This window comes from Drosophila subobscura, chromosome U (assembly GCF_008121235.1).
Source record: "Drosophila subobscura isolate 14011-0131.10 chromosome U, UCBerk_Dsub_1.0, whole genome shotgun sequence".
In the NCBI taxonomy this organism is placed as follows: Eukaryota; Metazoa; Arthropoda; class Insecta; order Diptera; family Drosophilidae; genus Drosophila; species Drosophila subobscura.
This window is the reverse complement of record NC_048534.1, coordinates 18,172,896-19,231,620: the sequence shown is the minus strand read 5'-3', so window position 1 is coordinate 19,231,620 and position 1,058,725 is coordinate 18,172,896. Positions and strand designations below refer to the sequence as shown.

The 1,058,725-nt window shown below is 45.1% G+C and overlaps 134 protein-coding genes, 1 long non-coding RNA gene and 2 other non-coding genes across 207 annotated transcripts; 70 read left to right on the top strand and 67 right to left on the bottom strand.

Moving 5' to 3' along the window:
• Positions 1-8,470: 8,470 nt before the first annotated feature.
• LOC117900390 lies at positions 8,471-9,077 on the top strand. The gene has a single exon (XM_034810743.1). It carries the CDS (start codon positions 8,598-8,600, stop codon positions 9,009-9,011), a length of 414 nt encoding a protein of 137 aa, XP_034666634.1. The 5' UTR covers positions 8,471-8,597; the 3' UTR covers positions 9,012-9,077.
• A 41,899-nt stretch (positions 9,078-50,976) lies between these two features.
• LOC117900116 (protein dachsous) lies at positions 50,977-125,743 on the bottom strand. 2 transcript variants are annotated; one of them, XM_034810342.1, is made up of 13 exons: positions 125,444-125,743; positions 115,978-117,945; positions 70,107-70,782; positions 67,971-68,557; positions 67,034-67,490; positions 64,986-65,488; positions 60,957-62,094; positions 60,430-60,840; positions 59,990-60,362; positions 55,255-56,525; positions 52,262-54,662; positions 52,122-52,129; positions 50,977-51,980 (listed from the first exon to the last, which is right to left on the bottom strand). In XM_034810342.1, exons 2-13 carry the CDS (start codon positions 117,904-117,906, stop codon positions 51,235-51,237), a joined length of 10,500 nt encoding a protein of 3,499 aa, XP_034666233.1. In that variant the 5' UTR covers positions 117,907-117,945; positions 125,444-125,743; the 3' UTR covers positions 50,977-51,234. The 2 variants fall into 2 exon arrangements, with proteins under 2 accessions (XP_034666233.1, XP_034666232.1); XM_034810341.1 differs by having other exon boundaries at positions 50,977-54,662.
• A 23,548-nt stretch (positions 125,744-149,291) lies between these two features.
• On the bottom strand, positions 149,292-156,080 carry LOC117900573 (excitatory amino acid transporter). 2 transcript variants are annotated; one of them, XM_034810983.1, is made up of 8 exons: positions 155,834-156,080; positions 155,205-155,482; positions 152,781-152,963; positions 152,389-152,722; positions 151,160-151,735; positions 150,516-150,845; positions 150,337-150,451; positions 149,292-150,203 (listed from the first exon to the last, which is right to left on the bottom strand). In XM_034810983.1, the coding sequence occupies exons 3-8, from the start codon at positions 152,944-152,946 to the stop codon at positions 150,057-150,059; spliced, it is 1,668 nt and encodes a 555-aa protein (XP_034666874.1). In that variant the 5' UTR covers positions 152,947-152,963; positions 155,205-155,482; positions 155,834-156,080; the 3' UTR covers positions 149,292-150,056. The 2 variants fall into 2 exon arrangements, with proteins under 2 accessions (XP_034666874.1, XP_034666873.1); XM_034810982.1 differs by lacking the exons at positions 155,205-155,482; positions 155,834-156,080 and having other exon boundaries at positions 152,781-153,077.
• A 7,393-nt stretch (positions 156,081-163,473) lies between these two features.
• Positions 163,474-175,363, top strand: LOC117900572 (gamma-aminobutyric acid type B receptor subunit 2). Its single transcript, XM_034810981.1, has 11 exons — positions 163,474-163,643; positions 166,371-167,467; positions 168,071-168,214; positions 168,881-169,156; positions 169,217-169,468; positions 169,769-170,137; positions 170,201-170,502; positions 170,613-170,751; positions 172,401-172,676; positions 172,793-173,111; positions 173,173-175,363. Exons 2-11 carry the CDS (start codon positions 166,769-166,771, stop codon positions 174,438-174,440), a joined length of 4,044 nt encoding a protein of 1,347 aa, XP_034666872.1. The 5' UTR covers positions 163,474-163,643; positions 166,371-166,768; the 3' UTR covers positions 174,441-175,363.
• Positions 175,364-191,641: 16,278 nt separating this feature from the next.
• Positions 191,642-192,940, top strand: LOC117900618 (gustatory and odorant receptor 21a). Its single transcript, XM_034811045.1, is given in 2 exon segments — positions 191,642-192,788; positions 192,790-192,940. Coding segments are annotated over 2 exon segments (1,158 nt in total). The 5' UTR covers positions 191,642-191,690; the 3' UTR covers positions 192,850-192,940.
• A 1,514-nt stretch (positions 192,941-194,454) lies between these two features.
• On the top strand, positions 194,455-196,236 carry LOC117900971 (xylulose kinase). The gene has a single exon (XM_034811555.1). The coding sequence runs from the start codon at positions 194,492-194,494 to the stop codon at positions 196,211-196,213; it is 1,722 nt and encodes a 573-aa protein (XP_034667446.1). The 5' UTR covers positions 194,455-194,491; the 3' UTR covers positions 196,214-196,236.
• Positions 196,237-205,751, bottom strand: LOC117900970 (cGMP-dependent protein kinase, isozyme 1). 2 transcript variants are annotated; one of them, XM_034811553.1, is made up of 5 exons: positions 205,733-205,751; positions 198,265-198,522; positions 196,756-198,201; positions 196,499-196,684; positions 196,237-196,438 (listed from the first exon to the last, which is right to left on the bottom strand). In XM_034811553.1, exons 2-5 carry the CDS (start codon positions 198,483-198,485, stop codon positions 196,276-196,278), a joined length of 2,016 nt encoding a protein of 671 aa, XP_034667444.1. In that variant the 5' UTR covers positions 198,486-198,522; positions 205,733-205,751; the 3' UTR covers positions 196,237-196,275. The 2 variants fall into 2 exon arrangements, with proteins under 2 accessions (XP_034667444.1, XP_034667443.1); XM_034811552.1 differs by lacking the exon at positions 205,733-205,751 and adding an exon at positions 200,105-200,399 and having other exon boundaries at positions 198,265-198,638.
• Positions 205,752-221,181: 15,430 nt separating this feature from the next.
• Positions 221,182-226,347, top strand: LOC117900232 (tudor and KH domain-containing protein homolog). Of its 2 annotated transcripts, none has more exons than XM_034810518.1 (5): positions 221,182-221,350; positions 224,053-224,419; positions 224,494-225,315; positions 225,377-225,483; positions 225,543-226,347. In XM_034810518.1, exons 2-5 carry the CDS (start codon positions 224,124-224,126, stop codon positions 226,040-226,042), a joined length of 1,725 nt encoding a protein of 574 aa, XP_034666409.1. In that variant the 5' UTR covers positions 221,182-221,350; positions 224,053-224,123; the 3' UTR covers positions 226,043-226,347. The 2 variants fall into 2 exon arrangements, with proteins under 2 accessions (XP_034666409.1, XP_034666410.1); XM_034810519.1 differs by lacking the exon at positions 221,182-221,350 and adding an exon at positions 222,752-222,985.
• LOC117900235 (protein C10) lies at positions 226,344-226,894 on the bottom strand. The gene has a single exon (XM_034810524.1). The coding sequence runs from the start codon at positions 226,784-226,786 to the stop codon at positions 226,436-226,438; it is 351 nt and encodes a 116-aa protein (XP_034666415.1). The 5' UTR covers positions 226,787-226,894; the 3' UTR covers positions 226,344-226,435.
• Positions 226,895-227,097: 203 nt separating this feature from the next.
• Positions 227,098-231,805, top strand: LOC117900234 (Golgi phosphoprotein 3 homolog sauron). 3 transcript variants are annotated; one of them, XM_034810521.1, is made up of 6 exons: positions 227,098-227,825; positions 229,981-230,108; positions 230,178-230,296; positions 230,361-230,536; positions 230,603-230,886; positions 231,681-231,805. In XM_034810521.1, the coding sequence occupies exons 1-5, from the start codon at positions 227,607-227,609 to the stop codon at positions 230,849-230,851; spliced, it is 891 nt and encodes a 296-aa protein (XP_034666412.1). In that variant the 5' UTR covers positions 227,098-227,606; the 3' UTR covers positions 230,852-230,886; positions 231,681-231,805. The 3 variants fall into 3 exon arrangements, with proteins under 3 accessions (XP_034666412.1, XP_034666411.1, XP_034666413.1); XM_034810520.1 differs by lacking the exon at positions 231,681-231,805 and having other exon boundaries at positions 230,603-231,239; XM_034810522.1 differs by lacking the exons at positions 227,098-227,825; positions 231,681-231,805 and adding an exon at positions 229,650-229,676 and having other exon boundaries at positions 230,603-231,239.
• Positions 231,806-232,778: 973 nt separating this feature from the next.
• LOC117900208 (protein transport protein Sec24C) lies at positions 232,779-237,846 on the bottom strand. Of its 2 annotated transcripts, none has more exons than XM_034810487.1 (7): positions 237,255-237,846; positions 235,940-237,061; positions 235,417-235,873; positions 235,233-235,348; positions 234,294-235,161; positions 233,446-234,236; positions 232,779-233,377 (listed from the first exon to the last, which is right to left on the bottom strand). In XM_034810487.1, the coding sequence occupies exons 1-7, from the start codon at positions 237,498-237,500 to the stop codon at positions 233,237-233,239; spliced, it is 3,741 nt and encodes a 1,246-aa protein (XP_034666378.1). In that variant the 5' UTR covers positions 237,501-237,846; the 3' UTR covers positions 232,779-233,236. The 2 variants fall into 2 exon arrangements, with proteins under 2 accessions (XP_034666378.1, XP_034666377.1); XM_034810486.1 differs by having other exon boundaries at positions 235,417-235,876; positions 237,255-237,845.
• A 256-nt stretch (positions 237,847-238,102) lies between these two features.
• On the bottom strand, positions 238,103-239,229 carry LOC117900209 (endonuclease G, mitochondrial-like). Its single transcript, XM_034810488.1, has 2 exons — positions 238,989-239,229; positions 238,103-238,937 (listed from the first exon to the last, which is right to left on the bottom strand). The coding sequence occupies exons 1-2, from the start codon at positions 239,160-239,162 to the stop codon at positions 238,158-238,160; spliced, it is 954 nt and encodes a 317-aa protein (XP_034666379.1). The 5' UTR covers positions 239,163-239,229; the 3' UTR covers positions 238,103-238,157.
• A 2,742-nt stretch (positions 239,230-241,971) lies between these two features.
• LOC117901672 (phospholipase A1 VesT1.02) lies at positions 241,972-243,948 on the top strand. Its single transcript, XM_034812512.1, has 3 exons — positions 241,972-242,197; positions 242,269-242,557; positions 243,085-243,948. The coding sequence occupies exons 1-3, from the start codon at positions 242,134-242,136 to the stop codon at positions 243,881-243,883; spliced, it is 1,152 nt and encodes a 383-aa protein (XP_034668403.1). The 5' UTR covers positions 241,972-242,133; the 3' UTR covers positions 243,884-243,948.
• Positions 243,949-245,352: 1,404 nt separating this feature from the next.
• LOC117900956 lies at positions 245,353-246,439 on the top strand. Of its 2 annotated transcripts, none has more exons than XR_004649304.1 (4): positions 245,353-245,506; positions 245,562-245,859; positions 245,975-246,049; positions 246,105-246,439. It is a non-coding gene; the product is annotated as an uncharacterized LOC117900956 (long non-coding RNA). The 2 variants fall into 2 exon arrangements; XR_004649303.1 differs by having other exon boundaries at positions 245,975-246,053.
• Positions 246,440-259,185: 12,746 nt separating this feature from the next.
• On the top strand, positions 259,186-260,135 carry LOC117900927 (longitudinals lacking protein, isoforms H/M/V-like). Its single transcript, XM_034811491.1, has 2 exons — positions 259,186-259,842; positions 259,907-260,135. Exons 1-2 carry the CDS (start codon positions 259,362-259,364, stop codon positions 260,098-260,100), a joined length of 675 nt encoding a protein of 224 aa, XP_034667382.1. The 5' UTR covers positions 259,186-259,361; the 3' UTR covers positions 260,101-260,135.
• Positions 260,136-261,884: 1,749 nt separating this feature from the next.
• On the top strand, positions 261,885-262,602 carry LOC117900929 (Golgi-associated plant pathogenesis-related protein 1). Its single transcript, XM_034811493.1, has 3 exons — positions 261,885-262,111; positions 262,170-262,396; positions 262,460-262,602. Exons 1-3 carry the CDS (start codon positions 261,917-261,919, stop codon positions 262,551-262,553), a joined length of 516 nt encoding a protein of 171 aa, XP_034667384.1. The 5' UTR covers positions 261,885-261,916; the 3' UTR covers positions 262,554-262,602.
• Positions 262,603-273,161: 10,559 nt separating this feature from the next.
• LOC117901350 (longitudinals lacking protein-like) lies at positions 273,162-274,149 on the bottom strand. The gene is made up of 2 exons (XM_034812061.1): positions 273,705-274,149; positions 273,162-273,643 (listed from the first exon to the last, which is right to left on the bottom strand). Exons 1-2 carry the CDS (start codon positions 274,147-274,149, stop codon positions 273,162-273,164), a joined length of 927 nt encoding a protein of 308 aa, XP_034667952.1.
• A 593-nt stretch (positions 274,150-274,742) lies between these two features.
• On the bottom strand, positions 274,743-275,285 carry LOC117901349 (zinc finger protein 273-like). Its single transcript, XM_034812060.1, has one exon. It carries the CDS (start codon positions 275,283-275,285, stop codon positions 274,743-274,745), a length of 543 nt encoding a protein of 180 aa, XP_034667951.1.
• A 7,168-nt stretch (positions 275,286-282,453) lies between these two features.
• LOC117900926 (trypsin alpha-like) lies at positions 282,454-283,249 on the bottom strand. The gene is given in 2 exon segments (XM_034811489.1): positions 282,454-282,919; positions 282,922-283,249. Coding segments are annotated over 2 exon segments (735 nt in total). The 5' UTR covers positions 283,240-283,249; the 3' UTR covers positions 282,454-282,502.
• An 8,307-nt stretch (positions 283,250-291,556) lies between these two features.
• On the bottom strand, positions 291,557-292,452 carry LOC117901348 (vesicle-associated membrane protein-associated protein A-like). The gene is made up of 2 exons (XM_034812059.1): positions 291,682-292,452; positions 291,557-291,618 (listed from the first exon to the last, which is right to left on the bottom strand). The coding sequence occupies exons 1-2, from the start codon at positions 292,400-292,402 to the stop codon at positions 291,557-291,559; spliced, it is 783 nt and encodes a 260-aa protein (XP_034667950.1). The 5' UTR covers positions 292,403-292,452.
• A 419-nt stretch (positions 292,453-292,871) lies between these two features.
• On the bottom strand, positions 292,872-293,375 carry LOC117901347 (myosin-2 essential light chain). Its single transcript, XM_034812058.1, has one exon. It carries the CDS (start codon positions 293,373-293,375, stop codon positions 292,872-292,874), a length of 504 nt encoding a protein of 167 aa, XP_034667949.1.
• Positions 293,376-294,700: 1,325 nt separating this feature from the next.
• On the bottom strand, positions 294,701-295,158 carry LOC117900931 (dynein light chain roadblock-type 1). The gene has a single exon (XM_034811495.1). It carries the CDS (start codon positions 295,146-295,148, stop codon positions 294,855-294,857), a length of 294 nt encoding a protein of 97 aa, XP_034667386.1. The 5' UTR covers positions 295,149-295,158; the 3' UTR covers positions 294,701-294,854.
• A 1,771-nt stretch (positions 295,159-296,929) lies between these two features.
• LOC117901346 (vesicle-associated membrane protein-associated protein B-like) lies at positions 296,930-298,098 on the bottom strand. Its single transcript, XM_034812057.1, has 2 exons — positions 297,346-298,098; positions 296,930-297,273 (listed from the first exon to the last, which is right to left on the bottom strand). Exons 1-2 carry the CDS (start codon positions 298,040-298,042, stop codon positions 296,930-296,932), a joined length of 1,041 nt encoding a protein of 346 aa, XP_034667948.1. The 5' UTR covers positions 298,043-298,098.
• Positions 298,099-300,550: 2,452 nt separating this feature from the next.
• LOC117900925 (serine/threonine-protein phosphatase 4 catalytic subunit-like) lies at positions 300,551-301,497 on the top strand. Its single transcript, XM_034811488.1, has one exon. The coding sequence runs from the start codon at positions 300,556-300,558 to the stop codon at positions 301,480-301,482; it is 927 nt and encodes a 308-aa protein (XP_034667379.1). The 5' UTR covers positions 300,551-300,555; the 3' UTR covers positions 301,483-301,497.
• A 1,259-nt stretch (positions 301,498-302,756) lies between these two features.
• On the bottom strand, positions 302,757-304,948 carry LOC117900923. Of its 2 annotated transcripts, XM_034811487.1 has the most exons (3): positions 304,256-304,948; positions 303,535-304,190; positions 302,757-303,462 (listed from the first exon to the last, which is right to left on the bottom strand). In XM_034811487.1, exons 1-3 carry the CDS (start codon positions 304,908-304,910, stop codon positions 302,815-302,817), a joined length of 1,959 nt encoding a protein of 652 aa, XP_034667378.1. In that variant the 5' UTR covers positions 304,911-304,948; the 3' UTR covers positions 302,757-302,814. The 2 variants fall into 2 exon arrangements, with proteins under 2 accessions (XP_034667378.1, XP_034667377.1); XM_034811486.1 differs by having other exon boundaries at positions 302,757-304,190.
• On the bottom strand, positions 304,921-305,656 carry LOC117901344. The gene is made up of 3 exons (XM_034812054.1): positions 305,483-305,656; positions 304,985-305,426; positions 304,921-304,925 (listed from the first exon to the last, which is right to left on the bottom strand). The coding sequence occupies exons 1-3, from the start codon at positions 305,528-305,530 to the stop codon at positions 304,921-304,923; spliced, it is 495 nt and encodes a 164-aa protein (XP_034667945.1). The 5' UTR covers positions 305,531-305,656.
• A 657-nt stretch (positions 305,657-306,313) lies between these two features.
• Positions 306,314-306,977, top strand: LOC117900928. Its single transcript, XM_034811492.1, has one exon. It carries the CDS (start codon positions 306,327-306,329, stop codon positions 306,924-306,926), a length of 600 nt encoding a protein of 199 aa, XP_034667383.1. The 5' UTR covers positions 306,314-306,326; the 3' UTR covers positions 306,927-306,977.
• Positions 306,978-316,820: 9,843 nt separating this feature from the next.
• On the top strand, positions 316,821-317,998 carry LOC117900930 (Golgi-associated plant pathogenesis-related protein 1). The gene is made up of 4 exons (XM_034811494.1): positions 316,821-316,961; positions 317,381-317,488; positions 317,546-317,772; positions 317,838-317,998. Exons 1-4 carry the CDS (start codon positions 316,947-316,949, stop codon positions 317,926-317,928), a joined length of 441 nt encoding a protein of 146 aa, XP_034667385.1. The 5' UTR covers positions 316,821-316,946; the 3' UTR covers positions 317,929-317,998.
• Positions 317,999-318,119: 121 nt separating this feature from the next.
• On the bottom strand, positions 318,120-382,420 carry LOC117902805 (MKRN2 opposite strand protein). Its single transcript, XM_034814426.1, has 6 exons — positions 382,123-382,420; positions 348,270-348,402; positions 319,579-320,163; positions 318,866-319,052; positions 318,302-318,738; positions 318,120-318,242 (listed from the first exon to the last, which is right to left on the bottom strand). The coding sequence occupies exons 3-5, from the start codon at positions 319,890-319,892 to the stop codon at positions 318,343-318,345; spliced, it is 897 nt and encodes a 298-aa protein (XP_034670317.1). The 5' UTR covers positions 319,893-320,163; positions 348,270-348,402; positions 382,123-382,420; the 3' UTR covers positions 318,120-318,242; positions 318,302-318,342.
• On the top strand, positions 339,414-384,238 carry LOC117902778 (protein eyes shut). Its single transcript, XM_034814374.1, has 13 exons — positions 339,414-340,184; positions 344,316-344,464; positions 359,206-359,358; positions 359,452-361,691; positions 369,893-370,245; positions 374,893-375,165; positions 376,939-377,231; positions 377,290-377,950; positions 378,014-378,177; positions 378,237-378,968; positions 379,031-379,273; positions 381,560-382,072; positions 383,190-384,238. The coding sequence occupies exons 1-13, from the start codon at positions 339,574-339,576 to the stop codon at positions 383,375-383,377; spliced, it is 6,573 nt and encodes a 2,190-aa protein (XP_034670265.1). The 5' UTR covers positions 339,414-339,573; the 3' UTR covers positions 383,378-384,238.
• Positions 384,239-387,006: 2,768 nt separating this feature from the next.
• Positions 387,007-392,812, bottom strand: LOC117902809 (ras-related protein Rab-5B). Its single transcript, XM_034814432.1, has 6 exons — positions 392,663-392,812; positions 388,451-388,877; positions 388,269-388,389; positions 387,679-387,847; positions 387,504-387,617; positions 387,007-387,438 (listed from the first exon to the last, which is right to left on the bottom strand). Exons 2-5 carry the CDS (start codon positions 388,714-388,716, stop codon positions 387,517-387,519), a joined length of 657 nt encoding a protein of 218 aa, XP_034670323.1. The 5' UTR covers positions 388,717-388,877; positions 392,663-392,812; the 3' UTR covers positions 387,007-387,438; positions 387,504-387,516.
• Positions 392,813-394,172: 1,360 nt separating this feature from the next.
• Positions 394,173-398,446, top strand: LOC117902786 (cysteine/serine-rich nuclear protein 1). The gene is made up of 3 exons (XM_034814392.1): positions 394,173-394,596; positions 394,989-397,010; positions 397,066-398,446. Exons 2-3 carry the CDS (start codon positions 395,073-395,075, stop codon positions 397,717-397,719), a joined length of 2,592 nt encoding a protein of 863 aa, XP_034670283.1. The 5' UTR covers positions 394,173-394,596; positions 394,989-395,072; the 3' UTR covers positions 397,720-398,446.
• A 956-nt stretch (positions 398,447-399,402) lies between these two features.
• On the bottom strand, positions 399,403-400,680 carry LOC117902798 (trans-1,2-dihydrobenzene-1,2-diol dehydrogenase). Its single transcript, XM_034814417.1, has 3 exons — positions 400,264-400,680; positions 399,824-400,200; positions 399,403-399,736 (listed from the first exon to the last, which is right to left on the bottom strand). Exons 1-3 carry the CDS (start codon positions 400,640-400,642, stop codon positions 399,482-399,484), a joined length of 1,011 nt encoding a protein of 336 aa, XP_034670308.1. The 5' UTR covers positions 400,643-400,680; the 3' UTR covers positions 399,403-399,481.
• Positions 400,681-401,829: 1,149 nt separating this feature from the next.
• On the bottom strand, positions 401,830-404,271 carry LOC117902799 (trans-1,2-dihydrobenzene-1,2-diol dehydrogenase). 2 transcript variants are annotated; one of them, XM_034814418.1, is made up of 5 exons: positions 404,175-404,271; positions 402,854-403,075; positions 402,498-402,789; positions 402,185-402,431; positions 401,830-402,121 (listed from the first exon to the last, which is right to left on the bottom strand). In XM_034814418.1, the coding sequence occupies exons 2-5, from the start codon at positions 403,059-403,061 to the stop codon at positions 401,861-401,863; spliced, it is 1,008 nt and encodes a 335-aa protein (XP_034670309.1). In that variant the 5' UTR covers positions 403,062-403,075; positions 404,175-404,271; the 3' UTR covers positions 401,830-401,860. The 2 variants fall into 2 exon arrangements, with proteins under 2 accessions (XP_034670309.1, XP_034670310.1); XM_034814419.1 differs by lacking the exon at positions 404,175-404,271 and having other exon boundaries at positions 402,854-403,093.
• A 362-nt stretch (positions 404,272-404,633) lies between these two features.
• LOC117902807 lies at positions 404,634-405,757 on the top strand. Its single transcript, XM_034814429.1, has 2 exons — positions 404,634-404,752; positions 404,805-405,757. The coding sequence occupies exons 1-2, from the start codon at positions 404,699-404,701 to the stop codon at positions 405,585-405,587; spliced, it is 837 nt and encodes a 278-aa protein (XP_034670320.1). The 5' UTR covers positions 404,634-404,698; the 3' UTR covers positions 405,588-405,757.
• A 453-nt stretch (positions 405,758-406,210) lies between these two features.
• On the top strand, positions 406,211-410,391 carry LOC117902784 (uncharacterized protein DDB_G0271670). 5 transcript variants are annotated; one of them, XM_034814390.1, is made up of 4 exons: positions 406,211-406,308; positions 406,691-408,001; positions 408,052-408,126; positions 409,645-410,391. In XM_034814390.1, exons 2-4 carry the CDS (start codon positions 406,910-406,912, stop codon positions 410,071-410,073), a joined length of 1,596 nt encoding a protein of 531 aa, XP_034670281.1. In that variant the 5' UTR covers positions 406,211-406,308; positions 406,691-406,909; the 3' UTR covers positions 410,074-410,391. The 5 variants fall into 5 exon arrangements, with proteins under 5 accessions (XP_034670281.1, XP_034670279.1, XP_034670280.1 ...); XM_034814388.1 differs by having other exon boundaries at positions 408,361-410,389; XM_034814389.1 differs by having other exon boundaries at positions 408,052-408,371; positions 408,717-410,389.
• Positions 410,392-411,083: 692 nt separating this feature from the next.
• On the top strand, positions 411,084-412,663 carry LOC117902794 (chitinase domain-containing protein 1). The gene is made up of 5 exons (XM_034814412.1): positions 411,084-411,409; positions 411,485-411,680; positions 411,732-411,935; positions 411,995-412,394; positions 412,456-412,663. Exons 1-5 carry the CDS (start codon positions 411,140-411,142, stop codon positions 412,595-412,597), a joined length of 1,212 nt encoding a protein of 403 aa, XP_034670303.1. The 5' UTR covers positions 411,084-411,139; the 3' UTR covers positions 412,598-412,663.
• On the top strand, positions 411,422-430,382 carry LOC117902808 (cytidine deaminase). 2 transcript variants are annotated; one of them, XM_034814431.1, is made up of 4 exons: positions 411,422-411,435; positions 426,454-426,461; positions 429,586-429,859; positions 429,919-430,382. In XM_034814431.1, exons 3-4 carry the CDS (start codon positions 429,610-429,612, stop codon positions 430,353-430,355), a joined length of 687 nt encoding a protein of 228 aa, XP_034670322.1. In that variant the 5' UTR covers positions 411,422-411,435; positions 426,454-426,461; positions 429,586-429,609; the 3' UTR covers positions 430,356-430,382. The 2 variants fall into 2 exon arrangements, with proteins under 2 accessions (XP_034670322.1, XP_034670321.1); XM_034814430.1 differs by lacking the exons at positions 411,422-411,435; positions 426,454-426,461 and having other exon boundaries at positions 429,539-429,859.
• On the top strand, positions 412,822-414,474 carry LOC117902797 (metallophosphoesterase 1 homolog). The gene is made up of 3 exons (XM_034814415.1): positions 412,822-413,326; positions 413,390-413,894; positions 413,955-414,474. Exons 1-3 carry the CDS (start codon positions 412,908-412,910, stop codon positions 414,132-414,134), a joined length of 1,104 nt encoding a protein of 367 aa, XP_034670306.1. The 5' UTR covers positions 412,822-412,907; the 3' UTR covers positions 414,135-414,474.
• LOC117902791 (sodium-coupled monocarboxylate transporter 2) lies at positions 414,349-419,475 on the bottom strand. The gene is made up of 10 exons (XM_034814406.1): positions 419,009-419,475; positions 417,772-417,881; positions 417,556-417,714; positions 417,330-417,489; positions 416,353-416,418; positions 416,244-416,295; positions 416,111-416,178; positions 415,631-416,044; positions 414,875-415,566; positions 414,349-414,814 (listed from the first exon to the last, which is right to left on the bottom strand). Exons 1-10 carry the CDS (start codon positions 419,015-419,017, stop codon positions 414,736-414,738), a joined length of 1,809 nt encoding a protein of 602 aa, XP_034670297.1. The 5' UTR covers positions 419,018-419,475; the 3' UTR covers positions 414,349-414,735.
• LOC117902785 (tripartite motif-containing protein 45) lies at positions 420,217-423,568 on the top strand. The gene is made up of 4 exons (XM_034814391.1): positions 420,217-421,674; positions 421,738-421,986; positions 422,044-422,602; positions 422,660-423,568. The coding sequence occupies exons 1-4, from the start codon at positions 420,466-420,468 to the stop codon at positions 423,424-423,426; spliced, it is 2,784 nt and encodes a 927-aa protein (XP_034670282.1). The 5' UTR covers positions 420,217-420,465; the 3' UTR covers positions 423,427-423,568.
• LOC117902810 (heterochromatin protein 1) lies at positions 424,053-425,302 on the bottom strand. 2 transcript variants are annotated; one of them, XM_034814433.1, is made up of 5 exons: positions 425,151-425,302; positions 424,863-425,007; positions 424,650-424,766; positions 424,445-424,568; positions 424,053-424,387 (listed from the first exon to the last, which is right to left on the bottom strand). In XM_034814433.1, exons 2-5 carry the CDS (start codon positions 424,980-424,982, stop codon positions 424,116-424,118), a joined length of 633 nt encoding a protein of 210 aa, XP_034670324.1. In that variant the 5' UTR covers positions 424,983-425,007; positions 425,151-425,302; the 3' UTR covers positions 424,053-424,115. The 2 variants fall into 2 exon arrangements, with proteins under 2 accessions (XP_034670324.1, XP_034670325.1); XM_034814434.1 differs by having other exon boundaries at positions 424,863-425,002; positions 425,151-425,289.
• LOC117902818 (RNA polymerase II transcriptional coactivator) lies at positions 425,563-426,147 on the top strand. Its single transcript, XM_034814444.1, has 2 exons — positions 425,563-425,723; positions 425,782-426,147. Exons 1-2 carry the CDS (start codon positions 425,661-425,663, stop codon positions 426,070-426,072), a joined length of 354 nt encoding a protein of 117 aa, XP_034670335.1. The 5' UTR covers positions 425,563-425,660; the 3' UTR covers positions 426,073-426,147.
• LOC117902811 (transmembrane protein 222) lies at positions 426,138-427,028 on the bottom strand. Of its 3 annotated transcripts, none has more exons than XM_034814436.1 (2): positions 426,897-427,028; positions 426,138-426,832 (listed from the first exon to the last, which is right to left on the bottom strand). In XM_034814436.1, exon 2 carries the CDS (start codon positions 426,765-426,767, stop codon positions 426,255-426,257), a length of 513 nt encoding a protein of 170 aa, XP_034670327.1. In that variant the 5' UTR covers positions 426,768-426,832; positions 426,897-427,028; the 3' UTR covers positions 426,138-426,254. The 3 variants fall into 3 exon arrangements, with proteins under 3 accessions (XP_034670327.1, XP_034670328.1, XP_034670326.1); XM_034814437.1 differs by having other exon boundaries at positions 426,138-426,826; positions 426,893-427,007; XM_034814435.1 differs by having other exon boundaries at positions 426,138-427,011.
• On the top strand, positions 427,072-427,905 carry LOC117902817 (cytidine deaminase). The gene is made up of 3 exons (XM_034814443.1): positions 427,072-427,231; positions 427,284-427,476; positions 427,546-427,905. Exons 1-3 carry the CDS (start codon positions 427,168-427,170, stop codon positions 427,763-427,765), a joined length of 477 nt encoding a protein of 158 aa, XP_034670334.1. The 5' UTR covers positions 427,072-427,167; the 3' UTR covers positions 427,766-427,905.
• LOC117902816 (cytidine deaminase) lies at positions 427,939-428,874 on the top strand. The gene is made up of 2 exons (XM_034814442.1): positions 427,939-428,306; positions 428,364-428,874. Exons 1-2 carry the CDS (start codon positions 428,237-428,239, stop codon positions 428,804-428,806), a joined length of 513 nt encoding a protein of 170 aa, XP_034670333.1. The 5' UTR covers positions 427,939-428,236; the 3' UTR covers positions 428,807-428,874.
• Positions 430,347-431,406, bottom strand: LOC117902806. Its single transcript, XM_034814427.1, has 2 exons — positions 431,109-431,406; positions 430,347-431,050 (listed from the first exon to the last, which is right to left on the bottom strand). Exons 1-2 carry the CDS (start codon positions 431,319-431,321, stop codon positions 430,400-430,402), a joined length of 864 nt encoding a protein of 287 aa, XP_034670318.1. The 5' UTR covers positions 431,322-431,406; the 3' UTR covers positions 430,347-430,399.
• A 159-nt stretch (positions 431,407-431,565) lies between these two features.
• Positions 431,566-434,067, bottom strand: LOC117902792 (sorting nexin-32). 2 transcript variants are annotated; one of them, XM_034814408.1, is made up of 8 exons: positions 433,963-434,067; positions 433,393-433,776; positions 433,219-433,340; positions 432,710-433,154; positions 432,465-432,647; positions 432,237-432,254; positions 431,944-432,053; positions 431,566-431,886 (listed from the first exon to the last, which is right to left on the bottom strand). In XM_034814408.1, the coding sequence occupies exons 1-8, from the start codon at positions 433,966-433,968 to the stop codon at positions 431,793-431,795; spliced, it is 1,362 nt and encodes a 453-aa protein (XP_034670299.1). In that variant the 5' UTR covers positions 433,969-434,067; the 3' UTR covers positions 431,566-431,792. The 2 variants fall into 2 exon arrangements, with proteins under 2 accessions (XP_034670299.1, XP_034670300.1); XM_034814409.1 differs by lacking the exon at positions 432,237-432,254.
• Positions 434,068-434,727: 660 nt separating this feature from the next.
• On the bottom strand, positions 434,728-456,850 carry LOC117902779 (vascular endothelial growth factor receptor kdr-like). Of its 8 annotated transcripts, none has more exons than XM_034814379.1 (18): positions 456,624-456,850; positions 443,782-444,025; positions 442,013-442,533; positions 441,291-441,465; positions 440,487-440,777; positions 439,780-440,151; positions 439,063-439,532; positions 438,925-438,951; positions 438,550-438,859; positions 438,038-438,487; positions 437,497-437,976; positions 437,278-437,437; positions 436,700-436,950; positions 436,362-436,631; positions 436,055-436,304; positions 435,923-435,995; positions 435,713-435,863; positions 434,728-435,452 (listed from the first exon to the last, which is right to left on the bottom strand). In XM_034814379.1, exons 2-18 carry the CDS (start codon positions 443,852-443,854, stop codon positions 434,998-435,000), a joined length of 4,779 nt encoding a protein of 1,592 aa, XP_034670270.1. In that variant the 5' UTR covers positions 443,855-444,025; positions 456,624-456,850; the 3' UTR covers positions 434,728-434,997. The 8 variants fall into 8 exon arrangements, with proteins under 8 accessions (XP_034670270.1, XP_034670266.1, XP_034670267.1 ...); XM_034814375.1 differs by having other exon boundaries at positions 434,728-435,626; positions 456,624-456,849; XM_034814376.1 differs by having other exon boundaries at positions 434,998-435,626; positions 441,309-441,465.
• A 1,689-nt stretch (positions 456,851-458,539) lies between these two features.
• Positions 458,540-459,451, top strand: LOC117902815. The gene is made up of 3 exons (XM_034814440.1): positions 458,540-458,765; positions 458,824-459,225; positions 459,293-459,451. Exons 1-3 carry the CDS (start codon positions 458,697-458,699, stop codon positions 459,335-459,337), a joined length of 516 nt encoding a protein of 171 aa, XP_034670331.1. The 5' UTR covers positions 458,540-458,696; the 3' UTR covers positions 459,338-459,451.
• A 382-nt stretch (positions 459,452-459,833) lies between these two features.
• LOC117902821 lies at positions 459,834-460,236 on the bottom strand. Its single transcript, XM_034814447.1, has 2 exons — positions 460,170-460,236; positions 459,834-460,118 (listed from the first exon to the last, which is right to left on the bottom strand). The coding sequence occupies exons 1-2, from the start codon at positions 460,234-460,236 to the stop codon at positions 459,844-459,846; spliced, it is 342 nt and encodes a 113-aa protein (XP_034670338.1). The 3' UTR covers positions 459,834-459,843.
• An 862-nt stretch (positions 460,237-461,098) lies between these two features.
• On the bottom strand, positions 461,099-469,265 carry LOC117902783. The gene is given in 16 exon segments (XM_034814385.1): positions 461,099-461,236; positions 461,424-461,829; positions 463,228-463,293; positions 463,484-463,576; positions 463,673-463,771; positions 463,854-464,292; positions 464,294-464,719; positions 464,918-466,725; positions 466,823-466,921; positions 466,990-467,088; positions 467,154-467,252; positions 467,442-467,546; positions 467,775-467,876; positions 468,509-468,814; positions 468,873-469,059; positions 469,133-469,265. Coding segments are annotated over 16 exon segments (4,353 nt in total). The 5' UTR covers positions 469,145-469,265; the 3' UTR covers positions 461,099-461,229.
• On the bottom strand, positions 462,408-463,132 carry LOC117902813. Its single transcript, XM_034814438.1, has 2 exons — positions 463,011-463,132; positions 462,408-462,955 (listed from the first exon to the last, which is right to left on the bottom strand). The coding sequence occupies exons 1-2, from the start codon at positions 463,075-463,077 to the stop codon at positions 462,429-462,431; spliced, it is 594 nt and encodes a 197-aa protein (XP_034670329.1). The 5' UTR covers positions 463,078-463,132; the 3' UTR covers positions 462,408-462,428.
• A 6,684-nt stretch (positions 469,266-475,949) lies between the features above and the next one.
• LOC117902789 (tyrosine-protein kinase Btk29A) lies at positions 475,950-525,937 on the bottom strand. 3 transcript variants are annotated; one of them, XM_034814394.1, is made up of 13 exons: positions 525,471-525,937; positions 523,781-524,072; positions 506,436-506,531; positions 506,172-506,358; positions 505,931-506,077; positions 478,632-478,858; positions 478,434-478,550; positions 478,286-478,366; positions 478,095-478,225; positions 477,898-478,026; positions 477,061-477,833; positions 476,871-477,004; positions 475,950-476,802 (listed from the first exon to the last, which is right to left on the bottom strand). In XM_034814394.1, the coding sequence occupies exons 2-13, from the start codon at positions 524,036-524,038 to the stop codon at positions 476,704-476,706; spliced, it is 2,379 nt and encodes a 792-aa protein (XP_034670285.1). In that variant the 5' UTR covers positions 524,039-524,072; positions 525,471-525,937; the 3' UTR covers positions 475,950-476,703. The 3 variants fall into 3 exon arrangements, with proteins under 3 accessions (XP_034670285.1, XP_034670286.1, XP_034670287.1); XM_034814395.1 differs by lacking the exons at positions 505,931-506,077; positions 506,172-506,358; positions 506,436-506,531; positions 523,781-524,072; positions 525,471-525,937 and adding exons at positions 491,902-492,156; positions 497,978-498,424 and having other exon boundaries at positions 476,662-476,802; XM_034814396.1 differs by lacking the exons at positions 505,931-506,077; positions 506,172-506,358; positions 506,436-506,531; positions 523,781-524,072; positions 525,471-525,937 and adding an exon at positions 481,541-482,070 and having other exon boundaries at positions 476,662-476,802.
• Trnak-uuu lies at positions 515,094-515,166 on the top strand. The gene has a single exon. It is a non-coding gene; the product is annotated as a tRNA-Lys (tRNA).
• Positions 525,938-526,348: 411 nt separating the features above from the next.
• LOC117902802 (dolichyl-phosphate beta-glucosyltransferase) lies at positions 526,349-527,769 on the bottom strand. Its single transcript, XM_034814423.1, has 4 exons — positions 527,578-527,769; positions 527,344-527,518; positions 526,859-527,255; positions 526,349-526,791 (listed from the first exon to the last, which is right to left on the bottom strand). The coding sequence occupies exons 1-4, from the start codon at positions 527,641-527,643 to the stop codon at positions 526,449-526,451; spliced, it is 981 nt and encodes a 326-aa protein (XP_034670314.1). The 5' UTR covers positions 527,644-527,769; the 3' UTR covers positions 526,349-526,448.
• Positions 527,770-528,227: 458 nt separating this feature from the next.
• On the top strand, positions 528,228-530,222 carry LOC117902793 (epsilon-sarcoglycan). Of its 2 annotated transcripts, XM_034814410.1 has the most exons (5): positions 528,228-528,891; positions 528,953-529,357; positions 529,440-529,544; positions 529,637-529,768; positions 529,830-530,222. In XM_034814410.1, exons 1-5 carry the CDS (start codon positions 528,335-528,337, stop codon positions 529,939-529,941), a joined length of 1,311 nt encoding a protein of 436 aa, XP_034670301.1. In that variant the 5' UTR covers positions 528,228-528,334; the 3' UTR covers positions 529,942-530,222. The 2 variants fall into 2 exon arrangements, with proteins under 2 accessions (XP_034670301.1, XP_034670302.1); XM_034814411.1 differs by lacking the exon at positions 529,440-529,544 and having other exon boundaries at positions 528,229-528,891.
• A 195-nt stretch (positions 530,223-530,417) lies between these two features.
• On the top strand, positions 530,418-531,569 carry LOC117902804 (polyprenol reductase). Its single transcript, XM_034814425.1, has one exon. The coding sequence runs from the start codon at positions 530,507-530,509 to the stop codon at positions 531,476-531,478; it is 972 nt and encodes a 323-aa protein (XP_034670316.1). The 5' UTR covers positions 530,418-530,506; the 3' UTR covers positions 531,479-531,569.
• Positions 531,510-532,989, bottom strand: LOC117902801 (tumor suppressor candidate 3). Its single transcript, XM_034814422.1, has 4 exons — positions 532,786-532,989; positions 531,943-532,669; positions 531,720-531,882; positions 531,510-531,659 (listed from the first exon to the last, which is right to left on the bottom strand). Exons 1-4 carry the CDS (start codon positions 532,870-532,872, stop codon positions 531,644-531,646), a joined length of 993 nt encoding a protein of 330 aa, XP_034670313.1. The 5' UTR covers positions 532,873-532,989; the 3' UTR covers positions 531,510-531,643.
• Positions 532,990-533,261: 272 nt separating this feature from the next.
• On the top strand, positions 533,262-534,824 carry LOC117902795 (N6-adenosine-methyltransferase non-catalytic subunit). Its single transcript, XM_034814413.1, has 3 exons — positions 533,262-533,426; positions 533,506-534,022; positions 534,087-534,824. Exons 1-3 carry the CDS (start codon positions 533,361-533,363, stop codon positions 534,695-534,697), a joined length of 1,194 nt encoding a protein of 397 aa, XP_034670304.1. The 5' UTR covers positions 533,262-533,360; the 3' UTR covers positions 534,698-534,824.
• On the bottom strand, positions 534,718-535,991 carry LOC117902796 (coiled-coil domain-containing protein 97). Its single transcript, XM_034814414.1, has one exon. It carries the CDS (start codon positions 535,928-535,930, stop codon positions 534,776-534,778), a length of 1,155 nt encoding a protein of 384 aa, XP_034670305.1. The 5' UTR covers positions 535,931-535,991; the 3' UTR covers positions 534,718-534,775.
• A 231-nt stretch (positions 535,992-536,222) lies between these two features.
• On the top strand, positions 536,223-541,145 carry LOC117902782 (multidrug resistance-associated protein 7). The gene is made up of 5 exons (XM_034814383.1): positions 536,223-536,796; positions 536,864-538,813; positions 538,870-539,549; positions 539,616-540,585; positions 540,651-541,145. Exons 1-5 carry the CDS (start codon positions 536,436-536,438, stop codon positions 541,127-541,129), a joined length of 4,440 nt encoding a protein of 1,479 aa, XP_034670274.1. The 5' UTR covers positions 536,223-536,435; the 3' UTR covers positions 541,130-541,145.
• A 1,014-nt stretch (positions 541,146-542,159) lies between these two features.
• On the bottom strand, positions 542,160-545,492 carry LOC117902787 (protein mitoshell). The gene is made up of 5 exons (XM_034814393.1): positions 545,146-545,492; positions 544,858-545,089; positions 543,154-544,789; positions 542,950-543,096; positions 542,160-542,601 (listed from the first exon to the last, which is right to left on the bottom strand). Exons 1-5 carry the CDS (start codon positions 545,453-545,455, stop codon positions 542,452-542,454), a joined length of 2,475 nt encoding a protein of 824 aa, XP_034670284.1. The 5' UTR covers positions 545,456-545,492; the 3' UTR covers positions 542,160-542,451.
• Positions 545,493-546,336: 844 nt separating this feature from the next.
• Positions 546,337-547,043, top strand: LOC117902820 (barrier-to-autointegration factor). Its single transcript, XM_034814446.1, has 2 exons — positions 546,337-546,552; positions 546,662-547,043. Exons 1-2 carry the CDS (start codon positions 546,427-546,429, stop codon positions 546,806-546,808), a joined length of 273 nt encoding a protein of 90 aa, XP_034670337.1. The 5' UTR covers positions 546,337-546,426; the 3' UTR covers positions 546,809-547,043.
• Positions 547,044-547,829: 786 nt separating this feature from the next.
• Positions 547,830-556,905, top strand: LOC117902790 (striatin-3). 8 transcript variants are annotated; one of them, XM_034814403.1, is made up of 6 exons: positions 547,830-547,953; positions 549,344-550,048; positions 553,200-553,659; positions 553,744-553,938; positions 554,258-554,314; positions 554,515-556,905. In XM_034814403.1, exons 2-6 carry the CDS (start codon positions 549,650-549,652, stop codon positions 555,624-555,626), a joined length of 2,223 nt encoding a protein of 740 aa, XP_034670294.1. In that variant the 5' UTR covers positions 547,830-547,953; positions 549,344-549,649; the 3' UTR covers positions 555,627-556,905. The 8 variants fall into 8 exon arrangements, with proteins under 8 accessions (XP_034670294.1, XP_034670289.1, XP_034670296.1 ...); XM_034814398.1 differs by having other exon boundaries at positions 553,717-553,938; XM_034814402.1 differs by having other exon boundaries at positions 547,837-547,953; positions 549,465-550,048; positions 553,717-553,938.
• Positions 556,906-558,553: 1,648 nt separating this feature from the next.
• Positions 558,554-559,388, top strand: LOC117902814 (WASH complex subunit 3). The gene is made up of 3 exons (XM_034814439.1): positions 558,554-558,673; positions 558,728-559,170; positions 559,244-559,388. Exons 1-3 carry the CDS (start codon positions 558,629-558,631, stop codon positions 559,281-559,283), a joined length of 528 nt encoding a protein of 175 aa, XP_034670330.1. The 5' UTR covers positions 558,554-558,628; the 3' UTR covers positions 559,284-559,388.
• Positions 559,377-560,780, bottom strand: LOC117902819 (60S ribosomal protein L44). The gene is made up of 3 exons (XM_034814445.1): positions 560,711-560,780; positions 560,307-560,480; positions 559,377-559,617 (listed from the first exon to the last, which is right to left on the bottom strand). Exons 1-3 carry the CDS (start codon positions 560,711-560,713, stop codon positions 559,480-559,482), a joined length of 315 nt encoding a protein of 104 aa, XP_034670336.1. The 5' UTR covers positions 560,714-560,780; the 3' UTR covers positions 559,377-559,479.
• A 576-nt stretch (positions 560,781-561,356) lies between these two features.
• Positions 561,357-563,904, top strand: LOC117902800. 2 transcript variants are annotated; one of them, XM_034814421.1, is made up of 5 exons: positions 561,357-561,413; positions 561,921-562,047; positions 562,104-562,185; positions 562,655-562,887; positions 562,946-563,904. In XM_034814421.1, exons 4-5 carry the CDS (start codon positions 562,725-562,727, stop codon positions 563,788-563,790), a joined length of 1,008 nt encoding a protein of 335 aa, XP_034670312.1. In that variant the 5' UTR covers positions 561,357-561,413; positions 561,921-562,047; positions 562,104-562,185; positions 562,655-562,724; the 3' UTR covers positions 563,791-563,904. The 2 variants fall into 2 exon arrangements, with proteins under 2 accessions (XP_034670312.1, XP_034670311.1); XM_034814420.1 differs by lacking the exons at positions 561,357-561,413; positions 562,104-562,185 and having other exon boundaries at positions 561,666-562,047.
• Positions 563,905-564,366: 462 nt separating this feature from the next.
• Positions 564,367-574,869, top strand: LOC117902777 (multiple epidermal growth factor-like domains protein 8). The gene is made up of 4 exons (XM_034814373.1): positions 564,367-565,015; positions 565,088-565,504; positions 565,571-572,306; positions 572,369-574,869. Exons 1-4 carry the CDS (start codon positions 564,644-564,646, stop codon positions 573,532-573,534), a joined length of 8,691 nt encoding a protein of 2,896 aa, XP_034670264.1. The 5' UTR covers positions 564,367-564,643; the 3' UTR covers positions 573,535-574,869.
• An 853-nt stretch (positions 574,870-575,722) lies between these two features.
• Positions 575,723-593,307, bottom strand: LOC117901947 (protein purity of essence). Of its 2 annotated transcripts, XM_034812919.1 has the most exons (13): positions 593,113-593,300; positions 592,834-592,928; positions 592,080-592,501; positions 589,818-592,023; positions 589,225-589,755; positions 582,998-589,118; positions 582,737-582,941; positions 581,989-582,678; positions 580,261-581,924; positions 579,718-580,200; positions 577,705-579,655; positions 576,046-577,642; positions 575,723-575,975 (listed from the first exon to the last, which is right to left on the bottom strand). In XM_034812919.1, exons 1-13 carry the CDS (start codon positions 593,229-593,231, stop codon positions 575,893-575,895), a joined length of 16,167 nt encoding a protein of 5,388 aa, XP_034668810.1. In that variant the 5' UTR covers positions 593,232-593,300; the 3' UTR covers positions 575,723-575,892. The 2 variants fall into 2 exon arrangements, with proteins under 2 accessions (XP_034668810.1, XP_034668811.1); XM_034812920.1 differs by lacking the exons at positions 575,723-575,975; positions 576,046-577,642; positions 577,705-579,655; ... (1 more) ...; positions 581,989-582,678; positions 582,737-582,941 and having other exon boundaries at positions 581,480-581,675; positions 583,113-589,118; positions 593,113-593,307.
• A 590-nt stretch (positions 593,308-593,897) lies between these two features.
• LOC117900425 lies at positions 593,898-612,450 on the top strand. Its single transcript, XM_034810789.1, is given in 6 exon segments — positions 593,898-595,483; positions 607,664-607,794; positions 607,852-607,962; positions 608,966-609,130; positions 609,198-609,352; positions 609,425-612,450. Coding segments are annotated over 6 exon segments (3,192 nt in total). The 5' UTR covers positions 593,898-595,280; the 3' UTR covers positions 611,852-612,450.
• Positions 612,451-613,568: 1,118 nt separating this feature from the next.
• On the top strand, positions 613,569-616,738 carry LOC117900430 (engulfment and cell motility protein 1). The gene is made up of 4 exons (XM_034810800.1): positions 613,569-613,745; positions 614,038-615,048; positions 615,104-615,655; positions 615,716-616,738. The coding sequence occupies exons 1-4, from the start codon at positions 613,634-613,636 to the stop codon at positions 616,216-616,218; spliced, it is 2,178 nt and encodes a 725-aa protein (XP_034666691.1). The 5' UTR covers positions 613,569-613,633; the 3' UTR covers positions 616,219-616,738.
• LOC117900431 (probable protein S-acyltransferase 23) lies at positions 616,729-619,065 on the bottom strand. Its single transcript, XM_034810801.1, has 2 exons — positions 617,314-619,065; positions 616,729-617,250 (listed from the first exon to the last, which is right to left on the bottom strand). The coding sequence occupies exons 1-2, from the start codon at positions 618,787-618,789 to the stop codon at positions 617,059-617,061; spliced, it is 1,668 nt and encodes a 555-aa protein (XP_034666692.1). The 5' UTR covers positions 618,790-619,065; the 3' UTR covers positions 616,729-617,058.
• A 130-nt stretch (positions 619,066-619,195) lies between these two features.
• LOC117900429 (threonine--tRNA ligase 1, cytoplasmic) lies at positions 619,196-622,360 on the top strand. Of its 2 annotated transcripts, none has more exons than XM_034810799.1 (4): positions 619,196-619,321; positions 620,004-620,067; positions 620,130-620,563; positions 620,620-622,360. In XM_034810799.1, the coding sequence occupies exons 1-4, from the start codon at positions 619,268-619,270 to the stop codon at positions 622,204-622,206; spliced, it is 2,139 nt and encodes a 712-aa protein (XP_034666690.1). In that variant the 5' UTR covers positions 619,196-619,267; the 3' UTR covers positions 622,207-622,360. The 2 variants fall into 2 exon arrangements, with proteins under 2 accessions (XP_034666690.1, XP_034666689.1); XM_034810798.1 differs by lacking the exon at positions 619,196-619,321 and adding an exon at positions 619,395-619,543.
• A 282-nt stretch (positions 622,361-622,642) lies between these two features.
• LOC117900437 (ras-related protein Rab6) lies at positions 622,643-624,723 on the bottom strand. The gene is made up of 2 exons (XM_034810806.1): positions 623,671-624,723; positions 622,643-623,640 (listed from the first exon to the last, which is right to left on the bottom strand). The coding sequence occupies exon 1, from the start codon at positions 624,312-624,314 to the stop codon at positions 623,688-623,690; it is 627 nt and encodes a 208-aa protein (XP_034666697.1). The 5' UTR covers positions 624,315-624,723; the 3' UTR covers positions 622,643-623,640; positions 623,671-623,687.
• A 373-nt stretch (positions 624,724-625,096) lies between these two features.
• On the top strand, positions 625,097-625,979 carry LOC117900435 (trypsin delta-like). Its single transcript, XM_034810804.1, has one exon. The coding sequence runs from the start codon at positions 625,134-625,136 to the stop codon at positions 625,929-625,931; it is 798 nt and encodes a 265-aa protein (XP_034666695.1). The 5' UTR covers positions 625,097-625,133; the 3' UTR covers positions 625,932-625,979.
• A 354-nt stretch (positions 625,980-626,333) lies between these two features.
• On the top strand, positions 626,334-627,256 carry LOC117900438 (trypsin-like; the record flags this gene model as incomplete). Its single annotated transcript, XM_034810808.1, has 1 exon — positions 626,334-627,256. A coding segment is annotated over one exon (858 nt), but the record flags the coding sequence as incomplete, so codon positions are not given.
• Positions 627,257-627,458: 202 nt separating this feature from the next.
• Positions 627,459-629,754, top strand: LOC117900432 (sorting nexin-2). The gene is made up of 5 exons (XM_034810802.1): positions 627,459-627,730; positions 627,992-628,095; positions 628,176-629,061; positions 629,118-629,270; positions 629,325-629,754. Exons 1-5 carry the CDS (start codon positions 627,554-627,556, stop codon positions 629,373-629,375), a joined length of 1,371 nt encoding a protein of 456 aa, XP_034666693.1. The 5' UTR covers positions 627,459-627,553; the 3' UTR covers positions 629,376-629,754.
• A 773-nt stretch (positions 629,755-630,527) lies between these two features.
• On the top strand, positions 630,528-631,762 carry LOC117900436 (AN1-type zinc finger protein 2A). Its single transcript, XM_034810805.1, has 3 exons — positions 630,528-630,728; positions 630,808-631,352; positions 631,412-631,762. The coding sequence occupies exons 1-3, from the start codon at positions 630,674-630,676 to the stop codon at positions 631,562-631,564; spliced, it is 753 nt and encodes a 250-aa protein (XP_034666696.1). The 5' UTR covers positions 630,528-630,673; the 3' UTR covers positions 631,565-631,762.
• On the bottom strand, positions 631,685-635,057 carry LOC117900428 (conserved oligomeric Golgi complex subunit 3). 2 transcript variants are annotated; one of them, XM_034810797.1, is made up of 9 exons: positions 634,871-635,035; positions 634,294-634,806; positions 633,744-634,231; positions 633,547-633,686; positions 633,327-633,487; positions 633,145-633,268; positions 632,333-633,081; positions 631,905-632,272; positions 631,685-631,835 (listed from the first exon to the last, which is right to left on the bottom strand). In XM_034810797.1, the coding sequence occupies exons 1-8, from the start codon at positions 635,033-635,035 to the stop codon at positions 631,937-631,939; spliced, it is 2,676 nt and encodes an 891-aa protein (XP_034666688.1). In that variant the 3' UTR covers positions 631,685-631,835; positions 631,905-631,936. The 2 variants fall into 2 exon arrangements, with proteins under 2 accessions (XP_034666688.1, XP_034666687.1); XM_034810796.1 differs by having other exon boundaries at positions 631,685-632,272; positions 634,871-635,057.
• Positions 635,058-635,181: 124 nt separating this feature from the next.
• On the top strand, positions 635,182-638,233 carry LOC117900427 (exocyst complex component 2). Its single transcript, XM_034810793.1, has 4 exons — positions 635,182-635,390; positions 635,456-636,070; positions 636,131-637,949; positions 638,011-638,233. Exons 1-4 carry the CDS (start codon positions 635,282-635,284, stop codon positions 638,147-638,149), a joined length of 2,682 nt encoding a protein of 893 aa, XP_034666684.1. The 5' UTR covers positions 635,182-635,281; the 3' UTR covers positions 638,150-638,233.
• On the bottom strand, positions 638,179-639,793 carry LOC117900433. Its single transcript, XM_034810803.1, has 3 exons — positions 639,619-639,793; positions 639,287-639,558; positions 638,179-639,236 (listed from the first exon to the last, which is right to left on the bottom strand). The coding sequence occupies exons 1-3, from the start codon at positions 639,692-639,694 to the stop codon at positions 638,241-638,243; spliced, it is 1,344 nt and encodes a 447-aa protein (XP_034666694.1). The 5' UTR covers positions 639,695-639,793; the 3' UTR covers positions 638,179-638,240.
• Positions 639,794-640,746: 953 nt separating this feature from the next.
• Positions 640,747-644,401, bottom strand: LOC117900426 (E3 ubiquitin-protein ligase msl-2). Of its 3 annotated transcripts, none has more exons than XM_034810792.1 (3): positions 642,711-644,401; positions 641,657-642,680; positions 640,747-641,569 (listed from the first exon to the last, which is right to left on the bottom strand). In XM_034810792.1, the coding sequence occupies exons 1-3, from the start codon at positions 643,962-643,964 to the stop codon at positions 641,151-641,153; spliced, it is 2,697 nt and encodes an 898-aa protein (XP_034666683.1). In that variant the 5' UTR covers positions 643,965-644,401; the 3' UTR covers positions 640,747-641,150. The 3 variants fall into 3 exon arrangements, with proteins under 3 accessions (XP_034666683.1, XP_034666682.1, XP_034666681.1); XM_034810791.1 differs by having other exon boundaries at positions 641,657-642,770; positions 642,801-644,401; XM_034810790.1 differs by having other exon boundaries at positions 641,657-644,401.
• Positions 644,402-645,040: 639 nt separating this feature from the next.
• On the top strand, positions 645,041-646,860 carry LOC117901654 (protein FAM151B). Of its 2 annotated transcripts, none has more exons than XM_034812490.1 (4): positions 645,041-645,174; positions 645,578-645,814; positions 645,886-646,127; positions 646,186-646,860. In XM_034812490.1, the coding sequence occupies exons 1-4, from the start codon at positions 645,105-645,107 to the stop codon at positions 646,747-646,749; spliced, it is 1,113 nt and encodes a 370-aa protein (XP_034668381.1). In that variant the 5' UTR covers positions 645,041-645,104; the 3' UTR covers positions 646,750-646,860. The 2 variants fall into 2 exon arrangements, with proteins under 2 accessions (XP_034668381.1, XP_034668382.1); XM_034812491.1 differs by lacking the exon at positions 645,041-645,174 and adding an exon at positions 645,283-645,444.
• Positions 646,861-647,724: 864 nt separating this feature from the next.
• On the bottom strand, positions 647,725-656,242 carry LOC117902067 (protein peste). The gene is made up of 5 exons (XM_034813152.1): positions 655,808-656,242; positions 652,602-652,869; positions 649,533-649,841; positions 648,676-649,460; positions 647,725-648,613 (listed from the first exon to the last, which is right to left on the bottom strand). Exons 2-5 carry the CDS (start codon positions 652,722-652,724, stop codon positions 648,151-648,153), a joined length of 1,680 nt encoding a protein of 559 aa, XP_034669043.1. The 5' UTR covers positions 652,725-652,869; positions 655,808-656,242; the 3' UTR covers positions 647,725-648,150.
• A 690-nt stretch (positions 656,243-656,932) lies between these two features.
• Positions 656,933-659,910, bottom strand: LOC117902068 (protein peste). The gene is made up of 5 exons (XM_034813153.1): positions 659,840-659,910; positions 658,240-658,914; positions 657,879-658,176; positions 657,543-657,822; positions 656,933-657,484 (listed from the first exon to the last, which is right to left on the bottom strand). The coding sequence occupies exons 2-5, from the start codon at positions 658,882-658,884 to the stop codon at positions 657,154-657,156; spliced, it is 1,554 nt and encodes a 517-aa protein (XP_034669044.1). The 5' UTR covers positions 658,885-658,914; positions 659,840-659,910; the 3' UTR covers positions 656,933-657,153.
• Positions 659,911-660,749: 839 nt separating this feature from the next.
• Positions 660,750-662,742, bottom strand: LOC117902069. The gene is made up of 2 exons (XM_034813154.1): positions 662,418-662,742; positions 660,750-662,327 (listed from the first exon to the last, which is right to left on the bottom strand). The coding sequence occupies exons 1-2, from the start codon at positions 662,443-662,445 to the stop codon at positions 661,021-661,023; spliced, it is 1,335 nt and encodes a 444-aa protein (XP_034669045.1). The 5' UTR covers positions 662,446-662,742; the 3' UTR covers positions 660,750-661,020.
• Positions 662,743-664,744: 2,002 nt separating this feature from the next.
• LOC117902065 (zinc finger protein 271) lies at positions 664,745-679,564 on the bottom strand. 11 transcript variants are annotated; one of them, XM_034813143.1, is made up of 9 exons: positions 678,046-678,218; positions 675,890-676,019; positions 672,811-672,876; positions 671,359-672,708; positions 669,102-669,269; positions 668,405-668,575; positions 667,835-668,320; positions 667,216-667,428; positions 664,745-667,137 (listed from the first exon to the last, which is right to left on the bottom strand). In XM_034813143.1, exons 4-9 carry the CDS (start codon positions 672,491-672,493, stop codon positions 666,536-666,538), a joined length of 2,775 nt encoding a protein of 924 aa, XP_034669034.1. In that variant the 5' UTR covers positions 672,494-672,708; positions 672,811-672,876; positions 675,890-676,019; positions 678,046-678,218; the 3' UTR covers positions 664,745-666,535. The 11 variants fall into 11 exon arrangements, with proteins under 11 accessions (XP_034669034.1, XP_034669036.1, XP_034669032.1 ...); XM_034813145.1 differs by having other exon boundaries at positions 671,443-672,708; XM_034813141.1 differs by lacking the exon at positions 678,046-678,218 and adding an exon at positions 679,323-679,564 and having other exon boundaries at positions 667,835-668,575.
• Positions 679,565-681,055: 1,491 nt separating this feature from the next.
• On the bottom strand, positions 681,056-683,652 carry LOC117902070 (cyclin-Y-like protein 1). Its single transcript, XM_034813155.1, has 3 exons — positions 683,529-683,652; positions 681,785-682,898; positions 681,056-681,719 (listed from the first exon to the last, which is right to left on the bottom strand). Exons 2-3 carry the CDS (start codon positions 682,596-682,598, stop codon positions 681,337-681,339), a joined length of 1,197 nt encoding a protein of 398 aa, XP_034669046.1. The 5' UTR covers positions 682,599-682,898; positions 683,529-683,652; the 3' UTR covers positions 681,056-681,336.
• Positions 683,653-685,866: 2,214 nt separating this feature from the next.
• Positions 685,867-709,712, top strand: LOC117902141 (leech-derived tryptase inhibitor C-like). Its single transcript, XM_034813277.1, has 2 exons — positions 685,867-685,914; positions 709,420-709,712. Exon 2 carries the CDS (start codon positions 709,426-709,428, stop codon positions 709,636-709,638), a length of 213 nt encoding a protein of 70 aa, XP_034669168.1. The 5' UTR covers positions 685,867-685,914; positions 709,420-709,425; the 3' UTR covers positions 709,639-709,712.
• Positions 686,951-773,604, bottom strand: LOC117902134 (calcium/calmodulin-dependent 3',5'-cyclic nucleotide phosphodiesterase 1). Of its 7 annotated transcripts, none has more exons than XM_034813268.1 (8): positions 773,214-773,604; positions 707,728-707,988; positions 704,974-705,556; positions 704,789-704,902; positions 704,268-704,330; positions 689,409-689,658; positions 687,760-688,858; positions 686,951-687,122 (listed from the first exon to the last, which is right to left on the bottom strand). In XM_034813268.1, exons 1-8 carry the CDS (start codon positions 773,587-773,589, stop codon positions 686,953-686,955), a joined length of 2,916 nt encoding a protein of 971 aa, XP_034669159.1. In that variant the 5' UTR covers positions 773,590-773,604; the 3' UTR covers positions 686,951-686,952. The 7 variants fall into 7 exon arrangements, with proteins under 7 accessions (XP_034669159.1, XP_034669155.1, XP_034669154.1 ...); XM_034813264.1 differs by lacking the exon at positions 704,268-704,330 and adding an exon at positions 701,983-702,594; XM_034813263.1 differs by lacking the exons at positions 704,268-704,330; positions 773,214-773,604 and adding exons at positions 701,983-702,594; positions 729,710-730,252.
• On the bottom strand, positions 699,657-701,422 carry LOC117902138 (polycomb protein esc). The gene is made up of 4 exons (XM_034813274.1): positions 701,199-701,422; positions 701,000-701,133; positions 700,760-700,931; positions 699,657-700,700 (listed from the first exon to the last, which is right to left on the bottom strand). The coding sequence occupies exons 1-4, from the start codon at positions 701,256-701,258 to the stop codon at positions 699,789-699,791; spliced, it is 1,278 nt and encodes a 425-aa protein (XP_034669165.1). The 5' UTR covers positions 701,259-701,422; the 3' UTR covers positions 699,657-699,788.
• On the bottom strand, positions 710,510-710,924 carry LOC117902139 (trypsin inhibitor ClTI-1). The gene has a single exon (XM_034813275.1). The coding sequence runs from the start codon at positions 710,828-710,830 to the stop codon at positions 710,576-710,578; it is 255 nt and encodes an 84-aa protein (XP_034669166.1). The 5' UTR covers positions 710,831-710,924; the 3' UTR covers positions 710,510-710,575.
• On the top strand, positions 711,754-712,444 carry LOC117902142. The gene has a single exon (XM_034813278.1). It carries the CDS (start codon positions 711,766-711,768, stop codon positions 711,895-711,897), a length of 132 nt encoding a protein of 43 aa, XP_034669169.1. The 5' UTR covers positions 711,754-711,765; the 3' UTR covers positions 711,898-712,444.
• On the top strand, positions 712,591-712,919 carry LOC117902140 (agrin-like). Its single transcript, XM_034813276.1, has one exon. It carries the CDS (start codon positions 712,683-712,685, stop codon positions 712,905-712,907), a length of 225 nt encoding a protein of 74 aa, XP_034669167.1. The 5' UTR covers positions 712,591-712,682; the 3' UTR covers positions 712,908-712,919.
• LOC117902137 (maltase 1) lies at positions 716,803-718,745 on the top strand. Its single transcript, XM_034813272.1, has 3 exons — positions 716,803-718,029; positions 718,089-718,435; positions 718,501-718,745. The coding sequence occupies exons 1-3, from the start codon at positions 716,821-716,823 to the stop codon at positions 718,715-718,717; spliced, it is 1,773 nt and encodes a 590-aa protein (XP_034669163.1). The 5' UTR covers positions 716,803-716,820; the 3' UTR covers positions 718,718-718,745.
• On the top strand, positions 719,935-723,911 carry LOC117902136 (maltase 2). Of its 2 annotated transcripts, XM_034813270.1 has the most exons (7): positions 719,935-719,950; positions 720,342-721,524; positions 721,593-721,743; positions 721,800-721,995; positions 722,055-722,195; positions 723,503-723,589; positions 723,673-723,911. In XM_034813270.1, exons 2-7 carry the CDS (start codon positions 720,382-720,384, stop codon positions 723,797-723,799), a joined length of 1,845 nt encoding a protein of 614 aa, XP_034669161.1. In that variant the 5' UTR covers positions 719,935-719,950; positions 720,342-720,381; the 3' UTR covers positions 723,800-723,911. The 2 variants fall into 2 exon arrangements, with proteins under 2 accessions (XP_034669161.1, XP_034669162.1); XM_034813271.1 differs by lacking the exons at positions 719,935-719,950; positions 723,503-723,589; positions 723,673-723,911 and adding an exon at positions 722,282-722,437 and having other exon boundaries at positions 720,292-721,524.
• A 20,334-nt stretch (positions 773,605-793,938) lies between the features above and the next one.
• Positions 793,939-794,466, bottom strand: LOC117901340. The gene has a single exon (XM_034812050.1). It carries the CDS (start codon positions 794,464-794,466, stop codon positions 793,939-793,941), a length of 528 nt encoding a protein of 175 aa, XP_034667941.1.
• An 11,784-nt stretch (positions 794,467-806,250) lies between these two features.
• On the top strand, positions 806,251-813,161 carry LOC117901339 (odorant receptor 33b-like). The gene is made up of 3 exons (XM_034812049.1): positions 806,251-806,876; positions 812,200-812,691; positions 812,747-813,161. The coding sequence occupies exons 1-3, from the start codon at positions 806,845-806,847 to the stop codon at positions 813,159-813,161; spliced, it is 939 nt and encodes a 312-aa protein (XP_034667940.1). The 5' UTR covers positions 806,251-806,844.
• Positions 813,162-813,673: 512 nt separating this feature from the next.
• On the top strand, positions 813,674-814,871 carry LOC117901337 (odorant receptor 33a-like). Its single transcript, XM_034812047.1, has 2 exons — positions 813,674-814,398; positions 814,460-814,871. Exons 1-2 carry the CDS (start codon positions 813,674-813,676, stop codon positions 814,869-814,871), a joined length of 1,137 nt encoding a protein of 378 aa, XP_034667938.1.
• Positions 814,872-815,776: 905 nt separating this feature from the next.
• LOC117901335 (odorant receptor 33b) lies at positions 815,777-816,975 on the top strand. Its single transcript, XM_034812044.1, has 2 exons — positions 815,777-816,504; positions 816,561-816,975. The coding sequence occupies exons 1-2, from the start codon at positions 815,777-815,779 to the stop codon at positions 816,973-816,975; spliced, it is 1,143 nt and encodes a 380-aa protein (XP_034667935.1).
• Positions 816,976-817,208: 233 nt separating this feature from the next.
• LOC117901334 (odorant receptor 33c) lies at positions 817,209-818,426 on the top strand. The gene is made up of 2 exons (XM_034812042.1): positions 817,209-817,948; positions 818,003-818,426. Exons 1-2 carry the CDS (start codon positions 817,209-817,211, stop codon positions 818,424-818,426), a joined length of 1,164 nt encoding a protein of 387 aa, XP_034667933.1.
• Positions 818,427-824,589: 6,163 nt separating this feature from the next.
• Positions 824,590-826,708, top strand: LOC117902083 (trichohyalin). Its single transcript, XM_034813176.1, has 2 exons — positions 824,590-824,701; positions 825,170-826,708. Exons 1-2 carry the CDS (start codon positions 824,693-824,695, stop codon positions 826,688-826,690), a joined length of 1,530 nt encoding a protein of 509 aa, XP_034669067.1. The 5' UTR covers positions 824,590-824,692; the 3' UTR covers positions 826,691-826,708.
• Positions 826,709-828,453: 1,745 nt separating this feature from the next.
• On the top strand, positions 828,454-843,899 carry LOC117902085 (solute carrier family 17 member 9). Of its 2 annotated transcripts, XM_034813179.1 has the most exons (4): positions 828,454-828,467; positions 842,346-842,414; positions 842,478-842,865; positions 842,918-843,899. In XM_034813179.1, the coding sequence occupies exons 2-4, from the start codon at positions 842,347-842,349 to the stop codon at positions 843,776-843,778; spliced, it is 1,317 nt and encodes a 438-aa protein (XP_034669070.1). In that variant the 5' UTR covers positions 828,454-828,467; position 842,346; the 3' UTR covers positions 843,779-843,899. The 2 variants fall into 2 exon arrangements, with proteins under 2 accessions (XP_034669070.1, XP_034669069.1); XM_034813178.1 differs by lacking the exon at positions 828,454-828,467 and having other exon boundaries at positions 842,127-842,414.
• On the top strand, positions 828,848-830,201 carry LOC117902087. Its single transcript, XM_034813180.1, has 2 exons — positions 828,848-829,244; positions 829,302-830,201. The coding sequence occupies exons 1-2, from the start codon at positions 828,914-828,916 to the stop codon at positions 830,042-830,044; spliced, it is 1,074 nt and encodes a 357-aa protein (XP_034669071.1). The 5' UTR covers positions 828,848-828,913; the 3' UTR covers positions 830,045-830,201.
• LOC117902082 lies at positions 829,998-832,104 on the bottom strand. Its single transcript, XM_034813175.1, has 2 exons — positions 831,846-832,104; positions 829,998-831,783 (listed from the first exon to the last, which is right to left on the bottom strand). Exons 1-2 carry the CDS (start codon positions 831,999-832,001, stop codon positions 830,266-830,268), a joined length of 1,674 nt encoding a protein of 557 aa, XP_034669066.1. The 5' UTR covers positions 832,002-832,104; the 3' UTR covers positions 829,998-830,265.
• On the top strand, positions 832,307-832,920 carry LOC117902091 (39S ribosomal protein L27, mitochondrial). The gene is made up of 2 exons (XM_034813187.1): positions 832,307-832,466; positions 832,528-832,920. Exons 1-2 carry the CDS (start codon positions 832,403-832,405, stop codon positions 832,893-832,895), a joined length of 432 nt encoding a protein of 143 aa, XP_034669078.1. The 5' UTR covers positions 832,307-832,402; the 3' UTR covers positions 832,896-832,920.
• LOC117902090 (60S ribosomal protein L27a) lies at positions 833,048-834,152 on the top strand. The gene is made up of 4 exons (XM_034813186.1): positions 833,048-833,118; positions 833,395-833,712; positions 833,932-834,066; positions 834,139-834,152. The coding sequence occupies exons 1-3, from the start codon at positions 833,116-833,118 to the stop codon at positions 834,058-834,060; spliced, it is 450 nt and encodes a 149-aa protein (XP_034669077.1). The 5' UTR covers positions 833,048-833,115; the 3' UTR covers positions 834,061-834,066; positions 834,139-834,152.
• Positions 834,405-836,001, top strand: LOC117902089 (probable pseudouridine-5'-phosphatase). Of its 3 annotated transcripts, none has more exons than XM_034813185.1 (4): positions 834,405-834,535; positions 834,746-834,882; positions 835,199-835,417; positions 835,518-836,001. In XM_034813185.1, the coding sequence occupies exons 2-4, from the start codon at positions 834,819-834,821 to the stop codon at positions 835,928-835,930; spliced, it is 696 nt and encodes a 231-aa protein (XP_034669076.1). In that variant the 5' UTR covers positions 834,405-834,535; positions 834,746-834,818; the 3' UTR covers positions 835,931-836,001. The 3 variants fall into 3 exon arrangements, with proteins under 3 accessions (XP_034669076.1, XP_034669074.1, XP_034669075.1); XM_034813183.1 differs by lacking the exon at positions 835,199-835,417 and adding an exon at positions 834,944-835,162; XM_034813184.1 differs by lacking the exon at positions 835,199-835,417 and adding an exon at positions 834,944-835,162 and having other exon boundaries at positions 834,487-834,622.
• LOC117902093 (NADH dehydrogenase [ubiquinone] 1 alpha subcomplex subunit 2) lies at positions 836,011-836,580 on the bottom strand. The gene is made up of 3 exons (XM_034813189.1): positions 836,408-836,580; positions 836,239-836,345; positions 836,011-836,173 (listed from the first exon to the last, which is right to left on the bottom strand). Exons 1-3 carry the CDS (start codon positions 836,503-836,505, stop codon positions 836,091-836,093), a joined length of 288 nt encoding a protein of 95 aa, XP_034669080.1. The 5' UTR covers positions 836,506-836,580; the 3' UTR covers positions 836,011-836,090.
• Positions 836,760-838,012, top strand: LOC117902088 (tRNA selenocysteine 1-associated protein 1). The gene is made up of 2 exons (XM_034813181.1): positions 836,760-836,901; positions 836,954-838,012. The coding sequence occupies exons 1-2, from the start codon at positions 836,866-836,868 to the stop codon at positions 837,944-837,946; spliced, it is 1,029 nt and encodes a 342-aa protein (XP_034669072.1). The 5' UTR covers positions 836,760-836,865; the 3' UTR covers positions 837,947-838,012.
• Positions 838,572-841,774, top strand: LOC117902080 (PHD finger protein 14). Its single transcript, XM_034813173.1, has 2 exons — positions 838,572-840,857; positions 840,919-841,774. The coding sequence occupies exons 1-2, from the start codon at positions 838,679-838,681 to the stop codon at positions 841,719-841,721; spliced, it is 2,982 nt and encodes a 993-aa protein (XP_034669064.1). The 5' UTR covers positions 838,572-838,678; the 3' UTR covers positions 841,722-841,774.
• On the bottom strand, positions 843,796-845,835 carry LOC117902081 (elongator complex protein 3). Its single transcript, XM_034813174.1, has 4 exons — positions 845,711-845,835; positions 845,408-845,649; positions 844,481-845,346; positions 843,796-844,419 (listed from the first exon to the last, which is right to left on the bottom strand). The coding sequence occupies exons 1-4, from the start codon at positions 845,730-845,732 to the stop codon at positions 843,897-843,899; spliced, it is 1,653 nt and encodes a 550-aa protein (XP_034669065.1). The 5' UTR covers positions 845,733-845,835; the 3' UTR covers positions 843,796-843,896.
• Positions 845,836-845,855: 20 nt separating this feature from the next.
• Positions 845,856-847,662, top strand: LOC117902084. The gene is made up of 2 exons (XM_034813177.1): positions 845,856-846,077; positions 846,144-847,662. Exons 1-2 carry the CDS (start codon positions 845,925-845,927, stop codon positions 847,446-847,448), a joined length of 1,458 nt encoding a protein of 485 aa, XP_034669068.1. The 5' UTR covers positions 845,856-845,924; the 3' UTR covers positions 847,449-847,662.
• LOC117902092 (protein FAM32A-like) lies at positions 847,656-848,201 on the bottom strand. The gene has a single exon (XM_034813188.1). It carries the CDS (start codon positions 848,133-848,135, stop codon positions 847,755-847,757), a length of 381 nt encoding a protein of 126 aa, XP_034669079.1. The 5' UTR covers positions 848,136-848,201; the 3' UTR covers positions 847,656-847,754.
• A 1,024-nt stretch (positions 848,202-849,225) lies between these two features.
• On the top strand, positions 849,226-849,670 carry LOC117900337. The gene is made up of 2 exons (XM_034810676.1): positions 849,226-849,481; positions 849,551-849,670. The coding sequence occupies exons 1-2, from the start codon at positions 849,264-849,266 to the stop codon at positions 849,645-849,647; spliced, it is 315 nt and encodes a 104-aa protein (XP_034666567.1). The 5' UTR covers positions 849,226-849,263; the 3' UTR covers positions 849,648-849,670.
• Positions 849,671-852,737: 3,067 nt separating this feature from the next.
• On the top strand, positions 852,738-894,709 carry LOC117900888 (serine-rich adhesin for platelets). The gene is made up of 4 exons (XM_034811419.1): positions 852,738-853,047; positions 889,685-890,470; positions 890,535-890,848; positions 890,914-894,709. The coding sequence occupies exons 2-4, from the start codon at positions 889,702-889,704 to the stop codon at positions 892,888-892,890; spliced, it is 3,060 nt and encodes a 1,019-aa protein (XP_034667310.1). The 5' UTR covers positions 852,738-853,047; positions 889,685-889,701; the 3' UTR covers positions 892,891-894,709.
• Positions 857,347-857,932, bottom strand: LOC117900892. Its single transcript, XM_034811423.1, has 3 exons — positions 857,776-857,932; positions 857,587-857,719; positions 857,347-857,523 (listed from the first exon to the last, which is right to left on the bottom strand). The coding sequence occupies exons 1-3, from the start codon at positions 857,861-857,863 to the stop codon at positions 857,421-857,423; spliced, it is 324 nt and encodes a 107-aa protein (XP_034667314.1). The 5' UTR covers positions 857,864-857,932; the 3' UTR covers positions 857,347-857,420.
• LOC117900890 lies at positions 858,858-859,893 on the bottom strand. Its single transcript, XM_034811421.1, has 5 exons — positions 859,766-859,893; positions 859,581-859,704; positions 859,353-859,514; positions 859,226-859,252; positions 858,858-859,169 (listed from the first exon to the last, which is right to left on the bottom strand). The coding sequence occupies exons 1-3, from the start codon at positions 859,863-859,865 to the stop codon at positions 859,394-859,396; spliced, it is 345 nt and encodes a 114-aa protein (XP_034667312.1). The 5' UTR covers positions 859,866-859,893; the 3' UTR covers positions 858,858-859,169; positions 859,226-859,252; positions 859,353-859,393.
• On the bottom strand, positions 860,025-860,566 carry LOC117900891. The gene is made up of 3 exons (XM_034811422.1): positions 860,409-860,566; positions 860,216-860,348; positions 860,025-860,157 (listed from the first exon to the last, which is right to left on the bottom strand). Exons 1-3 carry the CDS (start codon positions 860,500-860,502, stop codon positions 860,040-860,042), a joined length of 345 nt encoding a protein of 114 aa, XP_034667313.1. The 5' UTR covers positions 860,503-860,566; the 3' UTR covers positions 860,025-860,039.
• Positions 879,138-879,209, top strand: Trnaw-cca. The gene has a single exon. It is a non-coding gene; the product is annotated as a tRNA-Trp (tRNA).
• A 1,075-nt stretch (positions 894,710-895,784) lies between the features above and the next one.
• Positions 895,785-896,567, bottom strand: LOC117900889 (thioredoxin-like protein 4A). Its single transcript, XM_034811420.1, has 2 exons — positions 896,282-896,567; positions 895,785-896,211 (listed from the first exon to the last, which is right to left on the bottom strand). The coding sequence occupies exons 1-2, from the start codon at positions 896,357-896,359 to the stop codon at positions 895,861-895,863; spliced, it is 429 nt and encodes a 142-aa protein (XP_034667311.1). The 5' UTR covers positions 896,360-896,567; the 3' UTR covers positions 895,785-895,860.
• A 463-nt stretch (positions 896,568-897,030) lies between these two features.
• LOC117900658 (histone-lysine N-methyltransferase SETD1A) lies at positions 897,031-899,170 on the bottom strand. The gene is made up of 3 exons (XM_034811093.1): positions 898,899-899,170; positions 898,370-898,839; positions 897,031-898,298 (listed from the first exon to the last, which is right to left on the bottom strand). Exons 1-3 carry the CDS (start codon positions 899,045-899,047, stop codon positions 897,052-897,054), a joined length of 1,866 nt encoding a protein of 621 aa, XP_034666984.1. The 5' UTR covers positions 899,048-899,170; the 3' UTR covers positions 897,031-897,051.
• A 729-nt stretch (positions 899,171-899,899) lies between these two features.
• Positions 899,900-905,624, bottom strand: LOC117902363 (transmembrane protein 94). Of its 3 annotated transcripts, XM_034813678.1 has the most exons (10): positions 905,294-905,624; positions 904,599-905,232; positions 903,818-904,532; positions 903,641-903,758; positions 903,042-903,138; positions 902,206-902,989; positions 900,830-901,998; positions 900,590-900,773; positions 900,278-900,527; positions 899,900-900,220 (listed from the first exon to the last, which is right to left on the bottom strand). In XM_034813678.1, the coding sequence occupies exons 1-10, from the start codon at positions 905,473-905,475 to the stop codon at positions 900,148-900,150; spliced, it is 4,206 nt and encodes a 1,401-aa protein (XP_034669569.1). In that variant the 5' UTR covers positions 905,476-905,624; the 3' UTR covers positions 899,900-900,147. The 3 variants fall into 3 exon arrangements, with proteins under 3 accessions (XP_034669569.1, XP_034669567.1, XP_034669568.1); XM_034813676.1 differs by having other exon boundaries at positions 900,830-902,989; positions 903,596-903,758; XM_034813677.1 differs by having other exon boundaries at positions 900,830-902,989.
• An 89-nt stretch (positions 905,625-905,713) lies between these two features.
• On the bottom strand, positions 905,714-906,501 carry LOC117902366 (E3 ubiquitin-protein ligase RNF8-like). The gene has a single exon (XM_034813681.1). It carries the CDS (start codon positions 906,444-906,446, stop codon positions 905,736-905,738), a length of 711 nt encoding a protein of 236 aa, XP_034669572.1. The 5' UTR covers positions 906,447-906,501; the 3' UTR covers positions 905,714-905,735.
• A 475-nt stretch (positions 906,502-906,976) lies between these two features.
• On the bottom strand, positions 906,977-907,796 carry LOC117901330 (E3 ubiquitin-protein ligase RFWD3-like). Its single transcript, XM_034812039.1, has one exon. It carries the CDS (start codon positions 907,730-907,732, stop codon positions 906,977-906,979), a length of 756 nt encoding a protein of 251 aa, XP_034667930.1. The 5' UTR covers positions 907,733-907,796.
• Positions 907,797-908,346: 550 nt separating this feature from the next.
• On the top strand, positions 908,347-909,462 carry LOC117902367 (protein YIPF6). Its single transcript, XM_034813683.1, has 5 exons — positions 908,347-908,466; positions 908,524-908,743; positions 908,822-908,993; positions 909,061-909,218; positions 909,280-909,462. Exons 1-5 carry the CDS (start codon positions 908,449-908,451, stop codon positions 909,390-909,392), a joined length of 681 nt encoding a protein of 226 aa, XP_034669574.1. The 5' UTR covers positions 908,347-908,448; the 3' UTR covers positions 909,393-909,462.
• Positions 909,463-909,470: 8 nt separating this feature from the next.
• Positions 909,471-913,309, bottom strand: LOC117902365 (alpha,alpha-trehalose-phosphate synthase [UDP-forming]). The gene is made up of 5 exons (XM_034813680.1): positions 913,179-913,309; positions 911,494-912,034; positions 910,539-911,431; positions 909,858-910,479; positions 909,471-909,793 (listed from the first exon to the last, which is right to left on the bottom strand). Exons 1-5 carry the CDS (start codon positions 913,307-913,309, stop codon positions 909,554-909,556), a joined length of 2,427 nt encoding a protein of 808 aa, XP_034669571.1. The 3' UTR covers positions 909,471-909,553.
• A 1,652-nt stretch (positions 913,310-914,961) lies between these two features.
• On the top strand, positions 914,962-915,886 carry LOC117902368 (probable DNA replication complex GINS protein PSF2). Its single transcript, XM_034813684.1, has 2 exons — positions 914,962-915,380; positions 915,431-915,886. Exons 1-2 carry the CDS (start codon positions 915,136-915,138, stop codon positions 915,795-915,797), a joined length of 612 nt encoding a protein of 203 aa, XP_034669575.1. The 5' UTR covers positions 914,962-915,135; the 3' UTR covers positions 915,798-915,886.
• Positions 915,887-916,358: 472 nt separating this feature from the next.
• Positions 916,359-919,383, top strand: LOC117902364 (vacuolar protein sorting-associated protein 53 homolog). Its single transcript, XM_034813679.1, has 4 exons — positions 916,359-916,533; positions 916,597-917,103; positions 917,158-918,326; positions 918,383-919,383. Exons 1-4 carry the CDS (start codon positions 916,411-916,413, stop codon positions 919,269-919,271), a joined length of 2,688 nt encoding a protein of 895 aa, XP_034669570.1. The 5' UTR covers positions 916,359-916,410; the 3' UTR covers positions 919,272-919,383.
• Positions 919,384-919,668: 285 nt separating this feature from the next.
• On the bottom strand, positions 919,669-939,753 carry LOC117901118 (TNF receptor-associated factor 4). Of its 2 annotated transcripts, XM_034811753.1 has the most exons (3): positions 939,507-939,753; positions 938,501-938,567; positions 919,669-921,464 (listed from the first exon to the last, which is right to left on the bottom strand). In XM_034811753.1, exons 1-3 carry the CDS (start codon positions 939,728-939,730, stop codon positions 920,271-920,273), a joined length of 1,485 nt encoding a protein of 494 aa, XP_034667644.1. In that variant the 5' UTR covers positions 939,731-939,753; the 3' UTR covers positions 919,669-920,270. The 2 variants fall into 2 exon arrangements, with proteins under 2 accessions (XP_034667644.1, XP_034667645.1); XM_034811754.1 differs by lacking the exons at positions 938,501-938,567; positions 939,507-939,753 and adding an exon at positions 928,685-929,246.
• A 9,340-nt stretch (positions 939,754-949,093) lies between these two features.
• On the bottom strand, positions 949,094-960,644 carry LOC117902748 (cytochrome b5 domain-containing protein 1). Its single transcript, XM_034814335.1, has 5 exons — positions 960,640-960,644; positions 957,973-957,980; positions 949,737-949,891; positions 949,306-949,671; positions 949,094-949,253 (listed from the first exon to the last, which is right to left on the bottom strand). Exons 3-5 carry the CDS (start codon positions 949,884-949,886, stop codon positions 949,119-949,121), a joined length of 651 nt encoding a protein of 216 aa, XP_034670226.1. The 5' UTR covers positions 949,887-949,891; positions 957,973-957,980; positions 960,640-960,644; the 3' UTR covers positions 949,094-949,118.
• A 7,097-nt stretch (positions 960,645-967,741) lies between these two features.
• LOC117902736 lies at positions 967,742-1,008,538 on the bottom strand. Of its 3 annotated transcripts, none has more exons than XM_034814312.1 (11): positions 1,008,398-1,008,538; positions 991,026-991,505; positions 974,130-974,183; positions 971,831-971,888; positions 970,224-971,765; positions 969,930-970,013; positions 969,258-969,870; positions 968,981-969,202; positions 968,720-968,917; positions 968,489-968,655; positions 967,742-968,423 (listed from the first exon to the last, which is right to left on the bottom strand). In XM_034814312.1, the coding sequence occupies exons 2-11, from the start codon at positions 991,489-991,491 to the stop codon at positions 967,916-967,918; spliced, it is 3,912 nt and encodes a 1,303-aa protein (XP_034670203.1). In that variant the 5' UTR covers positions 991,492-991,505; positions 1,008,398-1,008,538; the 3' UTR covers positions 967,742-967,915. The 3 variants fall into 3 exon arrangements, with proteins under 3 accessions (XP_034670203.1, XP_034670202.1, XP_034670204.1); XM_034814311.1 differs by lacking the exon at positions 1,008,398-1,008,538 and adding an exon at positions 1,003,593-1,003,865; XM_034814313.1 differs by lacking the exons at positions 968,489-968,655; positions 968,720-968,917; positions 968,981-969,202; positions 1,008,398-1,008,538 and adding an exon at positions 1,003,593-1,003,866 and having other exon boundaries at positions 967,742-968,026; positions 969,437-969,870.
• Positions 1,008,539-1,012,821: 4,283 nt separating this feature from the next.
• On the bottom strand, positions 1,012,822-1,045,235 carry LOC117902740 (protein Star). Its single transcript, XM_034814317.1, has 5 exons — positions 1,044,147-1,045,235; positions 1,024,929-1,025,989; positions 1,014,618-1,015,102; positions 1,014,392-1,014,556; positions 1,012,822-1,014,325 (listed from the first exon to the last, which is right to left on the bottom strand). Exons 2-5 carry the CDS (start codon positions 1,025,881-1,025,883, stop codon positions 1,014,098-1,014,100), a joined length of 1,833 nt encoding a protein of 610 aa, XP_034670208.1. The 5' UTR covers positions 1,025,884-1,025,989; positions 1,044,147-1,045,235; the 3' UTR covers positions 1,012,822-1,014,097.
• An 864-nt stretch (positions 1,045,236-1,046,099) lies between these two features.
• LOC117902738 (protein asteroid) lies at positions 1,046,100-1,048,844 on the top strand. Its single transcript, XM_034814314.1, has 2 exons — positions 1,046,100-1,047,176; positions 1,047,235-1,048,844. The coding sequence occupies exons 1-2, from the start codon at positions 1,046,202-1,046,204 to the stop codon at positions 1,048,786-1,048,788; spliced, it is 2,529 nt and encodes an 842-aa protein (XP_034670205.1). The 5' UTR covers positions 1,046,100-1,046,201; the 3' UTR covers positions 1,048,789-1,048,844.
• Positions 1,048,845-1,049,451: 607 nt separating this feature from the next.
• Positions 1,049,452-1,051,821, top strand: LOC117902745 (cysteine protease ATG4B). Of its 2 annotated transcripts, XM_034814328.1 has the most exons (5): positions 1,049,452-1,050,001; positions 1,050,064-1,050,406; positions 1,050,467-1,050,546; positions 1,050,614-1,051,159; positions 1,051,405-1,051,821. In XM_034814328.1, the coding sequence occupies exons 1-5, from the start codon at positions 1,049,818-1,049,820 to the stop codon at positions 1,051,467-1,051,469; spliced, it is 1,218 nt and encodes a 405-aa protein (XP_034670219.1). In that variant the 5' UTR covers positions 1,049,452-1,049,817; the 3' UTR covers positions 1,051,470-1,051,821. The 2 variants fall into 2 exon arrangements, with proteins under 2 accessions (XP_034670219.1, XP_034670220.1); XM_034814329.1 differs by lacking the exon at positions 1,049,452-1,050,001 and having other exon boundaries at positions 1,050,286-1,050,410.
• A 623-nt stretch (positions 1,051,822-1,052,444) lies between these two features.
• On the bottom strand, positions 1,052,445-1,058,060 carry LOC117902741 (serine/threonine-protein kinase MARK1). Of its 2 annotated transcripts, none has more exons than XM_034814318.1 (7): positions 1,057,759-1,057,855; positions 1,054,426-1,054,525; positions 1,054,242-1,054,359; positions 1,054,037-1,054,193; positions 1,053,871-1,053,979; positions 1,053,567-1,053,809; positions 1,052,445-1,053,504 (listed from the first exon to the last, which is right to left on the bottom strand). In XM_034814318.1, the coding sequence occupies exons 1-7, from the start codon at positions 1,057,819-1,057,821 to the stop codon at positions 1,052,708-1,052,710; spliced, it is 1,587 nt and encodes a 528-aa protein (XP_034670209.1). In that variant the 5' UTR covers positions 1,057,822-1,057,855; the 3' UTR covers positions 1,052,445-1,052,707. The 2 variants fall into 2 exon arrangements, with proteins under 2 accessions (XP_034670209.1, XP_034670210.1); XM_034814319.1 differs by lacking the exon at positions 1,057,759-1,057,855 and adding an exon at positions 1,057,863-1,058,060 and having other exon boundaries at positions 1,052,708-1,053,504.
• Positions 1,058,061-1,058,725: the final 665 nt, after the last annotated feature.

Here is a 1,058,725-nt window from a genome sequence, read left to right as displayed (position 1 = left end):
CTCAATCCTCGAGCGACGGCGTAAAACCGAAGCGTAGCGACGAAGCTTCGTGTGTGCTCGTTTATGTAATGGAAGGGGGGAAGAGCGTGTGCCACAGAGAAGGGAATACATAAAGCAAGGAAAGGGAAGGAGAAAAGGAAGGAGGATGGAGATGGAGATGAAGATGAAGAAGGTGTGGGAGCTGCTATAAGACTTCCTCCCTCCCACGCTCCCTAATCATCTTTTTGGCGATTCTCTCACTCTCCCTCTTCTACTCTTTCTCTGGAGACTCTCTCTGCCCTGTGTGTGTGCGTGTGTGTGTTTGTGCATATGAAAATATTTTAATCTAAAGTTTCCACATCAAACAAAAGGGCACAAAAGTGCAAAATCCCCCAATGGCGCCCGCAGGGTCGTCGTCTCTCAGCTTTTCGAAAATGCAGGGACAAAACAAAAGCTAAGCTTACGGCTAATGATAAATGCAACAGCTCTGTTAGGGTGTGGTGGCAACTCTGGCACACACACACAAAACGAATGAAGCGTACAGTTGGCCCACAGCTCCACCCACAGCAACAAATGTCACAGAATTGGCAGGCGGGAAAGAGTGAAAAAGAGCATCCAACATATGGAGGAACGGGTAGAGGGGGGTCTGCATGTGTGTGTGTGTGTATCCTACTGATTACAGTTGCCAGAGCGAGTGAGTCCCCCACATGACCCCCACGTAAAAGGATGAAAGGATGATGGCTTGATGTCGTCCAATGTTGCCAAATGCTTTTAGAAATTATTGAATAATTAAGCAGCAACCAGAACGGAACAAGGACACAGCAGCAGCAGGGGCAGGAGCCATTGGACCCTTGCCCTGATCCTCCTCCCCCTTTGGTGGGGTTCACTATTTGGCTTTGCACTGAGCTTCGTACATGTGGACGGCACACACATGGGAATAACCGACGGGAAAAGCGAAAGAAAATAGGAAAAGGGAAGCCGCCTGGCAGCTAAAGATGACATTGCCATGGGATAATAAAGTTGGATGATTTTTATTAGGATTTGGGGACATTTATAATGTGAATGTGGAATATCATGGATATGTCAAGGGGAGAGCTATGAAAAAAGAATAAACCCAAAGCTATCTGATGCCAAAGCCGTTCCACAATCCTCCCAGTTTTATGCACAGCCAAAAAATGAATAATCATACGAAATATTCGAATTTTTTAGGTGGTTTCAATCATTTATGGAATTATTTTGGGATTTCTAAACCACAGAACTTTGTTCGAGGATGCTTTTTGTAATCAATTTCCATTAATCTATGCTTGCAGAAACGTTTTATTAGAAAAGATATTTTTTATACTCCATCGAGAAACATTTGTATCTAAACTTCTAAAACTTTGCTGTAGATGTCCGAATAGAAAACTCTCAACTAAGCTTCAAAGTTGTGCTCCACTTAGTACTGTAAATTCTTACTACTCTTCATCCTATATTCTGCAATTCTGCACCCACTTTGGCTCTCTCCTTTCCCTTAGCCTTACACATTTTTTGATTCCTTCCCGCTTTCTGCACAGATTTTTTGCACACTTTTTTCGTTGGGTGTTTGGGTTCTATTTTGTGTGCACTTTTTGTTTTAGTTTGTAGATTGAATTTTAAATAAAAAATTAAATTAACTTTCGCGTTTAAGTATTGTGCTCCCCCCCCCCCCACCCTCTTCGCAACTCTCTTTCTTGCTATGATTCTCTCTCTTCGATTGGCTCTTCGATTCGGGAAAAAGTTCAATTGGCAAAGGGACTAAGCAAACATTGTGGAATAAAAGGTTTTTCTACTTTTCCATTTGAACCACAAGGGCAAGGAGGGAAGGGGCAGGGGCAGGAGGAGCTCTTCAACTTTTTCTTCCCATTTTTGTCGTTGTCGATTTTTATTTCGATTCTTGCTCTGTGCCACACGATTTTCTCTCGCCACCGCAATTCATTCCACGCCCTGCGGCCACATTTTCCACAGTTGTGCAAAATTAGAAAAGTTTCCTTTTCCTTTGCTTTTGCTCTCTCTCTCGCTCCCTCTCTCTCTTTTGTTGCCCTCTCTTTCTGCTTGCTTCCTAGAGAAGCAGTAGTGGAGGGGGGGGGGACTGCGGGGGTGTGGCATGCGGCATGTGCTTTGGGTATTTGTCTTGTTAAAAATTTAAGCGAATTTCCACAAGAAGCCAGAAATCGAAATCAGAAATCAGCTCCCGGAATCCCGGAATCCCGGAACCCAGAAATCAGATTGGGATTCAAGGATTCCATGGGCGGAAGCTGGAGTCGAGCCTGCCACTGACATTGATATGTTAATGAAGCCGCGGGGCAAGGCATGTGGCATTCAACGTACACCATCCACGGTGGTAATCCTCGCCAGCAGCAACCCCCTGAAAGGCGGCAGATCGCATGGTCACACCGGTTTCTGGCTGCTGCTGCTGCTGCCGCTGCTGAATCCTCAATTAGATGTTTAATCCAAATATCGTTTTATGCCGCGGCGGCACAATGTTGCCTCATTTTGTGGCAGTGAACAGCGGAGAACGTCGCAGCCAGCAAGCAAGCATCAAGGGATCATGTCAGGGGATCAGGGATTCGACGAGGATTCCAGGGATATGCCCAGGGATTCGGGGATAAGTTTAATCTGGCGATATGCGTAAAGCGTGCAAATTGCTTCGATTACGAGGCACAGAAAGAGATGGCACGAGAGTGCGAGAGAGAGAGAGGGAGGGAGGACACGAACAAAAGGTGCAATAAAACCGATGGATGAATGACGGTGGATGGGAAGCGGGGCGTGAGGGCCAAATACCAAAATGGTCGACCAAAAACGATCAAAAAACAGGGGAGTGAGAGAGGCTCTACATAAAGAGGGAGAGGGAGAGCAGCAGCGAGAGAGAGGTAGAGAGAGAGAGAGCGAAATCTCTTGCGCAGCAGCTGCACTTTTCCACATCTCTGCATTCGAATCCCCTGCTGAAATCTGTATGTCTGATAATTCTCCCCTGGGCTTATATTTGCGTAAACAACGCCACACTTTGGTCAGCATTTCGCTCTCTTTCTTTCTTTCTCGCTGTATTTGAGCAAGGGCTATTGAGGCAGAGGATTCCAGGATGCCAGAACTCAGGATTACCTTTGAAAAAGAGGAGCTCCCAGCTTCATAAAACATGACAGATCAAAACACGAAACGCACACAAAAGTGAGAAAACATTCAGGGACAGAACGGAGAGCCACAAGCGAAAATTTGTATAAGAAAATGGACTGATTATGATGTTAAATTATGCTTCAAAAGATGCAAGATTCATTTGTGATGTTAGATCTCCGAATGAGTGAAATTTGAATGGAAATCTGAGATTCTGAGTATATTTTCTCCATTTTCGAGACAGTTTGGCATCGATCTTGAAGCTAAGAACACTTTAAAATGTTCTTGAAAACTTCTTAGACTAAATTCTAGCAAATATTTTACAAATTTGTAATAGTTTTTCGATCGTTTTAATCCATTTTTGAGCTCCAATTATTCCCAGTTTTAATTTTTAACTCTTGAAGTAATTTTATATTTTGTTTCTCCATAGATGTGTGCCATGAAGTCCATAATTTGTGCATTAATGATTCGGAGAATAATCATGTCACCAAGGCAAGCGCTAAAGTGGTAAGTTTTAAACATTTAAAATTCATTAAAACCTACATACAAATCTTCATAGTTGGAATTATAGGAATTAAACTTCAATGTGTACGAATATTGCCCCCGATTTGAGAAATCTTTTCCCTGTATAACGAGCGACATAATCTATAATTTTTGAGGTAAGCACAATGCGAGCTTTGTGCAAGTATAAATATTAATATAATCTGTAAATTATTCCAAAGATTGAGTCAAGACTCTTGCCTCCATAGATGCCAAGTGGCCTAGAGACTATCTCTAGTTCATTGCATAAAATTATGTGCATCATTCCATTTCAATTGTAAACGTACTCCACGTATCATTCCAAATTGATCCATTTCAAAACCAAAGTTCGCATTGTAAACCCACCGCCATGTCCATGCAACAATGGCTACACGGGGCACAAAGGGCGGCACTTAATGGGAAACATCTTTCAGCATGTGCTGGCTCCGGTTTGTGTGGTTTTTTCATGGGAAGTTTCTCATTTTGGGTTGGGTTGTTGTTGGGGGTGTGCAGTGCCTGTCATAATTTTTGCGTGTTGATTTGATGCGTAATTAAAAATTTAAATTATGTGCCCCGAGGGATGTTTTGTGTGGCAGCAGCAGCAGCAAGACTTGCCCAAATATTTGTCGAGTGGCAATGGAAGGGAAAACAAAAAGAAAAGGACACAACTTTTGGCCTCCTTTACCGAAAATTACTTCGACTCAATTAATTAGAAGGAGCAACGAGATGCAGACTGGCTCTCCTGCTCTCTGATTTCGCTGTCTCTTTTGGTGCTATTTTCTTGCTCTATCCTCTGCCTTTGCTTTCTCTCTGTCTCTGTTTTTTCTACGCTTGTTTTCGTGTCCTTTTCTGGCCTGCTGTTTGCTGTAACTCTTTCTTGACAAATCTCACAAATCAGAATCAAGGCAATGCCCGGGACCTCTGTGGAGTCCTGCTGCTGCTGCCGCTGCTGTTTTCTGTTTCCCTCTTGTTTCGACATTTTCCGTCACCTCTCAGACAAAGCCAAACACAAATTGGCAAACAAACACGAGAGAGAAACAGGCGAGTAATGAAAGGATTGTTGTTTGTAGGGAAGGCAGGGCATGCCCCAGGAATGTAAAGGGATACAGAAGGGAGGCAGCAGCAGCTCCTTGCCAAGTCTCTGCTGCTGCTGCTGCTGCTGCCTCGTGTGTGGCTCTATTTGTTGTTCTCTTCTCCCTCTCTCTCTGTGTATGTTCTCTGCTGTTATCCCCGTGTTCCATGCACCTAAAAAACACAGCCTAAACAAAGGTCCTGCCCTGGTAGCTGGTTCTCCTGATTTTGTTGTGTTGATCGCTTCTGCCCCGCCATTCAATTGACCATTGCAACAAATCGTTGCAACAAGGCTCAGCCGGGGATAAGCCATGTTGTATGGCAAAACAGAAGAAAGCCAGCACCAGCCCCCCCCACTCCTCCAATGTCCTTTTTTGCTGCTCTTCACACGCCTCGCCAGAGATCATTCTCTGTCTCTCTCTCTCTCTCTTACTCTCTTTTTGCCGATGATTGCTGATGCGCATTTGATTGCTTCGACTCTGAGAGGGACCTGTGATCCTCACGATCCTTGCGATCTTTTAAATATTTCTTTTGCAACCTGTGATCCTCTGTGATCCTTTGCGAGCCTTCTGTGCGTGTGCAAGCTCTTGGAAAATCGTTTTTTACGCCGCATTTTCCATTGGCATTTCCTGCCAACTAATTGCGAGAGAAATCTGCTAAGACTTTGCAGAAGCCATGCAGCAGCAGGACAGCCCAAAGGACGTGGCAGTGGCAGCAGAATCTAGAACTTGTATCTGGATTTAGATTGATTTGCGGTCTGCCCTCCCCTGCAACGCCGCGTATCACGCATCCAAAAAGGGTGTGAAGTGGAGGGCCACTTGAAAAATCTCGTTATCCTGTCAGCGGCAGGACCCATGCCACTTGGCTGCCACTGGGAAAACTGCCAGTCATTGGGAGAAGTGGAGCAAGCGAGCGGGGCAGCGGCAGCTGCCACTCGCGGGCGTATCGCTTACAGATGGAATCCCGAGCAGCAGATGAATGGGAAAGAGCAGCAGAAGCAGCAGCAAAAGCAGCCACCAAAAAGCGACAAGCAGCAGCAGGATCAACGGCAGCAGGCAGCCAGCATACAGCCCTTTTGTTCAGCTTAGGACCTCAACCCGAACCTCAACCTCAACCTCCTTCAGCGATAGTTCTCATCCCTTTTTGGGCCAGAGCCAAAGCACCCACTCAAACGCCTCGACGGGACTCAATTGTTTTCGTGATCAATTTGCAACTTAATTGAAATCCATTTAAAGTAATGAGAGTTACTAACTTGTCCTGCCTCCTGCCTCCTGCATCCCCTGCCCGCAGCCCATCCTTAGGTCTTTTGTCCTTTTCCGTGCACCCTTTTCCCGCCGCAGAAGGGCTTTGCTTTGCTTTGCCCTGATCCCGGTGCTTAAGAATTATAATCCCACGCGGAGATGCCGCTGCGAGCGGGCGGTGCGCTGTACCTGCACTTCGACTGATTGTCGTTGTGTGTCCACGATCCATTTGCATCTTCTGCAAAATGCAAATTGTCTCTAATGTCGCTCAAGTGAGGACCAATTCAGCTGCGCCCTGTGGTGCGAGGCGGTTCTTCTGGGTTACTGGGATTGAGTATTGGGATTCAGCAGTGGTACCAAAGAGATGGAGAAACTCTGCCAAAAGGTAGAGCTGCTTCTAAAGGAAGCTCTTGGAGACATTCACATGGGTTCTGCTTTCGTTTTAGTATACTTTTCGGATATCTAAATGATTGAATGGGAGATTAAAAGTACCCAAATTATTATATTATCATTAGCGTAAGGGTTTTCCCTAGTTTTGGTATTTTTCTGGTATTTTAACAAGTGTTTTCTAGTATTTTTCTGCATTTTTTTCAAATCTTTTTCCAGAATTATTTCTTTTTCTGTAAATCTAAAAATAGATTTCGAATTTATGTGATTATTCTAGTATTTTCTGGTATTATTTTCAGTATTATCTGGTATTTTCCAAGTTATCATTTAAATTATAGCCACTTGATTTATTTGTCTAGTTTTATATGGTAATCTGACCATTTTGGTACAAACTTCTCAAAGAAGTGATCCCAAAAATCATCTTGTTCGAGAAAGATCTTGGTGGTTGGCCTCTTGGTGGACTGAAATGAAAGCTGAAGCTCCACCAAAACAAAGTACTTCCCATATCAAGAATGAAAACCTGTTTTTTGGGTACACACAACACGCAGCAAAAAAAGAATATGCAAAAATAAATCCGAGGCTGTGTGTCCAAGTCCATTAAAAGGGAATAAGTGCGTGCAAATCCTGGCCGTAGGATATTTTTCATATTACATCAGAGAGCGCATATTACTTTATCGAAAATGAAAATGCGAGCCAATCCCCTCCCACCCCTGCTCGAAACCAAAGAAAACACATGTGAAGTGCTCTCCCACTCCCACTCTGAGGGGTGGTGGGAGGATTGAGGATTGTGGATGATGATGATGATGATGATATCCATAAGCACGCGCCTTTTTTGCGTCTCACTTAAACCGCAATACAAACACACCCACTGGGAGGGCAAGAGAGCAGAGGACAGAGCGAAAGATACAGCTACAGAATGGAGATGCAAAGATGCAGCAGCAGGAGATACAGAAGCGTGTGTCCTGCTGCCGCTGCACCACATTCAAGTTGATCCCCTTGTAAATCTCTAAATTGTTTTATGAACATATTGGCCCAAAAAGGTGTAAACCAAATTTTTCCATGCAGGTAAATGACAGCTATCGATCCTCCCTCCTCCGCTACTCTTCTCTCTTCTCTCTGGTGCATTGATGTCCTTCCTTGTTCATTTGTTGTTCCGGCACAGCAGGATGCACTCATGCACTGCTTCCGCCTTTTGTTGAGCCTCATTTAAACCGTACCGTTGGCCAATTTGCATTCGCACCACAAACCAAATTGATCCGCCCTAATCCTTAGTCCAGTTTTCAGGCCCTGCGGCAGCGGCAAAGGCCATACCCAACCTCCTACGCCTTTTGCTCCTTTGAGACCGATCGACCGAAATTTATAAGCACGGGATTTGAATTTGCAAGAAAAACAAAACGTTTTGATGCACGTTGGCTGGATGGACTCTGCCACTGCCTTTGGCTCTAGCTCCGGTTCTGGCAGGGATTGGCTTTGGCTTTGGATTTGGAGTTTGCCCTTTTGCCAAGTGAGAGGGGTGCAGAAGTGCACGGAAAGCAGCAAAAGTAAATTGAAGTCATTGAGGCATATAGCGATGGTCGCTGGAAAAGGTATTGATGTGAACATTGGGATTGATTGGAGGCCATTTCCATGAAATATGACAATATTAATTAATATTTTAAGGAAAATTCAGAACGCTTCATGGCTGATCAAACTGTCGATGGCTTCTAAAAAAGTTTCTCCTCAAAATTCTCCCAAACTTAAACTCTCCCGTCCACCCAGTCCTATTTGCTGAATCTGCCGCAAAACTTCACAAAATTTACGTCTTAGTTCCTGCAATTGCCGTTCAAGCTTCTGAAACTGCCAAAAATCCTGGCGGCGCTAGCGAGGCAACAGCGCTGTTAACGCACAGTGTAAGATTCTGTGCTCGCGCTGCTAACAGCCCAGGGTAACAGTCTGTAGCCGCTCGTCGTTAACAGTTCACTGTTGGAACGGGCAGCTGACTGTTAGCTCATAACATTTTTCCATCTGAATTTAGTTTCTCTACATTGTCACGGTGGCGCCCTCTATTGTTAAATTTCTGCTCTCAATAGCTTGCGCTGCGCCATCTGTGTTTTGCTTTGCCATTCGTTTGCCGTTGCCTCTCTGTGGCAACGCCTTAAACGTCAGCTGTTCCCGTCTGCTCTCTGGCAGCGCTGTTTAATATTGTTTTGCTTTGCTTGTTTGTTTGTCGGAAAATATAAATAAAATTTGTGTGCACGAATGCCTTGGCAGGATTAACGAAACGACACAGCGCACATGCAGGAGGTGCGCCTGGAGATGGTGAGGAATAGAAGCCGTTCAAGGAGCAGCCAGCGCAGCCGACGCGGACGCAAGCAAAAACAGAAAGAAGCTGCGGCCCGACAAGCGGCGTCATCAATCATGAGCGGAGACATTGCACAGGGCACCACAACAGCTGAGATGTGGAGCAACACGTACCGGCGGCTCTTCCAGTGGCACCACATGCAGGTGCAGCGTCTCTGCCAGGCACAACCTACGCAGCAGCAGGAGCAACTGGAGGAGAGCTCCGCTTCCGAGGCGGAGGAGGAGGCGACACCCATTGACGAGGAGTATTTGCAGTTTCTGGAGGTGACAATCAAGCATCAGCAGGAGCTAAAACAACGACGAGCTGCCGCAGCAGCGACTGCCACACCCGACTCAACCTTAGATTAAGATTTTTAGACTTAACAATTTTATAAACTTTTTTTACACCAACTAAAACTTTGCCCCCAAAGCCGCCTCGGGAGTGTGTCAGTGTCTGACTTTTGCGTAGGCACAACTGTACTTTCTTCCAGGAATTTCTCGGCCTAATGAAGATGTTCTCTTTTTTTTTGGCCGAAAGGGAGACGCACATTAACGTGGCCAAGACAAATGTCTTGCCATTTATAATCCTCGCCAAGAAATGCGCCACAAATTGGGGCATGACTAACAAAAGCCACAGAGTGCAGCAACATTAGTGGGTCAGCGGAGTGTGTGGGCGTGGTCTGTGCATTTTTTCGACACTTTTTTCAGGCGAAAACCTAATTAAGACATCGCTGAGGCCTGAGCGACGCTGAGCAGACTGTGCAAATGGGTTTTTGGCTCTGTAATCCTCACCAGTCGCAGTCAGAGTCGTTGGATTGCGGATCGCCTCCTACTCTTTGGTCACGGCCATTGGATTACGACGGACGACGACAAGCGACGACAACTGCAACTGCAACTGCGAGCGAGAACGACCTTTCTAATGCCTTGCCACTGCATAAATCATGGCCCAAATGGCGGCCGGCCACCTGCAGTCGAAGCGAAGCAAAAGCAAAGCGCGGCGTCAGCAACGGCGGTGGCTAATAAGCAGCAAACGGGAACTGCAACGGGAATGGGAACACGGACACTGGCAAGGGGTTGTGGCTCCCATTCACATTCAGCGATAAAAAAAAAGTTTAGTCAAATCGGAATTGAGATTTCACTAGAAAGAAAGAAAGTATTGCTCCACCCACAAAGAGAAGAACAAAGGCAAAAGCAGCGGAAAGATTATACCCAGGAAGAAGAGCAGCCGTAGCAATGCAGCAGCAAAGCAAAATGGCTGCCCTGTGGCATGCCCAACGTCAACGAGGAGAGTGTGTGTGAAGCAGAAGGCCTCTAATTAAATGGGTGTAGCTGTTGAATGTGTGGCTAATAACCAGCAGACGGCTGCCAGCCAGCCAGCCAGTCAGCCAGATGAGCAGCAAAAGCGCACAAAAACGAAGCAAAAAGCAAAGAGAATTGAGGAAAGAGACAGAGAGAGAAGAGCCGTAAAGGGGTGCGTTGCGGTGTGCCAGGAGTGCGGGAATGCAGCAAAAATAATTTTAAATGCAGAAGGAAACATCAGGATACTCGCAAAAAAATATAGAAAAATAGAATTCCGCCGCTAAAAGCCTGAAAATTGCTATTAATACCTGCAGCAGCCTCACCTTTTCCTACACCTGACTTGTGACTGACCAAAAGGGCCGCCTGCACACCTGTTGCATGGCTTCAACTTGCTGTCTCCCTCTCTCCCTCTGTGTCGTGCCGCCATGTTTTTTTTGCACAGAGATTTGCATGAGTTTGTGGCTTGGATATACGAGAACAAACACCCCCAACAACATCTTGAGATATGAATATTTTATGAGGCATTTGTGGGGAAACCGGCTGCTGCCGCTGTACTGGCAGACAAATTGTTGCCTACAAATCAATTAAATTGCTAATCAACAGCGACAACAAACAAAACGGCAGGCAACAACAACAGCAGACAACAACAACAAACAGCTGTGGTGCAGCAACAAATCGTGTATTAGGCTGCACAATTTAATGGAGCCACATTCCAGAGGCAAAAAAGGCTAGAAGCCATTGTTGGGCCGCCAAAGCGACCGCAAGAAATGCATAAACATATTGCAGATTGGGGTACCAAGCGAAAAGCACCATGAAAAGGGGCCAAAGACACAGCAGACAAAGCTCGGACGCTGGACAAGTGCAGTGCACTCGGCACCCCCCCCAACCAGAAGGCAAGGCGGGTGGGAGGAAGGTAGAAATCGGAATTGGAGTCCAAGACCCCAAAACAGAAACAGAAGCAACATGGAAACACCGCAGGCGGCATTTGACAAAAAAAAGAAATAAATAAACCAAGAGCCACATAGTCGAACGGCAGACACTCGCAGAATAGATATATGAGTGCATAGATACAATATCGGGGGGACGGTGGACCTGCTGTCACACAATTCATGGATAACAAGGAGAACTTAAAGGTTGAGGGAGAGAGAGTGTGTTAGATGATGGAGAAGTTTGAGAGGTTATTTAGGGGAAATATAGAATAATTGACGAAGTGTGGGAATGATTTGTTGTGTCTTATTTGTAGGAGCAGTTGGCTAATTGTTGGGCATTTGCAGTTGGTGATGGAATGCCCTTAAGCTCAAGGAGCTCAGAGCTCAGAGAGCAGAGATTTTGGTTTAATTCTATCCAAAACACATTCAGATCAGTTGGAGAAATTATATAAAATTAAACACATATTATTTTTAATATAAAATACTAAAGATAACAATTTTGGCAATTTTTAAAATATTTTTTGAAGAATTCTGAGTTTTTGTTGTGTGGAAAAATTCTGAAAAAATCTAAGAAACTGCCAGAATATTAATACCTCGTCTGTCACACAGTCCACTTCCATAGGCTGTGCCACCACCCACTGTTTTCGGGGCAGTGCTTGCTGCTGCTGCTGCTGTTGCAGTTGTCACCACCATTAATAGAAGCTGCAGCCGCAGCAGCAACTTGCTCTCGAGTTGCGGCTTGCTGCTGGCTGTGCTGGCTGAGTCGCTGTCGAAATTCATTGAATTCAAATCGAAATAAGCTCCGATTCATAGGCAAAGCCAAAGCGAGTCCCAGGCTCAGGCTGAGTCTCGAATTCAGATGCAGGCGCGGACTTGGAGACTGGGCACTTGGGGAGTCGGTTCCAGTTTCAGGTTACACCACGCATGAGGAGGCTTTTCCATGTCGTTCTCCATTTGTCGCCAGGCACTTTTCTAACTGAACGAGACACGGGCGAGCTTAGGGTTGGGCAACGACTGCTTAATGCCCTATAACTTAGGTGTAAAATGTGGAAAACAGAGATATATTTTATTGGAATTCCTGTGAAAATTGATAGAAATGGAGGGCTGTATGGTAACGGCTGTAAATCGTAGAATGAAAATATTACCCATGACTCTGGAGACATTTTCTGTTTCTTTGTTTACCAAATCATCACACCCACTGCACACAGAGTAGCAGAAAAAACGGCGCTTGCTCTATGGCGGGAATAAGAGAGCGGGAGAACAGGGAGAGCGCGAGGAGCTGAACAGAGTTAGGAAGGTGTGGAGTGGAGTTGGCGCGGGGTTGGCGGGGAGTATGAGAAGCGTGAGAGTCGACAACAAACTGCGCCTGCGCACGCGTTCAATTAGCTGCAAATTGCAAATCGTGCGGCGCATGCGCAACGTCCAACGTCGTCCCCAATGCTCGATGTCGCCACAAACGGCGGCAACATGTTGCTGGCTGGCAACAGAGCGGAGAGCCACACTACGGCTGCCACAGCAACAGCAACAGTTGCTAATGTGTTGTCAACAAAACTCATGTTGACAGCAGAATCGAAAATATTTCATTTCAAATTTGCTGCTGCTGCTGCTTGTTGCAGGTGTGTTTGAGTGTGTGTGGGAAAGAGAAAGGCAATGATGTCGTTGCAAGGAGGTGTCGATGTCCACTCTTAATTGGGGGTTTGGGGGGGTGGTGGTTGGGTAGTGGGCAGGCCTTGAAAGAGAGACACATCCTGTCTAAGCGGCAACCGCTGCCATAACTCACCCGCAGAGCAGCGGGGGCTGCAGAGGCAGGCAACAGGAGGGGAAGGCAGAGGCAGAGACAGCGGCAGCCACAATTTGCATCAGGGGGAATGGACATTGCAGGATGGGAATTGAATTTCGAGCAAGAGATTCGAATGTTTCTTTGTTGAATGTTGAGTGAATGATAACTGACAGTTAAAGCAGGTAACGAGAGGAAGAGCAGCAGCAAGAGGTGGGGAGGAAGGGAGTGGGAAGGAGCAACAGAAGCCACAACATGTTGCAGTAGTATCTCTTGCGGCTACTGATGCTGTTTGCCCCAGAAACGGGGTATGTCCAGTGTTGCCAGAAGGAAGGAAGGCAACAGAAATTTATTTTATCCATAGCGCTAGGAATAATTTCGAAATAGAATGGTGAATAAGCATGGAATAATGAAACATTGTTGATGCATTTTAGTAGAAATTATATTAACCCTTTTTTGAGTGGGTATATAAAATAAATATTAATGTAAATAAATAAGTATTTATTTTAGTTGTTGATTTCAGTTTCAATAAGAAATGTGAGAGACTAAAAATTGAAAGCGAAGTGAGCTTCTCTCTGTCTACTTAATTGCCTACCTGCTCTTGGGTCATTCTTTGGGTCTCGCAGTTGTACATTCAGAACAACAGAGAATGAAATGCAGACCGATTGACCTAACGGTAAAAGGGACTGGACTTTGCACTGCGGTTTTGATTGCTTACGAGCGATGCGTTGATGCGTTGATGAGTAGAGAGCCGAAATCGTCTGCAGTGCACACACACACACAGCACACGCACAGAGCGTAATCTATTTTTAGAATTTTACGCTCTCAAATGCAAGCGAGAGCCCGCAGGCAAGCGTAAAGCTAGCGTAAAGTTTGTGTAAACAGAAAAATAGTGAATTTTGTTGTTGGTGTCATTATGCTTCTGATTATTTTTGCTGTTTGTATTCTTTTCCTCATTACGCTCCTCTCTTCCCCACATGTAGTGTGTGTTTTCAGTGGGTATTCTTTTGGTCGCAATGTCGCTGCATTCTGAGGGGCCGCTCTGTGTGTTTTTTGCTTGTTTTCTTACTCTCGCGGTAAATGTCAATAAATATTGTTACGTCGCATTCGATGTCATTGTCATGGAGGCCAGGCAGCAGTAGAATGGAATGCTGACTGCCCCTCTGCCCCTCGAAGATTCCCGAATGCGGGCATAAATTCTATCAAACAAGCAAATGGAAATATTAAGTAAATTTAGGATCCGCACCAAGCGAAAAGGTAACGAAGCTGCAGTAGGACTAGGAGCAGCAGCAAGAGGTGGCTGCGCTTTTGTTTATGCGCTCAAAAGCAACCGCCGCCGACAATTTTCGAGGCGCAGCAGACAAAGTCAAAGGCTAGACGCGATGCCAGAAACCGAACCTGTGCCCAGAGCCTGCCAACAGAGTGGTTTTGGTATCTATGGTATGGTATCCTCCATGCTCCTATCCCAATGAACCAACCGCAGAGCCACATACATCATTTTCACACCGAAACGCAATTGATGATGATGAGGATCGGATGAGCGAGAGAGAGAGAGAGAGAGAGAGAGCGAGCGAGGATGGGGCAACGCTGGAGCCTCTGCCTCTGTGGCCAACCTCAAGGCGAGAATTATGAGCGACAACACGGCAACAACAAATGACTTTGAGAGTGAATTTGCAGCTAATAATTTACACAAAAGCATTTTTAATCATCGAAAGCCAAAGAGAAGCCAAAGAGAAGCTGCTGCAGCGAGGGCCAATAAATTGCAACGTGCCACAGCAACAAAGTAATCAATCAGCGCGGTCAATAGTCAATGATCCCGCAGCGCGAGAGAGGAGCAGGGCGGAGCGTTGGAGGAGTACAGAGGTGGCAGAGGTTGCATTTTGGACCACTTGCTGGACCTGCTGGCATTGTGTCAGTCACAACGTTGCAATGGGAATGCAACAGAATGTTGCATGCCACCGAGCAGGAGATGGAGATGGCGATGACGATGACGCTGGCCACCAGATCATTGATAATGATCAGGCAGCCAGCCATCGAGCGAGCAAGCGGCTGTGGCATCTGTGGCTAGAAAACATCTAGAGTGCAACCTCCTCCAAATGAGAAATGAGAAAATCAACTCCAAAGCTCAAAGTATGCGTAATGGCCCCAGGGAGCAGCGTTGAGACTTTGCTCAGCCCCTCCAGTGGGGGCCGCCGCGAGCCAGATTCCGATTCCGATTCCAAGTGAGATTCAGAGTCAGTGGCAGAGCCCCCATAGCCATGTCGATAGATTGCCAGTGAATCTGCGATGAGAAAATGCGTCATAAATGCGTAAACCCGACGACAGCAGCCCCTGAAGAAAGGTGAGCGAGGGGGAAGGACTAGAGATGGGAGAGTGCACTGGGAATGGTTCAAGTTGGGAAAAGTTTTAGTCGAATTTCTAATAGAAATATATCTATGGAAGTGGTATTAAGCATTCAGCAATCCATCTTAAATTTGGGAGCATGTCTGTGGGTTCAGTAAACTTTTTATAATTGAGCGATCAAAACTTTCAACTATCGCCAAGCAAATGTTGTATAGCATCTGGCTAAAATTTGGGAGTAAGAATCATAAAGGTATTATCTATATAAAGACTAAAAATCTCTACGATAAAAGAATGATTATGGTGCGAATTTTGCAATAAAATGCACAAAAATAGAATGGATAATCAAGTCAATGAAATTTGTTACAGTAAAATGTAAAAGAAATATTTCATAAATATTCTAAAAGTCATAGTAGCCTAAGAAGTTCATAAATTTGAGAATGGTAGCAGAACTTACCGGAAGCCTTAAATGTTAAAATGTTAATACATCTGGCTACATTTTAGGAGTAGTTAAAATAAAGAAAAAACCACCATAATCGAAGAATAATTATAGAAAAAGCTGTCAAAATACATACAATTTTGCGACATTTTCTTGAAAATATAAAAGAAATCGTAAGGAATTCGTAACGTTAAAAATAAATACATTTTAGCACGAATCAAAGCTAACAGCTGCAGTCACGACTCCTGTCGTTCACTCACGCTCACGTGACGTGTCCATCTCTATGGCCCGGAATCAGTCCTCATGCATCGGATCGCACATCGGCATTGCATTGCATCGCTTTGGCAGTCTTCATCATATTTAATGGTTGTGTGATAATATGCCACGTTGCTGCCGGTTTGCTGTGGCAATGTGGATGCCACTGGCAATGTTGCTGCCAGCTACTGGTGATGCTGCCTGCCTGCCTACCCCATGATGTGGCCATGGCATGGCCATAAAGAGTACGAGTCCAAGTCCAAGTCCGAGTCCGAGGCAGTTGCAACGCAAAACTCAATTAAAGAACGCATTGCAGCAGTCCATGATACACCTCTCTGGTTGCTGGTTGCTGGTTGCTGGTTGCTGGCTGTCGCTGCTGTCTCTGTTGTCTATCTTGCGCGTCTTTCGATGATGATACTGATGATGATGATGGCATCCTCCACTCTCTTCGCCCAAAGATGATGATGATGAACAACTGACATTGAAGTGCCAGATCGACAACTGAACGAAAGAGCCTCATGCTCATAAATATGGCTGCAAACTCCATGGCAGCATTTCGCATCTCCGCTGTATCTACTACAACCAACCAACCAACCAACCATCTAGCCATCCATCCATTTGCTGTTGTTGTCTACAAGTTGGTTATTAGTCGAACGGAATGCTGGCGATGCGCGTTAATTAACTCATCAATTTTTTCATGCCCCCACCGCCACAGCCTCTGCGACCATCCATCTGCTGCTTCCACTTACTCCTACTTATGCATTGTCTCCACCTTTTGCTGAGTGCACCCAAAAGGATCAGATCAGCGTAATCAGCGTCCCATGCGTTGTGCCTGTGACGATGACACAAAGCCCTGGCAATCCAATCAGCTCGTGTGAGGTGGCATGCCACAGGTTGCTGCTTGCTGGTTGCTGTTTGCTGGCCCTCTTGTTTCGAGGCAAATTAAGTACCCTCTAGAATGTAGTTGAAAATGTCTTTAATAATGACAGCAACTATGTGCGGAACTTGAAGAGCGCGTAAGCATCCATGGGAGATGTGGCACGTCTGGAGACTACTCCTCTGTGTCTGTGCAATAATCTGGAACGTCATTTTTATTGCTGCCACTCGTCTGTGGCATTGGGGCATTCCTCTGGAGTAGTAGTAGGACTCTCTCTGTGTCTCCTCAGCCTGCTCGTTGTCATCTTAAGCAATCATCTCATAATCGGCAGTGGCAGTGGCAGTGGCACAGAGTCACACACAGCCACTGGCAAATCCCCATCAGAGCTTCACCACACAGATCTTCAAAGAAAGATCTACGCGCGCGGATCTGGAGCGCACCTTTTTGATTGATTGCAGCGGACAGACAAGCGGACAAACGGACAGACAGACGGACACTTTTTGTCGCTGCTGCTTTTGGTGTTAATAATAATTATTATTGAACGAAGATGCTGCTGTCTGCTTCGATCTGGCAATGAGAGCGGAAGCAACGTTCTGTACTTGGGCGACAAACGTGAGAATTCTCGACGGATGCTTTGTCTCTTTCAATATGATTGCTCTGATTTGATGGGCAGCTCTGCACCAGCTCCAGCTCCAGCTCCAGCTCCAGCTCCAAGTTGCTGCACGTGTGGCACAGGAAGTTGTGCATTGTTGGGCGTACCTCAAAGTTGTGGGTTTTGCTTTTGGCTTAAGGAATTTGAGATGGTTCTTCGATTGTAGCTTGTAAACGAAATTCTTGGGATTTTATGAGTTTGATTTGAGTATTCCCAGGCAGATTTTGTGCCACTCCAACGCTCCCATAGATCTCTCCCTCACTCCTCTCCTTTCCTTTTTTTTGTGGGTCGCCTCAAGGACACCGCTTGCCCAATTCCTAGCAAACAGCCACGTAGCCACGTAGCCGCTCAATCGATTGGATTGCAATCGCCATCGCCAGGCACTCTGTGCACTCCAGAGAGCACACAGCGACGGCAGCAAAACGAAGTCTAAGCCCAAAAACAGTGTGCCACATGCGGCGTTGTGGCTGGTCCCGGCCATCAATAAAAACTTGTAAAATTGATTACAACAATATTCCGTTTCTGCTGTTCTCTGCTGTTTTGCTCGCTGATTTTCTGTTGACCAAATACAAACGGAAAAAAAAACGTTGTCGCCGTGCCTGCCCCTCCCCGTGGCAGCAGCACCACTCGATTCTCGGTTCCATATCAAAGTCGTGCGCTGTCAAATAATGAAGTTGCCAGATCAACAAAAACCAACAGAAAAAGTTGCAATTGGAGGGGGGGGGAGAGGGATCTGGGAGCTGGCACTGGGAGCTGTAGATCTGGATGGGGCTCTGGCTTTGGTCTACCTGTTGGTCCGTTTGCTAGGGACTGCTGTGGCTGCAAATCGTGCAGCAGATATCAGTGATCAACATGTTGCACCATGGCCATGGCCACCAGAGTCCGCAGAATCCCTTTTGTTCAGCAAAAAGAACATTCAACATTCAACAAAACAATTGCAATTGCTACCGATTTGAATACCCAGTATTCAAAAACGAAGGGGTATGATGGGTGGATGGTAGATGATAGAAGGCATTTTTGTATGATTTAAAATTTGAGTCAGAGGATTTTTAAAGGTTTTAAAATTGATTTAAATTGCTTTAAAATTGTATTCTGAGTATTTTTAAAGTTTTGCCGCTTTCAAAGTTGACTGAAATCAGTCGGACTTTGCAGTGTCATGTATGAAAAAAGTTTCCATCTTTTCTTATGGTAAAAATCCTTATTTTATGATTGAAAAACTTTCAGAACTTTGCTGCAGAAAGAGCAAAAATTAAGTTAAAAGTAAACGGTAGACGGAAGAGTCTTATGGAGAATGATTTAACGTTAGAGCAACTGAATTTCAGCTCGAATAATATATAGAAAAGTTCCCAAAAATATGTAAATATTAGTAATAGTTAAAGGATAACAAATAAAATATTTATAATGAGAAACAACACTTTTCCCATTACATTTTCTAAGATTTTTAACTATTTTGTGTGGATTTTTGCAGGTAAAAGGCATAAAAGCTTTCCTCTGCTCATCCAATGGGCAGCTCCTAGTCGTTTCCAGCAACTCTTGTCTGCCTGCCTGGTTATTATTTACAGCAGAAATCGACTCCAAGTTGCCTGCCTGCCTGCCGCATCGCGAGCTGAGAGTCAAAGTTGCTGACAAATGTTTGAGTTGCATTTGTGCTACCGTGCGGCTGCGGCTGCTGCAAGTGCCGTGCCCCAGCCCAGCGTTCATTTGTTTCTCTCTGGCTGTGTTTTTGCTGTTGTTGTTGTTTTTTTTGTGGCAGATACTGTTGGTATTTGCTCTGCCTCTAATTACAAGGAGGGGAGACGCAGGGCGACGATATTCCGCTTTTGATTGCTGGCGACAGCCGAAAACGCGTTCCCAGCTAATTTAGACACCTCGCATGCCGCAGATGCCCCGATCTGTGGCTCATTAAACAGCCAGCAAAGCCAGCGGCGGCTGCCGCGGCGGCAGCAATCAATTGCCTTTTGCAACATGTCCCTGCCTCCAGGAGGGAGGGGGAGGGGTAGGGGTCTGGCTGGCAGGAGAGAGCGCAGAAGAGAGAACAATTATGGCGACAGTGAGAGGAATTTGCAGCGCTTGTAAGCGGCTGCCCCAAAGGCTCTGCTTGCCCCTGATACGATACCCTTGCTTGCAACATCGACCATTGTTGCCGCTGCCGCCGCTGACGCTGACCTTCGTGTTTCGAAAAGGAAATGAGGGGCTGCCGAGTGCTAGAAAGGCAATTATGTTCGCTGTTTTCTCAGCGGCTCAATGCTGGCTCCACGGTCACTTATTTAAATTGCAGCGCCGCCGCTGCTGCTGCTGCCGCTACATTGTTGCAACAGCAAATGACAACAAGCAGCAACATTGCCACACACGCAGCGGTAAGCTACGCGCTCTGAGGATCTCTTTCTATGGCTGAAAATGTTGTGGCACTGGCCAAGCGGCAGTTGTACGAGTATTCTTTGCCTGCCATGGCACTATGGGCATTTCTCAAGATTTTCTAAGCATAAAATAATTGTTGTATAACTATGTGAGAACTCCTTTAACTTTGAAGCGGAACGGATCATAACAATCGGTAGCTCAAAAATGTACACAAAATGGTTTAAAAAATTGTCTTCCCTCGTCTGACCCTGTAGAAAAGGGATGTAAGCGCAAAGTTTGTCATGTTTCGACTCCTTGTTTCCACATTTAAATGTTAATCATTGATTTAAGAGCACATTTTGTATGGGAAACCGGTCGAATATCAAAGATTCCTAAAGAAATCATTATAAATAAGACACAAAATATATTTTCAGTCAGATTTTCGTTGGAAATAAGAAGAAAAAAAGGTAAAAATCCGGTGATAGTTGAGTGTTATGGTATTTTCAGTAAAAAGTGAACAAAAATCAGAGATCTTTTATTTAAAATAGAATATTCTCTTTCTCATTCTATTGCAGATCATCGTTTCCCAAAAAAAAAAGGATTTACAGCTGATCTTTCCAGTAAGTTTTGTTTAAAGTTTTTCCTTAAAAAAGTCCCTGAAACTTATCTCAAATCTTTAATCAATATTTTTCTTTAACTAAGAATCTTCTAAACCCTTTCACATACCCCCTAAAATTCGCTGAAAATTACCCTCAGCCATCGCTGATCAATGGCTGCACAAGAACTTATCACTTAGGAAAAGAGTCAACGTTTGTCTGTCTACTGCCGCATGGAAGTTTCCTTTTTCCTGCTGCCACAGAGCCCAACTCCTTCTCTCTCTCTCTCTCTCTCTCTCGTTGTCTCTTGTTGCCCCTCTCTCTGTGTGCGGTCGTCTGCTGGCTGTTGCATCGCTGGGGCAGCAAATGGACCAACTGACACCTAGACACATTTTTCTGTGGCACAAATCAAAAGGCAAACATTTTCACTTTCAATTACAGCAATTAAAGCGAGCAATGATAATAACTTATTTAAGAGGCGAACGTGGATGTGGATGTGGATGTGGCAGAGGCTGCAGTCGCGGACCGGACCGTGCAACGTGGAGCGTGGAGCGTGGAGCCATGGTCCGGTCCGGCCACAGGCCAAAAGCGAAGGCAGGCAGAGGACAGCAACGAGAGGATGGCAAGGGAGTGGGGATAGGGCATGGGGAATAGGAGCAGATGAAGGAGTGAAAGGAGATGGAGTAGGCAGAGGGGCAGGGACAGGGGCAGCACTTACTACATGGAGCCATGTGGCTGTTTGGTTGATGAAAAACTAGTTCAAGCCTTAAAACAGGCCGCGGTCTCGCAGCCATCTCTCTTGCTCTCAGTTGTGTGGCATGCCGCATGCGCAAATTGAATTTTCGAGAACTATGCAACACTCATACGCCCCGTGGGTCTTCCCCCGCTACCCCAGCGCACTCCCCTGCTCCCCAGCTGCTCCTGCTCCTGCTGCTGCTGCTGCAATTGCGGAATAAACGCTTTTTAATTGAATTCGAATTCTGGAACCGCTCTGCCCCCGCTGCTCCTGCTGCTGCTGCTGTCCTCGGATCGTTGTTGTCGTCGCTCGTTTTGAAGTCGTTGCCCAGTGGCTCACTTACAACTTGGGGCACCGCCAGAGTCATCCTTTTTGGATTGTGGAGAGCTCTGCTCTGTACTGCTTCTGCTTCTGCTCTGCTTCTGCTCTGCTTGTTTGTGTCGCAATGCCCTTGACCCTTAGGGGAGTCCATTAGCTAAGGGATGCAGGAGGAGCAGCTAAAAGGAAATAAGGAAGTGATCAGTGAAGTTTTTACTGGAAGAAAAATTCGTTAGAGCATCATTTGCTGGAATAGAGATCTTCAGTCGATCTTTCTTGTGACTTTCGTAGCTTGATGATCATTCGATCTATTTAAAATTGATTCTGTGAGGGTAATTGGATGTTTTATTTGACTAAAATAAAATATTCTAAAGGTTCTGATGATCATAGAGCTTCGAAAACATCATCAGGATGAGATCAACTGTGACTTTCATGTTTTTCCAGCATGATGAACGAATCAGCAGCTGAGCTTTTGAGTGATCTTCAGAGTTAAAATGTTCTTTAAGGCAAAAAATACACAAAAAATAAATTTTGAAGGACAAAATCCCCTCCGAATGTTACAGAAAAACCCTCTCTTAATCTGCTTGAACATTCTGCCACTCATTGACTGTAAATCCGAGCAATTCCAAGTGCAAATCTCACCTCAAAAGTCCCTTCCTTCTCCCTCAAGAGCATTTCCTAGTCGTTGCCTTTTGCCTCACCATTTTGCACTCTTGTTTTTTCGTATCTATAAAGTTTTTCTTTATCCTTTTTTGTATTTTATTTTTTATTGTTAATTTATAGAATTTTTTTGTTGTGTTGCTGCTGCCTTTGGAAATGCCTTTTGACTGGCAAAGGGCAGGGGCAGGGGCAGGGGCATGGGCATGGCGACTGCGGTCTCTGGTTGTCATTAAAACGCGCGATGGGACATCGATTTGTTGTTGCTGCTGTTTCTGTTTCTGTCCCTGTTTTTGTGTGTTGCAACGAGCGAGGATCGTTGATCGCTGATCGTTCGTCGTTCAACGCTTCACTCCGTTGCAGCGATCCAGCGATCCATCGCTGCAATGCTCTCTCCTCCTGCGATCCTCCAGCGATTTCGATCCTTCTTCTTACCATTTCGACTTGTTGTTGATTTTTGTCGTTTGCCTTTTAAATGAAAATAACGATAAATCAAAGGTCGGCGTTGAAGCAGAATGCCAAGGGAGGCAAGGGCAGGGAGAGTACCCTACAGAGTGGATTTCTGCCTCTCTCTCTGCCTGTTTCCCTCCCTTTTCTGTGTAATTTGTTAAGCTTTTAATTGCCCCAAAATGCAGGTGACTGCCACCCACCAACAGGTGGCCTCGAACTCCCAACGAGCGAGAGATGATGAATCCGCGATAGGCAACCCACTGGCTCTCTGGGGAGTGGGAACAATTCACTGATGCTCAGCTACGATCAAGTGCTTTCGAATCCAAGCTAAAAGTGGCGCGAAAGTGCAGCCACAGGGACGTCGTGCCAAGAGGGATTAGAAATGGGTGCTAGGAGGCTCCAAAATGTGTGGAATAAAGTGGATTATTAACACTTCAAAGAGAGATTTATTCGGGTATCGGAAATGGTTGCAAGGAGGCTCCAAAATATGTGAAATAAGAGTGGAATGTTAGCGCTTCAAAGAGGGATTTATTGTGGTATCGGAAATGGGTGCAAGGAAGCTCGAAAATATGTGAAATAAAGTGGATTATTAACACTTCAAAGAGGGATTTATTGTGGTATCGGAAATGGGTGCAAGGAAACTCCAAAATATGTGAAATAATGTGGATTGTTAGAGCTTCAAAGGTGGATATTTTCTGGTATTAGAAATGGGTGCTAGGAGACTCGGAAATATGTGGAATAAAAGGGGTTTGTCAGACCTTCAAAGAGGTATTATAGCTGGTATTAGAGGTGGGTTTTAGGAGGCTCAAAAATAGAGACAAAGTAAAGGAGTTTGCTGATATTGCTCCTAGTGTGATTTGACACATTTTTCTTTTATTTGTTCTATGGGCAAAATCTTGTATTAAATGGGAATTTATTCCCGCTTGTGTCACGCCACCAAAACCCTTTTCAGAGCCAAAGAAATCTGCAGAGCGCTCTGCTCCTGTCCCCTATATAAAGCCCCCCTTTGTGTCCCACCCCTGCCCCAAATGGCTGAGCGCTAGTAGGTGGCCTGTGAATTTTTGTGATTTTGTTTGTGTGTTTGTGTCTGTGGGGGGGAGCATGGGAACCTCGTGCAGAGGTTACACACAGATAGATGTTTGCAATGGGTATGGATTGTGGGTTTAATTAATTATCTCCCCCCACCCCACAAAACAGTTGCTGCTGCTCCTGCCGCGGGCTTTCTTTCCTCTAATGGTTGTGGCAGGGAGGGGGTGGGGGGATGGGTGGAGAGGGGAGTGCGCTCTAATGTAGATATTCCATTTGCCATTAGAGGCAAAGACGAGGCAGCCTGCCGCAGCGAGTCGCTGACTCTGACGACGTCATCAGGCCGCCTCCAAATGCGTTTTTTGACGAGGCAGCAGGCGGCCGCCGTACCTCCCTGGAAAAACTCCTCTCTGACTGCTGCACTTAATCTCGGTCGATCGTCAACGTTCCATCAGCATCATCATTGGCATCAGCATAGGCTTGGGCAGAGGCAGAGGCAGAGTCCACCCGCTCCGCTCGTACTCGGGGTGGGGAGGGGGTTCATGCTTGGCTCCTTCTCTCCCAAAAGATTGTATCTCATCAAAGGCGCACGTTTTCGAAATTACCGTACTAAGTGGGCGTCTAACTGTGCCACAGTGCCGATGCTGCCACAGCTGAAGTTGCAAGGCGAAGGCTGACTGCCAGTCGAAGACCGAGTTCGAGTTCCCCCACCCCAAGTTTTTTGTGTGCGTTACCCTTCGACCTCCCTCCTTATGCGAGTCTCCTTCTACTTCTTTTTCTCCTCTCCCCCTTCTGTTGCTTCTCTGCTCTTCAGTCATATTTATCCGCAGACTCTTCAGTCTGCAGTCTCCACTCTGCTTCCCTGGCTCTCCTCTTCCCTCCTGTTCTCCATGTTCTCTTCCTCCGTTCATATTTCCATCGCTTTTTCACATTTTCCACGCTTGCTTTATGCAATTTCTCTTCACTTGAGAGAATTTTTTCATTAACACTCGACTGCAGGGAAGAGCACCATTGGGAGGTTGAGGAATAAAAAGAGATTCTGTTTGAAAATAACGAAATTTCATTATTTATTTTGGAGTTTTTTTAGGAGCTTCCTTTTTGGGATGCGATTAGGCTTATGCTCTTCCATCTAGAAGAGATTTTTTTCTAATTTAGAGCAGCAATTGAGGAACTCAAGAGCAGAACAATCTATGGAAGAGCTTCCTGGAAAGATTTTAAGAGTAGAAAATGTTTCAGGAGTAAAGAAATCTGTCCTCTATCTTCATTTATAACGTGATAGTCCACAAAACGGATATATGAGCAGACTAAAAAGAAGGACAATGCCTAAAGTATGTTGTGGATTCACCAGAGGAATTTTCCTTATCTTTTTAGTCTTTCACAATCGCGCGTCATGCAGCAGCGCCCCTCGGTCGATGGTCTGCGCATCTTCCTCGGATCTTTTGCTACTAAGACTAAGACTTCTAAGCTCCTAAAGTCTCTCCATTAAAAGTAACTCCATTCTTTCACTTGATTTCTGCCTTATCCGCTGAAAATCCCATCGCAAAATCGTTTATTCCATGGAGAAATATCGTTTATTCCATGCCATTTATGACTCTTATTTTTGAAGAGTTTTCCCATTTCCTTTGCTTGTTTTTCTTGATGGACTCCGCTAATGATCTTTGGCTAACCTTTCCTTGCAGCTTAGTGTAATTTTCCCCATCAAGCAAAAGCCAATTTTCCCCCGCACGAATCGTTTGTACTTTGGAATCCAAGTCAAATATGTTTTATTAAAAATATTTTAATGCCATTAAGCATTAAACATCAGACTTCTCCCGCTCCTTCTCCCCAGTGTATTAACCCCCAAATGGTGGGGGGATATGCCAGGGGCATGCAGCATCAGCTTCTAGCGGAAGATGAGTCGGGGCAGACCACACCGAAGGCACAGGAGGCCATTGGCGTTTCGCATTTCGCGCGGCTTTTGCCTTTGGGTCGAGTTCAATTTTTGGTGCGTTATCTCTGGACAGAGGCTAAGCGATGGGGATGGGGAGGCAGTGGCAAGTGCTGCATGTTCGTTCTGTGTTCTGCAACCCACTGAAGATGAACAACAGCTGCGGCAGCGCCCCACAGAGCCATGGAGCAACAATTTCTGGCTAATTTCTGGCACAAATTCTGCGCGCAAGATCGAGTCCTGCAGATGCGGCACTCCAGCCGATAGAGTGGAGCTGGAGCATAACCTTTTGCTTGGCTATCAGCTCATGGATATATGTTAGAGTTTTCCCAGCCGAAAAGGCAATGTTTTTGCAGCCCAGAATCATGTTTTACTCACGCCTCATCATTCGTGCCACACGCTCTCCTCTCTAATGCAAATCTCTGGATCTAAATCTGTGGCACAAAAGCTGCCAGCAGAGAGAGAGAGAGAGTAGAGAGAGGGGGCTGTGGCAGAGGCCAGTAAAATGTCTGAAATGCTTAAATAAATAAAATGAAGAAATTGTAGAATCACGACCAAAGCAGGAGGAGCCACAGCCGCCACAGCAGAAGCTGTTGCTGCCGCTGCTGCTGCAACTGTTGTTGCAAGTAGCCTGCCTGCCACTTCCCAGTGCACTTCAGTGGCTTCTTTTTTGTTCTCTCTTTCCTTTTTTGCTATGATTTTTCGCCATGGTTTTTCCCTGTGATTTCATTAAGGGGGTTATGCAAACAAAACAGAAAACTCCTGACAATCGTCGCTGATGAGGCGATTCTTTTGCCCACTCCTACCTCCCTTCCCCCTCTCTCTCCCTCTAAGTATCCACCATTTCCTGCATTTGCATTCCCTTTGGCTGGCTTCTTCTGTTCTCCTGATGAATGAAAATTGTTGCTCATAATGTGCCGTTAGGCTTCGTTGGCTCTTGGCTCTGGGTTCTTGCTTCTTGGCCTAACGGCAACATTTGTACGCTGTCCAAAATGCTTGACCAACTCTTCATTCTCCAGTTACTCGCTGGCCTGCCATGTTTTCCCTGCAAAGCGTTTGCCAGAGAAGGTTTAGACTGAGAGTTGTTCGGTTTTTGGTGCGGGATGTGACTGAAGGAATATGCAGAACCCATGGGAATAATGTTTTTAAACCATTTAGGAGCTGAAGAAAGTGACTTTTGAGACTCCAATGGTGAAAGATGGATCTTTCAGAGCGTGGCAGTCAGTCTTCTTCCGTATTATTGATCAAAATTCGTTCTAGAATCCAATCTTCTGTTCGTAGAAGAATTGTTTAGATTATAGAAGCTAAAGAAACAACTAAAATTTGTGATTCAGACTATGATTTATCTAATTTCTAAAATAATTCAACTAAAACCTCAGCATTTCAAAGGTGGTTCCTTTCCTAATATCAAATATATAAATTGTAGTAATATTTATGAAGGAATCCCCACATTTTGGTAGCTGTAGTTTCCATAATTTCAGATATATGAAGCTTGCTTGTGCATAGGATTAAAGATTTTCATATGCTGCATATAAATACCGAAAATTATCGAATTTTTTCACTATTATTATGACATAATCCCAGACTTTGAAAGTTTCTGGCAGCCACAATATCAATGCTACAGGTTTTCTTTTTGGTAAGGGGCAAGATGATGATATTCTGCAGCTATTTGCCGAGAATTCTTTAAATATATATTTTGGACAATCTAATTTGAGTCGTTTTTGTATGCACCACTGCCAAGACACAGAAGTTTTCTTGGCTGGAATTAAAGACAATAATATTTTCCAGCTCTTTGCAGTCAGTTTTGTGCCTTATTCATATCAGAATTATTTTAACTAATATTCACTTCAGTGGGTATTCTCTCAGCCATTAACATTCTCTGCTTTTTGCACCCAAAATTATTCGCAGAGGCGACAACAGTGGCTGGGGGCAGGAGGCAGTGGCAACAACTCTTCTAAACTCTAAACTGGATGCCAGGAGTTGTTGCATTTGTTGTTGGTTTTTGTGTGCAGATCTTATCGCTGCGTTTAGCATTTAATACCAAATTTGTTTTATGCAAATGAGCAGCAGGCAGCAGCATTGCGGCAGTCTCAGTGGCAGCAACACAGCCCGAACTTGCGAGTGTCGCTGTGGTGACAAACTGCAAATGAAATCAGCGCCGTGGAGAGGCATTCCAGAGCTCCACTTGCAGCAGGGGCAGGGGGTGCATCAGTTCGGCATTCGATTCGGCGACAAAACCATTGAGTCGGAGACCAGATTTTAATTGATGCTTAACCTTGGAGGCACACCTCCTGCCTGGCTTCTACTTGTTGCCACCGCTAGATGCACGCTCCCAGATCGCAGTCCCCCTCCCTCACTGCCTCGAGCTGCCAGCGAGATTCTCTGATGCCGATAAGAAAAGCGATTCGATTCGAGGCAACCCACCAAAAAGTGCGATTTCATAAATCTTTCAATGAATTCAATTTAATTTTTTGCCATTTTTCAAAGCCGTTGCAGGGGCAGGGGCACTGCAGACTTTGTGTGCTTGTGGCATGTTGCATGTTTCATATTTAATCAATTTTTTTGGGGGCTGTTGCAACAGCTGGAGTCACACGCTTTGCTTATCCGATTAGGCTTCAATTTCTCAATTTACCAAATTGATGGCTAGATTTTTGTGGCAAGTTGGCTTGGCGCAGGGGCAGGGGCAGGGGCTGCACTTTGTCTGCGGTAATTTGTTGTTAACATTGAACTTTCATGTTGCCACACAGGGCTCCGTTTTTGAATGGAAAATGTGCAAAAAAAGTGCTAAAAAAAATGAGAAGAAAAATCGTTGAAAAAATGTTGGAAAAAATCGCGTAAAAATGGTAGCAATCAATGGTAGCTGGTCCGTTGCAGTTCGTGGCTTACAGAAGCGGAAATCGGACAATGCCTCATGACTTTTCCGCGAATTTTCCAGCAGCCCAAAGGGCTCTGGCTGGCTGGCTGGCTGGGGGTGACAACGACAAACACCTCGCCCCGCCTCAGAGAGAGATCTTTTGGGCTGTGCTGGGCTTTGCTGGGCTCTTCCTGACTTCGTGATTCAAATGCCAGTGTCAAGCGTTGCATTCAAGGCCAGGAAAACAAAGGGGCAGCAGCAGCAGCAGCAGCCAGAGCCAGAGCCAGAGCAGCAGCCACAATGGAAGTCTGAGGCAAAGACGTTGGCCATAAATTAATCAAGCGCTACGGTTTTGGTGGTTCTTTTTGGGGGCTGTGGCTGTGACTTTGTCTCTGTCTCTGTCTGTGTCTCCTGGCTGTTGTCTTTTGCATTTCACGGGACAGCGACTGCGGACTGCGGACTGCGACTGCGGCCTGCCAGCCTTTAAGCCACGACCCATCGATCCCCCGAAACCCTGAGACTCATTTCCCAGGCGCACTTTTGCTTTTGCTCTTCAGCCGAGATTCATCCATGAGATTCATTCGCTGACAGGCCGAGGCTGAGGCTGAGGCCTTTTGGCTTTGCTTTTGCCTTCGTTTCGCTTTGTTTTCGGTTGCTCGCCAATTGACAGGCAGTCCGCGGAGCTCCAGCGATTGTCGGACATTCGAAGCTTCTGAAGATTTGTCCGCCAATGCGCGCCGCTTGCCCCAAAAGATAATTTATGTCCCCCGCCCGCTGCAGCAGCCTCTTTTGCATATCGATGGTCAAAGTGCGCGCCCCGCTGCCCGTTCTGATTTCCCCCTGGCTCCAGGCCCTGCCCGGGTAATCGCTGGCGCACTTATTTTACTTTTACTTTTCCGCACTGCTGGCTGGCTGGCTGCTTCTTCAGTGGCTGCTGCTGCTGCTGCTGCTGCTTCTGTCCGGCTACTGTTGCTCCAGCAGCTCTTTTGTGGGCAGCCACTCGCCGCCAGTTGCACAGTGTCCAAGGGGTTGTGTCCATCCATAATTCGAGCATCTTCAGCTGCATATTAATATTCTTCACTTGAGGCCACTGTGCTGCCGCTTTGCTCTGTGGCTGTGCTGCGGCTGCTGCTTCCCTTTCGTTTTTTGTTCTTTTGTGAAAAATATCCCCTTTGTCCTGTCAGTCAGTGCCGCGGATCTGCGCGACTTTGGGCGGCTTTCGGTTTCGGTTTGTGGCTCTGCATTTCCTCTTGTCCCTGCCTCGCTGCCCCCCCACCATTATCCGACTGCTTTGCATACATAAATTCATCTGTGTGCCAAGTGCATCCTCACAGACTCATCCTCCAGTCGCTGTCTGAGACCCATCCCTAGCCAGTGTTCTGGTCGCATCGCATCTGTCGCTGTTAGGGTTAATGTCAATTGCTCTCCCAATGCCATAAATTCGCAGAAGAGCAAGGCAGAAGCTGCAGCAGAACAAAGAAAAGAATCGCAGAAGGAGCAGCAGCAGCAGCAGCAGCTAATTTCGCCCTCAGGTGATTTCCCGCCTTCCATTTAATTAGCAGCGAAAAGAGAGAATCCCAGAGATTGTTGTTGCTTACGTTTCGATTCGATTTGACTTGACTTTCCAGTCCGCAAAGTGTTGACCAAATAATCATTGTTGACAATCACGAAAAAGGCTGCCAGCAACCCACAACCGAGAGAGAAACGTAGAAACCGCCAGCCAACATTTCAATATCGTGAGCCACAAGAAAACAATTTATACAAATCCGAGTGGAAAAGTAACAAAATGCCAATTAATTGCCAAATAGAATGTTTATCTATGGAATCGCCAAAGGCAGCAGCCAGCCAGGCAAACAGAGGGGCAAACTGACAAGTCGAAGCGGGAGATACACTAGGAAATTTCCAAGGAAACTGCGAATATCGCTTAGGGCGATTTTTTACCGGAAGAACTATGTGAAAGTTTTTCAGAAATTTTTCTTTGTTATTTTACTAAATTTAATTAATTTTTGAGAGTTTTTCAAGGATTTTTTGTGTGTTTTTATTCATTTTCTTTTACCTCTAAACGATATTCCGTTTACCTTCTGGCAAATGTCTAGGACTCTGGGCAAGACCACCAAGTTTTGTTTTATTATTTCTCATATTTTTACAAGTTTAAAGAAATGTTCCTTAATGTTTGTCCAACATTTTAGCTATTTTATCAGAGTTTATTATAGCTGGAGGCAGCTAAAGGCATTCGTTTGTAGTTCCTAATTAGTTTGAACAGTTTTTTATTCTTCTGGATCCGGCCCATGCCTTCTCCATATTTTTAATGGGATTAAAAACTGAAAAACAATTATTTCAGCTATTTTATTGTTTATTATTTGGCAGCACACTGAGCCAAAGCTGCGTGGGACTGTGACTGAGAAGTTTCCCCTTATCAATATACCCTTTGAAAGTGTATCAGCAGTCACATTTCAGCTGCTGCGTGAAGGAGTTGGCAGCAGCACAGCAACATAGCAACAGCAACAGAAACAGCAATCACTGTTGACTATTAGTAAAAGTTAAGCATTTGTGACCGTAACACATTGAAAAGAGAGTCTCTCTCCCCAATGGGATTGCTGCGCTGGGAAAATGTAGGAGCGGCAGGAGGAGGATAAGCAGCCATAGAAAAGACAAAGAAGCGACCAGGGGATACCCGTTAGTTTTGTGAATAAAATAGGCAGAATATATAACTATAAATGAGGCAAGAACAGGAGTCAGAAACAACTTAAAGCAGTTAATCGTAACCAATCGATAACCTTCAATAATTACCTTCCCAAGGGGAGTTGCTCTACGCCTGCAGGGTACACAAATTTCACTGTTCGCCTAGGCAAATGATGGTCAAAATGTTGCTGCTGCGGCTGCCAGTTGCAAGTTGGAAGTTGTGCTGCAAGCAGCAGCAGCAATGACTTCGGGTCAGGCAGACGCCAGGCAGCAATGGTGACGATCTAAACGAGCAGCGAGCGTGGATCGGCTGGCGGCATCTTAGATGCTAACACACAGATCCTCAAGCAGCAACACAAACAGAGAGAAAGAGAGAGCGGGAGCGGGAGAGTGAGCGAGCGAGAGGGAGCGACAAAGATATACAAGTGCAAATTACACGCTCTCTCATACATATGCAAAAATGCCAGGCTAGGAGAAAAAAAAAAGTCGTGTCGCCTTCGTCGTCGATGGCCGATGCGGATCGCTGCCTTTTTGGCCATTGTTGTTCTTCTTTTGTGGTTGGCCCGAAAGAAATGGTCTTCTCGTCTTGTGCTTAAAAGAGACGAAAGACACACAAGAGGGAGACAGACAGTCAAAGAGAGAGAGAGAGGGAGGGAGGCGCGACTTAACTGCAACTTAAATTTTAAATGCCACTTTAATAGCATCATTTGCACGCTGCAGCGGCGACGGCAACGGCGGCGGCGACGGCGGCATGCTTGTTAGCCCCGTCGAACCGCAGCGAAACGAAAACTTTGAAGAGATCATTGATTCGAACTAACGTATCGAAGGAGCGGGTTAACAGATCCATAGGATAGACAGACATATCGCGGGGGAGTCACAGAGAGAGCGAGAAAGAGCTGCAGGAAGGTGTTTTTGCCAGCTTGCTGGCAGAAGAACCAACGGAACTATGTGTCGTTGTGCATTCAATTCTCCCAAGCAGAAACAGAAGCGTGACTTTTGGTATACCTACGCTCCCCGAAATTATTCACAAAAAGGCAGCAAAGAGACTTGTAGCTGTGAGGCTGAATAGGAATTTTTCGGTAATAGATGTTTACGTAAACGTAAAACGTATTAACAATGAGTTTTTCGAAGTTTAACTCGTGGTGACGATATTTATTTTGCGATTTTTGGGATTTTGAAAAGCCTCCTATAGAATCAATGTCTAAACGATTTAAAGGTCTAAAATAGCAAAGTACAGTACAAATAGTAATCGATAATTATCGGTTATTTATCGAAAATAAATAAAAGTGCAACTGAAGGTCTGAAAGTGCAAAGGATTACAGAAAAAAGTAATATTTGATATCGATGAACTATCGAAAATGATCGATAAGCACAGGAAAACAATTGAAAACCTCAGACAAGCGTTTTTTAAGAGTTCCTAAGAGGTCTAGATGCCCATAGCTTCCATTTCCACAGGTATATGGATCCAAAAGCCCAGCTTCAGCCATTTAAACCTATCGATATTTATTGATAAGTTCAGGAATTCGATTAAAATCACTTCAACGTGCGATAAGGTGTGCTAAAACATGATTATTGATTCCAATCGATCGATTTACCACTTCCTACCGTCATGTGCGCCTCGGCAGCCCAGTCTACCCTTTCATGGAGAGTCTTAACGTGTATCATAACAGTTTCATGTGTGAAATTGCTCAATATTTATATATAAATTAAGAAGGGGGAATGGCGGTTGGGATTGGATTTCTCTATGTAATCCCGTTTCTGCATCCACAAATAAATCAGACTCTTGGCAAATTGCTCAATTATAAATTGCTCAACCAAACAGTCGCGGATTCAGTCCTGCAGTCTTCAGTTTTCAGTCTTAGCTTCATTTTCCGCGCGGGTTGCCCAATGCATTGGTGGAAATTAGCATTTGGGCAACACAGGCAAATGGCAATCCGCCAGCCATAAGCCTTGGCAGCAAAAGCTGCCGTCATGTAAGCGACTAATTAACATGTCACTCAGCGCAGCAGCAGCAGCAGCAAGCACAGCGGAGACTGCAACTGCAACATGCCACATGGCTGTGGCTGTGGCTGTGGCTATGGCCATGGCTGACCATTCACCAAAGGAGTTACGCACTGAAAAGCTGAATGGAAAATAGAAGCAGCCAGCTCGAACCTGTTGCATGTGGCCCGTTGACTGTTTGCCCCCGCGGAGGCTGCCTCTCTCTCTCTCTCTCTCGCTCTTTCTGTCTCTAAGCAAATCTCTCACGAGTTTCGAATTTGCCACAAAACGAGAATTGCCGAAAATAAACGTTTAACATTTTTGAATTTATTAGCCACAAAAATTGTTGCCTGCCACAGAAGGAGGCAGAGAAACAGCAAGACCAGACCAGTCCGTCAGCGAACGAACCATCGTCTCCGTCTCTGTCTCCGTCTCTGTCTCTGTCTCTGTCTCTCTCTCTCGTCTCTCTCTCTCTCGTCTCTCTGTGGGCAATCTCTGGGCCTGTCGTTTGCACGGCGCTAATTATCGCTGCTAATGATGCTTTAAAAGGCAGTCGTCGACGACAGGCGGTCCCAGGCTATGGCTTCGGTTTTCGGTTTTGGTTTTCGGTCACAGCCGCCTCAACTTTGGCTCAACGAGAGGGGCGGGAGGGGCACTTGGGTACTGCTCTGTCCTGTCCTGCTTTTGTGTGGAGCTTCCTACCTGACTGGTGGTGCTGCTGCTGCTGCTGCTCCTTTCGCTCATCGCATGAGTAATTGACAATTTGCTGAAGTCAGCGTGTCTCCTGCGCCTCGTTCAGGGGTCTGCCCTGTGCCTACACCTAACCCCTGCCTGTACGTGACCATCCACGAAGATGACTTTTCTCTCTCTCGGACTGCAACCGCAGCAGCAGTCACAGTCGCAGCCCCAGACCCAGCCCCAGCCTCAGTCGCAGTCCCAGCTGCAGCCTCCCTGCCCTCAGCTGAGGGACATGCATGCCGCTCGACGCTCTTCCACTTCCACCGCCAATATTTGTATATGTTAATTGTGTGACTAATGACAGCCAACTTGTCATATTTTTATCAACATGTGAAGTTAACATTTTTGTTTCGTTTCGTTTCGAACGTGCAGCAAGCGAAGTCGCAGACGGGGTTGCAGCATCACACGAAGGGGAACTAGAACTGACAGTGGGTTTATGGTAGTTAGTGGTTCATTGGTGGAAGATTTAGGACAGGGATTTAGGGGTTTAACTAGGAAAAATGTTGAATTTAGTACAGTTTTTTTTGCACTATTTTAAGTGCTTAAAAGGTGAGGGAAACGGTTAGTTTCTGCTGTAACTGGTGCAATATTTATTGTACATTTGATTGGAAAAGAAATAATTGAAGTCTCGAGAGTGGAAATATTTTTAGGTTTAAAAAAGAGCGATTTAAAATTTTAAGGACAAATTTTTTTCATCATTAAAAATTATTCTTCCTCGTTTCAACTCTTTTCGAAATCTATTTCCCCAAAAAAACGTCGTAAAAATGTTTAAAAATAATCACAAAGTAATATTTAAAGGCACAAATAAATATAATTAAAGTCTCATTTAGGTCTCCATGGAAAAAAACTCCTTTTGGCTCAATGAGAGTCAAAGAAAAACCAAAAAAAAAAGAGTCCCATTTCCCAACTAGTTCTTTCTGGAGCAAACTTTCATCCCTGCACATCGGAACTAGTTCCATTTTGTTGTTGCATCCCTCGCATTGAGACATTAATTTCGCCTCGCTTCGCTGCGACTTTTGATCGCATATCTGCGCGGTTTCAGTTGTGTGTCAAATTAACGCTCTTTAGGAGCCAATATGCAAAGATATCACGGATATGCCTTTGCCGCAAGAGCGACGCCCACACAGATACACACACACAGGCACACAGGCACACAGGCAACACGCTGCACCGTTGCATAGAGGTTTCTCCATGCAACAACAAAATAAACGGGGGGAAAAAAAAAGAATTCGTTAGTTCAAAAAACTCAATCAAATGTCGAAACTTGAAAATCGTGATCATGGTCCTGGCTATGCCTCCACTTCCACTTCCCCGCCCTTCTCTCTGCTGTCCATCCTCCTTCCTTCCATTCGATCTATGGGCCGCCTGGGCCTAATGGTTGTTGCCTCAAGGCGCTGGTGGCACAGCAGCAGCGGTGGCGGTGGCAGTGGCAAGGGGAACAAAAACCAAAGAAAAAACAACAAACGGTAGCTGCAAACAAGACAAAAGACAAACTTATCGTTTGAATTATCGGCATTCATTTGCATTTTGGGAACCCTGTAGCCCCGCCGTTCCCCCCTGTAACCCCTTGAGTACACAGAAAATGTGGGGAAAATAGTGGTAAAAAAAAAACGTCAGGGCAGGCAGCGCGCGGAGTTAGGAATACAAACAAAAAGCAACAAAAAATCATTCGAAATCGAATGACAATTGTCTCGCAAAGAAAGAGCGGGCGAGAGGGAGCGGGAATAGGCAGTAAAAATATCACCCATAAGAAAAAAACCAAAACAAAAACAACAACAAATATGTGAATGGCGAAATGTGCAAAAAAAGTAGGAATGCTAGGGATACCCTGGAATTTAGGGAGATTAATTAAGGAATGAATTTTTCTAGAAGAAACTTTTATGAATTATTTCTAAAAGATTTTTTCTCATTGAGTTTCGTTAACCAAAACGCCGTTTCCATCCATGGAAAGGGTCCAGAAAAGATGCTGGTTCAGCCAGATAAAATTCGTAACTCTCTGTACAAATGTTTTCCCTTCCATTTATCCCAAACCCAAACCCTTTTCCCACCATTTACAGGGCATCAAAATCACACATGAGCTTCTGCTGCTGCTGCTGCTGCTGTTGCTGTTGCTTCTGTTTGGGCTTTCATGCTTCATCGCTCACTTGCCAGCGCTGCCGCTGCTGCTGCGCTGCTGCTGCTCTGGCCACCGTTGAGCCTTTTACAGTTAGCCATCGAGGGCTTGTAACGAACGAGCAGGAGAAAGAGGAGAAGGAGGAGAAGCATATCCCAGCAAGAAATTAGCATGCGCGAAGCCTCTGCTTACGCTGCTGCTTCGGGGGAGGTGTAACAGTGGGAGGAGAGAGAGCGAGCAAGAGAGACAGCGAGAGCCTTGGAATGTCAACGGCAGCTGAGATTTTTTCCAAGCAGCTTCCCATTTTTTTTCTACCGCTTTTCTCTCCGCAGCGAGGCGCTTTTCCCGAAAGGATTTCCAGATTGCAGTTGTTTGCAGGAAAACGTGATCATTTTAACATTTTTGCTTGTTGCTGCTGCTGCTGCTGTTGCCTCTGTGGAGTGTGTCTCGGTCTCTGCGGTGATTTTGAGTGGCTTTTAGCAATTCTAATGTTGTAGTTGTTGCTGCCACAGCAGCTGCAGCTGCGTCCCAGGCAGCAGATGAAGACACGATAGAAGCCAAGTTCTCATATCGATACCGTAAGACAAGCGTTTGCGTTTCACTTGATCGATTGTAGGTGAATATCCTCCGCCCCATGCCCAAAGATCTTTCACTCTGCAGTCCGGAAATGTCATCAGAAAAAAAACAATTGCCATGTCAAACAAGAACTGCCTCCAAAAAGAACAATCCTCCTCATCATTTGGGCTTGTCGTCGCGTCTTTTCATTTATGCAAGAACTGCAGGAGATCCCGTCCACACTCCCCTCGCCAGAGAGAGAGAGAGAGAGAGCTGCGTCATATTCTCCACCCACACGGATCATCCACAGACAGACAGATAAACAGAATCGCAGATGTTGCAGCAGAGGAGACAGAAGGTTTTCGCGTTCTCGTTGCTCTAATGTCTGTTGGCGGCACGGCAATTAAAAGGCACGCTCTCATTGTTGGCAACATTGGCATCAACGACCATAACAAGCCAGAGAACAGAGCAGAGCCAGCAGAGGAGCCTGAGTCGTAGCTGGAGTCCCTCTAACAATCAACAAACGCGCACGATTGCGATTACCTCAAAGCACTCTGCAGAACTGCTGCAGGAATAAAGCGTGTTTGGCTGCAGAGAACTCTCTGCCGGGGAGACGGGGATGGGACTATCTAATGTCGGGATCTGTGTACCGTAAGTGATGTCGATGTCGGCAGCGCCACCTACATCTTGGCATAGAGACAAAGACGACGACGACGACGAAGACAACTCCTCTTGAAGCCTTCAAGGCAAACGCTCGCTGTCCCTCAGCGGAAGTTGTGGCTGCTGCGGTTGGAGGGGGTTCAACATTTCTATGGCGCATAATTGTGCATAATTTGCAACTACTTGGGGGAATCAGAAGAAGAAGGAACCTATTGAATGAGATGCCTTAATGCTGCATGTATCAGAGAAGGTGTAGAGCATTTGAACACCTTCTTCAGGCAATTATAATGATCACAGTACTCCTCCCAAAGTATTCCTTCAATATAAATATTTATTTAGAGAGAAAAAAATAGATATCTTTTTTCACTCTTTTGGGCGTTGGGCGTTGGGCGTTGATTGGCAACAACTAAATTGTATTGAATGCTAATTTCTATAGTGAAAATTCAAAGCGCCGTTAGAGGCAGAGAGAGAGAGTGAGGCAGGGGCATGCGTTGCATGGGGCATGATACAGACAATGGCGCTCCATTAATAACTGACAGGACAGCAACTCAAAAACTCTAGCTCAAAAGCCACCGACAGGCAACAGAAAACTCCGCGACACAAAACCAAGAGACGGATGGACAGACACTCGAAGGAGTGGGCGCTCGCATTAGTTGGCTTTTGTTTTGGGGCAAACCCTTTTGCGCCTTGGCTAGAGGCGAGACTCCTCCACAACAGCAGAGCCACACAATAAATAATAAAATGTTGACACGACAACGTCATAACCTTTGAACGTGAAAACCCAACCAGAGAGGCCTCCACTCATCTCAAAGGGAAAAGAAATCTCTCTCTTTCTCTCTGCGAAATGCGAAATGCGAGCTTCATTTTACATTTTTGCGTGGGTTGAGGTCTTTATCTTCATTCTCGTGGGCCTGCAGCCATCCAGCATGCCGCGCTCCATTCCTCCATTCCTCTCCTGCTCTGCGAATGGATTCAATTAGTCGCTGGCCCCACCGGCATCCCCACTCCCACTCCCACTGCGGTCTCGACCTTCACGCCACATTTACCAGATTCGATTCAACTTGAGTTATGTCCAACTTGTTGACGTCGCGCCCGATAGTCATCTTTCCCACAGACAGTAGCGCAGAGCCTCAGGCGCACAAGGGGGGTCGCCTAAGCCAGGTGTTGATTGATTGGTGTGCATTTTTCATTTATTTTTTAGTTAAAGTTTACATTGGAGGTGCTTTTAAGGGGTTAAAGTTGATTGTTTTTAGCGGGTTTAGTGTTTAATTTTTAGTTTTTTATGTAGAAAAGATAGTTCCTTAATTTATTTGAATTTTTCTATATTTTTCTGATGTAAAACTAGAGGTTTTATTCCACAAAAATGTTTTATGTTGTGCTCTGAGTTTCTGCATATTTTTCAGACAAATTCTTTGATTTTTTCAATGGGATTTCGATCCGCATAAGCGTCTTATCTGGAGTACTTTTTATGGCATATTTTTCAAGCTGAAAGAGGAAATTTTTATAAAAATTGCACATTATATTACACCATATTTTATTTATAGGAGCAGAGATATCAATTCGTTTAATTTGTATAAAAAATCTTATTAATTTTGAACGGAAATGTCTTCAATTTCGAGCTTGAAAGAATTCCAAAACACATTGAAAGGAATTTTTACATGATTCCTTAGAACAGAGATTTCAAGAGTAAAAAGTAAGCTCTCTCTACCAACCCTCAACTGCTAAGCCACACTGTAAGAGAAAACTACGAGTGCGAAAAACATCCCTCAACCCCTCTCAAAAGCCACACAAATATTTCCTTTGGGGTGCACTACGCACATGTTTTTGGCTGTCCGATAATTGGGAGCAGAAGCTGTGAGACAATGCACTGGTGTAGCCCGTACATATCGCTGCAGGTGGCAGTGTGCCCCCACGTTTCACGTTCCACTTCCCGTGGCACTTGCAATTCCAATTGGCAATCGAGTGCACGCCAGAACTGCGACTGCGACGAAGTGCTGGCGAAATGGCAAGACATTGAGACGACAGCAAGAGGCAGTGCAACAGTGCAACAGTGCAACAGTGTAGCAGTGCACCAGTGTGGCAGTGTAGCAGTGTGGCAGCAATTTAGCAATTGAGGCAAGTGAACATGTCGTTTGCTCATTACAGCGGCTCTACGAGCTACAGGCTGCAGGCAGCAGCCAAAATATCGAATGCAACGCTTGCTGGTTTATGTTTTTTGGGGGCTTTAATCGCAAACGAAATCGAAAACTGAACAGCAAACATGAGCTCCAAAATGTGTGCTGGCCTGAGAGAGGAGTGGAGTGCCACAGTCGTATCGGATATGTGGAGGGGGGTTCGGGGCTGCTTGCAGATTTGTTTCTCGACTTTTTTTCGCTTCACATCAAATCAAATTAAAACGGCAGCCTGTCGATTTCTCGGCCTGTCTGTCGCGTCTGCGACTTTGATTTCAATTTCGATTTGCTGACAATTTTTTTGCGGTTTTTCTCGTAGTTAAGTTTGGCTGCAGTGTGTCTTAATTGGTTGCAAGATAAGATGTGTGTTCGCTCGTTCATGTGCTCATGTTGATGTGTGGTTGCCATTTAGCATCTGGATCTGGATAGACCTTGGCTGGGAGTCAATTAGCAGCTGAGGTGAGGGTGCAAACAGAGGCTTAACAGCGCTGTTCCTGCCTCTGTTTTGTGGCACGCAGCAGCAGCACAATCACAAATCCCACTGCAGCCAGCATCGCACCCGTTCTATCTCTTTGCATAATTCTCTCATTAGTCAGCCGCTCGTTTCGTTTCGTTTTGCGGTTTTTTCGAAAGTCGAAGTTCAAGTTTTGTTTTGTTCGAAACTGCCAGGAACCCGACAACGCAGCACCACCCTCGTACCGCCTGTCGTTCTGTCTGGCCGTCGTGAGTGGACCCCGTTCGGACCAAATACGGTCGACAAAAATAAATCAACGGGCCCGCAGAACACTAAACGATTTGGCTGCAGGGCAAATATGAAACATAAGCCAAATTAAGGAGTCGCCCGGCCACATATCGATCAGGCTTCAGTCGCCATCTCAGACGCAGTTTCCAGATGGGGATTTCTGCGCCACAGACAGACCCGAGTCTAGGCAATTATTGGCACAATGTTCCATGTCCAATTTGTGTGTGTGTGAGTGTGTGTTTTGGGGTGCCTGTGAAAATGTGTCAACGCTACATGAAACACGGCTTCCAATTGTAATTCCAAAAACTGAAACCAAAAGTGCAACTCCAGCGGAACTGCCGCTGCAGCCGGGAGCCTGCGACTAAGACTTGCCTACGGGCGCCAAATTTTTCGCCTTTTGTTATGTAAATAAACGATTTTTGGCTTGCTTCGTGATGCGGGAGATTTATGAGGAGTATTTGGGGTTCGTTGAAGGTTGGAGAAGCAGAGGGGGAACTGGGAATTTTGAGGTTTAAACCGAGGAAGCGCTGACAGAGTTAAAGGGTTACGCTTTCCTCCTACTATAGTTCCTTCCTTGAAATCTTAGCAGTCCCTGAGGTATTCCCTAGTCGCCATAACCCCATATGCTTACTCATTTCTGTTACAATTTCAGCATTCAATAAATTTACCATACTCGCTGCAAAATGCAAATTTTTGAGCTCAGTTATTGCCTCAAATATTTTGGCATTTTGCGCATTAATTTCCATGCTCCCTGCCCACCGCAATGATCTACTCCGATCCGTTGCACTACACTCTACTCCATTCGATCCATACGCGATGCATTCGATCCATTGAGAGTGGCCCAGAGTCTGGGTCTGCGGCTTGAGGTTGGTCGACCAACCGGTTGGCGGTCCGCCGGTCCGTTCCGCCGGTCGTCTCATAATTCTGAATGCAGTTTGTCGTCGTGGTGGCTTCGATGTTGTTTTGGTTGCTGTTTTGCCTAATACGTGACTATCATGTCATAATAGCGAATTATTAGAATTTAATGCGGTCACAATGCCGGAGCGCGGTGAACCCCGGGCTGAAGCTGAAGCTGCAGCCACAGACGTGGATGCTGATCTCCTCCTGTCTGTTGGTCGATGGTCCACGGTCTACGCTGTACGGTCTGTCCCATATTTACTAACTGGGTCGACAGTTGGCCGACTCCTCTCGTTTGTATTAATGCTGCTGTGGGGGAGGGGCAAGAGAATTACACAGTTTTTATTGGGAATTTACTTGGAGCGATGGGAAAGAATATTGAAATTATATCGGTAGTGGATAATGTGTGTAATAGGAACCGAAATATTGTATTATTTGTATTCAAAGATATTTAAAGACTCAATTTTTTATGGGAGAGAAAATTTTAATTCAATTTTGAGACAAAAAATCGATGAAATCTTTGAAAATTAAGCGATTGAGTATCGAGAAATATTTGAAAATGGTATCTATATTTATCGAAAAGTTATCGATACAAAATCGAAAAGTTATCGATATATTTTATAGTTTTCTAATACAAAAAGGCAGAAATATAGATTTATAAAACTAATAAAACAAATCTAAAATTTCATAAATCGAAATATCGATAACAGAAAAAGTTATTTATAAAGACCTTTGCTTATATAAGATTGTTTGAAACCCTTTTAAACCTCCATCCAATTCAGAACAAGACGTTCATGAATAAAGAATAAAATATTTTGCGTTGTCCCCTACAAAAATCGATATTCCTCGACCATTCCTTGAGCTAATGATTGCGTAAAGGTGCCAAGTGTAGAGTACTGTGCCCGGCGGCACCCATCTTAAGCCCCATAATCTCCACGATTGTCGCATTTAAGTTCCCATTGGCTGGAACCCAACTTTGGCCACTGGGCGTTGCGCAGTTGCGTTGGACTGGATGTGGCTTTCGCCAGTTGAAAGATTCAAAGATCGATCGAACGTCTAAACGGCCTAAAGCTGATTAAAAGCGGCGGCTTAAATAATTTCCCATGGCTGCGATCTCCATCTCCAAGTCCGAGTTGGAGTCCGAGTTCGGAGTCTAATCACGGTGATCATTCGATTTGCGATTGAGCGTGCCACATTGGGAGATTAGCTCTGGGGGCATACAACGATCGACGATGCAACGAACCCAATGATCCATCGTTCCATCGATCTCTGGCGATGATTTTATGTCTTGATTAAGTATACGCCGCGTGCTTATTGATTTAGTTTCACTTGAATTGCGTTTTTCACGCTTTTATCAAGCCAAAAGAGCAAACCAGCAAACGACCCAAACGACCAAAAGACAGTGGCATGCCGCAGACTTGGGAACACCTGCACGATCTCTCTCGCTCTCGACTCCACTCTGACACTTACATGTTCACACTTGCTGCAACATTTTTGTGTGTTTCTGTTTTCTGTTTGTTCTGTCTGTACTTTTTCGGGGGATATTTCGTGTGTTGCAATTCTTTTAGGCATTTTTGACAACTCCAAAAGTCTGTGGAGTCAGAGTCGTACCTTTTATGGTGGTTCGCCCGCCAAATTGAGTACTTGGGGGCGTCTCCCCTCGCTCATTTATAAAAGAACGAAGCGGGGCGAGTCGAGTCGAGGCGAGGCGTTAAGTTGCATGTAGGTATTGATTTCCATTTGATTTCACAGCCAAAAGCAAGAGGCCCACCTCTTGCAACCCATTCGACAATATTTCACAACATTTCACCTCATTAATCAAACAAAACTGCACAAGGGTCTCGGCTCTGGGTCTCCTCGCAGCTTCGACTCCAGCATATTTTCGGCAAGTGTCAGCCGTTTTACAGTTAACATTCGGCCAAAATCTGCTGCGGAAATCTCGAGGATCGTTGACTTTTTAATTGATTAAAATGAGAAATCGTTACGATTTGTGTGCGTTGATTGTGTGCCGGGAAAAAAGGATCTGATTTCAGCAGGGGGAGCGAGGAGCATGCATCCAGCATGGAGAATGAAGGCATGACCTGGTGGCTATTGTTCGTAAAATCATAATGACAAGTGGAACCGTCGTGGACACAGGAAATGAAATTCGATACTTTTTCTGTATTTCGAACCGTAATTTTTTGGGTTCTGCGAAATACGAAAAACGCTGCCATACCGAAATTCGCAAATGCAATAATAAGCAATAAAAATTCTTTCAGTTCTGTGCCATTTGGATTTACTTGGGCTTAAGATTTACGATGCGAGCGGCTCTTGCGGCTTGACCACTTTGATGGCCCAAAGCTCCGAATATCTCTGGCCGGCAAATCCACTCCCCGGACTTCAGTGCTTAAGCCTAATTGTGCCTTTTGATGCAACTGTTTCGCATATTTGCTTTCTATTGAAAAGAGAAGCAATTTTGGTGCTCATTCTGCTGCGGCTCCTCCTGCTGCTCCTCCTCCTTTTGCCGCTGTCCTGGTTAGCGACCTCTGGCCCCGTTGAATGCGATCCACCGATCGCTGACAACTTTTGTACATTTCTCGCTAAATTAACTGAATTTCTGACCTCGTCGTTTGCTCTGATGGCCAAAAGGGAGAACTGCCAAAAAAAAAACACATACAAAAGACACACAAAAGCAGAACCACAAAGAGCGAAAGAGAGAGAGAGAGAGAGGGAGGTAGAGAGAGGTAGAGAGACAAACAGCAACAACAAAAGCGAATCGTTAAGAGTCCAAGGATCGCATAACTCGCACTCTCTGTCCCTCTCTGGTGCGCTCGCTCTCTCGCTCTCTCTCTCTTTGTCGCTCGCTGGCACTGCAGTTTCAACTGTGAATTTCCGAAAAAAAAACCCAAAAGCCCAAAAGCCCGAATGTTGCTGCCGCATGCAGCTGCTCTGCTCTGCTCTGCTCCCCCTCAGCTGGGGCGGAGTGCTGGTGGGGCAAATATGCGCAAACTGCTTGATGTCCACTTAAAAGTGTCAACGTGAAATTCTTGCCACAGCCAGCACAAAAACAACAAAATGCACAGAGCCTCAAGAACGAACTGTGAGTGTTGCCTGTTTTGTTGCTTGCCTCGTGAGCTTCCACTCATTGGGGGCACTCTTTTGTGGCAGGGCAGTGGGGGAGAGGCAGCGGCCAGCACTGGGATTGGGATACTGCGGATTGGGACAAGTACCGCTTTTCTCTCTCTCCAAGTGTGTGTGTCTCTGCTGTGTGTGTGTGGTTGTGCTGCAATTTCTACAGTTTTTGTTCTCTTTGCGGTCTGGACTTCTGTTTGCTGACAGGTGAGGGGGATTTGGGGGAGGTGGGAGACGGAGAGAGAATGACAGAAAGGGTGGCACATGGAGGTACTCTGTGGAGAGAGAGTAAAATAAGTTTCAGGAAATGTTTATGAAATATTTTTAAAATATTTGAATATATTTCCAAGCGAGAGCACACTCGTTGGAAGAGAAAATCATTGAACCAGTCTCTTAACATCTTTCTTACATTAAGCAAAAAATATTATAGGAAACAATTTTTTTTAAATACTTGAAAAATTTCAAAGTTTGCATAGAAATAATTATTAGGCAGAAAAGAGACTTCAAACAATTATTTTTGCCTGCGATTTTCTGATACAGAAATCATCATTGATTCAATAATTTTCGCTTTGTATTTATCAAATGAAATTGCACAATGAAAATGGATTTTTTGCATATTTTTTGAATATTAAAAGCAATAAAATCTAAATTATTATGCAAGAAGTAGTGTGCAAATTGATATTCAGGTGTGATGTTCAGTGATTCCTTAAGAAATGTAATTCTGATTGTGTTTCTAAAGTGTTTCCCAAATTCCAAAAGTTATGCTAGAAATCACACATTAGCTCTCAACAATTGCAGCAGCTAATTAATGGCAAATAATGCCGGAATGATGTTCACTGCATGAACTAGAAACCAACGTTCCCGCGCTCTCCCTCTCTCTCTTCTCTCTCTTCCACGCTCTTCTTTTGTGCAGTGTGTAGGGCATTCTTCGTTTCATTCCCACATGTCCCCAAGTGATGTCCCGCTGTACCACAATTCCTTTGTGGCTTTTGTTATTTCTTCCGCTGCTGTCGCTGCTGCTGCTGCTGTTACTTCTCTGCCAATATATGTGTATGTACATATGTATAGCTGTATATAGTGTGTATGTATTGTCTGTTTTTTTTTTTCGGCAGTTGAATTGCGCCTTTCGCCAAACCAATTCCGTTCATTTATCTTGAACTTTTCCTTCGCTCGTTCATTTGGGCCTCTGTGTTCTGTGTTCTCTGTGGTGTTTCTTCGAGTATTTCTGCGGCTGCATTTCTGTGGCTGTTTCGGGGCAGCATTTCGGGAATTTGGGTTGCTCCTTTCGTTGTGGCAACACAAAAATATCACACGAGTATAATTGAGTTTGACACAATAAATTGCTCATCGCGGGACAAGAAGCTGCTCCGGCTCCGGCTGCGACTGCGGCTGCGGCCAATCCCCTTCTGTGTGTATCGCTCGTATCGCCTGCATCTCCTGACCTTTAGAGCCGCCACTTTCTGTGCTGATTTATAAATTGATTTCTGCTTAAGTTTGTGGCAGTGCACCGCGGGGCACCTTGTGCCTGCCACCACATTTACTGGCCCCGGCTGACCAATCTTTTGATTTTTGTTTTTTCTCAGCGCATTAACACATTGGAAATCGCTTAAGCGAATCTTTAATGATTAGCCTCCCCTGCGCTCCCCACCCGCCCGTAAATCCTGAACCCACAATGACACTGACGGCACGAATATTTCAATTAACTGACAGTCGATGATGGCCACCGAAAATGAGGCGCAATGAGGAATCATCATGGACCGAAGAGCAGCAGCAGGAGCAGGAGAGGGGTCACAGAGGGGAGACTCTTTTGCTGTCTGTCAGTCGAATGGAGACGACACTCGTTGCCGTGTGCAATCCGCGATAAAATGCAAATCTCTCTTGATGCTAAAAGGACACAGAGAAAGAATCAAAACCAAATCGGAATCGTCGACAAAACAATGGACTTGCTGGCTGGCCATTGCTTGTTGCGATGTTTTGTTGCTGCTGCATGCTGCATGCTGCTGTTGGTGGCACATCAATGTCGTCTCAGTGGTGGCATCGACAGCAGCTAGCTGTGTGGCGTTGGGGGCCGCTGACTCTAATCTTCATCAGCCGCCGTTTGTAGTCTTTCGGCGACGGGCGCAAAGTGTAAGCCTCACACAGAGAGACAGCAAATCCCCAAGGGAGAGGGAGAGCAAGAGCGAGCGATAGATGCTGGATGGCTGCTGAGGTTTATCTGCTCAATAGATGGACATTTGGATAGATTGTTCTTGTTTTGGCAGTTGACGTTGCTGCCTCGGACTCCTGCTTGCCCTGCTCCTGCTGCTGCCTCGCATTATGAGCTTCTATCATCCCAGCAGCAGCTCCACACACAAAGCTCAAGAGAGAGAGAGAGAGAGAGAGAGTGTCTGTGTGTGTCATGTCCAAAATGTGCAGCTCCTTCTGCTCCTCCCTCTGCTCGAGAGAAGAACAACTATTATTATATTTTAATGGCTACCTTTGTTGCAACATTGCAGTGTGTGGCATGGGTTGGATGGTTCTATTGCCATTATGGCAGTTGAGGCCCCTTGTTCCATTATGCGGCGTTTGCGCTTGTCAGTTGCTCTAATGGATTCCAGTCTATTCCATTCCTCGATGCCTAAACTTTTCTTTGTGCTTCTTCTGCCTCTTGTGTGTTGTTTTTTTCTCTTCTTTCTTTCTTGGCTGCGGCGCCACAAACGTATCGAATTACATTTGGCGGCAGTCAGTCGGTGTTTCTGCAGTCGAACCTTTGATGCACACTGAGGCCACTCATCTGTGTGCTCTCTCGTCTGTCTGGATCTTTGATCTCTAGATCTCTTCATTCAAAGCGAAGCCCAGCCATTGGTTGCTGCTGCTGCTGCTGCTGCTGCCTCTAACGGAAACGGAAATGGTCAGTGGAGTGTGCGGCGAGGGGAGTAGCAGCAGCAGCAGCGAGATTGGGCTGTGCCCCCAAGCGTTTCGTTGATTTTTTTTGCACTCATAAAAATCTGTTTATTGTGCGGCCGCTCCAATCAAGCCTCCGACAAGCTGCTGGCAATTAGCTCTGGACCCTGCTCCCCCCTCTGTGGCATATTTCGTGGTAGCAATTATTTTCGCATTTGTTGGAGCGACCACGAAATGCTAATGTGAATGCGAATGAGAGATACGACTGCGGGATTGTACATCTGTGGATACTTTTGTACGAGGCTTATTAGTGCAATAACTTTGGACAATAAAACGCAGTCGTCGTGCAGTGAACTTCAAAAGGATCTCAAAAGTGTTAAACTGACATGCGAAAGATGCGGCCAAGGCAGGCAACAGACCCATAATTCCGCAGTCCACAGGCGGCTGGCGATGACGGACCTCTCCTGCAGTTCCAGAGCTGACCAATCAGAGGCAGTTCGAGGCATTTCGAGCTGTGCAATCCGAGGCAGTGCCTCGCCAGTCAGTTTAGCGTCATTCGCTTTGCTGCATCAAGCGGTGCTGCCCCCATATCTGACACTTGCAATGAAGACATTAGCCGCTAATGGAATTGTTATTAAGCCGCGCAGAAGCGCGCCTTCGTCAGGGTTGGCAGGATGCCAGCATTCCATTCCTTGGCCAGCTTTAATTTCATTTTGAATTTCATTTTCGTCCGGGATTAGCTCAAAGCCCAAACCCTAGCTGTTCGTAATCACTTTATTGTGCGCTTGATATATTGACAAATTATAAAAACATAAGGCAGCGGGCGTCGGGCAGATAGTTCTACAACTGAATTGAGCCTTAACACGCATTCCACTCGAATCACTTATTTTGCAATCAGCAGGGCAGCAGGGGGACAGGGAGCTGTGTGTCCTAGAGCTGTCGATGCTGCACACTCCCTCCTGCTGCCAGCTTTCAACATTTGACAGGAGATGTGAAAAATGTGTAGAACAATGCCGTGGACTCTGGCACTCTGCTACGTGCGCATACTTGTGTCTTAAAGCCACTTAAATGGCTTTAAAAATAAACCCAAAGCGAGGACTATCCCCGGCCCATCCTGCCACGAAATTAAAGCTTTTCACCTTCTGCCTGTTGTCTCGTGTGTACACACCCTAAAAAAATGTGCGTAGCCCCCTGCGAAATAAATGCCTAGAACATCATCGAATGGTGCCACAGCGCCAAGTCGCAGCAACCCCATAATCATAATCATCATCATGATGATCGTTTGGTTCCTTCGCTGTGGCAACATCCCAGAGCCTCATCCAGGTGGCTTCTTCTTGGCTGTTATTTGTATTCGCTGTAATGTGAATTGACTGCTACTAATAATAACCACAAGCGTTTACTTCTCCTAGATGTCTGCGCCCCTTCCTTCCTGCCTTACTTCCTTCCTTCCAAGGATAGTGGATAGTGCGTCCAGTGCGGTGCACTGTGTTTCGTGGCTGTATCTGTGCCCACCGAGATGTGACCGAAAAACGACTAAGAGGCAAAGGGCGGCAGGATGGCTGATGGACTAATGGAGTACCCTGGGAGTTGACAACTTTTCGTTAAACAAATGCACGAATTTAATTCTTAAATTCATGAACATATCATGAGGGAATTTTGTACACCATAGCTTCAGGAATTAATTACAAAATACTCAAAATGATGTGAAAATGCATCGACAAATCTTTTATTTGTGCTGTAAAAATTATAAAAAAATACTCGAAACCTAACAAGTTTGCCTATGGTACTCCTAAAATATCTAAAAGCTCTTTAATACCCATAAAGTGACTCAAAATATATCAAAAATTCTTTGAAAATTATAACGAAATCCCCGAAATATTTTTCGAAATGATTTCAGTATCTAAACTAGTCAAAAACTGTTTTGAAATGCCTCTGGAATTGTTATGAAACTGATTCAACGGGTTTAAGGATTATTTTGAGCACATATCCCATCCATTAATCAGCATCCACTCCAAGAGTTGATCAAATTTTAGTCAGAGTTTCCTTCCAAGTGAAGTTTTAAGGTTCATAACAGCTTCCAAATGTCGAGCATGTATTTATCTCCATGAAACCGAAATACCCTGCTGCCTCAAAGGGTATACAAAAAGGCGAAAAACAAATTTCAGCAGCTCTCCTCACCGCTCCCCTCCCATCCTCTCCACTGCATTCGCTTTTGTTGATCTGCTGCAATTGATACGAGAGTCGAACCCGCGACGACTCGCGACTGGCAAATGGAAATAACTCAACTCTCGAGATGGTGGACTCCGAGTCCAGCTCCATGGCACAGACGAAGCACATAATGATAATGACGACAGGCAAAGGGGGGACAGGCAGGGGAGCTGCAGCAGGGCCAGGCAACCGGCGGTGGAGGTGTGGTGCAGGCCAGAAATCAGCAACAAATAAATGAGTTCATGCAACGTCTTTGAAATGAAGACAAAGTGGATGTCGGTTGTTGGATGTTGGCTGTTGGCTGTTGCTGGTTGTTGGGCTTTCTGCCATTCCCATTGCCAGTGGGACTGTTGCAGAGTCTGCCGAGTGTCTAGAACAACAAGGAGGAGGCCAACGCCTATCGGATCAGACTCTGGCATTGGCATTGGCATTGGGTGCGATGTGTGTTGTTGGCAGTTCAAGAGTTCAGCCAAAAACTTTGCCACCTACTACACGGAGAGAGCCTGCCCTTCATGCCACTCCGCGAGGACTCCTTTGCTGCCCTGCCCCTACATATGTTTCTGGGGGCGTGGCTGGCACTTTTGCTTTCCCAAAAAGGAGAGAAAAAACCAAAGTGTATCCATGTGGGGTCTTGCCTCAATCCCATTCCCCTTTCCACTGGCAATTAATCACAAAAATACTGCGGCAATTTTTTATTTATATTTTTTATTTTCATTTGTATTTATTTTTTGTTGTTGTTTATTTTCGTTTAAATATTTATTCTCTTGCTTTCTTCGTTTCGCTATTACAAACTACGGAACTTAGATTTAGCTTATGCCGAGAGCCTAGCTACATTTTTACAGCATTACGATTACACAATTAGCATCACGCACAAGTGAACAAAAGCACTAACTATAAATAATCTACGATCTATACACACATACGCACTAAAACATAATAACTATCTTAGCTGTGGGTTCGTGTACACTTTTATTTGCGGGGAAACTCTGCATCTCTGCCTCTCGCGAACAATTACTAAAACAACTTTATACAATTTCCCCCACGTCAAGCGGTTATATCACCCTCGTTATACGATTTATAAATCCTACGTATGGGAAATGGAGTATGTGAATGTCTGTGTGTGTGGCTGTAAAATTAGCTTAGGTTTTTAGGGAATCCCTCTGCTTGGGAGCTTAATTTCTAGGCTCTAAATGCTTACAACTTATGGCTGCAACTTGTGTCTGCATCTCCTGTCCCTCTCCTGTGTGTGTGTCTGTGTGTGTGTCTGTGCAAGCAAGTGAGTCTCAGAGAGTCTTTGTTGGCTTTGTTGTGGTTTGTCGTTTACTACACGTTAAAGTTTTAAGTTAACCATTACGCTTATACACTCGAAAAAAGCTACACAAACTGATGTTTAGAAAGTATTTCCACGGGCTGCAGAAAGTTTTTTGAGCTTTTTAAACAATTGTAAATGTTTACTGAATGTAAAGATTTTTTTTTATTTTATCTAAATATTTTTAAGCTGCAAGTTTTAGGTTTTTTTCTTGCCTAAGAAGTGTCATTTTTTTGTGCGGAAAATAAATAAGAGAAATTATAATATTTCACGTTAGATGGACTTATAAAAACATTTTCTCTGTGTCTGAATATATTTTTGAAAAATATAATGTTAAAATATGTTAAAGCTTGTTGAATAATGCAATTTATTGCATCGAAAACTTGCGAATAACACTTCAAATTACGAATTTTTTCACTGTAAATTTAACGTTACTAAAGGTAAATTTTTTTTACGATTTTTATTTAATTTTTCTCTTAATATTTTGTAAGAATTTCTTCAATTATTATATTTTTTAAATAATTCCGAGGTGTTGCTTGTTTTTGTCCATAGTTTTTAAATAGAAAATATGGAAAATATTGCGCATAAATGTTTACCTACTCAAAAGGGAGAATTTCTGAGACTTTTATTTATTTTTCTTCTTAATAATTCTCACGAATTTCTTCAAATATTTTATTTCTTTTGTATTTTTAAAGTTCTGAGTTTTTTTGTACGTAATTTGCATATAGAAAATATTTAAAATATACAACTTTACTAAAAAATAATAAACTTTCTTTAAACCAACTCCAAAAAATGCCCAAAAATCTCGCAACTTTGCGGAAAAATTCAGTTCTAACTTTTTCGAGTGTAATTAAATCTATGTACTGCTACCATAAGGTAAATATCGAACCTAACTATCAAATAGTATCTATATATACAACATTAATGGGTGTTTATGTGTGTGTGTATTTTGCATTAATGTGTGCGTGTGGCAAGTGTGAGGGTGCTGGTAAGGGTATGGGCTTGGGGGGGATGCAAGTAATACTATGATGCATGTACAGCGCTCCTCGGAAATGAATCCCACTGCTCCTTCTATCACATCCTTGTGCCCACATTGCCCCGCTGCGTGGGCTGTGGCGGCGGCGCATGGCCATGGCGTGGCAGGGAGACGTGCGGCAGGTGGGTGGGCGGACCGCTGCCCAGCGGTGAGATGGAGGGCGAGCGTGTGGCCAGCGGTGAGAGCGACGGCGAGAACGAGGGCGACATGGCGGAGGAGGTGCTGAAGCTGCCGCTGGCCTCGTGGCCAATGGGCGAGCGCGGCAGGCCACCGGCCATGCTGAGGTGCGGCGGCAGGCGCATGGGCAGATTGATGGCACGCGGCGCCACATTCGTGAGCAGCGGCGGGGGGATGTGGGTGGGCGGTGGCGGCGGTTTCAGCACCACACTGCCCGCGCCCGCGGAGGAGTGGGAGGAGGAGTGCTTGCTCTTGGCGGAGGAGGAGGCGCCGCTGCCGCTGTGCCCGCTATGCTCCGACATGGTGTCATCCTTGAGCCGCGCAATCTCCGAGAAGACGTGCGCCAGCGGCTGATACTGCGGCCCCCAGTCCAGCAGATAGTCCCAGTTGTAGCTGCCCGTCAGCTCCTCCTCGCTGTGCACAATCGAGCTGAGGGAACCGCCCACATTGCTGCCACCCACCACGACTGGCACGGGCACGGGCACCTCGCCGTAGCTGCCCATCATGGCAGTGCCATGGCCGTGGCCCGTGATGGCCGTGCCAATGGTGCCAATGCTGCCCGCCGTTGTGGCAGCATCATCCGCGCTGCTGCCACGCTCGGAGCCGCCTCCGTTGCCGCCAGCCACATCGTTGAGCTTCGCGTAGATGAGATTCGTGATGTCGGAGCGCGCGGTGGCCGCATCCTCGTCGTGGAACATGTGCAGCGAGTCCACCATGGGCATGGTCATGGGCATCGGGATGGGATGACTGCTGCCGGCCATGCTGGAGGCGCCACCGCCACCACCACTGCCACTCGGATCGTGATCCACGATGCCCAAACGCGCCAGATATTCCTGCGTGTTCTGCACGGAGATGTCCGAGATGCGTCCATCGTCGCTGCCCCCGGCACCGCCGCCGACGCCACCGCGATGATGCAGCGGTCCCTCGTTGATCATGCGAATCTCCTCATCCTCGCCATCGTCCTCCGCAGAACCGCGGCCACTCGAGCCGGACTGCTCGGAGCCAGACAGCTCCGATGTGGTGGCTGCGCCAGAGCTGCCCGCATGTGGGCCAAAGGGCGGAATCTCATCGTACTTTGGCGGCGCAAACTGCCCCGAGGCGCCGCCTGCAGCACCACCCGAAATGCCACCGCGTATAGGGATCGTGTCGAAGGCGCTGGGATCCACGTAGCTGTTGGAATTGCCCACGCCCACCGTCTCCGTGCTGAGATGTGGCTTGACCACATTCCGCGGCTTGCGGCTTCGCATGTGAACGAAGAGGAAAATGCCCGCGGCAGCGCAGAGCACCAGCAGGAAGGCGATGAGCAGCCCAATGGCCCAATCGCCCATGGTGCCGCCTCCACCGTTGATGCCAGCGCTGGCCAGGTTCGTGCCAGGATGTGCCAGTGGATCCAGCGCAATCTCCACCACGGCCATCGCAGTGAGGGAGTTCTGCCTGCCGGAGGAGGCGGAGATGACGAGGCTTATGTCCCGTCCATCGTGTGAGCCGAGACTATCGTCATCGAGCTTTAGTTTCCGTTTGATCAGCACCGCGCCGCTGCTGCGATTCACCTTGAAGTGGGTGTGTGGTGCACTCAGCTGGTAGACAACGCGTCCATCGGGTCCACTGTCCGCATCTGTGGCTGTGACTTGGCCCACGACGAAGCCCTGGGGCAGAGCGGCAGCTGCGGGCAGCACAAAGCGGTAAGTGCGCTCCGAGAATTGCGGCGCAAACTCATCCCGCGAGTCGATCTCCACTCGGACTGCGACACGTGCACCCTTGCCACCCATGTCGCTGGCCCGCAGCTCCATGTCGTAGCGCTGACGCTGCTCGTAGTCAAAGACAGCGGCGGAGGACACCAAACCCGAGTGGGAGTCCACGCGGAAGAGCTTCCAGGAGCTGTCATCCCCGGCTGTGGCTGCCAACTTGTAGTTCAAGGCGCCAAAAGGTCCTCTGTCCAGGTCGCTGGCATGCGCCTGGAACACGCTGCTGCCCAGCGGCTCATTCTCTGCTATGAAGTGCACGTACTCGGAGAGCGGGAACTTGGGCTCATTGTCGTTCTCATCGTGCAGCTCCAGGTGGAAGGGCTGCAGGCTGCAGAGCGGACGCGGATGGTGGCTGTCGCAGGCGCGAATAATGAGCTCATAGCTGGTCGCTCCGCTGTCATAGTCCAAGCGATTGTTGACGAAAAGCACGCCCGAGACCAGATCAATGGTGAACATGTGCTCATCGTTGCCCGAAGTTATATCATAGACCACCTCGGAGTTGGGAGAGTTCTCCTGATCCGCATCGAGGGCCACCAACTGCGCAATGGAGTACCTCAGCGGCGCCAGCTCGCTGATCTCCGCCTCGTACTTGGCGCTGCGATCGAAGATGGGGAAATTGTCATTGGCATCGAGTACGGTGATGACTACCGTGATGCCCGCGCTCGAATTGGAGGCGGCAGCGGAGGCACCCGAAGCGCCCCGATTGATCAAAAGTCTCAGTTTGTACAGATCATTTCGCTCCCGATCGAGTGGCCTCACCAGCACAATGGCCTTGGATTGCAGCAGCTCAAAGGCGGCCTCCTCGTTGCCTGCGGCAATGACGAACGCTTGATCCTGCACATCCTGCGAGAGCTGCAGCACCACAGTGCCCAGCGGAGCCGCCTCGCTGATCTGTGCGCGGTATTGGGTCTGCTGGAACTGCGATCGCGCGGAGCCACTGTCGCTGGCTTGAACTCGCAGCAGCGTGGCCCCAGAGAGTGGCAGTTTCCCTCCATCTCTGGCCACAATTCTCACAAAGTAATCCCCGCTCGCAGATTCTGGCAGCTGCAGGCGACTCATGTTCACAGAAACCAAACCACTGGCAGCAGCCACAGAGAAGCCTTCAATCGGTGGCTCAATGGCGTAATGTATCCGGGAGTTGCTGCCCTCCGCATCCGCATCTGTGGCATTCACCGAGAGCAGCTCCAAGTCCATGGAGAGACTGTCTGCCACTTCGGCCACAGCGGGCAGAATGGCAAAGTAGGCGGGCGGCTGTTGTGCCAGGAAGATCGGCGCATTGTCATTCTCATCATTCACTCTGACAGTCAGCGTTGTCCTTGCCTCGTGCGCCGCATCGGAGGCAATCACCTCCAGCTGGTACTCCTGCTGCAGTTCGTAGTCCAAGCGGCGCTTCAGCACCAGCTTGCCGCTGTAGCGATCCAAGGCGAACAGCGTGAGGCTCTCGTCATCCACAGAGGAATCGCTGACCAGGCGGTACGTCAGTGTGGGATAAGTGTCCACATCGTTGGCAGAGATGGAAGCTATCACGGCGCCAAGTTCGGTTGCTAAGAGAGGGGAGAGAAGAAATACGGGGAAAAGAAAATGTTAGGAATGTTTTCGGGGATTAGGAGTAATATCTTTATGGAGTATTTTCTTTGAATGCCTCTGAAATCATTGACAATCTCTTAAATCTATAAGGAACATATTCTTTCAACGATCTTTTATGAACAGAAATCACTCGTTCAACGGTCAAATTACGGCTCGGCTCCACACTGATCTACATTGAAATTGAAATTGAGAAGCAAAATACCAAATAGTTTGCGTAACGGTGAGCAAACGAAAATCTTGTCTAAATTTCACAATAACTTAGTCAGCTATTTATGTAGTTTGTGTGGTATTTTTCAGTATTTGCGGTATTTTTTTGGTATTTTTACAATTCTATAAAACTTGCTATAATATAATCACTGATAGTTTGAGAGGTATTTAAGTCAGTATTTTCGGTATTTTAATTGGTATTTTCAGTATTTATTTCGGTATTTTTTGGTATTTTATCGTTAAGATAGTGCATCGAAAACTGATCGATAATGGAAAATGGGATAATGCCTTTCGAGTAAAAATATTACCAGATAAATCTAAGTTATAGCTTGCTAGACTTACCTTCACTCACGCTCACAAGATTATTGGGCGGAAACGTGGGCTGATTGTCATTCACATCGACAATTTGCACCCGAATGGTCGAAGTGCCCGTCATTTGTGGCACACCCTCGTCCGTGGCGATGATCTTCAGGTTGTAGACATCGCGAATCTCCCGATCGAGGACGATGTTCGTCTTGACAATGCCACTGAAGGCGGGTTCGATGACGAAGGCATTATCGTGGTTGCCATCGACAATGTGATACCGCAGACGGGCATTGGCGCCCGCATCCGAATCGAAGGCTTGGACCTGGGCCACGAAGGTGCCCTTGCTGTTGCCCTCGGAGACGGTGGCCACGAACTGACGCTGCGAGAACTGCGGACTGTTGTCGTTCTCGTCCTCCAGCTCGACAATGAGCTCCGCGTAGCTGGAGAGGTTGGGGCCATCCGAGCTGCGGGCCACGAGCACGAGTCGCAGCTCATTCGGTTGGGTGCTGGCGAGGGCAAAGGATGTGGAGGCCAAGGCGCGCTGACTGCGTGTGCCATTGCGGTCCTCTTCGGCAGCAGAAGGATCCTCTGTCACCTGCTCGTAGTGCATGGCCCGGCCGCGACTCAGCGCCGCCAGTGTGGGCGTGGCAAAGCGATCGTAGTCGAGCAGCGCAGGATTGGCCACTCGAATCTCCCCGGAGGTGGGATCCAGCGAGAAGATGCCATCGTCGTTGCCAGCTCCGAAGCTAAACTGCAGCTTTTGGCGTCTTCCATCGCTGCGTACGGCCACCACTTGAAGGAGCCGCGTGCCCGTGGGGGAGTTCTCCCGCAGCTTCACTCTGTAGGTTTCGTTTTGGAAGCGCAGCACGGGCATGCCCTGTGGCGCCTCACCCACGAGGAGCTCGATGAGTCCCACACTGCTCTGTGGCGGGTTGCCCTTGTCCCTGGCTATGACTTCCAGTTGGAGCAGTCTGCCCGATTCGCTGGCCAAACTCTGAGTGGCACTCAAAGCGCCCGTGTTGGGATTTATGCGGAATTTGCCAGCATCGCCTTTGAGCGAGTACAGCAGCTCCCCATTGAGTCCTTGGTCCGCATCGTGTGCCTGGACTTTGAGCAGCGTCTGGCCGGGCTGGATGAGTGCCGGCACCTGTCCAATGTAGGGATAACGCTCAAACACCGGCCGATTGTCGTTCACATCCAGGACATTGAGCTGCACGGGCACGCGGGCAGAGCGGACCTCGTAGCGGCCACCATCGGTGGCCAGCACCATAAAGCTGTAGCTGGACTGCAGCTCCCGATCGAGTTTGCTGTGAACGAAATGCAATGGGAAATGTTTCAATTAGCGGGGAGGGAAACGGCCGACACTAATTAGATATATTTTTGTTATATTATAATCGTAATCCCAGCAATAATTAAGCACACGAATGGATGTGAAATTGATCCAACAGGGAGAGACAGGCACGGAGAGGGACAACGACTGGTAATTAAGTCATTTGTTGGTGGCAGACGGACGGACGGTGCACACACTCCATTCGCATTAGCATTTCGTTGGGAGTAATCCGTGGCAGAGCCGGCATTCTGCCTATCGCTATCATGAAGCAGCAGCAGCTCCCCCCCCCCGCTCACCCTTTTGCAGGCATGGGGCAACATGTTCGCTGCCACAAATAATAAACCAAAATGATTACAATCCTCTCTGCTCGTCTTGGATTCTTTTGCAACAACTGACGCTGCCCCTGCCCCTGCCCATCGCTGTCTCTGTTGCATGTTGGCCAATAAAACGAATTTAGCAAATTACAAGCTCATCCCGTGGCCAAGTCCGAAAGCCTAGTCTCGGCTCTGTGTTCCCTGGATTGTGGGCTCCATTTTATGAATTGAATCAGTCAAAGTGAGGGAAAGGCTACAGCGAAGTGCCTTGTCCATGTCCGCTCCATGCCCTGTCCCTGTCCCCGTCCCTGTCCCTCCTGTCTTTTGTGGCTCTTGAAACAACAGCAGAAATGCTTTCAAGGGTCAGTCATCAGTCGCTCTGTTGTTGTCGTCTGCCTCCTTCTCGCTTGCTGATCATCAGACAAACAGCCAGAGCTACGAACAAGCCAGGGAATGGGTCTGGGCCTAGGCTCTTGGGCTGCTTGGGCTGCCGCTGCCTGCCTGCTGCCTGCCTGCTGCCTGCCTTGTCCATCGTCAGTCAGTCCGTCAGTCAGAGCGGGCTCGGAGCTCTCTGGCTAGCAAAAAAATGTAAAAAAAGGAAAAGAAACTACGAGCAAAGCAGCGGACAAGCGGCAGGCGGCAGTCGCATTTTTGTCTTTTACTGTGGGAAATACTCTGACAATCCACAGAAGGTATATGGGTTTTGGGGGATTGAATTTGAATTTTAAAATCATTCTTTAATTTACTAATGATCATTTTAATCTTTTAATTGCAGCACATAATTCCTGATTGTGGAGCGCATCGAAAGGCTTTTATGCTCCTACAAAAATATGGCTGAAGGTAAGAATATTTTTAGATATTTTTCAGCAATTTCTGGAAGACTCTTCTCTACCAAATTTATGCTGCCATAAAATACCATAAAGCAAATTATAGTGCTTGTTTTTTTAATGCCATTTTCAGCCTTAAAATACTAGAATTTTCTCACTGCAAAACCCACAAACAGAATGATATTTAGACCTCGAAGTGACAGAATTTTCACTGCAAACTTCAAAATTGTACATGAATTTCCTGCTCTAAATATTCCAGGACGAAACATCACCCATTGCTCCCTGTCCTTGCCTATATTCCATCAATTGGTACTAGTTTCCAGCTGCAATTCTGCTGAAAACCTTTCCGACTGCCCTGCCTGTGCACATCCTAAAAGTTTCGTGGAAACGTTGGCCGCCCTTTATGGTCTGAAATAAATGACTTTCTGTTTAATTCCACTAAAATAAAATACAAAACACGAGCTGTTTGCTCTGCATGTGTCCCATAGTTAGGGTATTTATAGTCTCTAGCATTCCTTACTGGCTTTTTGTTTTGTTTTTTGTGTGTGTTTTTTTTTGTTCGTTGTATGTCCAAGTCCGCGACCGCGAAAGTCCAAGTCCCAGTCCCAGTCCAATACCAAATCCAAGTCCAAGTCCAAGACTAACAACAACGTCACGAATTGTCTGTCTGTCTGATTGTCTGCTCTACAATTCTGCTCTGTGTGCCATTACCTCTCCATGTGGCAGGCAGGCAGGCAGCAGGCAGGCAGCAGGCAACCAGGCAGCAGGCAGGCTCTCTGTTCATGCCACTGCCATTGCCATTGCCACTGCCCCAACCATCCTCTGTGTTTTTTTTCTGGTCTGTTCTTAAGTCCAGTGTCTCCCGCTCTCTGTCTCTCCCTCTGTTTAGCTTTTTTTGTGCATTTTGGTGGCGGGGATTTCGTTTTTATTGTTTGCCGACAATCAGCGAAAGATAAAAATTGGTACATGACAGCGGATCGCGTTTGTATAAATGGCAACACTGACGCTACTGTCATTTCAAGTGCCCCCGCTACACCATGCCGTGTGCACCCTCCTGCCACATGCCCCACAAAAGAACTCCATGGCCCCATGGCCCCAATGGCCGGAACTGCACCAAAAAGAGCTATGTCAGACGGAACAAGCAATTGTTGTCATCATTGATTGTCAATAAGCATAAATCTGCACCAGGAGGGGTCCGGCCTCCAAGTAGCAGTCACAAAAAAAAGAAAAAAGAGAACAAAAACGCTGGAGAACGGATTGCCATTCAGCTCTGTGGACGCTGAATCCGCATCCGCCACCAAGTCCAAGTCCAACTCCACCTTTGGGCTATTTATAGGAATGCGTGCGCGACGCTCGCTGTCTGTGGCAGGCGGGGCAGACCACGAGCTGGTTGACAGGAGACGAATCCCCGCAACATTTTTGCAGTGTCGCCGCAGTGCGTAGGTTGCACTGGGACACACTGACTGGCTCATTGCATTACCATGCTGCATTAGCCCCATTTCGCGTTCCGTTTGCTTGTTTTTGTACGAAATTATGGCAATGTTTTTTTGTTGCCTGCGTCCTTGCTGGAGATCAAGGTTTCAGATAAGATTCGAAGCGATACATTGACTTCTGCTAGCCCTATCCCTAGCCCCAATTCTACTCCTACTCACTGGAATCACCTCCACTCCTCCACTTAATCCTCCTTCATTCATCTGCGGAACCAATCCTCATAGCCTGGGGCCACCACTCCTCACTGCTGAGTGATCAATTTTTGTGTTTCAATGGGCTCATTTGGGTAAAATTTAGGAGGACGTGTGGCTTATGAATGGTTTTTGATATTTTTGAGAAGTTTTTAAAGGGTTTGTTCCAAAGTTAACAATAGGTATTATTCAATTTTTTAGGTGAAGTGGTTTTTTTTCACTTTCAAAATTTTTAGACTATGTTAATTTTAGTATTTTTTCAAAACTTTTTTGTATTTATGGTATTTTTTAGTTTCATTAGTATTTTTCTTCGTGCTTTGAATATTTTTTGTTTCTGTGCATATGTTGGTATTTCTAGTATTTTTCAGTATTTACGGTATTTTTAGTATTTTCAAGATTATTATTATTTTCAAAATGTACCCGAATTTTTTTTTATTTTTTCTAGTATTTGTTAGTAATTTTGAGGATTTTTTAGTATTTTTCGGATTTAACTTCCCGTTTCTTTCTGATACTGATGAATCTTCTAGAGTTTAGAAAATCTCCATGTAGTATCTAATGTATTTTGTATCCCAAAATTCATTTACACTCTCAAAGAAAAGCAAAGTTCAGGACACTCACCCAACGGTCGTTATGAGTCCGCTCTTGCTGTCGATGGCAAACTGCCATTGGGTCTCATTGGCCAGCGAATAAACCAAACGCGCATTCACGCCCAGATCCGCATCGGTGGCCTTGATCCGCACAACGCTCGCCCCAATGGGCGCATCTTCCGCCACGCTTGCCACATACTTGGGCAGGTCAAAGCGGGGAGCGTTGTCATTCTGGTCCTCCACGAGAATTGTGATGTTGCAGTGTCCCTGGCGACTGTTGGGCTGACCGCGATCAGAGGCCTGCACCTGGAGCGTGTAGCGGGAGTGCTGCTCCCGATCGAGTGGGCGACAGCTCAGCTCCCCGGAGCGGGCATCGATGCTGAATTTGTTGCCCAAATTGCCGCCTGAAAAGTGAGCAAATGGTTGGGTCAAGGGTTGTGTGTCAAAGAGGGGAGTTTGTCGAGGCCTCACCTGTAATGCTGTAGATGATGTCCGCATTGGCGCCCTCATCCACATCGCTGGCTACCACCGTATGAATGACGCCCGCCTCGCTGTTCTCTGGCACCGACAGACCATAACACGAACCCGCACGGAACTCCGGTGCATTGTCATTGACATCGCCAATCGTTATGATCACGGTGGCCACATCAAAGTGCTGTCCGCTGTTGCTCTCCGCGGCACCATTCTCCGAGGAACGCTGCTTGCGCACTGCAGTGGAGGAGGAGCTGGCCAATCGATTTGCATCACGCACATAGATGGGCAGGATGTAGCTGGCTTGTGTCTCCCGATCGAATGAGCCGCGAGTGGTGACAATGCCACGCTGCCAGTCCACGTGAAAGAGATCGCCAGCAATGCCCGAGGGAATTTTGTAGCTCAAATTTGCTAGAGGAAGGAATGTGGAAATAGAAAGCGGAATTTAGAGGTATTTATAAACGATTGTGATCGATTTTTATCGTACTAGCGATCGATAAATGGGAAGTAGAAAGTGTTTTTCTTACCATTTTCACCGCCATGAAAGGACTTGGCAGTGACCTGCAACACAAAGCTGCCACTGGGCACATTCTCCAGTATGGTGGCGCGGTACACCGCCTGCAGGAAGCGCGGCGGATTGTTGTGGCTGCCTTGGACGAGCAGCTGCAGGCTGAGCGTGCTCTTCCTGGGCTCCGGCATGCCATGATCCTTGGCGCTGATCTGGAGCGTAAAGCGTCCATTCTTGTCCACATCCTCGGAGGCAGGTGGCAGTGACTTGACGAGTTCTATGACACCCGTTGCCGAGTTAATGCGAAAGCGACCCTCGCCATTGCCACCCGCAATGTCGTAGGTGAGGCGCGCGTTCTCGCCAGCGTCCCGATCGAGGGCCACAATGTGTGCCACCGTTTCGCCAATGCGTGTGGCATCGCTGAGGAAAATAGAGGCTGAGCCGCCCTTTGTTTGGGGGGAGACAAACTCTGGCGCATTGTCATTGGCATCCAGGACACGTAGCCTCACTGTGACGGAGGTCTGCAGTCGTTCGCTCACATTGGAGGACTGATCCAGTGCCTGTACAATGAGCATGTACTCCTGCACGGCCTCAAAGTCCAGCGGCGCCTGCAGGCTGAGGGAACCCGTCAGCGAGTCCATGGCAAAGATGGGCATTGCCTGCTCCTGTGTCTCGTTCAGCAGCGGATAGTAGCGCAGCAGGCGGTACTGCAGCTCCCCATTGGTGCCCGTGTCCGCATCCGTGGCCGTAAAGTTGTGCACAATGGCGCCCAGGGGCGTGGATTCGCTCACACGCAGATCGATGGGGTCCTGCGGCCAGTGGGGCGCATTGTCATTGACATCGGCCACCTCGATCTTGACCGTGATGGCGCTGCTCTGCGGATTATTGCTGGCCGTCGTATCCAGGGCGCGTATTTCCAGTCGGAACTCGGATTGCAGCTCGCGATCGAGCAGGCGGGCGACGACGAGGTTGCCCGTGTGACGATCAATGTCAAAGGCGCCCTCAATGAGGTCCTTGGTCAAAGGATTCAGTGTGTACGTGACGCGCAAATCATCCTCCGTGTTGGACTGCTCCAAGCTGTTGTTGTCCAGCAGCAGCAGCCGCTCGCTGGGCGTGATGGAGCCCACCACATGCCCCACATGAGCGTCCTCTCGTACCTGCAAGGAGCGAGTGTGTGCGGAGGGGCAAGACAATTATAGATTATTTTTGTGGCTTATTAAGAAAAAGGAAGGAGAGGCAGAAGAACGAATGGAGAACGAATCCGCACGTCTGCGGATGCTCCACTTGGGAAGCAACTTGCTGGTGGTTTTTTTTTGGTCTTGAACGCAATGTTGTCCCGCGTATCTTAATCTCAACAACAGTGTTGAAAATCCAATCTTAAAGCAATAATTCATACTTCAAGATTACGAAGGCAGCAAACATTTAAAAATTTCCTCCCAACATTCGTCCCCCCCCCCAACCGCTTGACTCTTGCTTGTATTCCCATGCCACAGAGGCAGCGGAGGCAACAGGCAGCCGAAGGAAGCAGCCAAAGAAACGGCAAAAAAAGAGCAGAGCAGAGCAGCGAAGAACCCCAAAGTCCAGTTCAGACTTGGGTCCGTTCCATGGCAAAACCATACTCCAAAGCCAAGAGACAGAGAGACACAGAGACAGGCACAGAGACAGAGACTGAGAGCGCAGTTCATGGCAAATGGCATTAAAAAGAAATTATGCATTCCGACCGAACTTGGCGGCCCCGAAAATCACTGAAGAAAAATGTGTGGCATATGCAGGAAGAGCAGCAGCAGCAGGCTGAGACCGAAGAGGGATAGAGAGGAGAGGGGCAGTCAGCGTCTTGGGTTATTTTTGCAGCAGCAGAAACTGCGCACAAGAATTTAATATGCAAAACCGCAAAAACCGTTCAGAGAGGTCTGCCAAAAAAATCCGAAAAAAGTGAACACAAGATAAGGGAACATTAGCTAAACGAAGTGATAAATACACTGGAAGTGGGATTGAAAGGAGCTGCCTAAGAGAGCTAGGCAATGAGTATGCAAAGTGTTCAAATTCTCAAGAAAAATCCACGGAAACATTGAGATTGAATTCCATCTTTCATTTACTTCATTTTCCATTCCATCTGCTGCTGTTTTTGGATGAAAATTGCATGAAGAATGTGTAGCTAGAAGCAGTATCTGACTTCAATCAGAGAAATCTGGCAGGATAAAACCTCTGTAGAAGTTTTGTGACATGTTTAGAAGGAGGAAAGTGTACTTTAAAACATTGAACGAGCAGAAATATGTTTTTAGAACAATAAAATGCATAAAACGTGAAGCACAGAGAAGTGTAATTTGTGGCGAACTATAACAAAAGTAGAGAATAATTTATAGATATTACAAATAGCTTTAACAGACTGAAGGAAGGATGTAATTAGGCTATGATCAAGGCTTCTGAAGAGCGGCTTACAGAAGGAAATCCCTGCCTGAAGCGAGATACATTTCTGCACATTTTATTAATAATATCTAAGGAGCCGCATATGCCTCCCAGTATTCCCCATACCCTCCTTAGTCAGTGTATATATCTCAAAAGGGTATTATTGTATATGAAAAACATAAAAGGTTCTCCACTGTCTGCTGTTGTCTTTCGGTTTTTGAGGCCTCTCTCTCTGCCTGCGTGTGTGCATGTGTGTGTGGTAGTATCTTTTTTCATATAAAAAACCTCAAAAAATCATTGCGAATATTCTGCTGTGTGTTGTTTGGTTGTTGGGTCGCCAAAATGGAGACACAAAAATGACAGTCACGAGATTTATGTCCCGCCAAGATTACGCAGTTGGCTGCCTGCCTGCCTGCTACTCAAAGAGCTGCAAAGTCAAGAAGGAGGAGGCCCAAAAAGGATACCCAAAAAATACGTAAAACTAGCGACTAGCGGGGGGTGGGGCGTGGTAAAATTATGCACACAATTGCCACAAAATGGGCGCATGATTTGTTGTGCGCTTTGTGGCACTGCAGAAAATGCTGCAGCAAAAACCAAAATTTAAACCCAATTTTGTGGTCGCCCTCTGGGCTAGCAGTCAACCGATGAAAGGGCAGCGGGAACGAGGTGTGTTGCGGGGGGAATTGCTTAATTACATTGGATTTATTTGCGGCAATCCGTCGGCTGAGTAATTGGCATCATCGCTGCTCAGGGGGAACCCAAAGCCTGAGCTCTCTCTCCGCCGCTTGTGGTGGTGCAACGCCAACGCAAAGAACAAAGGCGCAGGAATGCAACGAGGGGCTGGGGCAGGGGGGGATATCAAAGGCGCAGCGCCGACAAACGACGACGCAACGAAATGTGTCAATTTTAATTGTGGCCGAAGCGGATTTAAGGGAAGACGAGGTCCCGACCTGAACCGGCTCTCGAGAGGCAATTAAATGCATGTCAAAGCGTCCCAGTCCTCCACACTGGGAGAGAGAGGGGAATGGGGAGCGGGGAGCGGGAGGAGACTTGGGAGTGGGCCTGGGGACTCAACGCCGACTCCAGAGAGAGAGTGATGTGGCGCGGGGTATGCAAAACATGTGCGAATCGAACGTGATAAAAATGTTAAAGGGTTCTCCGTTGCACTCCACGCGGAAGAAGGAGACGCCAAAATCTAAGCGGCGGCTCTTCCCTCTGTGGCCAACAACTGACGTCTCGAATCGCACTTAATAGGCCGGAGACTGGGCCTTGTCACAGTCCACAGTGACAATTACGCGTGGAGGAGTTGGAGGAGCAGCAGACTCCTTCCCAGGGTTCTGCTCTGGCTGCATGCAAATCGCGACACTTCCCACGTCTCTGACATCTGCTTCCTCGCATGGAGTCGTGTTCTTGGCCATTGTCACGTGAGCGAGAGAGCGAGCGAAACTGCGCGCCACAAATCATCCGAGTTTGTGGACACAAAAGGCAGGCGACAAACGCGCAACTCACGACCAGACCCCAGACCAGACCACAACGAGCTGGAGGAGTTTCCTTCGTGTAAAACTAGAAGCGTCAAATGGACAAAAGTTTTCCAGGAAAAGCAGCAGAAGGAAGCGCATAAATCTCTGCGCCTGGTACTCACCCTGAAGACCAGACTGGAGCTGGTGAATGTCGGCCGATTGTCGTTGAGATCCAGCACCTCGACGCGCAGCATTCGCAGCGTCTCTTTGGGCGGCTGGCCACCGTCCGTGGCTGCCACACCCAGCCGGTAGATGCTGCGCTCCTCGTGATCGAGCACAACCCGAGTGCGAATCACGCCCGTGGCGGCATCGATGCTGAACAAGCCATGACCATCCGAGTCGCGACCCTTCACGATCGAGTAGGTGATGGATGCATTCTGCCCGTGATCACGGTCAATGGCCCGGATGCGCACCACCTCTGTGCCGGGTGGCTGCTCCTCCCGCACACTCACCACATCCTCCTGCGGGTCGGCTATCTCCGGCGCATTGTCGTTCACATCGCTCACGTGCACGCGCACCGGCACACGGGCACTGCGCACGGGCATGCCCTGATCGCGAGCCTCCACCACCAGATCGTACAGCTCACGCAGCTCCCGATCGAGTGGCTCCCGCGTTGAGATTTCACCTGTGAATAGAACAGAGGAGAGGGGAGTTGTGTGTGAGTACAAACTGGGTCGCAAAAGATGATTAATGAGCGGCTGGAAACGGGAATGGAAGTGGCAAGAACTGGGGAGTAATTATTAGGAGAGTTTGTGGGAGATTTTCCATAAAGTTTGTTGTGAAAAACCAATGAAACGGAGGATAATGCTGCTATAGGGAAGACTGGAAAGTTTCAACACAATTGGGGGAATATTTATGATGCATTTAGGTTCAAGATATTCCAGCGAACTTCCACACAAATGTGTTCCAAATGTTGCCTCAAACATTAGCTAAAGTTGCACCTCAATCGGAGGACTATAAACTCATTTTCCAGCGTAATGGAAACTTGTTCATCTCTGGAGAACTCTGTGAAGTTCCAATACAATGGGAGGAATATATAATGGAAAATTATGTACTTTAGATCAAGCTAATCCCACGAAACACCACTCAAATGATACATCAAAGTGCCCTTAAATATTCCCTAAGGTTTCATACCAATGGGAACAATATATATAGAGGAGATAGTTGCATTTGGGTTCAGTCTTAACTCACGAAATGTCACTCAAATTATGTATCAAAGTTCCCCAAACTAAGCTCTAAAATTGCATAAAAATCGGAGCACTATAAACTGATATTCCAGCGTGTAGGAAGCTTGTTCTTCTATAGAGAACTCTGCGAAGTTTTCAAAGCAAACGGAGGAGTATTTGAGGGAAATGTGCAGAGAGAATCACACGAAAAATCTACAAAAGAATGTCTCAAAATTCGCCAAACTTTCAACAAAATTGCAGCACTGAAAAACTGCCAAGCCAGCACGTGGCACGTCTGTCTCTGCCTCGTTCCTGTTGGGACGTCAGAGGTGTCCTAACTGGGTCGCCGATGATTAATATGCAAGCGGTAAACCAGTTGGACGAGCAGCGAGCAGCCAGCAAGGATTAGCTGCACGAGAGACTCCAAAGAGATTTCCATATTTAATTTAAATGAGCCACAAAGATCGGCAGAGGATCAGACGTGGAGGGAGGGAGACTCGGGAGAGAGGGAGAGATTCGCCCCAAAGCGGACACGCAGTGGCTGGTGGATGTCAACCCAATGATATTCCATTGACGGATGAGCTGACAGCGTTAAAACTGTTGTTGCTCAAACACTAATGGTCATGCGGCATACAGGCAGAGGCACAGGCTGCAGCTCCCATGCCATGCCACATCTCGAGCATCAGCTGCCGCCGTGCCAGCGTATCGCAAAGAGATCGCATTTTATCGCTTGCCACATCGAGGAACGAGGGAACAGGTTTTCCTGTTTGATCTATGAGCCAGAGCGACATTCAAGAGAGTGGAGCTGCTGGCTGCTGGCCTGGCTGCTGGCTGCCTGCCTGTTGGCCTGCCTTTGAGGAGCAGTAATGAATGACCGTGGGTCATGGCTGTTGGCTTGACAGTTGCCACCGCCACCGTCGCAGGAGCACAGCCAGCCGCAGGAACGTTGAGTGAGTTGTTCCCCCCTGCCGTAATTTATGGCCAAAGGAAGACGCGATGCTCACCTGTGACGGGATGCACCTGAAAGCTGCTGTTTGCGGGCAGCAAACTATAACGTATGGCAGCATTCTCCCCCAGATCCAGATCCCTGGCCGTTACCACACCCACAACAGAGCCACGGCGCAGATTCTCCTCGATGCGGAACTCGTATTGGGCTCGCTGGAAGCGCGGATCATTGTCGTTGGCATCGAGGACACGAACCACAACGCGTGTCCTGGCATGAGCTGCGGGTGTGCCGTTGTCCGTGGCGAGGACCACAAGCTGGTAGCGATCACGCGTCTCCCGATCCAAGGGAGCACGAAGGTAGATCCAGCCCGAGTTGGGGAAGATGCCAAAGTGCAGTGCCACATCGGAGGCAACACCGGGAGCGACTGTGGCATTGTCCGCGCCAGCATCCACAATGCGATAGGTAATCCTCGCATTGTTGCCCGTATCCAGATCTGTGGCATTCACCTGAACAATCTGCAAATGCAACAAGACAAAAGCCAGTTAGTAGATTCTTAAGGAGGGGGCCCCACATCAATCACTCGCTCGCTCGCTCGCCCGCTCTCTGGAGGAATGGAACGAGTTTCCGCAGATGCCAAAGATATGAAGTGATTTTATGATCAAAAACTAGTTCGAGCGGAGCGGAGCAGCCACTCTCTGGCGTGGCTCGCTCTGGAGCATTTCTCCTGGGTGTTGAGAGATATTTTTAAACAAGATATGACGGGCGCTGGCCGCCCCAAAACCGTTGCCAAAGCGTGACTTTCAGTGGCCTGTTCATCAAATTTATGTTGAGCATTTAGTTGGCATTACGCAAATTTATTCGCCAATAAACAAGAGAGACCAGAACGAGGTCCTAGCCCTGATCTTGGCACTCTCGCTGGTCCTCTCGCTGGCCCTCTCGCTGGTCCTCTCGCTGACCCTCTCGCTAGACCTCTCGCTGTCCCTGCCCTTTCTTACCTGCGAGTTCACGGCGCGCGATTCGGACACATTCACGGCATACTCCTCACGCTCAAACACCGGCGGATTGTCGTTCACATCCTGCACATCCACCAGTATCGTCAAGTTGGTGGCCAGCGGCGGCACGCCGCCATCCGTGGCAGTGACAATCAGCGAGTGGCGCTGCGAGGACTCATAATCCAAATGCTGCGACAACACGAGGTGCCCGGAGCGCGGATCTATGGCAAAGAGCTGCTTCTCGCGGGCCAGGCTGTAGGTCACTTGGCCGCTGCTGCCGGAGTCCTTGTCGTGTGCGTGGGCCGCATAGAGCGGTGTGCCCAGATCGGCGTTCTCCGGCACAGAGATGCGCACCAGACTCGCCTCGAACTCCGGCGCATTGTCGTTCACATCCTCCACTTCGATGTTGACTTGTGTGTGGCCATAGACAGGTGGTTCCCCGAGCGTGGCTTGAATATTCAGCAGCACCTGTGCCTTGGCCTCGTGATCCAATGGACGTGCAATCCTGATGTTGCCGGAGCTGGCCTCAATGCTGAAGTAACCATCGGGATCGCCAGAGTATATCGAGTAGCGCACGGGACTTCGATGGGCTGAAAAGGGAAAAGATATTTGAGTTTGAGTTGAAGGAACTTTTGTGAAATTAGGAGACTGCCGTCGCCGCTCTGCTCATTAAAGGCAATTCAAAGAGCTGCAAGCCGAAGCCGAACAAAGGCCTCGCAATGAGTTGCAGGAACAATAGAAGCAGCAGAATCGAACACAAGAGATTGACACATGAGGCAGAGAGAGACTCGGAGGAGGAGGTGCTGGCCACAGGTAGGATGGAGGATGGAGATGGAGCTTGGGCCATTGGGGCACATTTGGACATGAAAGGAAGTGCACAAGCAGCAGCAAATTAAACCGCAAAATCATTTTTGCATAGCCATCGTCTCCGTTCCCTGGCTCTCTCCACTTGGCCCTTGTATTTCGTGAGGCTTTTTGGTTATTTTTTGCCCGAGTCTTTCGGATTCAATGACGAGTTCGAATCCGTTGATGGGTGCAGATTTCTGCCGAAATTTGCGTTTGAAGTGTTTTGCTTTTGCTTTGTTGCACAAAAGAAAGAAGTGAAAGAGAGGGAGGGAGGGGGAGAGAGACGAAACGGTACCCCAAAAGACCTCCACTTGGGTTGCATGTTCTTTGCTTTCAGTCTGTGTCTGTGTGGAAGTTGCTCTTTAGGATTCGTGGGATACTCTACCCATGGCAGAGGGTATGGAAAATATGAGCAGAAGTTTATTAGAAATAGATGGAAAAATAGTTGAGCCTTTTTTCAGAATTACTTATGGGTGAAATTTACAGAACTATTATTAAAACACTAAAAGTGCAGTTCAAAGTGAAAATGCTCTTCTTTTTTAATAAAAATTCAATGATTTTAGAGAGTTTCAAAGGCTTTGAATAATTACGAACGGACATGCCCAGTAGCAGAAAGCAATTAATGGGAAAATTATGGTAATTTCTGAAGATAGTTCAAGGAAACTTTGGATAATGTAAGCTAGCTCATCTATAACGAAGTCTTTGAAGTTTCATAGAAATTGAAAAACTATTGAAGGAAATATGATTAGTTTTTGATCAATTTTTGCATCGATGTTTCACTGCAGATATTTCAATGAAACTTTATACAATTCCATGCCGAAGAGTTTCACACTAATTACTGAAGTTTCATCGAAATCGAAACATTATATCGTGAAATCTGCTAAATATTTAACGAAAATGTAACTCGAAAAGTACGTTTTTCCGAAGATATTTCAATGAAACTTTACACAAAGTTAAACCAACATGTTTCACATCAATTTCTAAATTTTCATGCAAATCGGACAACTATTTCTTTAATATATAAAGTTCCCCAAGTTCGTGTCCACAAATTCTGACAGAGTATTTCCATCTTCGTGGGGACTCTCTTCTCCCGCTCTTTTCTTTTCGTTGCCTTTACAAATTTTATTTTAATTCTTGTGTCTGCCGCTGTCCGTTAGGCACCGTCCGTCCGTCCGTCTGTCCGTCCATCATATGCGCATATTTTGGTTTCCAGCTCACTGAACTAATGAATGCGTTCCACCAAAAGAATCCAAGAAGCAGGCAGGGGCAGGGGAAAGGGGAAGGAGCACTCACCGGTATCGCCGCTTGTGGCTATCACAGAGCCAACGACGGTGCCACGCGGAATATCCTCCTTGACGTAGTAGTTGTAGCGCGCCTTCTCGAAGATCGGTGGCCGTTGCAGGGCATCGATGATGCTGAGGAAGACAACGGCATCGTAGCTGGTGCGCAGACCTCCACCATCGGTGGCCGAAATGTTGAGCATGTGCATCGGCTGTGTGCGCACGGAGAGCGAGTCGGGGCGTGTGACGAAGATCTCCCCCGAGGAGCGATCGATGCGGAAAATGCCCGCCTCGTTGCCGGCCACAATGCGATACGAGACCTGCCCGAAGCTGCCCGAATCCGCATCGGTGGCCACCACAGCCACCACGGGTATGCTCGCAGCTGGCGGCTGCGTCTGCTGCGGCGACTCCTTCAGCGACACATTGTACTCCCGCGGATAGAACACCGGACGATTGTCGTTGACATCCGTCAGCTGCATCTTGATCATGGCCGTGGTGCTCAGTCCACCACGATCGGTGGCCAGCACGGGAAACTCGTAGCTGCTTCGCCGCTCAAAGTCCAGCTCCCCGGCAATGCAAATCTCACCCGAGGCGGAGCGCACCTCGAACTCCGTGAGGTGCTTGAAGCCCTCGCCCAAAGTGTAGTTGACCATGGCATTGACACCGCAATCGGGATCGCTGGCGGAGACCTGCAAGAGGTAAAAGCGGGATTTAATGATTAGAAATTGGGTGGATAATGGGTAGACTTTGAGTAGGAATAATTTTATGTTTTTAAACTTTAATTTTCTGCCTAGAAATGTGCCTGGAAAAGTGGGTAAAAATGTGCCCAAACTGTGCTTAAATACTTCACCACTTTCGGAGGAACTTATCTCCATCCTTTCTTTGGCAAACGAAACTCTTTCTGCCACACTCCCTCTCCCTTCCTTTCATTACAAATGAAGTTGTCAAAAATTTTAATTTGATTTACAGCCCAGCGCCTTGCTGGGGATTTATCTGCGCCTCCGCAGGCTCCGCCAGCTGCCCTTTTTCCTTATTTTTTCTGGAGCTTAATTTGGCAATTTGTTATGCTCGGGATCGGCTGCGAGTTGCCCCCAGGCGGATCATCATGAATCGGATCGGGCGTATCGGGCGATGTGTCAACTTAAGTTCCTTTTTTTTCGGCTTGGGTCGCTCTTTTGGGTCAAGCAGGAGAGACTCTCCTCCCGGACCGTGGCGACTACTGGACACCCCGAGGGCCGACTCCCGACTCCCGACTCCCGCTACTGAAATGAATCATAGATTGCGACTTTAAACGGCGCTGTGAGGGGGATCAATGACCCCGTTTAATGGCTGCCAATTAGTTGGCATTTTGCGTAATCGACATTTGCATTCTGCTCGGAGCTGAGAGCTGTCCTCGAGCTCTGGGACTGGCTCTGGCTCTGACCCTATAAATAGCACGAAGAGCGGGGGCCATCGTTGGATTTTGACGCCAACGAACAACTAAACAGCAAATCAGCAATTAAAACTGTCATTATTTCACTTTAAATGGGCAAAGAAACGAGGCAGCAGCGCTGGAACAGAGACTGCAACAGAGACTGGATCAGAGTGATTCCCTCAAAGCGTTCGCTTGCCTTCGTTTCGGCTGCGGTTTGGCTTCCACTTCTGATATGCATTTAAAGCGAAACGTGTATGCCCCGCGCTCTCTCTCTCGCTCTCTCTGAACGTTGCATTTCCAGCGCTAATTACACTTTTTGTAAGCCAAAAGGCAGCAGCAGCAGCAGCAGCAGCACAGCCTCCGGGAATGGGATTCTGGCTGGGGGCTGCTGTCTGCTGTCTGCGGTCTGTAGATCTGCTTAGATAGTTGGCGGGCTCCTGCGACTAAAGACTTTCATTAAGCTTAGAGTTTCAGGCTGCTGCTGCTGCCGTTTAAACTCGTTTAACCCGCGAGTGAAATTGTCGCCAAAGGGAAACGCTTGAGGCTGAGGGACTGCAGACTGCGAACTGAGGCTGTCGTCAGCCCAACAGATTGGCAATTTTATCTGTCAACAACATGGAAGTTCTGCAAAAAAAAGCGAGAAGCCAGAACCCAGAACCTCGAGCGATGAAGGAACTAAATGAATGCACGCCCACACGAAATGGTTGGCCCGAAAACCCGAAATGGCATGGATACGGCAAGGGATTGGGAGCCTTCCCAAGGCGTTGTCGTGGCTGATAAAAGGCAGGGCAGAGCAGCAGCAGCTGCTGCCAGTGAAAGGCAAATCAAATCAGCAAGGAAAAAAACCATCCAGTGACATCTTCCAAAACCCAAAATAAAAAGCAAACAGAAGTCTCTCGCTCGCTCGATCTCTCGAGTTATTCATCTTTGTCAGCATTTCTCACACTCTCTTCTGGAGTCTGGAGATCTGGTGGCTGGTGGCTGGTGGCTGTGGGCATATGCCAGAGGAGCATTCAATGACCAATTATGGGGCTAACAAGCTACCAGCCAGAAGATACTTCTGTGGTGCTGCTGCTGCGGGTTGCCTCTGCTTGCTGTTGATGTATGCAAATAAGCTGTCAAAAGTAATTTCATTCAATTACCTTATTTAACGTACAGAAAAATAAACCCCAAAAACGAGCAGGGAGTGGATCGGAGTGGAGACAATGCCAGAGCATGGATGAGGAAGATGATTGCCATAAGAGAGAAGAACGTTAACAGCAGCCAGAGCCAGAGCCATGGACCCTGGATGCCATGCGGATGTTTGTGGTTAAAGTTTGATTAACACTGGTGCCAACGAGCAGGGGAAGAGACAAGGAGGGGACTGGGACGTGGCTAATAGAACTTGGCCGAAATGTCGGTCGTGTCTCTGCTGCCAGGGATTATCACAGAGCGAATGAGAGGCTCTGTGAGGCTCTGTGAGTCCGAGAGACCACAGCAAACACTCTGATAAGACGACGAGACGTTCGCAGCATGCAGGCCCCGCTCGCACTCGCACTCGCACTCGTATTTTTTTATGCAATTTCCGGCAGCTGTGAATGATTTAGACCTGGTCCGGGTCCATGCCGCGCTGCTATGAGAAATGGCTACGTGCCGGCAGTGCCGCAACGTTTTTGGCTGACTCTTAACACGACTCAAAGCTCAATTCTCAATCATCAAACCCAAACAGCCGTTGAGTGCGAAAAACGAGTGTCAGATTGGGGCTTCAAATGAGAGAAATTGTTGCATGAAACATCATCATGTGGGGGCGTCAGAAAGCGTGAAATTGTTTGCGGTTTTCTGCAACTTTCAGTGGAAATCTTTGTGCCTCGTACTCGAGCTCTTTCCCTCCTCCCTTTACTGGGTATCGATTTAGTTATAAAGACATTTACGCTCTGGCATTCCCTTTTGGGTATGACGAAGGGGGTTTGGGGCTGGGACTGCAGCTGGGATTGGGACTGGGATTGGAGCTGGAACTGCTGCTGCTGCTGAGGATGTTTGCGGCGTGTGAAGATTTCACACTTTTGCGGCGTTGATTAGTCACGGGCTCTCATCTCTCTATAAAAACCGCTGTGCCCCCTTCCTTTCCAGCTCTTGGCATTGCCGCCGCTGGCCATCCCCTTGCTGCTGATTTATGTTGACGCCTTATCAGGGCTCCTCAATATTTATTGCAATTTTTATTATAAATTATTTTACTGAAAGATGCACAGAGCACACACACAAGATTTATAAGTATGTGAGTAGATCAGTGCGAGAGAGAGAGGCAGAGAAAGGAGTGAAAGAGATGAAGAACTAGAGAGAATTTTATGGCAATTATTGGAGGGACAAAAAGCCGCTTTAATGAAGTTTCTGCCACAATTGGGCGCTGGTTTTTGGCATTTTCATGTAACAAATTATTAGAATTGATAAAAAATAATAATATTTCTAGGTCTGCAGTGTTTTAATTATAGTTTTTATTAATTACTGCCACCTGTTCACCTGTTTGCATCAGTTTTGCTCAGCTGTGCTGCACTTTTCCTCACTTTTGCTGCAGTTTTGCTCACTTTTTCTTCACTCTTACTCAAATTAGTCTCAAATTCTCATTAGTTTAAGAAAAATAAATCGAATTTATCACCAGCTAAAGCGCAGCCTGGCTGTCAGTTGCCCATTTCGACTGCCAAAAGGGTGACTATAAATCGTGGTGATTGGAAAATGGTCTGGAAAAAATATATAGAGCGTTGTATAATTTAAGACGCAGCCGAGTTTTGTTCCCAGGGGGAAAGTGGTGTGCCGCGGAGGGAGAGCGGGGAGGGAAGATCTATTTCTGTTTGGTTTTTTGCACACTCCTGCTGGTTGCATCATCAGAAAACACCAAAAAGCAATTCTAACAGTTGTTTCACGGCCTCAGCCAGGCACCCAGGCAGCCAGGCAGCCAGGCAGCAGCTTCAGCTCCACATCCCAGTCCCAGTCCACCACCGACCCCGCTGTGCCCGCTTGTCGTGTTATTAAGAATTTTTAATTTTCCGGTATAGATTTCTGACTTGTTCGGGGTCTCAGTCTCAGTCTCAGTCTCGGCTCTGCGCTGCTGCTGCTCCACCTCTGCCAGAGCCGCAGCCGAAGCCACAAGCCCCACTTGGAGTCTGGGACTGTGCATCATCAAAATGCATCTAACAAGGTTGTTAGGTGTTAAATAAGTGTGCTTAAAAATTTATCTTGTACATTTTCCTTCATTTGATTTATGTTTGCTTCTCCGCTTCGTCTGTGGCACAGCCAGTGCCTGCTGCCTGCTGCCTGCCTCCTCCTGCTGCCAGTTTGCCATTTTTTCTTTGCAGCTGTCTTCTTAGCCAATGCCCATTACCTCCGCCTGCCAGCAGTCCCTGCCCTCCCCTTGGTTACGGTTACGTTTACGTTTACGGTTCAACTTTTGAGGCAATCGCTCGCTCGCACGCCTTTCCCTCAACTCGTGGCTCGAGTCGTCTTCGACTTTTGCTTTCGCCGCCAACAACAACAGCAACAACAACTGACGGGACATGCTGCTATGGCCATCTATTGATAAATCAAACAACAACAACAACAGCAACAAAACATACGAATATATGCGTGCGGGGTGGAGGAGAGAGATTTACATTTGGCCGTTGGCCATGGACTTGACTTGACTGGGACTCTGGCCAAAAACATGCGAACAAACCACGAAAAAAAGCATAGAGCAGAGGGGGGGAGAGGCACAGGGGACTCCTCGCTCTGGCCGAATGCGTTTCTTGTGTTTCTAGTTGCAGCTGCAACAGCCAGCAACAGCCAGCACCACCCGCCTGCCAACTGCAGCAGCAACTCCCAGGCCGCGGACTCCTACTCCGATGATGGATCGTTGCATAAGACACAGAAAGTTGTTCAACGTTTTTTTTTCGCTGCTGGAATGTGCGTCCGTTTGCAGCAAAAGTTCACGAACTCGAACTGCATCTGCATCTGCATCTGAATCTTTGTGGCTGTTTCAGTTTTAGTTCCTGTTTGTGAGGCACAATCTGAGGCGCTAATCAATGGCCTGGGCCCTCGCTTCCTCATTCAACTGCAGTACCTACTGCAGCATCTGCTGCTCCCTCTCCTTCTGCTACTCCCTTTCCTACTGCTAATTAAGCTGACTGCACGCTCCGCTGCCGCAGCGTCCTAACGAGTCCACGCCCACGCCTGAACCTCGAGTGAAATCAAGAGCGACAGGAAGTCATGCACAGTCCAGAACTGTCCGCAAGTTGGAGCAATAAAACATTCTAATTGGCGAAAGAGATGACGGGGCAGCCAGACAGTTGGCAGACTCCTTCATCAGCCATTTGGTCACACTTTGTCGTGCCGAAGGAAGTGGTCACACTTTATGCAAGGGTAAGACTGCCCCAAAGCCTAGCTCAAAGCCTGCAAAAACTTGTCACAACTTCCGCTGCAAAAAGGCGAAACGAAAGCTCTTTCGGGCCATAAGCAGCTGTCTGGGAAAACGCTGTGAAAATGCTGTGGAAAACTCTGTCAAACGCTGTCTGCCTAATGGCGACTGACTTTCCCCCGAAGTCGCGCCAAAAGTGGCTAAAATTGTCAATAGATTGAGGTGAAGTGGCTGACCATAAACCACCAGCGATGGAGCAGGCCACACACCAAGTGGATCAAGAGAGAGCGATCCCATCTGGCAGAGCCTTTAGCCTAAGAGCCTGCTGATAAGAATCGCTGGAGCCCTAGACTCTACCCTAGACTTGACTGGGCTGCCCGTTGCCTCGGTGCGACGATCTGCGATCATCGAGTTTGAATTTGAATTCGATTTCGTCCGCCCACACAGCAGCAGCAGCGGCATAAAAAATCATTGGATCTGCGGATCTGCGGATCTGTTGGAATCGTTCTCTAGGCCAATAACAATCACCGTTTCGATGCATCCTGCTGGTGTCTGTTTCTGCGATTTTTTTTGCATAAATTCTGAACCAAAGTTGGCGGCTGAAAATGGAGTTGGACCGGAGCCGGAGGTGCTGCCTGCCTGCCCTGCCTTGCCACAAATTGAAAATGTGAAGAAGAGCGCATAAATTTATTGAAGACTGTGTAAATATTTGCACAGAAATTGAAATGTGTGTGAGGAGGAGTCCACGGAGGAGTCCAGCCCAGCGAGCTCTTCCAGCGAGCGCGCTCCCGGAAATCGGCCTCACTCGATCGTGGGGCAAGTGCCGGCCGCATGACAAAGTGCCACAAAACACACATAAATAGCTAAACTCCGAGCCCCTCGCCCGCCCCTTTTGTAGCTCTAATAAATTAGGCGCAAAGTTTTATTTTATTTGATTTTATTTGATTTTTTGGTCACTTTCGTTGGTTTTTGGTTTCACTTTTTGTGGTTTGGCTCTTGATAAATGCACACATGTGGCAAGTAAAGTGCAACGACAACTCTCTGGACAAGTGGCAAGCAACGGTACTTGTTGTGGCACTGTCTCTGTGTGTGTGTCCAATAAGTTAATCAAAAGTTCAACAAACACACAGCCATTTGGCTTCGCTCTTTTGCCTGCATTTTGTCTTTGTTTTTGGGCTTTGCGCTCGCCTTTGCAGTGTTTTTTTTTGTCGAATTTGCGTAATTTAAAGCAATTCCCAATTTCCAGTTACAGACCAACGACGCACCCACACACCCCGGGAGTCATGCCACACAGTCAGCGCCGAGTCTGAGCTGGCAGCCGCCACAACTCGGAGTCGGAGTTGGAGTCGGAGTCCAAGAGGCTGCATAAATCAAATTGCCAAAGTGGTTCCAAACCCAATTTCGGACTCTGCTCGCTGCTTTGTGGAACGCATGTGGATCGCAAGCGCTGTATTTTTCGTTGCGATTTATGCGATTTTAAATATCAATTTTGTTGATTTTTGTTGGGCCGAGAGAGCCCGAGCGAGAGAGACCGTGCAGCAGGTGGGTCTCGGAAGCAGGCCAAGCGCGATAACCACCGAAATTAATTATGATTGTGGTGCATGTTGCACTGTCCACTGTCTGCCTGTGTGTGTGCTGCACTGTCTGCTGCCTGTTGCAAATTGAATTTCGCCCCAAAGTGTTTTTCAATGTTTGAATTTGAAATATTTTCCGCCATTAGGCAGAGTTTTTCCTTCTTTTTCTTTCACTTAAATGGGAATTATGCAAACTCCTGCAATTAAGTTGCCACTCGAAACCGTACACTTTGGGGGCATATCTTCCATCTCCTGTGGCAGTGTAGTTTTTCCCACTGATTTATGTTTATGGCCATCGTGAGCAGTGGGCGGTGGGCGGGCGGTAGGATTGTTTTCACTCTCTCGTTTGTTCCGCGGGGCGTGTGTTAATTACGCGCTAACAATGACAAATGTTGTCTGGCTAATCAGCCTCACTCTCGAGGCCAAACAACTGACTTTGGGGTTCAATAACCGCGGGACTCCACACTGGACGGCAGCATTCCGCTGGCACACACTGACAGGAACCACAAGAACCGCAAATATCAATTTTATTGTCTCATCCCGAGTGCTGAAACCGCAACACTCTCGGCGGAAACATAATCAAAATCCATCATCATTGCCTGGCGGGGCTTTGACCACAGTAAAAACAAATGGAAAATTGTCTTGATAATGAAATTGTAAGCCTAGAACTCTGAGTGTCCAGTGGCTGGGCGGATCAAAACCGCAGGAGGATCACTTTCACTGGAATGGGAATGGGAATGGATCCCTCCCAACTCCAACTCAATCTCCATTCCCGTCTTTGGTTGCATCTCCTCTTTTGGCTTGGCTGCAATTGCAGCTGCTTCTTGCCGCTGTGGGGCATAAATTGGTTTGGGCTTTATATTAATGCAAATATCTTTCTGCGTTGGCGACTGGACCCAGACCCCCTGCTGCAGCCAGCAGTTTCGGGGCGATTCCTATGCCGATTGTCTAGCTCTGACTCTAACTCTGACTGGGTCTTGTGGCAAAACAATATTTATTTTTTGGGTCTCTCCGTTAGGCCGCAAACGAGTTACAAACACCTGTCATTACCAGACTCCGCACAGAGCGGAGACCAGCGAGAATTGCATAAGTTTTGGGCCTCGTCGGCGTGGTGGCTCCCATTTGGCCCCAGACTTGTTTATGGAAAATGATAAGCAGACGCGAATTTATGGCCAACAAGCGCAGTGCACAGCTCTAATAATTGGTATCGCTCGCTCTCTCTCTCAGGGCGTCATGGCATTGTGTGGGAGTGGGCCCAATAGACAGAACCTCCTGCCACGTCCGACAAATTACGAATTACGGGAAACAAAAGATGGAGCCACAGCGATTCCCCTTAGCGGCCCAGCTTCTTATGCAACTGAAACTCGTTGCCTCGATGCCTAATGACGGAAATATTATGCGTTTGGCCAGCGCCCCACTAAATGCAAACCCATTCCCCCCCTATCAGCCATCAGCCATCAGGTGACTTTATCGCATGCCATTTTAATAAACCATTTTTTCAATTAGGCCGCTCAGAGCTTAGGAGAAAAAACGCAACGACGCACTCATAAAAACCAAGCAAAAGTCACCCAGGAATCGAAGTCAGCGGCACTGCCACAAACTGGGGCAAGTCTAATGGTGAGGCAAGCAGCGCTAGGAGCCCGACCCCCAATAACCAGTCTGTGGCAGTGGACCCCAGACTCCAGTCAGCTATGAAGATGCCAGCAGTCAGCAAACGTTGCCTGTGGAGGGTCTCACTCTCACTCTCCCTCTCTCTCGAACTCTGCCTTTAGGGTTGAATAAATTTCGGTCGGGGTCACCATTTGGCTGATGGAATGGTAGGGACACGAGCTGCCAACCGTCGCGACCACTAATCAAAACTGGTCATAAAATTGCCTAATGGACTTTAATTGCAGTGATGAGAAAGTTGAAATAATCGGGAAATGGAAATGAAGGGGAAACACTTTACGTTTCCATTTGATTTGTGGTCACCCGAAGGGGGTGCAGTTGCAGAGATGTTTTATGTACTTTATATGTACTCAGACATGAGTTTTCCGTGTGAAAGATAGGCACCTTAGGAAATTTGAAGCAGTTGAAGCAATTTTGAGGGGTCACCAGTACTTTGAGTTGGGTTTTAACTTGACTAGAGCGAAGAAAAAGGATTTTTAGAAAGCAAAACAAAGCTTAAAATATGTTTTTTACTTAGGAATGACTTAGACATTTTTTAAGGATGCCATCTAATGGAGAAACAAATACTTTTATCCATTTTTCGGTGTCACCAAATATTTAATTTCGCATATAATTAAATTCCCAGAATATTTTTTTGTTTACTAAATTATTGACTCAAATTTCAAGGCAAAAGTGTCTTTACGGAATAGTCGGGGTCACCAAGTTGCAGAATTTGCGCCTAATTATATTTTTTGCTCACCAAAAGTGGTTCTAGAGCTCACAACAGAGCTCTCAAGATACCTACAATCCAATGCTGACTCTACTTTTGTACATAAGAGACTGTAAGAGTGCAAAATCGACTTCGTCGGGGTCACCACGCCTTCGCTGACTCTAAATGAAACATCAGGCTGGCTACGCTAGCCATTAGCGATTGCTTTTTGGCAAATTAATTGCATTCACGGGAAAGTTGAAATAATCGGGAAGTGCAATTGGAAATTGTAAATTGGGAATTGGAATTGGAAATGGAAATGGAACTGGAATGAATGGAAAAACTTGGCGCTTCATTTGATTTGTGGACTCCTCGGTTTTTGTTTGTGTTTTTTCTGTTTTTGTTACTGTTTCTGGTGTGTGTTTTTGTTGGTGTGGTGGCTGGTCTTTCGGTTGACTTTCAATTAACAAAATGTACTTTCTATTTGTTGGATTTTTGGAGTGCAATGCAAATGGCCTTTATTGCTCAACTTGCGGCCCAAAAAGAAAAGAGCGAACGAGAAACGAGAAACGAAACAAACAAAAAAAATCCCCAAACCGAAACTCCTTTGAATGCTGCTGCATCGGGAGAGTCTCGAGGAGGCGTCCAATTTTGGTCAGCGATGCGTGACTCTGGGTCCATGTCGTGGCTGCAGTGGTGCAGGCAGAGTTGGGGGTGGTGCGCTGTCAGTAGATGCCAAAATGCCAAAAGAGCCACAAAGTCTATAAACAAATTTGGTCAAGCCAAAATGGTAGCCTTATTCGAAGTGATTTATGCTAATTACGCGCAGCTTCAGCCCCCAAAAGCGACAACCAGACAGACAGCGCACAGGAAAGGGCGTTTAGCCAAACAATTTTCCAAAGCAGCCAACCACAAAAGCAGCAAAGCTGCGCTGTTGCAATTGCAACAAGCAACAAGCAGCCAGCAGCCAGCAGCCAAACTTGCAACAGATTGTGTGGCACATGTGTGGTGGGAAAAACCTCTAGAGCGGCTCTAGAGACTCCAACGTTCACCTCCACTCATTTCGTATAGAAAAGTAATTTATTTAGTGACACGCCCACTTCGATATAAAGGTTTTTCCACTGGCCACAGAGAGAGAGAGGGAGAGAGAGAGAGAGCGAATGAAGCGACGGGGCGGGGGGGAGAGACGTTGAACTGGTCACAATATATAATTAAAATCAAAAAGGCCAGATGTTCCAGCACAGAGAGCGAAAGGAATGCCAGAGCCAGCAAAAGATCGATAGAACAAAAAAGAGAAGAAGAACCTTGGGAGCAGATTCGATTTGATTTCATTTCCACAGGGGAGCGACAGAGGGGAGGAGATGGAAACCCTTTTGGTGGCCAGGACTTTATGGCATATTTGTCGAACTAAAGTGCGTTCCACTCCTCCGTGAGGCAGCCATAAGCCCGAGTTACGTGGTAATGGCTGGAGATCCACTTGCAGGCACAAATTACTGTACTTGCAATTGATGGAGGGCATGCATGGGGCATGCAACAGAGCCATAAAGATATCAATAAACGGAAAGAAAGTGTTTCGCAGGGGCAGGTGCTGCGCGTACACAGAAATTGAAAATTCCACAAAAGGCACACAGAAGATGTACTACGATAATCTCTAGCAGAAACCCCCAACCCCAACCCGAGCTCATGTATGGGTTGGGGCACGGGCAATGGAGAATGGAGAGCCATCGATCGACTGGGTAATTACCTCTTGTGCTATCGATCGAGCAACAACAATTTCTAGATGATATTTCAAAAGGGAAACGCTCCAAAAACGGGGAACGCATGGCAGGGCAGGGCTGGGCAGGGCAGGGAGTGGTGCTGGGGTAGGTGGGTTCTCGCTCTCGTAGTCTCAAGTGTTTGATGGTACTTAAAAAACTACATTAAAAAATAATAACAGCAACCGATGCCGAAGTTTATTGAAGGCAGATAAGTGATCTTGTAATCATCGTTGGAGTTGGAGTTGGAGCTGGTCCGAGCAGAGCCGAGCAGCAGCGCCCAAAAACAATAAGAAATAAAAATCGATCGAAAAGGCAGCGAAAGAGCTGCCAGAAGGGCCCCCACGTCTGTGTGTGTGTGTGTGAGTGTGTGTGTGGGGTGCGTGTGTGCCATTTGCCATTGTCTGCATGTTGGGGGCCATGGTCTCTGCGTCTCTCTGCATCTGGGGGCAGAGTATAAGGTGTGTATTTGCCATAATTTGCCATAGCGGACAACGTGCAACAAATGGAGAAACAGAGACAGAGAGAGAGAGAGAGAATGAATGAAAGCGAAGGCACATCATCATCCCAGCAAAAAAGAAGCAGAAGCCATACGAAAAACATTACATTACTTTTTTTCGGGGCTCTCTGAATAAATATACAGCCGAGCAGAGTACGAGATAGCAATCACAACAGACAGACAGAGGAGACAGCAGAGACAGACCGACGAATGACTGACAGACAGACGTCGCCTGGAATGTAGGAAGCTGTCGATGAGGTTGAGGCTGAGACAGAGTCCGAGGTTCAGGCTGAGACTAAGATCTGAGGAGGAGGAGAAGGAGAAGGCGGTGGAGGACTGAGCTCTGTCAGATGATGATGAGCCACTGCCTCGAATGGAGACGTACCACAGAGCGGCGCTCTCATGTGCGCTAAAATTGAAGAAAATCATCAGGGGCCCAAGTGATCGACATGTGAGTCAAAGTTAATAACAAAAGGCAGAGGCAAAGGCAGCAAAGAAAGGGGAGAACGGGAGACCTGAAGCTTCGCTTGGAAACTTGAAAAATACGAAGAGCGAAATGATTTTTAATAAGCGATAAAGCAAAACTGCTTATTGGCTTCGTCTGCCGTCGTCTTCGGCAAGAAGGGAAGGGGCCAGGTGGAGGAGGAGGAGCAGCAGCAGCAGCAGCAGACAAAGGCAGGAAGGAAAGATATTTATGCAGCAGAAGGAGAAGGAGACGGAGACGGAGACTGCGACGGAAAGGGGTTCCAAATTATATTGAAAGCAAATCGAAAAGCCAACAGCAGCGGCTCCGACAGTGAAGGCACGCGGTTGGGACTGGGACTGGGACTGGGACAGGACACGGGGCAGACAGCGGGCAGAACTGTTCGATCATACTCATCATTTTTGAAATTGCTTTCAACACCAGTTGTGGCAAGGTGTGCTCGCTGGAAGGTGCAACAGCAGGCAACAATGGACGCTCGGACTTGCTTTTTCTTTTATTTTTTCTTTTTTTGGTGTGTGGATGGATGGTGCGTAAAATCATCAACAGAAACGCGTTGCCAGGAGTAGGAGAAGAGCGGGGGAAGCCCGCTATATATGTGGGGTGTTACCCTCGCAGGGAGTACGCGCACTTCGTTAGGCCTATAAAAAGAAAAGAGGGCAGGAAGGCAGGGCGAAGGAGGAGTCACCAGAACTGACTTCTGTGATAAGCATTTTGCGTTAATTTGCGCGAATGTTGCGCTTAATGTGTGGTGCGACCCTTCTACTCTTAGAGAGAATGCCCCGAAAACCCAAGCCACAGCTGTTGGTTTTTTTTTTATCGTTAATTGGGGAAAGCGAAAAGCCGAAAAGCAAATAACAATTAGGCAGCGATGGGAAAGAAATGCCAAATTCCGCTTTACTCTGTTTTGCTCCGAAAAAATTGATTGACATTTGGTTGAAATCATTTGAGGATAACGTTTTTTTTTTTTTATAGTTAATTGAAGAAAGCGTTTGCCTGCGCCCCGAAAAGCAAATAACAATTAGGCAGCGAGTGGTAAGAAATGTCTCTTCACGTTGCTGCCCCAAAAAATTGATTGACATTTTGGTTTAAATCATTTGAGGATATCGTTTTTTTTTTGTTTTTTTTTTTTTTAAATATAAAAATCCACAAAGGATCTGTTGCCGCCGACAAACACACAAACACACAATGATAAGCAAATGTTATGCTAAAAATCTACGCCCAAAGCGAAATGCTCATTGAACTGCAAGCGAACAGTGGGAGCAGGGGGAGCGGGCAGCAGCAGGGAAGGACCCAAGACAATGCGTACAAATCGTTGACAAAAATTTATAGTAGCAAAAAGACAGCACAGAAAAGAGAGAAGGAAAGAGGAAAGAGACCAAAGAACAGGGAACCAAAGAGCCCAGCGACTAGTCTTTTGGCGTCTTGAAGTCCGGCAGCAATTCCCCCCCAATGCCACAGCCACATCCACACAACGCCAATGCTTGTCGGCGCATCCTTGCAGCTATTTTGCATACCAGACTGCCTGCCACATGTTCCCCTTATGCCGCTGCATGCTTGCTGGCCTGCCCTTAAACCCGCTTTATCCATGTGCTGCCCCGCACGCCTCCGCGGCCACAAAAATCAGTCAGCCATGCGGCTTCCGAGTCGACGACAACGGGAGGGAGAGTCGCCGCTGCAGAGCCTCGAAGACGATGCTATCCCTACGATAAGAAATTAAATTAACGAGATATGTCAACGATGAATTCATTGCCAAGGCTTAAGCGCAAATGCCGCCATTCTTGAGCGCAGATCTGTGAGTGGGGAGAGGGGAGTGGGGAGTGGGGAGAGTCGCTGCTTGGGTTTCTTCTTTGTCTCCGGCAGTCGTCTTCGTCGTTGTCCCTTTGCTTTGCATTCGCGTTCCTTTGGGCAGCGATTAGCCTCGCTTTTTGGCATTCGCATTGAGCTTAGACCCACATGGACATTCAGTCAGTTGCTGGCTGCTACCTGTGGCAGGGGCAGGGGCAGGGACAGGGGACAGGCACTGCCAAGGGTTCGGCCTGCATCCCTTTTCTGTTTCTGTTTCTGTTTCTGCTCCTTTCAATGTCAATGTCTGCCAGCGACTGCTGCCGCTGCCTGCCATTCTTCAATATAATGACATCACAAAAGCTTCAACTTGAGGCAGCCCCAGCGGTTGGGGCCGCTGCTGGACGACGACAACTTCTGGGTACACTTTGGGGGCCTCAATGGTCTGGCCGTGGCCGTGGCCGTGGCCCTGGCCACGATTTTAATCACATTTCTTTTGAATTAGATTCGAATTTAGCTTCAACAGTTGTGTGGCTTTTGCACTGCCTTTTCATGAGTCAATCACTCCGGTAGCTGATGCTGCAACGTGCCCCCCGCTCCCGTTCTGAGTCTTTTGCATACGTCGAGAATGTGCCCCAAAGAGTTCTGAGAAGGCAACCGCTGTGGAGCTGCAGAGCTGCAGAGCTCTGGAGCTGCGATGCTTCCACCCAAAAATGTACATTTTATTTTCAATTCAATTTAACAATTTCGCTGCAACGTCGGACTCGGAGTCTCTGGCCTTTCGCTTTTCTTGGAGAGGATGTGGCCGGACTGGGCGACTGTCAGCGCAGGTGAATTTATGTGCACGGCCACAGCTGGACACTAAATCATCGACTCGCCTTGCTCCTGTCGCCCAGTGTCCATGGATTCCCAATCCCACAAAAGCCCAAACCCAAAGCCCAAACCCCAAGCCATAGCCACAGCCACAGCCACAGCTTCGCTGATTGTCTGGCACTTTGTTCGATTCTTGGTTATTCCTAGCTGCGGGTAGGGGGCAGACCCCACCTCTGCTCATATTTAAAATGCAATGTTCGGGCAAATCAACTCTAACCCCGGCCCCGTTTTCTGTGCCACTCTGCAGCCATCCTGCTGCCACATGAGCAGGCACTTGAGGCGCAGAAGGAGGAGCAGAAGTCTGGGGAGCAGCTTATGAAACGACCAAAACGAAACGAATTGAAACGAAACGAAGCGAGCGAGCGAGCGAGCAACGAGGTTAACATCATTATTTCACCTTCTAATCAAAATCTGCAACATTGTGGCACATACACATTGTGTTTATAACATATAAGCATGCATGTGTGAGTGTGTGTGTGTGTGTGTGTGTACAGTGGGTGCTACGTAAGAGGAATAGCTTAAGGCAAAAGTGCAGCAAAGTTGTGTGAAAAATATATTTTAAATGAGTTTTTCATGGGCTTTTGAAGGGCATGGGCTAGGGGTAGAAGTAAAGCTATTTTCTGGCTCATTTATGCATGCTCTTGTTGTTGATTTATAGCGCTCAAATTGTGTATAATTATACATTTTTCTATTATAGATCTAACTACCAAAATTCATGCAAATCGGTTAACATTTGGCGCCGGGAGAGGCACAGAAAAGAGTTCAAACATAACTGAAGTTGCCGGAAATATCTAAGAAATCAATTCTGAAAATCTTTTCATCTCTTTTCCCATCACTTCTCTTCTTTGGGAGTATTGCCTTTTCTTTTTCCATCACAAATCTGCTCTAGAAAATGTTTTCACAATCTATTCTATCAATAATTTGTTCTCCATAATCCAAACCTCCATCTGGGTTTGCTGTTTTCTTATTTTTCCTCCTCTCTGGATTGCTACAACTATTTTTAAACCAATATCTAACACATTTCCCTCACTACTGCAATCGCTTTTACACTCTAGCCTGTCTCCACTGTACTCGGCGGCGCCTTTTGCCCGCTTAAATGTCAGAAATTGTTGGCCCTCTCACGCCTTGCTGCCTGCCTTGCTGCCTGCCTCGTCTCTGTGGTGATAAGCTGTGATCACCTCGTGCCTGGTTATTGCCATTTAATACAAGGAGAGAGAGAGAGAGGGGAGGGGTTGAGTCAGGAGCCTGTGGCAAAAAGTTGACCCAAAGCGCGCAAAAACAGTTTGAATTTTGTTTGGCAATTTGTGTCATATTGTTGCAGGATGATGAAGACATTACGGCAGCAGCAGCAGCAGCAGGCAGCAGCCAGAGGTGGAGTGTGCCCTTAGCGCTGCTTGGGTCTATCCCCCTCCCCTCACTTCATTAGCGAGCAATTTAATTTGCGCACACACTCGACACGGCCAGGGACAGGGACAGGGAGACAACCAGGGACTCTCTCTCGAATTGCGACTGCCATTGCAGATACAGGAAGTTGTTGCCGCAGTCGCAGCCGCAGCCTCCGACTCCCCCACTGCAGCGCCCCTGCTGCTGCCACAAAGATTTATCAGCAGCGGTGGAGGATGGCGGATGGCGGATAGTGGATGCCACAGCTGGAAGCTGGCAGCAGCAGTTGCAGTTGCAGTCAGAGTTGGAGTCGTCTTCGTCTGCGGCTATTTAGGCATGAGCATGGTCAACAATTGTACAGGTTTCCGCCGCCTGCTGTCCCGCTCTGCCACTCGGTTGTGTTTGTCTGTTTGCTTTTGGTTATATTTACTAATTGAATCGACACCAAAAATGTAAATGCAACAATGGCAGAGCCAGCCACGGCCGCAGCCGCAGCCAGTTCTTGCGGGCAGGCAGATGCAAGTTGCAAGCTCTGCCGCTGCCTCTTCGCAAACAATGAGAAAATTTATGTTAGTCAAGTGCGTTTCGGGTTTTCAGCAGAAAATGTAGCGAAGAAATAGTGCTGGCAGCAAACGAAGGCGACTGGCGACGAGCCGCGTAACGAGGCCCACGAGAGAGCCCAAAAGCGGGGCACGGGGCAGGCGGACAGATGTCGCAATGCTGCAAGGCAACGGAGCCTGATAATGCCAACGCTTTGCGCATCGGTTTCGATTGGATCGACCGAAAAGGCAGCCAACGGAGAAGATCCACTTCTCTAACTGTACTTCAAGTGCAAGTCTTGGCCTTGCCACAGCGCCGAGAGGCACGACACACACGCAAAACAGGCATCAATCATGCGGCAAAACTCTGCCGCTGATGTGGCACAGCCAGCGGAGGAGGCAGGCTGCGGATGGGGCATGGAGCGACACCTCTGAAACTGTTTCTGTTTCGGTTTTGTGTGGAACTGGTCCTCTTGTCATAGGCAAATCATATCTGGAGCCACAGTTATGGACTTGCAACAGTGTTGCCTCCCAGCCTCCCTCCCTGCATCCCTCCTCCCCATCTCTCTCTGTCGCTCTTTCTTGATAAGGTTCCGGTACAGGCCTAATGAGGCGGCGGCTAATTTTGTGGCACTCTCTGATGCTGTTGATGGTGGGAAGAGGCTCTCTGGGCGCTGATTCTGATGCCCAACTGTCGCCGCTGCTGCCCACAGATCAGGGAAACTGCCAACCGGGTCCACGGGCAGACTTCAACTTGAATGTTGGGTTTGTTCGCTGCCTGGCTGGCTGACTGACTGTTTGCGGAGTCACGCGAAATGCAAATGCAGGTTGACAGTTTGCCAACGAAATTCCGTAGTTGGTTGGGCCTCAGGCAGCGGGGGGAGAAAGAGCCGCAGGAGCTGGAGGATGCTGCTAAGAGGCGTGTAAAATACTCGTAGCCAAAGGCTCGCCCGCTCTCCCGTACCTTAAAAGGGTAAATGCCAGCGGCAGTAAAGAAAATCTGCTAGAATTTGCCATTTTTGGGGTCTGCCAAACAAAACATTTAACCATTTGGGCGCTTGTGTCTTGTAGTTTGTGGCTCTACACGATGCAGTCTGGAGGCTTCAGGAGTCTCCACTCTCCACCAGTTGCCAGTTGCCAATCTACTCCGACGATGCATGAGAATTATTGAGTGCAGATATTGAGAAGATTCTTTCTAATTTTTCTGTTATTTAATTACAGATATGGAAGAGAACAGCCTGGGAATATTTCTGCTACTCAAAATTGATTGAAAAGTGTAAAAAAAGCTGAAAATGAGTGCAAAATGGATGAACATTGCTGGGACGAAGCCACAGGTGCGTAGATTTTGCCTTTAAACTGACTCTAAAAATTTTCCAATTAGCAGAATATTTGAAAAAATTCTTGTAAATGTTTATGAAGGCCAGAGGATGCCTAAAAGTATATATAAACCTCAGTTAAGTCGCCATAAATATGAGTATCATGAGCTCGAGGCATGTGGGAGTCTCCAAATTGCGTTTAGAACAAAAACTGAGACTGCTGCCGTTTCTGTCAGCATAACTTTGAAGTCACAAAATGAGCATAATTAATGTGGAATTATTGCAGAATAATTGTAGAAAAAGTAGAACCATTCCCGCTCGAACCCATCTTCTCTTTAGCTTTACTTCCGATTTATGAACGATTCTTGTGGCTACTCAAAAAACACAATAAATATATGTAAATACCCCTCCTGCATGTATGCCCACTTACTTATCTCTCAATACCAAAAAATACTCCAAAAAGCAAAGAACAATAATTGGGCGAACAACCAGAAAACAATTCTCAACAAATTGCTGAACCTGAAACTTAAGTCGGGTAAGAGAAATATTGAGGTCGAGTGGTTTGAGAGTGGCTGAGAGTGGCTCATGGCGTTTTGTTTTTTGTTTTTGTTTATCTTTTGGCTACTACTTGGCCTGGTAATAATTTTTGAAGGCCTCACCCACCACAGAACGACAAATGTGGGGAATGGCATGACTGACTGAGTGACCGACTGAGGGACTGATGGAACGATTGACTGACTGACTGAAGCACCGATTGACTGACTGACAGACAGCAGGCACCAACTGTGGAGAGCCACTCCAGTCACGTCATCATCTGCCGTCCGTCCATCCATACGAAAAAAAAAGATGACCAACCCGAGCGGCCGAGAGGCGTTGCAAGAGCGAGAATCAACGATGGCGTCTTCTTACCAAGGGGCAGCACGGCATCAGTTGCAGGGCAATCAACAGGAAAGGCAATGAAAGTAGCCCCCCGTTCGCCCCTCTACGTATTGTCTTTCCTGCATGACAGAATGTAAAGCAGCAGCAGCAAGAAAAAAGATGAAATAGCCACAAAAAAGAGCAGCCACCAGGGAGCTAAGGGAAAGAGAAAGGAACAGGCCACAGGGCCACAGAAGGGCGAAAGAGAAGGCAAGAAAATGGCTTCCAGTTTCAGTGAGGAAAAAAGAGATACTCCACAGCGCCAGAGAGCTGAGCTCTCTTTTTGGGGTCGCCTTCTAGCTAACATCATCATTGGCCCATGTCCCAGCTCTCACCTCATAAACACGAAGATTTTGGCCAAGTGCTCGGGTGCTGCGAGGGCGTGGCCTTGGGCTCTGAGCTTTGCCTTTGGCCTGGAAGAATTATTCTAAAAAGCAAACCGAAAGTGACTCACGCTGTGGCATGCAACTAACCGATTCCTATTCCGGCATTAGTTTTTGTCTGCTGTTAAGTGAAACCGGCGGCGGTGGTCTGCCATTTAATTTATGTGAAAGTGGAAAATATTTTTGTGGCCAGCGTCTGAGGGAGAATGGAATGACAAATGCCGCGCATGCTGATCAAGCGTATAAAAGAAATGCTTTTAGAAATTAATTAAAGCCACGAAATTAACAGCCAAGAGATCGGAGCTATAAGATGAGGCATGCTGGCAGGGGGTGGGGAGATGCTACTGCCACAGCAGTCAGCGTTCACTTTTACCAATAAGCTTTTGCGTTTTTATGGTCGCCCAGGGTGAGATGACAGCGTGAGGCCAGAGAGCGAATCGTGCGTGACTTGAGTGAGAGTCAGAGATTGATGGAGAGAGCGTGAAACGCAGCTAAAAACGCGCCATGCAGCAGCGCTCCTCGGTCGATTCCTAAGAAGTCGCTTGTCTGCGCATGGAAATCGATCCATCCCAGAGGAATGTTTGCCCTAAAGCTCCCACTTTGGACCCCCTCAAACCCTCAGCTTCCAAATCATCTCTAGCACCGGATTTTTGTGTATTCATTTAAATAAAATTCACCCACGTTACGTGCCCCAATGAATGGCCTATAATTAAGTCATTAATCTCTTAGCTTCCAGATTAGTCGCTCTGCTGAGCTCGTGAGTAGTCACGATGATATCATTTGTGGCTCGTAAATCAACAGTTTTCCCCACTCCGGCACACGCAATCGAATTGGATGTTCAGAGAGCCATTTCTGAGACTTTGATAGCGACAGCACTTCATCAAATGACACGCCCACATGGCAGGGCGATGGAGAGAGAGATCGCTGCCATATTTGCCATAGATCGAATCAACAATCTACGAAAGGCAAACCCAATCTCATGGAGCAATTACCGACAACTCATTTCACTAAACGACAAATGGTTCACCCACCTGGAGTGGCCATGGAGCGGCAGTGGAGCGGAGAAGCTTCACTGGGATAACTGTCAAATTCGTTGACAGCAAAAGTTTGCCAAGAAAGCATTTCCCTGGAACCAAACCGCACCGTTCCAAAGGGAGAAAGAGAGCCATTAAAACCGTAAACAACAAAAAACTGAGCGAGAGAGAGCAAAAGAATGAAATAAAAGTTGGGCCGCAAGCTGGAAAAAGACAAAGAGACATAAACGTCCACCCACTTGTTGCTGTTAAAGTGTCAGTTACAGTCAGAGCAGCAGTTACAGTCGCAGTTACCAAAAGTTTCATTCCCAGCAGTAGCTCGAACCCAGACAACGGCGCTGGGAACTGCTGCTGTTGCGGCCTCCACAGCTTTTGTGTGTGGCAAAGCCAAAGCCAAAGCCACTAAATATTTGGCATTTGGGAGCTGCTGGCAATAGAGTCGTTGGGCATTGAGCAGAGCACTCTGCCAAAGGGAGAGGCAGCGCAGATTTTGTGGCAAGTTCGGCAGCTCAATCTACTGTGATTGCTGTGACTGTGACTCAATTTTGGCAGTGCTTTTTGGGCTTAGAAAAGGCATTTTAGCTATGGAAAGAAGTGCTCCATGGGTGTATAATATTAATTGCAGTTCCAGTGACTGCTTCGAATCACATTTACCTTCCACCAAGCTGTGTTTTCTGTACCCAAGACTGCTACCGATCGTAGCAGCTTCCCAGTCACTCCCTACCAGCTGTTCTCCCTCGTTCTAGGGCTCCCCAGTCTCATCTCTAATAACTAGCTGTGCGCGCAGTTACATCCTCGTGGGCCTGCAGGCCTTTAACTGCCAGCTGGATTGTAGGGTTACACCTCACAGACAAACAGACACAGAGACTGCTGCTTGCCTTTCTCTAACCCTCCCCAAAGCGATTGACCGTTTCTTTGTCTTACTCTTCCTGCTGCTTGCTCCTCTTGCTGCTTCCTTCTCCTTCTTTTGACAGTTATTTTGTGCCTCCACCGCCTAACGGTGTTGGCTCTGGTGTGCCTTGCCTGTTCCCCGGCCTGACAGGCGACACTTTAATGTGTCACTGGGTTATATACGATCTCAGAGAGACACAGAGACACAGAGACAGCGACCTCCCTGGCTATCTATTATTATTAGGTTTCGGCATTGCAATTAAAAGTTGAACCTTCCGCTCGATGGAGCATCAAATTCCTCTTTTCTAATTACTCTTTCGATGCGGGCAGGCAGGCAGTCCGGGCCAGGCAGCATTCTTCATTCACTCATTACACGCATATTAAAATTTATTGCAAAATTTCTATAGTCATTTCTCATTTCTCATAGAAGAGAGAGAAGACGAGTAGCCGCCGCCGCCGCCAGAGAGCAGCAGCACCAGCAGCAGCAGCTGCTGCCTGATGATGTGCCTCTCCTTGTGCTGCTCCTCCTGCTGCTGCTCCTCCATTGCTTGTGCAGTAATTAAAGCGATTCAATTTTCTGATTAGTTCGCCATGGCCATGAACACGTTGCTGCCTCTCCGCCTGCCTGCCTGCCTGCCTGCCTGCCTGCCTGCCTGCTCGCCTGCCTGTGTTGCCAGGTGAGTTTTCAGGGAGTTGCCCGATGGCTGATGCCGATGTCGATGCCGCAGTTTGCGGCAGTTTGGAGCCCGAACTGCACCATAAAATGCAAAGAGCCAGCCATGGGCCATGTCGATGTGGCAGCCACTTGCTGTGAGAAAATGCTGCATGTTGCAGGGCTCTTCTAATTATGAAATTCTCTCTGGGAGCTCTCGCAGCTCGGACCTCGATGAATGACATTTTTGTGCGATCGCCTCGTTGAATTTCAATTCATCTAAAAATCGAAAATTGTTTCGAACGTGTCACCCAATACGGTGTTTTTCGGTCGCTTATGCAACCCTGTGCTGCAGCCAGAGTTGCCATTGCCTTTTGTGATGGACGGAGAGCGGGAGCGAGGTGGCAGGCCAGCAGTTTCATTCACGAAAAACTGTGAAAAACTCAATCAATGGACAGCATGCCGATGCGTTGCTAAATTGCCATTGCCTTGAAGGGAGCTGCAGTCCGAGACGGAGACGGAGAGACAGAGCCACCACAAAAATTGAAATACCGATACGAAAATTTCCAATCGAATTTCCAGCGCGACACTTTTGTGTGTCTACCGAGGAACCCGTTCGTGCGACTCATTTCCAAATTTGTGTGCGCGAGTCAAGCCAATAAATTACGCACAGCTTCGCTATGGTTTCAGTTTTGGCTTTGGTTCGGTTTCAGTTTTGGTTTCAGTTTTTGGGGCTCCATTCGACTCCAAGACTAATGAGCACTTTGGCATTTGGCCTGGCCTATCGCTGGGGTCTTTAATAAGCATTTGGCCTCCGACGCTGCCTCCCCTTTTCGGAGAGAGAATTTATATTTAGCAGCTTTTTGGGCGTCCCAGCAGCCGATCGACAGGCAGGCAGGCAGGCCGCACAGCCCGGCATTCGGCTTTTCATAATTAATTGAAAATAATAAATTTATGACAGATTTTCGACTGGCGCTCAGACCCTCATACGTGTCCCCCCCTTCTCCCGTTTGTGTACGTTCATATGTGAGCTGCAACGGTAAATGGTGTAAGAGACAGAGAGAGGGGGGGAGAGAGGTAGCTACAAAATAGGCGAACACATTTTTAATTAAAGCATTTGTTCGAATCGGCAAACCGCAACCGCCTCTTGCCGTACGGTTCCCTCTTTTGCCGCGATCTGGCAACCTGCTGTTTATTTTTCAACCCCCTCTCAGTCCCCTCCCTTCCGCTGTTGTGGGTGTTCCTGCAGAGTGGCCACAATTTATGTTTGGTGGGTTGTCCAAAACGGTTTTCTTTGTACAAAACGGAAACATGGCAGCATTTTTTATAGACAATGGAGTGCCGGCTGCAGCCTCCTCGCTCTGCTAATAAAAAAATTGAATTTATTGGATTTAAGAAGCGAATTTCTATAGCTATAGGATGATGGAAATTTGTATAATAATTTGCTTGAAGAAATGTTCTTAAAAACCTTCAAAATTGGAGAAAAGAATGCAAAGTATTTTCGGATTGTTGTTGTCAAATAATAGAGTGACTCTTACTACCTTAAATAGTTCAAAAATTATACCAAAACTATACCCAAGTTTTCTAAAAACTCTACAAAATTCCAGGAGTGCCTTCATTGACCTTTTGCCGTTCCAGAAACATGATTCAAATTGCTTCCAATAATTTTTCTACACATTTCCCACTAATCTACGCACTTAAATCTTTATCAATGAAACATTTGCCTCAATAGTTTTCTTCATAATTTACTATCCTCTAAAATTCCACAATTTCTTTGCGTATTTCCATCAAATTTCTGTAATTGTTGCGCACTCGCACTTTCCAATTCTTGAGACCCTCTCTCTAGTTGTACCTTTCTCCTGGTTTTCACATTTTGCTTAAAAAATACAAATATAAATTATCTTAATTATCTGCGCTCTCCAGAAGGGGCCAGAAGATCGTCCCCCCTAGAGCACTCACTCACTCACTTTCTATGGAAATGAATAATTTTCGAGGTGTAGTGGGGAACTCTCATTTGCTCATTTGAATACCACTTTTCGGCTTTGTTTCGCTCCTCTTTTTCTCTCTTGGGTTTCTCTGTTATTCTTTGTTCTTTCTGTGTCGTAGTTTAAATTCGATTTTTTTTTATTAATCAATGAATGACAAACTCCATCGCATAACTCTAGATAATGACAGCGAGAGAGAGAGCCAATAAGTACAGCGCTTGCCCTGAAGTCCAAATGTTTCTGTTTGGTATTTAAGGCCAATCAATTTTCTCTGGCTCTCTCCCTCTCTCTCTTTGGTAGCTTTATCTCAACGCAATTAATAGCAGATTATGCAAATCAGTTGGAGATATATGATAATACGTTGAAGATGCGTACAAGTTGCCGTTTGTCTCTCGGCTTTCGGCTTTCGGCTCTCCCTCAACCTTCATTGATGACCCCAAAAATTCCAGTTTCTCATTAATACCAAGCCATGTTACAGTGGCAGGGGTTAGCCAACTATCCCCTCCATCTACCTATCTTAAAATCTAGTGCAAAATTGAAAATTGTCTTGGGCCTCTTGTGTCGATTAGGCGCGTAAATCGATAAGCGAAAAGCAATTTCCGATTGCCGCTGAGTTATGTGCCGCACGATTTATGTCTCAAAAGATGGGCGGCAGATCTGCTGCCTGCTAGTGGATTTCGTTTCGATGTTGCAATTTGCAAAACAAAAAAACTTCAAGGTGCTAGGAGATGATCAACGTGCGAGTAGAGGCAGAGTCGGAGAGCAGCTGCTGTCGAAAACTCAGGGCAGGGCGAATAATATAGAATTAATTAAAGATTGTAAAGATAATTGATTAGTAACAAGCGATTAATAATTGCCTCGTTACGAGTAGTACCTGCAGCAATGCAGCGAGTAACGAGTAACGAGTAGCGAGTGGCGTGTAGCGAATGCAATGCTGAACTAGCTACAATTTTAAACATATTTTAATGCCATTCAATCCAAGTATTAAATGCTATTTACTGCACTTTTCTACTGCTGTTATCATGATCATTTTACCATAAATGCTTCTTCGCCCAAAGGTTTGCTCTTTGGGGGCATTTGCCCATTAAATTTCAATAACATCATTGAGCAGCATTTATGCCAAATATTTCCATCGTTTTCGTTAACTTTCTTATGGCTTTCTTTGTCGGCCATCTTGTTGCCACGAACAGCAACCTGTGCAACTGTTTAGCTAAGCAGCTTCTGCATCTGCAACATGCAACATGCCACAGCCTACGATTCTGAAGCTCTCCCCTCTTGCGCGAGTGGCTCATAAAATTTTGCAAATTATTTGCCAAGTTTTTGTTCTGTTTTTAGCAATCGGCAAAAGTCTTTTGGGGCTGCTGCCGAATGAGGGGGGAGGGGGGGGGGCTCTGGGCTGGGGGAAGTTATGGGACGAGGCCTGCGCGCAACAACTTGTGTGGCTCCCGGGGTAGCGCTTCGTGTGGAGGGTTTCCATTTCCATTTCCATTGGCAATGTTGTTATCTTTTTTACTGCAAATTATTAGTTTTTTACCGCTGACGACAAAAAAATGCAGAGCTGAGGGGAGTCCTTGCCTGGCAGAAGCAACTACAAAAGGAATGAAGACCCAAAGACGATAATTAAAACTCTAATTGTATGCGCTACTGCCGCCGACGACTCGCGAAAGTCGTAAACTCTGCCAATGGGCCCCCAGAGCCAACAGGCAGGAGCCCCTCAACGAAACCTTGGGGCAACCATGCAGCCATGGGGCATGCTGTGAGGCAGGCAAACATTGTCAGCATGTCAGGTGCTCATCGTTTTGGCAACAAAGTATTTAAAGCAAAGTTCAGCGGGCGTATTTCATGCATTTTGGCAATGCTAAAACTGTCAGTCAATCGATAGGCTGATAGCCGGCAGCCATTGTTATCGAACAAAAAAAGGTACAGTCAACCGCATGACACGACACACAAGCCATTCACTGACTGCCAGACACCGCTTTGATCTGCTGCAACGAGGCGAAAAATCAATTGGTCTATTCTTGATGACATTCCAAGGGAAGTACGGATTACAGCAGGGGTTTAGCGGGGTTACAGCAGTGACTTAGAAGGGGTACAGCACCTTCCACTTGTCGCACGTTTTGTTTTACATTAAAGCTCAGGTTGTGTATTTGATTTCCTTCATTCATTCATTCATTCTGTGGTTAAATCGTTGCGTTTGTGCGCTTTTGTTTTCGTCTCAGACTCTCGGAGTCTTTGTCTGGCCTCAATTCGGAATTGAGTTGGAAATTTGATGCCACCAACAAAACAGACAGACAATCGGATGCCAGACAAGTGAAACAGAAACAGAGCAGCGCAATACACAGACAAAGGTCTCCTCTAATTACCGCACAGAAATTGTCTTTTTTTGGTCAGAGAGAAAGAGATTTGTACCCACACTTTGGTAGAAGAATGAATGCAGCGGCCGTACCCTATCATTTCTACCGCTGCCATTCCACAGAAAGATTAAATAATAATTATAATGCTTTTTCCCCCCCCAGCTTCCCTTTCTACTTTTGCTGTTCTGTTCTGCTCTGATCTCTGCTCCGTATGGAGCGATCTGTTCGCTCTGAAGTCCCCTGTAAGATGTGGAAGGTAATTTCATTTTTATAGCCGATTCCCCTCCTGGAGCGCTCGCCTCCCGCCCGTCTCCATTTGTTTACAGCATGATTATTGCGTTGATGAAGCTAATTATATAGTGCAAAGAGAAGACGCCACACAGCAGTCGAGTCGCGTCGCGTCGTCCATACGGAGCATACGGAGTTCCCCTCGAGTGGTTCGCTTCGGGTTCGCATTCGGCGACTGAAAATTGTGGCTGAGAGATGAAATGTGGCCGTCAAGCGTTTTGAAATATGAGGCAGACGATTGCATAACCTCACAGCGGGAGAACGGGATGTCTTCCCCCCACACCACCACTTTTTAATCCCCCCTCTCTCTAAGCTCTCTCTCTCACATGTCCATTTCCATTTTCATATGCATCGATTGAATGGCGGCGATAAACAGAATGAAATGAACGTGGCTGTGGCTGTGGCTGTGGCACAGCTCTATCGATAGCAATCGATGTCACATTTAATTCATTGTTATGGCCATCATAAATCTCTTTCGGGGAGTGTGTGCGGTGGGGAGAGGGTATAGCGTGGGTCCCCACTCTATCTATCTCGCTCGCTCTTTGCAGCGTTAATAAAAATGTCAACGCGGCCATAAACTGAGAACTCGAAGCACACAGTCGCCATTAGGGAGGGCTCCCCCGTGCTTATCGCTGTGGATCTGATACCCCTCTCTCTCCCTCTCACTCTCCCTGTCCCTCTCTGTCGTTGATCATTTTCATTAGTAGAATTTAAGTTGCACATAAAAGCTCACGCACGCAGATGCGGATGTGTTTCCACTCCATCGCAAGATTTTCTCTGTGCAACCAGCTGTGCACGGGCATTTTTGATTGGGCTCTGAGTGGGTTCTGATTGTAACCTCTGGGACCATGTCGCTGTCTAGGCCGCATCCTCTGTGTTTGCTCTTGAAAATCTGTTGATTCTTCGGCAGCAGCGCTAATCGTGCGAGGGTGAGCCTGAGGCTGAGGCTGATGCCAGCTGCAAGTGGGGCCCATTGATTGGTTGGAGTTGGATGCTAAGTATGTGGATGTTTGCCTAATCTCTCTCTTGTCAAGTAATAGCAACGAGCAGTTAATGTTTTATGTTGGATTAAAGATGATTTTGCAGTGAAGCAGAGACTGAGGAGTGAAGGAAGAAGCGAATTTATGGGAAAACTGAAGTAAGGGAACATGAAGTGCTGCCGCAGACTTAAGATATTTGAATCTGGAGTGAATTATCGCTGGAATGTCGTTTCAGCTATCGATAATCCATAGATAACTGTTGCCAAGAATTCAAGTTCCAGCTTGTTGTATGATTTCATGGCTTAGAGACTCAAGTTATGGATGATTGAATTTTTGATGGATTGCCAGAAATCCCTCCCCCCTCGATCCACTTAAATCCCCAATCGTAGCCCCATTTTGAGTGACGTGCAACACAAGAGAGTGACAGAGTGAACATGGCACTAATATGGCTGCTGCATTTTGATGGGGAATCTGGGCTGCCAGAGGCGTGGTCCAGGGCCAGAGCCTTGTGTTCTGATTTTGTTGCAATTGCAGCTGCTTCTTCGCTTCTTTCGTTTCTCTTTTGTCGCCGGTTTCTACTCTCGGTCACTCTCCATCGTTCTCTCCCTCTCTCTCTCTCTCTCTGTGTTTTGTTTCTTCTTATGTTTCGTGTTGATGTGTCGGCGGCATCGTTAGCGCACATCATTTGTTTGACATGTTGCTTTTGTGTGTTGACAAACGTCTTGACAAGCGACAGGCAGCCCAGCCAGCCACAAAACATGAACAAAGCAAAAGTGCCAGAAGGAGAACCCCATAGTGCCAGTGGGTAATACGATAAAGCACAAGAGGCAGAAGAGTAGCCAGAAGAATGGTCACCCAATACTCACGCCTAGTTAAGCAATTTATATGGATTCACTCCACCCAACCAGCCAGTCAGCCAGTCAGCCAGTCAGCCAGTCAGCCAGTCAGCCAGCCATCGAGTGGTTGTTAGTGGTCGACTTACCTGTAAAGATAGAGAAATGGATTGGAGGTTAAGTACAAAATGTAATGTAGAAAAAATATAATCAAATGGGCAATGAGGAAATTATTGATAGAGACGGAGAGGAGCGACAGCCTGAAGGAAATCGATTAAGTAACATCAAAAACATAATTCTAGACGGACAAAGAGAGGCAGAGAGAGCGAGAGAGAGAGTAACAGAGGATTGCTTGTGTGTGCGCTAAAAAGAGACATCAAATGCAAAAGAATCCAATCCAGTGTTGAATTTACTGTAGCAAGAATGTGCCTACACACGGACATAGGCACACATTCGGGTTGCTCTGATCTAGCAACAATGTTGCCAGGGCGTGCGCACCACAAATCAAATGTTGTTCATGCAACGCCAATCGCGAGCGCGAGCGCGAGCGGCGGCAAACGACGAACAACACGAACAACAACAATGTACAACAACATTTATGAGCAGCGCCACAGAGCAACACTGAAAATTCACCTTTCTTCCATACCGCCCCGCCCCCCCACCATACACCACCCAAACCCATGACACGGCAGTATTTCCTACTCTTTTGCAACGGTACACACACACGCAGGGACAGACACATGTATACAGGCGCAGAAGAACAGCAAAAGAAAGAGGGAGAGCGAGAGAGCGAGAGCGCGCAGCTGAAGGCCAGTTGGAGAGACGAAGATGAAGACGAAGAGCTGCAAGCAAATGCGAGAAATGCAACAAAATTAACATCATCAGACAGAAATAATCTATAATGAACATAAATCTCCTTTCAGCAGATGGTGCAGCAGCAGAGCAGTGGCAGTGGCAGAGGGGAGGGTGCAGAGGCTGGAGCTAGCTAGAATCATGCTATGATGCTGCCTCCTTTGAGGAAGTACAAATTTACGTTTGGTGTTGAAATGAAATGCTAGGGGAACTGCAAACTACACAGCTACACTGAGCGGAACACACAGCTGTAGGGAGCAGGAGTTTCAGAAAATTGGGGAAAAGGAAGAATCATTGAAATTTATCCAACGGTAATTTATGAAACATTGCTTGGATCTTGACAATTTATCAATTCTATTTAGGAAATTCATTGAATTTTCGGTTATTATATGTCTAGTTCAATAAATTCACGTTTTTTATACAAACTATTATTATTTTTAATAGAAAGTATGAGAGATCATAAACATTTAATGCATACATTTTTAAGGGTAATTCAGCAGAAACTAGTTTTTCCCAACGATATTTAGGGATTTTATCAAAAATTACTGCCCGAAAAGTGACGAAAGCTCTCCAAATTCCTTCGATAAAGCAATGCATCAATCAGTTTCATCTGTATTTCAGCACAGAATCATAGTGAAATCTCTATACAAACGTAGCTAATATTTCTGTTTGAATTAAATATGTTCTAAAGAATATATTTGTACATAAATTGATTCATAATATATGGCCGCCCCAGAGAGAGAGAGAGCTGTCTGCCGCCAAAAAGCGATTTTATTTCATAGATAAAATGTGGTATTACGATAATTAGATGAGAAATATGGTTGGTTTTTTGTTTGGCAGTGGAATCAGATTAATTTAAGCAAAACTTATGATAATTTTGCACGCAGAGAAAACTATAGAGAAATATTACCATGAACAGAATGAATTTCTTTTTCATTTATTGTCTCTCAGTGTATTACTTGTTCGATCTCGATCCGCAACTTGTTGCTCTGCTCTGCTCTCTCCCTCTCTCTCTCTCTCTCTCCAGCTCTAACTCTAACTCTTTCCCACTGCGCACGTGTGTTGCTGTTTGCTGCCTCATCTGCAGCTTCATCTCTGCCCCCCAGCACCACCACCAACCATCTGCATCTTCATGGGGCTCCCATCGTGTTGTTGTTCGCGCTTGTTCGTTGTCCAAGCAGCAGCAGCAGCAGCTCCAAGTCTCTGCCTGCAGCCTCTGTCTCTGCCCCAAAGAAATATTTTAGAAATTTATGCGTTTCTGATAAATAGAGGAAATGTCTGTGGCACGGACAAGGCAGTACGGACAGCAGCAGATGGACGGATGGATGGACAGAGCAAATTATTAGAAATATGCGAGTTTAATAACCAACTGAAGAGAGAGAGATCTCTCCTGGTAGTGCAATCTCCTACTCGCTCTCTCTCTATCTGTTCTCTCTCTCTTTGTGTCGCTCTGTCAGCAGCCTGCTCAAAATTTATTAAGTTGTCAACTGGCAAAAATGTTGGCAATTTCTGCTGCCCCGCAAGTCGCCAGTCGCCAGTGGCCAGCCGCAATGATTGCCAATGAAGCGCCGCTGGTGGGCCTCGGAGTGTGATTACTCCTCCCATAGCCATTTCCCATAACCATTCCCCATCCTCACAACCCATTCTTCAGCTCTATCTTTTGCTCATTCTTCCTCTGTCTCTCTGTGTCTCTTTGTGTTTGTGTTTCTGCATCTCTTTTCCATTTGGCTTCTACGCACTCGGCAGATATGAATACAGCATGTGAAGAGCATCGCGAATCGTGAATATCCATCTGCCGAGATGCCGATTTCTGTCGCGTTTAATGAACTGTAAACAAAATGTCAAAAAAAAACTATGATTTCTGCCTGATTTGCATATTTAATTTGCTTTTCTGTTGGGCAAAAAACATAAACTTTTCGAGGGAGGGTTTAGCTTTTTCCTTTACAAATTCTTTTGCTTTTATTTTGAAGAATTACTGGCCACCCACTAGGCTCCGGCTCTGCCTTTGTGCACCTTCAATATTTGCTCAATTTCAAGCTGATTGAAAGCGCAAGCAGCAAGCAAACACTCGGCTGTGGGGCACTCCTTTGGCCAAAGAACCAAAACGAAGGACTTGCAAGCGGACAACGAACTCGAAATGCGTTTGAGAATTAAATGTTTGCTAATTTGCCTGATTGCCAGAGGACGGGGGACCACAGAGGCCACTGACAGGGACACAATGCGGGGACGGTAGCCCAAGACTCTCTGCTGCCCTTCGACAGCTCTTGGCACTGTGGTCAACCGTAAAGGGAATGCCAGGGAGAAGACAAAAAACAAAAGGGCTTCAAAGATTATGTTGCGACTGTGGGATACCCAATGGGAAGAGCGAAATAACTACTCAAAAATTGCACCTATTTCGAGGCTAATTTGTGCTCAATTTATGTGAATTTTAGTAGCTAAATTTTAGCATTAAAAATCTATAAAATCTTAACATTAAATCCCTTGAAATGTGCACCGATACACCGCTCAATGCCCTCCCATTTAGTGGGCACATCAAAAGCAACGAAATATCGACAAGTCGTCGTCTCCAGAGATTTCCCACTTTCGGTTTCAGGCCTCGTTGCAGCAACTGGGCCTAAAAATAGCCAGCCCGAGTCTCTGAGCCACTTAGGAGCTTGTATGCGGAGCACCTTGAAGGTTGCCCACAGTCCGGTCCCCCACTCCCAGTGGAGCTCATCCCCAGACGACAACGAACATCGGACATCGATTGCGTCTTGTGTTCGCCTCGCGTTGCGCTGCCTCGCGTTGCGTTGCGGCTTTTCGTTGCCAGAGTTTTTTTTAATTGTCGACAATGTTTTGTGGCAAGTTTTTAATGAAATTCGTTTGCGGCTGCAACTGGGACTGCGGCTGCAACTGCCTCTGCTGCTGCTGATGTTGCATTGATGTCGCTGTCGTTGTCGTTGGTTGTGTCTGCGCTGTGGTTCTGTGCTGTGACATTGCAGCGTGTCCTCCAAATAATTCATTAACACTCTGTCTTGTTAAGTTTAATTTGGGAGATTGGTAGACGCCCAAAACCCCTCCGCTCCCTCCTCTCTGTTTGTTTCCCCGCTGAAATGAAAGTAAGGCTGAAAGCCCTTTTTTGTTGTTTTTTTGGGGGCCGTTCCGTTCCGTCTTTAGTGGCAGAAAATCTCTTAATCCCCGCCAATCCCAAGTGTATAAAATTTCAAACATGCCAAGAACGATACACTTTCCTGTCCATCAACGAGCCCAAAGTTAAAGCCAAAACCCTTGCAACAACGTGCAGCATGCAGCGCCGTCTCGCTCTCCTCCGGCTGCTTCTTTGGAAGTAACAGAGAATGAAAGAGGTAGAGAGAGAGAGAGAGAGAGAGATGTATCCGACAGGTAATTTGATATTTTTGTTCCCTTTTTCGGTTGTTCGTTCTCCTTTTTTTCATTCTTTTTTTATTCTTTTGGTTATGTTTTTTCTTCTGCTGTTTAATGAGACGAATGCACAGAAATTTATGATCTGGTAAGCAGGCGCAGTTTTGTTCAGCATTCAAATTGGTTAGACACCAGTCGCCCCTCCTTGGGGGGCACATGCAACAGCACATTTCTACGAGCATATTCTACAGTTAGATTGATGGATTGATGGCAATTGAGGGAACACCACAACGTGATCACAATTCGACTAACGAGGCACCAACAAAAAATACGTCATAAATTCCCTAGTAATCGGGGGGAACTGAGAGAGAGAGCGAGAAGGGGGAGTGGGAGTTGAAGAAATTGCAGCTGTAAAGCAAACACACAGAGAGAGAGAGAAGAGAGAGAGGTGAGAGAGAGGTGCGGAGTCGACAGATCTCAGCAGAGAAATGTGCATAAATAAGAGTTTAAATAAGAGACTTACGGGTCGCATCGACACCCCAAGTTCGGACACTCGGACACGGAGCACAGTTACAGTAAGGCAGATACACGAAAGATATACACATAAACACACACAGAGTATCCGAGAGATACAACTGGAGGCAGGCAGGCAGTCAGTCGGACTTGACTGCAATTTGCCAAAAGCGCGCAAGTCAAAGTCGAAAAGAATTTAACGCTCGACACGAGACTTTTGCAACTTCATGCCACATAAACCATAAGGAAAGCAGGCAGAAAAGGCACAAGGCACAAGGCACAAGGGAACGGCAACCTCTCCGTGGCTCTTTGCGGCCAAATTAAAATGTTCTTTCAACTACGAACTTTCGACAATAAATTGAATTCGAACAACAAAAGAGGCGCTGCAAGACGAGCGAAGCTGGCAAGGGGCAGCCCTCCGGCTGCTGGAACATTTGTCATGTCATTTGTTGCAGGAAACGACACGTTGCACGGAGGGAGTGAAGAGTGCAGGAGTGCAGGAGTGCAGAAAAAGGATGAGTTTATCGATCGAGCAGAGCGGCTTGCAGCGGGTGTCACCCCGCCATGAACTGAGAAATGAGAGTGTTCCGCCGTGTGGTGTCCACTTTTCTTATTGGGGTCGCAATCCCCTTTGCCGGGGACGAAGCGTTATCGCGTTCACAAATTAACAATCGGCGGCAATAAAAAGTTGAGGCGTTTGTTTATGGAACGGGGAAACCTCGAGGTGGAGCAGCAGTAGGATCTCCTCCACTGCAATCCTTATCGCGCTGGGTCTCTCCTTCTTTTCTTTCTTTGATTGTGTTTAACAAATTCAATTAAGCATTTTAATATCCAACGCTGGAGCGTCGAGCGTCGAGCGTCGAGTAGGTGTTGCAGCCACAGACACTGAAATATTAACTTGATTTAATTTATGAATTGTGCTGCCTGCTGCCTGCCTGCCTGCCTGCCTGCCTGCAGGAAGTCGCTTCGATGCGATAATTTATGAAAACACCACGAAGTGGGTCAAAGTTGGAGAAGCCTTTTAGCTCTCGGGTTGCTCTTCCCCCCCTAGAAATGGCAGCCCAGTGCCAAGACCTGCCCTGGGGCTGCATTTTGAACTGTCTCTGACTTTCCTCAAGGGCATTCACCGGCGACTTTTTGGGGCGGGTTCTTTTCTGTTTTTTCTGTTTTTTCTGTGGCTCTTTTTGCCTTTTTCCCTTTTAGCAAATTGCAACTGCAATTACCCGAAATTTTCAAAGTTATTTGCAGTTTTTTGTTCTGTTCTGTTGAGTTCTGTGTATTTGGGTTTTGGTTTTGGTTTTCGTTTCATTTCTGTGGCTCGCCTTTCGACACGTTCTCTCTCTCCGACTCCGACTCTGACTCTGACTCTTTCAATCAGTAATTTTAGCTTTCGTTGCTTTGTTATGGCCCTTAATCAATAACTGTGTGCGGATATGGGGCATGCCCCCTAACCGCTGGGCTTGCCTGCCTGCCGTGCATGTGTCGTGGCAGCTCATCAACATGCAACATTGTAGCTGCATTTATTGCGGCGGCTGCCACAAACGATCCAAGAAGAGGTAGAGACAGCGGGCACGAGATTATATGGCACATGAGGCAGGATCTTTTTGAGTAATGATGGTTTTTCCTTCCATTTATGAATGTTACTTTGCATTCCATTTGGCAAAAGGATTTTTTGGGAATTGGGGCAAGAGATTTGGTAGAGATCTGTGGAGATCTCTGGGGTTTCATGATATTTTGGCACCTAAGAAGATGTTTTACATTCCAAAAAGTGATGAGATTCTGTGACTGATGGCAGGAGAAATGTCCCCGATGTACTTTCATTCTAGGAAATCCTTAAGAATATGTGAAATGAATGATATTTCCGATTGAAAATGATGTAATCTCTGCTTTGAAGCTCTTAAAAATTCGCTCACTGATTATTCACCTATTTTAATATTTTTTTACTATGAAAACAGCTCCAAAATGTCTCAAATTTCTGATTGTTGCTAATATTTCATTCATTTTTGCAGACCAATATCACATTTCCCCATGAATATCTCCCACATTACACAAATTCCCACCAGTAACCCCCCGAGAACCTGTCAAACTTTGCTTCAATCTCTGACTAATGATGATGTCTCTTCACTTTGAAGCTTTTCTGCCTTACATTTGCACAACAATCGTTGGAGCCACGACAAAAGATCCATCCATCTAGCTGCTGTTGATTTATTTCGGATTCAGTAGCACCCCCGAGATAAACACTTCCCCTGAGCAGCAAAAACATCGACTAATCGTCGCAATTTTTTAGCCAAGTCTCACACGAGTTTTGTCTCTCGTTTTCCATTTTATTTTTTTGCATAAGTCGCCTAATAATCGGGCATAATTCATTATTTATGTGGCTGGCGCACCAAACATAGATATCTTGATAGATCTTTTGGATCTTTGTGCGCAACAAAAGTGCCAACAAGACGAGGGACAAGCAAGCAGGCGGACAAGCGGACAGGCGGACACTAGACGAGCGGACAGCTGGACAAGCGGACAGCGGGAGGAGAGACAATGACCAAGACGCAGACCAATGACTGTTTAAAAATTCAGCAAAAAATGATCATTTATTTTTGCTGTAAATTTTTTCTCTCTGATTTTGTATTCCGCTTTTCACATATCATTTTGGCATTAACTTCTCTTCACGCACAAACGTCGATCGGCCGTTTGTGGGGCAGGTTATAAAAATGATTGACAATTTAATTTGCAGCTCGAAAAAGCTCTTGTGGCCTCCTCTAGCTGGGGATTTAACAAATACTTGGCATTGTGTTGGAGCTTGTTCTCCATCAGCGTACACAAAAAATATATGCAAATCCATTTTGGTTTGTGCCAGCCCCCAACAATGGGAACAGATTCGATTATGAATATTGGGCAACCCACACGCTGCGGCGGCGTGGAATTTAGTGTGTGTGGAGCAGCTCGAGCTGGTCAAGAGAACGAACAGCAGGAGCAGCCCTGGCCAGACCAGCCACTGGTGACGACAAATGAGACAGCAAACGGTAGACAGGAGACAGTAGTAGATAGGAGACTGTGGACTGCTGCCATGGAGAATGGATTTTAGAGCCTGGAGAATGGCAGAAGGGAGCCCTGCCGATGCCAAACGCTGCTGGAAGACTCTCGAGAGATGCACGTATGCAGATTGCCGGCCATTCCAAAACCTCAGCAGCAGCAGCAGCAGCAGCACCACAAAAAAAGAGACCCACAAAAAAAGGAGCAACAAAATGTTTTTGGTTTGGGATCAAGCTCTGGGTCGGAGTTTGGGGACTTCAGGAATTGAGGCGAAAAAGAGCTTTACTTTACTCTGCGCTCCGCTTTTTCTTTCCTTTTTATTTGTCTCTGAAATCTTGTTTGCTTAAAAGTAAAAATAATTAACTAATTAAAATTGTGAACCCGCTTGTTTGTGGTTGTTTTGTGCCTCCTCACGGCACGGCGCTACCACCGACTGCCACAGAGGATCCACACAGACAGGAGTGGCGGAGGAGATGGAAAGGCAGTCCCGGCCCAAGCACACATTAGGGCCAAATAAGCTGCCAGCTTTTAGCTGATTTCTGGCCGGCCTCAACGCTGGCTGTGAGGCTCTCTCTTTGCGGTTGGGATACTCTTTGAAAGAGAGGGCAGATGACTGAGGGTATGTTGGCTTGGGGTAGAAGTTTGTGAGGGAGAAAGGCAGCAAATGGAAGTTGGGCTCAGGCAGGAAGAAGTGAAGCCTTTGGGAATTATTTTTGAATGGGAAATAATTTTATCTTTGTGGATATTTCCATGTAGATCGGCAGATACAGAAATTATCGAGAGAGATCCCAATAGATTGATTCTTTACAATGAGATTCTTTCGATTATCCATGTCACGCGTCATGCAGCAGTGCCCCTCTGCCGCTGTCTGGCGTTCCTTGAGCCCCTTGTTCCCAGAGTATCAAATGCTTCGGCAACCAAAATTAGTCGCTCTTCCTGGCAGTAGTTCTTTTTTGTTGTATTTGTGGTAAATACTTTTACAGCCCCCAGACTGCAGCAAGTTGGTGCCGAAGCTGAAGCTGAAGCTGTTGCTGAAACTCTCGGACTCAGCAGCCGACAACGATATGCAAAAGCTATCAAAGGAGCATCTCTCGAGAGGCCCAGAGACGACCCAAAGTTGACTGTTTGCTCCTCCTTTTGTGTGGTGTGTGCTGCGGTGGTGCTGCGGTGCTGTGGTGCTGGGGCCCCGGCTGTGGCTCAGGTCTTGTAAGCTGTTGATATGCTCATTTAGAATCGCACGTTTTTTCACCAGAAGTTGTTAAGAGACCTCAAGCAGAAGGGGGCATCCAGCAGCAGCAGCAGCACCAGCGATTGCATTGATTGCCATTCGCATGCAGATGAGAAGACTCCTCCAAAAAAACACACGTGGCCTGACCCCCAGACATCTGCGGCGACGCAACTGAGGCTCATCTTTTGGCTAAGACTTGGACTTGGACTTTGACTTCCACTTTGGGCCATCAATCAACACACTTTCAGTTTTTTTGTGTGTGCTGTGTGCTGTGTTTCCCTTGGACTGCGGGCCGCCCCAAAATACAAAACAAAAACTAAACACAAAACTCGTAAAGTGCTAGGCGGGCTTTCGGCTGCTGCTGCTGCTGCTGCTGGCTAAGGCTAAGAGGCAATGAAGCAAAAGAAGCATCTGCTGTATTGATTTTAGCCGACAAGTCATCATCGTCTTGGCCGCTTAATGGACAGCGAGACGAGTTAATTGTTTGAGCCGCGGCCACCACTTGACACCCGTCCACGTTCGCGTCCTCGGCTTCTCCTGCTCTGCTCCCATAAGCAGGCGAAAAGAGGTGAAGCTAAGTATTTTGGCTGGCGTAACTGAAATTGACGGGCCAAGATGAGAATTTGTTAAAAGGTTATGGCTGGAGCATGGAGAGAGTCGACTGGGGGATGGCCTGGAATTTAAGAGAAAGATTGGAGATCGAGAGGAAATGAATGAAAGATTTTGGCTTTGCTATCAACACACTTTAGCTCCTTTGATCTACAAATTTATAACAAAAATCGGAGCAGCAAGTGAGTAAAATAATCAAAGATGCAAAGGAAAAATGGTTTAGTTGGAAAACGAATTCCTGTTCTAGAGATTTATTCTCTCTTTTCAGGCCCTTCCTGTCCCTATAATCTTAATGTTTTCTCCGATAATATCATGGGTTTTCCCCATGTTGTCTGCCTCGTTTCACATAACTAAATTACGATGAAAATGATCGAGTCTGAAGTAACATCTTTGAACATTAAGTACTGCTATCCTCCCATCCTCCCTCCATTCCGCCTTATAAATCCTGCAAATACCGAAATCCATTAAATCTTATAGCTTTTCGCGGAAAGATCTCCAGAGCGACAGACAGCATCCCAAGCTCGTTCTTTTGCCGCTGCCAAACGGAATGGCAATGGGTGTAACCTCTTTGAGATGCTGCTGCAAATACTTTGGCTTACTCCAGCCCCCTGTTGCTGCCCCCAAAAATATCAGCGTGACTGGAGATCTCTCGCTCTCTCTCGCTCTCTCTCGCTCTCTCTCTCTCCCTCTCTTTCGCTCTCTCTCGTTCTACTCCTCGTAGCGTCTGTGGCGGCGGCTATGCAAATGCAGTAGCCAATGCCCTCGGGTTGTTGTGATGTGTGCGCGCGCGTTGAGCATTTCATATCCCTCCTTGCTCTCACTCTCTTTCTCCCTCTCTCCTTTGCTCTCTCTTTCTTTTGGCTGTGTGTGTGTGTGTGTGTGCGCCGCTTTAATTGCACGTTTAAAGGCAGCCACAGAAGCGGTATTTACTAAATATGGCCACAGCGGAGCAGCAGCAACTTGAACTGAGCTGAACGCCACGGACTTGGGCATGGCATCCACAATGTTGCACGCGTGTCTGGCCTGTTGTCGCGTTGGGCCCGCAAATTGATGCGCATTTGATGCCTGCCCCAGCCCCAGCCCCAGCCCCGATGGATCCTGCCGCATGCTCAGTGCAGCCCGCGTCTTATGCAAAATGAAAGCGACTCTCCGCTCCGCACAGCGCCGCAACGGGTCTCCGAGTCTCCTGCGCCTTCGCGTATCAGTTAAGGTTTATTGATGTTTTGATTGGAATCAGTGCTCTAGGGTATTTTTGTTTGGGGCTCTCCGTCTGGTGCCGGGCTGCTCGCTTAGCGGTTTTTCTTATGGCCACATTCCCCGCCTTGCTTCCTGCCTTTTGGTGTTTGTTATGGCGATTATCTCGCGGAGTCTCTGAGCGATCGATCGATTTCTGTGCGCGGAAATTGTGTCAAAAATTATGTTGTCGTGTGACGCGGCGGCAACTTATCTTTTGGCTGCAACTTAATTAAAATATTAAACGGGAGAGGAAAGGGAGAGGCAAGGCGAGACAGGGAGAGATACTAGAGAGAGGGAGAGGGCGAGAGAGCTACTAGAGAGAGGGAACGAGAGAGAGAGAGCGCTTGACTTTAGTTATAGAAGCAGCAGCAGAAGAAGCAGCAGAAGAAATGGAATCCAAAAACCGGCTACGCCATGATTTTCCAACCATTTTGTCTGCTGCACGAAATTCGCCGCAGAAAAGACTGCGAGAGAGCGTGGAGGCGAGCGAGAGAGCGAGCGCGAGCAAGCGGCGAAACTGTTTTCGCTGCGGCGGCGACTAAATTACTGAATGGTAAGCCGCAACCGCCTGGCAGCGAATTGGTGGTGAGTTTTGGTGCTGCGCGCTCTTCGCCGTCGCTCTCTGTCACTCTCTTTGGCTTTGGCTGGCATTTATGGAATGTGAGCGCACAAAAATGCGTTAAAGGTGTTTATAAAATTAAAATTGTGCAAAACAAGTTGCGTACGAGCAAAAGGGAGAGAGAGAGAGAGAGAGTGAGAGCGCAGAGAGAGCGCATGAGAGAAAGAGAGAATGAAAGAGAGTGAGAAAGAGAGAGAGAGTGAGAGCGACTAATGTCCAGAAAAGGGCATCCCATCCATCCATTCCTCGGTGTGTTTAGAAAAAAGTGAATTTTATGGCAGCAGCAAACAACAACAACAAAAAAACGAAACAAAGAAAAGAAAAATTGGTGCACACAGAGCGCCGCATACGCGCAATGTGCCGGGCGGGGGGTGGTACAGAGGGGGGAACCTGCCACTTGCACCCTACAACGGAAACCAGTTCAAGTCAGTGTGTGTGTGCGTATTGCGAGTGGCATTTGTGGCATTAGAGGAGCGGTGCGAGCACATAACTTTAGCAGCAGCCAAGCCAAATGGCCAGATCGTGTACCCTTGCACAGCCGCTTGGCCTCCTCCCCCCTGTCTGCTGGCTGTGTGTGTGGGGCAGCTCTCCATCATCATTGTAATTGTGGGAGCAATAGCAAAGCCGAAAAGTGGAGATTTACGTAGATTAAACCAAACAATGCGAAATTACAACAGCCGACAAGAGGCAGCAGAACAACTAATTCCAGCTACTCCCCTGCAAGCCGCACACCGCATGGAACTCCAGACTCCAGTCCGTTCAAAAGTGGTGCTGCCAATCTGTTTGTCAGTCGAGTGGGTGGAGTGGCAGTGGGGTGGCAGGCGGCAGCTCCATCTGCAGTCTGTTTCCCACATTTCCTCGCACTCTCTAAAGCTCTCTTCTTTCGCTCTCTCTCTCTCTCCCTCGCTGGATGTGATCTCCCTCATGTAATTGCCTGTAATTTAGTGTGTAACTGCAACAACAACAACCACAATTCGAGGCAGCAACAAATCTAAGATGACAACAACCACACGACGGGCAAATTATGTTGTCTGTTGCACCCAAACCGCCCCACCCCAAAGGAAACTACGAAATTGGATAGCGGGGAAAGAGGGGGAAAACAAACGCGAGAGAACCAAGAGATGAAGAGGGAGGAGGGTGACTAATTTTAGGGGGCGGTTTTTGTTTTTGGGCTGCCCTCGACAACATTTTAGTTTAATTTGGTTTTTCCATTTTGTTGTTTCTTGTGTTGTAATTTGCATAATGAGATTTTAATAATTCCACAGTGAGAGAGAGAGAGAGAGAGAGAGAGAGCTAATCCTCCATGTCTCTCTCTCTCTCTCTAGACGCAGGTTCGTTGCCTAAGTCTTTTGTTTCGTGGCCCGAATTAAAGTGTAATTTGGTTAGCCATTAGATGTTGGCCATTCCATACCCATTCCTACACCACTCCACCTCAGCTCACCTCACCCATTCCTATGCCCATCCGCAGTTCGTAGTCCCTCGTCTGGCGGCATTTGATCGCCTCTAATTAAATAGCATTTCCGCTTTGGCCTCTAGAAAATGATACAGCGGCGAGAGCAGCGGCCGACAGAACCCCATAGAACTAGGTGCGGCCGCTGGTGGAGGCACAGCCACAGCCACAGAGAGATCATTGTAACAGAATGTGGCCAAAAATGTTGCCCAACAATAAAGGGAGGATTAAAGTAGAAGAAAGCAAAATGACAGCTGGCTGCGGGGAAGGGGATTAGAAGTTCTTATGCTAAATATGTGGAGCCCTGCATGAATTTTATGGATCAACAAACTTTTGTAACAGAGTATTATGCAGATTGCTCATTGAATCTACGAGTTTAAATGATTTTCAGATTATTATTTGCCCTTTTAGTGCAAAAATAATATTTCTTTTGAGTTTTAGAGCTTTTTGATGTATTTTTCGCATGAAACTGGACTGTAAAGTCAGGAAATTTATGTAAATTTGGGCATAAAGTTGCATGAAGCATGGACAAATATTTTACACAACGAAAGATCAAATTTTGTGGAAGAATCCTTGGCAAATAAAAAGAATTTCGAACTAAGATTAGATCTACAATAATTCAAAAGGCATTCAAAAGGCATTTACAATTTATTTAATACTTCCGTTTCCTTTCTATATTCCGCTTGCAGATAAAGAAGGATCTAAGCTGGTTTTTTGGCTAAATATAATACGAAACCTCAAGACAATGTAGTACACAACGCACCCTATGGACAGGTCTTTTGTTGGTCTTTATTTGATTCAAAAAAGAATCATTTAACAGTGCCAAGGTGTAAAAAGAACCTCTGCAATAGTGTTTCCTTAGAATTTCTTATCCTTTTAGCAATCTTCAAATAATCTTAGAAGATAAAACCTCAACAAACATTTCCTATACCAAAGCAACCTCAGCCTCTCTTTCTCTCTCTCTCTCTCTCAGTCCCTTCCTCTTGTTTCTCTCTCCTTCCTCTGTCTGTTGCAATTATGTTCGATAATTGCAAATTCCTTTTGGCAGAGGCCAAAACAATGACGAGCAGCTGGGGAAGTATTTGTGGTTCTCACTCCAAGCGACTGGCAAATATTCGGCCAAAACGAAAAGGAGTCCACGGGCTCCGCTCCTGCCCAGTCCTTGCCCTTCCTGCCCCCTGCCCTTTGGGCTAACTTTTTCGATTCGATTTAGACTATTTCTGACTTTTGGTGTTTTAGAATTATTGGTTCTGGCTGTCCACACCCCTCTGAACGCTGCACTCATATATTCGCTCATTCGTGTGTGATTCTGCGATTCCCTTTCTGGCAATCATTTTTTTGGCTGCGCTTCCCCCCCGTGTCCACCCGTTTGTCCGTTTTTAATTTGCTTTAGTTGCGAGACCATAAAAAATGTTCCATGGCCCTTTTGCCTTTGCCCAGGGAGCTTCTTGTTTCACTTTTTTTTCGTGTCTTTCTTTTATTTTCCTTTTTTTTTTTTATGCGAAATTCCAATACGATTTTGCGTGTTTTTTTTTGGGTTGGGTTTTTGGGTCTTTTATTGTCTTCACGACCACAGATTGGCTTCAATATCGCAGAGGGGCGAATACGAATTTAGTTCTCTTTTTTTTAGGGTCTCGCAGTCCCAGTTTTATGATTATTGAGACCCCAAAAATCGCAGCGCAGTGAGGCGACTCCTACTATGGATGGTTATCCATCCATCCATCCATCCATCTGTCTCTGCAGCTCTTTCTCCATCATTCTATCCATCTCTTTCTTAATACACAACTCTCCACAACGATTTTGGGTCTCTGCTTTCGGGTTTTCGCTGCCTCTCTCCGTTTCTCTGTTATTTTCTGTGATTTTTGCGTGAGCCAATTATGCGTTTTGTTTCGTTTCGTTTCGATTCGTTTGTGGTTTTATTCCGTTTCCAAAATCTGCCTTTTCCCCCATTGTAATTAAGGAAACGTGACTTTTTGTCAGATTTCATCAAATCAAATCAAATCATCTCTTCGTTGTGCCCAGAACTGGCGTCGTCGTTGTTATTTCAGCTTATTGTTCGTTTGGTTTCTCTCTATCTCTTGGATCTCTGTCCCTTAATTTGTTGTCTCTCACGTTGTTGTGCTTTTGATGAGATTTGATTTGATTTGATTTGGCTTTGATTTGCGGAAATCATCTACAAAGGCAGGCGGAGGCCCCTTAGGCTTACACAGGGCAAAGGCAGAGGCAAAGTCTGAGTGCAATTATCGTCTGAGAGTGCCATTAGCTGGGACATTATTACCAGCAGGATAGGACTTAGCACTCTCAATGAGATTGGATTGATAAAGAATGAGTGATAGAATGGAATGCTGCGGGGGTAGAGATCTCTGCTGAAATATGCCAGGGAATGCCAATGTGAATATGCCATGGCATGTGGCTGGCTCTGCCCATAGCGCTGCTCTCTAGCGTACAAACGCTACAAGAATTATGCCATTTTTAGTGTTTCAATCAATCAATTGATGCTAGAATTATTACTCAATCAGTTTACATCTTTTAGATGATAAAAGGAAGGAAATTCAGACATTTCGAAGCGCTGAATTTTCAAGTAAATGAAATTTCGTTGACATTTTTTGCAGTTTTGTTGTTTCATTGAGATGTTCCAAGTTCTAATTCTTTCAGAGTATTGTAGCATAAAGTTTGTTCCACAGCAGATGGACCTTAGGCAACAGCTGATTAGCGAAAACTAAATTTTTGGCATTCCTTTCTTCGATATATTTTTGCCTCCACTCCTCACCCTTTCCCTGCGCTAAGTTCTGTTATATTTTGTTTTTTTATTGTAAACATTTCGTTGAGTTGAAACTCGTGTTGTTGTTGTTGTTAAATTGCTGAGAAGTTTTTTCCACCATTTCAGTTTTTTTCTGGCTGTGTCGTTGTTGTTGTTGTTGTGTTTTTTTCTTGAGAGACAAGAGAGGTCACATTTGATAGTCTGAACAAAAATCTTGTCGACGTCTCGGTCCCTCTGTGTGTGTGTGTGTGTGTGTGTGTGTTGGTGAAAAATGTGTGATAGCAGCGACAGTGGAGGCCGAAGAAGCGAGCGGCGGCTGTGGCAGCGCAGCGGCAGAGACACCGACCGAAAGCCGAACAAAATGCCTTCGTTAAGCGCTAGAAACGCGGTTTTGGGCCTCGTCTCTGGGTCTCTGGATCTCCCCAACCAACCATCCATCCATCCCTCCGCTGTGTGTTGTACATATTTCTTGCGCTGTATTTTGTGTCTATGTTTTTTTTTTGGGGTTTGGGGGCTGCCCATTTTGTTTTTTGTAAGCGAAGAAAAATGTTATAAAAATGTAATTACCCGATGATGAATGGATTACACTACAAAAGAGTAAAAGAGAGAGGAGCGGGGAGGGGGAAGTGTGTGCATTGCGCTCGGGGTGCGGATGAGGAACGAGTGGAGCGAGCGAAACGGGAACTGCTTGGAATTTCGTGTGGTGTTTCGAATGCCCCGAAAAGAAGTTAACAAGCAGAAGAAGGGAACCCTGGAGGGAAGCAACGGACTGCCAGCAACAACAACGATGGAGGGATGCTCTTACAAAGAGATGCTCCAAAGAGTTTTCGAGAGGCAGTTCTATGGCTAATAAACGTTTTCAAAGATTTATTCAAGAATTTTCTGTTAACAAAATATTTTTTTATGTTTCAGAAAATTGTGCAAAAATCAGACAAAATCCCTAAATAAAAGGTGTTTAAAGTTCTATGAAGCTGAAGAGAATTCTTCTAAAGATGAGAACAAGCTCTCGGTCAAAGCTTCATAAAGAAAACTCTCCCAAATATTACAACAAATACACCAAAACCTCCACAAACTGCGCCACTTCCTCTTCGACTTCCCACCTCTTAGCTCTCATTCAAACTGCTCCAAAAATTCCCACATACCCTCATTAAAGAGCAACTCATAGAGACCCAAACTCGTGGCATGCACCGCCTGTATATGCCCCCTCCCTGCACATGATTCCCTACGGATCTCAGAGCCAAGCTGAGGCTGCTGTCTGCCTGCCTGATGGTTGATGTCTGATGTCTAAAGGCCTGAGAGATGTCGATGTCTGACTGATCTGCGGACTGTGTGTTGCTGGAATCTGGGGAGCGGGTAATTGATGCATGAGATTAGTTTGTGGAGTTTTTCGGCTTAGTCGGGAGTGAGTTTGAAGTACGTGGAAAATCCATAAGCGACGCTCGTTGCATAGATTCGAGGCAGTTGGCTGGTTGGCGAGACAAACGCTTTAATGACCCGCTGACGAAAGTGGGTCACAATTTCACAGAAGGAAAGGAGGAATAAACACAAACGGATCTCAGCTAATGACTCACCTTCAGTATGCACCTGCCGACGGGCTCGTTCTCGGCCACTGAGACATTGTAGAAGCTCTGATCGAAGATCGGCTCATTGTCGTTGACGTCGTGGATGGTGACGAGCACGGTGGCCGTGGATGACAGTGGCGGCTGTCCGCCATCCCTGGCAATCACCGTCAGCTGCGGCACCGGCTCCGTTTCGCAATCAATGTGCGAGCGGGTGGTGATCAGCCCCGACTGGGCATCAATCTGGAACCACTGCGCATGCGTCTCGGGTGTCTCCGCCAGCGCGTAGCTCAGAGCCGAGTTCAAACCCTCATCGCGATCGTGTGCCAGCACCTGCAGCACGGATGTGCCCGGATCTGCCACCTCCATGACATTCGCGTGATACAATTCCTGCTCGAACTCCGGCGGATTGTCGTTGACATCGGTGATGCGCAGGAATATCGATTTGGAGGCATGCAACGGCGGTGAGCCCTTGTCCGTGGCCACCACACTGAGCGTGTAGTTCGAGGTGGACTCCCGATCCAGCGGCAGATTAACAATCACCAAGTAAATGCTGCTGTCCCGTGTCGTTAAAGCAAAGTGTCCATCGCCGCCATTCAGCGAGACGTTCACGTTCGAGTACTCCGTCTTGGAGTCGGGATCGTGCACCGAAATGCGTGCCACAAACTCCCCCGGCTGCGCGGACTCTGAGATCTTGGGCGAGGCATCATCGCTGAGAAAAATCACATTGATCGTCGGCTGATTGTCATTCACATCGGTCACACGGATGGACACGAAGGCCGTCGTCTCCAGCGGCTGTTCGCCGTGGTCCTTGGCCACGACGACGAGCTCGTGCAGCTCCTTGGTCTCAAAATCCAACGCTTTGTTGATAAAGATTGCTCCCGTTTGCGGATCAATGCGAAACATTTGCTCCTTGTCGCTCTGCCGCCGGTTGATGGCATATTCCACGAGGCCATTCTCCTCGGCGTCCGTGTCCGAGGCATAAACCTGCAGCACACTCGTGCCCACGGTGGCATTCTCCGGCACGGTGGCAAAGTAACGACTCTGATTGAAGATCGGCTGATTGTCATTCACATCCTGAATGGTTATGTTGACAGTCATGAGGCCACGCAGTGGCGGCGTGCCGCCATCCAGCGCCTCGATGAGCAAACTGTAGCCGGGCGTGGTCTCGCGATCGAGGAAGCCGCTGATCTGCAGATCCAAATAGAGCACGCCATCGCGCTCCCTGTGGGAGCTGAGTCTGAACGCGTCATTGACATTGCCGGACACAATGTTGTAGCGCTGCGTGTTGTACGGCTCCAGGTCGAGATCCCGCGCGGGCAGCAGCGTGCGCTTCACCTCCCGCGGCGTGTTCTCCGGGAACTCAATGTGCATCGCGGGCTGCGGGAACGTTGGCGCATTATCATTCTCATCCTTGACGGTGACCACCACACGGACATTGAGTCCGCTCAGCGGAATGGCCACCAGGCTGTAGGAGGCGCGCGTCTCCCTGTCCAGCCGGACCTTCGTGCGTATCTCTCCGGTCGTGCGGTCTATGGCCAGATCCGTCTCGACGCCCGCCTCCGCCACAATAATGTAGGGCGGCCCGCTGTCGATGCCATCGAAGTCGCCAATGTAACCGATTTGGTGGTCCACGGGCACGCCCTCGAACACCTCCAGCTTGCGCTCCCGCTCCTTGTCGCTGGATGCCGCCTGTGTGGCATGCAACAGGCACAGGCACAGCAGCAGGAGGAGCGGTGGAGTGGCTATGCGTCTCCGGCAGCGATGGAACATTGTGTAATCCTTTGAGGGTGCACTGTGGACACTGTGCACTGTGGTGGCTGCTGCTGTCATTGTGTTTTGGTGGTTTCTGGTCGCAGTTTTCAGCTGCGTCTGCGGCTGCGGCTGCATCGCTGTGGATGCCAATGCTGCACTCATGGCGCTACTCGTGTGTTGCCGCATGGCGCTGGTTGCATCGTTCCACCATTTTCATGAAGAAAGCTGCAAGCAAGAAGAGACAGAAAGAGCATAAGAATGGGCTTCAGGTTGACAAATCGAAGGCCGCCCACGCGTGGAAACAAAATCCCCAAAGATACAAGCTCGGAACTAATAGACTGATAACTGCCCTAAGACCCGCCGAATGGAGCGGATTGGACGCTGTAAGCTTACGCATTGTGCAGGCATTTCCATTTCCATTTCCATTTGGCGATGACGCGCGACGGCCATTTGGATGCCATTTGAAATGCTAATAGACGGCAGGGGCAAAGGCAAAGGCAAAGAGTCTCAAAGAGACAAAAGAGACGGGGAAGAACGAGGAACGCGGCGAGGGGCGAGACACGAGAGATTCTACCTGAGTGCGTGCGAAAGGTTCAAAGGCTAAAAGGGTCTGGCTCTGGCTGTGGCTCTGGGTTGGGGGGTTCTGGTTTTGTGGGATACACACACACACACCTACACACACAGTGAAATCGAACAAGCAATTTCAAGTGGGAATGGCCATTGTTGACCAAAAACTTTGGAGCCAAAGCCAAAGCCAAAGCCAGGGACTGCCCCTGCCCCTGCCCCTGCCATGTGTTGGCAGTCCTCCTGCTGCCCTGACCAATTCGTGGCCAACAATTTAGTTAACAAGACCATGACTAACACTTTTCTGTCCGAAAACAACATTTGTTTCTGCTGCAATTTTCGTTGTTAGATTTTTCTCGCGCGATAAGCCAAAAAAAAGAGAGGAAAAAAAGGTACACAAAATTATGAATTATATTTGGAAAATGTTCAAACGTGATGCGAGATAAAGATCGCTGCCAGCAGGGCAATACATTTGGATGATCATTTCCCCCTTAGAACTACACTTCGATGAGCTCTGCTCCCCCTTTAGATCTCCATTTGAATGATCTCCTCGTCCCCCACGGAGCACCTCAGTTGGTTGGATCTCCTGCGGTTGATCCTGTTTCTGCTGCTTTTCAAATTGACTTAATGAAGCGGGACATTCACTCATTCAATGATTGACAGAAATGCACAGCCAAAGGAGCGTCTCTTGCCAGAGAGACAAAGCGCTGCCGCCTCTAATAACTTTATAATGATCATGGCAGAAAGTGGTCCAAGTCCAAGTCTAAGTCCCTTCCTGCATGCCAGATTGTAATTTAATAAACTGCAATGTGGAAATGCAACTTTGAACGGTACGCAAATTGCCACTGAGTGAGAGAGAGAGAGAGAGAGAGAGAGAGAGAGAGGGGATGGATCTGTGTGAGCTGCTGTTGCGGAAATGTCAGTTTGATTTGCAGTTGTCATAAGTTTAGATGAACTGCTAATACCCAAACACATTAGAAAGCCCACAGAGTGGTGCCCCCAAGTGGCGCCGCACCCCATCTCTCTCTCTCTCTCTCTCACACTCAGGACAGGTGGCAGCGCAGCGTCCCGTCGGATTCTCATTCGGTTTCTGTTACTGATTTGAGTGCCAGCTGGCGGTCGCCTTGCGTGTGGCTGCACCTGAGATGTGAGATGGAAATGCCACTTAGAATGGGGCAAGCCGGAGGGGGGGGAACGCTCTCTGCCTCTGTGGTTCTTATTTTGTGCACTCTGGCGGCATCTAATATCGAATGACAAAGTTGTAATTATATTTGTAGTTCCAGTTCGCTGGTGCTCGCAGCTCCGAGCACTCTCCACGATATTCTCCCATATCCCAGGAACATTAAAAATTATGCTTTTTCCCTCGAGAATTTTGTTCGTCATTTCGTTGTTTCGTTTTGCGCTTTTACGAGCGCACAAAAGATCGTTAAACCGTAGCCACAAAAAAACACAGAAAAAACACTGAAAAAAAGTCCGGGGAAAAGAAAAAAACAGAGCGGCATCAATAAAATCTAGTTAATAGCAAATAAAGGCCACAACAAATGCCCCAAAACCCCATTGGATATCCATTGGAGGGGCAGCAAAGAAACACAGAGTGTGAGAGTGAGAGGGAGAGAGGCAGAATGCGGGAATGTTATTAAAACGTAGCACAATCATAACAATAACAGCGTAAAGTTTACAGCGCAACTAATTAGTAACTCTCCAGAGAATGTAACTAAGCGGGAGAGGGAGATGGGGAGAGAGAGAGAGCGAGAGAGCGAGAGAGAGTGCTGGCAGTAAAATGCATGTGGAACGCGTGAGGGTAGCACTTTGGGGAGGATATTCGGGACTGCAACTGAATGGAGTGCGTGACACGATGGAAGACTTTCCGGGCATGAATCAGTCATGAATTCTAGCAATCTTTCGACAAGAAATCCTCACAGAGGAACCAGTAAAGCAGGTACGTGGAGAGTGCAGATCTGGGCAACCTTCTTGTCCCTCAAATTTGTCACAAAAATAAATGAATTGGAAGGAATGGATATAAATGTGCATCAACTGACAGCTTTTTAAGATTAATCGGATCAATAGATCAGCTCGACAAAGGCTCAAAAGGACAGCCCCGCACCGTTTGACACGTAAAGGAGGACAGGAATTTCCTCTACGCAGGCAACATGCATGGAATGGGATTAGTTTCTGGCTGTTAAACGAACCAAAAACATTCAGTTTCTTTGGGGAAAACACCTCAGTGAACTGCAGGACATGAAACTGTCACGATTTGCTTTTGTTTTAAAATATTTGAAGGCTTTTCCCTAGAAATATCTCCAAAAGAGCTAAAAGAGAGCATCACTCCCTGTCGCTCTCCTCTCGTGTCACGCTGTCATCTTCTGCAGAAACATTTCTAATTTCTCCTGCTGCTGCCAGGCACAAGTACTCGCAGTTTATAACCATTTTTGAGGTTTATGCGCCACATTTTGAGCGCTTTGCAAGGAGCAACAGTAGCGAACAGCAGCAGCAGCAAAACCCAAAGCCAGTCAGTCGAAGGCAGGAAGAAGTGTTTTGCCAGTCGCTTAAGCTGACTAAACCACTCGAAGAACCTCAGCCATCGCGAGCGAGGGCCACTGGGGAGTCGGAGAGCTCTCATTAACATGCACATTACACATGTACCCAACTGGAGGAGACTTATTCTAGTTGAACAATTAAAAGAGCGACGAAATCAACTCGTTTGCCACTCGCGTCTCCCGCCTCGCGATTTAATTGCGAATTATGCAAAATTGTTGTCTAAAACCAGAGGCGCAGAGGCTAAGTAGGTGGTAAATGGACGCTTTACAGACGCTTTAGAGCGTGTTTAATTAAATGTTGAGTAATTTATGAAAACTGCCAAGCAGCAAGCAGCAAGCAGAGCGCCCAAGAGGCACAGGGGGGGACACGGAGTCCAGAGTCGGGTAATAAGTTACTTCTAATGACTTTCTAATTGTCCGACACATAAACAGTGAAACTTTAATTGTTTGCATATTAATCGGAATCCAATTTAGATGCAAATGCAGAGACGCAGCACAGCGGCAAGCAGCGATGCATGGCTGGCTGGCTGCCGGGTGTGTGTGTGTGTGTGTGTGCGGGAAAGCGTGAAGTCCGGCGAAAATGCAAGTGAAAATAAATACAAAACAACAGCAGCGATTTCCATTTCGAAATCAGTTTCCATTTCAATTGCATTTTGGTTTATTCAATGCGAATTTTCACTTTCGCAAAGGGTTGCCGGACGGGGGACTGGACGCTGCTTAATGGTGGGGCGGATGGCTGCCATATGCTGGCATAATGAGCGCTAATTAGTGGCGTCTGACAAGTGTCAACTAAGGCAGGGAGAGCGACAGGCAAAAGGAGAGCCTACAGCTGCAGGGAGCTGGAGAGACAGACAGGGAGACATCCACTGCGACAGCGACAGAGACGAGATGTTGTGTTGCTTCATATCTTATCGCTTTGCCACGACAGCGGCAACAACATCCAGCATCCAGCATCCAGCAACCAGCAAGCAACATCCTTCAGAATGGCAGGAGAGCAGAAATGGCAGAAATATGAAATACGCTCACGTTAGAGATTGCCCGAGAATAACCAGAAATGGCACACAAGAAAAAGGCTTACAGAAAACGAAGCTGGAAATACCCTTTAAGCTGGGGCATCCTATAATTATATTTATGGATTATAAGCGACTTGAGCGCTGTGCAATCTGCTCGATAATTGTTAGAGTAACTTCTTCCCTTTTGATTGCAACTTCATTAGCGGCTAAAGACTTTTTGCCTCTGGAAAACACTCTTCTGACACCTCCTGCTATACAGCTGTGGGCTGTGGCTGTGAATCTGCCACAATTATAATTTATTAATAGATTTCTTCTACACTCCCAGACCGGAAATCTCCGACTGACTCGTGTCTGGTTTGGTTTTTGGGTAGCCAAAAGCATTTAGCAATAATTGTCATGGCCGGAGTGTATTTTTGGCGCGTTTTATGGCTGCCATTAAGAACGCCTAATGCTAATCCACGCGAGAGCGAGAAAGGTTCATTAACCCAAAGAAAAGGCAGTCCCAAACCCCACTTGAGTGTCATAAAATAAAGATATTTCTCAATCAGAATTCGATTTCGTTGCCCCGAAAATGTAGAACTTTACGTTCGGGATTGGAACCATTAAGACAATCAAATTATGTGTAGCCCAGCCAGCCTCTAAGCCCTCTGCTTAGCCCAGTTTAGACACCGAGAGAGACTCGTGTAGATCTCTGCCAACCGATTGATGACATTCCACACTTAATCGCAATTTGATGTTCGATGATGATGCTGAGCGTGGCACATGTGCCGCGGAGCGCCATAAAACAAATCGGATTCTCAGATTCAGATCCGAGATACGGCCGGCAGCGAGAGAGATGCTCGAATTAAGTTTGTTTATTGTTTTCAGCGGAAATATTTATGCCTATTTGGCACGAGATTGGACTGGGCAACCTGCAACCTGTTCCATTTGCCGCAGCAATGAAGACACTTGTGTGTCGGAGGATGAACATATTCCCGGGCTAATCACGGCGTGGCACACAGCACACAGCACAGCACTCGACTCGCCTCGACTCGACTCGGTGCCACATTGCATGAGGCTCAACAAAGAAATTAGCGAGTGGATCGGCGGGGATTGTGGATCGGTTGGAGGTGTTCTTTCCACAGCAACAGGTGCGTGTGTGCCACGTCTAATGTAATTTTCTTGGCCATGTCGGGGGTACTGAGTGTGTGTGTGGTCCGTTTCAATGCTCTAATGGCCCCCACTCCCCGCTCTCTCCTGTGTTTGTGGCGAAAATAGATTAAAGCGTAATCTGTGTTTGTACAGCGCCAAGCATTGCTGTAATTAGTGCTAGACTGCGGATCGCTAGACTGGAGCAATTTAAAGCGCATTAAACTGCGTTTTGCAAGTTTGTTTGCCGCAGTCTTTCGTCTTCCCCCTGCCCACGATTTTCCAACAGCAGCACCCGCACCATTCGACCACCTGCAACACCTGCAACGCCGCATGGAAAGATAAAACGACTGCCGCACACAGACACAGCACACACAGGCGGACACACATTCTGCCGTTAGCTCAGGCCTGATAAAGCAAATAGACAGAGGAAGAGAAAGAGAGTGAGAGAAAAGGTGATGGAGCAAAAGAGAACCAGCAAAATGGGAAATGAAAATTATATTTTGTTCGCCTTTGCCTTTGCCTTTGCCTTTTGCCTTTGCCAGCGGATCAGATCGGATCGGATGCTCTCTTTCTCTCTCTCACTCACTCGATACGCAGCCTTTGGTGGAAGGCCGCCGCCGCCTTCAACTTTAAACCCGCCAGAGCGATCTTTTGTTTTGTTAGCCCATTAGAGAGGGGAACGGAATACACTGGGAGAATGGGAATAAATTAAATTCTTTAATTGAAAAAAATTGGAAATGTGAAATTGGAGTGAGAAAATGAAATTGGTTTTATTTTTGATGGAAAATTGTTCTCAGAAACTAATTAAATGTTTTTTGACATGGAAATTCTGCGTTTAATTGCGAATTTTCGTTAAAAATAACAAGGAGAATATTTTCCACTTTCATTGCGATTTTTGGGAATTTTTCTGTATTTTATGGCGAATTTTTTAACTTTCTTATTAAATATGAGGATTTATTTTGTATAAGTAAATCAAAGATTGGAGTTCAAAGGAGCTCCCTAAAGTGTCTAGAAATAATGTTCCAAGCGTCTACAAATTATGAAGTTCATTTCGAATGTTTTTATCAATATTTAGCAATATTCTGTTGCGCAAAAACAAAACTAACTTCAAATATTTCTTATTAAAACCCCAACACAATGTGTAGAATTATTGTATAAATTTCTTAAAAAAGTCTCTGTATTTTTTTTCTCAGTGTATTCCCCAGAAGGAAGTGTAAATTAAGGGTCATAAAACCAGAGTCATTCCAACGCTGGTGCTCGACTACTCGTACTTTGGCTTTTAGCAGCACGAGAATTGAATAAGCCCACTCCGCATGCCCAAACCTCACAGAACACCCAAAATACTCGTACTCTTACGCGTACAACATTTGGGCCAGTTGCAGAGTTTTGTAATAATTGTATGGCCACAATGAGGTAAGGGGAAGGGGTTCGAGGCGTTGTGCACTTAATTGGAATGGCATTAGAAATCCCGAGCACGCCCAGCACTTCCTCTCCACGTAGATTGTCAATTATAAAATAGTTTTGTGTGTCTTTACTTTTTATTTGAGCATTTTCTCGGGTCTAACTGCCGCAGCAGCAGCGTAGGGAGTTTTTCCAGGAATCACAGTTGGGCGACACATTTTTCCTATTCGCTGCACGTTTCGCTCCCTTTCGAAGCAGCGAAAAAAGGGAGAGACATAGACAGAGGGAGAGAGATTACAGATCGATGGAACAATCCATCGGATCGCAGGATCGGTGTAAAACAGGTAGAATCGAACAACGGACCGAACACCAAACTCTATTTGTTTTTCCACACACATTTTGCCTGGCGACACACAAAAGCCAGAAGGTAGCAGAGGGAGTGGGAAAACTCGAACAGCGGCAAACACACAAAAAAAATGGAATACAAAGTGGAAGAAGTTGAAGGAGAAGAAGTTAAAGTCAAAGTCGAAGAATCAGAATTGGTAGCAGGCACAAGTGGAGGAGTTGGCCGTGGCTCCGTAGACCGTAGAGTGTTTTTCTTTGCTTCTCTTTTGGACTCCAACTCCACTCTGCTCTACTGTTTTTCCCCAGCACTTTTCTCACTCACTCTTTGTGGTCTTTCTACAAATTTTTGGAGGCTTTAGTTCTATCCGAAATATTTGTAAACACCGCAGGAAACTCTAGAGGACATCTTTGCCTGCCTCACTCTCACTTCTGCCTGTCCTAGGCTGGACTTGTCTTTCCATGCTCCTTCCTTGCTTTTTATTTCTTAGTTTCTTCCCAGTTCCACTCTTTCTCTATGCGGCATTCTTATTCCTCTTTCATTTTCAAGTGTATTTCGCTCCTGTTTCTTCCCTCCTCTGCCCCTTCGTTCTGCTTCTAATTGGCTTTTTGCTGTGGGTGGCGTAGGTGGCTCTACCAAAACTGTTTTTCGCCTCACTTTTCCCGCTAACTGTTCTTCTATTTTTCCCATTTGCTGCTGCTGTTGTGGGACTTTTCATCTCTGTTTTCTCTTACATTTTGCGGTGGCCTCTGTTTCGGTTCCGTGTTTTCCCTCCCAAGAGGGGGCTGCGGCTGCTGCCAATATTTTTCACCAAAGGCGCAAATACACCAACAATTGCAGAGCTGCTGCCTCTGCCTCTGCCTCTGCCACCACACACCACACAATGTTGGAGTCGCGTTGTTGTTGCTGCTGTTGTTGTTTGTGCCACACGGCCAAAGCGAGCCAAAAAGAAAAAAGAACTCGTTTGACTTGTTGAACAATATTTCTTTTTCTCTTTTTTTGTTTTAGCTTTTTTATTCGCCTTTTACTCTTTTTCGACTTCTTACTTTTTGTTGTTTTCTTTTTATTATTATTATTTTTCTCGTGTGTGTTTGGTTGTTGTTTTCTGGCAACAATTTTCAGGCTCCAAAATGTAATTAAAATTGTGTCGTTTGGTCTTCGATTTTTCAGCGAGTTTTCGCGTTGATTTCCATCGTACGCAACCGATTTTACATTTTTGCGGCGAAAAGCACACAACCAAGAGAAGAGGAAGAACCGCGGCGACGGCGACGACAACAAACGAAGAAAAAAACGCGGCGACAAATGGAGCAAAGGGTGCGTTCAAAATATTGTAGAGGGGGAAAGAGAACGGCAACGGCGACACCTTTTGCAGGGGGGACAAAACACACACTTTATTTTTATATTTATTCTCAATTTGATTTGTCTGCACTGCACTTGATTCTGGGATAGATATATCTTTATTGATTGGATTGCCACCGATTCCGTTTCCGTTTCCAATTCGATATTCGACTCGATCCGTATTTGTCCGACGGCGGCGACACGAGAATCGTTGCTTCGAGCGATACGAATTCTCCAATGTTTCGACGATGAAAACACACGACAGACTGAAGAGAGTCAAAGCTGGCTTAAAGGAGACACAGAGCAGGAGACACCAGCACACAGCTCTTGGAATTCACCTCACCTGTGGCTCACCTGTGCCGCGAACGCAGCGTGGTGGGAAGAGGCTCGCTCGCTCTCTCTCTCGCTCTCTTTCTGCCTGCTGTGATGTGGCGTGCTGCTGCTGCTGCTGCTGTGGTGTGTCTTCGTTCTGCAATCCACCAGAGTGGTTTGGTCGGTTTCCTTCAGCAGAGAGCGAGAGCCCACAGCATGGTCTTGTGGTCCATGGGTTATGGTTCTACCACATTCATTCCCCTCCCTGGCAGCAGCGACGGCAGCCAATGCTGCAACGAGAACAAGACAAGAATTTTAAAAGGTGCACACACAATACACAAAAAGGAGTCGACGACAGGTCCACAATTAGCCAGAGAGCGGGAATATCTACGAATATCATTCTCTCTCTCTCTGTGTCTCTCTCTCTGTGCTGCCTGGTTTTTGTTGCTTTAGCCATAAAAGCATAAAAGCCAAGCTCCAGCAATGCACCCAACGCCTCGGCTCAAGTCCAGTTCTGGCATGTAAATTAGCTGCAAAAGAGAGCGAGAGAGCGGTAGATTTGCTGCTCTCCCAACATGCGGCGATCGATTCTCTCTCTCTTTGCATCTCTCGAGTGAGAGCATAAACCGGTTCTCCTGCGATGCTCACCTGTGTGCCAAGTTGTTGTTGTTGCTGCTGCCTGCCTGCCACTATGCTTCCCTCCCTCTCTCCGTATCTCACTCGTGTGAGTGCATTGAAGTGGCCTGTGGAGTGCGCTTTGGCGTTGAGTGTTTGGTATGCTGCAGCCCCCTCCATGCCTGCCTCCTCCTGCGACTGCGTCTGCTGCTGCCGTGGCTGCTGCTTCCCATTGTTTTCGGCTGCCTGAAATTAGGCCTACCCCTTTGGGATCCCCTCAGCACCCGCTTTTGGGCAACAATGTTGCGTGGCCCCAAAAAAACTAAAAACAATGCAGAATGTTGCGTAAGTTGCAAATTTGGCGCCGCACGGGTAAAAGTTGTACTAGCCAACAAAAAGGCAACAACAACAAAAAACGTGCAACTGCAACATGGAGGGAGTGGGGAGAGGGGAGTGCAGCATTGCATGCTGTCTCTTCCGCCAAGGTAAGACCACCATAGAGATCCCATAGAGCAGATTCCGATTCCAATTCCCGAGAACTCTCAAGCATTCGCAAATTCTGCAATTTGTCTGGGAAACGTACACGAAAAGTGCGTGCCGCGTCGCTGCTCGAAGCTGCAGAGACACGCTGATACCCTGTAGTCCGCGGTGGGGTAAGGTATTTTGGGTTGTGACAGGGAAAGACTTGGCTTGGACTGATGCAATTTTCTATGTGATTTACGGCAGCATTTTTCAGTTAAAATTGGAGAAATAAATGCCCAAAGCTTTGCCTCTGAAGTTCTCTCCGAATCCTCTTCAAGTGCGCATCCTCCCTGCAGCTACAAGGTACTCCCCATTCGAATTAGAAACCCTCACCCAAGCTCTCTCTCTCTCTCTCATTCTCACTTGTTGTTCCAGCCTCGTTTAGTTGGGGCGGGGGGACTGCACGTTGGTGGCACTGGGCACTCAATGAGCAAGTGGCATGTTGGCTTGCTGTAGGATTGCTGAGGGAGGTGAGGTCTGGTCTGGTCTGTTCTGCTGGCACAGACACAATGGAGCTGACCATTTGGTCATTCGCCGCTTGTCAAAACTGTAAATGACGTCGCTTAGCTGTCGGCTTGCATTTGCCACTTTTGAAATGAAATGTGAAATGAGTTGGAGGCAAGCGGCAAATGGCAACAACGATCTTGACAGGCACTTGAAAGAGCCACAGAGAGGCAGCAGCAGCAGCAGCAGCACCACAGCCAAATGTATCTCAATGTGTGTCTCGGTCGCTGGGCCCGATCATAGATCTCGAATAGAGACTCTGGTCACTGCCGCCGCCACCCACACGCAGACCTCAGATCAAAAGACTCGAAACGAGAGCAAGACCCAGAGACAGACTTGGACTTGGACTCGTTGCATGCCCGCCCGCTGCTTGCAAATCAGTTAATGGCAATGGACACAATTGAGCATCGACTGGGGGGAGCTGATGGATTTATGTTTGCGTTGAGTGCAGCAGATCGAGAGATGCAGAGATGCCAGAGATGCAGATGAAGAATAATTTGCAGCAGCCATTCAAATTTGGCACTCGCTTAGAGAGAGAAAGAGAGAGCAAGATGGCATGGTATTCCGCTCAGATCAATCGATCAATTGCCATCCATCTGCAAAGCTCCAGCTGCTTCCTGCTTTGTCAACATTTCGGAGTCTCAGAACCGACGATCGGCATGTCGCGGGCCCACACACAAAAAACCGACAAAACGTTGCGAATCGGAATCCATCATGCGAGTAATATGCAAAGTTACATAGGCCACAGAACACAGAACATCTCCTCTAGCATCGTCCATTGGAAGACTTCAAGGGGAGAGAGAGAGAGCGAGGCCAGGGCTGGGGCTGGGGCTGGGTTGGGCTGGGCTTGGGCTTGGGCTGATGCTGCGACTTGGGGTTGGGCCTTCAAATCAATAGCAAAGCAACATTGTCGTTGTTGCTGTTGCTGTTGCTGTTGCCATGGCTGTTGCTGTTGTTGCTCTTTGCTGGTTGTCGTCGTCGTCGTCATCATCCTTGGAATCGTCATCATCAACAACTGCAAACAACATTCGCCTGTCAGCGGCAACATCATAAATTGTTGTTTAGCCACATGTTGCTGTGTGGATCCGTCGGATCGTCGCTCTCTGGGCTCTGAATCTGACTTTGGCAAAAGTCTTCTTCCTCCTTCCTCCTTCCTCTTTGCCGCTTACAGCATCCTCCATCAAGCATTCAGCATCCCCAGCTCTGCATCCGCATCCATGCTACGGCCGGCATTCATTCCATCCAGGCTCGGCTCTCACTCACTCTCTCTGTCGCTCTCTCTCTCTCCTGCGGCTTTCGGCTCTGTCGCTCGGCAGGCGCGCCTTGGTCTCGTCTCAGCTCGGCTCTTTTTTTACAAATACCCTTTCCCGTGATGTGGGATGCGTAGCAATGGGAAATATTATATTGAGGAGTCAAGACCGATAACTCCTTTCAGTGAAGTCTCTTAAGTGAATTTAATTATGGAAATATTTCCATGAATCATTTTTATTCTTTTCAAAATAAATTATAAAAAGTAACACACACTAAGGGATATCCCTTAGAGGCGAATATACAACAGTTTTCAGTATATTGGATGCACTTTGAGAGTAGAGTTTATGTAGAACATTTGTATTTAATTTGATTTTTAATTTCTCCAAAGTGTTTTCTTCCATCGCGAAAGCTTAGGATTTTATTCATCTAATTTCAATGCCTCCAAAATGGATTCCATTTAGGTAAAAATATCATAAATATTCGCTGTTTTTATTCGGTTTTAGGATTGTTTTCTTGCAGGAGAATATTTCTTATATAAATATAATATCTTCAACGAATTAGGGAATTAATTTTTGATAAACAATTATCGCTCTCCATTGCGCTACCTTCCTTGGCCTAAATGTACTTCAAAAGGGTATCAGCACTTCTCTATAATTTCTTTCTATTTCTCTCTCACATTTCCCCCTGCCACCAGCTCTCTGCCGCGTGCTGTTCTTCGGCTGCTTGTTGATTTCCTGCGTCCGATAATAAGTTTTATTTATTTGCGCATTTGCCTGGGACTCTGCTCCTGTGACTGCGACTTGTGTCTCCAGCCCACTCCTCACTCTTTTTAGCATACCCAACGCTCCTCCCAGACTTCTGTTCTAATCCTTTGTTATGGCCATGCAAAATAGATGGCCAGTCTTGGCATTCCGCTCCAGAAGCTCTCGCGACTGCTCTGTGGCCTGTCAGCGGACTCATCATCGAATCATAATGCCATTCCAACGGGTGTGGCGGGTGTGCGGGGGACATCGCATTGAGGATCGCTGGAAGATCAATAAATATAGCAATTTTATTTCGGTAGCCGACGCCGTCATCGTTGTTGTCGTTGTCGCTGTCGCTCGCTGTGGCTCCAATAGCGCCTCTCCGTAGAGCCGACCGACCGAGCACCGGGGTCGCTCGTTCATTAATCTCTAAATTATGCGAATTTTTAATGAGACGCACATTTTGTTCGATTTTTCATGCGTTCATCCAGCAAGAGAGACAGAGAGAGAGAGGGAGCCAAGAGATTCCGCAACTTGTTTCGCCTTCTGTTTTAGTTTTAATTGAAATACGCTTTCCGATATAAAGTCGAGTTTAGAATGGTGTCTCGCTGCCCCCTCGAGCCGCCTCTGATAAGGCGGCGTTCCACTTACACGACTCTCAATGTTCGTGGTCCGACGACGTCTTGGGTGGGTTCTCTCCTGCCGCTAATGAAGTTCGACTTGCGACTTTGCGGTGTATAAATAATTGCGAGCAGAAATGAATACCAAATTTGGTTTAACCTTTTGGGCGCTCTCTAAGCCTTTGATCTGTCGTTTGTTTGGGCAGATCTCTGCACAGATTTCGTTTGCCAAAATCTTGCCTATAAAAGCGCCATAAAATACTAATTGACTCTGAGGCGGGTATTAATTCTAGCGGTGAATTTATGTTATACAACAGAGCACAGAAATTGAATGCTCCGGCCTTTTTTATGCGATATTTATTGAAAGTCTAAACGATTTGTCAGATGATTTACGATGGAAGCACGATCTAAAATCAGAATCTCTGATCGATTCTTTGTCGCCGAAAATTTATGTAAACGTTTCCCATCAACAAGCAGATCCACATGAGAGACTTGGAGAGAACATGATACACGAGAAATATGCATAAATTCACGGGTTTGGGGGCATTTAGCGAGAGAGCTTTTCCCCGGAAACGGCAGACGGGAGACGGGAGACGGTAGAAGCCTCTCTAGCGGTTCATCGAACCTGCCGGGATTCAACAATTTCTCATATTTTTTTTTGGCTCACACACGTGAGAATCGCTTGCCCCCCCTCTCGCTGCCGTAACTTTGCAATGCAAATTTCATTTTCAGAAGCAGCAAAAAAAAAAAGAACAGCAACCTGCACATCTTCTATGGCAGGTAGGGTGGGTTCTCTGCTGCGCATTATCCTTATAAGCCAGGAGATATCTCCCATGTCGATGCTCATATGCATATGCCACTCACTCAGAGGCAGGGGCTACCATGGCTGCCTGTGACTGTGACTGTGACTGTGACTGTGACCCCTTCTGCATCAATAGTCAATAGGCATCAATCTCTGGGCAGCAACAGGCCATGTTGTTGCATGTCTCCGCTCCCCCCAACCTCATGCCTCATCCGCGTCTGGGCTCTTGCCTTGTCTCTGTTGTCTGTGGCTCTTGCTCTTGCTTTTGCCTTTTGTTGCCTTGGTTTTTTTGTGGCTGTTGTCGCCATTACGAGTCGTCTGTATTCTGTATCTGATGCTGGATATCTACTGGTGCTGCTGCTGCTGCTGCTGCCTTGGGTGCTCCTGCTGTGCCTTCCGCTTAAGTCTCAATGTCGCCTTCTCCGATCCCTTCTGCTGGCAAACTGTGGCACGCATGTTCTAAACTGATTTCCCATATTTACTGACAACTAGACAAATTTCAGGCATAAGTCAGGAGACAGGACAGGACAGAGCCGCGTACATGGCCTCTCAGCATTTGCATAAGTTCGCGCATTATGTCCAAAACTCGCATTTGTTCCTGGTATAGAAGTGTACAGAGAATATCCTCGCTCCACCGGCTGCCGCTACTTGCTGCATAAATTATCGCGCGACATTAAACATTTAACAAAAGTTGCGGTTGCAGTTGCAGTTGCAATTGCAGTTTCCACTTAAGAGAAAGAGAGAGTTCCGCTGATTGGCCATGATTATGATTATGATTATGACTCTCTCTCTACGACTCCCCACAAGTCCACAGTTTCCCATCGCTTAGCCAAGCGCACGATAAAGCGTTGAAGCATTTTGTCTGCCATTAAGTTTCCATTTCCATTTTGATTCAAGTTTTGATTAATTGCCTAAACATTCAGCAGCCGCAGCCACAGCCACGGCAACGACTTCATTAGGTGGCTGTGCCTCTGCCTCTTGGAAAGTGGATCGTTGAGGCACTTCTATGATCGCATTCTAATCAGCGGGTCGTCTCTGACTTCGACTCTGATTCTGTTTGCTGGCCAACAACTTTGGCTAATTAAGCTACACAATGACATTGTCTACCCTTGGCACCTCTTTCCCAGCTGCTTGCATATTAAATTTCATTGATGATCTACGGGTTCGTAGACTTGCATTTAATTTTTCATCGCAACGGGAGATTTTCACACATCGTCCTCGCACTGGGATTCCCGATTTCGCCCCCCCGCACATCTTCAAGTACCCCCAGTCAGCACTCTGTGCTGCTTTCTGTTCCACTTGGTGTATGATTAATGGGCCAGCATTTAATTGAGTTATGGTTTTGCCCTGACAACGTGCGCGGATTAACCCAGCGACCTTGTCACCAATTCCCAGCACATTTATCTCATTGTAGGAATCGCTACAACAATGTTGCGAAGCTGCCAAATTGGAACGTGGGCAGTGGGAAGATACTTTCAGTGGAGACTTTGTGTCTATTATAATAAGTACCTTGTGGGTTGCCTCATGATAGAAGGGCTGTGACTTCCATTACTAATGCGATTATTTCTTAATTCAATTACAGAAATATGAAGCCCTTCAGATTGAGATGGACTTCAGCAGAAATCCGTGAATCTCAGCAGAGGAACGGAACGGAATGGAACCACTTGAAATGATTTTTAGATCATGTAGACTCTTAGGCTATGGAAGCATGGGGTAAGTGAAATTTGAACATCAAATAATATTGAATTAAAATCAAATCCAAAGAAAAACTCTCCACGTATATGTACAAACATTTTCCCCAGCAAATTCGTCCACAAATAAAAACATTTCTCCTCTATATTCTGGGAGCCCTCACTGCCCAATTCCGCATAAAAGCTTAAACAAAGTTATGACCACGTTGCAGACTTATGTATGCCCAAAAAGAACAGGATCTTGCCCCTAGAAGATGACTCCTTCATTGTGCCTGGTGCCCTTGCCTTAAAGCCTGTACGAGAGCTCCGGTCTGTGGCAATAGTTCTTCATAAATTTTAATCAAATTAAAGAAGGCCACGCACCGGCTGGCAGGCGGCAGATAAATTGAAGCTCGAACCGCGAGTACGCATAAGTAAGGATTACCCGAAGGCCAAGTAAGAAACCTGGTCGAAGGAGGCACACGGACACAGCCACCGTACTCAGGGATAAGTCTCAGCGCGGCTGCTGTGGTTTCTGCGGCAAACCGCCAACAATGGTGCATAATTTTCAGCTTCTCTCGTTTTTGACCTCTCAATCGGCCGTCGAGGGAGCATTCGAGAGTCCACACTCTGGAGCCACAAGCCAACTAAAATGCAGGCCACCACTCGTTGTGGGTACGAGGTACAGGGAGAGATCAGCAGTGGAGCAGAGAGGGAGCAGGAGAATGCTTATTGGGGCTACAAACAGAATGCACTGGCAAAAATATTCGTGTTTTGGCTTTGGCTTTGGCCTACCCACTGTCCGCTTTCCCCCTTTCGCTGCCGCAGCTCTTCGTCAATTCAAATTAATCAGAATTAGGCAATTACAGAAATTACAAAAATTACAACGTAATTTTCTTGGCTCTTCACTTTAAAAGCTTTTGAAAAATTGCGCATGCGTATTGGCAGTACGAAACGGAGTACGAAACGAACCAAAAGAGAAGTTTCCCTAGACTCTAGCAATGGAATGGCATGGAATGGATCGACCTCCTCCTCATCATCATTGTGTGCTCCATTCTGCTTGTTTGTGGTTTGCTTTCGGACTGGCTGCTGTTGTTGCTGCTGCTGATTCAGGAATTTATCGCAAGTCGAACACTGGGGCACAGTCTGTGCGAAAAGTGTGTGCGTTCTGATTAGCTGTTTCGGCTGGGAGGAAATTTAATACTACTACTATTATGTACTACTATTTATATAGAGAGCATGAATCTCTGTGTTATACGAATACAGAATTGATGTTTCATTACTAGGTTGGATACAAGATTATTGCCAGTGATAATTGCCCGTGCATTAACTGACTTCGAGACTGTTCTTAGTGGGCTGATGTTCGTCTACCTGCGTATTTGCTAAACCGTTACTTGGTTATCCGTTTTGCTTATCCCTTTTCTATTCTGCTGCAGCGCTCGCGTTGCTGATATTCGCTCAGAGATGAACGCAAATAGGAGCGAAGTAAAGAGCGCCGGTGTGCGGGTGAGAGGGCAATGAATGGGCAACAAAATCTTCTGCTCTCTCAGCGCTTGGAAGTGGCGCAGGTAGAAATAAAACGTGCACAATTTCTGCTAATGTCAGCGAAATCTCGGCACCCCAAGCTCTCAGCACTCGCCCCACTGTGCGGTTGCCCTTCGCTATGCCCATGCCCATTCCCATTCCCATTCTCACTGCCATCCCCACTCCCCGCTCGCTGCTATTATCACGCACCAGCTGTCCACACACTTTGTGTCCGGTGCTCCAGCCGCTCCTCTCTCCGCTGCTGCCAGTGGTCACGCCCTTTGTTTGCCCATTGTCCGCTGTCCGCGCTGTCACTTTGCATACAGAGTCGTTAACATTCCCCAGAACGGACAGGTCTCTAGGAAATCAGCATCAGAGGCAGCAGCCGAAGCTCTGGTTCCCATTGAATGATGATACTCCTCGCTGCCACTCCGTGTCTTCCCCTCTCTCTTTCTCTTTCCATATCTCTGCCTGTGACTACTGTCTTCGATGCTCGCTGTTCGGTTTGGGGGTTACTTGCTGCTCGTATCAGCAGCTGCCTGAATGCGCTTCGTATCTGCAAATCTCTAAATTGCCACAAATTAACAGATAATTCGCGATGGCTAAAACCCGAACGAACGTACGAACGGACGAACTGTGGAAAAGCAGCAAAAACAGAAACAGAAACAGCAACAACAAAAAAAGGCAGCAGCAAACGCCAAACGACAAGCGACTGCTAAACAGATTCCGTTTGACTCGAGCGCGCAAAGGCGACGCTAATAGATACTTTGCGTGCTCACACTCTCTCTCTCTCTCTCTCTCTCTCTCTCCGCGCGCGCACAAAAAAAAGTGCAGCACCATCCCCCAGCCGCAGGGGCCAGCAAGGCAGCAGGCAGGAGGCAGTAGAGACAGTTGCCACAAGCCGCCTCGGTTGCACAATACCCAAATCCAATTTTGCGAATTCCCACATGCGTTCATTATCGGACTCGAGAGGCGCGCGGGCTTGGACTTGGACTCGGACTTGGATTCGGATTCGGTGTTTGAGATTCAGATTCGACGGAGACTGTGGCAACGGCGGGTGCGCGCGCGTGCGCATAACTCATTTCGCACTTTGTCCATTTCATAAGACCAATTAAAGCGCCTCGAAGGCAAGGCGCACACACACGGGCACACACGAGCCTGAGACTGAGCCTCAATGGAGATCTTTCCCCCTGCCCGTACCCCTTGCATGTGTCGCCATGGGGCGCCTCTTCTTACCTGCGACAATTTTCCATGCGAGTTCGACTGACGTCGGATTAAGTGGGAAAATTTGACAAATGCCCCAACGAGGAGCAGGCAGTGATAATCACCTGATACCCGCCATACCGTCCACACTCCTCTCTCTCTGCGGAGCACTGCGGATGTCTGATGTGTGTCTTCCCTGCTTGCCCCTCGCTGCTTACAAATTTGCGCATTTGTCCAAAGCAGCGTGAACATTTCGCACAATCAGCCCGAGATCGGAGTGGACGCCAGAGGAGACCCACAGAAGAGTGGACGCTCGCTCTCCCTGTCTCTCTCTCTCTCTCTCTCTGTCTGTTTGGACCCTTTGGGATCCCCAACCAGCATTTTTATGCACATTTCGTTTTCGTTTCGTGCTCGACCCGCCAGCCACGAAATTATGTCAATAACTAAGGTCATATGCATAAATTCTGAGCCAAGCGAAGGAGCAGCAGTGGAGCATCAGCAAGCAGCAGCAGCAGCAGCCACGGACAGCAGCAGTCGCGGACAGCAGCGGACACTGGAGACCCAGAGACCCATAGAGAGAGGCTGAAACGAGCTCAGAATCTGTAACTACACACTAAATACTATAATACGCTGCAAGGGGTGGTGGGTATGTTGGCTTTTGGGTTGAGGTTGGGAGCAGAGTTGAGGATGAACGTTAAGAGGCGCTGCAAGTCCTGCTTTCGCCCTCATTTTCCTCATTCATAATTGTTCTCCTGGCAATGGTTCCTGTCTTCATTCGTTCCCCTATTCATTGCCAAAGATCTGATTAAGATTTCAGCACTCATTCCGTATCGAAACAGTCTCAACAGCTACCCTCGAAAAATTCCCTTAGCACACAGCAAAGGGCATTCCCTCTTCGTTTCCCTTTTGCTCTAGCTGGCTGGAAAATTAACCTCGACTCGTTTGGTTGCAAGTGCACGTGTCTCGCTTTTGTTGCTGCTGTAAGCACAATGGTTGCCGGATGGTGGAAGCGGAGGGAGTATGGTGAGGCATACGCCTCCACCTTGGCACTGGAACAGAGAGCTCCGTCCGCATGCTAATAAAATGATATTTTATTGCTGCTTGGCGGCTCATCACAGCACACAGAATGGAGCATTGAGACGGACTGGAAACTGGAACCTGGAACTGCAAAATGGATGGATCCTCCATGCAACTCCATGGCTAATTGCCTTGAGAGTCGTGCGTGGCCGTGGAGACGCCTGTTACGCATTCCCCGAGATTAAATGCCCCATTTGCCATTGTGACAGACGGGCGGGAGGGACAGTCGGCTGCTCAGCTTCCCAGAGACGCTAGTTGGAGTGGGAGTTGCCTTTCTTCTGTGGGTCTTGTTTGGCTGGAAAATTGCCGACTAAAGATTGCAGGACTCTGCAGGTCCCTGACCCAGTAATTGGATGTGAAGAACATGCCACAGTGCAGAGCGCAGAGTCAAACGGCCAGCCAGCCAACCAGCAGCTATGACTGCCACGAAGTCCGAGGGGGGGGACTGAAACTAGCCCAAAACACGATTAACCCACATCTTGGACGCGATCATAAATTATTATGCAGCTGGAAGCAGGCTGCAAAGTCGGGACCCAGTCGCGGGCTTGCAGGCTTCGAGATGATAGCGTGACAGAGTCCACGCTGGAGATGCCACACTCGTGAGTGCCACGGATCACGCAGTCAGCGCTTGTCGGCAGTGGGGCAGCAGGGTGCACATTTTATTTTTCTTTTTTTGGCTCAGCTTCTTCGGCACACGAACATGACTTTCTAGCGGATTTCTTTTGCCTGGATGCAGGGGGCATGCAGCAGGCAGGCAGACAAACCATGCAACTATTTATGTTGCCATTGCCAGAGCCATTGCTGTTGCTGTTTCTTCTGTTTCTGCTGTTTTTTGCTGGCTTCCCTCGTCTCTACATTTAATTATTTTGTTTAAAAAAGTTTTGACACCGCGACGCGCATGCAGATTTACAGTCAAGTCAAGGCGGCGGACAAGGAAGAGGATTTTGGATTGGAGCTCGGACTGCGGACTGTGGAAGTCATACAAGACTGACAGCCTCCTTGTGGCCAGCGGCAGCCTGCAGCAGCAACATGTGTGTGTGTGTGTGTGTGTGTGTGTGTGTGTGTGGGGCGACAGCCGTGACAACAACAAAAAAAAGAAAGAAAAAACTTTTGCCACTCAATTTTGTGCCGTTTGCCGGACGAGCACGAGCTTTGAAGATTTACTTTGGGGATTGGCGTTTGGACCTCCACCTCCACACCCTGCTCGTACTCCTACTCCTTCCAGTGATTGTCTGTGTCTGTCTGTCTGTCTGTCTGCGGCTGTTGTTAGTCAAAGTGTATCTAGATTAAGGCGCAACGCGACAATAAGTATTAAGCATTAAGTTGTCGCCGTGCAACGTGTGAAGTGCCTTCAACTTTGGGTCAACATTTGCGCTGTTTGTACGAGCTACGAGATGTGACAATACAAATCTGTGGCACAGTGGGATTGAGAGGGTGAAAGAGTGGTTTAAAAGGGGTGTACTAAGGGTGGGTTTATTGGTGGAAATTGTAGCTTCTTTTGATAGTTGGAGGAGAGACTCATTTTTTGAGAATTTCTCTTGGTTCATTCGCTTTTTCCATAGATTAAGTTCGGGAGTTGATGAGCATCTATCTGGAGGAGTTTTCTGCCTGGCAAAAGTGTGATAAGTGGAAGGAGAAGAACAGATAAAAGAACATCTTGATTGCAATAATCTAGGAGTGATCGAAGATCCGCTGATTGTTGGACATGTAAAGAGATTTATTCACATTTTAATGTTCAAAATGGAGGAATTGCTATCCCATCCTTTCAGTTTTTCCACTCCAAATCAGAGCTACTACAGTGAACACCATTGAATAAGGATAAGTTTCAGGCAACTCTTAGACAAGTTCCCTGGAAATTCCATCCTCTCGCTGCAGTTCCTGTCTCCATTTTCCTTGCGTTATTTGAACTAGTTTAATCGCTCTGCTGCCATATTGGGTTCAATTCACCTTCTGCACCTCAACCCCAACCTTCCACCCTCTCTGCCCACCCTTCGTACACCCCCTCGCCCGTCGCTACACCACCAAGCAACGCGTCTGACATTTTGCATTTAATTTATGCCACAAACTCCCATTGCCGTGGAGATTACACAGATTGCGGGTTATGCAAATTATTTTGCCACCGTCGCTGCGACTCACTACAGCTGTTTGCAGTTTGCAGTTTGCCTCTGTTGCAGTTGCATTTGTTGTTGTTGTTTTTTGCTGTCGACTGACAGCCAATTTGGTAAGTCAAGCGCGGGAGGGGGACGCGGAGTAACGCGGCGTATGAGCGATGCCATTTGGTAGCCAGAGCCAGTGGCAAGTTTGCTGTAGGAGGAGGAGGAGGAGGAGGAGGACAAGGTGGAGTGTCGCCGCGCGAGACAGTGTTAAATAATTTTAATTATTAAGCCGCCGACTGCCTGTGCATTGTCTTGCGGGTCTCCACTTAGCAGCGGAAAGCAGGGGTGAGCAGCGGGGGGAAGGGAATGCCGTGTAATCAAACACAAATTGAAACCGAAATCGAATTGGAATTGGAAGCCGCACGCATTCCACGGGGCAGGCTGCCAGTGGCCAGTCTCGAGCCAAGGAATTTTAATTGCAACTGAAACTGAAATCAGCCTCACATGCTGCACCAGTCTGCCCCGTCTCTCGTGCGGCAATTGCTCATACGACACGGTGGCCAGTCGACAGTCGCCGTTCTCCACTCCCCACTCCCCGCTCTTTTTTCGGCGCAGACTCAAATCGAGTCAAGAAGTTAATTACAGTCAAACGCGGCAAACGATTTTCGTGCACTTTTGACACCGGCCCCGGTACGTGACAATATGAGAAGCGATGCCCAAGCAGGTTGCCACGAGGTTGCAACAAAAGGGTACCCCATGGGGGCATGGAGCTGACTGGCTGGCATCCCATGAGCCTCTCTGTGCACAGGGCAAATTGGGGCAACATTGTTTCGCCAGGCAAACATTAGGCAAATGGAATAGATTGAACCGCCTGATCCAGGGCTCATTAAAAACTTTCTTCGGGCTGCAGCAATTACGCTGAGAAAACGACTTCATTCCAGTCGCGGGAGTCCCGACCCGACCATCGATGGATGAGTTTTTGAGCAAATAGGCAACCGTTTTGCTGGCCAGCGGTCAGTGGGTTAATTGCAAGGCACTGAAACAGATGAGCAGATGATCGGATGGGCCAGCCAATCAATCATAGATTCAATCGAACGATCGATTGAACGATCTTTTGATCCATTGCAGCGAAAGTACAAATATTGATTATCGATGTGACCCAACCACCAGGTGGTCGCAGCGTTGATGCCTCCAACACTTTCACGTGACAGAGAGCTTTGCATAATGGAAGAACGCAGAGGGAGGCAGCGGGAGAGCGGCAGTGTGAGAGCGAGCACTGCCTGAGAGGCAAACATGCAAATGCCTCATCAATCAGTGAGTTGCCCCTGCCTCTGCCAGCAACCCTTCTTGCCCCCCACCAGGTTATCGGTGACGTTGCCTGACACCCATTCCGGCTACTGTGCTGCCGAGTACCGTACCACATGGCAATCAACGCGTCAAACGAGCAGGAAATCCCCAGTCTTCCAATGCAGATCCCTCCGCTTGGCTGCCATCTCCATTTCCATCTCCATTTCCATTTACTATTTGGCTTGCAGCTAAATGTGCGAATTGTCGGCTGGAGCTTGGGCAGGAGGCAAACAATTTTTGACAGCTGCCTTCGAAATGGGAACAAAACTGCAGAGGAAAAGCCCAACTGGGAAATGCAGGCAGGCAGCAGCCAGGCAGCATCCCAGCAAAAATCCACAGCACAGCCAAAGGCAGAGTTGGGCTGCTTTTTGGGTCAGTCTGCGGACTGCAGACTCCACCCATCCAGCGTCCAGGCTTATTAGCTGCACGCTAATTTATTCCTGGCAAACAGTAGGAAGGCTTCTTCTATGCAGCTTCTGTTGTCGAAGCTTGAGACTCCCAGTCGAACTGCAGGTCTTAGATGGAGGCTTCGTGGCAGACAAACAGCAGACAGCCAGGCGCCAGACAAATGCAAGTTGTGAAAATTCGCAATTGCTTGAAAATTGAAAAACTTCTGCAATTGTTGGATAAACGCTAGGGGGAAAACATTGCCAATATTAGCAGAGATTAAGCGAAGTCCTCCTCCTCTTAATAGCGTTTTTTGCAGCTTCCAGGGTTTGCTTTCCCAGTAGGTGACAGCAGCCAAGCGAAAAGCGCGCTGTCTTGACACAGAAAGAGGTGGCAAATGTTGATAGATTCCTACTCATTGAAGATTAGCTTTAACAGAAAATACCAAATAGGAAATAAGGAACTTTGTTTGAGTAACAGCTGATGAAGTAGCAGAAGCAAACATGTGTAAGAGAGGGACAAACATTTGCAGTGCATCCAGAAGTTATCATAGTTCCGCTGTAAACAATTAAATTCCAATCCTAAAACTATATTTAATGTCTTGAAGTCGTGTCAAATATTCTCACATTATTCGTAGATTTAGTTACAATATGAAAAGCAGTAACTGGAAACACATTCCGAAGAGTCAAAAAGCGAGTCTCAGTAGCGAGTGACAGAGAGACAGAATTAAGTTCCAACATAAGAGGTTTAACAAATTGATTTCTTTGACCAGCAGACATCTAGTATGTGTGTCACTGCAGCTCTGATGGAAAACAGATAAAATCCAAGTCCTAGAATTACAATTTCTTCAGTCTCAAAACCAAAAGAAAGCTGTGGGAAAAACTCTAAAAACAACTCCCTTTTTGCACACATTCCTCCATGGATCAGATGGTTTATGTAGCCAAGGAGAAAGTGAAGTCCATACCGAGTACAGAGATCTGTGTATAGATGTCTTACACCCTTTCTACCGCTTTTGTGGGCTTCGTTCAATATGCTGGTCTGGTCTGGTCGGGTCTGGTCCAGCGCTTCCTTCACACTTTCGGTTTTTAATTGCACTCCGAAATTTGGAACGGCCAACGCTGACTTGTGGGTCTGTCTTTGAGCCTTTGAGCGGGTCCAATGCTGCGATGATCATTTGCATAAAACAAACAGCAATTTCTCACACATGTGTCCCGCCATTCGCCAGTCGCTAGTCGCCAGTGATGCCGTCCCTCTTCCTGTCTCTGCTCCACGATGTGTGCGTGTGTGTGTGTGTGTGTTTTGCGGATTGCATTTGTGGCCCGCAGCTAAACAGCGATTCGTTACATGAGAGCGAGCAGGAAGGGGAGTGCAGGGCAGATCTATGTGTATGTCTGGGGATAGCAGCCAGACTTTTGCCTCGCTGCAAAAGCGTCACATCAAACATGCATCAATAAATAAATAATTCCAATTTGCAAATTTTTCATCGAAGGCCCCCTAAAAAAACCAAACCGAAAATGGAACCCCAAAAGCTGGGTGCCACAGCGTAGGCCGAGGGAGTACCCACCAGCAGTCCCGATCCCAGACTCTCCACTTCGGCAGTCTGTCCCGTCCCGTTCCGTCCCGACCCGGCCCGTCAGGTGCGCGCAGGAAATTGTTCATCTGTGGCTAACACAACGGCCGCCACAACAACTCCATTCTCCCAAAGATCTGCTTTGGGCAGCCCGAAACAGAAGACGGCAAATGCAGCAGCCTCAAACGGAAAACACACACACACACACACGGGGCACATGAAATGAAAACAGAAAACAGACGAAAGGCAAATAAAAAGGCTATCGCTATCGCTTTTGGCCAATCTGCATGTGCAACGCTTACATTTTGCCAACAGCCCCGAACAGAGTCGACCATCCAAACAGCCATAGAGCCACACACATAAGACATCCATTGAGCCACCAGCAACAGCAGCAGTGGGTTTCGTTTTTGTTTTCTTCGTTTTGTTGCGTGTGAGGCTGCGCAGCGGACAATGACAACAATGAGCAAATCATGGGCACTTTGCATACGTCCCCCCCTGCGCCCTGGAGCGAGGCTGCACTCAAAGAAACTTGGGGGAGTGCAAAATTTGCTCTCTTATTGCTCACAATTGCGCCCGACTGCTCATCGCGACACTTGCGAATAATGCTAAAGAGAGAATGCACGAAAACGCAGCAGCGGGCGCAGCGACATGTCGCGACATGTCCGTTTTGCTGCTCGATGAGAGTTTTGCGGATAAGCGCTGCCGTTTGGTTGTTGTTGCGTTATTGGTGCTGGGCTGCGTTCAAATGTAAACAAAGCAGAAAAGGTAAACAAAGTAAAGCTGTGGAAGAGATTTTAAGAGAAGGCAAAGTAATTTACATTATGCATCAGAAATATTCTCTACTCTCATAGAAGAAGGAATAAGCAATAATTGCTGCTGATAAATCTGTGAAGTACCTCAGGGAGTACTGACCCACATTTCATTCAAATACAGGGGGGCTCTGTTCACCTCAGACCTAAAAATGATGCTTCCGTCCATGATATTCATCGGTATATTCATCCATAATCTTTTAAAAAACTCGAAATAAACCAAAGAATTTTGACACAAATAATCCTTTTAGCCAGAGGCTTCCAATAGATTTTCAGTATATTTTTTGGGGTTCCTTTTTCATCAATGACCTGTACTAAAATGAACTGAATTAATGATCTCACTTTATCTTGAAAAGAACCCAATGGCAACCCCTACAATGTGTAAAGATTCTGTGCAGAAAATGTAAGAAATACAGAAATTATCCCAGTAAAATTCTTCATTAATTCCCAACCATTCCAAGCACTCTCCACATTTTCCATTGACTTCTCCCGCTGCTGGAATGCGCTGTAATGGCAACATTTCTGCCAGTGTATGCCGCGAAAGGCTAACGAGTGATTGGAGCACAGCAAATGGCATTTTTAGCTTTTGACATTTCACGCGTGCAGCACTCCAGCGATGGAATGGAGCGTCGAGTCGAGTGGCGATGGAGATGGAGTGGAGGAGAGCTCCTTCGTCATACACGGCGCATGTGTGATGCGATACTTTTCTCTCTCTAGCCCTCTCCCTGTCTCACTCTCTAGTTTTGGCCTGGCCCGATCGCGACCCCAAAGCGGGCGGCGGCACTTTAATGTGGCCCGGCCCCCGATGCCAGTGCCAGCTTTGGCTTTGGCTGTTCGTTCGTTCGTTCGTTCGGTAATGTCATAGATTTGGCCGTGCGACTAATTCACGACAATTTGCACTGATCGTCGATTACCGATGTGCGGTGGGGCACTCCACATCATAGTGTGGCATCCACTTCCTACCGGGATGGATGTATGGACGGGGCTGGTCCCAGCCTACGCGTAGTTCTCCCTCCTTATTGCAAATGTATTTTTAATTACATTGGGCAAAACAATGGGGTTGCCACTGATACTGGTACTGCCACTTGGCCACTTGCCTGATTGCGGTATTTTGCGGCACATTGCGGGATTCTCTAGGCCCCCGAAGTAAATGGCAAATGTCCGCATCGAATCATTCCACAGACAGAAGACGGCAGACAGAACGCGCGTACGAGAGCATGTTCAGGGTATCGATTTCAGGCCTACCAACTCTCGCTCCCAGCTCTTGCCCAGCTCCTCCAGCTCATCTGCCACTGCCACTGCCACTGGCACTCCTCTCTCTCTCCATCGCTCTCGCTGCTGCAGCTCCATCTTCTGCTGCTGCTGCTGCTGCTGCTGGCGCGTAAATTTTCATGTCGCTTTGCGATTTGCAAGCATTTAACAAAGTCAAAACAATTTTAATGCACAGACGGGGCAGTTAATTAAAATTGCAACGATCCGTTGCCCAGTGGCTCCTCTCTGCCATAGGGGTACACATGTAATACCCTACAGGGTGCCCAGCAGACAAGGGTATAGGCAGAGAGTTGGAGTGAGAGCTCTCAGTGTGTGTCTGCGATTGATATCAAACATGCCAAATGATGTCCAAAATCACATCAAATCTCAATCAGCACAGAAATTCTCTTTAATGTCTGCCCAAGTAGTGAATTTCGTAGATTTTCCCATAGGTTTTTGTGGCCCTGCAGCGGTTCGATTGTCTCAGAAGTTTGCCGCGAGTGAAAAGACAAGAAACTCTCTGTACGAGTAAAGTGTTATCCTTTACTGCACCTCTTCTCTCTCCAGGGTATCCGTCAGTCGTTCCCTTCTGCACCTCCCTGTTTCGGTTTGGTTTTGCCTAGGACAACCGAACCGTCGGACACTTGTTCGAGGGATTGGGATTGCCCGCGCTTCCCATGTTTGTTGCCTTTGACAAAATCAAATTAATTTTAATGCCTGCTGGCCGCTTTGGTGCACATTAATTACGAGACGAGCAGCGAGCAGCCGGCAGCGAAGGTGCATCCCTGCAGCAGCACCCTCCCCCCTGCTGCAGCAGCCATCCCACTGCATTTTGGCATTTCGATTGCCGACTGGTTTATAATTCAATAAAATTTGATTAGGCATTAATTTGCAATGTCGTCTAATTAATGAGCGCAATATGCAATGCAATCTGTGGGAGCTGGCAGTTGGGAGCTGAGAGCTGAGAGCTGCCGCCAGCAGAGGAACCTCTTAAGCTCTCAGGGGTTAATGGCTATCATGGAGCGGCCACAGCTCACTGGAATACCTCTAGCTCTGCCTCAGGCTTTCCCTCTGTTTCTCCTATGTATGATTGAGCTTTAAGCCGCATCTAATGCCAATTTTTAAGCTAAGAAAAACACAGTATTAAATGGTTTGCCTCTTCCTAATGCTACCACCTCTTGCAACTGCTCCTTCCAGCTCCTTCTGCTGCTCCTCCTGCCGCGTGGAAACAGGGCGTCCAGCGGGCTGGGTGGTGGGCGTGTTGCTGCACAGGCGACCTACTGTTGCATCTCCATTTTTCCATCTCTCTGTGGCTCATTCTGTGGCATAATAGGCCAATTATTACTGCAATTTGCATTAGGCCAGCACACACACACACACTCTCCCGAGAGATGTGTGTAATCCATGAGAAGTAGGAAGCTGGCAGCCAAAGAGAAAGAGCAAAACGAAAGAGCAAAGAAAGCAAGAAGAGGGGGAAGGCAGTGGCAAGCCTTTGGAAATTCTTTTGAGGAGCGCGTTGTTATTATGAAACCGTTTAGAGAACGTGTTTGTGAACAGCACAGTAATTTGGTTAGATTACCAATCCAGAGAGGAGTACTGCCACCACCACGAGTGGTCGTAGTGCCCCACAGATGATGATGATGTGGATGGAAGGAAGGAGCAGCAGCAGCAAGCAGCAGCAGCAGCAGCAGCAGCAACAGCGGTAGAAACGCGACGAATGTGGGCCAATCTATCACCGCTCAAAGTCACACCAAACCAGAGATTGACTCCAACAGGAGAGTAGCAGCAGCAGGAAGAGTGGTTCTAGGGGGGGTGGGGAGAGTGGAGACTGCAGCACTGGGAATCCCGTTTGGCCATGGCCATCGGCAGCGTGTGAATAGAAACGTTAGTGCAGGCACGTTCTGGGATGCCTTGCCTGATAAAAGTTGATTGCAAATTTATAGACGAGCAGATTGCCCATAAACTCATGTCCGAGCGGTGGCCTGGCCCCGGACTCGAGTCGGTCTGTCTGTCTGTTTGTCGATGCACCCTGCATCTGCATCCATCAGAGTCAGTCCCAGTCAATCGTCATGAAGATAAGCGCGCTGTCGTTGTCAACACGAGAACAACTTCCGCCAGTGCTCAATCATTTCGAGGCCCAGAACGCAGTCAGAATCGCAGTTGCACTGCCAGACACAGTCCCAGTACTTGGCACGGTGCGAAAGTGAAGCCGCCCCATCGGAAAATGTTGCTGTGACTTTGCCTCTAATTGAATTAATTAGCCCGGAGCTTATGCAAATGCAAACAGCAACTGCTGCAGCTACAACTCTATGAATTATACCAAGTGTTGGGCATTTCTGCATGCCATATGTGCCACAAGTGTCAATAAACACACAAATGCACATATCGTGAGCAGCAGCCGCAGCTCCGGTTCTCCTTCGACTTCCCTCCCTCCCCCCTGCCAGCGTTATTCTTCACAAATGCGCCGCAAGTCAAGCAGCAGCAGCCGCCGCCATGTGTTGTTGCTTCACACAATGGAAAACGAAACGGCACAGTAGGTTCCCCCCCTTACTGTTCATGCCCTATATTGAGTCCAATGGGCCGATCACGAACTTTGTCACACGCAAGCGAAATACAATGTTGGGAGAGCGGGAGAGAGTCACGAAGCAGTGGCGGCGTGTGGAGTGTCCATTTATGGATTGCCTCATGCATCGCTGCCTGCCATATGAGCGTTGCATTCCACGCAAGACTTTCGTTAGAGAGTGGAAGCTGTAGAAATGTTAGAACCATTGAAGCTTGTTCATTATATTTGGAGCAAGGTCATAGCCAGCGAAGGGAAGAAAGATCTTCCAGTTGGAAAAGAGGCAAGAGTAAAGTGGATAAAATCATCTCCAACATCCCCCTAAGCTCATCATTTCCTAGAGCATCTGGCTATCGGCTTGTTGCCATTTCTTTCCCTTCGATGTTTTGTTGTCTGTTTGCACTCGTATTTCATTTTAGCAGCCAGTCAAGCAGGGGTAGCAACAACAACGCCAACACACTCCAAAGCCGCTGCCAAGTAGACCTTCAGACGCCAAACACTCCAACGCCAGCCGCAGCAGTCATTGGAGCAGACTCAGCCAACGCGCAGCTGAGTCGCAGCAGCAGCAGCAGCAGCCAGAGCCACAAGAGCAGTCAGTGGGACAGTTGGACAGGTGGAGGAGGCCAAAGAGAGGGCTAGAGAGGGAGCGGTGCCAAAGAGAGGGCTAAAGAGGTGCCAAGAGCGGCTCAGCGGCCGACAGCTCGACTTTGCAATTGCGCACTACACAAATTTTGCTGATACGTTTCTCCATGCAGCGCCGCAACCACACACAGAGGCCGCCCGGTCTGGCATCTCCATAAATATTGCCACCTCATATGGCGTATCGCATTCGCGTTCGCATTCGCATTCGCTTTATTGCTGTAGATTTGTGTACCGTACGCCCGTACCCTTGCCCCCGCTTGATTCACTTCATTCACCTGCAGTGAGGCACTCCACAGTGGGGCTCAAGTGCAGACAGTGAGGCAGATTGACACCTGACATGCCTCAAATCGAAGTTGTTGCTTCGAGTCGAAGGTTTCCACACAGATATTCCCTATTGCATATCCCAGATTTGAGATCCAAAGCAGGGCCTTATCTTCCAGGGTCGTGGCGGGTTCTGGTTCTGGCTGTGGCCTGATTTCCCTCTGTAATATATTCATATATGCACATGCACCTATGACCGTATCTATATAATTATATAAAGCCCGATTTGGTTCGCTCTGTGCCAACCACTGGCCGGCCACAACCAGTGCAGGCGTTGAGTTATGGCACTTGCGGCGGGCACACTCGTGGCACACATGTGCTGCTGCTGAGTAGATGATTCATTCATTCATTCACTGCTGCTGCTGCTCACCCATCGATCGCCAGATTTATGGCCATGTTGATAGGCAAATTTCCGTTTGCCGATACCGATACCGATACAGATCCAGATACGAAACGATGTAGTTACAAATGTGCACAGTGCACGAATATAAAGAGACTCCAACAATTGACAGATGATTAGTAGATGGTGACCTCTGGCCAACTTTTTAACTTCTTAATTTATTTAATTTGATGCTAAACTCGTTTGAGATATTCGTATTCATACAGAGGAAATGACAGAGCTATGGATGAGAAAATATTTAAGTTGTGGCCCTGCTGGTGTGTCGAGTAGTAATTTATGTGTTCAATCACATATTCTATGCAGTTGTGGATGCAGCGTAGAGAATGGTTTCTGCAATTATAACACTAGCAATGAATAGAGAATATATATAAAACAGAGATATATTACACATGAAGGTTTATAGGCCGTGATAATAAAACAAATAGTAGAAGAAATGGTGACTCAGACATGGAACACGTATTTAACAGACATAATCACGTCTCAGGGCCTCAAATTATAGAAAGCCTCAGCAAGGTGTAAATGAAACTCTACTCAAAATATTTTGCAGAAGAAAATCAAACAATTAGACAGAAAAGGGGGACCCTAATTGCCATGAATGTTACACAGGAATCATCCAAAGACAATATAAAAACGCCACTGCATAAAACTTCTCTGTTTCTCTGCAGTCATTAGAGATGCGAATTGCAGTTCCCTCTAGAAGCCCCAGAACGGGTAGAACCTTGTGGGAAGTGATGGAGTGGTGGAGTGATCGCTGCCAAGTGGATGCTTTATTTTAATATAATGCCTTTGAATCATCCCATTCCAAACCGTAAAAAAGGGACCCCAACCTCTAATGCATAAATGAAAATCAGAACAAATGTTATAATAACTTTTATTTGTTGTTGTATTCTGCGTTTGCGTACAAATCGAATGTTGGATATATTTGGTTAGTAATTAGTAATTGTTGTTGTTTGTTTGTTTGCCTACGAGTATACCGTATGCAGATATATATTTGATATATATTTGTTTTGTTAATTTGTTATCGCTATCGCTATTGAACTACGTCTGCTATCAGTCTACGAATGCATGTGTGATAATCGGTAATTGGTAATTGCTAAACGTGGACTTGGGTATAACGAAAAGTCAGTGAATGGTGAATGGGATCGGGGGATCGTCAGCAGATCAACAAAGTGACAACTAAAACTAGAACTAAACCTAGGATCCAGCTTCCTTCTTGTAGTACAACCTTCGCATTCGACACACATCTATGACACTCACACAATATTAGTATAGATATTAAATCGTAGAAATAAGCAACAACAAAGTAACACAGAAATCAGTTCACAAATCGATGATGGCCTTACAAAATAATACCCATAGAGAAATCGTTCGCCTCCTCTGCTAGTCCGAATGTTATGTGCTGCTGCGTGTGATAAATATATTTTGTATTTGTATGACTACTAAGTGAGAGTATATATCCGATATATATGTATATATATGCTGTATGTGTGTGTTGTTTTGGAGGAGCAGCGCCTCAATGTTCGAGTTCTCTTCGAGTCCATAAAAGAGGAATAAATTCTACATAATATCGGGTGGGTTTCCGGGTGTTCGTCACTCATGCGACAGTCTCACAGATCGATATTCATATCTTTATCTGATGTATTTGGTGGTTGTTCAGATTATTGCTTTGCAGGGGGAACACTATTTGGTCTATTGGTGGTGCTGTTTGTCTGCTTCTTCTGTTGGTGGTGGAACTCTCACGACTGACGAACTGGCGGCGGGGTTTCATCTGTTGGTGGCTTGCCTAGACCCTGCGATTGCTGTGCTCCTGCTGCAGGCTCACATTATTCATCACAGCACTCATGTCCACCACCACAGAGTCGGTGATCAGTTCGGTCTGTCCCTCGAGCATGCCCTCGCTGTGTCCATTTGGTGTGCCAGCGGGCATGTCCTAAGAAGCAGTTGAAGATTAATTAGTGAACTGCTTAGCACTGCTTTGGTAGTTAAGTACTGCTTTGTCAGCTATGTACTGCATGAGTACTGCTTAGCACTGCTTTGGTAGCTTAGCACTGCTTTAATCTCACCTGATAATTGACGGCGGCCGCATCCAGCGCCATTAGCTCCTTGCGCGACAACTCCTCAACGATGGCGGCGGTGTAGCAGTCCCCTAGCATGTTGTTGGTGGTACGAATCCGATCGCTGCAGCAAAAAGAACACCAAGAGACAGTTAAAGTTACTCCAAGGAGAACCCTCGAATACTTACACAAACCAGTCGACGGCAAAGAGCAGCGTCACATCCTGAACAGGAGCATCGATGGCGGTGAGCACCACCAGGAGCAGCACCAGAGCAGCGCTCGGCACACTCGCAGAGCTCATGGATGCCGCCGTGGAGGTCAGCAGCACGGTGAGCAGCTCCCCGAAGCCCAGCACCATGCCGCTCATCTGGGCGATGAAGATCGAGGCCACGGCGATGTAGAGCGCAGTTCCGTCCATGTTGATGTTGCAGCCAATGGGCAGAACGAAGCGGGTGATGCGCGGGTCCACGCGCAGCTTCTCGTTCATGCAGCGGAATGTGATGGGCAGGGCAGCAGCGCTGCAGTAGCCAATGGCAGGTTGCAGTTGCAGGTTGTAGGTTGTGGTGTAGTGTAGATGTTGGGTGGATTTTCAAGTGTTTTCAAGGTGTTTTTTTTTTGGTGGCGGAACAAAAGAGTTTTTTTTTTGCATATACAAGAACGTAACAAACGACGGGGCGGGGGGTCAACGAGTCAGGGAACGATTCGTATCGGAAACCAAGAAGAAGGAAAAATACTTGTAGCACGTTAGACGTTCGCAGATCTCGAGAGATCTCACAGAGAGAGCAAGACAGAGAGTGTGTGAGAGAGAGAGAGAGAGAGAGAAATGGCTTACGTTGAGGCGGTGGCAAAGGCGGTGAGCATGGCCTGGATGAGGCCCGCGTAGAACTTGAAGGGATTGCGGCGCACGAACACGAAGTAGATGGCCTGCATCACCACGAACTGGTAGAGGAACACGCCGATGGCCACCGTAAAGATGAACCAGATGAGCTGCGCCATCACCAGGCCCAGGTCGTCGACGCTTAGGATCTTGCCAGCAATCACCGAGCTAATACCCACCGGCGTCAGCCACATCACGCACGTCACCATCTTCATGATCACCTCGAAAATGGCTGCGAAAAAGTCCACAACGACCTGCCCCTTCTGGCCAATGGTGCCCAGGAAGGTGCCAAACACCAGGCAGAAGAACACAATGCCCAGCGTGTTCGTTCCGCTGCGGTACTGCACGTCCCGCACGAGCACCACTTCATCCAAGTCCTCGGCCTGGCGTTGCGCCTCCACGCCGCCGGACAGCAGGATGGCCGTGTCGTTCAGCGTCTCGTTGAAGGCGTGCAGGATGCTCGGCTTGGGCAGGTAGACGGTGTGGGCCTGCTGGATCGATGCCTGGAACAGGTTGTCCGGGAATATATTTCTGTGGAAAGGAGCAAAGAAATCGGAAAAATGGACAGTCGCGCCCTTGCAATTTTATATTCAAATTCAAATAAATAAATGCACTGCATCATGCAGTGTACTGCTTTAATGAACTGCTTTCAGTTCGGATGAAATGTGGCATGTAGATGGCGCCAGAGCTTGACCATGCAAATCCACTGCAAACTTCACTTATTTTCTGATACTTTGCCAAGTCATATGGTAAATTTACACGATTGAGACGCGATTTTATAGAAAATTTCATTAATTTTATTACCAAACATAAAAGGTAGTTTGGAAGGAGAAATAAGACACGAAAGAAATAACACACGGCCTTTGGAAATTCAAATTCAAATTCAAATTCAAATTTCAACTAAATATACTGCTTGAGTGCACTGCTTGAAGAAACTGCTTAGCCGTGTAGATTAGTTTTCAACGGCCAATAGATGGCGCTGCCTTGCACTCGACCTAACCAGTTCGCCACTTTACACACTGCTTTACTTAACCGGTTTGCCACTTTGAGACACTGCTTTACCCAACCGGTTCGCTAGTTAGTTTGAAATTTAAATCTGACTCTAACGCGATTTTAACACAAATTAAACTTTTCCTTTATGCAGCGATTCACTTTCTCGCGACTTTGCTTCGATTCTCACTCACCTGCCCAAATCCAGGAGGCTGTCCAGAAGATTCACAGTCCGCTTGTCCGTGGAACGGTCATCGTTATTATGCATATCCGGGTTTCCAGGATGAATGAGCAGCACGAGGGCAATGCCCAAGGCGGCATTGAAGAAGGAGGTGCTGGCGAAATAGACGAGCGTCCGCAGGGCGATCTTGCCGTTCATCTTGGCATTGAGGCTGGCCGAGCCGGCAATCAGACTGGAGATGACCAGCGGCAGAATCATCAGCTTGAGCACGCGCATGAAGAGCTCTCCTGGGTACGAGATCAGCATGATGGAGTCCCCATGGAGATGCAACGGACGCAGCGAGAGGCCTGTAAAATAAGGGGGAGATTGGAGTTTGAGGAGCACTTTGGATGGTGTTGTACGCACCCATGATGACTCCGAGCAGCACTCCAGAGAGCGTCACCAGCAGCATTAGATTGTCGCTGAGCCACTTCCGGTAGCCGGTGAGCTCCACGGGCGCATCGCTGCGCTCCGTGGTCTTCGGTGGCAGCTCGCTGCCGTGCACGGAGGCCGTCACATTCGGAGGACCCATTTTGGCAAAGAGGTAATCTGAAAATTTCCCAGACTTTTCCATTGTCCGCGGACGCGCAATCGAATGCAGCGCAGCGAAAAGCACAGCAGAAGAACAGCAGCAGTAGAAGAGGGCAGGCAGAGAGCCAGACAGGGGGGAGGTGGAGGAGGAGAGCGCACGGAGAGAGCGAGCGAGCGAGCGAGAGAGAGACGCGACACGAGACGACACGAGACGTTGGCTTTCCTTGTGTTATTTTTGTTGCTATTTGTTGAATCACAGAATCAGAATCACTTTAATATTTGTGGCCGAATGATGCGAGGATTATAACTCGTGTCCGTGTGTGTGTGTGTGGGGTGTCCTGTGGTCCTGCTGTGTGTGGTTTTGTCTCCCCTTTTCGAGAGTGTTGCCTCCAAATTATTGATTTTTGAGATACTTCACATTGAACTTGAGAATGTTGATTAGGTAAGCCATTTGGTGGCTGCTCGGTCGCCTCAGGGGGGCTCCTACCGGTGGGGGCTGTCTTCTTGTCCGTCAGCGTCTGTGTGTGCGAATGCCGTTGCTCCGCTGACTCCTCCGCAGCGACTCCTTCGTCTGGCGAGTGGCGTTGCTGGGTTAATGGCTCCGTTGTTGTGGCTTTCCGGGTACGCTGCCTGCACTGAAACTTTTCTCTGACCTTCGGACTGGGGGCTGCTGCTGCTTCTAGTCACGGTTCGCTGCACTCTCTGCTGCCACTGCACTTTTTTCGGTGACGTTTAATCGATTTTTCTGCCACTCGTGTGGGGTTTGGGGTCAGGTCAGTCGATGCTGGAATCTCTTTTGGAATCTGTGTCAGCCCCACGCTTGGAGCAGGTCAACGGTCAAAGCAGCTCGACTGGGAACAGCCTTGGTGATTCCCTTTGCTTTTTGTGAGACTTTTTCTATAATTTCCTGGCCGCTTTCCGCTTTCGTTTTCACTATTACACTGTCCTTTCAGTCTGCGCTTTTTATCCTACTTCTCTTTCGCTCTGTTGCTGTGTGTCTGTCCCTGTCTCTGCTCCCGTGTGTGCTCTGCTGCTCCTCGGTAAGTCCTCTGCTGCTCAACGTTGAACCGTTCACTCGAAGCGTCCTCCTGCGAATGTGCGACTCTCGCGTCTGCTACGCGCTTTTATGCACAGGACTTCGCTGCCGCTCTCCCGCTCTCTCTCGCGTCGCAGGAGTCGAGTTGCTCCGCTCTCCGACTCTCTTACCGGCTTTTTGGTACGGCAGCAAAATGTCAGCCACAACATGAAAATGAAATGGAAATTGAAATGGAGACGGCACGCACTTGCAGCGCCCGCCACCGCCTCCCCCCCTGCTGATGATTGACGCTCCATAATTATCATAGAGCGGAAAATTTCGAGCGTCTTACGCAAATGCCAGTTGCCGGGATGAAGGGAAGACTTGCCTGACTCCTGCCTGGTAATTTGATTTAATGCCTGCGCTAATCGATTCAAGTGACTCGACGGCAATTGACTTCGAATGCTTCGAATGTCCTTGGGTGGCAGAGCGAAAAGGGTGAGCATTACAGCCAGCCGTTTATCGATCCGTTAGAGCGCGCCTCGTTAGCTGTCATTCATAAATCATGTGAGGGGAGAACCCCACCCAGACCAGTGGCCACTGTCCACACTAGTTCACCGTCTTGTGGCCCCTGTCCGATGTCCACCTTTGGGCAGTCAGCCAAATCAATAGGGCATTGCTATATTTAACTTTTAACATGCGCCGCCCTGCCCTGGCCTGCCCTGCCCTGGCCTGGCCACAACAAAACGTTCTGCGTCCACCCAGATCCGTGTGATCCAATGCCCAGCGCTTTGCCAACGATCCTCTCTGGCGGATAATTAAGATAATTGCAGCGAATGTCTGCTGTCAGCATTGCTTTGATTTGCCAGAGAGCGGCGAGCCACAGGCAGACACAGACGACTATTGGCACTTCCCAGAGGCAGGCACTGGCTGCGGCCTCTTCGAACTTGAACTTGACATTGGAACTGCACGCAGAGGAGATCCGGGGGATGGCCGTGGGGGGGCGGCGCATAATGGCCAGATGGATGGGCTGGGAGATCAATCGAGTGTGTGCGGCCTGTCACTCGGGCCATTCATTATGGATTTCGGTTGGAACAAATTGCCATCAGGCACGGCATTCCTCAGCGTCCGATCGAAGGTCGCTAATGTATTTTTAATAACTATATTTGGACGGACTTTGTGGCGACTTTTGCTGCCCATTCTGCTGCTGCTTTTCGAGTGCTGATGGCTAATGGGACACTCACCTTTCACGATTAACCACAGATTACCCAGGATGGAGCTTGTTGATGGCCCGCCTTGAAGGCTCCTTGAACTAACCTCCACTTTGCACTCAACACTCGTCACTTGTCGCACTTGTCACTCGAGTATCTGTTGTGTGTCGCTGTACACCGGTGCGTATGCTTAACGTCTTGCCAATGCAGTCAGTTGGAACAATTGGCGCAGCAGTTTCTGCTGGCGTTGCATCAACAGTTTCAGAATGCGTTGCACCGCTGTAGCCGTTGTAGTGGATTGCTTGTCCTACCTAACGGGCAGAGAGGGGCAGAGAGTGGGTGTGAGTGGGTGCCTGAGTGTGTGTGCGGCTTGGAGCTTGGCTTTGCTCTGCTGCGGTTTTCGCTTCAAGGTTTGTTTACTCGGCAAACGCAATGCAGGCGGTGCACAGGTGCAAATCGAATTAGATGAGTGGTTGGGGCATGCAACGTGGTAAACAACAAAACGAAAAGGGCTTAAGTTGTCTCAGCGTGGGCTGAGGGCTAAGGAAGAGGCAGACAGCGCGCTGTCTGCTTACGTGAACGCTTCGCATATGGCGTAAAATGTGGCAGGGAAATGTCTAGAAGGAACGAAGGCCCAGCCCTAAACCTTTGCCCATTCCTACCTCGACACAGACGAGCGAGCGAGCGAGCGAACACGACACGACACGAGCGATCCGAAACTGAAGTGAAAACTGCAACTGGTATGCCGCGCGCCTTCGAACTTAACTGATCGTCGAATGCGGAACGCTCAACTGAACGCTATTTAAACTGCTGCAAAGATTTGCTGTCTCTACACACAAACACACACACGTAGGGGGGATCTCGGCGATCTGTGGCAGAAGGAGGAGCTTCGATGTCCGCTGGGCTCGGCAATTGAACGGAAAGTGAGCAATAAATTTAATTTAAGCAGTGCGACGGCGGCGGCCCAAGAAAATACATTTCTTTGGCTTTGTTTTTGCCACATTTCGTTTTCACTTCGCACTGCCGCGGAAAGGGTTCCTCTTCCCCCTCTAATGGGAGAGGGAGAGAGAGAGAGCGACGACTAATGACGGCAGCGAAAGCGCGTCAGAAGGTGCCCTCATCTGTTTCCGTTTATGTCTTTCGGCGACGCTGCCAAGCGACACCCCTGCCCTCTGGCCGAACACACGTTGACACCCCAAAAACAAACGACAATTGTCTATTGCACTTTGACACACTTTAAATCTTTCGTTTCGGGAAGAATTGCCATCAAAGCGAGATTCATACTCGCACGTAGAAAACAAAAGCGGGAATACGAATTTAATGGAGGAGAAGGTAACGACTGGGGGGATACCCTGGAGAACAAAAGGGGGAAGACGTGGGGAAGGAACGAAAAGGAGAACTTGGAGGATAAAGGAATGCTTTGGCAGTTGTTGGATTGAGTTTGCGATTCGGTTTGCCACTAAGAAAGAGAGATCTTACTGAGATCTTACTTGTAATTTAGGAACTTTATAATAAAATATGTTGATGATCTTTCTTTGATTTGTTCTTGGGCATCTTTCTTACCTTTTCCGGCATCAATCTTCTATTCCTACTCCTATTTTGCAGGGATCTACTCAGGATAAAAATTCATCTACCTCTCCATCACTCTCCAGTCTTCCCCTAGAATAACTTTTCCTTTAGTCCGAAACACCCCAAAGCCAAAGCCAAACCCAAAGCCAAAGCCCACACCCAAAGCCCAATCAAAAGCAAAACAACTCTCGCTCAGAGAGCTCCTCAGATTGCCTGCCGCCTCATCATGTGGATAATTCGAATAAATGATTGTGTTGTGTGGCGCAACTTGCGTGGATTTCAAATAGAAATTTAAGTGGAAAAGTGGAAAATTGTTCACCGAAGAACAGCAAAGGGTGTGAGACATGGCAGCGAGACCCCACGAGTGCTCGTATATTACGCATACGCCTCGTTTGACCGAAGACACACAAGAGCAGAAGTAGGTACAAGAAGAGCAGAACACATGTACCGCAGATGCCAAGCACAAAGATGAAGGCATTTTGTATGTTTCCCGATTTGTCATTTTAATTAGAGCGCAGTGCAGGTGCAGGTGCAAGTGCAGGCAGACACAGGGGGCAGCAGGGGCAGCGGGGGCACGGTGCTACAAACGGCTGAAAATGCTTACAAAAATAAATGAGCTGCCGCCACAGACACAGTTACAGCCACAAAAGCTTCCTCAAATGATAGCCCCCTATTATAGGGCCAATTTCCATAATGTATGAGCAGCGGGAAGACAAATGCGGCATGTGGCATGCAGCGGGTGCGAGGGCGAGTGCAAGTGACAGTGGCATTGCGTGATGGATCGCTCTCTCTCTCTCTCTCTCTGTGGCTCTGGAAAGGTTGCCTTACATAAGAGTCAACGACAGAGTCAAAGCCAAAAGCCAATTAGGGGTCAGTCTTCCTGGGGGCAACGGCAGCGGGGGGCCAAGAAGTCGATTGGGTCTAAAAATTGCTCAGAGACACAGAGTAGAAGCAGTTGCAGTGGCAGGGCGGGGGGTTAGCCTACGTCTGGGAAGAAAGGCGAGTCACGCGCAGCTGGCGCATACCGGATTTTGGGGGACGCCTGCACCTGACCCACTCAGGCCAGGCCACGCCATGCCGGACCACGCCGGGCCGGGACACGTATGCTCTCGGCGCACGTTGCGCGTTGTCGTGCTGTGTGTGTGGCACGGTGCTGCTGCTGCTCCTGCTGCTGCTGTTGCCGTTGCTCAATGAGCGCCAGAGCAGTACAATGACACCAAAGACCAGCTGTCTTTGTTTACGACCCATCTCGTTCTCGCGCTGAGACGGAAATATCTGAATTGTTGGCGAGCGTCCGTGGCACAGGCTGTTGCATCGTTTTGTTTACGGTGCATCCCGCTCGCACCCACGCCACATGCCAGCGGTCCTGCTCGCGCATTCCGGCACGCTCTCTGGCTCGGACAGCGCAGGCGTTAGCCTGTGCCATATTTATAGCAGCAATTTTAGGTTTATGGCAACGAAATGATGGTTGGTAATTGCTTATGGCTATAAAGCGGTGGGTGTACTGGCTAACAGGAAGCTCTGGTGGGGCCAACAGCTGTTGTTTGTTTATACACAAAAAGCAGAGCCGGCATAGCTACAATTGGTAGATATTGTGGATTGGGTAAGGGCAGTTAGGTGAGGGACTCTATTTTGAGGTAGAATGTGGCTCCGAGTACCAGCCACCAGCGGGTTGCACTACGGAAATGAATGCCCGTGGACCAAATACACACAACTAGACACAAGACTAAAGACTGCTGCAACGAAACTCGTTACTCAATGCTTTGTTCCGGGGTCAAAGTAACCAAAAACATCTTAAAAAACAACCAAGAATGAAAAGAAAGAAAACAAATTATATGTCATGTGCATGACGCACCGTTCTGCTTGATTCTCGAGTCGAGTGCACAAGTAACTGATTAAAAATATAAATCCAAAGAAAAAATAACTATTTGCATGTCATGTGCATGACAAATTCTTAGGAAATATATAAATTTCATTTGCACTCCACGAGGCTCTCCTTAAAAAGCTGCCGTCCCTTGCCCTCTGTTAAATATACCTTGGAGCCGGCTTGATTTTACGTGCATAGAAAGAGACAGAAACAATCGAAGATAACCGAGAGAGAGCTACACCAAGCTGCCTCTCAGAGAGATTCGCAAGATTGAAACAAATTGAAACAAAATCTCATGTATAAAAGCAGCCTTGCCACCGTCGACACTCAACAGTCCATGGACTGTGCCACAAGCAGCAGCAGCAACCCAAACATGTAGCTCTATCCGAGGCTGGCTGGCTGCCTTGTAGCAATATAATTCTCGTATAGCGTCGAAACATGTAACCAAATCAAGCCGCCCAAATGTCAATCAATCGAAACCCAATCGAGTTAAAGCTGCAGGATCTGCAGCGCAAATCAAATAAACTTCAATTTGGGCTTAGCTCAGGGCCGCGCCAACAGCGAATGCAACGCTCAGCCTCTCTCCCTCTCCCTATAGATTTTGGCTCTGGCTAATAGAATTTGAGGGGCTCGAAAAAAACGCCGAAAAACGTTAACTTTCAAACAAAAACCTAATTCGATTAGCGGGGCAAAACGGCGGGGCCGGGCCTCGGGCACATGCAAATTATCCGATTTCGCTCCATTCTTAATTAACATTTAAAATGCTTCAGAGTTTTTTTTTGTTTTCCTTTGCTTTTCCCCTGCTCGGACTGGTTAAACCTTTTTCCGCTGCGGTGCTGGCAGGGAGGATGGGGAAGAGGGGCAGCAACCACTCGCTTAACCGCAGGTGGAACGTGGAACATGACGTGGAGAGTGGTGCACGATGAATGGCTGTAGGAATGATGGGTGTATCCTACACACACAGACAACACACACACACACACACACACACGTATGAATATCCACTCAGCCGCTGAAAGTTGCAAAATGTTAAATATTTGCAACACCTGAAAAATTGAATATTTTTCATTAAAAGTTTCCCGACGGCAGGCAACGGCTGTTGTTGCCAGAAGAGCGCGACTGAGGAGTGTTGTGGGGGCGTATCGGCGTCGTCTCAACCGCAGTCAATAAATAAAGTTTGGAAAGTGCGTGGAAATGTATTCTCAAAGATTGAACACCGTGTGGCCTGCGCTGCCAGTGCTGGCAGCGTGAGTGTGTGGCATGTACAGCGGTTGAGCGGTGGGAGGAGTGATGAGTGAACGGGATTAGTGAGTGAGTGAAATATAAGTGATTTATGAATGCATGCACAGATCATGGGAGTACCGAAAATGCTATAAAATGTGATTCAAAATTTGCATGAATTGTGGAAGAAGAATCCTCCTTCCAACCTCTTCTGATATCCCATTTTCATGGGAGTATTTTATGCCTCAAAATGTACATTCGTGAATGCTGTTTTTGATCCAATATCTGTTGCTTAGATTCTCCTTTCTGTTGCTGTTCTGTTGCTTCCTGTGTAACTGCTGAGGCTTTGCTGTGCCTCAATCTAAGTAAATATTCCTTCCAACGCTTATCTTTTAAGCTCCTCAGAGCTGATCTTCGCACCTGATTCGTGACTGTTCCTGCTAGCAGCAACTTTTCTTTAAACAACAACTTATCCCAGCTTCAATCTTGGCACTGCCATTCCCTCATTTATCTGGATTTATTGTACCCAAATCAACATCGATTTGTGGGCGCTTGCTGTAAAAGTGTAAAGTGTAGTTCTCTCCCACTCTCCCACTACCATTTCTTCTTCCTCGCTGGCCATTGTCGCGGTTGTCGCCTCAGTGCCAGTTGTGCCACCAAATCAATTTACAAGCTTCAGCCGCAGCTCTCTCGCATTCGCACTTTCGCGGTAAACCGCGGCATGGATGGACCTCGACGAGCAGCTGGGCATGGGCAGGCGGGTTGCTGCTGCTGCGGCGACAGTGGGGTGGCACGTGTTTTAGGGGGAAACAGTCTGAGGCCCTGCAGCAGATGGAAGAAGTCTGTTTAAAGCGCCATCATAATCAGCAGCATCATCATCGTCCCAACTCCACGCCGTGCCCCCACCTTGATGGTCATGTTTTGCTTTGTTAAAAGGATTTTCACGGATTTCCGTTGTAATTTGAAAACTTTTTGTGCAACTTTTTTCATTAGAATAAGAGAGAGAGACAGGGAGAGAGTCAGAGAGAGGCGTAGCGAGACACCAGGACAAAAAGGGGCGCCATATCCGGACTGTAGCTGGAGCGAGCGGCTAATGGAGGGCATGAGGAGGGCCACCGTGCCACCGGCCTGCTCCTCCTTGTTGTTAGTTTTTGAAGTGCGGTGCCGGAGCCTCCATCCTGCCAAGCGCAGCCGGCGAACAGGTGTTAATTGTTTTCAAGCTAATTTCCCTCCAACGATAATGAATTTTGTGCAGCCCCCCGAAAAAAAGGAGAACAAGAAAATTATAATTAAATTGTTCTGACAGCAGCGAAGAGCAGGCGAGCGGCTGAAGAGATTTTCGATGGATTCAACAGCTTAAAGGAGAAGGACACACGCGCAACAGGAGCTGCCATTATATCTGAATTCTAAGCCGGGAACGTGGCATGAAGTGTGGCAGGGGGAGAGGCAACACTTTCCCCGGCATAGCGACAACTAAAAACTCGGAGGAACAATAAAGTTGTACTCCAAGCGAATAGCCAGAAATGAGGCAAACACACAAAGAGAGAAGAGGCTCTGAAGAGGCACGCTGGGGCGGCAGCAGGAGGCAGGCAGCAGGCAGCAGCAGGAGGCAGGCAGCAGTATCCACGCAGGTGTGAAAAGTGCGTGCAAAATGGAAATGGAGACGCTTCCTCTCCATCCCAAACCCCCATGGGGGCGCTGCGTGTGTGTGGGAGATAATTGAATTTCTGATTTTAAGTGCTGCCAGAGACAGGGACAGAGAGAGAGACACCAGCGAGGAGTGTATCTCCTAAACAAGTCACAAAAGTGCAAATTTTGCGGCTCAAAGTGTGCAAGCACTAAATTACGCATACGCCATGTGCGCCAGGGCACCGTAACGGAACGTGTAAATTGTAACAACCTGTCTGCCATCGCCCCGCCTCTGTTTTGTGGCAGCTGCGAGCTGCCAATTTACCAAGTGTCCGCAAAGCAAAGAGCAAAATACGAGACACAAACAAACACACACAAAATAGTTGTGCGTTTTGGGGTCACAACGAATGCGGAAATACACTTTCTGACCAACCAATGCCCTGCCACACGCTGCAGTGAAAGTAGCCAAAGTCCGGCCAGGGGAAGTTCCAACAACTTCCAAGTGGCATTGTAAAAAGTTGGCAGCAGCAGCAGCCCCCCGCCGCCAGTCAACTCATTTAAAATGCAAATGGAGGCCGTCAGGCCGCGCTGCCATAGAATGGGGGGAGGGCCGACTGCCTGGCAAATTAGTTTCCCGGCCCGAAACATAAGCAAAACATGAGAGGCGCGCGCGCTCGAGTGGCAAAACAATATATCAACCATTTGGACTATAAATTATCTGGAGTATCCGGGCGCCTGCCATACGCCGGAATTTATTTGTCGACAATTGCACGTAATCCGCTTCACCTTTCGCTCTGACTTTGCGGGTAACTGGAGGTGTGCCCTTGCCAACTCTCCTTTTGGTAACTTCTTAAGTGCAGTGCAAGTTTTTGACACTTGGAATTGAGTTTTGCGGTGTAATTGCATTTTATTTGTGTCACCTTTAGGAACCCCATCCCCTGGGGCAGAACCAAACAAAAGTCGCAATCCAATCTGTGAATCCATGGCCATTGTGGCTGGGTGCTCCATGAGCTCGTGTCTCTGCCAGCACAGAGTCGCGTCATCAAATTTGCATTGGCGTCGCGGCGGCTGTGCTGCAGATAATCGCCAGCTTTGACGCCGCTGCCTGACTGCCTGCCGCTGCTCAATTGAATCATTTCTGCAAATGGAAACTGCTCATAAAATGAACCTACACAGGGGTGAGCAAGAGAGGGTGTAAGGGCTCGAAGGCCAGCAATTAATTGCAATTTTTTCAATGGGAAAAACGGAGCAGAAATCAAATTATTTTGCACTTGCGAAAGGAAAAGGGAAAACTGTAATCGAAACGAAGAAAAAGGGCAGCTGGAAAAACAGCGCTCAGACTCAACTCAACTCACACTTTGAGGCATTATTCAGAGGGAAAAAAGGAATAAAATGAATAAAAGGAAAACCCATCCATCCGCTGCCGAAAGTCTTCTGCCGATTGCCAAAAGCGAAGCAGGGCGACGAAGGAACTGCATCGAATGCACAGCCATAATTAAGAGTGTCCTTGCTGTCAGCCACGGGCATTGTTCTGCACAGGATACCAATCTTCTTCGCTGTGCCGTTTGAGTAATGCAAATCGACGGCTGTCCCCCTGCCAGCCCGCTTCCCCACTGCCTGTGCTGCCTGCCTCGCTGGCAATCGCCAGGATAAATGAATTTTTCATTAAAACAGTTGCAAATTATTTAGTTTCATGTTGGGCATTAATTTGCATAATTTAAACTTAAACTTTTCCACGGCAACATTTTTCAATTCTCCCTACAGCTTGTTGCGTGCTCCGCCCCGTGCTCCCCAGTACCCCTCGCCCACGGGTCTCTGCGGCTTTTCATGAATGAATTTTTGGCGCGCTTTTCGCAGCGCAGGCGCAGTGGCCAGAGAGCGCCGACTGAAGCCGGTTGAACGTTCAACATTGAACATTGAACGGCAGGGCAGCAGCATCCTTGCTGCAGCATCCTTCAATCACGGACTTTCATCAGTCAAAAGCGAAGCTCCTGCCACGGCGTACCAACAGTTGCGGTTCGAAGCTCGTCGCGTGCGTGTCGGAGCTACAGGAAATCTCGCATAAATCCGGCCAGCAAGCCAGCGGCAAAGGCAATCCGAGTCCGCGTCTCGTTTCGGTCCACAGCGCATCCTTCGAGCTGCGTCTTCGTTTTCGTCTTCGTTTTCGTTTTCGTCTCTGGTTCGAAGTAAATAAAACAAATAGAATTATCCTCCTGCCTCAAATATGTATGGCGACGCCTTTCCAACTGCCAATAAATTGTCATTTAAGAGTGTCTCGATGCCCGAGTGTGTGTGTTCGTGTGTGTGGCATGTGGCATGTGGCGTATACGCAATATTTATGAATGCAATTTCCTACTAAGAAGCGCCAGGGCTGAGCCGAGCCAACTGAGATTAGAAGCACGATTATTTGTTGCATGTTGCAGCTGCGAGCAGCTAAGTGGGATGCTGCTGCTTCCTCCATTGTTTGTGGCAATCTCTGTGGAAATTGTTGGCTGATAAATTCGCAGTCCATTTGGCAGCTGCCACTTGGCTGCTTGGCTTTGTTCTACCGCTGATCATTGATCTAAAATTAATTCCAATGGGAATTAGGAGAGCTTTGGGCTCAGATCGGGTTGCAGTTGCTTTTTCCTTTGTCGATTTTCTTGCTACTTTTTGCTCTTTCCCTCCCGCTTCTCGCTGTTTGCCGTCACAGCGTACAAAATGGATTCAGAATTACAAATGCAGCCAGCATTTTGCATAATTTATGTCAAGCATGAAAATAACAACTAAAGGAGGGGGGCCGATGGCCACACAGGGAGCGCAGGGAACGACTGCTGAATGGATGGCTGAAAAGAGCACTAAGGGGGTGTGTGGGAGGGGGAGGAGGACTGCACACATGGCCATAAATAAGTGCAGGTTTAAATACCACGGCAACAATTGTGAAATATGACAGAATAATAGAAAGGACCAAAAGCAGAACAGAGCAGGAGCAGAGCTCTACCTAAATATTCATAAATGCACTGCAGCAAAAATGCGAGTACTTTATTTCGTGAGGAAATAAGTTTAGGTTGGGGAGTTGGCCACTGCCAAGAGATGTGTCATAAATCTAGATGATTCCATTTAATTGAAATGGAAAGAACGAAATTTATTTCTCTATTTAATAGCTAAAAGTTGCATAAAAATTTTGATGTTCCACTAAAGTTTTACTTCACATTTTTGGAATTTTTAAGAGAGAGAAAAGCAGTGAAAGATGCAACTGAAAAATGTCTACAGCTTAAATATAAAATTCTGCTGTATTAAGAGTAAAATTATTAGATGAAGTGCCATAGTTTGTTATCCAAAAAGTGGGTAAAACTTCATGTTACAGTGGAATGATTTGTCGATTTCCAATTGGTACTTTAATAAAAATTTCATGGATACTCGTGGATGGATGTATGGATGGAGGGAAGAATGGTAACTGATGTTAACAAGAATTTCTCTTTTTGAGAAATGTTTTGACATGCGTATTAAAACTCGCTTGAACTTGCTTACTTTTTAGTTTTTTGGAGAAAGCAAATGCCAAAGAGTGACAAAAACGTCTTAATTTGAATTAAATTTCAATCAATCCTGAAAGAGTTTCTAGGAAATATTCAAACAAAATGAAAGCCATTGAGTTTGAGGATAGTTTTGTTCAGTGAAGAGTTCTAAAGTTGAGCATATATTCTTGAGTTAAAATGTTTCATTTTAGCCATGATTGTTTTGGGAACAAATGCTGTCCATTTAAAGATTAAATTTGAAATTAAATCACTGTCCCGAAATCTGTCACTTTGAATAAAAATGTAATCAATCTCCAATGAAAACTTTTGATGCCAACTTGGCAATAAATTGAACTATTTCTTAAAGTTTTGAGCATTATTTTTGGGTAATTCGTTAAGCATTTCGTGCACTCCATTAGCAGATTAAATTGTTGACCCGGGGAGCACTTTCCCGCAGTGCATGAGCACAGCCATAGAAACATAGAAATTCGTCGTATGTGTTGTATGAACTGTTGGTTGCACGACTCGCTTGGCGGCTGACAGTCGTTACAAGGAGCAGAGTGGACTAAGGGAGGGAGTGGGTTAAGCACAGGGCAGAGGGCATATGGCAACTGTGGCTGGGTTGCAGGTGCAGCTGTAGGTGCAGGTGCAGCAGGGGGAGAGTGCGGGCATTGAGTGATGGAGCTGCTGGGAGCAGAGGGCAATGGGCATTGCAGCAGCAGCCCCCCCTGCGGGCACGCCACTGTTGCGACTGTTGCCACTGCCACTGCCCCCTGTTTCTGCCCCGTGCCGCTGTTCTCTCCTCGAAGAACAAAACCCAGTGCCGAACAAAATGGGCCAAAAAGTTATTTTAAGCGAGCGACAAGAATGAAAGCAAGCAAGAAAAGCGAGGGAGGGAGAGTGAGTGGGAAAAGCGTTGCTAAAGTGGTAATGGAGGGGTGGATGGGGGGATGGGGGGTGCGCCGTGCAGTGGCTGGTAATCTCGAAACAATTATGCATACGCGCATGCAGAAAGCAACGAAAATCTGTGGCGCGTGATACTCTCGGAGCAAACACAGTGGCCCAAAAGCCTCGACATGAAAAGCAAGGCGCCAAAATGCTTGTTGGGCCATTAGCATAAAAAATAATGGCCAAAATAGAGGGCAGCCAGCAACAATAACGGATAAAGGGAGAGAGGGCAAGGCAGCAAGGGAGGGAAATTCTCAGAGCATTGAAATTGGAGTGGCAGCAACATCGAAGACTTCACAGCTTAATCCTTTGCAACTGGCAAATTGGCGTGCAAATGCCTTAAGGAGCTCCTTACGGCTCCTCCTTACTGCCAAATTTCCTCAAATGGCTCCATTTCCTTTTGCTGATACTCCAGCTCCTGCTTCTTCCCCTCCCTTCGCATGCATATTTTTATGTTCCAATACTTTTCAGAGTCAGTGTGTGGCTGTGTGTGCGTGTGTGAGAAAGCACAGATAATGGCAGGCGGGCAGCAAACGAAATGAGACCAAAAGTGAGGCCAATAAAAAGGCGATAAAATTGAAGCCAATACAAGAGGAAAAGGAGGCGCCCAGCAGCAGGGGGAGGAGAAAGAGGAGCAGCAGGAGAACAGCAGCAGGGGGAGGAGAAAGAGGAGCAGCGGGCGGACATAGCACAGCAAACGATAAGCGTATCCTGTCGGCGCCACAGTGCATAAAAAGGCGATATATATTCCCGCATATTCACAGCCAGCTGTCCCCCCGCCTGTGGCCCCCTCTTTGATAGCCAGCTGCAGCCGGCATAGAGCCTACCAATAGATACCGACATTGCCTTTCCCAATGCCTTGGTGATTAATGGGCCAGCCAGGGCACATGGCCGACGGGATGCGCATAACTCACTGGCCCCAAACGAGATACTGCCGATGGCTGGCCCCCAGTCTGGCCCTGGTGCTGGGCCTTGCCTGGACGGCTGTGGCTGCCGCTGCCATGGAGTCGTCAGCGGAGCTGCAGGCACTCAACGTGGAGCTGGACCATCATCAGACACAGCCACAGCCACAGCCCAGTGTGGCAATTAAGCCGTCGCCAGGTGGCAATGCCTTTATTAGTGGCAGCCACTCGCCAATACAAATCCTCAACGGCGGATCGGCACACACGGAGCAGCAGGAGCAGCAGCTGCCATTGTGGGGGCCGCAGCATCGCTCCAATTGGAAGTACAAACGGACGAAAGTCAAGCGACGGCAGCGTCTCAATTCGCAGAGCAATCTGCCGAGCATCACAAACTCCTCCGCGCAGCCCTTCACCCCACCAGCGACACAGCAGCGCTACCTGAAGGTCAATCAGGTGTTCGAGAGCGAGCGTCGCATGTCCCAGGCGGAAATACAACAGAATCATGGCAAAATCGTGCTGCTCGGACTCTTTGAGTTGTCCACGAAGCGCGGCCCGCGGCCGGATGGCATCTCGGAGCTGGGTGCCGCCACCATGGCCGTGGAGCACATTAACCGCAAGCAGCTGCTGCCCGGCTACACCCTCGAGCTGGTGACCAATGACACGCAGGTGAGTGCAGGGATTTTCTAGGAAGGGAGTGGGGATGGGATGGGATGGGTGTGGGGCCATTCCATTACGAAATTGAATTTTCATTTAGTGGCGCGTGCAACATTAAAACTTAATAAGAAAATCTGCAGCGGCAGAAGGCCAAAGAGATGGAAGATGGAAGCTGCTGCTGGCAGGAGGAAGATGGAAGCTGCTGCTGCCTGGAAATATGTCATCAACGTTTTCATCGTCTGCGTTTTCGTCTTTTGGCTTTCTTTTATTGCCATTTTTTGCCATCTCTTCTCTGTCTCTGGTTTTGATGGGGCACGCAAATGTACAACACGCATACAGGGAGAGACTCGTTCTCCGTATCTCGCATCTCTCATCGCGTATCTCTGTGTGTGTCTCTATCAAAGTTGACATTTTAAAAATGTTTATTGCGCCATATTGACGCGTTTTTATGATGCCGAAACGAGTCAGTGAACGGGGAACACTCCAACTCCAATTCCTCTGCAGTTCCTAATATAATGTTCCGTTCCCGTTCTCTCTTTTGCACACTCTCTTTGGCACACTCTCTTTTTCCACACACTCTTTTCCACTCCCTCTCCCTCTTTAACTCATCTGCAGTGTGATCCCGGCGTGGGTGTGGATCGCTTTTTTCACGCCATCTACACACAGCCCTCGACACGCATGGTCATGCTGCTGGGTTCCGCCTGCTCAGAGGTCACCGAGAGCCTGGCCAAGGTGGTGCCGTATTGGAATATTGTGCAGGTGAGTCTAGAGCGCGAGCAGATTGCGGCTGATTAAAATGCAAATAGCCAGAGCCAAGAATTCATTCAATCAGCAACCTAATCAACTCACGTGCCACGCGTTTCGATTAGCATAAATGCCAGAGAGAGCGCAGGCCATGGCTGAGCTCACAGGATCTACGCACCTCATAAACCACAAGGCCCCATAAACATTTGCACGCATCACAAAATTATGAGCTACACAAAATTCACTTATGCATGCTACACCCCCGACCCCCCTTGCCATTCTACCTGCCTACAAATGCCGCTGTCCCATTCCGTTCTCCCGTTCCACTCTCCCACTCCGCTCTTGCATTACGCTCTTCCAATCCGCTCTCCCATTCCACTCTGCCTTCCCGCTCTTCAATCCCCACTCTCCCATTCCGCTGTCCCATTCCGCTCTGCCTTCCCGCTCTTCAGTCCCACTCGCCCATTCCCATCCCAGCCATTCCGCTCTCCCTGTTCCGACATTTGCATTTAACCTTTGAAGTTTCATTTGCCGCTCACGAGAATTATGTTAAATGAGCGGGCGAAAACTTTGTAGACTCACATGTGGCATTCCTTGAGGCATGTCTTGCATTTTAAGCGGCCACAGACACGCCCACCCACAGACTAACTGCTTACTCCCTGCCTCACCCCAAAATTAAAGGTCTCCTTTGGCTCCACCTCGCCGGCGCTGAGCGACAGGCGCGAGTTTCCCTACTTCTATCGCACTGTGGCCCCAGACTCCTCGCACAATCCCGCGCGCATTGCCTTCATCCGGAGGTTCGGCTGGGGCACGGTCACGACCTTTTCGCAGAACGAGGAGGTGCACTCGCTGGCGGTGAACAATCTGGTGACGGAGCTGGAGGCGGCCAACATATCCTGTGCGGCCACCATAACATTTGCAGCCACGGATTTCAAGGAGCAGCTGCTGCTGCTGAGGGTGAGCAGACACAGCTACGGGACTCCTCCCATCAAATGACAAATGATTCTTGCCCCTCAGGAGACAGACACGCGCATCATTATCGGCAGCTTCTCGCAGGAGCTGGCGCCACAGATCCTCTGCGAGGCCTACCGGCTACGCATGTTTGGGGCGGACTATGCCTGGATCCTGCACGAGAGCATGGGCGCCCCTTGGTGGCCAGACCAGCGCACAGACTGCACGAATCACGAGCTCCAGCTGGCCGTGGAGAATCTCATTGTGGTGTCCACGCACAACAGCATCGTGGGGAATAATGTCAGCTACAGTGGATTGGTAAGCAGAAGGTCCTTTCCCTGCCTCTTTCTGCCTGCCCTGCAAATGATTTATTTGATTAGACAATCCCGCAGCCATTGCCCATTGGGCATGTCCTTGCTGGCGATTGCGATTGCCATTGCCAAGGTCCTGCGTTGCGCGCGTTTTTATGAGCCATTTTAGTGCCTCGTTCGAGGACGCCGCGAGGACTAGGCAATCTCATTACAAGCCATATTCCTGCAGCATTTCTGTGGCGTGTTTAATCGCCAGTCATTTCCATTTTGATTTTCATTTCCATTTCCATTCGATTCCACTTGACAGAACAATCACATGTTCAACTCGCAGCTGCGCAAACAATTTGAACAGTTCCATGGCCAGGATGGAGCATCCTCATCCACAGTCGGTGGCAACCGCAAGCGTGCCGCACCACAAGCGGATTTGGATGCAGCATCGAGCAGGCGGCGCAGGCGTGCCACGGGCAGCCACGGTCTCTTCCCCGAAGCCATCTCCCAATACGCGCCACAAACCTACGATGCCGTGTGGGCCATAGCCCTGGCATTACGCGCCTCCGAGGAGCATTGGCGGCGCAATGAGGCACAGTCCAAGCTGGATGGATTCGACTACACACGCAGCGACATGGCCTGGGAGTTTCTGCAGCAAATGGGCAAACTCCACTTCCTGGGCGTATCGGTGAGTGAGCAGAGAGAGGGAGAGGCTTGACTCCTCTTTGATTGGTTGTTTCTCCCCTTTTAGGGTCCCGTTTCGTTTAGCGGTCCGGATCGTGTGGGCACCACTGCCTTCTATCAGATACAACGCGGCATGCTGGAGCCCATTGCCCTGTACTATCCCGCCACGGATGCGCTGGACTTTCGCTGCCCCCGCTGCCGTCCGGTCAAGTGGCACAGCGGCCAGGTGCCCATTGCCAAGCGTGTGTTCAAGCTGCGTGTGGCAACGATAGCGCCACTTGCCTTCTACACCATCGCCACACTGTCCAGCGTGGGCATTGCCCTGGCCATTGCCTTTCTTGCCTTCAATTTGCACTTTCGGAAGCTCAAGTAAGTCCTGCCACGGGGGCTGCGACTGCTGCTGCCTTTCTGTTGCTTACTCTGCACTTTTCATTGGTGTATCCAATCCTTCAATCCTGTATCCTTCTTCTCCTCCACAGGGCAATTAAACTTTCCAGCCCGAAGCTGAGCAACATCACCGCAGTGGGCTGCATCTTCGTGTATGCCACCGTCATCCTGCTGGGCCTGGACCACTCCACGCTGCCCTCGGCGGCAGACTCCTTTGCCACAGTCTGCACGGTGAGTCCTTCCTCCTTCTGTTGCCTTTCTTTTGTTTGACTTTTCGAGCATACTCGTGGGTTGGGTCTCTTCGTCGCCCCCTCCTTCGTCTCTCATCAAATATGACTTTCAGTTTTCTGGGGCTGCCTGCCAACAACTTTCGTGAGTCGCGTTCGCCCTCTCTCCCACTCTCTCTCATGTGTTTGTTCTTTATTTATGTGTGGATTGAGCGGATGAGTAGCTGGAGAAAGAGCCTTCTCCCCGGCTATAAATAGCTGACGGGCTCCTCCAACTCACTCGAGGAGCAGCAGCAGCTCTTAAAGCTCTATCCAACTGGCAGCCATACAGATTTTTAGCTTTTCAAATGCTGCCATGTCCTGTCCTCTGTCCCCTGTCCATTTGCATGTCCTCTTTTGCTTTTGCTTTAGCTTCAACTTCAGTTTCTGTTTTTTTAGCTTCAGTTTTTAGCTTCAGCTTCAGCTTCAGTTGCTTTAAACGCCACTCCAGGGAAATTTGCAGTTCCTCTGGCCGCCTTGTTCTGCTCTTGCAGAGGGTGTTAATATTTTGGCTTGAATTTTGAAATTTTGCTGCATGCTCGCTCGTACACATCGTAAATATGACTCCAAAGCAGAGAGGCTGTATGTGAGCATTTCCTTTTAAAGGTGGAACAATTTAAATGCAGATTAAAAGCACTTGTCCATGTAATTCCACTTTAATAGCGTTGATTTGATCCCATTCTGTCTGACTTATGAAACTAAAATAATCTCATAAAGACTACCAAAACCCAGCAAGCATTTGCTTGCTACCGAAGAGTGTAAATAAATAATTTCTAAATTTATTGAAATTCATTCTGCCACATTTCCTCTTAAAAATTCAACGAAAATAATCTCATAACAATTACCGAATCTCGGCAAATATTTATTAACAGAATTGGATGATCCATCCAAAAATGCTAAGGAATAAATGTAAGGAAAAATCTTGAATAATTTTTCAGTATTCTCTCCCTCGCATTCAACGAAAATATTCTCTTAAAAGTTAACAAATCTCGGCAAATATTTTGTAATATTTAATCTAAATTGTTTTCAAGAAAAATCTTCAATAATTTGGTGTAAAATCAAAACCTATTGTAAGAAACATCAGTGCATAATAGTCTAAAATTAGTCGCATTAAAATATAACGCTAAAATGGTTGGCTTAAATCGCTAAAACCGTTTATTTTTTGTCATTTTCCTGCTAGCCAATTGCCTTGAAAGGCATCTAAGCCTTCGGTTTCCCTCTGGCTTTGTTTTTTTGCTGTTTGCAGCTTCTGTTTCTGTTCTGTTATTGTTTAGTCCCGCAGCAGGACAGCCTCCACACGCCTCTCCCCACGGATAACAAGTGCAAAACACATGACAGGGACAGGGACAGGGAAATGTACAACTTTTGTGATATTCCATGTGATATTTGCATAAATTTGAAACGCAGTGCCACATGCCACATGCCAACACCCCTGCCACCTGACTCTACCCCCATTGATGAGTTGTTTTCCCTCTTTTCCCTTTCCCTTTCCCTTTGCTATTGTTTTCGGTTTGGGGTCTCTGTGTTTTTCTTTTGCTACATGACACCAAAGCACACACCAACACACACAACACACACATCCTTAAGGACTTCCTCTACGTATAACCCTGACAGGCACGCGTCTATCTGCTGTCGGCTGGCTTCTCGCTGGCCTTTGGCTCGATGTTCGCCAAGACCTACCGTGTGCACCGCATCTTCACACGCACCGGCAGCGTGTTCAAGGACAAAATGCTGCAGGACATCCAGCTGATACTGCTCGTGTGTGGCCTGCTGCTGGTGGATGCCCTGCTGGTCACCCTCTGGGTGGTGACGGATCCCATGGAACGACATTTGCATAATCTGACACTCGAAATCAGCGCGATTGATCGGAGTGTTGTGTACCAGCCACAGGTAAGGTGTTCCGCCTGCCTGCCTGCCACACATCCTTTGTGTATTGGCATCCAATGTTTGTAAATTGACTCTCCACTCTCTGCCACTTGCTGGCCTCGATGCGCCCCCTCCTTCAGGTGGAAGTATGCCGCTCGCAGCACACCCAAACCTGGCTGAGTGTCCTGTACGCCTACAAGGGCCTGCTCCTGGTCGTTGGCGTCTACATGGCCTGGGAGACGCGTCACGTGAAGATACCCGCCCTCAATGACTCCCAGTACATTGGTGTCTCTGTCTACAGTGTGGTCATCACGAGTGCCATTGTCGTGGTGCTGGCAAATCTCATCTCGGAGCGTGTGACGCTCGCCTTCATCACCATCACGGCGCTCATTCTGACCTCCACCACGGCGACTCTCTGTCTGCTGTTTATACCCAAGCTCAATGACATTTGGGCGCGAAGTGAGTGGAGGAACAGCAGCAGCCCCCACTTACCCATAGCTTAATCTTCTCTCTTCCCTAGATGACATCATTGATCCGGTTATCCACAGCATGGGCTTGAAAATGGAATGCAATACGCGTCGCTTTGTGGTCGATGATCGCCGGGAGCTGCAGTATCGCGTGGAGGTCCAGAATCGTGTCTACAAGAAGGAGATCCAGGCGCTGGACGCGGAGATACGCAAGTTGGAGCGACTGCTAGAGTCCGGTCTGGGCACCGCCTCGACGACCACATCCTCATCCACCTCGCTGCTCCAGGGCGGACACGCCCATCTGAAGCCCGAGCTGACCGTCACGAGCGGACTGTCACAGACGCCGGCCTCAAGCAAGCCGCGCACCCCGAGCATCTCCGGGATATTGCCCAACCTGCTGCTCTCCGTGCTCCCGCCGGTGATACCGCGCGCCAGCTGGCCCTCGGCGGAGTACATGCAGATCCCGATGCGTCGATCGGTGACTTTTGCCTCACAGCCACAGCTCGAGGAGGTCGCCTGCCTGCCCGCCCAGGATCTAATCAATCTGCGGCTGGCCCACCAGCAGGCCACCGCCGAGGCAAAGACGGGACTGATTGATCGCCTCAGGGGCATCTTCTCGCGCACCGCTTCGAGCAACAAAGGCTCCACGACCAGTCTGGCCGATGGCCAGAAGGGCTTGAAGGCGGCCTTCAAGTCGCACATGGGCCTGTTCACCCGCCTGATTCCCTCCTCGCAGACGGCCTCCTGCAATGCCATCTACAACTCGCCCAGCCAGCAGCCGGGGATCGAGGCCAACGTCGAGTCCAACTCGAACGGGCGCACGACGCACCTGAAGGCCATTCATCGCGGCTCACTCACCAAAAGCGGCACCCATCTGGATCACCTGGCCAAGGATCCCAGCTTCCTGCTGCCCGCCATCTCCACCATCTCGGGGGAGCAAGTCGATGGCAAGTATGTGAAGCTGCTGGAGACCAAAGTGAACTTTCAGCTGCCCAGCAGCCGCCGACCGTCGGTGGTGCAACCGTCGCCCAGTCTGCGGGAGCGTGTCAGGGGTTCACCGCGCTTTCCCCATCGCATTCTGCCGCCCGCTGCCTGCAGTTTGAGCGCCCTCGCCGAATCGGAGGATGCCAAAGTGCAGGACATTATGGGCAGCTGCAAGTCCATTCCGCGCATCTCCCTACAGCAGGCGACGAGCGGCGGCACCTGGAAGTCCATGGAGACGGCCGCCAAGTCGCGTCTCTCGCTGGGCAACTCCCAGGAGGAGGAGGAACAGTTGGAGCAGGTGCAGGTTGAGGCGGTGCCATTGAATGGCTTAGGTTAGAACCACACTACAAACGTCCTCACCCCCCGCTCAAGTCCTCGTCAATTAGAAGCAAACACCAAGCAATTATTTTCGAACAGACACGCGCCCCAAAACCCCCCCGAAAAGAACCCTTCCCCCTCGATAGAGCGCGTGTGCAACTGACCAATCATCAGCTTAAAGCAATCAAACGCATTAGGGATAACGCCTAGATAAGTCATGCCCTCTCCAGGGTAGCTCCAACCAGTCAGCCAGTCATCTTTCGCTCCCTATCCTGCAACCCCACTCGACAATGTGATTAAACCCCTGAGTCCCCCTGTCCCTACAATTCCTTCTAGACTGTGGCCCTTTCCTTCCGCTCTCTCTCTCTCTCTCTCTCTCTCTCCCTCTTGTAGGTTAAGTAGTTGAGCTTTTCGTTAGCTAGTGATTGTACTCCCTCTTGAAGCCCCTTTCGCCAACCAACTCTAGTTGTAAGCTGACAAGTTGCATAAATCTTAAGAAATTCTTTTCATTTGTTTGTGTGTTTTGTTTTTTGTTGTTGTGCACGGCGGTGCATCCAGTGTATCCAGAGAGCAATACTATCTATTATCGTACTTACAAATACAATCTAGAGTTAGAGCATCAGAGCATCATGAGAGAATCAGCGCATGAGAAGCAGAATCAGACTCGAAATCGGAAATCAGCATCAGCGTTAGAGTAGGGTTAAAAGCAAAGCCAATATAATTAATTATCGCCAAAGTCGTAGATAAATCCATGAATCATGTGTGTAGGGCACAAGCATGGGGAGAGTAGTTTGCCACTTAAGAGGAGTCCTGCCCCAGACCCAAAACACCCACCAACGTACAGTGGGAGATTATGCATTTTTTTAGAGGAGCGAAATCGATTGCCAATTAAAGCACCCGATTAAAAAGTACATTTTTTTAGGCATATTAACGGAAAATTGGTCACATATTTTTTTAATTAAAATTGTATTAATATTCTTTATTAATTTCCTTTTAATTACTTCTTTTAATGTTCAAATTTTAAGTACTTTTTTCATTTTTAATTGTTTTCTTTTTAATTGTAAATACTTAATTGGAACAAATCGAAATTTTGTTGCTCTCCGTACTGTAGTCTGAGGCAAACTTTGCAGAACTCTTGAAATCATTAAAGTGGAATAGCAAAAGCCAGCAAGAGCCTCTCAGAATCTCCAGCAAAAATATGGTTTACCCAAAAAATAGGAAGCAGCAAAGTTTCGATCATTTATTTTTAATTTTAATGCTCAAAAATTATAATTTCCTTCCACTAAATCATTCAAAATCACCCACTGTGCATCTCTCTGTCTGAGCCAGCCAGGCGCTCTCCAGTCTGAACGTGGAGATTCGCTTCCCACCATCATTGCGACTAAGCCAGTAAGTTTTTAGCATTGTAATCCAATTCCGGCCTCCAACTCCCCACTCTCGACATTCCACATCTCTGCATACCATTCCGCCGGATAACTTTAATAAACAATGGAGCCTAAGCAGAAATGCCCGGCCAGAGAATAATGATTAATTAATTAAAGTTGTTTTATTGAGTGCCGCCCACTGGGGCATCGTGGGGGGAATGAGGCATATCCACAGACACAGTCACAGATACAGATACAAATGCGGATTCAGACACAGACACAGACACAGACAGGGGCCAAGAGAAATGACTTTGTACAGAGTCCGTGAAATGAGTTCTGCAGAGCACAACGAAGGACACGGCGGAAACGGCGGCATCGGAATCCTGCACAAAAAGGAGCCGACCCCACAACTAATAGAGTTCGGTGATTAAGTTGACGTTGCAATTTGTTGCTATAAATAAATAAATAAATCGGATGACCGAAAACGTTCACGGCGGGTGGTCCTGGCCTGACCTTTGCCCCACTCCCTCCACTCACGTGTGTAATCCTGGCTCCATCCTGTGTGGCGATGCCACTGGCAGCGGCGTGTGAATTTATCTTTATGCTCGTAAAACAAAAAGCACATGAAACGGAATCGGCCAAATAAACAGCGACGACAAGAAGGAATTGCGAAATGGCAAGGGGAACGGGAATGGGATTGGCGTGGGCTTTGGCTATGGATGGAAGCTGAAGATGAGCACAGAGAGCACACACAGAGTGGGGCAGGGGGGCAACCAACGATGATGGTGACACTCACACAGCCATGTGGGCTGTGGAGGTGGGGACGCTGAATGCGACAACATTTTTCATGGCTTCATTCAGTGAGAGACTGGCTCTGACTCCCCTCCTCCACCTACGACTGACGCATCAAGATTTATCCCGGTCGCACTTTGTTGCCAGTTGCCAGTTGCCAGCAGTTGTTGCCTCAGCCAGATTGCCACGAGTGTCGCACGGTCGCAGGGTCGCAGGTTGCTGCTGCTTCCGCTCAATAAAATGGAGCGGTCCTGTCTTTACATTTGCTTTATTACAGTTGGAGTACCTTGCCACAGGGGCTGTCACACATCGGGGGCAAGAAATGTTTATTTATTGCACATATTTGCCGGAGCCCGCAGTCCGTGGAGCACTCACTGCCGCCTGCCAACAGCTGACGACAACATTTTGTGGCGTCGCCAAACTTGCGCAAATATTAATTTTAATCAAGCTAATTAATATGGTCCAGCCTGCCAAAGAGGAAGACCCTGCCAGAAAAACAAAAAGAAACAAGAGGAAACCCCAAAAAAAAGAGAAGAGGAGCTCGAGCCCACGAAATGAATAAAAATGGGAGGACAAACGTGTTCGTTTCGAGGCATTGACAAATGGGCGGACGGGTCAACAGGTTGGGTCTCGCTGCCATTGTGTGACGACAGTTCGGGGATTTCGTACCCACAGAGAGAGTGCGAGTATGCAGAGGAGAAGGCTTCATTAAAGCCCCCGAGCCGGAGGCCTCTCGAGGCAGAAGCTGCCTTAATTAGCGCCTGCTCCAAAGGCAATTTACGCGTATGCCAAAGTGCATTAAGTGAGCATCTCCTGATGTACTCTCTGCGCGCTCTGTCCCTGCTCGCCTGCTCTCTCCGGAGCCTCGTGCCAATTCCCTCTAATTATTCAGGATTATCATGAGCATCCTCTTACACAAAGGATGAGTGTGTGTACTTGTGTGTGTTTGTGGCGGTGAACAATGCTCCAGGGCAATCGCAATCCCACAAGGAGGCGGCACTCTCTCATTCTGCACAAAGACCTGCACTTTACTTACCTTTCATGGCATAAAGCGCTTCAGTTTATTTCCATCCAGTATCTGCTGGCACCATTCCGCTCTCTCCCCCCTCTCAGGAGGTGGCCCATAAAACGGCACTAAGTTATTTTCAATCAATAAAAACAACATAAACAAAAAGCAAGCTGTAAAAAATACACTCAACTTGCCGTTCCATGTGCACTTGTGTGTGTGTGGCAGGGGGCACCACGCTCTTTGCTGCTGTCCACCCTGTCTCCTTGGAGAACACAACTGAAGGGAAACCACTGTGCTCCCAATTTGCCAATAAATTTGCCTGCCATGCAATGCCTGTAATTCAAAAGAAGCGAGTGAACCGAAAACAGCAACACATAACAAGAAAAATGATGCTGCGAGAGAGTCAAAGAACCGAAGCAGGAGATACACTTTGCGAAGTTGCTTCTTATTGCTAGCGATTAGAGATTGCAAGATTAGAGAACAAAAAGAGAGATCGCAAATAGGAATCAAAAAGTGCCAGATAGAGAGAAGCAGATTTGCAGGTGAACATGTGGAATTGGACAGACTTTAACAGAGCTTTCAGAGTAATAAACAGCGAGAGAGACCAGCTGCGGCCGTCGAGCAAAGGGAGGAGAAGCCTCGACACATGTGGGACTAAATGGGAAGAAACAGATAGCAGCAGAGTCTGTGAAGATAACAGAGTAATTAACAGCGATAGAAATCAGCAGCGGCCGTCCAGCAGAGAATGGACAGAACCAAGCCTCGATGCAGTGGGATTTAATGGGAAGAAACAGATAGCAGCAGAGTCTGTGAAGCCAACAGAACGGTAACAGCAGAGTCTGCGGAGCTAACAGAGCCGATAACAGAGCCAATAATAAAACAAATAACAGCAAGAGAGACTAAAAGCGGACGGCGCACAAAGAAAGGAGAGAACGAAGCTTTGTTTATCAACGGCATTTAATACGGTGCCAGAACACGAAATGTGTATATTAAATTTAAAGTCCAACGTAAATTGAAACCCAATGAATATTTCAATTTATAATATAATTATTTACTTTATTTAAATTTATTTTATTCATTCCATTAAAATCCCATGAAACTCTTCCTGGAAGAGTACAAAAGAAGTGAGCAACAGAGCAAAAGCAAAGAGCACAACAGTAGGGTGTGGGGGGGTGGCAGAACGAAACACGACCAAGAGGAAAGCTGAAATGTGAAAATGTTGGCCAAAAAGTTTTTTCCTTTCTGGTGTGTCTGTAGGATTTCTCCTTTCAACTTTTTGTTGTGTGTCTGTTTTTTGGCTGTCTGTGGTACGTGGCTGCTGTCAGCGCTGAAAATGACAAAATATGTTCCGTGCATATATTCATTCGTGTTGGCCCCCAACTTCAACCGCCTTTCATTGCTGCCTAATCAGTCGGAAAAACATGCACGTTAAACATTTTCCACACTGCCGAAAATTCGCACTTTTAATTGAGATTGGAAAAGGTGCGAAGCGGCGGCTCTAATTGGTTATCTCTTTGGGTGGAAGTGGGACAGGTGGGAGGTGGAACAGGAAACACGCTTGAGCAAAGCGGATGGCTAGGGGTTGGGGAAATGGGAAACGAGTGGCGGAAAACGGATTTCTAGACGAGTGAGCGACTGATTGAAAAATTTCACAAGGACGCGACGAGAGATGGAGGAGCCTCAATTCATGCAAATTCTCTCAGAGATAAAATCAGAGCTGTGGGTGAAGCGAGCGAAGATGAGCAGGTTGAGATGTTGCCATTCAAGTCATGATTGCAATTTATTATAACTGAGCTGTAAACAAATACACGCACGAGAGGAGAGAGGGGAGAGGAGAAGCTGCAGCTCCATCCCGGCAGAGTGTTCAAGGAGGGAAGCGGTTATTGTCGCGACAACTGACTTGGACAGGAAACAGCTGGCAGGAGGAGAAGCTCATGGCTCTCAGCCAGAGCGAGGGAGCTGCTGTAGCCTGCACTCACATGTTCAGTTATCATGGGAAATTACACGAATGGAATGCCAGCAAACACACACCGAAAGAGGGAGGGAAAGCGCTGTGAAGGAGAGTAGAAATAACATAATGTTGTTGACACACTGCAAGGGCACGGGCACAGACATGCAGAGGAAGGGGGAGAAGGACGAGCGGCAGTCAACTAGAAGCGGAAACGGAAGTAGCAGCATGGCGACTGTTGAGCAGAAGAGAGAAAAGTCGAGGCGAGGCAAGACTGCCAACTGATTGCGATAGATGGAGAAATGGAGACAGCGACAGCAGACGCAGACGCAGACGCAGACTTGGCAGCCAAATGATTAATTTCAACAAGCTGCCACAAACTGTTGATGGAACAGGCAGCAGCTCAGCAGCATGAAGACTCCACTGTAGTCAAGATTCTCTGCACTCGTACGTGTCGTGTGCTCAGAGGGTTTATTGACTGAAAGTGTGTGTCTGTGTGCGGCAAATGCAAACTTCGAACACGACAGAGAGACCGAGCGACACGACGGCGTTGATTTTGCGCTTGAGAATTTAATGAACCACAAAATAACACGAAATTCGTTTAAACCCATTGCTGGTCCTACCCAAATGTGCCATTTGCTACTCTGATCAGATTTCGTTTGCCTAATCCCTGGAATGCCAAAGGCTTGGCTTGCCCAAAAAGAATACTCGGCGTTGCCCAGAGAGATACCCAGAGATATATGCAGAGCCATCCAAAGATAGAAATTCATGTCCAGCTCTGTCATCAGTTGTTTGGTTGTAGCTGTGCGAAGGAAGCAACGAAAATAAGTGCTAACTGGAACAGAGATCAAATAACCCAACGGCAGCCCCCAAACCCAAGCCCACACACACACAGAGTGTAGAGTTCAAATGCCAAAACATTTTCTGGTGAACATTTCGTGAATGGACATGGCAGTGGACAGGCTCTCCATTTGTGTGCGTGTCTCTATCTCTCTGCTTCTGTATTTGATTTGCGGTTGTGCATCCATTTCACTGCAAATGAAGCAAACGAGCCGTGCGGTCATTAGATGTCCAGCCCCCACCGCCACCACACTGCTTGGACTGCTTGGACTGCTTGCTGCTCAGGCCCGTAAATATTGTCCGCACATTAAAGCGTTGAGTACTAAATTCTGCTCAATTGCCTGCCCGCCGTAACATCATTAATGTGCCACTGCTGGCGGAAATTTTAATTAGAGCGGACATGCGGGGGCGGCACCAAAGGTGAGAGCTCAAATGCATGCGACAAAGTTTACGCCCAAGGTGCGCCGCAGCGCGCTTCATTTAAGTTTTTAGGGCAAAACACAACTTGACACGCGTGCCCCCAAGTTGCCTGCCTGCCTGCCTGCCTGCTTGCCGCTTGCCTCTTGTGGCGTATGCGTAATCTGTATTGTTTGCCCCTAAGCATCAGGCATCAGGCAGCGTGCAGCTGCAACGCGATGACTTGATAAATATTTCCATTGGCGGCAACATCATCAACAACTTGCACCAACAACAGGAAGAAAAACAACCTGGCAGCAGCGGCGGCGGCATGCCAGGCTCCTGCTCCTGCTCCTGCTCTTTGTTCTTGGCAAAAATAAGTTTTAATTAGACGTCACTGCAGCGCCAAAAGTTTGCTCACTGCGGCTCAAGCGGCGTATGCGTGATGTCAGCGGGGGATGGGACTCCCCGCGCGCCCTTTCGGCTCATCTCTGACTCGCGAGTCGCGAGAGAGCGCGAACTTTAATCAGAACTTGTGTTTCCTTTGCAATTATGCGACAAGAAGTCAGACAGAACAAACGACAGACAGGCAGACACTTCAGCGTGCCGCGTGCCGTTTGCTGCTGCCTCTTGCCGTGCCACATGCCGCCGCCTATCACCTGTAATTAAGCGCAGCGAACAGTTTTAAGCTGGCAGATGCAATGCATCATTAATGCACAAACTCGCTCGTACAGCCTGCCACATGCCACACACACAGAATGGCCTGCCCGGCCCGAATGTGCGTGTCCTCAACGCCACGAATGGGCTATGATGGGGTTGTCGGCAATGGGGGGGAAATGGAGAAAAAATATGCCAGCTAATAGCTCCTTTTATGCGCCACCACTTCATGGCTGCTGTGCTCCGCTTTTTGGCTACACTCCGCTCTGGTTCTTGGCTCCTTGGCTGTGCCCTCACGTAGGCGGCATAAAATTGTGCTCGGCTGTGGCTGGTGGCTCCCGGAACGTTTGCCGTGATTATTATGCGAAGGGTCGAAGCGGCGGCGGTACTCGTAATTTCATTAAAATTTTATTAGCTCAATATGAGGCTCAGGTTCGCGTAGGACTCCAAAGTGTGTGTGTGTGTGTGTGTGTGTGTGTGTGTGTGTGTGTGGGGAAAGGGCAGGGCAGGGCCGTGCCCAGTCTCAGGTTTTGATTTGAGCAAATGAAATTATCACCTATGCCAGGGCCATGAACATAAAACCAGCAAACCAGCCAGAGAGCCAGCCAGCCAGAGCCTCTTACTTTTAAGTACTTTAACAGTCGAGGAGGAGTTGAGCAGCCGGAGGTGGTGGTGGAGGCAGAGGGAGAGGGAGAGCCCGACAGCTACCGACTGACTACTGGGCCTGCAGCCTGACTTTCACAGCTGATAAGTCATTCAATTTTCTCATGACCATTGCCACAATTTTACCATTTTCATTATTCCTTTTAATTTTACATTTTGCTATTAATTTTCAAGCTCAAAGGTTGTGCGGGAGCTGGAGCTGGAGCGGGAAGGGCGAAACGCATATCACAGCCATATCACAAAAGCCGCAAAAGCCTTGCCATTGGCTTTGGTTAAGCCGAGACACACACACACACACACACAGGTGCATGTGTGTTGGGCCGGCCGTGTGTGTGCCCTTTATGTTTTCTTGATTGAGTTTCACCTTTTGCATATGAAATTCAATTTAATCAGGCAGCAACATGGCCTGACTGGCACACACACAGTGACACACGAACACTGATACACACACACTGATACACACACACTGACACACTGATAATGCAAGGCAATAATAATGAAGTCCTTTTGTTGTTCAACATTTTCAACAACAACACAAATATGCTTTTGCTTTCGCTGTCGCTTTTTCGGCACACGCAACAACCGGCAATTGGTTCTGTCTCTCTCACACTCTCTGTGTGTGTGTGTGTGTGTGTGTGTGTGTGTGTGTGTGTGGGGCCAACCTCAATAATGTTTTCACTTGGAAATCAATAAATACAAATAACATATATTTGATGAAGGCAAACGAAAGGCAGGAGCAGGCGCAGCAGTGGCCTCGGGATGCGGGCTAAAAAGCAGCGCCCGACCCAGCGCCACAGCCAGCGCCACATTGCCCGAGTGCCAGGCTCTCTCTTGACAGCCATAAACTGGCAAATTGTATGCAAATAAAACACAAAACAAACGCAAACGCAATGCCGCAAGACAAGCCACGGAACAGCCCCTGCCCCTCGTCGCGGCAAACCCCAAAGTGGAAAACCAACAAACGGCTGAAGCGATAGAAATGCTAATGCTGCTGCTGCCACTGCTGCAACACTGTGGCAGCCACCATAAAACACAGGCAAAGCCAATTCGCAGAAGAACAATGAGTGTGGGGGAGCGGACAAACTTTTTATTAACTCTTTGGCTGACAATGACCGCTGCGCTCGGGCTCGGGCTGCTCGAGCTGCTCGTTTGAGATTTTGTTATATTGTCATTGGTCCTTTTGCGGCAATTGGCAGAAACTTAAGGCCAAGAAAAAGGCAAGACACAACGAAAGCAAAGTCCAAGTCCAAGTACAAGTCGAGGACTTTGTGGCACAACAACTTGTTGTCGTTGACAGTTGGTCAAATGCAAATCCATTGACTTCGAGCAAAAGTTTTGCTGATGATCAAAGTCAGGGCAGGACAAGCAGCAGAAATAGGCAGAGGACAAGGACCATTTCAGGGATTTTTTGTCACAGTTTATTCGCAACTTTCGGCTGAGAATTGTGTCTGGGGTTCGGTTTCTCTTTCTCCCTGTCCGTCAGCTTGTTGTTTTCCTCATTTTGCGACTGGCCAACTGATGGACAATAAGGCCGAAAACAATTGTATTGATTTAGGCCCCAGATTGCTTCGCTCCACTCTGCCTCATCCCTGCCTTGCTCTGGCTCTGGCTCTGCCTCTCGACATATGTTACACATGCCGCAAGCTCGGTCTTGCCACAGCGCCGAGGGGGTTTCGTATGTATTTGGTGGAAGCCTCCACTCGACTCTCGACTCGTCTGGGCTAAGGGGCTTCCACTTCCACTCTAATGTGCACCAGCAAAGGGGGCTGAGGTGGGGCAAGGTCTGGTCTGTTCTGTTCTGTCTGCACGAATTTAATCGCATTTAGCTCATTTAGCGGCAAATTGAATTTGCCATACCCCGCCACACCTCTCCCGGGCGCTGAATAGGCCCCGCCGAAAATGAGAAATTCAATTAAAATCATATTTTTACAGGCTATCGGCTCTCGGTTCGCCTTTAAACAGATTTCAGCTACAATTTCGTCACTTTAATGCCGCAAAAAGCAAACAGAAAGCGACACCAGAAACGAAAACGAAACGAAAACCCAAAATCGAAGCGCACAAAGGCAGAGGGGGAGGTGGAGGCAGCGGCAAAAGCAGCTTCTGCCTGGCAAAATAAATAAGCAAAAATAATTGAGCTGCTGCTGCTGCTGGTGCTGGTGCCATCAACGCATCATCCCATCAGCCATCCCATGGCTCAAATCGCACCAATTCGAGCCTCAGTCATCGGCAGCAAAGGACACGAGATAATCGCCACGAAAGCTGCCACAACATTTCGGGGCTTCTGCTATTTTTTCTCCCACCAATTTCGGAGCTGCTTCTATTTGCTCTGCCACAAATTTCGGACTCCTGCTATTTTTTCCTCGCTCTTGGAAACATTTTTGCCGCTCGACCAAGCTCGGTTTGTCCCTGATTAGCTTTGCTGGGAGAGTCCGAGAGTCCGAGAGTGTCCTGGCGGGCATTGGCAGCGTAATTCCGGAGGCCAAAGTCGTTGGCCAAAGCCTTTGCTCAGACTTTCCTCAGTCTTTGCTTCTTGTGGTGATAATTAGGCCTGAGGCAAAGGCGAAACCTCAATGTTCTAGCACAGACTCAAAGATGATTTATGATGCATGCCCCGTGCCCCCTGCTGGAGTTCATGGCGCGTTAATTTATTACATGCTGCCCCCGAAGGGGATTGCTGGATTGGATTTGCAGTCTTGTACCGAGCTGGCCGTTGCCCGAGCTGCCACTTCTAATGCCTGCAAATCGTTTAATTATGTGAGTTTTAGCCAGCAATCCCAGCACTCTCCCTCTGTCGCTTTTCCTTTGAGCTACGGACTCCCCCGTTGAATATTTTGCGACAAACGGCAACTGCTGAATGCCATGGCTGGGGTGCTGGTGGCCCATGCGGTTGCAGCACAAAGTCGTCTTCATTCACTCTGCTGCTGCTGCTGCTGATGTTCGGCGAAGCGGCCACTTCGAGTGCACTGAAGTGTGTTTGGCAGTGGCAGGGGGCAATGGCAGGGGCAGGGCCTGGCAGTTCCCATTGCAGCTGCTGGCCAGCGAAATGATCAATTGATTTGCATTCCCCGCATCGCCAGGCAGCAGACGCTTAAAGCCAGCACTGGCAGCAGCAGGAGGAGCAGCAACAGCAGCAGGACTGGACTCTGGGCTTAACCCTTAACCCCATGTGGGCCCAAGGGCAGTGGGCAACCAAAACTTAGAGCAGCAAATGTGGGCAGTGATTTTGTGTGGCTTAGATTTTAGAGATCGTTCGAGCATGAGGCAGAGAGCTTCAGCAAAGAAGGAATAATTCAAATAAAATCTACCTGAGTGTGGAGCTGCTTTATCGACATGCCAAGAGCTGCCCTTGACCCATGACCAGTCGAAGAACTTCCCGCAATTGCAGCTGTAATCTTACCGATACCGAACAGAGTGGCCTGCCCCAACCTTCAAGCTACTTTCCTGCTGTAATAATTTCTTTTTGATTGTCCATAAACATCGTTGAGTGAAGTACTTTGCTTTGGGGTTTTTCGATCAGCGACCTACGTGGGTTAAGCCGAGTGGCAAGTGCCTGACTGCCACACACACAGACTCTGCAACGTGCTGCTGCCATGTGGCAAGCAAAACAGCTCGCTGGGGAACTGTAAATCACGTCGAGCGCAGAGCGCAAATTGGTTAGTGAAACACATAAACCAAGCGGCGCACATTCATCAGGGAGGGGGGGAGGATGGTGAGCAAAGGAGCATAGAGCGGGGCAGATGGAGAGGCAGGGACTGCCACACACACACACATGAGTTGGCAGACTAAACTCGCGCTTTTGAAAAATGAAAAGCACACACACACACATACAGCGAGAGAAAGAACTACTCACACACACATGGAGAAATTGTGAAAGTTTCAGCGTAGTAAATGTAATCTCTGAAGCAGGAAGAAGGCAAGAGGAGAGCTCGTGTCTGTGTCTCCGTAGCATTGGCATAGAAATCATATTATCCTTAGGTGGAATTAGTTGTTACACTCGTTCCAGCAGCCCCAACTCCAACCCCCCTGCAGGTTCCATCCGCTGCCAGGAAGTGCTTCTGCCCCTGCCCCTGCTTGAGCCGACTCTTTTGCCTTTAACTTATTTACTTGCTGCACAAATTGAAAGAAAAAACACATCCTGCAGCATGTCCCCACATCTCGCTTCCCCAGCTAAGCAGCAGAATGGCAGCAAATGAAATTTTCCCATGGCCGCTCGCACCGATCGAACAGAGAGAAATTGCAAAAAATAATCATAAATATTGCATGCGACTTGCAGCACGGCGCACGATGCAGCTCTTTGCCTGCCGCCGCTGCTTTTTTTGCCGATTGAGCGGCACAAAATGTAAGTGCAGCGGCGGGGAGGAGGAGATGCGGCTCCACGCTTAAGTAAACGCCGCGTGGGCTGCACAAAAGCTAAGCCCCAAAATGCGCACAAGCCGCTTCGTGTCATTCGCAGTAGGTAAGGCAGGGTAGTAGGTAAAGCAGGGGGATGGCAGATAAAGCATGGAAAGCTGGTAAAGCAGGCTGGTGGCGGGTAAAGCAGGAGCACGAGGGGGAAGCAGTGCGGTGCCAAGTGAAAATGAGGAGCCATTGCTGCCATATTTACACGGCACTCCATTTCTATGGCCACAGCCACAAGGATGGAAATGAGGATGAGGATGAGAGAATGTGCCGCTGGCAGGGAATATTCTAAAAAGCTTCGTGTGAAAATAATTTCACGCCGGAAAACAAGGTTAAAGAAGGTGTTATAGCCCCCCCTTCCCCACTGCATAACCAAACGCTTAAAGCGTTTTCAGCACATTTAAGGTAGAAAAGTTGCTCCATCATCAGCATCAGCAGCAGCTCGATATTCCTCTATCTCTTTATCCGCTAGCCAGACTCTCTTTTCTCACTCTGTTCTCTTCGCCCTTTTACATGGTGAAAATTAAAAGTTAAATGCGCAAAGTCAATAAAAAAGACAGCGATACTAACAAATGGAGAATGCAAGAATGGATGGCAAATGGATGGAAAATAGCAAAGTGGGAAATGCAAGGCGCAAGTGGTGGAAGTGGGGAAGTGGTGGAAGGGGGAACTGTGGCAGTTGAGAAATCCTTTAATGCCCTTCGTATTTGCATGGCAAGTGGAGCAGCACCCACCGCCCTGGGTGCAGACAATGGCGTCACTTCCTACCCACCAACATTTTTTGTGTGTCTTTTGTGCGGCAATTGCGACGCCAACTGTTTGCCGAGAGATAAAAAGTTGGTGGGGGCAGGGGGCGAAGAGTGCGCGACAAACGCCGACTAATAAAATGCACTTGCAGCAGGAGGCAGGAGTAGGTAGGAGAGTGCCCGAAGCAGGCGTAGGAGCTGGTGGAGCAGGGAGCCGAGAGGCGGGAACTGGCAGCAGTTTGAATCGTTTACTTTTTGTCTTTGACGGCTGAGTGGCTGCGTTTGCTTTACTAATTGATGCACTAGGCACAGAGCAGCGCCTTGTATGCCTTTCAATTACCAGGACTCACAATCCAATCCAAGGCTCAGGCTCAGGCTCAGGCACCTCCGCCCAGCCCACCCCACTCCCTGCCACAGTTTGAGACTCTTTGTCACAGTGTCCGCCTCACCCAAATGTGCATGAACGAAGCTGTCCGCTTATCAATGCGGCTGATTAAACTGTCAATGCCGAAGGGGGAGGCATGACTGAGAGGCATTCAATTCGAGAGTGCAGCAAATAAGTAGGATAAATGAATGGATGCTCTGAGAGAGCTCTGGCTGGGGCAGTGGCAGTGGCAAAACCAAAAATCAATCGAGGCGAAAATATGCAAAGCGTTTTTTAATTAAATTTTGAAGATCTTGCCCGATGGGCCCAGTGCTAAGCTCGGATGAAAATTAAATAGAGAAAAGGCATTCAGGCATGGATTATAGAGCCAGTAGGCAGGGCAAGCAGTGCAGGAGGGCAGGCAGGAGGACAAGCAGTGCAGGAGGGCAGGCAGGAGGACAAGCAGTGCAGGAGGGCAGGAGAATGTGCAGCCAGAGAACGAACAAGCGAACGAACGAACGGGGGGAAGGCATTCCACAATTGTTGAGATTTTGTTTGTATTATTTTTTTAATTGCCATTGCAGCCTCCAACAGCCAGCAACCAGCTCCCAACACTCATTAAAGCGATAAATTCTACAATGCAAATGAAATTTGCAATTTCATTTTAATTTCCAGCTACCACACAAGAGGGACATGGCTCAAGGGAGGGGTAGTGCGGCGGTAGAGTAAAAAATGGGAAATTAGTTTTGAACATTTTTCGCACTTGCAAACATTATGTCCGACCATTGCAGAGTCGCTCTGAATGGACACACAGGACAATAGCAGGGTACATTAGAGAAGAGGGTAAGGATATGCTAATTAAACACACAAAAGTTGAACTAAGGCACAGTTCTGTAGTCTGTAAAAATATATATATAAGACTCATTCATTTTGCAGCAAAGACCAACAGCTTTCCATCTCATTCTCTGCATTTTCTCGCTGTCTTCATCGATCATCGAATTGGTTGAAATTTTTACTCAGAAGTTTTTTTATGTACATGATAAAACTAGGCGACAAACTGCCAATTTTTGAATGCATTTTGCATGAGACAAAAATAACTTTGTAGAACTGAATAAGTGGATTAACGCCTCATACTTAAAACTTTAAATTTTCACACAAAAAATATATTTTTTGTCCCACTTTAACTCACCTTCTCGCTGCATGTACCTTTCGCAAAAGGGACTCGGACCAGCTGGAGTTTGCAGTGGAAGGAGTTCTGTTGTTGGGCCGCAGCAAACATTGGGCCATAGCCACTTGCTTTTAGCACTAATTAGTCAATTTATGTTCAATTTGCTAATTTGGCGATGCTGTGCTGTAACTGTGGATGCAGGATGCAGGATGCATTGAGCATGCACAGAACATATGCCTACATATCCTGCAAACTGGCCGCAGGCGCATGATTAATATTTAATTGCATTATCCAGAGTGCAATCCAAATTTCTATCTCTCTCGCCCACTCGGAGTCTGTGTGTTTACATTAGACCATGGCAAATTAAATTAACATTTATATATTGGTCCTTCGACCAGTGAGGGAGAGGGAGAGGGACAGAGACTCATAAATTGCATCCGCTGGCTGCCCTGATGGGTTTACCACCAGCCGGAATTCAATCAGCCAGCCAGCCCAGAACTGGGAATCGAATGGAATAGTTTCCATTAGCTAGAAAAACCCCCACAACCATACAAATAGACAAACATAAATATCAACAGAAAGCAGAAAGCAGAAACTGAAAGCGGGGGCAGTCAGAGACCTCCCCCCCTCGGAGCCATTGAAAACATATCAAGCAGCAGCTGCGGCATCGATGACGCAGATGAAAAGCAGCAAATAAAATGAATGACAGTCAGAAGAAGTCTGCGGACGCCGTTTATCTGCGGGGTCTTTCCAAATTACACCTGACGTTTATTTGAACTGCGCAACGTCACACCAGCAGCAGCTGTTCTCCGAGCAAAAGATTTCTCGTGCTGGCCAAAGGTAAGGTATAAAAGAGCTCCACTGGCAATGAAATTGATCACAGTCTCACTTACACTTTGAACTTGAAAACAACACAGAAAACAACACTGAATATGCGTTTCTACATCTTGATTGTGCTCTTTGCCTTGGTTGCTGTGGCAGCTGCTCAGGGCAGGCGTCACCAGAGAGGACAGGGACAGGGACAGGGACGGGCACTGGGCAGACCACAAGGCAGACCGCAGGGTCCAGCGCAACAGGGCGGAGGACGACGACCACAATGGGGTCTGCCACCAAATGGCACTCGGCCATGCAATGGCAACAGCACAACGACTGAGGCCAGCAGCAGCACTGAAGCGGGAAGCAGCAGCACCACTGAAGCCAGCAGCACCACTGAAGCCAGCACCACTGAGCCTGCCTCTTCCTAGGAAGTTACTCCTCGAAGCCTCTTCCTGGGTGGTTCCTCCTCGCAGCCAATCTAAAAGCCATTTTTGGGCTGACTTCAAAGCCCCTCCAACATGATATTAATAAAAGTTTTTCTTGCAAGAAGTGAATCTTCGTCACATTTTCCATCCTTTTTGTGCCACGACAGATTTCGCACAAGACACTTGCATTATGTAGTCTGTGCCGTGATGGATGGCAGGGAGACTCGCCAGAGTGGGAGTGTGGCAAGTGTGGCAAGTGTAGGACTCCAGGGACTGGGTTTATTCGGAAAGGAAATCGAAATGTAACTTGTTCTGCTGCTGCTGCTGCAAGGCCGCCACGCGGCTGACAGCCAGCGGCCATGAGCGAGGGAGAATCATCGTTCGTTTTGTGCCAGTGACACCCAATGGAGGGGAAGGAGCAGCAGTTGGAGCAGCATCAGCAGTCGGCAGGCACGTACTGCACAAGAGCAAAATCAAAATCCCGTGTAAAAAGCAAATCCCGGCCCCGGCTGCTCCACAGGCTCTTTAAGCCGCATCAAAGGATGGTGCAGTGCCAGCGATTTTTATAGTTCCACATCCACAGCCACAGCCACATGCGAGCTCTTGCCTTTATCCAGCTCTTTGCTGGCTGCAATTATGTCACACGAAAGGATGCAGGATGGGGCACATAAAAAACAAGCTAAACACTTTATTTATGCACTCCCGCCTCGTCGTTTGTCTTGAAAGTTTTCGCATTAAGCGAACAGAGTTTTTCGCCCCAAACTATGTGCAATGAAAATGAGTTTTCAACCAACAACCAACAGCCACTTGCAGCGGCTGGGTAGAGGCTGCCAAAGGTCGGCAACAGTTGGCTTGCTCCAGCCTTGCTCATGGAAAAGGATGCTCGAAATTCCTCGAATTCTCGAGGGCAGATTTGCTGCCTGCCGACAAGAGTTCAGGCTTATCCCAAACGGAACGCTGTCATTGCCATTGCCATGAAACTGTCCGCTGGATTCGGGACTTTAAGCGCCTTAAGAGCCAGTCATTGATGTTGTTGGGCCTTTAATATCTCTGAGGCAGAAATAGATCAAAAGTCAGGCCCAAACACAAGCAACTACTGGACAGGGCACAACGGACAACGGACAGTGCACAACGGACAGCGGACAGCGGACACCCGATGGGTCCATGGGTGGCACATTTTTATTGGTCATTAGTGCGAGCCTCTATCGGCATTCGTAAGCATTTACACATCGTTAAACTTTCATTTCCGGCAAATTAAGCGCATTTTATGTACCTTCTGGACGGGCACCCAAGCACCCAGCCCAGCCCTCGCTCTGCTGTAGGTCGGGGTCTTACCCATTCGTTGGCGGTGTCAGCAAAACGCTTGCCCCACATCTGGATGACCACAACAAACAGCTCGATGGACAGCTCTGTGTGTGTGTGGTGTGTGTCCTGCTGTGTGGATTGTGACCCTCGAAGCCTCATATCCTGGCTCTTGGGCATATTTAATGGAGAGGCAACGCCTACGGGCGTTTCCTTTGTGTTTGTTTGCCTTTCAATCGAAAGTCAATAGCAAGGACTTCTTGCCTTCTGCCCGGGTTGGGGGTCTATAAAAGCGTAGACCAAACCGCTGTCCAGCGACCGTTCATCATGTCATTCTGGGCCGTCAGTCGCGGCTTGTCGCCACCGTCAAAGGTGGCGCCCATGCTGAATCCGAATCAGCGGCAGTTCCTCGAGGATGAGATGCGCTACCGCGAGAAGCTGAAGCTCATGGCACGCGGCGATGCCATGGATGAGGTTTATGTGCGCAAAGAGGAGACGGTGGACGATCCGCTGGAGCTGGACAGGCACGATTCGTTCTATCAGACCACCAAGAGTCTGCTGGTGCTGTTCCAGATCATGGGCGTGATGCCCATCCACCGCAATCCACCAGTGAAGAATCTGCCCAGGACGGGCTACTCCTGGGGCTCCAAGCAGGTCATGTGGGCCATTTTCATCTACAGCTGCCAGACGACGGTGGTGGTGCTGGTGCTGCGGGAGCGTGTCAAGAAATTCGTCACCAGCCCGGACAAACGCTTCGACGAGGCCATCTACAATGTGATCTTCATCAGTTTGCTGTTCACGAACTTTCTGCTGCCGGTGGCCAGCTGGCGGCATGGGCCCCAGGTGGCCATTTTCAAGAATATGTGGACCAACTATCAGTACAAGTTCTTCAAGACAACGGGCAGCCCGATTGTGTTCCCCAATCTGTATCCGCTGACCTGGTCGCTGTGCATCTTCTCGTGGGTGCTCAGCATTGCCATCAATCTCTCGCAGTACTTCCTGCAGCCGGACTTTCGGCTGTGGTACACCTTCGCCTACTATCCCATCATTGCGATGCTGAACTGCTTCTGCAGCCTGTGGTACATCAACTGCAATGCCTTTGGCACCGCCAGTCGCGCGCTCTCCGACGCACTGCAGACGACCATTCGGGGCGAGAAGCCCGCCCAGAAGCTGACGGAATATCGCCATTTGTGGGTGGATCTCAGTCACATGATGCAGCAGCTGGGACGTGCCTACTCGAACATGTACGGCATGTACTGCCTCGTCATCTTCTTCACCACGATCATCGCCACCTACGGCAGCATCAGCGAGATCCTCGACCATGGCGCCACCTACAAGGAGGTGGGCCTCTTCGTCATCGTCTTCTACTGCATGGGTCTGCTGTACATCATCTGCAATGAGGCGCACTACGCCTCGCGCAAGGTCGGGCTGGACTTTCAGACCAAGTTGCTCAACATCAATCTGACATCGGTGGACGCGGCCACACAGAAGGAGGTCGAGATGCTGCTGGTGGCCATCAACAAGAATCCGCCCATCATGAATCTCGACGGCTATGCGAACATCAATCGGGAGCTCATCACCACCAACATCACATTTATGGCCACGTATCTGGTGGTGCTGCTGCAGTTCAAGATCACCGAGCAGCGGCGCACACAATCGCAGGCTGCATAGAGATCTCCCAGCAAAAACTTACTTTTAAGCAGCAAATAAACGAAAAATGGCACTGAAGCGTGGGAAACAGAATTGAGTGGGTTTGAGTACTTCCATGTGGTTCGCGGTTGCTGGGAAAATCTAGTAGGCCATTCGATTTGCCGTCTAAAAAGTTTTGACACAATTCAAAAAATTCTAACTCTGATTTTAGCTGTAATCAGTATTTTGTGGTGTTCGTTGGAAGGCGATTTATTGGAACACTACTCGGGCAACAAAGCTATCGAAATGCACATCCCACTGGTAAGTCTCCAAATAAAATATGACATTCTATTACTAGTGTTCGTTCGGCAAACAACTCGTTTTTGAGTTCAAAATTTTCAGTAACTTTTTTATAATATTCCACACAAAACTGAAGTACCTGGTCAATGCGGACTCATCTCTGCGACCAACCAATTTCGCAGTAGCGATGAAATATCAAAAAAAAAAATAAAATAAAATATGAGGCAGATCGCTAATGCAAAGTGCCTCCTTTCGGTGTTCTCCCTTAGTTGATGAATCTGTGGCTGAAGCCGCGCCAGCCGAGCAATTGCCAGGCGAGGAAGTGCAGAGAAAGTGCAGAGAAAGTGCCAATTTCGAGGTGCATTTTCAATTTTTAATTTGAGCGAACACCGATTGAAGTTCAGACAACGAGCAGCCTGGACCATCTTGAGCCAATCGATGGAAGCCCCATGCGGATCGGGACAGCCTAGTGCGCCAGGAGGAGAGCAACACCGGCACATTGGGTGCAGCACAATGACTCGATCGAGTGTTCAAAGGGTTTGCCTTTGAAGAAGCCCGTCCAGCCGCTGTCACATTTGCAACAACAAAATTCGCGACATATGAACGCAGATAAACTAACACTAACATAACCACAGAAGGTGCAACAAAAACAAACCAAAAAGCTAGATTCAGAAAACTAGCCAAAATATACATAAAAGCTGTAAATGAACACCCGAAAAATACATGTTATGGATTTAGAGATTTTATTGTAATTTAAAGCTAAATTTAAAGCTAAAAGCTATAAGACAAATGCATCGCTGTGGGTCCCTTGCGTCTAGTGCTATCTCTGTCTTTCCTTCAGCTGTAAAGAGAACGAGAGATGTAAACAGAAAGAAAAGAATTGCGGTACACATTATGCGTCGTTGCTCAGTTCTTTGCTTGCATAGTGATGGCAAGAAGTTGCGATTAATCGGAACCGCTCATTATATTTTTGCGCTTTTCAGCACATTTGCGTAGTTTCGTGACTATCGGCTCAAACTATCATCACTAACGACAAACAAAACAAAGCGCGTAGAAATAATGATTGAGGAAGAAGCGAAATAATTACTTAAAATGCACAAAGCAACATTGCGGCTTTGTCGAGGAGAATTTGTGGATCCCTGGTGGCCATGGAGTACACGAGCAGATCTTTGAGGCGATCTCTTGCCAAATATTTGTATTGTCACTCAAATTATTTGATTTCTATTCTAAATTCTCAGTTTTTTGTATGGAAAATGTGCCATCGACGCAAGCAGGACTACAGCTGCAACACCTACCTGGGCATCCAGCTGGGCACGCAGCGTTGCAGGGCCGTGATTTTGGATGCGCAAATGAAGGTCACGTTTGAGGCCAAAATCAACTACGACGTGGATCTGCCAGAGTTCAAGACCTCGGGGGGCGTCCTCACCGATGCGAAGCCCGGCGAGAGTCTCGCCAATCCCGTCATGTGGGTCAAGGCGTTGGACATGCTGCTGAACTGCCTCAGCGGGCAGGGCGCGGATCTGCACTCGGTGGTGGCCATCGGGGGAGCGGGCCAGCAGCATGGCTGCGTCTTCTGGTCGGACATTGGACTGCGGCGTTTGTGCAATCTCAATCCGATACTGCGGCTCCACGAGCAGCTCAACGCTGCCGCCTTCGAGCTGACGCGCACGCCCATCTGGATGGACGGATCGGCGCGCACGCAGGCCTTCGAGATGGAGCAGGAGCTAGGCGGCCCTGTTGAACTGGCAGCCATCACGGGCTCACGTGCCTATGCACGGTTCACGGGGCCACAGATACGCAAGGTCTACCAGCAGTGCCCCGAGCACTACGAGCGCACGCCGCGGATATCGCTGGTGAGCAGCTTCCTCTCCTCGCTGCTGGTGGGCGGCGTGGCCTCCATTGAGTTTTGCGACGGTTCGGGCATGAATCTGCTGGACATCAACCGCCGCAAGTGGTCCGAGAAGTGCCTGGAGGCGTGTGCGCCCGGCCTGGGCCGTCGCTTGATGCAGCCCATCGCCTCGACGCGTCTGCAGGGCCGTGTGGCCGACTACTACGTGAAGCGCTGGAACTTCCGGCCCGACTGCATGGTGCTGCCGGCCATTGGCATCGCCCATTCACGATACGTGGGCATGCTGCTGGAGAAGGATGTGCTGGTGCTCTCGCTGGACATCAGCGACACCATGCTGGTGCATCTGGGCGAAGAGTGTCACAAACTGGACGAGGGCCACGTGCTGTGTCACCCCACCATTCCCAACGAGTACCTCGCGCTGCTGTGCTTTCGCAACGGTTCGGATGCGCGGCAGGACTTGTGCGACGAGCTGGTCGACGGCGACTGGGAACGCTTCAATGCGATGCTCGACTCCACGCCCATGGGCAACGGCGGCAACGTGGCGCTGCACTTCATCGAGAGAGAGCTCATACCCCAGGCCAAGGGCACGCTGCGTTGGGAATCGCGCCTGAATGCCAGATCCCAAGAGGCGCTGCTCGGCATCGAGGAGTTCGACCATCCAGAGACGGAGGCGCGCGCTCTGATCGAGGGCCAGATGATGCATCATCGCGCCATAGCGCAGGATTTGGGCTTCCAGTTCGGGCCCAAGACCATGATCGTGATGGCGGGCGCTGACTCGAATAATCGCAGCATTCTGCAGATCGTGGCCGATGTCTTCAATGCCCCCGTCTACGAGAAGCTTGGCCCCGGACCGTGCCTCCTGGGCTGCGCCTATCGCGCCCGTTACGCCTTCTACGAGCACCGCGAGGCCAGCTGCAGCTGTCGCCGCTGCCGCAGGAGCCGTCCGACCAAGCAGAGCTTTGGCGAGTTCTTCCGGCAGCTGCCCAGGGATCTGCGGCTCGTGGCCCAGCCCCAGCCCGGCTGTGAGGCCATCTACGCGCCGCTCATCGTGCGCTGCATGAACATGTGCCAGCTGCTGGCGGCCAGCACCAGCATACACGACAGTCGCATAGTCATGGAGACGTGACAAGAGTCCGACCACTACCAACTAAACTTTTAATGGCAAACATCAACAGAGTGTGGCTTAAGCTAGAAGTCGGCATCCCAGCCGGAGAGCTCGTCCGGCGGCTCGTTGGGATCGCAGGGAAAACGATCGAAGTAGCGCACATCCGTGGCATGGGCAATGGGCCGCACAAAGGGCGGTATGAGCAGCTGGCTGGCCAGCCCATCCCAGTCAAAGCCAAGGAACCATCTGCAGGAGCGAACATTAGCTTAAAGTTGAAGGAACTTGGCAGTAACTTTCGCCACTCACTTGTGCTTCTTGATGTCCTGTATGCCGCCCGTTTGGTAGCCCAAGCGCTCCGAGGGCACATCGCGGCAGAGGCGCTTAATGAGCTGCACGGCCCAGCGGGAGATGTGCTTCGGGAAGTCAATCATGTCAATGCCCTTGAGAATGAGATTGTACGTCTGCATGGGATCCGAGGCGCTAAACGGAGGACTGCAAAGCGCAGGAGAACCCAAAGATAAGCCACAAAATAAACTTTAAACAAACTTCCAGCCAAAACTCACGTTCCATTCAGCAGCTCGTGGATGAGTATGCCCAGCGCCCAGTAGTCCACGGCACGATCGTGGCCCTTGTTGAGGATAATCTCGGGCGCCACGTACTCGGGCGTGCCGCAGAATGTCCACGTCTTGGCACTGGTGCCAATGTGCTTGGCAAAGCCAAAGTCCACCAGCTTCACGTAGCCGCGCTCGTCCAGCATTAGGTTCTCGGGCTTCAGATCGCGATAGATGATGCCGCGCGCGTGCAGATACTCGAACGCCTGCAGCACACAGCCAATGATGAACTGCGCGGCATTGTCCTCGAACGAGCCGCGATCGCGCAGCATGGTCCAGATCTCACCGCCCATGCACGCTTCCAGCAGCATGTAGACATACTTCTCGTCGCGGAAGGTGCGGTGCAGCCGGCAGATGAAGGGACAGTGGGAGCTGAGCATGATGTGGCGCTCGCTGAAGATGTGCTCCTCCTGCTTGGTGTCCACAATGTGCCGCTTCTTCAGGCACTTCAACGCGAACGTGTCCACGCGGCCCTGATGGTGCGCCTTCACCAGCTCCACGCGTCCAAAGCCACCAATGCCCAGTGTGCTGACCACCTCGAGATCCGTGAGTCGCAGATCGGGAAACTCCTGCTGCTGCGCCTGTGCGCCGAGCGCCGCCTCATCGCTGTGGGCGGCCGCCTTCATGGCAAGCATGCGGCTCTCGTCGCCATAGTCCTTCTCCTTCAGCTCACACAGATCCCCGATCAGCCGCTTGAACGAGTCACGGTCCAGCGAGAGGCACTCGACGCCCGGCGACAGCGCGATGATATTCGCCGTTCGCTTGTCCTCGTTGATGAGCGCCTGTTCCCCGAAGTAATCGCCGCGGGCGAGTGTCCTCAGTTCCGTCTCCTCCAGCGCATTGGGCGTCAGCTTTTGGGTCACGCGCACATTGCCCTGCGAGATGAGAAAGAAACTGTCGCCGGCGGTGCCCTGGCGTATGATGTACGTGCCGGCGGCATAGAACTCCAGCTCGAGGACGTCGGCGATCTTGGCCAGCAGCTCATCGCTGAGATTCCGCAGCAGCGGCACCGAGCGCAGGAAATTGACGCTGTTCTCGATCCGCTGCAGGCCCGTGCGCATCATAATCTGCTGGAAGACGCGCCGATCCAGCACCCACACGCGAGATTCGCTCAGCACGCGGATGGAGGCGGTGCGCGTGCAGTTGTAGAGTATCGCCAGCTCCCCAAAGGCCTTGCCCGGCCCCATCTTGTCCAGCACTTTGCCATTCTGCATCACCGCAAACTCCCCTTCAGCCGAGACGTACAGATGGGCACCCACCTCGCCCTCGCGTATGACAAACTCGCCCGCGGCTATGCTCTTGGAGTACATGGAATCCACCAGCTCGCGCACCTGCGAGGCGTCGATGTTCTTGAGGAAATCATTGTCCATGATGGCATCCTTGATCTGCTGCTTGGCGCTGCAAGAAAAGGGAGTGCAGGATTGAGTGGCGCTCGGAAATGAGGGAGAATCTGTGACTCACCTGAAATCCTTTTCGTATTTGGGTATTGGTGCGCTGTAGGACTGCTGCATGGACTGCACGCAGCTCTCGGCGGAGACGCCCTGCTTCTTGATGGCCGCTGGCGCGGGCTTCGGGCGCAGCTCAGGCGCAGCAGCCGCTCCTGTACCTCCCGCTTCTGTGTCTGTAGCTGGACCTAGAGACAGCGCCTCCATGGCAAACTCTGGATTGCTGGGCAGCACCATGCCGCAGGAGGTGCACAAATGTGCATTCACATGGCTGCTGCTCACCTCGCCACACTGCTCCGGCAGCGAGTAGAGCTTTGTCTTCGTGGGTGACTGCTGCTGTCGCTCGCTTCGGGTGACATTCAGATGGTTGGTGGTCTGCTGGAGCACGCTCTGCAGGCGACAAATTGGAAAGCGTTTGACTAATCAATTACCAGTCCCAGTCTCAAGCCAATTGAGTGGCCCAATCAATGCCCGGAATCAACGCGTGATGCTGCCCCTACCCCCAATTAGGCAGCGGAGTGGCTGTGTGGCATTCACGTGCTACGAATCAATGGAACAAATGGGCCGCCGACAGGCAGGGCGCCATAAATGACAACTGAAATGCTGGCATGGGGGAAGCGTTTCCATCTGTGCCACAAGTGGGTGCGTGATGTTGCTTTGGACTGGGGTTCGGCTGCGTGTTTGTTGTCCTTATCATAGTCCGCAAATAGAATGCAAAAAACCTGAAATCAGTGACCCAAAAAAGAACCTAGCGCGCATAGATAAAAGCCCAAGTCCGAGGCGCCGCTGGGCCAGGTTCCACCGCTCCTTCTCTCTGTCTCTCTCGGGGCGCAAGGGCAAACAAGATAAGCCGCATTGGCATTGGCCTGTGGCTGTGCCTCCACCACCTCCACCTCCACTCCTCCTCCTGGCATTGTTTTCCAAATTATTTGCATAGAAATTAGCATTTCAAAACGCTCTTCGCTACAAGCGCTCGATTCTCTTTTTGTGTGTTGTTTTTCGAGCTGTGCGCGTGCTGCCCTCCGTCTGTGTAGGCATTTGTTTGCCCAAAGCAAAGCCCAAAGATCTGATCTGCTGGCACTGAGTTGGATGCTGCTCGGATGGGTGGTGATCCGGCAATTAGCGGCGCAGCTCGAGAGACGCAAGATATCCGAGAGAGCGCAGCGAAAGAGTCTCAATTTGATTCAATTCTCTTTTGGCTTTTGTTGTGACTTGAGCGATGAGATTTGTTGTGTGGAATCAAAGTCAAGTCGTGTTCCCCCTCTACGAAAGATCTCGCCCAGAAGTGCTAATCACTTGGCTCAATAAATCTGCTTTACAATTCAAATAGAGATTCAAGCGGGCAGCGGAAGAGAGATGAGAATCAAGCGATATTCAAGTACAAATTTAAGTAGATGGAAACCGAGTGTACATATCTATCTACCCCGCTTTTGGGTTGCTTATGTGGTGGGGTAGGGCCATGGGTTCTATCTGATATCTCGGCAGACTACTGTTGCTGCTGCTGCTGCTGTTGCTGCTCCTCTGCCTTCTGTAGTATCTCCGCCTCCTATCAAAGATAACAACAATGTGCGACGCAATTGATAGGGGAGGGTGAAGCGTAGTGTATTTGCAGATACTTTTGTATCTCTGCGCATTCGAAATTAGTCCGAAAAAAACACAGCGAGAGACCAGCACAATTGTTTGTCGCTGTGCAACCACACCACACCACAGCCTGGCCGTAGCCCTTTCCCCCGTCTGCCTTATCAGAGCAAACACAGCGCCAGCAAAGGCCAAACAAAAACGCGATGCCAAATACAGCAGACAGACAACGATGGATGATGACTGAATGACTCTCTGCTACGCTGCCTCTCGCTCACCTTCAGCTTGTGTATTTCCCGGTGCAGCTTGACCAGCTCGCTCTCCCGATTCCGCACCATCTCCTTGAGCGCCATCACATCCTGGTGCAGAGTCTGCACGATGGCCTCGCGCTCTCGATCATCCATCGGCCGGGCCATGGGTCAGCAGCAGCAGCAATTAAACGGCGGCAAAAGGTTAGTCAGAGGTCTGTGTGAGGGTGCTGCTATGGGGTATCCCATTCAGACGGCGGCTAACGTTGATGATTCCGTGCCGCGTACTGTGTGGCGTTCCGTACCGTACCGTTCAGTGGTTCGACGCGCTTTGAATCGTTTTTTTCGCTTTCGGCCAGCGACTGGCGATCAACGCGGCGTATGCGTGATTTTACGATTGAAGAGAACGAGCAAAGAGAGTGAGAGAGCGATCCCAGAGCGCGAGAGTGGAAAGGGTTGCGTCTTAGATATTAATTTAATTTGTGTTTCGGTCAGAGGCTGCTCTGCTTGCCCGCTGTCTACGATAACGGTTAAGCAGTGCGCCATCAAGTGTGCACTGCTTTGCCTTGCTGGTCACTGCTTTATTTTGCTCTTAATCTACCTGCATCTTGGCCAAAGCAGTACGCGATCGTGCAGGCACTGCTTTACCCACACCCCTTGAACCACAGCGACATACACACAAAAGCCGCTCGTAATTTGATGATGACAGCTAACGCGACATTCACGCAGCACAGCGCTGAGCTTGGGAAAATTAAAATGGGCCAAAATGGACAGCAGCCAGCAGCCAGCTAGCCAGCAGAAAGCGAAAAACGAAAGCTAAAACGGGGTAAGCGATGGTGCCGCGTCTGGCCACAAAGATTTTTGTGGTCTTGTGTTCTTCTCTGGTTTTTTTGCTTTGCCCTGGACGAGCGCATAAAACCCGTGTGGATGGCATAAAGTTGCCTTTACTGGCCATAATAGAATTATAGTGCCAAAGCCACTGGTCGAGCAGCGAGCGCTGCTGTCTGCTAAAAGCTGGCAAAAATAAAACACCAACCAGCATGCAGCGCACGACGGGAAGGACACCAAGGACGCCAAGGACTCTGATTTCGCTGAAGGCAATGGCATTGGCAGAGTCAGAGTCAGTGGCAGAAAGGAAAGCCCCGCAGTGGCATCACCGGCTTCCGCTTGTCGGTGGCCCACATTTAATGGTGAAGCCAAGGAGCCAGCCGTGTGCACCGCGACAGAGATGTAGCTGTGTGTGTGTCTGTGTGTGTTTGTGTGGCCCTGGGAAAGTGTGTGCGTGCGTGCGGCAAAAAATGCGAGAACGATTCACGCGGGGCGACGTGACCAACCAACCAACTGCCGCCCTTCCAGAGAGACAGACAGACGCGGAGCCGTCGAAAGCAGAAGAAGGATTAGCTGGGACAACACGCGGCATATGCGCAATGATGCAGCAAATGATCTATTAAAGCGCCAAACCCCCCCAGCAAGGCTTAGCGCGTGGAGTGGCAGTGGATGATAAATTAATGTCAGACAGTGAGTTGAGGTGAGGCGAGGCCAGGAGCAGCAGCGACGCTCAAAACTTTGACAAGCGCCGGAAATTATCTGCAGCGACCACCAACCTGGAAGAGAGATTCTTCCTCTCGAATGACCCGCCGCGCTCGCCTGGGATGCAGCCACAAACCACAGGGCAAAGAGCAGAGTGAGCAGAGGAAAGGGAATGGGGAAGAGCAGAGTGAGAGGTGAAGGCAAGGTGTGTTTACTAAAAGGTGACGCTTCACCAATATCTCTATCTCTATCCCTCTCTAGCGCTTGTCTCTCTGAGAGTCGAGAGAGCGTGGGGAATTAGTGCTTGGACCTCACCACAGCGGAGAAAGTCACCTTATAGTAAATTTACCTTGGGTGGAGGTATTGGGAAGAGCGGAGGAGAGGTTTGGGAGGAACTGAGCACAGGCAGCAGCAGAGTTAGAGGTGGAGCGACTTAGGAGGCCATGAGTGTAACGTCAATCCGTCAAAGACAACTTAATTAATGGACGCTAATTTTGGGCTGGGGTAAAAGTTTGTCGCGCATTAAATGCACAAATTGCGAGATGCTCAGAAAGTCAAGTTTACGAGCAAAGCGAGGAAGAGCAATTAAAATAAAGGAAACTACAACCAGCAGAAGTCACAGTTTGATGGTCACAAGTGCACGGAGCCAATCACTCAGTCCGAGAAAAGACAATCAGGCTAACAGGATTTGTGGGCTGCCAATATTTGCATAATAAATATCGCATGTCACAGAATTTCACAGCGGTGATTACAGATGCCAGGAGCTTGGAGCTTCCGTGCCTTCTGCATTCCTTGCTGCTCTCTCTCTCCCTCTCCCTCTCTCTCCGTCTGTCAAAGGCAATGCCAGAAGTGTCACGGCATTCAGGCAGGGCAGGGGGGGTCGTAAAAAAGGCAGAGCAAACGGGGAGGCTAACAGTGGAACAATAGAGGATAAAGCCCGGGACAAATGTGCATAAAAAGGAAGGAACAAATCAAGTGGCAATCTAGGGTTATGAGCCAACGAGTTCCCCCCCCCCACAAGCTCACATATGAACACCATCTGTATGTAAATGGGGAAGGCTTTAGCAGGGGATTTGTGTCTGTGGGAATAGTAGATAGTCCTCGTATCAACGTGTCAACATAGAACAAAAAATAACAGAAAGGAGCGGGACTAATACACAACAGAAACGAAACCTGAACAGACGCAATTTTCGAGGGAAATTCAAAGACAAAGCCACAAAAGGCTGCCAGCCGCGGGGGCTATTGGCTGTTACTTTCAAATCCAGGGTAATGCCCCTGCCATTCATTTCCGTTGTGATTTGTGAGGACACACGGCTCTCTGGGGGCCTCTCGCTCTCTCGTATCTTATCATCTTATCAACACAACATAACATTTCGTTCGTGTAGTTATTCAATTAAAATGGAGCCTCGGCCCAAACACATTCGTCGCCTTATTCCATGCCATGCCGTTCCATTCCATGCCGTTCCGTTCCGTGCAAAAGTGTACGCTGGGGATTAATTCGAGGACATTGAACAACGTGCCAGGTGGATACGCCCTGCCCTGCCATTATCCTTCCGATTTTGGCTTTGACCAGAGCTTGACCCCCGGACCCCATCATCACCTGGCTAAAGGCTCTGCCTCACTCCACCATTGCACATTCATTTTCGGTGCTTTTGTTGGTTTCTGCTCGCTGCTCTCTCAGCGCTCTCGTATCTCTGTTATTGCCTTTGTGCTGTTACCCTGTAAATCGTGGCTGCTGTGGGGCATATAAGTACTCACAGTGTGCCAGTGCTTCCTCCTTCGCTTAGAGGTACTCCCAAGTCGACTACTTGTGCTTGCCCCTTGTTCTATTTGTGCTTCGTTTTTTGTCTGCTTTTATCCCCGAGAAAGATAAATGTAACATGTTTGCTTTGGCACAACAAAAAAGCAACACACACCCCACACCACTCTATAACCCTCCTGCTAACAGACAATGCATCATGTCCATGTGGCAGCGAAATTATTCCACTGCCCTTTCCGTTCCAGCTGGCTAATATTTGCGGCTGATTTCCGTGGCCAAGTCTCTGCCCCATCAGTTAGGCACTCTTTGGAGCACTCTTCATACCTGTCACACATGTATCTCCCGAGGCTGTAATACTCTCCGAACCCAACAGCAACTTTTTTTTGAATCTTTTTCACTTTTCCTCGCAGTCTCTCTTTTTTGGTCGTAATAAAAAGTGCTTGAAGGAAATGTTTTCCAAGATGCAATCTGCCATGGCCACGCCTTGTGCTCCAGAGCGTTTTCCTTCTATGTTTTTTCCCCACTGGATGCACTCGATGTCCAGGGAAGGAGCTCTCAGAGTACACTCCTTTGAGGAGAGGGCATAACGATTCTGTGGAAGACTTTTTGAGTGCATTTATTTATGCCCACAAGCGACTCGCTTCGGCGGAGTGGCTTCCATGATCGAGTAATCAGAATGGAATACAATCGAAAGCACTTCAGAGGAAATGCCACAGAAATCTTGCCCATTCTCCAGTGTATTCCAAGCTTCGACTATCGCAGGCACCACTTTTCTTTATGTTGCAGATAAATTTAGATTTTGCGAGTGTCTGAAAGGGGGGGATGAATGGGTTTTGGGGCAAGAAGTTGATGATGCTGTGAGATGGCTCTGTGCGCCGCCTGCCGCTTGCCGCCGCCTGTGCGTGTTTCTGAAGTTTTGCAAATTGCAAGCACACACACACACACACACACACACACACACACATACACACATATTCAACGGCGGACAATGATAGATTAGCCGAGGAGTGAGTCCCGCATCTCTCTCGGACGCTCTTTTGGCCAAGGCAAAACTTCAATTGGCAGTGCCCCAACATTTCTTACAACAAAATTAAACTGTAATTGAAAAAGTCAATTAAAAAGTTTCACATTTTGTTCTCAATGAACGCAGCTCAGTGCCTGCATCCTGCCTCCCTCCCCGCCCACAAAATGATATTTGCAGCAGAACTTAACGCCTGCGGGCATGCAAAGGAGAATGGAAAAAAAAGAGGAAACCAAAGCGAAAGCCGAAAAACTTTTGCCCTTTCATGCCCCATCTTATCGGAGGGGGCTCAGTGCCGAGTCGAGTAGCCAAGTGTCAATTAGCGTACAGTTTGCCAGAGTCCACAGTGTCCACTGCTGTCTCTCTCTCGGTCACAGTTCCTCCTCAACCATTCTGTGACAATCTGTGAGAGGCACAAAAGGAAACAATACCTGTCCATTCACAGCGCACTCTGCGGGGGAACACTGAGAACTGCACAAAACGATAATTGAGAAAATGCCGATCAAAGTGCAGGGCAGATAGTTGGAGGGAAGTTGCGGCAGAAACAGAAGCAAAACTCAAGCATCGATTGAGAGTCCAAATTTGTTGCTCAAATTATGGCAAACAAATTTGCAGCCTCAGTCCTCGTTAGAAACTTTTCTAGTGGCAATCAAATGCTTGCATTAATTAGCAAGAAAATTGAGTAAAATAAATCTTTTCCATTGCAAATTGCATTTTAAGAATTAAAAGTTAAAAGCAAGAAATTATTCCACCATGGCAGCAATAAGCATAACTAATTAATAGCTCTTAAAAATAATCAGCAGATAAAAATTAAAATCCCAAATGCAAACAAACTTCTCCACAACTTAAAATGAACTCTAAAATTCCACTCGCACATGTGTAATTGTTGGAGTACGAGTGTTTGTGCTGTAAGCCAGCTGCAAGCGTCCTTTATGCATAGGCATTGGTCCTGAAATTCAATTGACAGCTCCCAAAAAAGAACAAGAAAAGCCCCACACATGCGTATTGGTAAGCTCTGTGCCTATTTATGGGCATTGCAGACACATCCCAGATTAGTTTTTTGCAAAATTCATAAATGAATTCAAACGAATTTGAACGGGAAATGCTATAGGGGCCGCCAGTACCCGAAAAACACGTGTCGGACGCAGCACGAGTGAACACGGAACTTGAAACAAAAATACAATGAAATGGAAATATTTAGGCAGTAATTGGGGAAATTGTTTTTCCCTCCCTTCGTGGCCACAACGACTGGCAAATGCTCTGCCAAATGGAAACATTTATCTGCAGCAAAAACACGTCCATTAGAGCCGGAGACAAAGATGGATTTGTGTCCGACAGGAAGTGTACCCTGCTGCTGCTGCTGCTGTCAGCTCCACTGCCACTCTCTCTCTCTCTCTCTCTCTCTCTCTCTCTCTCTCTCGTCCTCTCTCTCTCTCTCTCTGCTGCTGCTGCTGGTCAGGCTGTGTGGGTGCGCAGCGGGGCGGCCTTTTATTTAAAAATGCAACAAGCAGTGTCGAACAAAGTTTTTTGTCGGTTTCTGCCTTTTTGTTTCTGCTGTGTGAGTGGAGCGCAAATCGATGGAAGCAAACAAAAAGCGTTTCCCCGGACCCAAAAGGAGAAGGGGGACGGGGGACGGGGGACGTGGTTGTGAAGGCAGCCAAAAATGCCAAACAAATTGATTGGAATCGAAAACGAGAACGAAACGTAAACGAAAACGATTCAAATGATTGACTGACCGACTGACTGACTGATGGTCTGATGTTCGCTCTGCTGGCCAGCTGATGGACGATGGACGACACAAAAATATGATGGCTTATGCTGAGAGGTGCCGTTATGGTGCAGTGGGTTGGGACAGTAAGAAGAGTGTGCCATGAGACCTGGCTTTGATTGCATAAGTTGCACAAGAGCCACCACGGCTTGTAGTTCTCAAAAAGGCTCTTCCACCTGCAAAAAAGACTCTGAGCGGGAAAATTGGAAAACATTTTAGCCTGGACTTTAATTTGATTGCCGTTCTCATGAATGCCATTTGCCGTTCGCTTTTTTGATGAATGCAATTACGCAACGAATGCATCGCAAGCATCGCAAGCAACGAGCTGCAATGCAAATTTGTGTGTGTGTGCCGCACGGCGATTGTTGTTTTTCTGATATCCTCGGACTGCTGCTAAAAACTGAGGGTGTATTTGTGCAAACGCCTTTGGAGTACAGCAATTTATTCCTGAATTTATTTGCTTTATTAAAACAGCCGCTCGAAGAGAGGCGCTGTTAACACCCCAAGCTAACAGCCGCCCTGAACAACAGCCTATTACCGCTCTCCGTTAACAGCCAGTGACACCTCCCGACTACAGCTTACTTTTAGACGTCTCTGGCAACGGCACTCTGCACCTTTGCAAATCGAAGGGCAATAGCAATGTTAACACCACAGCTTAACAGACTATGTTAAGCAATCTGACTGCGCTCTGAGAGAAGCTGCCGCTCGCTTTTAAGATCAATGTTGAAATTAGGCAACGTGGCGTTTTGGGTCTCTCTTTCTGGTCCTCTTTCGTTCACCTACAAAAGTAACAACAAAGTTTCTACCTGCTAGCATTGTCGAGCGGCCAAAGCTCGTACCGAAGAGAGAGCGCATTGCGGTAAAGTGCTTTTACGATCCATGTTGAAATTGGGCAACGTGGCGTTTTGGGTGGCCTCTCTTTCGTTCGCTCACACATGCACTGACAACGAAGTTTTCTGGTTTCTACCTGCTGGCACTTTTGAGCGGCCAAAGCTAGTCTCAAAGAGAGAGCGCGCTGCGCTTTTGCGACACACGATGAAATTAGACAACGTGTTGCTTTGGGTGGTCTCTCTTTTGGGCAAAGAGGGCAAAGAAAACTTCAACTTCCTTCAATAACTTCCTCTTTTGAGCAGCATTTGCATCTCTTTTTGCATCATTGCATCCAAAAATCGCACAGAATACCACTTGTGGGGTATCTTATAGTCTAAACACAATGCAATTGTTGCTGCTGCCGCTGCGCAGTCATTGGAAGTGCATTTGGCATTATTTGCTGGCCATTGCCGGGAGGAGACATCCGACTCCATTCAAATTGAAAGCGGCGGTGGGTGGTGCAGACATCATCACTCGCATAGAATTGAATCTGTGGAGCTTCGAATGAAATTGAATGCATACGAAAGAGCATCGCACCCCAGCCGCTGCCGCTGCCGTTGCTGCTGCTGCTGCTAGTTCATCCTGCATCCTGTATCCTGTTTCGGGGTACACAATGAAAGGATATGGCAGGGAGGAATGGGGATACACAATGCCTCGTTCGTTGCATCGATGAATCGACAACTCGACGTGTTTATTCACTGCATTTCCTGTTGATATTCAACAAATGTCCTCGCACTCCTCACAGAGTCCTACAGCTCCTGAAGGAAACAGGAAGCGCATTTGCAGCGCTTTGGCAAGAGCAACCGCCGGAGACGGCAACGGCAACGGCAACGGCAACGGAACGGAACGCCCCAAGGCAGCATTGATTTTTGCACTTATTGTTGGCAATCACCCAGGCAACACCCCCAACCCCCTTTTTCCGCGTTTTTTATTTAAAGTTTAACCTGTTTGCACGAAATATTTAAAACAATCGCCAGCTGGCTTCAGCTTCAGCTTCTCCCTCAGCATTTCGGCACCACTGCGCCATTTCCATTCGAAAAGTTTGTGTTGTTCTCCAGTGAAAAATAGCAGCAGCAGCAGCAGCAGGAGGAGAAGGAGCCCCCAACCGGAGTCCAAGCCACTTGCCCCAAGGCCAGTGCCCAGTGTTTCCTCCATCCATTGTGCTGAGCGAAACCAGAATTTAATTCCCATAAATATATTTCCCCTTCTTTAAGAATACTTTTTAAGCTGCTTCAGCGACCCATTGCGCTGTGGTCCGAGAGGAGTTGTCGCTTGAACCAAACATTGTTATGCCACGCCCACCTTGCAACAGCAACAGCAGCCGTATCAGCATCAAGTGCGTCAGAGGAAAAAAAAAAGAGAGAAAAAATAGAAACTAAAAATGTTTTATGCATGAGCAAACCACAACAAAGCGCGTAAATGTCATTTCCTTTTGACTAAAAGGATACTTTGAAATTGAAATTGTGGTATTTTGCACACACACACACACACACACACACAGAGGCAACAGCCATGCAACACCCTGGACACAGTGCCACAGCAACGTGCAGCCCTGCAGCTGTTGCCTGGGCTGCTGCTGCTGGGGGCAAGAGCGCGTCAGCAATGCCTTTGTAATAGTTGGCTCCTCGCAGCTCCTGCCTCTGCCTCTACTGCCCTCCCCCGACTCGGCCATTGTCCCGCTCCTGTTGCTGGTGGTTTGCATTGTGCGGCGATCGAGCGTTGTGAGTGGCAGCCCTCAAAGTCCGGCCTGGCCTCACGGCATGTGAGCAGTCGCCGCCACACCACAGAATGTGAATGTGGCGGACCTGTGTCTGGGGCTGGGCACTCGGTAAATGTCTCAATAAAGCAAAAGTTTCCACAGGCCAAATGATGATGGCCATGGCCAATGTGCAATATTGTGCAAATAGCATACTTTGCGGCTAATTACGCCTGACAAATAGAAGGGCCAGGCAGGCAGCAATGGGAACAGGACACAGGAGATGGGCATTCAGGCACGCTGCTGGACAGGAACATATGTAAGGCAGACATTCACACAGGCGTTCCTGGACACCCATTGGGCAATCATCTTAATGAGACGTGATCAAGCAGTTCCTTAAGCAAAAGGGTGTCTGATTGTTGCCAGGCTTTGGTTGAAGATTTAATCCTAAGGCACTGCCACTGCCAACTTCCAAGCCAAACTTCGCCTTGCCAAGAAATAGAAGCTCTTCCAGCTAGTGACAACGAGTCCCTCGACTCTAAGGACTAAACATCTGTGTGTGTTTGTTCGAGTAGTGAATGCATTTTCCAACTGACTGCACACAGAAGGAGCTGAAAAGTTGTGCGTGCCACAGGCAGATTTTCACGCTCCCTTCCTTTTGCGGGTGTTCTCCCCGCTCCCAACATTTTGCTGGTGTTCTCCCCAGTCCCTTCCATGGCTTTTCCCCTCCTGCCAATTATCGGCGTTTTGCATTGTGGCCAGCTGCCGTTGGGACATGAATTATTATGAAGGGGAAAACTTTCTGTCGAGCTCTTGAACTGGCATTGAGTTGGATTTTGGTTTTTACACTTGGCCTACGACTGCTTGGGGCTGCAGGATTAACTTGCTGCTGAAATATTCATGCGTGTGGCGACAATTATGCTAAAATCACAAAAGAGAAAAACATTCGAGGGGAGACCTTTGCATTGTTTATTGTTTTGCAATTGCAGCGGCAATGAATGCAGAGACTGCCTCTATAAATTGGCCAAACCGCAGACACACAGAGAGAGAGAGGGAGAGTGGGTGAGAGAGAAATCAACAAATGGCGTCCGAGGGCTGCGACGGCCATTCGCCGCAGGCTGCGCGCGAACAAAAACTTTTACGACGACGATGACGCTCCCAAAAGTTTTCTTTACGACAATGAACGTAGCTAAAGCAGGGTGAGAGGGGGTGTGGGGCGGTATGAAAATGAGGCACGACGACAAAGTTCAATTACGGTCAAACAAATTGTTTCGCAATTTGAAAAACACATTTTCATAGTTTTGTGCCGCCCCAAACCACACAGTCCGCAAAAGGGAAGTGCAGAGACTACAGGCTCCCCCTGCTGCTGCTGTTGCTGCTTCCCCCATTCTTTCCGCTCATCATCTTCCTCTCTCTTTCTCCTTCTCCACCTCCCCCCAGCTGCTCTCGCTACATTTCCAGCCGCAAAAGTATGCACACGCACCGGATTTTAATCGTGATTTGCGCATGCTGCGTAAAATTGAATTTTCAAGTAACCGAAAAGTTGCCTCAAGACAGATGGGGAGCGGGGGGAGCAGAGTGCTAAGAGCAGCCGTGGAGCACTCAATTTGTAGCAGCAAATGTGTGTGTGTGTGTGTGGGTGTGTGTGTGTTGCGTGCACTCTGGAGATGGCAGCGTGAGAGAGCAAGAGAGAGACTCGCATCTTTGATTGCTTTTTGCAGATGATTCCGTTCCCCAAGGATTATCCACATGCAATGACAGAAAGCATAACATGAAAGTACACTCCCAGCTTGATTGCAAACAAGAGAGAGAGAGAGAGAGAGAGAGAGTGGGAGACTCGAGCGTAAACTAATTACGAGAGAGAGAGAGAGAGTCACATTTGACATTTGTTGTGTGGGTACAGTGCCAGATTAAAGACAAATCCAACCTGAAAATATCTGCTACCAAAAAAAGGCATGGGCTTTACAAATTTTACGATTAATGCACATTTTTACTTTGTCTTTTTTATAATTACATGCCATCAATGGTGCTACGACATGAAACAAAGATTCCATCGATAATGACAGATGCAGTCCCAGCGAGGTGCGCAGATCATCGTGAGAGTCTTAGCCCACTTTGATGCTCCTATTCAAAACACGAAGTCTGCTAACATACCATGCACATTGTCCATGACTGCACACATTATGTATAACTCAATTGAAATCGCTCGATTTAATTCAAGAGCTGAGCGCGTGAGCTGTGGCCGAGGCAGCACTTCATCTAGCGGTAATCTGTTGGTTCGTGATTGGCGCCTCACGCCTTTATCTCTGCCATCTCTTAATGGGATTCGCTTCGATGACAGATGCAGCGCTGTCTGCTGATTGCAACACATCTCCTGCTGGCTGATGTGTTTACATGTTCTCTGACAGATGCCAGCTACCAGCTGCCATGGCCCGCTCCTCATTTGGCATTCCGCAGTGTCCGACTAACTATTTGCTACGACTTAATTATGGACAGCAGCAAGGGGAGGGAGCAGGCAGCAGCAGGAGCAACCCAAGTAACAGGGCAACATGCAAACAGTTGGAGCTTACAACACTAAGTCCTGGCGTGCCTTGGAATAATCCGTTTGCCAGACAGGAGTTGCGCTGCCCCATTCATTGTTGACTCTCTCGCTCACTCCCTGTGCCTGTCCCAAGTAGATGCAACAACCTTCACTTGCAACAGTTTTCTCTGCCTCTGTTTTCCATTAGTGTGCTTTTCGCTGGCTTCTTCTGCTGTTCCTTCTGCTGCTGCTGCTGCTACTTGTTCACTTTCTATTATTATTTTTAGCGAACACGTTTTTAATTTCATTTACAATTCATGAGCTGCATGCAACTCCTACTAAATGGGAGCGGGGCACGCTCTAAGTGGAGCCCAAGATCCGCCCCGACCCGCCAGTTAAAGTTGCAATTGAATTCGCGTCTCGGCAGCCAAATAGCTTTATTCCGGTCTGGCGCAAAATTCAATTTGGAAAGCTCTTTTAATATGCCGACGGGTCTTAGGCATCATTGTCTCTGCTTCGAGGGGGCAAGGCAGAGTTCTAAGCGGATTTCTTGCCTGTTTTTCCGACTTCCTGGAGCAGGCCAATGCCAGCCTCGTATTGGCAGAGGCACACGGGCAGAGGCACTTTTAATTTAATATTCATAAGCAGCAGTTAATGAAAAACACTTCAAGTCATCAGGGGGGGACTGCAGAGAGGGGAAGCCGCTTTCGTGTGTGTGTGTTTAGGGGGCGTGGCTGTGTTTGGGGTGTGTAATATCCTGCAATATTGCGTTGTTATAATAAAATGTCAAATATGTTTGACGCAATTCAACCGCAACACAATCTCTTCAACTCCGGACAGGCATTGGCAACGGCAGCGGCAGCGGCAACGGCAAAACCAAAATGCCACTCGACGACGCTTAAGGACACTTGGGGCTGGCGCGCATTGATGTCAGGGAAGGGACAGCAGCAGCAGCAGCTAGAGGCAGGGGCTGGCAGGTAAAACGGCAATTCCTGCCCTCAGATTCCCAGTGACTTTCGCCGTTGTTGCTATTGTTATTAGCATAAAATGTGTGTACGTGCAAGGGCAATCTTAAAGAGCCCAGGCCCAGGCCCCGGCCACTAACCCAATCAGAGGGAGCAGCAGGGCGAGCGCCAGGTGGGACGCGCCGAAGGTTAGCACAGGGTCAGAGTCAGAGTCAGAGACGCGAGTCATGCCCCCAAGTCGTCGTCAATCTATTGATTTTCCCGTGTGCAGCACACTTTTGCACACCTCAACCTCAAAACGGGTAGACAAAAGCGATGCACGCCATTTGTTGTGGCACGAATGAGATATCACAGAGGAATGTGCCACACACACACACAGCCTGTGCTGTGCATGTGTGTGTGAAAGGATAAGAGGACCTTGTCCGTACCCACCCATTCATTCCAGCCAAGCAGCAAAACAGTCAATAAAAGTCCACTTACATTTCTGCCGACATCTCAATTATTTTCCTTTCTCTAGGCAGGGCGAAGAAGGAGGAGCAGCAGCATCGATACGGGGAGCAGCAGCAGCATCGATAGGGGGAGCAGCAGCAGCATCGACAGGGGGAGCAGCAGCAGCTGTGGCAGGACAGAGACCAAGACCCTTCACCCACTGTGGGTACACTTTCCTACGAAGGTCTCTGCGGACATGCCACACTGGCTTTGACATTTGCAAAAATGTTCGATGGGCGATGATAATTCAAATTACAGCATGGGGAGCACCAAAAAAGCGTTTAAATATTTCATCAATTCCTTGGAGACAATTAGTTATGATTGGGTATTAATTAATTAGCGTTGAGGGAAGCAGCAGCAGACCCCTCGCAAATAGCTGTCCAGGGAGTTGAAGTTGCTGTTTAAAATTAAAATAGAAATTGTGATAGAATGGGCAAGGGAAGGGTGAAGCTGAATTAATTGACATTAATGACGGTAGTTGTTTGCATGCGGGCCTGTTACGATGCCGGGGTGGAAAGAATACTAAAGTAGCGGCTGTCCGAGCGTCACTTTATTCCAGTTACCGTTTGGATCGTGAGAGAGAGGGCGAGTCTCAGAGCGCTTCCGGAGAGCGCTAACAGCACTGTAGAGTTTACAGGTGCGCTAACAGCAATGCAGACTGACTAGCAGCACTGTAGAATGGTTGAGTTACCGGCTGTTAGCGGGGAGCGGAAAGAGGCTGTTGACCAGGGCTGTTAGCGGGCAGCGTAAACACGCTGTTACGATAGGCTGCTAACAGTGCGGCCGCCGCGCCAGCGCTGTTATTCTGGTCAGCAGGGGAATACACTTTGACTGCTTTGCCATTTACCCATAGATCAAGCACTGCGATTAATCTATTAACGAAGGATTTGAGTAAATGGAAACAGACACAGAAATCAATTGAAACTGCCGCCACTTGATAAGCAAACCCTTTAGGGCTACTTCCTGCAATCTACCAGACAAGCAGCAGCAGATGATTGGTACTGTCAAGCAGTATGTCTCTCTTTTGGAGGCTTTTGCTTTGGCAACTGCTCCCCTGAGGACCCCCAATTAAGCAAAAGGAAAACAGCCAAACATTAGAACAGAAAATCGCTTTATACTCGTGTTTTGTTTTTGGTTCGTTGTTGTTGAAGTTTTTTTTGCAAAAACACTTGAAATGAACACAAACCCATTTGACCAAAAACCCAACTTAAGTTGATTACGCTCCGAGGAAGGGTCCAGCGGAACGGCAAAACCAAAGACAAGAGAGGTGAGGCGACGGGGAAGGCTCAGGTTCAGGCGGAGAGTGGAACTGGAACTGGCACCCACAACAACAATGGCAAGCAATTCATTCGCGGATTTCTTTCGGCTCTTTTCGTTGCGGGATAAAAGCAGCGAGAGAGAGAGGGAGAGAGAGAGCGCGAGGAGAGTGAGAGCGCGAAACGAGAGAGAGATGAATGGATGGACGGATGGTTGGGGGAATCCTGTCAAGCTGGCATAATCTGCGCTCCGTTTGCTTATTTGCATAAAATAATTGAAAGGCGAAATTTAAAAGAATCAACAAAGGCGCCAAAGCAGGCCAAGCCCGAGAAAAGAAAAGAAATGCTGAAGAAAACGCACTTGAAAAGTACCCAGAAAAGGGAGCAAAGACAGGGAGAAGGAGAGCAAGCAATGAGAGCATGAACAAAGCTTCGGTCCCAGAACGCGAATGAAAGACGGTCAAGTGAGCCGAGCCGCCAGATTGCGCTCCCAGTGGAGAGTGCACTAATTACTGGTGTTGCAATGCCCCAGAGGAGGCAGGCACTGGTCTTCATTTTTATTTGTTTAATTGGGTTTTCGGCGAGAACTTTCTTGTTTTCCACTCAATAGGGAAATGGCGTTTGTTGCCTTTGGCTGATTGACTAATTGGTGCAGCAGCAGGCAGCAGCAGGCAGCCGGCAGCCGGCAGGATGCTGACAAGTGTCGTGGGCAAATCATTCACTTATTCAATTTGCAAATGCAGCGAATTCGATCTGGCTCTGGCAATTAGTTCTGTGCCACACAGAGGAGCAGAGGAGCAGGGTTATGTCCAATGAAACCCAATTGCTGATGCAATCTTCCCTTTCGTGCAACTCGCTGCAGAGTCCAATTGAATGGAATTAAATGCTGTGCACGCTGCGGGGTGGTGCTGGGGGATAATAATAATAACCCGACTACACGTGTCCATCCAACGCTCGTTATGTCCACCGATGCCCATAATTGAGTTACCTTTGGCTTTGGCATTCCGCTCGCTGTCTCGCTGTCTCGCTGTCTCTCTGTGTGTGGCAAGCTGCCATCCATGCTCCAACCTATGCTGCATGCCTCTTAATTTAAATGGAATCCACAATGAGAGGGAGCGAGAGACGGCAGATGATTCTGATTTATCCTGAATGTGATTTTATAGCCACGTTGTGGCTGCTGCTGCTGCTCCTCCTCCCCGCTTACAATTGTCGTTTCATCAACTTAATTGAATTTGCCTTTCGACAACAGCAGCAACAACAGCAGAAGGAGCAGCAGCAGCAGCAGCAGCAGCAGATCCAGCATTCAGGCGCGGTGTCAGGTGTTGGCTTTGGTATTGCTTACTCAGCCATCGAACGAACAGGCAGACGGAAACCTTTGTAATTTAAATTCCCTGTCAGTGGGGGATTTCCACTGACATCGACTCCACTCCAGTCTCGACTCCTGCTACGGCCAAAATAAACGCCAGGTAAACGGCATAACGCATACTTTTTTAATTATGCAAAGAGCCAGGGAAGTCAGGCAGGCAGGCAGCCCGGCATGCAGGGAGCCTACGGTCTACGTGCGGCGCTGATTGATTGCCGACAAGCGACGGGCAACGCCGAAACAATTGATGACGACGACCAGCACAAGAGATGATGTAGGAGGGACACTATGCCACCTCAGCCGGAAATCTGGCCAAGCCACGCTAATGGCTGCCATCAGCAGCTGTAAAGGGCTGCTGCCAGGACTGCCGCCTGCCGCTGGAACCTATCGATGGGCGCGCGGAACTTTTCAGTTAACGAGAACTGCTGCCTGGCTGTCCATTAAACTTATTTCGGAAGGGGAACACTCCTCGTTCCACTTCTTTTGAGCTGCTTTAAGCTGTTGGTTGCCTCGCAGACGTTTCCGCTAATGGCACCGCTTGGGAAATTTAACGAGAAAACTCCGTCGAAGGGAAGCACCAAGCAAGCAAACACCATTCGCCTTTTAAGAGTGAAGCGAATGAGAGCGAAGTTCCCTTTGTAATCGCTGTTTATGGGGCAAGAGTATCCATTTACGTTTTTGCTTTATCTGCGGAGTGCGGGATTCCAGTTGATTATAAATATCTCCCTGAAAACGTGCTCTGAAAAGGAGTCTGGGTCTGCCTTTTGATCCATTTGACTGTCCGCCGCTCGCTCGCTTTCGCTCTCTAATCTGCTGCATGTGAGTTTTGAACTTAAACTTTCATCCAATCTGCTCAAGGATGTCCTGCCTTGTGCCCCTTTTGCGCTGCTAAATGCAATCGAACGGAATTCGATTTGCCGCGAGCACTTCGTCGAGCTCCTTCCTCTGGCGGCTTCCGCCAACTGCTGACAAGTTTCGAATTTCCTGCCGCTTCAATAATAACCGGCACTCCATCATGTAGCATGGGGCATGGCCATCAAGTTGGCCCTAAGGTTACCGCATTGCGTGTGCAGGCGAGTCCTCGGTCCTTAGCTCTCTCTTTCCGTCAGACAGCGAGCAGCGCTAGACGCGACGCGAACCTTGGCTTCCTAAGTCCACACACATCGCTGCACATTTATTTCCGGCAAATTAGGCTCCAGCTCCAGCTTCAGCTCCAGCTCTTTGGAGCGGTTGGGGCAACTCTCTCTCTGTGGGAATCCCTTGAAGCCTACGCATCTTGCAAGCCGCTTTTCGATTCACTCCCAGCCTCAAACCCAACCGTTGTCAATGGGAAAACATGAAAATGATAACGGACAATTTATTGAAGCGAGCACACACACACACACACAGACACAGACAGCCAAACACACACAGAGCGAGGGCTAGATGTGGACGCTGAAAAGTAGGCAACACATTTCCCCCACAGCCACACACAGCCACAATGTCCTGTGTCCAGGCTGTGCGGTACGAATGGGAATGCTCATGATTATTATGATTGGTCGTGCGATTCCCGGCCACTGGGTTTCCTCGCCCACTGCCTCCACTGCGACCCTGCCTCTCTGTCCCGCATCTTTCCTTGCCCAGTCCCTGTCTCCATCCCTCTGCCTGTCCCCCATCTGTGCTGTGAGGATGTTTATTTATTGCTCGCTTCTCTGCGATTCTGATTGTGTTTTCCTTTTTCGGGTATTCATACTGGCGCGAATCGTAGTCTGAAATCCAAAGCTGAAATCCATTCCATTATCCGCACACACTATCAGCCATTTGCCAGGCTCCTGCCTCCGCCGCCTGCTCCTCCCACCCTTTGACAAATATGCATCTACTTTGCATGTTTTTGATTTCTTACCCTCCTATTTGTGGGGGTTCCTGCTGCCTGCTGTTTGCCGCCTCGGGCTGCTGGCTGAGTACTCCCGCAGTCGATTCCCCTCTGTTGGTGTTTCATTTTTGCCAGCTGCGGGTGCCGTGGCCTGCCTTCAACAGCTTAGCAGCAGCGTGTCAATGGCTGGGTGCGTGAGAATTTGTTGCCTTGCGAGCTTACAGTGGAAGACAGGACAGGGCAGGGCAGGGGCAGCAGCAAAGGTGTGACAGGTGGCGGCGGCTCACCTGAGCCACATACATCACAGGCAGGCTGCTGCTGCTGCTCTTGCTCTTGCTCCTGCTCCCGGCCATGTTTAGTAGACAGTTTTATTTACGCTGATGGCCATAAATATTTGAATTACAATATAATATTTAAGCCCAAAGGCAGCTCGGCAATGGCTGCGTCTGTTCATCCGTTTGGAGTCGGATGTGGGGTGGAAGATTTATAGCTGCCGCAAATCTACGCACAGCCACTTAATGCATTTTAATTTATTAAGCTGTCAATCTGCCAGGCAGTTGGGGACGCAGCCTGCCGCATCACGTGTGTGCCGTAAGCCTAGAGTTATGTGATTTTTTCTGGACATGATTGGGAGAGGATTACTTATCGATCGTGGAGCCAGGCTGCACCTGTTGAGGATTACGTAGTTGCTGCCACATTTATTGACACTTTTTGCAGCGGAAATTACTCAACACTAATCTCAGTTCCGACTGAGTTGGCATCCCCTGGCATCTTGAGCTGCTGTCTGTCTCCTGCCTGCGGGGAGGGGCAAGCTCCCACCCACAAATGACCAATTTCAATTAGTGTGCAGCAGAAACAGAAATGCCTACACCGACAAGCACTTGGGCTGGGTTTTTGTCACCGAAACAATCATCAGTCAGACAGACACAAGGAAATGCTGGCTGACTGAATGCTGAGGGAATGCTGGCTGAATGCTGGATGGATGGGCGGGAGGCTGGGTGGCTGCTGTTTAAATATGAGCAACAGATTAAAACTTAATTTAAAGTTGACCCTGTGTCGGGTATCGTGTTTCCACTTCAGGTTTAATTAATATGTTAAGCCCGTAAAAGCCTCATCGGTAAACTAAAACCCTGCAGCAGCAGCAACAGCAGCAGCAACAGCTTCAGCCTGCCGTCTGTCCGTCTGTCGGTTGTCGTCTTGTTTGCTTTTTGTTTTGTTGTTTCCGGAGCTTAAACAAACAAAAGGGTTTTCGAGAACGCACGCACACGCACACAGACACACACACACACGCATGCATGCCCACACGCAGAACTGTAAACTGGAGAACTGTAAGAGCTCTCTGCTCAGTGTGTCTCCCCCCATAATGGCTCTCTCCTTGTGCTTCTGGCTGTGCATATCAATTGTGTGGCAAGCAGTGTACTTACATTACATTACATTAAATCTTTGTGTACGTACCGGTTAATCTGTGCAATTCCCAGAAAAAGCTCACATGGCAGAGAGAAGCCGTTACGTTCCATTCCATTCCATTCCGTTCTTGCCTGGCATTCTCTCTAATGCGTGCTTCAAGTGCATTTCAAAAACACATGGCAGGGCACTCACTCGCACTTACAGCACTGCTTTGCTCTCCGCGCTCTGCTCTCTCCCCGCTGCTGTGCATGCACAAAGCGTGTTGCACTCGACGCGCTGTAATTTGACGGCGACAAGTATGCAGCTGAAAATTTTAAATGCATTTCACGCACTGCGGCTGACGTGCATCGCAACGCTCACACCACTGGCATGTCCACCGCCTGCACTGCACTGCCGCTTCTGCTGCGAGTGTCGTCAAGTGTTTTGGCAGTGTCTCTCTATCTCTCTGCCGGTGTTTGGCAGGGGCGTGGCTGCATTAGCACATCAAATTCCAACATTTCCCCAATTCGCACGCACGCCCAATTCAATTAAACAGGCAAAGCCCCACGCACCATCACCACACGCGCGTTGCTTTTGTGCTTTGTTCCACCTTTTTATCTGGCCACGATGCCCGCCTGCCTGCCTGCGCATTCCCGTGCTTATCATGCAAATGGAGCAGCAATTTGTGCTGCGGCTGCTGCCCCCACTCCACGCGGATAGTCGAGCGAGTGATTTATCTAATTGGCTGCGGCACTGGAATCTAGATGCTTAAATTGAATGGACAGGCGACACGGAATTCTTTTCTAACTTTTCACACAACTTTTGGTTCGCTGTCAGAGTTGCTTTGGCCAAATGTCAACAAACAGCAGGATCGATAGGGGGGCACACACACACACACACGCACACGCAACTATCGATAACCACGCTGACCGCGAAGATCAGTTTGAATTTAAATTTGAAAAAAGTTGAATGCTAAATTTTAAAGTTTAAGTTTTTACACTCTGCTAAGCAGCTTTTGTTCATGGTGTGAAAGTATATTAAAAACGCATCTGACTTGAGAGATGTTTGGCCTGTTATAAAGCCATTAGGCTAGTCCTTTTGTCTGCGTCCAACATTTTAGCACTTTAATCATTGAAATGCAAATTTTGTGCAAAAACTTGAGCAAGACATGCGTCAGGCGCAAGCACATGTTAACATGGCCCAGCACTTGGCCACGCCCACACACTCGGCCAGGACATGGACTGTCGTCCCTGGCAAAGGTAGAGCGCCAGCTGGGCTCCGAGTATTTAACATATTCGAGCCCAAAAACTAAGAACGCATTTAAATTCAGCCTACTGCGGATTCTCCTTTTCAGGCAGGGAGGAAGATGAAAAAGCATCACAGGGGCAGCCGAATAAATTAACTTGGAAATCGCATTTATATTCGGAAGTAGTGGCCGGATGCTCAAAGCCCGGCTGCGGATCCGGGCTGCTGGCCTGGGGCAAAAGCGAAATGTTTCCTTTATTGCACGTAAATAAAGTCATAAAGTCATCATTACAACCGCGCCAACAACAGTCACGGCAGAGGGAGAGAGAGAGGAAGAGAGCCAACCATCAGCCGGAGCGCACTCGCTCGTTGTCATGTCGAAAAGAACAAAGGACAAAGTTTTGTGGTCCGCGATAAAAATTCGCAAATGTGCAGAAATTACTTAAAACATATTAAAAAAAAAAAAAAAAAAAAAAAACTGCGTTCCCCTTCGACAATTTGTGCAAAACGTTGCACAAATTAAAACCGCCCACTGGGCAGGGCGAGCAAGATGAAAGGGAAATACCTGTGCCGAAAGTTTATGTCGTCAAGGTGAGGTGCGTGGAATCGCATGAATCGCTGATAAGATATATGAAAATTCTGTTGAATAATTATTTGAAATTTTCCGCGCATGGGGCAGCACTGTTTACTTGATATATTTTCCATTTCAATTTATGGTCACATTAATTTATTTAATAGCCGATGAGTTCTTCCTATCGCACAAAAGTACCCATATTTCGTTTCATCATCGATTGACAAAATCAAATATTGCGGGTAATCTCAAGACGAGGAATGAAAAAAATTCAAAATGCACTTATTTTATGATATTTCCCACTATCATTACATAACTATAGAAAGAACAAAGAACATGCTTGGACATTCTTTTGATACGTTGAGAAACGTTTGTTCCTGTCTTCGTTTATTTTGTTTTCGTTGTAGTACCACAAGGTTATATTAAAGAAATGGGTGTTCACCTCTGTAAATGGAGGGGACTAATTCTATGGGTGTACTTATGGTATATTTTGGTATATTTCTGATGGTCAGGCGGCTTGTTTCATCGATGTACATTGGATATTTTGACTACGAAATTGAGTTCATCGAAATAAGGTATACAAACCAATAAAAATTAGTATTTTAAATACGTCAAATTGATTCTTTAAACGGATTAAATTATTGTTTCACTGTTAAAAGCCTTTGCAAGCTGGTAATATCAAATAGAACATCAAAATCGATAAAATAATTCAAGTTTCTCCGTATATTTACAGTATATTTTCAACAAGCAAGGGTATATTTCGGTATATTTCCGAGGGTCTGTCGGTATATTTTGTCGATAAGTCCGCGGTCACACTGCTTCGCACGTTTTTAAGCGGACTCGGCTTTTTTTGTCAAATTGCAATAACAAATCGTGCTTCCAAGCTAAGAATCAAGTTAATGGTTAAATAGTGACACCATAAACAAATTAGACATAGAACAAACACAGCCGGTCACAAAGCGGGCATAGAGCTAGCTGCATAGGGTAAGTTTACGCATTGAATGGACGAGACACACGCACACATGTCAGCCGTGCTACGGAATTAGCAGCACTTTTACTATCAGTTGTACGCACATTCATGTACATCCGTGTGTGTGTAGTGTACGTGCATAACTATTCAAGTTTAAAGCCATTTAAAACCCACTCGATTGACCTTTTTACCTTTTGCAAGTAGCATCTCTACCTTTGGCTCGACAAACTGGTTTTTCATTAAGAACTTCGCAAAGCTTTGAAGCCTGCAGCGCATACAAATCTAAAATGCAAATAATATACTCCGCTGAATGATAGACTTTATTCTTGTTCAGGAAAGTTTCTTCAAATAGCCTCGCGGATTATTAAATACCTTAAGATGACGTAGATATTTGTTGTGGATGCGGCTTTATTTAGCAACAGGCTGGCAGGCGGAGACAATAAATAGATACGTACATGCGAAATACAAATTTGAAACTTTGCCAATAGAAAATTCGACTCATCCCAAGCATTTTCACCGCGTGACCTCTTCGCAAACGAAACGCACAATAGTTGGCAAACAAAATGTTGCTTTGCGAGAGAATTGGGAACGTCCCCTACCACTCTGCTAATGTACGGCACTTGTTGGTGGATCTATTTAAGCTAACTGTAATCCTAGTTGTCCCCCAGATCCATTCATAAATCAACTCTGTTCGATTGTACAGTTAGCGGCGTCCTTACGCGTCACAAACACAACTTAAGCCAAACGAACGGTTTATTATGTCATTTCACTAAATTTAGCACTCTGCGCACTCTCCCTCTGTTCGGCTCAAGCTTTTCTACCGCTCACACGCTCTTTCTCCTCTCCCTTCTCTCGCTCTGCATCAGACACGCTGCCGCTAGCTAATTTACGTTTTGTTTGCTTTTCATTATTTGACTTTATGCCAATAGTCGTATTGCTGTTAATTACAGAGTCATACGCGTACATGTGCTTATGCAGCTCTATTCAATTTTTGAGCAATTCAAATAGTGTCATTCACCTTACGACTATGGGATACCCTGCAATATGGTTTGTGTGCTTGGATGCAAATTAAAGGGAAACCTCCAACTGGCAAGCAACAGGTGTCAGCATATAGTTTTGCATATTAGGGTTGAAGAATTCAATAAATGTATACTTTCAGAGTTCGCAAAAACTTTCTTCCACCAGCTACACGCATGTGCAGCTGTGAAACAATATACCCTTCTATACCATCAATACCATGCAAAATGAACCGGCAAAGTAAACAATAAGAACGAAGCTAGACGCTCTCTTGTGTTCGTGTATTGGTGAGAGAGTAAGAACAGCTGATGGCGGCTCTCTCATATGGGGAACTGCTTCGACCGACCGTTGTGGGGCCAAATATTCAAATTTGCTTTATTTTCAACAGTTTATACTGAAATGTAGAGGCGACGGCAAGCTCTGTCTGGCGAGAATTAATAATTTTCTAATCATTTTACGACTTTCGAACGAATTAGACGACGTGAAAATGGAAAAACCAAACAACGCAACGATTGTCGACTCAAATAAGACGCTTCATTGAGTTAAAGCATTTGTTTGAATTACAAAAAAAAGAAACAAAGCAAAAGCTTTAATGCAAAAGCAAACAGTCTACAGCGAAAATCACGATCAAGGTCAGCGCCACAACAACGAAAAAAAGCCAATTAATGAGTTATTTTTGGTGTTGTTTATCGTGTATTCCCCAAATATTAATTTGGTTTTTATCAGTAAAGTACATAGATAAACAGAAGCTTAGTTTTTGTGTAGTGCATTTGGAGGAAATAAATATTAAACCGGTCTGATAACACACATGAGCGCATAAACTCGTTTAACTTGTCCAAGAACCAGTGCAAAAGCTCCGACAATATTGTGATTTATTGAGATTTAACAAAAATGGAATATGTATACAAAACGAGAGACACTGTGGACACTGGCTAAGGGAGAACAGTTCGCACGACTATTTCGAGATATATTTTTGGTTTAATTGCATTGCATTACCCAAGTGTTTAATTTGTAAAGTAATGGCTAAACTTTATGGCTTTTCATGGCACTATCCTACACACAAGTCGTGAAAAGACATTTTACACTGGTTGTCCCCTTGTGCTTCATAGCTTCCACATTATTGAAGCATAATCGAATGGTGCACAAGCGAATGCTGCAAAAGAGAATGCTCGAGAAATGCAAAAACAAATACGAAAGGACAGCCTAACTCTGATAATTTCAATTAAATTCTGATAAATTTGCTTTAATGGTAGGATAACTCATTTATTACAACGAAAATCCCTTGTTGCAACTGCCTCAGCTCAAAATTTGTTGCATAGTGTTCTCGCCACCAGGTAACGTCACGCATCTATTTTCTGTGCAGCGAGCACCTCCCTCTCCCTGTCTCTCTGGCAATTTCAATTATGAAGTCACTTTTTGTGCGAATTGTGTGCCAAAATTCATTTGTGCTCGGTCGGAAATTTGTCAAATTGAATGTCCAGTTTGATAAGTGTTTATGTAAGCAGAGGGGGGAAGCCCCTAACCCTCGTCTTCTATCGATTCACTTACACCTAACTAATGCCTACCCAAAGTCGCATTTTATTCTATTTTAAGTACAAGTATCGTGCCGGGTACCACACACGCAAAAAATATTAACCTTGGCCTTGGTCAGAGTCTTAACATTTTTCCATTAACATTTCTTTGATCTATTTGCTTGCAGTTTGACAGCCAGCTCCAAGGAATAATCAAGATTTGAGACTTGAACTACTAAAATAAAATAAATCCTACAAAATGTTGCGCAATAATCCTTTTGTTGGCACGCCCACATATAAATTGATCTTGGGTCTGGGACTTTGTTCCCTGGGCGGTGCCATGCTGTACGCGTACTTTAAGAATCGCAGCGATGAGGATGACCAAGAAGAAAGCAGAAATCAAACAGAATTGGAGCAACAGCAGAAGCAGCAGAGGCCAAAGGAAATTGTACTCAAAATGGTGGTGGACAACGACCATGTGCCGGTGATTATGGGCCGCGGCGGTGCCAATATCAAGCTGATTGAGGAACGAACCACGGCCAAGATAAGATTACGGTAATTGGATCTAAATGTTTGATCAAAATTGCAGAAGAAACCAAACCTCTATCCGAAATTCCTTTCTTTTTCAGCGACAAAGACAGCCAACAGAAATTTTGCGACATTAGCGGCATACCCGAGGCCGTGAAGGCTGCCCGTGTGCTGCTCATACGTGATCTGGAGCGTGCACCCATTGTCAAGGTGGAGCTGCAGGTGCCACAGCGGCTGGTGAGCAAGCTGAATGGACGTGGTGGCGAGATTATCCAGGACATCGGACGCCATTCGTTGGCCAAGGTCACAATCGATACAAACGGGCGGAATGGCAAGGCCAAGATCACATTGGTGGGAAATCAGAAGCAAGTGAATATTGCACGCAAATTGCTGGACGATCAGATCGAGGAGGATGAAGAGCTGCTGCGTTCCGTCGAGGAAGTGGAGCAACGCCGTGAGCCACGCCGTTCGCCCACCAATAGTGTGGCCTGCTCCAGCCTGTACTCGTCGCAGACATCACTCAGCTCCATGCAGCCGCGCGACAAACTGATGGCTGCCCGTGGCGATGACAAGCCCATGGAGGTGTATGTCTCCGCTGTGGCCTCGCCCACAAAGTTTTGGGTGCAACTGGTGGGTCCGCAGTCGAAGAAACTCGACGATATGGTCAAGGAGATGACCAACTACTACAGCAGTGCCGAGAACCGAGCCAAACATGTCCTCACAGCACCCTATGTGGGTCAGATTGTGGCCGCTGTATTTAAATTTGACGAGAAATGGTATCGCGCTGAGATCGTGGACATTATGCCCAACCAATACAATCCCCAGGAGCTGGTGATTGATCTTTATTTTGTGGACTACGGCGACAGCGAGTACATCTCCCCAGCGGACATTTGTGAGCTGCGCACCGATTTCCTGACACTCAGGTGAGTCACGGACCTCTGGGTCACTGCTATGGCTATAATTTGTGCTAATATTTTCCCTTAGATTCCAAGCTGTTGAATGCTTTCTGGCCAATGTCAAGTCTACCATTAGCAGTGAGCCAAATACATGGCCAAAATCATCCATAACCAAGTTTGAAGAGATGACCGAGGGTGAGTTAGACCCCCTTTTAAAAACGGAAGTAATTCGATAAAAATATTGTTTATTTCAGTGGCCCACTGGCGTAAGCTTAACGCACGCGTTGTCACCTACAAGGAGCGCCCAAAGGTGAGCTCGGCAGTGAATGCAGCCGCCCGTGAGGGCACGCCATTGCCAGGCGTGGAGCTGTTCGATCCCGCCGAAGGAGCTGATTTGAATATTGGCGATTTGATGATTACCCAGGGCTTTGCCCTGCCCCTAGACGATGAATATCCGGTGCGTTCACGTTCCAGCACGCTCTCGAATCAAAGCGACTCAACGATTGAGGAACTGTGTGCCAGCACAACGCCTTTGACGCCCCACTCACCCATGTCGATGTCGCTAACAAACGATGCCGACAGCAGCTCCACATCAGCGGAGGATGCGCATTTTGCCCAGCAGCTAGAGCAGTTGCAGCATAAACTAAATGGCAATGACCTGGCCAGCATAGATCCAATCAAACTCACAGCGACAGACCAGCAGAATGGCAACAACAATAATTCACCGACCACAAATGGGCATGGCAACCACTAGTTATGCTCGCTTAATTTACTCAAGGGCAGCTCTCCTTACTTGACGTGTACATAAAATGCTTAGTTTTTAAGGCGATATCCTTACATTTTAGTTATGAAGAAATTGTTTAATGTATCCACCCCCCGGCAAGCGGGGGGCTGCATATCCTAGACTCGGAACTGACGATAATTTATATATGTATGTCGTGGACTGGCACAAATCCTTAATTGTTTATAGAAATGAACTATATGCCATGTTACTTATTGTTTTTAGCAATAGACGAACAAAAATTTGTAAAAATTACACAAAAAACACACAAAAATGTATAAAAAGAACTTCGCCTTTTAATGTGTGAAGAGATAACTTAAGCCTAGGTACAGTCTTGCGTGCCAGTGGGGGGTAAAACACTTTCTATTAAATTAGTATATCATTTGTTGTATTTATAGCTATGGGCGGCAGATAGATGGCACGAATTTGACTGCGCAGGCGTGCAATTTCCATATCATCGCGTTCCATTTCTCGTACGAGCTGCGAGAACTGCACTAGGCCCTCGCGATTAGCTGGAAATCCATGGCCCTTGATTACCTCCAGCTGCAGTTGCATGACCAGGGGGAAGACGTGCTGCATCATTAATAACATTTCCTTGCCAGCCGAGGCCTTGGCTTGCGACAGTTTCTTCGAGTTTTCCGGCTGGTTTACACACCGAATGATGTCCATTAGAATTTGCTTGGCATTCTCGTTATTGAAGTTGGCCAAATACGACATGGCGTGGGCGTGGCAGTGAAAATTAGTAAGAAATTTTACGAAAAATCCTTCAGCTGTCTAATGTTTTTTTTACTAGTGCTGGCAAACACATCGATGGCACGACTATCGATGGCAGGTGAAATATCGCACAACCATCCTACCACACTGGGCAAACAGCTGTTGAGTGTACACAAAAAATGCATTGTACTGTATAAATTGAGTGTTTTAGTTAGCAATTAAATATAAAATAATCAAATATCTTGTTGGCTTTCATTTGTTTCGAGTGTGAACCCGTGTTCAAGCCAGTTTCCCAGCCCAATGGTTGATGCGCTTTCCAACACTAGGCAAGAAAATGTCACGTCGAAGAAACAGAAGCGACGACAAAAAATAAAAAAAGCTTATTTTGTGCAAGTTTTGATATTTTTAAAGTAAACGCAACTATATGCGAGTAAACATTCAGGATGTGTAGCTAAATTATATAAAATTGGAGAGTTATAAAGCAAAAATAAACGGTAAACAAGCAACGAGAGACCCAACGACGTCGCAATTTTTTGGGAGAGTGCATTCTAGTGCAAGACGTGAAAAGTGCGTGTGTGCAAAAAGCAGAGAAAAGTTTGGGGGGACAACAAAGAAGCAGAACTATCAACACTCAAAACAATATACAGAGAACCGCGCGCGTACAGGCAACTACCAGCAAACCGCAGCAGCCGACGAGTCAGCAATTTGTGCCACACACACAAAAAGAACCAGCAACAGCAGCCAGGCAGGGCAAAGCGCCAGCAGCCAGCGTTAACAGCAACATCATCATCACCATCATCACATTTGTAGCTTCCATCAGAAAATGAATCGCTCGGATGGCTTGGTCAGGCGCACCGTGAAGTCTCGCGAGAACGGTGCCGAGGGTGCAGCTGGTGGCTTGAATGCCAATACTCCAGACGACAATCAAGATGCGAACGATAGCAACAAGGATCAGGAGGACAACATCGATGATGGTGACTCCAAGGAGACACGGCTGACGCTAATGGAGGAAGTCCTGCTGCTGGGCCTCAAGGATAAAGAGGTGCGTTACCCAAAACAAACAACAAGAAACATTCACAGATAGAGAGAGGAAGTGGAGTGCGGTGGAGTGGAGTATGTTCGCGCCTTATCTTTCGTGCTAGAGCGCTAATTAATTGCTCGCTGAAGATGTTGGCAGCAGCTTCGACTGCGATCTCTTGCTCTTTACCCTTTGTTGCATTTTTGGCTTGTGGTGTGCTCCCATGCTCGTTCGTCTGCCCATTTGGAGGTCTGTTGTGCAATAAACTTTAAATGTTTTTTCCACATATAAGTTGCATTTTGCTTTGAAAGCAAGTGTCTACTTTGCCTCCCCCTGCCCCCATTTGTTTTGGCCATAAATCTGTGTCTCTTGTGACGTTTTGCTTATCTGCTGGTTGCTACTTGAGTTTTTATTCTGTTTGAATTCAATGCTGGCTGCTATCTAAAGTTATTCTTGGTATTCTCTTTTTATCAGTGATTTTTTTAGTTTGAGGCCAGCGTTTAGTCCAATCCAATTCAATTACTCAGTTTTCTATTAATAAAGCTTTTAATAGATAAAAAGATTATGGAATAAACGCTTTTCGGACACTCAGAAAAAGATCTTTGGCAACATTCAACAGGCGGCAAATATATCATTATATTTTCTGTAAAAATTCAAAAATTTTAATGATCTTTAATGATTCGGTATAGTTAGTTGTTGGCTACGTGTAAGAAGCACTTCTTAGCTTCCTGTTACAATGGCTACTCCACGATTAAAACATATACAAGAAGCTTCAGCTCTTCTTTGACTTAAACTTCAAATCAAAGACAGCCTCCGGCTTGGGGCATTCCAGCATCAAACGAGTTTTTCGATCCCTCTCTCACTCTCACATTTTGTCTATGGGATGCGTACAAGTGTCTGTTGCTCAATTTGCATATTATTGAGATATTCAGTAAATCATTTTGCATAATTTTTGGTTTGTTTGTCATTAAAATACGTGCCCCATCGGTGGGTATACTTTATTTCTGTATTGTATTTCATTTGGTGTGCTCCTCGCTCGCTCGCTGCTTTATCGCTCAATTGTCGTGCTCAGTGATGTAAGTACATATGCTAGTATATATGTATGTATGTCTGTAGATATGTATATATGTATGACACTGTGAATGAGTGATACGACGTCTATTTGTTTTTATTAGTAGTATATTATGCCCGCAGTGAACCGTGCGGGAGGAACCAGGGAACGGACGTGGACGTGAACGTGTCGCTGCGTCTCCATTGTTTCGCTTGAAAGTCTTCTGTGTGGCAGCCAAGTCCCATCTTATCAGAGACATTTTTTCACCATTTGGTTAATTGTTTGAGGAAGTTCCACAGAAAATGTTCCACAGCACATGCTTTTGCTATTCATCCGTTTTCATTGCTTCTTATCAACGCCATGGAACGTCACTCAATATATGAAAAGATATACATTAAAGAACCTTTAAATATCGATGATAAGACTTTATACTGTTGCGAATGATTCATTATTGATTGGGGTTTGGCAATTGAAGAGAAATTAGAGTCATGGCTGACTTTTATGGGTGCTAAGCATAACAATCGATGAATTTCTTTAGCCAAAAACCTGAAATAAATCACCTAAATTCAGCATTTCCACGTGTTGCACGACAGCAGCAAGAGTTCAAAAGTAACATTAATTAAAAATAATGTTGCCACGGCCACTGAGGCTCTTTTCGAGCGGGAATTCAACAGCTGTTTAAACTTTTGAACAGTTGAATTTGTTTTGGGTTAATAAACGAGAACAGAACACAAACCAACCTTTCACGGGCTGTGGGCTGCTTTCGGACATTTTCCATCAATGGAAGCCAGACAAGGTTGCTGTGTAAATGGATGTTCAAATTGGTAAATAGATCTTCTGCATCGTTTATGTTGAATGGGGACAGTCTAGGATATTCTCTTTTGCACGTTTCGCTTGTGCATCTTTCATCAAAAATCTGAGAGCAATGGAATCACTACTCCACTTTTCTCTTATGTTCTTTGCATACAAAAAAAGCTGATTGCTGCTGAATTTTTAGCAACTGAACTTCAACTAATTATATACCAGTGGGAAAACTCCGCAACATGAAGCTCTAAAGCTACTGGCGTTCCCCCTCATTAATTGACTCTATTAATTATCATGTTTCTGTACCTATTTTTGTGTGTGCAGGGTTACACATCGTTCTGGAATGACTGCATATCAAGCGGATTGCGTGGCTGCATTCTCATAGAACTGGGCATCCGTGGACGTGTAATGATTGAAAAGTCTGGCATGCGACGACGTGGACTATGTACAAGGTGTGTACCCACGGAAATAAAAATATGTACCGCTCTTTAAATAATTTCTGCATATTTTCTGTGTCCTAGAAAATTGATATTGAAATCTGATCAGGCGACGGGCGATGTTCTTTTGGATGAGGCGCTGAAACACATTAAGGAAACAGATCCACCAGAGACGGTCCAGAGTTGGATTGAATATCTTAGTGGTATGTATTTGTTATTAGTTTATATATTAATGAATAATTTATTTAAACATATTTTGTTATTCAGGTGAAACTTGGAATCCATTGAAATTACGTTACCAGCTAAAAAATGTGCGCGAGCGTCTGGCCAAGAACCTGGTGGAAAAGGGTGTGCTGACAACGGAAAAGCAAAATTTTCTGCTCTTCGATATGACGACACATCCGCTCAACGATAATGTTGTCAAATGTCGTCTGGTTAAGAAGGTAGAATAGGGCACAATCCCCACAAAAGAATACTTTCTAAGAAGTTTCTTCTCTGTCTCTTTGTAGATACAAGATTCGGTGTTGTCCAAATGGGTGAATGATCCGCAGCGCATGGATAAGCGTATGCTGGCGTTAATCTTTTTGGCGCATGCCAGCGATGTCATTGAGAATGCATTTGCACCGCTAAACGACGATGACTACGAGGTGGCCATGAAGCGTGTGCGAGAGCTGCTGGATCTTGATTTTGAAACGGAGGCGGCCAAGCCGAATGCGAATGAGATACTTTGGGCGGTCTTTATGGCGTTTACGAAGTAGAATGGGATACCTTAGATCCTCTCAACAGCACACACACATACAAGAAACACACACCCAAAAAAGGATATACACACACACACACACAGAGATCTGGAATACATATTTTGCTGCTTTTTTGTGTTTAAGAAACGAAACTTTTTGCTGTGACTGGGATGGGACTCCTTTCAGTTTCAATCAAATATAAATATATATAAACTTTAAGCAAACACCCAGAGAGAAGAGCAGCCATAAAAGATATACAATCTATATATATACGATATAAAGAGAAGCTGCAAAATCCAACTGCTCCGTTCACCTTTTGGTTAATTATTTCTTTTACGTATTCAACAATTATTCCGAATAAAACAAAAACGAAATGCTAGCCAATAGTTGAAGTTCTTTTTCTAAAAAAAAATAAAGAATAACTTGTGTTCCAGAGTACTTGACTTGACTTGAGAATAAATCTAAACAGCTAAACAAATAAAAATCAGTTAACTTTTGAGGGTGTAGCTCGGGAGAGAGAGAGAGTGCAGAAGATCGAAGGAGATAGGAGCTATGGCAATGTTTTTGTAATTATAAACTGTAACCCCTAATTGTAAGTGCCGTGCAAATCTATATTTTGTCTTTTGTCTGAAGATCCTACTATATTACACACATACCATACCACATAAAAAACATTTAAATATATTTTAATGCCCCCCCAAATTGTGTGTGCTTTTAATTATATATTTATTTTGTGATTGCCAGGCGGAATATAAGTTCAAAACGTTTTTAAAACTCCGCACTTTCACTTTCTTTTTAAACTTTAACTACAGCCACACACATAAGTATATGTGCACCTCCCCCAAATATACACACACAAAGAAACAGACAGGCAGAAACACTCGCAGAGACATTCATCATAGGAAATGTTTTCTTATTTTATTTAAAATTGTTATTGAATTTCGGGAACATTGAAATTTATTGAAAGAAAACGAAACAACTTTTTCTAACTGCTTCAGAAAACCTTTTCTAAAAGCTATAAAGAAAAACTTTTCTAAATGTTAACAACAAAAGAATAAATATGTGAAGAAAAATCGAAAATAATAAAATTAGAAGAGACAACAAACAAAAAAGAGTACGAAAAAACACAATCTATGTAAATGTAAAATGTGCACGTCAAATAATAATAATTCTTAGTTATTTAAAGGACTAATAAAATATAAAACGAAATACATAAATATATATGCATATAACTAATATATTAAAGTGTGCAAAATTGGAAATATTTATGCGAACTTGGGGAACTTCAAACTGAACAGCAGATTTCAAGGGTATTGTGAAATTAAAACAAAATTGATATAAATGTTTGATTTGGTAGAGTGTGCATGGCCAAAAAACAGATCTGAAAGTTGTGAGGATCAGCCGTCTTTTCTGTGAAACCCAATTTCATAATTCTTCACATATTTTTTTTTAACTTTCATCATTCAAATGATTTTTCCCCCGATAAACACACAAAAAAATCACCTTCAACAGAATCTGTGTTTTTATTAAAGAGTTTTTATTCCTTGTTTTTCATTCATCAATAATATATCTTTTGTTTTTTTGTTGCACACACAGTTTATATTTTTTTGTTTTTTCTAACGATACGACGAGGACCAGTGGGTAGGGACGAGGAGTAGTGTGAGTAGGGAGGGGAGGCATAGAATACCATAGAATTAGAACAATTCCCACATTAAAACATTAATATTAATAATAATCATTTGAGTTACATTAAGTAAAGAGGATAAAAAGCAGGGTGCAGTGCACACAAAATGATTGCAACAAATATGACAAAAATATTAAAAAAATACATGGTAGGAAGAAACACTCTAAAAACTAATCATGATCTATCATCATTATCATCAAACCTCAATCCTAAAATATCTCCAGTGTGTGAGGAAATTTGCAAGTAATTTTTAATTACATATTTTTTAAATATTTATGGAATTTAATAAGAGAGTAAAATTTTAGCTAGTTGTTGGCCTCGTTGAACGAAATGTTTAATTTTCTTTTTAAAGGCTCTGGGCGTTCAAGAATTAAATCGAAAGGGGGAAGGAAATTGGTTGGAAACAATGCGAAAAAAGTGAAAACTTTAATAAAATTAATGGAAGATTTGATACGCACGAAATGATAGCAATTAATAATAGAATATATATATAGTATAGATGTATGTGTATTTATATGTAGATATAATTGAAGTTGCAGCGCCTGCTTCACTTCACACGATGCACTCCACTCCTTGCCTCACTTGCCAAAGCGACTGCGCATGGACGATAGCCGTCGCATGCGTGCCCGATTCTGGGAATAGCTGTCGCACCAGTCACGTCCACCAGCACTGGAGGCAGCTGCTGCTGTTGGCAGCTTGTATGTGTAGCCGCCTACGTGCTAACTTAACAGATCCTTGATCTCCTTGTGCATGTGACAGAGGAAATCCACATAGCTGGCAGAGCCATCAGTGCCACGATCTTCGATAAGGAAATGCCGGAACACGCTCTCCAGTTTGTCATTCTGTCGCAGCCAAGTGATCTGTAAAGCAAATATGAGATATGAGTATCCTTTCACTTAGGGGCACACAGAGAAAGTGATTGTCTTACCCTCATATAACGCGTTCGCTCGTGCATAATCTGCTCCAGAATATCAGTAATGCGTCGCGCCAGTGGCGTCTCCGCTGTAATGTTAAACCTTTCGAGTGCCAACTGCTGCAGTCCCTGGACACCAAACACGGACTGCACAAAGTTCTGGGACAGCGACTGACCCAGCCAAATGAACAAATGCACACCGTTCTCCAGTATGTAGGCGCCATCCTCTGTGATCTTTTCGTGCGTGCAGCGCACTGGTGTTGGCAGCTCCGTCTCCTCAGCGCTGACATTGTGTATGGGAATGAATCTGGGATACAGATAGTTCACAGACATATTCAGATCCATGGACAGCACAAACTGTATGACAAAGGAGCGATCGTCCAGCGTCATGTCGGAGCCACCCGATATCGCATCGTTCTTGAGCAGGCACGAGGCATACAGCGGCAACAGCTTGAGGCACTCGGGCAGTATCAACTGACCCGCGGATGTGGGCGAAGTGCAATGCTTGCGATAGCAGGCCAATATCTGTGCCGAGCGATGAATTAGATTATCCTTGACCTGCTTGGGTGAGTGCTCCATTAGCTTGAAGCAGGCCTGTTTGGCAAAGAACAGCATAATGGCATCCAGATCGCAGCTCTTGAATACATCCGCAATGGTGGTGGTCACACGCAAAGCGAGATTGAGGACACGCAAACGACGCTGGCCACTGCAGGAGGTGTACAGCAGAGCCACCTGCACATAGATGTTCTCCTCGGGCGGCAGTTTGTCATCGTGTTTGATCTCAATGCTTATGGATTTGGTGGCATCTAAAAGAGGTTGAAGTTGAGACAAAAGTTAAGCTAAGAAAGGGTCTGTGTACCCACCAATACTGGCCAGTTCCACATCCGTTGTATTGGACATGAAGAAGTGTCCAAAGAACTCTGTGGGTCGGATGCCCGCTGATGTGCGCACACGCATCACCGCATCAAAGGCAATCGGTCGTGAGACATTCTTGATGATGTCCTCGATCAGCCGCTGGCCATCCACATCCGCCTGGAAGTAGGTATACTTGTACACCTCTCCACCCGTCAAGCGTGCCACCTGTCCAATGGTGGCAATGTCGATGTACGCATTATTGAAGACAAACAAATCCACCGAGCAGCCCTGCTGCACGCACTCCTGTCCGAGCGTATTGTACGCTGTCACCTGTGGCGTCAGCACAGTCTTCTCCTTGTCCGTGCCCAGCAGCTTACGATCGTCGCGATTCTTTAGTTTGCCTGGAGCCTCGGCAATGGGCAGCGTGGAGTTGAACACCAGCAGCTTGCCCGCTGCGTTGGAGGCTTTGAGTGCCTCCAGACCTGCCTGTATGGCCGGATACAGAATCGTTTCGGTTTCCTTGGTGTCTGCAAACATGCGCGGTATCTCCTCCATCAGAGCATCAATGACGGCTGCCGATTCCTCTGGATGGCAAAGGAAACCATCGAGCAGCGGCATAAACATCTCCTGAACATCACCCACAACCATCATCTGGGGCTGAGCAAGATTGCTCTTGATGTTGTAAAAGTGCACGGTGCTGTTGTAGGTGATGAAACCGACGCGCACCTTGGACTTGTCCTGCCCCTGATCCACTGGCAAATGCTTGAGTATGTTCTTGATTTGGGCGCACAGCAGATGAACCAAACCCGATTTGACCGTGTTGTAGGACACATCAATGATGAAGATAAATGCAGGCACCTCTGGCTGAACGTTGTTCTGTATTTGGGAGAGAGAAAGAGAATGAATACAGAAAGGATTTGGGTCTTGGTTGTTTCTTTTACGCTTACACGACAGTAATCCTTGGTGGCTAGGAATTCGTAGGTTCCTAGCAGCAATTCAGGTCTTTCATGCTTATCCACACGCTGTCCGGTGTGGTCCAAATGCTGATAGTAATCGGGATGTACTGTCAAAGGTAGGGAAACCAAAACATTAGCATACAAAAGGAATCCTTGAAGCTTATCCAGCACTCACCCTCTGAAGACACCTTGCACATCAAACACTGGAAACGCCTTCCCGCATCCACAAACTGCATATTGGGCGACATGTACGCCTTGCAGCGATTGCAACGTATCGGTCCCATGTCTCCAAAGTTCACTATAGGCGGCTCCAGCTCACCCTCGACGGTGCGTGCCAGCGGCGAGATGTTCAGCGTCAGTGGCAGAGCCGTGGTCTTCAGCAGATCCCCCGTATTGGGTATGCAGTAGAGTGAGGAGCGCAGGAACCTCGGCGACGAGTTGCCCTGATCGTGCACCACAAATTTGGTCGTCACCAGCGGCGGCAGCAGACCCGGCTGATTGGTCACAAACGGTCCGCCGGCTAGCCTCTGGTTCTCAATCATCACTTGAATGGGATTCGGCATTTGGTCGGGATCGAGGCGTCGTTGCTGCGGTGCCTGCTGGTACATATTCCCAGCTCCTGGCATAGGAGGTTGCTGCAAGGGAAAGATTGATTCGTGATTAAGGAATCCACACGGGGAATGGCACTTTTCACTCACATTAAAGCCAGGACGTTGCTGCTGTCCTGGCTGCCCTGGATAGCCGCCTGGTTGTGGGGGATATCCTGGTGCTCCTGGCTGTTGTCCTGGTTGCGGGGGATATCCTGGCGCTCCTGGCTGTTGTCCTGGTTGCGGCGGATAGCCCGGCATGGATTGCTGTCCGGGCTGTGGCGGATAGCCGGGCTGCGGGGGATATCCTGGCGCTGCGGGCTGCTGTCCGGGTTGTGGGGGATATCCTGGCGCTCCTGGTTGTTGCTGTCCAGGATACCCAGCTGTCTGTGGCGCTCCAAATTGTGGCGGTGCTGCTGGTTGTTGGCCGGGAAGTGGCGGTGGACCGCCTGGATAGCTGCCTGGGTAACCGCCCGGCTGTGGTGCACCAAACTGCGCTCCTGGTTGCTGCTGCTGATGCTGCTGTTGTGCCCCAAAGGACGCTGCTGATTGCTGCTGCTGCTGTGGTGCCCCAAAGGCTGCTCCTGGCTGCGGTTGTGGTGGCAATCCCGGCTGTTGCATGGGCGGCAGACCCGACTGCTGCGGCAAACCGGCCTGCTGCATGGGTGGCAATCCCTGCTGCGATTGTGGCGGCAGTCCTGCTTGCGTAAATGTTGGTGGAGCACCTGCGCCCGGGGGCAACAGCGGCTGGCCGGGTCTGGAGGTGCTCACACCAAAGGGTCCTGCAGCTGGTTGAGCTCCTGGCGCTCCCAGGGCTGGTGGCGGCGCAGCTCCTGCTGCGTTCTGGGGCGCTGCCGACTTGGGCGGCGGCATATGCGGCAGGCCAGCCAAATGTCCGCTGTTCAGGCTCATCTGATTGATGCCACTGGCCACGCTCTGCGGTGTATTGGTGCGCGGGGGCGGCGCACTACCCGGGCCTCCCACTGGTGTTGGTCCATTGGCATAGGCTCCTGCTCCTCCATTGGCAGCCGGAGGTGGAGCACCAAAGGCATTATTATTGTTGGTCGGAGGCAGAGGCGCAGCGTTCGAATTGAATTGATTGAAACCCGTTGGCGGCGGCGGCTGTGCAGCCTGACCGGCGGGAGCTGGTGCCTGCTGGGCCATCTTCAGAGGAGGCGCCGGCACACCAGCACCAGCACCACCCATATTTAGGCCGCCCATCGACGTGGCCAGCTAGATGGGAGGAAAACGGAGGAACATGTTAAAGCAATTTCAATTATATTTTTCGTTATCTCCAAGCACAGCTTCCACTCTTCCACCACGCATTACGAAATCGGTTGGTTTGACCTCTTTTTAATGAATGGAGGAAAGCTTATCAGGGCGAGGGATTGAAGAGCTCAATGGAAAGGGATTTTATATGTTGTACCTGCTGCTGATAGTTGCCATTGAGGTACGTTTGTGGCGCTGAAGATGTCGGTGGCGCTCCATACTGTGGTTGTTGCTGTTGCGGCGGCTGCGACTGCTGCTGCTGCTGCTGCGGCTGCTGCTGTTGAGGTGGCCAGCCACCAGGTGCACCGAGCGCAGCCCCCGGCGGTGGTGCTGCATATTGCTGTTGCTGCGGCGGCTGTGGCTGGAATTGCGTGGGCGGCGGCCCGTACATGTTCGGATTCATACTTTCAGCCAACAATTAAAACAGACAACAACTTTCACACACAGAGAGTAGAGAAAGGAGAAGTGGCAGCAGCTCAAAGTTCGCCAAGGCAAAAACACAATTTCCTGGCTTATTTGGGACAATTTCTGTCCACTGACTGCCGCTGCTGGTTGCACTTGAATCGTTCCGCTGGCTTTTCCTTGGCCACGGCACAGGAAGGGCAATTAAAAGCGTAAAATAGTTGCAAGCAAAAACGAACTTCCACGTCAGTTCCCTAATTCGATTTTTTTTTTCCCATTTGCTGCAGCCATTTGACAGTTGTTTGCCACGTAAAGTTGTCGCCTGTACGGGGTATTTTTGATGGGTAAATGCGCGGTCACACTGGTCAGCAGCTGTTCGCGCTGCTTATAAACACAATGTGTTGCATGTGAAGGTAGTGCGTGTAACAATGATTTGTGACGTCATGTGGCCATGCTTGCTATTAATTATAATTATAAATTAATGGAAAATTGTAATTGTTTGTTTTGTATGCACACTAGATTTTGCCAAAGTCGAATTAGACAACAATTGTTTTTGTTTATGCGACGTTTCGGTATATTTTGTGTCAAAAATGATTTGTTGGTATATTACGGTATATTTGCACGGTATATTCGTCCCCCTCAGTTTATTTGTTATTTGTCAACCGAAAACTCGAAAAACCTGAGATTCCCTTGGATAATTGCTGCCAAAGACTGCATTTCGTAGGCCATCGAAGAACTTCAGACCCGCATAGTGTTCAATCTCGCGGATGTCGCAGAGGAAGGAGCGCAAATCGAGGCCATCTGGCAGCGCAGTATTGGGCAGAACATAACCCTCCATATAGGGCTTACCCAGAGGCAGTTTCGACTCCACCATGATGACCTTGAAGAAGTGCGTTGGCACGGCCACCATATTCAAGCCAATCATCTCGAACTCCACGCCGAGTTTGCCACCCGCGCGCTGCTTGGGCTTGTACAGTGGACCCGTGCAGACGTAGACCGATCCAAAGCGAAGGGTTAGATCCCGCACATAGATCTCCAGTTTGTTCCAAGCACCGCTATTGAAGCCACGACCTATTTGTGGTGCAATGTTGGTCAGGAAGAAGGTCTCGTTGCAGTGGCTCTGGAGTGCACGATGATTGCCAGCAGCCGCCAGATGTCCACGATCGAAGCCAGATCGTCGATAGTCCGCGAGAGTGCAACGGAAATTCGAGGGCACACTCAGATCCGGTCGATACGTGGCGCGTGCACGATTCGCTTGGCTGGATTGCAGTGTGTCCACCTGCAGATGCTCGCACACCCAATGGGCCACACGATTCCGTCGATCGTACGACAGCACAAAGTCACTGTACAGCCGTAAATCATCGAGACCCGGGAAGCCATACTTCATGATCTGCCTCAGGCGATGATCGGCTTCATCTTTAGTTCTAAAAAAGGAAAACTACTGACATTAGGATGATGATTGATGGAGAGATGCTGCTCCCTCCCTTACCACTTTATAGATTTTGGGACTAATGTAGTAGGCATAGGGATCTTCCTGTATCAACTGCTGCAATCTTCGACGGGCAAACTCGTGATGAGTGTAAAAACCTGCCGCAAAGGAGGCACAGACGGTAGTCAGGCCCACGACAAGACTTACAGCCAGGAGCTGCCATTTTCGGTTCATTGGAGGGACACACAGGAAAAGGCCAAAGTTACATTTTGTTTATGGGTAAGTGAAAAGATTTTGCTGGGGTAACTGAGATCTCAAAGGTCGGTATTGGAATTGGAACTCAGTAGAATTAATAGGAAACAAAGTTTTCCTTCTATGAATCAAGGAAAATCTTCGAAATGTATATCTTTAATGATATCTGCACCTTATCTTAGCTTATCCATAAATTAGGAAATGTAAGTGCTTAAAGAAGAGAACGCTCAGCACGTAAATTTATCTTATTTCGCTTGTTTCACAATATCTGCCGCTGTTCTTGCCTGCTTTAAAGTTTTCCGTGTTCCAAGTTCAAAGAGTTGCCCGTTTGCCTTTTGTCGAAAATCTACAGCCAACACTTCGTTGCACTTTCCAACTGCATTAAGTCAATAGAAAAAGTTGCAGTCATCGTCGCAGCGTACCCAAAAACTAAAAAGCCCTTGGGACAAAGCCAACCCCTAGTCAAATCCTCTCCTGGTGGGTGCCTTTTCACCCCTTTTTGAACTACATAATAAGCGTTTTTGGGCGAGGGGGAGGGCAATGGCAATGCCTGACTAAACCAAAAACGGCGTTAAGATTTATATGCCAAATCTCGTCGTACTTTGTTATGCTTAAAAATGTTAGTTGAGGATTTAGAGTTTTTCGGTTTTTGGTCAGAAAGTTTTCGGACCGCTCTCTCTCTCTCTCTCTCTCTCTCTCTGTTGAAAGTTGGCAAAGGTGAAGTGGTCTACTCTGCTGGACCATAGATTCGGGTTGGAGGAGGGTTTGAAAAATGTTTTTGGCCTGCAAATTGTAAACTTTCAATGGAATCATCTAGAAATTATCAAAGTAAGTTGAACAACTTATTAGTGAGTGAAATAACAAAGATGAAAGTTTAATGTTTAGTTAAGAGACTGCCCCTAAATGGTGTCTATATAATTTTTGTTATTTCGAGTAGTTTATAACCTGCGATTTCCGAGTTCCAACAATCTTCATCTTCCAATCTCTCTCCAGATTTCAAACTTAGATTACTTAAACACAATTTATAGCAAAAACCTTTAATGACAAACGACCTTTCGGGTGGAAAACAAAGACCTCCCCCAGGCAATGGACCGTTCTCCCTCCAATCCGTTTCGGCAAACAGTTTGTAAGGAAAATTCCGCCTTGCCAAAGAGGGAAAAACTTTTGCGACACTTGACAAAGGTTTTGCAAAATATAGCAAAAAACAAAAAGAGAAAAGAAAATTCCAGAAAATAGCGCAAAAGTGCAGTAAATTTGTAGACGCAAAGAGAGAATTTCACAGAATGTCCTGAAGCCGTGTCTCACTCAGATAAGCATCATTGTCAAAGCCAAAATGCGGAGAACTCAGATTTCTGCTCCTTGAACTCTCCTCAAAATCCATTTGCATTTTGAGTCTGGCCCCGAGGCATTGCCAATTAATTTTCAACATCTAATTGGTGGTTTGCCAAAATTCATTAGGGAACGAGGATGTGTTTGTTATGGCCTTTGGCTTTGCCCTGCTCCTGCTCCTGCTCCTTCTGCTGCTGCATATTGATTGATTTCATGCCTGAAGGAGGGGCAAAGGGAAGTCCATTGGATGCACCTCAGCCTGGCGGTCCGTGTGTCAAGAGTTTTACGTTTTTCCTTTTCTGCGGATTTTCTAATCAACAAGGCTGCTCGCCGAAAATTTGCATAATTAAAATGCTGCTCAGGTGTGCCACGAAATGAGGCAAGAGCAAGGCAGAGTGCCCTCCGCCTCTGCCTATGAGAGAAGGATTGGGCGGCTGGGCTAAGTGACTGAAAATTTGTCGCCTCATTTGAGTTTGAAGTTAATGAATTATGTACTCGGGGGGCGGAATAATTAAACAAGCTTCAAATGTGATTAGGGGCCAGGCAATTAGACGATCGAGCCGGGGATTCTTTAACCGCCGTGTTTTGGGGTATATGCGATAATTATTTGCTGACTGACAACCATAAAAATGTTGCCCGAGGATTGGAAAAACCAAAACTCATTAATGCTTCGGTGGGTTTCACTGGTTCTCTTTTTTAATTTCGTTGAATTTATTGCAGGTCCACTTAATGAAGTAATTAACTTATCTGAGTAGGGAAGGATTGCTAGGTAGAACACTTTTTATATTTGTTTTCATTTACTTCGTTAATAAGTGAAACATGTTTTGGGGGGCGTTGTATATGGCCTGAAGGGAGCGTTTAAAAATGGGATGTACTCAAAGGTAAGTGGTATGTTAATTGGGAGTGGGTTGGATTTTCTGGATTACTTTTTTACATTTGTTTGGCATATTTTGCAATCTTTTAGATCTTTACTTCCAAGCATCCGATTCCATGCAAATAATGAGAATAATGCAAATAAGAGAAATAAGTAATCGAATTGTATTTTAGTTCATTTCAATAAGCGATCGACTTATTTGATATGACAAATTTCTCATGTTATTCCAACCGTAGAGGCTGAATATATCATCTAACCCATGTTTCCCCTGCCCAAAAAGGTTCTCAAGGTGATTTTAATCTGCACTTCCCCATGCCTTATATATTTTTGCGAAGATCGCCTATCATTAAACAGAGATACCTACCTACTTTGGTCGATGCTCGTTGTCATTAGCAATTAACACTTTATAACGAAAAACGCTCCCAAACAATTATCATGAGGGAGAGAAAGAACGAAGAAAAGGCACTGGAAAGAGTCGAGAGACAGAGAGAGAGAGGTAGAGAGCGAGGGTAGACATGACGTCGTCGCGCTTTATCTCTCTCCATAGTTTGGCGATTCGGCAATCGTTCAGAGTCAGAGCTCGCAGCCCAGAGCGATTTGTCAGTTGTGCACGCACCATTGAGCAGGTCAGAGGCTCTCATCGAGCGGAGAACAAACTAAATTGGTGGGGAGTGTACGTGGAAGATCGGCAGATCGGAGCAACGCACGCATACGAGCTCTCAGGCGCCCCAGGGCGATCTACACACAGCCATGATCTCGCAGCTGAATCGGATCACAGTCGTTGGTGCTGTGGCACTCTGTGCTCTAGCAGTGGGTGAGTTCATGGTGCTTATATGTAACTCCATAATTGAATAATCTTAACAAGTGTTGACTCTCCTTAATTAGCATCACCTACGACGACCACAAGCACCAGCACGGAGGCAGCGCCCACAGAGCTATCCATGGAGTTATCTCCACACTGCAATTACACGCTAATGAAAACCAAGACCCTTGGCGTGGATCCCTCTTTCTGGAAGAAGTTCTTCACAAATCTGGTACCCTTCGTGGGTAGTTCGAGGAGTAAAATGCAATTTATACTCTTCAAGCGGGATTTTGCCGATTGCGGAAGGGAATTGCTCATCGACAATAAGGAAAATCTGAATAAGTCTGGCTTCGATGCACGTCACCCGACAAGGTAAGCCGGCCGAGGGGGATTTCCTCAAAAGATTAATGTTTGTGTTTGCAGCAGGGGGGAACTTTTATTCGTTTGGGGTGGTGTACTTTTTTTTGTACTTTTAAAATTCGTTTTGTGTGGAAATAATTGCTCGAAAACTGCTACCAACAAACGTCAGAGAATCGTTAAATGTTTTCTATTAGATTTCTATACTATATTTAAATATTTGCCAACTTCTGTCGCTAAATATTATTAATTTTTTGGTCGAGCGTACGAACGAAAACAGGTTTTTATTTTTGTTTATTTTTGGACCCCCGCTTATCGCATTGAGTCATCGCCATTTGGCCTTTTTGCTCTGGAAACATTTTAATTAGCAATTAAAATACTCGTAAATATGTGGAGCCATGAAATGTGGGAAATAGAGTCAAATAGTGACAGCAATTTGGCATTACAAACAAAATAGAGATAAGATAATTGGTTGACACGTGAGGCAGAAATTCGACTTGGTGGATTTTTAACAAAGGCTTTTCATTGTTTTTTTTTTGCAGAATCGTCATACACGGCTGGATGAGTCAGAGCAAGGGTTCGCATATAAGGAAAGTGAAGAACGCATATCTGAGTCTCACCCATCCGGGGGTGAATGGAGAACCCGCGCGCTACGAGGACTTCAATGTCATCGTCTGCGATTGGAGCAAAGTCTCAACGAATGTGAACTACTTTGGTGTGGCCAATATGGTAGAGGATATGGGCTTCCTGCTGGCCGATCTAGTGCGCTATCTGCACCTGAATGCCGATCTGCACTACGATGATGTCTATGTGATTGGCCACTCGCTGGGTGCACAGATCGCGGGCAGTGCCGGCAAGCAGATACAGCCGTTCCGGTTCAACACGATCTATGCGCTGGATCCGGCGGGTCCCAAGTTCCGTGATCAAACCGATGAGTACCGCATCGATGCTAGTGACGCCTCCTACGTGGAGTCCATTCAGACGAGTGTCAGTCTGGGCTTCGAGCAGCCCGTGGGGCATGCCACCTTCTATCCGAACTACGGCAAGAACCAGAAGAAGTGCTATGTCTACGGCTGTTCCCACAAGCGGGCCCACGACTACTTTATGGAGTCGCTGATCAGTCCGGCTGGCTTCTGGGGTCCACGTGCCGAACGTCATGCGGATGGGACGTGGATCCTGCTGCTCAGCGACGGTGAGTTCCGCATGGGCGGAGAGCCATCGATACCCAAGAATGGCACTTTCTATGTGAAGACCTATGCCAAGCCACCATACGCCATGGGCCACAGATGGCAGATGGAACCAGATCCCGAAGAAGTTGATGACAACTCAACGGATGATTAAGAGATGGCAGAACGGAGATATAATCTTGGAAGAACTGTGAATAAAATATGGTTAGAATACAAAATGAAAGGATTAGGGGATTTTCTGTGGTTGAACTTTGGTTATTGTTTACCAATTTGTATTTTAATGGGTTAATGGGTTCGTTGTACGTCGGAAAGTGAGAGTGAACTCCATAAAAACGGGGAGCACAATGCATATAAATATGTACACTCGGAGAAAGAAAGTACTGAGAATCCGAGAGTGGATGTATTTAAATGGCTTTTTGGCATATAGATATGTTTCATTTAAATATATTTCATACTTAAAATAAATATATATTTCATTTATTAAATATTTCATATTTGTTATCTATATTTATATATTTCAAATAGTTATATTATATTTATTTGAAATATATTACTTCGTTTAAATTCGTTTTAGTTATGTGTCGCATATATGTACATACACATGTATGTATAAGATTAAACTTATTCAGTTTAGATTCAAATCATATTTAATACTATTTATTTCACTTTTTTTTATGCCTTATTTCTTGCACCATGCCATTTTCCTCTCAGTGTAACCTGCTTCTCCGTAAAAACCTCTTATCGTTAAAGTAATTTCGAATAAGCGAAACAACTTTAGTTTATGACAAAACGTGAGCCAAGGAATTTGCTTGTGCTTGGAGTAAATCACAGTAGATTTTGAGGTAACCCAGTTGTTAAATATTATTATGTTCCAGCAGCATGGAGTATATATAGCGGAAAACCACTCCATAATTGTTCCATTAACAAGTAGAAAATGTTACGAGCTGCAAGATTTTGCGTGGTTTTCTTGGTTCTACTTGGCATTGTTGTGGCCAGGCCTGAAGGCGATCTGCATGCTGACGAGGGCATTGCTGGATATAAAAGTAAATTGCTAATGGAGAAACCCACAAAGGACTTTTCGGAGGATACCAGAGAAGCAAAAAAACCGGCTCCTGACGAAGATTCTGAAGAAGCAAGTGACGAATTTTTGGGAAATGAAGAATCATCTGGAGAATCGAATGAATTGTTTGCCGACTCTGTCAAGGAGTTCCTTAATCAATTTGTACCCAGCCAGGACTCATTCGTGGGATCATTTAAGAAGCCAAAAAATAAAAAATATAGACAGATTTCCGAGATACCAGTGGCGACTGAGACAGTAACTTCAGACACCGTGACAGCAACCACATCAATCGGAAGTGTGTCCACAGAGACAAGCCAGCAAACAACTGCGAAATCCAGCGAGGAAACAACTGGGATGACAGTTGAACCAACAGTGGAAGATTGGCCAAATGAAGAGGAATCAAATGAGGATCCAGTGGAGGAGACAAATGTAGAAGACATCTGTGAAATGCTTTTTGGCTGGCTATGCTGGATCTGATCAGCAGAGCCGTATTTTTTTTATTTGTAGCAACATTTTATTTGTTTGTTTGAAATGAAGCTCACAATTTGTTTGAATTTTTGTTAACAAAAACACTAAATGGTGTAATAATGAAGCCAGTTCTGTGTATTTTCGTATTTCTCTCCGTTTTGCGGTTGATCAGAGGCGTAGCCTTTCCTGTTATGGATCCGTTCTTACTCCAGCCAGATACAGACTATGAAGATGTTGATGAATGGGCCAGTTAGTAGATGCTTTCTGCCAGCTAATTGTTATACTTAGATATTTATTATTTCAGAATGGTAAATTCGCGAAGCAAAAAGCCAAACAGCAGAGAAGCAGAAATATATTTTTGGACACTGATGCTGCATTTTAGAATACTTTAAAATGTAACCCTTGAGCGCTGCCAACTGCATTTAAACGATGTACATTTAACATGCAATTCGCCCAACAGCAGCACATAAATATTCATTTTTTCTGTTATGGTAAAGACCCTAAGGTCAAGCCCTAAGGCTCCTCCTCCGGGGGACATCAGGTGGAAGAACATTTATATATTTGAGCCTATATCCAATATAGTTTGGGTCTAGTGACAGTAAGTAAGTATATTGAAAATCAAAGTAGTCTTGAATCTAAGCTCCAATATTTTGGATAAATAGTTGTCTACAATTATGGAATTATTTATATTTCTAATCTTTTTGCTGATGATCACAGCTCAAACCTTGCCCAATGGGGATCCATTTGAAAACGAACCGGATGTGGACTACCAGGATTTGGATGAATGGGCCAGTTAGTAAATGTTTTATTACCAACTAATTAAAATAATTGCATGTTTCACTTTCAGAAGCATAAGGGCTGGTGCTGTTTCCTCTAGCGTTGCCTAATGATGCCACTGCTGCTGCCCTCGACGATGCCACTGCTGCTGCAGCGGCTCTTCCTCTACGTTGCATACAATATTTGGAACAGAGAAAAAATTTAATTAAAACAAACAATATGTTACCTAAATTGTTGCCGGACTGGCAGGGTTTCGGTAGTTGCAGAATATTGCAGTTTTCGTTGCGAAAAACCCCCTGGACCTGGGCAAAGTTTGTTGTTAATACATTTACTCGGCTTAATTAGCTGAGATTTTACATTATTCATGGCCACGTGTGACCACCAAGTGTGCTTAACCTTTTGTGCTGTGCCCCCGACGACCCGTGTGCTCCCCGCCAGCGAATATCATAATTTTCACTTAATTAAAGTTGTCGTTTTAGTGGGTGCTGTGTTAGAGGCTAGTCCAGGATGTGCAGATGATTTTTGGAAGCCGAAAAGTGCGAGGCAATACTCACAGGAGTCAGTGGGGGTTTTGTGTCAAGAATGGGATAAGTTTAGTAACAGTTTGTGGACACAACTGAAGCTGAAGATGCAAAGAATTTACCTTAAGCTGAAGTGCTGTAAATGTTTGAGACAATGGCACAAATGATGCCTTAAAATATCATTCTATCAGCACATTAAACACATAATTGACAGTTGACTAGCTGGCAAAGCAAACGTATCATTTATCTACCAAAAAAGACAATGATATATTTAAAGGAAAATATCAAAATTTCCCCCCATAACACACAGCACACAGAAAGTTGACAAGCTAAAGGACAATTGAAGTTTCGACATAAGCCTTTGATTGGCTTAATAAACGTCTCAACGCACTTAACGTAATTGTTGTCCTAAATTGACAGATTGATGAGCACATTCCGAATGAAAGCCAAAACACCAGCCACAAGTATAATAATCCTTGAGGTTTTACACACACACACACATCGGCATTGAGGGTTTAAATCTCAGGTGTAGAATGATTTCACTTAAATTTTATGCAAAATCATTTACCCTTTTTCGTGACGGAGCTGCCCCGCAAGCGTTGGAAGGAAACCTTTTGCCGAAATAGTTGGGTTTGGAATTCGATTAAAGACCCGAATAAAACGTCGATTGATGATTGTGTGTGGTGTGTGATTCCCCCAGGAGATTTTCTTACCCACTGAATTGTATTATTTAAATTTCACATTCATTTTCATTGGCACATGCATTATTTATGAGGCATTGTAAGCATGAGCTTTTGGCATTCTAATTAGAACTTCCACCCGCAAAATGTCTCCCCAGATGACCACAGGACTTTGGCACTGCTCTCAGGGCAGTGGTGCATCTGAAAAGGGTCATTACACCTTCAACAAACTCCTGTCGGTCAACCCTTTTTCGGCAGCAATTTGTCGCCCAGAAAATGGAGCGTGTGAAGCAAAACCCTCAGAGTGTCATAACTTTACTTGATGTGTGTGTGTTTCGGTGTTGCAGACAAAGAAAAAAGGGAAAAATTAAAATGAAATCAAGTTTCTTTGCTGTTGTGGGCCAAAAAAAGGTTACAAAAGGCAGCAGCTCAGAGATATACCAAGAAATGAGTCTCCCGGCAACGAACGATGACAATGACTTACGCACACATCTCGGCAAAGGACTTGCAGCCAGGACAGGACACACTTTACACCAATTCACACTCGTTAAAGTTCATGTGCACACGCACTTAGGTCAGCAGATATGCTGCTCCTCGTTTGGAAAAGAATCTTCCATCACTTTCATACGGCTACAGCTGCGGCTCTGTATTTTGTATCTCCGTATCGTATCCAATGCTATTTGTGCAATTTTATAGCATTTTTATGGCACACAAGTTTTGTACTTTGTGCCTGCCTGGAATGGGTTGGGGGTGCCCTGCGTCCGGTTTCCTCTTTAAAATATTTAAATTTGATGTGTGTGTGTGTGTGTGTGGTGGGGAAGGAGCACGAAGGGAGGCCAAGCAATTCGGTTTCGTTGTGTGCTCAACTGTGTAATAGAGGCGGCCGTCTTGAAGTAATGGAAAGGGTAAAGGGAAGCCACGGCGGTAAATGGGAATAGTCTGAGATTCAGGGCTTGGAAATTGTAAAGTTTAAGCTTTAAAACAAAAGTTGAAGAGTTCAAAAGATAGAGCCATGGGACATTTAGAGTGTAGATAAGACAGCATGGACATTAAAGGGTCAAAGATAATGGAGGAAATGACTTTTAAGTCTCAATTTTTAATCAAATTTTGAGTAAGTAATTTCTTGCACAGAACGTTAATATTCTGCCAGTGTTGAAAGATATCAAATAGTGTTAGAAAGCCACTGAAAGATCACTTTCCTAGAGGCAAAGGCGCAGGGAGTTTAAGGCAACTTTCTTAGCTTTCCTTACATGCAATCTCCAGCCCTGGCTGGCAAGAATTTCTCCATTTCAGGCCCAAGCTACTTGTAAGTTTTGCCGCACACACAAATTCCCATGAACACCCACATATGTATGTACGAATTTATGTACATACATATTTCCCATACATATCTATGTCAGTTCACTGGAGTGTTTGTTGCCGCTCTTTCGCTTTTTCGGGCCTCTACCAAGTTTGCGGTGTGATTTTATGTGTAAAACTTAAATTATACAATTTTGGGGGCCATGAATACATTTTTCGGTTGTCGTCAACGTCTTGTTGCTGCTTGTTGCTGTTGTTGGAATCTGGCTGAATCTGAAGCTGGAGCTGTGTGGCCTGGTGAAAGGGACAATGAGTTGCTAAATGCTTTGAATATTCTTCTGGCCATTGCCTTGCACTGCATGCATAACATACGATATATGGCAGCGTCCCCCCCATGTCAGATGCGAATCCTTCCAGTGTGGTCACAGAGTGAAAGCAGGGACAGGAGAGAGTGTGAAGTCTTGACGGCAAAGCAAGGCGGCCGTTCGGTCGGGTCGGTCATGTGTTGACAGGTCGAGTGTCATGCGGTTTTCTCTCTACCAACAAAAAAAATTTGAACATGGATGTACTAGACAGTTTGCAGTGTCGGTTTACTCTGCACAATGTTTCCATTTTTATTTTAAATACACTTTAATTATTCTGGCTGAAGCAATATTGTTTGTTAAAATACAGTTTAGCCGACAAAACTGTTTCATTTACTGACATCGACCAGATGTTTGCATTCCTAGAGAAAACACCACTGGAATGTATGTACATATGTATGTACGTACACACATCTGTCTGACTGTTTAAATGATATCTGGCCAAAGACTAAACAATTAAAACGATGCGTGGGGCAGCAGAAAGATCTATGGCGGGGTTTCTCGAATTCTTTAATTGTAATTGTGAGCTCTCTCCGTTTTCACAGAGCGATGACGATCCCATCCCCCGATTCAATTCTTGCAGGTCTTTATAGTGAAGGCCGATGGAGACTCGCTCTCAGTCGTCAACGATAGTTTCCGTTTATGCGTACACAATGCTGCATAAATAATATCCATAAAGGCATATCAAGGAACTACAGGACTTGCCCAATGCAGATCACCCAACATTCATTTCCCCTACCCATTAAAGCCCATCCGGAACAAAGAGAAAACTACATATTTCTGAAAACTATTTGCAGAAGGCTGAGCAAAGTACAGGGGAAGAAAGAATTGCATTAAAAACAAATACAGTGCGCCAGGCTAGTTATAGCACAAGATGTTTATAAAAGCTCCGACCAGGCACGTACCATGTCCAAGCAGCAGAGGAAACAAGAGGAACAGCAAAACAGGGCAAACAGATGGGTGCCGAAACCTTTGATACCCTTGTTTGCATGAGTTGGAGATTTAGTAGGAGTGCTACAGCAATGAGTACGAAGGAAACTTAGGGGGGGCTGTATCGTGCGTAGGAGCTGGGAGAGTGGAGAGTTGAGTGGAGACCGATCTCTCAGCGTTCTGAGAGAGTTGTACAGGCGAGCGGTAACGGAGAGCGTTAGCAGCAAGAGGTAACACCGAGGGTAACAGCAGGCGGTTGCAGCAAGCGATAACAGAGCTGTTATATTGATCGGTGACAGCATGTTAACATTACATTCTCCATTCCTATGGCAGACATGTGCTATGATATTGTGTACCGTTCCGTTGAAGGTTGAGACTGAGGAGGCTGTTGATTCTTCACTGCACATCAAAGTATCCGCTGCAAGGGTATTCGAAGAAGAACAAAGATATCATGGCAAAGAGCAAGCACACAGGAAGCCTGCCTTCTGACACGGATCTCCACCGATGGTGTGGCATTGGGTTGAGGTGGAGTCAGGAGAGCAGCAAACAAATCGCAAATTGAAAAAAAGAGTAGATAAGTGGCATTGGGTTTACTCTCCCACGAAAGAGAAACTGAAGCAAAGAGAATGGCAAATAGAAATCAGAGCCCCCGTTCGTGCTCTGGCTGCAAGAATCCTCCTCAAGCTCCTCCTGCTCCTGCTCCTGCTGTCATGGCAACTGCTCTTGACTTTTCCCCCCATCTTCTCGTAGCACTGTTAAGCCTGCAAGTTATGCATTCTTAATTTAATCGCTGAAATTGACTCTCCACCAGCGATAACTTGCACAGGCTTAGCACATTGCCCTTCTGCCACTTGCAGCGAGAAAAAGCAGAGAGAAGTTTCCAGCAGAGATTAGGCATATATCATGCGATTATATGGCATAGTTTGCCCAGCCCAATGACTTGGAAATCGCCTTTACTCCCTCTGCCCAAACAGAAAGATTAAGTTGCAGACACTTGCTGCAACTTGGAGCTGGAGCAGCCAGTGTGGCAAGGCATTCAAATAGTTCCAGACATCGCGAAATAAGTTTTTCATTGCCAGATGTAGCCACTTAATGGATTATGGAATGGATTTTACACATAAGGAATATTGTGTGTAATTAATTGTGTTTATTGTTTAGTAACTGGAAGTCGTCTGGCTTTCGCAAGAATGTTTTCATAGACACCTGCTGTGTCTTGGATTAAGTATTCAATGGCTGCAATGATGATAACACAAACCACTTTTAGGGCCAAGAACTGGCAGAAACCCACCATCACGAGACACGGAAAACTTGTTAGTCTCGTGATATAATTAAATATGCATTACCTCGGTATGTACGTTTGTAAACGTAATTTTCTGTAGAAGTTTTTCCTTCCTAACTGCAGGACCTTAACATGGTTTGTAGGTGCAACAAAAGCATATCATATCCAGGGGAGTGTGCAACTTCATTAATAAATTCATTGTTGTCCTAGACAGTGCGGTGGAAATTGCATTAATCATGCGCCCCTTGGTGCATGTTGTACTTGAAATGCTATCACTTGTATCCAGGGACCCCGCCCGTTACTGCCGCTGCCGTTGCCGTTAGCCCGGTTGCCCGGAAGCATCCATCAAATTAATGGAATTTCATATTTGCTTTGCTCTTGTTCAGCCACCAAAGAAATTTGTTTATCCATCGCTAAAATGTTATCGAGCTCACGTTCAGATCCCCCCCAATCTCCTTCTCCTTGCCCAAGAATCCCATGGCCGTTGATGTAGTTAGTTCCTTTTAGTCGAGAGCGGAGTTATTTTCTTGTTTTTTTTTTAATAGAATTACTTTCCAGACTTTTGAGCAACATAACTGAAAATGGCCCGTGGCTGTATGGCTATATGGCTGTCTGCGTGGAGAGCACGGAGGGGGAGACTTCTCTCCAACAAAAGCAATTTGAAACGCTGACTCATAACCGATGTGGCCCCCACTGAAATAAGTTTGTTTGAAAATTTTATTGAATTAAACCAATTTGGTATGCATGTGGAGCAGCGCACACCCCACGGCAGCGCACACCCCTCCCCACCCCACCCACTGCTTTGTTAGGATTAGTCGTACCCCATCCCGTTTAGCAGAGTCTCCTTCTCCTGCTGCTGCTCTTCCTTTCCGTTTTCCATTGGAGCTTGAATTCCAGTCACGTAAACGGACGCAGTTTAATGTGTTTAAACGCTTTTCCATCCACAATTCACACACAAAATGCAATCAGATAGTCATGCACTTGACGCCCGGACGGAACGAATGCCCAACGGGCTGTTGTCGTTGTCAACAGCCATCGCCTCGCCATCGCCATGGCCATCGCCTCGCCAGCTGTTGGAGGTGACAATGTGTCCCAGGGGTGGAGTTGGGGGGAGAAAGTCAACTGGCTGCCGCCTTGTCCAGGGGTTAGTCAAGGCTAATTTGGTGAGGACCCATCGTCAAAACGAGCCAAAGGCCAAGTCAAGTGGCTGGCTCAAAGTGCGGCGGGGGGCGAGACTGCACTCGGCCAATTAAACCCATGGCAAAATCCGGGAAAGATGCACTCAAATGGCATAGCGATGATAGTGCACTGGAAATGATGAATGACAGTAATTAGCCATGGACTGGAAATTCTTAGAGCAATGATTTGGATTAGAATGCAATTGAATTAGGAATATCTACCACGATGAAAGATGTAAATATCTAGGTTGTTTGTAGGATAACTATTCAAGGAATGTACAGAGTCATGTCGTGAGTCATGAATGTATTATAGGTAAATATCTCACCGCTCCCTCCCAGCGTTGAGTTGCCCATCGTCCAACGATCATGTGGCTGCGTGGCACACACTCACCTCCAGTGCCATGCACTTGGCATTCAAAATTGCAGGCGCAGGGGAGCTGGCATTTATGTAGGTGGCAATCGAATGATAACACACGGCGGCCAGCAACCAAAACCAACACTAGCGCAGCTGCAGCGTTAAAACTAAATTGGCCAACGAGCGACCAAGCGGCTGCGTGTCTGCTGTGCTCCACTATGTCCACACCCACAAGCAATGGTGCTTCAGTGGCGACGCCTTCTCCTGCTCTTGGTCCTCCTCCCGCTGCAGTGCCACATCTGTGGGCATTTTTGGCAGCAAATTGAAATGAAAAGCTCGCCGCGGTTTTCTGGCTTTGTTCGACAGGACGATGCCCTGGTTGGCTGGTTGCCTGCTGATAAAGAGATGATCGGAAGTACAGGCACGTGGGAGGTTTCGTGTGGCAAAGGGATTCCACTGAAATGTGTCAAAATTATTATGCAAATATACACATTTTTTGCAGCAATTATATCGCTAGATGCAATGATTACCAATGATAAATGGTTTGAATCCAGTTTGAATAATCCAGTTGAAATTCGAAACGAGAACACCCCATACATTGGTGGCTGCCCCCGCCGAGGCCGTCCACAATCCACAATCTATTCATATCGTAAAACATTCAAATGCAACTGCATTCAAAGCACCGCAAAACTATTGCCAACGATGGGGATAGAGATGATGGGCCGGGCATCGCCTCCCAGTCCGGATATACGCAGCCATTTCCGTTGCTGCTGCTGCTGCCAGGTTCCAGCTTCCCGCTTCCGTCCGTGCCATCTCGCACTTTGATGAGGAATTGTGGAGGCGTCCACCGTGTGCGTCGGGTCTGTCTGGGCTGCTCCGTCATTACCCAGCTTCAGCTTCCCTCTGCTCCCTGCACTCCATTTGTGTCTGGCTCTGTGGGCGTCCTTTCAAATGGAAACTTGACTTTAAGCGTTGGAAATTTTAATGCGCCAATGCGCAATTTATGATTATTTCATGCTCGTTTTAATTTGCGCATTCAGCAGACCACTTTAAAGCCGGTGGGGTGGCCAGGAAATGGTGAAATAGTTTGCAGAAATGGGATGGAAGGGAACAGAATGCAACAGGGACGGAATGAAATGGAAGGCCTCATTAATTCCACGCACGATTCCGTGCTCTCCAAGCGAAAGATGGGAGGGAGAATGGGAGAGATACGAGAGGCCGCTAATAAAACAAAAATGGAAAACATATAAATCAGTGTCCTTGGCACGTGTCGCTGTCGTCGAAGGCTTTCGAGTCGTGTCGTCCCCCAGGTGCGCTCCTGGGTCAACCTGAAGGGTCTACCCCGCTCTCCACTCGTGGGGATCTCTCCACTCTCCACACTGAGGTGTCTCCTACGTTCTCCGCTTCACCTAAAGGCGCACCTCACCCCACCTTCTACGGCACTTTTGGACTTGTGCGCTGTCACGTTGTAAATCTCCGGAGAGCAAACACAGGCAAAGACAACGCGACAGACGGCGACACAACACGCGTGCTTAGCCATATCCAGGAGGAAGGAGGAAGGAGGAGACACCAAACCAATTCAAGCCAACAATTGCATTATAAATTAAAATACGTCAACGCAAGGAATCAACAGCTGCTACCAGAACTACCAGAAAATCTGGCAAAATAACCAAAATGCTCGCCACTTAAATTTAAATATTTGTGAAAAATGAAATAAAATATAAATACAACAAAAATGTTTGGTCTTTTTGCCTAAGGAATTGCAGAATAGGTGAAAACAAATATTCAATGGCACGAACTAAATATTGCTGTGGTTCAACATTTGGTATTTTAATTAAATGCAAGCCATCCAAAGCATTCATTCGCAGAGCAAAGAGAAAAGAAGAGAGGGAGAAGCGAAGAGAGAAAAATGACAAGCAAAACGAAGTAACGGAACTTACAAAGTGAAGGCAACCAAAGGCAAATATTGTTTTCCTCTCGTTACACCAAAGAGAGGTAGACAGAGGGGGGAAGTGAGAGCTGGAGAGAGTGAGTGTTGGGAGGAGAATGAGAGAGGAGGGCCAGATGAAAGAAGCTTCATAGCTACTGTTATTTGTCCGCTCGGGCGGAGTATTTAATTGCATCCCAATGGAGCGTACTCTCCTCGTACTTGGCAGAGTGCAACAGGAGAAGCCGTAAACAGCATTCAGCTGGGGAAGGGGCAGCAGCAGCAGCAGCAGAGGAAACATGAGCCAGAGTTGGCTGCCTCAAAGGGACGGGACGGGACGGGACGGGATGAGACGAGACCCTGGGACACGCTACGGAAATGTACGGCGGAGAGGTAATCGAAATGGTTGTTCGTTTGTACTTTTTACAAAGTTGAGCTGCAGACAGAGTTGCATCTTGTGGAGGTGCATCCGTACGGAGGAGCATCCGCCCAGAGTAAACAAATATTTACATATGTTTGTTCAAGTTTTATGCACCGCTGGGTTTCCTTTCCCCTTCGCTTCCACCCCTTTGACAGTTTCTTTGTATGATTTCTTATGGCAAGGAAGTCACTTCTTTCCTTTTTTTGACAAATTAGTTGAGGGGAAGTTAACTTCCTTGGGGAAAGAATATTTTTCTCTCTTTGGTTGCACAGCAAATATCTCTGTGGAGTGTTTTACAAAAGTTGAGCGAATTTTGAATTGATTTATGATGTTTTAATTGGAAGGAAATGCGAGAAAACTTTCAAAAGGAAAACACACATTTTAGATATGATTTATATATTTTCCCTGTAATTCAATTTGGTTTTTCTTCTCACACGTATCAGCTAGATCTTATTCCTGTCTTGGCAAAGCCATTGGATACCACTTAAAACGTTACAAGACAATAAATAAATTCACATAATAAATTTATTATTTCTATTTTTTGCATTTATATTGAAATGTTCGCTGGCAAATCTTTTTTTCCCTTAACGGAAATTGAAAAACTAAATTTATTTGGGTTGTAAAAGGATACTTAAGCCAGAGACATGTCTCCCATAAAACTATCAACAAATTTTTGCCAAGAATTAAAATATTTATGGCCTGTACGTGAGCCACATGCTTATGATCCCTCAATGCACTCAGCCTCTCTCTTTTATGATTTGTTTATTGTTTTAATAAAAGTCAAAGATTTCTTGGGCTTGCAATTGAAGAAGCATTCAGCAAAGCGAAGGACTTGCACACACATGTTGTCGACACTTCCCTATGATTAATGCACAGTTGTCAGCTGTATTCAAACTAACGAAAAAAATGCCCTAAATCCAAACTAAATGGCTAGCCCAAAAAGGAAAATGAAAACTTTCAGTGCAAGCAAATGCAATGCCCGAATGATTTATGGCTCCCACTTGAAAATGGAAAATGTGCGATTGTTTCCAACCCAATTTTCGGAGGGGGTGTGCCAGCAAAATGGTATGGAAAGCGGAAAGTGCAGGGCAAGTGGGAGTCGAGGGGGCGTGACCCTATCGCCATTCATTTTAACGTATGCGAAAAGCGAATCGTGCTGCGATTTCTTCGATTGGAAAAATTGAATTATACACATTTGATGAGCATAATAAAAACTGGCAGCTGCCTGTGCCAATAAATGCATTCCAAATTGTTTCGTTTCGTTTCGCTTCGGTCTGGCTGTGGCAGTGGCAGTGGCAGTAACTGAGTTTCTTGCCACACAAAAAAATGTACAATTTTTCGGGGCAGTTATTGCCACAGAATTGATTTATTTTTGTGCCATGAAAGTGAATTGAAAACAATGTAGTTCGAAATTTAAAACAATTCTGACGTGCTTTTTAGTCTTTGTTGGTGATTAAATTTAAATACAGTTTATTTATGAAATATGCACTTTAATTTGCATGTTTATTGCCAAATTTTCAACAGAATGGAACAGGGGAAGAGAAATCTAATTTATTGTAATTTATCAATGCTAATTTTGTTGCCAAATAAATACTCTAAAAATATGTAAAAACTCTACTCATTCACTGAATGAATGTGCATTTTTGTGTGTCGTGTTTTGAGCTCCTGGGAGTATGAATAAAACGAATTTTTATAGGCAAAGAAAACGTGAATCGATTCACTTAACAGCGAATATTTACTGACTTCTTTTGATGGCCAAAAACCAATGCACTTTCATTTGCTATTAAACGGTAGGTCCATAGCTGCCATAACCATAAATAGCTGCTAAAAATATAGCGCTATTGTTATAGCTACTATAACTATAGCTTCAGTCGCAGTTATTTCTGTGCTTTTACTTTTATGCGTTGTTTGCAGCTCCAGTTATGGGCTTAGACACACAGGGAAAGTCCCTGTCCCCTCTTGCTCTGCATAAATAACATCCAATCTTTTGCAATGTTCCCTGTAGCTGTGCTGCAACTTTATGTATTTCAAACAGGCGCAATTTTGCAGACTTCTTGCCTTTCAGTGGCATCCGGCACTCACACGGCACACACGCACATTTCGCATCCATTCCGTGGATGGTGGAAAAATCATGCTACCAATTGACGCGAGAACTTTTAGTCAAGTTTATTGCATCAGAGCTCGAAGCCAATACAAACGGGGGACAGAGTCAGAGGCAAAGGCGCGGACCAGGCCATTTAGCCCGTGGCGGGGACAGTGTGGCACGATTCTCCGCATAACCCGCTCAATTGAAAAGACAAAAAGGAGGCGACTCTCAGACACGTCCCTGTACATCGCCGCCGCCGCCGCCGCCCATCTGGGGAGGTGGCATTCGGAACAGGCGCACAGGAATCGACAGGCGGCACATGCAACAGCGATTTTTGGTGCTACGTGCAACATGGAATGACAGCAGGCTAAAAGGAGAGACCGTGAAGTGTGCGGGGCATCGGATCGGAGAGGATTGGCCACCATTCGTAATCCACTTTTTGCGTCCTACGCTTTCTTTCTGCATTTCGTTTGAGCCGCAAACATTTTAGCTGTTATGGCCGTAAGGGGGCACACACATGTCGGTACGTGGAAAATGCAATTTCCAAAAATATCTACTACGTCTACTATGAAAATGCCATGCCACATGGCATTCAGGCGCGCATACGAACAACAATTTTTTGTACGTACTTTTAAGTCGCTCGCTGGGGCCAAAAAAAAAGTAACGTTGGGCTCCCCCCAGAGAAAATATTCACAGAAAAAAACTTTTCGTTTTGCCATAAACCGATTTGGTAGCAAATTTTATGTCGTTTAGGTGGAAAAATTTCCAATCGGCTGCCTCCTCTCTGCCTCCGGCCTTAAACGGATCAGCGATTCAAGGAGCTTTCAAGTGAGAGAGTGAGACAGAGCTCTCTCTCTCTGTGCATGTGTTTTGTTTTTGTTGTTTTTTTGGGTTTTTTCGCGGGTGACTTATTCCCGTTACTGTAGTTTACCGTTAAATGACATTATAGGGGAGGGCCAAATGGTTGGATGAAGGCAAGCAGCGAGCATTGACTAATTGAATTCCGCAAAAGCGGAAGAGCTTTTCATTTGCAAAGGGTTGGGAGTGGAGCTTTAATTGGAAGTGATATGCAGGTAGCTCTGGGCATAGGTAGCAGAGTTCTATTTGTAGCCTTAAGCCTAAGGAGTTGTACCGTAAAATATATCTTAGGATACAATTTTGTATTTAAAAACATATATATAAATAATATTTTGTACACCCTTCCATCGCTGATACACAGCGCAATGCTATTTCCCTCGCTTCCAATTACTCTCCCACGCACACAATATTTGTTTCCACATTTTTTCATGCAGCTTGCTTTAATTGAGGTGCTCTCGATTAATGCCAGAGCATGGCCAATGCCAATTGAATGGCACTCGATATCCCGAATATGAATCCACGCAGCTGAATCTGAAACTGAATCCGTTCGCCAATCCGGAACATGGAGCCTGTGCAATCGGGCGCATCCGCCAGCAGATGTTCTGCGGTTGTGTCATTGAAACAAGCGCATGGCAATGTTTGTCCAGAGTGTGTGTGCGCTGGTGTTTGGTGTATGTTTCGGTGGATGGTACCCGCATATCTCGCAGCGGATCGCACCCGCCACCCAAACAATGCATAAATAAACGAAAACCAAATTTGCGAAATTAATTAAATCGACAGCAGAGTAACGTGTGTGTGCGCGCTTTGGTTTAACGCTTTGACTGCGGCCAGTTTTACAATCCAAATAATACACCATGGACGCCATGCCACATGGCGCTGCTGCACCACACGGACACGGGCGTGGCCATGGCCATCACACACTTCACTTCACTACACTCCTGGGGTAACGCACCGCAAATGTGCATTGTGCGGATAGTTTAATGGGACTGTGAATCACAATTGAGGCAGAGCACCATGGCAACGAGAAGTGCATGGAACAACCTGCTTAAAGACAGCTTTGACTCTGCTTTGGGGGACAAAGTGGCAGTCAAAGTGGAATTTGCCCGGTTGGAGACAAAATGCTCATAAATTAAACGAGCGCCAGAGTGGAACACAGAGCTGTGTGTTTGCTGACAATTTAAATCTATTCAAAACTAAATTTAAGCTTCATTCAGTTTGAATTTACCCAAAAGTTTCAAGCTGATTGGCAAAAGGTAAACAAATATCGCAGAGCAAAAAAAAATGTGGGTATGAAAGACTATCGATAGAAAAATGTTGCACCTCTGCTCGTTTGGTTGTGTGCCTGCGTTTGTGTGTGTGTAAAGTTCTTCGCAAGTCGACGACAAGATTCTGCCTTTGGTTTAACTCTGCCTAGATCTGTACCCCCTCAATATGGACGATCATAAGGAGCTGAGCCTGAGCTGGACCAAACACCAGAGCACGCTGATCAACGCACTCGCGACGCTACTGGACGCCCAGACTCTAGTCGACTGTAAGATCGGCGCCGAGGGCAAATTCATCACGGCCCACAAGGTGGTTCTGTCCGCCTGCAGTTCCTACTTTGCCGCGCAGTTCCAAGAACATACGGAAATTTGTCCGATCGTGCTACTAAGGGGTGTCAAGTACCAGGAGCTGCGCAACCTGATTGACTACATGTACCGTGGCGAGGTCACCGTCACGTCGGTCGAGCTGGAAGGGCTTCTCAAGCTGGGAGAATCGCTGCAGTTCAAGGGCTTCGTGGCAGGCCCTAACTCAGAGGCCTCTGAGCATGGCCGTGGTGGCCCCGACACACCGGAGCAGAGTAGAAAGCGCCTTCGTCCGGACTCCTGTGGGGATGAAGTTTCTACTTCATCGTATTCTCCAACGGCGGATGGTGAGTGTTTGCAAAGAAATCTTCACTAAGTAGCTGATTAATCTCACCAATTTTTCCCCCGCAGATTTAAGCGACAGCTCAGATTCTTCTTTTGAGCAGGCCTCCACCTTCCGTCCGCAAGAAATGCCAACAATTATTTGGAGAACCGCCAGAATGGCCAAGAACCTGCGGCTGCAGACCAACGATGTCATCACAGACAACGTACAGCCACTGAGCCAGGGCACCCAAGGTCTGCGTCGCCACTCCACCATTTTCTAAATTCCCAGGGCAAACTGATCACTAGTCGGCAATGACCCAGCTACCATAACATGCCAGAAATGTTTGACCAACTATTTTGTGGAAGAATTCAAGAATTAAAAAGCAAAGAAGAATCAATTAAATAAATAAGCAAACAGGGTGTTCATGCTCACTCTTTTCATAACACAGTCTACAATTTCCTCTACATAATCTGGGTACTAAAAGAGTTTAAACTTATTTGAAAGCTCTTCCTTTGAAGTTGCCTGACCAACTTTGACGAGAGGCGGAAAAGGGATACTTGCACTGCTGACATGATCCTTCAGGCTCTCGGGTTCGTTGTGGGGCTAGAGTAGTCACTGTCACAACACTTATGCCCGACCTGCCTCGAGGATGCAGCGCGTGAATTACACTTTAATAAAATATATAAGGCGGAGGATAAAGTGGCAGATCTCGAACACGATCCACCGTACAAGTGTTGTCGCTGCTCGAGGTCCTTCTCTCACAGCACTCAACTCTCGCGTCACATCAAAGACCACAAACGATACGATTGCGACGACTGCTCAAAGTCTTTCGCCAAAAAGTGCAGACTTATGGCCACAGCCGTAGGCACACGAGAGAACCTTCCTACAAGTGCAGTCAATGCTCCGCATCATTTCAACGTAAATTCCATCTGCAAGTCCACATTCGTAAACACAAGGGTGAGTGACCTTTTGGATGCAATTAGTGTCAAATGTTGTTGAACCAATCCGGAAATCTCAGTAGACACATTCGTAAATCGAGGAATAAATCTGCAAATGAAATAACATTCCTTACAGCGACAGAACTTATTGTAATCAGTTTGATTAGCATAAAATATATTCATATATTGTTTAAATTAGCATCTTCTGTGCATAATTAGTAGATGGGAGCACATGTATGGCCCTTGGCCTTTCTGCAAACCTGCAGCACAGTGCTGATAATTCCATCTACGAGTAGAGTTGTGCAGGACTACATCAATGCCATTGATTTGCATTTGCACAGCTCATTAAGGATTCACACTAGCACCACCCATCCACCACACACACCCATCCACACACATAAATAATCAAAATGTTCGGAGTACTTCGACATCGAAAATTTGCACATCGATAAGCGGATGCTGCGGGCCCTGTCTGTTCCTGTTCCTGTTCCTCCTGTCTGACAAATTCAACTTGACTCAATCGGCAATTAATGCCACTCAGATGTGTCTAGGCCTAGTCTTTCATGATTTAAGATATGGCGCACATATGGCAAAGAATCGCTCGCTCATTAATAATCGAGGCAAATCGTTCATACATCACTCATATGTCATGTTGGCTCAGTCATTCATCAAAGACAAACGAACCGAACCGAACCGAACGTCTTGTCTTTGGGAGCAGCGCGCCCTGTGCGTGACGGGGATCTTGAGTGCTGGAGCTGAACCTGGAACTGGGACAACCCACCAATGCCACTGACAGGCTGTCTAATCTGTGTCTATGGAGGGTGTACATTCCCGCCCAAGTTGCTCCCTTGTTTGCGGTATCAATCACAATGTTAATCTGGATGTTTAAGTGGGATTATGTGGGTGGGACTCAAAGGGTTTAGACACTTACCACCCACCCAATCTGTCTGACTGATTGCCCAAGTATTTAGCACGAAAATAGATGTAAGTATGAGGGCGTTAGGGAAAGGATATGTTATCCTTTTGAACTGGGACCATAGCCAGTTAATGTAGCAAGGAAATATCTGATTAGTTTTGTTTTTAAACAATATTTCCCATGTCGTTAACTGTCACTAAATTGTAATTGTTTTTGTCCTGGGTGCCCAAAATTTTATTTCCATGTCCAAAAAACCAGCGCCCATACCAAAAACCCAGCCTCGTGCACCAGGTCCCCGAGGGCAGGATACGAAGGCCAACAATGATCTATTCCTGAAGGAGGTCTTCACCGCCACGAACAAATGTCGGGGCCTGCACGGCTGTCCGGCGCTGACCATCAACAATGATCTCAACAGAATTGCCCAGGAATGGGCCAATGTATGTACGGTTACGATCCACCCAAAACTGCACTCCTAATATTTCTCATTCCCCCTAGCATCTGCGGGATAAGAATGTGATGGAACATCGACCCAATCCCAAGTATGGGGAGAACATCTTCCTCTCTGGCGGCATGGATGTGACGGGCGATCTGCCCGTGGACATGTGGTACCGGGAGATCAATTCCTACAACTTTGATAAGGCAGAGTTTACCCCGACATCGGGACACTTCACTCAGCTCATTTGGAAGGGCTCCAAGGAGATGGGTTCGGGTGTGGCACGCAAGTGAGTTGCAGTCGATAAAGTTGACCGTGTTTCCCTTTAAAGAATTTTATACTTTTCCTGTAGAGCGGACAGAACTTGGGTGGTTTGCAACTACAATCCACCTGGCAATGTTGTGGGTCAATTCAAGGACAATGTGCCCAGGAAAGTAAAGGAATAAAGCGGAGTTTGGGGCAGAATTATAATTTGGTTGTAATAATAAAGACAATTCCAGGACAGAAGATAATTGAACGGAGTTATGACCTCTTTGTTGTGGGTTCTTTTAGGTTTGATTACTGAGAAAATTTAGAGAGTGTGTGGAAACTATTCCTTGGAGAGCTGCTTCCACTTTTGGTATCCTTTGATTCCAAAGTCCCCTCTGCCCTAATTTAATTTCTAGAATTTGCTTAACTTACTTCCCATCTCATTTGGCAGTTGCAGCTCCTCTGGACACAGCCCGACATTTCTTTTATTCTCCTTTTAATCTTTTATATTGTTTTAGAATTTTTTCTAGCAGCTTCCACGTCAGCTGCGCCACCATGTCATAACATTTCCACCTCCACTTCATTCTCTTGCAACACTCCTGTCTACGCTTATTTATTTCACTTTGCTCTTCTCTGTTTTCTTTTTGTAATTTTAATTTTTTCGCTATTCTTTTCTTTGCTTTTTGATGAGAATTTCATGTCACACATCATTAATTTGAAATGTTTGTCATAAATATCCTGCGAGGCGGACAACGTACACTGCCACTGGCAGCGGGTGTTGCTTGGGTCACGGCGGTGTCAAGGCTAAATTATGGTAACAGCAGGTTCCACTTCCACCCCCCATCCACCTCTGACATCTCAACCTCTGATGTCTGTCAGCTACGCGGGTGAAAATTAAAAGGGAAATTAAATTTTGCTTCATGAAGAACTCCATTTGGGTTGTTTGGTGATTCTATTCTATTGATGGTGATTGCATTTTCTGCTATTTAATTGCTGTTTTTATTGTTGCTTTATGTCTTAAACCTGATTGTATATACTCAAACGGAAGCATTGATCTCTCACCCCTCAGCTTGTGTCCTTTCCCTGTCCCTTGTATCAATTCCCATTAAAGTTTCAGCCAACTTCTGATGCATCCGTAACTTTGACTGTGAAAATCTGCGCTTAATCTGGTTAATTCCCGCACCCAGATTCGCACCATATTAAAGTTTTCGACACCCCAGCAGCACGGCAGCAAGCGATAACTTTAAACCGCCGTAGACGTAGTCGTAGTCGTAGTCGTAGCCATGCCCGTAGCCGTAATCGTTAACCCAATAAACCGCTTTTAGGAGCGACAGTGGCAGGGCAAACGACTGTTCTCAGTTCCCTGTTCCCATTGGCATCAGTTTCACACCGTCAACAAGTGACAGGGAAACCAGCGCAAATACCCATAGATACACACACTCCCGAGCACACACTCGCACACTCACAACGCTGGTCTCTGGCATCACGTCAAAGTTGGCCTGGCCTGGCATCATGCCACTGGAATTTCTGTTGGCTACATCACCTCACCTTCAGACAACAAAAGCAAGTGCCAACAAAAAAAAAGAAAGAGAAGAGGTTGGAAAATGCCAGCGTGCGAAAAGCTCAGACCATCAGCAGAAAAAATATGAATAAACATATAGTAAAAACAGCAGAAAGAACACCAAGAAGTGATCATGGGGGTCGGACAACAAAAGGTAGACAATGAATTTTTAAACAGAAATTTAACAGATTTTTCTTTAAGTTAAACGACGGGCAAGTGGGGCGGATATGGGAGTTGTTTGGGGCAGATTTTTGGTGATGAACGTGATGCTCCTATGGATGGCAACCTTGACACTCAAAGCTGGCCGTAAAGTAAGTCCCTCTTGCATACTTCCTGGGACATGGCCAAACAGAATTTAATTTCATAAAGTGCAAGCGAGAAATGTGCCCCAAAGGTGTTCCCGAAAGGTGGGGTTTCTTAGGTAGATATTCTGAGCCAAATAATAAAACGGTCCACCTTATTTGTGCCATAAATTAAGTGGCCAATTAGTTTGGTATAAGAAAATCATATTTTTGCTTTAGAATTTCTGTTGATAAATGCAAAAAGATAACTGAAAACGGAGCTGAGCTGGAAGAGAATTTCATTCTAAACGCTTTCATCTTAGTCTTACATCTTAGTCATACTTTTTGGAACTTTTTTGACAAGTTTTTATGTTACGTTAACTGGGAGTAGATATGCCACCATTAAGATAGTTTTAAATTGCAGAGTTTCAGTAATGGAAAATGAAATATAATGAATTTATAAACCTCAAACGAATGTATTTTCCATTGAAGAGTTTTTTGTTTCCGCCGCATTCGCCTGCTGCTGTGTGCCTGCTGTGACAACGCTCATTGTTACACTTTGCACCTTGTTGAACGGAATGGTTAAATGCATTCAACTGTCAAAAAGCCGCATACAAAAGTTCAATTTAATTACCACAAAGCCAGCGTGGCAACCAAGAGCGAAGGATGCCACACAGTGCTCCAGCGGCAGCTGCAGTTCCATCCACAGGTTCCAACTTCAATGAATCGTCTCGACTGCCAATGAGTTTTACAACGTAATTAAGCTGACTGAAAGCTTTTCTTTTTTTTCGCCATTCCAGGGTGCAAGCCAGGTCACCAGCCAGTGCGTAAAGGACGGCAGGCGGAGCGGGCTGGGAGGAAGCCCAAAAGTCGAATGGCAGAAGGAAACGGAAAGGAATTTTTCCCGCTTGCTCGCGTTGCTTTTTTTTTGTGTTCCTCAGTGAAAGCTTTCTTCGTTATGCATTGTAATTTGCGTGTAATTTTCAAGGCGTTGGGAAAAACGTGAAAATGCTTCTGCAACATGAGAGCGCAACATCAAGAGTAATAATTGCAACTGCAACAGCAACAAAAAGGGAAGAGGGAAGCCAACGAAGATGCAGATACTCCGGAGCAGACATTGCAGAAAGAATGATACGAATGGGAACCACTTTTGTAGAGTTGCCCAGAAAAGTGTAACAAAGTATGGCAGGTGATTCGATCTTTCTTTTGATTTTAGGAAGATTTTGAAAACTATTTCCTAGTAATTCGTTGCTCATCAAAAACTGATATGCTTTACTGAACTGCAAAGGCTTCCATTTCTAATTTGCCAGCATCCTTTTAATGTTCAAAAATCATCATACCCTGTGCCAAAGGGGGCCACAACATTGCCTGGCAGCTGCTTTAAGGCAAAAGTCTCATTTATTTTAATGTGTCGACGCTGACGACGTGCAAATGTCTGCCAGTTTTTCGCAGCAGCAGGTTTTCCCTCTCAGCTTTCCCTTGCAGTTTTCATGGTGAATGTTTTCCCCACGTTCAAATTGCTTGCAGATGCAACTGCAATTGTTTGTGTGTAGCTGCGTGTGTGCACTGCAACTCCGTGTGTGTCCTGCATCTGTGTGCGTTCTTCTGTGCGTGTGTGCGCTGTAATTATTAAGCTGACATTGCAGCTGCTGCTCTGCTGCTCTGCTACCGCGGCGTGGCTGATAGTCCCGTTGATTTTGCGCAGGGATGCAGAAACGATTAAGAAACGGTAGTAAAAAAAAAGAGATATGAATAGCCAAGAAATCTTAATGTTAGATCATGAAATCGGTTTTCATTATCAAGAGAAATTTCTTCCTGCAAAAATCATTAAAAAACTTGCTGCAGAATATAAATTCTGCCCGCTAAGTAGATTTATGTTAGTTTCTGCTCTGTGACGACTTTGCACTTTCTTCCGCTTAATTTTTGAATCCCCAGCCCAGCCCTGGCTCTCGACTCATTCGCTCTGTCATTCTTTGTGGGTCAAACCTCTCTGCCACCCGCGTGGCAGACAGCGGCCATAACAATGCCAATTTTAATGGTCATTACAATAAAGCTCATAACCATAAAAAATGCACAAGCGCCCAGTGACATCGAAAACGCGAATAACGGCGCGTAAGCGAGGCGTGGCGGCCTCCTCGCCAGCAGGGAAGCGAACACAACGTCGGGGAGTGGAGATGGGATGAGACGAGGAAGAATCATGAGCATTTATTGGGCTTATGGGTCGTATTAATAATATTCACTCTGTGCGGCACGGCACGCGCTCCCCAGATCCTCGAATAAAATGCAAATGAATTAAATTTCAATTTTGCAATACAAGGCGGGAAGGGGCGAAAAAAATGTACCCACTTTTGTTGGTTAACGAAACAATTTGTAGAATTATTTGTCATAGTTTTTTGGGCGGTTTTCCAATATATGTCACCAATTTTTTGTTGGAGAAGTTAATGGCCTTTCGGGCTTATGGTACAAATGTTTTTGGCAAGCACTGTTGAAGTGGGATTTTGTAGGGGATCTTTATGTATTTAAGTGTTATTTATAGTTAAGTTTAAGCAAAGCTTCAGCGTCGTTTTCTTTTTAGAATGGCTTTGTTAGCGGGGCAGTTAAGGTAATCCATGTTCTGAGCATAGAAATATTTGCATAGATTCCAGGAATGTTGAGAGAATCCCAAGTATTGAATCGGGCAACAATTCCTACAAGTTTGCCACAAAGGGACCAAGAGAAGCCGTGCAGACATAAGGAATCATTCTGGCTGTAGATGGCCCCTCTAAAATAGGGTTTTCCCTGCCAGTGAGTAGCGGTAGGCAGTCCTCAATGAGATTTACAAGTTTTGAATCTACCAGGCGTAAAAAACATTTATAGATGAACATTCCAATTGATTTGCTGTGACTTCCTATTTTTACTGTTAAAGTTTGCAGCTTTTTTATATGCTAAGCGTGAATTTTTGATGAGTTTCTCTGGAATGTAGCTTTGAGAGCAATGGGAGGTTGTAAAATCTGTAACTCAAGGGCTAATTTATCTGCTTTAAAGATACGTATCTTCAAGTTTTATTGAGGGAAATTCCATTTTGTAAGAGCTTCAGCATCTTCTTCATAAGAAAACAAACAGCTGAAATCTCTGGCAGCACACAGACAGTCGAGTCGCGTACATCATTCAACCTCATAATTACTTAAGGCTCCCGTCGCTGGTGCCACCACAGTAATTATGAATATCGCGCACTCGCAGTGATGGGCAAGCCACAATAGCCGGCACATAAATTATGCACAAAAGTAGCCACGAAAAGTTTATCTTCAGTTTCCATTTGGTTGTTGATTTTTCATAGAAGAATTATTGCCCACGCCGCGGGTGGTGAGCGAGAGAGAGAGAGAGAGAGAGAGAGTGCAACTAAATGGCTTCCTGTGGATGCAGTGGCTCCGCAGTTCGTAGCATCCGCCGCTGACACCCACTGCGTCGCGACCTGCTGTGTGCAGGACACATATAAATATATTTTGCAAATTGTAATTTAAAACATTTTGGAGCGCAGCCAAGTAATAATTTGTGCCATGGCTGCACTTCTCCGGCTGCATCTTGTCCGTGGCAACGGATTCCCGTATCCCGTATTCCGTATTTTGAATTGTGAAATGGCGGAATTGATGCGCTCGACTGCACTGAGCCCTGGGACTAGGGCTCATCCGGCAGGACAGGAGGCAGGGAGAGGAGACAGCAGCAAGAGCTCATCTGGGGGGGAAGCAAACAGAACCATAGCCCTATCCGTGGCAGAAGCCAAAGCCCTGGCATTGTTATCGTATCCGTTTTTTTCCCCCCACTTCTTTTTCGTTTTCCATTTTCCATTTTCTATTTTCGCTCTTTTTTTTTGTTGGTATTTCCATTTGGTGGCATATCAATGCGACTGCTTGAGAATAGCATTTTATTGCTTCAAACAACATGGAAAGTCAAGTGTTGCAGTCTAGCGCAATTATTCTGCGCCCCCGATCTGATCTGCTGCTTCTGGATGCTGCCTCTGCGGGTATTTGTTGTCCTCCTCCCCGCACCTCTGCGCTTCGGCGCAATAAATTCTATTAAAATGCAATTTGAAGGCTCTGTGATTTTAAATAATGCCAAGCGGCAGAGGCAGCCCTCGGGTTAATGCAGACAGCAGCGGCATCCAATTCTCCTTTTGTTATCCTTGAAGCTTGGCAAACGTTTGGATTTCCCTTTTTAGCCTGAGAGGGAGATTTATGCAATCTTCTGGCTGTTGTTTGTCTGCCGGATATTCGAAGTATTTATGGTTGGCCCCGAGAGTCCTTAGCTAATTGGGTTGTCAATTTCAATGGAAAGCTTGTTTGGGGCGCCAAGTCGCATCCTCTAGAATTAGGAGAAGTTTGTGTAACGTAACCCAAACATACTCTTATATGAAGCCAAAAAGAAAACCGCAGTGGAAACTTGGCCAAAAGAAATGGCAATTTAATTAATGCCATAGTGGTGAGTGTGGAGTGGGCGAGAGAGAAAAAGGCAGCGAAAGATTAAAATAGTTGAAATGTCATTAGCACCAAAGGGCCGCAGTACAAGGCACTGGGCCAAAGGATCAACCGAGGAGAGAGAGAACAGAATGGTCATCGTGTTGACCACACAATTGTGTGGTCACGTGATGACTTTTTGGCGCTGCTCTTGTGGTCATAATTTCACAGCCACAAAAAGAGGAATGGCACGAAAAGCAAAAAGGAAGCAGGCAATTCAAGGAAACTCTGAGTGCTGGCCACCACTAGTCCACAGGGACTATCTCGGTGCTTTTTGTTTGCTCTTTAAGTTCCTGTTAAAAATTCATTAGGAGTTTTAATTAAAATTCCCTCTGCGCACCGGGCAAAGGCGCCATTTCAACACTTAGCGTTCGTTCGCTCACATCGCCAATGTCTCACAAAAGAAATTTGCTGCACAAAAACTAAACTAAAATAAGAAGAAAAAGAGGAGTCTGCCTTTGTGCACAGATGTTTTTTTGGGTGAGGCATTGCCCTCTTTCGACTCATAATTCTAAAAGCCAAAAAAAATATAGAAAAAAGTGGAAAGAAATGAAGGGAAATATTTGTTTTAGTGGCAGAAACGGTATATGCCCTTTCAGTGTCTATGATAGATCTACTATATAGAGCATTTCGTTAGCTGAAATACAGTAAAGTTGCTGAGAAGATCAGGGCAGCAGGACTGTTAGCACCCCACGTGAACGGCCTGTTAGTGAGTGGTAACAGATAGCGTTAACAGCGACCGGTAAAAGCAAGCAATAACAGCAGACGGTAACAGCGAGAGATAATAGCGAGCGGTAACAGAAAGCGGTTACTCTGATCCGTAACAGCATGCTAAAATGTTACCATGCCGAAGACCTGCTATTGCTCTGAACATAAACTGTAATGTAAATCTTCTCAAACGATTAGACGTATGACTGCAACGTTGGTTAACATTCAGCACAATTCATAATACCCTCTAGAAGGGCACACAATAAGAGAGAAAACCACAACGACAGCCTCCACATGTGACCGGCGGGCTTGTGTGAAGGCGATGACGCCGCTGGCACTTTACATGCATGACTACGTGTCCTTTTAATATCCTGTACACTGGCGGCGCTTCAAAACTTCCGCTGGCAAATAAATAAAAATGTCACGAAATATATGTACTCGTCCTCGTCCACATGAAATAAATTTGTATGTGAAGATACAAGCCATGTTTGTGAAAGTTTTTGTGTATTTTTAAAACGCACAACAAACAATAATTGGTTGGCTTTTTGTTTAGTTATTTTTGCACTTGTTTCAATTATTTAACTATTGAAATTTAATATGACTAATTGGATATGTTTTGAGTGCACTTTATGTTTGTTAAATAAAAACTTTAACGCGACTGGCTGGATTTGTTGAAATTGAAATTGAAAAGAACATCCTGGATTAACCTAAAACAAGTCTAAATAGTTATTTAAAGTACAAATACCTTGGCTAAGTTGGAAACAAAATAATGGACGATTATTTCGCCCGATTGAAATATATCAATTATCCAAAAACTAATTCACAAATATTTTATTTAAAATCCGTAATCACCTCTCTCGCTGTCATCAATCATTTGACTCTGTCAATTAACAATAACCAGTCAAATATTTACGTATTGGTACATTTCGTAGGACTGAACTGTTGAAAATTAAACAAAATGTTAGTTAATTCCCCCAGCGAATTGAACGTAACGCGTCATTTCACACATTATTGTGACATTCTGGCATCGATTTTTGTCTATGTATAATGCGATGCTATAATCATAATTAGTTTTGCATAATTTGACTCGACCCACCAGTGATGGCATTCCTGAATGTGCTCGTCGATGGTCCATGGACCATGGGTCCGATCCGTCCCTGAACAATATTCAATTACAAACATTGCTGAATGTTCCCAAACATTTCGAGTGTCTGGCTGGAAATTAATTTGTTTGTGTAACCGGGCAAACTAACACTACTATTCCTCATTTCTCAGTCCTCAGTCCAGATCTACAATGGACCCACAATGGGTGGTGCGGGAGGTGTGCAAACAAATTGCGTACGTGTGCGGGTGTACGGCGAGGTCCTTTTGGTCCTTTGGTAATTGTAATGCGAGCAAATAAACGAGCGAGTCCAACACACGAATATTCATACAACAATGGAACAAACAGCCAGCTGAGTGAGGAGCCAAGGACATGGCCAGCACACAGATGTGAATGTGAATGCAGATGGAGCTGGAGATGGAGCTGGAGTGAAAGGCAAATGCCAGAACAGGACACGACAAATGCCTGATGTGTGGGTTGCCTTGTTATCCACACTCACCACCCACGCTCCTCCTCATTTTATATTTCCAGCAAACAGCAACAATTTTTTAATTTCAATTCTACTTTTCTTCTTTTTTTCTCTTTTCAAATGCGAGTGGGGTATTTTCGGGTTCTCAACTGAAACAAGTTGTGTAACAAATTTGAATTTATGTCCTGCCAACACCTGCAATATCCTGCTGTGGTCAGCTCCTGTTTTCGGTGTGTTCCTACGCTCCCCTGCCCAAGTTCCCCAAGCGTCGATCGTTGTGTAAAGTTTTCGCAACGAGATTGTAGAGCATTAGCTACCTACATATATGTCATTTTAAAGTGCTGTCCCGACTGGGAGCTGGCTGTTGCCGTGGGAATTGGCTGATTGGATGATATGGGAAGGGAAGTGAGAGAAAATGTTGCCAAAATTGAATTCACAAAGTTATGAATAGTTAATATGTGAGGGGGAAAGGCGTGATACAATATGGGAATAGGATATGTTATGCGTAAGAGAGAGGTAAAGTTTTTAAGGGATTTAGTTAAATGTTTAAATTGGAATACTTGGCAGATAAAATTTAAATTAAAGTATGAAAGATTCACCTTTTGATTTCATTTAGCCATATTCCTAAATTGAAGGCAAATCAAAGTAATGAAAACACAATGCCAAAACAGTTTTGAGAGTACAGACAATACACATCGCATGTCATCTCCCATGCAATTCGATGTCCTGCTGTTTGGGTCCTGCGGCAGCTTCAATGGCCCAGAGGCCAGAGATCAGACCATGACCCCAATCGATCCACTCCATTGTCCCAGCATCGCATGCATTATTAATCAACAATGGAAAAGGCGAACAGCACAACAATGCCAGTGGAACCAAATACTTTTGCCCAGCCCAGGCCCTGACATACAAGTGGGAGAGTGCCACCCTCATACATGTCCTGTACTACTGGCATACATGAGAGGAGCACCTGGACTCCCGCCTGTCAATACAATCCACATGTACCAGAGTATTTTTCATTAGAGCAATTTTCGTTAATTACATGAGACGAGGGCGGCAAGCGGGCAGCCGGACAGCCGGGCAGGGAGCTCTACATGTCCATAAAGTGTCCATTTCAATTCGTTTTTTGTTCTTTTTGGGAGACCCTATCCCTTGCTGGTTCTTCGATTGCGATGGCGATGGCGATGGCGATTTTGGGTTCGGTTTCAGTTTCAGTTTCGCTTTTGTTTTCCGTTTTGGTTGCCGGCATCTCTGACCTATAAATCATCTAATGGACAGGACAGGTTAGGTTTCAATTCGGTATGGCTTTTCGGGGTGGCGATGCATCCAACATCCAATCCAGCTCCTGCAATCCTCGTACCATCCTACCACACATGTGTCAATATTTGTGCGAAATGCGGCCGCAGTCTCGTCGACACAAACACTCTCCATCATCCACATCCACATTCGGTTTCGGTTTTTGTGGGATTTTAGTTTGTTTTGTTTCCGTTTCGCTTTACCGAATTTCTCTGCAGCTTTTCCAATCTTTACTCCCACAACCCCTCACAGAGATAGGAGCGCAGCGAGCGTTGCTTTTAGTTGTTTAAATTTAAGTTCTATAGAGAGCAAAAAAAAAGATAGCTAGCACAAAGGACCAAAAGTCACATCCGAATTTAGTTGTTACCCCTTTTTGGGGCAAGCTTTTGAATATTTTAACTATTTTCTAAAGCTTCAGTCGGACTTAATTTCCGCTGCACTCCCGCTCGGTTGAAGCGGTCTCCCAATGGGCATCTGTTTTGCCGTTCATTTATCATGGAATTGAATTTCTTGGTGGTTTTTTTTTAGGGTACCCATCTCTTGGCCTTTATGTGTCGCATATGTTGCATATGAGCAACTTATTTGCCATCTGTCATGGCTGGTCTGAGAAATGAAATGAAATCAAATGCAGTCGAGTGAGAAATTGAGAAGAATAGTTGCAGAACAGAGCAGGTTCTCTAATGGAGACTGGTCGAAAATGGAATCTTTGGGGAGTTGCAAAGCGGTTGGTTGGTCGGGAGAGCATTCGATTAATTAAAACCCCTTTTAGTAGCAAGATTATGTTGAGGAAATTGTAGATTGTGTTGTGAAAGGAGTGAATATCAATATCCTCTATACACATGTTGGTTTACTCTTGAAGTTTATTCTTCTTTACTTTTTATTTCTTGAGTTCTTCCACAAGTTAGTTAGTTGGATCAGTTTGCCCTGGGAAACATTTGGATTTGTGCATAACGCTTATGTGGATGCTAAGGTGTGCGAGCTGCTCCGTGTCGTAGGCGCAATAAGGACAGCGAAACATTCGCCCCTTGCCAACGCACTCGTTCAAATGGCGACGCAGACCTTCCTGCTGGCGATATTTGTTGTCACAACGTTGGCACACGTAAAGTGGCTGGCCATCTCTGCCGACTTCAATGCGAGTGTAGTCGTTCATGTTGTTGTTGTTGTTGCTGCCCAGGGCTTTCGGTATGGCGTTTTCCTTGACCTTCGCAGCAACGCCTGAAGCAGCCGGAGTGACTCCTCCGGAAGATGAGCCTTGAGCGATCGGGCTCTGTGGCTGCACGTTCTCGGCGTTATTGGTCTTCAGCTGCAGATTTTTGGTCTCGCCCAGGGCGGAGGCGGCGGCGGCGGCCTGCAGAATAAAAGAATTGGAGTTGTCTCCGGAATCTGTGGGGGAACGATTGGTGAGATTAATCTGCTACTTAAGGGCAAGTCCTTTTGCACTCACCATTCGCCCCAGAGGTGTCCATTGTGCCGTCGGTGGCCTGCTCCAGTGGGAGGGCGACACCACGGTCATGCTGAGAAGCCTCGGGCTTGGGGTCGGCCTCGAACAGGCCCTTGACCTGCAGCAGTTTTCCCGCGTTGACAAGCCCTTCTAGCTGGTCCGGCTTGACGTTGACCTTGCCGCGGTACATGTAGTCAATCAGGGCGCGCAGATCCTGGTACTTTACATCCTTTAGTAGCACGAACGGAAATTTTTCGTCATGTCCTTGGAATACGGTGGCAAAGTATGCACTGCAGGCGGACAGAACCACCTTGTGGGCCTTAATGGATTTGCCCTCGGCGCAGATCGTGCAGTCGACTAGAGTCTGGGTGTCCAGTAGCGTCGCGAATGTGCTGATCAGCGTGCTCTGGTGCTTGGTCCAGCGCAGGCTTTGCTTAGGATTGTCCATATCGGGGGGTACAGATCTAGGCAGAGTTATAGCCGAAATAAAACCAAAAGCAGCACGTGGTCGTCGACTTGCGAAGAACTTTACACACACACAAACGCAGGCACACAACCAAACGAGCAGAGTTGCAACCTTTTTTCTATCGATAGTCTTTCATACCTACATTTTTTTTTGCTCTGCGATATTTGTTTACCTTTTGGCCATTAATTTGAATATTTTGGTTAAATTCAAATTGCCAGAAGCTTACATTGAATTCGGAATCGTTTTCTTTACATATTCTACACAGCTTTCGTCTTGCAATCAATGCACAAATGGAAGGAACCATTACTATAAAGAGTGTGCCGCTGTGGTTAGCAAAGCTTCTCTGCCCTGCCGCTGGCCACCAGTTGAGTGGAACGAACCCACTTAGAGTTCACAGTGAGGCAGGGAACCCCGAAGTAGAAAAGAACTGCACAACCTGCAGAGCACACCGGCACATTTCACATTTCTTTCAACTATCCATCAAGTTCAAACCTCAAATAATAAACAATAGAACGAAAACTGATCGTATATACTCGATATTTTTATTTTGACATTACTTGACTCGCAGTCCAGGGTTAGCCAGTTTGTGGTTTTTCAGCCGGGTGACGCCTGTTGTGCCTCCGAAAAGTTCCGCGGTGGGAGAAAGCCTTCGGGCAGCTGGAACACTTGTACGGGCGTTCTCCCGTGTGATTGCGAATGTGCTCCTGGAGAACACCGGGGCGGTCGAAGGCCTTGGTGCAGTGCGTGCACTTGAACGGCTTTATTCCCATGTGGATTCTCCTAGTGTGTACATTGAGATCGGAGTTTCTTCGAAATGATGACGAGCATTGAGGGCATTTAAATCGCGGCTCTGCTGGTTGCGTACGGATGTGCTCCTGGACGAGATCACGACAAGGGGGCTCCACTTTATCAACATACTCCATCAGATTGAATGTGTTCAGTGCATCCTCCAGGCAAGGCGGGCATACGTGTTCGTGCAGTGAATGCTCTCGACCCAGCACGGACCCGAGAACCTGAGCCAAAATGTCAGCACTGCAAATTTCCCTCTTTTGCCTCTCGTCAAAGGGATTTATAAATGATCCGGACTTGGCCAGGCAAACTCTGCAAACTTCCTCCATTGTGCTGGAAATTAATTAGTTTTTTAATGGATAATTTACTTAAATATCGAACTCAGACAATCAAATTATAAATGTATTTTAAAATAAATTTACAGCAGCAGGCAAAAAATGTGCAATGAACGCTGCAAAGTAGGGTTGCACAACCATCGATGGCACTTTCGATAGTATCGATGGTTTTCTTATTGTGCGATAGTGGGACTTCAAAGGCTAGTAAATAAATTGATCGCCCTTAAAAAACATTTGAGAAGCCAATCAGATAATATTATTTCGTACAATTTTGTGGAGGAAATTATAGTAATTTCTCAAGAAATAATAATGATCCGATACACAATATCGAAAGTCACACAATGCTTGATAATATGTATCGATAGCTTTGATGGTCAGACCTGCAGAATATTGTCGCCAGAATCAACGCTGAAGATCGAAAATCAAATAAATATACAAAAAGTGCAATCGCTTTTAGCAGATAACTTTGGAACATTAAAGCAACAATGGCAACACTCTGGCGACAATTAAAAGGCAAATCTGCAATTGTTTAAACTTTAAACCCCGTGACCACAAGGCATGACAAGGGACGGGATGGCCTGGAACTGGCAACTGGAACCCGGAACGGAAGCCAGGGAAAAAGGCACAGCCCAAACCGCAAAAGGCAGAGCAGAAAAATCTGAGAGCATTTCAGCCGCAAGCTGCGGCAAGTCCCAAAATAGTCATAAATTTCTAGCGTTTTTAACAAGAAACAGATGGAAAATGGAAAATGAGAAAAAGTAAACGGCAACGGCAAGGAGAAAAAACTGAAAAACAAAAGGAAAACAAATATCTGGAGAATACTCGTTGGTTAAAGGGAGGCACGAAAAATACGCCCAAGGAGTTTGCTTTAATTTACTTTTTGTACTGCTCTTTGGTTCCGCCTTCGACATCTTTCCACTAATGACACTCCACCCCGAAAAGTGCATCCAATTTGGCAGACATGTAAATCATTTCCCAGACCAAAAGTGCAGCCTGAAATGTGAATAGTTAATGGCCATTGAGAGGACATAAGTGCCCTGACCCACGAGGTCCCAAAGTTGGGGGAAATATATTGTTTTTAATATGGGATGGCTGTCTGCGGCTTGAAGCGCGAACATTAAGTGGCAATGTGGCAACATGGCATGGCGTTGTCGTCTTTGGTTGCAGCATAAGGTGGGACAGGAAGAAAGTTATTCCAGGGCAATGCCTTCGTGGGAGAAACATTGATAAGAGCGAATTGGGGACACCCTATTTGTAGGTTAAGCTTAGGCTGAAGATCTCTAGATCTAGATCTCTAGAAAATCTATACAAATTCCAGCTGCACATACAAATATACACACAGCAAAACGAAGTTCTTATATCCGTAAGGTAGGGTGCACCGACCGCTGGCAGCATCAATGAGACCAGACCACGCACGTAGCTGGCAACCGGCAGCCGGTAGTCGGGAACTGGGAACCGGAAACCCACACACTCTAAAAACTAAACACAAGGGCGAGAGGGTGTGCTGAGGTGGGTGGGTGAGGTGCGGTAAGGATTCAGCGAAACACCAGCAACGAGCATTAAGCACGTCGGCAACATAAATATTTTAATTTTGCTAAAAATTTGTGCTGAAAAGTCGCTTTTTTGCATTAGGAAGTGCGAGGCAGAGACTACCCCTCCGGTATACAGCCCACAAATACATAAACACGCATACACACAGATACGCACGCACACACTGACACAGCATAAACTAAACAAAATGGCGTCGACGAAAGGATGCGCTACGTAACTGAGATGCTTGTAACAGGCAGCCGTTTGTTATACCCTTACAAAGGGTGATAAGATATTTAGATTATTTTAAGATATTTAGAGCAGAAAAAATGTAATTCAATGTTTAGGGAATGCAAAATTAGAACATTTTAACAGTTTTTTACAGCATTCGAAAGCATTCGATCTCACTTTTATATAAAATAGTTTACAATGATTGTTGGAAAATTACTGCACACAAATTGTTCTTTCTGAATATTACCAAAGTGTAATAAAAGCGATTAAAATCTAAGGGTATTCAAAACTTCGACTATAAGTTGCCACTTCTCCGTTGTTGTTACTGCTGTTTGGTGTTGGTCCTGGTGCTTCTGTGTCCTGGGCCTGTAATGATAAGCGCTGTTAGTGTTTTACTTTAATAGGCAAAATTATGTTGCCGCACACACAAACACGCAGATGCACAGCGAACAAGAGAGTGAGAGAGAGAGAGAGAGAACCCACACAAAAACACACACATACAAAAGACTTTGACTCAAACACGGCTCAAAGGCATAAATTATTGCGGTTAACTGGCTTGGCTGGAGCCGTAGAATGAAGCACGGAAAACGTTGTCAGAGCCAGAGTCAGAGCCACAGCCGGATGGCACAGTTGACTCTGTCTTCCTCCAGCCTTATTCCCTCTACACCCCACTTTTTGGCCAAATGAAAATAGTGTTGGCCTGGCCTACATGCTGGGACACAGTTATTGTTTCTATTGAGTTAGTTGTGGGTTGTGTTCTCTCTCTCAGCTACGACATAATAAGCCAAATAACAAGAAAGTGTGGAATATAATTTCACAGTTTTTCTTGTGTGTTTTTACCAAACCAAACCAAAGCAAAGCAAAGTTTGTTAAGATTTATGTAAAGAGTTTCGCTTTGGTTTTTGGCCTGGAAAGCGATTTCAAGGCAATTCCGTTTTAACTTTCATGATTAATGGTTCCATTTCGGCCACACAGCATGTAGTTTATCCACAGAAATCTGTAACTTTGTGAGAGAATTTCAATTTTGGGGTAATAATTAAAATTGTAAAATAATTTAGAAAGTTAACCATGCACTTAAGCGTTGGTTATTGTGAGTTGATTTATGAAGATTAAAGGCAGAGTTTTAAATAGAGAGGAAGGCTATGAAGATAATATATTGGTAAGGTAATTAATTGTACAAGGTAGCAAGTTGACTAGTTCTGAAGGAAGCAAAAGTCCAACGAAGAACATTGAGAATGAACAGCCAAGAGCTGTGTGGATCGTGAGAGCGCTGCCACAGGGCGCTAACAGTGAGCTGTAACTGGGAGCGGCCACAGGCTGTTAACGGAGAACTCTAACAGACTGGTAACATGGTGGATTAGCAGCGCTGTTGCCAGATTAAAGCTGATGCCCTGAGCCACATTTCCGCCATCACATGCATTTATAAAATATTTTTTGGAGAGAGAGAAATGTTCTCCAGCCTTCCATTCTATATTTAGCCAACTTTTTCCTTATTTACTATATTTACTTATTTAATTGAGTTACTTTCCATCAAACTTTAAGTCTTGTTCCCAACAAATTACTATTTACAAGTGTTTGAATATTTAAAAACGAACATTTCCATCAGCTTAATTAAATGACTATGAAATTGCAAAGTAAATACGTGTAGTACCTTGTATAAATTCCAAAATTCATTCCTAAGTGTGTTTCTACATACTAAATCCTGCTTCAAATGTTGCTTGCAGCTGCTTGAGGTTTATTACACAAATTCATTTTAATGAAAACCATAATGAAAAACCCTGCAAATATTTGCGCATCCGGCAATTTAGTAAATATTCGAAACACAATTTGAATATTCGAAATTTCTGTTAATTGAACTCTCGTCGGGTCCCGGAGTTTGTTTGTTCTTCATATTTGTTGGGTGTTTTGGCATCCAACAAATGAGCAAACATGTGTGTGTGTGTGTGTGTGGACTAAGGCAAACAGGGAGAACTAAATGAAGGGATAAATGTGACAACAATTACGAAATTGCCGGCAATCAATCAGCAGCGAAGGGGAAAACCCATGCAAAATGGCCGACTGGGGGGACACTTAAGTGCGCTTAACGTTATGAAAAGGTTCTTGGCCAGAGCTATTTTTAATGTGCTTCATTAAAAGACGAACAAGTATTTCCTCCGTCGGCTTCTAATTAACTTGATTAATGGCCAACAAAGCGATCTTAATGACAGTCAAACAAATTATTTAATTGTTTCCACAAAAGATAACTTTTATTCTACAAAGTTTTTTGAATCATTTATCTGGAGTTAAATGACTTTACTTGGAATTTAAGATCCTGTTTGAAGGATCCTTAATATATATTAAAAACTATCCTCAAATGTATTACCCTCTTCCCCATCAGAAATGGAGGGCTTCAGGTATTTCTTGTTTATGTATTTGTGTACGTATTTATATACACACATCAATTATATACACATCCACAACTAACTAACATAAATCCTGTTCAACTGCCATTTTTTTAGTTGGTTTGTTTTAATTCGTTGATTCAAAAACCAGAAATGAATGCAGATATTTGGTATTAATCGCTAAAAACTAATTGCGCAACAATGAAATAAAATAAATGAATGTCCATTCATGCAGAATCGCCATAAATTATGGAGTGCCACTGAATTATGGTGTAGAGAGCATATGGACAGGGCATCACAGTCGTATCACGAAATGAAATCAAATAAAGTGCTCGCAAATCGAAAATCACTTTCCAGCAGCGACACAAGATGTCTGGCTGAATGGCTTGACAAATGTTTAGATTGAATACAAAATATTTGTAGACAACAGCAGTGGGGGGAGTCGATGCTTCAGTTCGGAGGTTGAGCTGCACTCGTAATGGGATGGGATGGGATGGTGCTGCATGTCTGGCGAATGGCTTGGAGGGGCATTCAACAAAACAGCAGAGCATAACCCTTGCTCCTTGCATAGAAACTCATCTCAGCCCCGTCCGTCTCCCCGTCTGCCTGCCTGTCTGTTAGGTCTGCTCTCCAAGTCAAGTGTTTGGCTGTCTATCAATCGAGTGATTGACATGTGCGGGGCGTGTCAATAAACCGACTGAGTCAAGTGCCGCAAAATTGCAAAAAAGCAACTCAAAAATGCCAGGCAATCGACATTGCATGGAGGAAGGGTTGGCTGGTAGCAGGAGAGAGCTTTCAAAGAGTTTGCAGCCATTGTAAAGATTTAACTAGATTCAAAATTCCATTTAATCAAGGTAAAAAGAAAAAGCGTTCAGGATAGGTAGTTCGCGATGTCAGTCTGCATGCAGATAGATGCTTTAACTTGTAAATATACAATTACCTGCTCTCAAGCCACTCAAAAAGTTAATATTTCCAACTCTTTAAAGTTGTTTTCCAATTCATAAAAATACAACAGAAATCATACAAAACGAACAATTCTTTTTATATAAATTCTCGGCGTTTTCAGTGCCGAAAAGTTGCATGGAATGATTTATTTCCATTCATTTGTCTGCCATTAACAAATGTTAAAAATTACACTCCGTATACGCAATGTAAGGAAGAATGTGATGATGGCTGTGACCGTGACTCTGTCTCTGACTCTGCTTTATGCAACAGAATTAATGAACCATAACCAAAAAGTGGCGCCAAAAATGTAAATGCGAATTACAATTCAGGACGCGTACAACATTTGAAACATATATTTATGCGGCAAATGCAATTAATTAAAGGCCGCCACATGGCGATGGATGCCTGGTGCAAGGGACGCATGTAATTTACAATTAATTTACACTAAATGGGGTCCCTGCACTCTCACCAATGTGGTGGCACCCATGCAATCGCTGTGCCACATTGCGTGTTGCACTGCTGGAACCTTGAAATGCATTTAAAATTCTTGCCACCTCTTTTGACACGAATTTTTAATTGTTTTCACCCACAGAGAGATACACGGCGATGCAGTGAGAGAGAGAATGAGAGTGGGTGAGGGGAAATGGAGGCAGAAATTGGCACATTCGCATTGCACTCTGGGGCTTTCTAAATAACTAAATATCTTTTGGCCCGCAGTCGCAGTTGTTGGGGTTTTGGTTCAAGTGGGTCTCATTTCTATGGCTGCCAGCCATTACCACAGGTGTCCCACATTTTCGATGACTCTTTGAGCTCTTTGGGGGCAAAGTTTCCACTAGATATTATCGCATTGACCATTGCCCGGACAGGCCGCAGTATCATCATCATCATCCTCATTCCCACCTCATCCTCCACACCAGTTGAGCGGACAGAACGGACTCCTCCCGCAGAATGTTGATTTATATTTATATTTGTTGTTGTCCAAGTGTATCTCTCTGGTGCGGTACTTGAGTGGGCTCTAAAGTGGGTTATGGGGTTGTTGCTGGCGGGGCATAAATTGAATTATGGCTCATAAAATGGACAAGTCGTAAGCGTAAATTATTGTCAATAAAGTTTAACATTAATTGCAGTAGCACTCTCTGAAATATTGCTCTTTTTTTTTGGGTGTTTGGGTGAAAAAGTGCTTTCAAAGTTTAATCTTTTTTGTTACATTTTCTATTGAAAATTTGATCTTTAAATATTTTAAAAATTGCAATTCGATTTGCAGAGAGAAGCAGATTTTAAGTAACAATTTATCCCAATAGATATCTTTGCTGACGGGTTAATTACTTTTGATTTTTGTGTTGAAAAATCTCCATTAATTTATTAATTGATTGTATTTTTTTCTACAACAATTTCCACTTTTTAATCCCATCTGGGAGAAAACAAGAAAACCATTTCCAATTGCATAAATATTTAAATAAATCTATCAGACAAATGAAAGCTCTCGTAAATATTTGTAGTCTGCTGTCGTAGACCGATATCCAAAGCCTCACACTCGCACACACAACGAACAATCAATTGGCAGCTGAAATCTCACAAAAACACAAACGCCCACACAGCCATAAGCCCACCCACACAGATACACTCACACATACAAAAACAGATATTGCGGTACGCACTTTTGTTGCTCTGTTGAATGGGCCCATAAATGCCGGCTAAAGAAGCGCATAAAAAAATTTCAAATATAAGATAAACAAACCGGCAAAAAGATTCACCCATACAAACACACATAAGCAAAGCGCGGACACAGACACACACATAGATACGCTCGTACTAGCATGCGAGAGGAGCGCGAGAGAAAGTACTAAATCCGAGAGCGGAGAGTTTCGAATGCGCAACGCAAACTCACCAAAATGCCCATTCGTCCACAGGGAAATTTAGAAAGAGAAGCTTGTGGATTTTGGTCTAAATTATGCCTTTTTGTCTGAAGGAAGGTAAGTTGGATGTATAGTTGGAATATTAGTTGATCAGTGCTCTGAGCAATAGCTTTCAGCTCCTACTTAAGTCACAAATAATTGAAAACATCTAACAAAATTATGGAATGCTCGGTTTAATTTAGTATTTTGAATTTACATTTTCTCAATTTCATTCTGAAAGCGATTCAGTTGTACTTTGAATCCAATCTTTCATATATACCACACTTACATACTCTCCTGTAAGGAACGGTCGACCAGAAGACACGACACCCACCAGTTCGTTGTTGACAGTCAAAGGGCCACCGGAGTCTCCACCACCTAACGAATTAAACAAGGCTCCGGCACAAATGACGTCATCGGTGACAAAAGATTTCAACTTTTGACAAAGCCCCCGGCTAATTATGGAAACCTCAAGGCCTTGAAGAATGCCATGTCCACGTCCTTTCAGTGTAGTACCCCAACCGGTTACTTTTGCTTTGGTGCCAGCCTCGGGCTCTTCCGTAGCCAAGGGAATACTCTGTACCCGATCATTGAATTTGAGTGATTCACTCAACCGAATAATGGCAATGTCGTTTTCGCATAAGTTTCACGTGAAAATCCACTGTGCCATTTAAAAGCTGCCACTTGGTGGAGTGTTCCGCCTTCGTCTCGGCATGATGAGCCCACTCGAACTTGCAATTGATTAGCCTCTACGTCATCGATACAATGGGCGGCAGTTATAATAAAATCTTTGCTGTAGATGGAACCTCCACAGTGATGGCCTCCATTCCAGACAATAGCCACTTGCCAAGGATTCTCCTCGATGGTTGTATCCTCTCCGAGAAAAATGCGTTCCTCCAATTGTGGCACACGTCCAGCAGTCAGCAGAGGGGCTGCCGAGAGTAGAAGAAAGACTTTGATTAGCATTCTGAGTGGAGTGCTTCGTTGTGTCTTCAATGTGGAAAATGCAACTCTTTTATATGGTCTTGGCTGCTAGTAAAACCAATCAATCAATTCTAAACATAGATTTTACTTTCCCAAACTCAAGGAGTAATGACTTCTTCCGATTAGTTAAATGTTAACTGAAGAATGCCATATATTCTTAGACTTATGAAGATTTGTATGGCCTGTTGAAAGTTATGGGCCAAACGAGTGAAGGTTTAGATGACCTTGGAATGTGTCGAGTTGATTACAACCCCAACCCATGCATCAAATCCTTAGAAATTAACTTAATTAGATCCACTGGGCATAATTGTTGTCGTAATACACGTGCAGCTCGGCTCGTCTGCCATTGCAACAACTTTTGAACTGATCTTTATGGGTGGCTTTGAACAGGGATAAAGTTTAAGAAATGCTTGGAAAATTTCCTGAGGTAAGTCCGCAATGAATTAATTAGATTATATGTTTGTTATAGCTTAAGAAAATACTTTATAAGCATTGAGAAGCTATCGAGTTCGTTAAGAAATGGTGAAATCATTGAGTGTGCACCTTATTGAGGGCGAAAAAGCCAGATGGTTGGGATTTAGTGGAGCTTGGGATCTCTGGCATAGAACAGCTAGAAAGATGGCCATATATTAAAAAATAAACTACAATAACTTCAAGTTAAGTTACCCAGTAACACGTACAAATAATTTGTATTTAAAATATTTTTAATTACATTTATGTAAGCGATTCAACTGCATTGAGAATCCAGTCTTTAAGATATACAACATTTGAATAGAATCCCACCCTACATATGACACCAGATACGGCGACTCCCACAAGTTTATTATCAACCGTCAATGGGCCTCCGGAGTCGCCCGGACAGACGGATTTTCCGGATGCTCCGGCACAAATGATATCTTTTTGTTGTGCCAACCTATGACGATACTTTAGACATTGTCTTTTGCTTAAGATAGGAATCTCGACGCTCTGAAGAAATTCAGGGAAGAGATTTTTAGAACTCGTGCAACCCCAACCGATCGATCTTGCCTTGCTCTCAGCCTTGGGTTCTGCGTCAGCCAAGGGAACACTCTGCACTCTTTCACTAAATATTAGAGGTTCACTTAGCCGTAAGACGGCAATGTCGCTCTTCACCAATGAAAAACGGGGAGATCCAGTGTAATATTTGATCGCCGCCACAGTGCGGACTGTTCCGCCTTGGCTTCGATTTGATGAGCCCGCCCGAACTTGCAGTTGCTCACGATTTATCATACTAACACAATGGGCGGCAGTTATAATAAAGTCTTTGGTGTGGATGGTACCACTGCAGATAGGTTCACCGTTCACGAGTAGAGCCACCACCCAAGGATCATTCTCGATGGGTGTATCCTGTCCGCCAGTAATGCGTTCCTCCAAATGTGGCACACGTCCAGCAGACAGCAAAGTGGCTGCAGCGAGTAGGAGCAAGGCTTTAATTAGCATTTTGTGGGCTTTGTTCTGTCTTCAATGGGGAGCATGCAACCCTTTTATAGAGAATTGTCAGCCAGCAAAGCGAGAAGTGGTGGTTCTTCCGATAAGTAAAATGTTAACTGAAGAATGCAATAAATTCTTTGACTTATGAAGGTTTTTATTTGCTGTTGAAACTTGTATTCGAATTCCCTTTCAAACAACAATTTTACGGAAATAGAATTGGGAACAAGGTTGGTCTGCATGTATTTGTGTTTGTACTTGAACGCATCGTTGCCAGTTGTTGTTGGTGTTGTTGGGAAGAGTAAAACAAACTGCATTAAAATGTTGCATAGCCCAAATGGGGCACCAAGGACTGTGGCTCTTGGAAAAGTGTTCTCTAAGGGGAGCTATCGCACAAGCCAAAAAAAAAGGAGAGAAAAAGGAGAGAGAAAAAACACACAGAAAATGAAGAAAATAAAGCAAAAACTAAACTTTGTGTGTTTTGTGCTGGCGTTGCGGCTGCACTTAATAATTATAATTTATGCAAGAGTCAACAATTGTGGGCGCCCAAAAACATGCCACACAAAAGGTGCACCACACCGCTGAAGGAGTAACAGTGCGGTGGCAGCACTTGGCAGGAGGCGTCGGCGTCGGCGACGTCGTCACTGCCTTGCCCTGTCAGGGACACAATAAACTTTAGCCAAAAACGTAATTTACATAGTTTGCATTTTTAATTACAGCCAAATGCGTAACCAAAGGGGAGCAAGCCCAGAGGAGTACGAGCTGCAGCTGCAGCAGCAGCAGCGGCAGGACATTGTTGGATGGTGTTGGAGCCTTGTCAATTACCCTCCTGAGGTATGCCTGTACAAGTGGGCGTGGCAATTGCATTCCAGTTACTACTTCCACAAAGATTAATTTCCCTGTGCTGCCATGAAGAGTCGATGTAATTATCATTCAACGCCCACCCATGGACCCCTGACATCCACTTGGTGCTGACCTTTTTGCACCCGCGATGGCCAAATTCTGCGTGGCCTTTCGAATTGATGTGCCTCAATAAATTGTCCAACAACAAAATGTGAACAAGGTGTCCCCAGCCACCCGGGCCATCCCCTGCCACCCCCACTCGTGTCCACTACAATCCACGCATCCCAAAAACCGCACATCCACCCCCGCACCTCAGAATCCAGTTGACACATGTTGCAGCTAACATGGCCAAGTGGATGTGGTGGTGGGACTCAATGCCATGGCGTGGCAAGTGGACTCTGTTTGCGGTGCAAAGTGATTTGCCATTATGCCACACTGCCTTCCTTCCTGACTGCCTGCCGGCCACCCTGCCACCCAGTGACCCACCTTTCCTTTCCTCTGCTCCCGCCGCTGTCTTTGGCACTTTGATCATTTGCCATTTGCCTGTTTGCGTTTTAATTAACTTACATAAGCTTAATGAACTTTCCAGAACCCAATCCGATCCAGTCCAAGGAGGAAGAATGTGGATGCGAATGGGAATGGGCATGGGCAGGGGCATATCCCTTGCTTATTAGCTCTTGACATGGTTACATCGATGGTACTTCAAGCAGTAGCTGTGACAACTTACTTTTGTGTTACTCTCGAAGAAGGTATGATGAGTTTTAGTAGGGATTTGGAAGTCGAAAATGGGTGGGAAGACCACCAGGAACAGAGCCTCCGCTTTTACAGAGCACCAACGCTGTTAACAGCAGAGGTGAACATTAACAGCTCACTGCTATATGGTGCTGTTAGCGCTCACTGTTGCCGCTTCTACTTTTGCTGTTGCAAAAAGAAATCATTCACTGTGAGCAGTTCATAGACGAACACTCAACCTGAAAGGGTATCTTTTGCCTCGGCTACCACTTGGGCTGAATTTTCTTTCTTGTTAGTTCTTAGCCGACTTACAAGTCCAATTGTTGATGTGCTGTTTACGGTGGTCTCTTGGCTCAATTTGATCTGCTGTCAGACACCTTGGCCATAAGGCTTAGGGCACCTCGTAAGCTGCTTAAATGCTAAGCACTTGATTTCCAAATGAAGTCGTTGCGGGTGTGCATTAGCCCCATTGCTTGGTGTACTCTGAGGAAACATTCGAGTTCGTCCCACAAATTCCACTTACTTTCCTCTACCATTTCCACAACTTAAATTGTAGTAATAATTTGTATACGTAATGCTCTCACACACTTGCGATATTAACTACAGAAAAGCATAAATTAAAATGTCATTAAGTTCTGTTCCTGCCACAATTTCCACAGCTCTCGCTCACTCTCTCCACTTTCTGCAATTTCTTGTGGCTTTAGTGTGCTGCTGCCAGCCACAAGCTGTACAACAATTTAGCAAACTCATTTTTATAATTGAGCCAGCCAACAACTCTGTACTCGAGCTCTGCGCAAATGCCATTAACAACGACTTCTGGATTGGTTTTCTTGGCCATCAAAATATTACAACCGAATTTCCTGCATAACGCATTTCAATCACCTCCAGAGAAGCGATGGGAGGAAGGGAAGGAAATTTAATTTTCATTTTATTTCATCAATTGAATTTGTATATTTAATGGATTATCGTTTAATTTGGAATGGAGTGGAGTGGAGTCTGGAGAGCATTTTGAATAATGGATGGATGGACACGGTCTGGCGCTGGCTGCACTGCTCCTCGGCGGCCCAGCCGTCATTCTTGTCACTTTTTTCGACAGCTTTTCCCTCTTTGGCTGTCAAATATTTGATTTGGCCTTGGCCCGAACTGTTGGTATATTCTCGTCCTGATTTTGGAGGCCATGCCATGCTTCGGGCTGTCTCTTTAATTCTCATTTTTTGTGCCGAGCGGAGTGGCACTTGACACGGATCCATCCGAGGCGTTTGTGAAACTTGAAGATTATACTGCCCCGCCTCGTATATTCCAATGGACTCGACTAATTGGCCAGCTTATTAAAGCCTCAACTCGGAGCCATTGAACTTGGAGTTGGTCCAACTACTTGCTGGCGGCACCAGCTGCTGGTGCCGGGACAAACTTTTCTTTTTCGCCCCCCACTTGCGCTCAACTTTTGTACACATAAATTTCCATATTAGCAGAGCAGGAAACTGCTTCAAGCGGAGGCACAAACATAGTTGATCCAATTAACTAACTAAGAATCACTTAGGTCGAAAGTTTACTGCCAGTCGGACTACACTTTGAGGGCTGGCTCAAACGGGAGGGCGCCTCTTTAAATGCTTACTCAATCAATTCTTCAATTGGGTCACTGGTCCCTGGTCTCTCGGCTTTGATGGACATCCCATTCCGTTTGTGTGCGTGCGAGTGTGTCCTGCCACTCCATTGTCCTGCGGTTGCTCTGAAAGTACTTCTGTAGGACTACGATGCGGCAAAAACGATTGTCAGGCTTTTGACGAGACAATTTGTATTCATTGCCACTTTAATATTTAGCGATGCGTTGCGTAAGCCGCTGCCAGTCACTTCACAGTAAAGTGATTTTATCCTCTTCCTTTCATACATGTGTATGTATCTTTTATCCGTTTATTTTTGCCATTTTCCTGGCCTCTGTCTGTCTGTTTTAAGTGCAATAATTTGCATTGCATTCTGACATAATATCAATCTGAAATGCAGAGTGGCGTGGGATCATCTCAAAGCGAATTGACGAAACAAAAAACAGAAGTTTTTCGCGTTATGGAAAATATGTACATATGTATGTAAATGGCCGGAGTGCTATTTAAATTAACGCTTCCCTTCCCTTGCCCAAAAGTTTACACTACAATTTGTACATATTTTGCATGCAGTTTCAGTGGGTGTCATGTGCACTTTTTATAGCGCAACTTAGAGCCTGACAGTCATACCTATTAATCCTGTATTAAGGTTAAAACTATTATAATAACCACAGCTGAGAGCATAAGTTTATGATTTATTTATCAATTTTTGAGAATACTTCAGGAATCATCAGTAAGTTCAGCGTCGTGTTGCTCAGCCCGATATTTAGTCGTAAAATAATTAAATTTCAGCCACACGTAATATAATTCTATTGTGCGCTATTTGCATTGCTAAAAGTACATATGTACAAAGTATGTAAAAGCTAACTGTACTAGCATATGCTTACGCGCAGCAGCGACCGTTCTTTCGTCTATCTATCCCGCCTTCTTCGCTCTTGCACTTTTCTCTCGCTCTAGCTAACCTTTGCGCTCAACTTATCGGCAGCCGCTACCTGCTCCATCGCTCTCTTTATTTCGCTATTTCTCGCTCGCTCTTAACGGTGCTTGTAAACGATGCATCCCAATGCGAACGTGTGATGCTTGCAGTTTCATTTCACACATAGGCCTTGAGCTTTTCAGCTATTTCTCTCTCCTTCTGCCCTCAGTTTGATCAAAGCTGCATGCTTAATTCTGCAGCTCTATTAAAAGCTCCACAAGCCGCCGATGCAGCGTTTGAAAATACAAACGAAAAGCAACATACATATTTATAACGCTAACTCAATTTTTGAGCATTTTTAAAACACTAAAATAACAAAATTACATTAAATGTTGTTTTAATATATTCCTTACAAACATCGTAACATTTTCCCTGCAGATAGCCAAAGGAAACGCTCAAAGCTTTGTTCCCCCTGAATGTTGCATATATTTGCGTGCCTCCTGCTGCACTTTGACCGCTTTGAGAGTTGCAGCAGCAGCTGCAGCTGCAGCACCCCTCAGCTTTGGCTTGCAACTCATTAAAAATGGTAAAGGGACAGGCAGGCAACAACAAAGCCAAACAAACGGGAAATGCCAACGGAAAAAGCGGCAATGCAAATGGGAGAGGGAGAGAGCGAGGAAGCGAAGGAGGAAAGGCTGCAGATGATGGAGGAAAATCCTCTTCGAAAGAGTCAAGGTGAACAGAGTGCTACAGAGTGCTTTCTCCCTTGCTCTCCCTCTGGCAGAAAGATCCTTGCTGGCAGGCAAATGAAGCCCGAGAGTCCGGGAGAAGACCCCGATAAGTCCCTCAACACGCAGCGAAGCGCCCTTGCTGAATGCATTTCCCTTAGACTTTTCCTTAACCTTTTCCTTTGTTTATTTTTGCTCGGTGTGTGTTTCAGTTGACTGCACTGCATTGGGCGGCGGGTGGTGCTGCGGCCCAACACCCCCTCGCAGCATGAAAAATGCCATAAGTCACCGATTGGTGACAGGCTGCACAAATGTGTGGCCTAGTGCGAAAAAAGCGGTGCGTACTGGAAAATGGAAAATGGGTTACGAGTGCAAGGCTGCCACGGGCGTACTACATTCTACCGTTGCCCAACGTAATGGAAAGCCATAAAAACGATTTATGGTATCAAAAGTGTGTCCCAGCCACAGTCACCACAGAAAGAATGAGCCAAAGAGTCACACAGAGAGAGAAAGACAGAAACCATGAGAGTTGGAGAAAGAATGGGAAAAGCAAGAGGGTGAATAGGTTCCCAAGGTTACAGCCCGTAAGTGAGAACTTTAACCTGAGTTCTCGCTCTCTTTAACTTAGATCTAGAAATCTCTACGAGGTCAAATCTTACAGCCTAAATAGCTATAATTAAATGCTCCTCACTGTTGTCTTCCTGCAGTTCAATTGGCCAATTGATTGAGTTTGGGGATTTAGCGATATCATTTGCAGTCCCATATGACATTTGTCAGAGACTCTCTCTGATTAGCTATTTATATTCACATTCCCTCACCGTTGCCCCAATTTCCTGCCGGGTCTGCAATTAATCGCTGAAAGGATTACACGCCCCCTCAGTGGTCGGTCCTCAATGGTATCCGATGCTCTCGTCCACCCCGTCATCTGCCCACTTAAGTGATGCTAATTTATGGCCCCGACATTTCTTGTTCGTTTTGCCCATCTCCGATGAATGGAATGGGCCTTTTTCCGCCCCCAAGGGAATCCGATACAGGGGACAGCAGGGCCGTGGACAAGGGCGATGGCATGACTTTGCTCATTTGCTGCTCGGTGTATCTAGCTGGCAATGCCAACAGGAGGAGTTTTTGGGAAAACTTTATAAGCTGAGATTAGTTGGAATTGTTACCAGACTTGTCTAGTAATGGTATGCCGATGCCGTTGAGTTCCTGTTTTTGTTTACTTTTCAATTCAACAAGCTGGGAAAATGTACTTACATAATATTTTATACATTATATTTTATTATATTTTTTGTGAAGCCCGCGCAATGTACAGAGTCTGAAGAGTCACAGAGGGTTAGTGTCTGCAGAGGTAACAGCGAGCAACAGGCTCTGTAGCGTTAACAGAGCAAGTAACAGCGAGAGAGAGAGACTAACAGCGGCCGTCGATGCTAACAAAGAGGGAAGAGAGTCAAGCATCAGCGATCGACTCAAGCCAAATCCGTTTGAAGAGGCCAAATTATTTGTAATAGTGTGCATAACACGGTACATACCAAATTAACCGTTGTCCTGTACGCAAACAAATTACAACTTAGGCTGCGTATTTAGCGCTGGTCATATCGGCATTGGTATTATTTGAAAATATTGGTGAAGCTGATAAAACACTCGTATAAAACATTTAATCAGGTAAATTCCAATTAGGTCGCAACAATCAGAGTGCACTCCGACATCCAGCTCACCGCAGGTCAACCCTATTATGGGTGTTTATGGGAGCGACACCTCATGCCACCGCGTGTACGAATCCAATCGCCTAATCAGTGTGCGATTCACACGCTAATGAACTATGGCCGCCAATTAGCCAATGGCCCTGGCCTCCGCTTTCAAACTGATTTGCCGCGGGAGCCCTTTCAATAGGAAGTCAAATACATTGAAACAATGGGCGCAAACTGTATTTGCAGTTAAATGAACAAATGTATATGAATTAATATATTTTTGGTACCATTGGTACATTCTCGCAGCTGGTAGGAGCAGCAGTCAGTGTGTCATGGTTCTTCAAACATTTAGTATATTTCATAAACCTCATCTATATCCTCAGGATTCATCAGCACTAAAAGCACTAAAACTGCAAGCGGAAAAGCAGTCTTAATCCCATGTAAAATGTTTTGGAATAAAAGCCTCTGCTTACCTGCAACTACGGCTCCGCACAGTACGACGCACTGAAACATATTTGGAAACTCGCTCAGGGTTAGACGGAATTTTGCACGAATGGTAAACAGAAGCGAATCGGATCCATTAAGGGGCTCAGTGGTTGTGTTGGTATGATTGCAGACATGGACCTCATTGTCGGTCTCCTGCTGGCGGTTTGATACCAGAGATGCTACCTGGCTGGCAATCACACGCTGTGAGGCCTTTCGCAGTCCCTTGGCCACAGAGTCCAGTGGAGACTTGGCTGGAGGCGACACGGGATCGGTCTCCAGAACAACGTCGATGCGCGCAGTCGAAAGCCTCGAGCGGCAAATCTGCTTAAAGAAGGCCAGAATGGAGTTGGTGTCCTGTTGGACAACACTAAACGGGCACACGATCGACTGAATAATGAAGCGATGATTGTACTGGCACTCGGCATCGAAGTCAAAGTACTTCAAGGTAATGTTGACCTCGCAGCTGCTGTAGGGATTTACCCGGCCGGTGCAGGGTTCCACGTGGTACTGTTTCGCCGCATTTGACTTCAACTTGAAGAGCACTGGCTGCGGAAAGAGATTCATTAGGGTCAGAATACGCCTCTGGCTGCTATTGTAGGGCGCGTTGAATTTCATGATGGTTGGACTTGTGCACAAAAGATCACAGCCATCATATGGCGTTGGATTGTTGCCTTCACGTTTGAGGCCACTTTTGCTTTTGTTATCCATTGGAACTGAAATTTGTTGGGAATTTTGTCAGCAATTTTGGGCTACAAATGTTTCCGACAGACAGCATTTGCACATGCTACTCGACCAGGCATCCAACAAGGCAGAGCCATGTTTTTGCATTTCATTGATGGCCCCAAACTACGGACTGAATCGCTGGCCAAAGCTGGAGGCATTCTCACGCATTACCATTCCGTGGCCCCATTCCGAATGGTGGGATGGGGGCTTTAGCCATCAATTCCACTTTAGGCCAGTCATACCCGAAACCGAAATGATGATGAACTCAACTGTCAATTGCCGCCGCGAGTTGCATTTCTGGGTCAGTCGTTAACCAAAAGCACTGACTCTGTGGCCAGTGCAGAGCGGAATTGCCTGCGCAATGCACGAAGGATTTTCGATAGAAAGAGAACATTTTGCCCCGAACATTCTGGTCCCACACATTTATTGTAACTCAACTCAAACTGTCAACTCTCTAACCATTCATAATGGCATGCACCAGATCCACATAGTTGACCAGGCCCTGATCATTGACGCGATCCTTCAGCAGCTCATCCATCTCCTCCTCGCTGAGGCACTCGCTGCATTTGGTTAGAACGCGTCTCAATCGGGCGGCGGGCAAGTAGCCAGTGCCTTGGACATCCAGAAGCCGCAAGCTGGAGATGTATTCTGCGGCCATCTTCTGGCTCTGCTTGCCGTCCAGCACACCCGAGTCCTTGCCCAGGCTGGTGTAAATGGCCAGGACCTCCTCGAACGAGATGCGTTGCAGGCCCGCGGCCTGCAACTGTCGCATGTGGTGTTGCACCAAGGACTCCGTCGGATTAGTGCCCATCACACGCAGGCAGTCCCCCAGATGGGCAACGGATATCTTTCCATCACCACGCTGTTCGTGCTGCTTGAAGGCGTCACGCAGCCACGGGAGATTGCCGCGTTTCTTCGGTTTTGGCGCTGTGCTCGGGCCCTGTTTCGATGCTGACATGCTGCTGCCACTCTTGGGTTCCAGTTGCGTTGCTTCGTTGATTGGTGCTTCTATTGATTGATGATACACGAACCGGGTGCGATGAATGGTAAATGCAGAAATTATTTATCGGGCTATTGTTGGGCGAGAAAAATGGAAATATTTAGATGCTTGTTAGACACAAAAATGAAATCGAACAGGACATGCTGACAGATGAAAGTCGAATGGGACATTTCAATTTCGAAATGTTTTGAAGTATAAATAAAGTCAAGTGATGCAAAAGAAGATAACAAGTATGCTGATTCTAAAAGAGACGCACATTTGTATGTTCCTTTAGCGTTTTCCACTGACATTTCTAGGGTGGAAATCGAAATCTGCTTGCAACCTCACCATCTGATTAGATATCAGCTATTGGCTGGAAGCTTCACTCAGCCATGACTAACAAATCAACGACCCTCATACATACACTCATTGAGAGCTGCACCTGCAAGTGACCGCAGGCGGTGTCCTGTCCTGGGCAGTGGCAGGACTTGGTCTTGGTGCATTCCTCGTTCTGGTGCTGCTCCTGTGACACACTTAACCGGTTTTGCAACCATTTTGCACTTCGCTTGAACGCACTTCATGCAATTTGATGTTTATGGAATTATCACAAGCCAACAGCTTTGCCCCCGACAAACATGGACAGGGACAGATGGATGGATAACCATCGATGTGATGTCCGCCCCAGGCAGCCAGCCAACATCCTGTCTGCCATTGCCATTCCCACCGACAGACTTTACTTAGTTATCGTCTGTGGTGGATGGATGAGAGAGCTCCTGCTCGTGCCTCGTGCCTCGTGCCTGCCTCATCCTGCCTGGTGGCTCATAATGCACTTTGCATGTTAAATATTTAATTAAATGAAAAATAGCAAAACCCTCAGCAGCACCAGACCCTCGTGTGTGCTCCTGCATCCTGTCAAGGGCCACAAAATACAAAAAAAAAGTTCATTTGTTTCGTGGCGGTGGCTGCCTCAGTCAGTCTTCATTTATTGTAAATGAGTTTGCCGGCACAGGATCAGGCTGTGGCCCAATGCAGGAGCAAGGAGCGGGACTGAACTGTGGCGCAATGTGTGGATTCCGAGAGAGGAGGCGGATATACATATTGAATAAGACTCACCACGCACAAATGGCATTTCAATTCAATTCCAATTCCCAATGCAAATAATTTGCAACGATGCCGAATATCATTAATGCCTGCCTGAAATGTGCGATGGCGAATGCCTAGGCCCAGAGCCCTCTATGGGATTCCCTCAATCACCCAACCCAACCCGTCTGCTGTGCCTTTCATTGGAGGATATGTTAATAATATTTCATTTACTGAACATTTCTTTAATTCTTTGTAATTGACTTTTATAGCAAATGAAATGTGGAGGGAGGCTCAACTGTGTGTCCGATACAAATAAATACTTTAATGCGCGGAATTAAGTTTTAATCAGGAACGTAATTTTTGGTTTTTTGTTGCCTATTCGCTTGGGTTCTGTATGACTACGATAAAGTAATCTGGCTTTGGGCACAGCATAATCTCATGGTACAGGGTACGCATACGCAGAAATGAGAACTCATTGGTGGCATCCAAGTCGAGGACCACCTGGCGGGCCTTCTCCCGCAGGGTCTGCATTGTGGCCGCATAGTGCACACTCAGGGTGTGGTCCAGGGTGCTCTTGATGGGTATGCCATCGTTGTCGATCACAACGATGCCCATAACGTTCTTCATGGAATGGAAATGCTTCAGCATCTCCTCAACTTCGGCCGACATGTTGCTGTGTCTTTTTGTGGCGTCGTTTTAGTCGAGAGAATTTTGGTTAGTTGTTTATAGTTTCAGAGTCTTGAATTATACTGAATTCTAGGGAGCAGTGGGGAACAGGCATAGACATTTCATGGCCAACTATATGAGACGGAAACTCCTCTGATTTCATTTGCAAGTTAACAAACTTAACGAGTCGATACAACTTTTACGATGTTTCCCGCATAATCCGCACTTTTGTTGTCCGTAAATAAGCATTAAAGTTTGTAACAATGCCGGATGTTGGACGGGGCAAAAGTTTCGTTACGTTCGGGGAATTAATTGAATGCTGTTGATGCCAGATTCCTGCTCTGTGGATGCCAGTTGCTCCTCGTTCGGTCTGGTCCTTGCACTCGAATGGCAGCAGATGAAATGTTTGCATCAAGTTTTGTGCGGAAATTATGCCACTCTTCCGGACCCGAAGCCAGGCCCCAGACATACACCCGAGAAGCCGGACAAAGGCTGACCATCTGGAGAGAGGCGGCAGACACTCAGACGAATGGACTGGCGGGACAGAATCAGAGCCGGAGCCAGAGCCAGAGCCAGTCCAGCGCCAGACCCATTGGCAGTTGTTATGAAAAGAGTGTAAAATTGTTCACTTTTAAATTAATTAAAAGTCTTAAAACTCATAATGAAATTACTCAAACGGGCAGACAGCCGCCAGACAACAGAACAGGACATGCCACAGGATGCAAGGAGTGTGGGGTCAATACGGAATTGTCAGCTCTCCTCAGATTCCACATGCCTCCCCGTGTGTGTGTCTGTCCGGGAAATTGGGGAAAATTAAACCACCTTCTCGTAGGTCTTTCTGCCGTTGTTGGTCACAAAAGGAAAAAAGGAAATTCATTTGCTAATTAAATCAATGTCCAGGTGAAATACCTCAAATGCAATTTGTCATGCAATGCCCGAAAAGTCAAAAATGTGGAAAATTTGTTCTCTAACTTTGTTATTAAATGGGTGCCAGATGGGGCAGAAGTGGGGTTGAAGTTGAAATATCTCCGTTATCTGTTACACGTATAAATTCTGTTGCATATTTGTTGAATAAATATTTAGTTTTTACTCGGAAAAAAATAAGAGGAGTTTGCAATCCTTTCCACTGTGTGCTGACTCGACTCCAATGTTATTTCGCACACGAAACTAAAATATTTACAAATGTTCTGGCAATTTATGCAATCTGCAAACACTCGTCTCGCATTTTATTAGTTACAAAGTTAAAAATAAATACACATGAGAGGGTAGAGGGGAGAATACAAATCAGGTTTCACTTTTTGCCACTTTGTTCCGTTCTGTTATGTTCTGTTCTGCTGGTGATGATTTATGCTTGCATTTGACTATTTGCTGTAAGTGGAATGCTGTAACAATGTCATTTTAATATTTATGGAAAAGTACCTGGCTTCTAGTTGTTATTTTAGCGCAAACGCTAAAGAGATATAAATATTATTAATGCAATGCGTTGAGTGGCATTTCCGGGCAACATTGGGGAGCTGATGGATCATGTGGAACGGAGAAGGGAGCGATTACAATCTGTAGCAGTTATTGAATTGATGAAGTAATTTTTATGAGGAAGAATTTCCGATTTTAATTGGCCTTTCCCTGTACCCACTTAATTTTTGCTGTTTTTCTTTCTGTACTAACTCTGGCTCAAAACTCTAATTATTACTTCAAACTCCTCGAATTTATATCTTTTTCTGCAATATGTGTTCACGGACCAAAAACCATTAACAATTAGTTCACAAACAAGTTTCTTTATAATTTTAACGCTTCAAAAATCCCAAAATTGAATCGGCAAAGGAAGAGTTTAGCGTGGACTCGTAGCTGCCAAGGAGACTTCCATTCTGTGGTGCTCCAGGCGTCAACAAATCGCTCGAATCTACCAAGTTTAAACCCTTTTCGTAAGAGCAATACTTCAGATAATTCAAACGATCCAACGTCCAGATATTCTCATATTCGGAGAGATTCTCAATCGAGATTTTCCAATAAGTCCAAAATTTCTCTACACAAATATTCCCATAGTTCGAGAGTTTCCCATGGTAGTAAGAGAACTTAACATTGTGTCGGATGCTTTTGATCACTATCCAAATTCGGATGATTATATAGTCTGAAAAGAAACCTAAATGGATGAATCAGACATAAGTATACCAATCCGGTTAAAAGCTTTTCCTATGCTTACCTGTCACTAGGAATCCAAAAGTTAAAATAATCATGACCAACCTGAAACTTGGCTTTTGATCTGTCTGCTGTAGCTGGGGCTTTGTTTTCTCCAGTTTCTCATTTACAATCTTCAGATTAGGCTGCTTCTTCTCCGTTTGCTTGTGTTCCTGTGTCTCGAGTGCTGGCTCCTTCTTCAGCTGCGGCTCCTTCTTCAGCTGCGGCTCCTTCTTCAGCTGCGGCTCCTTCTCCGGCTCGTTCACACTGCCGATCTGTTTATCGCCATGCTTTAAATTGTGGGCTACATTCTTCAGTGATGTCGACAGTAGAGCGGCCTGCAGGTGCACAAGAACGCGCACCACACAAATATCTGAAGGTGGAGTTCGCTGAAAGACCCACAGAGGGGACTCACCCGGGCGCAGACCATCAACTGGACGGTAGATGGACTCAACGCTGAAATGATGACGATAGCAAACATCCGGTTGGAACTCAAAGTAACTCAAGGTAATGATGACCCTAAAGATGCTGAAGGGTTCCACCTGTCCGGCGTTGGGACGGACACTGTAATGCTTCGCGGAGTTTGACTTCACCTTGAACAGCAGAATCATTTGCGTGGAATTGATCAAGCTCAGCTCACGCCCCTGGATGCGATTGTATGGAGCATTAAAAATTAAATGTTTTGGACTGGTGACTAAAGGGTCCTGTCTTTTAGATGCCATGTTGTTTCTCTACTTTCTATTTGCTGTTGATTGTATGATTAATATTGATGTTGACTTGTTATGTTCTATCACAGAACTGAAATAATTTGATAACATAGAACACGATTTGCATGGGTGACCTTGTTTGATCACTTCGAACTTAAAGCTTTTTGTATTTAATTTAAGCAACCCAACCCCGCGTTGACTTAAATTATGTTTGACTCGCAATGAATCTGTGATTAATTGCAAATTAATTGATATTTTTTTTGGCATACGCGTGTACGGATATTTATTCATGTGTCGTGTGTCGTATTTCCGCTGTTTTGTCACCTCTGATTTCCTCACTGCACATTTGCATAACCATATTTAATAAAGAATAATTTATTAATCAGTGGAATCACTGGCCATATTTGCAAATAACTGCAAATATTTCATCAATTGCACAAGGCGATAATGATATCAATGCAGACTCCACCCGACCTCTGAGTTGGTCTCACAACCAGCTGCAGGCTCGCTTCAGTCTTTCGCTCTTCACCTTCCCATTTAAGGTGAAAAATTTGTGTAAATGAATTATGAGAAGCTGATTTAATTTTCAATTAACAAGCAACACATACACTTTGTACGTAGATTACCAATTACATTGTCCGTCTGTGTCTCTCTGTCTGCCCCGCTCTTTGTCTCTCGCTATTTTGGTTAATTTCGTTTTGTCCCAAAATTTAAATGATGATTGAGAAGCAGCGCTTGGTGCCTGTGGCTGCTGTGCTGTACGTGCGTACTTTGTTCTTAATTGAATTTTAATTAATTACAATACACTGCGTGTGTGTGCCGCCTCACACTCAACTCGAAAGAAGCCTCACAATTTGTCCTTTAAAGGGTTTAAGATTAAGTTTAGTATTTCCAAATATAGTCCAATGACTGTTACATATTTGCACCTCCAATGTGACAGAGTATATCCGCATCCCGGAGGATAAAACATCGTTCAACTTGGCGCACAAATCCACAAAAATCGTTTCCCTGCCCCCAGTCTGCGATTTGATTTAGAGCGACTTAGGGCGAGTTTTTTGGGAGACGCCAGAGTCGGTTTCCTTTTTATAAGCCACTGCCAGAGGCTCTGGCGAGGAGCTGGTAAAGTGTGACACTTTTTCATTTGCCGCTCGCTTGCCTGCTACACAAAGTCACAAGGAAAAGCAAATGCCAGGGGATACAGTTTTAAATTAAATATTATAGCGTTAGCCTGGGCCTCATCTCATGTGTAAGCAGCCTTCTGGCCTGGCCTGGCTCGGGCCTGATAAATGCGTAAGCACGCGATATCCAACTGTGTTCGAGCAGCCGAGCCGCGTTATCCGCTCTGCCATGTGGGATCTGCACCCGACACCTACTTGTATCTGCTTGTTCAACATTTTATTACAATTTTCTGTTAGCATACCTCTGCCTCTGCTTTTCCACCTACACACCTCGTGCCTGGTTCTCCTTTTGCACTAGACGTCACTCAGCGATTGACGCAAATGATAGGATGTGCATTCGCCATCAAAGGAATGTCTTATTCTTATGAAATAACAATGCACCCAGTCCATTCATTCAGTGAATGGCATTCGCTACGGCTGAAAGTTGAAACTTGAAATTCGCGATCGGACTGCACGTGCTAGCGATGGCAAGCAGCTGTATCGATAGGCAGAGGTGCGTGTACTGCATGGTTAGTGGTGGGCTGATGGCACATTTATAAACTAAAAAAATAAATAAAAATTGCTTTATATGTAAAATAAATACAGGAATACCCATACAACAACGTATACAGTAGAGCGGCTATAGTGGCTCTGCATGTTTCATGTATACCCAAATATGTGATCAAACCAAAATAATATATCGATAGCACACGGCAAATGTTTAAGGCCGAAATAGGTTTAAATATGTTATATTATTGATGCAAAAGATGGTTTTCCATGTAAATGAAGTACGACAATCAATTTATAAGATCTTGCAGAGTGTCTCTGTTATGAAATTGCCTTGATCGATACATCGATCACATCAATGTGTGCCATCCGCAGGCAAGGAACTTACTCGATAGGACACGCTTGATGGCCCGGCAATAAACTTTGATTATTTGGTGTAGAATAAATACAATAATCCGTATTATTGAGCAGGTAAATAGCCACTACAATACTAACAGTATTCAGATCACATCCGTCTTCAACAATTTCCTTTGGCTTACTCCACACTCGACTCACGTTTTGTTGTTGGCCAGCCACGTGCAGCGGCAACACCAACAACAAATGCACTGCAAACTTGTTTGTATTTTGCCGCTTTCAGTTTAAAATAATCAATCTAATTGTATGTGCAAACACTTTAAGCATTTCCTTATTGCATTTTACAGGTGAGCCCAACTTTTGCACCTACCAAAAAGTGACGAGAAGCCAAAACAAAAACGAGAAACGAGCGTGCCGAACGTGTCTAACCAAAAAGTGTCACAGGTAAAAAAACCAACATCCCTTATACCATTACTCCCTGTTTACCTTCCCTTTCTTTGTGCAGACAACATGTCGAAATCTTCCAACTTGGATCGCCAGATCGAGCAGCTAAAGCGCTGCGAACACCTCAATGAGATCGAGGTGCGTGACTTGTGCCGCAAGGCCCGAGAGATTTTCATTGAGGAGTCGAACGTGCAGCGTGTGGACACGCCCGTGACTGTGGTGGGCGATGTGCACGGGCAGTTCTACGATGTGATGGAGCTGTTTCGCATTAGCGGCGGTGTGCCAGCGAATAACTATCTCTTCCTGGGCGACTATGTGGATCGTGGGTACTACAGCGTGGAGACAATCCAGCTGCTGCTGGCCCTGAAGGTGCGCTATCCGGATCGCATTACTTTGATACGCGGCAATCACGAGTGTCGCCAGATCACCCAGGTCTACGGATTCTATAGCGAGTGCATGCAGAAGTACGGCTCCGCAGCCGTGTGGAGCTACTGCACGGATGTCTTTGACTACATGAGCCTTTCGGCCGTCATCGATGGCACAGTATTCTGTGTGCACGGTGGCCTATCGCCGTCGATTACGCGCCTGGACGAGATCCGCCTTATCGATCGCAAGCAGGAGATACCCCATGATGGCAGCATGTGCGACCTAATGTGGAGCGATCCAGAGGAACAAGTCGGTTGGAGTGTCTCTCCCCGTGGGGCCGGCTACCTCTTCGGCGGCGACGTTGTTGCCGAATTTAACCATGAGAACGGTCTTGCCGTAATCTGTCGTGCCCACCAGCTGGTCATGGAGGGTTACAAATATCATTTTAATGAGACCGTTCTGACCGTCTGGTCGGCACCCAACTATTGCTATCGTTGCGGCAATGTGGCTTCCTACCTGAACTTGGATGACAATCTCCAGCTTCACCTTGAAGTCTTCAATGCAGCTCCCCTGGAGTCTCGCGGAGGCCCACAAAAGTTGAATCTTCAAGCGGAATACTTTCTCTGAGAGCTGTTGTTGTGGTTTTCCTAATCAGTAGATGTTTATCATCAGTTGCTAGTGTTAATCCGCTTACAATAGAATCTATGGAGAAACTTGGGTAAAATATCGCCACAAGAACATGAGAGAGAAATAATTTTCGAAGCCTGAACAATAAAAGGTTCCTAAAAGTATATAAAAGTACAACGAATGTAAGAGCGAAACTATTAACCAAATAAAAATATGTAGCCACCATTAAATGTATTTTTCGTAACAATATCATCCCATTTCCCTGTCAAAACTTTCTTGGATATTTCCATCATACATCTCTGATGAATTCTCGCTTCCACGGGTTCCACTTTAATACTTAGAATAGCTCAAGCATTTGCTTATCAAAAGTAAAAAACTTCTATAATATTTAACTGAGAAAAAAGGTCAACAAAGCATAAAATAGCAGAAAGGAACACACACAAAAAAATGCCTTGACATCACCTTTTTCAATCAACTAAAAAGTGTCTTCGTTGGCCCCCAACTGCCAGGCAGGCAGCCAAGACCCGCGAGTGTCTTTCTCTGTGGCACCCGCACCCGCAGCCGCACCCGCACCACTGACTCAATAAGCCGGCATTTTATTTGCATTTTTTTTTCGTCACTTGTTCGTGCTGCTGTTGCCCCAGCTCCAGCCTCCTTCAGCGACTGTCTCCAGGGCTGTCTGTCGCCATTTCTGCCGCTTGGTTGGGCCACCAGCCTCCTTTTTCACTTTGTACACTCAACGCTCCCGTCATCGTCATCTGCGGATGGGTGGCAGGCAGGCCGGCTGCCAGGCTAGCCGAAATGACGGTGCGGCATTGGCGGCAGCAAATTCATCATCGTCTCAGCACGCGTCTGTCAACCGCGCTAAGGATACAATAAATGTCTTTCGCGGTCGCCCATCTCTCAGGCAGCGTGTCCCGATATGTCCCGGTCGCTCGGAGCACCCTGTACAGGTCCCGGGCAGGGCAGGGCCGGGCTCTTCTGAGTGAAATACTCTGTCGGATTAATATGCAGTAGCGTTTTGCATTTTTGTTTCCCCTTCTCTTCTCTTCTGTTTGGGTTGTATCGTCATTTTCCGTGGCTGTTGGTTTATTCATTTGCCTTTGCCTTTGCTTCTTTTCTTCTTTATTTATATTTTCTGTGTGCAGACTGTGGGTCTCAGGTGCACTTTGGGGATAACAAATTAAACAACTTTATGCAGCTGAAGCAGGTGAATAAATTGAGCTAGAATTATGGCTCTGCTCGCACGAAATACTAGAGGGATAAAGCTTCACTGATTGGTTAAATTATATTTGATTAAATGGATAAAACAGAGTTGAAACAATGAGAAATTCAAGCCTGCTCCTCTTGGTCGGGATCGTTGATCTCTTTGGGTTGACCAAGGGAAACTTCCTCTTTGAATTTCTTGTACTCGATATTGCTCATGGCAATCAACTCGTCGAAGGCCTGCTTGGCCAGCCAATGGAGAATCGGATTGTTCCACAAAGGCATTATGGCCTGGAGCGTCTGATCGTCGGAGTTCTCGCAGTTGGCCATCTTTTGGTACCAGGTCCAGAGATACACCATGCCGCGCATCTTGTAGCGCCACAAATGATTCGGAATGAAGCGTATAATATCCTGCAGATGCCCAGACGCGTCAGCGGTCAGATTCTCCAAGACAGTAAAATCCATAAGACGATAAATGTCTCGCATGTTCTTCAGATACGTGATGTTGTTCTGCTTCAAAGCAGAGATGGCCAAGCTAAGGTATTCCTCCGAATCGATGGGGCCTTCGGGCGGCTGAAAGTTCTTCTTCACATCGAAGCCGTCGAAACGATCCAGCTCCTGGCGTATGGCAGCACCGCAATTGCGAAAGTCGCTCCACCAACTGCCCCACGCGCGGTAGCCCTTCTCGCGATAAACCGTCTTCCACTCCTCGGATATGGTGTGGCGAATCTCTGGACCGCCATCCGCCACATCCTCGGCTTCGATGAAGTTGCACTCCAATGAGGTTGGAATCTTGGAATTATTCGAGCGAATGCGATAGATGGGATACTTCTTGAAGAAACGCACAGCGTGAGATGATTGTTCCCTCTGGGGCAGCATAAGGCCCGAAATATGGCTTGCATATTTCAATTTGTAGCTACCAACACGAAAGAAGGCAGGTGTCTCTTCAAGACATGAGCGCTTCTCTGACCAGCGATCCTCCACTTCAAATTTATTTGCCGTGCGCTTGCTGCCCAATGTTAGAGGTAAAGTGAGCAGCGAATTGATTCCACGATGACTGTAGCCTTGATTGAGAGCATCGTTTGAGCCGCCAAAGTTGCCAAAGTTGCGACGTTCCATAGCTCCATAGCCTGAACGCTCGGTAATAAATCCAGAATCGTTGCCACTTAGGTAAGCAGTTGAGTAAAAGGAACTGCGATTGCCATCGAAGCTTCGCAGGCTGGTATCGAAATTCTCCAAGCTGCGATGGGCATTGTAATTGTCGAAGCTGCGATTGGCATCGAAATTATAGCTGCTGCGATTGGCATTGAAGTCCTCGAAGCTGCGATTCCCACATTCAGAATTTAGGGAGCTACGATTGCCACCAAAGTTTTGGGATCTGCGATCCCCATTGAATTCCAGATAGCTGCGATTGGCATCGTAATTTGTATGATAGTCGGGCCAGGGTTCAGCGTTTAAGAGACGACGTCCTTGATTCGATGTTTGGGTGTGAAAGTGTGGATCTAAGAAGGGGTTTTAGAGCCCACAATAAGTTAACTGAATGCCAAAGCATAGTGGAAATAATTACCCATTGGATTCATGGAGTCCATGTTGCGTTCCATGGGTACAGCCAGCGAGCCATTGAACGCTGCAGGGCCATCAGGTAGGTTCTGGCTAAAGGCATTGGCATAGTCACATTGTGTAACAGTAGGGGATCGGGATCCACTGCGACCTCGAGCAACACGGGAACCGATGCGCTCTGGCCGAATGCTGGATCCACTGCGACGTGCATCAGTAGGAGATTTGTCGACACGGCCACCAGGTAGGTTTTCACTGAATAACGATGCAAGGCGTGTGGCAATGGGGGAACCATTATGACGTGTGGCAATGGGGGAAACATTGTGGCGTGTGGCAATGGGTGAGTCATTACGGCGTGTAGCAATGTTAGAGCCGTGATCGCCACGGCCTTCTGGCAGCGTTGCAAATAATGCGTCCATGAAGCTCGTGTCATACTTTGGGTCCTCATCGTGTGGTGGATCAACACGCTCATCGCGTTGAGCATCGTTTTCACTGAATATGTTCATAAGCGATGCAAGGCGTGTGGCAATGGGGGAACCATTATGACGTGTGGCAATGGGGGAAACATTGTGGCGTGTGGCAATGGGTGAGTCATTACGGCGTGTAGCAATGTTAGAGCCGTGATCGCCACGGCCTTCTGGCAGCGTTGCAAATAATGCGTCCATGAAGCTCGTGTCATACTTTGGGTCCTCATCGTGTGGTGGATCAACACGCTCATCGCGTTGAACATCGTTTTCACTGAATATGTTCTTAAGCGATGCAAGGCGTGTGGCAATGGGGGAACCATTATGACGTGTGGCAATGGGGGAAACATTGTGGCGTGTGGCAATGGGTGAGTCATTACGGAGTGTAGCAATGTTAGAGCCGTGATCGCCACGGCCTTCTGGCAGCGTTGCATATAATGCGTCCATGAAGCTCGTGTCATACTTTGGGTAATCATCGTGTGGTGGATCAACACGCTCATTGCGTTGAGCATCGACAAGAGGACGCAAAGGAAATGCGTTGCGACGTGGACTCGTCAGCCAATCAGCGTTTTCCGGCCCCGGTGGTGGCACCGGCGGCGGCGGAAAATTGATGTCCCGTCGACCATCCAAGTAATTATCCCCGTAGCGTCCGGTCATGGGAGGGACAGAGTGTTCAGACGCTCTGCACGGATAATAGGGCGGACTACGCCCCAACATCTGCAAACAAAAGTTCAAGTAAAAGTTGTGGGTCCATGACTCCACAGAAAACTTACGCGAACATTCACAGATTTACGAAAGTTTTCCTCGGCCATGTACTGCATTTTCAATAAACAAACAATTAAGCACCACAAAATTCAACCAGTAATAATTATTTTCCAACAATTTGTTCTGCTTTTGAAAATTTTTTTTGCTACGTTCTCGACTCGACTGATGCACAAATATAACTAATGAATTAATCAAAATTTTTGCTATGAGGTAAGAAATTAAAGATGTCTTGGCCTACTTGTCAATTGTCAATTTTTTAGTGGCAATCGGAACCGATGTGGAACATCGTTTAGGTCCTGGCACTTTGTCTCTCAGTTTCAGACAAAGACAAGCACAGAAAGCGAAAAAATGCTATTTTACTTAAAAATAAATTAGAATAACACAATAATAAACGGCAAGTGGTGGCAGGGACGCTTCAATTGGGCCTCGGAACTAGTTCACCAACAACTATCGATACTTAATAAAAGCGAGCGGCAACTATTGGCTGTTGCTTTTACAAAATCAAATAGTGGAACCAGAACTTAGTTGCCATTCGATTCCGCGTGGTTGCCACATCGATAAAATATCAAAACATGAATTTAACTTTATTATTTTATTAACAGAACTTATGCGATATAATAAAAATGTTATAAAATAACTTCCAGACGCGTTTCATTTCAAAAATAGTATCAAAGGAGCCTTACCAGGCAAACAAAAATAACAAATTAACGTTAACCAGTAGGTGTTTTGGCTATAATGTCAGAAAATTAGTAGTTTAGTTTAGTTGCTTAGCACAGCATTTTAATGTACATTCCAATTCGAGTAGAAACAATTTGCGTAAATTGAAAATTTGGTTTAGAAATTATCTTATAAATGGAACCGTGCTTTGTCATTGCCGCTGCCATTTCTATCTTCTGCCATCAAATGGAACTCTGCTACGATCCCGCCGGCTATGTGGGATTGGAGTCTACGTTATTCATAATGCTTTCCTTTGTGGCCATAAACAAACTCGTTGGCAGCCGAAATGCAGGCAAAACCCTGTGGGACATGGCCGCAGATGTCATGCTCGCGTGCCTGACGATGCAATTCCTTCTAGTGACCGTGTGGTATGTCATCTTCTGTTCGCTGCAAACCATTGTGGAGGCCGTGTTCAATAGTGGCCGCCGCCTGTTGGGTGCCACACACATTGAGCAGTTCAAAAATATGCAGCCGTACGTCCTGACCCTCAGTCTGCTCGCTGTGGAAATGGTTGTGCTCTTCAAGTCCATTCAGATGGATGGCCTTCAGAAGTTCTTCGGAGTGATAGATGATCTAGCCTCAGAGAGTGTGCTCTCTATTCTCGCCGAGCGAAATGGCAGGAACGAAAGGCGAGAGCAGCGAGCTGCCAGACTGCTGGAGAGAGGCCCTTCCCTATCGCAAGGAAGATCCGTCTCTCGTGGACGACCGAGAACAAGGTCACGGGCTAGACGATAGATGCAGATTTTAATAACTTCAAAATTATAACGAAATATATTTCAACTTTAAGACAGCTTCGAAATACTTTCAATCGCCTTTAGTTGTCGTTTCCATTCAAGTATTTTCGCTTAAAAAACGCTCAAGAAAATGCACTCCAAGCTGCGCTCCATGGCAATAATTTATTGGAATCACTCAACTCAACGGCCACGTCAATACGGCGACAATAAAAAAAATATAAAATAAATGGTCCTCGCAGTCGTCTGTGCAATATTTTAAAATTGCATCCCAAAGGATGGTGAGAACAAACAAACAAAAAGAGAAAGTGAAAGAATGAAAGCATTCGAATAAAACACGTCGCGACAACGAATGGGCAAAAACATTGAAATAAATAAGATATAAAATTGTGGCACACACAGACAGAGAGAAACAGAAGGAGAGAGACCCAACAATTTATGCACCAGAGATACGATACGATACGATATATGTATATAAAAACATATAGGTTTACGATCCCCCATGCGACCCATTCGTTGCGATAAGTGTGTTTATTTGAGCTTGTCCAATGCAATATTTACAATGCAGCGACACCCATCTTTACGCCCATGCCATGCCCCACACACACACACACACACGCACACACACACACACACACACACGGCGTATGTGGAATGCCTCATGTGGCAGAAGGATGGAGATGTGCCTTTGGGCTCAGCGCTCGGCTCGCGACTTATGCTGTTTGCTTATGTTGTTGTCCTCCGGCTGCTGACTCGACGACATCGCCACGCCCCGTGGTCCATGGTCGCAATTAAAGCAAACAACCAGCGGGAAACTAATCTCAAGCGGCTCGTAAATTCCAAGCTGGGCATTCCTGTGGGACACCCAAGGATATCCAAGGCAAGGATTCCCCCCCAGCCATTACCCAAACCCATCCGCCACTGCTGCGGTGGCAATTGAAACTATGCACGAATCCTGCGATGCCAGCTGAATGGCGAAGCTGCCATTCTAATTCCTCCTCTTTGTTTGTTTGCTCAGCCAGGGAGATGCTGTGAGACGATACCGAAAGAAGTGGCCATCGCATGTGCTGCGGCGGAGGTGCCACACGGTGTGCCAGCTGGCATGGAGGGACATAAAGGGAATGTCTGGATGCTGCTGCTGCTTCTGCTGCTGGGTTTCCTGGGATCCTTGGCATCATTTGCATATTAATTAAATGTCAAAAGGGTAACGGGAAGCAAACAGCAGCTGCTCGTTCTCGCCTCCAATTAAATTGACTTGCGATTTGGATTTCGGTTTGGATTTGCAACTAGCCCAATCAAGGTCAATTTGGAGAGAGTTCTGTAAGTGAGGCATGCACAGGGGATACTCTTTCTTATGGGCTATTTGTTTGAGAAGAGCTGAAAATTGTTGAATCAATATAAGGGGATTGCTAAGTAAATTAGATCTGGCATACTAAGGGTACAAGCGCGACAACAGTGAGCGCTAACAGTGACCTGTAACTGCATGCGGTAACAGTGAGCGCTGTAAACAGAAGCAGTAACAGTGAGCGATAACAGTGAGCTGTAGCTGGAAGCGGTAACAGATCGAGCTAACAGTGGGCTCTGTGAACGCAATTGGTAACTGCGAGCGCTTGAACTGAGCTATAACAGTGAGTTTTAACTGGAGGCGACAACAGACTGTTAATTTCTGGGTGCTAACAGCGCTGAGTTCCGCTTCCATTCCTGATGTTATGCTGCTTCCAAGCAATATCCGTAAACCAAACAGTAGTAAAAACTAAGTAGACTCCTTTTGAAAAATAGTGTAAATATAATATCAGGCACTCAGCTTAGAGCGAAAGATTGTGACAACAGGTCCTCCAATTGGTTTCCAAATACATTTTTGCCTCCGAACCTCATCCAAATGGATTTCCAAACTAGATTTAAGCTTCACTCCAATAGCAAGTGAGTCACATAGATATCGCCAAATGCCATCTGTGCGTAGTTACATCGAGATGAAGCTTCCAATCTCTTCTTTCAACTGCTTCTACTCTTCCATATACTGCTGGTCCTGCCAGCTACCAGTTTGCAGTTTACCTCGCTTTCTCGACCCAAAAGGAAAATGCCATAACCCGCTTATGACGCACTGAAGAGTGGTTCATTGCAAGGAGGATGCTGGATGGCGAATGGCAGACGGAGAGGTATAGAGATGGTCGCTCTGGAAGCCTGACAACGACAAGTGACATTTTGCGTCAATGACAAACGAGTTTCACTTTTCTTGTGGCGGGCCTCAGACTCCGGGCAACGACAGATCGTTCTCCGGCTCGGGTTTAATTGGCAGATGCACACGAAACAATTGGGCGGCTGTGTTGATGGGTGGCTGGGTAACTGGTAGCTGTAGATGGAAGGAAAGGACACGAACTGACACAGGCTTCATATACCACTTTTACGCTTTGTGGTTTTTACCAGGTAAAGGTGTCTGAGGAAATCCCTGGCCTCGGTACCTCGGCTTTTGCATATTTGAACCCGTTTTGCAATTTGCTGAACAGAGTCATGTAGAAACCATGAGCACCCGGACAAACCATGACCATTGTCAGACAACATCAAGGGGACCTCTTTTCTGGGCAAAAGATATTTGCATTTTGCGGTGCAGACCAGACACCCCACTTCCAACCCGAAACTCCAAAATTAAGTGTTGTTTTTCGAGCTCTAATTTCAGCTCTCTGTTGCTCCTGCTACTGCTGCTGCCTTATTTCAGTTAATGGATATTCTTCGGTTAGACGGCGACTAATCACTATCCAAGCAAAGGTTACGCACCAATCCCAGACATGTCAATTAAGTGATGAAAATTCCAAGCTTCTTCCATCCCACATTCTCCCACTTTGTCTCTGACTCTCTGTTCTGGCTGTGGTAATTTGCCAGGCAAGATGTCTGCTCCAGTCAAAAGCCAAAGTTGGCAACCGCAGAAGGAGCAGCACCAGCAACAGGAGCAGCTATCAAAACGTATGGAGAATGTGGGCGCTGCCACATCACAGTGCCACAAGGATGAGCAGCAGCAGCAGCAGCACGAATAAATAGAGTGGGTTAGAGCTCCAGGAACCACTAAAGACGCCGGCATGGAGCCACGGAGTGGGAGTTGCAGAGGTTTACGAGGGGGTCGAGCTTGCATTTCACAGACTGAGGCTGAGGCTCAAAAGATATGCAAATCTTTTGCCCCGTTTGGTGGCTGTTGACGGAATGTCTTGCTCAAATGTTTGCCTCCTTGTTGGCTCCTTCCCTCCGAAGAACTCTCAGGCAAGAAATTAGCACACAAATTACAACAAAACTTAAGTCAAATGGCGTCTAGGGACTGTGCCTTTAAAATATTTATTTATCCTAATGGTAAATGTGTGAAAATTGGAAAGGAATAGCAGCAGAGTTTCAGCCATAAGTAGTCTCTTGTGTGTGGCATGGGATGATCTGGCAACTGTGTGTTTTTGGGGGCTTTGAACTTTTGATTTGGAGTACTATTACATAGAAAGGTACGAGTACTAGTACTTTAGTGATTTAAACGGTCTTTATTTCACTTTTATGTGACTTAAATAACAGCCAGAGTGATTCCCAAAGACGAAGGGACCTACTCAATTTTTCAGACTGTAGATTTAATTCCCAAAAAATACAAAATATATAAAAAATGATCCCAAGTGTTTTGCCCCTCAATGGATTACATTAATTTCTCCATTGGTATTTCCCCCTTGCTCCCTTTCTAATTTTGCACTCTCCAAGTGCCAGCAATTGCAGTTACTCAGCTTTTTAGAGTGTCAGCTTTTCACGCCTCGTTGCCTTCTCGCTGCAAAGATTCCTTGGAATTTTCAGTTGCAAAGCGATTTTCAGTGCCCGGTCGAGCGCGAATAAGTCAAACGAAGTGACCTTTCGACTGAACTTGAATAAATCGCATAATGGCACAATGGCCAAGAACCCAATAAACCCTTTTTGCACCATTGTGCACTGTCAGCAGTCCGTGGAAAATAATGGCCAGCCACAAAATTCTACATTTCAACCACAAAAGTATGCAGAGAACATGTCGGACAGACTCGTGGTGCTTGTGCTTTGTGGAAAATCAAATTATCAGCAAAATTTATTTAATGCATAACATCAGGAACATGGGGGAAAAGTACATGTGCTCTACGCACACAATTAGCGAGGAAACCATTTTTAGGACACACAAAAGTTGACCAGAAAAGCCATGGAAAATTAAACGAAATCAATGGAATTTTCCGGTGGTATTTTCGGTTGATATTTCTGTGGAAACTTTTGTGTGTCACCTCGATAACCGAAAATTTACGCGGACAATGACAAAAACCGCAGATGCTTTCAGCATTTAGCGGACGGACATTTGTTGACCCACAATAAATATGTGTCAATCGATGGCAATTATCAGGCCAATGGCAAAACTCTGCTGAACGAGAAAACACACTAGAAAGGGCAACAACAAACACCTCAAATCACCAATCACCTGAGCAACTTTAAAATTTAAAAAATACCACGACCTTTTGGCTTACTCTTCGGACCAACAACTAGGCAACAAGCACACTTTGCAGCCCATTTAATTTAGCATAAAAGCCAAGTTTAGAAGTTTCCAAAGAGAGTGAGAGAAAGCAGTGAGAACCCTCATAGTTTGGGCCACATTTTGTTTACTTTTGGCCAGAGTTGATGAACTGTAAATGAACTTTGTGTTTGAATTCGATTTAGTTTTATTGCAACATGCTGCTCGAGCAGCACTTCATCTAGACATTTAACCCATCAGGAGCTGCAGCAGCAAGAGCCACTAAGAAACACTTCCATTGGTCATATATATGTACATATATGTACATATATTTCTACTCATGTTTGAGTAGCTGCTTGAGATGTATCTGGTGAACAATCGAAAGTTGTGCAGCAGTTTGGGTGGGTTTGTAGCTCCGGGTATCTGGCTTTGTGGCTGGAACATGATACAGCCAAAGTACACATAATATGGATGAGAATGCAATATTGGTTTGCCCAGAGAACATTTTAGTGTGAGGGTTTTGCTGAGCGAAAGGAAAACCACATACATAGATGGGGTTTGCAGGCACATCAAACGTTGATACATTCTTAATGCGTTGCTTCATGCCATTTCGATTGATTGTTAAAGAAAATGCAATGCAGTGGGAGGGTTTTGATAGCCAGTGACATCAATTCACTGTGGAAAGTGGAAAAATCAAAAGCCAAAACAGCTGTGACTATTAAATTTGCTGTGATATTTATATGCATATTTTTATAAATTTATCCACTTAATATGCATGACAGTGCAACAGATTTTCACGCTGCAACGAAATTGAGAAATGAAGACAGATGAGAGATGAGATGACAATTAAACCCCCAATCGAGCATGAATTTTTTCGTCCAACACAACTACCATATTCCATTTATATTTGTTTGTATATGTATATGAATGCATTCCACTAAAAATATATCTATGTAGATTTACGAATATAATAAAACTTATCAGTGGAAAACACAAACGGCCAAGAGAGGAGAGCGCGCATCAACTTCACTTTTTATTTACATTTCCATTAAGTCAACACCGAAAAAGCACACCAAGCGGCAGCAAAGAAAAAGGAGAAAAGAAAAGTACCTCTTCAACCAAGGGAAAAAAAGAGAAAGAAAAAAGGTGGAAAATTTACTGAAACAAAGTCAACACGAATTTGCAATTTGGTATAAAATTTCCACTGCGACCGCTGCACAAATTGCTAATTCGCTAAAAACTTCACAGTTGACACAAGAAATTTGTGTGAATACATTTTTTATGCGCCTCCTCTGCAAGAGGATCTGGACAGGACACTCCAAAAACCAGATAGGAGCAAGAGGGAGTGGAATGTAAATAAGTAGAGGAAATGATAGCGACACAGCAGTAAGCGAATCAAGTGTTGGCCATACTGGGAGAGGGCATGTTTCATTTTTTATTGAGTTTGTAAATGCATCAGAATAATCGTTGTATATATTTTTATAAGCAAGATTAAAGCGAGCTTTAATCAGGAATCAGAGCGGTTTTTATATATAATCACAACTGAATGAATTACATTTCCAGAAAGTGTAAGACAAATGCTTTATTGATTACTAATTATTTGTTGTGCATAGAGTGAATATACTCTTAAAGTATAAGGTGAAAGTTATGTACCTCGGTAAGAAATAAATTACTGATTAAAATAAGAGATATTCCAGTACTGCAGGTTTCTTATAGCTAAAGTATATCATGAATGAATATATCATGAAATAGTAGATGAAAAACCCAAAAGACCTATTCGTGATTCAATGGAAACAGAGACAGGTACGAGGTGTGGTGACTTGAGGGTTTCCCACAGCCAAAGAAGTCTTCACACTCCCTGATAGAAAGTTATGTGTAATTTGGGTGTTAAAATGTCTAGTGATAACGATTTCCATAACGAATTCAAAGCAAATAAATGATTGTTTTTTTACCAGCACATATGTATGTAAGTAAAATGCATTGACAGTCCATCGAATGGGATAATTATGTCAAGTTGTCTGCCAACTATGAAGATAGGGCTGCTATAAGTAGAGTATTAAATGTGTTAGCTGCTGAGACACGAAAACTTAACTTAACTTAAGCAAAGTTTATGTACATATATGTATCTTTAAAGACTGAAAGTAGTAGCGTAGACAAATAGATATCATTATGAGATACTCTTTTGCTTACGTGCAAATATATGTAGGTGTAGATATTCCACCCACACAATTATCCAATTGGGTTCTGCCTACTCGCCTTTTACTATTTACTTTTGTGAATGAAATCAGGTGTTATCAGAGCAGAGCTTTGCGTTGTTCACCTTATCAGAATCAATTTAGCGTGAATAAAGGCGTCGACAGTGTGTCAATATTTGCCCCAGGCACTTGGCGACAAGTGTAGGGCTTTTTAAAGCCAAACTCTGTATTATATGTCTTGCATATTTTATAAGCCAAATGACTAATACCCCAAGATGTTGCACCTAAGTTGTTTCAGGGGAATCCCCTGTAAAGGCAGCTGCTGCATGAATCATCCTGGAGAATGCATCCATCTTTCGGTCCCTGATGCATTGCCTGTTATTAATACATCCGATTGATAAATATCCCACTACTAAATTAAAAGTGTCAGCAGAACAATCTCCAATTCCCATGCCATCCTTTTTGGCATTCTTTGTTCCCATTTTGGGGGGCTCCGACGACGACGGCGGCGACGACGACAACAAAGCATTTGACATTAGTTGAGATTTTCAATGCTTTCCACACAGCAGACCTTCCGCCCTCCCTCCTCCTCTCTTCCTCCTACCACAGCGTTGAAAACGTGTCAAATCGTAGCGGGAGGCAAGAGGGAAGAACGAACGAGAACCTCAGCAGATTGGTTCCGTGCCAGGCAGCCATAGAAAGGCTGCATCTACATCATTACCATGACGCCGGGGGTCTAAACAGTGCTTGGGACTTGGTCAACTTTTTCTTTTTTTGGGTACAAAGTTCGCCCGCCATTTGGCCAAATGCGAAAGCGAACTGCAGAAAGAATGCATGCAAAATACAGAGAAAAAGAAATTGTATGGAGAATCGTTCTTTTTAATGCCGCTCAAGGTCTGTTTGTTGGGGGTTTTCTTTCGATTTGATTTTCCCGTACCCACTGGCCTGCTTTTTCTCTTGTGTTACGCATTTATGCTAAAAGTCTATTTATATACTTTAATTAGATAACAACGGAAGACAAGAGAACGGCTGAGTCTACGGCTAATGTTTCATGGCGCCAGCTTTGAAATCAATTTCTGCAAGACTTTCCTTTGACTCATGCAAAATTTTGAAATACCCGCACAAATGGTAGATCCATTAATGCCATCCCAACACGCCAGTCACACCCACTTCAATGTCGTAAAGTTATAGACCTTGGCACTGTCCTACTTAAAAGCGCAATCGTGACTCAAAGCAAAGATTGTTATTACCATTTATCTACCAAGGTCTATTGACACACACGAAATCCCGCATTGAGGCCCAAGAATGTGCGCGAATTTGTTTGCCTAATGAATGGAACCAATAAATTGTGTAATGAAAAATTACAACATTGTTTAAAGTAACGGCAGCGAGTTAGCAGCGGACTGTTGTTAACAGCCGGAGCTCGCTCTCGCTCTCTACTCTCTCCCCCTACGCTCTCGCGCTCTCCTTCTCTCCTGGCGCTCGCGAGCTGGCGGGCTGCCAGCCGCTAAGCTCCGTTTAGTTCACTACCCACCCCGTACATTCCGGTACATATTACATTCGATTCTACATACTTAACAAGCTTCTTGCTTCTTCATACGCATACAATTACATACATAATCATGTAATTTACCTACCGCGCTGCGTGTGTGATATAAATAAAACGTACATATGTATGTACATCTTTATTGTGCCAACTTCGACCGCGACTTATCTGCAGCGACAGGAAGCCGCCCTTCTTCGAACAACATGTTAACGATTTGTTGGGGAAGAACACTAAATAAAGCAACGACTTACTTCACGTGCGAAAAATAAAAAAAAATAAGGGATTCTATATCCGATCTTTGAATTTAACTGCTAAAATAAATATCATCTAGGAGTAGAGAGATTATTTCTTAGTCTTTCAGATAACCCATTCCTGCTTTTTTGTACCATGAACATTCCCCAACTTTACCTATCCCACTGGCACGTACTTCTACCCGCTCCTTTGCTTTTCAATTTGAAGTTTCCACCCTCAAGGCTGCCCAATAGGACCTGCAGCAACTGTTGATTTCTATACTGACACCAATGCCATAACCTCAATGTCGCCGAAACAAAAACAATCTACAAAACAAAAACAAAAGGAGAGCAAGAACATTTATACATATTATTCGAATACAGGCAGGACTGATGGACGTAGGCAGATGGGTGTGTGGAAGGTGAGAGACGAAGCTAAAACTCATAAGCAAAACTTTAGCTCCAAGTCTGGGGAAACTTATTTACTTCGAAATTACGTGTCGTTGATGTTCGCTGCGGCTGAGACTGAGACTGAGGCGACATTATACAATTTATATGCACGTATTGCGTTCTACCCAAGATGAAATGTCGCCATCGTCGTCGACGGTCTCGTTGGTATCGTTGTCGCTGTCGGTCCAAGGCTCTCGGTGGCAGGAAGGCTGTTGGCTGTACGGCGGGATGGTTGCTCATCAGCATCATCAACGAGAATGTAATTACATTTTCCCGATTCATGACAGTTTTGCATAACCAAAAGCCCGTTCCTGTTCCTGTTCCCATTCCCCCACCTATCCTTTCCCCTATTCCCGTGTGTTATCCTTGTTTCAGCGTCTGGGTTACTGCGTTCATTAATGAGGCAGGCGCGAGTTTCAGCCACAGGATGCAAAACCGTGGCCACAAACACCTTTGGCCCCGACTTGACTTTTGTGCATAAATCACCAGGATTCCATTCTCTGCAGCCGAACAAAATTGATTTTTGTTCTCGTCAAGGTGGCAAGTTCAGCTAACGAGTTTTCTCAATTAAATTAACTGGGAGCTCTGAATAATTGGAAAAGGTTCAGTTACTCTTTCGAGTATAAGATACCCTTTAATGGGGGTATGAATGGGTGGCAAGTAAAATTATTCCTGATTTATAGGAATTTATTTTCATCATTATAATCATAATTATAATTTTGCAGAAAATACGAAATGTAAGTAAAAACTGATAACTCAGTGATAACTGGTAACTCAGCAAGAACTTCCGGTGCCTCCTTCAATTCGAGGCGTATCATACAATATATCGTGGGATATACCAATGTGGAGCAGATCAGATGACTAACCATGGAGCACAGTTCGTAATACTCATAGCGGTGTGTAGGGCGGGGGTCTGTAGGAAAGTCAACTGATAAGAAAATCCGCACAGGCCCCATAAAAGCCACCTCTGAGCCGCTGCCAGAGGCAGTATCAGCATAACATGACAACTGTCGACACAAAACAAAACAACTGGGCGAACATTTTAATTTAATTTAAATACAAAAACATTTTAACGAGTGAAAAATAAGTGAAATCCATTCAAGTGTAAACGAGTTCAACGAAAATGAGTGTGAAACAAGTAAGAGGGAAATGCAATGGAGAATCTTTCGAGAATAAGATGTTTCATGAATACATACCAAAAATGTGCTAAAGTGAATGGGAAAACGTGACTGTTTACTTACTTTTATAGAAACACACACTTTTTATATTAAATTATTAACACAAAGTATGTTTAAAATTGTGTATTAATAATTTAGTTTGCAATTATAAACCAGAATATGTCCACAGATCTTCAAGAGCTCATAAAAAGTAGATCACTATCTTTAGAAGATTATAAAATTAGAAAGGGAGATCTTAAGCTGTCTTATCATATAATCTTTGCGGTTAAATTTTAGTGAGCTATTTTTAGAAGCATCTCTGAATGATATTAGAGAGGTTTGTCCAAAAATACCCGTTTTTATTATAGCTAACTAATCATTGTAAATCTCAACGTTCTAGTTTGCTCAGGAATGCCTCAATGTCCACAATCAATATCGCGCACTGCACCATGCCCCACCGCTAAGGCTGAGTGCCAAACTGAACGCATTGGCCACCAATTGGGCCCAGGTGAGTTCCAATTCCACATCATTGTAGTCTTCAAATCCATCCATCCTTTCCTCATAGTATTTGTTGGCCAACAATCGCATGGAGCATCGGCAGAATAGCGGATATGGCGAGAACATTTACATGGCCATGGGTGGGAATATGTCTGCAAGCGATGCTGTGGATTCCTGGTACAAGGAGATCAATCAATACAATTGGCACAGTCCTGCTTTCGGAATGGGCACGGGACACTTCACCCAAGTCGTGTGGAAGAACTCCACAGAGTTGGGTGTGGGATTTGCCAAAAGGTTGGTTAGCTTTTTCTTAAAGATTTTTAGATAAATATATAAAGATTTTATTATCGTTTGCATAGAGGAAACGTCATCTATGTTGTGTGCAACTACAATCCGCCTGGAAACTACAACAATATGTTCCGCGAAAATGTCTTGCCCAGAGGTCACTAAAAGCAAAAGGAAATTGAAAGCATTCCAAAGATATTTATGTAGCATATTTATGCCCCTTTGCAGGGGAAATCATTCCTTTGGAACATTCCATTGAAACCAAAGCAAAACAAGACAGAATTTATATTGAGAACAAATGTACATATTAATGTAATTAAATAAAATAATATAAAATATTTTTAAATATATAAATAATCCTCTTTAGATATGGGTATAGGGTGTGTGAGGTTCCCACTTCGACTGCCAGTAGGACCCAAATCTATAATTTCTCAGAGACTTCATCTCATGTGACTTTGAGCGTAAGTTAAGTTACTTTCCTACATTTTAAACACAGATCTTTTATAGTAGTTACTTCCAAAATAGCCGCATGATTTACCTGAACCAATGCCACTCCCATTTGGGAGTCCGTTGCATCGATCACTCTTCGATGGTGCAAAGCTTTGGACGAGGCCGTGAACCGATAATGCCAATACTGTTGCTGGAAAAGCCATTTGGTGAAACTTTGCCGGTGCTTCTCGCACCATCACAGACATTCGCTGATGATGAGGAGGACCTCAGCTTAGTCCTAAGCTTCGGCTGCTGTCGATGCACATGGACTCCGTTGCGACGCAGCCTGCGATAGAGTGAGATGTACTTGCCCGCCGTCGTCGTGCGGGGCACAATGTACTTCTCACAGAAGGCAGTCTTGCTGTGGGCCGCTTCGCTCAACTGGCCATGGCCCAGGGCCTGGAGGAAGGCCAGGACAAAGGCATAGCAGTTGTGGCTGGTCTCCTCGTAGCTGGCCATGGACCACCGCATGGATTGTGCGCAAATCTATTAATGCAAAATGGCAGGGATACAAATGGGCACCCAGTGGGTAGCGTGGGTCCGAGTGAGCTTAGGGATTTGCATGAATATCAAAGAAGGGAGAAAACACTCCACTCCATTCCACTCCACTCACCTGCTGCAGCATCTCGTCCCAGTAGTCGTGCCAGGGCTCGGGCACATCACCCACCAGGAGACTCTGCCACCATTCGCGCGGATTATCGTCCCGCCGATGCCGCCGCAGTCCGTCCCGATCGAACTCCACGATGTCGCCGCCGGATGTGGTCACTGCGATATGCAAATCGGTCGCATTGCTGTAATCGCTGCGGAAACACACAACGCATCGCATCAAAAATATATATGTATGTATGCATTTCCACCATAAAAGACACCAAAACCAAAAAAATTAGGTACGAAAAAAGTGGTAGAAATTTGCACAGAGATTTTTTTTTGTTCCAAGCAATGGCATTGGGTTTTAGGGAGCTTGATTTGGTGAGGCTTTTATGGCGGAAAGTTAAAGATCTGTCGGGATATGCGCAAGGCAAAGAGGGAGAGTCACTAGAACTAAGTCCCCTCTGCCAAACTGAAGCATTGGAAGCACTTCTCTTACAAAATAATGAAAAACTATTCAAATTGTTGCTCCTTTTCTTGGTTTTAGATTGACTTTTTTGACTAATTTCAGACACAGAAATTTCTCGTTTAAACGGCTGTCCAAAACTGCAATCAAACTTACTTTAAGCTCAATTGTAATTTGTTCGTGGAATTAAATGTCATAAGCGGGTACAAATATTCTAGTGGACACCATCCATACCTCTTCTTTCTGCCCTGCACCCAGCCTGTGGTACTCACTTGAGAAAATCGCCAGTGGAGGGACGCAGGACAATGGCGCAAGGGTGCTGTGTGGCCCGCACAAAGGGATACGGCAGACGGAAGGGCAGGAGGCGGGCGGCAGTGGCTGTCGACTGAGGTCCAGCTGTGGCACCCTTGTCCAGTGCGGATGGGGCATCCTCATTCACATCTGCATCCGCATCTGCATCCAGTGGCGCATTGCAATGGGGACAAGTGTGGGGCAAAGTGAAGCAGAAAACTTTTGCGTTGCAATGATGAAAACAGAGGATGCCCGGATCTGAGGTAATTGTGGTTGTACTTGTCGTTGCCGACATATCTGTGTATATATATCTATGTGTGTGTGTGTGTGTGTGTGGAAGTTCCTCTTGATCCTCCTCCTGGCTGCTCCACCTTATTCCAACTCCTCCTTTGTGTTCGGGTGCGTCCTGCTCTTTGGGTTCTGGTTCCTCTTGATGTTGGGGTCCTGCTACTGTACCCGTATTATAATTGATACACTTTGTCTATTGTGCCCCTGCCCCTCCCCTGCCTTCCGGCTGTGTCCTGTCTCGTTTTTGGTGCTTGTGGTTTCCAGCCTGGCCCCTGGGCCTGAAATAAAATGAAAAATTCTTTTAAATAAGCTGAAACCAGGAAAAGTTGCAACCGTAAAGCGGTTTGCCCGGAACATTCAGTCGGCCAGGCAGTTTCTGTGGTCACACAACACATAGCTGAAAGACAGGGGAGAGACAAAGAGGGAGAGGCATAGAGCAGGGTGTTTTAGACAGACTTTGACCAGAAAGTTTCCTGGTGAATATGACATTTGTCATCATTATTGCCTGGTCTGGTTTTGGGGTTCTTCGAAAGGTTTTTTTGGGGTTGAAATAAAGGTCTGAAACAAGGTATAGGAATGGAATGGATCAACGAGACAAAATATCAAGTCGGGTAAGGAAATCGATTTACAAAATTAGGTTCTAAAAAATATTTAAAATTAAGATTTTGTTGTGAAAAGAAAGAAATGTTCAATTTACTACATTATAATTATTAATAAAAATTTAATCGGTCATGGAAAATCCTATCCATGACTCCGGGGTATAATTTTGGGCTAAGATCTCTCTCTTTCTCTCTCTCTCTATTTATACCTCCACAAAAACTGACAAAAATATTTAAAAATCACAAGTTCTGTCTGCTTAAATTCATATTTGCATAAATGCCATAATTTCAACACATTAAACAAAGCGAAATTGATTCCGCTAAAAAAATCCATTCAATAAAAATAAACTCTTCCATTCCGCTGTTATAAAAATATCCATTTTTTCAATCAATTAAAACCACTTTATAGCGAAGTGGCAGCAACCCCTTGGGGCAATCATAAGCTGGCCTCATAGCGGGGGCGGGGCGGGGTAAAGCCGGTGCCGAAAAGAAAGCAGAACAAAAACGTAAACAAACCGGCAAAATCCGTATCCACCGTCACCAAGTGGCAACTCACCACGAAATCTGAATAAAGTCCCTAAAAATGCCCAAAACACAGTCTCAGAGAGCGGCAGAGAAAATTCCCAGCTCGTTGCATGGCGCCCCAAAGAGAGAGGTGGAAATGCATAATTCACACGAAATAGTCCCCGGCTCGTCTGTTGGATCTCGTGGCGGCACGAGACTTCGGTTGCACGGTGGCACGAGCCACGTCCACGACAACGACTTGGAGTCGCGAGGCGAAACCAGTTGACGGCGAGCCGTGCAAGCAGACGGTCGTGTTGTAGTCGCAAATTGCTAAAAGGAAAGTGGCCCCCCCCCCAATAAAAACACCAAGAAAAACAAACCAAACCAAAGCCCAAACAAAAAGCCCATCTTTATCATCATAGTTACGGGTTGTTACGAGTGTGGAGTGCATTCCAAGATAAAACTGCAATCGAAGGATACAAGTGCGAAGGATACGCCGCAGCATTATCCTGACGAGACATAGAGACCCATAGACCGCTCCCCAAAAAATAACAGTGAGACAATTGTCCTTTTTTTGTTTACAACTCGCGGTGAGGACTTTGCATTTTTGTGGGTCTAGGACTTGGTGGAGGGTGTCCGTGGCCGTGTCTTTCGTGGTCTCCGTGTTAGTTTTTGTGGTCTAACCCTCCCCCGTGCACCAGCCCCTAGTCCAGTCCTGTCCTTAACCGCCGTGCTTTGTGTTTGTGTTGTGCTGCTGCAAAGTGGACGATGCCATGGCAACACATTGCTAATCGATGACGTGACCAAAAATAAAGAAATCCAACCAGCAAAACAACCAACAAAATAACTGTCGGCAAACAACACACAAGACTCTTCACATTTTGGGATAACACTAGGATAATGACCATCAACTGATTTCGGGTATGTGGAACAAACCAAAACTAAACAGCGAAAAATTACCACAAGCTAAGTGATCCTTGTAGCGGTTGAGGAAAATTAGTTTTTAATGGCCAACAAAAAATGGAAACACTAAAAAAATTTAGATATAGAAAATGTTTTAAATAAATGTAAATGTTATGAGTAATCAGACTATGATTAAATGATCTTATTAACAAAAGATTGCCAACTGATTTTAATCCTGCATAGAATATGCATCATAAAACTGCTATTTTGATGGAGAAAACGTGGGAATAAATATATTTAAATACATAACATGCTCCACCTCTAGGCTTAATAGTTTTCCCTGATGTTCATCTCTGTCTTTTGCTTTTTGATGTAAGTTCTTTATGCAAGTTGCTATAATTATTCAAGCCTGACTATCTATGAGTGTATCTATGGACATCTATTTATGAGTCTTCAAGGTCTTCAAGGTTCCCTCAAACTTTTACACACCACACTGTCTATTTATCTTTGAAATGCGTCAAGGATAATGACCATTAACTAATTTTCCCTGAGCATGTGGAGCAATCAACACATTTACAGAACAAACAAAGCAACAAGAAACTCCAAAGAAAAATGCCCGCCCAACTGATAAGTGTTGCGGTTAACGAAATTCATTTTTGATAGCCTGAAAATGGTGAAACATTTAAGCTTCTTAACTGTTTTCCACCCAAAAGTAAAAGCAAAGCAAGTTCTGTGGTTCCCTTTTGTGGGCTGAACGCAGTCTCAAGTCTCGGCTGGCAGACGTTTCAAGATCGACAGAGATAAGAGTTGGAGATGCGGCGGTGCCAAAGGCAAAAGTTGACATTCCACAAACAAGCCTGAAGAGAACTTTAAAACCAACTTGAATGGCGAAAATTGTCAAAGGGAAGGCACACTTTTCTTTTAGCAGTAGTTTTTCTTTGGATCTGTCTTTCTGTTTGTGGAGTCTCCACTCTTAACCCAATTAGTGGGCCTGACTTTTATGCAAAATTAAAATATTTACTTGGCCAAGTTGTCAAAAACTGAGAGAACTATTCATAAGCGATATTTTGTCACAGATTAAGTGGATAGTTTGCTTTCGAAAAGGGTTGCTAAGGGTGCACATGGAGTGAGGAGAGTATTTGGCTCAAAGAAAAATGGAGCATTTTGATGGATTCTGAAGGAATTTTAGACTAGCTACAAAATATTTCATGTTTTCATTTTATTTATGGAAATTGCTAAAGCAATATTTTGTGTGCTTATTTTTTTGCTCGGAGTTTGAAAAGTTGTTTCCTTGTGAGATGAACTAAAGTTTTTCTGCAACATTTTGGCTTTAACAAAGTTAGAAAATTGTTTAATCCATTCTGAAAGGAAAACTAAAATAAAAGCAACAACTTTTGCCAAACATGCAGCTTAAATATTCGATAAAGTGCAAAACAACTGGAAGGCCAATGTTTTTTTAATACCAACCATTTTTAATAGACTGTGGAATGCTTTCTTCTCTTGGTTGATTTTGTATGATATTTATGTAGAAATAATTAAAGCAAATTGAGGATTTAACAAGGTTAACCTTCTAGAATCAACTTTATATTAAATCGAGCTGCTCTAAAGAGTAATTAAATAATATATAGTATAACAATATATAAACGACAAACCCCATTTTGGTCCTAATCCACAAAGCTTTAATGAAAAGATAAAAACAAATCTCACACTCGTCCATGATTGCTATAAAAAACCTGAAAGCCTAAAAATGTGCCTAAACTGATGCTAAATATATGCAAACACAAAGAGTTTTAGTTTTATAATCAAATGCCATTTACATGCAAATTTAATTGCTCTCAAAACACACAGAATATTTTGTGTGACTTACGATAATGAAAACTCGATAGCCAGCTATGAAAACCAATGCAAATATTTGGCAAGAGTTAAACGTGAGGAGAGGAAGAGATTTTCTTACCAAAATTACAAATTTTTTTTTACTTGGAGTAAAAAATTGATTTTACTTTTTGCCATGAATGCGGAAGCCCAAGGCAAATACCAAGTGGAAATGCTAAAAAAAAAATTGCGTGAATTTGCCTTAAAGCCCAAGTCCAAAGAAAACGTGGCAGGCAGCAAGACAGGAAAACAAATGCAATAAAGGATATGACAACAGGCCCTGAGAGAGAGAAAGAGAGAGAGAGAGAGAGAGAGCGCGCCGAAAAGAAAGTGGGAGAAACGGCAACAATTTCAGCAGCGGGCTTTCGTGAAATCCAAACAAACTTTATCTCTATGTTGTTTGCCAACTTGAATTAAACACGCCCCCATGTACACACACACACACCCACACCCATATGGCCAAGAAAGTATGTTAGGTGGGTAGGGGGAGGCAGGGCACGGCACGGGGACGCTGCGGCACGGGTGAAGTCCCAAAGAGTTGTGAGAAATGAAATTACAACTTGCATCCTTCTTTTTGGCTTTCTCCTTTTTTGTTGGCCCCGGACAGGCACTTGGCCAGGGACCTTCAAAAGGAATTGTTTGGCCAAAGCAAACACAGAATGGGACGAAAAAATGTCTGTGAAATCAAGTTAACTTTACGCATTTTTAGTGCACTTGGAACAGGACCAAAAGCAGAAGCAGCCAGAGTGAACGTAGCGTGGCATGGTGCAGCACCAAAAGAGTATAGGATAAAATATGTACATGGCAGGAGGAGGCGCATAAAAAATGTACAAGCCAAAGACAGACCTGTACAAGGCAGACGACAAACAACAAATGGAAACAGGTAAAAAGAACTCATCAAAGCTGTGGACACAACGACAACGAAACACTCTTGAATGGAAGCAGAATCAAAACAAAATCTGAAAATGCTTTAAGTAGAATTGAGATTGTTTTAGAGTTTATTATAGTCTAAAAAACTGTCTTCAAAAAAGGAACTCAAAGTAAGGAAGCTGCTTACATTCATGTGAATGTTTTCTATTAATTTAGTTGCCTTTTTTGAAAATATTCTTGGCCTTAGCTTAATCCAAATCAAAGCCTCAAAGTAACTCTCCTCAGTTAGAGTATTTCGAGAACAACTAGAAATACCAAAGAATAAAAAGGGGGACAAAGAAAGCTGCCAAAAGCTGGCAGAATCAGCCAGTAAGTAAATTTAACGGCACCAACTGACAGTAAAAATTTCTCAAAATTTTATTGTTCCTGGTTGTCTCTTTTTTTCCATCTTTCTCTCTTTTTTTGTCTGTTTGTCCTGCAGCTGGTGACGCAGGTTATAAATTACATTGGCAACAATACGAGTGGCAACAACAAGTGCTCTGTGAATTAATAACAAAACGGTGACAATAACAGCCATACTGAACGGGCTGGCTGGGCACGGGGACGGGGCACTGCTGCAAATGAAATAAGCCGAGTTGACAACTTTGAAAGCGGCTCGGCGTTGTGCCCAAAAGTAAAACTCAAAATTCTCTGCAATGCGTAAATTAATTCAGAAGACACGAGACGACACACGCTATGCAGAGAGTGCAGGTGCCTGCTCATAAGACAACATGGGATGGGATCGTGAGATTGGTTCTATATTAAGTGAACCCAAGACAGATATTGATTGAGTAATGATAATGGGGAATATATGAAGTATGGTCATAAATATTAAATGTAAACGGATCAAAATTCTATAATAAAACGAAGGTAGCATGTCGAAAACAAAAAGGAAAAAGTTGGTCCTATATTTTACCACCACTATTGCTACCCCTACTTTATTTATTATTTATTTATTTATGTTAGCTTTAGAATACACATTATGCTCCATCTTATTAGCTGTCTTTCACGTTCCTTTGTTTCTCTCAGTGTCACTCCAACAAACACTTGTCAAAAAGATACTTCTCACCCCGTTTTGTCTGCTGTGGCTCCCCCATTTTTCGGTGCCACAAAGTGTGCTACACTTGTGCCGCATGCTGTCGCTGTTGCCACTCGCTCACCTCCATTTTCCCAACACACAGCCCGCCTTTACCCAGTCTATACCTGCCAGCTTTTCCAGCTGGTTTTACCCACTTTACCCTCTCCCCCGGAGCAGCTTCATAAAGCCAAGTGTTTGCGCTTTGAAGTTTCCGCTTCCGCAGTGAACAACGAAATGTTGTTGGGTGTTGCCTTCAGTTCAGTTGTTGCTGTTGCGGCACAGCATAAAACATACTTATTTTGAAGTTGGTGGCACATCCGCAAACCCCACACACACACACCCATCCACATCTACATCCTCCAGTCAACACATACTCGGGGCAAAAGGATGGCAATGCTGAGCATTTTGGAGAGTTTTCTTTTCCTGGCTGGCATTGTGGTTCTGTTCACCTTTTGCACGTACTATTGTTGTTGTAATTGCTGTTCAAGTTGTTGTGATTGTTGTGCAAGTTGTTGTTGTTTGTTGTCGCATCTGTTGTCTGAATCTGTTGAAAATTTAAATTCGAAAGTTGCCTCGATTACAGAATGTGTACAAGGAGTATGTGGCTCTCCGCCTCCTTTCCTGAAGATCTAATTAAGTTTGCGGATTGTTTGCACAGCTCAAGGGTATGTCACGTGGGCTTGAGAGTAATTTACGTGGAAATGGTCCTCTCCCCTCGCCGCTTTTGTGGGCACAACTTGTGGGCTGATTATTGTAATGACAAGAGCAGTGAAGATTGTTTTACGAATTAAGTTTGAGGTTTGGTTATGGAGTCTGCAGTTCTGGTTCAGATAACACAGTCAAGAACTCTCCGAAAAGTTGTTAAAATCCAGCAATCTGGAGTGACCTCTACATGAAATATATTTGTTGTAAAGATTTGTTCACGTTGTGGTCATAAATAACGACAGGTTCAGGCAATTTTATTACACACACATTTTATGAGCAAATTCGAAAAATAACAAATACTCGCACAAGAGTGTGAATAAAAATGGGAATGTGGGTGTGGGTGTGGGTATTGTGTGGCGTTCTTTAAGTTAAGGGAAACTCGATATGAATGAAAGTGAAAATGAAAGCAAAGGAAAGCTAACGCAGAGCAAACACTTTCACTTTGTGCCCATTTAAGGTCGTGTCTGGCATTTTCCTGTGTGCTGTGCTGTGCGGTACGTGCAATAAATAAGCGACTTATTTATGCCCCTCACACACACGCACACCTACACACACGCACACCTACACACACGCACACCTACACACACGCACACACACATATTTAGCAAGTGTATTTGGGTTAGTAATACCATTTACGAGGCAAAACAAACATAAAGCAAAAATGTAAAGAAAAAAGAAAGAGCCACAACAATGAGCTCTCTTTACGTTTATGTTTATGCCGGCAAATCCGTCTTCAATGTAAGCCGTGGTCTGGCATATCTTTAAAATAAGACAGGTACAGCAATGAAAGCCGAAGCTAAAGATACCCTAGCAGATATGAACTTGATTTGCTTGAGAGAGGAAAATATAAAAAGCTGCAATAAACATATTTACAAAGAGAATTATTTAACATATAAATTCATGCTTTTGAACGATAATTTCCATGGCAGCAATAGAATATATTGCCCTGATTTTATTGAGTTTTAGGACTTTCTCCCAGAGGTAAACTGTTCAAATTTGTAGCCACATCTCCGTACAGTTTAGTGTACAAACAGAAAGCTTCTCAATATATTTGTTTAAAGTCTTCCATGTACACAGAGCAAACATCTTCCAACAATCACACTACCCTCTTCGTAACTATAAAACAGAAAACAGAACAAAACACAACATGAAAAATCTCAGCAAGTGAGGGACGCAACCAACGACCGAGAGAACGAAGCGGCGAACGAACGGTTCGAGGATGGTTCGTCTATTTAACTAACTGTGCATAATTCATAATTTAATTAAGAACGAACTCAGCGAAATGAAAAAAGTTACACGAGGGACATTCCACTCTCTCTCTCTGTCTCTCCCTCCCTCTATCTCTCTCTCTCTCTCTCTCTCTCTCTCTCTCTCTCTGAGAATACAGGTGTACCTGTGTATGTTTGTGTGTAAGTCAATGGCTGAGAAGCCCTGCCACAGCTGTTGGCCCAAGTCTGCAGGTGTGTGTGAAAGCCCTGGGGTTACCCTTGTGTGGGTGTGGCTGGGTTTGGCTTGGGCTTGTCTTGACATCTTCTCCAGCTCATTGCGGCGGCAGGTGCCACTTCACTGGCGGAGGGTATTTTTGTTGTTGCTGCAAATGGCCATAAGTCAAGGAAATCTGCGGAACCCAAATGACAAGATTTTCCGGTTTGCTTTTTATGGGGGGGAATGCATAGACAAAAGCACTGACAGGGATTACAAGTGGTGGGGAGAGAGGTGTGAGACGATTTGCTAAGCCTCAAGATGCACTTCCCACACACACTCATCAGGGCACAGGGAAACTTATGAGAGGGGATTTGATGAAAGAAGAGAAGCTGCTTTTGCGGGTTTATGGGGGAACATTCGTTTTTTTATTTGCTTCCATTCCTCATATAGTGGAAATTGTAGTTTTTTTAAGAGCATTTTTATATCTGAACAAGGACCTTAAAGAGTCTTCATGGATTTAAAATCTTGCTGTAACTATTTGCTGCTCAGCTCTTTTTTCTCCAAGAACCCATTGTATTTATTTCCCTATAAATATTTAAACCTCTCTGCTCAATAACCAGCAACATACAAATATGCATTTACAAAGGAAATACCACCTCAAAGTATTCCAATGAATTATTACGCATTCCAATGGCTCCGCAGATGAAGCAACAATCAAGGGCAAAGGCAAAGGCGGCTCCACAAGAAGCGAAAACAGCCCATGACATGCCATTCAAACCGCAAACGGTTGTCCAGAACAATGTTCAACTCTACCGTTTCGCCTTTCGCCCCCGTTTGACCCTGCCCCCCAGCACCGCAGTGTTGGTACATGCCCCAACCCTACTTGATGGCTGTCGCCAACGCCTGCCTGCCACTTTCCCTCCTACCTAACAAGCCACACAAAAGACGTCCCCGGACTTGGTCAGCTCTTCATTTGGTCAACTGCTGACAGCAAACCACCGACAAGAGCAACAACAGCACCGCTGCCACCGCCGTTGCCACCACCAGCAGCAGGAGAAACAACAACAAAAACACTGTTTGCCATTTCCCGTTTGCACATTTCCCTTTCACAGGCCACTCCATGGTTAATTAACTCTTGCCGCGGATCGCAAACTCGCAGCTACACGCTGCCAGCGAGAATTCCTTTGAGCGAATTTCATTTTTGAGCAGCATCCAGCATTCATCCCTTGACTGCAACAAAGTTAAATGCCATCCAAAAGGGTTTTTCATCAAATTTTCTACTAATTTAATTGCCCCGACGTGATATTGACGCTTAAATCAAAAGGGCGGAAAGGACTGAAAGGGGCGAAAACGACAGAAAAGGGCGGAAAGCAAATCTTTAAGCGGATAAGAAACTAATTGGAAATCATTTGGGTGCGACTGCACGGATTGAATATCAAGCGAAAGTCTTTGAATTGTGAAGCAGAAATATAAAGTAGTCGAACTTGTTATGGTAATTGGGGACTTAAAGGATTTAACTAGCTGACTTTACTCTATGTGCCATCAAAGGGATATTTGCATTGACTTTTATGATAATGTATCCAGTATTTTATCAAAGAAAATGTTTACCTACTTTTTTCTCGTTTAAAATTCCGTTCTTAAGCCGCACTTTTTATTGACAAATAATTTGAGTTTGCAAATATTTAAAATATTCCTTTGGACACTTGTTTTATAGAAGGAAATTATCGAAATTTCGCACAGAATAATTTATTTTAATTAATGCACCACAATAATGTACAAAAATATATTTGCTGCACCATTCACATTCTTTCTTAACCATTAAATGAAATAAAATTGTTGCGTAAATTCCCCAAAAACATTTTCTACAACTTTTCTTTCCCATTTAATTTTTCCCAACACCCCCAAAATCCTCTTTACATTTTCCCAGAAAATAAAACAAAAATTCATTTTCTTTTTCGGGAAATTTTCCTTGTTTTGTGGCACAAGCTAACATTGCATTTCACTTGCAAAAGTTTTCCACGAAAAACGAACCAATTTTCACTGCAATTAAATTAACTCAATTTTCTACTCATTTGCAAGCATAAACACAGTGTCTGTTTCCCCCTGTTTCGCTCTTTTTTGGGGGAGGCTGGCTTGGGATGCGACTCGCATGCAATTACAGTCACCCACATAAATATGGCGCCCGGGCATTTACTTAAGTTTGCACAATTTTAATTACAATTGCAAGCGGAAACAACACACGCTCATGGCACAAATGCCAACAAAGTACAGACAGCAACGAGCCACGCCCACTGTACGTATTTGAGGGCGTCAAAGTAGAGGCATGGTATCTAAAAAACAAAAACAAGGCGGAAAAGGCAATAAAAACATGAAAGAAAGTGTGGATGCAGAGGCAGTAGCTTTCGGATGCCCTTTTTTGAGATTTTTATGTTCAAAAGAACAATAATTTAGTCATCCCATCTATGAGACAATTTTCCTATACATTAAACGAGGATCTTTACATAAACAGAAACTTTTGAAGCTTAGGCTTCGTTGACACAAAAGGAAATAAGGTTCTGTGGAGAGTTTCAGGTTAATGGATTAAAATTATTGACACAGAATGCACACCTTTGTCCACTGCAGATTGCCTTAATTTCAACCTAAATAAACAATAAATATCATAATACCCTCTCAGCCTCTATGTCTATCTCTGAGAGGGTATAATAAGCACAGCGACAACTGCAGCAACAAGCATTTCAAAAAGAGAGAGAGATACAGCAAAATTCCACATTGCGGAAGCGTAAAATTTTCATTCAAAGCGATAAAAACTTTTATTACCACTACCGAAAAATGTGGAAAATGTTTCTGGCCGCCGAAAGCATGCAACATTTTTACATAGTGCCACAAATACACTCATACACACACACAGACACTCACGCACACAACTATAGAGAGAAAGAAGAAGTCGGCAGATTCAGAAGCAGAAGAAAGTGGAGTCGAGTTATCTCCGTCCACAATTTGGCTTTGGTTTCCCGGCCGCCCTTGTATAATCGATGTATCCATGCCGATGCCCTCTGCCTAGCCCGCCCACTTGCCCCATGCCCCACCCCGCTTCTTTGTGTTGTTTATGCCACATTTGTGTGTTTGGCTCCATTTATTGCATTTGCGATGTTGCGGTGTGATTTTCTGTTGCGGTGTGGCAACAAGGATAAGGCAAGTGCAGGAGGAGGAAGAGACAGCAAGGAGAAACTTTCTGGGGGAATGCTAGTACCAGGGGGGAGGTGGAGATATGAGCTAGCTCCACCTCAAAGTAGACTACTTTCAGTTTGCTGCAAAAGTAGTCCAGGAGGATTAGTAAGCCGAGAGGCAGTGGCCACATTTCAGCTTAGAGAAAAGTATTTCTCATTTCAATATTGATTTTTGATGGGCAAAAGCAAACAGCAATAAAGAAAATATAAATCAGAAAAGTCATGCACTCTTCCACTGGCCACAAAAAGTGTCTATAAATTCAGTTTTAATTCGAGTTCTTAGGGAAAACCCAATTTCAAATGTTGAGTAAATAAAGAAAAAGTTGATTAAGAATATGAAAAATTGCTTGCGCAGAGAGATGCATAAGCTAAATTAAAACCATTTTTAATAGATAAAAAGGGAATATTTGAATTTAAATGCACGAGAATTTCTTTCCTTTGTGCACAATTATCAAACATACATTTAAGCTTTGCTTTAAGCATTAATTTGAGCCCCAAAATGCCACGCATTCAAAATCGATAATTGGAACAACCACAAATCTCTTTGGCAACATCAAAAGGTAATTTCTTAAGCCCACAACAATAATCACGGCAAATTGAATAGTTAATTGATCAAACCCATAAGTTTGTTGGATATCAAAGCCATTAAGCCAATCAAAGCAACGGCGCACCAAGTCACCCGAGGACATTTAATCTCCAAGTCAAAACACTTGGACACACACATGGACATGCGCCCCCAAAAAGCAGTAAACCCTCCGCTTTAGATAAATGTTTCAATAACCAATTTACGTTCTATTTACGTTTATGGAATCGGTTGCCATATGGCACACATGAAGCTCCTCCCACAAAAATATATACGAATATCCCGCAGCAATGCAACGCGATGTGTATAAATTGCAAGACAAATACGGTTAAATAAATCTGCAGGAAGCACAGATTGCTTTAATAAATATTCGGAACGATGCCACACGCCATACCATACCATATCGTCGTACGCCCAACATAAATGTGTTTACACAGACCGAACCCCTCCCAAGCGAGCGGTAGAGAGAGCAGCGAAAGGCAAACAGCAGGATAAAAAGGGAAGGCCCAAGGAGAATCAACGACAATTTTCGAAACATTTTTAAAACACATTTAGAAAACAAAGAATGAGAGCCAAACAATGTTAATAGGGGAAAGGCAAGCGGCTGGGTCAGCAAAAGGAGGAAGAGGAGCCGGCACAAAGTCTGCTAAGGCCAATGAGGAGCAAAAGGAAACGAAAAACGAAAGATATTTCGACTAAAGGATACCTGGGCAAGAGACCTTCTATAAAAGGAAGAGTCCAGCAACAGAAATGTTTGATAAGAGGAGGATATTTCCAGAGTTTAAAATATTTCAAATTAAAAATACTTTAGAATTTTCAACCTTAGACAAATGCACTTATTCCTTCCGTTGCACAAATGTTTATCAATAGAATAGACTCCTTCTCAACTTCTACAAATAACGTGGTATTAGAAGAAATAGCCAAAGTCAAGACCATGCGGCCATGTGGCGTATGCGCAATCTTTGGCTTGTATCGTCCTGTGTGTATGTCTGTGTTTCGTTTTGCTGTTGAGTGTGTTCCGTTGGTTCCTATACTTTCTATGTGTTCTCTGTGTGTGTGCTGCTGTGGACAGCGCGTGCTGACACTTAATCTTCCAGCTGACGCAGATGCAGCTCAGGATATGGCAGTCATATATCTAGCCAGCTTTGAACTTCCTAGGCAACGGATGTCGCCTGTTATCCTTCTTCCACGGTGCTCTCAACCAGGAAAAGAAAAGCAAAGAGTGGCACTGGTGTCAGGCAGTGGCAAAAGGGGTTTTAGCTTCTCGAGGCCAAAAAACTAAATGCAAAACGGGGATATTGAATGGGAAATGGGAATGCTAAAGTGAAGATTGAATTAAGGATAAGGAGTGCAGATATCTAAGCGAAAGGAGCAGCAACAAAGGAAGCTAAATGCTGAAATTTGAAAGGTGAAAGGTCAGTTGACTGCCTTCCACTGATACCTTTCACTGTACCCATATTTATGAATGATTTCTTCAAACTAGAACAACATTCTTCTACCAGATTATGCCATTTGTTTGAGCAACATTTTTGAGAAATTATACTAACTGAACCATCCATATTTGTACATCCCAATCATGACCAACATTGCGTTTGAGTTATGAAATACATTTTCGAACATCATCAGCAGCAACTGTGACAGAGAAATGCTCACGAATATGCTTCAAAGTCAGAAATTGATTTAAGTCAATTAATTATAACGACCCATAAAAGCAAGAGCAAACAAGAAGGACGGGAAGATTGGGTGGTGAGGGGAACAGCAGCAGCAGGGGCCACGCCCTCTAACCGAAATGCTAACTGCTGCTGCCCCCCCAACCACCAAACTCGTTACGTCCATCCATCCCTTGGACAGCGTCACGTTTGTGGCAGAAGTGGCAGCGGCAGCTAAAACGAGTAGCAGCAACAGCAGCAGCAGCAGTTTGCCAGCTGCTTTGTGTAGTCCACCGTTTGTACCCTTTGAAGAGGGTATCTGAGAGTGTGATCAAATGTTTTGTAGTGCAGAAAGGGAATAAACTTGTGTAACTTTAAGTGTAAGTAGCTGAAAGTTCAGCTAAAGAAAGATCTCTGAAAGAAGGATACAATAAAGTAAGATTCTCTTTATAGAGAAGCAAAAACACTTCTCATTGGTTCTACTCCCACTTTGCTTTAACTCATCGTAAACGGTTTCCTTAAGAATTTCCCAAGTAGCCAGTATTTCATAGTCGAAATCATAACCAAAGCATTCCCACTTCTTATGGTCTAAGTTTTTGATGGAATGGGGGGCTATGATGTGGCTGCCAGTTGGGGGTGCTGGAAGAAGCATGAATGGTGCTGGGTAGGGGTAAGGCCATGTAATCGTATTAAGCAAACGGAACTGGTGCCATGGACTGGCACGTGTTTGACCAGTGGAATGGGTACCGTACGGTACGACAGTGCAGAGGGGGTGCTCGTACTTAAAGGTAATTGTATTTGTGCACTGCAAACATGGCGTGTTTTATTAACAGACAGACAGAGAGAGTGAGTCCGAGAGGGAGTACCAAGAGAGTGCTAGCGAGAGAGTGGCTGAGAGAAAGTGGAATGTGTTTACTCATATGTAAATATGTCTTGTCAAAGACAAGTTAATTATTTTAACATGTGGGAGTGTGTATGGCGACTACCTCTATCATTGTGTGTGTGCCAGTGCCAGTTGTTTATTTTTGGCCATCGATTTTCACGCGCTCCAAATTACAGCACATCCACACTGGCACACAGGAACACACAGACACACACTCAGACACATGCGGAGACACAATTTGCATACGAAAGATCCTTAGAGACTCGCTTGGCATTTTCCCAGCTTCATTAATTTGGGAGAATATTTCTAAGAGAAAAATAAATGTGTTCCAAGCTGCGAATTATTTTGAGATTTCAATTTGAAGTAAAATAAAGCATTTAAAGTTATTTATAAAATATTTTAATTAATCGTGTGCTTCAAGATTACATTGTTATAAATTTTAAATTGATATCTATTAATTTATTTAATGCATTTGCTAAATAAGAGTAATGCGAGTAATATCTTAGCCAAATCTTCTAATTCCTTCCCTTTCAAACAAAATGTAAGTCAAACTGCAAGCCGGAACAGCAGCACCCTAAGACAATGGCACTTGCCTGCTGTTGGCTTTTGAGTTTTTCCAAATATTTGCACAATATTTGTCAGAATTAATTAACAATCTAAGGGAGCGAGCGTCACAGAGAGCGAGAGAATAAATGGGTGAGGAAAAGGAAACAAGCTTTTCCCACATTCCACTCTATCTCTCTCCTCTCTCTCTCTCTCTCTCTCTCTCTTCTCACTTACAGTTGTTGTTGTCTCAGCATATTTCAAGTAAACTTTTTATTTAAGTCGAGAAGCACTTGTTTACTTGCCATCGCTTTGCATAAATTCGCTTAAAATACAACAAACCGACAAGCACAAATCTTGACAATTTAATTAAAATTTATGCAAGCAAATTTCTCTGGCAAATAAACGAGAACATAAGTCTTGAAAATATAGAAGTACTCTTAGGGTAACAAAAATATGTATGAAATATATCTAAGTTTATTTCCCTAATAAATTTCCCCTCAATTACAAAGTCCTTCCTTTAACAATAGATTGAAAAATCAGATAGACACCTGCCTGTCAATTACCAACATAATTCCATCCTTTATTTAAATGTTTCGATTACCTTTTTGGTCATTAACAGCACGGCAAATTACCACTTTTCGATGTCTGATGTCGACTAGACTACACTGTAATTCACACAACAATCCATCACAATCATTATTTGGCCATTTATCTTTCAAACTTTTTGTACAGCTGCCGGAAAGTCCTTTCTACAGCGCTGTCATCAGCGTCTCTCTATCTCTCTCTGGCTGCCTATCATCATCGAGAGGAGAAAACCTGCTTATAATTACCCCACCAGATTACACATTGCCCAACAAGGCCCATTCATTAGTGTCACCAAATTCGTGACGGCAACGGGGATGGGTCTGGGTACGGGAAAATGGTAATGAAGGAGGACAGGCCGCAACAACGTCTTTCATTTCTGTTTGAAAATCTGCAACATTATGTCGACACCGAGTCGGCAATGGCTCAACGTTAATGACAAATCCCCAGGCTCCTCCAGTCCCACCTTGGCTACCAAACAACACCGATTTGGTCGGTCCTTCTACAAAGTTGCAGTTTCTGCAAATGCCATAAAAACCAAACAGAAACAGAAACAGCAGCAGGAACAGCAGCCGGAACAATAAAAACAGAAACATCTAGAAGCCGGCATGTCCTCGGGTTCTCTTCGGTTTGATTTGCTCCTGGCTTGTATTGTTTGGGATTCTGTTCTGTTGCTGTGCAGGTTGACATGGCTTTCGAGCATGAAAACGTTTGGCTTTTATGCGCTAGTTAAAATTTTTCCACCGAAAAATGTATGCTGCAGGTGCAAGCAATTTGATGACATTTGCCAGCTAACATTTATCCCCAACTCCCATAAAAGTATTGCAGCAGATACAGTCAGATAAAATGTCTGAGCAAGTTAATCAAAGAAAATAAAAGAAATTTGGAAAATATTATCCAACATTTATCTACTTGAAAGATCGAAATGTGCAACACCAATCGTTGCCTTACCCTCGTGCAATTTTTGCTGCTGGTAATGCAAACAATTCCCAATGGGTTCTTGCACGAAAGTGGACAACATTTTGTTTGTTCAGTGTTGAATGGCTTTCCCTGAACGACGGCGGTGGATGGTTGGTGGGATGCTTTCGAGGCGCCACTCAACACCATCATCATCAGCATCATCATCGTGGGTGGAGAACCAAACACTCAACAATGTCCATTCTCTCTCTCTGTAACTTGAACAACTTTCAGGCTTCAGCCGGCAATTCGAGATTGCCTCTTCATGCCTCCCCTGCTGCCTGCTGTCCTGCTGACTGCTCCACTTGGCTCTTGGCCAGTTCTGAGAGAGAGAGCGAGGAGCCAGTCCGTTCGTGCGCATTTCATGCTGAGTCCCCGTGTCCCTGTGTTTACAGGCTAAATTCATTCATGCTCCGAGGCCGCACACTGCTCCTGTCGTCAGCCGGCCATGTGATGATACCTCCAAACACGGGCCACACCCCCACCTCTACCTTTGCAGCAGCCCTGCAGCCATATCAGGTATGGGCTGTTGTGTGTTTTTGTTTCCTTTGTTTTGGCCCCTTGACAATGCAGTTTTGCTGATGGGACAACGAGAGCCTCATCAGCATCATCAGGATCTATTGCCCAACATTGAGACTACACTACTGTGTGTCTGTGTCCTAGTTATTCCAAACGATACCAGAGTTGCTGGTGGATGTGTTTTAGTTTTAGTGCAGAGTCAGTCAACGTTGCATCTTTCAATTTCACATGAACGACACTAATTTCCACTTGAAGATGGAAAATGGAAGCTGAAAGAAAGCCTCCTGCACCAAGATATAATCCCAAAACATTATGACTGACGTTGGCCATATCGTTTGCAGCCATTTCAGTCCTTTCCTAACAATATGGCCCCACATTACAGACACTCCCAACAATCGTACTGGTGGACTGCAACTGCAACTGCTGACCATTGCTCGGAGTTAAGTCGGATTTATGTTGATGATGCAGTCAAGTTATGGGGCGTTGTCTGGGTCTGCTTGGCTGGCTCCTTCTACTCGTAGTTCTGATCCCTTCTCTTTTTTTTTTGCTGTTGCCATGGCACATGTCCGGTGCTTTGGTGCTTTGGTCCTTCGTTCCTTAATTGACGTGCAGAGTCCGTAGCTGGTTTCAATTTTGAACTTGTCACGAGAGCTGTCTGTGCATTTTCTGCGGCTACCATAAAAAATATATAAATTTATTTGCTAGTCGCAAAACCCAAAAAAGACATGAAAGACATTCAAAAAATAGAAAGAGAGAGAAAGAGAGGAGCTGCATTAAAAGTACCAGCAACAAAAAAAAAGAAGAGAGTTCCAAAAATGTTTGTTAACTTTTCTGCAGCTTACTGCACATGTGACTGGGATTTCTCTACTCTCGTCCATCGTTTTAATAGCCGAACAGCCAAGCACCCAAAGCCCCAAACGCCGCTCAAACCCACCTCGAACCATCCAACACATGTTCGCCTGGGTATGTGTGATTTGTGTACAAGTTCTGGGGTTTATTTTGACACATGTGTGATGTACATCTGGCTGCCCAACCAACAAAATGAAATGAAATGGAAAGCCTAGCCACATGGCGGCATTATGGATTAGTTGTGCAGATTCACATTTCACAGGGAAGTGGGAGAAAGGGACAAAACGATTTTGAACTGTCTGAAAAAGTGGGAAAAAGCTTTGGGGAATTTCAAGAGTATTGTTTATTCAAGAGATGTCAAAGCAACATATAACTCTTTTATGGGAGAAATTATTGTAGCTACATTTTGGAACAGCACTTTTGTGGGTTATTTGAAATTGAAATAAAAACGTTTGGGGTTTGAATTTTTGTTACTTTACTAAATACAAAATAGTTTTTAGCGCTCTGTATATCATGACCAAATATGTCATTCAAATGTGAATGTGAATAGCTATTTTATGTTTCAAGATACACTTACTAAAATTCTATAAGTTTATCAACAAGAAATCACAGTAGAATCGGTGCCAGAACAAGTTGTTGAGCTTCTGAGCTTTTTCAGACGATAACTGTTCATGTTACTGTTCAGGCGGGCCTCATTGCCACTGCCCTGATGCGAGCGAGAGAGCGACAGATCGAGAGAGCCATAGCGCTAGCGAACGAAAACAAGAAAGGTGCGAGAAGAAGTCGCGAAAGAGGAGCTGTAATATTGCAAGCGTGAGAGCGACAGATCGAGAGAGTAATAGCAATGGGGGAGGAAAGGTGCGAGATGAAAACGCGAGATAACGGCTGAATGGGCTGATGCCCGTGCGGGAGTATGTACATACATACATATGTATGTGCATGTGTAGATATGTACATATGTATGTATATGAGAATGGGGGATAACAGTGGGCAGCGCAAATGAAGAACAAAGATTAGGATTTACTCTACGGCTGCGCCTCTGACTAGATGACCAGATTCATAATGATTAATATTTCTTTAAATAGTTATTTATTTATTTCTCTGTTATTTATTAAGATACTCCAGTAAATGTTGAGTAAATGTGAGTAAATGTGTAAAAAAACCATTGTTGAATCGTCTGAATTTTAGGTCTCTGTCTGAATAAATGTCTAAATTCTCACAATAAAGTTTCCAAATATGAGGTGGAATAAATAAATAAATGAATGCATGAAACAAACCCAGAAAGCCGTCTGCTAACCTCTATATCTATGTTGCAATCCTTTTTGCTATCCCCCAAATCCGTGTGCAACAAATCCATTTAAACATTTAAGTGGCAAAGCTAAAATCTTAATCAGAATATATGAACAATATCTAACCAAATTGTTGAACAAATAATTTCCTGAATATTCATGAAGTTCTTTCTTATGCTCCTTTTTTTGCAGATTGTAAATTGAAATGGCTGCAAAAATGTGAACGAGCAGCAGCAACAACAGAGCAAAAAAAGATAAAATATAACAAAGAAGTAGATAAGAGAAAGGAGAGAGCAGACAGGAGGAGGAGGGGTGGTAAAATCATAAACAAGAATGCTGAGGATGCGAAGGCGAGGCAGATTGCATTCAAGGAGCGCCGCACTAGGATAACCAGGGGGAGAGCTGGATGTGGATGTTGTGGGATGCCCAACGAAATACAAACAATTGTGGAGGGCAAACAATGAGAACTAATAAAGCACTTAAGCGGATTGACGAGCAGCAACAAGGACAAGCGAAAGGACACTCAAGTGGAAGGCAGCAGCAGCTCAAGGAGCAACAGCAGCACCAGCAGCATCAATCAAAAGCACTTTCCAAGAATCCACTGGCCGTATGATCAACGTGATTCAGATTGATAAACAGACAATGGAGGAATCGCCTCAAATGAGACGCGAAATTGGTCGAAGACGTCCCTTACAGCTGCTGCAGCAGCAGTCAGATGAGGATGAGCAGCAGCAGGCGAGAACCCTGGAAGAGGATGATGACCGAGCTGCCACACCGTTGACAGCAAATGGTTGCACCACCACGGGCCTGACAGCCTCCACCACCACCACCACCCAGAAGCAACAACCAACAACGGATATGCAACGAAACCACCTGCAAAAGATGCCAACAACAAGAACCACAGCAACAGCAACAACAGAAGCAACAACCACAATAGAAAAACCAACGATAAAAACCATTCCAAAAACTTCAACTCCATCTGAAACGGCAGCATCAGCTTCAGCAGCATCCTGCTGCCCGGAAACAGCACCAACTTCAAGATTAAACTCTGCCTGGACATTAAGGATATTAGCTAAGTGCGGCGGTGGCAGCAGCTTCCACTCCAGGCTGCTGCTGCTTCTCGGCTTCTGCCTGGGCCTGCTGGTGGGTGGCGGCGAAGCAGGATTTGCCTGCCTCAGCAATCCCTGTGTGTTTGGTGTTTGCATCGATGGCCTGAACAGGTGAGTTCGTTCTACCGCCCCTTGCACCCTGAACTTGTAAGGCAAATACTTTTAAGGTTTAGAGATGGCAAATCTAAAGGGAGAGTCGTGACTTTTGTGTAGAGATTCTACATTGAAAGAATTGGAAAGTTTCACTAAAATAATAACCGCCACAATCCCTAATGACCATAGGTGACTGAGACTATTCACAGAATTCCCTAACTTACCTTAACGTACCCTAAACTAATCAAGAAATATTTTTAAACTATTTTAAAGTACTTCAGAAAATTCCTCTTCAACCCTCTAAGAGTAATTTGTGTATCTTTCCATCGATGCCTTTCCCATTAGCATAATTCCCATGAAACTTTCCAGCGATACCTTTCCCATTAGCATAATTCCCATGAAACCTTTCAGCATTGATTATGCATTCCACATTCCTTTGCGATAGATCACGCTGCCATCCCTCTGGGTCCCGTGCAGGTGGTGGTCATCGCTTGGAATTTGCTTAAAATTGCATTCGGTTTCAGAGTTTGAGGCTCATTTTGTGCTTATTATCGCCAGAACAGAAGCCCGTCCAACACATTTCGAGTGGCAATAAACTTGCACCACTTGAGCATACAGGAGTGGTTCCAGTTTCAATTCTCATTCCATCGAATCCCAAGCCATACACTGGTGCATCCCCATTTTCCATACTATCGCTCGATGGCCGGCCAACATGTTGATGCCGCCACTTTGCAGGCAAATGAATTTCCCGCAGATATCCAACCCCACATGGCATGCCCATCTGCTGCACATACACTCCAGTTTTTAGCCCCAGGATTCTGATCCCACTCTCATCCTTTAGACTTTTTTAATGCATGCCCGTTTAAATGGGGTTAAGTTGCGGCCACTGCGAGTGTGTGGCAGGAATGGTGTGGCACAGCCAGCGGATGAGGAGGAGGATAACGCTAGCAGGCGAGTGTGTTGAATAGGTTTCAATTGCACGGAACTGGAAAATTATTAACTGGGCTGAACTGAGCCAAAGTGCATTCTTAATGCGGTAAATTTACCGCCAAGATATATGCCAAGGGATTTAGTCAAGTTTTCAAATTTAAAAAAGGTAATATAAAGGCAAGGAGATTGAGGAATGAATTTAAGATTTACAGATCTATATTATTGAGGGATTAGCTACAAAAATAAATTACCTTTAGAGTTTACAAGGTTTGGGTATTGAAAACATTGAGAAATAAGTCTAAAATGTGTCTCTGAAAGTTAAAGAATCTCCTCAAAAAATCCCAGAAATATTATCATACAAAAAGATGCCACAAAAAACTATAAAAATTAAAAACCTTCAACGAAAAATGTCCATGCAAACCCCAGACACAATTTGTGTGCAAATTGCACACCCACTTTCCACCGCTCAATCTTCTTATCCAAGCAAATCCTTCAGGCAAAGGTAATCCACGCAAATCTATTCAAAATAACACTCAAATCTTCATTTTGCTTCAAATTCAAATCAGGGGTAACATTTCAAAATGCTGCACTCTAGCCATTCGACGGGGATAGACTTTGAGGCTTAGCTACCCCACACCTCCGTCGCGGCTGCTGACACATCCTTGCCACCACCAGCCAAGCAACCACCAGCTAGTATAGCCAATTGCACAAACAAGTTTCAGGGAAGCAAAAGAGATGGACTGGCTGATGAAGATGCTGTTAGTTCTCCATCTGTTCAGCACCCTTCTCCAGCTGTTGGATCCTTCCTCATGGACTGCCATCGCTCTTCTTGACGCCATTTATACGACTAAGTAACTGGCATTTTATTTTTCTTTGCTCACTTCGCAATATATGCGACCGCTAATCCTGCAACCAGCCACCCACTGAAGCAAAAGCGGTTAAGATATGTGTGGGTGTTTATCTTTCTTTTTTTATTTCACGCAAAAGCTGCAAGTCAAATGCGAGAGGAGCTTGGGGGAAAAAATTGTTTGCCCGGCGCTTGCATTTTTCCCCAAGACTTTGGTTGGGGGTCCGTGAATGGATAGGAAAGTTTATGTGCTGGCAAGTGGAATTTATAGCTGCAATTAAATTTAACATGATGCCATGAGATTTAAACGGATTAACTGAATAGTTTTCGACCAAACTTCCAAGTTACCAGACTGCGTCTCCGGGGGGAGACTTCAGACTCCAGACTCCAGACTAGAAACGCAGTGAAGGAGCTTCACGGCCATTTCGTATCTGAGAACATTGATATTTTATTGGTTTATCTTGGTTTATGTGCAGCGATAAGCCTTGCTTTTAACTGTTTTATGAGCTGGCTCTTAAAACTGTAGCGAAAAGTGCAATAAAAGTTGAGCGCCAGTTTAGATTTGTTTAGCCAATTGCTGCAGCGATTAAGTGTACAGATTGGCAGCGGTTTCGGTAATGTTTTTAACAAGTTGAAAAGACTAATGAAAGAAATTTTTTAAAGTAGTTTTCATAAACCAACTTCTGCTAGGATGCATTATGCAGACATTCAGATTAAAAATCACTTTCGGCGCAGTCACATCCCCCATTCGATTCCCCATGGTACTGGCTGATGGCTTTCCACTCTTAAATTCTGATTATTCCCTTTCTTGCCCAAATGGCACAGAGAGTGATCTAAGTACAAGCACAAGTCGAATGCCATTATATAGTCATTTCCCCAATTGTTCCTGCCAAGGCAACAAATCAAATGGTCTCCAGGGTGAAAATGTCGAGCCGAGGGCGGTAATCAGGCTGTATCTCAGGGGCTCTTCAGTCAGACAGTCAGAGAGAACAACATACGAGTACGGGTACGAGCAGGTATGTGTCTAGGTGCTTATCTCCATACTTAGTCCCGAGCACACACCCAGACACACAGACACAGAGTGCACTGGCAGCCCGGTTGCCTTCTGCATCCTAATGTAATCCATTATAAAGGACAACCAGCAGAGAGCTTCCCTCCACCCCCACCTGTGCCATGCTCACAGGTAAGAAAACTTCTTTAATTAAGCTGCTCCTTGCTGCTCCTGCTCCTGCTCCTGTGTAAGCTTCCTGCCATGTTTTGTCTTGTTTCGCTCTGGTCTGCTCTCGGCCGCAGTGTTCCCCTGACACATTTTTTGTTTGTTTGCTCTTTGCATTTTCACTTACATTTCCATTTCGATTCGGGGTTTGCCCGTGGGTTGGGCAATGAAATAGCAAAAAAAGGAAACCAAGTCCCCCAAGTCTACCAAATATTTATTTCCACTACTCAAGTGTAATGCGGCGCTGCCTCTCAAAGTTTATTGCACTCAAAAGGCCATAGGATATGTATAGATACATATCTTTGTGTACATATGTATGTATGTATGTACATTTCGGGTGTTTGGGCAAGTGGCGGATGCGGGTAAATATTTACAAAATATAAAAAGAGAGAAACATTGAAATTGAAATTGAAGGAATATCCATTGAGTGTACACAATATATTTCCTTCATGAATGACGTTCAACAAGGGCTCTTAGTTTTGATTATTTGTAGTTGCTCTTTGCTGCAAGTGGTTCAATGATACTTTGGTGGAGATGGCAGCGTGACTTAATGGTCAGATTCAAGCGATATGTTCTGCATGTCAATGACTATAAAATAAATATATTAAATATATCTAATCTTTCTCTAGCCAGCAGCGCTCAAGATATGCAATAATTAAATTTCCAATTCAAGAAACATTCCATACATTAAATCATCATTTCGTTATCGTGCTTCACCACGATACAACTTTACTCTCACGTTCCGCTCCCATCTCTAGGCTGGACAGTGCCTTCACTTCAATTACTACAAACTGCCGTTATTGTCTGGGCGTGTTGTGTACAGTTATACTCGCACATACGGATACGGGTACTTCCATATACTCGTACAGCGTGTTCGGTGTACTCCCCATATTGTGCCATTTGCTGAAACTATTTTTATCTAAAGCATTTTTTTCGCTTTTCGCTTTTTTACCTGTGACGCTCTTGCTAACTCATCCTCTCTCTCTCTCCCTTTCTATATTTTTCCATGTCTTTTATGTGCGGCTGCTTTTTCCCCAACGTTTGATGCATCATTGACACACCGTTCCACCTACAAACAACCAACCAACAAAAAACAACACAAAACATGGAAAAAAAATGGGTGAAAAAAAAAACCAACGTGTTCCGATAACAACAGCTCGTACTCGTGCTACTGCATTGATGGCTATACAGGGATCCAGTGCCAAACGAATTGGGATGAATGCTGGTCGGGGCCCTGTCAAAATGGCGGGACATGTGTGGACGGTGTGGCCTACTACAATTGTACGTGTCCGGAAGGATTTTCGGGTAAGTAACTATATGCTATCTCCTACTGTATGTACATACATATATAGATATTCATATGTATGTGGGTGTGGTGCATGCGGTTTATTTTTGGGAGCAGCACAACGCGCTCAACGAGCCAAAGCTCTGGGATACAGGGGCCAGCTATGTGGATTGAAGTGGGAGTGCTGAAGTTTTTGCTGTTCCTCCTGCAGTTCCACTTTCCACGTGCAAAATGTATTTTTATTAAGCCAACATGAAAAAAACAAACCCAGGAGGAGTCTCTCCAGAGCCCAGACAGATAGCTGGGTATGCGCGTACTCCAATAAATAGAGAAAATTTCCGGCTAGGAGGACCTCTACGTCCTGCCCGCAAACGTATTTGTAAAATTTACGCGGTGGGGTAGGAGCAAAAAAGAAATGTAGCTTAAAATAAAAATATAACATACAATGGCTCGTTTTTACTTATTTCTCCAGCATTTGCTCACACATGAGTCTGTCTGTTCTTCTTTTTTAACGCGTGCTCCAAAGGGGTGAAGAAGAGAGGGCAGAGTGGGGGGCAAGAAAGAGAAATATCCAAAAGTAAGAAAAGCAAACGAAAGGAAAATGGTGCACTCATTGAAGTGGAGATGCTTTTAATACCCTAACCCAAGCGGTTGACCAGTGAAGCGAGAGGGGCTTTAGGCGATTTAAGTTGCAGTTAAGAGAGATAAGATGGGAGGAAAGTAATGAAAAAATATGTAAAATAATAAATAAAATAATAATAAAATCTAGGTTCAGTTTTATTCTGTCAAAATTATCAGAACAGAACTTAGCTTTTTGGATTTTGTTGTCTTGATTAAAATAATGGTCAAACTGGAAGATAATTAAATGTTTAAAAATGTTTAAGAAAGATGGGGGAAATGATTATAATTACCAAAATATTTTTAAAATTTTGTTTATATTGAAATGGAAAGATCTCCAGCTTAAAAAGGTTTAAAGATAGAATTTTCATATTAAATACTTAACTTTATATTTCGAATTTAAGACCTGAAGCTCTTCCAAAGTACAGATAATCATCTAAAGAGATTTAAGTTACTCAATTGCATGTGAAAAGACTTAAGACTTATCTTCAAAACCCTTAGTACTTCAGGCTTAAGCATTTCCCTTACTGCTACCATAATTCCTATTCCTCTTCGGACCTCTGCATTGCCTGTCAGAAATGTCAGTCAAATATTTACCCCTAAAATCCATTTCCCAAAAATATCAATATCCGTTAGAGGGTATCCGAAAGTGGGAAAAGTAGAAAAGAAAACAATCTACTCAGGGCGAGAGTAGATCTTGAAAGGCGTCAAAACGAAAGGGGGGGAATGGACGAGCAGATCCCATGGCTGGCAAACCAACTTTAATGTGGTCTATTGTGGTAGTCAATGTTGGGTGCTTAACTTGCCACTTGCCACTGCTGCCACAGCCACTGCTCCGAGCTACCAGTGCTCCGTGTTTGTGTGAGTGTTGGCCAAGTACGGAAGTCTAACCATGAATGTATCTAATGTTCATCCTTCTGGCTTCGTGTGCTACGTACTTTCCTCTCCCCCCTCTTGCCCGCGTACACATAAACACATTTACTTATGCTACGTGTGAGAAGCACTTAGTGTCCGTTCGTGTCTCTCTCTTAGTCTACTTTTTTCTCTCTTTGCTCCTCTTTGGCTCTTAGTGTGTGTGTTGGCCACAAAGTTGACTTTACAAAATTTAGTGAAATTTATAGCCAGCGTATAGGTGTGATATGTATCTGTAGTCGTATCAACGCCAAAAACTAAAACCGAAACACAAATTGCAGCAAATTTGTTCAAGAACTTTTCCTGATGAGTTCAACGGGGGAAAACCAGCTGAACAATCAGGCTAAAAGAGGTAAAAACAGACAGGGACACTGGCCACACGACAGGAGATGGAGCGCCAAGTCATTGACTGACTCGTTTCGACCCCAAAAGAGTCTGGGGAATAAGTTAAATATCTACGAATGAAATAAATGCAAGCTTAACCCTGAACATGAAATGTACATGTGTTTTCTGGTCGATTGGTTGCATACATTTCAAATGGAAATAATGTGAAAGGAATGCCAAAGGTTTTGAAAATTCAGTTTTTAATTAAAGCGAGTTTTTAAATGAAAAGTCAGAAGATAGCTCGACATTATATTTTCTTTGCAGCTATTGAGGAATTTGAGCTTTAATCAAATCAAATTATTTTGCTTGAACAAACGAATATCAGAGATTTATTTAACCAAATGAAAGCTAAGATTGATACAAGGGCAATCATTGTATGGGATTATTGCTGCAGAAATAAAACATATTATTTCCCATCATGGCTCAAAATGACAGCATTATTTATTATTATTTTATTATTATCACATTTTCCGTTTAAAATTCCATTTAAATTCAAAATTTGTATTCCCAAATATCACATCACTCCTGCGACCGCTTAGCAAAGTTTTCTCTTTTGCCCAAAAAACAGTTCAGAGAATTAGAAACAATTGCATTCATTTACCATAAATATAGTAGAATAGAGAGCAGAGCAGAGCAGGGTAGAGCTGAGCGGAACGCACAGAAAACAAAGGCCCACAAAAGCATAAGCACTTCAAATGAAATCAACACAAAAACAAATAAAATTATGCACTGCAATCTCTCTGTGGAGTTGAGGCTCCCCTGATCCCCCCACATGCCCATGCTGCTCTACAACGATTTTCACAGAGGAAACTAAGCGATTCCATTGCAAATTGCTCTCGGAAAAAAGACAAACTCAAATGTAAATAAAGCAAACAAAAAAATGCATAACAAATTCAGAGCCACAAAAAATAGGGAGGGAAAAGAAATATGCTTTGGGCCGAATAGCCGCACAAAAAATTATATACATACAAAACTCGTATATAATAAATAGATTTTTTGCCAAAGGCACGCGGAATCGTCGGAAATGAAGCCATAAACTATGCAAAAAGTTCACGGAAAAACTAAAATGCCATGAAACCAGAAAGGAAGAAAAGCCGCTTTGGAGGACCTAAAACTGTAGATACTCTTGGAGATCTAGGAAAATCTTTTGGAATTTGATCAAGAATGAAAAAACACATCAGCCACTACGCTTTTACAACGAATCATTGAATGATTTCTAGAGTTTAATAAATTGGCACTGACTGAAGACAGTTTGTCTAAGAATTTTAAATGCCCTCACAAAATGGCTATACCCCCAGCTAGGGTACAAGAATTTTAGATAGAAAGAACACAAATTCAGCACAAATTTCGAAATGAAATGCACTGCATCAATGGCAAGGAAGGAATTGTTGGAGAGAGTAGGTTTACCAAAACAAAAACAAAGCGAAAGTAACGGATGCACAGAGTTCTAAAGAGTAAAAGTGGGTGGCACGTTGGGTTCTATGGGTAGAGGATGGACAGACGCCTCGGGGCATTATTTAACCGCTCATTGAGTTTTGGATAGCTTTCACCTTGGCCAAAAAAAAAACCTCTCACTTGCTCATTCCATCTCTCCTTCCGGTCCCATCCCCTTTTCGTGGGAATTAACGAAAAAGAATGTTCCAAATGCAAATGAAAGAGACCGCGACGTAATGCTGCGGAGAGAGAGGGATAGCAGGATTCTAATTAATTTTATGAGCCACCCGCCTCTCTGGCTCTGACTCTAACCTCTGCATTGCATTGCGCATATTTTTGGCAGGCCTTTCGCTTTTTTTGGGTATTTTTTTGAGGATGGAGGCTCTTGGAGGCTTTATGCCTTTTGAAGTGGTTGCAGCTGCAGGCTGCAGGATATACAGAAAAATGTGGATCATGATTTACCACTGTTCCACTTACCGATGCTTTGTGTTGCTTTTCTACGAATTCCTCTTTAAAGATAGAAGTGGATGCTTTGATTTGGTTTTTAGCTTATCTCCTTTTTGGCAGCGTTGACCAAACTTTGGCCTAGGTAATCAGGCTGATTAAAAAACTGAAATGGAAAGGAAAATATAGGAATTAAAGAAACAAATTAAATGAATAAACAAAGACAATTAGAATGAAGAGCAAAAAGATAAATTTACAAAAATAAAATATATTTATGAAAAGAATCGAACTAAAATTAAAGAACTACCCAATGAATATTTCCTAAAAATTAAAGCGTGCGGACATTTTTACTTTAAAGAAACTTTCAGTTGGATAAACACATTTAAAGACTCCTCTCCTCTTCGTTTGTTTGCGGATTAAAAACTCCAAGGAATGAAACCCTTCTTCTGTCTAAGCTATACACATACATATTTCCTGCCTCCATCATCTGTTTGAGACTCCTTATTTGCTGAAAACAACTGACTAATCGTACAGAAATCCACGCTAATCCGCGAGTTAATACCCGAGAATCGGTCTGAATCTGTATGTATGCTGCTGCTTGTGGTTTTCCCGTCAGTTATGGCATTGCAACGAAGACATGGACAATTGTACAGGCTCCCAGCAAGGCATTTGCAATCTTCTCTCTGTGTAAGCTGCAATCCCCAACAGCTTAACCTTGCTCTCCATGCTCTACATACGCAACACTCCCCGTGCAATCCAATAACAAAGCCTGGGCATGCCTTTGTCCTTTGGCTCCTTGGATGCTGGCCTTTATGCAATCATAGCAGCCGCCATTCAAAGATGAAGGGAAATCGTAGGGAGAGGAAGAGAGAGAGGGAGAGACTGCAACGCGAAAACAATGCAATGGAGGAAGGTCCTTCCTGCGCCTATTCTCCATTGAAATTTTCCCATTTCACATTCACGCAAATGCAGCAAATCAACAATAAAAAGAAAGAATAAAGGAATGGCTCCAAGTTTTTTGTACACAACGAAGCTGGGAATACTCTGTCAGAAGTGCTGTCTATGAAGAGGAGAAAACTACTCCAGAAATCTTTACTAAACATTCAGTTCATGGAACATTATTCAAAGTGAACGTAAATAACTTTCCTAATCAATTGCGGCATTCTTAATATAATTCTCTCCCAGAAAACTTCCGCCCAAAGTCTCTATAACCTTTTCGCATAGAGTATTAATATGGAAATGCATTCAAATTGCAGCAAAATGCAGTTTGTGCCTCGTTTCGCTTTTTCTCTCGCTTTTTTTTCTGTACAATTTTCGCTCTGTTTTTTCCGCACTCGCTTGATATTTTATCGTAATTTTCCTGGGCACCAAAGTACTCTTTTTTTATAGTAGCTCTGCTTCATCAGCGGCTTTTGAGCGGTGTGCGTGTGTGTGCATAAATTTTCACCTGCTTGTGTGTGCTCCTCCACATTTGATTGCACTTTTGCCACCGCCAATTCGGAAATTTTGTGCACATTTTCATGTAGTCAGTGGAAAATATGCGTACATTCAATCAAGCATCCAGGTTGCTCAATCGCTGATTCATTCATCAATTTATGGCAGCTTCTTTAATCAGGTCTGTGTGCCTTTGCAGAGGTTGATTTTATTTTATTCCGATTTAAAGCGATGCTCATGGGATGGTTTAAGAACGATCTACTTAATTTATTCACTGGAATAATTCCCACAATTTTAGTTGTTGCGCACGACAAATCGCAAAACATTCAATCACACGACTCAACGATTTGCATACATTTTTTATTTCAATTACCCCCAATTGAAATCACGTAGCATTTATCGCCACGAGTGTATTCGATAAACAGAGTACAATTTTCCATTTTCCCATCCGTATTGTCCCCATTCTGGAGTGCCGCGAGAGAGGAGAGAGCTAATCAATGGCCCTTTGGGAATTAGTTTTCGGTTCTCATTTTTGTTATTTGTTTGTCGCGTGTGTGTGTGTGTGTGTGTGTGTGTGTGTGTGTTTCCCAACAACAGCTTAAAATATTCATGATATTATTGATTTTATAAGAGTTTGATGAACTTTTAAGAGCGTAACCACACACTTACTCACACATTGAGGGCTCGTGGGTGAGATATTTTTAAATGCTTTATTATACGTCCTGGGATTAGCCGTGTAATCGAATGCCATTCGATTTTTTATTTGATATTTGTTTGTGCAGCAGCTGTGATTAAAATGTTGTTTGGCAAATTGTTTGCAATGAAAAAGAGGACTTCAATTGGCGTAAATTCACAAAAAATAGGAGTACCTCAATTAAAAGCTCTGGGGTAAGCTGTTTATGTCATCTTTTTTATTCATTAATAGGAAAAAGTACATGCGTTTAATGTTGTGGAGTAAATAATTCTTTAAAGGTGTTTTAAGTCAGTTTAAATATTGACGGATAGCCTTTTTATGAACTTTGTAAGTGATGAAATGGAGTTGACTTTTTTTGCTATAATTTCACAGCTTTATTTTTTTTGTTCTACAGTGGAGAGTAATTTGTTCTAGCTAACATGATAAGATTGAAAGAGAGCAGTTTGGAGAGTTGGTTGGAGAACGCTCTCAGAGAGTTGTAACAGGCAGCGATAACAGAGATCGGTAACAGACTGTAAGCGTGGTGTGCTAACAGCGCTGTTGCTCTGACAGAGCAGAGCTGCTAACAACTCTTTGCGCTGATAGATAGTCCTTTGGTTTTTATAGAGATGTTTATTTAATTCCCTTGGCCATTTCTACATAAATATGTATGTATTTAATTGTTTCCTTATTTCCAACTTTCATTAAGATATATATTCCCATCAAAAACACTGCTTCCTTTGTCCTCCACAAACCTTAGTCTACATATTAGTTACCCCACTCATACATTTTATTACTTTCACCCGAAGCCTTAGCCACCCTCTAAACAAACAAATTTTCTGTATCCTTGACAATACATTCCGATTAAGGTCAAAGACAACAAAGCCCAAAGCAGTGCCAACTACACTCTATTTTTCTAGCACCTTTATCGATCTTTGCTTATCAACAATGGTGCCAGAATTTCATTAATTAATTAGTTCGAAGCCCCTAAAAAAGGGAAAAAGCAAGCACATGGAGACACACACAAGGCGTACATGGTACATGCTTACATATATCTTCATGCTTCGATTTGGTGCAATCTGAAAATGCGATTTTCGCACTCATAAATTTGCCCATTGAACTTTCAACACACAATACTTTCTAATTTTACGCAACGTTGCCGAGCCAGACGATAGAAAATTGCCAGGAGAGAGGCTCCTTTATGCCACGTACCCAACCTACAACCACATACCACCACCCTCCCACATTCAATGTAAAAGCCAAAGAAATTTCTCTGCAACCTGGAAAATTCAATAGAATTCGGCTTCTGGGGTGTGTGTGTGGGTGCAAAACGAATGGGGAAAAACTGAAAATCAGTTCTGGGGAAATGTTGTACAAAATGCAATTAATTAAACGCGCTAATACATGTGCAGATGTATGTTCGTGTGAGGTTATGCAGCTCCTTGCCTCAAAATTGCCGTGAAAATGAGCTTCTCCCCTTGATGCCGGCTGCCTTCTCCCTTTCGCCTGGCTTCTCATTGTCCTCTGCCAGTGGCAAGGTTTTCTCTCTTGCAGTAGCAAAGAAGAAAAAAATAGAAAACACAAGAAGCGAAGGTAAGATTCGAGCGGCGAAGCATTAGATACCCTACAAGAGCTCTTAAATAGTGAAAAATTCAATAATTTTCGAGACTAAGAGACTACTTTTTCCCTAGTGCGCTAGCTCATCAAACCCCCAGCCCTAGGGTACACAAAATGGAAACGTAGCAATTGAAAAAGCAACAATGCGCACCACAAGACATTCAAGTGCAGAGAGCTACGACCCACCAATCCAGTTCTCACACCCACCTTAAATATGCGAATTCGAATTGGTGACTGGACCGCCGGGCGGGTCCCGTCTGTGCAGAAGCGGAGTGACATGAATGGCACTAGATTTTCGACTGGGGGGCTGTGTGGATAGCTGAGTGAATGGATACCGTGATTAGTTTCCCCGGCGCATTTGAAAGCAGCATGAGGCAGCAGCACGAAGCATGAGGTACGAGGCGCGAGGCACGAGGCACGAGGCATGCAGCAGCATCAGCAGGAGATGAAACCAAAGTGCATTTCATTGCTCACTGTCGCAGGTCCCAAGCAGCGATTTACGGCAATGGATTCCCGCAAGGAAGAGCTGTCCAATTCAAACCCCTCCCGCATCACCAATTCAATGATAATAGATTGGCCCAGGCACTGGCTGAGATTAGTTTCGCATACAAATTGCCGAAGCGACGTGGCTCAAATTCTAACAAGCTAAATGGTATTCTTACTGCTGTATAATTGAAGACTTCGCAATGAATAAACCAATATCCATTGTATTTATTTTCGGTGGAAGGTAACAAAAGCGAATTCGTTGGGGATTTTAAGCGGCAAAAAAGTCAATAGTTATTTTTAGAGAAGTTATTGACAGTCCTGCATTTATGCTTTAACTTAAGGTGCACTCGCAAACAAGTTTTTCTTATATATTTCCCAAATTTCTATATGAAATAAAGATGCCCATCAAGTTTAGCTCCATCCCTTAAAGTCTCTTAAGACCATAGCTAACAATTTATCAACCATAATCCCCTAGGAAACGCTTTTCGTACTCAAAAAGATTTGCCATTTCAAGCTAAAATTGTTGATTAAGCAAATCACACAATAACCGAACACACATCCTTCTTTGTTCTGGAAATTCCCCCCCTTGCACGTAATTATGATTTAGGAACGAATCCTGATCTTTGTTTGGCAGATGATGCAGTTTTCAGTTTGCAGTTTTCAGTTTGCATTTTCCAGTTTGCAGTGCACTCAGTCGTTCATTTATGCATTCAATGTTGCCTTCATCGGAAGAAAGGAAGGGAAAAATGCAGGAAAAAGCCAAAGCAGAGAAAGCATCAGAATATGGCAACGAAATGTGCAATATTTTCAGCACATGCACCTTTACGAGTATAAATGATGCCAGATTTCGAATGCACACACACCATCCACTCTCTACACTCGACTCACTCTCCCTCTCGTCCGCTGAACATATAGATATTGTATATTTCTTGGGGGAAAAGTAACAAGCAAATAAGAAGCACAAAATGTGTGCAGATAAAATTCAAATTTCAATTTGTGCATCGACTGCAGCGGACTGGGAAAAAGCAAGAGAGAGCGAGAGAGAGCGAGAGAGCAGAGAGTTGGTCCCTGGGGCGGACCAAGGGATAGTGACAGAGGATGGGGTGCGATGGCCATGTTTATTGTGACTCGAAGCCAAAACAAATGTTCGTACCTTGTTGCACAAATGTTTACAGTTCGCTGCCAGCAGCCACAAAAACATGCAACACAGAAAAAAAACCCACACACACAATAAGGAAATATAAGAAGAAAACGATGAAGAAGCAAAAGTACGAGTACCATGACAGGCAACAAAAAAAGAACTTTACAACAGAGAAAAATGGCAAACGACAAGCGTCGAGATGAATGGAGAAAAGTTATGGAGAATAGAAAGAGTGGAGATTGGAAAGTTCTAAGGAAATCCCAGGGCTGCTCGTGGAACGGCAAGTGAGAGAGAGTGTGCTCGGGGTCACCAAAATCAATCATAACTTACGACTACAAAGAAAGTTACAACTACAACATTAGTCTTGGAAACAAGAAAAGTCTGGCGATCACAACAAATCAATAGAAGCGATGAGGAGAGTAAAGTTTTAATGGGAAATTATAAGGTTCTTTGAATTTTAGCAAACAAATAGCAAGGGAAAGAAAACATGTAAGAAAGTCAATCGAATGGTTAGGATATCCAGAAATATAAAACAAATAAATCATTGTATATAGAAAATAATAATAGTTCGAAGTCAATCAGCTAATAAAACACTTTTTGGAGGTACAAGTTAATGCAAGGAAGTCTCTTGAATCTAGAATAATAATAATAAAAAAGCAGTTGAGAGTCGAAAAATATGTATACAAAAACCGAAAAAAAACAAAGAAAATTCCACTAAATCTTTGGCGGAAAAATCAACGAAAAATCATAATATTCTTGGAGTCAATTTAATACCTTTAAACCAAAGTTTTTTTTTGAATCTATATACCTTCAATGGAATGCATTCCATTTATTCTACAGAGAAACATTTATCAATCTCCGAGTGAAACCAAACCCGAAACGTTATCAATATTTGAGCAACACTTAAAATTTGATTAATGGTTGATTTCTGTGTGTGTGTGTGTGCGTATTTTAAATATTTCGACAATCGCAAGGAAGCATTGCCTACCACGTTGTGGTCTCCTTTTTTTTGCTGTCGAAAATCCACAAATGAAAAGCCAAAACCAAAGAGGGAATACGAACAACCAGAGCTCCGTCCATTAAGCGGACAAAAACAGAGCGACCGATGCAAGTGAGTGAGAAAGAGTGAAAATTGTGCGTCCAATTCGAAAAAATTCATTCATAAAACATGGCCCGTAGATTGCGGCACAGGGGGTGTATGGCATGGCATTTTTCCCGTGCCCACAGAAATGACCAAAGAGCACAACCCAACCCCAGCCCCAGCCCCATCTCCTAGCCTCTCACGGACCCACGCACATGGTGAAATAAAATGAAAATCGATTTTCACTTTAACGACTTCACACATAACAGAAGGGGAGGAAGAGCCAGAGGGAAAGAGAGAGAGAGAGAAGTTGGTAAGAAAAAGTATTGCAAAGGCCTCGATGAAACCACAAACGGAGCCAAAACAATGAACAAGAAAGACCAGAAATCATCGTCAGTGCAATAGGAAAAGGTAACCTCAGACGGCAGAACATGCTCGTATATGGGAAGAGAGGTTGGTGGTGGTTGGCACGAATGTGGGTTAAGAACTGCGTGAGTGTATGGTGTGCCTTCTCCTGCAACTCGTGTATTCTCAGGGCGCCTCTTGCGGCTGCCTCTGTGTGCTTGACCACTTCCTGTATTTGAGCATGAATTGGAGCGTAATGTGACATTTCATGTGTCTGCTTTGGGGCGCACAAATAGAAGAACAAAAAATAGAAGACCAACAGCAGTTGTGGCAGCAGCAGTGGAAATTGTTGACTCTTTTGCAACATGTCGTATGCGCAATAAACTAAATTATGCCACTGCAGATGACCCAAAGTGGAGATCCGTAATTGAATGCTCAGCATTCGATACAGTTTTAAATTTAACAGCAAACCATAAAGAAAATTGAAATATCGAAACACATTTTAAAGAGCAGTAAAATAACATAAAAATAAAACAAAAAGCAGATTGCCTCGCTTTTGGCATATCGACCATAAACAAATTGAAATGTGCATTGCCATGTCCAGTCAGAGATTCCCAGAGTCCGACTTTGATGGGAGTTTATGGTCAGAATGGGAGGGGAAATTGAAGCTGTTGCTCGCCATGAAATACGAGAATATGCCGCAGTCCGAGGCAGTCTGACTGTCCTGCCATATCCATTACTCAATCGAAATGTAAGCCAGAGAACAGGACAGCCTTGGTGTCCTTGCAACCATAAATTTTGTACACGATGCTCTTCTCTTTTTTTATGGTGTGTATTTCAAAGAAATAATTCAACCAACGAAATGATATGTTAAATATTGAAAGTGCTTGACGATGGCATAAATGTTTTCAGATGAAGATTGAGAGTGTTCGCTTCAGAGCTCTATAAAAATGTTATTATTTGTATGGTTGGAGGGTAGAGAAATATATCTCTGAACTGTATAATTTTCGATTCCTTCACTAATAAACGCAATCCATTAAAATTGCTGGTAACTAAGCTCTGAAAGTTCTGGCAAAAGCCACATTTTGCAAATTGGAAATGTCAATCCTTCGTTGACATTTAGAGGTACAATAATTGAACTAATTTGTAGTCAGAAATTTAAACACACTTCCAGAAGTGTTGCTACATAAATTAATGATATGAAATACAGATGAAAATTATCATTTCAATTATCATCTACAGCAGCAGCAGCAGCAAAATGAGGCAAATGCAATCATCATTTGGCTGCAATCGAAATGTTGAATGGCAAACCAAAGACAGAGTTTGATTAGACATTTCTCGTATGCACAGTCCAGTCATAAGCTAAATAAATGACATGGACGGAGAGCCTCAGCTTCTAGAGGACTCTTCAGGATTTGGTAATCTCCCAGTGTCCGTTGGCTTCTTTGCTTTTGGCTGCCGTTCCAGTGTTTTTGCTGTGTTGATTTAGTGCTTATGCAAATTTAATATATGTTCGTAGCTCTCGTTGTTCCCTCCCTGTCTGCCAGTTTCCTCACATCATTTGCATAGACTTACATTATTGTTGCATTATAAACCAGACAAGGCACACACACACACACACACTTATTTATCTTTTATGAGCGCTCGCCAGCTGCAGTTTTAGTTGTGTTCTTTATACACGGTATTTGAGGGGTAAAAGAGAGTTTGTTGTTTGTAATTGTGTTTGTGATTTTAAATAATAATTAAATTGAATTAATATCATCGTCAGATGAGTCGATATGGATACTCATTCATCTGTCTGTCCGTTCGTACAACTGGCTTTCGGAAACAACAAAATTATATTTAATTCTGGAAATTAATCCTGGAAGGTAAAACATAAGGAAATGCTCTGTAGGAATATTTTTCTAGTCCAGATAATATTTTGAGCGATAGTTCCCTATTTATGGGGCATCAAACATTATGTTCCCTTTATCTTTGTTATCTTTTAAAAACCTTATCAAATCTACTACCCTCATAGAAGGTATCCCTTAGTCTCAATGTCAACTAAAGCCTTCTTATTTCTATGGCTGTATGTCCATCAATACGACTGCTAAGTATTTCTATAAATTATGCTCGAGTGATAAATTGTTAGCCCTCTCAATGGCATTCCACTTCGCTCCCAGTTGATGCAATTTTCCGCATTAAATTAAGAAGACTCTCCTTTTGTTTTATAGGTCGGGGTAGGAGCATTAATTTTGGGCAGAGTGCAAAGGCATTTGCCAGCCGACTTTTTTTTGACACTTTTGTTTCGACACTTTGAAGTGTTTTGCCTTTTTCTTCTACTTCAGGAAGAAGTTTTTGCAGCAGACCCAGACACAGACACTTCAGAGAGATAGGCGAAACGAGGAAACTTTTTGGGCCAGAACAGGAGCGGAAGAAGGCTAAAAAACTTTAAGCATATTTCTCGCCAACTTGTTGCCAAAAGAGTTTTCTCTGCACAAGAAGGTGGCATGGAAGATGGCAGACAGCAATCCAAGAGGCGTTTTCTATGCCGGCGCAAGTAAATTTTACCCAAAGTTCAGCCATACAAAATATTTCGCTGGCAATAAATTTGCAAGGGGAACACAAAGAGAGAGGAGAGAGAGAAGAGCAGCGACACATACGTGAATGATATCTTACGCAGCGCAGAGCACTGCAAGTTGCAGTTGCAGTTTTAGGGATGAACTCTCCAACTCCACCCACACATAGACACACACAAACACTCACACATAGATCAGACACTTGTCGTCGTTTGGCTGTTCTGTCTGTTCGCCTGTCAGTTGCTTTGCCTTTTGGCAAAAAAACACTGACTCTGCTGACTCTGAGTCGGAGTTTTGGGGAAAATGGAACTGTGACTGCAACTGAGGCGAAGGAGACCAAGTCAACGTCGCTGCAAGTTGTTGAGCAGAAAATTGAAAAGTATTTTCAAGCATTTGTGTTTGCCATTGTGTTGGCCTGTCAAACTAGATATCCCCCAGCTGGGCAGAGTACTCTATTCAAAATTAGGGCATATGCGACATGAAACGTGGAGAAACCCGGAGCAGAAAATGGGTTTGATTGTAAGAAGAAACTATAGAAAATTATATTTCTGTTTGGTTGAAGTCAGAGTAGGAGAAAGAATATATTTTGGGTTGGTTTCAGAGTAGTTTAGACAATATATGGGCTTTAACACAAATAAATTAAGCTTTAGTTGGCCTTTAATATCACTTTTTCCCTCTCAAAATCTATAAAAACTAATCTTGAACCTATATAGAACGAAAGAGCATTCAATTGCAGCTATTTTGTCTCTCTTTTATATGCCGCACTTGTGTTCGCTTTTACGCTGCACCACTTCATATACTACAGAGAGAGTTTTGAAAGACAGACAACAAATTGTAGCCATGTGCCACACACACACAGACACTCCGAAAAAGCATCTTCATGTGTATTTGTATTTGTGGATATATCTTTTTGAATTGTTTAGATTGCTTGCAACCAAATCAGCACTTGTAGGTTGTGTTTTGATAGCCATTGATGCCTTTTTGTAGTGAATAAAACAGACAGCGATGGTGGGCAAAGAGGAGAGACATGGATAGATGGATTGGTTGCACATTAAAAGCGAGAAATTTCCATTGGTAAATGCATAATGAAAGGTCGTTCAATTGCACTTGTCTTGCATATAAAATATGGCAAAGGATAGCCACAGAGTGCCCGAAAGGGTTATCCCGGGAATTGAAAAGGAAATTTATTGCAAAGCAAATTGAAAATGTAAACAAAACTCTTTCCCTTTTCGGTTATTAATTAAAATAGTTTGTGTGTGTTTGAATGGAAATCCATTTTTCTTAACCCACAAACAGAAATTTCTTCCAGTCAAAAAAAGGTCAAAAAAAAGGTCAACATGCGACATGGAAATAGAAACAAAAAATGAAAGCAATTAAATTCCATAAATAAGCCACAAAACAATAACAATTATTGATGTGCAAAAGAAATGAAAAAAAGCTAATTGCGGGCAGGACAAAAATAATTAAACCTCAAAACAAAATATCGAATAAAGTGAGGGCCATAAATAAATGAAATCCATTACATTCCACTCCGTTCTATAGAATGGCACACATTTGTTTCTATAATTAAAATGGTTTGAGTGAAACATTTGTACATGCTTTCAATTTCTGTTTTTTGTTTGCTCCTTCCACAGGCTCGCAGTGTGAGGAGAATGTTGATGAATGCATGTCGAATCCCTGCCAGAATGGCGGACAATGTCGAGACCGAACTAATGGCTATATATGCACCTGCCAGCCGGGCTATCTGGGGGATCATTGTGAGCTGGATGTGGCCGTCTGCGATACGGGTAAGTTGGCACAAAGGACACGGAATATCTCTGGGAAAAGACCATTCCGAAGAGGGGAACTTTTCTTTCAATGATTCTCACTTGTAATTCCAGGAACCGGTGCCCGTTGCCAGCATGGTGGCGAATGCATTGAAGGACCTGGCCTCGAGTTTACCTGCGATTGTCCAGCCGGCTGGCATGGACGCATCTGTCAGGAGGAGATCAACGAGTGTGAATCGTCGCCGTGCCAGAATGGCGGCGTTTGTGTCGACAAGTTGGCGGCCTATGCCTGTGCCTGTCCCATGGGCTACACGGGCATCAATTGCGAGGAGGAGATACTCATCTGTGCGGACAATCCCTGCCAGAACAATGCCCTCTGCCTCATGGAGGAGGGCATCCCCACGTGCTACTGTGTGCCCGACTATCATGGCGAAAAGTGCGAGTATCAGTATGATGAATGCCAGCTGGGGCCGCGTTGCATGAACGGTGGCGTCTGCATCGATGGCGTGGATACCTTCTCCTGCTCCTGCCCCCCGCTGCTCACCGGCATGCTCTGCGAGTGTCTGATGGTGGGTGAGGAGTCCTTGGACTGTAATTACACTGCACCGGCCACCCAGGCACCGCCCACACGTGCCACAACCACAACATCCACGCTGGCACCGCCCACGGTGCGGCCTGTCACGCCGCCAGAGACAACGCTTGCCCCACAGCTGCCCGAGGAGCCACAGACAACCACCGAGGGTGCAGCTGCAACTTCGGAGGAGGTTTCCGTGGAGCTTAAGCCACTGACAATGGCACCACCCGAGAGCGGCAGTCACAGTGTGTCCGTGGAGCAGACGACAATGGGTCGAGAGGTGCCCGAACCACAGCCAGAAACCACAGCAACTCCTGGGGTGAGTGCTCCCGCTTCTTCGGCTTCTTCCTCGGAGGAAGTACCCAGCATCTACACCACTCTGCCGCCGCTGCCAGGTGTGCCACGCACCACATCTGCCTCCGCGGAAGCCTCTGGCGAGGTTGTCACTTCCGAAGAATACACGACAGTGCCCCGTTTCGAGGTGAGTGGCAGTGGCAGTGCCAGTGGCAGTGCCAGTGGCAGCGAAGAAGCCACCACATTGCGTCCCACTGCACCACCCAGCATCACCATTGCCGTGGATTATGCCTCAAGCTCCTCCTCCTCGAGCTCGGAGTCCGCCGAACAGCTGCCCATGGCCACTACGGCGGGGCCGATCTTTGTGCATCGCGTGACGACCATCGAGACGAGCATCTCCGTGGATTATGGCAGTGCCACGCCCACACCAACGCCCTACTATCCACAGGAGACAACAACAACGCGAGTGGTGCCTGTGGCCAGGCCAATATTTGCCACAGAGCCACCGCTGGAAGTGGAGGAGACCACGTCCACGCATCATCTGTGGACAGAGGTGTCCACCACAGCGGCCCCCTTCTTCACGGAGTACCCCGCAGAGGTGATGATAACCACACATCGAACGAGTGCTGGCAGATTCACAACAGTCCAGCCACCAATTCGTGGCACGACAATCTCCTCCGCCTCACCCGAGGAATACGAAACATCCTCCTCCATCGAGCTATCCACGGTGCACACGCCGCTCGTTGTGGTGACCATTCTGGACAGCAATGCCAGCATTCCGCAGCTGATGACAACGACAGTGGTGCCGCCTGCCACGCATCATCATCATCACCATCATCATCACGATCAGGAGACAACAGTGCTGCCAGGAGAGATTGTCAGCACGCTGCCAACACCCAGCGAGGATCATCACCATCATTATCATCCACACCACACGCCGCATGTGGTGGCTACCACGCCCATGCCGGTGGAGATTACCACGGGAGTGCCCATGCAGACAGAGGATCTGATTGGAGTGCAACAGCCAGCGCCAGAGACCACAGCAGCGCCGTACATTCCGCCAGAGACAACATTGCCGCCACCGACCACTCTTAGACCTGTGCCTCTGCCCACTCTCAGACCAACAGAACCACCCACAGCGGCTCCTACACTGCCACCCACTGCTGCTCCCACTTTGCCGCCCGCCACTCTGCCACCGCCAACGATTCCACCAACGCCGCCATCCACACAATCCGCACAAACGCTGCCGCCACCCACGCACCACGCAGTCTACAGCACGCCCGAAGTGCCCGAAGTGCCGCCGGCACAGACCAGGCAGCCCGCAGTCACAGAGAGCAGCGAGGAGGTCGAGGGCTCCAACACAGTGGCCAGTGGAGGACGTCCGGGTGCTGGTGGTGTGCCCGAGGAGAAGGCCGGAGATGTGGACTGCATCAAGTTGGGCTGCTACAATGGCGGCACCTGCGTAACCACATCGGAGGGTTCCAGGGTGAGTAAACACCAATTGAGTCCCACTTAGACCTGCGCCCGAGTCTCCGACTTCGACTTGGGAGTAGGTCAATCGATAGCAACACTTGGCACCTCCAACGGAAACGTTCGATTTGTTTGTTCGATGCGGGAAAGTACGCCCAGAACGCCCAGTATCGAAGGAGGAGCAGTCAACTTCACCATTTTCAGCCCCATTGAGTTGCTAATTGGGCATGGAGTTTGGAGTTTCGGGAGGCAAAACACCGTTTGCCTGAGGCTCCACCTCTGTCCATTAATAAGTCATTAAATATGCCAGTCTAGGGCTGCCCGAATTGCCAAGGCAATAGGTGAACAGGGGCCGGTGGGGGCAGGCATGGAAAGTTTTGAAGGGAAACAACGGGGAGTCCATGGAGGAGTACCCTATAAAGATGAATGCTTAGAAAGTTTGAGCATGCAACGATCGTTACTCACAATGCTCCTACTTGGGCAGTCAATTTGATGCTCGACTCGAGTTGCACAAGCGAATGATGGCAAAGGGAATGTGAGAGAATTTCAAAAACAATAGCAAAGATCACTGAATATATGCAACTCAGTATAAAACAAAACAAAAGGGGTATATATCATATCTTTACCCTCATTCTACCTTTAAATCCATAAGAACGACAACAATTCGGTTGCTATGCTCCACCTCTGGCGCATTCCTGGACACAATTCCAAGTCCATGCAAATATAGGAACTTTAATCAAAACCCTTTAATGGGCTAAATTAGAAGTAGCAGCACTCACAGAACCCACAGGCAGAAGCTGCTGCACGAGCAGCAGCTAAATTTGCAAATTGACAACTTGAAATGGCCCCACAGATGCCCAGGTGCACACAGCACCAAATAGAGAGAGATACCGAAAGGTAGAGATACATATAGAGCACAGTAGTGCACAGATGTGCCCGGGTCATTCATACATAAATAATCAGTCAGGTGGATGGGAACGTGGGGCACGGCGGGTGTCTGCCATACTCTGATTTGCAGCAGGACCTTCCTTGCATGTAGTTTTGGGCACAATGGAAATTTACGAGCCATTCTTGTTGGATGTGCTTTAGTTTATTGTTTATATCTTTATGTCTTTAAGGAATTACCAAAAAGTCTAAGCTATGTCACAGATTGGCTGCTCAAACTCTCTAGAAAGTTTGGCTTTCCAAGTAAGTTTGTAATAAAAGGTATTAAAGATTCATAAATAACTAAAGCAACTAAGTTGGGAAACCTACTAGAATTTTCTGACAGCACTAAAGATCACTCTACCAACACTTAACGCATCGAAAATTATGTACAGAGATTCTAAAATCATTTTAAAACATTTTGCAGAAATTCTAATTAAAATAAAACTTTTTAAGTCCTTAGACACGCGTGACTCCTCTTTAACTTAAGTAAGGTTCTCATTTCATAACTTCTCAGTTATTTTCTAATCATTACACAACTCCTGACATTCCATCACATCCTTCATAATACTCTTAAAAAATTCCAAACTTCTCAAAATTCATTAATATGAAATTCAACTGGCAATCAAAATTCATAGAAACACACAAAACCTATACCTTTCACTCGTTATTTTCTCGAGCAAGTGCACTTCTCAGAACTCGCATCAAAAATCACTTTGAATCAAGTATTTTCTGGCACATTTCCGGGGGAAACTTGTGCAGCCGCCTCCCCCAATTCAACAGCAGCCGCAATCTGTCTGCTCTTACTCGTATTTCAGGCAATTCCCTCGACCCTTTCCCAGCATGTGAGTTCTCAGAAATTGCCAATTGCTCTTATAAATGAATAGTTAAAAACTTTTTGGAAATACTCGTACTGGTATACGTAACATTGGCATTAACAACAGACACAAAATATCAGGTAGAAAATCAGACAGAAAATAGCAACAAAATGTTCTCTTTGAAACCACAAAAAGCGTTCCCCAGAGTTGCGCTCGAAACAATAGAAGCCAGGCAGGCAGAGGCAGGAGCAGGAGCGGGCTGGCAGTCAGCAGACCGAATCCTGTATGCCAACGTATGCCTATTCAACTATTTATGAAAATACTTGCGGTAATTTTACCCCCAGAAAAAGACACACAAACTTTGACCTGATGTGGGCGGGAGCTGTATCGAATTTTCCTGGCAAACTCTGGGGCCATTAATTGTGGCAGGCAGCAGTCTCTGGCGTGGCACGCAACCAAATTTCGAATGACTGCTAATAACTGGTAAATCGGAAAATTGTGCACAAAGCAATGGCATGGCAAATGGGTATATTTATAGTGGGCCATTGGGGTTGGTGGAATTTTGCTATTGTTTTCGATTTCATATTTCCTGAAATTGTCTGCTGTACAGCAATTTTAACGTTGTCGAACACTGACTAGGGGAAATGTATACGGTTTGGAATACATTTTTTGTGCATGACAGACAGCCGGTTGAAAGTTCTGCTTAATGACTAGAAATTGTAATTGCAAAGACGTTTTCGTGTACCAAAATGTGTTTTTATTAACCGTTTTAAATTCCCATTTCAAATGTATTCAAAATTAAATTCAAGCTGGGTTAGATGTTAACCAGTTCTTTCAACACTAAACATAAATTCATATTTTTATGGTATCTTTTCAAATAAATTCAAACTTATTTAGATATTACACAGCACTAAGTTTCGATCAGCTAGAATCAGCTTTGGTATGGTGAACTTTTAAACCACTTCGTTCTTTTATGAATATTTCCATTCATATTAAACCACTTTCTGACATTAAACAGTGCTCTGTCAAGGTTACTCCTTACTTAAATATTTATACATAAATATAAAGGCCATCCCCAATGCCATTTTCTGCCACTAAACAACTTTACACCCATACACCCGATAATTGTGCCCATACACGCTACACCTCATTCATAAACCATTTCATGACCATTGAAGGTCAACAGATATTGCAGTATCTGGATGACCACAAGCGAGCAGCGTAGTCTATTAGGAGCAAACCACGCATATGGCCGCACATATGTCAGTGAGCCAGAGACGGCTACACCGTTAGCGAAATTAGCAGCAACACCGCATGCAATTCCAGTTTTTTACGACCGAAACGTGAGCCCCACCGATAGGAGAGTCGACGACGCAGGGCTAATTTATACGTACAATCCACTCCAAAGAGGCAAAGGGACGAGCAGCAGGCAGGCAGCAGCATGACAAATTGGGGTCGCACTCGAGGGACAACGATAGGTGGCATAGGTGCAGTCACACTTTCATACGTGATGATGGCGATAGGATGGATGAAAATCTGTATAAGGATCCATCTCGTCAGAGCTAAAAGCTTCCTCTGTAGAGAAATTTCTCAAAATTTCGCTTTCCAACACTTTTAAAACAACGGAAATTGCACTTAAACAGCGTGTGCTTGCCCATGTTACTTTAAAGTTTTATAAATTACTTCTCCTTTATTTGTGTTTCTACAAGACAGCTGTGCAACTTTTTACCAACACTCCAGACACTTAACCAACACTAATGCCAACTAATTTATGGCGGAGTTCCTTCTGCTCGCTCCCGCTGCCGGTTAATGAGTTAACAAAGCCAAGTGGCAATTTATTTAGAAAGTTGCCGCCAACACGCGTAGATCTCCAAAGTGTACCTATGAATCATGCAACACACAGCAAGCCACCCACACACACACACACACACACACACACACACACACACACAGGGAGCGAGAGATGTAGAGTCTGCGAGCGACATAGAGAGGGAGAATGAGAGGGAGAGTCGCTTGGCCACATGCTAACAAGAAAAAAATTAAAGTTTCATAATAAATTTAAGGCTTGAGTGAGTGACACATCACCGCAGGATGACTTTGTCATGGTATGGCAGAGCAACCACAATCTGGCATAGAACTCAACATGATGCAGCAGGAGTTCTCCTAATTTTGTGCTTTTTCTTATGTATAAAAAAATTCATAAAAGTTTCTTGTTCCATTTTGCTGCATGAAGCAAAAAGAATAGTGATCATTGCATACCTCTTGTCAAAGTCATAATACCCTCTTTTTTAACGGTAAAATAAAGTAAAAGTGACAGCGAGAAAGAGACGGAGCACATGTCCGTCGCCCACGGACATAAGAGTCTGCTCTGCTGCAAGTGGGTGCAAATTATTTCATAGGGCATATGCCACTTTATTGTTGCCAAGTAATTTAACTAACTGCTCAAACACACACACACGCACAAAGGCACAAAAGCACACACACACTCGCTGACAAAGCTTTTGTTAATTTTGAGAGATTCCCTCGTTCCACCCACCACCAGGCAGCAGCTCTCACCACTCTATTCATTTGTATAAAGAGACGAAAAAAGAAGAGAGAAAAGAGAAAGACACAGACAGAGCAGGAAAGACAGACACTTACATATGTCAGCTGTCATATTGGTTAGGCAAGTGTGCGTTATGAGTGTGAGGCGAGGCATCCTCCAAAAGCGAGAGAGAGAGAGAGAGAGAGTGAGACAGAGATGAAATAAGCCATGGAGGAGTGAGACAGAGCACACACGGTGGGGGCTCTGCTGCGTATGGCACACGGAGAAGTGCAGGCAAAGTGGCACTCGCACGCGGCGAAAGTCACTCGTAAAGTGGCATTAAGCACATTTCAAGTGCTACCCCGCCGAGTTTTTGGTTTTCGGAAAATGTTTTTCCTGGCTTTTTCCAACCAACAATCCTCTGCTCTTCCAACCCGCTGCTCTGTGTCTACTGTCTGCATTGCCCCTGCGTTGCCTTTGCCACACACCGCCAATGCCACTAATGAAAATTTTGTTGAGCCCTTTTAGGCGCCTCCATCACCGCCGCCGCCATTGCCTCTCCTGCCACACATCTCCCCGGCCTTAATGCGTCCTGAGCTTGTCAGGATCTGGCCTCTACATCCTCTTCGTGCTGCCTCCTCCGCCTCTTGCTCCTGCGGATGGCCTTTATGAAGAGTGCACTTCACTCACATTCAGACCATTCCAGGCATTTGCCTGTTGACATCTGGAAAAGCGTGTTACAATTAATTTCCATCTGGCCGAAACGCAATGAAACCGAATCAACAGGAACGCACACACAGAGGGTCATACTGTGAGGACTGAGAATATTTGAATGGGATTATGCCATGAAATTGATAGGGTTGAAGGGAATTTGTGAGAATAATATAGGTTTTCTCTGGCAGTTAATGACTGAGTTTGACTCTTATTTAAAACCAGCAGAGTAAGAAATGTTCACTGGAAAAGTGACACTGCAAGTCGAGCTAGAGAATGAAGTTTAAGGAATCAATTAGTACTGCAGGAAAATACAAATTATTGCAAATAAAATACCTTAAAAATTTCCCTTCTCTTCCTTTCCTTTTACTATAATTAAGCTTCCCTTGAATACTTAAACGTTTTATATTTATAAATACCCCTCATTACATTTTAAATAAATTCTCCGAAATTTCCATACGTTTAAGCACCAAAAAAACAAATCCCCAACACATCATTTCCGTTTGCCTCAGCCTCGGACTCCTCTTTTGCCACACCACCTGCTCATCATCAACATTTAATTCTAAATCTGCCACATGTTTGCCCCTGACTACTCATTTTCATTTTCATTTCGGTTCTTTTTATACATTTTTTGGTTCAGTTTGGTTTTGGTGTTTGGGCCAACATTCATTATGCGCCAACCGAATGCCGCAAGGTCAAAAAGCTTTAATTAAAATGTTTCCTGCTAGCAGGGCATATGCGCTCGCCAGAGTACGAGTATTCCCATCCATGTACATCAGTGCAGAGAGCCAACAACAACGAAAACAGCATTGAAAAGTGCCGACAACAATTTTATGCGAAAACTAAATGCAGGCCCGGCGGGTGCCCTCGATACACACTCCTCTCAGCTCTTACTCGTTCTTTTTGCTGTAAGCCCCCCACACGAACACAGCTTCATTTGGCTAACAAGAGTGGGAATTCAACATAAAAAATGGGCACAAACTTCCAGCAAACACTTCAAATAATTGTTATGAAGGAGCGCTGAGCAGCTAAAAAAGTCTACAAAAAAAACGGAGAGCTTTCTATATATATTTTCAAGGACAAAAATATTTAAAAGAAAAAGGTTTTGGGTGTAGGGGATGCAGGCTAAAATAACGCAAAAATAAGGCACTCTCCAAAGTATGCTACGAAAATACATGGAAGAGAGGGAAGAAAAGAAAACCGAGGGTAAAAATACTCTTTATGAAAAGTACTTTAAATAATTATCAGAATTTTATCTCTGATCAAGGCTTTGCTCCATGCCAATTGTACTTTTGATGTTGTTTCAAATTATTTATAAAATATCAGTTTTTATATTGCAAGAGGCTTTGCCAAATTAAAATACCCTCTGCCAGAGTACAATGATTGTTTTTCAACGTACAATGTAGTTCAAATCATGACCTGCTTGCTGATGATGATGCTGATGTACAACATCGTCCTCGTCTCAGCAGGCGCAGCTTTTAATGTTTTTCCGCGAAAAACACCGCTACACAAAAAAACCCAAAGCAAGCTAAACCAAAGCCGCCTGAGCGGAGCAAATTTGTTGCCAGGATAGGGTTAAGAGAGAGAGAGAGAGAGGAAGGATGCTGAGGATGCGGTGTCTGAGCAGTTAAGTAATATTATGCGATGAATCCTTTAAGGCTGTTTGGGAATTTCCGTTGTACTCCTTTGGGGGGGGTGAAGGTCATTTGTAATGCGTGTCAGGTTGTAAATCTAAAAAAATATGAACAATGTTTGCACAGCAGGTGAAGAGATTGTTTTAATAATTATTTTGCACACATTTTAGTTGTACGTGGGAGTTGCAAGACCAAGGGAATTTGATTAAATTTGATGATTATAATACATATTTTTTATCGGATATTGATGGTTATATAACGAAGTTCGATTTAAAGTTCCTCAAAATTTATATTTAAACATTTTTATAAGTTTTCAATCATTTTTAAAGATCATTTATTTGCCTTAAAGTATACGGTGGAAATTTACTTAATTTCCTCATTTAAAACTCCATAAAAATGGAAGCAAAACCCATACGAATATCATCGCTAATCGCCCCCAAGCCTTACCCTTCTTTAACTAATTACTGGTTCAAATCAGACAACACAAATAACAGGCTAAAAATATTCTGAAACTGATTCCTCTCCAAGAAAAACAGAGAGTCCCCTCGAAGACCAAGACCAGCGAAAAGTTTTTCAACATTTTCTTCACCTGTTCAAGAAGCTCTTGCAACCAGCAAAGACCCCTTGAGCTACCCTCAACATATGGCCAACTTCCCATTAAGAGGATGTCTTGTAGAGGGACCCGCAAGTGGAAGGAGACGCCTGGGCATGTCCTCTGCGTGACTGTTCCCACTTGCCTTGCACTTCATTTGCTCAATTTGATGGGGAGTGGTGTGGCGGTACTGGTACGGGTACTGGTACCCCCAAGGAGCAAAAGGACAATCGCCAAAGAAAATTACAACAAAAGTTTTTCGGGACCGCCGCGTGCCAGCCAAGTGCGTGGCTCCTTTTCCTTTCCATTGTCCTGCCCGGCTGCCCTCCTGCCTGCCTGTCCGCTGTTGCAGTTTTCTTTCCACCAGCTCATGGCTGGGCTGCACTTTAAGTGTCCCTTGGCGGCGGCATAAATTATTAAAACCAGGACAAAAGGAAGGAAAGGGAAGACGTAGAGCCAGAAAGTTAATTCATATTACTTTTCAATTTATTGGCATTTTTCGGTAAGGCCACCAGAAGGCGATCGAACAAAGCGAAGGAGTTGTTGCCAAAAATTAAATTAAAATTGTTCAAGTTTTGTTTCATTTATGGGTCTGGCCCAGCAGAGGGCAAGTCATTTTGTTGCAGTTTGTGGAGGATTTTGGAGATATACTTTTGGGGCAGTGGAAGTGGAAGTTTTTTAGGTGAAATAAATGGGAATTTCTGCGTTTTTTCGGTTACTTATTTTGGAATGATAAAAATACGAAAATCAGTGGAACTTTTCACAGAAACACTGAAGAAAATAAATACTTTTACTAGTATAAATATATATATGGATAATAATTGATTTAACCTAAAGAAAACCTTTTAATCTTGAAGACTTTCATAAGACATTTCAATATTTTTCCAAAACAATTTCCCTTTTTAAACCTCTCTCGCAGTTTATTTTATTGAATAAAAAACTGACACCCACTTGTGCACCGAATTGAACTGCCACTAAAATCCACTTGTAACCCTTTCTAAATTCTCATTACAGTGCGTTTGTCGCTTTGATCGCCAGGGACCGCTCTGTGAGCTGCCAATCATCATACGGAATGCAGCCTTTTCCGGCGACTCGTATGTGTCGCATCGCATCTACAAGGACATTGGACAGCACGAGGCCCTGGATGCCGTGCTGCCCATGCACATACAGCTGAAGGTGCGAACAAGGGCCACTAATGGACTGATCATGCTGGCCGCGGCCCAGGGCACAAAGGGTGGACACTACATGGCGTTGTTCCTCCAAAAGGGACTGATGCAGTTCCAGTTCTCGTGCGGATTGCAGACGATGCTGCTGAGTGAGCTGGAAACGCCTGTGAATACGGGCCACGAAATTACCATTCGAGCTGAGTAAGTGCAAAATGGACGTGGACGTACCACGGAATGCAATTATGTGTGGCCCCACCTCTTGGGTCACGCCCTCCACTTGACGGGGTGATTGGTGGTTGGGTTGGCGGATTGAGTAGGGGTGTGGGTGTGGATGTTGGAGCATGGACACACGAATGTTGGCATGTTAATTAACTTTTTAAACTGCGACCCCAGAGCCCAGAGAGAGAGAGAGAGAGAGAGAGAGAGCTGGAGGTCAGCATATGGGTCACTGTCAGTGGAGGCAAGTGCGCGCCGTCTGTCCGTCGGCCATTAAACTTGGACCGTGCTGAATTCCATTCGCCATTTGGTCGAGGCCACAAATTATAATGCTTCAAGTGTAGAATAAATTGCACTTTTTTTTAGGTTTTCTTCTCTTCTCTCTCTCTCTCTCCATCCTACCATTTCCGGTCTCCCATTTCCTTGAACATTAAATCCTGCGGGGCTTCCACTTGCCATCCATGCGTAATTAGTTTGGAGATTTTCCATCCTCTTGGTGCGGCCCTTTCTCCTTCTTTTTTTGTATTTAACGTTGGTTGAAAATTAAATTTTGCTGCCCACTAGCAATATTCCTGGACCTGAGGGCAACCGCTCGGCAGGGGGGAAACTAATGCCGAGCCGGGGACGGAGCCGGGACTCGTGCGTAATTAATCGCCGAACTAACATTTCCATCGACCAAAGCCAACACTTTGGCTAATTTTAGGTTTAAAAGTTGTACTAATATTTGCCCCTTGGCATTCGGAATTGTAAAATAAAACTTTTTGGGCTAACTTTTTAAATGAAATTAGTAATGGATATGGGAAAGGGCATTTATTGCGGCAGAACCTTGTGCAAATAAGTGGGTTTAAATGTGTTTTAGAGCGATATTTTTAAGAGTAAAATGTTGGGTAAAATATTCTACTTTCTTAGTAATATTATTGATATTTTCTGCAGAACAGCAGCCCTTCCTCTACCACTTTTTAAACTGCCTCTATGCTGCTGCCAACAAACACGCACTAAGAAATAATTCCCTCAGCCCATGCCCAACCAATTTTCATAAATTACACACTGGCTGCCAGCCCAACAACCTGTTGACTTAATAGTTCCTTCAATACTCTTTAAATATTCAAACGTTCCTGGCACTTACAGAGCTCGTCAAATTATCGGCTAATCAAACACTCAATGCGGTTGCATCGACAAATGCCCTTGTTAACAATTCAACTGTGTGGCAATTACTTAAAAAGTGGAATGGCCAGCACAACGATGGACAAACGCATATGGAAAATGACCAAATAATCGTTTTAGACAAATAAAATTGAACAGAGCGACCCAATGGAAAACAGAAGCAGAAATGAAGCGAACAGAAGCGAATCACGCAAATGAAATCCCGCAACGAATCAAGAGTAGACGCAAAACATTGGCATAAACAGGACATTAAGGGCAGAGAGAGAGGGAGAGAGAGTGTGTGTGTGAAAGAGAAAACCTATATAAATAATTTAGCAAAAGAGAAAAGAGCAAGTGGCATTCCAATGGCGTTCACATTTTTACGACTATCGAATCGAACACAAATTTACTTTTTAGCACTTGGTCCCCAGCTCGGGGCTATCCAATGTCCAATGGTGCGAGTTTCCTATATACAATATATACACAGAATCTATATATACATACATATGTGTGTGTATGTACATGTTGTCGGTATATATTACTTTCCTTACTTTTAATACCCTATGTGTTGGAGGGGTGTTTTGACTTTAGACAATGGGAAGACTTAGGCTTATCGTTTACTTTTCTTCATCCTCTCGATACAGAGTCTAAAATAACTTTGCTTATTAGCTATTTCATGGCAAACTAGACAGATCTACAGACTACATTTTCAGGCATTATAATTGATCCAAGAAGCAGGAGGTAGGAGCGCACGACTGAACGAGGCTCGGGCCCTAGAATTCAAGAACAAAATTCACCTTGTACATAGGTGCACATATTCCGTAGAGTATCCCCAACTTCGTCTCTTAAATCTGCACTTTCTTGACTGTTTTCGGATATTGTTTTGCTTGGTCTGGGCAAGTGGATTTACGAGCAACAAATTTATGTACGTTGCCTATTTTTATTTGGCTTGCGTGCTTAATCGGCCGAGCACTGGGTAGCAGCACCAGGGACTCCCTCAGACGCCCTGGGCCACTCGATGATGACGATGATGGTGATGGCGGACAAGGCAATGGCGGCCGCTTTGTGTGGCCATCGATGAGCCATAGTTCTTGCGCTCTTTCGCTCTGGATGTATCCTTTGGGAGGATACCCACTCTGGCCCTCTAATGAGGCTAATGCTCTATACAATTGACATTTTACTTAAGGACCTTCATCGAACTGGTGTTGCGCACAATTAGTGTAATTAGAAAGCAATAACAATTACCGCTCGTCGAGCCTAATTGCGGCTCAGGCTACCACCAAGCCCATCCCCAAGAGCTTTTTGTAGAAACAGGAATTTCCTTTTAATTATTGCGAATTTGCTTAATTCAATTCCCCGAAAGTTAAGTTCATTATTTAAGATGATTTGTGTTTTCTTTTTAGGAGAAGTTTAACAACTAAAAACTTTTCTCCACAACATTCAATTGAGCGTGTCAATAATTTATGTCCAAGGACTGCAAGGCAGAGAGAAGTTGAAATCGGAATCACTCTCCGAAACGTGTAAACAATGCTAATTTAATTTGTTGCTCAGTCAAATGCAGCTAATTGAACTTTAAATAACATTGTGAAGGAAGTTCGGGTTTTTGGGTTTTTCGGATCGTTAACGAAACTATAAAATGAATGGAGCAAAATGCTAATTGTTGTGCATAAATCAATGACTTAATGGATGAATCATTTCCAATGGGTTTTAAACTGCGTTACCGAAGTTCATTAAATTATAATAATTATTATTGGTTTTGGTATAAATTTGGTAGAGTAAAATGAAGCAGATAAATGTCAATTAGTTCTTGGAATCATAATAAAATAGTTCCACAAGACTTCATGCATCGAATGACCAACATTTAACATGATTAATTGTATATAATTTTCTATAAAAATTCACACCAAAAAAAGTATTTACAACACACAATTAAGAGTAACAAATTCGTTTTAAAACTCAGAAAAAACAATTTCGTTCCAAAAGTGATAATTTGGTCAGTTTAAAGCTTAATTTGACAGCAAACTTTTCCAATCTTTTAAACAAACCCAATCTGGTTCCCGTCTATCAAAACTAAAACAAACAAACTCAAAAAAGTTCAACAAATTTCACAGAAACAATATCATTCCGTTCGATTATTTCGTTTGAAAAGGTAAAAGAAATCAACAAAATATACGAGAAGAGTGTACTCCAAACAATCCAATATGTTGTAAAAAACTAAATGCAATCAGGGAAAACTTTTTCCATGCCTCGCACTCGTATGGTAACTTTTTTACTGCTATAAAATAACAATAAAAATCGGTGTCCTGTCCTCTTGCCACGCATTTATTGCACTGGCTTTTTGCTGTATTAAATAATCTACATTCAAATGCAATAAACGCCAAGATATGGATCCCAGTCGACCATCTCCAAAACAAGCTGTACCAAAAAAATACAGAAAAAATGGGTTGAAAAAATACGCCATATAAAATCAGTAACATTTTCACAAAGGCGTATGTCCTCACAATAAAGGACATTCAAATAAAAGCAGGTGACACTCGGCCATGAGGTGCAATAAAAACCATGGGGGTCTGGCATTCCACCACGATGTCACATCAAAGGTTTGAGGCAAACAATTCCATACCAAAAAAATACGTGAAGGCGCTGGTTAAATTTGACAGTCTATTGACATTATAGGGAATTGTTATTGGAAGGCTATGACCAAGGGACCGTGCAATGTGGCTGAAGGGAAATGGTACAGTAAACATAAAAGAGTGCTGCGGGAAGTTGAGAGGTAAATGAACATATGTATTAAAATATTGGTAGTAATTCTATAAACATAAAACATGTGTTCCGAAAGATTGATCTTCCCTTAGTCCATAATTTATATTCCAATTTATTACAAGAAAAGTTCTTAGAAAATAAAGCGGCTTAAAATGAACACAAAACCTTTATAAAAACTTGCTAAAAACCACCAAAAAGTCTAAAAATATTTACCAAAAATATGCACATGACATAAATGAAATAGTTAAAGAACTGCCCACAAAGGGGAACCAGCCTTACCCCCTGACTGACACAATTTCCTGGCAAACCTTAAACCACTGTAGTAACTTCGATGAGTTTCCAACGCGAAAGGTCAACAGGCAAAAGGTAAACCCAAACAACAGCTTGCAGGATAACTGAAAGCTGGGGCCTGAAACCCTTTTTACCTTGCAATTGGTGGGGGGGTCTGGGATATTGTGGTGTCATAAATATTTGCACGCATCGGCATGCTGGGAATTTTGCTTTAAAAGTGTACCAGGTTCACCCTCAAACGGAATCCAGAGAAAAGCCAACACCCCGTTCCCCAACTCTCTCTCACACACAGAGAGAATCCAGAATCCAGAGAAAAGTCACACACAGAGAATGAGGGCGGACCGTGCGGCATATTAAATATTTGATGCAACACCAAGGGGGGCTACAGCAAAAAAAAAAATAAAACTAAAAAGAACTTTCCCGAATACCTCTTTACAGATTGGACTTTAGCCGGAATTACACACACTGCAATGCCTCGCTGCTGGTGAACGACACATTGGCCATGTCCGGGGATCAGCCGACGTGGCTGAAACTACTGCCCCAGCGACTGCATACCCCGGAGGTGATACTGAACACATGGCTGCACTTGGGCGGTGCGCCCCAAGCGCCGATTGGCCTGATTATCGAGTTGCCGCCAGCACAAAGCGGCACCGGCTTCACCGGATGTCTCCACACGTTGCGCATTAACGGACAAGGGCGCGAAATATTCGGGTAAGTACTCCGTCGATACATGTCTCTGCTCTTGCTGTACGCGTTTTTTCATACCCTGTTGACAAGAGGAGCGGCAGCGGGTATATTGGGTTTTGGTTTAATATATTTTGTTACAAAAGTTTACATTCTCTTAGGCGACATTACCAATACTTTTTCTATAAATTGAAGAGTGTAGATTGTTTTTTTCAGTTTTTTTACTCACAATTTTAATATTTTGCCACATAATCAAACCCAATGGGGGCACCAGGTATCCCATAGTCTGCACCATCAATCACAGAGCTTTCTCGCCGCTTGTTTTGTGTATTGCCCTTTGGGCACTTTGAATGCTGGACTACGGCTAATGAACATCTCTGCCCGAAAAAGTTACGACGTTTCTGTGGCGGATGGTCGATACGGGCGGAACTGATGGCTGTGAGGCATCTCTCTTAAATGTTTATGCCGCTTACACTGACCCACGCACTGCCACCCGTGCCTGCAGGCAGCATGAAAAAGCAGAGCAGTTGGGAATAAAATGAAACCATTTGATGGCCAAATACTGCCATACACACGCACCCACAAAGTTGCCAGGTGCTGAAAGCTGTTTCCTTCATGGTAGCGTTGCAGTAAAAGAACCAGATTATATGGCCACTGAACGTAAAGAACTTTTTTGTGTGGTACTATATCCATGAAAAAATTAGCTCGACCTGCGTGAACAGATAAAACTGAGAATGGTAGCCCGAGTCATACATGCGATAGGCATTAATGCAGGTACATAATATGGCAAAGGGAAGGGAGCTTTAAGCAAAAGGAATGCAGAGAGTATGCAATGCATTTATGCAGAATTTGTAGCAGCATTTCTATGACATTGCAGTGAATTCTTAAACAAGCGAAGCAAAGAGAATGACCGAGAATGCAACAACAAAATACATGCAGTAATAAGGGTGGTTTTCTGCTTAAAGAATCAACACTCGTGCCCATCCGTAGTAAATCGAGTTTTTCCATTTAATTTATCTGGTAATAAATCAGAGAGAAGCTTCCGCTGAAAATGAACCCATCGATCTTTGATTTCTCTCATAAAGAACTCTTGTATTTGTTATGAGTTAAGTAGACGAATGATCTGTTCGAATGAACCTGTTTGAGTACTTGTAATTTGTGAACTTTTCTCCATAATAAACTCACAACTTCTTTCCCTTAGAACTTCCTTAAATGAATAGTTAAAACATCCAAATAAGCGTCTCCAAGCATCTCCCATAGTTCCATGTTTCATGGACCATCTTTTTTCTTAAAGTAATGCCTGAATCACCAGCGAAATGGCCAATGCTAAAAGCTTATATATTATGGACTCCTTTTGGCAAGGCAACTTTGGCACTGAAAAGAGTTTTGCCTGTCAGTGAAAATGAAAATGCAGCAAAAACTTGATGAAAAGGACAGGCGCTGAAAGCGAGAGAGACAGTGAGTAGGGGGGCGAATGCGGAAGCCATTCGTCAGCATTCAACGTTCATAAAAGCGCGAATGCAAACAGATGGGCCCACCAAAATGGGTGGGGGAGGGGCAGGGGCAGGGACAGTGTGTCCCGGACACATGCAGCTAGTGAGTGTCGTAGTGTCCTTGTCAATGTGCTGACAGCTGTGGGGCTGTTTGTCAATTGGCACCAAAAAGGACGACAACGACGGCGACACATCGTATGTACGTCCCATAATATTGACACATCGAATTAGACTTGATGAAATTAGCGCACGACACCTGTAAAAGCCTCCCTTTCTCACTCTACTTTTTGTTTTTCCCTCTGTATAGCGACGCCCTGGACGGGTTTGGCATTACGGAATGCGGCTCATTGGCCTGCCTGTCGAGTCCCTGTCGCAATGGTGCCGCCTGCATCAAGATCGAAACGAATGATCTGGACGAGAATGGCGAGAAGGCAGAGAAGTGGAAATGTAAATGCCCCACGGGCTATATGGGTCCCACCTGTGAGATATCCGTGTGCGAGGATAATCCCTGTCAATATGGTGGCACTTGTGTACAGTTCCCCGGCAGTGGCTATCTGTGTCTGTGTCCGCTGGGCAAACATGGACACTACTGCGAGCATAGTAAGTTCCAAAGGGAACACCCAGCTCTTACTCCTGCTAATATTCTCCCCCTTTGAAGATCTCGAGGTGGCTCTGCCCTCCTTCTCTGGCAGCGTTAATGGACTTTCCTCTTTTGTGGCCTACACCGTGCCCGTTCCCCTGGAGTACTCCCTCGAGCTGAGCTTCAAGATCCTGCCACAGACCATGTCGCAGATCTCGCTGCTGGCATTCCTCGGTCAATCGGGCTATCATGATGAGAAGAGCGATCATCTGGCCGTGAGCTTCATACAGGGTTACATTATGTTAACCTGGAATCTGGGTGCCGGTCCGCGTCGCATCTTTACCCAGAAACCCATCGACTTCCGGCTGGATGCTCCACGAGTGCCCTACGAAATCAAAGTTGGCCGCATTGGACGTCAGGCTTGGCTTTCGGTGGATGGAAAGTTCAACATTACAGGACGTTCCCCGGGCAGTGTCAGCCGCATGGATGTGCTGCCAATACTCTATTTGGGTGGCCATGAAATTGCCAATTTTAATACCCTGCCACACGATCTGCCGCTGCATTCGGGTTTCCAGGGCTGCATCTACGATGTCCAGCTGAAGGCTGGCGCTGTCACAGTGCCCCTGCAGGAGACACGCGGCGTTCGTGGACGCGGAGTGGGTCAATGTGGCACCAGGGAGTGTCATCGACATGCCTGCCAGCACGATGGCGCCTGTCTGCAGCATGGAGCAACCTTTACGTGAGTGCAAACCCTCCCAAAGTGTACCCCAAATGGCGCTTAAATGCGGAATTCTTTTTGTAGTTGCATCTGCCAGGAGGGCTGGTATGGCCCATTGTGTGCACAGCCCACGAATCCATGCGATTCGTTCAACAACAAATGCTATGAGGATGCCACTTGTGTGCCACTGGTGAATGGCTACGAATGCGATTGTCCTGTGGGTCGCACGGGCAAGAATTGTGAAGAAGGTAAGGGAGTTTTTATTCAAACTTTCAATCGGAATACAATTTTATTCCTCTCTCCACAGTAATTCGCTCTCTCAGCGATGTCTCACTCACCGGCAGACGCTCCTATTTGGCCGTTCGCTGGCCCTATCTCTACGATGGCGGCGACAAACTCGGCGCCAAGCGTTCCCAAATGGTCAGCTATCGGAATTTCACCAAGAAGTTAATGCCCCCCAAGCCCATCTCGACGCCCAGCACACACTTTGTGATGAAGCTGCTCAATGAGGTGGAGAAGCAGCGCAGCTTCTCGCCCGTGCCCCTCATGGGTTCGAAGACCTTCGAGGAGCATCATCGCGTGCAATTCTTCTTCATTGAGTTCCAGCTGCGTCCGCTGTCGGAGCGTGGATTGCTGCTCTACTTTGGTACCCTAAACAACAACCAGGACAAAAAGATTGGCTTTGTGTCGTTATCCCTGCAGGGTGGTGTGGTGGAATTCCGCATTTCGGGTCCCAGCACCCATGTCACTGTGGTGCGGAGTGTCCGCATGTTGGCCATTGGCGAGTGGCACAAGATCAAAATGGCCCAAAGGGGTCGCTGGCTAACCCTGTGGGTGGAAGGCAGTGCCTCCTCGGCATTGGCTCCTTCCGCAGAGGTTCTCGTGGAACCGGACTCTCTGCTGTACATAGGTGGCCTCAAGGATCTGTCCAAGCTGCCGCATAATGCCATTTCGGGTTTCCCCATACCCTTCCGTGGCTGTGTTCGCGGTTTGGTTGTCAGCGGCACAAGAATTGTTTTGAATGAAACCAATATTGTGGGTGAGTATTGACAGGGCACTATCTTGCGTTTCGATCTATAAGTTCTTTTTTTTCCCCCACAGAATCTCGTAATATTCGTGACTGCGATGGCACTGCTTGTGGCGGTGATTCCTGTGAATCTGGTGGACACTGCTGGCTGGATGAGAAACTGCAGCCTCATTGCATCTGTCCGGAGTATGCCAAGGGCGATCGTTGTGAATATTCCGAGTCCTGCAAGCTGATACCCTGCAAAAACAATGGTCGCTGCCTGCGCAGTGGTCGCTGCTCGTGTCCCAATGGCTGGGGCGGTTTCTACTGTGAAATTGGTAAGTACTTGCCAAAGAGAGGTCGCTGCACCCTTAAATATTACGCACAAAATATAAGCATTAAATACACTCAGAGAAAAATGGCAGAGGATATCATATTTACGTTAAATATTTGTTTTTTAAGTTCAAACTTAATGAAAAAAAAAAAAAAAATTTGATTTTAATATAAATATTTTAATTTAATTCAATTTAAATATAAAACACTTAAAAAAAATAAATGTTTTTATTAAATTTGAAAAAAAATGAAAATATTTATTTTAAATACATTTGAAATATTACTATTTTACCTAAGAAAATATTCCATTTAAATGTGTAAACATTCAATTTAAATACGAAAATATTTTTGCTTTATTTTCTCTGTGTGTGCATTAATGATAATTATGAATCATTGAGTCAGTGAGTAAATATATTTTAGTTACAGCTCAATAACCGTGACACTAATAGCAATAAATCATCATACAATTCGGGCTAAAAGCAAACACGTTTCATAAATCTTTTAAAATTCTCGCAAATGTGTCACGAGTAAAAGTACAGAAGCCGAAAACACAAAAACGATTTTATTTCACTTGTTGATCTCTTTTTATTTTTGTTGGGTTTTTTGTTTGAGAGGAAACAAGTTTTTTCGGACGCACAGCCACAGCGAGAGTAGAACAATATTATTATTATTATAATTAGAGATCTACAACAACAGAATATAACCATTAACAGCAGCAGCATTTGGCTGGTGATGTCTGGGGGATGGTTCAGTGCACAGCGGGGTCAGGAAGTGGCACAGAAATTAGCAATCTGATTCGCAGCCAAACAACAAAAAAGACAAAAAAAAGGGAACACTAAAATTTCGTATGATAATAGAGTTGGAAAATAATTAAAAATCAGTCATGACTCAAAGTTGAATGCTGCGCGAATTTGTTTTGGAGAGATTTGCATATCCGTAGGAGAGCGAAATCTATAAAACAATATGCAAAACTACATTCTCTTAATTGCCAAATAAATAAATAGATGTTGGATCATTTATAGTACTAAAACTGATCTGGATTGAGCAATCACATTTTTAGTGCCTTTGTTTGAGGGTTCTCCCTGCAGTTCCCTACTTAAAATTCAACAAAATTCATCAACAGATTTTTGAATGAATTTCCAGCACACTTTCCAATACCAATCCAAGTACTTGTCACAGCTGAAATTTTCCAATCAGTAACTCCACCTGTTTCCCGCACCAACAATCTCAATAATTCCACCTTTCTGATGATCTCGGAATCTCGAAATCATAATCATTCCCAACCAAAAACATCAATCAAACAATCTTCGAATCCAGCTTTTTTTGACGATGGGAAATCCCATCGGGCTGGCTGCCTGTCTGCATCTTCTCCAGCTCCAGTGGAGATATTCAGCACAGCTGTCTGTTGGCAGTCGGTCGGCCTTTCACTTATTAGCAAATTGTGAATTAACATGCCACAGCAAAACAAGTTGAAATTGAAGTTGAAGTTGAAGAAAATAATACAAAACAAAACGCACAAGTAACACAGAGAAGGGAAGAGAGGCAGAGGAAGTGGCTGTGGCAGAGCAGGTGAAAACGAAATGGAAAATCAGAACTCTAGAGAGATGAGACCAAAGATGAGGCAAGTTTTCAGTGCACTGGGAAGAACTTGAAAGGAAAAAGAAGATCTTAAAAAGATGAATCTTGTAGATCGAGAACAAATATCAAAAGATCTCTGTGAAGAAACATCTCCGTTTTGATGTCAAAATCGCCCACTGAATATCCTTGAATTTCAGAAAGAAAATGATGTAATGAAGGAGAACTTACCTCAGAACAGGGTACTCTGGATTTTATAGAGCGTGTTACCTGAGGAGCAGTACTAAAAAGTACCTATTGATATTATTATATTTTTTGAGTGAGATATTTATCTTTTACTGAAGACTCTTATCAAAAAGATTTTAATGTTTTTTTACCGTGTAGAAGAGGCTGGCGATGGCTCAAGTCGAAACAAATGAGATCAGGGTCTAAAGCGCTAACTCATTATGAGTAACAAAAGATGGGGATGAAGTTGAGGATGAAGATGAAGCCGAAGACGATGATGGTGTAGATTAAACAATGCAGTTGAAGCTAGAGTTAAGAGTGAAGCCAAAGCTGAAGCTGAAGCAAAGACTGAAAACTGATTCCGCACTCGTTGCGGAGTCTATTACAGATACTGCCACTGATGCTGATGCTGTAATTTAATTATGTATCGCATGCAATATGTTTAATGCAATTTGCCCCCACCTTTGTTCCCTCTCTCTTCCTGTGCACAGCCATGAGTAAACCAACAACACCGAGCTTCCGTGGCAACAGTTACCTGATCTTGCCGCCACCCCGCATACCCATGAAAGACAAGCGGCGCGGACCCTCGCTCTATGTGCGCCCCCGCGAAGCCATTCAAATCAGCCTCAATTTCTCCACCATCGAGCCGGACGGTCTGCTGCTCTGGAGCGAGCACGATCGCCGCAAGTTCTTGGGCCTGGGCCTGGAGAATGGCCACCTGAAGCTGGCCAGCAATCTCTTGGGCAGCAACAACGACACGGTCCAGGCGCCAGCCAGTGGCTTCATAGCCGATGGCGCCTGGCACTGGACGAGTGTGCTCTTGGATCGCACTCGACTGGAGCTGCAGCTGGATGGTGAGGTGATCTTTACGGAACGTTTGCCGGAGAACCCCAATAGGCGGGATGCCCCAACAACAACAACGCAGGCCACGGCTTTGGTGACCAGCAGGCGGCGAACGTCGGGCAAAGAGCCGACCATTAGCTATGAGGATGTCTTTTATTTGGGTAAGTTTCAGCCATTGGAAACCATAATTTACATAGAATTTAACACTCACCGACACTTGATGCAGTTGGCATTTGTTATTTTGTTATATTGCCTTATAATACACTTAATTCACATCGAAAAACATAAACAAACTCTTAAACGCCGACGAACATTGGCCTAAAAGCCACTTGTTGAGTTGCTGGTTTGGTTTTTACACGTTATTTAGTCTGAATACACTTGGCAACTAATTTGTTGTTAGCTTTGCCCCTGTCACACTTAATTCACACCGAAAAACATAAACTTTAGCTTTAGAAACCGACGAAATTTAAAAGTTGTTGTCTGGATTTTGAGCTGTTGTTTTGTTTTGAGCGTGGAATGCAATGTGACCGTGTAATTATCGATCAAATATACCGTCGGACCATCAAGAATATACCATAATATACCTTCTCATTTTAAAAGTATACCTTAAATATACCGTAGTCTTAAATCATATTCCTCGAATTTGATGTTCTATTTGATATTACTAGCTTTCAAAGACTTTTAACACTGAACCAATAATTTAATCCGCTTGAAGAATAAATTTGTCTTATTATAAATTTTCCTTTTTATTGGATTGTATACCTTATGACCTTATATTTTACATATTTGTGTTTGAATTTTTCTTATGGTCAGATAGTCATTCCCTCCTCTAAGATATACATATGTAACAGAAATACGCGCCTTTATTTTAAATAATTTATTTTCTTTCTTCTCCTTATATTATATAATATTAGTTTCCTTTATAATCACACTATTTTTTGTAGTCATCGCTTTCAATTGCCCTTGCATTAAAGAAAAGCTATTTGTGTTCGGGTTTGAAATTTTCACAATATATTTTCTCACACGAAAGCGTTTGACACGGGCAATATAAGCCAATTGCATGTAACGGTAGACGTGATAGCTCATATTTGCGTTGTTTGTCGAGTTAGGCTGCCAACTTAAGCGAATGTTATGCTTAAATTCATGAAATGTTAAACGCAACAGGTTGCTGTTAACGTTAACAGAGTGATGTAGACCTGTAAACGTTTCAATTTAAAATAACATTTAAAACAAATTCTAAATATATGTATTTATTTTTATATTCAATTTCCATTACAGGCGGCTTCCCCAATCTGGATTCGGTGAGCAAACGCACGCAGGGCCGCTACTTTGAGCCCTTCAAGGGCTGCCTGCAGGACATACAGTTCGGGGCCGAACCAAAGGCCATTATCAGCGATTTCTCGGCGTATCAGGGCGAGAATATTGGCTCTTGTGATCTTCACGGTGATGAGCCGATTGTTGTATAAAAACAAACAAAAAACCGAGTATCAAAATAATCAAAAAACAAAAAGAAGATTCCAAAAAAAAGAGGGGGACGATTGCATGGATGAAAAAGAAGAGAAGAAAACTACTTGTAAGCTAAGTGTTAAGGCGAGATTATTATAGGACATGGACGACATATTTCCCGGCATCACTTTTTGGGGCAAAAGCTTTCGATTAAAGATCGATTTATTAAAAAGAGACAAGCAAAGGAACGTAATTTTGTAAATTTTATAGAAATAAAAACAGAAAAAACTGAAAAAAAGACAAAAAGCTTAGACTTAAAAATATCATGGAAATTGAAAAAGAATTGAAAAGAAAGAAAACTAAACTCTTGAATGAAAATTATATAGTTTAGGAAGTAAAAACTAAATCTAGTGAATACCGATTACCAGATACAGATATAATACTTCTCTTACGTAAGTGATATTTCAAATGGAATAATGGATAAAAAAAGAACCCCCTAAAACAAAAAGGATCTTTAACTGAATGTATATTTGTTTTTTGTTTGTTTGTTGATTGAGAAATTTTGTTATGCTGTTATAACTATAAACTCTATTTATATAAAGACTATCCAGAATTTGTGTTCTCTTTCGATTCTATTTACTCAAAACACTCTCTACGAAAACTGCCCTACGTTTCTGCCATTTTTGATTTGTTGAACTTTTAAATGACTTTTATCTAAGTTAATATTATAACGTATAAAATATTATTGTTTTCCCTGTTATCTGTATACGTTATATAGCATAATGCTCTCTCCCGATTGAAGCCATTTAGTTGCCTTGTAGTAAGTTAGTGTATAATCTTGATCTCTCTCTAAACTATGATTTATCTAACTCAAAGCAAACCAAAAAAAAAGAAGCCCATACCGGCAAAATATATAGTTACGAAAAGTCATACAATATAATTATTCTTATAAATGGAAACAACCAAGTAGCAAGATCCCAAAAAAAATAAGAACCTTATATATAAATATATACAATACGATATACAATACATGAAAAAATAAATTGGTAAAGTGTAACCAAAAAAAAACGCAGTACATTAAGTATGTATTTATTTCGAGAGACAACTTAATCAGTTATAATTTAAAATAAAAATAAAAAAACGAAAAACGGAAAATAGAGAAAGTTAATAAACCAAAGGAAAGATTTTTTATTGGTGGACCTATTTACAAAAATAAATACATTTTTAAATATTTCAGCTTTAGTTTTCAAAGATTGTGCCGCTATAAATACCAAGAAGATCGGTTTAAGCCTTCGAAACAGCTGCAGATTTCTGCTTTTTTCATATCCAAAACTAGAAAACAAAGCGAGAGGAAATTAAAATATATCATCCCGAATGTTATACACCGATAAAAACTAACCCACATCGTGAAAACATTTGTTTATGTTCATATTTGTAACAGACGAAGTCTCCCAAAAGATTAAACTATTTTCTTTGGCATATTCCTCAGCCTCAACGGTGGGAACAGATCGCTGATCTGCAATATCAGCCTTGTGTCCCAATAAAGCTATCACTATCCTGGGTGTACAGCGCTGAAAGATCTCCCTATTAAGAGATTTTGTTCATCTTTAGGATAAGGACTCCATTTTACCTTTGCTTTGAGTTCGACAGCCCACTCTTTTGCAGCCTCATAGCTCTTTCGATTGTGTATGTCGTAGACAAGTAAAGCGCCTTGAAAATTTGTATAATATCTTCGTAAAATATCCTTGAAACTAAACCAAACTGTGAGACTTTAAGCAGATCTATAGATTAGCAACCCACTCACCATTTTTGACCGGCTGTATCCCAGATCTTTAGTCTTAAATTTAAATGCGGTTCACAGATTGTCTTTACCAGAAACTCAACTCCCACTGTGGGCTGTCCGCGTTCCAGAGTTTCGCCGTTTATGTAGCGAGAAATCAGCGATGTCTTGCCCACATTGGACGAGCCCAAGAGGACAACTTCGAAGTCTGTCCGCAGCATAATGCCTCTGAGAGGTTGAGTTCTGTACTAACTGTAACGACTGAGAATAACCTCCAGTGAGGCCTTTGATTTATTCACTGTAAAAGGTTTACGGCAGTGAATCACGTTCTTGATGATTAATTAGTGGAAAGCATTACAGAACTTTAAAATGTTTTCTCTAGAACTCTAAACAAAAGTAAAGCACTTGTCTAAAAGGTTTATTTGATAGATCGAAATTCCACAAATCCTAAATGCTCTAAACTGCAAAAACAATACATGTCGTGTGCATGACGAGGATCTTAGCCACCGCTGATTTAGTGAAATCTCAATCCTAAATGATCAAATATTGCATGTAAACGATCTTGTCTATCTATGATCCATCTAAAGTCTATGATCTTGTTTAAGCTTCGAAAATTAGCTTCTCGTTTTTACCAAGAACTGAAAACGTATAAAATCTATAAAAATCGAGAGCATCATCCTTTAAGTTCTATGAACTTCATTCTAAAATTTCCAATGAGAAAGACATGCTACCACAGAGAGAAAACCACAAACGATGAACACTCCGTGCTGTTGTTTCATTCTCGATTCAAATCGAATGACTTAATATACATACATATATATGTAGATGTATGTATGTATATATGTATATGTATATAAGTATATACGATGCATTCGTTTTATTATAAATGTTTAAATTTAAATACATACAGACAACATAGAAATTATAAATTGGAAACAAATACGAGTGGGCTGGGCTGGCTGTTCTGTTGGAAATCATCTCTCGATTGGTTCTGTGATTGCAAATTACAATAGAAATGTGGATCGAATGTTGATAGAATAGATTATTGGGTGGCACGATGATTCAAACAAGAATTTTTTTGTGGTATATTGAGTGTGGTTCGTTTTGTTTTTTATTTAGGTAAAGTATTTCAAGGTTTATTTTTAAAGACTTCACTTTACTCGTTTTTCTCCCGATCTCCATCCAACGCTTAATTGCATACTAGATGTAAGTTTTGTTTTTAATTTTATTTTTTATGGTTTTACGATAGTTTTGTTTGTTTTTGTTTAAAGATAAATAGCATTAAATCTTCGATTGTTGCTAGAATGTGGAAAAAAATTAAACTCAATGCAAAATGAAAATACATTTAAAAAAAGATAAAAATTATGAAATAATTTGTTTTTGTTGGTTTCGTTTTTGTTTTTGTTTTTTTCTTTCATATGTGTATATATAATTTATATAAATTGCAACTATCACACGTGTCCGTCGCAGCTTGGAGGCGGGGCGGGAGGCGATTCTCCGCTCTCCAGAGCCGGACAGACACACACATTGCCACAGATCCATTGCGGGCGAACGAGAGGATCTTCTTCTTCAGCAGCCGCTGGACCTGAACATTTTTTTCTCTTATTTTTTGGAACGCTGCTGAGAACAACTGCAACTGGAATTTCTTTTTTACTTCAGAAACTTACACGAAAATGTAAATTTTACAAATATTCTTTGCTGTTTTCTGTTTCTTGCTGGTTTTTTTTATACAATACAATTTCAAACTTTTCTACGACACGATGCGAACTATGCAAAAAACCCTTCCGCGCTTACTTCTCCATCAAATCGAATTTTTTTGTTCATTATTTGTATTATAATTATTATTATTTGAAATGGTTTATGGTGTGTGTGTGTTTGTGTGTGTGGAATTCTGATTAGCACATTTTCTTGGGGAGTGGTCTGTTGTGGGAGGGCTCTCTAGGCGTGTCAGATATGGAAATCGCTTTCGCTTCGTTTCTAAATGAATGGATAGTGAAGTGAAGCTTGGGGAGGCTTCTTCCTCTGTTTTTTCTGTTTTATATTTAATTTATAATTAATATTATATGGTTTTGTTTTTATTATAACGTTTCTTTCGGTTCTCATCTCATCACCAATTAATTAGCAATTATGAAAATTTATTTCTTGCCCCTATGAGAGCCGGTTGTTCTTTTCGTTTTTGCTTTTTTTTAGGTATGTGTTTCTCTTTTCGGTTTTCTTTTTTTTGTTAAATTTTTAAATAATTTTTTTTATTTATAATTATCAGCATAAACTTTTCAAATCTCTCGTTGGAAATTTCATTTTCTGAAAGAAAGAAAGTTAATAATTAGTTCCTATCCATCCATTCTTTAGATATTCAAGACTCTCACCTACAAAGGGACATCACTTGCAGCAGTTGTTCGTCGGTCGATTTGTTTCGTTCCCATTCGGCCTTATGCTGCTTCCCTGATTGTTGGCGCCATCGTTCTTAGGTAGTTTTTTGGCTACAATAAAAATAAATGAATTAATTTATATTGTATTTATTGAATGGTTTTATTGGCTTACCAATGGCCAAAAAGATATCGTTGACATTCATGCCCGTCTTCGCAGACGTTTCCATGAACAGCAAGGCATTCTCCTCGGCATATTGCTTCGCTTCATCAAACTCCACGACACGAATGTTTGACAGATCCGCCTTATTGCCGGCCAGCGCAATGACAATGTTTGGTGAGGCCTATGCAAATACAAATGGGAAAACGTTAATATTTTATAGGTACATATTTCTTGTAATATTCCAATCCAAAATATTGGAATATTCTTCTCAAATAACCATGAAAATATAGTTTCTTTTACTTATTATAGTCCAAGGCTTAATCGACTACTACCTTCACAAAAAAAAGAACCTTCTCTTTCCCTAAATTGAAACCTCAGTCAAGTGTATGAAAGCAATGAGGCGTGAATGAATGCGCGGATGCCACGAAATAAGTTCAATGCCCCTGCCAACTGGGGGCCGCAATCCACAACAACAAAGAGAATTAACAATCATAAATGGCAATAATACTCGCAAATAAACATATGTATATAAAACATTCTTCTGCATGAGATTGCATTGACCTTGCCTTCGGAGGCACACTCGCGATTCCTGGCACACTCACTTGTTTATGCAGTTCCTTGACCCAGGTCTTTGCACGCTGAAAACTATCCTGATTCTGTATATCATAGACAACAATGGCGGCCTGCGCACCTCTATAATACATGGGAGCTAAGCTGTGGTACCTGCAGAGAAAAAAGGTAAAGCATTAGTTGAGCATTTAAATAAATTATATTTTATAGTTACCGCTCCTGGCCGGCTGTATCCCAAATTTCAAACTTCACCACAGTATCCTCTATGCAAATGGTTTGTGTTAGAAAGGCCGCACCTATCGTGCTCTCCTGATATTCATGGAATTGTCCCTTGACAAAGCGCAGCACAAGCGACGACTTGCCGACAGCCGATTCACCCAGGAGCACCAGCTTGAATTGGCAACTTTTGTTCTGAGAGGTTCCATTCGGTCGCTGTGCCGTTCCTGAGCCGGCACCGCCGCTGCGTGGTGTTGTGGCCATGATCAATCCGTGTCGCTTGTAGGGCTCCTTTTCTGTTGTTTGGGATGCAATGCAAAACTGATGATGCGGGGTGTATCGGATTTATCGGACGGTTACTTTATTCTCTGTGTGGTGTGATGTACTCCCTCTCAGAGTGTGTGTTGCTATGGGGTTTATGTTATCTGAAAAGGCAGCAGAGCAGGCCACATTATGGATTATTTGTGTCGTGGAAATATGAAACGTCATGTAAGCAGAGTGGCGCCTTTCGTTTACTTAATGACCGGACAAGACTAAACACAAATTTAATTCGATATGTGTATGTTCCCCAGACCATATGCATCAGCAAAGGAGAGTGACAGAGAACGTATAGAGTGAGAGAGAGCGGGCATAGCAATCAATAAATCTCATGGAAATAGAAAGCGAAACGCCCTTTGGATTGCATTGAAAGCACAAATTGAATTCAATTATCATCATTAAGCCTGTATGGCACTCACTTAAGTATCCAATGACACAAGTTTATCAATAACCAAATAAGTTTAATATATTAATTAGAATTAAAAGGGAATATTACATTTTCTCTTTCTTTCAAATCTTAGTAAAGTGTCATACAGGCTTAAAACGTGCTTGAATTAGCATAAATCTCCTTATATAGCATTTTTCCAGCATTATCATTTGTATTATTACCGCCCCTATCATCTCATATGATAACCCCGTGCTCAGATAATCTGCAAATCCTAGAAACGAGCAAAGATACGACTAAGAAGAAAATGTTCAATGTCAAGAATGTGTTTAAAGATTGTTTGCGTGTTGCCGTTTCAAATTATTTCAACAAACCGAACCGAAACGACAAAAACGGATAAACAAACAATTAGCAAACAACTAAAAATACTTGCCGGGAAACCATACAAAAGTTGTTTAAGAGCAATTATTGTTTTTTGTTTTCTTGTTCGCGTTTTGTCTTCAAACACAAATATAATGGTTTAGCATAAATAAAAATGTATTCCTATCGGTCTATGGCACTGTTATCTTTCTGTAACTCCACAAAAATTCAGCTACTTTAGTTGATAATATTCGTGCATAAGTATTTTTGTGATAATTTATTTCGAGGGCGGTACGTAATACAACAGACATTAATAATAATGCATACACACACATAAAGATATAAAAGGGGACGCTTAGTATTATTCACAACTGGCAAATATGTGTACATACATACATATGTATGTATGTGCAGCCCTCACTATCTGTTATCAGTGTCACTTTTATGAATCATATTCCACCGTTTACCGTCTGTTATCGAATCTAAAACAAAAATTTCCTCTCAAGTTGGAGTGTAGATCCTATTCAATTGAAATCTCCACAAATTAATTAACATCTTAATGCTAAAAAGTACAGAGAAATCTACACATGCAACGGGTCAGACTCTACAAATAACATGCGGGATCGTTGTAGAGAATACAAAGGAACGGCTTTTGGTAGTCGAGCGGTTGATACCCTTGCACGGCCATCTTTCTGTGATGGTAAGAGTCTTAGAAAACTGGTGGCTTGAAAACTGACTAAGTCGATGAATCTTTTTATTGTTGATCTAAAATATCTGCCATGTGGATGCATGGTTTCGGGTGTTGAACGATCTTCATTCTCTGTGTTGCAAACATTTGATTGAAATTGTCATACCTTCCACCAACAGGGTATACAAATCATGCGGGATTCTTATTTGTGGAGAAATCGCGAGCATGGCGGAGAGTGCAAGTGGGAGAGAGTGAAACAGTCCGTAGGGGGACAAGAGGAGTACGGGTGGGGTATAAGAGTGACGAGAGAAGAGTGTGAATGAATGTAAGGGCAGACGGCGGAAAGTGGGGGCGTTGCGCTGGCGGATGCTGTCAAGATTTTCTGATAAAAATCAATGCAAAATAAATTAAACAGTCAGCGGCAGGGGCGGCAGAGAGCGGCTGTAACTGGCTGGAAGTAGAAGCAACACAAGCAGAAGCGGGTAGAGAGAAAGTAAAAGCATGGCATATTTCTTGCCGAGCATTATTAAATTAACCAAAGGAAAGAGAGAGAGATAGGAGGCCTCTCTCTCCCAGCATTGAAAAAAGTAAAGCCAGTTTTACGATTGTTTTTTTTCCTCTTTCGCTTCCATTGTTTTTGTATAGAGACTTACGGAGCAAAGTGCACAGTTAGCTTGTCAAGCCACACTCTCACACTCTCTCACTCTATCACTTGGAATGCGGCTAATTTGCTCTTTTGTCTAGCATACTCTCGCTCTCTCACTCTTTCAATTGCGGCAAATTTCGCTTACAATTGCTTTTTTGTTTGTTCGTGAATGACGTATTTTTGCATTTTATGGTTTTTTATATCAGCATCACACAAGAAAGACACTTTGCGATGCAATTTAAAAGCTCCAATTCAATTATACACAACGTCGCATGGTCTTGTTTGGAAAATCTAAAACTTCCATATCGAAGAGTTTAATAGTAACAGCAGCAGCTGGTAACGCGGCAAAACTCACCCACATACGGAAATTACTAGCAAATATTAAATATGTACAGTACTTTAAAACTAAACGTCGGCACAGTTGGCCTTCGACCCGTCCGCGGAAAATTCAATAAAATATAAAACAACGTCCCAGCTTGGTTTCAGGAAATTACGGTACCCACACTGCTGCCGCTGGCGCTGCTTTGGTCTTGAAACAGCTGACGATGCGTCATTCACACAAGTACCCACACAATCATCCTCCACATGGGACCCAGAAGAGAGAAAGAAAAAGCGGTATAGTGTAGAGAGCGGGCATAAACACGCACTTGCAACACAGCAAAGGTCAATAAAGTATGATCAGATATGCAGCATTGTATCTCAGCAAGCACGTCAATATGATAATCCAAATTCAGTGTAGTACTTCAAAATCCAGTATAGTACTTCAGCCAATATGAATGATTCGGTTGAGTGATTAAATTGGTTGCTATTTGAATTCAGAAATGGTCACGACCACACGATTAAATTACACATTGTATGGAATTGTCTGTCACCAAACAACAAAACGATTGAAGTGGAAAATTTCTGGATATATTGTAGGAGACCTAGTTGGATGCCCTTGACTGTAAGATTGTCTCACTTTAAAGTCAACAAGTGCAATTTTCTCACAGCACGCATAACGGACCTTCGTAAAAAGGAGAATAAGAATACACTTGGCAGCCAACACACAAACAAACATACGGTATATGCACTGTGGGTGTGCTGGGAGAGAACGATAAATCAATTCTCTCTTTGTCCCCCTCCACAGTGTTCTCAATTACAAAAATGCAAATTAATCGAAATATAACACAAATATAAACAAAAGGGAAGTTGAGAAAATATGTTGATGCGAATTTGTTTACATTTCGCCTCCAAGGAAAATTTTAGTGTGAAAAAAGTCATCCCGTCTCAGAGAATCTGCAGTGAACGGTGGGGGGTTCGGTGACTGGCACGATAAGAAACGGATTGCAGATAAATACACACAGACTCACGCACACACAGACACCGTAATTAAGACGCAAAACCAAGTTGAACAAAGAACAAGCGATTTTCATTGCCTGGAGCGGGAAAGAGTGCATACTGGTCGATAGATAATGAGACCCCTGATCAGCTAGGTACCTCTCCTGCACCTGTGCTGCATTAGCTTTTCGGTTGCAAACATAGGAAACTGATTTATTGCGCTATTGTCAACCACTGTGCACGCTGCAGTTGGAACACCAGCAGCCTTTAGTGCCATCTCGCTTCGTCACACACGCTCGAATAAAACGCACCCAAAAATTCATGGCCATCTATCTCACTCGCTCGCTCTCATTGCTTTCTGCGGCCGCAGTCTCTCTGCTCGGCTATCGATGACGATAATAATGGTGGAAAAAATTTTTACACAACTTTCTTAATTAATGGGGAAACAACAACGCAATATTGGGCTACAACACTTGATTCTCATAACGTTACGCACATTGATTTTGCTAGAATCGATTTTTGCACACTTATTTCTGCTCTTTTCAGCAGCCACTTTGTTTTTAGACAGATTATTTGCGTTTCTCAGAATCCTCTCTTTCTACACCCAGTCACCAACAAACGCACGCACACAGAGACGGAAGGCGATTGACTTTTGAGTTGCCAGTGCCCGAGTCTTGTTTTTGTCAATTACGCAGGCGAACTCACGAATTTCCAGCGTTACTTGCACTTTTCGTGTATCCCAGGTGCAAACCCAGGTTTTCTTTGCACTTAGCACTGTGTTTTTGCAAATAAAATAAGCAATTATTGTTAAAACTTACAACTTTCTAGCCAGTGTGACCGCGGATTTATGGATAAAGGTATACCGCCCGACCCTCATAAATATACCGAAATATACCTTTTCATTTTCAAAATATTCCGCAAGTATACCAAGTATGTCCTATAACATATCCCTCGATTTTGCTATTCTGCTTAATATTACCAACTAGTTAGGATTCTCAGCGCTTAAACGAAAATTGTATGCGGTTGATGAATCAATTATGCATACGATTGGCTGGTTTTCATGACTTCTTTTTATTGGACTGTTTACAAAAAATAAGATCAAACTAAAAAGATCAACCGGTCAAAAAAGCATTAAACGTTACGTTATGGAATGGAATGTACGTTATCCCCGAGGAACATATGAAAAACATGCAAATGAGAGTTTCGATACCCTATATTCTTAAATATAACTTGAAAATTCAATTTATTGGACTAATGAAATTCATTATATACATCATTATATACAGATATGTCGTAAATATACAGTGAACTTAAAACATTCCTTAAATTGTCACTGCTTACAGCTTTCTAATCAGTGTGACCGCGGAAGTATGGTTAAAGTGTACCCGTCTGACCATCAGGAAATATAACTTCTAATGTTAAAAAAATACCGTAATTATACCGAGGAAACCACGAACTTAACCCCCGTCATTACAGCAGTTGAACGCAAGTGCTGTATAACATAGCAAAAGGATTTTCATTTTAGAGATGTGCCACATGCCGTGATTTAAAAACATTATACATTAATGGAACATATTTATGTTTAAGTATTACTGGGCCCAAGTTTTCTAGTCTAGGTTACGGTTTATTTCTAATTAAAACCATTTCCGATCTTGTAAAAAAATTTCGCAATGAAGATTTCATGGATTTGGACTCATGTCCCGCGTGATCAGTAATGCCAAATTGTGGCAATAAAACTAGCTTTTTATTTGTGGTAATTCAACATCAGAATCGTGCTAATTGAAGCAATTTTATGTTCGTATGATTGAGGTATGATGCATCGTATCCATTCTATCCATGGTTGGCTCTCTATCATATCAAGGAAACGGTCCATTCGCAGATACTTAAAAACTTTTCGGGCTAGTAATATTTATATTTTATTACAGCACTATCAAAAGAGCCAGAAGCAGCCATAAAAGAGCTGATTTAGCAAAAGTGCGATAGACCACAGGTCACGCGGCTATCACTAACCACGATAGTTTCGCAGCAATAACAAGTGAAAACGTAAGAAAAGTGAGAAAAACTGCAAGAGCAGAACATCTTTCTGCTCCCAAAAAGCGAAAAAGTGCAAAAAAAAGTGTTAATTAAAGTGTATACAAATTATATAGTTTATCAATTATAAAAACATCCTCGCGTCCTATAAAAATCTGAGATCTCACTCACACACACCAGCAAACAACTCGAACGATTGCCATTTGCTGCTGCGCCTCCTTCCACGCACACACACACACACACATACACAGTTGCGCCTTTCGTCATCTCTCTCTGTCGCTCACATCGTCGCACTTTTCATCGCAGCTGCAACGCAAATTCCAGAAAGGAGCCACAAAAAAACCAACAAATCACAGAATCCTTGCCGTAGCCCGATATCACAGCATACTGCTCGCAAAGGTGTGTAAGTCCTGCCTTAGTAGCGACCCCCTCTACGCACCCACGCTGCACCTAAACATTATTGATTTTAGGTGTTTGCCTCGAGTGGAAATTTTGCTTTGCCTTTCTCAAGTTGCAACAGAAAACGCAAACAATTTCAAGTAAAAAAGTTCTAAGCCAGCGATCGCTTTGGTGCCCAACATGCCCCCTGGCCACTGGGCGGTGGCCTACCCAGTCGCAGGAAGTCTCAAATAACGTTTCAATATACACACCCGATCGGAGTGGTTCGTACGGTCGGTGCCTGGCCTGGCCTGCCTTTTTGGGATTTGTGTATATCCGCTCTGCCCCTCCTACCATTCGTTATATAAACCATTGAAAAGTTTTTGATTCCAGACGTTTTTTTTCTTCCACAGATGTTGCGGGCCCTGCGGCAGTGAAGCTCAGTTTTCTAGGCCTCACCCCCAGCCCTTTTTTGGGGGGCCTAAAGTACGAGGAGCATGTTTAAGAAGATCTTTACGTACATACAAAAAAATGCCAGCAGCTCCAACATGTTTAGCCCAACAACGACACCCACAGCAGCGGGAGCAGCAGCAGCTACACGAGGAGGAGCGACGGTGGCACCACCATTGAATGGCCATGAGGAGGGCGCTGCCACGAGGCGACGCATCGAGTATGAGGATGAGGCACAGGACAGTGGGCTCTTGCTGGAGGAGGAAGAGGACGAGGAGGAGGAGGCGGACGAGTTCATCATGGAGGATGACATTGAGCGACAAATCAAGACATCCATAATCGATGCCACGAAAGTGCATGCAGCCAAGGCCAAGGCCATGGCTATGACGCTGCCACTGCAGCTGCCCTCCAATCTCCAAATGGATGATGAGCTGGCGGACTTTGCCAATGCACCGGTGACGCCCAATGATGGCGAACTGGACGAACAGTTCCTGGAACTGGATAATTTTCCCAATAACGAGATTATCGTCCTGGGCGACACAGATCTGCTCAACACTTCCCTTGCCTCGGATAACATTTCCGAGGATCCCCTGGCCATAGACAATATTCTGGACTCGTCTTCGGTGACCACCAACGAGGAGGTGGACACCAGCGGAGATCTGCTCTGGCTGAAACTCAACACGGAATCGGAGGCACTGAGTGGAGCGGCTGGTGGCAGCAGCGTCGCTGTGCCACAGGCCAAGGCCAAGACCAAAGAAGATGAGCTGCGGGACGGTGGCTCCGACTCGGGTTTGGGCAGCGAAACGACCAGAATTACGCTCAAGCAGCAATCATCAGCGGTGCCGGAACCCAAGCGTTCGAATCTGAAGCGACGGCTGGAGGATAACGAAAGCGAGGCCATCGATCTGGTGCCCGATATGTCGGGTGCTGCACTCTCCACAACCAGCACGGTGGCGGCACAGAAGCGCCCAAAGCGCAGCATTAACTTTGACAATGTCAAAATCTACTACTTCCCCCGGCAGCAGGGCTTCAGCTGTGTGCCCACCATCGGTGGCTGTACGCTGGGGATGGGTGCACGCCACATAGCCTTCAAGACGATGACGCTGGCGGAGCATGCGGCGGAGCTGAGGCGTGCGCATCGCAGCCAGAATCAGGATGTGCAGCCACGCGGCTCGAGCAGCGACGACACCGAGGAATCGGAGGAGGATTTCCTCAGCGAGGGCAGCGGCTCGGATGCGGACGATGGCTCCAATGGTTTCCTCACGACAATGTCGCCCAAGCAGCGGCGCGCGCTGCTCAAGGCGGCGGGCGTGCGCAAGATCGATGCCAGCGAGAAGATCGAGTGCCGAGACATCCGAAACTCGCGCGAGGTGTGCGGCTGTTCGTGCAGGGAATTCTGCGATCCGGAGACCTGCGCCTGCAGCCAGGCGGGCATCAAATGCCAGGTGGATCGCTCCATGTTCCCCTGCGGCTGTTCGCGCGAGGCCTGCGGCAACACCGTCGGCCGCGTGGAGTTCAATCCGACGCGTGTGCGCACCCACTACATCCACACGGTGATGCGGCTGGATCTGGAGCAGCGTCAGGGCGCCCAGGGGCACATACAGCAACAGCCGCCGCAGAGCAGCTCCCTCACGTACTCTTCCGTGGGCGCAGGTGTTCCCAGTGGTGCTGTGGCCTCCCCCACAGCCGCCGCCTCACACTGTTACTTCATGCAAACGCAATCGAACTACAGTTCGGGCTATGCCTCGCCCGCGTACACGCCCGAGAGCAGTGTCAGCTACTACCAGCAGCAGCAGCAGCAAACTGTGGTGGTGGTGTCTCCTCCCGTTCTCCCGACCAATGCCCAGCAGCAGCAGCCACAGAGCAGCTATGCGGCGGCCTATGCACAGTTGGATAACCTGGATTCGGGTTTGTTTGCCACTGGCAGCAATGCCACACCCTCCTATGGGGAACTCTATCAATCGTTGAGCTACGGCAGTGCACAGGTGAGTGGCAAACACAAATAAACCAAAGGATTATGCCTTAAACGTTTTCTTGCAGCTCACTTCCTACCAGTCCGCCTATCAACCGCTCGCCGCATCACCCGTTGCCGTCGCGCCCAGCGGCGGTTTTAGCTCCTGTTCGGTGCCTTCGGCGCCACCCTTTGGTAATGCCACAACGACAGCGTCGAGTAATGCCCAATATCAAACCACCGCCGCCTCCATGACTGCTGCCTCATCGATCACTGGCAGCAGCAGCAGCAATCGCCTCAGTGGCACCACAATCGCCGCGTCCTCTTCCTCCACCGCTACCGTCGCCACCGCCGCAGCCGCCTCGGCCACCGCCACGACCAATGATTTCATTAATCTGAATGCACCGCTCGCCAGTTCCTCACGCCTCTCCCAGATCAATGATCTGCTGCAGCACAATCGCAATACCACCGCCGCCTTGGTGGCTGTTTCCGAGGGTTATAGTGGCGTCAAAACCAGCTCTACTTCCTCCACCATCGACTCCATTGATACGCCGCCCATTGTTGAGGATACGCAGCGCAGCTGCATGTCCTTTGAGGCGTTGCCGCCGCCACTTGTCAATCCTACGCCCATTGTGGCCGTGGTGCAGAGTAAAATGCCAACGATAGCGGCCATCAATCCACCGCGAACAGCACCACAGCCACGTCAGCCGCTTGATGTGCAATCCCTAAGCGAAAATGCATAAAACAGACGTAGAGAGAGCGAAGAGAAGAGAGAGAGCTGGGAATAGTTTTTATAGCAATTTTACACAGCAAAAGACTTCATTACGTTTAAGGCGACAGCGACACGGCGGCAGTGGCATCGGCAAGCCTTCCACACACACACACAAACACACATCTCACACACACACACACACCCCTTGTATAAATCATCTTTTTATTGTTAACAAACTAAAACCCAATCTAGTTAGTCTCGTAAGTGCGAAAAATGTAATTTAAAACACTTTGTTTCTCTTTTTTCGCTGTTTTCGGCGAAACTTTATTTGTTTTTTCAATCATTATATAATTATAATGTATAATATATAATGTTTTCCCTAGCGAACATTTGTTTCTGCATGCATTTTTTGTGTTTAAAACAAAAATCGAAAAATTGTAAGGAAAAAAATGTTCGAAATTCCTTATTTAATTTATTGTTAATTCCAACGAATTTCCAACAACAACAAACTAATTGTGTCCCTAAATCTGATTTAACAATTGTAAAATTCACATTTAATAAGTTCTAAAATAGTAATTAAAATAATAATATTATATTTTTTTTGTATTCTTGCATTTAGTTGCAAATTTTGCTTCTAATTTTTCCTCTGGGTTTAAGCTGCGTTTAAGTATTCATTTAGTTGTTAAGTTCCCGCCAATTTCCAACCTTTAATTAAATATTTAATTACACATAGAACCACAAAATGGCAGCAACAATAACCATTTAGAACATTGATTTATTAATATTGTGTATGCTCCATATGGTATATTGATTATAAACAAAAAGCATACAAAAGATACGGATGCAAATTGCAAGTGAACAAAATAATAAAACAAATCAAATAAAGCAAGCAAAATAAAGCATTGCAAATTATTTAAATAAATATTGAATACAAAATAGAAACAGATTTTCATGAAGGTTGCAAGAACTTAGGCTCTGATTCAGTGAGAAAGGTTTTGTATTGATCAAACATTTTCCAAAGGTTTGTTTATATATTAATTCAAATATTTGTAATCTTTCAGCTACAAAAACCCTATGGAGAAAACCCGTCAAACCCGAGACTAACTCAAGGCCATCGCCAAGAACAAGTTCACTTTCAACAACTGAAACAAAAACTTGATCCACGTGCCGCTTATCTCTCTGGCGGACTTTAAGCTACCCAAAAACTGGAAGATTGCTTCACAACTATGTAATTGGAACCGAGTCTTGATCTACTTGGGTTTGTTATTGGATTCGAGGGACCGAAGCTGACCGACTCAGCCGCTGGTCAGAGCAGAAGGAAAGCCCACAAGAGAATTGAATCATCGCTCACGCTCTTCGTCTCTGGGACGTAGAGAAAATGGCAGCCATAGAACAGCTTCTTGGTGCATCTTCATGCAACATCTTGGGAATTTTGTAGCCTTTGGTCATAGCGATCATATGTGGTCCGAGTTAATCCTCTAAAATTCTTTGTAATTTTAAACTCTAAACAAACTTTGTGGAGGGAAAATTCAGGTCCAGATTTATTCGATTGTATTATTTTAATCTTTTCTTTATTCTTACAGGTTCTGTGGCTGCAAATAAAACTAAATTTCATGGATAGAAGCAAAAGTTCGTAAAAGAAAGCCACGAAAGTAATTACAATATAAAATTACATTTCAATCATTTTCCTTTTTAAAAATGCCACAAAAATGAGTTTAACACTTTGCCAAAGTTGAATTGATTCCAAATCCCTAACGCTAAGTTCTTCCCCTGAATTCAATTAATTCTTAGAACTAAAACTCATCAAAAGTAACACCAATTTGTCGCCTCATCTCATCGCTAATGGCAATAATCTCCAGACTGGCGGCATGTGGAAACTTTGGACTCTCCAGCAGACGCTTCTCGATGCAGCGACGCACCTCCTCCGCCTCGTAGCGCAGTCCACAGGTGTTTGTATAATGGAAATCAAATTTAGCTCTGGGCAGAGGCCACGTTTCGGGTGGACCATTGGAGCGTGTCAGCTGTGTGCAGCACCAATAGTTGGAGAGCTGTCAAAAGAAAGGAAAAGAGTATGCAACATTGTCACTGATAATCCCATTGATCTGTAGGTCAAGTTGGGAGAGATAATGCCTCACCTTAATCTCGCCTTTGGTGCCCACAATGATGGCGTCGTTCTCCAGATTCTCCAGGCCAGTGACCAAAGCCACCATGCGACGACCATCGCCATAGTCGAGTATAAACTCCGTTTGTACATCCACGCGATCTTTGTTCAGTTGCGTGCCACTGGGCAGGATCTTGACGGGCGAGCTGCCAAATATAAATTGTCCCAACTGCAAGGCATAAATGCCCAGATCCAGTATGATGGAGCCACCCAGCTCTCGATTGCTGACACGTTCGACATGCGCCAAGCGAAAGCCATGCTGGACCTTGACGAGGGTAACCTCACCAATGGCATCGCTCTGCAGGAGCTCCCTGAGACGTTCATAGCTGGGAAAGAAGCGTGACCACATGCCTAAAGGGAGCAGAAGAAATCTTCATTAGAGTTTAACTTAGGTCTCTCCCAGCCCAATCTCACCTTCCATCAGAAAAACTCCACGCTGCTCTGCCAACCCATACAACTCCTTGGCTTGATCCACACCCAGGCACATGGGCGTCTCGCAGAGCACATGCTTGCCCCGGGACAACAGCAGATGAACGACAGCATAGTGAAAGGGATTCAGCGTGCCCACATAGACCACATCCACCTCGCGATCCAAGGCCAAGGCATCGAAGCCATCATAGTGTCGCGGTATTTGATTTCTTTGTGCAAACTCCTGCGCCCTCGAGCCATCCACATCGGCCACAGCCACCACCACATGGCGGGACTTCTCAATGGTGCTGAGAGCCGTGACAAAGTCCTGGGTGATCTTGCCAGCTGCGGCTATGCCCCAGTTTAAATTCGTTTGACTCTGCATACTGTTCCGTCTTCTGTCTCTCTAGCTCGTGTCCGGGCTGCTACTGACGCCATATGATAATGATACGTAGTGCCGGAGTACCGAGTCCCGTGCACTATCAGCTGATGGCATCTGCATTCATTGCACTTTTCATTGCATTCCAACTGATAAGAGACCTAAAGCGTGGAGAGCACAAGCCTCTAAATGTGGATGGTTGATGCTTGATGGATGCTCAAGGGAAAGGGAAAACTATTTAAATTGTATTACATATTGTGGGGGCTTCGAATGTAAGCTGGAGGTGCTATGGAAGGGGAGAAAACCTCTAAGGAGTGTTGGGAAATAATTCTCATTCGATTTTCTTCACTTTAAACTTCTCTTGGAGGATACCCTGAGTTCTCTGTAGCATCTACCACTCTGTTCTCTTTTGTTCATCCTCTATAAATATATCTAAAACCTTCTCTGTACATTTTACGCGCATTTCCGCACTCATTTCTCAATGCTCTGAGACATCTCAAGGTCTATTACGAATCTCTCTAGACTCTAGAGTCTCGAGGCACTCTTTAGCTTTCAAGTGTTCTACGCAAACGAAACGTTGGCCTTTGACGTAATTGCAGCTTATCGCACTGAAGACGAGCCCCTTTTTTCTTGCCTGACTATCAAAAGATAAGCCACAAAAGGCTATAAAATAGTCTACGAATCAAAGGCAAAAAGTACAGTTGTGTAAGAGGTTTAAAAGCCACAGAAATGTGTCACAAAAATGTGAAAAAAGTTAAGAAATTAAAAGAACTAAGGAATTTTCTCTTATAAAATATATTCATGAGAGGTTTTATGTTTAACCTTTGGTTTTCTGCCCCTCAAAGAAGTCTACCATTTCATTCTATTAGAACTTTTAGCTCCCACAGACGCCTACTCATGATAAGATATAGAAACCTCCGCTAGACCTTAAGATAAGAGGAACCATGGCACTGGCCCCCAATAAATTCCGTCACGCAATGGAAACGTGATCTGTATAGCATATATAGATTGTGCTCAATCATGTTATTACAATCCAAAAGATAGATAGAGCTACGACCTAGGGGGAATGTCATTCGACAATCAATATGCCCCGCCCCACACCGCATCTTATCGCAGTGTTTGCTCCAGCACTGAGGAGTTTCCCAAGTGGCCAAGAAGGATCCACTTTGTACGTGTACAAAAACAATATTAAATATATTTTATGGTTAATACAAGTCTATAAATTTATTCCTCATCGTACTTGTTCAGCACACCAATCTGCTTGCGAATTGTGTCCTGAATCTCGGCAAAGAGCAAACTGTCCGCATAGGCGACATTTTTGTTCTCCACATCGCCGGCAATGATGGATTGGCGGACAGCCTCCGCCTCGTAGCGCATGGCCTCGGAGTTGCCATAATTTGTGGCATATTTGCCCTTGGGCGGCAGCCACTCCTTCTCCTTGCCATCAATGTCAATCAGTTTGTTGGGCGACCAAAAGTCAATCAGCTAGGAATTGGAAACACATTTAGAACCATTTCGCTGGCCATTGATTGAGTCTCAAATGCTCACCGTCACTTGTCCCTTGGTGCCCTTAATGACTGCTGTGTTGTCCAGCTTTTCCTTGGAGGTGAAACGCATGCGAGCAGTGCGTCCACCGGAGTAGGTCAATGTGGAGCTCACATCATCATCAATGCCCTCGGCATTTGTGGTGCCACTCGATTCGATTTTCTGTGGCTTCTCCTGGAAGGCCCACTGCGACACCTGAATGGTGTACACGCCCAAGTCGTAGACCACACCTCCTCCCAGCTCGCGTTTTCTTTAAAAAATAAAAGATTATACTTTTGAGAGGGGAATTCTGAGGCTTAAAGTGTCTCCGACTCACTGCAAACGATCCACATTGGCCAGGGGGAAGCCAAAGTTAACCACAACCTCTTTGACCTCGCCCAATTGTCCACTGGAAGTCAGCTCTCGTACACGCTGGTAGGCGGGGAAGAAGCGCGACCACACAGCCTCCATGAAGAAACGTTTGTTGGCCTTGGCGGCTGCCAGGATGCCCTCCACTTGCTTCTTGTTCATGGCCAGAGGCTTCTCGCAGAGCACATGCTTGCCGCTGTTCAGCATCAGCAGGGAGACCTCATAGTGCTGGGGATTCAGGACGCCAATGTAGACGACATCTATGGGAAGGTAGAGACACATTAACAATGTTCTTTAAGGGCAAGAGGACTCCTAATTACTCACCCACATCCTTGCTCTTGGCCAACTCCTCGTAGCTGCCGTAGGCACTGGGAATCTCGTGCTTCTTGGCAAAGTCCTGTGCCCGATCCAGGGTGCGGGCAGCCACTGCCTGGACCTTGTGGTCACTGGCGGGCAGTGTGCTCAATGCAATGACAAAATCCTCGCTGATCTTTCCAGCCGAAGCGATGCCCCAACGTATGATTTGTGCCATGTCTGTTGTGTGATCTGTGAACGAGTGTTGTGGCCGGCACTGTGAGACGTTTATTAAATACCGGAAAAAAGAGAGTGTGTCTTATCAGCTAAGAGAGAGAGAGAGAGTGGTCCTCTCCTGAACCACTTGTGGTGTTTATCTTTTGGCTGTTAATTGTTTTGAATTTTAATTTACAGTAGGAAATCGGTTTATTTCACAATGTTATTGAGTTTGACCTTGCCGGGGGGTGTACGAACGCCCATCGTTACTTGACATATTTCAGGTGTGCGATTGCTATCAAACGAAGACGAGAACGAGCCCTCTGAACGCAATTTTTTGCGTTTTCATTGGAAGACTACTACGTTCGGAAGGGGTTTTAATGTATCAGACGCCACTGTAAAGGCTTTAATTTGGGCAGTCACTAAAACGGTATCCTCTGTGGTCTACACAGGCCGTTCTAATATCCCAGATGCCACTGTAATTGATACTTGCACACCTGGAATCTAGAAACAGTTGTTTCTGGAATTTTGTTTCCCTTGCGTTTGGAATTCCAGGCGCCAACAGTGAAGTCTTTTGAATGGGGTGGACAGAGGTACTTGTGGATGCCAGAGACAGGTTATGCTTTCGTAGCTGTTATTCTCCGAAGTTTGCTGGCAAAAGAATGGCCAGCAGTAGAACAGTCCTAATTACAGTTTTCAAGAGGCTTCTGTTAGTGACTTTTCGATATGAAGCTCTTTTACTTTACAGTTAGTTTGTAACTCTGAGGTAAAAGAGTAGGATCATTTCGTAGACAAGACTGTAAATTTAAGGAACATCGACAAGTTCCCAGCGGACAACAGTGCAACACTTAATTACGAAAACGGTTCGAATATTTTACACGGCACTGTAAATTACAGCTTGGAAACGTATTTGAGTTTATTCTCTTTGTCAACAGGTGTTTGATGAATTGCACTTATTTATTGTAAAAGTTTGAAGCACACTTGTAATATTAATTAAATTTCCTGATGTATCACCACACGCTTTGCATATTTCAATGCCGCACAACCTTGAACACCTGTCAACCGGCAAATATTCCTTTTTTCATAATTACATTGCTATCAAACCACCCACAATTTAATTTAATTGCGCTTTTACCCTGAACTTGAAGCAGAACTATGATAAAACTTTCCACTGTTTATTTGCGACAATTCTATTTATACTCATGAGGTGTCCCACTTGAGAAGACTTCACTGTTGAAATCTGAAAGCACAACTTATGTTAGCGGGCAAGCCAATATGCGTTTAACAGCACTAGCTTAACAGGTGTCTTAGCTGTTACTTTAGGAGGAATCGTGCCGCACAGGGTGACCATTATATACTATTCGGTACAATTGTAGATTTAATGAATTTCATCCGTAGCCAACCTGGTTGACAACTGTTTCATAAAGTGGATAAAATTATAGCTTTAGTGCTGAGAGTCCTACTTAGCTGGTAATATTAATTAGAACATCAAAAGCGAGGAAAATGATTTAAGATTTACGGTATATTTTGAAAATGTGATGTTATATTTCGGTATATTGCTGGCAAAATGTTTTACCAATAAATCCGCGGTCACACCTGTGCCACAGCTGTTTCTTGTTTTGATTTTTTGTTACATCGCCGACATATTTTATTTGCAGAATGCTGAGAAAACTATTATTTAACACGCAAACTGTATTAAGGCAACAGAAAAAGGTGTGTATATGGCAGAGCAACAATTCAACAGTTTAAATAATTAATATTTCAGCTGCAATGCACGAGGAACTTGGCCGCGAAAGCCGCAGCGCCGAAAATATTGGAGCCGGTGCACATCGAGGAAGCTATTAAGTTGGAGCCCACACTGTCCATCTACACGCCCGAGGTGTGGCGGCGAGCCCATGAAACATTTCAAAATCATGGCCTGGAAACTGTCAACTTTCTACGCATTGTTACAGCCAATCCGGCAGTGCTGAGGCGAACGCCAGAGCGAATCATCAGCAGCCTAGAAATCTGGCGCGCCTGCCAGTTCGGGGAGACTCTGCTGCACCTGCTACTGACCAAATATCCGGAGCTGTTGGACGTCAGCGACTCCCATCAGTTGCTCTCTCACGTGGGCTTCCTGAAGAGTCGCGTTTCGACCAACAAAAATGTGTGGAAGCTGCTGATGAACAGCCCCGACTTGCTGGCTCAATCAGAAAAAAGGATAGAGGAGAAACTGGACTACATCATGGATGTAATGCGCATAGAGGTGCCAGAATTGGTCAAGTCCAGCGGTCTGTCAATGTCCCTTGAGGAGCTGCGCTGCAGGCACGAGTTCCTCGTCCGCCTGGGCTTGTTCAAGCCGCGTGCCCCGAAAGCGGATCCCGATGAGCCCACAACTAATCACAAATTGTACCAGATTACGGACACATCTGAGAAGACGTTCGCCACAAAGATCTGCCATGTCACCTTGCCCGAGTTTGAGGCTTTTAAGGATTTGCATGCACGCGAGATCGAGCGCAAGACAAGGAAACGCAAGGAAGAGGAGGATTTCAGTGATGACGAGGAGTAGAGTCTAAGAATGTATTTCCTTTTGGCCGTTAGTAAATCGCAATATTAAAGATTTTCAAGAAACTGTTGAAATGTAGCAAATTGGCATTTAAAAACGGGACATTTGTGTTGACCTTATTGTTGAAACATTATTTTTTAAGCAATCCAATAAAAGGAAGTCCTTAAAGTTAACCAGTCTTGCAGAAAATATACCCATCAATCAAATAAAATCATACGATTAGCTCTTAGGGCCTAAGTTAATTAGTAATATTAGATGAAATAACAAAATCGAGCAAAATGATTGCGGTGAACGAAAAGAAAGTTAGCCCATTGTCAACCAGGTGGTGTTTATATATTCGACACAAAAATGATCGAACTTGAAGAATTTTAGCGCAGTTGAGATACAAAATAACCTGACCATTATGTTTTGTATGTAAAGAGAACGTACAAAACTATAAGGAGAATTAACAAACGTCACGATTTTCAGCGGCTTGCTCCATTTGTTTACCGATTTAAAAATAGGGCGGTCAAGTGGGTTAAGTTCGTTCACTCGTTCGTGATTTGTGGTTCATCGGTATAATTTACAGTATATTTCGCAAATTGTTTGGTATATTACGGTATATTTCCGAGGGTCAGTCGGTATATTTTATCGATAATTCCGCGGTCACACTGGAGGAAAAGGATAAAAAAACTGAACAAAAACGGATATATATATCACAAAATGGAAGTGTGTTAACGCAAATGTAAGTCGAAATCAGTCATCATTCAAAACTAGCCTAGCGAAATCTGTGATTCGATTCGATATTTGGTGCGATTCTTTTCTTTTCTTTCAATTGTGCTTTGTTTGTATGCCGTACGTTTGTGTTGGACAGCGTAAGTGTATGTGTGTAGTTGTGCGTCCGTGAGTGCGTGCGCATGTGTGAGCGCGAATGAGATAGCAATAAACTAGAAACAGCTGATCGATTGTTTCTCGCGTGCGTGTGTGTGATATTGGAGGGGGGGTCGCATGTGTGTGGGTGCATGCGTGTGTGGGTTGTGCGAAGGAGGGGGCCGGTGGGGGCGACAACACTCACCTGTAAGCTTTTCCCTAACAAAAATATCCCTTCATTTCTTTCTTTTTTGCAGTTGCGCTCGAGGCGCCTCACTAAGGCAACTCTCTCGCTTGTCTACTCTACCTACCCACCCCCCTCTCTAACTCACACTCTCGACGAGCAGCAGGAGCAGGAGCCGCAGCTTCAGTTTTGTACACTCCACACACCACACCATGCCCCCCTGAATGATGCACTGGCGGCCACTGGAGCGGCGGGCATAATCTATGCAGAGAACGGCACCAAGCATAAAACCATGACCAACTCATCCAAAGCAGATCTAATGACGGGAGGAGGCGGAGGCGGAGGTGGTGTCAGTGGTGGCGGCGCACTCTTTGGTGGCGCTGGTGTATCCCTGGCCAGCCTGCAGGGCCAGAAATGGACACAGGTGTTTGACATGGACAAAATGATCAAGCAGCTGCGCACAGCGGAGAAGGCGTATCTTAGGGGAGGCGTCGGCGGCGGCAAGGCCACGGGCACAGGCACAGGCACGGGCAGTGACCAGACCAAGCTTCATGTCCAGCGCCTCAATGCAGCGGACATGGCCTACTATGACATCGTGCCAAAGCTGGCCATCCGCGATCTGGTCGTGTGCAACACCTGCAATGGCAGCTACACGAAAGCGGGTTTCCAGAATCACATAGCACTGCAGCATCCGGCCATTTGGGAGGCCACATCGAACAAATTAAATCCGCTCACAACTGCCACAGGAGACAACAGCACAGCCACAAGCCAGCAAGAGACAGCAGCAGCTGCAGCGGCAGCGGGTGGTGACAATCTGGCTGGGGGCTCGCCCACGGAGACATTGTCCGCCTCCACACTGTCCAGCTGCTCGAACGGCTCGAGCAGCTCAGCATCCCAGCACACAGCAGCCAATGCGACGAGCAGCTCCTCGTCCTCGTCTTCGTCGCGTCACAAAAGCAGCAGCAGCAGCAAGAGTAGCAGTTCCTCCTCCAAAGGCAGCAGCGGGACCAGCAGCAGTCGTTCACGTTCGAAATCATCGAAGAATCGCCACCATTCATCGCCAGCACCTGCGCCAGAGTTGAAGGAGAAGACGAGCAGCTCCTCCTCCAAAAAGAGTAGCAGCAGCAGCAGCAGTGCCATAGCCGCGCCACCAGCAGCAGCAGCAGCGGCAGCTTCAGCTTCGGTGTCTGGCAGCATCAAAGAAGAGTTTGCACCGGCGCCCATAAGCGTGTTCTCCTCATCCTCGAATTCCTCCTGCTCCCTGCCACCCAGCGAGCTGGTTGCGGGCGTGGCTCTAAGCGTGAATTACTCTCCTGCCAATCATCAACAGGCTGGTGTTGCGGCGGACGCGGATAAGCAGCCCGAACTCCAGCCAAAGAAGAAGGTAGTGTGCTCCGTCTGTGTAAACGTTTTCTAATCAAATTCGTGTTTTAGCTGAAGGTATCCAGCGATCATCGAACAAAAGCGTCCAAGGATAAGCCAGTCGCCAGTCAGTACGAACAGCAGCAGGTGGGTTTGATGAGTGAACTCGATCAGGCAGTATCCTCCATAACCGGCCAAGTGGCGTCACAGGAGGCGTCGCAGCAGCAGCCAACCGAAGAGGAAGAACTGCCGCTGGCGAGCACAGCCGATGAGAATTCCATTTCCCTGACACTGGATGAAATGCTGGACAGCAAATTGATAAATGAGATTCTGAAAAACTTTGATGAAAGTGCGCTGGACACGTCCCAACAGCAGCAACAGCAGCAGCAGCAGCAACAACAGACAAATGGCACGCCACAGCATGCGGCACAAGCCACAAAAAGACTGCGCTATGATGATGTTGCTGCTGAAATGGGCGAGGAATACATCTACCAGCAGCAGCAGCAACAGTCGAACCAGCAGCAAGTCTATGGCGAGGATAACCAGAGTCAATTGACCACCATCGATGCCATGCAGCTGCAGCAGCTCATCTATCAGCAGCAGCTCCAGCTCGAGCAGGCAGAACGCCAAAAGCAGGAGCTGCCAGAGGAGCTGCAAGCAAGCGCCAATGGGCAGCAGCAGCAGCAACAACAGTTCAGTGTGTACAATGTGCAGTCGCTGACGGATGATGCGGAGGTGCAGCAGCAGCAGCAGCAACAGCAGCAGGATGTGCAGGTGCAGCAGCAGCAGCAACAGCTCGATGAGCATATGATACTGCCAAGTATTATATATGAGATTACAGACACGAATCAAGTGTCGGTGCTGGAGCAGCAAAAGGTCATAGCAGAGTTCCTCACACAAGCGGGCTATGAGAATGTCGATGTGAATGTGCTGCAAGCGGCCACAGGCGGAGGTACAGCAGCGGGACAGTCAGCAGCAGGCACCGCAGATGTCAGTCAATTCAATGATGATTTTAATGATTTTGATTTCACAAAACTGGAGACTGTTAGCGACACAACAACAACCAACACAACAACCACAACAAAGACTGTTAAACTGGAGGCCACCAACAGCCAGCCACAAAGCTTCATCAAGCAACAAACTTTGATTAATGCCAAATGCCACGAGGAGAGCTACTTCAATGTCATGCATTATTCAGGCCAACCCCGACCTCTGGCCATGAACACTTTCGGTTTGGTGAAGCTGCCCAACGGGCTGGGCGCCACTTTGCGCAAGAATCTGCTGACCACACGCAAGGCCAACAACAGTTTGTTGTCTCTCAATGGCAGCACTTTGGGCGTTGTTGGCCAACTGGCACGCCCACCACCGCCCGCGCCACATGCGAATAACTACACGGCGCTCAGCAATGGCTCGGCCACGGGTTTGTTGGTGAAAAATGCCGCAGCTGCCGCTGGCAAGACGATCTATGCACAGAAATCGAGTGTCATAGCGCAGGATCGACTGAGGTGCAACAAGCGAGCGTTGGTGCCGTCGCGACTGGAGGCGGGCAAGGGTTTGATGACAGCCAAGCGCCTGAATGAACTGCTGTTGGGCAAGGCTGTGAAAAAGGAGAAGCAAATGGACAACGAAGAGCCAGAGCAGCAGCAGCTGAAGGAGGAGTTGGAGCAGCAGCAGCAGCAGCCGGACCACAAGCTTACACACAGTTTCTATGAGAAGCGACGAAAGCTACTGGCCAAAAGTCAGCAGCAACAGCAGTCTCCCAAACGTCAGCCACAGCAGCAGCAGCTACAGCAACAGCAGCAGCCACAATACCTCCAGCAACAGCAGCAAGAGCAAGTGCTGCGGCAGCGTTCACCCAACTTTTCTCTTCCATTGCAAAACAATTCAAATGTTGGACAGAATTCGCAGCCGCTGCTTAAGAAGCAATTGCTGCGCACGCTGTCCGACAGCAGCAGCAACATACTGGCCATTGCCAACAACAGCGGCAACAGCAACACTCCTAATGCCAACAGCAATCCCTGGAAGAGCCAGAGCTCAACGCCCGGTGGCGGCAACACGCCCAGCAGCAGCGATCTGATGCGTGTTTTTGTCTGAGAAATACATATATACATAAATACACACATATATATATATGTGTAGCAGCGTCACGGCCACACTCTTCTGAAATCCCCCCCTAAGTCTAAATTATTTTTACACCATTTTTTTTAAATCAATTCAAATTTCATTTTTTAAAAGTGATAATTAGTTACCATTTAGTTTATATGATATGATTGTATGTAGTGCTCTGTTTAGAATTATGATTTAAGATTTATTTAAACATATTTCTCGTGGCTAAGCAAAATTAAGTGCTAAGTAAATTATGTATAACGCCTGTAACTTTATAAAAATACAAGAGCATGCCCTATGTTTCAAAACAAGCGCCACCCGTACCAGAGTGTTGGAAAGTGCATCAAATCGATGACCAGGACACATTCAATGGGCAACTTTGTTCCGCCACCACGAAATGAGCAACCTTCTGCTACCCTGGGCGAAGATGCTATTATAGAGTTGAGGCAAGGTTTGTCATCTTAGACCGACATCTATGCAAAAACTGGTCAGTCTCTGTGGTATCGCGATCTCAACCAAATTTTTTTTCAGATTTTAGTCTCCTACAGAGACCTAGAATAGGTATCGGGCGAAGATATATGTATATCCATGTCAATCTACGACAAATTCAATTTAAGGTTTTAAAGCAGCTTGGCAAAACAAAATTTTAATATTAATCAAAGAATAAAGGGTATACAAACGTCTACCAACAAAGTAAAACTGAAGCCAGGCTGACCAGCAACAATGATACACCTTTCATGACTTGGCCTTTTTAGTATAAAGCTTACTTTGCCAACAATCAAATTTAAAGATGTTTTGAAAGATAGCATGTTTTGTGGACAATTGATTCAGCAATCGGATAAAATTATAGTTTCAGTGCTAAGAGCCCTAACTAGCTGGTAATATTAAATAGAATAGCAAAATCGAGGAAAGTTATTTACGATTCCCCGTATATTTACAGTACATTTTGACAACGAGAAGGTATATTTCTGAGAGTATATTTTATCGATAAGTCTGCGTTCCTACTCCTGCTCCCACTTTGTTATGATTTTGTGATCCGTTTTTTTCTACAAAAATGCATCCGTCTGATGCGCTCGTGGTTCTCCTCCCTCTCCTGCTGAGCGGCCAATTGTCCAGCGTCCAGGGCACGCTGTCACCCAATGACAAGCCGAAAAGCAAACAGCAAAAAGAAGTGCTGCGTGGACCACAAGATGATGATGTCTTCGGCCTGGGTTTGGTGTCGCCGGAGCCCCTGGCCAAGGATATTCTAGCACATCACAGAGCCTACTACAAGGACACGGCAACCAGGCGATTCAATGGCACCACCTTAGGCTATGTGACGCCGGTAAGTGGGGGGAAAAGTAAAAGTTTGTGTGTGTCGTGTCTGTGCTTATGATTTCTGCATTATCTTTCGATTCAGTGGAATTCTCATGGCTATGATGTGGCCAAGATATTTGCCAAGAAGTTCGACATCATCTCTCCTGTATGGCTGCAAATTGTAAAGCAAGGAGATGCCTATGCGGTGGCTGGAATGCACGACATCGATGCGGGCTGGGTGAGCGATGTCCGGCGTAAGGGAAAGGTGCAACAACAGCAGCTGCAGCGCACAGTTAAAGGTAGTCCTGTATATAATCGCAACGTGCTGCCACTTACTAACAATTTTTCAGTATTCCCCCGATTTATATTCGATCATTTTACCGATCGTGACATAAAGCTGCTGCTCAGCGATGCCAAGGAGCGCACAAAAGTCAATGAGGCTCTGATTAAATGCTGCAAGGACAATCATTTCGATGGTCTTGTGCTGGAGGTATGGTCACAGCTGGCAGGACGCATTGACGATAAGATTCTGTTCAATTTGGTGCTGCAAATGGGTTTGTTTTTCCTCCATTTTCTCTTTGAAATTGAACCAAATTCTTGTGTCGATCTGCAGCCAAGGAGCTACAGAAGCAGCAGCTGCGTCTTATCCTGGTCATTCCACCATATCGTAAGGACACGGGCATTCTCTTTGGGGAAAAGCACATGGACACGCTGTACAAGCACATCTACGCCTTCTCCTTGATGACTTACGACTTCTCCAGCGTGCAGCGACCGGGCGCCAATGCGCCTTTGTATTTTGTTCGTCAGGCTGTGGAGACAATTGCCCCCAAGGGTTGTGCTGACATGGAGGCCAAGCGTTCGAAGATACTCCTGGGACTCAATATGTACGGCAATGACTACACACCCGATGGTGGCGGGCCCATCACCTTTTCGCAGTATTTGGACTTGGTGAAAAATGTGAAAAAACATTTGACCTACGATGAGCGGGATGTGGAGAATTTTTTCGAAATCAAGTGAGTAATTCGTTGGCACGTGTAAACCTCTGCAGAACAGCCTGTAATGTGTTCTTTTTAGAAACGAAAATGGTCGCCACATCGTTTTTTATCCCACTTTGTACTCCATCAATGAGCGTGTGAAGCTGGCCCAGGAATTGGGTGTCGGTATATCCATTTGGGAGCTGGGACAGGGCCTTAATTACTTTTATGATCTCTTTTAGATATGCATATTGCCAGCATTTACAAAATGCAATGCCATTCCAAATAAAATCTTTGCTACATTAGCTTAAAACATACCCTTGACACTTGTTTTTTTTTTTTTTGAATACCGCGCCTATTATGGTATTTTGCCAAGAACTGCATTACCGCATTTTACAACACTCAAGCACATGTGTAATCGGTCTGTGGGGACGAAAACTCAACAACAACAACACACTTTATCGAAATTAGTCGCTATTATTATTATATTTGTATTTATTTTAGTTAAATTCGCCGGTATTTGAACTAAATTTAGTGTGATAACAAACTAAAATGCGCTGGCTTTATGCCTGCTTCGTGATTATACTGTGTGCCCTCATATTCTGCGAATATGTGGCCGATTTTGTGGTTCTGCAAAAGTGCAAATGGCCAGAGATAAAGTGTAAGAAGTATGTGGATGATCCCCTGCGTGCCATGATCATAGCCGATCCCCATTTACTGGGCCCCCATCGCGGCCACTGGCTGGACCAGTTCTACAGGGAATGGCACATGACCAGAGCCTTCCAGGCGGCCTCACGCCTCTTCCAGCCGGACGTTGTTTTTGTGTTGGGCGATCTGTTCGATGAGGGCGATATGGTTAGCGATAAGCAATTCAAGGAATACGTCTGGAGGTATTTGCAAATGTTTCGCCTACCGCCTGGCATACCGCTAATTAGTGTTGTGGGCAACCATGACGTGGGCTTCCATTACAAGTAGGTAACAAATCTATTATTTATCGCATATTATGCACTAATTTAGCTGTTTCTATGTTGCAGAATGCATCCCTTCTTCATGTCACGCTTTCAGAATGATCTTAACTACTCGCTGGTGCACTTGTATACCATTAAACAGATTCATTTTGTGATTATCAACTCCATGGCCATGGAGGCCGATGGCTGCATGTTCTGCAATGAGGCAGAATCTGCTCTCAAAAATATTTCGCGCACTCTCCACTGCATGAAGTATCCCGAGGAGGCAGAGTGTGCACGCACACGTCGCCATCCGTACAGTCAGCCCATACTGCTGCAGCATTTTCCTACGTACCGCATCTCCGATACCATGTGCCAGGAGCACGATGCACCCTTCATTGAGGCCTATCGCGAGCGCTTTCATGTGCTTTCCAAAGAGTCCACGGACATGCTGGGTGAGCTGCTGAAGCCACGCCTGGCCTTTGCGGGGCACTCGCATCACTTTTGTCACAGCATCAATCGACTGGGCATCGATGAATTTACGGTCGCCTCTTTTAGCTGGCGGAATAAGATAAATCCTAGCTTTATGCTGGTGAGTAAACGCTAAGACAGATCTCATACGTGTAACCGGCTAATGTCTCTGCTCTTTTAGGCCACTTTAACACCCGATGACTATGTGGTTTCCAAGTGCAAAATGCTGCCACAGCAATTTGTTTATAATAGTTACATGTGTGCCGGCTTAATGTGTCTCCTGGTCATTGCCTGGCGGCTTATGAAATCCTTGCGCAGCAGCCGCTATCTGGACACAGATCAGCATCCAAAGCATCACTAGTTGTATTGTAATTATTAATTCCAAATTCATTCAGTCTTTCGGAGCAAAGTACAAGAGTCAATTGTCTCTTTTGTGATTTAATGCCTAATTGGGGCTTAGTTTTTAGTATTAGACATTTTTGTGAAAATTAACACAGACAGAAGACAATTTTCATATCAATCTAAACGCTCTCCCTCGCCCAACTGCTGCTGCTTTTGCTATTGAAAATCGCGTGTATTGGTGGTTGTGTTTATTGAATTTTATCACAGACATTATTATGCTTGTAAAGTCACACGGAATACGGTCTGCTGCAGCTCCATAAAATAGAACAAAAAATATGCCAAAAAAAAAAGGATAGAACGGAGAATAATGCTTAAAAAAAAATGAAACAGAAAGAGAACCATTCAATAAAGCTAAATTAATAATACAAATAATAATTACACTAAATGATTATGCATTTAGAATGTGGGAATACCCCTCCGACTCCATGCAGATTCATCGGTTCCTGTACTTCGGTTTGTACTAGATTATTTCTAAGGTAACTACAGACTAAACCAACAACAAAATTGTTTGGAATACAATGCTATGCCGCCTGATAAAGGGTTTCTATAATATTTGGCACTCATGTGCTGCTATTCAGGAGGTTCTTGTGCGCCTGCGCATGAAGATTGCGTCCCTCAAAGCATTCTTTTGGCAGGAATCTGCAAAGGGAAAATAGTATTTAAATAAATAATAATATTTTTCTTTCTATTTATAGCTACCTGTGAATCACTGGTGATATAACATCCGGATCTAGACTCTTTATATCTGTGGGTTTGGTCACCAGCGAGACGAGTGCACCCACCACTATCGCTGTGGCCACGCCAATGGGATTTATCCAGTGATAGGACAGTCGATACAACGGGAACACTTGCTCCTCATCCACCCAAATGTTCTCGGGCATTGTGACATTGCCCACACAACCCTCCACGGAAATGGGCAGCTTCTGGGAATTAAGTTCGCCCGCTGCAATAGTAAACTGTGTGCCAAAGGATATCCAACCAGCGAGCAGCGCACTGGCTATGCCACCCACAGCAGTGCCCACTGTGTTGGCCCAGGGCACGAGCATGCCGAGTGTAAACAGACCAAAGGTTGTGCCCGCTGCAATGGCCGTCATCGAGGTGCAAATGCTCAGAATTCCACTCAGCTGCTCGAGCACAAACACCAAGGAAAGTGCCACAAAGCCAAGGACTATGACGGTGGATTTGACCACAATGTTGGAGGCTCTTTCGCTGGGCTTCATCTTGAAGCAGCCACGCACAATGTCCTCCAGAATGACCAGCGATGTGGAGTTCAACACCACCGAAAGTGAGCTCAAAGCAGCGCCAAATATGCCAGCAATAAATAGTCCGGGCATGCCATAGATGTGACCTACACTCTGGACCACAAAGAGGGGCAACAGTTGATCGTCGTGCTAGAGAATGAGACACAAACAGATTAGAATTATATCTAAAAATTTCTCCACTTGTTTCCCTCACCGTTATCAAACCCGAACTCAATGGATCGCAGTCCTTGTACATCTCAAAGATCAGCAGACCCACATAGCAGCAAACAGAAACAAAGGCAGCAACTCCTATGGTGAAAATGGCCATAGACGCACGAGCCTTTTTCAGCGAAGGCAGCGACATGTAGCGCTGCACCATGGTCTGATTCACCGCATTGAAGGAGGTCCAATAGGAGAAGCCGCCAATGAGCACGCTCCAGATAGTGTGACGCACATACGGGGAGGGATCCGTGTTGGTAAAGATCAGACGTCCGCCCTTGGAGGCATCATCGAAGAGGGCATCCCAGCCATTGGCATAATAAGTGGCCAAAACAGCCACAGCCAGAACGGAGAGGAACATGACCAGCACCTGCCAGGCATCTGTGTGGACAACGGCCTTGATGCCGCCCTAAGGAAGGGAATTTAAGGTATTAGTAAGTGGAAATTTAAAGATAAATAAATTAATACATCTTACCACAAACGTATAGAAAACGCAAACAACTACGATTATCACCGCTATGACGTGGAGATTGATGCCGGAGACTATAAAGGTGAGAATGATCATTGATTAAAGGGGTACTTCGGAAAATGTTGATGATATTTCTTACCCTGATTTAGAGCCAAAGCTGGCACATACACAATAAAGGGCAAAAATAGTATCTGAAAGGGTTTAAATATTAAATAATAAATAATTCAAGGAGTCCGTGTGTACTGTACCTCATCCAAAATGAACATAAACGATGCTATGCTGCGTATCACCGAATGGAAACGCATCTCCAGGTACTGCAAAAGATAGGAGAAAATTATATTCAAATGGAGAGGAAAATAAGATAAAGCTATAATTTTTTGTATTATAGTACACATGAAATATTTTGTGATCATTTTGTAGCAAAGCTGAAGCAGAAATTGTGGGAATCTTATGAACAAAGTCATATACCAGACTCAAAACAAATTTCCCAAAAGGCTATGCAATTTTAATTTGTAAACATTTTGTTAGAATTTTGTGTGAGGAACTACAAGAGATTATTGTAGTTATTTTAGAAGTTATGACAGTCCTACACGTTAACAGAAATCGTGGGAATTTATATAAATAAAACTATAAACATAAATTGCAACGGTTTTGTGCAAAGAATAATTCAAAATTTCACATCGGAGTGAATTGTTTAAATCATTATAAAGATTACAATGTGTGTGCCAACCTGAATGGGTAAGGTGTACCATTATATTGTAGCTCTGTGATTGCCTGGCAATCAACGCGAACCATAAGCCAGTGGCCCGTGTTCAGTGCTCTTTTGACTGACATGCAAACCCAGTCACACAGAGAAATTACTGCCTAAAGAACAGTGAACATTCTTCACACATGGCTGGTTGTTGTTGTTGCTGTATCAGAACAGCTAAGGGACATAAAATAAACAATAGTGTTTCGGACAGTTGTCAAGTGGCAGCAACAGAAACTTTATAATTAATCATATCGTCGACCCATTGACGCAACAAGTGGCCGAGACCAAAGTCCAGATAGAAGCCTGGAACAATTAATTGAAATGCCATTTCCCCCCATTGACTGTGCATGCACAACAAATGTGGGAAACAGAACACAGAGAGAGTACGAGAGACACTGCCAACAAGTTATTTCTCTTTGCTTATCAGCCAAAAAACTTGAACCGTAAATCAAATTGTTTATATAAATATAGTACCTCATAGGAAGAGCCAACTTGTAGAGCAGAAAATACCGGTATATAGATATAGGATACAGCAATACCCTGCAGCACAATTGCGATGGCTATAAACCAATATTGCGTGCCATAATTGTAGATTTCCGATGTGGTGCCGAGTATCGTAACGCCAGATATATAGCTGGAAATAAAAATACAAAGATTAGATAGATCACAAAGTAAAGATAATCATAAAAGTGGTTCTCACCTGGCTATGAGACTCATGGCAACGGGGAATACTTTGAGATTCCTTGATCCCAGCAGATATTCGCTCATCTTTTCCGAACCAAAATCATGTTTCCTTCGCGCCACTGGCGTTGTCGTTGGCAATGTGGGTTCCGTCTCCTCCAGCTTCGGTTTACTCTTTCTGTAATGATTCATTCCAGGTTAGCCAATCGATGAGGATCTCTGGATCATTACTCACTTAATGCATCCAAAATATATGCCAGTGGTGGTGGAGAGCACAATCATGCCCAGAAATACAATATAGTCAATGGTGCCGAATCTGTAGCTATTCGCATTGTTCCTTTCCAACTGCAATAAAAGTTTTGTTATTTGATATGGTGAGTAGATTGCTGTTACAACTGCCATTTCGAGATTTGAAATCTTTTGCTTTATTTCTGCTGTGTGTACAGGTGCGCGAAATGGAGATAAAACTTTCCACACAAAAGATTAGACGATAGTTGAGGATCCAGAATTATAGTTTTAGGGGGGGCTTACAAGAGAGTAGGGTCGGCAGAATAAGTAATACTTTGTTGATACTTTGTGTTAAGTTTTTTTTTGAATATAGAGAAAGTTCTGGTGTGAGCATCACATTAATATAATTTAAAGGTTAAAGCTGAAGCATATTCCCAGACAGAAACGCAGCCTGAAGACCGAGGGGCTCTGCTGCATGTCGAACGAAACGTGAAATTTCAAATTTTTTACCCAAACATCTAACAACTTTTTCACAGACTTGTCTGCTTTTCTGCAATAATAATATCCATGTCATTATAATTTCAACGTTTCTGAGAAGATAAAATATATCCTATTATATAATTTCCTTTACTCTGTGCAACATGTAGTACGTGTATTAATATGCAGAAGTATTGATAGCTATCTTTGTTGTCAAGGTAGTCAAAAAAGGAAAAAGAAACAGAAATTGCAGTGCTTTATTTTCCTGTACTCAGAAAATCTCTTTTTTGGTTCGTAAACCCATATATACATAATTATCTGAACTTTTATGTGTATGATTACCCCCAATTGAAAACCTTATCACAGAATTATATTTGACTCATTCCTCAAAATCTTGTTAAGAATCTCCCGGTGTTAAGAACTTTAGTCCATAAATCCTAACATGTCTCTGCTTAATATTCCAGAATTCGTATCACGGCCATAATGGCCCACACACGGTTGGAGCCCAATCTCAGAGACTTTAACCTTTTACGCAATGCCTCCCCACAGCATTATCGCTTCTGGACTTTGTAACAGATGCCCTCGACTCTGTCTCTCTCGTCGCCGTCTCCGTCACTCTCTACCTTTTTGGCTGATAGACAACGGACAGACTGAAAGACAACAACACACACACACGGATTTTGTTTTGCATATTCCGAATTCAGATTTCATATTTCGGGCTTTGATTAAAGGTGTTGTGTGAGTGCGGGCGGGAGATGTGTACGTACCGCTTCCATGTTGCTTATACCGGTAACGGTAAGTGGTTGATGATGCACTGCTTTACGGGGAGCTTTGATGGAACTGGAACTGGAGCAAAAACGCCGCTACAGCAGCAACAGAATTGTGCGTCGCTTACGAATATCAACAACAAAAGCAATACACGATAAAGCACCAACACACAGCGTAAAGTGTGGCAGAAAAAAAGGGTCGTTCGGAATGTCTCTATTTTGGTAGGGTTTCGAAAACACACATTACAGCACTGCCACTAATAAATCACACAGAAATGGAACACACGACGAGGAAATTGAAAGTGAAATGAAAGTTCATACGGCACACATTCTATACGTTCGCGTTTTCGCTGATTCTCTGGAAGCCAGGCCGAAAATAAATGAAATATTCCACACACATTGAGAACAGAGCAGAGCAGAGCCAACGACAACTAAAACCCCACAAACCGAATCCAAACTGCACCCGCTTGCTGGTGGGGCTAGCTGTTAAATACAACAGCAAATATACAAGCAAAAGCTCTACCTACCTCTCTCCCACCCAACATACGAAGAGAGAGAGTGGGAGAGTGGTGGCTGAGAGAAAGCTTCATGTGGGTTTTGTAATCAGCTCTCTTTCTTGCTCTCTATTAATGGCCATGCAAGTCTGTTGGTCAGCCCGATCAGTGTATGATAACAGGCATTATTATTATGCTTAAGGGGTTTGTACGGGGGGGATTAAACGGATATGGGATGTGGTATAATCATTTACTTTCCTTTGTTTCAGTTGCCAGCAAAATCTTTGCAGTATGTGAGCTTTGCTTCGAGAGATTTTAACGCTGCGTAACGAAACGGTTTCACTTGTAAATAAAACTGTCCATTTCCTAGTTGTTGTAATAAAGCTTTCAGCTTACATTCTTGAAAGTTCTTTTTGGAGTGTCTCTCTCTGTAGCATCATATCATCATATTTTAAGCTCAGTTTGGTTTGAAGTTAGTTCTGAATTCGGGAAAAGGGCCCAAAGCATAAGAGATAAATAAATCATTTTAATTTTAATAATACTCGTATTATATTTTCTATTTTACTTTTGAGTTTTTATTTTCATTTAAATTAATTAAAGGAATTTTCTTATAATGTTTTCTATGAGTCTAATCGATAGCGCCCAGTCAGTGGGATTGAATAAATGGCGACTGATGCCCGTAGTATCTACTATTTCGAATGAGTAGCTGCGGGCAACCACAACAAACGATTGCACAATGGTCAATGGCAGACGTGTTGTTGCCATTTCCACCTCTGACCGACGTTTGTACAATTTCCATTGTTGCGGGCCAAATCTAATTGGATTAGGCGAAAAAAACCTCACGCCGCCCGGGCCAGCAGCAGTCACAAGGGGAACTCGCAGCGGGTCTGATGGCGTGGCGGAACCACAACTAGAGCTGGAAATCCCTTCAGGAATAGGATTACATATAGACAGAACCCCGTCATGAGCGAGCGCCACATAAAACCCATCTTCAAGCGAAGGACGAGCGCCTCCACGAAGAGCGTCAGCAGCGGCCCACCAATCATCGACTATGAGCGCATGGAGGGGGAGAATGGAGCCAAGGTTGTGCCTACAGCAGCTGTGGCTCCACCTCCACCACCACCACCAGTACCAACCACTGGCAAACTGATGCTTAAGTTGAGCTCCTCAAAGATTTCCCTGCGTAAGAATCCTCCGCAGGGACAGGGACAACGACAGCTGCTACAGACCCTGCCCATTGCCGAGGCAGTGCGTCGTAAGTCGGCGCCACAGCTGTTCACCTTTGCCATTGCACCCAAAGTGGAGGGCACCTTGGCGGACACGCCCACAGTGCCCAAACTGGAGCTGAGCAACTGCATCATTCGACGCTCCCGGACACTGGGATTGCCGGGGCCCGTTCAACCCACGCTAACGGAGATACCCCTGGAGGAGGCTCAAGTTCAGGACAGTGGGAGTGAGCAAAGCAGCAGCCTGGCTGGCGGGGGTGGTAGCTCGACCTCGCCAGAGTCGCTGCTGGACAACATCCTGAGCGGTGCCTCGTCCGTGTCCGTGCAGAGTAGCAGCAGCAGCAGCCAGGCCAGCAATGTGACGGTGGCACAGCCACAGATCAGAGCCAAGCCAGAGCAGCTGCAACCCAAGCGATTGCTGAGTCTCAAGGCCTCGCCCGAGCTGAGGGTGTCGCCACCCACGCCGGACACGGCACAGCCCAGGCATGAGATGCTCCCGCGATTGCTACTCCCATCCGTGGAGCGGCCACCCACACTGGAGATCTACAATGCACACAGTCCCATCATCAGAAGTCGCTCCAATTCGCCAGCCATCACGCCCTCACCCTCACCGAGCATTACGCTGAGACCTAGCACGCCGCCAGAGACAACTTTGATCACCTTCGGGGATGAGCTGAAGTGCGCCATCTGCATGGATGTCTACACGGATCCGCGGACCCTACACTGCCTGCACTCCTTTTGCCTGCAGTGTCTGGTCAATGAGAACTTCAAGGAGGAGGCCTGCGCCACGTGGGATCACTCACAGAGCGAGGTGCCCTCCAACTACAGTCTGCGCTCGGAGATGGGCGGCTCGAGTGCCGAACTGGCGACGGTTTCCCCTGCCCGACAGCGTGGTGCCAGCTTCAGTTTGCGACGCAAAAAGTCCATGGATCGTTTGGTGGTTCGGGTGAGTTTTTGGTCAGCAACTGCCAATGGCTCGACGATACTTAAAGTTCTCTCTTCTCTGCAGTCGAAGAGCGATGGCAAGCGTTCCACTAGTTCCTTTAGCACTCGCTTTACAGGCAGCTTTGTCAGCGACATTGCTCCACGCTGCATACGCTGCCATGTGTGTCAGTATCCCACGGATGTGCCACTGGGTGGAGTGCGTCTGCTGCCACAGAATTATTTGCTGGTGCGGCGCATCGAAGTGCTGCGACTGCAGGCGGGCGAAGATGTCATCTCGAGGGTTTGGTGTTCGCTCTGCAGCGATGAGATTAGCGTAAGGAAAAGGAATTTGTTCTGCCCTTCAGCTACTACTGACTCTTCGCTCTTCCAGGCCACTTATCACTGCATCAGTTGCACCCTCAATCTGTGCTCGCTGTGCAAGGAGGCCCACGAGCGGCAGCGTTCCACAGCCAATCATCGCATGAGAAGCATCCTGGAGCTCCGGCGCGCACGCAAGCAAAAGCAGCAGCAACTGGGCCTGGGAGACAGCAGCAAGCTGGTGCTCAAGTGTGGCCTCCACACTAACTTTGAGCTGAAAGCCTTCTGCGTGGTGTGTCGACAGTTGGCCTGCACGGACTGCCTGGTGCTGCTGCACAAGGGACATCGCCATGAGACCGTTGCGCGGGCCATTGGGCAGCAGGGTAAGTTGCTCCGGGAAGCCACCGATCAGACGCGTCCGCTGTGTCAGTATGCTGAGCATTCCATCGAAAGATTAAATGATATAGCCAGAGGCATCAATGCCAGATGCGATGACATACACAGCCAGGTGGAGCGGCATATGCAGGGCTACTTCGAGGCAGTGGAAGTGCATCGGAGAACGCTGCTGCAGCAAATAAGTCGCGCCAGGGAGTCCAAGGTGGAGATAATACTCAAGCAGCAATTGGATTTGGGTAGGAATTTGCATACAAAAACTCATGCCAGTGGCTCTAATCAGGTTTATCCTCTAGAAAAACGCACGCAGGAGGCCTTGGATGCTGTGCGCTTCAGCCAGGAGCTGTCCGAAATCGGTGCCGATGCAGAGATACTCAGCTTTGTGGGCATTCTCCTTAAGCGTTTCGAGTTCTGTCAGCAATTCAAGCCCCCGGTGGATCCCAAGATCTCCGACTCGCTGCACTTTCTACCCAAAATACGGGCACCAGCCACCAAGGATCAGCGGGATATACCCCTCTATGGCATCATTACCATGCAAGTGGTGGAGCCATCGTTGTGCACCCTCGAGTGGGAGGGCTTTTCCCAGCTGCGACTCCACAGGAAGGCCGATCTAATGCTGCACTCGCGGGATGCGGATGGCGTTTCCCTCTGCCATGGTGGCCTGCAGATCAACTGTATGATCAAGTACAAGGACTCCACGTCCAAGTTTCTGCCCATCGATGTGGCGGACAATCGTGATGGCACCTACAACATCTCCTTCACGCCCGACTCTCAGGGCACTTTGATCCTAACGATCACCATCAATGAGCGGCCCATCAAGAGCAGTCCCTTCACGTTCCAGGCCAGGCAGGTGCGTCCACACACTGGAATCTATCACTGTTGCTCCTTTTGCTCGGGCAAGGGCAGCCGCAGTGTCAAGTGCAGCTGTGAGGGACGCATGCCGGGCTACAGTGGCTGTGGGCACGGCCACGTGGGGCATCCGGGACGCCGTCATTGGTCCTGCTGTGGCAATGTGCTAGAGAACTCGGAATGTAATGTGGCCAACAAGCTGCTGAATGCTTAATTTTTCGATGTACAAAAATGTTTCCAAAAGCGAACGGGCACATTGGGTACAAATTAACACTTTGATTAGCAAAATATTCAAGAAGAACACTTAAAATATAAACAATAGATAGATACATTTATTTATTTATTGCACCCCAAGTCGATTCAGTATTGCCCTGTCCGTGTCCTGTCCCTGTACTGTTTTCAATTCAAAAATTTCGTCATATTTTTTCTCACTCTACATCAGGGCTCGTTCACGGTGACGGTCCAGGCTCTTCCGCAGCGCTGCCGCTCACATCCACGTGTATTACAGTTATTCGCACTAATACCAATGCATTGCAAAATTCCGTTTAGCTGCAAACGCTAAAATGGCGCGTGCCCAGCCCCTCCCTACATGGAAACAAAATAAATAAAAAGTAAAAAGTCGGCTTGCATATGGTCATCACATGACAAAATTCGACCCTAAGGCAGTTCAGGATCCACACACACAGTAGATTAATTTTTCGAGATTTTCTAGAACATTCCCATTTTATTTATTTAAAGGTCATGTAAATACATGTTATTCGGTTTTCGTAGGGGAAAAAAAATATTGTTTGGGATAAACGGAAAACGGGCGTGTCCTTGAATTTAAACTACGATCTATAATATATTTTACGTTTTTTATTTAAGATTATTTACTGTTTTGCCTCGGCTAACACTCTACCACTACTAATCCTCGTTGTCCGAGTACCAAGAGAGGCGCTCCTCATAGAAGGCAATCACCATAGCGGGTATTTTTACGTTAGCTATCGAGGATGGCACCATCTCAGCCTGGTCGACACCTTTGAACTGAATCAGGAATGTGAGGCGGCCATTGTTGTCAGAGGCGCCAAGAATTTTTTCAGCCTCCTGGCCGCGATCAAAACCTGTGGTTGTCGAACTATTCGAGTCGTTGCTAGAGTCCGGTTCGTGCTCTGCGCGCTTTAATTTTCCATTGGTAGCTGCCAGGAAAACAACAAATTACATCAAAAATTCCATTACAATTTGTGGTGACTCACCCGAAGGCTCCTCCGGTTTGCGCTTGCTGGCTGGCACACCGGTGCCAGTGGAGCTACGGCCCGTCTCCTTCACTTTGGCGCTGCTGCCGGGGCGGTCCTTTTTGGCGCCACCGCCGGACTTTTCCTGTTGAAACGGACAACCACCACGAAAGCCATTTTAGAGTCTGCGAAAGCAACTGTACCACGCTACGCAACCCGTACATACCTCATCCTTGCGACTCAGCTCGTACTGCTGTATAAGATCCTGGCAATCGAGATTACTCTCGGGCTCCCAAGTATTTTCAGTTTCGGCATAGCCCTTCCATTTCAGAAAGTACTCCACCTTCGAAAAAAAAATGTCGCTGTAGACAAGTTGTGCCACTAACATCTAAGGGGGGAATGGATAGGGTAGAGGGGGCCATCTGTGGCGGCAACTCACTTTTCCTTTGCGGACACGGCGATCCAAAATCTTCTCAACGGCATACTCCTCCTCCTCCTCCACCTCCTCTTCGGACTGAGTGCTCTCGGCGTCCTCGGGATTATCAGGCTTCTTACCCATTTTGCTTTACTTTATTCAAACTGTTCTTTAGTGGGGAAAAAAATGTGAGAGACAGGCACGCACACACACACAAGCACGCCAGTGCAAAAATGCGGGCGCACAAAAAAAAAAAGGAAAAAAACACTTTTAGCGACGAATTGTTTAGATTTCACTGATTGCTACACTCACCACTTGGATGCGACGATTTAATAAAGAGTAAGTTGCTAGTTTGGTGTTTTGATTAGTGAAACAACGCAGACGTCGGGCAAACGATTCTGGAGAAAAAAAGTGCGCCTTACGAAGTGACGCCGGTCCTGCGATGCGTTTAACAACACTGATGTGCAGTGTCGCCAATATTGTTAGATAAACTGGTAGATACAAAAATACTAAACTAAGGCTTTGTAGGTGATTTTTTTATACGGTATTCAAAGAGTTTAGGGCTGTACAAACTTCGCGTAGCAGCTGGAGTAAGTTTAAAGGTGTTACGAGTTTGTTTGTTCTCTTCCACGCACACACTGCCTCTTTAGACTGATTTTAATTCGACTCAGCTGTGGCAATACTGGTGATTTTGTACAGTTTCGCCACACTAGTCTATACCCAGCGGTGCTTACCAACACTAATGTCAAACTAGCGCGAATTTTCACGCATCGGAATCTAGAACTTTTTCTATTGAAAATCTGTGAATAAAAGAAATTAATTATGCCGAAAATAAAGAAGAAGCAACATTCCTCATCGTCCGGCAGTGACAGCGGCCCCGATGACGTATGTTCACCACTAATCTATTCATAAATGTACTATAGTTTTGTTTGCCACAACACAGCGCAACCAGCCGGCAAGCAAGAAAGCGAAGGAATCTGTAGCTCCAGCGGCCCCGGCCAAGAAGCCTGCCTCTGGTGGTGGCGGCGATGGTGAGGCCACCACCTGGACGCTGGAGAGAATGCGTCAGGTACGCATCAACGAGTTCCGTGGCCGCAAAATGGTCGACATCCGTGAGTTCTATGAAAAGAACGGTGAAACGCTGCCGGGAAAAAAAGGGATCTGCCTGTCGATACTGCAGTGGAAGAAACTGCTTGAACACGCCGACGAAATCACAAAAGCAGTCGAAAACTAATCTCCTCGTACGTGCGTACCCGCCAAAATGTTAGCTGAGTCATAGCAGATAGAGTTTTGTTTAACTAACGTTAAAGTACATACATTTATTTTGTAACTACAAAGAAATACAAATAAAAGATATCTTAGACATAGCAATAACCATTAGAATAACCATTGGAAAGACATCGCACACAGCACTCACTAAAAGTAAACTGCCAGCAGAACTATAATGGTGACGAAGATGGCAAACGGCAGCCACGTCTTGAGTATGCCCCAGATGCTGGTGTAGCGGCCGCAGACAAAGAGCCACATACTGAGGATGATCATGTTCCAGCTGCTGCTGTTCTTGTAGCGCATATTGTTGAGGGCCGTTGCCACATGCGAGTGGCAATTGTCGCAGAAAATGTTGTGTATTCTCGTGCCATACAGAACGGAGGCCTTCGACACGGCCTCGTCCCAGGCATTGGTGCCGCCCTGGGCGTATTTCGGATGCAGGCGCAGGTAGCGAGTTGGATTTCCAAACGCCATCTGGTCTTCGGAAACAAAGTAGGCGCCAGCAAAGTCGCGTATCACACCGTTGGAGGTGCAAATGCCCATGTGACCGATCATGGGAAATATCCAAGTCAACACTGGAATGGGCGTCCACACGATGCAGTAGGGAAAGCGATTATCATCCTTGTTGACGGGCGGCAAACGTTCTGCTACCCCACCCATGGATACGGTTATGTCCTCTGACGGCTGCCTCTGGTGCTCGTGATTTGTGGGGCTGGACTCTGACTCTGACGGCGACGGCATTATTACAACTAAAGTATGAACAACAAACCACCAAATACAGTCACTCACTAATTAGTTTGAGGCCGGAATGCTACTATATTGATCGAAATTTCCCGATTGTGAGTAAACTTTTATGATAAGATGAAAGGAAAGCACACACACACACGCATGCGAATTGTGTTCGTGTGTTAATTATTGTACAAACAAAACACGCACACACTGATACTTTGACAGTGCTGGAAAGTGTTACACAGCGAACAGCTGTGCTTCAGTGGGTCGTGAGGGGTGTTTTGGTGTTTCTGGTTGGGCAACTTGTAATCAAAATTAAAAGATCTTAGCAATGACACAGGTGTTTATCAATGGCGCAAGAGACGAGCTCAATGTGCAAGAGCATGATAGCTTGGGTAAGATTGCAGCAATCATTGCCAGGCACTCACTAAATGGTTTCTCTTCCAGATCCATCGGTGCAGGAGCTCATCCGAGCAGCAGCGGAGGCCAGGAAGCAGGCATACTGTCCGTACAGCAACTTTGCTGTAGGTGCTGCTCTGCGCACCAGCGACGGCTCCATATACACGGGCTGCAACATAGAAAACGGCGCCTACGCAGCCAGCATTTGTGCCGAACGCACAGCTGCCGTCAAGGCCATTAGGTGAGGTTAAATTTATGTCAATGGAGCATTGGAACGACGCGAACTATGTTATCTCTCGTTTGTTTACAGCGAGGGCAAGCGCGACTTTGTGGCCTGTGCTGTGGTGGCCCAACAGGACAATGGCTTCACCACACCCTGCGGCGTCTGCCGCCAGTTTCTGTCGGAGTTCGTTAATGGCAAGGACATCCCTTTGTATGCGGCCCAGCCAAGCAATCTGCCGCTGCGTGTCCTCTGCACCAGTGTGCTCCAACTGCTGCCCAATGGTTTCCGCTTTCTCAATGGCAAATAGGGGACAGGCAACAGGGATGGGCTGAACAGATAGACAGAGCCAGAGACATCGTCGGTTTTTAGTGCAATATTTTTATGTGTAATTTCCAAATTGTTATGTGTGTAAACCCACCCCAACCCTTTTGTTGATTGAACATCGCATCTGTTTGTTGTTTTCACTATTCCGAGCGAGCGATCGATCGATCGATGGCGCTCCGGCGGCTCTTATCAAGCGTTTCGCTCTCCCTCTCTCGGAGACTCTCACTTCTGTGCTGGCAAAAGTGTTTATTTTTGCCACCACCACAAGAACAACAGAACGCACAGCAGCTATCAAACGTATCCATTGCAAACGTTGGTCGCCAGCGTCACCACAAACCGTCCATTTGCCAGCGGACATTCGAAGGAGAAACACGGAACCGCGCGCACCCACAGCTTGCTATAAATAAAACAACGAACAGCCAGCCTCCAAAAAATATTAAACAATATCAGAATCATGTCGCACCTGATGAAGAACTTTGCCCGCCCAGAGAAAGCCGAAGAGGTGGTCACATATGGCAGCCTTGGTAAGAACTTCCCTTCCTCCCTTGTGGTTCATTTTCAGTGACACTTTTGGCTTGCAGATCCCGCCGTGCAAGAGCTACTGCTGGCCGCCTCTGCAGTGCGTCAGCGTGCCTATGCGCCTTACAGCGGGTTCAAGGTGGGTGCAGCCTTCCGCTCCACTCTGACCAAGCAAATCTTCACCGGTTGCAATGTGGAGAATGCTGCATTTACGCCCTGCTCTTGCGCCGAGCGCACAGCCCTCACGAAGGCCGTCAGCGAGGGTGCCACAGAGTTCTCGGTGGGCGCTGTTCTGGCCTACGAACCGGATGTCTTTACCACACCCTGTGGCGTTTGTCGGCAGTTCATCAGGGAGTTTGCCACCAGCGACATACCCATCTACATAGCCCAAGCCATCGATGAGAGGATTGCGAATAAAGAGGAACCCCTGCGCAGCGATGACCCCGTGCTGTGCACATCAATTTTCAATCTGTTGCCGAGCAGTTTTCGCACCTATAGGAAGTAGTTGTCGTTGTAGTGGTAGTGAACCTGCGGAGTGCTACAAACCTGCCCCCCCTAATCAAATTTAATCTAAATATTTACAATCTTATCACTTGAAATAAAGAAAATTACACTATTTAACACGAAATTTGGAGTGTTGGAACAGAATGGAATAACAACTTAAAGATAATACCACGAGTGGGTCATATATTTGTTGATTAAACTGGTAAAAACATTAAAAACAATAGATTATAAACGTAATAAATTAATCCAAAAAGTGCATAGAGATAAACCGAAAGAAAAACAGAGCTTAATCTAGGGGAATACCCCAATAAAAATATTACTAATAGCATTAATAAAATAGTCCAAAAAGTGCATGGAAACTCCCAGAAATGCATCTAAAAACTTAACTAAATCCAGGGGAATATCCCAAGAAAAATATTTATTTAATAGCCTTAATAAAGTAATCCAAAAACAAAGCAAAATATGGTCAAAGAAAAATATTTAAGGGCCTTAAGAAAATAATTCAAAAAGTGCATTGAAATGCCTAGAAAACAAAGCCAAATCTAGGGGGGTAACCGGTAAAAAAAACCACATTTAATAACCTTAAGAAAATAATCAACAAATTCCATAGAAACTACTAGAAAATAAACAAAACACTAAATCCAGGGGAAACCCCGCTTTACAGGGCTTCGCAATCAAAGCAAACTGCTGCTGGCCCCTTTCCCTTGTCTATCATTTGATACTTTCAAAACACCTTCCCAGTATTCCCTTTTAGGCTTTCACAGTAAATAAAAATCAAAGTAAATTTTAAATTAAATAAAAATCATGTCCGATAAACGCCAATTGCTGAAGAAATACATGAGATGTCTGGACGAGATGAAGAACGAGCTGAAGCGGCGACAACTCAAGAAGACGCTCAAGACCCACATGAAGACATTGCATGAATTGGAATGCGAAATAAACCAACGAGAGGGCAAGCAGGCAACGCTGAGACAACGTGGACGTGTGTGTGATTCAAGGAATTTGCCACATCCACAGATGTTGGAGGAGTACACCACACAATTCTGTCGATTGTGTGAGTAAAAAGCAGATCAGGAAACCCTCTAGATGAGTTACTTTAATGCCTCAACACAGCTGAGGAGGCCAGGGAGCTGCTGGAGTCAGCGCTGGCCGCACGCAGGGATGCCTATGTGCCGTACAGCAAGTTCCCGGTGGGCGCTGCCTTTCGTTCCAAGTGCGGCTACGTCTATGCCGGCTGTAACATTGAGAATGTGGCCTTTACGCCGGGCTGCTGTGCCGAACGCACGGCCCTGGCCAAGGGTGTGAGCGAGGGACAAATGATGTTCACGGGTGGCGCTGTGGTGGCCTATCATCCCAAGGGTTTCACCATGCCATGCGGCGTGTGTCGTCAGTTTATGCGAGAGTTTGCCTGCAGGGATTTTCCCATCTACATAGCCAAGGCACCCGCACCGGAGCTGGCTGACAGAATACCCGCCATTGAGGACGAGGATGAGGTGCTGGTCACCTCTGTGTATCGCCTGTTGCCACACAGCTTCAGCACATTCGAATAAAGCGAAAACTTTAATCTTGAACATGAATTTAAAGACTCGGCAGCTTAAACATACTTCACCACGGGCTCACCCGAGCCGTAGATGGCATTTTCGCTCTTCTTGGCAAAGGGTGTGATGGCCTCGTACACCAGCAGCGGCTTCACCTCCACATTGAACTCCATGGAGCGGCATTGCGGATCGGTGTAGTTTTCGCGCACTTCTGTGCTCATGCCCGCATGTGGCACCGATTTGGTTGTGTTCTGGAACTCGCAGCGTCGCTTGGGACAGTCCTTGGCCGGGTAGTCATCGCACATTGTGGCATCCGGATAGCGTGCGACCTTCTGCGAGGGTTTACACTGTTCCGACCAGTTCCAGAATGTCACATTATCGTGTGCAGCAATGCCACCCAACAGCTCATTGGGTGGATAGCGAACGTAAGCGAGATTGTAGGTGGTTGCCGAGGGATCTGTGTACTTGCTAAAGCCAATCTTGGAGCGATCGATAATCAGCTTGGTGGCCTCCACAGGCGTTGGCATGGCATTGCGTATGGGTGCCACATCCACTGGCAATGTTTTCTCCACAAAAGTATCCTGCGTCACGCTGCTAATGGGTTTTATTTTGCGTTTAATAAAACGCAAGTGTCCCTGCTCGAAGGGCTTCATGTACTGCGACTTCATGTTGAGCGAGGGATTGCGTAGGATATTCGGATCACCAAACTAAAAGGGAGATAAAGAGAGATAAGTTAGGGGTATAGTGGAGCCGCTGCAAACTCACCTGCCACTCATAGTTGGCTCCATATTCAGTAGCCTGTTTGTCATGCAACAGCGGATCCCGCACATAATTGTTGCTGCTGCAGATCTTCGCATTGAGCTTGTTGCCCATACGCAGATCTGTGATGTGGCGATGTCCGCGATAAGTGGAGGTGCGCATATCCGGCACATTGGTGCTCAGCGGCTGCTTATAATCGTAACAACCAAAATCATCCATGGCTAAGAAAGGGAACTACAAAAACTAAAACTAAATATAGCGTGGAAAACAATTTGGAGTGTTCTTTTTTGCTGTTGCTGTTGGCTGTGTCCAAGCAACCGATTTCGAGCTACAAACAAATAATATAAACAATCTGTTGACAGGCAACAAACAGACGAGCCGCTTGGGTTTTGTTTCTGTACAATAATAATTCACGTTTTATAATTCAGTTTTTCAATGCGGGTTTAAAATACAATAGATAATATATATGTATGTGGCTGTACTTTATAGAGAGAGGAATGCTCGTTAGACAAATATAAAAGCGCTCTGTTTAACAAAACAAATTGAATATTTGTTAATACAAAATACAAATAAAAGTGGCGCCACGGGTGCTCCTCGCTGTCCCCGTATAATAATAAACTGTTTGCTTAGCAATTAAACAATTGATTTACTTCAACTTCTGGTGTGTGGGGGTGCGAATGACTCTTAGCCTCAGGCAATCTCCTTGATGGAAATCAACGATTGACGCAGATATTCATATTGGGTTTTGGCATGCTTAATCTCCAGTTCAGAGAGTTCCACGAGACTGCAAATGAGAGTGGGTTATAATGGTAAATTTAAGAATAAACTCGAATTCATTTACCTCTTTTTGATGGCCGCCACACGACGATTGCGAAAGCCAATCAACTCTTCCTTGCCGCAGGCAGACATCGATTCAAACTTCTCACATGCCTCCGCCTGTGCAGTTTCAGCCTAAATGTTGGACAAATCAAACGAATTAGTTGCAAGTTGAACAGTTTGGGCTACAACAAGACATGCTAGCTATATGGGTGCTAATAAGAGTGCAAGGACATGCAGCGTTTAATGTGGGGGGGTACGGACACGCACATCTACTGTTTAATTTTTTGTATAAAAACGTTGTAAAATGCCAAATACCTCTTGCACCTCCAGAGGCTGCAGAACGACACAATAAACCACAATACAGAGACACGCACAAAGAGTGGACAGAGGAGGAGAAGGGGCAGACAGCAGAGGCAGAGAGGCGTGGAGTCAGAGCAGAATGTGTCAAATATTGTGGAAGGTAAAATACAATTTTTGGTTTAGTGAAGCGTGTGAAATAATTTGCAACAAAACCCGCTGCCAGCCCGCCCCAAAAATGCTTACCGCATGCACATCCTTGTTCTTGGAGCGTGCCTTTTCCAGATTGCGATTAGCCGTCTCGTAGGCGGCCAGGCAGCGCAGACGTCGTATAAGCAGCGCCTTGGCCGCATCACTGTCCCGCTGATAGTAGCGCAAAGTGTCGCCCAGCTTCAGATCTTGATCGCTGGCCACACGGGTTTCCAGATTCTAAAATAAACGTGGAGGGATTACATGGGGAAACCTTAACGTTGTAGAGATCAAGTACACACCTTCACGCGCTCAAATATCTCCGCTGTCTTGGCCACAAATGTCTCCACATTGCCCTTCTCCGTGGTGGACAATTGGGTGAGCGCATTCGAGATTTTCTGATGCGAATCGCCCACTTCCTTGTGGCGCTGTGTCATTTTCTCAGTGCGTAGCGCAGCCTCACGCAAGTGACCGTGGTATTCGGTGAGGAATTGCAACTCGTTCTCAAAAAAGTCATTCACATCGCGCACTGTGGCGCTCAGCAGTATCTCATCTGTGGTCTTGCCCAGCGACTTGACAAAGCCACCAAAGATGGCCATCTTCTTGCGCGGCTTGGCGCACAGATCCTGATCGTATTCGAGAAAGACTTTCAAGTGCTGGTCCACACGAAAGACGGGATGACTGGCCAGGCGACGCAGAAACACCTCATGCATGGCCACAGTTTTCTTAAATGTTGCCAAGTATTCGCTGAAGTGAGGATAATTACAAGAATGAGTCAAATTTTAATGGGAAAATTGTTGCTTAAACTTACGCCTCTAGTTCGGACTTCATTTTCTTAAACTCCTCTTTGGTCATGTTGCCCTCACCCTCGCCCAGGCGCTGCAGCTTCTCACGAGAGGCATCAAAGTCCGGACGTGGTGGACACGGTGGAATCTGTAATGCTCTCAATTAGTCTTTTGTTCGGGGTTTTGTGTGCTGCACTCACAATGTAACCCGCATAGTCTTCGTTCTCCTCGATGCGATCGTGCAGCCACACAAACTCCTCATGCTGTCGCACCACATTGTTGTCCTTTTTCGCGAATCCTGGCAGCGTCGTACGCGTATGCACCGTGAACTTTACCTTCTCCTTCTCGCTCAGCGCATCGGAGATCTCCACATGCAGCGCATTCTCACCCAAAGCGGCGGGTGTCACTGGCGCCGATGAGGAGCTGTCCGGCGATGTGGCCGAACCGCTGCCATTTGTTGCTGTTCCTGTTGCTGGCTCCACCGGTGGTCCTGCCAGTGGATTTGTGGGCGAGGCTATCTCCAGAGTTGCCCCATTGTTGGTCGAGGAGGGACTGTTTAGTATATTTGACTCATCCGTGCCGTCCTACAAAGTGCAATGAACATTAAATACACACACTCCAATTACATACGCCCATATTTTTGTTGATAAGCAATTGCTTTGTGTGCGTGTGAGGCGTCATTTGAATTTTGATTCAGTATGGAACCAGCTTGCATCGCTTTATGTTTTTGGATTAACACGTTGCACATCTTGCTGGGAGCGGGAACTTACCATCATTTTGGAAATGTGAAGAATAACAATTAATTTGGGGGGGCTAAAAAACAATTATTATTTATAAATTAATCGGTTGCAGTGTGACGGTAGCATTAAAAGTTTGACCGTCAAGAATATACCAAAATATATCTTTCCATTTTAAAAATATACCGTAAATATATACACATTTCCTCGTCAGGTGTCTCTGTTGCTACTTGTAGCAAATGTGTAGTTCCCATGTAAGACATACATATTTTGCACGATTCACAATTGGACTGGATTTTGATATTCTGTTTATTCTTACTAGCTGGCCAAGACTTTCAGCCCAGAAACTATAATTTTATCCGTTTGGTGAATCAATTGTCCACAAGATTGGCTTATTTTCAGAACTTTCTTTTATTGGATTGCGTACAAAATACGGTTCAAACTAAAAATGTTACCAAGTCATAAGTGCATTAATGTAAGTGGGAATGGAATGTAACGCCATTTGACCACTTGTGGCTCTTCAACAGGTAGTATAACTGTAAAGAGAGACTGAGTAGCTTCTGCATGCGAAAAAACAAAGTTATAATATAAATGACTGAAATCGGTCACCACCCTATGAGTTTGCGGCTGGGACCAGCAAATATGTGATAGTGTTTTGCTGTATACTTTTAGGGAGTATAGAATGGAGTCCCCAAGCCATTGCTGAATTCTGCTTAGTTCCAATTGGATCAACATTTTTCAAGGAAAGATCCAAAGCTTTCAAAACATTGGCCAGAGCAAATAAAGACACTTCGATATGTTAATTTGATACCCAATCTATTTGAGTAATTGTTGTAGGTACATGCATACATTACACATAAACATACACGATAATTCGACTTAAAAGTAACAACTAAAATTAAACATGAAATGGCATTAATCAATGTATACATACATAAACATACTATATATAACATGGAGTGAGTGTCGTCTTAGGGCTATATCAGAATGATCACAATGCCACTAAGTAGTATTGTTTGTCTAACTTAAGCTAGCTGGCTGCTGCGCTCCAGACTCTGCTGTCTCCGTCTAATACCTTCGCTCCTCCTTCTCATTCAACGCCGAAAGCGGCTGATAGCTGGGATTGGAGAATGCTTCTGTGTTGTTGCTGCTGCTGCTGCCACCGCTGGCTGTGGGCTTATTGGAGAGATTTTTACGCGGCGGCTTCACATTTACATAGTTCTCGGCATCGCCGTTCAGTTTCGTCTCCACGTGGTGCCGCGGCGAAGGCTTTGGCGTGACATATTGCTGCTTTAGCGCCTGATTGAAGCGTCGCCCCTGCTCCGGACTCGGCTCCCCGTCCGATGTGGAGGTGCGATGCAGCATGGGTATCTCCTCGGGTGCCTGATCGGCGGCATCCACCGTCGGCAGGCCGTTCTTCTTGCGCAGCGGCTTGTGCAGACCGCTGTTCATATTGTTGCTTAGCGTCGGTGAATGCTGTCCGACATTGGAGCGTTGGCTTTGGGGTGGCGTTGGGGCTGTATCTGGGAAGGTGAAAGAGGTGTCGGTTGTTTGTAGGGGTGAGAAGTCGGCAAACTCTGTGAAATTGGCCGTTGGTGCCATATCATCGCCATCAATGCGAGTGGGTGAATAGATGGCAGTGCTGGTATCGGGCGGGCTGCTCATCGCCTGATAGTCATCGGGCAGCTCTTCGATTCCTGTGCGGGTTAGTTGTGTGCGCAAAATGAGTATGTGTGTGAATCGTGTGCAATATAGAGGTTAGTCGCCAAGCATCAATACTCACTAATATCGGGCACTATATGGCCATTAACGTAACGTGGTGCTGCCGGCGCCAGTTCATCGGGGGAACCCATTAGTGCTAGGTAGTCTGTAGACTGATTCTTCATGTACTCCATGTTCGTTTGCATGTAGGGATTGTTGAGGTCCAAGTAGTGCTGTAAATTAAAAGAGTTACCCTTCTTCTATTTAGTTTGGGATTATTTGTGTAGCTTACACTGGCCACATCCTCGCCCAGCATGGTGGCAAAACGCTTCTCCAGCTCAGCAAACAAGGGTCTGCTTTCGGGACTGTAAGTTGAATAAAATATATTAAAACTGCTCATTTAGGGCTTACTTTCGCTGCTTACTTCTTCCGCCAGCACTCGAGCATTATCTCATAAAGCTCTTGATTGGCATATGGCGGCTTCTCCATGCGATAGCCATCGTTGAGCTTGTTGAACAGCTCCTGATTGGGATCTATGCCGGGATATGGCACCTTGGCCAGCGAGAACAGTTCCCACAGCACAATGCCAAAGGACCAAACATCGCTATAAGTACTGAACACATGATCACTGAGGGATTCCAGCGCTAACCATTTGATGGGCAGCTTGCCGCTCTCTGTAAATAAATGAAAATTAATATTTTATGTTTAATTCTGAGGATTTTTCAACCCACCTGATTTCTTGTAGTTATCACCGCGATACATGGAACGTGCCAGACCAAAGTCACAGATCTTCACCACATTGTCCTCGCACAGGAGAATGTTACGTGCTGCCAGATCACCATGCAGCACCTTCTTGGAGGACAAATAGTCCATGCCACGTGCCACCTGGAAAGCCCAGCTAACGAGATCCGTTGTGGTCACGGTCATGGCCTCCGTGGAGTCTGTCTTGTAATTGGAACGCCAAGCGGGCTGTATCGAGTTGTTGGACATGACATGTTCATCTATGGAAAGGGATAAACAGTGCACTCAAGGTTTGTTCTTTAGGTTTAGAGTATTGGTGATGGTTTACCTTCTGGCACTGTTGTCATCATAGTGGCTTCTGTGGCACAGGTATCCGTCTGACGATCGTAGCTGTAGCCAGCTGAGCCAGGTCGACCCGCGCGTGTGCCCGAACGTGGATCATTGTCCGAATTTCTGCGATGATTTTGCGTATAATTGTTGTTTACGGAGTTCATGTGATTGATATACGGATGGTTGGGGAAACCAACATTAGCATACTTCAAGCCACCAACAACGACACCACCGCCACCATTTATATCGCTATTTTAGTTTGCATTTCGCCACAACATAGGGACACACATTATTCAGGAGCCATAGAGCAGTGAGGTGAGAGAGGATGCCATAACCAGGGGAGCACAAACAACATTCACAATCAGGATTTGTAGTGTGTGTTTGTGTGTGGGGTAAAATGTTGTATTAGATTGTGTATTTGTTGGTTAGTTAGTTGATTTTTTGTTAGAAACAAAACAGAGAAAGAGAGAACAAAGAGCAGCAGTTAGTAAGCATTTCATTTAGATATTTTTGGTGTTAATCATTCCACATACTTAGATCTCATTTAGTTGTAATTTTAAGTAGTAAATTGCTCACCGATTTAGTTCAAAGTTTTCGGATACTCGTTGTATCATAATCGCTGGATCGATTCGATCGTTTACGAGGCTTATTTGATTAATAAAACACTTGCGATTGCGCAGCAAAAAGTTTTGCACGTTGCCAAAGCGACAATATTCCACAATGACCATCAGTTCACCTGCGCAGCAGAAAGATCATTTAATTGGGAGACTCTTTAAAGGTTTTTCGTGTACTCACGTTTGGCTATATTTTTGGTCACTGCACCCAGCAGATTAACCACATTCAAATGCTGTCCCAGATGCACCATAATCTTCAGTTCGGAGACCAGAGCGCGCACCACCTCATTGTCTGCGGTGCGTTTGACCATTTTGACGGCCACCGTGGAGGTGGGTTCATCCGCGCGTATGCCCTTGGCCTCGCCCTTGAGCACCACACCAAAGGCGCCAGCGCCCAGCTGTTTGCCCAGCTTTAGGTTGTCGCGCGGGAACTCAAACTCGCGATTGTAGGGCAACAGATCCGCCTGCTCATCGAGGGACAGAGCAGGATTAATATGCTCGACGGCACCCTCCTCGAAGTTGGCCAAACCGGCAGCCTTCAAGGCCAAATGACGTTTGTGCTCCTTTTGGTAGCGCACCCACAGGAAGGCACAAAGACTTATGAGAAAGAGCAGGAGCAGGACACCAAACCAAATCCAAGCCTGGTTAATGCCAGGCATATCTGTGAACAATCTGACAGTGAGAATCATTCAAAGAGCAAAGAAAAGATAGGGAAAACCCACCAGCAATGACCACCGTGATGGAGTTCTCAATGCTGCCCAAACGATTCTCCACCAGACACCTGTAGACGCCATCGTCATAGGGATACAGGTGAGTGATTAGCATCTTCTCTTGATCATCCATGATGTGCGTGAGATTTGTTTCCCGCAGCTCCTTGCCATCCTTGAACCAGCGTACCTTCGCCTGCGGCACGGCCATGGAGCGGCATTCTAGGACCAAAGATTCACCCAATTTCTTTACCATCTTTGAATTGGCATTCAGATTGGTGTGCACCCACTGCGGCGCCTTGGGATCGTGCACATAGACATCAATCTCACGACTATCGTACTCTCTGGGCTGGTGTATGTGATGGGCACGACACTCGTAGGTGCCACGATCGCTATCACCCATCGATGGGAACTTCAAGGTGCTCTTGTAGGAGTAATTGGTGTGGCTGGTTTGGATGAGAAGAGCTGCAAACAGAACAGCAGCGATTAGGCATTGAAGGAGAGCTAAGTTTGAGCTTGCTGCTCACCCTCTGATGGCTCCACTTCCTCTCCATTGTGATACCACTGCAGATTGCCATCGAAATGATAGGCCAAAGCCTCGCAAGTGAAACTCTCCTCATCGCCTTTGGCAATCTTTCGATGCTCATCCAGCCCATAGATGGTCATATTCTCCGCAATGTTACCCATCAACACATGAGACTTGGTTATGGCCATGCGTGGCACACCATCTACCAGATTTTGGGCCGCGCAGGTGAGTATGCCGGGCTCTGTGGGTGTAAAGGACACGGCATAGATGCGATCCACAGTGAGTAGGCCCGGTCGTGGTTGTACATTGAACTGGGGAGTGAAAAGAGAGTCTTAAATATCTGCTTGGAACTCTTTAAGTGACATTAATTGTATACCTTAAATGCCTCTTGGACAGCGGGTAACTACGCATGCATGAGAGAGAGAGAGACGACACAAAGACAACATACAAATGTGACAATTAATAGACGCAACAAACACCCAAAGATACTCCCTACCGGATCTCAAATACTTACGCTAAAATTCTGATTGAGAGTGGCACAGGTGGGCCAACGCGGCACCAGCGTGCACGGTCTGAAGAGGAAGGTGACCACCGCTGGGGGAAACGAACGCACGAGGCAATCCAAATGCGCTTCATTGCCCGCCTGTACATAGACATCCTCCATGCTGAGCTCCGGCGAGGACATGACACTCACATTGTACTCCAACGAACGTGTGACATTGCCATTGGTGCCCTTGAGCACATAGGTGCCGCTGTCCTTTAGCTGCGCATTGTGCAAACGCAGCGTGGTGCTGGACTCTTCCGACACAATGTTAAAGTTGTGCTCCGTCTGCCATATTTCGCTGCCATCGGGCTTGTACCACTTGAAGCTGGGCTGTGGATAGCCACCGAATTCCGCAGTCATTGTGATGGTGCGATTGGCAAACTCATTCACATTGTAGTGACCAGCGGGCTCCCGCACATCCAAATAGCTCGAGTTGGGTTCTGTTTGGTGGGAGGAAGAGTAAATTGGAATTAAATTCTGGCAAGAATTTGCTATAAATTTCGATCTACGTTTGTGTGCAAGTGTTTGGTCACTCTTAAGAATCAGCTGTGTTTTGCAACAGGGTGAACATGGCAATTAAAACGTGTTAGCTGTGTTTTGTAAACAGTGCCAATTGTTTTGCCAATTAATCTCTTAATTTTTTAGTTTCCGCGCTTAAACTGTCTAAAACTGATGTGCTAAACTTACGCATGACTTTAATCTTGTAGGAGATGAACTGCTGGCGATCAAAGCTATCCGTGACAATGCACTTGTAGGGCCCCTCATCGGTGCGCTGGACTTGGGTCACCGTCAACTTGCTGCTGCCCACCACGTGGGTGTTGTTTTTCATGGTGTTGTCGAAACGTGGCTTTGTGTAGGTAATGCGACCACCAGAACCGAGATGATAGGAATCCTCGTGCAGTGACCACTTTTCTCTGCTGTTGGGTGTGCTCCAGCTCATGTCATAGTTGACGCCCTGCGGCGCAGACAGCTCACAGATTAAGGTGAAAGTGCCATTCGCGTACACGTGATTCCGCGCAGTGGAGCTGATCGAGGGCTTATTCAAGCGATCATTCGCTTCTGTATCATTTATAGTAGAGAGTTGAATGTTATTAAATGTACTTTGGGTTGTACGTGAATGGATTGCAAGCATTTCTACAGCGATATTCATGCTTTTATGGATGGTATTAGTCATAGACACGGACACACAAAACTAAAATTAATTTGATTAGAAACATCAAGCGGTTACTTTGTGGTTACTCTGTACATTGCTTATAAAACTAAATTAGCTGTTTAGTTTTCAACAAAAAATACAACAGTCCATAAACCAACAACGAACAAAATTCTTCGAAAAAACATAAAGTGATTAAAGGACAACAGCGAGGACATCCAACAAACATGACAACAACACTTACGCCCTAGATTTGGTGAGGGCGATGGACTCATCGGTGCCAGCAGACGCGCTGGACTACGCTTATGACGCAATGGATACAGTAATTTTGAGCGATCTTCGGATTCAGTTTCATATCGACCAAGCCCAGCACCAGAGTTTAGAGCAACTTTACCATTTTGTATTGTGTTAGTTACAGTAGTGAGGAAATCTTCATCATTAACATTATCATTATCTGCAGTAACCTCCGCTTCAACTCTGTTGTACTCTATGTTAGGCGGCAGGAGGGTGGTAGGGGCACTATCCAATCCAGATGCTGGGAGGAGTTAGCAGATTAAATGACACACAGGAGGGAAAGTTTTGGGGGAGGGAAAAATAATCAAAGAAGAAAGATATAGTAAGAGATAGAAAGACCATTTTGTTAGCACAAATGAATGCCATTTTAGATGCGGGTGTTGTTTTGGGTGTGTGTGTGTGTGTGTTTGGCTGAACTGTACCAGAGTTCCACTCGGGGAAAATTCATAGAAGAAACTTCTGCTTATGGAACTAAGGCATTAGAAGCAGTGATTTGTGTATGGTATGATAGTGTGATTGTGTATTGAGTGCATATAATTTTGAATTGTTTCGTCCTTGAACCGTAAAGCCACAGGTATAACCGCAACCCATAACCGAAAACCACCCTTCACGGGTATGACCCAAAATCATAAAAAGTCAAAAAAAGAAAGAGGCAAATAGATTGAAAGCAATATTTACGACATGTATGTAGTATACGTGGTATATAGGGAGACAGAAATCACAAATCACAAAACTTTGGGGTGCAAAAACTCACTATCAATGTGACCGTTACCGATAAAGCGCACAAGTATGAACGTGTTCTCCTCTTCATTGTCAGGGGAAGGTAGCGCTGGCTCACAATAATACTCCCCACCATCGGTGATGCTGCGTATTTCGATGGTAAAGCCACGCTTGGGATCGTAACGACCAGAGGTAGTGCTGGAATAGACCTACACATGGAAGGGATTTTCAAAAATGGGTCAGATATATTACATATTACAAATGGAGGGAGATCTGAAAGCAATTGGGACAGTGGAACATCTTCCCTCCTAGAGACAAATTGATTTCGCTGTTTATTGGACTGTTTTATCGTAGAGTATTAATATGGATAATAGTGAATAATATATTACGATATTTGTTGGATAGATATTTATGGTTTTTGTATATACAATTGTTGGCAAAACTATCTACTGAGTAGAACAGACTGGGGACCTACTTGAGTAGTGAATGTCGAAAATATCATTGTGACAGGAGATGCTCGGCGGTGGCTTCGCAATGACATGCAATGTGAAGCCATAACGAGGATCGTAACTCGAATTATGACAGAAGCTATGCAGTCCCAGCAGTTCGGGATGTAGCGAACTGATGTTACCCTTCGTATCATTCTGTATGCATCAGAGAGAAAGATTAAGGAAAGATCAGAGCTGCTATCTAAACCTCTTTTTTTGGGGTTGCGCTGTAAGAAAAAGGTATAAAGGATCTCTCCCACACACTCACATCTCCATTGAATGTCAGCAGCACTTCCGTTTCGGGCATCGAGGGTTTGCAGGGTATCACCACATCCGTATACTGACGAGCATGTACAATGGGTCCCGTTGGCACCAGCAGGTTAATCGGATCATTGACAAACACATAAATGGTGCTGGCCAGATCGTTGTTCAGCATCTCGCCCAGCATTTCGCTTAGTTTTTCGTCTGTGCTGCTGTTGACTCGCGCCGCCTCCGACTCCTTGATGCAATAATAAGCTCCCACATTGTCCGCTGTGACCTCCATGAGGTGCAACTGCAGGCCGTACGGCCGCTGTGGATCTTCCGCCGCATTATCGAAGCTGCTGACCAGCGGCTTTTCGTGACTTGCCCACCAAATGATCGGCTCACTGCCCTCACAGCGCAGCGTGTAGTCCGTTCTGTATTCCAGCTTGATGGATTCCTTGCAGGGCGTTATCAGTGGTGCGCCATTATCGCCGCCACAACTGGTGGCCACCTCGTTGTCCTCCTGTTCGAATTGTGGGCGAGGCACTGAAAAGAGAAAACAATTAGAAGATGTAGAATAGAATCTTTTGGTATGGATCTAACTGCATCATAACAAAATTGTTCAAATTTTTGTTGTATTTTCTTTATCCTTTCTACAAGTCTCTTTCCCCCGCCATTTTTCCCTTGCACTGCCCAGCGGCGCTTTTATAATGAACTTAATTTGCGATTGAAAGACGACGCTCTTGAGTTGCATCTGTATAAAGAGTGGGAAGCAGGGGCGCAGCACCGGAGTTTGGGATCGCATTCAGGGACTTTTTAAATCATTAATTTGTGATCTTTAGTTCTTTAGAGTTCTGATACTTTTAGGTGATCTAAAATAAGTATTATGATCTCTAAATATCCCAAAGTTAGTAAATGACATCTTCACACAACCGGACAAAGCATAAGAAAAATACAGAAAAAAGTCTCTAATTTTCTCAAATTTTGTAATTAAAACCCTCACAAAACACTCCCCTGTGTGCCCCTGCTACTGCTTTATTTCTTTTTTATTTTCAGTTTAATTTTTTGTTGTTTTTTTGCTCTAGAATCAATTGTTTGTTTACTGGCGATAACAATTGAGCCTTGCCTTGCCTTGGCTTGCCTTTGCCTTCCCTTTTGTTGCTGCTGATACTAACATAATGTACATATGTACATATGTATGTACGAGTATGTACGTTCTCCGGTTCAAGACGACGACAATTGTTATTCGAGTGGGGGGTAGTATGCCGATCATATGATCATTATAATGGTATCCAATATATTGTTGTGCACTCATATTTGTGACACTTTTACGAGTGTCGTAGAAATGAAATTTGGTTCTTTATCAAGCGCGAGTTCAAGGTTCACAATTGTGTCTAGTATTTCAGCTGTGGAGTCTGCCTGCCTGCGGCTTCTGTCTGCATAGTGATGGAAAGATGAAGAGATTGGAGAGTGAGAGTGAGAGGGAGAGAGAGCCACATAAATTATACAGAACGTCTGGCCACTTGACAGGAAGCGAATCGTGTGCCGACACTTGATATGTGTACACACAGATGTACATACATATGTACATATAATCCCACATGAATGTTTAATACTTTTAATTGTGCAAATTGAAATCGTTGGCGTACACTGTTTTTATTTTTATTTGTGCATATTTGTTTTTATGACTTTTTCACTTATCAATTCCAGTGAATTTTAACTGCGATAATCTGGGAAATTCTTGAATGAAGACTGTGGGGGATAAGCCCCGCCCCGTATGCAAATGGTACTTACATGCATCACTCCACGATATCCAAATGAGCAAAGGCAGCCAGCAGGAGGCCACCAAACTGTGGGCCAATCGCATATTGTTTTACTTTTTGCTTAATTTGTTTGTTATTTGGTTTGTGTGCTTTTAAATATTAAGCTAATTCAATACGACTATATTTGGTATATATACGAAATATACGTTAACACATTTGCCCCAGTAATGCCATGGTCACGCCTGGTAGTCACTTAAGGCTCACTTAGCGATGCACTGAAAGAAATCAAATGGGGGACAACATTTAGGTAAGAGTTTGTACAAAAGAAGGGAGAATATGTTTAAATGTAGATTTGTGGTTCTTTTGCCCGAAATTCTAGCACTTTTACGATAATTTTGAAAGTTTCTTTTGGAATTTATTCACATATTTATTGTTCACGGATTTGGAAGTAATTTGAACTCCAAGAGGGTAAAATATCACGAGAGATTGGGAAGAGTTTAATAAATTAATAAAGCAGTTTATATTCATTTATTTATTTGTTTTACTTTTGATTCAAATCACCATTATTCCACTTAGTATTATTAGGGACTTAGAATCTTTTTTAAAATTATTTTAATAATTATTTTCCACCAACAGTTTTGTGTTCTATAATTTACTTTAGGAACCTATTTATTTATATTTTGTTTGAATTACTTTTTAATCAATCAAAAATTATATTACACTAAATCGTAAACCTTTATCCTTCAACTTTCGAAACTTTTTTGATATTTTTTGCCTTTTATTTTATATATTTATTCCAACACTTGTTAAAATATAAATTTGCTCTGGAACTTGTTTATTTATAATTTAGTTGAATTAATTTATATTCACACAAACAATATATTCCACCAAAACGTAATCCTTAATTGCGTTTTTTGACACTTTTTTAATAGTTTTTTGTTCTTTTATTTGTATCTTTATTTTACATATTTTTCCAAAGCTTTTTTCATGCCTATTTCCTTAAGTAATTAATTTTGTTCCATGAAAACCGTCTTTCCCCGTTAGCTTTTATCCGCTTTTTAGGCACACACCAACTGCATAATCAACCAGAACCGACTGAAACTTGCCGCTGGACGGTCGATCCAAGCCCCGAACGGAGACGCCACACGATAAGTGGCCCCTCCATCCGTTGGCTCTGTGGTTGTTTATGCCTTTGCATTCATTCAGATGTGCGTTACAGTGTGAAATGCTTGATAAAACCATCCAGAAAAATACATCAGAAATCAGAGTGAAGAGTGAAAAGAAGAACAAAAACAATTCTGAAAAGAAAAATGCCCATTGCTGAGGCTGAACCCGGTTACTCGGCGGGAGAACGCGTAATCTGCCGAGCAGAAGCATCGACAGTTATCAAATTCGTAGCTGGGCTATCAACAAAAAATACATTAAGTACGAGTACATTAAGCGCATAAACAAAAACACAGATCGTGGAAAGGGAAGAGTCGAGTCGGAGCTGTGGCCTGGAGCTTTGCGTTGGAGTGTGGCAAGAAGTTGGATTGGGAAATGGTTTGGGGAGAAAGATCTCTGCCACTCGAAATACATACAATATTTCTGTGTCACTTCCGCATCGTGGACATCCGGCTCTTTGGGGGGAGGAGACTGCAGCCACACCTAGCAGAGAGCTGGGAGCTGTTCCTCTGGCAACAGGTCGGGTCACTCCCCCCCAACGTGGCCATAATTCAGTGTCAAAAGAGGCCACACATGTTGGTGTGTGGGGGGGTGATAGACATAGAGAGAGCCACTAAATGACAGCGAGACATGCACAATTAAACAAGTTGACTAGCCATCGTCATCGTCGCCATCGCTTGCCCGCAATTAGAGCATGCCCCATGGCTGCCCGGACTGGATTGAACTGGACTGGTGCCCACCTGCTGCTGGGCGACTTCCTGTGGCCATGTCGTATAAATATAATCCTCCTGCCAGCCAGCCAGTCAGCCAGCAAGACACAACAAGTGTTCTCAGCGCCCATCTGGACTTTTGACATCAATAAACAGGAATTTAATTTCAGGGCGCACCTCGAAAAGTGCGAGCCAAGCCCCACCCACCACCTTTCCGATCTTGATGACATTCCAGCCTAGCTAACACCCACTGACAGTGCCCAAACATACGACCATATTGTGGCTAATTGCCATTTGGCCAGCAAATAAAAACATTTATCTATGTCAGTCATATTGTGCTGGCCACTGCCATGGATCTGGACTGGTGTGGACTGGAGGTCGCTCAGTGCAACTTAAACGAGTCCATGCCAGGGCACAACATCACGACGTCTTCCTCTGGTCGTTGAGGCGTTTATCGGCTAATTGAAATTACTTTGGTTTCAACTTTCCCCCGTCCCTCCCCTGGTCATGTCTAATCCTTGGGCATTGGGGCTTAGGCATCGACGCTCTCGAAGAAGCCAATCGGCTGGCAAATATTGACAGGCCTGGGAGGGAGGCCACTCTTGGAGCCACTAATCACCTGAGAAGAGCTGCTATAAACACACGATGAAAAGGCAGAAAAAATGGCATTATAAGGGGAGAAACTTGAGCACTGGGATAGGTTGTAGATGGAATACACTTTCAGTGGAGATGAGAGCTAAAACAGGGAGATAAGTTTATCCATTTAAATGATTACTTTATTGATATTTTGTGATAATATTCCAATATTATTTTATCAAAGTTTTATTGGCATTTTTTGGCATATTCTAAAACTTATATTTTGACAGCCACTCGATGAAAGTTCTCTGGGGAATAATTTATAACTTATGTTTCCACAAGGCAGTATTCATATTTATTATGGCTCATATTTCAGGAGATTCCTAATGTAATAGTAATAGTATCTACACATATTTTATCATAGTTACACACATATTTACCAGTTGGTAAATTCTTTTCAATTAAAGTCTTATCTCTAAGTGCTTTGGCATGTTGAAAATTCATTTTTCTGAAAGCCTTTAAGGAAATGTTTGCTTCATTGAAGCAGATAGCTACCTGCAGCTCCCTTCTTGGCCACTATCATAGCTTCTAATCTCTTAAAATCCCTCAGCAAACAGTTTTTAGTGCATTTCAACTTCAATTGGATAAAAGCCTTCGATGAAAATGTACAGTTTTAGTTCCCCTAGAGATCATAGAGTATGCATCGAAGGCACATGAATGCTCGTAAAGTCTTTCCTGGCTTCCATTACCATTACCAGTGCCCAGCTTCACATCAGATATTCCTGCCCGGCTCCCCCCCAGTCACTTCAATGCCCAGTAGCGGACAGCCGATCAAATGTGTCTGGCAACATGTTGCTTAAGCCAGACAAGCAGCAAGCTTAAGAGGGGGAAGAGCGGGCGCTGGGCTGGGACCGTCACGTCACTTTTGCCTTCGAGTTTCTGTTGTCGCACGAATGTTTGTTGTCATGGCGACACGCCCACAGCAGTGCCTCCTCTCAAGGGCGATTCGCATAACTCGGGGTTTCTTTTTTTTGTTGCTCCTCCTGCGATTGTAGGCTATTTATATCTTTGCAGCAGTTTGCTTTTGTGGCTGCAGCTCCTCCGCCAGCCCCGCGTGACGCAAATTACAGGAGAGCCCTAATTGCAGGCCCAGCTGCTGCCTTTCAGCGCAGATATTATTTCTGATTGTTTTTACGTACCACTAGGTCGTGCAATTATCCCCGACGACGGGACTCTTAATGAGAACCAGGGCTGTGGGCTGTCTGTCTCTTCCACCTTTGAGCTATCTTTAAGAACATATTTCTGCACTTAGTCAGCGGCGATTTACCACTCAAAATATTCTGAGTCAACTCGCTTGTTTGTTTATTCAATGCAAAAAAGTTATAAAGAATTCCTAGAGCCATCTTCGAAGGGGAACACATGTTTGATTAAGCGCAAGAAGATTCCACTTAACCCAAAGAATTTCTCACTTTCACACACTCTCCGGATTGGATTGGTCTTAGATGTTTAGCCGTTAACATATTGGAGGCAATTTATCCAAGTCTTTCAAAGACTTGCTGTAGAAGCATTTCTTCGAGTATCTACCAGTCCGGGGAGAGTACTATTTAGGTCGATCCCCAGTCGACATATATCGATATTTAACATATGTTTATCACAGCTTTGTTTATGGCCCCTTCGACGAATCGAATCGAATCGTATATAACGTATGGCATGAGCGGCATGACGTCATTCCATGGTCGAGTGCCTGCGGCCTGAATTCATTCACACACACACACACACTCACTCGCCAATGTCCAACCCACCTACCACTGCACCTCCTCCCTCCACCACTCATGTATGACGTATTCACTCACGTTTGCATTACTTTGCTCCCTCCCCATGTAAATCTGTTTACATAAGTGACAATATTTGCGTATTAATTAAACGACGACGCGACGCACTCGAGCGGCAAATAAAATTGAGATATAATCGTTTACACATATAAATACCATATATAAAAGAGAGTATCCGTTGTATATGTATTATTCAAATTGATTGGTTGAATGAATGCATTTAAGTACAGCGGGAGATGGCCACCCGCTGGCATTGGGGCCACTGTCTATGGGTTCGATCAAGTACAGCTGTTCTTTGTTCTAAAGAAAAACGTTTTTGTGATGCTTAAGGAACGCTGCTTTAAAAGGAACAAAGTGACTTTGAGGCTCATTTAATACACAGTAGAGGACTGTATTTATAAAGGGGAATTTCGCAAGGGAAATCTAGAGATCAACAGCAGCTACAGCAGATCAATTCAGTAGCTTTACGGCCAATAGACCCTAGAGACTTCCTCATTCTCTAGGGTCTAGGAACCTTGCGGAAAGAAGAAAGTTTAGACTTGTCGAGACTCTCAAAGTATATCAAATCGAAGTCGATACATTAAAAGAGAGAGAGAATTCAATAATTCATAATTCTACAGATGGCAGATAGATCTTTCAAGACTTTCTTTATAGCGTCCACAGCTAAAACAATGACTGACCTGTAGCTCCTTTTATTCTCATCAAAAAACCAAGAACCTCCTGACAGTTCCATAATAAAAGACTTTGCCATTTCATGTCCCCATTTAAGACCAACATCAGCAAACAAAAATTCTTTATAGTTTGTCCGGAAAAACTCTCCTTTCGTTTATTTACGAGCCAAAAAAGACTTTTGACAGTTTAACACTGGACGCGGATGCGATGCGACGCGAGAATCTTTTCAACATGTTTTTCCAACTTTTAATGGGCAATAAATGAAAAAGTTGCCCTGCCCTGCCCTGCCCTGCCCTGTCCTGCCCGTATGGGCGTGCATTTGATGCGGTCGCTCTGCATGTGCAACAGATTCAGATTCAGTTTTGTGGTTGCCTCTCTTTTTGTTTCGTGCTGTTGGCCTGCTGTTCAGATTTTTTGTGGTTCTGTCACGTGTTGCCAGCCCCAACTTTTTCCTGGCTACGTGCCTGGCATTCATTTACTGACCGACCTCAGCCGGAGCCTGAACCAAAACCAAGCAAACCCTCGCCCTGTCAGTGGATAACATTTTCCACGAGTTTTCCTGCTGCTAAGTTTCGGTCTCCTGCTGGCCTCCAAATGAATTGTATATTGAGCCACATTTCACAGTTTATTTCTGCAATTACCGGAGAATCCTCCACCACGAAAGCCAAAGGGGAAAGTGTCTTTCCTTACCTTTGCTTTAGTTTTTTGCTGCTAGCAAAATTTACGACTCTTTTGCTGGGAGTTTTGCCTCGATTTGATTTTGTTTCCCCCCAGTTTGACCTTTGGCCAGTGTGCGTGTTGCTAAGTCAAGTGGCAGTCGTGACTTTTGCTTCTCCTTTATTTTCTTTGTGCATTGTAATTATAATTTTGGACAACCAACAACATTTCATGGAAAGTTTACACACAAATACTCGTAGCAGCTCTGTTTTTGCCAATTCAATTTGCACAGCAACATGCGGCTGGCTCTTGGCCAAAATAATGAGTGGAAACCAGACCGAAAAACAAACTAAAATAATATCTGGAAATATTTTTATGCATCTCTGCAGTGCCTGGAGTGATCACCAAGGGGGGGTGCAGCGGCACCGGCAATCGGTTCATTACAAATTCAAAAAGCGCCACGCAACGCACGGAAAATGGTAATTTTTTTGCTTGCAGCAGCAATTTGGGGCAAGCAAAGATTTGCTGCTGCCTTCGGTGCTTGACAATTCACATAAATCATAGGAAAACGGCAATCGGCAAACAACAGTATCGAAATCTAAAGCCAAATCTGCGGAGGTCCAATCCCCACTCGTATAAGTAGCCCCCAAAATCCATGATGGAATGGCCCATGGGCGGAGCACCCAAACCAACAAAAAATTGCGTGTGGGCTTTCAAGACCCGCTTAAATGTTGGCCAACTCTCTCGCTTTTTTGCTGCATGTTTTTCTCTGTGCCTAATCAAACATCTAATCATCGTTTTGGGCCATGACGCGAGTTGCGTGCCACCTCATGATGAAGGAGTAGGTGACAGGGTAATGTTTCATTAGGCAAGGGACAGGGCAGGGCAGAGCCGACTGCCAACTAATTCCATTAACCAAGTGGCATGTGCAGGCAGGCCCTTCCTTGTGCCAGCTGATGGCTCGCAAAATTGTCATAAGTAGCCGGAAACATAATGTACTTTTCGCCGAAATACTCGCACTTATTAGCCAAATGGTGGACGAGCATTTCCTTGGAATTCTCAAGACATAACAGACCATCAAAAAATATGCAAAAATTATAATTACTTTTGCTGAAGAAATATATTTCGTTTGCTTGAAATTTATTTCTTTGATTCCGTGTTCAAGAGCAATGAGGTATGGCAGCTATTATACATTTTCATCACACCTTCAAAATTCGATTTGTTTTCTTGATATTCCACTCAAGTATTTGTTCTGCATTTAATTTATGGAATATTTGTAAGCGTATTATCAATATAAATGGGATCTATCATATCATTTCAACGCGGCCGCTAAATGTTTGTTGTTCTCAGTTGTCAGTTGTTGTTATTGAACGCTTACAGAAGGTATTTTCATTTTGATCAGAGGTTTCTGGGGATCAGCTAAAGTGATAAGTGATCAGAGGAAAATATCAGCATAAAAAGCGATGCCCTTAAGCTTCGTTCTTCAGTCCATGTGCTTAAATGAATCAAATCTAGTGGAAAATACATATATTTAAATCTATGGAATTATCTGTCACGGGTTGTCCATTTAAGTTCAATTTTGTATTTTATTGGTGTTTAAAAAACAAATAATGATAATTCCATGTTTCGTTTCAGTCTCTGCTTATTAATTTTTGTCCCGCACTTCTATTGAATACCATAACTTGTCGATGACATTTCCATTGGACAATTCATTATGTACTGGAATTATCTATTGACAGAGAAATTTATAGTTGCTCCAACAGATCTGGTGGGGGGTGGTTTAATTAATTAAGCAGACATTTCGGGGTCAGGCATTCGGCTCGTACTCGTATCAGCGGGTACATTTCAGCAACATCTTGTTTTATGTCGCACTCTGCCGAGTTCTAATTAATTGATAAATGGTCCGTGGCATAGCCACTTTCCTCAGCTCCACTATTCCCTCCACTATTCCCTCCGTCCCTGTGTGCGGAGGGATAAATTGACATTTCTTTTTTTGGGGCACAAGTGCAGCTCCCGCTGTGGACACCTCCCACCAGTACTTACTCGTGCCCTGGCAAGTTGTGCAATTTATGTGTTGATTCTTTTTACTGTCGACCCGCCTTCGCCCACGCCAACATCCACGCCCATGTTGAGCGCGTACCATGTTCCATGTCATGGCCCATTCCCAGCTGGATGGGCATACGGGTCTAATGCATTTTTGAAATGTTAGCATGGACCATGAGGCACGAGGCATGAGACATGAGACAGAGTCAGCTCTAATCTGAAAGACAGATGCACAGGCAACAGCTAAAAGACAAATAAACTTTTGACTCGTTGATAAATTGGCAACAAAAACGCAGCAGGGGGAGAGGCTGTGGCTGTGGCTGTGCTGGCCACAGAGAAATCCCAGAGAAATGAGAGATAAAGGCGGCCGCCCATATAATCGTATGCACAAGATGTTGTTCAAATGCGGGTATCTGTATCTTAAAGATACACATGTACCGGGCAGCAGGCAACAGTCACCTTATCAGCCAGCTTAGCCATGTGTTTTGCAATTTCTTATCTTTACAGCACGCTTCAGACAACCCATTGGCCAGGAAATAGATATCAAGCAGAGAAATGCCCAGCAGAAGCGCTAGAAATTATAATTAAAATGTGTGTTTTGCATTTACATAACCCGCAAAGAAAGTCGCCAATTTCAAGGGAAATAAAAGTGAAATTACGAGAGTAAATGCTCCAGCAGCAGCCGCAATAGCAGCAGTCAGAGACAAAACGTTGAGAGGTTTATAATTTATCTTTTGGATGAGTCATTTGGGAAACTTTGATAGTTTTTTGTAGTGCCCGCGGAGGTTGTGTAAGTCAGCCGCTAAGAAAAACCAAAGTGTAAAGCGAAACCTTGGCTGAAATAGATACACACAACTGCAGTGCTCTAGGGAACAGGGGAGTGAAATACATATATGTAGCTACTTGCTGGATTAGCTTGAGCTTTCTTTTCATATATCATGATAGCTTTAAGCATCTTTACTTATTTTAGATATACATATGTACCTTGAGGGAAATTTAGTATTTTCACAATGTTCACAATGACGTGGCAGGCAATGAGTGGACCATTTGATAGCATTAAACTTCCTTGCTTTTTACCTGTCTGTCATTGCTCCTATTGCTTTGAGGCTGAGAATGCTACAGCAAAATGTATCTTGCCGATTAGAGTGAGAGTAGAATTGACTAGAGACATTGAATGGTCTAATGAAGATTTTAAAGATAAATACAAATAATAATCCTAGGTAGTAATAACTCCACCCGAAATGACACAGATGTTGCTCTCTTTATTGGTAGCTAAATATTTTATATTTATGGTCCCCTTTCCCTGTCTATACATTCTTCATTCCCCACCGCAACTCTTTAGCCTACCCTTTGGCCACTTAAAACCATGAATATTTATTTGTTTATTTTTATTTAAACCTACATTTATACATATCTCTTTTATGATAAATGATGTCTTTGCCTTGTTAGCCATGTGTAGTATTTGTCTCGCTTTTGCCAGCAAATCCACTGAATGTTTGGCACTCTGCCCACCCGAAACGACAACAAGTTGTTGGGGGGCAGCTGCCACTACAAGCAAAACGTATAGAAATGTATGGCAAATGTTATAGTGTAGATTTAATAGCCGACAAGTGCTTAATTTGTTTGTTTTGGGCATTTCGATTGATTAATAAATAAATAAATAACTCAATTCGCTGCGAAAGCTTTGCCTTGACCCAAAATTCCAGTGCACTCAATGGATGGGCCATATAAATATTACTCAATTTAATGTTTATTGCATTTCTCGTGGAATTATTCGAGGCTGGAATTGGAATTGGTTGTGGCGATGTGGGGGCTGCCCCAACCTCAATCTTGTTTTATTCCCAACGGAAGTGAGATTAAATTCTCAAGACTGCAGTTTGTTCTTATTGCACTTGAAAGAACGTAAACTTTATGACGCTCTGCAAAAACTTTCTGCAAATCCGGTTAACTGACTTTTCCACAGCTAGGAAACAAACAAAAACATTATAATGAATGGATGGCTGCAAATGAGGCTCCTCTTCTAGGGCTCTCCACCCAGGCATCAGGTGAAAGCTGGAGTGCGCTTTCTGCTATTCTTTTGCTAAGATTTATGGCCCGGCGAATGGTTAAACGCTTACGCCCCAATTCAGACAGCCCAGCTCCAATGGCCTGGCCAAAAACATTTGTTGTCGTTGTCCATTTATTATTTATGTTGTTTCGGTGGGGGGAGGGAGGAACAACACTGACAGCAGCAGACAGCAGCAGCGGATACCCCACACCACACTCGTGTGTCCATTCATAGAATGTTCCGTCGCCGACCGCAACAAACAAACAAACAAACAAAGAAAACACAACAACGCACACACAATGGAAACGTTTATAACTTAAAGCCAGGCTCGTGAAGATTTTCGTTGAGGTAGTTCTGAATTATGTATGGCCAAAGGTAATTGCTAAATTCAATTATGTGCACTGAGCAAAAATGTAGCGAAAAATCGTAAAGTTTGCTGACTTTTTGTCCACTTTATGGTACAGTCATTGCAAATGGATTTTGTTGTCAACAATTTACTGAAGAGTATATTCACAATTTTTAACAATGAAATATATACTTCCTGCAGTTCAATTTCTCTGCAAAGCCAACGATAAACCACGATGTTCGACCTTTTAACAGGTACTTAAAATTACCCATTCCAAATCTGTGAAAAATTGTTTTTATTGCAAAATTGATTGAATAACCATCATCAAAATTATGAAAAAATGTCCCCCAAATGGGCAGCCCCATAATTCGAAATTCTTTTAGTATCTTTTCGGCCGTGCAGATAATATCTTGTGGATATCGAATTTATGGCCCAGCATTTATCCACTTTATGCAGCAGAAAGAAGCGCATGCAGGGCTTCAGGCTGGATCTCGTGCTAAGCTCATATCTAAAGTCTTTTTAGCCATCCCACTAGACAAGGTAATTTATTCGTAATGGAGCTCAGGCTACAACTCCTCCCCCAGCTCCAGCTCAAGCTCTGGCTTAAATTTGACACGTAGACTGGGGTCCGGTCTCCAGTCCCTGGCATGGCCATGTTGCAAGTGCAGCAGTGCTCGTATCCATGGATGGTCGAGCCATAAACCGTGCCTGATTAATGTGCCATGTTGTGCAAAATGGGAAAGGTGTGAAAAAAAGAGTTGTCCAGCGGGCAACTGGCAACATTTCCAAGAATCGTTGGCTTTTCCTATTGATTTTCCTTGGGTTATCACAACACAGCACAACACAAACACAACAGTTGTGCGGAATGGAATGCTTTTTGCATTGGGAATTCCCAGTAAATGTTTATGCAGCCCATTGGCCAAACGTGCACTTCCTGGACCCCCATATGAGAGACAACGTTATGACTTGATATGACTCCTGCCATTCTCAATTTTCCACTCACATTTGACCATTTTCCAGGCAGTGATTGACGGAGCAGCAGCAGCTACAATTAGCAGCCTGCCAGCCAGCCGTTTGAAGTCTAACCCAACCCATACAACACGATAAATGCAGCAAGCGATCTCGAGTGCCGTGCCTGCAGATTGGACTGCGGCAGAATGAACGGATGGATGGCTGGCTGGCGGTAGGAGGTCGGTCTGTTCTGCATTCAATAAACAAATTGGGTCCCAGCCAGCAATTGCAGCGGTGACCCAAATTGGGAGGCAAAAGAGTTATGTGCTATTGATTCGATCAGATCAGAACTTTTGTCGGGAGAGAGAGACACACAAACAAATGGAGATGGAGATCGAGGTGGAGCTGGAGAGCTGGGGTGAGAGGCAATCCTGAGTCACGTTTTGTAATGGAAATTAATTTGCTCGCTGCTCGATTCTTGCTGCCAGCTTTTCTTTTTTTTTTGTGTTTTATTTTCGTTTTGTTTTGTATTGTTTATCATACCACATTTGGTTGGTCAAGAAACTGAAGAAGAACCGGTTTAAGAAAGTTGTTTCAAGCGAAACATGAAAGGAGAAGGAGAAAGAGAGCGGACTTTTGATGAGCGAAGCATTTGATACACTTGCGGGGAGATCTAATGATACTTTTGTGGGAGCTAATAAGTACTACTACTACTACAGGTACACCAAATGCACCAAGAAAGCTCACAAATTCGACGAAAGATCTTAGCAAAGTTGCTGCCTGATAAAATGCAGATTTAGGGACTAATTAGCAGGGCAAAGGGATGATCATGGAATCATACCCCTCTCCAAAAGAGTATAACAAGTGGTTGTTGGCCTGCAGAAAACAAAAGAAATGTGAACTTTTTCGGGTCGCAAAAAACTCCAACGCAGGAAACACACACACACACATTTGAGAGTTGCGTTACGGAAGATGCTAGAAGTTATCCAAATATCCGGCCTGACTGATGATTAATAGTGTAATAAATTGTTGAAGATATTCACATATTCACAGTCTTACGCAGTCTACAGTTAACCACAGCAACAGCAACAGCAGCAGCAAAAACAACAACAGCTACGAGTATTCACCGGTAGTCACGGCCAGGCGATGAATCACAATCGAAGAGCCGTATGGCCAGAGAGGTGTATGAATAGAGTTTGGATACCTGGGGGCTGAGGTTGGGGTGACCGTGTTTGCTCTCTCAACAGAAACGGAATGCCTTTGACGTATTCCACGCACACAGCAACAACTCTACTTTACCACTTATCAATGGAATACTGGGTTTTGATAATACACACGAACACACCCAAAAAGGTCACTGATAATGCACACACACACACACACTCGAACAACAATAGCCATAAACTGATTTATACAACGTTTTTTGATGGTTTTGACTGCATTGAGCAACTGCAACCACAAAACAGGCTCACACACAGATGCAACACAGTTACTCTCCAGCTACTCAGATACCATTTTCGATTGAACAGCATTCTCGAATTTCCGATTTCAATATCACAGAACATTTGCTGCGCTCTCTGTGGCTTTGTCACTCACCCACCACACACACACACACCTGTAGATTTTGTATTTGAATTTGTATTTGTCTTTGCTTTCGTAGAGGTGTGCTGTTCGCTCCAACGTTCTCACTCTCTCGCACTCGTATTGATATTGAACTTTATTTTTTTATTATTTTACTTTTGAAAGGCGGCTCATTTATTTAGCACCTTTTGATGCATCACTTGTTGTTCTCCGCCGCCAAACCGAAAACCGAAACTCTAGGGCACCGCACCACATTTTTTAGCTTAAACTTGCTTATTTAATATTACCGCTTACGTTTTCAACTTTTTTTTTTGTTAAATAAAACCTTCTTGCGTGGGGGGAAGAGTTTCAATAACAAATAATAATTATAAAACAAACTGCGTCGTCGGCAAATTTGAACAGTCTGTTCTGGCTCAGATCACCATATAAATATCGTACGTAAAAGCTGAGAGCGCGCACGTTAACTCCCCGTTCGACGTTCAAGTTGACTGCGGCGCGACTTTATGGATTTATAAGTATGTTGATAAATCGGATAATAGTTTATATATATTCTATATAATTGAATTAACTTTATTTTAGTTTACTTTAACTATTTTTTAAAATATTATATTTTTATTAACCGAAACTGACGTATTCGAATTCAAAAGCACGCGCGAAAATTTGAAGAGTGAATGAATGAATGAATAAATGAATCTTCCAAGCCCTGGGAACATTAAAAATTTCCCCTTGTCAAATGTTGCTGGGACCATGAAGTAATTATATAAGGAGGTGCCGACGTCTGGTCGGCGTTCGGGTTTGCTCAGCCTATAAATGTTCAGTGCGAACGGGTGTGTGCGGACGAATTTTTAACCCTATTAACCGCCTATATTAAGAATATGCGCGCTGAGAATGACTTTTCGATTTTTGCCAATATAATATATATGTATATTTTTTCTTAGAATTAAGAGCCTAAGCAAAACAAAATCCACTAAAAAGCCAAATACCGACTACTTTCAAGTAGTAGCTTATTGAAAAATCAGATTTAAAATAACAACTTAAAGATTTTCTTGTCATGGGCAACTTCAACCCCCATGCCATCATAGGGTTAATCCATCACACGATAGTTTCGTTTCACTCACACTTACAGCGCAGAGCCCTTTCACTCGCACTAGCAAACAGCACAGAACAGATGGTAGAGCAATTTGGCCGACGGCACCTCCTTATATAATTACTCCATGGGACATGCTCTCCTCCTCAAGAAAGAGAGAGAGAGCGCTCAATACTGCGTTACTATTGTGAGTTTGCCATATGTTGGTAAGAAATTCTTTTTCATATTATCAGATAATTAGGAGTCTTGGCACTAAAACTATCATTTTATTCGATTCATCAATCAATTCTCCACAAGATTGCCTATTTTTCATGACTTTTTTTCATTGGATTGTTAACAAAATACGGTTCAAACAGAAAAGGTAGAGTTTCGAATAGACTGCATTTAATGTGGCTGCCACATGTGGTAGAAAACATTACTACAAAAAGGCAGGGGCTGCCACATCGTTGGAAATTGTAGAACGCTATATTAACGGACTTATTGCATTCAGAAATAAAATCGTTTTTATGCATGTGGCAAAGTGCAATCACGAGATCCCTTTAAATTTAATTGAAAATTTCATTTAATTAATTTAATTTAAAATAGTTTCCTCAAAAAATCACTATGGAAAAGCAGTAAACTGAAAATTTCATGCTCTGCTAATACTTAGGACCGGCACTGTGGCGTTTCATAGCAAGCAGCTTAGGAGAGAGGTCACTAGGCGTGGTGGGTTATAAATTTGAACTTAAACTTGAACTCTTTTGATGAGTTTTTAGCGGTTTAGTGGATTGCATGAACTTCCAAAGCTTAATTGGCCTTCCAAAATTGGGAAGCACAAATCATTTGTAATCCGTAACTATCCGTAAACCAATTAAGTTGCATACAAATCGGTTGCGAACAATACATGCGAGTGTAGGGTCTGTGGCCCCATCAATTAAACAGATGAACTTCATGATGACTCGCTGTGTTTTTATTTTGAAATCGTTTGGGTGCAAACACATTTGAGCTATCGAGAGATCCATCTACATGCTAAACCAGGGTTCTGTGCTGCCATGCCGTGGGGCAATTAAAAATGGCCGAGAGACCATAATAGCGCCTGGAATTTGGAGCAGTCTAATTTGAATGGACCGACAGTCGGCCCGATCAGTGGGTGGGTGGACAGCAATCAATTGAGCCGAACGATCAGCGATCGCCGGAGCCAAGCACCGCTTAATGTGCAAATAATTGGACGTCTGCATATAAATAGTCGTACGGCCATCCTGTGTTGCCCCAAAATCGTTGGACACTCTCACAAATCCAGAATGCTGCCTAAGTTCTTCCTCCCCCTGCTGCTGCTCTGCTGCGTGGCCTTTGAGGCGGCCTTGGCCTGTGTAAGTAGCTGCTCCACTTGGGGAAAAACAAAGAACAACTCCTTTGTTGCCCTTGCAGAATGGCTACAAGGCCAAGCTGGTCAAGATGGAGAACTGCGCCGGCGATGATGCTGTGATGACGGTGGGCAGCGACTTCAGCCTCAAGCTGAACAAAAAGTGCGAGCTGGTGCCCTCGGGCTGCATCATCAACAAGCCCTTCGGCACGGCCCTGGCCAAGTTTAAGGTGCAGAAGGACGGCATTGTGATGAAGGAGGGCAAGGTGGATCTGTGCGCCGCCATCGATCAGGCCACCACTGAGGCCAAGGATCTGCTGAAGCTGTTCGGTGCCCCATCCGCCTGCCCCGTGGCCGAGGAGAAGGTCTGCGCCAATGAGCACACAGTCGATCTGTCCAAGTACAAGGCCATGCTGGGCATGGCACGTGGCCACCTGATCATCGACTCTGAGATCAAGCACGATACAGTGAGTAACCAAAGAGTAGAGGCAGATATTTATGCGCTCATTGTTTTTGTTTTTTGTTTCCTTCCAGGGCAAATCCTGCTTCCACGCCGAGATCGAACTTACCAAAAACTAAAGTGCGACCCAAACATCAACCATTGGTGTTTATGCTTATAATATGAGTCTTGCAAATTGTTTAGTTCTAAATGCAAATACAATAAAATTGGTAATGAGGAGCACCCCCAAAAACACACACAGATAATACAGAATAATATCGATTAGGTGTCGCATTTTGGTGGGATTTATGCCTCTCACAAAAGTATTTGAGAGCAAGAGATCTCTCTTTAATTCTAATTTTCCTGCCCATCCTGGCAAAGTGTTTGCTGTGCCAATAATTAAAATACTTTTATGCAGCTGAAAGCTATTTCCTGGCTGCATTTCCACGTCTCAGTGGCCGTGCAATGTCTCTTTGTCATCAGGAGACTCCAAATATTCCCGTGAGAAATTGGAATACCTTTAAAAATAAACTAAAAATCTGGTAAACATCTGAAATCTGTTATCTTAACTAGAGCAGTATACAAGTACACATATCATAGAGCAAAAGCATGCAAAAATTTGCATCAAAGTCCCAGTCATGTTGTGTTATTTGGTTGGTTTCTCCTGGCCATCAGTTTTTGTTTCATTCCCGCTCGCTGTGTTATTGCTAAGCTCTGGCACAACCATCAGCTGGGCACAATCCTTTTGGCACTCCTTTAGCGTATCGTAGTCGTTGTATTTGTGGTAACGCGGACACTTTGTGCGGTGCCTAATGCAGTCGAAGAGTACGCGATGGAAGGCAAAGTAGAAGCGCGGTGGACCCGGGCAGACACTCTGATGCATGTGAAAGTTCTTCTTGACGCAGCCATCCAACAAGCCAACTAAAGGGGGGAATTCTAGTAATCAAATATTAATACAAACTGACAGCTTACAGTGAGTTTTGTTCTCTGTCTGAGCAACGAGCCAGCAGAGGATAACTGCGAGCAGCCACAGCCTCATGCCGAATAAAACTTTGGAACTGTTTTGGGAATGGTAAAAGAAACCTTTGGCATTGGTTCCACTTGCAGCGTGAAAACGCATATAAAAACAGTTTAGCATTTCTATTAGTAAAATTCCTTTATTTATAGCTAAGTTTACTTGTAACATTCCACAACACTTTGGACTTACAACTAGGGAGGGTTCTTCAGTAACAGGATAAAACTTAGTTGTTAGTCTGTGATAAGAGTAGCGTAAGGTATAAGGTATGATAGGGGAAGCTGTTTCTTTGTTTGTTGTCGAAGACCATCTTGAGCAGAGTTGGGATTGGGGCTGGGGGATACGCTCTAGCAGATACCCGAGAAGCTGTAGTCATAGTCGGTGTTCTTCTCATTCAAGCGGCCCAGATACTGCGAGTGTTTGATGCCAAAACTGTAGGCGGGCACATGGGAGAGATTGATCTGTGAAGGAAGTTGAAGAAAAAGCAAAGCAACAAAGGCAAAGGCCATGATGAGTAAGGGTAAAGAGTAAATATTTAATTCACAATTTAGTAAAGCAAATAATCTAGAGATAACCCTTATCCGGTCTGTTGGCCAGCAGACACTGTATATAACGTTCGGGAATCATGTGCATTGTCTGCTCGCCAGCAAAAGGCGAGTGCATAATGCCAAAGGATATGGCAGGCGTGGAACGCTTCTCCCAATACTGTGGGCAGGCGACAGTTTGTGCTTAATTATAGTTAAATACTAATCCCATATTTGGTTAGTTACCTTCTCTGGACAGTGAGCACCTGGACCGGGTTTGGCATCGTCGCCCACAAGCTTGTACTTGCCGCGCATCGTGTACACCGGCGGCTTGGGCTTGATGGCCGTGAACTCGCCGTCGTAGTAGCCGGGTCCGGGCATGACCAGGGCCGGTATTAGTGGCGGCTTCTCGCGCCCGGCCATGGTGTAGGCCGGTGCCGAGCGTATTTTGCCCTCCTTGCTGCTGCCCAAGACGGTGGGGATTTTGTAGACATTAGGAGCTGTCGGGTGGCAAAACAAGAGATTGGAATCAGCGGGATTGATAATGGAGTGGCAGATGGGTTGACTCTTTTTTGATTGGTTTCTTTTGTATGGCTTGGGGTCAGTTGTTGCATGAACTTGAGAGATGAGCTGCAAAGGAACACACACAGAGAGAACAGTAAGTAGTTGATTGGGTCTGCCCTTTACCTGATGATCTTCTCCTGCACGCTGCTCGCCTCCACAGCGTACTTCACAGTGCTGATCCGCGAGGACCTCGCGCTGGTCACAATTGCCCCATCCGACTGCACCACGGTGCTGGTGCTGGCACTGGCCGCTTTCATGGCGCTGGCATCCGACTTACCGCTGGCCACCACCTTCACATTGCCCTGCTCCGACTGGCCATGGATCAATTGCTTTTCTCGGGTTGTCACTACCTTGGTGGTGCTGTGGTGCTGATTGCCATTGCTGAGTGTGTTATGTGCAAGTGGTGCTAGTGGCTCGGAGTGTCCATTCACCTTGGTCACCGCTGGCTGTTCCACACCATTGACTGTGGTCTTTGTGGTGGTGGTGGTGGTGATTGTCGTGGTGTTGGTGCTGTCGCCATTGTTGCGCACTGTGCAGAGATTATTTAAAAACAAAAATTCAAACAAAAATTCACTACAAAAATAGTTTCCAAATAAAAATACAAATTTGCTTGCTTTAATTCTAGTCAAGAGCATGAAATGGTGGCTGTTCCCTAGGGCAGTGGAATGCGTCTCAATCTCGCAGCATATGATGCTGGCATTCGGCTAGACACAATTGTCGCGTGGCAAACATATTGGCCACGGGGCTGGAACGGCATTTGGAGCGCTTTGAGGCGCACTTCTTGCCCACCGAATCGTAGTAGAAGGTGAGTTGCGGTGCGCCCGTGCAGGACACGGGAGTGCCTTGGTTCGCTTCCAGGCAGCGATCGGAGTGCACAGGAGCGGAGTGCCAACAAAAGAGGAGCAGACAGAGGAGAGTTTGTGGAGCCCACATCGCTGGAGTTTGGAGGTTGAACTGAGGCAACGTGTGGGAGCTGGAAGTTGGTTTTTTGGGTGCAACTAATTATTTTTGTTGTGACCAATCTATTTGCCATGCGAAGTGGAGAAACTCTGCTGGGAATACCCTCTCCCACTTCATCTACATTTCCCTTCCTTAACTCCTCTCTTGCCTTAGCCAAACATTTTTCATTTAATGATATCTTCTCGATCTCCTTCTACGCCTTTGAGTCAAGTTACTTGGCACACGTGGCGACTGTTTCTTTTGATTTTTGGCAGCACCTCGGCGACCCACTAGTAGGTAAGGATTTGCACGTCTGAGTGCTGCTGGATTCTCCTTCGCCTTCGCCTCCTCCTCTTTATTCTCCTCCTTCTCCTCCTCCTTCTTTTCGTCTTGCTCCTCACCAGTGCCCACATCCTCTAGGCCCGACTTGGGTTTGCCTTTCTTTTTGTCACCCGCTGGCGCTTTGGTTGTGGTGGCATTGCCCGAGTCATTCGCTGGCTTCTTTGTCGTTGGGATTTTCATGTGAAAGTAGCAATCATCCTGGCACGTCTTCATAGTTGGATACTCGTTGTGCCTGTGAAACTTGGGGCACCGCGTAAACACCTTCGTGCAATTGAAGATGATGCGATGAAAAGCATAGAAGATGCGACGTGGCCCGGGACAGGAGCTCTCGTGTTTGTATCTGTTGTGTGTCAGGCAGGCAAGATTGCGACCATCTGCATACGGTATTGAAGTTATAGAAAATAAAGTAATACGCGTATGCAGTCTTACAGTTCCTTCTGTTTTCTGTGTGGGCAAAGAGCCAGCAGAAGACTGCACAGAGCAGCAACAGCTTCATGACACAAACGCTGCGAAACTAAGATCTGGCAGGAGGAGTTCCAGCAAATTCCCAACAGATTACAAGCCCCATTAGATCTGCTTAAAGCGTGACGCACTCCCTGCCTTACATTGCTAATGAAATGTGCCTTAAACCTTAACTTCATCTTACCGGGACTCGCCAAGCGTCGTTCGCGTCTTTGCAGAATGCGATCTTCGATGTACGGGCCTCTATGTTCTAGTTTGTGTTTGTGGTTTGGTTTTTTGATGAATATTTACAGAAATGTGTGCATGGTGGTGGGTGGGGAGCCAGAACCGAGTGGAATATATGAAAACAGAAAAGAAATAACACACAAAAAGATAGCAAATGTACAGGAACGGAATCCTCAACCCAAGTCAAGCCACAAGCGGGGGAAGGGAGCACCTACCTGGCAGCGATGGCATGGGCAGCGTCTTCAGGCCGAAGCTATACGACGGCGAGCTGTCGAAGCGGGAATGCTCTGGGTGATAGGTGCCCGGGGCTAGAGAGCGGAATAGAAAGCAGGCAACATGGACATGCAACATGTGGAAAGACTCTAGGAACTATTGGTGCCTCAGTCTAGACTCTAGAGGTTTACCTGGTGCATCGGTGGTTACTTTGATCTCGGATCTCGAGCCGAAGGTGTACGCTGGTGCATGCTGTGTGTTGTGCTTCTCCGGCTCATAGGCAGAGGGTGCTGTAAGGGTCAGTGTTCACCATGAATTGGAAGTGTGTTGGCAGCAACGAGAGAGGGCAGAGGGTAGAGGGTTGCCACTTGCCTGGTGTATCGCTGATGCGTTCCCGCGTCAGCTTCATGCCAAAGGTAAAGGCCGGCGTGCTGTCCGGCTGACAGTGTTCGGGGAAGTAGTCGCACGGCGCCGGTGTGTGTGTCACATGCTCGTGGGTCGGACGACCTGCAATTGTGTAGGCGGGTGTATGGTCGAGGCGTACTCTCTCGGGCGCGTAGTCGCATGGCGCAGGATGATGGTTCACCGCCTTGGGGTCGTATTTGCCACCAAAGCTGTAAGCGGGTGTGTGGTCAAGTCGCACCTTTTCAGGGCTGTAGTCTCCAGGCGCCGGGGTCTCGGACGTGGCCTGCGGCTCGTGCTTACCGGCAAATGTGTACGATGGATTGTAATCTTGCCGCAACTTCTCCGGGAAGTATGCTCCAGGGGCAGGGGTTTCACTTGGCTTGGACAGGTCGTGACGACCCGCAAAAAGAGAAGGCAGGATTGTGATCTTGTCTAACATTCTCGGGATGGTAGTCCCCAGGAGCGGGTGTATCATTGGAAACCTTTGGATCATTCCTTCCCCCAAAACTGTACGAAGGAGGATTATCAAGACGACTTTTCTCTGGACAATAGTCACCAGGAGCGGGTGTGCCATTGGCAATCTTTTGGATGTGTTTTCCAGCCATCGTAAAGGATGGATTGTGATCTTGTCGCACTTTCTCGGGACAGTAAGCTCCAGGGGCAGGGGTATCACTTGGCTTTGAAAGATCGTGGCGACCCGCAAATGAGTAAGAGGGATTGTGATCTTGTCTGACATTCTCGGGATGATAATCTCCGGGGGCTGGAGTATTATTCTCCACCTTAGGATCATTCCTGCCACCGAAACTGTAGGAAGGTGCGTTGTCCGTAAGACACTTCTCTGGACAGTAGTCCCCAGGAGCTGGTGTATCACTGGAGATCTTTTGAGTATGCTTTCCAGTCATTGAAAACGAAGGATTGTGATCTTGTCGCACTTTCTCGGGACAATAAGCTCCAGGGGCTGGTGTGTCACTGGGCTTGGAAAGATCGTGACGACCCGCAAAGGAGTAAGAAGGATTGTGATCTTGTCTCACATTCTCGGGACAATAGTCACCAGGAGCGGGTGTGCCATTGGCAATCTTTTGGATGTGTTTTCCTGCCATTGAGAAGGAGGGGTTGTGATCTTGTCGGTTTTTCTCCGGAGAGTAAGCCCCAGGAGCTGGATTGTCACTTGGTTTATGAAGATCGTGACGACCCGCGAATGAGTAAGAAGGATTGTGATCTTGCCTAACATTCTCGGGATGATAGTCTCCGGGGGCTGGAGTATTATTCTCTACTTTAGGATCATTTCTTCCCCCAAAACTGTAGGAAGGTGCGCTGTCCGTAAGGCACTTCTCTGGACAATAGTCACCAGGAGCAGGAGTGCCATTAGACAGTTTTTGAATGTGTTTTCCAGCCATCGTAAAGGATGGGTTGTGATCTTGACGGGTTTTCTCCGGTGAGTAAGCACCAGGAGCGGGCGTCTCGCTGGGCTTGGAAAGATCGTGACGACCAGCGAAAGAGTAAGAGGGATTGTGATCTTGCCTAACATTCTCGGGATGATAATCTCCCGGAGCAGGCGTGTCATTGGAAATCTTGGGATCATTCCTTCCCCCAAAACTATACGAAGGAGTGTTGTCCAGTCGGGTTTTCTCTGGACAATAGTCACCAGGAGCTGGTGTATCGCTCGAGATCTTTTGTGTGTGTTTTCCAGCCATCGAAAAGGAGGGATTGTGGTCCTGTCTTACTTTTTCGGGAGCATAAGCTCCAGGTGCGGGTGTTTCACTTGGCTTGTGAAGATTATGGCGACCGGCGAAAGAGAAGGCGGGATTGTGATCTTGTCTAGTCTTTTCGGGATGGTAGTCTCCTGGAGCAGGGGTATTATTCTCTACTTTCGGATCATTCCTTCCACCAAAACTATAGGAAGGAGCGCTGTCCGTAAGACACTTCTCTGGACAGTAATCACCAGGTGCAGGAGTGCCATTGGCAATCTTCTGGATGTGTTTGCCAGCCATTGAAAAGGAGGGATTGTGATCCTGTCTGACTTTCTCGGGAGCGTAAGCTCCAGGGGCTGGTGTGTCACTGGGCTTTGAAAGATCGTGACGACCCGCGAAGGAGTAGGAAGGATTGTGATCCTGCCTGACCTTTTCTGGATGATAATCTCCAGGGGCTGGAGTATTATTCTCCACCTTAGGATCATTCCTGCCACCAAAACTGTACGAAGGAGTGTTGTCTAGACGGGTTTTCTCAGGACAATAGTCCCCAGGAGCGGGTGTACCATTGGCAATCTTTTGGATGTGTTTTCCTGCCATCGTGAAAGAGGGATTGTGATCTTGTCGGTTTTTCTCCGGTGAGTAAGCCCCCGGAGCTGGTGTATCACTTGGTTTATGGAGATCGTGACGACCGGCAAAGGAGAACGAAGGATTGTGGTCCTGCCTAACCTTTTCCGTTTCGTAGGCCCCTGGGGCGGGTGTGTCGCTCGTCTTGTGTGGGTCGTGGCGACCGGCGAATGAGTAAGCTGGATTGTGATCGTGCCGTACTTTTTCGGGACAATAGTCGCCTGGTGCCGGTGTGGAGCTGTCGAGCTTCTGCTCGTGCTTACCCCCGAAGGTGAAGGCCGGCGTGCGATCGCCGCGATATTTCTCCGGTGCATACGAACCGGGCGCTGGCGTCTCGCTCACACACTTGAGCTCATGCCGCCCCGACAGTGTGTACGAGGGCGTGTGATCCAGACGCACCTTCTCCGGCTGATAGGTGCCCGGTGCTGGTGTATCGCTGGCCCTGACCAGATTCACGCGATGGCCAAACGTGAAGGCTGGCGTCTTGTTCAGCACGCACTTCTCGGGTTCGTATGCGCCGGGCGCTGAAAGAGCAACAACAAGAGGGGACATCGTGTGAGTTTCGGGTGGGAGTTCGGGTGTGAGCAGCAGTCGAAGTGCAGTGGCCGAGGCTCTACTCACCGGGTGTGGCATCGACTACGTCGTGATTGCCTTTGCCAGTGATCGTGTAAGCGGGTGTGCTGTGTAGCTTTGACTTTTCGGGACTGTAGGCACCGGGTGCTGGTTCAAAAATAAAGCAAAACAATTCGTAAAATCTACCGAAAGCCAAGAAGCTACAAAAGCATTACCTGGCGTCTCACTGACTTGAGTGTGCTTTGTCTTCAGCCCAAAGCTGTACGAGGGCATGTGTTCTTGGCCAAAGTGTTCAGGCTTATAGCAGCCAGGCGCTGTATGTAAACAGTGCAAAATGTAAAGCTACGGATAGGTGTCTGGGGGGATGGGGAACACAAACCTGGCGTATAGTCGGGCTTCTGTTCGTGGTGCTTGATGCCGAAGCTAAACTCTGGCGTCTTGTGGGGATTCACTTTTTCGGGGCTATAGGCGCCAGGAGCTGTGGGTGGGATACAACAATTACGCTAATTAACAAGAAAAAGAGTGTGTGGAGTGCTAAAAGAGAAAGAGAGAGAGAGCTCTCACTAGGGGGAGGGCACTGATGCTCTTTGCAATTGGAATCTCTGCTGGGTGTTAGGTGGGAGGGTGGTTGATTGGTTCGGGTGCTGGCTGGGACAGGGAGCATTACCTGGTGTAAATTGATCGTGTTGGATTTTAGTTCGTCTACCGAATGTGTAGCGTGGCGCATTCTTTTTTGATTGCGTGACCCTTTCAGGGCAATAACTATTCGGAGCTGTTAGGTGTTAATATAAAACATAAATCAAACATACTCAAATCAACTAGTAGTAGGGGAAAGGTAGAGTAAGTAGCTACAACTAAGGGTGAGACTACGCACTAATTGTGAGTACGGGGGTTATAGATCGAAGGGGGGTTAATAATGAACAGATTAAGATTGACCAGCACCACAGAGAGAGACAGTTTGGGGTTGTTGGGTGGGGTTTGGTCGATTAGTTGTGGTTACCTGGATTGTTAACAATGTAAACGTTAACCTTAATGCGAAAGGAATAGCGCGGTGCACGCCGCTTGGTCACATCAAGCGGCACCACTTGATAATGGTTGGGACCTACATATATTATGCATATTTGTGGTCATTTATTTGTCGATGGCAATCATAATTCAGTTGAAAGAGAAAAACGTTTCAAATTAAAATCAAATTAAACAAAAAACACAAAGAAACACGAAACAAAAACAAACACACAAAAAGGAAATGCGACACGCGGTACGGCAGAGTGGAGTGTCGCAGCTACGAGCTATAGTAAAAGAGAGCTACATGCTGTAAACGTAACCAGAGAGAGTAGAGTATCGATACAGAAAGAGAGACATAAAGAGAGAGCGCAAAGAGCAGCTAAAACTACTGTACTTTAACTACAGAGTGGGGTGGGGTGGCTACCCAGCAACTATACAGAGCAAGGTAGGAAGGGGGGGCGAGGTAGATACGGTACTTAGGTAGGCAAGAGAGCAACTTACGCACTGCTTGAATGTAGATGAAAGTTTTGCTTCCTACTATGATTCATTAGTATATACAAATAATGCAGTTCGCTCCATGATTGATTGATTGATTGTTTGATGATCTCTCCGCATGCAACAACAACCCGCTATAGTACACCATTAATCCGTACACCATTCAATAAAGAGAACGCACCACCAAAAAGCACCAGAACAACGCGGAAGCTCGCACCACAGACCGAGACTTACCTGGAATCAGGCTAAATTTGGCATCGGGCGGCTTCTGGCCGAACGTGTACATGGGCGTGGCATCGATCACTGCCTTGGCCGCTGGCTGCACATTGTATTCACCGGGTCCCGGATTCGAGAAGCGCGTCAGCTCCTTGGGACGACTCTGTAGGGTGGCTGCACGTGGATAATCCTTGCCCTTGGACCGCAAGCCCGTCACATTGTACTGAGCGGGTCCGGGGCCAAAGGTCTCGTACTTGCTGCCCAGCTTATGGCCAAAGGAGTACGAGGGAGCGCCCTTCTTTTTGGAGTCCGGCACTTTGCTGCCTGTAAAGGGAGAACTCTCCATGATCTTGGGAATACTTTTATCTTCTTTGAGACTCACCAATCAATGTGGGTAGCTGCACAATGGCTGGCCCTGGCGTGGCTGTCTCTGCGGCTATTCTGCCCGTACGCACCGTTGGCGTCCAGGGACGTTGCTCAATGTTGCCGCCCATGTTCAATGTTCGTATGTTACGCAGCGGGGCACAGGGTCCCGGATCGACCTTCTTCTTCTGGCTGAAGTATACCTTCTGTATTAAAGGAGAGGGAAAATGCATAATTTAGAGCACATTTAATGAGAATTATTGGTGCGGGGGCAGCAACCTCTTTCGTCATGGTGGAGAAATTCAAGGAACTTGAAAGTTTTGTGGAAAATTGTTTGTGGAACTAAACTCAAATTTGACTCAAGTGGCGGAGCTAACATTCACATGTGAAATGTCTGATACGACCCCTAAATTTAGGAGTAACCTAATAATCCAAATTCCAACTTCAGCGACCCGCCCGTGGGCCCATCAGCTGATGACACAAAAATCAATCGGGCAAACCCCTTTTTAGGCTACGTTTTGTTTCGAATTTTCTGGGCCTATTCGAGCGAGGTGGAGGAGCTCTTTGGTGGCTAATGACAAGGCGTTTGGGTAAGGGCCTGCCTTTCTGTGGCGTGTGGCGGCTGTCACTTTGCTGTTGTTGGGCACACAACGAAACGAAACGAAACGGATTTGTTGGCCTACGTGAAAGACAAACAATAGCAATAACTGTGCGGTAGGCTCGTCGTCGTCGTCGTCGCATTCGCTGCCCTGGGTGACGACCTTCTTTTTCACAGACCCCCCCCCAAAAAGTGTTGGCAATCGACACAGACAGCCCGCCAGCCAGTGACTTGGTGCCTGTTGGTATCAGGAGCTGTTCCATCCATCTGGGCAGGTGTAATCCAATGTAATCGATACTTTGTTTGACAGCAGCGGCGGGAGAGTGCTTCGAAAATCACCTAAAATTTTGCTTTGATTTCTGGTCAACAAGGTTGCGCCTGCTCCTACTCCTCCACTCCGCCTTAGAACTATGCCAAGTGCTAATGTTTGCCATTTTGTGGGGCATGTAAGCAAACAAAACGATTACTTTTAATGACTTATGACCGACAGTTGCATGACGGACGGCTGCCACTAAACAAAAACTTAGCCAGGCCAAGTCCCAAAAACTCCTCCAAAAGGAAAAGCGTGCGAATGGCTGGCCGTGAAAAAAGTGTTTTCTTTTGCTACGTAAATAATTACAACTATGTGTGTTAGCGAGGGGGCGTGTCGTAGCTGTTAACAGGGCCAATAAAGCCGCCGACTGGAGCTGTCGAGCAGGAGGGGCAAACGAACGTCCTGCACTTGTTACTCTCTTTGCCACTTGGCCCCGACCTCGTGCATGCAACTGCCACAGAAAATATTAATACAACAAGTCAGTGCTGTGCTTCAGTGTTCTTAAAGCAATCATCAGTCGGACGGGCTTATGGCTTATATGGCGGCGACTCTTACATCATAGAGTGGAACCCACACACGAAAACTGTTTATTCAATTGCCTTTGTTTTGGGGCCAAGATCAGTCGAGAGAAGTCGAGAAAAACGGCACAAAATCTCCCATGAATGAATCAGCCAATGGACAGACCGACAGACAGACCCAACAGAAGTCAGACAGATGTCAGACGTTTTCCATTGCCTGCCTACGGATTGTTAGTCTCGAATTTCGTGGCCAAAGCCAGGCCAAAGAGGTCGCATTTAATCAAGTTAATAGAGCGTTAGGTGCATGCAATAAATTTGCATGCCAGCGATCAGATTTCCAGTAATCAAATTATAGATGGTGATGCTCGATAGTCTACACAGCCACAGCCAGGGGTCACCCATTAATATGCATAGAAATAAAACCGGCTGGCAAGGAGAAACACTAACGCCCACACACACCGGGGGGGACGCTCTCTCTCATTGAATCTCAGACTGTGTCACAAAACGAATCTTGTCAGACCAGATATGCACAGTACTCATATGTTAGTACTCATTCGATTCGCTCTCGTATTTTGTTATCTCCCATGTGACCTTCAGTGATTTTGTTTATTTTCATTTGGCGTTTACTTTTTATTTGATTTAAATTGATATTCCACACAGCAATTGACCCCAGCCGTGGACCCGTAACGACAACAAAAACATCAAACCCAACGATCATATCAAATAGATTTAGCACACGTCAGCCTTAATTTATGATATCAACTTCTAAAATATGAACAGACACGCGAGGCTTGGGCAATGGACTCTCTGATACCGCGTTTTACACAAGAATATATTGATGGAAAGGTATAACATTTTAGAAGTTAAAAGAGAGGAAAAAGAAACTATCTTAGAGGTGGAATGAGTCGCAAAAGGCTTAAGTGTTTAGCGGCTTATTTGATGCTTTTTACTACGGTAAACAGCAAAGTCAATATTCTATATTGCAGTTACACCCTGCTAGGGTTATCGTCTTGATAAAGTCTATTAGCCGGGCAACACCTTTTACAGGCTTTTTCCTTATACGAAATGTTGATTAACACTTGGCAGCTCCGCTATTAAAAATCAATGAATCATTTGAACATTTAACAGAAAAATGTATGAGAAATTGGTGTGATTTACAACAGTGCTTAAGATATTTGCAACAATTTCTCTATTATTTATTCAAGCTGAGAATTATGATCCAAACATTTTCTACTTAACAGTGTGAGGTTCATGTGGAAGCTACTCCGAGTATCCTTTTATCTCCCTTCCGCATATACCCCATCCAAAACCTCACCTTCTGTAGGGTATCTAACATCATCAACAATCACTTTTATATACTGCTGTTCGTTTCGGGCATCATTTGGCGCAGCTCTCCAAATGGCGAATTAAACATGAGCTCATTTCCCAAAATTTAGACATTTTTCGAACGGACGTACCGTCTATCCCAGACCAAAGACTTTTACGCCCAAATACGGCGGCCAATACCGTCGACTGAGGCTGCTGCTGCTGCCGGTGCTGCTGCTGGCTGGGTGACTGTCGTTTCCTTTAGCCCACATTGAGTTGTCCGAAAATGCCAGTTCGAAATTGGGTTTCCAGACAGCAGCCCAACCCACACAGCACACCATCCATCCGTCCATTCATCCAACAACTTCATGACTCCACTCCGCCATTTGAACATAACTCACATTTTGTCTCTATTACGTTTAGAGTTTGTTGATTTTTTTCGCCTTAAACAATATAAGTTTAATTAAACGCGAACAAGTTGAGCAATTCACCGTCCAAAAACAGAGACAACAGAAAGCAAGTGAACAGCCGGCAAAAGGCCAAATAGAAGAGAGGAAAACAACCCAATCAAACTCAGAGCCAAAACAGAAAGAAACAGAGCCGACTCGACACTCCAAATGGTTGAGTTGATAAAGCGCAAACACGAAATCTGACGTCAGCTGTGATGGTGGAACGAACTAGTTTGTGATCTCCAAATCTAATTAAGTTACTTCAAACGTGTTTTGGTTCTCAAATTGCCACACCACACCACACACAACAAAACAGATCAGACCACAAGCCAAGCCAAAAGAGCCCAAAGAGAAAGCTGGGAAATTTGGCAAACTCTCAATTAGAATTTGCGATGCTCGAAAGCCCGCAAGCCGCAAGCCAAGCCCCACTAATCGTTAAATCTGCAAATGGTTGTAATAATTATTCTGTTTTGTAAAGTTTATGGGACAGCTGTTTCCGCTCCAATGATTTATGAGCAAAGTACGATGTCATATCATATCCTCCGACTACTTGAGATCACCCTGGCCAACAATTTGCATATGAAACAAAGCACATAAATACGTGTTGTATCATTTAATAAATATTTATTCTGTGGTTACTTTTTTTTGTGTGTGTGCAATTTTCTCTCATTCTCTGGGAGATTTCTTATTTAATCTTTTTCTTTGGCAACATTTCTGTTTACAGTTTTTGTTGTTGTTGCTTTTGGCGATTCTCATAATCACTGACTTTGAAAAATGAGTTAAGTTGAGTTGGGTCGGCACGTCAACCGGTTGTTAGAGCTGATGTCATGGCTCGAAGTGCTCTACAGGGTACGCAGGAGGAGCTTACATCTATGCCAACAAGTGACATCGATATGCAGGGCAGGGCGGCCACAAACATTGACAAAACAATGGCAGGGAGGAGAGGAGAGCAGGCACAGCACAGCTGACTGTTGTCTGTCTGTGTGTCGAACCAGGAAATGCCAATAGTTAGACTAGCTGGGGCCTGGGCCTGCATTCGCGTCAGTCAATGAACTTTCAGGTCAGCACGCAATGGTTTATGGCTGAGGTTGAGGTTGAGGTCTGGCAAACGCCTACTTTTTGTATTATTCTTACCGCAAAATAGAAGAGTAGTCTGTCTGGGTAGCCCTTTTCCAACTTTCTTTAGCACAATAAAAAACTTCACGTTAGCCTGCGGCTAGCAGCTCTTATGGCAGACAGTCCTTGCGAGGATAATTCGTTGATTTGTTAGGATTTTCCAACCATCTGTTCGTTGCGGAAGACAATAACACAGCACACACACACACACAAGAAGCGATACTCGAAGAGATGGATAGTGATTGGTTATTTGTTGTTGATTTTTGATTTATTATTTCGTTGATTCGTTTGGTTCGTTGATTGAGTTCAAGTGACAGGCTGACGAGAGTGACGGTCGAAATACGGTATATTATAATTACAAATTCGCCTGATATTTATAGATAGATTGATAGCTGGATTTATACGCTGGATTGGCTGAACCGCACTCGAGGGCTGTCGAACATAAACTTGAGTCCGCCGCCGTCAGCGTTTGCTTTTCGTTTCAAATTTTTCGCGTTTCTGGCAGACACGAAACGGAACGTAACGTTTTTGCGTTGGCGTTTAACAGCTGTAAAGCTGTTGCTCAGACATTAACATTGAGTGGGATGAAAAGACACTCAAGTCGGAGTTTGGTTTGAGCGTTTTGTATGAAAAAACACTCAAAGCGCACGACAAACTTGAAAGCTTAAAAGCGCTTAACATTCAGCTTTTAATAACTTAACAGTCGGCTCAAGTTAACAGTTTACCCTCAAGCGAATTTCGAATCTACTTCTGTTTATACTTTTGTTTCATTTATTTTGCACGCTTCTGTTCATCTCACATTTTGCCTTTTGAGAAAGTCATCTTGGGGATCAGTAAGGTCATCGTCGCCGTCTTGCCTCCCACTCACAGTTCAATTGTATCTTAATGGCTCATTGATTTGCGATAATTCGCTTGGGTCTAGCGTTCATTCATCGGTTAGGCCTATTTATGGCGGTGGGTTCATAACACAATGCCGCTCGACTGTGGTTATGTAATGCGAGATCGAGCTCTTGCCTCTGTCTGATATTTCTTTCCCTGCCTCTCAGATATATTTTGTTTCAACCTTCACCCACACACGTGACTAATGGAGCATGAAAAACTGTTTTGCACAGCAACTAGCGAATATTTTTGTTTATTTTAAAGTATTTTTTATGGAAAATATTTGTCAAGTACAGCAATACATTTTCTTCTTTAAATTACAATCAATTTGAAAACATAGTCAAATAAATTTGGAAGAGTTCGCTGAATTCCTGTCTTCAATGTCTTGTCCTTTGTCTTCTATGGGATCGCTGTAATACGACGAAAACATATTTATAAATTCAAATTTTATAAATCTTTCGCTTACCTAAAATATTTCAAAGTGTTCCTCGCAGTATACAATGAAACTGTGGTACAAATATTTGTTGGAAAGCTCTAAAAATGTGTTACAGAAAATTTTTTGTTTTTCGCAGTTTCAAAACCGAACTATTGCATACCTAGAGGCGTTTATGGGAGACTCTGCGTATACTTATCAAAATGTTGGGAACCTTAGATACAAACAGATTAGGAATTTAAAAAGAGAATCCCAAGTTTCCCTTAAAAATGCACATGTAAAGACCATAAAGCCGATATTTTCAGAAAGTCCGCAACGCTCCTCAAAGCTGGCTGTGATATGAATATTGTGATCAACACATCACCACCACTTTAAAGAGTGTCGCAGAATTCTTTATCATAGAAGAAATACATTACAGAGGTTAATTTATCCTTTCCCCCAATACATCTAAAAAACCACAGCATCTACCATTGATTTCGGTTGTTTTATTAGCAATATCACGTTGATGATTTGGTGTTTGTTTCTTCGGGAAGGGGTCTTTCTGTATACTGTATTCTGTATGTCATATCATATACTACATATATTTATAGTGTTCTATATGCATAGGCGAAAGAAATCAACTAAGCTGCGTATTTGTATCGTATCGTTATAGTAGTGTAATTTGTAGATTGCATATTTGTTGAGTCTGGATAGATTGCGAGATAGCTACTCCAAGGATACGGCGGAATGGCACAAGGAATCATCTGGCTCTACACAACATGTACATACAACATATATATGGTTACCATTAACTGTTATCTGTTACCGATTAACAATACATATACATATATATATGGTCATTCGAAGGATGCTTACTGGCTACCACATAGTTTATATATATTTCTGTATCAAAATCTTGTATCAAAACTTGTACAAAATGTTTATTTTTTCGCCTTTGCTTATTTTTGTTGTTTTTTGTTTTGGGCTTACTTGATGTTTTGCTGGTTTTTGATTTGGATTCTGGTTGTACGTTAATATATATTGTATATAGTCTGTGGCATAAGTCTATGTGTCTGTTGCATTTCCATGTTTGGTTCTGTTCTTTTCTGTTCTCTGTGTTTCGGATTCTTGGCTCGCAAATATTTTTCTCTTCGTGAAACCGAATTCTGTGCAATGCAGTCGCAAAATTCTCGTAAAAAAATTTATTAAATAAAAATAAAATGTTAAATGTTCATCATACATTTTTTATTTCGAATTTTTTTGTGTTTTTTGTTTGTTTTCTCTCTCTCTGTTGTGTGGTTTGCTTATACAAAATGATAAAATTAATTAAGTAAAACTCTTCATAAAAGTACAAGTAAAATATGTATAAAGATATAAATCATTTTTGTATACATCTTTTGAGCGATTTGATTAAAAAGAAACATAAGAATTCAGTTAAAATATAAAGCATATAAATGTCTCATGTCTCGTACTTTTTTGATTCATACTTTGAGCGTGGGAGAGAAATGATCATCATCATCGTAAATGTAATAAAAATCTGATGCAAAAAATTAAACATTAAATCACAAAACTTAGGCTAAGGCGCGCACACATAAAAATCTAAACTATAAAAATTGTCCATCCAACATCCTTCGGGGGATTTCATTCAGTTGTTCGTGTGTGTGTGCAAAACATTTCGCTTTGGACTTGAGGCTTACATTTTAGTGGTTTTTTTTTGTTTAATGCTTAATCAGTTTTCTTGTTTCTTTTGTTTTTTTTTCTTCTTTAGAGATACTCATAATTATTTAAATCAGCACATGGATGCGCTCTCTCTCTCTCTCTATGTTTCTCGCTAGCTATTTTTAAAAAAGCACAATTACATATCATTTATGGTATGGTATGGTATGGTATATATATATATATCGTATATATCTTAATCTGTTCCAATCATCATCATCTATTGTTATGTTTTCGTGTGTGTGGAAATATGTATCAAAAATTGGACTATTAACTACACTTTACTATACTTTATGTGACTGTTAGTTTTGCTTTTGCTTTTGCTGTTGCGTCTTCTACTATAACTAACAGTTAACATAATGATATCATTCGCTTCAGCTCATCAGCTCTGTCTCTATCCAAATAATCCATATATGTCAGGGTGATAATAATCATAAACTGGCTTTCGCTTAACTAAAAACTTATACATGTAAATCTCTATTTATAATATAATATTTCTTATGCTTAATGCCTTTCTGTAAGTTAAGTTCAGTGCATGATCTGTTTAGTCGGTTAGCGTCTGGGCCACAAGCGCCAGCTGATCCATGAGCACACGGAATGCGGGACGCTCTTCGGGACCATGTGACCAGCACAACTTCATGACCTGCACAACATAAATGATAAATGTATTAGAGTAAACACTTTAAGGTAATGCAATAATTCTTTACTCACATCATAGATCTCCTTGGCACACGACTTTGGTTTCTCTAGGATAATTCCACGTTGCACACGCTCCACAACCTCAGTGTTCTTTAGACGACCATAAGGCATCTTGCCACAGGTGAATATCTCCCACATTAAAACACCTAAAAATGTTACAAATTACCAACAGAATCTTTAGAGGCAAAGACAGTCCACTCACCATATGCCCACACATCACTTTTCGATGAGAATCGCGTGTAGTTAAGTACCTCGGGCGGTGCCCATTTGATGGGAAATTTGGTGCCGCCAGAGCTGGTATACTGATCATCGAGCACATACCGTGCCAGGCCAAAGTCTGCCACTTTCACAACATTCTCAGAGCCCACCAGGCAGTTACGCGCCGCCAAATCTCGATGAATGTAGTTGTGACGCTCCAGATAGGTCATGCCCTTGCTGACCTGTATGCACATGTCGAGCAGCAGTCCCATGTTGCCAATGAGCGTCTTCTCGTGTCGCCGCAAGTAGTTCAAGAGCGAGCCATGCTTCATGTACTCGGTGACAATGTAGATGGGTCGATGCTTCGAGCACACGCCGTATAGCTGCACCAGATTCGGATGCTGCAGCTTGGTCATGACCTTGGCTTCCTCAATGAAATCATCCTCGGACATGGTGCCCTCCTTCATCATCTTCACGGCGGTGTCTATCGAGCCACGCCATTTGCCACGTCGCACTACACCAAACTGTCCCGATCCCAGCTCCTCCATCAGCATCAGTTCCATGGGATGGATCTCCCATTTGTCGTGAGACAAGCCCGCTGTTGGTGGCACCGGGCGATCGCAAGGCGAGGACTTCAAGCGGCAGGCCAGACCACCAGAATTGTGGCGATGATAGTTGATCAAATCCGGTATGGTCTCGCAGCAATGCTTCTCGCTCAGATAATACTCGCAGCGGGCATTCTGTTTGATGTGATAATGTTTAACATGCGATTGTGGACTACAAAGAGAAGATAAATATTAGATGAATATCTATGCTAAAAGGTTTTGTTGTTCCCGCTTACACTTTGGTATGCAGCGATAGTGTATAGAGACCCTTGGTCGATGACTTGCGCACCACAAAGCAGCCCTCCTTGTCGCCCTGTTTTAGTAGAGATTCGGCACGTTGTCGTGACATGTCGCCCACATACCATCTAGAAAATAATATAACAAGAAAGTTTATAGAGTCTCTAACGTTAAGGGGTCTTGCATCTTTACTCACTCGTAACGTTCGAGGCCCAATAGAGCCTTGGGTTTGACATAGTTGCTGGGTATATAGCCGACATTTCCCAAAGTATCCTTGACCTTCCACCAGTGCTCCTGTGAATCATCAATGACCTCATATTCGGCATTCTGTAAATGATGGAAGATTAATCTATGTTTATTTTTAGATGTTTTTATGTTAACGCTTACCTTCTCTAGAGATAAATCTCCACCTTCTATGGCCTTAAAGGGATACAGGGCCACCACCAATTTGACAAAATGTGAATTGTCCTGCAACAATAAGAGAAAACAATTATTTTGGGCATTTTTTAGACAGTAAAACTTCGAAGATCCTCACCTTGGCTTTGGAATTTGGAGTTCCAGGCGTTGGTATACCCCCAGGCATATTGGCATCCAATAAAGTTCCGTTGCCGTTCAATAAAGTTGGCGATTGCTTGAAAGTTGTCAGCGAGGACTATGCGAAACAGGAAAGTTGTTAACAAATTATCTTTTTGTGTGTGTAATTAGCACACGACTCTGGCGTGCAACGACTCACCTGTGGCTGCAGCGATGTGGGCGTGCAACTTCCGCCTCCTCCGCCTACTCCCAGGCCAATGCTGCCACCGCCGCCTCCTCCACCGACGACAACGCCGTTGCCGTTGCCCACACCGACGCCCGAGAGGCTCCCGGAGCTGTTGTGCTGCAAACTGAATTGACTGTTGGTCGTGGAACTGTTCGGACTGATGCTGCGCGTTGAATTCTGGGCTGGAGAACTGCCGTTGCCTGGAAAATATAGAAAGAATAAAGGAAATTAGTAAATATTTAAGGTAATATATTTTTTAGTCATTAATTTTAGGGCATGAGCAATAAGGAGGGAATTAACGTGGTGCTAGAATTCCATTCAAACACTCAAATCGTAGACAGTTCTCCCCGCATTCACATAAACTATATTTAATTCATTCAAGAACCATTCTATTTCTATCTTTTCCACCCAAATATTACCCCAATTTCATGCGCACTGCACCTCCCTCTCAATCCTATACAAAGTTCGTTTTCCAAGTCTTTCGTTTAATGGAAATTTTGCAGTTTGAAAAGAGCAACGTACGAGTGTGCCCAGGGCTGTCCAGCCAATTAATTAGCCATCGACAGAAATATCGGCAAATCGCCTTAAAAATTGGTTTGCTGTATATTTGTTTCGGTTTTTTCATATTTTTTTTTGCCATTCTTGTCAAGGTAATAATTAATTGGGGACTGCTAACCGAGCGACACTGAAAACATTTGACAAAGATTTGCCATGGTTCAAGGCATTTGTTCGCCCACAAAACTTCGATGATTGGATGAGCTGCGCTGCAGCCTGTCGTCGTTCGTGGACTTTGGTCTAAGTAAAAAACAAAAAAAAACCGAAAAACTAAAACGATTTTTGTGTTATAATAACAATAATAATGTGGAACGTCAAAAGTGAACTCAAAAGTGTAACCCCAATTAAAGTGCTTCAGTTTGAGAAACAAATAAAGATAAAAAGAAACGAAACTTAAATGCCAGCGTCAAGAGACGTTGAGTGGGCGTTCGCTTATGCAATCTGTGATGGTGGTGGAGGTGCCCCATCATGAGTCAACCCATACCGTCCGTCGATCCGTTCGTTTCCATGATACACATTTCGGCAAGCACTTTGCATCGTGTGGATGGTTTCGTTTCGAGGAGGAGTGTGTTGTGCCTCAAGTGGGTGGCGCCTCTGCCTGGCAAGAATTGCGATCGAGCGATTGGAAAAAAGTGAAGGTTAAATCGTAAAGCGAAAGTGGCAAAGCCAGTGGCAAGCAGTTAGCGATTTCTCAATATAAAATAAACACTTTTACATGCATATACATATGTACATATGTATTTACATATATGTTTATGTATAATGATTCATATACTATGTACATATGTATGTATGTATAATCAAGTGCTAAAATTGCCCTGCAGTTTGCGCCACCAACTTTCAATTGATAAGCCAATTTTCTTCGACTTCTCCACTGCAGAGGGGACAAACAGACACACATTTTTCATGAGAAAATCCCTCCGCCAACCACCATCCACCAACTCCAACTTTAAGCTTCAACAAACAACAGCAGCGAAACGTGCGCCGGCAAAAGATGACAACAAAAGCCAAAGCCTGCGAGGCAGCACTCCAACAATTCATACAATACTTGTATCGTAGCGTACTCTTGTAATACGTATGCACCTCCCTTCCCTCGTACTCCTACTCCCATAGAGATTGAAACTAAAATAGAAAGTTTTTCTTTCCCATGGCACACACACCATCAAAGATACATGCATACACACTGTCTCAAGATACTTTCCGCACACTTGCCGGTTGCTGTTTTCAGGCTTTTGTTTAACGATTTTCCAGCACCATGCAAATGAAAAGCACTTGCGGCATTTTCACTCTCTCGTACACTCTATAATCATAAGAAAATTGCAATGTTTCCAACCAACAAGAGGTTGTTGTGTTTCATGCATGTTTTTGGAGACTCGTTATGATGCAGAGACAACAGGGCCAGGCCATACTTTTATATACAGTGCATCAGCATTTAGAGCAAATTTTCAATAGGTTCCCCATTATTCCCCACAATTCAAAGAGTATTTTGCATTTTCTGTTTGATTTTCTCTTCATTTTGCAAAGCAGGTTGGTTTTTCTTTAATCATTTTTCCACACACACACACTGAAAATTGGCCACAGCGGATGTACATTTCTCATTTATGAACGCGATGCTTCTCATAAATTGCCTCATAAATGGTTGGAGGAGAGAGAGAGAGAGAGAGAGTACTCTTATGCGGTGGCATGCATCACATTCATATGTCTGGATATCCATCCACTGCTGGCCACTCCACTTGCAACACACAACATTTTGTCATTATCGCTGTACAAAAAGTATTTATAGCTAATTGTGTAATTGTCATTGTCTTTGCTGCAGTCCCATTCCGTCCCTCCTCTTTTCAAATTGTTATGCAAATTGCAATTCTTGTTTTTATTGTTGTTGCAGCTGCATCAGGCCTCGAGAATAACTCTCAGAGAAATCCAAACAGTTTTCAAACAGATTTTCAAACACGTGTTTGCTGGGTTGTATTCGTATTCGTATTTGGGTTTGGTATTCTGTATTCGAGCAGGTGAAACCACAATCCACCACCTGATTGGATCGATGACTCAAGCAACCGACAAAGTGGAGAGAAACGCCCACAAAATAATGCTGCGACAAGATCAGGGGCCACAACTATTCAAAGACCAATCCAAGGCGATAATAAAAGGCAAGACAACATGTGAGTTTTACACCAGGTCTAATGTGTTCCTAAAGTTTTACAGAAACTAAAAGTATCACCAACATCTTAATATGTCTCTTTTAATGCTAATTTCGTGTCCAAGTTGTATGTTTAAAGAACACCTTTATTCCCACATCATGCTGTTCATTGTTCCTTTTCGTTTCTTACCCAGCTTCAATGCCGATAAAAGCATCATAGTTGATGCCTTCCTCGATATTCCTCTGACGATGGAGAAGAGACTTCTTCGCGTTGGCTTCGAGAAGACTCCACTCTCCCACTCTACGAGTAATCTATATATAGCAGTCCAGTCGGCTCGGCTCCTCTTTGCCGTAATTGTGTCAATTCACTTTCACATAAATCGTTCATTCAGTTTATACAGTATTTTTTTGCTTTTGTTTTATTTGCAATTCTTTCAACTACAGTTTCAGGTTGTTTCTGTTTCTGTTGTTGGAAAACTGGTTTTATGGTTGCTTCCTTTTTGCAATTTGTTGTCGTAGTCGTCGCAATTGTTGCTTCTGTTGTTTCTGCTTTTGTTGTTGTTGTTTTTGTTGCTGCACTGGCATTTTCATGCTAGCTATCGGTTTGGTTTGTTGTTGACCTTTAAGCGTCCGTCTACAAGCAGCGGCTTTTACCGTTAAGCGGCTCTCAGGCGGAATGGAGTGGCCCTCAAAAAACGTATCGAGACGAGAGAGGTGTTTCCTGTGCTTCCACAAAGCAGTGCTTTCGGCAAAGCAGTTTTCAATATTTCTTCTTGATGAACTCTTTAGATTATTGTATTTATTTCAATATTTCAGTATATCAATAACTATCAATAATTCTTTATTTTGTTGGAATATTGTATTGAAATTTTCTTTTTTATTACAAACAACAAACTTTCCGTAAAGAATTCAATAAATTATAACACTAATTAATTCAATATATAATCAGCATATTTCCATGAATATTTTATCAAAAATTATCATCATATTTTTCTCATATTCTCAACATAATTTCAGTAATATTTCTGCAAATATATTTTGCAATCTATCATCATTGAATCATCCCATATTTTTTCACAATAATTCCACTCTTTTTTTTGCCTCTTCTTTTTAGGCTTTTACGCTTTTCGCAGCCGACGCCATCTTGAAAGCGTTTTCCATGATGAAGAAAACAATTATTTGCGTGTTTCCTTTAATTAAACAAAACGATACAGTATTCCTTCATTGAATCAAGACACAATCCTGGCACGAAGTAACACCACAACAGACAGCCCAACTTGATGAATAAATATTATTTCTTTTAATTCTTATTTCTCTTATAAATATAAGTAATTTTTTGTATTTTTTTGCGCGACGCCGATCTGTTTCAGTAAATGTTTAAAAGCCAACTGACTGAAATGGCAAATGAAATTTTTAAGCTACGAAGTGGATGGATAGCAACAACAGCTCGGCAGCGGCAACAGCGAAGGTGAGCAACGACAAGCAGTTGATTGTTGGCAAGTGGAGAGCAGCGGAACAGCAGTAGCAAGCAGCAGCAGCAACAAGAAAGATAGCGGCTCCAGAGAGGCCGCAGCAAGGGATACTCTTCCAAGACAGCACTTCCCCGTAGTCATATGTATGGCTGCACCAACAAGTGGCCCAAGCGGCACAAATCCAAAGCTTATTATGCGCGGATTCAAGAGAGATATTAGAAATATGTATAGAATTTTTCATTTTGTATGCCTCAGCAACCAATAGACCACAATCGCTGTGCTCTTTTGAAAGAGTATCCAAATGGCTGAGAAAAAAACAGACTCCAACACACACAGAGAAGGGGGGCAGTAGGAGGAGGGGGCCATAACTATAAAGTAAAACTTAATTGTAGCAAGACCCAAGCGAAGGCAGTGGCTACAGCAAGCAGTGGACTGGAGTGAAGTGGAGAGTGGAGCAAAGAGTAAAGTGGAGAGTGGAGAGCAAAGAGTATTGAGAGCAGAGCAGGCTCAACAAAGCAGAAGCCGCCAAGCGAAACGGCAACACACTTGAGCAACAGACAGAGACAGACAAAACGATATAGAGATAGAGAGACAGAGACAGAGAGATCTCTGCGTTGAATGATCGCCCAGGGGGCAGAGTTCAGAGTGTGGTTTGGCCTCTTCTTTCGCTTTCAACCAAAAAGGAGCTAAAGGAGGAGAGCAGGTGGGGGGAGGACTAGTTAAAGCAGTTGGGTAAATGAGGACATTGAGCAGGAGAGAGGACTAGTTGAAGCTGCAACATGTTTCTGTGCTGTTGCCACACGCACACGAAGCTCTTTTTCTCAACTGTAAACTGAATTTTTCATGTTGATTATTTTCTCTTTGACTGTTTGAACGGTAAAGTTCCCCAAACAAAAGGAAACAAAAGTTTACAACTTTTTGAATGAAGAGAAGAAAAAATTAAATAACGAAAATAAAGAAAATGAGGAGAAAAAAAAACAAATAAAATGAGGAAAATACAAATAAAAAGCCCCCTCCTCACGCTTGTATAATACGCGGAAAAGTGGATGGAAAAAGCCGCAAAAAAGACAAAATGAAAGAAGAAAAAAGTTAAGCTGCGCTTCTTGCGGTTTTTATTGTTGATTTTATTTGCTTTTATTTTGTTTTCTGTTTCTTTGATTGGTTTTTCTGTGTGTAAGTGTTACCAAAGCCAAAGACGCAGCCAAAGAGAAGATGAAGCAACAGGCAAAAGTGTGTGTAAAAGTGCGAAAGAGAGAGGGAGATGTGTTGTAGAGCCCATAGAGAAGGCGTAGTATGTGTGTGCCGGTAACGTAAGAAACAATGGCAACAAATGTAGCCAGCAACATGTGGCTAATAATGTAATAATAATAACAAAATCTACAAAAAACTGTATACAAATTTTTAGAAATGGTTCAATCCAAAGATTCATTTTTATATAGCATATTATAGCAAGGCTTAAAATTTCCTTGTCATTTTTGATGCAATTTTTATTCAAATGTTAAGAAATCGTAAAATCAAATCAATCGTAAATATAAATAGATGTGTTCCCGATATACTATGACGACTAGACTATTATTTAAGATATTTATGTATCTAAAAATAAATCGCAGCCGTACTTCAAACAAAAAGGAAAATCGTGCAACTCCATTGCTAATAAACTTCCGCCTGAAAGTAGGCAACCGAAATACGCTACAGTTTCTTTATTACACCTTTTTTCTCTTGCGGCGTCTCCTACGGCTCTTGCAGCACTGACACTCCCCTGACTTGTTGTTGCCACTTTTGCCTCATCATCATTTCTGCATCTTCTTCTGCAACAGCTGCTGGGCTGAGTGGAGCTGCCACACACCACAAGACAAGAGACCCCAAAAGCCAAGAGCCAGCGTTTGCTTTGCTAATTTGCGCCTCTTTTGTTGTTGCAACAACCACTGTGTCGGGGCAGGGCAAGGGGCACGGCAGCGCGTGCAGCAACACCATCATCTGCCAACACCAGCAACACCAACAATGCAATTGCATTTTGTTAACATGAAAATTGTTGGTACGTGCAGAGGGAAACAAGAGAAGAGGCGGCACAAAGATGACGACGACGATGATGATGATCATCAAGCTACAGAAGAAAAAAAGGAGAAGCAGCTGCCACAAGTCTAAGCATTAGGTTTTTTTTTTATGCTCCCCAAAGACCATTTAGCGCCTTTAACAAATGAGTGGAACAGAATGAGAAAAGTTTCTATGAAAAGTTGATGCGAGGCACGAGAAGGGAGAATGGGAACAAAACTCTAGAAAAAACCTGAACAATAATAACAAAAAAGGGCATGGCAAAGAGATCCACGGCATGGATTTTATCTATGGATATGTAGATATGGAGAGGATCTCTAAGGTATGTGAATTTTTAAGACAAATATTTATGATTTAATTTCAATATTTACTATCGACAGTTCTTCATCGATAATGTTACGCTTTGTGTACAATTTTTTCCAAGAGCGAGACATTTTCTAAGAAGAGAAATATCAGATTTATAGCTTCTTACTAATAGATATAATTTTATTACTAGTCCCATGAATGTCCTCTCAAGTGCACCCATCGAAGTAATTGCATGCCGAAAACCTGTTGCCGGATGTACTCCGGCACTCTTCTTACACCAAGAAATTCAATATTCAAAGCAAATAGTTTTCCCATTCATTCTTAAATCGTATAATTGCAAATACCAGTAGTCAGTTCCCTTCACTAATTCTCTGACTGATTGATGACTTCAGCCTGACGTTCCCATCCCATCCACATCTAATATACAACCTTATTTGTGATTTTCTACATACGACTTCCCACTTTGAACGCTTCCGTCTGGAGGCATCGAAACAAATGCTTAAAATGCTAAACCGACAACGACTTGTTGACGAGTGCATAATTCCCTGCATTCCGTGCCATAAATTGGCCGAGCACAAATTACCGTTCGGCACAGGTAATTAATCAACTGGCAAGTCGTGTAAAAGTACGATTAATTGGGGAAAGGAACACCCACCTATACTAGACACAGATACTTGAGCTGGTGGACGGGGATCGGGGAGCTGAAGGAGACAACACTCGAGACAATTCAATCAACTGGCAATTCTGACAAACTTTTGTTCTCTCAGCACCAAATGCAAAAACTTAATTGGAATTCCAAGCAGTTTTTGCGCTGTTGAGAATTTATTGATGTTGTTGAACTATTATTTGCTTATTCTTTTTCTATATTTATGTTTGTAGCTAAAAGTTGTCCATAAATTTGTGTATTCATCGAGCATTCTGTCGAATGTTATTAACCTACATTTGCATAATAGAAACAAAAACAAAAATAACAGCAAAATATTCACACCAACAATTACACTTTGTTGTCTCTCCGTTTCCTGTTTGATTATTGTTTGTTGTTTGCTTGCTTGCTGACTTTGACTTGACTGCACATTTTTCCCCCAACAAACAATTTATTTGCAATTTTTGTTGCTGTGTTTGTTGCCGCCGCATGCGGCATGCAACTTGCAAATTAGTTAACAATTTTCACACGCTTTTTTATGAGCTTCGGATGTAAACATTTAACCTTAATTTTTGGATGTAAGCAACAACAACAAATACCTCAAGCTCAAGTACGTAATGGGTGTTGTGTTTGGAGGTGGAATTTTCGTATTTCCCGCAAAGAACTCCCATGGGCAAACTTCCAGTTTGATTATGGAAAAATATATTGGTTGCCATTCGAAGACACAGAAATATTTTAAGCGAATTTATAACCCCACGAAACCATAAAAGACAAAAGGCCAAAATACATTTAAAAACTAAATTTTGCAATTCTCCAAAATCTGAATAAATTGCAAGATGAGTTTCCACAGAAAAAATCACATAAAAATTAACGTATAAACGCCCCGAAGTCTCTTAGGTCTTCCCCCAAAAAACTGCAAAGACAAAGCTTAGGTGAGGGCTTTGAATTTTTTGCTGATTTCAAACAATTGTCACGCCTACCCCGTGGGGTTTTATGTCCGCTCAATTAACACAACATAAAACAAACACGCAACAAAAGGGAAGATCTCTATACACAAAAAAAAACATCAATCAACTACACAAACTATAAATAAATTTGCAAACGAGAAATGACGTTCAAAAATGTATCTACATATGTATTTCTGTATGTGTAAAGCGGGCGTTGGAATGGTTGATCAATTTTATATACATTTAGCTCGCAGCTTGCATTTTTGCTTTGTTTTTTTAGGTAGTCGCAATAATGAAATCATTTAAAAGGGAAGCAAAACAAAAACTATCCACATATGCGAGCGCCACAAATAACTCTAGATCTACATATGTATATGTATGTATATATTTATATACTCCTCTCTTATATGCATATTTAAATATGTATGTACATATATAAAATCATAAACTTGATAAGCAACTTTTGTTTTTTGTTCCGATGATGATGCTCTTCTCTGATGTTGACCTTGATGTATGTTTATTTTCTGTTTTGTTTTTATGGTTCACTTTTTTTTCGGGGTTTATCCAACAGTCTGTCAATAATTTTCATGTTTCTCGAATGCAAATTTACTATAAATATACTCGTAAAATTTGAAGAGACATATGTAAATATTCCAAGCGGATGGATTTGTAAGATCTTTAGGTCGCCCGACAACAGAACAGAACTGATCCAAGACAGAGAAAGATTTACAGTACCCAGGTGCAGCGCCGCATGATCCGGACTTTGTCTCTGAAAACCATCCGTCGATTTCTTGGGTCTTGTCTTTCGTTTTGAAGACAATTTACAATATCCATACATATTATTTAAATATGCTTTTTGCAACTGCTTTTAACTGCTTAACTGGTTTGGCCACTGACTGCCACGAAAAACCCCCCGCACCAGCAGCTACTTGCTGCCAGCCACCAGCTACCAGCTCCACAGCTCAGAAACGTGAACGTGTGCCATTGGCTTTGCCTTCCCACTTCATGCGGACTTTAGCTACCAATTTTAAGCCATTTTTTGGTAAAAATTTAAAGCGAAGGCTCTTGCAAGTAGTTTGGAAGTGAAAATCTCATCAAGCTGTGATTGAAATTTCAACTTCAACACCCATTTTCATTAACGGATGATATGCACAGAAGCAAATGAAAGCTGGAAACACTTTCGGGGAAGTCGAGCGCTTCCCATGCATTTCAAACTCCCGTTTATCTTCACAACTCCAGGGATCTGGCAGCTTTCGCACTCGTTGCCACCTTCAACACCGCCCCTTTTTTGCCACCTTCCAATAAGTTTCAGCCTCAACTCTTCGGCAGGCGTCGCCTTTCCAACACTGCCATGCGTACATCTCTGCCTCAAATCATTGCCGAACACTGACAAACGTCAGACAGCAGCATGTAGTGACATTGCAATTAGTTAAAATCAAAGAAAAAATTAAAATTTTCATATAGAAGTTATTAATGGCATGAATAGAAAAGACTACCCAACTCTCGCGACACTTTCATGGTAATTTTTGTACATTTCAAAGCAGTGTTCCACATTTTCTGCTTGCGGCGACAAGTAAAAAAATCGGCTTAGATTTGTGAGTCAAATAAATTTGCAGGTGGGTTTAAATATAGTTTAATAATTGCAGTAGATTAAAGATTATCTTCCGGCAGAATGAAGAAAGATAAATGCAAGGAGCAGGCGATGAAGTCCAACAATCAAACAGAAGATTCAGTGAAGAACCATAACTTTCACGTGCCTGTGGTTTTCGATGTCTCTGCTCGACCTGCTCATCAGAATTTAAACGAAAGCCCACAATCGAGCGCTCAGAGCTTTGAATCAATGCAAGATACCACCGGAGGTAGTTTCTCTCATCACTTCGAACTGCCGGGTGATTGGCAGAGTGATGAAATGCATTCGGAAGTGCTCGATCTTTCGCGCAGCTCCACAACGCATGGATTTCTGGATGAAAGTGATTCGGGAGTGCTCGACCTTTCGCAGAGCTCCAGAACTCGAGATTTTCTACATGAATATGCTTCGCCAGTGCTCGATCTTTCGCAGCGAGCCCAAAACCAAGAATTGCCACCTGAAAGTGGTTCAGAAGTGCTCGACCTCTCGCAGAGTTCCACAACGCCAGGATTTCTGTATGAAAATGATTCGGAAGTGCTTGATCTTTCAATGCGCACCAAAAATCGAGGATTTCCATATGAAAATAGTTCTGTGCTCGACCTCTCGCAGAGACCACAAAAGAAAAGATTTCTACAAGCAGATGGTACGGGAGTGCTCGACTTTTCACAGCGAGGATTTCTACTTGATTATGGCTCGGAAGTGCTCGACCTCTCGCAGAGAGGTCAACAGAGATCGAACTATTCGCATTGTGATAGAGTGATCATACCAAACACACAGGATAACCACGAACAAATGGATATGGGAGATAACACATTGAATGAACCCTCTGAAATGCATGGCGACAAAAGTTTTTTGAATGCACAAATAGCTCTCATCGAAGAGAAATTCCAGCATGCCCGCTTCTTCAAATAAAAGGAAATCCGGAGGGAAAAGACAGCCAAAAACTGAACTCTTAGAAATTATAAACTTTTTGTTTGTTTTTTGTGCTTCTAGGAGTTGCAATTTCTAATTTCTTTCAGATTTAGGGCTAAATGGGTGTGGGCCCGCGGCTCTCTGCTTTGTGTCATTCGTCAGGAATGTGGCCAATCGGTTATGCTAACATTTGCCAGCAAATAGACGCATTATCTGGCTCTAAAATTAAACCTACTTTTAGCGGTGCTAGCAGGTGCTACGTCTCCATCTCCGACTAATAATAATTAACAACTGCGTCAAGCGCGCGCTCGATTGCTTCTGTGAATTCGCATTGCGGCACGATCTGTGGTGTTGTGACGTCATTGGGCGGGCAATCTCAGACGATTCCACATGCACGAAACACACGGAATTCTATTGATTTAATTACGGGAATTACACTAGGCTTATACCCTGTAATTTTTGAGAAGGAGTTGCAGGTGTGTGATGGGACAGCGAATTGCTTGAAGCTCTCATGGAAACCAAACCTCTCCACGTGCTCCCCTCCATCTACAGGGTATCTGGTTAACACTCCCTGTAAATGCGTTTAAAACGCAGCATGACATGCACAGAAAACTTCAACAGCGCACAACAACAACAAAAAGTATACAAAAATCCGAACAAAATAAATTGAATGTTTCTGGTCAATTGATTTTGGTCAACTTTAAAGCCGAGCTCCGCTCGTTGCCGACAATCAACAAGTGGCATGTGGCATGGGGCCGAACGAATGAGGCTGCATGCGAGAGAGAGAGAGAGAGAGAGGCAAAGCTAGAGCCGACCTCTTGGGCTCAAATTGCAAATGCAAATTGCAAATTTTTGTGGTCATTGTTAAGTAAAGGCCATAAATAGGCACACGGCTACAACAACGACAAAAGCAACAAGTTATTGTCAACTTTTGGCATGCAAAATCAGCTAAAAACGCAAATACAAAGACAAAACAAAATCCGTCAAAAGGCAAAACAAAGCCACAGACTAGAGAAAAAACAGCACAAAACCGAAAGTCAAGAGATCGAAAACGCACACAAAACGGGCGTCAAATGGGCGTTCAAACTAGAGACAGAGAAACAAGAGCTGAAAAATAGAGCAAGAGTGAGAGAGAGGATAGACCAAAAGCTCAAGAGACGAGTGAGGAATGATACAGCATGATTGAGCATCTTTCAGTCTTCGTTTTCTTGCCTGTCACTCGTTGCATATGAAATTGCTATGCAAAAATCTTTTGCGCTTTTTATACTCTTTGAGAACGCAGGGTATAATAATTTTAGACTAATTTTGGTAGTGCTAAAAGAGAGCAAGACAATTATGACTCATATTTATCAGGTGTTCATTCTCTTCGTTACACTCTTCTCTGAGTACACTTTCTTACACCTCATGCGAATCTCTAAAACCAACACCTGAAGTGCATTCAAAATTCGTTCACTCAAACCCCATCTGTCATGCACATTTTTCTCTTTTCAGAATTGGCACTGATGCATTTGCCAGAAGAGATAAGGAGAGAGGGAGAGACAGAGACCAGAACGAGAATGAGAATAATTTGCTGCCTTCGCCTGGCACTTTCAGTTTTTATTGTGGATGAAGTCGCCGCCTGCTGGCTGCTGCATCTCTGTGTGGATCTGTGTGGATCTCTTGGGGCCAGTTTATCTTTCTTCTTTTTTTTGTTCTTTGGGGCTTGGCTGCCGCCTGCTAATTGATTTCAATTATGCAATTGCTGTCTTTCCTTTCTGTTTTCTGGCTTTTATCGTGTGCCTGGCATCGACTCAAGCTTCCAGCAGCAGATGTTGGTGTCTGTTGATGTCTGATCCTCCTGCTGTCTGCTGTCATAGTCTTGGCTTTTGCTCCAACTCTTACGAGGTTTGTCTGCGATCATCTAATAACCGCCTGCCTGCCTGCCTGCCATCTCTCTTCTTCTGGCCATATAATCAAGATAATTGTCAGAGAACGAGATGAAGACGAAGCGGAGTTCAGACTGTCGCTAAATGCTGACTTCGCAACGAAGTCTTTTCTGCCATCAGCAGCTTCCATCGATGGAGACGCCTTCTCTTCAAGATGATTTGGATTTTATCGAGATCTATATACGCGATGAGCTTTCGTTTTGCATGCACTTCAAAAAGGGAGAATCCATCTATTGGAATCTATTAAGCAATAGAGATATTATGGATCTTCTTCTGCGGAACAGGCTGAGGGAATCTACTGCACTACGCGCCATTCGTGTAGGCATTTTGGGAATGCAACCGACTCAAGAACGATCTGTTTACACAAGTACTGACACACTTTTCGACTTCACTTGCTCTGGGAATTTCCCAAGGGAAATTTCCAATAAGAAAACTGTTTGCGTGTGTTTATTTTCTGTAAAGTTTACGGAATGCAATGCATAAACAAATGCATAAGGAAGTTTTTATGCTTCAAATACTCAGCAGTTGCACTCTTTTGCCTTGATTAAATCTAATTATTGTTGTATAAAACATTCCATCGATACCCTCTTTTATTTTATACGATTCATGTGGGGAACACCCGCAAGCATTCTCATACCATGAATACGATTTCTTGTTTGATATTTACCTTCTTTGGCCTTGGAACTGGTCAGACTGTGACCGATGTGATTCCAAAAGTTGAGGCGGCACCCGAACACCTTCATTTCCTTGACGCGCTCCTTCATGTTGCCAATCACGCTCGTTTCGGCCAGACTCACGCAGGGAATCATTTGTGGAAGCCAACAGAACACAAGCAACAAACACAGCTAGCGCTTTTCACGCTACTTTTTGACCAGTGATCTGTCTTTTCCGGGCTTCAACTCTTTTTCTATTTCAATTGGAACTTCAATTGGCAGGGAAGGGAAGGGGAAGAAACAAATTTGTTTAGAGATTGACCGAGTCGTGATTTGTTGGATTGTTGCAAGAGCAGTTTGTAGTCGAGTTCGAAGCGAGGTTTTCGTAGTTTTTTTTTTAGATTTTCTAGATTTATTTTTTGCACTAATTCGAGTCACACACTAAGAGAGATAGATACGTATCCGTAAGATAACTTTGAGACTTAATGAGCTGCTGCTGCTTCTGCTCAAGTACATTTGCCTTTGCGGAAGCACGAGGCTAAAAACTTATTTAAGAGCCCATCATAGATTTAATTGCCACACGAAAAAAACAACAATCAATCAAGCGAAAACCCCAAAAAATTGATTCCTGTTTTGATCAGAGAATATCAAGTGCTTTGCTGCTAACGAAACGCACTGTTTGAATGGATGTTTACACACTGTCATAAATCAAAAGAATATTAATGTCTTTAATGTCGCAAAAAAAAAACGTGTCTTGTTTGTGGAATAATTCGCAGAATAATTCCCTTTTAAATGATGTTTTGCCATGGAACAAAAAAAAACTGCTTGCAAAAATGAGTTTCGATTGCAGCATTGATGAGCCGGCTGCTGCTGTTGTTGCAACAAAAATGCTAATCGATGATGAAGCTGCAACCAAAGTCGGTTGAGGTTAACGTTAAACCCCCCTCAATCATTATCTTCAATCATCTGCTTCATTGATTTTTTCTGCTATTGTAATTGTTCAAAGAAGCTAATGGTTGCACCAAGATATTGATTTATGATGAAGAGAAGACATTGAACTAAATATAACAAAATTTTCATTCATTTTCATTTGGGTTTTCAAATATAATTAGAAGAGGAATCGTACGAGTATTTATGAGTGCTTGAAGTACATTTACTCCATCATAGGTAGCTCCAGCTGCGAACAAACCTTGAAACGCACCTTAGAAAAAAAAAACCCAAACAAACAGTCAATAATCTCTATGGCAGCCAGCACCCGTGGGCAGTGAGAAGAGACCTCTAGGCGCAATCGCAGTTCATTGAGCCACACTGTACAGGGGCGTTCGTCTCATTTTGGTAGCAACTGTTGGCAGAGGCAGCAGTCAGCAGTCACCGTACTGTAATTAACATCAATTCCAAAGACGAAAATCTAATGAACTTTCAAAATGATTAACGACAATCTGGCTTTTGCTTGAAATTACGCAAAAATAGGCGAGGCATTTAGGTTTTATTTACAATCGAGCAATTGGGAGCAGCAGCCAGCTTCAAACGGAAATATCAGGTGCGAATTGTGGCGAGGAGAAAAATGTGAGTTGGATTTTATGTGGGTTTTTCTTGTGGTTAAATTCTTCTTTTACTTGCAAGTTTCTAGAATTGTTGTCTTAAAACTTTTCTTTATGGGCCGTAAAATATCTGCATAAATCGCAAATGACCTTGCCTGACCCTTCAACGGGAGATGAAAGATGATGCGAGCGCGATCCACGCCTGGAGGGGATCGAAAGGAAAGCTGCCAAAAAAGTACAAAAATGAAAAAGAAGTCAAGCCCCGTTCAGGGCGTGGCGGTGGCAAAGTGAAAGAAAGCGCAACCGCTTTGACCTGATTCCGAAAGAGGTAAATGTAAGGCCCAGTGAAAGAGACAACAGCGGGAGCTGAAGAGAGGGAAGTGGGAGAAGCGTGAACAAAGCAAATCCGCCAAATAAATTAAAGCGGTCAAGCAGCAGCAGAAGAATTGCTGAAAGGGAAGAGGCGGGCAGAGGAGAAGTGTGCAAAGCAGTGTGTCCCCTCAAGGGAAAGAGAAGTAACAGCAGCAGTAAAGCAGTGCAAAAGTAACGGAAGAATGATCATTCAAAGCTGTAGTTAAGCAGTTATTGAAGGAACATAGGAACAGCAAAACAGTGCATAAAGGGAAGAGAAAGATAAGAGCTTTCGCTTGTCATGTTTTCTTCTCTCGCTCTCTCGTGTTTCGCTTCTTCTTTTCGGTTAGGTTATTTGGGTTAAGAAATCTTTCGAGAAATGAAATGGCACGTAGCTGACCTTGACCCGCTCTCTGTGCGGTGCGGCGGTGTGCCCCAAACAACAACCATAAAAATGCAATTTTTATGACCAACAACGGGAGAGCCGCCGCTGCTGCAGCAGCCGCCGCAATTGAATCTTTTTTTCGCCGAGTCAATTTACTTTTTGGCAAATTGCTAACGGTACCGAAAAGCCAAGTGCAAAGGGGCTGGACAGGGGAAGAGGAATGGGATGGAGGGACTTTTGCAATACGCAAAAGAGTGCGCCGACTGCCAACCAGTTTGAAAAATAAAACAGCAACAAGAAATAGAGAGAGAGAGAGAACGATCGGTAAAACTTGTTTCGAATTTGCAACCTTCGAAGAGGCAACCTTTTTTGTCGTTTTTGCTGGTTGCAACAACCGTTAGGCACACAGGATCCTATGGATCGATTCTGTCGAGCCACACAAGTGGTTTGGCCTGTTCACCGGGATAGAGGAGAGTTCTCCTGCTCCTCTACCGATAATTAACATGGATAATGGATAACACGCTCTTGGGTACCTGCCACACACACATAAAAACCCACACACACACCTCTGCCTCTCTTAAGTACTTCCCATTTTGTACACAATTTTACTGTTTGCTCATTTGTTAGGATCTTCTTTTTTTGTTGTTTTTTTTTTAAGTTGAGTTTTCTTCTACACTGTGAAAGAGGGTTTCCTAGAAGTTCCTAAAAAATTCCATTTAGGCTGTTAGAAAAATTGTAACAACAAATTCTAGCCTCACATTTATGCCCCAAATTGTATTCCATAACTATTCAACCTCTCAAGCCCCTCCCCTTTTCAAAGCTTAAGTTACATATTTTTCTTCAGTGTATCTTCAGTTTTCATACGTTTACAGATCCCAATCTGTATACCAGGAATGAAACACTGGATGGGTACAACACACAAAAAATTAACTGCTTTAATCGTCGGCCATCAAAATATTTGTAATCCAAAAACATTTATGACTCCGCACGGCCGGTAGTTATATCTTCGTACACTTTACAGAGTTACCAAATTTAATGTTCCTCTTCTCTCACCATATGTGAGATTTTTATGACCATCTTTCCCTATCTCTGCCCTCTCATTTCTTACTCTTTTGTTCTTCGGATGTTACTCAGTTATTTCTCAGTTTTTTTTTAATGACAACTTTAAGCTACCTTTTAATGGGGTTTTGGTTTGTTATTTTTATTAGTTTTTATGGGGGTCGAATCCCTCCCGGGAGAAAATAAAGCTTGTGTCTATATAAACAAAAGATTTAGACAGCTTGACTGTAAGCCAGAGTCGCCGAGCGAACATGAGAGTGGAGCTCTTGAATTGATTTCTATTGAAATTTGAAACGGAACTTTTTAATGGCCCTGGGAGCCACACAAAAGCCACAAAACGACAGCGATAAGAGGCCACCTGATAAGACGGAGAAATGTGTGATGGAAAGGGGAAAAGTAAAGTGCAATGTTGGGAAATATTGTAAATGGGGTTGACAGCGGTGACACATGCATATGCCCCCGATTGCTGGAGGCAACGTCTAGAAAATGTTGCAAGATGTACAAAACCCACAGTCAACTCATTGTTTTCTATCAACAAAAATATTGCGACATAGAGAAAACCAAGTGGATAAAAGCATTCGAGTTCTATAATCCGTGTTGATCTTAGGGAATTTTCAGAGATTATAAACTTTCAATGGCTAACAATTAAGAAACAAAATGGGGAAATCTGAGAAATTATTATTATTATAATAGAAATCTAGAATAATTCCTAAATCAAATCAAATATCAAAGAAAATTGAGCTAAAATGCAATTTAAATAATTTTTCATGAGAATATCTCAAAGGCAAGCAATTTTCTTCTAGGAAATGGTATTTAAAAAAAAAACCTAAGAACTAAAACCTACTATCTGTCGACTAATGACGAAATGAAACGATGAAAAATTATGCAAAACTCTTCTAAGAATTTTAGCCCAAGCAATTTGTGGAACTTTTCGACTTTTGAGAAATTTGGACCAAGAAAATTATAAAATATTCAACCAAAAACTAAAGGAAACACTTCAATCATACAATGAACAATAAAAAATCACCTAAAAGCGTATGAAGATTGATATGTACTTCCTTTATGGCTACCACACCCACATATACTTCTGCCAACAATACAACACAACACTCATCCATCCATCCATCGGTCAACCTCAACACAAGAAACTCGAGAGTCAAGAGTGTTATTCCATAGGTTTTTCAGAGCTGTTTGGTTGGTTTGGTCGGTGGGTTACGTGATAAGCAGGCTTAAGCATTTACCATGAACGTGCTGCTGGCTTTGCCCCTCGCCGCTGAGAGCCAAAAACAAATGACAAAGAAAAAACATAAAACCAAACAGCAAACTGACAAACCGACAAATGAAATTCTGGCTAAAGCGCAAAGTGACCTAAACCCGACGAAAAATGCATACACACAATTCAATTCGTAATCAAATGAAATTCGAAAAGCAAATAAACGAAAACGGAAAACAGAAACCCAAATGCAGAGGCAGAGGCAGACGCAGAACAAAGATATCTTCTAAGGATCTCATCGGTCTATCCACAAGAAGAATAATATTGAATTACACAACGAAAACACAGAGAGAAACCGAAAAACAGATCCGTTTACTGAGGATCTCAGCTACCTGCTGTTGTAGAACCTTCCCTTGGCTTAGTTCTTAGACCATAAAACGACTTTGAAATTGAAGGTTCGTTAGGAGTCGGAGGAGAGGCGCCCTTAAGGGTTCGCTAATTGGTTTCGTGTGAGCAAGAAGATGCCAAAGGTAAATACAAATAGAATTAGAGAGGGACAGAAGGCAATGATAATGTCTAGGGAGATCTATCACTTATACACGTGCCCTAATACAATGATGCCATCAAGAAATTAACATTCCATGTTTAATTCTTTGTTTAGTTTTTTCATCATTGTACAATTAGATACCTTTCTAATCAATTTTGGTACAAAGTATCTAAATGAAAGTTAGAACTTTCTTTCAAATTTATTATGTTCTAAATTCATACACATATTCCCTATCTCGATTAATTCTGTCCCCAAAATCCGCAAGTAAAAGTCTCTAACTTTCATTAATTTCCTTGACTCTTTCATCATTTTTTTTGTAAATATTTTATGAGAAGAAAGCAACCATCGCTTATAGAGATCAATCGCTCGACACGTGCCTAGGCCAACGTTTCCATCAAATAACAATTTATTCATGCCATTGACTTATTCCAACAATTCAAACACAATAGACGAACATAAACCATAAAATACCATTTGAAAGTCTCCTCTCACCATAGAAAAGTTCTCATGGAAAGTAGATTTTTGTTTTTGTTTTTTCGACAAGTTAATTAACTACAAAATATAATGAATATTTTTTGTGAGGAAGAAACGTGAAGGGAGGCTGTTAGAAAATGCGCAAAAGATAAGCAGCAGCAGCGGCAGAAAAAAGCAGAAAAACTGCTGTGGCATGGCCGAAAAAATAATAAAAAACACAGAAAAAAAAAGAAACAAGTTAAACAACTTTACTTAACGGCTGACAGATAGACGCGAGAGTTGCCAGATCGTTTCGAGTAAATGATATATGGGATGGATGGATGGCATGGGATGGGATGGTATATCTCTCTTTGTGTGTGTCTCGTCTCGCTCTTTAAGTCGTGACATAAGCAACTTTTACTGTTAGAAATGAATCTTTTTGGATGAGCTTCTCCGCTCTCCTTCCTATATTGTGCTCTCGCTTCAGCCCGACTTTAAACTGCTTGCAAATAAAATACACCTCCTCTTTCTATATATTTACATTTTTGTTGTAGTTTTACTTATTCGTTGGTTTACACTTGGATATTTTTAGGAGAGGGTTATAGCCCTTCTGCCACTTATTGAAACTTCACTTTGCTTTGAACATTTACATTTTGTTGCCGCCGCACGTTTTGCCCATAAACACAATTTTATTATTTTTTGTGTGCCTTTTTTTCGCTATTATATTACGATAATTATTTAAATATATTATTTCCACTTAAATGACTTGAAGATTTTGTCGTATGTCAAATCGTTGGAGAGAATAATCATCTAAACATTTCGGGGATTATTTTGCTAGTTTTGTGTTGAATAATGGCACACGCGACACACAGACGACGGAGCAGAACAACAAATGGAATCGAATCGAAAATCGGATCGTATCGTATCGGGAATTTGAACGATACGCGTTCCTTGTTGCACACTCGAAAACGACTCTGAAGCAACTGAAAACTCTTAAAACTGAACAAAACTAAAGACTGAAATATCGTAGTACGACGCAGGCGTCCGAGCGATCAGCGCTGGCTGCCTCAAGAAGTTGTTGATGGGAGCGAAAGAGTCGGCATGGCAAACGATCGCGGAAGAGAGAGAAACAAGTTGAGAGAGAGCAGCTGTTTGTTCGCTGAGTTTTTAAAAGAGGTGAGGCTTGACTGCTTTTTGATCAAACTCATTTAGTATTCTTGGATTACTACAAAAATGTGTTTATATTAAAGACTAGCTGGATTTAAGATATGTATGCAGCCTCATAAAACCGCATTTAGCGACAGGCCAACGCACAATGTACAATTTGTAGTCCCTTTCACTCTATTTTTGGGTAAGCGAGTGAGATATCTGCTTACTCCCCTCACCTTTTATTCATTTACCTTTGCTGTTGACTTAAGCTCGATTTGTGGGGGACGGCGAGAGACGCACATGAGAGAGAGAGCAGGCAGCATTGCCTTCAATGAGAGAGAGCCCCCCACCACCAACAACAACAAAAATAACTGCATGCAGTCTGTGGGGAGCGGAGTCGTAAAACAGCACAAGAAAAATAAAAGAGAGGAACAGAGAGCACCAGAGAGGAGAGCAGCAACAGCAAAGTGTGGAAGAATAACCAAGTGCATGTTTGTGGTGTTGGTGCTGACTGCAGCCTAAGCAAAATCAATGAGCACTTGTGCACTTTTGCCTCTCTCTCTCCCTCTGCCCCCTCTCTTACAATTACAGTTAGAATCGCTTCAAAATTAGTTGAACAAAGCAGAGTGGCGGGGAAGAATAAGAGGGAAAGGGAGTTAGCAGAGCCAAAGAGCGCGGGTTAGTTAATAAGTTTTTTTTTCGTCTTCTCCATTTCGTCAAATAAAGTTCTAAAGCCTAAAGCAGGAGGAAGTGCGCTCAGCGAGGCAAGATTTGTGTTGTTGTTTTTTTTTTTTTGGGCAAGGCAGCACACATGAAAAGAGATGAAGAAGCGAGAGGAGGGAAAAGAGAATACATGGGTAGAATGCATGGGAGTGCAAGGGAGATGGCTGGCAGGAGAGAGTGTAAGTTGGAAGAAAGAGATGGAAATGGAAGTGGAGATGGAGTGGCGGCGGTGCACTATGGTCCAGACGACCACTTTTCTTGGCCAAAAGGCAATTTTTAAAAGTTAAAACCAAGACGTGGTTTTTGGCGCTCTGCATTAGAAAAAGAGTGACCATCAAAGTTGCGTACCAAAAATTTGCATAGATGGCGCCACCTTCGCAAAATCAGCTGTGAAACCCAGCGGTCATTATTGCACAGCACGTGCAGTGAAAAAGTACCAATTTTATTGCTGTTTTAAATGTCTCATAAATTGAAAAACACGATTAACTGATCCAATTTTTTGGATGCATTTTATTCAGTAGGGTTTTTACTACGTGTTTTGTAATGTGAACGGTATCTAGTAGTTGGCGATGTCTTCGTAATTTTATGTCAAAGTGAGGCCTTCAATATGTGTCAGTTCGTAGTAAAGACTAATTTTTGAGAAGGTTTTTTTAATAGAGTGTCACCTAGTCCCACCTTGAAACCTATTGTGTGTCGTAGACCAATAAATGATTGTTAAAATGTATATAGTCACAAATGCCACATTTGACCACAACTCTAACAATTTGCATTTATAGATCATAACCTCAAATGAGAATTTTCAATGTTTTTTGCCCTTTGGAACACAATGAAGAAGAAAATTGTGAAGTAGGGTACCATTTTGCATTGCATTTAAGCCACAGTACTAATCACTAGCTATTTTGGAGGGCTAGAGTGGAGCCAGTGTAATATTGTTTTATAATGAAAACTTATAATGAAACATGCTCTGTTTGAGAAAAAAAATGCGATTATCTTAGATTTTTAAGTTGTTTTAATTCGTGCTACGACTTTTTTTATAGAATCTTGATCTGCTAAACATATTCCCATCCTTTTTTTGCTTCTAACATTTTGAGAAAAAAAATTAAAAACCGATTTTTCCTTAAAAAAAGGAGCTGCCACGCCCATTTTTTCAAAAAACCTTCCTCTTCATATTCTTAACTTATATCAAAAGACTAAATCAAAAAATCTTGTTCGGTTCGCGAGTTATTCAATTTGGCCAAGAAAAGTGGTCATCTGGACCATAGTGCGGTGGCAGCAGCACTGGGGGCAAAGATTGGGGCATGAGGCAAACAAAGATGTGGCAAGACTGCTGGCTGGCTGCATCTTTTGGCTGCCGGCCAAAATGGAGTTGCAATCAAGACAAAGACAGACAGTGCGAGAGAAAGAGAGATGGAATAAGAAAGAGCAATAGAGAGAGATGGTAGACGACGACAGGCAGCGACGGCTAATATCAATTATAAGACACAAATTAGGAAAACATTTTGGAAGCAACACGGAAAAAACAACCCACTCCCCACTGCAACAACAAAAACACAGACAAAGAATTTAAAATGAAATGAAGAAAAGAAAAGCTTTGATAAGGTAAGGGTACAAAAATCAATATGAAAAAATTGTTCCAAAAATATTGAAACTCTCAATAGATAATAAATACAGGAAGTTATTCCTTCCTTTGGTAAACAGAATTCTTCAAAGCAAACCCAGAACTGTGTAGAAATTAGTTTGGTGAAGCCAACTGCAATGTAAGTTCCCCTTGGGCAGATGGATCTCTAGGAAAAAGCTCTTCCCTTGCAACTCTTTTCCATTTCCTAATTATTTCTATTCAATCCGCTCTTTAGAAGATCTTTCTTTACCTAATCAATCAACTCGCAATAAACAGGATCCAGAACCAGTTGCCAAAACGTTTGAAGGCCTTTAATCAATTGCCAAAGCAAAACCAAACCTGTCCAGAATTGATAGAAATTCTTTCATAATTTCCTTTTCTTTCATAGATTAACATAACAAACTCTTCTTGTGTTTTTTTTTTGTTCTATTCCGATTATTTGAAACTCAAACACTTGTCAAACAAAATTAATTGGTTAAAGCATTTAGTTTTTTGGGATACCAATAACAATATATAGCCAAAAATAATTATTGCGTGGTTCTTTGAGTGAACAAAAGAAACCACAAGAACCAAAAAAGAAAGAAGCCAGAAGGTAGAAGGTAGACAGGGTTCAAACCTTTCGAAAAAGCTTGCTGCTGCTGCTGCCTGCCTCCGATTTCCCACGTTTAGAACGAATCACAACAGAACGCATCATTAATCATGGCAACAGGGCAGCGGCAGTGGCAGCGGCAGCATCAGCAGGATGGATGGATGGGGCTGACCGAGCGGGGGGTACAAAAAAAAAAAAAACCAACGCGAGGCGGCCTAAAACTTACTCTTTTTATTTATTTTTTTGTTGTATTTTGAACCAGAGAAACCAGCCGCCAAAAGCAGATCCCAACAGCAGCAGCAGCAACAACAGCAGTCGCGGCAGCAGTTGCCACCGAAGATGCAGGCAACACAACAACAGAAAACAGAAAACAAGAACAAACCTGGACACAAAGGCGCGTTTTCAGGTCTTCGTTTTTAAGAACGGGAACGAGATTCAGAAGACTCCAACTCCAAACTCCGCGACTCTGTGTCCAAATTGGAGTCGGGTGTATCGGGTATCTGTTTTCATGGTCAGTCACCCGTGTGGAACGCACATTTTTGGTTGCACACACCATCTAATTATATAGAAAAACATTCCACTTCTAATAGCGAAATTAATCAAATCATCAAGAGAGAAACTAAAGACACAGGATGGACTCCGTAATGCCTTTGGGGCGGCTGCAGCTGGAGCTGGAGCAACTTCTATCCGAACTATTTTTTTTTACAGGCGCGCAAGTTCATTGCACGTGTGCCTGTGCCTACCTCCACCTCCTACCTCTATGGCAGTTTTCTCTAGTCCTCCAAACAATTGGCCCAAACGCAAGCCCAAGACGCAAGCCAAAATTAAAACCAGTTTCCAGTTTTCAGCTTCTCTTTGCTGCTTTTCGCTCTTAAATATCGAACTGGCTTCTTTTTCGGATACATTCGGAGGAGACGAAACCTGTTTTTGCTTTACTTTTTTGTTGTTGTTCAAAAGGAAGTCTCTGTCTGTCTCTCCCCACTCTTCAATTTGGGGGGGTGTAAAGTGCAACCCAAAAAAAAATAGCAAAAAAACCCAACTCCAAACTCAAGTTTAAAGTTAATAGAAAAATGCATTCTTTTTCGATTTGGGGTTCACTTTTTTCTTTCAACCCATTTCCAGCTCGGAGTCCCCGATAATAATCACAACATGAAACTATTTTTGAAGCACTTAAAACGAGAGACCCATAAATCTTTATGTTTTTTCGGGAATAGTAGAACCAAAACCCCAAAAACTGAAACGAACAACGGCGGAGGTGGAGGACTCCGGAGGGAGAGAAAGAGCAACGACATCGTTAAATTGCAGCTATTCGAAGCACTTTTTCTTTCTTTTCTGTGTGTATTGTGGATGATTATTTTTCGAGTGCTGCGCTGCGCAGTTTTCTGTTTGTGTGTTGGTCGGGTTCATTGCTACATTTGCTTTTACATTCGAACTGAATTACAGATTGCAGACGAAGTCTTTGATGCTTGCAAAAGATTGCATTTTAATTATTTTGAAGCTCAGTTTCCAGAAGTCTGCGGCTTCCAGTAAGGGTTTCTTTACATTAGAAAAATGTTTTAGGGATTGTTTTGGAAGAAAGTTTTGGTTGTAATTTTGTTTGCTCATGTTTTGGTGGATTATTAACCATAAAATATGAAACCCAACAATTGATCTTTACTTAATTAGCTTTTTCAGCATTAAAACCCATCAGTCTGCGCAGAAAATCGGAGTTCCCTGCATTAAATTTCACTGAATATTTGTTTCCAGACATTTCGGAGTTCCTGTTCCCTCCTCCGATGGCACGTGGCGAAAGTTACTGCCGAAGAAAGAAAGGATTCCATTCCTTCGAAGAAGCGCATAATTAATTTCCAAAATATTTCGCGAGTGCAAGCACGAAGGCGCATTGCGGGTAGAGAGCTTTGTGTGTGTCTGTGGCATGATAACCGAAAGCGAGAGAGAAAATTGACAGGCTAATTTATTGTAACGGCAACTGACAAGCTCCCGCAATCTGTGTGCCTCATCCGCAGACACTGAGGAGGCTGCCTCATCCTCCCAGCCTACCAGCCTCTGCATCAGGCCACTTTCATTGTCTTCCATCGCCTGATAAATGAAGATGAAGGCGACCTGATTTTTATTGTTATTTCCGTTCCGTGCCAGAGATCACGCTGGTATCCCTGCTGCAGGGGGACTCCTCCACGAACCATGAACCACGAAGCAGCGAATGACTTGCCGAAATTGGCAGACTTAACGGCAATTTAAAGTGACGCCTCTAATTGATGTCCCAAAGGCAGTCGCGGGGAAGCTTCTTCAGAGCGGGAGAGACAAGCAGACACACACACATGACCCTGGGGCCCTTGGGAGGGGAAGGGGGGGGGGGGGGTGTTGCCTCTAATCTGATGACACAAATGAGCAATCAGAATATCAGGCCAGACATTTGTGTTACTCGTGCGACATCTGCGGGCTGGGCTGACTGACAACAATCGTTTCGAAATGGAACAACTTCTCGCATAGAACTGTCAGCTGCCTAAAGGGTCAAGGTTCAAGCACATTCACATCAAAATATTTATGACAGTTTATCGACAGAGGGGGAAAAAGAGAGCAAATGTTGACAGGCAAAAGAATCTCGATATAATGGGCACCAAGGAAGGTGTTTATGTGCATTCCAATCTCCGGGGAGCTACAACAAAGGAAGACCACATTTTTCTCTCATGGCAGATTTCCATTCCAATCTTTAAATTGGGATCTCAAAGGAAGCAAAGATTGAGATATAAAGGAAAGTATAGAAGGTTTTTATTTACATTCCATTTTGATTTTATCTTAACCAAAAGATCAGCCAAATGTGGCAACAATGTGATCTCCAAACAAATCTATAAAATAACTAAAAGGTGTTGTAAGGAATGTTTTGTAAAGGTAAAACAAAACTATTGTTAATGCTTTCTTTTAGTAAGTTGTTTTGGGTTGCTTCAGGTTTCTCCAAGTATTTCCTGTAATGGATACATCGCATAATTTGTGATTCATCTTCCAAATTCTTACCATAAAAGATAATTCCCCAATTTCTGATACATTTAAAAAGTCTTTCCCTTTCCTGTGTACTTTTTTCTACGGCAAGGCAACATTTACTTTGATGATTCAGAATCTTAGAGATAGAATCTCAACAGACACAATCTACCAGATACAATATCTTACGCAATCAAACCGAAAGTCGCGTGAGGCAGATAAGAATGGGATTATACTAGTAGAACCATTAAACATGCGATTACATTGGGTCTAGCTTTGATTTTCCAACTGCAAAATGGATTACCTTTAGGCTGAGAGACTCTAAAGTTTTCCTTTAGATTTCAATCGGCAGTGGGAATTGCTAGTCCGCTTTGACAAGGCAAACGTTTTTAGCAATTGTTTGCTTGACCAAATGGAGACCTCCTCCATTATACGGAATTCGCACCCAGCAAATAGAGGACCGGGACTGGGACCGAGACCGCCCAAAAGATTCCTCAAGGTGCGAAAGTTGCATTAGAGAGCCACAGCCAAAGCCAAAGCCAAAGCCACGTACTTACGAGTACTTTTATCTATTTGTTCCGGACACACAGCAGAGGGAAGAGACAGAAGGCAGAAGGTGCTGCTGCTGCTGCTGCTGGTGCCAAGTATCTGCGTAATTCTGAGGTGCTTTTGGGATCGCCTTCGAGTAGTCGTCGTCTGCTCATTAACAGCTTAGGGGCACCAACGGCAGCCGCACTTCAGACACGCACACGGATGTCTCCTCACAGGCGACAATAAAAAGGGGAAAAAAGAAGCACCAAATGGGGTACAAGAGGGTGTTGCACACGTTGCACAGACAATGTGTCAAATAAGGCTTGACAACAGGAAAAAGGAAAAGCGTGTGAGCAGAAAGAAAAAGACACGAGAGACACAAAGAAGAGGATTTGTCGGGGAACACTTCTCACTCCCACATCCACATCCACTCCCATTGACAATGACATTCGCCCGAGACGAGGCAGGAACATGGGATGGCAAGGCATGGCCTCAAGTCCAAGTCAAGGCTAGCCTTCAAGAGGTTCTTCAACTGGCATGTAGATGCAGGGTAAGAGTGCACATCCACAGCGGCTGAATTGTCTCTCCCAAAGTTTTCAGGAGTTTTCATTTGAATGGAAAAGATCTGAGATTCCAAGAGAGATTCCAACTCAAAATAAGTATTTCTTAGTACATTTTACTCCACAATGCATCCCCAAAAACACTCAATATCTCAGTACTCATTGTAGGGGTAGTTCCATGCGATCCATTCGCATTCCTTTAAATACTTCAACACCCAGTCGACACCATATGGATTTCCCCGCATTTCCATCTGTTATGCGTATACTCCCCCCATTCCGTATTAAAGAAAAACTAAAAATAAAAGCGAAGGACCTATAATTTAATGTTTGTTGTGTTGTTCCACTTACTTGGATTATTATTCGCCTCACGCCAATGGGCAGCCGCTCGACATCCGAATGTTGTCCGTGAGAGACCCTTGCAGCAGCTCCACTTTTTGCCAGACCACAAACCCGGATGATAACGATATGACTTGGGTGTATTGCTGTCCTCGCAAACTGCAAAATAAACAAAGGGAAAAAGTTAATAAAAATGTGGGGATTCGATCGATCTGGCAGCTGTTTCTTTTTTTTTTTGTGGGTTATTCCTCACCTTGTCGTATGGCACGGATCCACTCGTTGCGCTCCTTTTCGCTGTTGGCTATCACGTAGAGTGTGTACTGGGGCACTGCTCGTCCACCGCTCTGCTGCTGTCCACCCTCGACACCAGATCGATCTTGCAGCTCCGCCTGCTGTTGCGCTGAGGAGATCTCACAGTAGCCCACTTGGAATGGATAACCCTGATGGATGGATGGATGGATGGAATGGAATAGCTGAATGAATGGATTTTCTCAACAATCTTTTAGTGGCAACTCACATCCGGTGCAAAGGGATCGCCGCCCTCTCCGTTAACGCTCGCCTCCTCCACAAGGCGTACGCCCTTCAACTGTATTCGACCGCGTTCGCGTCTCCGCTGCATAAAACAAACCAAAAAAGAAACAAAAACACAAAGTAGGTTAGAAAGTGTTAATTAACTTTTTTATAAAAACTCATTTACAATTTTCGTGGGGTTTTTAAAATGGTTTAAAACGAATTTAGCGGATATTTCCATTAAGAAATGATTGCGGGTTTGGGTTTAGCGATTTTTAAATGAAAACATTTTAGGGCAGAGAAAATTATCACAGGAGAAGCAAAGAGATTCCCATTCATTCAGATGGTTAGATTTTTACCACAAATTCCCATTAATTTTCTTAAATTTAGTACAAGTATAAACCTTTAAATAAACTTCTTCATGAACTTCCTAAGAAGATTCAAAGATTCTCTAAGAATTAATATTAATTCATGTATGTTTCCTATAAATTACTTCCCATTAATTATGGTTAGATATTCCCATTAATTTACTAAAAACCCCTATGATGCTGTGCATTTATTTTATCCATCGAAGCATCCACTTTACAGCATCACACTTTCCCTTGCATCGTACAGTATTCTCTCTCTCTTCTCTAAGCTTCTTCAGTCATCATCATCGTATCTTTAGCTCCATTAGCAGCATCATTATCATTACAATTATCATCTACTCCAAACCCCAATACCATCTCACTGTATCCCATTTCAGAGCATCCCATATCTCACACATTAGCAGCGCCAATTTAACGGCTGGAAAATTAGGAATTGTTATGGAAGATTTGTTCCATCTCGAGTGCAAGTTTCAATTGGCTTTTCCCGGACCGCACAGCACATTTGAAACAATTTTCATTTCATTTTAAATTAGAATTTAATTTCGTTGGCATGCCTCCTGGTTTCCCGCCTTCAACTTGTACTCCACAACCCTCTTTGCGCTGCTTTGTGTACCCCACTTAGCCTTTGGCTTAACCCAGAAGAAGTTTTTTGACGTTTTATGCACAAGTTTTGTGTACATTTTGCTTGTGCGCTTTATCAAACTTCACTTTATGTCAGTGTTCTCGCGCGCAAGCGAAGGAAAAGGAAGTTCAATTTCTTTTCATGAAAAATAGGAACTCCCCTTTTACCCCTTTGGATTTTCCCTGACGCTATCGCTGAAGCTGCCGCTGCCGTTGACGTTGCCTCTGCCCTTTCCACCCACAGTCTCTTATGATTTTTATGCTTTGTTTTTCCTTCTTGGTACCCTGTAACTGTATTGATGCAAGGAGGATAGGTTGTACCTTGGAAGAGGTTGTGTCTGAAGCAAAGAATATGCGAGAACGAAAACGATAATGGGTGTAGTTTTCAGTCAACTCCTTACGGATAAAATTTCAGTTTTAAATTTATTTATGTAATTTTTTTATATTTTATATTTAATTTTAATCGTTAAATTTTCATTTTTAAATTCTATTTTCTTGTTGTATTTAATTAAATCTGAAATTTAGTACTATTTCAGATTATTTCTGTTAGTTTATTATTTAAACTTTAAATGTTTTTTATCTGTAAACTTTCAATTTGTATTGAAATTTTCTTTCTTAAATAATTTATTATCTAATTTTCACAATTTTCTTGAGACTTGTATTTACAGACAGAAAACGAAGCAAACTTTCGATTCTTCTTTTTTCCCTTTCAAAAAATCTTCTTATATTTTCCTTACATTTACTGTTGAAATTATATTTAAATTTATCTTTTAGAGGTAATCTCAGGGTCTCAATATCCCCTACCATATCCCTATATCCCATTCTTACATGTATGTATTTTTGTTATTGCTGTGTGTGTGCGTGTGTAGAGCTTTTGTATTTGTTTACTTATTTTGTTCAAATTGCTGCTTGTTTATTTGAGGTCTTTGTGTCAACGGCTGGCTGACTGGCTGGGGCTGGGTTTGTTGTTGATGAGGTTTTTATGTTGCTGTTGCCTCACTCTTTTGTTTGGATAGATGTTTTCTTCGGATAGGTTGTGGCGATAAGTCAATGAAGAGAAGGAAGGCCTCCCTGCGCGAGGCTAAAGCACAGACACAACAGCGTGCTTATCGCTTTGGTCTTAAAATTTCACTGGAGAGAACCCTCACCCCAACTGTTTCTCCAGATATCCCCAGCAACTTTTACTCAAGATATCTCCCCAAACGGTGCTCCCCGTAACCTAAAAAGATATCCCCCCATTCAACCATTCCTCCAAAGTTATGGGCCATCTTAGATGCCATCCAGAGGCAGCTCAGGTCTTTCTTTGTTCGCCGTCAAAGTCAATTAGGCCAATTAACTTGGCTTAATTGAGCTTTAAGGCAGGCTGCGCTCTTTTGGGTCTTCCCAATTGTTGCAGGCTCTCCACCACCCTCCTCCCGCTCAACCTCCCGCTTCCTGTGGGCCTGCCTCCCTGTCGCAAATACCCGTCAAGTGTCGGCACACGTGCAAAAATTACCCTCGCAAAAAACAAGGCTGACGATGCCAGCGATGAGGAGCTCCTTCAAGTGCCATCAAGTGGAATGCCAGGACGACGAAAAAAAGGGGGAATACAAATTTAAATGGCGCACATTTTTTCGGCGGCAGTTAAGTTTAAGTTTATTAAGGCGCTGCAGACGGGTAGTTTAACAGCGAAGAGTAGGGGGATGTGCCGACAACCAGTTGCATGTAGAAAAAATAAGGAACAAGGAAGGATTTATGTGGCAGATCCTACAGGGAACGGCTTCTCTGGCAATTAGTTGTGACATTTCTTACAAAAAAAAAACTCTTGGAAAATGTATTTATACTTAATTTAATTTTAAAACTAAATTGTTTACAGCTTGCAACAGTTCTACAATTTTTTTCGTTAAGTTTTTTGTTTTATTTTCATAGTTGATGCATTTCCGTCACGCAAACACGCGACTTACAGTACATTTTTCTTCTCCAAATTCTGTTATTCCCCTGCTGCACGATGAACTGAAATTACACCTCTAATAGCACATCCTCTGAAATTCCGCTAACTAATTCCCGGCAAGTATTACTATTAGCCAATGCCCCATTCCCTCTAAAACTAAAATTGAAAAACATCATCAAAAATTAAGTAGGAGAAAGTGGGAGGAAGGCATCAAACAGTAGCAAAAGTGGCAATTGAACGAAAAATAATAAAAGAGGAGTCCACAGCAGCAACAGCATCAGCGGGTGGCATAGAAAAATAGTCCAACAGCTAGATGGGCATCCGGCGTCTGTCATCGGGAGAGGGCGGTAGCAACCGGCAACCCAGTTCTCCAGACGATGCTTCCTGAACATGCCACTGCCACAAAGCGAGGCACAGAGAGGAGGCAGAAGTAGCTAGATGTCGTGCCACTTTCTCGTGAATAGCAATAGTAGCTGGTAATACGGAATCCAAAGAACAAAAAAAACACATAACTAAACGGAACTTCGTTTCCAACTGAAATGGAAATGGAAAAGGGAAAAATGGGAAAGGGTCGGGCAAAGGGTAGGGAAAAATGAAAAGTAGAATCAGAACTACGAAAAATTGCACAAAACTTCTGCCCTCTGGCTGTGGGTCAATGAACTCTGTGCTCTGTCTCGCTGTGCAGCTCAAAGGTTGCGCGTTTGCGAATGCTGAACATATGTTTGGAGCAGGACTGGGGCGGGGCATTGCCATAACAGTGCGACATGTGGCATCAATAAGCGAAATGAAGTTGCAGCTGCTTCTGATTTACAGAGCGAAAAATGGGAGCTAAAAATTGCCAGGCAATTAAAAAGCAAAGATCGCAATGGCAACAAACTGGAATGGAAATTTTCCATCAACAGCAAGCAGAAACAAATAAAGGATGGAAAGGAAAGAAAAAGCTATTAATGGAGTCTGGGAATACCCTCTAAAATGTAATGTAGAAAGCGGAAATATAGAAGGATTTTTACTGAAGGTTTCAGCCATTTCCATAATCCACAACCAACTCTGCAGCCCACGGTTCCCAGGTCTTTGAGACGAATTAGCATATCCCAAAGTAATACTTAAAAAATCAATCCAAATTACGGAAATGCTTTCTTTTTTATGTACATCCTTTTTAACTCCGCGAAATACCTCTCATAATTACGAACATATCCTCTTGATGTTCATTAAGTGAAATGTATAGCCTGTAAGCGAGAAAAATGAGACTCCGCCCAAGTGAAAGTCAATCAAGAAACGGGCATTAATTAATCAAATTGATTAACGAAATGCAGTTTGGTTTTTTTGGGAACTGCCTCGAGGCGCAAAAAATACACAACGATAATGAAGTTAGAAACTGAAACCACCTTCGAAATTTAGTTGGAAACTTAAACCCAATTGTGTGTTGAAAGATTGTTAGAACATTTCTTGAGGCTAATTCTTTTCGACAGGATGGCAATGGGATGTTGCTGCTGTCAACAGCAGCCATGGGAAAACTTCATTGAAAAGTGGTTCTTCTGCTACAGTTTTTCCTACAGTTTCCCCCAGTTTTTCCTTCAGTTTGAACAGCTCGAAAAACAACTTTTCATCTGCATATGTAATTTGAAAATTGGTCTTCTATTGTAAGTTTTTGGACTCTGAAGAAGTTGCCATGGAATTTCCCCGGGTCGACAACAGGTTGAAACATGAAACGATGTTGCACCTGTGTGTTCGGGTGTGCACATACCATACATATCCTTCTTTAATCCCATTGTTAGCAAGGACGAAAAGGGCCTCATAATGGGACTAAAGGGACAATCACCTGTGCATAATTGAGAGAGCTGTCAAAGCAGACGACGACGAGACGACTGCAATGCACCTCTCAGGTAGGCTCACCAAATTAGAGAAGAAAATGGGCAGCGGCAGCGGCAGCAGCAGCTTAATGGGAACCCTTGGAAAATGTAGAAGGAAAAGCGAGCAGCGAAAGAGGGCAACGATTAACGTGAAAATTGCCATCGCAGAGGGTCAAAGTGGAGTGGGTGCAGGGAGAGAGAGAAGGGAAAGAGAGCTCTAGAGAGAAAGAGGTAGAGAGAGAGAGCGTAGAAATTGAAAACTATTACTGTGAAATGAATAAAGAATAAGTAGAAATTGGAATGGGAAAGGAAATGGAAGCAAATTAGAAAGAAATAATTGATTAAATTTACAAATAAAACAAAAATGAGAAGAGAAGTTTTTGAAAGAAATAAAAGTTCAGTAAAGGAAAGGTTCAGACAGAACTGCTAAAGAAGTTCAGCATGAAAAGTAAAAGAAAAATGCAAAATAATGTTTAAATTTAATGATAAATAAGGACAGATTTGACGGCTCCAGCTCGCATTGTGTTTAACCAATTTCAACATCAGTTAAAGAGAGACAAACTTTTAGAAGTCGTTTATTATTTTTAAACAAGAAACAAAATCTTTGATTGAGTTCAAAATTCCCATTCCAATAAATACTTCGATCCATGCCCAAAGTTCTTTCTTTTAAGATAGCAAAATGCCAAAACTGGTTGAAAAAACTGGCTGCCAGTTGCCGTTTAAGATCAAAAAGATTGTGGAAAGATCTACAAAAGAATTCTAAAAGAGATTCTACACACTCTCTTCAGACATATGTACATTAATTGTACATAGCTTTCCCACAATTAGAACAAAATGACGATTAGAGAACGATCAAAATGCTCTCCACAATTGAGGAAACAATCAATCCTCCCACTCTTCAAGTGCGTCTCCCACTCCACGAAAAACATCAAAGTGGAACCTTTTTTTGAATGTTGATTAATGAAAAAAGAAACTCCACCCCAGACTGTGTCTGCTGCTGCCTCTTCATGTGGCATGTTCCATGTTCCAAATGCCACATATTTTGAGCTGCATAACGAATCATCTCATTCCCGTTTCGATTGATAACAGAGAGGCATGGGGGAGGCAGAGACCCGGAGAGGAGACCGTCGGTCCCTCTTCTGACACTCGCCAATGATTGATCGGACGACCGCATGTGGAGTGCGATTGAAAAATCGTTTCATATAAATTATAACTGTAATAAAGAGCGGGAGAAAACAAAATAAACATTTCGTAATGGGTTTCCAATTTTACAACCCACATCCACTCCCAAAAAGAAACTGGGAATAGAGTGAGCATTTTATGCATTTTTCCAATGAAAATGAAAATGAAAACTTCCTTTTCTTTCTGTTGGATCTGTTCCCAGAGCCCCCCTCTCCGCTGCCAGCACAGGACATGCTTCGGTGATCCTACAACAAGTTGTAGGTCTAGTAATTAATTTCCCGCTCTGTAATTTTCTGCTAAATCATGTGGCATGTCCATCTGCCTGCCACCGCCGCCTTCTTCCTGTCAACGCGTACAAGAATGACTTCCTCTAGCTCTCTGCTGGAAGGTCTTCATATCTTTTCATGAAAATTTGCATTATATATCCTGAGAAAAGCCATCAAACCATGAACTGCGATTTCACTGGAATTTCATTCTCTGGACACACAAAAAAAAAACTAAAAACAAAAACATACACAAACAAGAGATCCGATCCATCTACAAACATGTGTGATGGATCGCATACTTGTAGTCTGGCAGAGATAGAGAGATACAAAAGGAAATCTATGGGAACCAAGCGTTGGCGATGTAATTAACGATAAGCAGACCCACAAAAGTTCAAAGTTTACTTCGAAGAAAACCCCAATAATTAAATTTATAGAAAAGACAAAACAAAAAGCACCCCACACAAAAAGACAGAAGATAAGGAAAATCGAGATTTCAATGCATTTTTTGATACTCTTCTTAATTTGGGGAATCATTTAGAGGGATTTTTCTTACCTAAAATCATAAAAGAGGAATGGAATTTGGTAATTTTCATGCACTATTTGTATTATTTTTTTTTTAAATTTAATACTATAATATTTTTTCTCATTACATGAAAAAATGTCATCCGATTGCGATTAAATTTGGGAGTTTTACCTAAGCGTCGATGAGGTTTAGTAATAACAATTTTCATTAATCCAACAAGAGTAAAATAGATAGATATATTTTATCAAATCAAAAACTTTCTTCAAACGCTACCAAAACATCTAACATACCCTACAGTACCCTCTTTTAGGGCATTTAAAAGGAAAATCGAAGTGAGATAAAGATCAAGAAGAGCTTGTAGAGAGACACCACACACACACACACAGACGAACGCGCTCTCGAACAAAGCACAGGCAGGCGCACACCATCTGATCAATCAGAAAGGTGAGCATACAATGCATACACATGTACATACATAGATCTCTTTAGAGTCCTACCCCTCCAGTTTTCTCCCTATCTCAACATTCGTCCCATAAATATGAAAATCGTGACTTGAACGCTTAAAAAGCGCTTAAAACGTATTAAGCAAACACACAGCACAGCACAGCACACATTCATATGGAAAACTTGTCTACAATGCTGTGAAGAAAACGAAGAGGAATAATTGAAAAGAGGGAGAAGAGATAAATGTGCCAGAGGAAATTGTCAGTCATAAGGTCAGCCCGAAATTCCTATTCCCCTCCCAGATATACCATATGGAAAGATCTATCTCTAATATCGAATAATTACATGCGAGCGCAAAAGAGTTTTCCCTCCCACTCCTACCAAACCATTTGACAGATGTGGAAAGGAAAAACGAATGAAAAGAAAATAAAGAGGGGGGAGGAGGAATTACCCCTACGCACACTCGATCTCTGGATCTCGCTCTCTCTTTGGATACTGCTTGGTTAGCTGTTCAAATACTCTTTCCCTTGCTTCACTCAAGGCACCGCCTCTTTTGTCTATTTCTGAAGCAATTTGTGTTTATTTTTATGTTTTGATAAATGCATTTTCCTGCAGGCATTCAGGGAAAAAACACATGCACCCATACAACCAAAGCAAAAACGTTGGGGAGGTCGTTCACTGTTTCGTTCTCGGTTCGCCATTGAATGGAAACTCTAATTGGTATATCAATAAATGGTTTAACGCTGGCCAGAAGATCCGATTAGGTTTCGAATTCCATGATAGGCATGACAGTATTTTTAGGAATATTCGAGTGGCAATATTAATCATGAATGTTCCTTACAAATAGTTCACTTTATAAATATTGTGTATCCCATTCTATAAAAATAATTAATAAATACTCGCATATTGCTAATTCTTTGTTACATTATTCCTATCTTTTGTCTTTCACAACAATACATAAAACAGGAATAAACATGTGCGCACAGACTAAAGCTAAACTAAGGTGTGTTGCAGCATAATACATCAAAAATGAACACGTTTCAACACAAATAACAGAGAACTCTCCAAAGATACGCTCATCGAACTGTAATATTCAAGTCAGGAATTCCTCAAAGAATCAAACTTAATCCGCAACTTAATACCCATAACTTTAATCAAAAGCATTCGTTCAAAAGTCGCTCACAAATTGGAAACACAAGCGTAAACATTTGTGCTAAACACTCTCTCACAGAAAACGGCACGCACACTAGCTCCCTCCTCTTCCCCCCTCTCTCTTGTCTTTTGCTGCGCTTTGCTTGCAAAAGTCACATATAAATTCGAAACACACCTTATCATTTACCGCAAACATACACTCTCTCATCAACAGCAGAAAAACTCTCTCTCTCATTGGCAATTACGCTCTCTTTGCTTTCGCTGCACTTCGCGCTGCTTTGCTTTGGCTCGTGTGCTCTTGTATCGCTTAAGCACCTTCGTAGGCAAGTGCCCGGGTAGCTCAGTCGGTAGAGCATTGGACTTTTAATCCAAGGGTCCAGGGTTCAAGTCCCTGCTCGGGCGATCCAACTTTTTGTTTTTTTTTTTTTTTGCTGTTTTAAAATATTTTAATAAATATTTTTCCATCCATTCTTCTCATCTCATTTTCTCTTTATTTTTTTCAGAGTGTGGGAAAGAGCCTGGAGGCTGTGCTTCATTCATGAAAATGAAAATATGGTGCATGGTGCAACAACATAATTAGGACAGGAAGAGGGCGGTCGGTCGGATGGTCGGATGGTCGGTCGGTCAGCCAGTAGAGCACACAAGCAACGCCCGCCAGGCAATTTGTCTGCATGGTTGGTGTATGGGAGGGGAGCAAGGGGCACTGGCTCTGGGACCCAAAGTTCTCTGATGTCTGAGGCCCTCCTCCTCCTCCTCCTCCACCTCCACGACAGAAGCGCAGTGTCTGCGCCAATTCCTGAGCGATGACTCCGAAACGCCCCCAAACTACAAAATATAAATGCCAGCAAAAAGGAATAGCTTTGGGTGGGCGTAGCTTTAATACCCTAGAATATCCATATCCTTATCTCGTCTCTTCTGCTTTGCCATCATCTCTTGCCAGCCAATATACCCTTTATGATACCCTCTTATAAATCCTCCGCCAAAAGAAAAGAGATGACCAGAGAGAGAGGAGAGAAGACCACTGTCCCCCAGAGGGAGTGGGGAAAGAGTTATGCAGCGAAAGAGAGTGTGGGACTGTAATGGAAGCCGGAAACGGGGTGGATGCCAAACAGATTGAATCATTGGCCAAGCCAGACGAGGCCTATGGGGCCACACGGGCACGATCCGGCACGGTTCGTGTGGACAAGTTGCTGCAATTTATATCTGGTATCCGCTGGGCAGTATCTTTACATGACAGATTCAGGGGAATTTTGATTTGGCGAAAATTGCATCCCAAAAAAACGGAAATTAGTCGAAGTCAAAAGTTGCGAGCTGCCGAAAGTCATTTATCATTTTGGACACATTTTTTTAGTGTATTTCTTTTTCGCATGATCTTTCGGAACAATTTCTGGATGATTTTACAGTTACGCAGTTAACGGGAACAAACGGGGTTGGATGGAAAGGCGGAAAGGAATAGTGGAAGTTCTTGGAACGAGGAATAATAATAATAAAAATCATTAGGAAATTAGGAACAGGAAAACAGGAAATTATATTGAGCGTATATGGAAGAGTAGTTCCTTCAAGGTACACATATCATTTTTATTTAGCCATTTTAGAGGTTTATATGGCAGTAATATTTATCTAAAAGCAATCCACATGCCCTTGCTGAACATTTTCTTTGGTCCCACAGTTGAAGTTGATATTAGAACCTATCCCAACATTTACTTATGAGAACTTTCCGTAATGACTTTCAAATATTCGATATTTATTTTCCCAACCCAGAAGAATGTATTTTCAGCCCATTAAAAGCTGATTTTATCCCATGGTAAAGTGTACTCTTACCAAACGGCCTTTGTGTGGGCCATGAAATGAGGAAAGTAAATCTCGCACGCGGCTTAAACAGAACCCGCGAAGACATATTCCACATTGAGTTATGAACCCATTCCCTGCTCCCCACCGATCTCTCTCTCTCTCTCTATTCCACCTCTTGGCCATAAAGTACAAAACAGCTAACAACTTATGGCCGGCTGCTGATGCTGCTGCTGTTGCTTCTGCTGCTGCTGAGGAGGAGGAAGAAAAAGATGTGTGTATTTTATGATGACTCACGGAGCGGCGCGTCTTGCGATAAGATCAATCATCAAACCACAGAAGAAGTTGGGGACAGGGGGGCCACAACGAGCTGCTCTCAACGATCTTGGACGCGCGAGGCAACATTTGCGGTTAAAGCCACAAGTCGTAGACAGTATCTGGCCATTCAAGCCATCTTTCATGATAACACTATTGAATACGAAAGTAGACAAGTTTCGGCAGCGTAATCGTATGACAAAATACAGTGCGTTACATAGATGTAAGAGCTTTTAATTGAACAGAAGAACTCTTCCAAATATACTCAACATTTTATTGAATTTTAAATGAGATTTTTAAGATTACAACGTTAAAAATTAGATTTATAATTTTCCATCTACAAATCTAAAATTAATTCCTACAAAATATCTGCCCATAAAAACTGACCTTTATGCCATATATTTGTGGTACCCACTGTGCCACACACCACACCACACACGCGTCCTAAGATGAAACCGGCTTTGATTTCTAATTATTGGGAATCGGTTTATGCTTTTTTCTCTGTTTTTTTCGGTTTTTTCTTCGATTGGTGTTGTTGGTGTCTCGTGAGCCTCGAATTAACAGCGGAAATAGCTGAGGCGATAATGCCAATAAAAAAAAGCTTCAAACTTTTCGTTTTTGGGTTCAATAGAAAGGCGTTTTATTTTTAAACATAATTCCAATTAAACGTTTGTTTATTGGGAGCCCCTATGCGATAGCATCCCATTCTGCCCCCCAACCCTATAACGAAATGATAATGAGGCGTAAAAGGTGTTTAGGCTTAGTCTCTCACTTGCTATGGGAATCAGTCTGGCGGGAATGGAATGGGCGTTGAGTTTTCCAAGTAGGGTTTTTTTTATATTTTTAATAGCAACAGCAAGGGGTGAGCTGTCTGCGTAATAACTCAATGTCCCAGGGACCGTGGGCGACAAAAGACAAAAGAAGAAGTCGGAGATGGAGATGCAGATGGGAGACGGCGACGTAGACGAGACAGCAGAAAGATGGGGCAGAATTCATTCATTTCCAGGGAGGTGCAGCATAATGAAGCATGAAAAGCTTAGCCAAGCTGAACACAGAATGCCGAAAGACAGGAGCAGGGGAGAGCTCCTCCAGTTCGCTCCTGAACAAAGCCAGCGTCTAGGTTGCCAACCAAACAAAAGGATAGAGCAGGGAGTCAGTCAGTCCCTCCTGCTTCTGGTTATATATCACATTTCGATTCCTAGAGATTTTACAAACTCATTAGAGGAGATGTAACTTCATTTGGCATGCCCGTCACGAAAGATATATTGGACATAACAGCAGCGGCAGCAGCAGTAAGTACTCCCATTCTGCATTCTCCTTTTCCACGTTCATTGAGTGAATCATCATCATCATCACCAGCTCTTGTGGGGCCATGTTAATAGGCAAATCATGTACTGAAGAGAGGGTGGAGAGAGACCAACAGGTTTTCCATATAATTCCATTTATTGTTACCTCTTTCGGGCTTTACTTTACTTTACTTTTTGTGACTCTTGTGACTGGCATGATACTTCGATTTCCATTTCCATTTCGATCCGGAGCTTTGGAGCTGTTCGTTCGTGTGTTGTTACCTTTTTGATTATGATTCATAATTGCTTACAAGTGTTTACAAAAAGGGCTTGGCATCTGCACAATTGATATTGGGGGGCATATAATCATGCCAGTATTATGCATATTCATATGTAAATGCTCTCAAAAAGTTGCCGGTAATTAGTCAGCATATAAGACAGCTGTCACGTTTTGGGAATGATGTTGGAGTTTTGCATTTAATAGAAATGAGGGGGAAGAGTGTGAAAGAATTGATACCCTAAGTGACATTTATTAGGGGATAATTCTAGAATTTTGCGCTGATAGATAAGTAATATTTCCTGAATGAACTTAGTAATCAAAATACAATCGGAAACGAGGGTATTGTTAGGGCTTTTTGTCTGTTGTTTCTTTGGGTTCCCTTGCTAAAGGTTTCTTTTTCTACTGATCCCTTCTCCACTGAGTCCTTTCGTTCCTTACAGTTACAAACTGTTCTTTTCCTACTGGTTCTCTGGTGTTCTCTTGATCTTCTGGCTTCATTTGACAGTGTCCAGACCAGAGTCCACAACAATTCCCACATACCCCTCTCCCCTTTTAAAGGGTATCGACAAAACAAGTAACTGTAATCAGGCTTTATTAAGTCTTACAGCCGCCTTGTGGTTGCAACTGCAACTGCCACACACCTATCTACCCCTTCCCGCTCTGTGGGGCAACCGCAGACCTCAAGCGACATCAGGTTGCCCCAAAAGGTGCCGGAGCGTGGGGCCACGGAAATGATATTGAGGACATAACCGACATGCCATACACTCATTTGTGGATCTGCACGGAGTGAGGTGACATCTGTGGAGATGAAGGACGCGGACCCCTTAAAGCTTATCAAAAACATTTTGGCTTTGGCGCCAATTTCGTGTTTAATAAAAAAAATGCACAGCACGGCAGACAGAAGACGGCAGACAGCAGTCAGAAGATTTATAAAAGGCATAAAGACAACAACCGCAGCGATTGTGGATTGTGGATTGGGGAAACGGGACCAGACCACCTTGAACACTCGAAAAAGAGACACCAAAGACAAGCCCAAAGACTCTGCTAATTTGTCAGAGAAAAAATAAAAAACCAAAACCCATCGACCAGCCGTGGAGCTGCTGCTGCTGCGGGTTTTTGTAATTCTACGAAATCAGCTTTAAGCCATTTCGATGGAGGTGCAGATGGAGGTGAAGAAGGTGGTGGACGACGGCCCTAAAGGTGTCAATTCGTGAAGAATTTTAAAATGCAAGACGATGAGTAATAATCCCCAGAGAGACAGGCAGACAGACTGACACACAATTTCTCTTATTTCCTCATAAGGCAGGGGGAGAGAGTCCCCCCCAGTCCAAGTGCAACTCCAAGTGCATTTCTGGTGATAAATTTTGAATGTCTAATTGAAAATTCTCAACAATTATGGCAGATTGATCAGCAGACACCGGCGAAACACTCTTGGCTCCGTCGTAAAAACCCTTTCCCGAAAAGTCATAAAAAATATGGCTTTTTGCGCCTTCATTTGGAAAAGTGGCTACCGGTGGTGGCAAGGATTAGGACACACACACATGTCGTGGGGCAGGCACTTTACGAGCGAACAGAGAGGAATGGGAATGCAGATGGCACCTCCATTAGCCCAGAGGGCACTGGGCATTTGGACATTGGAAATAGATATTCTTCGTACCCTTCTGCCGATATATGTGGATATATTTTATGACGACCCATAAAACATTGCCCATCCATGCGTATGCGTACCTAAAGTAATTATCTTTCAAGTATCGAACAGCGACACGGTAGGTTGGTCAAATTACGAATGGTTCATGTGGGAATATTACAGACAATGAGTTCAGAGATCTCTCCTTCTTCTAGTTTGAATAATCGTGGAGGAAATATTTAATTTAAAATATTTAGTGGGAGAAAATGAGAGTTGGAAAGGCAGTGCTGTGCCCTTATCCTTAGAAGCATTTATTAAGTTCTTTGGAGGTTTTTATGCTCATTGCAATCGAAAATCTATTTAAATGTACATTAAAGCAATATCATTCATAGATTTCCATCTACTATTCAGTGTGGAAATAACTATATATTTGGTTTTTAATTCCCACTTAGGAATCATACAAATATTGGAAAAATTTACATTATTTTCTGTTATAAATCATACAAATGTATGATAAATTACATACAATTATTTTTGAGTAATATTTCCATTAAAGATAATCTATTTTAATTCCGTTTTCCCATGCCTGAATGTTCCTAGAGCAGAAAAATGTTATTTTATTTTAAAGGGTATTCCCTGCTTCGTTTCCCCACCACTTTCATGAATATCCATCTTCATTTCTCTATTTAACACGCATTACCTTCCATCGTGCCCGCCTCCTTTCAAAGGAAATTGTTATTTACAGCCTTAATCTGCGCGAAATGTATTAGAGAGCAGAACGAACCCCGTTCCCCAGAAGGGGGCGGCGGGAGCGAGAAACGGAGAGACCGTAGAGAACCTGCAAAGTGTTTGCAAACAAAAAGAGTCCCAGGTTCAATTAGCATACCACCGTGGTGAGGCATAGAAAAAGCAAGGAGGTAGGAGGAGCAGGAGGAGCAGGAGGAGGAGGTGTTTTCTACACTCTACTCGTGGGACTGTGGGGACTACGATTGGAGCCCAAGCTGCGATTTTTATGACAGGTTAATGACACAACCGTCGACGATGTCCGCACAACGACTGCAACCGACTCGAACAACGACGATGACTACGATGACGATGATGATGAAGTCCAGGCGGGAGTGCAATGACTACGTGGATGGTCGGCTACTCGGTTGCACTCGCTGACTGGCTGACTGGCTGGCTGACTAGCTGGCCCATTAATCAGTCCCCGCTCTCCATGTCCAGGCTATGACCCCAATAAACATGAAAGGACCGCTTTGGACATGGAATTACAAGGAAGAAAGAAGACCCATCCGCAAGCAGCTGGAGACGCACATGGAAATGGAAATGGAGGAGCCATGCCACACATCCTCTGTACACTTTCCCAAGAAGGGGTGTTGGCCGCGCGAATCAATCAATTAATGAAACATTTTCTACTTGGGTTCATCGAACCTCATCCCCTTCCGAACAGCAGCAGCCAGAAACAGCAACAGGGGTAGAAAAAAGGGAAATGAATGGATGGAAAAATTATAGGGTAATAAAGTGATTGACACGCCATGTTGTTGTGGGGGTGCCACTACGGTTGGTAGTTGTCACAGGAGTTAGTACATTTTTAGAGGTTCTTGGGGGGGGGAGAGTTTTGTGGTTGCTTTTTGTTTGTGGTTGCTCAAACAAGACATCTTCTATCTATTTTCCTGGTTTTCCTCTCCCCAAATCTCTGTATTTTTTCATCAAACATTTTACGTGGGTGAACATTTCCCTTAAACGAACACCTCACTTGTGACTGTTTTCTTATTCTGTGGTACCTCAGTGCTTTAACTTCAAATATTTTCCTATTTTCTTTAGACATTTTTAAGGAATTAAATCTACAACAAAATTTACCCCTTTTTTCGATCGAACGAATTTAAACCATTGTATTTTATGCCTAAAATAAAGCACAAAGAACGCATTTTATTTTCATAAATTAATGAATATCTAAACCTTCGTTAACTCCACTATTTCCGCTTCATAAACATCCCATTTCAGGTTCTTATTTCCCTTTACCAACACACATTTTTCTTGCATCATTTTAGGCGTCTCCCTCAACGCAAAACATCATTCTAATTCAATTAGAAAATGCAAAAACTTTGTACATAAAACAACAAACTACAGAAAATCCCCCAGGGCTTTGCCATAGATGGAATGCTTACCCCACAGGCGCTACAATGTTATGTAGATATTTTTTTGCTATGCAGCCAGAGGCGTACGCGTCCAGTGGATAATCCTTTTAATTTAGGCACAGGCACACAGGATATTCGGGGTGCGGCAACAACAACACTCACGCACGCACACACGCACACAAACACACGCACACGGAGATACACCAACACAGTGGCAGAAGGATACACTTGAAAAACTTTGTGCCTTGGGTGGGGCGTTGTTTCTCTTCTCTTCTTGTTTTCTTGTGGGTTTTTCTTTTCGCAGTTCTTTTTTTGGGTGTTTTTTATACAAATTGCGACTCTCTTTCGGTTAATATTTATAGATTATAAAAGGATATTCATTATCAAACACACTTTATGGAATAGTTAAGGATTACTTCTTCGATATTTCAATGGAAAATGCGGCAAAATAATTTTTAAATACAAAATATACGAAATAAGGGTGGATTCGGGTGCTAGCCGACCGACTGAGCAGCGGGGGGATAGATGAAAACCAATCAAATTTTCAAGGGTAGCGCAGCCGGCAACGCTTTTCCATTTGCCATCAAAACAAAAGCACAAATAAGTCTCCAAAGATGCGCAGCTAAAGTTATAAATAAATGTATTTACTTGATATATTTATTAACAATTAAATGTGAGACAGATCGAGAGAATGGAGAAACAAATGCCGAGAGAGAGTCCACGAGAAAAATCTAACGCACGTCCGAACGCGACAAAGTACCGCTAGAAACTCCCGGCGCCGGGCCGATGAACCATTCGCCCTGTGTCGTTTCCGAGAGCCACGTTAACCGCGTTCGTGTTCATCCAGGATATTCCAAACTTTACTTTCCAATTGGAAGCACAAAACGGGATACGACTGGCACAGGACTCTATCCTGGGGGTGAGTTTCTCGCCGGCTATTTCTCGATGTGAAACAGCTGCTTTTGTGTGTGTGTTTGTGTGTAGACCAACCACAAAGGTTGCTTTGCATTTCCAGTGGAGACTGGAAGGGAGGATGTGTGGGAAGCATTGGAGAGTACAGAATGGGTGGGTGGTGGCCCAAGCAAAATACCGACATTTGTTTTGAAACGAAAGCAGCCGGCTGTGTGTGGTAGAGTAACCTTTTACTCTCCACTCCCTGCCCCATCATCCACCTCCTCCCAGATGCTACGCAGATTGGTTGGTAGCCGGCGTACGTAGGTGCCGTAATAACGACGCAATAAATGACGAAACCATGACGACAAGATGAGACGCACACTTGAACATGAATAATGAAAACGCACACGGACATGGCTCTCCTTTAATTTCTCTTCTGTTTTGTTCTGTTATGCCTTTCCTTCTGCCTGCTGCCCGTGCCTGCTGCCTCCTTCAAAGACCACAAAGACGTGTCATTGTCGCGTGCCTGGCAACTGGCTAACGGGAGTAAGTTTTTCTCTAATTATTAATGCGAGACGAAAGGGTCTGTCATCCTTTCAGGGAGCGATGTGTGATCGGTAGATGATTACGATAAGTTTGCGATAGGCGTGTATCGTGTAGGCGTGTAGATCTTCCTTGTAAAACTTACCTCCACATTCTCAACATCGAAATAGCATAGTGTGCGCTTGGTCAGCTCAAACCAACGATGTTTATAGTTGACTGGGGTGAAACGCTTCTTGTTTTGTGCCCGCTTCACCATGGAGCCACTCTTGACCACATCGTACAGATGCTCCGACATTTTATCCATTTTGGCCTGAAAGGATTTGCTGCTGGAGCGGAGCGAGGCTGAAGATTTGATGCTGCCATGGTTATGGGCATTCCTCTGCATCTTGGTGCTCATCATCATAATGAAAGACAATGATGATGCTGACGATGATGATCTGGAAAGGAACCAAAATTTCATGTTAATGAAAATGTTTTATTTGTGTTCAGTTTTTAAAAGTAGAGGAAATAAAAAATTAGTTACAACACCAGGGGGGGACAAGGCCATAAATCTGTTCAAAGTGGGCGTGGGCGTGCGAATGTTTTGTGTGGCGGCGCTGGCCCCTAAGCCATTGACCGTGGAACATTTGGGAGTTACCTCCGTCGCTGACTAATTGCCGTGGGCGTTACGGCTGACATCAATCAGACATGAAAGAAGAGCAAAAAACTACAGCGAGAATGGAATAAAGAGAGAGACTTCCTCGACAAGTCTGGCATTAAATCGAACGATTAAATGGACAATTAATTAGCTCCCAAGCTTACAATGATCAGCGCAGTGGATGACCTTGAACCGAACCAGTTGCAGAAAACAGATTAAAGGATTACCCTGATCCGTCTCTTCCTTCATTCCATGTGGGGGAAACGAAGCGTGTGAGCAAACATAAACGGAGAGGGAAACACAGAGCAATGCGCGCCACTCTCTGGAATTATCACACTTCAACAAAAAGCAGCAAGCAGCAACGGTGCGGAGTGGAGTGGCCTCCAGGGGAGATCACTGATCGCACAGCAGAACAAGAACAGACACGTCTAAGTCTGCAAGCAGCGAAAGCAACAAAACAAAAGCGAAAAAAATGCACTAGCAATAACAACAACAAACACAAAGAGGACGCCCGCAACTGTCCCCCAACCCTTACCCCTGCAGACACACACACACACTCATCCTCAAGCACTTTAATCAGCCAGAGGCCGTTGCAAAGAGAGCGGCGGGGTCTTGAGCATCCTTTGCACAAAATGTACATAAATCTTCCGGGAGGTGGGGAGGTAGACAGGGACAGGAGACAAGCGAACAGACCTGGAGAGCGACTGGACACACAAACACACCGAAAGACACATGTGTATGTGTGGCTATAGCGGGCGTGGCTGGCAACTCGTTTTTGTCTTTTTTTTGTGACTTTGAATTTCGCCACGCAAATGGTGGCAGGGCTGGCTTCTTTTTGCGAATAATTCTCATGCTGTTTTTTATTTCTATAAATATGAAATAGTCAAATCTGCAGCAGCTGGTGTGGGCGACAGCCGCGAGAAATCCCAACTTGAAACGGAAACGCAATCCGATCAGAAAATCATCTGGTTAGAGCGAGAGAGTGGAGAGGCTTATCGGCAAAGAACAAAAAAAAGCAAATGGAATTGAAAATTTTAAAGCGCAGCTCCGACCCGACTATGAAAACAATTTGTGCTGATAAAACAAAGAACAAAAGACGAAATTTGATATTACAGAAGAGAAAGAGAGGGAGAGCAAGGGAGAGAGTAAGAATGGATGAGGGAGGGAACTAGTGATAACTGTGCCAACAACAACTTACCACAAGTGCCGTTGATTGAGCAATTTGAAGCAATGGTCCGACCGAAGCGCGCGGCGGTGGCAGCGGCGATCTTATGGATCTGGCCCCCGGAACAGCCGGCACAAATCACTTTCGTTTACGCGGCGAACAAAACGCGCGAGACAACGACGACGACGACTAGTGGAAACGGCAACCGACCGGATTGTTCAGCATGCATTTGCATACTTACCGCCTGTGGGACATGGTGGCAAAAAAATTATAAACAATATCGAAGGCACAGCTGTGACACGCACACAGGCAGCAGCAAAAACACACACACGGGCAAAGAGCAACAGGCTGCTATGGAGCGTAGGATCTACTGAGAAGCTACTGCGTTGGATTAGCTAAAACGGATTAGCTTAATCTATTATTCATAAATATCCACCAATCACAAGTTAGTTTTTAATTTAAAACAAAAAGTCGCTATCAAAACCGAACAAAACGCGCCGACGCAGCGATCGGTCGGTGTGACCGTCGGAGTTATCGATCAAATATACGGTCTGATCCCCAAGAACATGGCAAAATATACCTTTTTTTTACAAGATATACCGTTTATATACCGATGAAAATCATCTTTCTCGGTTTAGAGATTCGAGTTAATATTAAAAGCTTGTAAGGACTCCCAGCCCTGCAGCTATGATTTTATCCAGTTGATGAATCTGTGGTCCGTGCCCAGAGAGGCTTAGCTGGATAGTAATATTCAAAAGAAAGTATAATTGGTCATTCCGTGATGTAAGTTTGCCACTGATCGATGTACGATAAATCGGTATTTTTACCACAATATTATCGATCTGAAGGCGCTAACATATCTGCGTTTGAATTACATTTTTTTTATTTTCACAAAAATACTGTGTTCTTAAATATTTAGTATTCTCTTTTTCTACGAGGCCTACAAAAATAGATTAAAAAAGCAGGAAATAGCAGAAATTTCGATTCAAAATGCGAGTGGGTGAATGTGGTTCAGTTTTCCTTCTTCTCGATGGCTGCAATGCGCCAGGCGCCCGCCGTGTACCGCAGCCAGATCATGACCAGATCGCTGCCCATCTGCAGCCATGACCAGAATGGCGTCAGCTTGGAGCCATCAATCTCTGTCCAGCGCACGGCGACCTCGGACATGGGCAGTTTCAGTCGCTCGGCAAGATACAGCAGCTCCACATCAAAGGCCCAGCGTTGGACATGGAGGCTGGTAAACAATTTCCGTGCCGTGGATCGTGTAAATAGCTTAAAGCCGCACTGGGTGTCGCGTACAGAGCGCACGGCAAAGAGCCAGACGAGTGTGTGGAAGCCATGCATCAGAATGGTGCTAAAAGAAAAAAAAAAGAGATTCCCAATAAAAATGTAATTAATTTTTAGAATTTTCCCCTTATTACCGGAAAAAACTGCGTCTGGCAATCGCATCATCCTCTAAATGTGCCCTCGATCCAATGGCTATGCCATCCTGTCGCCACTCTGACGCCAAGCTGGACAAAGACTCCTCTAGCTTGTCGTACTCTGCGAATCTGGTGGCACCATCGGCATCGGCAAAGAGCAACTGCCGCCCGCGGGCACTCAGCATGCCCATGCGCACAGCTCCACCCTTGCCGCGATTCTCGATGAGCTCCAGGACACGCACCTTGTCGGCTCCGTACTTTTTGGAGTAGCGCAGTGCTATGGAGACCGTGGCATCGGCGCTGCCATCACTGACGACAATCACCTCGTAGTTGAAATTGGGTTTCCTTTTTGATTTGTCCTCGAGGAAGGCCACGCACTCATCCAACATGAAAGGCACTGAAAAATGTACAACATGTACAACAAATCATGTGATGGATTACTCATGCAAAGCTGATGACTCCATAGAAGGCAACAAGCAACATACAACGCTTCTCCTCATTGTAGGACGGCACAATGACGCTCAGCTCCAAGGTTGGGGCATCCTCAATGCAGGGAAAGGCGATCGTTTGTATGCTCTGCGGATCCAAGAAGGACTTCTCATCTGCGTGCCTCACTATCGTCGGATAGGGTTTGGTTTTATACAGCAACACAGCCACAATCTGTACAAAATCAGCAAATTAACAAGTCTTTTTCTCTATGGGTATGTGTGTTTGCGTACCACAACAACCACTGCGATTGCTGCCACAATCAGATAAAACAATAGCTGGAGAAAGCAGGGACACATTGTGGATATGCTCGGGCTACCTGTTGCCAGACATTACTTCTCCAATTTGTGCGAGATAAAAAATCGAGCAAGCCACGTATTTTTTCTGGGAATTTTGTTGCCGAATTGTGCAGCTGATAAAACAGTTTAGAGATGTGAAAACCACAGATAAAAGCTATCGTTTACAAGGGAGGTGAAGTTGCATAATTTAAAGGTGTTTTCTTAACGTTTTAGTTGAAATATTAATTATGAAACAGTACTACAATTTATTTTACTCACGGTTAATTCATTTTGTATTGATTTTTATATTTTTAACACATTAAACACAATTCGCACCTATCGCCATTATGGTACATCTCTAAGTGTGGTTGCATCTAAACCAAAATATACCAAAAAAAAAAAATGAAATGCAAAGTAAAAACGCTGCCAGACTTAAAACCGTTTTTGCAATTTAAATGTGCCAAGACGTTAAGCAATTTAACTATTTATAAACAAAGTTATATGATTCCAAAGAGTGCAAACCACTCAACAGGTGTTTTGGGTATCAATCCAAGCAAATACAAATTGCGCCTGCGCTCTCTTCTCGAAGAAAGCACGAGAGAATCTGCGCCTCTCCCGGCCAGATACACACCATGGGAATTTTTCATAGCCTTTTCGCAATTTTGTTTATGGTCAATTAAAATGTCAATGTGAATCGGTGACACCCCCTAAAATGCAGTTATTACTCCTAATCGTTGTTGCATTGCTGCTCCTATGCAACGGAGCAGCCGCCACACTGCAGGCAAATGTGGGTGAACTGTTTACGTACAAAATCGAACCTCATTTGTTCAATTGGACGCACGAGGTAATCAGCGAACAGTTCAGCTATCGCCCCACAATCCGTGACCATCCGGATCTGCCCACTTGGATGCGTTACGAGTACAGCCACGAGTACCATGTGGGTTTTCTCTACGGTACACCGCCGGAGACGGAGGCGGGCAAGGCCATCAGCATCGAGGTGATTGCCTTGAATCGTCAGAATTTCGAGACGCGCATCACGGCGCTGTCCATGTCTGTCGTTCAAAAGTTTCCCACACCCAATGTGGTGCAAATGAAGATTGATAATCTCAATTGGGTGCACCTCATGGATCCGGGACGTGTGGAGAACTTGCGCAACATTTTCCGCAAGGATCTGTGGCCCAGCAGCAAGGAGGATCTCAGTGTGGTGTTTATGGAATCGGCTGTCAATATGGGCGGACGCCTGCCGTTGCGTCCACAACAGCGTGAGGGGTGAGTGTGCCAAAGCTGAAATCAAGTTTGAATTTTTATTTGCTTTTCCCTCACTTCCCAGCGTCATTGTCCATGTGGGCAGCGTGGCGCAGTTTTCGCCACGTCTCAAGGAGCTGCAGGAGGAAGTGCGTCCGCTGTACAAGCTGCCCTCCTGCACCTACAAGCGCACATCGGTGCAAAAGATCTTTGAGAATGTGGGCTTCAAGCTGGACTGGTGTGCCTTCAAGATGGTGGGCCTGGAGTCCCCCACGGAAATACTCTACCACAGCGGCAAGCAGCAGAACGAGCAGCAGCCCAGCGGCGAGGAGCAGCTGCACAACGATCGCTGGATGGGCATCACGCGCGAGGATGTGCCACGTCGCAACTACATCGATGAGTTTGCCTTTGCCTTTGCCATACCCGGCATGATATTTGCCATCCTAATGGGCATGCTCTCGGCCGTCCTGTGCTTTCAGCATGAAAAATTGTGAGTTTGGCCACACAACGAGACGAAAATGTATTGGATTTCTTATGATTATTATTTGCTTGTTTGTTTGTTGTTTCTTTAGTTCCGATCCGCATTCGGAGTTTTTCTTTGCAAACATTTTTCACATCTGCGAAGAGTCTTGCGCGCAAGCGCCCAGCGATTCTGAGGCGGATGAACAATCCGAAAGGTGATAATCCAAATTTTATGTCGTTTACTTTTCCTTTTCCAATTGCAAAGCAGTTTGAGGCAACTAATTTAACCTATTTGACTTTCTTGCAGCTCTGTTTTCTTTGAATCTCCGATATCGTCCACTGTGCAGATGGTCAAGTGTGCGGATCAGCCGATGAACACCTTGAAAAGCCTTAAAGATCCCAATTTTTTACTGGACAACATCAGCATGCGTTCCCAGAGGTGAGCAAAAAGCAAACCCATATTTAATTTACTTATTTACAATATATTCTTGCACTTGCAGTCCCAGCAATAGCTTTTATCAGCTCGACTGTGGCGCTTCCAGCATTTATCCGCGTCCCAAGCCGCCGCCTTATACTGGCGGCACTTTGGGCCGCAATGGCGTGGACATATGACAAATGTCGCCGAGAGTGCTCTATTGTTAATCCATAAAGAAAAGCGCTTTACTCAAAAGATACCCTCGAAATACAACAACAAAAGCAATACCGCAGGCTAATCAATCGCTTAACATATATGAATAATACATCAAAATACCTACCGGAAAAGCAAAACAAACATGAAGGCACACATGAACAACAACCATATCGTATTAATCAATTTATATACATTTATAGTACAGCATATAGCATCATATAGCGTATCTATACACATGTAACCGAAAATAGTTTTGCAGTTTTGAATAGTGGCAATAAATAAATAATTAATTTTTAGAACAAAGCTATCGATTACAGGTTAAGTGCTGTAGAAACGGGACTGCTTATGGTATTATTATCTGTGACGTTTTTGGTATATTTTGTGCTTGAAGCTATCCCGTTTACACAGACCTCAATTTGCCATTCACTGGGCACAGCGCTTTCGCCGCCAAGTGCAAGTACCGCAAAAGATAATGAAACGGTGAAAGTTGTCCTCCATTTCCTATTTAGTTTATTTTTTACATAAGAACAAGCTGGAAATTTCGTAATGTTGCTCGCCATAGTCAGCTCCATAGAGGAGCTCATCGATCAGTACAAGATAAACCTCACACAACTGGCATTTTGCATCTTCATCACGACCATAGTGTTCTTTGGCAGTTTGATGACCCTTGTGGAGTCGCATCTGCCGAACAGCATACGGCAATCGTTTCGCTACGGCAAGCACAGCCACAAGGGTGAGGCTGATGTGCTGATTAGCTACTTGGAGGTGCCCAAAGCGTGGTTCAAGCATTTCTACATATTTGCTCTTGGCTGGTCTCTGCTAGCGCTGTATTTGCTGGCCAGCACCATTGCAAACCAAACGACGGCGCCGGAATATGCGCTGCGCTTTCTGGATCTCGTGTGCGGCGGTCCGAGCAACCGCAAGGTGGAGATAGACTCTACGACGGCGCTGCTGGGTGCAGTACTGCTCACATTGCAGTGCATTCGCCGCTTCTACGAGACGAACTTTGTGCAAATCTTCTCGAAAAAGAGCAAAATGAATCTGTCGCACTATGCCGTTGGCTTTGTGCACTACTTTGGATCCATTGTCTCGCTGCTGTCCAACACGTCGGGCTTTGTGCGCGGCACCCAGCCCAACGAGTTTTCGTTCAAGAACTTGACCCAATTGCAAGTCGTCTACCTGCTGGTCTTTCTCTTCGCCTGGCAGCAGCAATACTCCAGCAACATGATATTGGTGAACCTGCGCAAGGATGCCAAAACGGGTGCCGTGAAGACGGAGCAACATTTGCTGCCCCAAGGCGGTTGGTTTACGCTGCTTTCCTCGCCGCACATGTTCTTTGAGGTTGTCATGTACTTCTGCCTGGCGGATCTATTCACGCCCGTGCGCACCTGGAAGCTGGTGTTCCTGTGGGTGGCCAGCAATCAGACGATTAATGCTTTGCTCACCCATCAGTGGTACAAGGAGACCTTTAAGGATTATCCCAAGCGTCGGCGTGCCATATTACCATATCTGCTGTGAGAGAGATGTAGAGCGAGCGAGAGGGAGACTTTTGTACAAATAATTTAGTAGTGGAATTTTTATTAAAGTCGTTTTTTTACACACACGCAAAAAAGTCGGTGCTTCAGATTTTTAACTACAAAACGATGTAAGTGGGGGGAGGAGACACACGCTGCGCAGTCGATTCTATTTGAACAAGAAACTGCAAAGAAAAAAAGAGTTTAAAATCAATGGAACATGCTGCCTGTGGGCTGTGTCCTACCTATAGGGATAACCCTGCGCTTTGGAGCGAAAAACAGACAGCAAAAATGAAAAGAATACTGTCACAAGCACTAGGCCCACCATGGCCATTATTCTGTTCTTATTATGACCCTTTGATGTGCCCGATTCGATAAGCAAGATCATGCCCAAGACAATCATGGCATCTGCAAGTACAAAAAAACATTAAAACAATCAAAATTTGGTTGGGTTTTGTCCGGACTTACTCAAAAACATGACAATATATGTCTCCACCACGAGTTGTCCCTGCGATGAGCCGTGTATGTAGGCCACGCCGCCATTCTGTGACTTGTGCACCAATGGTGGGCCACGAATGTGATTCCACATTTGACCCGAAATCATGGCAAAGCAAAAGAACACCGCAATGGCGCCCCACAGATTCTTGTTGTACAGAAACTCCAAATTGTTGCGACGGATGTAGAGGAAGCTGCCCACCAGCGCCACCAGCGTGATCATGGCCACAGTGCCTGAATAGTTGGGGGGACGGAAAATTCGTATGGTAACATCCACACGTTCGGCCACAAATTTGGCTATGGAATCGGCAGCAAAGCCCACGCGATGTATGTCCATGGTGTCGGCACCCTTGGGCTTGCCCTTGGCCGGGAAATGCATGAAGACAGGGGCAGTGTTTAGGCGCAGCAGCTGGAACACCTCGGAGCCCTCGTCAAAGTCCACCATGGCGAAGAAGAGTTTGTTGGAATAGACCGAGGAGAACCTGTACGAGTTGGCCACAATTGCGAACTCGTCGTGGGCATGACGACATATCTGGCATTGACGTGACGGCGCCAGCGCCGTGAGCATCACAATCATTGAATAGTTGCGTGGTGAATTTTTCACATATTCCCGGAATTTCGGTCCATTGAAGCGCAGCAGCGGCTTCTTGGCATTCATTTCCACCAGATTTTGTACTTTTTCCGAAAGTGAGAGACCCGTCTGCAAGTAAAACAAGAAGCGCACATTGGTAATCTCTTTGGGATTATTGGTTTGCCGGCCCAGCAGATTCTTTTGGGGCCGGGCCGAAAGTGACGTGGCCGTGGCCACAAACAAACCTTTGGTTTTGCCTGTGCTGCGGCATAGATCAGGCACACGGCGAGCACCAGTAGCGCGCCCAGCAGCGTGTTGCGCACCAGCCTCATTTTGCCCGTCAATTAGTTAACAATTTGCACTAATTACAGCAATAAAATCACAAAAAAAACAATTTAATAATATTTTTTTCCGGCGGCGCATGCAGCTGATTGTGAATGGCACAGTGTGACCGCAAATTTATCGATAGATGACCATTAAGCATATACCGAAAAATACTGAAGAAAAACAAAGCTGAGGATCCGCTGTCAAAGATCCAAGAAAACCGAAAGAATATAATCACAATTTACCAGATTGCCGATTCTGGTTCTGATCGAACCATTACTATAGTGGGATTGAACTATGCATACCGAAAAGTATAAAAGGAACCGTATACGGTCACCCTGGAATGACGACGATTGATTTAATCGATGGTCAATGAAAACTATCAATAATTGTCCATCGCTAGTCGACAAAGCGACGACAAATTTTTATTTGTCCTTTATTTTAAGTTTTACGTCTAAAACCCTGTATATTAAGCTAGTAACTTGTATTTACAAACATGAGCGACGTACTAAAGAGCTCCCAAGAGCGCTCCCGCAAACGCCGGCTACTTTTAGCCCAAACTGTAAGCAAAAAATTGGTTTAAAAAAGTGCACTAACATTTATATTTTTGTATGTATGTGCCCAACCCAACCAAAAACCAGCTTGGTTTGAGCAGTGTAGATGAGCTAAAGAAGGTCCTGGGCAACTCGGAGGACACCAACAGCAGCCGGCAGCTCAGTGCCGGCGGACAACGCGATGAGGAGGACGGGGGCGCTTCCTCATCCAAAAATGCGCCCAGCGAAAACATTTACAGGGACTCGTCGACATTTCTCAAGGGCACACAATCCTCTAATCCGCACAACGACTACTGCCAGCACTTTGTGGACACGGGCCAGAGGCCACAGAACTTTATACGCGACGTGGGACTGGCCGATCGCTTTGAAGAGTATCCCAAGCTGAGGGAATTGATTAAGCTCAAGGACAAGCTCATTCAGGACACGGCCTCAGCTCCGATGTACTTGAAGGCGGATCTCAAGACACTGGATGTCAAGACATTGGGTGCCAAATTTGATGTTATTCTGATTGAACCGCCGCTGGAGGAATACGCAAGGGCAGCGCCAGCTGTGGCCACGGTGGGCGGTGCACCGCGTGTCTTCTGGAATTGGGATGAAATACTCAGTGAGTAAAGGCGGTCCCCACTGCCCAAGAGAACTCACAAGTTATTCGTTTTGCTCTCTTGCAGATCTGGATGTGGGCGAAATTGCCGCTCATCGTTCGTTTGTCTTTCTCTGGTGTGGCTCTTCGGAGGGTCTGGACATGGGTAGGAATTGCCTGAAGAAATGGGGGTTTCGCCGCTGCGAGGACATCTGCTGGATACGCACAAACATCAGCAAGCCGGGCCACTCCAAGCAACTGGAACCCAAGGCCGTATTTCAACGCACCAAGGAACACTGCCTGATGGGCATCAAGGGCACGGTCAGACGCTCCACCGATGGCGATTTCATACACGCGAATGTGGACATTGATTTGATTATATCCGAGGAGGAGGAATTCGGCAGCTTCGAGAAGCCCATCGAGATCTTTCACATCATTGAACACTTTTGCCTGGGCCGCCGACGTTTGCATGTGTTCGGGCGAGATTCGAGCATCAGGCCCGGCTGGCTGACGGTGGGACCGGAGCTAACCAACTCCAATTTCAATGCGGAAACGTATCAAACGTATTTCGCGGAGGCTCCGGCCACCGGTTGCACCAGTCGCATTGAGCTGCTGAGACCCAAAAGTCCGCCGCCGAATAGCAAAGTGCTGCGCGGACGTGGACGCGGTTTTCCACGTGGCCGTGGTAGACCAAGATAATCGAGCAAACGATCGTTGGGCTACATTTACTCACATTTTTCATGTATTTCTAGTTGGTTAAGAGATAAAAATTAAAGACTAAGGCTGCTGCAGACTGTGGTGGTTGTTCAGATGCCTCATATAAACATCCAGTTCGTCTTCGCTGGAGGATGTCGCTGGCTTTGCCTCTGGCTGCTCATCCTCTTCTTCATCGCTCGTCTCGAAATAGGCATCCTCCTCGTCCTGTTCGATGAGTTTCAGATCATCCAATGTGGGATCATCATCGACGGCTGTGTAGTCAAAGTCTTTGTCCTCGCCACTGAGAAAGCGTTCCTTCATCAGGCTGAAAAACTCATTGCGCAGCAGCTCACGCTCTCCGGGATTGTAGTACTCGGCAGTGGAGATTTTTGTTACTTTTACTGCAGCTGGAGTCGGCACACTGCGGCTGGTGGAGCAGGCTATGGGTGCATCATCCTCGAATTCACCCCATTGACGGCGGCAAGCGGGTGGCACCTCAAAATCCTCAGCAACAACAGGCGGCAGCCCATCTTCCTCCTCCTCTTCTTGGGATGGCTGTGGAGGAGCTGGAGCCTTAGATGGAGCCTCAATACTTCGACTGCTGGAACAAGCTGCCATGGGTTCTTCATCATCATCCTCATGCTGTGCTCCCTCCAGCAATTCATCGCGTTGCTTCTTCTCCAGCGTGTGCATGAGTATGCCCGAGAAGCTCGTGTTCCTCACATCATAGCTGTCCCGCGCCTTCTTTTCCTGTTCCGTCAAATATTGACCCACCAATTCCTGATACAGTTCCGGTGCCCGCTGCATCATCTCGTGCTCGCCAAAGTACTCGCCCTTCTGTAGGAGCTGCTGCAGCGCCTGATGGCGACGATTCTTCACACAGACTGTGCGAGTGTTCAACTTTCGCTGAAAGTCCTCCAGCAGCAGGCACATCTCTGGCTTTATGGGCTCCTCTATGGCCAGCGACTGGAAGAAGCTTAATTGGCTGGCATTTAGGTAGCTGCCAAAGCGTATCAGAAAGTGCTCGCGATTACTTTCAAAGGATTGCTGAGCAATTTGCTGTTTTTCGGCAAAGGGCAGTTCCGGATCATCGATTTGCTGCGACTTGAAGATGATTTTGTCATTTTCAGCCAGTGATTTGAATATGTCCATCAGTTGGGTGGGCAGAGAGGCTAACTGAGCACCACTGCCACTGCCCTGGGCCGCTGAATCGTCGTCCCCCTCTCCGGTGGTCATAATTATTGCACAAATAAATGTAAACAAATGCTGCTTCTTGCTGCTGCCCGTAGACGATGTTTACACCAAAAGCATAGAAACGATTATATCGATGTTTGAATCGATTTTTTACCAGCTCTAAAATTAATGTTTTTACCGCGAATCAAGGCGTAAGTACTTGTAAGGTGACGTCTTCTACACACATTTTAGTCGTTCGGGAACCAACAGCCTGCATAAAAACAACAACAAGCGAAGGCTGCTATAACTTTTTAGGACTTGTCTGAGAAAGCGTGGTGGAAAAGTCATAACGTCGTCACCTTATAACTAAATACCCCTTGCTACGAACTTTATCAGACAGCGGTGGTTTTACTCCCTTATCAAGCGTTCCCGGCGCTTTGTTTAACAACGTTTAGTGGTGCAAATGTGCAATAAACTACAATACGGTTGTGTGTTGATGACTAACTGTCACAACGGCGGCAAAGCGAACAACTAGAAGGAAATCCCCGCCCGGTTTCTTCGATCCATCATGTCGGATATTGATTGGAAAAGTTTCGCCTGGAATTGGACACAATTTTGTCCCACGGGTCTGAAGCCGTTTGCCAATGACACTAACGATCTGCTGCCCTGCTTCCAGAAGATATTGCTGCAGCTGCCCATCTACACAATATTTGCGGCCATATCCGCCTACAATTTCGGCAATCAGACGCGACAGATTGTGCGCAACAAGACGCAATTGTGGCTGCTGTCATGCCGCACAATACTCAGCATTGTGCTGGCCCTGCTGCCCGTAGCCAAGATATTTGTATTCCATCGCGAGGGCACTAAACTCTATGCGGTTGACACTCTCGTGGTGGCCGCCGAATGCATTATGTGGGTGGTGCACAGCGGTAAGTGTGCGAGGGGAAGCGGAGGGTCTGTGGCTTTTCCCTTTAAACAGTTGTACTTTATCTGTAGGTTTCCTGCTGACGGCGCGACACTATGGCGAGATTAGTCATCGGGGCACGCTGCTCACAAATGTCGTCTGGCTGACGATTGTCGTTTTGGATGGCGTCTGGCTGCGCACCAGCCGGCATTACGACTGGTGGCCCTGGAGCCTGGCCACGCTGCTGTGCGATCTGCTCTATGGCGCCACGCTGCTGCCCAAGGGCTCGGCCGTGTACTCCAATCAGCCGCGTGGCGGTGCCAGCAGGGAGGACGAGGCGCTGCTCTCCAATCGCTATACGTACTTCCATTTCGACATGAACGAAGCACACTTGGGGCATGCCCAGGACGAAGCCAATTGGGCCTCGCGTTTCCTCTTCCATTGGGTGCATCCGCTGATTGCCAAGGGAGTGGCCGGCAAGCTGCGCAAGATCGAGGATCTGTTTGATCTGCCAGATGCGCTGAATATCACGCGACTCAGCGACCGGCTGCATCTGGCACTCTCGCAATCGCAGAGCCTGTGGCGTGCGCTGCACAAGTGCTTTGGCGTGGAATTCTATCTCATTGGACTGCTGCGACTTGTGGCCGATTTGAGTGGCTTTGCGGGTCCCCTGCTGCTGGGCGGACTGCTGCGACAGGGCCAGGACACGGACGCGGACTCCACGCAGGCTTACTACTATGCTCTGGGGCTGTTTGGCAGCACGCTGCTGTCTGCTTTGTGCTCCACGCACTTTGACTGGCGCATGGCCATGGTGAGCATGAAGATGCGGGTGGGCGTGGTCAACAGCATCTACCGCAAGGCGCTGGAGGCACGCGGCATCAAGGAGAGCAAGCCAGACATGCTGAATCTCATGTCCACGGACACAGATCGCATCGTGAACTCTTGCATCAGCTTTCACTTCTTCTGGAGCATACCCTTCAAGCTGTTTACGACGCTCTATCTGCTGTACCTGCAGCTGGGTGCGGCCTTCCTCGCGGGCGTGCTCTTCGCCGCACTGCTCATACCCATCAATCGCTGGCTGGCCAAGCGCATTGGCATCTACTCGAGTGGCCTGATGACGGCCAAGGATGCCAGGCTGGCAGCCACCACAGAGACCATGCAGGGCGCCAAGCAGATCAAGATCAATGCCTGGGAGGACATATTCATCACGAAGATACGCGGCCTGCGGCAGGAAGAGCTGAGATTTCTCTCCAAACGCAAATATCTCGATGCAATGTGCGTTTACTTCTGGGCCACCACGCCCGTGCTGATGTGCCTGCTCACGTTTGGTGTGTCTGTGCTGTTGGGCAACAAGCTGGTGGCCTCGACAACCTACACGAGTGTGGCGCTGCTCTACATGCTCATTGGACCGCTGAATGCCTTTCCCTGGGTGCTCAACGGCCTCATCGAGGCTTGGGTCTCCATACGGCGCGTGCAACAGCTGATGGATGTGCCCAATTTGGATTATTCCAGCTACTACAATCCCATCATGCGTGGCAGCCATTCGGCGGGCGAGGAGAGCTCCCTGAATGCACCCAAGGCCAGTGTGCTGCAGATGAAGGGCGCCACATTCAGTCATGACAGCACGCAGGAGTCGGAGGCCACACCCTTTCGTCTCAGGGACATTAATGTGGACTTTAAGGCGGGGCAACTCATCTGCATCGAGGGACCCATTGGCGGCGGCAAGAGCACCTTTCTCTCGGCCATTGTCGCCGGTCTGCAGTGCACCGATGGCGAGGTCTGTGTGCAGGAACTAACCACGGGCTTTGGCTATGTGCCGCAGTCGCCGTGGCTGCAGCGTGGCACCATACGCGACAACATTGTGTGGGGCGCACACTTCGACGAGCAGTGGTACAAGAGTGTGCTGTACGCCTGCGCCCTCGAGGAGGATCTGCAGATACTCGGCGGCGATCTCATAGGCGTGGGTGAGAATGGCAGAACGTTGTCCGGGGGTCAGCGTGCGCGCGTGGCTCTAGCACGAGCTGTTTATCAGGATAAAAAGGGTGAGAGAGTAAGGGAAATCTTTACTGCTGTTTGCTCATTCCTTTTGTGTTTCTAGTTTACCTGCTGGATGATGTTCTATCCTCGCTGGATGCACATGTGGCCAGGCACATCATCAAGCACTGCATTCTCCGTTTGCTGAAGCACAAAACTCGCATTGTGGTCACGCGCAGTGTCCCACTCTTCTTCCATGCCAATCAGATATTGCAGCTAAGGGATGGCCAGCTGGGACCCAGCGAGTACATGACCCAAAGCATTGATCTCAGCGAAGAGGATGTGGATGAAGACGAATCGGAGCAGCCAGCGCGTCGTCGCTCCGTGGAGATCTCCAATCAAGATGACAATCGCAGCGTGGACAGCCTGCTGCTGGAGGAATCTCGCGAATTTGGGCATCTTTCGAGCAATGTTTTCGCCTGCTATTGGCGCGCCGTCACCTCGCCCCTGGCCTTTAGCGTGCTGTTCTTTGTGCTGCTCATGCAGACGACTCGCAATCTGAGTGATGCCTGGCTGGCGCATTGGGTGACAGAGACCACACTGGATCCGCACACGAATGACACATCGCTGGAGCATCGGTTGGGCAATGACACGGGGCACACCACTGGCTTTTATTTGGGCATCTTTACGGCCATTGCGGTGACCAATTCATTGGCCACCCTAGCCAGAGCCTTCATCTTTGCCTACGCGGGCATTAAGGCGGCTATTTTTATGCACGAACAGCTGCTCAAGAGCGTCATGTTTGTGAGTAACCAACGAGAGATTGATGTTCTCCTGCGTTTGATTAATTTCTCCCCTTTTTATACCCAGGCAAAGTTCAACTTTTTTGACATTACCTCCGTGGGACGCATCCTCAATCGTTTCTCCTCCGACACGAACACTGTGGACGATTCCTTGCCTTTTATACTCAACATTCTGTTGGCCCAACTGGCCGGTCTGGTGGGTGCTCTGTGTGTCAGTTTGTATGCCATGCCCTGGCTGGGTCTTGTCATCATACCCATGGTGCCCATCTACCTGAATCTGCAGCAACGTTATCGCCACGCCTCGCGTGACATCAAGCGTTTGTCGAGCAATGCCATGTCGCCGCTGTACACACACTTCACGGAGACGCTGCAGGGTCTGACAACGATCAGGAGCATGCGCGCCAGTCCCCGCTTTCAGCGTGATTTCCAGGTGAAGCTGGAGGAGAGCATCAAGGCGCAGTTGACACAGTCAGCGGCTCAACAGTGGCTGGCGCTGCGCATGCAGCTGCTGGGCACACTGCTGGTGGGTGGCGCTGGACTGCTGGCTGCCATCACGGCCTCGCATACCACAAATCCCGGCCTGGTGGGGCTGTGCATCTCGTATGCTCTCTCGATCACCGGACAACTGAGCGATCTGCTGCATGCCGTGGCCGAAACGGAACAGGAACTGGTGGCCGTCGAGCGTGTGGATCAGTATCTGCAGCTGGAGGGTGAACAGAATGCCGCAGGCAGTGCCGATCCACCCTTTGGCTGGCCCACCCAAGGCGTGCTCCGCTTCCAGGAGGTTCAACTGAGCTACAGGGAGCACCTCACGCCAGCGCTGCGTGGCATCACCTTCGACACAGAGGCCTTTGAGCGTATTGGCATTGTGGGGCGCACGGGTGCGGGCAAGACTTCTGTGCTGGCAGCGCTCCTCCGTGTGGCGCCGCTCTCCCAGGGCGAGATCCGTTTGGATCAGGTGAACCTAAAGACTTTGCCGCTGAGTGTGCTGAGAGAGCGGATTGGAGTCATTACACAGGAGCCATTCCTGTTTGAAGGTGCGTGCGAATTTTGTCCCCATTTATCACTCCCAATTGCAAGTTTTATTTTGTGTATTGCCCAGGAACTGTGCGCGAAAATCTGGATCCCCGTCATGGCTTCTATGACTCGGAGATTTGGCACGCCATCAAGAACTCCGCGGCAGCCACGCTGCTGGTGCAACAGCTGGGCGGTCTGGATGGACGTGTGGAGCAGTGCGGCAATAATTTATCCGCTGGCCAGCGGCAGCTGCTGTGCCTCGCCCGCGCCTTGCTGAAGAACGCCAAGGTGGTGTGCATCGATGAGGGCACCTCCAATTTGGACGATGAATCCGATCTGTGCATGCAGCAGGCCCTACGCAATGCCTTCAAGAGCTGCACCCTGCTGTTCATAGCGCATCGATTGCGTGGCCTGCAGGCCATGGATCGCATTATAGTCCTGGACGATGGGCGGATCTGCGAGGAGGGCAAACCGCAGGATTTGGCTCAGAATACAACGACCATTTTCCATGGCATGCTAGTGGCCCAGGACATCAGTCCCGAGGATTTCACTAGACTAGATTAGGAATACGTAAAACAAACGATTTTGAGGATAAAAATTAATGTTTTTACCCTTGTAAAAAATGTCGATACTAGTTGTACAATTTGCGATTGTATAATTTTATTTATTGTTTTAGTTTTTAATATTTAGCTTTGTGTTCCGAAAGAGTTTCTTTAACGGATATTCCTTGATCCAACCAGTTCCGATTACAAATATTAACCAATTGTATTTTTGTTTTAGTTTTATTTAATCCAAATATTAAATTATAATATTTTGGGAGGACTCTCCTGTAACCCAACGAATTCCCTTAACAATTTGATTCCTTCTAGTTTTTATTTTTACATTAAAAATAAGTAAAAAATTCCCATTAAAAACAAAAAGTTCAGTTTGTTTTTGGTTGAGTTTCTACATTTACCCAATATACCAACCCAATATAAAAATTTTTGTTAACAGATACGAGACAATTCCACTTGTTGAAATTCCGTGACGTTCCGTGAATTATCCCAAAAATAAATATTATTTTCTTTAACAGGATCTGCAGCAGCCTACCACGATCGAGCTGGGGTTCTGCCATAGAATTGCACCTTTGAACAAATCAAAGTCGTTTAAAATTAGTTCCAAGTAATTAATTTTATTTTTTATTTTGTGTTACAATTTGCGTACTCTGAATTTCAATTTAATGAACTAATTTTTGGAACATTTAAATTTAAACGAAAGCTAACATAACATTTGTATTTCTTGTTGAATTTTTAAAGTTCTCTGGAATATTCTAAGCGAAATCAACCTAAAATCGCTGCCCTACAGGCTTGTCCGATGCTAAAATTTATACGCTTGATTCTACTCTCTAAATAATACTGACAGTGTGTTTCTATTTTATAATTCTTTCGCAACATATCATTTAAAATGTTGATATGATTGTTTTTCTTTCATAAAATCTAATTGGTAATTTAAATTTTTAAATGAATATTTTTAAATGATCTTTTTTCTGTGTGTAAATTGTTTGGATTTGGTTTTTCTTTCTCCAACTTTTGTGTAAAGTTTTTGTTGTTTAACTTTAACTTTAAATAACCAAAACAAAAATGTACAAATTTACATTAAATATTTAAGTGTTCTGTGGAGAAACGTTTGCTAATGATGAATCAACGCATCAACTCAAGGAACTATTAATTTGAATTAACTTTAAGTTCTGCTCCTGCTTTTCTAAGAAACCAACAAAAAATTCACATACAAGTTTAAAAGGCACACAAATGGATCCAATCCGACAGCCAATAAAAACTAAAACTAAAACAATAAATTCGAATGTTTAACGTTGCAACTTCCACATCCACGGCTGTTCTCTAAGCGATTTACAAGAGGTCGTAGTTGAAAATCGTCTCGCCGGGCTCGCCAATGATGTGATCATGCTCATGGGGCTTATGCGGTGGCTTGGACAACATTTCGCCCAGTGAAAACTCGTACAAGTCGATGTAGTCGCTGAGCTTTTTGTTGAAATAAACCTGTTTAAAAATAAACAAAGTAATTAGCAGAAAGTTTGGCGGAAAGTTGAGGGATTATTTAAAGCAGATGAAAGATTAAAATTCTGTAGGCTCGATGATTAGTGTGTTATATGAGAATTAGTGACCGGAATGAGACCAGCGATTAGTACATTAGTCCACATATAGTATGTATAAGGCCGAAAACACACACATACTGATACCTTGGTGTGCAGCATAATAAATCACATTCCTTGTGATGGTACAGAGCAGCCAGTATAAAATTAGCAGCACAAAAAAACACTCAAATGGAAAATATAATAATTGTGTCGTTACATTATTCCTTGGGGTAAAGCAATTGATTAGGTATACCTTCAGATAGCAGCGTGCCACAAACACAATGCGTCGCAGATCGTGCACCGCCTGATAGGCATGATGATACGTTCCACTCTCGCACTTCAGTATAATCGCTCGCAGATCAATAAAATAAGCATTGCAGCGTTGATAAAAGTCGGGGTACTGCAAAAGGGAATTGTTATATCAGATTCTCGTTCTCATGCCTTAAAAGTTACTCACATAGTTCATTGTAAATTGTTTTTGAAAGAAATGCGCCACGTTCTGCAGCTCGAGGATACGTTCCTTGAGCTCGATTAGTTGACGTGCCACCTCGACATTGATGGCACTGTAGGGATTCATGAATTTCTTTATATTCTCGACAGTACTTGATGTGGAGCCCAGCATGGCGGCATATGGCTCCAGATACTCCAGCAGCTGATTGTGTGCTTTGGTGTCCATTTCATTCTTTTCCGGGCTTAAATATTTGGTCTCTGTCGTGTCGTTGCCGATTGGAAACATGTTGCTGGGTGGAGACATGCTGCTGGTTGGAGACATGTTGCTGTGTGTATACATGTTGCCGTGTGGTAATATGCTGCCGCGTGGGGACATGTTGTTTGGTGGAGTGGGATAAAATCCCTGCATGGCATTGCCCTTCCAAGGTGTCTCATCGGTCTGCACCATGGTGTCCATCAACTCACAAGTCTCTAGCTCTGGTGTCCGCTCGGGCGGCTTCGTGGGATTGGGACCATAGCAGGGCACATACGGATCGAATTCCAGCATGGGCTGGGACTTGCCATTCTCGCGCAGATCTGGCATGAGCTTGCCGGGATCATCAGCGTTTTCATTCACAAACGGCGGCAGCTGCGACGGTACCTGCGCCTCATCATAGCCAAACAAATAAGATTCATATTCGGCAATGGGCTTTGGCTTGCAGGCAGCTTCGGGTCCCTGCTGCTGTGGCTCCTTCCTTTGCTCCTTCTGCAGCGGCTGATAGGTGCCCGTCCTCAGGTACGTGCCGCTGGCATCCACATGTCGCTGCGTGTCCTCCGAGTTCTCGATCATGGTGTACAAATCAATGAGATTCTGACAGCAATGCGGCTTGTCCTTCGCTCCGCCTGCCTGCAGTTGCTCGCCAGCTCCCGCCACCTGATCGGGTGGGCTGCTCAAGTCGCAGCCATGATGGTCACACGGACTAGGTCTGCCACGATTGCCATTTGTTGGGCTATGGCTGCCACGATTGCCAGCACACGGGCTACGACGATTGCGAGGGGTATGAGCTGTGCCAGCATCAGGTGGGCTGCGATTTCCAGCATTATTATCACCGCCGCCGTTGCCGCTGCCTCCACCATTGGCCGAATAAGTCTTGTGTGGACGCGCACACGCATCGAGTCTGACAATCGACTGAATGATCATATCAATCATGGGTATGCAGGCCAGTTGCCAGGTATTAAACACCTGCATAAATCCCACTGGCAATTGATCAATTATTTTCCTAATGCCCTCCGCCTGATTGTACACGTAACTCTTCAGTATGGTCCAAGCGTTGAGGATGCGTGTAAACAGGAAAATGAAATCCTTGACAGCCCAGGCAATGCCCTGCGAATTGATGTTGGCCTGGACACCATCCAGGCGGCACAGATCCTGCTTGAGGCGAGCGCACAGTGTGTCGATCTTCTTGAAGCACGGACGATTGCAGTGAACTTGGGCCACACGCTCGGATATGTCGCTGCCATCCAAGGCCAGCTGAAAGATGACTTTCAAATGCGCTTCGGGCAATTTCATCTCCGAGTTGCGACGCTCGCCTTGGCCCTCAGACAGTCCACGTATAAAATTCACAGCCCAACGCTCCATCGATATGAAGTTTGAGGCTTCAGAACTAAACACAAAAAACAAAACAAATTAATGTACAGGAAAGGGAAAGACTTCCACTGCCACTCCACGTACTTGTCGTGCTCATCCAGGTCCATGTTGGACTGTGTGGCTGCATCTGCACACTGGATGGGCATCGTTTGCGTTCCACTTTCCATGTAGTAAATCGGCGGTGGCGACTCACTGGAATCGGATGAATAGGATTCCCCATAGCTGGTTGGCACACCCCTGTGCGCCGTCGGATAGTGATGGGCAGCACGTGGCTCTGGATGATACATAAAACGGCCACTCGAAGAGTGCCACCCGGCTAAGTGAAAAAAATATTGCTATAATTTGAGCTGGCAAAATGTGCAGCAGACATACCCGAATTGACCCGAATACCCGAATAATAACTGACTGGCGGGGCCGGCCTAAAGGCGGCCAACTGACTTGAGAGCGCTTCATAGGACGTGGCTGGTGATGGGCGTGGCGTATACGGCGTAAACGGCGGAGGCAAGTACCCTGCTGACTGCATATTGTGGGCGTAGAACTCCCGCTGCGAGTATTGCTCCTGCACAAACACGTCGGTGACATGGCGATGGCGATCCATGTAGGTCTGATGGTACATGGACTGCTGGTGCAGCGACTGTGCGCTCATTGTGGGGTAGCGCACATAGAAGGTGCTCATGTTCATTTTCGTTCGATGCAATTATTAAAAAGATCTGAAAAAATCTTCAAAATAGACAGGAAAAGCTAAGAAAGAGGAGACAGCTGGCGTGACATCAGCAGAAAGTTGGTGACATTTTCAAAATGGTTTCCCAATTTCAAGGTTATTAAAAAAATGGCGGATTGCAATAAAAAAAGTTGTAGTCACTTTTACCGGCCTGCAGTTTGTTTTTTCTGTGTGAAAATCTATGTAAACCCACGAAAATATGTGCGAAGTCCGAAATAATTACGAAAATGCAAAACATACTTATAAATTAACATACAGCACACATAAAAATGACTTTGATTGTTAAACAAAAAAATTCACACCGAATTGGTGCACGCCATGTGCAGTTGTAAGTTTCACTTATATTTCCATTGTTCGTGTAAAATTAAAGCTTAAACTCACACTGGGAATGCGTTATAGGATACCTGCAATACATACCTTAAAAAAAAGCAGGAGCAACCGTTCACTCGAGAGGTAAAAGCCAAAATGAAATTTTAGTGAAATGGCCCGTGCCGGACGTCCGTTCGAAAGCTACTCGATTGGTTATTTTGTGATAGAGCTGAGCTTGAATGCCAATCGATAATAATGATCGATGTTTTTAAAACTGAAATGCTAGTATAGTATTTTTCCTATTTGCGGTGGTTTTCATTAGGCTGGTCATACCAGCCGTCTAGAATTTATGAAACTGCCTGTTTCTTCACTTGAAACATTTTGATTTCGAACATAAAACCCCGAATATCCACTTATCGCACAAAAACAGTGCGTTATTTTCGTTTCCTCAGTATACTTACGGTATATTTTTATACTTCAGTATCTTCTGTAGGGTCGTGCGGTATATTTTAGTAATCGACCCGCAGTCACACTGTGCAGAAACGCCGCGAACATTTTTGCTTGTAATTGGCGTCGCATTATTATAAATTGTAATTTTCCATTGTAATTGTAATAAAATTGTAATGTCGGGCACAACACAGAAATACAGGAACTTTGTGGCCGAGCCCATGGGCAACAAGTCTGTCACAGAGTTGGCCGGTATTGGAGAGACGCTGGGCGGACGCTTGACCGAAGCTGGATTCGACAAGGTGCGTATGGTGCTTGTGTTGTTTGCATTTGTGTGCGTGCAAATTTGATGACGCCATGTGCGCAGATAAACAAATGTTTTCGTTTTGCTGATCAACCATTTTAATGCAGGCATACACAGTGCTCGGCCAATACTTGGTTTTGAAGAAAGATGAGGAGCTGTTCAAGGACTGGATGAAGGATGTGTGCCACGCCAGCTCCAAGCAGGCCTCCGACTGCTACAATTGTCTCAACGATTGGTGCGAGGAGTTCTTGTAAGGGACACTGGACAGTCCCATGCACCCGAACACACATACACATATGCTCCGATCCGATCAAAAGGGACGTCAAAAAGAAAAATGCTTGTCCACACAGTAAAAATCGAAATGCAGCATCTAATATGGCGCAATAAGTAAATAGTATGAATCAGTTCTTTTCATGTTCATATCGATGTTAGAATGTAGGTTATATATGTCTAAAGCAATAACGCATAATAAATGTACAGTCGAAAGGATGTTGTAATTTGACCAGGCTTGGGTCAGCATAACGTTTTGCGGTACAGTACGTACAGGCTAGGACTACATTTTTTGTGTAGAATTTACAAGCACTTGGCGCATATCATTGGAAATCTTCGGTTTGGGACAGTTGTTCGGCATCATGCCCATTGTTTGCCGAAAACCCTGTTCTGTCCGTGTGAATCCCCTTCCTCGATGTACTTGGCCATCATGGCTGTTGCTTGCATACCCTCCTAGATAGCAATTCGAGTGATGCATCAATTATCCTGTCCACAAGACCATCTAGATTACAGAGTAAAACACACAGGGTAGCAAAATGTCGCTCATACCTTGCCCATGGTCTGGTAGGATCCCTATCCTGAACGCTCCAAGAGTAACTACACATTTGCCACTTATTAACTACATGTTTATGTTATTAGCAATAGAGACACCTGACGGCGAAATGTGCTCGTTTGTTGACAAGATTTCTACAAAGAGGGTGACGCATAACGCGTCTTGTCTTTAAAAATACTGTAACTGAGAATATGGTCAAAAATACTAAGATAATTATTTAAAAATACATGATTTGTGACATAGGCAAGGTTGTTTGAAAATATACTTCCCCAATGATGAACTTTCTTTTAAATTTACTAACAAATAAGGTTGTCACACAATTAATTCGTCAATCGGATACAATCAAAGTTTTAGTGCTAAGCTATTCTTTTAAATAAAAATATCCAAATCAAGGAAAATTATTTAGGATTCGGTATATTTACAATATCTTGCTGGTATATTACCGTATATCGTTGAGGGTCAGACGATAAATCCGGTCACACTGCAGACAAGAATTACGCGTGAAAACAGAAAACACCAATGAAAATCAAGCGAAAAATTGCAATTTTTCAGCCAAACGGTGCATTAAAGTGCAAAGTAAGCAAAGCGTATCCTTGCGACAAGCTCCAAAGTGTCTGAAACGCAATTGCCGTAATTTAACAAAGTGAAAATACTTCGGCTTTGGCCTGCGTATGCGTGCGTTCGTGCGTGTGTGTGTTTTTCTTTGTATATAGACTCGTAGAGGGAGATGGCCATATAAAAAGGCGGACGGGGCTGCAGGTGCGCGAGTGCAAGCGAGATAAATATTGTTACACCGAAACTCTGTTATTTCAGAGTTCCAGGCCAAACATTCTTATGTGCGGTCCGAACGGCTGAATCGACTTTTTGTGTGTGCGCCGCTGCTGCTGCACAACATTTCGTTTCGTTTCGTGATTTAATTATATTAGTGCACAATTTTAAATGGGCGCAAACGTGAAGAAAAGCATGAGATGAGCTGCAAGCCAGAACGTAAAGCACAAAGCGGCGTACATATGTACCGCCAGCGCTCCCCATAATCAGAAAAGTCTGTCGTCTGCTTTGCGTCTCCCATTTATAATTTTCACTCTTCTCTACGTCTCGAGTCGTTCGATTTGATTTTACGGGGCAACAAAAAGGTAGCAACAACGTTTCCTAGGAAAAATCTGTAAATAGTAAACAAAATTGTGAAGTAAACGTCGAAAATCGGTCGTACGGTGCGTCGAGTCGAAAGTGTGTGTGCCAGTAAAGGCCGGAGATGATAAGCCATTGCAAATGAAATAATTGAACGAGCTTCGGAATCCCACATCAGTACTTAATATTAAACCAGAGAATCAAACTCTATTTGCCCGTTCGTTTCCGTTAGTGTGCGTGTGTGCATCTTGTAATCTCTTTGCCATTCAAATTTCTAAGCGAATGGGTGACTGACTGGTGTGTGTACATGTGTGTGAGAGTGTAGTGCCAGTGCTGTTATCCAAAAATTCTAGTTTTTCTTCTAATGTAGCGTTCTTTATGAAAAGATAGTGCGTTTAGTTAAATCTAAATGACTCTTCCTCTAAAAAAATGTAAAATGTTGCAAAACATCAGATGACATTAGATTTTATCCATTTTCGGAAACCAAAGTATGGACATCACTGGAGTACGGGTCGCGTGTGACGTTGTTGTATCGTAAAACAGTGAGAGAGAGAGGGAGAGCGAGAGAGACGAGTGAATTCATAGTGAATGGTTAGTCGCGCGGGGCAAGGGCGGGGGCGGTTTCGGTGTGAGAGAGTGTAATACATAGGGAGAATATAATCGAGTGTGAGTGCGAGAGAGCAAGAGAGAATGGTAGCCACAATAGTGTCCTTATGTGAGCGGCCGTTGCCGTTGCTGTTGCCCCCACCCCCACTCCTGCTCTCTCCAGCTCCCTTTTGCTTTTGTGGAAAATTCAATGACCTCATTTGTCTCATATAAGGACTTTGCTTTTCTCCAGGACCAACAACACTAACAAGGCTAAGCAACATCAGAGCAGCAGCAGCAGCTAAATACAAAAAAAAATATAAAAAGTTGTAGCTACAAAAATAATTTCAAGAATTTCAATTTCAATCAAAAAGCAATAAAACGTCAACGAAGAAATTGAGAGCAAACCCCACCAGTGGAGAGCGAGAGAGAGAGAGAGAGCGGAAAACGGCGCGAACAGCTGGCAAGCGAAGAAGAAGAAGAAGACGACGAGCAGCAGCCAGAGAAAACAAGGAGGAATCAACCAGGAAGCGACAACAACACAGTGTTAGGTCAACAAATGGGAACCAATTCGGGAGCCACCGCTGGCATCAACAATAAGCCGGTTGGCGGTGCGGGTGCCGGCGTTCTCGGCGGTGTCGGCGGCGTTGGTGCCAATTCATCAATTGGCGGCGTCCTCTCCAACAGCTTGGGTGGCGGTGGCGGAGGTCTAAGCATCAGTGGCCTCAACTCTGGTGGACAGAACGCGAATGTTGGCGGCTTGGTCACCGGCATGGGCAGTGGCAACAACATGAACGACGATGGCGGCAACGGCATGTCAGGCGGCGGTGGACCAAATAATCAGCAGGCCACCACGCCCCAATACACAATACCAGGCATCTTGCATTTCATACAGCACGAGTGGTCGCGCTTCGAGCTGGAGCGCTCACAGTGGGATGTGGACAGGGCCGAACTGCAGGTGAGTGAGTCATTCTCAAACGAAGCAGAGCAGGAGGAGTCGTCCTTTTGGGCATAACATTACGTTGCCTCACTTTCCATTTCAATGATTTTCTCGAATCGAGGCGCTAATGCATGAACATACCATGGAGAGAGGGGAGGATGGGGAGCATCCGCATGCATGCGAATCGAGCTGGGCAATTGCCGTAATCGAGTTTATGCTCTGTTTCCTTTAGAACATCATCTGCCAAGGGACAGGCAGGCAGGGCATGGCAGCCCGTCAGGGCCTTATCGATTCCCGAAAAACCTTTAACCCCCAATTTGCAAGTCGCGACGCGACACGAAACGACAGACACATGGTGCAAGCAAAACCCCAGACACAAAGAGAATTCGCACAGACAGTGGCAGGTTCTGGCTCTGAAGAAGAGAAAAAATTGCACATACACCGACACAACGGGAATCCTGAGAGCTCAGTGGATATAATAGAGAGGAGGGATCAGGCAGATGAAATCTGTGTCTTCGCAAATTTCCATCCATTTCTCTTGCAGGAGTTATTCCTGTAATTTCTTGACAAGCGTAGCATTTCCTTAGGGAGAGTGAGAGAGATGAACAATCACTGTCAATGTCCCCGCCGCCCACACGCCTTTTCGCTTTCACCTGTCAACCAGCTAGACGCGTGTGTGTTATCGATATCGATCACACACGCTGCAACCTGCCCTGCGGATGCGATGCTGTATTTTCCGTCAAGCTCTGAATGCAACATGATTCAAATCTCTCCCCGCTCTCCTCTCCCGCTTTCACACTGGGATTTGCATCTTCTCTGGGATCTGAAACAAGTTACAACAAGGCATATTTGTCGCTAAAAATGTACATATGAACCTGTTCGCCTTGTTTGGTGTTTTTTGTTTGTTTTGCCCAAAACGAAGGAAAAGAAGTTCGAGTGGGCAACTAGACAGCCACAACAACCACACTGACCGCCGCTGGTTAAGCGACATTCACATTCACATTCACCCACCTTTCAAATGGGCGGACGCCATTTTAGTTGGTTTCGTTGTAGTTTCTGTTATTTTTTTTTTGCATTTGTTGTCGCGTTCTTTTGCATCTATTTCTGTCCATGCGGCGGCCGGCAAAAATCTTTGCATCACATTTGTGTGTCAGTGTCTAGTGCAATGATGGGGCTAGCGTCCTTGTACACATGTATGTATGTATATCTGTACATACGCCCAATACATGTGCTTCCGACTGGGGCTGTCAGTCAATTAACATATTTTATAACTGCTCCCCGTATTCAATAAACACTTCTGACAAGCAAACACAAAACACTCATAAAAGAAATGGCGCCGCCAGCAGCTGTTAATATATTTTCAATTATTTTACAATTTTCCTTGTTTTTTTGTGTGTGTGTGTGTGCGGTGTGGCTATGTCATTTAAAGATGAGAGAGCTTGAATTTATCATAATACTCATTTTATTCATTTGATTTGGGGAACTAGGAAAATTGGATGCTATGATTTTTAGGGATTAGCGGAAGATGTACGCTAACTAAATAGGAAATGCTTATGGGAGAGCCCACTGTTAAGCGCCACCCACACGCGCTATGCAATTAAATATCCTAGCAAAAATACTTTGCACAGAAGCGTCTCAAAAGTTTATTAACGTAACAATTGAGACTAGAGCCTTCTAGGTAAATACGTTACCAAATGCGCTTTTGTCATGGAATTCCATAATTTCTAATTGTAAATAGCAAACAAAAGCCAGTTGCATGTTAGCGAACGATTTGCGAGGTGGCGTTGTCGTGCCCGTCTGCCCTGCCCCTTTTGTGGCACTAAGTTGCCTGCCGCCCTATTCTACTGCATAAAATAATCTTCATTTCATCTGCTGGTTGGTTTTAATTAGCAAAACTCAAAGAGAGCCAAACGAAATGCCATTGAGCGTTAATTTAAATGCATAACATGTTTCCATTAACAGCGGAACCAAGCAACAAGAAAGAAAAATAGGCTGATGCAACGGTATCCGATTCGTTTAATACACTTCCTAGGGGACTTGCATATATTATATATACATTCCATTGATATTAATTATAAACTGCGTGTAGCCAAAACAGATTAGCTCACCCGATAATCAAGTGTATGTCATGTTCTTTATCTGGAAATGTATTTATTCTCTGCACCCAAATAATCGAAGTACGCCTCTGAAATGGAAGGGTATATGTATAAGGCATACGACAACAGCATAGTCTTCTCTTCTCTCATCTACGCACACACACTTTTGCTGTTACCATTAGCAGTTAGAAACGAAACCGTTACTGTTGTTAGTTCTGGCAATGCTCCTCCTTTCCCCAACTCATTGAACAGCGTTCTCCCGTATTGCCTCTTCTTACTTTTGGGTGTGTGTGTGTGTGTTTTAAGGGGGCGTCGCTGTGACTAACAGAAAGCGCAGCAAAAGCAAAAGTTTCTCTGCTTTACGCACAGCAGGGAGTGGGGTTGCAACTATGTCAGGTGCAGCCCTGCCCCCGCTGCTCGCCTTCAGTCTGCTGTCTCAAAAAATGTACAGCAAATTGCGCAGTCATAACTGCACATTCTTGCTGAATGAACACAAGATGGGAGGGAGAGCTACGGAATGATGGATAGAGAGGTAAAGAGGGATAGAGGATTGCAGCTTTTACGCATTTCGCTTAATTGAACCCCAACAGGCAGTGGCTTACTCGCTCTTGCTCTACGGCTGAGATACCCCCTCTCCTATATCTCTCTTACCCACTTACCCACAACATCAATTAATTATGCCAGTTGTCTATTGTTGTTGTTTATACACAATTTTTTAACAATTAATTGAATTTAATTGTTTTTCGTTGGCTTGACGCAGCGGAGCGTCAATTATGCGCCGCAACCAACAACAACAACAGCGAAACGCAAACGCAATTGGATTGCAACGAGAGACGACGCAATCGTAGAGAAACTGCAGAAAAAATAAAAGGGGGACAGGCAGAAACCATATGGGAAAGCCAAAGGAGCTCTAAATTAATTACATTTTCTTTAAAACATTTATTTTTGTATGATTTCATCCAAAGTGTACATATAAAATGTGGGAAATTTATTGGTAATTTTTATTGTTCCCCCCTTTTGGCAATTTTCGATGACTAACCGCTAATCAAATCTCTCTATTACATTCGTTTTAGGCACGAATTGCAATGCTTTTGGGAGAGCGCAAATGTTTGGAAAGTCTCAAATCGGATCTGACGAGGCGCATCAAGATGCTGGAGTATGCCCTGCGCCAGGAGCGGGCTAAATTCTATCGATTAAAGTACGGCACCGATCCGCCGCAGCTGAACGAGTTTAAGCCGACAAATGAGGATTCTGGGCTGACCGGCGACGTGGCCACCGATTCCGAAGTGCCCTACAGCTCTGTGTCGAACACCACGTGGCGGCAGGGCCGGCAAATGTTGCGCCAATATTTGGCCGAGATTGGCTACACAGACAACATCATCGATGTGCGCTCGAACAGAGTACGCTCGATCCTGGGGCTGAACAACAATGCGGAGCACGATGGCAGTAGCGGCGGTCTTGGCACCGGCGGCGAGAATCTCAGTCCGAACATCAATGGCAACGAGAGCAACAAGCGGGCCTCGGACACGGAAGGTAGGCGAATTGTGCATTTACCCCCTGTTGAAGATTTGAATAATTTGCTCACATTAGGCCGTCATACTCCCGCTAAAAAACAAGTTCAACAAGCGTCCGATGGCATCATCATTGACACCGAGGCGGCGGTAATGGCGAACTTTGAGTTCCTTGGCCCTACAGAGATGTCCGACGATGATGAGATATCCGATGATCTGGAAATGGTGGCCACCGACAGCGATGACACGGACGTAAAGCTGGCCAAGCGGGCCAAATCTGGCAAGGATATGCTGACTGAAGGTACGATTTGATCCACCACGAAGCAAACAGACTGCTAGAAGCCACCCAGTTCCGACGCCCTAATTCCGCTGCATGGGTCACCGCCTCGTATCCTCGTAAAAAAATAGTTGTCTAGTGTTTGCCCCCACAAAAACAAAACCCCTAGAGATTCCACAACTCCTTCCACTGTGTGTTACCTTCCTCGTTGTTAGTAGCAATCAATCAACATCAATCAAGTCTTCTAGCTTAGTCTGGCTGCATTATTGTCATATTTGTATTTGTTTTTGTTTTCTGCTTCTGTTTCCTTTGGCTGACGCTCCATTCTTCTACGCTCACGTAGATCTTGAGACCGAGGTGGGAGAGCAGCTCTTGAACGATATGAATCTTATAAACGAAGGTGCTTTTCAACAAAACAAACAGCCGACATTCATCTTGCGCTTCTTGCCAAGTGTAAACCATCGAAAAGTTAACCAAATGAGAACAGAAATCGATTGATTGCCCATTTGGTATACTTTTCGATGGTTGCCACAACAACACAGAGACTCAGAGACTCGTGCTATAATTTTCCCCATATTAATATGCATATTTTATTCACAGAAGTTGACGGCTCATTGGGACTGGGTGAGTTGGCCCAACTGACGGTGAATAATGAATCGGATGGAGCGTACGATTCGAATGCCAAGGATGGCACTGGCGGCAGTGCCGGCGGTGCTGGTTACCGCAAGACCTGGAATGCCAAGTATACGCTACGTTCCCATTTTGATGGTGTTCGTTCGCTCATTTTCCATCCGGAGGAGCCAGTGCTGATCACCGCCTCCGAGGATCACACGCTCAAGCTGTGGAACCTACAGAAGACGGTGCAAGCCAAAAAGTCAGCTAGTCTCGATGTGGAGCCATTGTACACGTTCCGCGCCCATACGGGCCCTGTCCTCTGCCTGGGCATGTCAACCAGCGGCGAGACATGCTATTCGGGCGGCCTCGATGGCAACATCGAGTGCTGGCAGCTGCCATCGCCCAATATCGATCCCTACGACTGCTACGATCCGAATGTGCATTCGGGCACCCTCGAGGGTCACACGGACGCCGTCTGGGGGCTAACGACAATGCAGAATAATATTGTATCGTGCTCGGCCGATGGCACTGTCAAGTTGTGGTCACCCTTCAACAAGGATCCAATGCTGCGTACCTACACGGCTGCCGAGTCGGAGGGTGTGCCCTCGTCCGTGGACTTTGTGCGAAATGAGGTGGATCACATTGTGGTGGCTTACAACAGTGCGCATTGCATCATCTACGACACGGAGACGGGCAAGCAGGTGATCAAGCTGGAGGCGGCACAGGAGATGTCGGGCAACACGGGGAAATTCATCAACAAGGTGGTCTCCCATCCCACACTGCCCATCACAATTACGGCGCACGAGGATCGTCACATTCGCTTCTGGGACAACACATCCGGCACTCTGGTGCACTCAATGGTGGCGCATCTGGAGCCGGTCACATCGCTGGCCGTGGATGCACATGGTCTGTACTTGTTGTCCGGCTCGCATGATTGCTCGATACGGCTGTGGAATCTGGACAATAAGACGTGCGTGCAGGAGATAACGGCGCATCGCAAGAAGTTTGATGAGAGTATATTCGATGTGGCATTCCATGCCACCAAGCCGTATATAGCCAGTGCCGGGGCCGATGGACTGGCCAAGGTGTTTGTCTAAGAGACCCCACCCGAGAGCCCGTGCCCGTGCCCGCCCCCATAGAATGCAGAATCCAGAATCCACAGCCAGAAAGCAGCTCCACAAGCAAAGCGATTACGAGTTCGAGTTAAATAATTATACATACACATTATATATATATATATACCTTATACATTTAAATCTAATTATATCACACGAAAAGAACAACCAACAACAAAACAACAAATTATGCATTATATACATTAACTAACAAAAACGAAAAATTGCTATTAATAACAACAACAAACAACACAAAATAACGAAAAAAAAACAACAAAATTCAATATAATAAATGGCATTTCAGAAAGTAGCAAAAGAGCAAAGCAAAAGTCAAGTACGACCATGAAATTGTGTGTAATCTAGGAAAGTAATACTAATTCTAAAGCAATGCAAACAAATTGGCATAGATATAATCCTCCTCCTCCCCCCATAGACACTAAACATTATGTATTTGTTAATAACACACACATACACACAGACACAACAAATGATGCATTATAGATAATAGTCGTATGTAAATGCCAAAAAGGAACTTGATCTTGTTTGAGGTAAACAACACTTCAATATTGATTTCCTTTTTTAGGGTTTTAGTTTTAGTTGTATAATTGGTGGGCACTTGCACAGCGATTGTTTGAGAGCTGTGAATTGAGAGAGAGAAGCCTGCACACTTCAACTTTCTGTACATTTACTTTTTTGATTTGATAGTGGATTGATTGAGTTGGCTGAGCATTTCTTAAATAAATAGAGGCACGCACGCTCGCTGTGCAAGTGCCGCCGCCCTGTGTAACACTCACACCTGTAGAGTGGACAAAAACAAAACGCAAAAACATGTAGACGATCAAATTTTTTTAGTATTAAAATAATCATCCTTCCCCAAACCATATAACACCCGTAATACCTTAGCGAAAGAGCGAAAGAAATTTGTAAATGAACATTAATTAGAGGGACAACCGAGAGATGTGGGATAAGTCTAGGCGGATATTTATTTCAAAAGCCACGCAAAAAAAAAAGGAAAAACCATACAAAACTTTATTAATTACTAAGTGCAAAGAAAAACAAAAAAAGAAAAACTGCTTATATATTCTATATGATTTCTGTTTGTCATTAAACGATGGTATGCAATGTGCTTGATTGAGTATGGGGAAAAATATGATGATGATGATGATATATAAATGATAATTGCAGGCAAGCTATAAACTGTGTACGCTAAGCTATTTATTTAATTTATGCCTAGTATTAAAGTAAAAACAAACAAAAGAAACATCGTGTCGCCTGATCCAATGGATTTCGTAGTTGAAATATAAATTAGAAATCGCTTATCGATGGAACCGATGCGTACCGTACTCGTAATTTTAATCAAGAGCCACTCTACGTTTGAATGCAGAGATGATGAATATGATAATGATATGATATGATGTGTGACATGTACGTGAAAGCCGAGCAACTCAATATTAGTTTTAGTATTACAATTTATTATCATGCGAAGCCTTTCACATCACTCCATCACACAACACACACACACATGCCCATAAAATACAAGTTGATATTCGAAAACGCGTTGGTTACCAAGCAAAATCCTCTACTACTTTAGTTGATGTATTCTAATTTTACACCTTAGTTGCTACAAGAAAAAAACCCCGCCTTCGTCCCCACAACAAATACACCCTCGTATCAGCAAACCACTTGGATAGGTTATCCAGAGAACGATCCAAAGGTATGAAGATACGAATCGATTATTGATGATGAATATGACACCCACACCCACACCCACACACAGTTATATACATTTACATATACATACATAAACCTATTGATTTCTAATTTTAATTGTAAATTTTTGATTTTTTTATTACCATGTATTTTTATTTTAAAATAAAGTTTTACAAAATGAAAGCCGTGTGGTGCCGACTTGTGCACTTGCCTTTTGATATTCACTATCCATGCCAAAAGATCATTCATAGGAACGTTGTAGAACCAGCTGGCTCTCGTTTGCAACGTCCAATATTTCAGAAACAAAACCCCCAAAATTGATAGAACCGACAAACCAAAAACACCAAATTATTCGTATTCGTATTCGTATTCGTACACCCAAGACTATGTTTTTGACTATTCATTTTTTGAAAGAGAGACTTCGCTGCTGGCAGCAATTATTTGATTTGCAATTTTCGTTTTTTGTGCAACAAAAAATATATATACAAATATCTATTTTATTTCAAACAACCGTTTACAAATCCACTGCCGTGAAAAGACAAAAAAGAAAAAAAAAACACCAGCAACACGCATGCGTTTCGTTCTACAGATAAGGGAACGGGCGATACTCTACTATAATTATGTCCAACCACATATTGTAATTCTTTTGCATGACAGAGACGCAAGAAAGTTGTAACAAAAGAAATTAAGAATTCCGAATAATGATTAAGAAGCCGATGAAGTGGGGGAAAATACCGAGGAGGAGAAAATGATGATTAGCATTAAACCTAACTAAGTCGTAATAAAAGAGTTCATTGTAGATTTGCAGGTCCCAAAAGGAATAAAATAATCCCAGCACATAAGTTTATACAGACATATAAAGTTAAAAACAAAACAAAAACAAATAATACAAAGTGAACGGAATGGAATATAAACATAAAAATACTTTTATAATAAGCCGAACAACAAACGTACATAATAATCAATGAAATACCATAAACAGATTCACCCATTTCATGTTAAGATATAATATAATAAAGCGAATAAATAAAATATTTAAAACCAATTGATTATAAATATTTAAGCCCGCATTGTTTTCAACACCCAACACCCCACGATAGTGCTGCCCAGATGGATTTTTATTTCCCCCTGCAAATTCATTTAAACAGTGTTAAATCATTTATCAAAATTAATTAATTTGTAGTTAAATATTTCAACCATCGAGTACAACTATCGATAATTTCAGCGGTAGATTTGCCATCTCCAGTTAATAAAAAATAGAAATTTCTTTAAAAATGGATGCAAATGCAACAATTACAGGCGACGTGGATAAAACGCAGGTAACAGGACATATTCGGACAGCTGGCACCCTTCCTACCCTTGATTTATTGCAGATACCGCCTCTTAACCAAAAGCGCATACTGGCGTTTGTCAACCATTTCCTTATCAGCACCTGCACTTACCTCAATGAGTTTGCTTTGGGCTGTGAAACTAAGTTTGTGGAAATGGAGCGTCAATTACAAAAGACGGAGGCTTCTTTGATCATTTTGGAAGCCAAGCTGGCATCCATACCCACTGACAATGAAACGGATGTCGACACAGGCAGTCCAGCGAACCCCCTGCCAGTCACTACCGAGATTGATGCAGCCCCAGCGCCCGTAGCTGACGAACCACCTGAGCATGAGCCTGAAGCTGAGCAAGAGCCGCAGCCGGTGGGTGTGCGTGCCTGTGAGGATGTTCGCTATAGAAAGTTTTTCAAAATGCTGCATGTTGGAGTGCCGGCACCGGCCGTCAAGCAGAAAATGAATTCCGAGGGCTTGGATTCACAGCTATTGGAGTGCGTATGAATAGTAGAATATGCCTTGGCGGCACATATTGATCCCAGCCCAATTGTTTTCAATCTATTGCAGTACACCTGATCGAATGCTGGAAGATGGAGTCCGTGAGTAGACGCGACAACTTTTGGACCAGCAGCACAGGCTGGTCTTATTGTGATATAGCAATTATTGCTACATTTGTAAATTAAAAATTTGTTTCTAAAGCTTACGTCTACAATTAAATTTGTTTTATTTGCCGCTACATAAGCGCGGTGCAGAAAACATCTTTAAACACTTCGATATAAAAGAACGTTGTGGGTGGTGGCTGTCTAGAACTGGATCATCTGTCCCTTGCGCTTCTTGTCACCTCCCAGCTCGAAGTGCTTGCAACGCTTCAGAGGAGTCTGCTTGCGGTACTTGCACTCAGTGCATTCCATACGCAGCACAATCTTCTTGGTGGTCTTAGCCTGCAAGTGAGAATAAATAAAAACTCGTTAGTGAATGGAAAGGTTTTAGTTGCAACTAATTAGGCTTGTTTGGAGCTGCAGGTGGGGCGGTTATGGTCATATGAAGGACGACATAACGCTGCCTTTAAGGCCGCACTCGGTGCAGCCGCCACATTTTGCTTTGGCACCATTATGTCCCACCAAAAGCCAAATGCTCCATGAGCGCAGCGATTTAGGTCTACTGGAAGTGCGAACGAAACGTAAATGGAAAAGTTTTAGTTGCAGCTAATTAAGCTTGTTTGGAGCTGCAGGTGGGGCGGTTATGGTCATATGAAGGACGACATAACGCTGCCTTTAAGGCCGCACTCGGTGCAGCCGCCACATTTTGCTTTGGCACCATTATGTCCCACCAAAAAGCCAAATGCTCCATGAGCGCAGCGATTTAGGTCTACTGGAAGTGCGAACGAAACGTAAATGGAAAAGTTTTAGTTGCAGCTAATTAAGCTTGTTTGGAGCTGCAGGTGGGGCGGTTATGGTCATATGAAGGACGACATAACGCTGCCTTTAAGGCCGCACTCGGTGCAGCCGCCACATTTTGCTTTGGCACCATATGTCCCACCAAAAAGCCGATTGCTCCATGAGCGCAGCGATTTAGGTCTACTGGAAGTGCAAACGAATTTCAATTTTTCTTTTAGCGGGGCGGCTCTCACCTTCTTCCTGAAGATGGGCTTGGTCTGGCCACCGAAACCTTGCTGTTTCCTGTCGTAACGCCTTCGGCCCTGAGCACCCTTACGCTCCTTGGACTTCTTGTACTGCGTCACCTTGTGCAGCTTGTGGACCTTGCACTTTTTGCAGAAAGTGCGGCGTTGTTTTGGTACATTCACCTAGTGGAGGAGGACACAAGAAACATATTAGATTTCCGGCAATGCAAGTAAACCAAATACAATATTTCGAATTTAAATAGAACGCACTCAACGCACAACATTATACACAATATTGCCACCAAAGAGCAATAAGCATTGCACTTTGTTAGTTTTCAATACTTCTACATGTTTTCAGCAATAATTAACGCGGATGTTTCACGATTTTTAAAAGGCAAAATTAACACACATACCATCTTGACACGAAAATCCAAAAGAAGGAATTAGGGATGTCAAAAACATACCTAAATATCAATATATCGATATTTTAGAGAATACAAATATTTATGATATCGTCCAGCTCTAGAATTTTTTTAAAATTACTATGTTTGTTTACCTTCTAAAACTCAATTCAAAATGTAATAGCTGCAACTGTTGTCGATGCTCCTAACAGTCATTTAAATGAAATTGACAACATATAAAATCCACCATTTATATACTAAGTTTTTGACGGTCCATTCAAGATTCTCATACACACAAACGAACTATTCAGGACACTTGCATGTATGTGTCAATACAAAATCACCCACTTAAAAGCAACATGTTCTTAATTTGCTTACCATTCTCCATATTTGTCTATTTGCTCGAATGAACAATCATGAATTTCGATACTATCGAAGGTGAACCGAAACAATCGACGATCGGCAAATTTTTCAACCATCGATAGTATTGATGGCGCCGTCGATTTTTCACCCAGCCCTAAAGGATCAGTGTGACCGCGGAATTATGGATCAAGTATACCGTCGGATCCTCAAAAAAATATCATCTCATTTTTGAAAATATACCGTAATCTTAAATCAAATTCCTCGATGTTGATGTTCTATTTTTTTTTTTTTTTTGATATTTAATCGCTACTGCGAAATTAGTTGGTCGCAGAGATTAGTCCGCATTGACCAGGTACTTCAGTTTTGTGTTGAATATTATAAAAAAGTTACTGAAAATTTTGAACTCAAAAAAGAGTTGTTTGCCGAACGAACACTAGAAATAGAATGTGATGTTCTATTTGATGGAACTAGCTTGCAAAGACTTTTAACACTGAAGCAATAATTGAATCCGATTGAAGAATCAATTTGGCATATTATAAATACTCCTTTTTATTGGATTGTATACCTTGTGACCTTATATTTTACAAATTTGTATTTGTATTTTACATTTGATGGTCATGGAAATTCTCTCCTGTGCCTAAACGGTCGGGGAAATTCTCTGTCAAACGCTCTCCCGTTCTAAGAAAAATATGGATAATTTAAAGCTCTCCGACTCATTTCAGCGTTGAGTACAGAAATACGCGCCTTTATTTGAAATAATTTCGTTCCTTTCTTCTCCTTATATTATAAAACATTACTTTCCTTAAAAATCACACTTTAAATTTCTTTTGGATTCTGTTGGAATACATATACTGAATAGAAGGTTTCCTGGAATTGTGCAAGTTTTTGAGCGAGCAGTGGATCCAAACGCTGGATTGTGTACAGAAAATTTGCACGCATCAGCAAAGTCTCCGGCATACATACATATTCCCTGTGTATGTACCATGGTATGTACATATGTAAATATGAACGCTGGACCACCATAACGGGTCATCATGTGTAGGCGATCGTGGCATGCTGACATTCGCGTGCTGCAGAGTGTGCAGTTTTGGAGATCGTCGGAGTAACGGGGCTCGTTCATACATGTTTGTATATTTATGCATAAATGTATATATATAAATCTATGTTTGTATGTTCTCTTATTTGTGTGGAGTTTGTCTGCTCTTATGTAAATACATATGTACATACATATGTATGTATGCCGCTGCAATTGGTATATTTTGTTTGTGTTTATGTTGTCCCACGGGTATATTTACATATGTTAACAAACAGCTGGCATTCATGGTATCGATACTGTATTTAATATTAACAGTGGGTAATAATGTTTGGCCAAGTACTTTCGGGTTAGCCATATAACATATAATTTCAACGAAGCGACTCCCATTATATATTTAATTTGTTCAGCTGCACTCCCATATTATTTTAAAGAGTAATTTTACTGACAATATCGATACCATCGATACCGGCTGTTAGTTAACAGAGGCCCGAAACGCGAACTGCAGATAACATTAATTTCAAAAGGGGACATTCCACAATATTTCTTTCAATTTCCAGATCTTGATGCGAGCAGTCGCTGCGACTTTATTCGTGCTTATTTTCTTCGACATTTAATTAATAATTAATAATGAGTCTTGACCAAGAAAAACTGCAGAGTGTTTTGGAAAAATTGATGATTTCCGATGGAAAACATTCTGAGTACAATGCGATGGCTGTCGAAAAAGAAAATTGGATAGTTAAGGAGCTAAGTAAATTTTGGGGTGCAACTTTTAATGGCCTTAGCGTTAAAGGTAAGTTATTGGACCTGATAAATAAACAATCAAGTGATTGATTCCGCTTTCCTTACAGGAACCTACTTGGATAGGGCAAAGTGGAAGACTTGTGATGAATTTGATTTGCATTTGAAGCTGAAATTGCCATTTCCAATCACCCCAAGAAAAGACGATAAGGGATTCGTGTTCTTATATGCAGGCATCTACAAACATGAGATCGTAGTCGACAATTACGTAAATCGAAAGAGACTTAATGATTGGTTCCTCAGTAAATTGCAAAGTTTCAAGAGTTATAATAATAATTTTCAATATACAGCCAATGAGAATGGACGTACCCACACCTTGAAATATATACAAAGCAATATCGACATATCGTTCGATTTGGTGCCAGCATTCCAGTTTACTTGGGATCAGTTGCCGCTCGACTTGGACCTGCCACCAATTTCTGCTGAAGTGGGTTCTGATATGTTGTGGCTAGCTGTGCCGCACACCAAGCGTGGCTCCAGCGGAGACGAGCGCACATTTATGGTGTGTTCCCCACACTACGAGCGTGAAGCAACAAAGGATTTGAAAAATTTCAATAATGTTTTACGCCTGATGAAGGGTGTGCGGGACGCGCACGTTGATGATTTTCCCCAACTATCAAGCTACATGCTAAAAACTGTCTTGCTCCATCAACTGGGACGCGTTGATTGGAACAGCGATTTGGCCACCCTTTTTCTGGAGATGTGGTCCTGTTTGGTAGATCATCTCAATTCTGGACACATGGACTTCTTTTTATCTAAGGGAAATAACATTTTTGATGATATGCAATGTAGAGAGTTTCACGAATGCCGCATTTCAGCTGAACGCCTATTGGCTGACTTTAAAAATGCTGCAAGTTACAACTCTCTATGGCTCCACCGTACTTTCAACGTTTAAATGAGCGCCATCATAAATTCTATGCATTTATCATTTTGAATTGTAAGCTGTAAAACGAAAATTACACTTTTATTTGTTTCCAAATAAGTTCATAAATATGTATACTTCTGAAAATCCTTGGTTTCATAAATAAACAATAAAATCATTATGTTTTAGTTTCTCTTTGAGTGAGTCTCTACGGGTCTACCTACGACATGAATCTACGTCTCATTACCCTGATCACCGTGGGCCACTAAGTCTGTTCAATTTTGTGATGATCTCACCACTCACACATCAGCAGTGCGCACTGCACTGCTCCTTCGTACTTGTTGCATGCTGCTGGCCTCCTTTAACGAATCGCTCGGAAATGGCAGTAAGCGGGTGAGAGTTCGTTAGTAACCTAAAGTGCGGGCAACTCTAATGAAGGATATTTTGAAAAGTGAATATATTATATATATTATAGCAGCCATCTTACAGCCTCATGGCACATGACAACAGACTTGCACCAAAAGAGTACCCAAAATGTTTGGTAGTTGATATTTTTTCGTTCGCTGTATACGGTCACACAGTGGTATTTAAATACCACCGACCACTTTCCCCCCCGTCGCACTGTAAATAAATCGAATCGGAATATTTTCAACCAATTTTTAGCGAAAAATAAAAATTGCAAGTAAAATACAATTGTTCACTGTTTAATTCGGTCACGCCAGTGACCTAGGCCACCCGGCGCCTAGTTCGATGCAATGTAAGACCACGCTGGGCCAAAGCAAAGCTGGCAAAATCCGGATGTAAATAGTACCCATTGGCCGTGAGCTGCTGTTGAAAATTTGCATACAAAAAAAAAAGTGGAGCTGCTGCGAAAGCAGCAATTAAAATGCAAAAAATGTACGCGCTATTGGCAACCTTGACATTCTGGATAATCACGTTGCGATCACCGCTTCAATCCCAACAACTGCACATACCGCCGCCAGCGCCATGCGATCGAAGTCGCAAAGTATTCACCGAACCCTACGGCGAGATCAGCGATGGCCCCTCCGGCTTCAACTACACACAGGACTCGCACTGCGAATGGCTGATCAAGGCCAAGAACGACAGTCAGTATATAACATTGACATTCCACAGCATGGGCACCGAGTGTTCCTACGATTACATTTACGTGTACGACGGCGATTCCTTCAATTCCACGCTGCTGGGCAGCTTCAGTGGTCGTACACAGCCCCAGCGACTGGTGGCCCGCAGTGGCAGTGTAAGTCAATCACTGTACAAATATTTATTTATTATTTCTTACCCCCCACCGTACCGCATTGCATACCCTTAGATGTTAATTCTGATGTACAGCGATACCAACTATGTGCTGGATGGGTTTCGCGCTTCATATTACATATCAAATTGCTTGAACAACTGCCACAACCATGGCAAGTGTATTGGCCATCAGTGTGTGTGCCACGGCGAGTGGGTGGGCCCCGACTGCGAGGACGAGGCCTGCCCGCAGAAGTGTGGCGAGAGCCAGGGTCGCGGCAAGTGCCAGAAGAGCATATGCCACTGCTCACCGGGCTACAGTGGCCGCTTGTGTGATCTCAGCGATGATCCGCATGGCAACAGCTGGCGCTGGCTGGCCACCGATGCCGAGGGCATGACGCCGCGTGCAGCACACACCGCCGTGTACCTCGAGGAGGAGGATGCTCTCTTCGTATTTGGTGGCTATGATCTAAACAATGTGATAAGCACACTGCAGGTAAGCTAAACACCCAGAAAGAGTCGCTTGGACTGCCAACTAATCAAAGATGTTGTCTGTCCACAGATCTACCGCTTCAGCACTAGTCAGTGGGAGGATGAGTGGGGCATTGCCCTGCAGAGTCGCCGGCACTTTTATCATCCGCAAAAGATCGATCACACGCTGCTGAAGGCAGTGCTGCAGCACAAGAACGAGGATGAGGCCAAGCTGTGGGGCCTCAATAGCGATGTGAGCTTCTTTCGGAACATTCTGTACACGCTGGCGGAATCGAATCTGCATCAGAGACGCACACGATCCTCCCTGCCGCTCACCATAGTCAATGCCAATTCCACCGATGAGGAACTCAACGAATATCTCGAGGATATTCTCGAGGAGGTCACCGATCACAAGCCACACGGCCGCTATGGCCATGCAGCGGATCGTGTGCCGGGCGGCTTCGTCATCTTTGGTGGCAAACATGCCAATGGCAGCTTCTACAGCGATCTCTGGCAGTACAATAATACGGAAAATGGCGGCAAGTGGAAACAAATGGCCATCAGGTCGCATCTAAAGCCACCAGCAGTGGCCAGGCACACGCTGAACACGGCCCGGGATCATTTGTATCTGTTCGGTGGCAGCCTAGAGACGGGAGAGTTCTCCTCGAGCATCTACCGCATTGCTCTGCCCCTGTCGGAGGACTCACAGTGGCAGCTGGTCAAGCCGAGAGGTGGCAAAACGTTGGACGTACGCCTGGCGGCTCACTCGACCGTCTACTACAGGGCGACACATTCGCTGATTGTGTTTGGTGGCATTATGACCAGCCTGGCGCGCTTCTCCAAGCTCTCGGATCGCATATTTGCCTTTCAACTGGATCAGCTACACTGGACGGAAATACTATATCCACGCACAGCGCTGCGCGACACGAATATACCCAGAGAGAGGGCCTTCCACACGGCCACCATATCGGGCAACTACATGATTGTCTTTGGCGGCTACACGCATCGGCACAACAAGGACGAAATCTGCTACGATAATCAGATGTACTGGTACCATTTGAGTTGCCACATTTGGATCAATCAGGTGGTGTCCGCCGAGGACAGCTTGTACCCCAAGGTGCAGGGTGTGTTTGCCCAGGCGGCGGCATTGCGGCGCAATCATACGCTGCTGATTGTCGGCGGCTATCATGGGAATGTGAATGCCGATCTGTTTGCCTACGAGCTGCCGCAGGTGCTGCGAGTGGAGAATGTGCTGTACAATCCGGAGGTCTCCTGCCGCTTGCATCCCTCGCACACGGCCTGCCTATCGAATCCAGAGTGCGGCTGGTGCTCGGCAGATAGCAGCTGCTACGGGCGCACCATCGGCGCCAATTGCACAACCAATCTGCAGACAACGCGATGTCCGGGCATATGCCCATCGCTGGGCGATTGCCACTCCTGCCTGGTGCATGGCTCCGGCTCTGGCGGCGGCAAGGCCTTCTCGGTGACAAGCAAACTGGGACTCAACGAGTGCACGTGGTGTGTGCAGAACGCCAAGTGCCATCATCGGGACGATAACTACGGCATCTGCGGCGAATCCACTGGCTGGTGGGGCGACCAAGGCACGGAGATACGCACACCCACACTCTGCACCATCAACGATCGCAGGCCGGGACTGACTTACATCAAATATCATTATCCCATCAACTATACCATGCCCGACTATGTGGGTATTGTGAATGCCACCATGGTGGACTTCTCCTCGCCGCCCTTCACGACCCACTTTGAGCAGAAGCTGGAGGGCGAAATGCTGGCGCGACTCGTCGGGTTCGTGCGACCCAAGCAGCAGTGGAACAACTCGGCCATGCAGGTGTGCAGCAGCTACTCCTCATCGCTGCTGAGACTCGGACTGGGCCTGAATCTCGATGAGCTGGTGAATGTCACCGCGCACAGCTCCAATCAATCGTACTGCAGCAACGTGCCGCTGCCCACCACAGAGATGCCATTCCTCATTGACTTTCAGGCGCGGCGACGCATCGGCTTGAACAGCATCTACAACACGTACCAAAAGACCAAAATGGAGCTACAACATCTGCATGGCGGCCAGCTGAATGCGTTTACCTTTGAGTATTTGGAGCCTTATTACTCGGGACACTGCACAAAGTATGAGAATTGTTTGCACTGCCTCACGGATGCCTCCTGCTCGTGGTGCCCGCTCACCGCCAAGTGCCACTTGAGGTCTGTCAATGAGTCGGCGGTGTGCACGGAGCCCACGGATGTCAGCCACTGGTCGTATCTTATAAGCAAACCCGCACAGTGTTCGAACTGCAGCAACTATGTGAGCTGTGAGGCGTGCGCTGCCAGTGGCCTGTGCGAATGGTGGACAGAGGATGCACGTTGCGGTCGCATTGGCAAGTCCAACAGCAGCGTGCGCGCCATCGAGCAGTGCCCGAGATCCTGCCGCGAGCGTCAAGGCTGCCAGGAGTGTCTGGGCGAGCGTGGGCGTTGTGTGTGGTGCGAGGCGAGTGCCCAGTGCTTTAGTTTTGCAGTGTACACCAGTGAGTACCAGTTTGGCATGTGTCGCGAGTGGATGGATCAGGTGGTGCCACGGCAACAGGAGAAAGTAGCAGCAGCAGCGGGAGCAGCAGCCACAGAGGAAGAGCAGCAGCCATCGCCGCCAGCCATCCAACAGCAGTGCAAATCCTGTGAACAGCATCGCAATTGCTCCGCCTGTCTGCGCACACTCAGCTGTGGCTGGTGCTTCGATCGCGACAATCCCATCGAGGGCATTTGTATGCATGGCGACTTTAGCTACAGCGCCGGCAACTGCTCGCTGGCCCTCAACAGCTCCTCGCATCATGATGCCGAGTGGGCCTATGCCCAGTGCCCGGATGTGGACGAGTGCGGCCTGGGACTGCACGATTGCCACAAGGAGGCCAAGTGCACCAACACCCAGGGCAGCTACAATTGTCACTGCCGCAGGGGCTATGTGGGCGATGGTCGTTTCAGCTGTGTGCGCACCTGCTTTGAGCTCTGCCAGAATGGTTTCTGCTCCGGTCCGCCCGACTACAGCTGCCGCTGTGACTTGGGCTGGACGGGCAGCGATTGTGGCTTGAGTTGCGGCTGCAACAATCACTCAACGTGTGCCGAGCGGCTGGGCAAGTGCGACCAGTGCCAGGCGTGGACCGAGGGCGAACGCTGCGAGCGATGTCGCCAGGGCAGTCATGGCAATGCCACCGCCCCGCAAGGCTGTCATCCGTGCGAGTGCAACGGGCATGGCAATCAGGATTTGGGCATTTGCAATGTGAGCAACGGCGAGTGCTACTGCAAGGACAACACGCAGGGACTCAAGTGCGATGCGTGTGCAGCCGGCTACTATGGCGATCCGCGGGACGGCGGACAGTGCTACTATCAGTGCGAGTCGCGTGGAATACTCTCGAATATTGGTCGCAGTGCCATTGGCTCGTATCAGGCCTATCGTTCACCCTGGGGCGCCAGTCTGGAGGTGAAGGAGTGCCTCTGGATTCTACAACCAAAGACGCTGCAGGCCGAAAAGTCACTGCTGCAGTTGGAATTTCAGTGGCAAAGCCTGGCCATGGACTGTGACGAGAATGCGGTGTACATCTACGACAGTCTGCCGGATCTCACGGGCGCCACGCAACAGAATCAACTGCTGGCTGTCGTCTGTGCTCCGTACAGCTCGGCGCGCATCATCGAGGCACGCTCCAGCCATGTGACGGTGCACTACAAACAGGCCGGCGATCATCGACACTTTGGCTTCAATGCTTTGTATTCGGTGAAGAATTGCGTGGCTGGCAGCTGCCTGCCGCCGCACATATGCGACGCACAGATGCGCTGCGTCTGCCCCGCTGGCTATGTGGGCGCTCGCTGCGAGATTGAGGTGTGTCCCAGCAATTGCAATGCCAAGCGTGGCCAGGGCTACTGCGACATGGAGTACGGACGCTGCATTTGCAGCAATGTCAACTATGCGGGCGCAGACTGCTCCACGCTGGTGCAGCCGCATCATCTGGTGCTCACGGAGCTCTTCAACACTCAGCTGCTGAGCGAGAGCCAGGAGCATTTGCGCAAGACAATTCCACGTTTTGGGCACTCGGTGAACGCCGATCGTCGCGGTTCCCTGTGGATGTTTGGCGGCTACTCGCCCAATCATGGACCACTCAATGATTTCCGACAATTTGACATCAAGAATGGCACTTGGCTGCAGGTCACCGTGGAGTCATCCACACCAGAGGACAGCATGCCACTGGGACGCTACTTTCATGCCTCCGAGATCTATGTGAAGCGGCAGATCATCTACATCTATGGCGGCATTGGTGTGAACACGCGTCTGCTGGATGACTTTTGGATGTTTTCCATACAGAATCAACGCTGGAGTCAAATCAAAGTGGAGTTGGACACAAAGGAGCTGGAAGCGGCCGAGCTGCCGCCACGTTTGGCCGGCCACACCCTGACCCATGTGCGCTATCAGGAGCACGAATCGCTGCTGCTCGTGGGCGGTCTTACCCTAAACAAGTCGCGTCCGCTGGAGCTGTGGGAGTACAGTCTGGACACTGGACGCTGGCAGAAGCTGGAGGCGCTGGGCGCACGCATGCCGGTGCTGTACGGCCACAGTGCGGTCTACCACGCAGAGACACAGAGTCTCTATCTCTTTGGCGGCTATGCCTCACAGCCGCAGAGCAATCTCTATGCATTGGATCTACAGAAACTCAGCTGGACAGAGCTGCCCAGCTTCAAGGAGCTCAATGCACCGGCCACGAACCTGCCCAGAGCACGCTACTTCCATTCTGCGGTGAGCACGGAGCACTACATGATTGTTTATGGTGGCCGGACGATACCCTACAATGCCACAGATGTGCTCATTGCTTACGTTTACTCCTGCAATCAGTGGGTGCGACTGACCGAGGATGTGGAGCTGATTGGACGCGTGCCTGCGTCCAATTATGCGGAGGATATGGCCATAGATCCCGACACGGGCGTCATCTTTGTCATTGGCGGCTGGGATGGCAGCGCCACGCACAGCCACGTCACGCGCATCGCGCTGCCCGATGACATTTGCCAGCTGTGGAGCAGCGGCAAGTACTTATGCCGCCACTACATGGGCTGCAGCTACTGCACGGTGCAGAACACGTACAGCTTCAGCAGCCACTGCTTCAGCCAGGGCCGCACACCCTGCGCCAATCACAACGGCACGCTGGTGGTCAACAATGGTGCCGCCTGCACGGATGCCTGGATGGCCAGTCGCAACTGCTCGAGCTTTGGCAGCTGCAGCGCCTGTCTGGCTGCCTGGCCTACGCATCACGAGGCGACGCCTGTGTGCCAGTGGTGCGATCAGTGCGGCATTCAGGGCAGATGCGTGCCCGCTGGCGTCGATTGCTGGCGCAGTGCCTGGTGTGGCAATGACCAGAGTGTCGCCGTGCTGGGTCTGTGTCCGCTGCCCCAGTGCTATTGGCTCAATTGTGAGTCCTGCCTGCTGCAGCCGCAGTGCCAGTGGGCCAGGAACGAGCTGGGCAGCGTCGAGTGCATATCCAAGGAGCTGGTGGAGAAGAATCAATATCGCGTCATCGATCGCTGTGCGCCGCCCTGCCACAGCCATGAGAACTGCACCAGTTGCCTGAGCAACACGGATCAGGACCAAAAGGATTGCAAGTGGTCCACGATGCTGGGCCAGTGCCTGTCGCCCAGCGCACAGCCGCTGCTCTGCGCCGGCGGTGTGTGCGGCCTGGTGCTGGAATCTGCTGAGCTGGATCGCTGCCCGGAGCCGTGTCACGTGTACCAGCAATGCTCCAGCTGCCTGGAGCATGCCCACTGTGGCTGGTGTGCGCGCGAGGGCCGCAACGGTGATGGCATCTGCACGGAGGGTGCGCTGGAGAGCAAGCAGGAGCATCCATCGGGCTCCACCTGCGACCTCATCTACTCAACGTGGCGCAATGACTCGCATCTGACCCATGCGGATGTCGTCTCCTGGCACTACATCCACTGCCCGGCGGAGAACGAGTGCACCAACGGACACCACAACTGCCATGCTGTGTCGGAGCAGTGCATCGATCTGGACACACCGCTGGGCTACAAGTGCGTCTGTGCGCAGGGCTATCGCGAGGAGCAGGGCACCTGCCTGCCCGTCTGCACGCAGGGCTGTGTGCGCGGCAAGTGCGTCAGTCCGGACGAGTGCCAGTGCGACTTTGGCTATGTGGGCGCCAATTGCAGCATTCAGTGCCTGTGCAACGGCCATTCCAACTGCGAGTCGAGCAGCCTGCTGGACATTTGCCTCAAGTGCCACAACAACACGATGGGCGAACGCTGCGAGAAGTGCCAGCCGCTGTTTGTGGGCAATCCGCGCGAGGGTCTGGCCTGCCAGCCCTGCCTGGAGTACTGCCACGGCCACAGTGACGTCTGCGTGGCCTACGACTCGGATCCGGCTGTGTTCAACATGTCGCGCAACGATCTGGATCGCATCTTGCTCGAGGGACCCGCGCACAATGCCACTTGTCTGCGTTGCGGCAATCACACGGCCGGCGATCGCTGCGACAGCTGCCTAACGGGCTACTTTCGTGGCAGCGAGGATCTGCACAAGGAGTGCCGCCCGTGCCAGTGCCATGGCCATGGCAGCATCTGTGATCCAGTCACCGGCGAGAAGTGCAATTGTGCGAATAACACGGAAAGCGATGCCACCTGCACAGCGGGTGGTGGCAAGAATTCCGCTCAGCTCTGCTGGAGTGTGCAATGCTCCAAGTGTCGCGACTCGTACGCCGGCAATCCCATCGATGGACATCAGTGCTACAAGCAGATAACAGTCGAGTCACGCATGTGCTTCGATGCCAAGCCAATAGGTGAGTCCAACAGGGAGTGCCCCAAAACCTTTTCCTAATGGAATTTCCCTTTCTCTCCACAGAGGAATGCAAGTCAAAACCCGCTGCCCTGAAGCCCGGCCAGACGGTGTTCTTTGTCATCCAGCCACGCTTCATGAACGTCGACATACGCATCATTATCGATGTGACCCAAGGTGAGTTGGATGTGTTTATGTCGCCGCAGGACGACTCTTTCATAGTGGAAACGAACGACACAACGGGCTACCATGAGATATTGCTGGATAATCGCTACAATTGGGGGCCCAAGCAGCAGCGGGAACGTCCCTTGAATGTCGCCCTGCCCCGGCATGATAATGTCACCATCCAAAAGCTCTTTACGCCCGAGCGACGCATCTATGGCGACAAGGATGCTGGCGGCAATGGACTGAATATGAACATGAACAGCTACTATGTGCCGCAGCTGCACGACTGCAAGAGCCACGGCGGACACAACTTTATAGTGAAGGATCAGCATGCCAAGGATCTCAGCACACATGTCACCCTCAATCATTGCAACACGCTGCTGCGGCTGTTTGGGCTGAGAAATCGCTTGGTCCTGACACTGCCACAGCATGCACACAATCTGAGTGCCACGCGCTTCTTTATTGCGCTGCGCGCGAACTCAGGGCCAGAGCCCAGCTATGGTTCGGTGGTCTTTCGCCAGGATCAGCTGCACATCGATCTGTTTGTGTTCTTCTCCGTGTTCTTCTCGTGCTTTTTCCTCTTCCTCGCCGTCTGTGTGATTGTGTGGAAGGTGAAGCAAACGGCGGATCTGAGACGCGCCAGGCGGCAGCATGTCGTCGAGATGCTGCACCTGGCCAAGCGCCCATTTGCGCAGATCTTTTTGGCCTCCAACAGCTTGGACATGGAGAGTCCGCGTGCGTCCACCTCCACGCGTGCCATGCGCCAGCGGGCACGTCAAGCGTTGCTGCTGCAGGAGCAGGCGTCCACGGGTGATCCCATACCGCCAAGGCTACACACGCGCCACCGCCATGCCAGGGACATCATGATGGTGGCCATTGAGCCCACAGCCGATAATCAGGCCGCTGTGGGCACCGTCTTTGTCAGCCTACCCGGTCGATCCAGAGCACCGCTGAGCATTGCTCTGGGCTCCACGCTGATCACCTACTCGCGGCAATATCCACTCAATGCACGGCAATTTATGCGTGCCCAGCGGGCGGCACACCATGTGGCCCACCATCCGGCATAGGCTGCTGGAAATTTGGAATCTCTTCGTTTAGCATGAACAAAAAATATTTAGTTGTATAAGCCACGAAACTAGTGAAATATTTGTGTGTGTGTCCGTCTGCAGCAGGATAAGTATATCTGGATATATGCCAAGCTTAGGTAAATAATTGTACATAACGTTTAGATAACGCAAAATAATGAATATTCCTATGTACATACTCGGGTACATGCAAAATGTACGAACAAAGAACAGCAGTGCGCAGTGGAAAAGCAAAAACAACATACATGTCGTGTGCATGAATAGTGCAAAATACCGTGAAATGGTAGAAAGTGTTGGCCTACCCACTCGCTGCTATAAAAGTTGTGAAAAAATGCACACAAAAATCTAAAACTTAATCTATAAATTAATATACGAATATATCTACATACATTGAATGATAAACATACAGGAAAATGGATAAATACTAGATAAAGTAAGCAACAAAATTGGGTCTCGACTAATTACAAAAAAAAAACATTCACAGAACAAAACAAAATTAATTATTTCGACTGATTTTAAAAGGAAAATGTATTCACGTGTTGGTATTGTTTGAATTTTTAAACATAATCTCTCATATATATGTGTGTATTTTAAACGGTAATAATTGTGAATTTAAACCAGTGTTAAAAATAACAAAATGGAAAACGGAAATGCAAACCAAGTGAAAACAACTCGCCAGGCAATATGGAATTTGATATTGTACCTATCTGATATATCTATAAATGTATATGTGTGTGCATGTCAATTTGTTAGCCAGAAAGCCATACGAAAAGAAAGAAAATCATGATATACGTATTATATATGCTGTACTGTACTAATAGTTTACTGAATGTGTCATAGCATTAGGCAGACGAAACGATTTAAATGTTTGTTTATGTCCTAAGTGCAGTGTCTGTCATATGATTTATGATTTTACCTAAGTATTTAAGTGTATTTTTTGTATAAAGTATTATAATAATTCCTTATCTGTTGGTGGTTTTTAGCTAAGCAATTTGCTCAATTAGTTAGTTAGCTCTTTACCTTTCTCTCTCTATGGAAATGCGCACTCGTCACGCACCTATGTACCTATTATATTTTAAGAAGAAGCCACAACTATATTTATGTAACCCAATCACACACAAACACACACACTTGTTATGTTTACACACAACACACGGCACACACAAAATGCGAACAAATCATGGAATTACGCAAAGAGATGGATAATCTTTTGCATCACATCACATCGCAGACGAACAAATTTTCAAACTGAATCTTTCCTAATGCGCTCTTTACACTATGAAATCTCAGTAACAGTAACCAAAAGGTTGTAACAAAACAAAACAAAACAAAAACACTCACTATATCACTTTAATTTAAGAAGAAACAACCACTCTCTCCCTCCATTAGGTATTCCCCCCTTTTTTTGTTTTTTAGCAAAATTTTTAGAACTGATGTACATTTAGAAATTATTTTACAACAAAAATCGTCCCATTCTGCAATATATGTATATGTATCTATGTATATTTATGTGTATTTATATTAAAATTAATTTTGTTTTTTTAATCATTATTTTTTGAATTTGTGTTTGCAATAAAGAAAGGATACATACGTATGATAAAAAATAATACATAAAAACAAGGTAGTGGAAGTGATGTGTACGAATTATTCGGAGGTTACGAACAAACCCAATAATTAATAATAAAGTGAGTTGCAAACCTATTATTGATCAATGTAATTTGATACTTCTACCTAATGTGGATCAGCGTTTGTTCATATATGAGCAAAAATTCATCAAATTATCATAAAATAGTTTGAACTATAAAACAAAGTATTTAAAATTACCAGGAACCTGGAAGAGAACTATCCATTAGGAAATGTGGGAGCTATATCTGGCAGCTAAAGACGTTTGCTATTAAAAATCCTTTCTCGTGATGATATATTATTGAAAGTTTGAATTTAAATGTTCAACTTTGGGGGAAACATTACCTATATCGATCTTAGGGCAGCATGCAACAAAGCTTCGGAGCATTAATAAGAGATATTCGCGAAAAGAAAAGAGAGCTTCTTTGGACTAAATTTTAATTCAATAATTAATTGCTAATACTCTTAGGATTCCGAGGAATATGTTCCATATGTGTCCCAATGCTATCTGCTTCGTATTGTTTCCTTACTCCAATTTATCCAACGATTAATTGTGCAAACGAATAATTTTTATTGATTAAATAGTTGTACATATATGTATGTGATACGCGTTATTAGTTATTATATATTAAGACTGCACGCGAAGAGCCAATGCTACGCTTTGTATTGGGTTGTGTGTGTGTATGTGTAAATTATTAACGAATCAAAATTATTTATTTAACTAGAGCTTGTGGTTGAAGGCAGGGAGGCGAGCAGTTCCTCAATGAAGCTGTCCGGCTGTTCGATAAGTGTGAGAAGTCCTGCAAGAAGAGATAAAAGATGAGCAAAAGAGCAGCAGGCAGGCAGGCATCGAGCATTCGTAAGACTTACCTGCCACATCGCAGAACTCGCCAAACGAAGTGCACGGCAACAGCTCCTCAGTCAGGATGTGTAGTATGCTGTCTGTCGAATTGAGCATACCCTCGTCATTTTTGCGTATGTAATCGAATAGGGATACCGGCCAGGCCTCCTCCTTGGGCATTGTGACAGACTTGAACAGCATATTGTAGATCATATCGATCAGCGCCCACATCATCAGATACGGCTTGTACACACTGTAATCCTTCACCTGTCGATCGGCTGGCGCAAGCAGCGCCTTGCACAGCACCGAGGGGGAGATGTGACGTGCCTGGGCCACGGCCAGCATACGCTTCAGATGCGCCAGCTTGTGCTTGTTCCACAGCTCGCGACTGTGCAGGGTCAGTGCAATGGTGGACATGTACAGCGGTCCATCCACCTCAAAGCCACACTCGAGCCACTTCTCGCTGGGCGGTGCAGTCAGATAGGTGAGCAGCGTCTTGCTGTCCCTGGCCGCAGAGCGCGATGACAGCAGCATGTAGATCGAGTAGAAGAGGAGATAGGGCACAAAGTGCATGTTGGACTGGGGGCCACCGCCGCCGGCATCATCGTGGAAGCTACGCTCCCAGGCGAAGCGCACCAGCAGCAGCTTCAGATCGTGTATGCTGCTCGTGTAGGAGATGTCACAGCGCTGTGTGCTCTCCTGCATATAGCTGCTGTGACGCGTCATCGAAGCGGAGAAGGCAGTCTCCAGCACAGAGGGACCCCAGAGTGGCAGCAGGCCATTGCATCGTGTGTTGGCATTCTGCAGACTAGCCCGTTCCCACTCATCCCTTCCGCGCGTCAAACGTATCGCTGAGGTGTGACAATCCACATGGACCACATTGAAGTGGGTCACCGTCGTATAGCCAATGGTCTTGCGTGACTTTAGCTCGAATTCCTCCACATTGCAGCGCTTGGTGAACGTGTAGATGCCCAGCACCTTCTCCGGCTGACAAGCATAGCCCTCGCGGCAGATGAAGCACGTCAGTCCCGTCTCGTCGCGCAGCTTCTCAATCTTTTGCAGTATCGAACCCTTGGCCGTCACCTGGCCCTTCTCGTTCGTGCGCATACCCAGGGCATCGAGTTGTTTCTCGCGCGTGGCCATGGCCAGACGTTTCTTTTCGGCACGCGTAAAGTCACGCACTTGCTGGACCCTCGCCGCTGTGGCTGCATCGGTGGACAAGGCTTCCAGGAGGTTCTCAGCGAGACTGCCAACATGCTCATCGCTGGACACCTGCTCGAGGCGATGTATAATCGGTATAATGTCCTTGCTGATGGCCACCTGTGTGGCCTCATGATGGTTCGAGAGGCCCGTGAGGAAGCGCAAGATGTACTTGAGACTGGGACGCGAAATGAACTCTTTCAGCTCATCGGAGTCGGTGCGCAGCAGCGTGGGCTTCACGCATGGCGCATGCTCGGTGATGTACGCCAAAGAACGTTCGACAATGCCCAGACTTACGATATAATCCTTGAGCGTGCCGCCAATGCAATTGTGCTCAATCTGATTGGTTAGGACACAGAAGAGCTCCAGCTTGAACTCCTCCTCGGGTGTGCGTTCGTTGTCAAAGCGTTTAAAGTTGAGAGTGTCCTGAAAAGAGCAGGGAAAGGGGATGTAAAAATGGTACAAAGATCTGCCTGTGTGCAACCCACTTTGAAATGCTCACAGAGCAGTGCCATCTTCACTTCATTCCCGTAGACCAGCGCAGCCAGCACACGTATCAGATGACGCAGCACCGATGGATTATTGCGCACATTCGGACAATCGGTGCAGGAGATCAACGCGGAAACATACTCGGGCCCGCCGAATGTCAGCGAGAATTGCAGGAACGAATCGAGCGTATCACTGGCCGCCTTCGAGAGCAACGTTTCCATAATCTCCAGCAGCTGTTCGGTGACTGCCGACTGTATGGAATCATTCTCCGATTGCAGGCACATCTGCAGCACCTTGAGGAGGGTGTTGATGGCACCAATCTCGGGCTGGCACAGCACCTCCTGGCAGCGGCGCACTTTCACGCAGATGAGGAAGAGTTTCAGCAGCACTTGGATGAGTTCACGCTGTCGTGAGATGCGCTGCAGGCTGCCAATCCTGTCCAGCATGACACGCAGGCCATTACAATCGGCTAGGACATTGGCCATGCGGTAGAGCTGCTCCGTGTCCACGGCCTCCTGACTCTTGTTGTTCAGCGTCTCGACAAACTCCTCGGTGGCATCGCCCAGGAGTCCGCGCATGCGATAGACAATCCGCATGGCATCGCGGTCACCGCCCTCGGCCAGCCACACCTTCTTGTACACATCCTTGACGGGCAGATCCAGGCTTATGATTTTGTTATTCACCAGCAGCTCCATGCCATTGTCGTCCTCCAGCAGGGCAATCAGTTCGCAGTCGGTGCAAATTTTGTTCTTTACATCACGCATGAGGGGACCCAGACCCATTTCGCCCGAGGGATAGGGATTGCCGAGCATGCGGCCCTGCAGGAAGTCCTCCTGCTGCGGATCCTTCTCTAGCGTCATGTAGAACTCACTCTCGTCGTGCTCCTCCGGATGAATGATGGAGTACAAACGCTCGAAGATAAACACCGGCGTCTTGATGTCATTCATGCGCGTCTTGTCCACCGTATCGATGAGTATCTCCATAAAGGCACGCGTCTCCTCCTCCGTGCCGCTGGTCATCTCCTCCAACATTTCCAGCATCTTCTCCTGCGCCTCATCAATGTGTCGCGTGCGCTGCACCACCAGACTCCTCAATGCCAAGTAACTCTCCAGCACGGGCCCCAACAGGCGCGTCTTGTACGTTCTGCGTATGTTCGGGCACTCGAGGAAGAGCCACAACAGCTCCACGTACCGCCGCAGCGCATAGCCCAGCGTCAGATCCGAGGACAGCGAATGCTCCTCCATGCAGTGAATTTTGGCTATTTCCGTGGCCAGCAGCGCGGAGATCTTGCCGAGCACACCATTCAGCACGAGATACTGCAGCCAGGGCGACTCTGTGGCAATGCTGCGATACAGCGCCAAGTACTCGGTGCTCGCCTCACCCGCCTCACCCACATGACCGAGGAAGGAGGTGAGCAAATTGAGTGCCTGCTGCTTGCGCTCGTGCGTGCGTGCCAGTGCGCCGAGCAGCGTGCACGCCAGCTGACGGCCAAAGCGCGAGTTCTCGTTGAAGAGCAGCGGCTGTATCCATTCGGCATTGAATACCAGCGGCTTGGTCACCCGCTGCTTGTCCAACACATTCGTGCGCCAGCGTTTGCCATACTTTTCGCTGAGATATGCCGCTCGAGTGGCCTCCTTGGTCTTTGGTGGTGTCTCTGCTGTTGTTTTGCTGCTGCTGCTGCTCTTTGGCTTCACAGCTGTCGCTGCTGCCTCCTGCTGGTGCTGGCTGATGGGCATGCGACTGCTCCAGGCCAAGTACTCGTGATTGCGATCCGAATTGAGCCACGCACGATAGTCGATGGTGTTGCCATCGGGCAGTTTGATGCTGCACAAATCAATGGCAGACACTGTCTTGCCATTGCCGCTGCCCGAGGAGATTGTGGGATTGATCAGACTCTGCAGAATGCGCAGGCAGGGATGCAGCACAGAAGCCACAGGTCCACGGGGTAATCTAAGGGGAAGAAATCTTTCAATTAGCTTGAGGAATCTGTTGGTTTCATCTTCGCCACTCACTTGCAATTGCTGATAAACAGCTCAAAGATCACCTTCAGCTTGTATTCCCAGCAGAAATCATCCTGTCCGAGCAGCACCTCCAGCAGCGTCATCTCCTGATGCACAGCAGCCTCCAGACTAATCAGTGGAATGGCACCCATCAGGGCGCTCTTCACACGCGACGTGACCAGCTGCAGCAAGTGCATGCACGCATCGGGATTGTCCTTGGTCAGCACCACCAGCAGATTGCGCACTTCGTTTTGGATTTGCGGTGTGCCACGACGCAGGTTATGCTCCGCCAGTTCGCTGACCAAACCTTGACTGTAGAGACCCATGCGACAGTCATAATTGTAGGCCATGGCACGCAGCAGCGTAAGGCATTGCTCGGTGGAGGCCAAGGCGCAGCCATAGCAGCGATTCGTTGTGGGAATTTCGGCGCCCAAGGACAACGAGAGATTGCTGGGCGGTAGATCTTGCTGCTGGCGATCATAGGCCACCAGTTCGCTGCAGAGAAATGGAATGTAAGTCAAGGAAAAGAAACGCTTTGCAGCTTCTTTAACTCACCTGCGACACGCCTTCACTTTCTGCACAATCTTGCTGAGTTCCTCGAAGCTGGCGCGTGATTCCACACAATATTTCTGCGCCAGCAGCTGTATGATTTTGTTCACCTGCGACGTGCTGTGCACACTGGCCATATTATCCTCCACGAGACGATCATTGATGCGATGTTCGGCCACCTTTTGAATGAGCAACTCGAGCAGCTGCTTGTTGGCCAACAACTGATGGTAGATGCGATCCGCACGCTCCAGCGAGCTGTGTATCATCGACACGGTCTTGGCACGATCCTCGGCAGACTCGATGGGGTCCACGGCACAGCAGACGCGTGCATACATGCTAAAATCGAACTTGGCATACTTGCAGAAGCCACACGAGTGGCACAGGAAGGGATCCTTTTCGTCATAGTTGATGGCACGACACTTGTGACACTGGAACACATTCTCGCCGCAATTGCCGCACACGCCCGGATACGCTGGCACCGCGGCACTGCAGCGCGGACACTGCAGATTCTCGCTGGAGCCGCTGACCGTTTCGAAGAAGTCGGCAAACTCAATCATCAGATTGCAGGCCGTTATGGGCAAGGGGAAATCAATCTTCAGCTCTGTCTGTCCGGATTGTAGGGAAACAGAGCGCGCCTTGTGCCACAACGCGGGTCGATTCTTGAGCTCAACCACCGCCTGTACACTGCGATTGTTGTAGTACACATTGATGGTGCGCACCATCTTGGTGCGTTTCAGATCCGCAATGCGCACAATCAGCTTGGAGATGGTGTGGCACTGCACCAGCTTGTAGATCATCGTTGTCGTGGTGTATTTCGAGTCCGATTTGACTGACGGCAGCTTGATATTGGCCATCGGCACCTCTGGGTTGTTGCACACCAAACATGGCTCCGATTCCAGATAGTAACCATTCATCTGCAGTATCGACTCCAGTGTGGTGTAGATGGGCGCATTTGGATGCTTGCACAGCAGCTCGTTCTGTGAACGCAGCACTTCCACTGCCCGCGAGACAAACTCTGGCAGTCGCTCGGTTATGCTGCGCGTTGTCAGCGTGAGGTAACCCAAAAGATCCACAAATTGTGCTGTCCGGCGGCCATATGTGGGCACCAGTGGCCACAAATTCCAGAAGATGGTCAACAACTTCTCGCGCTGCCGCTCATTGGCATGCTCAAAAAGACCCGTCATAAAGGAATGCGCCTGCCAGCGCAGCTGACTGATGTTATTCTCCAGCAGAAAGATGCGCACGAAGCGTATGATCAAAGCATCGCAGGCATAGCGAAAGATTTGATGCACAAATGTGCCACACTGTGCTGGATCGAACTTGGAGTAGTAGGCATCGGTATCCTCGCTCTTCTCGCGCTCACTGCGTAGCTTTGCAGACGCTGAGACGACTGCTGGTGGTGCCTGCTGCTGCTGCTGCTGCTTGTTGGCTGGCATATTGCACACAGCTGCCTGCAGGAGTTGTATGATTATCGGCGACACACCATCATCCAGTTGGTAGCAGGCAATCTCCATGAGCATGGCCAAGGCATCTTCGTGCACCACACAAAACTTTTGCCAATTTCCCGTGCGCATTTGACTGATCTCCTGGCAGGTGCGCAGATGCTCTGTCAAGTCCACCAACGAGTCATAGCTGAGCAGAGGCGGATTGGCATTGTACGGCGCACCAGTCTGTGGAGAAAAGAGAAGAGAATTTAGCTCCATTGGTGGTGCTGCAAAGTGTTCCTCCACTCACCTTACTGCTCACAATATTGCACACACGTTTTACCACACGGAAATGCGCATCCAGCGAGTGTCCATCGCGATACATGCGGAACTTCTCTTTGCTGCCGCAAATGTACATCAGCAGCTTGCGCACTTGCCGCCGCAGCAGCGTGTTCAGATTGAGCATCATATATTCGCACAGCGTAAAGGTCATGGCCTCACAGAAGCTGCTGTCATAGTTGTCCGGATGTGCGCTGCTCAGACGCAATATCTGATACGGCAGCCGCACAATAATCTCCGTCAGCAGCCCGTCGTACGACTCAAAGATGTCGGGATAATTCTTCAGATAGTTCTGCGGTATGAGTATGGATATATCCGGTTTGGGGCCATGCTTGATGGGTTTGAGCAGCTGCACGCCTGGGCCAGAGGTGGCTCCACCGCTGCTGGCGGTAGGTGCCGCTGCTTGGCCTGCCGCATAGGGATCTCCGAGCACGTTCTTCCAGTGCACCAGCAGCGTATTGAGTGCCTCCAAAGCATAGATAAAAGCGCCACTCTTGCTGAGCACATTCGCCGTGGTGCTGGCCACAAATGAGCTGTTATCCTTGAACTGATGCGGCGGGGATGTGGTGCCCGTTTGCTTCGACTTGGTCTTGCCCATCATCACACCAAAGAGCGCGAGCAGAGCGAGACGCACTTCATTTAAGGGACATTTGGTCTCCATCTGCAAGTGTATAAAGTTTAAATAGAGTTTTCTGTGTGTATTCTTGTTTAATCCCTACCCTGGAGGCCGCTCCACGTTTGCCTATTTCCACATACTCCACCAAGGCTTGCAGCAGCTCCTGCAGCACCTGTTGATCCCGCTCATTGTTGCCATTTAGATCTGTCGTCAGCATGTGTATGACCTGTATGAGCGGTATAGCCTGCAGCCCATTGCACAGATCAAACGTGTCCAAATGTTGGATAATGCTCTCCAGCACAGCAATTCTACGGAGGGGAATTTAGAGGGGACTAATGACTCCTTGCTCTGATCTCACACTCACCTTAGGTCATGCAGCTTCTGCAGCTTTTCATCTTCATTTATCTCGTTGTGGTCTTCGGTGCTGCTCATTGCACTCAAGCCACTGCCTCCTGCTGGTGCACCTGAGGCAGTGCCACTGGGTCCTGGCTGCTCGTCACCCTGTTCGCCATCCTTGACCGAACTGCAACTCTGTCGCGGTGGCGTTGTATTCGGATGATCACCAAAGTTACTGCTGCGTGCCGATGTGCCGCCAATGCTCTCCACACCACTGCCACCGCTCTCGGAGCCGCCACTGCCTGCCGGTTCGGCGGGTGAGGTGCGCAGCGTGGAGCCATCGGTGGCCACATTGGAGCCCTCGTCATCGGAGCCACCCGCCGAGACAGAGACCGAAGCACTGGCCGCTGCCGCATTGGCTGCCGCCTGTCGTATGCCTTGGATATTGGCCAATCCCTGCTGCAGCGACTGCAGCGCATTGGCATCCGCACCGCCATGCTGTTGGAGGCTCAAGGCAATGGCTATGTCCATGATGGCCTCATCGTCGGCATCCTCGGGCAGACCCAGCAGGCGGGGGAAGCCACCGCCCATGAACGCCTCCAGATTAAGGAGCTGCTGGTTCGGCTGTCCCTGTCCGGGCACGCCTCCCTCCACAGCCTCAAGCAGCACGGCTGCGGCGTTGTCTTGATCTTGTGCTGCAGCCGCTGCTGCTGCTCCTGCTGCTGCCTCCTCGATGATGTCATTCGCAGCCGACACAGCCACCGCCTGTAGGGCCTGCATTTGTGGTGTGGGCGTGGAGCAGGCTGGTGGCGTTATGACCGTCGCTATGGCCGCAGCCTTGCGTCGTTTCAAGCGTGGACTGAGGAGCAGTATCAGCGCCTCCTTGGCACTGTGACTGATCACGGTGGCATCGTGCTTGAGCAGATCAATAAAGTATTGGGTCATGCGACCCACTTGGCCGGGATCGGCCAGCGCAAAGCCATACATAATCTCCACCAAACAGTGAACAATCGTTTCCGGCTGGCACAGCCCGCGGCGCACAATATTTGCAGGCTCATCGAGATCCGGGGTGATCTTGTGCAGCTCCAGGACTATGCCCATCAGAGCTGGCACCAAATCGTAGCTGTTCTCCTGGCAGATCTTGGCCAGTGACTGCGGCCGTGAGTTGGCCACGCCGCGTACCAGCAATATCAGACGATAGAATGCCTCTGGGTCGATTTCTTGCAAGGATTCCAGCTGCTGCAGCTTCGGTTGCATGGCCTGCAGCTCGCCGTGCACAAAGTGCAGGATGACGCCGTCCTTGAAGCTGTGATATGTCGCCCGACTGCCATAGAGCGTGGCCAGCACATAGCGTGCTTGGGTTTGCACGGGATTCGGTGTGGGCAGCAGCAGCAATCCACTCGCTGTCTTCACGACCTTCGAGCGTAGAGGTGCAGCCACCGCGTTGCCACCCAGCAGATGCAGCGCACAGTCGAGGACCTCCAGCAGATGGTTAACCATGCGATCCAGCTGAGTGATGCAATTGAAGCCCTCGCCAAAGTTGGCAGCGGCACTCTGCTGTGTGGCCGTGACGGGTGTGGGCCCCGAGCTGGGCGCTTGAACCTCTTCGCTGTCATCGGGCCAACCCACAAGCTCCTTGGACTTGCCATAGACCTCGATGGAGTCGAGCAGCGTGACATGTTCGGGGTCCTGCGACTTGGCAAACATCACCTTGAGCATCTTGTCCGATTGGAACATTTCCTCGCGCGTCAGGGGTATGTCAAACCAGCGCGCCTTCCGCATCGTTGTGGGTATCGTACGTCCGAGTATCGTCACCGAAGCGGGTGCCCTTTGTATGTCCTGTGTGCCGAGCATGACACGGAATCCCACCATAACCACATTTGGATCGTTGTTGATCACTTCCAGCGTGAAACCCGTGGACTTGGTGCTGGCCACAAACATGCCGGTGGAGAAGAGACGCGTCTTGAGCTTCTGCTTGCTGTAGATCTGCAGGAGATCGTTGCCACCAAACTCCACATCGGCCAGCATGTTGCAGTGCTCAAAGAAATCAATGGGGAAGATGGGTTGCCCACCGGCCGTCAGTTGCTTCTGCTGCTGATGGCTGCCATTGGACTTGCGATGATGCAGCAGCTTGCCAGAGCTGCCTCCCGATTTGCTCTTCGCCTGCTGGCTATTGCCATTCTTTGCCAGCAGCGTGGAGCTGTACAATTGATTGCCAAATGGCTGGACCTGCGGTGACAGCCAGAAACTCGTGTGCTCTGGCTGTGCTGAGAAGATTCTCAAGCTGCCATCCTCGCAGAGCAGCAGCAGCGTGGTCTTCTCCGTGCCTGCCACACTGTGGCGTATGCCCACCACATCCATTATGCGTGACTTGGCCGACTGTGCCTTGATCTCCTGCATGAAGATGCGTTCGGGTGTTATCATCAATATGACTGGATTGTTGGATGTGTTCATGCTGGCATAAATCAAGCCCGGATGTCCTGCCACCTCTGTCCAACCCACCAGCGATTGTAGCGGCACCTTCGACGTGGATGATGATTTGCTCGTCACGGTGGCCACTGTGTTGTTTATGTCCAAGTGGTAGATGCCCTTGACACCCTCATTGACATTTGTGAGAGGCGAACAGAAGCTCCTGCCCGAGGTGTAGCTGTAGAAGAGCAATTGCAGCGTGTGTGAGTAATAAATGGACACGCCACCGCCGCACACTTGACCATTGATATCCTTGATATGCTGATGGCTCAACTCGAGCGTATTTGTCACATAAAAGTCCCCGTGCACGGCCAGACTCTGCTGGTCCAACTGCTGCGTGTAGATGTAGCCGGAGCTGGTAAAGCTGAGCATGAAGTAGCTGCCGCTGCCATCTTGCTGGTGGTACATGAACGTGCAGTCCTTGATCTTGCCCACAGCCACCAGATAGTAGTACTTTGGACTGATTGTATCCACTGCCAGATCATAGATCTTCACATAATCCGTGGTGACAATGGCCAGCAGTGTCTGTGAGCCCGGCAGCCACATGGCCTTCTTCAGGAAATTGCCATTCTCCAGCTGTGGCGTGATGACAATGTGCTCGTTGGTGCTGCCGCTGCTCGAAAAGGTTAGTACATGGCATTCCTTCAGCCCGCACACAGCCAGGCAATCTTCATTGCACGGATTGGCAGCCAGCGAGAGCACAGTGCAGGCAATGGGCGCAGAACTGAGCTGAGTGAGAGTCAGCTTCCGCTTGGAGGCATCGGCCTGCTTGAGCAGCGCTGAGAGCTGCAATATGGTGACCTTTCCCTTCTCATGCGACACGGCCAACTGCTGCCGGCGTCCGTGCGGCGAGGAGAGGCAACAAAAGGCCACGCGACGTATCGTGCCGGAGGTCAACAGATGCTTAATAGTCTGCCCCTGATCGCCCGAGTAATTCATTCGCACATTCTCGAACGCTCCCTCCTGGGAGCCCAGTGTGGCGAACATCAGTTGATCCGTGATCTGGAAACTCTGCTCCAGCTGGTGCAGTCGCTCCAAGGCGGCTGTGGCACGCCTGTGGCAGCCCACAATCGAGTAGAGCGTGCAGTTCTCCCTGATGGATGGCATCAGCACATCAAAGTACTCCAGTATGCAGCGCACCACCAGCATCCACTGCTCCTGATGCTGCAATGTCTCACGATAGGGTTCGAGGAGTTTGCCCAGCAGCTGGATCCGCTCACTGCTGATGGAGTCCTTGCGTGTGGACGGTCCCTGCGGCTGCAACTGTCCTGCTGCTGCTCCTGCGTTGCTTCGCTTCTTGCCCGCCAGCAGACTCATGTGCGAGGGCAAGTAGCTGCAGCTGCTGCCACCACCGGCTCCCACTGTGTCACGCGCCTCGCCCGAGCCCAATCTGCGACTCAGCGCCTGACAGGAGCCATCCTCTTTGGCACCGCAGTCGCAGAAGAAATTGCCATACTTGGCATAGCTCACATCATGCCCCTTGTGGCAGACGCGGGCACACACCGAGCACACACCCACCGTGTTGATCATGTTGCAGGTGTGGCAGTGGTACCAGTGCTGATTCATAAACTCCTTTTGGGTCTGCGAGAATGTGCAGAGCTTGTTGTTCAGCGTATCCTCATCGGAGTCATCCAGCAGCGAGTCTTGCTCCTCCTCGGCCAACTCATCGTACAGATCGTCAATGTCCGTTTGCAGCTCATCATCCCAGGGCGGCATATGCTGGCGACTGCCGCGGTAGCCAATGCTCTGCAACAGTTCGCTGAGATAGCGCAGCAGTGCGCTCACGTTCTCCGCATGCCGCAGATGCTTGTCGGGCAGCTGCAACTTGGCCAGTTCCAGCCAGAGCAGTGTCGTATTGAACAGCGCCACATGTCCGCGTGCCGGTGAGGCATCTGCCAGGGTAATCATTATCTGCAGCACATCCGCAAAGTCACAGCCATCGTGGGGCGGACTGATCAGCGTCTGTCCCAGCTGCAGCAGCGCCTGGAAGAGTGGCGCAGCTATGGGTCCTGCCTTGTTCTGATCCCTCACCAGATACTTGATGATGGACAGCAGCAGTCCGCCATTGCGTTCGTTTTGTCTTTGCTCGCCGCCTTCGCTGTGATCGCAGGCCTGAGAGGATTCCTCTGAGGGATTTGGCTGCGCTGCCTGCCAAAGGCTGAGGATTTGCGAGGTGTTGGGTGCTGCGCCCGCTGCCGTTGCTGCTGCCCCACAATCATAGTCAATGTCCATGGCATCCAGCTGATCGGAGATGCTCGGCATAGCCGACACAGTGGCCATGTTGGTGGGTGTCTGGGCATTGCTGCTGGAGCTGCTCGAAGGCTGCATGATGCTCGTGAGCAGCCTGCATGTGGGATCCATTGTCTCGCTGCTGCTCACATCTCCACCAGTCACATTTGGGCCGTAGATAATGTGGGCCAGCCACAGCTTCAATCGTGCCACATCCACGCTGGACAAATCGCCAAAACAATCCACCAAATCCTCATGCTGGAACTGCGAGTCCGCTTGGGTGGATTGCTCAAACAAACGCTCGACAAACTGCAACATTTTGCGTGCATAGCTGAGCGGCAGAGTGGTGCCAGTGAAGGACAACAGCAGCGTGGTCAAACTTCCAGTGCGCTGATCATGGAAGAACTGTCGCATGGCCTGCACCGATGTGGGTTTATCCAGCATCTTGATGAACGTTTTCAGCACCGCAAACAGCATGGATTCATTGAACAACGCTCGCTCCTGATCCAACGGGGTGCCTCCAGCCGCTGGCAGTCGCAATTCTGCGGCAAATTCAATCAACATGCGATAGCAGTAGCCAATCATGTGCTCATACAGCAGCAGCTTCTGCGCCTCCAGGGTCAAACCACTGAGGATTTCCCTCAGACACTGTTCGCTCTGTCCTTGGAGATAATCCGTGCGCATGTCCAGCATGGAGGCAATTAGCAGTGGCTTCAGCTGGGCATCCATTTCGCAGCAATTGGAGGCATACGGCAGCAGGTATTCCATCAAATGTAGTATCGTCTTCAGGCAATGTTTGAGCGTATGCAGCGTGGAGTAAGCCACACCGCCGCTGCCTCTGGTCAGCTCTGTAATGTGCGCATCAATCACATTCAGGGTGTATGGCTCCACGGGATGTTGTTTCCCATCGAAGGCCGCATCATTGACCATCAAACACTTGGGCCATTCATTGGCAATCAGTTGCTTATCCTCATTCGGCAGCAGCTTGAGGAATGCCGCATGCAGCTCCAGCATTATGGCTGGCTTATCGCTCACAATGGGCACAATCAGATTGAGGACATGCTCCGGTGTGGTGCTCGACAGCTGCTTCAGCATTTGCTCACGCACAATGTCCGAGAGGTAGCGATACGAATCCATTAGCTTGATCAGCAGCTCATTGATCATTTGATTGCGTTCCAGCGTTTCCGTGGACAGCCCCGGCTCATCCTCCTGCTTGGATTGCTCCTCATCGATTGACTCATTGGAGGAGTACACCTCGGGATGATCATGATCTGCGGCATTGCCAACATTGCCACTGGATGCTGCACTGTTGCTCGATAAACGCTCACTGGCGCTGCTATCCTCACAGTCCTTGCGCTGCAGCTTTAAGCCTTCCTTTTCGGCCCAGGCCACGGCCTGCATGTGGGCCACCAAAGCATCAAAGAGGATGAGTTCCGAGAGGCGTGGTATGCCTAGAGAAAAGAGAGGGAGATTATTAATAGTAATAAAAGCAAATGCATGTCTTGTGCATGATTTGTATTTGTATTTTTTTTGCCATAAATTGCATTTCCTACTCACCTTTATTGCTCATCTGCTGATTGAAAGCCTCCACACCGAGTATGGTCTGCTTCAAATTGTATCGTATATCGGCGGTGGTGTCACCCACTTGGGTAAACAACGACTCCGCGTATTGGGTGTACATGCCCTGCTTGATCAGACTGCTGACAATCAAGTAATGTGATGTGCTCAGCGGCATACGTGTGCTCCACACCAGCGAATGCAAATTGGGTGCACGCTCAATGCGCAGCGCTTCCACGTGAGAGGTGGACGGAGGCAGACCCAGCAGCAGTTTCCAGGTGTTGGTGAAGCAATATTGCATGGCGCACAGATTGTGCATGCTGCTGCTGTCGTTGCTATCCTTTTTGGCAAACGAGGACATGTCTGCAATGTTCAGTATGTCCACAAGGGCATCCACCAGCAGCGGATACTTGAGTTTGTCCGGTGTGCAGAGTATGAAATTCCAGGCAAGGCCATCCAATTTGAATTCGCTCTCCCAATAGGCCTTTTCGGGTTCCTTGAGCACGAGACTGTAAAATGTGGGACGAATATCTGCAAAGAGACAATCCATAAGATATACTAGAAAGCTCCGAGTCTCGGATAACTAGACTTACTCGATCCATATTCCCCTGCAGACTTGCGGAACTTCTCTTCAATATCCTGACGGCAATAGGAGTTCAGTTTGGCGCGACTGTTGATCAAATCGGAGACCTTTTGCGTCTCGGGCATGCTGCTCACACTGAACAATATCCAACGCACTTGATCCAACAGCTCGGGCGGTGCCTGATACAAATGCTTCATCAGATACTCCAGAAAGACGAGCAAGCGCGACAGCAACATCATTTGGCTGTTGCGCACAATGCGCTCGGCACTGATGCCCCGACAAACCTCGGCACAGCGGATCACCCCACCAGCTGTGAGCAGCAGGATGGATTTCTTTTGCATGAGATTCAGCGAGTGGAACAGAAAGAGCAGCAGCTGGGCATGCTCAATGTTGATGTCCTCGTAGTCCGAGTCAGCGGCAGAGGTGGAGGAGCAAACGCCCTCAACCAGCGTGTTGATTAGGCGATGCCACACGGACAAACAGGCGGCCTCCTTCTCCTGTATGGGCTTCAGAAGGAGTATCTGCACGAGCACCGACAATGTGCTGGGATAGACCTGCAGTGGCCAAGTGTTCGTATCCGTGGACCATGGTGAGATGGCCAAATGTTGCAACAGATTCGATTGGAGCTGCTCGGACAGCAGTCCCGTGGAGATCAGATTGTGTATGTAACGTCCAGCAGCGCCGGAGAAGCGTATCATCGATGCCTGCCACTTGGCCGAGCAGCCAGACGCTCCAGCTCCACCTGCAACCACAGCCACTGCTGTGCTTGGTGGCGACTGCTGTTCGCTGTCGCTGCGCATCACATCGCGATCAAAGTCCTTGATTATGTTGGCCATCAGCAGCATTTGCTGATCGCTGACACCCGCCTTGACATAGCGCTGCATGTAGGCATGGCGATTGGCCAGAAATTGATCGAGGAAGCAAAAGATATCCGCCGAGAGCTCCAGATACTCGTGTGGCTCATCTAGCTTGGGCACCAAGGCGCTCTTCTGCTCTCCGCTGCGCTCCTGCGACGAGGTGTTTGCATTGTCGTCGTGCGTTTCGGGCGAGAGAGTTTCCTTGAACCAATGCCCCAGATAACTTTCGCTGTCATCTTCCTCCGAGTTGTCCGAATAGGACATGGACTCATTCAGGCATGTCGTTGAGTCCGAGTAGCTTATGGGATCACATTCGGTGCGGTCTTTGGTCGAGGCACGCTTCAGTGTGCACGCCTTGCGGTATGCCACGGTGGCCAGGAAAGTGAACAACTGATGCAGCGTGGCCGTGTTTAGAACACGGACAATCCGCTCCAGTGATGTGTAGTTTTGCAGGATATCAAATTGCGCTGGCTCCGGTAGCGTTTCGGGATCGGTGACGCTGCTCTGTCCGCAGGCAGATTCAATCTTCAGATCCTCAATCAGTTCGGACAGCAACTTAATGCTGTGATTCGCTATGGCGGCATTCAGCTCCCCAAAGCCCTGTTGCACTTTGAACAGATTCACTCTGGCTATTGGTGTGCTTGGAGCTGTTGCAGTCTCTGTTTTGGCTGCCACTTTTGTGGCTGCTGCTGCCGCCGCTGCTTTAGCTGCCGTCTCTGCCGAGGCACTGCCACTGGCACCCATTGCTCCCTGGATGCCGCTGATGAGCAGCCAGCTGCCATAGCACAAATGATTCTGATAGATGTACATTCGTGCCGAAGATTTGAACATCTCGCCAATGCTCGAATAGATTTCCAAGGCTTTGTTTACAATGCCGCTGGCCTGCTCCTCAAATTCATCGTGATCCTTGCTGGTCTGCACACTGGACAAGCCGCCACCGCTGCCCTGACTGGTCGATGCAGCAGCCGTCTGCTGCTGTTGTTGCTGCTTCTGTGAGCTGCTGGCCTGTCCCATGCTCAGCACACTGGTGGCTATCGATGTGAGCACCGCATTGTACAATGCCGAGATGCCGCACATGGATAGCTTCTCGATACGGCTTGGTGTCAGTGGCTGCATGACAATCAGGGCATACGCCTGGCCCACAATCGAGAGATCTGTGAGCATGTGATTCATCGATGACTTCACTGTGGTGGCCTCTGCCTGCGTGAGTGGCAGATAGAGCGGTTTCCCTGCATTTATCGTCTCCATGTACTTCATGCGATAGCGACTGAGTATGGGCAGACCCACGCAGATATCCAGCAGTGTATCGACGCCATTTGCCTCCTGGAATACCTCCACATTGGCTGCCAAAAGTTGCTCCTACCAAAAGAAATACAATTGAATTGGAAATTCGTTTAGGGAAATCAATTTCTTACAGTGCAATCGGTGATCTCCTCGCTGAGGGGCACCCAGGTCATCTTGCCCGGCTCTAGAGGTGCCAGCAGCTGCTGAAGGATCACCGATGAGAGGTCCGAGCGCGATCGCTTAATCTCCAATTTGGGCGAATCTTTATCGTTGCTTCCGCCAGCAGCAGCACCTCCTGTGGTGCTGCCTCCAATTGACATAATACTCTTATTGGATGATTCCGGATGCTTGGAGCTCTTCACCACACCGGCCACGGCACTGTAATCGAATTGTCCAACAGCCGTGGAGGCATTCTCCCTGCCCTCGCAGAGCATTTTGAGGGCGGCCAATAGCCATTTCGATTCATAGACCGTCACTTTGGGCAGGCGGAAGAGTATGAAGCGTATGAGCACAGCCGTCGCATCGTGCAACTGGCAAATCTGTGTTTGGCAAACTAAAAGAAAAAAAACAAATTATTGAGATATATTTACAATGTTTATAAAGTAAGCTGAAGACAAATTGATACCCCTTAAAAGAAGAATGAGGGAGACAAAGGGATGGACGCGCGCCAATGCTTATATACCGTATTCTTCCAACGGTAAAAGCACAAAATACCCATACAAGTGCTGGCATGTGTGTGTGAGGCACCCATCAAAGAATTGCATTTCATTGCGAAAATAAAAGTATTCCACTCTGCTTTGTTGTTCGTTGGTTTTTTTTTGTTTGGTGAAAAATCATTGGGAATGTCGGAGGCGGCGGGGTGATTCGGTAGGGTAAGAAACTTACTTGATTTGATTTGCATAAGCTTGTCCGCCGCCAGTGCCGCAAAGGCCGTGTAAAATTGCACGAAGCTACTTTCATCGTCGAAGAACTCATGTTCGCTGCATAAAAAGACACGCAAGAGAGCATTTAAAACTGTTTAAATTGTTACAAGTATAACGGCGGCGGCCATATTTAATTTTGCAAGTCACTTTTTTCGCACTTGCAGCAGTCTCATTTTCTTTGCTGCGCCATTCAGGCAGCACGAAAAAAGGCTTTTCGGGCTCTAGTCTGTCGAGTACTCACCATCTGGTTATTGCTTTTAGCAGATTAACCACTTCGTTTTTGTTTAGAGCACCCGTGCGGCTTAAAAGCAGAGCTTTTAATACGGAATTCCAATCCGTTCCACCGCTGTGGGACGACATTTTTCGTTTCGTATTAATAAAATTATATGCGAAAACTCTAGGCCGACTTGTATAGCTTAGCGATGTGAATTGTGGTGTTATCAAACTATCGATTTACAGAGTTGGCTGACAAAATATGCGTGGGTGATATTCTTTTTGAGTGGAGAGAACAGAGATATTTTTGTTTGGAATATTGCTACTCATCAGAATTCGAATCAATTTGAAACTATTTACCTATTGTTTTGATAATGTTTGATAATGTCAGTATTGAAATACATTATAACATATATCGGTACTTTTGTGCGATACAGACAGTGTTGCCAATTTAGCTATTTACCCCTTAGATCTAGAGTTCTGCTGTATTGTAAATCTAGCATTAATGAAAAACAGAGCGATTTGCAAGCACATGCCAAAATAACCAAACATACATAAGTCTTCGTCATCTGCTTTTGCAAAAACGAACAAAATACTGTTTCAATACTCCAGCTTTTTTTGGCTGTCATCAAAATTGTCTGGCTATTCCTAGCTTTTTTCAAAGGAAAGTTTAGCTTTTTTATGACAAAAAGAGTTGGCAACACTGGATAGAGAACCCCTTATAAATTGCCAATTCACAATAGACAAAATACCAATTCACAATGGGATTTTGTTTATTCATTCATTCAATCATTCATTCATTCAATTTCCAATTTTCGTGCCAGCGGTGGCAAAATCCGCGTCGCTCTAAGATTTGTTTAAATATAATCTGTGTGTTTCGTGCATAATTGTGTTGACAAGAAAAGGGCCAACACGGATTCCACGGATCGGGCCGCCGCGAAAAATGAAGGCAATTGATTGTTAAACTAAAGCGGAGTTTGAGAAAATTCACGAATAAAGACTCGGTTTGTGTTCGCGGATGGTGGAAAGCAGCAAATGCAGAAAAAGCTGAAAAGAGGCGAAATAAAGGAAAACATATAATCGAGCGGAAATAGTTGTGGCCCGGTGGAGGTGGCAAAGGCGAACATGCGACAAGACAACAATTCTACGTGGGCCGTGCAGCAAAACTAAAACTTTTAATAGTTTCCCGGATCGACAAACAACAGCCGCAGCCGCAGCCGCAGCCACAAGATTTAACTTAATTGAATTAACCCGGGAAATGCAATCAAGCGAAAGGGAAAGAGAAAGCAACATAAATCTGCTGGATTGAAGGGTATGCGATAGCCGAAAGATGTCATGGAAATGGAGCGATTTCTGCTGATAGGCCCCCCGTTTTGCCTGTCTAGTGAAAAGTGTGCGCAGGAAAATTGCTGACAACTCACAAAAACAAAAAAAAAACTCTTGAGGAGGAACGTGCGAAGCGGAGGCGTTCGTTTCGGGAAAATTCAATACAAAAACGCGGAAAGGAAAGCAAAAGAAAAACAAAACTGCAAAAATACAAAAGAAAAGTAGTGACACACAGAGAGCGAGTGAGATCGAGAGAGGAGAGAGGCAAAGCAAAGAAATATCTGTCGAGTCGAAAGAAAGCAAAGACAGCTGTGCTCCGTCCGCGTACCTGTAAACAGTCCATGTGTGTGCGTGCGTGTTCGTCTTCGTGTGTGAGTGAGAGCAGCGCAGCAGAAGATCAAAGTGAAATTGAGAGAAACAACAGAGGAACAACATCAACGCAGCAAAGCAAAAACAATAGAGGGGCTGCAGCCTCTCTCTGTGTCCCATCTCTGTCCCTTCTTCGACGACCTCCTGCAGAAGGCACTACTGACTTCCTCTCTTTCCTTCCTACGAGGATCCACCTCTGCCTGCCGAAACCACTATAGTGTTATCTCTTTTCTTCCTTCGAGGATAACCTGCCGACAGCATTATAATGCGTACAACAGCATCCCTTCAAGCAAAAACGACTACTTCCAGAGGCCGGCTTTTAAGCAACAAATATAAAAACCAACACTAGTCAACATAATACCAAACACCAAAACAACTCGACCACAAAAAAGAGAAAAAAAACATATCCGTCAAAAAAACACAAACAAATAAAAACAACAACTAAATTCTAAGTAAAATAGAAAGAGATCCAACTACATTTTAAGTAAAATCAATTAAAATATGGATTGGATAATCAGCGATGAGATGGGCCTGACGGTCGGCCATGTGGTGGGCTGGGCCGCCGCCTCAGCGATGGTCATTGGCGGTGTTATACCCTATGTGCCGCAGTACATCGAGATCAAGAAGACACAGGATGCGGAGGGCTTCTCATTGTACGTCTGCCTGGCCCTGCTGATAGCCAATACTCTGAGAATATTATTTTGGTGAGTGTCAAATCAAAGGACAGAGAGTTCCCCCTATTGCAGGTACAGCAGATTTTTCTGAGGATATCTGCACCTACTTTTCTGTGCTCTTCACAGCCTTTCCTCCAGTACAACTAAACTCTCATACGAGGCTGCCTGTATGACTAATCTCCACCCATATCTGTGGCGTCTTATCTCGGGCGGGAGCAATACAAAACGCTTCGCTTATCGTCTGGAATGCTCTCATGGTGTTGGTTCCATAACTGACATTTTATAGCCAGACCAGAGCACCTCGCAGAGCCCTACTATATCTGGCTGTGTCATGATTTCTGGTCGATTTCATAGACCCATAGATTGTTTCAACATTGTCCAAGGCTTTCGGACACCAACCATTTATCTTTATTGAGTCTGCGCTATGATACGGCATTCGAGTGCTTTATAATACTCCCTCTCCCCGCATAATACCAAATCGATTAGGTATAATTTTGCTTAGTTTTATTACAATTTCATTCGACCATTTGACAGCTCGCTCATGATGATTGGTTGGGTAAAATGATTTCGAATGGTGTGTTGGGAAAAGCTAATGATTTGTGGCTGTAGCTATAACGCCACAATATCTTTATAACCAAATCGAATGGCATAGGGTGGGGAATTATGATTTAAATTACTTGCAAAAAGAACACGAAATAATTCAGAAATAATCGAAATTTATATTCCATTTTCTGATCGACCCCCACATCTTCTCTGAGCAAAACACCAAAGGGAAATACCCCAACAATGCAAATACTCGCCTTAATGTTCTATAAGAGTTGATTCATCGCTGGGATACACACAAAAGCAAGAAATAAATAAATCAAAATTAATAACACAAATTGTTAATTCAATTTGAATAAGTGTGCAAAATGCGAAATTCCAAATGTCGCAATGCCACAAAAGATGCCCCAATGGAAGCCAGTTAAAACTGCTTTTTGGGTGAAAGAATAATAATTAAATACTTTAAATTGTTGATTGAATATACTCACATACGTTTTTAAGACTTTTCATTATGCAAATGTTGTTAAATTGCTGGGTGCCTGCACTCGATTTCACGTTTTTCTAAGGCTATCAGGTGCGTGCCTTCGACTGTGTCCCAGGGTCAACCACTTTTGCTTAGCTGATCTGTGATTTGTGTTGCTTTTGCTGTATCTGTGGCTGCTTCTGTTTCTACCTTCCCCTTTGGGGAGGTAAAACCGCATCAATTATGAGTCGTAGTTGTCTCTGGCCTGCCTCTGGCCACTTCCTCACGTCACTCACGACACAACAATCTATAAATTATTGAAAAGAAAAGTAAAAAATGTATTGTACAAGCAACTGGTGTCTCCTTCGTCGTAGACTGCCGCCACGTCGACGACGTCAATTTGTCTGCCTCTGTGCACTGTGCCTCTTGTGGCAATCAATAAATTAATTATTTAGCTGGAAAACTGTTGCCCCCGGCAAGTACTTCAAATGGATCAGCTGTTCGACATTCTGCAACGCACCCAATGCCACCAAAGGCGAAGCGAACAATGTGTGCTGTACTTGCGTTTATTGTGTACATATTTGTACCCTGTAATAGCTGAGGGGGGGTTTATGTGTGTTGCATGTATAGAGAGCAGAACGCTGAGTTTCCGACTATGTAATGTCTATCTATCCATGTCCATGTCGAGACAATGTTGTGGTACCCTTATTTATAAAGATGTAAAGTAGAAATTTGGTGGATTTATAGATGTGCTAACTGTCCTCCTATCTACCAAAAGATCATCCATATCGGATAAGGTTTACAGTCAGAATATGAATAAATATATTGAAATCCACTGCTGAGACAGTGACCCTCACTTCTGGAAATATATTGTCCTTAATTCTTACCGAAAATTACCAGAATATGAAAAAGATAGCACTCAGATAAACAGCTTTATAAATGATGTGCACAGGGTATCCCCGATTCGAGCCCACAGCCCACAGATACTGCGCTTTTAATCGTTTTATATATAGAGTGAGACATTTATATGGGGAATACTATATACATACATATGTATATAATATATGTATATAATATATGTATATATTTATGTAGGATACGTTGCCGGGAGGGTGGTGTTTTTTTTTGTCACGCGATTGCATTAGCCGCCCCGAGCGACATGAATTTCTCTGGCTTTCCATGATGGGAGTGGGGGCGTTTCGATGGATATCGTGGGGGCCAATTCAAGTAACTTTTTAAAGCAACCTTCCATTCAAGAATAATTGTGTAGAAGACTAGATACTCGGTACTACGACTCGCATGAGTATATGGGGGAAGTGCTTTCAGCAATTAAGCATTTCCTTCATTTTTCCCTATTGTTTACTTGCTGACACGAAATAATTATCATTAATTTTTCCACCCACACAGACAGACAGATAGATTATGCCTCGGGCTGCTAAAAATTTAACTGGCAGTTTAATGAAAATACAAACAAAAACACGAAGCAATTTAACTATTTTCAGCTAGAACAAATTGCCTGAATGTCTGACCGACTATTCGCCTCGAATAGCAATTGCAATTAATTATTAAATGTGTAAAAAATATGTATAAATTATAAATACGAGGTTAGGCCAGTGGGAGAATGCCTACCCAGCAACAGATACATTTACAGGCACAAGATTCAGATAGGAACAAAGTGATTCTCAGATAAACGTAAGAGCTATGACACATACAAAAATTTGTCATTTGTTTTCTGCCTTTTGTTGTCTTTTTTGCATATTTAACATCGAACATTGCTGTGGTTCCATATGTTTTATCCATCAATAATTCGGTGGAATCTAACATTTCAACATTCTGATAGATGAGCTCATTGCCTGAATACTTATAAACACTTATTTATCATTTAGAGTGCTGGAAAACATAGTGTGAGGGAATATATGGGAACATTTATTCGTTGAACAGTGAATTCCTGCATACCCTTCAGATAAGATTCGTAGAACGGAAGAGTTAGCATCACTTGAATGTCTCAAGTGCTAAATGAAGATAGCTTTGCTCTTAACTTTGATTGGATTATTCACAAAATAACTAAAGTGTCTTATCAACTAGTGTTGGGAATTGCATCAGCTGTCATTTTTACTATTTCAAACTTTTGGCATGTTTATTTTTTCCATTTAAATGGACAAACAATTAATATTGCATAAAATATTTGAATCTATGAACTTCTACAACTATCAGTGTTAAACAATACTAGAAACAGTGTTGGTAAGGGTTTCTTTTAGGACTCTAAATTACTTTTAAAGCATTTGAAGCATGAGTAGACTTTGTTTATACTTTACACCCAGAATTTTCACATAGAGAGAGTTAATCATAAAACTACGCAAGAAGTAGGCGTTTTCTCTGGTTTCTTGTCACACCACCACAAATGCTGACCCATTCATAACGTTTATGTACCCGTATATACTATACTTTGGCTAAATAAATATTTGCCCACATTCAACATTCAACACCAGCGGAATCAGATTTCCAAAAAGGTTCCCAAAAAACGCATGACTCAATCCGCGTTGGATCAGGCTGGTGCTGTCCGGTCAGTGGGCCGTGACAGAAACAATACAGAAAACAGAATTATAATTTACACGTACGAATATGGAATATGTGCATATAGTAGGTATAGATATTCATACACACATATATGTATCTGTTTGGAGTGCCAGTCATTTCTATATTTGTTACTTTTCATTACAACATTTGCTCAAATATTTACACAATTTGCCAGCGGTGCAAGGGGGAGAGACACAGAGACAGAGTCCCACTGCCACTTCGCACTTAACAAATTATCCGCAAAAATTAAAGCACTCACCCGTTGACTGCCATTAAAATTTGTACGAGTGCTCGTTAAGTTACAAAACTGTGTGCCAAGCATATTAAATATTTTCTTATTTTGCCAACATTTTAATTTACAACTTCATTTTCGCTTTTGCAAACAAAGTGAAGGGTTAAGAGAACTTTGCGTCGGTTCATTGAACCCAATATTTTCAGGCCCAACAAAAGTTGATGCAATCATTCAGTAGAAAGCAACGTAATAGCCTAGTAGCAGCCGGGGCTTCCCTAATGGGATTCTTGAGTCTTCGAGTTTGTGGGAAAAACGCTGTTGTTTTCACAAGTTATAATTAGCAAAGTTTTGTTTTATTTATGACATTAGAGTGCATCTGAGGGTTGTTCAAATATTCAGAGAGGATAAATCTGTAAGATTAAAAATGGTAGAAAGCATTTAGGCGAAATTAATGGATTATTGGAGGAGCAACGATGGTTAAAACATTACCTAACTTTACACTTAAGCAACTTCCATCTAATATTAATCAATTGGAAAGGGAACTGGCATGAATTCGAGTGAATTTCTGTTCGCATGTGTGAAACATTCCTCTTCCGCATTCATCCTTGAAGAAAGCCGCTGGCTATCGAGCATAACCTTAACACAAAATATTTTAAAATAATTGTTTCTCTCACATATTGAATGTGTTCTGTAATATGTATACATATTATGGAATCTTTGGGTATGTCTCGAGTCGCTCAAGCGAATGCTGCCAAACAGAATGCTCCCGAATATGCCCAACGCTGTTTTCATTTCTTATTTATAAGATCTGACGAATCTTTAGCTCAAGTATTCCTTCCTTAATCATTACACAACGCACTTTGGCACACACTTCTCAGCACTCAAACTTCTAATCAAATCTGTGAAATATTTTTGTTAAAGAAACACATGATTGTTTTTAGTTAATTATTTAGAAATGGATAGAGTACGAGTGTTGTTATGTATTTCCTTTAATGATAATTCTTTTATGTGTGTGTACATACACATATTGTGGTTATTGTAGGGTCTTTTGCACTGCCCGTCTCCATATCAGTGTAATGACACTTCCCCATGCAATCTAGTTGCTGATATCGCCACCTTATTCTCATTCCACTTTATGGTGTTTGTGTTCGTGGAAGAGAGCTTCCTCTTATCGGCTGCACAATTGAGAGAGTGTGTGGCAGATAACCCACAAGTCGCGACAGTCTGTATAGCTTAGACGTTGTCTACTCCAAAGTCAATTAATTTATTTACGTAAAAACTTATCAACATACAAAAGAAAGAGACTCAAATCGTACATAATACAGTGATAGGTCTGCAAATATAATAGAGTTTTAATAGACACCCGATATGATATGATATGATTGGAATATCTTTGATTGTCTCATGCATTTCGTTACGTTTTTTGGGGGGCTTCCAATCTTATCTGAAATTCCCTGCTTTCATTGACAATTTTATTTATATAAACTTTGGCCCACTTTTCATGCGGGATTTATCTATTATTAAAGCGTACACTTACCGGAACGACAGAAGTGAAATTCCATTTCCAGAAGCCAACAACTTTGTTTGTCATTCTTTTTGGTTGAAGGTCAAGGCTGTCTCTTGGGTGTGTGTGGGGGGTTTGAGGCTTATTCCAATTAAGTGTTTTCTTTTTGTCGGTGGTCGGGAGTATTCCTCTTGAACATTTTTGCTGACCAACAGGCCCGACCGACCTTGTGTGTATGGCCCATAAATGTTTACGGTTTTTGGTCTCTCTGATGATGATGTTGTTTGTTGCTGTTTGTTGCTTATTTTCGCATCGCATGTAAATTAGCTGTTTAGACATTTAGTGGAACCGGTTCCAGCTGATGGGGGTTCTGGTTTTCCGCTTTTTTATATATTATATTTCTTTCTGTTCCGACGTTGCACTTGACTGTGTCGATGGAGCGGTTTGAATGTTGTTTGAATTGTTTCCTTGCCTTGCAAAATTAATTAGGATTAAAGTTGAAGATTTATACGATTTATGCAGTGAAAGATTTATTATGGTTTTGCTGCTCTAAAATATTTTATGCTGCTTTCCAAACTATTCCATTAAATAAACCATTGGAAACCGAAGCCTGATTGTGTCATCAAAGCAACATTTCATTCCCAACCTTAATAAAAATCAATGAATTTTCTCTGTCTATGCTAAACACTGTTTCTAAGTAGATGCTTCCAGCAAACTCTCACTCTGAGATGAAATTTCATATTCTCCACGCACACAAAGATGATAATCTCTCTCAGTCGACAGCAGTTTGTGGCACAAAAATCTATTCTAATTGAGAAATTGAAATCTTTGCCTGTTGTCTTTGTGCAAACATTTGCGTCAGTTCACGTTCAACGTCAACGTCCAATGTACACATTTCGCATGCAAAGAAGCCACATGGCACAGTGATTGTCCATTCAGACCAACAGACCAACAGACCTGGCCGTAAACACTGCGCACCTCAGTGTCGATGGATGGATTGACGGCATTTGCTTTGCTTTTGCTCTGTTTAGACTTTTCGTTTAGTTTCGTTGTTTTCTGGTTATTGTTTTCTGCAATGGAAAATCTGCTAAGACATTAAAATCGTTAAACGCAAAGCCAAGTAATCGCCACAGAAGAGCAATGCCACAATGGGTCGGGTCGTGTCGGGTCATGGGTAAAATGTCGAAGGGGGTCGCTCACGAAGCTGCCTGGATTTGGTTTGGCATTAAAATTCAATTGTCTCGGGCTATAAGAAACACACACAAAAAGCGGCAGATTAAAATTGCAGAGTGGTTTTTGTGCTGGAATTTAATTTGTTTGCTGTCCTTCCCACACCTGTGACACAATTTTTAGGGGATTGTCCCACACAGCACGAAACGTGGCGTGAAGCTAGGTTTCCCTTGCTGTGTTTTTTTTCCCCCTGGCTTTTCATTTTTAATTACGCAAAAATCTTGGGAGAGTGCTGGTAGGAGTGGGAGATAAGAAGTGAGCTTCAAATTGACCTCCAACGACCGAGGGCCGCACCCTGGCCCTCTCGGGGTGCTATCAGTAAGCGGGACAAAAACTTTGCTTGGCCTCCAACGACAGGCGATTGAGATAATGCCAATCGGCTTAAGGCACACAACGAGAGCTGTCCGCAAGTAATACTCGCCTATAATGGCTGCTGCTCGACAAAAAAAACCATCTACGAGTGTGTAATGTCGAAGATAACCCCAAGGGTCACACATCAGTCACTCGTACAGCCAGAGGCAAACGGAAACTGATAATTGCCTCAATTAAATAGAGAGTTTTGTAGGCCTTAGATTTGGATGAGCTCATAAGATGTGTGGAGGAGAGAAAATGGAAAAAGACAACTGGGAATAGAGCCAAAGGAAAAATAGTTAGAGGAACATCAACGAAAATGTTTAAAAAAATATTTAAAAGAGAATAATAAACTTTTCGATTCCAAACAGTTTGTATAACTGTGTTACTTGGTTGTATAGAAAAACTTTGTATGTAATTGATATGCGTATACCAGTTTCCGATTAGTTTTCTAGTTTTAGCAGAAAAACTCTAGTAAAAGTTTGTAGAAAAGAGTCAATTTTTATTGCTTATTGTTTTATTGCCTTCATTGCCTTGATTAACGCCTATAAAAACACATCCACCAGTTCCAGGGTTAAACTATTAACACAGCTTTAATCTTACCCCTTAAAAATCTCCGACAAAGTCCAAAAATGCATGGCATGGCAGACAAGTTATGGTACTTTCCTTGAACAGTTTGTCCCTCGCCTCAATACCCACCAACTGTGATTACTTTTTACCGCACAAAAACTTGACTTTGAAAAGCGTTCAATCTACAACAACAATTCCTCCTCCAATGGAAGAAAAACTCTCAATAAAAAGTTCAAAGCGCATTATCATGCTTGCGTGCCCCAACGCGTTTGTATAACAGCTGTGTCCACCGCAATGGCAATGATACATAACTGTACATATGTAGACATATGTATACATATACATACATATTTGAGCGTACATATTTCGGTTAGCCTTTAAAAGGAGCGCGGCATGACTTGAAATTGCCTTTGATAAGCTTGAGAGGAGAGGAGTGGAATTGCCTAAACTTCCAACCTACTTTGTATGGCATTGCGGTAGGTCTGCTAAGCGAATCGAAACGAAATGGAACGGAAATTCAAATCAGGAAACGACCAACTTAATCTTGGAGAAACTCTTTCCGAATTCCTTTCTATCTGCATGTGCATAAATATTCCGATATTACACGTTCTCATATCCTAGCATCAAGAGTTGGTAACGAATTTCCTGCTCATATGCAAATTTTGTATGGAATTGTTTTCCGTTCCCTTCCCCTCTATGTGTATATTTGTGCCACAATTGTGTGTTGGGGGCGGCACCCCTTAATTTTCCTCTTTTTTTGTTGCTACTCTTAAATGACTTTGTTTGCTCTCTTCCGCTATCGCTGCTGGCTCGCTGGGGTTCTTCTCTCTTTTTTCTGGAGGCGTACTAGATTGAAGTGTCTCCCTCCACACTCACACATTCATGGTGTTGCTCTGTTGTTGCCACGCCACGCATTTATAGAGGGGGGGTCGGTCTACTGTCTATTGTTTGCTTTTTGGTTTGGTTTTTATGGGCTTAGCGCCATGTGGGTGTGTGGTGGGTGGGTGCCGTTCTTGTCTTATTAATTTTCATTGAGCAAATCAAATGATGCAATAAAATGTTTATGTTATTATTATGCTGAGGTGGCTTCTTTGTTGTTTGGAGTATAACAGTTGTGTGTATAACAGTTTTAGTATAACAGTTTGTAAGCTCAATTGGATACAGGCATTGATATGTTTAATGTATAAAATAATGTATAACAGTTGTATGCATGCATGCGTGTATAACAGTTTTTATGTTCACTTTTGTTGAATACGTATGACAAAATATGCTTTCTGTATAACAGTTTGCCTAACTATGTCAATATCTCTTTAGTACCAGCTGCGTATCACAGTTAATTTGCGTTGATTAAACGATAAGATTACGATTTATTGCAGATCATTTAGCTTCTAAATGTTCATACTTATGTACATAAAAGTTTATGTATGCATCATTGTACTGTACATATAAAAATGTATAACATTTTAGATTACTTTAGGAGTAGTTTCATAACAGATTTTGTATGACAAACTGTTGTTTTTCTTGAGCAGAAGGAAGCTGTACCACATATAGTACCGTATAACAGTTTGCTTATCGATTAAAAGTGTCGCCACCACTTCTTCTTCTGCTTCTTATAGCACAAAAGTAAGCGCTAATTTAAGCCAAAATCCGTGCTAGAACTTAACACAGTTTCGATTCACAGTTCATTGGCGATTGTCAGCCCCCCCAGCCATCGGCATCGTTTTATCCTGTGGAAGGTCACTCGAGCGGCTTAGCGACAGCCGAGAACAACAAAATCCATCTAGATCGACCCAGTTTATGGTTTACGGTGGCCCGCCCCATCATCAGCATTCGGTTGAGCAGTCCATTTTACTCATTCATTCAGTCTCTGTGGGCTCCTCAATGGGCAATGGGAAATTATGCTATGGCTGTGTTTCCTTTATGACGGTTACTTACAGGCGGCAGCTCATCAAGCGACTTGTTTACCCAATTCTCGATGCACACCAAGCCACACACGAGGACTACAAACAGACAGAAATATACTATGTGGAAGAGACTCTGCCGCGTAGTTCCGAAATAGGCGGCACAGAGGTACACACAGGACTTGAGTACAGAACTTATCGTACGAGCACTTGAGCGAGTGAAACAGCGTTGAGGAGAGGTGGAGGTAGAGGCGAACTTGTGTCCACAGAGAGGGCTGTAGGAGAGTGTACTTACGACGAGCCTTGGCGGCAGTTAAAATCCAAAATGAAATTTGTGTTGAGCGCAAAAATGTGTTAACCTTGGCCAGCACACACACATGGCATTCACACACCACACACATGTTTCAACCAAGTGGAGAAACCTGTGTACGCACCTCTGCACTTCCACCCGGACACAGAGCCCCCCACCCGACACACACCCCCCACCCGACACACACTTACACTTGGTTAAACATTGTGTTGAAGGCGACACAAAATTTTAATTGTGTCTACCAGAGACACAAACACACGCAAGGGCGGGTAGAGGGCCAAGAAATGTTAACAAATTGCTTGTGCCCAGAGCCTAATTCTATCAATAAAACTTTCATCAAGCTAAAGTGACATTTTGTGGGAAAAGCCCTCCACTTTTCTTCTATTTAGTTAAATCGTTGCTGCTATTTGAACAAATTGCCATTGAAAATGAGCCTGAATGCCCGCCCGCCTCCAGGTGTGGGAAGAAAAGTGCGAGCACGGCAGGGCAGGGCAGGGCGGGGTGTACGAGGTGGGAAATTGTTTGCATTATTTTGCACCGGGGCACTCTCTGCACGTATACAATTTTATCGATTTTTTACGACATATTTTACACGTTGAAGCGTGCAAAATGTTTAGAGAGGGGGAGGGGAGCGTGGTTGCCAATTTAAAAGGCAAAAGCCAAACAATTCCCCCACCCCCAATTCATGCAGAGTCGAGTGTTGGTGGATGGGGTGTGTGGTGGGTAGTGGGCTGTGGTGGGTTTGTGGGTGATGTACGCCATGGCCCATGGAGCTGCAGCTGAAAGTCAAGTGCCGAGCGACTTGTACTACAAATTGAAATGTTTGCATAGAGAATGTTAACATTGCAGCAAATTGCAGTTATTATACAAACACAACCAAACACACACACAAAAGAGAAAGAGAGTGTGCTGCAATTTGAAAGTCTTGCAGAGAATTTTCCATAATTATGCTCAGAATTTATGACGTTTTTTTTTGTGCTAAATGTTATGTCCTCGCTCTACCCTCGCGCGAAAGAAAGCAATTTCAGCTATTTTGTACATTTATAAACGTTTAAAAGTTTTTTTACGTGCAATCGTAATTCTTTTAGTATCAAATATAAATTTGGATCTTTAATATGTGCAGGAAATTGCCATGGAAAAAATAGTTATAGCGCAAAAAAAAAGAATCTTTAGCTACTTTTTGGCTACGCATTTGAACTCTTAAGCCTAAGAACTGTGGAGGAAGGACAAACCCTGTCCATGGAACATAAAAAATCCATAAATATTAGCATAGAAAACTCTTTCGTTCGACCATTTGTAAGCTGATTAAAAACAAATTATTTTTGCAATTAAAACTTATTTAATCCAGAGCCGGGACTGACAACTAATGTGTGAAAATGGCTCTAATCTACTGCAAAATATTCAGCTTTAGTCATGCTTTGATGCTTATTCAATTGCAAAACCCAATTTAATCATTTTGCATGTCATTTAAAGACACAAAATGTGACGATGATGATTCAGTTGTAGCTTCATGGAATTTGAATGGCTTTGGCTTTGACTGTGGCACAGCTTGTAATTCAATTTCCATGCCAAACGAAATGCCAAAGGCGTAAACATGGACGCCCACCCGACCAACCATGGAATGTTGTCCGTCCGTCTGTCTGTCCGTTTGCTATCTGGCAATCGGAAACAACGCGGAAATGTATGCTATCTGCTGGATGCGATTGCCAGTGACAGTGATGGAGACAACGAAAGCGACAGCGACAGCTGTGGCTGCTTTCACACAAATCCAACAAATTGTCGCATTTACTTTTAATAACTTTTCTGGTCTCTCTGGTCAAACCAAACAAATCCCAACAAATCTGTAGGCTTCCACGCGAGCTTTACTTTACTTTGCTTTTGTTTGTTTGGTCCTTTGCCAAATGCTCAACACGCTTTCCCTTTTTTTCTGTTTCGTTTTGCAGATTGGGTAGCTTTGGCGCTCTTAAGTCCGCACTCTGGTCCCTTTTTGCAAGCACTTGGCATCTGTCAGATTTATGACAGAGTCGCTTGACACAAATGGTCCGCCCAACACCCACCACCACCACTCTGCTGCGTTAAATATAAACTTTAATGTTCTCTTAGAACTTATAATCGATGTGTGTTCGTGAGTAGATTATGTTGCTCTGGTTTCTGGCTACATCAATCACTTGTGTGGGTCGTGCCTTGGTCCCCAGAGCACCTGTCACTTGGTACTTAAATAGGCACTGTGCGGCATGGTTTGGGGTTCAATAACAGCAGAAAATACTGAGCACACGACATGCATTTTGTTTTTTGATTGTCTGGTTCTTTCTTTTTTGGCGTTCATTTAGAAAGGTTTCTGGCTGTTGAGTTTGTGAGGTTTAAGAGGCTGAACATGAACTTCCCAGCAGATGCAAAGCATTAACAATCTATTTATATTCTCACTATTATACAACTTTTTCCCCCATGCACTAGAGTGCAATCAATGCCAATTATAATGCTGTGGCATACCATATTAACCTTTGGCATTTTGTTTTTACTATTTTACAGGTTCTCCAGCCGCTACGAGCTTCCACTGCTGGTGCAGAGCGTTGTCATGAATGTCACCATGTTCCTAATGATCCATCTGTGCGTGAAGGTGAAGCGCGTCGGTGCCAATAACCGAGAGCATTCACTGCGAGGTGGGTACCCCACAAGTCCAACCCATAACCGTTTCTGAGCCTCTCCCCCCTTTGCAGGTGATGAACTGCATTTGCCCAAAGTGATGACAGATGCGGATGCCAGCGTCAGTGCATCGACCAGTGCGGGCGCCGGCCTCAAGCGTGCCCGTTCCAGGCATTATTTGAACGGTGAGTCGAGTCCACAGCGTTGCTCATTGAAAAGTTTTTTTCTTTCACACAATTGACGGCAATTTCCGGCCGTCCCAAATGATGGTGTCACCCGAGGGGGTCGGGTCAGCTCAGCAGAGTTGCCTTTGGAAATGCCATTACCATTACCATTGCCAACTGAAGGAAAGAAACTGCAGAAGGAGCCCAACCTTGTGTCTATTTTTATCATAATTTATCTTTATGAGCCTTTTACTTTACGATTTCGCTTCTTCATTACTCGCTCCTCTTATCTGTAAATAGAAAATAAGACCAAGAAAACTGGGTTAAAAGGGGAAGGACTGTGGTTCTGGGGCGTAAATTGATCAATGGACAAGCCACACAGCACCACCCAACCACCCACACTACATACATACATCTATGGACACGAGCTAATTATATTGGCACGCCTTGGGCTTCTCTTTCTTTTGTTGTTCTGTTGGACGTTCCGTTCCGTCTGTTGTGCGCTATCGTTGATTGTGCCAGCGCCTAAAAGCAGGCAAAGATAATGAAAATTGATTTCCAACTGGAATTGTTGCCATCCCACAGCAGCGGCAACGGAGCGCAGCTGTCCATCGTCTGACATTGAGCGATTTATAGAGCTGTAAACTGTGGTTTGGGTCATGACCTTTTCCATTAAAAATCAATCTGTATAAAAGGAAATACAGACAAATGTGCAACAGCTATGAGTTGTATGTTTGCGGTGCTGTAGAGCCATGTTAGGATTCGATTGTGGCTTTTAGGCTTGTTTGAGTGAAGTATAACAGTAGTATAACAGTGTATAAAACCTCTAAAATGTCTTCTTAACTCCTACAACATACTCTATGCAATTCAGCAAGATTTTTAAGACGTATAACAGTTGGTATAACAGTTTCAAATGGGTTTGAATTCGTAGACTGGACAGTAGTATTGTTATCTTTGAATTATATGCGGTATAACAGTTTCAGTGCAACTTGATGTATAACACCTTTCATTTGCTCAATTTCAGATTTCGATTTGAAATTCTTCTGGAATTGGACAGACTTTCAATCGTATCTGGACTTTATGCTAGTCGTGTGGGCCGTGGGCGCCGTCATAACAATTCTAATGCTCTCCGTGCACTGGTTCATGGAGTCCATGGGCTTTGTGGCCGTCTTCACAGAGGCCATGTTGGGTAAGATCACAGACATAAGACCTCCCACTCTGAATCGTTGTGCTAATTGGCTTCTCTTGCTGTGTAGGAGCGCCGCAATTTCTGCGCAACTTTAAGAATAAATCAACATATGGAATGAGCATACACATGGTGATCATGTGGACGCTCGGTGATATGTTTAAGACTGGTTACTTTATTGTTAGGAAAGCACCATCGCAATTCTGGATCTGTGGCATGCTGCAGGTAAGTCGTAAACGAAAGATTCTTTGTTCTAGCTTCCATCTATAATGCATTTTTTCGTTGTGTTCTGTGCAGGTCAGCTTGGATATAGCCATATTGTCACAGGTCTGGTTCTATCGCAAGAATTCCAAGCCGCGCGACTTGCGACGCGGCGATTAGCAGTTTGCCCCCGAAGAACAACCACAGCACCACGATCTGCACATATCCCATTCGGAGGAGCACCAGCTCTCCCTGCCCGTCACGCTCAGCAGCAGCGGCGACGATCATCTACTCACCGCCCGTGCCGACGATGAGCACTTCAAGGTGCTCGACTTTGGCCAGTGTCACGACAATCGTGCCTTCCAGTATCACAACAACAACAAGCTGCTGCCGCGTCCCGGCGGCAGTGGCAAGAGCAAGGATGACAGCAGCATGGCCGCCGCTTTGGAGGTTGTCATCGTGCATTCACCCGGCAATGCCGGCAAGGATGTCCGTGTAATTGGCGGCCACGAGCCGAGTCTGCACAGCAGCTGTTGCCGTCACGGCCATGCGGCCAGGAAGCGTCACAATGCCACACAAACGACAGCCATTGCCGCAGCGACGACGAGCACAGTGCCAGGCGGACAGCTGGATGGCAGCTGTTGTTGTGTCATAACCACGCACCATCATCACTGCCACTGCAGCAGCCATCGTCCGCATCATCGGAGTCACCATTGTCAGCCACATCACGCGCATCATCACCATCATCATCACCGACATCGCCATGGCAATCATAATCACAGCCACAATCACAGTGATTATGCAGGCGGCGGCGGCGGCACAAAGCGACGAGCAGTGCTGCGTCAGGCACGACATCGTCAGCAGCTGCAGAATCATCCGCATCATCGACAGTCCGCGGCCAAGCACAGTGCACGCGTGGAGAACCAATCATCCAAGCTTCCAGTCAACAACAACAACAATAAGTCTTCCCTGGACTCCAGCGAGGAGGTGATGCATCATCAGGCCATTGCCATTGAGATCGATGCTGCGACCATGACCGAAGGCGATGATGAGGATGATGAGGAGGAGAACAACAGCAGCACAGCCACCTCCAATTTCCCCTACAAAGTGGCCAGCGAGGGTGTCATACCGATTATAATGGCACCCCTGCGAGAGCAGACGCGACGTCGTCGTGGGTCTCTCAACTCCAATACGACCATTGAGACCGATGAACTCTCTCACGATGAGGATGATGTCGAGTGTGACGACGACGACGACGACGATGATGATGATGTAAGGATGGGTCAAGAGCATCTGCCCGAAGATGAGGCACAGCTGCAGCCACCAGTGAACACAGCCAGCTCCAGCAGCACCACACGAGCAGCTCCTGCCTCGGCGCCCGCCCGCAACGAGTGTGTGCGGATTAAGAGGAAGCGCTTTATGCCGGAGGCTGGACAGGATTGTTGCAGCAGCTGCTCCAGCTGCAGCTGCGAACGCGGACAGTCGAGCTCCTGCAGCAGTCTTGAGGATGATCGGAATGCCCACGAGCTGACGGTTGCCGTGGAGTGCCATCAGTGCAACCAGCAGGCAGGAGTCAGCCGGCGAGCCAGCTTCTGTTCGTGCCACACTACCAGCTGCTGCTGCGGCTCCTGCTCCCAGGAGGAGGAGGTCTATGCCGGCGATGATGACGATGACGGCGACGACGACGATGACGAGACAACGGGCCAAAGGGATAGCTTCTGCACGGCTGCCGATCACACCATTATGAGCACACCCACCCAGGATGGCGAGGAGCCGCACAGCAGCACCCTCACGCCGCTGAGCACGCATCGATCCTCGCTGCTGGATCTGGCCGAGCACACGATGCGCAGCGATGGTGCACCCGGCACACAGACAGATGCGGACGCCTCCTCGCTCAGCCAGTCGGCCGAATACTTTTCCCTCTGCTCCAATGTGGGTCCACTCCAAAGTCAGTCAAAGGAGGCGGATGAGAAGGTGCAGCAGAAGTCACCAGAGCCGCCGCCACAGCCACCACCACCACCGTCTCTAGGTTGCAAGCACTCGAGAAAGCATAGTCGAGGCCGTCAGAAGCGCAGCTCCTCGCCGCTGGATAGCCAATTATGACGAAGTGTTTCGCTGGTCGCTTGGCCAGCCATCGATGTGAATGCGTTGCTGCAGCAGACGATACGCAAGTCAGCCGTGATGCAGGAATCGCCCGTACGCAGGAAGCCGCCCACAGCCACTGTCCAGGGCAAGCCACTGTCCGCCGGAGCCACTGGCAGCAATGACAGCTCCACGGCTACGCTGACGCCCAGCATCATAACGATTCAGTCCAAATATTCCGCATCGGGACAGGGCACAGCATCGGGGCTGGTGAACGCTGTGACCAGCATTTGTGGCAGCAATGGGGGCTGCAGCACGAGCACCTACACCACCATATCGTCGGGCGGTGGCTCCTCCAAGCGCAAGTATTCGCCAGTGCCGGCCACAGATGCCTACCAGTGCGATCCCCTGCAGCGGAGCTCTACCGAAATCATCTTATAACTCATACATTACCTCCAAAAACTGTTCGTTCAGGTCAGGGCAAATCATTTACTAAGGGATTCATGTGCAAAACAAAAACCAATTTCGTGGACAGCTGTACAATTTGTTGTTATTCGGGGGTGCCCCCAAAAACTGATGCAAAATCAATTTACACAATTAAATTATTATATTAAGTAAATCCAATGTACATTATTATCCTTTTTCGTGTTAATTTGCATCAGGGAAGGAGAAAGAAAGAATTGTTTTAGTCTAGACATAAATTATAGTTTCTATGTGAATTTAAAGGGTCGCAGCTGCTGGGGAGGATAGCAACAAGCCAACAAAAAGTCACAGGACAAACTCCAACAACATATCCTCCATTGACTCATTGACAGACTTCCGGGCTTTAGCAATCCTTTAACCCCAACCCAGCTGTGGCCTCTCGTACCTTGTTTAAATCATCATTTGTTAGTCAATTCATTTCATAGTCACGTAAGATTGTACGATTACTAGAATTTGTATAAACTAAAATCAACTTTTTAAATCTCGATATTATATGTTAAAGAATTTTTATTTTTTATTATTTCCTAGCAGAATTTATAAGCTAAGTTCCCCTGAAAGAAACGAAAGAAATAAAACGAAACGAAACACCAAAAAACACACACACAAAATTATGATTTTCTTTTTGTTGATTTGATTATTCTTTTGGTTCAAATTAGCGCATAATCAGCAGCCTATTGTATGTATGCCCCTACTTAGCTACTGTTTAATGTTTATAAAGTTATTTATGCTATTAATACAAAGAGATGAGACGAGACGCGATGAGATGACGTAACGCAGCCAAATATCTTCCTTGCAATGTTGAGATTCCGTTGAAAACGTAACACACAATTTAATAATGAAAATCAAATTTATTTCTAAGCCTCCTTAAAACTGTATTCAAAGTGCTTGAGAATATTTAAGAAATATTTAAAAAACAAAACCCAAAATAAATTATTAAATTAAGGCATTTGATGAACATTTGTTGATTAGTGCGTAGTGCATAGTGCGGCCATTTTTGATTGTTTGCCTAGTCTGTATGGGTTATATAATGCTAGGGATATACGTAAACTAACTAATCCAATGTGTTGCAGCAGCGCAGTATTCTATTTCTTTGTGGAGCAACAAAAGTATCCAACAATTTCCACTCCAATTGTAACGAGTTACTTATATTATTAAACTGAACAACAAATAATAACGGAAATACTCATAATCAATAATGAAAACTGTTATACGATGCATTTCAATACTATAATCTTTTTTCATAGCTGAAAAAAAAACAATTATTACATACACATAAATATTACACAATTATATAAACATATATTCGTAAGTCAAATCCATGAAAAGCAATAAAATGCAGACAAAACATTTGAAATTCGATATTAATAATTGTTTAAAACTAAAATGAGCGTCATGAGCGCTGAAGAATTTACTTTATCGGTGTACTAGACATTACTCAGAAAAAATAAACGTGAATTATATGATACAAAAAAGAAAAGCTTGAATTCAAACTCGATTGAGTTATTTTACTGAGCCATCGATGACTGTGAAAAGAAGTATTTTTAAATTAGCGGAACGATATTTTATTTTCTGATACGATAGTAGCGGTTTTTCCTCGGTATATTTATGGTATATGAGAATGTATATTTTGGTATACTTCTGAGGGCATGCGGTATATTTCGATAAATCCGCGGTCACACTGCTCCTCCATCCCGATCAAAAAACAATAATAATTAAAACTAATTTGTAATTAATTTCAAAATGATACCGAAGAAAACGACGGTGAAGGATTCGCACATAGTGAAGATAGCCGTGGAGCGCGAGAAACATATAGCGCAGTTAATCAACTTGGATCAGAGACATCCGCTTGCAAGTATGTCAATAAAAATGAACAATTAAAAGCAATTGCTATTGTTTTAGGCTGTCCGTGCTAGGCTGGGGAGCATCCTGTGCAAATGCACTCTGTACATGCACACACATGCTGGGTGTGGTGGCATTGTGGCTTGTGGCAACAAAAAACCTTAAACCAACGCCCTTTCCTTTCTTGTCTGCTGCTTATCGTGATGTCAGCGGCGTCCCTCATTAAAATGCATCGCATTCAGCGGTGACAGGAAGTAAGGTTTATTATCATTGTGTCTCATGGTGTGCTTGTGTCTTCGTTACAGGCAAAATCCAGGATATATGCAACGGCTGGTCCATCAGCGATCATCAGAACTACGCCCTGCAGTTCTGCGAGTCGAATAACCAGAAATATGTGACGGAAAAGAACCGAAATGAGATCAAGAATGGCTCTGTACTGCGTCTGCAGTATTCGCCATCGAAGACGGCCAGCGATGCCATGGAAACGCTGCTCAATGGCAGTCCGCAGGAGAAGGTCCAACGACTCAAGGAGCTCACATCGCTGAGCACCGATCACACATTCGCCCTGGAGTTCATCAAGGAAAAGGGTCTGGATATACTCATCAAGATGATTGAAGATTTAGGCCAGAACAATGAGGATATCCTCAAGTACAGCCTGGGCAGCTTCGTTGAGCTCATGGAACACGGCACGGTGTCCTGGGAGGTGCCCGAGAACTCCTTTGTCGCCCGAAACATTGAGATTGTGCGAAATTTCCAAAAGTATCCCACAAACTGTGGCGAGAGCGCCCTCTCCAATCTGGAGAACATCGTTCAGTGCAGCAGCAAGCACGTGCTGGTGGCTGAGGACATCAAGCTGCAGGATATTCTGCGTCTGCTGCAGGAGGTCAACTCGCCGGTGATGCGCCAGAATGCCATTGCCCTGCTGAACGCGCTGTTTGTGAAGGCAGATGAGGCTCGCAAGCGGACGATTGCCAACACAATTAGCGCCAAACAGTTCCGCTTGGCCCTGATTGGCAATGGTCTCGGCACGGAGATGACCCACCAGTTGTATGTGCTGCAAACGCTGACGCTGGGCCTGCTGGAGAAGCGTATGCGCATGAAGATGAATGCCCAGGATCAGGATGCACACGAGAAGATCAAGGAGCTGCGTCGCATTGCCTTCGATGATCACACCACAGCACTGAGTCAGAGCGACGATCACATACGTCGCGGCGGTGGCTCGGGCGCTGGGAATATCAACTTTTCGCAGTACTACAAGAAGTTGGGCTTCAAATGTGACATCAATCCCGCGCAGGATTTTATAGAAACTCCGCCAGGTGAGGGCTGCAAAAGAACCCTTAAAGGATTTGTTGATAATAAACTGAATTTCAGGCATTTTGGCACTCGACTGCATGGTGTACTTTGCCCGCAATTACACCCAGCAATACGCAAAGATTGTGCGCGAGAACTCGTGCCGCGCGGATGAGCACGAATGTCCCTTTGGGCGCACTTCGATTGAGTTGGTGAAAGTGCTGTGCGACATTCTGCGCATTGGTGAGCCGCCCGCGGAGCAATCGGGTGACTTTCAGCCCATGTTCTTCACCCACGACACGCCGTTCGAGGAGTTCTTTTGCATCTGCGTCATCACATTGAATCGCACATGGAAGGATATGCGCGCCACAGCGGAGGACTTCACCACCACATTCAGTGTGGTGCGGGAGCAGATTCAGCGCACGCTCAAGTGCAGGCCAGAGAACCTGGAGGACTTTCGCAATAAGATCGCGCTGCTCACGTATCAGCAGATCACTACGCTGCGCCAGCAGGAGCGCACCTCAAAGGAAGAGTGTGATTCCACAGCCTCAGCGATTGTTAAACTGAAGGAGAAGATATCGCCGCACATTCTGGAGCTAATCAAGCAGCAGCGTCTGTCGTTTTTGGTGGAAGGTAAAGTAGTCTCCTTAGACTTTTTTATTTATATTTAATTCATTCTCTTTTGCTCGGAAGGCACTCGTTTCTCCAAGTATTTACGTGGCACACGCACCAAAGACAAGTTCTGGTATGCCCGACTGTCGCCCAACCACAAAGTCATCCATTATGGTGACTGCGATGAGAAGAACATACCCACGCTGGAGGAGCTGCCCAAGAAGCTGCCCATCAGCGAGATTAAGCAGCTGCTGGAGGGCAAGGAGTGTCCGCACATGAAGGAGACGCGCATACGCAGTAAGTCGGCAGTGAATTTGGCATTCTCCATAACATTTGAGAACATGGATCACTCCACGCTGGACTTTGTGGCGCCCGACGAGAGCATATTCAATTACTGGACGGACGGCATCAATGCGCTGCTCGGCCAGCCGATGGTCAGCAAGCAGAAGAACGAAGATTTTGATACACTCCTGTCCATGGAGATCAAGCTGCGTCTCCTCGATACCGAGGGTGTGGATATAAGCAAGGATCCACCACCGATACCCGAGGATCCCGAGAACTATGATTTCTGTTTCGAGAGTTAAATTCTGAAATGGAAGCAGCAGTCGAACGATAAACATTTCATACTTTAGATCTACCCCTCATTCACCCAAGATACATGCCAAAGTGTACCCATTACAACATATTCAACGATTTAAAAACATTTCTTTTAGTAGCTATTTTCGTTTTTTGTGCAATTCAATTATCCATATCGAAAAGGAGCGCGTGCAAGGTGATGGTGAATTTACTTAGACGCCTCCAGCACAGGGGGAGGCTCTTTCTGTCTCCATCCCTTTCTAGCGCGTGGTGAATAAGTTATTTCTGCTCCCCATGGGAAAACTACTTACAAGGTGACTTCTGCACCACAGGGTGGGTCTCCTTTGGGGGCCACTACTTGCGCTTGTCTCTCAGCGGATAACGTCACCTGCTAAGTGAATTCACCTTGCGCTAGCGTACAATTACACGTACGCCACACACCACAACCACACACCATTTATTAATTATATTTAGTATTATTATAATATAGAGGAGATTCATTAAATAACACATTTTATACACGAGTTATGTATAACAATTTTTTTTGTACAAAAAATTAACAAGAGATTCAAGCGTAATTCTTATCAAAAGGCTAAAGGCTTAATTGAGGTTGGAATGAAGCGTTGATCGATCGGCAGTCCGAGATGCTTGGATACCAAAGCAGAAAGATGGATGATGCCCTGGCCGGGCAACGTGCGACATCTTTCCTTGCAATTTGTAGATGATAAAACCAGGCAAAAGCTTTTCGGGGCAGCCTACCCGATGGGGTTATGGGCTGCCGTCTCTCTTCATTATCCACGCACGGGCACCTTGCGCCGGCGAGCCGGAGCTCGATCCTATATCCTTAATCAAATGTTATCCTCCAACAGCAGATCGTTGTCATCTCCTCGATCCGGCAGGCAGACAAAGAACTCCAACAGATTGAGTATGGGACCGCGCGAAAACGGATTCTGATAGCGACCACGCTTATCCCGCAGATATGGATAACGCTTGTAGTTGAACATTTCGTTCGTTGTGAGATTCATGCAAGCATGGAGAATCTGTGGAAGAGGCAGGAAGAAGGTTAGGAATATAAAAGGAACCTTCGTGAAAGTGGCACCTACCGAAGTGCAGGTTAGTATCCAGCCCAAGCCGCAGAACACAACCGCCTCGATGAGTCCCAGCACATAGAGCAAGGTGAAGCCCTCAATCATCACACAGTAGCAGGCAAAGTAAATGGTAAACGAACAATTCACAGCCACCGACAGCACAAACAAGAAGAACCACATGCGATTCCTTAGCCCCACACAATTGTAGATGAACGGACAGTGATGATCGAAGTAGGAGACGCAGCGATTGCACACACGGCAGTGCTTGGCACGGAGTGGACGCAGGCAGCGGCAGCTGTGGCAGAGTCTCGTGAGCATCACGTTGCGCTTCTTCAGCTTGTCAAAGTACGGAATCTGCTTGATGGCACGATAGTACGCGTCCGAGCTGAGTGGAATGTAGCCGGGATCCCGCCGGTTGGCAATCGCCCAGCTAATCCACATGACGGCGTTCCAGTAGATGAAGCAATAGTGCGAACGGCGCAGTATGTTCCAGGTGATGGGAATGGCGCGTATCATGTACATGGGGTAGCCCCACAGCAGCACGGAGAACAGGAAGAGAAAGAGCGGTCCCTTGGAGTCGCCGGCGCCGCCAAAGAGCCAGCCCCAGCTCTCCGAGACGGAGGGAATCCAGCGTGACTTCTTCTTCACCTCACCATAGAGCAGCCGCACCACATCCTGGTGCTGATGCGCCTGTGCCAGCATTATCGGCGTCTTGCCATTCTTGTCCCTCGGTTCTAGATCCACCTGAGACTTCTCGCACAGCAGACGCACGCAGGTCATGTTCCCGGACAGACACGCCAAATGCAGCGGCGTCGAGCCAAAGTTGTCCGTCTTCTGCAGCTCCACGCCGGAGTACATGAGGAGGCGCATCAGATCTGCGTGTCCCTTGTAGGCCGCCCAATGCAGTGCCGTGTCGCCGTTGATGTCCGTCAGATTGTTGAGTGCACCCATGCCCAGGAGGTAGGCAGCCGTCGCTGTGCGTCCGTACATGCAAGCCAAATGGAGCGGCGTCAGGCCCTTGAAGTCTGCAGCATTTACAGCGACGCCCGCCTGCAGCAGCACCTGCACCACCGAGGCATGACCCTTTCGGCACGCCCAGTGAATGGGTCGCGGTCCCTGGGTGCCCAGGCAGGGCAGATCAATCGGAGCTGTGCGCTCGATGAGGTAACGCATCAGCTGGACATTGCCATTGAGGGCGATCCAGTGGGCGGGTGTGTAGCCGTGACGGTCCCTGGCCGACAGGCACTCCATGCCGAACTTATCCACCAGATTCTCCACCTCGCTGACCTCCCCGTTCTTGATGATGTCAAAGATGTCGTCCAGGTTGACGGTCGTCGCCCCATCCAGGCCCTCGAACAGCAGCACGCTGTCGTGGTCCTCGTTGCTGGGTCCATGATTGCCGCCAGCACCGCGACTCGTGAGTGGCGGCGAGTGCGGGCGATGGTCGATATCGATGTCCTCGGCGTGGGGGTGTTCCTCCGCCACGACCATGTTGCATGACGAGGAGGCCGTCAGGGGAAGCGCCCACACACTCCGCGCCGCCCCCGGGCTGGGATGAATCTTGCTGGAAGCCACGTTGTAGAAATCGAAATCTACCCCCAGACGTTCAGCGCCACCAGAGAGCGGTGGTTGATTATGAAGGGGATTTTCCAATAGGTGTGCAATTTTGTTGGCTTTCTAAACACCCTGCTCGAGCAACAATTTCACTTTGAATGTATGCCAAAGCAGCTGAAACACACACAATGTAAACACGAATGCACTCCTCGATTATGTCAGCAGAATTTAATCAATAACTAGTGCGAAAACAGGACACGCAACGGCAGCCACAGTTCGAAATCGATTTGGCGCCAAAGCTTAGCAAGCTGACATTGCGGTATTTCAGGCTTTTTGCGCTTTTCTGTGCGCCTCTGGTAACACTCGCCATGTCTCTCCGTCTCGCTCACTCTCTTGGATAATTTTGGAAACAAAAATGGGTGACAACGTGGTGCCGGAATTAAGTAATTTGGATTTAAACAAGCAAAAGGCATGTTAAACTCTTAACAAATTGCATTGCAGTGTATGAGAAGTAATCAGTAACCGAATTATGTTGAAACTTGTGCCCCTTTGCATTGGCGGCTGGTCTAGTAAAGCAATAAACAGAGCTTGCCTGCGAGCCGCAGCTTCCAAATATCAGACGCAGCAACTACAACAACAGAAGCAGCAGCAGCAAAGGCAACCAAGAAGCTATCGCTGCTACGCAACTTTGGTTGGTGTCTTAAAGCCTTGTCCTAACTGTTCTAAGTGTTCCCCACATGTGCATGCACACATACAAATGCATGTGCTGTGCATGTATAAATGTGTGCCGTTGATGGAGAGTTGAATCACTGCCAGCCGGCAGCTCCATTCCCGCACCGCACCGAACCGCTTCTGACTCAACGTACCTCTTCTATTACATCAGTTTTTAAAGTTCCGGAGAAAAACGCTGAAAGACAGATAGTCGGCGGTCCGATAGGCAGTACAAGAAGAGCCGAAAAATATTTGTCTGTGTCATTGCCTCGCTTCCAATTGTTCAAATAACCACGAAAGCCAGAGAGCGTGTCAACGCAGACACTGAAAAATCATTCAACTAATTGCTTTTTGACTGCATACGTAGCCAAAAAAAATAGAAGAAACCTGCGATTCCTCGATTGATTTTAACTTATTGATTTTTCTCCCTCGATTTGCAGGCTGGCAAAATGAAGAAGGAGAAAAAGGAGAAGCCGGCCGGTGCAGCCAGTGATGCGCGCAAGGGTAAGAAGTGGAGTTTTTCCTGTTTATCAGCAATTCACTTAAAAGATTTCCTTCAAATGTAGAACTAAATCCCTTGCCGCAGTACATTGAGGAGCGTAACGTCCTTTGGGAGAAATGCAAGGCCGAGTATCTCGCTGAGTTGGCTGCCAAACCCAGGGAGACCATTAAAGTCACCCTGCCCGATGGCAAGCAAGTGGATGCCATCTCCTGGGAGACCACGCCCTACGATGTGGCACGTGGCATCAGCCAAGGACTGGCCGACAACACAATTATATCCAAGGTGAATGGAGAGGTGTGGGACTTGGATCGTGTGCTCGAGCAGAACTGCTCCCTGCAGCTGCTCAAGTTCGACGATCCCGAGGCGCAGGCCGTCTTCTGGCACAGCTCCGCGCACATAATGGGCGAAGCCATGGAGCGCATCTACGGTGGACATCTGTGCTATGGTCCGCCCATTGAGAGTGGCTTCTACTACGACATGCATCTGAATGGAGAGGGTGTAAGTGCTATCTGTTCCTATCAAAAGTGCTTGGATTAACTCTGTTCTTCCCTTAGATCTCCACCAATGACTACGGCACCATGGAGTCGCTGGTCAAGCAAATTGTCAAAGAGAAGCAAAACTTTGAGCGTCTGGAGATGAAGAAGTCCGACCTGCTGGAGATGTTCAAGTACAATGAGTTCAAGCTGCGCATTCTGAACGAAAAGGTGACCACGGATCGCACCACAGTGTACAAGTGCGGCTCCCTAATCGATCTCTGTCGCGGTCCCCATGTCCGCCACACCGGCAAGGTGAAGGCCTTGAAGATTACCAAGAACTCGTCGACCTATTGGGAGGGCAAGGCCGATGCCGAGACATTGCAGCGGGTGTATGGCATCTCGTTCCCGGATCCCAAGCAGCTCAAGGAATGGGAGAAGCTGCAGGAGGAGGCTGCCAAGCGGGACCATCGCAAGATTGGACGCGAACAGGAGCTGTTCTTCTTCCACGAGCTGTCGCCCGGTTCGTGCTTCTTCCAGCCACGCGGCGCGCACATCTACAACACGCTGATGGGCTTCATCAAGTCGGAGTACAGGAAGCGGGGCTTCCAGGAGGTCATCTCGCCAAACATCTACAATGCCAAGCTTTGGATGACATCCGGACATTGGCAGCATTACGCCGAGAACATGTTCTCCTTCGAAGCGGAGAAGGAGAAGTTCGCCCTGAAGCCCATGAATTGCCCGGGCCACTGTCTGATCTTTGATACTCGCAACCGCTCGTGGAGGGAGCTGCCACTCCGCATGGCCGACTTTGGTGTCTTGCATCGCAATGAGCTCTCGGGCGCGTTGACCGGTTTGACGCGTGTGCGTCGCTTCCAGCAGGATGATGCGCACATCTTCTGTGCTCCCGAGCAGATCAAGAGCGAGATGAAGGGCTGCTTGGAGTTCCTGAAGCATGTCTACACAATCTTTGGCTTCACCTTCCAGCTGGTGCTGTCCACACGGCCAGAGAAGTACCTCGGCGAGCTGGAGCAGTGGAATGATGCTGAGAAGGCCCTGGAGGAGTCTCTCAATGAGTTCGGCATGCCCTGGAAGGAGAATCCCGGCGATGGCGCCTTCTATGGCCCCAAGATTGATATTACCATTATGGATGCATTGAAGCGTGCGCATCAGTGCGCCACCATACAGCTGGACTTCCAGCTGCCCATTCGCTTTAATCTCAACTACATTGCCGATGATGGCGAGAAGAAGCGTCCCGTCATCATTCATCGCGCCATCCTCGGCTCCGTGGAGCGCATGATTGCCATTCTCACGGAGAACTATGCTGGCAAGTGGCCCTTCTGGCTGTCGCCACGTCAAGTAATGGTCGTGCCCGTGGGCCCGGCCTACGATCAATATGCGCAGACAGTCAAGGAGCAGCTCCATGCCGCTGGCTTCATGAGCGAGGCCGACTGCGATGCCGGCGATACGATGAACAAGAAGATACGCAATGCTCAGCTCGCGCAGTTCAACTTTATTCTGGTGGTGGGCGACAAGGAGCGCTCCTCGAACACCGTCAATGTGCGCACGCGCGACAACAAGGTGCATGGCGAGGTATCCGTCTCGGAGTTGATCACCAAGCTGCAGAAAGTACGCGATGAGTTCATCACCAACGAGGATAACTTCTAAGCAGCAGCAGTGGCGCATCTTTAACTCTATTTATAATATTATCGTATACTTAATAATGGTTTTGCAAAGCAAACTAGTTGGCATTTTTATTCTTTCAATGTGTATCTACTTCTACGCTTATGAAACCGGAATTCACAAATAATAAATAGCAATAGCTACAGTTCTATTGCTTGTATTTGTGGAATTTCAACCCACCTCGGCCCCTGCCTGCCATCGAATCAGTTAACAACATTCACTCTCGCCCGATAAGATAAGGCGCCCCAAATTGCAGCGACCGCGCACCCACCGCTCCCCTCTTACTTTCATGAGTCACACCTTTTTGGGGTTTTATTTGTTTTTGTTTTTTGTTAAATTTATTGCTAATATCGTGTATATTTTTTTCCTTTTTTTATAATTTTGATTTATTAAAAATTGCATTCATAGGTTTTTATGTTCGTTTTATTCAATTATCAATTTTGTAAGCCATTTGTATGCTTTTCGCGTAAAAAATGCACAAATTGTTTCACTCGCTAATCGAAGCAAAAATCGTTAATAATAATATTAAATGTTTGCCGCTGCCGTCTGCCCTCTGCCTAGGTGCTTGGTGCTGCCTGCCTGCCTGACCGCCTGTCTGTCTGTCTGTTTTTTTTTATTATTTTTGTCATAAAAATACATAATATATATCTTTATATATTTATTCATAAGATGCACGTGGCCAAGTCCTATGCCATCAAAAGGTTTCCAGTTGGTTTTTTGTTTTGCTATAAAAATAACCAAGTAAAAGCCGCAAACAGAACGGGGGGCTATAAATGGAACAGAGAAACTATTTGCTTAGCCGTGGAATCATCATCTTGAACACAGGGCTGGCTCTCAGTGGTATCCATGCATTTTGCTGCCAAATTGGAATGTTGTTTTCAGTACTGATCTTCGTCTACCGCTTTTCCTGATTTAAGTACTTTAAAGCGTGAAAATTTTGCTTGCCAAAAATATAATTGAGTCGGGTTCGGGTCTTTGCAGGGGGAACGGGTGAATGTGTATGGAACGAGTTACTCATTACAACGAGTGGATTGGGGTTGGTGTGCCTTATGCATCTTGGGCCTGCCTCAGGATTAGCTCGCTTAATATTGCATTGCATTATTTAATTAACATTAATTAGTTAGCCGATTTCGTTAATTGTTTGTTGGTTTTAGTCTATTTTCTGCTTTTTGCTATCATTTTTTACTTTATAAATAAACTTAAACATAAAATTGTGTATGTGTGTGTGTGTGTGTGTGTGGAGTTTTTCTCATCCTCTGCACTGCTTGATCCAGCCACATACACCATGACACCCTACACTACACCTTGTGTGTGTACACGCACACCCGTTTCCAGCGTCTGTGTGTGTGTGCGTGTGGAGTTGCTATGCTGTTGTTGTTGTTGTCGTAGCGGAGGATGGTGGGGCTTGGATTGGGTTCGGGTTGTGTTGGGTGTGACCGTTGGGTGTCTTGTCTAGAAATCTAGTTCTAGCATGCACAACCGCCTTCGGGATCTTTCGTCTCGTTGGGCGAGTCCTTAAGCACAACCTCTTGCATGTCCTCGGAGGGTTTGTTCTCAGTGGAATCCATGCCGGGCAGCGCCGCCGCCACGCGTCTAAACAGTTGCTTCACATTGTATCCGGCCTTGGCGCTGGTCTCAATGAACATCACATTCAGCTCTTTCGCCTTGCGCTCCCCCTCCTCGGTGGAGACTTGTCGCTTGTCGGACAGATCCGTCTTATTGCCGACCAGCATGATGATGACATCACTGCCGCGCTCTGTGCGAACGTCATCTATCCACTTGGACGTCTGGTGGAATGAGTTCGTATTGGTGATGTCGTAGACGACCACAGCCACCGTTGAGTCGCGTATGTAGGAGGGTATCAGCGAACGGAAGCGCTCCTGGCCCGCCGTATCCCACAGCTGGAGGCGCACTGTCCGATCCTCGAGGTACATGGTCTTGGATAGAAAATCAATACCGATGGTCGCCTGGTAGGTGTTGTCGAAGCTGTCATACATGAAGCGTGTAATCAACGACGTCTTGCCCACACTCTGTTCGCCCAGGAAAACCAACTTGAACTTCCTGAGCGGATTGCCAAAGTCGCCGGATGACATGGTTTTTTGTTGCTGTGGTGTCTCCGTCTCGAATCGTCTCTTAGGCTCTGCTCTGCTCTGCTTTCTTCGATCTACGTTTGCGTTGCTCGCCCTACGTACGCCGCCTGTGCAACTCTCGTACGTGTCTACTTTTCTTTAATTGCGGGTTTGCTGACCTCTCTCTTCGCTCTCTTGCGCACTCTCTCCCCTCTTTTGTTGATACTGGGATGGGCCAGGGGGTTTCAGTGGCTCCTATTGCATGCGTAGCCCTGCGTTTTCGCTATTATCTACAGTTAATGCTCGTTGCACACACGTTCTAAATGCTTTTCGGGCAGCAGCAAAGGCGTATCACTTTATAAAATTAAATTCGTTTCGTCGTGGAAAAAATATCGTCTTCTTCTTCTTCCACTCTGAGTCAGTTGCTGTGTGACCATCCGCAGTAAAATACTGAAAATACCGTATCGCTTTGGTATTATTCCCAGTCCTGTACAGCAGTTAAAATACTCCCCCACATACTTTAAAAAAATGTTTCGCAAATGGTTGCCAAATGTAACAGATAAACATCCACTTTAACTTATCTATCTATTTCTATATCTTGCCGAGTGGCTAGATGCAATTCATGTATAGTATACCCTGGCAAGTGTCACTGCTTGGGAGTCGTCATTTAATCAAAATTAAAATAAACGCTTATCTGGAAAGCAAGAACGTTAATTGATACCCTTATCTTCTCCAGCGCCACCATTTAGAAATTCCGGTATCTCGATTTAATTTAAGCGGACCATGGGAAAGGTAGATGTAAACAGTTCCCCGAAACCTACGATTGCGAATAGACAGCAAACAATGTTGCGCTTTTATCTTGTCGCGTGTTCCCTGGTCCTAGCCCTTGGCCTTGGTAGAGCGTCTGCGATGGCAGCTGATCCAAACGGACGCATTGTGGGAGGAGTGGCGGCAGCCGCAAACAGTGCTCCCTACGCTGTGTCCATGCAGTACCAGGGCACCCACTACTGTGCGGCCAGCATCCTGAATGCCAACTGGCTGGTGACGGCAGCCCATTGCCTGACAAGCAGCGCCCAAGTTTTGGGCAGCACTTTGGTCGCAGGAAGCATTGCAGTGGCGGGAACGGCTAGCACAACTCAAACGAGAAGCATTACCTACTTCGTGGTCAACGATTTGTACACCGGAGGCACTGTGCCCTACGACATTGGCATGGTTTACACACCGACTGCGTTTACGTGGTCGGCTGCAGTGGCTCCAGTTACCCTCCCAACCTCTGGCACGGTGCCAACAGGCACGGCCACTCTGTACGGCTGGGGCAGCACCAGTACAACCAATACGGCCTCATATCCCACAACACTTCAAGTGGCCAACAATCTGCCAATAATCAGTTTGAGCTCGTGCGAATCTGCTTTGGGCACCAAGGGAAGCGATGTTCATTCGACGAATCTGTGCACTGGTCCCCTAACTGGCGGCGTCAGCATTTGCACCTCAGACTCTGGTGGTCCTTTGGTTCAAGGCAATGTCCTTATTGGCATCGTTTCCTGGGGCGCGCTGCCTTGCGGCCAGGCCAATTCTCCTTCCGTCTATGTGCAAGTCTCTTCGTTCATATCGTGGATATCGTCCAATCAAGTGCTCGCTTAGATAAAAATACGTCAAGAGTTTGCATATCAATAAAATCCAAGCAATAAAACAAAAAAATCTCCATTAATGGAGTTTCCTTTTTAAAGAAGTTTATGGAAATCCTATGGGAAGTTTAGTATATACAGGCATATGCTGATCTAGAACAAAATACCAGATGAAGGGGAAGTGTTTCGGAACAGGGTGGCAAAGCTAAGGAGAAGGTTGGGTTATCCGGAGAAGGCCCCTGAACTTGGTGGCACTTCGCCTATTCCCGCCCCGCCCCCTCATCATACTATAATGTGGTAGATATGATTTGATTGAATTAATAAATAAATAAATATTGACTTCTTATTAAAGCAAAATGGTTAATTGAAACCCTTATCTTCACTTGCCACCATTTTAAAATTTCGTATCTCGATTTAATATAAACGGACCATTGCACAGATAGATGTAAACAGTTCTCCGAAAACCGCGATTGTGAACGGACAGCAAACAATGTCACGCTCTTGTCTTGTCGCGTGCTGCTTGCTCCTGGCCCTTGGCCTTGGGCAGGCATCTGATCCAAACGGACGCGTTGTGAGAGGAGTGGCGGCACCCGCAAACAGTGCTCCCTATGCCGTGTCCATGCAGTACAAGGGCACCCACTACTGTGCGGCCAGCATCCTGAATGCCAACTGGCTGGTGACGGCGGCTCATTGCCTGTCAAGCAGAGCCCAAGTTTTGGGCAGCACTTTGGTCGCAGGAAGCCTTGCAGTGTCGGGAACGGCTAGCACAACCCAAAAGCGAACCATTACCTACTACGTGGTCAACGATTTGTACACCGGAGGCACTGTGCCCTACGATATTGGTTTGGTTTACACACCGACTGCGTTTACTTGGACGGCTGCAGTGGCTCCCGTTACCCTTCCAGCCTCTGGCAAGGTGCCAACGGGCACTGCTACCCTGTATGGCTGGGGCAGCACCAGTACAAGCAGCTCGGCTACATATCCCAAAACCCTCCAAGTGGCCTACAATCTGCCAATCATCAGCCTGAGCTCATGCGAGGCTGCTTTGGGCGTCAAGGGAAGCGATGTTCATTCGACGAATCTGTGCACTGGACCCCTCACTGCCGGCGCAAGCATCTGCACCTCGGACTCTGGTGGTCCTTTGGTCCAAGGCAATGTCCTTATTGGCATCGTTTCCTGGGGCAAGCTGCCTTGCGGCCAGGCCAACTCTCCTTCCGTCTATGTGCAAGTCTCTTCGTTCATACCCTGGATATCGACCAATATGAAGGTCGTATAGAGAGAAATACGGCTAGATTTTGCATACCAATAAAATCCAAGAAAAAAGCATACACATAATTCCATTAATAGAGTTTCCTTTTATGTAAAACTGTTTAAAATGGAATATTAATATATACAGGCATTTAAATACATAACGGGAATGGCTTGTCTGTTTTAATTAATTTTGCCATCAAATACTAAAATAGTATTAGACAAGGAAATGTGGTATTTTCTGGCACTGGGAAGAATTAAGAACTTTCTCTCCGACCACAGTGGCAACGCCAATCAGCAAAAAAGCTTCCCAGGCAGTCGAAAAAGAAAGAAGTTTTTCTGATAATTACAATTAACAAAAGATAAAAGCACTGCATTGAACGTGTTAGCATGGAGGTGGAAAGTCCCGAACACAACAGAGAGTTCGCCGAAGTGGACATTAACAATGGTGCTGAATCGGCATCAGATGACGAGGAGGAAGTACCAGCGCCCGGCAGTGTTACTTTGGAGAACGAAAATGATTTATTTGTATCAGCCATGAGTCCCAGTAGCATCGGGGATGTGCATGTAAGTTCAATCAGCAGCACAGGCACAACAACAGGATGCCTATTAAATTAGGTTTAATTTTTGGGGCGGCGCTCTGCGTTTGCTTGCTTTATCAACCAGCGACCCCAGAGGCTGTTGCTTTTGCTTTGTTTGGCGTTGACAACGTCATTAGTGCCGCCCACCAGCACAGCACACACAGCCACAGCCACAACATCCATGTTGTTGGTGTGCTTATCATCAATTGAATCGTTTCTCCTCTCTCTCTCTCTCTCTGAATTTCAGCCGCTGCAAGAAGTTTTGACGGACGATGGCGACTTCTTCATCAAAATTGTTGTATCTGACCCCCAGAAAATAGGCGATGGCATGGGCTCATATTTGGCCTACAAGTGAGTCACGCCGCCCCACTGGCTGCGCTTATCATTGCATTGCACACTATTTGCTTATCGACTCTCTCCCCAACGACTAGAGTGACGACCAAAACCAACATTCCCAAGTTCAAGCGGACAGACTTCAGCACTTTGCGTCGCTTCAGCGATTTCCTGGGCATACATGATCTGCTGGTCGGAAAGTACATGCGCGTGGGACGGATTATACCGCCAGCACCATCGAAGAACATAATTGGCAGCACCAAGGTGAAGATTAGTCCACAGCAGAGCGAGCCGGGCACCCCAATGAACCAGGAATGGGTGGAGATTCGACGTGCAGCGCTGGAACGCTTCGTCCATCGCACCGCCCAGCATCCCATACTGCGTGTGGACTTGGATTTCATGAATTTCCTCGAAAGCGATCAGGAGCTGCCGCGTGCCGTCAACACCTCTGCGCTGAGTGGCGCCGGTGTAATTCGCTTGTTCAACAAAGTGGGCGAAACTGTGAACAAAATTACCTATAAAATGGATGAGAATGATCCCTGGTTCGACGACAAGATCACTGAGGTGGAGAATCTCGATGCGAATCTCCAAAAGCTGCACAATGCAATGAAGTCTTTGGTCACCTCGCGCCGCGAACTGTCCGCGCTGACCGGCCTGGTGGCCAAATCCGCTGCAATGCTTAGCACATGCGAGGAACACACTGGCCTGTCGCGTGCCCTGTCCAATCTGGCCGATGTGGAGGAGAAAATGGAACTGCTGCGCTCCGAGCAGGCCAACTCTGATTTCTTTATTCTCGCCGAGTTCATCAAGGATTACTTGGGTCTGTTTGGAGCCATTAAGTGCATTTTCCATGAGCGTGTCAAGTCCTTTCAAAACTGGCAATATGCGCAGATGCAGTTGTCCAAGCGAAGGGAGAATCGTGGCCGCTTCGAGCTGGCCAATCGTGCGGACAAGTTGGATCAGGCACAGCTAGAAGTGGATGAGGTGGGTGTGCCAAGGAAGTTATCTGTTGTTGTGCTATATCTTTTTGTGCATTGCAGTGGCAGGGAAAGGTACAACGCTGTCAGCAGCATTTTGATGACATATCGGCGGAAATAAAGCGTGAAATGGAGCGCTTCGAATTGACCAGAGTGAAAGACTTTAAAGCGAATATTATCAAGTATATAGAAGACCAAATGGCACATCAGCAACAGGTGAATAAACATTTGTTTTCAGTTGATCAATCAACGAACCATTTTTCGTTCCAGATCGTCAGCTACTGGGAGGCGTTTGCTCCGTTTGCCCGTGAAATTGTTTAACTTACAAAATTCCCAACAAACTTTTCTCTCAATGCATTTCCAAGTGCTGTGTCCAACAGCTAAAGCGCGCTATGAATACTCTTTCAGCGGGACCAAATTTGTTCTTGATCTAAAGATTCAGAGCGTAGCTATATTTCGCCTTCAGCACTTTAGTCTAGCCAATCTGCCGCTGCCGCTGCTGCTGCTGTTTTGTATTTCAAGTTAAACTTTAGCTATCGATGCATTCGCACCGACGTTAACGTTATCCCTTCTTTATTCATTATTCTACACAGTAATTATGCTTTTATATTGTTAAAAACAAAGCAAAATGGTAATTGCAGATCGAAAGCTGCCTGCGCATTCTCATTCTTCACACATATTCGGTATTATTTAAAACAAAAACAACAACAAAATGCAACGTGAATCCAGATAAAAGTTAAGAAGAAAACTTTATTGGCAATTTCCAAATTGAAATGTATACCATTATTATTACTGGGAAATTATTTTTCCTTAATTGTTGTTGGTATATTTATGTATTTATTATATATAAATATTATATATTCCTATTAAAACATTTTGTATCATGACAAAGAGAGCATTTCAAACAAATAAATTTGTAAATATGTATAGATGTAAATAGTCGTTGTATTATGTTCAATAATCTGAATTGGCTTGGCCGCAGTGTTCATTCTCGGTTTTCCATTATTAAAATGCTATCCCTTAAATCCGCACCAACTAATTGCTAACATAATTGTAATTTTGAAAATAAGCGCATGACCGCCCAATGCATTTTTTAAAAATAGGCGGGTTTTTCGTTGCTCAACGAAAAAATGAGTCGAAGAGCGTTAAATTGTTTCAGTGTTAAAAGTCTGCTCAACGCAGAAATGAGTCGGATAGCGTTATCATCACATGAAAAAATACAAATTTGTAAAATTTAAGGTCATACAATCCAATAAAAAGAAGTATTTGTAATAATCCAAATTGATTCTTCAATCGGATTTAATTATTGTTTCAGCGTTAAAAGTCTTTGCAAACTGGTAATATCAAATAGAACATCCAAATCGAGCAATATGATTTAAGACTACGGTATATTACGGTATATTCTTTAAAGTGAGATGGTAAATTTTCGAGGGTAAGACGGTATATTTTATCGATAAATCCGCGGTCACACTGGTTATTATTGTGTTTAGTCATTATTGACAAAAAAATTCGAAACTTTTCTGGAACTCTTCACGATTAGCCCATAAAAGCAGCCACAATTCTGTGAGACGGCATATTTTCAAGTCAGAGTCAGCAACGCCACAAGAACGCTACACGCCATGGAGTTTCCACATTTGGGCCAGCATTGCAGCGAGCAAACATGCAACAGATTGGGTGAGCCTCCAACCAGGAAGCGCTGGCAGACCAGATGGAACACTAATTTAATTAATTTCACAAATATTTATATTTATAGATTTTCTACCTGTTAAGTGTGACTCATGCGACAAAGTATTTTGTGCCAGCCACTACAACTACGATCGACACAATTGTCCGGGAGCGTACAAGAAAAATGTCCAGGTGCCCATCTGTCCGCTCTGCCACGAGCCAGTGCCCACGGCGCCTGGCGTGGAGCCCGACCTAACAGTGGGCCAGCACATAGACAAACAATGCAAATCGGAGAGCAAGAAAATCTATACAAATCGCTGCCATGCCAAAGGTTGTAAGCGCAAGGAACTCATTCCCGTGAAGTGCACGCAGTGCCAGTTGAACTTTTGTCTACGTCACCGCCACACCAGCGACCACGAGTGCAGACCGAACGAGCCCGCGCCAGCAGCGCCCAGTGGATCCAGCGGAATCTTTCAATCCATATTCAAGCCATCCACTGACACGCGTTCGATGGCAGCCAAAGCGGCGGAAAGTCGTCGTCAGAATAAGCCGCCAGCAAACCATTTGTTCAACTCGAATCGCAGACCGCGACCCGTGCAGGCCACACAAGTACAAAACATACAGGGAAATATGGTAAGTAATTGAGAAAGGGAGTCGTTGCCCTAAAACTAATCAATTCTTTGTTGTCACAGACTGAAGACGAGGCTTTGGCACGTGCGCTAGCCTTATCCATAATGGAGCAGGATGATGCTGCGGAACAGCAGCGTAATCGTCAGCCACCAGCTCAGACTGTGACTGTGGGTGGACAGCAATCGAGCAGCAAGGACAAGTGTTCGCTCTCCTAGTTACTGCTCCTAGCCAGCACCTTACGAGTCTCCAGACATATCCATCACTTGACCAGCAGCAAGGTTTCTGCCCACAAATACTATTAGAAAATATCTACAACTATTTGCATATTGTTATTGTAATGTTTAGTTGTTAATTTACTTCGACTTCGTCACATTCTACGTGGTTTAGCAAAAAATAAATCAATGTTAATTCTACAATTTGTTTTTTGGAAAGGATAAACCACAACAGGCAACGCAAGAGCTGGCAGACATCACTCTTGGACAGCGCCTAGACACACAAACAATACATTTATATATATATTACATGGCTTAGCTATAGATAAATAGATATACATACATATAAGTTACATAAGGGCGATAAATTGCAAACTATTCTGTGTTGGCCTCAATCTCCACAGGCGCCGCTGCTGCTTCCGTTTGAGCCTCCGCCTGTGCCTCTGCCTTGGGCTCTTCCAGCAGCTCCGCTTTGTTGGACATTGTGCTCAGCTTCCTGCTGACACCTTCCACCGAGGATGAAGTGCTGATTTTGCGTGCTGCTGCCGCTGCAAAGCTCGCCACTCCCTCTGCAGCCAAAATACTAGCACTGGAAAGCAGAATCGATACCTGTTCCGCAGACGGGCAACTCGTGATGATCATATCATCTGTGGAGTAGCCATTTGTGGTCAGCAATTGCTCCAGCTTAACAAACGATTGTATGATGTTGTTCTAAGGGATAAAAAGAAGTCAAGTAAAAGTGTTTCCTGCACTGCATGTGCCGAGACTCACGCGTATGGGCCGAAAGATAATGAATTCCGTATCACGATTGCTTAGATAGAGCTGCATCGCTCGTTGTAGCACAGCCAGCTTGGCCTTGATCGTGCGCTGCGTCTCTTGAATGATGCTGCTTATCTGTTGGGGACTCGCCCAGGGGCTTTGCCGCAGCACATAGCTGGCCTTTGGCGTCGCGGACTCTGTCGCTGAGGCTGTGCTTGAGGCCGCTTGTGCCAGCAGACTCTGTGCCCTGTCCAGGAATGTGATTAGGGGACCAATCAGCATATTCACAGCATCTCTGATGTACTTCTCGCACACAGTCTTCAGCTGACGATCCACTTCCTTGCGCGAGTCCAGCAAATGCTCTTTTATCTGCGGTGTGCCCTCGAGCAGGAATTCCAGCAACGCATTGTTGCTGCCCATCGAGAAGAGTTGTTTACGCTTCTGCAGCAGCCCAAAGGCTGCCGTCTTCACCTTGCTAAAGTCCAAAGAGGTTTCCTTTACAGTGAAATCCACACGGAATGGTGCAATTTGTTCCCTGAGAATCAGCAAATGTTTGATCTCAAAGAGTTCTCCATCGATGGGCGTCTTGGCTGCGGCAATTTTGCCACCCGCATAGGAGACACTTTGTATGCACAGCTTCAGGGCCTCCTGGGACAAGCCTTGGAAAATGGGTCGATCCACGCAGCGGTACAAGCGGGAAAGGCAGACTAAAGTGCGGCGTACCGTCGGGTACCACATGCCATGCAAATCAGCGGGGGAATCTGTAAGAAAATATAATAAACATTTAATTTGCGCTGCTCTAAGGTCTGTTATCCTGTGCTTACTCATTTGCTTGATTCTGTAGGAAGTGTCAACGCTTTCGGCAACACTCGAGGCACTGGAAATAACAGACGCACGCGAGTCCGAGCGTCGCAGTGGTGTAGGCTCTTGCAGGGATAATGCAATGCTCTGGAAATTGTCAACATTTAGTTAACTGAACATATATATAAAGATGCTACGCTCCTACCTCCATCATTTCCAGCTTCTCGGGATAAGCCAGATCGCCCGAAGAGGGATTAAAGTTCTGAATATCCGACTGCAGATACAAATGTGCACGGAAAACCAAACGCTCCTGCACATCCTGCAGCAATTGGTGAGCAATGGTGGCAAAGGCTTCCAGCGCGGATGCTTAATGATAACAAAAAATTATAGAAAATATCAGCAAGGTTTTAGAAACTCCTTCTTACGATTTTGTTGCACATGTTCCTCCAGCATTTCAATGCGCAAAATGGAGCAAATCTCGGCCAGCGTTTCCAGATGATTTATGTGTATAATAAAGGGTCGCAATGTGTCATACAGAATCGTGCACAAGCCATCCAAATAAACGCTGTAAGCAAATACATAATAAGTCCCGAATCGTTTGGAATTTGTACCCAAAACTCACGTTAAATGCTGCGCCCCTGTGCTAAAAAACTGATAAAACAAACGCTGCTCATCCTGGCACACATGCACGAGAAATCCGCACGCGCTGCGTGTCAGCGAGCAATGGTCTCCCTTGTGGGCTGCTTTAACATTCTGTATGGAAAGATTCACCGCTGGCGACATCACGCTGGCACGCTGAGCCAAGTAGTGCTGCTGCAGATCGGTCATTAGCTGTGCATAATCGTTGCTGTGCTCCAGCCGCGTCTCTATCAGCTGTGCCACACGCTTAACTTTCGCCGCTGCTGTCTGATATTTGCCATAGTACAAGGCGAAGGCAGCATCTGGCGCTTGCAGTGCATTGGAGGCATCAGCTGAGGTGTTCTTGGGATGCAGCGTGGCCTCCGTGGCCTGATTGATGACGCCGGTGACATAGTTACGCACCAAACCAGAGGCCTTTCCCAGGCATTGTCTGTACTTGACATTGTAGGTGGCAGCATCTTTGAATTTGGGCTGGAAAAGAGGTGGCAAATAAAGTTACAAGTTGTTGAGGCGTAAATGGCTTTAGGTCTCACATTCTCCTCTATGTAGTTCAGGCATTCATCAATTTTGTTAAGGCATTCCCGGAACGCTTCGCTGGCCACCGATAGCGTGGGGCTTTGTAGTCGCTGATTGAGCAGCTCCACTTGGCTGAAGTAGTGCAAGCGTCGCTGAATTTCATTGCTCAGCTCCTGCAGCTTCTCCTGCTCGTCTATCAACTGTTCGCTGGCCGTGTTCAGGGCGCTCGTCTTTTGTGACACAAATTCGTACTCGTCGGAGAGGGCGCCCAGGCGATTCATGGCCACCGAGATTTGGCCCAGCATGTGCGAGCATTCCGCTTTGCGCTGCTCCAACTGCTGCAGATACTTGTGATAGACCGCATCGCCACGTTGCTCAATCTCAGCGTTGACATCCACGAACCACAGCAGAAAATCGTTTGTGTTCTGAAGGCCCTCCGCAGGCAGCTCTATATCGCCAGTGCTCTGTGTGGCAGCAGCGCTCGCCTCATCTGATGGCTCTGCTATCGTAGGTGTGGTCCCTGCCGGCAACTATAAACAAAGATCAAATTTTATCAATTTGTTGGCACCAACGACAAGCAGTAGCAGCACTCACCGATGGTCCGGCGTCTCGCCACAGATTGGCCAGGACATCCAAATGCTCTTCTTGCTGGACACTTAGCGCCGCCAGGGGATCGGTCTTGGACTCCCATTGCATCAGGCGATTGCGAATTTTCCGTAAATTCTCATTCTCGCTTTGTGCTGTGGCGACGTCATCCATTTTTCTGCAGCTCAGCTGTTTCTACGAGTTAGACCGCGGATTTATCGACCATACAAAATATACCGAAATATACCGTATATCCTCCATCGATAATTCATCGAAGCAAATATAAACAAACCAATTGTAACTGTGCAGCACTGTCTTTGGGGATTAGTCAACACTGAGCGCTACAGCAACTAGAAATTTATTTTCTTTGCAGTTTTTGTTGCATTTTCACCCACTTTCCACTGGTCATACAGCACAGCCATGGCCCCACAACCGGTGGTAACGGGATTGTCTCCAAAAGAGGGACCCCCTGGTACTCGTGTCATCATTCGTGGCGAATTCCTGGGCACCAGAGTGCAAGACCTAATTGGTAGGCGTAGACAGGCAGCAGCTGGCTGGCTTTATCTTTAACTTAACTTTTCACTGTTTTTGCAGGTCTCAAGATTTGCGGTTCAGACTGCCTGCTGTCGGCGGAATGGAAATCACCCAACAAAATTATAGCCCGCACCGGTCCGGCCAAGGGAAAGGGTGACATCATTGTGTCCACGCTGAGCGGTGGTGTGGGCACGTCGACGGTTCAGTTTCGTGCCTACCACGAAACCATTGGACCGCTCAAGGAGTCTGCTGTGTGGATCGAAGAGTCGCCCAGCCAGAACTTTGCCTGGGGACGACGCACACTCACGCAGTCGGGGCTGACGCAGGAGGATCCCCTAGGCCTGTCCATTGAGGGCAATGAACAGAAAATACCCGAGGATCTGCGTGACTTGTTTCCCGATGCGTGTGGTGATCTGTCGCAGGAGCACTTCTCCCCCTCCTGGTTTCTGCTGGAGAATCATTTGGCCACATCCTTTGAGGACCTAAAGGCGGGTCTGGCCTATCTGAAGCGCAAGGTGGAGAGCCAGAAGGAGGGACAGTTGTCGTTTCTCAAGTCCAATGCGGGCTCTGTCATTGACCAGCTGGACACGCTGATGAACATACGCGATAAGCTGCAGGAGGATGTCAAGCTGCATGGCACCGAACCGCTCAACATTCTGGAGGCCTCCATAGAGAGTGAGTGGGAAGAGAAAGTAAAGTGTTTTCCGCTCGGAATGTGATTAATTTTCATTGCAGATTCAATTAGCGAGTCGCAGAAGATCTTCACGGATGTGCTGGTGCGCAAGGAGAAGGCAGACTCCACGCGTTCCGTTTTGTTTGCTCTCTCCCGGCACAAGTTTCTGTTTTGTCTGCCAAACGCAGTGGATCGACGCGCCAAAGCGGGCGAATATGACATTGTGGTGAATGATTACTCACGCGCCAAGAATCTCTTTGGCAAGACGGAGATACCCATATTCCGCAAAGTGCTGGAGGAGGTCGATCAACGCATTCTCTCCATTCGCAAGCAGCTGCACGAGAAGGTGGTGAAGATGCCGCAAAGCGTGGACCAGCAGAAGAAACTGATCAAAGCGCTGACCAGCCTGGAGCTGCAGCAGAGCGGCACACCCATTGGGGATAAGCTGCGGAACATTGATCCCGCCTGGGATGCCATTGAGGCCAGAGCCAAGTATCTGGAGGCCACATTCCGGCAGACATTCGAGCAGCATGCCAACAAAGATGCTGCTGGCACGCCCGAGAAGTCCAAGAGCCGCGACCCCAGCCAAGCTCCCAGCCGTGTCAACTTCTGCGAGGAACTCTGCGACATTGCTGCCTCCCAGCTGCCGGATCTGTGGCGTCTGGGGCAGCTGTACTTCACGGGAGAGCTGCGCGGGCCGCACGATCCAAAGCCTGGGGACTTCAAGAAAATGATTCTCAATGCAATTGAGAAATTCTGCGTTTACCTGCGACTGGCCATCCTCATAGCCGGCGATCAGCGTGCGCTGCGGCAGTCGAGCGGCTTGAGTTGGTCCATTGGCAGCGCCTCGGCCACACATCAGTTCCTGCCGTGGATTCCGCAGTGTCTGCGCTACACGCGGATTGCGTATGCCACGCTCATAGGCCTGGATCTGCCCTCCGATGCGCTGGACATCATCCAAAAACTCATCGATGAGGTGCGTCTGTTCTGCTTCTCCATCATCTTCAAGCGCTCCACGGATCGCTGCAAGAAGCTGGGCAACCAGGAGACCTGGGAATTGGGCGTGGAGGAATATCCGGGTGCAACCATTCTGCCTGCCGCGCTGGAGGCGCTGCTCGTGGAAACGTTGGACGAGGTGCAGTCGGTGTGCATGCAGCCAGAGACGCGGGAGGGCAACCTACTCGAGCCGCAGTCCGATGGACAGCGTGAGGTGTCGCAGCGCCTGCAGGAGTTCCTCTCCACCTTCAGTGCGGTGATTGAGGAGCTCGCCTTTCAGTCCCACGACGAGGAGACGCCCACGCATAATGTGTCCCAGCTGTTGGGCTTCCCCAATGCGCAGCAACTGGACTCGGTGGCCAGTGGCGGTGCGGCCGTGACCTGGGAGCAGCGAATGCTCTGCTGCCTGGCCAACTATGCGTACTGCAACAAGAGCTTCTTCCCGCACATTGGCGACGTTTTCGTGCGCTATGGCTATCCGCTGCCCACGCTGGCCATTGAGACGTCACGCTACACGGTGAATCAATTGTTCACCAACCTGCTGGAGGAGTATGTGGAGCACAAGGGCGACCCGCTGGTGGGCACCATTGAGCCCTCCATGTACCTGGGTCGCTTTCAATGGGATCACGAGATGGAGATTGGCCAGCTGCGCCCGTACGCGCACGAATGCTGCGACAACCTCGTTGGCGTTTACTCGGAGATTTACAGCATCTCCCCAGCCCTGCTGCGGCCCATTCTGGAGTCCATTGTGCAGACCATATCCGAGGAGCTGGCGCGCCTCATGAGCTGCGTGCAGCGCTTCAGCTTTACGGGCGCGATACAGGCTCACGTGGACATACGCCTGCTGCGGGATGCACTCGAGTGTTACTCGAATGAGACAGCCAAGTGAGTGGCAGCCAAGCGCCTTAATTCACATCTTTTACCTGACTTTTGTCGCTCCCCACAGAAACTACTTTATGGAGGCACTGGAGGCCATCAATCCGCCGCTGAATGGCGAGCAGAAGCGCAAGGCAGACGAGATACTCGAGCGTGTGAAGCGGAATATGCGGCTGCAGCTGCTTTGCTTCAGCATCAAGGAGCCGTAGGACCCGAGAAGGACATGCTGCAGTACCAATTGTGATTCCCTGATCTGTTCACTTGAAAGGGATATAAAAACTTTATTCAAAAAACCTTCGCTTAGAGCTTAAAATCGAACTTAAAGTCGCTGCCTTCCGTCTCGTACTTGTGGACGAGCTGCTTGATGGCCTGCTCCACATCGATGGTGTTGAATTTCTCTTGCACGCGCTGCTTAATGGGATTCTCGATGGCATCCATGATCTGATAGCGCAGCAAATTGGGCACCACATTCACAGCAAACTCCATGACATAGTCCAGCGTGCCGGCGCCATCGCAGCGCACTTGGATGTTGCCCATGTCGAACTGTAGGTCCACAATCTGCGGCCGCTGGCGTGTGTCCAGCGACTGGCTGACGGCCACAGTGGCGCGTATATGCTGCACCGTGAACTGCACATGGCCGACGCGTGTCATCATGCCCAGTCCCATCTCCCATTGGCCGGCGCCAGTCACCTGCTGTGTGCCCACCTGGACGACCAGCGACACCGTCTTGTTGGCCATGGCGGCTGTGATGTTGCCCACGCGGTAGAAGCTCGAGATGCCATGGATCCAGGTGTGCGACAGCTGCACACTGAACACGCCCATGGTGCGATTCATGTCGGGCAGATGGTACGGATCGTAGCCCATCTGTCGCACCACCTTGCGACCCTCCGCAATGGCGCTGTCCAGCGGCGTGATGGAATTCGGCAGACGACGATCGCCCATGCTCGTTTTGATCATTGTGTCGATCTCACTGCGCAGCTGCTTGTCGGCCTCCTGCAGCATGAATGGCTTCATGGCATCAAACACCAGATTCGGTGCAGAGTTGACCATGCCCTGGAACAGCGAGCCCATAAAGCCGAGGTTCTGGAAGTCCATGGCCATGTCCCTGAAGGTAATGTCAATCTTTATGCGATCTGTGGTCAGGTGTCCGTCACGTTCGACGGCCAAGAAGGCCGTTGCCTCGGCATAAACATTCTTGAGTATGACCGTAAAGGGTCCCTGGGCGCGTGAGATCCAGCTGGCCAGATTGTACTTGCCCTTGACCAGCATCTCATCCAGCTGCACGCCACCCTTGAGCTGCAAAGAAGAAGGTTTCAGGCTTTTCCTCTACCTCTGGCAGCGCTCACCTTCATCGACTTGAGATCCGCATCGATGGTGTCTATGCGAAACTTGGACAGTCCGTAGGCCTTCACCTCCTTCATGTCTAGGTTGCCGAAGCCCATGTTCTTCTTCACATCGGGCACATCTATGGGATCGGGTATGGGCACACCAGGCATACCCAGCGGATCCGTTTGCTTGAAGTGCTCGAGCACAGCCTCCACCTGCGCGGCCATGCGATTCTCGCTCGCCTCAATGTTGTGCTCTTCATCCGTTTCGCCAGCTTCCTGCTCGACGTTCACTGGAACAAAGGTCACAAATTGTGGTTGGGAATGTGTGACGAATGAAGCGCAACACTCACCATCGACATCCTGCGACTGAGACTGTGCCTGGCACATCAGCAACGCCACGAGCAGAATTCCTATCAGTGGCTTCATCTTTTGCTAGATTGTCTTGAACTTTTGCTTATCAGTAGCAGAGAAAATAAATAGGAAACGCGCCACTCGCTACTCGGACTCGACTCGGCTCGACACCAACACGCACTGAGCGCTAATCAACAGATAATGATGAGCAGACCAGTAGCAGGCAGGCAGGCAGGCAGACAGTCAGAGAGCAGCAGCAGCATCCCCGCTTGTGTTGCTTATCTAAGGGCCAGCACGGAGCAGCGCGCGCTGATTAAACTCTGAATTGAGATTGAGTGAGACACAGAGAGGCGCCCGGAAACGGGCTGCCACACAGCGTAGGCAGAGCGGTTCATCGTACCAGACTGCAGCACTTCACTCCACTCACAACTGTTCCCACAAGACACAAGTTTTTTGCTTTCACAAATATATATTTTACACATATTTATGCATGTTTTACATATTTGTATGTACTTACATACATTTTTTGATGTACGTACATATGCATACATATACATATGTACATTTATGTACTCTTTTACATATTTTTATGTACTTACATGTTTCTGTACATATTTTAATGTATGACTTGGGGTTATTAAATATTTAGTTTCACGTGCTCAAAAAAAATGTCTCATGCTCAAAAAAAGTTTCTTAATCTATGAAAAAAAATGTTCTTAAACTATAAAAAAAAATATTCTTAAACTATTAAAAAAAAATTCTTAAAATATGAAAAAAAATGTTCTTAAGATATGAAAAAAAATTGTTCTTAGTCTATAAAAAAAATTCGTCTTAAGCTATGAAAAAAATTCTTCTTAAGCTATGAAAAAAATTATTTTTTGTTTGGTTTTTCGGCTAACAGCAGCCGAGCCGCACTTGGAGCCAAAAGCATTACAATATTTCGACCGATTCGATGTTCGTTGCACGAAAAAGAACACGCGAAGAGGGTTTAGGGAGTGGTTGTTTGCTTAAGTTGGAGTAAGTTTGTTATAACAATTGCTTTGCCCTTAACTTTAAGCTTTAAGAGAGGCTCTTCTGCTAGAGATCCAGCGACTGCCAACGATTGCTGCACATACATTGAACATTTTTATACAAATTGCGAGTTGGCAGCCTCAGAGAAAGGTTTCTGAGCGTACATTGGGATATTATTTTATGTACATTTTCATTGCTTAATGCTGGGGGTAAATCTTCGTAGTTTAGTAAGGGATTTTGACAATTTCATATAGGGTTTACATACAATTAAAAAGGAACCACAAATAGAGACAAATTAAGTGGATTCTGCGTATTACAAAAATTCAAACAATTCTGAGATTAAATACATTAAAATGAAGATTAAATATTTCAGGACATAAGCAGGAATTGTGTTCCAAATACAATGTACCCCTTTAGGGGTAACCAAACTAGACTTCACACAGCATACCCTTTGCAACAGGGTACAAAATACATACAAATAATGTACAAAAAAAAAAAGAGTTTCCCTCCTCCCCTTTGCTTACAAATCATCCGAGCCCGACATAATCTCCTCGAACAGCGAGTGGGCATTGTCCGTGGCCGACATTCTGTCGCCCGCGGCAGAATTGCTAATGGCAGAGGAGCCACCACTGACCAGCTCGTCGATGGTGTTGCGCGGTGGAAAGCCACGCAGGCGTGCACTCCGCTTGATGGCAGACTTAAATTTCTTTGCAGGCTGTGGCTGCTCCTCAGCGGGCTTGGGTCTGGCAGGAGCTGCAGGAGCAGGAGCAGGAGCTGTTGCAGGAGCAGGAGCAGGAGCTGAAGCAGCAGTTGGCGGAGGTGGCATCACATACGCATACTGAGGAATCGTGCTATTGGGATCATTGTTCTGCAGCTGGACACGCAGAAAGCCAATTGTTTCGGGATGTATGGGTACGCTGCCTTGAAAGATGTTGAAGCCTGAAAGACACAGCGGAAGGGGAGGATTAAAAGATGTTCGACTGTAGGCACTACGTTCCACGAGCCTTAAAGGATCGTAAGCTTTACCTTGATACTCCCCACTTTCCTCGTTCTGCACTAAAACCAAAGGATGTTGCGACTGTTGCAGATTGCTGGGCACCAAAGTAAAACTTCCTTGGGCAGCACCCTCCGCTTTTGGTGTGGCTGTTGGTGTTGCTGCGTTCGTTACCTTCTCTTTCGCTGTTTCTGCTGCTTCCATTGGTTGCTCCTTATCTGCCTGCAGCCCGCTGAGTGGCTCCAAGTCATCCAATTCATCATCGGAATCGAGATAGTCCACCTTGTGGGGATTGTGGCAGCCAGCGCAGTTGCAATTGGTGCAAGTGTTGCCCGACTTGTAGCACGGGCAGCGGGTGTTGCGACAGGTGGTCTTGGGATTGACCGACACACCAGAGGTGCCGCAGCGGCAGATGGGCTTCGGTGGCTTCTCCTTTGTCTTGCCCGCATTCCTACGCGATGAGCCACCCCCCGTCGTACTCTTGCTGCTTGGCTTTGCTGCATCGGATTTGGCTGACGTTTTGTGGGTTGTTTTGGCAAATGTGGGAACAGGTTCGGGCACAGGCGCGGGCACTGGAGCGGGCACTGCAGCCGGAGCGGGCGATGCTGCTTTTTCTGCTTTCTTTTTGTTGGATTTTGCAGGTTCCTGCTCCACGGATGGGATGTTGGACTTTGAGCGTATGGGCTGCCATTCGGTGTCTTTGTCATTGTCCTCCTCCTCGCTGCTGCTGCTTGATGTATAACTCTCCTCGCTGGAGGAGCTCTCATATGCATCCTCCGGCTCTGCCTTCTCCTCCTCTTTCTTGACTTGCTCTGGCGATGGCTCCTCCAGGCTGGCATTCCCTTCATCCATCTCCTCCTCTTCGGCGGCGACACTCTGCTGCTGCGTTGCCTCCTGGCTGCAACTCTCCTGGTACAGCTCCTCGCTGACAATCTCTTTGTAGATCTCTTCGGTGACGCTCTCGCGCGATGTGTTCAGGCTGCCACTCTCCTCGAATACCTCCTGGCTGACAGTCTCTGGTGATTCCTCCTCCTGGCTGGCAGTCTCCAGGTGTGCCTCCTCCTGTCTGACAGTCTCCAGGTGTGCCTCCTCCTGGCTGGCAGTCTCCAGCGGTGCCTCCTCGTGGCTGACAATCTCCAGCGATGCCTCTTCCTTGGCAACTATCTCCAGCGAGGCCTCCTCCTGGCTGACATTCTCCAGATAATCCTCGTCCTGGCTGATATTCTCCAGGTAGTCCTCCCCCTGGCTGACATTCTCTAGGTATGCCTCCTCCTCCTCCTCCTGGCTGGCAATCTCCTGGAGCACCAACTGCTGTGGCTCCTCCTCCTCCTCCTGCTCCATTTTCAGCTGTGCAATCTTTCGCTTTTGCGAGGGTAGCAGCTCAACCTCCGCACTCGTTATGGCCAACAGCGCTGGCTGCGTGGACTCTTCTATTCTCACCACTTGACCAATTTGCAGCTCATGCATCGGATGCTCATCAAAGGGTGTGGATGCGGCTGTGGGTTGCATGACATAGGGAAAGGTGGACATGGTGATGGCAGACGAGAGATCAACCCGATCGTTCCAGCTGTGATCCGTATAGCTGGTGGCTTCGGTGCTCAGCGAGCCGGAGCCTTGGTTCAGCATTAAATGGCGCAGGCCCATGCGCGAACCTGTCGGCATTAGGGGCAAGGGATGTGTGAAATGTGACTGCTCCGCGGTGGCAGCTGCCTCCATTTCAATGTCGGTGATGGACAGCTGCTCGGGCAGGTTCTGCTCGTACGGCATCTCGGGCGTTGTGGCCGCCGTGGTGGGCGGCGTCTCGGCGGGCAGCGAGAGTGGAAGATTCTTCAGGAAGGGCAGATCCGGCTGTGGCAGGAAAGAGTCCCTTATATCACCATCATAATTCGTGCCCTCCCGTATGAATTCTTGCGTTGTCTTTGCCGGCAGTCGAATGCGCGGAAACTGTTCCACATGACTCAGATCGGGAAAGAGTCCCGCGAGCTGCGTGAACATCGAAGACTGCAGCAGACGCACGCACAGCGTCTTGTAGCAGAGCAACTGTATGGCCATGAGACGATTCTCCTCGTAGGTCTTGAAGTCGGAGCAGTCCTCGCACTGCCTGCAACGCGACATCAGCCGCTTGCAGCCGCGTATGCACAGCCGGCACACATAGTGATGGCAGCGCTTGCCCTTCGGCGCATATGGATCCACCAGCAGCTTGCAACACACCACACAAGACAGCAGCTGGCGCAGCTCACCGATGCCCGAGCTCAGCTCATCCACGCGCCGCTTGGACAGATTAGCGGCCGAGCGAAGGGACAGACGGACTACCTTTTGGTAAACCGTTTGAGCCGTCATTGTGTACGTGTATCTGTGTCTGCCTGTGTGTATGTGTGTGTGTGAGACTGTACAAACGCCGGGAAATTATTTGTTTACCACCCCCAGCAGCCGCAGCAAACTGAGACACCGCTCAGGTTTACTCCTGCCACCATCCGCGTTTGCTCTTGCCTGTTGCCTGTGCCTTTGCCTGTTCCCTTAATATTAATAATAGAACGTCAATTGCCCAGCAATTTGTTGTTGATGTTGCCTCCAACCACACATGCTCCTCGTTTCGCGTTTTGCCTCTAATTTTTCTTTCAACACAAATTTTCTTTTCGATTTTCTGCAGAAAGCCGTTGCTCGTTGTTTCACTTGGCTGCTGCCGTATATGCTTAAAACTAATTCACGTGCAAAAAAAAAAAAAAAAGGTTTATGTTTATAGGTTCTTACAATTAAGTCATTTTTAAATATCACTTTTGTAAAATTGTAGAAAAAAAATTTACCCCAGCAGCAAAACAACACCGTGTCAGTGTGACCGCGGTTTGAATGATGAAACATACCGCGTCTGTTCCTAAAAAGATACCGTAAAATATCATCTCTAAATATACGGGAAATATACCGAATCTACCGAATTTTCTTGATTTTGATGTTCTATTTAATATTACTAGCTAGTTAGGATTATCAGCGCTAAAACTATAATTATACCAGATTAATCAATCCACAAGATGGGCAACTTTTCATGACTTCAGTTATGTACTTTATCACAGAAATACCAAACAATTTCGGTCATGCGATATCATTACGCGTTTATAAACACTAAAATTTAGAGTTGCCAAGGCGTTTCAATGCATAAATGAAGCGCGTAATATGTAAACAATTACCACTTAATATATCTGTCTCTATTAACTATTTTTACCTTGAATGATCACAATTAATAGAATAGTTACACTACCCGGCAGGATTTTTCCTCAACGAACCAAACAAACTTCTTCTGATATATTGGAATGCGGAATGCCTTGACGAAATAAACTTAGATTTTGTGGAGTAGTGTTATCAATGCATAATCAAATGATTCCAAGATAATCTTCTTTAATTTAATCGCCCTGCTAGTTAGTTCTCTATTGATTTCCAAGGCTAGTGCTATTCTGCACACTCTTCGCTCGCTGATTAAACGCTAAAATGCTATTCAAGTCCACTGCTCCCGCTCCCGACCAGAGGTCATTGTCGATATTATGCCTGCTGCTGCTTGGTAATGCAATTCGCATTTTGAATTCCACTCATTCGCCCGCCCATTCATATGCTTTCTATAGAGCAGCATTTTCATTGTGGCGTCTGCGCTTTGTTTCTTCCATCGCAATCAGAGTTTGTAGTTCAGTTACAGGCAGCATTCGGCGAAAGTGTTTTTCCATCCATTCCCATTAAACAATTTAATATAATTTTCCCCACAAATACACATCCATTGCGTTCCGCTCGTTTGTGTGTGTCTGTGTCTGCGTGTGTGCGAAGCGAAAAAAAGAAGGTAAGAGGGAAACGCGAGCTTATCTATGCACGCTTTGGGCGCGTTCTCCCCTTTTCCATTGTTCTGTTCTGCAATTATTGAATATTTAATGCCAATCGTTTGTCGTTGTTTTGCTTCCATGGAACACCTGAAGCGCTCGTGTCCAATACCAATGGCGCGGCTCTGAATGCCAGCCACTATCAGTACTACCGTGTGGAGGAACCGCAGGGAACACAAGCTGACACTGCCGCTGATCTGCCTCTTGGTATAGTGCTGCTACACGACCAGGACATGGTGAGGGGCAAGGCCATAACCAGGGCGGCCAATCTGACCGCCATCCGATGGGCTCATGCGGTCAACAGCCAGCAGTTGCTCGACGAGGCCTTGGCTGGTAAGACACCCCTCCCCCCGCACATTGTTCACTGTTTACTTTTATCTTGACTTTAACAACTCTCCACAAAGGTGACATTGAGTTCATTGAGGCGGACATTGTGCTGGGCAAGGTGAATGGCGAGGGCGACGATATGCCCGTGATGGCTCATCCACCGGCGAATGTCTCCGACTTGACGCTGCAGGGATTCCTGAATCAGATCAAAGACTTTAACGACCTGCATGAGGGCAACGAGAAGGGTGTCAAGCTGGATTTCAAGTCCATAGAGGTGTTCGAGGGTTCGCTGGACATACTGGATGCGACCATACCAAGTGTAAGCTTAGGGAAGGGCATAATCACCATTTTCCATCAACTAATCTCTTCTTTTGCAGATGTCGTATCCCATTTGGATCAATGCAGACATTATCAGTGGCCCCGTGGACCAGAACAAGAGTGTGCCCGTGAATCCGGATCGCTTCTTTGCCGGCTGCATGCGCTACAAGCAGGCAGTCCTCTCCATCGGCTGGACCACCAACTGGGGCGCCGACTTCCGCGAGGGCGAATACACCAAAGATCAGTGCGACGCCATGGTCGAGTCGCTCAGCCTCAACAATGTGCTGTCCACGGGCCAGGGCATCACTTTTCCGGTCCGCGCGGGCATTGCGGCCAACAGCGAGGAGCAACTCCACAAACTGGTGGCCGCTGTCAACGAGACCAATGAGAGCACACTGACCATTTGGTCCTCCGACGGTGACTACGTGGATGTGGCCAAGCTGCGCAAGCTGATATTCGGCTTTGGCGTGGAGCGCGTCTACTTGGATGTGCCCGACGAGCTGGCCGCACGACTGGATCTGGGCAATGCGGGCAACGGAGCGGGCACCTTCAATTCTCTGGTTAGCTTCAGCTTCATCAGCCTCTGCTTTTATGCCTTTGCCACTTGGTTGCAGCGTGGCTAACAAGTCTGGTGTAGTATTTGTACGATTATACGTGTAGTTTAAATATAGATTAGTAGATTTGTCACAAGGAATTAATAATAAAATGTGTCCATTACATGAAAAAACACAAAGCAAGCTGAGGAGTACAAAATATTGTTGTATTTCTGTGCTGTATGGCAGGGCTGTGCCGCAACTCTGCCGATCACGTACACGTGCATTACAGTGATTCGTACCAATACCAATGCACTGGAATGTTCCGTTTTGCGTGCTGTTTTCGCACGCTTTAAGCTAACGGGGACACTTCTTTATATCTTCTTTAGCTTCTTTCAAGAAGTGATCCAACAACAAGAACAACATCACTTAACAGCGAAACTCGCGTCGACCTGCTACCTCACAAGCTGCATAAATTTGTATGCATTTGCTGTGGGATTCAACCTAACCTTGTTTCACCATGTCCATGATTAATGCATAATATAACAAAAACTTAAACTATAAACGTTTCATTTTTGTTTTTGGTTTTTATTCTTTTTTTTTAATTCAAAATGTATCTTAGGGAATTTTTGGAAATATTTCCTGGGTTCACAGCTGAGCTATAGGCTAACTTATGTCCGACTTTACACTCTGATTTTGCATACAATATTTACATACATATGTGAACGGGGTTTACATATATCCGAAATCTTTGAACTATTAGGATATGTATGTTTGCATGTGTGTATGTACGTGTGTGTTTGTGTAAGATTTAAATATATAAAAAAGACTCTATCTAGTGGGGATAAAATTGATTGAAATGTCTTGGGATCGCAGTGCAGTGATAAAAAGTTGCCTAGCTCGAATTTTCTCTTCAATTGATTGTTCCTCAATTGATATCACACCATCTCAAGTTGTATAAAAACTAGAATATCGTTCTAAAAATTAGAAACAAAATTATTAATGTTATTATCGGGTAGGTTTATATATGTACAAGATATAAATACTTTGGGCGTGCGCAGTGAATCAACTTCCAACAAATTGGGGGCCATGGGTGATGATCGGGGGACTGTATTTACATTTTAATTTAGTTTAGTTTTTAACCTACTAAAATAGTTAATGACTTTTGTTTGGGTTCTCTGCTTCTCTCTTTTTCTTTTTGGCACTAAAATAAATAATCTTATTAATCTCTCTCTCGCGCTGTCCGGCCGTATGCACAGATATGTTGAGGGAACTCCTAATGCGAATGGGATTTAATGTAATGTGATGCGAAAGAAGGTGAGAGGATATAGAGGCCAGGCGACGTGGCTTGGCTAAGGCAAAATGGCTGTATCATTCAGTTTTATAACTCTACTAAGCTAGGGATACGATAATGAAAATGAGTCTCAGATCATGCTTAATGCTTGATGGTGGCGTGGGCAACGCCGGGAATGCGTGAGCCGAAACGATGTATTATCTAACTATCACATCGGGCGACGATTCACTGATCAGTCGCTCCCTCGGAGAGTTCTCGCTGTTGTTGCGGTTCCCCGCCTGCTGCTCCTGCAGCCCTGAGTCACGTCTGTAGTCCAGCAGACGGACTCCGACACGCTCGTTGCCGCCAGCACTCGTGTTGTGGCGGAACAACTGCGACACGGGCCCAGTGGCGGGCGCTGTATTCACACCAAATGTGGTCAGCGGTCGCAGGACACTCGCCTTGGCCTTGGGATCACCCTGGCAGAAGTGCGTCACCTGTCGCGTGGGGTACCAGCAGGTGCAGATGAGACCGCCCGCGAGCAGTATGCCAGTGACAATCTGTCCGAGCAGGACAATGAGCGGCACCAGCGCTATATCGGCGGCAATCTCCTCCGACACGCGCACCCGCTCCTCGCACCACATCATGGGCAGCATAACGCTCGGCACTTTATCGTAGAGACTGCAAAAAGTAATGCAATTAGTTAAGATAATCATCCACAGAGAGATAAGTCTGATTCATACTCTATGCCCTTGACGGGTTCCATGTAGTAGTTGGCCTGGAAGCCACCGCCCACATCCATGGGCACACCGGCATTCGGCTCCAGCGTCATGAAGAACTCGTGCTTCTCCCGCTCGGGCTTCAGGCCCTCCACCGCCTCCACATAGCTGGGATCGCCATTGTAGAAGTGTGGAAATGACATATAAACCGAGGCATTGAAGGCACAGGGTCCAACATCGATGACGCCAACGGGCAGGCACGTGCCGCCGACGCAATAGCAACTCGTGTCCGGATAGAGGGTGCCATTGTCCACGGCACGCTGTGTGCCGCTGTACTTGTAGGCGGTTATGCCATGCACTGTCACCGTTTCCGTGTAGTCCAAGGGCACGGCTCGACACATTTTCGGCATGTACATGTACACGGTGTCGTTGGTGCTCAAATTGGGTGGAAAGAACTCGCCCATTGAGCCCCTGACTTGACCACAGACGCCGGGAAAGGCGCCCGTATGCGTTAGATTATTCCACGTGTAGATTTGTCCCATCTTCGAGATGTCGTCGGCGCCCGTGAACATGTTTATATCGCCATCGAACTCGGAGCTGCCATTCCTGGGATACTGATAACCAATCCGAGTATATGGCACATCCTCCGGTCGTAGCAGCTTGCCCAAACTGATGAACGGGTGCTCGAAACCCTTGAAGAGCCACTCATCGGCTGATCGTGTTATGGTGAGGCGTTGGTCATACATTCTGATGGCCATATTGACGCTGACTCTGCCCAGCCAGGAGTCGGCTGCACGTCTAGCCGCTGCCTAAAGGAAGGGAAAGAAAAGATAGACATTAGTTTGGGTTTTTCCAGCTGTCAAATGGTTAAGGAAACTCACATGGGCCACGGAATTCACTTGGGTGATGACATCCGTGAGGCTGCCGGTGCTGCCAGCGGCATCAAAGTAGAAGACAGATTTCTTGCGAAACGAAACGGAAGCATTTTGATTGTGCCACTCAATGTTCACTTTGTCGGGCTGCTCCCGAAACCGGTAGGGTCCCAGTTGCTGGAAGTTTGGCTTCTTGCTGGAACCCACATAAAAGTCCTCCGGATTTGTCCAATTAAAAATGTAAACGTCAAAATTCAGTGGCAGTGGTGAGACCTTCCAGCCCTCGAAGGAACGTGATGTGGGACTGAGCGCCATTTCCTGCAAGATCACAAAGGGGTTCAATCGTTGGTAATTAGTTATTCATTTAGGCAGGAAATACATATTCAATGATGCCCGATGCACGATTTACATAATTTGTTTGTTATAATTGAGGATAACTGGTTGCTGGTTTGAATTGGCATTGCAATTACGAGACACATCTACTCGTACGATTCAATTTCATTCAATTCTCGCTTTCAATCGACATTCAAAAAGATCGATCAAAGTTCATCAGAGAACTGAGCAATTGGTCTCCTTCTCACGGGCTCCCAATTGTCAATTGGCATCGAATATTGAAACACTGAAAGGTTTCGTCGTTGCTGGCACAGTACGTATCGTAGCTATAGGTCTCTACTTTTGCTTAATAACAATAATTAGGCGACCATCACAGCTAATGGTTCGTAGGTAGTCGCCAAAAATCGTAAGTACTCATGAAAATTCGCAACTCGAAAAAAGAGTAAGCAATCGGGAAAACTTGTAGCTAATCGGGACAAATCCTAACAAAACGAGATTCAATCAGTTCACTGCAGTTTATTTTCCATACATATAACACCACTCTATTCCTAAAAATATTCATTCCAATGAAATTATTCCAAGTTTGGTTTGCGGTCATCAAGCTTTTATAATATTTTTTCCGTAGGTACATGGCGAAGCTCTCGTTCCCAAGAATCACTTTATATTATAATCGGAGCGATTAGGACTAGTCAAGTATTTGTTCGATCAATCGGTGGAATGAATAAGGGTTATGGGGAAATAACATCTTATGGGTTTTGACATAATTTGAGCTTGAGATTCCATTCGCTGAGGGCAACTTTTGTACAAAGTACAGCGAATGCATTTCTCTCGCTCAGATCATACAAAATGCAGATGGGTGCATCGATTCGTTGGGTGTTTCAGCTCTTCTTATCAGTCATCAATCATTGTAATCCCCAGACACCAAAATCGCCACTATCGGCCAAGGCCAGAACAAAATCGCCATTTTCTGTTGTGTCCACAACTTTATAATCTTTATAATTGAACTACTGAAGCGGCAGGAATGTTGGTGGGGGATTGGCTTACAGGAAATGACTAACTGATAAAAATAAATTCGAAATTGTGGTTTCCATTTCCCCAAATAGAGATTACATGCATGTGCATGTACAACTATCTATCCAAATGTCGAGGTGTCTGGAAGTGGCAGTAATATCAACGCCAAACAGGTGTTCGTTTAAGGGCAGCACACCTGCTGGGACATACCCCTGCCTCAACCCAACCCAGCCACCCCACAATGTGGCTTACATGTTTTGGGGTTTGGGACTTTGGCTGGTTTAAGGCCTTTTATGAATGTTTCGCCACTTGTGTTGGGGGTGGAGGAGGAGGAGGAGTGTGCTTGAAGCGCGTTGTCTAATCGATAGCCCCATGGCTATCGCTGAATGAGTTATATTTTCAGGTTTTTTCCCCCCTAGATAAGATATCATTAGCCAGCGCCGCCATCCATTGCCATTCGCAGTGCAATTCAGCGACTAAAAACCCACGAACGAATTTTCATGGCAAATAATGGCAACAATTTCCGGCTGCTTCACTGAGCGGCAACATAATGAAGCGAGAACTTCGGATTATTGACCTCGCAAGGCAGCTGTAGTTTCTGTGATTCATTCCACAGATGTGTCCCTTTTATTCGATAAGCCCACGCGATCAATCAGTCAGTGATTACTACTAGTCAGTATTTGCTCCAAAAATGAGTAATATTAAAATAAAGAGTAAAAGCAAATGAAGGAAGAGCATGAGAGAGCTAAAAGTACAGCTTGAGGCGCTTTCTAAACCATTTTCTTACATTTATTTATAGCTGCTCCAAAGGAAATGTAGAGCTTACTGGATTTAAAGGTTCTTCGACTAAGCGTTTTCCATTTAACTTCCCTTTAGGTCGCATTTCCCCTAATGAATAATATAAAATAAACGTTAAACCACATTAAATGTTCTCTGAACATGTCAAATGTCATTAGCCTAAAATGACAGAGTTTCTATCTGTCAGTTCAAGCGCTAATTCTGTCAAAAGCTAAAGTCTGTCAATTCTGTGGAAAATATTAGCACATTTGGCTGTTAGTTGAAAACATGCGAGTACGAGTATGTAATCAAGACCTGCCTCTCAATAATACGTTTCTCTCTCGGGTTGCTTTAAAATAAATCCAAGCCTGTAAGTGATCCAACAGAAGATCAATGCCACAGCCTCTGGCTCTCTCTCACACAGAGCTAATGACTCAACGAGTCGCAGTCAGACGCTAATCAGAATTATACACACAAATATGGGTATACTCTAAATCGGTATTTAAAATATATAAAATACATTTACATACATTGTATGTACATTCATATTTGTATACCTAATGTGATCGCTGGCGAAGTTTTTTTGCAAAACAATTTATGATACGAAAATGATCGAATGGTTAAGCCGTATCTTATCTCCGGGCTGATTTTTATATTCGAACACCTGCTCGATGATCAATTTTGTGCTGTCTTTTGCAGTCTTCGATGAGCAAGCCTTAATTGGTTTCAATCAAAAGACAAAGTTCTGTTCGTTGAAACGTTCCGATTTGTATGTAAATGAAGAAAAGGTCTACAAGGTTGGGGCGGGGGCCTGACCTTTGAGCGGTTTGCCAATTTGCCGGTTCGCAAAATTTGACTCCCGCTCGCTCTCTCGAAGGGCATTAAATGATGAGAAATGGCAGTGGATGGTTGACAAGATAAGACTCTATGTAAAGGGGAGGGTGGGCAAACACTCACCTTGCCGCGCATGCGTGTAAACATCTCGATCCAATTGCGAAATAGATAAATGCCGCCGGCAATGGAACAGATCCCCAGCAAGATGATGCCCAGACGGGCACAGTGACGCAGACGTGATGTCATATTGTTCTTCTAGCTCCAATTCCGAGACGGTAGTGGTTGTTGTTTTGGTCTATTATTATTGTTCGCGACTCTTACTCCGAACGAAGCCTGCTCCGAGCAATCTCTTACGCGGCACTGAGTCCAAGTGGGGAGCGTCTACCTTCCACTGTGTGGCGTCCGTCGATGCAAAATAACAGAGAGCGAGCGAAAATATGAAAAGAGAATATTTGTTAGTACACCATGCGGGCTTATCTATATCTAACGGCCTTATCAGCGCACACACACACACACAAACACAATTGCGCAAAAATAGGGGCCAGCAGGCTCGCCAACCGATTGCAGGGGGAGTGAGAGATCGGTCGCAGAGAAAGGCAGAGAGAGTGAGAGAGGGCATTTTGAACAGAATGAAATGGGGAATGTTAATCACGCGCTGTAGCGCGATCGTCTACAACTTTGTAGTGTTGCTGCGTAATTATGTACATTTTGTATGTGCGTCTAATTGTAATAAAATGTTCACTTGGCAGGCGGCACTGGATTGGGACTGGGGTGTACGTTTTTGTGGTCAAGTCAGACCTCAACAGTACATACATATGTACATACTATACATACATATGTAAGTACATAATGAATTCGTAGAAATGTGATACGAGGGAAAAAATAAAATGGGGTTTTAGGGGGGTGGTTGCTTTACAGTTTTAAAACCGGTTCAAAGGCTTCACACTAAAGTGTTCCGTCAGTTGGCTTTTAATGGAATATAGCCATGTCGAGGCTCACTCTACTCTTTAATATGAATCAATTGAATAGCTATTGATCCGCCTACAACTACTGAAAGTGACTCAATATTCAAATGTTCAAAGACAGCATTGGCCATGGTCCCACGTGAAGCCACACATTAATGCTCCAATGGGGTAGCACAGGCGAAAGTCTCAAAAGAGATTTAAATTGAATTTACAAGCAAAATTCATTTTAGTTGATGCCAAAATTTTTTGACATGCAGAAAGTGCACCTGTACTTGGACATTTCGCCGTTGCCATGTAAACATGACCCCGCGGTACCAATTCTAACCTTTATTGTTCTGTTCCAGTTACCTTTGTTTGCTGAAACTTTCCTGTCTTATGACTCCCATTTGATAAAAAAAAAAATGATGAATCCATAGCAGTTATCAATCGAAAAATTCATTGGAAAGTTAAACAACTCCAGTCATATTTATAAAAATATCCCCGCAAATATAATCACTCATCCTCAACATTCGTATGTTATCAAACATGTTTTCTGTTACTTCACTTTCAAGTACATAGTGTTATATTTACTGACAAAAAACACTGTTAATGGTAGTGGTAGCATTAACAGTACTGTGTACCGTTTCATGAATCCACTTTGCTACCATTTTCTGCTTCCATTTACTGCTTATCTATAATTAACTTTTAAAGCTGCACACACACATGCAAATATATGGCTTAGAAATATGGTACATACATACATTCAAAGACAATTAGCTCAGCATAATCACTCATCGTTAACAGTCGTCTGTTAGAAGTGTGAGACCCGCGCACATGACCCTGCCATGTGCCACTATGCCACTGTTGTAAATGCTGTTCTAGATACCGACAAAAAAATACCACAACGAATTGAAAACTTATTCCGTTTGATGGATTCCCCGTTTCTTGACTCCAATTCTGCTGGATCTGTCGAGTTTGCAAAAACTCCAGCTACTGCGACTGTCTGCCGGAATATCTGTGAATCACAGCCGCAACACATTCCGCACAACTTATTGTTTTCGCGTATTGGATTGGAGCACAAATCCCGTTCAGTTCACGTTCACCTTTTCCATACCCTGGCACAACCATAAATGAATGTTGCGTGCGGAATGCGCAAGGGTCGGGTCGGTCTGTGGGTGGGGGGCAACTGTTTACACTTCTTGTAGTGCTGCTGGTTGTCCATGGCAACCGTCGATGGAAAGCGATTAGCACGAGGTACATTATGTGGAAGGTAAATCAGTGCTTCACCAGGATGTATGGGATGCTGATTTATTCATAGATTGCCAAAACAAGATAACATCTGTTTTAGCTTTATTTTAAAACACAAGTGCACGCACATAATTGTGTATGTATGTATGTATTTATGCTACATTATGTTGACGCTGCCGTCCCGGCCTTTCAATGAATGTACCTTGCAACTGGTTGCGACTGAGCCCCCGCGCTACTGGGTTGACTTAGGCCTTAGCAATGTATTAATACTTTTATTGGCAATATTTGAACAGTTTCAATGCAAAGCAACTCACACCCTGGCACGTACATACGAAACGATTTATTTTTGTTATTAATGCACACGTAGCGAGGCTGAAGAACAAAAACAAACATTGGGAAAACTCGTTTACATTTACGCGGTTTTCCCTCACCTACACCCTGTTTTTTTGTTTTATCTCCCCAACACATACACACACGCACACACGCCACGCCTCGTAGTCAAATGAAAGTACTGCTCTTGCGCTCTTTTTACTCCAGCGGCGGAGATAATGGACATTTGAAGCTCCGACTCATTTCACATAGTGCCAATTCATTTGGCCAAACATTAATCACGCGAATTAGCACTGGCGTGTCGTGGGGTCTGGGCAATTGTTATAATCGTCGAGTTTTTATTCACCTCAAAATTGTTTGAGAACATTAGCAAAATCCTTGAACTACACCCGTCACTTCCGCAACCTGTTGACAATTTATTCCTATTTGTTGTACTCTCTGCTCTCGTGGCCTAAAAATAGACACAGCCCACAGTGCAATGTGCCAAAAAGAACCGCAAAAACACACAAAACAACCAAAAATGTCCCAAACTGCTTGCTGCTTGGGTAGTTTACATTCTGTTAACTCACTGGGCCAAGCGAGATGCGATGCGTCAGAGTTTTGGAATTTACGCCAGTGAGAAAGAACTTCACAATGAACTCTATACAATTATGTTTGTTTAATAATTTTATCTAAATAGGAAGCAGAGCAGCTGCAACACGCAAAAACAAAAACGCGGCACGTTTAACTCTCTTGCGTCTGCGTCTCACCTCCTCTCTTACTCACACAAAATGCGTTGGGAATTTTGTATATTTTATATTATCTTACATTCTCTTTTTGTTTTGGATCTTCGTTGCTCCGCGAACACTTGGCTTTTTTCCGATTCGATTCCACTTTATTTGCAAATTTATTCCAATCACTTGTTTTGTTTTGCTTCACTGGGATGACAGATTTTTCTTTCGTTTAATACTTTTTAATTTATATAAATTTCTAATTGCAATTGTTGTGTAAATATATGCAGCAGCGACGGGTGTCTAAAAACGCTTCATTGCTCGCGCTCTTTGGGATTTCTGGTCTCTCTGGTCTTGCTAGCTGCCATCTCACTTGCACTTGCACACACATGTATACATATGCATGTACATATTTAATCAGCGACGCACCGTTAAGTCAACGCTCTGATCTTGAACGAACACGTCTCGAACCGTTTGCTTCGGGTGACTGTTGTGTGTTTCGCTGTTCTGTACGGAGCTGCGCCTGCTCTGCGACTAAATTAAGTATTTTTCAAAAGTCGCCAAGCAACCAGCAATTATTTATTAAAAACCTATGGCCAGTCGGCTGGCTAGACTTTTGTATGCCCTACTTTCTGCGATACATCTGCGTGAAGTGTGTCGTTTCGAGGCGGCACTGCGCGCTAAAAGTTTGATTAAAAATTCTTGTTTTATTTATTAACTTCGTTGAACTTCGTAATTTCGATGAAACTCTTGTACTAAAACCAATGTGCCCACACTGTAGCGTGCACACAGCGTCGAAAATGATCATAATGACCATGCTCTCTCTCACTCTCCCGTGCTCTCACTCTCTGACTCTAATGGCGCATGAGAGATAGAGAGCGGATACGTACATACTTATGCACTGATCGCTACGGGTGCGAAAACATAGCGATTAGGCAGTCGATGGAACCACCTTATATAATTTCACCATGTGTTTGTGTGTTATATGCGGCGCTGCGCCTGCTCTGCAGGGACCGCGGAATTATCGATAAAATATACCGACAAATTGTAATTAATATTACTTTTTAAATATTTTCTGGATATTTCTAGCTTCTTTCAAAGGCTAGTTTACCTTTTTTCTGACCGATAGAGTCTAGCTTGCAATCGAAACCCGAAAATTGGGTGTTTTATCAGTGCCGAGGCTAGCGAGTGGTTGTTTTTGCTGTTGTTTTATTGTATTGACTGCATGATTCAGTATGACAAGGAATGATATTGTATGTATGTATCTCACTTGCTGCTACAAATACTTTGGCAATCCACAGCTCCATCCATCCATCCACCGCAGTGGCGAATCCATCGAATGCGATACTTCGAAGACCCTTTAACATTTATTAACTTAGACTGTAGACTAGGCAAGACAGACCCACAAAGTCGTATCCCCATCACAAGACACACTGCCCAGTGTTAACTCGCTCTCGCTCCCTCCTTGATGGCGGGCACATATTGGAGACCGATCAGCAGCGGTGACTCTTCCACACCCTTCAATGGCTCCGGGCTGCGAGTGTCCAGCGAATTGATTTCGATCTTCTGCATGAGATGCTTCTGCCAGAGCATCTGTCGCGGATACCACAACAGCAAGACCAGACCCATTGCCACGCCCAGGCAGCCGCACACCTTGCCCATGATCTCCACGATCGGTATCAGCTTGACGTAGGTCAAAAGATCGGGTGTGATGCGCACATTATAGTCGGCCCAGATGAGTGGAAAGAAGGTGCGACGCGATTTGCGATAGATGCTGAAAATAAACGAATTTTTATTCGCCCATAAGTTCTATGGAAATTTCTCTCACTCACCCTGAGGTTCGTGGCTCTACAAGCAGACTGGCCATTATCCTGGCCTTAATCTCCAGTATCATGCCAGTTTTTGGCTCCAGAATGACGACCAGTTCATGACGCTCCTTGTCTGGTTTCATGCCATCCACATGATCCACATAATACGAGTCCGCCTGGTAGAAATGCGGATAGGAGGCAAAGACGGGCGCGCCGTACCAGCAGGAGGAAATGTTCAACAAACCCGATCTCACCTCTTGACAGTTATCCTGGCAGTAGCAACTATTTTGAGGATTATCAGTGCCTGCAAAACATCTACCATTATCGATCAGATTTCATTGGTTTGTGTTTTTCTTTTACCATTTGCCACGTTCCGGGCACTGCCCTTGTAGACATATCCTAGTACGCCCTCGAAGATGGTGGTCCCGACATAGTCCACCTCCAGTTCGCGGCAAATGTCGGGCAGGAAGTAGGAGATATTTCTGCCCTTTACCAGCGGTATGGGATGGAACTCACCAGCGCTACCTTTCAGGCGACATCTTGGACTGGAGTCGGTGACATTATTGTAACGCCAGCGGGCGATTTGACCCAACTTGTTGAAGTCCTGGCGACCCGTGTGGACATTGTGATGGCCATAGATCTCCATGCTGCCATTGCGCTGCAGGGAAATTTGACATAAGATAAGATAAGATAAACCTAACAAAAACCTATCCAAACTTACCGGATAGGCATAACCAATCTTTTCGTAGGGAAAATCCAATTCCGGCATCAAGTTGCTGGGCAACATTTTGCTCATCTTGAGGAGTGGCGTATCGAAGCCATTGAACATCCAGTCACCGGCAGGACGCACCATGCTGGTCTCCTTCTCCTTGCCATACAGATTGAGGGTCATCAGCATGAGCGTGCGCAGCATGGGGCTCCAGTTTAACATTTTCTGATAGATGCCAACAATCAGCAGATTGGGCGCCACCATGGGATCCGTGAGGCGTCCGGCACTGGCAGCCTCATCGAAGTCAAAGCGACTGCGACGCTTATACGAGACCGTCGAGTTCTCATTGTGCCAGACGACATTCACTTTCTGCATCGTTTCCTTGAACCTGTATGGGCCAAACTCCTGGAAGTGTGGCTTCACAGTGTGATTGTTGATGTGCTCCGAGTTGGTCCAGTTGAACATGTAAAGATCCACATGGATGTCCATCGAGGGCGACTCCCACAGACTCGTAATCAGTGCATTTGGCCGCAGTACCATGAACCATTCCAGGACCCAGCGCTCTATGCTCTCCAGATACAGAACCGAACACAGACTGAAACTGAACAACAACAGACCCGCCACACTCGTTCTCAGAATGCGCTGTTTACCGATCATGACGCTGCCGGTGTCGTAACGGATATCGTACTGAAATGTGCAACAAACTTATACATTTTTTTTTCGCTATAAGTATTATAGACAACACAAATGCCACGCATAACTAGTTTCTCATCTATGGAATGCTGAGATTTCAATCGTTTATAACGATACACTTGGCTGGCCTAGTACTTCCTGCCTCCCACTGATTATGCATGCTAATGTCTCAGCGCAATTTCTTTTGCGTTCACACCAAATGAAGGTAAGTACCTCCAGCCTTCGACAATCATCCATATTCATATTGGGGTTATTAAGTTATTAAAGCTTCTAATTTGCCTTTAATTTGCTTATTGATTCATGGACCATGCGCAGAAATGAAACACTTGATACATATACAAGAGATCTTGACTAAAAATAGCCAAATCCACGATCCTTAGAGAGTAAATTGACATACCAGCAAGTACTTGCAGTTCTTAATCACTATAATCAATATTTAAAGAGGTTTTCCGAAAGCTTTTTCTGATCCTTTTCGAATTCTCTAAGTCTAGCGCTTGCCTCAGAGCATCAATATTCCCTCTAATTTACCTCAAGTTAACAACTCATTTATTTTTAATCGTTGTGTGATTAATGCATGCATTTATGCAGATCTTTATTGTTATTTCCAGTTTTTCCCTGAGCTTTCAGATCTTAGGTAAATGATTTCTCTATTATAGCGATTTTTCTCACTCACTTGCGGTCACTTGCGGTCTTTGCACTGCTGGTGCCGTGCCGGCGATGCTCAGGAAGATGAATCAGCCAAATGATGTTGTCTGTGGGTCCAACTTCCTACCTACTGTCTGCTGTCTGCTGTAGTCCGAGTCCAAGTCCAATCCACCCGAGGTGGAGGTTATCATCCAACGTTGATAATGCACAGACACACACTGATTTCCTATATGTCTGCAGATCTATATATAAATCCCTTTGCTTGAGGACTTGCTGCAGGAATGGTTTAAGATTTGTTCTTGGTTCTGAAAATGGTTGCAATCGAACTGCTTCGAGTGACGACTTGATAACGACTGCGTCCGGCCGGTTGGAAAATAAATTTAAAACGAGAATCCAGCCATTGTAAGTGCTGAGAAAATAAACATAAATGATACGCGTGTGCTGCGCCTAAAAAATAATAACATTAATTATGGCACAGAAAGAAATGAAGCATTAAATACTCATGTAGACCCGATACAGACTAATTAAAATCTAAGTTAAGTTTTGCGCTAGCTCTGACGTCTAGCAAGTCACGTCTGGGTGTCACTTGGGGCACGTCAATGCTCTAATAAAAGTTAGTATAAGCATTAATTTCTTACAGTGCATTACGTACGACTTCTTTTAATAGTTCTGAACTTAGAACTTCCATGTGCGAGTGGAGTAGTCGTAGCTTTAGTCGTAATAGGGCACCATATTCGGGGGGTTATCTTTTAACGATGGAAGTGCATTGAGTCGCTTTATCAATTAAACTCTAACCTGTGGGCAGCCCGTTCTTCGATTTGGGATTTGGGATGTCCAATCTCGAGTGGCTGCTGCTGCCGTCTTGTTTGTTGGGTGAAGTGATAAGCGCTGACCAGACCCCAATTCATAATCGCATCTGCTCCCAATTTTAGATGTCGCGATACGATTAAGCCGCTCGCTACATGTAGCAATGCATTCGATTCATGAAGGGCCAGCCATAGAGATCTGTTGGGTGGGGCTGCCCTGTAATCAGCTTGGAAAATTATGACAGCACAAAGAAAGTGCTGAGCGCTGAGGAACCGGTTAGGCGTTTACAATTCAAGATCATTCGAAGATTGTATGCCCATTAAGCAATCATAAATCAATCCGCAATGCTACATTTATGGCATAGTTCTCGATCATAGTTGCAGTTTATTTATTTATAATTGTAGATGGAATGGATTTATGATGAATAAAGACACAAGCATGGATTAAAGTTATGTTTAAAACGTCTTAATCGATCCTCTGTGTGGGGCTTCAGGGTATCAGGTAAACACATACATTTCACAATTATTTCAGTCTTGAATCAATTGTCGCCTTATCAACACACCTAGGGCACAGGTTTAGGCACAACAATCGATGATCGCCGCTAATGTTTGGGTTTGGTTTTGCGTTCGCGTTTGGCTTTGGTGGGGATCATCTCGCAAAGCTGAACTTGAGCACCCCCGAAGTGTGATCCTGGCTATTTGGTAACTGCTTGCAATCGATTTTGATGTGTTTCTCATTGTCCAGCAGACGGGGACTCTCCATTATTTCTGGTTTAATATCACTCTTGCGTATCCACAGCTCCAGCGTCTGTGTGCGCCAACGCTGCTTGGTGAGAATGTTCAGACAGCTCCAGACAAAGGCATCGCCATGGCAGCTTGTGCGTGTGATGTCCAAGACTCTTAGCGAGCGACAATGGGTGACAAAGCCAAGCAGACCTAAGGGACTCTCCAGCTGATAGCCGCACAGGTGGAGTTCTGTGAGCTCTGGGAGTGTGGTGGAGAGCTGGCGCAACATTTGGTCGCCCAGGCACTGCAGCTGGCCATCCTCTTCGCCATGGCCGTGCATCTCGAGTCTTCGTAGATTCCGCAGATTTCCCAGCTCCCTGAAGAACCGTTCGTAGTCGTGAAGTATACCGCTGAAGCGGAAGCCTTCAATTAGCCTGGCTCCTCCCGTGGGATAGCTGGGACGCGCTATGCGCGACAGCACATCAAACACAAAGTTCTTCGAGTAAATGGAGAGCTTGTTGAGGCGCGGCAGCTGCAGCAGTTGCTGCGTAATGTCCGACTCCATGCACAGGTGATAGTCGGCGATTTTGATGTGCTCCAGCGTGGGGCAGAGCTGCAAATCCACCAAATCGCAGCAGTTGACCTCATCGCAGTCCTCCATAATGTCAAATTTTCGTAGTTTCAGCTGCCGAAAGAGATCCCGAAAGTGCTGCGACTCCAGGTACTGGCAGTCGTCCAGGCACAGCTCGCTGAGTAGCTCCAAGTCACAAAGATACTTCCCGGTAATTTGGCAACCACGAAGTTTGAGTTTCCGCAGCGAGGGAAACACACGCCGCAGCAGGCGCACATCCTCGTCCACAAAGCGGGCGCGACCGCGTCGATGGCCATCGCCCAGCCACTCCAGGCTGGTCACACCGGACAGCGTGTGGCTGCTCAACAGGCGCAGCCGCCGCACATCCAGCTGCTGGCAGCTCAAGCGCTGCATGTGCGGTGCCAGGGTCAGCACAAAGGCCAGAAACTGTCGCGAATTGGGGCTGGAACGCTTGAACATCTCATCGTGCAGCGCCACATTCCGCACTCGAGTACGCCACAGCATCTGCACAATGCTCTCCAGGCGGCGGTGCAGTCTGCCCAGCTCGTATTGTTGGTACACGTTCAGGTGCCATATGATTAGGGCCAAGACATCATCGTTTAGCTGCAGCAGGGAGGCTGCGCCAGGTGTGGGTGTTGCTGCAAGCGGAGATTCATGGGAAAGTGTGTGGGGTTAATGGGTGTTTTATGCATCCTGCTTTCAAGGTTATTTCATTTGCTGCTGCGTACCTGTGTCCGTTGCTGTTGTCGTCGTCATTTTTTTGCTCTACTGCTTCTGCTCGCTCTCAGTGCATTTTCAAAACTGAAATTACGTCGTTGCCATGGCCAGATGATCTGCTCTGCCTGTGGCTCTCTGCTCTACCCAAGAACAGCAGGACGGTCAAAAATCCTTTATAGGGGTGGTTTACCAAAACGGGCGGAGAAATTCGCTACCTACCTAAATTACTTTTTGCCTTTTGGCGATGGCAAACCCATGCGATAGTTGCACGAATATCGACACAGCTGTGGGACGCGACTGTCGTTAATTATTTCATTTAATTTATGTTAATTTTCGACCAGCGCTGATATCTGTGCTACAAAAATGTTGAGAAATTCAGTGCAAGAGGCACTTTTATTTTTCCCTAAGTTTGCTGTGAATCTTCTGTGCATATCTGCAATGCAATAGCTTGAAGTTTAGTCCTAAATCTAATATAGAAAACGGCAATTTAAATAATGGAAACGAAACTGGTAACTGGCAACCTTCCATTGTAGTTGCACATATTCCCATAAAATACAAACCCATTGTTCCCAAGGCAGCTGATAAGCTAGGATGATTTAAGTAATATTATTTCTGTACAGTGTGGTATCTTTGAGCACCAAAAAGTCTCCAAAAATATAGCTCTTAGTAGCCATGGTTTCCAGAGCAGGCACATCAAGCCTTGGGCCTTGAGTTTGGCAATCATAAACAACAGGTGGTCGGTCGGCCGATGGGCTTTGTAGCTGAGTTGCTGTGTAGTTCCATGGCAGTTATTCTTACTGTTTATTGGAGTAAATAATAGTTTGATCAGATTTGAAAGCACCTTGGAAAGCACAAAATAACGCTTTGAAATGTAAAGTGAAAGGACCACTGCCAGGCCTTGTCCCAACTGGCCTTCTCTGTAAACAAATGCTGAAAATGTTAAATTTCTTTATTTTTTGTAATAATTCTTTAGTTTATGTTTTTTTGTATGCTTATGCTGCGCGTTGTTTGCTGCGTTTTTTATTTGTTTTCTTGTTTAGTGCTTACTACGTCGTCAATTTTAATTACATTTTACTCGTAACTTGTACAATATATATTCTATATATAATATATATGCATTTTCATTTCATTTGTTTTCATTTGTTGTCCAATTGTCTGTCGTATAGGCATATGTTGTTAGGTATATATAGTGTTGTATTGTATCTGATTTTATAGTACATTATTGTTTCTATTTAGTATTGTTACTGTTTGTTTGTTGCATCTAAATTGTTAATGTTAATTTATGGGGGTGTCATTCCAAGCGTATGCTTTTCTCTCTCTCTCAAATCTTCTTCCCTCTCTCTCTGCGTTTCGCTGCGTTTAGGAAACAATTGCAGCACTTTTTACTTTTTCTTTTCGGTTAATTGTTAATAATCAATATGTTCGAGTGTTTTTGTTTATGTGTGGGGATTTGATTGGGGGTTAGAGAGGCATACTGTTATTACTATTCTCACGTTTATTCACTACGCAACTTACAAATAAATCTTAATGTTTGCCATTTTACTCGTTTTCGTTTTGTTTTAATATTGCCACACAATCGAATTTCTTCTGGTTGGTACTTAAAATTGCCATCGCTTGCTACACGTTATATCATTAGTTAATAATCGTACAATATATATATATGTGTGTATATATATATATTCTATATGCATTCTATTTACTGCGCTCTATACACATCACCAGAAATTCAAAAAACACCAAAAACTAACACGCATAAACGACTACATAAATATATACGAGTGTGTGTTGCCTGTGTGTATGTATGTGGGCCAAAATAATGATATTCCAAATTTTAAATCATTCAAATTAAAGTCTCGCACTAAAACTTAGCTTAAAACATTTTGCATTATGATGAAATGATTTGTTTTAAATTTTGTTTTCGTTTTTTTTTGTGTTGATTACAATTTTCAATTGTTCCCTGCATTCTTAGTGTATTTAAAAAACTCTCACTTTGCTGTCTGTTCTGTCGATATTCGGTATTTAAATCATATTTAAAAACAAGTTAAAAAATATAAAAAAATAAAACGAAATTGTGTCTTCAAATGTCGTCAAACAAACAGTTTTAGATTTGCCGTTTATTTGTGGTACAATTACATAGTTGTTAAATTAAAATTTATAATTGTATTTCAAGCATTTAATCCATTACAAAAAATTAAACGTATAAAATGTTGCATTTAAAAGGAAGCATAATGTGTGTGTGTGTGTGTTTGTTTTTGTGTGTTGTGTGGGGTGTTTCTTCTTTAAATAATTAAAATGTTGACTCATCTTTAATAATAGTTTTTGTATTTTTGTATATATATTTTTTTAGGGTTTTTTTTTTTATGGTTTTCTGTTTAGTTTTTGTAAAATTTAAAGCAGATATGTTGTTTTGCTTGTGGCGCTTGGGGCGTTCTCTTCATTATCGTTTCGCTCTTTCGTTTCAACTTCTCTTGTTCTGGTTGTTGTGTTCTTAACTGTTTTCAACATAAGCACAGTTTATAGGGGGGTTACAATATAATTAATTATAATTTTTAGAGTTGTGCCTAGTCGTCATATATATTTATGTCTATATATGTGTATGGGGGGTGTGTTGGTTTGGGTTTGGGTTGTTTTCCTTAGGGGCTTGTGGTTGTTTTTCCTTTTTGTTAACTTTAATAGTGGGGTAATAACTTGTTGTTTGTTATAGGTTTTAGTATTCCATATATCATAATCGTAATTGTAATCGTAATATTAATCATAATGATAGCGGGCGGCACTCGCCCAACTAAAATCTATTCCGATCTTCAGATCCACATCCGATCATCCTTTATCTCATCTCGATAATCCGCTGTCATCGTAATCAATCTTATATCAGTATTCATCTTTTCCTCCTCAATTATTACTTTTAGTAGTTCAACTAACATTAAAATATAATAATTTGTTGTGTTTTTCCTTATTCTTTTCTCATTCTCTCGTTAGTTTTTGTTGCTTCTGACTTATCCCTAGACTTCTAGACTTTCCCTTCGTCATATTATTATTCTGTATATGTGTGTATCGTACGCTCGCATATGCGTCGCGTTTTATCTCATCCGAAATCATCAGCAGAGGGTTAGATGATATTAAAAACTGGGTTGTCGCACACATCCACTGCGGGGGTCGGGAGTGTTAATAATTAATATGTGTATATGGATATATATATATACGATGAAAGTGATCTTCGTGTGATTCTCACGCCTTGGAAAATGCAAAACTAATACATTTGTGATTGTAGATTTTTTCCGATAGATTTCCAAGGATTTCGTGTCCGTGTCCGTGTTATTTACAAACTATAATTTTATACATACGATAATTCTATGTATAAGTATGTGTGTGTTGTGGTTACGCTTGAATGAGGATGCTTCTATGAATGTCGCTCTCTATATGATTATAATCATAACTTAGTCCGAAACACAATATTAAATACACGATGAGACGCGCTCCTGCTGCTGGTTACAGACACAATCAACCAGGTGAAAGGGTTCACAAATGTTAGAGGGGAAAGAATTAAAATTTAGCACAGCTAAATGGGAAGAAGAACCCTGCTCCCAACTATCAAACTCCATCAAGCGTTTGCGCCGCCTTGCACACATTTCAAAAATGTTGAAAACACGTGGAATAAAAAGGACGCTAAGCGCCCAAAAGCATTAAAGATACACAGAGAGATACAGAGAGACCGAGTGGTGAGAACAAACTATGAGATGATTCGTATTGCACGTCAAAAGCTGGCGGCGGAAGCGGAGACAGAGCGGAGTTATTGAACATTGGGCGTATTGGGTTGGCGAAAGTTAAAAGACGGAAAAGAGATAAATGGAAGACTGTCGGAATACAGAGAGCAAGCTACAGCAACCAGTTGCAACCTCTGTAATCCATGCGTACGCGTAACCAGCGCGCTGCTAAAAACTATTTTATAACTAGCTGCTTAATATGTGGGGAGATGTTTTGGGGGGGATCATCAATGATCTTTCAGCTCTCACCACGCCGCCGTTGACGTTGTGGTTAGCGTTGAGGTTGTGGTGCTGCTGCTGCTGGTACTGTGGGCACTACTACTGTGGGCTGTGGCGGGTGCATAGCCGTGCAGGAGGGGGGGCTACTGTTAGTAAACCACCGGATGCTGTTCGACATTGGCCGGCAAATGTTGCAGCTGCATGGCAGCACGGGCCAGCGCACTGGGATCACTGATCAAGGCAATGGGCACCTGTGGCGGTGGCTGTTGCTGCTGTTGCGGCGGTGGTGGGGCCTGCGGATGGCCCTGCTGCTGCTGCTGATGATGTTGCTGCTGCTGCTGTTGATGCTGCTGCCGATGCTGCTCCTGCTGCTGATGATGATGGGCAGCCTGCTGTATCGAGAGCTGCAGCAGTTGTTGCTGCTGCTGAAGCTGCTGCTGCTGTTGCTGATGTGCGGCCACCGCCTGCTGCTGATGCTGTGCCGCCACCTGTTGCTGATGCTGCTGATGGGCCGCCGCTGCCGCCTGCTGCTGCGCGGCTGCCTGTTGTTGGGCAGCCGCAGCGGCAGCCTGTTGCTGAGCGGCCTGCTGCTTCTGCGACTGCTGCTGAGCGGCAGCATTGTGCGAAATCAGCGTCGAGGTCACCAATGGCACCAGACCCGGCGTCAGTTGGACCGCACCCGCTCCGCCAGCGGCACCGGCCGTTATCTGCTGGATGGTGTGCATCGTGGTCGTCGCCGAGTGGTGGGGAACTGAAACGGTAGGAAAACCGAATAAGTTGGGCACATTGGGACTCGCTTGCGCTAGCGCAGTCGTGTATGCCGACTCACTTATGATCGGTTTCACTTCCTGCTTGACTTGCGTCAGCACACCAGCCGGTATTTGCGGATGCGGATGCACGGGTGGTGGCGGCATCATAGCATCCGGGTGATTCATCTTCATGTGGCGCTTCAAATTGCCGCGCTCGACGAAAGCCTTGCTGCACAGTGTGCACGCGTGCGGTTTCTCGCCCGAATGGGAGCGCATGTGCGAGACCAAGTGACCTGCGAAACGGACAATGGAAGCGACATGAAGATCTGTGATCTGCGAGGATCTTGAATTTCGAAAAACCAGCCTCCACATTTTCCGGAGAGCTGTGTTTTCTGTGTGTGTTACGATTACTGCACAGCCGGGGGATCGCTTCCACAGTGAGAGACGTCAGACTGCAGGGGAGCTCTGCCCGATCGATCGATCTCAAACCTTGGAACCTGTGGAAACGATCCCCATTCCACTGGCCACTGCCTTGTTTCACTTTATTCTTTTTTTTTATGTGGGAAATATGTAGGATGTAGGACACGGGACTTGGGCAGTGGACTGTGTGGGCTGTACGGCTGAGGGGGGCTGGGACACTATGCTGACGCCACGTCTCGCGTGCTCACAAACACAAACATTTGTGCGGCACCAACTCACCTTTGCAGATAAAGTTCTTGGGGCACTTCTCGCACGAGAACGGACGCTCCATCTCCTGGCCCTTGGTGTGGCTGCGCTGATGGAAGAGCAGATTGCCCTTGAGGGGGAAGGATTTGCCGCATGTCTCGCAGGTGAAGGGTCGATCGCCGGTGTGACAGCGTGACATGTGATTGATCAGATGCTCTTTGCGGGTGAACGGCTTGTTGCAAACGTTGCAGCAATGCGGATTGTCGCTTGAGTGCTGGCGCATATGGTTGTTCAGGTGCTCCTTCCGTGTGAATGTCTTCTGGCAGTACTCGCACTTGTGCGGCGAGTCGCCCGTGTGCAGGCGCACATGATTCGTCAGGTGCTCCTTGCGTGTGAAGGTCTTCTTGCAGTAGGAGCAACGGTGCGGTGAGTCGCCCGTGTGCTGGCGCACATGGTTCGTTAGATGCTCCTTGCGCGTGAACGTCTTGGTGCAGTATGTGCACTTGTGCGGCGATTCGCCTGTATGTTGCCGTACATGATTAACCATGTGATCTTTGCGCGTGAACGCTTTCGTGCAGTACGTGCACTTGAACGGTGTCTCACCCGTGTGCTGGCGTATGTGATTAACCAGATGCTCCTTGCGCGTGAACGTCTTCATGCAGTAGGAGCAGCGATGTGGCGACTCTCCCGTATGCTGGCGCACGTGATTTAACAAGTGCTCCTTGCGCGTAAACGTCTTGGAGCAGAAGTCGCACCGATGCGGCGTCTCGCCTGCTTGCGTGGCAAAAGTGTGAGGATAAATCAAGAAATAGTTTAGAGATTAGTAATCATTCATCGAATGCAATCGTTCAACAAGTCATGGCGGAGGCAGGGCTGGTTGGCATTTTGGCACAGCACAGACGGGTGCACTGCAGGAACACTTCTCCTTGGCGATGGGGGGAGAAGAATTTCTGTGTGTTTTTTGTGTGTTTGGTTGTGGCATGATGACAAGATAACAATACATCAATAACTCTTTCTTAGACATCCTGTAAATATGTTTGAACAGAGTTGCACTCCACTCTTCAATCGATTCAATCGCTTTATCGATTTCTTTTCACCCCATCCCTAATTCGAGAGTTCGTTATCGCTGCTGCTCGTGCGCCGTCAACTTTTGTGTGTTTTAAGCGTGTTTAAAGCGTGTACAGAGATTTTTAAACCTTTGGGGGAATAACAGGAATCAAGGAACTAGGATCTAGCTTATGGTGTGTGTGGTCTGGTCTGGTGTGCGTGTGTATTTCGGTTCTTTGGTTTGTCTCTTTACCTGTATGCCAGAGTATGTGATTGGTGAAGTGCTCCTTGCGGCTAAAGCTCTTGCCACAGATCTCGCAACGGAACGGCGTCTCGTTGGTATGCGATCGCATATGATTTGCTAGATGCTCCTTGCGCGTGTATTTCTTGCCGCATACATCACACTGATGCGGTGTTTGACCTGTGATTATATGGGGGTAACAGAATAGAAATGTATAGGGTATTGGGTTGTACTTCCAACACAGCAAAGCAGCACTTTGCTGTTTCACAATTGTAATTCTTTCGTTTTCGTTTCTTTTCTTTTTTAGTAAGCGCAAGCATTTTCTTTTTTCTATCTTGATAGTGATACAAATACCCCTGTTCCATTAGGGCACATTCTGAAGCTGGACAAATTTCCAATAAGCGAATGGATACTGGAGACTTGCAATTTGAAATTTTACTTGATAAAATCAATGAAAATATTTCAGTTTTATTTCAATTGATAGGAAATTTCCAATATTCAAATATATTACTATAAGTGGCCGTTTTAATGTTATTTAAAAGGAATATAGAAGAAACACAGCTGATTTTTTAATGCAATTCAATTGTAAACGTAGAATGGTGCGCTTCTAACCGAACAGTGGTATTTATGCTACTAAGTCTTTCAATTCTTTATACTTTCTTCTCTTTTTTTTAAACATAGAAAAAACAAAATTTTGATATACCCCTTCCCGCCCCGCACCGCTACTACTAAATGTGTGGTGGTGTGTGAAACTGGCGCCGTGGCTTTCGTTGGGTTTCGAACGAAGCGAACGGAGGCTTTGGCTCTGCTGGCGATTCGGGCATATGGACGTGGGCGTGGTGGTCTTTTGTGGATATGCAATAAATGTGTGGAGTGTGTGGATGTGTGTGGATATGTGGTGTGGATGTTTGTGTGTTCATGTGGGATGTGTGTGTGCCTGTCAACTCTGTTTCTACTCTATGCTGATCTTCAGGATGCTTTTAGTTTTTGTTTTTTGTTCGAACGTGGAGTTCTTTCTCTTTTTTAGAGTTGATATAAAAGCCTGAACTTTATTTTCTTTGTATGTTGAAAAGCTTTGTGTTCATGTGTTTGTGTGTGTGTTTGTATCTCCAATTGCGTGCGTGTGTGTGTGTTTGTGTATGTCGCAGTTACACAGAGACGTTGGCAATCGACAAGCAGCAACAACGAACTTTTTCTTCTTTTTTTTTTGTATTCATTAACTTTGGGCACCCTGTTTGACAGCAGAGAGAGGAGAGCATCAATCAGGCAAACAGGAGAGGAGAGATTCAATGGAGTGGAGTAACGGTAAAGTGGAGAGTCAATGGAGTGGAGTGGAGAGAAGAGGAGTGAATGGAGTGGAGAGTGGACAACAGGATTGTGGATCAATGCAAAGTGGAGAGTGGAGATCAGGAGTGGATTTCAGTGGAGTGGAGTGCAGTTCAATGGGAAAAAGTGGAGAGAAGATCAATGTTGTGTATGTGTGGAATGGATTGGAGAAACAGAGCACAGGAATGTGATTGTTGTGGTTCTTGTTGGTGTTTTGGGAGATGTGTGATGTAGATATGATATGGTGGGGGTTTAAGGATAATGTTATGAGCGGTATGAGCGAGTGAGCGTGTGGTTTATTATTATATAATATTGGTTGCAGGATAATGTACGCACGATACTGCCCCTGGGGAATGCCCTGGGTACAGTTACCGTTCGTGCATCTAGCTGAAGCGTTAGTGAGAGTACATAACAGTGAAGGACTGTGTGATAAGGAATAGAGAGTAGGAAGCTGGGAGGCTGGACTCAATAGGAAGACAAAGCACAAGCGTTGGGATATTAGAGAGAGAGTCTAAGGAGGACGACAGACGGAGGACGCACGATGAAGGCTATTTTGATTGATTTTAACTTTTTGTTTTGGAATTTTGACGGTGCTTGTTGCAAGATTGTTTGCTTGATATGTTGATTGATATTTGATTAAGATATATTGAGATTGATATTGATATATTCTTGGTTGGTGTGATGTGGTGATGGCTGTTGTAGTTCTTGTACTCTAATACATATATGGAATTGGATATAATTTGAACTGGATTTGACTTTTTGACTTGAACTCAGATATATTTTGGTATGGTATTTCTTTTTGGTTTGGTATTCGGTAATCGGTATTTGGCTTGGTATTCGGTATTTGTTTTCGGGTTTGTTTGGTATTTTTTTTAGTTTGTTTGGTCTTGTTTTTGGCGCTCGCCGCTCGCATTGTCCGCCCCCACCAATCAATCACACTCACCAGTGTGCCACATGTAGTGGTTAACATAGTGTTCCTTGCGCGTAAAGGACTTCTTACAAATATCGCAACGATGTGGCGTCTCACCCGTGTGTTTGCGCACATGGTTAACCATATGCTCCTTGCGCGTAAACGTCTTGGCGCAGTACTGGCAACGGAAGGGCGTTTCGCCCGTGTGCGAGCGAAAGTGATTGTCCAGATGCTCTTTGCGGGCAAAGGTCTTTTGGCAAATGGTGCAGGCGAATGGCTTGTCCGTGGAATGACGTTTCATATGCCGCTCCAGACTGGTGTTGTTGGCAAACACATTGAAGCACACGATGCAGGTGAACATGGGGCCACCGATGTGGATTTTGCCATGGCGTGTCAGGTCCTGCGACGTGGTGAAACCCTGTCCGCACACCTGACACATGAACGGCTTGCGTTCGCTGTGGTAGCGACGGTGCACGATCAGCTGATACCGAAACTGGAACATCTTGCCACAAATGTCGCACACATGGGTCCCCGTCGCAATCGGCGTCCCGTCTGGGGCCAGCGCCACGGTCGACTGCCCGTCCACGCCATGAATGCCGCCCTCCATTTTAGGCATAAGCAACTCACCCGCCGTGGTTGTGGTGCCCCCGCTACCGCTGTTGCCGCTGCCACTGCTCGCCGTCGAACTGGTCGTCGTAACCGTTGCGCTGCCCTGCTGACCGCCGGAGCTGGTCGCCACCGGCAGGCCGTTGCCGCCCGCCGCCGAAGCGGCCGCCGCTGCCGCTGCAGCAGCATTCGCTGAGGCCATTACGGCCGCCACAGCGGCATTATTGGTGGATGCTGCAGCCGCTGCTGCTGCTGCACTCACGGCATGCGTCTGCGGTGGCAGGGGTGGTGGCGGCGGCAATTGTCCGCCATGCGCCGCCGCCAGCTGATGATTCACAACATCGCCGTGGATCTTGCCAAAGACCTCGTGGTATGTAAACAGCTGGGAGATATCCTCAATGTTCACCTTGTACATTTCTATGCCGTGCGGCGGTTTGCCATCCTCTTTGTTCTCTGATTTAGGCAATGGCGGCGGTCCGCCGAGGGTGATGGTGGTTCCACCAGTGGTCACGACCGGGGCTACAACTGATGGCACCGAGCTCGCAGCGCTCACGTGCTGCATGCTTGTCCGGCACTCCGGTGTAAAAAATCCTCCTCTTTTGTGCTCCTCCTCCTCGCGATGTATTTTGTGTTAAATATTTTGTTCTTAAAGTTGGATGGGAATTGCTGCTTGTTGGTTGCTGAATTGGTTCTGTTGTTGTTGTTACTGCTGATGCTGCTTCTGTGCGCCGCCTACATATTGTTGTTGCTGCTGTCGACTGCTTGCACTGAGCGTGGCTACAACAAACAAAAAAGGCAAGTGGAAGTGGAGGTGTCGCTTAATCGAGGAGCTGTTGCCGATAGCTTGCGGCTGACTGTGGAATTTGTTGGGGCAATTACCATGTGTTGTGTTCTTGCTGTGGATCTTCTTCAGGTATGTTGCCGCATCCAAAGTTTATCGTTCACCTGAAAGAGCAGGAAATAGATAGAAATTAAAGCAGTTGTAAAGAATGGTAAGGTAATTCTTATTGGTCACTGCATCCCGGGGGATCACTGGAAACTAGAGCATGGAAAACGCACTGCTTGCGCAAGGGGCTTGGCAAGAGCGATTCCCGGGCAAACTGCTTGCAATGCTGTTACTGCCGCTGTAAGTTTTACAGTGCCCTAACAGTGTTCTCTTATCATTGTAACAGTGTCGCAAAGTGTTTACTTTTTCTGTTATTGTTGTTGGCTCTAACGGGACAAAACAAAATTTCTGCAGAGATGAGCAGCAGGAGGAGAAGCTGAAATGGCAACATGAAAGAGCAGGCAAGCGAGCGAGCATTAACCCTTGAATGTAACACAAACTTCAACACAAATATAAATCCCGAGAACAAGTAGAAATGTTGTAAGAATGGGTTTGTTCTGTGTGTGTTTGTGTGGGTGTTTTGTGTGAGTTATGCAAGTACAGTTGAGCTTTAAGCGCACACAATCAAACAAACAATCGTCATACAAACATACATATGTATAGATATATGGAAGTACATGCATATGCATGTATTCTGGAGCCCAGGACTAATTTATGTAAAAAGATGTTGGGCATTTTATTGATTTTGCTGCTGGGCATTAAAAGTGATATAAATTGCCCATTAGCGAACCGCAACCCTCATACTCCCCCCTTCCCGCACACACAAATACTCTGTCACTCCCACGCACACACACACATACAAATACAATAGCCAAACTCCCCCTCACACACACATACACATACTCCCTCTCAGCTGGATCTAAACCTCTATGTTTTGCTCCACAGAAGCGGAAGAGAAGGGCGCAGGACCAGGCAGCAGCAGAGGAGGAAGGAACAGGCGACAGAGGAGGATGAAGGCAGAACGCAGCAGCAGAAGAAATAACTTTATATAAATTGTAAATGGCAAAAAGCAGCAAAACCGAATGACACAAGGGACACAAAAAAGGGAGTGGAGCAAGCCTCGCCTTAGCTTTTTTGGGGGCTGGGGGCATGGATTCAGGATTTAGATATCCAATCAGAGTATGCAAGCATTTGATAGACATTTTTGGAGAGAGAGAGAGAGCGAGAACTCACACACACACTTAAACAGATGGGGAGAGAGAGAGAAATGCGAAGGTCTCGCCAGCAAAGGGCTGCAAAGTAATGTAGGAGTGGAAAGTGGAGGGGTGGGGTGGGGAGTCATGTGTGAAGTGAAGAACCTACTGGCAGAGGGAGGGAGCCGAGGCAACTCAATAGGCTCAGCTTATAGGAATCAGAAGAGTGTGGGAATTAAAGGGCCAGAGAGGAGTCATGTAGGAGTGTGTATGGGCAACCCAAAGGGCTGAGAGTCATGTAAAAGCTTGTGCAGTGAAGGACAGTCGGGAGGAGGTGATGTAAATATCAAAAAGTACAAATCGATTAAAGACAACAACGTTGCGGAGTGTAAATGCGTGTGTGTGTGCAAGAAAAAAGTGAGCTGCGAATTAAAGATGGTCAGGAAGAGAATAAGAGAGAATGGGCAGAAGGGAAAGGGGGAATGGGGGACTAAGCAAACAGATGAGAGAGCGCTCGCGCATGAGCGGGGAACGGGGGCTGTTTGCATAGGTCCTGGTTGTCCCTTTTTTGCTAAGCGCTTTACAGTTACAGTTTATGGGCTAAGCAGGCGGCAGAGTGGAGAATGGAGAGTAGGAGATGATGGCCCCTCCCGAAGCTATTACTGTGCTCCTCTCTCACTCTCTTGCTCTCTCCGTTACTGTTTGATTGTTTTTTTGGAGCAAATAATTCGACAAACACAATTCAGAGCCAACAGGGAGAGGGCGGTAACGACTAAGCTTGAAAGGCGGGAACTAACTGCAGAGAGAGAGGCAGAGAGGAAGAGAGAGCTGGGTGGAGAGAAGGACATCGAAAAGGGCGCCACTTTTAACTGTGGTGAGGTAGGAATGTGTGTGTGTTACACACAGACACTAATGCATAAGTAACGTACACATGTATGCAAGATATTTCCCGGGCCAGCAACCAACAAAAAGAAAATGGGGGCGGTGTTCGGGGGGCGTTCATGTAAAGTGCTGATGAAGCCACCAGGCACATACAAAAAAAACAACACACACACAAGACAAATGGCTCAATGTAACAGTAACGGAACAGGGTGTCATCGTATAAAGTAACAAGCAGTGCAAGTGGCGTTATAAAACAAAATAATAAACTGCTATACTTTGCAAAGTGGCGAACAAAAGTCTACGTACAATACACATTTTCGAAAATAAAATTGATAAAGAGAATAGTCTCACTAACATTTTTTGTTAGAGCTTCTTTGGAACCAGCATCATAATTTACACAATATATGTATGCCGATTTTTTGGCGCCACTGTAGGTAGAATCTACATTGTAGTTGCATTTGTATTTGTATACATGTAGTTAAACAGGTTCCCAGAAATTTGTGATTCTACATATGCAAATGCTCCCAATACGGAAAGCTCTCACTTTGCCGACACTTTGCACCTAAACTATATTACGCGGCACCCACAAAGGTTAACGCCAACTTGCCAAATCGTGTCTCTTTCACTTCCCTTCACAGGCATCTTTCTTTCCAGCTAATACTAAAGAAATACACTTTTATGGAGGCTCAAAGTTTCTATGGTGAGCAATACATTTTATCCGCTCAATCGACTTTATAATCAGTTTGTGTACGCTATTATTTCTACGAACCAACACGAACATAATGCACATGTATCCACAATAACTCGATGGCAAAAAATGTTTATACAAACACAAACCAAATAAACAATAAAGCCGCAAGGCGGACATGAGACCCGCGGAATAGTTTATACAAATATCTGAACCGGCTTTATCAAAAGATTGTTGTCTAAGACTGGGAAAATTCCTAGCGAATTAATGTATCTACTGCCAAAATAAAATGAGTTTAAATTATATAATGGTCACCCTGTATTGCTTAAATGATGGATTGTTGAAATGGCCCAACCCCACCTCACTTACCGCTCAATCACGTATAGAGTTCCTCTTGTTGGCCTAAATATCGGCTATATTGCTGGGCTCTCCAGGAGCTGGCTTAAAAAATATATTCATTTATATACTCCTTTTTTTGGGGGGAAATTGAGTGCACCACCTGCAACAAGAAGAAATTGAGACATTGAAATAACAATAACCGTAATAATAACAGCCAAAGAGAGAGCAACAGTTTGTTGTTGGTGTTTATGTTTGCGCGATATGTACAAACGGCCCGCGGTACAGTTTTCCCCCTTTGCCAATGGCCTGACGGGTACGGACGGGGCAATAGAACAGAACCGATGGATGCGGATGCGGGCACGGACGCGGGGCGAAAGCAAATCAAGCGAAAATTTATTTGCAGCCAATATATGCAAAAGCCACACTCACACACACACTCATACACACACGTGAAAGCTGCGCCGAGTCTGCGTCACAATGCTGCTGGCAGAGGCAGCGCACAACGAGACAAGAAGACGAAATATTCTAACTCCAATTGAAAGGGGTGCGGCGGGGCGGGGGAATGTCATGCAAAATTGTAAATTTTCAAGCAACACACTACATCCATCCACCACCCCGCCCCTCGATCGGATCAGAGATGCGGTGCTAACAAATCAAATTAATTGTATCTATATCTAGAAGAGGCCTGTATGTGCGTGCATCGTTCCGTCTTCTAGATTCTAGATGGGGGAGCTCTCCTCTCATCTCTCGCTCTCCCTCTTCATTCCGCTTTTGGCTGCCAGCAGAAGAGGAAAGAGAAAAAAAGTTGTATCTTTCTTGCTTTCCCACTCTGCTGCTTTGCTCCAACCATCCTTCTGCTTTTCGTGCACTTTTGTATGGGTTTTGCTTTATTTTGTTGTTCTCGTTTTTCCCCTCTCTCTCTCGCTCACACTCTCACGCTGACTGCCGCTCTCGTGCACTTACACACACTCATACAGACAGAAACTTACGCTCACGCTCTTTTTGCCTTACATTGTCTCTCATTATTCATTGAACGACAACGACGACGACGTTCCTCCCCTGCCGCGCTCCCCTGCTGCTCTGTTAACCCCCACTCCTCCCTTTCCGACGTTTTGCACGAACGACGCTACGTACAATTCCCAGCCGCCTAAAGCGGAAAACCAATAAAAACGAATTGAATCGCAAAGCGTAAGTACAAAATAAAGCGAAACGAGACAAAAAATGAAAGCTGAGAGAGCGGATGAACGGGGAAGCAGCGGACAGGGATAGAGAGCAAGCAAGCACAAGAGAGCGAGAGGCATGAAGCGAGTACAGGCGGCACACGGCGCGTCCCATACAAGTTTTTAGCCTTTTGGCTCACATTCTATATAGCCCCCGAGATCCGAAACCGAGTTATAGTTATAATTATTGGCGCTGGCTGCTGCTGCTGCTGGCTTTTTCTTTATTTTTAATTCTCAAATTTTGAGCAAATGATGGCAGAGAGGAGAGGAGGGGAACGATCGCGACTGAGGCACATTTTCATTACAGCCAATTAGTGTGCATTTCATAATTGTTTAAAAAAAATACAAATAAGAAAAATCAGAGAGAGAAACAGGGAAAGATGACTAGAAGTGGAAAGTCCAATTCGACAGAATTACTGTTCTAATAGGAGCGCCGCAGCCGCCGCTCCAACCATATGGCAGCTGAAAAAAGGGGCAGAAATCTGGAATTAAAAATTATGTTTACACCGGAGCAGAGCTGACTGCTGCTCTCCTCACTCTCTGCAGCGCACTTTTTTCTCATTTCTTTCTAGTAATATTAATAAATTTCTGAAAAATGCAACCCTGCGTCTCTCCCTGCCCGCCACAGGCAAACAAGAATGACACGATGATGACGTTAATGGGAACTCTGTGGATGTATGTGCACACACACACCAACTCAGATTAGACGCGCTCACATATCTCACACTAGCGCAAACACTCTCGCACACACACACACATTCACATTGTAAAGTCGACCGCAAAGTCATTTGATTAATAATTTTTGGTATTCTTTTTTTCGGCATGCGAATTTCACAAGTAAACACAATTGTTGCGGCACCTCCGCCCCCGCCCGACAATCCGAAATTTAGTTGCAGTTTTTACATACATATAAACACGTATAGTCTCTTAAGTATGTTCTTATGACGCCAGTATAACGAAAATTACTTGGTTGCAATGGTGTTGGTGGTGGCTGGCAGGCACTCTCACGTACACATCCACATACATCTGTCTGTATGTATGGGTGAGTGTGTGTAGAAAAATCAGAATCGAAAAACGCCGCGCGCGGGTGAGAGACGGTGGCGGTGGTTTCGGCGGTTTTGAGATACTTTCGGGCGGGCCGGGCCGTTCTTTCAAATTTGAGTGTGACCGCGGCTGTACCGATCAAATATACCGCCAGACCCTCAGAAATATACCGAAATATACCTTCTCATGTACAAAATATACCGCAAAGATACAGTGAATCTTAAAACATTTTCCTTGATTTTGCTATTCTATTTAGGATTACTATCTAGTTAGAAAACACAGCGCTAAAACTATAATTTTATCTAATTCAACAATAAATTTTCCACAAGACTGGCTGGTTGATCATGACTTATTTGTATTGAATTCATTGCAAAATAAGGAAATAAATAAAAAGATCAACAAAACAAGTAGCATTTAAAGTTAAGTGGGTGGGAATCGAATTGAACGTGTTTTGACAATTTGTTGCAGACCAACGATGGTTACCGTTGTTGGTAAACAAACACCGTGAGGTGGGGTTAACGGGAGCTTCACAATGTTGCTGGGCCATTTTTGCATGTTGTCCATACCACTCCATGGTGGAAAAATGTTTACGCGAAATGTAAAGCAGCCAAATGTTATTTTTTTCTAAGCTGCTCAGATAATTATTTTGGAAATTTGAGTGAGAAGAAATATGACAAAATAAATAATTAAATATGTTTAGACACCTCGTTCTTGATCATGTTTCTGGCAACATGCTGCTTTCAGAGCCAAAAAATTACCAAAACAAAATGGAATCTAGCGGTTTTTGATTTTAAAATGAACTTTCCAGTTTTAAGCTTTTGATTGACTTTTTGTCAGTAATATTTATAGGTAAATTAAATGCATAATAAGCACAAACAATTTTTACTTATTGAAATCTAGCTATTTTGATTCAACTGTTGGCACCTCCGTTAAGAGGTGTGGAGGCGACGAGAGAGACAGAGAGAGAGAGATGGTGAACGAGAGATACAGATACAATTCGCCCATGTGTATGTGTGTGTATGCGATTGCGTTGTTCTTATTAACCGACTCGCTGGCTACCGCCCCCCCCGCCCATGATTTTATGGACACCAGCGACATAAAAAGGCGGCAAAATTATTAAACACAAATTGTGGCAGAAATATACGAAATCCAATATGAATTCTGACTGCCCCCCACTCCATTTGAGAGATTGTACATACCCGGCGGTTTGACTTCAATTTAAATCCAAGCTACCACTCCTTTTTTTGTTGCAGCGTCCCTCGTCACCTTTCCCCGTTCCACAAGGCACGCAGACGCTTGCCACAAAGTAAGTTGCTTAATTGCTGACTCGGTTTACTTTGCTTCCGTTTAACTCGAACACAAACACTTATAACACTATTACACAGCCCGCAAAGCAGTTTGGTTTATTTTAGTAATTAATCCGGTTCTATTTTATTCTTGCACATTGACACAATTTCAGTGTGACCGCGTATATATCTATATGGCTTTTTTGGGATCTAATCGCTACAGCGAATCCAGCAGAACTATCGATAGAATATACTAAAATATACCTTTTCATTTTAAAAAATAGCGTAGTCTTAAATCATATTCCTCGATTTTGATGTTCTATTTATTATTACTGGGCAGTTAGGATTTTCAGCTGTAAAACTAATATTTTTTTATGATATTTCAATCAATTCTACATAAGATTGGCTAGTTTTCATTACTTTATTTTATTTTATTGTTTATAAAACAACAATGAAACTAAACAGGCCAACCAAAAATAAAGCATAAAATTGTATGTGAGTGGGAATGGAATGTTACGTAATTTGACAACTTGTTGATTGTCCAACAGGACTACCTGAGGTGTCCTTTGTATACCCTATTTCCAATAGTTAACATTAAAATTTCGTTATCAAAGCTTATTTTGCAACATTAATATTGACTTAATCTTGGAATGACATACTTTTAACCTTTTCTGTTATTAATATAAATATACATATTTCAAACATTTCCTCAATTCGTGGATATGCTTTAATGTTGCTCATCCCCGTGGCCATGTTAGCGAACAATGCTGATCACTTTTCGCAGCTAGCTGCTGGCCTATACAATTTGTGATGGAGACGGTAAAAATTATTGCCGAATTGTAAGGACTCCGATTTATTTAATTGATTATAAAATAAGCTTTAAAAAAGTATTCAGAAAAGCGTTCAATATACATTGAACGGTCACCCTGAAAGTGAGGGCAACAGTTACTTATTTCTACAAGGTTGGCAGCGCCGCTTCAAACTCAAATCTGAGATGGTACTAGCAACGATAGCATGGCCATCCATCGTTATCCGATATATGGACTGATTTCAATTTAAAAGTTTGTTATTCTTTGATTGCTTTTTATTTAGCTTTACCGTAAAATAAACATATAATTCGTATCCTTAAATGTCTAGTCTAGTACATAAATTTACTCACAAATCTTTTTTGGATTAATATTGCGCTGTGTGCTGTGTTGTTGTTTTTCTAATGTTATAAAACCATTAAAAAACATATCAATTTGTGCCTTAAGCCTGATTGGGGGGAAGCTATATCGCTATATCTCTCGCATCGCATAAATCTAAATGGAAAACTATAAAAATCACACACACAAAATGCGGAGGGTAAGAAAACAAATTAAATTCGTAAAAAATGTACACAGGCAAAAAAATATAGTTTACAATTTGTCTCTCAGGCTAGCCCTGTTTGAATTAAAATATTTAAGCTTTCCTTTTGTTTTTACAAAGAATTTCTCTACTTTTTGTGGTTGTTTTTTCTTTCTGTTTTTCGTTTTGGCAATTGGTTACGCGCTCTTCTCAAAGTTTTTTGTTTTGCTGTAGTTTCCCCCATAGATTGGGGGATTTAAATATATTATATAATTATTATTATTAATTCTGTTAAAATCATCCAAATCCTTGACTGCAATCGGTAGTTTTTCACAAGAATATACACTGGCTCTGAATGTATAATGTAAAAGTGGTCCTTAATTCGAGACTTGTGTGTGGCTAAAACGTTTTTGTTTATAAATATTTGTTATCTCTTGCTTGGGGTGCTATTTCATAACGAAATGAAAGTACAAAATTAACACGAAATTTCTGCTTAAACGGACACGACACACTACGGAGGACTGCTACAGAAAACAGATCTTGTTTCTTCTCATTTTCTCTCTTTTGTTTTATAGTTTTGTTTTTAGTAAGCTAATATAAATCACGATAATATGGCCACGCTGCGACGCGGACCGCCCTGACTGATGTTGTCCATGGAGGACCACTTCTTGATGCCATTCTTGAGCGCCTCGGCCGTGACTTTGTCCTGCATGACACGCGACATGGCCTCCAGCTTCTGGGCACGCTCCTTGGACAGCGGCTCTGTGGGGAAATTGAGCTCATTCGCCTCGGCCAGTGTCCGCAAATCGAAATAGTATTTGGCATACACCGAAGAGGGCACATTGATGTTGAACTGCAGCAGCTCGAGAAACTGCCGCTCCAGCTCGTTCATGTCCTCCACCGTAATGTCTTTGAGTATCTGGCAGTAGTCCACATTCCAGACAGCCTGATCATCCCACACTTTGGACGCAAGCAAAATGGCACCTGCGAGAGAGCAAAGCAGAGATTAAACACACTTCGAATGGAGGTGCTTCAGGGGATCTACCCACCCAACACCATGCGCTTCCAGTTGGACGGGCCCACATCCATTTCCGCGTAGGTGAGAAGTCGCTCTAGGTAGACTAGCGTGATGATTGCACACTCGGCCGTCAGTTGGGCGGCATTGAAGAGCGTTCGCACAAACTTGTAGATCTGTCGATGCTCCGGATTGTGGGTGTCATAGTTCTCCGGCACTTGATCATGCGTCAGCGGATGCATCTTCTCATCGAATATGTCCAGTCGCCGATCCGACTGACGGTTCTTGATGTGATAGTAAATCGCCAGCGAGACACACTTGACGGTGTTCTTGAGATTGGGCTGCGACACAGTGCTGTCATCCAGATAGATGGTGGAGCAGGAGGAGCTCTTCTTCATGCCACCGCCAACGCCGCCACCGCCGCCGCAGCTATTGCCGCCGGGTGTGCTGCCGCCGCCGCCAATGCTGCCCGCCTGCTGGGCAATCTGCTGCTGTGAGCGTTTACGCGTCATGCCGCCATTCTCCACCTTCGAGCGCTCGAGGAACATGGTGGCTGCCGTGGGATCCACCGATGGATCCTCATCGCCCTCCACTGGCTCCCGCTCCGAGATGTGCTGCAGATTCTGTTGATTCTCAAAGCTATCGCCTCCGTCCTGCTGATGGCGATTATGGTGATGATGATGATGGTGCACGGCAGCCGTCGAGACAAGATGTCCATCCAGCTGATGCTGTGAGGTGTGTGGCGGATGATTCAACTGATGTCGCTCCTCAAACACTGGCGGCATGTCCTTCGACTTGCGATCCGACTGCGGACTGGAGTACGCACAGCACGAGTTCTTGTTGCCCATGATGATTGACAGATGGCTTGGCTGATGAGTTGGAGTGCTTTGGAGTGGATTGGCAGTTTAAATGCAATTTTCCCGTCACTGTTTTCCAGTTCCCTTTCCTGGCTGTAGCTTTGGCTGATGTCGCTGCTCTGCTGTTCACGCTCGTAACTCGATTTTGGCACTTGGTCGTCTTGGGTGAACTTGGGTCGCTGTGTTGTCTATCAGCATGGCGCCTGGCGTTTGTATCGTTCCACAATAATCCCCCTGCCGCTGCTTACTGAACGCTGCTGCTGCTGCTGCTCCTCCCGTACCTCATTTGCACTGAAATTGAAAGATACCAAATTAGAAATAACAAAAAAGGGATTCAAATTCTGCTCTCTCTTATCTGACTCCCACTACACTCATTATTATATTGTCTTATTCGTAGATAAGATTCGATTCTGTGTTTGCCCAACGCCGGAATATCGCTCGCAGCTTAAAGGCCAGCCGGATTATTGTGCAAAAAAGTAAATGAAATTAATTAACCCCGAGCACGACAAACAGCAGGCCGGTCGCGACACCCGTCCGTAGGTGGGTTGCAGGTTGCCTAATTTGGCGTGGCGTGGCAAGGTCTTTGTTGGTTTTTTTTTTGCTCAGTTTTTTGGTTTTTCTTGGGGCGGGGCTGGGTGGCTGGTGACTGTTTTGTGTGTGTGTTTGGCCGTCTGATGTATGACTGTCACCAAAAACTGATGGCCCAGATTTAGATTACTTTGTCACACGGTCAAACGGTGGGCTCCCACATTAATCACGGTACCCAAAATTGAATGAATGGAATCACTAGCTTCGTCGTCGTCGCCGCTCGCTGGCAGTCTGGGGGCGGCTCTGCCCGGTCGTAAAACCACCCAGAACTCATCCGCACAGCTTTGGTGGCGCAGCCAGCGAAACCAAAGGGTTATCCTTTTGAATGCTTACTTGATTGACACTTAATTATTTAAGTTAAACACTTTTTTCACACATTTTTTAATTGTTTTTCTTGCGTTTTTTAGCATAGGGATGGGACCAGTGTGACCGCGGAGTTATCGATAAGACATACCGCACGACCCTCAAAAATATACCAAAAATACTTTCTCATTTTCAACACTGACCGTAAATGTACCGTAAAATGTTAATCAATTTCCTTGAATTTGATATTCTGTTTAGAATTACCACCTATTTAGGACTCTTAGCAGTGATGCCATAATTTAATGCGATTTTTTAATCAATTCTCAACAAGCCATACCAGTTTTCAGGACTTCTTTTATAGGATTGCTTACAAAATAAGGTTCAGAAACAAAATGTAAGGACATTGTTGCGAGAGGAAATCCCACCACGATATAGAGGTGAAATGTACAGTCGCAAGTTGATTGAAGTTTTGATACCCCAAGCTCTATTATTGAAACTGAATTTTTAACTAAAAACTAAGTTTGATTAGGTTTAATAAGAATTTTTATTAGTATATTAAAAGTCATATGGTGTTATTATAATTTACTTGAAAGTATTTCGTAATAAGCATACATCTCAGCCATATTCATTTCATCTCAAATGGGTCACCAGGCCCCACAATAACAATACATTTGAATATATGCATTATTAAATGTTTGAGTTTAACATAGTAGGAAAATTAAAAAGATTTCATTAGTAGGCTTTATCTTCTGGTTTTTTGTTTCTTTTGATTTTGCGAAAACTATTCAGAGTACACATTAGTTAGCTTATTAAATGAAAAGAGATGAAACAAAGATATTTACAGTTTATGTATAGTATTTTGTGGGATGTTAGGATAGGATAGCTAAGGATGGGACTAGTTGGTTCTTGTGGCTCTTTGGTTTTTGATTTTATTTACTTGTGCTTGGCTAAATATTCTAAATCAAATATTGCATCCTGTGCCCCTTCTTTTTTGTTATTTACACACAATTTATTCTTGTTACATATTTGTATTTATGTCTATTAGGCAGGCATCGGTTTCCAAAAAAAAAACTTTTCCAATTTATTTTACGGTTGTCTGATTTACATATGTTAAGTTTGGTGCTCCCGTTTGCACTCAATGAAAAGTATCCAACAAAAAGAAATAACAATATATTTATTAACACATATATAATAATAAACACCAAACATAAAATATCCTCTAAAATAGTTGGTCGGGGCAAGAACAGTTTCTTCCTTCTTGCTAACAGGCCGTACATCACAACGAATTCCCTGTTACTCATAACAGAAGCTTGCGCTTAACAGCTAATGGTGCTCTTAACAGAACAAAAATGTTGAAAACGCAAAACTAAGTACAAACCGTTACCTGCCCGTATATTGTTCGTATTTATATATTATATTTAAATGTAATGATTGCTTTCAACTTATATAATTTCATATATGTATGCTTTTATGTATTTTATATTCTTGCACCAGCTAAGGGTCAAAAAGATGGCTAGGATTCATTTGTCAGAGAAGTGTGTTGGCTGGAATTACATATACATGTGTATAACGTAGTACATACGTACTTACCACTAAGGCTACATTTTGCTAATAACATTGAATCATAAATCTCATATATGCATGTACCATATGTATGTATGTATGTTCGAATAGTTGGTTAAACGTTTGTAACTGTTAGTTGGTTTTTAGTTCAACATTGAGATTATTAACATTTTTTTCGCTTTGAAGTTTGCACAACATGTTCCTTGCTTAAACTTGCACAACATGTTCCTCGCTTTGAAGTTTGCACAACATGTTCCTCACGTGAAGGTTGCACAACATTTTCGGCTACAACTAACTCTAATTTATATTTATTTATTTTGTACAGTTTTATGAGAGAGTTTCTATATATATTTGTGTATGCGTATCGCTTTGAGCGTTCAAGTTTGATATACAATTATTTTTACTTTATTTATGTATTTATTATAGATATTATTACTTGTTGTTTAATGGTTAGTTAGAGTAGATTATGTTGCTCTGTTTGTGTTGTGTGTAGACAGCCATGGCATGCACCTGGAACTCCTTTATACACATCCCGCAGCATATGTATGGGCCTGCCACGTGTTCGTACATTTATTGACTACCTTAATAAAGCTATGATCCCAATTTCAGCTGATAATTTGGTACCTTACTGCTAAGCACATTTACCACTGCTCTTTGACACTTAGCCACCTGCGCGGTTTCAAGGTTTTTCTTCTCAATTTCGGAACCCATTTCTGCCTGCTACTCCTTTTGTTTGTAAAGAACAGTGGTAAATCTTAAAAGAATGGTCCCGCTATCAGACATTTTGAAAAACGTTTGAAAACATTTCAAGTTGGTTTAAAGAAAAGACAAAACCCAAACGAAAGTAACTCAAAATCTGTTTTTGCGATTTAAATCCTTCTCTCGCACTCGCCTTCCCGCCTCTCTCTCTCTCTCACTCTCACTCACTTGTCTCTCTTCCTCGCTCTTGTATAAAAATAAATATGTTTTCTTGTTTGTAGAAATTGTGTCTATTATATACTTAATTGTATGTATATATAGTAGTTATATATTTAGGTAGCTATGTGCATTTGTAGAGTTGGAAAATGGTAAGAAATCCTTTTTTGCTTTGGAGTAAAGTCTGTTAGTGGGTTAAGGGGCTAGAGAGTATATATACAAACAGTCGTATAGCTAGCTACTCAGGTATTTGTTCGGTTAGTTTTTGTTCCATTCATCCACAAAAAACCACCACTTCAAGTTGAGCAAATTTTCAATGCAAAAAAGGACACAACAAATAAGAAAAAAAAGAGAAAATATTCCTTGGTAATGGTTACAAAAATAAATGTACTTTAATTTAAATCAAAATATATATTTATACATCAAAACTTATAGAAAATCAATATATAATAAATTCCACATGTCACTAAACAGAAGTTTAGAGTAAAATTCTAACTATAAATGCTCGAAACGAACCCAACAAAATTTCACTGGAAATTTCACTCTTTCTATTTACATAAATTCTACTCGAACTTGGAACTTTTTATTCGTATTATAATGCTTTGTGCCGGTCCTTAATAACTTTCTTAATGCTTGCAACAACATATATTTGTAGGGTTTACTATACATTTAATATATATTTATATTTATATTTATTTTATTAAGTATTTATGTTGTTTTGGGTTCTAACAGATAGATCCTAAGATGCAATTCTAATTTCTAACCAACATTCATTCACATAGAGAGCCGCATCTGAAGCGTTTATTAATCATATTTTCTAGGTTTGCTTCTAAGCGTATTTAACATTATTTTTATTTATTTCTTTTTATTTTGTTCTTTTGGAATTGTGTTTGTGTTTTTGTATATTTTATTTTCCTTTCCGTTGTGTGCTTGCTAATTTTTATGATTTTTTCTTGTAATTATTTGTATTTTTTGTTTAGTTGGCTGCTGCAGCATCTGCCGTTGTGGCCTCTGTCTCTGCCGCTGTGGCCTCTGTTGCTGCTTCCTCGCTGCCAGCTTCCGCTTCCGCTGCGGGCTTGTCCGCATCTTCCGCGGCATTTGCGGCTGCTTCCTCGGCAGCAGTGGCCAAAGCGCGGCTCTCGGCATCTGCAGGTAAAGAAAATAAATGTTAAACGTGTAGTTTTTATTCACTTTTCACAAAGTAAACAAGCTGCCGGAGAAGTGTAACCGTACGGAATGCAGTTTACGCCACTGGTCACACTTTGCCGCTGGCTTTGCACATTTTGCTGGCAAAATCTTTAAACTTAAACGAAGCAGAATTAAGTTCGTGTATTAAATATAATATTTATTTGAAAGCTTAATTTGCGTCATTTTTGCGCCTTCTTTTTGCCTCCAAAAATGTTTTCTATGATGCATTTTTGATTGGTTTTGCATCCTCTCTTCAGTGGTTTCTCTTGTGCTATATTTTGGCTTATTTCTGGCACACTTTAGTTCGGTTTTAAATACAATTTCTGTTCTTGGCTTGAGGCTGTTTCTGTTTCTGTTTCTGTTTCTGTTTGTTGCTAGGCTTGATGGGCGCCGCTCTTTTGGCGCCGATCCAAGAGCTCTGCGTAAGAAGGTTTTAGCATGAATAACAAATGGCTGGCCGGGAGATCAAAGCAAAGGCCATTCAAACTCAATTAACGAAGACTACGGCGAGTGGCAGGAGGCAGGGGCACAGCCAATTAATATGATAATTAATAAAGCATTAGGCTGAAGCAGGGGCACAGGGACCGAGACTCACCTTTGACGGCCTGCTCCTTCCAGATCTTTTTGTTTTCGGCGAGACATAAAAGCCATGGCTTGGGTATTACAAATTTGGATACAGTGCTGCCAGTGAGGCTCTTGCGTGCCATGGGCGGGGCACTGCAATCGGAGGACTTGTCATCGGTGCGACGTTCGGAGGGACGTGGACCCACACGGCCGCTGTCATCTTGCTCCAGCAAAGGCAAAGGCTTCGTCTTGAGCACGGGCGCAATGGGTGCCAGAATGTACTCCAGCATATCGGACATGACGCCCATGCTGGGCTCAACGATAAAGTCAATGAAGCAAATCTGTGACTCTGCGACGAGTGTGTTGTTGCGATCGCAGAGCGGACTGAAGGGCAGGCCGAGCTCCTTCTCGAGGTCACCCTGCCGGAAGAACTCCTCGAGGAGCAGCATGGTCCAGCGCTGATGGACGCCCCACTGCTTGGCCGGGTGGGAAATGTCAGAGCAGTGCAGCACCAGCGACAACACCTTCGACTTGTCAATGGTCGCCTCCTGCAGCGTCAACAGATTCCGCATCGTTTTCATCTGCTGAAAGTGATTGGTCATGTCCGTGCCCAGCACCATGTCGATCACCAGCGTGCGCATCTCCCGGTACTCCTCCCGCGACAAATGCGACAAAATGTTGTACTCATCCTCGCGCAGCAGCCGGAAGCTGGCGCTCACATGATGGTTCTCCAGCACCGCTCGATCGTTGTACATCAGCGCCGTCTCCGAGCCGGACATTACGTGAAAATTGTTGGTGGTGCCCGTGTGCTCGTAGTCGTGGAGCAGCGCCGCCAGCAGCGAGGCAAATATCTCCAAGTCCGTCAGCCAGTTCATCAATCCCGTGTTGCACAAGCAATAATGCATCGTCTGCATCACATCCACCGCATGCAAATTGTTGTGGTAAGGATTGCGATAGCGACAATAGCCCTCCTCCACGCGATGCAGAAATGCCTCCAGCACCCCGGGTGCAATCTTGAATTTGTGTATCACTCCGTAGCGGTTCAACAGATCGTAGGCCACGTATTTAACAACCTGCCCGCTGGCTGCCTCCGTCAGAGCGAATACGTCGAATGTCCAGTCATCGAGGTTCTGCGGGAGAGAGGTAAGACAATTTTGAAGTATATTTTTAGAGAGATTTATGAGATTAAAAACGTATTTCCAACTCCTTTTTTCACTATATTATTTTCTAAAAATATAATAATAAAAAGTAAACTATTTTCAATTATTGACTCATAATTTCATTAGTTTTGATGCGAAAACATATTCAAATAAACAAAAATTAAGTTTTTCCCTTATTTTTGACATTTTTATGGTCACCTTTTCCTTTATTTTTATCTCCCATAAGAAAGATTATTACTGATAAAACTTTTTCCATAAAGTAAAAAAAATAACAAACATCTATTACAATATCGGCTAACGGTGTATTTTTGTACTTTTATTTTATCCCAGAATGGCAATGCCCTGAGGAATTACTACAAAAAAAAAGGTTTCAGAGACTCGCTTTTAGGTTCTTTAAGGCTTTTTTATGTAAAAAAAAAAAGGGAGATAATTTAACTTAAACCCCATCTCTTCTACATATTCTTGCTCTCTTTTTTATAACTTTTAATTAATCTACCATTAAAATTAACCCAAAACTCACCTTTAGCAGCTTGACCACATCGGGTGGAAATTGCATCAATGCCGAGCTGGAGACGCGTCTATAAATGCGATCCACAAAGATGCCCGCACGTATGGCATGTGCCACCGAGCGGAACTTGGGCTTCTCGTCGCTCTTGCGGCGGCTGGTGGCCATCTGGCGCGTGAATGTGGAGGCCAACCATTCGCGCACCTCCGGTGGCACGGCATCCGGTTGCACCTCCGATAACTCATCATCCTCGTCGGCCAGGCGCCTGCAGGTGGTTTGGGGGGATTGGTTAGGTTACGGGGGGGAAGGTGGGGGAAGAGAAAAAAATCTATTAGTTTGGCTGCATTTACAGAAATTTTTTTTGCTAGATTAGTTGTTAAACGAAATTACCAGAAAACAATATTCAAGAAATGTACAAAAAATAAAAGAAAATTTCTATTAAATTTCTTTCCATAAGTTAAAGATATTTTAAAGCTAAGTTTTTAATGTAATAAATTAAAAAATAAAAGAAATTAAATGTTTAATAATATTCTTTTTGTGTGGGTTTAACAATTGGTACGGAAAAAGGAAGAATTGTAGTTTTTATTCGGGTTAGAAAAGAATTTTAAGTGAGCGGAAAATAAAGTTTTATTTTTTTTGGTTATAGTTTCAGACACAGATACAGTTAGACACAGACTAAAGTTAGTTAACAGCTAAACAAGTAAGTGAGTGTAGAGGTAGGAAAGTGGAGGGTGTGGGGGGAGGAGTAAGGAGTAAATTTGCTACTTGGCAAAAAGCTGACAAAGGCAGGCAGCAGAGGTGCTGCAGAGGTGCGGCATGCAACGAGTGGGTTGTGTGGCATGGGGCGTGTATCTGTGTGTTTGTGTGGTTTTTATGGGCATGGTGACTTGTAGGATTTTCTTAATTGCATGCCAAGTACATACAACTACAAACAAACACGTGAACATTGCAACAACATTGAGAACAAAACGTGCCAGGAGACGGGACGAGAGTCGAGACTTTCTGCAGAAAGTCGTCAACTTTATTCTGTGAATTTTGCCCCTGCCCAAGCCATCCTAATTGGCATTGGCAACAGTCGCTCATACAAGTATTTGTACACACACCCACATGTACATATGTATGTATCTGTACGCATAGTGAAATTCCCTTCACTAATTGGTCCATTAGGTGCAGTGTCCTTCTGGGACCCCCAATCAATGCGGTTCTATGGAAACGCCATGAGCAGATTTTTCTTTTCTACATCTCCTCCTATTAAGTTTCAGACCCGTGTAAAATTTATATAAAAAATATTAAAATATACCCTGTAAAGGAGTGTGTGGGTATGCTGAGGGATTTATGTGTTTGTAATATATTTTTTATGATAATTTTTATGCCAGTTGTGGGAGATGAAAGAGTGCCAGTGGAAGGGTAAATCTTTGGCATTATGGAATGAAACATATTATGGAAAATAGGTGTCTTATTTTATAATTATTTTAACAGTCATTTGCTGCTGTCATGTCCTTTGTTAATATTAAAGTAGAAATACTCAGAGTTGTAGCTAGAAGTAAAATTTTCTACAAACATTCCAACGATCATTAATGATACATTTTGCATCCTAAGATTATTTCTACACACAAACTTTTGTAGAGTTTACTGAGCGATAATCCGTGCAATCATTTCAAACCGTTCCAGGTCACCTCCCAGTCCACACTTATCCCATTTCTACACCGCCTCTATTTGCATTGAATTTGCCTGCGTAGTAGATAAAATGGTTCTTGGAAAAACATCTTTCTCTCTGCCATTACATGTTTTATGTATTTTTTTTGCTCGCATCCACAGAGCTGTAAAGCACTTAAGATTTCGCTCTATAGAAACTGAAAAACAGGGCCAAGTAGGGCACTGAGGGGGAGACAGCTCTGAAGCGCTTTCGACTGGAGCAAATTAGCGCAAAATTCAATTATGGTTAATTAGATAAAACTTTTGCACTGACAGGATCTGCGGGCGCTACAGCGAGGTTGGTTTCAGGCCAAAGCTTGTTTGGTTTTTAGCAGGATTAGGCATTGACTTGAGGTTATATGAGTACTCGCACTTCCACAGCGATTAATTTGGAGGTGAGCCACAAGAGGCATATGAGGTGAGGTGGCAAAACCACTTCAAAAAGCCAATAATTGTGGCTGTTTAGAGGTCAAATAATTGGCTTAGCCTTTGAAGGCTTTTAATTGAATATATTTGGAATATTTCGGTGGAGTTTCTTTTGGTCTGCAACAAATTTCAGAGAGTTTTCGCTTACAGCAAAGATTTTTGTCGAATATTCTTTGGACTATAGAGAATCATTTCAAAATTCATGAAATATTTATACATTTTTGAATTATTTTCGCACTTCCCTTTGCACTTCCCGTTGGCACTTCCTTTTGGCACTTCCCTTGCCAATAACTTTCTTGAACCATTAAACCCATCTGGCAGCCACTTCCACACATCATTCTTGCACCGCACACACAAACATTTTCTAAGTGAATTTATTTCTGTGCATTTCCTGACAGAATTCCTCTTTTGTTGCATATTTACATCGTTTGGTTTGCACAGTTCACAGCGTCTAAGGTTTTGATATGTTCTACCAATTGTTTGCTTAATTGTTTTTTTTGTAGTTTTAAATTGTATTTAATACGTGTACCATTCGTTGAGCATGGCATGCTCCGCTTCAGAGACAGACAACATAATGGCAGGTACTTTGGTTTTTATGTTTTACGTGTAGCTGTTTGTATCTCGCACCTTTTCTTCTTATCCTGCGTCTCCTGGGCTCGATACTGAATTATGAACTGTATCAGCTCGACGGTGATGACGCTTTGTCGGCTACTCTCACGCCGCAGACGACTCATGGCAGGGCCGTGAACGGCAACGACGACCGCGATGGTAATGACGATCTGCCGCTATGATGGTTTACCGTTAGCGTTGCCGTTCTCGCAGTCCCTTTCGATCTTTGTGCCGTTACAACAGCGCTGCTGGCCGCCCCTTCCAGCGCCCTTGGGCTCAACATGGAATCGAACGGGAATTGACTTTGTCGCAATGTCGTGCCAGCTTAATTAATATTATTTATTTTCACTTTGAAATTAATACATCACAAAAACACTTTGCACCCGCACCCCTCTCCGTGTAATTAGCTGACAAAATGCGCTTTTAATGATCAGACAACAAGCAAATATTTGGGCAGCCAAAAATTGTGCCGTGGTTGTTGTCTCTCTTTTTTCTCTATTCTTTTCCCGCTCGAAATTTGTTTGATATTTTGTTGACGCTTGTACCTGGCCCGTCGCGAGTTAAATTTAAACTGAAGCTAACGGAGCGCCCTGCCAATGGTTAGCAAAAAATTCTCTTGCCAGAAGAAGCCACAATTCAGTTGCTACATTTGCGTGCGCCCAGAGTCTCCCCCTTCCCCCAGAGAGTGAGAGAGAGAGTGTTCCCCCCACTCCCTGCAGCTCTCGATTGCGTGTACATGGACTGGCAGGGCGCACGCCAACTGCAAAAAAAAAGGAAACAACAAAATGGAATACTTGGGGGGTGGGGTAGGGGATAGGGAAACTGTGCTAGGTGGCCATATCAATTATGTCAGCACTAAGACATTGCCGAGTCATGCCAAGCCCACAGAACTATTATGTACCAAAAGAGGCGACACTGTGAGAAACATTTGGAGACTGGGCAGTTGCTGAAGGGAGTGCTGGAAATGTTCAGCAACATAAATGGTTTTGAGGTTGCAGCGGCAGCTCAAAATAAAATATTTAAATATGAAAAGAGATTTGTTTTGGACTTTTTCTGAGTTTTAAAAGTCAACATTTTGAATCGTTAAAAATATTGTAAATTCGGCATTTTAAAAATGTAAAGCTGCAGGTTCATTACTACTAGCTATAAAATATTTATTTTATATGGAAGAAACTCTTTTTTTTTTTTTTTAAAACAAAACCTTGGCCAGAAAAAATACCAATATTCATTAAACAAATGTAAAGTCCCCAATTTAACAGAAAATTCCATTGCACAGTGAAATATATGTTTTTTACGAGGAATTTTCGTGAGATATTCCCTAAGTATCATGTGTCGGCTATTATTTTAATTTTGTATGAAACTTTTACATTTATCTTTCTTAAAAAGGCACCAGAGTATTTTCTTGCAGTGTATTCCCAAGCTGTAGCTCGTCCACTTACATACAAAGGCAGCCTTACACCCATATAGCACATACACACACTGACACACATCTTTATATATTTGTACTATTTCCCACAAAGCAATTACACAAAATGCTAAAAGGCATCGCCAGCAGAGTCATACCATGAGAATAAAAAAGAGGCAAATAAAGAAGAGGAAAACTGTAATAATACAAAGAACAGGATAGGACAGGGAACACAGAACAGAACAGGGAATTCGCTGAAGCCTGATAAACTCGAGAACGTCACGAATTTATCCAAAGAAGGAGTTTGGGGCTCGTAAGCCGCAACCCGACTTCCTTTCGAAGGCCTTGGCGGTTTGCCTTTTGTTTAATGACTTTGCATGCTCCTCGGCACCCCATCCCCTCACTTACTCTAGAACTTTTCCACTAGATATTAAGCAAGGGTTTAAGGTGGCTATCATAAGGCTAAAGCCAACAGAGGAGGCCAGAGACCAATGAAAACAATTTCTTATTTTCCTCCACAATTGCATTGCATTTCAGTTGTTGTTTTTCTGCTCTTCATTTATATTATATTTTGCTCTGTGCTCTTTTATTATTTATCTGCTACTTCTTTCATTGAATTCTCTTTTGTTTTCTCTTATATTTTCCTTGGATTCAATTTTCATTTCATTTCTTCGTGGCCGGGAGTGAGTCGTGGCGTGCAGCTCGTGTTGCGTGTTGTGGCGTTTGGTTAAATAAATTGCATCAGTTATTGGCACATTTGCATGATTTTCCCATAAGAGTTCCCATGTAGTTTTCCACTCACTTAAACCCATGATATGCAGTCGGATATCACGCGAGCTTTAATCTTGCCAAACACCAGAAAAGGGGCTCACAAAAAAGGATGCAACAGGTTGCAGTTTAGCGCTTTGATTTGTTGTTTAAATATTTAGAATTGATGTGGAAATGGTGGAGAGAAAAGTGCAATTACTTTGTAAAATATTTGCTTATCTTTATTAGCAGCAGCGCAGAACGTTTTGGAGTAATTCAAGGCTACAAGGGTTCAAGTTTCTGCCGGAACTTAAGGGTTCAGTATTGAAAGTTATGAAAGAAAAATGCATTACGTTCATTAAACATTTTCCCTTGCCTTATAAATCTATAAAAACTACTAAAAACTTACTACACCATTTAGTTCAATAGCTTTTTCCCCGCTTAGCACTTCATTTATCAAAGATTTGCTGTGCAAGAACCTGCAGCAACTTTCTTTAAAATTCATAAAAATATTTACAACTTTCCTTCCACTTTTCGCCCTGCAATTTTTGGCTAAAATATGCTTTTTGCCTTGATCTCTTTTGTGGTGTGTTGTGGTTGATTTTAAGGGTCATTTAATGGCAAGCAGCAAAGACAAAAATGATGCCACTATCGCAGCCATAAAAAGGGGCCAATGATAATGCGTAAGGGACCACCTCCAGGATCCCTGCTCGGTGCTCCCTGGGAAGCATGCCACTTAATAGTTATGCGTGCAATTTCCTGTGCTTGTGCCCCAAAGCGTTTTTGTCGTCGCTGTTCAATTTTGTGAACCCACCAATGGCCCTGCCCCTCTTCTTTGGGTTCTCTCTGTTCGCGTCTGTGCGGCTGCCATTGTCGACACACACGGGAAATTGCTGGCAAATTGACAGCTTTGTTTTGTGCCAATGATTTTGTGTTGTCTGAAAAACGTCACACACAAAATCGGCTCTGCTCGGCTCGTCTCACATGTCCCATTAGCTACGAGTACAAGCCAGAGCCATGTCCATAGTTATGGAAACGGCGGCAGGGCAGACCAAGGACACAAGCGTGTAATATAACAAAAAAGCCAGAGAGAGAGAAAAGCGGGAATGCTGGGAATTCTCTGAATGCTCTGAATGCCATTGCTGCGAGGGCTGCCAGAGGTAATTGCGGTTAATGAAAAGTAAATGGAATTTCCACATGGCCAAAGACAAAATGAAATCATTTAATCCGAGCAGGAAAATTGAAGTTATGAGTAAGAAATTTTGTAGCTTAAGCAACAGTTAAGACTGGTGGTGGAGTTTTTTTTTAGCACAGAGATTGAAGGTAGGAGTGTGGCACATTTACTGACTAAAACTGCAACGATTTAAAGATCACAAAAATGTAAATTCAGCACACAGAAAATATATCTAAGATCGTTAATAAATCCACAACTAAACCAATCAATTTTTGCATGCAAATTTCAGCATTTTCTTTCTTCGAAAATCTCTCAAAAATCTACTGGAACCTCAAGCAACCCTCGCCCCTTGTGCGACCCACGGCTTTGTGCGATTAAAGTGCGTATTTTCCCATTTTTGTATGGCCAGCAAAGCGGAAGACAGGACAAGACCTAATAGTAGTAGCCGAGCAGAACAACAGCACAGCCCGAAGGTCCTTTCATTGGATGTCAACCGCTCCCACTCGCTGTGGGGGGACACTGGGACTCTGCCTATGTGGCAAAAATTGGCAGTTAACATCATTTGTTATTGATTTTTGCATTGGGTAATATCAGCTGCTGTGCGTCTTGGTCTTCGTCGACTGTGGAGTGGCCCTTAGTGTTGTGTTGAGGCTATTTGCTTTCAGTTTGCTTTGTGGGTCACTCCCAAAAGATGATTGATGAGTGGCAGGGACTACGACTTCGCCTACGACGTTTAGGCCACTGTTAACTCTGGTAATAACCTTCAACTTGTGGCCCAGAGTGTGGGCTAGAATATTCCACTATTGACCTACATAATATCCGTAGAGTCAGAGTCGATTCGGGGGGCTTTGTCTGTGTCTGACTCATTTGAATATTGTGCGAGGAGAAGAGTTGGCAATTTTAATTGGTTTTTGGTTTTGCGATCTGCAGGTAGCTGTTCTACCATTAATTATAATGCACCATTCATCACTTAATGAGATGCAATCCACGCCAGTTGTTCAATCAGTGTTAATGACTATTAATGATACAGAGATCCCGCTGCCCCCGCAATTACTTGTCTGTCCTTTGGCTCAGCCGTGGAGCGGGTTTGCCTCGCGTCTGCCGCTGCATCATAAATCGCAGAGTTTCCTTTTATTGTAATAATTATTTAATTGTGATTTATTGTATAATTTGTAGTTGTTTCTATTAGCTTGTTGTGCACTTTTCACATATTTCGGCGAACATCTGCGGCGGAGTGTGTGACGGACGAGTCCGAAAACCGAAAACACATTAAATTTATTTCGAACCTTATCGGCATGAATGAAGCCGCAAATGGCATTTAATTTGTGAATTTTTTCAACTAAAGATATCTCCTTTTGCTTTCATGATTACGGCGACGACACTCACACCTCATATCATACGAGTGTATGCCGTGTGCCTTATAGATATGTAGATATATAGGGGGACTGCCTATATCTAACAGACATTTTTACATAAATATTGTGATTCCCTCCCCAAACGTTTTCTTTTCTTTGCCTTTTCTTGAAGTTTTATTATTTGCCTTTTTATCATAATTAAACAAAGCCAAAAATTGCGTCAACGATGGGTTTAGTGATAAGAAAAGCTTCGAATGCTTATTGCCAGACAGATTTTTGTGGAAGGAGAGTGTCTGACGTGCAAATATTTAAATTGGAATATGTTCATACATTTATGAATACTTTAGAGAGCACTTCAAAGCATTATGTTGTTTTATATTATAAGAATAAATGACAAAATCCTTAACTAATTAATGCATAATTTACATATTTTTAAGAGCAACAAATTTATTTTTTTGGGTTACAGTTTGAGTGCAGATAAAACCATCAAATTCTTGAGAATATTTACTCTCAAATACCCTCAAGAAAAATCACATAAAAATAGGTAAAAAAGTTGATTAAAATTCTTCTACTTAAATTTCTACAAATTCCCCTATTTCTGTTACCTAAATGTATCATAAATAATTCTTAAAGTAAAATACAATTTCAATGTATTCCGCCTGCGACTATTAAGGCAACCCATCATTGCCATTGTCATTTCACGCCCTCGCATTATATCCAGACCGAGCGCAAAGTGTCTCTGGATCGAAAGTCATTTGTCCTCCCCCGCAGATTTTCATTTGTAAAAATTGTTTGGCCTGCTTTGACTTCATTTGTCTTCATACATCGAAAGTGGGCGTACGCCCTCCCCCACCTTTTAAGAGCTTAAAGTGAAGTCGTTGCCCTGATTAGGTGGCTTTTAGCTCTGCGACTAACTTGACTTGTGTGCTGCTGCTGCTGTTTGTCAAAAAATGACAAGCTAAAACTAATTTCGGTGTCGGCGGCACATGTAAAACCGAATTAGAGTGACAGCCAGAAGGAGGAGACACTCGGTTTAGCCCGCGGCATTTTGGCTTGATTAATTTTTAGAACGACAAGTGGAAGACGCAAATCATCATCAGCTACTGTGCGTGTGTGCGGTAAGTGTGTGTGTGTGTGTTGGGTGGTTTTTGTGGCGTGAGTAATCCAGCTTGAGCGCAGAGTGCGGTGCGGGTGCGGGCAAGGTGAATTCACTAACAAAGTGACGTTCTCCGCTTATTCACCACGCTCAGAGAGACAAGTGCTAGAACGGGATGGAGATGGAGATTGCACTGTGGTGAAGACGCAAAGACACCTTGTAAGTAAATGCACCTTGGGTGCGGCGGGTAATTTGCGTATTTTGACAGTGAAACAGGCGCACGCGAGACACAAATAATAGACCGCTGCATCTGAAGTAACTCTCCCACAAGTACTGGGTATAAAAGCAGCACAGAAGCAATCACAATCACGCTTTAGACGACACCAAGACGACACACAAACATGACAAACAGAACACACACGACAAACATGACAACTAGGATGCTTAGGTTATGGTAGTTGGTAAGGACAAACCGCAAGCGAATGATTCGTCGTTTATTCGAGTCGCTGTACTCATTCTCATGGATGTGACTGTGACGACGCGCATAGCTGAGAACATGCGTGGAGCTGTGACAAACCGTGGAGGAGGAGGAGGAGGAGATCGATGTGGTGGTGTTCGTGGTGATGTTGGTGTTGTTGGTATTGTTGGAATTGGCAGAGTTGCATCTGATGTACGCGGCACATGCAAGCGAAAACAAACAATTGACAAAACAAGTTGCAGCGGCAGACAATACATACAGAACGGCTGTAGCTTAGACAGCTTCAATTTCAGCCAGCAATTTATGGCCAAGGATAAGCATCAGCATCAGCCTGGCAAACCCAAAAAAAAACTCTAAAGGAAAACATTTGAGCCCAGTCCAGACCGGTAACAGTCGTTCGACTTTGCGTGTCAAGACGCTTGGCTGTTGCCAGGAGAGTTCTCGGAATCTTCTATTGACAACTTAATACCCCTGGCAAGCCCCAAGCACCAAGCCAACTTTAGCTAATTACTCATAGCAGCCAAATGGAGTGGAACGGAGAGCGGGGAACGTACAACGGAGTTGTTGTCAGCCAGAGTCGGAGTCGGAGTCGGATCAGAGTGCGGTGCGGTCAACGAACGTCGAACAAAGGAGATGCAAAACCCAATCAAGCTAAGAACAATGTTACGAAAAATTGAGAATATTTCAATAAACGAAGAGTGGGATACCCTTGACTTGAGTGTGATTGCAGGCAGCTCTACTGGAGCAGTTTTTCCTGCCTTTGCAATTGGTTTTATAAGTTTCTGCCCGAAGCAGGAGGCCGTAGAAGATATTCCTGCCATATTTGCATACATAAACATCTCTTAGACAGAGAAATTCAATTAATTATAAGGTAAAATCTAAGAAAAGTAAACACACATCTCACACATTTCATCTTTTACGTTCCACACTCCACTCCAAAGTCAAAGCATCATCTTGGCAAGGGCATACGTAATCGTTGTGGGACATTGTTCGCCTAATCAGTCTGCTGGGAGCTGTTATGGCTGCTGGGATACGTTGCCTCGCCTCCGCACTCCTTCTCCTTGCTGGCAGTTTCAATTTCGTCGCATTTATTTGCAGCATGACAGGGCAGGGCATGCCCGTGGCTGCTCCTGCTGCAGCAATGCATATAAATGACGTTGCAATTGAAAGCCATTTGTTATGCGAAGCTTTGCTTTAGCGCCACAATTAGAAATGGCCAACTGGGGACACAAGCACAGCTTAAAGAGAGAACTTAAAGATGCCGACAGACAGACGGCCTTTTTACATTCGATTTGATTTAATTGTAACAAAAAACTAGGAACTAGACAAGAGGAAATGTTGTAAGTGAGTTTTGGCCACGTGAGATTTGGTTGTGGTTGCTGCTGCTGTCGCTGCTGTTTCTTTCGTTAATCAAATGGCTGCAGCCTGAGGTCGATTCCAGCGCCACACGGTGGCATCATCGCACACATAGACCAAAATGCTAGCATCTCTGGAGAAGGCTATCTGCCGCACCGTCGACACACTGCGCTGGTTGTGCAGCGTCGTCATGTGTGCACCCTCCGGATCGCTGGGATCCAGCTCCCACACATAAACCTTTCCATGCTGATTGCCCAGCGCGATGACTTTGTGCCAGGGGTTGAAGCCGAAGCGCACAAACCAAATCTCACACTCGTCATAGTCGAAAGTGGCGATGAGCGTGCACGACGAATCGTTGGGCTTGACCTGCTCAAACGACTGATGAAGCTGTCCGGGCTTCCAGCAGATGATGGCATTCTCGCAGGATTTGGACAGCACAAAGTTGCCGAACCACTGGACACAGTCCACATAATTCCGATGGATGTCGCGCGTGGAAAAGTCCGGAAAGTGCCGCGTCTCTGTGGGAAATGGCATCGTGGACTTCTCCTGACAGAATGTGTTCGAGAGTTCCACTTTTTGCTGAAAGTCCGCGCTGTCCAGGCACCACAGCTTCAGGGAGTGATCCATGCCACTGGAAACGATGCGATCGCCCTTCATGTTAAAGTCTATGGAGAGCACTTCATCGCGATGCGCCTCAACGCCACCGAAAATGGCAATGCAGACGTGCGTTTGTATGTTCCACAGGCGAATGGCATGATCCTTGCTGCCCGACAGCAACAGCTGCAGCTTGTGCGGATGGAACTTGAGCTCATTGATGGCCTGGCCATGGCCCACATAGTTGCCCACAGCCTCGTTCTGCTCAATGTCTATGACGCGCACAACACCCCGATAGCCAGCGGCAGCCAGCAGCGGTGCGGAGCTCTTCAGATCATAGGACCAGGCGCATGTGTAGAATACTTCATCCGGCTGCAGAATCCGAATGGAAATCAGTATAAACAAGGTATCGCCCATCTGGTCACACTCACATCTGGGTCCGCATAGCAATGCAGCAGCTGCAGTCCGCCCTTTCGTGGGCACTCGTACACGGTGCACCGATTGCTGCCCGCTGTGGCAAACACCTGGGGCTCGTCTTTGCCCAGCAACGTGTTGAAGGCCACACCGAAAATGCTCGCTCCATGGTTCTCCTTCGCGTGTGTGCTTTAAGTAGACAAGTTCTGTATGGTTTTTGGCTGTTCCTTTCTATTGTTTGCTCCCCCACCACTTACTCGTATTTGTAGGCGGCTACCGTTTTTGGCTTCGATTTGGTGGAGCGTCGCCCCCGGCGTTTGCTCCTCGTGCTCGACGTCGGCGATTTGCTGTGCGATGTGGTGCTGTTTGTGGTAAAACTGGCCGACTCATCCTGCCAGCCGCAAACTATTAATTTTCATTTTTCACTCAGTTTTCACTCCATTTGCCATTACTTACGCCGCATGAGTCGTCCGAGTGCTCGTGCTCGTTGCCGTTTTTCACTTTATCACTGCTCATTTTTGATACACGACACACGTACGCACAGTTGTCGGGTTGTGCGCGCAAGCCGGCAAAATTAACAATTGATTTTAGCGTATTTAAATGTTTTTTTTTTTAAACAAATGCAAAAAAAGATCAGCTCGGGCAGTTTTGGCGGCAACAATGTGACCGCAGCTGGTGATCGCGAAAATACACAAGTATATCGATGGGCCATGCCGCTAATCGATAGGCGCAACTGGCGGGCAGATTTGAAAAATGTAAATAAACACATGCGCAGGCTATTTATAAAAAAAACAAACATGAAGGACAATAACATGCCATGAGAATTCATGTGTGGTATAAAATAACATATACATTTATGTACATTTACATAGTTTATGTACATATACAATAAAATTACGTAGAAGAGGGTTCAGGTTTTTTTTGGGTTTCGGGGGTTAAACATATTTACAGAGTAGAAAGCGAGCAAAAGATTTGGGGGAAAGGGACAGAGGCTAGACAGTAGATTACAGCACAGCATTAATTTATAGGACAATGGTCAGTAGACAGAGAAAGACTTAGAGAAAGACAGAAGTTAGAGAGACAGAGAGAGAGAGATAGAGAGTTCAGTGTTGGTTAACGCAAGTCAAATCATAGAACGAAAATCAAAGACAACGAAAACGTAAAAAGCATAAGAGTAACGGTAATGTAAGGCTAATTTTGCTGTTAGATTAGGTAGAAGAAGAAACCATTTTTCAAGTACGTTTTATTCGTCGACATAGATCTCGCCCAGACCGGTGTACGCAGGCGTCTTTGTCGGTGCACGGTCGCTTTATTACTGCAACTGCTACTGCTGGAAACACTTTCAGCCGCAACCGCCGCTACAGTGGAGCTGCTGCCACTAGTTGTCGTCGTTGCAGTCGTCGTGCTTGGCGCTGGAGGAGTTGGCGCACTTGTATCAGTCGCTGCAGGCTTTGTCATCGTGTCCGTGGAGTGGTGCTCTTCTAGGGCAGATTCTGTCACCGTCTCAAGTGCTGGCACTGTTTTTGTCACCTCTTCGGTGCCGCCACTAGGCACAGTCGCTGGCGGACCCGTTGGCCCGCTGTGCGTCTGTGGTGCCATGGACACACCTTTGGTGCGGCTCTCTATGCTCGCCTGATTGTCAGCTGTGCTTGGCTCCTGTGACGCCTGTGACTCTACCTCCTTCTCCTTCTCCTCCTCCGCTGACCTCTTCTCCAGGCAGCAGCTGCTGTTGGAGTTGTTGTTATCCTGCGGCTGCTGCTCGCCTCTGCCGTCTGTCTGGTCACGGCTGTGGCTGTGTTGGCTGCAGTTGAGATTCTTGCAGTTGCCGTTGCAGCGCTGCTTTGCCGACTCGCTGCGGGTTCAGCGAGTGGGTGACAGCGAGTCAAGTGCAGGGCGGTCGAGTGTTTTTCGCACAGCAGTTGGCAGTGAGTAAATAGCGAACCGGTACAGGCGACAATAATGTTAGAAACGAGACACGTTGTTGTTGTTGTTTGCATTTTTGTTTGTCAGATATTGTGTGTGTGTAGGTGTGAAATTTTATTTAGTTTTTATGATATATATTTTTTTCATATTTGTTTTGGCAATAGAAAGAAAAAATATAAATAGTACATCAGTTGAGAGTTTTTGATAAAGATTTTAGTTTTCGGTTTATGGATTATTTGTTTTAGTTCCCAATACCCCAAAAGGAAGCCACAGATCTAACAACAGATAAAGTTAATCCGACCTTTAACTCGTTGAAACTTTGTCTCTCGTTACTTGTACTAGAGATGAGCGTGGGTCGGGCACACGTCAAGTAGCGAGACAAAATTCTGTTGATATTTTAAGTTAAAGAATTCATTTAGCTAAAATTTGTTTATTCATGCTATGCCTGCACTTTTGCGTATGCCCCAATTCCACGTCCATCTCTGGTAGTTGCCGAAAAATAAAAGCAAAAACTTAAAAATGTCCCAACAATTGAGTGGGGGCTAAAGGGCGCAGAACAACCTTCCTCCCGGGCGAACACACACACCTCGCTTGGCTATGTAAATCGAGGAATCGTGTCATGTGTCAGGGGGGGTAAATAAATGTAAATAATTCATGTAGAACATCAAGCGTATACAATGGGATACCCTGGCGTACTCCATGCATATTGCAGCTGACATTTTGGGGTCTGTAGAGGTTTGGGGGACTTAATTGAATGTGTGATAAATAATAAAAATGCACATTGGTACGGGGGCTTAGAGTTAGGAGTGGGACACTTTGTTCCCTCCAAAAAATCAAAAACTCTTTCAAAAATATCCAACAAGAGCCAGCAGATGAAGCTTTTGAGAGGCGAAGTTAGAGCAGAAATTGAAGAAGACGATCCAAAAATCACACACACAGAATTCCATCTGGTGAAGGAACGAACGACGAATAAATGTATAAATCGAGCACAAAAAAAGGACATCGAGAGAGGTAGATCGAGAGAGAATATTCAGAGAGCAGACAGTGGGTTGTGAGGCTATAGACAAAAGATCTTCAATATTACGGTGCTGCGTTTCATTAGGGGATTTTGTGTGATTTGGGAATATCCGGAGGATATTCTCATACCAGATAAATACACAGAGTTTATACGTTACGTAAGGCTAGAAGGCTAGGCTAAGGATTCTCTGTAAAACGTATGAGAATGCGAGTGGAATGACAGAAAGACAGAATATAGAATGATGGATGATAATGGGTCTAGTCTGTTATTTTTGATACTGGCAGAGGCAAGGCATCTCGAGACACATGAACAGAAGAGAGCACTACAAAGTATGAGCATAGAAATAGATTTAAAAGAGTTTGGAAAAAGATTAATGAAGAGAGTTATGTGGGGGAGTGGTAGGTTGAGGTTGATTCTGGTTTGGAAGTTTGTAATGTGGGTGGGCGCACGATTTTTGGGTATTTATTATTTCTGTATTACGAGTTGTTTGTTGTAGAAGAGAGATGTTAGAGTTAAAAATCAACAGAGTTAACGACAAAAACGAAAAACCAAAGCGACAAGATTGTGTCTATGGGAAAACTTACTCTTCGTTCTCAACGGATGAAGACGCAATCTGCCCCAACTTTGTTTTACCTGTTGTGGGGCTTCTGCTCAATACACAAGCATGACAGAGACACACACACATAGAGAGAGGAGTAACAGTTATCGTAACGGAAACGAAACGGAATTGGATATAAAAAGAAAAAGGTATTCAGATATTTGTACGCATATAGAAATAAATTTAACTCTTAAACATTAAACTTCGGGGCGAACTTCATTTGAGTTAGAGATGGATTAAATGACACATGGAATGTGGATGGTAGGTTGGGGGATAAGCTTGCCTTGAGTGCAATATTCTGTACATTTTGGAACCTACTCAAAATACAATTACAAAGCCTAAACCAATTTGTTGAGCTCGTTGTGGGAAGCTGAAGCACAAAAGAGTTCCGGTTGAATCAAATATCCTGATGACACAATGCCCGCCAAGAAATGTTCGTTTTTAGGGGAAGTTTATGGGAAACATGTGCAGAGTGTGTGGGGTGCAGGGTGGGGGTGCTTTACCTACCTTGATTCGTCTATGAAGACAGCTTCGAGTACACGTGCCGCATAATGCAGATTCCGCTGCATGTCCTCATAGGCAACGGTCTCGTGATCCATGCGGCGGAGAAGACTGCGTATTCTGTGGGAATAATAAATATAATTACATTATACATATATAAATTTAATTTAAATATAAGTTTTGAGACTCACCTCCCAGCCGCTTTGTTAAGTGCATCTGGCGTATCGACTGGCGGTAGGCTTTCGGTTTCCCATTGTATCGCACCGAACGATAGATTCGACGTTGTCTCGAACGAGTGCTGCGACAGCGGATTGTCATTCTCCCGCGACATTGGGGCGTGGGCGGTGGGATTTAGCGATTGATTAGTAAAATATTCCAACGAATCGCGACCCGCATTCATTTCGGTTGTTGACGGATTTGCCGACGACACTTGCGTATTCTCGGGCAAATAGTTTGACGCGTTCGGCGACGAGGGTTGCATTTTGCTGCTGGCTGCGACTGCGGCTGCGACTAACGGTAAATGACTGCCGCTGCTGTTGTTGCTGTTGCTGTTGCTGCTGCTGCTGCCCTGCTGCTCAGTGGCTGTGCGGGCTGCGCCGTTAGCGCCGGACTGCTGCCTGAGACGCTCTGCAAGTGGTTCACTGAGCGGTGCCTGGGCGAAGCTGATGCTGCCGGCGGCCGTTGTCGGATGCGAGGGCGAGGTGAGCTGTGACGCGTCAATTTGCGAGAAATTTCGACTATTCGTGCGTCGAATAATGGTCAATGAGCCGTGTCCTGCAAGCAAGTAGAACGAGAAAAAGTTGTAATAAAACTGATTTTAGTTTGCCTGCCGCTTTAGTTTTATTTGTTTTCCCTATTGACACATTGATTAAGGCGCAGGCTGCTACTGCGATCTAACGAAGCGTGCAAGAGAGTCAAGGCGAAGGCACAGTGGTTAAAATATTATTTTATGGGCTCAAAATAGTTGAGACAAACGCTTCATTGCAGGGCAATCTCTTTCTCTATCTCTCTCCCTTTCTAACGCTTGTCTCTCTTCGCGTGGTGAATAAGTTATTGCTGCTCCCCACAGCGGTCAACGTGTGCTTGACCCGAGGCTTGTTTCAAGCATTTTATTTTGGCTGCTTGCCACTGTTCGCATGCTCAATCCTTTTGGGCTTTTGGGCATGCCAATCGACATGGAATCAATAATTTATTCACATCATTTAAGGGGCATACAGTTAGTTGCTTATTTATTTTGAGCTCCCAAGTGAGAAGAAAAATGCTTAACGAGCAGCGAACAAAACCCCTTGGAGAAGTAACTCCCACCCTTGCTGCTTCCCTGAGTGGCTTCATCTTCTGCTTTTCCCTTAAGTTGGAAGACTTCACACGGGAGTGTGTCGAAAAATTGCAAAAGGATTTATCGCTCTCTCAGCCGCGCTCTCTTTCTTTCTCTCTGTTTGTCAAGTGCTGAGTGGCGCACACACAGAAAGCTCGAGCAGCTTCTCTGGCAATCTATCTGCGAGTGTGGGTGTGTGAGTGTGTGGTCCCCAGTCTCCCTCCTGCCTTAAACGAGGGACAGCAGCAGCACTCGTGAGTGTCTTGGCTTTGGGGTACGATAACTGCATTCCATTTATTTTGACAGTGCAGGTCGGTGGCTCTCGACTCTCCTCGACCCGAGTTGAGTTGAAGGGGCACGCCATAAAAACCCGCTTTATGCTGCACTTAAATTTATGTTACACCCGAGATTCCGCTTTTCCTTAACTGCTAGATACCGCTGGCAGTCTTTATCGACTCAAGTTTTGGGATGAAATGTTTTATGTGCCGCTTTTACTGGCTACTCTTCACGGCTTTAATGGCGCACCAACGCTTCATTTTACCGCACAATGTTGAAGCAAAATGGCTGGGGCTTCACCTTACAGTGAGCAAAAACCAACAAGCAACAACACACGCCACGTGGCTTAACTTTAATCCATGCGAAAGGCGTAATGGATACCAGCTGGACTGCACCATTAAATGTGCGGTTTTGGTTTTCACTTAAAGGGGGGTCCTTTTTAATTTCGGAACTTTAAGACAAAGTGCGGGGAGGTTGGATGGGAAATCTGTTGGAAATTGTCTAGTCTCTGGCATTCCAAATGATTGATCTAAATTGTAGAATCAAAGCATTTCTTGCCTTACTTCGAATATTAATTGAGGCTTTAGTTTAATCTCAATGTTTGGCTAGTTGTAGATATGCTTCGGTATCAGTATCTGAATTATCAAAATAAACACCGATTATGTCTGCTATCTCTTTGTGTGTCATCGATTTATCATCATTTATCGGCTTATCAGCGAACTATGTGAACTCCGTGAAGTTTTTCTGATTTTAATCAGCATAATTAGGGACTCGAATGAGACATAATTATTCTAATACTTTTTCGCTATTTCAGCTATCAGTGTGCATGTTTGAACAGGTAGCCATCGATAAGTTATCTATCTGGCTATCGATGAGTTGATTTATCGATCAATTTTTAAGCTACCGTAAAATTAGCTGTCTTTGCTTCAGTTATCGATCTACAAATATTTAATGAGGTTTCCTATTCCTATGGAATTTAATTTCTGCAACCTAAAAGCATTGTTAAATGAATTTCTCATGCCTTTTTGTAAACCTGATAAATCCTTTAAGACATTCCACATTTAATTAAGAATTGTGTGCACTTCCTCTACCCATTTCTATAATCAAATGTAAGCCACTCTTCTACCCCAAAGACTACCATTTGAAATCCAGAGATTTTCATAATGTAAGCCCCAAACTGCAGCTCGGTGCAGCTGCTGCAAGATGGATTATGCAAGGACTGCGGTCTCCTGTCAGTTGCACGAAATAGAAATTATAATGCGACCCAGCGAGCCAGCGACCTCCCGCAGTCCCGCACCGCATAAAATATGCAACGAAAAAGGAAAATATAGAAAATGCCATAAGCTCTACTTACTTGCCACTTGACCATTTATTGTCGCATTTGGGCCAATTCCAGCAAACTCAGAGACTGTGGGACTGCCGGCGGCCGTCTCGTGTCCGGGCGTGGTTATCCCAGCACCTGCACCAGCTCCAGCTCCACCACTGGCTGCACCGCTCGCTGCTCCACCAACGGCACCACCTGACGCCGCACCACCAACGCTGCTGCTGCTGCTGCTGCCGGTGGCACTACTGGCCTCGTCTCGCTTATTGGGCAAACTCTCCGGCGTGCTGGCAACTGCAAATGAAAATGATATGCAAAAAAACGAGAAGTTAGTATGAGAGATTTTGTTGATGGGTAGACAACAGGTTTGGGTCTGCTGTGCATAGCAATCAGAAATATATATAAAGGGTAACACATTGTATGTATCTGTATCCCTTTGAGCCCCCAGCCCAAATCCCTTTTGTTTTGTGCCATTCCTTTATTTTCTGCTGCTTTTTCGGCTCAGCCAAAGTGTATTTTTGTGTGCTGTTTTTTCTGGCCCAAAAGGCTAAGCGAACGTTTTGCTTGTGGCTTTTGGGCGTGTACCAGAAAATTAGACTTTAATATGGAAATAGTTTATTGAAAATTCAAGCGCTTTAACCAGAACATTTTTGGGACAGGAATCAAATCAAATGCTAGGTAAATTTTGATGAATAAAAAAACATTAATTTCCTTACGAACAAATGGGAAATTTGTGGAATTTAGAGGTAACTTATAAACAATTATTACGTGGACTTAACGTACACACAAAATAAGGATGAAATTGAGTTGAAATTGGACTGAAATTATAGCCATATTCTGAGTCACTTTATAAGGTTACAAAAGGCTCTAAAATTGCCCAAAAATACAGATCTCTTTATATGTTTCTAAATTGCATTTTTTAAAGAAAGAATTCTAAATTTTTTAAAGTCAACTTTTGGGGATAGATATATTTAAAAAGAAAAAAAGAAACTCTTTTGTTTCCGAATGCAAGCAGCGTCTGCGTATATTTTCAGTCAAAAATATAGATCATTCTGCTACTATTTTCCCCAAAGTCAGAGCATCTAAAAATATCTAAAATTAAACTAACAAAATACAATTATTTCCCTTTTTCCTTAAAGCATTTCGAATGCGTTCAACTTGTACGCATTTTATCCCTCTACTTTGATTGTGCGCCTTCTTCGCTCGCACTAGAAGATTATCTTGAAATTGCTTTTTATGCGTTGAAAGGCTTTTATTGGGACAGGGCTCAGGCTGTGTTTTTTCTCTCTCTGCTTACTGTCAGTCGCCAAGGCCAACCAACAGCTGCCAAAGCTACAATAAAATCGGTGGAAAAACAAATACATTTTCACATTTATATTTATTTTATTTGTGGTGCAAAACAAAATCCCCGCTTAACAGAGCAAAGGTGCGCTTCTTGCTCAATCAGTTTTTCCACGGAAAATATACTATAATTATTTATTTACTTAACTAGATGATGATTTTCTTAACAAATTTAACAAACAAATGTCTAGAATAAATTATTGACACTAAAACAGCGACGAGCTCTGTGGCTCTCTCTCTCTACGTCGCTCTCTGTGAAGTTGTGTGGTGTTCGGGTTCGGTTTCGGGTTATCTATAAATGACTGCCAATCGTTTGGGCAAAGCCCCAGTCTTGTCTAACCAGTCAAAGCGTTGCCACACACACAGATCAACACTAAATCCAATCCAATCATGCGTTTCTTCGCCTTGATCGCCCTCTGCCTGTTCGCCCTGCTGTCGCTCACCGTGGCCCAGGAGGAGTTCTGCCCGTGTCCGCGCAACTTTGAGCCCGTCTGCGGCTCCGACTCCAGGACCTACTCCAACAAGTGCGATCTGCAGTGCCAGGCCACCAAGGCGGCACGTCAGGGCCGCAGCATTACGCTCATCAAGGAGGGCAAATGCTGAGAAATCAAATAACAACCAAAACCCGATTTATGCTGCAAATAAATACGTGTCCAATGTGACCTTTTTGTGTATAACTTTCTGAGTGTGTCTTTGCCATTGTGGCTCTTGTTGTTGACCCAATTGGTTAGCACACACGCTGCGGGAGTCAACTGCTATTTGGACAAATGTTGGCACAACTAAGTCGCAACAATAACTAAAAAGTTAGACCAGGGCTGGCAGGCCACAGACAAACTTGGGAAATGGAAAAGGAAAGTGGGCGAAAAATTGGTCGCAGGTTTTGGAGTTGAAATGGTGGAAAGAAGGAGAAATATTTTTTGCTCTTTCAATACTGCAGTTCATCGAAATCTTGCCAGAAATATTGCCTTAAATTTCAATAAAATATTCCAACATTTAATAATATTTATATTCTCTTTCTCCAAATTTATTTTGCACACCTTTGCTCAATCTTTCTGCACTTATTCGAAAGTGTAGACAAAACAAAGCTTATCTGCGAGAGTGCCAATTTTGAACCTAATTTAATCAAATATTTTGGCATGAATCATCACAGTTATAGATTAGTTTTTGAGAAGGAAACAGATAGCAGATAGGAGTACGTGTATCTGCTCCATGGCTATCTTTGACGCTGATCCACTTGATCCTCGGCACTAATGATTCGCAAATATCCAGCCCTCGTCCCAGGTGCGGCTTTACCCCCCTCTCCAACCTGATTTATGAGCCCGTTATTTACGATTCATTTGTGCGATAAAGCCAGACGACTGCTATCTGCTATCAATTGCAATGCCAAATGCTCTCTGTGGGCTGATAAGCTGATTTCTATATATTTTGCTATATGTAATAATTTATTTCACATTGATGATTAATACACAGAAACACACTTGCTACACGTCAGCATATCCTTTCTTCTTCTTTGCTATAATTTAGAATTTTGGCTTCCTTCTCAGCACTGGCCCGAGCGTAGGAGTCCCAGATTGCGGCCTTGACGTTCCGCCTCGCGGCGCACACAATTGTATTCGCAGCGATTGGGATAGGTGACCAGATTGGAGGCACACACCGGATCGTAGTTCCGGGGACAGGGACAAAACTTGCTAGGAGTTTTGGCTTCCTTTGCGGGGGATGCATCGTCCGCCTGTATGGGTGCAAAGGCCAGCGCCAGCAGCAGGCACAGAGCCACCAGAATGCTCAGGAATTTCATTTTAGTTTCTTTTGTTTTTTTTTGCTGCCTGTCGTTGAGGTTAATCCACTTGCTTCACTCTTTCGATACTGCCGGCCAGAAAATGCTTTCGTTTGGGTTTGATTTTGGTTCTAGTTCTGCTGTGCTTCGATTTCCATTTGTTGCTTATCTTATCGCTTCTGTTTAGTTTGTTTGGAATTGTGTGTGAGGGCAGAGAAACTGACAATTTTTTCTGGAATATCTGTCAGCAAACACAAGGCACAGTTCTGAGTACTTCACTGCCTTAATGTATTCATTTCAATTGAATTGAATAATTTATGCGTTTTCTTGTTTGTTTACTTTGTATTTAATTATTTGTTTTATCAGAGCAGAGAACGAAGTAAAGGCGCATTTTGCTTTAAAGCCGTTGAAGCTTTTACAGCGCGAAGCTTTTCGCTCTTTGCTGCCTCTCTGCCTCCCACTATCTTCAGGTGACACTCTCTCTAGCGTTTGCTGTAGCTCTCTCTTGCTATAACTCTCTCTTGCAATGACGCACTCTCTATCGCTTTCTGTAGCTTTTTATTTCTCTAGCTACCTGTACCGCTCTCTTTTTTTTGTAACAACGATCAAAGCTTAACCCTTGAATGCTGGCAAATGCAATTAAAGGAAATCCAAAAGCCCTTTCAAAACATTTGGCCTTATACATACATTTTTTCACGTTTTTTATGTAGCACCTAATTTAATTAATGTGCCACCAGACATTTTTTTGTCAGGCAATTTACACGCTCCTACGCACACTCGCCTCGCCTCGACTCGCAATTGTTAAGCTTATGTCGGTCTGCCTTTCAATTGGAATTTCAATATCCATTTAATTTCAATTTCAATTAATTTAGCTTCCAGCGATAAATATAAGCCACTGGGGAAATTCCCCTAAGAGCCGTTCTGTGGGTTCATATAGTTCTCGATGTGCTGCCAGCATGAAAGGTATATTTCTGGCTGTATTATTGCTGCAAGTGCTGGCGGCTTGGGCCCTGAATTGTCAGCCCTGTAAACTGCTGGAAGCTCGCAAGACCCATGCAAATGAGACACAGACGCAACTAAGGGGTTAAGAAATGAAAGGATATTTTTGTGTGTGCAAAATAATTGGTGCCAGTGCTAAGCAAAAATTTACTACAAAGAGAAAAGAAATTAATGCATTAGAAAACAATTTCAAAAACAAATGCAACTTTTTATATTAATTAAATTAACTTTTCTTCCACTGAACTTTCTGTTCTTGGCCCACTGTTCGTATGGTGTAATCGAATGCATGAATGAATGCTTGATTCAATTCGAATAAACACATTTTGTTTTCCATTTCCTTTGCAAAATTTTCCCTAGAATTACACACATAAATATGTACAGATGGTTTGTGGCATAAACATGTGAGATGAGGTGTTTTTCCTCTAATTAGAACTTCCGCTTAAGATATACAAATTCTATTTGTTAAGATGTGCTACATTTATACACTTGTTAGTGTCAGTTTTGCAGTGGGCTAAAGTTGAAGAGTTAACCTCTCAACCAACCCGCACACAAATCGCTCTCAACGCTCACCAAATGCGAGTAGTCTGTGAGGAAGAGCACAACGATAAGAGGCTCTTTGTGTGAGCAAAGTAATCAGCAGCTTGTTTGACTAATTAGCAAAAACTTACGCACACACTGGGACAGAATATATATGTACATATGTACAGTCAAACAGATAGTCAAAAACAAACCCACAACAAGCTGCACTCGAAAGCCCCAAAACCTGAGTGGCTGAGTCTCAGTCTCAGTTGAACGCTCGACGCGATACGGCAGGTCGCTTCCCAGATATTTTGTGTATCATTTAACCACAAAGACGAGAACCCAACCTTACAAGATGAAGTACTTTGCTTTGATTTCCATCCTCGTACTGGTGCTGGCTACCCTGTGTCTGGCTCCAGCCGAGGCCAGCTTCTGTCCGTGCAACCTCAAGACGGAGAAGACGGAGGTGTGCGGCTCCAATGGAGTCACCTACAAGAACCGCTGCGAGTTCGAGTGCACACAGCGCGACTACAAGAAGCTGGGCCGCATTTTGAATATCCGCAATACGGGTCCTTGCTAAAGGAGCACCCAAGAGGAGGATATACACAGAGAGGGAGGAGTTGAGGTGTTGCTTGGGCTGTGCCTCCAATTTAAATAAGTGCTGTGAGATTATGGTGGAGCATTGAAATAATCATTAATGTTTGTATACAAATTGTTATGGCAAATAAATGTGTGCTGAAATGCCACAAATATTGCCTTGAGTAAATGCGTTTTATTTGTGTATTTTTGGCATAAATTTCACTGTTTTTTAAAGGAAATTAATTCAAATATTATATCAAATTACAATTTGCAGGAAAACTTCTCATTACAAAATATTTCTTACAGGGCACACACCATTCGTCGCTTTCTTTCCTGCTCGTTATATTTGAGTTCTCATCATCGCTTCACATCCGACACTGAAATGTATTACATAAGCAGGTACATATGCAAATAACGCCATTCAATGCTAATTAAATGCCACTTTGACGTGTGCGTCATCACCTCTCAGTCAATCAAACGGATCGGCGACATGGCCGCAGTTCGCAGTCACTGACAGACGCCTCTCTGAGTGGGACTCGTAGGGAAGGGGAGGGGGAACTCTAACGGGGACACGCTCTCACACTCCTACTCTTTGACTGTGACGCGGAGGGACTCGCGCTCTTGCTCTTCCTCTCTGACTGCAGCACTCTGGGGAGGAGGGGGGACTCTAACGGGGACTCGCGCTCTTGCTCTTGCTCTCTTTATCTTTCTCCTTCTCTCTCTCTACTTCTCTTTGACTGCCGTTTTTATGCATTCGACGCACGCACATCAATCAAATTTATGCATAATTAATCGTTTTGCCAGCAGTCATTTGGCTCTGATTCGCTGATTGCCAGTGGATGTGATTTATTAACTCGGAGCGCAGCGGCTTGACTAATTGAATTCCAATACAAACATCCCAAAAGTGGTGTGCAAACAATCCACCACCCACTGAAACCCACCACACGGCAGCCACAAAAAAAAAACAAGAACAATAACAAGCTAAGCCAAGAGCCACAACGAATCTACCTAATAAACATAATAACAGAGTTAGAACTTTATGAGGTGCTGCCACCGTTTCACTTTATGACGGGAAGCTGCTGTCTGTCAGCTGCACGGAATTTGGCTTGCCGGAATGTTATTAAAAAGATAATACACCAGATTGAGTCAACGGGTTGAATCATGACAATGAATTGGGGTCTTATCTGCCAGCCGAGAGAGCAGCAGTCAGCAGCAGTCACAGAGAATTAGCTAAAATGTGGGAATTTTATCATAATTTGTCAACCTGCAGCGCTGTCATCCTGCTGATGAAAGCGTCCATGCCCGGGCATTGTTTTAAAGGGAGAGTAATGACAGGGGAGACAAATGAAATTGAAAGGAGTCTTAGGATTTAGGGAAAGATTTTTTGCATGTTTAGAATGCTGCCTTTGATTTTAAGTGATTAATTTTAGTAGACATTTTAGAACGGTTGCTAGTGGCATATTTTTCTGGGGTCCAAGTAAGATCACACCGTTAATGATTCCTGGGAACGTCAAGCAAAGGTGAAGCCAACCTCTCTAATACCCTCTGCAAAAACACAGAAAAAAGATAAGCCAGCCGTGTATCTGTCCCGAGTTTCTACGTATAGAGATTCTCCATAATATTCGCTTCTATTGCTTTTACCTTAATCTAAACCGAGAGCCAAACTAATTTTGTTTCGAATTTTAGGCCTATACATGAGACTGTTAACAGATAATGCTGTGCCATGGCACCAGCCCCCAAAAATCTCATAATAATAAAAGCGATAGTAGAGGTTAAAAACAGAAAAAATACAAATATGACTACGAAAACAAATACGAGCTGATATATGGAAATTAGCGACTATCTCCACGGGCATGGCCAGGCTGCTGCTGTTGCTGTTGTTGCTGTTCCAATCGATTTGTGATAACAAGTATTTGATAAGCGTAAACGTATTGACAACATCAAACAGCAAGTCCCAAAAAATAAAAAAAAAACCCAAAAAAAATCGAGAGCAAACACGCCGCCGCCCAATTCAAATTTGTTGAAGCTCCAAGGGGTTGTCGGAGGACAGACAGCAAAACCCCCTGGAAAAAGAGGAAAAATATGTGTAAAAAATACTTAAATGGGTGAAAGGTGGGGCGGAGGGACTCGCCACAATCCCGCAGCATATGTTTAGGCGCGTGTGTTAAATTCGTAAATATCTGAGGCTACCAACGGATTAGTCGTCGACTCATTTTTAATATGCCAGGCTGTTAGGCCGGGCTCCCCCGATGCAAAACTTTGATATGATTAAATATTTACATAATAAAAAAATGTAGGGGCCCAAAAGCCAAATTGAAAAGTGCTCTGAAAGGTACATACACATCTTCCATGCCATTCCCGAAAATATTCTGACACAAAAGGCTGAAGAAGGAAACGCGAAAGCGAAAGCAATTCAATCAGAGACGCGACATGAAAGGTAAACCCTGTTGTCCCGCCCGGCAAACCCACAGACAGACTGAGACAGGGGGGGAGACAGACAGGTGCACCAAAAAAAGAGAAGAAAAAGTGGAACAAAACGGGAGACGTGCCGCTGGGACAGGTGAGTGAGTTGGCACAGTTCTGTGAGACAGGCGCAGGATTAGTCGGGGGCTGGCTGCCACCATTTTTCCTTTAAGTCGAAAATGCCCCCTCGAAATTATAGCAAATTTGCTTGGCTTGGCTTTGATTTGGCTCCGGCCAAACAGGAATTCCAATATATAAAAAAAGACACGCCCCCGTGTCAAACCCTTTTCATGTCGTGCGTTGTAAATAGCTGAATTATGCCAAGCGCTTTTCCACGCTACACGTGAAGATTTCTGCACATATTTGTGCGCCAAACGAGGAAAATCGAAGGACTACAAAGGATCTTTCTAGAGGCAAACAATGGGGCAAAGCAAGAGCAGCCACCAGACAACCATTTGGTTTGGTTACTCTTGTTTTTGATGTTGATGGCAACATGTTTTAATTAAGCTGCCAGCAGCAGCAGCCACTCGAAATCGGGTGGTGCCTGGATGGTGCCTGGTTGGACCCTAAATGGGTCCTGTCTGCGGCTTCCATTTGGACATCCTGGTCACGCAACGGAAGTTGGCGGTTTTGCCCAAGCAGCGAAATTGCAGCGTGATAAATGAGTTGAAGGTTAGAGCTCGGGTTTTGCACCGGAAATACAAGCTTTGGGATTTTGTACTGGATATTGGAGGCAACGGAGGTAATAACTTATGGGGCCACATTTACGGTGTGGATTTTCCCCTTGTTGCTGGCAGGCTTTTAGTGAAACTCTTTTTTAATTAATAGAATTTGAAACTGTAGACAGATTGGATGTTTGTGTGCGGAGCAGCTCTTTACAGAGAAAGGTGTAGTTCCAATTTGTTCCTAGAGCCACCTCATAGCAGCAAATATTAAGCCAAACTTCTTCTTTTATATTACATATTCCAACATGCTTCACTTTGGGTAAACGTCGCGCGTCATGCAGCAGCGCTCATCGGTGGGTGTGAGTTCCCAGAAGCTTCCGCTTGGTTTCGGCTCTACGGTGGCTGTTAAACAATTCTTAACAGAAATTCTTTCAGTTTCCTTGTCTTTTAATTTGCTGCCGATTCATTTCTACCAATAAATAAATATTTATCCCTAAACATCATAAATATTATCACTTCCTTGCCATCTGCTTTTCCCTTTAGTTTTCATTTTGAAGGTGACACATTTTCTCGTGCTCTGGAGGGAAGTTTCCGTGCCAAAACAATTTGCAGTTTACAAAGTTACATCTTACAATTCTCTTCACGAACAACTCAAACACCTGACAATGCCCCCGACAGTTGTTTCAATATTTGTGTGGCGATCGCCAAACAAAACCGGAATTGCGAAGAGCCGGTCAAGAGGTATAAAAGGGCTGTGTTAGGGCTCAGCAGTTGTCAAGTTGTACGATGATGGGTTTGGGTAAAGTAGTTGCCCTCGCGGTGAGTGTGGGTCTAGTGGTGGGTTTGGCCGCTGCCGGACCATCAAAGAAGGAGCAGAAAGCGCTGGATGAAAAGAACAATTGGTGGAAGAACGAGGTCTTCTATCAGATCTATCCGAGATCGTTCCAGGACAGCGATGGCGATGGCATTGGCGATCTGCCGGGCATCACCTCCAAGCTAGAGTACTTCAAGGAAACGGGCATTACGGCGGTGTGGATGAGTCCCATCTTTGAGTCGCCCATGGTGGACTTTGGCTATGACATTTCCAACTACACAAACATCCAGCCCGAGTATGGCACCCTGGAGGACTTTGATGCACTGATCGCCAAAGCCAACGAGCTGGGCATCAAGGTCATACTCGACTTTGTGCCGAATCACAGCTCCAATAAGCATCCGTGGTTTGCCAAGTCTATTGCCCGGGAGGCTGGCTACGAGGATTTCTATGTGTGGGAGAATGGCACTCTGCTGGAGAATGGCACTCGAGTGCCCCCGAATAACTGGAGATCCGTGTTCTCGGGCTCCGCGTGGGAGTGGAACGAGGAGCGTGGACAGTACTATCTGCGGCAGTTTACGTACGCCCAACCCGATCTTAACTATCGCAATCCCGCCGTGGTCCAGGCCATGGATGATACTTTGATCTATTGGCTGGGCAAAGGAGTCGCTGGCTTCCGCATTGATGCCGTCATTTACGTCTACGAGGATGAGCAGCTGCGGGATGAGCCACTGAGTGGCACCACCAGCGATCCCAATTCGTTTGATTATCTCGAGCACATTTACACAAAGAACCTAAAGGAATGCTACACCCTGCTGCAGCACTGGCGCCAGCTGCTCGACAATTACTCCAGCAGCAATGAGGGTCCTCTGCGGATCATGATGACCGAGGGTTACGCTCCGTTGGCGGATCTTATGGATTATTACGAGGATGCGCAGGGCGTGCTGGGACCAGAGTTTCCTTTCAATTTTGATTTCATTAGCGAACTGAGCGCCGACTCCTTGGCAGCAGATTTTGTCTTCTATATCCAGCGTTGGTTGATTTACATGCCACATGGACATGTGGCCAATTGGGTGATGGGCAATCACGACAATTCACGGGTGGCCTCACGTTTTGGTGCACAGTCTGTGGATGCAATGAATATGCTGATGATGACACTGCCAGGCATTGGTGTGACTTATTATGTGGGTACAGCAATTATTTATTTCTCCGTTTTATAGCTACATTTCTGCTCTCCGTTTAGGGCGAAGAGCTGGGCATGCTGGACTATCGTGACATTAGCTGGGAACAAACTGTGGATCAGCCTGCCTGTGATGCTGGCATTGACAATTACAAGTGGATCTCTCGCGATCCCGAGCGCACGCCCATGCAGTGGAGCGATGAAGCGAATGCTGGGTTCTCCAGTGCCAGCGAAACTTGGCTGCCTGTGCACCCCAACTACAAGGAGTTGAATCTGCGGAATCAACAGCAGGCAGAGCGAAGTCACTACAAGATCTATCAGTCGCTGCTGAAACTGCGAGAACAGAAGGCACTCAAGAGCGGAGCTTTCATACCTGCAGTGCTGAATCGCCGAGTGTTTGCTTTTAAGCGGTAGGCAAAGCTCTCTCTCTCTCTCGTTGAGCTCCACTTTAACTCTCCTCTTCTACCTTTTGCAGTGAAATCCAGGGCCAAAACACTCTGCTAACCATCATCAATGTCAAAAATCAAACGGAACAGCTGGACATAAGTGATTTCATTGATTTGCCCAATCGTTTGCATGTCCTTGTCGCGGGTGTGGATTCCGCACATGCTGCCGGAGAGCGTCTCAATCCGCAGAAGATCAGTCTGGCACCCTATGAGGGTTTGGTCATTCAGCTGAGCAAGCGAAAATAATTAACCAAAACATTTGTTGTTACTCCTACTTTAACAAAATTATCAATTATAATGCAGCTTTTCGTTTTAAAATGTATCTCGAGCAGTCAATCTAATTTGAGTTTCCATTCCATTTGTCAGGCGAAACAGCAACAGCAAAAAGACATTTTACATTTGCATTTCTGCGCTTTAGAAGCAATTTTAATTGAATTGGAGAGACAGCGAGAGAGACACGGAGAGAGAGAGAGAGCGAGCGAAAAGCAATTGCCAGTGCCAATGCCGAAGACCTTTCGCTGTGCCCTTTTGGCTACGTGTTTTGTTTGTTCTTCTTCCACTTTCACCCAAACTGTTACTCTTTTGCTCGATTTGTACTTGAATAACTCATAAATGTCAACGGTGCGGCATCCCATGGCGTTTAATTGTCGCTGATTTTAATTAAAATTTTCGTTCCCTGATTCCCTGAGTGCGTTTTGCGTATCGTTTAAATATTTTTGTGGTTCTTCAACTGCTTCATTTGTTTGTGGATTGTATTGCTCTGCTCGAAGTGAAGTACAGTGATCCAAGGGTGGATGAAAAGCGGGAGGTACGAAGAAGCGAAGGACTGCCTGAGTGACTTCATAATGAGTATGACAATATATTTAATTAAAGGTTAAAATACTGAGTTTACTGGCAGACAGAAATTTGCATATTATTTGTAATTAGTTCCCAGTAAAACTTCCCAGGTAAAACTTGTTTACTTGTTTTACGCAGAAGTAGAGTAAATCCAAATCATTGTTCGTCATTTGCGCTGCCCACTGTAATCGCACTTTGTCATCTACAAACACACTCCCCCACGGCATTAGCATTTGCAGCCGTTCTCTCGCGTCTTCATCTTGCACTTTTCTTTCTTTGCTTCGCTTCGCATTCACTCTCTCGATCTGTCTCTTTCCAGCGCGCATTAGGGTACGGGCAATGAGGCCCGCCTGCATCTCAATTCTGCGTCACCATAACGAGCGTCAACACCTGGCTATGCCCTGCGCTGCGCTGCTGCCGCTGCTGCTGCTGCTGCTACTCTACTAGTGGACTGAAAGCTCGCGATCAGCTGAAAGCAGAGAAGAGCAGCAGCAGCAAAGCAGAGCAGCGGCAGAGCAGCGGCAGAGCAACGGCAAAACAGATGACATGATCTCCGTTAAAAGCTAATTGTGACTCGCTGCCGGTAGCTGCTCAACGCAAGAACTTGTTTAATTTTAATTTCTGTGTGTTTTTGTTTTGACGGTGAGTGCCCAAAGAGCGAAGAGATTCTGCAGATAGTGACAGTTTCTATAAAAAGCCAAAAAGCTCTGCCTGCCTGCCGCTCATCACACAGCTGTAGAATATTGACTTGTAGGAAAAAGTGCAGCGAAACGTGAAATTTCAAATTTGTTTACTCATTTAATTTGCTTTCGCAATTTTGTTTTTTGTTTGAAGTTCAGTTGATAAGCAGATTGGCGGCACACCCATGATTATAATAATCAGTGATTATCACTGATTATAATCAGTGCAAAAAAAAGCGAGAATTATTTTAATTATTGGTTTAGAAATCGGTTTAAAAGTGACGGGAAAGCGGCAGCCCACGGCAGAAGCAAAACAAAATGCGAGCAAAACTTAATCGAATTCCTCTTTTTAGTGTGCTGTTGGTGGTGGTGCTGCTGTATCCTGGTTCCAGCATGTCCAGTTTGGTGATGAGTGAGTCGGAGGACTTTATAGACTGGTGGCAGCACACGGTCTTCTATCAGATCTATCCGAGATCCTTCAAGGACAGCAATGGCGATGGCATTGGCGATCTGCCGGGCATCACCTCCAAGTTGCAGTACCTCGCGGAGACGGGCATCACGGCCACCTGGCTGAGTCCCATTTTCCAGTCCCCGATGGTGGACTTTGGCTACGACATTTCCGACTATAGGAAAATACAACCGGAATATGGCAGCATGGAGGACTTTCAGCAGCTCATAGACAAGGCCTACGAGCTGGGCATCAAGATCATACTCGACTTTGTGCCCAATCACAGTTCGGATGAGCACGAGTGGTTCAAAAAGTCTGCGGCCAAGGAGCCCGGCTACGAGGATTACTATGTCTGGGTGGACCCAAAGATCGATGAGCATGGAGAGCGGCAGCCGCCCAACAACTGGCAGTCCGTGTTCTATGGCTCCGCCTGGGAGTGGCACGAGTCCCGCCAGCAGTACTATCTCCATCAGTTCACCAAGGAGCAGCCGGATCTCAACTATCGCAGTCCCGCTGTCGTTCAGGCCATGGATGATGTGATACTCTTTTGGCTGAACAAAGGCGTTGCTGGCTTTCGCATCGATGCGGTGAATCACATGTTCGAGGTGGAGTCCCTGGAGGATGAGCCGCTGAGTGGCAAGACCACGGATCCACTGTCCTATGACTACACTCGACACATCTACACCAAGGATCTGCCAGAGGTGCTGGAAATGGTGCAGCACTGGCGGCAGCTGCTGGATGATTTCAGTTCCAAACATCCCGAGGGTCCCACGCGCATCATGATGACGGAGGCGTATGCCGGACTCACGACACTCGCGGACTACTACGAGGACCGGCAGGGGGTGCGTGGCTCGCATTTGCCCTTCAACTTTCACTTCATTACGGACGTGAATGGCGACTCGGATGCGCGTGACTTTGTCTACAATGTGGAGAAGTGGCTGATCTACATGCCACGCGGCGGGCACGCAGCCAACTGGGTCATGGGCAACCATGACAATCCCCGTGTCGCCTCACGTTTTGGACCCACAGCCGTGGATGCCATGAACATGCTGCTGATGACCCTACCCGGCGTGGCAGTCACCTACAATGTGAGTGACGAGAGCGCTCCAAAAGGTCACTTGAAAGTTCACTTTTGTGTGGTTTATCTTTTGGTCAGGGCGAGGAGCTGGGCATGCAGGACTATCGCGACATCAGCTGGGAGGACACTGTGGATCCGCCAGCGCGAAATGTGGGCGAGAAGCTCTTTAAAGATGTGTCCAGAGATCCAGAACGCACGCCATTCCAATGGAATAATACCAGCAATGGAGGTAAAAAATATTTTTTAAATATTCCAAAATTATTTCTCTAATCTTTTCTCCCACAGGTTTCTCTGAGGCTGCCAAAACCTGGCTGCCTGTGCATCCCAACTACAAAGAACTCAATTTGGCTGCCCAAAAACTAGCAGCCAAGAGCCACTACAAGGTCTATAAGTCGCTCATTGAGCTGCGTAAAGCGGCCATAATGCGTCGGGGTCGCTTTACCATTGAGCCCATTTCGCGCTGGGTGTTTGCCTTCAAGCGGTAAGTGGAGATATCAGACCCTTAATCAAAGTTACTTAGAATTAAATACTTCCACTTAGATCTTATACCAACTTTGATTCGATAATTACCATCATTAATGTGAGTGACAAGCAGCAGTTGGTCAATCTCTCAGAGTTTCTCAATCAGCCCAAGAAATTGGTCGTGGAAATAGCTGGCGTGGACTCCGCACATGAGAAAGGGTAAGTTTGGACTCCCCTTTCATGCCTTCATTTCATGCATTTCCCTTTGCTCTATTTTCACCTATTTTTCCATCCGCTTCCTGCAGTCATTCCCTGGCCGCAAGTGCATTGTCCCTGGCTCCACACGAGGGTCTCGTCTGCCGACTTGTCTAGGAGTTCGAGTCCTCCGCTGCTGCTCCTCTTTAATTGCATTTTCAGCTCAAAATGTCACGCGATTGAATACAAAATGTGTGGAAAATTAATGACTTTACAGCGGGGGGTGTCGGGGAGTACCAAAAGCAATTCAATTCAAAGCTAATGAAGGACCCGGACCGGGTTGGCCCAGCCGGAACTACTGGTCACACATCGTCGCCGGTGTCCGGTGGCTGGCCTGGCATTTTGCCAGAACTTTTGCTGCCAATTCTGCTCGTTCGCTCGCTTGACCAATGTAATTTCTCATGTATCAGAGTGCATGCTACATACACATCGACGTGTATGTAGAGTAGGAAAGATTTATGCATCGCATTTCGCTTCCCATTTTTCTCCCTCTCTTTGGGTTGCTAAAAGTTGTCGCTTAATAACTGAATTAAATGTTTTGTGCATTTTTAAACTATCGCAAAAGTTTCTCCCCCGGACTGGTACACGTTCAATAGCTTGTTGGAAAGTTTTTGATTGCCTGCTAGAGAATTTTTACACAACAAATTTTTAGATAGGAGTCTGTCTAATAGTTGAAAATTGTTGGAAAATTGATGGTGGATTGTGCGCTTATTTTTGTAGTTTTGATATAACTTTTTGCATGTTTTTTGACAGCACAAATTTGTAGACAAATGAGAGACTTTGATGCTCATAAAAAGAATATATTTTTGATCTCTTTTTAAAGTGCAAAGTGTACAAAATAATTTAAATTAAATTATAATTTTAATTTGCAAGCAAAAATTCAATAAAAACTTCCACCACTCCTTTGAAATATTCTTGAAAATTCCGGAAGCACTTAAATATTTTCATGTGCTGGGCAAAACTTTCCGCTGACATAGTTTTCTTTTGGTACATAAATAATTCATTTCCAAGCAGCCATAAAGAGTTTTTAAGTTGATTTAAAACAAGTTTAAAAATGCACAAAAATGAATTTGTGAGCTTTAAGTGCAGCTTAATAGCTTTCCCTGCACTTTTCATAATTTCCACAAATTAAAACACAGAAAATTGAACTTGAGGCTTTGAGCAGAGCCTCAGCCTTTCAATGGATTAAAAGATAGTTTTTGCTGTGTCTGTTCTCTGTCTGGTATTGAGTGAAAGGTATTAAAAAAATATAAACTATTTGAATTATTCAGCGACAGCCTTCTGGCGGTGGCCTTCGAGCTAAATCTGCCACCGCGTGGAGGACTTGTGCTGAGCGAACGCTGCTCCACGGCAATGAGGTGAGCGAACAACTCTTTCTATGCTTCATTCATTCATTCATTATCCATTATCCATTATCTTTTTTGTTTGTTAATATTTGCAGCGCACAGCGTCGCACTTTGGTTAAGCAGCTCATCAAGTCGGCCCAAGTGGTTCTAGTGGCGTTTCTATTCTACAATTTGTGGCGCCACAAATGGACCAAAGTGAAAATCAATCAGCAACGCTTTTGACGGATTTCTACAGCACTCAAATACCAGCAGCCAGAGTGTCTGTTTGTCTGCTTGTTTGCTGATTGATTGATTGATTAATTAATTAATAAAACGAACATCAGATTAAATGTCATTAACAGCGGTTGAATGTGGCTGAATGGGATTTGCAAAATTTAATTTCCTTTACCAGTAAGTAGATCCCTGAAGTGGAAATCCGTGCTGTGGGGTGGCTCGCTCAGAGATGAATTTTTGGAGGGTTTTATCTTGATTTTTTAAGGCTATTGCTTGGATTTTTGGTGTTAATAAATGTGTGAAAAATAAGCATGAATTAAGAGAGTAACAATAAATTATCCGAAATTTTCTTAAAAATAAATTGAATTCTTTTTAAGTTCTTCATGTTTTAATGCCAGAAATAAGTTCCTATAATTCTTCTTTATGTTGCACAAGCTACTTTCAAGCTAAAATCATCCATCTATAAATGTACAAATTAGTTTTAAGCTGCAATCATCAATCTAACTGCCAGCTTGAAACTCTCTCACTCTTTCTATCTCTTTCTTGCTCCATAAAATGTCCACGTTTCGATCTCCCCCACATGCTGTTCAAACAGCGAGGACTCCTCTTAAGCATTTGACACTCTCTGTTATGGCAGATAAATGTAAGCATTATCCCGCTGTGACAACGACTGCATTCGCATTCCCCTTCCCCTTCCCCACTCCCACTCCCATTCCACCATATCACTTTACAAATCCGTGCTCAGAGCCGAAGCGCTTTGTCAGCAACTTTGCAGCAGTGAACTGCATTCTGCACTCTGCACTTGAACGTGAACAAACTTGATAAATTATCGCCGCTGGAGAGCGCTGAAAGTGCCCACCCCCCAAAAGGCAAAGGAGTGCAAGCACAAAAGAGGAGGAAAGAGAGCAACCGAAAAGTGTGAGAGAGCGCAGCCCATAAGCGGCAGAGAGGGCAACATAAAAGCGGCAGAGAGAGTAAGCAGCAAGAGAAAGTGGGAGGCAGCAAAATGAAGAGCGACAGACAGCCAGAACACTTTTACCGTTCACTACGAAGCTGGGCACAAAAAAGTGTCAACAATCGTTCTCATTCAATTTGTTTGTGCCGCTTTCAAATAAAAGTAGTTTCGACGACTGCCATCTGTCGCTGCAAATTTAACGCATTGATGCCTGAGCATAAGAGACAGGACTTGGGCCTTGAATGGATTGGATGGCGGCTGCCTAGTTGGGCCACTGATTGCCAGTTGATGGTAGAAGCAGCAACAGCAAAGAGAAAAGGGAGAAGGAGAGAGAAAGAAGAGCAAAGGAAAGGCAAACGGAGGCAAATGCAAAGTGCCTGAAAATTAACCCAAGCGCAAACAGTCAAAGACAACAGGCAGCAAAAGTTACACTGCAGGAAAAAATGGATGGGCCATAGACAAACAGAAAATACTCTACCGAAAAACAAGAACTGGGCTCTAAAATATTCTGTAGCACTCCTAGAAAATATCTATCTTCATTTGAGTAGCTTTGAAGCCTGCTTTGAAATAGAAATCCTGCAAAAGGTCTTCAACAAAATGTGAAGTAAATCTTGTTTTCTCGGTAATTTACAAGCTACTTTTTTTGGCTAGCACTTAAAAAGTTTAAATTACATTTAAGTTCCGAGAGAAAAACATTTTCGCTGGGCAAACTTAACAGATTTTTGCTGCTGAGTGAAACTTCACTGGAAGGCAGACCAAATTGAGTTGCAAATTATGGCAGGAGCAGGCAACACCGAAAAGCGAACAGCGAACACCTCTCGAAATTGTCAGGACAAGGACGCAACGTTGTCGTCGCTCTGTCTGACATCGGAGAGCAGGCAAAACAAACGAGTAGCTGGCCCGGCGTGCGTTTAAGCCTTTGTGCTAGTTAGCCAAATTGTAGCCAAACATGTTGGAAAATCTCTGACAGAAGAGACAGACGTGCCATGCCGCTCGAGGCTGTGCACCTTAATGCCACAGCAGCAGGAGCAGCAGCACTGGGGGATCCTTTTCTGGCTGCCTTTCAACCTGCCTGCCACAGCCACTGTGTCGGTGCCTCGGGTCTGGTGCTGCTACTGGCAGACAACATTTTTCCAGGGTGTATTACCGGGGCATATTTGTGGCACCAACAGGAGGCTAGCAATAAATCCAAAGGAGTATCCCGTGGTCGTTTTTGCTCTTCTCTTGCTGTGGCTGCGGCTGCTGGCTGATATAAATTCTGCAGACAGTCGCAGCGGCAACGTTGGCGCCAGTTTTAACTGTTTTTAATTAAAAAATTTCCCAACGTTCGGGCCATTGGTAATCAGTTTTATGGCCATGCGAGTGTGTGTTTGTTACTGTGTGTGTCCCCTCTCGAAAGGGTTTAACGAAAATTGATTTTAAGCCTTTTTTTTCTGTTGGCTGCTGCTTCCTTTTATTATTATGGCTGTCGCTGACACTTGAAAGAAGAAGTTGGTCCGCCGAGAGCTAAGCCAAATTGATAGCCAATTGAGAGGCCATTGCCATAAAACAGTAAAGAGAGAGGGAGAGGGTGAGGGTGAGCGAGTTGCATATATTATCCCTTAAAGTCCTGCCTGGGCTCGCTGGAAGCTGCTGCCAACTTTTTTGCCAATAAAATTGTATGCGTGGCCTTTTGTCGCATACTTTTAGCATTTCGAAAAAGAATTTCTGTACGTTTTCTGTGTGTCTGAGCGGAATTTATGCAAATTTTGATGAAATTTCCTTGTCGCTTTTTGGCCAGCCAAAGAACAAAGCGCTCGCTTGGTAAGGTCAAGCCAGAGCTCTCTGGCATGTGAGTTATGCGGTCACGCCAGCGCCTGAGGGTATGCAACGGGTTAGAGTCGGTTGAGGAGAGCTTGAAGGCAGCTTGAAGGCAATCCAACTTGCTGTGGCTGAGTTTTATGTATTTATGAATGGTAAAATTATTATTGGTGGTTGAGAGGAGTGAATACTCGTGTGGGTTTGCCATTTATTTTATTTTTATAGATGATTTCCTTGACTCTTATTTTAAAGCTTTAACTTTTTGGTTTTAGCTACCGATTCGGAGTTGTTTGGCTTCGAACTCAGATGCAAATTGTGGGGAAAAATAATCTAAAAATGGACTTCGCTTACAATAATTTTCGGAGCTTATTTTCAGAGCATTCTTTTGGTTTTTTCGGCTTAAAAAATACAAAAATAAACCTTATTTTCAGTACCTGCTTATTATTCCCAGATTTATGTATTTTCATGCTCTCTAGACTTTTCATTAATGCTAAATTTAATTACTTAAAAATCGTTCGTTACAGCAAATTAGTCAAATGCCCAAAACGCAAACGAAAACCCATTGAACCACAAACTAAATGAGCCACTTAACCCGTTTGCTTTCCAGCATTGGGCGGAGGAGTGTGAAAAAGGAGAGAGAGAGAGACCAGCACCAGCTGCCGTCTGTCAGGCAGAACATCAATTAAATTGCCTCCCGGGCGGGGCGGTGGGGTCTCTCCTTTCCTGTCCATGTCCCTGTCCCTGTCAATGCGTTCAACTTGTCGGTGCCACGCTTGATCAGCCATGCGGCGAGAGTCGCTCGCTCGCTCGAGGCCAGACAGGAGCAGAACTTTGTACGCGGCAATCCCATGACGGACAAGACAAGACAAATCGAGGGCCATAACCAGTAAAAGGGCGCAAGACAAAACAGGCGCAGCAACAACAAGTGTAATATGTCAATTGAAGGACACTCTGCCATCGACACAGGCAGACACATACACAAAAGGATATCTACCCTGCCCTGAAGCCGAGTCAAACACTTGGCTATTTATTGCAGTGCTGTCTGCGCTGTCGCCGCAGGATATGCTAAGGATATTTGCAAAAAATATTGCAGCGCCCATAAATTGAATGGCAAACAGGAGGGGGCACGGGCGCCGACGACAACAACCTCGGCCAAAGACAAGAAAAGGAATGCCAAAGATATGGACTTAAGGATACCTGGTAATCAGATTTCATTTTGAATTATTTAAGGCTGTGTTTAGTTCACACGCAGACAAAACTTCAACCTCGTGCAGATTTTCCTGCAGTGAAATTTTCTTTTGTTATCCAAATTCCAATCTACCCCTTAAATCTACAATCCATTGGGTATCGAGGGGCGTGGCCTAGGGTCTTGTGTGGGCTTCGACTTGGCTCTTGGCTTTGTCTCAAAATCGCCGCACGATTTGTGGCCGCTACGTGACCGAGTAAACGAGCCACCGCCACCCTGCCCCACAGGCTACACACAGAGAGCACGAGGGACGACCTTGGCTTAAGAACATTTTGCCAAATCGAATGGAATTCTTGGCTAATGCTAAAGTTTTGGTTGTGCATGAAAGGATTTAATGAATCAATAAAGGAATTAAAAGTGCAAGTTGTTTTCAAATGAAATAATTATGCACATTAAAGCGGTTTAAAAGGGGAATACTGATTATGATTATTTGATTTGATAGCTTAGAAGAGATAAGTCATGGCTGTAGCAATAACAGGGTATAAAGTGATTGAAACTGAAATCAATAGAAATGTTGAATTTAAGTGGAAAGCTGCTGTGACATGACTCATGCACGGTGCAGAATTTGCTCAAAAAAATAACTCAAAGAGGGCGGAAATTTTTAATCTGTGTTTGGCTTTGATTTCTGTAAAAATTCTTATCCTAATTTAACAGAATTTAACCCTGGTCAAAGCTCAAAGATAAACCTATAAATATTTAAATCAATCTCTTTCGACTTGCCATGAAACTCTTAAATAAATGTGCATTGAAATGCTTTCAAATCGCTTATCCTCAGTCGTAAGCAACTTACATTTGAAGCACTCAAAATGCCACAACCGAAATTGTGGACTAATATCTAATGGATTCCATCAGTGGCTGCTGGAGAATGCATTTTCTACGGAAACTCAATTCATGAATTTTAATCTTGACTGGACACACACATTGTGCTTACATTGTGGCTGGCTGGCAGTTTATTAGCCAAGAACACAGACTGCCCACCCAGTGACCATGCCCATGAGTGAGAGGCTTGTATGTACACACAACAGAAAAGGGTAACACATTTATGTTTGTACATGGAGCAAATACCTAACCCTACATACGAAGTATATGAAGCAAACAGAAGGCTGCTGCTGCTGCTATCAGACTTGGGTCACAAAGGCTGCCACTCAAAAGTGTACCCCCAGCAGCAGCAGCAGCTTTTCCACCTGGCCAGAGATTCGCTTTTACTCGTTTTCCTTTTCCCTTTATTTGAATGAAGTTTCCATTTCCCATTTACATTTTCTGCTTTTTTTTTTTCTTCCTAAGCGATTGTTGTGGCATATGCAAGCAGCGTAAAAAGTTGCTTATAAATTGTGTACCAAAATGAATTGTTGTTGTTGGAATGATGAGGGCAGGTGATGGTCCAGAGTGAACTTTTATAATAACCCGACTCCTAGGAAAATTCAATTTCATTTTCAATTTAATGCTGCACAGACCCACCTCAGCAACAGCAGCACTTGCTTAGAAATTGCTCTTCAATCTGTTTCTTATTCCTTGCTTTTATCTTTCTCTTTTACTTTTTGGTTTCTTCTTCTCTTCTTCTCCGTTGACTTACCTGCAATGAAACGATAGAAAAATAGTCGTAAGTTAAAGGAGACATGTGCATGGATAAGTAAGTACGGTATTATTCGAAGAACTAAGCACAAGTTGAATGAAATTAAAACTAGAGCTTTAGACTCCGCTCTCCTCTTAGCTTTCATTATTCTTATTGTAGTCCAGGGCCAGAGTTCTGCCACGAACAAAGGGCAGGCGACAGGCTGACTTTTGCTGCACAGTGGTTGTGGCTGGCAAAATGTGTGACAGCTGCACAACTCCACACTTCTGACCTCACTCCACTAACTGCACTCCACTGTCATTCTCTCTCTTTCCTTTGTGCACTCTTCTCTTTGTCGCTGCTTACCTATTACGTAGGAGTACCCGTCCAGCGTCAGGACGCACTTGCGGGTGGTGGTGCCGCTGCCGCCCATGAGGCCACCCAATATGCTCCCACTGACGCTGCCCGTAACGCCGGACGAGTACCTGCTCGAGCTCAGTCGACTCGTCTTGCCCAGACTGGTGGAGAGCGTGCCCGGGCTACCTGCTTCGCAGCTGTTGAGACTCTCGCGTCGCGGCGTCGCTGCCTCGACGCCCACAAACTCTTCGCGACAACCGAGCGTCGAGCCGAGTCCATCCGCCGAGTGATCGCGTTTCTGTTCGCGTTCCGCCAGACGAATTTTGGTGCGCGGACTGTGCGAGGCGGGAATGTGAATCGCGGTGGAGGGGGTTGCTGCTGTCGATGCCCTTCCCTCCTCCTCTGCAATGTTCAAACTTTGCGGTTTATCGCGTCGCTGCGGTGTGGGCGCCTCATCGATGGTGTCACCCATTTTAGATCAAATATTCTCTATGCCGATTTATATGCGAAAATGCATTGTTGCGCGAACCGGGGGAAACCGTTTTGCCTTGTCGATGTGCGCCAAATAATCGTAGAATTGATTTTTTATTTGTTTAATTTTTTGCACTATTAATTAATTAGCTTTAAATTGCACTTTTTCTTAGCTTTTTATTTTTATTTGTGTCTTTCTAGCAAAACGAACGAAAGTTCAAATTGGGGAATTCAATTTTGTTATACAAAATCATACAAAAATGTAAGCGTCGCTAAATCAATGCGAATATGCAATAAATATCTCCATATATTCCTTATTTTTCAACAGCAATAAATAACCAAACAAAAACTTGAGTTAAGCGAGTTTTGTAGTCCCAAGCAGCGAAATATGTACAAAAAATGTAGAATGTATGTAAATATGTATGGCTGTATGTATATCCCCTCGCTGATGACAGTTTCCATCAAAAAATGCATTTTTTTAGTGTATAATAAAAATATGGCTTCTATGGCTCTCCCTCTCTCTATCTCTCTCTGATTGTTTTGGGCACAATACTCTCTCGTATTTATGCAGGATAAATGGCTTTTTTCGATTGACAGACTTCCGGCATGGGAAAATATTGTTTTCCCCACCAGTTCTGCCACTGTCCTGTCCTAGCTCCCCGACTCTAATTGCAGTTTTTTGCGTCCATGCTGTTGTCAATTATTTGCTTCGCCTGTCGACTGTCCCCCCTGCCTGCTGCTGCCATTTGTTTGGACTGACATTGTTTGGCTTTATTTGATTCAGATTTTATCGCCACTCGCTCGGACATTTTGGGTGGATGGATATTTTTGCATATTGCTCATAATGGCAGTCCATTTATCAGAAATCCATCAATGCCACAATGGCATAAGCCCCCACCTTTCAAATGTCTCTTCAACTCTTGCAACACTTTCAAAGCGAATTTTTTATGATATTTTCGGGCAACCTTTATCGCGTTTTGCATATATTTTTTGGCGTGTCTTTGGGGTTGTCACGTTCCACAGATGAAGCAAAATGGAGACACTTTTAAGACGTCACGTGTCTTGAACAGGAATCCGCCCGCTTCTCCCCTTTCTTTTGCTAGAATGGCCCCAAGCATTTCACTTTCTCCACGCCTTTGAGACTTTACTTCACTCGAATTTGGCTACAAAGAGACAGTTGCAGTACGTGCCCGTCCTTTTGGGTAATAGTGCAGGTCGTGTCTCTGCTCAAAACTATTATTATTTCAATGCCGAAAGGCGCCTCGCCTCAATCATCATTAGCCACTTAATTAGGAGGCAAACAAACAGCACATCTGGGAACTTTAATTAGTTGACAGCTGCGAAATATTCAGACTGGGAAGTTTGCCGAGAATTTTGATCTTTGAGATGGTTTGAAACTTGTGAAATTTGTATCTATTTGTGAGGTACTAATTAAATGAGAGGAATGCTTATTAATAAGAGTAAAGTCGGGGAATTTATGCACCGCAAGATTTTGAACAACTTGGTGGTGAAAACTGCTGAAATTTGAGTATTTTCTATGGAAGAATTCTTTGTAAGAATAAATTGTTGGTTTCATACGCAAATTTAAGGCAAACACTCGTACATTTATATACCGGAAAAACTCATTTTTGGAGCTGCTATTTTTCATATGCTGAAAGAAGATAAAAAAGATTTTTACTCCCAGTTTAAATCTCTATAAAATAAATGTAAACTCTGGCAGAAGCTACTAAAAACTTTGAGCTGTACGTTGCAGTTATTTTCTGACAACTTATATTCTTTGCCTCTTGGCTAAAATAAAATGCACCAAAATAAACCTCTGACTTTGGTGGTGTTTGAAATTGCAACAAATTGGTGCAACATTTTTGCACATAAATCCAATTTTCTCTCATTAAATTTGTAATCTAAATTATAAACTTAAATTCACTTGAAATCATTAAAAAACCGCAAGCTAATTTACTTCCAGCTAATAATCTGATTATAGTTAAAACATTCAACGTGATGGCCAACAAAATATTATGTTAAAAAATTTAAAATTAATTACATTTTTTTGTTGGGCTCTGTGCTGCTAATCAGATGAGTTTCAAATGATAATCGTGCAATTTTAATTAACCCGCATGAGACACAGCGCAGACCCAAAGTCTCCATCCCCATGTCCTGCCTGCCCGCCTGCCCCTTGGCCTTTTGCGTCCACTTGAGCTGAAGCTGAAGCTGCTGCTGCTCCCCGTTGAGCGTTTAAAAACTGGAGTGGAAAATGTCAGCAGCAGCTGACAGAGGCTTCAATAATCTCACAGGCCAAACACTTTTTGGCTGGCCTAAAGCTCTCGCTTTAAGTTGCCTTTTGTGTGAGATTATTGCGCATACGCAGCGTTTATCGGCGTTGCCTAATGAGGTATCAATAACCGCACTGACTGCCTTTATGACTCAATTAACGCAGAGCTATTTGCCCCGAAAATCAATGCAGTGTGCCACACAAAGGAACATTTGTCTGTCATAAATCGTACACAAAATTTGCGTTATCTTTGCGGCAGGGTGGACAACCCTTGGGCGGCAGTTCAGGGAACTCCATTTATGGTGGAAATTGTCAAATTTCATTCCTTATTGTGGGCAAAAGTTGGGCGACCCACATAAATAATGCAGCTTACGATAGTTTTTTGTTTTGTTTTGTTTTCCATAATACGATTGTTGCTCTCTTGTCGAAAAGTTTCAATGAACCCCAAGCGCTGACAGACATTTAGCCAGCATCTCCATTAAACGTGTCTATCTGGTGACTGCTGATTCATCTCCCACTCCTTATCAGCCTCTCCTGTGTCTTGCATCTTGTGTGCTGTTGTCTCATTGGCTTGACAGATGAAAGCAGCAGCACATAAATGGCAGCCAAGAGGGAGGAAGACAGTCAGTCAGAGTCAGAGTCAGACACAAGTCAATTATTTAATTAAAAGCTGTCACTTGCTGCTGCTCAATGTCGCTGTTAATGTGGGTGTTAAGCCCAGAGGCACACAGCGGTGCAGAGCTGGGAGCTGCTGGGACCTCTTGGAATAATAAAAGTGTAGCAGAAAACATCGCACACACGTGACAATAATTAAAAGCGCATACACACAATTGAAGTTTGCCCCACAGGAAAACACACACAAAAATGCTTCAGCAATTTGTTATACTGAACTTCTTTTAATTAATTTGTCAATCCAATACAAGGGAGAAGGGAAACTTAAAGTTAAAACATCCAGCAGGAGGCATAATCAATCATTTTGTGGCGCTGCTACAAACAATTTAGAACTCGCTTTGGCTTTTACCTCCCCCAAGAAGCTTCACTGTACATGGCAAAAAGAGCAGCAAAAGTGCGATTAAATTACAGCTTGAGCCACAAATAATTGCATGCACATTTTGTGCGATCAATTCGGATAGCAAACACAACAAATTGGAGTGCAAGTCTGGCATGTTCTGGGAACTTCGAATTTCCAAGCGAGAAATTTTAATTGGATAAAGTATTTTATTTACAAATGCAGAATATCCATTTCTTGGAATTATTGCTGGACATTTGTAGCAATTTTTAGTACTCTTAGTAAAGCCTTGAAGGCTTCTTGGCTTGGTTTCAAATTTGCTGCAAATTTTGCTTATTAATGCAAGAATTTTACCTTTAAATGCTGTCGGAATTTTAATACGTAAAATGTAATTTGAATTCGGACCAAATGTACACATACTTGATTACATTTTTCTAAGGCTATTGGACAGGTGTACATACAATTATGAGCAATAAGGAAAGCAGTGAAAGGGAGTCTCCATTCAGACGCTGTCGGCAGCTATTGAAGGCCAGCCTGGGCAGGGATATTTATGGCTAAATGCAAGCAATACAAAAATGTCAGCTTTGTAGAAAATCGACAGGCACAATTTATATGTGCAGTGGGTACCTAATAACCAATCCAAAAAGTATTTACAAATTCCAACTAGAAAGGGTTTGAGTTCTGGAGTTCATTTTGCCATCATTAAACTCTTCAACTAAGAGCGCGCCCCATTTGGCACAGTGTATACCAAATAGAGCTGCATTGCCCGACCTCCCATCCCTTCTCCCTGCCTACAAACACAGACACGCCCACGTATCTTCATCAGCCTCCTCTAGGGTTTCCTGCCCCCAACCCTGACACGAGCACCCGCGCCCACCCCTTATTTTAATTGTTGTAATTTTGTGCTGGTTGTTGTTGTTGCTGTTGTTGCCACCGCCTCTTGACATGCGCCTCTTGGCCCCGTGGCTGTTGTTGTTGTTGTGTTTTTTGTTGCTGCTGCTGCTGCTGCGGTTGTTGCTATAATTTCCGCATTGTTGTTTGATGGGCGCCAGTGTGACGCCATTGCCGGGTTTGTCGTCTCGTCTCTTGTGTAAATAAAAGATGAATTAAAGTGCGATAGTTTGTGCGAAGAATGTTGCGCAGGACAGCCCAAATAGCGCACAGGACATGACAGGAGAGTACGTGGACGTGGCATACACGACACCAGCGTCAAGGACTCACTCGGACACCGTTAATCACACACTGCATTCTGCACCACGGATCGATGGGATGCAATAAAAAAGCACAAGAAATTGCATATAATTGAAGGGAGGAGTCCTGGCAAGGACTTGCTGGCTACAACAGGAAGTGCTATAAATTGTGCCACACTGCCACTGGTACACTCCTCGCGGAGAAGGAAGGGAGGCAGAGCTAGAGAGAGAGTGCCAGCCATGACGCGGCTCATTAGCATTTTGGGCCAAAGGAAACATCAGGAAATGTGCAGGAAAAAAAGAGAGGCAGCCTGCGACTTCCCATCATGATCATCGGCTAGGGGAACGAACCACATCATCATTCCGACTGCTTCTTCGCATTTCAATTGCAAATTGTTGTTGTTGTTTCTTTATTTTGTTTGGATACAGAGTATTTGAGGGCATATTTGTGATGTGATTAAGTATGTTTAGATTTCTTTTTGGAGTTTGCAGGAATGCAAGCTAGAGGTCTGTATAACTGGTTAGAGGCTCGAACGATGGGTTGAACTGTAATAATCATCAGTAAATTTTAGTCTACAAACTAAAGCCGCTTGCGAGCCGCATGGATCGTGAGAACGAGCGCGTGTCCACTCTCAGAGCGCTGTCGAAGAGCGCTAACAGCTAACAGCTAACTGTAGACGGGGCTGTTAGCGGGGAGCGTAAACAAACTGTTATGCTGGGCTGTTACGCTGTGCTGTTAGGCTGGGCTTCTACACTGTGCTGTTAACAGTGCTACCGCCCCGCTCGCGCTGCTAATCTTAACAGTCGCAATATTCTGATGAAAGTTTTAATGATTTGTGGCTACATTTTGTTTCCTTTATAAATATTGCTCATGGCTTTCAATGACTGTACCAAAAATGAATTATCCCAGCTAAAAATTTTAATTTTCCAATGCAACTTAGAACCTATTTTTCGTTGCGCTACTTTTAGTTTTGTTCTTTGATTCTTTATAGAAGTAAACCTTTGGTGTACCGTACTCAAAGTTCAATCTAAACTTCCTTCCAGCTCATTTCCCAGCTGTGTATGGATACAGGACACCCAGCTGTGTGTTAAATGCAGTTCCTACCCGCAAATACCCATTTACATAGAAGGACAACCGACGACGACGGAGCAAACAAATGAGAAAAGTCGCATTATTAATTTGCCGCACCGCACGACCATAAATAAGGATGTCTGTCTTTGGGACAGACACCCCCATACACCCATACCCTTGGCACTTTTTGCACACATATAAAATTCAAAGGACCTCCTCCGCACTGCCTTGTCCATATGTTCTGTTTTTGCGGCTCAACTTGACTCGGGGCTGCTCCGCCTGCGGGCTTTGCCTTTCGCTTTGCCTCTCAACGCAGCACCACGCAATTTTCTTTAGCAATTTATTACTATTTTGACTTGTAGATATGTTGGTTGCTGTGTGTCTGTGTCTGTATCCTGTATCCTGTGTGCCCAAGGCATTAAGGACTTCCCTCGCTCGCTCGCTTTCTCTGTGCATTTGACTTGTGCCAGCGACAATTTGTAAAGCAGGCAATTATCCTTATTAGCAGCTTATTTATAGCCATGTTTGTTTACTCGTTTTCCTCCACTCAACCCAACAATAAACAATGCGAAAACGATTGGCGCATATCGAAGAGGGCTTCCCCCAAGGACCAAGGACTCTCCTAAGAGACAAAATAATTGCCCAAGATTGGCAATCAACCGGGGGGTACCCATGGGTCTCGTCTCGGCAACAGGCATACATTTTCGTCGAAGATTCAGTCTTGAAGAGTGCTTCAACTTTGAGAGTTAATTTCAGTCAATAAATTGCAGTTATGCGGCGGACATTTTTAGCGCTTTATGTGGCAACATTTATGGCGCATGCAGTTATGGTTATTTATGGTTAATAAAAGCCATAATAATGCGATCATTTATGGTAGACTTTTATCTATAAAAAGTCTTTCTCTGAGGCAAATATTAAAAACATTTCATAACTTTTTAAAGACTGTAAAAGTCTCCGAAAAATGTCCTTTTCCTTTGCCACTCACAGACTTTGCTCCACAGCATCCCTAACCCTTTTGCTCAACAGCTTTAAGTCATTTAAAATTACTGCATAATGAGTTGCGACACCCCCGCCACAGCCCCGTTGGAATAATGTTGGGTGGGGCAGGGAATATTTTAAGTGTATGGTGTGGGGGTGAGGGTTGTTGAAAGCTTTTAAGGAGCAAACTGAAACTTCCTTGAACATAAAGCACATTGTCAAATCAGCGACATTTTTATTGCTACCCCGTGGGTGGGTGGCAGCCGCCATTAGATGGGAGGCAGCCACACCAACCACCTCCTTCCCCCCCCTTAAATCATATATGTAAATATGTAAATGTAAGCATGTAAATATGTATGCATGTGGTATGTAACATGTAATATGTGTGCACGCTTACATGCTGATGATGTCGTTATTAAACGCATAAATAAATTGTCAAAAAAAAGCAGCTGAAAGCAGCGAAACTCGGAGCAGAATCTGGCAGCAGGGAAGAGATATTTTAGCCCTGCTTTATGTACTCTGTGTACGGGGGGGCGGGGCGACAAATAGAAATGTCTCTTTGGTGCTCTGTGGGAGAACTTATTTCTCGAGGCATCCTTCCTGCTGTTGTCTACTTTTTCACACTGTTGACTTTGGCCATGTTTTATGAGTCTTTCGAGTATTTCTGTTGCTGTTTCAGCTGCAGACAATTGTCAATTAAATGAAAGGTTGAGCAATGGCAGCCCCCGAGGGCAGCAGCGGCAACTGCAATGCAGAATATTCTGTGGGGACATTTATTATTTATGACATACGCAGCGTAGAATGCAGGGGGAGAGCACAGTTGCAGCTTGTCCGCAGGCAAAGAGCTTAAGTGGAAGGATAAGCGGTGTCCTGCAACTGGCAGTGTTTCCCACAAGCGTGTGGGCGATAAAAGAATAATCGATAAATGGTTAAAGCATTCGTAATCGATAACAACTATAATTGGAACACTGTGTGCAGCGTGGCTGCTGTTTATAATATTTATTTAAAGTATTTGTGGTGGAGTAAAATGTTAACTATTCTTGCACTTTCTGGCAGCGAAACTATATTTTCCCCTGAGGATTTTCCCTAGGGACACTGCTTTTAAAGACATTAATGCGGCTTCATTTGCATATGGCCGATGGCCCATGGGCCCTGTCCTATCTCCCCCTTTTTGCTGGCGCTTCTCCATTGCAGCTGGTGATTAGTCAGTCGTCCGTCGTGCCAATGTCTATCAACAGTTTGTACCCTAATGCCCCAGCAACATGCAATACCAGAACTGACCTCATTTTGCTTTGCACTTGCAGCTGTTGCAGCGGGTTCAACCTCCAGCCCCCCGCACTGCACAGTTGATTGTCTGAAAGTTCTCTTCGAACTTCGGACTTCTTGTGCAACTCATTGAATGCAAGTTGGGCTGGCAAACAAATCAAGGCGACGACAACAATGTTGCTGTGTGGCACGTTCTCGCTGGCATTTTCTCTCCTTGCGGGAGTGGCGAAACTTTTTGCAACAGTTTTGCATAAGACTGCTCCACCCACCCACAATGGATGGCTGCCTGCCTGCTCGCCTGAATGCAAACACTTCATTTGGCTATCCAAAAAGAAAGGAACTTTCGATTAGTGGCAAGCACACACAATGCCACACACAGTGCACAAACCCCCCACGGAATGGCAAACCAACTTTTCCTGTGGGGGGATGAGGACCCCGGCCAGCAACGAACAAAGTCGGTTAACTGTTTTGGCCATAAAACTGGCACTGTTTGTGTGTTTCGATTGTGGGTCCTGGACAGCAATGTGCACTGAGAAAAAAGAATGTGTAAAAATAGAGGAGATTTATTCTTGATGATTTTTTATTGCGCTTCAAGGCAAAAGTTTGCAGCAAAAAGGCTCAAAGTTCCACTCTGAGCGCATGTAAAAATCTATAAAAATATATTTGCCATGAGAAAACAGATTAAAGATTACAGCAGTTTATTTTCATTGCTGTAGTTTATTTATTTTCTGTGAGTGCGCATTTCGTTTGCTGCATTCAAGCGAGAAATTGCAAAAGCGAAATGAAAGGAAATTCTTTGAATTGGAAATGCAACTACTCGATTTTTATGCCTGGACCAAAAGCACACAAGAAAACAAGCCTTAAAGGATAAGGCAATACCCCAAAAATACTGCCAAAATCAACAAACTTATGGCCTGGCTCTGCCATAAACATTCGCATGTGTACTTTGAGTGTTTCGTACGAGTATTTGTGCAATTTTCGTCTTATTTTGATGTTTGCTTGTTTGTATTTGCCAAACACACAAAAGTTGTGACTTTTTTGGGTGAATCAACATGCCCAGTCCTCTACCCTACACTCACACACACACACACACACACACACACTCGTTTCCACATCTGCGTTGATGATTTGGCAAATCACTTGGAGAAGTCTCCACTCGACACCCACCACTTGGCCTGCTCCTGCTCTGCCCCTACGAAAATGATGCGCAATTTCTCAAAATCTTTTGGGCACGGAGACCCCCCGCTGTTTTCGCACTTGTAATGGTGTGAAATTCAAAATGGCAGCAAGGGGACTGTGCCTCTGGCCCATTGTCATTTATCAAGTTTATTAGCGGGGCAGCCTGAGCATGAGAATGCCTATTCATTTATTAAGGTATTCGAGCAATTAAATGTGATTTATGAGGTTGTACGTGCACATTGTGCTCCCACAATCGAAACCCAAACCCGAAAAAAAGGAGAAAAAACATTAGTGACATCATCAAATGCACACTCAAGGTGGCGCCATAAATTTGTCCTCTGGTGTATTGTGGTGTGGGATGATGCAATGCCAGAAATTGTGTGGGAAGGAAATTTCTCATTTGAGCGCGCTCTCAGCTGGCTTGTAATTTGCATCAGGAGAAGTGCCGCGACACTTGGATGTTTGTGGCCAAGGGTTTTCCGTGGTTTATATTTAGTCTTTGGTTGTAATATTATTTAAGACTTCTCTTGATTACAATGGTGGCGGTGCTTTACTTGTAATTTGCAATGTAAGAGGATAGCGCTCGTAATTGCGTGTGCTTCTCGAGCGAGACTTTGGCAGCGAGCTCCTTCGCTTCGTTCTCTTCTCTCTTGATTCTACAGTCGCTTCTGGCCTCTTTCTATAATAAGTATGCGCAGTTAACTGTAAAGTGGCTAACTCTCTGAGACTCTGTGACGCTGTTACTTTCTATGACTCAACAGCAGCGCCCTCCGGCAGCGTCGTAAGTTCTGTGCATAGCAAACGATCTCGGGCAGCGCAGTCGGCACACGCGCAGCGTAAATACTTCGCGTCGTGGCTTTGGGCTATGCACAGAAAACCGCCGCAGCGGCAGAGAAATAGCTTCGTTGCTCCGCAGCCGCAGAGAAGCAAGAAACGTTTTGGCTTCGTTTTTGTTGTCTTTGCATGCAAACGCATTAAAGCATGTGAGTACCTGCGTGCCCACCCCACCCCTGATCGGCATCTCCTCTCCGTATTCTCTCCATTCTCTTTAGCCGTCGACCCCTGCTCTACAGACTTTGTTGCTGTCTGTTGCCTCCCACCAACTTCCACGTGTACATGAGAGGAAGCTCTTTGGAACGGGATCTGAGAACCGTTTATATAAAAAGTAAACTTAATGCCTAGCTGCATTTCTACTCGTGATTATGCCATGTGGCGATTATAAGCTTATAAGTAGAGCAAAATGTGACAGAACTGTTGCAGAATTAAAGTCTTGCATATTCACGTGAAATTGTAGCTAAAATAAAACAATTACCATTCCACAGACCTGTGAATATTCCCTAACCTCCCACCCAAAGTTGTTGTTGCTCGAAATTGCAATCATTTTGTGATTATGCATATCTTGGCGAAAGTTTAGCCCGTCCACTGTCTTTTGCTGGAAACTTTCCGACATTCTTGTTATTTGCATAGTGCAACAAACTTTTCGCTAAGGCCCCGCGAAAATATGCAACATTTTCCGCAAAGCATTTTGGCTTTTCCGTGAGTTCGAAATGCCAAGGAGCCAAGGAGCTCTAACCGAATCGTTTCGGTGCAGCACCTCCTTGGCTTCCTTTCCTTTTGGCTTACTTCCTGAGTAAGTTTTGCAGGGCCAGCTTTTGACGCTTTGGCATGTTTATCGCCAGCTCTTGCCGGCCGAGTCGAACCGTATGGCCCAATTGGCCATAAGCCAAGTCCTCGCCAAAGCCAAGTTTTACTTTGCCTCCTTACTTTCCACTGCTTTGCACTGCTTTGTCAGCATTAATTAAAAGCAAATTACACTTGGTTTGTGCTTTTTTGCCGCTTTTGCTTTTTGTTTTGCTGCAAAATGCTGAAGGGAAACTTTCACTGCAGCATCATTAAAAACTTCTTAAGACTGTTGATTTATTTTTCTCTTTTGCTCGTAGGTTGCGTCACATTTCATGAATCAACAACTTGATTAGCAATTCAAATGCGTTCGCTTTCGCTTTTGGCTCTTCGCTTCCCTTTCCCCTCACATTCACCTGCGCGCTCCCAGGACAACAGCTGGGGCCAGCCCTGGCTGGCTTTTGCAAAGTTTTCCTAATTAAAGTGGCTTACCAACAATAAACCGCAAACCGAAAATCAGAAACACACAGAAAAAACGCTGCCCAAAAACTGTCCGAATTGTCAATGGAAACGAGAAACAGCAAGCAGAGACAGGGACAGAGACGAGCAGCAGAGAGAAGAGAACGCAAAGCAGCAGTGGGAAGAGAGCGCGAGGCGGTGCCGCTCGTCAATTTTGTGTGTGCGTTTGGCGGTCGGCTGGGTCGCGTCCATCAGACCAAAACAAGAATTTAAATATATTTTACCGACAAGCAAAAAGGGTCCCGAATTACTCTTTTATGCGTTTGAAGTGAGGGTACTATGGGTTTGATCAGTTGTGGGATAAAACAGCCAAAGATGAGTCGATAAAGGCATATTTTTTGTGTATCTAAGGAAGTACTTGCGGTCTTTGTAAGAGAAATAAGAGGTAAGAAGATGTAGGAAAATGAACTGACGTTTGTATGAAAAAATATATCTTATATACATATGTTCTAGCAACGAGCTTAGCCATAGACATTTTTTGTGTGAAAACCCTTTTATGCAATTGTAAAAATATTGCCAAGAAGTTTGTTAATTGGTTTGTGATTTAGAGGACAGTCATATGACAGCCTTTCAACGTTTATTAGTTACCTATAATAAATCTATAAACATACAGTACGAATATATGTAATTTATTACAAATAAATCTCTGACTTTCCGTACCGAAATGATTTATAATTCATGAAATCTATAGACAGCTGCAATTTCGAAGTTAAATTTTCTGCAATAAAAACCGAAAAATCTTCAACTTTATCTAAATCTTCACAGTTCATTGCTGTCAATTCTTCTCTGCATTAATCAAGTCCCAATCCAATTGATATATCCACTAGCAAAAATAATATATAAAGTGTGTCCCAAGGCATTGGCAACCGAATCAACTCTTCTTGCTGCCGTCTTTTCGATTCCATTCCGTATTTTGTGACTACTGCGGCTGGCAGGCAACCAATTCACACAGATACACAAACACTCACACAAATAGAGACATCCATTTGTACCCCCAGTCTGACACACAATGTGGCTTAGTTCTAGGCGCGCTGAAATGTGAAACCATTTTTCCCCAACAAAACACAAACCCAACTTGGCAATGAATGTTGCAAATTGTCAGTGAAAACTTTTCGAATGCCCGAAAGGATACGCCGGTCACCAGCCACATTCACATTCACATCTACATTTGCCATTTGTTTCGCATTTTAAAGTTTTGCCATCACTCTTTGAGGTTGCACAAAAGTTACCATAAACATAAAGTCATTTTCCCAATGCAAATTAAACCTACAATCAAGCATCCGTCCGGCTCTCGTCATTCTCTTTGGTTAATTGGAGATGCATGTAGATTGGGCTTCAAAGTTGAGTGAAAATTATGTGTATCCGAGTTGTGTGTGCCAACTAATGAAAGAATAATATTTCATTTTAATTACTTTGCAAGTTTTTCTGGGCAGTTTGTCTCCGGGTAGATTTCTGGGTAGATTTGTGGCTTTAACCAATCAAAAAAGCGGCCTGCTGTGGGTTTCATTTCATTAGTTTGAAGAGTTTGTCTTGGTTGGAGAAGTGTTGACAATTTTCACACCCTTTAAGGATAAGAAAAAGTTCTCAAAGTGCGCCACAAACTACACCGAAAAGACTTAACTTCTAGCATAAAAAAAGAGAACTTCAAATTAATATTGATGATAATTTCTTTTTGGCTTCATTGAATCAGCACTTTGGCGCGTTGTCTTTCACTCTCTTAAAGCTTATCAGCTAATCACAGTGATTTACTTAGTCTTTCACTCTCTCTCTCTCTCTCTCTCTCTGCCATTGTTTAATTCCCGGATCGGAGCGTGTAGATAAAAGCCAAGCAACAAAGTCGCTCCCATTGGCCATGTTAAGTGACTTAAGTGCCTGTCAAAGTTTTGCTTCGTTTTTGGCGACGGCTTTGCGCTTCTTTTGTTTCTTCTCCCCACTGGCTCTGCTGTGTGCTTTTATCTAATCAATAATCGCAGGAAAATGTCCAAATAGCAAACGTGCAAAATCTTTGGGGACAAAGACAGAGGCAGAGCAAGGACTAGGGCCAGGCCAAGGACGTGCTTGACGCTGGCGAAGGCGAAAACCTCTGGAGAAAAATCAGCAAATGCTAAGGCCAAGGAGCAGACAGCGCAGCGTTGACTTTCGGTGTGTGAAAAACTTTTAAGCAAACAATTGTCGGCGGCCTAATAAAATCAGCACACAGATACGCACCCACACATGAGCAGGCAATGACCCTACACAGACACAGACACAGGCACACACACACACACACGCATAAAACCTCTCACATATCGTCACTTATGCACACAGACATCAGCGGCAGCAGCGGCACTCATGGACACACACTTTTGCGTGTGACACAAACGATAATGGAATATCGACGCAATTGATGAAGTTATTTTGCCGTAGCATACTTTTGTGGGCCGCTGTCTTGCACTGAAATTTGATACGCGACGCGCGGAGCGGTTGATGGCCGTAGCCCAGGTCCATGTACTCGCAACAGAGGCGTTGGCTTAATGGTTATGGCGTCGCTGTGGCACTCACACTCACGGACGGACGAACAGACGGACACACAGACGGACACGTGCCTGCGCCTAACGATATGCAACGATTTTTCGGCACATCAGACAGTGTGTCAGAAGTCCATCACACAATTTTGTGGCCATTTGACGAGCTTGCACTTAATGGCATAATGAATTTATAACAGAAAACGCTAATTGCCCCGAAAAATGGAAGCGAAAAAGGAACAACAAAGAGAGCCAAGGAGGGGTCTCAAAGGGGTTTCTGGAGGGAAGAGAGTGCGGGAGAGTGCAGAAAGAATTCATGTACTGATTAGAGATCGACCCATGAATGTGGGAAGCTTCGTCGGGTTTTCCTTTGATTCCTTTCCAAGAGAAGCAGAAAATTTGAAATATTTGATTTCCATGCAAGCCTGCGCCCATCAATTCCTACTTAGCTTTAAGTCTTCCGCCGCTTTCCCTTTAACTGGTTACCAAAATGTTTCGTGTCCTCCCACCACGCACCGAGATAAATAATAAAATTTGATTAATGTCACTGCTCGGCGGCTTAGAACGCATAAATGTCCTGGCTTGATGTCTGATTTGTCGACTGACACCTGCCCGACATTTTCCAACTTTCTGTCAGTCAATCAAAGGCGCTCCAAATGGCGTTTAATTTTTATTGCAGACTGTTTTCCGCCTCACTTCGCAACAGAGCAAAACAAAACAAAGCAAAACGTTAAACCGACAAAAGGAAAGCAGCCAAAAAACAATGCCAAACAATAACAAAAGAAAAGCGGTGGCAGTGGCAGCATTTCCACGCTGCCAAGCAAAACACAAAACGCAAAAAATTTGTTTTAAAAAAGTTGGCAGAGAAAAAGGAAAAATCCACGCATTACTTTTTTTTGAGAAAAGTCCCCTAGTGCCCCTGCCCCCGTTCCCCTGTTGAAATGAAAAGTAGAAAAAGTATTTTTGTTGGTTTTGGCTTTGGCTCTCTGTGTGTGTGAACTTCTGTGAGGTCGCTCGCTGACATCTAAATTTATCTATAAACAAAGACAAACAAGTGTGAAATGTTTGGGCAATGTAGTGACTGAGGGATGCCCTGTAATGAGTAGGATTTACATTTTTACAGGCAATAAAAGTGCTTCGATTTGGCATGGAACAATGGTAAGAATATTTCATCAAAACTTAATGGTCGAAGATCGATTTTCGGGTGTGAAAAAGATTGACAAATAAATTTCGGACTCGTTACAACACAATAACATATATTTTTCACAAATTTATAAGTAAAATACTATGTTAAAAAATGTGCCAATAATTATTTTTTATGTACTAACTATTCCTTTAGCACTTTCCTGTATTTTCCAGCTCCAGAAACACTTTAAAACTCATCCATTCATACACGAAAATAGCTAAACATGTTGTATAAATGCCCACAAACTGCTCATCTTTCTTCCTCCCGTTCCACAAGCTCAAACGAATACGTCATACACTGCCCCAGAAATATATGTTTTCCCCACTGCGCACCTAACATTTGTTTTGTTTATATAAAAAAACACAAAACACAACGACAGACTGGCTAATTGATGGTTTTAATGGGTATTTTCCTGCGCATCTTTAGCCGAAAATTTGTTTTCTTGTTTCCCTTCTTTTTCGCTCTTTTGTTTAAACATAAATTCTCGTTTATTTCTTTGTGGTCTGTGGCTTTAATTAGCACACACTTGGACTCGTATCTCGGGGATCATTTGCGCTACACTTAATTGTCACTCGATTGTCCAGATTAAATCGCATTCGTAATTAACACCCAAAGGGCATCGTTAACATCATTTAAGACAGATACACAAAAAGGGCGCACAGCGAGGAGTCGTCGAAGACCCAACTCAACCAGCGGCAGTGGAAACCCGTTTGCTGGATTGCACTTGTCCTCAGCGCGAGGAATGTTAAGATGTGAAGTGGCTGCCAATGCAGATATGATGACAAAAAGCAATTGGAGCAAGAGGTAGAAAATGGGCAACCGACACGGGAATACGCTTTGATTTGGGTGCGAAAATAAACTGAGAATTTCGTACAGATTTTGGAATAAAATATTAAAGATGGATTGCTGTTCTCTCCATAGATTTATAGAGCTTCTTCCGACCATCTTTCAAGCAAGTTTGCACCACTAAAAGTTGCCTCTTGCCATCACAAATATTAAAGCCAGCCTTAAGCTTACATCTTCAAATGAAATTTCGCTGATTAATGATCAAACGTAAGCGTATAAAATATATGGTCGTTGTTCTTTCACTCTGCAATAATTTATATTCCTTATAACAAGCGAAGAGGACCTGCTCTCTGTACCCTTTCCAAAATAACACAGATTAAAGGCAGTAAAAAACATAAATGCCTTTAATTAAATTGCCTCTCCCGCTGTCCTGGCCATCCATTCCCCTCCTGCTGCAATATTTTCTGTGTTTTTTTTCCAACGTTGCGTGTGTAAGCCCGAAAACGAGTTCGAGCCTCTGATGGGCAGTGAAAATTGATGGGCTGCTTCAATATATTTTTGCTTTTTTGTTGGCTGTCTTGTAACGTTTTGTTGTAAGCATCTTTTGTGGCTGCCCCCGAGTGCTGCATGAAATTTAATGAGATTTTTGTCTCTTGCCTCTGCCTGCCTTTTTCTTTGTATATCATAATTTTTTGTTGTATTTTTTTGCTGTATTTTTTTTTGTTGTATGTAGGTCAAACATTTTTGGCATTTCTCGAGTGCCGTGCCGCACAAAAAGGGTAACCAAAATCGTACCGAAATCGTACACGCGCGTCGTTCGGATTGCATTCCAATACCCAAAACAAAATATTCAACTTATTTTTTTCCTTTGCGAGGCAAACTAGGCCTAGACGAATCTTGATTGCACTGCGTACGCGTTGTAGTACCTTGTTGTGGCTCTCTAATTGATCCCCTGGGCATGGGCTCAATTAGCTGGTCAACTGGCAAAGCACTCGACGCAGCCAGCACTTCAACGCGACAGTTGACGGGCTTGAAAGTCAGACTCCGTCTGGCATCTTGGCCATGTCTAACAATAGTCCGAAATCAGACAGCGACAACAAGTGGCCGGCTCTGGCAGAGTTTTTTGTAGAGCGAAAAGTCTCATTGCAAATTTTTGCATTTTGCCACAGCTGCAGCGCAGCTTTTGATACACTTTTTGGGCAAAGAAAAGGTAGAGGATTGAGTGGAAAAAATGGTTAAAATTATCAAATTTTTAAATAAATTTCTACTATTTGTTGAGGCACTTTTCGCAGCGTATTTTTGGCACTTGCATTAACATATTCCCACAAGCAAGAGCCCACTCCATAAGCGTATCTGCCACTTATCGTCTCGAGTATCTCTTGCAAATTACATCATGGATTGGATTTGATCATCGGCCGCACAGGGGAAACGATAGCCTTCGCTTGACCACTGTGCTGGTGCCGCTTACGGAGGCGACAATTGCTGCCATTTATTTCTATTTATTTCTTCTATTTCATTTAAATATTTCGTCTGGTTTTGGGCAGCGGCGTGACGTAGGCAAAAAAATGCCAAAAACGTGCTAGATTTTTGTTGGTTTCTTTTTGTATTTTTATGGCCGCGTGCGTGTGCCGTGCGCTGTGCTGCTGCTGCGCTGCTGCTGCATCCGTTAGGTGTGTGTTTGTCTGAATGCAAACGATGTGAATTTTCGGCCAACTATTCGTCGGCGATGACGACGACGTCAGCGTCGACGCGTGCGTCCGGTGCGCAGTTGGCTTTGATCAGCTTTGATAGTGCGCGGGTGCGGGGCGGGTGGCCCGAGGGGGAGGTTCAACTTTGTTTGCATTCAAGTAAATTCAGATACACACGCAGAAGCCGCAACATGATGTGGCCACAATTTTTGAGATTTGTGTAAACAATTTGCGCATTTTGCAACATTTGAGATTTGATTTTTCTGATGATATCAAGAGACAGGCTGTCTATGCGAGGCGGGAAAATTGCTAATGAAGTTGCTTTGGCTGCAGGTGAAAGGTTGTTAAGAAGCATATTTTAATTTTTTAATTTGAGGAATTTAATAGTGGAATTATGGATCCTCATGAACTCATAATTTCTGTGGAGCTTAAAAACTCTTAAATGATGGAGAAAACATTATGAAAATTCTTGCCAGGCTCGCAATTAATTTGAGCAAAATGAACACAACTTTAATGCATTTTGAAAACCCATTACCAAATGAGTACTCATTACCCTGGATATGGATTCAATTATGCTAAATATATTTAGAGCACTGACCCAAAAGCTTTCAATAAATACAATAAATTCCGCTAGCATAAATATGAATTATAGTACAGCACTTTTACTGCATGTTTTTCCTATGAATTTCACTTTGCCATATACAAATACAAAATGTTTTTGTTATTGGCCATAGATTTTATTTGAAAGGAAGTCGAGCTTCCGTTCCGCCCCGTACAAATTATGCGATAAAATAAACATAAATTCGTGAATGGAGGCGCAGGCACTCATATTGAGTATTGAGCATTATTGGATTTACAAGATTTTTTTATGATAGCCCATAAACGAGAGGCGGAGCTGAGATTGGCGTTAATCATTCGCATCAATTTATGTTGATTTCCTTAAGTATTTTTTAATGGACATCAAATGAATTTGTTATATTTATTTATGCAAATAAAAGTGACGTCAAATCGAACAGCCAACTCGAATCAAATTAAATTAGCAGCACAGAAGTTTTTTTCGCGCTGTGTTAGATTTCACACTTAATTTTGGAGGATTGTTCATGCCTGAATAAATGTATAGATATTTTTTTGTATATATTAAGATCATTATTATTATTGGTATAGAAATGTTGTGCAATTTGTTGTCTGTCCCATTGATAAATTTGATGCATTAACTAATTGCATGGCGCATAAATCATGCCGCAAATAACGCACAAAAAACACAGAAAATGTGCAATGTATGGGGATATTTTTATAGATTTATTATTCTATTTCTGTGGTTACTATTCAATGGGTGTGGGGGCGTAATAAAACTGAGAGATAAACGAAAAACGAATATCTATGTATTTAGGCACCGGGGTGTGGACTATTTTGATAATGATAAACAAAATGCTACGTGGAGCACATGGAGGGGGGAGGAAATCCATAAACGACGACAAACGAAAAGTAATGCACAAAATTCGAACAAAAGTTTTGGCTTAGAAAGACACTTTTGGGTGTTTTATAAACACTTTTGATTGGGGGAATTATTTCATTACAATTTTAATTTAATTTCACATTAAGACACAATTTAATCTGACAATTTTCAAACGATCAACGACTAACGATCAGCGATTAACGATTGTTTAATGAGCTCCGATAAGCAACTAACTAACGGTTCAGATGCTCAGAGTACGCGGCGTACGCGCGTTGGTACGAGTGAGACAAAAACTAAGGAGAAGAACCGCGGCGGCGGAGGTAGAAGCAGCAATTACGTCCGCACATGCTGCGTGTTGGGGATAAACTAACTGGATTTTTCGGAGTTGATAGCGAGAATCACTGAGACACCGAACAGAGACACACCGAGATCCAAAACAGAGACACACACACACACATACGGCTAACCCGTCCCCAGCAGCAACAACAACAGCAACAGCAGCAGCGGCATAAAGCTTTGGGCCGAAAGAAATCTGCGCATGAAAATTGTGTGTTGCGAAGCATGGATGGGAGTGAGCAAATTTCCCGCTATTCTGCAGGCAAGAAAGCTTTGCTTTGGCTGCGAGAGCTTTACCAAAATGCGGGTATGACACTTACTTAAGGTTTAGGCACTAGGTGAAACAATTTTCAAATGCTTTTTTGTTGATAAAACGAGCATCGAGCTTTAGGAGTTTCATTTAAAATATTCAGTTGCTTGGAAAGTTTCAGTACAACTTTTCAATAAGTAAGTGTCATACAGCTATAATATATCCCACTGTTGTCGTTGCCTCTCCTTTGGCTTTTGCTCTCTCTCTCTCTCAGCATATTTCCGGAGCGTAGCGTATTGTGGTTTTTGTCTCACTTTATTTTAGGCTGCCTTTTTTGTTGTTTGCTCTGGATGGGGGGAGGGAGCGGCAACGTCAACAGGTTGCCACCCTGCCGGAGAGAGTTTGGGTTGCTGCCTGCTCTGCCTCTCCTGCACGGTAGCCAAAACAAAATGAAAAGCATTTTCAGCAGCACGACCCTAAGGGCCACACACACAAGCGCACACAGGCGCACACAAAAGATTTTTGGAAAGCGCCTTTGAGTGAGGGAATAAAATAAAAATATTCACCAACATTTCTTGTTACCCCCAAAGTTGTACAAGTGTTTTTAGCTTCCTCTGCTTCCTTCCTTGCTTTATATTTCTCCTCCCCCCTTTTGCTTTTGTTTAGCATATTATTTGCTTACCAGGGCTGACTTACCGGGGCATCAAAAAATAAACAGAAAGCTTCTTGCCGAAGAATTTAAGTAGCAAAAACTGAGCCGAAAAGATATCACAGCAGGGACTTACCTGGAATCAAGAGAAAAGCAGTTAGAACAACAGTTATAATACACATAATACAAGGAAATAATTATATAGCAACAGGGAGCTGTAAGGGAATATCTCTGCATTGGAAACACACCCCTCATTAGGGCAAACCGAAGCTCCCTCTCTCTCTCCCGCTCTGGTAAGCTCGACGCAGAGGTCATGCCATCAGCTTTAATTGAACCAAACATGAGATAAGAGGCAGCCAGCTACTGTGTGGGAGACAGAAAGCAGGTGGACTGAGCATATCATATAATTAAAGAGGAGCACAGACGAAGGACCAAACCAAACAATAGATAAATGCGGAGAGCAGTGTGCGGTGTCCTGCCTTTGTGCGAATTGAAACCATCAATCTAAGCGGAAATGTGTCAATGTGCTTTATGAATAAATGTGGAATACATAAACGTTGAATAAGTGCGCCAAAAATGTAGCATAACTGTGGCATAAAAGTAGCAATAATATGCCAAAACTGCAGCACAAATCTAGGAAGAATGGTTACAAAAACTGGCATAACTCTAGCATAAAAAACTACTTTTAAAACAGACACAGAAAATGCCACACTCTTGGCACTCAAATTCGCTTTAGAGCTCTAATAACCTGCAATCCATCTAGGGCAGATAAACATCAGATCAGATCACACGCCAATCTAGCATAGCTCATGCCGTTCGTTGTAACGAATTACATCACGATTCGCAGCAAAATATTTATGAGTGTCTCATGTGTGTGCCTTTGTTGTTGCCGGCAAATGCAAACGAAAATTCTTGGAGCATGCCAAAATCTTTGCTGCACTTTATGTGAATTATGCGTGCAAATTGTTCGCTCCTTTTTTGAGGCAACAATTCGCAGTTGGCCTTGAGACACGCCTGAATGGAGTTCTTTGGCATAAATAATTATTCTGCATTGGAGACCATTATTCTCATGCAACTAAAGTTGTCACAGTCCAAGCCGTTTCCCTTTTTCGTTCCGGCAAACATCAAATTTTGCCTGACAAATTGAATTTCACACATCATCCGCCGGAGAGGCTGTCAAAATTTCTTTGCCCATAAATTAGATTTTGCAGCGTGCAGCGCTCAAAAATTGAATTTGAGTGCATGATTTCATTCGTTTAGCATTTTGGCTGCTTGGCTAACACGATGTGTATTACTTTTTGGGCTGTAATTAAATTTGCAAATATATGCACAAACTACTCGCAGAGAAATGCAATTTACAGCTGCAAATATGTGTGCAAATATTGCCCATGCGCCACGTTGACTGGCAGAAATTTGCCATGCCAAAATTTGCCGTTGAGCTGCCCAGAGGGGGAGGGCAGTAAGTGCATCAATTAGGTAGCGCCGCTATGCAACAGCATCATCAGAGGTTTCGCAACAATTATCCAAATGCTAATTGCCAAATGCCAAGACAAACGTAAATTGGCCAAAGTTATGCTTGTGCGGACCGAGAACATGCGCCAAAGTTTTGCTTAACTGGAAGCTGCATCTGCCACTTGAGCTGTTGCCGTAATTGATTAATTATAATTTCTATTTTTAGGAGCTGCACAGGGATAGTTCTACGTACTCATGTCATATTTGTATCAATAAAGAAGGAAGCAGAATTATTTCTCACCGATGAATCTCGCAGCTCGAACTATTTCCCAATTATGTTGTTAAAATTCTCACAATTATTCAGTGTCCTTTGCTTGTTTTTAATCACATTTACACATCGCAGATCTTTGAGCTTTGCGCTGATTTCCTGCTCAATTATGTTTGCTCTGGTTCAACTTTATTAAGATTTTTTAGACCCGATGCGGCGGTGCCTTGTGCTCAGCTTAAGCGATGCTTGACTTCTGCAGCTGCGTGCAACACAACGCGTGTTGCATGTGGCCAGCTAGCGCTAGAGCTGGTTTGTGGCCTAAACCAAAACTGGACACTGGATCGCAGCACGCAGATCGGAGCTGGCGACTGGCCTGACCTGCCATTGCGTGTCAGGCAAATAAGCTGCGGGCGCCAAAGCCAAAGCCCAAGTCTAAGTCTAAGCCTGTGCACTTAATCAAAGCTATTAATAAATCAAACATCAACAACTAAATCAATAACAAACTCTAATTAAAATTAAAATTAGAAAACGGACAAGCGAGCGAGGTGCCAAAGTAATTCGCTTGCTGTTCCTGTTGCTGTTCTCTCGAGTTTTTCAGTGCAAATTTCACACAAATCAGCTTTAAATGTCAAAACGCATGTTGCACAAATGCGTCAAATGCCAAAAGCGGGCCACCGGCAATAAATCATCATGCATGGATGTTGAATTTGTTGGATCTGTTGGCTGTTGGATCTGTTGGAGCGTCAAAAAGTCAAACACAAAAACCTGTTGACAGACATGAAAGCAATTTCTGGTTGCAATTGGCTGGGACATGCAGTGCCCTACAGTTTTGGGGGATAAGAAATGAGGATTTAGATGAAAGATGGAGGGAAAATTAAGACTTTTTTTGATTGAGGAAAGAATTTTATTGATGGTAAGACAAAGTAGTGGCAGGAAGCCATTTTCTATTCATGCAAAAACCATCACCATGAACCCAATGAAATGACTCCTAAAATATGTACAAGTTTGCACCACAATTATATTATAAAATATAAAAATTTAAGCACCCAAACGTTGCCTTTAAATACAAAATTTAACTACTTAAAAATTCCTCTTTAAATTGTTGCCAAAAACTATATCTTTGTCGTGGAAATTTGCACCGAAATAATTTCTACAAACTTTATGCCTCCCCACATCGCTGACATGCCACATCAATCAATTTTGTGTAGTGTATCCATAAACGTACAAATTTAATAAATGTTTTTGTTGTTGTCGCTAGTTTGGACAGCAGGCAAGCAACAACAACAGCCAGCAAGAGACACTTTGTGTTTCAGTTTTTTGGTTGCATTAATTATCGCCTTGCCATGAAATATGCGCGCCACGCATGCGCAGATCGACATGGGGTGGCATGTGGAGAGAGAGGGAGATAGAGAGCGAGAGAGTGACAGAGAGGGCTGACAGTCACGAGAGGAGTGCCGTTCTATAAGGCAATGCAGCGCGTGTTTGCGGCTCGGGAGAAGCCTTACGCATGGACTGCCGTACTGTACTGAGTGACTGTTTACCTGGGCGCCAATTAAATTTAATTCAATAAGCCAACCGATCAGCGCTGCGATACAAATTGCGGGCATACGGATCCGCTTGACGCCTAACAACTTTCAATGTTTTGCCTAATGAGCGCCCAAGCACCCAGCGGTGACATCGCCATCGCGGCCACAGCGTTGCCATATCGCTCTTCAACCATCAACTGAACTGCTTGACAGCACATTTGACAGCGGGGTTAACGGTATTCGGGCTGTTTTTTGTTTGTCAACGGGGAGCTAAAAGCCGTTCAAATAGGTGTGCCGCCCGGTGACTTGGCTGCGGATCTAGATGACTGTGGGAGTGCCTGAGAGCACCAAGTGGCTATGGGCTAATGAGGTTAAAGACTAGTTAAAGACCATTTAAAGATTGTGGAGATTTGTGTGGTTAAAATAATTCACAAGATATCTTAAATTAAAATAAAATGAAACTAAAATGTTTATCCATATACAGTAAAAAGCCCAAGGAGACGCAGAAACTTTTCCTACTTTTCAACACACTTAACTAGCGCCATCTGTGGGCTCTTGACGCAAGTAAACGGAGCAGCAAAGCTTTCTACATTTTTACTTTACATGTAGTTGCCGATTTAATGACATGTCGAGAAGGAGCTACGACTAAATGTAACGACAATCCGGTGTCTAAGATTTTCTCTGATAAATGTCGCGACTTTAACAATTTCAGCGGCTTATTGATTGAAAAATGTGTGGAAATAAATGGGTAAAATTCGGTGTGTTGTATTGTGGCGCTGTGATAAGTCGCTAAGCTTTTGGAAAGTTCCATGTCATGTCTTATTTCCCATGAAAACTGTTGACTTTTCTCATGTAAAATTAAAGTTCGAAAAAGTTCCCTAAAAGTTTGTTCTCTCTTTTAGCTTTTTCTCTCTCTTACAGCCAAAATGTTCTCTTCTCTTTTCTCCCTGTTCTGTCGCTCTTTTTTGTAGCATTCATTCTCTTCTCTTTTTATTCCTAGCCAATCTCTTAATGCACAGCTTTGAAAACAAGATAAGCAAAGGACTCATGCCCGCACCACTTTCCTTTGCTAGCAGCAAAATCTCATCATCTAATCCGTCTTAATTGCAGTCATTATATGTGTTTGTGTGTGTGTGTGCTTTCCCCCAGCCAAATTGATATTCTAATGTTCATAAAAATGTTTCAATTTCTTTTGCTTTTTGCACCAAAATGAAGCCACAAAATGAGGGGTTAGATGGCCCTGAATGAGCCATGGATGGCGAGGGACCTAGAGCCATGGCTAGGGCAAGGGACACCCTAGGAGTGATGTGTGTTGTGATGTGTGGCATGGCTGCAGAATGGCGGCTTTGGGTATAATAAGTTTATAGTAAATCATAAATGGTTGGTTGGATTCGAGGCTTTTGACGCTGTCCAAGTGCCTTGTGGCCGTGCCACATGCCACATGACGACGAGCAGAGTTTTGCGGTTGTGTGTCATCAACACACAGTGTCCTTTCTTCCTGCACATCCCACACTCTCTCACTCTCCTTAGCTCCCCCTCCTTAGCTCATCCTTGCTGTAGTTGCTCGTCTTTGCATTGCCATTGTGCAAATATTTGCATATTTAAGTTGTTGTTGGCGTTGCTGGTGTTGCTGTTGTTGCGACAGCCGCAAAAACTCATAAGCGCATTTTAGTGCCCTCCACACACACACCCTTCTGTGTACATGTCGGGCGGTACGTGTGTCATTATGATACAGTGTGCGTGAGGGTGTGTGAACACTGCAAGAAATGATCAGCAAAGGGGGAGAGTTGATTTGGAAGCGATAACTCCGATATTGTCACTCGTTACTCGTTACTTTTACTCGTTGAATTATCAAAAGAATGCCCGCAGCTTGCAGCATCTGTGATTAATCTTCTTACACCCAAAATAACTGAATTAGAGCCTTAATATTGTGTTTATTTCAAGGCTATTCTCATTCCCAACCAATAAGTACTCTCCTTTTCCTCTCAGTGCACTGCACTCTCTCCCTGCCCGTTGTTTGTCTATCCCAAGTCCTTGCACACAATCCTTCGCGCTGTGTACATATCCGTCTTGCTGCTTTCTTGGATTTACTTCACGCCGCGCCCCACCCACTGGCGAAGGTCAAGCGGCGCGTATTATGAAGCTGACATCCAATCCTTTCAGACTTGCGGGGGACGATACGGGTTGCGGGGGGCTGCAGAATGCTGATTGTTTAATTATGTCAGGTGCTAAAGCAGCCATTATCGCAGCGGAAGAAGGAAGGTGCCTGAAACACACACACACACAGAAAATGCCGTGCCACAGTGCGTATGCTTAACGTAGACATTGGCTGCATTTAAAGCAGGCGGTGGGTCGCCTGGTCTCCCGGTCTCCTTGGGCCAACTGTCTTTAGTCTCGGGCGGATGTCTCCAGCTGCCTGTCTGTCTCTCACCCATTGCTGTCGCTCTCCTTGGCGGCAACTTAATTAATTTAAATTGTGTGCGCCACAAGAGGGTGGAGACTGGAGGGATTCCGGCTTGAGTGAAAGCAACGCAAAGGTCCTTCAGTTGCCTCAGCTGCAATCTGTTTCACTTAGTTTGTTGTTCTGTTGTTTTTTCAGCTTTTGCAGCTGCGGAAAGCCAGCTGCTGTAATGCACTTTTAATGTAACAAACCCAGACCCCAAAAAGAAATCAAAGCAAAGTCCTTTGGCACTAACTCGTGGCTCAGAAGGAGTGGAAGGAGACTCTCTCTGTGCTTCGTTTTCTCAGCTGAAGTTCTTTGGTCAGATTTTATCTACCGCCAGAGACAGATCTTGGACTCCTTTTGTTGCTCATTGTTGTTTATCCACAGCTCTGTTGTGCGCTCTAATGATTTGCCTAATTGGCTTTAATTACGCTGCCACACAAACAAACAAATTACAGACACAGCAGACAGACAGACAGAGGAAGAAGATCAACAATTTTTAAGCCAAATGAACTGCATTGTTCGCAGTTCCGAATGACATTGTTGCCTTCCACAAAATGCAGCTCGTGTCAGGTTTTATGTTGATTTTGTGCACAGTATTTTGCCAGAGTCTCAGCTATTTATGGCACTTGTGTTTATTCATTCTGCAGCTTCCATTTGCAACGGTATGCAAAAGGGCAAAGATGGAATGAAATTGTAGCCTGCAGTAAAGAATTTAGATGGATGGAGCACGAGAAGGTGGCGGAGATGTGCCCTGCCACATCCATTGCGAGTGACAGGTGGAAAATTATGAACTGGCGTGGTACCCTGTGACCCTAGAGAGTGCAGGTGCAGGTGCAGGTGCAGGCAAATGGCAGTTGGAATTACTTAATAAATATTTGAAATGTTGCAGCTTGCGTCATAATTCTTTGGCTGTGTGTCCGCTGCTTGGTTGGCCCTTCAAAACGGAAGCGCAATTAATTGTTAATTAATAAGTAATTAATTATGAAGGAGTACAACACATGGCTGACTTGCAGCTAAGCACAAAATAATTGCAGAGTGACTCAAACTGAAGACTGTAGACTGTGCCTCAATGCACACGACTAGCTGACCTTTTGGCTATTAAAAGAGTGTGGAAAAGTTGGTGGGAATTCCAACTTAAGATCAATAATTGAGTGGATGTGTAGACGGTGTATTGAGTGCATTTTTGGGCTAAGGAAGGGCGCTTAAAAGAAGGCAAAAGACACTTTAACAATTGAGAATTCTGCTCCTGAAGTCAACGCAGGAACTGTCCACAGAGTTCCCTATTTGCTAGAGGTTCCAGCAGACTACTGCCACCTAGCTCTACCTTTCCAGGGTACACCCAAAACAAAATCTTAAATAACGAAGCTGCAGAGCAAAAGCTCCTTAGACAGGCTCCACTCAGACAGATAAATGGGCGAAGCTCAAGGAACTTCCCGCATTTAAGATGAAATGAATGGCGTGCAATGTAATTTAAAGTGTTCTTTAAATTAATCTCGAGTGTAAGGCGAGTGCAAAATGATGAACCAGCAGCATCAATCACATTTACAGTTCATTAATAAATGCCGAGATAATTTTGATGCATGACAAAGCATTTAACACGCAGAGAGAGGGAGAGATCACACAGGACCAACGTGTGAAGTGACAAGACCTTAGAAGCTCCAAATATATCCAAAAAATACTTCCCTATGGCTTAGATTTTCGTTAATTTTAAATCAACGCTGACAGAAAATAAATTGTAAAAGAACTCACTCGGAAAACTCACTTAGGATTAAGCAGTGGCCATGAATGGGCAGAGTTCTGGGTGTAGCCAAGGACAGGACAACAGTTGAAAGGATATCAAGCACTCCGCCAGCTAATTCATAATTTACAGCGTCATTTCTGGGGGCTGGGGCAAAATGCTGCGTAATTGTTGTTCTCGCTGTGATATTAGAGAGCAAAAAGCGGAACTGCCGGAAACGGGAAAACAGCTTGACGGCGGAAACTCAGCGAATGAAAAGTGAATGAGCGAATGAAATGGCAAAGATTCGGCAGGGAAGGAGGCGGTTAGTTTTCTCGACTAAATGAGCCAACGAAGACCACAACAGAAGGATATATTTCACGGTGTGGAAACATCTGCTAAACAGCTGCTCTAATTTAACGCCCAGACGGACAGAGACAGAGAATTGTTGGCAGCACTTTGATATAATGGTTTTGCTCTCCTTTGGTTTTCCATCTTGTTTCTTGTTTCGCGGGCAATGAAGGCTAACAAAGGATGAGCAGAGATAATTATAAGGCACGGGCTGGGCTTTAGAGACGCTTTGGGGCAGCGCAAATTATAGTTTATCCATCTTAATTAGAGGCAAGAGAGCGGGGCAAGTTTTCAACATAATTCGGACTTGAAATTAAATATTTAAAGTAAAACTATGGAAAATTCAGAAGCAACTTTGAGGCTTCACTTATACATTTTTAAGGCACAGATAAATATGAATAAAAGTAATGAAAATTCTCCTCAATTATGTTTCTTCTTCCTTTTATTTTATGAGAATATTTTGAGGCGAAAAACACTTCTTAGAGTCCCTTTTTTTTGGGGCCTAATATTTCACTTACTCGCCCGTCTCGAGTGTAAATTTTTGATTTAGGGCAGCATTTAGGCGTCTGTCTCTTTCCATCAGTAACCCAGTCTATCGCTCTTTCTCTCTCTCTCTGTTTGTAGTCTCTCTCTTAGGGTCTTAGGCACAAAGCACAGGCCCATTCAGGCGTCATGCTAATCCATCTCAAGTGTCAATTCGTGCGTAGGAACAAAGTCAGTCAGCGACTCATTCGACCTGCTGATTGAGCACTTTTTCGGCAGCTCCTCCAGCCGCTCCTTGTTGTTTGGAGGCTTTTGCGCACACTTTGTCTTTGGAGCGGAAAATGCTAATAAATAATGCATGCGTCTTTGTGTACTTTGTGTCTGTCTGGCTGTGCCTCTGTCTCTGGGTTAATGTGCTGTCAATGGCCTGCTCCACAGCTGCTCCCAGTGCTGGGCTAACAATGCAATTGATTTTGCCTCGTCCTTTGCCCGACTGCTATGTAAATGTCGCTGTCAACATGCAGGACAGCGTAGCGGAACTGCCTGCCGCCGCTCTCTCTGTATCTTTGGTATTCCCTCTGCCAAGATAAACATCTGATAAGTGGCCCGAATCGCAGGCTCAAAGCTCATTGAGAGTGATTTAGTGCTTTGTGGTCAAGTGGGCTCCATGATTGACTTCCATGCAGCAAGAGCACCAAATGAAGGAGCAGAGCGCATGTGGAGGAGGGTAGCAGACAGCAGCAGATTGGACCCCTGATTCATGGAAACTGTGGAGTGAAATTGGGCAGCTAAATTGTAGAGAGAACCCAAATCTGGTCATGGAAATACCAAAGCCATTCTGAATAATGCAATAAAGAATTGAAGCGCCAATAGAATTTTATAGCTGATGGCAGAAGAGTCTTAATGAAATATTTAAGGACTTGGCGTATTTTTGATGACTTTTTAGCTGTTTTTAGCATTCCAATTATATTTTTAAAAGGGTGGAAAACCTGTAACATTTTTGGAAAACATCTTGAGTCATACAAGGGAAAAGTTAGGACAGCAGTTTCCGATTTCTGTGTCATTTACTTAGCTGCAAACTAAATTCTATTTGCAAAATGTATTGTTATTGTATTGAAATTAAGTTGATTTCAAACTCTAGCAGCCTCTTGATTACTTCTGAGCATCTAAATCGAATTTAACAAGCTTTCGTTTGCTTATTTAGACACGGCCCAAATAAATGCAATCTGGAAAATGCAATTACGATTTGCCAAAACAATTGAATCGAGTTAAGGCAAAGCAGTTACACAAATGCTCAGCTCTGCCACAAGAACAACAAAATAAATATCCACTTGCTCCAATGATAGACCAAGAAAATATCCATCTAACATTTATAAATATTTAAAATAAAAGCGAGCAGTTGAATCCTTTCCCTAGCTCTTGCCATGAACTGAAATTGAAGGAGATTTAAATTTTTCCCAGAGCTACACAAGAAATGTTGCCGAAATTGGTCCTCAATGGCACATAAAAATAATTCGCTGCTGTAGACAGTTTGCTTACACATGAACGCCTCCTGCCCCCGCGCCTGAAGGGGAGACCAAAAAGGAAGCAGAAGCCATCACGCATACGCACTGTTGACGGGTAGACAACCATAATGAGATGTCAGCGCCTGACTATCAAGTGGCTGTGGTGGTGGTGGTTGCTGGTGGCAGCTGCTCGGTGGCTCGTCGCTGGGTTAGAACGTTAGCTTGGACCCAAGCGACCTGTTTCAAGTGCTGTCCGAGGACTGAAATGAGAGCGAGGACAATGACAAGAACGAGGACGATTTCCATGCAAACAAGCGTCGACGTGCTCAACACTTTTTAAGCCATAATGAGGAGCAGCAGCAGCAGCAGCAATGAGAATAAGCAGCGGCACAAACGACTGGGCGTGAACTCTTGAGTGGTAAGCAAAAAAAAACTACTGCACACGCATAAATCGTATCCTGCAGGACTGCGTTGGCAGGACTAATTTTGAGCCTGGCAAACCATTCTTAATGATGACAAATGCGCCCTGGAAGGCGACCATCTACAGCGCCAGCTCCCTGGGCATCATCACAATGATGATGGCAACCTACGACAGGGTTGACGTCGCGCCCGAAAGGATAATGCTTAAATAAATTGCCCCTACATTGTCCTAGCTGTAGCTGGGACACGCACAGGCACAAGAAATGTTATTGAAATTGTAAATTATGTCAAGGACAATGCCAAAAAGCTTAAGGCCATGTCTTCGTGTGGCACTGGCACCCCAGGGATTTCGCTGGACAGCAGCAGTCGAGTCGACAGTTAAAGAGTAAAAGTCATTGGCAAATAAAGCAGCAAAGCGGAGCGACAGGCAAACTTAAGCCTCAACCAAAAGTCGTCCAGTAATTGACGGGCAGTGAAACTTTTCTACCCCCAAAAAATTATATAGAAGAAAAGTTTTGATTGCTTTCACTGCTCTGTGGACAGGAACAGGAGCCACACGCCTTAATGAGCAAGTTCGTTGACATCCTGCGGCGGGGGGGTTGGGCGACTCATAACTTTGCCAGACCGCGACGCTGTTTAATAATTAAAAAATGTAGCAACAATTTGTGCCAAAGTTTGGGTCATTTGCATGCTTATCCAAATCCAAGGGCATAAATCAGGCGGGGAAATGGGACTGAGAGGGGGAGAAAGAGTGCACAAATAGTGCAGCCAGACATGCGATGTGCGTGAAGAAAAGGAAAAGTACAGGGAATAGTGTGGGGCGAGTACGTATAATATGTATAAGCTGCTATAGAGATTCTTATATTTCTGAGGAAACACTTTGGAGTTTGCTTGCCTTGGCTGTATGCAGAAAGATATTAATCAGCCAAATTGGTTTACAATTCTCCGAAGCAAACACTCAATAACACAATGGCAGGTGGCAATACTCTTGTGTATATGTACATATGTATGTAATTGCATGTTTATTGCTGTTTGCATTACCGCTGACTGCTGAGATTCTCACTTTCTACTGTTTCGTTAATCTTCTGTTGTTGCTTTGCGTTTCTGCTTTTAATTTCGTTCTACTATTACTGCTTCTCTACTGTTGCTGCTGTTAATGTCATTCCGCTGTTAGTTACTGCTGTTAGTGTTGTTGTACTCTTATTTCCTCTCTGCTGTTGTTCCGCTGTTACTACGGCATGCAACGGCTTTTCTGTTGTGCTTCGTTTGATCTGCTGTTAATGTCGATCTACTGTTAATGCTTCTGTGCCGTTGCTGCTGTTTACGTTTTTCGACTGTTATTGCTTCCTCTGCTCTTGCTGCTGTTATTGTTGTTCTGCTTTTAGAGCTTTGCTCTTCTCTTGCTATTGCTGCAGTTCCCCTTTGCTCCCTTTGCTCCCTCTGCTACCTGGCTGCAGTTCCCCGTTAATCATTGCTCATACTTATTAGTGCGCAAGCTGTCCCACTCTTGAGCATGCACATCATTAGAGCTTCTGGCAAGCACCGCTCTCCGCCGCACCTACCCCAAAGGCGTGTGGTGCCGAATGTGTTGTTGCTTTTGGCAAGCGCAGAGCGGCGACTGGAGCAGAGCGCGTGCATATAACGGAACTGTTCTTGCACTTTACTTTTGTTTCTGCTGCCGGCTGCTCTCCTATTCTCTGCATCACACGATCAAGTGAGTGAGTGAGCGAGGCAGAAGACGATATTTGGTGCGTGCATGTTCAATCATGTTCGGCGGGAGAGTTTTGGAGAGCTTAAAAAACTGATCAAAGCAACTGATAAGCAAGTGCCAGTGCGAGTGCATAAATACACACACAAAAGTGTGGCTCCTACAGTGCGCTCTAATAGACATTTCCTCTACTCTGCCAGCAGTGCCACTAATCCCCTTTGAGTACCCATAACAGTGCAGACAGCCTGTCTCCGGACAAACAATGCTCAACGACAAACAATTAAGCATCCATTTTGCCAGAACCAAACGAGAACCCGCAGTGAAGTTGAAATGAGCAAAACTGTCACCACAAGTCAATGGCAAAGTTCTTTGGGCGCCCACTGCAGTGCCGTTCCCCAATGGCAATCTCATTTGCCAAGCGCTTGTCAATGCCACAGGAAACCGCATGTCCATGTTCGTGGCAATGGCAATGGCATAGCCCGTGGCACAACCACTTTCGATTGGTGGCAACAGCAACAGGAATAACAACAGCAACAGCAACAACAACCACAAAGGCTGCCACAATGACAATCTAAGCAGCAACAATTGCTAGCCAATTGTATGGCTTCGTTTGTCAGCTGAGCCACACACAATACCAACAGAGCGCCGGCGGAGTCCTGCCTGAGACTGCTGCTGCTGCTGATGCTGCTGCTGCTGCGTCCGTCCGTGACTGTTTCCTGTTCTGCTCTTTTTCCAATCACAAATGTTAATCCCGATTGCAGCACAGCCAGCACACACCCAACACCCAGCACCCAAAGGATTTAAGCGCACAGAAAGGTGAGCGAGCAGGCGGATTCTCTCTGCTGGATTTGGCATCTCATATTTCGATTTTCTACAGCAAAAGACAGACGCAGACACAGATACAGGCACCAGCGTCATAAATCAATATTTGCCGAGGGGAATATTTAAAGGCAATTGGCCAAACACTTTGCCACTTTGTTGCACTTGCCAGAACCAGGGGAGGGGCGAGGCTCGCATAACATGAAAATGGACGAAAATTGAATTTACGGCGAGCGAGAGGAGAGGATTTCGCTTGTCTGCAAAGAATTTGAATTAATTTTGATGGAGACTCAACACTTATCAGATGAGTTATGGCCGAGTTATGCCATTAATCGATTTGCTTTCTCTCCTTCCTTTGCCAACTTGCCCTGAAAGAGTATTCCAATTTTCGCTTCAACAGAGAACTTTCCTTTCCTTTTGCTCTTGTTACTTTCCACGTTTTGTGTCTTTTCTGCTAGTTCTTTTTCACTTTTCTCTCTCTTTCTGTGTTGGCTGAATTGGCATGCAATATAAAACTTTTATTAAGGACTGCCAGCTGCAATCCAATCTGAATCCGAGTGCCCTCAGAGTCCTCACTGCCCTGTGCGACAGCCAGGCTTCTGGTTGATGTTTTCTACGGTGAGGAATGCAGACTTTTTCTCACTCATCTCTGAAATCTCAGTGCTCTGTCGCACTTGACTTTATGAGGCGAGCGAGGACACAACAGCGAGGGAGAGAACAGAGCAACTTTATGTATTAATGCACTTAAAAGTCCGCACTCCTGCCACGTAGAGTGGGTGTTAAAGAGCTGCCAGACACTTGCCAGCAATTCACCTGACGAGCCAAAGGTCTCCTGCCCCACACACACATGACCTGCTCTGGCCTTTAAGCTTTATTGGACTTAATTCTAAAGGGATGCAGCCAGCAGCCAGCAACCTGGTTGCCATTTCATTCAGCAACAAAAACTGAAGTGTGTGCCCTGGTTTATTTTTACTTCTAATTAGTTTGCCCCCCACCCAGTGCCAGCCCAAAAGGTGCTCTCCCCTTCGCTGTTATGTGAAAACAAACATTAAATATTTACCAGGAAGCCAGGACAACTTTTCACGTATAATAATATTTTGTGCATATGAAAAGAGTTCCTGCCTGCCTCTCCCTTTTTTGTGTATGGAAATATTGAGTTAATTTTTGTCGAAAGTTCATACATTTCGCTGCTGAATTATTGAAAAGAGAATTTAATTCGCTTGCATGGCAAATGCTGCGTTTCGTTTCGTTTCGTTGATTTGTTTAACATTTTTCAGCATTCCGCAGATGGATTGCTGGCATCTTTTTGATTATTTATGCGTGTGAGCTCATCGATGGGTTGGACAGAGGCTACTGAGGCCCCAGATGTAATCAGGAATGCGTTGAGGCATGCCATTCCCTCGGTCAAGTCTGACTGCCTTAAAAGCAAACAGAATTCCCATGCACTTTGCTTCAGCAGCAAGAGAAATCCATGCCAAGGGGGAAGTAGTCCTGCCAGAAGGGGAATAAAATGTGTATCCTGTAGGAAAGAAGGAAGGACAAGGCAAAGGAAAAGTGTGCAAGTCTTTCTCTGTGTCGTCATGCATGATTTACTGCCCAAAAGCTGGGGCAAAGGCAAATGCCAGACGGTGGTACAGGGTGAATATTTAGAGAGCATGATTCCGGCAGTAGATAAGACTCCTTTTTGTGAATTTTATTCAAAGTAAAATCGATGTCTGGCTCCTCTTTGCATGCAGATTGATGGCGCACCCTGTGTGGCAAAGGCTGTGCCATTTTTAGGGCAAAGTTTTGCCCTCTAATCGCTTCATTGGTCTGCATTTCTGCCAATAATCCAGAGCCTAATAACCCACATGTCATTAGAGCAGCTCGAAGCTCCTTTAGCCTCTTCCCTCGTTTTCTTGCAGTTTACAAAACAAATCAAATCAGAACCATTTGCTGGACATTTGTCTAGTTGTGGGCTAAGAGTTGTGTATAGAGAGAGGAAGACAAAAAGTAAATAAATAAGTAATTGAGTGTGCAGTCGACAATAAAAATGAAACAGAAACGGAAACGGAAGAACAAATATAGATATAGATGTTGCAGAAGTGCACGAGGCAGAGGTAGAGTTAGAGCCAGAGACTATGGGAAGGTTAGATATGAGGCCAAAGCCAAAGGTGGAAGTGCCCTGGAGGGCCACATAAAACTTCGCAGCGAGTGGAGGGCAGGCACAGGGGCACAGGCAGAGGGCCACAGGCAGCGGCACAACTTTGTAGCTCAACAGGAATAGGAATCTCTCGTCTCGTCTCGTCTGGCCCCTGGTTAAGTGCGCTGTAAGCTCGCCCTTCGCCTCGCCCTCGTCTCTCGTTTGGGCCATAAACTTTTTTAAAGTTTGCAATTCAATTTCAATTTGTGCAGCAGTTACAGCAACAGCAGCAGCAACAGAGCCACAGCTAACGGAAATGGGAATAGAAATACGAGCAGGAACTATCAGACATATGGCTAAGCAAATATATAAACAGAAAGTAATGCAGAAATTGGTAATAATACTTGTAATAACAGCAGCAGCACAGCAGCAGCAGCAGCAGCAGTCAAATCAATTTTCCAAACACGTAGCAAGTGGCAGGGAGAGCGGGAGAGGGATGAAGAGGAGGGGCTGAAGCTGCGTTGTGTGGGGTCTGCTGTCTGGAGTGGTCTGAGGGCCATCAAAATCGTTGACCAGCGCATAAATTTGATTTGTGTGCCATAAAAAATGAAAGACAACAGAGAGCAACAAAAAAGAACGCTGCGTATACGCAACAAAATAAAGAATGAAGCGAGGGAGGTGATAAAGAGCGACAGAGAGGGAGTGAGAGTGATAGAGAGAGAGTGGGAGAAAGAGAGAGTGGGAGTAAGAGTGCAAACGAAAGTTGAGACAAGTCTTAGCTGGCTTTATGGCGACTTTTATGTTTGTTCTTTATTTTCTTTCTTTCTGTTTTTCTTCTGTTTTTACACTTTCTGTTCTGTAATTAATTTGTGCAGAAATCTAAGAGGAAAATGAGAACTTTAGCACAGAAAATGACAAGACTTAAAGTGCAAATTGCAAGTGAAATTATTTCCCTTCCTTTCATTAAATTATTACGCAAAGAACAACAAATCGAGGACTGCTTTTCGGCGTCTGACTTTACCCCAAATCTCCCCAACTGCAGTCCAACTTTTTCGCTTCGCACATTCATCACATGGACTCGCACAATGTAAATATTTTCAGGCAATCCCCCAAATCCCATGCACAAAAAACAGTAGAAAAACCATCGAATCATGTGCCTTCCCTTTCAATTACGCGGCGCCAAGTTTAGTAGATTTGTATCTGCCACACAAGAAAGGAACAGCGACAGGGGAGAGAGTAAGAGAAAAAACTACGTTGAACAAAACTGCGGGCAGGGCAATAAACAAACTAAAGCCCCGACCAGGCCCAAAAACACACACACAAACTTGCCGGGCACGCCCCTGAAAATAGCAAAAAAAATACAGAAAAAGCAACCACAAGCCTCTAGCGTGTACGCTGGCAATGACGGTGCGACACACCCATGAAGCACCCAAAAACCCCGAGACCCAGTAACCAGTCAGAACTCATTTTTTTCTCCCACTCAGCCACAACAAGTTGGTTAACTAAAAAAAGAGAAAACAGGAGAGTAAAGGAATATTCCTACAGCTAAAAAGTTTTGCGCATAGAACTCCAGATAAATTGCTAGTAAATTGCTCGAAAGGAAAAGTGTCTTTTGGCATTAATAAAACTAAAGGCAGAAGGGGAGTCAAATGTTGCCCGGCAGCTACAAATTATGCAAAAATTTCCCGGTCGCGTGGCAGAGTGATAAGCTCTGAGGATAAACTCGTTTATGCAGTCTCAGATACCGCCCTGAAGGCAGGCAGGCAGGCAGGAGGTCCCCGGTCCAGGTGGCAAATTCAATAAGCACTTGGACAGGACATGCAGCAACCGCTAAGACTCTCTCTCTCTCTGTAGTGCATTTCCGGCGGGGATTTTCGCTTTAAATTGAATTTAAAAAGGAAGCTGTGGCACTCGCTAATGAATGCCCAGAACCCCCACGAAACAGTAGCAACATCTTTGGCACGTTTCCCCCACCAGCGAGAAAGCCATAAAAAGTAAGCAAAAAAAAAGAAAAAAGAAAAAGCGATGCCCATAAAAAATATCACCTGCTGCGTTATTGTTTTTCAGTTCTACCCAATGTTTCCTGCACAGACGTCTGAATGAAAGTCACCGATGATTGCCATAATAATTTATATCGAGGCATAGGCAGAGGCTGAGGCTGAGGCTGCTGGCTGCTGCGGTTGTGGAGGTGGCTGAATGCCATGAAGAATGTATACGCTGAATGCGTGGAATATATATTTCCAGACTGAAGTGCGCACACGTTGTGTGGGTTATGATTGATGATGCGACTACCATTTCAATTAGGTTGAAGCACAGCGCCCTGCCACCACTGTCTGCCTTTCAGGAGAGACTATAAATGCTATTTTGGTGCACTTATTGAGCATAATTCTCTTGGGTAAAGGTTAATCATGGCTTAGGACATTGCACAGGTGAAAGCCTCTTAATTTCTTGTATTTTATTTGCAGGCTTATGGCAATTTTTCATTACCTGAAACCCCCAGCTTAACTCTTTACTTTGCACAATTTTAAATAAATAAATCACAGCCCAAGCGCCTGCTGCTAAGCGCTTTACAGCAGCTACCATTTTGGTCTCTTAATTAAATTCTGACAGTATTAAAACAGTTCCCAAGTCCCGCTCTCTTTTTCGTATAAATAAAAGAATCCTTGATGTCAGAGTTGCTGCATTTAAAATGGTGCAAAAAACACAACGAATGGAGAGCAGAGAGGAGCAGAACCAGCGCATGGACACGTTGAGGCTTTAGTTTTGCTCCCGACCTCCGTGCAATGCAAACAATTTAATTTTATTGTTATTTACGCTCTGCTCTGCTCCTCGTTTTATTTTATTTTCGGCTACCGATTGACACGCCAATCGATTGGGTTGCTATTTTTTTAAATTACATTTGGAAACAAAAAAGTTCGTTATCCTCACTTGAAAAATTCACTTGTGGGTCTGGCAATAAAATAAATATGATGCTGCCAGCAACTGGGAGTGAATTGGTAGCAAAAACATTCAACAATGAGATTGCCACAGAGGCAGGAATGTGGATAGAATGTATCTCTATCTCTGTGCAGAGCAAACACATTGCTTTCACTTTCATCATTCGCACGTTTTTGTGTGTTGGATTGTGTGCGTTTCAATTTCCGTTGATTGAAGTTGCCAAATGACTTGCCCAAACACCTGGCCAGAGTCCTGCGCCTATTCCTTGCTCGAGGAAATTGAGAGAGCAATCAGCCACGGAAACGATGGCAATTAAATTGAATGCCAAACGCCATTAAAGACGGTCCATGCTGAGGCTGCAAAGTTGTTGTTCTGCCAGTGAATATCTATTTTTGGGTTAAGTATTTATCCCAGGGATAAGCTGACAGTTTTATGAGCACTTGAAATGTGTGGGAGGCTGCCTCCTGTGCTCCTGTCAGTTATTGTTTAAGCTTCGAAAAGTTGTACCCTCCCGTAAGTAGTTTAACGCGATTAACACAGTTTCAGCCACAGAGTTAACTTCATCTTCAGACGGGGAGCTTGACTAATAAACTTTTAATTGAATTTCTGAACGGAGCCATCAACTGAACCAACTAGAAAATCTGTAAAATTGTCTTGAGCCCCAGTCCTGCGCCTGTCCCCGCTTTAACCCCTTTCTAAGGCCAAATAACGACCCACCGTTATGGCAACATTTCAATTTCCTGTGTTCCGTGTGAAAAATTAATGCCAAATTCGAAACAAATTGCAAAGGGCGCTTGCTGCTGGCAGAGTGTTGAAAATGACAACAGCAGCCAGCCAGGCAGGCGGGCGGACAGACGGGCGGACGGGTGTAGGACAGGAAGTAAAGGATGCCGACAGGATGTGTCTGTCGTACGTAGTGCACTGCTTTGGAGGTACAACTAATGGTGAATGCTGAGGGAATACCCTAAGCAGGCGGGATAAGCTTTTTAAAGGTTGTTGGAACTGGGGGAAGAAAATGACAGCTGAAAAGTTGCTGCTGAAGCGAAAGTTGTCATCGATTAATCACTTGAGTTATTGATTAAGGTAGATTAATGAATTGTTTAGTTAGCGCTGAAAGTAAATTATTCTACAAATCAAGTAAATGTTCGATTCTTTCATGTTTTTTATCATTATAAAAGGTTTTCGTGTGGTTTGCGTTTATCGATTAATAATCGATTTAGTTCATTTTCACTTTAAACACATTTTTTGTAGGCTAGTGATAGATTTCTTACTATTTTTTAATGATAAATAAACGCTTGCAATTAATTACGCTTCAAATAAAGTCCGTTTAAGGTTCTATAAGCTCTGCAGCTATTTTTATCGATTAATTATCGATTAAAGCTAAGTGCAAAAAATCAAGTAATAAGCTTTTTGCATGAAAGTACATCGATATGCATTATCGCAGATACTTATTGTGATTTCTGCTATTTCCAAATATAATTTATTTTGGCATTTCAACTGCCTATAGCGCACCTTCACCTCGCTCTTTACCATTCACACTGACAGGTCTGATATGCTCTCTAGAGGCGTCTGGCTTTGACTTGGTACACAAACACTTTTGCCAAAATATGCCCGCAAAACCTCAACAGAATTTTTAGAGAGAGAGAGAGAGAGAAGTGGCAGGTCGAGTTAGTGGGAATCCACTTTTGCCGAGCAAAATAATGGATTTGTGTGTGTGGGGCAGGGCGCAGGCGATACTTGGGCATGATATGGTTTTGGTTTCGTCTGCTGTTGGCATTCGGTGGCACAGCAGAAAATCAATGTTACCCAGCAACAACGACAACTTGTCGGTCGCTCCTCCTCGAAAAATGCCTAAGGAATGTTTTTCCACAGCAGACTGGAAGTTGTTTCCTTGTTTTCCTTGCATGTCGAACACACACAGGGGACGGACCCGTACAAGCAATTTAAATTTATAAGCGCTAATATTGTCAAAGTGTAACGCAACAAAGAATTTTGTGTTCCGTCTCCTGCCAGCCTCCCTGGCATTGTTATCCCTTGGCAGCGACATTCTTCTATAGAGCGACACTTGCCTTTGGCTGGCTGGAACATAAATTAAATGCCCAAGCAATAAAAACCAAATCAATTTGAGCGTGAAATCGATTTTCATTTCAGGTTTCCACCTGTCGCTCGTTGCTCCCCCGCTTGGCGCTGGGCCAATCGATAAATTCTCGATTGCAACAGGTAAAACGATTGGCAACTAAATCAACGCGTCTGCGACGGGGTCTGAGCTCTGTCTTGTGTAATGGCCAGCGCCAAATGTCATTGCAATCGTTTACTGCCTTGATTAATGTCGGGGAGCTCTGCGGATGCGGATTGGTATCGGGATTGGAATTGGATTCCTGCTCGACTCGACTCGACTCGTTTTGCCATTTTCTGATTTGTTGCGCGCTGCAATCAACGGTGCAACGGTGTGTGTCCTCGAGGCAGTTGATTTCAGGAAGTCGATTGTGGGATGCTCTTTGCTTGCGGACTTACCCTTTGAATGCAGCTTTCGGGCTGTAATTTGAGCAATTTCCAGACACAATTTCGATAAATTTGCCAGCGTTATGTCTCACTTTTTGTTCAAATTTAATCCCAAATTGTACGCCTAAAGAGCACCTCCTAAGTCGTGGTTTAGTTGCTCAATCTGCCTTGTCATTATTTTTAATTTGCACATCTATGACATCAGTGTGGCTAGTGCCAGACCTGGGTCCTGGCGCTTGTCCTGCTGCCTACTTGCTGTACGTTTCACACTGCCACATTGCCAACGTTGACAATGCAATTTCCGCCAACAGCAAAGTACACAAGAGCCCACCCCAGTCCCAAGACGACAACGAAGTGAAATGGAACTAAGGAAAAGGCTGGAAAACGCACAGAAAATAGAGGATACAGCAGGAGGCAGAAGGCAGAAGGCTGATGGCTGGCTGGTTAAAGTGCTGGTTGATGGCTGATGACACAGCCAAGCGTGTTTCCTGTTGGTTGGTTGGTTGGTTGGTTGGCTGGTTGCATGGCAGCTTCCTGCCTGCCACTTGTGCATACATAATCAACAATTAAAGATTAAAATGCCACAGACAAAGTTGGGGGGGTGAAGGCTTATTAATACAAGGGGAGATAACTTCGACAGAGAGTGACGCACTTGGACTTGCTGCGGAATTTTCTTTAGTTCTCCTTTTGTTTGGAGCAATTTTAATTGCATTACGGAGACGCTGCTCTGTCCTGCTGCTGCCAACTTTTAATTGATGCCCCACACACAGCTGCTGCTGCTGCATCTCCTTTGGGTACATGGATTGCTTCTATGCAATTTGCTTCTATTTTCCCAGCCTCATTTGCGCCCAGGCTTCTGCCTTGTTTTCCTTTGGGGCAGAGCCATAAATAAACTTTCATTGACATCATTAAAAGTGCGTTAAAAGCAATACACAGAGACAGCCATTGAACTGTAGATGGAGCTACAGCCCTCCATTAATGCGTGCCAGTCAGCAATTAAAAATACATTCTGCAATCTGCTTTCAATCTGCACATTGACAGGCATTGATATCAAAAACAATTTGCATATTGCTGCGATGATTTTACGCAGATTTTCTAAGGCATCCCCTTAGTCCCCAGGCTCCAGTACAGTCACAGACATGCGAGAAAATCCTCTTCAGTCAGCTAAATCGGTAAACAAATACGCCTCCTGGGAAATGGCATTGGATTGGGCCATGAGTTGGGTAAGAGTTTCAGGGGGGATTTCGATTTCGATCCCGATTTCGGATTTGAACGTGGGATGAGAAAAGACGGTTGGAGTACGGTTGAACACCTGAGATACACTTAACGCCACGGCACGTGAGTCTTCAATTTCGGCGACAATTGCTATGCCAATACACGTCTCAGGATCGAATTTAATTGAATATGAAATGGCCACAAATGTTTCACTCACTCGAAGTGTGGCCCATAAAAAGCAACCAATTTGAGGTTTTATTTTGTGTTTAATCTAGCGGAAGTTAAGGTTTATTTTTGGTACAAAATCAATCTATGAAAATCGATTATTGAAAGAAATATTCCCAAAATAGACTTCAAAAAAATAATTTTTCGCAGTAAAATAAATATAAGAATTACCTTAGCATTTAAAATAGAACATCTGTTAAATATTCTCCCGTGAAATATCTAAAAATATATTTTTGTCTCAATTTTGTTGTTTTTTTCATCTTCTTTTCGCCTTCTTCCTGCCTTATTCTTAGCCTCCATTAATATCGTAGTCTTACTTTTGCGGCCAGCCTCCATAAACAGCTTATTAAATTGCAATCAATCTTTCATCCATCAGTTTCGCACACGACAACACACAGGACATTCAGGACCTGCTCCCTCATGTGACGTCGACATGTCGTCGTGGAACCACATTGAATTACAAATTTTACTGCCGCACACACGGCACGGCATCGAATCGAATCGATAAAGAAACGGAAACGAAAAACGAAAACAAAAATCGAAAATGAAAGGGAAAGAAAACACCTGGCCAATGTCAATCGATGACCTTGCCCATCAATGCCACAAAGAGCGTGTGAAAAGAGGGTGGGGCATTGGGGAGGGCAGAAAGCGGTAGCTGGTAAAACAAAAGCGAAAAAGGAAATGACAAAATAACAAATTTTCAATGCTTCATTCAGTGTCCCATTATACGAGTACTATATTATGTTCCGCCTCGCGCTCTCTGCGCACAGAGACACTTGTTGACCCTCACGTTTGATGTGCAGGGTATTCAGGGAGAGCGAAAAAAGGTGGCTTGGTTTGAAGTGAGCGTAGGGAAGGAGGAGAAGTGAATGTTTCTGCCGCTTGCCAGCTGCGATTCCTAGACAAAGCAAAAACGTGTAAGGGCGAATTCGCGTCAACGCGAACTCCAACAGCGATCGCGACAGCAGCACGAATAGCAAGAGCGACGCTGAGCGAATTCAGACGTGAGCGAAGAGCTAGACCGACTTCGAGCGAATTCAGATGCGAGCGAATTGAGACCTCAGAACGCAAAGCAAGAACGACGGATAGCGAATTCAGACGCGAGCGTAGCGCAGATCGCAGAGAGCGACGCCGAGAGAGTTTTCATTGCAGCCTGCTGCGTAAAAGGTAGTGTGAGAGAAGAAACGACGAAAGTCGCGGCGTTCTAATTCAATTCATTTACCGTTTACTTTGTACTCCCTTCACTTAATAATAATTCCCAAAACAGAAGCACTAATTAGCCGTTGATCGTTCAATGATCAATTGCAATGAGTACCAACTGCCAGCGGGTTGTACATTTCTTTGTGTCTACATTCCCACCCTGAATACCCTATATTTTTTATCACTCACCAATTGTATAGGTGGCACCATCCACCGTAAATGTAGCCGCTTTGCATTTGTTGAAGAAACGTGAGGCGAAATCTAAAGCGGAATTTTTCAAGCTCGACGACACACGTCGTATGGGCGAGTCCGGACAGGATGTGGCCGCCAGCACGGGCCGACGATGATGCTCCTCCTGGGTAGTCTGTGTTGGCAGCAGCTGCTCCTGCTCCTGCACATGGTGTTGCCCCAGGGAGGACGACTCCACCGTGCTGGTAACCGTATTCGACGAGGTCAGGCGTGCCGTCAGCACCGCTGTGCCTGGAACTCGACTGCCGCTGGTCACCGGTGTGGCCGTGCCGGGGGCCAGGCGACGCGGCGCATTCGACAAATTCAAATTTGACATTTTGCACACACACACAAGAGAGAGAGAGAGAGTGAGCCTCGGGTTCTATATAGATTTGGCACACGATGGTTGAGTCACTTGATAACACACATTTTGGACACACTGGACACCTGCTGACCCCAAAGCAGGGCCGTAAGCCAAGCCAATTTGGCTGCAATTAGTCTGTGGAGATTGAATATTTGCTTTTGGGAACGAGGGAGAGAGAGAGAGAGAGTTTAGGACAAATTCGCAGTTGTTGCAGCATGAAATTATAAAAGGATTTTCGGCAAATAAAGCCCTCGGGGAGGTGCACGCTTTAGGCCAAGATTTTGCATGTCGAATAGTTTTTATTTTCATTTCTAATTTATTTATTTTCCCCATTTATTTCGCTCCGCTGATTCGCATAATTTTTGCACAGTAAACAAACAGCAGATAAACGAATTTCAGCCTCCATTTCACTGCTGCAACATAAAATTAAGCAATAAAAATTATCCTGAAATTTGCCAAAGTTAATTGAAATACCGAAAGTTGTTTTATTTTTTTTAAACTGAAACCACAAGCCGCACTGCTCTGTGTGTGTGGGTTGGTCGGTTATCCCTCAGCTTATCTCTATTCATTTATCTCTCTTTGCATATAATTTTACGGCAGTTTCAATTTACATTTGAGCCCAACAAAATATTTTACAAAATTTTGCAATTACTCAAAGCTTGAAGCCAGAGAGTGTAGAATTTCTGTGTGGCAATTAAAGGGAAAAACACATATGTAAACCCGAAACCTGTGTGCCCGAAATAAACCTGAGTGCCATGATGATTGCAGTCAATAAAAATGGAATTACGGGAATGCTGAAACCCAACATTTATGCCGTGTGGCAGAGGTTAAGCCAGAAGGTTGCAAACAGACATAGGCTGTGGGCGCTCTCTCTCTCTCTCTCTCTCTGTCTCTCTGTAAAATGCGACGAATTAAAGTAAATTGCCTGGAAATAATCACATACACACAGAGACGGAGATATCAGAGATACAGCCCACAAAGCACACACAGATAGAGCCACGCAGCAACCATAACCATACAGACAATGAGTTGAGGATGGGCTGCCTGGCTTTTTGTGGCTAAATTGCCGCCAGTTCCGGCTGCCTATCATCTGACGGGGGTGTGCTGTTGTTATTGTAATAATGCCATTCAAATGTATACATTAGAGGTTTGCTTTGGTTGGGTTGGGTTTGGTTTTCCTTTCCTCTTTTCTACATTTTTTCCATCGCTTATCGCTTAGCGGAAAGGCGTCGGCAATTGCCACATCAAATGAGACAAACCATGAAAATAAATATAAAAGTTCTCCCTTTTGCGACTCATGAATGACCTTCAAAGTTGCAGCATACAATTAAAGGATTTCCATTCGTAAATTGTGGTTTCCATATTCCACAAAGAAAACCATTTCATAAATCCTGACACACACAAGAGCGAGCTCCTTTCTGCTCCTGTCTTTTGCGTTTGCATTCAATCATTTTGTTGCTGAAATATTTTGCAAATATAAATACGAGAAAATATTGTAATTTTGCTGCTCTTTTTTCCTACCTCTGCTAGGAGTATTTACTATATTTTTCTACCTCTACTTTTCCCATTTCCAAACTCTGCTCTTCCCACTCTTTTCTCTGCCGTTGTTTTGCCTCTACGGTGTAGCATTTTTCCTGTTATTCTATGCTGATTTTTTGCTCACTACTATCTGCGTTTTTCCACCTATACTTTTCTCTCATACCTTCCGCGGTTTCCTCGCACACTTTCCGCTGCCTTTCCCCACCACTGGCTGTTGCCTTCCGCCACACTCTATTATCATGCCTCATGCAGTCTGTGTCTTGGCTTTGTGTTTATTTTCTATGTGGCATGTCAACACCTCCCATGTAACTGTAGCCCCAGCCCAAGAGCTAGACTCAATGTCTGTTGAAGTAAAATCTGAGACCCGACTCGTGTTGCTTGAATATTATGGATTTTGCCGCCGTGCCATCTGTGGGTGTGTTTTATGCTTTATTGCATTATAACAAGTTCCACATAGTTCTAGTTCTAGTTCTTTCTTTGTTCTGTTCGCTGTTCCATACTAATTAATACCTTTGGGGCGTTCTCTCATCATTTCAGGGGTGTGTTTGTGTGTGGAGTGTGTGCCTTCATGTTGCCAGATAAATTGCGATGCTCAGTGGCTTGGATGAGCAGACGAACGAGCGACCGGCTTTAATTTGGTAAATTAATTCTGCAATATTTAGGTCGCAAATATCCTAAAACCCTCATGAGCTCCCCACACACAACCCCGCCACGACAAGGTCACGCCATAAGGGGGCGTGCATCGAGGAACAGATAAAAGACTCAGCCAGGCAGACGTACATAAAAATCTACATACATATTTGCATATATCGAACAAAGGGAAGCATAAAGTAAGGTCCCTTAGTCGACTTAGGGATACATGATATTTGGCTGGTTTAATGGCAACATTTGTGCATTTTTCAGAGGAACTTTAAGAGGAATTTCGATGGAAATAAGTTTCTTCAAACTAACTTACTCTTTGGTAATCTTTAGCTTAGAATTGCAGAATTATATAAAGAATATTTGACTCGAATACTCGATATAAAATTAAGGAACCTCGTAAAAATGTTCTTCCCTTTCTTTTGTTACATTTATCGCCACAATATCCACATACCCTTTGTCCTACAGTATCTTGCCACAAAAAAAAGAAGTGTAACCCCAACCAAAGCCAAAGAGAATGTTGAAAATTTAAGGATACTCCATCGGATGCCAGGGGACGACCTGCTGTTGCCTTTGATTTGAGAGCGCGCGCGATGGCGAGTAATCAACTCAGTTGGAAACATTTCGCGCTGCAAAACAGAAAACTGGAAGCGAAGCTCGGGCAGAAGAGACCCGGAAAAGTGGAGCTGGACCAGCAGCTGCCGGGCGGACAATGGCCACGAACTGTTTTTTTGTTGCTGTTTGGGTTGGGAAACCTCTGATCCTGTGGCCACTTGTCTGCTCGGGTTCGTATGTCCAGCAAATGTATGATGTGGCCATAAATAAAAATAAAGGGCGAGGGCCCGGGCCCGGGCAAGCAAATATAAACTTTGGGTATATTTTTGCGGCTTAAGCACAACAATTGGCTGCGCTGCTCACTTCTTGATGCTGGCAAAGCAGAGCAGCAGCAACAACAACAGCAGCGAAACGCAGGGTAAAGCAACGACCGAACACTGCGCAAAACAACAACAAGACACTAAGCAGCACACTGGACAGCACACAACAATTAACAGCTTTTGAATAACTAATGAAAATTAATTAAGAAATTGTTTTGCCATCAAAGGGACAGAGCGCGTTGGAAAAATGTTTTAAATTTGTTTTCCGTTATTTTTGTGTTTTTTTGTTGTCTCCTCTCGTTCCTTTTGCTTGTTGCTTAGTGTAATTTTTGGCGATTTTTATTTGGGTTTGCCAGCAAGAGCAACCCCCGGCACAAATTTCTACCTGAAAAGGGTTCCAGCCGCCCGCCATCCGCTCCCCCCCGCCAAGCTTTTAGATTGACTGAGCAAAAGGGTCATGGGTTTGGGTCAAGTCTAGCGGGAGCGGGGGTGTGGGGGAGCAGCTCTGTTTCAGTCGTTTGTGCGTGTGTCTGTGTGTGTGTCGGTCATATCATCGCCGTTGAGTTAAGTGTTAATCCGCTTTTGTTATTGTTTGGCACACAGCCAGCCATGCCAGCAGGGGAAAGGAAAGGAAAGGAAGAAAGGATCTGGTCCTTACGGTCAGGTGTTAAGCGTGGGTGAGAGCTGTTGAGGTTTTTTTTTCGATGTTGTTGTTGCTCGATTTGTTATGCTGGGTTACATAATTGTTAATTTAAAATGTGTTTAATGCAAATTTAGTTGTGTCCTTCTGCCTCCTAATTGCTAGTTGCCAGTCCTTGCCCTTGCCCTTGTCCATTCCGTACCTTAAGCTCTTCATTTGTAAGGGGGGCGGCAGACAGACAGACAAATTGCTAAGCAAATATTTGCACTAAGCCAGCGATTTGTTGGGTCGGGGAGGGGCAACAGGTTCGTGCTGCTAGCAACAAGTTGACTCCCTCGTTGCCAAAAGCAAACTTTTTCTTATCTCTCCTTTTCGTTTTTGGGGAATTTTTAAGTAATTAATATTGCCACTCGAATCACTACTCGGGCAGGGAAACTTCTTCTTTGCGTAGAAACTACGCATACACACACACACCCACACACACACACACGATTGTTGTTGGTTGCCGAGAGACCCACCGAGATGGTCCCCGAGATTACCGAGAAACTACGAGCGCGACTCGAACACGGCGGTGGTCTGCTCCTGTTGCTCTGTGCTCTTCCGCTGATAGGCTACGGGGTATTACCTTCCGGCAAACGTGTTGCCAATCAACTGACGAGACCAGCAAATCATGTCCTGTGTCCTTGTGGAATGCGAAAGAGCGCAGCGCCAAATGAAGAGCGGAAGCTCTAAGGCCACTGCCGCCCAAAGAGCATATGTTTGAGGTCTAAGCTTTGCCCAAGGAAGAGAGAAAGGCGAGGAAAGAGAGATAGAGGAAGAGCAGTGATGGATGAAGTGGGGCAGTAATGAGATATACGCTAAGAAGAAGCTACTTATTTAGTAGTTTTTATTAGTTTATAATTAAAGGGAAAATTATAGATAACAAGGGAATCATTTTTCAAGTTTTTAGTTGATATTTTTGTATTTTGGAAATTTTTACTTCTCATCTTTTTCTTATCACAAAGTTTCACCTTGAGGTTGCATTTATTTTCTATTGATTTAACTTCCTTTCCATTCCGATAATATTCAACCAACCCAACAGCTGATTGCAAGGACACGCTGCCCCGCTCTTGCTTTAACTGCGTTACTCTTAAGTCCTTTAAGCTTTTCACCACGCTCTCCACACTTTCACCACTTGCTCTGTATTGCAGTTTCCCACCGACAAACGCCAGATGGCGCACACGAGGGCGATGGCATTTTTGGCGGTTAAAAATCAACGCAACATTTTAGCTGTTGTCTCCCAAGAATGTATTGAAGGGGACACACGGAGGATTCTTGTGTAATTTATGACGCCACAACAGACATCAGACAAAGCACCAAAGATACAAAATATTTTAGCTGTGAAGTGGTGGAAAGGGAACGGAGACGTTGTCGTTCTGCAGGTGTTTAGTTATTTATGCCTTGTCACACGTCGTAGTCTGCACGAAACAAATGTACGAATATCCTGCTGAGTGCTTGTAGACATCATGAGGATGGGGCACGAGCACACAGCCATAAAGGATTTGACCCAATCCCACTCCCCACACTCCAGCTGCTCCTGCCACATTTTTCACGTTTGAACAGGAGCTGCTGCCAAGAAAATGCTGCAAAAACTCGCATAAAAACATTTAATGTGGAGGGAATTTACGTATCCTTGCCAGAGCAAAATAATGTTTGCATATGCAGAAGGATGATGCGTCGTATAGCGAGGAAACTCTAATTGAAAAACTTGCAGGAGGAGCAGAGAGAGCGACTTGTTGCCCTAATTAAATCCTTTGGCTTTGCATATTTGTGCACTCTGCATTTGCATTTAGATCGGAATCAGCAGCTCCTACTTGTATAAACACAAGAAAATTGTCAACGATAATTGTGCGAAAATGAAAATGAAATTGCCAGCAGCAGACTGAATATTAATGGAGATGGTAGCTAGGGAAAATTGGGCATTAAATAACATTATTTGGCGTGTTTCAAGCAGTTTATGGTTTAATGTTATTAAGGCATATTTATGCACATTTTATTGTTGCATTTTGTGGCTGAAAAAACATGCATCAAGGTGTAAACTCATACGGCTGGTGGCTGTAAATTTAAACACTTGTTTAACAACGTGTTGAGGTGTGGCAGAAATAAAAGTCAAGCGGAAAATGTTTGGCATGTTGCCCACAACAGCGCAGATTTGCTCTCATCCTGCGCCATATTTTGGCAGCCTTTTTTGGGTAAGGAAATATTTCGTTGCTTTAGTTAAGTATTTGCTCAAATTTCATGTTTTTTTCGTAGCTTTGTTTGACATAATTGCATCAAAGTCTAAGCTCTAGGACTGCTGCTCTTCAGTGGCTCTTTTCGAAATTTAAATTTCATAAATAAAATAAAATACAAATTAATTTCCAACTAGGCTTCGTTCCTTTCCTTTTGGGTAGCTCTCAATCTTTCCTCTCATGTTTATAAATTATGTTTCCTTTATTCCAGCATTTATTACATTTCTATGCGGCTTCGTGAGCAACTTCCTCTCCAGTCATCAAGTCGCTTTAAATTGCAAATTTCATGCTAAATTAAACAATAGTTCAAATTTCTCAAGCCAACACTTTCCCCCCTGCCACCACTGTTTTGTGGTTTCGTCTGGCCATAGATGCTGCTGCCCTGGACTCAACTCAAGCTGTGTGTGTGTGTGTGTGTGTGTCTGGTGCGTGCCTGTCTCTCTCTCTGTATGAATCAAACTGGCTCTGTCTCGGAACTCTCTCCTGGTAATGCACTGTCTGTGCTGTCTATTTTTTTGCCAGCACTGCCTCGTTCTGTTCCTGTGAGCAGACTATCATGACATTTGAATAATGCGAACACATTTGGCATTTTATTTTATCATCAGGCATTTTGCTGATGTGCTTACACATCCTCCTCCTCATTTTCTGTGGCAGCAACATCTTCTGATGAAATTAAACTGCTTTTGGCAGCCGGCGCAGAGTCCTTGCTGCTGCCTCTCGTCCTAGAGCCTCTTGCCTCTTGACTTGCTTTCCTTTTATTTGCCTTTACTATTATATTCCCTCATTCATTTGTCTCATCGTTCAAGGACCCAACTCCAGCCTTGCAGGAGCAGGCTAAAAGGGCGCTGGGGCGTGGTCTAATTACAGCTTGAGGAACAACTTTTTCATTGTTGCTGCTCATAAAAGAAAGAGAGACGAGAGAGACTGAAGCTTGCAACAATTTTTGTGTGTCTGTTTTTTAGTAGGCAATAATTTTGGGTAAACTTTCCAATTAGAAGGTTAAGTAGACGCGGCAGAGGCCAAGGCAGCGACCGAGTTCCCAGTTCCTGAGAGATGTATAAGGGGGTTTATGGGGGTTTGTTTGGGTGGTTGCTGCGCGACTTTCTTTCGCCTTAACAATGCATGAAAATTTTGATTGCAGCCATTAAAATGCAAGCGCAGAGCGCAGCGTGGAACTTGACGTGCCCCCAACCGAAAGCACAGCATAATGAGCAGTTTTTTGTTGTGTTGTTGCAAGGTCAAGCAAGGACGACACACCAATTGTTGCTGTTGGCTGTACCCACTGCCCTTTACTCACTTTTGCGAGTCGCAGTGGCGCACTGCCCTCCTGGTTGCCGCTTCTCGTGTTTTTATAATTTGTTCGTGCCACAATGGCGGCGCCCCAGCAGCGACAGCCGCAGCAATTAGAGCCCTCTGCCAGCGGAAAACAAAACAGAAACAGCCAAAAAACAAGAGAAGAAAAACTAAAAACACAACGAAAAAAAGAAGAGAAACTAAAAACACGAAAAAAATATATGTGCCGCATGACAAATTGCCATGCCAAAAATAAAATGAAAGAAAATAAAAGACAAGAGACAACATGCAACATAACAAGTGGCAGGCAGCGGTGCTAGAACAGAACAAAGCAGCTGCGAATGGAGGGGCAACAATGTGGCAAAGGGAAACTGAACTTCTGGCTTGGAAAATTGAATAGAATGAAGGGAGAAAGAATGGAGATGGACTAGAGATTGAATGAAGATTGAATGGAGAGTAGATACTGGGACGCGGCATCATTGATTTGATGAATGATCTTCAGTTCTCTCGGACCTTAATTTTTCCTTAAAAAGCAGCAATTACTGCCATTTAATTTCTATAAAAAATATATTTTAATTAAACAAAAACCTCCGTTCAATAACGCACAAAAACTCTCAAAATGATTGCTGCACTTAAATAAAATATACACAAAAAAAACCACAAACTTCCAACCATTGAAAAGAGCTGTTAAGATGCCTTCGTCTGTGCCTCCTGCTCATGGAAATAGTTTGCCAGAAATAGAAAATGCAAAGAAATAAAACCGAGAAAAATATAGACCGCAACAGGCACTTGTAATGTGTATTGGAATCAAGGCAAAAGGAATAAATCAATAGAACTAAAGGCATGGTCGGGCATAAAATGTTCTCGAGGCTGCAAGAAGACTCTTTGGATGGCACTGTCGCAGTGGCGGGGGATGTGACTGTAACAGTGGGACGGGGCTGTGGCTGTAACAGTGGGACGGGGCTGTGGCTGTAACAGAGGAACGGGGCTGTGGCTGTAACAGTGGGACGGGGCTGTGGCTGTAACAGAGGAACGGGGCTGTGGCTGTAACGGGGAGGCTGGGCTGTGACTGTTACTGGGGGTGCTGGCATGTGCCTGGCTGCTGGCTGTGTATCGAGTCTGCGACAGCCTCGTTTCTCGAGTATCCACTTTGATCAACCTCGAGGCTCGGTTGAGTGGGCGCCCATGTCCTCCATCGCTCCGCACCATCGCTTGGCCAAAGCCCTAAAATGGGCATGCTGGAATGTATTTCATGTAATATATTTTGCAAAGCCAAATATTGATTTGCCGTAATTGTTGTGCTTCGAGTCGATTAATGCGACAATTCTCCTCCACACTGCAGTGGCAGCGTCTGTGTGCAATCGGTTGGCTATCCATTGTGCCACACACAAAATTAATATTACATTTATGAGTCACTTATTGTGGCCTCATTATGTAAAGGGCCCCGGCCGATGGGTGACCGCTAACCAACAAATGACCCGCACAGCTGGTGGTGGCATTGACTCCTTGCCACAACCCACACCACAGCCCACATCCTGCTGGTTGGATCGGCGGGTGCACAAAAGGTGACTGACTGCATTCTGCTGGCCCACATTTGTCCCTGTTTTTGGGGTTATTGGTTGCACAAATTAGCGGAAATTATGCAACGATAATGTTGTATAACGATTGGCAAGGCAATTTTATGGCTTCCCTCCCACCTCCCCCGCCACGCCTCTCTGTGGTTTACAGTTAATTTTACCACAAATTGCATAACATTTTCCAGGGAACTAGGAGTAGCTAGGGGGAGGTACTTTGTGTATTTGGTGTAATTGTATTTACATAGGTGCGGGTGCAATTTTATTTGGAAAATGTTCCTGATAACTAATTTGCATGCATAAGAGGATTTGGCCCGCTATAAAGCCGTTTGTAAGAGGATAACACAAGGCTTTGGCTTACGCACAAAACAATAAGGGTTAATGGTTTAGCGGGGTTAGCTCCACCGTCTGAACAATAAATAATCAATTAGATTTAATTTTGAACACAGGATGTAACCAAGACGATAAGCTGGCTCTTTGTGGCATTTGTTTGAAAGTAAATTAGCAGCGCTGTTAGATGTGCATGGATAACAGTCGTTTACCGCTCTTGCTAACAGCGTACTGTTAGCTCGCTGTTGCTCTCGCGCTGCTCGCTCGCACGATCCACTTGGCTCTCGGGCAGCAGGCGGACCATGTAAGCTTGCATTTACATATGTATGTACAAGTGTAGCTGTAAACGGCAGTGACAGTATGTGTATGTTTAAGCATGTATTTATCGAAAATTGCCTACGACTCTTCATCTTACTTTTGACTACTTCGAACCGAGTCAAGTCCACATCGCTTCGCACCTGATCCAACCTGCTACAACACCCAATTAAAAAGTGAATTTCTCTTCTAACATGACCAAACAGCAGCCCAATTTTTAGATTACAGACCAGAGCACTGCTCTGCTTGTGGGCTTTGTATAAATGAGAGCCGCTACCTGAGTGGAGTACAGAGAATTTTCGGGTGCGTGTTCGTTCATGTTTGCTTACATAGTGGTACTCTGGCGTAACTGTTAAATAAACACAGCGCTTTCTGGTATCTTCAATGTTGGTTTACAATATGCAAAAACTTGTCACTTTTAAAGTCTAAATTATGTGCAGTGTTCACATGTCATGTGTAAAATTTCCATAGAGCAAAACAGGAAAACATAACCCAAAATTTGCATAGAAATAACATGCGATACAGTGCGTGTCACAAATATAGGATAGATTCGTACATATAGTGCCGAAATGCACTGTTTCAACAGCACTCAAAACATTCTTTTATTGCTCAATCGCAAAATTTGCAATATTCATGAATGGAACACGTCCTTAACTGAGTGTCATGCCCCCCCGTTGTCCCCTGCACGTTGAATGGGACATGACATAGGGCACGGCACAATGATAATGCCTTAATTATTCAACAAGGATTCGCTCTTTGCCTGCCACGAACCTCACATAAAATACCATAAAAGCCTCGGACAAAAATGCCATTGACAGCACTTTTCATGGGGACATGGCATGGGCAGGGGGAGAGGCCATTGAAAGCATGCTCACACGTACATAAATATTTCCAGGAATGCCCAAAAATATATTTCATATTTATAACATAATTCGATATAATGCCCTTAGCGGGCACATTCCCGTGCCCAAACATGAAAAAAAAAAACCGCATACTGACCAGCCATCATCATCATCATCATCATGAGGCTAACAATCGCGTGAAGGGAGGCAGGCAACGGACACAAAAGGCCAACAGCAAAACGCACTTTGCCTACTGAGGCATTAACATCTGTTGTACGTTATCTCGTATCTGCTGTACGCCAACCCAAACTGCTCTGCTTTTGCCGCATACCCAAACTCAATCTGTATCTCAATGCAAACCCACAACCCACAGCACAATGGTACATGGATTTGCTCTGACTGTTTAGTAGTTGGAGGGAGTAGTTTCTAAACCAAAGCCCTCATAAATAATCGGTTTGGCTAATGGATTTCGGATCTGGTCAATATGCCAAGCCATGACTCGCTCTCTCTTGTTCCTCTTTATCTTGGCATGCGAATCCTTCAAGGATGTGGGTGGAATGCTTAAGGAAATGAGATCTCCCAGCAATTTGCAATTGATGCAATTAAACTGTATTTGTATTTATTGTACCTGCAGGTCAGTGTAAAGCTAACGGCACACAAGCAAATGGCACACAAACGACGCAGAAAGCAAATGACAGTGGCAAAGGAAACGGAAACTATGGGCTACATCAGTGCATTTTGTGTGATAAATAAGGCAAGGAAAGGCAAAGATATATAATTTTCAAAGGACAAGCCTAAAACATCATAAAAGTGTGCCCTAAAAATATCATTAAATTAAATTCAATTCCTTCTATGGCAACACATTTCCCTTTCATGTATTCAATTTCTGCGCATTTCCATTGCTAATGCGTTCCACTATGCACGACAGCATGGCCGCAGAGCAGGGAAGCAGAGAAGAAGAGAGTCAATGGCAAACAGTTACGATAGCTGCATAAGGTACGAGGCTCTCTGGTCAGCAGTCAAAAGCCTTGGCATTCAAGCAGGTAGACGGCAACCTCCGTTACTCACTCTCTCTCCTCGCTCACTCTGCCTTTGTGTGTGTTTGTTCTCTCCCTCCCCTCTATCGTGAGGCGGTTGCTGCATAATTTAAGACAATTCTCTGTCGCCTCATTTTATTAACTGCTTCTTGAGCTGTGGAGAGCCCACATGAGCGCTGCAATCAGCTGTCGTTCCTGCCCTGCTCCTTGGCTTTCTTGGCACTTTAATGTCGACTTTCATGTTTATGTTGAAGCATTCGGCAGCCCCACTCCCCGCTTAAATATGCTAATAATTCCACGACGCTGCTTTATTAAATTTCTATGGCAACCGAGTAAAATGAAATGCGCCCCAAAATGACATAACTTATTTAGCTGGTGCCGCGCTAAATTAACAGAAGGAGAGTAGCAGTTGGAGTTGGAGTTGGAGCAGGATAGCCCGATTACGCCCCGGTTTACACCCCGCCCGGAAAACCAGAAGTCGACACTCAACACCAGGCCGACCTCCTTGGCTGTCGTTTTATGGCCACGCCTTCGTAAAGTGGCTTTCGCCTGCTTTCCGGGTTTGCCATTTTTAATGCCAGCTTTAAAATCTGAAAATTGTGTCGTAAATCCCTGTGTCCCCCCCAGCTGAAAGCCACTGGAAGTTTAATGCACAAATAATTATTTCATTTAATGCGACAGCTTTAATCATTTGTGGTGGCGAAAACAGAAGAAGAAAGAGGTGGGGAAGGAGGGGAAGATGCAGAACTTTTGCTGATGGCAGCAAACTTTGTTTTAATAGTCTGCTTTTTCTCTTATTTGCGTTCTGTTATTTAAGCGGATTTAAATTTGCTTTTAAAGCTGGATATAAATTGGAATTAAATGTGAATTTAAGCAAAGAATTTCTTTGGGATTTATTTGAGATAAAGAAATGAAAGTTCAAGTGAAGAAATGATGATTGCACCATTAATTTGGCCAAAACAAAAACTAACAAGCGGACGAATTCGCGTCAATGCTATTTCCAATCAAGACAGCGACACGCAAAGCAAAAACGACGGAGAGCGAATTCAGGCTCGACGCTGAGCGAATTCAGACAAGAGCGAATTCAGACGTAGAGCGAATTGAAAGGAGAGCGCAGAGCAGATCGGCTTGAGCGTGGCCAAGAGAGCTTCAGTCCAGCCTCCTACGTCAGAAAGCCTTCAATTTCTTGTACCATTTACTTGGTATTCCATCACTTATTAAACTTAACTTGCAACAATATCAGTTTTTTAATAATTATAAACCAATTTAAACACACACATAAAACCACCATTGCCCGATATTCATTGTTCTCCCACACATCCTGCCTTAATTGTTTGTAATAATAATTAATAATAATATTTATTGGCAGGATATGCCCATGACACACACACAATTAAACCCACACCGATAAATCTGTCAATAAATGACAGCCGATAATGAAGTGAAGAACTGGCAAATTATTTAAAACCCTTTTGGCGGCAGAGCTTGAACCGTGCAAATCGGCAAATGATTGTGCAAATTGTGCAGTGGGTTGAGGGTTGGTCCATTGTTGCACTTTTGTTTGACCAGTCGCCAAAATCGTTGTTAATTATGCGTTGCCTGTTTGCAGAGGGGCGGGCAGTGTATGAAAATCGGCTCCACCTGCCATTATTAGCCATAAATCATAATTGATGCCTCGAAGTCGGCTGGGGGAGGCTTAATAAATATTGACACAGCAGGCAATTAATCACGCAGCACGCAGCATTATTAATGTGTGCATTGTTTTTTTTATAAACAAACAGAGGCAGGACAGCCCCTGCACACACGTGCGGTCAGGAGGTGTGGGCTGTGTCCTTGCGGTTGGTGCCATGAATCACAATTATAATGACCGCGAAATTAAAGCAATGATTTTCCATTTAAGCAAGCAAAATTAGCAGGCTTTTAGGAAGAGAAAGTGACAGAAATATTAGCAGAAAGTACGAGAAATATCCCAGAATAATAATTGGATTTATAGAGAATTAAAATTCAGGTGCTTCTTTTTTAAGTGCATTTTTCTCAGACTTTCGCTGCCACTTCAAAGACTTTCATGGAATCTATTTCTCCATTAATGAGAACTCATCAAAAAGCAATTTAAGCAACAAAAAAATCTATCCAAAATCTGTCCCAAAATCCACTTAAATTGTTCTTAAAATAAAATGAAATGCCTGCCATTTAACTCCATTTCAGGGCAATGCCAGCGGGGAGCCATGGGCCATGGCCATATGCCAAATTCAGATTGACAGTGAAAAATGGATTTATTCTCGGCAATGTTTTTTTGTTGGCTGTGGAAATGGGTTGCCCAAATGAAACATTTTGCCAAGGATGATGATAAATATGCAAATTATTTGTGTCGGAGCTTGTTGACCCCCGAAAGCAGGACCTTTTGCCTGGGATTACAATAGACAGCAAATGGTCAAAGGATGGACTTACTCACCTTTTATTGCAGCGCCTTTGCTGTGTTGTCTGCAAAGAGGGAAAGGAAGAAAGAAATTCGATTAGAAGGTGGGCAAAGCAGAGATTTAAATGCAACATAAACACAGCAAGACACGCATGAATATCAAATTATGGTAAAAAACTAAAACTAAAACAAACAGAAACTGAGACTCAGACTGCTTAGAGTGGGATTTCGAGAGGGAGCTCTGCTCAAGTGTTGAGCCAAGGGATATGTGGATATGAGACCATTTAAGCCGATTCCCTGGCCACTGGGCAGGCGCCGTCTTTGCCCTCTTGACTTCAAGTGCTGCTGCTGCTGCTTCGAGCCATAAAGTAAAATATTTTGCCAGCTTATAAATATTATGTTACAGCTCAATAAGCTTAGCACTCAAAGACCCAAACTTCAGTCAAGCAATTTGGCTGGTGATTGTCACCCATTAGTCATTAGCATGCAGACTGATTGTGTCTACGGATTTATTTATGCTCCAGCTCAGACTTGAGGCCATCGAGGAAGTGTGACTCGAGTGGCCGCTGATGGATAGCTCAGATTTATGCCACACATGTGTCCTGGCCTGCTCCTAATGGTTCTTGGACAACTTTTGCTTCAACATTGCACAAAGACAAAGATGTATCCAAGCGCTGAGCTGGCTAATGAGACGGGACTGGGCGGAGGTTAGAGCCCCCCCGCAGAGCTCTGGCCAGCGTGGTAATGACACTCATTAACGCAGCTCAAAGTAGAGCTCGGTGGGGAGGTTCTCTTTATCCCCATTCAGATGCTAGTCCCAGGGTTCCTGCCTGCTAATCGTCTTGGCCTTTTGCAACGTTTGCATAATGCCCAAATGGTGAAAGTTCGAACAGAGTAACGAATGAGTTTGGGAGGGTATAAGGGCTACGTAGAGAGCTTGGTGATTTTTCAGACTGAAGAGTGTGGAACATAGAGAGATATTTGGTTGCTTATTGAACGCGTATTTTAAGAGAATTTTATCTACTTTTTATCTGCATAAAAATGCTCACTTTCTAGTGAGTCCTAGGATCTATCGGAAAACCGAGAGCAACCCATCTTCGTTGCCACATTTTCCGCACATTTTCCGCATCTATTTGTGCGTACCATTTTTATTTTTAGCACAAGTTTTTCTCTCTTTTTTGTGTCGCTATTTTCTTGGTCATTTTGCCCTTAGAGCAATCTAATTATGGGGCTGTGAAAATTCATTAATGCCAAAGTGTGAGGCAAACAGCGAGCAGTGAGCAGACAGGACATCGGGGCAGGCACGACAAAATTAATTATCCATCAGAATTAGCGCCGGGTATTCCGGGGCGGCTCTTTTGTCACTTTGCATATTTTTCACGCCAGTTGCCGGCAGCCGTTTGGCCTTTTGGTTTCGCATTTCCACAGAGTTCAGTTTTTTTGTTCGTTCGCTGATCATCAATAAAAGTTTAATGATTGCGTTAAGCTGCAGCTGCTGCTGTCCACCCACTCACGCACATATCCCATGGCTGGGTGGGTCCTGCAATTCGATTAAGTTCTCGTGTTGGCTCTGGTCCCTGGAGCGCCAAAACTGCCGAGTGTGCAACATTTTGTGTGCGTCCTGCGGGGCAGGACTGCTTCAACATTTTAATGAAGTTGTAATGAGTCAAGGGTTCGGCAACACGCCGCCTCCGCCTCCGCCCGCGATCCTTTGGGGCCACGCAAATATTTGCCCATATAAATTACAGACATGCGAGGGAGTGCGAGCTGCGAGCACTCGCATCTCGTGCGACGCGTGCTTTGAATTTCTAATTTCATTCAATTTTTCTCCCATCATTTCCGTTTGTTCCAGCCAAAAAAAGAGAGAAATAGGAACTCAAACGACGGGTCAGTGGAGAGGGGCAAGCAAATATGCTGCGGGAATTTTTGACTGTGAAAAATTCGTGGAACGTTTTGAAGCAGATTAAAAATGTGAAATTCATTCGTTAGACTAAAGCCAAAATAATATGGCTTTCAGCCAAAACGGTAGCTTAATTCAGCTTATAATTTTGTATAAAAACAATTTTCGTTTTAATTACAAAAATAAATTAAATAATGCAACAAAAGCTGTGCCAAAATGTTAGACAAAAGAATGCACAAAATTGTTATAATTAAATCAATTATTTGGAATGTTTTGCCACTTTTAGATTTATTTATTAAGCATATTTTTAAGCAGAGTTTATTGGCACTTGAAATGTTTATAATTAATGAAAAGTTCACTGAAATTTCGTTGACATTTTATGAGAATTTCCACAAAGAAATTGGTTGAGAAACCGACAGAATTCTCGTCAAACTCTTTCACACAATATTTAAAGCAAGAATTTTATTTTTTATTTTTATTTGCGCGTTTATTTGCTCAGCAAAGTTTCAATTTCAAGCGAAATACCTGCGATACATTTTTGTTTATTGTGACACATTTATTCCCCTCAAAGATTATAAATCAAAATTGTATCTTAATGTTCCTCTTACAGTCAGCAGCTTCTATGACCCAACAGTTCACAGTTTCCCGTCGAAAGATCTCAATTTGCGTTTACATTTCCCCATGAACACCTCAGATTATAAATCAAACAAAAGTATCTACTCGAAGGGGAGCGAGTTCCCGCCTCCAGCATGACTAGGACATAATGTTGCTGCTGTCCCAGCGATTTCCTTGCTCTTTCCCAGCGACACTCTCCTCGAGTGTAAGTGAATTAAAGCGAGTCACAAGCTGTGTGTAAATTTGCCAGGGCATACTTTTTGGGGGCGCAAGGTAATTGAAATTTATGCATAAATTATGCGCATAAACGGACACACGGCACGGCCAGGCAATAAACAAAAATAAATTCTCCAAAATGGAGCAGGAATGGGCGCAATTTTCGTAACACATGAAAATTTGATGAGTGCCACAAGAAAACAGAGCACGGAGAGGGCCTTCAATTTATTTGTATATTTTTTCTCTTTTATTATTTAGCTATTTGTTTTTGTCGTTGTTTTTCACTTGCAAAATGTTCCAGCAGCATCAGCAGGATGTGATGGAAGCTCAAGGAAATATGCAAATTTATTGCTGGTCGCGTGAAGGCAGCCGCAAAGGAGACTTTCAGCTGCAGACAGACACACGACTGTGGGGACACTTTGTTGCACCAGTTGCCAGTCCTCTCTCTCTGCTGTGTGTGACGCTCTTCTGCGGCTTTTCCAATGACACGCTGCACAGTTGACTGCCTCAAAAATTGAGCAACGTCCGGGAGCAAATTGTATCAAATAACCCAAACGTCAGCACAAGTGCAGCGGACAGATGCTGCGAATGGTATCCGTATCTCCATCTGTTACAGCATCGACTCCTATCCGTCTGTGTCCGTATCCTTGTCCGTAACTGTCCGTGACTGTCCGTGTCTGCCTCTGCAACATTGTTCGGGGAATTGTCAGCCATACACTCATGGCAGCTTGCATGGCGAAATGCAGGAAGAAAACTGTCAGGCGCATTTGTGCAGCGCTTTATTTAAATTACTCAATTTGCTAGACAATCTGCCTGGGAAGTGGAAATTAACTACAGATGCCAGAGAGTGCTGGCGAAAGGTTTAACCCCGCTGCTGCTCTACGGCAAATTCAATTTAGTGGAAAGTTTTTTCTTTTCCCCCCACCCCTACTCATACGCAGAGAAAAGTTTTAAATTTAGGTTAGAAATACAGCCAAAAGGGTGTCGAGAGTGAGCGAATAAATGTGGGCAGGGACAGAGATGGCGGAGTAGGGAATTGTGGTGAAATAAGAGTATAAAATGTATAAAAATATATAGAGAAAAATTATATTTCGTAGTTAAAATATTTTAAAACTATTTAAAGACTCTTTTAAGCGCTTCCAATAGACTAGATATAATTTATAGTATTTTTTCGTAAAGTGCTTTGAATCAACTTCTTGCTGGAGCCACTCAAATTCACTCTCTCGCTGATTCTCTTTGTTTGAATGTTGTGCAAACGAGTCTTACAGCAGGCACATCAATTCCGTGCAACTTTCCTTGTTGAAATTCCGCTAAAATGTTTGTGAAATTCCACTGAAAGTGAAACCCAGAACTGTGCCGCATGTTTCCTTTTTTTCCCCTGCCGCCATATGGCGACTACTTCTACTACTTGGGGGGTCTGTTGTTGGTGTCGTCTAGGTGTGCTCTCTCAACCGGCTTAAGGCGCTTACTCTGTCACCTGACTAACACACAAACAAACACACAGACAGCAGCATAGACATAGATACAGCAATACCTATATCATAGTGTGGATGTGTGGAGTTCCTTGCCTTTCGGTCCCCCACTCTCTCTGTGTCTCTGGCTGTGTAATTTTGTTGGCCCCTGCCTGAGTGCTTTTCGACCCACATAGACGGTAAGACGTTTGCCATTTTAAAACAATGTTACAAGCAGTCCAGAACTCACCTTTTGCTAGGACCCAACCTCTGTGCCCTCTCTGCGCAATTCCATTGAGAATTCTAGGACAGGAAACACAAACCAACGTGAACTCTATTTCATTTTTGTGTGTGTTTTGCCTTAAAAATATTTGACAATTTTTTTGCCGACTTTTGCAAAGATTGCAGGCCTCGGCAAGGTGAAATTTTGTGAGCTGTAATAAGCAGCTTACAAAAAAACAATCTCCCAGGCACAACAAATCTCTGAGAGACAGAGTTGCAGCTACCCCAAATTGGGAAAAAGGAAACATAATGCTCTGTGGTCTTGAGTGGAGGTTAATGTGATGAGGAATTTTCTTGTTGAGCTTTTACTTTTTGCGGTCATTTAATCAGCTGGGGGCTGAGTGTGTGGGAGTGGAAATGAAAGCAGATACTTGCATTAGAGCGGAAGAGCTATTAATATATGCAGCATAAGTACATAAATGCATATGTACATACATGTTTATGTACATGTAATAAATTGCCAATTTCATGCTTAGCTTAAGTTAATGAAATTCCAAGGATTTCGCACATCGCTGGGCAACATTAGGATGAAACATTTGTGGCACTGAAATACCTTTAAAGGCAGCTGCAAATTTAAAGCAAACTTGGCTGGCAGCAAGACAAATTTTCAGTTGTTCCCATGCCCAGTCCGCCAGCTAATCTCCCACTTACAAGCCACAAAGCTTGATAAATAAGAAAAATGTAGCCCAACAGGCAATCAGTAGCCGGGGCCAGAGCACAGCCGGAACATAAATTGCAGCTGCGACCAACTCAATCATACGACAAACATTGTAGCAGCACGCACTCCAACATACTCGTAATCGTGCTCCCACTCCTGCCACCAAGTGCTGCAAAGAGCAACTGGAACTCAGATACGTATCTAGTAAATGTTTGCCTCGTGTTTGCCTTTTTTTCATACGCTACTGGCTCTTGTTTATAGCGCCTTTTGCTGAAACAAAGCAGCCTTCCGGAACATTGCACAATAAAATGGCAGAGGCAGCAGCAGCAGTGGCAACAACAAGTTGCAAGCTCAAAAATAGAGCACCAAAATAGGCGACAAGCTGTGCCCGTCTCTTCTCTAGCTGCAGTCTCTAGGAGCAGCCCACAAATTGATTTTGATAACATGCCAGCAGGGTCCATAACATCCTCTAGCCTCTACCATCGCTTAGCCTGAGAGTTTGAACTGATGCGAAAACGAAGCATAAATCTAGCGACTGTGGAGTGACCATTGAACACGTTTTAATCAGTTGATTTCGGACATTAAACTCCACCAAATATTTGCTTAATATACTCCAAATTGTTGCTGCCTTTTCGCGACTTTCTGTGAGTGAAATTTAAGCCTCAAAAACTTCTTCTCTCTGCCTGTCACAAACAGCCACAGGTCTGAGGCATACCCTTGCTCTATCCTCTTGCTGAAACTCAAATAAAAAGTAGAAAAGTGAGCGCCACATTTTGTTTTACTCGTCACTTGTCAGGCAGTAAAAGCAAATTACTTAAAGTTCATTGCTTTAAGCGACGGGGCGGATGCTGGACTGCAGGACAGGGACACGGACAGGGAGATGGCACGCCGTGGACTATGACGAGATTTGATGGCCAGCCAGGATGAATGCCCATGGACGCTGATGGGTGATGGACGATGACGTCGTTGGCAGGCAGGTGGCTGGCTGGCAGCTTTTATTCATTTCATTTTTTGTCTCTCCGCCCAGTCCCTGGAGGACACTCAAAGATTGTTCCGCGGCATGATGAGATCTTATCAGAGTCACATTTTTGTTGTGTTATTTCAATTTGTTCAAGGACATTTAGCTTAATGGTTGGCATTTAGGCGACAACTTTACTTATCTTAAATGAATAAATTGTACAGGAAATGGAAATTGTACGGGAAACAGAAACTGCTGCAGGAAAATACAGAAATTAAATGTAGAATTTTGTTAATTTAATATTTATTTGAAGTGTAATATGAATGCAAAAACTTTTCAGTGGCATCTTTGTCCCTTTTTCATGGGCGCATTTTTGCGTTGTTTATCCTTTTCCAATTGCCAAAATAAGTGTTCAAATTTATCAAAATATTTAAGGGAATTTAAGGAACGATTTGCTGAATAATTTTGCAGCTTAGAATAATTTCCTCTGTGCATATTCATCAACTTTCTTGTTAAACTCCTTGTTGTATTGCCCAGCAAAGAACAAAATTTGATTCAAATTATCCTCCATTATGCTGGCAGTTTCGTTATAGCTTCCCATGGCATCCGCGGCAAAGGACTTGAGCTTTTGCGACAAATTTGGTGCATAGTGATCGAAGACTGCGACTTCCACTGTCCAATTGCCGTTGAAGTAGCCCTGGAAGCACTCATAAATATTCCCGGCATCACTCACCAACTGCTGCCAGAGATTCTCAACCATTTGGGTTACTATCAGGATGTAGGGATTCACATATTTGATGACACGAGCGATTGCCACCATGACCAAATGGCAGCCCTTCTGTAGATGTGGCAAGAGTCCGGCGTTGTTCAACACTTTTCCCGTGGCTGAAGCCTCAAATAAGCCCTGGCCATTGATCTCCGTGTCATAGTAAAGGGCAATGCAGAGCATTAAGATGATGAAGATGCAGCCCCATTTACATTTCGAGGTGAGGCGCTGCATTTTTGGAGTGGAATTTTACTTGAATTTTAGCACAAATTTCAGGAGCAAATTGAGCAGAAAACTAGTCGCTTAGTTGTAGACAAATTCTCAATTATTTCTCTATGTGAACTTTGTGTTTTATTCACTAAAATGTATGGAGAACTTGGTGTTGTTTGGAGTTCGAAACAACTGCCTTTGAACGTATTTTCTGATGTGTGTTCTTCCCAGCCTCTGCTGCCATTTCTTCCACTTACAATTTCACATTTTCTATGAATACTTATAAAAATCCAATAAATTATTTAGAAATCCATCAGTCTGCAGCACAGACTAGCGTCAAATCAAAGCAAATTGATGGAGCGACTTGCAGCAATTGTTGAAAATCGTCTCGAAATTGATTGTCAGCACTTGACCCTAACATTTATATACCTTCTCCAGACATTTTTGCCTACACTTTTCCCCCAACAAATCGTTCAATTTTGAGCCAAAGCCAAGCTCAATCTAATGTCTGAAACATTCCGTTTTTGGGGCACAACTTTACATAGATGATTGGACAACAGAAAAATGTATTCTTTCTTTTATTTCTGTTAAAGCGAATAGGGATTTGCCACCGACTGTAAGTCTGTGTGTTGTCATCCCTTTTTGGGGGGCATTTTTATTGATCCCTGGGGGGCAGCGCAGAGACAAGGACTTGCACCTAACCCGACTTATGTTTGACATAAATTATGTCAATCGCTGGCAATTTGTTGGGGCATTAAATGGTTGCGAATATTTTCGGGTAGGTGTAGGATTTGTAGGGACAGCAACACTGCCTGTCAAGCTGCATAATTAAAGGGTGAAAAAAGTGTGTCACGGGGCGCACACAGAAACTTTGCCACCGCACACCCGCTCGCACCTGTCTTTGGAGCTGTTTAATTACGCAAAAGTAGGCGGAACTTCTCTTGAGCTGTTAAAACAATCCCAGCCCAAGGGGGAGCGGCTGCTAGATAAAAGTAATATATGTTGAGAACAAGTTTAAATGAAATTTCTACCACCACAGAAACACACACTCAGACAGGACTTGTACATGATTTAGCAGTCGAAGACGTTGAGCCAGAAAGCCAATAAATCAATGACAAAGCCAGTCGAAGGCAGGCGCTGTGTGTGCGAAAGTTCAAGGCCATAATCCCATTTGATGCCGCCACAAATACGCCAATCATGTCATACATAATGTATGATACTGCGGCTACTCCCGAGGAGCCGATAACAAATTGTCGGCTGCTCGCTCGGGTTCCAACAGGTTCTACCAATTACAAAATTTTAGCACGCTTGAAAACCAAAACTAGCAGAGAAACTTATTGGCAAAAAATGGGAGGCAAAACTTTTCCCATTACCAAGGAAAACTGCCAAAGTGCTTGGCAGCGTCAAGAGCCTTGAAATCGAAAAGCCAAAAACCCGAAAAACCCTAAAAACCAAAAGCCAAGTTCAAACGACCGAAACAGCTCGAAATTTTGTGTATGAAAATTTGGTTCTTTGCTGCTGCTGTCCAAATGGAATCACAACAAACTCTAATTGAGTTTTTGGCCAAGTTAAAACGCTTCCAAATGGTAGAAAAACAAAGGACTAGGGGAGGCTGGGGACTAAGGAGAATGTTTCTAGATAAAATAGAATTGCTCGAGCAGCAGATGTTACAAAAAATAAGGAACGGAGAGAAGGCAAACTTTATTTGAATGAATTTTGAGTTGGACATAGGCAAATTTATTTCAAGGAAATATTAAAAATTGAAGCATATTTGTGCACATTTTGGACTGTTGGAAACTGCAAAAAGAGAGCAGTTTTGTGCCCATTATTTTTGGTAATTTTTAACAGCAGTTTGCTCGCTCTCATTGTTATTTTGTGACTCGGAGTGAGCCGTGTGTGACTTTTGAATAATTTAAAAAAATCAATAAATAAAGTAGCTGCATTTCTTTTGCATTTCTGCGTTTCAACTGCCATTTCTGGCAATAAATTCGAAATTTGTATTTCGTTTTCATGCAACATTTACCCACATTATTCAAATACATATATTTATGGTTCCAGCCAGACTTTATTCACCCATTAATTTAAGTTGATTTTTCGATGCAGGCAATCCCCACAAGTCACAAAATAAAAGCTAATTTGGATTGTTCCTTTTTGTTTGTGATTTGTTTGGTCATTTCAATCGCAATCAATAAATGTAATCAGTCAAGCCAGAAACAATTAACGAAAGCGACACGAAAAAAATCACTGATTGTTCAGATGGGCGACAGATACAAATGAAAAGAGGGAAAATTCCCGGAAAAATGCTCCCAAAGGGGTACATAACTTTTGCTGCTAGGCCTGCTGCCAGCTGCGTGACAGAGTGATTATAAATAATGCAGAGAAATCGATTTATTGACTAACAAACACAAAAAAAAAAATAAATTCCAACTCAATGAGTGTTGGCAGGAGGAAAGACAGAAGAAAGAACTCCCGAAAAAAAGGACACCAGCCAACGCAGCCCGAAAGTATGCCGCAAATAAAATGACAAAAACACCAGAAACCACAGAGAGAGAGAGAGAAACGATGGGGAAAATAATCAAGAAGACGCAAAGAAAAAAGAACAAGAAATGACCATTTTATGAAGTGTTTAATGGATGTTAAGTGAGTGTGAGTGTGTGTGTGTGTGTGTGTAAGTATGTGTGATAGATGTGGTTGTGTGGGTGTGTGTCTGTGTGTCTCTGTTATCTACTGAACGCTTGGCTAACCACATAAACCAGCAGCAGAACAAGAACCAAAACCAAAACCAAAACCAGCGAGAACCACTTTGACTTTGCTTGGGGTTGAAATTAAATTGATTTTTTGTGTTTTTTTCTTCCTTCCACGCTTGGGACATAATTGTATGCCAATTTAACTTGGGCCGCCACGAAAATCAAACACACACGCAAAAGCTCTCTCGTGGAAGTGATTCATTTGCATCAATCTAATAGAACCAATCGATCCAAAGCGGACAGCGGGTCACACTGGACACTGTACACAAATGGGGTTTGCTTTCAGGAGGGGTATTTTTGTCTAAAATTTACTTTGTTGACAGGATATATGTGTGTACATTCGCCTTCTGTGCTGCCGCTGCTGCTGCTGGACGGTGGAACCTTCTGTGGCACATTTAAGTGCTGCGACAGCTAAGAAAAACGAACTAGCAAAGACTTTGGTCAATAAGTGGACTGCTGGATACCCTGGTAGGCAGTTTTATGCGATGTACTTTGTGCAGGGCAGGCAGCAGCTCTAACAGGGCAGCAGCGCTGTTAACACATGCCCAATCTAACAGTCTGGTCTCCGCTAACAGCTTCTCGACGCTCCCGTTTACAGCTCTCTTTTAGCGCTATCTGATCCACACAGCTAGCTGAGCTAACAGCTATGGCCGCTACCGTTTACAGCTCACTGTTAGCGCTCACTGTTACCGATCTCTGTTAACGCTCTCCGACACGATCCACATGACTCTCGCGCGGCCACCCGCTGTAAACGGTCGCATTTAGCAGTGTAAACGTTTGTGTTTGTTATTGTTTGTGATCAATTTTCATAAATAGGCATAAATAGGAGATCCAACATAACGTCTCCCTTCTTTTCATCCACTACAACATACCCTTCTCATACTCTCCAATTACCGGATATAAAAAAAAAAGACAGCAGACCGAACCAACGAAGGAGCCAAAGCAAAGGAGAAAACTTAAGCAATCCCATCAACTAAAAAGCATCTCAACGTGTGTCCACACACACACACACACACATACACACTTGTGTATTGTCTGTGTGCGTAGTATCTCAAATGAGACTAAGGCAACTAAGGCGCTTTCTAGCTGCAAATGGCAGCACTTAAGCCCACATTTCCCCCCATACCAGTTCTTTCAATCCCATTGCCAACGCTGCCACCATCGGTGTCCATGCTCCATGTCCCCATCCTTACCCACATTGAATCTCACAACGATGACAAGCGCATAAAAATGGAAATGAAAATGCCAAAGCTTTTCATGCGAACCCAACCAACAGTCGCCACAGCAGCCGGCAGCCGGCAGGCGGCAGTGCAATAGAAAATGACAAATTGCTAGTACGCTGAGCGTTAAAATTATTGCGGCCTGATTGCATTAGTGGCCATGAAAGCGTAGATTTGTTTAACCAGCGACGAGGCCTGGAGACGCCACAGATACGGGACACAGTTACGGGTTGAGACTAACACTCGGGGCTACCGGCTTGAGTCTGCCTGGTTGTCCGGTTGCTCGGCAACAGACCTCTCACTTGCTCCACCTGACAGCCAAAATGGCGGACAGGCAATTAATGACACTTCCCCAACCAAAAGACTCGACATCGACAACGACCTTCGTCGAGGTCCACGGCACAGTGACACGGGAGAAGGCAGAGACCGTAAAGAAATCCTGCTCAAAATCGTTGACATTTGACTCCAAGAAGAAGGCCACTAGCAAAGAATGATTTGTGTTTTTCCTTATGCCAATTATGGAACTTTAACTTCACATAAATCAGTTGGAAAGGATTAAAACTAAATTATGTCAGACAAAAGTTAGCAGTGAAAAGATTTATCATCCGAGCTGGATTTATCAAAACTAGCAAAAAATTCTCATCAAAATAATTAAATTTCTAAACATTTCATAACTATTTTGGTTGCTTAAATTGGATGCCGAAATTGTCCAACAACTAGGCAAAAATTAGCCATCATCGCTTAAATATCTAAATTAAATCCCAAATAATTTCCTAGCTCATTGAATTAGCTTCTGCGAAACATGATTAAATAAATTGAAATCAAATGAGAAAATTGAAAACGAAATCAAATTGTTTCATTTTCACTGGTAATTGCCGCAATTTCCGTTTATTTGGCTTCGTTCAGGCGAAAAGTAATTAAAAAACAAGTGCAAAAACACATTTTGGAGAAAACAAAAACATTGTTCTGTGGCTTGAGTGAAAGTTGAGCAATTTCTCTCGGGTTGTTTAGGTGTGTTTCTACTTGTATATACGAATGTGAGCATGAGTATGACTAGCCCGGCGGGTTTTTGATTTATATTTTGATCAGATATATTTTTGAGAGACTTGTGCAGGTATTAAATAAGTCTATTAGTAAATGTGGATGCTTATAAACTTGTAACTATTTTTAAAAGTAAATAAGCTACACTGGGAGAGAGAAAACAGCGAGTGTGAGAGAAACAGCGAGTGTGAGAGAAAGGGGATACGCTGCCCTTCCGGGTTGACTTATTCTCTTCATTGTCATCATAATTTTGAAACTATGACAATGATTTTTGGTAGATAAACCTAGGAACAATTATTACCAGTCCTCGATAGAGGAAGCTGCACACATCATGATTGAATAATAGTTAGTTAACTGGCAGTGAGTTAAAAATAACGAAAATAAATTTAAAATAAATATTTTAAATGCCCTGCAACTCCCCACAAATGAATGACTTCCTTTTAGGAAGCTTTAACTTTCCGTTCCTTTCCGCCATTCCTTACATAACCCAAAAACCCATGTGACATTTTAGTTGGAGCTTCCCTTAGCTGCAAGGCTTCAAGGCAACACCCCACTGCAGCACACCTCCATCGTGAGCGCGCCTTTTGGTGGGCATTGCAGGCATTGCAAGTGGCCCATTTAGGCTGCAGGCCTTTTCACGTGAGTAGCCTGCAGCAGGAGGCAGCAAAAATTGTGGCGGTGCTGGATGGCACGATGCAGATGGTGTAACACTGAATGTGGAAACAGTTTCCACTCGGCAGATACAAGTATAGTCGCATATGTTTACCGTGGGTAAATGTGGGGGAGCTGCGAGAGGCTTTCCCAGAGTTGTCTAATTTTTGCCCTTGCCTTGTTGCCTCCGCGAGTGGCGTGGCGGACCGTGTGTTAAGCTCACTTTGGCCTACTTGATGGTGGGGCTGGTTAGGCGCTGTATCCTCCTGTAATCCTTCGCTTTACGCTGCCGCAAAAATATATATAAATTTTCGCGCACATAATTTCCAGGCGAGAAAACCCTGCTAGAGAGAAGAATGTCAGGGCAAACAGCTTCCAACTTGTTAACCTCCTTTTGTGCGCTTTCACTTGCACTCGCTGTCTCGCTCTCGCTCCCTCACTTACTCGCTGTCTCTCTCGCTACCGCTGTGACTTTCGCGCTGCCCTTCTCGCTCCCTCTTTGACTTTCTCGCCTTTCTCTCCTTTGCTTTCCCAACTGTCTGTGCTTATGCCCACTTAAGCGGCACCTCCACTGTTGGCCGCTTTCCCCCAAAACGGCAGGAAGAATGAAAACAAAATATTTAAGCGGCACATTCCCCACAGTTTCCTGTCCTACCCCGCTTCCACGCCCTCGTGTGTGTGAATTTTCAATTAAAAGCGCTTTGCCCTAGCTGTCTGCATTCACACATGAGCGAAATTAACAGCTCATGAAATATGCCCTGAAATGTATGCTATGCCATGGCCTCATGCCACATGCACCATGCCCCATTGTTTTGCGGAATGACTCGTTCTGGTTCTTAGACTAGACACACAAAAACCCTAACGATGCTGAAGTGCTCCCCCCGAGGCGGCAATTTAATCACCTGAACGAGATGTGCCAGGAAATCCTTAAGAAAAGCAAAAGAAAGTTATGTTTGGGCCAACACTTGAACTGAGGAAAAAGAGTCATTAGTTTCCATATAAATAGATTCATAAAAAAAAGAGAGAAGCTTCTGGAAGCAGCAGCAGCAGCCAACCGGCGGACCTCCGTTTCCCACTATATTTTAATGAGCCTCTCAATATGCATGACACATGGCTTAAATGTGTAATTACGCCCGGCGACTGGGAGACACACCGACCACGTGCTCTCATTATCAACTCATCAACAGCAGCAGCACAAAATTTTGCGTATGCGTAATGTGGAGTGGAGGGGAGGAACACTCCCACAGCCACTCAAAATGTAAGGAATTGCTGCAGTTCATTGAATCTGCTGGCCTGGCTGCTGTGCCAGATAAATAATAACATATTGGGGAACGAGAAAAAAGAGGAACGATGCCACAGCAAAACGGAAACGATTTATCAATGGGCAAATATATTTTCTCCATGTGCTTCGTTGTGTAGCGAAAAACATTTTCAAGAACTCATTTCGCTATTGACAGCTTTACAAATTTGAATGCATTTTCCATACCAATTTCACTTTGTAGCTGTGCCGAAAACTTATGAGGTTGCTGGGGAAAGTCAGTGCTTAAACTATCATCAAATAATCACACTGAAATATCAAAAGTTTCGCGCGCAGCAGCAGCAGGGCAAGGCAGAGGCCAGACAATAAATCAAAAAGGAGGCCCCACTCACACATGCATAATGGCAAGAAAATGGAAAATACTTGGCGGAAGGTTGCCGCAAACTTTTCTGCGCTTTTGTTCAAGAGTTGCAAAAGTTCAAAGGATCACCAAAAGGGCCTCCCTGTCGCTCTCTCTCTCCGAATCTTTTGTCAGAGCTTGCAGGTGATTAACAGTGGCAGAAAATATTCATTAAATTTGAAAAATGATGCAGTTTCAGTCTGTTCCTAATTAGTTTTTGGAATTGTGAAATTAATGGCGTGGGCTAGCAGAGTTCACTCTTTGCAGAGATGCGCAAAAAATTCTAATTGGAGCATTGCGCAAAAAAGTAAACAGAAGGCGCCATTGAACCGCAGAAAAGTAAACGAAATTGTAGGGCCAAGAAACGACTGTGGTGTACCCTGTGGGGATGGGCAAAAATGTAGAATTTAATTACAGATCTCACAGATTATTCAGAGCTCAAATGAACCACAGATTTGGCTCCTAAAAATAACCAAAACGCAAACAACTGTAACAGGAATTCTGCTTCAAGTTTTGATTTGTTTCCAAGGTACAGCACTACCATTTGCCATGAACACAGCTCTAATTTTTTCTAGGGTATTGCCAAGACAAGAATTTGTTTTCCTGCAATATAGTTTTGTGTTTTTTGCTATTTTGCATACTGCGCAAAAAGCAAACCAAAAGGCAAATAGCAAATTAAAATACGCTTTACAAAACGCAGCAAAGGAGACGAGAGAAACGAGTGAAAGTGGTACGGGAAATTCTTAAAGAGAAGTTTGAATACTCTTACCAATAGAGGGAGAAAATATTGGGCCAAGCGATGGGCCCATTTTTGAGTTGCATAAATATAAAGTCGGAAATCTAAATATAAAGAAAAATTCGGAGATAAAAATACTAACAAATTTATCTTTTCATAATGCTACCTTCAAAGCTCTTGGCAATCTTCTCCTCCGCTCTTTTACAGCATCAAAATCTTTGAAAATTGTGTACATCGATTGTTTACTGTTTGGTGAAAAATTTTTAATTAAATTATAAAAATAAATGGAATTTCTGAGACTTTTAGTACCCCAAAACAACAAAGAAGAGCAATAACTCTGTTGGCCTATTATAAACCAAATATTTAGCTGCTAACCCTGAAATATTGTATATTTTTTCGGGATTTCCAGTTCAGCTACGCATCCAGATCAAACTAGTTTTTGGCCACAAATTCTATAAACATTTTCCATTATGTTTTCCAAATTATATTCATGGAAATTCTACTCCACTCTGCTCTAAAATCTGCTCACAATATAAACATTTTTAATCAAATTTCAAGTCTCGTCGTGTAACTTCCACTTGTAACTTAATTTTCTATACAATTAAATATTATATTCTTGTTGCCAGAAACAAAACCCACAAACTTTCGTCAGACAAAAGAGCTCGAAACTCAAACAGCTGGCTCCCAGGCTCCCATTTGAATAAGCTTTCCCTTGCCCCATTGTAAGTGCATTAGAACAGGGCCAAAAGTGCAGACTAGAGCGGAGGACAGGCCGACGCCAGAGCCCTCCGACTGTTTGCCAGAATACTGCCAAAAACTATCCTTGACTTGCATTTGCATTATGCATGCATTTTCTTGGGTTTCCATTCTCTCGGCTCTCGGTTTCTGCTTTATTTTTTGGGTCAGATTCGGATTGAGAAACTACGCGTGTGGGGAAAGGTCATGGCATGGTTTTACTTACTCAGCTTTTCTCCGGCTCTGTGCCACAAAATGTAATTAGCTTCTCAACCGTTTCGGTTTCGGTAATTTATTTCCCTTTTTTTTCAGCGGTCGTAGAGCTGCTTTGGCTGTGTAAATTATTGCGACTTGTTATGCTTCTGGTTGAGGCTGTAAGACACGCGTTTATTTTTTATTTTTTGCCTAGATTCCGTTTGATTGCAGTTTTTTTTGTTTACTTTTTTGTGTATTTTGTATTTTGTCTGGCAGCTGCCGTATCGCGAAATCAATTTGCAATGCCTCGTAAAATTTCGACTCGACACATGCGGCGTATGCGCAATATTTAATAAGCACTTTCCCCCCAAACACACACACACACAGTGACAGGGGGGAGAAATATATGGACAGATGCCACACCCACACCCACACCCACACCTCCAAGGGAAACAACAAAAACAGTTAATATCTGTACGTATCAGTCATACGTCACGTTCCTCTTTCGGTTGGAAAAATGTTGGGCAAGAGGCAAGAGGGCACGGGGGCTGGTCAGGCTGTGGAAGGGCTGGCTGGCCTGCCTTTTGTGGCAGCACGTGCACTTGACATTTAGTGTCCCCACCCGATGGCCCCACCACGCCACAAAAAGGTGCACAGGGGCTTTGTGGCCGAAATACATACAAATTGAAAGCAGGAAGGCAAACGAGTGCCAGCGCTTGGTAAGGCAGAAATTCGAACTTGGAAAATGTACAATTATATACCCAAGACAAAATGTTGCTACACTTGTTTCTCAATCAATCAACCAATAAGAAAAATTTGCTTAAGAACTCAAACGATTACCCGCTCCAGTCAATCCTGCATCGCGTGTTCGGACATCAAACAAAAATAATACAAAAGGCAATGTGGCATTTCCTTGTCCTTGATGGCAATTGTCAAGTGCGTCGTCAAACCCCACCACTTCGCTCTTTCTCTCCCACTCCATTCGGCAAGGAAAAGCGCAGCTGTCGCTCCTGCCACTATTTCTTGGGGGGTTGCTGCTACGAGTGGCGCCGCCAATCATCGAAAAAAAAGTGCCAAGCACAATGACGACACTGAAGAGTATTAGAATGAAAAGAGTGTGGAGTGGGTGCTGGGACTTCCTGTCCTTTCGAACTGCTAACCTAATGACCGGCATTCATGGCCATGTCCCATGGAGCTCTCTCTATCACGATTCTACTGCCTTTTATGTGCCTTGTCTTTAGTCATTTGTCATAACTTTCTGGGAGGAGTAACCTTTCAATTGGCCTACGCAAAATTTAGTGGCAATAAGCAAACGACAGCCCGGGGTTAAGGCAACTAAAACAAAAGTTCATTCTAAAATTAAAACATTTCCCTGCAGAAAAATGTTCCCTTCTCCAGTTATGTAAGCAATGAAAAATTATTGCATAAATTAATTACAGTCGTCGAGCTGGGACCCGCCGCAGACGTGAGCAAATTATTGAGCACGTGTCCCCGCCGTGTAGGCGATCCCTGACATAGGCTCTCGGCTGCTAGGCTGCTAGGGTTCTCCCTGCCTTATGCGTAATGAATGCTGCTTGTTTTGCATCGTGTTGAGGTGTGGGTGTGTGAATATGTGTGTGTTGGTACATTAGCCACACACGTCTATAAATTTGCATTACTTCCTGGCGTAAAGGAGGAAACCTCATTCCAGACTCATTTTTAATGCACATTTTGTAGCAGGGAAGATGGAAAAAGTCGTTAAGAATTTTGCATCAAATGTCTCTGTGGGGGAATTATTTCTGCTGCTACGATCTGGAGGAGCTACTGAAATTATTAGCCGTATCCCCTTGATTCTCCTACAATGTTCCCCTTGCTTGAATCTGTCATAAATAAATTACAGAACAATTACATGGCAGGCAGTCGCTTCAACAATTTCCGAATTGCCAAATGCCGTTCACACATTAATTATGGAGAGCGTTGGAAATTTCATTGTAAATTGTTTTCGCCGGACCGTAATGAAAAACAAATCCGTCAACGGATCGTCAGCTTTGGTGACGTCGCGACGTTGACAGGGGTGGAAATTAGCCCCGCCCCCTCGACACTGTGGATTGTGTTGTGACATGTTGTAGAAAACAATAGAAAAATAAGGAAAAATGAGTGCAAAGAAAATGTCAAGAGTAAACACAAATCACACGAGGGGCCATCCATCCATCAGAGTCCAGGACACATTGCGGCGCCTGGGGGCACCCTCGGATATCACGCGGATGTCAATCAGCGAGACGCACTCTCAGTCTCGGGCATTTGTTGTTCAATTAAATTAAATATATATTATTTTTCATTCACTTTTGATACGAGAATGTCCGTCGCTGGGGCGAAACCTTTTGGCGGGGAAAACAGAACAAACGTTTAAAAATAGCGCGACCGTTGGCCCAAGGACAAATTATGGTTATTTTTGAAGCCATACAAGCGGCGTTGACTGCAGGCCAAAAAGAGAAATACAATAGGAAAAGATCCAAACAAAAGGTGGCAGGGCAATCTCTTGTCTTGCATTTGTGGCATTGAAAAGAGACAACACAAAAGTAAATCAGATTCAGCGTTTTCCGCACGTTTCCACATGTCCAAGTTTTGCATTTCTTTTATCTTTTACTCCTCTTGCACTTTGCTGCACTTTTGTTTTTTTCAGTCCTTTACTGGGGATCTTTGCCTCTTTTGTTTTGGTTACACTTTCGCACACGCACATACAGCCGCAGAGATGCTGTTTTGTTTTTGTTGATTTTGCAAACACAAATTGTCTTGATCAAAGAGAAAGATTGAGTGAAGAGAGCAAGCGTACCGTTAGCTGCACACGAACGGGCGACACAAAACACAGATCATGAAAAGAATTTTGTCTCTATTTTTGTCAGTTTTAAGCCATCTCATGAGAGACAAAAGACTCGATTTAATCCGGATATCTGGTTAACATTTACTGTGATTTTGATTTAATATTTAGCTTCCTGAATTCGAAAATTCAAACAAAATTATTCGTTTCATTCGTATTTTGTTGTTTCATTGTTCGCGGCAGAAAAATTTGTGAGACCATCGCACGTTTGGCACGGCAAACAACGCCGACTCGCACTCGAGAGCAGGAAAGCTCATTTTTGCGTTGAGGCAGCGAGCCGTGAGAGAGCCTTTGCGGCGCACAGTGGGAGCTCGGCGCAAAAAGTGGCGACAAATGTTTTGAGGGAAAACGTATCTGATGGAGTACTCTTCGGCGATTTGAAAATCGGTAGCAGAGAAAATCAAACTTCTATTTAGGAGATATATCGCATGATTATCATTTTGCTGTCTCTCTTTCGGAAACTATTAATTTAGCAACCTGAAATGAGCCCAATCACCACTGTGCGTCCGCAAACGTACGGATTTCTGTCTCTCTGTCGCTCTGTTTGAAAAATTGCCTACAAATGGAAATGGAAGATGAAACGTGTGTGCAAAGGTAAGTACAGGTAGAGTTGGGAAATAAATGACCATCCATTGCCGTTGTCGTGAGGCCTTAAGCAGGCTGAGGAATGCCTGACATATGGTGAAAGCCAAAGGATTTGGTCTCCGCTTAAATGGCAGCTAATTTGTATTTTTCGGCTTTAAAAGCTCTGGTAAAACCAACCAAATATGTTAAATATTTGAGGTTTTATTTTTGGTTTGTTAGTCGTTTATGTGACAATTTGTTATTACTATTTATTTATTTATAAGTTCACTTATATTGGTTGCTCCTTCTTCAGAGGCCTCTTTCACAGGAACAATTGCAGAGGCAGCTTGCTGTTCAAATAAAAATAGTTCCAAAAACTATTCAAGCAATTCCTCACAATTCCCTCAATTGGAATCCAGAACTTTGGAAACACAATCCTTTCTGGGGGAACAATTCGAACTCTCTTTAGAAATCCCATTTGAACTACATGATTTTGTACCTTCCTCAAACATTGCTAGCCCTCTGCCCTTTTCAACTCGTGATGAATGATGGCTCGTTTAATGCCGAATGCCCAATGCCCCATGTATTGATGATGCTCTGGACCTTTTGTTTGACCCCACAAGTCATCACATTAATTAAGGGAACGAACGCCATAGCCTCATGGCATAGAATCCCGCAAAATACAAATAGTTCGATGGAGAACTGAGGCAGTAATGAGAGCGAGTAGAAAGTAATCCTTGGCAGCGGAGCACTCAGGAGCAATCTCCTGGTCGTAGTCGTGGCACGTAAAATATGCCAACTGAAAGGAATTTTGCGGCAACGCCTAGCATAGCTGGCAGCGTGTAAAGTGAGCGATAAGCGAAGAGGCAGACGGAGTCCATGAGGCAGAGGCAGAGTGTGGCAGACATTGAAGCTGCTGTTGGGGAGGTGTTGGAGGAGAATGTGGGTAGGTTACTTGGATGCCCTGCAGTTTATGGTTGCTGTAGTTAATAAACGGGAAACCGCAAGATGCCATCGCAAAAAGAGAAGAAGAGAAAGAGAGGGAGAGAGAGAAAACTGAGTAAAGATGGCAGAGCAGGAGCTGGAGCAGGGCACGCACTGCTTGAAGCAGAACAATCAATTTCACGTCAATTGCTTCATATTTCATAGGCTTTGTGCTATGTCTACGATGACGACTACGTCGACACGGATATGGTTGAAGGAGGAGCAGGCAGCCAGCCAGCAGCAGGAGGCACTCGAGTAGGATATACGTAGACCCAGAGAACACAGTCATTCGAGTAGTGTTCCCATACGCACTGCTTGACCCCAAAACATGATTTGGCACTGACAGCAGGCTAGAGGAGGGCGGTGGAGGCGAACGGATGCCAATTGAAATGTCTGCATTTGTGGGCGTGTGTTATGACAACGAAAGGAAATGGAAACAGAGCCCCCAACTAACGTCTGGATATGGAGTAAATAAAGGATTTATAATTTGACAGTTGGCAAGAGAAACTCAACAGCTGATCGAGACAGAGGCAGGAGATAAGGCGAGCAAATCGCTGGGAAAGGGAATTGGTGGATTTTTACAGCAGCACAACATGTGTCATTGTTTTAATGAGTTTTGCAGCTTTACTTAAACAGTATACGGTACAGAGCGGGGGTGAAACGAGAGCAGAGCCGTTGGATCGCAGCAGCAGCGCAGCAGCAGCGCAGCGCGAGAGCGAACCAACTCGTCCGCTGTTAGCAACAGTCCGCTGCTCTCTCTGTTAACATACAGCGAATTTGTTTTTGCCACCAGAGTTAAACCAAATCTCCGCCTTAACTTCTTTGTAACTAAAATCAAAAGGAAATTCATAATTTCATTGCGCAAAACTTTTGGGACTCTACGCTGACTAAGCGCAACTTTGTGTGTGGCAAGCAAGCGTGGCGCGAGGCGCGTTCTATGCTAAATTGTAACCGGAACATGCTGCGAATTCCACAGATGAGCCAGGCAAACGGATTCGGGCCGGCATTTGATTGATTGCCATTTTGGGCCAACAGCCAGCGCGGCAGACAGAACAGAACAGAACAGGGCAGGGCAGGGCGTAAGCGCAATTTGAGAACATGACAAATATGTAAAGCGCGTGACCAACGGCCCTACACGTCACTTTTCACACATTCAAAATATTTTCATACAGCACGAAAAGCTCTGTGCTGGGTGCTGCACACATTCATTTCATTCATTCATTCATTCAGCCTCTAATGAGTAGGCGTGGCAAGGTCAAATGTGCAGCAAGCACTTACGCTAATGATAAGCAAAGAAAAATGCAATGCAAAAGGAATTCCATGGGAAGAAAGAGCAAAGGGGCGGCGGATGGGCATGTGGTTTGGGGCAAAAGAGAAGCAAAACTACACACTACACAAATCATTCAACACTTTGTGGCACTTAAATGGGGAAAACCACATGATAAAATTAGACGATTAGCAGAGTTTTTGCCACAAGTACTGCGGGATACACAGAATACGAGAAACAGCAGCAGGAGCGTAGCCCCAGAGGGGGACTCGAAATTGAAGCTAAGACTTCCGTGCACCCCCTTTGGCGCTACGCCTCTGGCTGTGCAGTCCGCGCCCCTCCACACCCTTTGTCCAGTTTCGAAGTAAACAAACGGCAGGGGCAAACGCAGCTGCTGCTCCACTTTGCACCCCTTGACCTCCTGTTGGTTAAAAAATTAGAAAATATCAAAACCAAATCGAGAAAACATATAAACACAATTCTGTGGTGCGCGGTTCTTGGGAAAATGCTCCAAAAAAACGTTGAACAAAAGCAAAACGAAGCGGAGAGCGGAACGAAACGTGCGATAAAAGCGATAAATACTTGACACAATGAACTGGATCAGAGAAATAAACAAACGATTAAAAATACAACGAGAAATCAAAGGGGGAACCACAAATGAAGGCTACAATAAATCGCAGAATATCCAAGCAATCAGTCAATTATTTATAAGGAGTATTTCTTAGCGAGAAAAGTGCATAAAATGGTAAATACTTTCCATTCAATTTAAATTTCTGCCTTATAAGTATTCCAATTTATTTTGTCCCATCGAAGGCATACAATAAAATCTACAACTACAAATTTTTAGCCAATTTTGCACAAAATTCGGAAATTTTCTTTTGTCTTTTCACTTCCCTAAAAACATAAACTACTCACGAACAGAGAAAAGGTTTTATTCCTGCATTTTATTGCTTGACCATTTTCTCTCTTCCGTTTCTTGTCTCAGAAAATTGGGTGGATAAAATGTTTGTATTTTATGCGCATTAAACTGCTAAATTAAATTCAACTTTTTGCTGCCATTTCCCAATGAACAATTAATTGTTTACTTGAGCTTTTCCTTCTTTTTTGTTTGCTTTTTGTGTGATGTTCGATATGCTAATAAAAACCTAGACAGACACTTGCCCAAAAAAAGAAGATCTAAGAAGTGAGAAGGCAATAAATTAAAGTACAAACAATACGACAAGTTGGAAGGTTGTGGAACTTCTTCCATTTGATAAATGTTTGAAAACTGTCAGTGTTTCGAACGATAAAGCAGCACTCCTCCACTCACTCCATTGACTCTTCACAGCCACAAAGTTTATCGAATGCCACGTGCCCCATTTGCCCTCAAGCCTTGTCACAGCACAGGAACAAAAAAAGAAGAGCAGATAACAGATTAAATTACATTTTGCACACAGTTGTGATTTTTCATTAATTTAGTTGTACAGTCCAAAAATCATATAGAAAAGGGAAAAAGAAACTTTAACAAAAAAATTCCAAATCAAATAACTTTTGCAACATTTTTTTCTGCCGCATTCTGGAGCGGGGGTAGCGAAACCGCAAAAAGTTTTGAGCTGCCCTTCCTCTTCATTGTGCCCATTGGTGCTGAGGGTATATTGGTTTTGTGGGTGTCAGATACGATTCAGTCTTTTAGCTGTGCATGCAAGATTTGTAGTTATCATTGATGTTCTTGCTGGCTGTGCATTCGTTTAACAGATGTTCCTTGTGTCTGTTACAGTGTTACATTATGTTATGCTGTGGCTGTAACTAAGTTAGAGAGCGTCTCTGTTGCTCAGAGTGTGTCTCTGTTAATGAGAGCATGCTTCTGTTAGTGAGAAAAAGTTAATGTTAGAGCGAGCGCGAGCATCGCTTAGAGAGTGGATCGTAAGAGCGAGGTGATGTAAGTGTTCCGTTCCTTGGAGTTGATGAGTGGGAGGGAGAGGAAAGATTTTATCCGTGCCTTCTTTCTTCCTTGCCTTCTGCCGTACATTATTCCACATAAAGTTCTTCCTTACAGGTCATCCCAGAGTGCAGTCACATGCGCATTTTTTCCGTGTCCACACTTTATTTTGCGATATTTTCACATCATTGTCACAGTTGTTCACTTCCTCATTTCGTGATTACGAAAACGCAGCGTTAAGCCAAGCGAACAAAAAGTGAACTTTTGTGTCAAAAAATCACACACACACACAGAGAGCAGGGACTCTGCCGTTCCCCCTGATGTGCAGAGCCACCCACAGATAAGTAAGCGTCAAATGCGCTTGACATGTTTTTTTTGGTTCCTCTAAGGCCGCTGGCTTTTCCCCCTTCCCTCTTGTCTGCTGCAGACAAAGTCAGCTAAAACCACATCTTGATCTGTCGAAAAATTTGCATGCAAAAGTCATCGATGGTTGGGCGGTCATAAAGCAATCATGAGACGCCAAAGTACAGGCCATAAAACGAGTGCAAAAATGTGCAGCTTCCTCGGCAGCGAAAAAGTTTTTGCTCATTCTGCCAGATATTAATGTCAAATTAAGGCAACTTTGTACGTGCCGCTGCAACGGAGTCTCCGTGCTAATAAAACAGAGATTACAAGAAAGGAGAAACTTTTTTGGTGCATTTTTGGGGCGCCACAACACCGCTGGGGTAGCGCTTTGCTGTCTGGCCTCACACATCCTTCCGACAACTCTTTCAATTAATCCTTTGCCTATTACCCAACACGTGTTAAATGCCTCAAAAGGTGCGTTTAATTATGTGTAATTATGTGTAATTAATGCATTAATTAATTATACACAATTACAGCTAACCAACGCACAAACGTTGACTATAAAAATATAAACTCATCGACTGCCTTTACCCTGTCTCGAATATGGAGCTGTCCTCGCCGGTTATACGCAGTGATTATATTTATCGAGTTTACTGGCTCTATTGGCGTTTAATAGGCGTCGAGGGCGAGTCCCTCCTGCGGTTTCTTTTGCTCATCATTCAGTTTTTCTTCGTTACAATTTGGTATCCCGCACATCTTATCCTCGGCCTCATTTGCGATGGCACTTTGGCTGAGATCTGCAGAGGGCTACCCATCACGGCTTCCTGTTTTTTTTGCAGCTTTAAAATTATTTGTTTTGTCTGGAAAATGGAGGAAATCAAGAAAATCGAACGACTGTTGGTGGAGTTGGATGAGCGTGTCGAAACCGCAGCGGATCGAACGTACTTTCAGAGGGAAACATTACGCGTGGCGGATTTCATTTGGAAGAGTATTCTCTTTGCTGCTTTGTTGGCCATTGGCACAGGCACAGCCTTTGGCCTGTTTAAACATGACAGAAAGTTGCTCTATCCCGGCTGGTTTCCCTACGATATTCACTCTTCGAATCTGCGCTTTTGGTTGAGTTTTGCTTACCAGGCAGCTGGACATAGTTTGGCCATTCTGCAGAACCTCACAAATGACTCGTATCCACCGATGACCTTTTGTTTGGTTGCTGGACATGTGAGGCTGCTCTCCATGAGACTGAGTCGAATGGGTTATGAGAGGAAGTCAACGAGGGGCAGAATGGTTAGAGAGTTGGTGGAGAACATTGAGGATCATAGAAAGTTAATGAAGTGAGCCAAGCACTTTCTGCATTTTATCTGTAATTTTTATAGATTTACCTTCCAGAATTGTTGAACATCTCCGCAGCACCATGCACCTCCCACAACTTGGACAATTCATCTCGAGTGGCATCAACATTTCCATTACGCTCGTCAATATTCTCTTCTTTGCGGAGAACAATTTTGCGATGACCTACTACGGCGTGTACTTTGTGGCCATGCTCGTGGAACTCTTTCCCAGCTGCTATTATGGCACTCTCGTGTCCATGGAGCTCGATCGACTGACGGACTCCATCTTCTCCAGCAATTGGGTGGGCATGGAGCGCGGCTACTGCCGCACTCTGCTGATTTTCATGCAACTAACTCTGGCGAAGGTGGAGATCCGTGCGGGTGGCATGATTGGCATTAGTTTGAATGCATTTTTTGCCACCATTCGCATGGCTTACTCTTTTTTTACTGTGGCTATTTCGTTGAGGAAATAATGAGCTGGAAATAAAAAATGAATACTTAAATTTGAGCTTACATTTCTGTGAATTTATTGATGTGGATGCGGAGTACTGACTTACATTTTTAGCATGGATTTCGAGGACTGGTGCGAGCAGCGTCTGGGTTTATTTTAAGGAGCAGCCTTCAAGCTCGTTTTGGTGGATCATTAAAGGCCATGATTTTTAGTATGTCAAACATCCTCTGAAGAAGTCACAAACTAGACTATAGGCTACCAGCAACCCATTCAGACCCATTTCGTGTAGTTCTTACAAAGGAAATTAACTGAAATTAACTGCCCAAGGGTAGTGCCGAGTTCTGTATCCCCAATCTCATGCCCAAAATCTTATACTAAAAAAGACAAGTGTCAACTGGTTAAAAACCAATTAAGCATAATTATGGGTTCAACAATTACGCTACCCAACAAAAAGGCGTCATAATTAATAATTCCCCAAGAACGAACTATAAAAGCCACTGCCAGCTGGGAGCAGCTCCAAAAAGTGTCGCGAACATGGAATCGGAATCAAACCCCGCACCATTTATCCGGAGCGAACACATCTATCGAACCTATTGGCTCTACTGGCGTCTGCTCGGTGTCGAGGGCGAGTATCCAATGAGATTTTTGCTCGACTTAATGCTAAATTTCTTTGTGACCTTCTGGTATCCCACACACATGATCATTGGCTTATTCCGCGAGCGGACTATGAAGGATGTGTTCAAGAATTTACCCTTCACGGCGGAGAGTTTCTTCTGCAGCTTCAAAATTATTTGCTTTCGCTTGCGACTGGCGGAGATCAAGAGAATCGAACAACTGCTCAAGGAACTGGATGAGAGAGCTGTGAGTCCGGAGGAGCGTTTATTCTTTCATCAGAAAACGCGCAGTGTGGCGGAATTTATATCGAAAAGTTATGTGGCAGCCGGCATAGCGGCCACAGTGACCGGCACAGCCTCTGGGCTGTTCAGCAGCGGACGAGCATTGCTCTATCCTGCGTGGTTTCCCTACGATGTGCAGGCCACAGCGCTCAAATATTGGATTAGTTTTGGCTACCAAGCCACAGGAGCGAGTCTGACGATACTGCAAAATATGGCCAATGATTCGTATCCGCCGATGACCTTCTGTGTGGTTGCTGGACATGTGAGAATGCTTTCGATGAGACTGACACGAATGGGACATCACCGCGAAGGTGCCACCAAAAAACTGATAGAAAATATCGAAGATCACAGGAAGTTGATGCAGTGAGCGCAGCAGCTAAACCCTTGGAGATTTTTCATTTATTTGTTATGTGTTTCCTTTCAGAATTGTTCGCCTGCTGCACAGCACCCTCTACCTCTCCCAGCTCGGACAATTCATCTCGAGTGGCATCAACATTTCCATTGTGCTCATCAACATTTTGTTCTTTGCGGAAAACAGTTTTGCCATCATCTACTACGTCGTCTACTTCCTGGCCATGGTGCTGGAGCTCTTTCCCAGCTGCTACTACGGCACTTTGATGTCCATGGAGTTTGATAAACTGCCTTATGCCATCTTCTCCAGCAACTGGCTCGGCATGGGCCCACGATACTGCCGCACGCTGCTCATCCTGATGCAGTTCACCCTGGCGGAGGTGGGTGTCAAGGCGGGTGGCATGGTCGGCATCAGCATGAGTGCATTCTTTGCCACCATCCAAATGGCCTACTCCTTCTTCACGCTGGCCATGTCGTTCCGGTAAATTAGTGGGCATTCCGTGGCATTCCGTGGCATATTCGTTTAATTTTAATCGCCACCTAATGGCCTGGCCATTAATGGTCGGAGGCCTTTTGGAAAATTGCATTGCATTGTGAACGCTTTAATGTCATTTATTTTGTCCGGGTGCAGCTTCAACACTGAGAAAAATGTCACAAATTAAAATACTTCAATGGAGAATTTGTATTGGGTTTTGAAATTGACTAAAAAAAAGTTTATTAAGCTCCAGAAAAATACCAGAAAATACATAAAAATAGGTGCAAATTCCAGAAGACATCTAAAAAAATATCCAGAAATACCAGATAAATAAATTAAAACTTAAAATAAAAATACTGAAAAATACCAGATAATACCATTACAAATACTAGATAAATGCTAAATCAAAGCCGTTTTCTGTAGTTCTTCAAATCCATGAAAATCTCTGCACTTAGAAAAATACTGTAAAATACCAGATAATACCAGAAAATGCTAGATAAATAATACACCATATTAGGCTTCTGTAAGCCTTATAAGTAGTTCTGAAATCGAGGATTTCTCCTGGTTTATTCGACCATTCATCTGGTATTTTTGGGGAACTTTTCAATTTGTATGTTCCCTAACAAATGTGAAACATGATGGGTTCAAAAGCTTCATAGAAGTCAAAGGCTTAAATAACGAGAGTCGACCTGCCATCGGGCGCTTCCCACAGAGCTCCTTCAGGCACCCACAGACCGGTGCTGGTGTCAAGTGTTTAACCCTAATAATGGTAATGATTGGGTATATACATATAATAGTGGGTGTACGCGCAACTAATGATGGGCGTGTAACAGGTTGACTATATAATTAACACCTTTGCCTCAACTGATTCTATAAAACGGCAGCTGCGCGGATGGCTGCTCAACTGTTACGGAAATGGAGTTATCCTCGCCGGTTGTGAGGACGGAAGATATCTACAAGACCTACTGGCTCTATTGGCGGCTGCTGGGTGTGGAGAGCAGGCAGCCGATTCTGTATGCACTCGATATACTGATCACCATTTTTGTGACCTTTTGGTATCCGATTCATCTGATTGCTGGACTCTTTTTTGAGTCAAGGCTGGGAGATGTCTGCAAGGGTTTACCCATCACGGCCGCCTGTTTCTTTGCCAGCTTCAAATTTGTTTGCTTTCGCTGGAAGCTGCAGGAAATCAAGGACATCGAGGCACTGCTCCTGGAGCTGGATCAGCGAGCTCTCACCGAGCAGGAGCGTGCCTACTTCGATCGCAATACCCAGCGAGAGGCGAATTTTGTGTGGAAAAGCTTCATCGTCGCCTACGGGCTGTCCAATGCGGCGGCCATTGCCTCTGTGCTGTTTGGCAAAGGACACAAGCTGCTGTATCCTGCGTGGTTTCCGTATGATGTGCAGGCAACCGAACAGATCTATTGGCTGAGTGTCGCCTATCAAATTGCGGGAGTTAGCATACAAATTGTGCAGAATTTGGCCAACGATTCGTATCCCCCGATGACCTTCTGTGTGGTTGCGGGACATGTGAGGCTGCTCTCCATGAGACTGAGTCGAATGGGGTATGAGAGGAAGTCAGCGAAGCAGACAGTTGTTAGGGAGTTGGTGGAGAACATAGAAGATCACAGGAAGTTAATGAAGTGAGTGAAGCTATGTCCTGCAATTTACTTGTAATTTCTATAGATTTCTCTTGCAGAATCGTGGAACTACTCCGCAGCACCATGCACCTCTCACAGCTCGGACAATTCATCTCGAGTGGCATCAACATTTCCATTACCCTCGTCAATATTCTCTTCTTTGCGGAGAACAATTTTGCGATGACCTACTACGGCGTTTACTTTGTGGCCATGTTGCTGGAGCTCTTTCCCTGCTGCTATTATGGGACGCTGATTTCCGTGGAGCTGAATCGCCTGACGGACTCCATCTTCTCCAGCAATTGGGTGGGCATGGAGCGGGGATACTGCCGCACTCTGCTGATTTTCATGCAACTAACTCTGGCGAAGGTGGAGATCCGTGCGGGTGGCATGATTGGCATTAGTTTGAATGCATTTTTTGCCACCATTCGCATGGCCTACTCCTTCTTCACGCTGGCCATGTCGCTGCGTAAATGAATACTCATTTAATTTTAATTACCGCTTAATGGGTTGTCCATTAATGGGCGCGCGAAAAGGCTTTATGAAAATTGCATTGGCGCCGTTTAAATGTCATTTAGTGGACACTGCGCGAAACACCCAAACGGAATAAATTTTGAATGAACAAAAAACCTTCACTGATTTCTCTCCGTGTCGCTGCATGCCGCATAAAAGCCGCCAAATGTGTGGCAGACACTGCCATTAGCCTCACGATGTCCGCCCGCATCGATAGTGTTCGCGTCTATCGGCCATTCTGGTGGTGCATGCGTCTCATGGCGCCCACCTACTTTGGGGCCACGCAACGTCCTGCAAGGATCTACATGGTGGCAGTGCATCTGCTCGTCACCTTGATGTTTCCGGTGCACTTGCTGGTGAATCTCGCGCTGCAGCCCACCTCCGCTGAGCTCTTTCAGAACCTCTCCATTTCGATGACTTGTGCCGCGTGCAGCCTCAAGCATGTGGCACAAATTTATCAGCTGCACGACATGCTGGAAATCGAGCAGCTGCTCATCGAACTGGATGGCTATGTGGAGGCTGAGGCGGAGCAGCATCGCTACTATCAGGATCACCTGCAGCGCCAGGCGAGGCGCTTCACGCGCTGCCTCTATGCCAGCTTTGGCGTCATCTATGCGCTCTTTCTGCTCAATGTCCTGATACTGATTGTCTCCGCGGATCGGGAGCTGCTTTATCCCGCTTACTTTCCCTTCGATTGGCGTGGCAATGGCTATCTGTATGCCTTGGCTCTCGGTTATCAGAGTGTTGGCATTTTGCTGGAGGGCTTTCAGGGCATATCCAATGACAGTTATGGCCCGCTGACGCTTTGCTTTTTGGGCGGACATGTACACCTTTGGGCGCTGCGCATGCGAAAATTGGGCCATGAAGGGACTGCCTTGGCTGCTAAGAATCACCAGCAGCTCTGGGCTTACATAGAACAGCATAAAGTGCTCATGAGGTAAGAGAAAATCCCCCTTAAATCTATCAAAACTGCAGCTCTCTCTCTTCACAGACTCCACTACCTCACACGCCACAGCATAAGCGTCGTGCAGCTCGTTCAGCTCGGCAGCTCGGGTGCCAGTCTCTGCCTGATTGTCTCCTATGTCCTGTTTTATGTCAGGGACATCATCACGGTGCTCTACTACATGATATTCCTGGCTGTCATCTGCGTGCAACTCTTTCCCAGCTGCTACTTTGCGAGTGTCGTGGCCGAAGAGATCTCCAGCCTGCCCTACGCCATATTCTCCAGCAAATGGTATGAGGCATCGTCGGAGCATCGACGGGACTTACTCATCTTCACGCAACTCACGTTGGGCGGCAGGAGTCGTGTGATTAAGGCCGGTGGCCTCATTGAACTCAATTTGAATGCCTTTTATGCCACCCTGAAGACGGCCTACTCCCTCTTTGCGCTCGTTCTGCAGGTGAAAGATATCTAGAGTCCGAGCCGCAGAGAGACTCTTAATTGAATACATTTTCCAGTAATTGATTTACCCAGTGCCCAGTGCCCCCGTGGGCCGCTTCGTATGAAATTTTCATTCATTTCCACCGTCGCAATGCGCAAATAAACATTTTTCGCAGCAAAACAAAAACAAAACATTAAAGCGAAAAGTGAAAAGAGAAGCGAAATGAATGGAACATTTAATTTTCGTGCTTGGTTTTTATGTTGTTATTGTAAGCATTGCATAAATCTGAACAGAATCTGTTTCGTGTAATTAAAACATAAAAATACTATAGGCAATTCCGAGATCCAAACAAAAGGTCGAGATTTAAGCAGCGCAAATGAGGCCTGCAGGCAGGGAACTATTCCACAAAATTTAAACATTTTTTTAAACCTTTTTTCAAGGCTCCCTTGAACCTCTCTTCAAGCCTTTCCTACATGTGAAATTCATAGCCCTGGGGCCTATCATTGATAAAGGTTTGCGCGGAGTTGTTCCCTTTCACATTTTATTGACTTATGGCTCGGGTTTTTTTGGTGCTTTTTTTTTTGCAATTTTTGTCTTGGGGCGTACGTGATGCAAACACTTTTTTCGCTGCTAAAAAACCTTTCTTAAACTTTTCCCATTTAATAGAGCTTAAAAGTATTGAGGAATTTATATTTTTAAGAGACTTTTGAGAGGTTCCTGCGTTACACTTAAACACACATTTTATGATTGATTTTTAATTAAGATTTTGATGTAATTATATTGCTGGTCTCCAGTGAAAACCCTTCAAAAATTATTCCCTTTCATGGATGTTCGTTGTGCATTCATTAAAAACTCTTTAAAATTGCAACAATGTATCGAAAAATTGTATAAAATAAAGTTTCATACTTAAAAACACTCCAAAATTATACGCTGAACATTGAAGGCAAGGCAGGCAAGCGCGAACGTGATTAAACGAATCGATATGGATGTTATTAACGACAGACCCTTGAAGCGCTGAGGGACGGAGGGATATCGCTTTTCATTAAGGTTGTGTGCTGCCGTGGAAATGCGAAATATATTAATATATTCCACAGCTCGGCAGAAGGAGCACTCTGTCAGTCCGCTGCCCAGTGTCCCATGTCCGGTGTCCCTTTTCCACTGTCCCCTGTCTGCTGCTCACCGTCCACTCTCCGCTGTTTCCTGTCCACTGTTCGCTGTTCGCTCTCCGCTGCCCACTCTCCGCTGTTCCCTATCCGCTATCCGCTGTTCCCTGCCCGCTCTCCGCTGACCAAATGCAAATGACGATGAGCCTGCCTGCCGTTGGCGTTGCACGCCTGAAAAGTGCAATGCGAACACAACGGACTGCATAAGTAACCGGGAAGGCAGGAAGGCGCTGCCGGACATGCATATGATTGCATGTGTTTGTCTGTGTGTGCAGCGTGACAAAGCTGTGGCCAAGGACACGCCAGGATTCGCACCGCTACGTGGCAATTTATTAATGCCCCCCGAACACAACGATGAGTGCATTCAAATTGCCTGAAGAGTGGCGTGGAAAAATACGAACAACTTCCACAGGCGACAAGTGCCGTGTCGTGCCGCAGCAGCCATTAAACCCATGTCCCACCAGCACAACACTTTTCCGTCATTATTGAAAGCAATTTCCCACAGCAAATAGAAAATCGAAAAACAAAAAACGAAACGCAAAATAAAATCAAGCAAAAACATAAGACACGGAAAAGTGAGATGCAAATAGTCGAAGGTTTTGATACGCTGCAAAGCGATTATTCCATGCACACTGAGAGTGATTGTGGGAGAGCGTTCGAAGTCCAAAGTCCAATGAAGCCCAAGCCAAAGAAGTGTAAAAAAGCAGAGCGAAAAGAAAGTCTTCCATCTCCTTCTTTCGTATACAGATTCACGGTCGGTTAAAACGGGGGTTGAAGCGCCAGTCAATTTTAGTTTGCAAGCTGAGGCTGCACGTGAGCCTAGTGGATCGTAAGAGCGAACGCGATCCCGCTCAGCGCGGTGTCAAAGAGCGCTAACAGAGAGCTGTAAACGGGAGAGCAGTAACAGTCTGCTTACAGTGGTGTGTTAATATCGCTTTAGCGCTGAGAGAAAACGTTACATAAATACATACATATGTAAAAGCATATATTCTTTTTTTATTGCTTCCCAAATCTCTACCCCAAGTCATTATACTCGTTGTTAGTGTAAAACAAGAAAATGCGACAAATTCCAGGGCTCAGGACGCAGCTTAGTGGCCGATGCGCGAATATTGCGCATACACCACCCCAGGGAGCCATAGAGCCAGTAGCTGGTAGCTGGTGTGCTGGCTGTGCCACGCCGGCACCCCCCACCATTACCCATTCCAATGCCCATTCCATTCACATTCCCACAGAGCCACAGCCGTAGCCCAATTGCTGGAGGTGATTTAACTTTTTCTGCCTGCCATTCATTTCCTTTTCAATAGCACAAAAGCACACAGCGATAGATAGATAGGCGAGAGAGAGGGTGAGCGAGAGAGAGGGAGGGAGCTCCAGCGAGATGGCAGAAATATTGTTGGCATACTTTTTTGAAGTGTTTCCTGCCTTCCTGCTTGTTGTCCCGTTAGCTCCTGCGTTTTCTGCTGTCTATTGCTGTTTATTTTAACTTTTGGCATTCTGCTGATGCTGCTGCTGTGTGTGTGTGTGAACCGGGGGACTTTCGTCCTCTGCCGAATGCAGCAATAGGAAAGTAAAACAAAAAGCGCTTAAACAAAAATATGAAAAATAAATTGAAACACTCTCAGCCGGGCCAAAAGTTCCCCCTCTAAAAATCCCCAAGCGATCCGCACTTCCACTCAATCAGCGGGATGGGCTCTGGCTCTGGTTCGGGCTCGGCCTCTTGGCATTTGGTGACATAGAGGAGCCATCCAGCCGGCTGGCAGCCCCAGCCGCAGATTGGATTGCTTCCACTTTTGACCAGAACATAATGGAATTTTCGGTTGCAGCAATGCCCAGCGGCATGCAGAATGGAAATGGAGATGCCCAACCATGAAATAACAATTCCGAATCTTTTTTTGTGTTGCAGCAATACAAAAATTCCACAGCAATCAACAAAAATCAAAATATTTTGTCATGCTGCATTTTTAATAGAGGGTGAAATTTGCCAGGCAATCAATTCGAGAGTAGGCTTAGGAATGACATTGATTCGATTTTTTGTAGAGAGATTTATGACTAAAATATTGCATACATACATTTTACATACATACATATGTACATATGTACATACATAGATATGTACATTTTTATCTCTTTCAATGCATTTAAATTGCAGCTGCATTTTAATTGCCATCATTTGTTTAAGAATGTGCTTTTAATTGCATTTAAAACAAATGCTAAGGAAAAACAAATAAATTAATTAAGGGACTAACATGTAGAGTCAAAATACACTTTCGATATACATAGAACATATGCTCAGATTTGGGATGCTTTGTTCTGAAATTTTGTATAAATATTGACTCTGATTATGCCTCATTCCTGATTCGAAACTATTTCTGAAATATATGAAACCTTTATAATAAACGATCCAGAAGAAATGGCAAAAGGAACAGAACATTTTATATTATTTAAACTCGTTCTAGTAGATCGAAAACGAATTGAAAAAAGTGATCAAATAAATTTTAAATATCGCTAATTTATTCAGCAAACAATTCCACAGCGTCAAAACCCTCATGGAAATCCACACTCCCTTCATTTTAGCATTTTCAAATGAATTTACAAAACTCCACTAGGGCAAAAACAAGCAACTTAATTGCAATTGCAATTGGCAATTGAAATTGATTATTTGCGAGTAATGAACCTTGGCAGTGGCAGGGAAATGGTTCTACAAAACATGTTGCGAAAAATGATTAATTAGCACGGGAAAATGTCCCGAGCTGGAGCGTGGGGCTTTTCACCATGTACGATTCTGCATTGCAATGCATGTCGGAATTGGCAGGACTATTTTCCCATTCTGGACAGCCAACTCAATTACAACAGTGCCGCGCCTGATGCCCGGCCATGCTGCTGGCCATTCAATTTTCCTCTGGTTTTCCACACAGCTCATACCAAATCCAGCATGGGGAAAAACAAGCGGAAACGCGTTTCAAAGACAAACACACACAGCCGGCGAATTGGGGCAGGAAAAAGTGTCCAACAATGTGGTTGGAGGGGGAGGAGAATACACATGTTACCGTATCGCCCATGCAGATGGACACCCGAATGCGAGGTGCGGTGTGGCGCCTAAAACTATGTTTCACGGCATGAATAACAGAATAGCTCGGCTCGGCTCGGCCCGTGGGTGTGGATGTGAATGTTGGTGGGATTTTTTTTTTGCAGCTCTTGGGCCTGTTCTTCTTTTGGCCTCGCCTCTTCTTGTATTTCAGTCATGCATGACAATTTTTTCTCTCTGCAGCAAGTTTTCATGACGTACCCTGTACGCGTAAAGTGTAAGGAGGGTAGATTTGTATTAGATATAAGGCAGGCGTACGCACCAATAGTGCCATCACCAGCATAACCATACATAAGTCAGGTTGGAATTGAGAGAGCGCTCAGCTTTAGGGAGGCTCGTCTCGCCGCAGGTAGATTTTGTAATAAGCAAGAGAGCCAAACGCAAGCTTGCATGCAGACAAACGGTGGAAAAAAACAACAACAACAACAGAGGAACCCTAAAAAGAGAGCAGATTTGCTCTCGCTTGCGGTACCTGCGATCGCCACCCGTGCACGCTACCTGTTACCTGATGGAAGGAGTTTTGGCACCCTAAACAACGGGACAGACAGGACAAATATAAAAGCTTTGCATGTACACTTACAATCACAATATTTATTTGATGTTATTGAGTTGCACTCCCTCATATTTTCCACACATTTGTAAGGTCTTTTTCATGCCATATTCTAGCAGTGCACAACACAAATCTAAGTACAGGGCACACCCCAGCCCACACTCACACCTTCCAACTGTTTTGTTTTGCTTTTCATTGCGCCTCTGCTTCTTGCCTTGTTATTTTTGCTCTTGCCTTTGTTTTAGCCCCTCGCTCTTTAGATGAATTTTACTTGTTTTTACGGGTACACGCGGCTAACACAATGGTGTTTGCCCGTTGTTTCCCTCGCTGTTGTTGGCTTTTGTTTTCACAGCTGATAAAGTTTGTACGCTTCGCTTTTGCGCCAGGACAGTGTCACATCCTTAAACCCAGTTTGGCGTTGCTCTATTCATAAATCTCTCGCACATGTGGAGGGGTGGGGCGAGGGATTTTACGGTTGAGTTCAGCCTGTTCCGTTGAAAAGGGATTAAAGATCGCCATGGATTGTGCCTAAATGTGTAAGTTATTTTATTAAGACAACAAATTGTTGGCCAGTTTAAAATGTCACAAGGAAATAAATACAATTTCAAAGTTGGGTGCATTTGGCAACACAAATCTGGACAGTTTTTTTCACCCTAACCTTTACACATGCCATTCCCTATGCGTGCTCGTTTAATCAATCTTCCGTTAGTCCCCACAGAGAGACACCGAGAGAGAGAGAGAGAGCGATGCAACTGACAAATGTGTCAGTGCTGGACAGTGCTGGGCTCTAACGTAACAATGATGAAAAACCTGTCGTATAATGAATCTCAAAACTAATCGATAAAGCGTGCTCTGGTTACAATCTGGTAGTCAGTCCATTAAAAGTTACCGTTCCAGCCTGCCGCCTATCCAACAACCACATATCATATTTCCCTTGTGTCCATGGAGTGTTGCCATGCCACATGCCGCATGGCTGACCGTTTTGCTGCTGCTGCAATTGGAGCTGCAGTTGCGAAAAATTTCAAATGCATGAGACCAACAACTGGGGGATTCGGTCAGGCCCAAAAACCAATTTCCAATTTCCTGTCTACCATTTTCATAAGCTGCTTTTACCTCAGTACCAGTCCACCCATTGATAACTCCTACTCCAGTTGTACCTATAAATTTCCCCTACCATTGCTCGGTTAAGGGTGCCAGTGGGTGACAATTTGTATGCAGTTTCGAAAAGTGAATGCCAGGCAGACTGCAGCTCGTATCTGTTTTCTGCTGGGAAGGTCATTTGTAACCCTAACTAAACAAATTTGAAAGCTGGCTGCAGCAGCATATCAGTTTGTTTTTTCCTGCAGATGATATAAAATGACCGATGGCCGATGGACTGCCCATCAGTTGTATACAGCAGAACCAGCCAGCAGGCCACACGCAGCAGCTAAACAAATTACCAAAGCAACAAAACAGCGGACAAACCCAAACTAGTCGCCTATTAAACGTCAGCTGAAACGCCATGAAACGGGTAAGTTTTCCATTAGGCCATAAATTATTGCAGAAAGGAGGTGCCACATAAATCAGGATAATCAAAAATACAAAATGTTAAAAGCCAAAAGCGCATTAAGGCAATTTGGAATGTGTCGAGAGCCAGCAGACTGGCAAAGTTTTGGCAGCAGAAAGAAGTGCAAATGCTCTGCAAAAGTGTGCTAAAAGGGAGGAAAGTATTACAAGAATTTAGCTACTGAAAAAGAGTTCTTTCCAAGTAGAATTGTACACCAAATTTTCACTAGAAAAGTTAACAAAAAACAACCAAAATTCGCATTCAAACATCCAGCAAGAAAAAACCCACACAAAACCTTTTTTAGACATGACAAATTTATGGCAAAATAAAGCTAAAAGGCAAGCCGGAAAAATTCAATAGCCAATTGATGCTGTCAGCGAATGATTTATGTCGAGTATGCCACAAAAATAACATTAATTTATCCACTTTCAGACCTACTTGTTGCTCTGCCTGAGCCTGCTGACCTGCAATGTGGCAAATTCCTCGTATCTGCGTAATCTGGAGGCACTGAATCAGCTGAGCAAATCTTCAACCTCCAGTCTACAGCAACAGCAGCAGCTGCTAGATCTCAATGGGAACGTTGATGGTAACAATGAGGACGATGATGATGATGCCACGACAATTACACCCAGCTCCAGCGAGGATTATGACACACGTCCGCAGTACAGTTTCGCCTACGATGTGCGCGACACGTTGACCGGCGATGACAAACGGCAGGAGGAGAAGCGAGATGGAGATCTGGTCAAGGGACAGTATTCGCTCATCGAACCCGATGGCACGCGACGCATTGTGGAGTACACGGCCGATGACGCTAGCGGCTTCAATGCCATCGTCTCGAATCAGCGTGTGGATGAGCAGCAGCAGCGAATCAGCAGCTCGTCGTCGTCATCCTCGCGTTACAGCAGCATCGAGGAGCTGCAGTCCCGCCTGACCGCCCAAGCGATAGCCGAGGCACAGAATCTGGCAGAGGCACAGCAGGCCAGCCAACTGCAGCTGGAGGCACAGAGTCGTCGCGAGTCCGAGAGCCAGGCGCGTGTTCAGGCACAGCAACTGATGGAGCAGTTCCAGCAGCAGGTACAGCAAACGGCACAACTCCGACAGCAGCAGGAACAGCAGCGACTGCAACAGGAGCAACAACTGCGCGATCTTCAGCGCCTGCAGGAGCAGCGAGAACGCGAGCAGCGAGAACAGGAGCAGCGAGAGCGAGAGCAACGGGAACGGGACTTGAGGGAACGTGAGCTCAGGGATCGTGAGCAGCGTGAGCGTGACCAGGAGCGTCGTCAGCAGCAGGAGCGTCGTCAGAGCCAGCGACTACTCGAGCGTCTCAGCAGCGATCAGCAGACGCTGCTTCTAACCCAGAGCCTGCCCAGTGCCAGCCAACTGCTCGGCCAGAGTGTCCAGGCCACCGTCGTGTCGCATCCACCCACACTGCTCTCCCGACTGCCTTCCTCATCGTCGTCCACATCCTCTTCGTCCCGCACCACTTTGCTGACCCGTGATCGCGATTTGGATGCCTGGCGACAGTTGCCCAGCGCACGCCTCACCATCGAACGCACGTCGCAGCCTCAGCTGATACTCGCCCAACCCGCCAGTGCCTCTGTGCAGGCTCAGTTGATCAGCGGATCGCCCCTGCTGCTGGACTCGAATCTCAATGGATTGCTCACCACGCGCATCAATGGGCATGGATCTCGTACTGGTTTGAGTTGGTCCAGTGGTCGCCGTTTGCTGAACAATGATCTCTGGCAGCTGGATAGACTGGATGAGGACAGTCGCCGGGAGGAGAACCGCAGAGAAGAAAACCGACGAGAGGAGAACCGACGAGAGGAGAACCGACGAGAGGAGAACCGACGAGAGGACACTCGTAGAGAGGATCTATTGCTGCGTCGTGAAAGCGAGGAACTGCGCTCTGGCAGCGCCGAACGCCTCAGCAACAGCCGCAACAAGGCCTGGTAGAGGCAATCCATCCACACACATCAAAACACACTTCAAACTGAACTCAAAATGCAGCCAACGGGCAACGACCAACGACCTCAACGATCTTCAAACTTGGACAATGATTATGTTTAGTATTTAAGTCTTAACACTGCCTTAGCTTAGCTCTAGGTCGACTCTTGTGTTATTTATTAGTTTAATTTCTTTTTGGGGATTTCGGTGACGCTTTTTTCTGCTCTTTTCTCATGAGTATTCTGTTCACTCTACAGAAATAATCCCTCTATGAGTACCCTTCGTTTCCTGCTAACGCATACAGCAAAAACTATGCCAAGAACTTAACCCAGTCAGGCGCTAACGCTTCTTTCTGTCTAACTTTAGCTCTAAGCTTAATTGTTTCTGTGTAACTTTATAGTTAGTCAAACTGCATTAATGTGAAAAAAGCAAAAAAAAAAGAAGGAGGAAGAAATAAACATCAGAATAAACAATGATGCTGCCAAGCCATGCCCTTTGCAAAGTGAAAGAAGAAGGATTTTATGTCTACAAATACTCCTCAAAGAGCAGAGCAACCGAGGTGCGCTGCTGCATGACGCGCGACACCAGATCTGCTCACGCTTATCCAGAAAGTCAAAGAAGTTTAGTCTAAAGTAAGTGCCACGAAACCACAGCGATACGCTGTCCAAAAAGTATCTCAATTTAAAGCAAATTATCTGCTGGAACAGTGCAAGAAAAACGTTGAAACTTATGGCCACAAAACTTTACAGGAAGCAGGAAGAGAGAGAGAGAGAACCATCAAAACGATAAGCCAACAGGTGGTGTTTGGGGCTCTGCTCCTTCTGCCCAACTAACCAAAGCCAGTTTGACCCTAATCGCCTTTCATGGACTCCGACACTCCAACAACTCTCGCTCGGTCATGGATGCTGCACTCGCCCAGGCACACTCCTTCGCTCCTGGATGTTCCTGCTTCCTGCTGCTGCTGTACACGTGTGCACGCAATTTGGTCATAAACCCCGAAGCCAAAAGTTTCCTAAGGGCAGCAAAATGGCAACAAATTTTTTAATAATAAACACTCTGGGCGAAGTACACGTAGATACTGAGGGAATGAAAGTTTTGCTGTGCCTTCTCTGCTCTGCTCCCATTCCATAAAGTTTTGTCGCTCGCACACTTAAAAGTAAAGTTGCACTTGAGTGCTTCAGGTTGGGGGAAGTCTATGTGGGGATGAGCATGAGAAGATGAGTTGGGATAAGGTTGTTAAGATGCCAAGGCAATAATAACTCGGCAAGAGATAATGAAAACTGGGCAGCAGGAGGCAGAAAGGGAAATACTCGCAGCAGGCAGGTGAAACTGAATTGATTACGTAGAAATTCTTGGGAAAAAGGTTGAAAGAAAGCCACTTGGCCAGGAACTCTTACTGGTACTTTAGTAAATAGTTAAGCTCGGCATTCTTCTTGGTGTGTTTAGGTATTCTAATGGGAAGTAACTGAACTCTTTTCATGGAGGAAGTGGGACAACCAGAAGACGAAGTCGAAAGACTATTTAGAATTTTAGTCGGGTACCTTAGGATGAGTCATGTGCCTGAGATAACTGATTGAAATGTGCTGTTGGGTTACAATTTCCCATCGCAAATTAAGTGTATAAGGTTACATGCAGCTGGTCTTTTTGAATTGAGCCTTCGGCGCCAACTAAAGGCTATTGTGCTGTTAGGCTCAAACAGACATGCACGCAACATTTCATGCCCTCTTACGTTTTATGGTTATGTTCTTTATTGGCATATTATGTTTACACCTTATTTTATAAACAATGCAGTAAAAGACAGTTTTTAAAATTAGTCAGACTTGTATAAAATTGATTTTTCCATCTGATAAAATTATGTGCTCAGTGCTGAGAGTCTTAGCTAGTTATTATTGTTAAGCGGAATATCAAAATCAAGAAATATGAATTCCAGACATAAGCAGAGAACGATTAACCCTAGATCGGCCAGTGGGTATTAAAAAATACGCACGAATTTGAGGAAACTTGATAAATTTACGCTCAGTTCAGATGTAGTATATGAAGGTCATAATTATTTGGTGATCAAAGAAAATGCTGGAATCTACGAAAAGAATCTAAAAACAGTATTATTTTCCGCAGCTTACCTCAAGTTCTTCCCCTGTTTAAATAGAGGGGGGTTGAGTGGGTTAATTGTTGATCTGTTTTATTTAAGTTCATTTTCATTTCAACAAACAAACAAACAAAACCCAACAAAAAATGGACTCGCCACCGCTACCCAGTCGCACGGAGGATTCCATGCTACGTCTCAAGATCCGCAGCTATGCCAAGGAGCAACGCCAGGTGCTTCGTACAAATGCAACAGATGCGCTGCGCTTCGGCTTGGGGCAGATCAGGAACGAAATTAGCGAGTTGGAGAATCTGAGTGCCAAGGATGTCAGTGGACTGGCGGCAAGAATCAAGCGGCGTAAGCATGCCACAGCGGAGGACATGTACCGCCTGAGTCATGCCTTTCTTCAGGGCAACGAGAATATTAATACATTCGCCGGGATACCGGGCGCCATGCAGGTGCTGGTTAAGGAACTAAGTGGTAAGTACCCTGCAAGCATTTCCCACAAGAGTTTCTATAGATCTTTCTGCTCTTTAGGTGCTAATATACAGCGTCAAATTGATGCCGCCGAATGCTTCTGCAATCTGTCCCTGGGCGATGGTCACGTGTCGGAGAAAATTGCAGCGCTGACGGGCAGCTATTTGGTCACATATTTGGATGGCAAGGAGCAGCGCCTGAAACGCAGCTGCCTGTGGACATTGGCCAACATATTGGAGACCTGCACAAAGGCAGCTAAGACTTTGTTGCAAATGCAGCTGGTGCCCAAATTGTGGAAACTCTACACGGCGCCCTCAGATGATTTGAATAAGTTTCAGGCTGATGCTGGCATTTGTTTGCAGCTGATTGCCACACACGCTGCCAGCGCTGTGAGTGATTTAGATCGCAGCTACATTGTGGAGCATCTACAGGAGAAGCGCCCAGCGAAAGAGGGCAGCGAATATTTTATGTACATTTTATTTCAACTGGAAATTGTCAGCGCCAAGCGGAAGCTAAGCGTGCGGCAGGCCGAGAGTTTGGTTAACTTTTTTGTTGGCAGCTTGGACAGCAGTTGGAGCGCCATCTATGGTGTGCGCGTGATGGTTAACCTCTTGGCTAACGGTGAACCACAGCTGCTGGGTTGCTTAGCGGCACCTGAGCAGTTTTTGGCTGCTTTAAATCGTTTATTTGCGCTGCGGAATGCCAATTTGAACTGCGACTTGTTGCGTTTGCTTAAGAATTATTTAAGTCTGAACCTTGTTGATAGCAATTTATTATTGGAACAACTCAAAGTTTATGCTTAAATTACATTTGAGTCTTGGGTGTCTCTTTATTGGTCAGAGGATTGGAGTTAAGATTAAACTTTAATGAGAATTTGGTACGCGATAAATAAATAAATAAAAACGAAGAAAATTCCTCACACTTAGGACAAAACTTGGCAAATCTTTGGATAAAACAAAACAAACAAAAAGTAACTGTAGGGTAAATACATCACGATATACACTTAGGGGGGGGTCACACTTATTTATAAATCATCTTCGAAAAGTGCAATTATGCGACGCCGCTGGGCATCGTCGTCTGTGTGGGGCTCGCTCTCGTTTTGGCTGTTGTGATAATTAATATTATGAATCTCCAAATCGGAGACAGAGTCAAAGGGTAAATTGCACTGCCCACAGCGAGCCGAAAAGGTTGGCGGTGCAGCTGCCTGAGCGGGCGGAGTGCCCGAGCCGGGGGTCACGACTGCAGCACGTTGCAGTTTTTCCAGGAAAGTCACGCGCTCCTTGTGCTTGTCGCCGTTGGGTTGTGGCTGCTGCGCTGGTGGCCGTAGACCCAAGCCCAGAGCTTCCCCATTGGGACTGGGTCGCAGTCCCTGCTGTGGCGAGGGTCGCAGGCCCATGCCAATCGAAGTACTCGCGGGCTTAACACGTATCGGAATGGGTTTCTTCACCCCCGCGAGCGATGCTCTTGGGGAATTATTGCTTAACTCCGCTTTACACTGAGAGTTTGTGCTCTCCGAGCGTGCAATGGCATACAAAACATTATTCTCCGCCGTTATGGGCGTCGTTGTGCCACTCGCAAAGTCGAACAAATCCTCCAGCTTCACCTCCAACTCTGGCTGGCTAGGCACAGCCGTCGCTTCCGCTGTCTTCTCCCCATTGGAGACCTTCACCTGATTAAGTTTCTCGGCCAGCAGCGTGTCAATGGAATGTTCCTGCAGCCAGGTGCAGGTTTTGTGCAGCGCAAAGATCATCCTCCGAATGAATTCGTGTGGGGAGACCATTTTCTGCTTGCGAATTTCCAGCAATTTTGTCATTTCTGTGACGAAGGTGATGAACTGATACTCGACACAGTTGTCCAGATGCGTCTGATGGGACTCCTCGAACATGAAGCGCTTCAAGCAGGCCGGGCACTTGCGCTCCTTCCACATGGGCTCGGGGATGGTGACTTTGATGTCGCGCAGTTGATCCTGCTCCATGGGATCGTCTTCCTCGAAATTCGTTTCGCTGTAGTTGTAGCAATTCTTGTGCTTGCGCAGCAGAGCAGCTTCCTCGTTCTCATCGCTAGAGCTGACAGCGGCATAGTCTTCCTCGTCGTCGACCAGACCGTTGCCATTGCCACTGCCACTGCCGCTGGGCAGCTCCATGTCTCTGCCCTGCTTGGCATTGCACTGCTGCTGCTTGTCGTATAACAAATTTAAATACTGTGTACGTTGCTCGGAGTTCACCGTCAGCTGCGGCACTTGCTGATTGAGCAGTTGCTTGTGCACTTTGTCCTTGTTGCCCTCCAGCTTGACGGTGTTATTCAGCAGCAGATTGTGCACCGGCCGCTGCTCCACATAGCTGAGGTCCTCGGCCGTAAATAGTGCACTCTCCTTGTCCTTTTTGCTCTTTTCCGTTATGTTTACCGACTTTTGTTGGTAGAGCGCCGCCAGCTTAAGGCTGAGTGCATTTTTAATGCACTGCTCACGGAATGTGACGGCGTGTTTCAGATACGAAATGCAGGGAGCGCAGATATTACGCGGCAGTCCATCATCAGTAGAGTTCTAGCAGAGATATACAAGAACACATTACACTAAAAACCTCGCCAATTTTCTGTTTGTCTTACTTTCAAACCCGTTGTCTCCTCCAGCAATATGTTTATCGGCTTCTGCCAGTTGAGAAATTCATTTGTTGTGCCATGCAAGTACGTTGGTATCTTGGCAAATATCTCATAGTCAGCGGGGCTGCTGCAAATGCGACAAATGTTGCCCCACGGCGACATGCTTATATGTATTTAACTTTAAACTTAATTCTAAATGCCGGAGAAAACAATACAAATTAATTTTCTTCGTCGGCGAGTGTTGCTCTAATGAATTTGGGTAAAACTACCACAAAGAGCTAGCCATTAACAGAGCGCGGTGTGCGTCTAACAGCACTTTTTCAATTACAATTTTCTTTAAAAAATTCAATATTTCTATATTTTGAGACAAACTAACACAAAATACAATGTTTTATGTTTTAGGAATATAAGCAGCACGATTTGGTACAAGTTTTCAGACAAAAATCTGTGATTTTTTCTCTATTTTTCTCGTTTGGTGAGTGTGGCAACACTGAAGTTGGATTTATATAAACAAAAGACAAATCCGCGTTTCTGTCGCTATTTAATCAATTAAAAACTACAAAATGTCGTTTACCATGATGCAGAAACTGTCGCTACAGTGTCTCAAAGCGGATCAGCCACTGATAAGTATGTGTACACCCGACAAAACCTGTTGAGAGGGCAACTAACTGGAATTTTTTCTCTGCAGCCACCATACGTAATGCCAGCAAGAAGACCGGCGGCAGCACCCGCAACAAGAAAGGACATCCCAGACCAAAGCATCGTGGATGGCGCGTGATGGACGGACACAATGTCTCGCAAGGCACAATATTGGCCACACAGCTGACAACGCGCTTCCATCCCGGCTTGAATGTTGGCTTTGGACGCAATGGCACGTTGTTTGCCATGGAACACGGCAAAGTGTACGTGACCTGCGAGACAATTGATCCAAATTGGGATCATTCTTGGGTGCAGAGGAACTACGCCGGACGCCAGGACCAAACCATCTATAAGAAGTTTTTCAACGTTATTCCAGAGAAGCAGCATCAACGCTTTCGCTTAGTGGAAGAAATTTAAAATGTTATAAATAAATTGTTAACCAGAAAAAAAACAAATTGTATTAAATATTTCAAGAAAATTAATGCGCCTAACAGCACTTAAGCCCCAACATTGCGCACAACGTCCCTCTGTTAACTGAAATGTGCGCGCAACAGCACATTTTCGATATACGATTTCCAGCCTGTCATGTTTAAGCGCAGCCAACCTCACTCACTTCTTTCTTTCCAAAACTCTGAAGATGGTGAGTGCACGTCGGTGAACGTTGTGCAGTTTGAATTAGATTTAATGGCAAAATAAACACACATTGCCGATGGCTAAAATTGATTAACTGTGCTGCAGTTTAACCGCACACAGTTAAAGCAAAAACTGTGCAATAGCAGAATGTGAAAGTGAGCAAAACGGCAAAAGCGACATCGGCGTGGCAACATAACCTCCACACGTGCCAATGGCCGCAGTCGCTTGGCTGTCACACGTGCAGGAAAACATGAATTAAAAGTGATTTCTCTCCCAATTGCAGTCAAATATCAAGCGGAAGAAGACCAGAAAGCTGCGTGGTCACGTCAGCCACGGTCATGGCCGTATCGGCAAGCACCGCAAGCATCCCGGAGGTCGCGGTAACGCTGGTGGCATGCACCACCACCGCATCAACTTCGACAAATACCATCCTGGCTACTTTGGCAAGGTCGGTATGAGGAACTTCCACTTGCGCCGCCAGCACAAGTTCAGGCCCGAAATCAACCTGGACAAACTGTGGTCCCTGGTCGGACCTGAGAAATTCGCCGAGCTGGAGAAGGAGAAGAGCACAAAGGCTCCCGTCATCGATTTGGTGAAATTCGTAAGTTCCTCCTCTTGTTTGTTGCTGTTTTTGCTGTTTCTTTGAACATGAAGATACACCCAAGGCGATGGGCGGACTGAATGCTTTCGTACAATTGCTCTCACCATGTAGAGGAAGCCTTACAGATCAAAGAAATAGCTACAGAAACATGCAAATCGTTCTTTTGGATTGTTTGTTGAAAATTGTATTAATTTATGTTTAATTCTTGTACCTGCGCAGGGCTACTACAAGCTGCTGGGTCGTGGACATCTGCCCGCCCGCCCCGTCATTGTGAAGGCCAAGTACTTCTCCAAGAAGGCTGAAGACAAAATCAAGAAGGCCGGTGGTGTGTGCTTGCTGAGCGCCTAAGTTAAGGTGCGTTTCATTGCCATAAGAGCTCTAGCTCCATTAAGTGTTCCCATTTATAATATTAATTTTGTATTGCAGATTCCTCTTCGTCAGAAAAAAGCAAACGGATTACATTCGAACATCTAAAATGTATTTGTTTTTTAATAAATTTAAAAGAAAAACAAATTTTGTGTAGTGGGTGGTGTGTGGGAGGGTATGGGTGTGCTGACAGCCGCAAGCAACTGTTATTATGCCACGGTACCGTTAGATGTCACACTGGAAATTCAATACGAACCTGCATGCATGTGTGTGTGTATGTGTGTTTGCCTAGTGGAAAAGTTTTTAGACACACTCGTCGCTTTTTAGCGAGTGGTGGGGCTTTTTCGATATATTTTTTACAGTTAAAACCCTAACATTCATCGTTTTGGGGCGCAACAGAAAGCGTTGTGGAGCGGTTGACGACGCAGGCCCAAATTCAGGAACTCAAACATTACGTGTAGGTCAAGGCTGTTGCACGGGCTTTATTCATAATTTGGACAGTGGAGCAAACGTCCTTGGGTCAAGGACACGCAAAGCATAAAAAGTAATACAAAAAATATGTGCGAAAGACCTTGACGAGGGGAGAGCGGAGGAACTATGCTGGCGGAAGAATTTCTATGGCTGAGTGGCGAAATTACGTTGTAATTTGTGTGTGTTTGTGTTGCAGCTCCTTTAGACGTATTTCACCAACAATTTACGCCATTACATAAGAGCCGGAACTGGAGGAGGAGCAGAGCAAAATGGCAAAAAAGGTTTTACGGAATGTCACCCACTGCATCTTCGACATGGACGGCCTGTTGCTGGGTAAGTGTCGCATGCGTTTTGTGATTGTGTTTGAATTTAGCGTCCCGTCTCTTGCCATCAGACACCGAGCGGCTGTACACGGATGCCGCACAGCAGGTACTCGATCCGTATGGCAAAACCTTCACATTCGATGTCAAGGAACAGCTGATGGGCCTGCAGACGCGGCAGGTGGCCGAATTTATGGTGAAATCATACGAGCTGCCCATCACCTGGGAGGAGTACGCCAAACAGCAGCGCGACAATGCGCTGACCCTCATGGGAAATGCACAATTGATGCCAGGTATTAATTGAACGTTTTGCCATTCCCAAATTTCAGACACTGAGCGTATTTACGAGGAGGTAACAAAGCAAATTGCCGCATCCTTTGGCCGTTCGTATTCGGTGGCAACCCGCTTTCGGGTCATGGGTACCACAGAGCAACGCTCCGCGGAGATTGTCATCAGCGAATGTCAGCTGCCCATAACGTTGAATGACTTCCTCAAGCGCTACTCGGACATGTGCCACAAGCGACTAGACAACGTGCCGCTTCTGGAAGGTTAGCACCGCCAGTAACAAAAGCACATCCTTGCGCGCGATTTTCATAGAAAATGTTTGCCTAAATCCACTCCTCATTGCCTTTCCTCCATGTCTTGCAGGTGCCGCACGCCTTTTGCGTCATTTGCATGCCAATAAAGTGCCTTTTGCGCTGGCCACCAGCTCGGGTGCGGACATGGTGGAGCTGAAATCCACACACCACAAGGAACTCTTCAACTTGTTCCACCACAAAGTGTGCGGCTCCACGGACGCTGAGGTGAAGAACGGCAAGCCAGCGCCAGATATCTTCTTGGTTGCCGCTGGCCGGTTCAGCGATACGCCAGATCCCAGCAAATGCTTGGTCTTTGAGGATTCGCCCAATGGCGTGACGGCGGGTGAGAGCGCCGGCATGCAGGTGGTCATGGTGCCCGATCCACGGCTGTCCGAGGAGCGTTGCTCCCATGCCACACAGGTGCTGCGCTCCCTGGAGGACTTCAAGCCGGAGCAGTTCGGACTGCCGCCGTTTAGCGATTGAGCTTAGGGATTTAATCCTGCAAATTGTAATCCTACGATTTTCCCAACTAAAAATAACAAAAAGTTGCCAGCCGAAAGTTGTTGGGTTTGTCTTTTGTACTTTTAATAACGCCTAAAATTGGTTACCCTCCCCGCTAGATAAGTATTTTTGGCTTCTCCGTTTACTTGCCCACCGCTTCCAGTTGTTTTTGGATGTCGGGCGCCTCGCGGTTACTCAGCGACACGGAAATTTCCTTGCCTTTGCCTGCGGGTGGGAACATTTTTACAGATTAAAGTTTGGGCAACTTCTGAAGCTTTTTATATAATTACCATAACGCGCCCATAGCCTTGGCTGTGCGCCAGAGCATTCGCGCACCAGTATTGGCAAATCGGGATTGGCTTTCTTCAGATTTGGATAGAATTTCTGCACAAATTCCCTGTAATTATTGGTTTTTCCTTTTTCTATATTATGTAATTACTATAAATAAAACCACCTAACCTGGCTCCTTTGGAGGCCTCGCCAGCTGGATCTAGCACGATGCGCAGCTCCTTAAGTTTGGGCGTAAGGCTGGCCAGCCGGGTCAACGTTAGACGCATTTTTCTAAATGTTTTGAATTAAATTAACCAAATCGCACGCAAACGGTGAAGGTCAAACGGCGATAGGTTTGGGCTATCGCACAAAAGTATCGATAGGAGCTCGGCTCAAACCAAAAATTACGGATATATAATTTTAGACATTGAAATACAGTAAAGTAGTGTACACGTGCTATAAATAAATAAATCCGTAATAAATATTTATCCAAGCAACAGTTCACAAATCAACAAAGAATATATTATATACATCGATTTATAGCTACATCAATATATGTTTAATCGATAGCAGCGTGCCGTACAGCAGCTATCACTATTGTTTTTATTTTCTCGGCTGCCGACAATTTTATTTTTCTGACTACAATAATGGCGTCCGTGCATTGCCAGCTATGGATGGGCAGTGTAAGTAGCATAAATAATTGTCTGAGGCTTTGCTAACATTCACAATTCACAGCTGGAGTCCTACATGACGGAGAACTTCATAATTGCGGCCTTCCGCAAAATGGGCGAAGATCCGACCACAGTGCGTTTGATGCGAAACAAGTACACGGGAGAGCCCGCCGGCTATTGTTTCGTAAACTTTATATCCGACGATCATGCACTTGATGCCATGCACAAGCTGAATGGCAAACCAATACCCGGCACCAACCCCATTGTGCGTTTCCGCCTGAACTCCGCCAGCAATTCGTACAAGCTGCCGGGCAACGAGCGCGAGTTCAGCGTCTGGGTGGGTGACCTCAGCTCCGATGTGGACGACTATCAGCTGTACAAGATCTTCTCCAGCAAGTTCACATCCATCAAGACGGCCAAAGTGATTTTGGACAGCTTGGGCTTCTCCAAGGGCTACGGCTTTGTGCGCTTTGGCATCGAGGATGAGCAGAAGTCGGCGCTGTACGACATGAATGGATACATTGGTCTGGGCACGAAGCCCATTAAGATCTGCAATGCTGTGCCGAAGCCAAAATCCGAGCTGAACGCTGCTCTGGGCGTCAGTGGCAACACCAGCTACGGCTACACTGGCTCTGGCGGAGGAGCTTCATCGTCGCCTGCCGCCGGTGCGGATTATTCGCAGTACTACGATCCCACGAGCACCTATTGGCAGGGCTACAACGCCTGGCAGGGCTACTACGAGCAGGCGGGACCCTCCATTACAGACGCGGCTGCCTACTACCAACAGGCCATGTCACAGTCCCACTCGAACCCCACGACACTCGCCCAGCACGCGGAGGCCTGGAGCGCCCAGCGCAGCGCTCAGTACGAGCAGCAGCAACAGCAGCAGACAGCCGCCTCCAACGGTGGCACAGACGATGACTTCGGTTTAGTGGAACATAAATTTGTGCTAGACGTGGACAAGATGAATCGCGAGGCCATCGATGCCGATCGTCGTCTGTATGATGCATTGGAGAGCTCCAAGTGGCTGCCCATTGAGCAGTTGGAGGTGTTTTAGGGCATTTTTAGAGCATAAAGTACGTTTATGGAAGCTTTTTTAATAGTTTAAGACGGTCAGGACCCTGCGAGATGATAAAATATGCATAGAATAAAACTAAAGAGAATATTTATACGTTCATTCTTTGCGCGTGCGTAAATGTTGTTGGAAAAACACGTTTTATGCTTGTTTTTGCTGTTGATCATTTTGCTTAAGCCCTACTTCATCGAAAATACAATAAAAACTTTAGCTTCGAACTGCTATTGCTGTAGACAATTGATTCATCAAGTGGATAAAATTATGTGCGCAGTGCCGAGAGTTTTAGCTAACTATTAATAAACAAACGAATATCAAAATTGAGAAATATGATTATGGATCATGTTCTAAGATCTTTTAACCCATTGCCAACCAGTGGGTGTTTGAGAACAGTTCAGCTGCAATGAGAGCTACATATTTTGTATATTATTAACATATGTTAAGATTAAGATATACTTGCTTATATATCCCCTATAATATATTATAAATTGAATAGTCACCATATATTTATGGTATAGTTTGAATATAAGAAGATATACTACGGTATATTGCCATGCGTTGAACGGTAAATTTGTTCAAAAAGTGAGCGGTCACACTACACACATGATTGTGAAAAAGCGAAGAAAAACGTAAGCTTTATAGGGGTTAAGTTTAAAAGGAATCGAAAAAATTTGAAAATTAGCAAAAGAGACGACTCGACTGCGTTGCCATTCAAAAATGGCACCCTTCAAGCGGGCGCGGCAGCCAAAGATATCAACGCAGGCCCTGCTCGACTTGGATCTGGGCGAGAGCTCATCGGACAGCGACTTTTGCCCAGACATCGATGGCTGCAAGGACGAGAGCGACGGGGAGGGTGACAGCAGCGATGCCAGCAGCAGCGAGTCGGACTCCAATGCGGATGACTCCGAGGCGGAGAGTGATGATTCCACGCTGCAGCTGCAGCAGTTGCTGGCGGATAGTGAGGTCCAAGCGGCGCCACTGCAAAATGGCATCAATGGAGGCGATTACGGGCCACCAGTGGCTGGCGGTGCTGCGACCATATCGATACGTTCGGTGCAGCTGTCCAGCGCGCCGGCGAAGCGTATGTGCTGCGTGTGTCTGGGTGAGCGCAGTGACGATGTCAACGAGATTGTCGAGTGCGATGCGTGTGGCGTGTCCGTGCACGAAGGCTGCTACGGCGTCAGCGACAACGTGAGCATCTCCAGCACAAACTCCACTTGCTCCACGGAGCCTTGGTTCTGTGAGGCTTGCCGCGCGGGCGTCTCCGAGCCGGACTGCGAGCTGTGCCCGAACAAGGGCGGCATCTACAAGGAGACGGACGTGGGCAAGTGGGTGCACCTGATCTGCGCGCTGTATGTGCCCGGTGTGGCATTCGGTGAGGTGGAGCAGCTCTCCTCGGTCACACTCTTCGAGATGCAGTACAGCAAGTGGGGCGCCAAAGTGTGCTCCCTTTGTGAGAACTCTCTCTTCGCACGGACCGGCGTGTGCATTGGCTGCGATGCGGGCATGTGCAAGACTTACTTCCATGTGACGTGCGCACAGGTGGCGGGTTTCCTCATCGAAGCCCATCACGAGGATGATGCAGCGGATCCGTTTTATGCGCACTGCAAGGTGCATTCGGAGAAGGAAATGATCAAAAAGCGACGACGGAATTATCACACGCTGCGCCTCAACATGCTGCAGAAGGCCAAGGAGAAGGAGCAGCAGCAGCAGCAGCCCGTGGATGAGCCCAACACGAATCCCGCACAGGCGAGGATACAGCGGAAGTTGCTCAAGATCCAACTGAAGTACGCGCAGCACAAGGAACTCAAGCCAGCGCCTTGGGTGCCCACGCAGAAGATGTCGCGACTGCTAACCACTTCGGCCTCTGCCTGCCGCCGGCTGCTGGCCAAGGCCGAGATCATGTCCGTCGATGTGCAGCACATGGAGCAGCGCGAGGCGCACATCAATGCGCTGACAGACATCCGAAAGAAGTGGCACATAACGCCTGCGTTTAGCGTGGAGTTTACGGCCTACTACATGGATCGCATTGTGCGCATGGAGGACTTCCGACAGCAGCAGCAGCAACTCATCAGCCACAATGCCATTCTGTCCAAGGATCAGGACAGTCTGCGCGCGCAGTACGACTCCTCGCTGGAGGAGCGCAAGGCGGAGAAGGCCCAGCGGGACACGCTGCTGGCCACAATACGCACGCTGCATGGGAATCTGTCGCATGTGGCACCCTCCGTTACGCTGCCCAATGTGGAGTTGATTGCTCGGCCGCTGCCTGAAGCGCCGGCCAAGACCAGCACGCCCACGCCGCCACAGCGTCCCATCTCCGTGCCCACAGCAGCAGCGCTCAAAATGGGCGTGGGCTTCCCGCTCGCACACCTCGGCCCACCCGGCACCAAGTTGGACTCCTCGCGGATGCTCAGCACCCAGGCAAAGCAGGGACGAGGCAGCGGCACACCCGCCATAGCGCCTGCCATGGCCTGCGGCATTTGCAAGCGAAACAACGATCAACATTTGCTGGTCAAGTGCGACACCTGCAATCTGCACTACCATTTGGGTTGCCTCAACCCGCCGCTCACCCGTCCGCCCAAGAAATCCAAGCAGTATGGCTGGCAGTGCTCCGAGTGCTGCGACAAGTCGGATGGTTCGGACGCCGTCACAGAGATCTCCTCGGGTCCGCGCAAGTCTCGCACGCGCTTCAACAAGGATGGCAGCTTGGTGTACGTGGATCGCTATTCCCTGGACGATGTGCCGGCACCAGCGACAGCGTTTGCAAGGGAAATGTCCGCCAAGCGAGCGCTGAACAAATCCCTGCCAGTGGCTGTGGGTCCGGAGCTCTACGTGGATCTGACAATGTCGCCGAAACGACCGAGGCAGCAGTCGCCGCGGAAAACTCCAATAAATGGTAAGGAATTTCTGGCTAGTTCCCAATTTCGCAGCAAGTTTCATTATCTCCCCTCCCCCAGTGCCCGTGGCTTCCACTTCTGCCGCCGCTTCCACTGCGCTAGCTCTGGTCACACCCATCACAACGCTGCTGTCCGGCTGCGAGGACTCCGTGGACGAGCTAAGCGGCAAACTATCGCGCAAGGGCAAGCGCAAGGACAAGCATAAAAACAAGCACAATCTCTCCTCGGACACGGAAAAGTCCTTCAGCAAGGAGCACAAGCGAAAGCGAAAAAAGCGGGCTCATCTGAACGAGAATCCGGCCAATGCCGCGCGAAACACCATCAAAATTATACTGAAAACGATGCGACTGCCCGGGGAGGATGCGCCTGAATCTCAGTATTTCTATGTGCCCGCCAATGCAGTGCGCTCCGTGGATGAGGCATCGCGGCCAACGTCCGTGGAGACAGTCGAGGATATTGTGGCGCCGCGAGAGGAGATCCTTGTGCCCGTTGTGATGCCCGCTGTGGCGTTGTCCCCGCAAAAACTAAAGGACAGCAAGGAAACACCAGCAGTAGTAGCAGCAGCAGCAGTGACAACCCCACCCGAGAATCCATCGCCCAAGCGGAAGGTTAGTCCACGGAAGGCAACGCCTCGCGTGGGCCGCCCGCGGGTGTCCAACCCCAAGCCCGTGGTGGAGATCAACTGCTGCGTGTGCACCAAAACTGGTAAAACCAATCAAGTGGTAACCTGCGACGAGTGCCACAAGCATTATCACTTTGCCTGCCTCGATCCGCCGCTGAAAAAGTCGCCGAAAATTCGCGGCTATTCCTGGCACTGTGCGGACTGTGATCCCACGGATGACGATGCACTGCCAAAAAAATAGAATCTGATGTTAGTTTTAGGTTTATTTAGGTCTTTATACAATTTTTCAATTCAAACCATATTTACATATACTTGATATTTACCATAAAAATTAAATTTATTAAGAAATTTCAGTGCAAATTTTAATTTTCTGAGACAGGCGGCCGTTTGAAATTCGCGCTTGAGCATCTGGCAACGACAGAGTATGGCCACACTATCATGTGCACCCTACATTTAGGTATTTCCGTTCTGTCTATAGGTCTGCCTTCATATTTTAGTTGTTTTGTTGCGAAAAATACATAAATTAAGCAATTAAATTGTTGCAAACTAAAGAGTTGGTTGGAAAATAGCAAAATAACGCTTTTATTTGCTGGAGGGAGCGTAGCGTATTGAGTGGTCGGGAAGACTGGTCAAGATTCATTCTTCTATCGCGTTGCCAAAAACCAGCTGCTGGTTCTGTGAAAAATAGCCACGTAAAAATACAAAACTATAGAAAGTGTTTCCCATAGAAAGTAAACAACGCTGCTTGCTCGCCCCAACAACAGAACATGCCACAGCGGCAAGCGGCAGCTGGGAAAATGTGTGACGTGCAAGAAGAGCTCTCAGCATAGGCACGGACGTAGCACACAGTCAATTTATTAGACACCATGGATGAGAAACTCAAGTATTCGCTGCTGCGTGGTGAGCTGGTGGACACACAAAGCATATGGACAAGGTAACGGCACAGAGGAAACAGCAATTTCCATCAAAAACTCATCGTTTCCACGCTTTTTTCCAGGCACGAGAAACGCATTTGGTTCATCACACTGATAACGGGCACATGTATGCTCTACTCGACACGCACAACCATGCCACTGCTGGTGCCGGCAGTGGCAGCAGCACAAAAATGGAGCAAAACCGATTCGGGCACCGTGCTGAGTTCCTTCTTTTGGGGCTACACCCTGACGCAGGTGGTGGGCGGTTACTTTAGCGATCGTTTCGGCGGCCAAAGGGTCATACTATTTGCTGCTATTGGCTGGTCACTCATCACATTCCTGATGCCCACGATTATCTGGTCTGTGGGTTCCATCAAGAGCTATGCCATTCCGTTTATTGTGGCCATTAGGATACTGAATGGAGCCTTTCAGGGCGTGCACTTTCCCAGCATGATCAGTTTGACCAGTCAGGTGAGTGTTGGACATTCCTTTGCTGCTTTGATTCTATCTTTTCCTCTTGCAGAACCTCTGCCCCAACGAACGCAGCAGCTTCTTTGGTCTGCTGACTGCTGGCTCCGCTTTGGGCACCCTACTCACGGGCATTATGGGCTCCTTCCTGCTCGACTACTTCGGCTGGTCGTATGTCTTCCGTGTCATTGGCCTCATGGGCATTGCCTGGGCCTTGGTGCTGCGCTACTATGCCATGGCCGGGGAGCGCAATCGCATCATCAACATAGCCACACCCTCGCGGCTGTGCGCGAATCGTACGCCCGCGGAGACTGCTGTGCCCTGGCTGCGCTACTTCAGTCGCTTGTCCTTTTGGGCGTGTGTCCTGACGCATGCCTGCGAGATGAATTGCTTCTTTGTGCTGCTCTCCTGGCTGCCCACGTACTTCCACGATGGCTTCCCACACGCCAAGGGCTGGGTGGTGAACATGATACCCTGGCTGGCCCTGCCCCCATGCACTCTGTTTGCCAAGTACTTGACGACGCGTCTGCTGGCACGCGACTGGCACACCACGACGGTGCGCAAGTTCATCCAAAGCTGCTGCTTTGCCGCCCAGAATCTGGCGCTGTTCGTGATGAGTCGCACCACGGACTTCCACACGGCACTCATCTGCATGACGATCATCATAGGCGGCACGGGCTTCCACAACAATGCGGTGACGGTGAACCCACAGGACTTGGCGCCGCTACACTCCGGCAGCGTCTTCGGGCTGATGAACACAGTGGGCGCCATACCGGGATTCCTGGGTGTGTACCTCGCGGGGCACATTCTGGAGCTGACACAAAGCTGGCCGATGGTTTTCAGCGCTGCAGCGGGCATCAATCTCGTGGGTTGGATTATATTTCTGGTGTTTGGCTCCGCGGAGGCAATTGTTTAAGGACCGAACACACTTTTATTTATGTATATTTTATGTGTATATATTTTAAGGCCCAGAATTAGCGTTAAGTAGCGAAAATCCTACAGCTCCCACGGCGTGATAAAATATTTAAACAAACTCATTCCGACAGCATCTTCGACATGTACGGTCCGTCCAGCGTGTAGCCGAGCTTCCGGTAATAATTGCGTGTGCCCACGCCCGAGATAACCGCCAGCTTGCGGCTGCCATGCTCCTCGATGGCTATGCGTTCCGCCTCCTCCATCAGCAGAATGCCAAAACCCTGATGCTGAAACTTGGTGGGATCGCGCGCATTGACCGGCACCACGGAGCCATAGACATGCAGCTCCCGCACAATGGAACACTCCCCCTTGAGCTCAGGCCGGAAGGTGTCCGGGGAACACTTGCGCAGACGCAGCAGACCCACGAGAATGTCCTGCTCGGGATCCTCATACGAGAGGAACGTCTCCCAGCCACCATTGGCCACATAGTCGCGTCGGATGAGCTCTATGTCGTAGGGTCGCACTTTGTTGTGTATCTCCTGGATGCCAACCTCGCGGGTGCGCACATCGCGGCAGGTGGTGCCCAGATCCTTCATGCGCGCGAGGGCCAGCTCACGCAGATTGCCATGCTCCACACCAGAGCTGCAAAGGGAGGAGGAAAACTCTGTGAAAAGTGTCTCAGAATGGAGTGTTTATCGCTCACCTAACCAACGGCATGGGAATGTCACGCTGCACGCGATAAACCCGCGTCCATGGCGGCACCAGCGCTAAGATTTTGGCCACCAAATCCACCAGCATGGAGGGCGGATACGACTTGTAGCGTCCCGTCTTCCACAGCTCATAGAGGCCCGTGCCGCGTATGACCAGCGTAGGATAAATCTTCAGTCCATCTGAGCGAAAAGCGGGATTCTCAAAGTATTCTATGAACTGCTCAATATCCCGCTCAAAATCCACATTGGGCAGATCGGGCATCATGTGTGCCACAATCTTGTAGCCAGCATCTTTGCCCAGCTGGAAACTCTCGCACACAGCGCGCACCGTGTGGCCGCGATTCGTGTCTCTGGCCACATCCTCGTACACAGACTGAACGCCAATTTCCAGCCGAGTGCAGCCATAATTCAGCATATCCGACAGATGCCGCTTGAGGCAGTAATCCGGACGTGTTTCAATTGTAATGCCAATGCACTTGGTGCGAGATTTCTCCGAGTAGCGCACCGCTTCGGCCACATTTGCGCTGCTGTGACCGGAGAGCGCATCGTGAAGATTTCTTATGAAATAATCGCGATATTCCTCCGACAAACACATGAAGGTGCCGCCCATCACAATGAACTCCACTTTGTCCACACTGTGGCCCAGCTGCTTCAGCTGTTCCACGCGATGTCGCGTCTGCACAAAGGGATCGTAGCGTGCGCGTATGGCACGCATGGAGGTGGGCTCATAGCCCGTGTACGACTGCGTGGAGTACTCAAAGTCGCTGTCCGGACCGCCAGGGCAATACACGCATATATTACCCGTCATATTGATGTGTGGACAACGATGTGGTTTGCACATAACAGCAACGACAGCAATCTATAAGAAAAACAACCATTAAAGTGGCTTAAAAAAAATGGGACAAAGCCTTGAAACTCACGCCGCTCGCTGTGCGAATGGGCTTGGCCCGCAGCTTGGGCAAAAGTATCTTTTTGGCATCCTGCGGCACTGCTGCTATGATGTCCACCAGTCGTGGCGAGCTATCCAGGCCATATTTGGACGCCACCAGCGACTTCATGCGATTCAAATTGACATCCTTCTTGGCTTCGTGTGCGGCGAGCAGCTCTTGAATTATTTCCCCGATAACAAGCACCTGTCGCTCCTCACGACTCAGACCAACACCTGTCAAAGGAAAAAACGTTGTTTATTGTAATCAGTCTCTGTGTTTTGTGAATAAACATACCCAACTTCTTTTTTGGCTTCATTTTTGTGCAAATTTTAACATAAATATTGCACGTGTGGCGTTTCAGCTGTTTTGTTTTGTTTATCGATACGCAGTACACAGTTATCGATGCGCACAGCTTGTATTGCGTGTATCGCTGAGCTGCCATCGCTAATACTCTTGATTTCTCGAAATTCTTTTTTTACAACAATTTTTGTGCGCCGCACCGAAAAAAATGACTAGCTGCGTGTCAGCGCAGCAGCAAAAGGACCAGGAGCAGTTGCTGGAAGAGCTCAACGCCAGCGATGACGAAATGGACGACGCAGAAGGCGAAGATGCGGACAAGGCGAAAGACGAACAACTGACGGAGCCCACATTCTCCTTTTCGGTGTGTATACAACGAACGCAACGCCGGGGATTTGTCAACTAATTGTTTATAATTCAACGTACACAGAATAGCCACACCTGCTGGGTGTGCAATGGCTATTATGGCCCCAACTTTGGCGAGCCCCTGTGCGGGGCGTGTCACGCCTTTCTCTACAACGCACAACTGGCCGAGGAGATGCTCACAGAACTGTCCGATGACGAGGACTCGGGCAACGATGAGCCACCGTTCAAGGACAAGCAGGAGGATGAGGAAACTGAAAACGATGTGGACATCATGGGCTTTGAAGATCTGGAAGATGCAGAGCCGCCCGCACCACAGCCACAAGCACAGCCAGCGCTGCCCGACGCGGAGGCGCTCCCTCAGCTGGAACAGCCACAACAGTTGCCAGATGTGGTGCCACCTGCACGACGCGAAACACCCGAGCGCGACTTTGACAATGAGCGTGCCGTGAATCCGTTTTTGTTGCCCATCAAGCGGCCACGACCCATGGCGCCGCTGGGGCTGCCGCATTACATGAACGAGCTGGCTGATGGCCGGCTGCGCTCGCATGAGTATAACAATGCCAATGGCGCTGGTGGCAGCAATGCAGCGGGCAATAAGAGCATTATCAATCGCATACCGGTAGAGATATTGCTCAAGATATTCGCCTATTTGGATGACATGTCCCTGTGGATGTCCAGCGAGGTGTGCAAGCAGTGGCACGACATCATCGGCAAGAACACGGCCCAGAGCATGTGGAAGGCATACATCAAGCAGCGCTGGCCACTGTTCGAGAGTCTCGCAGACACGCCCAACTGGTACAAGCTGTACGGGGCACTGATGTCCTCCTGCTTCTGTCGCACCTGCCTGATCGAGATGGGCGGCCGCGGTCAGTCGCCGCACGACGATGAGCAGGAGAATCCCATACGGAATATCTTTCTGCGCGGCGAGGCCAATCTGCTGAACAGCTACGAGTCGGAGGGCATCTCCGCCATACCATTGGATCGACAGAATAACTACTGGCAGGCCACGATACTGGGCCCACCGGGCAGTCCCTACGAGGGCGGAAAATTCTTTTTGTTCATTTACTTTCCCGATCGCTACCCCATGGCGCCGCCCACGGTGCGTTTCCTCACCAAAATTCTGCATCCAAATGTGTCGCGGCATGGCGATGTGGGCATTGACATATTCCAGCAGCAAAACTGGTCGCTGGCGCTGAATGTGGCGAAGGTTCTGCTGTCGGTGCAGAGTCTGCTCACCGATCCATACACCGAGGTGTGCATGGAGCCCGAAGTGGGCTACATCTACGAGCACGAGCGTGAGCGATTCGAGCAGCTGGTGCGTTCATGGACCTGGAAGTATGCCATGTTTGAGTTGATATCGCCGCGCTAAGTTGTCCTTCATGGAAGGACCCACACCCAGCACTCGCGCTTGGACTTACTTTGGACTGAAAGTTGGAAACTAAAAACAAAAATCCTCTTCAAGTTGATTTGTATATGATTATCGTGTAGCTACCACATAGATGACGGACGGACGGAATGTGTTTTTAGGTTTAGTTGTGCCATCCCCGATTGGTCGCCCCCCCACACACACATATTGTAGTCGAAATTACTTAACGCTTTCTATTGGTAATCCTAATAATAATAATAAACCTTACAATTAAGTTACAATAACACAAACAGCATTCTGTGTGTCGGTTTATTTTGTCCAGGACACTTTTGGTATGTCAAAGTGTTCGGTGAGGGAGTCCAGATGTTCGTTGAACTTCTCCACCCGCTCCTTGTGCGTCGTCTGTGCCTTGTCCATTATTCGTTTGTTGCGCATCTTCTCCTGCTGCTTCTTGCTGGCCAGCTCCGCTTTGGTTAGCTTCCGTTCGTATCCACTGCCCACTGCTGCCGATGAGGATGTGCTGCTGCTGCTCGGCGTCTCCAGCAGCTGCTGCTCCACATATGACTTTTGCAGCGCTTCGCGTTCCCTCTCCTTGTCCTTGCCCTTGTGCTTCTTCTTTTTCTTCTTCAGTTCTGTGTCGTTCTTTAGCTTTAGCTTGCCCTTAGCCACACACGCGTACTCGTCGGACATGGTTTTCTGTTTAAACAAATTGAACACAAGTTAATATTTTGCTTTTTTTAGACGGGGTTGATGGCAGTGTGACAGCTGATTTGTCGTTTATATATACCACAGAAGTATACCAAAATATACCATCTCTTAGTCAAAATATACCGTAGTAATACCGAGCGAATAAAACGAGCTTGGCCCAATTAGCCCCCCCGAAAACGATATAATATCCTGTAAACGGACATCCTGTCGGTACATTTTAATAATATTTGTTGTTGATACTTTTGTGCGATAGCCGCAGCTCAGACTTTAATAGACCTGAGAGCGCGATTTGAATTAGATTTGCTTCTAATGCAAAGAGCTGATAAAGTTAATCGCCGAAACCTTTGCTTGAACTTTTGGCAGCCATTATACTGATCATTTTTCGAGCATTCAACTGATTATTTAGGATTACGCTTAGTTTGTCTGTTGAAATACTGTAACGCTGTTCCAAGTATGCATTTTACGGCAATCTTTATAGTTTTTTCCGCCCTTTTCCTGTTCGGCATTGAGGCAGATTCAATGCATGCGATCTTTGCGGACCCAGCACATCCCGGCAAATGTGTAATTGATGGTCACATTATGAGCGATGGACAGTGGATGCGCCATCCCAAAATGTGTGCACTTTTGTGGTGCGGCAGGAACAGCATTGGCGGGATACTCATGTGAGTTTTTGATAGGCATATTGCGATTCCACGGTATTAATTGAGCATTGAATTAGATGTGATAAGGTTGATCCACCGCCTGGAAGTAGATTTGGCGCATGCACAGCTCCAAAAGCTGATTATCCCGCTTGCTGTCGTCGTGAAATTATTATTAATGATATTAAGTAAGAAAAAGTGAACCCCAAAAATAAAAGGCCAGATTAAATTACATATTGTTTAGTCCCTGAGTGGTTTTGAGAATATTGATAAGTGTTTTTATTAGCATTGAAATGATAATTGAGTGGATCCATAAATACTCTGCCGCTGCCTCTGCTCTGCCCCCACTCGCAGCTAGTTTTGATGGCTGAACCGGTTGACCAGCCCTCCTCAACAGATCTCTGGACTTTCCTATTAAGTCTGAGATTATCGCTCAGTTGTTTAGTCAAAGTTCTGAATCTCTGAAGTGAAGATGCAGCTGCTTACAGGAATATTTTTGTTACTCGTCGCTGTGCTGCTGCTGGGCACTCAAAGTGAGGCAGCCGTTTCGCGTGGCATCTTCAAGGACCCCGCTCATCCCGGCAAATGTGTGGTCGATGGACTCGTGCTGAACGACGGCCAGTCCAAGCGCCATCCCAAAATGTGTGCCCGTGTTGTGTGCGGCAAGAATAGCGAGGGACAGATACAGACGTGAGTTTTTAAATAATATTTAAAATATTCAATAATTATAACTGATAATATTTTATTTAATTTCTGTAGCTGTGGCGTTGTTGGCCTGCCGCCTGGCAAAAAGTTTGGCAAATACACAGCCCCAAATGCTGATTATCCGGATTGCTGTGATCGTGAAATTATTTAATAAATAAAAGCAAGCAGAAACAACATATTGTTTGTTGAGCTATGACATCGCATTATATATTTTTGCCTCCTGAAATTAGTTGTACGGTGGCGCCGCCCTATTGCTCAAAATGTTGTACCCATTTCGCCGACAGGTGTCTCTGGTGCAAGCTCTCACCTTTGTGTAGTTGCCATGTAGCGTGTGGAATTAAATTAATTAATTCATTTAATAAAATTAAAAGGAAACTGAATTTTTAATTATTTCAATAAAATAAAATTTGTCTATTTTTAAGGCACAAATGAAATATATTCTCGATCATCAGCAGCGTGCAGCCACATCCGCCTAAAGTATTTCTCTCACTCACAAAAAAAGCTCCAAAAAGAGCGTAAAATTTTGCGCCGGATTTGTAGAAACTTTTGAACGCTTACACGTTGGAGGCTACGAGACGATTCGCACACGGAGCCGTGGCATTTTCCGTAGGTCAGTTGTGATTCGACGAGCGACGGAGTGTTGTGCGTGTTGTTGAGGCGCGTTTGTAAATATTTAAAAAATATATTCATAAATTGTTTAAACTAAAACAAAAAACATTCAACAACCCAGTGAGTGACCAGTGCGTGTGCTTCAAGTGTTTCGGCCAGTGCTAAGCGAAAACCAAAGTTTCAATTTGCGGCAACAGCTGAAGAAAATAAATTGTTTAATTCAACTAAAAATTATAAAAAAATAATTATTTAAAATAAATTGTAATTCCAAAAAAATAACACAAAATTCCAAAGTGCGAAGGTGAAAATTCCGCCCACACTCCAAACTCCCAGTCGCACACAGCCTTGCTCTCTCACCCACGCGCTGGCTCGCAGTCGCTCTCTCTCTCTCTGTCTCTCTCTCTCTCTGCCTACAGATAATTGTGCGCTCTTGGTGCGGACAACTAACGGTTTTTGAAAAGCTCGCTCACCTCGCTCATGCGTCTGTCTACGTGTGTCTAAGGTGTATGTGTGTGTGTGTGTGGGTTTAGCATCCTGTGGCAAGTTCTTCACTCAAGGATAACAGTCGTAAAAGTACAACAGTGTAATGAAAAATATCTGAAAATATCATCATCATCAGCAGCAGCAGCAGCGGCACGAGGATGTAGCGAAAATATTACAATTTTATGCTCGTGTTTGTGTCTCTTAAGGTTCTTGTTTTCTTGTTCCCCCCCCTTCACGAGTATTACGGAGTTGCCAGGCTACAAACTTTAATGTCCTTTCTTGTCGCTTGGTTTTTTCTTTCGTTTTCCTTCGTTTTTTATATGCCAATACGTGGGGCATTTGCATGCAATTTACGATTCCTGTACGGGGGCAGCATGTCTCACTAGCCTCAAAGGTCGTTGTGGGGGGGCTTTCTGAATCTGAGCTGAAACTGCGGCTTTTCTGACAAACACACACACACTTGCTCGTATGTATATGCATACGAGAACTTTTGTAGTGTTCGCCAAGGGCATGTAACAGGTAACACAACACAATTGACACCTGTCTCGCTCTGTCATACCCTTGCGCTCTCTTTCGTCTTTGCCTTTGCCTCTCTTCAGCGTCTTCCTCACACTCTCGCGCGCTCTCTCTCTCTCTCTGCCTCCTCTCTCAGGTAAGCTTCTTCTGTAACGGCAACGGAATACACGTTCTGTCAATGGCAGGCCATACGCGTTACAACAATGAGCCATTCCAATGCCATCAAATGATGTTAAGTTCGCATTAAAATTTATAAATAAAACCGAAAGGAGATTGACTGCAGAGAGCCACATCAAAGCCTTTTGGTAAAGGATGCTGGAGGGGTGCTTCATATTTCTGACTTACATTTCTGATTTGTTTTCCTCAATGCAGGAGGCTTTTATCGATCGATTTGATTGATTTCAGGCAATTTTTATGAACGATAATTTTCGTTTTTTATCGGCCACAACTTATTTACATTTCCAACTATACTGGGGATGCATTTTTGTATAGATGAAAGATGTGTAAGAATCTTACTTATAAGGGAAAAAAAAGTATAAGCATGGTTGACACATTGTACATATTTTTCAGCCTTCATCTGCGTCTTTTCGCATCAACTCAAGCCATTTATAATTGTTTGAATATGTTTTTACGTCTTTTCAATTAATTTTTGTATACCAAATACCTCCGAAGGCCTTGTCCAAGAAGTTCCTAAAATGTCGCTTATCATTTAAGCCGAAATCAATTTAATTTTAATTTAATTTTTCTATTTTTATTTGCGAACTATTTGCTGCATTTTCTGTAATTACATTCTCGGCCTTCCGTTCTCTGTTGTCAATTTATTTAAAGCTCTTTCCCTGTCCAAAAGTTAAATGGAGAAAAAGAGTGAAAAGCAGTGCGGCAGTGAGGCGGGTAGTTGCCTGAGTAAGAGCAGATTTAAACAAAGTCTGAAACTTTTTCATTACTGTTGCACATCTGGGCTAAAGTTTGTCCTCTGGCCGACTCTGGCTAGCTGCCTGTCTGGATGACCTTTATGCAAAATAGGGTTTTTGGCCAACTAATACCAACGACCAACTCAATCTGCTTTGCCATCTCTCGCTCCGCCCAGAGTCTCATCATGGCCTGTGCATTATTAAGCGACAGCTTCTGTATTATTCAACACCCCAAAGCAGACCATGCAGACCCCCGTGCAGATTGCGCACGAAGAGAATGTCTGTGTTCGAGAGTTGTGTAATAAATAAAATGCATTATTCATGCAAAGGCTTCACTGTGGTTGGATTGTCTTTTTTCTCTGCTTTGCTGGTTGGTTGGTTGGTCCTTTTATTGAAATGCCATTAGCGCATTTCATTGAATTTTTCATTCCGATCACCGCGCAGACGCGGCGTATACACAATCTGGCATTGAGATTGATATCTGTGAGGCGAAAGGTTACCGAGAACAATAACTAAAGAGCAATCATAGTTCCGTTTGCAGCGGCTAATTCCAGACAATTCCAGGCCTAATTAAAAGTGCTCCAAATACAGAGATTGCCACGGAGAAAAGTGGGAGAAAATCAGCTGAAAAGTGTGAGAAAATAATTAGAAAAGCGGTTGAAAATCAGTCCAAACAAAGGCCAGTTGGCGAAAATCAGCTGAAAAGTGTGAGAAAATAATTAGAAAAGCGGTTGAAAATCAGTCCAAACAAAGGCCAGTTGGTGATGCATGAGTTTAGCTGAATAACAAAAAGAATTGGCAGCCTACGTGCCCGGATTCCGCGTGTTTACCTTGGACAAGAATAACTCGCAACAGAAACAAAAAACCAACCAACCTCCGCATCCATCTACTTGGCTACATTGTGGTTCGTTCTGGTTTCATCCTACTCGTCCTCGTCCTCGCCCTCAGCCGCAGTCGTGTTTTTTTTGAACCATCTTTTTGTGAATCCTTGGGCGCAGCACAGCAGTTTCTAGTCGGTGGCCTACGCTGAAGGTGAGTGCAAACATTTCTTTTCAATTTTCTCACTCCATTCAACCAGCCCAAAATGTATGCGCTCAATCGATTATTCCCTCAGCGAATTCTCTTGCAGCTTCGGGAGCAGCCACAGCAGCAGCCACATAATTTAAATAAGCCATAAAACCTCATAAAAAAAGAGGCAAACAGATAAACAATTTGCTTGAAAAATTACGCGCATAATTAAAAACTGAAATGAAAACGACCGCATCAATGAATTAAACAGAAATAATCATGCATTAAATAGTGCGAGAACGAGTAGCGGAGTGATTATTTTCATTCTGTTTGTATTTGCCATACAAATTATGTGTGCTGGGAGAGGTTTATCTCCCAGATGAGATTTACACAATTAAGCAGCAGATTTTCATAAATAATTAGTGCAAAAACCTTAAATTTAAGTAGTTAATATTGGGTAGTAAATATTAAGGAAAAAGTGATGCTAACTCAACAATTTGTACCCGAAAGAAACTCATTTGTTGCCCCAAGAAGTTCGTAAGCTTTGAAAATATTCCAAAATTTGTAAGCTGCAAATTTGCATTTTATTTATTGAGGGACTGCCCCAATTTGTTGTTTTGCTGCCACAGACATTTGATCTACGAGAATTATTTTCTCCTGATATTTTGATTGAATCTTTTCGTTTCGTTTCGTTTCGCATGTTTTCCATACATTTTATTTCCTTTATTTTTTCCTCTGCGTGTTTATGCCCGATGGACTGGACTACATTGTGTGCTTTTGTAATTTGTGATTTTATTTCAATTTAATTTGTTGTTTCTTTGCTTTGACGTCATGCTTGTGCCACATAAAATCTGCCTTAATTGTGCACAAACTCTTTTCATTTGTGGCCAGTTGGTTAAGCCAAAGCGCCAGTCACTTAACGTGGACACATCGCACACCTCTGGACGGCTCATAATGGTCTTGTAATGGAAACGGTTTGTTACAATTAGCCAACAGTGCCGGTGGCCAGTGCCCGTCCGGACCACTGCCATTAGCCCCAAAAACTGCTCAGTGTCTAATGGCAATGGGTGTAAGCTGCCGGACAGGGCAAATGGGTTGTGGCGCTGCTTTAGGTAACTGCAGAAAAATGGCAGCAATGTTTTCTAATTGCATTTCAATGCTCAATGGCTAATGGTCTTTAAATTGGCAGGCTGCAGAGAGAGCTTCAAGAATGAATTTTAGAAATGATTTATTTGTGTTCCCGAAGATGTTAATCTGCTGTCCCACCCAAGCTCCCAATATTATTCATAGCAAATCAATTTCTATATATATTTAGCCCTTGACTTTTGCTCCCTGCAAGCCACAATATAATATTATCCCAATGATATTTCTAACCCACTGACGCCACTCTGCCACTCGTCTGTTCAATTGCTTGCCCATAAATAATAGAATGGGCAAATGGCCCGTAGCTAGATGTCTCCTCCATAATTCATGCAAAACTTCGTGTTCCAAACTACTACAAATCAGGAGCTACCTCCTTGCCTTTCCTCTCCTCTCCGCCCACTCAGACACTTTTATGGCAACCATCTTTGGCAACAGCTCGTAAAATAGGAGCAACAGTCCCATAATTTATTTCTCACAAATACAAATAAAAAGGGCAACAGCAGCCACACATTCGGGCTGTATAAAATTTAATTTTAGGGGACATTGAAATATATTTTTATACCCAAATAAAAAGGGGGAACAATTGGACCCACTCTTGTCATGAAAAACTATATTTCAGCTGCCAAAAATAGTTGATTTCCCCAGCTGAAAACAGTGATTGTAATAATTGAATGCAAATAAATGCCAATAAATTGACTGACAGGCAGTTTTGGGCCATCGCTGGAAAAGCTGTGCACTCAAATATATCCCGACTGTCTGCGTGGTGGAGTGCACTCTGCGGTTGTGTTATTTCAATATAAGCCAACACTTGGTAATTAAATATTAATTGATGTCGTTTTGCGTTTTATTGTAACACTTGTTCTAAATTGTGTGAGAGTAGAACATTTATTTAATTGAATTGGTTCCAGCTAGAGTTGTTGCAAATTTCCACAATTTCTTCCTCCTCTTTGAAGATAATCTTGCGGATAGTCTCGCGCATTTTCGAGCAGTTTCCATTTGCACTTTATAGACTAAAGTTCCATTTGCGTACTGCGGCAACAGGCAACGCGTGAAAAGTAATGAATAAATGAGAACTCTCGCTGTAGTTCGGCGATTTTTTGTGCACCAAAAATGTACGTACGAATGGAGCTACATAAATGTAAATGCACTGAAAGAAAAAGTGGATATAGTTTACTGTTTTGCCTTTTTACTAGCGCTAAATAAATTATGAAATATATTAAAAAATATAAAGAAAATGTTTGATACTGAATAAGTGGAGATGGAATTTTTGCAGACAAAATTAAGAGCAAAATGAAAATTGTTTGCATAAATTTCGTTCCTCTCCTGTTGCTCCTGTCTCTTAGTAGCTCCAACTGTTATGCTTAGCTGTTGCTGGCAATATTCCGCCGTGTGTTTTTGCATATTTTAAGCAGCTCAGCTCCTTTGCACCTTTTACATTTTATATGCCACGCAGCGTGGGTAAATTTGAGTTTGAGTTTCAGTTTTCAGTTTCGTTTCTTTTTAACATTCTTTTTCGGCTCTCTTTTTACTCTCTCTCACTCTCTCTCTCTCTCTTTCGTCAGTTTTTTGTACACTTTTTCCTTGGCTGCCTTTTATTTCAGTTTCCGTTTATGTACACATTTGTAGCCTGGCCAGCAGAACAGCCCAACCATCACCTTCACCTTTTGCCCGCACGCAACGCACACACACACACACACACACACAACACACACACACACACCGAGCATATCTTACTCCTACAGTGGGTGGCAGTCCCCCAATTCATAAATGTTGTATGTACATGTGTTTTTACAGCCTCACACCCACCCACACCCACACCCACAATCTGGTGCTGCCTTTAAGTTTTATGCAGCACCAAAAAATTGTAATATTCACTTTCGTTTTTTGTTCGCTTGTTTATGCTGAGTGAAAACTTACTGCGGTGACTGTATGGTGTGTGCCAGAAAAACTTTGGGCCAGCCCTTGGTCAGGTCAAACAATGAATTTGATTTCTTTGGCAGTGCAGCCACAGGAAAAAATGTAACAGAGGGAAGCGTAGAATTTTTCTGCTTGGTCGGCAGAACTTATAGAAGCTAAAGATATATCAGTAAATATTGGAAAACAAATCCTGTTGCATTATTTTCTTCAACATCTTTCACTCTATTATCCTATCTCCCTCACGAGCATTTTTTTGCAACGATTAAGAAATCGCTTAAGCAATCGCAGACAATCGATTAGCCTTAGACCTTCCTGCCCTGAAGCACTTAAATCTCTAATAACAATACGCTTTAATACATTAAAACCTCCATGTATTTAGGCACGTGTTCCATGCACTTCAATCAGCTATTTAAATCCTGTGCTAATTTATTCGATGTACGCATTGGCAAACATGCACAAATCAGCCTCAACGGCAGGCAGGGACTTTAATTAGTTTCAGGTTAAATGCACTTAACACGATGCCCAACCCAACCCAAATCAATTTGTGTTTTGCGGATTAGCTCTGGCACATGCTGGACTCTGGTGTTTGGTGATGCGGATTCGAGAATCCAGCTAGCAGGGCATAATAATGAGCAAGATTTACATCTCCGATTAAACTATTCATCTGAGGGAATCTCTTGATTATGAGCACCATCGCCTTTCCACAATCTATGAATTCGATACAAAATAGTTATGCCCCTGCTGGAAAAAAGCGTTTAAGGTCAGCATGCAATTGGTCGTAAACAGCGATGGGCCAATGGGACACGGAATGGTATTGGTCGAGGTTGAAACATTTGACCTGCAATGGAGCTTAATCCGCAATGCCCTCATGTCCCCCCGCCAGACGCATTCAAATGTCAATTAGTGTTGTTGCTGTGTGGTCTCTGCACATTTTTGCACTCCGCTCCGCTGCCCTTTATCTTTCCGGCACCATGGAGTAGAGTTGTTGTGGCCCTCTGCTTGATTTGGAACTATTTGCCAGCCCATGGGAGGCCAAAGCAGCCATCCATTGAAGGCCGGCAAAAGGGCATACAGCAAAAATTCAGACAGATACTGTGGGGATCTATGGGCGAACCTTGGCCAACAAATATGCCAGGGGCATAGGCTGCCAAGAAGCTCGTAAAAACGAATAAAAAGTTGAGCAAAATTATGGCCCCACAAAAATTATGCATATCCAGGCAGTAAAACGCATCGAAGGATGATCCAAAAAGGGTTTCTCTGCAATTTTATTGTATTTAATTTCTGGTTGGCAAATTTAGATTGAAATTTAACTAGCAACAAAATGATGATTGATATTTTTAATCACAAACCACGCGACGCTTGCAACACTCCGGATAGAAGGCATCCGGATTCAGTGGCTCTGAGAAACGGCAATCATCTGGCGGTTCCTGTTTCTCACAGCTGTGTGGGGAACATCCGCCATATTAACTACCTTTAGGGAGTATTACTAACAAGAATACTTACGTAAAGATTGTGCCCCAGCCATCGCTGATGCAGAATATTGTGGTACAGTCCAAGTTGGGCAGCTTAAAGGCCTGTCCCGCGGTGAGCAGAACAACTGAAGAGGGAATGTCGATGACACAACGGCCGGGATATGCTGATGCAGGGGGGTGTTAGATCTTATGTACTGTATATGCAACCCCTACTGCCCACCTGGATCCTCGTAACTGTTAACGGACAATTCGGCAGGCACGCCCAGCATGAGCGCGAAAGTAATTGCGAATTTCAGAGAGAACAACATTTTGTTGTAGAGTGTAGATTAATGTAAGTTCTATACAATGATTTTAGGTAATATGACATCTAACGACAGTGTGTGCTTGCTTGGAGTTGTTTTGATTTCTACAAAATAAAAAGCACAAGGAATAACAGTAAAAGACTGGTGTTAAGCGTTTCCATAATGCATGCATACATACATGCATACATATATATGTACATGCATATGAATATGCATGCCGACCTGACAGCACGGGCAGACGTGCCAAATTGCCAGTGCCCTATGCAGAGAAAAGAAGAGAGTGAGCGATAGGAGAGCATCAGCGCGCTGCTCTGCCAAGGCAAGCCACCAACACCATAAAGAACGGTTAGAGCAAGCACAAAATCGCGAGCGCGAGAGCACAGCTTAGCCGCTGCAACTGCAGTAACAAAGCGAAGAAGGTGGGTGGAATAGGGAGACGAAAGAACGACCGCTGCCGTGCATAAGCTTAATCAGGTAGCAATGTTTCTGTACAGTGGAAAGTGCAAATAGAAAACAATAAATAAGTGTGGCTGCTCCACTGGCTATGACTTGTAATATTTGTGGAGATTGAACCGAAAAATGCATTGCCCCCATTCTGCAAATCTAGGAAGAGACCGAATAAGAGAGTGAGCGATAGAAGAAGAGCATCAGCGCGCTGCTCTGCCAAGGCAAGCCACCAACACCGTAAAGAACAGTTAGAGCAAGAACAAAATCGTGAGCGTGAGAGCGCAGCTTAGCCGCTGCAATTGCAGGAACAAAGCGAAGGTGGGTGGAATAGGGAGACGAAAGAACGGCCGCTGCCGTGCGAAAAAGATATAGAGCCCAAGAGCACAGCTTAGCCGCTGCAATTGCAGCAACAAAGCGAAGAAGGTGGGTGGAATTGAGAGACGAAAGAACGGCCGCTGCCGTGCGTAAGCTAAAGCAGGTAGCAATTTGTGTGTACAGTGGGCAGTGCAAATAGAAAACGATAAAACAGTGAGGCTGATTGACCCCACAAGTGGTATTTATGTACGTTTTTTTATTAACATTACTTTTAACAAATTTTCGCTGACTACAATTTGAACTGACTACAAATTTTAATCGCATATAATCTTGCGCTGGCAACAATCTGGAAATGCAGCATCCAACTTCCGGAAGTCTCCGTACCGGCATGATTGTGGAGGTTTCGAATAGTCACATTTGTGGAGCGCGCCATAGCCATCGCCAATGCAGTAGAGCACCACACAGGGAATGTTTGGTAAATTGATGCCCTGTCCCAATTCCAGAGTGACCAACGATGGTTCCATATCGAGGACACACCGACCGGGATAGGCTGTAAAGAAACGATGGAATATTCATATTTCGTATACTGATTAATATTATGCTCACCTGTATGTGCATAGTTGTTCAGGGAGACTTCCGTTTCGGGTGTAAAAGCCATGGCAGAGACAAAAACAAAACCGAAAAAAATGGCAACTTTAAGAGAAAACATTTTGTATCCAGACTAGAGATTGACTACTACAGAAAAGAAACCTTAGAATGACATCCTGTTGACATCTATGGATCGGCCTTCTTTTTAGAGCAAAACCTTTCCCTGGTACAGCACTGCGGATATGGCAGCTCCGGATATTTGTAGTTTCCAAAACGACAACTTCTCGGCAGGTCACTCACTCCGCAGCTGTCGAGAGTCAATTAGTCGAGAGTCCCACTCTACCCCAAAAATCAAAACGCATCTTTTGCTCACCTTTGGAACACCACCATGCCATCGCGTCCGCAAACAATTTGACGGCATTCGTGCGTCGGATCTTTGATGGTCACTCCAGCGTTGAGCACCAGTTTGGAATTGATGGTGCATTTGCCTGGGAAGTCTATGGAATGGTGGGGTAATGGGGAAATCTGTGGAGCGGGGAATGACGTTGGTCTACTCACGGGGATTGTGGTAGCGTATCTGCCACTCGGCCGTCTGGCTACCAACCAGAAGACTTGACAGCACCATTACGGACAGTAGGTTGAAGTATAATTTGGTCATTTTAGGCTTTTAATAAATAAATATTAATTTATATTGACAAGTTTAGCTAAGATGTGGTTGACAGCTCTTCGTTCTAGGATTGCCCAACAATAATAATTTATTTATACATTTTTACTCTTCCAAAAACAAACAAATAATTTAAATTTAAACATTTCAAAACACATTTAGGCACATTTAATCCCAAGCAATTTCATTGCACGTCACATCCATTTCACAGCACTCGGGAAATGGGGCGTCCGGATTCTTAACTTCGGAATACTTGCAGTAGGCGGGTGGTGGATTCAATTTGCATCTGCAAGGAAAACAATGGAATGCATAATAGTAACATTAATACTTAAGCAAATGCTTACTGGTAGACTAGAGCCCAACCATTTAAATGGCACTCAACTAGCAGACACTTATCGGGATGTCTTTCCGATTTGCCACTGTCGATGATCAAACGTTTATTTTCTGCACCATCAACCACACATTTATTTGGATATGCTGGGGGATGCATTCCCTAAGGTAAATAAGTTTATTATAATAAATAAAATAAGTACTTACCATCGTCTGAAAATATCTGAAAATTGAACAAGCCATAAACGCCGTGCAGCATCAGCATTAAGGCAAGAACTGTATAAACTTTGGATTGCGCCATAATTATTGTTTACATTAAATTCGACTAAAAAATTCGATTTTCAGAGCTGTCTTGTCTGTCGATGTGAGTTTGGCAATGAAATAAGTAATATAAGTGCTACACGTATGACAGTAAAGGGCAGCAGCAGCCTACCCTGTCTCTTACATATGTACATACATATGCGCATTTTAATTAAAACAGAGAGAGGAAGAGACAGAGGGAGAGAGACAAATATGCCCACGTTGGAGGATATATATGCTGATGAAGTTATCGTATATGTTAATCCAGTTATGTGCATACCATGCCATGCCCATCGACTTGTGTCATTCGTTTTGGCTGTCGGCTGCTGCTCTGTTGTTGCCTTGCATAATTCGTTTATGTGACGCCGCTCTCTTTCCCCCCGTCGTCGTCGCTCATGGGGGTTGGTGCCAGTGCAAATATTGGTTTGTGTTCTCTGATTGTTCGTGTCCCCCTCCCCACAAAAGACAAGCTGTCTGCAATTATTTAGGCACCCAAAATGTAGACAAATTAGTGGGGCCACATAATTGATGCATCTGTGAGTACTCGTACTGGGCATTGCCTCTATCTATTTGGGTTTGTGTTTCCACCTTGTGTGTGTGTGTGTGTGTTTGTGTTTTTGCGCATCTATCTGGTGTTTTGTTTTGATTATATCAGGCCGTGCTCCTAATTAGCGAATGGCCCTCCATTGTTCCTCGGTCGAGATTAATTGAATTGGGAGTGGCCTCAGATGGGATTGCTCTTGAAATATACATATGTATGCACATAACTCAACGCTAATTGTTGGTTGGCTAATTGTTCCAGATACAAACACACACCGTCTGTTGTTGATTAAATAAGCAATCTCAAGAGGTTCAGGAACTAATAAATACTTGCTATACAAGCACCAAGACCGTTTAAGAGAGAGTCTACACCAAGCAGACAAAAAGCAGGCAATCTCTTCCTTCAGCCTTCTCATTCTCTTTCCGCTTTGGCGTACGATTGCAGCTGGGTGGATCAAGAGTGGATCATAAGTTCCAAGCTTGCTCCAGAGCAACGTGGATCGTAAGAGAGAGCGAAAGCAGAGCAAGAGCACGCTCCAGACGGCGCTGTTGCCCCGTTAGAGCAGCGCGACCTGGAACAGCATAAATAAACACCGAAAAAAAGAAAAACTTTCGTTCGATACAGCAATAGCCATCTATCTATCCACATAGATACGCATATGAATATGTCATTTGCATATATAAAGAATCAACACGTACGAATATACGCAGCATAAATAACAAATTGGCCAGGTGAACAAATTGTATGAGAACTTCGGGGCCGGAAAGGTGTCTAAATAAGGGTCAAAAGCTGAACCAAACGGTCAGACAACCAACACCACTATGCTCTCTCTTCGTGTGTGTGTGGGGCTTCAGGTGACCAAGCGATGAAAATTGGTCCCCTACGTCGGGGCTGTCCTGAGGCTTGGGGCAAGAGATTGAAATCGGACCTCAGCCCTCACCCTCTCTTTCTTTTCTTTCTTTTTTATGGTCGTACATAAAAACACACATCATTATAATTTCAATGATATTAAAGTCCATTCGCATATCAAACTGAATGAGATACAAGCGAAATGCTTCATTTTTTATTGCCATTTGTGTGTGGCTTTTACTTTTAGCATTATACTTTCAGCGCTCTTAATTTTTTTCCACTGAAACTCGAATACATACCACATGCATACCACATACATAAGTACATATTCCTCTCCGCTTCCTGTAGCCCCACTCGTGTCACGGGGGTATAGGGGCGACGTCTGCGTTAAAAGGCCAACGGCCATGTGTTTTATTCGGCATTTATTTACGTTTGCAAGTAACAAAAAACCCAAGGCACAGCCCAACAAAAAACGGCGAGAAATGTATACGCTATAGGAAATGCTTTTAGGCGAAGTCATTCATACTGTGTATGTGTGTATCTGTGTGTATAAATATTTGTATGTTTGTAAATAGAGCTTCGACGGTTATTTATAGCTGAGGAAACAGATATGCGTCAAGCTGGAGCACGTGTAACCTGAAGGTCGTTTGTAGTTCTTGTGTAGAAACTTTCCTTTTTGTGGTTATTATTTGTTACCTGTCATAAGAGACATTTTTCGCGCTGGTGCGCTTCAATGAGAGTGTTGGAAATGCTTCAAGAAACACTCCTTTAGCTACCCAGCACTAGACATTTTGTTGGGTGTTTTCATGGAGATCATGGAATCATGGAGATTGTGCCTGTTCCGTTTTAACTGTTTTGGAGAGCTGCCAGTCACGTGTAAACGTGGCATGAGCTGGGAACAGATTTCATGCAAGGGTGAGAACAGAACAAGAAAGCAAATCACAAGCTGCCATTAAAGATTAGGCAAAGAAAAATGCCCAACAAATTGTTATCCAATAAATGCATTAAAATGTTGTACAAATTCCTTTGTACACCCGCTGGAACTACATACATTTCTAAATATAAATATAACGCCACAGCAAACAATCAATTTGCATTAACAAAAGGCAAGCAATTTATTTCACATTACATTTAGGCGTTGTGTTTACATTTCCCATACCATATATTTACAGCTACAATGTATTGTTGCTGCACATTAGTTTAGTGGACTTGTACACCCCGTTATAATAATAATATAGTTTTGGGGCCATTGAAAAATGAAATATTCAACAGAGTTTTCGCTTCACTGCATAATGCATGAACCGAAAATAACCTCCTGGAAAACAAACGAATATTTCCACAACGCAAAGTGCAGTAAACACAAAAGTTTGCTATTCGCTGCTTTTATGCTGCAACAAAGAAAAGCCGTGGAAAGCACGGCAACCGAGGAGGCAGAAGCAGCTGCAGAGCACACACAAAATCCCATTCAGTCCATCAAGCCGTTCGTCTGTCCGTGGGTTTAGCCCGTCCTTCCGTCGGTCTGTTTGTGTTCGTGTGCTGCTTCCGTTGCCTTCGACACTGCACCGAAAGTAATCTTAGCTATGAATAAAAGGTCGAAGTGCGAGATACCCTAGCGAATGGATATTGAAAGAGGAGCAAACAGAGAAACAATTCTAACAGTTCTCATTCACTTTCCGCTTTCGCCATATGCTTGTGGGTGGATCATAAGTTCTAAGCTAACTAAAGCGCGGAGTGGATCGTAAGAGAGACTACAAACTGTAAGCGAAGAGCGGCAACAGTCTTTACTCCTGTGCTGTTAACAGGGCTGTTGTTCCGCTTTATCTCTTCCATCATCGCTTTACCCTTTGTTAGGGTAACAAAAACCACTGCCATGGGAACCTTGAAAATGCAAAATTGACTCAATTGTTGTTGCGCCTGGCACTGCTTTAGGTCTGTTGTTGCTGCTGCAGCCTCTGCCGCTTTTGTTTATGACAGCGCGCCCCTGCGAGTTATTAAAATTTTGTTTTTTTCCGCAATTGCATTCTGTAAGCCGCTTAGCAGTCTTTGTTGCACATCGTGAAAAGCGAAATACTGTCGAAAATGGATATCTGTTTTGTGTCTGGCAACAATTATAAACAATTGCAGCGAGATGAACGAAAAAAAATGCACTAGAGGCGGGGTTGCACAGAATTGGGGGCAGCCTTCCAAGTACATTGAGAAATTAAACACATTTTAGACATGTTGAAAAATAAATCTGAGAGTTAATAACAGATTTGTTTTGTTTATATTTACAGGTGAGTCGTCAAAGTTGGAGGAGAATCTTATATCTGAATTTTCGTGGCAAGTAATTGAACATTATAAAAACATGAAATATTATTATAAATATCGGGAACTTTGCTCAAACATGAAATTTATTTATTCATTAATTAATCTTCCTATTAAAATGTAAACAATATCCATTAAATAATTAAGAAATGAATGAATAAATTCCTTCCGTGTCAACCTCATTCTACCCATGAAGTATTCCCAGCTCTGTAACATATTCCATACGTTTTGGGTGATTATTTTAGGGAATTATGTTTTATCTCGCTTCAAAGCAATATCAGGCCGTTGTAAGCCAAAGGATAATGGACTTGTGGCTGTATTACATGCCACCCCTTATGTACCTTCAATGTTGTGGAAGCTTAACCCAGACACGGCCATTTATCCTTGGCATTTAACAATGCTTTGGCCTGGCTCTTAGTTGTTGCTGTTTCTGTTTGTTGGATACCGCGAAAACTGCGCTTCTTGAATTATTTAAGACACACACAAGTGCGCGCCACCCACTGACAGAACGGGACTTACACCTGCAGCACCGCTAGGGCCTCTCCCCGTACCCGTACCTGCAGTGCTGGCGACATTGGGGGGCATCAAGTACAAGGATAATGCCAGGCAGATAAAAGTGGCCGGGAGTGTAGGGCGCCGACGCCCGACGCCCGACTGAAGTCCTCTTTGGCAGCGGCAGCTTGATTATGTCTCAAGTCACTCCACAACGACCCACCCGGCCACACAAAAAAGAAATTAATTAATTTTTAAGCGTAATTAAATGCAAAGCAGCAGCAGCAGCACTCTGGGCGCACAACCTCTACAAACCCCATGTCTCCGTGGCTATCTGCTGGCAGCGCCTGCACTGGCAGAAAATAGAAGGAAGTTTGCCTTTACGTTTTTAAGATTCTGCTAACTTATTGCTTGACTGTCGAAGCGGTACAACAGCGCTGTTAACAGCACAGGAGTAGTACTGCTAGCGCTCTTCGCTGTTAGCTGATCAGCAGTAAAGACTGTTAACGCTCTTCGCTTACAGTCTGTAGTCGCGTTGTCGCTCAGCCTTAGCTCTCTCTTACGATCCACTCGGCGCTCGAGTTAGCTCAGAACTTATGATCCACTTATGATCCATATCTCTACTCAAAGCTTCTACAAACCTAACATTTTCGCTTTAAGCAACCCTTTCGTTTCTCTTGCGTTTCTTTTTTTTCCCCAAGTGTGGGTCGACGTGGCTGGCTTTGTTTGGCCTGTCCGTGAAGGCGGCACAAGGCTGCACGGGGCAAGGACACACGGCCACAAAAAAAAAGCACGAAGGATGCGCTCCTGCGAGCAGCACTCCCTTGGCCCACTGGCCACAATGAGCACGTAATAAGTTTTGGCCCAAAAAAGCATTTTCGTCTCGAAGGAAGTGATTTCTTTTGAAATGAATTTTTGTTGTTGTTCCTTGGCGCAATTAAAAATTCCACTCGAAGCCACCCGAAAAAAGGTTATCCACTCGAGCGCAGTTAATGGGGCTTCGAGTTTGGTTCCACGTGGGATTTTCCTTATTTTATTTTATTTTATTTTTTATATTGTTTGCTTTGGCTCCGAATGCTGCGAATGTCTGCCATTGACTTGTGTCTGGTGGGGACCGGGAGCGAGCCAATCAACGCTCCAAGAGGCGCAGCAAAACGAGTCCCCGAGGTGAAACCGAAGCTCAGTCACAAGACATTTTCTCCCATTCAATTTTTGACGGCTCGTTTCGTGTCTGCTTTTGGTCAGTTTCGCTTTTATGCGTCTGTGCAGTCACCAGCTAAATGATGTTCCTTTTCCCTCCGCTGGCTTATGTACATTTTCTGGTACATATTGGATACTGAGACATATATTTGTATAGTCAACATTTCCGTCTAGATTTGTGGGCTATTTTTAGGCGGCAGGCCAAGAACATGTTCAAATTAAGCAAAACAAAACAATTACGAGAGCCTGTGGGCTGGGGGGGGCACTCGAGAACTGTCAGTGCAAAAGCGAACGCCTGCCCAATGGACTCGAACAAACCCAATTGAACTGCAAGATTGTAGCGGGGGAAAAGTCACAATATTTGAACAGAAATTTCCACTTGGCAGGTTGGCTGGAAAGGCTAATGGCCAGCTACTAATTATTCATTGATTTTATGATTGAAAAATTAAGAAAACAAAAGGAAAACTTGAGCCGTGGAAATCTTCAACAGCTTTCAAATCGAAATGGCAAGGAAAATGTTTCCAAAGCCCACAACTTTTTGTAGAAAAAATCTCCTTAACTTCAGCAATAAGAGAATTATTTTTGTAAATATAATTTTATTTTTAATATCATTAAAACAAGTTAAAATTAATTTAATAAATATTGCTGCGAAATGTATTTTCTTCAATATTTAATCTTCATTAATTCCCTGAAAATTAATCACACCACAAAACGTTTAAAACTTACAGAATAAAATAAACGCAGAATTTCCGCTGCCATTTGGCTTCCCTCTCCCTGCCACGCTGTTGCTTTCCCGTGTCCCCATTTGCCACCAGTTCATTAATGGATGAGGCAGCAACAGCAGCAGCGGCTCCTCCCCTGCTTGGCCACACAATTCAATTAAATTTATGCCACTGCCAATGTCCCGTCTGCCGTCGTTGTGGCTGCACCCAGTCCGTCGGTTTCCAGCAGTGTGACTGCAGCTGGCAATACTCGAATGTGTCTGCATGACTGTCTGCCAGTCTGCGCTGCTCCCTGTCTCTCCGTGTGTTTGTTCAGCTGCACATATGTCAATAGCTGTTTTGAGTTAATTAATCAAAGCTGAGTCCACTTTTGCCCAAAACGTTTGCCAACGTGGGGCATAAAATGCTGCGGTTGGGTCTCTTTGTGGGGTCCATAAATGGGATAGTTCTATAAGTTTTGGCTGATTTACTCAGGGGGTTTTTTTCTGAGGAAATTGTGCGGTTTTTATCTGTGTAAGTTCCGTGAATTTTATTGATTGATTTGCTTACACTGACAGACTTCTGTGGGCAGACTTTTGAGCATCTTGGAGTCAGCGAAATGAAACCCAATTATTGACTCTAAATTGTGGCATTAAAACAATGAGAAGTCCCAGCCAGTTAGCTTCCCTTTTGTGCCGTTTCCTTATGGAAACATTTAACCCAATTTCGGATTCAAGTTCTCCACCCTTGCGGATTTTCTAGCTAAATTTGCTGCCGTTCTCCGCTGGCACATAAATCGGAATTTTGTAATTTAAACGCCATTACTTTTGGCATTTCGTAAACATTTTGTTGGCTTATTTTGGGGAACTTAAACATTGTTTCGCTTGTTGTTTTGGCTGCCGCTGCCCCTGGCACCGCTTCTCGTTGAATATTTTCGTTTGGTTTTCGATTTTTGTGGGCGATTTTGTTTGGTTTTTGTGGCGATTTTGTTTGGCTTTTTGGGCTCTGTGCGTTCAAGGCAAACACTGCTCCAGTTGCAAGTTAATTTTCTTTGCGGTCTGCCGCTAATTGGCACTTGAAGGTGCAAGTAGGAAGCCCAAGCTGAGGTCGAAGCTGCGTTGAGTCGAGCTGAATTTAGTGCCCCAAAAAATAAGTCAGACAAAAATCTCGCACAGCAGCAGTAAAGAATAAAGAGAAGGAAATTCTGGGCCAGTGTTGTGTGCGACATGTGGCGGTGGCGGTGGCACTGGGCTACGAAGTGTTGGGGCGCACACAATTGTCCTTGCAAGGACACACACAGCTGCCACGTCAACGTCTCAGCCAAGGGCTCAGCTCTGTGCTGCTGCTGCTGCTGTGGAATATTGATCCATTTAAGAAGGGAGAAAAAAGAAAGAAAGTGAAAGCAAAAACTCACATTCAACCTGGTCCCGCTGAGGCGTGGCATTTATGAATTGTGTTGCGTCTTGGCGCTGGCTTTTGGCGGCCTGCGGCTGCGTCTTCTGCCACGTTGCGTATACGCCGTGTGTGTGTATATTGATTGTGTCTGAGCTGAGGCATCAAAAGTGGCCGCAAGCACAGTGAAAATATATGCCGAGAGAGAGGAGCAACAATTGGAATGTTTCAGCTCCAATTTTCTTGCTTGAAAATGAATTTAAAGCGCAAATCTGTCCAGCAGTTGGCTGGGAATATCTCTATAATGATTTTGTCGCCTTCCTACTCCTCTTTCGATATTGGATAGTAGTCGTGGCAATGTGGCAGCTGCAGCTGCAGCAACTGTTTCCTGTGCTCAATGTCATCGACACAAATTCGACACAATTATGGCAAATTTCCCGTGCGGAAATGTTGGCACGATTCTGCACCCAAAAGGTAAAAGTTCAATTTCGCATTCAATTTTCAATTTCCACAGCGATTTGGCATGTGCTGCTGGAGGCTGCTGGTTTGCTGGCTTTTATCGCAGAAACGACTTTGACTTTGGGCGCCTGCGGGGCCGCGGCCTCAGCTATTTTGCGTGTTGTTCAGCTCCACATAACAGCTGTGTGTATGTGGGTGGGAGGAGTGTACTTGTGTGTGTGTGTTGGCTAAATATATACGCAGGTAAACGATAACACTGACAGACAACCACTGACAGACAGACAAAGGGCGCTGCGCGGCATTCAGTGCATAGAAAAATGCGCGACGTTGCATCGCTCATGGAAAATGGGGGACAAAAAGGAGAGAGAGGAACGTGTGTGGCATTTGTAATGGTAGCAGCTGGAGTATTTAATTTTGAGCAGCAATTCAGCTGTGATTAATGGCTCGAAAGCTTGCTTCAAGCTGACATCTGGTTTAGATCTGGCAGAGGAACAGTTTCTCCACATCGATTAGAAGGCTCCTAAAATGACAAATCCAACTTTGGGCACCAGGATAATCTCTCAGCGTTATCTCGAGTTAAGAAAAATCTTATAAATATCAAAATTGATAAGAAAAGTAAATGGAAAGAGTCCGCAAGAGGAGCCAATGCCATTTGTTAGTTTATTTTTATTTTTGATCAATTTCTTTCTATAATTTGAAGTGCAGTGCCAAGAATGTACGTTCTCCAACATTTCTTCTCCGTGCGCTCATCTCTCATTCAATCTGTCTTACTCCTGCGTGCAAATACAGATTTATTACCCAATGTGTCAGGCATTTGCATGGCCACTGCAGGGGAAACCTTCCTCTACTGTCTGCCCGCATTTCTGCTACGTGCCCCAAACTGTGGACTCTGGACTGTGGTTTGCTCTGCCACTGCCGCTGCCGCTCTGTGTACTTGTAATTACTCGGCTTCTGCTTTGGGCTTGCTCCAGCTGCTGTCCAGCTGCTTCTTTTGCTCTCTCTCCATTATCCCTTCATTTTGGTGCCCAAATTATCTCTCCGTTCAAGTGGGGCATTCGGCATAAGAAACCCGAAGGCCTGAAGCTGGAACGGCACGTTCATTGACCGGAAGTGTGCATCGGCAGCGGGCACACGTGCCAGCTGAGGGCGGCGCAATACAATTTCAATAATTTATGCAACGCAAAGAAAACGAAGAACCGAATTTAAATGGGCTGCTGGCGGAGGGCATCTGTCATTCATTATGCATGTTTAATGGCCAAGCAGAACATTTACAAAATGCCAAGAGCAGCAGGTAGAAGCAGCACAGGGAGCAACAGCATCCAGTAATAGCTGCAAATGCTTCGGGTGAGCGACGGCCGACATTTAAAGTAAGACTCTGCCAGCGCACATCACTCATACGCCACGTGCAACGTGCGCTGTCTGCCTCGATGCTGCTCGGTGCTACGCTGCTCGGTCTCCGCTCTCTTCTCTCCACCGTCTGACGCTTTTTTAATTACAAAATGTTAATGTGAAAACTGAAAACTGAAAACTTTTGCAGGCTCTGCGTATGAAAGCAGCTTAAGTCTCCGCCGCCGCCGCACAACAAGAAAATCCGCATGAAATACATTTAACATAATATTTCAGAGCAGCAACAACCTCTGGGAGCAGCAGCAAATTCAGTTAATGCTGTGTGCCAGGCAGTAAATTCAATAAATAAATGAGGCTCTGCTCGCAATGCGCTTAAATGGTTCAACGGAACAGCAAGAATTCTGTCTGTTTGGGTGCACCACTTTCAGAGCTCTTCGGGGATTACTTAAAGCTGTTTCTGTGTGTCTTTTGCTTTGGCCAGACACAAGAGCATTTTTGTTTTAATGGCCAGCCAAAAGGGATGCGCGAATTTATATATTTTTATGTCTTCAATTGGCATTGCAGAAAGTTACTTGTACTTTTTTTTTGGACACAAGGTTAGGGATGAAAAATATGTGTTGAATAAATGAAATAAATAAGCATGTTATGTGGTGATGAAAAAGCTACAGCTCGATATTCTCTGGAGTAAAGGAAAAGTGCTGAAAGATGTGTCTGAAAATGCAGTAGGAAAAACAGAAAGGAACGTGCACCTTGTGTCTTTATTAGCTGTGCCAGAAAGGGGTGGAATATTATAAGTATATTTGTTCACTCCATGAATGACTGAATATAATTATTTATAATTAAATTGTGTTACCTTTTTGGCTTCATTTCAATCCAATAACAATCGCCCTAATGCTTGCCTTGCTTGAGCACATTCTTAGACCCACTCTTAGCCACCAAAAGCAGTCCAGTAATTTGCCTTAAAGTTCCTTGCATTGATATTATGTCTAATGTTAAGCCCCACCGACCTCAACAAGTAAAATATTATAGCCTGAAGAGCTGCTGTCTGTTAGTGCCACTTATCCACATTTATTATGGACTGGCGGGGCCAGGAAGACTATTTGCCCCTCAAGTGCAGCGATGCTTTGGCTCTATTGATTTATACAGAGGACGGGACATTTATCTTGGCAAAACAAACACACAAACACACACAGAAATGCGTTTGCAGCCGAAGTGCACGCGCCCCAAAGTATGCAATGAAAAATGGCAACGGAAAATTGTTGCACAGAGAAATCAAAGGCAGAGTGCAGGCTACGCCAATCGAGTGGAAAAGCCACAGCCACATGAACGATGAGCAGCGCTTTGTGTGTTTGTCATTGTTTGGCTGGCACCCAGTGTGGTCTCTGTGTGTTTGCAGCAAAGGCAAATTAAGTTATCGGATAACCGTGTAAACTCCGCCAAGCAAATGCGAATGAGTTGGGGCCAGGCACATGCTGGGCACACAGACACACTGACAAAAAAAACCAACACACACACCGACATGCATCAATGAATTTGCAGCGTGCAAAGAAATTGCAGCAAAAAATAAAACGAAAACCGCCCAAAAAAAAGGCAGCAGCAAAATGCAACAAAAAATCGACTGAACTGAAAGCTGCAAGGCAATCAGCTATAGTGGTGTGTGTGTGTGTGTGTATGTGTAGCACAACTGACATCCGCCAATCGATACAACTGCGTTAAGGCACCATCCCGAGTGCCAGCTCCATGCAGCAGCTGCGGTTGATGGCCGCTTCGGCAGGCCTTGCTTCCACTGCGCCAAAAAAATGTCAGCAAAATGTTGCTGCTGCTTTTTTTTTCTAAATAATATTACATAAATTTATGCTGATGTTGCCAGTTCTTAATGAATATTGTAAACCTCTATGCCGCTGCATATACTTGTTCCAAAACGAAATCCCACAAATTTATGCTGATTTTGCACATGTTTGTCTAATTTATATTTGAATTTTCCCTCAATTGAATGGCACAAATTCAGTTGCTACAAATGCAATTTTTGTTCAATAAATATGCCAATAAATGTATGCAATTTTGGTTGCAGAAAATATGAGTTTAAAATTCATAGAATGGCAGCTAAAATGTATATGAAACATTTTCTAATTAATGTTTTATTTAGAGAACTTTTCGAACTTAAATCTGGATGCTCCAAGCTTTTCTTTACCCTAAAAACATTAAAGATAAATACGCTTTATTGAGAGCTGACAATCTCACAAATTTTGCTACATTCCCTGCACAAAAACTGAGGGAACTAAATAAAATAGAACCAGAATTCCTTTCCTCGTGAGTGGACGCCAAAAACTGCGCTTGAGCGCACAATCTCCAAGCACCAAGAGAGATGCTCTTGGAGATGCTCTTCGAGCTTCTGTTAGGCGCAAAAGTGCAAGTAAAATGGTGTACAAATGGTGTAATATTTATGCAGTTCTGCCTGCAAAATCAGTGCAGTGGAAAAAGGGTGTAAGCGCCGCCACGCCCCATAATGCATTTATGCCTGCCGCTGCCTGTCCGAGTGCGCTTTTCCGACTGACACACACAGTCACACCTACAAGTACACACACACCCACGCGGCACCAGGTGTCCGCGCTGCCTTGATTGCCAAAGTGTCAAAGGTTCTTCTTTTTTTTGCCTCATCGAAGGCCGCGGGAAATGCGTTTATCCGAAACGGGAAATGTCGCCAAATGGCTGGCAAATGGAACAAAAATTTAGCAAAAAAAGGAGGAAAGGAAAGCAAAAAGGAAGCTTTGTGGGTCGAAGGTTTGAATGCCCTTTGCAGCTGTTTAAATATTCTGAAAATCGTGCAAAAATCAAGGCTATGCCTTGGCCAAATCGCCTGCAAGTGCGCAACAACAGGAGCTGCCAGGACAATGGCTGGGGCAAAAGGGCCACAACTGAGTGTCAACAGCAGACTGCAGACTTAATGATACTCATCGTTATCTGTGCTGGAAACGATGGCCACTTCTTATCGTTGATGCGCACACGACACGACACCATGCCACATGCCACAAATGCTAGCACGGGAGGCTTACGTGTACTGTGGCTGTGGCTCCTCCTCCATGTGTCTCTCTGCCTTTGTGTTTGTCTCCTGCTCGAGTGTTTTTGTGTCATTGTCGCGTCTTAATGTGGCAAGCGGCGCGTCTTGGCTTGGCTCAATGCTAAGTGACGAAAATATCGCAGCAGCCTTCACATTTGCCACACTCCCATCTGTGTGCCTGTGCCTGTGTCTGTGCGCACCTAAACCTGTTCTTATTTCAAGCACGGGGAGCACATTTGAGCAGCATCTTTTGGGTTCACTTGAAGAGACGCTGGCAACATCCTTGCTGGCTGGGGCTGCCCCCTTTTACTTCACGACTTGTTGCTTGAATTGGTTTTTGGGCTCTCAATGAGTTTAATAGTTCGCCTTCGCCTGTCGCAAAATTCTTGGCATGCCTTGTCCTTGCTGGTTTCCTCCTCCAGTCCCTGCCTGTTGCCCAGCCTGCGACTTGGTCCTGCCGCTCAGTTGCTTGCCCTCTAAATATTTAACTAGCGCAATTATTGCCGACCTGCGCCACGTTTTAGTTTCAAAAATCTTGAATATTATGCAAAAATTCTCTTTTCCAACTGCCAAACATTTCAAACATTTGCTGCTTGCAATTCACTTAAATGCCCAACGGGGCAGAAGTTGTCGCCAGACTTGGGCTGCAGTTCTCGGCAATTCCAAACTAGTTGCAAAAAGGGAAAACTTTTTCCCGCTGGAGTTTGCTGCCAAAGCAAAGGGTAGAAATTGAATTCTGTTTTTAGTTGCTGATCCAAATTGACTGAGCATTTTTAGTGATTTATTTCAAAACGATTTTGAACGGTTTCTAAGCTCTTATTATATGTTTGCTTGAATTTCGCTGCTGCGGGCAGCTGCCTATGGGAATCTCTTGTTTAAAAATAGATACATAATCGGAAAAACCATAAATACATATGATGTACACTTAATCATGCTCAAAATATACTCTGACATGCGCCAGATGAAATGCGATAAAATACAAATACAAATCCATGCAAATATGTACGATGCATGCGTGTACATACATAAAAATGTGCCCTGTACATATTGCAAAATCTTCAAAGTGTTCTAAAAAAAAACTACAACAATTTCCAGGTATCTTTTGATATACGAACAAAGCTTTCCTTTATGAGTAGCGGCTACAAAATGTGGAGCAAAATATTCCTCGAGAGATGCTGTCGGTCGATCAATAAATAAACAAAGTCAATGAGCCAAATTCACATTTTTCGGTGTTTAAATATAGGACATATGTATCTACATATATGTACATATACATATGTATATTTGCATAGGAGTATATGTACATATATCCATTCACCGATTGGAATTAATGTACTCTCGCAGCACACACCCGTGGGCACAGTACAGCCGAAAGTGCATTCACACCTACCCCACGCAGACTGTTAAATATTTGCTGATGATTTTTTGCCCTGCTGCCATTCGATTTGATGGGATTCGAGGCATAGTTTAACCCCCCAACCATAGTGAATCCCTGCTCGACCCTTGACTGACCCCTGTGCCCAGAACATCCTGGCGTAACACAGCGACATCAATTTTCACCCGCCAGTGTCAATCAGTCCACCCGTGCTCCCAACGTTCCCCCGTGCAGTTTAGCGTCCGCGCGTAACCTCAAACAAACACGTGAAGCCAATCGACCACTGCCCCTGGCCCTGCCCCCTCTCCAATGGCCACTTTTACCAGCCACCTTGCTTCCACTCATTCCCCTCACTCTCTCTCTCTCTCTCTCTCTCTCTTTCTCTCTCTTTGCACAGTTTGTGTCTCTGCCGCCCTGAAAAGCCCTGCTGTCAGCGAGGTTCGGGGCAGTGATTCTGTTTGCTGTGAGGTAACTTTTGCCCAGGGGTCGCCTTTGCCAGGGACAGCCAGGTTCTGCCATTGGGGCTGCCAAAGTGTACCGCAAACTACCAGGCAGGGTATTTGCTGGGCAGAAGGGTATATGCGGCAGCATGGAGGAACAGAAGTCACAAATAGCAAAGGTGTAGGTGGAATTGTAGTATTATTGAATATTTGCTTTAATTGCAATGTTTGTGCTCCTACTTTCGAATGTTTCTCGAGAGAGGCGTTGATCGTTGATTCTTGGTTCTCTCTCCTCTTTGTGCGACGTTCGCTTCAAGTCACTCTCTTTTTCTCTTGCTTGTCCTGTTAACTCTGCTCTGTTAACTCCACAGAATCTGGGCAGAGTCTCTTGCTGTTATTGGTACTGTTATTGGCTCTGTTAGCACTACAGACTCTGTACTCAAAGTACAACTCTAGCATAAATCGCGTTACGATATTCCTCAGGTATTCCCATGGTCGATAGCTAACGTATAGTACCATTTCCATTCTCTTTTTTTGGTGGTTGCCATTTCCACGCACCAGCAACGTGCCAATTAATCATATTAATTTGTTGCCATTCGCTTGTAAGTTTCGGTATCGATTTTTGGTTGGCTCAATCTTTTATGGGTTTGGCATCAGGTGGCGGTAGGCAGTGGCGGCCCCTGGAATTTTGTGCACCCACAAAATGTATGCAAATTTATGCAGGCTGGAACTGGACACGGCCTGCGGCCTAGGACCTGGCCCTGTATTGGGACCCGGCCGGACCGGACCTAAAGCAAACATAATTTTAACTATTTTATGGCCAGCTCGACAAAAATTATGTTAAGCGTGGGGAAAGCCAACTCGACAGCAAAAGCAACGACAGCAAGGATGCTAACAACATCATCATCATGGCCAGAAAACAACAAGCACAATGAAAGCGTTTAAACAAAAAAGAAAAAAGTGAAATCTAATTAGCTGCTTCAATGGCGAATTTTAATTAAATAAGTTTGTGCAACTGCCGTGCTGCCGTGCCGCCTTGCTGTTCTGTTCTGTTGCTGCTGCAAAGTTAATTAAAAAAATAAATGTTGACACTTGCACATACCCACACACACACACACGTGCGCAGACTTACACGAGTGAGTGTAAGAAGTAAAGTAAGTGAAGGATAAAATTGTGCAAACACCTCGGGGGCTGAAGTTTTGTTGCAGTTAAACGGAAAGTGAGTGCAGAATTTTGTAGACTTCAAATGGAAAAAGTTTGGCAGTGATTGGAGGTATCAGAGGTACACATTTAGTACTCAAATATCGTTCGATTTATGCACCGACATTTAAGTACAAACTAAACTCCATTTCATATCTAATCTTATCTTATTTGTTGCCATGGCAACACTTTACATGGGTTGCCCAAGCTGTTAATCAACTTTTATTGTCACAGTTAATCAAAGCATAAAGCTCTATAAACCCTTCCCATCACCATCGAGTGTGTGTGCTTAAGTGTGGTATATAAATAGCTTACCATAAATCTCGGTTCGGTAAAGTTTTGCCTGATAATTGGCGGGATTTTGTGGGTTAAAGCAAGCGAGGGAGGAGAGCAAGCAGTGCACTGCTTGCACGAGTTGCCACGTGTATAAATATTATTTTGTGTGCAATTTAAATCAAAAAAATGTCTGTGTTTAATGAGACTAAGTTATGGAAAAGGAAACTATTTAACTTATTTAAGCATTTAATTTTTGTATTGAATTTCAATTTAAGCTTGCTGAGAATTTATTTAATTAAATTATTTTCTGTATATTTAGCTTAAGAAATAATCGATTTGTCTTAACACTCCCCTCATTCCGCTGCTCCCTGCTCGCTGCCATCATCTTTAAACGATTTCAACCTTGCCTCCTGGCTGCTGCCTTCAACTTTTTCACACTTCAAAGAGTCTGTCGCTTTAAGGCCATACATTTACATGTGAAATGACAGACCGGAACTAACTAGCTCGTTGCTTGCTCCTCTCTTAACTTCATTTACGCAAAAGAGGAGCTTTGTGGACATGTGCTAGGAGGGTCCTGGCTCATCCGCATTTTGTTGTCATGCTCCGTGGCAGTCACCCACCAGCCAACAGCAACCCCGAGCACCGTGTGGATGCGGAAAGCTACTTGCGTTGCGCCCTTAAACGAATTAAGTAGAGCTTATGCTGTGTGGGTCCCAGCAGTACGAGTAACTACTTAACTGATGCCAAGAAAAAGAGGAATAAAAAAGGCAACAGCCATTAACTTGGGGGATTTTATGTGAGCTTTTTGTGTGAGTTTTGCATGATTTCTGCTTCGGCTCCGCTCCTGGTACGAAGACGATGCCCTGAGACGGTTCTCAGCTGCTTACTTATTAATGAGCGAAGTACACAGACCTCCACTACATCACTAACTCACCCACACAGCGACAAACAAAAGGCAGATTTTACTTCCTCCACTTCTCTTTTCTCTTTCCTCGTTGTACTCTCAACATTTGCACATTTGCTGCTCCGCCTGCGACGCCTACGCAGTTATCTGAGCGCCTGGCTGCCAATTTCGTGTTATTCCCACATACAAACATTACACACACAGGAAACACACACACAGTGTGTGGCAGAGGCAGGCAGACCCTTGCACAAACAGAGCCACAGAAAAAAAAGGACGAAACGAGAGCGAAAAAAAGTTCTTGCGGCTGAAATAAAAAAAAAACACCAGAAAGGAGGTCGAATGTGTGCAGAACGAATGAGTTGATACCCTAAAGGAAGGAGCAGTCAGATATGGAAATAAGAAATTGAGAAAATCATTTGAACTTTTGTAATTTCATTCCCGTCGAAGATCCCTTTTACACCCAATATTTTCTGATCCTTTTATCTTACTTCTCCGCGTTCCAAATCGCTGCTCAACATGCCTAAGCCCCTTGCTCGTAAAGGGCATAAAAAGCATCCAAGGGCAAAGTGAATCTCGCTCGCTTTTTATTTGGTTTCAGCTCCAGTCTGTGTCCCTCCTTTTTTCCCCACTCATTTTCCACTGACATTTTCAAATGTGCAACTGTTGAGTTTATCTTGGTGTGTGCCTCAATGGCGTTGGGCTTGTGGTGTGCGGCTCCCTGGGGGACTCACGCTTGCATACAATTATCGCCGAATGTATTCAAGTGCGCCCATGGACGAAAGTTGTTGGGGCCAAACTAATCAAGAACCTATAAATAGTAGTAGTTCCCCGGTTACCATTCTGGTACAGCTGATGTACATAAATACGCACTGGAAATGGAACTTATTCTACATCAGTGGGCAATGTGTTTTCCGCTTTGTGTGGCCCATAAATTGGCAAGCAAATGAAATATTCAGCAGGGACATGGACAGGGCTTTCAGCTGTTTCATCTTGGCAGAAATTTCTTAATGAAAGTTTAATTTAATGTGTGGGAGTTAATGAGAATGTACTAAGAAATGATTACTATGTCAAAGGAGCATTCATGATATAAAGATTATAGCAGAGTAATCATTAAGCAGACAGCTCTAATAACTATTCCAATTCATCGTTAAGTTGTGCCCCCCTTTTGTAGTGTTCCCAAGTTCCATTAACTCTCCACCCTCTCTCTGTTTGGTGGCCTAATACAGCCATCATATTTATTATTTATATCGCAGTGCAAGCAACAATATTTGTCTGACATCGATGCGGATTATGTTAATATCATTATTGTATTTGTTTTGTTTGTTTCGCTTTGCGCTGCGACTAATGGCAAAAATGTCAAACGAATGTCAGGGAAGAATCGATTTCAATTCGATTTTTTGGAAGAAGGGATTTAGATACATATGTATATTTAAAGCGAATTTTCTTTGGCATAATATTCACACTTCCAATTTGTTTATGAGCTGTGTGACTTGTTGTTCCAGCGATCGGTGCTAGGATTACGGCTCTATGGTGTTACTGTTGACTAATATTTTGCAACGTTTGAGGAAAGTGTTTAAGAAGTTCTCTGGACATTCCCACCACATAGTCGGCATTTACTGTACCGACTTTGAAAGTTGTCTAAAGACCTGTTCATTGAGGCATTAGATTGTGTTTTGCTCTGCTTGCTGCGGTCTACTCGTGAGCGCATTTTGCATTGCCGCAAACCCGTTTCAATGTTACACTTAAGCCAATAGCAACAACAGTCATCTAATCGCAAACAAATGCAATTCACGCCACAAGTTTTGGGCGGTGTCAGAGCTGGTTTAATGTACAAGTACATAGGCACATGTACAACATATTGTGCCGACAAATACTAATTGAAAGCGATAAACTAAGCAGACAGAGAGCGGCAGGGAGAGTGAAGGGAACACTGAACGCAGTTCTGACGCAGCGTCGAGCGCATTATTTAGTGTGGGATTATTTTTAGGCACGCGAATAGCAACAACAACAACAACCACACTGCCACAACAACAATCATTCATCGAGCACTCTGGATTGGGCGCTTTAGGTTTGTGTGGCAGGCACTGTGACTTATGTGGACTCCGTGGCGCAACGGTAGCGCGTCTGACTCCAGATCAGAAGGTTGCGTGTTCAAATCACGTCGGGGTCAAGCAGTGGCAAACACTTTTTTTGGCCTTTTCTTTTTGCTTTCTTATTTAAGGCTTATCTTTATTAGTTGCAAATGGAATTAATTTGGGGAAGTGGCATAATTAGTGCCATGGAATAGTGGAAGAAAACGTAGAACATATTTGATTAGCTTCTCTAATTAATTCCTTATTTATTTTGGAACCATGATTTGAAGGTAAACAAGAATTTAAGTTAGTGGTTTGAGGTCTTTAGGGCCTCTTTAATGTCCTCCCCTCAATTAATTAAAATACATATAAGTAAATCAAATCAATATCACTAATTACAGCTTCCATTTACACATGACCAATCTGCTCCATGTTTCCGCTTGAACTGTGACCTCAGCTCCAACCACTCATTCAGTACCTTTCAATATGTTTTGTGACTCTTTTCAAATCAGTTAAGTGACACACACACACACACACACGCACCGAGTGCCGAGTGGTGTGTGGATCTGCGCCCCCCTTTGGCTTGGAGTCGTTTTTGTCAATTAACTAGCAAAAAAGCTAAAGCGAAAATCACTTAAAGTATTCAATTACAAAATGTAAAACAAGGCAAAGAGAAGAGAAAAGAAAAGAGAAGGCAAATACAATTGTGCAGGGCTGGCAGGGGAAAGGGAAATGGCAAAAACGGGAGTAACAAAAACCAACAAAGCGCATGGCTAAGTGAAATGAAATGAAATAAAATTGCGGCAGACAAAAAAAAGCAAATGAAAGAAAGAAAGAAAACACCGTGCCAGCTGACAGCAACAACAACGACAAAGACAGGGACAGGGGACAGACGACGATGACGACGAGGACAGAGGTCGGAAATGGCGTGAAACAAGAAGCTGAAACTGATATGCGTGGCGAAGCATTTGATACCCTGGCAGAACGTTACCTACCATGTGTAAAGCTATCTATATAGAAGATGCACTTTTAATGAATATCAAAACCTGGGTAATCTTTAATAGAGCAATCTTTAAGCTCTTAAAACAGCTGAAAACTGTGAATTTATTGGTGTACCAGTACTAAAGTTTTCATTGTTCCCCATGGGCCCTTCAAGAGTTTGCAGAGTATCAAAAGTGCAGCACCAATGACAACAGGTGGTGCTGGCGCTGGCAGCACTGTCGCACTATTTCTTTCTCTGCCTCTTGCACTCCCACTTTCGTTTCCTCCTATCTCATCCGTGCTCTGCTCCTCTTCCTCCCTCCTCTTCCTCTGGCCACTGTTCCAGGCATATGTTCCCAGTCGCTGTCATCGCGTAATGTCCGCTAGCTGCAGCGTCTGTTGGCATTTTGCTACTTCAATTTATTTCGCCGCTCCCTCTCTTTTTGTGTTCCTAACCATCTCTCTTTCTCACACCACACTCTCTCTAGCTCTTACTCTCTCACTCTCTCCTTCCCCACTCTCTCTTCCTTCTGGCCTTAGAATAAATATAAAGTGTGCCACCCAGTGTGCTCAGCCTCCCCTCCCGCATTCTGCTTGCTCTACAAATAATTGTTTTTTCGGCGAGTCAGCCGCGAAGCTCGGTGCAGTGCACCTTTTTGTCCCGTTCTTTTCTCCTTTGCAAATAAAGCCAAAGTTGTTGCCATAGCTTAATCTTTTTTCGTCGTGATTTCAGTAGTTTGCAGAAGAAGCAGCAGCAGCATCTGTGTGGTGAGCAAACAGGTCAGTTGAATAGATTACAGTGGGATGAACTGGTAATGCAAGTGGCAAATAAATATCAAAGGGTAAACCAATAAGAGTAAATCTCTCTTCTATGCTTAGCTATAACTAAAGCCCAAAACTGGCAGCTAACTTTTGATTTTCTACCCAAGAAAAGTCTGCAGTTTGGTGTCAGCAAATCTTTTTCGGCGCTTTAACGCATGGAACAATTTAAATCGTCGTGAAATTATGACTTTGCCACCCACTGTGCGCACTGTGCGGACAGGAAGAGGCAGTTGTTAACTCTGATTTAATGGCAATGTTGCAGTTGCAGCTGAAGCAGCGAGCTACCTGAAGCGGTGTGCTCGACCGTGCTTACCGTATTCCTGCCGTAACTTTCAGTCCCCTGCTGCCTGCCATTCTTCTCTCTCTCTCTCTACTATCTGCCATCGCTCTCCATTCAAGCGCCGCTCTCCCACCCTCGACTGTAGTCCTCTCTCCAAGCATCTGCCTGCAGTCCGCTCTCCCTCGCTCTGCCTAAAGCCCACTCTCCCACGTACTCTGCCTTTGGCCCTCGCTCCATCGCTCTCTGCCCTCCCTCTGTCCCTCTCGCTCCCGCTGTCTGCCTGCCTGTCTGTCGCACCGACGGAACAGAAGTGGCTACGTGCTGTGTGTGTTTGCGGGCTCTCAAGATCCGGATGGGGATGCCCGCTGGCTGCTGTTGCCGTTGTGCATCCTGCCTGCCTGGCGGTCCTTGTTGTGGGCTTTTAATGGGTTAATGGGGGAGGAGGCAGTCGCTGCAACTGTTGCAAGCTGCCAGCTCAGTGGAAAGAGCCCATTGGCATTATGATAAATACACATTTGGGCAGCAGCAGCAGCAGCAGCTTCTGCCTGTTCGAATGGACTTTTAAGTTACTTTGCCTTGGCTTGCCACTAAATGAAAATTTTAGAGCTGGGCAAAATGGGCAGACCTCAGGGTCGGCCCTTGCGGCTATTGAATCAAAGTACATTTCCATTTTCCATTTTCGGGACAGCAATTTGCTCAATTGTGGGGCAAAAGTTTCTGCACAAAATGCTCGTAAGTTGCAGGCAGAAAAAAACTTGCAAAGAGACCACAGAAAATGTGCGGAGGTGTCTGATGCAGACAATGTGCAATCTGCGTGCCAGGTACAGGGCACATGTCACCAGCACAACAGCAGCACAGAAGGCGGCATCATGTCAGCGGCAGTTTGCAGAGGCAACAATGGGGCAAGACCATGGATGGTTGGTGGGAAGTTCGTCAGAGAAAAAACCAACTGTGAGTGCAGCTGAACAATGGCTGGGCGTGGGAGGAGGACTGGTGGGCGTGGCAGCAAGGAACTTTAATGGTGTCAGTGTAATTGTTAACTCAAGCGACGTTTATTTCCTGCGTGTGTCTCCGCCTCGTGTCCGTGTCCGTGTCCGTGTCCCTTCCTAATGTGTGTGCGTTGCATACTTTGTGGCGCTTTCATTACATCTTCTTTACTTGGCACTTGCACGCCGCTGTAAAGGATACGTGTGGCATATATACTATAATAATAAAACACAAGTCAAGTGTCGCCCCAAGAGCGGTAAAGAGAGAGAGCGAGCGAGGGAGAGTGGCATGCGTGGTGCTAAAGCAGAGCGACACTTAATGTCATCTGTTGTGGCGTTGAAGTAAATTACGTTTACGCCAGGTGTGCCGGCAAATGCTTTATTATGGCAGGGTAGAAGTCGGTGGGGTATGACGATTTTTAGAGAATTTTTGCAGAGGCAGAGAAGGAACAGAAGGAGCAGCTTTAAGCGAAATTTAGAGAGCAACTTTCAAGGAGCAAAAAACTCTTCAGTTGAAACTTGAAGCTACTTCGCTCGGCTATAAATAATATCAATCTGAAGCTTTATCTTCCATCTACCATTAAAACTCAGCAATCCCTAAGAGTATCCCAACTTTCATCTCCCAAAGCCTTTGCTTTCCTTCACTTTTTACACTAAATAAATCAACTTCACCACTGGAGCAAAATTAACTGAAGCGAGCTGCTGCGCATCTACAGCATTTAATTAACACTCGCTGCACTCTCTTCGCTCGACTGGGACTCACCTGAAACACACACGCACACATGCCACAACAGCTGACCCCAAAAGCCCCGCAACACACACACAGGCAAACATTTGTCAATCTTGCGTGTCAAAATAAAATGTCCAAAATGGAATTCCCGGAATGCTGCTGTCCCATAAACAGGCTAAAAGAGTCGTTATACAATTTTGTCTAGACTTGTCTTTGTCTAGCGCACAGGCAGGACACACAGGACCCAGGCCAGCAGCGCAAGTGTCAGCTCCAATCAACGCTGCTGGACAGCCAAGTGACAGACAGAGCGAGCGCCACGCCACGTCACTCATTTCGCTCGTGCGAGTGGGGGAGTGGGGGAGGGGCGGAGTGGCGGAGTGAGTTGTGGCAAGGAATTGGGTGGCAGGCAAGCCATTTGTCTGGCTGCCACATAAAAAGTGTTTTAAATTAGCTGTTAATTTAACTACTTCTCGGTGGCCAGCCCCCACCCTGTGGTCGGACCAGCGACTCCTCTTCTTTCACAGCATTTTCAAATGGCAAATGGCTAGAGCTTAATGGGTTTTTATTTTTTATGGCGCCCATGAGTGGATGCTTAGGGGTCGAAACTCTGGCTAATCATTGGCCACTAAGTGGGAATGCTGGTAGTCGTGTTTTATGGCTGCTTGGGAGAGGAGAAATAATCGTAAACTAATCATTGAGTGGCGATTTTTGGGTGAGGGAATTGCACCAAAATTAATTTTTATAAGTGAAAATTGCACTTAAATTTCAGCTCTCTTGTAGCAGCTTTTGGAGGCAGCTTCAAATGGAATTGCTTACATTATTTTTCCCTGTTTTCTCCCTGCATTTTAAGCACCCTTAATCCACACATCATCCTGTATATAATTCACATTTCTATTACATTTCTGCTACGTTTCCCTGTAGCTTTATTTGCCCACCTGCTGTCAGTTTTTAATCTCTCCCTAAGCCCTTTGTTTTAGCAATTGTATTCCACACGCACAAAGCCTCACAGATTTTGTTTGACTTTTGACTACAAATGGACTTCATTTGGCCCAAAAACGAATGCCTGTTCCACACATTTTGATTTATGGGCAGGCCACAAAGGCAAAAACAAACACACAAATACGTTACAGACATTCGTCGAATATTATCTGTGGTCTTCCGAGTGATTAAGCAATAAATATACAAGTTGACAGTAAATTATTAACGTAGCAAATGGCAAAGAACAAGTCCAGGCAGAGTCCCAGCAGAAGTCGCTCCAGCAGCAGCAGCAGCTAAGGGATGTCCCCCCCTTCGAGGGTACCTTTCGAGGCCATCTTCCACTCAGTTATCGTTTTTGTATCCCTTGATAAGGCCGGGCACGTAGTGCTGGTAAATATTTGAGCAAATATTAAAAGTAGAACAAATTCAAAACGTGACACATTTAAGGGGCAAAAAGCAATCGAATTTTCGTCCATTTCGGAAGGGGAATTCCGGTTTGGGGGAGTGTCTGTAAATTGCCTTCAAGTGCATCATTTGTGCCCCAATGAGTGGCAATAAACTGAAATGCAATTCAAAAGTCATTTAGGGCTTTTTCCCAGCGACACATAAACATACGAAGGCGTGGCCCGTGGGCGTGGGGTCACATGGTTTCAGGGCTCAGATCTGTGTCTGTGTCTGGGTCTGGGTCTGTATCCTGGCGGGTGGGCTGAGTTTGGTATCATAAACGTAAAACGCTTAGCACTTAAGACAAAAAGAACATACAGAGAGAGAGAGAGAGAGAGAGAGAGGGGTCTTTCGGGGGCAGGTTACAGCAAGAGGCAGCAAAACAATGCCGCCAAATGTAGCAGCAGGAAAAGCGAAGTCGCAGCTTTTGGATACCCTTGAAGATTGATGCTGCGTGTTGTTGTCGCTGTGGAAACAGAAGAATTAACCTTAGAAAAATGAGAAAAAAATAGATTATGGGGCTGAATGAGTAGATCAATTCCCCCTACTTAGAAGTTACAAAAAGTTCGCAAACATTATTTTAGAAATTAAAAAACCGCGCTGTTGACTGGGCGCTCTTGCGTAATTTTTACCACGGCAACTGCTGCGCAAATATCCACTTAAACGTATAGATTAATAAGGAAATAGTATGACATTTTACAGGATATTTTATTTGTATCTATAGAACGAACATGACCAAAGATAAAGCGCCACAAGGTTGAAGTTTTCAACCATTTTTCGTGTGTTTACAAATTTGTCTAAACGTTGACTTTTTTGTTAGTCTTTCTTTGCATGGTTTGCTTTTATTTTAGACACAAGCTCCTTAGTATTTTCCGAGCTACATATTTATATATTAAAGTAACAGCCAGTTGGGACACGTAGCTGCAAACATCTTCCCATAATCATCATACCCTCAAAGCAGAAAAAAAGGCGCAGCAGCAGCCTGAACAGACGCAGAAGGAGGAGGAGGATTAGGAGTAGCAGGAGGAGGAGCAGCAGCAAAAGGAAGATGAGGAGGAAGAAAAAGAACATGGCCATAACAATAAAAGCACAACAATAAGCAGCAACAAACGAGGACACCCATTGCCCATTCACAGTGGGAGAGAGAGGAGACACCGGGGCGGATGTGGGACGTGGCTGTGTGGCTGTGTGGCTGTGTGTCTGTGTGCCTGTGGCAGCCTTGTGGCCATGGCGCTGCCAAGTGTAGCAGATTAACGGAATCTTTGTTAAATGGCGCACGGCGCACGAGCCCACAGCCTCTTGGCAGTTGTAGGTGCTCATAATTTGGCTCTGGCTAAGGCTCTGTCTCTGGCTCTGGCTCTCTCCGTGTCCCATTGTCTGCCATAGACAAAGCAGACACTAATAAGGCTGAACTGCGCTGGCAAGACTCTTAAATGTTCAGCATTTGTGGCAGTCTCTTTAAGGTGCAGCTTAGTCAACATTTTAGCTAATTAAAAGAATATAAAATTAAGCTGGAAGTTGCTGAAAAATAAGCATAAATCGAATCAAGAAAGAGCCAACAGCCACAACCAATTTTTCTTGTTGAATATTTTCATTTGGCTAATGTTTCCATAAGCCGCTTAGGTGGTTATGGCTCTGTCTTTGAGTCTCTCTTTTTGTACATATTCGGTAGCTTAGAGACAGTTGACACTGCCGTTCATTTGAATAGTGAAATATGTTTGTTAGCTGCCTGCAAAAACCATCGAAAAATACTGCTCCAGGCCACACCTCGAGCCAGCTTTGCACTTATATTTATTCCATTTAAAAAGCAACTTTCTTTACCCCCGAAAACTGCCAAATACAAATTGATTTTCAACAGCTGTGCTGCTGCTGCTGCTGCTGCTGTCGTCCTGTGCTGTGTATTTATTTCTGTATTTTATTTCTGTACGCCTCAATCCACACGAATGGTTTTTCCTTTTGTGTTGAGGCCTGAGCCGCCGCAGAACTCAGAGTCAAATGTGCAACACACACACAGAGGCAGACAAAAGGCATTGCTGTATTCTACATATAAGACATGTACAACTACATTTACATGTATGTATTTATGTACTTATGTATGTACAAATTTCGATTGATTTTGCCGTCAATTTCATTTGCCAAAGTTTTGGTAGAGGCAAAAAAAATATATATGACAGCAACAGCAACAAATGTGGGAGCATGTATATAGGGCAGCCATGCCGTGGGCATGATGAATTATTGTACGCTCCATCCATCCATCCATCCAGCCATATCTCACACACATTACGCATACGCATACGCACCGGTGTACCGTCCAAGTCCAAGTCGAGGCCGCCTGTCAGCATGCTTTGTAGGTTTGTGCGTGTGTCCATTGCCTAACCACCATCATTCATCATTGCTGGCAACGGAGCAACAAGCCAGCATTGTTGTTGCCTGTGTTAGAGTTTGGTTAACCATTTTCCGCTCATTTTACCCCACACACAGACAGAGGGCACGGGACATCGATACACATTCAACGAGCGGACAATGTGCTCTACGTATGTATTTATGTACATTGTTTGCTCCTCTTTTTTGGGGCAGACCCGCAGGCAATTATCCGTTCAGGCTTTCAACCCAATCCCCAAATGTGCTAATCCATCAATACAACTCAACTGTAGCCTCAACACTTTGTCTCTTTTTCCGCTCTCTCTTTCTCTTTCCATCTCTTTTTTCCCTCTTTTTTGGGGCATGTACATACACGAGTTCTAGCCTCAATTTTTCGTACAAGGCAAGGCCATCAAATGCGCAACGGAAGCTGCAACTTATTAGAAGCATTCAATAACTTTGTTCCCCGGTGAATGAAGGGCTTTTCCATTGCCTTTGCCCTGCCTTTCCGTTTGATTTCTTCATTTTTTGGCTTCTGCTTTGCTGTTTGAATATGTTCAAAGAACTTGTAAGTAATGCTATGAAAATATTGAATAGTCTTCTCTTTGACCCATCAAAAATATACAAAAATAAAATCCAATCAATTAGCTGATTAAATCATGCATAATTCCCTTTCAAGTGCACTTGCTGCAGCCTTTTTTGAGCAACAATTTAGCAAACAAAAGCAAAAAGTAACAGCCATTAGGGGTGCTCAACTTTGCACGCGTAATTGCCAGGAAAAACTCTACCCGTGAGACCATTAAAAATCACTTCAAGCTGCTTGGACTGCAAATTTGATTTTATTTTTACATTTTTTCGCTCATTATGCGCACGAAAGTTGGACACGAATTATGGCCAATGTATAATAGCCATTAAAACTTTCTGCCAGACAATGAGGAACAGTGCAAAGAGAGAGAGAGAGAGAGAGAGAGAAGAAGTAAAAGAAAAGAGAAGGAAAAGCGTGGCAGTCCAAGGTACGAAGCTTGAGGTGAAACCAAAAACTTTTGCAATAATCATTTTGGCTCCGACTGACTGGACGTGTCCTTGGCAGGAACAAAGCATTGCCCAAACATGCAGCAAATGTAAAACTATGTAAAATGCATAAAAAACAACAAAAAATGTACAGCATTTTGTGTGTGGCAGAGAAAAGAACAACTGAGCCAGGAAAGTGCAGCAGAGCGAAGCTCCACAATTGCGCGACTTTCAATGCAAAAAAAGAACAATTACGTGCAGGTGGAGAGGGGAAAATAAAGGACACTGACTGCCAATGACAATGGACAATGAGGCAATGCAAATATGCAGATTTGTACGTGCAACGGCAACAGGCTGTGCAGTGTGCATGCAAAAGTCCTTCTGTTCTGCATTATTGAGCGTGCAACTTGTTGTTGCAAATCCAAGGATGCTGCTCAAAATTTGTTGCACTATTTTGTGCATCTTTCGTAGGAATTTCGCACATTTTTTTTATATTTTTAAAGTATTTTTTGTCTGCTCATTCTGCGAAATTTCTCAAAAATGTGTGAGAATAAGAAATTCACTGAATTGACTTGGGAAACACTTTGGGCATAGTACAAATGGCAAAGGAAATGCCCAAAAATGTAAAAACTTTCGCTAGAAAATGTACGAAAGAAGCTGAGTTTAAATGATGAAAGAAAAGTTGCAGAAAGCATAAAGGCAGCAGCTATGAAAATTCACGAAAAAGCAGAAAAAGAAAAAGGAAATAAATACACCACACACTTCTTTCCCCTGGCATCTTCCTATATGAATGTCTGTCTGCTTTGTACCTTAATTTACTCATTTCGCCGAAATGTTAAAAATGTGCCAAGTTATTTTCCCCAAAGGGAATGCTACATAGAACGAAGGGTGCGCGCCGGAAAGTGCAAAATGAAAAGGTGCTGAAACAGCTGAAGACGAAGCGTAAACAAGGAAAGGAAGGGAAGGGAAAGAGCGAGCAAAAGCTGAAAACAATTAAAAACTTTGAGGCGCTGGCGAAGAATGCGCCAAGAAATGTGGAATGAATTGATGGCGTTTTAATTGCTGTGGGGTGTGGGCGGGAGTCCGTGACGAGAAACAACGAAAATGGGAGAAGCTGAAACGTTGGACGGAAATCGTTAGAGCGGGGCACAGCAGAAAGAGCAGAAGAAGCGAAAATTGTTTGGGAATTGAATGTAATTGGGGTGCTCCTCCATAAAGGTCGTTGAAATATGACTTTTTATTGGTATTTATTGGGGCTTGGGTTGGGGCTTGGCTTGAGTTTGGTTTCCTGTTTATCATACATTAAAATCAATGGAAATTAATTATGCCTCAAATTTTGGAAAATTAATTATGGTCTTGTTTCTGCTACAGACTTCATTTCATTTAGATATTATTTACTAAGACACTTTCCTACTGCTGAAATCTCTTTAAATCCCCTGTTAATAGATTCTCTTGCAACCCAATCTACCTATGTACATAATTTTAGGTGCTTTTTCCTAGCTTAAAAGCCTTTAAAAAGGGTCATAATTAATCGTAATTGTTGGCGATTAAAGCTTTCATTTACAAATTGCTGTTAAGAGATTCAAGGAGTAGGCTCAGACCTTTGGCATTTCTGCTTGGAAGCCAATTTGCTGCAAGTGGTTTTCCAATTTCTGGGTTTTACCTGCGGAGATATCAGTTTCAGCAGCTGCCTTAAATTTGCAGCTAATAAATTGAACTGCAAGTAAATATAACACAGCTTTGGCGCTACTCTACGGCAGTTGCACTCAAAATTGTATGTTTGATATGATTTTGTAGCCACCACTTTCAGCAGCAGTCAACCAATTTAAGAGCATTCTATTTTTCGACAGATTTCTTATGTTTTCCTAACATATCTTCAACGTTGAATGGTCCAAGAAAGAACCGCCTTGTGAAGTTTCATTAAATTTAAAACCGATTACTCACCCACCCACCTATCGATTTATTTTGTATCGATTGCAGAAAATGTTTCAATAGAGATGGCAAAACTTTCACGACGTGCCTCGTCGTCTGCAGCAACGCCAACAACAGGAAAAACAGCAACAGACAGCGGGACAGCAACAACAACCGTTATTCCTTCACCTGCTAATCATGCCACAGGCTTGCCACAACGCATCACCCGCCGTGCCACAAGCAGCAACCAAAGCAGGCCCCAGGCGGCGGCACTCATTGACACGAGCGGCGATGTTCTCCTACAGGAGACTGCAGCGCCCCCACCACCGACACCGGCGGCGCACACCAACAGCCACAGCCACAGCCACAACAACAGCAACACTGCCACACGAAATGAGAGCAGCGCGACAGCAGCACCCGCCCACAACACGGCCACGCCCTACATGCCGCTGCTGCCGCCGGGCGAACGAAATCTGACGGACGCGGAGAATGCCGCGGAGCGTGCCAGGATCCGCGAGGAATTCTTCGCCACCTACGACGTGATGACGGGCGTGAGGATCGCCGCCACGCTGGGCGGCTTCTTCGGGCTGATGGTGTTCCTCATCGTGTGGAAGAGTCGCAGCAGCAGCAACGAGACGCTGAAGGTGCTGAAGGATCCGAAGATGGCGGCCGTGGCCTCGCTGTGCATGCAGGAGGAGGAGGAGCGCGAGATCCAGGAGGCCATAGTGGCCACGGGCATGTCCATCTACCCGGATGAGTACGATGCCATGGTGTACAGACGCCAGAGGATGCTCTCGCTGGGCAATGTGAGTGCGCCGCCGCTGCTGAATCGTGGCTATCGTTGTGGTTCCGTGGGTAAGTGCCCCAAGGGTTTGCCTCGCAGAAGCTTCAACTGATTGGGAATCCTCTTCTCTTCCAGGTGGTGTGGGTGCGGGTGTGCCCGTGGGCTATAGCTATCTGCTGGAGCCACCGCGACGCTTCTCCTACTCGGCCATGTCCGCGGGCGGTGGTCCACCGGGGCCCATAGGACGCCGCAAGAGCGGCTCGGAATCGTCGCGCATTTTCAGCAATTACCCGATGGGCGGCAGCTTTGGCACCGACGATTACTTTGTGGAGACGGAGGATGAGCTGGAGCACGAGGAGTACATGGAGCACCCGCAGGATCACCAACATCTTCATCAGCGCACGGACTCGACGCGCAGCAAGCAGGGATTTCTGTCTGTGCCGCTGGCGGTGAGTGAAGAGAACCCAAAGGAATGCACGAGCCTAACTTTTGTTTGTTTTTCTGCCCCTCCCAGGGTCACGACTCACGTCGCAGCAGTGCCATGACCTGCTGCAGCACGGACAGCTCGTATTTGGAGCGTCGCACCTCCGCCTATACGCTGGGCATGAGCAACCTCCCGCCCACGCTGCAGCGCAAACTATCGACTGCCTCGCGCACATCGAGCATCGAGAACTGGGACTACTACTATCCGGACATTCAGGTCATACAGCCCACGCCCAAGGCCTCGCCGTGCCCCTCGGAGCGCAGCATACACGAGGCCAGCTCCTGCCTGAGTGCGCCCAGCATCAAGCGCAAGCACAGCATTGTCTCCTACGATCCGGACAGCGCGCAGGCTGGACGCAAGCAGCAAATACACTCCATCAGCGCGGACACCGTGGACGTTTATCCCTACAACCAAGCGGCCCTGGCGGACACTGTGGATTTGGGGCTGGCGCTGCCCAAGCCCATACAATCGGCGCCGCCTACGAGCGCCCAGCAGGCGTTCCATTTCTGTGACTCGCCGTCGGAGGAGCTGCGGCTGGGTGTGCGCCGCAAGCTGACACTCGTGGAGCTGCAGCGGAATGAGAGCAACAACAACAGCTTCCCGTACACGGCCAATGCAGCGGCACCAGTCACGGGTGGAGGCACGACCACGGCCACGACTGTGGCCACCTCCAGCAGCATCAGCGTGGACAGCACGCCCGTCAGCTTGGATCGCTTGAATGGCAGCCTCAGTCTGGGCACCATTTCGGTCTCTGCGAAGCTGCCGCCGAATGCGGCCAATGGAAATCCCGAGAAGCGTGCGCCACTCGCCTCACTAAGTTCCTTCAAGATCTCCTCGCTGGAGTGCCCCGACTCGGAGTTGCGCTCCCTCGAGGAGGACTCTGTCTTCGGGCTGGAGAGTCCCGCAGACACCGACGACGACATGCAGCAGCTGAGCAGCGACAGCGAGGAGCAGGCCGTGGCCATGGCAGTCATTGAGGCAGCGGCCGCCAAGGCAGCAGCGGCACAGGGACACGGGCAGAGCCAAGGCACATCCGTGCAGGGCAGTGGCGAGCTGAAGGCAAATCCCCTGCCGCAGGTGAAGCGCCTGAGTCAGGCGCAACGTCGTCCGCTGCTGCAGCGACATCGAAGCATCAGCGCCGCTGCCAGCGATCGGGTGTCGCTGATTGGATCGCAAACTGGTCAAGGATTGCCGCTGCAGCAGTTCCAGGGCCCAGGGCTGCCGGTGACAGTCGAAGCGGCTCCACTGGAGACGCACTTTGGGGCCATTGTGAGTCACAGTCCACCGCGGCGTGGGCCGCTGCTGCAGCAGTACAGCGATCCGCAGAGTTTGCCCACAACGACGACAACAACGACAACGACGACCACAGAGGATGACACGTGCTCCACACTCAACACGGAGCTGGGACTGCTGGATGCTGTGGTGGTAGCTGGCAACGGTGGCGGAGAGTCAAACACGCACACGCAGTACAGCAGCATGAACACGGTGATCAGTGTGGGTCGCTCCACGCCGAGTCCCAGTCACGCCAGCGCTGCGACAAGTCCTCGCTTGGACAATAACTATGCGTGCAGCCAGTCCCCCTCGGAGGCTCAGGCACAGCAGCCAGCTCAACTGCCACACAACTGTAGATTGGTGCACGAACCCGATGCCTGCCCCTCCTCCAAGTCCGACTCGCTGATAGCCACAAGACCGCAGAGCATTTGTGTGCCCTCCTCGCTCAAGGATCTAATACTGCGCAAGGGAACTGTCGCTGGCATCAGCAAAAGTGCCACAAGCCTAAGTCTGCCCAGCAATGAGGTGGCAACAACAGGAGCAACATCCACAACGACTGCAACTGCAACTGCGACGCCCGCCGTCATGCTAGAGCTTCCCCTCATCAGGCTGCCAAACGAAGACGCCGAAGACGAGGACGACAACATGGAGACTGTGGCCTCAACTGGCGATGATAAGCGCGACCCCAGCCTGCCCGGCACTTCCAGAAAGTGGTCCAAGGAGACACTCTTCTAGCCCAGTTGGTATCCGCTGCTGTTACGCATGCAGTTCCGTGCACCGGGACAGTATTTAAGAGCTTAGCAAAGTGACGTTTTTGTATGCAAAGGGGAAACAGTGAGAACTTCTTCAGAGCGGGGCAGGACGAGCACTCTAGAGATTGAGACTTCTACTTACATATTCTTCCACCATTCTTACACTTTTCTTGCTATTTTTACGCGACTTTTGTGCTAAGATTTCCATGCTACAAGTTCTTATTGATTGAAACTAATATTGCTGATTCATTTTCGGCATTTTTGCTCTACGATTTCCTATATTAGATCCTTATTTCATCAAGAAACAGTTCTCTAACTGACGATATTTTCTGTTCAATCATTTCCTCAGTTTCCCAAGTCTTTCACCTTAAAATCACTAAAACATTTCAGTGGAAAATTAGTAAAAGAAGAACAAGCTCTGCAGAGATTTATTCTACATACTTAGATCTCCATTTTACTGGCCCTTATTTCATTAGGAATCGAATGCCTAACCAGCTATCTTTTCTGTTTAAAAGTTCTGTCAGTTTCCTAAGTTTTTTAGCCCAAAATCTCTACAAAGTTTCTGTGAAAAGAGAGTGAAAGAATGACCATTGTTCCACAGGTTTATTCTACTAACATTTCCAAATTATAGATCTTTATTTCACGTCTTTTAAAATGCTTAAAGAACGATATTATCTTTGCAATACTTAAGTACCTAAGTTTCTGATCTTTGAATCTCCACAAAGTTCCTCTACCAAATCCCTTCTTCTCTGTACATACACATATTCAGCCTTTACTCCCATTAGCTGAAGATCCTGGTTGTTCCATTCATAATTTCCAAGAACTCTCTGTATTCTTCCCTATTCTTCCTCGACATCTTGTCCTGTCCTCTGCTGTTTCGGGTTAAGTTTTCACTGTCGCCTGTTCTGGCAGCCAATTTCCTGGGCCAGACAGCCATGAAACGCGTGACGTGTACGAGTACGATTATATTGACGTGTATTTAGGCATAAATATTAAGAGTTGTTGGCAGAGGATTAAGTTTAAGCGCATTTAGTCACAGATGTAAGTTAGTCTTTGGGGCAAAAGTTACTCCCGAACAGCAAACAACAAAAATGTATTCGTACTTAGAGACTGTTGTCTATTATTGTTAAATAGGAATGTGTAAGTTTAAGTAGTGATAATCGGATTTATTTTCTCACACACCAACTATAGACACAGGACAAAGGAATGAGAGTAAAGTTTATACAAAAATATTTCTATAGCCAGAACGATCGATCGTTCCAATCTCCAACTCCAGCTCTGTGTCTGCGTCTGTGTCTATTTCTATGCCTGAAAATGGAATGAAAACTCTTCTCTAGTGTCTTAAACAGCAGCCAAATACTTCAAGTATTGAACAGTAAATTAGTATAAACAAATAAAATGCACGACAAGCAAAACATTTCCAATGATCTGAAGCCTAAAGGAACTCTCAAGTCTTTCCACATTTCCTTCCCTGTCTGTCCCTGTCCCTGTTCCTGGCCTATTCGAACACAAAATTGTTGTTGGTATTATAATAGAGTTGTTGTCAAGAATTTAGTGTTACAAAAGCAAAATGAATATAAATTTAAACAAAGGATACATATAGATACATATATAAACAAACAATTTCCTAACTCATCCCACCTACGCATCTCTATTTTTCTATGAAATTGCATTTGCTCCGAGAAAAGAAGAGAAAAGAAATGGAAAGTGGCAGCAAAAATGGAATGTCAAATCAAATGAGACTTGTATTAGTCAAATCAAAATACACAGTTGAACAATTTATTGTATAATAGAACTGAAATTATGTCAAAAGCAGCTAGAAGAAAACGAAACTCTAAGAGACTTTCTCTCACATGCCTGAAGCCTCAGCCTGATGCCTAATTTGTACCTTTCCTATGCATATAAGTACGGAGTATATATTTATATACAGAAAGCCAAAAACACTATAAACATATAGAGAACAAGCCAGCCCTATTTGAGTATTTTTAAAGAAGAAACAAAGCCCCAAAGAGTATTTTGTACGAGCGCCTAGGAAATTGCGAATTGGAAAAACTGTAACGAGTATATCAAAAAATAGAAAGAAACGAAACGAAAACAAAACGAATATCTAATTGTTGGTTAAATGCTGAAGATGGCAGATAGTGAGGTTCGAAAATATTGTAATTGTAGCGTTGAAATACACATAAATATAAACAAAAACTAATAACGTAGCTAATTATACAACAAATACAATATTTAATGCGCAAAAAGAAAGAAACCAAAACTAAAACTTGTCTAAGGTAAATGAGTAGCGGAACCAATTGTTAAATCTAAGCATAAATGAATTCAACAAAAACTGAGCTGTTGTATTAAATGAACAATAAACAAAAGAAGAAAGAAAATAATGTCAAAGAAATGAAAAAAATGAAGCAGAAAAGCATTTCAAGCGCAGATTTACTAGCCTCAAAAAATGTATCCTTGAATTCACTTTCGTTTGCGACATTTTCTTTTATACTTTTGTACTAACTTTTGAGCTGATTTCCAAGCTAAATATAATTTCCATATTTTCTGCATATCATTTTGTAGCTCTGTTGACACTAAATTGGTAAACAAAAGCCATTTAAAATCGAAAAAAAACGAAGAAATAGAAGCAAATAAAATTACTGCAAAAAAAGGATTACTTTAACGAAAGAATTCAAATTTTTAACACAAAACGTATGTACGAGCTATTGAAAAACCACAAAAAAAAAACTTAGTTAAATGTTATACATATATATAAAAGAAAAACAAAAAACAGCAGAAAATTGATGTAAATGTTAGCGATATTAATGAGAAAAATGTGACAAGTGAAACCAAATAAACCAGAAGAAAAATACATATACACAAAAGTTGTTGGTTTTGCCATTATATTTGAGGTAAATTTGTCATTCCTAAAGTTGTTACTCGAACATTAATCTAAGCTCCTGGCTCCTTCTTAGTATCTGTACTTCGTGGAGTAATCCTTTGGCGAAACGACCAGACCGCGTCCCTTTCGTGCTCCCCGATACACCGTCTCCACAATGTCAATCATCTCCTGCTTGTCCTCCAGCGGCCAGTTGATTTTGTTGTTGTTGCCGGTGCCCAAATCAATCATGATGTGTTTGTTGCGGAAGAAAAACATCACCGTGCAGGGATCGTACAGCTCGTACATTTTGTTAAAGTCCGGCACCTCAGTGATGTCCACCAAATAGATGACCGCAAAGTTCTTCACCTTTTCCGCAATGCTGTACATGACCTCGTCCATTTTCATACACGCGGGGTCCCAATCGTGGCCAAAGCGTATGACCTAAGGGGAGGAGGTGGAGCAGAGTCTGAATGATTTGAGGGCAGGCACAACTTGACCGGCAAACACTCACCACAACACGATCTTCCTCGGAGAGTATGGCCTGGTCCACTTGCCAGCCATTGTGTAAATGTGGTAGCATGTACGACATCTTGCAAGGTTATTTAAGTAACTTTTGTACAAGTAAAAATGTAAACAAATTGTGGCACAACGAAAAATAGTGCTAGTGCCAGTCGTTGGTCGCCGGCAGCGCAGGCAGTCTCTGTGGCTCTCTCTGGCCGGATCAGGAAAGTAGGAATACCCGGCTTTGTGTTAAGTGCTGTTTAAACTATATTAATTTAACAATTTCACGAAATTGTTCATAAAAACAATTTTGCGTTTATTTTTTTAAGAATCAGTGTGCCCGTGGACTTGTAATGCCGCATCCGCAAAAATATACTCAAATATACCTTCTCATTTTTAAAAATACCATAAATATACAGTAATACCTAAATCATTATCCACGATTTTGATATTCCAATTAATATTACCAGCTAATAAGGACTTTCAACAATAAACCAAATATTTTCTTTGATTTATTAATAATTTCTCCACAAGACTGGTTAGTTTTCATGGCTTCCCTTTGTTTGGTTGCAGAATAAATTTGCATAAAACGCAAGACTGTAATGTAGGCAGTATGGTTGGTGGTCCGACGCTCAGAAAAATACCGAGAAAAAAACGAGACCAATCGAGATACGATAGTCAGCAAGCAGTGCACGGCGCCTAACTCAAAAGTAAAATTCATTGTTTTTATATTAAATTATGTTTTTTATTATCCGAGAAATAGTATTTAGAGTCCCCTTATCAGTTCAAGTATTTGTGCTTAAAGCTATCTATGTGTTCGAGCACCTTAACCGTCAGATTGTTGATGTATTCATCGCGCCCCTGCTCGGTAAAGACGTCGGGCGCACTGCGCCGCGACACGTAATGGTTGGGCAGGTTCACCTTGTGCCTGCCAATCGACTTGATGATCAGCCACAGAATGTAAAAGCTGAACCACACCGTGAAGTATAACGGAATGTACCAGAGCTTGCGGCCAATGTAGAAGTAACTGTACTTCTTGACACGTGGCTCTGGCGGCGGCGGTGGTGGCGGAGGCTCCGTTGGTGGCGGCGGTGGTGGTGGCGGAGGAGGTGGCGGCGGCGGTGGATGGTGCACGTGATGATGATGATGCGGATGATCATCGTAGAGCAGTTCCGGATACGAGTCGTCGGGGTACGAGGCGAGCGGATAATCAAAGTGGCCCGGATAATGCCCGTGCGGATGATCATGCTCGGGATGTGGATGATCCGGTATGTGATCGTGATCGTGATCGTACCCGTGATCGTGATCTTCCGGCTTTGGTGCCGCCGATTCCGGGTGTGATTCCAGCCAGCCAGGCGGTGGCGTCGCATACTCCATGCTGGGATCGTACTTGTGATCATCGTTGCTCTGCGATCCATCATTGTGGAGGGCAGGCAGTGCACCGCCATCATCGCTACCACCGCCGTCATCTCCGCCATCAGGTGAAGCCATATCCCCACCGCCACTGTCTGGAGGAGCTCCTCCATCCGCATCCTTGCCCTGATCCTGACCCTGATCCTTTGTGGGCAGATTATCCATGGCACTGGCGGGCAGCACGCCAATCACATCATCATTTCCCTGATCATCATCTGCGGCAGGAGCTGCTGCACTCGGGGAGCTGCCAGCAGCATCCTTGTCTCCATTGCCACCCGCCAGTGGGCCGGGATACTTGTAGCCCGTCGACGCGGGCATTGGTGGACCAGGATAGGCGTAGCCAGCGTTGCTCAGCCCACCCGAAGCGGGTGGCAAGTAGCTGGTGACTGTGTCCGATGGCAGCGCCGCTTTGGGATCCTGTGCGGGCGATGGATATTTTGTGTTCAGCGGCGGAAAGGAGTACGCATCCGAGGGAGGCACATAGGAGGGCACAGAGTTCGAGCTGGCGGCCAACTTGTTGCCATGGGAGTGATCGTGATCATGATTGTGTTTGTGCTGGCCCTTGAACAGCCCAGCGGCGGTGCTCTCACCGGGCGTGAAGCGATCGCTGATGCCTGTGGGGGAAGATCAGGCAAAAGGTGGGTTCAAGTGGGAGTCTAAGCAGTCGCAGGGGATTCGCTCTTACCTTTCTTATAGGGCCTAGCAGCTGGATAGCGACTGGGATTACGTGCTGCAGCGGCGGAGGAGGAGTAGTACGAGGGACTGCCCTGCGGATAGATGCGCGTCTGTGCGGGTCGTGCGCCATATTGCTGGCCCTTGAGCAGCGGCGTTAAGAGCTGTCCAAAGGGATAGGCTGTGCGATAATCCACGGCACGGCCTGTGGAGGCGCCTTCAATGCTCGCCAGGGGCTGGAGCTGCTCCTGCACCTCTTCTGCGCTTGCCACGGGTTGCAGCTGCTCCTCTTTGGTCTCTACAGGCTGCAGCACCTCCTCTTCGCTCGCTGCCACAGGTGTGACAAACACAGGGGAACCGGGAGTGACAGCCACCACCTCGGACTGGTGACTGTAGGGTATAGGCGGCAGTCCGGTCGTTGTGCTCGTTGAAGTCGCCACAGGCGCCGCCGTCGTGGAGTAAACATTCTCGCTGGAGTTGAAGCTGCAGCAAGGAAAGCAATCAGCGTCTGCCTTTGGGGTTTAATCCCGAACTGAACTTACGTTTTGGGGAATATTAGATCCGTATTGAGAGCCTTGAATATCCTCGGTCCCTGCTCGCCGCTGATCAGCACTTGGGAGTAAGCGCGCACCTGCACAGAGCTCAGGCCAAGGAGAAGACACGCCAGCGGTGGCAGCCAAGCAGCCGCCATAATTGACTAGGAATTCGGTTGGGTTTTGTGGCTATCTGTAGCTCAGGATTCACTATTAATTTTCACTCTTCCACACTAATTATAAGGACTATCCACTCGTCATATCCACTCGATTGGGGAGCTGCGTATCGCGTCGCGCGTAGTTCTCGACTACCACAAAGACCTAACCGGGGATTGGTTTTATTTGCAGGCAGTGGCAGAGTTCGTGATTTCGTTTTTTCATGACCCAGTTTCGGAAAGGTGCTACTAGAAGTGATCTATATACTGGGGACTCATACGGGTAGCAGGCAGCACTTTCATTTCGTCGACGTTGCTGTGTGGCAGGTGCTAATCAATTGTTACTCCACATTTTTGATCACATCTTCCGTTAGAGACTCCCGTTCCGTCCACTGTGGAGGGTTCTTGGAAGTGCTACGACATGTGGCTGGGCCTCTTCCCGTGTGCAATGTAACTCCGAGTCATGGCTCTGTTTAGCTGCCTGCTCCCGGCGTGTGCCAACAAATTTGGCTGATAATTAGTAACATTTTTGAGCTGCAAAAGGCGAGAGAATTACATCTAAAGTGTGCGCAGAATGTAGCTTTTATTTGCTCACTCTGCCGCCTCAAAATTGAAAGATTTCTAATCGGAATTTAATACACAAAAATATTTGTGAGGCTCTGCTGCTGGATGTGGGTCACTTGCTGCCACTTGCAACGTGTCTTCCCCCATTAGCACCTCCTCGGGACGTGCTCTGGCCTGTTGTCGCCGCTCGTTCACAACTCAATTTAATGCAGAACCAAAGAGAACCAGTTCTGGTTAAACTTACACCCAAATGCCCATTACTTTTACTTGTTTAGGGATTGTTTAAACATATACATTTAGTTATATATTTCATATAGTAATTGCAAAAGTCTTTTACGAAATGTTAGAGGGGCTTTGGGGGTGTCACACGAAGACTAAAAATAAACACTTAGGAAACACTTTTTAGATGAAAGAACAAACGAAAAGTAAAGTACAGAACCGCAGCTAAAAACGAATCAAAACAAATGCATAAATAATATAAGGGTTTAAGTAAACAACGTAGAAGAAGCGTAACCATGTACAGCCTGGGGTTTGGCGGCCTAGAAGGGCGAGTTCATGCCCAATTTGGTGCCAAAATCCAAGCGCGCGCGACGCTGATAGCGCGCATTAACCCTGGAAGGAGAAACAAATAAATTAGCTACAAATTCAAGTCAAAAATGTATCTCCTACTTGTTCTCCTGAAACTTGGCCAGCTCGCTGATGATCCAGCTGAGCAGCGCACTGCCAAAGAGCAGCAGCATGGCCAGCCAGAGCTGCGGCAATTGCTGCTGCAGAAAGTCATCCAGCGCCAGCTGCAGCGACAGAATGCCAAAGTGCAGAAGCACCAGGCCCAGGCAGGTGAGCGCCCAAATGCGATTGGTGAAGGGATTACGCTGCCAAATGGCATGATCACGATGCACAAATGTAATGGAGATGCAGGCTGCAAGTGGACACAACAAGTTACAGCAAAAGGAGCGACAGAAAGGCAGGGAAATGCCTCACCAAAATGCAGCAGTATGGCCAGCAAGGCGCAGCTGCGTGATAGGTACAAAAATTGATAGAAATTCGCATCATTGTCGGGCTGGAAGTCATCGAGGTCGTCGTCGCCCACCTGCAGCTGCTCTTCGGCAGTGAGCAGCGAGCTGCTGACGCTGGACTGCGCCAAGCACATCCAATAGGTAACGAGCTGTGGGCAGAAAGCAATAAATACACTCCCCAAGCACGCGTTAATCCTCAACTCACCAGCGTTATAATGGGCACAAGAAACTTGCAGCCATAGCACCACATAACAAATGCAAAAGCGCGCGAATCGTAGTCCGTCTGCTTCTTGCTCGTCGCTCGATTCATAATCTTGGGATCCACCTCGATGTGGGCCAGCGAGATGGCAATCAGCGGCACGGGCACCGACATCAGATAGATGGAGAGCAGCGGCGTGAGTACGGGCGGCAGTGAGAGGCACGCGCAGAGCACATTCATAATGGATATGCTGCCCGCACAGCAGGCCCAATACTGTATGCAATTCCACAGGCCCAGCGAGAAGCGGCGTGACAGCTCAATTATGGCCACCAGCGAAAGTGGGTCGTCCCGGCACACGGCTATCGAGCAGGGCAGCGAGTTGAGCAGCCGACTCAGATACAGCGGGGAGACGGTGTGCGCCGGCGACTGCATGGCACGCGCCCCAGCGCCATGGAGGCCGCACTCCAGCAGCTGCTCGTCATCATTGGAGGCCTTGCCCTTGTCCGCCTGCCGCTGCCACAGCCACTTGTTGTGCTGTATGTTGGCCTCCGTGTAGGCGTCGACGTCTTGACACACCTGCGGATAGAGCGGCTCCACGGCAATGCTGCAGTCGGCCTGCAGAAAGATGTCCGCATTGGCATTGCTCGCCGAGCTGCCCAGACAGACGACAATCTCGCCGTAGGACTGCATTATGTCGAGCATCTGCCGCGTGGCCTCCGCCGAGCAGTCCGTGAAGAGCGACACCTGCAGCGGCACGTTGTCCACCTGCTCCAGGTGCGGGCGAATATTCTCAATGCCGCGCGGCAGCTTGGCGCGATTGGACATGTCGAAATTGATGGGCGCACTCTGATCGGTGCTCTCGGTGAGTGTGCTCAGCGAGCGGCAGTTCTCGTCCATGGCCGAGTCCAGCGAGTGGCGCTGCTTGAGGCGATTGGAATCTGTCTCGGTCTCCATTTCCCCATCGCCTGCGAGTTCAGCCTGCTGCAAGCTCTCCGAGTTGTCCCCGCCACTGCCGCCGGCCTCCCCATCCGAACTGAGCGCGGAATTCAATGGATTGCACTCGTCTGGGTTGGATATGGCACCAGGGGCCGAGGAGCTGAGCGTTTTCGACGTCTCCAAATTGGTGGGCGGCCCAAGCAGATGGCTGATAGCTGGCGCTGCGCTGGGGGCATCACCTACAATATCAGTGGGTTTAGCAAGGGGCGTGGAGGAGGAGGCCTCAACAGCGGTGGGTTCAGGAGCGGGAGCGGGAGCGGGTGCAGGTGCGGATGCGGGTGGCGTTATGTACATGACTTTGGCACTTGCAGGATGATGAATGTTATGTGCCGCACAATCTGTGGCTGTTTCAGTTGGTTCTGTGGTGGTTGTGGCTTGACTTTTACCAGCATTTTTTGGTGTATTTGTCTTCTCTTTATCCTTCTCCTTCTCGACCTCGGGCTCCGGTTCGCTGAGCAGCGAAATGTGACAATTCCAGCCAGACTCGAGGCCCATTTTCTCGGAGAACACACGCGAACGCAGCTCGTTCTCCTTGCTAAAGTGCACGAAGCGAATGCACGCACGCTCGAGGCGCTCCACCAGGCGCACGATGTCGTTCTGCGCTTGGTACTGCATGGTGACCATGCCGATGAACACCTGATGGCATTGCATCTCGAAGCAACCCTCCACATCGTTGCAGTCCTCGTCCTTGTGCTCCGAATACAGCAGCGAGTCCGTGCTGATGCTGTGGCTGAGCTTCACGTGGTGGCCGCCCTGGAAGTCGCAGTGCAGCTTGTCCACGTGCTGCATGCGCAGCTTCGACTCGGGCGGCAGCTCCAGGTACAAGCACTCGCCGCCGCTCTGCTGCGGCCCGCTCAGCGCTCCGTGTATGCCATGCCGCAGCGGCCGATACGCAAACGCTGTGCAGTAGGAGGTGAGCGCGCTGCGTTGATAAAAGTCCAGCGCTCGCTTGCGATCCTGCGGCGACAATGGATGCAAGTCCTGGCCATCCCAGAAATCGTCACAGCAGTCCAGTATAATGTCCGCTGTGCCCTGCGTGAACAACGACAAATAGCCGCCGGGGTTCTCGCGCATCACCACGGAGAGAGAGTGCGGAAAGGGCACTTTTACTTTGGAGGAAAGCTGCAGCTGTCTCGCAAAGCGAATGTCGCGACGCACGACATCGGGTTGCTGCAAGAAATGCCTTTAGTTGGGTGTCCTTATGGTGTTTCCTTGAGCTTACCAAATGCCTGTAGCTGGCCAGTTGTCCCTCCAGCGCAAAGCGATCCGTGGCATGATTCGTGAAGCCAATTTGCTTGGCCAACTCGCAGAGGCAGCGTCTGAGGGAAGGGAGCAGCTATTAATAGTGGCAACAAACTGGTTAAAGCTGGATGCAAGAGGCAGCGGCGGTGGTGCGTGGGAGCATGCATGCAGGCAGGCAGGCAAGCGAATTAGAATTTAATTTTAATGACAAAGTGGGGCAGCAGGAAAAAGTAAATGTCAATGGAATTAGCTTCGAATTTGCAATGATTATTTGTTAATAATTATCATAAACTAGCTTCAGTTTTTACACGTTCTTTCTTACATTCAAAAACTTTACCAATCGCTCTGGAGGGGGTACGTCCAATGGGTGTCAAAAAATCAAAAATAAACGCAGAAAAAACTAAACGCTGGGCTGGCTTTTGGTGTGGCAGAAAATCATTTATCATATAAAGATATATTTACGTATTGTTTGGGCAAACAAATAACTTAAAAAGGTGTGAGTCAGAGATGGGGGATGAGAAGGGAACTACGTACCCATGCAAAAAGCTTTTACTGGATTCAATGAGTGCATACGCATACCGATTTGTAACAGGCACCAAATCTTTGTCGAGCATCGCGACGGCCGTCACATGTCCACAAAACTGCGCGTAGTGCTCATGGGTGAGCGGGGAGCAGGTGTTGAGCAAGATGGCCAGACCTGCAATGCAATTTCAGAGTGAATAAAGCGAGGATAAAGTTTGTTTTTGCTGCACCCACCCAACGGCTTCAGTGACTTGATGTGCGCCTTCCACTCGTGATCATCGAACTCCAGTCGAAACGGGCAATGCTGATCGTGTGTGAGGTCCAACACTTCCGCCACAATGCCACGCTCCTTGTGATCCTCATCCACAATGGGCACATCATCGCTTTCGCTCTGCGTGGACGCCTGACTGCGCGCGCCATCATCGTTGGCCTCCTCGTCCGTGTTGTGCAGAAAGAAAACCTTCTCGGCCGTGGGATTGGGCCATGACAGAATGCCCTTTTTGTCCACACAGCAGAGCGCGGAAATGGAGCCCAGCACTTGCACCAGATTGGCCGAACGGGGCAGCAGCTCGCTGTCGCCGCGCCACAGCTGCATCCAAATGCGCAGCACATTGGAGCGCAGCATTGATATGTTCTCGTAGTTGCAGGAGGGCGAGTCCAGATCCTCCTCGAACGACTTGGTGGGACTCCTCTCGCTGGCCACCTGCGGCGTCTTGAGGAAGCACTGCAACCGCGCAATGCCCCACAGATTCATGGAGATCCACATGAGCGGAAAGATCAGCGGCAGCAGCGGAATAATGGCAGCAGCTGGCGACTCAATCAGCACAAAGCGCCAGTTGTGCTGCTCATCGGTGGGCAGGCCATAGCCATGCAGGCGCAACAGGCCCGACACGAGGGTGATGCTCAAAGCACTAATGAAGCCCCATTGTTGAATGTATTTTGTCACCAGCTGGAAGGAAGATAAACAAAATATTTAAACATTTCTTGTCTCACAAGGCAGAAGCTCCCGCCTTACCAGATAGCGCTGCTGATTGTAGATGGTTGGCGGCCGCTTCAGTGAGTTCTTTAGGCAAATGCTGAGGTTCTCCAGATACGGCGTACTCTCCAGGCAGCACACAAGATTGGGCAGCGGGGGACGTGCCATTGGCTTGACTGGTGGATCGCCCATGGGCGCAGCGCCGTAAATCTCATTCGCATCGAAGAACTTGTTGGTGTCGAGCACATGGCAGGGGCCGGGCGATATGTGTCCCGGTCGCAGCACAATGCAATCGCCGCGCACCAGCAGCGCCCATGGCAGATTGACCAGAATGCCGTCGCGGTACGTCCATTGCAGTGAGACGCAGGGCGACATGGGATTGCTCAGGTGCGGATAATTGGATGCCTGCCAGTCGTCGCTGAAATGCTGCTCCGCCAGCTGCAGCTCCGCGAGGGCGTGCCGCGTCTTGCGGTAGATCTCTGTGCGCCGCAAATTGTTCTCTCGGATGACGACGAAAAAGTCCAGCGATAAGATAGCCAGCAAACAGATCGCGGGCCACAACATGCCGGTGATAAGCAGCGCCACGCTGGTCAGCAAACTGGTGCCAATCGACAGCCAACCCAATGGACTGTCGTAGCGCTTCACGAAGGCCGCACGCAACTTTCGATACGAGCTGCAACAGATTTGTGTTTCAAAAAGTTATCTAGCTGTCTCGGCCTCTGTCTCCTACTCACCTCTCCGCCCCGTACTGCTGCTCGTGCTCCAGCAGCACCTTTTCAATTTCCTCGTACAGACGCCGCAGCGCCAGTTTTGTGCTGAGACCGAGGTGCTGCTGCTGCTGCGGCGGCGGCGGCGTCTGTTCCGCCTCCTCGAAGGCGGTGCTGCATGCCGGCTCGTTCGGCTGCTTCCGCTGCATTTTGTCCGTAGCCCGCGGCTGGTGTCTTTTCGCATTCGGATGCACTTTAAGCAATCGTCTATATCATCGTTTCTATAATTTTTTCATTTGTTTCGGAATTTTGGAGTTCTTTTTTTTGCCAATCAGCTGTTTGCCACAGTGTGGCCAAACCATGCTGGAACAAAATATTGCCCCGCCCAGTATTGCCATTTCTCGCGAGGAAAAAATGCGCCACAATTCAAAGAAAAGAAAACATAAATTTAGGGGAATATACAAATATATTACACGTTGATGTAGCGTAGTGTAGCGTGATCTGCATGCTTCCTGCAAATGGGACACTCGGGCACACGGTTCAAGCAGGCCCTGATGCATTCGTCGCCAAAGAGATGGCCACAGGCTAGCGAAACCAGGCGGTGTGTTCCAGACGCCTGCCAGGCGTTCAGACAAATGGAGCAACTGATGTCCTCCAGATTGTTGTCGAGCATACTCTGCTTAAGCTTTTCCATATCGAGAGAGTGGTTGCACTTCTGCTGCTCCAGCGCACGGAGAGTTTCTCCACGCTGCTCTTGGCGCTCGGCTATCTCCCGCTGATACTCGTAGTTCATCTGCGCCATTGTCTTGCTTTGCTGCTCCAATTGTTGAAGCACACCTGCATGGCACTCGTTCTCCTGTTGCAACTGCAAAAGCAGGCCATCCCGTTCGATGGTCAGTTGGTTCTTCTGTAGCTGCACAAACTGCAGCTCATATGTCTGCTTCTCGAACATTTCACGCAAATTTACAGGAATTCTGCTCTTCAAGCATTCATTTGCTTCAGCCAGCTCCTGCACGCGTCGCTTTAAGTCACGTGATTCATGCTCCACGTGTGCTACGTGCAGCAACAACTTGGAGTGCTTTCCATTGCACTTCACTGCTACATCTTCGAGATTTTCAGTGCTCCATTCGGATTCTCCCACTAGACCAGCTATCTCCTCAGTCGAATTAGAGCGCTCCATTTCTGTGGCGAATTACGAATTACTTCTACTGTCCCAGTTCGTGTTCGTTCCCTGAATAATTTTGCAAAAAGTGTTACTGTGCCGCTAAAAAAAAGAAAAATTCAAAAAAATGGCATACGGGATAGGACTAGTGTTGGATTTTATTTTTGTTCCGTGGAAGCACCGTTAGGCCTTACCCTTTCTTAGGGTATTACGATTAGTTCTGACTCTAGAATTATTATTTACATATGCCGTCGCATTGTGACATTACTAACAAGGTGACGTTGTGCGCTTTGCGAGGAAAACTAACTTATTCACCAAGCTCAACCGTAAGTAATTTCACCATGGGCCAGCTGGCTGTTGACCAAGCGCACTGAAAGGGTATACAAACTTCGCTGTGCACATGCAAGTTTTCTGAGCAGAAAAGAAAAACGAAAACGCTGTTGTTTGCTTTTTAATTAAATGATTTGTGTCTTACAGTCATCAATATTAATCTAAATTAAATGCAATATTTCGCCCGTGTGTTTTGTAGAGGGGAAATGTCCCAAGTGTTAAGTTTCAAATGGCAAGACGTTGCGGCCATAGATATAGCGAAGCTGTTCAACATATACAGCCCTGTGACATTTTGCACAGGAGCCACGTTGGCGCAGATTCTCCCGAATGCACGCGTCGCCAAAGACATGGCCACAGGGCAGCGAAACCAATCGATGCACCCCAACAGAATCCCAGGGGCGCTTACATATAGTGCAAGTATTCAGCTCCGAATAATTGTTTTGTAGATTTTGTTCCAGCCTATCCATTTCGAGTAAATGTTTTTCGTCTTCACGCTCCAGGGCATTGAGCGCCTCCGTGCGCTGAATCTCACTTTCCGATAGTTCACGCTGAAATGCGTTGTTTATCTCCTGCATCGTTTTTCCTTGCTCCTCCAGTTGTTGGCGCACATTTGCACACTTTGCCTTCGCCTCTTCTATTTGCAGCAGCAGACCATCGCGTTCAACGGTTAGTTGTTCCTTCTGTGAGCTATAAAGCCGCAATTCTGACTTCTGTTTTTCAAAATCCCTCAGAACATTAATTTCCTTGATTAGGAAGCAATTTTCGGAAATCAGTTCATGTTTTTGTTGCCTGTAGTTCCTTGACTGCTCCTTCACATAGTCTAAGTGCAGCAACAACTTGGATTGCTGCGTGTCGCATTTCTTTGCTTCATTGTCGAATATTTCAGAGCTCAGCTGAGTCCACTTTTGCAACCATTCGGACTCCTCAGCCAGGAACGAATCTTTCACGTGGTTAGCCGAATTACAGGACTCCATTTCCTTGTACTTGTCGTAGTTTTAGTCTCAACCTGCCGATCACGTGGTAGTCCCCAGAATACTATTGCGAAAAGTGTACTCACCCTGCCAAAAAACCTAGAAAAATTAAAGGATTTATTTACGAACTTTTAAAAGTTGTGGGGGGTTACACTGCTCTGCTGCTGCGTTTGTTGCTTTCAATTTGTAGCGTTACCTTGCGGCGAAATTAATTGTGCTCCCTTTTTTCCCTTTCGGGAAAACAATAGAATTTATATTTCTCTTTTGTTGTGCGCGCTATTTTTCAATTTTTTCAATGGTATCAGTTAATATACATGTCTCTTTTAATAATTGACATACATTTACATACTGTAGACAAAGCTCCCTTGCTTCCAGAAGGGCGATTTTCATGAAAAACTCAAATGCAAATTTGTAAAATATAAGGTCATAAGGTATACAATCCAATAAAAAAAGTATTTATAATAAGCAAAATTTATGCTTCAATCGGATGAAATTATTGTTTCAGTGGTGAAAGTCTTTGCAAGCTAGTAATAGCAAATAGAACATCAAAATCGAAGAAAATTTTTTAAGAATTACTGTATATTTACAGTATATTTTGAAAATACAAGCGAATATTTCCGAGGGGCTTTCGGTATTTCCGCGGTCACACCGAACAGCTGGGCGGACTTATCATCTTTTTTTGTCCACGAAAACGTAATTTAACAAAATAACAAAATTAAATGGATGCCAAGTTGGATGTGAGTACGAAAAGTGTTATAAGCTTAAAGATGAATACATTTCCATTGACTTGACAGATGTTCGAGGACGTGAACACGTCGCCGTCGCCCTCTCTGGAGGGTGACATGTCAATACCGGGCAAACGAACCACAACGACAACAGCCCAAAACGGAGTGCCCGACTACAACACACTGGATGAGCCCATCAGGGAGACAGTGCTGCGGGATATACGTGCCGTGGGCGTTAAGTTCTACCATGTGCTCTACCCGAAAGAGAAGTCCAGTCTGTTGCGTGATTGTACGTCAGCAGAGCAGCAGAGTGGCTGCAGTCGTAAGCAATTTACTCACTGATTGACTTGCTCGTTTGCCGTTTCAGGGGACTTGTGGGGTCCGTTGGTGCTGTGCACCTTCATGGCCACCATACTGCAGGGCTCCTCCTCCGCGGACAGCATGTCCGACAACGGGCCCGAGTTTGCCCAAGTCTTTGTCATTGTCTGGATAGGAGCGGCCATTGTTACTCTCAACTCCAAGCTGCTAGGTGGCAATATGTGAGTGTATTTACTCGTGCCACAGTCATGGTTTATGTTTACTTGACTTCTACGTTTCCCTTTGCAGCTCATTCTTTCAGTCTGTGTGCGTTTTGGGCTATTGTTTGACGCCCGTGGCCATATCCCTGATTGTGTGTCGCATCATTCTGCTGTCCGCACAGACGCGGTTGCTCTTCTTTTTGCGCTTTGTGACCACCACAATGGGCTTTGCCTGGGCCACCTATGGTGAGTGGAGAATCCAACTAGAGTCTGCGCGTAGTTCTGTAATTTTTGTCTTTCATTGCAGCTTCGTTTATTTTCCTCGGCCAGAGTCAACCGCCGCATCGCAAGCCGCTCGCTGTCTATCCCATATTTCTGTTCTTCTTTATCATCTCCTGGCTGGTGCTGTCCCACAACTAGACCCATTGCCCACAGCTTTATGTTTAAGTTAAACAGCGAACGTTCCATAGAGTAAACACAATGAGAGAGAGACCCAAATCGATTGTAAATTATTTGTTTGTGTTTGTGTTTATTCTTAAAAATCTTAGAACTTATCAGAGCAGATGTGTCTGTGTGTGAGATTACACCTCCAGATTGTTTGCCGTTGAGGCCACCTCCAGTGACATTTGCATCTGTACGCCATCGCCCTTGGTGGGCCTGTAGGTCAATGAATTGGCGCGCGCCTTGCGGCCCATAAAGTGACGCTCCACCCACTTGAGTAGCGTGTAAACAGAGTCCGTTGAGGGCAGGCGATGATCGGCTGCTGTCTTGACAATGTCCGACGAGGTGATGCGGAAAGTTCTCGCCATACCCTTGAGTGCCTGCAAAAAACAAAATTCCATTTTTAAAGCTTTATGCCAAGAGTTCAACCCTCCATGTACGTACCACCATGGCATCCTCATCGGTAAGATCATCACCCACATAGATAATCTTGATGCGCTCGTTCCAGTCCACGCCGAAAGATGTGCGCAGTATGTAGATGGAGGCGCGTCCCTTGTTCCACTGCACAGGCGGACGTGCCTCCAGCGCGCAATGCGCCTCTGTCGCCCGGAAGCCGTACTTCTCGATCAGCGAACGCGCCTTTTCCACCATGACGCCGCGCAAGTGATTGGGCGTCTCGCGATAGTGGAACGTCAGCAGCGCTCCCTTGTTCTCCACCCAGGCGCCATCCTTGCACACCGAATCCTGCAGCGCCTTCAGCAGATCGCTGACTTTCTTCTCATACTCAATGGGCATGGGATGGACGAACTTGCTGCCATCCGGATGGAGTATCTCCAGGCCATGGTTGCCCGCATACGTGATGCCCTCGATGCCGACCATTTTCTTGACATTGTCCACGTTGCGGCCCGAAATAACGGCCACATAGACATCCGAGTGGTTCGATAGTTTGTAGAGGACGTTCTTGATCTCGGGCGACAGTGTGGCCAGATCCGGATGCGGCGCAATGGGCGCCAAAGTACCGTCATAATCCAACAGGAGCGCCAGCTTGTGATTGTAGCCGATGTATCTGTGGGGGGATAAACGAGGATAAGTTGGAGGACACACTGCCAAGTTCTGGGCACTCACTTCAGTAAGTAGTCATCAAAGTCATCCACAGAGACAGGCTGCATGGTGGTGGTGCCCACATCGTCCATCTCGAGAGCGCCCACAGCCTTCAGGAAACACCTCATCCAATGGCTGACATCGCATTCGGCCTCGCGGCGTCGCAGACGCGCCATACGCAGCGCGCGCTCATCCTCCGGCATGGTCAGAGCACGATGTATGACCTCGGCCGCCTCGTTCACCTCGTACGGATTGCAGAGCAGCGCCTCGTGCATCATCTCCCCAGCACCGGCGAACGGCGAGATGACTAGCACGCCCGGAATATCATTTATTTGGCAGGCAACAAATTCCTTGGCCACCAGATTCATGCCATCACGCAGCGGCGTCACCAGACAGACAGCCGCATCCCGATACAGAGCCGCCAGTTCATCCTGGCTGACGTAGTCGTAGATGTAGCGTATGGGCGCCCAATTGGCGGTGGTGAAGCGGCCATTGATGCGTCCCACCAGCTGATCGACCTCCTCCTTCAGCTCACGATACTCCTTGACGTCTGTGCGGGAAGGCACGGAGATTTGCAGCAGACTAACCTTCTCCTTGTGCTGCGGATACTTGAGGAGTAGCGCCTCGAATGCCATCAAGCGATGCACCAGTCCCTTGGTGTAGTCCAAACGATCCACGCCGAGAATGATTTGCTGCTTGGAGGTCTTGAGCACCTTGGGCGCATTCTGTGCGAGGTTCACAAATCGCTCGTAGGGAATGCCAATGGGCAGCGGACGAATACGCACAGTGCGACCGCCATGCTCCACGAGCAAGTTGTTGCGATCCACGCGGCAGCCGAGACTGCGCTGACAGCAGTCCACAAAGTTCAGGCAATAATCCTGAATGTGAAAGCCAACCAAATCGCAGCCAAGCATGCCCTAAAACAGAGGATAGAAGCTAGAGAGGAGGAGCAGAGAGAAAGAGAGAGAGCGTCACACACCTGCAATATCTCATCGGACCACGGCAGCAGTCGGAAAATATCCCATGGCGGAAAGGGAATGTGCAAGAAGAACGCCAAGCGGCAGGGCAGATTCTTCTCCTCCGCGTGCTCGCGCACCCAATTGGCAGCCAGCATCAAATGGTAGTCGTGGATCCACACAATCGGGGGACTCTTCTCGCTGCCCTGCTTCTTGGCCAGGCACTTCTCAAGCGCCTCGATCGTGCGCACCGCAAAATGCTTGTTCACCGTTACATAGTCCGTCCAGTGTGACCCTCCGAAGTTAGCCCTCCCCGGCATGGAGTGGAAGAGTGGCCAGAACATCTTGTTGCAGCAACCATTGTAGTAGCTATCAAAGATCTTCGAATCGATGTTCACGGAGACAACTTGGTCCGACTTGAGGCCCGCTGTGGGCGTTTGATCATTTGGATTCGACTCCGGTATTGCCTCATTGGGATCCTCCAAGTGAATGCCGGACCAGCCCACCCACAGGCCGTTGCCTTTGATAACCACCGGACAGACAGCAGTGACGAGGCCACCAGCACTGAAAGAAGCAAATAGAAACAATTGTTATGAGGTGCCACCGATCAGTGACCAGCGAGCAGAGAGCACCGAGCTGATAGCTGATAAGAAAAATGCCCATAAAATGAGCGACTTCGCAGCGAGAATTGTAAACAAGCTGCGGGATCTCTGGAGCGGATCTGCACCCAAAAAACGAAGGCTCGAAACTCCCTCTGTTAATCCTCACTTTCTGGCATAGGTCGGGATTGCTGCTTGCCTTTCCCCCATATTTAATTCACGTGTCGTCCGGCCGCTGCCTTTCAGTGTCAGGTTCAATTCTTTGCCAACTTCTGTTGACCCCTTTAACAGCCCACTGGGTTGGGAGGGTTCAAAAACGCCTTACGGACCTCGCTGATAACAGTCCGACATAATTATTGAATTTTTTTTTCGAAAATTTGTTTTCTAATAGGCCGAGCTGAAGTCCCCTCTGCTGCTGCTGATAAGACCAGAGGCAGGCGTGTCGAAACAGCAGCTAGATGTACCCCTGAAGCATTCATCTCCCTCTATAGGTGGTTGGGTTTTGATTTGCCTAACGGGCAGGGGACTTGGAAGTGCCTGGGCGGTCGGCTTATCGGCAAATGCAAATTCTAGGCCTGCGATTCGAACTTCGAATTTGAAATTTGGGTTACTTGGAGACTTTTTGAAGTGCAAAGAATAATTCCCACCCGAACAATGATAAGCAAACCTATGAAAATTTCGATTAATTTTGTGGCAATATTTGATTTCTCATTTGTTTCCCCATTTGCTTAACCTTAATGGAGAATTTCTCTGGCAAATAGATTGTAGAAAGTCTGGAAATTGAAGCCTAAAACTAATCGCACTTACATCTTGCAGCCGATCGAAGATAAAACTTGAAAATTGTTCAATAATAAAACCTAAAACCAGTCGGAATTGAATGAGTCAAAAGTTTTCCACCCAAAATTCCTTTAATTGCTTCGAAAACTTGTAAAAACTTTTGCACAGTCCCAAAGATGCTCAGATGTTCAGATTCAAAGCGTAGACATCAGCCTCTCAGCGATTAGAATTACGTAAGGAAATTTTACACTGGATTTGCTAAACATTTAAGTTCTTTTTCTTCAAGGAATCACTTTTTTAATCACTTATTTCTCATAGTTTTAATCACTCACCTGGCTTTCCTTTCCAGCTCCCCAGCCGCATTGCGAATGAGCACAAAGGGCAAACGATTCGAGACAACGATCAAGCTGGCCTTCGTGGAGGGCTCGCCGGCATTGGTCACAATGATCTCCGTATCAGGCATGCCGCTGCAAGAAGATTTCTGGCACTACGTTGAACTTGGGGGATGCTGAAGTGAACTGTTGGCTGAATGGTTGCAAAAAAAGTGCCAACAAAATTAGCACATACTTTTTTTGGAACCAAATTGGAAATGGAACTGGAACTGGATTGTGGGAGGATAGACACCTGCCGTTTGGGGCCGCACGAATTGCACTGACTGGAAGCTGAAAGCTGGAAACCTCAACGAGATCTATCAGTGGATTTTGTTGTGTCTCTTCTATCGCCAAGTCCGGGAGAGGAATTTGTCTGTCTGTCTGTCCCTTATCTGCTCAATGCAATTTCGCGGACTCGAACTGACAAAGTGTTTTGTTTTCTGTCTATTTTCCTGGCAGCGTTGAGATTTGTAGTTTTTCTCGCAGCACCGTACCGTACCCTGCCAAAAATAGACAAGTACTAAGCCAACTACTCGCTCAAGTCGCACTTTTCTGCTAAAAATTGATGCGCATCCAGCAAGGGTCTCCTTCCACACCTCCGCCTCTCTCCCTCTCTCGGCCACTTGGGTTCCACAGTCCACTCGGAGACCTCTCCGCCGCTCATCTTATTGCGGGCTTATCAGAAAATCGTTCAGCGTTCTAGTCTATTAGTATAGCCAGCTGATTATGAGTGTGTGAAACGTGCCACCAGCACCATCATTGTGTCTGTCTGTCTGCTAATGCCACTTGCTGCTCCCCCAAAGAGTTTATACAACAGGCAGCAGGCAGCCACCCAGCCAAAAGTCTCTGCCAGGACACGTTCCACAAGCTGCAGCAAGCGCCGTTACATTGTGGAGCCGCCTCTCTGCCGCATATCGTTTGCTAGTTTTTCTAGAATTAACTGGCACCGCCTGGTATTATCAGCTTGAGAATGTTTCACGGCAGCCGCCGCCGATGTCCCAGCCCTGGCCGTGCCAACCCCCCGATCGTTAAATCGGTGGCAATATTGCCTTTCCTCAGCGATAAGTCAACAAATCGCAGCGTAAACAAGGCGCCGCTCTCTCTCTCATCTAAAGAACATCCGAAAAGTACACAGAATATTTCTGTTCTTAGTTCTATTTTTGGGGGTTTTTCTGTTAATATTTTGACTGCAGTTTGCAGTGGGAAAGCGGAGTACAGTCGAGTCTCAATCCATTTCTAACCTTCTCCTGACCGTCATTTGAAAGTTCAATCCCACCTGCTTGGGTTCCAGATAAGATATGGAACCCTCCCCCACTGCATTTTGGTTTTATCTAAATGCATTTTTACAAGTTGCGGCGGCGCAGGCTGTTTGGGTCTTTGTTTTGACTGCATTTTATTTATACTAAGTGGAAAACTTTTGCTGAACTTGATCGCTTGATCATGTTTGGCATTCATGCGCTTATCACGACGCGCTGTTTGCGTTTTACGTGATAGTTGCGGGGGCAATGGCGAGCAAATTAGTCAGATTTTTGCAAGGTGTAAGCTGGGAGCTGGGCGGACTGCAGCTGCGCAGCTGATAACCTCCGGCATTGCCAAGGGTCGCTGCATTACGCTCGCATATTTATAGTTGCTGCCATTATTTTCGCGTCAATAGTTTGACGTCGGGCCGGCCCGGGCTGGGCCTGGATTCTCGTGATGTAATCAAAAGGTGCGCTGTCCGGCGCGTATAACACTTGATGGGAGCGTGTAACGGCCGCTTGGTTGCCGCCTGCCAGGCCTGCAGCAGCTGCTCATACCGGCTGTTTTGCCTATCGATCTTTTCGATAGACACAAACTGCATTCTCTAAGTGTGAACGTATATGACCAAAAGTGTGGCCTTACCAAACGAATTGAATTGTTTACATTTTATGTGCAAACCATGGATCCGGCTATTATTGAGTTTATTGGTGAAAAGTGCATGATTAGCATAATACCAAACTTCTCCAACGAACCACTGCACTTGATCTATGGCTCGGTGGGCCCATTCCGTGCTGGCTTTCCCGTCTTTGTGCCCCTGTGGATGGCGACGCATTTGCGAAAGCAACAAAAGTGCCGCATTGTGCCACCCGAATGGATGGACATGGACACACTCGAGGAGATCAAAGAGGAAGAGAAACGGTCCAAGTAAGTTGTAGATTTTCCCAAGCACACGCTCTATAATCTGATCTCCACAGATTCTTCACCAAAATGCCATCCGAACATTACATGGTCGTGGCCCAACTGGTCATGAGCACCGCACCGGATGATGTTCCACGCTGCGAGGAGCTGCGCACCCTCATCAAGGACATCTTTGACATACGCGAGTCGAAGCTGCGCACCTCCATCGATGCTTTCATCAAGGGCGAGGGCACCTACGCCAAGCTGGACAACCTGACGCTCCTCGAGATCCACAGCGTTCGTCCCATTTTGCCGTATTCCCTCGATCACATAGCGCGCTACCAGCGCACGGCCACAGCCTCGCAGCGTGACACCTCCATGCTGAGTGCATCGCTGGCTGGCTCGAGCTCGGCCCCCGGCAGTAGTTCGATGTTTTCGCAGTGATGTTCGCGTACCTAAAACTAAACTAAAGTAAGAAGCAACCATAAGTAGATGTCAATTAAATGATGAAGAATTAGACACAAAACACTTCATCGCGAAATCTTTTCAACTTTTCCTGGCATGTAGGAGAGAGAACTATTGAATCGTTGCTTGGTAGAACAGGGTGGAAGTGCGTTGACACCGCTTGCAGTCACTGCAAGGACTCTAGTTTCGTATATCTATGCTAAATACGCAGTTAAAAAGATTTTTCGAATTCAAGCGGCTTCACAATTCGCTTGTAAGTCAAGTGTGACCGAATTATGCTACAAATATTATCGAAAATATGGGCCGATGACATATAATGTAATGTCGCTAATATGTAGAATCGAACAAAAAATAAGTATAAATTTCTAATTTACTAACTATTACTTCTAATGACTACTATTAATAATTGAAAACTAACTGGCCTAAATGTTCAAATACATCTGCGAAAGTGGTCTTAACTCGATCTTTTGCTCGGTATATTTGCAGTACATTTCGATAACGAGAATGTATCTTTATCGGTATATATTTTTGCAGACAGCCAAAACAAAACAAACGAAAATTGTAAAAAATTAGGAAAATCGCACGAAATAAAATGAGCGAGGCTGCTGTGGCTGTGGCCGTGCCTGTGCCTGTGGAAACAGAGGCCAGCACCGAGAAGATGGTGGCCAACAACAAGATACACTTCTCCAAGGAGGTGAAACAGGTCATCGACAAGGTGAGACACCGCCAACGCCGCAAAAAGACAGGCTGTAAAAAATACTGCATGTCCCTTTTGCAGGTCCTTAAAACGGAGGACCCCATGGATGCACCGGATTTCAATACCGTGGACTACATCAACCAGCTATTCCCCAACGAACAGTCGCTGGTGGGCATCGATGAGACCATCCAGAAAATGCAGTGCGAAGTCTCGCTGATTGACGACAACATTCGTTCCGTGGTGCGCGGGCAGACGAACACAGGACAAGACGGACAGCTGGCACTGTGCGAGGCACAAAAGGTGATCAGTTCGCTGTTTAGTCACATTATCGATGTGAAGACACGTGCCGAGCGCACGGAGGAGATGGTCAAGGAAATAACGCGCGACATCAAGCAGCTGGACTGTGCCAAGCGGAACCTCACCTCGGCCATAACCACGCTGAACCATCTGCATATGCTGGTGGGTGGCATCGAGAGTCTCAATACGCTCATCGAGCGGCGCTCCTATGGGGAGATTTTGAACCCGCTGCAAGCCATCACGGAGGTTAATCAGCATTTCCAGCAATTTTCCGACATTGAGGAGATTAAGGTGAGTGTTGGATAGACTCCAGGAGCCACTCATTACATCCCTCCTGTCTTGCAGAATCTCTCGCAAAGCGTGGACAAAATCCAAGTGACTTTGGCGCAGCAAATCAGCGAGGACTTCAAGGAGGCATTTGCCGCCACCAAACCCACTGGTCATCGCTTGGGCCTCAATCAATTGGGTGATGCCTGCAAGGTGATGTCCGTGCTGGACCCGAAAGTGAAGAAGGAGCTGCTCAAGTGGTTCATTGGCCAGCAGCTGGAGGAGTACATGCATCTGTTTCACGAGAACCAAGACATTGCCTGGCTGGACAAGATTGACAAGCGTTATGCCTGGCTGAAGCGGCATTTGCTCGATTTTGAGGACAAGTATGGGCCAGTGTTTCCGCTGGATTGGGAGGTTTCGGAGCGCATTACCGTGGAGTTTTGTCGGCAGACGCGCGATCAGCTCGCGCAGATTATGGCCAAGCGTAGCAACGAGATTGATGTGCGTCTGCTGCTGTTTGCCATCAACAAAACGCAGGCCTTCGAGCAGCTGCTGTCGAAGCGCTTTACGGGCGTTACGCTGGGTGCCACGCCCGCTGAGCAAGCGCGCGTGCTGGTGCAGCCTTCTGGGACTGATGCACCGCTCACCATCACAGTGTTCCATGACCAGATTGGGCAATGCTTCAAGGCCCATTTGGACATTTACATACGAAGCATTGACCGCAATCTCTCCGAGCTGATGGACAAGTTTGTGGAGATGTCCCGTGAGCCCTACAAGTTCGCCGAGGCCAAGACCACGGTGTACCCCAGCTCTGGGGATCTGTTTGTCTTCTACAAGAAGTGCATGGTGCAGTGCAATCAACTGAGCAACGAGCAGCCCATGTACGACCTGGCGCTAGTGTTCAAGAAGTATCTCCGGGAGTACGCCGTCAAAGTGCTCGAAGGGAGCACCCCGAAGCTGGTGCCCATCACCACCAGCAGCTCCATTGGCAAGAGCGTCTCCATGCTCACGCGCGACATGCAAAATCTCTCGACTGCCGCTGGTCAGGTGTTCCACAACTTTCTCAAGGAGGGCGACACGCAGCGTTTTACACGCGACGATCTTGTGCGGATCTGCTGCGTGCTGACAACGGGCGAATACTGCCTGGAGACGGTGCAGCAGCTGGAGGATAAGCTGAAGGAAAAGGTAACCGCTGGCTATGTGGCCAAGATTGATATGAGCGAGGAGAAGGATGTGTTCCATCGGTAAGAGACTGAATAGAAAGAAATTCCCAAATATTTCTAATGCTTTTTCCTTGCAGAATAATTTCCAACTGCATTCAGCTGCTCGTGCAGGATCTGGAGGCTGGTTGCGAGACCTCGCTGCAGGCCATGGCCAAGGTGCAGTGGCAGCACATCAACAATGTCGGCGATCAGAGCGCCTTCATCAACAGCATCTGCAGCAACTTCAAGCAGACGGTGCCCACCATCCGCGACACTTTGGCCAGCTCCCGCAAATACTTTACGCAATTCTGCCATCGCTTTGTGGCCGCCTTCATACCGAAGTTCATCAATGTGCTGTACAGATGCAAGCTCACGCTCTCGGATGGCTCCAACAATGTGCTGGGCTGTGAGCAGCTGCTCCTCGACACGCACTCGCTGAAGACGGCGCTGCTGGAGCTGCCATCGGTGGGCTCGAGTGTGAATCGCAAGGCTCCCACCAGCTACACCAAGGTCGTAGTCAAGGACATGACGCGCGCTGAAATGATCATCAAGGTGGTCATGACTCCGGTGCAGCCACCAGCGCACTTTACGCAGCAGGTGCTCAAGCTGCTGCCGGACATCACCATTGCCGAATATCAAAAGATTTTGGACATGAAAGCGGTGAAGCGCGTGGATCAGCTGCAGCTGATAGATCTCTTCAAGCACACGGCATCGGCGGCTGCAATCAGCGGTCTAATCGAACCAGCAGCCAGCGGCGATGAGGATGCAGAACAAACGGCGCCAGCGGGCACAGCAGACGAAGCGGAGCCCTCGACTGCTGCGGCTGATTCCACGACAACAACGACATCGGCTTCGTCGGCCACACCCAAGCGCGCGTTCATCTTCAGCGTTGGCAGCTTTACGGGCAGTGCGGACAAGAATGCCGATGGCAGCAGCCAGACGGGCATACGCAAGCTGGAGAGTTTGCTAAAGAAACGTTTTCCCTAGTCGCGCGGGACAACCCATTGACACACTGACACATCATTCCATTGAGTTCGAGTTAGATTTTACAACAAAAAGCAACCGATTTTGCCCAAAATTAAAGTTGGATGTTCGAAAATTCCATTCTTTGAGACATTTTGCAGTTATTTGAAAGGTTCTCGAAATTTGAATTGTTCATTCACTTCAGTGGTTCACAGTTGGTTCTTTTGCTTGCAGTTGTTCCCTACTCAGTGGTTCTGTTTCACTAGTGAACTAAAGTGAACTAGTGAGCGAACAACTGAACCAGAGAGTGAGTTTCTTCACTGAGCAACTGAACTTGTCCACTAAAATGAACAATCAAGACCCAACACAATTTTAGATGCTCTTCCCCCACTTTCAACGTTAAAGAAAATTCTAAAAATTATTTTCTTCGAATTGTTGATTTTATTTGATTGTATTTTTGACTTCTAAGATTTCTGCAAGACACAAAACTTATCTCTGACTAAGCTGAAAGTTCATGTTACTAATGACTAATGCATTTTGGCTTAGTTGCTACAACTAAAACTAGTGCTGCGGCGTGGTTATGCTATGTACATGCAACTTAAACACTAACTAAATTAGATTTGTGCGTACGTTTCTAGTTTGAAGATCTTTTGAAAGTGTTCGCAATGCGCGCGCGAAAAAATTACAAAACTCTAAACAAAAGACTTAAAAGACAAACTTAGGCGTACGCTTAAGGCTGGGCTAGAGGGGTTTTTGCTTAATTAAATCCTAGTTAAAGATAGTTAGATGTATTCTGTATGCTTTGGTTTAATTCCAGCATATCTGAAGTATGACTAATGCGCAGGGGAGTGGGCAGGGGGGAGACAGCATTCCAAGGCCAGTTGGCACTTTGCCAGCCAACTGCTGCCCGAAGCTGTACGGGTGGAGCGGTTGCTTGGGCTTTTACTCATAAATTTAAATACACAGTATTTACGTAAGTCGAGTAAACGTTTAGAACTAAGCAATGGTAGGGGGATTCTCTATCTACACTGCCACAATCTTGCTGGGATCCACTTTGACACGCAGAAACACCGTATTGTCCTTGATAAAAGGTCGACTGTGCAGCAGTTCGTGCGAGATGAAGCGGGGAAAGCCAAAGCCCAGCTGATCGGGCTCATTGGAGGGTCGCTGAAAGTTCTCCCATGTGGGATCGGGCACAAAGGACTCGGCCACGCCGCCCTGGCCGCTCTGGGCGCCCTGCTCGAACAGCGTGAAGGTGATGGAGTGGGAGAAGGGCCACTTGAGCAGCGCATCGTACTCGCCGGGCAGCACCTTGATGTACACGGAGACGTGTGTGTTCTCGCCGGGGCCGTTGCCGTTGAGGAACATGGAGGCCTGCAGCTTGTAGCCGTACTGGGAGGTGTAGAAGGGTGGCGAGACCAGCTCGAGGCCATCCTTGCCGCGTGCCTCTGTCATTTTGGCCGACCAATCGGTGATCTTCCACAGCAGCGTGCCCGTGTAGTTGATGGACAGCTTGGACACTGCCGACTTGAGCATTTGGATCTGCTGACCCTGACGCGAGCTGAGCGCCACCATCAGCGATAGGTGAGCCGCCGCATTGCTCTCCAGGTGCGCCTCCAGCATCTGGCGGGGGCCCTTGAAGCGGCAGCCAGCCTCCTTGAAGCTGCAGGACACCGCCAGCGACTGGCACTCATCGCGAAGATGCGCCTCCAGCTCTCCGCGTGCAATCGGACCCGCATCGCAGCGCTGCGGACAGGCCAAAGGAGCCCTCGGGCATTGGGCAGCGTGAAGGGGCAGCGTATCCGCCGAGAACTCCCGCTGGCAGTGGGCACAGCGACGCAGACGCTTGGCACAGTCCTTCGACTTGTGCAGGGTCATGCGTCCGCGGAGGATCCGCTGTCCGCACTTGGCCTCACAGTAGACCGGCTCCTGGCCGCAGCTGCCGTTGTGCTCCTCCAGCCCAGCGCCCGAGAACTCGCTCTGGCAGAACTCGCAGCGGGTGCGCCTCATGGTGCAGGTGTACTGCAGATGGTCGGTCATCATGATGCGTGGTATCTGAGCGCCACACTTGTTGGGGCACTGTGTGGCATCGTGCTTGCAGGCATTCAGATGTCCCTTGAGCTTGCGCAGCTCATCGGACCACTTGCAGCCCTGTTTGTGGTGGATACAAAACACAAGGGAGCCCATAATGTGCTTGGGATCGGGACCGGGATAGATCTGTAAATATAACAAAAGAAAAGATGGAAATTAGTTAATGTAAAGTAAGTGTAATAAGTGGAACTCGCACTTTGCTCTTAAATTTTCCTAATTCCTGCCAAAAACCCATTTGCGAGCAACGCCTTATGCAGAGTGCGAAGGTTGTGGGGTAACTGTTGTGTTTTGTGAGTTTACTCCCTCCATTTATACGTGAATTACAGTTACACGATAAGCAGCACTCGAGGATGCACTCCCTCCCCCGCTTATCTCTCTCTTCCATCAACCGAAGCCCAGCATTGATTTTACGGCAGCTACCTGCTATGCACCTTTTTTCGTCTCTCTCTTTGCTGCGCTCTCTTTGCTGCTCTCTCTTTCGCGGGGCGGGCAGCGTCAAACATTTTACACATGAGCGATCGTGTTCTTAGGCACACCTAGACAGACACTTCCTGTTCTGCCTTCCTCCCTCCCTTTGCTCCTTCCTTACTGCTTCTTCTAATCATCATTTTTCGGGCACTCTTGGGACTCCTCGCTGCATCGCTTGACTGCCTTTTGCCTATAAGAACTGCAATCGCTTTGCCCCCACTCTTTTTCTCTGCTTTGCTCTTTGCTTCATTTTTCTTTTAATTGCAGTTCGGTTGGCGGGGAGGGGAAGGCGGAATGGGACCACCGAGTGGCCTGGTGCTGCGACTCTTCACATCCGGGCAGATTAAAATAATAAATTGCGTTGTTGTGCGAAAATATTTATGAGTTGCATGCCACATGCCAGTCTGCCTGGATTCCTAATCTAATTACAACGCCCCCATTCTGCTCTACGAAACCATTCATCCATCGACATGTGCATGGGATGAGGGTTTTCCACATCTAATATTTGGATAAACATTAATATTTGTATGCGATGAGCAGACGACAAAAACCAATTCAGGCAGAGCAACAGTCTTACAGTAGGCGCCCCCTAATGGCTCCGTGCAGCTCCTAACCGAGCGTCGCGACATTTCCGGTTGACTCTTTTAATTGACCTTATCTACAGTTGTTGGGGCGCCCAAGCCCAAGCCCAGACCCAAGCCCGAGCGTGGCTTGACTTTTTGATAAATGAACATGTCGCTGCATCTGCCCCCGGCATGGGCATGGGATTGGGCATGGGTTACGGTCGGGGCATGAGTCTGAGAGACAACTTGTAGAAGCGACATTAAAACGAAGATATAATAAGCAATTAACACATGAGCAGGGAGCAGAGAGCAAGCGACAGCAGAGAGCGGGCAGCGGAGTGCAGGCAGCGGAGAGCAGACAGCAGCCAGCAAGCAGTGCAGACGGCAGAGAGACAAATAGACAGACAAAGAGAGAATTTACAGTTCAGTTCGGATCCCAGCCCATGTGCGTGAAACATTGTAGAAATATAATACTCGTACTGGTATTTCTATGGAACTGCCTTTTGCTGGTAATTTCGTTTAATGTGAAAACGAGTTTTTTGTTTGTTTCTGTTTTATGTCAACTTTTTTTTGAAGCCATTAAGGCGCTGAACTGTAGCATCGAATGTGAACTCTGTAGAGTCGGGCCATGGACCAATTATCTGTTCATTTGAAGTTTAATTTTGAAGCTTGAAGCTCATTCAGCCACCCACAGCTTGGGCCATGGAGGAAGTAGCTGCCACTCAACTGCAGCTATACCATAAACAAATTGCTCATGTTTACACAAAAATGCACGTTGCTTGTCGATGTTTTAATGAAGAACATGAAGCCCCGCAGCATAGCCATAACGGAGGCACAGAGAGAGAGGAAGAGAGAGAGTCGGAGATCAAAAGATGTTTCGTTGTCTCCTTCAACGGTTTGTCAACGAATCTTCCGAATGTTTACAGGGAAACCAAACAATTATAAAGCAGATGAAGAGTTGAGTTTTTTTTAGAGGCAATTACCAGCAGCCCCTCTGCTCTGTCGAGGTTAATTTACTTTGACTTCCACAGCCACAGCAGCGGAGGCTGCTTCATTATATAATTATTATGTGACTTGAGGCAAACTTTTGCTTTTCTTTAAATGTGCCAAAAAAAACAGATAATATTTCCTATAATTATCAAGCATTATTCAACCTCCCATAGAGTCATTCCAGTTGATTGGTTCTTTTCTAGACAAATCCAATTGAAATTCCACACGAAAGCGTGGCCAAAATTTTAAACAAAACGAAAAAGGAAACAGAAAATCAAATCAAATGAAAGTGGAAACACAGAGGAGAAACACAAAAGAAAGAGTGTGTGTGGAGCATCATTATTTATGGACAACGGCAGCCGCAGCCGCAGCAGCGGCAGTTGTTGGATTCTGTTTTTATTTTTATGGGGGAGTCTCCTGGAGTGGCAAACACTCCACTTGGGCGCTGCAGATCATAAAAATTAATTTAGAAATAAGCAGGAAAGCAAAGAATTTTATAATTTTAGACATCGAATGAATTCGATTCCGTGTAAGACATGTGCTTCAATCTCTCGCTCTCTTGGCATGGGTCTCCAGTCCACAAATTTTTACCATAAAGTTCAAGGCGCTCGTAGACGCAGAAGTTTGTTTTTATTTTTAAGGCTTTTATGGCCGGGGGAGATTGGGTAGTTTCCAAATTACAACCCAACCCATGCCAAGTGATGTTGTTTATGCTTCTGTTGAAAGTTTCGTTGCCCCAAAGGGAACATTTTTATACCCGGTACTCGAAGAGTAAATAGGGTATATTGTATTTGTGCACATAACGGTTGTATGTAACGCACAGAAGGAAACGTTTCCGACCACATAAAGTATATATATTCTTGATCAGCATCAATAGCCGAGTCTCTGTCTGTCTGTCTGTCTGTCCGTCTGTCCGTCTGTCCGTCCTGATGAGCGCCTAGTACTCAGAGACTATAAGAGCTAGAGCCACCAAATTTTGCATCCAGACTTCTGTATGCTCACACTGTTACAAGTGTATTTCAAAAATGAGCCACGCCCCCTTCCGCCTCCGCAAAAGGTCGAAAACCTCCCAAATCTACAATTTTGAAGATAGCAGAAAACTAAAAACGCCATTCCGTAGGGAATGACCATATCTATCAGATCACCAAATTGGGATACGATTGGATCATTATTATAGCCACAATGAAGAAATTAATTTGCAGTAGCCAAACCCACCCCGTCCCGCAGCATTCACACTCTGCTTCGCGCTGTTTATGGCCTGGCCCCTGACACGTCACTGCCTCTGCCTCTGCCGCTGCCTCTGCCGCTTCCTCTGCCGCTGACTCTGCCGCGACTCTGCAGTGTGTGTCTATAGGGGAGGGTGGCGAGCTAAAGGAGCGTGTTGGCGTGAGTAGTGTTGTTGATGTAGATGACAGATGAAGAAAAAATGTAAAATTTGACAAATAACCGCTAAGTTGCAGATGTAGTACTGAGTGCCGGGTATAAAAGTTGTGACGCGTAAGAAGCGTCTCACACGTCCCTTCTCGTTTGGTCATGTTTCTTGTTTTTTTATTAATAGAAAAATTGATCTTGGAATGCACTTTGATTGCAAGGGAAAGGAAAGGGTGAGCCAAAGAAATTAGTTGTGGATTTATTGCAATGGAAATCTTAGGCATAAATATAAACAGAATGGAACCAACTTCCATAAAATGTTAAATTAATGTCTTTCTGTGTAAATATTATTTTATTTCTTCAATGTTTAAACCTTTAAGCAACAAATTAGACCCCAAACTGATTGCATTCAGTGGAATTAATGAATGTTTTATGAAGAATGATCTATTCTATTCTCTTTTCAGTTCGAACACAATTTGTCAGTCGCTAACCTGAAAGATCATCAATGCAATCAACAGCTGTGGGGGGAATTGGGAACTTCGCACCTCTCCCGACTCCCCTCTGTGCCAACTTCCGTTGCGTCTGTTAGCCCACAAAAATTTCCTAACCGACATTCATTTGTGTGTGTGTGTGTGTGTCCCCGCTGACAATAGGGCAATGTACCGCAGCGGCGGGAGGGGGAGAATCTTGGCATGGGTCGCTCTTGTCCCCCACACCGCTGCACGCTGCGCTGGCATGCTTTTTATTTGGTACGTGAGCATTGGAATTAGCTTTTTTAAACGTTTTTTTATTTGGTTTTTCTGTGTTTGCTTAAGAAATTCTCAACGTTCATAAGCTCTATCTATGAAAACTGTGCTAAATGTCGCTGATACTCTTATTTACACGCAGCTGGAGCTCTCTAATTAGATCGTTTCGGGCTGTGTTTGCCTAAGGCCCAAACTTCCCACGACACCACCGGAGCTTGCGGTCGATCCGGCTGCTGCTGCCTGTGGCTGCTGCTGCCTGCCCGCTGATGTTATCGAGTGACCCAATAAAATGCATCGATACCTCCTCCGTTGCAGCAAAAGTGCAGCGTTTGGCGAATTACCATGCGAAGCGAGAGACAAAGAGAGAGCAAAACAGCTGATGCGCAGTTTTTGTATAATTCACAAAGCAAAAAAAAACCTCAACTCCGCTTGTACGAGTGTGTATGTAATTTCAGCAGCAGCAACCAACATCATTCAATGGCTGCTGAATGCGAGCCAGACAGCTGCAAAAAAACGAAAACATAACATGGCCAAATACCCACAAACTGGTTTCACCTGAGACGACGACGCAGCCGCAGCAGCAGCAGCTGATTTCTAAACAAGTAGACGACAACAATACAATGCTAACTGAACCTCTCTCGCGCTGTCGCGCGCTCTCGCTCTCCTCTGCACCTGCCTTTGCTTGCTCATGGAAGCAGCAGCAGCAGCCATGGAGGAGGTTGTGTGTGTGTGTATGCCTGTACCCTAACACAGAGAGAGCGTAATCTGATTTAGCATGTGCTTTGTTATTGAATGATGAAACTCTGACTACTGTACTAGATCGTGGATTAATAACATACATTGAATGCTGCTGTTAATCATAGAGCAGAAGCTTCTGCTGCTCCTGCTCTTCCTATTAATCACCGCTCATTGATTTCTGCTTTCTAGGTTTATGACTACGATTCCTCCCTCTGATGCGTTCTGGCACTGTTGCCCGACTTCAGACTTTAGCATTTGGCAGGCAGGTGAATATTTGTGCAGTGCTGTCATTATTTTGGTTTTGCGTTGCCTCCAGCAGCTGCTGCTGTTGTTGCTGCTGCTGTTTTGGTGTCTGTTAACTGCGGGTCTGACCTTTTTTTCCGCTGTTGCTGTTGTTGTTGGCCTGAATAAGCAGCTGCTGTCTGGCTGGGACTGCTGGTACAGGAAACGACAGTTAGCCACACTGGCTGGGGTCGTCATACTCTCTGCTCGAAAATACTTGCCTTGCCAGCATTAGCAATAATTCTTGCAAGGTCTCTCTCCGCCCGTTCGGCAAAAAAGAAATGTGTAGAGTCAGCAAGAGTCTCCAGAGTGAATTGTGTCATTATCAATGGCATGCTAATCGAATGCTAATCGAAAGCGAAATGTAAAGCGTTCTAGCCTGAGCTCTGGCATCCGCTGAAAGTGTGGGAAAACCAACAGGATCTGATCTGTCTCTCTCTCTCTGCGCAGATTGTGGGAAATAACTGCAGACGGAAGTGCTGCTCTTGGATTGGAATGCCAAACGGGAATGTGGATGCCATTGTGGTTCCCATGTGGAACTAGATTGGGAGGGAGCAAAGGCAGCAATAGAGCAGCGGCAGACGCCCCCGTCTGCAATGTGTAACTGGTTTAGTTTACCTTTGGCCAAGGATGTCTTGCAAAGCCGTTGGGCAACTTTTCCAGATGCTGGCCCAATCCGCTGTCCGCACTCCGCATCGTTAGTCTAAAACGCCGCTGCAGGCCAAATACTTGTACAAACCAAAACCAAAAAAAAACACAAGAAACTTGTTTCGCTTTTCGCAAATGGCAAATATGCGGCTACTCTCTGACTTACATAAGCGCCTGCTGCCGCACTGCCACTCTGCCACTTATCTTTTCCATCTTTTGTTTTTTTCTAACGGTTTGCAGACCCCCCGTCTATGGGCTTTTCAACTTTGGCATTTGCCGCGGATGCGTCGCAGGCGCCACTGTTGTTGTTTGCTGTTGCTCACGATTTTCCACATTTCCACACACACCACGAAACGAATGAAAAGTGTGGCGCTCTGTCGTGCTCTGTGGGTGCGGCTGGGACTTCCAATGAATGCAATTGACCAGAGAGAATGTCCAAAGCGGATGCCAAAAGAATGCCAATGAACTACACTACTTATGGGAGTTCTGATTGCCATCGAGAGTACCAAGAGAATCTCGCTGTAAATCTGTTAAAATTTAACCAAAAACCTGCACGAATCTTTTACGTTTTTCAAACTCCAATCAAATAATTTCTAGGTATTCCCATGCCCATCCAGTAGTTTATTAACGCTACCCCATAGCTCTCTCTCTCTCGTAAACCTTTACCCGGTTGAGTCGGGGGTCTGTCCCTTCGTTACCATATGGAACCCCCGAGTAATTGTCAGGCCACGTTGTGCACATGTGTTGTGTCGCTCTCTGTCTGAGTTTTGTCCCTGCTGCACATCCCATATACGAATATGTTTGATTTGGTACCATACCATATCGTTCCCTTTTAGGTCTGTTCAAGCGTGTCTACATCCTGTTTGCTTTTCGGATTTTTTATTTCAATTTCTTGTGCATCGTGTTTTATGTCTATTTTTCCCCCGGCCATGCATGTGTTTTGTCAGGCAGTTGCTCTGCTCGCTGGGCGGGCCTCTGTTATGGACTCTGTTATGGGCTCTGTTCGGGCCTCTGTTCGGGCCTCTGTTCGGCCTCTTTGAGTCCACTGTTATTTGTGTGCTGTGCAAATTGCTCTCAACTTGGCCATGAAACAGTGGGGACTCTTTGTAATTGCATGCTCTCAGATCGATGTGTGCGTGGAGTGGGCACGAAAAGTGTTTGATATTCGATAGTTGAAATATTTTCAATAAAAAACCCGCTTATCTGGTGTGGAAATCCGCTTGCTATCAGTTTGCTGCTTTCCCAGTTGGTCTACATACCATTCCGCTGGCTATTTGTTTTACGAAACTGATGAAACTGATTGATTGATAATGTTGGTAAGTGGTAAGTGCACGGGCTAAGCCCTGTGCGGGCATATGGCCCATTCAATTGGGTCAATGAGCTTTATCAGGCATGGAATGCAACGGCTCTGATAGGGAACTTTGCATGGAGCTTTAAGGGGGAATCGTTGTTCCTGCTGTTTGCACAGCTGCGGCATACCCAAAGACAGGATGTACCCCCAGAGGAATATTTTTATTTCACTTTTATTTGCTCAACTTACAATCTGTTCCAGTTCCGTTATGGGCATATTGTTGTTGTTGCTGTTGCCATTGCTTCCAGGCGTCGGAGAGCTGTGTGAATTTGCCGACGAGGAGTGCGACGAGGACACTGTCGACGAGGAGGACCTCGAGGTGGCACAATGGTTGTGCGTCTTGTTGCGCGGCGGCGTTGGCGGCGGCACGGGGCTGGCCAATGTGGAGCAATCCTTGGAATTGCGATTCGGTGACAGGCGCGAGGGAAAGCTCAGCGTCTTGGTCCACTGGGCCAGGCTGCGTACCATTTTGTCTGCTCTTCACTTGGCTTGAAACTAATCCAAAAGTGTTTCAATTGGCAAGTTCAATTTCTTTGCTTTAGTTTTTCAACGTTTGTTTCACTGGGACACTTTTTGATGTTTATTTAGTTTGTTGTCTGGTTTTTCATTCACTGTTTTCAACTGTTTCAAAACCTGGCGAAATTCGCACGGCGCACGCGCATCGTTTTGTCTAGATACTCTCTATCTTCAGATAATTTGCTGACCGAAGAAACGAACCGTTTGCGCTGCCTGTTTGAAAGCAACTGAAATGACGCAGTCGCGGCTGGCAAGCGGTCTGCCTGCCCTGGCAGCGACTCCACACACACACACACACACGCAGATGCTTTGCTTACACATACGCCACAGCACTATCTTCGGGGGTTGTGCAAGCGAGACAGCTGTCGTTGGTTGTCTCTGGCAGTGCACTTTAGAGCGAGATGCCGCATACTGCATGACTGCAGTGGGGGAGAGTTTCAGAGAGTAACAGACGCAGAGAGAGCGATAAATGACAGAGAGAGAGAGAGAGAGAGACTGGTACTGGTGGTGGTTGGTGGAAAATGCCCGACATAATGAAATATGCTTGCTGTTTGTATGAAAGCGGAATTTCGCAATAAAATAAATTAAGTCCAACATGCAATATTAATAAAGAGGAACTCCAGGTTCCGTTAATATTAATAAATACAAACGCATAAGGAAATTAAACATACCAAAAAGCTAATCTAGGGATAGTCTTCCATATACACAATATATTTACAGTCTCTTTAGGGCTTAATGGATATTCCTTGTTGATAATAATTATTTCCTTGAATTTCATTATTATTATGTGTTTTTTTAGCTTTAAAATAAATATTACTCAATAAATATTTATAAATATTTACTGAAGATAAAAATATCATCACATCAATGAGGAATGTCCTTAAAACTTAAAAATAATTTGGATATATTAAGTTTTAAAATAATAACTGTGATTACAATCCCTAAGTAATTCCATATTTTCGGATTGGTTTTCTATTCTTGGAGCTTTAATATCAATAGTGAATGTTCATCAATTTATGGAGGATTTTTATTTACAAGACTTACGTTGGATACATTAATCATTTATTAAAAAAATTAATCTTAATTTGAAGCCAGTGTAAAGTGTAATTTTGTTGTAATTTCTTCACCACATGTTCCTAAATTTACAGGGCAATTTTCACACTAAGTGTATTACATTTTCCAACCGATTTAAAATTCCTACATTTTAAAGCCTTTTCCGAGCAATTTTACTCCTGCGCGTCACATGTGCTTTGACAATTACCAATTTATTCCATCCTGTTAGCTGGAACCCATTCATTTCCAGTCAATTTGGCAACAGGACGAAGGACTGCGGATATAGTAATTGCTATATTTACCCAATAGCTATAGTCGGACACCCCAAACGGTGCTCTAATGATGCCAACAATGCATTGGCGGTGCAATTAACCAAAGGGCCGCCACATCTGCTGGCCAGGAGTGTCGAGGGAGGGAGGGGCTCTCTCGGGATGTCGTTTGGCCGGGGCAATTACAGACTCGAACGCACTTCCGTTTGGCCGCATACCAGAGAGACCCACGCAAACCCATACCAACACATGGACCAGCCCACAGATGCACACAGACACAGCACATGGACACACACAGGCAGCATAAAAAAACCGGCAACAACGGCCTTGCCAAGGTTGACTGAGCATGTTGGCCGCAGTCTTGTTGCCGAAAAAAAAGAAGTCATAAAAGCAAGAAAAGTTGCTGCTGCTTCTTTTGGGCCAAGTAAGAGCAGCGAGAGAGTGACAGCAGAGAGAGAGAGAGCGCTGCCTCTAGCTCTCTTCCTCTCCCTCTCTCTTTCTGCTCGTTTCTCTCTGTTAATGGCTCGAAAGCCGCTTAGAAGCTCAGCACAGCCCAACATTCCGGAATGAGTTCATTTACAGCTTCTGCTTCTGCTTTGGCGACGAACGTTTCACCAGGAATGACCGATCAGAGCTTTCCCAAAGCTTGTGATTAATTTCGGTGTCCGTTCCTCTCCCTCTTCTTCCCCTTCCCCACTCACATTATAACTGTTATTCTTCTCGTTTCGTGTTAATTTCATTTTTCTATTAACCGCCAAAACACAATTCTCTAGCATCTTGCGGGCACATGTCGGCCATGACAGATGCAGATGCTCTGCATTTCTGCTTCTCCCTCTCTCAGTGCCGTTTTCCCCTGGCCAATAAGTTGTCCCTTGGCTGTAACACATTTCTGCCAGATCCTCCTTCCTTTGTTCTCTGCCCTGCCAACTGATTCGCAGCAGCTGCAATCGAACAATGACGCTTATTGACAGTTTTTCCAAAAGGTGTCGCACAAAAGAGGATCCCTCTCCAGGTCTCTCGTAGCAAAAAGGATCCTGCCATGGTTCATGTTGTGTGTGTTTGGAAATATGCCAGATCAGATGCTGTGTGCAGATTTCCGGACTTGTATTTCAGGTATCCAATGTACACAGATTTTTGATTCCTTTATCTAGAGTTTTTGTATCCATTGAATTTTCCCAGATATGCAAATATTTGTTGTAGGATTTTCTATGTTCGGTTTAAGGATTAAACGCTTGAGAGGTTCGCTTTGGTGGGCATACAAATTCCCATTATTTGCATATAAATTTGCGCTATGAAAAGACCTTGCAATAATCAGCAAAAAATCTCTGATAAAAGCGAAATATTCCCATACAAAACTGAACTATTTCCCATCCCAAAAAACTCTTCCCAGATATATTTCGAAGCTGTTATGAATATCCATTAACATTCACATCCGTTGTCTTAGGGCAGCCACCAATCAAACAAAAATTTGCCTAATTAATAGTTCAAGATCAGAGAAATGACGGCCCGGCGCTGATGTAATTTTTGTAGATGAAATTAAATTTCGATGGCCTTCCTCCGAAGTGGAAAAAGGAAGGCGTGCGCCTGACCATTAATCTTGCATAAACATTCAACATTTGTATAAGAAACCATAACAAGCTGCAGATCAAATATTTGTAGCCATATCCACTGATAAGTCTACCGTTTTGGTTGCCGCTTATCAAGCGGCTGTGGAAGTTGAGGCTGAAGACCCACAATCAGGCTGTCAGAGCAGTCAGGCCGTCAGTCAGGAAGTGAGATGGAGAGGAGCTGAGATTTCTAATGGTTCATTGATTTGCATTGAGGTGGGGGATGGGATTCAGGCATCTCTTACTCATTCCATTTTGGGTGTGACCGAGACGAAGCTTATCTGAGTGGGGACTCTTTTCAGATGAAAACACTTTTTCGTTTTCGTTTTCTTATCTAAATTCCCGAAAATTCAGTTGTTGCTGCTGTTGCTGCTTCAGCACATAACAAGACCTTTTGTTTATAAGCAAACAGTTTTTTGTTTTGTTTTCCAAATCAACACCTCGGGTATCAATTACCTAGAGCAAGAGAGAGAGTGAGAGAGAGGCACAGATGGACACCAAGAGAGCGGCACAGATCAGCATGAATCACCACTCGACTTGCTGGACTTCGCTCTCTTTCGTTCCTTTTCGCCTCCTCTCTCTCTTGCGCTGTGTGTGCGTTTCCCAGCCAAGACCGAGATCCGCTTAGAGTTCGCTTTATCTACAGTAATTAAAGTGTGACCGACCCTCCGGAGACTGCTGTTCGTAAATGTAAATCTTCTGTGCTATTTATTTATGATCTTTTATGATTTCCAGGCTCAGGGAACAATAAACAGCCTGGGCAACCGCACACGCCGCTCTCGCTCGCTCCCTCTCCTCCCGTTTTAGTCGCAGTTCGCATTCTTTCAGGTCTCTGCTCTCCTCTTTTGGGTTGCTCCTTCGCCTTCGCCTTCTCTTGCATTAGTTGCGGATGGTTAACAGTGCAAAAAAATATCAGGAGGTGATGTACTTCCCAGAACGAAGGCGGCCCTTGGCCCAAGAATGCTTCGACTGATAAAGTAGCAAAAGATTTATGGAAGAAGAAAGGCAAACAATTGTAATTATATTTGCCAAGGCAGGGCTGTAAATGCAGATTGAGGTGCTGATTGACAGCTATAAAATCCCTTAAGATAAGAGAAAATATCCCTTACAAATTCCCTACTCTGGCAAACAAAGATGAGACAGCAAAAGCAAAGAGAATTGCCAAACTTTAAGCATCATTTTGATCGAGTTCCGCTGCAATTTATTAACCAAACAATAATTAAGAAAGTTATAAGGGTTTTCATAACATTTCCTGCACCTTTCACCCAAGTAGAACAATAAATTTAAACTAATTTCAGAACACGAAGCCGATATCATTAGCAGCCAAGTGTCTCCACTGTTGCCTCATTAGAAGGCAAGGATCTTGGGTTACCACATGGCCCAGAAACGAGCCCAGACACCTGCCACACACACTCCCGCACACAACTTCATTAGAACCAGCGCCTGGCATGCATCGCTGGGGCTCCATGTATGTAAATATTATAGCAGAGACATACAAAATATTTCTGGTGCTTGCTCTGGAAAATTATGCAACGGAAACAGGTGCAGCAGCAGCACCGCGACTGGCAGCAAGTGACAGCCATTAAAGTGGCAAACGGGCGGGAAAATGTTTCTTGTCCAGAACTTCTTGTTGCCGCTGACTAATCAGCCATGACTCACAAAGACATGAGGGAGGCGGCGTGCATGCAGCTCCATGTGGCACGAATGACTGTTACAGAATGTTACACATTTATTACCCCGAGAGAGCCAAACAGCCTGGGATCCGCGTCGCTGCAATGGAAACCAATTCGGTTTAATCAAAGTTCAGACACGTCCGCCACGGTCGCCGCCAGAGAGTGTGGGAAAATTTCCTAGCTGCGAGTTTTCCTTGCGCAGAAAAACAATTTTCACTTCAAAGTCGTTTCGCTATTTTGGCTTTTTGCTTTTTGCGTTTTGCTTTTGTGTGTTTGCTGTGTGCTTGTGTTCCGCTCGTTTTGCAACACTTTCACCTGCTGATTTGGCACATCAAAATGGACTGATAAACGCTAGACCGAAGACAATGACATCAGTCAGCCCCCCAGCCGCAGAGTTTTTGTTTATTTAAATCTCCAGAAATATCATTAATGTTGCTCAGAGATTCTGCCCACAGTAGACACTCCACTGTGGCCCCTTTGTATTTTATTTGTTGTTTGTTTTCTTTGCCATTTGAATTCACTTTCAGCTGTTGAGCTTTGGGCTCGACTCCGTTTTGATGAAGTTGTGTCATGCAACGTTGATTTAATTATGATCAGCGGCATCCAGCATTGCGGGGACTAATGAGCAAATGCTGTGAATTTTGTTGTCTCTTTCTTTGGGTCTAAAAAAAGCCAGAGAAAGAAAAGCCACAAAAGAAAGTTGTCAGCGAGCACTCAAGACTATGCCAAAAATCATTCCCTAAAAGATAATTCAATTCCCTGACTGCTGCACCCTTCTGTGTGACCACCTGCCATGCCACATGCCACATGCCACACAGGATTTGCCCAGAATGTGTGCAAAACATCGGGCACCGTGCAGGACTTTCCCCTGCCCCGACCCGCTGTGCGCAGATAAAGTCAAGTGGCGACGACAAACTAATTTCCAGCTAAAAAGCTGCTAATGGGCAGAGAGAAAATCCCAGAGAAACCGAGTGCAAAGAGAGAGAGGAGAGATAATTCCCTCCACAGTTCATTCACCAAAAGAATTCTGTGCTGAGATACAGATTCAGGTAGATTTCGGTTTGGGTTTTGGGATCTAACATTTTGTGTGTCTGCTTTATTTCCGCTGTATACGATTATGATAAATAGAAGAGAAGAAGATGCAGAGACAGATAGAGAGAGAGAGAGAGAGAGAGGGGGTTAAGCTACAGCTAAAAGCTGCGCCAAAAGTTTGTCCAACATTTTGGTTCGCGTCTCTCATTTGGAATGCATTTTTCGCATATAAATTAAACAATAAAATTTATACAAATCATCAGCTGTGGGCTGGCAAAACGAAAGATTATTTAAATGCCGCACATTTCTGGCTTTGTTTTGTTGTTGTTCTCGTTTGAGCTGCGAGATTCATTCAGCGATCAGCTGACAAAGCGTGGGATCAGACCCGAGCCGAGCGGCCTCTTAATTGTTTTGTGGAGTTACCGCATGGAAAATGTCTCAAAGCGGACGGCGAGAGTGCGTGCTGTAAGCCAGGCTAGTAATTTTTATTGACAATTGTGCCGAAAAGAAAATGAAAGAAAATAAAAGAGTCGAAAATTAAAAACTTCTCGTGCGGAGCATGCTAATGAGGGCCGCCGCGACTGTCAGGCCTATAAAACATAAAAACGCATAAAGCAAAAGCACAGACCAAAAACCAAAGCAAAACAAAACAAATTCACAAGAGCCCAGCTGCTGCCTCTCTTCAGCTCCTCTTCCCCATCTTCTCTGCTCCTCCTGCTTCTGGGGCTTGGTCACGTTATTTGAGCTGTGAATTTGCGGCTCTTGGGGTTTGGCTGCTTATTATTGTCAAAATACGAGTATATGGTATATTCCACGCTAGAGGAGCTGCTCACGTTTCTTTTTAATTTTTTTATAATGTCACTAATTTATTGTACGTGCTGCACTACAAAGCACACAAACACACGATCCACCCAGAGACTCCACCCAATCCCCTTCTAAGCGACCCATTTAGGTGTTTTTAATAATAACATGAACAGATCAACATATCGTGGGAGAGAGAGGAAGCGAAGAAGAGAGGCAGAGAAGAAGAGAGGCGTGTAGGGCGCATTGTAACTGTTTGCATTTCAATGAGGTCGAGGGGCGGTACCCCAGGAACGGTTTCAGGCCCCTCCAGAAATGACTGAAGTTCGTTTTGGGCTGCCTTCGCATGTCTATTGGGAAACATAAACTTTTATAGAATGAGACATTTATTTGTTGTAATTTAGTGAGTGGGAAAAGTTGTGGGAACGCTGGAAAATGTGTCAAATATTGTTGCAAAATAGAAAAGTAGCCAATAGTAGTGAAATGTGCTGCTAAATGGTAATGTAATTCCAATGTTACATGCCCATTCCATTTTGTTTCATCAAAAGATTCGCCAAGAAAGCAAACATGTGAGACACACAGAGAGAGCAACAGAGTTGGTAGTGTTAACAGCGCCAATAACAGAACCAATAACAGCAAGTGTGACTAGAAGCGGCAGTGCCTTACCTAGGGTCTGTACTGTTAACATAACCAATAACAGAACCAAAGACAATAATTACAGCGAAAGAGCGAGAGACTAGAAGCGCACGTCGCACAAAGAGAGCAGATAACGGAGTCTCAACGATCGCTGCCATTTAGTGCAGTGGCAAGTCTCTTCCTCGAAAACCTTTCTTCCTGGAGTAATAGATTTTCAATCTACATAAAACATATGGCCACTAAAACATATGCAGCATCTAAATTTCCTTTTGAAAATCTCAAAATGCTTTCTCATCGCCTCGTAAATCAAACAATTAAGCACAAAATTAAAAACTCTTGCAGCAGGTTCAACACCCCCTTGTGGATCCATGCAAAGTAAATGTATTTTATGAGTCCCATTTTGGGGTACGAGACAAACCAGTGCGCCGATTAGAGTTAGGGTTATCTATCGGTTCCCAGCTCCGAGTCTCACACAGTAGTTTCTGAATCTATGGCGGTGTCTTGTCAAATATTTGAGTGCAGCCAATCAATCCAAGATTCCCATTTCAGTGGCAGGGCGAATGAACCGCAACGGCGGCCCCATAAAACCCAAGAGGCGTAGAAAAATAAAATACATATTTGATTACTGATTAGGTCCGCTGCAATAAAACGCAAACAAATATCAGTGTGGAGGGGGAGAGCAAAGAGGAGTGGAAGAGCAATGTTTGAGTTGAGTGCACTCACTTGCACTTTCCTTGCCCACAGTCTTCGATTAGCCGCGAGCGAGAGAGAGAGAGAGAGCGAAACTGAAGCTGAACTTGCGCTCGGGGTGGGTTCAGCCCAAGGTGAATTTGCTTGGAAGGTGACGTTTTCACGCGCTATCCCTTTCTAGCGCCGGACGCTCTGTGGTGACTTTGTGCTTGCTCCTCACCACAGCGGACAATGTTACCTTAGAGTAAATTCACCTTGGGCTTAGCCCACTGCTATCTGCTGTCACTTGCCGCAACTAATTGCAACATGAAACCAACTCAACTGCCAATGATCGAAGATGCTGATCGGTCGTCTGCCTGCCACACGCTGCAAAATCTGCGCCAACTGCAGCTCCAATTGCAGCTCCGCTGCGGTTGCAGCCTCAAAATGAAATCGAATCAAAGCTCACACACACACAAGAAATGCATTCGAGCGTGTTAATCAGCCATTTTATGCGCTCTGCACACATCGCACAAGACATTTACATTTACATTTACATTTACATACATCTTTCTGTATCTATGCCCAAGCAGCGTGCGTATCTGCCAGATACATTTACAGCTTGCGGTCTTCGAAGTGAGGCAACAGATGTCCGCCACAAGTGCTCTCAATGGGTTCATCGATGTGGGATTAGATAGGCCAAAAAACGATTCACGAAGGGCACTCAAAGGGGGGGAAGTTGCAACTAATTTATGTAACATTTTGGCTCAGTTTTAAGATCCATTCTCTATTACCTTCCAACCGGAAATTCTTGCATTACTTTCAATTAATGTCCCTCACCGGTGCACACCCATCGAAAAAGGACCTCGCCCTGGCAGATGTTTTGCAGCTCCAGCAGACAGGCACAAACCTGTGCGGCAGCTCCTGCCTCAAACCCGAATCGAAGGCAGTCGAAGTGCGCGCCAAATCGAGGAGGATGATGCCTGTAATAACAAGGAAAAGGACACCAGGAGCCATAAGTATGTATACCCCAAGGCGATCCCTTTCGAGACCAGTTCGACAGATGTTTTTCCTTTTGGTTTCGGCATTCCGCAGCAGGTCGTTGCCGCTGCCCTGCACAAAAGGATGCCAAGCGGTGCGCTGCGCTGCGTTGGTCCTGCGGCAGCATCTCAGCAAATAGGAAAGGAAAGCAAAGGAATGTGTGTGCATCTCAAAGACACATCAATCGGCAGCTGCCACACTTGAGAGAGAGAGAGAGCGCGCCTTGGACTGTGTTTATAAATTGAACGCGTCGTCGGCGGCTGCTTCTGGGCGCGTCTTGGCTCGGATTACATGCCACGCCACCAGATGCACAGATACAAGGCAGAGGCACAGACACACTCCACACGGTAGGCACTGTCCCTGCGCTCTTTGAATTGTTTTTCTTTTTCTGAGGGCCTTGCTAAAAGATTTTTATTATGAAAAGTAAATCAAGTTGGAACGCCTGGAAATTTGAGCCACTTTTCCACGGGAACTTCTTTCTGCACTCTTTACCCCCGAGTCTCCCCTCTCCAATTTGTTCTTCCCTTTGATTAATTAGTTTGAAATGTTTGCTGTGCATTCAAGAAGCGATTCCCAGCGCAGGTACGACCCATCCTGGGGGTTGTTTGCCACCAACAATACTTCATTAATATTCTCTCTGTATCCCCGATCTGCATATCGTAATTACAATGACAATTGGCGGGGGCTTATCTGTGGATGATCTCTTACCTCCTCGTAGGTGTTCTCCCTGGAACTCGATTGGCTGCTGCTGGCAATCGAACGACGAAACATTTCGCTGCGAAGAAAAGCAAGAAAAGTGAAACAAAATTATGGAGCGCATAATTTGGCATGGAAAATGATATTCTATTTGATGTTTATCTAATCGGAAAATGTCTTTGTAGCTGCATGGAGTTTTGTAACAAAGAAAAGGCAGCTGCAACAAATATTTTGTATTCCATTTTGGAAGTTCATTGAACTGCAGCGCAGCATTTTGCCATTAATATTACTGTGGGTGTAAGAGCTAAGACATTTTTGACTACCAAAAAAAAATAGATTATAGGTTTTAATCAGCAGATTACTTTCTCGTTCTTGGAATTTGTAAAATGCCAGCAAAAACCTTTTTCATTCAATTTTAATGCAATAGACCAAGATTTGCTGACTTTTGCGCGCTTTTAGAATTTTTACAGGGTATTGGCAGTGCGTATATTTGTCAAAAATGATGGATTTAATAGTAAATTTAACAAGCTTTCAAACGATTTTTGATGTGTGTCAATAGCTTGAATAAAGCTGAAGACAGAGCTACCGAAAGTAGAACTTTTCTACCTTTTCAAACAGTGTTTAAATTTATTCGATTTCGTAGTTTAAAAAAAAAATGACTTTACCATTATTAAAAAACTATTTTTTGTATGGAAGGATATGCTTTTTAGACATTAGTTCTTTAGTGCCATTAATTCTCTACAAAATAGGCTGCTAAACATTAAAATTCTCCAAAGATTGTAAAAGTTATGAACTATCTAGCAACTGTAACTCTCAGCCACTCAAACATAATTTGCCGCGACAAACGACACCGATTAACAGCCACAAAAATGAGTTATCTGCCACCAAAAGCAAGCCCAGACCCACGTTGCAGCATAATTGATGAAGCACACAAACGGGAAGAACACTCTGGCCAGCAGAAACTCGTCAACTTGTTTCCAATTCGAAGCCAGAGAGCAAAATCTGAATTAATCTTTACCTCAAGCGTTGGCAGGTGCTGGCTGTGGGCGTTGTGTTGACAGTGAGATTGGTCCTTGAGTCGCTCAGATGGGCGATCGAATTGCATAATGTGCTGTGACTGTTGTTTATATTATTGTTGTTTATGTGTCTGTGTGTGTTGCTGTTGGATTTGCCATTGTTGCGCTTGGTCGTGTGACCAGCAGAGGCCGCTGCTGGCTTTATGGCAGCCGCTGGGGCGGGCATCTTACAGCTTCGATTTGTCCCAATATGGCAGCAGGCAAAAGCCAAAACTTAGCTCTATGCCAGCCTTTTGTTAGTGTTATTTAAACTCGTCATTTATTTATGTTTAAGCCCACACGCTGAGCGCGTCGCGGCACACGAACGACTTGCCCAATTTGGAGTTGCCACAGAGAATACTTTTCTGTTCGTTTTCGTTTTTGTTTTATTTCTGTGCATTAACTAAATGTTTGCTAATTTTTGTGCTGCTCCTTTTTTGGCCAAGGAATGGCAGAATAAATCAAATCTCAAGCGATTTTCCCGCGTGGCACTAATTAACTCGTTCTCCAACCGAAAAAATAAAGCCACGAATGCGGCACCATTTAAGGCTCTCCGCTGATCGTTTTCAATTATGACGCGAATTTAGTGCTCGAACTTTGTGGCAGGTGCACGCTGCATGCGGCGCGACTTTGAGTGACTTCTTGCTGCGACGATAACTGAAACAAAACTGATTTATGCCTGTCACAAGGCAGTGGCAGCGGCAGAGTCGGAGCTCAAGTCGGAGCTCGGTCCCGGCTTCAGCTGCACCTCCCTGAGCCAGCGAGGCCGAAGACTGGACGACAATTAGTTCTACATGTCGTCACACGTCGTAAGCTGCAGGAAGCCAGTCCCAGTCCCAGTCCCAGTCCCAGCCCCAACCAGAAATGGCAACAACTTGCCACCGAAGGGGGGACTCGCCTCTGCTGCACTTTCATCTTTTGCTGCTGCTGCTCCTCTCGGTGCCCCTGCCTCTTGTGCGACAAAAAGCGATCAGATGTCCTTCTGCGGATGTCTCTCCCTTCCCTCTCTCCGTCTTTGGTCTGGCGTCTCTTAATGATCTGAACTGCACGGCACTGAACTGCTGCAAGTGCTGCAAATGTTGCATAGAGTTGCGGCAGCCGCCACATGTCGAGGATGTGCCAACGATTTGATCGTTGATGGCAAAAGTTTGTGGGGAGATTATTTGCGGGTTTTTGTGGGTTTATTTGCTGTTTACTTTTGTGTAATTCTGGCATAGATTTTTGTGGATTGTTGCTGCGAAATTTGGTGGAGTTTCTGCACCTAAAACTTGTAGAAATATTCCCTTAAAAGTCGTTGCCAGATTGCAAGTTTGTTGGTTGATTTTCTAGGTATTTTGGTGTAATTTTGAAGCACCTTCTGGCAGAGATATTTGTAGATTTTCTGCCTTAACTTACAGCTCCTCCACCTGCTTGTGCACTGCGCATCACTGTGCACCAGCGATCGAAGCGCTCCTCTGGCCATCTCTGGCGTGTGTCTTTGTGGGGTTTGCTCCAACCAGTTGCTGGGCTCGCGAAGCCTTCTTGGTATCTCTTCTCAAGCTTGTCATAACATGAGCGTATCGTGCTGGCTCCGTACTCAGTGGCTGCTGCTGCTGCTGCTGCTGCTGCTGATGATAAACCGCATTACTGCCCCTTAAGTATGCCCATGTTTGCTGCCTCCCAATACGTGACGAGGGCTGCTGCTGGCCATGTAATTTTCCCCACTGCCATTTGCCATTCATGGCTGCCTTTTTGTTGTGCTGCTAAATGATCAGCAGCCACAAAAAGTGGCACTAAAACTGGTTGCAGGCTGCTGCGCTCTCTGGCTGCATTCTGTGGCTAGACTCCGCATTGCTTGGGTTTCTGTGCCAAGCCAAGTCCTAAAGGTCATTGCTAATGGCAGCAGGCAGCAGGCAGCAGGCAGCTCGATTGTCCATTAATGTCCTGCGACACTTCCGTTTCCACTTTTGCGGTCTGTCCCACAGCCTCTGGGATGCGCCCTGTAAGACGATCCCCCATCCTGGGGTGTGGCTTACCCAAACGGAAGTCCTCCACTCCTCTACTCGTATCATAATCATAACAAGTCTGCTAGGTGCCAAAAAAATATTATTATTAAACTTTATACTCGTGTGCCAGTCGCTGGGAGATTGGAGCTTGGCGGAGACTCTGATTTTGGCTGCTGCTCACTCACCTGGCAACAATCACTTGGGGCAAACCGAAACCTGACTCCACGCCAACTGGAACGAGGTGCGGCTCGACCCCATGTTTTGGCCGCTGTTTTGGTTTTGCTTATTGCCAAATATAGTTGCAGCTCAGACATCAGGTTATTCAGCATTAGAGCCAGCCTTGGGAAGTATGAAGAGAATTTAAGTGGATAAACGGTTACAGATGGTCCAGAAAGATGTTTACTTTGAGGGGAAATATTTGGAAATTTATTAGAGAAAGAAAAAGAGAAATTAGCAGCAAGTGTGGGAGGAATTTTGACAGCACAAACTCCATTCTCAGTCCTCAATTTAATTGTGTTTTTGGTGCGTAGAAATATTGGAATTGGGAACATATTTCTGGGGAAGATAAGTTGGCAGAAAGAAGCCTAAACTGAACCCGAATTAAAGGGGTTCAGTAAAATATATTTACTGAGAAGGTAAAGGATCTATAAGTAGGAGTTCGGGCAGCCCAAATTGTTCTTAAATGCAATTATTTTCTCTGAGCTAAAATGGGAATCCCTCCCCGACTTAGTGCAGTTCCTCTGTTAGTTTCTTCCTATTAACTTTCTACATCCTAACAAATTAGTGGCTCATTTTGGGCCATGTTCTCTCTGTTCGCTCTCTCTGGTACTTCTTCTAGCTGCACGCCTGGCTGAGTCCCAAAGAGCTGCGCGGCTTCTTCGTACTTTGAGGCAGCCAAGTGCATCCGACTAGGAGTGGGAGATATGGAAATCAGCTTGGATCGGCCTGTCTGGTACTGGGACTCTGACACGTGTTGTCCGGCTTTGGGTTCAACGGAGTTCAGTGTCTAAGTACATGTATTAATCGATAGTTAGAGCAACTACCAGACTGGACCTGGGCCCTCTAGTTAAATGCAACTTTAAGTTTATTTTTTTCGCTCTATTTTGAGTTTCTTTTTTCTCTTTAGTTCTCTTTTTTTTGCGCGTCGTCTGCGCACGAACAACGCATTTTTGTGCTTGTCATGCCGGTAATGACAATAACAATAATAAAAGCAAAAAGCAACAAGAGAGCGAGCGAGCGAAGAACAGAACATGCCACAGCATTGGAGCTGCCCCAACTGATCCATGAAAGTCAACCGAGCGCATCCACAGCTCCCCCCAGTCCTCCAGCAGGCCTGCTGCTGGTGCAGGCATCCATCCATCCATGGGTTCTACTTGGCCGACGTTCCTTTGTTGCTGTTATGCTTTTCAAATTCCTTTGTGGCATTAAATGTAATGAAAAGAGCAAAGGAAAAATGCTCCAAAAGCACAGAGAAGAGCGAGTGGCGGAGGGAGGGAGACTCTCTCTCTCTCTCTTTGACTAAAGAGGGAGCGCGCAAAGCAAAGCGGAGAGAGCGCAAAGCTAAGCAAAAGCACAGCACAGACTCGTCGCGTTAATTATAATGGCTGGTTGACATGAAAGCAAGAGTTGGCTGTGGTGTGGCCCGGCCCTCATATATCGGGAATGCGCTGTGCAGTGGGGTGGGAGTGCAGCACACTGGTGGCTCGAATTGTTGGGGTTGCTGCTGATCCTCTATGGCACAGCACTGGAAGCTTAAGTTGCCCCTCATGATGATGATTGGACTGGGACTGCGACTGGTGCTGATCCTAAGCCATAAAAGCGTGCCCACATAAATGCCCAGCATAATTGCTAATTAAAGAGCAATTCTCGTTAATTATGAAAGTGTAACAACGTTTAATTGTGGGCTTTTGATGCACATTGGATTTATGAAAAATTTCAGCTTAAAATTTGAATTTATTTTGCATGCGGGTTGGTAGCTTGGAAATAATTTTAATTGATTTTAAGTCTTGTTGAAAATGTTCATTTCACAGCTTTTACTGGTTTAAATGTTCCATAAATGAAAGATTTTCTCCTACAGAGAAATCTTCCTTTAGCTTCATTTTACCCCAAGAACACCTCCAGTTCTATTCGCTTTCAACTCTCTTTCTTCTCTCCAATTTGTTCCAAAACATTTGCATTCGTAATTGACTTATCGCCCTGACTGTATCGCCCTTTGATTGATTTGCAAAATCAGCTTAGAAATTACAAGCAGCTAGCTCATTGTATTTAATAAGTCTATGGGAATGTGATGGACTTGCGATGGACACCTTACAATGGTTACCAAATGAGTTACATAAGTCCAGCGATGTTCCCACGCTGCTCTCAGAATATCAGACTTGGACTCCGACTCCTCCCAGGTCTCTCTCTCCCTCTACATAATTGAATTAAACGCACATGAAAACGACTACTTGGCTACTGGTATTTTGATGTACAAACAAATATTTTACCTAAGCATCAGACGGCCGGGCCAAGAAAGACAAATCATGTTGGCCACAGAGACCGAGCCTTTAGGGCTAACCAAATGAGGTGTTTTGTCTTGGGTTGTCTTGGCCATGATTCTGCCCTTTGATTTGGCTTCTGTTTGTGGTTCTTGTTGCTCCCCCTTGGACTTGACTGTTGTTTGTGCTTCTCCTTCCGATTCCCAGCTTCTGTTTTGTGCCTCTCCGCCTCTCCTCCTCTCTTTCTTTTCCTTGATTTAGCTTTGGTTTTCCTTTGCCATATGGGTTTCAGTCTCTGTTTTCTGTCTCTGCCTCTTCATCTGCTCTTTCTGCTGTTTCATCGTAATTATCAACTTGAAAAAGCGCTCATTACGCCACGGCAAAAGGAAAAACTCTACAGAAGAAACTCCATGAAGAAAAGAGAGAAGATTGCCAACTAATCATTGTTAGAAAGTGAAGTTTGTCGTTGTTGTTTCTGTTTCTGTTGCTGCTGTTGGATAAACGAGTTACACGAGTCTACCATAGAAAATAAGTGGAATTGAGAGCTGAATGATGAGAATAATGATGATGGTTGGGGTGTTGCCGCAGCCAAATGGTTTCCATTTCGAGCTAAAACACTTTGACTGTGGTCAGTGTGGAGCAGCAGCAGAACGAAACGATAGAGAGAGATAGATAGCAACCCTTGGTAAACCCTCTCATGCTCATTCTATACCTGGCGTACAATAACAACGCAAAACAGAATATCAAACTGTTTAAAATGTGCTTTGAACTTTTCTGATATGTTTGTCTCTGTCTGCCCTCTGTCTGATCAAAGCTGCTTGCAAAATGCTGCAGCAGGTAAACAAAGCTCGCAGCCGCCCACACATACATGAAAGCTCCACCGTTTACAAGCAGCTTTAGTGCGTTTGTATGCACACACAACAGAGACAAAGTCGAAAAACGTTTCTTGCTTGGCTGCCGAAATTGCACGCTGCTTCTCTGCCGCTGCGGCTGTTCTCTGTGCACAGACCGAAGCTCACACGATGTTTGTGCGTCTGTGCCGACTGCGCTGCCCGAGATCACACGATGCTGCCGCTCTATGCCCATAAATTGTTTCCCAGATCACTGTAAGCCTCTCCCGCAGACACTTGTCTGGCATAAATCAAATCTCATTAAATGGGTGAGTAAACATCCCTCCCCTAAGCCAACTGTAAACATTTCAATTTGGCAAACCCACAGCCCATCCGCCCCTTTCGCAGCACAAAAAGTTCGACTGAAAATGCAGATCTAAATTTGATAATCCACAGAGCCACTTTAAAAATCAATTGAAACCCGCAGCAGCAGCGATGGGCAGCAATTGAGTTTGACATAAATCAATAGTTACTTGGGTTCTATGGAAATTATTAAGCCGCTCCCACGCTCTGAAGCAGGAAGCACAAGGCCAAGGGAACGAACAGGAAATGTTTGCTCAGCTCTAAAAAAACAAAAACTCCCTAGAAAAAAACACCCGAATGACAATCGTGGCAGCAAAGGATACAAAATGGGGTGAGATGTTAGTGTGTGTCACGTGTGCTTTTAATTGATTTCTGCCAGGCGATTTACATGGGAAACATTTGATTGCACGGCGGGAGGCTTGGCTCTGATGAGGATATTCCCAGTAAAAGGCTCGGCGGGTGATTAACCAAAAAGCGACAACAAATATTGTGTTAATGCACATAAATTGAGGCGAACTTTAACCCTTTCCTTGCCGAGTGTCATTACATTTGCATAGAATGTTGTTTGGCCTACGAAACGCTGCGAACCAAAACCGCCCCATTGTCGTCTCCCCGACTCCAGTGCGCAGCATTTTCATTCCCCATTTGCGACATAAATACCGCGAGGGCACTCAGCCAGAACCAGAAACCAGCAGAACTCAGGAGACCATGCCTCCAATGTGTGTATAAAAATATATTTATTTTTATTTGAGTTGCTCGCGTTAATTTATGCCTGCAGAACGGAGCAGCAAAGCGAGCCTCGCCTCTGCCTCTGGTTCTCCATCTTTCTTTTTCTCTCTTTGAAAACCACATCCGAAAATTATACAATAAAATGTAAAATAAACTCGTTGCTGGCGGGCAGAGGCATTCGGAATTGTTATTGCCAATGGATATTTATACAAACAGCTGCGCTCCAATCCAAACCACAAGAAAGTGCAGCGATCCTCCCTCCCAATTGACCCCCGCGAAGACCCCCCTCGAGAACCCAATCGCTGTTCCAGTCGAACCTTGTCAATCTGCCAGAGAATACGAGTAGCAGACAGGGCGACGGGCGACAGACAGCAGCGAAGAACTGACAGACAGACACTCCAGTCCAAAACGGAAGCAGTTAAGCTTTGAATAATTTATGAAAAACTCAGCGAAGGCTCAAGAGGCGCAAAAGTTGCATATCAATTGGAAAGAAATCGAAGTGGGGTTGGTCTTTGGGCTTACATTTATATTGCGGGGAAGTTTGTGTTGGGCGGAACTTAATTTTGAGACTTTTTGTTGGGAAATTAAATGAGAAATCGAACCTGGAAGAACCTAAAAGAACTTCGTAGGATAAAAGAGTGAAACTATTGATATACTTTCAGCTGGTTACAAATTCAAAATAGCTGCCAAGCCACAGCCCAGTAGCCCACCAAATCAATCATACCTTCCTCAAGCACACTTCCATCATATTTAGTATGCCAATGACAACGGACGCTAGTGTATGCTCACTGAGCGCACTTGACTGTGGTGTGGTTGCTGTTGTTGCTGCTTTACAGTGGTCACCCGAATATGGACACTTTGTGGTGTGGCGCGGCGTGGCCACTTCCTAATTTGGTTCCGCTCTTTGTGTGCTTTTTGCCTTCATATGTTTTATTATTTAATTTGTTGTCGCTGGTGTGGAATGCCAAGTGCCAAATGCAGTCAATGGTCGGTCGCTCGGTCAATGTTTTGTATGCCAAATGCAAAGTTCCGATGGGAAGTCGATAAACCAACGCCCCAACAGCAGTTCCAGAAGAGTTCTCTACAGTAAAAAACAGTAAAAGAAACTGAAAATGACACGAATTTTCCATAACGGATGTGCTTAGCTACTGGTTGGATGGGTTGACTATTTTGGGGCTACTGAAATATCGGGGGAATACTTCCTTTTGGGTCTTCTCAACGCTGACCTTCATGCCAAACAAAATTTGGATACGTTTTGGCTTTCTATTTCTACAGCTAATCTGCATAAATTCCTCCACGAGCAGGAACAGCCTGAGAAAATCCCCAGCCAAACAGTTTATGTCGAGCTAAGCACTAAATTAGTTCGCTTAGCTGGGAAAATCGCTGGAGGGACTTCCGCCTTGGAAAAATGCTTTGGGAAAAACAGAAAGAAAGAATGCGAGCAACCGGCATAGAATTTCGAATTTGTTTTGTCTTGTCTACGCATTTGAATGTCGTTGCTGCTCTTCGAGGTAAAAAGCTCTGTCTGTGGGAATGGGTCACAGCTGTAAGCTGAAGTGGGTTACATCTGCTGTACATACACACACACACACATATATAAATATGTCGTGGGCGCTGCTGTCGAACCGCACTGTTGTTGGCTTGATCTCCAGGAATGCCGCAAACAGCGCAATTTATGCACTGAATTTGTGTCTTTGTCTTTGTCGGGAGAAGTTGTCGCCGTCGTTGTCTTTGGCCTCTTTTGGCATAATTTTCAGACTGTGGCATGCACTGTGAAGCTACCTTGGAACATGATTTAGCAGGAAGATTAAGCGTTCCAACAGAGTTAGCTCACTCTCTGCTCCATTTGGCAATCACTTCTCTAGCTCTCTCTCACTCTCATCCTCTTCTTTACTTCTCTGCACACAGCAAAATATACCCAATAAGCAAATGCATTTTGTTTACTTCTACTTCTACTTATACGCCCCAAGGCGCATTGAACTCTGTGGCGCTACGAACAAAAGACTTAGGCAGCGAACTTGCTCGAAGGCATCGTGAGGGAGGAAGGCATGCCAAAAACGGGTTTTTGGCCAAATGCCAAACGCAGTGAACAGGCAGTGCACCCCCCCGCTAGACCACACCCACCATTAATATTGATGCGTAGCTCAGGACAGGTTACTGGCGTTGCAGTTCGAGTTGCGTTGGAGTTGGAGTTGCATTGCAGGTTGCGTTGGATTTGGCGTTTGCTCCTGTTCCCAGGCTATGTACGACATGCACAAACGTGTTCACAGATGAGTCATCCAAGCATGGTCAGGTACCAGTGATGCTGAAACAGGTATCCGAGAATAATATTTCACAAGATTGCGCATGTCTTGGCTGAGACTTTGGCTTGGCGTTGGCTCTGTGCTCTATTGATACCCTTTTGCCGCTGGTTCAACCTTCGACTGCCACAGCCGGCAGCTTGTCAAAAATCCTACACACTGTAAATATTTCAGCAACATTGCTCGAGTATCACTGGCCCCTTTGTCACACGTCGCTTTTGCTTAATGTAATATTAAGAACAGAGCAGAGTCGAGTCGCGGCCATTTAAGGCGAGCAAAACAGGTTCTGCAATTAAACAACTAAACAAAAAGATTATTAAGCAAAAATGAGACAGAAATTAATTATTTATGCGCAGCGCAAAGAGGAGGAGAACAAAGAGCGCCCAAGCTCAAGCCCAAAACCACAAGCCCCCAGATCGGAGGGGACGGAGATCCAAGGCAAGTGGGCGTCTGGTGGTTCTTCCAAGAATCATAAGCCCATAACTCTGCGCAGGCTATAGGACTGGAAAAACAGTTTACAGTTGAGTGAGCACAACACTCCCTCAGGTAGGAACAGTGGCAAAGGGGCAGTGTCTGGCGGCTGCAACGCGTGCCAACTGGGCAGCTGCAGGCGCTGGCCGTACACCCCACGAATCCGTCATACACGAGTTCACAGCTCCAGCGCCAACAGCCCGCATAATTTAGAGTCCAAAGAGCAGAGCAGCACCCAGGAGCAGAGCAATATTCAAAGTCAAAGATAAAACTTCCCCCCACACCGATGCTCTCCATTACGCTCCGCTCTGAGGCGTAACATTTGTTTTGAAATTTGTTTAAAGTTGTTAAATAAACTGGTGGCAGTCTGCACAACGAATTTTCAATCAACTGAAACCCAAAAGAAAGGCAGGAACAGCTTTAAGCGATGGTCAGATCATCTGTGTAGTACAGCCAAAGGGAGGGTGGAGGCAGCTCCACGGCGCTGTGCTCCTCATCCGTCAAACCATTCTCGTCCAAGGTGCCGTTGAGGTTGAGCTGCCCGCAGGCGGTGCCCTGAGGGGTAGAGATCATTGAGCTGGAAGATCTTGGAGTGCACAGAACCTACTCCATTGGAGAACTTGCGCCACTCGTAGCTGCCTGCATGATGATTGTAGCGCTGCTTGTACTTCCGTTGAATGTCATAAATGGTGTCCTCATCGCACACCGTCATGTACAGGCTCTGTGCCGTCAGCGCATTAATGATGCGGATCAATCTCGCACGTCGCGTGACTCTGCCAATATGATAGAACGCATCCTGGCTCCACATGGTGTCCTTGGTCTTGGCAAACTCACTCAGAGCCACCTCCAGTATGGGTGGAAAGAGCACGCGAGGGCGGCCCGTTCGAGCGGAGATCTCCGTGCGGGGCTCGCCGTTCTCATGAAAGAAATGTGAGAGATCCTTGCCCGCATGGGCCACCAAATAATCCATGTTCTGTGGGGGGTACCAAAGGGGCTTAGAGTCTAGGAGTTTCTCGAGTTCCATCAGCTGTAACCCACGCTATTCCAATGATCCAAACGATCGCGTATCATGGGCGTCAAATCGAAGACATTCCCGTGTATCGTGATCCAGCAGTCGTCCTTCTTGTTGTGCAACACAATCTCATCCCTCAGATAGTAGCGCAGCTTGTTAATTGTTTTTGTTTCCATTTCCACTAGATTGAATTTGATTTTTCACTGACAAAACTGTCGCCCCATTAATTGTGAGTTTTCTAGCGCTGCCAACTGCCTGGAGATGCCTGGCAAATGATCTCTGGAAGCGGCAGCGGGTCTTAGTCTTATCGCCTCACATCATGGCACTCCAATTAATTGTCCAGCTGTAACTCCAAGTGGAGTCCCAGTGGCAACTGGCAGCTGGCTTGTTTTCGGAATGCCATTGCATAATTAGACGCCAATTGTCAAGTCGTCGGCTGCCCATCAATCGCTGGCCATAAATAGAAACAAAAATTAGATTAATGACTGCAGGAATTTGTTCTTTTTGTTGGTCTCTAACCTCCGGCGGTTATAGACGCAGACGAGAGGTGGACTTCCAGACATTCTTATTGATGACAGCGAGCATGGAGAGTGTGGTTCACTGCACTTTGGAATATTTCACTGCCAGTTTGTGGCACAAGTTCGTGGAGCTTGCCAGAGGACAGAGGAGGGAGATCTGTGCCACAAAGTGTCTGAGACTTAGGAGCAAAAACTACTAAAGATTCTGGCTAGTTCCGCTATCAAATACAGAAGGAAAGCCACTCCACAGCAGGCTTTCACTTCAACTTTTGCTCAGCTCTTCCACTGCCATCTTCAGAGCTGAGTTTTGTTCCCTTTTTGTGCCTTTCCCTTCCTTAACTGCTTTCTGTTTCAGTTTCCCAACTGAACTTTGAACTATGCGCCGCTGCCAAGGTAAACTAATGGACACACGTGATAAAATCAACTTCCGCAGGATTACAAAGTCAGCGACCTGGCGGGGCGCACAGCCACAGCTGCCGTTGCGCATGCGCAGACACAGGAGGCCAGGGATTTGCCATGGCAACTCCAAAGTGCACGCAAAACATGACCAAACAATATACTCGAACACCGAATGAGATACCAGAAAGGGGTAGCAGCAGCAGCCTAGAAAAAGGATACCCCCGGGCCATGTCGAGTGGCATCGCTTATGGATTTAGTGCTAAAAGGATTTACACATAAAGACACTCGCTCAATGTTTACTTTAATTGGTTGAATGTGTCGGCGCCACGCGTCGCCTCTAAGTGGATTTTAATATTGCCACAAGGCCTGAGGCAGGCTGCGTGATTGCAGAGGCAACAGCAGCTGTTGGTGGCTGGATGGCCGCAGACGCCAGCAGTCCGCAATTATTGAGGGCTTGGCCTTGTACCCAATAAAATGCGGCATCCTTTTTGGCAGTCCCAAAAGGCAATCCTGCTGGCAACAGCAGGGACAGCAAATGGCACACAAAAAATGGCCATTAATCACGCAACTGACTGAAAAGCGCAGACAAAAATGTTGGCAGATGAATTGCTGGATGACCTGTAAAAGGAGGGAAAGGATTTTCAAGCAAATACGAATATGTGGATCGCCCACTAGACAAAACAAAAACGAGCAAGGCAAATTCGCTTCAATGCGAACGAAGGAGAGCGAATTCAGACAGCAAAACGAAATGCAAGAACGATGTGGAGCGAATCTAGACGACAGCGAATTCAGACGCAGAGCGAATTGAGCAGAGAGCAAAATCAGATGAGAGCGACGCGCAGAGAGCTTTCAATCCAGCCTCCTCCGACATAAAAAGTTGTGTGAGCGAACAGAACTTCTTAAACTTTACTTGTAATAACAAATACCAATAAATAGTGTTCCTGCACGTGGCTGCTTCCAGCAGGAATCCACAGCCATAACCCTGGATCTACTTCCTCCAAATTGTTGCTGACAAACTGTACCTTCAACCCATATAACCCAATTCCACACTGGAGTACCCCTTGCAAGAGTCACAAGCACCGCACAGCAAATTGTTGACAAATGTTAAACACAAAAGAAAAGAATACAAAAAAAAGGAGACAGAAATAGCTAGGCCCTGACAGGCAGTACAAAACGTTCGCCAGCTGCCACTGCGGTGGCGAAACAGTGGATGAAAGGACATTCAGTGAGGTGCTGTGGTGTCTGTCTCTCCGTGTGGGTTGAACTGCGATCAACAGCCACTCCAGTTAGCTATTTGCATGGGCGTTGGCCAGTAAGTGAAAAGTGGTGGTGGTGAGTCCGCCCGCTAATTGCCTCCAAGTCAACTGTGAAGCTGCGCATATGTCGGGGAAGAGTTTTTCCCATTTTCCAACAATGAGTTTGAGTTTCCGATGCTTAATTTGTTTGCTCGCCGGTTCGATGTGATTTAGTGGCGTGGCAACAGCTGGCTGGTTGTTCATTTGACACGCCAGTCCTGGTTCGTCTTGATCTGTGGCCAAAGGAGCTGACTGGCTGGTTGCCCTGCCCCTGCAGCTGCAGCTGCTATTGTGGCTGCCTCTGCTGCTGGTGCTGGTCTAATGTGTCTTGGGTTTTGGGTCAAGAAGGGCAGGAGGTACGGCACAGCCGAGTGCGTGTGGCAGGCACAAGCCTGGAACTGAGGAACAATGCAGGCGAAGCCCAAATAAAACTCAAAACTGTTAATGCTGCGGGCTGGCACAAGCAACCCCAAGGGTCCACAGGGGAACCGATGCCAACCCCTACGCACTGCACTGCATGAGAGTCGAACCACGTGCGTCACGCGCAGTCGCAGCCAGGGACCCCGAACGGCACTCCAACATCGAACCCGAACCCGAACCAGGCCCCGTTACGAATCGAACAATGCTTTGTACAGTGGCCCCTTCCGAGTGCGTTATGAAAATAAGTAAATAAAAACAAGCAGAAAAATGCTCGTACTTTGTTAATGCAAATGACAGGAAGTGTGCACTTGAGGGCCCAGCCAGCATCAGTCGCCGTCCTCCTCGTCATTGTACACCAGAGAGGCTGCAATTAAATTGCACCAAACAATAAAAAATAAAAAAAAAAATAAAAGATTTTACAACACAATTGCAAGTTTAGCGACAAAAAACTGCTGCAGCTGCAGACACGAGTACACTTTTTTTCATTACTGATTTTTTTTTGCCTTCCCCTTTCCAATACTTAATTCAAATGGCAAATCGAGTAGCCATTGCCATAGCCTGGTATGTGCGTAGGCAAACGAGTACAGGTACAACTATTCCAAGTCCAATTGTGGCTACGTCCAGCGCGGATGTCTATCTGCCTGTCCGATTACCTTGACACATTGACAGTGCACGGCGCCAGCTAATCTGCAGCAAGCTCTGCGATTTCGCACTTTGACTCAAGCTGAAGCTGATTTGCTTGGGATATTAAGAAATTAAGTACTTAAATTAATTTGTACAATGAGTGTGGGCAATAATTGCGGATGACAATTAAAGGAAACAAATTAATCCATACAGCAAGCGAAATGTCCAAAGTATCATTTGTTGCTCAAGCGATAAAATAATGTTACGCAGCACGTTATTAGTCAGCGATCCATTAATCAGTAATGTAAATTCCTATTCCCTCGTTTGCACTGCTTACTGTACACCACGCTGTAATCTACAAATCTACATACATATTTATATGTACATATGTATGAATGTGCAGGCACATTGCACGCTCACACAGATGTACACATGCATGTGTGTATGTATGTACATATGTCTGCTTATGCTCCCGCAGTGCAGCAGACACTGCAGCCGCTCTCTCTTTTTTCTTTGCTTTGCTTCATTATCGCTCTCTCGATCTGTCGCGCTTGGGTCAAAGCTTTGGGCGCTTGCAATTTTGGCTACCTGCTCGTGAGTGTTGATCCAGCATGCACTCACTTCTTGCATGTTGCGGCATTGAGCTTAAATTCGTAAACACACCCTCTCGCTATACCTTTCGCTGCTACTTCCGCACACCTTTTGCTATTGCTCTGCCGCTGCGCTGCATTTTGTGTGCTTAGTACACAACAATAAGCTCTGACAAATCTTTCGCGGCTCTCAGCTCAACGGTTATACATATATTTTGAACGGAATTTATTTAGGGAACGGAATATTTAGCAACGGAACTTCCCTCCTTTTCCTGAGTTCTCAGTAATATACTGCACACAACTCTCATCTAAATACAATTGTCAATTCTGGTGCATTGCCCATCCATTCAATTATGCTTATCTAAATGTAATTCTCTGTATTGTTGCACACATAATAACTTTGCCGTATGCCAGACACCATTCTGTGGATATGCCACCAACGGAGTTTCACCTACAGCGCACCTCGTACATAAATGTAGACGAAACAATTAAATGTGGCCACAGGGTGGCTGCATTATAGTCAACACCCAACCCAGAAGTGCCAACAGCTGACGGAGTCCACAGGCATCGCTCGCCCGCAGACAGGCTGCTCGATCTCCCGCTCCCTCTCTCTCTCTGTCTTTGCTATCATATTGAACGTGACGACCTTTGTCTCTCAGAGGGGTACAGCTCTCCGGCATCATCAAAATTATTGTATAAATATGCAACTAATTGAAAAGTGTGCCGTAATTCATTAGAAGCAAAGATAATATCAGCCCGAACCCATGATACTTATAGCAGAACCAACAATGCTCTGGCCAACTGTTGTTCTGCTGCCTTATCCTATCAGGGTGCGTCTGCGCACAGGACTGCCCACGATCCTACATGTTGCTGCAGAGGGAGTTTCTGATTGAGGTTTCCTCATGTTATCGAGCAGAGGGTGCATGTTCACTCCACACAACTGTTACTATTTTGTTGAGGGATTCTTAGATATGCTACAAGCGATGCGCCTGCGCAAATCTGAATAAATAATACGCCTAAATTTGCCAACATATGGGACAAAACGGTTTTAGGTTTCTTCATAGGATCATAGCTGAAATCGTTTTGTTCCGAACGAGTTGGGTGGGATGCTATACATCTGGAGGATTGAATAAACAAGCCAACAGCTGTTAGCAGGAAGTTGGCAATGTTCCCATGGAAAGTAAATGAATCTGTAGATGGAATATATTTTCAAACTTATAGCATTTATATTTCAAACAATTATCTTCCTGATCTTCTATGAACGTTCTCCTCCCAAATGGAGTTATTCTCCTCCTCAATCAAGTCTCATTTGTTAACATTATTCCTTTAGTGCCTTTAATTTCGCATAAATTCCATACCTTAATTGAATGCATTGTTCTGCAGGGCATCCATTCCCTATCCTCAGCAAATCTCAAACCTGAGCTCGACATTCACTTTGTGTCTTTCGGTCGACACCTTGCAGTGGGAGAGGAGGAAGGAAAAGCCAACAAACCGCTTCCAGCGCAGAGCGGCCAATGCAAATGTCAGTTGGCCCTGGCTCGAGAAAAAACGACTCCAAATTGCATTATGATTAGCAATAATTTAACGACCCAGCAACAGAGGCCATAGAGGAGTCAGAGACTCTGTCTCTGGTGGTACTTTGTCATGGAGTGGCATGCAACATGCAGTTAGCTAAGACTCTCGGGGGCTTTCGCATGGCATGTTGGAATGCAGTTCGGGGGCGGCCAAGCCCAGGCACAGGCCCAGTTAACAGTTAGTGGCTGCCAAGTTAACAACAACGGCCAGCCAGCCAGACAAATGGCGGCAAAGTTAACAGGCAGCCCAGCCAGCCCCAACTTCATCTCGCTGTCTCGCTCTCTGCCTCTGCCTGTGTCTCCTCCATTCACGTTGCGACATTGCAAGGTCGCTGGCTGGCTGCTGACTCTGTTTGCAGCTCCCCCGAAACTTCCTGCCATTCATGACACTTAATTGTCAGCGCATTGTTGTCGCTGTTGTTGCTGTTGCCATTAAAGCAGCAAATTCCTTTTTGGCGTTTCACATTGTCTCGTCGTGAAGTTCGCATATTTCGTATAATCATCTCAGGCGCATCCGTTGTTTCTCGCTCCATCCTCCATCCTCCTCCTCCTCCTCTCTCCTTCTCTTTATTTGGGCAATTCAATTAAACTCTTCGCTTGCTTGCTTAATATGATTACCGTTATTGCTGCCCCTGCACCTCTCTTCTCTTGTTTTCTCCTTCTGACTGCAGCCAGAATTTTGTTCTCTTTTCTGTTCTGCTTGAGGCTCCCCTCTGTGCGGCGGCGTAGCTGCTTTTGATGCTGCTCGCGGAGTTTGCTCTTTAAATATTTTTTATTGATATTTATTGAATTTCTGTGTAGTGTTTTTACCCTGTTTTGCCATGTTCTTGGGTGCTTAAAACAAGTGCCAATTTGTGTGGAGTTTATTTTTGTGACCAACAACAATTGTGGGCACCGCTTTGGAGTCTGCTTTTGGTCTGCTCTTCTCACTCCATGCTGGAGCGCAATTATGAGACAGAAAAGAGAGCGAAGTTCGATTTAGTTGGGAGATTATGTTCTTTGTCTCACCCAAAAGTCGCTCGGTCATCTTCATGTGCAAACATAGCTCATCTAATTATGGACTATCCCTTTCCCCTACCCTTTCCCATATGCTTTCCCAACCATATGTTACCATACCAACTTCTAGCAATTATATTACACATTTTGAAGGCCTAATTCTGATGCTGAGCACGTTTCCCGCGGGGCCATTCCGTGCGAAAATTTCCGACGCCGCGCCGTCTGCTGTGGCCAGCGGGGAAAAAAAACATCAACATATCAATCATCTCCGCCTTCAGCTCCGACTTCATGGAGTACAAACAAAGAAAAAGTTTCAATCGAACATTTGTTTTGATGCAAAACAAAAGAAGGGGAGAGGAGAGAGCAGCGCAGACTAAACAAAGCTGCATTTGGTTTGGTTTGTCCAACTGTGTGAGTGCTTTTGATGGGCAGTGTTTGAGCACGCGCCAAATGGTTCAGCGAGCGGAATGATTGTGTTGAATCGCCATCACCCCTCCACACCCTCACCCTTAGCCCTGCACTGGCACTGGCACGGGTCGGGGTCGGGGTCCAGACAGCCGTGATGTGCCAAATATAGCCCATGGCTGGGTGTTATGGCCCAGCTGCTGACACTGGCATGAGCTCACACATTCGTAAATGCCACAACAGTGTGCCAATAGCAACAACAACCAAAAAAAGGGTAATGCTCAGTGATCTGTGACGAAGTTTATATGACCGCCATGAAGTTCGAGAAACCATAATAGAGGCATAAAATATGCTCACAGATATTTAGCTTTTTCCATCTACTCCACACTTGCTCCTTCCTTTTCTCCTTTGCACAGTGGGAGTGAAACCCGCAGCCCCCAGCCCACACTTACACCCCATTTAGCACACTCATTGTCCCATTGTTGCCTCTCCTCCACCCCTCTGACAGCTCTTTTAATTCGCATCAAATTCCATCATTATGTAGCCTGATAATCGATTTCATTGATACACTCCAAATTTATGCGAATGCCTCCAAAGCGAGCGTCCAAAAGTGTTGTTGCTGGGCTGCTGTGGGCTTGTGCTTTTGCTGCTTTTAATGTTTGCATGTTTTTCCTTTCATCAAATTTAATGTTTATGCGCTGTTTTTATGTCGCGCCTTTTTTGTTTGTCACATTAATGAGATTTTTTATGGGCTGCCAAATTTGGTAGCCGACCGCCCGCCCGACCGAAGACTTTTGGCGGCTCGTAAAAATGCTGTCAAATACCTGGAAAGCAGCGAGCAGCACCAGGCCATGCCCATTCCAATTCCCGTTGAATGACAGCCAGGCAGGCAGTGTCTGTGGCGTCACGGGAAAAAGCTGCAGCGGCGAAAGCTTTCGCTCTCTCGCCAAATGGATCGACGTCATCTGCGCCTCTGCCTCCCCTCCCCCACCATACAGCATCAAACATCGATAACTCATGTGTGTGTGTGTCTTGCTCTCGCTCTCTCTCTTTCTCCCTCTCCCTCTCTGTTTGGCTGGCACATATGAAAAGCGAATTTTCTCCCCAAGCGCAAAAACGAACACGAAAAAAAAAACCACACACAGAAAAAGAAAACGTCGGAAAATTCGATGTCGATGTCGGGGTCGGGTGTGTGTGTGTGTTGGTGTGTGAGTTTTTGGTTTTTCTTTGGTCAAGTTTTGCTGCTGCTGCATGCTGGTCGCCTGCTACAAATATCGGAAAATTCCTTTGAGGATTTTGCCACAAAGGCGGAAAAGCCGCAGCGGTAACCTTTGATGATGATTCTCCACACACGCCTCAGACAGCAGCAGCGGCAGCGGCAGCAACAGCGCAGCGTCAAGCGTCATCGCCTGGCAGCCATCTCAACCCCCATACGGGCCACGGCTCTCACTCTCACTCTCTGTCTCTCTCTTCCTTCTCGTTCTCCTTTTGAACATTTCCCCGATAGTGCGACATCCATTTGCAACCCCCTCAAGAAGCCACCCCTCTTCGCCTGACTGCCAGCCAGCCAGCCAGCCAGCCAGCCTGCTGTGGCAATGAAAAATGTTTTATGGCTCCTTCCCCGCCACTTCGCTCGCTCCCCTTCTCACTCTCTCTCCCTGTGTTGTGTCTCCCTAGTTCTGTGCTGCTCTCTTTATCTGCTCGAGTGGCATGCCGGCTGCTGCTGCTTCTTCTTTCACGTACTTAATACTTTTGACTTTTTGGAGGAAAAGCATTTCCCCGAGCTGTACATGTGTGTGTCTGTCTGTGTGTGAGAAGGAGCTGCGAGTGAGTTTTCCTAAGCGGTTTTCTCAGCAGCTGCCACAAACTGTTTCTGCTGCTGCTTCTGCTGCCGTTCCTGTTCGCCTGTTACGTAATTCGCGTAATTTATTCAATTTTGAGAATTAATTTTTTAGCACCCGCGAGTTTTTCGGCTGCTCATCCGACACGGCAGTGCCTGCACCGCTCGACATGGATTCTGGGCAAAGATATTTACATATGTAAATATGTATGAATGTACATATGTATGTACATATGTACATATATGTAAATATGTAATTTTGTGGATATATAGAAAATTATGGCCTCATCTGCACGTAGAGCACGTACTCACATCTCTCATCTTTATGGATCATTTTCAATCTGGTACAGGGGCAGTTTTTCGCTGTTTCGACCTAAGGAAGGAAGATTACTACACATCTTTCCTGTGTGCCTACCCCAAAGTCCTCGAGGATGCAGCTCAAGTGCTGGCTGCCATGACACCTGTTGATCTGCTCAGCACTGCAAAAAGAATCAAAGAGCAGGAACGGCGTGGGGCCTGCACCGCCGCCCTGCAGCGCAGGCCCCAGCCCTTACCCCAGTGCAAGTTTACAGCTATGGCCATCATCAAGGTGAGCTTTGCTGCTTCAGCTCCCATGGCAGCCGGGATATGCACTCCACGTGCTAGTTCTATTGGGAGGTCTCCGCGTGTTTGGAGGAATGGCATCCTGCAATGCCTAAAAACCAGCTGTTAAATCATTTTTGTAACCGTTTCCTTATTGTACCTTCTTCTATTACACTTTTGTTCCAAAGTTTGTACCACAATTGTACCGCCCAAAAATATGCCACGAATTTGATTCAGTTGCAATTGATACTATGGTATCTGACAGAAGCTGGCTGCCGTACAATTACTTAAGGCGCCTTGAATGGGTAGCACTGTTTTTGAATTTGAATTCAAATTTACGGTTGAAATAACAGTTGAGATATGTCTTATCTAATATATCCTATACGACAGCATGAGAGCATGGAAAGTAATTTATTGAATGCATTCACGCCAGTACATACAACAAAGAGGAGTGCCGCGCCTTGCTATATTCAGTAATATATGAAGCCTTCTTACTGCCACGACCGCATCGTGAAGGACATATGTACCCATGCCAAATACTTGCTCTTCGACTGCTTCCGACTAACTAAACTAACCAACTAAACAGTAACAGGTTTACGCTCCTTCATGACGAATGTCAATCGTTTTTGGGTACAATTTCATCAGAAAACTGAAATAAAAAGACAAATTCTGGCTAAATTCACGAATTTATAAATTTATAAATTTAGAAACCAACTAAAAACCAATAAGAAACATTTAAATAGTTATGACAACCCAATCCCGCCCAATAGCCACACCCCACCGCACTGCCTTCGATGAATATCACAAATAATAACTTGCCCTACTCCTGAACCCAACGCCTCGGTGGTGAGTGAAGCCTCCCACAAGGCTAAACGTTGAATGTGACCAACATTTAGCATCAAATTACTGAATGCCGCCTGCCCCAGGGGCTCCGCCAGGAAGGTGCTCGATGCCTGCTGCCTGCTGCCTGGCGCTGCTGCCTCTAATGGATATTTTTTGTGTTATGAATGCAACTGCGAGAGAGAACAGAAAGCTGCTCCTGCTGCGGCTCCTGCTCCTGTTACTGTTAGGCAACGCCCAGCCCAGTGCCAGTGCCAGCTCCAGCCCCAGCAGTGCGCTTGGAACAACAAAGAGGAGTGCCGCGCCTTGCGGTTCCCTGTGCCTGTCCCTGCCGCCTGAGTGGCTGCCGGGCTGGAGGAGGGGAAGGTGCAAAAACAGGAACAGAGGAGAGCCGAGTCGCAGGCGCGTCGCAGGCGATTCGAGTCTATAATCTCGTCACGCATGCCACTCCCCTAAATTGATATGCCCTGCGCCATGGCCATGGCCAAACACCGGCAAACATCATCATCCCAGCGGTCAGAAGAGCGTCATCAAAGCGTTTCCCGTTCCTCGTCAATGTTGGCTGGCAGGCAGTCTGGCTGGTCGGCTGCCTGGCTGGCTGGCTGGTTGCCTGCAGAGGAAGTGGCAGCAGCGCTGTCGCTTTGGTGGTGGTTGGAAGTGTCGGCATGCGGAAAATCATCAAAGCGTTTGCACGGCGGCTTTTTTGCCTTTCATTTGCGGCATTTCAAAGAAATGTTCCGACATCTCTACCAGGCGAACAGCAACCAGCAGAAAGCAGCGTTGATGTTTTCGTTTTGGTGTTCCGCTGTGTGCCAAAAAGTGAATGAAATCGAAATCGACTGGCACGGCACACACACGCGAACGAACCACCAAACCGCCGAAACGCCGAACCACCTCCGGTCTGCCGACAGTCTGCCCTGCCCTGCCCTGCCCTGCCCAGCTGGCGTATAAAATTGGCTGTGTGCCCCGATTTTATTCTAGGTGTTTCCCCCCCCATGCTACCCCCTGCTACCATGCCGCACTGGGTGGCGCGATGACACAATAAATTTTACTGCAAAAAGAAAAAGTCAGGAGCAGGCGCAAAAAGAGGGTTGAAGTTTTAGCTAAGCGAAACAAAAGGAACAAGAAAAAAAGGAGGAGAAAAGGAAGAGTCAAAGCAAGAGCACAAAAATGTTGCTACTACTACTCGTACTTGTAATGCTTTAAGTTATTTAGTTCTACATTTGCTACTGCGTCTCGCTGGAGCAAGCTAAATTTACTTACAAGGTGACGTACTCACCACAGGGCAATCTTCTTCGCGAACCATTAGCTCCTTCTCTATCCCTTCCTAGCGCTTGTCTCTCTGAGCGTGGTGAATAAGTTACAGCGGAGAACGTCACCTGCTAAGTAAATTCACCTTGCTCTGGGTTACCTTTTTTGTTGTTTTGCGGTTGGGGTAGGTTCGGCGGAGCATAAAAAAAGATAAAAAACTAGAAAGTGCCTTAAATATAATTGGAATTTTGTAATTAATTGTGCACTCACTCCTCACTCTCTCTCTTCTGCTGTCATCCAATAAAACTCGCCCGTGAATTGAGTTTTCTCTACTTTAATGAACTCATTTTTTTTACGTTTTTTTCGCTCTACTTTTATAATTTTTTTGTGACGTTTTCTTCGCTCTACTTTTATAATTTTTTTTTACGCTTTTTGTTGTTGCTGGATTAATGCTTGCAAAACATGTTTGGATTAAATATTCGAGTAATTATTTTAGCTATTTAATATTTGAATAGTTAATGTGATTAAATTCTGAATAAATTCTTGTGGTTATAAGTTTGTTAAATACGAATATTTATGGATATTTTGTATGTCTCTTTGTCAGACCGAAAACAAACCTGCTTACTAGTGCATATATTTTATTTTTAGCGCCAGTGGATTTGCCAATTAAAAAAAGTATTCGCTTGCCTGAAAAAACTCGTGTGCAGAATTCTACTTCTATTTTTGTTATTTAAATTTTGTTTGGATGTTTAATGCATTAAATTTAGTGAAATAAACCGCGTGCACTATTCTATGGATTAAGTTTATTGTTTGCTGCGTCTCTAGTAGATCGAAAAATATATTGTATATTTTTATCTAGATATATTTTCGCTTACCGTGTGAACCCCGTTCTACATATTTTAATGCAAGTCCCTTGGGAGCTGAAGAATGAAATGGCTAACTGGGGAAAGTACTCCAACGAAATGACATAAGTTATCTATTTGTATGTTGTATATAGCTAAGTACTGTCTGTCTGTGTGTGTTTATTAATATAAATATTATTATTAAATACTTTTAGTGCCGTTGTCGTTGCCCTTAGCAGGCACTGTGCACTTGACTAGATCTCGAACCTTCGTGTGAAGTGTTTTTCTTTTTTTCTTTCTTCTTTGGTGGCTTTTGCTGCGCAACAGTTTTGCATTTGTTGCAAATTTACATTTAATATTAGGAGTATATAATTTACTAGCTATTTTCTATGCATAAATATATACCGTCCTCAAGTGTTTGAATATTTTGGGGAATAATTTTCGTGTGAAATTTGATTGGGAGACATGTGAATCGCCCAGAGTTCAGTGTGGTTTGTGGATGGGTTTGTTGTTGTGGCATGCAACTATTGCATAAAATGTATTAGAAATTATTAAGTAAAATAAAGCATTTATTTGAGTTGGAAAATAAGTTTCTATGTAAGCATGCGGCATCATTGTGGTGAGGGAAACTTTGTTAAATTTGTTAGTCGATTTTTTGGGACGCGTGCAAAGTGTGTGCTAAGTATGCTAAGTGGTTGGATCTATGGTACAGGATCTATAGCAGCAGTATTTCTACTCTACAGATTTGATTACAGATTATGATTAAGTACAATACCTTTGTGGTGGGGGGCCTTGTAGTGTAGGCGGTAAATGGTGTTTTGTTACAGTGATTTGTTAGTTAGAGTCAGCTTCAAGTCTGCTGAATATTTTTTAAGGTTTTCTTTTGTTGAAAGTTATTCAATTAGAGCGCCCGCAGCGCCCGAATTATTTATCTCTTAATTAGACACACAGACTAAATGTATTTTAGTCCACACACTGAGGAGTGAGAAAAAAGGGGAAACCAAAAATGATTATTTTGTGTGAATTTCGATTGGGGATTTGGTTTGGGGTTTTGTTCTTGTTTTTTCGTTAGTTTGTTGAAGGGTCTCTTTATTATTTTGTTGCTTGTTTTTTGTATTATAATAGTAATCGTAATTATTACCGGGTTCTTGATCTGCATCTCGGTTACCCAATACACAGATTCTTTTTACTCTTCTCTTTACTTTTTCTTTTTCTCTGTGTAAATTTTACTTTACATTTAATTTGATCATTTACACATGCAGTTACATTTTACATGTATTTATGTATGTGGATTTTACATTCATAGTTTATCTTTATTCATATTTTGTAGCGCATATTACACAATGGCGCTAAACATAGTTTTTTCTTGGGGGTTTTTCCTCCTCTTACCAATCTCTTCTTCGTGATCGTTCCGTGTGTTCTCCCTTTATATATATATTTATGTATATATCGGTTATATGTATATAATTCTCATAAATAAGTGTGGTATAATGTGGTAATATGTTTATGTTTAAAACACTTAAATTGCATAGTTTGTTTTTGTCGTAATTTAATTAGTTGTTTTTGCACAAAAAACCTTTAATAGGTATGCTCCATGTCTTGGATTGTGTGTGGGTTGTGTGGGTTGTTTATGTTTATGTTTATGTTCTTTATATAATATATTTAATCATTTTTATTTTGCTCTTGTCATCAGTTTTAGTTATTTGTTCAAATATTAGTGGCCTCAGCCAGCATAATTTTTTGCTGGATTTTACCATTTTTTTTGTATGCTTTTTTCAATTTTATTTTTTCTTCGCTTTTTTTCTTGCTGCTTTTTTGCTTGTAACACAATCATTGCCAAGTGGCTAAATGGTTAACATATATTTTTTATATATTTAAATATACTTTTGCGGAATATTTAGCATATATATTTGTAGCATATTTAGTATACACATCGATATATTGTTAAATGTTTCACTTATCCTGCTAATTGCCCCGTTCTTAAATCAGTTTTTATGTTTCTCATGCATTTTGGATTTGTTTTTTAGTTTTTTTTCCAAAAATGTATGAAAGCCTGCATGTATTTTTATAGTATTTAATTTATTTGGATCGCATGCAGATCGTAAATGTTTCCATATATATGCTGGAGATATCGGCGGCTTATGATCGCGTGTGCCTTCTGTGTATTTCTTTTCGTATTTATTTGTATTTGTATATTTAACTCAAAACTCAATAAAATTATAATTATTACTTATGTTTTGTATGTATATATATTTAATAAGCACATCGAGATTTTCTTTGTTTTAAGCAAGTATTCTTTTTGGGTCATGTTGAATGTCCTGTTTATTCCTTCCCGTTTTAATCTACTAAATAATCGCCTGGCATTCGTTACTCAAACTTTCCTCGGGCGGTGCACAGTCGTCGGTCTGTAGTCACCTCATCACTCCCCGTCGTAATCCCCATTTAGCTAGCTCCCCGTAAGAATCTCATTGTGTAGGCCTAAGACTAAGAACTGTCCGAGTCGGTCCGTAGAGTCATAGCGTTCCATTTCGTACCGTTTCATTTACTTTCCTTTAGATAACCGTTGTGGTATTGTTTCGGTATTTTCTTTGGTATTTTTCGGTATTTTTTCAGTATTTTGTTGTCTGTGTCATGGGTCCGTTCGTCTTTTGCCTGTTCGTAGTCCGAAAATGTGCGTATTTACAGCCTGTCCTGCGTCCTGTGTCATGGGTCCTGCGTCAGTTGTCCGTTTGGCTGTTTGCGGGTCAAGGTTGCGTTTGTTTTTAGGAACTCGAACCATTATTCTGTTTATCGTTCTGGGTTCGTCTGGTCAGTGGTCACCCGATCCTGCTAGTCCCAACGCTCTGTCTCACCGATCGAGGAAAGCTCCAGTTCCAGGCGCTTATTTGTTGCTTCTACACTTGTGTATCCCTGCCTCTGTGCGAGGAGTTCATTTATTTAATTATTTTGTAATCATTTCCTTTTTGTCGAGGTATTTTCGAGGGTCGGTCGTTGTCCTCTTGTTGCGTCTGTTTGTCCGCTGACATGTGCCAGGCTATCCGTCCGTTTGGTATTCTTCTCGGTACAAGGGTTTCTTCGTAACTTTTGTCTTATATTTTAATATAATAGATTTTAGTTAGTGTTTAAATGTGTGTTGTGTGTTTGTTTTTTGTATATCTATGTTACACCATCAATGAAACTAGTTTTTTTTGGGTAATGATTTGATTTGGAATGTTTTTGGTTTGGGTTTCTTGTGTGTAGTTTTCGACCCTAGCATAATGGGCACTCATATATATTTGTTGGCTATACATCGATATATAGGATACGTTATTATGTAATGCATATATATATGTATAGAGTTAATGGAGAAATCCGTTTAAACATATGTATTATAATTAGTTATGTTACTTTTGTTATGTGTAAGTTCCGTTCAATAGTCTACGCATGGTTGTTGTTTTTGTTCATTATTAATACATAATATTTGTTCGATTATGGTTATATGTTTATGTTTTATGTTTAAAATATACATCAATAATTGTTTGGTTGCTTGTCCTTTCGACTACAATACGATAAGTTTTTTGTTTTGTTAGTACACTTATTTAATTTGATTTCATCGAAGACGTTTTAAATTGAAATTGTCGTATCGTATTTTTGTTTTAACTCTGAAAAAACGTTGCTTCAAGTACTCGTAAATCAATCGAAAAACTCACTACTAAATATTTGTTCGCTAAAAACAGTAAATCTGCAATAATTTTCTTTAGTTTTTGTTTTGTTTTCTTTCTACCACGTTAATTATAATAATAATTTTGCCTTTTTTGCAAGCCCTTTTTGATGTTGTTCGGACTTGCCACAGTTATTGTAATATTGATTTCTCATTTTGCTTTTATATTTTGTAGTGTAGTGTCAGTTGTTTTATAGTTATAGTTATGTTCGAAACAAAAGTAAATGTAAACAAACAAAAACATTTTGCGTCGAGATAATAATTCTTGTATATTATTACTATAACTTTAACCTTGTTTTTTCTTTGCTTAAAGTTAGTTTGAAATGTTTTCTGTTTTCTTATCTTGAGATAGTACTTGGAACTACTGTAACGCGTTTTCAACTTCTACATAAAACTCTTTCTTTAATTGTGGTACTTTTTTTTTTGCCTTAAACCTTTAATCGATAAACGATAATAATTATATTTTTTTGCATATTTTTTTAATCTGTTGCTTTATTTTGCAGCAATTTGCATTTAACATCTCCATCATCCTTTGCTTGTTTTTATTATTTTTTTGTTCATTTTTTAATTTGTTTTTTTGGTTTGTTCGTTTGCCTCTTAGTCGTCTATTTTTGTTGTGTTTTTAGTAACTGATTTGTGGTTCGTTCCTTGGTTCTTGTATCTTTGTGGCCAGTCCTTTGGTTGTGTTGCGTGTCTCGTGTCTTTGCAGGCTGATCGACTGCATTAATACCGTGTGTTTCTGTCTTTCGCTTAATTTTCGTTTTAACTTTTTAGTCCGTTTGAATCGTTCAAAGGTCATGCCTGAGTGGGGAGTTTCTTGTGATGATACGAGTAGAAGTTACTTAATTTTTTGTTTTTTTTTTTTTTTATCATTTGTTTTTTTTTATCCAGTTTGTTCTGTTGCGGAATCCAATGGCTGTCTTCAAAATAGCTTGTTATGTGGCACATACTCCTAACCGCACCCAAAAGGGCAGTCAGCGGCGACTTGCCACGCCCCAAAACTGGCCGTCACAGCTTCTAGCTGCCCCAAGATAATGAATGAGAATGATAAAACTGTGACGCCAGCAAAATGGAAGCCGCAAGGCGCCGCCGCACTGCCCCCAAGGTGCCTGATCGACTTGTTAATTATCGTACATATGTAAATATTTTGTTTGTGGGGTTAAAAAGAGTGTGGTGAAGCTTGCTCTTTATACTTGATACATTGCACATGGTGTGGCAAAATAATATATAATATTTGTAGTTCAATTTCAAATCTCAAATTCAGGTTAGACACTCATTTTGTTAGTTTAAGGCTAGAAATAGACAAATGACATTCACCGTAATGTATTGTATATGAATAAATATAATATAATAATAATATATTGTATATATAAGTGTGTTCTAGCATATATATATATATAACATTGTATAATTAATTGTCATACACATCAATATATATATATAAGTATATTTTATGTCATGTTTTTGGTTTGTTTTTGGTTGTAAATAGAACTTTTTGTTGTTAGGTACAAATTTCGTGTGTGTTTTCCTCCACATCCAGTGGATCATGTATATGTTTCAGCATGTATATGTATGGGTTGTGTTGTGTAGTGTTGTGTAATGTGAAAAGTGTTTGCTTGGATTGTTTTGTATACCATTTAGCTCGATTGTTTTCAGCTGATTTTTAGTTGTTTCGTTCAAGCACATCGATTAGAATAGCATAAAGTGTTTTTGCAAGTAAAAATGCCCCGTAATTGAATCCAATGCTTAATACCTAGACACACATATGGCATATATATATAAGTATATAAGTTATCGTATGTTCTGTATGCCTTGTAAATATTTCTTTATGTATATATTCAGAGATATCTTCTCCTCTATGGGGTGCAATTTAGGTATCTCAGCACCAACGCCTGGTGCCCGTGAACGGCTCTCTCCCCACCCCGGACGCACGCCGGTCGTGACGGGCTGGTGCACGCGCCGATGCAGCGTAACAGCGGGGGCAAGCACCGCTCACCTCGAGCTCCATGCGCTCACGCGGTGCTCATGTGAACTCAACAACAAATAAATCTATAATCTATATATATATATAGTTAGATAACCGATAGAGATGTGCGCTTGAGAAACAGCTTAATAATATGTCCGACTCCTTGCGCTTCCACGTTTTGGCCTTTTCCGTACCTTCCGAATGCTCACGCCAAATCATAAGAGGGAAAAACGCAAAACACAACGATCCAAAAAGTTCTCTAACTACAACGAAAAAAGACCCCCCGAAACGCTGCGACAATCATATGTTTGACCTGAGGTTACTCCTTCCAACCCGATCCTCGCCTGATCCTGATCGATCGATTTACTTCTTTGCCTGCTGCTGCTGCTGCTTGGCTGGCGGTTTCTGCTTCTGCTCAGCCGCCTTGGGTTGCTCCTTGTCCTTCTCCTTCTCCTTGGCTGCTGCTGCTGCTGCCTTGGCACTGCTGGTGGGCGCCTCCTCCTCGGCTGCCTCCTGTGCCTTGTCCTCCTTGAGCGGCTCCTTGGCGCTGCTGCCGTTGTTCACTGCCGGATCCTTGTCCAGCTCTCGCTTCTCGCCCGATGTGTTGGCCGGCAGCGCCTTGAGTATGGCGTGCACCTCCTCCGCGACGGCCATCAGCACAAATTCAAATTGCTGCCGCGTGGCCACCACGCCGGCACGCTGATCCCTCAGATGCTCCAGGGTCGCAGCAATGTCAATCTCACGCGCGCCCTTGTTCATGCGTTCGAGCACCAGATCCAGCAGGATGTAGGCGCCAGTACGTCCAGCGCCAGCGCTGCCATGCACCACAATGGGACAGGAACGACGACCGCGATAGGATTTGTTCACTTTGCTGCAAGGCAAGAGAGAAATGACATTCAAGAGAGTGGATAATGCATTATGGTTTGTTATAGCCACCGTCTAAAGTCCAGCAGTGCCTTGGCCTGTGCGGGCACACCCATTTGTGGCCAAGAGAGGAAATGGAACTGTGTGACGGTGCGAGTTTCGCTTGTGCGCAAATTCTTCAGATAGAAAGAACGTACGAGGTAGTCATCACACCAAATGTGTTCGCTAACTAGGTGAACCTGTGACAGGAGAGATGAGAGATTTAGTTGGAGTAATCCTTGACAGCTCCTTGGACTTGCTTACTTCATAGATGTGATAGACCTCGGCACCTTCTTCCGGCCAGTAGCGCGCACAAGCCACCTCTCCGTTCTCCTGCAGTCGGCAAAGTGCGACAATGACAACGGCGCCCTGCTCCCAAATCATTTGCCAAAAGTGTGCCAGGGTCGAGGGTAGTGGCCCCTGAGCAGCCACATAAGCGGGTGCACGAGGATCATGATCGGTCTGAAAGGGAACATCAAATATTACAGAGAAAGAGAAGCAAAAGTTTAGCCTTTATCGACTTACAATCGTTGATGCATTCACATAGTCCAGACCCTCGGCATTGGCCAAATGATTGAGCACCACACGGGAGTGATCGTAGGGCAGGGGAGCTCCAGGTCGATTCAGACCCACACATTGCGGCTGGGAGGCGGCCTCTCGAGCACTTGGCTCAGCCTCATAGCGACACAAGGCCTCCCATTCACGCTGCAGACGTCCCTTGTTCCTCAAGTGATCCTCCATGTAAGACTGCAAGCAGAAGAACCATTAAATGAGAAACCTAAAACCTCTAGGGATCACCTACCAGCACCATGTGTCCTGTGGAAATATCCATATTGGTCAGCGCGGGCTCCTCGCTCCAGGATGATGTGCTGGAGCGCGAGGACGGTGGTCTGCCGCTCTCGTTCTCCTTGCTCAGCGATGTGATGCGTCCACTTTGTGCTGGTTCCGCTGCTCCAGCTGCACCACCCGCTGAGCTGCCACCGCCGCTGCCATTTTTACCTGCCATGCGGGCGCGGCACAGCTCTTGGTAGTCCTTGCTGCAGGTCTCCGAACCGGCCATGCCCGACTGCAGGCCGCCCAGCTTGTCGCGCTTACGATCGTGGCGCTTGATCAGGATCAGGGTGACAAAGATCACGATCACCGCAGCCGCCCCGGCTCCGGCGAACATGTAGGCCATGATGTGGGTGACATCCGGACCCTGCTCGGCCAGCTCAATGCGTGAGGCCGAAACACTTGGGTCCTGCAGATCCTTGACCTTGTCACCCACCCCGGCATGCAGCACATAGAAGCCAACGCGTCGCTGTATGTTGTTCTTGACGCCGCGGTTCTCATTGATAATGCGTGCCACATCGCCGGCTGTCTTGCGTTCCGGATTGTCTGAGTTCACCCGGAAGCTGACTTCGTGTGGTTGAACGCTGCAGGGAGAGAGGGGAGGGGATTAACAAGGGACTTATCAGAGGGGGAAAGTACTTACGTTAAATAAGAAAAGTATCCCTGCATGTGTAGTATCTGCGCCAGCTCATTCATTATGCGCTGCCCATCGTACCAACTGTCGATTCTGCAAACAAAAACAAACACAAATCAACCGTTAGCGAAGCTTCATATAAACTGCATTGGAGTTGCCCACTTCAGTTCACTCATCTGTTCACTAGTTCACTTGTTCCCTTTAGTGAACTTGTTCCTCTGACCCGCCACTGAACAAGTGAACTAGTGAGCGAATAACTGAACAAGTTCACTGAAGTGAACACTAATTTGCATCTCTACTTACGGGTTCTTGACGAACACATGTGCATATTCAGTGTCTACGGTGTGCGGCGCATGATCCTCTGCTGAGTGCTGCTCCTTAACGACCTTCTTCTTCTTGTGTGCCTCATCCTCGTCGCTGCCCTTGATGTGTGCGGGCAGCACCTCCTTATTGCCCTGCGCCTGCTTCTCCGTCTCCAGTTGATTGCTGCTCCCATCCACACCCACGAGCGGTGCTTGGGGTGGTCCCAGTTGTGGACCCGGCTTCTTCACATCCAGTCGCTCGTGGCGCGCAAAGCCCAGCATGTTGGCCAGCAGCGTTTTCTTCAGAGCACGCGGATCGTCAGCTTGCATGCCATCCTGCGGCATGAGCAGCAGTCCACCCTCCGTGTAGAGTCGTTGGTTGTTGGCACGCGGTGGGTAGCTATTCGATGCCAGCATTGCCTCCTCCTCAATGGGTGTCAGGGAGTTGCGCAACAGACTCGAGTCGAAGGCCAGGCCCTGCTCCTGGGAGCTCACATCGTTCGGCCCCAGCTGACTGAAGGCCGGCGGGCGTCGCTTCGACAGCTCGGACACAGCATCCAGCTCGGCATGCCGCACAGTCAGCGGCTCCTGGACAAGGCCCTGCTCCTCAGCAAGCTCTCGGAAGAATGAACTTTTCGGAGGCTGTGCAGCTGCCAGCTCCGCCTCCTCAGCTGCGACAGGAACGTATTGTCGTGCACGTCCCCTGGTCCGCTTGAAGGGTGCAAAGTTATCCGGAAAGTAGAGCTCGCTGGACTCGTTGACCTCTTCGGGCACGTAAACAGGAGCCTTGGCCGCCTGCTGCTGCTGTTCCTGCTGCTCCTTCAGTTCCCGCTGCTCCTTCTCCTTCTGCTGCTGCTGCTCGACCATTGCCTCCAGCTGGTCCATGGCATTGGGCTGCGGCTTGCGCTGATACGGCTGCGGATCGGGCTCGGATGCGGCCAGTATCTGGTAGAGTTCCATCCGATTCTGTTGCTCCGCCTTCCGATCCGCATCCTGCTCGTCCAGCCGCAACTGCTGCTCGCGCTCTTCGCGCTGCCGCTCGGTGTCCAGGAAGGCGTCCATTATACTTGGCGTCTCCAGCTGCGCCATGCCCTGCCCATGCCCATGTCCATCCAGCTTGCCAAAGTGCTCCAGTTCCAAGGGATCGTGACGCAGTCGACGTCGGTCCTGCAGCTGCTGCTGCTGACGCTGCAGCACGCTGTCCAGGTAGACATCATCCCCGACGGCATCCGGTGACTGCTTCTTGTGCAGCTTCGGATAGAACTGCGCCTGACTCGGCTGCTCGTAGTACTCCACATCGGTCTCCGGCTCGGGTGGTGTGAACCGCACATAGGCCATGGCACTGGCCGGATCCCCAAACTCTGGTGGTACCGGCGCCAGGTTTGCGCACAAATTGGGAGGCAGCTGCTGTTCTCGTTGCAGCGTGAAGAGCGCTCCCTGGATGCGGCACTGCACGTACGGATGGTCCCAGCCTAAGCCGGCGCCCTGGAGCTCCTCCAGCATGGTGGCCAGCAGACGAGACTGTTCCTCAGTGAGGGGTGTCCTAAGAAAGCGAAAATTGGTGTTAGGGTAACAGTTGTTTGGGGAAACTGTAAAATGTTAGCTTACTTCTCAATGTCCTCAACATCGACACCGGTGGTAGGGATGCACTTGCCAAAGATATTGTCTGGAATAAGAGAAAAAAAATAAGAGTATTAGACACATGTCATCATTCTGCTTCCCACTGTTCCAACAAGCAGCCACGCAATGAGCAAATTACGGTGCATCGAAAACGCAACTGTTCTCTCTCAGCATTGCAAACCCAAGCTCGCTCTCAGAAACTTTTCTACCTGCGACGCAATTTCTATTTGTCGCTTTCTCTGTCTCACGCACACTCAATATTGCAGTGAAGTGCTCTCTCATTAACTCACAACTGCGATCCTCTCTGAGCGGTTGCAGTGCACAGGAGTACCGCAATTCTGGCACACGGCAACAACAACTTCAAATCAACCAAGCTGATGGGACAGCAGAAGGTGAGAACACACAGTGAACTCCAAAATAACAGGCACACCGAAGTATGTACACTGATCCGACACATATTAATACAAATAAAATAAAGTGTTGGCACTCTGCGGCTGTTGGAACTTCCTCAAGTTGTTATTTAACCAATTGGATTTGTTTTACTACATCATCCAAAGTGCTCGATTGTCATCTTTATTCTGAATATTAATAGAGCGTGTAACTGCATTAATTTCCCCGCTCGCACGCTCGTTCGCTCTTAATACAATGGCGCAGATATGAAAGCACGCGGGAACGGCGCTATTTTGCCTTTTGCCGCAGCGTGCAGCTCCCCTCCATCAGCACCTTTTGTTTTCATTGTGATTTACGACCATTTAAATGCATATCCTTGTATCCGCGTATCCTTGTATCCTTGCGGCTTGCTTGTCTCGAGCGTAATTTGCATAATGTAAATGGGAACCGTGACTACAGCGACTGGTGACTGCAGTCCGCACTCACACCTCACTTCCCTTTCCCGTATGTGTGCACTAACCATGCAGTACACTGGCCTCCCTCTCCCTATGCGGGTCAACCAGCTCTCTCTCTCTCTGCAATTTTCACCATTTTTCGCAGCTGCAGCTGCTTTACCAATTGTTCTCAGTCTCCCTATTCCACTTTCTCCCCCACACACTCGGCTTACATAAGTAATTGAGTGTGTTCTCGATAATACACTGGCGCTGCCACCCCACACCACACCACCCAACCCTCTATCCCCATCTGTAATATTCTACCCTTTTGCTCTTTGTGTCTTGGTGTCGCACTTTGTGTGAAGGAGCCATTGAAGAGCTCTGCAAATACGAATAATATGCCATGTGGCTGAAGCTAAGACTCGACTTGGACTCCACACTCCTCTCCGCACGTTGACGCTGACCCACAGAAATGTTTAGAGTCTCGAGATGCATTTTCGGCAACAGTCGACGGCACTCAGCAGTGTAATGGGAGTGGCAGTGCAAAAAGATTGCAAATGGCAGCGGAAATCGACAGTGAAACTAACATTGTAAGTACTTTTTTGGGGTTTTTCTTGAAGCACTTAAAGCAATTGAAGGGTGCAGCGACCTGGTTTTCAGTGTGTGTTCTTAGACTACAAATGTGGGGCATTAGGTTACATTAGGAACATTTTTATTTATCTAGCATGTACCTAGCTCTTAAATAAAATATTACCATGATTGGTATTTATTGCTATTATCTATTCTGGCTAGGTCACTTCTAGAATGTTTTGTGCCCAATGTTTATTTGCATTGAAAAATTTAGTATTTTCTGGGGGCAAACTTCATAAACAGTTTTCATTGAAATAAACGCATACAATTCCCATATGCACAATGTAAATTCCAGTAATAGATTAATAAACTAACTAAAAGTCTGGGTATGTTCAAATGTAAGTCTTAAAAGACAAAAGAAGGCATCTTGATTGAGAGAAATGTTAGAAATTATAAACCACATATTACTAAAAATAATCTAAATCCATTTGTGAATATGTATAAACCGCGTCGCACAACGTTCCTCCTCGCTTTTAATGTGGAATTCTGATTATTTTCCATACTAAGGTGAAGCTTTCCTGTGAAAACGTTTCCTGCTCCTCTTTATTCACTCAAATCAAACGAAAAAGAAACGCCCGAAACTTGATGCCTCATTAAACATTCTTAATGCCGCGTATTTAGTGTTTCTTTTCGCATTTATTCGCACTCACTCCCCACTCCGCACACACCCCGTAAACTAGCCATGATAATCCGCTTTTAGTTGCGGCAGGGAAATTCAATTTCCACAAAGTGAAGGCAGAGGCCTTTGTGGGACCACTGATAACCACAATCTGTGTGGGAGACTTAAGTCCGTCTTAACTGTGTGTTGGGTGCCGTTCTTATCGCTTACTTACCATCATAGCAGACCTCGGAGCGCGGTACGCATAGCGTCCTAACAAACTGGCAGCCTGCAAAGAGAAAGAGAGAAAGGCTTTGTTTAGCACATGAAAGAGTTGTTGGAAAAGGAGAGAGAGTACAGACGAGACACTGGTGGGTGTGCCAGTTGAGACATAATGATGTGGTAAGAGCCAAATCAGCATTACGACGCTAAGCAGGCAGCAGCGAGGCACCAGCCAGGCATCCTTCAGTGTCCACAGCAGTGCCCCAGCTCACACTCTGCCAAGCCCCAACCTCCACTTTGGCCTCCTCGTCAGCTACCACATTTTGTCATTGGATGGTGTCATGTGCCGCTTGCTTGACTCTTGGCTAAATAAACGCTTTTTATGAGCTTGTCGCACATGACTAACACACACAGCTGCCCCAGCTACAACCTCGACAACAACTTGAACAACGTTTTTCGCCCCGAAGACAACTACAAATTCCGCAGAACCCGAGGCAGGCAGCCATCCCAGGCAGTGGCTATAAGGATGCCCCGAAAAATATCCTTCGCCGTTAGTCAAATGCCTGTCGTGCTGCCTCGTCCTGCCACGTTGTGTGTGACGTCAACACCCGCATCGCAGCGCAGGAGCAAAGATTTCCAGGAATTTGCGACTGAAAAATTTGCCTCCTCCTGCGGCAGCATGTGTAACGCACGTCCGCCTCTTTAGAGCTGCTCCATGCCACTCCACTGCCACTCCATTCCACGCCCCAATGGCATCACTTTGGAACTTTGTTGTCAACAGTTTTCGTGGTCTTTGGCTGGCTTTAACTTTGTGCGCTGACGACAGGAGCAGGAACAGGGCGGACAGTGACAGGCGACAGGGGAAGCGAGCATTTTCGACATTCGTTGGCCATTAATTAAGCCAAAGTAATTTCATTTTGGCCAGGCCAGCAGCACAACACCCCACCCACGAGAGCAGCCCTCCCCTGGTCACGTTTCGAGCGCAGTTTTCTTTTTAATTGCTGAATAATTGCAGTCACGACAAAAATTAGAGGCAAAAATGGCAGCAAAAAGCAACGTAAATTAATCACAAAATGGCAGGGGACACGGACCTGAAGCTGGACCTGAACGGGAACCTAAACCTCTACCTGAAAAATGGAAGTAACTGCCAAACAATGAGCGAAGGGAAAGTGATAAACATTCTTAGAATGAATTCATCAGACAGCATCCAAGAGAATCTCTAGTCCTTGGTTCAACAGGCTAAAGTCTCAACATTGTTTGGCCTCTGTGACACAGTGTCATGGCATTTTATTGAGAGAAAGTCCTTTGCTTCCTTTTCAGCATTGAAGTGCAGCACTCCAAGTGCGGCTTTGGGTACTATAAACTCTCATTTGTCTGCCGTCAATAAGTGTGTGAGTGTCAGGCAGCTGTATATTTATCAATAGGCCCACACAGACGGAACCACTTGGGACGTGACCTGACTGGCAGAGGAGCAAAAGGAGCAGAAGGAGGACGAGCAGCAGGAGGAACCTGCGCAAATACAAACTAATTAAATAAGAGCTCCGTCCGTTCAATGGCAAGGGCAATTTTGTGGCAAGTGCGCGCTCTAATTGTGAGTGCAACAAAAGGTGAGAGGAGCACCAGAGCGTCGCCCCGTCAACAATGCCGCTTCAAGAGACCAATCAAGGCGTGGGCTACGGGCTGCCTGAAAGGTTTCTGCGCCCATAAATATGCCGCTTCATGGACGCTGTCCAGGCTTTGTTTTTTCTGTGTCTTTTCTGTGTGTTTTTTACTGTATTTTCTTCTTCCGTTTGCCTCGTTCGCTGCCTGCTGATAAGACCTCATGGCGTATGCGCAATATGCGCTCTACGTGCCACAATTTGTAGGCCCATTTTCAGGTCCAGGTAGCAGCTGCAAACATTTGCGAAGCGAGCAGGCTAAAAGCTTTTACGGCCAACTGTATCCTTGTCGGTTGAACTATCAGAGATTGTCTGCCAGTCTGCCAGGATGTCTGTCTCTCTCGAGCTATTTCTTTCTCCACTTCGAGTGATGCAACTATTATTTATAGACGTTTCGATCTGCACTCCCCCACACACACCACATCAAGAGTGAAGCATTCGATTTGGCCCCTCCATGAGGATTGACGGAAGCGCAAAAGAAATTGCAAACTGGAAATGCATTCATCGGTTTGCTCTGCCTCGCACCAGTCAACAAATCAAAGTCTCTGATGTCAGCTGAGGAGGAGGCAATCGTTCTATTGTGGTGCCCGAATTGATTGATAAGTTTTTGCGGTTGTAGCCTTGGATGCTTGGCTCCAGCCTGCGTGTACCTCTGGGGAGTGTGTGGGCGGTGGGGCAGGCCAATCGTATTTCATTTTCTAAGCATAAATTATGCCACAGAAGAGACAAGCGGGCGACGCAACAATTTAATAAATTTTCCGCCTCAAGGCAGAAATTGAAAATTCCAAACGCACCGCAGAGGGAGAGCGAGAGAGAGGCAGTCCTGCTGGTGCTCCTCCTACACGTATTTTGATTGATGTCCACACAGCTTCACATAGTTAAAAAGAAAAGCAGCTGCCTCCTGCCTGCTGCTCCTTCGCAAAAGCAGGACAGAACCTTCTGGCTGGTTGGAATGGAATGGAATCTTTGCTCAGCTGTTTACTCAGAGAATGTCGCCTGGGTCCAGGGTCCAGGTCCAGGTCCAGGTCCATTGGGTCAAGGCATTCCGTTTATTTTCTCCATTTTTTAAACCAGATTTTCGTTTTATAAGAACATATTTTTTTGTTGCTGTTCGGCCACGACGACACGGCACGTGTGTCTCCCCGCCCGACATCTTTAATGACAGTAACGAATGTCCACACTCTGATTACGTGTGTGTGGGGTGTGTACACACTGGCGGGCAAGCTCTGGGCATGCAAACAATCGTTTTATGGGAGTTGAAGGCAGCGGAGAGTTGTATTCTCCAGATAGTACCCAGGCAGGCAGACAGGCAGGCAGTACGAGTAAAATGTACGAGCTGCGGCAGAGCGAATCTCTCTGGGGATGTCGATAAAATTGTGTTCTAATTGGAAAAATATGAACAAACATTGTGCATATTTTATTTGAATTAAATGACACAGGAAGTTGTGTTTTGTTTTACACAAAAGCGAAAACTCTTTCCGAAGAGGAAATGTTTGCAGTAAAAGCCCAAAAATATTTCATTAAAAGCCAAACAAAGTTACAAATTTGGGTCACAGCAGAGCACTTGCCTGATCTTGGAAAAAGTTCAAGTCAGAAGCTAAAAGTTTCTTTTGAGAGCCACAAAAATATAATTAAGAACGCAACAAATTTCGGCTTAAAAGGTTGCCCAAAAATTACGCCAAAAATTGTGGCACTTTTGCGCAACTTTTAATCTTAAATCTTTTAAAATAAAATATACAAAATAACGAGCACATTAAAGGATGAAAGGACATTGTAACAGTCGCATTACAGACACTCCCCTAGGGGCCACAAATATTCAATGGAACGCGTTGACAGTGCGTGTCAATTCTGGGGGCAAAACAACTGTCAAAGGGGAGGCGGGAGCGAGGCACAAAGAAAAATAAATAATAACAAAGGACATTAATCACGACAAAGACAAGAGAAGCAAAAGAGGAGTGGGGAGAGGGGCGCGAAAGCCTCAGTGATGCAAGTGTTCCTCTCTCGTTAAAGGGCAGCACAGCAAGCACACAAAAGGCAGAGGCAGAGCGAGAGAGAGAGAAAGCGAGAGAGACTCCCACCACATGGCTGCTGCTCCCAGCAAGCAGTGGGATGGCAAGCGGTGGGGCTGAAGAGCAGCGGATGGCAAGCAGTGGCAGGCAGCGTAAAGCAGTGACTGGCAGGCAGGCAGCTTTGGTGCTTGTTTATGCATTAAAGTCGCACCGCCCTGCCCTTGCCCCTGCCCAGCCACCCACTTGACTTTGCTAAGCGTTTAATGCGCTGCCACACACACATGCAGGGAGCCACGCCACGCCGCGTTACGCCGCTCAAAGCAAAACAAAACGAGAAGGGACGTGTGAGACGCTTCTTACGCGTCACAACTTTTATACCCGGCACTCAGTACTACATCTGCACTTTAGCGGTTATTTGTCAAATTTTACATTTTTTCTTCATCTGTCACCTACATCAACAACACTACTCACGCCAACACGCTCCTTTAGCTCGCCACCCTCCCCTAGAAACACACACTGCAGAGTCGCGGCAGAGGCAGCGGCAGAGGCAGAGGCAGCGGCAGAGGCAGTGACGTGTCAGGGGCCAGGCCATAAACAGCGCGAAGCAGAGTGTAAATGCTGCGGGACGGGGTGGGTTTGGCCACTGAAAATTAATTTCTCCATTGTGGCTATAATAATGATCCAATCGGATCCCAATTTGGTGATCTGATAGATATGGTCATTCCCTACGGAATGGCGTTTTCTGTTATCTTTAAAATTGTAGATTTGGGAGGTTTTCGCCCTTTTGCGGGGGCGGAAGGGGGCGGGGCTCATTTTTGAAATACACTGGTTTCAGTGTGAGCATACAGCAGTCTGGTGCCAAAATTTGGTGGCTCTAGCTCTTATAGTCTCTGAGAACTAGCCGACAAACAAGACGGACAGACGGACGGACGGACAGACGGACAGACGGACAGACAGACATGGCTCAATCGACTCGGCTATTGATGCTGATCAAGAATATATATACTTTATGGGGTCGGAAACGTTTCCTTCTGTGCGTTACATACAACCGTTATCCGCACAAATACAATATACCCTATTTACTCTTCGAGTACCGGGTATAACAACACCAAGGGAAAGAAACCTGCGGAATGGCGGAATGGCGGCTGCAATGCCTCCATACACTGGCGGCATGGTTGTTCCATGTGTCCCACTGCCACTGTGTGTGTGTTTTGCTATGCAACTGCAAAAAATTGTCGCCAGCTTGGCAGCTTTATTAAGTGTAAATAAGCGGCGGCATTTCACAGCAAAACTGAGAAGCGGCTGCTGTGCCGTCGCCAACTTTTTTCGCAGCCAGTCACATTCCACTTTGCGTGGAGCATTCTATGGAGCCTGCACGCCGCTTTGGGAGTGGGATACAGCAGCCTCCTACACACCATTTGGCATGGTTCTAGCTGCCTTCTGCTCCTCCTTCGAAATGGTTCTAGCTGCCACCCATTCTTCCTTCCACCCCAGCCACCACCTTCACGCGGCCCAGCAAAGGACACACTCGCTTCCTTTTCCAACATGTTGCTGTGCTGGTTTTTAGTTCATTTTCTTTTTTTCCACTTTTGGTTTTGCTGTCTCTGTATCTGTAGCTGTCTCTGCGTTTGTATCTGTGCCGCCGCCGGCTCCTTGATTTATGCCAACTCATTTTATTCATAAATTTTAAACACGTTTTGACATCGTTGATGGGGGTCGCTCGGTCGCTCGGTAGGTCTGTCCCACTGTGCGGGTTTCGTTGATTTATCTAGCCACATTTCTAAACAAATATTTTTGGTCTCCCCCACCACACTGGCCTCCCCACCCACACTGGCCTCCCTACCTTCACTGCCTGTCGTTACTTTCGCCCACCAGGCACTCACCCACACAATATTTGGCACGCAATTAGACGGCACTGTGCCCGCTCGCTCTCTTCCTCGCTTTGCTCTCACCCATGCTCCCTCCTTCGCTCTCTCCCTCACTCTCTTCCTAGCTGCCGCCACCCTCGCTCACTCTCTCGCTCTCTTCCTCGCTCGCTCCCTTTTCTCCACACCAAAACGAACGTCCAGCATAAATATAAACTTTTTATGGCAGCCACTTTGAGTCGAGCTTCCTCGCTCGAGCTCGCTCCTTCTTCCTCCAAAGAGCACTAATAAATTGAGTGCCAGTTCTGACCAGGCCAGACCCAGGGCCAAGGAAGATAAACAGCCTGACAAAAAAAAAAAGGCTCCAAGTGGCAGCCACAAGTAGAGCAAAGAGTGGGAGTAGTCCTCGTTCTGCTGCTGTGGCACATATGACTGACTCATGTGTTTGCCACAAAACAAAGCTGTTTATTTGACGGGTTGCTTCATCAAAGCAACAATCTGCTGCATGTCAGCATTCTGCAGATAAATGTCACAAGTTGCAGCCGAAACAAAAGTCTGCACTGAACAGAGTAAATAATAAAATAAATAAAATAAAATAAATGAGTAAATAAAAGGCATTTAAAATGTGCACAAAAATCTAACACAAATTACAGCAAAAGCAGCAGAAAGTGAAGCTGAAGGTAGACAAAGAAAAGGAAAAGAGAACTTGGGTAAAAAATGCAGAAGAAAGCCAAGAAAAAATGTACAAAAAATGTAAAAATGTAAGGGATAAGCGAAGCATAAGAAAAGAGACTTTATATATTAATTTTCGTTCATGCTTTTGCAGCAAAAGAAAATTAATACAAAAGGAATGCCGAAAGCTGTAAAATAAATAAGAAAAGTACATAAAAATGCAGTAACATTTTCCCTACAATTTACGTGCTTTAAATGGTGAAAATAAATAATGAAGAGTGACAGTTTTCTATTACATAAGGGACCCCCACACATCACTTTACATCTCTTTATTCATTCATTTCATTTGCTTCCCTCATTCATTCATTTATTCCTTCATTCATTCATTATCCACTGTCACTGCAGTGGACACAGAAACTCCCTGTTGCCATGGCCAACACACAAAATTCCACAAAACTAACGAACTTTGCCTGTCTAATTACCAACTCGTCGCTGCAGTCCCTTCCGCTGCGTCTGGCCAGAAAGACTCTCTGCGTCTGGGTCGCACTGAAAGATTGTGCCTTTGCCTTTGTGGAGCACAAATGAAGCTGCACCCCAGACCCCTGCCAGACCCCAGTCCGCATTGCACATCAATTTTGCATTCATTCACAAAGTTCCCTCTCTGCTTATGTCTCCCTCTTGGTGTGCGATTTATTAGAAATTCCGTTTCGAAAGTGACCTGCAGCAGCAAGGACCCCAAAAAAAAAAAAACTGAATGCAGAAATTGGAAACGTGAGGCTAAGCAGGAGCTGCAGGCAGAATGCTGCGCAATCGGAATCGCAATAAAAATTTTCAAATATGATGTCTGATTGCAGGCTCCAGGGGGAAAGAGCAGGAGGAGCCTGAGGCTTACATTGCATTTTGCCAGTCAGCAAATAAAGATACCCAAAGCAGGTAGCAGCTCTCCCTGCCACAGATATTCAGGTATCCATTGCATAAGCAGGATAAGCCAGAGAGCTCCTCCCACCCAGCGATTGGCTTTGCATCGAAAATTCAGACAGCAAAAAATGCAAATAAATTCCACAACGCCCACAACGCTGGAACCAATTTACGATGCGTCCGAAATTGATTTAATTAAATGCAAATAAGTTTGTCATTTGGTTGTCGCCACTTTGCGCTTCAATGGCTTTAATGTGCAATTAATTTTCCAATCTACCATCACAGATCCTTTTCTCCTGTTGATTTCCTTATTATTTTGGGGCCGCATTTTTCAGCGCTTTTCCGCCTTGATTTTCATGAATGTTAAGGCAGCTTTTAATTTGCGCTCATTAATGGGGGGGATGGCCGCCACCCAAAACGAAGGCCCATTTCTGTCCCGAACTTGTTCATGAATTTTCATTAATTTCTGCAGCTCTTGTTGTCGCTTTTGTTGTTGTTTTTTGTTCGTTTCCGTGGCATGAAAAATTCATTAGATTTTTTGCATAAATTATGTCCGCAGTCCGCCGGGCAGGAGGCAGCAAAAACAACTGCAAAGTGCTCGACAAAAGTTTTGGCTGCCAAACATTCAGGCCCGATAGCATCGCCATTCCATCCAAGTTTTATCATTGAACCGAAATACCTTTGGCCAAATATTTGACGCTCTACTTTCGAGTGCGCTCTCTCCACGTTGTTGTTCAAACAGAAACCTCCCCAAAAACCATTTAAAGTTTTTTCAGGTGTCTTCTAGTTTGTATCGCTTCTTTTTGTTCGTTTGAGCACTCCCCGGAGACCATTTAATGTTGTTGCGGGGCAGTTGAGCATTTAACACAATGTTCAACAAAATGTTGCACAATGTTTTTGGGTGCTCTTGAGTGGGTCAGAAATTTAATCGTGCATAAATTGGGTGGGTCAGAAATTCGAGCTGAGAGATTGAGTTTAACTTTCTAAGGTGTACAAATATTGGAAATTCAAGTTCTTAAGGAGCAATTTGTGTTCTTAGAGGCATACTAAACGTAATCCTTTGACTGCTTAAAGTTGTTAAAAATAAAAGCAAAAACTACTTAAATTTTACGCATTTCATTTTGCATTTTATTCATATTTAAATGCAATAATTGGTGAAGGTTTCGATATTAACATTAATATGAAGCAAAATTAGCATAAAATTGTACGCATTTCAATTGAATTTAATTGAATTTTTGTGGCAGTTGCTGTCCGTCATTAGTTGTACATTAAAAAAGTAAAACTATGAAACAAAAATTAGCACTTCAATTTACATTTTATTAGAATATAAATTCTCTAATTGAAAAAGGTTTTGATATTAATATTAATATGGCAAAAAATAGCACAAATTTAACGCACTTCAATTCACATTTAATTAATATTTAATTCCACTGATTGTTGAAAGCTTTGAGCTACAAACGCAGAAACCATTTAAAGTTTTAATCCATCAACGCTCTCACCTCTGACTAATTTTAGTTGCTAATAAAAATATGAACAACAAATTATGCAAATGAAGTAGAGAAAACAATTACCCACTCGGATTTGAGCAATTTGAATGTGGTTGGTGCTGCTGTTGTTTTGCAATTATAATTTGTTTACCTTAAGCTTAATTTGTTGCAGTAAAAACATTATCTAAAACTAATTAAAATTGCACAAACCAAGCGTCACGCAATAAATAAATTATAAACACAAATAAATAAACAAGCAGCCCTTTTTTAATGGAGTGCAAATTAATTTATGTATAATCCATATGGGATAATGTATGAGGCAGACATTATGTCCACGCTGCCGCTGCTGTTTGGCCATTACGCGTGGCCTCTAATTGTTTTATTTCGCCCTGAATTTGCTTTGCGGAATCAATTACATGTGGCCCGAGGAGCCGCAAAGTATGCAGCGCAGTTGGAGCAATTAATTTGTGGGCTTTGGTGGGGTTTTTCCTGCCCGATAAATCAAATCATTAGCTCAAAAGGTCACACAGGAAGGCCCAAACTGTGCATGTATTAGGAACAAATTAGGCCTGGCCCCAATGGTGCGTGATTATGCCAGAAAAGAAAAACATTCCGGTATACCGAACCACCGAACCTCCCATAAATACACATTCTGTGTGTGGGGCACTTACTTTGCGTATGCGTGGCACATAAAAATCCATTTCTTATTAAATTTCCGCACGCCTACACATGTCCCCTAGGCCATGGGGCATGCTGTTCTCGCATTCCAGAGACTTATGCATCCTGGAGCGAGTAAACACAGGCACAGCTGCTGCCTCACTGAATTTTGCATGTTTTCTTGTGAGTTTTTTACACTTGCCGCAGGCCAAAGCACTCGCCTTTGTGCCACTGCCACCCGCCTGACATTTGCTATTTGCCTGGCCACCGCCCTGAAATCTCGTAGCAACCTTTGTTACACCTTCCAGGCCATGCAAACAATATTAACATTAAATTAACATTTATTTGCTTTTGCTGGCGAAAGGTTTCCCTGTGCCAAATAAATACATTTACGCAGCATATGAATGGGTTTCCTGCTAGTTTTCACCCCCCAACCGAACCCAAAGGCGAATGAAAAGCCACAAAAATGAACTTCAAAAGACAGACCCGAAAAAAGCAAAGTGCCAACAAAGTAATTGCTGGGATTTGGCCCTGCGGCTGCCCCACTGGTCTTGGTGTTGGCTGTGGGGTGCCACACCCATTTTCCATATGAGGAAATAATAATCGAAAAAAACAGAGGGAAAAGCAGAAGGGGAAAGCAGATGGGATATGGCAACCAGTTGCCGCGCCATTCTCTGCCTCTGTTTTTCCTTTATATATTTTTTTCTTGTACTTTTTTTTATTTTGTTTCTTCCATTTTTGAGTGCCTTTGTTTTTGTGTGAACAATTTTACGCATATTTTCACTCAAATATATAACATTTGCCATGCATGGGCACAATGGCCAAATATTTACGATGCCACGTTAATTTTTATGACATTACCCAACACTGCCAATTTATCCGCCCAGACAACAATTTCGATGCCCATTAGCTGCACGGAGCAGCAGGGGAGTGACTGGTTTTTGGGGCAAGGACAACCTACAGGCGGGTCATAGGTACATCCAAATAGCTGCCTAATTTATCCATCAAACTTGTTCAAAAGTGTCGTTGAATAGGCTTAGAAAAATCCTCATGAATTTTAAGTGGACTCCGAAGACTTGGCCTTGCCATTTAGGGGCTTAGCTGCGGCTCAAATTAATAATAAATTCTACTACAAATTACACAAAATGGCAGCCAAAACAATGGCAGAAAGACATGGGCAGAAAAGGCGAACAAAAACTTATAAAAACAAATAAAAACAATTATGCTAAAAACTCAATTTAATTGGCAAATGGCAAGAAAATACTTCAATTTATTTGCCACATTTTAAACACTCAAATAAATTGCCATTAATTTATTATTTTTATTCGAATTCCAGCAACGCAAAGGGTGCTCTCTGTTGCCTCAATTAATTAACATTTATTTAAGATTTATTATTAATTTTCTCTGCCCCACAAAATTCACTTTTTCCTGCTGGGTAGCACCGTGTCGTGGCCATTCATTATCGTCTGCCTGCCTGCCAGCAGCTCTTATTGTTATTATTTATTTGGTTATTTGTATATTTTGATGTGCCTGAATCTTAACGATGATTATGGTTATTATTCATTAGCTCAGCTTTTGTCATTCGCCGCAGCAGCAGCAGCTGCTCATGCTCCCTTTCGTGATTATCTGCAATTTTTGCTGCCACTCGGGCGGTGGCTCCTTGCTCCTCGCTCCTTGCTGGGTGTGTGGGCGTGTCTGGAGATGCTTCATTGCCCATTCAATATCTTTATTTCTGCTCGATTGCTTATCTTTAAATGGCATACAGGACGGCACAAGCACAAGAGCTGCTCTGTCTCTCATTGCTTCCAGGTACACATCTAGAATGTGGCATGGATGAAGTGTGTTGTGTGTGCCTGCCCCATTGTCTCGGTTTTATCTCTTAATTACATCTTCATCTGGCCATTGAAGGCCTCTCTCAGAACGGAAACTTTAATTAACTTGGCCTCAAGTAAGTATTGATGCAAGACAGAGCCCAGCCCGGCCATCATGTGCTCCAATGGCCACATAATTGAATTTCCACGAAGGCGAGTCCATGGCCACAAATTGTGGCCATCAGTGGAATGGATTAGACAGCCAACATAATATTATAACAGCAGCACACACAAAATAAATGAATTCTTTGTGGTTCATATTTATGGAATTTTATTAGTAATTTACTGTCCATTTTCCTTCCCATTTTATGCGCATTTCAACAGCCAATTTCAGCAAATAATATTAAAACAAAAAATTGTTTAAAATTGCTGAAAGTATTTCTGGCATTTAATATAGAATATTCTCCTTTTTTTTAGCATCAAAAGTCATTCTTTGAACATTTTTTATTTAGCTCAAAGAATTTGTGCAAATAAAAATGGAGAAAAGAAAAATGTAAGCTCTCCCTTTTGTGGCATTTTTCTTCTATTTACATCGAGAGTTATTTGAGCAATTTCTTTGGCTTTGAAGTCGACCTTTTGCTGGCAAATATTTGCCACAAATTAAGCAACAAATTGCCATCGAAAAACTGGTAAGCATTTTCACTGCTCAAAGTCCACTTGGGGAGAAAACTTAAACTGAAAACTGAAGCATAAATCTTTTTTCTCTTATTTTGGTAAAACTTTCTAATGGCGGGGGAAAGTTCTCTCTTGCCGTACAGTTGCAAAGTAACAGCAGCCACAGAGCAGCAGTAGAAACGAGTACTGGTAGATGCGTTTTGTAGATGGAAAGACACAGAATGCGTTTCTGAGCCTCCTGCCGGCGCTGTAATTGCGACGCTTAAAACGCAGCCAAGTTTTTGGCATTTTCTTCTCCACTTTCGCAGTACATTTTGCCACAGTTGACAAGCCGACAAGTAATAGGACACCCAACAGCGCGAGCGAGCACCCAAGGCAGGAGCAGGAGGAGAAGCAGTCGCAGGAGCAGCAGGAGCAAATCTCCTACAAAAACTTTTCGAGCGCACTCGAGTGCAAGGAAGTAGTCCTCCTCCGTTGCTCTTCGATTATGTCGGCAATATGTTTACGTTAACAATGCAACGTGGAGGAGTGCGCCACACCCCTTACTCCGCCCTCCCTGCCCATAAGAACAGACAACAATTTGTTCCAAATGACTTGAGCGTGGCGCAAATTAAGTGCATTTTCATTAGTTGCAAGTTGTTTGCCCCCTCCGCGCATCATTTGATAAATTAAATTGCCGTCGGGGAAAGAGAGAGCAAAGGCAAAGAGAGATGTGTGTGCCGAGGATAGTCCGGGCAGCGCATTAAAGTCAGCAGCGGCAGCGGAGTTGGAATCTGTTCAGATTGGCAGCGCTAACGGGCGGCAGCTCTGTTAACTGCACAGCGGGGCAGCAGCACTGTTAATAGCCCAGCGTAACATCCATTTGCACGGCTGTCTACAGAGCTGTTAGCGCAGCCTTCTACAGTGCTGTTAGCGCTGTCCGACAGCTCGCGCTCGCTCTCACGATCCACACGGCTCCCGCTCGCTCTCACGATCCATACGGCTCGCAAGCTCGGACCCCCGTTAGCTTTTGTATGGTTTCCTCCCCTGTGTCAGAATAGCCACGCCACTTGCACATACTTACAGCAGCGGCAATCCACACTCCTACAAACAGAATCAAAGCCAGATCAAAGGGGAAACGGCAGCACTAGAAAAAGCAGCTGCCTGTCGGACTGCAATTATTTTTGCCGACTCAATCCACACCAGCTAGGAGTTTTCCCCACACAAACAGCAGGAGGATGGAGGCTGCTGCCTGCAGGCGAAGTGGATGCCAACTATCCAACCAAACTATCATTTGCGCCACTCAACACAGTCATCCATCCATTGATGCTTTTGGCCATGTGCAAAACTTATGTGTTGCAACGCGCAGAAAAATAAAAAAATAAAAATCCAACAGTTGAAAGTTGCAACAAGCATGGCAAGAGAGAGAGAGAGAGAGAGAGAGCGAGCCTTGTGCCAGTTTAGATTGGATGCCCGGAGATCAACACAAAATATCTCAGGGATTGAAAGTGGCAGCAGCAGCACCAGGGTGAAAAAAAAAACATGGAAAAACCCGAAGCTGGACAGCTGTAGAGAGATTTGTCCATGTAGGGAGAGATTTTTCAACGCAGAGAAAGACTTTCACATGCAGGGAAAGATTTTTCCTGTGCAAAAAGCGATTTTTTCATGTAGAAAGAGAGTTTTGCAGTGTGGAAAAGATTTGTCGAGCTTTAGTCCAAAAACAAGCACAAGTGCAGCAAAGTCCCACAGGAATTATTAACAAAAAGGAAAAGTGCTGAAAAATGTCAGAGAATTTCTCTGGTTGGGTTTTTGTGTGTGAGCGACAAATGCGGAGTTCGCCTATGAGGACTTTTTGATAGTCAAATAAAAGTTTTCACTCTGTGCAGGAAAAACACACAAAAAAGAGGTGCAGGAAAACACCAGAAAAGGTGCAGAAAAAACAAACGAGGTGCTGGGGTACAATAAACTTTAAATTTTGCATTTAAGGTGTGAATTTTGGAGAGCTAAATGGATCCACATAATGCCCACTAAAAGGCATAGCCGCAGTCCCTATTCAAATGCGATTGGTTAGACCCTTTCTGGCGGGGGATTAGCCAACTCAGCCACAACCAATACATTTACATAATATGTAAATATATGTACATACTCGTACATATGTACATACATTTCTCTGCACAATTGTGGTTGGCGCTGATGTAAAGTTCTTCCTGTGGCATTCCGTACATAGAAATTGCATTAGTCGGCAGCTCCACACTGCCACTGAATTTATTTGAAATAGTTTTCCAATGTCCAGCGGACAACGCTGCCAAAAACTAATTAATAATGCACTCGGCACTCGCCTGATTTGAAAATGCGCGAAAATGTAAAATGCAATTTCGCCTGGCATCTGGGTCTGGGATTGGCTGGTTTGGGGTTTTCTCCCCTCGAGCTTTGCATATGCAAGCCCGAGATTGGCGTTTTCATTTTGGCTCGAATTGAATTTCAATGAAAGTGCCGAGAAAATGCTGCGCAAAATATGACAAAACTCAGCGCTGGCTCTGGCTCTGGCTCTGGCTCTCTCTTTTCCTCGTTCTCCCTTTGCCCTTGCTGTTGAGTGCAAATATTTGTTTTTACAAATGAAATTAATACGCAGAGAGCAGATAAAGTTTCCCTGCCATCCATTTATTTTTGAGGGTGTGGCCACGTGGCCTGCAACGTCAGTTTAATGAAGTTGTTTTCCTGCACATCGCTCCCCCTGCTGATCCCTGTCACGCCTCGCTGGCGCAGCAAAGGTCAATGTGTGTTGCATGCAACAGGGATCCACCGGGGACAGGGACTCCCATCCTGCATGCTGAAGCTGTTAATTAAATTTCATTGTGTTGCCATCAAAAGTTGCAGAGAGCTGCCATGAAATATGTACATAAATGCAAGCTAGAAGCGAAGGCGAAGCATCAGCTGCTGCTAATGATGATGTTGCTGCTCGACACTCCTCTCGCCACTCTCCCCTCCGCCAGCTAATTTATACATAGATGACACGGCCAACAACAATGTCGCCCATTGTCGGGAGCAGTCATCTGCACTGCCAGAACATTTATCTGTTTGCCCGTCGCTCGGTGTGTGTGTGGAGCAGACACCTGCCGCAGGAGGGAGAGGCTGCAGTACGTGTGTGTGTGTGTGGGCGGAGCTCCTCGCTGCAATCAATAAATCCCAGGACCCAGCCTCCTGTTGATATTTGCGCAAGGCTGTGCATAAATGAATGTGCAGAGCTCGGTGGCCGCCCCGCTTCTGGTTAACTTTGCATGTGGGCTGATTGCTGACGTGCATGAAGCAACGAAAGCTGCAAAATTTGCATGGAGGCAACAAAAGCAATGCCCGTTGCCACAGCAGCGGCAGCAACTAGTTGTTGTCATGGCAGCGGGAAGCTGTACCTTGCCCGGGAAACGGATACGAGCTGTGATACGAGGGTGGTGCATCGAGGCGTTTGAACGAGCTGCGAGACTGTACTCTGACCAGGATACGAGCTGCGAGACTGTACTCTGACCAGGATGCGAGCTGCGAGCTGTGAGCTGTGAATCCTGTGGCAGCCATGCCACAAACCCCACACTCAAAGTCCTTGGGGGCGCTTAAACCAGTTGTTGCCACAGCCACAGCCGCTGCTGCTGCTGCTGCTGCCATGAATACGTAAGAAACTTGCAACAGATGAATATGATAAGCTGGAAAATGCTCAACCAAAGCACGACTTGAGACATGTTGGGGTAAAATCTGACAGCTTTAGACTCTAATTTATGCGTGGATGAAATAATTATGAAAATTGAATCCGACCAAATGGAAATTACTTAAATGGAGAAACCAAAAAGCCAAACACAATCCGATTATGCCAGCGGGCAGGCAAAATGCAATGAAAACTATACAAAGATTTATTTGCATGGAAATTTGCATTTAGCATTCATTGAAATTGTTATATATTAAGTATATTGTTTGTGTTTTTGTCTTCCTTATTCATGAGCAGCCAAATATGCAATTGGTTTTAACGCTCGGTTGGGTTTTGATTTCATTGGTGCGGCAGATGAGGCGAACAATTTGTCCAAAAAGGTGAACAATTTGAGGCGCAAAAGAGCAGTAGAGCAGGTGGGTGGAATGAGAGAGAGAACTTAGTGAGTAAAACCAGCCAAGTTATGTGGAGAATAATAGAGTCTCAGAGCAGATGGTACTGAAAGGAAACGGATTGAACGATGTCGTTAAAACCAAAGTGTTGTATTTATCAAATCAATTTAAATCCATGTTAAAAATAGGCATTTACTCTCAGAGTTACTTGGTCACACCAAAAGTTGTTTGAGAGCGCAAACAGCTGATCGGCAGAAAGTATAAGGATTCTGAGCAAATTTTACACTTGCTGTGGAAGACCAAATAAAATATTTCCCGTACTTATAGGACGACTAGCAGCAGCAGTATTTGGACTTATTAACACCACTAACATATGAACTCCAATATAATATTTCATCACTGCAATCCTCCATGAATCAACGTGCCTAACAGACCCGCAACTAGTTAATTTCCACAATTCAAACATCACACAAATCGATGTGCTAATCAATTAGTCGACAGTACTAATCGAGCAGCACCTAGCGACCGACCATTCACAGACCAACTACAGACTGTACCTCCGAGCTGGACCATGACCCATAATTGGCTCAAAGGAGAGGCTGGAGAGTGGGGACTCTCTGCTGGGCCTGTTGCACATTCATAATTTCGTTTGGCAACTGTAACTCGTTTAGTTGGCTTTCGGTTCAGTTCCGGCCGTAGAGTCCATTTCCTGGCCGAGGCACAAAAGGCAGCAGGAGTGATGGTGATGGTAGGTCCGTTTTCCCTGGCGGTACGAGCACCAATTGGATTATGCATGGGCTGGATAAACGAGTTAAAAACATATTCGCAGCGCACATGGACGGACGTGTGGCACAGGCACAGGGAAACATGGACAATCTGGTTGCGCAGGAGAGGGACAGGGGGCCGGGAGGTGCAGGTGGCTGTGTGTGTTGCGTGTTTGTTTTGTGCGTCAAAAGTTTTAATTAAACTTGTAAATGTTTTTGCCGCAACACACACACAAAGGGAGAGGCACAGAGCAAAAAGTTAACACAACTCGTTACGTGTGTGGGAAATGGCTACCAAGGGAGAGAGCGAGAGAGAGTGGCTAACACTTACCAACATTGCCCTCCGCTTGGACAAGATCTCCATGGCTGGCGAGCAGTAGGATCAGTAGCAGAAAGCCGAATTGCAGCAGCTTGGCCGGCCGCTTCAGCGCGTCCAGGCTGCAGCACAACAGGCCACCGCCGCCGCCGCCAACTACGACTCCACCCTCGGCACCGGCTCGGCCACAGCCCCGCACCTCCCGCCGGCGTGCGCCCTCACTGACTAGCAGGCGGCCACGAGCGGTGAGTGCCGGGTGCGGCTTGCGCGGATGATGCAGTAGCTCGTGCTGGCGCGGCGGCTGTCGTTGTTGCTGCACCTGGAGCGGCGTCTCCTGTTCTTTTTGTTGCTGTTTAGGCCAATCTTGGCATCCCACGGGTCCGCACGGTCGACCCTCGACTACTGATCGTACTCGCTGTAGCTTCGGCGCTTCACTGGTTGTGCATTGATCTTGCTGTTGTTGTTTTACATTGCTTGCCATGATAATCGGCACACCTGGAAGAGGAAAGAAGAGAGTAAAGTAAGAAATCAATAACAAAACTACGCTGGGGTGTGCTTATGGTACAGTTGCATTTACTTATCTTCACCTCATCCGCTCTCTTTCTTCGGGAACCATCCCGTTTACAACAACAAGCAAAGCGTGCTCTCTCTTGCTAGCGCTTGTCTCTCTGAGAGCCGAGAGGGCTCTCACGTCCCACACCTGCAAATACAACAGCAAAACTTCGCTGGCAGTGCATGTGTGTGAGTGACGAATTCATCCACAGTGGACGGCGCACTTTCTTTTGTCACTCCAATTCCTAGGCCATAATTTCTCATAAAGTTACCCAATTTCAATTATATTCTTTGAGTGCGAAATTGCACATTGTCTACCCCACTGTCGTACTCATATTTCTTTACACAAATTTCCAAAATGCATGCAAATATTTTGCCCTAATAAGTCCTCGCTCTCCCGCTGGCTGCTCTCCCGCTTGTTGCTGTAGCTCTTCTGGGTGTGGAATAACAGCAAAGTGGAATCCACTACACACACACACAGACACAAAGGTATTTGGTTGCGCTGCTCCTACTTGTTGTTAACGGAAATTAGCAATGTATATTCGCAGCTTGCCACGCCCCGTCTTTTGCCTCTTGAGGGAAATTGCATTTTATTGTGCCAGGGACAACTTTTCGCTTTCCGGCATTTCCATATTTCATATTTTCACACAATATGCACAATGCCGGAGCACCTTAAAACGGAAAGAAAATGTTTTTGGGTGGTGGCTGTGTGTTGGGTGGGTGGAACGATTCCTTGGTGGGGCATTGTTGTTTGTGCACATTTTGTCGCGCTGCAGTTTTCCTTCTTATTTTTTTAGTTTGTAAGTCTTTTGTGTGTGTTTCTGCTCCTGCGAATACTCTATGGCTCCTTATATGGTAATAAATGTCAGACTTCAGCTTGCCCCGAGACTCACCATTCCCACTCCACCCAGTCTCACCCCTCCAGAAGCCGGAGGCAAAGGAAATTGATTTTCTTTGCCGCTTCAATGGGTTTTGCGGTGAGGCAGGTGGTTTTGGTGCGGATTCGGTTGGGTGGCGCTCGATGGAACAAGGCTCGCTTGTCGTCGTCTGGGTCATTTGGCGATAAGCGCTTCAGTCCCCCACAACGCTCAAGGTTGACATATTTCAGATGGGGGTCCGACATTCATTTCGCTCCGAACAACCACAAAACCGCCCCCAAAATGGGATTCCAGCTCATCAACAGCACGGCCTCAGAGCTGTGGCAGATTAAGCCCAAGCCGAAAAAGAACCGTCAAATTATGGACCGAGACGAAAGCAATATTAACACGAAAAACAAACCAAATGAAATAACCTGTCAACTGGTGTACATTGTAGATACAAACATACAAGGATGGTGAAAGACATGTGAGTAAAGGTTTCACGACACTAAATCCAAGCTAGAGGGTTCTTTCTTACATATTAATACCAACAAAAGCAATTCATTTAGTGAAAATTTGATTAACATATTGGTTCTTTTAGTTATTTTTTGGTTTACTTGCGCTTTAATAACGATATTTAGTCATCAAATTCATGCCAGGCGAGAAGCCTTACGTGAATCATCATTCTCGTTTACTACTTGCAATGCGCCCACTGTACCTAGAAATTGCTACCTGCTCAAGCTTACGCACGGCAGCGGCCGTTTTTTCGTCTCTCTATCCCACCCACCTTCTTCTTGCACTTGAAACGCCTAAGCTGTGCTCTCGCGCTTTATAATTTGTTTTTGTGCTGGGCTCAGCAGCGCAGTCAGCCCAGAGCTGCTCTGACGCTCTTCTTCTACAGCTCTCATTTTACTGCTCTCTCCAGCGTTCTCTTCTATGCTTTGCTGCAGTGACAATTCGGCACGTCGGGCGTTGCATTCGCATTGAGCTGATCGTAACTACTCCACACGCGCACCTTTCCCATCTCATAACAATAAATTGTGTAAAAATTACATAAAATCTCCTAGTTCCTAAAGGAACTCTTCTCTTATGCAGAATCTTTCAGTAGTTTCCTACTTTAAAGTTTTACTTTCGTTTACAAAAGGCTACACAAACAAAACAAACAGTTAACTTTGGCTTTTACTTGAACGGAAACTTAAACAGCAACCAAAGACAAACTTCCGACAACCGTTACAAGAAGCAGCATGTGTACAGACACACATGTACACAATACATATGTACTTACATATGTTTGTGGATCTTAAGTACATTATAAATGCCTTGGCAAACATCTCAATTACAGAAACATCTTTTTATGTGGCTGTATCCAGTGAAACATGGCCTGGGACATGGCCCATCACATTGTACATAATATGATTTCAATCATTTCTCGAAACTTGCATGATTAATGCGTTACAGATTCTTGGCCTCACTCCAACAGGCAAGACCAACACTGAAGCGCCCGCAGAGCGGCTGCTCTAATGGACTTTATTGCCTTGACAGAGACGTCTCCAGGCAGGCCGAGACCCAGGGCCCAGTCAGACGCTGTGCGGTGATGTCTCCTTGGTGCCTGCTGCTCCGTGCGAATGTTTCTTCGCCTTGATGCTCGGCCTGCCTGCCAGCCTGTGGGCTAGGGTTCATTTTTCATGCGCAGGCCGTCGCGTCTCAAGGAAAACAAAAAGGAAAAACTAAACTACAAAGCTAAACTAAGCCTCAGTAAAGGGAGTGACGGGGGCGGCGGCCCCAGATGACACTGCAGCATATGGAGCGGGATAATTAATCATGGGACGAACGTGCCAGCCAAGCCAAGCAAAGTTTTGCCCCTACCTCAGACATCGAATCGAATTGAATCGAAATCGATCCAAAAGTTAAAAGGCAACTTCAAGCCTTTTGAGCGGTTTCCATTCCTAATATTTGTGGACTGAAATTTATGACTGAGCAAAAAGGAGAATATCTGATTAGTTGTCCTCTTCAATTCAATTAAGGTGAAAGGCAGTCACTCAGCTGCGCCCCGCCCCCATTACATAATTTATGCAACTCAATTAGCCGCCTGACCCGAAGATAAAGTTTAATTATTGCACAAGGGGAGCGAGGACATTGTGGCTGTCTCTTTTTTAATTAAAAGAACCGAGCAATTAAAAACGCATCAGCGAGAGGTTGAGCCACGAGGATCTCGGGGGCAAGACATGCGAATCGGATATGCAAGGCTCTTGCAACAAGTGCCGCTAATAGGGAGTGGCACTTTTCCTTCCTTTAAATATAGTTAACTGGCAGGCCTTTAGGTATCCAATACAGACATGTGCACGCCTTTGTCTTTGCCGAAAACCGCAGCAGGGTGGACCACGCCTCAGCCGCAGACAATCCTGCTGCCGCAACTGCAATTAAAATGGTTGAAAACAGCTTCAAACGTGCTGTTCGGGCCCACCCCCGGGGCCACTGCTTGACTCCCGACATTAAACCGCAGCTTCTTGTCCACTTCCACTTCCTTTTGCCATTTAGCCCTTTTGCCATTTCATTTCGCTTTTCCGCCACCCGCGGCGACAGGCTACGTGTTTTCCCAGCCAAATACAAATGCGCAGACCCCAAGGGGAGGTGCAGGCTGCACTTTCGCTTTCTGCCATTGGCGATGTCAGCAGCTCGACATACACTGCCAATCAGACGAATAGACTCACGAGTTTTCCAAGTGAAAAAAGGTTTCTAAAAATCCAGCAGCGAATGTTAGTGGAGCAAATTTATTTTTCCATTAATCAAGATTCTTTTCCTTGTTTGAAAAGTAAAGAATTCGACTTCTAAGTGAAAAGGGTTTTTTTTTATGAATTATTTCGTGTAAATACCCCAAAAAAAAGGCCCGTTTTAGCGATCACCGAATAGACTCAATAATGAATATTAGGCAAAATCTTTCAAAAGCTTTGTAATAAATATTTTTTTTATAATGTTTGGAGCTTAACTAATAATGTTTGTGGAAAACTTTTTTGGAATTGCTTTGTAATGTCCTTCAGGACATTAAAATTAAGGGGATTCAAAGGGTTCAATTAAAGCTCGCTGCAGGCCTGTCTGATGCAATTATGAAATGGTTTAACTTCTTAAAATTGTTGACAGGACTCATATCCTTTACGTAAAAGCTATCCCCGTGCGATCCCTGCAAAATTCTGATCAGGAGAGAAAAAAAACTTCCAAATTAGGTGAAAATTTGAGTCTTTCATCCACTTCTTTATCAATTTACCGTTATATTTCGTGCGAGTATCCTGGTGAAAGTAGCACGACCGTGTGACAAAAATGTTATTAGCATTGTGGTATTATTGAAATTAGACAAAAGTTATCCTCTTACTGGGTCTCGCAAGGATTCTTGCATTGTTGTCGCGCGTGTCATGACACCGGAAACCGAATTTTTTGTATCCGTTTTTTTTATAAAAAAAGTTTTAATTTGAAAAGAATAGGTCGATTTAATTATTCTTTCATGATCTAAGAAAAAAAGAAAGTTTTTTGACTCGTTACAATAGTCCTTTGAGGACCATACTGGTGTTGGGTTCCATTTGCTTTTATGGCGCACTTGACACCCGATTTGTTTCGTGGATGTTGAGTAAATCAGTAGGAAAGCTACTCTTAAAGTCCTTTGGTGTGATTCTGCAACATTTTTGTCACACGGTCGTGCTACTTTCACCAGGATACTCGCACGAAATATAACGGTAAATTGATAAAGAAGTGGATGAAAGACTCAAATTTTCACCTAATTTGGAAGTTTTTTTTCTCTCCTGATCAGAATTTTGCAGGGATCGCACGGGGATAGCTTTTACGTAAAGGATATGAGTCCTGTCAACAATTTTAAGAAGTTAAACCATTTCATAATTGCATCAGACAGGCCTGCAGCGAGCTTTAATTGAACCCTTTGAATCCCCTTAATTTTAATGTCCTGAAGGACATTACAAAAAAAAAAAAAAAAAGTTTTCCACAAACATTATTAGTTAAGCTCCAAACATTATAAAAAAAATATTTATTACAAAGCTTTTGAAAGATTTTGCCTAATATTCATTATTGAGTCTATTCGGTGATCGCTAAAACGGGCCTTTTTTTTGGGGTATTTACACAAAATAATTCATAAAAAAAAACCCTTTTCACTTAGAAGTCGAATTCTTTACTTTTCAAACAAGGAAAAGAATCTTGATTAATGGAAAAATAAATTTGCTCCACTAACATTCGCTGCTGGATTTTTAGAAACCTTTTTTCACTTGGAAAACTCGTGAGTCTATTCGTCTGATTGGCAGTGTATATTTGGGCGCTAGGCACGTCCGCACTACGCATTTTTCCGTCATCAATTTCCATTTGAAGTTTGCTAAAGCAAAAGTTTTATTAGCAATGTTGTCGCCTGCAGCCAGCAAGTTGCAAGTTTTTTCGACAACTGAACGTGCAATTTGTTGCACAGAATTTATTAAGTTATTAAACTAAACTAGAAAGATTTCAAAGCCACGAAACACGCACAAAAATGTAAACAAACCGCCAGTGTGTACACATCGCAGGATTTGTCTGATAACAAAATATTTATTGCGCTTTTTGAGCACTTTGCGCAGTTTTACTGCAGCCCTGAACGGAACAGCTGAGCAAACAAAGAGCAGGCCAAAAAATGCTTTCAGAATTATAATTTGCAAATTATTTAGCCATCAAAATTAGTGCAAACATTTATTTCTCTATTGCCACTAACTAAGCCTTGCTTTAATTATTTTTTCTAGAACATTCTCAGCTACAGTTCAGTGTCGAACAGCCCTGCTGAGACACGCGACAACCCTGGCAGCGCCCTGTCAAAGTTCCGGAAACAGATTGTTCTTTTTGTTTGGCAACTGATCCACGCGGACAAGAAATAATTTGTGCGTATAGTTTGTGGCGTAGAAATATCATTTTAATTTTAAATTTTGCAGCAAAGTCAAAGGCAAGATGGGAAAGAAGCAAAGGAACAAGAAAGCCAAGGCCGCTGCTGCTCTCGCTGCAAGTGAAGCGCTTTCTGCTGCGGCCGCTGCCAGTGACGCTGCCGCTGCCCTAAAATTGCTGGATGGACATGCTTCGGATGATTCGGATGATTTGTATGAAGGCGATATGACCCTGGTGGATGGCGATGGGGCAGCACCCACCGCTGCTTATAAGCAGTCGCGTGGCGAGAAGAAGGCGCGCCGCCTGCTGGCCAAGCTCGACCTGCAGCCCGTGCCGAATGTCAAGCGCGTGACCATGCGCAAGAACAAGAACATTTTGCTGTTCATGGATCAGCCCGATGTGTACAAGGTGGGCGAGACCTATCTATGCTTTGGCGATGTCAAAGTCGACGACATTGCCAGTACGGCCGCCGCTCAAGCCGCCGAACGCTTTCTCCAGAACGACGTCTCTCCAGATCAGTCGGAGCAGGAGGAGGCTCTGGCCATGGCCCAAGCTGCTGAAGACGAAAAGGATGATCCGGAGATCGACGAGGCAGCTGCCAGCGAACTGAACGACCAGGACATCGAACTGGTCCAGATGCAGTCCAATTGCTCGCGCAAGAAGGCCATCAACGCGCTGCTGGAGAACGACAACGACGTGGTGAATGCCATCATGGCATTGACTCTCTCCGTCGCTTGAGCGTGGGCAAAGGCACTTTCAAGCAAATAGTTCACTAATCAATAAAAATGATTTGTTCATATTGTAGTAGACTTTACTCTAGACTCTTTGGAGCGCCACTTGGAAGCCATTCTGTGAGTGTTTTGCGGCCGCTGTCTGTACTTTCTGTTTGGACATTGGCCACTGGTAGCCAATATGTTGTCCGTCTCTGGACTGCATGGTGCATGCTCTACCAGCAGGCGACTTTCGGAGCTCATAGCTCTTCGCAGCTCTGATTGCTGATTGTGAATCTTTCTCTCCAACTTCATGGCAAACAGCTGGCCCGCATCGTCATGTGTGTCAGTTTTTGCACGTGCTTAACTCCTCCATAGCACAGCCTGTGTCCAGTAGTTGTCACTCTTTAAAACATTAGTCTGGCTGCCTCATAGATTCCCAGAATTGCTGAGGGTTATGGACTGAGTTTGGGTGCTCCTGCTGCCCACTAGAAGCCTCTTAGTCAGAGCCCCACTCCTCTTTACCCGCTGGGGTCGATTAGGCCGACGGCATGTAACAATTGTTGAAACTATCAACAGTGTTGGTAAACACAACCAAATTGCAGCTATCTGTTTATGGTCGTATGACACTAACTGAAGCACTTTTACTATTTTTCAAGCGTTCACATCACCCACTTTATTATTAAATTCCGAGCAGACTGGAAAATATATCTCCACCGTTCATTTTCTCTGCCAGGTAGCCTCACTCTTCGCTTTGCATTATTAACTTTACTGGTGGCATGCAATTATTTTTTTGTGCTCAAACAACAGCAGCAGCCAGCAGCTACCAAAGAGCAAAACTATTTTTTCAGCAGCAAAAAACCCAGCGGCAGCCAACAACAGAAAGCAGAAAGCAGTGCGGAATGTCCTCGGGCATGGCCTGCAGTGGAACGCAGTTTGTGCCTTTTTTTGTGGTCCACAGCTCACAGCAATAATTCCACAAAATTGCATAATTAGTGGGGAATATTGTGTGGCAGGCAAAACAAATTGAAATCAAATTTTAATTGAACATTTTAGCTACTTTTGGCAGGTTTTTGCCATGGATCCATTTACCTTTAAAGATTTTGATACTTTATCTCCCATTTGCATCTTGCTGGCCAACACTGTTGCCATTTTTCACCCTGCACCTTGCCATCGTTTTACTGGCATTTTGTTCCTTCTTCCTTTGCCTTTTTTGTGTGGCAAGTTAATCGCTTTTCTCTCCTTTGCACCGCCTGACGCTGCAGTTTAGTTTACTCTTCACTTAACTTCAGCTGTTTGCTCGAGTCTTTGGTGGGTCCGGGAGCTGCCTTTATTCTGTGCAGCTTCGTCTTTATTTTAAGGCGCTTTTTCCTTTTGTCAAAAATCTTTGGCGATGACGATGATTGCATTTTTACTTTGTGGGTAATGCTCCTGCTGCTGCTGCTGCTTCCACCTGTCACAGTCCTGCTGCTGCCTGGGCGGGGGCTTCATTCAATTAAAATGTCTCCTCCCACGCCCTGCCACAGACAATACGCAAAAAGCCACTTAATAAATAGCTGGCTGGGGCTCTAACTTTCGGCTTAATTTTATTTAATTTGCAGCTGTCGTCAGCAGCCGTAAAAAGGCTTTAGTTTTGCATTGTGGGTATTCAGCAGACCGTGGTTAGGGCACGTGCGCCGCTCCGTTGCTCCACTGCTCCACTGCTCCACTTCTTTGGTTCCTTCCTTCCTTCTGCTATTTGCGCAAAGAATTTTCAGCGGCAAAAGTACAAAACTTTGTATTCCTTCTTGGGTTTATAGTGGATGACTGGAAAATGCTCGCGCGTGTCGGCTGGGGCAAGTCGTGGGTGGCTCAAGGAGAAGTGGGAGCCAACTGCTGCCCGGAAATTGATTAAGTTTGGGCCGCCTTTAATCAGCGGAATTGAAGACACCGCTGAAATACAAATCAGTTGACAGTAAGCGCAGTCCGTGGGCAGTGTAATTTATTACCAGTCCGAAAACATTCCCTCAATTGAAAGTGTTTGCTTGGCTCTTCCTTGTGGAGTTGGAACTGTACTTTTCAAGCTGTTGTGCAACACTTATAGCCGTCTAGAAGTTCAGTCATGCTGCTCCCCGAATTTCTTGCTGCTTTATTGAGTTTTCTTGGCGGGATTTTGGCAACTTTCTGCCACAAATCTAGGACTCCAAGATACATCAGTCTCTGCTCTGTCCCTTGCCCATTTTTAGCTGTGTTTAACAAACTTTTCATTCGCTTTGTGGCCTACAGAAGTTGCTCCTTTATATTCACTTTCAAGTTGATTTTGGGTTTCACATTTCGTTGCGCATTTCTTGACCAAAAGCTGCAAAGATTTACCATTGTCCCTGCGAATGAGGCTGCCTGTCTGTCCGCTGTGCGTTTGAGCATGAAAACCAGCCTTGGCTTAGGGTCTCTCGGTATCTCGGTCTCGGTCTCGGTCTTGGTCTTGTCTTCCTGTTTGGTTTTTGGCTTTGGCTTTGGCTTTTGCTTCGATGGACTGCCGCCCCCTCGGGCAGAGTTCATCACATTAGGAGCTCCATTCCGCCTCTCTCTTTGAGACTGCTGAGCTAATCATGACGCCGATGATGTGGCACGCTGACTTTTCCAGTATCCATTTCCATCTGTCGGGCGGGTTAAATGTTGAATTTCGCTCGGCTGCCACTGCCTTTGGTTGCGAACTTTTGCGCTGTATTTGTGTGGTGTTGGCAAGCTTTTTGCCATTTGATTTGATGCGTGTTTGCCCCTTGGATCAGCGTCGAGTGGGTTCTCGAGTGGGGCGGCCTTGGCAGGTGTGTTTGCCTGCACTTTAGAGCTCTTTAGAGGGTTCTATTATTGTGAATATCGAGCGGGAGGAGCTCCAACAGAGCCGAGACTGACACAAAGGAGTGGCTCTGGCAGGTGGCAGTTGATTTAAGGCCCCCCGACAAGGCTCAAGTTTCGCTCAGTTTCTTTTGTGTAATTGATGCACAGTGGCAGCAGCGGGACGGGGTGGGGACTGGGTTGGATATCCTTAAAGCATAACAAATCGCTTTTATCCCGGACTCCGTTTCCGCTTCCGTTTCCTACACAATGTGCAGCCATTCAACCCATCTACGACTACAAAATACACCGCACACAATTCATAATTCCCTTTTTTTTGGGGAGGAACCTAAACACAGCATGAAAGGAGGATTTCCGCAGACTCTCCTACACACACACACATACACCCACACACACACACACACACGCACACAATGGGAAAAGCAATTAGATAACTCGCCAGTTGGATTCGGCAATTGAAAGTGGGCTGAAAAGTGGGACTGAGAGTGGATTGAGCACTGGGTGGAGGAGTGCCGCCTGGCTCCAGCTGTGTGTGGCAGGCACAATTATCAAAAGTGCCAGCCTGTGGGGTAATTCCACAATTTGGTCGCTTTACTTAGGATCAGCTTATAATTATTCAACTAAGAGGCTTGAATTAAATTGGGGAGAGAGACACAACTCTCATGAGTATTTTTAATAATTTTAGTTGCTGGTGGAACAGTTTGGCTTTGTGTCGGAAAAGACTTGCTCCAGTTGTGAATGCTTTGATTTTGATTGGTTTTCTTTAAACAAACTGCAAACTTTTGCCATAACTTTACTGTGGCCAAAAAGAGAAAGGAAACTTAGAGCCGTCGCAGAAACCAAATCGATTCCTTTACAATTATATTCAGAGTGAACTTTGGTTGAAAACTTGCACAAGTTTCAGTTGTATTTAAAAGTAGAATGGTTATACAATAAAATAGAACCAATAGAAGCTAGAAAGAATTATTTACTCATTCAATGATTCGCTCTCTTCATATTTTTGCCATCACTTTTGGTTCTTCTCTCCTGATAAATGGAAGACAAATTGGAAGGGAAACGCTGTCTACTTTGTTCATGTCCTCACACTGCTCTGCCCCAACTTTATGTTGCCACAAAGATAGCCAGAGAACATTTTGCAAATGAGCATAAAAATATGCAACAAAAAAGTTTTCGTTGATATTTAAAATATTATTATTACTCTGGAAAGGTGTTAAGGAAATATAATTTAATTTTCTCAAGCTATTATTTCTCTTTGGTTTGTGCACTTTTAAGCAATTATTATGCCATTAGTTATGCGCACAATTTGTATCCATTTATCACACATTATTATTCATATTTGACACACATAAAAACAGAATTTTTTTACACGAAAATTCCCATCAATGTATTAAAATCATAATAGTTTTTTCCAATCGGTCATTCGAGATTGATTTCCATATTGTAATTGAGTTTATTTAATTCGCTTTTGCAACGAATTTTAAATGGAAATTCCATTCGGGGCTTATTCCTGCAAATGCAAATTAAATGTATTTTGCTTAATTGCGATAAGCCTCTTGTTAGAAGATGCGAAAATCTATGAAGAGAAATATTTTCTTAGAAGCAATTCATTGAAAATGTTGCAATTTCCCCCCGCAGCCAGCAGTAAGCTGTTTCCAGGGAACGGGTGGAGTGTGCATGGAATTTTCAGCAAATTACAAACTGCAGTGGACCCGCATGGAGCGGCAGCCGTGCCAGTACTTGGGGGTAGTCGCTGCCAAAGCTGCTTATGTGCCCCTCTACCGAGTTCCTTGCAACAAATTACCAGCGCTGCATGCACCACTCGCTCTCACTCTCCGCATATCCTTTTGCTGGCATTTATGTGCCATATTTTATTCAGTTGCTCCTTAATAAATGCAGGCAGCAGCAGCCAAGAGCCAAGGATAATGAAGCTGGAATTTGTTTGCTTTCTTGCAACGAAGGCCACAGACTGATAATGATGTTAATGCGGGACTCCTGATTGTGCAGCCCCAGTGGGCGGGCATGGGAATCAATTTGCGAGTTCTTGGAAAAACAAATTGCGCAGTGAAAATAACAGGCCAAAAGGTGTGCTGTGGACACCAGATACTGTTGCACTCTGCCTTTTAAAACACACCCACTCCTGCCTCTCTGCCTTTCTGCCTTTCTGCCTGTCTGTGTGTGTACATAAATTTGCGTATTATCTGCCTACAGTTTTATCTGTATCCATCAGTCGGAGCTCGTATCTGGCTGATAATTCATTTTCAGCTTGTCACAAGTAGTTATTGTCTGTTCATTAACTGGCATTCTGTTTTGCATAGTTTCCAATCAAATTAGTATTCATTTGGCTGCGCAATTTCATAATAATTTTGCACAATTTTCCGTGCAACACATGCCAATTGTCATCGAATCGAGTGAAATTAATGAACTAAGGCGAAGGGGAGGGACATTCATTTACATTTTATAATTGAGTTTTGTGTAGGCAAAATCGAAGTACAGTTGCCTACTTTGCAGCGCAGCTGTCATCGCTGATCACCGTTATTCCGCTGCAGCCCTGCCCTGCCCTGTCCGATTTGTGTGTGTTTCAACACTTAATTGAAAAAGTATGTGCACACGCGCTCAGGGCCAGCACTCGAGAAAATATTTGCATATATTTAGTTGCAAAACTTTTGCATTTAATATTTTTGCCCCTTTACTTTTCAGTTACTTTTTGGTTACTTTTTTCCCCCACTCACCATATGAAGTGCCGAGGGCTGGCATCGATGCTGGCTGGCCATATGTTAGGCTTACACGGGGCTGTCGACGGGCTGCTTATCAGGATGGAGGCAGGCACAGGCACAGGCACGGGCACACACTAGAGTCGTTGGGGCAGACTCGACGCTCTGGTCCGCAGCTGGCAATGAAGTAGCTGGCGCAGAACACTAGCTGGGATTTTCAGGCACTTTTCTTATTTAACCGCTCAACACTCGGCCCAGCGTTCACTCCGCTGCGCTCCCCAGGTTGAACTGAAACCCAAAAGTCGAATCGCATCCGAGCATCAGGTAGCAACAGACAGAACACGCAGCAGCAGCGGCAGCGACGGCAGCAGCAGCAGCAACGAAGCGCCCCACGAAGCCCACGCACGCAACCGACCGTGGGCCGAAGACTTTTCCAGTGTTCCAGCTTGGAAGTTGCGCCTGGCCTGGGGAAGTGGTGAAAGCTCTCAAAGCTTTCACTGTTGCTTCGCCAGCTGCTGCTGCTGTTTCCTGGCGCTCCTGTTGCGTTGGCAGCGACTGCGACAGCGACGCCCACGCGACGCAAAAAGCTATCGACGGCGAAGCTTTCTGCGTAGGCGGCGCTTCGCGAAACTTCTGCGTTTCGCTCTCTCGCTCTCTCTCTGGCTTGGCTGGCTGTCCAAAAATAGCAACAGCGCGAACTTTCTCTGCGCCATCACCCCCGCTCCCAAGTCACATTGTATTTTGCCTAAAATTTCCTTTTCTACGGCACAGCTACTTGCTGTGTGACTACGAAAGTGCCAAGTCAGTTGTTGAGCTAAGCTTAAGCGACCGCAGAGGCAATGGCTGGGAACAGCCACTGTCTCCTCTCTGCCAATTCCTCTTTGCGCTCTCCTCTCTCCCTTCCCTCTGTCGCCCTCTGATTTCTTCATTTTTACCGAAAATTTATAACTTGATATCCCCCCACACACACACTCGCTGCTCGGCTCTGCCTGTGCTATTTATAGCTTTTTCTTTTCTGGGTGTAGCCAGGGCTGCCACCATCAATTTTTGTTGCTTCTCCCTCTTTTCTTTTCACACTTTTTCGGTCTTGGGCCTGACGCAGCGCTCCTTTTATGAATGAACTTGGCTCGCATAAGCATTTGTTGTGCCTCCCCCCAGCCTGGGTTGTGGCATGTTGCATGCACCCTGCTGCTGCCTAACTAGATTGGGGCTTGGGCTATGTATGATTTAGGAGCTAGTGGTGGTGGGGCTGACAACCCTAATAAACGCGTTTTCAATGTCACCAAAACGCTTGCAATCTCATTAAGTAAATGGATTGTCGTCGTCGTCGTCGTCGTCGAGGTTTTTGTAATACAGACATTTGTCCATATGACGGCATTACGGGACCCTACTCTGATGTCACGGTGTGCGTGTGTGTGCGTGTGTCTGTTTGCTCTAAGGCGTGTGTGTCCTCCCGCCCGTTGGCATTTGTTGAGCTAGGTCCTACGTGCCTACGTGCGGGGTATTCCCCAGCCAGCGGGAATTATGATTAATATTTGTTTAGTTTAAAATTAATTGCGTTCGGGAGCAGACCCTAACCTGATCCTAGATGAACCAACCAGCACCCCAACCCGAACAGCCATTTATTTGCAGTCAGATGGAGGAGCTGAGTAGCCCGGTTGGCATTGAATTGACTTTCCCGGACAAAGAGGGCTTAAGCTGGTAATTAAATTTGGATTCAGGTGGATTTGCAGTTGGTCGGAAAAAATAAATAAAAGAATTTGCACTTTTCTTTTAAGCATTTTTCCCGTGAAGCGAGAGAGAGCTCTATTAAAAATAATATAAATTAATGCCAAATGATGACTGCTTTGGGTATAAAAATAATTATTATAAGCATATTTATGTCAAAATTATTAACTGGTTAGATGAAGCTCACGAGCAAGGGAACCATTATTGAGGGAATATTCTTGGGAATTTAGAGGAACTTTTTCTGGTTATAATTTCATTCGAATCAGAGAGGAAAATGTATTCTACACAGAAGAACAAAATTAGTTTATTTTCTGCACTGCTCTCCGAACAGCCCATTCTTATTTACAAAGAAAATCCCTCATTATCGCTAATTTATGGGCATTTACTTGGGATATTTACGGGTCTAATGAATAGACACAGGAAACTCCGAAAGGGCAGTAGTTGATGGCAGAAAAGGTATTCTTTCGGGTGAACCTATCGAAAGCAAAGGTTAATATATCATCACTCATTCCGTAAGGGATAATTAAGTTATATAAGTAACTTACTTTATGTACACAAAGGCCACCATATTAGTGCTTTAAAAATGGTAGAACAATTTTAAACTTGTAATTTCCTATGTGCCGAATATTTGCAGCACTTTTTGTTCTGTTTAAAAAACGTTCAGCTAAAAGGAAACGGTACCCAATTCCAAATAAACAACCACCTAATCTGTCTAGCCCCCATAAATCTCAAAAATGTTCTCTCTTAAAGTTAAAGCTGCTGAAATCCACTCGAATTGGAGTCCACTTTCGCTGCCTTGACCATTTCATTGGCTGCTTTGGGTATTTGCTGTGGAAATATTTGTGCAATTGCTAGACTTTGTTTTTACAGGCCATCAAAATATTAATGTTGGATTCATGCATTTATAACTGCTCCACGAGTATCGCTGTTTGGGTGGCTGTTTCTTGGTGTTTTTGTTTATTTTTTTCTGTGTTTGCTTAATATTACACTAAAGTGGCCTCGTCGCCTCGTAAGTTCTTCGTGCTGCGCGTTTTTATACGAGTTTTGGTCCGCTTATTCATTTCATTTTTATGTATTCGCCGACTTTTGTTTATGTTTACGCGAGAAAATATTTTCGTTTCATTTTTAGTAGCTGTCCAACGCCACCGCCCTTTGTCCACGCCTCGCTCCTCCATCCATCCGCCATCCGCCTATGTCCTGACATCGCTTCCGGTTGTTTACGCAGCTCTTAATCAAACAGCGGGCTTTTGTGTGACATTTATAGCCAGAGAAGTGGTCTCTGCGTCGGATGGGGATGCCAGGGCCAGGCTATATTTAACGCACTTGTGGCTGCTGCTGCTGCTGCTGCTCCCGGATTCAGCCTGCTGCATATGTCAATAGCATTCAATCAAACGCAATGAAGCCGACACAAAGCCCACGCCCAGCAGGCCTCCCAACGATTGATGAATGAATGCTGGCTGCTCCAGGCATTCCATTCCATTACATGCCGCACCGTTCCGTCATCATAGTCATCGCCAACGTCAATGGCAACGACATTCAAACTCAAATTACATCCAAGTCACATGTCCTGCCACCTCAAGACAATAAGTGACGTGTCCTCCAATGAGTGTCTTGGCACAAACAAAGTCGCAAAAGGAATTCCACGAAGAATCTATTTTGTTGACTCACATATTGTGTATCCTGCTTATCATTTGTTTACAACGCGCTGTGAAGATAAGCCATCAATATGCACCTCATATAAACATACATAAATATTATACAAGTCCCTATGGACAATATAAAAGTTATAGTTAAACAAATTCGTTTTCAAGCAATGAGATTTGTGGGACAGGATGTGGGTCTATGTAGAGTAGAGCCGTGGGTAAGCATGAAAATATGCAACAATTTGGGAGTTTAATAGGTACTTAATCGTGGGTACAAGTAGAGGAAGTCTCGAAGCCTTCAATGTCCTGGGGACACCACCGAAAATAAACAGCCAATAAGACAGATCGATATTAAGCAAAGGGAAACTGACCTAATTAGCTCTTTCAGTGTCTTGAGTCGCTGGTTAACCGGAATGGCGTCTTTACCTTCAAAAACAATTAACTTGGAATTCCAAGAACGAACTAGTAATCAGTAAGGAAGAGTCTCCTAAGAGTATTATGAGCCAGCACTTTCTAAGAAAGTTTGGTTTAACTTTTGAACATTTTGATGAATATTTTTAACATGGAAATCACTCATTATTCCTAATAAATTAATATCAAAGTGCTTGACTAACATCATTCGAAAACTGTATCATATATCATTCACATTAAGGGTATTAAAGCTGATTCAAAATGACTTTAAGCTGAGATGGGAAAGACATTTAGATTCCAACAAGCAGCTCAGATAAATCAGATAAATAAACCAAATAAAAAAGTACTATAAATTCGGACTATTCATTTTTGGGCATATTCATAGAGAAGTAAACATTTAGTTGCTGTCAACGTGGGAATCTGCATATGAACTTTAATTCAATTTAAGTGCTTTTAAATATTACTAGAGTGGAAGGGTCTTTTGGAAGAATCTTATCTCTCAATTTCACATTTCACATCCCAATCCCTAGCACAAACTCTGAGTAACGATTGCCAATCTCAGACATAACAAGCAACAGCCACATCTTCAAGAGATTTGCAATTGTATAGCACCGATTAATCAGATGATAACTTAATAATTTTTTTATTCTTTTTGCTTATTTTTTTGCAGACAAAATCCCTAAATAACATGGATAAGCCACTTTTAATGGGTTCCCACTAGAAAGATCCTCCATTAACAAGTATCTCCCCATCAGAACCCCATATATGTATAACTTATTTAATCCCTTGTTTGTAAGCTAATTGAATATTTCGAATTACACGCTTCAGTAACTTTCGTAATCGAGGGACACGCGCCGTTAATTGCTTTCCATTGCATTTATGTACCTTCCGCTGAGGTGGAGTCGGGCACCTGTTGCCAGTCATATAGCGAAAGGTCAAAACACTTAGCCCAAGTCAGCGAGTGTTGAGTTTCGTTTAATGGGTGCTCTTTCATATACACTATAGAGGTATGATATATGCATGCAAATTGCTGTAACTTACCTCAGTTTGACATTTATGGCGTGGCTCATGTAGTTGTTTACTTCATATTCAGCGCAAACGAACGAAGACATGCAAATTCTGGATGTTTGTGTGGAATGTTTTAAGGATTTTTCTCTCGATTTCTGGGTGCCGGGGGACTCGCTCGTTTTTTTTCTGGTGGGTTTTATGAATGGAAACGTACTGGAAAGAGTCGCAACATGAGACGAAGTTAAATAAATTGCCTATAAAAATGTTACTCGAGTAGGAGGATTCTATTAGCTAGGCCGGAAAACTTCGAAGTTTGACGCACAAATAACGTCAGCGACTGATGACTGACGACAGCAGAAAGCCGTAAGTAAAAGATGTTGGGAGCGAGAGAGCGCCGAAAGAGAGAGTGAAGTGTGTGGAGCTGGAGCGCCACGGAGAGAGAGAGCGAGAGCGTAAGTGGAGGAGCTTGCGAGAGCACCGGTAATAGTTGTTTGTGTGTGGGTGGTCGCTGTCTCTCTCTCTCTCTCACTCTCTCTGGCTGTGTGTGTCTGTGGGCAGTGCAGGTGTTCGCAGGCGCACGGATGACGTGCGATTTGTAGGCGCTGTGTTGGCGTCTAATTGCCGCCTCGCTGTTGACACGGCCCAACCAACATGTTTGAAATTTATTTTCTTTATGCTTCTACAACAACACAAATTTAACCCACGCCTGCGAGCCTGCGAGCCAGCCAGCTAGCCAGGCTAACGACGCAATAAGACACACACACACAGGGACATAGACCAAAAGTTGACCGTTTTTGGCTTGTAACATGTAAAACAGAAATAAAAGGAGAACACCAAGACACAGAGGGGGTGCCGCGGAGGACCAACAGCTGCATGCTGCTGCTGCTGCTGCTGCTGTGCCGTCATATCTTCAAGAAAGCGACGCCCACTAACAACGAAAACAACGGGCAAAGCACAGTGCTGGCTGCTGCCTGCTGCCTGCCACCCAGCATATGGTGGGCTACTGGGCTGTCACTTTAAATAGCATCCTGTCTGTGGCACTGCTTTTGTGCTGCTGTCACACACAAGAACCACATGAAAACCACACAAAAACACATACAGTTATATTTCTATATATAAGCGCGTTTTAAATGAAGTTCAGTGTCAAATTCTCGTTTTTTTCACCAAAAACACGCACACAGCCAGCCAATTTTAGCTGGAGGCAATTTTTGTCACGAAGTCAGTCCCAAAAAAAAAAGAGCTTTCAAGTGTCGCCATATTTGTTGGGTGCTTGCTTTGGCTTTCGCTTTTCCATTAAGTATTATTAAATGTTTTGCTATGTAACAGCAACAATGTATTTGGTGTGTGGTTCATTACATTTTAATTTTTTGATTTTCTTGCACACACACTGCTCCGCTCCGCTCTGCTCCACCGCCACTGTTGGATTCTGTTTCGTTGCTGTTTGCTCTTGCTGCTGCTGGTACTGCTCCTGCCTGCTGCTGCTGGTACTAGTATTCTTGCTCCCACTGTGCTGTGTCTTGTCGCTCGCGTTTGACCGTCAGCCGAAGGACTGCCTGTCCTACTGAAAAAGCCGTTCGTTCGGAGGCAGCTTTCTCTGTTGGGGTCTCGGTCGCCTCAGTCTCTCTCTCCCTCGGTCGGTGTCTCGGTCGCGGTTCTTCGGAGTTGCCAGCAGCACACACACACACACACAGTCCATGCCCGTATGTGAGCGTCAATTCATACAACAAAAGTATTCAAATTCCTACGCATTTCGCTTACGGCTGTAACTGTGTGTAGGTTAGGGCACACGAATTATTAAGGTAAAAGCTTTGAAAAGCTCCAGGCAGCTGCCTATGTGGGCGCGTGTTTGTGTGAAGTTTAAATGTCATTTGTCAAACAGTCGCGTCCCAAAAAAGTGAGCGCACCTATTAAGAAGCACAAAAACAAGACAGAAATTTCAAGCTTCTCTTGGAAATATCCCAAAAAAGTTCTACTCAGTAATTTTTCATGTCCACCAACTGCCTATAGTTGCAGAAATACCTCGAACATCGTACCGCAACCAGCTCCAAAAGCTTATCTGAAGCAACAACAATGTCTGTCTGCGCTGCCTTTGACGTAGGTTGACAGCTGTTTGCCTGATTTTTGGGGGCCCCAACTTGATTGCTATTGATTTTGCTCGACATCCCGAGCCTGCCTGGACGAGACGCAACAGTTTGAAAGTCGCAGCTTTCACTTTCGTGCCCAGAACCGAACAGAAAGCAGAATCCATGCCGCTCCCTCCCTCTCGCACCATGCAGTCTCACTGTCACACTGCGCCTGTCCCTTGCATTTGTGTTAGTGTGTCAGTGAGGCGCCTGCGCTGGGCTTCCTCTGCGTGTGTGTGTGCGGGGCTGGGGCTGGGAGACACAAAAAAGCTCCTCCAGGCAGCAACAACAGCCTGTTGCAGACGTAGGCGGCAAAACGAAGGCGTAAAACCTCTGCCCCTTCTGCAGGCGACGCCAATGCATTGGGGCAGGAAGCACGTCAGTGTCAGTCGCCAGCAAACCCGTTGCACAATCACCCCCCAGGCCTAGACAATGACCGTGTGCCACATGCCGAGGCGTCGCAGTTGGCATTACATTACATACTCGCACTCCCTGCTCCGCCCCCCGCATCCTCATGGCATTTTAATTTGATCACTCGACATAAAAAGCGAGCTGCATGCTAATGCCGTTTTAATGAGTTGTGCGATGCTTCCGCCGGATAGCAAAGGATTACGAGACTAAGCACTCGAGTCACTACAGAAGTTGAGCTTTGCACTTTGACTTTTCTCGTGCGTTGGGGAGCATGTTGGCATGGTTAAGGGTTGAGGGCAGCGTTTGCAACAGGTTGGCCATTGGCTGTGGCAAAAGGGTCAGCCATTTTCCATGGGAACTATTCACAGGGATTGTTACCATGGAAAATGTGTAGCAATCAAGCACAATGAAAAGTTTTGTAGCCATAACACACAAGAATTTGTGTATTTATGAAGGTATTTATGCTTGATTGAATCACTCATAAATCACGTGGCAAAAGTTGGACTAAAGGAAAGTCTCAAATAGAATTTGTTTCGTAAGTGCAATAGATTGTAAGAGTGGCCTGGCTTTTGGGTCAGTTGAACCAAAGAAAATATAATAGTAAGACGAGTAACGAACATGCATTTCATTACATGGGTTTGTGAGGCAATGTTTTTTGAAGCTACGAAATCCGCAGCAACTGGCATACGTCTTCAGTTGACAGTATCCAAAATATATGTTATATTCCCCGTGTTCGTATTCAATTGCTTGAATTAATTTAAATATAAAACTTCCATCAGATCGTATGCTTCTTTGATTTTAGAAACTCTTCAGCCTGATAGGCCCACCTTCGCCAAAGAATAGGACAGTGTCCCATTGAAATTCCCTGCCCGAAACTTCACATCAAACAATCTTGATTTATTTATATTTCTTACATTTCATGTAAATCTTTATTTCCTTCATTGAATTTGTGTAAATTTTGTTTGGTTTTCTTTAGTTACGCTTTCTTAGCATGCAGTTTGCCGGCTTTATCATTCAATTTGTTAGCAAATATCTAACTATCAGTAGTACATTTTTTGCTGGCATTCAATATTTCCATTAGCATTCAGTTTTGATCATTAGTTCTCTTTCCTTTAGGATAAATAGTAGTTTAGAATATGTGCTCGAATCTCTGTGCATTTCTCACACAGTTTTCAAGTCAATTTCATAAGATAAACAATTGTTTTTGGGTTCATAACATCCATAGACATAGTTTTGGTATGTTAACTGAAAAGTAAACCGTGAATGGATGGGTTCAAAACAAAAAGTCGCTGCATTTTTCATAATTTTTTGTGTTCTTTATTTTTGTATTTTAACTATAAATTGTTGTTTTGTTCTCTTACGTGTTAACGCTCGCTTTTAAATACAATTTCTAGATGATCTCTCTCTCGAGCTTAGCAATGAGTTAGCCTTTTTTGTCGTAGATGTGTGTGTAGATGTGGGGGAGTGATGCAATGTGGTTTGGTATGGGCGGGTGGAGGCCAAATCAAAGAGAAGTTATCATAAGAGCCTACTTAAAATTTGGTTTAAACGCTAATTTACACAAGATACAACTAAATATTAAGAATTAGGCTTAAAAAAAAACAGACATTAGCACTGTACTTAAGATTTAAGTGGGGTGTGTGTGTGTGATGTGAGTTTTCGTTTGTTTTAATCGATTTGTGACGGATTTCAGTTTGGTTTTTGGTTGGTTGTTGGCTTCTCTCCTACCATTTTGGGTTAAGGCAAGTTTAACAAGACGGCAACTAGTTAGTTAGTGTTTAGTTCTGGTTAGTACTGCTGCTGCTCTCTACTCTCTGTGTGTGTGTGTGTGTGTGTGGGGTGGGTGCTCTCCTATATGTACAACAAATTTCAATTGAGTTTTCTATGAGTAGTTGCTTAGATTTTGGTTTTGTTTTTTCTTTCTTTTATTCAAGTCTAAGTCGAAGGCACTGATTCTCTACTTCAATCTCGTTCTGTGTGTGGATCTGTGTCTATGTCTCGGTTTTAATGGGAGTTTTTCTTTTAAGGCGAGGTGCAACGAGTTCACACCGTTGACTCTATCTCTCTCTCTCTGTATATATTTCAGTGTGCATTCATTTTATGTATATAAAAAATAATAATACATTATTAATTACTAAAATGTAATTGAAATACGAATTGGTTTTTTTTTTTACATTTAATTATCGCTTGCATCTTTGCTACATTTACATTTATTTTATTTATTTATTGATTTATTTTCTAGTACATATAAAATGTGCATGAGTGTGTGTGGGTGCGTGGGTGTGTGTGTGTGCTGCATGATTCTCTTTTTCTTTTAATTTAATATTGTATTGTGTGGTTTGTTCTCTTATGTTTTAACTATGATTTATGAGATGAGTTTGAAAGCAGATTTTTGCAAATGATTTTTAGTTTTTTTTTCTATATATTTATTTGCTTGCGCTTGTGTGTGTGTGTGTGTACAATGGTTGTGTGTGTATGGATGTGCTTCGTTTTGGTTCAATAATTTAATATAATTTAAATGTGTTGTTTATGTAGTCTGGCGCTCATTTCTCATTCATCATTCAACGTTTCGGTTTCGGTTTCGGGCGCTTAGTTATAAATTCACTTAGGGATTATCTAGATAAAGCATTCGATATAACATATAGACTTGCATTATAGGATATAGATTGAGAGTTATAGATATAGATAGAGTTGGACTACAGCTAATAGCAGAGCAGCGCAGAGCAGTGTCCTCTCTCCTTGCAATTTCTATAATTTATACATCGAAAGGGTAGGGGCTTAGGCCTAACATTCCATACATATGTAGAGCATAGCTTATAGCAAAATCATAATACATTATATTGTATGTGCATATCTTTTATGTATAGTTATTATATTCATAAGTGGTAAACAAATTTTCGACACAAAAATAATAAACATAAAGAGGAGAAATTTGAGTTTTACAAAAACTAAGAGAGTCCTACAATCGCGGTATACAGTAGGTCCATATATGTATCTATGCATATGTTTTATAGCGTTTACATAATCATATATTCAACATGTATATCTGTATTATATATATAGTGTGTAGAGCGTATGGGGTAATAGTAATAATTATCATTAGAACATAAAGTTTTAGCCGAGAGACCGACAATTCAGGGCCCTAAGTCGTTGTTCGTTGATCGATCGCTCGTTCGATTCCTTTCATTCTGTGGCTTGTCTAGGGCGTCTTCAGCAGCAGAATGTCTTTCTTGCGCGTACGCGTGGCACCCACATTCAGGCGCTGATAGAAGTAATTGCGTCCCATGCGTCGTTGCAGCTTGTAGGATTTGCTCGCCAGAAACCGCGTTATGTCCAGCACATAGTCGTGCACATCCTCATGATCCTCCAGCAAGTGTATCGATATCACTTGGATTTTCACCTTGTCGAAGGGCAGCGTCTGCAAGATCTGCAAGCAGTGAAAAATGTGTTGCTTAGTGAAAGTAAAGTTGAAATTTTAGTTGAGTTCACTTACCTCCAGCTCATGCCCCTGCACGCCCAGACTGAGCAAATCGTATTCGGTGCGCTCACATGCCAGCATGATTGTGTAGAGCGGAAAGCATTTGACACGCGAATTGAACCACGAGGTCTCCTCATCGTGCAGACTATTGATGCGCACATCCTCGTTGTGTATGGTAATCTACAGAGAGCCAAAGTTTTGCTTTAAATCTTCATCAACTTTACGTGTTTCGTTTGCTCACCTCTTTGGGATACGTATTGGGGGAGACACATGCCTGCACCACCTGCATGCGCGCCCGTTGTGCATTCTGCTTGCGCAACGTGAAGTACCAACGTGGCTCCGGCTCCACCAGCACACCCATCCAATTGAGATGCTCGCTCAGCCAGGGCGCTGTAATCAGATGGGCCAGTGGACCACTCAGCGATTGGATGACCGCTCCATCCATCTTGCCACCCAACAGATCGGCCACATAGTGGGCCAACTGATCGGCTGTGCTGCCGCTGCTGTTGCCAAAGGAACTGAGGGATGCTCCTCCAGCTGTCGCTGCTGTTGGTACTCCCGCGTTGGACTGCGACGCTGCCGCCGCTGACTTGACCGAGGGCTTGCCCATATATTTGCCCATTTCGAAATGGCGCAGGAATGCAATGAGTTTGGGATCGTCTTGCGCAACGCCATTCAGCTCGTAGTCGCGCGACATGCTCAGGCGGAACTGCTGATGGCGAATCTCTGTGCAGATAAAAGGAGATATTGAAAGATAAGTTATGGCGCAGTAAGTAATATTGTTTCTACGTTGCTGGATAATTGGATTTAATTAAAACTTGTTGCACCGCTGGAGTGGGAGTCGCAGTCGGTGGAGACATGGCGTGCCGTGCTGCATTTTGGCCACGCTTCGCTGCCAATTGGAGCGCATTGACCACCACATCTGCATTCGGTAAATTGAGGGCACTTCAATCATACGAACATGCAGGTCGAGCGGCTACCAGGGTGGAGGGAGATATAAAGCCAAGGGCTCGGACAAATATTTAGCAACAAATATTGCCAAGTGTCATGACATTTTGAGGCAGGAGAAAGTGATGGAGCGGGGTGGCAAAGATGATTAATAGGAGTGTGATGTTAGGAACAGAAGGGCATTGCAATGAATTATTAACGCGTTTCATCTATTGAAGGGAAAGAAATGTGAGGTTAGGAACAGATTGGAATGGAACGACTGTGAATGCAGTCTGGTAAAAGGATTATAAGGTTTGAGGAACGAGGAATTTAATCGAAGCAATTATTAATTAGAAAATATGCGGAGGAATCGATAGCAAGATGTTGCGTCCAACGTTTGAGTGTCGATAAATGTGAGGTTAGCAACAAAGTGGAGTGAAATGGCTCTAAATTCAAGGCAAAGAACGAAGTGAAGGCCAAGATGAAGTGAAATATTCATCTATAAGAAGAAAACTTTAATAGAAGAATGTTTTAAAGTGTAAAAAATCCATTCCAAAGCCCAACGCCCTGCCAAATTTTTCGCTTAAATGCCACGACATGTTCAAAAGGTGAAAGTGTAAAACGTGGGGCGTAACAGCGAGGGCGACCAGACCCCAGCGAAGGTCGAGAGGAAACATCCGACTTCGCAGCCCACGACTAACCTCACCTTGAAACGAAGCCAGCCTATGCCGCCCCATAAAATATAATGAGCGCACGGCCTTTGATATTTAGCACATGACCAGGCACAGCCAAACCCCACTGGACGCTTAACAGGGCCTGCGGGGACCGGCCCAACCTGTCCGTCCATAAACCATAGCAACAAAAAGTGAACGATTTGACGTAGTTTTGTTTCAGTTGCCACACACTCCACACACACACACACACACACACAGAGTGGATGAAGAAAAAACTTGGTTTTATTTGCTTTTCACACTTTCCTTGTGCCAATTTCCACTTTTTGTTTCGTTTTGCCTGCCCTCCGGTTAAAGAAACAACAGAAAACCGTTATAAAAGCCGGCCAAAAGAAATTAAAATATTTATCAAATGTACTTGCAGCAATTTGTGGCACTGAAGGGGCGTGGTTTGGTCAGCCAAAAAAAAGAAGGGAGGCTTTTGCTCGAATTATACAATAATTAAAGCGTCTGGAGTGTGAGGTTAGGTATGAGGGGAATGGAACACTTAAGAGAGGAATGTGGGGAGTGAGTTGCAATTATGGCAAGGGGTTTGCTTTGTTAATAATTTATTTGAATTCATTTATAAAGCTCAGAACTGTGAAAATCTTATGGCAGGTACAGTTGCGTCCATTTAAGACGTTGGAAACTTGTGGAAATGAAACAAGAAGCGTTTTAGATGTTTGATCTAGATCTAGAAATGGACCAAATGAGAGAGAAATCAATTTGTACATTTATTTCCTGTATTTTCTTCATATTAATATTTAAAGTACTTGTAAAAAAATTCCTTTCCATAAATTTGTGAGCTAAAAACAATCTTCGCGTGGCCCATTAATCCACTCAAATCGATCTTCCATTCCTGCTACTTATTCTTTATCATTTTCATATATTTTCCCTCTGTCTTGCAGTCTCCTCCGCGTATTCCCATCGTCATCGCCTCACCCAAAACCCGTAGACGTTTTGCATATATTTTTTATATATTTTTTTTTTTGTCCCAAATGTGCCATGCAAATTTTTGCGACTAAAACTTTTTTTATGTGCCGGTCACAAAATGGCCATAAAGTTTATTATAATACACACAACGAACAGGCCATGGTGGGTCATAATTTAGCTGAACGGCATAGACATTTCAGTAAATTTCCAAGTGAAAACTTTGACTAATTAACGCCACAGCCACAGCCGCAGCCCCCGAACTGGTAGGGAAAGTGTGCCCAAAACTGAAAGAAAAACGATGGAAAATGTATACCAAGGGAAATCTGATAGCGTCTGCTGTGTCTGCGTCTCAGTTTTCAGCGTATGATGATGCCCATTAGAAGTCAAGAGAATTATTGAATCATTTGTCTACCAGCATGGGCAACTCGAGAGCGTGCCCCGAAAAACGGTTAATGGCAAATGGAGGAACAAAACATTATATAATGATCGCTCGAGTCGCTCGTTCGTTTCCCCCTGACAGCTTAAGCAGCTGTGCAATAAAAGCCGCTTAAAACGGCGCATGTAAATCCGATGAAAAGGAATTGAAGAAATTGGTGTACCCGAACAAAAATCTGCCCTCGGGGTCGGGCAGCGGCAATTTCGGTGTCAAAAGCTGACATTTCTAATTTGCACAAGGGGTCACCGGCTTGCCAGTCCCTCAGTGCCCGACGGTCGTCAGGGCCGTTCAGGGTGGCAGTCAAGACAAATGACAGGGCACCGAAAATTATATTCAATGGCGGCGAACTCGACAAACGACAGAGAGGCACACACACAGCTCACCCGAGCAAATTTTAATTGCGGTTAAGCGGCGGCATAAAAAGTTTAACGGAGACCTCGGCCTCGTCGTCCTCAGGCGCTGACTTATTCAGATTATTTCCAGGGGTAGCAGTCGTCAGTGTCCCTGCCGCCGGTGCATACACGCCCTATTCAATAATTCAACAAAGGGAAAGGCAAATAAAGAAACGGGAACCCAGAAAGAGCTCTCTGGCAAAAGTAAAACCCACAAAACTTTTATACATTTTCAATTACGTATAAAAGTTGTTAAAAAACAAAATAAAAGTACAATCGCGGACAGGAAAAAGGAGCGCTTGAAGGAGAGGCACATCTGTAGGATTTTACTACTGTAACTCGACATATTGGGAAGCGTTTCAATGCCACAATTCCCTTGGCAACGATTGAAACGAATGTCCGGTCGGTTAGGGGAACTTTGTGCAGCGAAGGATTTTTGCACTCGTTTTACAAAATTTGTTTGGTAATTAAAGTGATTCTTTTTCTTTTTTATTTCTTTTCTTTTAATAGTTTTAATTTATTTCAAAGTACATCAAATTGCTCCTTGTTAAATGTTTTAACCACTTTGTTTACTTTTTCAGAGCACTACGACAACGTCATCCATCGTATCAGAAGTTTAACCCTTGTTGTGTAACATCCCAAACCAGAACCCAGAACCCCGAGCCCAAAAACGAGCCTGAAATTGCGTGTTCTGCCTTTGGGGGTTCCTCCTGCCGTATTACAACATTTTCTATTATAAATATTCCCATTGCCTAATGCCTAGTTGTGTTATTGATTTGTGCAACGCTTTGGTTTTGTTCTAGGGTTCTATCTGGTGGAATAATTGCCAGTTTGGCGCTATTATAAATGGGCCATTTCCATGCTGTGTCGTACTCAGATGCACGATTGTGTTTATTGGTAAATGGTGATGTGTTCTTGCAGCAGAACCAGAACAGAACCAGCGACAGCCCAGATTTATTAGCACAATTGTGTTCCCCCCTCACCAGTCTCTGTGCGAATGTGTGCCTAATCTATGTGGGTCGGATCTTAATCACCGCCTGGCACAAGCACAAGGCCTGCCCATTAAAGAGTGGCAAAATACAAAAGGGCAATGCAGGGCAAACTTCGGCATCACGTGATCAAGTGTGAAACTGCACTTTTGAAGGGGGGAAGCACACAGCAACTGAAGAGGGAACAACTTTATCAAGACCAAACGATAAAGGGGCTTTGCTGTTGGTTGGATAAAAATGCTAAAGGAGTGACGTGTTCTATCTGATGTGGAAAAACGATTTTTGCTGCAGAAATTATGCACTTCAGAGGCAGAGGAACATGCGGTAAATGGAACAATTGGAACTCTGTACGAGGCTGTACCTGTGGAAACTTTTTTTAATAAATATATTTATAAGGAAAAACATTAGAAACAATTTCCAAAAGAATGCACAAATTTGTCAGATGTTTCATGGCACAATTCCATTAGAAACAAACGAAACGAATCAAGCTGGAACAGTGGCAAAAGTTGCCTTCCCTCAAAGCAGTGTTGAATAACGCAACAACCTTCGATTGCGACCGCTTTGCATGCGTTAAACGTTTCTTTGCCATTTATCAGTGAAATATCTTTAAACAAAATCGCCCTCGAGGGCAGTTTTTCATCAGTTTTCCCTGTCGAACCGAACCACACACGACGACGCAGTATAAATTGCGCAAATGGCAGCGAGGGTTGCAAAAACCTGAGACACAAATGCGGGTGGCACACCAGCCATGCCCATAAGAATTCGCGTGGTGGTTGTGGCAGAGTCTCTTCCACTCTTGGCGCATGCTGTGATAATGCCATTTGAGCTTTGCTTTTCAAATTGAGCACTCGCTGCGCTTTGGCAGGGGGGGCCCTACTCGCTGATCTGCGATAGGGCGAGAGAGAGTCGCCAGCAGGGAACGGGCACCACTGCCATGACACAGCAGACGCTGCACGATGACGCTGCGGGGGTGGATTTTCTCTTGCCAGCCATGCAACACAATGTTGCACACACGAAATTATGAATCACATGGCGGTCGAGGAGGCGGGCGGGCCTGTACACTGAATGACATCCGGTGGATGGGTCTCGCAGGGCGGGTGGCTAGTAAAAACTGCTTAGAAGCAGTCCCAAAGAGGGGCTTGTCGCTGCGTGCTTAACGGGAATTAAGTCATTAGTCTTGGTAGTGGTTGTAGCACTTGTATTAGTGTGTGTGTTTGTGTCTGTGAATTTCAATTAAAGTTGCAATTTGCAAATTGTCACCAACGGCATCCAACCAGCCAGAAGGCTGATAGACAGACAATGTGACAGCCCTGTAATCGCCTGCTTCAAGTGTAAAGATAATTCCTTCTTGACATGATTAATGCCGCGCGACTGACTGCCACGCCCATTTGGCCTTTCACATTTTCTAGCAGGCGTTGCCCAGAGCATTCTGTCAACCGTTGTTCTACATGAAAATTGCACTTGAAACTAAATATTGTGAGAGAAATGCGCTCTTGTTACGCGCGCTTCGTTGGTAAATATGTGGCCGACAAGCGCTGCTGCATGACGCGCTGGCCATTGGAAGGCACTTCACTGGGGAACGGTGGGAAAAAATATAATTATACTCTTAGGAGTACAAAATTCCAACTAAAGGAATACTTTTATCAGTTATAAAATTCTTTGGTTTTTTTCTGCGCACTTCTTCTGCATTTATCTGTAGTTTCGGGCATGATCTTTGCTCAATTCTAATGGAATCTCTCCTAGATTCTCGTTCCAAACTCTCATAGATTATTTTTCCAATTAGTTCTCAATCTCCTTCTCTCTGTAACTATTTCCCTTTATTTCTCATGATTTATCTTCACTTTTTGTTACCCCTGTTTCTGTTTTCTTCAATAAACATTTCCACAGTGCCATTTACCCAATAAAGTACCTAAAGTACGTCTAATTTTCTACCATTCCACATAAAAACAAAACCAATTCCATCAATACTGTAACCATTTCTCTTAACTGTCAAATACACGTGTTCTGGGAGTACTTGTCCTACCATAAAGCATAACCCCAATATCTTTTTTGCTACCCCCAATACGTGTCGTGCCGTTCGGCTCACACATAATTCAGATTGTGGCACGCCTGCCCCTGCCACTACTCGCTGCTTGCACCATTTTGTGTCATAATCCAAACATAGCCTACTTATCGACGCCATGCGATTACTTAGTCATCGATTAGCTGATGGCTGGCAGGCAGGCAGCTTTCACCGTTGTCGTCTTGCCCATTGCCTTCAATCATGCCACGCAACGCTGCCGCATTTCACTTCTTGTTGCTATTGACACATGGATGGCTCGTGCTTTTCTTTTTTGGAATGGTTTGGCAGCAGGCAGCAGGTGCTGCAGTGTCATTAGCCTCCACTTTTGACACTGGATGTAATCGAAAAAAACAAAAGTGAAACGTAAACAACAAATGCCGAGTAAGTACAGTGAGAGCTGCTATGAGAGAGGTTTTAGTTACTGTTTGAACGGGCAAACATAGAGCTATAAAGTACTTAATTCCATCGGTTAATGATTGCTCTTTTTCCTCATCCTTTTTCTATTAAATCCCCAGACTATCCATCCAGGATCTACTCTCCTTCTACTCTTCCTATCGCACAGCACACACAATAAATGTTTGCCGCCAAACATCAAATGCAATTTCGGATGCCCAGCGACCGACAGACCATCAGAAAGTGCTTGGGTCATTGCAACAATTCAAGTCCACAAAAACGTGACGCTTACAACAAATCTAGGGATTGTAATATATTTTGGGGGCCCTTCTAACCATCAACATCATCAGTTTCTGAAGAAGCCAGCAGCAAAAATAAAGTAGAAAAGCGGCCGAGGGCATGTGTAACAAAACAGAAGAGAAGACAGAAGAAAAATCAAATTGTCAGAGTTGGAATTTGTTGGGTTTTCGGAGAGTCATCATGGGCCCAAAAGGTATTTTTTAGCAGCTTGGGAAATGCAGCTGTAAAATGGAGTTGGGGCAGATCTACTTGTGGTTAGGTCGGAAGCCGACACACATTCCAGAGCCACCAACAAACCACCGAAATTTGTCACTTTAATAAGCGCATTTTGTTTCGGGGGTTTTCTCGCTTTACATTTTGCTTTTCGGATCACTTTTCTTGATGTTTTTCGGATCACTTTGCTTTGGTTTTTTCGTATACATTTTCTTCGCTTTTTCGGCTTACTTTTCTTGAGGTTTTCGGCTCATTTTTCTTGGGTTTTCGTTGAATTTTGGGGGGAAGACTTCGACGTTTCTTTCTGTCTGTCAAGTGCAATGATTTGAGGAAATATTTTGGGCCTGGCCACAAAGCTTCAAACGCTGAAACCTCAACCTTTGTCCCCTCGACTGCTGGAACGTGTTAAATTTCGATGCAGTCGCTTTTTGTTCTGGCAGCAGGCGGTGGAATGGCTGCCTGCCTGACTAATTTATGATTATATTTTGTTTATGAATCCGTTCGCTCGTATAAACCTAATAGAGCCATCAATGAGCTATAAAAATAAGTCTGTTTCTGGTTCTCGGACACGCCCAACTTTAACTCCAAGTCCAAGTCCAGTGGCCGCTTCAAGACCCTCATTTCCCTCCGCAGTCTTCTGCCTGTCTAGTCGAACTGGCGACGACGACGACCGCGTGTTGATGAGAAACAAAAGAGCAATACGAAAAGTAGATATATTATCGACCAATCAGAGTATGATATATAACCCCTTTGGGCACTTAACTGTGCAAATGAAATGACAAATTTATAGCACAGAAATCATCATCATCAGCAGCAGAGGGGCGGGCAGCAGTCGAATTTTTATATCAATTTGATGATACCTCAACAAAAGCTTTATTTGTGGCCATCTTTTTGCATTGCTGTCTGCATTTATGACCAGAAATCATTGGAAATAATCATTTTAATATCGAATTTCATGGGCAGTGAATGAAAAATGCATAAAGAATTTATGAATGAAGAAATTAACATCGAAAGGGTCTTTAATGCTTTATTTTCGTTGTGGTATGCGGGTGTTTATATTGGGAAAAGTAACTAAGCAGCCTTATGCTGGTTACCTTTCGATATCTAGATGCCAATTTGCACCAGCAATCTGCTGAAACACTCACGCATTTCTATCGAATGAGTAAGAAAGGAATGTGAGGGCCACTCATTTCACTCGTTAACATTGTTAATCATCCATCACACCTGATTAAGTTAACGGCAATGACAAAGACAATGTCCATGAGTGGCATGCAAACTCATGTAATAAAACGTAAATACCAGAGATAACCATTACAGGGCCTTTACTTTTATACTAATTCGAAGTTTAAAACAAAGGAAAATTATTGCTCTGGAGTGTACGGTTTTCCGCTCAGTATTTTATTGCATTTCAATTAGCAAATTATAGAAATTCTGGCAACATTTTTGTTCCACAAAATGTCATAATTCCATTATTCCTACCTACGAAAAGAGAACGATTGAATCGAACAAAAAAGTTATCAACGCTTTGAATGGAACACTTGGGATTGGAATGAGTACCCGCTGGACTGCCGTACTTGGGCTAGTTACTTGGCTATAGAACACTTATCCAAACAGCCTGGCTTCCCGCTGCTTGCTCCTTTTCGTACGTTTCGGTGGCTCCTTTTGCATCAGCTGAGCACAGCTGACAAATGACACTTTGAAAATGCTCATTCTTTGCATGGAATTTGCATATTCTTCAGTGCTGCAGCCGACAGTGCCGACAAAAATATTCCACACAAAACAAAAGCAAAAACGAAAAGGAAAAGGAAAGAAATGTTGGCGCTACGGAAGAGGCTACCGGAGGCAGCTCCAAAGGAAGTGCAGAGAAAATTGCCAACACTTGAGTGGAATTTTTAAACTGTCTCCTCTAGTGCCGTCCCGGGGAGGAGTCGAAGAACTTTGAACAGCTGCCACAACAACAATCAATGACATTGATTTTGTGCTGTGTGTCTGTCTGTCTCTCTATATCTTTGGGCCCTTAGTCACTCTTTTCTCTTTTTTTGGGCTGCATGAATGAGTCACGGCGATCCATTGAGCAGAGCCAGCACACATTTCATATGCAAAACAAACTAATTTTCGCTGCTACAAATGCGCTTTCCGCTTTCATTAAGTAAATTTTGTGCTGTACTTTACTCCGGGATCCACTTGGGCTCGTCTGTCGTCTGTCGTGTGGCATTGGCACTGCCGTCTGTCGCTTGTATTTTAGCGAATTAAAAGAAATTGCCTCATCCGACAGTTTGTGTTCTGTCTGTGGATCTGGAAATAATGTGTGCTCGTAATGTGGATAGATGGCCTAGCTAACATTTACAGAGACTATTCTGCGATGAGTCAGCCCAGTTCTATAAGTGACAAGGTTGTCTTCGCTCTGTCTCTGTGTCTTGCTATCATTCAAGGCAAGGCTTTTGCTTGGAAATACTAGAAAAATAATCGCATTATCTTGTGCCATGTCTTATCGATGTCTTTAGATACATTTTTATCTGCTGCAAATATTTGTGGAATTTATATTTGTTATCTACATGCAAAGATAATTATTTTCTCACTTTTTAAACCTCAGTCTAGGGCCGTTACTCTTCCCATTTGGTTTCCAAACTATTTCAAGAGTAGCTCCCCATCAAGTGAAGTCATTACTCTGCCTTCTCCTTCGCTAGACTTCAGACTTTCCATTATTATGAATGGCAATTAGATATTCCTTTGACGTGTAGGCGGCTGTCTTTGTGGCAGGCAGCACGTGTCGCTGGGCTGGGCAGGCCAGTGGCAGTGGCAGGGGCAACGTTTTGGGGACAGCGACAGCTGCGCCTGTTGCCAAGTGATGTTGCCAGACAGGAAGCGCCACTAAACACACGCCCACGCCAAAAAAGAGAGAAGAGAGAGAGGAGATTGGCATACAGACGATCTATGACAAAAGATGGCATCATCCATGGGCACAGTGGACAGTGTAGATGATGCGTAAACTAATCTTAAAAGTGTGCCCATTAGCCGGGAAAGGAACCGAACAAACACAGCCTACATCCGGTAGAGAAAAAAAAGAGAGAAAATAAAGAAAAAACTCGAGAGGCATATGCCAAAAGATATCAAATTTAAATATAAACACAGTTAGGCAGAAGGTCTCTAGGGAGAAGAAGGTAGGTTTGAGGATGTGGCAGGAGGGAGAGACTCACCTGTCGTATCCATGTAGACAATCAATGTGGCAAAGACTGTCGCAAACGAGAGCAGGCACAGTGCAATGGGCAAGAGCTGGCGATACGGCGATGGACTCAGTCGCGGATCGAGCTTTTTGTTCTTGTTGCAGGAACCACTGGCTGCAGCAGCAGCACCACCGCCACCTCCTGCCGCTGCTGCTGGACAACCCGCTGACCCATTGGCATGATGATGATGATGGTGATGATGGTGCTGTCGATGTGCAGAATGCTGTGGCCCCTGACCCGGGGCTATGCACGCGCCCGATCCTGCCACCTTTTGGCAGCAATGCAACTGCTGCAGTGGCTGTGGCAGCCGCGTGGGCGTCGACAGTGGCGAGGAGACCGTACTGACCGACGGTGAGCTGAGAACGCTACTCAAATCGCTCTCATCCCCAACGGCGGCTCTGGCTGCTGCTGCTCCACCTCCCACATCTTCCAGCTGTGGATGTTGCCTACTGCTGCTGCTGTGTGGATGCCGCTTGTGCCGTTGCTGCACATGATCCGTCTCATCCGTGCCACAGTCTTTGGTGTTTTGTTGTCTAGTCTCCGCCTCATCGCGGATCTGTCCAAAGTTAACCTCATCCACGTCCTCGCATTCGATGTCGTCATCATCATCGACGGCCGCGTAGTTGGTTCGCACGGGCAGCGTCTTCCTGCTGTTCGCCTCCGGTGGACTACTGATGGCGGGTATCGTTGTTGCTGTTGCAGTTGCTGTGGTTGCTGTGGGCTGATGGACAGTGGTGCTGCCTGCACAGCTTCTGCTTATGGTATACTTTTTGGGCGTGGCCTTGCCATGCCGCCTGCTCTGCGGCGCTGTGGTTGATCGCTGCTGCTGCTGCTGGTGAGGATTACAGCTGCTAATCTCCTCTTGCTCTGCCTGCTGCAGCTGCTCCACGGCCAGCGCTGGATGCGCCGAGAACACTTGCTTGGACATCGCTTTTGGTTTTTCTACTCTTTTTGGGGTTGAGAATTGTCTCCTGCTGCTGCTTCTCCTTCTTCTTCTCCTTTTAGAGCCGCATCCTGGCCAGGCAGCGTTTCAACTGAAAGAGAGAAAGACAGCAAAGAGAATCCAATTAGTCTTGAGAAGAAAAAAAAAACACAAAAACTAATTTCAAAGAGTGCATTGAACTAAGGGAGAGGAAGACCCACAGCATCCTTCATCTGTGCTGGCTGCTGCTCTGCTTCTGCTCTCCATATGTCTGTCTGGGGCAAATCTTTTGTCTGCGTTTTTGGTCCTTCTACCCATGCCCATTCCCATACCCCCTCTGGTTGCTCCTTCTCCAACTTCTGCTCCTGCTGCTGCTGTCTGCCTGCACACATTTTAAGTTTTATGAATAGGCAAACACAACCAACAACAACAAAAAACACACGAGGCAGCGAAGAACAGAGGCCCAAAAACGAAACCAAGAGCAAAAGTCGCTCCAAAAAGAAATTGAATACAAAAACTCCACCACCTGTCAAAAATCGAGAGAGAGACTGCTGCCAGACAAACGACAGAGAGAGACGCACACAGAGAGCGAACTGACAGACACAGACTCTACAGGCAGACAGCAGGGAGGACAGAGACAAAGTGCAAGAGCGAAGAAGGCCCAGAATGATTGCTAAAGAATTTCAACAACAACGCGAGGTATTTTGTGAACCAAATTAAAAGAGACGCAACAAGAGCGAACGAGAAGGAGTGCGAGACGGAACAAGGAGTGAGTGCGAGAGCGAGCAAAGACAGAGGCCTGAACCTGAGCCGCGCTCAGAACGGGGGGTGAAAACTGCATTGCAGCAAGGCATGAGAATTATAAATGGAATACGTGAAACGCAGCTTAGACTATCGCACCTGGTGATACCCTAACAAATCGAATTACATAGGTACAGGTTCTGATGAAATTTGATGACACACAAAATTATCGAAATACTTTTCGTTAAAAGAAAGACTTTGGTTATTTGATTGATTTTATTATAACTATTATTATATTATTCTGATCTTTCTATATCTCTTCTTTAGCACTGCCACACACCTGCTCTAAATAATAATCCACTCTCCCTTGGCAAGGGTATCAAAAACGATTGAAGACGCTGCACAGCGCAATAAAGAGCGAGAAGATCGCAGAGAGGAGGAAGATCGCAGGGGAAGTGAGTGCCAGCCGTTTCATGTGCGCATGTGTCTGTGTGTTTTTGTGTGTAGTACTTGTGCGCCTGCGCAACAGACGAACGAAGCAGCGAACAACAAAAAGTGGAAGAGGCGAAGAGAAGCCATGCTTTGTTAGGTGCAAGCGAGATGGCAAGCAAGTGGAATCGAGTTCATCAACTGGCAGCAGAGGCAGAGGCAGCGGCAGCGAGCAGCAGATGTTTTTCTCAATGTTTGGCGGCTGTTGCCGCCTGTCTCTTGTTCTTCCTCTCTCTCACTCACTCACTCACTCAATGCAGCATGCCCTTACCCTGCATAAAAGGGCATTGACAAATTAACAAGAGATTTGTGGTGGAAGAGTAGTGCAAGAGAAAGAGACTCGACAAGTAGGATGTATGATCAGCAGGCTATAATCTTTACAGCAGACTTTAAACTCCATGGTCTATGGTTACTATTTCTATATTCTCTCTCAACATTTTATTCCAAATAAATATTAAAAATATCTCTTAAAGAGTATTCAAACTTTCAGTTCACGCACAAATTCAATTTCCCTTGTAATATTTTTCATTTTCTGTAGTTTTTGCTTTATGAACCATAACCGTCTTTGGGTTTACCCTCCTCCAACATATCATCCATAATATCCATCCCATATCACTGCTGCCTCTGAGGCTCCTTTTGCGCTAAGGGCAAGGCTGCTGCAGCAACAGATCGCTGACCAGCTACGAGAGGGTCTCTGTCGTCTGTCTTCTGGGTTGCACATTGACTTATGTGGGGAGATGGATGCCGCAGGGCATTCGCGCATTCATTAGCCATTACGCGTGCTCCCAGTTCTCAGATTCTCCCTCTCCACCGTTCTCCTTCTCTTCTCTGTGGAGCTGGGGATATGTTTTGTATGTTTTGATTTGCTTGGAATTTATTGAAACATATCCCCAGCAAAGCCGGGCAGAGAGAACCTGTGATTAAATGCCCTGCTGCTGCTGTTGCTGCTTTAATGATACTTCGTACTCCCCTCTGCAATGCCCCCACTCCCTCGGAAGTGCGTTCTTTAAACGATATGGTTCTTGGAATGTGATCACCCAGGCAAAGAGGAGGCATCTAAAATGGAACCCCATCTTAAAGCTAACTTATCCCGGCTGCCCCTACTGCCCCTTGTTGCAATTGTAAGTTGTGGCTTGTGGGTTGCCAATCTGAGCCCCTGCTTCCGAGGGGTGTTGCCCATTTAATCGATATTCATTTTGTTGGCAGGGTTGTTATTAACCAATTAGGAAAGGTTTTTTTAGACAGACAAAACATGACATCAAAATTTGGTTTACAAATTTGTAGAGTTCTTTGGATAACCTTTGGCAAAATGGCTGCAGAACCATTTCAGGATTTAAAAGATAAGATATTATATTTATTTTGCATGTTCTTGAAGAAATATAATAATGTCCACCACGCAATTTCATTTAAAAAATCCATTCAGAAACATTTTTACAGCCATAGAAAAGGAAATTTTATGGACAAATTTGTATATTCCTCTATCCCAGCTTTCGTTGCATTTATTTTGCATATTCTGGAAATATTGATGCTATTTTATGCTCCATTTGCACAGTTCCATTAGCAGAACAAACTAAAATTAATTCTTAAAAATGTTTCAAATTTTTGGCAACTTTCCCGCGTATTTTCCCCCAACAAATAATTTCCCACACGGCTCAGGCTTTCAATCGCATTCGCTACACTTTCTGGCAAATAATTTTGATGATGGCAAACAATTGTAAGCCCTAAACCCATTGGGAACGAACATTTGGAACAATTAAGATGCAGCAGCAGAGACTTGGCCCAGGCCAGACCCGCCCAACTTTATTGAAGAAGAGTTTAATGTGCTTTTGATTCAGTAATTAGCTGGATTGCCATTTGATTTGTGGTGTGCGTATATAAAGCGCCATGAAATCGAAATACAAGAGAGATACAAAGAGTTTGGAATGAGGAGGGGAGGAGACAAAGTAACTTGTGGCTGCGTCTCTGTCTGGCGTGTGATTTACGGCTTGTCGCACAGCGCATGAAATCGATCGATTATAAAAAAAGAAAAACAAGAAAGAACAAAATATATATAAAATCAGAGGAAGCCGCCAAGCGCACGAATGCTGTATCTTTGCATCTATATCTGTATATCTTTCGATTGTATTTGTATCTGTTTCTGGCACTGTATCTATATCTTGTGTGTGCGCTTTTCATTGATGCTGCCTGCCCCCTTTCTTTGGTGTCTGCTTGCTGTCTGGGAAATTGTTCACTTGGCAACAGCATCCCCCTGTCATCATCAGCAGAGGAACCTCCAGGGCGGCGCCAAGCACTTCGGAGGTCACCAAAAAAAACAATTTTTGGAGCATAGGCAGGCAGCGAGGAGGCGTAGCCACTGCCAATTTTCAGCACATTTCTCTGTGGCGCAGGCCAATTTCCAAGAAAATCAAAAGGAAAGGTAAGCACCAGAGGTGGCAGGGAGGTGGCGTGGGGCACCACTACAAGAGGCAGCAGTGTTGGTGTTGGTGGAAGAACCAACCAGCGAGCGAGAACATGCCACAATAATGTTTTGCGGTTAATGATCGTAAAATGCGATGAACGTAGAAAATGTAACAAAAAAGTAACAACAACAAAACAGAAAAACAACAACAAAAACAAATACAAAGAAAAGCGAGAGAGAGAATCTCTAACGAATGTTTAGAGGAGAGTGTGAAGACTGTGGGGATACCCTTTGAAGAGAATATTTGTAGGGAAACTGCGGGAAAGCAGAAATGAGGAAAATAAAACTTTAAACTATGGTAAATGATTTTTCTTTCGCTATTTATGATTTCTATACTATTTTAGTAATTTTTGGTGGCCGGTTTCATATTTTAGTAGCGAGAAAACTTAATATTTTGGCGTCCAAAGCAATTTCTAAATGCAAAAATATTTTTTTTTTAAATAATATTTGATATTACAGTTATTTCTAACATAAAATATTATAATCAATTTTCAAAAATCTGATCCGTGGTAGTCCGTAAAGTTAATTTTGTTGGCTCTCATTTCTCTATAATAAATTCCTCCTGGAATTAATATACTTTATGTTACAGCATTACCAAAATACCTTCATCTACCCTGTATAAAAGAAAGAGAGCGAGTGGCATAGCAAGGAAGGGCGAACGGAACGGCACAAGACATTTTGATAAAACATTTACAAACGCACTGAAGCATTGCTCCATCATCCATCTCGAGCCACCACACAGCAGAAACTACACAGAACCACAGTAGAAGAGGAACAAAAAAGAAAAGAAGTTAGAGCAACAGAGAAACAGAACCACGATGTGGACTGGACGCTATGATGATGGCCAACGGGAGACAAGAGACGAAGACGATGCGGATATGTTGGCTATGAGACGTTGAGCAGTCGAGCAACAAAAACACAAAAAGAAGAAGATGCAGGCAGGCAGGCGGACTCGTAGAATTATTCTGCTACGCTTTTAACCATATGGTTTATTTATACAAAAAGGCAACAGCAGCAGTGGCAGTGGCAGAGGCAGAGAGCAGCGACAGCGGCAAGCGGCGTTCAACATTGGTAACAACAAAGTGGCAGACAATAAAAATGCAATTCTAAAAAAACCGAGGCAACAACAAACAACAAACAACAACTCAACGAACGTTTCACGTTGCACCGAGGAATTCTTATACGTTTTTTCCCCTGTTTACCTCCAGCGACAGCGCAGAGTCTTCTGCACTCTGGAATGAAGAGCGATCATACAAACGATCCAAGTAAAAAGGCGATGATGTTGATTACGAAATGGGTGACCATCGGTGGATTGCTGCCAAAAAGCGAGGGTTGCTTGGGACTTGGTGACGCTAATTCTAGGAGAGACTTTGTTTTGGAAAATTGTTGAAATCTGAATTTGAAATGGCGAAACATTTTATATTGTAACCCATTTTACAAATTTTTTTTTTAATATTTCTATACTGAGTGATCATTTATCAATAATTCTAGAGAACTTTGAGGTGGGTTAACTATAACAAGTAATTTACTTAATAATCCCTTCAAGTTCACATTTTGATTAATGATTTTTAGTACAATGAAAGTTCTAATTGGGTGAATAATTATAACTCACCTATAAAATTTCTTTAAAAAGATTTCGCCCTTCCATATATTTCTTTTTTTGTTTAAAAAAATTTTCGACTTGTATACTCTTTCATCTTCTCTTGCTAAGTTACTAATTTCGATCACCTCTCCCTTACTCATAATTTTTCTCCCATTTTAGATCATTTTCCACATTACTTCCCTCATGAAACTCCTCCAACAACCCTCGTGTGTGTGTGCCTGGGTCACTAAAAAGTTGTTGAAATTCTTCCAATTGCAAAAATTGCAGCAATTGCCACAGGACTCGACCCTCCTTCAACGAGCACACACCTACCTTAAGGACCTTTTGCCAGCTACTACTTAGAGACGAAGCAGCTACCCCCAAACTGGTCGTTTGCTGAACGCGCTAATGAAAAAATTGCTTTGCACTTTCGCCCTCTCTCGCTGGTGTTTCGGCCACACAGGTAACCGTTAAAGCAAACGTTAAGAAGGTAAGTATTTCGGAAATTTATTGGTAGCACAAAAAAATGTGCAGCCATATGCTGCCGCTGCAGACTTAAGAGACCTGCGAATAGGTTCGCTTCGCTTCGGGAATGTTTGCTGGGATGAATGTGGTGGTGGGACCTGTGTGGTCGTCGTCGTCGGTTCATCGTCGCCTTATCTTGGCTTGTTTATCGTAGAAACGTACGGCCATCGGTCGTTCGGGTTGGTCTGCTCGTCGCCGGCGTTTTAATTGTTTGTGCCGAAGGCGTCCGTCGCGACGTTTGGCTTGTAGGAGTTTTGCCACAGAGCCACCACCCGCTCTCACCCGGCCGCTACCAACAGTTATTTCAGCAAGTCGTTCTAGTAAATTAGCACATAAAAAGAATTGGGAAATGTGGCTGGAAAGTTGCCAAATAAGAGCGGCCGTAGGGAGCGAATCTAGGGTAAAGTTGTGGGGCGGGGCGGGGGAGAGGAGCGTGGCAAATGTGTCTACTGCTGCCGACTGCTGCTATTTTATTGCTGCATTTCGCCTTTGCATGTTGGGAATTTATTACCCAAAAAAAAAAGGAAGAAAAAAAGAAGTAGCAGCAGAAGGAGCACAAGTAGCAGGAGGTCGTAAAGGATCGGCTTGACTGCATTTGGCAGTTGGTTGGGCTCCCCGAGGGACGACAGATGGCGTGTGCCAAAAGCGGGCAGGACAGAGCTCCAGGGCTCCAGGACTCTACTCCAGGCGTCAACGTACCCGAAAAAGTGCAATTCCTTTTGCAGGCATTGCATGCGACAATTTCCACTTTGATTTCCAGCCAGCAGAAGGAACCTCTGACTGCTCTGGTTCCTCTGCCTTATCTTAATGAGAAGTTGACGTGTCTGGGGTTGCATGCCACACAATCTGCCAGCAGTTGAGGCAGGATGGTTTTCCCACTAAATATTACACCAAAAATGCAGCTAAAGCTATGCCGCAGATAGCCAATAAATTTATGGCCATTAGTCCATAAAATTGTGGGAGTTGGTCGGCCAATTACTTGGCATTACAGTGCCTCACGTTTGTTTACTTGCGCTACGTTCGCGCTGTGCCTGCCTTTCCATTTGTTGACTTTTCCATATCAATAGATTGCTATCCGTTGATTCCTTTCGTTTATCAATAGATTTCAATCGTTATGACTTTGCTGAGAGAAACTTAATTTCGTTTGGGATCGCCCCAATGACATTTTGTTTAGACAAGAAAAATTTCCAATGCATTTCTAATTAAATTTTGAATTTATTGGAGAAGGAGAACAGTTTTCAGGGTTTATTTTTGGATAGGGATTAGTGAAATATTTAGAAATGCATTTTTGGGTATATTTTTTGATTTTAAGCCAATTTTCTGCATTTAATCGATGCATTTAATTTATTTCTTATTACATTTTCGGGGGAGCTCTATTTTTGGGGGGACTTTTCACATATTCCCCGGAAAAATATCCATAAACATTTCCCATTTCCCCATATTTCCACAAAACTACGCCTACAGCGAACTATTTTTCTTTCCAAGTTAACTGCAAATTAAATCAGCTGCTGATGCCTGGCACTAGATAATTATGCAATTCTTGGGATAATTTCGCCATTAAACCACAAGACCATAATCTATTTCACATGATCTTGCCCGTCAATTGCCAGCGCGTACTCGCATTTCCATGGAATCAGAGAACGTTATATTAATTTGTACCAAACGCCCCTTCCCCACTTCCACGATACATACTTCCAGGGTGTTCCACCTCCAGCACAGCAGCTGCTGTTGTTGCTGCTGCTTCTGTTTCTGCTGACGTGACTGCAGCCAACCAAAGCTCAATGAAGCAGCGGCAGCAGCAAACAAAAACAACACTCCAAAAAGCAAAAGAGAGAGAGGGATAGAGATGCGTAATGAGCATCACGCACAAAATGCATAGAAATAGAAATGGATCAAGAGCAACAGTGTAGGAGAGAGACAAAAAAGGAGAGCGCGCAGCAACAGCAGGTCAAGCAGGTACAAATGCAACAAGCGCTCGCTCGCTCGGCTGATTAGAAAAGAGTGCAATGTGCGTGTCGTGTCGGGAGAGAGGATCGCAACGCATCGCTCTCTCAACGTTCGAACCGAATGAGTGTGCGTGTGAGAGTGTGTAACATAAACAATATTTGATGAGTGCCGCTGCTTCTTGTTATGCTGGTTACGTAGGGTATGCTGTTTTCTAGAAGATGATTGTCACAAAGTAAGGTAAATTATGTTCTTGATCAATATCGAATCATTATGCCTGAGAAGATGTTCAAATATAATGCAACAAAGTTTGATCAACACCTGTTACATGTTTTTATATGGCAATCCCGACCACCATCCACATTCCAGGGTATAGCAAACGTCGCTAGCTGCCATTGGCTTCTACTGTGGTTGATGATGCAGTGGGCCTGGCGACCGACGCTTCGGCTTCTGCTGCAGTGTTGTTTTTTCTAGCATGACGAATGGCAAAGAGAGAGGCAGAACAGAAAGAGCCATGGAGAAAGATCCCGAGAGAGGAGCCTAGCATAATAATTCACTTAATCAGGCTTGAGCGGATTTACCGACTCTGGATATTTATCAGCCAGCAGCCAGCAGCATCAGCGGCGGCAAAAGAGAAACAAGAGAAACAGCAGAAAGACAGAGAATAAAGGAAAGAAACCCGAATATTGGCCCAGACCCGATAATAGACAAATTGTTGCCCGTTTTGCCGCTGATAAGCAGCAGCAGCAGGCAGACAATGAGTGAGGGAGAGAAAATCGGTAAGTGGATGCGGGCAGGCGGCAGGTGAAAAATGAAAATTGAGATTATGTTTAACAGAAAATCTCCCCTTACTTTTCAAATTCCTCCTCCGCCTCCTACTCCACCTCCTTCCAGACACTTCCATTCCACAACATCTCAAACACATGTCGCTCTTTTCTTTTCTTTTGGACCGAAAAACGGAAGAGGGACTTCGGTATGCATGAATGGGTCCACACAGGAAAAACTCAAGTGGAAAATTTTCCCTTCAAAATGGAAAGATCCGAATGCGATGCCGATGCGATCCGGAATGGTTTTTGGGCAGTGTTTGCATGTGCACTTCTCTTTGCTTTTTGTTGGCCACACGTTCGCTGCTGTTGTTGCCTGACTGCCCACAAACACGAGAGTGCAGCATGACATTTCACATTTTTCTTTTGATTTTTCTCTGCTCATAAAGGAATTGCTCAAAAAAAATAATATAATGCCAGGGATTTACCAGGAAATGCTTTTGGCCGCAGAAAATTCAAATGAGCAGGACGAAGGAAGTTGGTTTCATGATTTCCGTGATAGTTATCAATCTTTGTGTTGAAATTTTCAAGAGAAAAGTCTGCAAAGAGCTACTCGAGTTCTCCACTAAAAATTATTACGAATATTTATTTGAAAGGTTTTATTTCTTCAAAAATCAATCTTCCATCTGCTAAAGCTTCTCCACTTTCCACTCAAAAACCCAAGCAATTGCCACTCAATCCATCCTTATCCTTTACACAAACCCCTGAGCCCTGTGCTAACTGTACCTTGGGGGGACGCCATTGTTGTTCATCGATTGCTCTGCGCATTGCATAAATCGCGAAAGCGCCAGGAAGCTCAGAGCACAAATGGTAATAAATGTCAGTCAAAGTGCAAAGCAGAAAGGAGAAAGAGGGAGAGCAGCGTACAGGAGGAGCACAGAGGACAGTCGTAATTGAAGTCAGGAGTCGCGACTGGTCGTCGTGTCAATAAATCGAAATATAAACTCAATTTACAAAATTGAAATTGAAGCGGACCGCCGCACGCAGAAAAGGGTTAAACGAAGAGGTGCTGCACCTGCGCACAGGGTGTCGTCCTTTCGCCCTGTCGTCCTGTTTTGCTGTGGACTGGTTTTTCAACCTCTCTTACTTTTTGTGCAAATCAGCAAAGCAAATCTTCATACACATAGTGGGGGAAACGTTTTGGGAATGAAACGAAACCATCAGACAAGAAATCAAGGTGTGTGACCTTTTCTGACGCTTTTGTAACCTCTTTGGGCTGCTTCTGCGCCTTTTTATTATATTTTGTTGCTTCTTTCTTCTGTATTTTTTTTGTAGGTTGACGTGTGCGAAACATTAAGTAGAAAGGGTAAAAAACAACTATGAAATTCGCATAAAAGTCTTGCTGGGAAAAGTAAAACGGTTTACGTGCGGATTACAAAAGAGTGACAGAGCAGCCATGGAGGAGGAGGAGGAGGAGGTGGAGGAGGAGTAGTAGGAGGAGGGCAAGAAAACAAAACTCTGAGAGCCAGTGAGGAAAGAAACTCAAACAAAACTTCGTTTAAATACCGTGTAATGGAGTGTTGGAAAGAGGCGGGTTATGACTAAGGGTGTACTTTTGGGGGAGTTTATGAGAGCAGAAGAACAATTTCTGCCATTTAGAGCAGGTGGGCCCCAGCTGACTCGGGTTACACAAACGAAACTGGCTAATTAGAATTAAATGAACAAAATACATTACGAGTGCATGACTAGACTTAACATTGTTGCTTGACTCGAATATCGCTGAGGGACAGTCCCACCGATGGGAATCATAAATGCTACCTTCTGCATGATTTCCAACTTGTTTGAGTGATTTTCAGCGCTTTAAAACCATATTTTAAACACACAAATAATAATAATTCCCCTAACCATAGTACCAGGGTATTCCTGCTTTCAAAACCACAATCTTAGCCCTTTCTTTGCCACTATCTTTGCACTCATTTAAGTTTTTCCTAACCTTTTTGCTTTGGGAAACATATGAAGGCACGTGCGTCGTTGTGCTCGGCTCCTGCTCGACGGAGGCATTCAACTTTGGCTAAAAAGTTGTGGGTGGGCGTAATTAGTGGCATGAATGACGCCGCCTTTGCCTCGGGGTCGTGTCAGACAACGAGCGGCACCTTAATTTGCCAAAAAAAAAAAAGGAATTAAATAAAGGAAAAGAACGAAGGACATGATGGATTTGCTTTATCAATTTTTGCGTGTGGCAGACGGCAGCAGCAGCAGCAGGCAGGAGCCTGCCTCCAAGCACCTGGGGGCGCATTGAACCCAAACGGCAGGGAGAGGGAGCGAGATAAAGAGTGCGGGGGGCAGGGCTAAAATAAAGTGTAGCCAAGCGGTGCATGTGCAGCGGCTTGTTGCAGAAGCAGGAAGCCAACAAATTACGGGCCACACAACACTCAAACACTCATCAGGTGCGACGACGACGGCGACGTCCAATGGATTGTGAGTCGAGAGCAGAGTCGGCGGCAAGCTTCGAGCCAAAAAGTAATTTAGTTCAACTGCCAGCCATGACACATTTTTACGGGGCCTTTTTTTCTGGAGCGAAACGAAACGAAACTGCAGCAGTGTGCCCCCGCCCGCCTGTCTGTGTCCCCCTCTCCAACAAGTGTCATCAAGTGGCAAGACCATTCTTTTTGTTGCCAGTAATTGAAATGGAAGTTAATGCCAAAATGGTCGACAACGACAACGACGAGTCTTAATTGCATGTAGTTTAATATTTCCTCTGTTCCACATTCGAATTTCTGTTTTGTGGGATTAGCTTTACGACTAAAAAGTTTACTCAAAATTATGAAAATATTCGGATGTACATATGTAGATGGGAACATTTGTTTGAACTGATCTAAAATTAATGGAAGTGGTTAGAAACGAATGGAATTGGAGAGAAACGAATGGAATGGAACAACTACAATTGTAGGGTTTAACGCGAAATACTCATTCTCCATCCCAATATAAATTCCATTCCAAATTCCTAGTTAATCAGAAAATTATAACAAAATATTGAATTTTGGAAAAATGAATATTGTCAAAAATGTGAGCCTAAGGAAATGGGATAAATGGAAAACGGGAGTTATTCCAGCACTAAATTCACTGCTGTTGTTATTATTGTTGTAGTCTTTTTTGCCAGTCACGCGTAAACGTTGTCGCATCTGCGAATTTGAATGGTGCCGCTGCCTGCCTGTCAGTCTCTCTGCCTGCCTGCCTGCTGGAATGGAACTTTAATTGAGCTTAAACTCTACTAACGGCACATTTTGCCTTCACGAAACTTAGTCCACAAATTTATAATGCTGCTCCATTCTGCTTTGTCATTGTCGTATGATTGTTGGATTGTTCCATGCTGTCGTTTATCTCTCTGGGCTGAAACTTGATTTTCCTTTGGGGGTCTGCCGTTTCTCGTTTCCCATTCCTCCTCCAACTCTCAAGAAGTTGTTAAAGTCTTACCACCGCAAACAGAAACAACAACAACAACAAAAAACTGATAAAACTTTTGCTCTGCTTCTGAGACTGTTTTCCTCTTTCTTCGTCAACTTCTTTTTTGTTGCTGTGGAATAATTCCTCTTCCGACTTTTGCGTCGCTTTGTATCCATATCATTTCCTACACACAACACACCTTCTTTTTTCGTCTTCTCTGTATCTTTCTTCACTGTTTTTGTTGTATCTGTTGTTCTTGCATTGAGTGTACCCTGTTTTTAGAGGGTATTTCCAGGTTTGAGTCAGCACAGGATTGGGGAGAAGCTTAGAAGTTTTAAGTTATCTAAATACCCGAAAACATTCCACAGATTATTATTTTTTAGTAAATTGTAGAAAATTGCGTCATGCAGCAGTGCTTCTCGGTTGTTTATGGTGTTTGTGCCTTAAAGTTTAGTTTTTCTTCCCCAAAAAAGGGTATCCAAAACCTGCGTTCTCTCCACGGCCCAACCTCTCCTCATGTTTTTGTTCTCGCTTTTGGCTTTGACAACTTCTTTGGCTTTGCCCATGAAAAAAGAATGAAAGAAATAACCGAGAGACAGAGACAGTTTCTCTGTGGTCTAGAAAATCGCTTGTAACCACAAAAGTTTGTATTTCAAAGCGCGAACCAAACCACACTCTGATTCTACTTGCGTCTTCTTTTTGGCTTGCTCTTCTCTCTTTTTTCGTGTCTGTTGCTTTGTTGTGGTTTTTGGTTTTGGTGTGTTTTTTTTTTTGGGCCGGCGACACTTGGATATCTTCTTTTTTTTGTTGGTTGGATTTCTGTATCTGTCGCTGCTTGTTGTGGGGCATTGTTATAATTATGGGAATTATTATTGTGGTTTTCACTTGGGCTTTGTGGTAAAGGAAACCTGTAGAAAACTGGTTCTGCTGGAGCGGGGGAGAGAGACGGAGATGTCTCTCCCCAGACCATTTCTTGATGTAATTCGTTGATAAGAAATCCCGAGTCTGGGAACGTGTTAAAGCTCTGCCAAAAAAAATAAAACTGGGTATCCAGTAATTGCGAATAAATGTTTGATGGCCCCCATTGAAATTAGTTGTTTATTTTCCAGCAGAGAGCAAGAGAGCGATCCTAGAGCTGGGTAACCCATCATTCCGTGTACCAGACTTTGTTTACATTCGGAAATAGATGGAAAACGCAGCGGCAGGTAATGCTGATTGATGGAGGCAGCAGAGCAGAGCAGAGCAGTGGCTCCTCCCTCCCCCATGCCATTCTTCCATTCTTCATTTTTTATGAACTTCTTGGAAATAATCTTATCAGGCATAACTCGTTGGGTCAACACTCTTGTGAAGCTCTTGCCTCAACGGATAACCAGAAATATATCGTATCTGTATAGATAGGCTGGCAGATATGGAGATGGTGGGGCCCTCCTCTGGACTCTCTCAAATTCCCACACTTCATAAAGTGCGCTCTAAGTGAATCATTAAACAAATTACAAATTAGTATGCCAGTTATAAATAGCAACAAAATATCTATACACATAAATAAATAAATAAGCAACAAGATCCTCCATAGAGGGAGAACATTCAGTTCAGTACAGAGCCGACTCTCCCTCCCACAAAACTAGGTAAACATATTCTCTGTCTGTATTGTATGTCCATCAATGTAGTGTAAATATTGGCTCTAGCTCGTAATCTACTCTGTAGGTAGAAAACTGCTGCACCAGCACCACCCACCCATCAGTACCCCGGAGTACTGGATCGATCTTACGTGTGGTGGGGTTAGTCAGCTGTTTGGCTGTGGCTGTTATGATGAGTGGGTTTTCGGCTGAATGGCTGTGAATATATTCGGTTAATCATAGGTACTTTTTGTGGCAGAGGTAAATGGAATTCATTCGAGAGAAATTTGAAGGGTGTTACGGGACCCAGAAGTGTTGACTCACTAAGAATATTACTACAAGAAATTGCAGGGGAAAACTTATGAATAATATTTTTATCTGTAGCAACATATCTGATGAATAAGCTTTCTATTTCCCCATCTATCGTTAAAAAATTCCCATAAGCGAAAGGATACATTCCTAAAAAAGCAGAGAGAGCAACGCTCAAAAATATTCTTATTCCACTGTGGATTGATCTACATGCCCATTACATCTCATCTTTTACATCGTTCCAGCCATCAAAGAATTACAAAAAACTATTGAAATTATAGCCCTAGTCTGGCGCTCTAGCCCTGACGTCACACACCACAAAATCAACCGCAGAAATGTGTAAAGAAAGAAAAAAAACAGATGCAAAAACATAAGCAATTGCCGATTTCCCATCCCATTCATGAATGCTGCTCGATTTATATGCCATACAGAACGTAAGCAAATCAAAACAAATGTCGAACGTCTATATAAAAGGAGATTTATAAGGAGACGATCGATGCGATTGAAAGAGTTGTTATAATTTTGCGTTTAACGAGGCAAATTTATTGAATTATGCAAAAAAGTTGGCCAAAAATTATGGAATTTCCAGTGAAAAAAGGGGAGCCAAAAGGAAATGGAATTAATGGGGAACGGATGACAAAGAGAGTGAGATGGATATCTCCGCTCCAGCTGTTTATCCAATATTATTAATTACAAAAATGTGTGGAGCACTTGTACATTTGGATCTGCTGTGCGGCCATTTCACAACTGTGGAAAATATGAATACGATGACTCAATCGGCATCGGCTGCTGTCGGTGCCAACAATCTTTACCTACTTTCAATATTTTGTATTGACTGACGCTGGGCGAGATGTTTGGCTCTCATTTGGCCAATTGACAACAGTAAAACATGGCCAAATATGTACGGTAGCCGGCCCATGACGTAAGCGCCGTCGCTCACGGTAGCCGCTGCGTCGCATAAATAGGCAAAAAGAGGAGGAAAAAAAGAAACATGAGTGCAAAACGCATGATTTATGGGCAGCAGACAGGGAGAGACAGATACGACTCGCGAAATTACAACTCAAGACGCTGGCGTCGCCGCACACCCACACACAGACACAGGAGAGAGACCAGGCAGTGACAAAGAGGAGGGAAAGCATAAGCATAAGCGAAAGATAGGGTTCCGGTTTGTCAATCGATAAAGGTAACCAGAGTACACACAAACATGATCAATGTCTGTCCAAACATAACGATAAGGTAAGGAATAGCGCAGCAAAAGCGTAGGCAAGGCCGCGGCCAAATATAGATAAAAGGAGTGGCAGAGCAACGGTCATAACGGATATGGAAAGGTGCCACCACACTAGCCAATTTAGTCATCTCATTGGTCCATAAATAACCACATATTTTGCATGAATCAATCATAGAAATACACAGTACGCAAGGCAGTGGCTGTGGCTCATTCACAAAGCACATTCTACTCACTCATTCACTCACTCCACTTACTTTACTCCATTCAAGCACACAGACGCGCATACGAAACTTGTCAATCAAATCGAAGAGTTCCGTTTGCACTGCTACTCTTTCAAAGGGTAAGCTTGTTTTGCTGTCTTTCTATTTCTACATATTACAAAAAGATGTTTAGTGCTAGCGCCTGTAAGTGTAAGCAAAGCATCGGTTCGCAACACTTTTTTCTCTCTCTCTCTCTCTATTTGCATTTTCGCAGATCGATGCAAAACTCCGCTCACGCTTTGGACTCCCTCTCTTTGCGTTGGTTGCTCTCTCGCTTGCACTCTCTTGCACTCGCTCACTATATTTTGTCTGCGCCTGCACGTGTTGGATCCGCTGCAGCAGCAACAACAACAACAACACACAACTACAAAAGTCGACGCCGACACAGTGGCGTATATGGGGGTGGGCGGGTGTATTGGATGTTATTTTTGGTTTGAGGCTTCTTTGGTTTTCCCTCTGTTTCTTTATGTTTTTCCGATTTTGGAGCTTGTGAAAGGAAATAATTACTTTATTTGTTGGTTTTTCGAGTTTGCGTGTGTGAATGTGTGCGTGTGAGTTGTCTGTTGCCAGCTGGGGCCTGCATTTCAAACAATTTGGAAATTTGGAATATTGTTTGCAAGCTTTTATTAGCTAATGCTCAATGTGGTCCGCCCCGCCCAACCCCGCTCCATCACACCCGCTCTCTGCCCACATATATTTAAAATAAACAATAATTAACAGTAAATAAAAATGGGCAGGAAGTGCTGGGAGCTGGGAGCGTAGTCGCTCGCTGCTGCTGGCTTGTAGGTCAAGAAGCAGAACCAAAGGTTTCTTCTTGTGTTGGATAGTGTTGCAATGGTTGTTTTTTCTTCTTTTCTTTATTGCATGCAGGCGTTAGATACGTACCATAACGGTAAATGAACATGTGTGTACTGTGTAATGACGCATAATTGCTCTCCCTCTGTCCCACTGCAGACAAATCACAATTGAGAAAGTGAGATCAGTGACAAATTATGGATCGCAATTAGTTGCAGCTTTAAGCGACGACATCCGCTAATCCACTGCGGGAAGAGCGAGACAGATGGAGAGAGAACATTAGACAAATTTGCACATTTAATCAAAGACAATTGAATAATTGCCGGGCTGCTGCTCAATTGAGCCAAATAACTGGAGTAAGAACCAAGGAAATTGCAAACCGACGAGAGGAAGTTTAGCTACGACAGACTAGAGCAAGAACAGCCATGAGAACCGAAGCTTTTAATACCCTTGCAGATGGATCGCTTCCTTCTTTGCATTCTCTGCATATCCGAGAGAAGACACCTACACGGCTTAAGTCTCTTCCCTGGTGCATCCATCCTCTACATTTCTCTTTGTCTAGCTCTCTATTTGCTTGGGCAGGGCGGGCAGGTGAGAGTGGGACAACAATAGCACCACCACTGTCCCGGACAATCGTCAAGTGCGTTGTTGTTGTCGTTGTTGTCATTGCTGCTGCTGCTGGTGGTTCTGCACTTCCTACTATGAAATTCTACAGAAATATTGTGCAGCGCAGCAGCGACGTTGGCGCAAGTGTCATTTGAGACATAAACACAAACACACACACACACGCACACAGGCAGATAAATGCAGCAAAACAGCGGCAGCTGCTGCTCCACGCATGTGTGTGTGGATTTTATTTGAAATTCAAACTCTTTTTATGGTACCCATCAATCAGAGGGTATCAAGGGTGTTATTACATTTAGAATTATTATGCAACGGAGAGAAAATGTTTATTATTTGTAATAATTATATTAACTTTTCAGGTTTCCCAAATAATTTTTTAGATATTTTAAGCTCCGTTTTCAATGGTTACCAGAAGTGCATTTAAAGTAATTTTCCCGCCCAAGGTATCATTAGGTCGACTTCTTGCATTGCACTTCTCTCCCAAGGGTTAGTACTAAAAATCATAAAAATCGCAGCCAAAAGCAGCTGTAGGAACAACTATAAACCACTTTGGGAAATGGTTGAGGGGGGAAAATGGAATATGGAATACGGATAGACGGCACTCTGTGGCGACACGACGCCTATTCGCTCCCATTTTATCCATTTGGAAACTCCTGGAATGAACTTTTGTGCTCAATTTTTTCGAGTTGCCAAAAAAAATATAAGCGCCGGAAATTGCTGGCAACTGTCGGCGGTCGCCAGATCGTCGTCGCACTTTCCCCTACTGCTCCTCCTTTTTGCACCCTTCAACCTCATGTGTGTGTTGCAAACAACCTGATTTGGCAGCAGCAGCAACTTGGGGAAAATTACATAATGGGGTTTTCGGAAAAATGGGAGCAATCCAAGATACTGAATCAGCATCGACCGACCCGACCGCCTGGCGTTTAATCCAAATTGATGCCAAATTGCCGCTGCTGCTGCTGCAGTTTCAGATGATAATAACGATGATTTATATCCTGAGCATGTGTGTGTTCGTTCGTTCGTGTGTGTTTTTTCATATTTTTCCAGCGATTTGGCTCAATGTATCAGCGGGTGGCTAATTTTACTCAATTTTCGCTGCTGTGTGTCTAATTTTCTCCTCCTGTCCCAGAAAGCATTTCAATTCTTTTCTCTCTTGGGATTTTCTCTATGGCTAGAGGGCCACCTACGGTGGCATTCAGCCGACTGGAATCTTTCAACGAAATGAGAGTTTTTCGGGTTGTTTCTTTTTTTCAATTTCGACTACCTGAAAACCTGCGCCCAAGGCCTCCGGAAGGCGTGGGAATCATCAAAAAAGAAAAAGCGACGAAAAATTGCAATTGCAGGAAAAGAAATAGAAACGTGTGAAAATGTGCGGAAGACAGGAAACGTGATAGAGAGGAGTAGTCCCATCGAACCCCGTGTGGCATTCCTGGAAATGGCCTTCGATAACAGGCCAATGGGAATGCAATTTCTATTACACTATAACGCACCTTTTGCAAAAAGATCCTGATGCTGATCCTGATGGAAGTCTGATCCGTATCCAAGAAATGAGTAGGTTGATGCAGCTCCAAAACTCCACAAAGAGAGATGTGTACGGGGAATACTCTGTCTAAATTTTGGGACAGATTGGGACAGACACGCATACACACGGACACGGGACGGCGCACTCACGGGAAACAGTAAACGGATCGCCTGAGAAGAACGAACACACACTCCCGAGAGACAGAGTGAGTGAGAGCGAGATGGACCGAAAGCGAGAGAGCTTTTCCACACACGATTGTGCACTTAATGGCGATTGTCGATTGATCCAAGTCGGGTATAAATTTTCACACTTTTTCTTTGCTACGTTTTGGCCAATTTCTTTTTGGAACATTTATTTGCACACACGATTATTTATTAAATGCTTTGGGGGGTCGGTCTCCCACTCTCACACACACATGGACACACACAAACGCATACGCATACGCACACGTAGAGCACGCCTCTCACACATAGACAAAATATTCATTCACGATACGATTACGGTAAGTATATGATGATCTTCGCGCTCGCTCTTTCATCCATGTTGTCTGCTTGTTGCTGTTTCTCTGCTACTGCTGCGGCTGCTTTTGCTGCTCCTACTGTTGTTTTTGTTGTAGTTGTTGCGGCCGAATGAAGAAAAATCCAAGAGAAAAATAATACTATATGAAATGAATGGCGACCACAAAGCAAAGACGCACAAAAAAAGTTATTAACACGAACAAAATGAGTGTATTGCTGCTGTTGCTGCTGCTGCGTTAAGGTAAACGTAAAGGTAAAGTGGTAGCACAGGCAGCAGAAAAAAAACCAACCAACGGAACCCGTATATATGCACGCGCTCGACGACTTTCGACGGCGTTTCCAAATTACACTTTCATTTTAAACATTTTTGTGATATATTTCGTGTGTGTGTTTTCTCAGTTGGCTCAAACAGTGCACAATTATTAATTTGGTTTTTAAATTGATGGATGATTTTTTACTCGTCGGTAGCGCAGTCACAATGAAATTTTTTTCGTTACGTTGCGCGTTGCGGAACATTCGCTGCGGGTTATTGTGAACAGTGTGACCGTGGACACAACAATACGAAATATAGCGACTGGCCCTCGGAAATATACCATTTCAATTTGGAAATATATCGTAAGCAGAATGATGAACATTATATTGCTAAATATTGATATTCCATTTAATATTACAAGTTATTTTGTTATCGCCGCAATGAAAATATAGTTTTACCCTACTGATGGATAAATTTTCTATAGCCCAGTTTATTTTGAGGACTCCGTTTACTGGATTGTTTATAAAATAAGGTTGCAACATTAACGGTCAAGAGAATGTTATCTTTTTTTACATGGTAGCTACACTGTAATTACACATTGTCAAAATATGTATCAAAACATATTAATGTAGTATTTCTTTTATTTAATATTACATTTCGCTGCTGCTTTGTAACATGTTTTTGTGCCTGATTGTTTGATTATTGTGGTGTAAAAAGGAAATGCTCAGTTTTCCGTTACAATGTTGAGTTTTGAGATAATCTTAAAAATATCCCAGGAATGAGAGTGATCGCAACTTTTTAAAGGTATTATGGCATCAGCTCGCTTGGTTTTAGGATTTGAATATATATATCTGGTTACCAAACATGTAAATTAATATTTCTGGTCTTGCTGTCTAAACTTGAAGTGAGCCAGCTACCTCGTTGTGCTCGCACACTGTGCAAGAGTTAAAAAAGATACATCGAATTTCTGAAGTTAATAAAAACATCGATCCAGCTCTATTTATGTATGTACAAGATTGTTAAAACCAGCTATTTTTTTTTAAAAACATTGCGAAATAATAAAGCTAAAAAATTATACGTTTAATGGTATTTTTAGTTCAAAATAGGCATTCGCTCGTCTAGTATTTCTTTTGGACAGTATTTCTTATCGCTGCCAAACAGTCCCACTGCCTCCCAACACGCGCTCGCTACAGCTGAGAAAAAAACCGAAAATAAACAAAATTGCAATCAGCACGCAACAAGTGCAGGGATTATGGGAGTACGCGGCCTTACCAGCTATATAGCGCAACGCGCTGAGATCTATCTGAAGCCGTTCGAGCTGCACTCCACGGCCCTGGTCATCGATGGCGACAACTTGGCCTGCAATTTGTACAAAGATGTCACCGGCTGCTACTCGGCCTTTGGCGGTGACTACGATGACTTCTATCGCGCTGTGGTGCAGTTCTTTCAGGTGCTGGACGAGTGCAACATACGGCCCTATGTGCTCATGGATGGCGGCTACGAGGAGCGCAAGCTGCGAACCGTCGGCAAGCGACTGAGGGGCAAAATCTCCGTCATCAAGCGGATCAATCCGAATGCTTCGATTACGCTGTTTCCGCTGCACCTGAAAGAGGTGTTTGTGGATGCCGTCAAGGACTGTGGCGTGCCCGTCATGCGCTGCGTCTTCGAGGCGGATGACGAGCTGGCAGCGCTGGCCCGGAAACTCAACTGTCCCGTGCTCTCGTACGACTCGGATTTCTACATTCACAACGTCAAGTACATCCCGCTGATCACGCTCACCGTCAAGGTGCTGACGAAGCAGGTGAAAGCGCACTCGAAGCCCAAGGACTCGCGGGATCTGCGTCGCGCTCAGGCCAAGCACATGGAGAAGCGAGCGAAGGCCAACAAAATTGTGGGTGGCATGCAGAGCTCGGCTCCAGGTGCTGTTGCCCCTCCAGCAAAGCCCGGCAAGACCTACAACTATCTCGATTGCTGCATCTACCGCGTGGAGCATCTGTGCGGACGTGGCACGCTCAGTGCGGAGAAGCTGCCGCTGTTTGCGGCGCTTTTGGGCAACGATTACATCGCACGTTCGGCGTTTAGAAACTTCTTTGCCGCTGGCATGGGCAAGGCGGGACGCAGCAAGAAGTTGAAGCAGCAACAGCGACGCATACGGGTGACCCTCCAGTGGCTGCGCGGCGAGACAGCGGAGTCGGCATTGGGCAAGGTTCTATCCAGGCTGAAAAAGGTTTGTTTTTGCTGCGGAATTCCTTGAATTTTCTTTGCTGATTTTTGTTTTCCTGCAGTCGCAAAGGGATTCGCTGGTGGCGCAGGTGCATGCCGCCATTGAGGGTTACTCCAATGAGCTGTGCCATGCGTACGACTTCTTTGAGGCGCACTACGAGAATGCCTTCCCTTACATAGAGCCGGTGAGTGAGGCGGAAGAGAGCGACGCAGAGGAAGCGCTGGACTTGGATGAGGAATTGTCAGAGGTGGAAGAGGAGGAGCAGCAGCAGGAGGAAGAGCACAACGAGGCAGCTGCCAAATCGCACAGCGAGGACGAAGAAGAGGAGCCCGAACCCGAACTCGAAGTGGAAGACAAAACTTTAATGTTCCCGCAATGGTTCCTCGACAAACTCTATCCCGTGCACCTCTCCCGCTTCTTTGTGGACCTCCTGCACCTGCGCAAGTACATAAATAACCCGCAGATCGAACACTTTCCCCACCACGACTCCAATGAGCTCGCGCTGCCCATACTCAACTATGTATTTGCGCTGCTGCATCATGTGGAGGGCGCGGAGACAAAGCCGCGCGTGAATGGTGAGGGTGTCGTCCAACCCATTGAGTATACCTACATGACGCGTGCTGTGCGGGTGACCAATGTGAGATACTATAAGATGCCCATTGAGGAGCCGCCTGCGTATAGGTTTGTGCCTGCCGCACCGGATGCCCGGCATCTGAGAGCGATCTTCGACTCCAAAGTGCCGCACGCGCAGACGGAACGACTGTTTGAGCGGTTGGAATGCCTGCCGGAGGATCTGCGCTTGTACTTTCTGGCCATTGTCTACTGGCTGCATCGCTCGGAGCACTGCGATCTGCTGCATCTGCATGCGCTGCTGCTCTGTTTGGTTGTGCTGCGCACCATCGATGTCACCATACCCGCCGAGCGTGAGGTCAAAGCTTTCCACCGGCGTTTCGGCAAGATACTCAAGCAGGAGCGCGCCGTGCGGGACAAGGAGGCGGCCGAGGGCATCAAGCGTGGTGTGAAGCCCTCGCTCTTGGAGCTGCCCGTGCCCGAGCGGATGTCGCATGTGCCCAAGTCCGACTGTTATCTGGTGCAGGAGCGTCTGCTGCCCCACTTTCACATGCAGGAGATCTTCAAGAAGAAGTTTGATCTGTACTCCACGACGGTGCTGCATGCCTTCGCGGAGTTTCAAGCGGTTGTCTATCAGCTCAACGGTCTGAACTCGCTGCTTGATCACCCAGTGGCGAGTCCTCGCATGAATCAGCTCTACTGCGGCGCCTTGCTCTACAATCTCTATGATCTGCTGAGGCATCGCCCGGATGTGCGTTACCACGTGCAGCATTATCTCCTCTCCGACTCCCAGCTGATGTTTGATTTTTATTGCTTTCTGTTCGATTGGTGTGCGGATTTCATACCCAGCTGGAAGCAGACGCAGGTGGATCAGGCTGCCCTCAAAGTACAGCAAAAGAAGCGCTACAAAAAGGAGCGTCAGGCGGCTAGGAAAGCGGAGGCAACAGCCACAGCAGCGACTGATGCCACAGCAGCTGCCAATGCCGAGCCGGAGGATGATTTTTACGATTTGAATAACAAATTCTGTGCACTGAAAGTGTGTTAATGCTGATGTTTGTTGTTAGTTCTAGATGATTTATTAAAGAAATTTGCAATTGAAAATGTTTAGTTAGCTTTACGGTGCTTGGTGGCCCATCGTCTTCGGCGGGTTCCTCCTTGACCTGGGCACACTTTGTGCTGTTTGGCGCGCTGCGTTCTTGCTGTTGCTGTTGCTATCGGGGTAGTCGCTTGTTGCTGACCATTAACGGTATTTTACTTTTAGGAATAATTCAACCACGAGATTAATTTCTCTCTAGGGACTTTTTTCTCTTTTTCGTGGTGGAAGAACTCATTTGTGACATTAATTAATGAAAATTGGGTTTAAAAAGGCCACCCCCGTGGCAAGCAACAAGTAGTCAAATAACGTGACCACTTACGTTACATTTTACGTTTTCTGCTAATATATTTTCTACTCACCTTTTTAGTTTGAAACTTATTTTGTAAAAAATCCAATAAATGGAAGCTCTCAAACATAGCCAATTTGTGAAGAATTAACTCATCAATCGGATAAAATTATAGTTTTAGCGCTGAGAGTTCTAGTTGCCTATTATTATTAAATGGAATATCAAAATCGAGGAAAATGATTTACGACTCGGATAATTACGGTATATTTAAGAAATGTGAAGGTATATTTTGGTATATTTTTGAGGGTTGCGGTACTGTGCGGGTATGTCGTGGCAGCGCAGCGACGTCGCTGTTGTTATCGTTATAATCAATTCAGTCATAGAAAAAAAATACAAAGTTTATGCAGAAAAGACGAGTAAAAGGTGTTTTATTACGTTTGTAATCAGCGCCAGACACTGCCAAGAACCAATGCATTTGCTGTGACAGCACCAGGCTGTTGGGAGCAGGACGCAGCGGAGGCGTCAACAAAAGGCCAAAACAAAGGCAGCAGCAGGCAGCTCGCAGCACGCAGCACGAAGCAGGCAGAGGCAGCATCAAACCGATACGTCATTGGCAGGCAATTAACGGAAAACGCAACGGAAGTGGAAACGACTGACGCTGGCAGTGGATTTCTAGGACTGCGCCTCCATCCATGCTGGTTATCCTCGCCGATCAGCTAACGCGTATCATGGAGAGCGTCTTTGAGGCGTATCTAGGGCCGGACAGCGTGCTGGCCAGTGCCGTGGGCCAGGCAGTGGGCAGCGGCGAGCCAGAGGATATACCCAAAAGGAATACAGATGTGTGGGTGCTGGGCAAGCGCTACAATGCCATACAGGGTGAGTGGCAGACAGAGGAAACAACTCAAAAGGGAATCATTTTTGTCTTTGACTCTCCCCAGAACTCGATGTCATCCGCAGGGACATACAGTCCCGTCTGTGGTGCACCTATCGCCATGGTTTCATGCCCTTGGGTGAGGTGCAGCTGACCACGGACAAAGGCTGGGGCTGCATGCTGCGCTGCGGCCAGATGGTGCTCGCTCAGGCGCTGATTGAGCTGCACCTGGGACGCGATTGGTTCTGGACACCCGAGTGCCAGGATGCCACCTACCTCAAGATTGTAAATCGCTTTGAAGATGTGCGCAAGAGCTACTACTCCATACATCAGATCGCGCTGATGGGCGAGTCGCAGAACAAGGCGGTGGGCGAGTGGCTGGGACCCAATACAGTGGCGCAGATTCTCAAGTGAGTTGGGGAGGAGAGAATTACGATGGAGAGACTTTAATCTGAGCTTGTACCTTGCAGAAAACTCGTGCTCTTCGATGACTGGTGCTCGCTGCTGGTCCATGTGGCCATGGACAGCACCGTGGTGCTCGATGATGTCTGTGAGTGAATGCCAGAGAAGGAGAAACCCACAGCAACCAAACTTATGCCTCTGCTCTTGCTCCATAGATTCCCTCTGCCTCGAGGGCGATGCCTGGAAGCCACTGCTACTCATCATCCCTCTCCGACTGGGCATCAGCGACATTAATCCCATTTATATACCAGCGCTAAAGCGCTGCCTCGAGCTCGACAGCAGCTGTGGCATGATCGGTGGCCGTCCAAATCAGGCTCTGTACTTCCTGGGTTACGTCGAGGATGAAGTGCTCTACCTCGATCCACACACCACGCAACGAACGGGCGCTGTGGGGCAGAAACTTAGCCCGGGCGAACAAGAACACGACGAGACCTACCATCACAAGCATGCAGCGCGGCTGAGCTTCTCCGCCATGGATCCCTCGCTGGCCGTTTGCTTTCTGTGCAAGACCAGTGACAGCTTTCAGCAGCTGCTCGACAAACTGCGGCAGGAGGTGCTGGGCATGTGCACGCCGGCGCTCTTCGAGATCAGTCAAACGCGCGCCGTGGACTGGGATACGGCGGAGGATATTGAGTGGCCGACAATGCCGGATATTGACTGGCCGGCAGGCGCCTCAGATTCGGATTCGTTTGCCATAGTGGGTGAGTGAGGGGAAATAAGGGAATGAACAAAATAGAGTTAGAATATATTACCTCATTATGCAATTATTTTTTTTTTTTCTACATTAAAAAGTCCTAAAAGTCTAAAAATTATAAATCCAAAAGATTTCCTGCTATTTCCACTCGTTTGCAACATTCTCACTCAACATTTCCACTCGTTTGCAACATTCTCACTCAACATTTCTACTCAACATTCAATGTCTTATCAATCCCGTTGTACTCCACAGAAGAAAGCGCAAGAGAAGGCGACGCTGCCGGCAGCAGCAAAACCAGTGAGAGAGCCGCCGTTTGAGTGAGAGAGAGAGTGAGCGCGCGCCTCAGTCGACGCCTGCGCCAAAACAGAACAAAAGCAACAACAATAAGCGCGAAAGTGGAGCAGCGATGGCGGCAGAGCAGAGAGCGGGCGGCGTTAACGGATGCTGCAAATGCAATAAAATAAGGCTAAATAGAGTGCGTGCAAGGTGTGTGCATATGGTAGGGGTGTGAGGCAAAGCCGCAATAAGTGATTACACAGGAGAGTGGCAGAGCAGAGACTCACACCATAAGCATACACCTTTGCCGACGGCGATGAGACGTTGGGGTTCGAGACTTAGCTATTAAAAATGTTTCCGATTTGTACCAATATACGATTTCTTTTCATAAAATGCTGCTTTATGCTCCACAAGGGGGGAGACACACACAACACACAAACTGTTCATGCTCTTTGATGATCAAATTAAAAACATTTTTATGCAACCGTTGTACATGGAGCGGGGGTTTCATAATTCATATTTCTGTATATTTATGCTCAAAAATGGACCAACAACTAAATACATAATACTTGGACTATATATTATATATATGTTTATGTATATGTATGGTAATAGCTATGTGTAATTTATATGTATGTAATATGTATATTTATGTATTTTATTTTTAGATCAATTTTCACTAATCGCCTGCGGCTGTAACAGAACACAAAAACCTACACAAAATAAGGAACTTTTCTCGCTATGCTGCGCCGTCATGAGGAACGAAACCAAGGAAGGAAAATCGGGTGTTGTCTAACACTAACAATAACCGTAAGAACTTCTACCGACTGCAGCTGCAGCTGCAGCTGGGACAAAAATTGACACTAATTGGGCATGGCCTGTGGCAGGTTCTGTGGCTGAGATGTTCCTTCCCCCCCAATGGCATTCAATTCTAGTGGAAATTTCGTGGCTAGAGCCCAAGGCTGTTGTTTCTTTTGGGCAGTGCAGCGCAGATTGAGAGATCTGTCTGAGAGTTGTTGCTATTTCTTAGTGGTTTCTTCACGCCAATTGATACTCGAAAGTGCGTGAAATTTTGAGCAATCTTTTCTATAAAAACAAATTAATTATGGAACATTTATGCCTTTCTTTTCACAAAAATTCCTCTGCTGCCCCACTAAGTATGCTATGAAAAGTCAAGTTCTACTACCCACAGGGGTTAAGGAAACCTTCTCCAGCTCTCCCCAGAACCATTTGAGTAATTTATAAACATTCAACAGGTTTTTCCAGCAGAAAACCCCCTTTAGAGTATGCAGCAGGAGCGTTCGATGCGCTTCTCCACCTTGGGCTCACTGTGCAGCGCCATTTCCACGTGCTTGCGCGCCAGCCAGGATTGTTTTTGCAGTCGATTCACCACAATGCGATAGGCGCCAATGATGTCCGAGCGCGGGCCACTCTGTCGCGCATTGAGCAGCATCTCGGAGGAGAGTCCCAGCTCGGACAGCAGCTGGCGTGCCTCGAACTCGAGGGCGCCCAACTGGCTGAGATCTTCGGTGGCTGTGGGCAGCATCACACAGCTGCCCGTCTCCGCGTCGTAGTTCTTGAACAGCGGACAATCCTCGGCCACCTCCACGTTCCAGGGATTTATCTTAGCTGCTGTCGAGAGCTGCTTCTCGGGCTCCGTTTCCATGGGCGTGACCTTTTTCTTGAGCGTGCCGCAGAGCAGATAACGCCTGGCGGGGCGTTTCACAGGCTCCGCGGTGGCTTCCTTCAGATGGTTTGGTGGCTGCAGCAGCAGCTCATGCCCCAGCTCAATGGGCTGCAGGAAGTTCTGCACAAACATTTCGTCCTGCTGTCGCGTGTTCATGCTGATGGCCGGCTTCTTGACCACCTCCGCGTAGCGATCGCGCAACGAGGCGGACTTCCTCAAGCGATGCGACTTGGTGCGCACCCAAAAGATGGAACGCTTGACGGGTTTGCTGTGCAAATTAATCTCGTACTGCATGAGATCGGCGCTGAGTTTGGGGCACGTCACAAACTGACTGTTCAGCATGTCATCGATGGTGGGCCGCTGGGCGGGTATGTGTATCAGAACGCGCTCTGTGTGGGGCAAGGGAAAATATATAAAATTAAGCGGGAAAATCTCTCTTTAAGCGGCTCACGTATTAGTCTTATGCATGGCAAACTGAGTTGTCCCGGCAGCAGATAATCGCCCTTAAGTATAGCTGACTTGAGGCCGGGTATGGTGGGTGCCCGGAAAGGCATGTTTCCAACGACCATAAAGTACAGCAGAATGCCCAAGGCCCAGACATCCACGGGTGCGCCTATGTAATGATCATCGGAGAAGAGCTCGGGCGCGGCATAGGGCGGTGAGCCACAAAATGTATCCAGCTTTTGATTGGCACCTGAAGGGGGGTTAACAAATGGTTGAACATGTGGCTAAAGTTTGGTTATAAAAGGACTTGCCATTGATGAGTTGTGTGCTGAAACCAAAGTCGGCCAGCTTGAGGCGATCCTCGGACAGCAGCAGCACATTCTCCGCCTTAATATCGCGATGCACATAGCCAAGACTGTGCTGTGAGTGGAAGTTATGATTAAAATTAATAAATAAGGCTTCAATTTCATAGCCTACCATATGCTTGACAGCCAGCAGCAGCTGCTTGAAGAGCGGCGCCGCGTGTATCTCCCTCAGTGGACCGCCTTGGGTGATGTGATTGTACAGCTCACCGCCGCGTATCCACTCGGTGACCAAATAGACACGGCCCAAGGTCTCCACCACCTCAAAGAGCCTAAAGGGAACTGTTAGACAGGGAACTACACATTTCTCAAGGACTTACCTCAATATATTTGGATGATGAACACACTCGAGTGTGGCTATCTCGCTGGAGAGCATGCGCAGCGCCTTGGCATCGAGTCCAGCACGATCCAGATCCACCACCTTAATGGCCACTTTGTCTGCCAAATTAAATGTTTATTAATATAAGTTTAAACAATGGCAATCCCTTTTGTTCTAGCACTTACCACGCGTTAGCTGATGCACAGCCAATTTGACTTTTGAGAAGTTGCCGCGACCGATGTCGCCACAGAATCTGTAGAGACCAATGCGACGACCAATGGTCACCTGGAAGATAGGAGCGTGAGGGAAACTAATGATTAGGAGGGGCAGAAATATGTTGTATATTTAATAGAAATTATAGAAATATTTCATCGATTTAAAATTTAAACTTTTAAATGATATTTCTGCATTTTGTCATGGCTTTGATATAATTAAATCATACTCTAAAATTCCCACAGCTTTCTGTTACCACCACAAAAGTAAAATAAACTTGGATTCTAGGCTCTTGCTTTTCATTTTTGTTTGCCAATCAATTCATAAACAATTTGTCTCTGCCACAATCTAATTTATTCATCAATGACTTCTTTGGTTTTGGCTCTGGTGTGGGCTTCGGTTTGAACTTTGGTTTGTCAACTAAAATAAAATAAAATCTGCACAAAAATATGTAAAGGAAATTCCCACAAGCATCATAAATTAGACTAGTCCAAGCATGCATTTCACATTCAATTAATTGTTTGCCCAAAGCACACGCTCCGCTTTTCCTCAAGTGAAGGAAAGTGTGAGGAACTTCCTTGTTTGATTTCCATCAGGGCCAAATGTCCCACTGGCACCTTGAGCTGGCAGCGATTACACTCATATTTGTTGTGTGTTGTGTCCACATGTTGTAACAATTAACATTGACTGCCCCAGCGGCCCCGAAACTTGTTGGCCGTATACGTAATTTATTCCCCATTTTGAGTGTGCGCTGAATTGTGGTCTCAGAAAAGTGCCCTGTGGCAGTGCCTGTGCCCTCGCCCTCGACATCGCCCTCATCGCTCTTGTTTGCTGCACTCACAATTAGTCAAGGTCAAGGGGGCAGCGTTTTTTTTTGTTTTTTTGTTAATGTAATTTGAACTGTGGCTGCACTTAACGTTGCTTACACTTGCCACTTGCCACTTGGTGATGCATGTTGCTTGTTGCTTTGCAGCTGGCTATTTTTGATTGTTGCTTTTTTGCTGTACACTTTTCTGAGTGAAACGAGGATATGTCGAGTATATTCATGTATAATATTTAAATGATTAGCAGCAGCATTTTCAGTTGATAAAAACTATGTCCTGCTGTTGGTTTTTATGCTAAGTTTGTCCAAATTTTTGTTAAGTGCAAAGAGAAGTGATTGATGGCAAAACTAAATGTAAATGAAAAGCATTGCCTTGTATTTGTCATGGAAAAATGTTTAAGCATTCAATTTATAGCTATTTCAGTTTCAAATAATATTTATAAAATCTATTCAATGAAAGATCGAATAATGCTCTGATAAATGCATCATTTTTTGTTCATTTCCAGTCACCCGACCGCTGACAATTAATTGTTAAAAATTATTTTGTGGGTTTTATTATTTATTAAATATTATTTGTTAAATTATCTACACCTCTTTTATTTTTCTACTGCAAAGTACATTCAAAAGTTTCCCGTTTGCCGCACATTTTTTTATGTTTCTCCAAGTGTATTAAAAGCCTCTGCTGCCAAAGCCCCCACCTTCTCCTCTTGTTTTTTTTTATTTTTTATTCCCGCTCTCTCTGTGTAGCTTAATCCACCTTTTAAGCCATCGAGAGGCGGCAGTGTGGGCGTTAATTAAGGCGAAACGCAACGAAATGCGGCGTATACGTAATGCGGTTGCCTTGCATTCGGTCACACGCGCACATACAAAGGGTGCACCCCTGCCCCAGCCCCTGCCCCTGCTGAATTCCACGGTGAATGCGCTCACACATACACGGAATGTAATCCCTGCCACCCCCCCTCGTATCCCTTTCAAAGCCATTTCCATTGGTGCACAAGCAAATTAGCCTTGAACCTCCGCATAATTGCAGCGCTGCTGCCGATGGTTTGTGTATTAGCTAACACAAGGCAAAGGCGACAATGGCCAGGAGCTGCAAACTGCACATGGACCTGGACTGGCCTAGACTGCCGCTGTGACGTCAGCATGTCAGAGGTGAACTCTTTTTGTGCCAGGTCTCCTGCATACTCGTATGAGCAGCGCCCATTCATCATCGGCAAGGACACGAAAATCTGGCACAATAAGTTTCCCGTTCCCGTTGCCCATTTCCCATTCTACGACATGACATGGACTTTGTGAGTCTACAATTTGTGTCCCTGCCAATTAGATGCTTTTGACACCAGCAAACTGGGCCAAGTGGAAATTTATTTGTTGGGCGATGAATGCTTAGAAATTGTGGAAAGAATCTGCCTTAATATGCTTTACTCTAGATTAGAAAGATTAGAAATCCTTGAGCTAACGCGTGTGGACACATGAAAGTGCTTTTATTTAATATTTGCATTAAGAGCTTATAAGATTATAGGATTTCATTTTTCTAAGCTGATTTTCGCCGCCTAAGCCTAAGTACTTTCTGCTTCATATTGAAACTTGTGGTTCCATTTTAATTCATGAATATTTTAGCTCAAACTTAAAGTAAATTTAATTTAATTTAATTTACCTTTTCAAAGTAAATCTTCATCTTGCTCATAAAACCTACCTAATTTTCGACTTCAAATTGTTGCAATTTTATACAAATTTCCATCTCCTGCCACTCCCTAAACTTTTGACTTTGACCATGCGAGTTCTTGTACAACTTTTTTGTTGACTTTTTAATGAGTAAAATATTTGGAAAATTCTTTCAACTTTTACTAATACATATAACTTGTCCCTATTCTTGCAAACTTTTCAAATGTTTTTCACATGTTTTTGCCAAATAAACTTTAGCTGAAAACTAATCAAATTTGAGCTTTCTTTTAGTACTAGAAGTAAAGTCAAAGATTTATGGCTTGCTTCCCAGAAAATAATCATTGGATCCTATTAAGGAAAAATATGTAACGGGTTAAAACACACAGCAAAGCCTATTCTCCTCTCTTTATTACCGTTGATCGCTTAAAACTACCTGCTCCGCACGCAGGTAGCGCACGCGGACCCATCGCAAAGCTGAGAGAGTAACTCAGGCGGTTTCTCAGAGAGAGGGCCGCTGCAGCTGCAGAATTTTGCATGCAGCTTTGATCAGACAGAGGGCAGAACGAGACAGACATAGCTGAAAGCTCAAAGCACATCTAAATCAGTTTGATGTTCTGTGCAGAGTTGTTATTGTTTGTGTGAAATGTTAAGCCGATGCACAGAAGCACCTTAAGAACTAGAACTGTAGAATTGAAGTGTTCCCCTTTTAAAATCACTTAGAAATGTACACATTTCCCCTTCCCCTTCCCTCTTCCCGTTTTACACTTATTTAAGAGTACAATTAAGAGTACAGAGATTGATACATTTACGTTTACTTTACCTCAAATTTGCTGCTAGAGAATCGCCTGTTAGCGGTAGTTGTGCCTTGTTGGCCCCTGCCCATTAACTCCCGCCTCACGCCCACCCACCTCAGATTGCACTCACCTCGTGTCCGCAGCGGGGATCGCATTGCAGCGCTTTGGTTAGCCGCTGATAGGGCGGTGTGGGTGGGGGCGGCTGACAGATTGCCAGCGACAATGCCGGTGCCGGTGCCGGCGGCAGCGACGACGGCGTCTCTGTCGCTTTCACAGTGGCGGCTGAACTGCGCAGCGCTTTGGTATCCACGGTGGCCGTTTTTGCTGCTTACTCTCTCTCCTCTATGTTGAGTCCCGTTTGGGTTGTTGTTGTGGCTGTTGCTTGTGTGCAAGTGAAAGAGCGACGCGTCGCAACGGACAGCGAGAGCGTGTGTGGGGGATTTGAGTTGTGTTTGAGTTTGAGTTCGAGCCCGTGGGGTTGCGTGGGGTTGCGTTCTGGAGACAACTTGTTGGACGTTCTTGTACTGCTTCCCTCCTCTTCCTTCCTGTTGCTCGCGCTGAACTCTCGTGTGTAATTACACTGTGTGGCAAGTCCTAGTCTTAGTCTCGGAATCGCCTTACATTATTAAATGCTTTCGGGGGCCACGCCTGCAAACAGAAAGAAACAAAACTTTTGCGTGAAGAGAGAGCGAGCAAAGTTCCATGGAAGTAAATTTTCTCTTATTGTTGTGGCGCTACAAAAATAAATTGAACAGATCTAAGCGGATTGTGTTACTTATGGGCAAAAGTTTAAACAACAAAATAAGTTGAGTAATTGATTCGTTTAGTGGTGAAAGTTCGGACTGCTGTGGGGAGAAAAATCGTCAGCGTATTGTTGGTAAGTTTTTGATGTATAAAAAACGAAGCAAAAAGTGAACCTAATTCATCTTTCTTGAAATAATAAATTTAGGTTTTTAATAACCCCCCCCAGGGCCAGTGGCTGAGCGGCCAGAG

Coding starts and splice junctions, on each gene's coding strand:
- LOC117901947 (XM_034812919.1), bottom strand. CDS start 593,231: ATGTCGTCCCACAGCGGTGGAACGGATTGGAATTCCGTATTAAAAGCT. Junction 589,756..589,817: donor TGCAGGGGAATATGGATCGA/GTAAGTCTAGTT, acceptor GTCTCTTTGCAG/ATATTCGTCCCACATTTTAC. Junction 580,201..580,260: donor AAAGTGAAGGCGTGTCGCAG/GTGAGTTAAAGA, acceptor ATTTCTCTGCAG/CGAACTGGTGGCCTATGATC.
- LOC117902819 (XM_034814445.1), bottom strand. Junction 559,618..560,306: donor AGCCCATCTTCAGGAAGAAG/GTGAGAGCCGCC, acceptor TCTCACTTGCAG/GCTAAGACCACCAAGAAGAT.
- LOC117902092 (XM_034813188.1), bottom strand. CDS start 848,135: ATGTCCGACGAGTACGCGTGTGTGGCTAAGGGCAAGCTAAAGCTAAAG.
- LOC117902821 (XM_034814447.1), bottom strand. CDS start 460,236: ATGAGGCTGTGGCTGCTCGCAGTTATCCTCTGCTGGCTCGTTGCTCAG. Junction 460,119..460,169: donor GACAGAGAACAAAACTCACT/GTAAGCTGTCAG, acceptor TCCCCCCTTTAG/TTGGCTTGTTGGATGGCTGC.
- LOC117900970 (XM_034811552.1), bottom strand. CDS start 200,242: ATGGCCCGGCCGATGGATGATCGAGAGCGCGAGGCCATCGTGCAGACT. Junction 198,639..200,104: donor GGGAAATACACAAGCTGAAG/GTGAGCGAGAGG, acceptor TGTCGCCTGCAG/AGCGTGCTCCAGCAGACCAC. Junction 196,685..196,755: donor CACGAGCTGCTGAATGGAAC/GTGAGTTTTGGC, acceptor TGCGCTTTGCAG/TCCTCCGTTTAGCGCCTCGG.
- LOC117902784 (XM_034814386.1), top strand. CDS start 406,910: ATGACCAACTCATCCAAAGCAGATCTAATGACGGGAGGAGGCGGAGGC. Junction 408,002..408,051: donor AACTCCAGCCAAAGAAGAAG/GTAGTGTGCTCC, acceptor TTCGTGTTTTAG/CTGAAGGTATCCAGCGATCA.
- LOC117901349 (XM_034812060.1), bottom strand. CDS start 275,285: ATGGAGGAAGTTTGCAGAGTTTGCCTGGCCAAGTCCGGATCATTTATA.
- LOC117900235 (XM_034810524.1), bottom strand. CDS start 226,786: ATGTCGTATTTGGCCAACTTCAATAACGAGAATGCCAAGCAAATTCTA.
- LOC117902740 (XM_034814317.1), bottom strand. CDS start 1,025,883: ATGTCCAAGCAAGTGTTCTCGGCGCATCCAGCGCTGGCCGTGGAGCAG. Junction 1,015,103..1,024,928: donor TGTCTACATGGATACGACAG/GTGAGTCTCTCC, acceptor TTATCTGCACAG/AGATTCGCCATCAGCAGTTC. Junction 1,014,557..1,014,617: donor CCAATACGTATCCCAAAGAG/GTGAGCAAACGA, acceptor GGCTCTCTGTAG/ATTACCATACACAACGAGGA.
- LOC117902793 (XM_034814410.1), top strand. CDS start 528,335: ATGCAGTTATTACTCCTAATCGTTGTTGCATTGCTGCTCCTATGCAAC. Junction 529,358..529,439: donor TGCTTTCAGCATGAAAAATT/GTGAGTTTGGCC, acceptor TTGTTTCTTTAG/TTCCGATCCGCATTCGGAGT. Junction 529,769..529,829: donor ATCAGCATGCGTTCCCAGAG/GTGAGCAAAAAG, acceptor TTGCACTTGCAG/TCCCAGCAATAGCTTTTATC.
- LOC117902741 (XM_034814318.1), bottom strand. CDS start 1,057,821: ATGGGCAGGGGCCAACAAGGCACAACTACCGCTAACAGGCGATTCTCT. Junction 1,054,194..1,054,241: donor CATCATCCAAATATATTGAG/GTAAGTCCTTGA, acceptor AGTTCCCTTTAG/GCTCTTTGAGGTGGTGGAGA. Junction 1,053,980..1,054,036: donor TGCTGGCTGTCAAGCATATG/GTAGGCTATGAA, acceptor TTCCACTCACAG/CACAGTCTTGGCTATGTGCA.
- LOC117900432 (XM_034810802.1), top strand. CDS start 627,554: ATGGAGGTGGAAAGTCCCGAACACAACAGAGAGTTCGCCGAAGTGGAC. Junction 627,731..627,991: donor GTAGCATCGGGGATGTGCAT/GTAAGTTCAATC, acceptor TCTGAATTTCAG/CCGCTGCAAGAAGTTTTGAC. Junction 629,062..629,117: donor CACAGCTAGAAGTGGATGAG/GTGGGTGTGCCA, acceptor TGTGCATTGCAG/TGGCAGGGAAAGGTACAACG.
- LOC117902084 (XM_034813177.1), top strand. CDS start 845,925: ATGACTAGCTGCGTGTCAGCGCAGCAGCAAAAGGACCAGGAGCAGTTG. Junction 846,078..846,143: donor AGCCCACATTCTCCTTTTCG/GTGTGTATACAA, acceptor CAACGTACACAG/AATAGCCACACCTGCTGGGT.
- LOC117902790 (XM_034814398.1), top strand. CDS start 549,650: ATGGGAACCAATTCGGGAGCCACCGCTGGCATCAACAATAAGCCGGTT. Junction 553,939..554,257: donor CAAGGATATGCTGACTGAAG/GTACGATTTGAT, acceptor ACGCTCACGTAG/ATCTTGAGACCGAGGTGGGA. Junction 554,315..554,514: donor TATGAATCTTATAAACGAAG/GTGCTTTTCAAC, acceptor TTTTATTCACAG/AAGTTGACGGCTCATTGGGA.
- LOC117902809 (XM_034814432.1), bottom strand. CDS start 388,716: ATGGCCACAACACCACGCAGCGGCGGTGCCGGCTCAGGAACGGCACAG. Junction 387,848..388,268: donor TCAAGGAACTGCATAAACAA/GTGAGTGTGCCA, acceptor GTATTTGCATAG/GCCTCACCAAACATTGTCAT. Junction 387,618..387,678: donor CGATATCTTTTTGGCCATTG/GTAAGCCAATAA, acceptor TTTTTATTGTAG/CCAAAAAACTACCTAAGAAC.
- LOC117900430 (XM_034810800.1), top strand. CDS start 613,634: ATGATACCGAAGAAAACGACGGTGAAGGATTCGCACATAGTGAAGATA. Junction 613,746..614,037: donor TCAGAGACATCCGCTTGCAA/GTATGTCAATAA, acceptor TCTTCGTTACAG/GCAAAATCCAGGATATATGC. Junction 615,049..615,103: donor TTTTATAGAAACTCCGCCAG/GTGAGGGCTGCA, acceptor ACTGAATTTCAG/GCATTTTGGCACTCGACTGC.
- LOC117902800 (XM_034814421.1), top strand. CDS start 562,725: ATGAGTCTTGACCAAGAAAAACTGCAGAGTGTTTTGGAAAAATTGATG. Junction 562,888..562,945: donor TAATGGCCTTAGCGTTAAAG/GTAAGTTATTGG, acceptor CTTTCCTTACAG/GAACCTACTTGGATAGGGCA.
- LOC117901654 (XM_034812490.1), top strand. CDS start 645,105: ATGCTATTCAAGTCCACTGCTCCCGCTCCCGACCAGAGGTCATTGTCG. Junction 645,175..645,577: donor ATTATGCCTGCTGCTGCTTG/GTAATGCAATTC, acceptor GAACACCTGAAG/CGCTCGTGTCCAATACCAAT. Junction 646,128..646,185: donor TGGATGCGACCATACCAAGT/GTAAGCTTAGGG, acceptor CTTCTTTTGCAG/ATGTCGTATCCCATTTGGAT.
- LOC117900431 (XM_034810801.1), bottom strand. CDS start 618,789: ATGGTCGTGGCGGAGGAACACCCCCACGCCGAGGACATCGATATCGAC. Junction 617,251..617,313: donor GGATACTAACCTGCACTTCG/GTAGGTGCCACT, acceptor CCTCTTCCACAG/ATTCTCCATGCTTGCATGAA.
- LOC117902136 (XM_034813270.1), top strand. CDS start 720,382: ATGTCCAGTTTGGTGATGAGTGAGTCGGAGGACTTTATAGACTGGTGG. Junction 721,525..721,592: donor GCGTGGCAGTCACCTACAAT/GTGAGTGACGAG, acceptor TCTTTTGGTCAG/GGCGAGGAGCTGGGCATGCA. Junction 723,590..723,672: donor CGCTGCTCCACGGCAATGAG/GTGAGCGAACAA, acceptor TAATATTTGCAG/CGCACAGCGTCGCACTTTGG.
- LOC117902089 (XM_034813185.1), top strand. CDS start 834,819: ATGGCAAAAAAGGTTTTACGGAATGTCACCCACTGCATCTTCGACATG. Junction 834,883..835,198: donor CATGGACGGCCTGTTGCTGG/GTAAGTGTCGCA, acceptor CCCAAATTTCAG/ACACTGAGCGTATTTACGAG. Junction 835,418..835,517: donor CAACGTGCCGCTTCTGGAAG/GTTAGCACCGCC, acceptor CATGTCTTGCAG/GTGCCGCACGCCTTTTGCGT.
- LOC117900234 (XM_034810521.1), top strand. CDS start 227,607: ATGAATCGCTCGGATGGCTTGGTCAGGCGCACCGTGAAGTCTCGCGAG. Junction 227,826..229,980: donor TGGGCCTCAAGGATAAAGAG/GTGCGTTACCCA, acceptor TTGTGTGTGCAG/GGTTACACATCGTTCTGGAA. Junction 230,109..230,177: donor CGACGTGGACTATGTACAAG/GTGTGTACCCAC, acceptor TCTGTGTCCTAG/AAAATTGATATTGAAATCTG.
- LOC117902138 (XM_034813274.1), bottom strand. CDS start 701,258: ATGAGCAGTGATAAAGTGAAAAACGGCAACGAGCACGAGCACTCGGAC. Junction 700,932..700,999: donor GTAGCCGCCTACAAATACGA/GTAAGTGGTGGG, acceptor GTCTACTTAAAG/CACACACGCGAAGGAGAACC. Junction 700,701..700,759: donor ATTGCTATGCGGACCCAGAT/GTGAGTGTGACC, acceptor CGGATTCTGCAG/CCGGATGAAGTATTCTACAC.
- LOC117901346 (XM_034812057.1), bottom strand. CDS start 298,042: ATGGCATCTAAAAGACAGGACCCTTTAGTCACCAGTCCAAAACATTTA. Junction 297,274..297,345: donor TTTTGGATTCCTAGTGACAG/GTAAGCATAGGA, acceptor GTTTCTTTTCAG/ACTATATAATCATCCGAATT.
- LOC117901347 (XM_034812058.1), bottom strand. CDS start 293,375: ATGTCAGCATCGAAACAGGGCCCGAGCACAGCGCCAAAACCGAAGAAA.
- LOC117901118 (XM_034811753.1), bottom strand. CDS start 939,730: ATGCCCGCCCCAGCGGCTGCCATAAAGCCAGCAGCGGCCTCTGCTGGT. Junction 938,568..939,506: donor AGCACCTGCCAACGCTTGAG/GTAAAGATTAAT, acceptor TTTTCTTCGCAG/CGAAATGTTTCGTCGTTCGA. Junction 921,465..938,500: donor GGGAGAACACCTACGAGGAG/GTAAGAGATCAT, acceptor TTATATTTACAG/ATCTATCCCGGTCCCGATCC.
- LOC117902140 (XM_034813276.1), top strand. CDS start 712,683: ATGAAGTACTTTGCTTTGATTTCCATCCTCGTACTGGTGCTGGCTACC.
- LOC117902805 (XM_034814426.1), bottom strand. CDS start 319,892: ATGTCGGCAACGACAAGTACAACCACAATTACCTCAGATCCGGGCATC. Junction 319,053..319,578: donor TCCACTGGCGATTTTCTCAA/GTGAGTACCACA, acceptor GTGTTTCCGCAG/CGATTACAGCAATGCGACCG. Junction 318,739..318,865: donor GGGACGAGATGCTGCAGCAG/GTGAGTGGAGTG, acceptor TTGCATTAATAG/ATTTGCGCACAATCCATGCG.
- LOC117902785 (XM_034814391.1), top strand. CDS start 420,466: ATGAGCGAGCGCCACATAAAACCCATCTTCAAGCGAAGGACGAGCGCC. Junction 421,675..421,737: donor TGGATCGTTTGGTGGTTCGG/GTGAGTTTTTGG, acceptor TCTTCTCTGCAG/TCGAAGAGCGATGGCAAGCG. Junction 422,603..422,659: donor CAAGCAGCAATTGGATTTGG/GTAGGAATTTGC, acceptor TTTATCCTCTAG/AAAAACGCACGCAGGAGGCC.
- LOC117902068 (XM_034813153.1), bottom strand. CDS start 658,884: ATGATCGGTAAACAGCGCATTCTGAGAACGAGTGTGGCGGGTCTGTTG. Junction 658,177..658,239: donor AGATTGGTTATGCCTATCCG/GTAAGTTTGGAT, acceptor ATTTCCCTGCAG/CGCAATGGCAGCATGGAGAT. Junction 657,823..657,878: donor TGCCCGGAACGTGGCAAATG/GTAAAAGAAAAA, acceptor GATGTTTTGCAG/GCACTGATAATCCTCAAAAT.
- LOC117902368 (XM_034813684.1), top strand. CDS start 915,136: ATGGATCCGGCTATTATTGAGTTTATTGGTGAAAAGTGCATGATTAGC. Junction 915,381..915,430: donor GAGGAAGAGAAACGGTCCAA/GTAAGTTGTAGA, acceptor TGATCTCCACAG/ATTCTTCACCAAAATGCCAT.
- LOC117902782 (XM_034814383.1), top strand. CDS start 536,436: ATGTCGGATATTGATTGGAAAAGTTTCGCCTGGAATTGGACACAATTT. Junction 536,797..536,863: donor TATGTGGGTGGTGCACAGCG/GTAAGTGTGCGA, acceptor CTTTATCTGTAG/GTTTCCTGCTGACGGCGCGA. Junction 539,550..539,615: donor TGCTCAAGAGCGTCATGTTT/GTGAGTAACCAA, acceptor TTTTATACCCAG/GCAAAGTTCAACTTTTTTGA.
- LOC117901335 (XM_034812044.1), top strand. CDS start 815,777: ATGGAGTTATCCTCGCCGGTTGTGAGGACGGAAGATATCTACAAGACC. Junction 816,505..816,560: donor GATCACAGGAAGTTAATGAA/GTGAGTGAAGCT, acceptor TTTCTCTTGCAG/AATCGTGGAACTACTCCGCA.
- LOC117902736 (XM_034814311.1), bottom strand. CDS start 1,003,617: ATGCCAGCCCTCGGCACTTCATATG. Junction 974,184..991,025: donor CCAAGCGGAGGGCAATGTTG/GTAAGTGTTAGC, acceptor TTCTCTTTGCAG/GCTGCCAGTTTGTTAGGACG. Junction 968,918..968,980: donor ATGTGAATGCATCAACGATT/GTAAGTCGATAA, acceptor GTTCCCTTTCAG/ACCGATCATGATCCTCGTGC.
- LOC117902811 (XM_034814435.1), bottom strand. CDS start 426,848: ATGCCGTCGCCGTCAGAGTCAGAGTCCAGCCCCACAAATCACGAGCAC.
- LOC117902802 (XM_034814423.1), bottom strand. CDS start 527,643: ATGTGTCCCTGCTTTCTCCAGCTATTGTTTTATCTGATTGTGGCAGCA. Junction 527,256..527,343: donor CTACAATGAGGAGAAGCGTT/GTATGTTGCTTG, acceptor TACATTTTTCAG/TGCCTTTCATGTTGGATGAG. Junction 526,792..526,858: donor GCCAGACGCAGTTTTTTCCG/GTAATAAGGGGA, acceptor TTTTTCTTTTAG/CACCATTCTGATGCATGGCT.
- LOC117902080 (XM_034813173.1), top strand. CDS start 838,679: ATGGCACCCTTCAAGCGGGCGCGGCAGCCAAAGATATCAACGCAGGCC. Junction 840,858..840,918: donor GCGGAAAACTCCAATAAATG/GTAAGGAATTTC, acceptor CCCCTCCCCCAG/TGCCCGTGGCTTCCACTTCT.
- LOC117902794 (XM_034814412.1), top strand. CDS start 411,140: ATGCATCCGTCTGATGCGCTCGTGGTTCTCCTCCCTCTCCTGCTGAGC. Junction 411,410..411,484: donor CCTTAGGCTATGTGACGCCG/GTAAGTGGGGGG, acceptor CTTTCGATTCAG/TGGAATTCTCATGGCTATGA. Junction 412,395..412,455: donor GAGAATTTTTTCGAAATCAA/GTGAGTAATTCG, acceptor TGTTCTTTTTAG/AAACGAAAATGGTCGCCACA.
- LOC117901672 (XM_034812512.1), top strand. CDS start 242,134: ATGATCTCGCAGCTGAATCGGATCACAGTCGTTGGTGCTGTGGCACTC. Junction 242,198..242,268: donor ACTCTGTGCTCTAGCAGTGG/GTGAGTTCATGG, acceptor CTCCTTAATTAG/CATCACCTACGACGACCACA. Junction 242,558..243,084: donor GATGCACGTCACCCGACAAG/GTAAGCCGGCCG, acceptor TTTTTTTTGCAG/AATCGTCATACACGGCTGGA.
- LOC117900925 (XM_034811488.1), top strand. CDS start 300,556: ATGTCGAAATCTTCCAACTTGGATCGCCAGATCGAGCAGCTAAAGCGC.
- LOC117901339 (XM_034812049.1), top strand. CDS start 806,845: ATGGAAATGGAAGATGAAACGTGTGTGCAAAG. Junction 806,877..812,199: donor GATGAAACGTGTGTGCAAAG/GTAAGTACAGGT, acceptor TTTTTTTTGCAG/CTTTAAAATTATTTGTTTTG. Junction 812,692..812,746: donor GATCATAGAAAGTTAATGAA/GTGAGCCAAGCA, acceptor TTTACCTTCCAG/AATTGTTGAACATCTCCGCA.
- LOC117902090 (XM_034813186.1), top strand. Junction 833,713..833,931: donor TCATCGATTTGGTGAAATTC/GTAAGTTCCTCC, acceptor GTACCTGCGCAG/GGCTACTACAAGCTGCTGGG.
- LOC117902087 (XM_034813180.1), top strand. CDS start 828,914: ATGGACTCGCCACCGCTACCCAGTCGCACGGAGGATTCCATGCTACGT. Junction 829,245..829,301: donor GCTGGTTAAGGAACTAAGTG/GTAAGTACCCTG, acceptor TCTGCTCTTTAG/GTGCTAATATACAGCGTCAA.
- LOC117900930 (XM_034811494.1), top strand. Junction 317,489..317,545: donor TGGCCACCAATTGGGCCCAG/GTGAGTTCCAAT, acceptor CTTTCCTCATAG/TATTTGTTGGCCAACAATCG. Junction 317,773..317,837: donor GGTGTGGGATTTGCCAAAAG/GTTGGTTAGCTT, acceptor TCGTTTGCATAG/AGGAAACGTCATCTATGTTG.
- LOC117902815 (XM_034814440.1), top strand. CDS start 458,697: ATGCTGCCTAAGTTCTTCCTCCCCCTGCTGCTGCTCTGCTGCGTGGCC. Junction 458,766..458,823: donor TTGAGGCGGCCTTGGCCTGT/GTAAGTAGCTGC, acceptor TTGCCCTTGCAG/AATGGCTACAAGGCCAAGCT. Junction 459,226..459,292: donor CTGAGATCAAGCACGATACA/GTGAGTAACCAA, acceptor GTTTCCTTCCAG/GGCAAATCCTGCTTCCACGC.
- LOC117900232 (XM_034810518.1), top strand. CDS start 224,124: ATGTTGCGCAATAATCCTTTTGTTGGCACGCCCACATATAAATTGATC. Junction 224,420..224,493: donor ACGGCCAAGATAAGATTACG/GTAATTGGATCT, acceptor TTTCTTTTTCAG/CGACAAAGACAGCCAACAGA. Junction 225,316..225,376: donor ACCGATTTCCTGACACTCAG/GTGAGTCACGGA, acceptor ATTTTCCCTTAG/ATTCCAAGCTGTTGAATGCT.
- LOC117900573 (XM_034810982.1), bottom strand. CDS start 152,988: ATGGAAAAGTCTGGGAAATTTTCAGATTACCTCTTTGCCAAAATGGGT. Junction 152,723..152,780: donor GCTGCTCGGAGTCATCATGG/GTGCGTACAACA, acceptor CTTATTTTACAG/GCCTCTCGCTGCGTCCGTTG. Junction 150,452..150,515: donor TTTGCCGTCGACTGGTTTGT/GTAAGTATTCGA, acceptor TTTTTGCTGCAG/CGATCGGATTCGTACCACCA.
- LOC117902069 (XM_034813154.1), bottom strand. CDS start 662,445: ATGACGACGACAACAGCAACGGACACAG. Junction 662,328..662,417: donor GACAACAGCAACGGACACAG/GTACGCAGCAGC, acceptor CTCCGCTTGCAG/CAACACCCACACCTGGCGCA.
- LOC117902814 (XM_034814439.1), top strand. CDS start 558,629: ATGGATGCAAATGCAACAATTACAGGCGACGTGGATAAAACGCAG. Junction 558,674..558,727: donor GCGACGTGGATAAAACGCAG/GTAACAGGACAT, acceptor GATTTATTGCAG/ATACCGCCTCTTAACCAAAA. Junction 559,171..559,243: donor TTGGATTCACAGCTATTGGA/GTGCGTATGAAT, acceptor AATCTATTGCAG/TACACCTGATCGAATGCTGG.
- LOC117902367 (XM_034813683.1), top strand. Junction 908,744..908,821: donor GTCCAGTCTGTTGCGTGATT/GTACGTCAGCAG, acceptor TTGCCGTTTCAG/GGGACTTGTGGGGTCCGTTG. Junction 908,994..909,060: donor AAGCTGCTAGGTGGCAATAT/GTGAGTGTATTT, acceptor TTCCCTTTGCAG/CTCATTCTTTCAGTCTGTGT.
- LOC117902789 (XM_034814394.1), bottom strand. CDS start 524,038: ATGATGATGAGCACCAAGATGCAGAGGAATGCCCATAACCATGGCAGC. Junction 478,859..505,930: donor TGAGGCGAATAATAATCCAA/GTAAGTGGAACA, acceptor TATATTTTCCAG/GCAACGGCAGTTCTCCAGCC. Junction 478,551..478,631: donor CCACATCGCTGCAGCCACAG/GTGAGTCGTTGC, acceptor TGTTTCGCATAG/TCCTCGCTGACAACTTTCAA.
- LOC117902778 (XM_034814374.1), top strand. CDS start 339,574: ATGATCAACGTGATTCAGATTGATAAACAGACAATGGAGGAATCGCCT. Junction 370,246..374,892: donor GAAATTACCATTCGAGCTGA/GTAAGTGCAAAA, acceptor ACCTCTTTACAG/ATTGGACTTTAGCCGGAATT. Junction 382,073..383,189: donor TGAGGATGTCTTTTATTTGG/GTAAGTTTCAGC, acceptor TTTCCATTACAG/GCGGCTTCCCCAATCTGGAT.
- LOC117902067 (XM_034813152.1), bottom strand. CDS start 652,724: ATGACATCACGTCTGCGTCACTGTGCCCGTCTGGGCATCATCTTGCTG. Junction 649,842..652,601: donor TTACACGCATGCGCGGCAAG/GTGAGTGTTTGC, acceptor GTGATCTTGCAG/GAAATGGCGCTCAGTCCCAC. Junction 648,614..648,675: donor GAACCCGTCAAGGGCATAGA/GTATGAATCAGA, acceptor TACTTTTTGCAG/TCTCTACGATAAAGTGCCGA.
- LOC117900931 (XM_034811495.1), bottom strand. CDS start 295,148: ATGTCGGCCGAAGTTGAGGAGATGCTGAAGCATTTCCATTCCATGAAG.
- LOC117900437 (XM_034810806.1), bottom strand. CDS start 624,314: ATGTCATCCGGCGACTTTGGCAATCCGCTCAGGAAGTTCAAGTTGGTT.
- LOC117902365 (XM_034813680.1), bottom strand. CDS start 913,309: ATGCCTGATACGGAGATCATTGTGACCAATGCCGGCGAGCCCTCCACG. Junction 912,035..913,178: donor GAGCTGGAAAGGAAAGCCAG/GTGAGTGATTAA, acceptor TGCTTCTTTCAG/TGCTGGTGGCCTCGTCACTG. Junction 909,794..909,857: donor CCGATGAGGATGCCATGGTG/GTACGTACATGG, acceptor TGTTTTTTGCAG/GCACTCAAGGGTATGGCGAG.
- LOC117902091 (XM_034813187.1), top strand. CDS start 832,403: ATGTCGTTTACCATGATGCAGAAACTGTCGCTACAGTGTCTCAAAGCG. Junction 832,467..832,527: donor AGCGGATCAGCCACTGATAA/GTATGTGTACAC, acceptor TTTTCTCTGCAG/CCACCATACGTAATGCCAGC.
- LOC117902085 (XM_034813179.1), top strand. CDS start 842,347: ATGGATGAGAAACTCAAGTATTCGCTGCTGCGTGGTGAGCTGGTGGAC. Junction 842,415..842,477: donor ACACAAAGCATATGGACAAG/GTAACGGCACAG, acceptor GCTTTTTTCCAG/GCACGAGAAACGCATTTGGT. Junction 842,866..842,917: donor TGATCAGTTTGACCAGTCAG/GTGAGTGTTGGA, acceptor TTCCTCTTGCAG/AACCTCTGCCCCAACGAACG.
- LOC117900429 (XM_034810799.1), top strand. CDS start 619,268: ATGGGTGACAACGTGGTGCCGGAATTAAGTAATTTGGATTTAAACAAG. Junction 619,322..620,003: donor TGGATTTAAACAAGCAAAAG/GCATGTTAAACT, acceptor CTCGATTTGCAG/GCTGGCAAAATGAAGAAGGA. Junction 620,564..620,619: donor TGCATCTGAATGGAGAGGGT/GTAAGTGCTATC, acceptor TTCTTCCCTTAG/ATCTCCACCAATGACTACGG.
- LOC117902792 (XM_034814408.1), bottom strand. Junction 432,648..432,709: donor AGATATTTGAGCGCGTGAAG/GTGTGTACTTGA, acceptor CGTTTATTTTAG/AATCTGGAAACCCGTGTGGC. Junction 431,887..431,943: donor GTGGCGGCCATCAAAAAGAG/GTAAATGAATTC, acceptor TCTCATTTGCAG/TCTCGTGGAACTCTCTGAAC.
- LOC117902795 (XM_034814413.1), top strand. CDS start 533,361: ATGAGCGACGTACTAAAGAGCTCCCAAGAGCGCTCCCGCAAACGCCGG. Junction 533,427..533,505: donor GGCTACTTTTAGCCCAAACT/GTAAGCAAAAAA, acceptor ACCAAAAACCAG/CTTGGTTTGAGCAGTGTAGA. Junction 534,023..534,086: donor GAATTGGGATGAAATACTCA/GTGAGTAAAGGC, acceptor GCTCTCTTGCAG/ATCTGGATGTGGGCGAAATT.
- LOC117900888 (XM_034811419.1), top strand. CDS start 889,702: ATGGCAAAACTTTCACGACGTGCCTCGTCGTCTGCAGCAACGCCAACA. Junction 890,471..890,534: donor CTATCGTTGTGGTTCCGTGG/GTAAGTGCCCCA, acceptor CTTCTCTTCCAG/GTGGTGTGGGTGCGGGTGTG. Junction 890,849..890,913: donor TTCTGTCTGTGCCGCTGGCG/GTGAGTGAAGAG, acceptor TGCCCCTCCCAG/GGTCACGACTCACGTCGCAG.
- LOC117902820 (XM_034814446.1), top strand. CDS start 546,427: ATGTCGGGCACAACACAGAAATACAGGAACTTTGTGGCCGAGCCCATG. Junction 546,553..546,661: donor CCGAAGCTGGATTCGACAAG/GTGCGTATGGTG, acceptor ATTTTAATGCAG/GCATACACAGTGCTCGGCCA.
- LOC117902065 (XM_034813141.1), bottom strand. CDS start 672,493: ATGCAGCACGTGAGCGCTGCGAGCTCGGTGCCATCAGTTGTAGCCCCG. Junction 669,270..671,358: donor CCACTACATGTGGCACACTG/GTGAGTGTGATT, acceptor ATATAATCACAG/GTCAAACACCGCATCAGTGT. Junction 667,429..667,834: donor CAAGAACTTTATCTGCAAAG/GTGAGTTGGTGC, acceptor TCCGTTTCGCAG/GTCACTTGGTCTCGCACATG.
- LOC117902779 (XM_034814375.1), bottom strand. CDS start 443,854: ATGCGATTGGCCCACAGTTTGGTGGCCTCCTGCTGGCTGCCTTTGCTC. Junction 438,952..439,062: donor CTCTCAATCAGAATTTTAGC/GTAAGTATTTGA, acceptor ATGCATGCGTAG/TTACCCGCTGTCCAAGAGGC. Junction 437,977..438,037: donor CATCACGGTGGTCATTGCTG/GTGGGTTTTCCC, acceptor GATTGTTCACAG/ATATGCCTGGCATTAACCAG.
- LOC117902806 (XM_034814427.1), bottom strand. CDS start 431,321: ATGGATGATTTTGGTTGTTACGATTATAAGCAGCCGCTGAGCACCAAT. Junction 431,051..431,108: donor GAGCCAACTATGAGTGGCAG/GTGAGTTTGCAG, acceptor TCTCCCTTTTAG/TTTGGTGATCCGAATATCCT.
- LOC117900929 (XM_034811493.1), top strand. CDS start 261,917: ATGTCCAAAAAACCAGCGCCCATACCAAAAACCCAGCCTCGTGCACCA. Junction 262,112..262,169: donor TTGCCCAGGAATGGGCCAAT/GTATGTACGGTT, acceptor CATTCCCCCTAG/CATCTGCGGGATAAGAATGT. Junction 262,397..262,459: donor GGTTCGGGTGTGGCACGCAA/GTGAGTTGCAGT, acceptor CTTTTCCTGTAG/AGCGGACAGAACTTGGGTGG.
- LOC117900891 (XM_034811422.1), bottom strand. CDS start 860,502: ATGGCGCAATCCAAAGTTTATACAGTTCTTGCCTTAATGCTGATGCTG. Junction 860,349..860,408: donor TCAGATATTTTCAGACGATG/GTAAGTACTTAT, acceptor TGCATCCCCCAG/CATATCCAAATAAATGTGTG. Junction 860,158..860,215: donor GGTTGGGCTCTAGTCTACCA/GTAAGCATTTGC, acceptor TTTTCCTTGCAG/ATGCAAATTGAATCCACCAC.
- LOC117902070 (XM_034813155.1), bottom strand. CDS start 682,598: ATGGGCAACAAGAACTCGTGCTGTGCGTACTCCAGTCCGCAGTCGGAT. Junction 681,720..681,784: donor CTGGAAGCGCATGGTGTTGG/GTGGGTAGATCC, acceptor GCTCTCTCGCAG/GTGCCATTTTGCTTGCGTCC.
- LOC117902786 (XM_034814392.1), top strand. CDS start 395,073: ATGTTTAAGAAGATCTTTACGTACATACAAAAAAATGCCAGCAGCTCC. Junction 397,011..397,065: donor TGAGCTACGGCAGTGCACAG/GTGAGTGGCAAA, acceptor GTTTTCTTGCAG/CTCACTTCCTACCAGTCCGC.
- LOC117902810 (XM_034814433.1), bottom strand. CDS start 424,982: ATGGGTAAGAAGCCTGATAATCCCGAGGACGCCGAGAGCACTCAGTCC. Junction 424,767..424,862: donor GCCGTGTCCGCAAAGGAAAA/GTGAGTTGCCGC, acceptor TTTTTTTCGAAG/GTGGAGTACTTTCTGAAATG. Junction 424,388..424,444: donor CAAACCGGAGGAGCCTTCGG/GTGAGTCACCAC, acceptor TTTTCCTGGCAG/CTACCAATGGAAAATTAAAG.
- LOC117902137 (XM_034813272.1), top strand. CDS start 716,821: ATGATGGGTTTGGGTAAAGTAGTTGCCCTCGCGGTGAGTGTGGGTCTA. Junction 718,030..718,088: donor GCATTGGTGTGACTTATTAT/GTGGGTACAGCA, acceptor CTCTCCGTTTAG/GGCGAAGAGCTGGGCATGCT. Junction 718,436..718,500: donor CGAGTGTTTGCTTTTAAGCG/GTAGGCAAAGCT, acceptor TACCTTTTGCAG/TGAAATCCAGGGCCAAAACA.
- LOC117900436 (XM_034810805.1), top strand. CDS start 630,674: ATGGAGTTTCCACATTTGGGCCAGCATTGCAGCGAGCAAACATGCAAC. Junction 630,729..630,807: donor GCAAACATGCAACAGATTGG/GTGAGCCTCCAA, acceptor TTATATTTATAG/ATTTTCTACCTGTTAAGTGT. Junction 631,353..631,411: donor AAAACATACAGGGAAATATG/GTAAGTAATTGA, acceptor TTGTTGTCACAG/ACTGAAGACGAGGCTTTGGC.
- LOC117900928 (XM_034811492.1), top strand. CDS start 306,327: ATGGAACCGTGCTTTGTCATTGCCGCTGCCATTTCTATCTTCTGCCAT.
- LOC117902141 (XM_034813277.1), top strand. CDS start 709,426: ATGCGTTTCTTCGCCTTGATCGCCCTCTGCCTGTTCGCCCTGCTGTCG.
- LOC117902082 (XM_034813175.1), bottom strand. CDS start 832,001: ATGTCGCCGTGGGGCAACATTTGTCGCATTTGCAGCAGCCCCGCTGAC. Junction 831,784..831,845: donor AGGAGACAACGGGTTTGAAA/GTAAGACAAACA, acceptor TATCTCTGCTAG/AACTCTACTGATGATGGACT.
- LOC117900208 (XM_034810486.1), bottom strand. CDS start 237,500: ATGAATCCGAACATGTACGGGCCGCCGCCCACGCAATTCCAGCCACAG. Junction 237,062..237,254: donor ATGGCAACTATCAGCAGCAG/GTACAACATATA, acceptor CCTCCCATCTAG/CTGGCCACGTCGATGGGCGG. Junction 235,877..235,939: donor AGCAACGTCCTGGCTTTAAT/GTGAGTGAAAAG, acceptor TTTCCCTTGCAG/CAACCTCCTATGCCAGGAGC.
- LOC117901334 (XM_034812042.1), top strand. CDS start 817,209: ATGTCCGCCCGCATCGATAGTGTTCGCGTCTATCGGCCATTCTGGTGG. Junction 817,949..818,002: donor CAGCATAAAGTGCTCATGAG/GTAAGAGAAAAT, acceptor CTCTCTTCACAG/ACTCCACTACCTCACACGCC.
- LOC117902139 (XM_034813275.1), bottom strand. CDS start 710,830: ATGAAATTCCTGAGCATTCTGGTGGCTCTGTGCCTGCTGCTGGCGCTG.
- LOC117901337 (XM_034812047.1), top strand. CDS start 813,674: ATGGAATCGGAATCAAACCCCGCACCATTTATCCGGAGCGAACACATC. Junction 814,399..814,459: donor GATCACAGGAAGTTGATGCA/GTGAGCGCAGCA, acceptor GTTTCCTTTCAG/AATTGTTCGCCTGCTGCACA.
- LOC117902798 (XM_034814417.1), bottom strand. CDS start 400,642: ATGCAGAGTCAAACGAATTTAAACTGGGGCATAGCCGCAGCTGGCAAG. Junction 400,201..400,263: donor TGGAGTTTTTCTGATGGAAG/GTGAGATTGGGC, acceptor TGCTCCCTTTAG/GCATGTGGTCACGCTTCTTT. Junction 399,737..399,823: donor GCACCAAAGGCGAGATTAAG/GTGAGGCATTAT, acceptor TTCTTTTGACAG/CTCTCCAACTATTGGTGCTG.
- LOC117902364 (XM_034813679.1), top strand. CDS start 916,411: ATGAGCGAGGCTGCTGTGGCTGTGGCCGTGCCTGTGCCTGTGGAAACA. Junction 917,104..917,157: donor CCGACATTGAGGAGATTAAG/GTGAGTGTTGGA, acceptor CCTGTCTTGCAG/AATCTCTCGCAAAGCGTGGA. Junction 918,327..918,382: donor GAGAAGGATGTGTTCCATCG/GTAAGAGACTGA, acceptor TTTTCCTTGCAG/AATAATTTCCAACTGCATTC.
- LOC117900116 (XM_034810341.1), bottom strand. CDS start 117,906: ATGCGGCAACACACGAGTAGCGCCATGAGTGCAGCATTGGCATCCACA. Junction 60,841..60,956: donor CTTTCATGGCGGTGAAAATG/GTAAGAAAAACA, acceptor TCCTTCCTCTAG/CAAATTTGAGCTACAAAATT. Junction 60,363..60,429: donor CATCATCTACAGCATTACAG/GTGAGGCCTCGA, acceptor CTCACTTTTCAG/GCGGCAATTTGGGCAACAAA.
- LOC117902818 (XM_034814444.1), top strand. CDS start 425,661: ATGCCGAAAATAAAGAAGAAGCAACATTCCTCATCGTCCGGCAGTGAC. Junction 425,724..425,781: donor GTGACAGCGGCCCCGATGAC/GTATGTTCACCA, acceptor GCCACAACACAG/CGCAACCAGCCGGCAAGCAA.
- LOC117900337 (XM_034810676.1), top strand. CDS start 849,264: ATGCAGCTGCTTACAGGAATATTTTTGTTACTCGTCGCTGTGCTGCTG. Junction 849,482..849,550: donor AGCGAGGGACAGATACAGAC/GTGAGTTTTTAA, acceptor TAATTTCTGTAG/CTGTGGCGTTGTTGGCCTGC.
- LOC117902738 (XM_034814314.1), top strand. CDS start 1,046,202: ATGGGAGTACGCGGCCTTACCAGCTATATAGCGCAACGCGCTGAGATC. Junction 1,047,177..1,047,234: donor TTCTATCCAGGCTGAAAAAG/GTTTGTTTTTGC, acceptor GTTTTCCTGCAG/TCGCAAAGGGATTCGCTGGT.
- LOC117902777 (XM_034814373.1), top strand. CDS start 564,644: ATGCAAAAAATGTACGCGCTATTGGCAACCTTGACATTCTGGATAATC. Junction 565,016..565,087: donor TGGTGGCCCGCAGTGGCAGT/GTAAGTCAATCA, acceptor GCATACCCTTAG/ATGTTAATTCTGATGTACAG. Junction 572,307..572,368: donor CTTCGATGCCAAGCCAATAG/GTGAGTCCAACA, acceptor TTCTCTCCACAG/AGGAATGCAAGTCAAAACCC.
- LOC117901344 (XM_034812054.1), bottom strand. CDS start 305,530: ATGCAGTACATGGCCGAGGAAAACTTTCGTAAATCTGTGAATGTTCGC. Junction 305,427..305,482: donor GTAAATCTGTGAATGTTCGC/GTAAGTTTTCTG, acceptor TTTTGTTTGCAG/ATGTTGGGGCGTAGTCCGCC.
- LOC117900892 (XM_034811423.1), bottom strand. CDS start 857,863: ATGTTGTTCTCTCTGAAATTCGCAATTACTTTCGCGCTCATGCTGGGC. Junction 857,720..857,775: donor TAACAGTTACGAGGATCCAG/GTGGGCAGTAGG, acceptor CCCCTGCATCAG/CATATCCCGGCCGTTGTGTC. Junction 857,524..857,586: donor GGCTGGGGCACAATCTTTAC/GTAAGTATTCTT, acceptor TTCCCCACACAG/CTGTGAGAAACAGGAACCGC.
- LOC117902797 (XM_034814415.1), top strand. CDS start 412,908: ATGCGCTGGCTTTATGCCTGCTTCGTGATTATACTGTGTGCCCTCATA. Junction 413,327..413,389: donor GACGTGGGCTTCCATTACAA/GTAGGTAACAAA, acceptor TCTATGTTGCAG/AATGCATCCCTTCTTCATGT. Junction 413,895..413,954: donor TAAATCCTAGCTTTATGCTG/GTGAGTAAACGC, acceptor CTGCTCTTTTAG/GCCACTTTAACACCCGATGA.
- LOC117902807 (XM_034814429.1), top strand. CDS start 404,699: ATGCTGAGAAAACTATTATTTAACACGCAAACTGTATTAAGGCAACAG. Junction 404,753..404,804: donor TATTAAGGCAACAGAAAAAG/GTGTGTATATGG, acceptor TTAATATTTCAG/CTGCAATGCACGAGGAACTT.
- LOC117900971 (XM_034811555.1), top strand. CDS start 194,492: ATGTGCCATCGACGCAAGCAGGACTACAGCTGCAACACCTACCTGGGC.
- LOC117901348 (XM_034812059.1), bottom strand. CDS start 292,402: ATGGATAACAAAAGCAAAAGTGGCCTCAAACGTGAAGGCAACAATCCA. Junction 291,619..291,681: donor GTGCGGAGCCGTAGTTGCAG/GTAAGCAGAGGC, acceptor TTCCGCTTGCAG/TTTTAGTGCTTTTAGTGCTG.
- LOC117900390 (XM_034810743.1), top strand. CDS start 8,598: ATGCAGGAGGTGCGCCTGGAGATGGTGAGGAATAGAAGCCGTTCAAGG.
- LOC117900572 (XM_034810981.1), top strand. CDS start 166,769: ATGGGCCAGCCAGGGCACATGGCCGACGGGATGCGCATAACTCACTGG. Junction 169,469..169,768: donor ATGTCAGCTACAGTGGATTG/GTAAGCAGAAGG, acceptor TCCACTTGACAG/AACAATCACATGTTCAACTC. Junction 170,503..170,612: donor TTGCACTTTCGGAAGCTCAA/GTAAGTCCTGCC, acceptor TCTCCTCCACAG/GGCAATTAAACTTTCCAGCC.
- LOC117902093 (XM_034813189.1), bottom strand. CDS start 836,505: ATGCGTCTAACGTTGACCCGGCTGGCCAGCCTTACGCCCAAACTTAAG. Junction 836,346..836,407: donor GAGGCCTCCAAAGGAGCCAG/GTTAGGTGGTTT, acceptor CAATAATTACAG/GGAATTTGTGCAGAAATTCT. Junction 836,174..836,238: donor AAGGCTATGGGCGCGTTATG/GTAATTATATAA, acceptor TCCCACCCGCAG/GCAAAGGCAAGGAAATTTCC.
- LOC117902816 (XM_034814442.1), top strand. CDS start 428,237: ATGTCGCACCTGATGAAGAACTTTGCCCGCCCAGAGAAAGCCGAAGAG. Junction 428,307..428,363: donor GGTCACATATGGCAGCCTTG/GTAAGAACTTCC, acceptor TTTGGCTTGCAG/ATCCCGCCGTGCAAGAGCTA.
- LOC117900428 (XM_034810796.1), bottom strand. CDS start 635,035: ATGGATGACGTCGCCACAGCACAAAGCGAGAATGAGAATTTACGGAAA. Junction 634,232..634,293: donor TGAACTACATAGAGGAGAAT/GTGAGACCTAAA, acceptor CCTCTTTTCCAG/CCCAAATTCAAAGATGCTGC. Junction 633,488..633,546: donor GGAACATGTGCAACAAAATC/GTAAGAAGGAGT, acceptor GTTATCATTAAG/CATCCGCGCTGGAAGCCTTT.
- LOC117900209 (XM_034810488.1), bottom strand. CDS start 239,162: ATGAACCGAAAATGGCAGCTCCTGGCTGTAAGTCTTGTCGTGGGCCTG. Junction 238,938..238,988: donor GTCCCAAAATCTATAAAGTG/GTAAGGGAGGGA, acceptor TAATGTCAGTAG/TTTTCCTTTTTTAGAACTAA.
- LOC117902787 (XM_034814393.1), bottom strand. CDS start 545,455: ATGAACATGAGCACCTTCTATGTGCGCTACCCCACAATGAGCGCACAG. Junction 543,097..543,153: donor AACAATTTACAATGAACTAT/GTGAGTAACTTT, acceptor TCCCTTTTGCAG/TACCCCGACTTTTATCAACG. Junction 542,602..542,949: donor TGGCACGCTGCTATCTGAAG/GTATACCTAATC, acceptor ATTTTTAAACAG/GTTTATTTCAACAAAAAGCT.
- LOC117900426 (XM_034810790.1), bottom strand. CDS start 643,964: ATGACGGCTCAAACGGTTTACCAAAAGGTAGTCCGTCTGTCCCTTCGC. Junction 641,570..641,656: donor GGAAAGTGGGGAGTATCAAG/GTAAAGCTTACG, acceptor TGTGTCTTTCAG/GCTTCAACATCTTTCAAGGC.
- LOC117902817 (XM_034814443.1), top strand. CDS start 427,168: ATGACACAGGTGTTTATCAATGGCGCAAGAGACGAGCTCAATGTGCAA. Junction 427,232..427,283: donor GCAAGAGCATGATAGCTTGG/GTAAGATTGCAG, acceptor TTTCTCTTCCAG/ATCCATCGGTGCAGGAGCTC. Junction 427,477..427,545: donor GCTGCCGTCAAGGCCATTAG/GTGAGGTTAAAT, acceptor GTTTGTTTACAG/CGAGGGCAAGCGCGACTTTG.
- LOC117901350 (XM_034812061.1), bottom strand. CDS start 274,149: ATGGACAATCCTAAGCAAAGCCTGCGCTGGACCAAGCACCAGAGCACG. Junction 273,644..273,704: donor GGACACCTCTGGGGCGAATG/GTGAGTGCAAAA, acceptor GTTCCCCCACAG/ATTCCGGAGACAACTCCAAT.
- LOC117902142 (XM_034813278.1), top strand. CDS start 711,766: ATGAAAGGTATATTTCTGGCTGTATTATTGCTGCAAGTGCTGGCGGCT.
- LOC117902804 (XM_034814425.1), top strand. CDS start 530,507: ATGTTGCTCGCCATAGTCAGCTCCATAGAGGAGCTCATCGATCAGTAC.
- LOC117902796 (XM_034814414.1), bottom strand. CDS start 535,930: ATGACCACCGGAGAGGGGGACGACGATTCAGCGGCCCAGGGCAGTGGC.
- LOC117902366 (XM_034813681.1), bottom strand. CDS start 906,446: ATGGAGCGCTCTAATTCGACTGAGGAGATAGCTGGTCTAGTGGGAGAA.
- LOC117902745 (XM_034814328.1), top strand. CDS start 1,049,818: ATGCTGGTTATCCTCGCCGATCAGCTAACGCGTATCATGGAGAGCGTC. Junction 1,050,407..1,050,466: donor ACAGTGGCGCAGATTCTCAA/GTGAGTTGGGGA, acceptor TGTACCTTGCAG/AAAACTCGTGCTCTTCGATG. Junction 1,051,160..1,051,404: donor GGATTCGTTTGCCATAGTGG/GTGAGTGAGGGG, acceptor TGTACTCCACAG/AAGAAAGCGCAAGAGAAGGC.
- LOC117900890 (XM_034811421.1), bottom strand. CDS start 859,865: ATGACCAAATTATACTTCAACCTACTGTCCGTAATGGTGCTGTCAAGT. Junction 859,705..859,765: donor GATACGCTACCACAATCCCC/GTGAGTAGACCA, acceptor ACCATTCCATAG/ACTTCCCAGGCAAATGCACC. Junction 859,515..859,580: donor GGCATGGTGGTGTTCCAAAG/GTGAGCAAAAGA, acceptor GACTCTCGACAG/CTGCGGAGTGAGTGACCTGC.
- LOC117902799 (XM_034814418.1), bottom strand. CDS start 403,061: ATGGCACAAATCATACGTTGGGGCATCGCTTCGGCTGGAAAGATCAGC. Junction 402,790..402,853: donor GGCCAAGAGCAAGGATGTGG/GTGAGTAATTAG, acceptor ACCTTCCCATAG/ATGTCGTCTACATTGGCGTC. Junction 402,122..402,184: donor GCACCAAGGGACAAGTGACG/GTGAGCATTTGA, acceptor TCCAATTCCTAG/CTGATTGACTTTTGGTCGCC.
- LOC117901340 (XM_034812050.1), bottom strand. CDS start 794,466: ATGCAGCGCCTCACCTCGAAATGTAAATGGGGCTGCATCTTCATCATC.
- LOC117900658 (XM_034811093.1), bottom strand. CDS start 899,047: ATGGCGGCTGCTTGGCTGCCACCGCTGGCGTGTCTTCTCCTTGGCCTG. Junction 898,840..898,898: donor GATCTAATATTCCCCAAAAC/GTAAGTTCAGTT, acceptor TCCTTGCTGCAG/CTTCAACTCCAGCGAGAATG. Junction 898,299..898,369: donor TGCTAGGCCCTATAAGAAAG/GTAAGAGCGAAT, acceptor CTTCCCCCACAG/GCATCAGCGATCGCTTCACG.
- LOC117902081 (XM_034813174.1), bottom strand. CDS start 845,732: ATGAAGCCAAAAAAGAAGTTGG. Junction 845,650..845,710: donor GAAGCCAAAAAAGAAGTTGG/GTATGTTTATTC, acceptor TTCCTTTGACAG/GTGTTGGTCTGAGTCGTGAG. Junction 845,347..845,407: donor CCATTCGCACAGCGAGCGGC/GTGAGTTTCAAG, acceptor TTTTTCTTATAG/ATTGCTGTCGTTGCTGTTAT.
- LOC117900927 (XM_034811491.1), top strand. CDS start 259,362: ATGGACGATCATAAGGAGCTGAGCCTGAGCTGGACCAAACACCAGAGC. Junction 259,843..259,906: donor GTATTCTCCAACGGCGGATG/GTGAGTGTTTGC, acceptor TTTCCCCCGCAG/ATTTAAGCGACAGCTCAGAT.
- LOC117902748 (XM_034814335.1), bottom strand. CDS start 949,886: ATGGAAACAAAAACAATTAACAAGCTGCGCTACTATCTGAGGGATGAG. Junction 949,672..949,736: donor GTTTGGATCATTGGAATAGC/GTGGGTTACAGC, acceptor TACCCCCCACAG/AACATGGATTATTTGGTGGC. Junction 949,254..949,305: donor GGCGCAAGTTCTCCAATGGA/GTAGGTTCTGTG, acceptor TCTACCCCTCAG/GGCACCGCCTGCGGGCAGCT.
- LOC117900923 (XM_034811486.1), bottom strand. CDS start 304,910: ATGGACGCATTATTTGCAACGCTGCCAGAAGGCCGTGGCGATCACGGC. Junction 304,191..304,255: donor GGACTCCATGAATCCAATGG/GTAATTATTTCC, acceptor ACCCCTTCTTAG/ATCCACACTTTCACACCCAA.
- LOC117900435 (XM_034810804.1), top strand. CDS start 625,134: ATGTTGCGCTTTTATCTTGTCGCGTGTTCCCTGGTCCTAGCCCTTGGC.
- LOC117902801 (XM_034814422.1), bottom strand. CDS start 532,872: ATGAGGCTGGTGCGCAACACGCTGCTGGGCGCGCTACTGGTGCTCGCC. Junction 532,670..532,785: donor CAGCACAGGCAAAACCAAAG/GTTTGTTTGTGG, acceptor TTTTACTTGCAG/ACGGGTCTCTCACTTTCGGA. Junction 531,883..531,942: donor ATATATTGTCATGTTTTTGA/GTAAGTCCGGAC, acceptor TTGTACTTGCAG/ATGCCATGATTGTCTTGGGC.
- LOC117900889 (XM_034811420.1), bottom strand. CDS start 896,359: ATGTCGTACATGCTACCACATTTACACAATGGCTGGCAAGTGGACCAG. Junction 896,212..896,281: donor CCGAGGAAGATCGTGTTGTG/GTGAGTGTTTGC, acceptor TCCTCCCCTTAG/GTCATACGCTTTGGCCACGA.
- LOC117901330 (XM_034812039.1), bottom strand. CDS start 907,732: ATGGAGTCCTGTAATTCGGCTAACCACGTGAAAGATTCGTTCCTGGCT.
- LOC117900427 (XM_034810793.1), top strand. CDS start 635,282: ATGGCCCCACAACCGGTGGTAACGGGATTGTCTCCAAAAGAGGGACCC. Junction 635,391..635,455: donor CAGAGTGCAAGACCTAATTG/GTAGGCGTAGAC, acceptor CTGTTTTTGCAG/GTCTCAAGATTTGCGGTTCA. Junction 636,071..636,130: donor TCTGGAGGCCTCCATAGAGA/GTGAGTGGGAAG, acceptor TTTTCATTGCAG/ATTCAATTAGCGAGTCGCAG.
- LOC117902791 (XM_034814406.1), bottom strand. Junction 417,715..417,771: donor ATATATTTTGGATGCATTAA/GTGAGTAATGAT, acceptor GAATCATTACAG/AAAGAGTAAACCGAAGCTGG. Junction 416,419..417,329: donor AAGTTGGCTCTTCCTATGAG/GTACTATATTTA, acceptor TATCTTTTGCAG/TACCTGGAGATGCGTTTCCA.
- LOC117902134 (XM_034813263.1), bottom strand. CDS start 730,172: ATGGGTGACACCATCGATGAGGCGCCCACACCGCAGCGACGCGATAAA. Junction 705,557..707,727: donor AATAAATGGTCAAGTGGCAA/GTAAGTAGAGCT, acceptor ACTTGCTTGCAG/GACACGGCTCATTGACCATT. Junction 702,595..704,788: donor GTCTTCATAGACGAATCAAG/GTAGGTAAAGCA, acceptor CTGAACCCGCAG/CGAGTCGGCAAAGCAGCGCT.
- LOC117900433 (XM_034810803.1), bottom strand. CDS start 639,694: ATGAAGCCACTGATAGGAATTCTGCTCGTGGCGTTGCTGATGTGCCAG. Junction 639,559..639,618: donor TCAGTCGCAGGATGTCGATG/GTGAGTGTTGCG, acceptor CCTTTGTTCCAG/TGAACGTCGAGCAGGAAGCT. Junction 639,237..639,286: donor CGGATCTCAAGTCGATGAAG/GTGAGCGCTGCC, acceptor TCTTCTTTGCAG/CTCAAGGGTGGCGTGCAGCT.
- LOC117902363 (XM_034813676.1), bottom strand. CDS start 905,475: ATGCAGCGGAAGCAGCCGAACGAGCCGGCATGCAGCACCGCCTTCGAG. Junction 903,759..903,817: donor CAAGTCACTGAAGCCGTTGG/GTGGGTGCAGCA, acceptor ATTGCATTGCAG/GTCTGGCCATCTTGCTCAAC. Junction 903,139..903,595: donor AGTAAAAGCTTTTTGCATGG/GTACGTAGTTCC, acceptor CCCTTCCCTCAG/ACGCTGCCTCTGCGAGTTGG.
- LOC117902808 (XM_034814431.1), top strand. CDS start 429,610: ATGTCCGATAAACGCCAATTGCTGAAGAAATACATGAGATGTCTGGAC. Junction 429,860..429,918: donor CACACAATTCTGTCGATTGT/GTGAGTAAAAAG, acceptor GCCTCAACACAG/CTGAGGAGGCCAGGGAGCTG.
- LOC117902813 (XM_034814438.1), bottom strand. CDS start 463,077: ATGAAGCTGTTGCTGCTCTGTGCAGTCTTCTGCTGGCTCTTTGCCCAC. Junction 462,956..463,010: donor CACAGAAAACAGAAGGAACT/GTAAGACTGCAT, acceptor TACCGTATGCAG/ATGGTCGCAATCTTGCCTGC.
- LOC117902088 (XM_034813181.1), top strand. CDS start 836,866: ATGGCGTCCGTGCATTGCCAGCTATGGATGGGCAGT. Junction 836,902..836,953: donor GCCAGCTATGGATGGGCAGT/GTAAGTAGCATA, acceptor CACAATTCACAG/CTGGAGTCCTACATGACGGA.